Genomic DNA, 1,136,215 nt, shown 5'->3' with positions numbered 1-1,136,215 from the left:
CCGCCGTTCCCAGCTCTCGGTGTACCTGCAATTTGCAACAATGTTTCATTATGGGTACGTGCAGACAATGTGAGGATTTATTCATAGCTGGAAGGCTGACCGCTCCCACTGTCGCAGATGTCCATTGAGCCTTTCAAGTGTATCTGCCTGTGTCTCGTAGCGAGGAATCCAGACGCCTCTTCTCTCCTGGGTTTGGCATCTCGTCAGGTTCGGCTTGGTCACGTGGGGAGGGACCGTGTTTGAGGCAGAATTCTGCACAATTAATATTGCTTTTCCACTGTGTGTCTGGTTTAATTTGCAGGTGTGACTTTAACGTTGGTGCGCGGAGTGCGAGGTTGCAACATCGTGCCTTTGATGCTTTGTTCTTGGAATGTGGGTTTGCAACATTGCGACCTTGGCTGGTTGCTTCACCGGGCTCATTCTGCAGGATCAGCAACCTGACTCTTGCTTTGTTAATGTCCACGGGAGCTCTTGTTTGAGGCCTACTTGGGCCTGGTGCATAAGTGGTCCGTTTGGTGCATAGGTGCTTTAGGTTATAGTAGCATATAGTTCCATGACCAGTATCGTGTCTTCATTATACCTCTCATGGTGGTAACTGGTTTCAAGAGAAGCGTGAGCAAGCTTTGTAGATGAGTTCATGACGCGTCTTGCGTTTCTGCATTCTGAAAGCCTATGTAAAAATAATAAAGATGCACGTCCGTGAATATGCCTGTCGCCTACGTCATAGCACTGAGTATATTCTTCGTGTAGATCGGTGTGGGAATGTCCAGTGTGTATATTTGTACAGATGTGCTTCCCGTTGTCTAGGTCGTCATGGCATCTCTAACGACGTGTAGATTTTAGTCTAGCTGGTCCGTGCCGCAGGTGTCGGCATGGCCAGTGCGGGCTACTGGACAGGCAGATGGACACATCCGTATGTTCCTGTACCAGGGTATCTGGTCGTCTGGTAAATGGACAAACTCTTCTCGTGGCGGGTGTCTGGGTCGTGACCCTTTAGGCCAAGCGCGAGAGGTGAAGGACGGGAGCCTGGTCTTCCATTCTCCCACTTCAGAAGGTAGCAGTTTCCAGGTCAAGGCAGCCCAATTGTGTTACTCGCTACCCTGCCCACTAAGAGTAGATCATTCATACCAAAACATCCGTCGGAACATATTAATTTGGCTTAAAGACGCTGACCTCTCGGTCGGCCTATGACACCCCAGACTAAATAGCCTACCATCCTGTGAATATTCTAGTTACTAGTCTTATTACTGACTGTCTCCCATAACCTCCTGTACCTGCTCTCTGCTCTTAGTCTTCAAATGTATGTATATATCCTGTATGTATATAATGTGCCGGTGTGTATATATCCTGTATGTTTATAATGTGCCTGTGTGTATCTAAATTGCATTATGTAAGTGTAAATTTTTCTGTGCAACTAAGCTGTGAGTAATCTTATGCAATGCGCCCTGATACCTACGGGTCTGGTGCGCAATACAAGTAATAAAACAAACATATATTTTTCAAAGCTTTGTATTAGATATGTTATGACTTAATGAATTGAGAATAAAGGGGTTTATATGTATTGCAACTTATATAGCGTTGTTCATTACTCAGTGGAAGCTATGGTAATGCCTTTATCAAAAAATTGTTCTTAATTGGGTCCTATTATTATGTATCCCATACTACACAATTTGAGTTCACAATGTTTTTAAATAGTCAAACAGCTTGCTTAGTTAGATGCTGGGACAGAAGAATTGTGGCTGCAGAAAAAACAGGAGAAGGGGTTTCGGACACATATGCATTTCAAGAGTGTTTTTTATTTTTCTTATATATTTTACATGTTGTGGAAATCTGTGTTGTAATTCTCGTAAATCTCTGTGTTGAAGTTCCAGTCACGATTTTATTGCATCAATTAAGTTGTCATTGTCTGGGCTGGCTAAATGTGTGATGTAAAGTGGTCTTGTTTAGTGCACTTTTTGTGACCTTGCTGCCTGTGGCCCTGCGAGAAAAGAGTGGGTTTAGCGATAGTGAGGCAGATGTGAAACCTGAGGTATTGATGAAAGCATGCTGCAATCACACTGGTTCTGAGTTTTGGTGATGTTTTTTTATGGTTTGGCCGTGACACTGGTTGTGTTTCTCCCAGAGGGGGAGAACCAAAATCTGATTAATCACAGCACTGTGATTCCTGGTTAGCCGCTGGCTTCGGATGTGGGGGAGGACGGGACACGAGTGGTGATGGAGCTAAAGAAGTGTGCTTTGGCGTAGCTGTGTCCGGTTAATATATGTTTACATGTGGGCACTTTGTGTAGAAGGTGGTCTGCATGTATTGTAATATGACGGGAAATGTATACACACAAAACCACTTTAGTCCAAGATGCTCAATGCCACAAAACCTTTCAAATTCAGTGCTAGGGATGTTAAGGTTCTGGTTTAATGCAAGGAAACCGCAGAAATTAGGCAGTCATTGCGGGCTATGCCACTTAACGCCCAGGGCCCCATTACAGACAATATCACCAATGACCTCAAATATGACATCGTAGATCACATCAGTGGATGCTTAGAACACACTGATGACAACAAGGAGGACTTCAATTATGGCATAGGTGGCATCAATAGTATAGCAGATCACAACTGAAAGAGATGCAATGCCTTTTAAACTCACTATTACATGCCAAGGAGTAACATTTGGAGTCAAGAGCATTGCTAGTCTTACCTTCAACTAATACGTTCAAACTGTCTTGAGTTGTAGAGTAATGGATGAGTATTAACAAATAAGTTAATCTAGTCCTTGTATATGATTTGAACCTTGGCCCTTAAATTGGTACCGTTTGCATGAAAGCCTGAATCCATGATGTTATGGACTCAAAGAAGTTACTTCGGCCTTCAGGATCTGTCTGGATGCAGTGACATTTTAAAAAGTTCACAATACAGTTGTTCAACGCATGGTTATTACCTAATTTAGAGTCCTATAACTGTGACTCTACAACAGTCCAACGAAGGATAGCAACATAAATGAGACATTACTTTTTTCTGAATCCATTGTTTCATTGAACAAACTTAGTTCAAGTAAGGAGACGGCAGCCCCCAACCATGTGAAAAGGTAAAATATGATTATCTAAATGACCTGTAAAGCTCAATCTGGAGGAAATATGGTTGTACGTTTGGAGGACAAAATGTTACTAGCATAAGCGAAGGCTGGGTACTCTGCTTAAAATTGCAAGCATCCTAGTGAACATGACGTAGATTTTCTAGAGCTTGAACTATGTTTCAAAAGGTATGCTTCCATTTTGTTTTTGCTGCTGAAAATAATTTTTGCATTATTCAACTAAGTGTGAATGGCATACTGACAAGAGTATGTTACACCTCTGTTAGAATAGACTGGGTAATGGTATGTTTCTTGTATGACTTGAAATGTAGCAAACGAGTTTTCCACTGACTGCTTATTCTCAGAGATGTTGTTGGTTTAAAAAAAAAGTTTTTATTGGAGTGTCACAGGTGCAATTTTTAACATTTTGATCAATGTTCCAAATTTCGATGACTGGCATATGCTTTCCCCTTCCCTCATTACCCTCCCTCCCCCCAAAACAGACAGTAGCTGTGTCCACGATCTATATCTCTGTAGGGTACAAGTTCCTTGGGTAAGCCTGTCTATTGGGTAAACGTGGGTTGGTGGATGGTTATCTTGCTGGTTTTTCTTTTTATCTCTTACTAATTTCTATTCTCAGGTTGCCATATTCAGGGGCGGGGAGGGAGGGGTTGTCGTCAGGTGAACCGTTCTTGCACGAGCATGTTCCATGTCATGATGTCTACAGAGCTTTCCCTTCCCATTTCTAATGCTTCATACCATAATGCCGTCTCCACCATCTTTTCAAATCTTCCACCATGCCTCTGTTGGGTCCCTCTTTGGCTGTTCACATCATTGCCATTCGCCTTTTGGCTAGCGCCCATGCCAGATCTATCATTCTTTTCATTGCCGTATCTTTTCCTGGATATTTATATAGCCATAGGAGGCAGGCCTCAGCTGACCATTCTTGGCCCTTTATTCTGTTTTTCCGTAGGCGCTGTTCAATGTCTCGCCAGTATGTTTGGATCGTTGGGTAGGTCCGAAACGGATGTCCCTTGCTTGCTTCATCCTCTCTGCATCTTGGGCAACTCTGTACTTTTGCTCCTGTAAACTGTGATATCTTCTTGGGTGTCGGGTATGCTCTATGTAGTATGTAGAATTGTAGTTGTTTCAACCTGGCGTTTCTGGAGACCTTTTGGGTATAGCATTGCTTTGAACCATTCTTGTTCTATAATTTCTCTTCCTATTTACGCTTCCCTTTCTGTATTTCTTGTAAATGTGCCCGTTATATTCTGGAGACCATGTGTCCGCCACCTTCGGTCACATCATACAACAACCCAAATACAGGGTTTTTGGTTTCTAGAGCTGCAGGGGATGGCCACCGGCGTCTTAGCTGTCCTAGGAGTCTTGCATAAGTTATGTATTGGCCTTGATATATCTCATATGTAGTTTCCCCATGGGGGCTAGATCTCCTATTGTGATCCCTCCTTTGTCTTCCCAGTATGTTCTGCTTTGTTTGAGGAGCTCTTCGTTGGTTCCATGCAGTGCCGCCAATGGAATCTGCGGGAATATGGTTCTTTTACTTTAATATCCTCTTTGTTCTATTCCATATTTTTTTTTGCTTAGTTGTAGGAGCGATGGAGGGTATTCTATTCCAGTTTTCTTAAGGAGGTAGGGGGGGGGGCTATGCTAGCACTCATCAGGGCATGTTCTATTATTTCTGTGTCTGCTAACCAACCTGCTATGTGTTGGAGTTGTCCTGCTAGGTAATATAGTTCGAAGTTCGGGAGGCGCACGCCACCTTCCAAGAGGAGTCTCTGATCAGTACCTCCATGGCGACTCTCTTCCGACCTTTCCCTCATATAAAGCAGCTTAATACTGAGTTTAATTCCCTGAAGAAAGTTCTTGGGATGACATATGGAACATTAATGAAGTGGTATAATAGCCGGGGGAAAGCTATCATTTCCACCAGTGAGTTTCTCCCAATCACTGACGGGGGTAGTTTTTCCCAGAATTTAATGGATGCTTTTTTTTTTTTGCTCTCAGCGCGTTTCTGCTGTGGGTGTCTTTTGTCATGACATGTGTTTATGCCCAGGTAGCGAAATGTGTGTGTGTTCCATTGGAGGCCGAGGTGGGGGAGTTGGTCTTTCGCTATGCCCGCCCAGCCCGCTAGGGGGAACATGCAGGATTTCTTCCTGCTGATTGTTATCCCCGATAACTTTACAAAGTTTTCTAGTACTTCCAAGTACGTCGCTAGATTGTCCTCCAGTTGTTTAATATACAGCAGCATATCGTCTGCGTAGAGGGATATTATATGCAGGGTTCCATCTACCTGTAGTGCCAATATGTATAGTAGGGGTGACAGGGGGGCAGTCCTGCTTAGTTACTCTGCGGATCTGGAATGAATCAGATGTGTTTTCCTGTGCGGACCCTTGCCGATGGCGTTGCGTAAAGCATACTTCGAAGGGATTGTGTCCTCCGACGTATTCCTTATCTTTGATAATACATTTCCAGCTTGCTGGCCTCAGAAATGTTTTCTGTAGAGGGCGCTGCGCGTCGACGTCCGCCCAGTCCATGTCCCTCGACGGCCACCGTATCAGCGCCAACGTCGTCATGCCCATAAATAGCCACGCGCTGCGTCCGTTGCTCAGTTCCGTTTTTCCGCGCTTCGTGGGGCCTCGGAACGTCGTTGCTCAGTTCAGTCAGGATAACTACTATATCTACTCGAATAATACCTTCTCGTTCTTGATGGCTTCTTCATCGGAACCGACGACGCCGCGATCCGGCTTCAAGAAATGTCGAGACTGCGGTAAATAAATGTTAACGGATCTGCACAGGATCTGTTTGTGGTGCTTGGGATCCGAGCACCATTGTTCGGAGTGTGAGGACTGCATGTCCATGACGGCGAAAGCCTTGAAGGAGCGCAAGTTGAAGCTCGAGAGAGGTAAATCAGTCAAAACCGCCTCAAAGGTTTCTTTGGCTGAGTCGAGGCATTCGTCTCCTCGCCGTCGAAAACATTCCCATTCTAGATCTCAAAGTAGCTCCCACCATTCGTCGAGATCAAGACACTCAAAAAAGAGATGTCGAAGATCCCCTTCCTCGTCTTCTGTGTCCCCAGAAAGGGTCTCCTGTCCCACTAAACACAGCTCTCAAGCTGAGTGGGAGGAATTCAGAAAGAAAATGTTAAGCGTCTTCGAGAACGCGGCCTCGACCCCCCTCGAAGACAGCTGAGGGTGATACCCCAGGTGAAAAACCCAAAAAATTAAAAACGCTGCGAGTCGCAGCACCCGGCGAAACATTCCACCCGAGAGCGCCACGAGCCATCGGGTAAGAAGGCACCGTCTTCGACGCCATCGTCGAAGATTCCTTCGACGCATGGATCGGCACCATCAACGCCGTTGTCGAAGGGTTCCTCGACGCATCGGTCGATCGACTCGATGCCGATGAAAGAGAAAACCAAGGCCACTCCACAGCCAACGGTGATTCCAAGGGCCTCCGGCACGACGCTGAGACCGTCGTCGATGTCCTCGAGTAGGATCCCGATCCTCTCGAGTTCTTTGAGACCCCTTCCAGTTTTTTCGACGTCGTTCTCGGCGCCTTCGTAGCCTGTCACAAAGGCGTCGACGACATCGACGTTTTCTCGCCCAATAATGCCTTAGAGATGGGTTTTACACCATTTCAGAGGTCAGAGTACCCTGGACTATCTTCAATTTATGAAGAGGGGGAAGATTCTGACCAGGAAACATTCGGGTTACAGAGGACCACACTGCCTATTTCAGAGGATTTCACCTCTGAGGAAAGAAGGCTGAAGGACCTACAGGAGTCACTACATGAGGCAAGTGGGCTGGACACTTCCCCAGAAGTGGAATTTGTTAAACCAGACCCAGGGGAACATGCCACCCTATAGAACCCTTATGGCAAGAATTATTGAATTGATGGGTTGGTCTGTGCCTTCACCTGTTTTTCAACAGGATGACCTAACAGACATATTAGACAAAGGCCCACAGGAGGACCCTGTGGTCCCCTTCCATGCAGCCTTACAAAATCTAATTCGGAAACTCCTGAAGTTATCCCTGCGGTCAATAAAAGATTGTCAGCCAAGTATAGGGTAGCGGCTGCTGACCCTGAATACTTATCGAAACACCCGACTCCAGAGAGCCTGGTGGTTCAAGCGGCAACTTCATCTAGCAGTAGGACCGCTTACCCTACTGTCCCACAGGATAGAGATGACAAGAGGTACGATTCTATGACGAAGAAAGTCTTCTGTGCTTGTAGTATGGCGTTGAAGTCCATCAATGCCACCTGTACGCTCGCCAGGTTCAGTCACACACTATGGGAGTGTGCTTCATCAGCGGCTGACTGCATACCCGAAGGAGAGGAAAAGGCAGCCTTTCTTAACATTATTAAAGATGGCAAAGATGCCATGTGCGAATCACTTCAAACTGGCATCGATTCCGCTCGACAGTATCAGCAGAGCCATGGCGGCAAGTACAACAATCCGCAGGCATGCGTGGTTGCGAAAGTCTGGCTTTGCTCCAGATGTACAGGCCAGACTTTTGAATATGCCCTTTGACGGCTCTTCACTATTCGGGGAAAAAGGCTGATGACAGTCTGGAAAAATTGCAGACTTCTAAAGCAGCAGCAAAATCTTTAGGAGCTGCTATCCGCCAAACTCCTTTTCGCCCCTCAGGAACCTCTGGGAGAGGAAAGTCCTTTCACTATTATTACGCATTCGGGAAAGGCAGAGGACAGGCGGCTCAAAGAGGCCAAAGGAGATCCACCCGAGGTGGACGGGTCAAAAGTACTAAGGCCGCAGCAGGTGCCTCTTTACCCTCGGCATCTGCATCAGCCACCCCCAAACCACTCTGAGGCCTTCCCACACAATACACCTGTATGGGGCAGCTTAACTCACCATCTGACGGAATGGCAGGCTATAACGTCAGATGCTTGGGCATTGGAGACAGTTGCCCAGGGTTACTGCCTACCCTTTCTACACATTCCTCAGTTATCCACCGGGGAACAGCTCTCTAAAAGTTCCAGATCCGCTCCTCTTGCAGGAAACTATAGACCTGCTAGAGAAAGGTGCCATAGAACCGGTACCTGTAGCAGACAGGAGCAAGGGCTGGTACTCACCCCCCCCCCCCTACTTTCTCATACCAAAGAAGGACGGAGGACTGAGACCCATCCTGAACTTACGAGAATTGAACAAGTTCCTCAGGAAAGACAAGTTCAAGATGGTAACTCTCTCTCAGATCCTTCAGGCCCTCCAGCTCCAGGACTGGCTGGTATCTCTGGACCTTCAGGATGCTTATTTCCATGTGTCAATCCATCTCAAACACAGGAAATACCTGAGGTTCGCAATTGGCGACTCTCTATCAATTTCGAGTTCTGCCATTTGGGCTGACCTCCGCCCGAGGGTCTTCACCAAGCTGATGTCGGTAGTGGCGGCGAGTCTGAGGGAAGGGATCCACGTCTACCCCTACCTGGACGATTGGCTGATCAGAGCTGTATCTTCGGAGCAAGCTCAGATCCAGCTAGATTATGTCTGCCACTTCCTTCACAAACTGGGCTTCTCCCTCAATTTAAAGAAGTCACAGATTATACCATCACAGAGAATCCAGTTCATTGGAGCGGTCCTGGACACTTCCCTGGGAAAAGCCTCGCCACCAGAGGTGAGGGCTCAAGATATTCTACAGATGGTCACCAAGTTTCAAAATGCCCAACGTCTCCCAGCCTTCAACTTTTTGAGGTTGCTAGGCCTCATTGCATCCTGCACCTTCCTTGTGCCAGAGGCTCGCCTGAGAATGAGATCTCTTCAGTGGGCACGGAGAAGTCAGTGGTCGCAATTCTCAGGGAGAATGACAGATCTTCTCCGGATTCCAGACAAGGCAGCCTGCGACCTTCAATGGTGGGCCTATCCAGAGAACATCTTGAAAGGAGAACTGTTTTGGCAACCATAGCCGGAGATAACAGTAGTCGCAGACGCCTCACTCACGGGGTGGGGAGCCCATGCCAACGATTTGACCATCAGCGGTCGTTGGTCTCCATCGGAGTCCAGACTACGCATCAAACTATTGGAGCTGAGAGCGATCAGACTAGCGCTGAAAGCTTTCCTGCCATCAGTACAGGGGAGAAATGTCCTGATAATGACGGACAACACGGTGGCCATGCACTACCTCAACAAAAGAGGAGGCGTAGGATCACTGCCACTGTGCAGAGAGGCGATGCAGCTCTGGTTTTGGGCACTCCAAGAAGGAATCTCTCTATCGGCAGTCCACCTAGCCGGAGAGAAGAACTTGACAGCGGACGCTCTGAGCAGGCAGAGCACAGTCTCCCACGAGTGGGAGCTAGCTCAGGAAGTCCTTCAAGAGATCTTCGCCCTTTGGGGAACCCCTCAGGTGGATCTGTTCACCACAAGCACCACCAGGAAGTGCGATCTGTTCTGTTCAAGGGAATTTCCCCCGAGAGGAGCTCTAGGAGACACGTTCGTAGTGGACTGGGAGTTTCCACTCCTTTACGCGTTCCCACCAGTCCCTGTTATTCCTCAAATGATCAGGAGGTTGAGAAGATTCCGGAAAACCATGATCCTAATTGCCCCGGATTGGGCCAGGAGAGCGTGGTACCTGGACCTTCTAGATATGTCCACCTGTCCTCCAATCCGTCTTCCACTCAAAGAGAATCTTCTCTCGCAGAAGGGAGGTCAGGTTCTCCATCCAGACACCAGAACCCTCAACCTTCACGCTTGGCTTCTGAAAGGGTGAGGTACAAGGATTGGGATCTCCCTGATGATGTCATGGAGATGTTGCTTTCGGCCAGAAGGCCAGCAACAAAGTCTTTATACTGCTGCCGTTGGAACAAATTTTGCAGCTGGTGTAGAGAAGAGAATATCGACCCTTTTTCATGTGGTACACCAACGGTGTTATCGTTTCTACTCTACTTGGCAAACTAAGGTCTTCAAGTTGGCACTGTAAAAGGCTATCTCGCAGCGCTTTCTATCTTCAAGCGCACTGCGGAGGAACCATCATATTTCAAACTTCCTCTAGTGGTACAATTTCTCAAGGGATTAACTAATGTTTATCCTCCAAAACCATTCCAGGTTCCCTTATGGGACTTAAATTTAGTCTTAAACTTCCTAATGGGCACTCCATTTGAACCACTTCACTCTTGTGCGCTGAGATTTCTCACGCTTAAAACTGTCCTATTGGTGGCACTAACATCTGCTAGGAGGGTGAGCGAGCTACAAGCTCTCTCCTGTAAACCCCCACATTCAATCTTCCACAAGGAGAAAGTTGTCCTACAGGTGAAGCCTAATTTCCTCCCAAAGGTGGTTTCTGAATTTCATATTACTCAGAAAATTACCTTACCTTCATTCTACCCTCCTCCCCATCCGGGGAAAGAGGAGGAAAGGCTACATAGGCTGGACCCAAGGCGAGCTCTCATCTTTTACATAAGCAGAATGGCTAGGATCAGGCAAGCAGACCAACTGTTTGTAGGATACTCGGGACACAAGTTGGGACTGCCCATAACAAAACAAACCATCTCCAGGTGGATTATTTTGGCCATTCTGGAATGTTACAAACTGGCAGGGAAAGAGCCACCCCAAAATCTCAGGGCTCATTCAACCAGGGGTATCGCAGCCTCTTTGGCTCTCCAAAGAGGGGTACCGGTCTGAGACATATGTGCGGCTGCCACATGGTCGTCCGCACATACATTCACAAAATTTTACAATCTGGATTCCTCCACTACTCAAGAGACCAGATTTGGCAAGGCCGTATTACATTCGGTCCATCCCTAAAGGGATACATAACATTCTCACTCCCACCTCCAATTACATGCCACTGCTATGGGAGTCTATCAAAGATAAGGAATACATCGGAGGACACAATCCCTTCGATGAACAAGTTACTTCTTACCTGGTAACGTTCTTTCGACGGGATGTTCCTCTGACGTATTCCTTATCGCCCCTCCCAGCTATCCCCGCAGTGATACTTCCCTTGTGGTTGCAGCTTACGCTCCTTCAAGGTCAATAACAAATTCAGGCATGACTTTTCTTATGCTACAAAACGTAACTGAGCAACGGACGCAGCGCGTGGCTATTTATGGGCATGATGACGTCGGCGCCGATACGGTGGCCGTCGAGGGACATCGACTCGGCAGACGTCGACGCGCAGCGCCCTCTACAGAAAAAATTTCCGAGGCCAGCAAGCTGGAAACGTATTATCAAAGATAAGGAATATGTCGGAGGAACATCCCGTCGAAAGAACGTTACCAGGTAAGAAGTAACTTGTTCTTCTCCAGCATGGGGTCTGGCATGGATTCACATGCTCATGAATATTCCCTGTCGTCAGGCTGGGAATCCTCGGTAAAGAAAAAATCAGTTTGTTTCCTTTCGGAACTGTCTTTCTCCTAATAACCAATCACTGATCTCTGGGTCATACTGCCCCCAGCCAGTGACTGACCTCTACCCAAGCCCCTGCTCTGGCAGCCATCTTCAGATTTTTACCGCATGTTCAAGTGTTGGAGGTCCTCGAGCTATAGCTCTCGAGCTTTTACTGCGTTTTGAGATTTTGAAAAAAAAAAGTTTCATCATTTTTTCGGTCAATCAAGCCTCAAGCTCCACCGTTTCTACTTCCGATCAACGGGGACCCGTTTCGGCATTTTCTACGCCACTCAAGGGTGAAGTTTTTGTCGAGTTCCGCTTCTTGGAGGATTCCAGAAGATCTTTGAGGCCTACCCCGTGTGGTCATGGCCCAGGACAAAGGGAGCATGACGCCCGGATCCAAGCTGTTCAAGAGCTGCCCTGGATGCGGATTGCAGAATGTCTTCAAGGAGGACGAGCATTCTAGATTCCTCTACTGCCTTCACAAAGACAAGACGCACGTGGAGAAGGACTGTGCGTTTTGCCAGCACATGTCAGCGGACCATGAAGGATCGGTGTATCCGCCTCACCGACTGGCTGGAGGGGAAGAGCCCAGCAGCAGGTGAGAAGAAGAGGTCCGAGCAGTCTTCTAAGACCTTTAAGGGCGCTCCGGCGACGGGGGCCCAACAAAAGGCAAAGCACCGTGAGTCTGCGGGAACCGGGAGTGCCGAACGGTCGGGCTCCTCGGCTGCCAGGCAGGGCGCACTTTCACTGATGCCATCAACCACGAGCCAACGCTCTGGCTCGGGGGGGAAAAGGAAGTCGGAGAATCTGGGTAAGCTTCGGCATAAGCCCCGGTCGATCCCGACTGAGACAGCCGAGTCGGAGCGAGGCGACGACCCTCCCCCCAAGGTGAAGGCCCCAAGCACGTCCAAAGTCGTGAAGGCCTTGATTCACCCGGCTAAGACCTCTATCAAGGGAGTCATGGTGGCCCTGGCGAAGCCTGTGGAGGCTACCCCAGTGGAGGCGACCTCGGGGCCCAGAGTTTCCCTGCCACCGCGGAGGGAATCCTCTTTTCAACCCATTGACAAGACCCCCGTGAGAACCCCAGTGTAAATAGAGGGGGTTGGGGCGGTGGCCATCACGGACACGGATACTCTGAAGAGGAGCTGGCTGAAGTTGTGAAGATCCTGGACAAGAGGTCCGAGGAAGTCCGGTCCAAAGGGAGGGATCCCAACGAGGCGGACGAAAAAAGTGACGGTGGTGCCAACGAGGATCCCGTGGCGGCGGAGGATTCCACTCCCCGACTGTCGCAGGCCGGTACCTGGGCCACCAGACAACTCAGAAGCAATCTTGATGGCGATCCAGGCCTTGTGTACAGAGATAAGGACAAGGTTGCCCTTACCCCCAACGGATGACCCAGCAGAGCCTAGACCGTCAGGAAGCCCTCCTAGTAAGCGGAGGAGAACTCATCCCCCAACGCCCTTCCAGTCTGCGCAGCCCTCATGGCCTTCATCTCCTTCCCCGGATCCGAGGGATGACACGGGAACAGAGACGGCCACGACGGGGACGGACGACGACGACGATGGTGGTGACGACGGGATGGGCCTTCCATCACCACCTCCTTGAGCTTCCCCGCCTGACGAAATTGGCTCCTTCCACGCCATGATCACCAGGGCATCCAAGCTCTTCCAGCTCTGCCCCGTAGAACAGAAGAAGGAAGGCTTCCTCTATCAACGGCGCAAGGCCAAGAAGAAGACGGTCCTCTCGGTCCCGTTACTTGACGACATCTGGGACGAGGGACTGGAGCTCCTGAAGAACCCATCCACGACCCCTGCCTAGAGAGACCGGTACAAGAAGTACCGAGTCCCGGATTCCGCCCCCATGTGCCTTAGGGTGCAGCCGACCCCCGGGTTTGGTCGTCTCAGCGGCGGCTAAGAAGAAAGCGGCGGGGGCGATGGTTTCAACTTCGACCTCCCCGCCAGACGGCAAAGGGAAGAAATTGGACGCTATGGGACGACGGGTCATCTCGGCGGCGACGATTAAAGCAGCCAAAGCCCTTGCGATTGTGGCCCGCTACGACAGGGAGCTGTGGTTTAAGATCGCTCCTCTGCTGGACTTCCTCCGGACGACAAGAGGGCTGAAGCCCTAGAGATCCTGCAGGAAGGTGAGGTGACGTCGGACCACGCCATAACGGTGGCCACGGACATTGCCGACACCGGCTTCCGCCAGATGGGCAACGGTGTTTGCCTTCGCCGGTGTGGTTGGCTCAAGGCAACCGATTTCTGCCAGGACGTGCAAACCAGAGTTTTGGACATGCCTTTTGACGGAAACAACCTGTTTGGCAAGACAGTGGACGAGTCACTGCAGGCCATCAAGGCCGACACGGAAACGGCGCAGGCCTTGGAAGTTTTGCAGCAAAGACGGCCGCCCTTTCGGAACTCCGGAGGCAAGCAAGGTGCCTCCAAGGGATTTGGCGGCAGCTCCTCCACGTACCACCAAGCGGCCCGCTCCTCGTCGCAGGAGGCCAACAGAGGACGCAGCAAGTCAGGAGGATCTCGTCAAGGAGGCCAAGGCGACAAGGCCACTACCAAGCAGAACTGAACCAGGCGTAGCGGCGGGCCCCCACCTGAGCACCCCGGTGGGAGGCCTGCTGGCAAAGTTCGTCAGCATGTGGGAGTCCATCTCCACCGACCAATGGGTTATGGATGCCCTGGCCCACAGGCACACTCTAAAGTTTCTAAAGAAGTTCAACGAGACCTTCCTCCAAGCGATCCGGCGGTGGGGCTCCCGTGCGCATCTTGCAGCGGGTATGGGCTTCCTGACCCCGGCACATCAGGAGACGGTGATGACGGATGCCTCCCTGGAGGATTGGGGAGCACACACCAGAGATCTCCAAGCAAGAGGCCTTTGGCTCCCAGAGGCGAGGTCACTACACATCAATGTCCTGGAGCTCTGAGCCATGTTCTGGGCACTGAGGTCGTTCCTCCCGTCCCTCAACGGCAAGGTGGTGAGGATCTTCACCGACAACACCACCACAATGTTCTACATCCGAAGCAGGGAGGCACCAGATCCCCAGCCCTATCCAAGGAGGCCCAGGATCTGTGGCACTGGGCCGTCGCCCAAGGGATGTTTCTGGTACCCTTCCACCTGGCAGGAATAAAGAACACCATCGCCGACTCACTCAGCAGGGAGCTTCGCTCGTGCCACGAGTGGGAACTGCGACAGGATCAAGTGGATCTGCTATTCCAACGATGGGGCAATCCCCAGATCGACTTATTCGCGACGGTGATGAACACCAAGTGCCGAAGGTTCGCCAGCAGGTTTCCCCAGCCGGGGAGCATGGGCGATGCCTTCTCATTCCCCTGGGACGGCCTGTTCCTCTATGCATTCCCGCCGTTGCCGCTGAGACTCATCAACCAACTCAAGACGGTCCTGGTGTAGAATGATCCTCGTCGCACCAGCGTGGCCGAGACAGATCTGGTTCCCGGACCTTCTGGACAGGTCAGCGTCCCCCCCCACCCCAGTTAAACTGCCGACGGACGCGGATCTCCTCTCCAGAGAAAGAGGCGCCATCCTCCACCACGACCCCGGGTCGCTGAACTTGTAGGCCTGGCTCCTGTAGAACTAGAAGGAGGTGCTTGCAAAGGCCAGTGCGTCCTCAACTCTCAAGTGCTATGGGCACAAATGGAAGAGGTTTTCTGTCTGGTGCCGGGCACAAAAGATTAACCCTCTGAGGATTACGACCCCTCAGGTGCTGCCGTACTTGCTATCGCTGGCCAAGGCGGGGCTGGCCCATGCCTCCATCAAGAGCCAGCTGGCGGCTATCTCCCGCTACACCAGAACTCTGGGGCGCTAGTCCCTGTGGTCCCATCGCCTGGTGAAGGAGTTCATGAAGGGACTGCTCGAATCGTTCCCGCCGGTGAAGGCTCCGGCCCCGGCGTGGGAGCTCAACGTCGTGCTGACCAGGCCTATGGAGCCGCCATTCGAGCCTCTGCATTCGGCAAAGTTGAAGTTCCTGTCGTGGAAAAAAGCGTTTCTTGTGGCCATCACCTCCGCGCGACGCGTGGGAGAGATCCAGGCCCTCTCCTGCAAGCCCCAATACCTGACTTTCCACGAGACAAGGGTGGTGCTGAGGATGCACCCCTCCTTCATGCCCAAGGTGCCGTCGGACTTCCATCTCAATGAGCCCTTGGTGTTGCCTGTTTTCTTCCCGTCGCCTTCGTCACCAGCCGAGAGGACTTTGCACTCGCTGGATGTAGCTAGAGTGCTTAAGTTCTACGTGTACCGCATGAAGTTTTCGGAAGACATCACAGCTGTTTGTGAACTTTGGACCTGTGAACCAAGGGAAGGCCCTCTCGAAGACTTCCATTTCCAGATGGCTCTCCGGCTGCATCATGCACTGTCACCGGTTGGCAAACCGTCCGTTGCCCGGCCGTCCGAGAGCCCGTTCGACCAGAGCGATCGCTACTACCACGCCGTTCTTGTCTGATGTGCCCCTGCTGGACATCTGCAAGGCGGCTACGTGGAGGTCGACGCACACCTTCACGAGATTCTACTGCGTCGACCGGGACTCCAGGGAGGAGTCCAGAGTCAGCCATACAGTGCTGCGCAACCTGTTCGCCTGAAGGTGGGCCTGGTGAGGAGGTAAGAGATGCTTAATGTTGAATTGATGAAATGCTTAATGTTGAGCCTTGCCACCTCCCGTGGTTGTGCATGTGTGTACTGCTATGTATTTGTGTATTCATGAGCATGTGAATCCATGCCAGACCCCATGCTGGAGAAGGAACAAGTTACTTACCTCTAACTGTTGTTCTCCAGCATGGGTCTGGCATGGATTCACATGCGAACCCTCCCTCCTACCCCTCTGCGGCTCGTCTCTTGGTTCTACTGCCACTTTACGTGCTACCAAATCTGAAGATGGCTGCCAGAGGAGGGGTTTGGGTAGAGGGCAGTCATTGGCTAGGGGCAGTACAACCCAGAGACCAGTGATTGGTTATTAGGAGAAAGACAGTTCAGAAACGAAACTGATTTTTTCTTTACCGAGGATTCTCAGCCTGACGACGGGGAATATTCATGAGCATGTGAATCAATGCCAGACCCATGCTGGAGAACAACAGTTACAGGTAAGTAACTTGTTCCGTATCCATCTCATAAATCCATGCCCTTTCCCGTACTGTTCTAGCGAGGCGAATAGCCACTCCCATCTCGGTCGAATGTCTTGATGGCATCTAATGCCACTAACGCATAGCTCTGTTTTATCATTCGTCCTGCCTATTACTGCCTAGAACCGCCTTAGGTTTTTCTGTTGTGGGTCTGCCTGGAACATAACCCGTCTGGTTGGGGTGGACTAGTGTGGTGATTACTTTTGTAAGCCTCGCCGCAAGTACTGCTGGATGGATTTTGGTGTCTTGATTCATCAGCGCTATTGGTCGATAGGATAGGATTTGCATAGTGTCTTGCCTTTTCTGGATTTTAGGCGGAGGGCGTATTACTGCCTGTTCCATCGTATCAGGTATTGCTCCTGTTTCGTATGCCTCTTCGACAATTGCGTGGCTACTAGATCAGTGTACTCTTTATAAAATTCTGCCGTGAGTCCATCTCCCCCCTGGGGTTTTTCCTCATGGGCAATGCAGTAATGACCCCCAGTATTTCTTCTATTGTAAGAGGTGCATCTAGCATCTCTCTGTTCTGCCGTCCGTACTGGCAGTCCTATGTCTTCTAGGGTTTCTCTTATTTGGACTTCTCTAGGATGCGTATTAACTTCGTATAATCTACTGTAGTCATCTCAAAAGGTGTTATTGATCTCTGTCTGTGATCTCCATATATTTCCGCACTCACCTGCTATTTCAACTGCCTCTTCCCTGGTGTTCAGGGCTTGGACCAGCCAGGCCAGAAGTCTGCCTGGTTCATCCCCCTGTCCGTGTCTTTTTTTTTTTTTATGTATTTTGCATAGTTGAAATTGCCCAGCTTTTCCGATTGTTCCATGCACTTTTCTCAACTCTACCAGGGTGCTTTCTTTCCCATTTCCTGTTGATTCCCCTCCCTCCAGTTTAATTTCCGCCTCTACTGCTGTTATTTGATTCATCAGGTCATTTTGGACTCCACCCGCTTTAGCTATGGCGACCCCTCTTATTACTACTTTAAAGGCCTCTCATACTATTTGTGTATCCTGAACACTTCCCATGTTATGTTCAAAGTATTGTTCCGTTTGGAGTCTTAGTTCCTCTCTAAAACTGCCGTCCCGTAGTGACACTGCTCTCAATTTCCATGTGGGTATAGGTGCTGGGTGGTCCGTGATTGTCCATTCCACTATCATGGGTGAGTGGTCAGATAGTGTTCTACCTTCATAGGTAGCTACCACTATGCTCTTGATGTTCTTTTCCCGTAAAGACATAGTCAACCCTCATGTATATCCCATGTACACACGAGTAGAACGAGAATTCTCGTCTGTCTCGGTGTATCCCCCTCCATATTTCCTGGTGCTCCAGGTCTCGTATCAGTATTTTCAGTGCCTTGGACGGGGAGAGGGGTGGAGTGTCGGGATGAGGTCCCCGATCTATCTAGGGTTGAATCTAGAATGCAGTTAGTTTCCTCCCCAGATCCATTGCATGCCTTTTATAGGGGGTTGGGATGGCGTATAGTGAGCGGTAGAATGCTGCAGCATTCTGATTGGGTGCATAAGTGTTGATTATACAGACTTTTTTCTTATCTAGAAATCCATGTATTAATGTTATTATTCTCCCTTCTTGGTCTGAGTGTGTGTTTATAATCTGGAGCGATACCCGTGAGGCAATCCATATGAGTGTCCCTCTAGCGTAGAGTATGTTGAGCCAACTCGCCACTTGCTAAGTATACTTGTCTGATGTGTTTCTTGGAGCAGGGCAATGTGTATGGCCTTTTTCGATGCAAGTATGTCCTCACTCTCATTTATTTGACATAATTGTTGAGGCCTCGTATGTTCCACGTAGCGATTTTCAGGGTTTCCGGCATCTGGGGTGTACTATTGGTACTATGACCTCGTTCCTAGGCGGTGGGTTTTTCGCTCTGTGTCCTTGCGCTGGTTTGGGATGTATGTGCTCTCTCCAATGCATGCTCTCGGTCTCTCGATAATTCCCAACTTTTACTCTGTTCACCTCTTTTAGCATTTGTCTAATCCATTCTGTGGTCCTCCCCATTGTTCTCAATTGTATCTTTGGCCCTTGGACTTTTTGCGAGTTGTGTCTTCTATGATCACTGAGATCGTGGTGCGTCCTTAACTGTGACATCAACAACTGAACTCTAACATAACATTCGGTTTGGTGATTGCCAGTGTTTTTCCGTGAATGCGCCTCTACAATTGGTCCTTTGTATCCATAGGATCTCTTGTCGGATCCGGCTTCATGGCTTGGTTGGTCGTGGTGTAGAGTTAACCGTGTGTCTAACAATTGAACATTAACAGAACTTGTAACTTGGTGCCCACCGGTGTGGTCCCGTAGAGGCATAACCACCAGTGGTCCCTGGAAAGGTCAGGAGGTCGGTGGTGGAGTACTGAGACGTACTCCTAGTTCATCTGGGTGTAATTGTGGTTGGGGGCGTGAGTACCCAGGCGCTTGCCCTATAGAACTAGGGTCAAGGTCGGTGGTTCAGAGTTGCCTTGCCTGGTCTTGTTCTGTGAGCTGGGCTTGTGCCATGTGTGTATCTAGTGATCGATCGTGGAGTCCCCGCCTTCCATGTCTCCTCCTTTATAGTGGTGTCAACAGTTCTTGTTAATTTCTGCATGTCGTTGTTGCTTTAATCTTTGTCTCTATTTGGTCCTTCCTGTCTTTCCGGGATATGTCCCAGATTGTGCCCATCCATCCACTCATTGACTGCTTCCAGCGTGTCGAAGAAGAGAGATTTTACTTGGTAAAGAATTTTAAATGTTGCGGGGTAGAGGAGCATATATATTTGATGCCCTGCCTTCTGAGTCTGTCCTTGGTTGGTATGTACTGGGCTCTCCTCCTTTGTACTTGAATTGTATAATTCGGGTATATTGCCAGGGTTGCTGAGTCTCTTCGGATCGTTCCACCCGATATCGAGTGGGCCAGGATCGTTTCTTTGTCCCAATAATTGAGGATTTTTCCTAAAATTGCTTTCGGGGGTGGGGGAGTTTCTTGTCTAGGGTTCAACAGGCTGTGCTGAGCTCTCGTTAGACGGTTCCCTTCTTTGTGATGGGGAGTTCAAGGGGTGAAGGACAGCCCTCTAGGAGTTGCTAGGACAGCTCCTGTTGGAGGTTTTCTCCTTTTTGCAATCACGCTCCCTCTCGCTGCAACGGCTGTGGTTTCACTTGTCTTTTCTTATTTTGTTGTCAAGAGTGGCTCTTGGGTCATTTCCGTTTGGCTGTTCTGTTTTATCCCAGAGGTGAGCTCTATTTTCTGTCCAACCAGAGTGGTTGGATGCTTGTTGAGGGGTTTGGCATGTAGCCAGGACTTATTTAGCTGATTGCTCCTTTGTGGGGTAGGTCTTGTGTGTGTTGGATGGCTCTTTACTGGCATGTGTTGTGTACTTGGGTTGAGCCCCTACCCTCCCCCATGCCTGTCGGTTCAGTATCAGCGTCTCTGTGGTTCTTGTCGGTGGAAATGGCCCCAAGGCTGTCTTTGTGTTTGTACTCCGCCTTGTCTCAGGGGTAAGCTTTCTCTCCAGTGCCACCAGTATGGCCGGGTGACTTGTGGTTCCCTACTGCTGTTGTTGGGAAGGAACTCCCTTCTATCTCCTGTTGCAGCCTGAGGGGGGGGGGGTCCAGAGGACGTACTCTACTTATCATGTCTATACGTGGCTATAAGGTGGCTTATAGGCTGGTGAACTAGACGGTAGGTCTTTAGAGCGGTTTGACAGTGTCTTTGATCTGCATTGTGCAAGTCTCTCTCTTTTTACTTAATAGGTGTTTTCTTGCACGCCTTCAGCGCTGTCCTGCTGTTTTGCGTTATTTTCGTTGCAGGCGTTTCTATTTAAGGTCCTTTGCTCTCATGTGGATTCTGGTGTCCCTGTGGGGGGAGGGGGAGTTCCTTGTTTGTTTTTGTTGCTCCGGTATTCGGCTTGTGCCACCCGGCAGACTTATGATGGAAATGCTTGCCGCTTCCTCCCGGCTTGTAAATCTCTGCTATCTTCGTCTCCTGCAACACTTATGATCGTGAGGGGTGGAAGGAGCCCTCTTTGGTCGGGTCCCATTCGTTAGATTGTGATGGGGCGGACTTCCGTGCGAGCGGTGTGCGCCAGTGAGCTTGCCTCGCTGGAGGATTGTGTGCCCCCCCACCGCCCTCCACTTTCCGGATCGCATTCTGTTGGTCAGAGGATCGCACTTTACAGGATCAGGGCATGGAGCTCACAGAAGTCAAGTCTCCCTCACATTGCGGTTGCCCACGCCCCCGGGATGTCATTGGTGATGTCAACCAAGGCCGGAGATAGGATTTAGGAAGGTGTATTCTACACAAACTGCTCAATTTCTGGGATTGTGTTGCATTAATCCGGAACCTTAATGTCACTTTAACATTTGCTTGACTGAATTTATTATGTTGCATCTCCCACAACTAGTAGTACTACAGTTGTCTTATTTGTTGTTCAGTTGGTATCGCACACAATATTAACAGTGTGTTCAAAAGCTATGCAATTGGGAGTGGGGTGGGGGGGTATTCAAGAACAAACATGCAAACTGATACAATGCAGTGCCTGATCATTATTCAGTGAAAATTCCCACCACATTCAATTCCACCCCCATCCCCCATTTTACCTGAAATAAACACTGCAATGTTTTTCTCAAATTTCTGAGGTCGTTTGGACATGGGAGTAGGGGCGACAAAACATAACTTATAACTTTTTGGGGAAGAGAGAGATCTGTGTACGGTTCAACTTGACAAAATAATGAAATAAAATCATCCCCACAACGAATTACAAGCCAACTGTTATACCATATCATTAAACAAGTATTTTTAAACCTCACGTTTCTTTCTGCACATGCACACTTGAGAGATGCAGTAGGAAGAGACAGACCAGTACTGGCACAGGCAAAGTTGCAATCTACTTAGAAACCATGTAGTCCAGCGATGAATCAAGCACACTTCATTGAAGGCCACCTGAATGAGTTAATAAATCTCTCGTAGGTTCCTCCTAAAGAAGTTTTTAAATCCTGTGCCCAGTTCACAGCATTCGATGTAGAGCTGTCTCTGCATACATTCAATATTTGTGTTTTGGCCACTTGCAGAGCTCTGTGGTTCCACATTTTGAATAGGATAAGGGGTCGAACCATGGTGGCAAATGACTGAAAATAAAACCTTTAAATTGTCTTCCCCATCACAACTTGCATTCTTCGCATCAATTTGTTCCCCTTGCCTACTTAAATGTCATCTGTGATCATCCTTTAGTAGCTTATTCTGCCACATCCTGTAGGTTGACTAGTAGCGATCAGGTATTGTACGCTGCTGTATAAATCACAACTTATGAGCCAATTATATCCTGAATGAGTTGGTGCAAATCTGGGTTTATTGTTGCTCAGTTAGTGTGGTCTCCAAAAGGGCTTCTCAATAAGCATTTTACTGAGGGCATACCAGCAATCTATACATGGTTAATGCTGAGAGGAGAGGTCATTTGAAGCGATGGAGGTAAGGTGGCAGTTGTGTGCAGCTAATTGGTAAGTTTCCCAAACATCTTGCAAGATCTTCAACATTAACAATTACATCTCTAAGAAAAACAAATCTAAAGCCCTCAGATTTCCATTCAAGCTTTTTCTTATTGATCTTTAGAGATGGATTACTCCACAAAGTCTCTTTTGATAGTAAGTACTTTAGCAGCAAAGTTTAATTGTTCATCAACATTTTGGGGTTGTGCACTGATACAAAGCAAACCAGTGGGGTTGGTTTAATTGTGCTATGTTGCGCGAGTGCTCAGGTCCTGAGTCACTAATCCAGTAATGAAGAATCCTCCGCACAAGTGCACAGTGACATCAGCTCAATTGTGGGAAACTGAAACCCCCGCTCTGGCATTAGAATTGCATTCCTTTTTCCGTTTCCATCCACTACTGAATGCATTAATTGAATATATTGTTTGAATGGATTGTGTCCTCCCACATATTCCTCATCTTAGATATATCCTTACCTTTAGGTTTCGCCTTGGAAAATGTTTCCTCTCTCCAGCAGAGGGCGCTCCACTCGAGGTGGTGATGTCTATTTCCCTCTGCGGCCTCCGTCGAGCACCAACGTCATCCGTTGTATAAAGGCCTCGAGCGCGCCCGTTGGCTTCAGTTACGTTTTTCCGTTAGCTTCGCTTCGAGATAAAACTGCGCTTCAGTCACAGTGAATTATGTCGTTTTCTTCAAACCCGTCTACTCCGAAAACGGGTTTTAAGAAATGCCTAAGGTGTGGAAGAAAAATGTCGCTGACTGACACTCATCGTAACTGCCTCGGGTCCGAACATCGGATCGACGACTGTGGTTCTTGTCAATCTATGACCCATAAGGCCTTGAAAGAAAGACGAGGTAAACTGGCGGTGGGGGAGGAATCCTCAAAGTTTTCTTCGAGAGGGAAGAAAGACTCGGCTAAAAAAATCCAGATCGAGGAGTAGATCAAGGAAGTCCTCTTCTTCTTCGTCCAAAAAAGCGAAGAAAAGACGACACCGATCTCCCTCTTCTTCTTCCTCGACTACATCGGAGGAAGTTATTACTTGTCCAACAAAACATGACTCCCCTAAAAAGTGGGAAGCATTTAGAGCATCAATGATGAACATTTTTGAGAATGCGGCCCAGACCCCCTCAAAAATGTCTGAAGATAATGCCTCTATGCACAAAAAAAGTGACAGGGGAAGGTCTGAAACTAGGAAATCTGACAAGAAATTGTCGAGGGTGTCTTCTAGGGACTCTTCCCAAACACCTAAAAAGAAAAGCCTTCCAGTGCATAAACAGGAGGCAGACCTTAAGAAAAAGACTTTAGACGTTGATACGTCATTGAGAACCTCAACGAAAACATCTTCGAAGGCTGTCGAGTATAAGGGTTCGACGACCCTGCTGAAAAAAGTTACGTCAAGTACTTGTAACGCTCACCTGGTATTGTCATGATCTCTGCTTCCAAAAGATCAGGACTTGCCCGACTCCCTTGGAAGCAGACCCATAACCCCGGTTCCGAGTGCCAGCCAGTCCCAATTGGGACCTTTTGGACCCTGTCCTGGCGCCAGTGGCACCAGGCTCATAAAGATGCCCAGTCCCAGCGCTGGAAGCGCCGGGCTCATAATGCTTGGGTGGACTTACCTGCAGCAGACCATGCTGCTTACTTACCTGCCAGTTGAACCCCTGATCCTCTTCTGTTTGGGACTACTTTTCCTGTTGGATGGAGCAGGAGCCACTCCCTAGGTTCAGAATACTGGAACTCTTCTGGAAAGCAGGAACTCTTTTCTTACCTAGGCGTGGCTGTGGAAGGAGACACCTAAGCACTACAGGAGGCTATTTAAACCACACCCGATGGATGAATCTTGCTTTGTGTTATTCTGCATTCTCTGCAGCAGAACGCTCATCGTATCTTCTGCTTCTGATCCTGGGCCTAAGGGAACAAAGGCTTACCATCCTGGAATCCAGTCTTCAGCAGCACCTGTAAAGACAAAGAAAGAACAGGTTAGCACTACGGTCTTCAGTGGCAGCGCATCTCTTACCTGGTCCATCGGCTGTCACCAACGCCTCGCGCTGCATTCCGGCATCTGAAAGACAAAGGCTTACCTACTCTTCGCATGCTCCGGAGGTCTTCGCACTGCATTCCGGCATCTGAAAGACAAAAGCTTACCAGCTCTTCGCACGCTCCAGAGGCCTTCGGCGCTGCATCCCGCATCTGAAAGACAAAAGAAGGTGCGTTTAAAGACATTGGGCAACTTTATTACTCACGTGCCATTACTCCTTCCCACGCCGAATCCAGTGGGTATTCCAGCACCCTTCAGCTTCTCTAAAGCTCCGAACTTGTACCTGCAAGATAAAAGGGACAGTTAGTGCGCATCGTGAAGCAGGCTACAAGCGCTTACTTACGTGCTTCCAGGCGCTTCTATTCCTCACGCGGGTTCGATCCTATACTCTCATCAGCCCGCCATCCGCCATCGCCGGAACCCTGCAAAACAAGAGATATCATTACAAAAGACTTTTAAGACATTTGAAGTGCCCAGAACTTACCGTTCGTGCAGTTAACGACGGACAGCAGTCCTCTGAGGTCAAGAGGCCTGCACCCTTATCCAGTGAAGAAACTGGTTACGGCACCCTGCCCCGAGGCAGATGGAGAGCTCGGCGTTCACTTACCTAAGGTGAGGGCGTTAACCTTTGGGGTTCTACAGGAGAAGAGAAAGGGAAGAGGAGAGAGGCACCCAATAACCCCAGTTCATTAATCCCATATTTTCTATCTGCAGACATCTTACTCTTCGAGTCAGACATACAGTGCACAGAGGTCCAGCCCAAAGAGCCAACCGTGTGTTACACATCACCTTTGAAGATACGGCATTCACCCAGTCAAGACCGGCGCCTCTGCGGGAATCAGGTGAGCGTTACAGGTATCCACGGGGATGTCACTCAGCCTGTTCTGACCTCTTACGACCTTGAACCCTTCCCTGGAGTCTACTCCACTGGAGACTGGGCCTGAAACACAGGATTGGTAGAGTTTAACTCCCTGTTGTCTGTGTGCTTGAACGCCTTCTTCCCCGGGGTCCAACCCTTCCATTTGATCCACAGCTCGCCTTGTTTTCTTGTAAAGTGGGCTCTCCATCCTGCTTTCAGCGCAAGGGCGCGTTGATTGTTGCGGGCTCGTTGCTGCCTAGTTACTTCACTGGCAAGAGTCCGACAGGTAAGTATGAGTCTTTTGAATAGTTCACTAACATCGTTCCTTTCCTTCCTCAGATGAGGGCCGGCATACAGGAATGGCGACGTGCTGCTGAGAGGAGTAGCGCTGAAGGTGAGTGAGGGCGCGATGCGACCCTTTCGTATTTGTATTGAACTGAGTTCTTTTTCTGTGTCTTTTAGGTGCCGCGACGTTTTCAGCTCTGATGCCGGTTATGAAGAAGAAATGCGGTGAGTAAGTGCGGTATGCAGTGCCTCTAGATGTTTCCACGCTAACCTGGAGTGTCTTTTTCCCCTCTTGCAGATGGATGAGACGTTCCGGAGACAGAGTTCCCCCAGAGCGGCTGGGATTCAGGTAAGTTGAAGCTCGTACAGTCTTTAAAAATAAGCGAAGATTTGCTGAATGCTTACTCATGCCTTTTTTCTGTTCTTTTCCCTTTTCCTTAGGAAGCGGCGTGCCGGGATGGAATGACACCGCCGAAGATGCCCGAAGAACAGAAGGAGCGATGAATGATGGGCTGGAGCGCCGCAAGGTAAGGCTGTTCCTAACAGTGTTCGTGTTATTGCAGGAGCTGAGCGCAGAAGTAAGATGCAGGCCTACTGGAGACCGATTCGAACACGGTGTCACGCTGCAGGTGCAGAAAACACAAAGCATGTTTCTCAGCCTGGGCGTGGCTTAAATGGTCTCTGGGTATCCCAGGTGTCTCTGGACTGAACCACACCCAAAAGACTAGACTGCACATGCAGTTCTGGGAACCGAAATATGTGGGGGCATCCATCTTGTCCCCATCAATGCACTACAAGTCCAATCCCCAATGTTATCCTATGGGAGTAAGTGAGTCTGGTGCCACAAGCGCCAAGTCTGACTCCAAGTGGGTCTTTGGAGGGATGGAGAGGCCCTTGAGGGCCATGTAGGTGACCGTGGCCTGGCTCCAGCCTGACATCTTGGAGGGCTGGGGACATGAGGGGCAGGAATCATGACGGTACTTTATCGACGACCTCGAAGGCTCCTTCGACGATGTTGATTGCCTCGAAGATTCCTTCGACAGCATTAGTAGTCCCTTTGAAAACATCGAAGAATGCCTTGATAACATCGAAAGTAACAGCCACGACTTCGACGCCATCGATGCTTCTGTCGACATCGATACCAATTACAGGGGTGAAACCTATTCCTGACAAAGTATTTCACCCAGAAAGCAGACATGATTTTTTTCCAAACTGTCATCTATATATGTAGAAATGTCTTCAGGAAATGAGGAGGGTGAAGATGAACCTGAAGTTTCATCAGCAGGGGTAAAATATGGTGTAAGGGAGGTCCCTGAGGAATTAATTGATCCTCAATCAAAGATCCAAGACCTGTATGAATGTTTACAGTCCGCAAGTGGACTAGATACGTCCCCTGAATACAAATTTAAAAAACCAGATCCAGCAGAACATGCTGATTTGGGCTATAGAAAACATATGAACAAAGTAACAGAGTTTATGGGATGGGGTAGGAACTCGCCTGTATACCAGGATGATGATATGACAGATATTTTGTCAGGCGGTCCTCAACCAGATCCCATATTTCCCTTTCATATTGCCCTGCAAAGGAGAGTAAATATTGCTTGGGAAAAACCTGAATCCATTCCAGCAGTGAATAAAAAATATGTGGCAAAATACAGACCTTGTAACTCTGATCCAGAGTATTTGAGTAAGCATCCATCTCCTGAGAGTCTGGTAGTTCAGGCAGCCACATCAACAAAAAATGCTACATACCCTACAATTCCCCCTGATAGGGATGACAAAAAGATCGATGCATGGTCGAAAAAGGTTTTTTACATCCGGGAGCATGGCTCTAAAATCCACAAATGTATCTTGCACTCTGGCTCGATTCACTTATACTCTGTGGGACTGCATGTCAGCGGCAGCTCAACACATCCCGGAAGGAGAGGAACGTGATGGTTTCCTGTCCATAATTAAGGATGGCAAGGAGGCTTTGGGAGAATGTCTTCAAGCAGGTTTGGACACTGCTGACAGTATCAGCAGGTCCATGGCGTCTAGCGCAGTGCTACGCAGATTTGCGTGGCTAAGGAAGTCAGATTTCGCACCAGATATTCAATCTAGACTTCTTAATATGCCATTTGATGGCTCGAGGTTGTTTGGAGAACCTGCAGACCTCCAAGGCAGCAACAAAGTCACTCAGTGCCGCTATAAAACCACCTCAGCAACACCCCTACACAGCCTCATCTTCCTGGAGGGGTTGTCCCTTTCGTTTTTACTCCTCATTTGGGAGAGGAAGGGGACAGGCCAGTCAAAGAGGGCAAAGGAAATTTCCTTGGTGCGAGGAAGAGGTGCTAGATCTGCCCCAGCAGCGGTATCTGTCCCTTCAGCCGCTGCTGGAGCTGCTGCAAAACCGCTCTGAGGTTTTGACTCACAAGACCCCAGTGGGATGCAGGATCTCACAGCATCCGAAGGAATGGCGGGGCATTACTTCAGATGCTTGGGCGCTGGAAACAGTATCCCAAGGTTACTGCCTTCCCTTTCTAAAGAAACCTCAGAATCACCCACCGGAATACAACTCTACCAAAGATCCAGACCTGCTCCTGTTGCAGGAAGTTTTTACCCTGCTACAGAAAGGTGCTGTTACGCTCACCTGGCTCCCACAGAGGCGTCGATCTGAACTGGACAGCTGCGCTCTCCACCAATGTGACGTGTAGGGCCTAGATGACAGACTGGACTGGCCCACCTAACTTCGTTTGCTTGGCCCGTAGGAATATTATTCTGCAAATGGAGAAAGGGAATTAACCACCCGTGGAGTTGAGCGTAAACCCCCCACCCCCGCTGTTCTCCCCACTAATCACCTTTGATGTCCCCTCTTATAGTCTCACCTGATGGTTTGAAAAGATGAGCTCTCCATCCTGCATTGAGCGCAGGGGCGCGTAGATAACCAGTTGCTTCACTGGCTCGAAGGAATTGGTGAGTTCCAGAACAATATTGACTCCGAGATTCCCGGCAAGATGCTGTAAGTAGGTAGTTCGTGAGAGTTCAAATGCCTGACTTTCACTCTTGTCCGATTCCTTGCAGGTTGCAGCTTGACCCTAGTGAAGAGTTCCTCGTGGCAACCGGTAATATTCTGGTAAGGATCTCTTATCCAACACAGTTCGTTAAAATAATGTCAATATGTAACCTGTTGCCTTCTCTCTTATTCAGGTGCTGAGAGAAAGTATGAAGTCTCGGGGAATAATAGCTCCGGCGGTAAAATGAGAAGTCTATTGTGGTGAGGAGGGTTCCCCTTGTTAGTCCCTTTGTTTCACCTTGCTGTCCTTTTGTTTCCCCTTAGGGGCCGGGGTTCGGCGAAGATGCAGTGGAAGCTGCGCCGACCCGTGAAGAGGAATAGTACCCCCGGTGGTAAAATCAGGTAAGTCTATGGGGGGTAACTAATATTCCTCTGTGTATTCCCTTGGCTCACCTTGCTGTTCTTGTCTTCTCCTTAGGTGCCGGAGTGCGGCGGGAACATGCAGGAGGATGCGGTGGAATGTGAAGATGCTGCGAAGGCTGGTGAGTTCAGCGCGGCGCTGCAGCAGGCGAGGCGACGCGCATAAAATAACTTCTTTCTTCCAGCTCGAAGGCGCGATGGATCGGGAATTCAGGTAAGGATCAAAGGTATTGCTCTTGTCCTAACCTTTTCTCCTTCTTTCTCCCTTTTTCTAGGAGCTCCAAACTCGAGGCGGGCGTGGCAGAAGGCTGGATGCAGACTTGCAGCCACGGTGAGCGTTACGCTGCTGGATGCAGAATAATGTGAAGCTTGTGCTGCTCTTCGGCGTGGTTTAAATAGCCTCCAAAGTAGTCCCAGTTGAGTATTCCTCCCCAGCCCCACCTGAGTAAAAAAATAGTCCCTAGGTAAAGTAGTCCCTTCCAAGCCTCTTTTGGCTTGGAACTCTTACAGCATGGTCTGCATCAGGTAAGTTTTAATCTATGAGCCTGGTGCCTATGGCGCCAGGACTGACTCGCCATATGAGCCTGGTGCCATAGGCACCAGGACTGCACCCAAATAGCCCCTAGCAGGGGTTGTTGGGCTTGCTTGGGATAACTTGATGCCTGCTTCCGGGGTTGCTGGACTTGGTCTGGGTCCCTGGGAGTAGGCATCATGACAGGTGCAATAGAACATGTACCTGTAGCGGAAAGGAACAAGGGTTGGTATTCCCCATATTTCCTCATTCCAAAGAAGGACGGAGGACTGAGACCCATCTTGGACTTGAGAAACTTGAACAAGTTCCTCAGGAAGGACAAGTTCAAGATGGTCACTCTTTCTCAGATCCTTCAGGCTCTCCAAATTCAAGACTGGTTGGTATCATTGGACCTTCAGGATGCTTACTTTCATGTGCCAATCCATCTCAAGCACAGAAAGTACCTGAGATTCGCGATTGGCATTTCTCACTATCAGTTTCGAGTTCTGCCATTCGGGTTGACCTCCGTCCCAAGAGTTTTCACAAAGTTGATGGCGGTAGTGGCAGTGAGTTTCAGAAGAGGGGGGATTCATGTCTACCCCTATTTGGACGACTGGATGATCAGGGCACGTTCCCCAGAACAAGCCCGGGACCATCTATCCAAGACTTGCCACTTCCTTCACAAACTAGGGTTTTCTCTGAATTTAAAAAAGTCAAACATGATACCATCATAGAAACTCCAGTTCCTAGGAGCAGTCTTGGATACTTGTTCGGGCAAAGCCTCGCCTCCCGAAGAGAGAGCTCACCATATTCTGCAGATGGTAACAAAATTCTAGAATGCCCAGTATCTACCGGCCTTCGACTTTCTCAGGTTGCTCGGTCTCATGGCATCCTGCATTTTTCTGGTGCCAGAGGCCAGATTGAGAATGAGGTCTCTTCAATGGGCTCTCAGGACTCAATGGTCCCAGTTCTCGGGGGAAATGTCAGATCTTTTACAAGTTCCAACCAGGGTGGCACAGGATCTACAATGGTGGACTTGCAGACAGCACATCCTCAGAGGGGAATCTTTTTGGCAACCATGGAGATAACAGTAGTGACGGACGCCTCCCTTACGGGATGGGGAGCTCACACCGAGTTGACGATCAGCGGTCGTTGGTCTCCATCGGAGTCCAAACTACATATCAACCTATTGGAGCTGAGGGCAATCAGACTAGTACTGATGGCCTTCCTGCCAGCTGTATGGGTTAAGAATGTCCTGATAATGACGGACAACACAGTGGCCATGTACTACCTCAACAAGAGAGGTGGTGTAGGGTCACTACCACTGTGCAGAGAGGCATTGCAGCTCTGGTTCTGGGCAATACAAGAAGGGATCTCTCTATCTGCCATTCACCTAGCAGGAGAGCAAAACATAGCGGCAGACGCTCTGAGCAGGCAGAGCACAGTCTCCCACGAGTGGGAGTTAGCTCAGGAAGTCCTTCTGGAGATCTTCACCCTTTGGGGAACCCCTCAAGTGGATCTGTTCACGACCAGTGTCAACAGGAAATGCAAACTGTTTTGCTCAAGGGAATTTCCCCCAAGAGGAGCTCTAGGAGACACATTCATAGTGGACTGGGAGTTTCCACTGCTATACGCGTTTCCTCCAGTCCCTGTGATCCCTCAAGTAATCAGGAGGTTGAGGAAGTTCGGGAAAACCATGATCCTAATTGCCCCGGATTGGGCCAGGAGAACATGGTACCCGGACCTTTTGGACATGTCCATCTTCCAAAAAGAGAGTATCTTCTCTCGCAAGTGGAAGGTCATGTTCCCCATCCAGAGGTCAACACACTCAACATTCACGCATGGCTTCTGAGAGGTTGAGATACAAGGATTGGGACCTTCCGGATGATGTTATGGAGATCTTGCTTTCGGCCAGAAGGCCAGCAACAAAATCTTTGTACCGGTGTCGTTGGAACAAGTTCAGTAACTGGTGCAGGGATAAGAATGTGGATCCCTTTGAATGTGATATTCCAATGGTATTATCTTTTCTGTTACATTTAGCTAATCTGGGGCTCCAGGTTAGGACGATAAAAGGATACGTAGCAGCGCTATCTTCAAGCGCTCGTCAGAAGAAAAATCTTATTTTAAGATACCTTTTAATAATACAATTTCTAAAAGGTTTAAACGATGTTTTTCCACCAATACCTTTTCGAGTTCCTGTGTGGGATTTAAATTTGGTACTGAAATTTCTGACATGTGCACCCTTTGAGCCTTTACATTCTTGCCCGTTAAGTCTTCTTACTCTAAAAACTATACTTCTAATTGCATTGACATCAGCCCGCAGAGGGAGCGAGTTGCAGGCACTTTCGAGTGGTCCTCCTCACACCATCTTTCATAAAGATCAAGTTGTCCTTCGAGTCAAGCCCTCTTTTCTGCCAAAAATAGTTTCAGACTTTCATCTGTCACAGAAAATAATTCTACCTACATTCTACCCTCCTCCTCACACAAGTAAGGAAGAGGAAAGAATACATAGGCTAGATCCTAGAAGGGCTCTTAGCTTTTATATCTCAAGATTGTCAAAAATACGTCAGTGTGACCAACTGTTTGTGGGATACACTGGTCGTAAGTTAGGACTACCTGTAACTAAACAAACATCAAGATGGATAATACTAGCCATAACAGATTACTATAGGCTAGCTGGAAAAGATCCCCCTGAGGGTTAAAGAGCTCATTCAACTAGGGGCATGGCAACTTCAACAGCACTTAAAAGGGGTGTCCCTGTACAAGATATTTGCATACTTTCATAAAACATTATGCTTTGGACTCAACTACCTCTCAAGGAGGTCTATTTGCCAAATCTGTGCTACATTCAGTACATGACTAAAAAGATATCTGTACTCCCGCCTCCAATAGAAAACTGCTTTGGGAGTCTATCTAAGATGAGTAATACGTGGGAGGACACAATCCATTTGAAGAAAAAGTTACTTACCAACTGTAACGTTCTTTCGATTGGATGTTCCTCCCACGTATTCCTCATCGACCCTCCCAACCTACCCCCCCAGTACAGTTTACGTGGTTTACACTCTGATTTTTTTTGAGGCTGGGGTCAAAAGAGGAACGCTTTAACAATGGTCATGGACTCTCATATACGGAAAAAACAGAACTGAAGCCAACGGGCGCGCTCGAGGCCTTTATACAAAGGATGATGTCTGTGCTCGACGGAGGCCGCCGAGGGACATTGACGTCGCCGCCTTGAGTGGAGCGCCCTCTGCTTGAGAGAGGAAACATTTTCCGAGGTGAAACCTAAAGGTAAGGATATATCTAAAATGAGGAATACGTGGGAGGAACATCCAATCGAAAGAACGTTACAGTTGGTAAGTAACTTGTTCTTCCGTAGTGGCAAGCTTGCGTGGAAGCATTGTCCACAAATGCAACAACTTCTTTCTTTGTAGTCCCCTTAACAGCTCCATTCTCATCCCGTGAGAGTGAGCTTATTTTCCCCACCTAGCAGTCTCAGGGTATCTCAATCAGCTTGTTGACATTTATTAAGGATAAGCTTTAGTGTCCTGGAGATGTTGACACCCAAATATTTCAATTCGGGACTGGCACAGAAAAATTGATGTACCTTGAATAGGCTTCTCGTGCAAGTCTGCAATATAGGGGCTATAGTTGGAAACCTTACCAAGTCGTCTAAAATCAGGCCTGAGATGTGGATTCAAAGATTGCCTCTTTATAAAATGGCCTTGTGACCAAGCTCAAAGGCATTACTGGCTAACATGCCTGGTGCCACACTGTATGTTGAAAGGGTCCCAGTATCCTATTGACCATAGTATGAGTCCTGAATAAATTCATAAAAACAGGTCAATAATGCTTTCATTACAGCCTACAAGTACTTGCAACAGACCTGATCAAATAAGCTCTCTGTAGCGTGGTGATCAAATTATTTTTTGGTGTTGGTGAATCCATCTGGAGCGCTCAGCACATTATGGCAATTATTCCCTCCAGCAATAAAGCCTCGATAGTTGCGGATTCACCCCTGACAGCTGTCTTGCGAAGATATTGGCCAGAATCATCATGTTCACTGGTGGCATTGGGCAGAGTTTCTCAGACCTGCAATGACCCCTACCTAATGCACATTTCGAGATCAGGCTAATTATCACAACCCCCATGGAGGCTTGGCTTTCGATACTTTCCCAAAAGAGCTTCTGCAACAACAAATTGGCTAAGGTTCGATAGAATTCAAAATTGTAGCCGTCCTGTCCACAACACATCTTTTAACCCTCATTTCATACACTGAGTCCCTAATCTCATTAGACACTAAATTATCTCTCTGCTCCACATCACCATCTGGCAAACCGGGCAAGAGCCATCTCGAAATCTCGCACAGGTATCCTGTCCATACAGTGCACTGAGAGTCAGACTAGGCTGTGCATATCACCTTCTGCGACAATAGAAATCAAGTTGAACCCTAGTGCTCTCCTCCTGACCCTTTGAACTCTCTCAGCCAATAGTTTTCCATCCTGCTCCCCTGACCCCCAAAATGCCTACCTCACGATAAACACTTATCTCTCTGCCCATTGGGTCAGTAGAATGTATGGTTTTTCGTTAACCCTAGCTAACACAATTTTGCTTGCATCTGATGGGCAAGCTATAATTCTCCCTCCAATTTGACCAGTTTCCCTCCCTTTGCTCAAATGAGGCGAATATCTTATTAGGTTGCCCTTTAATGCAACCTTAGTCATGCAGAAACGTAGTCCTGAACCAAACCCTTATTTTCAGAAATGAACAATTCAATAACCCTTAAACGAAATCCAGAAAAGGGGATATGACAAAGGACAGTTGTCAAACCTCCACTGTCCAGCTCTATGTTTAGCTTTTACTGAGTTGTATATCACCATGGAAGCATCTGCCTTGTCGGATACCACAGCTTTGCCAATGATGAGGTAGGTAGTAGCAGGCAAGATGGACAGCCAACCCCCCCCCCACCCCCTACACGAGTTTAAACTTCTCCACAGGTCATGGGTTCACCAAATCCCACAGGTTTTTCAATTTCTTCACAGATCTTCATTTTCCTGCCAGTATGAAATGTTCCTAAGGTCCATTTTGCACTAAGTCTCCTCTCGCCACATTGAAATCACCACCCAAAAAGCCTAGTAATCCTGCACCACATTTGGAGCATAGATGTTTGCCAGCACAAATGATTTCCCTTTCACCACTATCTCAGCAAGAAAGTGCCTGCCCTCCAGATTTGACCTGCCTCCCAATTTGGAATGTGAATTTTCCTATAGGGACTACTAAAAGGAGCATTATTTTTACTAGGTTTATTCTGAAAAGAACTGTTGGGATGGGGAATAGGTTGACTTGGTATGCAAAAAAAGAAAGGCGTGGAAAAACATTTTTAGTTATGTGGGTTTTATGTTTTTCGTGGGAATAGTAGATGGTTTCTGAAAGGGCACCTTCCTTCTAATACCAATATGATCATAGAAAATTGGCACAGGCTCCTCCCGCAACACCCCCCCAGACCTGAGGGACGTCTTGGCATGTATCTCCTAAAGACGTATAACACTTCCACTAATCCAATTAACCCACTATACGCTCACTTTCCTCTGTGCGGTTGACGCACCTGTGCCACAGGTGGGCTACAGCCCTCCCATCCGGTCCCCCGTGCAGGGACGTCATTTGGGGGTCGCCAGGGGTCGCAACTGCGACCTCTGTGGTGTCCCTTGCGACCTCTGTGGTGTCCCTTGCGACCTCTACTAAAAAAAAAAAATACATTTTTTTTTTTTTTTTTTTTTTTTTTTTTAAGTTATGCAAGCTCCTGGGCTGTGGCTCTTTACTTCTGGGGTGGCTGGCTTTCTTGTTCAGGCCCCTTAAAAAAAAAGACTTGAGGCACTCCTGTTCTTATTTTTCTTCTAACACTTTCAGCACTGACCCTAAATAAGAAAGAATAGGAATACCAAATAATGGGCCTCATTACGACCCAGGCGGTAAGTTACCGCCTGGGCCGTGACTTTACCACCATGGCGTAAACTACGTTTACGCCATGGTGGTTGGCGGACTTACCGCCCCATTCCGACCTAGGCGGGGAGGTAAGTCCCCAATCCCCATTTACCCTTCCCCATTCCCATTTTTGCCCCATAGGGCATAATGGGAGTGGGGAAGGCGTTAATTACGCCACCGTAAATTACGGTGGCGTAATTAACTCCATGGTCCCTTAGCGCCATGGATTTTAACACCTGCTAAAAGCAGGTGTTAAAAGCACCATGGCGCTAGGGGACCTCGTAATTGGCGGTAAGGGCTCGGCGCAGCTAACGCTGGCGTTAACCCCTTACCGCCAGGGTCGTAATGAGGCCCAATGTGTCTTTCTGGAATTCTATACAGTAATTGCTGGCCTCATTAAATGTTTATTTCAGGCACACTTCAGGGGGTGAGTCACTGATTTAGTCTGTTCTTAAACGCCTCACTAAGCCTAAGCCGTTCATCCTTCTGAGGTCGATAAATGAGTACCAACACAGGTTGGGTGATATTGGGTGTATACTTTTTCTATATAAAGCGCTTAATGATGTGTTATTATATAGCACTTACGCTTATCATTTGGTCATGGACGTCTGCTTGCATACACAGTCATTTGGTAATACGGGCCAATAAACACTGAACTTAATGATGCATATGGCGATCCATTTTTGTATGAATGTACATCATATAGTGATATCATAACTATATTTTTCATAGTGTACAATGCTATGTGATGCCACTTCCTGTTTTGTGAACGGGTGAAATGTCGTGTTCCATCGCTACTCGCTATATCACTTTGGGGCGGGGTCTAATGATATCACTTCCTGTGATGTCATCAGGGGGTCAAGGGTCGGGTGATGTCACTTCCGCTACCCCTGGCATTTTGGTGAAATGACGTCCCTGCCCCCGTGCCGCCGCCTTGTGGCACCGACCCAACTACGAGGCAGTTCATTACTCCCTCGACTTCTCCATGCCTGGCGTTATTCATTAACATACAAGCCACTATCGCATCTGACCAAGCCTGCTGAACTGCACAGGCAGTGACCAGCCCTGCAGCAACTAGAAGGGCACTATACACACCAGTCGCATATTATGTATCGTATTTGTCCAAGATTGATCTTTCACAGGCTCAAGTACGTATACAAACCGATGCATCCCTGATTCCCTATTGCGATAAACAATCAGCATGGTTCACAAGCATTTATACGCTCAAATACATATATATTATCTCTTAGCTGAGCTCGCCACCTAATTCGTGAGCTACACGGCTGGCATAGTCAACAAACGTCTGTATCTCGCAACTCAGATATGCCAAATGTATTGACGCCACAAGAGCCAATGAACATGACATTAGCCAATAACAGAAGGTTTGCTACACACACCATGACTCGATACGCCCTCCAATCAGTATGCGTCTCACCTCGCACTAAGTGGCCAATTGGGGCTTAGATAACATATCAATCTTAGACAGAAGGTGGCAAGGTGGCGGCCGGGATCAAAAGATCACTGTGACCGCAGACATCAGACATCCAGAGGCCTCGCTCGCCTACAAGATAAGCTGAAAAATCATGCCCTAGTCACGCCACTACTGGTGTCCTACCATGAATTCCCTCACACTCTGAGAATAGGAGCTAATAACTACGCACTGCCCTAGCCCCTTTAGTCAGCGAGTGTCTAACAACAACAATAACGTTTCTCCATACTTATGTCAATTATTTCAGGCACTACTACCCTAGACTTATTTCCCAGTCGCTAACGCAGGTGAACCACGCTTGTACTTGTGCACAACCCCCGCTGAGCTTTCCTCCAACCGTGTTGGTCTTCACATATCAGACCCAAGACACAGGTTGCGCCCCCGTCAGCTTGTGGCCCGCTGACCACAAATCGCGTCCAACAGGGGCCTGGAGTGCGTCATCAGTTTTGCTAATGTTGCCATTAATCAATGCAGATATATGCGCTTGGCACGGTTGAGCGAACTTTGTCCCAGCAATCCTCCACCATGCCTGTAATGAGCGTACTTATTTATTATTTCTTGGGTCTCACAGCTGCGGGCAGCCCAAGAATGTATGCAGCACGCACCATTAAGATAGTACTGCCAAACCCTCAGGCACACATGTGGGCCTTCCTTAAATCAAGACTGCCGCTTCAGCCCTCCCACAGTTTTGGCACAGTAAGACTGATTGACACGCTGGATGCCACAGACAACCGGCCCAGTCCCTGCACTTTTGGTGACACTACACTGGGGCAGGGATAGAATTGCCCACCATTGCCCAATTCATTCTCTCTAAATTTCAGCTGCCCTACATGCTCCCTTACACAGGATCCCCTACCCACATACCGACCACTGTAAGGACTTGTTACTATTCAGTATAAATCTCTATCATGTAAGACTTACACACATCTAACCTCTCGACCTTTCTTGCTCCTTGGTGCTTCTACATCGTCCTTCTTCAACGGGGCCCTCAATCTGTTGACATTTTATATGGAGTTCATATGTACTTTTGCCGTCCTTCAAACTCGAAATGTATACAATGTCAACAATGTTACATATGGTCACTATATAATTGTGTACAAATGCATTGTTAATAAAATCAAGCCAATTAATACATGAAGTACTTTGTCGCGATTACCACCACAAAAATCACTTGGAACCATGAGGTAAGGCACCCGTTCCGAGCCTGGAAGGCTGCCACAACACCGCCCCCCGCTCCAGGTGCGAATTAAGAATAGAGTTTTGAGACCGAAAAATCTGAGATGGGATTTTCCCACTAAATAGTAATGCCAAGGACCCATTCTATTCATTAAACGGTGTGCAGAACAGCATGGCAATGCACACAGATGCATTCGCATCTTGCCCAAGTACAAAGGCTTCAGAAGAGTATTTTTCGACGGGATGCTCATTTTAATTACTATTGACCCTAACCAGGTCTAACATCAGAGTGCCTAAAACAGTACAGTTCTTCAAATGTATTCATTGAAGTCCACGTAAGATAAGTATCTGTACTTAACAGCAATATTTGAGGATAGAAAACTGTCAGAGGTGTTGTTCTCATTAACCAGCATTTGCAAGAGCCCATTCTTGAAATCCGAAAGTGCACGGAGCAGCCCAGGATGGCGTGGTGTGTCCAATGTAAGCATTCATATCTGTGATCCAGTTATCTGCACTTTAGAATATTATTATATTTTGGACTAGAAAAACACCAGACCATGTGACATTATTAATAAGTAATGGCCAGCAACCAATTCAGCCATCAAAAAGTTCCCTGAACACGTTGCTTATCCAAACTGATCAATTGAACTCTAGCTGGCGTAAATAAAAATACTTCCGAAGAACATTTTGTGATCTTACAATGTGAGAATAAATGCACTCCTTAACCATTATTGGCACAACCCCATTCTAGTGATGGCATGGTTCTTTGAATTTACACACTGACCTCTATATTGGAACAAATGTGTACTTAAGAATAACATTTTGACATAAAACAATGTGAGATGCTCTCACTAACCAGTGCTAGTGAGCGCCCACTCTAGTCATCAATCGGTGCCTGGAACAGGCCTGGAACAGTCCTGAAACTGCATGGTAATGCTAGCTGAGGTATGTTCCAACACTTGAGAAGAATATTTTGTAGGTCAAAATGCAACATGAGATAGGCTCCTTAAACAGTATCATGTTTTAGACATCCAACTTTACTAGCAACTGCAGGGTAATACCATATGATGCATTACACACTAGGTGAGGTAAATACAAATACTTCAGAAGAATATTTTGCGATTGAACCTTGTAAAATGGGATACTCACTTTTAATCAGTAGTAGCCAGGAACCAATCTAGATATATAAAATTGCCAGAACGGCTGTAGCTGCATGGTATTTCCAATTGCACTGACATCTAAATTGATAAGTATGTGTAGTTAACTATAACATTTTGGTGTAGAAAATTGTAGTTCCCTCATTAACCAGGATTGACAAGAACAGTTTCTAGACATCTACAAGTAGACGGAACAGTGCAGAATTTCATGGTAACACCTGCTGATGAATTCAAATCTAGATAGGATCAATACAAGTAAGTCAAAATAATATTTTGAGATAAAAAAAATGGGGATAGGGTGTTCTTATTAATGTGTTGAGACACGGAATGTCTTCTAAAGTGTAGAACGTTCTCAAAATGGCACAGTATTTCGAATTTAAGCATTGACATCTAGGTTAACTCGGTATCTGTAACTGAGGATAACCTTTTGGGGTCTAGAAATACGTGCTCGGATGCTCCTATTAATCAGTACAGGGAAGAGCCCATTTTATTTATTTAGGTTGTTTGTAGCGCATTCATACAATAAGCTTATTGCTTTAGGGGGCGAATTTAGACATCAACAAGTGCCCAGAACAGACAGGAACTGGATCATAACTCCATTGTATGAATTTACATCTAGATGAGGAATGCATTTAGACTTTGAAAGACCCATTTGGCTGAGATAATTATGAGCTTGTGCCCCCATGACATGAAATGGAAAGGTTGGCTGCTAAAATAAGGTAGCAGCAGGGGGTGGGTGGAGCCCCTGCCCCCTAAACCAGCCTGGTCAAGGGAGTAAATAACCGGAACACTTCAATGCATTAAATAAATACAAGTATAATCAAAAGAGAAACTCGCAGCTGATGGGTGAAAGGCTCCTCTGGAGGAAGGAGAACATAATGAGCAGAGGAAGAAGGGAGTACCAGGAGGGAAACATTGAGAAGAAGATGGATGTTGTTTCAGGAGGCAGGAAAGAGAGAGGAGAGTAAAGAGGACCCATGGCAAGACAAAAGTGGTCATCTGGAGGATATATGGAGGAAAGGAGAAGTCAGGAGTACCAGGAGAGAAAGATCAGGAGGAAAAAGGAAGTGATTATCAAGTGGTGATTATCAAGTGAAAGGAAGGAGGGAAATCGCTTAAAGAGAAGTTGGGAAGCGCCGTCAAATGCACAAATAGATTGAAGCAGACTGCAAACAGGGAGTTTCAACGTAAAGTTTTTTTTTGGGATGTAATGATTACGGTAATTTCAAACATTTTACTCCAAACCAGTACCTACGTGGTAAAAATGAAGAGGGCAAAATCAAACACAAATTTATGGATATCCGCGATTTGTTTGATTACGAAATTTTCGACAACCCGCTCCCTCCGACCCCCTTACTTACCTTGGACAGCACACCTTTCTGTGTGCCGCCACCTCTGCCATCCCTCTCCACCGGTGGTTCCCTTCACTTCTGTGCAAGGGAACTCAAAGGGGTCCATAGGGGTCCCTCGCGTTATGAAAACAAGGCAAGTCACCACACATGATAGATACGCCAGACACAAGGTTGTATTCCCAAAGCTAGGGTTTATTGCAAAGCAAATAGTCTCAGTTGGCCAACTCGGTCTCACACCCCTCGATGTGTATCTCTAGACCTGGAGGGACGCAAGAGAGCGAATTACGTACAACAGTTACACATATACAAAATGCATATCATACAATCAGCTGTGACATGTTTAACACCCCCCCTTTATTGGGTTTCTTTGAACTCGATTTGATGATGGACACTTTCGACGAATATGACACCTTCAAATATCTATTCTAGTAACAATATGCAACCTTGCAAGTGTGGAGACATCTTTTCTTTGTTGAACAGAACACAGTGCTTCTGTTCTTGTAAGCAGGCTACATACGGGGGAAGAGTCACATTCCAGACCTTGCTATCTATGAGGTGCTATTCGTGTCCTGGGAGCTGACACGCTCTACAGGGCTCGGAAAAGGGGGGCCGTAAGAAGAGCATAATTCAAGCCTTTAGCTGCTTTATTCTAACATATTCTACCATATAACGAGACTGGCTGGCAGCTGTGAAATTATTAAATGCCCTGCGGCTCTGCTTCAAGGCTACATTCGGGAGGGAGCCGGGCATTCCTCCCCAGAGCTGCCTACGTTGTGTTTCAACAAACTCTTATTAGCCTCGCGGCCCTGCGGCCTTGTCCTTTCACGTTCAGACAACAATGTTAACAGTCGAGCAGTGTAAGCAGAAAATGTGCTGCGAAGTAATGTGAACAGAAAGCAATGAGCAATTGTTAGAAAACAAAATGGTGATTCTTGTTACATCGAAATGGCCGTTCATTGGTAAAACTCGGAAACCTGTATTTCTATTGTTTCGTACATGAGACGGTTGGCCTTCGGCCACCAAAATACGTTTGCCGTCAATCATGAGAGGTATCCATTTTTCTAGACTGACAAACCCTCCTTTGGCCGTATGCCAAACGTCTCATTCATTTATTGTATCCTCCTCTGATGACGATAAGTCTGAAGCACTTATGTCTGAGTTTTGCATGCTACTATAAGCATCTTCATTAATATCTATAGCCATTAATTCTTTCACTGTTTTCATTTCATTTGTCTCTCTGTCATCTCAGTCATAAGTTTGTTTTCTTTTTGTCATCATATGCATGCATACATCCCTTAGTACATCCCTCAGTTACCTCAGTGCAAACTAACGGTAGGCAGTGTATGCAACAAAAGCATGTTATGAATATTCCAAACACCACTACTAATATCGCAATTAACTTCCATCCCCAAGAACGCAGTATCCCCCAAAACCAGGACTCTATCCCCCAACCCCCTTCTCTAGTAGGGAGTTCGGAGATTAGGACATGCATTTTCTTTATTGCTTCAAAAATCATAGGGGAATAGTCATCTACGAATACGCAGCACGCTGATCCTACAATCTTGCAAATTCCCCCACGATCAACCAGGATTACATCGAGAGCCATTCTATTTTGCAGCGTCATTAACCTAATTCCTTTTTCTTCCAATGTCCTGTTAAATAGTATATCTGTGGTTGTGTTTATGGTATCTTAGTATTCTGGACAGCTGCCTTATGTTGTAGGAGTTCACTATCTGGCACAAGAATGGAATGAATGATTTTGCTACGTCCGTTGCTATCAAAACACCTTCGCTACTCCTTTTGGTTCTAGATCTGGATAACCTGGCCATGTCTGCTGTTTCTAAGAGGAACACTCCCAGGAACAGAGACCTAGGTAACATGTACCTCCCTAGTTTCTGGGCACCCAAGGATATGCTTTCTCTCCACATGTAAAATAGACTGGATCTCCCACATATACTGGTTCTATTTCCCATTTTAGTACCGCTGTATTCATGCATCCTGTAAATGTTCCTACTAACTAGGAGCCTTTCTTTCTTAGACAAAAAGGGACAGTTCTTGGGTTATAATTCACTGCGTAAGAAGGGGGAATTGCATCTTTATTCCCGTCGGTTCTTACACGAAATGTCATCACAGATGTTTTAACTGGTGGGGACAATCTATCTTGTCTATTTTGTCGTGTTATTTTTCGTGTACTTTTTGGCGTAGGTTCTGGGATCATCACTTGTGCTTTGTGGAATATGGAACAACCCACAGGCCTCATAATTATTTCCTCAAACTCATTCATGTTTGTTCTGTCTAATTGACCCGTAATACTCTTGTTCCACTTCCCATAAAACATTGCACTTAAAGATGCACTGCATGCTGAACTCAATGATAATGGTTGTACATACCAACCTATTCCTTTCCCCGCATGCTGCGGTAAATGGGCGCATACCCAACAATTATTTCTCTTTAGAATTGCATGCGTCATATTCATGATGAGTAATAGCGTATTGTTCCCATTCCCTTCTCTGTGTGTCTCTGCCATTGGGGAAAAGGTATAAGTAATCACCTGAATCAGGCTTTTAGTAGTGGATATATTAACTATTGGTAAAAACATTCCCAATGGGTGTATAGACTCCACATACCATAACACCAAGGTTGTCGTTATTGGTGCTACCACACTCATGAAGCACATGATTATTGTCAAAGCCAGCATACCATTTTTTTACCATGCGTTTTCCCTAAGTTTACAGTCTTTATAACTAACTCATTCTCAGCAGTGGTGCAGGAGGAGGCTGAAACCGGTCCCGACATTTTTATCACCGTCCTTCTTCTTCCTGACAAAGTTCGTCGTGGATATCTCTCTTCGTCGCACTTGTCTGGATGTCAATAAGTTCAAAGGAATTGTCAACAGTTTAGTCTGCCAGCCCTTTGCAGCCTAGTTTGCTTATTCGTTCTAGGCAAGATCACTTATACTCTCTCATACTGCTCAGAGGACTTCTGAACAGTTCTCTATTGCCTTTGTACCATGTGCTCCCAGCTTGTCCGCTCTGGTTCAGGACACATGTACTTTTTATGATCGCAGCGAGTCTTGAATAGTACGATTTGCACAATTCTCACGCTTCTCTCCTCTACACCTCTAGTTCCTTCTCCGTCCATTAGCGGAACCAGAGGTTAGCATAAACACCAAAGAGCTGTGGATCACTTTGTCTTTCGAGGCCGCAAATCATATTGCCTCACTCCTGGTATTGTGTGATCCGTGAACAGTGCCGGTGTACTTCCAGATCCAGGCTTAGTCAGCCTGCGGCGCAATGGCAGATGCTGATGTGCGCCGCGACAGTGATGCGGATTCGGTCTTTGGCTCTGGCGCAATGGCAAGTGCTGGTGGGCGCCAAAGGGGTACATGTTTAGTATCTGACGTTATTTGCAATGCAGATTTCGTGTCGGCCAACAGTGATGTAGATTCTGCTGGGCAGCGTTGGGGCACTCTTTGCCTTTCCCCCTTTTTGGCAATCTTTTCAGGCTTAGTTTAGAGTTTCACTTCCCGCTCGGACAGATTTAGCGGCAGTGGACTGGCAGCAGTTTCTTTAGTTTCTGGGGCCGCTGTCTCTTTCTGGTCGTCCGGATTGGGCAAGTCTTTCAGTGAAGATGGGATCTTTTTGGCATGGGTGGCATGGATCCACAACTTCCTCCCATCCACCCGTATTGCCGTCTGTGTTGCCAGAAGCACTTGATCGGGGCCACGCCACCTGGGTGCTAACGACGATTTTCTCTCAAAGTTCTTTAGCAGCACCCAGTCGCCTGGCTCCAGCGCGTGCCCCGGACCAGTATATCTTACGGGTAGAGCCTCCTGCACCTGCTGATGAATCACGCGCAATTACTGCATTAAAAGGCCACATTAAGTGCTAAATACAGGATGTTACACTTCACTCAGTCGCTTTGGCTGAGGTGCGCACCAAACATTCGCCGGCCTCCCCATCACAATCTAATACGGGGAGAGCCAAGTTCTAGCCTGAACAGATGTACGCATGCACAATAGCGCTATCGGTAATGCATCCACCCAACTCAACTTGCTCCCTGCACATATCTTGCTAATCTTTGACTTGAGGATTCCGTTGTGTCTCTCAACAAGACCGGCTGAACTCGGATGCCTCGAACTATGAATTCTCTTATCAATCTGAAGACCTGCACATATCTGTAACACCACTGCGCCCACAAAATGTGGACCATTATCTGACCATATGACACGGGGCAAGCCAAAACGGGAAAAGTATTCTTTAAGCATTACTTTTGCCGTACTCATTTCTGTGCAGTCTTTTAAAGAATATGCCTCCACCCACTTGCTGAATGCACAGATCACCACTAAGACATACTTCAAGTTTTGGCACCTTTCCATCTCTATGAAATCAAAATGGATTACCTCAAAAGGCATAGAGGGTGGGCCAAAACTGCCTATCGGAGTCACTGTTCCCTCTCCTACATTGTGTTGTAAACACGTGATACAGTTCTGCACCAACCTCTCTGCATTCTTCTTTATGTTTACATTCTGCCATACCGTAGATAGGTGCTGTATTATCTTTTTCGCACAGATGTGAGTAGGGCTGTGAGCCATTGTGACCATTGCAGTCACATAAGAATTTGGCAACATCCAGTTTATAGTTCTCTTGTCCACCCAACAACCCTCTAAATCTAACTCAGCAGAGCCCTCTGCCCACCCTTGTATCTCATCGGCCGTGGCTTCGGCCTGCATCTCTTTCAGTGTGGCAATTCCATCTTCTATCATACAGGGTACTTCCTCAGTCTGGACTGTCATCATTTTATTATTCAAATCAGTGGCAGTTTGTTTTGCAATTCTGTCTGCAAATGCGTTTCCCTGTCCCACTTTACATGTTACCTTTTTATGTGCCTCGCATTTCACTATTGCTAGGCGCTTTGGAAACGTGAGTGCAGACAGCAATCGTACAATCAAAGGGCCATATTGAATTCTGGCCCCATGTGATGTCAAGAAACCCCTCTCAGCTCGGAGTCGACCAAAGTTATGAACCACCCCAAAAGCATACTGACTATCAGGATAGATATTCACGTTCAAATTTTCAGAAATCTCACAGGCTCTGGTTAATGCTATTATTTCTGCGACTTGTGCCGAGTTGTAGGGAATTCTTTTGCTTTCTACAACGCTCTCTAGGGTAGTGATAGCCTAAGCGGCAGTTGTCGTGCCATCAGGTAGTTTAAAACAAGACCCGTCACAAAATAACTCCATCTGTCTCCTTTTGTGGGATGTCACTTAAATCAACTCTCCCCTTCGTTTCTTCCTCAGTGACCATTAAGCAATCATGGGGTGGTGATTCGTTGTCACCAATTTCTTTTATGGGCAGTGGCATTAATTCTGCAAGATTCAAAGCGCTACACCTCATAATTTGGATAGGGGCGCGAACAAGATAATCTCATATCTTGTCAGTCTTGCGGAGGTGAGGTGTTGCGTCTGTGTCCTATTTAATAGGACATCTATGGCATGTGGCACCACCAGAATTAAAGTATGCCCCAATACCTTCCGTTTGTTTCACCGATGCAGCAGCCGCCATGACAGATCTCAAACATCGTGGTAGTGCGCGCGCTACAGGGTCCAGCGCAGAAGAAAAATAGCCGCACGGCCTATTTCTTCCACCTTGTTCCTGTGTCAAAACAGCGAATGCACTTCCTTCATTCTCGCATACAAATAATCTAAAAACTTTTTCATAATTCGGCGTGCCCAAAACTGGAGCAGAACATAATGCAGTTTTCAATTGATCAAACGCTCTGACATTCTTCATTCCACTGCAAAGGCATCATCGCATCCTTCTTAGTTAATAGCACCATTGGCTTCACAATTAACGCAAAATTACTGATCCACTGCCAGCAATAAGAAGCCATGCCTATTATGGCTCTGACTCCTTTCTGCGTCTTTGGAATAGGCATAAAAGAAATACTTTCTATGCGTTCTGGCGTTAGCCTTCTCCCTTCTTTCGAAAGTATGTAGCCCAAATAAGCTACCTCCATTCGATTATATTGAAACTGCTTCAAACTAGCTTTATGGCCATGTGCCGCTAGGTGTGTCAGTAGTAATACGGTGCTCTTTTTACAAATCTCTTCTGTATCAGCAGCGATCAACAGATCATATATATATTGCAATAGTGCACACCCCACTGGTAATTCTAGCATGTCTAGCTGCTCTTTTAACAATCTTCTGTAAATACTCGGACTTTCGTATAATCTTGCGGAATGCGCGTGAATGTAAATGATCGTCCCCCTAATGTGAACGCGAACAAATATCTACTGTCCTTGTCCACCGGAATGCTAAAGAAAGCGGTTTTTAGATCAATTACGCTAAAGTATTCTGCTGAGGCAGGTATCATTGTCAATATTGTAGTGACGTCTGGGACCAAAGGAAATTGTGGATCTACTACTTTGTTTAGCGCACGCAAATCAATTATGAAACTATATGGTACTTCATTGCCTCCTTTCTTAAGCACTGGAAGAATCAGGCTGTTACATGTACTGCCTGTAATTTCTTCAATTACCCCTAATTTCACCAAATCTGAAACAATCCTTTTCAATCCTTTCTCTCCGTTAGCCGAAATTTCATACTAGGGAATTCTTGGCAGTGTAACTCCTTCTTTCAAAATGATCCTTACTGGCTCTATCTTCAAGCATCCTACATCGTTGTCATGCATCGCCCATATACAGGTTGGCACTTCTCTTAACTCTCCTGGCAAGGTTTCTGACATGAATTCTGACACAGGGGCATCTTGTGGCCAAATCGTTAGAAACACCCCGTCTGACGTACAATGTATAGTCGCACCTAGTTTTTTCAACAAGTTCAATCCCAACAAGATCTCCCCACAATTTTCTGTTAGGAGAAAGGGACAATGTTCAGTGAATGGTCCTATAGTAACTGGGACTGGTTGGGATACTGGGTTTATGACTGGTGTACCTGCGAACCCTATGGAAACATTCTTTTGCCCTGACAGTGCTACATCCGGAACCAGGTGATGGTCTATTGAACACTTTTGCGCTCCTGTATCTACAAGGAAGTGGTGCTCCTTATTCCCGACTCCCATTTCTACGTAGGGTCCTCCCTGATTCACGGGAATAGACACTGGTTACGACCCCTGCCCTGGGCTGTCTTATTGGGGAAATAACACATCATCCGATGTGTAGTCACTACTATTACTGTAATAAGTATTTGGCTGCGTATTGAAAATGTTCCCATTCTTTCCTCTATTTCCCCCACTCTGATTCCCATACTGTTGGTTTTGCTGACCCTGACCCTGGTTAGGAGCACTTTGGTTTTGGGCTTGGTTTTGATTACCTTCATTATTGTGGTGCTTCTGCATACTATTCATATTTGGTCCAATCGCTCCTTGGTGCCCTCTGTTCTGTCTTCTCTGACCGGGTCCATTTCTATTCTGTAAATGTGGACATTGCGCTCGCCAGTGTCCTTCCTCCTTACAGTATGCACACTGATTTGGTCCCAATGGCCCCCCATGCATATTCAAATTACTCCTCCCTTGTGCGTTCCCTCTTCCTCTATTATGTCCTGTTACTTGCTGCAATAACACGCTTGTTTTCAGATATACTCTTTCTCTCTCCTCCTGGTCCTTTCCCGCATTCACTCTCGTCTCATAATATTGGGCCATGTGCAATACTTCACCCAGCGTTTTTGCTTGCCATGCACTTTCTGATGTCATTATTAGGTTTGGAATTGGAAGTCTCAACCCCCTCACATATTTATCAACAAATAGCCTCTTCCCCGGTTCCGAGCTTACATCCTGCCCACTGAAGTCTGCGAATGCTTCTTCGAATCTATTAAAATAATCTGTTGCTAACTCATCCTTGCCTTGCACACATGCAGTCAACTTGTCCCATTCAATTCCTTTCTCTGGGACAATTTCTTTTAATTTCTGTATTATGCGTGCTGGTAATGCTACCATGTTCGCTCCTGGTGTCCCTCCAACTGCTTTATTCCTGTCTTCTATTACCAGGTCCGCCCACGTGGCGCCATAGGCTGTTACGTCATCCACCTTTCTTATTTGCTTCCATATGTCTGTTGGTAGGATCACTGGGAATATTAGGTCTATGTCACCCATGGTAAGCACGGATGATTGCAGGCAGGACTCTATTTCCTTGTAAAATCCTGCAGGATTCTTTCTTATATCAGGAATCGTCTGCTTTATGGTGTTCACCTCCTGTCTGGAAAAGGGGACATGCACGTACTGGGCAGTATAATGGGCTGGCGTTACCTGCGCCGCTACGGTGCCCGTTGCGGGAACCTCTGTTTTTGGCACAAAGGTAGGTGGGACCTCCCTCATAGGGAATGCCCCACTTACTGTCCCTCCCCCTTCTCTCATGTGTAATAATATTCCCAGATCAAGCAATAGGGCTGTCTCTCCTGTCCCTCGCTCTAGTGCTCTTATATACTGCCATTATTTCGGGTGGGCTGGCCTTGTCGTTTTTTATATTTTTGTCTAGTAAATGTTCAGCCATCAACTGCAGTGCTTTTCTTTTCATGGGCATGGAATATTCATCAAATATCTCATGTAGCTCCATTGTGGGAATACTGGGATCCGACATCCATCTGAACGCTTCTCGTATACATACTTTCAATTTGTCGCCCCTCTGTACTGACGACATCGAATGTCGTCGCTGTATATATGGCTCTACCGCTTCCTTTCTATTTTTCCCGATATCCTTACCAACATTTCAGCATATTCATTATCCAATTCATTTTTAAGCTCAAAAAGTCCATACACATGTTCCCTCACTTCTTCATCTCTTTGTCTACAGCGTGCTAATGCATTTAAGTCTAACAATCGCTGCGGTGGTAATTTCCCAATTAACTGTTTCCATCTCCCCACCAAATATTCACCCATGCATTCCAACACTACCTGTCTTTCGTTGCTTCTTCGGAAGTCATACATCGAAGCCAATGCTGCCGTCCCATCATTCCCGTCTATATACATTTCTGCCTGTTGCTGCAATTCCACCTTCCTTTCTTTGCTGATCGCACTGCGAGTTACCCTCGTGCATCCACTTTGTTCAGTCCCGCCTCTCGCCCCGTGGTTTCAACTTTAACCCTGGAGGAACGGACGGTACCGAGTCTGTATCTAAGGCGGGAGGTGCGGATGGGACAATGGGAACGGGGAGTGTCTGCTGTGGGCCTGGTTGGCTAATAGGAATTGTTACGTGCGCGGTCTGTGGCTGTGGGAGGGCTTGAGCTGCGGGAGGTAGAGTTTGAGCTACAGGAGGGGCTTGAGCAATAGTTACTGACGTGCTTGGCCTCGCTTCTGATCTTGGGCCTTGTTTTGTATGGATCAATATGTTTTCCATCACTTCATCTGCCATGTTCAATTCTCGTTGTGGGTATATTTTTTCTATATTTAACTGGTCACGTCTACCTGAACTTCTTAGACTCTCAGTGCACTCCTCCTCCTCCTTTTCTTCCGCTACTTCACCTTTTGATTTATGCCTGCGCGCATGCTTCGCTCTACTTCTAAATCGGAGCATTGCTTCCCTTCTCCAGTCCTTAACAATATCAAATGCTGCGGGACACGCTTTCTTTCTTATCAACACTCTTTCCAAATTATCTATTCTTACTATCTCAAAACTACCATTTATCGGCCACTGATGGTCTTATTGCTTTCTGGTTTACCTATGCCAAGTCTCACAGAATATTATCACTCCCACACCATACTTCACATACATCTCATACGGCGGCGTTCCCCCAGGTGGTGCAATTTGGCCATCTTCCAAAGATTGTCTACCACAGCGGAAAAACCCAGCTAGAGTGGACAATACCCCAGGCATGTTTCAACCTTGCCCCTGGTTAATCAACCTTACCTAGGGCGTTTGATTTTGCAAAGTCAACTCTCAACCAATATCAGGATTACTTTGAATCGGGGTATGACTCACATGATAAATCAATTTGTCCTCAGGACACAATTCGTCTGTATACTGACGCAACCAATGATGTCGTGTCTGCGTTTCTTGGCTTTTGCCTCGTTTCGGGACCCTCGCCTCCTTGTTCTCTAGCCAGATATGTCGATCAGGGATCAGATGTGTGCAGATCTGCAAAGGAATCTCTCATCACTTCTACAGGGTGCCCTGTTAGGCAGAAACCTGTGCAGTTCCCTCTGGGACCACTGCAAACGATTTAGGACTACAGGTGTTTGGCAGTAAACCCACTTGGTAGCAGTCTGTACCACACAGATTCCCTTGGTAGCTGTGGCTGAGCAGTCCGACTTCCCTCAAGAAGAGTTAGGCAGTATACAGAGTATTCACAATAGGTCAAGAGGACACAATAGAACAAGTAAACACTGACCAGGGCTTGGTGTAAAAGAGATATAATTATTTATTTAAAACCACATCTAGAAAAACACACAGGGACTATAATAGTAAGCAATTCAAAAACACGGTCACTAAAAGATATACACTCACTTAAAAGAATATTAGACAACTCTTAAGTAAAGCCCCACTTATTTTCAGACAGCGTTGAGTGCTTAACGTAGATGGCACTCTAATAATTCGTTTTTAAAAAAGGGAGAGAAAAGCAGAGAATAAATTGAAACAGATCCCAACACTTTTTCATGAATACAACAAGAATTCAGAGTCAGTAGGCCAGATCAAAACGAAATGTGTCCAAGGTCACACGGTTGCAGTGCACAAAAGTCTTGTAACGGTTCAAAAAGGAGTTGGACCAAAGAAAGGGACCAGTTAGAGGGTCAAGGCAGCCAGCCCAGTCCAGAGGGTTAAGGGGTTAATACCTTGTAGCAATCTTTAGAAAGGGAGGCCTGGCGGACACGGTACCTCAAAGTGGTGAGAACACTCCAGCGGGGGCAGCGGGGGCAGTTGTTCCTGGCAGCGGATGCAAGTCGGTGCTTCGTCCGGGGGAAGAGAGGATCTCGTCGGGGAGGAAGACAGGAGTCCGTTGCACTGCCAGGGAAGAAACCAGCCGCAGAGTTTCTCAGGTACAAGGAGCGGTCCGTTGATTCGCGGTCCGGTGGTAAGTGGCTATCCGGCTGCCGGGGTGCTTGGCACGGGCAGTTCAACCACAAACCGGTCTGGGGTGCGAAGAAGAGAAGGTAAACTGGTTGTGCCCACCAGTCAGGGGAAGAAGCCTCTCCAGTCGGGAGATCTTCTCTGTCGTCGGCAAGTGGTGAGTCGGTTCCGCAGGGCTCCACCGGTGGTGTCGTCGTGGTAGGTCGGCTCAGCTTCTCCCTCGTTGGATTCTCAGGTCCTGTGGCGACTTCTGAAGTACCAGTCCCCAAAGCCCTGCCTTTATGCAGCATACCCCCATTCACTCAGCCTAGCTGTCAATCAAACATGCTAAGTGGTGAGCCGAGAGGCTCACCACTTGGGCCAATCACACAAGAGTGCGACTTGAGTTACCAAGGTAACTCAGTCCAGGGTGCCTAAACACCCTCCCACACCCCCTGTGGTACCCAGACAGAGTGGCACCACTTTTGGAGGCTTCTGTGGAGAAGCCCGCCAGAAAGTGGAACAAAGGGCTCGACTTGGGTTGGAGTCACAGAAGAGAACACAAACGCCATTTTAGAATGAGTCCTGGCAAAAAATACCAACTGGCAAATTAATATTAATTAAATAAACCGGCGGTGTGTTCGAGGCTATGAGAATTAAATAATTAAAGTTGGTAGCCTCGAACAATGGGAAAATCCCATAGGGATATATTCGCGGTCGAATTAAAAAAGTAGTTTCCCCTGCCACCAGCCAAAACTCGATCAGGGGGGATGGAGACGTGCCCCCTCGACTAACAGACCCCGGGGCAATCGAATTGCCCCGACCAGTACGTCCACAATATGATGGTTTGTACTGGTTTCTGTTAATAATTTGGGACTAGTAAAGCCAATGGTGACTTTACATGCCCTGGGAGACAGTAGTCAGTCCCAGGGTATGGAGTCTATGGTGGGGTGTCACTATGACACCCCTGTGTTACTGCACAGAGGGTGCTGTGTAACACACATAGTAAAAACACATGAGACCCTATGGGGTAAAGGACCCCAATAGCCCATAAAAAACATTAACAGTCAAAGGAACACCATAAATCATGTCCAAGAGTGGGAGGAAAAGAGTCTCACTCTTGGCAGGAGAAAAAAAACAAACTCCAGAAATCCAGCAAAGCTGCTGGGGGACTCACTAGGTTAGGAAATTCAGCCTAAAGAGAGAATTCCCCCTAACACTTGCCCCTCCCCAGACTAAGGGACAGGAGGATTTAATCCACTCCTGGAAGAATCTCATACCTCTAGTCGATGACATACATCCTAGAGAGACCATAAGCATTTTGGTTGCGACACCCTGACCTGTGCTCAATGGTGAAATCAAACCCTTGCAGGCAGATTGACCATCTCAATAGTTTTGGGTTTTCCCCTTTCATTTGCATTAACCATCTCAAGGGTTGGTGGTCAGTCTGAATGACAAAAGTAGAACCATACAAGTATGGCCTAAACTTCTTCAGAGCCCACACAATAGCAAAACACTCTCGTTCAATGGTTGCCCACCTTGTTGCAGGATCCTTCAGTTTTCTACTGATGAAGCAAATGGGGAGCTCCCTACCTTTCCCATCCAGTTGACTGAGGACTACACCTATTCCTACATTTGAAGCATCTGTTTGCACAATGAAAGTTTGGTGGTAGTCAGGAGCTCTGAGTACTGGGGCTTGGCAAAGAGCCCTTTTCAGGGTTTCAAAGGCCTGATTGCATTCCTCATTCCACCTAACCTTTTTAGGGAATTTAGGAGAGGAGATGACATTCAGTGGAAAAGCTATGGACCCATAGTTCTCAATGAAATTCCTGTAATACCTAGTGAGACCTAGGAAGGCTCTCACCTGGGTCTCAGTAGTAGGTGTTGTCCAATTTTGCACAGCTTCAATCTTACTGGGCAAAGGCCTTATTTCTCCACCTCCTACCTCATGTCCAAGGTAGACCACTTTACTCTGTCCAATCTGGCATTTACTTGCCTTTATGGTCAGATTGGCATTTCCAAGAGCCTGCAAAACATATCTAAGGTGGTCCACATGTTCTTCCCAGGAATTGCTGAACACTGCTATGTCATCCAAGTATGCCATGCAGAAGTCCTCCATCCCATTCAGAACCTGGTTTACCATCCTTTGAAATGTAGCAGGTGCATTTTTCAATCCAAAAGGCATAACCTTAAACTGGTATAAGCCAACTGGGGTAGAAAATGCAGTTTTCTCCTTGGCATGGTCTGTCAGGGCTATTTGCCAATAGCCTGACGTCAAGTCAAATGTGCTGAGGAACTTGGCTGCACCAAGTCTATCCACCAACTCATCTGTCCTTGGCAAAGGGTGGGCATCAGTCCTAGTGACTGCATTAAGAGCTCTGTAATCCACACAGAATCTAAGTTCTTTAGATCCTGCCTTTGGTACTACCAGAACTGGGCTAGACCATGGACTAGTAGAGGGCTCTATTACCCCGAGATCAAGCATCTTGTTGACCTCACCTTTGATGTGGGTTCTTACATTTTCTGACATTCGATATCCTCTGCTTTTGACTGGCAGACAGTCACCAGTGAGTATGTCATGCTGTCCCCAAGGGGTCAAGCATGGTGAAAGTGAGAACAGAGAGGCAAACTGATTTAACACAGACTTGCACTCTTTCTGTTGCTCAGGTGTCAGATTTGAAGAGAGACTTACTCCTTCAATCTTTTCGTCTAAAGGTAAGCCTCTGAGGAGATCAGGAAGAGCTTCACTCTCTTCTTCTTCCTCTGATGATGCTAGAAGCAAAGCTCCTACATCAGGTCGGGAGACATACGCTTTTAGTCTGTTGGTGTGGAAGACTGTGGGAGCCTCCTTGGGGTTGCCCAAGTCCACCAGATAGTTGACCTCTCCAAGTTTACCCACAACCTTGAAGGGTCCCATCCATTTGTCTTGCAAGGCCCTCTGACTTGTTGGAATCATAACGAGAACTAGCTGGTCCTGCGTAAACTCAACCATGTTAGCCTTTTGGTCATGCCAGTGCTTGACCAATGCTTGTCCAGCTTTCAAGTTATCACTTGCTTCTGCCATCATTTGTGACATTCTCCTTCGGAGACCTATCACGTAGCCAGTCACTCTGACTGGCTTGGGGGAAGGAGCACTCTCCAACCCCTCCTTGATCAGGGCCACTGGACCTGTGACCGGATGACCATAAAGAAGTTCAAAGGGAGAATAACCTACTCCCTCCTGAGGGACTTCTCTATAAGCAAAGAGAAGGCATGGCAGTAGAAGGTCCCACTTCCTTTTAAGGGGGTCCTCTAAAGCACCTATCATGCTCTTCATGGTTCTGTTGAACCTTTCAACCAGCCAATTTGTCTGAGGGTGGTATGCGGTTGAGAACTTGTAAGTAACTCCGCAGGTTTTCCACGTGGCTTTCATGTAGTGGGACATAAAATTTGACCCCCTGTCAGAGATTACTTCCTTAGGAAACCCAACCCTGGTAAAAAATACCAAGGAGTGCCTTAGCCAAAGCCGGAGCTGTAACAGTCCTCATAGGAATTGCCTCAGGGGACCTAGTAGCATGGTCTACTACAACAAGTATAAACCTGTTGCCTGAGGAGGTTGGAGGATCAAGGGGACCAACAATGTCAATCCCTACCCTCTCAAATGGGACTCCCACAACTGGGAGAGGCACTAGAGGTGCCACATTCTTGGAGCCAACCCTACCAGAAGTCTGGCAGGTGTGGCAGCTGCTGCAGTATTTATCTACTTCAGCCCCCATCTTTGGCCAATAAAAGTAGAGTGAGAGCCTTTCCTTAGTCTTCTTGAAGCTCAAGTGACCAGCCAAAGGAATCTCATGGGCTAACTGCAAGAACTGTGGTCTGTTTTCTTGGGGTACTACAAGTCGTTTGTTGTCCCCAGGGGCAGACTCGGTTGGTTCACTGTAGAAGAGGCCATCTTCCCAGTGTAACCTATATTTTCCAGGCTCTTGCCCTTCAGCCTGAGCATCTGCCTGGTGGCGAAGACCTTCCAGAGTTGGACATTCTCTCTGTACCTGACTGAAGTCTGCCCTGTTGGGTCCACCTTCTGCCAGTAAAGACTGCAGCTCAGGATGGTCAACCGGATCCAGATCTCCAATGAGTTCCTGGCCTTCCACTAGCTCTTATTCAGAGTCTAGTTCAACCACACAGGGTTGTACCTCCCTCTCAGCCTCAGCTGGAGGGGGAGTTACTGGTGTAACTTTGGACAACCTAGGGGAAGTCCTTGTTGGCTGCACTGGAGTGCTGACTGCTGGTTTCTTGTTAGAAGTCTTAGGTTTCTCCTTTGCTTCTGGTTGCTTAGAGACAGCATCTGACATCTTCAATGGAGCAGGAGTGATCTCTTTCTTCATCATCTCCTTGGGAGTACCTCTCATGGTTCTCTCCCTTGCAGGTCTGGTGAGCTCCTGTAACCTTTTACTAGGCGGTCTGGGGGTATGTGACACTACTCCAAGAGTTTTCAAGTCATTACCCAGCAGAACCCTTCCTGGCACCTCACTTTGTATGCTGACAGGTATCTTCACAGTCATGTCATTACACTGGATGAGAACTGGTAATTGGGGAAGCATCTGAACAGGCCCTCCAGCTAACTTAGTGAGGCGTTTGGGTGCCTTAGCAACATCCTCAGCCTGAAAAAACGATTTATCCACCACAGTTATGCTGGCCCCAGTGTCCCTAATGGCAGGAGTCTCCTGACCATTCACCTGGACACTGTCCTTATAAAACTCTTTAGTATTATCTGAGATAGAATTATAGACATCTAAGTTCTGTTCCCACAAACCCAGAGACACTAAAGAAACACTGGCTGAGACTCCAATGGGTTCATCAGCCAGTAAAAGAAAGTTTCCACTTGCCATTTGTACTTCCTCCTTTGGAGCGAAGGCTAAGGAGACAAGCTGGACCCCTGAAGGTTGACCCTTACATCTGGGATCTCCTTTCACATGGTCAGTAGAGCCACAAACAAAGCATTTACCAAATGCTTTCTGAAATGATGGCTTTTTCTCCCCTCCTTCTGGTTTGGCACCAGGAGGTACACTAGCCTGATTTGGTTTCCCTGGTGGCTTACCCTTTTGGTTCTGTTTGGGACCCTCTTTGGAATTGGAATTATTAGAATTCTCTTTGGAGTCCTTCTTTGGCTGTTTTCCCTCATCCTTTTTCTGAGTAGCCCAGAATCCTTGTGAGTGGCCATGTTGGCAACCCACAAGTCAGCAGCCTTAGCTAACTTCCTGGAATCTAATTCCTTTGAATCAGCCAAGTGCTGTCTGAGCTCAGGAGAGCAGGCATCATAAATTGACTCCAACATTACAAGATTCTTCATTCCTTCATAAGTGTTAACTCTGTAACCCTTAATCCATCCCTCTAAGGTTTTCAAACTTTCACTCACCCAGGTAGCCCAAGGGGTACCATCATGCTTTTTGAGGGTCCTAAACCTCTTAAGGTACTGGGAAGGGGTCTTCCCAAATCTAGCTATCAAAGCTAGTTTCACACATTCATAATCCTTCTTATCCACCTCCCCAACTCCATTACCACATCAGTTGCAACAGGGGGAAGCCTAGAGAACAACCAGGGAAGTAACTCATTCCCTGTGATGTCCTGGAGCCCATGATTATCCTCAAACATTTTTAACCAATCCAACACATCCAACTTAGGTTCATACATACCCACTAATTCCTTAGGCATCCAGGGTCTTTTGGGACTGGAACTCCTAGAAGAACCAGAGGAGAGAGAAGCATTTTCCACAGACAACTTTTTCATTTCTAGTTCATGATTAAGCTCTATTTCTCTGAGTCGTAACTCAGCTTGCTTCTGCTCAGCCTGGGCATTCATTCTTCTGAACTCTAGCTCTTGGTTTCTTTCAGATTGAGCAATAAAACGTTTGTACTCCAATTCAAGCTTCATTTTTTCAAGTTCAAAATAAGCATGGTTACATGTGAGACTTGGTATAGGCCCAGTAGGTACAGTAGGTAAGGCAGACAGAGGCTCCGAGTGGCTAACTTCATTAGGTTCACTTTCCTCTTCTGACTCATTATCAAGACTTTGATTCAGATCAATACCATCACTGTTTTCTACATTTGCTGGGGGGGGAAGGTAGATTCCTCTGTACCACCCAGACTTTGGTTTTCTAACAATCTTTCTATAAGTTCCATTTTCTTGCCCTTCTCAGAGAGATTCTTATGTCTACACAATACTTTTAAGCAATCAGCAGTTTTGGTAGACAATGATTCTAGGGCATAACTCTCCATAGCAGACATAGTTAGAAAATCAGCTTCTTAGTGCTAAACTCTGTGGTTAGTTGTCCTAAAGTGTTCAACAAGCACTCTAAAGTGTATACTCAATACAAATCCTGCCGCTGTACACCAGTGTTAGGCAGAAACCTGTGCAGTTCCCTCTGGGACCACTGCAAAAGATTTAGGACTACAGGTGTTTGGCAGTAAACCCACTTGGTAGCAGTCTGTACCACACAGATTCACTTGGTAGCTGTGGCTGAGCAGTCAGACTTCCGTCAAGAAGAGTTAGGCAGTATACAGAGTATTCACAATAGGTCAAGAGGACACAATAGAACAAGTAAACACTGACCAGGGCTTGGTGTAAAAGAGATATAATTATTTATTCAAAACCACATCTAGAAAAACACACTGGCACTAATAGTAAGCAATTCAAAAACACGGTCACTAAAAGATATACACTCCCTTAAAGAATATTAGACAAGTCTTAAGTAAAGCCCCACTTATTTTCAGACAGCGGTGAGCGCTTAACGTAGATGGCACTCTAATAATTCGTTTTTAAAAAAGGGAGAGAAAAGCAGAGAATAAATTGAAACAGATCCCAACACATTTTCACGAACACAACAAGAGAGAAAGGCAAAGTAACACCGTGAATTCAGAGTCAGTAGGCCGGATCCGCTTTAAGAGTATCAAAACGAAATGTGTCCAAGGTCACATTGTTGCAGTGCACAAAAGTCTTGTAACGGTTCAAATAGGAGTTGGACCAAAGAAAGGGACCAGTTAGAGGGTCAAGGCGGCCAGCACAGTCCAGAAGGTTAAGGGGTTATTATTACCTTGTAGCAATCTTTAGAAAGGGAGGCCTGGCAGACACGGTACCTCAAAGCGGTGAGAACACTCCAGCGGGGGCAGTTGTTCCTGGCAGCGGATGAAAGTCGGTGCTTCATCCGGGGGAAGAGAGGATCTCGGCGGGGAGGAAGACAGGAGTCCGTTGCACTGCCAGGGAAGAAACCAGCCGCAGAGTTTCTCAGGTAAAAGGAGTGGTCTGTTGATTTGCGGTCCAGTGGTAAGTGGCTATCCGGCTGCCGGGGTGCTTTGCACGGGCAGTTCGACCACAAACCGGTCTGGGGTGCGAATAGAAGAAGGTAAACTGGTTGTGCCCACCAGTCGGTGGAAGAAGCCTCTCCAGTCGGGAGCTCTTCTCTGTCGTTGGGAAGTGGTGAGTCGGTTCCGCAGGGCCCCACCGGTGGTGGTGTCGTGGTAGGTCGGCTCAGCTTCTCCCTCGCCAGATTCTCAGGTCCTGTGGCGACTTCTGAAGTTCCAGTCCCCAAAGCCCTGCTTTTATGCAGCATACCCCATTCACTCAGCCTAGCTGTCAATCAAACATGCTAAGTGGTCAGCCGGCCGGCTCACCACATGGGCCAATCACACAAGAGTGCGACTTGAGTTACCAAGGTAACTCAGTCCAGGGTGCCTAAATCCCCTCTCACACCCCCTGTGGTACCCAGACAGAGTGGCACCACATTTGGAGGCTTCTGTGGAGAAGCCCGCCAGAAAGTGGAACAAAGGGCTCGACTTGGGTTGGAGTCACAGAAGAGAACACAAACGCCATTTTAGAATGAGTCCTGGCAAAAAATACCAAGTGGCAAATTAATATTAATTAAATAAACCGGCGGTGTGTTCGAGGCTATGAGAATTAAATAATTAAAGTTGGTATCCTCGAACAATGGGAAAATCCCATAGGGATATATTCGCGGTCGAATATAAAAAGTAGTTTCCACTGCCACCAGCCAAAACTCGATCAGGGGGAACGGAGACGTGCCCCCTCAACTAACAGACCCCGGGGCAATCTAATTGCCCCGACCGGTACGTCCACAATATGATGGTTTGTACTGATTTCTGTTAATAATTTGGGACTAGTAAAGCCAATGGTAACTTTACATGCCCTGGGAGACAGTAGTCAGTCCCAGGGTATGGAGTCTATGGTGGGGTGTCACTATGACACCCCTGTGTTACTGCACGGAGGGTGCTGTGTAACACACATAGTAAAAACACATGAGACCCTATCGAGTAAAGGACCCCATAGCCCATAAAACACATTAACAGTCAAAGGAACACCATAAATCATGTCGAAGAGTGGGAGAAAAAGAGTCTCACTCTTGGCAGGAGAAAAAAACAAACTCCAGAAATCCAGCAAAGCTGCTGGGGGACTCACTAGGTTAGGAAATTCAGCCTAAAGAGAGAATTCTCCCTAACATGCCCCGAACACCTCTTGATCCCGGCTCGATCGTCCCGTCCTCGTCGTTCCCCGCCATTACTCAATTACAACGTACATGATGGAAGAAGTGGGGGAGGGTCCCTTTTCAGGTGCCATCTTGAAAGGGGCCCCTAGGGATCCCTCGCGTTATGGAAACAAGGCAAGTCACCACACACGATAGATACGCCAGACACGAGGTTGTATTCCCAAAGCTAGGGTGTATTGCAAAGCAAATGGTCTCAGTTGGCCAACTCGGTCTCATGCCCCGCGACGTGTATCTCTAGACCTCGAGGGACGCAAGAGAGCGAATTACGTACAACAGTTATATATATATAAAAAATGCATATCATACAATCAGCTGTGACATGTTTAACACCCCCCTTTATTGGGTTTCTTTGAACTCGGTTTGATGATGGACACTTTCGACGAATATGACACCTTCAAATATCTATTCTAGTAACAATATGCAACCTTGCAAGTGCAGAGACATATTTTCTTTGTTGAACAGAACACAGTGCTTCTGTTCTTGTAAGCAGGCTACATACAGGGGAAGAGTCACATTCCAGACCTTGCTATCTATGAGGTGCTATTCGTGTCCTGGGAGACGATACGCTCTACATGGCTCGGGAAAGGGGGACCGTAAGAAGAGCATAATTCAAGCCTTCAGCTGCTTTATTCTAACATATTCTACCATATAACGAGATTGGCTGGCAGCTGTGAAATGATTAAATGCCCTGCGGCTCTGCTTCAAGGCTACATTCGGGAGGAGCCGGGCATTCCTCCCCAGAGCTGCCTACGTTGTGTTTCAACAAACTCTTATTAGCATCGCGGCCCTGCGGCCTTGTCCTTTCACGTTCAGACAACAATGTTAACAGTCGAGCAGAGTAAGCAGAAAATGTGCTGCGAAGCAATGTGAACAGAAAGCAATGAGCAATTGTTAGAAAACAAAATGGCGATCCTTTTTACATCAAAATGGCCATTCATTGGTAAAACTCGGAAACCTATATTTCTATTGTTTCGTACATGAAATGGTTGGCCTTCGGCCACCAAAATACGTTTGCCATCAATCATGAGAGGTATCCATTTTTCTAGACTGACAGGAACCGGTGCCGCAGGGTCCTCTATTTTATTTTTTACTTTGTTGTAGTTCACGGGGGAAAACCCCACAACCCCTGATGTGAAAACAGTGAGCAAGGGTGCAGGGGACACCCCTTCAAACCACGCTCCCCTTGTTCACTGTAATGAAAACGACTGGTAGATTTATTTGAAATGTTCGTCTGTACGTATTTTTTTACAGCCAAAATTCGAACACATCTACCAATTGGATCTATTTCATTTTTTTTCTTCTTTTTTTTTTTTACAAATTCCCAAATTTATCGGGGCTCATGCATTGATCTCTCCGATGTCAAAAGCTCCCTAGATAATTGGGAGAAGTGGTGATCTGTAGGCATCAATCTCAAGAACCTGATGGTGGTCTCATGGTATTCTTGGTAGGAAGTGTACCAGAGAAAAACATTCCCCTTGATACTCATTAGGTTTTGCAGAATGTTGTTAGGGACTTTTTGGTCTACTGCATAGAAGGCTGCATGGAATTTGAGGAGCATTATGATGCAGGCGTGTTCGGCATTGCAATGTTGAGTTACCATCTACTGCTTGGATGGTTGCATTTGAAATTGGGTGATAAAGGCTCTTTTATGTAACTTTAGTATACATTAAAGGTATTGTGGTAGGTCAGAAGGAGGACACAAACTCTGATTTAGACATTTCACTGGTAGGTTTATTAAAGAAAGGAATAACGCCAAGTGATTACTTTTAACACTTCATATTAGTGTTTTGGATTCTTGAGTCTTCTCTTGTTTTCTTCTATAATGGATGACCCTTTTCTCTTCCCCTGGTAAACTTATCATTAAACTATAATTTCCTTCTGGGCTATTTCCTATTTTCCTGAATAGTTAATATTCTTTGATTTCCTTTTGCCCTTTTTCTGGATATGGTTTTCCCAATTGCACCTTTCCTGCTTATCACCAGTTATTTTACTTCACTTAGGATTCCTGGTATGAATTATTCTGAACTTGGTCATTCCTAGAACATTTCTCTTTCACTTCTTTTTGTAATGGCTGTACAATATTTGTGTCTAGACTAAGACGGGTATAAGCAGTCCAACAATTATTTTCATTCACACTTGTTACATTTTCTCTCTTGACTGTGACGAGTATGAGCATTCCAATATTTATTCTAATGATTCTCCTTCACTCTTGTTATATTTTCTGTCACTTGACTCGGACCATTCCAATAATCATTCTCAATCACTCATTGTTTTTTCTCTCTTGACTGTGACAAGTATGAGCATTCCAATACTACTGATTTCACAACCACACCCCTAGGTCTCCCGTTATCGCTATTACCTTCCATTCTTAGGGCTAACGTCACCAGGGTTTTCCTTCATTGAGGATTGGCTTCTTCTCCCATTAATCTGGTGTCTCGTGCCCTTTCACCACTCTCTTCCCTCCGTTCGTCTGGGATGGCGGTTCAGTATCTCAGGTGTCAGCTTCTCTCGAATGGTCGTATTGGCATGGTTGCTTGGACATCTGGTCCACCAGTCTTCCCGTGGTCACGCCACCGGTCTCTGCTTCTCTCTCTCTGCTTTGGGACACCAAGCATCCACCTTCCTGATTACCGTTGGCAACACATGTCTCTTCTTGGTCTCTCACGTCTGCAGGAACCTGTGCATCTTGCCTCTGCTTTGTTCTGAAGTCAGTCTTCTTCCCTTTTTGAAATTCATGGGTTACTCCCATTTTCAGATTGATGTAGCTATGGGGCGTCCCCTGCGTAAAGCGTTGTCCCCTTTTCTCCTTCTCTGGTCGATTCCCCTTTTCTGCATACATCCTTTTCTTTGTCCCAGTGGAATAGGAGTTTAAAAAAAGGTTTTCCATTTTGTGATGGCAACAACGCATATTGACCTTTACTTTGCAGTCCTTGTCCCCCAAGTGGGAGTCTCTCCTGGTGAAGTGTCACCTGCCGCTACCCCAGAGAGGATATTGCGTAACAGGCTCTCCTCCCTAACCTAACAGGGGTGAGGGCTCCCTTTTGGGGAGAAGGGACACATTGTTGTGGCTCTTCACAGTATGTGCTGGGGGTAGTTGCTGTGGTGATCTGCATCCAGCATTTTTATTTTTACCAGGTATAGGATTTTCTAGCTTTGAGGGTAGTGAGGAAGGTTCCCAGAGTGAGGCATATTTTGGTGAATTGTAGGTGGTGGGGAGTGTCTTGAAGATTGATGCCTGCAAACTGTAGTCTTTGTAGTATCTTGCTTTGAGGAATTTTAGGAACTTTGGCAGTGCTTCAACAGATTATTTCAAGTCCATGCCATTGTTTTGTGTGGTGAGATGACTGTTGTCTGCTTTGGTGTTGGCATTTCTTTTCGTGGATCTAACTGATCTTGTCACTGAAGAAGTTGCTGATAGTGGATTTCTCAATGGATTGTGCTATGGTGTGTAGATGAGGGGGATGATGCAATATGTATCTGCCTTGAAGAGACGTGTTATCTTGGCTTTTGGGTTATGTTCATAGACAGTATTTGCTGTTGTGGTCATTGGTCTGAGGGGAGTCTGCAGTTTAATTATAGGTAGGGTAGATAAGCTTTACACTTGCGCCAGGTTTTCTCTTGCTGCCAAATTGTTCTTTTGCTGATGTGGAGGTATTGTGCAGAGCAACAGATAGTGTTGGTATTATAGTTTGTTGCTTTTCTGAGTTATTTATGCTGATATGTGACTTCAGTATGATGTTGGCTTCTAGCACTGTGTTGCAGTCCTTCTTGAGGGCTCCTGAAAGTGAGGTGGGGCAGAAGATCAGATCTTCTGCTGATTGTTCTGAAGATAAGTGTTTGAAGGATTAGGATGTCTGCTTGGTAGACTTGTGTCGTTGTGATTTTTCCAGGTGACCAGATGGATTCTGTATGGAATGTAGAAGTCTTCTGATCACTTGAAGTGTATGGGTGTGTTATGTATCTGGGTCAGTAAGGCTGTGATGGTGATGCTTAGGATGAGTTCATTTGGTTGTGTGCTGATAAAGCCTCAGTGTAGCCAATAGGTTTGTATTGCCTCCTTCATGGTCTTGATGGTCTTGGTGGCCGGGTGGCCTTTGTGGAAGATCAATTCGAACAATGCGACTCAAGATGTAACATTGACCTCTTTTATTTCTCCTATTCAAGAAAGGGTTGGGCTAAATGCAAACAGGTTTATCTATTACAGAATAATCATCATATTCTGGGGTTTGTTGCCAGGATGGGATAAACAATAAATGGTAGCGGTTTCATTATTTTGCGGATACTGGTTACCCCCAAGTTATTTAAAGCACTACACACTCACAGATGTTGTCTAGCCCTTGTTTAGTTCTATCTCAGAGCTATGGCATTCAGCTGCTTCCGGGCTCAATTTCACAGCTGGGATGTGGATGGGGTGTACCCTTTTAAATCTAGGGTTTTATATATAATAAACCAGGTATTCTAACTTATCTGCAGACACCTTTGGACTTACTCTGAAGTTTCTGCACAATTCCTTCATGTTCTAGGTTTTTTTAGATCATCATGGACCAAACTTTCACAAACATTGCCCCTCCGTTTTACCTACTAGTTTTTCTTCCATGTTCACCTTTTATTTGTTAACTCCCTCTTTATCTATCGCCACTTCCTCGCCTTTTCTGGGGAGCCAACCTTTGAATTTCCCAGGTGGATGCTGGTGGCCAGACTTTAGGGAAGTTTCATGGAAAATAGAACGACATTTAGTGTAGATTGCTTTTCTCCTGTACCTTTTCCGTTTCCTCACAGAATACTGTCTGGAAACCCCGATCGGGGGCACAATACAACACTTTTAGGACAAGACTAGCTGTCTGAGACTCCTATTGCAGTGGTCTGGCACAGTATAAAAACTTTGTAACATAACTCATCAGTGAGTGAACTTGTGAGTGGTAGCAACTCACCTCACTCACTAGTGAATTAATTGAATGAGTGGTGGCAATCGTGGAAGAGACCCCCGGGTGCCTGCAGTTGGAACTTGCACAGCAGTCCGGAGTGACATGGGCTTCCCACAGCCCCTCTGTAGCTCCAAGGCAACTGTGTGTCACAGGTGGGTCCCTCTCAGCACGGTGTCACTGTGTTTTGGGGCTTGGCTTGTGCTGCGGCGAGTGGTGGCTTGTGCCTGCACAACGGTAATGGACACTAGAGGAGAGGACCCTCTAACGTACCATGTGTGTGGCCATATTGACGCTGGCTGTCCATGCTGCCATTTTGGTGGTGGAAGAAGGTGTCCTGCATCAAGCACCATCCTCCTTGTCCCAGTACTTTTGAGGAACAAGTGCTGCAAGGAGGTTGGACATTCATCTTCCTTGACCCACTTATTACATTTTACTTGGCAAAGGTCGAACCAATTTATCTTTATGGCCTGTATTTATTATTACTGGGCCTGGGAGTTCTCCTTGATTCAATCCAAGGGGTGGTGTGGAAAGACACTGAGCTTGCCGCTGGGGCTTCCAAATGCAATAATCCACCACGAGTTATGTCTGGTCTCTTTGACCTCAAGGTACTCATGGAGACAGTTGGGTTGTTACTCAGAGATTATATGAGGTTTTGGGGTAATTTGCCAGCATGAGACTGTTTCTTCGTTGGCTATCTTCAAAAACGCCATGCACACTCTCCTGGGTGAAATTAATTAATCAGAAGACGAGTTGGTGAATAGGCCAGAACCGACTAACAGTGGTGGACTGGCCTATAGGAAACTCTGGAGATTTCCCGGTGGGCCTCTGCACCCTGGGCCTCTTTTGTGTGATATTTCCAAATTTTCTCATAGGAAAAGCATTGGGCTTGCTGAAAATGTGTAAAATGGGGCCACTTTAAACCTTATTTCCAGGGCCTCTTTTGGTCCCCAGTAATTAATTCCAGGGCCTCTTTTAGTTCCCAGGCCACCCCTGCCGACTAAACGTAAATTGTTCATGCTCGACTGTGGCAGAACAATTAAATTGGGTTCCTGCTCGTCTGACGGGGAGTATGCAAAATTTCACAGGAAAATATCTAATTTGCATAGATATATTTTTCTGTTTCCATCACCAAATGTGCGTAGCTTATACCTGCGATTTTAAATTAACTTCATCTTGCTGACTCTGTATAGAAACAACATGTTCAGAGACCTTGAAATATCTTATGACCTTTTGTTCTAGCTTGACTGAACGCAGAACTTTTTTTTTGTGGGTCTTCTTGGGATTGGAGGGTGAGCCTTCGGGGTAACTTTTTTTGGGCCCGATTAATGTGGGGGGATAACACCTCACTTATTTTACCACTACATAACTTCTTACATGAAATAATGGGAAAACGTAAGAATGCTGAGAATGTATGATGTTTTTACATTTCTAAGATGTGGTTTTTTATGATGTATTGTGTAATAATGTGTCAAATTTTCTTTTCTTTTTGTGAAAGGCCTGCTTTGTACTTCTGAACTTGTGTTACGACTTGACGATGAACAAAATAGAAAAATGTTTTAAAAAGATGTGCGTTTCGTGAAATTCCTTCAATTTCTTTCTAACTGGTGGTACAGGACGTTCTTCAACGTGTATGTTTGCATGTGTGCTGAACCTGGAATGTTTGCATCGATTGATATTTTAGTGTTAGTGTCCTGGGCCCACTTCATAGTTAATGCCCAGTTTAAGTTGGATATTTTTGTGTGTGTGTTTATCTTGGTGTTGACGTTTGTGCATCAGCAGCCGCAATGCTATTGGTACCTGCTGAGTAGCACTCATGCACATTGTCACCCTGGCACGCATTTAGTTGTGTGCTTTAATGCCTCACCACTTCTGTGTCTTTACATTGATTAAAGGCTTTGTTGGCTTAAATGCACTTAATGAGAGCCATTTCAGGCAATGCTTGTTTTGCATTAGATGCGTATATGCAGTATTTTTTCTGTACTATGTAATACGTCTTTTGGTGGTTCTTGTGTTTGATACTGATACTTTAATAACAATCCTAGCTTTAACAATTTAGGATTTTCAGCTGTACGTCTTTGAAGATGGCAAGGACTTTTAGCAATACTGCTATCCATTGCTATGGTGAAACTGTAAGAACGTTACATGCATTATAATTTCATGACATTCATTTCTGGTCTGCTAAGGAGATCACCCAGTTTTTTTTGCACTTGTGATCATTTAACAGAGTTTATTTCTACATGATTTATAATTTCATTGATGGGTGTATCGTACAATTGCAGCAATTTCCTTCTAATTGCTGTTACATGATGTTCTTCAACGTGTATGTTTGCATGTGTGCTGAACCTGACTGATGTGGCGTAGGACGCCTTCTGCATCACAGTTTAAAAATTCAAGTGTAGTTTGGGATGCCTCCTTCACCTCTGATTGTCTTCATAATGCTACAATTTTAAAAGAAAATGTGCCTTTTATTAATCTTATTTTTATTGATATTGTCAAAACAAAAATAAAAAAAGAAACCAAGTACAAAAAAAATCAACAAAATCACCCCATTTCCCCCAAAACTAAATAGTCAGCTGCTTGCAGTATAAACATTGTATTTACCAGAATCCGTATTCTTTGTGGGCACCAATTTTCATGCTAGTCTTTGTGCAAAAGGTCCAATACAAGTTCCCAATCATTTTTGAATTCTTAAGTTCCCCATTCCAAAGTAACATAGGGCCAGATTTTCACTAGCCACTCGTCTTCTGTGGGAGGGAGGATGGGAAGGGATAGGTTTTTTCCATTTTTGGGTTATCGGGGAGACTGCCGCCAACGACGGTATCATCTATGCTTTCTTTTGTTTCTTTTTGATTAACACCTTCAGAACATCGTCCAAACCAAACATTGCTTCCCCTATACCCCTAGATATTTGAGAAACAAAAATCTTGCTCATTGCTTCGTTGACCTTTCCCCAGAACTCCTTGATTTTCGGACATTGCCACCAAATATGAACTCATGTTCCATTTGCTGTACAACCCCGCCAACATTTATCGGACACATATTTATAGTACTTATGGAGTTTCTCTGGTGTTAGATGCCATTGTACTAGTATCCTTTATCCACATTTACCGTATTTGAATTGCCTGCATCAGTTTAGGGATTCTCTCCCACACCATCAACCACTGGGTCTTATTCATAGAGGCACCCATATCATTTCCCCAGAATTTCATCTAGTTCCATTCCATCTGGGTCGTTCTCTTGTTAATTTTCTTATATAGAGCCCCTACGATATGGTTGTCTCCCGAATTTGATGAAATATATTTCTCAAAAGTGGTTAGGTCTCTCAAAATATGGTGCTTGTTTATCATTAACCAGTGACGTAATTGTGCATATCTTAATCTTTCCTTTTCGTTCAGCTTAAATATCTGTTTGCATTGCTGGAATGATCTGATCTCCTGACCTTCAAACATATCACCCATCTTCAAACATCCCGCTTCTTCCCAGTTCTTGAATGCTTTTGGTTCTAATCCCGGGGTAAATTGGGGATTACCAAATAGGGTGGTGAAAGGAGAAGGAAACGTAGTAATCTCTGAGCGCTTCACCACAGTATTCCATACCTGCTCTACTGGAGCCATTATCTTACTTTTGTAGATATTGATGGGTCGATCCTGTTTCAGACACCATAAAACTTCCTGTAATGGTTGCCCAGCTATTGCTCTATCCGTTCATATCCAAATCCTTTCTAGGCCACCTATAAACCATTCCTTAATGATCCTCAATTGGGCAGCCTGATAATATAATTGTAGGTTGGGTGTCCTCATGCCTCCCTTGTTTACAGATGTCATCATGAGTTTCCATGCTACCCTAGATTTTTTGCCCTGCCAAATATAGTTTTTCAGGATCTTATTTGGTGTCTTGAAGAATTGCGGGGGGACTTTTATTGATAGTGCCTGAAAGATATATATATATGATGGTTCATCCTATGGTTTTGTATAACATTTATTCTCCCCATCCACGATGTCAAGGAATTATGTACTTTAAGCCACTGTTTGACTCTAGAATAGGAAGATAATGTATTCAATACATTGATTCCAAGGAGATAGTTGTACCCCTAAGTATCGTGTGCCCCCTGTCATAGATTTAAATTGGTTCTCAAGACCTGCCCTTTCTCCTGTTGCATGCCCATCTTGAATTTTCATCAGAAATGGTTTTTGCATGTTAATTTATATGCCTGCCACTTCCCCAAATTGCTTCAATTCTAATGTTAAAGCCTCTCAGGAGGCTGGGGTATCCATCAATGATAAGTCGTCTGCAAAAGCAATTACTTTGTGGTCTTGTCCCCCAAAATGGACGCCCTTAATATCCTTGTCTTCTCTGATTCTGGCCATTAGAGGATCAACATGCAATGCGGAAAGTAGTGGAGATAAAGGGCACCCTTGTTTAGTTCCCCTACTTACAAGAATCTTGTTGGAAATATTCCCATTGATAGCTAGACGTAAAATCAGAGATTTATAATTTGCTCTTACGATTTGCATAAACCCGGGTCCAAATCCCATATTTTCCATTGTTAAGAATTAGAAAGTCCATTCTACACGAACAAATGCTTTCTCGGCATTGAGTGTTAATACATTGGCTGATGCAGCTTATGCAATTGTTCTCAGCTTATGCCATTTTTCTATCAAGTGGCTTACACATCTAGTATTATCAAGTTTATCTACCCATCACAAAACCGGATTGATAAGGGTGTATCAAATCGGGCAACAACCTCCCCATGCGTGTTGATAAAATGTTTGTATAAAGCTTGGCATCGATGTTAATAAGGGGTATAGGATGGTAGGTGCTGCATTGGGTCAAATCTTTACCTGGCTTGGGGAAGAGCACCACCTTTGCCTCTTCCATTAAGGGTGTTACATTACCCTCCACCTGAAAGAGTTAAAGTTGTTAATGTGGGAATCAATTGTTCCATAAAGGTTTCATAAAGAAATTGCTGGAAAGCCATCTGGACCCGGAGCTCTATGCAGCTGCAATGATTTAATCACTCTCTGTACTTCCCCTGCTGTTAGCCCGCCCTCCAACTCTTCTGTCTGCTTGTTCCAATTTATTTAACTGGCATTGTTGTAGGTAAGACAATTGAGTTTTATAGTCTGGATTATCTGAAGTATATACATTTGAATAATATTCTGTGAATGCCCCTATTATATTCTGAAAGAGGAACCGATTTGCCCTTCAGCAGATTTTAAGGTGTGGATGGTCCTGGTACCTTCTTTCATTTTAATCTGACGTGCCAACAAGGAGTCAAGCTTTTTAGCTTTTGCATAATATTGTTGTCTTAAGTATAGCAGGGCGCTTTCTGCATGGTGTGTTTGTAGGAGATCCAACTTTCCCCTTAATTACCTATATTTTTTTCAGAATGCAAGAGTTTTGATTAGATTTCCTTCATTTCTGCCTTTATTCTAGTCTCCAGGGCCAATTGGGTTGCTATTAACACTTTCTCCCTTTGGGCTTTTCTTTTAATTAGTTCTCCCCTTATGGTTGCTTTAAACGCATCCCACACCCATCTTTCAGAAGTATCCTGAGCGCCATTGAATTCAAAATATACTATAAATTTATCACACCTGTCTTTAGCCATCACCTGGTCCTTTATAATCTGATCAGGAAATTTCCATCGCTATATCCCTGATCCTTCCCTGTATACAAATATTGCAAATTTTGTATATTGGCCTATATTAATCTGATGTATAGTCCCCAGTAACGATACCGAGACCCACATGTAATCCTTGAATGTGTGAAGAACTGACAAATAAAATGTGTACCTCTCCTCCCCCTGTTGAATTTCTCTCCAGGCATCTATTAATGAGAGATCAGACATAATCTCTTTCAATGTATTCGTTGGGAGTCGTTGGTATGCCTGACCCACCCTACTCCTATCAATCTGGGGGTCCCAGGCCATATTAAAATCCCCCGTCAGAATAATTTGTCCTTCTGCAAACCTCTCTAATTTATCTAATGTTTGTTGTAAAAATACATCTTGTCCTCAGTTTGGAAAGTAGAGTGTGGCTATGGTATATCTCTTTCTTACAAGTTGTATTTTGATAAATGCATATCTACTTTCTTTGTCAAATTCGTGATCAAGGATGGTCTGACTCAACCATCCTTTTTAGGGTATGAGCACCCCTCCCTTATTTCCTTTGTCATTGGATTGTATGATGTGGATATCCATGTATTTTTAACTGATTCGCATCTTTTATTGATACATGTCTCTTTTAGCGTTACTACATCTATGTTTTCCCGTCTCAAGTATGCCTCCACTTTCCGTCTTTTGACTGGGGAATTTAGCCTCCTAACGTTCAAGGATAGGACTAGTATTGTTTGTGCTCCTTGCATCTGCATATGTTTACTTCATATATATTATTGGCAGCTGACCATCCCACTACCCCAACATGAAACGTCCCCCACCCCAAAGTTAACCCCACATCCTTTCCCTCACGTCTCCCTGGTTGAGCCCAACTTAGTCCCCTTCCTTCCATGCATTACTCCATGAAGGTCAAGCCCTACTACACACCCATAGATTTTAACTGTGTGGGTCAACTTGTACCCAACACCCCCTCATTTCAAGTGCTGAGACTACTGCTCCCCTCTCAATTACTTAAGCATCCACTTTGGGCCACCCCCTAACCCCAAAAATTCTCTTCTGGACCGACCACCATTAACTCCCATTCAAAGTTAGTTACACATCATACCGTAATTTACACAAATGTCCTCTTGGCAACAACACATGTCTTCCCCAACAGCCTTCAGCATCAAACTTAATCGACCGATCTTTCTGCAGGATCTTGCCTCGATTTGTCGTGACAAGTCTCGTCCATTCCCATCTTCTGAATGTCCCTTTGTCTTGAATTTTTTGCATTTCCTTTTGATAATTCCCTTCATCATCTTCTGTTATCTTCAGTCATTTCAAACCCTCTTCCCACTAGGTAACGTAATGTTGTTGACCTTCCCATGTGAAGAGGAGTCCAAAGGGAAATGTCCATCTATAACGCACTTGCTTTTTGATTAGAAATTGTACTACTGGGCCCATGAGTCTTTGTTTCAGCAAAGTTGCTTAGTCTAAATCCTGATACCATTGGATTTCGGATCCATTCACCTTGATGGGGGGGTTGCTTTCCTTGTTGCTTGTAAAATTGCCTCTTTCAGACCATAGTCCTGTATGGCAGCGACAACATCGCAGGGCCCAGCTCCTGGATCTTTACGTTTCAGGCCCACTCGATTTATTCGATCAATGGGAACTTCCTCGCCCTTTTCCAAGTCTCGTAACAGTCAGCCTTTCTTCTCCCTCTTTACGCCACAATTTGGAGACCGCACCCTCTTGTTGCTTTTTCTTCTGAGGCTTAGGGGTGGGATCCCCCTCCACGGGATCTTTAGGTTTGGGCCGGGACATTATGATAGTAATCTGTGATCCCTGGGTTTCTGGCTCACCCCTCTCTCGTTTTATATTGATGATAGAGTCAAAACACAGAAGCAGCTCAACCTTGCAGGATAGCTGATCTGTTCCTCTCGCTGCCACCACACTGTCTACATGGTGCTGAACTTCTACATTCTACACGAAACATTTGTGTATAGGTGTGTTATGAATGCCATATCATATCATAAATGCTCCTCTAACACACCTTATCAAATATTGATATATTCACTTATCACGACCAGTTCACTAGGATGGCTGGGCTATTTGCAGTGCCTATCCAAGTATTGTGTCTGTATATTCCGCCTAGTAATAGGGAGACAGCACCTTCCCCTGACTGCTGCTGCAATCTCGACCCTACCCCCACCACCTCATTGGGTATCCCTCACACTTCCCGTGATCTGTCGAAGGTTAGCAGTGATTCACCTCCATCCTTAATCTGCACTATTTCTTGGATATTGCTTACCAAGCGTGTAAACTTCCAGTCAAAGCAAATTCTGGGGTCACCTATTCCTTTAACTTCCCTGCCAATCCTAAATGCCCATGCACAGTCTCTTGACAGATTCTTCCTCCTTTGACACTGCAACAGTATAAATTCCCAGTCACATGAGGCTTAGAATATGGGCTTTAGCTTGCACCAATCCTGAACTGTAACTCTTTCTAGCCTCTTTGTGAGCCCCACTCCTCTGGACGATCACTTCCTCCTTGTTAGGAAGTGTATGTTCCAACTTCTAATGTGAGATTTTTTCCCCGCAAGTGTCTTTGGGCATACATGAATGAAAATGGAGCTCTGGCTCGCAGAATATGCTGGCGTACCTGCCCACGTTTACTGTCAATTTCGTTCATTTACCTTCATTGCCGGCACAATTCCGTACCAGCCATCTATGTGGCCGCTTGTGCTCTGGATGTGTATATGTTCCCCTGCTCACTGCGCTGTCATGATGCCTACCCCCAGGCATCCGGACCCAGCCCAGTAGCCTCAGGAGCAGGCATCCAGACATTTATTGAGACCCCAGCAGCCCCGGCTGGGGGCTATCTGGGTTCAGTCCTGGCGCCTTAGGCACCAGGCTCATAATAGACTCAGTCCTGGTGCCATAGGCGCCAGGGTCATAGACATTACTTACCTCCTGCAGACCATGCTGCAAATGAATCAAAGCCCACGTGAGGCCTGGATGGGACTATTTTATTACAGGGACTATTTTTTGCTCGGGTGTGGTTCTGGGGAACTTCTTACCTGGGACTACTTTGCAGGCTATTTAAACCACGCCTGAACAGCAGCCCATGCTTCGCGTTATTCTGCACTTCAGCAGCGTGACGCTCACGTGCCTGCAGCATCCAGTCCTCTGCCACGCCCGCCTCGAACCTGGACACCATCCTAGAAGAAAGAGAAATAAGAACAAGAACTTACCTTTTAATTTTCATCTGTTCCTGAATTCGCTGCACTTCAGAATTGGAAAAGACACATCAGAAATAAAAGCATCGCATCGCTAGCAGGCGCGCCGCGCCATACTTACCAGTCTGCATCTCCATGGTTCAGCGCTGCAGCCATCATTTCATCACTGCGTCCGTGGAACCTGGAAGGGACAAAAAGAACAAGGTGAGCCGGGTGCTAACAAAGACAATCAAAGCAACCATATTATACTCACCAGAGTTACCGCTCCCCTAGGCATCTTTCATCGGCGTTCCACCTCTTTAACACCACACCTGTGGGAGGAAAGAACACTTGTTAAAGACATTTATTTCGCTTTTACCGGACAACGCTGGGTAATACAGACTCTTACCCACGCGCAACCTGCAGCACTTCAGGTGAACTCTTCTCGGATTAAGCTGCAATACAAAAGGGATAAACACGAGTGAATAACAGACAATTGAACTCTATAGACATTATACTTACGGCTCCTTGCCATTTACCACAGAGTCCAACACGTCTGGAACTCGCCCAAAATCTTCAACCCAGTGAAGCAACTGGGATTCTACGCACCCCTGCGCTCGGTGCAGGATGGAGAGTTCATCATAACAAACAATAAGGTGAACCAAAAAAAAGGGGAATATCGGGGTGCTTAGAGGGAATGAATTAAACAAGTGTTTCCTTGCATCCACTGGGTGGCTAATTCCCCTCCTCCTGCTTTTAGGAAACTACTTTTACGAATCAAGCAGACGAAGCAAGGAAGGCCGGTCCAGTCAGCCGTCTCTGCACTACAAATAATGCTGGTGGAGACCTTAGCAGTCCAGTTCCGATCGACGCCCCCGTGGGAATCAGGTGAGCATCACAGAACGCGAAGACTATCTACAAATCCCCACCCAGGCGTTATGGAGACCTCAGAAACTGACCAACTGGCCCAATTATTAAGGGAACTTAGAGCGAAAGTGCACTCCGTCGGTCAAGAGACTAATGCCCTCAGGAGAGAACTGATTGTGTCAAAGGAGCGCACTGATGATCTTGCTAGGCAATTGCTGCAAAACCAAGCTGGGCAAACACCCCGACCTGGACTGGGGGGGAATCCAACCCCTGTTTCATTGAGCAATCCTGTGCAAGTGATTTTACCAGGAACTATCCCTTTAGACCAGTTAGACCATCGACTCCAGAATAGAAAGGCTGACCGAGCCAAGTTCGAGAATAGGGTATTAAACCCACCGTTGTCTCCAAAGCGACTGACGCATCTGAACCTATGCAGATCGGGGGGGGTTAGAGGACCCTTAACGCAAAAGGAAAGAGAAAGGAGACGCCAGATGCAATTGTGTCTGTACTGCGGAACCTCAGGACATTTTCTACGCGATTGCCCTGCAAAACCACCCAAGAAGGTGGTAGGAGTTTATGATAAAGGCCAAAGAGAACCCGATTCGGGAAACAACCACGCCCGACAAGCGTAGAGGTCCGCTTGCCGAGCTTGAAGAAGGACACTCAGACCTCGCACCTCATCATACCAATGGTCCTTGTTGATCCAAAGCAGCCATCACGTATGCACGCAGTAAGGGCATATATTGACAGTGGGGCCGTAGGAAATTACATGGACCACGATTTGGCTTCAAGGATGAATCTACCTCTTTGCAAGAAGACCACTTCGGATGTCATCACCACAGTCGATGGAACTGAAATAGCCTCAGGGCCCGTAACTCATTCCACTACAGAGATGACACTGTTGGGTCAAGACGGGCATCGAGAAGTTATTGTGTTTGACTTAATCAAGGCCCCGCATTTCCAAATCATTCTGGAATGCCATGGTTAGAAACACATAACCCTTGTATTGATTGGCGAGAGAAGAAAGTGACCTTCCTGGATTGTGCACGTACCTGTTACCCGAAAGAACCTTTGAACAAAGGCCTGGCCACAGTTACTACCCCAGTCGCGCAGTTACCTCAGGAATATCAAGACTTTCAAGATGTTTTTCAAAAAGAACAGGCAAACACATTACCGCCTCACAGACCATACGATTGTCAAATCGACCAGGTGCACAGACTCCTTGCAGTAGGATCTACGCCCTTACTGAGCCCAAAAATCTTCACCTACGACAATACTTGGATCAATACCTTGCTAATGGCTTCAATCGGCCATCCAAGTCTTCAGCATCCTCAGTTTTATTCTTCGTGCCTAAAAAGGAAGGTGACCTTAGAACGTGTATAGACTACCGCGCGTTAAATCCGATTACGGTAAAAAAACGATACCCCTTGCCTCTGATCCCCGAGTTACTAGACCAAGTAAAGGACGCTTGCATCTATATCAACTTAGATCTCCGAGGGGCATATCATCTGGTACGTGTAAAGAAGGGCAATGAATGGAAGACTGCCTTTCGCACCAAGTACGGATTATTCAAATATCAGGTGATGCCCTTCAGGCTGTGCAATGCACCAGCAGCCTTCCAGTATTTTATGAATGATGTCCTTCGTGAACTCATTGACGTCTGTATTGTTGTATACATAGACGATATTCTAGTGTACTCCTCCTCAGAATCAGCCCATGTTAAGCACGTTTGTGCAGTCCTTGAGAAACTACGCCAGCATAAGTTATATGCAAAATTGGAAAAATGTGTTTTTCATACTACAGAAGTCGAATTCCTTGGATTCATCCTGACTCCGAAAGGGGTCCGAATGGACTCTCGAAAGGTGGACGCAATTCTCAAGTGGCCATCACCCAATTCAGTTAAAAGGGTACAAAGCATGCTCGGATTTGCTCATTTCTACCGCAGATTCATTCCGGACTTCTCACATGTGGTACACCCCATGACAGCACTTTTGCGAAAGAACAAACGCTTCTTGTGGACTGAAGAGGCTGAAAGAGCCTTCCAAGAATTGAAATTGAAATTCACGTCTGCGCCTGTCTTAAAGCATCCATGAAGTTTAGCCATGGGAGCTGTCCTATCCCAGAAGGATCCAGAAACCGGTCAACTTCATCCAGTAGCATTTTGATATAGAAAGTTCACGGCACCCGAGTTGAACTACGCGATCACAGATAAAGAATTGTTAGCCATCAAATCAGCCTTTAAGGTTTGGTGACATTATCTTCTCGGTGCCAGGCATACCATTACTGTAATCACAGATCACCGGAATCTGCAGTATTTAAAAACAGCCAAGGCCCAATCGTCGTGTCAACTTCGATGGGCATTATTCTTTGCCGAATTCGATTTCGTGATCACCTATCGACTAGGTTGTAAAAACAGCAATGCAGATACATTATCCCGAATAGGAATGGGAGAAACATATTCCAACCCGGAACCGGTGCCTATAATTTCAGAACAAAGAATCCTCGGCATAACTACGCTACAGACTTTAGAAGACATTCATTTAAAAATCCAACAACTTTTCGATCCAGCAGCCCTTAAGGACTGGGTAAAGAAAGGCCAAGACTATTCTGTCATCAATGATCTACCTTACCAGCAAGGGCGTTTATATTTTACCTCACAAGGAACCACAAGAACTAGTCTTCTCCAATTATCATGATGCTGTGATGGAAGGACACCCTGGTATCGCAAAAACCGAGGCTAAAATTAAAAGACAATTCTGGTGGCCCACCTGGCGAAAAGACGTAAAGTCGTTCGTGCTGTCTTGTGGTATCTGTAACGCTCACCTGATTCCCGTAGAGGCGCCGGTCTTGACTGGGCGTATACCGTATCTTCAAAGGTGATGTGTAACACACGGCTGGCTCTTTGGGCTGGACCTCTGTGCACTGTATGTCTGACTTGAAGGGTAAAATGTCTGCAGATAGAAAATATGGGATTAAGGAACGGGGTTATTGAATGTCTCTCTCTTCTTCCCTTTCTCTTCTCCTGTAGAACCCCAAAGGTTAACGCTCTCACCTTAGGTAAGTGAACGCTGTGCTCTCCATCTGCCTCGGGGCAGGGTGCTGTAACCAGTTTCTTCACTGGATAAGGGGAGCAGGCCTCTTGACTTCAGAGGACTGCTGTCCGTCGTTTACTGCACGAATGGTAAGTTTCGAGTAATTCTAATGTCTTTAAAGTCTTTAGTAATGATGTCTCTTGTTTTGCAGGGTTCCGGCGATGGCGGATGACGGGCTGAAGTGAGTTGAAGATGGAGCCCGTGTGATGAATAGAAGCGCCTAGAAGCACGTAAGTAAGCGGTTGTTGCCTGCTTCACGATGCGCTCTAACTGTCTTTTTATTTTGCAGGTACAGGTTCGGAGCGGCTGCAGGGTGCCGGAATACCCACTGGGTTAGATGTGGAAAGGAGTAATGGCACGTGATTATTAAAGTTCCCCAATGTCTTTAAACGCACCTTGTTTTGTCTTTCAGATGCGGGATGCAGCGCCGAAGGCCTCCGGAGCGTGCGAAGAGTTGGTAAGCTTTTGTCTTTCAGATGCCGGAATGCAGTGTGAAGACCTCCGGAGCGCACAAAGAGTAGGTAAGCCTTTGTCTTTCAGATGCCGGAATGCAGCGCGAGGCGTTGGTGACAGCCGATGGACCAGGTAAGTGAAGAGCTGTCACTGAAGACCGTAATGCTAACCTGTTCTTTCTTGTCTTTATAGGTGTTGCTGAAGACTGGATTCAGGATGGTAAGCCTTTTTCCTTAGGCCCAGGATCAGATGCAGAAGAGACGATGAGCGTTCTGCTGCAGAGGATGCAGAATAACGCAAAGCAAGATTCATCCATCGGGTGTGGTTTAAATAGCCTCCTGTAGTGCTTAGGTGTCTCCTTCCACAGCCACGCCTAGGTAAGAAAAGAGTTCCTGCTTTCCAGAAGAGTTCCAGTGTTCTGAATCTAGGGAGTGGCTCCTGCCCCACCCAACAGGAAAAGTAGTTCCAAACAGAAGAGGATCAGAGGCTCAACTGGCAGGCAAGTAAGCAGCATGGTCTGCTGCAGGTAAGTCCACCCAAGCATTATGAGCCCGGCGCTTCCAGCGCTGGGACTGGGCATATTTATGAGCCTGGTGCCACTGGCGCCAGGACTGGGTCCAAAAGGTCCCAATTGGGACTGGTTGGCACTCGGAACCTGGGTTATGGATCTGCTTCCAAGGGAGCTGGGAAAACCCTGACCTTTTGGAAGCAGAGATCATGACAGTACCCCCCCTCAAGGCCGGGCTTCTCCGGGGGTTTTGGCTTGTCAGGAAATGTTCGGTGAAATCTTTTGATTAGGCGAGGAGCGTGGACATATTCAGCAGGTTCCCAGGATCTCTCTTGTGGGCCGTAGCCTTTCCAGTCAATTAGGTAAAATAGTTTAGATTTGGAGATCTTGGAGTCCAGAATGCCTTTGACTTCAAACTCGAGTTCTCCATCAACTAGGATAGGTTTTGGAGATTTAGTTAGTCGGGTTTGAGGTTGCACGGGTTTTAATAGAGAGACGTGGAAGACCGGATGTATCTTCATGTGCGGGGGCAAGTCCAACTTGACCGCTACTGGGTTTACTATGGTAGTGATGGAATAGGGACCAAGGTATCTTGGGTTGAATGTGCGTGGCCCTTTTAGAGGTAGATATTTGGTGGATAACCAGACTTGATCTCCTACTTGATATTGAGGGGCTTCCTTCCGATGTTGATCTGCTCCTTTCTTGTATTGTTCTTTAGCCCTTTGAAGGTGAGAAACAGCTTCCTTAAAGGCTGGGGTGATTGTAGAATGCAGGTAGTCTACTGCTGGTGTTTCAAGATCTTGGAGGGGATCCAACTCCGAGGTTCGAGGGTGACTGCCGTACAAAAGAAAAAACGGGGTTTTCCCAGTTCCCGAATGGACAGAGTTATTGTAGGCATATTCGGCTATCCAAAGGATGTCTTTCCAAGTTTTTTCAGTTTGTTGCAGCATGCAGCGTAAATACTGTTCCAGAGTTTGATTGGTCCTCTCGGTTTGTCCGTCGGTCTGAGGGTGGTGACTGGTCGATAGTCTCACATCAATTTGAGCCAACCGACAGCAACTTCGCCAAAAATGAGAAATAAATCGACTACCTCGATCCGAAATTAGAACCGAAGGAAAACCGTGCAGTCGGATGATGTTTTCGAGAAATTCTCGGGCCAGAGTTGCTGCTGTTGGCAAGCCTTTGAGCGGAATGAAATGCGCCATCTTGGAGAATAAGTCCACGATTACTAGAATCGTATTGTATCCGGAGCATGGAGGTAGATCGGTGATGAAGTCCATAGAAAGCGTATGCCAAGGGCGAGGTGGGATGTCAATAGGGCGTAAGAGGCCTGCTGGTCTTTCCTTTTGACTCTTGTTTTGGGTGCATACTCCACAGGACATTATAAAGTCTCTGATATCTTTTTTCCAAGACGGCCACCAGAAGTAGCGCTTGATCTTTTCTGAGGTCTTGGCCATACCGGGATGTCCTTCCATTAAAGAATCGTGATAACAAGAGATTACTTTTTTCTGTAAATCTGTGCTGGGTAGGTATAATCGTTCTTGGAAATACAATAAGTTGCCCTTTACTGCAAAGTCCTTTCCCTGCAGATGCCAATTTTGTATGTCTGCTGGAGTTACAAGTTGCCTGGCTTTATCCTTAACTTCCTCTATGGATTCTGTGGCGATTACACCCAGAATTCTTTGTTCGGGAATGATTGGTACAGGTTTAGGGTTGATCAAGTGTTCTTCCACTCCGATCCGAGAAAGGGCATCAGCTTTACCGTTCTTTGTACCAGGTCGATAGGTAATTATGAAGTCAAACTCGGCAAAGAATAATGCCCAACGGAGTTGTCTAGAGGATTGGGCTTTTGCGGTTTTCAAATATTGCAGGTTTCGGTGATCCATAATCACAGTAACGGTGTGTCGGGCCCCCAGCAGATAATGCCGCCAAGCCTTAAAGGCAGACTTGATAGCCAGAAGTTCCTTGTCAGTAATCGTGTAATTGATTTCAGGAGGCGAGAATTTGCGGGACCAAAATGCCACGGGATGCAACTGATTGGTTAGCGGGTCCTTTTGTGATAGAACTGCCCCCATGGCAAGGCTTGAAGCATCAGTTTCCACGATGTAGGGGAGTTCGGGGCTAGGGTGTTTTAAGATTGGTGCAGAGATAAATTTAGTCTTCAAATCCTGGAAAGCTTGTTCCGCCTCGGTAGACCATTCAAAACGTTTGTTTTTCTTTAACAAGGCAGTGATGGGCTGGACTATTCGAGAGAATTCGGGGATAAACCTGCGGTAAAAGTTAGCGAAGCCTAACATGCTTTGCACACCTTTTACGGAGGATGGTGATGGCCATTTGAGAACTGCATCGACCTTCTTTGAATCCATACGCACTCCGCCAGGTGATAATATGAATCCCAAGAATTCAACTTCAGTCACGTTGAAAACACATTTTTCCAACTTAGCGAAAAGTTTGTGCTGACGCAATCTTTCGAGGACCATTTTCACGTGTTTCCGATGTTCAGATTCCGATGAAGAATAAACGAGGATGTCGTCAATGTAAACAACAACACACACATCTATGAGCTCTCTGAGGACATCGTTCATAAAATATTGAAAGGCGGCCGGGGCATTGCAAAGTCCGAAGGGCATGACCTGATATTCAAATAGCCCATACTTGGTGCGGAAGGCCGTCTTCCATTCATCGCCCTCTTTCACTCGTACCAAGTGGTAAGCTCCTCTAAAATCCAGCTTTGTATATATGCATGCTTTTCTGACTTGGTCCAGGAGTTCAGGGATCAAAGGTAACGGATATCTATTCTTAACGGTGATCTGGTTCAGGGAGCGATAATCTATACAAGTTCTAAGGTCTCCTTCCTTTTTTGGAACGAAGAACAAAGCTGAAGAAGCAGGGGACTTGGAAGGACGAATAAACCCATTTGCCAGGTATTGATCCAGGTATTGTCGAAGGTGAAGGTTCTCAGGCTCGGTGAGGGCATAAATTCTACTACAAGGAGGAGTAGATCCAGGTATCAGGTCTATCTGGCAGTCATAAGACCTATGAGGAGGTAGAGAGTCAGCCTGATCCTTCCGGAAAACATCTTGGTATTCTAGGTATTCGGGAGGTAACTGGGGAGTCTCTGAAGAAATTGCTGCCAGTGCAACACCAGGTGGAGGGTGACAAGTAGAGACACATTCTGGAAACTGGACCGTTCTTGCTCGCCAATCGATCAGAGGATTGTGTTTCTCTAACCAAGGTATTCCTAGAATAATCTGAAACTGAGGGGCCTTGATCACATCGAACACGATCTTCTCATGGTGTCCATCTTGACTTACTAGCGTCACCTCTTGAGTGGTATGCGTTACTGGCCCGGAGGCTATCTCCGTACCATCCACCGTAGTAATGACGTCCTTTACAGCCTTGGGACAAAGAGTTAGATTCATCCTCAAAACCATTTCATGATCCACATAATTGCCGATGGCACCGCTGTCCACGTAAGCTTCAATTGCATGTAATCGATCCGGATTATCAGGGCTAATGAGGATCATAGGTATCACGAAATGCGAGGTCACGGAACTGGTTTTCACGCTCGGCAAGAGGACCTCTATTCTTGTCGGGCGAGGTCGTTTCCCTGCTCAGAGTTTGTAACCTTGGTAACTGCAGCTCCTACTGCCTTCTTGGCAGGTTTCACCGGACAGTCTCGAAGAAAGTGCCCTGAGTTTCCGCAATAGAGGCATAATTGCAACTGTTTTCTCCTTTCCCGCTCCTTTTGTGTTAGAGGACCTTTCAGACCCCCTATTTGCATGGGTTCCCCGGAGTCTACTCCTTTGGAAGGAGTTGGCGGTTTGGAAAATACTCGAGCATCAAACTTGGAACGATCGGCCTTCCTGTTCTGCAGTCTGTGATCTATTTGAACGACTAAGTCTATATAGTCCGAACAATCTTGTGGGGGATTCACTACTTGGGCTAACACATCCTTGAGCTCTCCACGTAGACCTCTATAAAACAGCGTAATCCTTTTGTCCTCAGGCCATTGAGTTTCCACTATCAGTCTGTTGAAAGACGCAATATAAGCCAAAAGGTCTTGATTACCTTGTCGCAACGAAAGAAGCTCATTGTCCAAGGCCTGCCCCTGTGAATGTCTTGCGAACAGTTTTTCCATACTGAGCTGAAAAGCTTGAAAGTCATGGAGGACCGGATCATCTTGATTTACTAGAGGGATCGACCAGTCTGCCGCATTGCCACTAAGGTACGAAAGCACGAAAGCTACTTTAGCTTGATCAGTTGGAAAGGCTGCTGGCCGGCATAAGAAATGCAACCGGCACTGATTGATAAATAAAGCAAACCTCTTTGGGTCACCAGAAAATCGTTCGGGCGGAGCCAGAGGTACATTCCCAGGTAGGTTGATCTGCACTGGATTCATAGAGGATGTAGAAGGAAGATTTCCCCCAGATGCGGGTAACGGGGTCTGTCCGGCTTGTGACTGTAGCAATTGTCTAGCGAGATCATCTGTTCGCTCCTTGGAAATAATCAGTTCCCTTCTTAGAGCGTTCGTTTCCTGACGGGCTGCATGCACTTCTGCCCTTAGTTCCCCAAGTAACTGGGCTAGCTGGTCGGTATCCGAGGTTTCCATAGCGCCTGGACGGGAGTTTTGTGGTAGGCTTTGCGTTCTGTAACGCTCACCTGATTCCCGTAGAGGCGCCGGTCTTGACTGGGCGTATACCGTATCTTCAAAGGTGATGTGTAACACACGGCTGGCTCTTTGGGCTGGACCTCTGTGCACTGTATGTCTGACTTGAAGGGTAAGATGTCTGCAGATAGAAAATATGGGATTAAGGAACTGGGTTATTGAATGTCTCTCTCTTCTTCCCTTTCTCTTCTCCTGTAGAACCCCAAAGGTTAACGCTCTCACCTTAGGTAAGTGAACGCTGTGCTCTCCATCTGCCTCGGGGCAGGGTGCTGTAACCAGTTTCTTCACTGGATAAGGGGAGCAGGCCTCTTGACTTCAGAGGACTGCTGTCCGTCGTTTACTGCACGAACGGTAAGTTTCGAGTAATTCTAATGTCTTTAAAGTCTTTAGTAATGATGTCTCTTGTTTTGCAGGGTTCCGGCGATGGCGGATGACGGGCTGAAGTGAGTTGAAGATGGAGCCCGTGTGATGAATAGAAGCGCCTGGAAGCACGTAAGTAAGCGCTTGTTGCCTGCTTCACGATGCGCTCTAACTGTCTTTTTATTTTGCAGGTACAGGTTCGGAGCGGCTGCAGGGTGCCGGAATACCCACTGGGTTAGATGTGGAAAGGAGTAATGGCACGTGATTATTAAAGTTCCCCAATGTCTTTAAACGCACCTTGTTTTGTCTTTCAGATGCGGGATGCAGCGCCGAAGGCCTCCGGAGCGTGCGAAGAGTTGGTAAGCTTTTGTCTTTCAGATGCCGGAATGCAGTGTGAAGACCTCCGGAGCGCACAAAGAGTAGGTAAGCCTTTGTCTTTCAGATGCCGGAATGCAGCGCGAGGCGTTGGTGACAGCCGATGGACCAGGTAAGTGAAGAGCTGTCACTGAAGACCGTAAGGCTAACCTGTTCTTTCTTGTCTTTATAGGTGTTGCTGACGACTGGATTCAGGATGGTAAGCCTTTTTCCTTAGGCCCAGGATCAGATGCAGAAGACACGATGAGCGTTCTGCTGCAGAGGATGCAGAATAACGCAAAGCAAGATTCATCCATCGGGTGTGGTTTAAATAGCCTCCTGTAGTGCTTAGGTGTCTCCTTCCACAGCCACGCCTAGGTAAGAAAAGAGTTCCTGCTTTCCAGAAGAGTTCCAGTGTTCTGAATCTAGGGAGTGGCTCCTGCCCCACCCAACAGGAAAAGTAGTTCCAAACAGAAGAGGATCAGAGGCTCAACTGGCAGGCAAGTAAGCAGCATGGTCTGCTGCAGGTAAGTCCACCCAAGCATTATGAGCCCGGCGCTTCCAGCGCTGGGACTGGGCATATTTATGAGCCTGGTGCCACTGGCGCCAGGACTGGGTCCAAAAGGTCCCAATTGGGACTGGTTGGCACTCGGAACCTGGGTTATGGATCTGCTTCCAAGGGAGCTGGGAAAACCCTGACCTTTTGGAAGCAGAGATCATGACAGTATCTGCACCCAAAACAAAAGTCAGAAGAAAAAACCAGCTGGCCTTTAACAACCGTTGGATATTCCGCCTACACCATGGCACACTTTGTCTTTAGACTTTATTACCGATTTGCCTCCATGCAATGGATTCAACACCATTCTAGTTATCGTGGATCTTTTTTCCAAGATGGCCCACTTTATTCCTTTAAAAGAATTACCTTCCGCTTCAGTTTTGGCCAAGGAATTTCTCAAAAACATTGTGCGAATCCATGGATTTCCTTCCATATTGGTCTCTGACCGAGGTAGTCAATTCATTTCGCAATTTTGGAAGTAATGTTGTCAATTGGTGCAAATCGACGTAAGGTTATCAACCAGTCACCATCCCCAGACCAATGGTCAAACAGAGAGGACCAACAAGACTCTCGAACAATACCTACGTTGCATGCTACACCAAACCGAAAGCAACTGGAAGGATATTTTATGGATTGCTGAATACGCATACAATAACTCAGTACATTCAGGAACCGGACAGAGCCCCTTTTATACTATCTTTGGGCATCATCCTCGAACCTCAGAACTCGACTCGCCTCAACACCTAGAAATGCCTGCAGTAACACTCTACTATTACACAAGCCTTTAAAAGGCATCAAAACATTTGAAACAAGCAAAAGAAAAATACAAGAAAAATGCCGATCAATATAGAAGTGACACTCTACCATACCAGATTGGGGATCAAGTTTGGCTGGCTACAAAACACATACCTCTGAAAGGAACTCAAACTTTTAATCCTCGATATTTGGGACCTTACACTATCAAGGCCATTATCAACCCAGTGGCCGCCAAATTGGAATTACCCTCTAACATGCGGATTCACCCTGTCCTTCATGTCTCACTTCTAAAACCAGTTCAAGCTGGGACTAGATTAGTCAAACCACCCAACCCCGTCCTCATAGATGGGGAACCTGAATTTGAAGTTAAAAACATCCTGGACTCTCAGATATTTAAATCACAGCTTTTTTATTTAATCGACTGGAAGGGCTACGGACCACAAGAAAGGTCATGGGAGCCTAGTGACCACGTTCATGCGCCTCGATTGGTGAAGAAATTCCATCAGAACTCCCCAGAGAAACCAGGGCCAGGGGGAAGAACAACTTTAGGAGGGGCCGTGGTGGGGAGTGCTGTCATGAAGCCTACCCCCGGGCATCCGGACACAGCCCAGCAGCCTCGGGAGCAGGCATCCAGACATTTATTGAGACCCCAGCAGCCCCGGCTGGGGGTTATCTGGGTTCAACCCTGGCGCCTTAGGCACCAGGCTCATAATAGACATCAGTCCTGGCCCCATAGGCGCCAGGCTCATAGACATTACTTACCTCCTGCAGACCAAGCTGCAAATGAATCAAAGCCCACGTGAGGCCTGGGTGGGACTATTTTATTACAGGGACTATTTTTTACTCGGGTGTGGTTCTGGGGAACTTCTTACCTGGGACTACTTTGCAGGCTATTTAAACCACGCCCGAACAGCAGCCCATGCTTCGCATTATTCTGCACTTCAGCAGCATGACGCTCACCGTGCCTGCAGCATCCAGTCCCTCTGCCACGCCCGCCTCGAACCTGGACACCATCCTAGAAGAAAGGGAAATAAGAACAAGAACGTACCTTTTAATTTTCATCTGTTCCCGAATTCGCCGCACTTCAGAATTGGAAAAGACATGTCGGAAATAAAAGCATCGCATCGCTAGCGGGTGCGCCGTGTCATACTTACCAGTCTGCATCTCCACGGTTCAGCGCTGCAGCCATCATTTCATCACTGCGTCCGTGGAACCTGGAAGGGACAAAAAGAACAAGGTGAGCTGGGTGCTAACAAAGACAATCAAAGCAACCATATTATACTCACCAGAGTTACTGCTTCCCTAGGCATCTTTCATCGGCGTTCCACCTCTTTAACACCACACCTGTGGGAGGAAAGAACACTTGTTAAAGACATTTATTTCTATTTACCGGACAGCTGTGGGTAATACAGACTCTTACCCACGCGCAACCTGCAGCACTTCAGGTGAACTCTTCTCGGATTAAGCTGCAATACAAAAGGGATAAAAACGAGTGAATAACAGACAATTGAACTCTATAGACATTATACTTACGGCTCCTTGCCATTTACCACAGAGTCCAACACGTCTGGAACTCTCCCAAAATCTTCAACCCAGTGAAGCAACTGGGATTCTACGCGCCCCTGTGCTCGGTGCAGGATGGAGAGCTCATCATTACAAACAATAAGGTGAGACAACAAAAGGGGAATATCGGGGTGCTTTCAGGGAGCGAATTAAACAAGTGTTTCCTTGCATCCACTGGGTGGCTAATTCCCCTCCTCCTGCTTTTAGGAAACTACTTTTACGAATCAAGCAGACGAAGCTAGGAAGGCTGGTCCAGTCAGCCGTCTCTGCACTACGAATAACGCTGGTGGAGACCTTAGCAGTCCAGTTCCGATCAACACCCCGTGGGAATCAGGTGAGCGTTACACTACTCCCGCACCCCTTTTGAGTCAGTGACTCATTGCCTCCGCTGACAGGGAGGCTGGTTCCTCAATCGCCATGCTCTGATCTTGCATTACAAGAATCACCCGACCAAGAAAGCCGACACTCCCATATCCTGTGTCAGCGGCGAGGCAATTCACGCAGGTTGAGTCTTCCCGGCCCATCGGCCCATCAGCCCTTCACACGGCGTCTGGGATTCGATGATCGTTGCAAGCCACTCAGCTGCCTATCACGCCCTAGATGCTCCACGATCCTGCCACAGACTATTTGTAACGCAGAATTCATAAGCAGTAAGCACTGTTTCTTGGTGCGACACCACAATGGAAGATGTAATGGTCACCACCAGGTGGAGGGGGTGGTTGGGGGGAGGGTCATCCTTTTATACAATGCGACCAGGAGGAGCCCTCTTTTCACACTACCTCGATTTCAGTGACCATCTTGGAACCGAGAATTTGCCTTTTAAGTGGCTTACTTGCATAAATGAAAACGCTGATGTTCACATTTATCTATGCTTTACTTTAAGCTTTTGTCAACCATGTGACATCAATGTTTGCTTCCACTCATTCTTCTTTCTTGCATTTTGTTATTTTCTTATCTTGTGGTAGTTCTATGCCTTCAGGTTAGAACTCCACTGTTTTCACACTGGGCTCACGCCCACCTCAACCTCTGTTTCTGGTGGTGTTTTTTGATGATGATTTTGAGATGCGTGATGTTAATGGAAATTGGCAGTTTTTACTTTGAGAACATTTTCCTTGATATATACTTTAATGTTAGTGTAGGCTGGGCCCACTACATAATTAATGGCCAGTTTAAGATGGATTTATTTTGTGTTTTTATTTTGGTGTTGACATTTGCGCATCAACAACCACAATAATATTGGTAACTGTTAAGCATCACACCTGCACATTGTCACCCTGACAACCTCTTGTCACCTTTTTGCTGCATTCATTTTTCGTTAGTGGTTTGGTATCTGAGTTGTTTGGCTAAGTTCAGCTTAACTGTACTTGGCCTAGTCTGGCTGACCAGCAGACCAGGACTTCCTGGTACTATATAAGAGTGTCTTGCTTTCGGAGCAGCATAGTGTGGCCACTATCTTTTGATGTGACTGTCAGTATGCCTGTTTTTAATTTTCTCTTACTGTGAAGATCCCTTGTATTTTGTGTTTATCTCCAGGGCATGCACCCTCGTATCTTTTATAAGAGAGGGAGGTGTATTAAGTTATTCCTTCTTTGCGCTTGCTTTTCTAGGTGCAAGAAGGGCAGATGTTGTTTATATCCTTTAGCTGTGTCTGATGACTTCAGGCTCTAATGTCACTGGGAGAATGTTCCCTGAATGCTTGGAATGTTTACCAGTGTTCATTTGAAGGTGTGTTCAAACCTAGGCTGTTGGAATGATTTAGCCTGGTTCATGGGAGTCAGTGGGCTCAGTAACTCCTGCTTAACTTTATAATCTAAGCTCCCGTCCTTCACTGGTTCTTAAACTGTTATACCTGAAGGCCTGAATAAAGGCACTTACAACCTCACCTGCTTCTTCAACAAGTGTACTTTTTAACAGACGCCCTTCTGGGAGCGTTGATGATGCCTGGCCCCAAGAGACGTGGAGGATCAGAGCCACCACCTAGATAATCTTCTGCTGGCAGGGTTTACCCAGATGTCAAGGGGCCGTTTTGAAAGACCAAAATGAGGCTTACTACAAAGAAATGGAAATACACCAGTCACGAGGTCAAAGAACAACATTTATTACAGTCCGGTGAAAGGGGTCTCAGCACCCCACGATGCATGCGCACAGACACCGTGGAGGGAGAGAGCCCTGAGTTCCAGAAAACAGCAGCCTATATACACTTAGGAATAACATATGATGCGCTTGTCCTGCCCCTTCATGTGATAGGGACCATGGGGTTCGTGACTTTTCCACATAGATGGTATTACCATGACAACATACTTGCATATTTCCCTGTCTTCCCGCAGACAATTTACTGTTTGGGAGCAGGGCAAAGCGGTGCGTGGGGGCATATAGTGTTCTCTAGTACAAGGCAGAATTCTCTTATGCAGCTTATCTATGTTGCTCCTAGAGCCTAAGGTCTGCCTGCTCCAAATCCTGAAAATACGGTTTCTCTTGAAGGAGCATGTTTCAGATGCACATTATTATAAGTAACAGTTCAGAGGGAAAAACATGGCTGAGACAGGAGGGCACCCAACTTGCAGATTAGCTATGCTTCTGCGAGGATTCAAGGTTCTTCAGTGTAAGACAAACAACGCGCTCAGCAGAATGTGCATTCCTGTCTGTGTCAAAGTTCATGCAGCGGTCTCCTACTGCGTTCAGAGTGAAAATGCAGAATGAGCAAGGAGCTGAATAATGCAGCCAAGATGGCGGATAAAACAAAATGGCAATATAGCCATTTATTGCGGTAGTTGCGATGTGATGTGAATGTGCTTAGGCCAACATACAATATGAGTCACCAAACTGAATATTTTTTCACAAACCCTCCTTTTGGCCTAAGCCAAGAGCATCAGACGACCAGGAAGCAGTAAAATCGCGAGGGAGGAGTCGGGTACATAAACGCAACACGCGGACCAGACCGTTTTGCATTCACCACCACGCTCAGCCAGGATGACATCTAAGACCATCCTGTTCTGAAGGGCCACTAATCTAATTGCCTTTTGTTCCAATGTCATGTTGAACAAAATATCAGTAGTCTCATTGATAGTCTTCTCAAGAATTCTAGCCAGTTTCCTAATGTCTTGAGAGTTGATTATCTGTCCCTAGAATGGAACCATGGACTTAGCAATATACCCCAATACCTGCAGAAGAGTGTCACCACCTTTATCCCTCTTAGGACGAGTTTTCAGTATATCAGCTATAGAGGTTATATATACCCCATGCAAATGTATTCCCAAATAGCATGTACCCTTCAGGTCTTTAGGTAACCAAGGATAAGCTTCACTCCCACAAACGAAATAGATACAACCCCCTATATACAGAGGCCTTTCCTCCTTCACCAGAACAGCTGTGTTCATGGATTTATCATACGAGCCCATAGGTCGGGAACCTTCCTTTCGTAAACAAAATGGGACAGAATCGGGATTATGATTAATGGTGTACGATGGAGGAGCAACCTCCTTATTTCCCACTGGAGTCATTTTGATAGAGATCATTGACTGGTATGGTCTGGAATATTTATCAGAATGCTTAGCAGAGGCAGTATTGAGCATGCTTTTGTTTGCAAACACAGAACATCCTAGTGGCAATAAAACCAATTGATTGAATTCATTGATGTTTGTACCATCGAAGTGACCTGTAGCACTGTCGTTCCATCATCCAAAAAACAATGCCCTGAATGAGGCATAACACGCTGTTGACAGAGGGAGAGGATGGATATACCAGCCTATCCCCTTCTAACCATGCTGTCGTAGATGCGAAGAAACCCAACAATTTGTTTTATTCAGAATGGCATGTGTGGCATTCATTATCATCATGAGGGTGGTATGATAACCCCCTCTATGGCTGAGGTCACGTGGACAAAGTGTGTGTGTGTACACGTGTAGTGGAGACATAGTGGATGCACTACTAGTTGGCAATAGAGTATCGAGCGGATGTATAATTTCCAGATACCATAGCACAGGTATCAATGTTATCATAATGCAAGTTTTCACTAGAATTATTATCCATTTGGCCTTCGGGGACCATTGCCCTCGATATACAGGCCCATCACTCTGGAAATGTGCCCTTTTCTCATTTGTACGAGCAGCCCCAAACGTGGGCATAGTCCTTCACTGTCTGTTACAAAGCCTCACTGATAGGCTCTATAACTTCATCTGTAGGTGGCACCTGACCACTTGGGCAATCTTGCTTGAAGTTTTCTTTGCCGCTCCCTGACCCTTATTTTGTCTGAAGGGGAATGACGAGGGAATGGCACAGTGTTGGTTTATTTTGGGTTGCAGTATTCCTACTACACTTTGCTATTCTATTACAAAATGTAATGTTAATCCCTAAACTAAATCCGGTTTTGTGGACGAAGATTTTATCTCAAAGCTCCAGGGACAGATAAACAAAGGATTTGTCAATCTCCGAAGAAACAATGCCAGTCGATGCAGAGGAAGAAGAAATGGCTCGTCAATCAAGGTGGGATGTACAGTGCTAGTCACTGCAGGGGTTAAAACTTCTCTTGTTATTAGATTAACTAACTTGCTGTTTGCCCGCCTGATACCTTTTTGAAATTTGTATGAATGAAGCAACGAATGCCTGCGTAGTAACAATTACTTACTTGTAGCCATAGATTCCGTAGCACTAACAGGGACTGCTGTGCCTAGCTGATAGCTCTGCTGACACTTTGACCTGTTTGAAAAACCTTCCCGTGCAAGGCTCTAAGTGCGAAAACAGTCGAAGAACTGTTAACTAATAGACGCTCCCATACAACTCACCTGTGAGTCCCTGCAAGCGCGAGTCCTTCGAGAGCTTCTGGTACTCGGGCCGAACTCCCTGGTAACTTTGGGGCTCCGAGTTGCACAGACACTAAAGTAAATGCCAGTCGCTCTGCAGCACGTGTTAACCTGCTCTTTTATAGAGTACACGTGAATAGAGGGCCGCTCCAGCCACTGCCATTGGCTGAGAGACCTATTGGGACTTCAACTCCCAGAAGCACCAACATCCCTCTTTAAGGAATGTCAGGCGCTTCAGCGCCGGAGCTTCTGGGCCAAGCCGGTCTTGCGCCGGTCCTCGCCGTCCAAGGCACGCCACGCTGCCCCAGGGACCCCAGCTAAGCAAAAGCAACCATGGGACGACTATCCTTTGACATAACAGCCACCATCCTGCGTAATTATCAAAATACAAAACTCGCCAAAGCAGCTTGTGACTCAATTCTTCAAAGAATTAGTCTTGACACAAAAATCATCACCACAGAAACACTTGCAACCAAAAGACGAGAAAAAAATGCATTACAGACCACTAACAATAGGAAAGCGCCCTTACAACCACCTCCAGATCTTAAGATCTGCCTTCTAAACACCCGATCCCTCAATAAACACGCCATCAGTGTACATGATATGATAACTGCAGAAAATATCGATATCATGTGTGTCACTGAAACCTGGCTAAAAGAGCCTGTCGGCCCCACTTGCAACCTGGTGGTCACCGAGGGCTACACTATATACTATACCAACAGAGAATCTGGACAAGGGGGTGGCGTGGCTGTAATCGCCAAGGATACCATCCAATTGTTCCCCACTAAAATACAATGCAATGGTACAGAAATCTTTCACCTTAAACAGCTCCAAATCAATAATAGTAGTCTCAACATAATCGTTGGTTACAGACTACCATCCACCATGCCTGACTTTAATGAAGAAATAACCCACCAGCTCAATATGATCAAAGGACACAACACTGCCACTCTATTCCTAGGGGATCTCAACCGGTGGCGGGGTGACCCCAAAGACAGAGAGGCCATTAAATTGGAGAAACTCCTGAATATCATTGACTACCAAGTAATGAACACAGACCCCACCATGGACAATGGTCACTTAATAGATTGGGTTGTTACCAACAACCTTATATCCCGAGACTACAAAACCGACCCATGCATATGGTCGGACCACTACAGTGTCCTTCCATATCTCTCCTCCCACTCAAAAACCCAAACCTCCCAACCTCCCCATTAAAAAATCACAGCGGAATTTTAAAAACATCAGCAAAGAACATCTGATAAATACCTAGATAAGTTTGAATCAGAGGGAAACAACGAAGACACATGTGAGGCTACCCTATCCAACCGACTTAGCCACCTACAGGCCCTACTGGACCTAGAAGCCCCCCTCCTAACCAAAACCATTAGACCAAAAGAAAAAAAACAAGAGTGGTTCACAGAGGAACTCCTTGAACAGAAAAAACATAAAAGAAAAAGGGAAAATGAGTGGAGAAAAAAGCCCACGCAGGATAATAAAACACTCTGGAAAACCAGTGAGAAAACCTATAAAGATATGATAATTGAGGCAAAAAAGATCTACTATGATAAACTCTTCAATATATTGAAATCAGTCGATAAACCTAAAGGCATCACCCCTATCTTCTCTCCCACCCAAGAAGAATGTGACGCAACCCAGATAGCGTTTTTCAACAAAATTAATAAAGCCAGGGACTCTATAGCCAAATCCCAAGCGGCCACCAAGTCACCTACCCAAGATTTAGTTGAGGAACTCACCCTCCAGACGGCCCAATTTAGGTTCAAGCCCATCACTACAAATGACATGATAAAAGCCCTGGCATTCATGAAACCCACCACCTGCACTGAAAACATACTCCCGGTTACCATCATTCTAGACCACCCTGATATCTTCGCACCAGCTTTAACTAAAGTGATTAACAAATCTTTCCGCAATCAAATCGTGCCTAAAAGTATAAAAAGGGTAACAGTCACGTCTCTTGTAAAAAAAAAAAAAAAAACTAATCTTGACCAGAGGGACCCAAACAATCTAAGACCCATAACCAACTGCAACTTTATACTTAAAATCATGGACAAGATTGCCACTAAGCAGCTGCAAGACAATGTAGAAAGTTCAGAACTCCTCCACCACCAACAGTCTGGTTTCCGACCAGCGCATAGCACAGAAACAGCTATGCTGGATCTACAGACTAAGATGCTCAACATCATTGATCAGGGGAAAGCAGGCCTGCTCGTTCTCTTGGACCTAAGTGCCGCCTTCGACCTATTAGATCATTACTTACTCAAGACAGCCTTAAAAAAAACAGCAAACTGCTCAGATGAAGCAATGAGCTGGATCATGTCTTTTCTCCAAAACAGAAGTGCTAGAGTACATTGGGGAAACCTATTTTCATTAGAAAAAGAAATCAACTGCAGAGTCCCACAGGGTGCTAGCATGTCCCCACTCCTCTTTAACCTATACCTCTGGTTTCTCTGTATAGTCCTCGATAACATCAATACGTTATTCACCAATTACGCCGACGACACTCAGCTGGTAATTGAACTAAGTGGAGACCATCAAAAAGACAACGAAAAACTAAGCCTGGTGTATAACGCCGTAGAGCAATGGATAGACCAAAACTGGATGTGCCTAAACGGCAACAAAACAGAGCTTATGTTATTCGGTTCCAGTCTAGTCAGATCCAGGCTCCATCCCGCATACAACACCTTCACCATAAAAGACACCCAAATTCAGCTCCTAAACAAGGTTAAGACCCTGGGAATGATGTTAGAAGCATCCCTTGGATCAGATGCCCAAACCCTCTATGTTAAAAAAAACGTGCTCATACCATCTCCGCTCACTAAAAGCTATAAGACCATACTTATCCGAAGAAAATAGCGCCACAGTCACAAGAGCTACCATCTTATCTCGCCTTGACTACGGCAATGCGCTAATTCTAGGATCTTACAAAAACAACTACCACAGCTATCAAGTTCTACAAGACAACGCAGTGAGAATCATTAAGCAAAAAACCAGGAACCAGCACATCAGCGAAGCCAGGAAGGAACTACACTGGCTACAATTTGAAGAGCAAGTCCAATTCAAGTCCCTCACTCTCACACATAGATGTATTTTTGGTAAAGCCCCCGCATACCTTAAAACCAAAATCATTCCATATAAGCCCGCCAGAAAGCTAAGATCAGCCGAACACGGATTGATTGTGGTGGCTCCATTCAGACGTAAAAATGGGGCAGGCAAATCCTTCCCCATATCTGCAGCAAGCTTATGGAACAATCTCCCAGGCCAGCTAAGGTTAGAAGCTAACTATCAATGCTTCCGTAAACTACTAAAAACTCACATCTTTAAGTAAATACACATAATAAAACCCGCCCACCAATCTATATAGTCCTATTGTCTCGTGCTACTTTGTTCGTCATTTGTCCTCCGTGTTCTTATCTCTGCGCCCCGAAGTTTTAGAGCTACCGGCGCAATACAAATAAATAAATAAATAAACAAATAAATAAATAAATAGCTGTCTCCCCAAGCCCATTGGACTCATGAAGTGGTTTTGTATCACTCTTATTGTCGATCAGGACAGGTACACGATGATCGAATTACTTTTCGTCTTGCTTGTTTAAAGGCAAAGGCAGTGGCACTCGTTTCACATGCATTGCGTGGATCCAATGGTGTTTACCAGCCACACGTATTGCTGTCTGCGTGACCAATAACACTTGGTAAAGCTCCTTCCAACGAGGTGCAAGGCATGTCTTCCTCTCAAAGTTTTTCAATAGGACGAAGTCTCCAGGCCGAATTAGATGGCCTGCACCCTTGTATTTTACTGGCAAAGCCACTCGAACCTGTTGGTGAATCAAACGAAAGTTTTGAATCAACTGGTCACAATAGTCTGACAATAATGGATACTCAGTTTCGGCCAACTTTTAAAGTCATGGTGCACTCCATACATTCGCAGGCCTTCCCGTTACAATTTCATATGGGTAAAGTCCTGTCTTTGACTGTGAGGATGTCCGCATTGAAAGTAAGGCTACAGGTAAAGCGTCAGGCCATTTCAAGTTACTGTGAGCACACACCTTTGCTAACTTATTCTTCAAAATACTGTTGTGGCATTCCACCAAACCGGCACTCTGAGGATGTCTCGCTGAGTGAAAACATTATCAATCTGTAATCCTGCACATATTTGCAGAATGACATCAGCGATAAAATGTGGTTTGTTGTCCGACCAAATGACTCGACAGGCCAAACCTAGGAAAATATTCCTTTAACATGGCTTTAGCCGTAGACATAGCAGTGTTATCTTTCAGTGGGAAAGCCTCAACCCATTTACTAACCCATTTGCTAAATTCACAGATCACAACTAACACTTACTTATAGTTCTGGCGACGCTCCATCTCAATGAAATCAAAATGGATCACTTCAAATGGCATGGAGGGGAGGTTCAAAACTACCCTTTGGCGTTCCCTTCCCAATGTTGTGTTATAAACATCAGAATACCATGTTGAATTTTAGTGCTGTGTGATGTTAAAAATCTCCTCTCAGACCATAATGGGCCAAAATTGTGAACCACACCAAACGCGTACTGACTGTCAGTATAAATGTTTATGCTAAGCCCTTCAGAAATCTCGCAGGCTCTGGTCAATGCAACAATTTCCACAGCCTGAGCTGAGTAATGCAGTATCTTTCTGCTCTCAATAATAGTGTCTATTGTGGTAATTGCATAGGCAGCAGTGGAAGTACCATCAGGTAATTTGAAACAGGAACCATCACAAAATAGTTCCTCATCTGGAGACTTTAAAGGTGTATCACTCAGATCAAATCTACTTTTTGTCTCTTGTTCTGTAACATATAGGCAATCATGAGACATTGTATTATTGCGGTCTACCTCTTGTGGTGACGTCAAAAGTTCAGCCAGATCCAAATTACAGCATCTCTTAATTTGGATGTGCGGTGCAAATAGAATCAACTCGTATCTCGTTAGGTGAGCAGAAGTGAGGAGCTGTGTCTGTGTTCTGTTTCGTAGAACATCAACAGAGTGAGGTACCATCACGGTTAAAGAGTGGCCTAAAACCATTCCCTTACTTTGTTTCACCGATGCGGCAGCCGCAGCCCTCAAACATTTCGGCAAAGCGCATCCAACGGCGTCTAACGTGGAGGAAAAATAACTGCACGGTCTGCCTTTTCCTCCATGTTCCTGTGTCAATAAGGCCAACCTTCTTTCTCATGTACATAAAAAACAAAATTATTTTCATAATTTGGTGTGCCCAATACTTGCGCTGAGCACAATGCAGCTTTGAGTAGATCAAAAGCGTTCTGGCAATCTATGTCCCATGGCAAAAGCAAAGGAACATCCTTCTTTGTCAATGCCAACATAGGTTTAATCAGGAGCAGAAAATTCAGGATCCACTGTCTACAATAAGAAGCCATGCCAATCAAATCTCGGACTTCCTTCACCGTATTTGGAACAAACATGTCAGAGATGCTTTGTATACGTTCAGGTGTCAGACGTCTACCTTCCTTCGATGGGAGATGGCCTAAATAGGTGACCTCCTGTCGACAATACTGAAACTTCTTTAACAACGCTTTGTGTTCATGCATAGCCAAATTAATAAGCAGAAGTATAGTACCCTCCTTGCAAGTGTCCTCAGAGTCTTCGGCAATAAGCAGATAATCAATGTATTGCAGCAACGTGCAAGTGGATGGTAATTCTAGCATATCAAGCTGTTCCTTCAATGCCCTACTGTATATGCTTGGACTCTCTGTGCAACCCTCAGAGACACGTGTAAATGTGAAAGAGCGTCCTCCCAAAGAAAATGTGAATATATCCCTACTTTCAGGATGTACAGGAATGCTAAGGAAGGTGTTTTTCAAATTGACTACACACGCGAATCGATCACAAAAGGTATGGTAGAGCATTGTACCCTTTCTTATATACAGACAAAATATGGCTATAACACACACTCCCAGGAATATTTTCAATCGCACCTCAGTGTATAAAGTCCAAAACAATACTCTTCAAAGCACGTTCTCCCTCTACTGAGATCTTGTACCGTGGAATACGTGGCAGTGTAATACCTGACTTCAGGATTATCCAAACTGGTTCAACATTAAGAATCTCAACACCATTATCGTTTACCGCCCATAAGTGTGTGGGCACCCTACTGAACTCACTCAGCAAAGGCATAGACAAAAATTGTGAAGCAAAATTTTGTTGGGGAGAGATCATCAAAATATACTCCATCCGGAGAACAATAAATCAAAGCATTCAGTTTCTTCAACAAATTAAAACCCAACAAGTTTTTGCCACAATTCATCGTTAACAGAAACAGACATGAATCCGTAAACAGCCCCAGACTAACCACTGGCATACCGGAAAACCCTAAGGAAACTCTTCCCTGACAGTGGAATATATGGAACCCGCAGATGGTCAATGGAACATTTATGTGTTCCAGTATCTACTAGAAAGATATATTCCCTATTCCCCACCTTCATCTCGATTTAGGGCCCTTTTTGATCAACGAGAATAGGTATTGGTTCCAGAACCTGCTTTGGGCTGTCCTAACTAAACAATACATTGTCAGATGTAAAGTCTTCAGTAAAGTAAGCATGAGTAGGATTATCAAAAATATTCCCACTTCTCGCATTCTGTTGCTGTCCTCCCTGGCTATTTACATTTGTATCCTGCGGTTGAATTTGCTGATTTTGCGCAAACTGTTTTGTACTAGGACATGCTATACCAGGGCGACCCTTTGATCGCCTCCCTAGCGTACCATATGTACCATTCGTTCCCTGGTAGAGAGATGGACACTGTGCCCTCCAATTACCCTTCTGTCTACAATATGCACACTGGTTCATGTGTACAGGACCCATTTGTGCGCCGATTTACGGCACAAATTGACCCCTTGATTGCATATTCCCACCCCTCGATCCTCTTGCTATCTGCTGCAAAAGTACTCTAGTCTTCAAATCACCTTTCTTCTTTTCCACCTTCTCTTTCTCAGTATTTACCCTATTTTCATAATACTGGGCCATATGTAGTACTTTGGATTGAGATTTTGCTCACCATGCACTCTCAGATGTCATGATCTGAGTCTGAATGTCAGGCAACAATCCCCGTACAAATTTGTCAACAAATAATCTTTTCCCTGGCTCTGTACTCAAATCTTGCCCACTAAAGTCCGAAAATACTTGTTCAAATATGTTGAAAAACTCGGTTGCACCCTCGGTCTTCCCTTGCATGTATGCTGTCACTTTGTCCCACAGCCTTTTCTCAGGCACCAAAGTCTTTAGTTTGGTCACAATGTGATTCGATAGCATCAATATACCGGAGGTTTTTTTCGCCTGCTTTCCTTGCCCCATCAGCTTGTGCTAAGGCATCCCAAGTATCCCCCATCCATCCCTGCTTGGTCGTCCACGGTCCTAATATGCTTCCATACATCTGCAGGTAGGATCACAGGGAATAAAAGGTCCATATCACCTAAGGTGAAAACCGACAAATTCAAAACTGATTCTATCTCCTTGTAGAACCCTGTAGGATTCTTTCTAATGTCAGGAATAGATTGCTTAAGAGTATTTACTCCCTGCCTCAAATGGAACGTGAACGAATTGTGAAATGTAGTGCGCTGGAACAGTGGAGGCAGGTGTCTGGCCCACAGCTGGAATCTCTACTTTTGGGACTAGTGTCACTTGTAACACCTTCCGCTGCATAGCCGGTGTATACTGACTAAATGTATCATGCACTTCAATAGGAGAGATGGAAACATCTGAAATCCATTTAAGCATGTCTCTCGTGCAAATACGCATTTCTTCACTAATGGTTTTCAATGGAGGCAAAAATTGCTTCTGCACATACGATGGTGACTGCTTATGCCTATCCAATTCGTCTTTATGTAAATGATCAAGTTCTCTCTTGTATATGAACAATTTTGCAACATGCTTGCGTACTTTTGTCACGGTGTACCTCGAACGAGACAAGAAATTCAGACCCTGCAATCCTTGAGGAATTGCTGAACCCGTCAAATCAATCCATACTTCAGCAAGATATACCCCCATTTGTTCTAGCAATATCTTCTGCTCTGGAATACCCCCATGGTCTAACATTGCACTTACAGCAGCCATTTCATCACCCCCTTCCATAGGTCTCAGCCCACTCACGCAATTCCCTTTTTCTCCCCGCAGTTATCATACTACGTGTCACTATTCTTGAATCCGTGTCAATCCCATCGTACACTAGAGGTGGAGTGGAAGGAGCCGGCAATGAAAGCAAAAACAAATCATGCGTGCTACGCATTGGAGGAAATACCACTGTCGGCGCAGTTGGTACAACTGACATAGCAGCCGCTACAATGGGAATGGGTGCAGGTGCAGATTGAGCTATGGGAGGTACAGAAGGAAGTGGTGCAGTTGGGTCAGTTCCTGAATCAGACCTTCTCTCGTTCAATAGCTTATTCAGCAATTTGTCTGATACATGCAAATCTTGCGATGGGTATATTTTTTGCACAGCTAATCGAAAGGCCCTATCCATGTTTTTAATGGCCTCTACTTGTTTCTGCTGGCCATGTACTAAGGCTTTCTCAGCATTCGTCATAAGTCTGCGTGCGTGCTTCTCTCTACTTTTAAGCTGCTTAAATGCTTCCTTCTTCCAATCTCTGACAGCGTCAAATGCAGCTGGTCTAGCTTTATTTTGTATTAATACAGGTTCCAAATATTCTATTCTGGCCACCTCAAAACTTCCCAACTCTGGCCACAGAAGGTCTGAAGCATGTATGGTTTGTCAATGCCAAATATCATTAAATACAATAGCGCCAAGGCTGTATCCTACATATGCTGGCAACACCTTAGGTGGCACGGGTTGGCCATGTTCCAAGTTACTAGATTGTCTTCCCCGGCAACAAAACATTGCTCGACAGGATAACAACTTACCAGGCATACTAAATCACAGTCTTACCTGGCCAATATATTTACGTCTAAATACTATTTCAAATCAAATCATCAGGACATTTCCAGTCTGAAATCAACTCACCTGATTTCAAATGAAGTCCAACGGACAATCGTTGTGGCTGGCAATTTCTCCAAAACAAGCCTCGATTCTGGAGCCCTCACCGTGATTGCCTCTAGGCGCTGCAATCGGCCGGAGATCAGGCGTAGCAGTCTGTGAGGAAACATCACTTTTGCAGGGGCCCCCTGTACTCACTGATCTCGATCCGACACCCTTGTCTTCGCCAAACAACGAATGGACATCATCGTAAGGGTCCCTATTCGGGTGCCATCTGAAAGACCACAATGAGGTGTACTACAAAGAAATGAAAATATACCAGTCATGAGGTGAAAGAACGTTTATTACAGTCACGTGAAGGGGCTCTCAGCACCACACAGTGCATGTGCAAAGACACCGTGGAGGGAGAGAGCCCAGAGTTCCAGAAAACAGCAGCATATATACATTTACGAATAACATATGATGCGCTTGTCCTGCCCCTTCATGTGATGGGGGCCATAGGGTTCATGACCTTTCCACATAGATGGTATTACCATGACAACATACTTGAATATTTCCCCGTCATCCCACAGACAGTTTACTGTCTGGAAGCAGGGAAAAGCGGTGCATGGGGGCATATCGTGTTCTCTAGTACAAGGTAGCATTCTCTGTGCAGCTTACCTATGTTGCTCCTAGAGCCTAAGGTCAGTCTGCTCCAAAGCCTGAAAATATGGTTTCTCTTGAAGGAGCACGTTTCAGATGCACATTATAATAATTAACAGTTCAGAGGGAAAAACATGGCCGAGACAGGAGGGCATCCAACTTGCACATTAGCTATGCTTCTGCAAGGACTTCAAGGTTCTTCAGTGTAAGACAAACAACATGCTCAGCAGAATGTGCATTCTTGTCTGTAAGTGTCAGAAAGTTTGTGCAGCGGTGGTCTACCGCGTTCAGAGTGAAAAATGCAGAATGAGCAAGGAACTGAATAATGCAGTCAAGATGGCGGATAAAATAAAATGTCAATATAGCCATTTATTGTGGTAGTTGTGATGTGAATGTGCTTAGGCCAACATACATTGCATACATTATGAGGCACCAAACTGAATATATTTTCACACCTTTGCCTTGCCCCATTGTCATCGCCCTGGGAAAAGAACTGAGGTCTCCATTGCCTATCACTGGCTGAAACCCCACATTATTCTGGACTAGTAAAACATGCTTGGATACATGAGGCATTGGATTGCCGGACCGGGAGTATGTTTTTTTCGGTCCTGGATCCTAGAAGCAGCTAGTATCAAATCCCAATGCATCCGGCAGACTGTGCGTAGATTACTTTTGTCTGCCCATTGCTGTCCTACTAGTTTCACAAGATGCCCGCCACAAGGAATTTCTGGGACATTATTGACATTTCAGTTCCTCATAGAAAATACAGTGGGTAACATGAACCTCCTGAAGGTGCCCGGCCTTAGAAGAACAGAACTGGAGGCTCATGAAGGTGCTGGATTGGCTAGAGGAGCAAGGGCTACAGGTCAGTGTGGAAAGGTGCCTGTTTTGCCAGACAAGTGTCAAAAACATCAGACACATTGTCTCAGTGGATGAAACTGCTGTGGCCCCGGCAAAGATGAAGCCTTCCTCACTTGGCCATTATCTGAGACCCTGAAAGAGTAGCAGAGTTTTCTGTAATCCTGCAACTACCAGAATTGCAAAAGGAACACCACCAGTCCCATGGAAAAGCTACAACATCCCGACAAATCCTTTGGTGAGATATGGAGTGACCAATGACGGGAGGCTTTCGAATAGCGCAGGTGGACCCTCAACACAGCACCAGTCCAGGTCTATGAGAATCCCAACTTGCATGTGGACTCATGCCTGGAAAGATTTAGAGATTTCCTGTATCAGTGGACCAATAGTGAAATATTTACAGTTATCGCTTTTGCCAGCCACGGCCTACATGCTGAGGAAGATAATTATTAATCACCAAGTTGGATTTTTATGGCATTGAAGTGAGTCACTGCAGAGATGTTCCAGTATTCCCATTGCAGCACCACTTTCCCAGTGAGGACAGATAACAGCCCCCTGATGTATGTGTTGAAGTCAGCAAAGTTGTATGCTACGAGGCGCAGATGCCTCACTGCATTGTTCACATCAAATTTTAATTTACAGTACCGACTAGGGAGTCATGAACTACAGTGAGAGCGCAGGTGCTAGAGACAGGTAAAAGGCAGGGCAGGGGTGTGCTGAATCAAAAAGTAATATATAAATATATATCATAGTTTACTGCCTTGCTTGCCTAGGTCTGCCTCCCTGCCCACACACCATAGCCTGTTACATGATTGTTTGATGTCACAATCTATGTTCTGTAATTTATCCACTCGCAACTCAGGAGTACAATGGTCTTTCCCCGTTCAGGCTCGGTAAGCAAACTCCACTCTCTTAAGAGAGCTGCACAACATAAGCATTTCAGTCAACATGCCAAACACGTGTTTTCTTTGAATATTTTTTGCATCTGGTAGCCATCAGTAAGGTTTGGTTCTTCAACTTTCTGACAGAAAACAATATAGTAAGCAAGAAAAGAAGTTCAGGTAGAAGTGGAGGAGTGCAACTGATTGTCATTAATTCCATCACCTAGAAATTGATAAAAGGACATACTTATATTTCTTTGAAAACCTCCTTCTGAAGTACTTCAGCAAACTTTCCTTTCTCTGGTGTTTGCAGGCATCTACTACCCACCCACGTTGCAGTCAACATTCTTTCATCTGTATTGGCCTGGCATAGCATTTGCTCTAACTTTGCAATTGCTCACGCATCCTTGGTGAGTAATTCAACTAACAAGTGAGTACATGGGGAGATTGTGGATGCATTCTTGTTTAGTTCCTCTCAAATTATTCTCTTGATTGATGCAAGCCACATCCTAGATCTGCTTTTTGCACAGATAATCCTTATTAACATCTGCGACTGCATGCTCCCATGGTCAGTGAATGTTTGATTGGCAATTCTGAAGACCATGAACTCAATCAAAGGCCTACACCTAAAATGTAAGTGTACCCACATGCCACCCATCAGGGATCTCTCTCTCTCTCTCTCTCTCTCTCTCTCTCTCTCTCTCTCTCCTCCCTCCCCCTAACCCCCTCTTGGAAGCTCACAGATATCCTGCATACACACATCTTCTGGAAGATTACAGAATTCTGGATGTGCTTCAGATAGTTGTCAGGCTCTGAAAGCTGTGGCATCCCTCAAGGTCCAACAAAAAAAAAGCATAGTGATTCTATAAAAATTGGAGATAACAAAAGCGATGGAACTAGGCCTTGGAATGGCACTGGAGGAAATCCAATTTCTCTGATTTTATTTTTTTAATGAATGATTAACACTTATCTCACCTAGATTAGAATGAATCATGTGACGTTATCAAGCAGTTCCTGTTGATCCCATTTATTTCTTTAGGTCTAGAATGGCTTCTTGTCAATACTGGCTAAGGAGTGCATCTCTTCTCACATTTTCCTATCTCAGAAAATGTCTCTGAAGTGTTTTTACTCAGCACAGCTAGATTTGACTCCAACAACTGGAATTAAATGCCGTGCTGGTCGGTTTCTGACAAGTCTAATGTCCAGAATGCGTTCTGGGCAACACTAATGAAAGGAGAGCATCACATTTTGCATTTTTCAATGTCAAAATATTTGATGGCAGTATTTGTGGTGACCTCCCCTACATTTGAATGCATCACTTGGTATTATCACACCGTTCCAGGAACTTTCTGATGGAAAGAATGGGTTCTGGTCAATTCTGATTTTTATCCCAAAATATGAATCTAAAGTACACATCTTGGATCATGTCGATGTGAATGTTTAAATTGTATTTACCATGCCACTTTGCTCTATTGCAGGTACTTTTGATGCCCAGAATTGGTTCTTGCCATTACTTAGAAGGACTGCGAAGATGGACTGCGATGAAAAACAAGTAATGTGAAAAGTGCTGCGACCAAGTAGACAGAGCATGTCATCTCGCATTCTTCTAACTGAAATTGTTCTTCTGAATTCTTGTACCTACCTCCGCTAGATGTCAGCGAGTCCATTGGAATTACCAAGAGGTTCCAGGCTGCTCCATGCACTTTTGGATGTCTAAAGTGGGTGTTTGTCAAAACTGTTAAAGAAGCATCTCTCATCTCAAATTTTTATACGCCAAATATTCTTCTGAAGTATTTACACTTACCTCTCCTATAATGTAATGCATAAATTCATATGGCCATGCATGCCAGACTGATCTGGGCACATTTGATGTCTGGATGGCTTCTTGCCAAAACTGATTAAGGAGCGCATCTCAGCTCGCATTGTTTCATGTCAAAAAAGTGTTTTTCTGTAGGATGTATACTGACTTTACCTAGATTTTAAAGCATTGGTTGGTATTGACATACCGTACCGGGCTATTTTTGCCACTTCTTGATGTCTCGAATGGGTTTTTCCCATTACTGGTTAACACCTTCCTTAGCTAGGTTTTAATGCATCAGTTGGTATTACTTCAGATCGAATTGAATGAATGCATCAGTTTGTTTTATTTTGCCACTCCACGCATAATTTGATGTTTTTAGTGATCTTAGCCCATTAATGCTAATTTCCTTTCTCATTTTACTTTCCCAAAGTATTATTTTAAAGTACAGATATTTAGATCATCTAGATTTGAATGCTTACATGTTGTCTACCATGCCTCTCGACTGTTCTGGGAACTCTTTGATGCTTAGAGTATGTCCTTACCAAAACTGGTTAATAGGAGCCTAGGCGCTCACATTTGTCTATCCCAAAATGTTACTCTTAAGTACAGATACTTCTCTCACCTGCATATGAAGACCTAGATTTGAAGTGCAAAACTGTTCCAGTCCCATTTTGATGTCATGAACAGGCTCTTGCAAATTAAGGTGAGCATCCCATCTCACATTTTTGCATCACAAAATATTCTTTCTTCTGAAGTTTTTAATTTACTTTGGAAGGATTTGCTGCTTTCATTCAGTTCTTGGCACAATTTAATGTCTGGAATGGATTATGGCCAATATTGGATAATGAGAGCATTTTCTATGATACGATATTAGTCATTTATAACATGCCTGTACACAAGTGTTTCTAGGTGCAACAAGACAAGGAAGGGAAGATAGGAGGGAGATGGGGAGGAGAGGGTGAAAAGGAACTACTAAGTGCAGCCAGGGAGGTGGCTCAGAGTCATAGGTACAGAGAGTCGGGGGACTGTAGGGTTGCAGATACAATCCCTAAGTGGTTGGGAGGCCTGGAGGCAGTGCAAGGGCAACTGGTTGTGTAGGAGCCTGGTCCCGTAGGTTCAATGGGTGGCCAGGTAACCAGTATGCGCAGCAGACAGGGACATCAGCAAGGGTCAGGGAGAGAAAAAGCAGAAGCGAAAAGGAAAGTCTTGAGTTGCTTCTGGAACCTTAGGTGGTCCTGCTCAAGTTTGCGCGAGGCAGGGAGTCTGTTCCAGAGGGAGGCCCCAGCTGAGGACAGAGATCTACCTCCACACTCTGCATGGCAAAGCATCTGACTCTGAGAGTTTGAGGTGGATGAGTGGAGGACTCGAGAAGGAAGATGCTTAGGAAGAGAAAGTTGGATGTAGCGTCGTCCCCGCCCCAGAAAGCCTTGTGGACGATGCAGAGGTTCTTGAACTTGATCCTTGCAGCCAAAGGGAGGAGGAGGAGGAGGGTGGGAGGAGGACAGGGGAGGAGCAGGTGGGGGAAGGAGGAGGAGGAGGAGGAGGAGGAAGAAGAGCTGGGTGTCATCTGCACAACACTTAAAGTTAGAACAGAAGGTGGAGATGTGGTGGGCCAGAGGTGCCAGGGAGAGAGGTTAGACCCCTGGGGAACACCACATATAGCGAGAGAGATAGAAGAGAGGAAAGACTTAAGTTGTACCTGGGAGAGTCGGTCTGATAGAAAGTAGGTCAACCAGGCTAGGGCCTGAACAGATATACACAGGTTGTCATGGAGACGATTGAGCAGGATGGCGTGGAACCTTGACAGAGGCCATAGACATGCTGATGTAGCTCCATGTGTCGAAAGCAGATAGATCAATGAAAATGAGGACCGAAGGAAGAAGGATCAGAAGTGTCCAGTGGCAAAAGAGTGATTGCAGAAATCCGCCAAGGCTGGAGCAAGGGTGTCGGTGTGGTCCTTCATGGTTCTGGAGGAGCAGGGGAGCACCTGCTTTGACAAGACTTTCATGGTGCCTTCCTTGCTGCCGCTCTTTTTCCTTACTTAAGGAGCCCTCCAGCCTCTTTTCCTTTGCAGATGGGGATCAGGTGCATGTGGATCTAGGTCACCTAGCCTAAGCACCACCCACCTTCTTAGCCCTGCCTCTTCCTTCCTGCTCTTAACTCTTAGACCAAGGGCTTCTCTTGCCCGGGCGTCCGAAGCAAAGTACAGACAAAGAAAAGAGCAATTCCTGTTTGGACCCGGAGGATCCAGGACCCAAACCCCTGCTCAGACAGCAGGTAAGCATGCACCAACATGTGTTTACTCCCTCGTCCCCACAGGCCATCCCCACCCCTCTGGTTCCTCCTGTGATGTTCTCTTGTGCCCCCCTTCCCGCACACAGGAGTTGCCCGTTTTGCTCGATTCTTCTACCGTGCTCTCCCTCCCCCATGGCCCTCTTCGCTCCTCCAGCCTACTTCTGCTGGATTCTGTCCTGCTACATTTTGGTTTCACCATCACCGTCTTGTGGCCGATGCTGAATTTGACTTTTATGGACCTCATTAATTCACGGTGCATCACTCTTTCTCATGGTGGCCCTGAATCATGCTGTTACAATCTTCATCTTGTATCCAAGCTTGAAACATTATGTGTTACTACTGACTTCTGCAATTGTATTTGCTCTCCTCTCTTGCTTCTCCACTCTTTTCCACAGCTTACCATCTGTTCTCTCCTCTCCGTTTACTCCCTTTTCCTACCTCCTCACCTCCTCCCCTTACTTTCTTCTATGCACTTACTCTATCAGAATTGTCCCTGGGCCTAGTATGATGGCAACCTCGTCTGTCTCCCCCCTCTCCCCTTACTTGTTTTGTCTCCCTCCCCCCATCCCCTCTAGCACTATCTGAAATGTCAGGCCGAATACGATAGTTAATTTCACATCCTTACTGTTCATGGCCTGTAAGAATGTCATTGTATTTTCCCTTGTTCCCACCCTTGTCTTGAAGTGCTCTGAGACACATTGGCTACAGGCGCTATATAAATAAACTATCATATCATGGATTGGACTTGTCTAGAAACATTGTCAGGGTGAACTGGGAGAATGCTTTTCTGATGTACAGATAAACTACCCTACCACGACCTCAATGGCTGAATTGCTATTATTGTGTTCTCTGGGCTGTTCCAAGCACAGCATCTCACCAAACGTAAATGTGTGAATTGCGATAATTATGCTATTTTGGACTGTACCATTAACCTTTAATTATTTACTATGTTTTTTTGGGTAGGAAGCTGTTAAAAAAAAGAATATTTCACTTTTCTTTGCCTTAAAATATTATTTGAAAATATAGCTACCTAGCTCACCTAGACATGACTCTTGAATTGGGATTGCCATGCGGTCCTGTACTGTTCCATGCATTCTTTTCTGTTTCCAATGGGTCTTGGGCAGCACACGGTCAGGAAAGGAATATTGTTCCAGATTTCCCAGTTTGAAAGTATTCTTCCATACTATAGGTAGCAATATTAGCTAGATTTGAATGCCTATAAAGGATTTGCTATGCAGTTCTGTGCTTTTCTGGGCAGCTGTTTAGAATGCTATTTGGCCAAGGAAAGGTTAGGAAGCGCATATTAGTTCACATTGCTTTGGTCAACAATATTTTGTCGGAAGTATAAATGCCATTCTCACATAGATTTCAATGCCTTACTTGGAATTACATACCGTTGCTCGGTTCCTGGAAGTGGCGTGTCCAGAATTTTAAAAAGGTTCTTTTGACAATTGAAGATTGGACAGAGGTGGCTGGTAATTTTGTTCCAATGAGGGTCCCATATATATTTCACATTAATGATTCTGAGTGATATGTAAAATTGGGTTAAAGACATACAGTTTACAATTGGCTCTGTAAGGTAGCATATGAACAAATCCAATAGATACCAGGTTATCAACAGAATGCACAAAATTTTTCCGACACATTTTCATGATGTTGGTGCCCACACTATATGCCATCATTTTCCCTGCAATGCCAGTACTGCCATTGTAAGAACATGGGCTAAACCTTTAGGCATTTTAATCAAAAACATTTACTTACAGGACCTATTGAGCATATTTTTTATTTTGTTGGTACTAGCAGTTTGATGAGAAACTGGGAACTCTGTGGGATTTTGGTATCCCACTGCCCCTCTCACCTCTGATTACGAAAACATTCCACAGTCACCCTGCCTGTCCTTAGCTAATTGCTGAGTGCTGAAAACAAAAATACAGTAAGGCTGCCAGCCCAACCCCTACTATATATGTAGCACCTGCCCCCTTTTTTTTTAAACTTTTTATTTTAAAATTTTATATACAAAACCATAAAATCACATACAACAGGATACTCCAGAAGACAATTATTCCAAATTCATGAAAACAGTATACGAAACAACTATATACATTACAAGATAAACCCCTAATCAAATTCCAACAACTCATATTCACCCCCTTTACACCCCTATATACACAAGTACAACACCAAGTCTAACATAGCTGAAGAAATCTACCCCAGATCCTCTCAAATAAACTCATTTTCCCTTCTCTTCTGTAAAGTGACTTTTCCATAGCTGCCATATCTTCCATCTCAATCATCCACGTCTCAACATTAAGAGTCAAAACAGTCTTCCAGTTTCGTAAAACAATCTTCATACCAATCATCGCCCCACGGAACAACCACTTCTTCTGACTCAAAGTAAGTTCCTCCAGAGACTCATCATCCCCCAAAATCATCATTTTGAAGTCCAAGGCAGGTACATTCTCAATCACCTCACCACATACTCGACCAACCTCATTCCAGAACAACCTTACCAACCTACAGTCCCACAACATATGCTCCAACGTACCTTCCAAATGAATACACCTCCAACAATCCGAACTCTCTGAAATCCCCCTACCCACCATTCTCTCCGGAGTCCAAAAAACCCGATTAAGTATCTTTATCTGTCTCGACCTCTCCGTAAGCCCCAAAGAACACAACTTAACATTTTCACACATCCGGCGCCACAAATCCTCAGATATACCCGAGCCTATCCTCCTACCCCACTCCTCCCTTAACAAGTCATTACCACTGTAATGTGACACAATCTCCTTATACACTCGACTTGCCAGTCCACCTTCCTTCCCAATTGGCTTCCTAGTAAACAAACTCAGATCAATTCTCCTTTCAAAATCCACAACCCCAATCGCCTTTTTTAGCTTCACATAATCAGAGATCCTAAAATTATCAATGTCAAAGCGCCGTTGCAATTCCCTTGCCGTCATTCAAACACCGTCTTTAAACAAATCAGCCACCCACCGCACTCCACCCAAAAACCAATCCACCCAAAAAACCACATTACCATTAAACTTAATAGCAGGATTAAGCCACAACGATGCACCAGGGTCTCTAAATGCGTCCACCCTCAAGCATTCGCAAATACTTTTCCATGAACATCTCAAATTCTCAACCAGCAGATCTTTTCCACAATTCTTTCTTGAAACCGAAGTCAAGACCGCACGTGGAGTCAGAGGTCCAACAAAACTAGTCTCAGCTTCGACCCACACATCTCGTTGCTCATCCACAAAAGGTACCCAAAAATCCGACATGAAGGCCAAGTGGTATGCCCTGAAATTAGGAATCCCTAAACCACCCTCATTCAAAGGCAGTTGCAATTTCCACAACTTTAATTTTGGTGGCTTCTTATCCCACAAAAATTCTTGAAGCATCCTGTCCAAATCCTTCCAAAACGAAGATGGTAACACCAAAGGAAGCATACTCATAACATAATTAATTTTTGGGGCCGAGACCATCTTTAGGGCATTCACCTTGCCCCAAAGCGAGAGATTCAACAAACTCCATCTATCCAGCTCAACCCTCAACCCACTACACACAGATTTAGTATTTTCCGAGATCAAATCTCTAATCACAGGACACAACCACACCCCCAAGTACAGCATCCTATCAGGACACCACCGAAATCCCAGGTCCACCATAAATCTCCTGTCCACAAGATGCGTCAACGGCATAACCTCCGATTTGGTCCAGTTAATCTTAAATCCTGAGCATAGCTGAAAATTAGCCATCAACCTCATAAGCGCCGGAACAGACCTCTCCTGATCAACCAGAGCCAACAACATATCATCTGCAAACATCCAAATCTTTTGTTTCAATCCCCAACTCGTAAGCCCCACCACTTCGTCCACCTCCCTAATATCCTCCGCCAATGGTTCCATGGCAATCACAAATAATAGCGGCGACAAAGGACACCCTTGTCTAGTCCCCCTCTCCAGCATGAACTTCCCACATCGCAAACCATTAGTGATAACCTCAGCAGTCGGTGCAGCATATAGCAGCCTAATCCAAGAAACAAATTTCTCACCAAAGCCCATTCTGGACAAAATAGAAAAAGAGAAAATCCCAATTTATTCTGTCGAAGGCTTTCTCAGCATCCAGCGACAACATAGCACAATCTCCCTGATATCCCTCCGACTTTGAAATAGTATTCAATATCTTCCTAATGTTACTAGATCTCTTCCTGCCTTTTACAAATCCTGACTGGTCAACATGTATCAGTTTCGGGAGCAAATTTTCAATCCGAATCGCCAGCAATTTCGCCAGAATTTTGTTATCAACATTCAAAAGACTAATAGGTCTATAACTTGCAGGCTGAGTTACATCCTTCCCCTTCTGTAGAAAGACCGAAATCATGGCATGTCTAGTAGAATTAGGAAGGATACCAACATTAAACGATTCCAAATACATGTCCCCCAAGTGCCGATATGCGGCAATAAAACGATAAAATTCAACTGGAAACCCATCAGGACCAGGGGATTTCCCCACATTTCATTTACCAATGGCTGTTTCAATCTCCTCAACCATAACATTCGCCTCTAGTGACTCTGAATCACGTACTCCGATCCTCGAGAGATCCAAACCATCCATCAAAGCCTCACGCCTCCTGGTCACCTCTGGCTCATTTTTGTACAGATTCACATAAAAGTCCTGAAAAACCTTATTTATTTCACCAGGATGATATGTAACTCTGCCAACCCGATCACAAATCACCAGAATGGCCCTTTCAGACTCCCTCTTCCTCAGCCTATAAGCCAACCACCTATCACATTTAACGCCCTTCTCGTAGTAAGCAAATTTAAGAAAAAAGTTATTTCGTTCCGCACGTTCATCAATCAACGACTTCAACTCCCTCTTCACTCTTTTAATTCTGCCAGCACTTCAGCTCCAACCGGGCCTGCCATAACTCTCTTAGACAGGTCCTTCAACTTTCCTGCCAACAATGCCTCCCTGTCATCAGCCTGCCTTTTTAGTCCACTAGAAACAGCGATCAAGTGCCCTCTCATTGTGCACTTCAGAGCCTCCCAAACCATACCAGGACAAACTTTCCCCGTATGATTAACCTCCACAAAACAATCAATCTCCTTCCGCAACGAATCCACCACATCATCACTGCGCAACAAGCCAACATTCATCCTCCAGGAATTACGCCCCTTCAAGGCATACCTCAACTGCATAATCACATGTGCATAGTCAGATAGCAATATACTGCCTATTTCGCTAGTCTTATAGGATTCTGTCATCTTTCCGGCCGTTAAAAACATGTCCAGCCTGGAATATACTGAATGCGCACCCGAAAAAAAACTATATTCTCGAGAGGTCGGATGCTCCATCCGCCAACCATCCTTTAGATCATGTTCCAAAAGTAAATCCTCCAATGCCAAGTGTTGCCTGTCAACTCCCCCCTTAGCTGAATTGCCACTCCTGTCCATACCGGAATCTAATACAATATTAAAGTCACCACCCAAGACAATGTTCCGTGACCCCATGTCTTGTAAGGCCTGCGCCACTTTTCTAAAGAAAGTCCCGTCATCCACCGACGGCGCATATATATTACAGATCGTCACTAATCGACCCTGTACATCCAATAACAGAGCCACCATCCGCCCCTCTCTATCCGTCATCTCTTTCAAAACATTAATAGGTGTGTTCCTTCTAATCAATACTGCAAGCCCCCTAGATCTTGAATTAAAAGAGGCACCATAAACTTTCCCAACCCAGCCCTTCCGCAGTCTTTCAACCTCCTCTTTCATCAAATGAGTCTCCTGTAGGAAACATACATCCGCCTTCATTTCATCCAAATAATGCAACACTTTCATCCTCTTTTTAACATTATTCAAACCATTTACATTCCATGTCACCAGTCTCAAATCATCACCCATCTTCAGCACACCAATCCAATCCCAACACAAATCCAAAGACCCTATTAACAACTCAAAGTGTCCTGGAAAACTATGTACACCCACACCCCATACACCCAACCCACCCCTTCTGAAACCGATGCAGAGAGCAAACCACAACGCAACAAAACAAGTCAAAAAATACATTCCAGTCCCGGCCCACCCCCCAATCAAATTGAACCCTAATACCAAATCAGTAAAATCAAGCCAAATATGCTAAAAAATCCTCCGTCCCCCACCACTGATGCACACCCCCCTATTATTCCCAATACCTCATAATAGACTATCGCAGCTGACCCCACACAAAGTACAAACATATATGTATACACAATCCTCAACCGAACACCAAAATGCCCCACCACATCCCACCTTCTGCACATCCCATGTGCACAAAATACCTGATAAAGCAAGGCTGCAAGAACAGCCGCACCAAGCAAGCCATCTCCCATAGCCATAATCCATCACACCCCCCCCCCCGGAGATGAAACACATCATAAACCCCACAGCCCCACCACACCCCCATCCCCGATAACACACTACTTAGACTCTGACAAACCAGAAACAATGAAGCAAAACCAGACCTTCCCTATATCTCAATGTCTTGACACAATTAAACACCAAGGTATATCAGCTACAAAAATACATTGCCAAGACATATTCAAAGCCAAGTAAGAAAGACACGATAGAGCCCACGCCATGGGGACCATGATATATCATTCCCACCCCTGGCAGATCCTCCACAGATGATTTACAATGAGACGCAAATACCATAGAAATGAAAATAAAAAACATAGAAAGAATACAGTCTCAAAATTACCCAGGGCAAAACACCCACACCATGATCGGTAAACATAGTAATCTTAGAAATGCATCCAACATATACCTTGACATATCCCACCTGCCCCCTTTTTGGAGCTCTGAAGCTTCCCAAGGGACGGGACACCGCCACCCTCTCCCCTGCTTTGCGGCACCACTCGCCAGGCAAATTACAATGTAGGATACAAAAGACTTCTACTTTGCCGTCATGGCCTCAGGGATTGATGTTGTTAGCTGAGAGGAGACCTGGCCACAGGTCTTGCATGATCACTGATCCACTGTTGGTTCCAGGCTATTCTGGACACATTTCTTTCTGATGAGTTTGAAGGCAAGGTGAGACAACTCGTCTTGTAGTGCGCCTTTCTGCCAATAAAGTTGGCCTCGCTGTGCATGACTCTGCAAAAAAAAAGAAAAAAGACTGGGGTTACGTGGGAACAGGTTAATGACAGCATATTATTCAATGTTTTACTTTTCCCTATTACTGTTCTGAAGTGTAAATACGTTTTTGTAGCCTGACAGGAATGCCTAAATATTTAGACCGCTGCGAGGGGAGATGGTTGAGGTACCATCACCCACACGGAGTAGGATGGGAGCTATCTTGGGCAACTACCACCAGCGGAGAGTTCAGGCGCTTTGAGGTGGATACCCCACGCTGGCACGAAATGGTGCAGCCAAGCATGTGTACTTTTCATTCCGTAGTAGCAATACTCTGCCAGTAAGAGACGGGAGGAGAGATGATTGGGCGGTCTGGATGGAGCAGACGAAAGGGGAGTCCGGTTGACAAAGCGGAGAAGTACTTTGGCAGTAGGTGAGAGGTGGAGGGATGATAGGTGGAACAGACATGAAGGGCGTCCCACGGTGCGAAGTTGTGAGCGCTCTGTAGTAACAGATGATGAGGAGAACACGGGCACAGTGTTAAATTAAAGGTGAGGGTGTGGGAGAACTCTGGTTGACTAATCCGTCCACAATTTTTTAAGGAGAAACAGTAAAAGGGGGGATCCCTAGTATAAGGACATAAATACATTGGGGGTCATAATTAAGGCTGGTAACAGAGGAGGAAAGAAGGAAAGGGAAGTTGATGTGGCTCCCCACACCTCCTGACTCGCTAGATATGATATGGCATTTATAACGCGCCCATACACAAGTGTTTCAAGGCGCAATGAGGCAAGGGAGGGGGAACAAAGGGAAGACAGACAGCAATCCTACTAGGCCAGGTGTCTTTCAGATCGCGCAAGTGCGTGGGAAGGGGGCAGGGACAGTGATGTACATGGGAATAGATAAAACAATTAAGAATAGATAAAACAAGTAACGGCCAACAAGTGGCAAGTGCATGGGTAAGTGCATACAAGGGCTAGTAGGGGGACTGTAGGGATACAGAAACAGTCCCCAAGTGCGGGGGTTGCCAGGTGGGCAGTGCAGTTGTGTGACGCTGGCGGGGGAGGGACCTGTGCCCGAAATCAGAGGGTGTCCAGGTAGCCAGTGCAGTTCCGGTTAAAGCCAGGAGGTCAGCAGAGGAAGAGAAAAAGCAGAAGCAAAGGGAAAGGTTTTGAGTTGCTTCCGGAACCGGAGATGGCTCTCCTCAAGTTTATGGGAGGCAGGGAGGCTGTTCCAGAGGGAGGCACCAGCCGAAGAAAGAGATCTACCAGCAACTCGTTGCATGGAGAAGCAACTGATACTGAGGGAGTTGGAGGCGGATAAGCGGAGAGCTTGAGAAAGAAGATATTTATGAAGAGAGAGTTGAAGGTATTGCGGCCCCAGGTGGCCTTGTGGACGATGCAGAGGGTTTTGAACTTAATCCTCGCAGCCATTGGAAGCCAGTGCAGAGATTTCAGTCCTGGAGAGATACGATCCCTGGGCTTGAGGCCAAGGACAAGTCTTGCAGTCCTGTTCTGGATAAGTTGCAGAGGGCGGAGAGTAGAAGCAGGCAGATTTAGAGGCTGTTGCAATAGTCCAGCCTAGAGAGAACCAGAGCTCTGGAGACGGTGAGTTTCTGGGGGAAGGAGAGGAAAGGAAGAATACCTCTGAGGAGGTGCAGCTGGTAGTGTGACTTCTTGGAGACATCAGAGATATGAGGGGAGAAGGAGAGTGTGGAGTCGAAAATTACCCCAAGGTTTTAGTCTTGCAGGTGGGAGCAGGAAGAAGGCCAAGAGAGGCCGGCCAGAGAGCTACAGGAAAGGAGGGAGCGGGTGTGCCGATGAGGAGAATCTCAGTCTTACTGGCATTAAGGCAGAGGTCAATGGTGGCACACCACTCCTGGATAGCGGACAGTCAGAGATGAGGAAAGGAGAGGAGGAGGCCGAGGGTAGCCTGAAAATGAGCTGGGTGTCATCCACATATCACTGAAAGTTGGGGCAGAGAGCGGCGATGCAGTGGGCAAGGAGTGCAAGGTATTGATTGAACAGCCAGGGACAGAGGTTAGACCACTGGGGGACACCACAGGTAGAGAAAAAGATGGCGGAGAGGAAGGACCCAAGTTGGACCTGGGAGGGTTGGTCAGAGAGGAAAGAAGTCAGCCATGCCAGAGCCTGACCAGTGATACCCAAGTTATCACAGAGACGGTTGAGCAGGATGGCATGGTTAACAGTGTCAAAGGCAGAAGAGAGATCAAGCAGGATGAGGACGCAAGGGGTGTTAGCGTCAAAGATGGCGAGTAGGTCTTCACGGATGTTCAGAAGAGCAGTTCCATGCTTCTGGCAGCTCTGAAGCCAGACTGATGGTCATGAAGACAACCAACATATTCAGTGTGGAGATTAAGCTGGGAGATGGCCAGTTTCTCATGAAGCTTGTCCAGGAAGGGAGTGATGGAGATTGGCAGGAGGGGTCGACAGAGGGTTTCTTAAGAAGAGGGTGCACAAGGGAGTGCTTCAGGGGGATGGGAAGGCCCCAGTGGTGAAGGAGTGATTGCAGAAGTCGGCCAGGGCAGGAGCCAGGGAGTCGATGTGGTCCTTGATAGTTTTGGAGGAACAGGGGTGAATGTGTTTCGACAGGACTTTCATAGATCGGACTTGTCTAGAAACCTCATCTGTGGAGAACTGGGGAAAGACAGAGAAGGAGGGAGGAGAGGTGGCTGCAGGAGGGCCAGAGGAAGAGCAGGGAGTAGGGGGTGTTAGAGGATAGGAGGAGAGTGAGGACAGGATGTCCTGAGTTTTAGAGATGAAGTGAGAAGCCATGCAGAGGGCCTGGGAAGGGTCAGGAGAGGTAGAGACTGCAGCAGGATTGTCCAGTTCCTTGCAGATTTTAAAGATTTCAGCCGAGTTGTTAGATGCCGCAGAGACGCGGGCTTGGGTAGGAGCTCTCCTCTTGGTTAGGACAGAGAGCCGGTATTGCCTTTGGAGCAGGCGGCAGGCCAGTTTGTCAGAGGATGTACATGAAGCACGCCATTTCCTCTCGGCCACCCTGCACTTGGTTTTAGGGTGACGAGGTCAGAGTCGTACCAGGAGTTGCACTTGGCCTTGGCCTTCAGGCGGATTCTCATGACAGGGGCAAGGATATCAAGAGTATCCGATATAGCAGAGTGTCGAGCGTGGATAGGGCTGTGTCAGGCTGAGAGTCAGCCAAAGGAGGAGAGAGGTGAGAAGGAGGCGGCAAAAGCCTCAACTGACACGTGCTTCATGAGTCGGATGACAGAGAAGGTGGGTGGGAGTGATGGAAGTGGCTTGGTCTGAGGGATAGGGAGGGTGAGGTGGGAGGAGAGGAGAAAGTGATCACTCCAGGAGAGGGGAGTGGAGAGAGGGACAGAGAGGGGAAGGTCTGAGGAGATCAGAACATCCAGCGTGTGCCCTGCAGAGTGAGGTGGGCCAGAGGGGAGAATAGTGAGTGAAAGAGTCGCAGAGGTCGCGAAAGAGTCGAGAGGGAGGACAGGCGGCATCCAGGTGGATGTTAGTTTCCAAGAAGGAGGAGTTGAGAGGTCCGCCCACTCAGAGGAAGGAGGAGATCTGACCAGGTGGCCGATAGATAGTAGCCACAGTAAGGGAATGGCTAGGGGAGAAAGAGAGAGCTTGCAGACAAGGCATTCAAAAGAGGAGTAGGCCTGCGTAGGAGTGACAGAGGCAGGAATCCACTCGGGGAAGATCAGGGCTACACCCCCTCCAGAGCGATTGGACCTGGGTGCGGAGAGGATCTTGTAGCCGTCAGGTAGGAGCGTGTCAAAGCTAGTGACAGAGCTGGCCGTGAACCATGTCTCGGTGAGACCGAGGACATCCAGGTCAAGTTCTTCCAGAAGGCGGCCGATATCAGAGGAGTTTTTGACAGCAGCGCAAGAGTTTGGAGTGGCAATATGGAGAAGGGTGCCATCCTTGAAGGACTTCCGGGGAGGGGTACAGATCAGAGGTAGGCCCTTCGAAGGTGTAGAAGGAGCCCGAGAGGGGGCAGAGAGGGAAGGAGAAGGCAAGGTAGCCAAGGAGTAGGCAGAGGGGGGAGGCAAGGTAGCCACGGAAAGGGCAGAGTGGACAGCAGGAGAAGAAAGGAAATCGAGGAGGCACGGGAAGCGTCTATCAAAGAGGTGAAGGTTGGCCTGAGGGTCTTGGACCAAGACGGACCCAATGGAGTAAACATTAATGATGACCTTGGAGGAATGGAAGGGGGCCTGGAGGGCGTCCCAATGGGTGCCACCATTAATGTGAGAAGAGGCGAAAGGAGAGAGCACAGAGACCATATGAAGGGTCCATAGGTTTGGCGAAGGAACGACAAAGAGGATGTCGGTGAGAGTTTCCTTGGAGGAGGCAATGGTGTAGGTGTCAGCGATAGGGAGGCCTGGGTTGGAGGCCCACCCCTCTCGTCCCCGCCACACTGTACAGCTGTACCACTCTTCTGTGCCCCTCCGTATGCTACACCCGCTGTATATCTGTTCTATTGTTACCTCTGAAAAGCGCTTTGTTATGCATCTGTTCTGTTGCATATCTCTGTAAAGCACTCTGTTGTGTATCTGCATCGTTGTATACCTCAGTAAAGCCTTTTGTTGCTTCTCAAAGCTAGGTCCGCACTCAGTAAATACCATAACACAATAACAATGAGGCCAAAAAAAGGAAATAAAAAATAATAATCATGTTTTAAATAGATAAAAAGGTTGACAGGGAGTGAGCATAGAGAACTGGACCTCATTTATGACATGCGCAAGTGTTTACGGTGGGAAATACCCTGAAAGAAGAGGGTGGCGGTGGTTGTTGTCAAGAAGGCATTTGGGAACGCCAGGGAATGGACAGTGGCAGGTACAGTGGAGGGATTAGAGCATGGATAGGAGCGGACTATGGCAGTATATGGGGGGAGATGGATGTAGATATATGGTTACAGAGTACAGTAGGTGCGTGGGACGGCAACCTCTTGTGCAAGGAGGGGTTTACGAGTAAGGGCCCATACACCATTTCAGGGGGTGTCACTGCTTGAATGGTTGCAGTTACCCAATTTGGTACGGGGCACAGGTTTTGGGGGACGAGTTTGGGGAGATTTCTGTTGGGTAGGCCTAGCAGGGTCACAGGGTGAAATGGTGGGCTGTGGTGTTATGTCAGCTAAGGTGTGGCCAGAGATAGTGAGAAGAGGTCGAAGGGGTCACGGGAGAGAGGGAGGTTAAAGACGCAAGCACACAGAAGTGGTACTTTGTGGGGAGGGGATGAGAGTATGAACGCAGTGTCTGCACCTATGCAGCTGGTAAATAGTAGCAGGGATTAGCATTGGAGGGGCAGGGTGGACTAATGGGGCATATAGGTGAAACACGGTAGGTGGAGAGCTGGTCAGATGGCTTGCCAACTTAGGGAATCTTCATCCAAAATGTTTTGAAGCCGAGAACATTACCATAAAAGGAAGTTAACATTGGAAGAGTGACATCGGGAGGATGAAGAGAATGGGGGCATGCATTGATGAATGGAAGGACATGTGAAGGAGGAGAGCGTTAGCACAGGTAAAATTGGAGAGGACAAGCAATTTAGAATACCCAATGGATGGTAAATATTTGGACAGTGGAGCGGGCTGGCAAAGGGGCAATAAGCTTTGGCATGAGGGGAAAGTAGGGAGACGCAGCAAAGGGTGTGTTGAGTAATGAAGCTCCAGCACTGGTAATAACTGGATTGGACAATAATTTAGGGGGCCATGGAGGGTAGGGATTGATAATGGAACAGGCTGGTATAGGGACAATAAGACACGCCACAAGGAGTGTGATGAAGGGTAACAAGTTGTGGTGGGTCCGCGGGACGGCTCCCAGAAATTGGCAGAAAAGTTTGGAGGCTCAGTGATCTTTAATGTGGAGAAGTGTGGCTTGTGTATGGAGGGGCACGGATGCAGATGGTGCACAGAATGGCACTTAGGGAATGGAACAATCAAGAGCAGTGGCATCCTGGTTAGGTAACAAGAGGGGCATTGGAGGGGCGTGGAAAGTTGGGGACCAGTGCAGATGGTGCATAGGGCAGCAGCCTGTAAGGAATAGGGATGCACAGGTAGCATGTGAGGTCACTGGGAGTGCAAACGAAAGAAATGGACCGAGGGGTATTGGGATGGCACCTGGGGTGGGGTGCAGTGGGCAGTTGGGGCATTCGCAAGTGAGAGCACAGTGTGCCAATGGCATATTTGCATTTGAGGGTGGCCAAGGGAGCATGAGGGCAGGCTTATGGTTATGGTGAAGTTTCAGTAGCTGTTCTGCAGCGGATGGTATCATTGGTGGTGTGGGGAGGGCATTTTGTATAAGGAACAAGAGCGGTGGTCTCCTAGGGTGCTCGTGTGATGGGTTTATTTAGTTCAAGGTTGTACAAGGCTCCGATTTAACCAGGGGAAAAAGGAGTAGACAGGTCATGGGAGGATCAGGTGGTGGAATGGTGGGCTTTAAGTGGCACTTGGAGGCCTCCGGGTAAGCTTGAGGTACTATATGAGGAATGACTGGGTTGTAGGGCAGACAACCCCTTTCACAAGAAGGGCATGCCATGCAAATGGAGAATGTCTAGGGAGAGCACTGATCCGGAGCGGCCGCAGGACACGTACGGTTGAGTGCTAGTGGCTATGTTAACATCGGGTGAAAGAGAGCAAAGAGACTGTTAGAAATAAGAGGGTGTCAGCAGATTGATGCAGGAAGTTGAAGGGGGGGATGAGCCTATTGCTTACATGCTCAGGTTCATGTAGCAAGTATGTGTAGGGTTACGAAAAGGGTACAATTGTTGGAATCTACTGCTTGGATGATTGGTTCATTTTTTTTTTTGGCCCATTCGGAAAAGATGGGGAGAAGGATGCTGTAAGGCTGGGGGCTGGGACAGGGGTCAGTGAGTGGGGGGTCAAGATGTAGGTGGTAACAGGAGGGTATGGGCTAAATTGTGCGGGAATTTGGAAGTTGGGGGTTTTGGCATCGTAGGGGGAAAGGTTCAATGGTATGTCTAACAGGGTACCTGGGTTTGTTCTGGATATTTGAATGTTGCAGGAATTTTGCATCCATTTGCCAGGTATTATTTCAGGTGGGTGTTGGGGGATAAGTTGACAGCAGGACATGTTTGGGGGTGTTACTGAAAGGGTTGACTGCATTGAGGGAGGACGGGGCAGCTTTTGGGTCACACTCCTTTTGGAGGGGAGCTTTAGCTTTGGGGGAAGAGGAGAAGGGATGAGGGGGCTGGAGATTTAAGTGAAGGGTGTGTAACTAGGGGATGTACAATGGTTTTATATTAAGGAACGTTGGGGGCATTGAATGTAGGAGGAACTGAGTGCTGCAAAAGGGGGAGTTTTATGTTTCTCACTATGTTGTTTCTTTTCACAGATGCAGTGCCGGGAAGGGCAGAGTTCCTGGCAGGAGACTAGGTGAACATTTGCTAGTGAAGGGTGGCATAGAAACAATAGGGAATGGTGGCTTCACTACACACAGGGATGCAACTATGAGGATGCATGTTGAGATGCTTGAATGGGTGGGATGAAGGGGATCAACTGCTGTTCTGTTGTTGGGAAGAGTGGAGGGTCAGGGCATGCAGGGGGGCATATCAATTTATGCATGGAGAAGGCCTTAGTTAAGTAATTGGAGGTGGCCCTCAGTAAGAATACTAAGAAGGACTTTATGTATTTGAAGGAGGGACGGGGTTGTTTTATTTGACCGAGTGCTACCACCAGGGGTGTGGAGGTGTACTGGAAAGGGGTGGTGCTATGCAAAACGGCTAGTAAAGGAAATAAGGTAATGGATTTGCTCTGTGAGTTTGGGGGATCTGGGGGTTTGGATGCACGTGATACAGGAATTAAATGTGTTTTAGTTTAAAAGGGAAGAGAACTGTGTGATTTGGTGTCAGGATGTTGGGAGTCTGGGGTACATTTACCAGCCCGAGCAGAAATCCCCTTCATCACAAAACTGCTTTTCAGCATTCACCCAAAAACGGCTGTGCTTTTGTCTGCTTAGCACATGTGTCGTCGGATTTGAACACAGCCACCCCAAGAATGGCTGCATTTTTTCTCCTTCATGTGAATCCAGAGAAAATAACTTACATTCAGAATGGCTCTACATTGCAGTTCTATCATTTAAAGACCCAAGGCTGAACAAGAAAATGAACTGTTGTGCCCCCTTTCATTTTAAACATCAAACAGTTTTGCTCCATTAAAACATAGCCCTGCATGTGTATTTCATTTAAATGCCATAAAATAAGGCAATGCCTCCCAGAACGGCATTGTTTTCATTAATAAAGTCCATGAAGAGCAAAGAATTCTGTTTCAGTCCGCACGGCTAGGATTTACTTTTGAAATGAACCAGCACACGCAAATTACTGCAAAAGAAAGCTATAGCGTGGCTCTCTCTTGCCTTGTGTCAATTACCAAGAAACTATTTGCAGCATATCTCTGTGTCCAGAAACTGACCATATCTTTAAAAGCCTTTCAGAAAGTTAATGCAAAGGAAACTGTGTGCGGCAGAAACTGCATTTTGTGAAATTAACATGAGCGAAAAAGAACACGTGTAAATCTGCCTTTGGAAAGCAGGAAAATTACTTTTTGAAAACTAAATGTGAAATAATACTGTGGCTTGCACAGAAACACAATTTTATATGTGGGTAGTGGGCTTGCAAATCTATGTATATTATGCTATTTTGCCCGCAAAAAGACCAATCAGCCTAGCTGAGGCCCAGGAATACCTGTCAAACCAGTTTGGTATAAAGGCTAATTTCACACCTACCAGTGAACTGATGCTGCAAGGGCATGTGCTCTGTTCCTATGGGACCTGACAATGTGATAATTACAGGTTGTACCAGATGGCCAGGCAGAACTGCTCCCAAGGACAAAGGAAGGGGGGGCTGTGTTTTGCATCAGAGGTGTAATTGCCTCTACATTCATTCCCAGCACCCACTGGATGGCTTCAAAGGGGAGTCATGGAAACCCTTTGTTCAGGATGACATAGGAGGAAGACAGTTTGGCTGGGGAAGTGGAAGGACCGCCCACACAAGGAACTAATCTGGACCATTGATTTTAAAAACTGTTGTACATTAAGACATTTTGCCCAAACCCTAAATAAGCAAGAATTCAATATTATGCTAGTATTTTATGTGACTTTTTTTTTTTTGGACAAGCACAATGAGACCATGTGCATCTTTCTGACGTGGCGAACTGGAATGGCAGGAAAAATGCATTTCTAGGCTGAAGTATAAATGGCACAGACATTAAACTTAGGGAAAATATGCCAAATACTAGTTTGCATGTGTAGCCATTTGCAGAATTTTAGATGTTATGTTTCTCCTGAAAACGGTGAAATTGTGCCAAAGGGCAATGCAACATCACACTGAATTGGCGTTCAGACTGGCCAATTCCTTGTGAAATATGGGATCTGCATATCTGCTTTTTATGATGGTGACTAGTGTAAATATGAAGTTTTGTTCCATAACTCATTTTTGTAAAAATGTAGACTTGTGAGACAAAGGAAGTCATAAAATGCACACACATAAGGTGATGTCACTTCCCTTGAACCAATCAGACCAGAGGGAGGTGGGAGGACCGATAGGCTGGCCTATCCTAGGATAGGCCTAATTCCTGTCTACTCCCCCCCCCCAGATTGTAAAATTCTATGATGTCACTCTGGCTATTTAAGGGGGAGACAGGGAGACGCAAGGGACATTCAATATTCAACATTCAAGATTCCAAGACTCCAAAACCAGATCCAGGCAGGGGTGTCCCATCCAGGCAGGACCATCCAGATCCAGGCAGAACCATCCAGATCCAGGCAGAACCACCCATCTAGATCCCGGGATACCCAATAATCCAGGGAGAAAATAGAAGAGCCTGCTGATCCCCTTAGCAGAATCCAGTGACCAGACCCTTTGCCCAGCTGACCCATCCCACTGTCCACCGTGACCAGACCTTGCCCAGCTGTTCCCATTCAGGAGAGCCCAGCTGTCCCAGTGACCAGATCTCTTGACCCTGCTGTCCAGAGACCTTGCTGGCTGTCCCAATTACCAAACTCAAGTGTACCTTGTAAGTATCACATCACCCAGTACCCAAAAACTGCATATCCTACTCTTTTACCTTGCATCCTGTTCAAATCCCATAACAATCCCATTAAAATCCTACTCCTATCCCAAATTGCCAGCTGCCTCCGTTTCCCCTTTCCTTAGGAGAATCTGTGTTAGTCTATAATCTGCTAGCATATTTCTTTTCTATAATTATTTAAGTTATCTGTGTAAGTCCTTAGTACCATTTTGAGATAAATTTATTAATTCTCCTAAAAGGAGGTACATAGTGCAAGCTGGTTAAAATTCAAAATTAACCCCCTTGCATGCAGTGTCTTTCCTTAAGAATATAGTCATTAAGATATTGCATCAGTAGAACCTGTCATTGTGCAACCAAAAACGAATTTGCCCGTGTATTTTGCTTTTCTTTAAAATCCGAATTGCAATTCCCATAGAAAACCCATACTACCATCCTATGAAGAGTCATCCCTCCCCCCCAGTATCCTATCTGTTCTGTGTCTTTGTTCCTCATCCCAAAAAACGATTTCCACTTTTGACTGCTAAACCCATTTTCTTAGCTGTTTACTGGTTTAAAGCCTGTGTGAAATAAGAAATTGCAACCCTGCCGTGTGTTTTCCTGTGCACTGTTTTCCTCCCAAAATCAATTTTCTCACCTGTGTTCACGTTGCTTTTGTGCCCTGCTCAGTAGCCCGTAAGCTTCCTTGTCTCTTAAGTGCAGCCTAGCTATCCTACCGCAAGTGTAAACTGTTCTATAAGTAACCAGTAAAATCCAAGTATGTCATTTTGCTCATTTTGAGCGTTTTCCTTTTTTGTTTTTGGCCTCCCATTCTGGGGTGGTGGGTTGAATTTAAAAATTGATTGTTCCCGCTTCTTTCTGTCTCCTTGCCACTGCTTTCCATCCACACAGAATTTAGTCAGCAGGTGCTTGGGGAAGTGGTGCAGGGGGAGTGCATAACCTATGTGCCATCTGTGATTGTGAAGAAAAGTGATTTTGTTTCCATTTCTCTTAAAGGTGTATGTATCTTATGTTAAATGTTGAATTAACTGCATTATAAGGTTTTGCATTTGTAATGCCACATCGTGGTGGCTGCAGCCCTAAATTTTGTTTTGCTCTGATTTTTCATTTGAATTCTAAAAATAAATATTTCATTGTTACACACTGTTCTGGTTCATGGTCCATTGCGACACAGGGTATTTGTTAAGGTGGGTGTGAGACTGGTTGGGTGCCTTGTCAAGAAAGAACCCAGGATTCAAATAAAAATAATAAGGTGTTTTTTATTGTGTGCAACCTTCAGTGTCAGTGGAAGAAGTCCCTGGCTGGAGTGTGCCGTGTAATGAAATCTGTTACACGTGCCGTAATTGAAGTAAGTGTTTCCACCCGTGACAGCTTAAAACAGCAGGCTAACTCAGCGAAGGTAGTGATACTTTTACTGGTTAGAAAACTGTGTTATACTGTAAAAGCGCCATCCCAAAACGTCTACCCTAGGTATCAGGCATGTGTAAAAATAAAGTAAAGTTAACCTTAAACTAGGCAAATGCAGAGTACAGATTTGTCCTTGCATAAATAATTAAATAAAGGAAGAACACTTTTCATAATGAGCATCGTTGAGATTAATAGGCAGCACCTTCTGTCCAAACTATTTATTAGAGGGGAATGGCCAGAACAGGAGCAGGGAGCCTGGCTATCCAACATGGTGCAACAGGTCACCTCCACAAACATGGATGTGTGGCAGGACAGTGGCCTGTTACATCAGACATTGACTGAGTTTTACATGACTCAGAATATTCAAGAGGAGCAGCTTAAAATGGTCCGACTCACTGCCTACATATGGTGGTTATGGAGGAAAAACACCAAGAAAGTATAACCCTTGTGCAAAACCAGTGTGAGCTTTTAAACGAAACCCAGAGTGAATTAAAACAATGAGAAGAAAAATTGCAAAAGAGCCAAAATTCTGAGATAGAATTTGAAAACCACCTCAAGCAGCTCAAAGAAGAGTTGGCTGTACAACGACAAAATAATGTAGAGCATGAGGCCCAATTAGCTACATTAAAAGAGGTGTGTCAGGAAAAGGTTGATTCCCTAAAAGAGAGTCAACTAAAATTAAACTAACAGGTGGTATACAATACCCCCCCTGATCAATGTGATGCACTCTGTACCTAGCGCCTCAAACCTATTTACCACCTCGTATGCACAAGGCACTGCTGAATTCATGTCTACCGGTTCACATGAACTGGAAACCATGAGGCAGCTAGATCCAAATAGGCCTAGCATGATTGAGCTGGTAGGTCAGCGTCCATGAGAGAATGATGGGCGGGAGTCCCTGTTCAGATTAAATGTCATGGCTGATGGATCTGACCAGGAAAGCTCATATGAGGAGAAAATCAGGGAGCTAGACCTGCAGAAACATCACCTACAAAAGAACCACTTCATTCGCTTTGCAGAGAAAAAGGAGTCTGAATTGAAGCCTAAAAAAATAGTATTCTGAAAACCTCCACCCAATCAAGGAAGTGGGGGGTTCTCCACCTACCCTGGAAGCAGGGAGGAGCCATAAATCGACTCTTCTTTGCGAACGAGAGTGTCCAATGGGAGTGACCCGGAGAGCCAAGGCACAACAGGGGAGATGAGACTAGGCCCCATCATTCTGGGAGACACTCACAAGCTCAAAGAATTAGGGAGCACCTGAAGGAAAACGAGGGGACCTCAAATAGCAGCAGCACTGAGTCTGAGGGCGAATGGGTCGGGTGCAGCGGCAAAAGAAGGCTAATAAACAAAAGAGGACTCTGGTGAAAGACCCCATTAAACAAATTAAAGCCATTAGGAGTTTCATGACCTTGTACCATAAAAATGCCAAATATTCTGTCTAGGAGCATCTGGAGCTATATGAAGAGATGACCTCTTTTGACATTAAAAAGAAACAGAATTCCATAGAATTTGCAAAACGGACATTCTCTCCAGAGTACTCGAGCTTCTTTGCTGGGCTGGAAGACCAGAACCATTCAAAGGGGTCCACCGACAAGGCAGCCATCTTGAAGCACTTCTCCACACACAGAAACCCCCAAGAGGCCAACAAGGTGGCCTACAATCTGCATGTGGAGAGGATCAGGCCCCAAGAGAATTTGTTCAGGAGCTAAAGCGGGCATTTGCGCGCAAACTCTGAGGTGGGTGCGTATGTACGAATAGTAGAGACTTTATAAATACCTTTTTTCATGCACTCCCAAAAAATATTATGACACAGCTGGTAAGAGATTTTCATTCTGACAGGGCCCCTAGACTGGGTGATGGAGCAAGCTACCCGGATCTACGAGGTACAAAAGACTGTAGAAAACAAAAATCCAACCAAAAACCCCAAACCAACCAACACCCCGACTGCTGCCAAGGTGGAGCAGTTGAAGGTTGCCCCCATTTTGGACCTAGAAATGGGGGTGGGGGTCTTTAAAATATACCTTCCCAAAACCTACCAAATCAGAGGCAAAGAAGACCCTCTGATCAATCACAAGCGGGTGGTAGCCAGGTAGGGCATATTATGGTACCCCACAAATATGCCCCCTAACTCTGCTAATTACATCAGCCCTAGGTACAAGGGCAACAGACCCATCTTGGGGTACGTGTGGACTCCCCCAGCCCAGGGTGGGGGGGAACCCAATTGGGTGGGTACGGCCCCAGGAAACTTCCCTCCAAACTTCCCTCAGGAGAGCAGTAATCTCCCAAATTCTGGTTTGTTTTTTCCCTCAAAACCCCAACATCCAGGACAACCCTCCTTACTCTTCCCCGCTTTCAGGAGTCCAGACCACCAAATCTGGGAGAGGGGAGGCCAAGGGTGGAGGGGTACCAGGGAAAACCCCCAGTACCAAGGTTACTCCGGGAGAAGGGATAGTTACCTTGCCCGAGAGCCACCCAGAGTTGGTTCAAGACCCCCCCATACCAGCCAGAGCAGGTGTCCCAACTGAGCGCCAGGTCCAGAACCTAACTCAAGATCTGAGTTAGATCCGCAGAGCCCTTAGATGAACATGGCGTCTCAGAATCACTCAAACCAAGGATCTGGCAACCCGGAACAATGACGGGGAGAGAACCCTGACAACCAGCCGGTTCCAGAGGAGGAGGCACGGGAGGAAGGGGTATGCGAAGCCCTAGAGGAAGCTTCCTTCCTCACCCATGAAAAACCCCTAGACACCCCAGAACCGGAATTAAAATCTCCTGCTCCTGAAAATCTGCAACCCAGGGAACAGAGGGTGGGAAGGAGAACCAAAGAGACCAAAAACGCCCATTTTGTGGAGGAAGTCAGTGTCCTCCAGTTTGAAGGGGAAGAATCCTTGGAGGATTCTGGGAAGCAAATCTTCTCCTTCAGGGATGGATGGGGGAATTCCTTCCAAAGAAAAATGGGTCCCAAAGGACCACATCCCAGACTGGGTAGATGTAGGGACTGATTCAGAATCGCCCCTCCCTGAACCCCAGGAATGTTGTCCGGAGAACATAATGATAAATGAGGGATCCTCCCCACAAACCAGTTCTAGTGACTGTCTCCAGGGAAAGGGGACAGCACAGAGATAAGGGGAAAAGGGGATTCCAAAATCCCATCTATTTCTGGATGCCAAATTTTCTTTACAGATTCCCAAACTCCGACACAGAATACTGTCCAAAACCCCAAAGTGTCAGAGTCCAAAATAAAGAAACTAACCGCCCAGCTTGCCCAAAATGCCCATTGCCTTTGCCCCTTGGAGATGAAAGAAGGTAGGTTCTATGCCCCTGTCTGAGTGCAAGGGCAATGTGCATTTTTTGCACTAGTGGACACTGGATCCCAAGCCACTCTTCTGTCCAAAAGGGCCTTTGAGCAGCTAAATTCAGGAAGTGGGGAGAGACACTAGATCCCTCTCACCCCTCTTCCTGGACAACTCCAGAACTGCGAATCTGGAAATTAAAATTGGGCGACACAAGGTGAAGCACCCGGTAATAGTCGACATGACCTCCTTTGGAGGCTGTCTCCCCTGATAGACTGTGTGAACAAGGTCCTCTGGACTCATACTAACCGGCCAATAAAATTAAAACAAAGCATCAACTATGTCAGTTTAAATGTCACATGCCACATGTGATAGAGCTCCATTTTCAAAACTATGAAATACCTGACATTACTGTAATTGCTGCAGGACAACAAACTGGTGATGGGAACTCCTCTCCATCCCTGAAAATCAACCTTCATCACAGTGTCAAGTGGCATTCCACACGGGAAGGAAATACCTTGACATTTTATACCAATTCCCAATCTGAAAATCCAAGTGCTGTAGTTAAATGTGATGAAAAACCAGCTCAAAACCTGGCTGATATTCAGAAAATGGGTGAACAGCTGTTCCTCCCTATTCAGTTAAATGAGGGGAGGGCGTCTGTTCTCACCAGTGTGTGCCTGAATAATGGAAAAAACCTCATCAGCAAAGCGTTGTTCAGGAAACTCCCAAAAGATCCAACCATTCCCAGATTTAAATTAGTTGATAAATGGAAATGGGCCTGGAAACTCCAAAGTCCAAACATCTTCTGACTAGCAGGTGTATGCTAAAAATGTCCATAGGAGATAAAAGCATAGAGCATAATTGTTGGGTCATGCGAGATGTCCCTTCTGCATTCTATTTAGGCAGAGACATTCTCAATCAGTTCGCAATTCATTTGCTCCTCATAAATTACAAGACCTGGTCCCAACTGGGGGGCAATCCTATGGGCTTTGATGATTCTGAAAAGGCATTTCGGTCAGCTCAATTGCTGCCGTATTCAGTATAAATTCAAATTGGAGAGGAGGTCACCATCCCAGGACGGACCCGACAATTCCCACTTTCCCTAAAACTGAAAAGAGGACAGAAACTCCAAAACCCAGACACTTAGGTACACCTGAATCGCCATCTCCAAAAGCAGGGGTTAGGGTTAAACCCAACAACATTAGTTAACTTGGAACACAACACCATTCCAAGATTGGTGGATAACAGCGACTCTAGGAGTATCACTCTGGGTGCAGGCACCATTATTGGAATGGCGGTTGATGACCAGCATTTTACCATGGACTTAGCAAATGAAATCATAGGACCAATCCCCAATGACTGCTATGACTGTGACAATGACATAGCGTCAGAAAGGATCTTCACCCGGCAAGGGGGGCATTTCCTGGTGTACTCTTCCTGGCCTTATGGTGGGGAGGGGAGGTGACCTGTGACATCAGGAAGGATGAGGTGATATTCCAGGTCCACAATGACTGCCTCTCCTACCTGTAACACTCTGTCCAGGTCAACACCCTCAGCATATATCTCTTCACACAGCTGGAGAAGGCTGCTCAGAATGCACAGCCCAAGGTCTTCCCAGGCTTCAGACAGATTGTTGAAGAATGGTCAACCTCGCTGATGACTGTGAGATTGAGGAGCAAAAATTGAACCAGGTGTTTAGATTTTCAATATCTCTTTGCTGTGGACTCGTATGACTGCGGTCGCACCGAGATACATTCTACCTCAGTTCCCACGGACCCTGGAATGACTCCTGTATTCGTGAGGCAATATCACTTGCCCCTCGCTTCTATGGAGTCCCTTAGAGAAATGAAAGAAAACCTAGAGTCCCGTGGGATAATTCGTCCAGTCCACAGTACCTGTAATAATTCGGTACTGGGGATTTTAAAACCAAATGACCAATGGAGAGTTTACGCAGACCTTAGGGAGCTGAACAAATGGGTCCACATGCCCCGATGGCCTCTTCCCTACATTGACCAGGGACTGGCCCAGATCCAGTGGTCAAAGGTGTACACCTTTACTGCAAAAAAAGGTAGGGGTAGAACTATTATACTGCTACACCAGCAGCGACACCCCGCAATAGGTGGAAGCCTATAAAGCAATACGAGTGCTGGTGAGCAGTACTCAAATTCAGGAATAAAAGAGCACACAGCAAAATGTTGTGTCTGCAGCAACTAGCTAACATGGGAAAATTCCACCCACTGTTAGAGGACAAAATTAGTAAACAGATATACCATTTTATTCAAAAACATCAATTAAAAGTAAGACATTAACCAATTAATGGCTCGGTGTACATTGCATAGTCTGTAGAATTAACAGAAGATACCAGACAAAAAAGAATACACAGGGAAAAGAACCCAGTTCAAATCAAGTTTCTTCAACTGTGTGGTCAGGCTAGACAGTACAATGAGTCAAGCCCTGAGGTTAGCCAGAATTTTCAATTGCTAACCACAAATGTGCTAAAAAAACAAATATTCCATTCACTAACACTCTGATACATTCCCATTTGACCCGACATGTTTCATTCCTCACGCTCTTCTCATATAATAACAAGGGAAATTCTTCAGGGGCACTAATTTGCCTGTGAACAATTTGAAATGTATCATCTACAAAAAAAGACCACAATGATCTATGTTTCAGACCCCAAAGAAAGTGTGGGTCAATGATTCGGTCATCCAATGTCTATTCAACTTGTTCCTACTGCGTCGACCCTCCTCACTCAATTGACTAGAAAGATGAAGTGGGCCCACCTGAAAAAGAGACAGGACAAGGGTAAGTATAGCGCCTCTTGTCCCAGGGGGCCAAATTAGTATGCCATAATTAGGGAGAGCAAAAAATGTCAACCTGAAAAGAGTCTTAAATACTCTATGAGCACGAAAAATAAAACAGTGCTTCTTTTGAACCCAAACAGGGGATCTGTTTGGCATCTTGTCGCAACCCGTTGTAACTCAACCTTGGAAAGCCCCTCTGTCTAGCCACCCACAATGTGGAGGATCTGGCCAGGTTCAAGCCCAACAACATGGATTGCTATTAGTTTGTGTGAAGAGAATTCTCCTTGCCTCGTTTGCCCGACTAGTCTTATGTAAAAGTGCTGAGAGTGAGCGCTCACCGGCACCAGCTCTTCACAAGACAAATTCAAAAATGGGGGTTGAGAAAAGTTTTGACCTCGTCATTGCTCAAATCTGGATGATGACTCTTATGCATGTATTGCCGAAGCATAATTTCTACGTGTGCCCCTAATTAGAAAAAGAAGGAAGAGACACAAAGCATCGCACATTAGTAGGGTGGTCCAGAATTATGGCGTTGTTGTGTGTGGAAAAAGATCATAAGCAGTCCATATTTACCTAGAGACGGACTGACGATCTCTGATTGTCTAAACGGCAAGCTGGCAATTCCAACACTATCCTCATAGGTCAATTCGGCCTGTGCCAAACAGACAGTGTCTTGTGATCAAGGCTGTAGAGGGACAAGTCGAAAAAGCACACCAAGACATGTTTAGCTGCATTGGGAGCATGGACCTAAACCTAATCGCTTGTATCTTAGTAACCTCGCAATCACCTGCAAGTGCCTTCGTGTTGAAATTGGCATCTGAAAGGCTTGAGTCGGCATTAGTGGTGCACCGTTTGTAGGCTGTATTCTAGCAGGTGGTGAATAATTAAATGCCGCTAAAGTTAAACACCATCCTGTATGTCGTCAATTCTGGGAAACCCTGCGGGGGAAATAAAAACCGTGTTGTTCTCAAAAATAGGAGGGGTAGAAAGGAGGACAAACTCCTCGTACGCTCTGTATGCTGCGTTAAGATTACTGAGTAGCTTCAAATTAGGATTTGTTTAAAAATAACGGCGACCACGCAGTGCTTACCGTAGCTATCTGTTGGCGGATGTCGGGTCCAGTACCGTCTGCAAGTCACGGTTCTCTGCCAATCTCCACTGCAAAGTGTTCTCAATCTTGCTTCTTCGTCTCTAGCGCCGGTCAGCACTGCGGTTGGAAAGGTCAGAGAGCTTAAAGTCCAGCCTCTCTACATGGGACACGTGTTGCTAGGCAACCTCTGTCTTTGAACAAAAAAACCCACACATAGGGCCTGATTTATGGAAGTGTTTTATAATGGCGCAATCCCATAGGAAAATGTTGCGCAATCCCATAGGAAAGTGTTCCATGAATCAGGCCCAAAATCTGTTGTTCCAGTAGTGTGGACTCGCAAAGCTCTCTGGTAGTTGTAGTAAAAATAGATTGCCACTGAATGGCTCTAATATTACATACATTGTTGCCAATCCTAAATTACACTATCGTCAGTGATTCTAGTTGCCTGAACTAGTGACGCTTGTTGGTGTAATGGAAATGGGTATTGGCACTGAAAGATTCTGATGTGTACACCGCCATTGACCTGACCAATCGATACTGGACAGTACCTGTCCGTAGGGAGGATCAGTACAAGCTGGCCATGCCCGAATTGGGTGAAAGGGGTAACCTGGCCTATGTGGATGATGTTCTGATTAAAAGCTCAACTGTGGAGGAACACATTGTGATGCTGGAAATGCATCGGAGGGACAGGGCCTCCGTATCCTTGTCCTTTACTGCTTTTTATCATGTGTTCTGTTGTGTTTTCCACGCAGGAGTTCATGTGGGACTCCTGGCGGTGCAGCTCTCTTTTGGTTTGGTGTACAGACCCATGGGATACCCTTATGGCACCCATGGGTAGGGGTACAACCCTGTACCTCCTAGTGTATGTTTTTGGGCACCTGTGGGTAACCCACAGAGCAGGGTACGGGCTGGTGGCAGCTCTGTGCTGAATTGACTTGTGCCCTGAGCGTCCTCCATTTTGGGGTGCCCAGGCCCTGTCATCGGAATTGGTAGATTCCTGATGGAGACATGGCCTCTTGCCTTCCATCGCCTGTTACCTTGATCTTCCCAAAGTCCCGGGAGGCCCTGACTCTGTCCCTTCCCACTGACTGGCTGTTGGGTGGAAGTTCCACATATGTGGGTGTGGGTGGGACCTGGGTGAATGGAGTGTGTGACGAATATGCACTTCTTGTTGTGGATGTCTGGTTTCTGGTGTTTAACACGATGACTGAGACAGCCCTGCCCGAAACTGGTATGAATGCAGTGAGTAGTGTTGAAAGGCGTGGTACTTGTCCGAATCCACATCCTGTGTTGTGAGTGTCTGGATGGAGAAGAATGGCCTGAATGCACCGTGCACCTGATTGGCTGACAGACTGCTGAATGCCCTTCGTAGTGATTGGATGCTCGAGTGTGACCCAGCGGAATGAATGGGAGATCAACAGTATATCTGGGGACCTCTCACTGCTAGGAATCGTTTCGAAGTGTTCAGAGCTGAAGTCTAAACTACGAAGAGTAACTGGAGTGAAAGTGACGCTTGACCTTGACCTTCTCTGCTGGAAGAGAAGAAATGCTGTTGCTCTCCTTCATCAATCTGAAAGCTGCTGTGTCTCCAAGGACTGACCCAGAGATGACCTGGTAAAGCGCCCTCTTCCCGAGCTCCGAGGGACTATTGTGCACCAGCTGATCTTTGCCAAAGCTCCCTGGTAGACAGACCTACGACAGGCTGCCGACCAGAGATGGGGACTGCCGCAGAATCCCAAAGAGAAGCGCCCAGACTGTTGTCCGTCACTGTCGACGACCGTCGTAACCGACCGGTGCCACAGTGCTCCCGTTGCCTAAGAACTTTCTATTCACGGACGCGCTCGTCCACACCGCCGCCCGCCTTATCCTGCCGGATGAAAACCAGGCTGTCGACGTGGTGAGGAGCATCCGCCGGTGGGTTTCCCGCAACCCAAAGACCACATGGATGCCAACGACTTGACGCACTTGCTGGGCAACAGTTTTTCAAACTCTTTGCGGTCCAGAACTATCGACATTGAGGTGCCCCACACGCCTCTTCCTCGCAGGACATTTACGCTTCCCCGTCGACTAGCACCGCTAAGAAAGAAGCTGCAACTTCACCATCATAGTTCACCCTGTTCTCCGTCGGACGTTCGACGACCCGTGACTCCTGCGTTAAAGGCACGGCACTCAAGAATGGCCGTCAATTCCCTGACACGGAACGCTACAATGCCAGGTACTTTGGGGTTGCAGAACTATTGGAAAGTCTCTTGTGAACAATATATGGACTGGGCTTGTGATATATCTTTATTCTACAGGTTGCCCAGGTGGGGGGATCTCCACACAGAACTGTGTCTAACGATAGGGGCCAGTATTCTGCCAATTGTTCTAACCAACTGCTTTCCTCATATATCTATTGTTGGTTTCCCTTACAAACTGATTTGTGTGCCATTTAACTATACAGTTGATGCCCTTTAAAGAGATCTAATAGTAATTGTGGTACCACGTAGAAATTTATTTTTGCCATTATAGATAACCGAGTACAAAGTGAGTTATCGTGATATTGTACATAACCTTGAATATTAATTTTATAAAGACTGTGTTTTAACCGATACAGTGTGCAGACATTCCTTTGTGGGTGCTTGGGGACTACACTGTACTTAAGAACCAGCCTGCATCACCTCCTGAGAAGCTAGGCCTTGATTGCTCGACCAAGTACCAATAATAGAGAATCTTGGCTGGGGTCCTCTGTGCCTCTCCTCTAACATATAGAGAGCAGAAGTACAGACACCCCCTCTGGTCCTTTACACACACAGCGGAAATCTGCTATGTTCTGACCCAGTTGAAGGGTTTTGCATTAATAAAATTGTGGCAAAAAAGTCGCCTGTACAAAGAATCGTGGAAAAAATGCTGTGGTTTGACCCGGTAAAGGTGTACCCCATTATACCATTTAAGGGGTTCAGGGGTGTCCCCTGCTCCCATTACATGGTATAATGGGTCCGGGGGATGCAAGGGTGTCTCCTGCATCATTACATGGATTGCAGCAGAAAAACCACAGCCTTTTTGCCACTGTTTTTTGTGTAAACAGCAACCTTTTGCCACAATGTTAACACATGGAACCGTTGAAGGTTACCGGAGCAAAACTGTCCTTCCAGAAGGCACAGTGGTGTAGGACCTGTGTAAACTTCTTGGGACATGAAATCACCCCTGAGGGTCTCTGTCCCCAGGCAAAGAAAGTGGAAGCACTACTAAAACTGAAAGACCGCACAACTCTGCGTGAACTAAGGAGCCTTCTTTGACTGACTAATTAAAGTAGGAAGTTCATTGAGGATTATACAGAGGTCACAAGACCCCTGGTTCATCTATTAAAGGGGGGGTCAAGTTGGAGTGGGGTCCAGAATAAGCTGAGGCAGTGAAACAACTCAAAAGAAGCCTCTCACAAGTGCCTTCTTTAGCTTATCCCGTCAAAAAAAAGGAGTTCTTCTTGGAGACGGGGTTCTCGAATACATGCTTAACAGTATTATATCAAAAGCATGACAAGGTCAATAAACTCATCTCCTATGCAAGTAAGACTTTATCCTTTGTGGAGGAAAAATTCAAAGATTGTGAGAAGGCACTCCTGTAAACGGTGTGGGCATTGAAAAATTACCGCCCGTTCATCCAGGGGGAGCACATCATTGTGGAGACTCCACACCAGCCTTTGCAATACTTCCAAAGTGACAGAATCCAGCAGGAAATGTAAATAATTCTAGAATTACTTCCTGGATTCTGTCCATGCAAGGCTTTCCTGTGGAGGTCGGATATGGTCAAAACAAGAAGAGTCCCCTCGCGCAAGGTTTGGCTGATTTGCATGATTGTGCCTGAGAAAACTGTCTCGAGGGCGAAAGTCTCAAAAGCCAAGACAACATTGACACGTACCTGAATTCCCTGCACAAGATCTACGAAGAAGACAAGATCTGTGCAAGGGGATGCCCATAGTTTATGTGGACGGGTGCTCCTACCATGTTGACAACAACGGGGAAAAGGAACTGGTGGCAGGCTTTGGGGATGCCTGGGTGGAGGATGCCCCGAAACCCCTCCGCTGGATACAAGATCGGTCCCCACAGTATTTGGGTGGCAGAGTTGATGGTAGCTCACCAGGCCATCCTCACTGCCGTGCAACACCGACTCCACAAACTGGTTATTATCACTGATTCAGATTATGTCTGGAACGGAGCACCTGATCAATTGGAAAACCAGAGGCATGCTGTGTGCAAATAAACCACTCAAGCATGGCAAGTTAATACAAAATATTGTTGGCCAAAACCTGAGCCATCCAGGGGGATCTCCTTGAGATCAATTCCCTGTTGGGGGAAATCCAGGTCACTGCTGTCACCAGGTCCCAGACACTTGCTCACAATGAACTCTCAACTACCCAGTTGAACAAGGAGACCCCAGAAGCTGATTTAATTAAAGTACAAAAAGGGGATACGATTATTGGAAAATTTTACCAACACATTGAGGACCCCGTGAACTTTCCTCTGACTGAAACTGATTACATTGGAGGATCTCAGGGTGTGGAGGAAGTTTCCCAAAATGTTCTGAATCCAAGGAGATCCATCTCTGGATGTGACCAGTGGGTGGTACCTACCTCATTCTGAAGCCTGATATGTCACGCCCATGACGCAGCCACAGCTGGTCATCGGGGGTTTTACACTACTTTAGAAATCTTGCGGGAGGTTGCATACTGGTCACACATGGGGCAGGACCTCAACCAATATTTGAAGGGGTGTCTTGTGTGTGCACAATTTCAGCCAAGTTCACTCACACTGAGCTCCCCTCCAGAAGAGGTGGATGACACTGCCCTGGTCAGATTTACAAGTAGAGCCTGTGATTCACTCCTCTAGGGGGAACAAGTACATGTTAACAGTAACATGCTTGTTTACCAAATGGGTGGAATGTCTCCCGGCACCAAATTGCAAGGCAGAAACAGCAGCTGCCCTGATGATCAACCACATCGTCTCGCGTTTCGCCCTTCCCCAAAGGATTGAATCAGACCGAGGAAGGCACTTCACCAGCGAAGGGATGACGAAGATGTGGGAGATATTTGGGGTGAAGAGAAAACTTCATATTGCATACTGCTGTCCTCTAGTGGGGGTGTTGAGAGGTAAAATAAAACCATTGTGAGCATTCTTAAGAAGTTTGTGGCAGACTCTGGGCCAAGTTGGGACATCCGATTACCGCTTGTCCTGTTGGCCATCTGTGACAAAAATTTCTCCATTTGAGCTAATGACTGGATGAAAAATGGTGCTACCGCAGCATCTGCATTATAGAACACAAGAACAGACACTGATAAACACCTCCACAACACATGAATATGTTGAGAATCTAAGAAAATACCTTCAGCATGCTTTTTCATACACTCAGCGGAATCTGGAGAAGTCGGCAAAGGGGGTGAAAACCCACTACGACTTAAAAACAACTAAAAAAGAATACCAAGTACTAGAGAGGGTCGACTTGTACAATTTTCAGAGGAACCAGACTAAGGAGCGGAAGGTCCTCCCCTCCTGGCACGGTCCCTTTGAAATTATAGAAAAAATGTCACCTGTAGCTTACAGGATCTGCATCCCCAAAGGAGAGCTGTCAGAAGCGAAATCGGTCCAGAGAAATCGGTCCACAGCAATCGGTTAAAAAGTTGTCACCCCAGACACACTTTGCAGCTGATTTATGAGCCAAATGAAAATCAAACAGAGGAACCATCGGAAGAATGAGAAGAAAGGAAAAGAAAAAGGGCACAGTGTGTTTGGCTGTGTTGGAGGAAGGATTAACAGTGTTTTTCTCTGTGCTTTTGGAACTTTACAAGTCTTTCTACAGTGTATGCCACTGACCGCTCTAGCCTGGACGCTATCACTCTTAAAACCCACAGCTGCACATGTGGAGCGTGAGTGGAGTGTGGGCAGAGTGTGTTTGGCTGTGTTCGGCTTATGGAGGTGGGGAATGGAGTCTGGCCCTCTTACTCTATAGAGGAGGAGGAGTAACAAACTTAAGGAGTCCTTGGGAGCCTACAGGGAACAAGATATATATATTGGCTAATTTGGGTAAGTTCAAGGAAACAAATACATTATAAACACCAAGTTCTTATATTTCCTAACTTACTCTGCATATGTGCTTGCTTGACTCGCTTTGACATCATGGTTGTCTCTACTGGTCCTCAAACCAGACATCGAACAAATCTATGCTCGCTGTTAGAAATTGGTAAACATGCCACTGCTTCTACCGCCAAGCCAAACCTCTCACCGTGTCAAATGACGCCTCCAACTCCCAAATGTTTAAAAAACACATGCAAAACTGACCTTGTACGCGAAATAGGGGCCTCGGAAACAAATTCATACAAACTTCAGGAAGATATGCATACCGCAGGATTGAAGGAAAACATTTGCCTTTCAATAAGTGCCAAACCGGCTTTCTCACACCATGAAGGCGGACGGCAGAACAAAAGAAACTCTCAGAAATTAGTCACAAATTACAAACAAAAAGGAAAAAATGCCAAAAGACGTCTACCAGCAAACTCTTGATGACGAAACCTTGCAACAAACTAACTTTGGTGAATGGGATGCCACATTAGTAAAAAGACCAACAAAGAAAAGAACAAAAGAGACACATTCTCTGACAAGATCCTTAGTAAAGAAAGCCAAAAAGATGCAACACAACATATAAACGATAAACTCTCAACGTCTTTTACATGCAAAAAAAAAAGCATTAAAAGCGAAAAAACGTTGGCAACTAAATTATGACAAAATGCAGTCGAGACTCACAGATTTCGACTCACAGATTTCAAACCCATCACAATAAAACCAGAAAAGCGATGCCTGGCAAAGCTTTCTTTGAACATCACTGAAATAGAATGCCTAATGAACGATCACGAGAAAAAACATGCCGTTTTTGGAAATCTAACTTCTGCTAAATTCGATCTGAGAGAAACAGACAGGACATCAACTCTTAAACATGACAAAATTGCTTGTAACACAACTCCATCTGATGAGAAGTTACTGAAAACAAAATGAAGAGATCTCCAAATAGGACAAACATTACCAACTACCTCAGAACTTACCAACAAAGAGGGAAAACAATAACCAAATGAAGGAGAATACAAGATGCCAATTTGAAACACACCCTATTCCGACAACAATGGCAGAACTACAAAGTACACTGATAGATGACTCTAGCCATGCACTAATTCCCTTCATAAACTTAAACGAAACGATCAGTGATACTATGCGTGACCAGCTACACTGATCGCCATGATACACACAAAGCAAATATACATGGAAACCCTAGCCAATAAAATACAAAATCTACTGAATGCAGAAGCTGAAGCCACAGAACAGTGGCAGAATCACCTCTTTGACATCGCGAGACATGACCGTGCAGAGAAAGAACAATTAGTAATTAAAATACTTGCTGCAAAACAACAAGAGAAAACAAACAAACCAGAGAATATCACCAAAACGACAACTGAAGGAGAACACAAAATAATAAGAGTGGTTGCGAACAACACAATGAATACCAATGGAATGAACAACTCAAGAGAAAAAAGATCTGAGCCACAAAACAAACCAACTGATCGAGTTTAAAAAACGTACCATGCACAACCCATCACTTGCGAAAAAATTTAGGACAGAGACGCGGAAAGGAACAGGGACTCAACCAACTATGCTGAAAGCTTTCCTGGCATCGGCTGAAAATTGCAATGAAAAACAGCACTCAACAAGAAAAAACGGACTCGGAAAAACCCCAAAATCTGAGAAAATAGCAGACACATTTCCCATATTTGACAATATAAAGAAAACTGTAAACATCACTAAAACGAGAGGGGGTGCATGGCCCGGAGCTCATGGTGGAGAGAGGCTGAGGCGCCGAGCTCCGGCCGAGACACCGCATCTTGATCCTTTTTTCTTGGATGCTGACACTCTGTAACGCTCACCTGATTCCCGCAGAGGCGCCGGTCTTGACTGGGTGAATGCCGTATCTTCAAAGGCGATGCGTAACACACGGTTGGCTCTTTGGGCTGGACCTCTGTGCACTGTATGTCTGACTCGAAGAGTAAGATGTCTTAGGTAAGTGAACGCCGAGCTCTCCATCTGCCTCGGGGCAGGGTGCCGTAACCAGTTTCTTCACTGGATAAGGGTGCAGGCCTCTTGACCTCAGAGGACTGCTGTCCATCGTTAACTGCACGAACGGTAAGTTCTGGGCACTTCAAATGTCTTAAAAGTCTTTTGTAATGATATCTCTTGTTTTGCAGGGTTCCGGCGATGGCGGATGGCGGGCTGATGAGAGTTGAGGATCGAACCCGGGTGAGGAATAGAAGCGCCTGGAAGCACGTAAGTAAGCGCTTGTAGCCTGCTTCACGATGTGCACTAACTGTCCCTTTTATCTTGCAGGTACAAGTTCGGAGCTTTAGAGAAGCTGAAGGGTGCTGGAATACCCACTGGATTCGGCGTGGGAAGGAGTAATGGCACGTGAGTAATAAAGTTGCCCAATGTCTTTAAACGCACCTTCTTTTGTCTTTCAGATGCGGGCTGCAGCGCCGAAGGCCTCCGGAGCGTGCGAAGAGCTGGTAAGCTTTTGTCTTTCAGATGCCGGAATGCAGTGCGAAGACCTCCGGAGCATGCGAAGAGTAGGTAAGCCTTTGTCTTTCAGATGCCGGAATGCAGCGCGAGGCGTTGGTGACAGCCGATGGACCAAGTAAGAGATGCGCTGCCACTGAAGACCGTAGTGCTAACCTGTTCTTTCTTTGTCTTTACAGGTGCTGCTGAAGACTGGATCCCAGGATGGTAAGCCTTTGTTCCCTTAGGCCCAGGATCAGAAGCAGAAGACACGATGAGCGTTCTGCTGCAGAGAAAGCAGAATACCACAAAGCAAGATTCATCCATCGGGTGTGGTTTAAATAGCCTCCTGTAGTGCTTAGGTGTCTCCTTCCACAGCCACGCCTAGGTAAGAAAATAGTTCCTGCTTTCCAGAAGAGTTCCAGTGTTCTGAACCTAGGGAGTGGCTCCTGCCCCACCCAACAGGAAAAGTAGTCCCAAACAGAAGAGGATCAGGGGTTCAACTGGCAGGTAAGTAAGCAGCATGGTCTGCTGCAGGTAAGTCCACCCAAGCATTATGAGCCCGGCGCTTCCAGCGCTGGGACTGGGCATCTTTATGAGCCTGGTGCCACTGGCGCCAGGACAGGGTCCAAAAGGTCCCAATTGGGACTGGCTGGCACTCGGAACCGGGGTTATGGGTCTGCTTCCAAGGGAGTCGGGCAAGTCCTGATCTTTTGGAAGCAGAGATCATGACAGCACCCCCCCTCAAGGCCCCTCCCAAACCGGGCTTCTCCGGGGGTTTGGGCTTGTTAGGAAATGTTCGATGAAATCTTTTGATTAGACGAGGCGCGTGGACATATTCTGCAGGTTCCCAGGATCTTTCTTGGGGACCGTAGCCTTTCCAGTCAATCAGGTAAAATAGTTTAGATTTGGAGATCTTGGAATCCAGGATGCTTTTGACTTCAAACTCGAGTTCTCCATCAACTAGAATAGGTTTTGGAGATGTAGTTAGTCGGGTTTGAGGTTGCACGGGTTTTAATAGAGAGACGTGGAAGACCGGATGTATCTTCATGTGAGGGGGCAAGTCCAACTTGACCGCTACTGGATTTACTATGGTAGTGATGGAATAGGGACCAAGGTATCTTGGGTTCAATGTGCGTGGTCCTTTTAGAGGTAGATATTTGGTGGATAACCAGACTTGATCTCCTACTTGATATTGGGGGGCTTCCTTCCGATGTTGGTCTGCTCCTTTCTTGTATTGTTCTTTAGCCCTTTGAAGGTGAGAAACGGCTTCCTTAAAGGCTTGGGTGATTGTAGAATGCAGGTGGTCTACTGCTGGTGTTCCAAGATCTTGGAGTGGATCCAACTCCGAGGTTCCAGGGTGACTACCGTATAAAAGAAAAAACGGGGTCTTCCCAGTTCCCGAGTGGACAGAGTTATTGTAGGCATATTCGGCTATCCAAAGGATATCTTTCCAAGTTTTTTCAGTTTGTTGTAGCATGCAGCGCAAATACTGTTCCAGAGTTTGATTGGTCCTCTCGGTTTGTCCGTCGGTTTGAGGGTGGTGGCTGGTCGAAAGTCTAACATCAATTTGAGCCGACGGACAGCAACTTCGCCAAAAATGAGAAATAAATTGACTACCTCGATCCGAAATTAGAACTGAAGGAAAACCGTGCAGTCGGACAATGTTTTCGAGAAATTCTCGGGCCAGAGTTGCTGCTGTTGGTAAGCCTTTGAGTGGAATGAAATGCGCCATCTTGGAGAATAGGTCCACGATTACTAGGATCGTATTGTATCCGGAGCATGGAGGTAGATCGGTGATGAAGTCCATAGAAAGCGTATGCCAAGGGCGAGGCGGGATGTCAATAGGGCGTAAGAGGCCGGCTGGTTTTTCCTTTTGACTCTTGTTTTGGGCGCATACTCCACAGGACATTATAAAGTCTCTGATATCTTTTTTCCAAGACGGCCACCAGAAGTAGCGCTTGATCTTTTCCGAGGTCTTGGTCATGCCAGGATGTCCTTCCATTAAAGAATCGTGATAACAAGAGATTACCTTTTTCTGTAAATCTGTGCTGGGCAGGTATAACCGTTCTTGGAAATATAATAGGTTGTCCTTCACCGTAAAGTCCTTTCCCTGCAGATGCCAATTCTGTATGTCTGCTGGAGTTACCAGTAGCCTGGCTTTATCCTTAACTTCCTCTATGGATTGTGTGGCGATTACACCTAGAATTCTTTGTTCGGGAATGATAGGTACAGGTTTAGGATTGATCAAATGTTCTTCCACTCCCATCCGAGAAAGGGCATCAGCTTTACCATTTTTTGTACCAGGTCGATAGGTAATTATGAAGTCAAACTCGGCAAAGAATAGTGCCCAACGGAGTTGCCTAGAGGATTGAGCTTTTGCGGTTTTCAAATATTGCAGGTTTCGGTGATCTGTAATCACAGTAACGGTGTGTCGGGCCCCCAGAAGATAATGCCGCCAAGCCTTAAAGGCGGACTTGATAGCTAGAAGTTCCTTATCAGTAATAGTGTAATTGATTTCAGGAGGCGAGAATTTGCGGGACCAAAATGCCACGGGATGCAACTGATTGGTTACTGGGTCCTTTTGTGATAGAACTGCCCCCATGGCAAGGCTCGAAGCATCAGTTTCCACGATGTAGGGGAGTTCTGGGCAAGGATGTTTTAAGATCGGTGCAGAGATAAATCTAGTCTTCAAATTCTGGAAAGCTTGTTCCGCCTCGGTAGACCATTCAAAACGTTTGTTTTTCTTTAACAAGGCGGTGATGGGCTGGACTATTCGAGAGAATTCGGGGATAAACCTGCGGTAAAAGTTAGCGAAGCCTAACATGCTTTGAACACCTTTTACGGAGGATGGCGATGGCCATTTGAGAATTGCATCGACCTTCTTTGAATCCATACGCACTCCGCTAGGTGATAATATGAATCCCAAGAATTCAACTTCAGTCACGTTGAAAACACATTTTTCCAACTTAGCGAAAAGTTTGTGTTGCCGCAATCTCTCGAGGACCATTTTCACGTGTTTCCGATGTTCAGTTTCCGATGAAGAATAAACGAGGATGTCGTCAATGTAAACAACAACACACACATCTATGAGCTCTCTGAGGACATCGTTCATAAAATATTGAAAGGCGGCCGGGGCATTGCAAAGTCCGAAGGGCATGACCTGATATTCAAATAGCCCATACTTGGTGCGGAAGGCCGTCTTCCATTCATCGCCCTCTTTTACTCGTACCAAGTGGTAGGCTCCTCTAAGATCCAGCTTTGTATATATGCATGCTTTTCTGACTTGGTCCAGGAGTTCAGGGATCAAAGGTAACGGATATCTATTCTTAACGGTGATCTGGTTCAGGGCGCGATAATCTATACAAGTTCTAAGGTCCCCTTCTTTTTTTGGAACGAAGAACAAAGCTGAGGAAGCAGGGGACTTGGAAGGACGAATAAACCCATTCGCTAGGTATTGATCCAGGTATTGTCGGAGGTGAAGATTCTCAGGCTCGGTGAGGGCATAAATTCTACTACAAGGAGGAGTAGATCCAGGTATCAGGTCTATCTGGCAGTCATAAGACCTATGAGGAGGTAGAGAGTTTGCCTGATCCTTCCGGAAAACATCTTGGAATTCTAGGTATTCAGGAGGTAACTGGGGAGCCTCCGAGGAAATTGCTGCCAGTGCAACACCAGGTCGAGGGTGACAAGTAGAGACACATTCTGGAAACTGAACCGTTCTTGCTCGCCAATCGATCTGAGGATTGTGCTTCTCTAACCAAGGAATTCCTAGAATAATCTGGAACTGAGGGGCCTTGATCACATCGAACACGATCTTCTCATGGTGTCCATCTTGACTTACTAGCGTCACTTCTTGGGTGGTATGCGTTACTGGTCCGGAGGCTATCTCCGTACCATCCACCGTAGTAATGACGTCCTTTACAGCCTTTGGACAAAGAGTCAGATTCATCCTCAAAACCCTTTCATGATCCACATAATTGCCGATGGCACCGCTGTCGACGTAAGCTTCAATCGCATGTAATCGATCCGGATGTTCAGGGCTAATGAGGACCATAGGTATCACGAAATGCGAGGTCACTGAACTGGTTTTAACGCTCGGCAAAAGGGACCTCTATTCTTGTCGGGCGAGGTCGTTTCCCTGCTCAGAGTTTGTGACCCTGGTAACTGCAGCTCCTACTGCCTTCTTGGCTGGTTTCACCGGACAGTCTCGAAGAAAGTGCCCCGAGTTTCCGCAATAGAGGCATAATTGCAGCTGTTTTCTCCTTTCCCGCTCCTTTTGTGTTAGTGTTCCTTTCAGGCCCCCTATTTGCATGGGTTCCCCGGAGTCTACTCCTTTGGTAGGAGTTGGTGGTTTGGAAAATACTCGAGCATCAAACTTGGAACGATCGGCCTTCCTGGTCTGCAGTCTGTGGTCAATTTGAACGACTAAGTCAATATAGTCCGAACAGTCTTGCGGGGGATTCACTACTTGGGCTAACACATCTTTGAGCTCTCCACGTAGACCTCTATAAAACAGCGTAATCCTTTTGTCCTCAGGCCATCGAGTTTCCACTATCAGTCTGTTGAAAGACGCAATATAAGCCAAAAGGTCTTGATTACCCTGTCGCAATGAAAGGAGCTCATTGTCCAAGGCCTGCCCCTGTGAATGTCTTGCAAACAGTTTTTCCATACTGAGCTGAAAAGCTTGAAAATCATGGAGAACCGGATCATCTTGATTAACTAGAGGGATCGACCAGTCTGCCGCATTGCCACTAAGGTACGAAAGCACGAAAGCTACCTTAGCTTGATCAGTTGGAAAGGCTGCTGGCCGGCATAAGAAGTGCAACCGGCACTGATTAATAAATACTGCAAACCTCTTTGGGTCACCAGAAAATCGTTCGGGCGGAGCCAGAGGTACATTCCCAGGTAGGTTGATCTGCACTGGGTTCGTAGAGGATGTTGAAGGAAGATTTGCCCCTGATGCGGGTAACGGAGTTTGTCCGGCTTGTGACTGTAGCAATTGTCTAGCGAGATCGCCTGTTCGCTCCTTGGAAATAATCAGTTCCCTTCTTAGAGCATTTGTTTCCTGACGGGCTGCATGCACTTCTGCTCTTAGTTCCCCAAGTAACTGGGCTAGCTGGTCGGTATCCGAGGTTTCCATAGCGCCTGGGTGGGAGTTTTGCGGTAGGCTTTGTGTTCTGTAACGCTCACCTGATTCCCGCAGAGGCGCCGGTCTTGACTGGGTGAATGCCGTATCTTCAAAGGCGATGCGTAACACACGGTTGACTCTTTGGGCTGGACCTCTGTGCACTGTATGTCTGACTCGAAGAGTAAGATGTCTTAGGTAAGTGAACGCCGAGCTCTCCATCTGCCTCGGGGCAGGGTGCCGTAACCAGTTTCTTCACTGGATAAGGGTGCAGGCCTCTTGACCTCAGAGGACTGCTGTCCGTCGTTAACTGCACGAACGGTAAGTTCTGGGCACTTCAAATGTCTTAAAAGTCTTTTGTAATGATATCTCTTGTTTTGCAGGGTTCCGGCGATGGCGGATGGCGGGCTGATGAGAGTTGAGGATCGAACCCGCGTGAGGAATAGAAGCGCCTGGAAGCACGTAAGTAAGCGCTTGTAGCCTGCTTCACGATGTGCACTAACTGTCCCTTTTATCTTGCAGGTACAAGTTCGGAGCTTTAGAGAAGCTGAAGGGTGCTGGAATACCCACTGGATTCGGCGTGGGAAGGAGTAATGCCACGTGAGTAATAAAGTTGCCCAATGTCTTTAAACGCACCTTCTTTTGTCTTTCAGATGCGGGCTGCAGCGCCGAAGGCCTCCGGAGCGTGCGAAGAGCTGGTAGGCTTTTGTCTTTCAGATGCCGGAATGCAGTGCGAAGACCTCCGGAGCATGCGAAGAGTAGGTAAGCCTTTGTCTTTCAGATGCTGGAATGCAGCGCGAGGCGTTGGTGACAGCCGATGGACCAGGTAAGAGATGCGCTGCCACTGAAGACCGTAGTGCTAACCTGTTCTTTCTTTGTCTTTACAGGTGCTGCTGAAGACTGGATTCCAGGATGGTAAGCCTTTGTTCCCTTAGGCCCAGGATCAGAAGCAGAAGACACGATGAGCGTTCTGCTGCAGAGAATGCAGAATAACACAAAGCAAGATTCATCCATCGGGTGTGGTTTAAATAGCCTCCTGTAGTGCTTAGGTGCCTCCTTCCACAGCCACGCCTAGGTAAGAAAATAGTTCCTGCTTTCCAGAAGAGTTCCAGTGTTCTGAACCTAGGGAGTGGCTCCTGCCCCACCCAACAGGAAAAGTAGTCCCAAACAGAAGAGGATCAGGGGTTCAACTGGCAGGTAAGTAAGCAGCATGGTCTGCTGCAGGTAAGTCCACCCAAGCATTATGAGCCCGGCGCTTCCAGCGCTGGGACTGGGCATCTTTATGAGCCTGGTGCCACTGGTGCCAGGACAGGGTCCAAAAGGTCCCAATTGGGACTGGCTGGCACTCGGAACCGGGGTTATGGGTCTGCTTCCAAGGGAGTCGGACAAGTCCTGATCTTTTGGAAGCAGAGATCATGACACACTCCTCTGACGTGGCAATCAACCACAACGGTGTAGGAACCGAATCCCAGCACGGCACAGTGATTCGGCAGAAGAATCGGAGTTGCGGAACGCTCGAAAAACCGTCCGCACTCCCTTACCCCCGTCTCCGCCTGCACCTCAGATGGCGGCCATCGCATGACACCACAGCAAGCCGAGAAGTAGCAGTTGGCTCCCCCCACTGCAGCGCCCATACAGGGAGAGACGGGCTGGGACCGGGACCGCGGAGAGCGGGAACCACTGCGGTGACACCGACAAACGCTGGGCTCCCTTAATCCCAGCAGCTTAGACCGCTCAGCGGACTGCCGTCAGCGCCCGCCCCCGTGAGAAGTGGGAGCTCCGCCCGCAACCCACCGGGCACCAATAAAGGACACAGCCGGGGAAGCCGGGCACGACAGCCCCTACGACTGCCTAAGCCTTGACGGATGTGTGCCAGAGAGCACATCGTACTGAAGAAAAGCCTGCAGCTGCGAGTGGCATCAGGAAACTGGGAAGAGATGCTGCATCAGGAGAACGTGGACTCCCTGCCTCCCGTCTAACTGCTGCATCGATGAGCCCCGGAGTGAGAAAAGCCGATGACCCTGAGGTGAGGAGGCCTGGGGGGTGCGTATTCTAAAAGAGGGGCCTCAGAAGCCATCACCCTGCTCTGTGCCTCAAAGCACTTCAACTATAAGCCCAGCGTGCTCCCCCCCAGAACCCATTAGGAGAAGGAAGACATTGATCCCCCGCGGTTGCGGGAAACATCAGCCCCCATGGCGCGGGCATTCTCCAAGCCACGCTGCGGCACCAAAGGGACTTCTGAACCATTTGGCACGTTCACACTGCAGCGCTGCAGGTGCTGCAAGCCACGTGTGGCTCACACTCCACCTAGAAACCGCAACAGATTAAGCCTAACACATTCACCAGACCCCAAGACCCTCCAACTAGACTAACAGCAGGAGCTGAAGCACAATTCTTCAACACAAGCTGAGCGCCACAGCATTAAGTCTTTAACATGGCCACCAGAAGCAAAACGAAACCTGCTACAATGTCTGCCAAAATGAAGAACTCAACCAACTCGCACCCTTCCACTCCGAACCTGCACAAACAAAGGGAGCTGACTCTACTGAGAGCCAATCCCAAGTGCTAGAAGCCATTGCATCGCTGCACACATTCATAGACTCAAAGATAGATGCATTCAGATCTGATATCCAGCTGGTGCGCCAGGATGCCAGGAACTTAACAGAAAGAGTGACAAACTCTGAAGCAACCATAAGGGAGACGACGGAAGACACTATTGAATTGAAGGCCAAGGTTGTGGACCTCGAGAGGAAAGTTGCCATACTCGAAGCGAGGGCCGAGGAGGCTGAGGGAAGGGCCAGACGGGGCAACATCAGAATATTTGGAGTATCAGAAGGTGACGAGGGCCCGAACCCAACAGCATACATAGAGTCCCTACTACAACAGGAAATAGGTGCAGAAAAACTCGCACAAGGATTGGCAGTTGAAAGGGCACACAGGTCCCTCCAAAAGAAACCCCCCCTGGCTCACATCCTCGCCCCATAATCGCCAAAATACTTAATTTTCAGGACCGAGAAACCCTCCAGAGGTACTCCAGTGAGGGGGGCCCCATAGAACATAGTAAAGCCAAAATAACTATTTATCTGGACTACACCCCAAAGGTGCAAAGGGAGAGAAACTAATTTGTGCCGATTAAGGCCAGGCTCCGGCAACTAAATCTAAAATACATGCTGCTTTATCCATCAAGTCTGAAGGTCATCTTTAAGGGTCGTGCGATCTTCCTAGAGTCCCCAGCAGCTGCCAATATGTAGATAGAAGACAACAACCTTGCAGAAGACGGAGACACCCAACCCAGGGACAAATGAGGAAAACCATTTAACAGCACGCATGAAACACGAGTATCTGCTGCATCGCAACTCCAATGCAAACACGGGCAATTTGCCACCAAGGAAGTAACCTACACTATAGTTAGTTAAACAGATGTGGCCCTCGCTTGGCCTCGCACCAGGCACAGGACTTAACCCCCCACAAACAGACCAGGACAGGCCAGTTCCCTGACCGATCCCGCTCGAGCCCGATACCCGGATTGGTCCTGACGGCGCGAGAGCGCCTTAGCACCGCAAGAAAAATGCAGTCGCTGGGCGCACCAGTTCCAGTTTTGTTAATTGTTCCACTGGTTACACAGTCTTCACACCACCACAATCAAAAAGGCAGAGGGTAGGGTTACCACAGACCCTGAACAAGATCAGAACTGAGAGCCGAGAACGGAGAAGCACTGATGGGAATCAATGACCGCTGAACAATATCAGAATGGGTAGACACAAAGGGCACACCACTCCATCCCAATGGCAACACAACTAAAAGTGATGACGTGGAATGTATGGGGGATGGGCTCATACTTAAGAAGGAATCGGATTCAATCCTATCTCCGCAGAAAGAAGATCTCGATTGCAATGCTTCAAGAGACCCATCTGTCAGAGGAGTCCTCATCCAAGCTGGCAGAACGATGGAGAGGCACCGGGAAAAGAGCACCTTACTCTAGCTATGCTCGAGGGGTTTTCACGTGGGTGAATCCGAACGTACCATTCCAACTACTAGGCACGGAGGCCAACAGAGAAGGCAGGTACCTAATAATGTGGGGAACCATCGAGCACACAGCGGTCTGCCTAGTGAACTCCTACTTTCCGCATCATGGAATACCCTCATACCTCAAAACACTATGCGCCAAAATGGCACACCACAGGGAAGGAACCTTTATATGTGGAGGCGACTTCAATTGCGTCAGAAACGGAACCATGGACAGATCTGTACCCCCTCAACAACAACACAACGCTGCCACCCAAGCCTCAACGACATGCTGGAACACCTCAACTTGGTGGACATTTGGAGAGAACAACACCCTACCGAGAGAAGTTATTCATTGTACTCGGCCCCACACAAGGTCCACACAAGGATCGACTATTTGTTCATTGACAGAGAACAAATCTCGTTGGCAGACACTACAGCATACCTAGGTAGATCGATCTCTGATCACTCACCGTTAATCATGCAATGGAAATTAAGGGGACCCAGACCACCGATTCCGACATGGAGAATGCCCACCGCAGCTCTCACTGATCATGAATTCAGAGAAGACCTTGGTACCAAACTAGAGGACTACATAGATAACAACAAAGGATCTGTATCAAGCTGGAGCATGCTGTGGGAGGCTATGAAGGTAGTGACACGTGGAGAAGCGATATCAGGTGCGGGAGGCATCTGGAAGCACTTGATGGCGGCGCTAGAGGAACGAGAAGCCAAAATAACGCGCCTTGAAACCTGCTCTGACGCCACCCCGGAGGTAGAAGCGACTCTGCAAGAAATTTGCGATGAATTCCCCACAGCCTGGGACAGGTTAGCCAAATTTGATTTCATAACGAACACCGCCAGGGCCCGCAAGGAAGCCGATAAACTAGGCAGATTACTAGCCTGGTTGTGCAAACGCGAACAACCACAACACCTCCCAACAGAGATCACAGACGAAAATGGGACAACACATAAGTCACAACTAGATATCAACAACGCCTTCGCAGAGTTTTACTCAAGACTATACTCCCATGACAAGCAAATACCCATAGACGAAATTAAGGCAACCCTGGAAGAGATCGGGCTCCTGAAACTATCTGAGGAACAAAGAGAGGCATTAGAAATGGAGATCACCACAGAAGATGTTACGGAAGCAATCAGGTCTCTGGCTACTTGCAAGACTCCCGGTGCAACGGCCTTCCACCTGAATTCTACAAAGCTTACGAAGCAACCATCACCCCAATACAGCACAAGGTTTTCATGGAGGCATACGAAAATGGAATTCTCCCCAACACCATGAAGGAGACAATCATAGTCCCCATGCTCAAGCCAAACAAACCACCCACGGACTGCGACTCGTATCGCCCACTAGCGATGCTAAATTACGATAGTAAGATCCTGACCACTATTCTAGCCAAGAGACTCGCGAGGGTGGTGGGAACCTTAATTCACAACGACCAGAACGGCTTTGTCCTGGGACGCAATACCACGGCTAACCTGAGATGACTTCAGCGCATCATGGCGGAAACCCTCACAAGAAACGAAGATCTTGCTGTGTTTTCACTCGACGCCATCAAGGCCTTCGATTCCATATTCTGGGAATGGCCGGTTGAGGTCCTGAGAGAGTTTGGATTTGGAGAAGGCTTTGTGAGATGGATCAAAGTACTCTACAACTCGCCCATGGCTAGAGTGAAAACTGGAGGAATGATTTCAAAACCCTGGGCGATACAGCGAGGCACCAGGCAGGGATGCCCTTTGTCACTGATGTTATACATTTTAGGCTTGGAACCGATCGCTATCTATTTTAGAAAGCAGTTCTTTGACGCGGGCAACCAACAATCCATAATATCCCTATACGCGGACGACGTGCTCTTATATCTGAAAGGCCCACATGTAAATGCACAAGTCATACTGGGCGTCCTCAACACCTACGCACTTTACTCAGGGATCAAGTTCAGCAGATCGAAATCCTGTGCATTCCCACTGGGCCGACTCAGAGACCTGGCAGAAACCGACTTACCGGGTGTGGGGATAAAATGGCAGCCTGAGGCATTCTGATACCTAGGAATCAACATACATCACACTCCGGAACTCACACACGACCACAACACCGAAATAACAATGAAAGGACTTCGTAAATCCATGAAATTCTGGTCGAAATTACCACTTGCAATGATGGGCAGAGCAGCTATTGCAAAAATGATAATCCTCCCTCGTTTCTTATACTTCTTCACAAACATCTGCTACTACATCCCCCCACCCTTCTTCAAGAAGCTGGAAACATTAATCAGAGACTTCCTATGGGGCCCATCCAGACACAAACTACCCTTATCAATTCTCACGTTGCATCACAAAGAAGGTGGAGTACAACTTCCGACTTTCAAATGAATTATTTAGCTGCACAGCTTAGCCACGTGACGAGGTGGCTTCAGGACGAGTCGAACACTGAGTCGGAACTACTAAGAAAGATACCCTCCAATCTGTTCCCCAAAGAGACACTCTGGAACCCACTGAAACAGACACAGGACGTCCCCATGATTGCAAAGTTGGGCAGACAGATCTGGACCAGAACCTGCTCCACCCTGCAATCGAGTCATCCATATTCACCCAATACCCCTATCCTAGTGGACGCATGTAAAACTGCAACAGACCTCACGGTGGCGAGAAGCTGGGAGAGAGCTGGAATCTACGTATGGGGGGACATGTTTGAAGATGGCAAATTCAGAGACTTCGAATCAATGCAGACGGTAGAGGGATTCGCCAGTGGCCAATTCCTGTGGTATCATCGACTCAAACAGATTGCCAGAAAAAAATGGGGCAACTGGCCTGAGGAACCCATCCCAGATCCTTTACTACAAGAAATGCACGAACTAGCTGATGGCTGGAAACCGGTGACCCGGCTCTACAGCCGATTGATGGACAAACCCAACCCGCAAAGTGCAGCACTAAAGGAAAGGTGGGAAACCGACCTGGGTATCACACTGATGGACAAAGAATGGGAAAGAATACTACTCTACTCCAAGGAGGTGTCTAGAAACGCCAGGTTCAGGCAGATACAAATGAATGTCCTTTACAGGACGTATATGACCCCACAGCGGGTGGCCAGCTTCAAAAAGAAGGCATCACCGAATTGCCCCTGGTGTGGCAATGACGCAGCTGACCTGCTCCACATGTTCTGGACTTGTACTAAGACGATGCAACTCTGGTCCAAAGTCAAGCAGACCTGCACAGTCGCAGGCATTACCAGATACAAATGGGATCCGAAAGATTGCTTACTAGGAGCCCACCCCAGAATGAGTAAATACAAGCATGTAGTCAAGATGATGGACTTATCCTGCATCCTTGCGAAAAGAACCACTGCAATGGCTTGGAAGTCACCTGGGGGTCCGAGATATGAACGCTGGATCAAGGAGTTGGAAAGGTGGACCGAAGCAGAGACTAGAGCATGGCAAGAAGGGGCCAACCCCGGAGTGGACGAAGCAAACAACACCCTTGAATCGTGGAAAGTCCTTCTGAGCGACATACCCTTCACCATGGACCACAAACCCCCCTGAAGAGAACGCCCAGACCAGCACAACGTCTGAAAGAGACTTACCCTAACTCCTGAAGATGCCCGACTTGGACCATTCTCGGTATCTCAACCCTTGCTCCCCTCCACCTCTGCCCCTAAACGGACACTGAAGACACCATAGCACCAAATGAAGACTGTTTGGTTTATTTGTTCATTATGTTGTTTTTTTGTTAAATGTTATCACACATAATAACAAGATGAATTGTTAATTCCTGTTTTGCCACATGCCAATCAAAGTTTACATGTCTAAATGCCAATAAAATACGTTTAAAAAAAATCACTAAAACAAGAGCAGCTAACTCGCATGAAAAAGCAAAAAAAAGAACTCCAAAAGCTACCAAGAGAGGATTGCGAGCTTTCTTAAGATATTTGATAATGCCATCAATCACGCCTAAGCCGCCAACATCAAAAGTAAAAAAACAGGACATAAACAAAAATGCATCTACTTTGATTTATTCCAAAACTACCCACCGATCACATCGAACAATAGATCAGGAAAGAGAGGATGAAAGACAATTGGAACCACTGATGAATCTTTCAACATATGAAGAAAAAGTCTCTGAAAATAACATTGATGATAGCAAGACCAATACTGAAGAAATGCCATCTGTGTTCATCGTAGAGGAGTACTGTGATACTTCATCACTGTACATCATAGATGAATATAATGGAGGGCATACAAGATCAAGCGAAAACAATATATTATCATGTGAAGATATATCAGAAACCGAAGGAGAATGGTCCGCACGATTCTCTACTTATTCTAGCGACAGAACTAACACCTACAATGAATCTATGCGAACGGAGAAAAGGCAATCACATTATACCACTAACTATCGAGACGTGCGGCCAAAAGGAAACAAATCCACCGCTCCTTTCCCTAAATTAGAAAAGACAAATGATCTGCTTGTACTGCCTACCTTCATTGACCCACGCACATATCTTATTCGATCAAGATACAAAGAATAAAGAACCAGCAAGATGGCTTAACACTGAACAGAACAAATCTCCTGAGACTGCTGCATGCAGTGCCATCCCTACAAAAAATTGGAACCACAGATATTAAGGTTGTAGAATGTATACGAGATGACAGAACAGACGCTGTAGAAATTCAACTAAATTCAAGTCATGCTGCAGATAAAATCATGGAATAAGCGAAGCACCTGAAACAAGGCTTTTTATGCTGTGCTAATCACGACCGGATAAGATACTTCCATCTGCAACTAAAAAGATATATGAAGAGACCAGACATAAACAAGATAAACGATACACAAGCGAACAATGCTCTCTTGCAATAGAAACCTATGAAACCCTACATAATAACACACAGGCCCAAAGAAGTACATGGAACCCAAATAATAACAGAAACACAACTTATGGAGACCACACACAAATAACAAAAGAAAAAAAAACATGTAAAGAATATGGAAGCACACAAATGAAAACTCACCTATAACTTCCGTTGAATGAGAATGAACAAACACTCCATCTTTGTTCATGGAACAACAGAGGCTCCTCGCACCTATTCAAAGAAAATCTTGAACTACCGAAACATGAAATAATATGCTTTCAGGAAACATGGCTAACCGAACAACCAATATGCAATGCATTAATAGTAACAAAGGGTTGCCCCTATACAGGCCTCTTGACACTCTGGAAGACAGAAGCTAATCTCCAATTGATTGAAGCTTTGTCTCCTAATCACTGGATCCAAATCACTGTATTCAAATACAAACAAACATCTGATATAGAGACTTCCAAATTGCTGGGAACAAAGATGCTAGTTATTATAAATATATACTGGAACTCTGCATCAATGCCTGACGATAGGTTCCTTAACGAGAGGCTAACCTATATAGACAACCTATATTTGAAATACAATCAAATGGACATGATTATGTGCGGAGACATGGACATTTACCTGTTCCATGAAAATGGAGATGAAATACCAGAGGACAAGTTCACTTTTAAAGCAAGGACATGGACACTAGAGACACGTAGAAGAAATCTAATAATGACAAATAGAAAGATCAAGGGAGACAAACCAGCCAAACTTATCTGGGTAAGAGGTGATCACAAAGGATAACTTTATTCCATATACGTCTCAACAACTTTGATGAACAAAATTGAGGAACTAATAGTCACTCCCGCGACACAAAGCGATCACCTCATTCTCTCAATGACCTGGTTTGCCCCACATCTGTGTCTACACAAAACAAAAATACACAATGTAGAAATCAATCCTGGCAAAAACAGGCTGCATACCTCGGAGCTTTTTTAACAAGGGGGGTCCTGGGAGTCTCTCTGCCAGACATTAGTCCTGGTTACGAGAGACTTACCCAGAGTCTTTAGCTCACTATCTTTTCACAGAGAAGAAATATCCCAAACATATCAGTCTTTGTCCTGCCCTGGGGCAGTCCAGCACCGAAATGCGAGGCAATTCTCCTCTGAACAAGAGTACCAACAGAAACCCCAGACACGTGTTTCGGTCTGGTTGGACCTCATCAGTAGGGTGGATCTGTGCCTCTCTAAGAATAGTGAGCAAGGGGTCCACGTCTGGATTCCCCTAGTAACTTAGGGTGAGACCCAAAGTTACTTAAATATGCAGATTTAACAAGGGGGGTCCTGGGAGTCTCTCTGCCAGACATTAGTCCTGGTTACGAGAGACTTACCCAGAGTCTTTAGCTCACTATCTTTTCACAGAGAAGAAATATCCCAAACATATCAGTCTTTGTCCTGCCCTGGGGCAGTCCAGCACCGAAATGCGAGGCAATTCTCCTCTGAACAAGAGTACCAACAGAAACCCCAGACACGTGTTTCGGTCTGGTTGGACCTCATCAGTAGGGTGGATCTGTGCCTCTCTAAGAATAGTGAGCAAGGGGTCCACGTCTGGATTCCCCTAGTAACTTAGGGTGAGACCCAAAGTTACTTAAATATGCAGATTTAACAAGGGGGGTCCTGGGAGTCTCTCTGCCAGACATTAGTCCAGACGTGGACCCCTTGCTCACTATTCTTAGAGAGGCACAGCTCCTCCCTACTGATGAGGTCCAACCAGACTGAAACACGTGTCTGGGGATGCTGTTGGTACTCTTGTTCAGAGGAGAATTGCCTAGCATTTCGGTGCTGGACTGCCCCAGGGCAGGACAAAGACTGATATGTTTGGGATATTTCTTCTCTGTGAAAGATAGTGAGCTAAAGACTCTGGGTAAGTCTCTCGTAACCAGGACTAATGTCTGGCAGAGAGACTCCCAGGACCCCCCTTGTCAATTTGCATATTCAAGTAACTTTGGGTCTCACCCTAAGTTACTAGGGGAATCCAGACGTGGACCCCTTGCTCACTATTCTTAGAGAGGCACAGCTCCTCCCTACTGATGAGGTCCAACCAGACTGAAACACGTGTCTGGGGATGCTGTTGGTACTCTTGTTCAGAGGAGAATTGCCTAGCATTTCGGTGCTGGACTGCCCCAGGGCAGGACAAAGACTGATATGTTTGGGATATTTCTTCTCTGTGAAAGATAGTGAGCTAAAGACTCTGGGTAAGTCTCTCGTAACCAGGACTAATGTCTGGCAGAGAGACTCCCAGGACCCCCCTTGTCAATTTGCATATTCAAGTAACTTTGGGTCTCACCCTAAGTTACTAGGGGAATCCAGACGTGGACCCCTTGCTCACTATTCTTAGAGAGGCACAGCTCCTCCCTACTGATGAGGTCCAACCAGACTGAAACACGTGTCTGGGGATGCTGTTGGTACTCTTGTTCAGAGGAGAATTGCCTAGCATTTCGGTGCTGGACTGCCCCAGGGCAGGACAAAGACTGATATGTTTGGGATATTTCTTCTCTGTGAAAGATAGTGAGCTAAAGACTCTGGGTAAGTCTCTCATAACCAGGACTAATGTCTGGCAGAGAGACTCCCAGGACCCCCCTTGTCAATTTGCATATTCAAGTAACTTTGGGTCTCACCCTAAGTTACTAGGGGAATCCAGACGTGGACCCCTTGCTCACTATTCTTAGAGAGGCACAGCTCCTCCCTACTGATGAGGTCCAACCAGACTGAAACACGTGTCTGGGGATGCTGTTGGTACTCTTGTTCAGAGGAGAATTGCCTAGCATTTCGGTGCTGGACTGCCCCAGGGCAGGACAAAGACTGATATGTTTGGGATATTTCTTCTCTGTGAAAGATAGTGAGCTAAAGACTCTGGGTAAGTCTCTCGTAACCAGGACTAATGTCTGGCAGAGAGACTCCCAGGACCCCCCTTGTCAATTTGCATATTCAAGTAACTTTGGGTCTCACCCTAAGTTACTAGGGGAATCCAGACGTGGACCCCTTGCTCACTATTCTTAGAGAGGCACAGCTCCTCCCTACTGATGAGGTCCAACCAGACTGAAACACGTGTCTGGGGATGCTGTTGGTACTCTTGTTCAGAGGAGAATTGCCTAGCATTTCGGTGCTGGACTGCCCCAGGGCAGGACAAAGACTGATATGTTTGGGATATTTCTTCTCTGTGAAAGATAGTGAGCTAAAGACTCTGGGTAAGTCTCTCGTAACCAGGACTAATGTCTGGCAGAGAGACTCCCAGGACCCCCCTTGTCAATTTGCATATTCAAGTAACTTTGGGTCTCACCCTAAGTTACTAGGGGAATCCAGACGTGGACCCCTTGCTCACTATTCTTAGAGAGGCACAGCTCCTCCCTACTGATGAGGTCCAACCAGACTGAAACACGTGTCTGGGGATGCTGTTGGTACTCTTGTTCAGAGGAGAATTGCCTAGCATTTCGGTGCTGGACTGCCCCAGGGCAGGACAAAGACTGATATGTTTGGGATATTTCTTCTCTGTGAAAGATAGTGAGCTAAAGACTCTGGGTAAGTCTCTCGTAACCAGGACTAATGTCTGGCAGAGAGACTCCCAGGACCCCCCTTGTCAATTTGCATATTCAAGTAACTTTGGGTCTCACCCTAAGTTACTAGGGGAATCCAGACGTGGACCCCTTGCTCACTATTCTTAGAGAGGCACAGCTCCTCCCTACTGATGAGGTCCAACCAGACTGAAACACGTGTCTGGGGATGCTGTTGGTACTCTTGTTCAGAGGAGAATTGCCTAGCATTTCGGTGCTGGACTGCCCCAGGGCAGGACAAAGACTGATATGTTTGGGATATTTCTTCTCTGTGAAAGATAGTGAGCTAAAGACTCTGGGTAAGTCTCTCGTAACCAGGACTAATGTCTGGCAGAGAGACTCCCAGGACCCCCCTTGTCAATTTGCATATTCAAGTAACTTTGGGTCTCACCCTAAGTTACTAGGGGAATCCAGACGTGGACCCCTTGCTCACTATTCTTAGAGAGGCACAGCTCCTCCCTACTGATGAGGTCCAACCAGACTGAAACACGTGTCTGGGGATGCTGTTGGTACTCTTGTTCAGAGGAGAATTGCCTAGCATTTCGGTGCTGGACTGCCCCAGGGCAGGACAAAGACTGATATGTTTGGGATATTTCTTCTCTGTGAAAGATAGTGAGCTAAAGACTCTGGGTAAGTCTCTCGTAACCAGGACTAATGTCTGGCAGAGAGACTCCCAGGACCCCCCTTGTCAATTTGCATATTCAAGTAACTTTGGGTCTCACCCTAAGTTACTAGGGGAATCCAGACGTGGACCCCTTGCTCACTATTCTTAGAGAGGCACAGCTCCTCCCTACTGATGAGGTCCAACCAGACTGAAACACGTGTCTGGGGATGCTGTTGGTACTCTTGTTCAGAGGAGAATTGCCTAGCATTTCGGTGCTGGACTGCCCCAGGGCAGGACAAAGACTGATATGTTTGGGATATTTCTTCTCTGTGAAAGATAGTGAGCTAAAGACTCTGGGTAAGTCTCTCGTAACCAGGACTAATGTCTGGCAGAGAGACTCCCAGGACCCCCCTTGTCAATTTGCATATTCAAGTAACTTTGGGTCTCACCCTAAGTTACTAGGGGAATCCAGACGTGGACCCCTTGCTCACTATTCTTAGAGAGGCACAGCTCCTCCCTACTGATGAGGTCCAACCAGACTGAAACACGTGTCTGGGGATGCTGTTGGTACTCTTGTTCAGAGGAGAATTGCCTAGCATTTCGGTGCTGGACTGCCCCAGGGCAGGACAAAGACTGATATGTTTGGGATATTTCTTCTCTGTGAAAGATAGTGAGCTAAAGACTCTGGGTAAGTCTCTCGTAACCAGGACTAATGTCTGGCAGAGAGACTCCCAGGACCCCCCTTGTCAATTTGCATACCTCGGAGCAACAGACAGAAGAGCTGAGAAAAGCTTTCCACGCAACCACTAAAGCCGACAAAGAGAAAATGGACTGAGTGGCTACTTATTCCATACAAAACTCATACGGACCATAGACCTCATCAAAAAACAGAACACACACATTTCTATTATGAAGTTATTGCACTAAAGAAGAAACAACTAAGAAAGAGCTTAAGGGCTGTGCAGAAAATGGAATTTGAGGATAGAACAAAAGCGACTAAAAGCTTAAAACAAAAATATAGAAATTGACTGAAAAACATCAGAGCCATGCTCGCCCATAATGATGCAGAACTAATGCTTAGAGCTCTCAGTAAACAACACACAAGAGACTTAATGAACCTTCTTAACCTCTCAAACCAACGTTGGATGATTATATACATCCCTGGAAGAGAGTGGGTCAACTATTTGTTGAAGCTATATACAGCCCAAATAGACACAGAAGTATAGGCAAGCAACACAACAGACGATAATCAAAATTGGTACAAAAATTGGGACTATGAGGAAATTCTTCTCCGCATCAGGAAACTAATCGCCTCCAGAGCCCCTGGACCCGATGGTCTAAGCACAACCATACCATAAAGAAATAAATACCCAGAAACATGGGCTAAAATATGTATGGACACTTTTAATCTCGGAAAATAAATACATCCCTATAACCTGGAAAACGGCCATTCTAATCCCCATTATTAAAAAGGAAGAGAGGAATAGACCACAAAATTATAGACCACTAGCTATGCTGGACCCGTTAGGAAAGATATTTGCCTCCATCCTCGTAAAGAAGCAAGATCCACACCACACTGGCTTTGTGAGAAAAATAGGGACTAATGCAAACTTACTGATACGCAACCTACTAAAGCAAGAATCAATAAGATCTCAAATACATACGCATGCCATTTTTGTGGACTTGCAAATGGCCTTTCACAGCGTTAACAGAATTAAACTATGGAACAAACTAAAACAACAGAACTTCCCAATAGAAATCTTGGAACCTATCAAAGCACTCTACACGAATACCTCAAATAGATTGCACCTGCCACAAGGAGGAGTACTATCGTCTGTCATACAAACCGCAAACGGCTTATAACAAGGATGTCTGCTAGCCGTGACACTTTTTAACTTCTATCTCTTCGACTTGACAGAAAACCAAAGTAGCATCATAGCCAACCCACCACAACTAAATGATACACCTATACCTTATATACTATACGCAGATTACATTGTCATCCTGGACAAGACTCAAGTCGGTTTACAGAAAAGATTAAGGTCTCTTGAAAAATACATTGATGCAAATGATCTGAAAATCAATACCAACAAACCCCAAGTGATGACTTTGGGACATCACCAGAGAACAAAGAAAAAACCCCTATCAATCCATCTGAATGGGAAAAAATTAGAGGTAGTAAAAGAAATCAAATACCTCGGAATTTGGCTTAACCAATCTGCCATTGAATCCAACTGGTCTGTCCATCTGGAAAACAAACCTACCACATTAGCTAGACATGGTCTTATCATACGCAAGAAATACAGACAATATTCAATGAAACCTATAATTACATTCTACATTCAGAAAGTGACTGCAATCCTCATATACGGAAGCAACGCTCTACTCAACATCTCCCGCCACACATGGAACTTGATCAAGGGCATTTTCTGGCGGAACATACTGTCACTGCCTCCACCATACCCCAAGCCCAGAATACGATACGAACTAGCTAGTCAATCCCTCGAATCAATCACCAACTGGAAGTATTTATATCTGTACAGAGAGCTAAATAATAATGATGACATTGCATCACTTAATATAATGAAAACTACAAACAAAGCCTCCAATGATAATACTTTAAACAAATGGAAAGAAGTATGTCTACAACTGCTAAAAAAAAGAAATGTTAATTGAGACCCTGATAAACAGGCGTTTATAGGTCAAAAAAAGAATTAACATAAACGACTGGATAAAAACTATAAATGAGAAGGCTCAATATCAAATGAAAATACACTTGGAGTGGGAAATGAGAGCGATTAACAAACTTCCATTATATCCGACAAGATTTCCCTGCAGGAAAACTTGAGACACGTATTTAAGAATTTGACTCAATATTCTGCCAACCCGAGAATATCTTCCAACAACCAAACAGATACCGGATGAAGACAGATTCTGCAAAATAACCAGCCAAACCGAAACAATATATCACATCATAATGGAATGTTCTGCTCTCTCTGATCAGAGAAATTTATTTGGAGGAATGCTGCCCACAGAAACAATACAATGCGGTGAAGAAGAAAAGTGGGTACAGATAATAACAGACAAAAACAAAAGACTGATAATCAGAATTATACAGTTTTTGACAAATCTGAAAGCTTCTTAAAACTGCCAATAAGGAAAGGACACTATGAAGAAAAACCGATTATATATGAATGCACCATTTTATAAAAATATGCAATGTAAAAAGTTTGTCATCACACTATAACATTAAAAAAAGCAGAAGGAAGTATTTAGGTGCATAGGTATATCTCTATAACAGGGAGTATTTATTTTGTTATTGTAAAAATTGAAAAAAAAGGTGTTTTAAAAGTCAAGTTGCTATCCTGATCCTGTTGAGTAAGTCGCTTGATGTTATTGTAAAAATGAAACCAAGGTGTAATAGTCAAATTGTGTTCTTGTTCTGTGGTGTAATTTGCTTGATGTTATTGGCCAAATGTAAGGAAAAGACCACAGGAAACTGTAACTGTAGCATTGTTCCTCTGTTGTAAATCTACAGGGAATGCTGTCATTTACATAACCTAAAACCTGTTTTTATCTATCTCCTATTAGATAATTAACTCCATTACCTCCTAGCCTGGTGAGGACCTACCCGGGGACCTGGAAGGGAAGGAAGGAAAGAGGTTGCCGCTCTATACCCTCCAACCCGAAAGACGGAAGGAAATCCTGGTGTGCCGCTCCCTGATGAAAGATAACTCTGTTAAATGAACCCCACTCTGCCGTACTCTCCACAGCAGAGCAGGGGGTCGGGTGGATATGTGGGGTACATTTACCTGGCCCAGCAGAAATTCTCTTCATCACAAAACTGCATTTCAGCATTCACCCAAAAACAGCTGTGCCTTCATCTGCTTAGCACATGTGGGGCGAGATTTGAACAACGTCACCCCAATAATGGCTGCATTTTGTTCTCCTTCAGGTGAATCAAGAGAAAATAACTTAAATTCAGAATCGCTCTGCATTGCTGTTCTATCATTTAAAGACCAAAGGCTGCACAAGAATATGACCTGCATTCAAGACGGCATCACACTTCTGCCTCCTTTCATTTTAAACATCACATAGTTTTGCTCCATTAAAACATAGCCCTGCATGTGTATTTCGTTTAATTTGCATAAAATAAGGCAATCCCTCCCAGAACAGCATTGTTTTCATTAATAAAGTCCATGAAGAGCAAATAATTCTGTTTCAGTATGCACGGCTAGGTTTTACGTGGCTCTCTCTCTTGCCTTGTGTCAGTTACCAAGAAACTATTTGCAGCATATCTCTGTGTCCAGAAACTGACCATATCTTTAAAAGCCTTTCAGAAAGTTAATGCAAAGGAAACTGTGTGCGGCAGAAACCGCATTTTGTGAAATTAACATGAGAGAAAAAGAACACATGTAAATCTGCTTTTGCAAAGCAGGAAAATGACATTTTGAAAACTAAATGTGAAATAATACCGTGGCTCACACAGAAACACAATATATGTGGGTAGAGGGGCTGCAGAGCGATGTATATTATGCTCTTTTCTCCCCAAAAGACCAATCAGCCTGGCTGAGGCCAAGGAATTCCTGTCAAACCAGTTTGTTTTAAAGGCTAATTTTGTACCTACCAGTGAAGTGATGCTGCAAGGGCATGTGCTCTGTTCTTATGGGACCTGCTAGTGTGATAATTACAGTTTCTACCAGCCTGCCAGGCAGAACTCCTCCCCAGGACAAAGGAAGGGGGAAGCCCTGTGTTTTGCATCAGTGGTGTGATTTCGTCTACATTCATTCCCAGCACCCAATGGATGTCTTCAAAGGGGAGTCATGGAAACACTTTGTTCAGGCTGACATAGGAGGAAGACAGTTTGGCTGGGGGATTGGAACGACCGCCCACACAAGGGACTAATCTGGCCCATTGATTTTAAAGACTGTTGTACATTAAGACATTTTCCCCAGCACCCTAAATAAGCAAGAATTCAATATTATGCTAGTATTTTATGTGATTTTGGGACAAGCACAATGAGACAATGTGCATCTTTCTGACATGTGGTGAACTGGAATGACAGGAAAAATGCATTTCTGGGTGAAGCATAAATGGCACAGACATTAAATTTGGGGAAAATATGCCAAATGCGAGTATGTATGTGTGCAGCCATTTGCAGAATTTTAGATGTTATGTTTCTCCTGAAAACAGTGAAATTGTGCCAAAGGGCGATACAACATCACACTGAATTGGCATTCAGACTGGCCAATTCCTTGTGAAATATGGGATCTGCATATCTGCTTTTTATGATGGTGACTAGTGTAAATATGAAGTTTTGTTCCATAAATCATTTTTGTAAAAATGTAGGCTTGTGAGACAAAGGAAGTGATAAAATGCAGACACTTAAGGTGATGCCACTTCCCTTGAACCAATCAGCCCAGAGGGAGGTGGGAGGACCGATAGGCTGGCCTATCCTAGGATAGGAAAAATTCCTGGGTACTCTCCCCCTCCCCCTAGATTGTAAAATTCTAAAATGTCATTCTGGATATTTAAGGGAGAGATGGGGAGACATAAGGGACATTAAATATTCAACATTTAAGATTCCAGGACTCCAAAACCAGATCCAGGCAGGACCATCCAGATCCAGGCAGAACCACCCATCTAGATCCAGGCATACCCAATAATCCAGGGAGAAAAGAGGAGAGGCTGCTGATCCCCTTTAGGAGAATCCAGTGACCAGACCCTTTGTCCAACTGACCCATCCCACTGGCCACCGTGACCAGACATTGCCTAGCTGTTCCCATCGAGGAGAGCCCAGCTGTCCCAGTGACCAGATCTCCTGGCCTGCTGCCCAGTGACCAGATCCTTGGCCCCGCTGTCCAGAGACTTTGCTGGCTGTCCAAATTACCAACCTCAAATGTACCTTGTAAGTATCACATCACCCAGTATGCATAAACAGCATATCCCACTCTTTTACCTTGCATCCGGTTCAAATCCTATAAAATTCCCACTCATATCCGAAATTGCCAGTATCCTCTGTTTACCCTTTCCTTAGGAGAATCTCTGTTAGTCTATGGGCCTCATTACACGTAGTGCCGTAAACCATGGTGCTATAAGCACCATGGTTCATTCCGGTAATTTACTGGTACCACCTTGGAGGAAAGGGGAATTACCGCCCTATTCCAAGGTTGGGAAGGCGGTAATTCTGCCTTCCTCCATTGCCCTTCCCAATTTTGCTGCATAGGGCTCTATGGGAATGGGGAAGGCGCTAATTACGGTGCCGCAAATTGCAGTACCATAATTAGCACCCTGGTCCCTTTGCGGGTTGGTTTTTAACGCCTGCTAAAAAGCAGGCGTTAAAGTACCAACCCGCAAAGGGACCTCGTAGTAAGGCGGTAAGGGTTTACCGGTACCAGTGCCCTTACCGGTACCGGTAAACCCTTACCGCACTATGTGTAATGAGGCCCTATATCTGTTAGCATATTTCTTTTCTATAATTATTTCAGTTATCTGTGTAAGTCCTTAGTACCATTTTGAGATCAATTAATTAATGCCCCTGTAAGGAGTTACGTAGTACAAACTCGTTGAAATTCGAAATTAAACCCTTGCGCGCGGCGTCTTTCCTTAAGAATATAGTCAATAAAATATAGCTTCAGTAGAAACTGTCATTGTGCAATCAAAACCAAATTTGCCTGTGTATTTTGCTTTTCTTTAAAATCCGATTTGCATTTCCCATAGATAAACCCATACTATAATCCTATAAAGAGTCATCCCTTCCCCCCAGTATCCTATCTGTTCTGTGGCTTTGTTCCTCATCCCAAAAAAACGATTTCTGATTTTGACTGCTAAGCCTATTTTCTTAGCTGTCTCCTAGTTTAAAGCCTGTGTGAAATAAGAAATTGCAATCCTGCCGTGTGTTTTCCTGTGCATTGTTTTCCTCCCAAAATCGATTTGCTCACCTGTGTTCACGTTGCTTTAGTGCCCTGCTCAGTAGCCTGTAAGCTTCCTTGTCTCTTTAGTGCAGCCACACACATTTCTGTCCTAGCTATCCTACTGCATGTGTAAACTGATCTATAAGTAACCAGTAACATCCAAGTATGCCATTTTGCTCATTTTGAGGGTTTTCATTTTTTGTTTTTGGCTTCCCAATCTTGGGTGGTGGGTTGAATTTAAAAATTGATTTTTCCCTCTTCTTTCTGTCTCCTTGCCACTGCTTTCCATCCACACACAATTTAGTCAGCAGGTGTTTGGAGGAAGTGGTGCAGGGGGAGTGCATAACCAATGTGCAATCTGTGATTGTGAAGTGATTGTGAAGAAAAGTGATTTTGTTTCCATTTCTCTTAAAGGTGTATGTATCATATGTTAAAAGTTGAATTAACTGTATTATAAGGTTTTGCATTTGTATTGCCACACCGTGGTGGCTGCTGCCCTAAATTGTGTTTTGCTCTGATTTTTCATTTGAATTCTAAAAATGTATATTTCCTTGTTGCACAGCGGTCTGGTTCATGGTCCATTGCAACATGGGGTACTTGTTAAGGTGGGTGTGAGACGGGTTGGGTGCCTTCTCAAGAAAGAACCCAGGGTTCAAATACAAATAAAATGGTGTTTTTTATTGTGCGCCTCCTTCATTGTCAGTGGAAGAAGTCCCTGGCTGGAGTGTGCCATGTCATAAAATCAGTTACAGGAGGAGGAAAAGTGTAAACAATGTAGGGGGGGTAGGTTGGGCAGAAAGAACACCTGTGGGGAGGGTTTTCTGTGTGCAGGGACACAGTCGGTTAAATGATGGTTGGTTGAAGCCAAAGGTTTATTATTTATGTATTTTTTGTATGTAACAGTTCAAAAGAAAAAACATTTCTATGTACATACTTAACACCATATATATTACTCACTTTAAAATCAATAAAGAAATGTTAAAGTAGCAATATAAAGAGAAATTTCGTGAGCACCCAAAATTTGATACCAGAAAGAAGTAGAAGATGTTTATTCACAATGCACAACTCGTCTCAGCTGTTGGGCGTGCAATCCACGTAATACAATATACTCTATAAAAAAGATACCGTAAGGTCGCCACCTCAGAAAAACAGTACTGACAAAGACTCCCATTTCGTGGAATGTTGTTTCTAGAGCGTAAAACCTCTTTAGTTAAAAATATATTAAGTTTCATTCTGAAAACATAATTCCTAATATACTGCAAAGTGTGTTTCAACAGGTGCAAAGGGATAATTTCAAAAGGTATAATTTCCATTCTGCCGTGATAAAATAAATGATAATTCATTAATGATTTTCACAGTCCTATCATGCTCAAATGTATTTGATAATTTATTTAATTATTTGTTTGGTTGTACCGCGCCGGAGCCCGCAGACATCGGGGCGCAAACATAGAGACATAAACATGGGACTAACCTTAGACGAGACAGTAACAGGACATACAGTGGAGCTGCCTAATAAATCATATCCTGTCTCAGCTGTTGCTCTACTTGAAAAGGTGTGTTTTTTCGGAAGACTGTGTTTAGACTCAAGTCTTAATTGCACTGGTAGACTGTTCCATTTGCTTGCTGCCATCATGGAAAGGCATTACCCATGCTGTTGGATCGCTTGTGAGCACTGACCGTGATCTGACCCAAAGCTTCAGATCTTGAAGCTCACCCAGGAATGTATTGTGCAATTTCTTTTCCTTAAGATATGCTGGGACTTTCCCACATAAGCACTTGTGGGCTAGGGTCATAGTTTTGAACAAAATCCTATCTTCCACGGATAGCCAGTGCAGAGCTACTCTGTCGTTTCTTTTTTACTTTCATAGGCTGGATCCTCAACTCCTCACTCGATGAATCAATGGACAGTAATTTGGCATGGCACTTAGCCCTCCAGACCTCTAACACTTTGCAAGAGTTGTAAACCAACTTTTCCTATAACTTTAAAAACAAACTAGGTGGTGGGGGACAGCACTTTACTTTAAAGCCATTGGAGTTTCCACTTGTTATGCGCTTGCATTGATATTAAGTTCATGCCTGATCGCCCCCATCGGAACACCCCGAGGAAGAGATAATGTGCTTCAGCCTTACCTTAAATCCAGTGCAGAGCCCATGGTTTCAGCTCCATAAATAAATTTTAGTACAATATTCTAGTGATAAAAACGTAATAAAGGGGAGCTCAAAAAGCAACCGTACCGGTTGTCAAGTAACAGCAGTTGAGCAGCTGCCATAATAGCAGCTGCACGAAATGTCTCACGCGACAACTGTTGCATCCTTTTTATCATAGATCACCCCCAAATATTTTAAATGATTTACCACCTCCACTTTGGTGTCATTAAGGGAGCACTTGTACGTTTCATAAACAATATTTTAGTTTTCCTGACATTCACCTTAAGCTCCAATACAACTAGATAATTGTTTAATGCGTCCATTGATATTTGAAGCCCAATGGGGGTAAGATCACACAAAATAATGTCATCGACATAGGCTAAACGCTGAAGCCGCGAACCCCCGAAACTGGGGGGATGCGCCTGAACTTGCTGCAAGTTGTTACCTAAGTCACCAGAGGCGTAGCCAGTATTGTCTGACAAGTGGGGCCTGAAGCTAATGTAGTGGGCCCAACGCAGTGACATTAACATCTGTAAAGGCCCTCACAGCGCTGCTGAGTGTGAATTTACAGATTTTGGGTGGGCCATCCCCACGCAGGCCCTACGCTGTCTACGCCTCTGCAAGTCACTTAGATATACATTAAGTCAGAACCGAGACAGAACACATCCCTGGCCCAAACCCCAGAACTATCTTATCCATTTTGAATATGTACCTTGTTGGTGCAATCTAACCCATATTTTAGTTTCAGCATACGGGGGTATCATGATATTTGGCATAACAGGAGGACAGCCTAACAATTGTAATGTGCACCATAATTTTGCCCTGTTGACTCAATTGAAAGCTTGCGATATGTCTAGAAAAGCCACACATATCGATCCTTTCTTAGATATAGCTTGATCTGCCAACAGTTGGAGCAACAGACAGTTCAGGGTGGTACCAACTCCTTTCTTGAATCCTGATTGATATTGATCCAAGTAACATACAGAAAGGGCCCAACCTTGTTTTTCTTTAAGGAGTAAGCCGAACAAATCTTGCTTGAACCATCTAGTAAGGAGATTGGGTGATAATTGTAGGCTCCAATATATTTCCATGTTTGCACACCAGAATTATGAAAGCTCATTTTCACGAAGGGGGTTATGTGCCATTTATGATGATATTATTAAATAAATCCAGCAACACTTGCGCCCAGAAGTGTTTTTGATTTAAAGGCGGCATTAGAAAGCCCATCAGTGCCCTTGATGGTTTACTTTTCTGGAACAATCTTGCATCCTTCTGAATTACATTACGGAGCATAGGTTCCGAGTTCCTATGGGCCATCATAGTCTTTTGGTATTTCAACAAATTCTTATATGACAATTTTAATCACCTGATTTGTAAATTAGTAGAAAAACCATTTATTTTAAATCTAATATTTCTTCACAATGCCTTCTTTTTAAACTGGATCGTAACATCAAAAGCGTTACTATGCACATTACAATTGACCCTTTTAGTAACATTCTTGCCAATTTTAAGGCCTCGAAGTAGATCCTGGATTGTATCCGCATACTCTCATTTTTATTATAACGAAGCAAATCATCGATAGAATAATTAAAACGTGTGGCGACAGCAGGCCCTCTGAATATTGATCAATCTGGGTCTTATCTCAAGATTTTATTTTGCTAAATCATCTAGAGAATGCTGATCACTCTGCTAATTCATAAAAGTTCTATTTCAGACAGTATTCATTCAGAGCCCTAGAGACAAAAATATAATCTAAGGTAGATGCCAAAAGTGCATTGTGCCAAGCATGGTGAGTTGGACGATCCCCACAACTATTGCCATTCAAAAGGAGCCAATCCCACGACTCCATTTTATTATAAATTCTAAGGCCTCAATTACGAGAACAGGAAGCAACCTTGTTACAGTCCATACACGCATAGTACATAGAGTCCAAGCATTTACGGGTAAAATCCCCCAACACTAATATATATAATGACCCTCACCTGAGATCCCTTAAATTAAAAGATCTGAAATGCTTGCTAAAAAGGAATATGGATGAACATTCCCAGGGTTAAAAAATAAATTCATCAGTAAACAAGATTGAGGCTTCATTAATACAGCATCCCACCATTGCAATTTCACCAGCAGTATGTCCTGCCTATTGGTCAATAGCTGTACCGTCGATATGTCCAAATCACTTTTGACCACACATAATAAGCCATAGTAGGGTCTACCCCAGCTGCCATGCCTAGCTTTTTCATAGCAAATGACAAACCCATCAATAATGGGCAGATCCTCTATATACGTGAGGACGGAGATTAGATTGCAAACCCAGTCACACAGCCGCTCTCCATTGTACCCAAACTGGGTTGTGAAATAATTATGGAAATGTTCTAAATTATTAGAACCTAATATATAAATGGAACATGGCAAAGTTCAAAAATTGTCAGAGTCCTTATTGTGTTTCAAAGGATAATATTTTATCAAGAACATTTCTTTCAGGCAAAGTCACTAATCGATTCTTAGTGAAGAAGCAGCTAGCACATCTCTTTTTTAAACAGACTTATCGCGCCAATGCATTTCGGAGAATGTTCTCCTTCGTCAGGGCAAGTCTATGTTATTGCAAACATATAAAGTGTACATCAGTGAAAACAATCAATGTAATAAAATAAAAATAAACATGGTAACATACCAAACGTAGGTAGATTCAGGTGAGGTTTGGAATACCGTAGGACAAGAAAACAGAAAAGAAATACACACAAATGAAAATCAAGGACAGTATGCCTGTTGGTCAATGTCAAATCAAATAAGAATGCCGTTTACCTGAAGAGTGTCAAGCCCATAGGTAAAGAATCAGTGCTAATGCTGTACGTGTAGTCACGAAGTGCGTTCTGGAGAACGCCAGATCAACACTGGGCAGGAACGCGTGTAACGTTCTGTGGGTAGATATGGAGTCTGAATCAATAAAAACGTACCAGCGCTGGGTGCTGGATTCTCAAAAGTGAAAAAGAGCTGCGTAATGCATACCTGTCATGTCTGTGCTACTTGCAGAGCTGCGTCCGACGCTGAGGCGGTCACTCGCAACGCTGTGTAAAGCCGTTGCCATGGTAGCAGGGCTGTTAAATCCTCATACTCGCATCGCATCAACATTTGGCGCATTACGGTGCAACGGGGACTGATCACTGCTAGTACAGTAATTCAGAATCAAATTGCAAAAGAAATTAATTACCAAGTACTATAGACGGGTCATAAAAATAAAATGAGTGTAATCCAGAAACTGGGAAAAAACATGAACATAAAAGAAATACTCAAGTGGCATGTGCAAGCCGGTCGGAGTCAATCACAAAAGAAATGGATATATAATGTAAAGGTAGGTTCATCAGTAATCAAGAGGTATCCGAGTCACGGGAGGTGACATCACATGGTGTCACCTCGGGTCCCAGACAGAATGTCCGGGATCTGCCACCTAGGTACCTTTTCTTAACTCATATGGCAACAATACTTGTATACAAAAGAAACCTTCATAGTAATGTAACGAAAAGTGAAAGAGGCAGCATAAAGACATACAAGAGGGTAGGTATATAGGTTAATGAGAAAAAACCAAAGCACATCAAAAGATAAATGTACATTCAAATATAACAGTGATAATTAATCTCCTCATTAAGACCGTTTGGGACCAAACTCCCAAGCCTGTCGATCCAAAATGTTTCTCTCCTGTTGAGCCGCAAGCCCAGATCTTCATGTGGGTTGACTTTGGTCAGTACTTCAAGGATCAAAAACTTGATTTGTGTCAAGTTATGCTGTTTTTCAATCCAGTGATGAGACACTGCTGAATTGGGATTTGCATTCCGGATGCAGGAACGGTGCTCATTCCAGCAATTCTTGCTGCTCTAGTGGACTGGCCAACATAATATTTTCCACATGGACACTTTATGCCATAGATAATGTTTATGCTATCGCAAGTACCAAAGGTTCGGAGGAAGATCTTTTGGCCTGTACATGGAAGGTATACAGTGTTCCCCTTGATTACCATGTTACAATTAGTACAATGAAGGCAAGGGAATGTTCCAGTTTGTTGTGTAATAGGCTCTTTCAAAGGGGGTCTTGTGCACACCAATTCGTCTTGCAGATTCCTGCTGCGCTGCATGGCAAACACTGGAGGTTGATCAAATAAGTTCTGTACCTTATGTCATTTCTAAAGATATTCCAATGTTTCTTGATGGTGTTTTTAATCTTGTTACTCTGTACAGAAAATTTAGAAACATACACTGGCGTTTTCAATTCACTCTTGGTTTTAGTGGCGCCTGATAATAGGGTGTCACGATCTAGCAAATTCACCCTCTGGGATGCTGAGTCGAGTTCTCCTTTCTTATAGCCACGTGCCAAAAATTTCTCTTTCATCTTTGATTGTTGCGCTAAGCAGACTTCAGGGTCACTGACAATATTTTTAACCCGCAGCAACTGGCTATAGGGTAGATTCTGAAGTAGGCTGGGTTGATGAAAACTCATCCTGTGTAGCAGAGTATTGCGATCAGTCGTTTTACGGAACAGGGTGGTGTTGTAGCCACCCCCCTTTTTCTCTATTTTGACATCCAAGAAAGTGATTGTATCACTGGATATTTCGCTGGTGAATTGAATTTGTTTTTCAATTTTGTTGTGGTATTTAAACAAAAGTATTGAAAGTTGTTTCTGTACCTATCCAAATTCCAAAAATATCATCGATGTAGCGTGTCCATAAGTGAATGTTTTGGCTCCATTCTTGTTTGTTCAATACATAATCTAGTTCGAATTTGTGCATAAAGCAGTTTGCATATGTGGGTGCCATGGTGGCACCCATCAATGTCCCGGAGATCTGAAGAAAGAACTGATTGCAGTATTGGAAATATGAATTCTCGGCAATAAATTGGAGAAGAGTCAATATAAATTCCTTTTGTGCTCGTACCACGGGTGTTTGTAGCAGTAGCCATTCAACGGCTTCTGTGCCAAGATCGTGGGGTATGGATGTGTATAGGCTCTTGACGTCGATGGTAACCATGAGATGGTCTTGTTGAGGAACTATGGATTAGAGTTTCTGTAGGAAATGTGTGGTGTCCCTGGTGTAGGTGTAGGTGCTCTGTATTAACGGTTGCAGGAAGAAGTCGATATAGATGCCCAGAGGTTGATTGATACTGTCCATTCCTGCCACTATTGGTCTTCCAGGGGGTTTGGTTAAATCCTTGTGAATTTTAGGCAGTGTATAGAAATTAGGAACTCTAGAGTGATTGTTATTCAAGAATTTGAGAGTGTGTTCATTGATCCAATTCAGGTCCTCAGCTTTCTCCAATAGTGTTTCCAAATTTGTTTGATAGCCATGGTGGGGTCATGGTCCAAAGGCGCATAGATGGTTTGATCTTGTAGTTGCCTGATACATTCTGCATCATAGTCGGCCGTATCCATGATGATGGACAAGGCCGTATCCATGATGATGGACAAGGAAGTGCCACAAGGCACCTCCCTTGTCAGCCGGGCGTATCGTTATCTTATTGTCACTATAGAGATCCCTGATGATTTTCAGCTCATGGGGTTTGAGGTTCTTATAAGGGGGAGTTTTGTAGCTAATCCGTTCAAGATCTCTGGTTACAAGTTTTTGGAAGATATCGATAGAAGGGATTGTGATTGGTGGTATGAATCTGCTCTTAGCTCTGAATTCTTGGAAATCAGGAGCGTCTGTCACGCTCTCTTGAGTTTCTAGTTCTTCAAAAAAGACTTTAAGTTTGAACTTTCTTACAAATTGATATAGTTCCATCTTAGTGTCAAATAATGTCGTGCTGTATCTAGGCACAAAACTCAAACCCTTTTGGAGGGTATCTTCTTCAGCTTTATTCAATGGGATATATTGATGACTAAATTTTCCTGAGTTGTAGTCTCGTTTGAGGTTTGTTCCTTGGATTTTCTCCTCCCCCTGCGGGTTCTTTTGGGCGGGTGCCTAAAAAAGCCGAAGTTGAAGGAGTTTGAGTAGATGGACTGGTCGTGCGGTTTGATCCATCAGTTGTCTGTTCCGAGTCTGAGCTGGATGTATTGTCCGATGGATATTTGAACAGTTTTTTAGGAGCTACTGGACATATTTGTCCATCCACGTATAGACTTCTTCATTAATGTAGTCATAGGTATCTCGTTTGAATTTTTTGACTTTCTTTTGTTCTAGCTCAGTCTTATAATCTTCGAGTTTAGTGTTGCTATCTGCCAGAATAGTGTCATACTCTTCCTTACCTAGCAAACCAACTAGTTCTTTCTCAATTTCTTGGATTTCGCTGTTCAAGGTAATCAGATTTTTAGATAGCTCTTGGATGGTTAAAAGGATCAGCTCCAGGGAACATTTGTTGAGAATCGCCTCCCACTTGCGAACAAACTCCCTACTTTCCTTGCATAAAGTGGGACGGAGTTGAATGTGAAGACCTCTTGGAACACGTTTGTTTTTGAAGTAACGGCCTAATGTGATTGCATGTAATTTCCTGTTAATTTCTTTGCGCATCAGATATTCTAATTGTTTAATGCGTTTGGTTGGGTCTTTGGTTGCGGTTGCATGTGAGCCAATAGATGTTTCACTGATTGATTCGAGAATTGCCGTCGCCTCCTCTGTTGAGATCCCTAGGGTTTCTGCACATTTAGATGAAAGACCTTCAATGTCTTCAAAGGACATGTTGATATAGTAAAAAAACCTCTATATATGTCTCTTGAAGACAAATGTTGTTGTATTAATTAAACCGTTTTCTTTGTTGGAATAAATGATAGTAGCCCCTGATGTTCCATGAGGCACGGGATTTAGTTGTATCTCAATTCCATCATTGTGGTAAGATCCCCCTCCATGTAAAGTGCTAACAATAGGCATCCAGTCATAATTAGGATTTAAATTATAAATAGTAGCCAGTACATTACTCACCGTACGAGTGTCACCCTCGACTACGTTTGCATTAATTCTCAGGGGTTCAATAGATTTTAACGCATTCGCCCCTTGTCAAACCCTTGACTGGGCCCCTTGCATAACAAAACTGTCTGGCCTCAATGATTCAAACACATCATAGCCTAATGACAGCATGGGTGGGGCTTCCGACCACAGTGCATTTCTAATCATTTTTTAATGAAAGTACAATCGCACTAAATCAACTTGATCATCAACCACACATTCAACCTGAGCTAAATCACTTGTGCTAATCAATCTTAGATTCGGGATTTCAAACAGTAAAGTTAATACATGCTGTTGATTAAGTGGAATACATCCTTGATCATGAAACAAACATTCCATGGATAGCGTATACGTGCCCACCACAGCAGGTGGCTGGTGCCCTTTAGAATCAGAATGTGGCAACGTTTTAGAGACCCTGTTTTGAATACGACCCCTGTTGTCCAAACTATCGTTATTGTCCTTCAAATGTGGTTGAACCACTTGCTTACTGTTACAGAGTTTGACCATCAGTTTTGTCTTTTCTCCTCCAATATCAAAAATAACAGGAAAACTTGCAATGGTGGACTCGGTTCCAACTTATCCACACGGACACCAGTATGAAGCGATAAAGAATGGTCTAAAGCAACATTAGACACTGAGGGATTAACATGTTCTATATCATTATCGACCCTATCAAGGTCTAACTCATGTTGTGATAAACCCATAGCTCTTCACCTTTTTTGCTCTACCGCATAAAAGATAGGGGCAGTTGGTAATAGGGCTCCTACACTCTCATTTTGGAGCCCCTTCCCCATATCAGAGGATGCTGTAACTACATTTCTCGCAGAGTGTAAATGTGAGTTAACATTACCACCTGTATTGTAAGCAACATGAGCACATTCGGTGTCGGAATAAATTGGCAAATGCTTTGGTAAGTCCTTTTCTTCTTGAATTGGTTTTAAAAATGGAGTGATTGTGTTTCTACCAAGTGCTGGACTTTTTTTTATTTTTATTTGATTTTGATCTCCCCTTTGCCTCTGACCTCTTAGGCATTGGATCAGCCATCACAGGAATTAACTCCCCAGGCTCTACAGGCATTATGGCCTCCTGCCTTAAACATGGTTGAGGAACCTCACATACTTGTTCACCATTGCAAAAGAGGGATGTATACTAATTGACCTTCTGAACAATTGATCGCAGGAGAATTGACCTTCTGCACAATTGATCGTGAAATGAAGATCAATTAGGACATATATGCAGGGGGAACTCCATGCAACCCCCACTCAATCCAAAAACCCCTGCAACCTCCTACCCAATCCCATTATATTATTTACTACCCCAAACCCACCCCACACATATGTAAAAAGTAAAATATAGATAAAGGTCAATTGTGCAGAAGGTCAATTAGGACAAAGGGTCAATTATAAAAGGTCAATTTGGGAAATAACCAAAAGAGAAGACAAGACTTTCATTTTTTTGGCTGTTTCGGTCGTTTTTTAATATTCATGTTTTTTTGCCTTTATCATATGAGGATCCTTTGTTACTTTTTGAGAAGAGATCCCAGAACTCTTAGCAGAAATGATTGGAACTGAGGCCTCAATAATGCTCACATCCCCTGCAATGTCATCAGGATGTTTAGGCAAAGTAGCCTCCATCACCTCTTTTGAATTTAACTTGGGGTTATTAGCAGCAACCATACCTATAATTGGCACCACCTCATTTGTGTTGATAGATCATTTGACGATATCGACTCCGAAGTGCTTGGAGCATTGTTTCCGTCGGCCAACAATATTTCTTCTCTACACAAAGAGCCATCTACATGGCCCACGTGGCAAGAATCCAGCACATTCGGTTTAATGGTCATAACACAAAATATGTATTGTGAGGCAGGCATGGTATCAAGGGAGACACAGGCTCGAAATATGTTTTCAAAACCTTTTATTTCTTAAGGTTTCGCGGTTGGTTTTATACCTAACTGGCACTAACTCTAAAGGGATGGTTCCCTCAAATGATGTTTCTAAGGGTCGTCGATGTCTGAAAGTCCAAAATAATAGTCTGTCTATGTCTAAACATATGCTTTCCCTAACGCAAAAAAAAATGCGTTAGGGGGTCTTTTGTCAAAAATTAAAAGTAGTGGTACAACAGAAAAATAGGAAAACCAGGGTTGGTTTCCGGTGGCCTTCTTGTCAGGTGTGGTTTTAAGCTCACAAGAATGAGTCCAATCAAACAGGGTTGCTTGCAAAACCTTCGCCACAGAGTTCTTATAACAGTCTCTCTTGCTTTCACTGTTTTAGGTTCTTGAGGTTCCTTTCCCAAAGTTTTAACTCTTCAAATGCAACAAAAGAAATATAATGCTTCACTTTAGTAGCTTCACTTTAGTAGCCCTCTCAGAATTCCCTTCCTCAAGCTCGGGCCCCTTCTTAGCTCTTCATTAAGGTTCAGTTTGTCAGAATGAACCCTTCTGTGGGATGTTTTAACCCACTTCTGCTCTGCTATGCTGCAGCACTGTGTTATGATGGGGCCAGAAACATCAAAATGGCTGCAAAAGCCTTGTGCGTGCCAAAACCTCTGAAAATGATGCTTTGCAAAGCACCAAAAGATGGCTGCCCAATCTACTACGCAGGTTGACAGTGGTGGAACAGAGATCTCACTCCTAGAATATGTCACTGGGATCCACAACCAGTGAACATGGAGTACAGAAGGAAAAAGCTGTGCTTTGATAAATGAAACCCAAAATCTTGCTTCAAATCCCTTTTGTCTTTGTTGCTGAAACTGCACAATGCCGGTACAAAACACCCTCAAACATCCATAATTCTTGATGGGTGCTACAATTCACTTAGTCTAAGAAATCATTGTGAACTTGCAAGGTCCTGAAATGCTGAAAGCATAAAGGGATTTCCACAGCAAAAGTGGCCTGAATGTGGATGCCAAAATCTCTGTGCAGCAGAGGACTGCAGAGATGACAGCTGTCAGGAAGACTGCCTGATTAAACTTTAAACATGTATAAACTTAAATCAAATGTTTGCCATCTAAGAGGCCTGTTGCTTATAGTCACCTATGTTGTAACTGTTTGATCCCATGGTTTAAATTCGCGAATTCTAGCTGCTATTTTGAAATCACAAGTTTGTTTTAAGCTAAGGAAAAATGCAACAGAATTAACAATTAAATCAAGCCTGGCTAAAGCTAACCAAACTGGAATAACAGGTTTCCTCACAGAGGCCTTTTTCCTCCAACAGGAAATCACGCCAAAGCGATAATTATAGGGTTTGCAAAGAACCTGGTCTACAGAGGCAAAAGGGAACAATGTACAACTACTGCTCAGGAAATGCAAGGTGTGAGGACAATCGTAAATGGCCTCTGCCAAGAGCAAACAGGGAGGAGACTGCTCCTGAACTGCAGGGAGACAGAGAGAGGCGGACCCAAACAACCATATGTCGCTGAACCTTCACAAAGAACACTTTTTTTAAAAAGACTTATAATTTGCCAGTTAAAATTGTGAAAAATTTAAAAGTAACAGATTTGTAAATCTAAATTTTGGCTGCACGTTTCAAGAGGCGGAAAAATCGTGTGACATGTTATGGAAAGAAGCGGCAGAAAATGTGTGATTTTACACCAAATGTATTTCTGCTAGAAGTATCAAACTTTATACACTTATGCACATGTTAAACGCACACACTTGTAGAAATTTGTTTATGAATTGAACATTGTGTTCCTGATGAAAAGGGCAAAATTCTGTAAAAAGCAGAGCCAAGATCCCACGGCTACGGGGTTTATAGGGATAGCTGCTATATAAAATATGTAATCTGTATGTGTGATTCTTATAGAGGTTGCACATGTGTAAATATGTATGGTGCCAAAAGTAGATTTTGTGTTCAAGGGGCTAGGGGTGGACTCTCAGCCTCATAAAATCACACCATAAAGGGGACACCCTGTTTCTCTCCTATCAAGGCAGTGAGGAGACTCTGACCCCATCACCTGTCAAAGGGGCAAATTTGGGCTAACCCAGCACACACACCCCTTTATCATAGCATAAATAGAGACATCTCACCACTCAAAAACACAGACAGATTCACCCACTATCCTGATACTGGCGGAGCACCCTGCTGCAGAATTCTCCATCTTCCTTGCTCCAGACTCCATAAACTTGGCAACGCAGAAACCCATTGCAAAGCTGAACCATTTTCAGCTAGGCCATAAATTCCAGAACCCCACAAGCATCAAAATACAGCCGGGCTGCGCTGTACTGCCTGCCTGCTGAAATAATTATCATCGGAACCAAGAAGAGCAGATCCAATGCAGTCATGTGTCATGCTGTGCCAGAGTGCATTGCAGATCAAGTCCAGTCCTGTGCCGTGCCGTGCCCAGAGCACCTTGCTGATTGCAGATCCAATCTGATGTGCCCAGCCGTCTGTCTTAGAACCAGATCCAATTCCCTGACCAGAATATTGATGGACCAGAATCCTGACGTTTCCGTTCAAAAACATATCTAGTGAGTATCCATAGAAAGAACTGTGTCACCAGCATATGTACCTTGCTTAGCCCAATGCCTACCTTAAAACCCATCCTATCTTGTATTCAGAACCTGTATTGTTAGGAGTACTTTTGAATTGTCTGAAACTTTCTATCCAACCCATCCTATCTTTCCTCCTGTACTAGTATTGTTAAACTATCTCTGCGCTGATCTTTTCTCATCTGAAGAAGGCGAATTCCTCTGCAGGCAGTCATTCTGATCAAGTGGCTGTGTTCCTGTGTGGTATTCGTTTGTTCATAGTCATCCTCTAGTGTAAGAAATCCTTTTTGTCATTTTAAAAGTGCATTCCTGTTTTCCATTCTTGCGCCTATGTCGAAAAAAAGACCTCCACTAAAACATCCATAAGTTCCTCCGTTTTTGAAACAAAATTCCAACTTCTGCTTGTAGCTAACATCCACAGCTCTAAATCGCATCTAAAACCGCATCCCAAATCCATACGGTTCTCCCGTTATCGCAATTATCGCGCAGTGAAAAGTTTGCTGCAAATTTAGTTTTTGGGAAATTCTGACACGTGTAGAACAGCTTTTGATTGCTTCCGACTTGAATTTTAAGATTTCAAATTGTTTCTTGGTATTAAATCATTGTTTGTGTTTGTGTGCAACTATCCAAAGCGGCTCCCATAAGAATTGATAGCAATTTCAGCAATTTTGCCCAATCCATTCTCAAGATAACTTTAAAAGCCATTTAGACAGCTTGTTTTCTCTTATGTTTGCTGGGGGAAAGTGGGATTGTTATTTTGTTTGAATTCTGCCATTCCTGAATACCTGCTCTCTCCTCCTATCTCTTTACATTGCCTATTGGGGGGGCTGAGGGGTGGGCAGGGGGAACCTTTAACCACAGTGCTATCTGATCTGAACACACACACAAAAGTATTATTTCGGTGCTGAATTGTTTTGCTAACTATTACTCCTTGTATTCAGTGTTACATAACCCCATTGGTGATTATTGTGTACCCATTAAAACATAGTGTGATTAAATTGTAAATACATAAATAAATATTTTAACTTTGCAAACCAGCCTGATTCCTGGTTCAGTGTGACCGGGGAGGTTCCAGGAGAGGGGCGAGATATGAGTGGTATATCGTTCAGAATAAAGAACTTTTAGACAAAAATAAATAAGGATTTCAGTTGTGCATTACACGCTAGGCATTGACTTGGGTGTGTGCCGGATTGAAATCACTTACAGCTTGGGGGCTCATCACGAGATCCTGCATTAGACATACCACTTGTGACAGTCTAACACAGCGTGCTGACGGGGTACATACACCTTGCTAGGCTACCACACTGTGCTACACTGCAAAAACACCCTTCAATAGAAATACTCAAAGGAGTTAGGCCTGTTTTGCAAAAGTAAAAGTAACCCTGAGATAAGTCCGAAGGAAATTGATATTTCCGGAATGGTGACCCTAGTGGAAATCAATATGGCAAAAGAACACCACTACACAAATTGTTTGTCAGGGGTGAATGGTTAGAGCAGGATGAGAATGTCTGGCTGCAGGAAATCAAACAACAAATCACTGCCGTAGAATTAGATACATGGCAGGACCAGGGTCCATTACACCAGGCGCTTGGTGAATTGTATATGGCCGCAAAAGTAAAAGAAGAGCAATGTAAAATTGCCAAAATAGCGGCTTACCTATACCTCCACATTGGAGTAATACAGGGAAAATATGCCGAAAACCTAGATCTGGCAAAGAGGCAAGAACAATCCCTAGAGAAAACACAAACTGATTTGGCCTCTGCAGAGCAAAGGCTACAAAAGAGCCAAGATTCAGAGAGAGAAACCAGACAGTACCTGACAAAAATTATGGAAGATCTGGAGCTACTGCAGCAAGAGAAGGTACAGCAAGATACCAAATTACTGACACTGCAAAAAGTGTGTCAGGAAAGATTGGACTCTCTACAACAGAGCCACAAAAGCTGGAACAGCAATTAACCTTTAACAGAGCATGCGCAGAACAGATGGTCACTTTAGAGAACCGCATAGACAAATTAAAAGTAGAAAATAATTAAATAATTATCAAAGACCTTGAATCCCAAACAGATTTTGATGAAGAGCGCCAGAAAGCTGGGGCATTCAAAAAACAAAGGGACGACCTGGCTGCACAGAGGGGTACTCTAATTCAGGAAAGGGACGCCTTAGGCCAGGAAGTCAGCCATATAAAAACCAAGGTGGAAGAAAATCACCTGGCCCTTTAGGGACTAGGTGAACTCAAAATGGACTATGAAAAGCTGTTAGAGCACACCAGGCGGGTGGAAGATGCTCTGGCAAAGAATAATCAGGCTAGTAAGGATCAGACTCAGGAGGTGAGCCTCCTGCAGCAAATATTGGCCAAATACTCCCAAATCAGACAGGAAGCACAGAGAGACAATGAGGCTCTCTGTGAAAAAAATGACAGGCTCCATGGACAGATAGCCATGCAGGAACAACTAATAGAGACCAGTAAGGCCTTAATAGAAGAACAAAAGGGTCAGATTCTTGCATGCCATCAGGGAGTAGGGGCGGAGAGAGATGAGGTCAGATGGGAGAGAGAAACCCCTGAGCATAACCTCAGGAACCCTGTTCTCGCTAGAGACTTTAATCCCTTCAACTCCATGGACTCTGCCACCCCCATGTCCACTGGCTCACAAGGGCCACGGGGATGGTAGACTTCAACCCAATAGGAAATATGTGGCTAATAGGTCCGTGCCTCCCAGAAATAGATGGGCGGGCGTCTATGTACAGGTTCCCAAGTGCTAGGGCCATCTTCTCTGATCAGGGAGACTCCAGTGAGGGGAGGATCAGAGACATGGATCCTCAGAAATATAACTTACCAAGAAATCAGGCAGTAACATTTGGTGGGGAATTCCATGAGACTAGGCCCACCAAGAGCATACTAAAAACCTCTTCCCAGCTAGGACAGTGGGGGGGGGGGTACTCAGCCAATCCTGGGAGCAAGGAAGAGTCAGGAGACTCTTCTGAGCGCCACAGGTCTAAAGAGATTAGGCCCCCACATTCTGCCAGCCATTCTCAAACTCTCAGAATCCGGGAGTGTCTAGAAGACCAGACAGCCACCTCTGGTAGCAGTGCCTTTGAGTCAGAGGATGAGTGGACCAGGGTGACCAGAACTAAAAAGGCCAATAAAGTTAAGAGGGCTTTACTCAAGGATCCCCTGAAGCAAATAAAAGCTATTAGGAGCGTCATCACGCCCTACCACAAAAATGCCAAATATTCAGTTTGGGAGCACCTTGAATTATTTGAGCAGATGATGGAGACTTTTCATCTGAAGATGCTGTATTCGGTATGCGAATTGGATGTTTTCTCCTGAGTACTCCAGCTTTTTTGCGGGGCTGGAGGATCAGAATCATTCCAGATGGTCCAACTATAGGGCGGCCATCCTGAAACATTTTTCCATTCATAGGAACCCTCAAGAGGCTCGCAAGGCAGCCTACAACTTACAATGTGGGGAAGACCAGGCCCCACAAGAATTTGTTCAGGAATTGAAATGCGCCTTTGTTCAGACCACTAGAAGGGAGCGCACTGACAGTAAGGAATTTGTGAACACCTTCTTTCATGCTCTACCTAAGTACATTATGACCCAGCTAGTGAGGGACTTTCATGAGAAAAGATCACTAGACTGGGTCATTGAACAAGCCACGCGCATCTATGAAGTCCAGCAGCTGCTGGAAAATAAAAATATGAGCAAGAGCCCCAAACCAACCAACACCCCTGCTGCTGCTAAGGTGGCGGAGGGGAATGTTGCCCCCATTTTAGATCTGGAGATGGGGGAGCCTAAAAACCTTCCAGCGCAGAATCCGACCAACCCCAGACCCAGAAGGCCTTCGGGCCAATCCCAAACAGGGAGCCAGGGAGGCAACCCCACAAATGGGAGCCCTAACTCCCCTGACTACATCAGCCCACGCTACAAGGGAAATAGACCCATCCTGCGCAATGTGTGGACTCCTCTAGCCCAAGGAGGGGGTCCAACCAGACCGCAGGAAACCCAGGAAACTTCCCTCCTCATTTTTCCCAGGAGGGCAGTAATGCCCCAAATGCCGGACCAAATTTCTTTCCCCGATACCTGCCAGACTTCAACCCCCAAAACAACCCTTCCTTCTTTCCCCACTTTCCTGAGCCCAGACAGCCCCGATCCGGGAGAGGGGAGGCCAAGGGTGGAGGGGTACCCAAACTATCCTAACCAGGGGTATTATGCAAGAAAGGATAGTTACCCTTCCAAGGATCAACCCAGGGTAGACCTGAGGACCCCGTACTAGCCAGAGCGGGTGTCCAAACTAGAGCACCAGGTCCAGAACATGGCACAGGATCTGGGTCACATGCTGAGGGCTCAACAGAACCCTCAGATGAACATGGCCCAGAATTCCTCAAATCCAGGGTCTGGTGCTCCAGAGCAATGACGGGGGAAGAACCCTGACAACCCACCAGTTCCCAGGCAGGAGGCACAAGGGGAAGGGGAGTGTAAAGGCTTAGAGGATGCTTCCTTCCCCACTTGTGAAAAGCCCCAGGAAACCCAGACCCCAGAACCAAAATCTCCTGCCCCCGAAAGTCTGCAACCCAAGGAGCAGAGGGTGGGGAGGAGAAATAAAGAGCCTAAAAAGGCCCATTTTGTGGAGGAGGTACAAATCTTCCAGTTTGAAGGAGAGGGGTCCTCAGAGGATTCTAGGAAAAGGATATCCTCCTTCAGGGATGGGAGAACTCCTCCCAAAGAAAAATGGGTCACAAAGGATCCAAATCCAGACTGAGTCGATGTGGGGACCAATTTAAAACCACCCATCATCAGTACCCAGAATGACCAGCATGAAAATCCCCTTGTTCAAACCCATTCTGGTTACTGCCTCCAAAAAGGGGGGGGGGGCGGCCCAGAATCAGAACCAGGGGAACCAAAAACTTCCCCCATATCTAGCTGTCGCCTTTTTCTTACAGGTTCCCAAAATTCCAAACAAAATCCTGCCCAAATTACCTCTCTGTCAGTATCCAAAGCAAGGAAATTAACCCACCAGTTGGCCAAAAATGTGCATTATCTTTGCCACCTTGAGGAAAAGGAGGGAAGATTTTATGCCCCAGTCCGAATACAGGGGCAATATACAATTTTGGCACTGGTGGACACTGGATCCCAAGCCACCCTTCTGTCAAAAAGGGCCTTTGATCAGCTGAATTCGGGAAGGGGGAGAAATACCAAATTCCTCTCACCCCTCTTCCTGGACAACTTCAGAACTTCAACGGGAAGGAAATTCCTGTTAAGGGGACTGCGGATTTAGACATTAAAATTGGGTGACACAAGGTGAAGCACCCGGTCATAGTTGTGACTCCAGAGGGCACACCTTGTTTACTAGGGAATGACATACTGCGTAGATTGTCCCCCTCATAGATTGTGTAAACAAGGTCCTCTGGACCCAGAGTAACCGACCAATAAAATTAAAACAGAGTGTCAACCATGTTAGTTTAAATGGCACATGCCACTTGGTTGAACAAAAACCTGACCAAATTGAATTTCACTTCCAGAATAATCAAATTCCAGACGTGACAGTAATTGCAGTATGACAACAAACTGGTGATGGGGAGTCCTCCCTATTTCTGAAAATCAACCTTCCTTCCAGTTCAAGGTGGCATTCCACACTGGAAGGAAACACTCTGAAATTCTATACAAATTCACAATCAGAAAATCCCATTCCTATGGTCCAAAAAGATGAGAAATCAGCTCAGAGCTTGGCTGATCTTCAGAAAATTGGAGAGCAGTTGTGCATTCCTATTCAGTTAAATGAGGGGAAGGACTCTATTCTCACCCGAGTATGTGTGAACAACGGTAAGAGCTTCATCAGCGAGGCCATGTTCCGCAAACTCCCAAAAGATCCAGCCATTCCCACATTTAAACTGTTAGACAAATGGGAAATGGACCTGGAAACACCCCATTCCAAACATCTCCTGCCTAGCAGGTGTATGCTCATCATTTCCATAGGCAACAAGAGCATAGTCCATAATTGTTGGGTTGTGCGAGATGTCCTTGCTGCATTCTATTTAGGCAGTGACATTCTCCATCGCTTTGCCATTAGTTTGGACCTAATAAACTTCAAAGCTTGGTCCCGATTAGCGGGTAATCCCATGGACTTTGATGACCAAGAGAAAGCATTTCGGTCAGCTCAACTGCTGCCATATGCAGTTGAAATTCAGATTGGAGAGGAAGTCACCATCCCAGAACGGACCCGACAATTCTCACTGGAAGTAAAAATCAAAAGAGGACAGAAACTGAAAAATCCGGACACCTATGTCCATCTTAATGCTCATTTCCAACAGCAAGGGCTGGGGGTAAACCCAACACCACTAGTCAACATAGAACACAACACCATTCCAATAGAGGTGGATAACATCGACCTAAAGAGTATTACTCTGGGCGCAGGCACTATTATTGGAATGTCGGTTGATGACCGACATTTTTCCATAGATTTAGGTAACGAACTGTTAGGACCAATCCCCAAGGACTGTTTGGACAGTGATAGCGACGATGACACAACACCCAACAGGATCTTCACCCGGCATGGGGGGATTTCCTGGTGTACTCTTCCTGCCCTTATGGTAAGGAAGATGTGACCTGTGACTTCAGGAGGGATGAGGTGATCTTTCAAGTCCACAAGGACTGCCTCCCCCACATGAAGCCATTAGTCCAAGTCAATACCTTGACCAGGGACTTCTCCACCCAGCTGGAGGAGGCCGCTCGGATAGCCAAACCGGAGGTCTTTCCAGGCTTCAGGCAGATGGTTGAAGAGAGAGTCAAACTAACTGATGCCTGTGAGACTCTGGAGCAGAAGCAAAAATTGAAACAAGTTTTCTTAGATTTTCAAGATCTCTTTGTGGTGGACTCATATGACTGTGGTCGCACCGACATCCACACAACAACAATTCCCATGGACCCTGGCATGACTCCAGTGTTTGTGAAGCAATATCGCTTGCCTCTCGCATCAATGGAGTCCCTTACTGAAATAATTAAGAACCTTGAGTCCCGTGGGATAATTCGTCCAGTTCACAGCACCTTCAATATTCTGGTGCTGGGGATGTTGAAACCAAACAGCCAGTGGAGACTCTGTGCTGACCTAAGGGAGCTCAACAAACGGGTCCATACTTCCCGATGGCCTCTTCCTTACATAGACCAAGGGCTGGCCCAGATCCAGGGGTCAAAGGTATTCTTTGCCATTGACCTGACCAATGGGTACTGGACTGTACCTGTCAGTAGGGAGGAACAATACAAGCTGGCCTTTACCTTCAGGGGGCAGCAGTACACTTCGACCCAGACTCCCTTCGGATACCTCAACTCCGGCAATGAATTTAACATCTTTCTACATAAGGCCATGCCTGACTTGGGTGAAAGGGGTAACCTGGCATATGTAGATGATGTTCTAGTCAAAAGCTCAACTGTGGAGGACCACATAGCGGAGATCTGTTATGTTCTGACGCAGTTGAAGGCTGTAGGAGCAAAACACTCCTTTCAAAAGGCACAGTGGTGCAGGACCCGTATCAATTTCTTGGGGCATGAGATAACTCCTCAGGGTCTCTGTCCCCAGGAAAAGAAAGTAGAAACCCTCCAGAAAATAAAAGACCCCACAACTCTGCGGGAAGTAAGGCGCCTCCTTGGACTAATTACAGCAGAAGGTTCATTGAGGATTACGCAGAGATCACCAGACCCCTGATCCATCTTGACTGCAGTATCATATCAAAAGCATGACAAGGTCAATAAAGTAATCTCCTATGCGAGTAAGACTTTATCCTCTGTGGAGGAAAAATTCAACGATTGTAAGAAGGCACTCCTGGCAACGGTGTGGGCATTGAAGAATTACTGTCCGTTTATCCAGGGGGAACACATCATAGTGGAGACTCCACACCAACCTTTGCAATATCTTCAAAGTGACAGAATCCGGGCCGGAAATGTGAGTAATTCCCAAATTTCTTCCTAGATTCTGTCAATGCAAGGCTTTCCCGTGGAGGTCAGATATGGCCAAAACAAGAAGAGTCCCCTCGCGCAAGTTCTGGCTGACTTGCACGATTGTGCCAGAGAAAACAGTTTCGAGGACGAAAGTCTTAAAATCAAGGACAACATGGAGGCATACCTTAATTCCCCACACAAGGTCTATGAAGAAGACCAGTGTGAGGGAATGCCCACTGTCTATGTAGATGGATGCTCCTAACATGTTGACAACAATGGGGTAAAAGAACTTGTGGCCGGCGTAGGGAATGCATGGGTGAATGATGCCCCAGAACCCTCCGCTGGGTACAAAATCGGTCCCCGAAGTAGTCAAGTGGCAGAGCTGATGGCTGTACATCAAGTCATCCTCACTGCTGTCCATCATCAACTCCACAAACTGGTCAGAATCACTGATTCAGATTATGTACGGAACGGGTTCATGGAGCACCTGGTAAACTGGAAAAACAGAGGCATTCTATGTGCTAATAACAAACCATTAAAACATGGAAAAATAATACAAACTATTGATGATCTGGTCACCTTGAATGGGATGACCATCTACTGAAAAAAGATCAAGGATCATTTTAAAGTAGAGGGACCAGACAAAACTGGAAATGACCTAGCTGATCAGCTGGCCAAAACCAGAGCCATCCAAGGGTATCTACTGGAGATCGAGTCCCTGTTGGGGGAAATCCAGGTCACTGCTATCACTAGGTCCCTGAGAAATGCTCACAATGAACTCTCAACTGCACAATGGAGTAAGGAGACCCCAGATGCTGATTTGATCACAGCTCAAAAAGGGGATCCAATAATTGGTAAGTTTTATCAACACATTGAGGACCCTCAGAACTTTCCCCTGACGGATACCGATTATATTGGGAAAGAAGACCTCAGAGTGTTGATGGAAATGTCCAAAAAATGTTGCGAATCCAAGACGGTTTGCTGGTAAGAAGATCCATAGCTGGCCATGACCAGTGGGTGGTCCCTACCTCATTCCGAAGCCTGCTGCTAAGTCACGCCCATGATGCGGCCACAGACGGTCATTGGGGGTTTCATACGACACTAGAAATCTTGCGAGAGGTTGCATACTGGCCACAAATGGGGCAGGACCGAGAACCAATACTTGAAGTGGTGTCTTGTGTGTGCACAATTTCAGCCAACATCACTCACACACTGTGCTCCCCTCCAAAAGAGGGGTATGACACTGCCTTGGTCAGATTTACAAGTCGAATTTATTGGGGCCGTGATTCGCTCCTCTAGGGGGAACAAGTACATGTTGACCGTGACATGCTTGTTCACTAAACGGGTGGAATGTCTCCCGGCCCCAAATTGCAAGGCAGAAACAGCAGCTGCCCTGATGATCAATCACATCTTCTCGCGTTTTGGACTACCCGAAAGGATTGAGTCAGACCGAGGCAGCCACTTCACTAGTGAAGTGATGACAAAGATGTGGGAGATACTTGGGGTCAAAAGGAAACTACACAAATTGTCTACTGGCAAGGCTCTAGTGGTGGAGTTGAGAGATACAACAAAACTATTGTGAGCATATTAAAAAAGTTTGCGGCAGATTCTGGGCCAAGTTGGGACATCCGATTACTTCTTGTCCTGATGGCCATCAGATCTACCCCTTCTTCTGCAACAAAAATGTCTCAGTTTGAGCTGATGGCTGGACGAAGGATGGTGCTACCCCAGCACCTGCTCTACAGAACCCAAGAGAAGACCTTGATAAATGCCTCCACAACTCATGAATATGTTGAGAATCTGAGAAAACGCCTTCAACATGCTTTTGCCTATGCTCAGCGGAATCTAGAAAGATCTGCAGACAGTATGAAGACCCACTATGACCTTAAGACAACTAAAAAAGAATACCAAGTAGGAGACCGGGTCTACTTGTACAATTTCCAACGGAACCAAGCCAAACAGCACAAATTCCTCCCAACTTGGCGGGGTCCTTTTGAAATTGTAGACAGAATCTCACCAGTCGCCTACAAAATCCGCATCCCCAAGGGCAGTTTGGCAGAAGGGGAAGACAAGTGGGTCCACATCAACCAGCTGAAGAGTTGCCATCCCAGGCATACTATGCAGCAAATAGAGGAACCAACCGGAAACCCAGAAGGGGACATTTCGGATACCTAGAAGAATCCAACTGTTAAAACCATTGGTAAATGCAGGCAGAAATAATGTAAATTGTATTTAATGTATGCATCTGCCCCACTACATGAGTAGTAGTGGGGACATTTCCATAACCCTACTCTGTTCTGTCTCATAGCATTGGAACCAAGAATTTATAATTACAAGGAGGACCGGGAAGAAAGACCCAAGGAGCCTGGAGTATCGCTCCATACTCCCATCTAGAACCAGCGAAGAAAGCATGTCGACTCAACACTGATGGGAGAAGCAGACGACTTCCCCCACCTGGACCAAAGAAAGAAAGAACATCCAAATCTCCCGACTTCCGCTTGACGGGCGGTCAACCTCAAGTCATGAGGGGGGGCTCTGTGGGATGTTTTAACCCACTTCTGCTCTGCTATGCTGCAGTACTGTGTTATGATGGTGCCAGAAACATCAAAATGGCTGCAAAACGTTGTGCGTGCCAAAACCTCTGAAAATCGCGCTTTGCAAAGCACAAAAAGATGGCTGCCCAATCTATCACACAGATTGACAGTGGTGGAACAGAGATCTCACTCCTGGAATATGTCACTGAGATCCTCAACCAGTGAAAATGGAGTACAGAAGAAAAAATCAGTGCTTTGATAAATGAAACCCAAAATCTTGCTTCAAATCCCTTTTTCTTTGTTGCTGAAACTGCAGAATACCAGTTCAAAACACCCTCAAACATCCAAAATTCGTGCTGGGGGCTACAATTCACTAAGTCTAAGAAATCATTGTGAACTTGCAAGGTCCTGAAAAGCTGAAAGCATAAAGGGATTTACACAGCAAAAGTGGCCTGACTGTGGATGCCAAAATCTCTGTGCAGCCGAGGACTGCAGAGATGACAGCTGTCAGGAAGCCTGCCTGATTAAACTTTAAACATGTATAAACTGAAATCAAATGTTTGCCATCTAAGAGGCCTGTTGCTGATAGTCACCTATGTTGTAATTGTTTGATCCCATGGTTTAAAATCGTGAATGAGAATTCTAGCTGCTATGTTGAAATCACAAGTTTGTTTTAAGCTGAGGAAAAATGCAACAGAATTAACAATTAAATCAAGCCTGGCTAAAGCTAACCAAACTGGAATAACAGGTTTCCTCACAGAGGCCTTTTTCCTCCAGCAGGAAATCACACCAAAGCAATAATTATAGGGTTTGGAAAGAACCTGGTCTGCAGAGGCAAAAGGGAACAATGAACAACTGCTTATCAGGAAATGCGAGGTGTGAGGACAGTCATACATGGCCTCTGCCAAGAGCAAACAAGGAGGACACTGCTGTCATGATGCCTACCCCCGGGGACCCAGACCAGGTCCAGCAACCCCGGAAGCAGGCATCAAGTTATTTTGAGCAAGCCCAAAAACCCCTGCTAGGGGCTGTTTGGGTGCGGTCCTGGCACCTATGGCGCCAGGCTCATATGGAGAGTCAGTCCTGGCACCATAGGCGCCAGGCTCATAGAGTAGAACCTACCTGATGCAGACCATGCTGCAAGCTTATCTGATGCAGACCATGCTGCAAGAGCTCCAAGCCAAATGAGGCTTGGAAGGGACTATTTTACCTAGGGACTAGTTTTTACTTGGGCGGGGCTGGGGAGGAATACTTACCTGGGACTACTTTGGAGGCTATTTAAACCACGCCCGAAGAGCAGCAGTTATTCTGCATCCAGCAGCGTAACGCTCACCGTGCCTTCAAGTCTGCATCCAGTCTTCTGCCACGCCCGCCTCGAGTTTGGAGCTCCTAGAAAAAGGGAGAAAGAAGGAGAAAAGGTTAGAACAAGAGCAATACCTTTTGATCCTTACCTGAATTCCCGTTCCATCGTGCCTTCCAGTTGGAAGAAAGAAGTTATTTTAGGCGCGTCGTCTCGCCTGCTGCAGCACCGCGCTGAACTCACCGGCCTTTGCAGCATCTTCACATTCCACCGCATCCTCCTGCATGTTCCCGCCGCATTCCGGCACCTAAGGAGTAGACAAGAACAGCAAGGTGAGCCAAGGGAATACACAGAGGAATATTAGTTACCCCCCCATAGACTTACCGGATTTTACCACCGGGGGTACTGTTCCTCTTCACGTGTCGGCGCAGTTTCCACTGCATCTTCGCCGAACCCCGGCCCCTAAGGGGAAACAAAAGGCAGCAAGGTGAAACAAAGGGACTATCAAGGGGAACCCTCCTCACCACAATAGACTTACCTGATTTTACCGCCGGAGGTATTATTCCCCGAGACTTCATACTTTCTCTCAGCGCCTGAATAAGGGAGAAAGCAACAGGTTACATATGTACATTATTTATCGAACTTTGTTGGAAATACAAATCCTCACCAGAATATTACCGGTTGCCACGAGGAACTCTTCACTAGGGTCAAGCTGCAATCTGCAAGGAATCGGACAAGAGTGAAAGTCAGGCATTTGAACTCTTACGAACTACATACTTTTCGGAGTCAATATTGTTCTGGAACTCACCAATTCCTTCGAGCCAGTGAAGCAACTGGTTATCAACGCGCCCCTGCGCTCAATGCAGGATGGAGAGCTCACCTTTTCAAACCATCAGGTGAGACTATAAGAGGTGACATCAAAGGTGATCCGTGGGGAGAACAGCGAGGGTGGGGGGATTTACACTCAACTCCACGGGTGGTAATTCCCTTTCTCCATTTGCAGAAGAATATTCCTACGGGCCAAGCAAACGAAGCTAGGTGGGCCAGTCCAGTCCGTCATCTCGGCCCTATGCGTCACATTGGTGGAGACCGCAGCTGTCCAGTTCAGATCGACGCCTCTGTGGGAGCCAGGTGAGCGTAACAACTGCTCCTGAACTGCAGGGAGACAGAGAGAGGCAGACCCAAACAACCATCTGTGGCTGAACCTTCACAAAGAACACTTTTTTAAAGAAAACATGTGTGACACCCTGAGAATAACGACTGAAGAGAATGCATGGATCTTACAGAAACTGGTGATGAAGTTAAGATTTGAGTAAACTTTCATATGCGAGAAGATTGCATGTGTGCAAAGTGCTGTAGAAAATCAACTGTTCAATAATTGTACAGATGCTGAAACGCAAGTAGACTAAGTCATCATAGAAGCTGGATATATTTTGTGAATAGACTGCAGGCGAAGCCGCCATTGTATAGGAGCTGGACATCGGTGTCATGATTTTAGTAAGCCAGGACCCATGGAGAGAAAAGGCGAGAATTGTGTTGCAGTAAGGATAAGCTGAGATCGTGGAGGCGCATGGTGAGGCTGTCTGGACTGGTATCAAAACTTAAGCAGCCAAGTTTGGTTATCTATTCTTGAAAGCAGTAAACGTGCAAAGGATGAATCCTCCCTTGTCAACGTGCAAAGAAGGAACACCAAGGGTGCCAAGTTTTATTCATTTAAGACATTTAAATGGTGCAAAATGGACCCAATCGTGGTCTGCTGTCACATGAGCAAAGGATAAAAATAGAGTTGAACTTGGAGTCCTAGTACAATGATAGTGAGTGCCCGCACTCACATATATTCCCAGAGACGACGATACTTTGCAAGGCCAAGTTCAAAGACAATCTTCATTGCAGAAGACATGGGTGATGAGAGATGTTTGGATAATTGTGTGGGGAGGTAAAATCAAGTCCACTTCCTGGCACCTGGGTCTGAGCTTACGTGCTGCTAAGTGAACCAAATGTTCCAGACATGGCACGAGTGTGCCAAACAATTGTAGAGGGGCGTATAACGAAGGGCCTTATAGATTGAAGACCAATTATAAACTGTGTACTTAATAGTGTTGAAGATTACATGTTTTAGAGGTAGGCATAGGTTGTCCACCTGACAGTCGGCAGCCAATCACAATCGTAGTCCCTATAGAAAGTATATTTAGATGTCTCCCTTAAACAATCTCAACCCTTGATAGGTTTTCTATTATTTGCCACGTAGTATCACGTCACCTCTGACATCTTTTTTGCATATGAGGATGTTTTTATGAGAATATCATTGAGAGGCTGAGCGAACGCCCGTTGATGTCCGTTGTAACTCCGTGTTTTCGATAATTGTTAATAAAACTGTATATTTGCCATCTTCCCGAGTTGGTTTGATTATTTGGACTGTTATTCTGCAACCACATCCATTGCATGCACGTTGCTTAAGGGCCATAAGCTCACGTGGTAGCGGTGCGGATGGTTGAAAAAGATTCAAACTAGTTCTGCTCCAGTATTTTGTACGATCGGCCATCCTCCGACGTTAGCTGGAAGATTGCAGGGTTTCCTGTGGAGAACGGCCAATAGAAATAAACTTGCAAGAAGAACCGAGATGATGGGCAGGTCCCCCTTTGACGAAATCCCTGCCCAATTTCCACAGTCACTCTGCGGACAGAACGCAAAGTGGCCAGATTGAAGGAGGAGTCTATCCCAAAGGCCTTGAGTCGATTAACAAATGGTGACTAGACTAAGGGGAATGTCAAATAAAGGGGATGGGATTGTGATACTTTTTTGAGTAACGGGAAATATTGTGAAGAGAAAAGGTAGCGCCTAGGAGTCCTGACTCAAGGGAGTTTAGAAGGAGACGTCTCAAATCCCAGCAGGAGTAGAGCAGAAATATATATCCCGTAATCAGGATTACATAAATGACATCTCAAACCCTTTATAGGGTACAGAATGAAGGTAAGAGAAAGGTGATCATAGTGTTTATAAATGTGTAATGTCGAGTAGTCCGAATGTTGTTCGTTGAGTCAAAATATTGAAGAGCGACAGAGATTAGGAAGAATTGAAAAAGTAACAGTGCAGTAAAACGATTGGCACCAATCAAGAGAATTAGAGGCTTGAGCAGCGATTGATGGTGCATGCTCATTTTTATTGTTTTAAAACACTGAAAAGTGGTGATTTAAGCAAAGGTATAACGTTTATTTAATAGTCAAGTATTGACAGTCAATTAAGACTTGTTATTATGAGGGATACTCCTCTCATGCACCTATGCAAAACACTGCCAAAGTATATGCCCAAGCTCAAACAGTATAGTGAGGAAAGGGTAAAAGGCACGGCAGATAAAATGTTTATGCCTTGGCCAGAAGAGGATCATTGTCAAAGGTGGTATTGCAACACATGACCACATACTTGCACGATGCATACACAGGGAAGAAATTAGAAAAAAGATTAGCGATTCTAGAGCTCTGGAAATGGACCAAGAAGAAAGAGAAGACCCACCACCTGGGGAGTGGATGCTTAGTCAGCATAAGGAAGAAGGTGTTGAGCCCTCAGCTCCCCTTATCTCACCCGAAGCAAAAGATGCAAGTACGGAAGAAATAGGGTTATATCCTTTAAAGGAGTTGGAAGCGGCAACAGAGTATACTAATCCGATATATGAACCCCCCCGCTTACAGTAGTGACGATAGTCCCGAGGAGAATACGAGAAAAGACGAGATCTAAAAGATCATACAAGACAAAGAAAAAAGGAGCGAGGAGTCGAATTTGTTGACAGAAATAGACAGGGTGTTACGCTCACCTGGTCTCTGCGGGGGTGTTGGGGCACGGTTGGAGCCCTCCCTGGACTGGACTCCTCTGGTTCGGGCTCTTCCCTCGACTGCGGTAGTGTAGACTGCTCGGGTTGAGGTTATACCCCGGGGAGAAGGGAAGAGGCAATGAGAATGCTTTGGTGGTATAGCGATCCCCCTCGAACCCCTCGTGCCAGAATGGGGTGAGCATGCGTTTTCCCATACGCCCTCACCTGTTGTATTATAAGGATGAGCTCTCCATCCTGCTTTCTCTCAGCAGGGGCACCGTTGATAGACCAAGTTGCGTCACTGGTCCTTATGCATGGTGGCCCAGATCGGCTGTGAACAATTCCGCCTTGAAGGTATATGTTTTATAACAATGATTATTGTCTGTATCCTTTGTGGTGATTTTCCCCAATGATTATTGTCCGTAACTTATAATGTCCTTTCCTTCCCCTTTTGGTATGAAGAAGGCCCGCGTGTATGCGGTGATGGAAATGAGTCCAAAGCGCTGCCAATCCGGACAACCTACAAGAGGTAAGTTGGGTTCGGAATGATGCGCTAAGTTTGTGAATTGCGCGGCCTAGCGTTAAAATTTTATGCAATTGCTAACCTTGTGCTTTCTGTCTGCTTTGCAGGTTCAGCTATTCGGCGCTCGATGGCGAGCAGTGTTCTGAGCTCCTGTCGGCTGCCAGATGGAAGGATCCGCAAGGATGCTGAGCCAGAAGATGACTCCGTGCTGATGGGCGTTTGGGACAGGTAAGTGTGCTCGATGCTGCAAGAGCTGGATTCGCTGAGGTAGGTAAGATGCACGCAGTGGCTGCAGGGTTGGAAGAGGGTAGCAGTGCTTCGAGTGATGGCGTGACTGGTCTCAGGTAAGATGCACACAATAGCTGCAGAGTTGGAGTCGGGTAGCAGAGCTTCGCGCGATGGCGTGGCTGGTCTCAGGGATGGGTTCCGGAGACAAAAGATGCTCGTGCTGAACTGGAAACAGGTAAGGATCTGTAGGCGGCGGTAAGCTTTATGCTGCTCCAGCAGACTAACGCTAAGTGCCAACATGCGGGTGGGGCTCGCTTATATAGCCTGGCCCTGGCCACTCCCTTTAGGCACCACCTTGCCACTCCTCCTGTCTTCTGCACGTGCTTCCAGTGCTTCTGTCTGGGCACGCCCGGCCTGCGTGCACGTGGTTTAAGCATACTGTGTGCAGAGCACACTTTTAAATGAACTACCGCGTGCATTTTACCAGGACTAGGTCCATTGAGACCCTGCAGGGCATACAGTTAATGGCCCTTGACCAGTGGCCATGACACAGGGAGATTAAGAGATGGAAAGGAGAGAAGGGTAAAGCTGACGAGATAGCGCTCATGCAAAACGAATGGATGGGAGCACAGATATTACTTGAAATAGATTGGAAAAGTATAGAGGAAGTTAGGCAAAGAGAAGCTTTGCCTAACGAACAAGAAAGAAAAGACAAGGAACAAGAGAAGAGATTGAAAGAATAGACAAGCAGAAAAGGGAGAGCAACGAGCGACGAGAGCAGATATATCGGGAGGAGCGAGAGAAAAAAGAACAGGCAGAAGAACAAAGAAAGTATGACAATAGACAGAGAGCGATAGAAGACAGATAGAAGGTAAAGGGAGAAGAGGAGGAAGCGCAAAGACTGAGGGACAAAAGATTACAGAGATGAAGGGAAGGAATAAGGAGAGGAGAAGAACGAAGGCAAGAGGAAGAAGGAATTAGAAGGGATGCGAGAAAGCAAAGAGAACTAGACAGAGAAATAGAACAGAAAAGACAGCGAGGTCTTGATGCCTGTCTCAGTCGTAAGGAACAAGTAGGGCCAAGCCCAGAAATACAATAGGACAGAATAGAAGAGATTCTTCTGATAAAGGAAGAAATGCCAGCGGCATCTAGAGTAGTATTGGAAGAAGACCGTTTTGATGCAGCAAGGAGAAAGGATCAACAAGGTCTATCAACAGTTAAAGGAAGGTAGCAAGTATGGAATTTGAGGGCAGAGTGATCAATCCCTAGTATTTCAATTATGAAGCGAAGAAGAAAATCTGTTCAGTCACGGACGTAGAGCATTGCCTTTAAGTAGACTGAATCTGGATAAGGCTGGATAAGGGTGAAGGGGATGATAGTCACACTAGCTGGGGAATTTACATATCGGACGAGGAAAGAGAGTCCAGTCTTGGGGTAGAAGGAGGGAGCGAGTGCGCCCCTGAAGGAAGTCTGCAAATGGATAAAGAACTGAGATGGTCGGATATGGAACAGCCTAAAGATCGGAGGCCAGATCCCATAGAATATCCCGAGCGTCCCCGAGGATGATCACGCAGTGAGAAGGGAGAGTTGCCACCATATGTGAGCAGGTTAAGGTCGTTACCCACAAGGAGACAGACAGGGCCGTTTGTCCCTGCCATGGATCATGGATAGACTAATGATAGGATCCGACTCTGGGATGGGGTTTACTCAGTTTCCCTTATTGGAAAAAGCGGGAGCAAGACCACAGTATATCTCATGGCTGCAGCTGCACAAGGATAATTTATGGTGTAAGCTCCCGAATTTGACTTTGGGCGCTGGAAAATGGATATATGAGTTAGAAGAAATGACAGGAGGAAATTCGCTGGCCATAGGGGACATAAAAGGTCTCCTGGCAGCTATTCTTGGGGAGAGGGCTGATGAAATATGGAGAAGAGCGGGATATTCAAGTGTGACAGCACAGAATACAGCACATGATGGAGCGCCATTTAGTAATTGTAGAGCAGACGTTTGAAGGGCTCTCAGGGTACAGTACCCCGATACATCAGATATGCGTGCAATTAATATACGAAAGATGAAGGACGTTGAAGACCCTATTGCTTACATTCAGGATATTCAGGAGAAATGGCAACTTGAAACTTGCGAGCCGTGGGAAAAGACAGTGGCATTATTTTACCACATGTTATGCCGAAGGTTGTCTGAGCAAGTACAGAGGCAGATGAAAAAACAAGTGGAAGAATAGAAGAAAAGCCATGGGCCGAGATACAGCTGACGATAGTACACCATTGTCAGTTATTACAAGAGAAAAATAAGAAGAAAGATGAGAATAGGAAAATTGAGGATGCCAGGTTAGTTCTGAAAAAATTGACAAAATGTGCCTTAGAATGGACGGTGTTGACAAGCGGAGAAAGACTGGTAATGCAGGAAGCAATCGGTGCATCACAGGCAAGCAATCTGCGCCCGATGAATCAAGGTGGATATGGGTTGACACCACGAGGCAGAGGTATAGGTTACATCGGAAGAGGAGGCGGATTTCAAAATAATCAAGGTGGGTTTCAAGGTACACAGAATGAGAATCAGAGTACCCAGGGGGATATAACCAAGGAGGGCTTGTCAGAAGGGCACCCACAGTATGTTGGACTGGTGGGATGACAGGGCATATTGCGTGCATATGTGGGAGTCAAGGGAATGTACAGAATGGCCAATTTGCAAGAGGGGGGGACAGATTATCCTCCACCATATAGCACACAGACTAGAGAAGGGTTCGCCCAAGATCACACATTTTATCAGACACAAGCGCTGCAAGTACAGCAGGTACAACAATAACAACTGCAAATGAATCCACCACAAGGGCTGTTGCAACAAGCCCCTATGCAGACACAGCAGTATGCAAGCACAGGATAAGTACTGACACCCAGAATAGGAGGTGTCACTGTGGTAGGAGAAAATCCTTTCACAGGGACGGGGATGAGCCTGTACCCACAATAGGACTGCTCATAGGGTGACTTGATGTGTTCAGTACTATCTGTGAAACCGACCCCCAAGAGGAACCAAGGATCGATGTGACAATAGGAGGCAAATCCTTTTCTTATCTTGTAGAAACTGGAGCTCCTCGATTGTGTATACGAGAGGGAAAATATCCAATGTCAGGAATTGCCATGAATGCTCAAGGTTTCTCTGGAGTTACAAGTCGAGTTCCTTTTACTAATGAATTACCAGTCTCTATAGGAGAATGTGACATGTCTGTTCCATTGTTATATTCACGACAGACACCGGTTAACATTTTGGGAAGAGATTTCATGGCGAAACATAACATGACAATTTCATTTACTGACCAAAGAATAGTGTGCTCCACTCCACGAATACATTATTTAAATGTGGGAGAGTTTATACTGGCATTCACAGGGAAAATGGCTCTGCGAGGCGTCCAGTAGATCCAGAGATTTTTCTATATGGAGTGAGCATTTTACTGACGTGGCTACCTGGCTTAGTGGGAAACATTGTGAGGATACCTGATGAGTTTCTGTTTAAACCACAAATATCAATGGATGAAGAGTGGGGACAGACTATTCCTATAGAATTGGAAGCAGCCATAGTCTGAAGGTAAATGGCAATGCTCGAAGGTGTAGATGATGAGGGTAGACCATGGAGAAACAGTATTAGCTTTCGAGGAAGGGTGTAGATTGACTGAAATAACTGATAATGACATGTTTGGAGAAGACCGAACAGATGATGAAGTGGTGTTCTTCATGAGCATTACATACTGAATAAGGATAGAAAAGAGGGAAGTCCCACAGCAAATGGCGATTATGCGGCAACGTCCAGTATTTTTTCAGGAAGACTTGGAGAAGGTGCCAAGCGTCCTTTGCACCACAGGCCCTTATGACATAGGTTTATTGAAGGGAATAGGGGAGGTTAAAATAAAACTTAAGCCAGGAGAAATGTTACCTCAAACGTAACGGTACCCTATGTTTGGAGAAGCTGATGAAGGCATATTTCAGACTATTTCAGCACTGATGAAACAAGGGATTCGGGTGCCATCAGAATCATTGTGCAATACTGCAGTGTATCCTATCAAAAAATCTAAAGGAGGGTCGTGGAGATTTATACAAGATATAAGACCGATTAATCAGATTGTAGACACAGAGTTTCCTTTAGTTCATAACTCGGCAACGATACTGTGCAGAATCCCGGTGGAAGCTCGATATTTCACAGTGATCGATTTGAAGAATGTATTTTTCTCGACCCCGTTGCACAAGGGCTCACAAGATTTGACTTCCTTTATGTTCCGCCAAACTCGACTGAAACATACTAGACTGCCCCAAGGGTACTCTGAGTCCCCCTCAGTCTTTAATAGAGTCCTACAGATGTATTTAGGCAATATTGATCTTAAGATTGCAGTGATACACTACGTAGATGACATTTTAATTTGCAGTACTACAGAAGATGACTGTAGACAAGATTCTGTGCAGTTGATGACTATTTTAGAGGAGCAGCTGAATGCCCCTACAGGATGTCCCGCCCCAATTCTTCCTATATGTTGGAAGCCGGATATTGCGACATGCATGGTGTCTATTCCACGAAGAGCCTTTGAGAAAAGGTATCCATTGAGAAGACCCTATATGATGTATCCCCGTAGAGATGACGATCTCCTAGAGGAGATCCCCAAAAGGAATATGAGGATGAGAGAAAGGGAAGTGGTGACGCCTCAAGAAGCGTGCGTTACGCACTGAGAAGGGTGGCTGAAGAAAAGGATGTATAAACCTTATAGAATCTGATGAGGAAATAAGGAATTGAGTGAACTTTCATATGCGGAATAAAGAGTGCATGTTTGAAGAGCACTGCAGAACATGCAAGCCATTTTATAACTGTACAGATGCAGCAACGCAAGTAGACTAAGTAATCTTAATGGATAGCTATATGACAGTGCTTTGACTGAGAAGCCAGGAGAGCCTAAAGGTTAAATATAGAATTTGAAGTTGTAGCAAGTGCAAGGCTACCGTCTCCCTTTTCAGAGCAAGCAGCACAATTAGTGGCGCTTATTGTTGTGCTCGAGAAACATGAAGGGCAGGAAGTAACGGTATACAGTGACTCAACTATACACGCAGGGTTAGCACATCAGTAAAGGAGGGGCTACCTCCACACAGACGGAACTCTAGTGCTGCATGCATCCTTATTGGATAGGCTTATTAAGGCACTACAACTCCCAGTGGCCATAGCGGTCGTTAAATGCACATGGCATACTAAGAAACAGATTTTATTTCTTGCAGGAACAAAGCCGCAGACGAAGAAGCCAAAAGGGTTGCATATTCCCCAGACATTTTGAGTTTTGATACTGAGAGTATTAAAGAAAAAGTAGTTACAACCATGTTGATGCAAGAAGGGTTTAATAAATTGTCGATAACCCAACTAATGGAGATTCAAGGGAGTGCACCACAGGAAGAGCAGGAATTGTGGAAACGAAGGGGGTGTTCTTTATCCACCACAGAAGCATTATGGCAACAAGACAGCACTGGAAAGCCTGGGATGCCAGTAACATTATTAAAGGTTGTGCTTGAACAGCTGCATTACCCCACGCATTTAACTAGGGAGAGTCTTTTTGCTACGATTGCAGAAGACTGGTTCATTCCTAATTTGTTGTAGCACATTGCACGTTTATGATAAACTGCATTGTACGTCAAATGTTTACTGCTCGGCATACACTGAGAACAATCAGGGGGTTAATACCTGGACCGAATGGTCTGTTTCAGCATTTACATATCGACTATGTCGATATGCTGCAGGTCTGTAATGAATATAGATATCTATTAGATCTATTAGTGGTGGTGTGTCCCTTCTCTAGGTGTATCGTGGCAGGTCTGTGTACACACACTAATGCCACTTGTGCAGGGAAGTTTTTAGTGCACAATATTTTCCCGAGGTGGAGTGTGTGTGAAGTGCTGAGATCCAACAATGGGCCCCATTTTGTTAATGAATTATTCGAACAGATAAGGCTTCTAGTTAGCACAAGTTTTATTCTGCTTATCATCCGCAAGTGAACGGAATATGCGAGAGACTCAACGGCCTCCTGAAAGAAAGGATTGCCAAGATTAAATTGACTTTGAAGAAGGGATGGCTGTACTGAATATCCCTAGCTTTATATGCCCTTCGGAATCAGCCAGGATCAGACCACCACCTCACCCCGCATGAGCTATTGACAGGGGGTCAAATGAGAATGCCCCATAGTGCTCCATCTAAAAGTAAGAGTGATGCCCAAAGTGTAGCAAAAACATTGGGTGGTGAGATGCATGACTATTTGACATGTATGACCACTAGTATTTCTTTCATTTCAGATCACATCAAGTTCAAAGGGGGGTTGGTCTCAGAACACGGAAGAAGACAATTCAACAACCAACCCAATTGAATTATTATCGGCACCTACGTTATATGTTGGAGACCTAGTTCTCATTGCGAATTTTACTAGAATGTGGCATGAGTCACGTTTCAATGGTCCTTTTTGCATTGAGAATATAACCCCTTCATCTGTGAAAGTTCAGGGAAGACGAGCTTAGCGTCACCAGAATGATGTGAAGGCATATAAAAGTGAGACGCGCCCTCCCACCGTTGCTGATCCAGCAGCAAAACAAGAAGAAGAATGTCAGCGTGTGCAGACTTGATCGATGACAAAGAAGAAGGACGACAAAGCAACCAGTGGTTAATACAGATTTTGTATTGGACTGGAATTCAGTGGACACTCCTTATATATATTGTAGAAGAGAGTGCAAAGACTTGCAGAGATTTCTAGGAATTTTGAAATTAACTTTTAGAAATACATTGAAGCATCAGAGTTATGCCTAAACGTCAGTTCCTGATTAGAAATTGGAAAACAAGATCAGTATCCAGATTCATTTTGTGGAGAGTACCTGTTCTAAGCAGTTAAACCTATGGTACTTAATGATAGTGACATTCATCGGCTTGTGCTTGCTGTCTTTGTGTTTATACTTCAATATTATCCTGCTCTTGTGAGAAGAGACGTTCATATTTGCACTTTCTTGCAGGATCCTAAAAATGGCCCAGTGATAAGAAGGCTTCTTATTGCTATAATCGAACAGATTTTATAGTTGCAAGTATAAAGAAATGCAGCTCATCTACTGAAACCAGAATATGTGCAAGAAGTACAAAGAGTGAACGATGGATGTTTGAAGTCTAAACACGCCAAACTACTGACATGGGTAGAAGATGAATCAGGTCCAGTAGTTGTAATACCATTGGCTAATGCGACATTGTGCTTCCGAAGACACAGACAAATTAATGTGGAAGATAATAAGGAATGCAGAACTACAGTTGATGTTCCAAAGATGGGAGGAGGGACAGCCATCCTAATTGATTGATATTGGGCTTGTGGATCAAGGGCCTACATGAAGTTGCCAAAAGATTGGGGCTGAGTATGCTCCTTGGTGCTCATCCATGTTCTAGCATTAGTGATTCCTCAAAGTGACCTGGAAATTGGTGAATATGCAAAAGTAGATGCCCATTTGAGAAAATGATCGCTTGAACTTCTTCAAAGGACAAGAAGAGAGAATTACTTCTCAGCCAAATCAATAACAGCATATGACTCCATTGCTGCGGAGCACAGGTTGCTCAGCTTTGATATTTATGACCATATTCATGCCTGGGATCCAAATGATGGCCAACGCCAAGTGGCTGCAGATTACGAGATGGGAGCTTCTGCAGACAATCAATACTACCCAAAAGGGATTGAACGCTAGTAAGGAAGAGTTGAGGGCCATAAGACTAATAACTCTACAGAACAGATATGTCCTTGATATGATCACAGTGATGGAAGGAGGAGTTTGTGCCAAAATCGGGCCATCATGTTGCACATTCACACCTTCTCATGATGACGAGAATGGGACCTTCACAGAGGCCATAACGTTGTTAACAAACCTGCAAAACACAAAATGGAAATCGAAACAGAGGACATTGAGGATGACAGTTGGTTTGCTTCCATATTTACATGGATTCCACAGTGGTTGGCAAACATATTCAAGATTCTTGGAGCAATATTGGTGATGGTGATGTATGGATTCTGTGTAATCAGGATATTGATCGCCCAATGCAAAAAGACAGCGAATAAAGCGGTATGAATGCAGATCATGATCGATGTTGAGGTTTGGATCCAATGAATTGACTGATGAAGCTGTCTGAAAATATATGGATGCCAGCAGCGTAGCACCAGAAAGAACAAAGTTTCTGTATTCAAAGAATCATAAGAAGTATGTGGGACGATGGGTCTATTGTAATCCGAATGGACAATGCAACTACATGACCTGGAGTGTAGATGTCAAATCAGCCAGCACCCTGGGGGGAGGAGGGTGATGAAGATATGGATTCCAAAGTAGCACTTTTTCAAAAGAAAATATCAAGATGTGGAGAAAATTGAGGAGGTGGACGAGGACTCGACCAGAGGGAGGAATGTAGAGGAGCAGTTACATGCCTCTGCAGGAAACCCTGCCAGTCTACCTCTTATATGTTGGAAGCCTGAGATCGTGCCATGGAAGACACCAGCAGTTGTACCAATACCGCTGCAAAATTGACCAAATCGTGGTCTCCTGTCACATGAGCCAAAGATGGAAATAGAATTGAGCTTGGAGTTCTAGAACAATGATAGTGAGTGCCCACACTCCCATATACTCCCAGGGACAAGGATACTTTGCAAGACCAAGTTCAAAGACAATCTTCATGGCAGAAGGCATGGGTGATGAGAGATGTTGAGCTCATTGGGTGGGGAGGTAAAGTCAAGTCCACCTCCTGGCACCTGGTCTGAGTTTACGTGCTGCTAAGTGAACAGAATGTCCAAGACATGGCACGAGCGTGCCAACCAATTGTAGAGGGCATATAATGAAGGGACTTGTAGTTTGAAGACCAATGATAAACGGTGTACTTAATAGTGTTGAAAATGACATGTTTTAGAGGTAGGCATAAATTGTCCACCTGACAGTGGGCAGCCAATCATAATCTGTTACGCTCACCTGGTCTCTGCGGGGGCGTTGGGGCACAGTTGCAGCCCTCCCAGGGATAAATCCGCCCTCATCTAGCTTCTCCCTCTGCGCTTGTACAGTTACTGCGGTAGTGCTGCTCAAGACTGCTCCTATGTAAATGTAAAGGAGGCGTAAGTATGCCAGTCTGTGACCCGAGTTCCCTTCCAGACCCCTTCCACCCAGGGTGTTGTTCCCGTAGGTTGCGCTGCCCATAGAAGGCTCACCTGCTTATCTTGGATGATGAGCTCTCCGTCCTGCTACTTCCAGCAGGGGCGCTTGCTTAACTAGGACCGAGTTCCTTCACTGGTCCCTCTGTGTGGCTGTCCAGTCCAGCTGCGACTAATCCACTTCTCTCCATGTGAGTGTTTTTGTTTGTATAGTCCGTTTTGCTTTCAACCTGCTTAACGGTGTTTGTTTCGTCTGTTCCGGCAATGTTGTTCGTTTTTTCCTTAATGTCTCTCTTTTGCTCTTTCCCTGTGTAGGTGATGTCGCGACCCAGCGGCTACGAAGATGAAGATGGCAGCCGGAGGGAACAGGGAACAAGTTCACGATGGCCCGTCAACAGGTGAGTGACTTCTGAGGATGCGCGCGTGGTCCCAATGCGGCGCGACCCCCAACTGCTGAGTTTCAAATGTCTAACCTTGTCTTTCTGCTTCTTTCAGGGCCCAACTCCGTGGACGATGGGTGCGGCGTTGAATGATGAGCACGGCGCCGGAATCAGGGTCGCTGCTTTTCTTTTTTTTTTTAAATCTCTTTATTAGTATGTCATTAAATTAAAACACAGAAGAATCAAATACAGAAAGGAATAGTGAACCAGAGAACACAAATCAAAATTATTCAATTAATGATCCCTCCGATATACTAAGAAAATAATTTTTTAAACAATTAAAGAGCAAAATACAACAGTCAATGAAAACATTTAACATAGAACATACACGCTGGTTTTCTGAAGGTGAGTATGCTTATGCGATGAGATGGTGAATGCTGGCTTCCAGATGGTGAGTATGCAGATGCAATGAGATGGTGATCGCTGTCTTCCAGAAGGTGAGTATGCAGATGCGATGAGATGGTGATCAATGGTTTCCAGAAGGTGAGTATGCAGATGTTGTGAGATGGTAATCGCTGGCTTCCAGAAGGTAAGTAAGCTGGCCCAAGCAGCGGTGTGCGTCACGTTGCATGAAGATGCAAAGTAACGTGAAGCATGGATCAGTGTGAGGGCGGGTCTTGTATAGCCCTGTGCTGTTTAGCCACGCCCTTGAGCAGCCTGGCTGGGCACACCCTGCCACACCTAATGCTAGATGCACGTGCGGAGTGGGCCTGGAACATTCCCAATGATCTGGTCTTCTTCATGAGCCTGGCGCCACAGAGGTACCAGGACAAAACCCACTTGGCTCCATGCTGTGCCCCATAAGGGGCTCTGGAGTGCCCCATAAGAGGGCGGATGGGCAACAAACTGTGTCCCTGCCTGAGTGGCCATGACATAATCCTAGTCCCTATAGAAAGTATATTTAGATGTCTCCCGATGTTTAACGGATCCCAACGTTTGATAGGTTTTCTATTATTTGCCACATAGTATGACATCATATCCGACATATTTTTAACAAATAAGGATGTTTTTATGAGAAAATCATTAAGAGGCTGAGCGAACATACGCTGATGTCCGTTGTAACTCCCTGTTTTAGATAATTGTTAATAAAACAATATCTTTGACATCTTCCTGAGTTGGTTTGATTATTTGGACTCAGAGTTATTCTGCAACCCCAACCATTGACCTGGGATGTGTTTTTTCGGTCATGAATAATTAATTTTGTCATGTATAATCAATTTTAGAATATGAAATAGGTGACACCGATTCATTGAGGATAACTGTGACTTATTAGCCAGATAGGGCCAGGAAGATAGTGGTTGTGCCCGCCTTTCTCCTCATAATAGATTTTTTTCCGTGTCACCTTAGGTTTTATGATTCACTCATAAAATGATATTGGATGTATGCATACATTTCCCATATTGACAAATGCATTTATGTGGTTTGTTTTACTCTGTAAACATAGGACCAATGGCCTATGTAATAAATTATAACTATTTTAATATAAAATGACAAATACTTTTTACTGTGTGTAACATTCTGTGTGGTGATTTAAATAGCCTATAGAATGGGACCCAGTATGAATTAAGACTGGGCCAGTAAATTAGTCGCAGAATGGTTCATTTGGGGGACCCCCCTATGTGTGTTCACCCCAACCATTGCATGCATGTTATTTGTGGGCCATGAGCTCATACATCAGTGGGGCGGAATCAGAGATTTTCGAGAATGCTGGTTTCTTTACTTTTCCCAAATTGCGACCACTCTGACTTCTGACCCCTCTACTTTCTCTATTTCTCCTTGGCACGTTTTTGCTTGTGCCTTTTTAATGGTCCCTCTTCCCTCCTGTGCCCTTGGCACACTCTTTGCACCTTCCCAGTGCGCGCTTGCACCCTCTTTCCTATTTCTTTCTTTATCTGACTTTGTTAGGGGTTTTGCACCCACTTCGATTTCTACGTGTAGCTCCCCTTCTGCTGCTCACATTCAACAACTTGCTCTCTTTAAATAGCTTCCTTTTTTTGCTTCCGTGCCTCTAGCACGCTAAACTTTGCTTTCAGCTTTTCACACTGTCTTTTTCTTTCCAATTTCTCTTCTGTCTCTTTACTTTTGTGCCACTTGCAACAATGCTTTCTTTCCCTCGCTCCAGCCACCCTCACACTACCGAGTTTCTCTCTCTAGTCTTCACGAAACTCACAGGTAAGCGCAGCACTGGCGAGTGGTCTTCTGGATGCTTGGGTAGGGGTCAAGGTCTCACCACCTTCCCCTCTGACACCCTTGGGACAGACACACATCCCAAGGGAATGAGCATTTCTCTGGACACAGCCAGCAGACTGCAGTCTACCTTTCTCCGGCTCTCTGGAGACACTGCTCCCTAGCCACGCTACAGCCCCTCACAAACACTGGGCCAGCGTCTCGGCATTCCACTCTCCTCCGCACTCTCTGGGTTTCTTCTGCTGCTTTTCCTGCTTCCTGGCTCTAGTGGTCCACTCTGCATCCCAAGCTTGCTTGGCTTTACCTTTAAAATCTGTCTTGGGACTGAGAAGGGGTCTCCTGCTGGACTCAGCTGTGCAGCCTCCCTCCTGCTCTCCCAACTGCTTCTGCTCTCTCAGCAGCCTCCTTTTATACACCTGGGTTGTATCAATGGGCTGCAGGTGTGTGGTCAGGGTTGGGCTTGCCTGACCTTCAATATTCCAATTAAAAGGACATGCCTGTTCTTTAGTCCTGAAAAGAGTCGGCTGTTAGTTGTCAGTGTTAAATGCCTGATCCTGCATGACTCTATTTATGGGGCAACCTAATGGTAGTTGGTGGCAGTCTTTCCTCTGTTTCTCAAGATGTTTCTAATAGGTGGTTCCCACTACTCTCGGATTGAATGGGTTTGCAAATATCCCATGAAAGCTGAGGAAGGGGTTTCAGAGGGAAAATGAGGAGAGGGGTCTATGGGATGAGCTTGGAAATACTCCATTAGGGGTGAGGGAGAGTGGGTTGGTATACAATTGGAAAAGGGGGAATACCATGTCTCGCCCTTGGATATTCTCCTCTCAATCCCATGTGGCCCTCCACTCAGGTGATCCTCCCTCGCTTGTCCAACTCCAGGGTTGGGATCCAAAAGCGATGGCCCTTACCTGGTCACCTGAATAGAGTATCCCGGGGGAATAGGTGGGAGAATACTGTCAGGTTTCTCACAGTATCCTTCCAAAAATGTTAGCTAAGAGGCCATAGTAGCATGAAGATATGTTTGCTCCTTAAACTCTTCATGAATATTTTCTCAAACCTTCACCAATGAAGTCAGGGTGAAGTTCAAGGCATGAAAAGTCAAGTCCGGCACATTAACGGAATCCTGCAGCGTTGAACGATGAATATCATCATCATCATAAAAGATTATTCGGAAACAAATTATCCATAAACCATTAACAGAATAAAAATGTATACATTACAAAAGTCAATTCAACGTATTAAAAAAATATCTAGAGTATAAATTTACAAACAATACATACAGATTTAAAATGTGCATGTGTGTAAGTCAGGTAATATCCACAATGAGCAGCCAAACAATTCATACGATAAAAATTTCAGAGCTCAATCAAATTCTGTGCCACGGTTTTGGATCTCCGATACCAGGCCCGTCTCAAATAATCCACCATACCCCAGGCCACTGGAATCGTAGCTGCCGACAGCAAATAACATAAGGCAGGCTTAGCCTGAAACATGCCGGCCGATCTGAGTAGTGGCAAAAGTGTTCTCCGTTTTAAGTCTATATAATGTGGGCAGAACAATACAAAGTGTAGGAGATCCTCCGCCGGCCACGGACAAAAGGGGCAGCTGTACGTTGCACACTATCTGTCCAGCTTTTAGTTTGTGCCCCTAACTATAAGCAATCAAACCGTGCTCGAGTCAAAGCCCAGCGGTCTACAGGATTATCACTATGGAGTAGATATGGCTGAATAGCATCTGTTGTTGCATACACAATATGCCTTCTGTTTGCACCAATGCTTAAGGCAGCAGCCTCCCTATTTGCCACCAAGATGGTTTTGAACAGTTGCTTTTGTGCCCTGACCATGCATGGGGTCAAAATATTTGGTGGGCAAACTAGATTGGCGCCGTTTAACTGTCAGATGCATTTCTGAATATACCTGAGCCATGGGATTTTCTTTACTGCTGAGCTGCTTAGGAGGGCTCTTAAAATCTTATGTGAGAGAATTGCTTTCTGATTTGCCCATAATGCCAACCAATGCGAGACCGGAGCCAATAACCACTCATCAGCAATATGGGGGCATCCTAGTTCCAAATGTGTCCCATAGTTTGAGGCAGACTGCGGCAATCCAAGAAGTTTTTTAAGGAAGGCATTCTCCACATTTTCAATTTTTTGGATCCTTTCCATGCCCCACAGTGCAGCCCCGTAGTTAGTAGCAGTTTTTGTTTGAGCCCTGTATACTTCTAAGATAAATTTAATTGGGCGCCCCACACAGTTATGTTGAAAGCGTGACAGACCCCCAAGCGCCTGCCTCATCCTCAGACACTGCTTATCAACATGGCCCAACCCTCGCCAATTCTCTGTAAAGCAAATTCCCAGGTAGTGAAAACTAGTGACCCTCGGAATGGGTTTACCTCCACTCCATATCTTGCACATTTTAAGGTGTCTAAGTCCCGAGCTCTAACATGCCATGACTGCAGATTTTTTTGAATTAACAGAAAGCCCATGTGAAACCATAAAGTGGGTGTAAACATCCACCAGACTTTGTAGGGCTCTAGGGGTGCGAGCGATTAGAACCATGTCATCGGCAAAGCCTAGGACTGGGAGGGGGACACCACCCACCGTGATATAGTCAGTGTAGGATTTGACCAAGGCTTGGTAGACACCATTTACATAGATAGCAAACATTACCGGGGCCACAACACAGCCCTGACGAACACCCAAAACTGTTTCAAAGAAAGCTGTGCACTGTCCCTGTTCCCCAAATCTGACACAGGCTGATGTCTGTTCGTGAATTAGCTGGAGGACCTTGACCAGATCCTCCAGGCATCCCATGTCCCTGAGCACCGCCCAGAGCATAGCCCTATCTACTTTATCAAATGCAGTGCTCAGGTCCATAAATGCTAAATACAGGGGCTCACCCCTCACATATATAGAGGTAGCTCCCACCAAATACAAATTCAAAGCCTGGTCCCTAGTTCCCAGCCCCGGGCGAAAACCATATTGGGTCTCTGTAAGGACCCCAGAGTCAGAGATTCATTGTTCCAACCTTGCCAAGACCGCCCGACCAAAGATTTTAAAAGAAGTATCAAAGGAAATGGGTCTATAAGAAAGAGGACTACCGGGATCACCCTTCTTAAAAATAGGGAAAATGATTGCCTGCCTCCATGTTGACGGGTAAAGACCAAGCTCCAGAAATGCATTGAAGCACTTAGTCAAGATTGGAGCCCACAGGGCCACCTCATTGCAGAAAATGTCTGCTGGGATAGCATCAGGTCCAGGGGCACGATTAGGAAGTTGCTTATTAATAGCCACCTCTCCCTCTTCTCTAGTTAATCGGAGTTGACATCCTCTAGGCCCACTATAAGGAGTTAGAGGGTTTGCTCTATATAGAGAGGTAAAATGATTCGACCAAGCCACTTCACTAACATTATTTTCTTTATAAGTTTTTACTCTTTTATGGGCGGGCCCATTGGCCACGTATTCCCAAAAGGTCTTAGAGTCCCTTGACTGCACAGCCTGAATAAGATCTCCCCAGGCTTGTGCTTCTAACTGGGTCTTCCTTTTTGCCAGGACAGATTTATAATGCGCCCGAGCAGTGACTATCTCACGACGGGTGCTATCTTTTGCCTCCAAAATGTCCTTAAGATCCTTCTGTGCTACTCGGCAAGATTCATCAAACCAGGTTTCCAGATTCTTCTTCCCTTTTTTAAATTCCCTTTGGAAAATTGCAGACATAGAGTTCCAAATCTTTTGAAATGGCAGAGTTATGGAGCCCGGAGAAGATCCAGTGGACAGAATAGTGGAGAGTTCCTCGATGAATATCAGAAGCAGGATGTGGAGAGGGGAAGTAAGAAAGTGCTGAGAGATCACATATTTTTGAAGAATACGAGGCAAATAACGAAGGAGAGCAGGAAAGGCTCATAGCTGAAATTACCTGTTCAACATTGGACGACTGCTGTCCCCGCTCCTGTTGTTCCTTTAGTTCATCCCCCTGGAAGGCCGGACCATCAGACAAATTGTCTGCAACCCAGTGGTAATATCTCAAGCAGCGATTTATTGCTAACTTCTTGCATATGCACCTCTAGCAATTCAGAAGCAAGATTTACAGGCGTCGCCACATGAACTTGAGCGTAGGTGGTTGACAACAAACCCACCCCTGAAAACTCGTGGGGGAGGAGGGGTACTGCCATCAACTTTTGGATCTTTTTAGAAGCCAAATATGGATCCGGGCAGTTATTCAGCATTGCCATCGCTTTACTCTTCAGGGCATATGAATACATAAGTGGCAGATTAAATGTAATGACAGCACTCACAATTTGCAGTGCATCGGATACAGGGAGGCCCTGTAAAACATGACTGCCTGCCACCACTCTGTTATTATTGCGGTAAAGACGGTGGTTAGTGCTGTTGGGATGGACAGGCTAGCCCTGGGTTACAAGAAAGGGGAAGAGGTAGGGTCAAGTTGGGAAAGATGTTGGGGAGTTGAAGGGGTAAACAATATTTGATGGGAGAGAATGGGGGAGGGTGAGGAAGGGTGTTAACCAAGATGTGTTAACAGTTTGGTTACTCTGTAAGGCGGAGGAGCCAGGTTAGCAATGTTTGTAAGCTCTGACCTGTCGCATAAAAGCAAACCTTTTCACTTATGGCAAGTCTAGGTGTTTTTGTGCAGTTTAGCCCAAGATGGTTCCATAGGGGCACGCAGTAAAGAATTTTGGCACAGCACAGGCAGCCAGTGAGCCATGCTGGGGACAGTCGTCCGTTATGCTGAACGTGTTGCCCACTCACCGTCCCTTGTAATTTTGGCTATGGGATCTTTTCTGGGGTTTGCAAATTGTCCTTGGGAGGAGAGTTAAAGGGGGAGGTGGCTTTTTTGTGACAGGCTAGGGCAGCAAGGGGTTGGGCAGGATTGTACTTTGATGTTCTATTGTTGCTGATGTGGCAGGTTGGCCTGGTCTTCAGGTTGAGGAGGTGAGAGGTAATGGTAATGGGGGAGCAAGGATATCAGTGAGTTAGGGATATTGGTGCAGTAAAGCCAGCGACACGGTCGGTAAAAATGCTGGTTGGTTGAAGCCGAAGAGTTATCACGGTAAAGAGGGTGGTTAGTGCTGCTCAGATGGAAAGGCTAGCCTGGGGTTACAAGAAAGGGCAAGAGGTATGGAAGAAGGATGGGCGTTTGCTCCGGGAGAGGACATGGATAAAGTTGGGAAAGATGTTGGGGAGTTGAAGGGGGGAAGGAATATTTGAAGGGAGGGTAATGGAGGAGGGGGAGGAAGGGTGTTTACCTGGATTTGTCAATGGTTTTGTTAGTCTCTAAGCCAGAGGTGCCAGGTCTGCAATGTTTGTAAGCTGTGGCCTGTCAAATTAAAGCAACCTTTTCTACTTATGGTGAGTCTGGGTGTTTTTGTGCAGTCTGGCCCAAAGGGATTGTTTGCTGCATGACAGATCACGGGGGTCTCTCTTTTGACTGCCCGAACAGCACCTCTCTTGGGCAGGTAGCCTTACTGACAGTACCCGACAGGGGGAGCTTCTCTTCTGTGCTGTGTTCCACTGCAGACTGAATTTATTTGTGTCATGTGACTTTCGGTAAGTTGCCCAGACTTTTACAAGCACGTTACACTTCTCATCAATGTGCAAAAAGGTAGGGCATCCAAGAGTCTAATATTGTGGAGTGTACTAGAGCCAGGATGAAAGCCTGTCTGGAAGGGACCCAAGATACCATCCCTCTCAACCCAAGATTGTAATTGGGACGGCAAACAGTTTTCTGGTCACATTTAACATAGACAATAATCTATAATTCTCTGGTCTCTGTCTATCACCTGATTTATATACTGGCAATAAAGTGGCCTTAGTCCACAACCGTGGGATAGCTTTTTCACTGCAGACCTTCTCAAATAACTGCAGTAACAGTCTTGCCCATCATCTGGGATCTTTCCTCAGTACTGTGGCCGCCATGCCATTTGGGCCAGGGGCTCTCGAGTTTTTCAACTTTTGTATCCGTTCTTGCAGATCTACAATACTAAGGGCCTGATTCATGGAAGTGTTTTATAATGGCGCAATCCCATAGGAAAACGTTCTGTTTTATAATGGCGCAATCCCAAATCCCATAGGAAAACGTTCCATGAATCAGGCCCTATGAGTCAAATGCCACTTACTGTCTGCCTCTTCATAGATTATATTATCTCTATACTGTGCCTCCCGGGAAAACATATTGCCCTGTATGAACCACCTCCAGTCTTGTTCAGCTATTGTATTTATCCTGGGCTGCTCTTTGCCGCTTCTCGCCAGCGTCAGTACTTGTCACATTGTTTGCATGTTTTTACTGCAGATGGCTACCATCATATTTTGACAGTCCCTATTTAACCCTTTGTATTGATGGTGCTTGAGCCAATTCCTATAGTGATTTTTAGCCTTTTTTATATCTTTCAAGGTTACCACTATTGGAGCACCTATAGTTTTGATTTGACACAGTTGTTTTCTTAAATTGGCTTTAGCTTCGGGGTCAAATCTAGGAGATTTCAAATTATTAGTACAGCCCTTCAGTTGTCCCTTAACCACTCCCCCTGCACACGTCATCCTGTATATCCATTCTTCTATATCATTGGCCTATGCCCTGTAGAATGTACACAGGACCACACTTACTTCCCCTCTCAGGGCAGAACAGACCTTTTGGATGTTTAAATGGGACCAGCTGATACAGTTGCCACCAGAGTTCACTTCCACCTCCTCCACACTCTGTGTGTCTCTGGTGTCCTGAGTTCCCCCCAGCTCCAGACACAGCAGGGAATGGTCACTTACATATGTAAAGTCAACTGTGGCCTCCAACAAAGCATTATTAGCCACCAGATAATCAAGGGTGGCAGATTGAGTGCCCATTTGCCAGGCCAAGTTCCCTGGGGAATCACCGGATGCTCTTCCGTTCAGGAATATTAAGTCCCACTCTGCAATAAATACAAGCCACTGATGTTCCTTCAGGTTGTTCCTTTTGTCCTGCATGACCGTATTTGAGGACACACACTGGTGGGCAGGAGCTGGAGGGGACTCCCCGCACAGGCATTAAGATCTCCTCCAAGCAGGATGATCTCACTCATAGATGAGCCCCCCCAAATGTCAATGATTTAATCAATAAACTCAAAGATTTGATCTGGTGTACTACTACCTGGAGGTTCATATATGTTCAGCACTAACATTTACTTTGCTGCTACTGCCAACACATTGCCTTTCTCATCATGCGGGACAACCTAACTTGCCTGCTATTCAACTCCGACCCCAGTCATCAGGCCACTCCTAGGGCGCCCCCCTAGGGCCCTTAGATGCTATAGTTAGAAACATTTTGTAACCACCTAAATGAAATGGGGCACATAACCAGGTTTCCTGCAATATAAACACTTAGAAGCTTGTTAACAGTTTAGTAGTTGGCCCATTTGGACAAAAATGTGAGTACCCCCTAGTATTCCAACAGCCCAATTTCCAGCTACATACTGGTGCTGGGCCCATACTTTGAAAGACACTTCTCAACCATCCAAGACCGGCCTCGTTGTTAAACTCCTCGGGTTTGCTGTGCCGCGGGGGGCGAATCTGCTCCGCCACCAAGGTTGCAGTTTGGCCCCTACAGGTACACATCTCTCCCGGTGATTTTTCTATCAAGTTCGAAGCCCAGGTAGGTTAAGGATTCCTTCTGGGCTCTTATCATTGTAGCACTTTCTGGGATCATGCAGTATAGGCGAGTCGGAAGGCATTTTTTGGTCCTAGAGTCAAAATCAGAAAAATGTAAAATTTGTAACAATGGTATCTTCGTGAACAGTTTCATGAGGGCAGAACGATTCAAGTAGGAGTGTGGTTCTAGGGGAGCAGTAGCTGTATCTGCTTGCTTAATGGGCACTTCTCTTCTTGTGCCTCTGCCTCCCTCATAATGTCTGCCACTTTCAATAAGTCTGATGCTGAATTTTCTGACCCGTTCATATTTAGATCGTGGAAACCCACCCTGGATCCTTCTTCAAGAATGTCCCCCACCTTGGATCCTTCTACAGAAATGTCACCAACTGTCGGAATCCTGGTGCTTTCATCTTTGAGAAGACAGCTAGTAAGTATGCCCACCGACTGCTGATGGCATTTTTTCCTCCTTGTAATTTTCTTCCTTACACACCACAGCTGAGTCATAGAGACTATAGTTGAACTCAGCAGAGGACTAGGTTGGTCCTGGGGAACCGGAGGAGGATTAGCAGAGGGGGTTGCTTGTATACGTTGCAAACCTTTCCTACTGCGCCTTTCCTTTCTAGTTGGGTAGGACAGTGGGGACAATGGCTGCAGATCTATGATTTCCAGATCAGCTAGAGAAGCAATCTCATTAGGTGGTGATTTCTGTGTGTCACTCTCATTTTCATTTGGTTGCACTTGGTCGGCCAGTTCCTGATCCATGTTGTTTGGCAGTTGTGTAGTGCTTAGTGTCTCTATTTTCTTTTTTTTGTAACTGTTTTTATTGTCATTTGTAAATTGTACAGTGCTGTTCGCTTCTCAATTATAGACATTGTTACAGTACTGCTGTGTGATAAAGTTTCAACAAAAAACCAAACAATAAACAATAACTGTCTTCTTCTATCAAGCAGATCTATTTATCTGCCTTGTGGTTGGGGAGGGGTGTAGCTCCTGTCCGACTCTATTAGGCGCAAGGGTGACAGCATCTCCAGGTTAGCACCCTATTCATGCCTTCTCATTGGCAAATGTACATCAATTCGTGTCCATGTCTTCAGGGGGGCATATCATCAGACGGGAGGAACATGTCTCTTATTAAGGCTTTCCATGCTTCAAATGTGACTAATTTCGTCAACATTTCCAATAATCCCCGCACCCCAAGCCTCTGTTTCAGCTGCAGCTCATCTTTCCATTTCCGACTTCCACCTGATATATTGTGGGCCCGCCTTCGCTTTCCATGCCATTGCTATTGACCTCTTTGCTAGTGTACTACGTGCTTTATTTTTCTCAGCTTGGGGTAAGTGCCCAATAGGCATTCCTTCAGTGACCATTCATACCTGGTGACTCCAGCATTTGTACATACCTGTTTAATTTTTGCCTAAAAAATCGTAACCTTCACGCATCTCCAAAACATGTGCACTAGATCTGCTTCTTCACTTCTACACCACGGGCAGGCCGATTTGGTGTGTTTGTTGAAGCTCGCCACCCTCATAGGGGTCGTGTACGTTCTAAACAAGACATTCATCTGTATCAATCTAAATCTAGCGTTTCTAGACACGTCTTTGGGGTGCATAAGTGCCCTTCCCCATTCTTTCTCTGTGATATCTACCCCCAGGTCCTTTTCCGATTTAGCCTTCAGTGTGGCTGTGCGAGGATTGGGCCTGTTGTTTAGTTGGGCATATAATCTCGACACTGGTCACCATCCATCGCTCAAATTATATATTTCTGTCATCAAGGGGCTCGCCTCTGGTTCTGCCGGGCATTCACCCCAATTATTTCTAGCCGCCTGTTTTAGCCACAGGTACCACAAGAATTGCCCCCTGGGTAGCCCTTCCTTCTCATGTAGCGATTCAAGCTCCTTAAACGACCCCTCCTCAAACATATCACCCCAGGTATACAAGCCCAGCCTCTCCCAGCTTCCTATGGTGTGGGTGTCGGTATGTGCTACTCCTAACTCCGCCAGTAGTGGCATTTCGGGGAAGTAAAGGTGCACCATGTGTAGGACTGCTTTGGCCCTGTTCCATATTAGTCTGCTGAGCATCACCAGCATGAGGTCTGGGCCCATGGGGTTTTGCAGGGACCATAGTATTTCTTGCAAGTACATTGGAGCACTCAAATCTTGCAGAAGCCTTGTTTCTGCATTGATGTCATCCGACAGCCATTGTGCTTAGTGTCTCTATAAGTGTACCTTGTTTAAGCAAGTCTTCATGTATGCGACCACACAACTTCAGTAAGATCTTTATTGCAAAATTCAGGACATCGTTGTTATCAGGGATAGTAGATTTCGCTGTACGCTCAGATAGATTCAGATTCCTATTTACCCCACTAATAGGCACTGAGTCTTCTATGGGCTGAGGCGTAGGCTCAAAACCCAAGTTAGGAGAGGCTGAGAGGCGGGGTTGGGGATGGGTTAAGAGGTTGGAAGTGGGGGGCACGTTCACAACTTCGACCAAAGTCCTCTCCGACATCACAACTCCGGCCTTCTCCCGTGAGCTTTCTTGTGGGCATGAGGTGTCACGAATAGAGTAGCACAATTCTAGAAGCAATTTGTCATTATCGCCAAAGGAAATACTATTATTGTCCTGCCTCACTGCCAGAGAGGTGTCCAGTGCCTTTGTCTGTGTCATGGCCACCACACTTCTTGCACATGACTTCCCTCTTTGGCCCTCTGGTGGAAAGTAAGAAGTAATTCTCTGGCTTCTGCCTATGGCCACCGCAGCATTGGCTCTTCCATCACACTCACCGTCTTGCAACTTCCCGGTCTCCTCCGCCACTCTCACTGATACTCTTTTATAGCTATTGCTTTTGCCATACGGCTTTGCTTAACGCAGATTGTATGTTCTTGTTTTTGCTGGTGCTTTTCCAGGCATATTTACTCCCAACCCTGCTTTTCCACTCAAATGGGGAGCATGTTGACTTACCACCAGTTTTGACGGCTTTCAGCCCACGGTCTCACCGGACACTCGCCGGACCACCCCAGACCACTTTGCATCCTCTTGTCACCCACGCGGCCTGATGGTTTTTATCTGCTTCTGTGAAGCACTGCTTGTAAGCACCTCCTCCACAAATAGGTACTGAAGAAATACTGTTTTCACGGTCCACACCACGGCAGACCACTTTGCCTCCACATGTCACCCACGCAATGGTAGTTTTTGCAATTTGTTTTGTAAGGTAACTCATGAAATAATGCAATGGATGGAAGTCACCAACAGTGCAGAGGAGCATGTTTCCAGCACATTTTCATATGCCTTTTCCCACAATATATGCCATTAAAACAACATTTTCATGATGGCTGTACACATCCAATTCCATGCTGGCTGCACCAATATATTCAAGTATTCCAATGTAAGCACATATTCATGTTTGCTTTGTGCAAAATGCCAGTAATGATGATACTTTAAGAAAAGATGTCCATGCTTGTTCTGCCAAAATATGACATGTATGTATCCCCATGTAAGAACATACTCTAGTTGGCTTTACCATTAAAAATACCATGCCACAGTATGAAAACATGACATGTCCAAACTGGCTGCATCAAAATACCAAAAGGGAAGGATTTCCTAATTAGGAAACCTGCGCCCCCTGCACACTTACTATAAGGCCTAGGCCTAAATATGTATTTGTATGGGTTGGTCTGATGGTATAGTTTCAAGTATGGAGGCCACTACCCAGACCATCCTATTTTTCTAAACAATGTTTATGTTAGAATTTTACCATTTGTGACCTCATGCAACCAAGGTAATTTATAAAATAGCACATATATCATTTGAAAACTTCTGAATTATGTTAAGAAACAAGTATTTTTTATTTTGTATTTGATGCAACTGGCCCAACCCATTTCGAGTTTGTCTCACTCTTCATCTGGGGCATAAATTAATTTTCATACACATTCTATAAGGAAAGAAAACATTTAAATATACATTAGGTGTCTCAACTTGTATCTCTTCAACTCACAAGTAGACATATTAAAAAAAATGAAGAACTACATCACATTAAAACTTAACAAATTACATAAAGGTGGCTCATAGCCGTTCTGTTTATGGCAACTCTTTAACTCATAAGGCCAACTAAATGCACTCAAATGTTGGACCTACTTCTGCTGGTATTAAACAATGGGGGAAATGTGACAAATTTATGATGAAGTCTGAGCTTTCTCATTATTGTTGATAGTGTAAATCGGCTGGTCTAATGCATTTAAATGGGATTAATGGGAGACATAGAATATGCTGTTCCTGTTATTGGTAATGGATATTTAGTGCTTACCTAGTTTGTACTGGTCATATTCTTATACTATGAGCCTGCTGATGTACAAAGCCCTGTATCGTGCAACGAATCGGTTACAGGCATCTGTGGAACCTATAGAGGTAAGTCCTATATTAATATACTAATATTAATATATCTCTGCTGGCAAGTCAACATTGGATGAAGGGTGTAGTGGTAGACTTACCAAACGGAAGGGGACACAAGGTAGCCAATCTCTAGAATACAGGGAAAGGTTGATAAGTAATTTCTTAATTGCCCGAACCATCAACTGGAGAGCTGTCAATTTCTGTGGAGGGCATTAAGGAATTTTAATTTTTATTCTTTCTACTCTTAACTTTAGGAGTGGAACACTGTTCTGGCAGTGAACGAACAATAACCTCACATTGTTGGAATGTATGCTACATGTGCTCGTGCTATCCCCCTGTTGCTCTCCTCTACGCTTGCCCCTTCAAGGCTCCTGCAATCCCCCTGTTGCTCTCCTCTACGCTTGTTCCTTCAAGGCCCCCCTGCTATCCCTCTGTAGCTATGCCTGCTCAGAGCATCCACCAAACTGTTCTCTGTCCCAGCCAGATGGACTGCTGAGACCGAGATCCTGTTCTCCGATAGCCTGAACCACAGCTGCATCGTCTCTCTGCACAGGGGGAGGGAGTGCACACCACCTTGCTTGTTCAGGTAGTACATGGTAACTGTATTGTCAGTCAGAATCAGGACATGCTCTCCTCCATGGATGGAGTGCACGCCCTCAGGGCTGATCTGATGGCTGGCAACTCCAGCCTGCTGATATGCCAACTGCCTTCCATCACTGACCAGAAGCCGCACATCTGCAAGTCCTTGCAGTGAGCGCCCCAACCCTTCAGAGATGCATCCGTGACCATGCGGGCCTGTGGCCACGGAAGCCAGGAGAGCTCCCCCGCCATGAGGTTGCTGCTGTTGGCCCACCAACCAAGGTCGTCGGCCACTGCCCTGTATACCTTGAAGGAGTCTGAGACAGCTCTGAGGTACTGGCACCACTTGCCCCGTAGGAGCCATTGAAGAAACTGTTAGGCAGAATTATCTTTGGGAACACCACACGCAATTAAGACTACAAGTGACAGTACAAATTCACCGTTGGTATAAGCCTGTACTACACAGTAAAGTGGTAGCGATGGCTGAGCAGCCAGACCTATCTCAAGAGCAAGTGAGTAGTATCAATAGTTATACAAAGGACAGCAACTACTATGATTCAAACAAACACTGACTCAAAGTTTCTGAGTAAAAGAATATACATTTATTTACACATCAGTTGTATAACATTTCACTAAAGTAAAGCAGTTTAAAAATCACACTCTTAATACACCACACCACTCCCAATAGGTTCCAGACAAGTTAAGTTCACAAATGAAGTGGGAGAAAAATGGTACTCCAGAAATTTTAAAAGGGCGGGAAAGACAACATTAGGCAGAAATTGAACAGCCCAACAGGTAAGTAAGCAGGGCAATCTAGAAAGAGGAACTACAGTGATGGAATCAAATCAAAAAGGCTTAGGGCCAAACTCAATAGGACAAAAGTCTTTTGCTCAAGATCACACAGCTCAGGGTAGTTCACGGTTACGTCTTTGCCAAGAGTTCCGGACGAAGTTGGTCGGCAGAAAAGTTAGTTTAAAGAGTAGAGAAGGACAAGCCTTCGGATTGGAGAAAGATTTCACACACTTTCACCACGGATGAACGTAATGAACAACCGGATTTGTACAGTACCCTTAAACGGAGAAGAAGCTTTACTTGAGGCGGACGTTCCTGGCAGCTCCTGCAGGCTCACGTTCCCGAAGCGACTGTCAGACTGACATGAAGTAGGAAGACTGGAGGGTCCTGCACTGCCTAGGGAAGAAACCAGCAGCAGAGCAAAGCAGCAAATAAAAGGTGTGCTCCTTAAAACCCAAGCAGGGTTCCACCTTCCTGGCTATCCAGCCCACTGTAGCTCTGTACAGCGAATTCAACCAGAGGAGGGAGTCCTGGCTTGCAGTTTGGGCAAACTGGTTGGTCCCACCAGCTCAGAGGAAGAAGATTCCTGGAGGATCTTCTCTGTCGTTGGAGTTCGAGGATTCGGAACTGCAGCAGGGCTTCACCGGGCAGTTCAGTCGTGGTAGGGGTCCTCTTCCGTCAGCTCCTTGTCGGTTCTTTCGTTCCAGTGGCAACTCTGCCTTTCCAGATCCAGAGACCTGCTTTTTATGCAGATTTCCCCCATTCACACAGCCTGGCTGTCAATCACACAGCAGGGTGGCCGACCCGCCGGGAGAAGGTGCTGTGTAACACACAGTAGAAAGATGATGCCTGTAGAGTAGGTGAGGCTCCACAGTCTATGAACACAAAAATGTTAAACACACACAGCAAAACACATTTAAGAGTGGGAAAAAAAGGCTCCCACTCTTACCAGATGAAAAAAAGAAATCCCAGAAATCCAGCAAAGCTGCTGAGGGACTCAGTAGGTAAGGGAAATGAGCCATTCTGGAGAATTCACCCGAACAGAGACCTCATAAGCAGCCTTGCCTCTGGCACTAGAAAGATACAGGAGGCCATGAGGCCTAAGAGGCGGAGGAAGGACGCTGCTGGTAAGGCGACGTGGTTCCGGAAGTGGTCTACCATCTGCACAATGCGATTGACTATCTCCTGGGGGGAATGGCCTTCCCCACCTGTGTGCCTAGGACTGCCCCGATGAACTAGAACCTCTGGACTGATGTCATATGGGACTTCTTCAAATCCAGGGAGTAGCCCAGCCTGTTCAGTAGTAAGCAGGTGTCCTCTAGGTGAGACAGACTTCCCCCGGTTCAGGCAGTCGTCCAGGTACGGGAATAAGTGGACTCCAGATCTCCTGAGGTGAGCCGCGACTACCGTCAGGAGCTTGGTGAAGACCCTTAGAGCAGAGGTCAACCTAAAGGGAAGCACCTTGAACTGATGGTGCTTGTCCCCTACGAGGAACCTCAGGAACTTCCTGTGCTTTCGATGTATTGGCACGTGGAAATAAGTGTCTTGTAGCTCTATGGACACAAGCCAATCCTGCAATTCGAGAGCATGGAGAATTTCTTTCAACGTCACCATCTTGAACTTGTCTTTTCTTTGGAACTTGTTCAAGGCCCTGATGTCCAAATTGGGACATTGATCTCCTCCCTTCTTGGACACTAGGAAATACCGGGAATACCAACCCAATCCTCTCTGCTCGGGCAGCAAATCTTCCACAGCACCATTCAACAACAGGGCTCTGTTCTTCCAGGGCCCAGGTGCCAGGGTAATCTCCTGCCATTGGGACCATGCTCTGCCAGTCATCCTCCAACTGGTAAGTTGTGGGAGGGGAAAATCAAAGTGGCTTAGAGGGCAGAGTCTCCCCAGCCACTGCTTGATGGCCTCTGGAAGCCCACTTGCCCCTTCTGAGCCATGAGAAATGCTTCTGCCCTTGCCTGGCCTACGGGAGCTGCACCTTCCTGCCGTAACGGACATAGCGCCTTTAGCCCCTGCCACTAGAGGCGAAGCTGAATGCAGGTTTGGCCGGCTGCGGAGCTGGGCACAGTGACTTTGCAGCAATCTTTGACTCCTTACATTTTTCTAGGGAGTCCATGGTCTTCTGAGCAGTCATAGTGGAGCTGACTGGGGGAGCCGTAGCAGGGATGCTGCCACAGGGAGGCTATTGGGTCAGCAATCGCCGGATTCAGAGGCATATCCCTTTCGGTAACTGGACCCTCATCCAGTATATCAGTCAGCTCCTAACCCTGGACTGCCGCAGCATACAGCCCTAAGGTATCAACCACCCTATCTACTAGTGTCCGAAACTTGGCACGAGTGTGAGTATATGGTTGGCCTTGCTGAAACACTAAGCCAGGTGATGTGTACAGCCCGCTGGCATCGTGAAGCACATGTGCCAACTCTAAAGGTTTGGCTTGGTCATCGAAATATTCGACGCCCCCTGTTTCCATGTACGTGGTATCGGTTCCCCCTTGATCATCCGCGTCATCTACGCTGAAAATAGACAATATGGTACAGAAACATGTGGTCCGGAAGAGCAGGCTAAATGATTTTTCGCTGAGCGTTGGCACTGAGTGCTTGTCCTTAGGTGCAGACAAATTGACTGTCAGCATCGGCCTGGGCTGTGACAGTGAGATGGCGTCATGGACGTTCAAGTCCTGAGGAAAGCAGGAAGGCCCCGGCATTGAAGTCTTCAGCGACTTCTTCAGCATCAAGCCCGAAGGCTTCCCTGGCGCCGATGGTGTCAGCGCTGGGGCTTGTGTGGGGTCGGCTGTACCGAGCGCTACTGCTGCCTCCTGGCCTGCTGCTTGAGGGTGAGGGGGTAATACCCAGTGCATGTTTTTGAAACATTTAGAGCATTTGGACCTTAAAATCTTCACACTCCTGTCATGTGGTCAACCCAGGCAATGGCTTTCCTTGTTCCGCAGAAGATTCGGAATCCCGACGGTGGCAGTGGCGCCTCTTGGTCTTGTGGCTTGACGACAAGAAAGAGTGACTCCTAGAATGCGACCTCTTCTTCGTCTTATGTCGACGCTACTCACTCTCATTTTCAGGGGTAGGCCACTCTGTCTGGGCCCCAGAGGACCGGATTGTCGACCGTGGCAGAGATTTTAAAGGCAGTCGGCCCAATGCGAGTTTAGCAGCCCGCTCATGGACCAATTTTGGGTGCATCTTGGTGCACGACTCACACTCCTCGGTGTCATGACCTGTGACGAGGCACCAGAGGCATAACTCATGCAGGTCAGTAACTGACATTTTGGAGTGGCAGTCGGAACACTGTTTGAAACCCGAAACCAGAGGCACGGACATCTTGCAGTCGAATGAAGAAAAATTGTTAGGGCGAAAATGCGTCAAAGAGTCGAAGACTTGATAACCGTGTTACTAAAGCAGCATGTCAAGCGTGTGGAAAAAAGGAACTGGGGTATGGGGCGTAGTGATATAGTAAATATACGACGCCCAACGTCACGTCTGCAGCTGGCGATCAAGCACCAAAGCTAGGCGGATCGACAGGTGAGTCAAGGTCCACTACACCCCCTGTTGAAGACTTAGTTCAGGAGAGCTGGAGAGGATATCTATCAGATGAGGAATCTGCGGGAGAAAGGCAATCCATTGAAAAAGCAAACCAACAAGGGGGAGCACTAGCCCTATGAGTGCGGCTGGTAGTCTACTTGGACGATATCTGCATGATGGCACAGGACGCCGAGCTGCTGCGCGAACAGGTGGAAGAGGCACTACAATTGCTGGAGTTGCTGGGGTTTGTGGTGAACTGGGAGAATTCCCAAGTGACCACCATCCAAAGCATATAGTTCCAGGGGTTTGTTGTATGCTCAGTGCAGGCGTTGTTGAGTCTACCCTTGCAGAAAGTCAAGGACTTCAGAAAGGAAATCAAGGGGCTTCTCTCCAAAGGATAAGTGTCGTTGAGGGAGTTGGGCAGGGTAGTTGGGAGGCTCACGTCCTCCATCCAGGCAATCTTCCCCAGCACTCTGCATTACCGAGCACTGCAGCGGTTGAAGATCCAGCATCTGCGTCAGGGCCGCTAGTACAAGCACAAGGTCCCGCTGAGCCAGGAGACAAGGACAGAGCTGTATTGGTGGATTCAGCACATAGAGGCCTGAAATGGGAAGGCCATTTTTGGTTCTCGTTGTGACCTAGTGATAGAATCGAACACCAGCCGTAAGGGCTGGGGAGCCCACTGCGGGGCAATGTCAGCGGGGGCCGCTGGTCTCCCTCATAAAACAGGCTGCACATCAATTGCCTGGGACTGCAAAATGGCTCTTTTGCAATTTGGAGCCTGACGCAGGACAGAGTACACTGCTACATCTTGCTGAAGATGGACAGAGTCTCAGCAGTAAGGTACAATAATCGGCTGGGCGGAACAAAGTCCATGATGTTGGCAGAGATAGTCAAAGAATTCTGGTTCCTCTGTCTAGCCAGGAAGATCAGTACTTGCCCGGGCTGGCGAACCAGGTAGCGGATTGGAATTCCGGGGACCTGAGGGATTCCAGTGACTGCCAGCTAGACAAGGAAGTCTTTCGCAGCCTGATGTTATGTTATGTTATAAAAATGTTTAAAGCGCACTACCGCTAAGCACACTACCGCCACAAGGCAGCTTGGCACTAGAACAGCGGCAATATGGACCCCAACTCTAACCTCAAACAGGAACGTTTTCAGGGACCGTCTAAATGCAAGATGACCCGAAACCTGTTTCAATACAAGCAGCAGGGAATTCCATAGCCGAACCTCTGCTACCGAGAAAGCTCGACCCTCACCCTGCATCGTCTATAAGTAGGGACCACCAAAAGGCCTGCTCTCTGTGAGCATAAATCGCGACCCGGAAAATAGCGAATTCATTGTTCCTGCAGGTATCCGTCCCCGAGACGCGCGGTGAACCAGACACAATGATTTGAAATCAATACGCCTGGACACTGGAAACCAATGCAGGCGACATAGGATGGGGGTAATATGAGCTCCATATAGTGAGCCTGTCACCACCTGAGCTGCTAGATTTTGGAGAAGCTGCAAACGCTGGATCAAGTCCCTCGGCTAGACCAGATACAGTGAATTGCAGTAGTCGATTCGACTGAGTATAAGGGCAGCTACCACTGGTGGAGGAGAGACAGAATCAATGGAAGCACCTTCCGTAGAATCCTAAACTGGAAATGACAAGCTTTACAAACTGTTGCCACTTGCTTAGTCATAGACAGGGTAGCTGAGAACATCACCCCCAGATTGATCTTTTACTACCGGGACTGGAATTGGAAGACTCCACAAAGAGGAAGGCCAAAAGGCAGACACCCAAAGTGACAGATTAGCAGAAGCACCCACCACCAACACTTCCGTCTGATGAGCTGGACAGACCCCTGCAGGATGGACCTGTTCGCATCCAGGGTCAACCGACAACTGGTGCGCTTTTTCAGTTGGAGGCCAGACTCGGAGGCAGCCACCACGGACGCATTCCTGCAGAAAGGGGGCTCAAAGCCAGTTTCGGCTTTCCCGCCATTCCCAATGATAGCAAGAACCCTAGTGCAAGCGAGGAGGTACACATGAGGCTGGTGCTCATCACGGCAGCTTGGAGGAGTCAAGCCTTGTTCCCCGATCTGCTGAATATGTCATGCGATGATCTGTTGTTGTTTCCCAGTTGGCTGGGGATTCTTCGGGATCCGGAGGAGCTTCCCCACTCATTGATGCTCCTGGAGATGCTTCAATTGGTAGCCTGGGTGATTTCAGGGGTGCCTGGAACGACCAAGTGTTATAGAGCAGCCTTGGCGCGATGGCGCAATTGGTGTCCGGCTAGGGACGTCCATCCGGCTTCGGCAGATGTGATTGATGTGGTTAATTGCTTGGCAGCCCTAGCGCGCAAGCGAAGGCATTCAGGACGTTAATACATTCCGGTCCGCCATCTCAGTGGGGCACGTGCATGTAGCAGGCGCCCCTATAGGTGAGCACGCCCTGGAAATGAAGCTGCTCAAGGGAGTACAGGCCATTTGACCTCCCAGGCCGAACAATACACATGTGTGGGACAGGGTTATCGTATTGAAATTCTTGCTGAGATGGCCAGACAACCACGAGCTGACCAGGAATGAGCTCTCTGTCAAGTTAGCAATGCTTCTGTGTTTAGTTGCATGCAGGAGAGTGTCAGACATAGAGGCGCTAGAACTGGACAGCAAGCCCTTCACCCTGGAGGGGGTAATGTTTCATGTGAGGAAGAAGACTAAGATGGCTATCACTTCATTGGCATTCCCAAGTTTCATGGGGCAGCCCAAGTTGTGCTGCGTTAGAAGTCTCACAGATGATACGAGCACTGGACTAATCCGCCCAAGTCGTGATGAGGCCCATATTCTTAAATTTCACAATTTGCATCACATTGTATCAAACAACTCCCCCTTGTTTACAATTCAACCAATCTGTTACAAAAGGAATGAATTGCCATTTGCAACTGTGGGTCACTTTTTTATTGGTGCCTGAGACACTTTTATGCCCCAGTCCAACCCTGGTGGCCAACCATACTTGGATAGTGTCATACATTCTGTTGATGTAGCTGGAGTCTTGGTCATAAATCCCTGAAAGGGGAGTGAGGATTTGGGTATCATCGGCATAGCTGGTATATGATATGTCCAGAGTGTCTAGATGGTCGCAGAGTGGTTTTGTATAAATGTTGTATAATGTTGGGGAGACCAATGAGCCTTGAGGGATCCCGCAGGGAACTTGAGTTGGATGGGCAGCAGTGCTTCAAGCATAGACACTGTCTGCTTGCAAGAAATTAGGAACTCCATTTGGTGGACTTGGGTGAAATATTGGCAGATAAAGTGAGGTGGTGGCAGAGTGTTTGGTGGCTAACCAGGTCAAATGCTGCTGAAAGGTCGAGAAGAAGGGGGAGGGCTAGGATGCCAGTGTTGAGTTGGTTTTTCAGGTGAAGGAGGGCGGGTCCTGTGCCATGGACAGGTCTGACGTCTGACTGGTGAGGGCTGAGGATGTTGTGTTGTTTCAGGTAGGCTTGTATTTTAATGTCTGATATGATATGGCATTTATAACGCGTTTATTCACAAGTGTTTCGAGGCCGACAAGACAAGGAGGGGGAAACAGAGGGAGGACGAAACAACCATCTTACTAGGCCTTGTGTCATTTAGATCGCGCAAGTGCAGGGAAGGGGATGAGGAGAAGTGAAAGGGGGGGATGGAGAAGTGCATGTAATCAAAATTGCAGCCAGCGGGTGGCTCAGTGCAGGTAATCAAAAGTGAAGCCAAGGGGGGCGCTGTTGCGCACGATGAAGATGGCCGCCTGAATCCTGTGCTCCTGCTCCAGTACAAGATCCGTCCAGAAAACATCCGTTTTGGAGCCACCTAAGCACCCACAAATGGCTGTGTAGACGAGCGGAGGTCTGGTCCCCAACGTCTCCAAATCCTGGTGGAAATCGGTCTCTGGCGCCAAAGTTACGCCGCTCTGAATTTGGCCCGACTGGTGTTGGGACCGCGATCCGGCTCGGAGTTCCAGGCAGAGGCAATGCAGAGCCGTGGACTCTGGCGAGGAGGAGGCAGAGTGGGAGCGGGGCCATTGTCAGCGGCCCGCGCCTGACTCGCGCCCACGCTGAGCAGCTGCGGACTGAGAGCTGTTCGGCCGTGAAGACGAGGAGACATTGTGCCCCCCTCAGGTAAGATACCCGCTATTCTTCTGTGGCCCCACACCCTGGAATTTGTGGCGGAGACGCCACTAGACACGGCGGTGACATCCTGTTACGCGGCTGCCCGTGGCAGGGAGCCGGCACGTGGGGTGCGGAGGAATTGGTCCCGAGTGATCCGACACTCCCGGTGGACGGGAAGCCGGTCTCTGTGTTACGTGCGGGCCCACGCCCGCTAAGACATTTCATAAATTTACGGAGGCCAAAGCCCACGGCTTTGTGAAGCAGCGGGAGGTGAGGGGCGCCTGTGCCAGTGAGGGGGGACTGACGGAAACGCCCTACTAGCGGGCAACATTGCTCCTGATATTACATTGCACGCCCTACATCCGTGTAGTCTGCTGCGGAGTCCTTGCCTCCCGGTCCCCATCCAGAACTATCTGTTTGTTGTGGGTGCACATACGCAGGAGATTACACTACCTTTGGCGACTTCAGGCACGGTCGCCCTAGCACATGAAGCCCTGTGCTGGTGTCCTGGCCGACCCCACGCGCTCATCTATATAGGCCCTCTTTGGCGTAAACTGTGGCGCGCCCTGAGTTTTGACACCTAACTACGTGGGAGAAAATATCCATCGCTGGTGCCTAACATTGGGCCTTGGTGCCCTGGTGCTGGGGTCCCTGCCGGAAAATCTACAGATGTCTTGGGAGCAAGGGGGGTGAGGCGGAGGACCCATGTTGCCCCAGCGGCAAACTCTGTCGTCCTGATCCAGGTGGCTTCGCTGAATATCCATAAACAACGGGCCGGGGCTGGCACCATGGGCGAGCCGCACAGGGCTGGGAAGGGAGGCAAGACGCCCAGTAACAAGAGGAAGGGTCCTTTGGATGCATTTACCTGCAGCCAGGCGCTGGACGCCATAACTGAGGTGCACGCTGACGCTAATGAAACCCCACCTGCAGACATTGAAGGACGGGAGGACAAGCTGACCATGCTTGTGGAAAATGGATTCCGAGCAGTGAACATGAAACTGGACGATATAGTGTCTACCATTGGCTCCCTGAAGGCAAGTGTTGAAAAAGAGAGCATACGTGTCACTGATGCAGAAAATAGAATAAGTAGTAACGAAGACGCTATCTCACAACATGGTCGTGACATCACTCAGCTTAAGGAAGCCATGACTAAAATGCAACATAAATGCGAGGATCTTGAATCTAGATCAAGACGTAATAACATCTGTGTGGTCGGCGTGGCAGAGTCATTTGGGAAAGGCCAAATGGAGAAACAACTTGAACAACTGCTTAAAACACTATTCGGTCCTGAGTCATTCTCCGAACATTTCTTGGTGGAGAGAGCCCACCGTACTCTTGCCCCGGGCCCCAAACCAGGTGCTCCCCCTCGCACAATAATTGCACGGCTGCTTAACTATAGAGATAGGGACACAATCCTGCGGCTGGCCAGGGAGGCTGGTACGCTTCAACACGAGGAATGCCGAATACATATATATCCAGACTTTTCTGCCGGGGTCCAGGCGAGCAGGCGATCATATGAACCAGTCAAGAGACTCCTTAGAGATCGCCAGATTCCATATGCTCTGATGTTCCCGGCAAAGATGAGGATCCAACATGCGGGTAGGGCGCATTTTTTCGAATCCCCGACTGAGGCCACACAGTATATAGAGACTTCCATACCTCTCCCCCCGAGGGGGGGCAGGCCGGCACAGAACAATAGACCAAGACCCGAGGACTAGGGATCTCCGGCGACCGGATTGGTCTGTATCCTTATGTAGTTTCCACTGCAGCCTTATGGGTCCTACAAGCAGGGCTGCTCCATTCCATGTGACTATTGGAGATTGGAGCCAATCAGGCGGCCATGTGAGGCAACATGGCTACCCCGGGAATGTTCCACGATTGTTTTTGGGTACATCGTCAAGTTGGGGGTTTTGATGAGGGTGGGGGGAGGTAAGAGGGGTTGGAAATGGGTGTTCTTGGTGTGGAAATTTGGACCACCTGAAGGGGTTTCATTCGAATACAAGGTTGGCTTCGGCCGGAAGTTTGGTCAATGCCAAAACAAGCTCGACCAAGGTTATTGAGTGGGTCAATATTCCGCAGTTGATGTGGGCGGTGGGTGGGACAAAGTTGGGGCAGATGTTGTGGGTTCCTGGTGTCAGATCGGGATGGTTTGGGGAGTTTCTGTTTAAAGGAGTTCGATTGTTAAAATCAGAGAGCGGTTTCATGGCAGAATGGCCGCATCACTTGCGACAGGGGCGAGGCTACGGACAGATGATTTTTACAACATGCGGGTATGGCACAGGCTGATAGGGGCTTAGAAGTCAAGCTACTCTCCTGGAATATTCGCGGGCTAACAACCCGGTGAAGGCGAGGAAGGTGGCAGCATATGTTACACGCCACGATCCTCATATTCTTTTCATTCAAGAGACGCACGCACTGGGTAATGTCAATTCTGCATTCCTGCCAAGATGGGGCTCCCAGAGATACTACACGGAATACTCAACACAGTCTAGGGGAGTGTTAACCCTCATACACCCCAAGCTGTGCTTTAAATACCACTCCAGTAGAATGCCCCCCGCCATACTCAGGGACACTAATATTTGCGAAGCCCTCCATACTGAGATCACGGAATTTATTGAAATAAATGAGGGATCGGTAACCACTTATGCTACTCTCTGGGATGCATTCAAGGTCTGGATCCGGGGTACTATCCTGGGCAAGTTCACGGGTATGCTTAAAGCTGTAAGACGGGAGCTGGGCGCAGTCGAAACTAAAATAGGCCTGTTACAAACTGAATATAGCGCCACACAGGACAAGGCAACACTATCGCAAATGCATGTCGCGTTGAAGGAATTCAACGCGTTAGCCAGCAGGGAAGTCTTATACATGGCTGCGCCTGCCAAGGCCCGTAGATATGGGGAGAGTAATAAGGCCGGGAAATTCTTAGCCACCATGCTTAAAACAGATAGACATCGGAGCCCAATCCCTGGTATTTTGACACCCACTGGGGCTTTGGTTAATAAGGAGCAAGACATTAATTCCACCTTCGCTGAGTTTTATTCCTCCCTTTATTCCAATCATGACATCAAAAGTAAAGAAGACACGTTCCGGTATTTGGATAGCCTAGACCTCCCTACACTGACCACTGAGACCCGTAACATACTGGATCAACTCATCACTATTGAAGAAATCGTAGAGGCCATTAAATCTCTGTCAGGGAGCCGCGCCCCCGGCTCAGATGGACTTAGCGCAGAACTATATAAGGAATTTAGGACTGAACTAGCCCCCCTACTGTTAAAGGTGTGGGAGGAGGCGATGGATCAAGGGAACCTTCCAGAATCGATGCGCGAAGCTATTATTACTGTCCTCCTGAAACCCCGTAGACCTGCACATGACATGGGTTTGTGTAGACCGCTCTCCTTGATTAATACCGATGCGAAAATTTTCGCCAAGGTGTTAGCCATCAGGCTCCTGCCGTACATGTCGATCCTTATTCACCCAGACCAGGCGGGCTTTATACCAACTAGATCTACAGCTCTCAACCTGAGGCGCTTGTATAATGTTATGGCACACATTGATCCCACAACAAAGGCTGCCGTGGTGGCCCTTGATGCCGAGAAGGCCTTCGATTCCGTGTCCTGGTATTATCTCTTCCCGGTGCTTGAACGATTTGGCTTTGGCCGATACTTCATCAAATGCGTACAGCTACTATATACTCACCCGACTGCTAAGGTTCTGACCAACGCCACTTTGTCCCCCTCGTTTAGGCTCTACAGAGGTACCAGGCAGGGCTGTCCCTTTTCACCTATACTTTTTGCACTTACTATCGAGCCGATGGCGGAACATATACGCCAGAACCACTCACATAGAGGGTTTAGGATGACCAGCCCCACCAGATCATTTCACTATATGCTGACGATACCCTGCTATATGTCCGTGACCCAGTAGAGAACGTACAGCACATAATGTCGGACATACATGAGTTCTCAGAATATTCAGGGTACAGAATCAATGTTCCCAAGTCCGAAATATTTCCCCTTACGGATTGTACGGGTAACATCGCTGCAATTGCTGGGCTTGGGCCCACCCCGACTCAAGTACGTTACTTGGGTATTATGGTGGCCAGGGACAAACAATTGTCATATACACAGAACCATGGTGAACTGTTACTGAGTTTGACGACCAAGTTCCAAACGTGGGCTAGCCTTCCTTTGTCCTTGTATGGTAGAGTGGCTATTCTCAAAATGGTAGTCTTACCCAAACTCTTATATTATTTTAACAACATTCCGATACGGCACGGCAAGTCCTTTTTCATGAAACTCAAGTCGCTCGCCTCTAATTTCGTTTGGAATGGGAAGACGGCCAGATTGGGGTGGGATAAGATGGTGGAACCATTCTCACGGGGTGGCATTGCTGCGCCAGATTTTGAACTATAATATCTGGCTGCACAGGCTCAATTTGTTAAACACTGGTTTGACACTGATGACACATCTCCCCACATCCCCATGGAGAAACATGCTGATCGCCCCAATGACATCAGATCACTTCTTCTTAACCCTGTCTATGGAGACACATGCCCGTTTGACCCGGTATATACAACCATACGCACCTGGGCCAAGATATATAACAGATTAGGCATTGAGACCCCCTATGACCCGGAGGTCCCCCTGTGGAACTTCTCGAGTATATCCCCAACATTTGATAAAGCCATTCAACAATCCTGGGATCCTAATAAGTTATTCACACTAAGGGACATGTTCCCAAATGGCACATTCTGTGAACTCACTGACTTCATCGGGATGGTGGGAGGAGGCCCACTTAAACGCTTTCAATATCATCGTATGAAAACTGCTTTTGCGGCTAGATGGCCATCTTTCCCGTTGGAACCCCAGGTACATGAATGTATTAGGGCAATAGTATCCCCTAATAGTCACAATAAAGGGGTCTTGTTGGTATACTCACTAGTACAAACCCACTCCCCGTCACATAATACGATAAGAGAGACCTGGGAGCAGGATACGGGCACTCAGATTGATGAAATACGGTGGTCACGCTTCTGTCAACTCACCAGATCCATCTCTATGAACGCGGGGCTACGGCTGATCCAGTTTAAAGTTCTGAATCAGCTCCACTATGCCCCCGCCAGACTGGCCAAATTTGTTGAGAGTTGCACGGGAGCCTGCCCCAAGTGCAATGCACCAAACGCTAGCCCCTACCACATGTACTGGTCATGCCCTTTGATTATGGAATTCTGGCGGGAGGTGGCAGAACTCCTCGAAGACATAATGTCGATTCCGGCGACCCTGTCCCCCTTAAAGTACTTGCTTGGTGACATTGGTAAGGTGAAAGAAACTACGAGCCGTTTATTTAATATTTCATGTGTTGTCACCAAGCGCTGTATCCTTAAATCATGGAAGTCTACAACTGCACCATCCAGAGCCAATTTCTTAAAAGACTTATGTTTGCTAAACGACGAAGAACTTTTTGTTTTATCGGTCCCAACACAGTGTCGGCCCAAAGACATTTGGTCGCTGTTGCGTATTTATTTGTGTTCCCAGATACCGGACGAGGATGCTACGCCTCTCCCTTCGCCATGATGTGGGATGTTTGATGTATTTTTCTTGCTACTCTGTATATATGTGCCAATACTGTACATGCCTCAATACCTTGTCAAATTCTTTCTTTTGTGGACGGTCTGAATGCTAACCTGCTCTCTTAATAAAATAAATGTTTAAAAAAAAAAAAAAGTGCAGCCAACGGGTGGCTCATAAGGGCAGAGCGAAGGGGCTGTAGGGTCACAGATACAGACCCCAAGTGCTGGGGCAGCCAAAAGGCAGTGCAAGGTGCAACTGGACAGGCAGAGACCTGGGGCCAAGTTCAGAGGGTGGCCAGGTGACCAGTGCGTGGACCAGACGGGTCATCAGCAGGGGAGAGGAAGAGAGAAAACAGAAGCAAAAATGACAGTCTTGAGTTGCTTCTGGGACTGGAGGTGGTTCTGATCAAGTTTGAGAGAGGCACGGAGGCTGTTCCAGAGGGAGGCCCCAGCCGAAGAAAGAGATCTGCCCCCAACTTTCTGCTTTGAAAAGCGACTGACCCTCAGAGAGTTGGAGGTGGATGAGCAGAGAACTCAAGAAGGGACATGTTTAGGAAGAGACAGTTGGAGGTAGTGCGGTTTCAGGCCCCGGAAAGCCTTGCGGACAATGCAGAGGGTCTTGAACTTGATCCTTGCCGCCACTGTGGGCAATGTAGGCAGCACAGTCAAGAATGTTTAGAAGGAAAGGGACAGCGGTAATGGGCCGGTAGTTGATGGGAATAGTAGGATCAAGGGAGGCTTTCTTGATAAGGGCGGGGAGATCCATGCTTCCTTAAGGTTTGGTGGGATGGAACCGTTCGAGAAGGAGGAGTTGACAAATGCAGTGATGATAGGAATGAGGGTTTCTGTGCAATCTTTGATGAGAGGTGCTGGACAGGCATCACTTTGGCAGCATGTGGATTTCAGCCCAGCAATAACATTTGCGATTTCGGGTCAGTGACAGCCTGGAAGCTGAAGGCAGTGTGAGTGGAGGGGTGTTGGGGACGCCGCAGGGGGATGTTAGGTTCAGATGTCTTTGTCTTGGAGGGGATAGTGGCTCATTTCTTTTCAAATTTCACTTGGTGGGTGTCAATCTTGTGGGTGAGATAATCTTGGATATTTTGGCACCAGGTGTTCTCTTTAGTGATGTTGGCAATATGTGTGATAGGGGTTTCTCTGTCTTCGGCTGGGGCCTCCCTCTGAAACAGCCTCCGTGCCACTCTAAAACTTGAGGAGAACCATGTCTGGTTCCGGAAGCACCTGAAGACCCTCCTCTTTGCTTCTGCCTTCGCTCCCCCTGCCGCCTGCTGATCTGTTCTCTCTTGGTACCCTGCACCTGGCCACCCTCTGTCCTCCGGGTCCAGTTACCGGCTCACCCTGCCACATACAACGAACCATCCGCCTGAAATACGCCAGACTCCTTCGCCATGAAGACTGTCCCTCCACGATCACGCAGGGATGCCTGGAGCCCCCCACTAGGAACTCCAACACAGACTGTGTTCCCGGTCGTCCTGGACACTCTACTACTTCACTTCCGCTGCACACCAATGGAAAACTTTGTCACAGGTGCACGCTGCAGCGCCTCCCCCTGACTATTACACCACAACTCTTGCCATAAACTCAAAATACACCACCTCCGGCGGACCCCGGCTGCAGCTGAACTGCTGGACCCCGGCTTCACCGCAGTTCGTTGTATGTTGAGCACGAGGAGGACAGTGCTCCAACTCCCCGGGAGACATCTGTTCCGGGTGTCTGTGAGTCCGGGAAGGATTTCTTGGTGGCAGCATTCTCATAGGAAGTGGCGACAGCTGGGCGGCGTCTGGAGTGCATTATGGATCAACCTGTTCCCCAGAGTCGGCTTTGCCCCAGACAGCTTGAAGAGACAGCTAAGTTGCCAGTGCGAGATGGTGGTGCTTCAAGGAAGCGGCCTTCTGTAACGGACAGCAGCAAGTACTGTGAGCATGTAAAGAAGAAGTGTGTTCATCGGTGTCCTGTGTGTGGAGCGGAGGAGTGTCACGATGATCGATATTGTGATAGATGTGTTTCCTTGCTCTGTACTTTGAAGGAGTATAATCCGTATTTATATGACTTTTATGTAAGAATTATTGATCTCACATTAGTAGAAGATTAATGGACTGTGTTGTGTGTCATGAGAGGCCAGTATGAGTGCATTCATAGGGGTGTTAGTGGCCTCTGTGTACCTATTTCTGTATGGGCCAGTACGGGGTGTGAGTGAGTAGTATGACCTATTTTTGGCAGACAAGGATTGTCATGAGAAAAGGCGCCCTGACAGTATATTTGTGTGCTGGGGCAGCAGATTGGGGTAAGAGTGTGGGCAACCTGCCAAAGTTGCCAACGGTACATAAAGTGGAGCAAGGGGTGGTTTGCCCGATATCCACGCACAAAACACAATTAGAACTGCAGTTAGCGTAAGTTTTAATTGAAGAAGTCTTGGACAGCCTGACTGTCACGATGCCTGCCCCCGGGAAACCAGGTTTGGCCCAGCTACCCCGGAAGCAGGCATCATGCCATTTAATGCAAGCCCATGAACCCCAATTAGGGGCTATTTGGGTGCAGTCCTGGCGCCTATGGCGCCAGGCTCATAAGTTCAGAATCAGTCCTGGCGCCATGGGCGCCAGGCTCATGGTCAAGGACTTACCTGAAGCAGACCATACTGCTAACTTACCTGAGGCAGACCATGCTGCCAGTGACCAGAAGTCAAATGAGGCCTAGGAGGGACTATTTTCCCCTAGGAACTATTTTTTACTCGGGTGGGATTCTGCACCTGCAGCGTAACGCTCACCGTGCCTGCAGCAGCTTCCAGTCTTCAGCCACGCCCGCCTGGATGCCGGAGCTCCTGAAAACCTGAAAGAAAGCAGAGGGAAGGTTAGAACCGGAGTTTTACCTGCAATCCTTACCTGAATCCTGAATCTTCTTGGCTCTGACCTAGAAGGAAGAAATCATCAGATGCGCGCCGCTTTGCATCCTGCAGCGCCGCGCGGGAACTCACCTGAAGCAATCCTCCGCATTCCATCGCGCTTTTCAGCATCCAGCGGCCGCTCTCCAACACCTGTGGAAATAAAGACAATAAGGTGAGCAAGGAAGCATTCCCAGACAATAATGGCAATCCCCAGGACGTACCTGATACCACAGGGAGTACTTACCTCATCTCGGGTCGGCGCAGCCTCCACAGCTTCTCCGCCGTACCCCGGCCCCAAAGGGGAAACTAAAGCAACACAAAAGCGCAAGTAGGGGAAAACGAATTCCGCTACAGACTTACCTGGTTACTGCCTGAGGCCGCAATCACCATAACTGTCAGGGTTGCACACCGGTACCCGGCGCAGGAGTGAATGTACCAACTACCCCCACACTGGTCTTGATACCTGCAAGACGAAGCTTACGCAGGCCTTCGCGACCAGGGCAGGGAAAGAGGGTTAGGGTCTCGTTGATTGGATAGGTTGGGGGGTTGTGGGAAAACCGGGAAAAGGAGTAGGGCGAGGTAATGGGTAGGTAGAGGGAAATTGGGTGAGGCTCAACTGCTGCACACCTTCATCGTCATCTTCATAACATACCACATGGTAATTCCTGCAGTGCCTACAGGCTGGGCCAAACAGTACACTTTCTGAAGTATAAATCACATAAACAACATTTGACCCCTTTGAGCAGCTCAATTGGCAGTGGGCAAACACTGTCACAGTTGACTAGCATGCAACACTTAGCTTGGGTTCATTGTCCGGTCCAAGTGCTCGGTCCTTGGAAAGCTGTCAGTCTGTGCTGCGTCTCTGAAAACGGTGTAGACTGGTCACGTCTTCCGCTACAAAGAAAGAATATGTGTTACTCTTGGTCACACATACACACGGTCATTCACTCCATGCCGCATTCATACTTTCTTCCCAGGCTTAACGATACGGCTCCCCACGGACTATGCCGCTCGCCGTGCTTGTCTTTTTGGCAAACAAGTCGTTAGTGAAAATGGCTGCGCGAGCTTCGCCGCGCGTGGCTTGGGGCGCGGGTATTCTCCGTTTTATAATGCCGATGTTGCGTTCCTCATATCTGCATGACTCGCGCTGCTAAACACTTTTTATCCCAGGACTTGTACTTATCTTGTATGCAGGGGCGGGCAATATGGACTGGGAGACTGTGCCCCCTGCGCTTCCCAAAACTCTCTCTACAGGCTTTCTCAGGACTGAGTATTGCGCGGCTTCGATTCCCTGGTTATGCGTCCCCAACTTATCTGAGTATAGGTGAGGGGCCGGATTCTCAATCAGGCAGGGCGGGGCCCCTCGCACGAGTTTTCCTGCGGAGCTCGGTGTCTCACGTCCTTCTCCCCAGCGATCTCGAGCACAAGCCCCGTGCCGGTGTTTTCGCGCATGCGCGTTGGGGCGTACCACACCCGATCCGATCCCTGATTGGCTGTCTGCGCACGAGGCATGCTGTGAAGTGTAGTCTCGATGCACTTGCAGTGCCTGCAGCCTACAGGGAGGACAAAGCAGTCTCCTGTATGGCAGCACTCTTCCCCATCCTATCTGAACACTACACACATCCACAACACGTGGCCCATAGTGCAGGGCACCCACCAGTTTCTTCACTGTAGGTTTCACTGCATGCTTCGCTGCATGCTTTTTGCGTGCCCCCCCAGGTCTGCCCCTGACATCACTCCCCCCCCACAGAAGGCCGGTGGAGGCCGGGGTTTATCTGGGAAGTTGCGATGGAAGGTGCGCAGCAGTCTTGGGGCATGTATATGAGCGGATGGCTCCCAAGAACGGTCTTCAGGCCCATACCCGACCCAATCTACCAGATACAAAACCCGTCCTGCTCTATCTCGTTTAGAATTTAGGATTGCTTGGACCTCATATTCAGGTTCTCCTTGTACTTGGACGGGTGGTGGTTTTTGGGTCTTGGTGGTCTTGGGGGCTGGCTTCAATAATGAGGTATGGAACGTTGGATGTATTCTCATTTGAGGGGGCAATTTCAAACGCACGGCTACTGGATTGATGATTCGTTCTAAGGGGAATGGGCCCAGATATCGTGGTTGTAATTTACGTGGTCCATGTAAAGTTATATTTCGAGTGGAGAGCCAAACCATGTCTCCCACTTGATATTGAGGGCAGGCTCGACGATGTTTGTCAGCATACTTTTTGTAGATGGTCTTGGATTGTACAAGATTATCCTGCGCCTCTTTCCACACTTGTTCCATGCACTTCCTCCGTCCTATTATGGTTGGAAGGGTCGGCTTGGATTCTGCCAATGCAACAGGGAGTACCATGGGATGGTAGCCATAAAGGCAATAAAAGGGTGATTGCTTTGTGGAAGTATGGTTTGCGTTGTTATACGCTAGCTCCGCCAACCACACATGTTGCAACCAAGTTGCTTCCCGACTGGCAATAAAACAGCGTAGGTACTGTTCTAGCCCCTGATTGACTCTCTCGGTTTGGCCGTCTGTTTCCGGATGATAGCCCGATGTCAGGCCCACATCCATTCCTATGATTTTGCAGAATTCACGCCAGAAGCGAGAGGTGAATTGTGGTCCCCTATCAGTTATTATGTGGGAGGGCAGTCCATGGAGGCGTACTATATGCTGAAGAAATAGCTCTGCGACTTGACCTGCGGTTGGTACTCCCATACAAGGGATAAAGTGTGCCATTTTAGAAAACTTATCAACCACCACCATGATGGAGGTAAACCCCTGGACTGCAGGTAGGTCTACTATGAGATCCATAGTGATGGAGCGCCAGGGTGCAGAAGGTGTTGGTAATGGGTACAACAACCCTGCTGGTTTACCGTGGTCGGATTTATTACGTGCACACGTATCGCAGTCACTCACATACTGTTGTACGTCTCGCCGCCAATTAGGCCACCAGAAATACCGTGATACCAGTTCTTGGGTCTTTGTCCTACCTGGATGGCCCGCTAGAGGGGAATCGTGGCACCAAGACATGGCTTTTTTCCGGAGTTTGGTAGCGGGTAAGAAGAGTTGCTGGCCGTAATACGGGAGTCCAGCAACTACCTGACGTTGCGGGTCTTCTGCACACCACTTGTGCAAATCCTGCATGGATAGTTCTTGCTGAATCATCTCAAATAGTCCAGTCATAGCACCAACTATGCGTGCCAGTGGAACTATGGTCTGTGGAACACTTTCTGTCTTATTGACAGGATCAGGATACCGTGACAGAATGTCGGCCTTTCGGTTATTAGTGCCCGGCCTATATGTAATTATAAAATCAAATTCCGCGAAGAACAGGGCCCAACGCAATTGCCGGGGGCTCAAGTTTTTAGCAGTCTGGATAAATTGCAAGTTCCGGTGATCGGTTATTACAGTCACTGTGTGCCGAGCCCCCATCAGATAATGTCGCCACTCATCAAAGGCGGCTTTGATGGCAAGTAATTCACGGTCCGCAATGGTGTAATTTGCCTCAGCTGGTAACAGTCTTCGCGAATAGTAGGCCACTGGATGGAGTAAGCCTGATTCTGGATTCCTTTGAGACAATATGGTCCCTAGTGCATAGCTGGAGGCATCGGTCTCCACTATAAATGGTTGAGCTAGGTCAGGGTGCCTCAGGACAGGTGCGTTAGTAAAAGCGCTCTTAAGTAGTCGAAAACCTTGTTCAGCGGTTTGATCCCACACAAAGGTACATACTTTACGTAGTAATTTGGTGATTGGTGTTACCAATTCCGAAAAATTCTTTACGAAGCGCCGATAGAAGTTGGCAAATCCCAGGAAGGATTGTACCTCTTTCACGTTGGTAGGGGATGGCCAACTTAGTATCGCTTGCACCTTTTTCTGGTCCATTTGTACCCCGGCGGGTGTCAGGAAATACCCCAAAAATTCAACGGTGGTACGATGAAACTCGCACTTCTCTAACTTAGCGTAGATTTGATGTTCCCGCAATTTAGATAATACAGCGCGAACGTGCTGGACGTGTTCCTGAGGACTACGAGAGTAAATTAAAATGTCATCTATATAGACAACTGCACAGATGTCTAGAAACTCTCGGAGGACTTCGTCCAAGAAGTGTTGGAAGGCTGCGGGTGCATTACAGAGGCCGAATGGCATAACCTGGTATTCATACAATCCGAATTTTGTACGGAAGGCGGTTTTCCATTCGTCCCCCTCACGCACCCGCACTAGATGGTAAGCGCCTCTAAGGTCCAACTTAGTATAGATGACCGCATCTCGTACCTGGTCTAACAGAACTGGTATGAGAGGAAGGGGGTAACGGTTTTTGATGGTAATCCGGTTTACCCCGCGGTAATCGATACAAGTCCGGAGCTCCCCGGACTTCTTAGGAACGAAGAATAAGGGGGAAGAGACTGGCGAGTTGGAATGGCGAATAAAACCGCTCTGCAAGTTTGTAGCAATATACTCGCGAAGATGCTCATTTTCTGCCTCTGTCAGTGCATAGATACGACTGCACGGGAGAACAGCTCCCAGTTCAAGATCTATTCTGCAGTCGAACGGTCTGTGCGGAGGCAGAGTCTCTGCAGCCTTTTTATTGAACACATCCGCAAAGTCGGAGTATTCTTTGGGTAGATCTGTGAAACATGTCTTGGCCGGCTGGTCCTCTACAGTACCAATGGTGCACGAAGCTATGAGGGGTTTTGGTCTACAATGTGTTTGGCAATAAGTGGAGTTCAATGCGACCCGACCGGTAAGCCACCGAATATCTGGATCATGTTTACGTAACCAAGGTAGTCCAAGAATAATCCCGAACTGTGGGGCGGCAATCACGTCAAAGATGATCTCTTCCCAATGTGATTCCCCACATTGTAGGGTCAATGTTTGGGTACAATGAGTAATAGGACCTGAACTGAGAGGGGAGCCATCAACCGCCTGAACTGGCTCTGGTGTTTCTTTCGGGTAAACGGAGATCCCTAATGCTACAACACACTTGGTATCAATAAAATTTCCCGTTGCTCCCGAGTCCACCAGCATGGATACCATCCTCTGGTGCCCTGAATAGCTCAATTGACCCGATATTTTAATATGGGGAGCATAATTGGGATTGTCCGTGACTGGGGCCCTAATCTCCGGAAAGCTCGGTCGGGTGACCCCCACTACCACCGAGCGGATACGTTTCCCTGACTCTTAGGCTTTGTGGGGCACTCTCGCACGAAATGCCCGGCTAAACCACAATAAAGGCAAACACCTTCTTTCCTCCGTCGCTCCTTCTCTTCCTTAGATAAGGTCCCTCGGACAGAACCTATTTGCATGGGTTCATCCCCACCAGACCTTTCTACCGGCCCACGAGGTCCACGAGACTGGTCTAACCGGACCATTAGGCGAGGTTCACCTTTTCTTTTATCGCCCCGTCTTTCAGCCTGGCGATGATCCAACCGTAAGGCAAGATCGATCATATCGGAGCATTCCACCGGCTGTGGATCAACCTGGGCAATTAGATCTTTCAGATCTTCCCGCAGGCCTTGATAGAATAGAGATATTCGCTTGTCGGCAGGCCACTCAGCTTCCGCTACTAAGCGGTTGAAGTGTGTAACGTAAGTTACCAGTTCCTTGTTGCCCTGCCTGAGCGTCAAAAGCTCTCTATCCTTATACAGGGTGGCTGCCCGTCGATTGAATACCTTCTCAAACTCACCCAGAAACCTATCCCAGTCATAGAGTAGTGGGTCATCCTTATGCACCAAAGGATTGGCCCATGCAGCAGCATCCCCCGTGAGATACGAAATGATGAAGGCCGTCCTAGACTGGGTGGACCGGAAGGCCGTGGGTTTAGTAAGAAACTGGAGGCGGCACTGAGTGATGAAGGTAGTAAACTTCTGAGGGTCCCCAGCATAACGCTCTGGGGGTGCAAGAGGAACCGTGGGTTCTGGTGACACTTGCACTTGGACGGGGACCGGGGCTGAACCAGGTAAGGGCGAGGTCTGTGCTGCCAGACTTCGGACTTGAACAGATAAGGCAGCATATTCCTGTCGAGATGCTGCCAATTCGTTCTGCAGATCCTGCAGGACTTTAGCAATCTCCTCCATGTTGCGAGAAACGGGGGAGGGTATCAAACCCACTCAGGCGCCGTAATTATTCGTGGGCTTGTGCTTCTGTCAGGGTTGCACACCGGTACCCGGCGCAGGAGTGGATGTACCAACTACCCCCACACTGGTCTTGATACCTGCAAGACGAAGCTTACGCAGGCCTTCGCGACCAGGGCAGGGAAAGAGGGCTAGGGTCTCGTTGATTGGATAGGTTGGGGGGTTGTGGGAAAACCGGGAAAAGGAGTAGGGCGAGGTAATGGGTAGGTAGAGGGAAATTGGGTGAGGCTCAACTGCTGCACACCTTCATCGTCATCTTCATAACATACCACATGGTAATTCCTGCAGTGCCTACAGGCTGGGCCAAACAGTACACTTTCTGAAGTATAAATCACATAAACAACATTTGACCCCTTTGAGCAGTTCAATTGGCAGTGGGCAACCACTGTCACAGTTGACTAGCATGCAACACTTAGCTTGGGTTCATTGTCCGGTCCAAGTGCTCGGTCCTTGGAAAGCTGTCAGTCTGTGCTGCGTCTCTGAAAACGGTGTAGACTGGTCACGTCTTCCGCTACAAAGAAAGAATATGTGTTATTCTTGGTCACACATACACACGGTCATTCACTCCATGCCGCATTCATACTTTCTTCCCAGGCTTAACGATACGGCTCCCCACGGACTATGCCGCTCGCCGTGCTTATCTTTTTGGCAAACAAGTCGTTAGTGAAAATGCCTGCGCGAGCTTTGCCGCGCGTGGCTTGGGGCGCGGGTATTCTCCGTTTTATAATGCCGATGTTGCGTTCCTCATATCTGCATGACTCGCGCTGCTAAACACTTTTTATCCCAGGACTTGTACTTATCTCGTATGCCGGCGCAGGGGCGGGCGATATGGACTGGGAGACTGTGCCCCCTGTGCTTCCCAAAACTCTCTCTACAGGCTTTCTCAGGACTGAGTATTGCGCGGCTTCGATTCCCTGGGTATGCGTCCCCAACTTATCTGAGTATAGGCGAGGGGCCGGATTCTCAATCAGGCAGGGCGGGGCCCCTCGCACGAGTTTTCCTGCGGAGCTCGGTGTCTCACGTCCTTCTCCCCAGCGATCTCGAGCACAAGCCCCGTGCCGGTGTTTTCGCGCATGCGCGTTGGGGCGTACCACACCCGATCCGATCCCTGATTGGCTGTCTGTGCGCGAGGCATGCTGGGAAGTGTAGTCTCGATGCACTTGCAGTGCCTGCAGCCTACAGGGAGGACAAAGCAGTCTCCTGTATGGCAGCACCCTTCCCCATCCTACCTGAACACTACACACATCCACAACACGTGGCCCATAGTGCAGGGCACCCACCAGTTTCTTCACTGTAGGTTTCACTGCATGCTTTTTGCGTGCCCCCCAGGTCTGCCCCTGACAGGAACCTCCACCGATTCAGCGCCTGCAAAAGGAAAGGGTCACAGGTTAGACCAGGTCCTCTTTATCGAACTGAACAGAATCCATAAACACTTACCTGCATCTTACTGGTTGCCACTTGGAACTCTTCTCAAGAACTATTAAGGCAACCTAGGGAATTTGGACAGAGTGAAGGCCAGACGTTTTTGAACTCTTTTTCAAACTATTTCCTTACGGAGTCAATACCGTTCTGCAACTCTCCAAGATCCCACACCAGTGAAGTAACTGGTCATCTACGCGCCCCTGCGCTCGAGGCAGGATGGAGAGCTCATCTTTCCAAACTATCAGGTGAGAACATAGCAAGAGTTCGGAAGTAATTGGTGGGAAGAGATCGCAGGAGTGGGGGAAGGTGGGGTTGGCGCCCAGTCCCCGCAGGTGGCTAATTCCCTTTTCTCCATTACAGAAGAATATTCATGCGGGCAAAACAAGCTAAGCTGGGTGGTCCGGTCCAGACCAGACCATCATTTCGGCGCCCCGTGTGTCGCTGGAAGAGGTAACAACAGCCCAGTTCAGATCGACGCCCCCGTGGACACCAGGTGAGCGTAACACTGACACGTGTTTCGAGCTAAGACGCTCATCATCAGAGGCTTGTATTCCTTGTAGGGTAGGTCAACCTGACAATATATTAATTCAAATACAGAAGCAATAATTGTTGTGAGCTCCACTATATATATAGCGCTTTCATTGCGTTGAGATGCCGGCGTCTCTGCCTGTGTGAACTGGAGTGAGTAGAATGTTAGTGCTGTGGCCCTGTTTTTATTGTCTATATGTGCTCATTTTTATGACATTGCTTTTTATATTTTGTGTTTTCCCTTGCAGGTGGGGGAGGGGCTGATGTGCTTCAATATAACATTTCCATTTCTGTTGTGGTTTATGTTGCTTACCTATTAGTTTCCTAATTGGAGCTGCACTAGGGGCAGTTTATGGTATTTGGGTTTTCTTGGCGGGGTGAGAGTGGGGTGCTGCAACGTTGTATATGCATCCTATTGTCCATAATTCTGTTTATCGATTTTGCATTATCGATTTCTGTGCATTTGGGTTTTCTGTGAACCTGTGTATGTGCGATCTGGGTGAGCGTACCTGAATACTCAGTGTGCCTTGTGTGTTAGGTGGTGCATATGTATTTGCGTACAGGTGTTAATTTAGGTACCTAGTTTGTTGGGGTCTGTTTAACATTCATTGTTAACCAGTTGGGTGTAGTGACCGGGTGGTGCTACATTGCGCTATTGGTTTGGGGTCGTGGGGTAGAATTTGCCCACGTTTATGGGTAGTTTTGTTTGTGGATAGCCGGGTGGGCTCATTGTGGTTTGCAACAGTATTTTCCTAGATGTTAGGTTAAAGTTGCAGTTTGGGTTCAGAGGTGGCAATCCGTTTTTGTTGCAAGAAGTTTGTGGGTAGCCGGGTGGGCCCACAAGGGTGTCTTACTTGCGCTACTGTTGGTGTGATTGTGGGTTGGCTAACCGGTTTCTAGGTTTCGCCAGTGGTAGTGGCCTGGGGCCACACTGTGTGTGGAGTAGGAGGTGTGTGTGGGACTGGTGATCCCGTCAGTTGTGTGTGGGACTGGTGGTCCCGTCGGTTGGCAGTGGCCTGGGGCCACACTGGGAGTGGTGTTAGAGGTGTGTAGGGACTGGAGGTCCCGGGAGTGGTGTTAGAGGTGTGAAGGTACTGGAGGTCCCGTCAGTTGGCAGTGGCCTGGGGCCACACTGGGAGTGGTGTTAAAGGTGTGTAGGGACTGGTGGTCATGTCAGTTGGCAGGGGCCTGGGGCCACACTGGGAGTGGAGTTTGAGGTGTGTGTAGGGACTATTGGTTTCGTGAGGTGTACTCCCGTGGCGTCGTGTGGGTGGGGGGGCTGGTGGGTTGGCATGCAGGGCCTATGTCAGTTGCGGGTTGGTCTGCTCTAGCAGCTCGGGCGGATGGGGGTTGTGCTTGTTGCCGGTCATATGTGAGGTTTTTAGCTGTGTGGATTGTTTGGGTGTGGCAGGCCCAGGTTCTGAGGGGCAGCTCAGAACTGGTGGTTGTTCTAGTTTGTTGTTTTTAGTTCTCGTGGGTCGGGTCCTGTAGGCTTGTTCTGATTTTGGTTGTAGGTCGGACTTTGTTGGCTATTTTTGTTGTTGTCAAAAGATCGGGTTGCCTGTTTTAGCGGGGTATTTGGTTATCCTGGGCGGCTGCGGGGCATCAATTGGGTGTTTCCTTTTATTTTGTTTGCATTGTGTTCTATTCATGAATAGGTTTATTACTGTGTTAAGGACTGCAGTCTCGTGGTCTCTTATTCATGTTTCATTAGGTAGCGTGCATCCGCGTGTGGTTGAATGTTTGTGTTTTTATGTGAGAATGCTCGAGCAAGTGGGGAGCATTGAGAGAAGGGAGTTGGAGATGAGAGGGAGGCGGATGCAGACAGGGCCCTAGCTAATTACATAAATAAACTTACCTGTGCCTCTTAAGAAGTATCTTGTCCTGATTACCACAACTGGTGATGAGACCCAGAGCCGATAGGATCCATGCAGGAGGTGCGAGAGCGGGAGCTCCAGAGGGACATTGTTACTGTTCGTCTGTGTGGATTTTGTTGTGGAGTCAGACTGGAGCAGTTCAGAGACGTGCAACAGACATAGTGGGACCATACGGAGACTTTGGGCAAAGGAAAACATTTGTAATAGTGTTAGTAGATTACTATTCCAAATGGATGGAAGTAAAACTCGTAGACAAGATTGACGCAGCTGAAGTAATTACATTTCTGCTACAGACTTTCAGAAGGGAAGGTTGTCCAAATGGTGAGTGACAATGGGTTACAGTTTAAAAGCAAAGAAATGAAGGATTTTGCTAGACATTTAGGAATTGAATGGAGATTTTCGTTGTTGTACCGCCCTCAAACCAATGGGTTAGTAGAGAGATGCAATAGAATTATAGTGGAAACTATAGAACTAGCCATGAGAAACAACATGTCAGTTGAAGAACTCTTAGAGATAGAGTTTGGAGTAGCAGGACCTCGATCAGAAGGGAATCAGGCAAATCTACTTTTGAGTTAATGAGGGGTAGAGTTCCGAATACTTTGCTAAACCCTGGTTGGGTTAATTACAGAGGGTCTAGAGGAGTTGATAAGAAGGATACTGAGTGGTTTCAAGGAAACAGGTTGAAAATTGTTCCAGGTGATCTTTTAAGAATAAAGAAAGGGCGTGTGGCTAGAAAAGGGGAATCTAAATATCCTGACCCGGTGAGAGTCACAGAGGTATTTGTGCAAGCGGTCAGGATTCAAGATGGTACTGTTTGGAACATGGACCGAGTCAGTATGTGGAGATGGACAGGTGATGACATTAAAGGCAGAGGGACAAGCAAAGAGAGAATGGCGGTTGACTTATATGATGATGTTCGGTTTGACGTAAATTATGAAGGGACATCAAGGGAAAGGAATGTGAGTGATATAGTGGAAAATGGAGGCGATGTTTTTGACAGAGAAGGGGAAGCACAAAATGTTACAAGATGTGATGGGAGTGCACATGTGTTCCATAATGATTCTTTTCTGCAAAGGGGAAGAGCCAAGAAACCTCCAGTATGGTCAAATAATGAATTAACTTTATTTTCTGCTGTATATATGTTGAACTCCAATTTAGTTCCATTATTTTGATTTCTATTGTATTAATATTCTTGTGTTATTTTAAGGGGGGTGGTGTTGTATTCATGAGTAGGTTTATTATTGTGTCAAGGACTGCAGTCTCGTGGTCTCTTATTCATGCTTTATTAGGTTGCGTGCATCGGCGTGTGGGTGTATGTTTGTGTTTGTATGTGAGAATGCTCAAGCTAGTGGGGATCGTTGAGAGAAGGGAGTTGGAGATGAGAGGGGGCGGATGCAAGCAGGGCGCTAGGTAATTACATAAACTTATCTGTGCCTCTTAAGAAGTATCTTGTCCTGATTACCACACATTGTGTGTTGTGGCACTGTAGTGTAGGGCATGCAACCCTCTTCTCTTTTCATTGGTTGTGGGTATTGGTTGGGGGTATATGTTGGCTGTAGGCTGTGGGTTTACTGCGTGCTGGCCACACGTAGTGCCGGTTTGGTGTTTGGTCATATCTGACGATTGGGGGAAGTAGTGTAGCGTAGTGATGTAGTATCTTTTCTTGGAAGTGTACGGGAGGAGAAGTGTAGTGATGTAGCATCATTTCTTGTAAGTGTACGGGAGAAGAAGTGTAGTGAAGCATCATTTCTTGTAAGTGTACGGGGGAAGAAGTGTAGTGAAGCATCATTTCTTGTAAGTGTACGGGAGGAGAAGTGTAGTGATGTAGCATCATTTCTTGTAAGTGTACGGGAGAAGAAGTGTAGTGAAGCATCATTTCTTGTAAGTGTACGGGAGAAGAAGTGTAGTGAAGCATCATTTCTTGTAAGTGCACGGGAGGAGAAGTGTAGTGATGTAGCATCATTTCTTGTGAGTGTACGGGAGGAGAAGTGTAGGGATGTAGCATCATTTCTTGTAAGTGTACGGGAGAAGAAGTGTAGTGAAGCATCATTTCTTGTAAGTGCACGGGAATAGAAGTGTAGTGATGTAGCATCATTTCTGTAAGTGTACGGGAGAAGAAGTGTAGTGAAGCATCATTTCTTGTAAGTGTACGGGAGGAGAAGTGTAGTGATGTAGCATAATTTCTTGTAAGTGCACAGGAGGAGAAGTGTAGTGAAGCATCATTTCTTGTAAGTGTACGGGAGGAGAAGTGTAGTGATGTAGCATAATTTCTTGTAAGTGTACGGGAGGAGAAGTGTAGTGAAGCATCATGTCTTGTAAGTATACGGGAGGAGAAGTGTAGTAATGTAGCATAATTTCTTGTAAGTGTATGGGAGAAGTGTAGTGATGTAGCATCATTTCTTGTAAGTTTATGGGAGGAGAAGTGTAGTGTTGTAGCATTATTTCTTGTAAGTGTACGGGAGGAGAAGTGTAGTGATGTAGCATCATTTCTTGTAAGTGTACGGGAGGAGAAGTGTAGTGATGTAGCATCATTTCTTGTAAGTGTACAGGAGGAGAAGTGTAGTGATGTAGCATAATTACGTGTAAGTGTACGGGAGGAGAAGTGTAGTGATGTAGCATCCTTTCTTGTAAGTGTACAGGAGGAGAAGTGTAGTGAAGCATCATTTCTTGTAAGTGTACGGGAGGGGAAGTGTAGTGATGTAGCATCATTTCTTGTAAGTGTACGGGAGGAGAAGTGTAGTGAAGCAATATTTCTTGTAAGTGTACGGGAGGAGAAGTGTAGTAATGTAGCATAATTTCTTGTAAGTGTATGGGAGGAGAAGTGTAGTGATGTAGCATCATTTCTTGTAAGTGTACGGGAGGAGACATGTAGTGAAGCATAATTTCTTGTAAGTGTACGGGAGGAGAAGTGTAGTGATGTAGCATCATTTCTTGTAAGTGTACGGGAGGAGACATGTAGTGAAGCATCATTTCTTGTAAGTCTGCGGAGGGGAGAAGTGTACTGATGTAGCATCATTTCTTGTAAGTGTATGGGAGGAGAAGTGTAGTGTTGTAGCATTATTTCTTGTAAGTGTACGGGAGAAGTGTAGTGATGTAGCATCATTTCTTGTAAGTGTACGGGAGGGGAAGTGTAGTGATGTAGCATCATTTCTTGTAAGTGTACAGGAGGAGAAGTGTAGTGATGTAGCATAATTTCGTGTAAGTGTACGGGAGGAGAAGTGTAGTGATGTAGCATCCTTTCTTGTAAGTGTACAGGAGGAGAAGTGTAGTGAAGCATCATTTCTTGTAAGTGTACGGGAGGAGAAGTGTAGTGATGTAGCATCATTTCTTGTAAGTGTACGGGAGGAGAAGTGTAGTGAAGCATCATTTCTTGTAAGTGTACGGGAGGAGAAGTGTAGTAATGTAGCATAATTTCTTGTAAGTGTATGGGAGGAGAAGTGTAGTGATGTAGCATCATTTCTTGTAAGTGTACGGGAGGAGACATGTAGTGAAGCATAATTTCTTGTAAGTGTACGGGAGGAGAAGTGTAGTGATGTAGCATCATTTCTTGTAAGTGTACGGGAGGAGACATGTAGTGAAGCATAATTTCTTGTAAGTGTACGGGAGGAGAAGTGTAGTGATGTAGCATCATTTCTTGTAAGTGTACGGGAGGAGAAGTGTAGTGATGTAGCATTATTTCTTGTAAGTGTACGGGAGAAGTGTAGTGATGTAGCATTATTTCTTGTAAGTGTACGGGAGGAGAAGTGTAGTGATGTAGCATCATTTCTTGTAAGTGTATGGGAGGAGAAGTGTAGTGATGTAGCATCATTTCTTGTAAGTGTACAGGAGGAGAAGTGTAGTGATGTAGCATCATTTCTTGTAAGTGTACAGGAGCAGAAGTGTAGTGAAGCATCATTTCTTGTAAGTGTACAGGAGGAGAAGTGTAGTGATGTAGCAGCATTTCTTGTAAGTGTACTGGAGGAGAAGTGTAGTGAAGTATCATTTCTTGTAAGTGTACGGGAGGAGAAGTGTAGTAATGTAGCATAATTTCTTGTAAGTGTACGGGAGGAGAAGTGTAGTAATGTAGCATCATTTCTTGTAAGTGTACGGGAGGAGACATGTAGTGAAGCATAATTTCTTGTAAGTGTACGGGAGGAGAAGTGTAGTGATGTAGCATCATTTCTTGTAAGTGTACGGGAGGAGAAGTGTAGTGATGTAGCATTATTTCTTGTAAGTGTACGGGAGAAGTGTAGTGATGTAGCATTATTTCTTGTAAGTGTACGGGAGGAGAAGTGTAGTAATGTAGCATAATTTCTTTTAAGTGTACGGGAGGAGAAGTGTAGTGATGTAGCATCATTTCTTGTAAGTGTACGGGAGGAGACATGTAGTGAAGCATAATTTCTTGTAAGTGTACGGGAGGAGAAGTGTAGTGATGTAGCATCATTTCTTGTCAGTGTACGGGAGGAGAAGTGTAGTGATGAGGCATTATTTCTTGTAAGTGTACGGGAGAAGTGTAGTGATGTAGCATTATTTCTTGTAAGTGTACGGGAGGAGAAGTGTAGTGATGTAGCATCATTTCTTGTAAGTGTACGGGAGGAGAAGTGTAGTAATGTAGCATAATTTCTTGTAAGTGTACGGGAGGAGAAGTGTAGTGATGTAGCATCATTTATTGTAATTGTACGGGAGGAGACATGTAGGGAAGCATAATTTCTTGTAAGTGTACGGGAGGAGAAGTGTAGTGATGTAGCATCATTTCTTGTAAGTGTACGGGAGGAGATGTGTAGTGATGTAGCATTATTTCTTGTAAGTGTACGGGAGAAGTGTAGTGATGTAGCATTATTTCTTGTAAGTGTGCGGGAGGAGAAGTGTAGTAATGTAGCATAATTTCTTTTAAGTGTACGGGAGGAGAAGTGTAGTGATGTAGCATCATTTCTTGTAAGTGTACGGGAGGAGACATGTAGTGAAGCATAATTTCTTGTAAGTGTACGGGAGGAGAAGTGTAGTGATGTAGCATCATTTCTTGTCAGTGTACGGGAGGAGAAGTGTAGTGATGAGGCATTATTTCTTGTAAGTGTACGGGAGAAGTGTAGTGATGTAGCATTATTTCTTGTAAGTGTACGGGAGGAGAAGTGTAGTGATGTAGCATCATTTCTTGTAAGTGTACGGGAGGAGAAGTGTAGTAATGTAGCATAATTTCTTGTAAGTGTACGGGAGGAGAAGTGTAGTGATGTAGCATGATTTATTGTAATTGTACGGGAGGAGACATGTAGGGAAGCATAATTTCTTGTAAGTGTACGGGAGGAGAAGTGTAGTGATGTAGCATCATTTCTTGTAAGTGTACGGGAGGAGATGTGTAGTGATGTAGCATTATTTCTTGTAAGTGTACGGGAGAAGTGTAGTGATGTAGCATTATTTCTTGTAAGTGTGCGGGAGGAGAAGTGTAGTAATGTAGCATAATTTCTTTTAAGTGTACGGGAGGAGAAGTGTAGTGATGTAGCATCATTTCTTGTAAGTGTACGGGAGGAGACATGTAGTGAAGCATAATTTCTTGTAAGTGTACGGGAGGAGAAGTGTAGTGATGTAGCATCATTTCTTGTAAGTGTGCGGGAGGAGAAGTGTAGTGATGTAGCATCATTTCTTGTAAGTATACGGAAGGAGAAGTGTAGTGATGTAGCATTATTTCTTGTAAGTGTGCGGGAGGAGAAGTGTAGTGATGTAGCATCATTTCTTGTAAGTCTGCGGGAGGAGAAGTGTAGTGATGTAGCATCATTTCTTGTAAGTCTGCGGGAGGAGAAGTGTAGTGATGTAGCATTATTTCTTGTAAGTGTACGGGAGGAGAAGTGTAGTGATGTAGCATTATTTCTTGTAAGTGTACGGGAGAAGTGTAGTGATGTAGCATCATTTCTTGTAAGTGTACGGGAGGAGAAGTGTAGTGATGTAGCATCATTTCTTGTAAGTCTGCGGGAGGAGAAGTGTAGTGATGTAGCATTATTTCTTGTAAGTGTATGGGAGGAGAAGTGTAGTGATGTAGCATTATTTCTTGTAAGTGTACGGGAGGAGAAGTGCAGTGATGTAGCATTATTTCTTGTAAGTGTATGGGAGGAGAAGTGCAGTGATGTAGCATTATTTCTTGTAAGTGTACGGGAGGAGAAGTGTAGTGATGTAGCATCATTTCTTGTAAGTGTACGGAGGAGAAGCGTAGTGATGTAGCAACATTTCTTGTAAGTATGCGGGAGGAGAAGTGTAGTGATGTAGCAACATTTCTTGTAAGTGTACGGGAGGAGACATGTAGTGAAGCATAATTTCTTGTAAGTGTACGGGAGGAGAAGTGTAGTGATATAGCATCATTTCTTGTAAGTGTACGGGAGGAGAAGTGTAGTGATGTAGCATTATTTCTTGTAAGTGTACGGGAGGAGAAGTGTAGTGATGTAGCATAATTTCTTGTAAGTGTACTGGAGGAGAAGCGTAGTGATATAGCATCATTTCTTGTAAGTATGCGGGAGGAGAAGTGTAGTGATGTAGCATTATTTCTTGTAAGTGTACGGGAGGAGAAGTGTAGTGATGTAGCATAATTTCTTGTAAGCTTACGGGAGGAGAAGTGTAGTGATATAGCATCATTTCTTGTAAGTATGCGGGAGGAGAAGTGTAGTGATGTAGCATAATTTCTTGGAAGTGTACGGGAGGAGAAGTGTAGTGATGTAGCAACATTTCTTGTAAGTGTACGGGAGGAGAAGTGCAGTGATGTAGCATAATTTCTTGTAAGTGTACGGGAGGAGAAGTGTAGTGATGTAGCATTATTTCTTGTAAGTGTACGGGAGGAGAAGTGCAGTGATGTAGCATTATTTCTTGTAAGTGTACGGGAGGAGAAGTGTAGTGATGTAGCAACATTTCTTGTAAGTGTACGGGAGGAGACATGTAGTGAAGCATAATTTCTTGTAAGTGTACGGGAGGAGAAGTGTAGTGATATAGCATCATTTCTTGTAAGTATGCGGGAGGAGAAGTGTAGTGATGTAGCATCATTTCTTGTAAGTATGCGGGAGGAGAAGTGTAGTGATGTAGCAACATTTCTTGTAAGTGTACGGGAGGAGACATGTAGTGAAGCATAATTTCTTGTAAGTGTACGGGAGGAGAAGTGTAGTGATATAGCATCATTTCTTGTAAGTATGCGGGAGGAGAAGTGTAGTGATGTAGCATTATTTCTTGTAAGTGTACGGGAGGAGAAGTGTAGTGATGTAGCATAATTTCTTGTAAGTGTACGGGAGGAGAAGTGTAGTGATGTAGCATCATTTCTTGTAAGTCTGCGGGAGGAGAAGTGTAGTGATGTAGCATTATTTCTTGTAAGTGTATGGGAGGAGAAGTGTAGTGTATTTGTATTTGTATTTGTTTTATTTATAAAGCGCAGCCAGGCCCGGGGGCATAAGGGCGCATAAGGTAGAGCTGGTTACAGGGGAGCAGTTAATCAGAGTTACGTTACAGTTACAGGAAGGTTACAGTTACATAAATGTGCGATCAAAACAATACAGTCAGCCAAGTTCCATAATAGTTACAGGTAGGAACTGGCATCATAAACAAGTGCATACGCAGAGATATTAATTCCAATTGAAAGGCCAATGTCCGTTAGGTTAAGGTTAGGCTGTCAGGAGTCAGTGTTATGGAGCCAACACTTCGTGCTATGTTTGAACCGGTTGAATGAAGGTTCTGCACGTAGGTGTGGGGGGATGGTGTTCCATAGTTTGGATGCTTGTACTGGGAAGCTAGCTCCGCCAGAGTTGTAGAGTTTAAATCTCGGTATGGTCAAGGTGTTAGTTTGGGCTACTCTAAGAGGTCTCAAGGCGGAGTGTGGTGTGAAATGGTTAGTGAGGTATGCTGGAGCAAGGTTAGCCCTAACTTTGTGTGTGAGGGCAAGCGTTTTCAGGGATATTCTATGCTTGACAGGGAGCCAGCGTAGGTTACGTCTGGTCTCAGATATGTGTGCTTTTTTGGGGATGTTAAGGGCAGCTCTGATTGCATTGTTTTGGACTACTTGTAATTTATTAATATTTTTGTGGCTAGTGCCCAAGTAAAGGGCGTTGCAGTAGTCTATTTTGGAGAGGACTAGTGCTCTCGCGAGAGTGATACAGTTGGGTGCGGAGATGAATGGTCTGCATGCAGTGATAAGCTTGCAAGTGTAAGCAGCTGATGATGCTACTGCGTTAGTTTGTTTAGAGAGGGATAAGGTAGCATCGATGTAGATACCAAGAGTTTTAGTGTTATTAGAGACTGAGATGAGATTGCCATCTATGGTAAAGGCTTTGAATGACGGATTGAGATTTTTAAGTTTGGCATGAGTGCCCAAGATGATCAGCTCGGTTTTATCGTCATTGAGACACAAGCCATGGTGTGCCATCCATGCTTGAATAACGGAGTAGATTTCATTGAGGGTCATGCTGTCTATTTCGTAGTCACCCGTGATAGGAAAGAGTATCTGGGTGTCGTCCGCATAGTTGGTATACGTAACACCCAGATAGTCTAATATATCGAATAGGGGTTTCGTGAATATATTATAAAGTGTCGGGGACACGCATGAGCCTTGCGGGACACCACAAGGTACTGGGGCCGGCTCGGCGGAATCTGTGGGAGAGAAGACCCTCATAGTTCTGTTCACCAGGAAGGAGCTGATCCAAGCCGTGGCTGCATCTGAAAAGTGGGCTGCAGATTTCAAGTGTTGACAGAGTGTTTGATGGTTAACCAAATCAAACGCTGCTGACAAGTCAAGCAGCAAAAGGAGTGCAAGTTTGCCATGGTCTTTCAAGGTTTGGATCTGAGTGGTAAGGTCAATTAGTGCAGTTTCCGTACCGTGTCTCGGTCGGAAGCCTGATTGCCTGAGCCCTAGGAGATTATTAGCTTCTAGATGATGTAGCATTATTTCTTGTAAGTGTACGGGAGGAGAAGTGTAGTGATGTAGCATTATTTCTTGTAAGTGTACGGGAGGAGAAGTGCAGTGATGTAGCATAATTTCTTGTAAGTGTACGGGAGGAGAAGTGTAGTGATGTAGCATTATTTCTTGTAAGTGTACGGGAGGAGAAGTGCAGTGATGTAGCATTATTTCTTGTAAGTGTACGGGAGGAGAAGTGTAGTGATGTAGCATTATTTCTTGTAAGTGTACGGGAGGAGAAGTGTAGTGATGTAGCATTATTTCTTGTAAGTGTACGGGAGAAGAAGTGTAGTGAAGCATCATTTCTTGTAAGTGTACGGGGGAAGAAGTGTAGTGAAGCATCATTTCTTGTAAGTGTACGGGAGGAGAAGTGTAGTGATGTAGCATCATTTCTTGTAAGTGTACGGGAGAAGAAGTGTAGTGAAGCATCATTTCTTTTAAGTGTACGGGGGAAGAAGTGTAGTGAAGCATCATTTCTTGTAAGTGTACGGGAGGAGAAGTGTAGTGATGTAGCATCATTTCTTGTAAGTGTACGGGAGAAGAAGTGTAGTGAAGCATCATTTCTTGTAAGTGTACGGGAGAAGAAGTGTAGTGAAGCATCATTTCTTGTAAGTGCACGGGAGGAGAAGTGTAGTGATGTAGCATCATTTCTTGTGAGTGTACGGGAGGAGAAGTGTAGGGATGTAGCATCATTTCTTGTAAGTGTACGGGAGAAGAAGTGTAGTGAAGCATCATTTCTTGTAAGTGCACGGGAATAGAAGTGTAGTGATGTAGCATCATTTCTGTAAGTGTACGGGAGAAGAAGTGTAGTGAAGCATCATTTCTTGTAAGTGTACGGGAGGAGAAGTGTAGTGATGTAGCATAATTTCTTGTAAGTGCACAGGAGGAGAAGTGTAGTGAAGCATCATTTCTTGTAAGTGTACGGGAGGAGAAGTGTAGTGATGTAGCATTATTTCTTGTAAGTGTACGGGAGGAGAAGTGCAGTGATGTAGCATTATTTCTTGTAAGTGTACGGGAGGAGAAGTGTAGTGATGTAGCATTATTTCTTGTAAGTGTACGGGAGGAGAAGTGTAGTGATGTAGCATTATTTCTTGTAAGTGTACGGGAGAAGAAGTGTAGTGAAGCATCATTTCTTGTAAGTGTACGGGGGAAGAAGTGTAGTGAAGCATCATTTCTTGTAAGTGTACGGGAGGAGAAGTGTAGTGATGTAGCATCATTTCTTGTAAGTGTACGGGAGAAGAAGTGTAGTGAAGCATCATTTCTTTTAAGTGTACGGGGGAAGAAGTGTAGTGAAGCATCATTTCTTGTAAGTGTACGGGAGGAGAAGTGTAGTGATGTAGCATCATTTCTTGTAAGTGTACGGGAGAAGAAGTGTAGTGAAGCATCATTTCTTGTAAGTGTACGGGAGAAGAAGTGTAGTGAAGCATCATTTCTTGTAAGTGCACGGGAGGAGAAGTGTAGTGATGTAGCATCATTTCTTGTGAGTGTACGGGAGGAGAAGTGTAGGGATGTAGCATCATTTCTTGTAAGTGTACGGGAGAAGAAGTGTAGTGAAGCATCATTTCTTGTAAGTGCACGGGAATAGAAGTGTAGTGATGTAGCATCATTTCTGTAAGTGTACGGGAGAAGAAGTGTAGTGAAGCATCATTTCTTGTAAGTGTACGGGAGGAGAAGTGTAGTGATGTAGCATAATTTCTTGTAAGTGCACAGGAGGAGAAGTGTAGTGAAGCATCATTTCTTGTAAGTGTACGGGAGGAGAAGTGTAGTGATGTAGCATAATTTCTTGTAAGTGTACGGGAGGAGAAGTGTAGTGAAGCATCATGTCTTGTAAGTATACGGGAGGAGAAGTGTAGTAATGTAGCATAATTTCTTGTAAGTGTATGGGAGAAGTGTAGTGATGTAGCATCATTTCTTGTAAGTTTATGGGAGGAGAAGTGTAGTGTTGTAGCATTATTTCTTGTAAGTGTACGGGAGGAGAAGTGTAGTGATGTAGCATCATTTCTTGTAAGTGTACGGGAGGAGAAGTGTAGTGATGTAGCATCATTTCTTGTAAGTGTACAGGAGGAGAAGTGTAGTGATGTAGCATAATTTCGTGTAAGTGTACGGGAGGAGAAGTGTAGTGATGTAGCATCCTTTCTTGTAAGTGTACAGGAGGAGAAGTGTAGTGAAGCATCATTTCTTGTAAGTGTACGGGAGGGGAAGTGTAGTGATGTAGCATCATTTCTTGTAAGTGTACGGGAGGAGAAGTGTAGTGAAGCATCATTTCTTGTAAGTGTACGGGAGGAGAAGTGTAGTAATGTAGCATAATTTCTTGTAAGTGTATGGGAGGAGAAGTGTAGTGATGTAGCATCATTTCTTGTAAGTGTACGGGAGGAGACATGTAGTGAAGCATAATTTCTTGTAAGTGTACGGGAGGAGAAGTGTAGTGATGTAGCATCATTTCTTGTAAGTGTACGGGAGGAGACATGTAGTGAAGCATCATTTCTTGTAAGTCTGCGGAGGGGAGAAGTGTACTGATGTAGCATCATTTCTTGTAAGTGTATGGGAGGAGAAGTGTAGTGTTGTAGCATTATTTCTTGTAAGTGTACGGGAGAAGTGTAGTGATGTAGCATCATTTCTTGTAAGTGTACGGGAGGGGAAGTGTAGTGATGTAGCATCATTTCTTGTAAGTGTACAGGAGGAGAAGTGTAGTGATGTAGCATAATTTCGTGTAAGTGTACGGGAGGAGAAGTGTAGTGATGTAGCATCCTTTCTTGTAAGTGTACAGGAGGAGAAGTGTAGTGAAGCATCATTTCTTGTAAGTGTACGGGAGGAGAAGTGTAGTGATGTAGCATCATTTCTTGTAAGTGTACGGGAGGAGAAGTGTAGTGAAGCATCATTTCTTGTAAGTGTACGGGAGGAGAAGTGTAGTAATGTAGCATAATTTCTTGTAAGTGTATGGGAGGAGAAGTGTAGTGATGTAGCATCATTTCTTGTAAGTGTACGGGAGGAGACATGTAGTGAAGCATAATTTCTTGTAAGTGTACGGGAGGAGAAGTGTAGTGATGTAGCATCATTTCTTGTAAGTGTACGGGAGGAGACATGTAGTGAAGCATAATTTCTTGTAAGTGTACGGGAGGAGAAGTGTAGTGATGTAGCATCATTTCTTGTAAGTGTACGGGAGGAGAAGTGTAGTGATGTAGCATTATTTCTTGTAAGTGTACGGGAGAAGTGTAGTGATGTAGCATTATTTCTTGTAAGTGTACGGGAGGAGAAGTGTAGTGATGTAGCATCTTTTCTTGTAAGTGTATGGGAGGAGAAGTGTAGTGATGTAGCATCATTTCTTGTAAGTGTACAGGAGGAGAAGTGTAGTGATGTAGCATCATTTCTTGTAAGTGTACAGGAGCAGAAGTGTAGTGAAGCATCATTTCTTGTAAGTGTACGGGAGGAGAAGTGTAGTGATGTAGCAGCATTTCTTGTAAGTGTACTGGAGGAGAAGTGTAGTGAAGTATCATTTCTTGTAAGTGTACGGGAGGAGAAGTGTAGTAATGTAGCATAATTTCTTGTAAGTGTACGGGAGGAGAAGTGTAGTAATGTAGCATCATTTCTTGTAAGTGTACGGGAGGAGACATGTAGTGAAGCATAATTTCTTGTAAGTGTACGGGAGGAGAAGTGTAGTGATGTAGCATCATTTCTTGTAAGTGTACGGGAGGAGAAGTGTAGTGATGTAGCATTATTTCTTGTAAGTGTACGGGAGAAGTGTAGTGATGTAGCATTATTTCTTGTAAGTGTACGGGAGGAGAAGTGTAGTAATGTAGCATAATTTCTTTTAAGTGTACGGGAGGAGAAGTGTAGTGATGTAGCATCATTTCTTGTAAGTGTACGGGAGGAGACATGTAGTGAAGCATAATTTCTTGTAAGTGTACGGGAGGAGACATGTAGTGAAGCATAATTTCTTGTAAGTGTACGGGAGGAGAAGTGTAGTGATGAGGCATTATTTCTTGTAAGTGTACGGGAGAAGTGTAGTGATGTAGCATTATTTCTTGTAAGTGTACGGGAGGAGAAGTGTAGTGATGTAGCATCATTTCTTGTAAGTGTACGGGAGGAGAAGTGTAGTAATGTAGCATAATTTCTTGTAAGTGTACGGGAGGAGAAGTGTAGTGATGTAGCATCATTTATTGTAATTGTACGGGAGGAGACATGTAGTGAAGCATAATTTCTTGTAAGTGTACGGGAGGAGAAGTGTAGTGATGTAGCATCATTTCTTGTAAGTGTACGGGAGGAGATGTGTAGTGATGTAGCATTATTTCTTGTAAGTGTACGGGAGAAGTGTAGTGATGTAGCATTATTTCTTGTAAGTGTGCGGGAGGAGAAGTGTAGTAATGTAGCATAATTTCTTTTAAGTGTACGGGAGGAGAAGTGTAGTGATGTAGCATCATTTCTTGTAAGTGTACGGGAGGAGACATGTAGTGAAGCATAATTTCTTGTAAGTGTACGGGAGGAGAAGTGTAGTGATGTAGCATCATTTCTTGTAAGTGTGCGGGAGGAGAAGTGTAGTGATGTAGCATCATTTCTTGTAAGTATACGGAAGGAGAAGTGTAGTGATGTAGCATTATTTCTTGTAAGTGTGCGGGAGGAGAAGTGTAGTGATGTAGCATCATTTCTTGTAAGTCTGCGGGAGGAGAAGTGTAGTGATGTAGCATCATTTCTTGTAAGTCTGCGGGAGGAGAAGTGTAGTGATGTAGCATTATTTCTTGTAAGTGTACGGGAGGAGAAGTGTAGTGATGTAGCATTATTTCTTGTAAGTGTACGGGAGAAGTGTAGTGATGTAGCATCATTTCTTGTAAGTGTACGGGAGGAGAAGTGTAGTGATGTAGCATCATTTCTTGTAAGTCTGCGGGAGGAGAAGTGTAGTGATGTAGCATTATTTCTTGTAAGTGTATGGGAGGAGAAGTGTAGTGATGTAGCATTATTTCTTGTAAGTGTACGGGAGGAGAAGTGCAGTGATGTAGCATTATTTCTTGTAAGTGTATGGGAGGAGAAGTGCAGTGATGTAGCATTATTTCTTGTAAGTGTACGGGAGGAGAAGTGTAGTGATGTAGCATCATTTCTTGTAAGTGTACGGAGGAGAAGCGTAGTGATGTAGCAACATTTCTTGTAAGTATGCGGGAGGAGAAGTGTAGTGATGTAGCAACATTTCTTGTAAGTGTACGGGAGGAGACATGTAGTGAAGCATAATTTCTTGTAAGTGTACGGGAGGAGAAGTGTAGTGATATAGCATCATTTCTTGTAAGTATGCGGGAGGAGAAGTGTAGTGATGTAGCATTATTTCTTGTAAGTGTACGGGAGGAGAAGTGTAGTGATGTAGCATAATTTCTTGTAAGTGTACGGGAGGAGAAGCGTAGTGATATAGCATCATTTCTTGTAAGTATGCGGGAGGAGAAGTGTAGTGATGTAGCATTATTTCTTGTAAGTGTACGGGAGGAGAAGTGTAGTGATGTAGCATAATTTCTTGTAAGCTTACGGGAGGAGAAGTGTAGTGATATAGCATCATTTCTTGTAAGTATGCAGGAGGAGAAGTGTAGTGATGTAGCATAATTTCTTGGAAGTGTACGGGAGGAGAAGTGTAGTGATGTAGCAACATTTCTTGTAAGTGTACGGGAGGAGAAGTGCAGTGATGTAGCATAATTTCTTGTAAGTGTACGGGAGGAGAAGTGTAGTGATGTAGCATTATTTCTTGTAAGTGTACGGGAGGAGAAGTGCAGTGATGTAGCATTATTTCTTGTAAGTGTACGGGAGGAGAAGTGTAGTGATGTAGCAACATTTCTTGTAAGTGTACGGGAGGAGACATGTAGTGAAGCATAATTTCTTGTAAGTGTACGGGAGGAGAAGTGTAGTGATATAGCATCATTTCTTGTAAGTATGCGGGAGGAGAAGTGTAGTGATGTAGCATCATTTCTTGTAAGTATGCAGGAGGAGAAGTGTAGTGATGTAGCAACATTTCTTGTAAGTGTACGGGAGGAGACATGTAGTGAAGCATAATTTCTTGTAAGTGTACGGGAGGAGAAGTGTAGTGATATAGCATCATTTCTTGTAAGTATGCGGGAGGAGAAGTGTAGTGATGTAGCATTATTTCTTGTAAGTGTACGGGAGGAGAAGTGTAGTGATGTAGCATAATTTCTTGTAAGTGTACGGGAGGAGAAGTGTAGTGATGTAGCATCATTTCTTGTAAGTCTGCGGGAGGAGAAGTGTAGTGATGTAGCATTATTTCTTGTAAGTGTATGGGAGGAGAAGTGTAGTGTATTTGTATTTGTATTTGTTTTATTTATAAAGCGCAGCCAGGCCCGGGGGCATAAGGGCGCATAAGGTAGAGCTGGTTACAGGGGAGCAGTTAATCAGAGTTACGTTACAGTTACAGGAAGGTTACAGTTACATAAATGTGCGATCAAAACAATACAGTCAGCCAAGTTCCATAATAGTTACAGGTAGGAACTGGCATCATAAACAAGTGCATACGCAGAGATATTAATTCCAATTGAAAGGCCAATGTCCGTTAGGTTAAGGTTAGGCTGTCAGGAGTCAGTGTTATGGAGCCAACACTTCGTGCTATGTTTGAACCGGTTGAATGAAGGTTCTGCACGTAGGTGTGGGGGGATGGTGTTCCATAGTTTGGATGCTTGTACTGGGAAGCTAGCTCCGCCCGAGTTGTAGAGTTTAAATCTCGGTATGGTCAAGGTGTTAGTTTGGGCTACTCTAAGAGGTCTCAAGGCGGAGTGTGGTGTGAAATGGTTAGTGAGGTATGCTGGAGCAAGGTTAGCCCTAACTTTGTGTGTGAGGGCAAGCGTTTTCAGGGATATTCTATGCTTGACAGGGAGCCAGCGTAGGTTACGTCTGGTCTCAGATATGTGTGCTTTTTTGGGGATGTTAAGGGCAGCTCTGATTGCATTGTTTTGGACTACTTGTAATTTATTAATATTTTTGTGGCTAGTGCCCAAGTAAAGGGCGTTGCAGTAGTCTATTTTGGAGAGGACTAGTGCTCTCGCGAGAGTGATACAGTTGGGTGCGGAGATGAATGGTCTGCATGCAGTGATAAGCTTGCAAGTGTAAGCAGCTGATGATGCTACTGCGTTAGTTTGTTTAGAGAGGGATAAGGTAGCATCGATGTAGATACCAAGAGTTTTAGTGTTATTAGAGACTGAGATGAGATTGCCATCTATGGTAAAGGCTTTGAATGACGGATTGAGATTTTTAAGTTTGGCATGAGTGCCCAAGATGATCAGCTCGGTTTTATCGTCATTGAGACACAAGCCATGGTGTGCCATCCATGCTTGAATAACGGAGTAGATTTCATTGAGGGTCATGCTGTCTATTTCGTAGTCACCCGTGATAGGAAAGAGTATCTGGGTGTCGTCCGCATAGTTGGTATACGTAACACCCAGATAGTCTAATATATCGAATAGGGGTTTCGTGAATATATTATAAAGTGTCGGGGACACGCATGAGCCTTGCGGGACACCACAAGGTACTGGGGCCGGCTCGGCGGAATCTGTGGGAGAGAAGACCCTCATAGTTCTGTTCACCAGGAAGGAGCTGATCCAAGCCGTGGCTGCATCTGAAAAGTGGGCTGCAGATTTCAAGTGTTGACAGAGTGTTTGATGGTTAACCAAATCAAACGCTGCTGACAAGTCAAGCAGCAAAAGGAGTGCAAGTTTGCCATGGTCTTTCAAGGTTTGGATCTGAGTGGTAAGGTCAATTAGTGCAGTTTCCGTACCGTGTCTCGGTCGGAAGCCTGATTGCCTGAGCCCTAGGAGATTATTAGCTTCTAGATGATGTAGCATTATTTCTTGTAAGTGTACGGGAGGAGAAGTGTAGTGATGTAGCATTATTTCTTGTAAGTGTACGGGAGGAGAAGTGCAGTGATGTAGCATAATTTCTTGTAAGTGTACGGGAGGAGAAGTGTAGTGATGTAGCATTATTTCTTGTAAGTGTACGGGAGGAGAAGTGCAGTGATGTAGCATTATTTCTTGTAAGTGTACGGGAGGAGAAGTGTAGTGATGTAGCATTATTTCTTGTAAGTGTACGGGAGGAGAAGTGTAGTGATGTAGCATTATTTCTTGTAAGTGTACGGGAGGAGAAGTGCAGTGATGTAGCATTATTTCTTGTAAGTGTACGGGAGGAGAAGTGTAGTGATGTAGCATAATTTCTTGTAAGTGTACGGGAGGAGAAGTGTAGTGATGTAGCAACATTTCTTGTAAGTGTACGGGAGGAGACATGTAGTGAAGCATAATTTCTTGTAAGTGTACGGGAGGAGAAGTGTAGTGATATAGCATCATTTCTTGTAAGTATGCGGGAGGAGAAGTGTAGTGATGTAGCATCATTTCTTGTAAGTATGCGGGAGGAGAAGTGTAGTGATGTAGCAACATTTCTTGTAAGTGTACGGGAGGAGACATGTAGTGAAGCATAATTTCTTGTAAGTGTACGGGAGGAGAAGTGTAGTGATATAGCATCATTTCTTGTAAGTATGCGGGAGGAGAAGTGTAGTGATGTAGCATTATTTCTTGTAAGTGTGCGGGAGGAGAAGTGTAGTGATGTAGCATCATTTCTTGTAAGTCTGCGGGAGGAGAAGTGTAGTGATGTAGCATAATTTCTTGTAAGTGTACGGGAGGAGAAGTGTAGTGATGTAGCATCATTTCTTGTAAGTCTGCGGGAGGAGAAGTGTAGTGATATAGCATTATTTCTTGTAAGTGTACGGGAGGAGAAGTGTAGTGATGTAGCATCATTTCTTGTAAGTATGCGGGAGGAGAAGTGTTGTGATGTAGCATTATTTCTTGTAAGTGTATGGGAGGAGAAGTGTAGTGATGTAGCATTATTTCTTGTAAGTGTATGGGAGGAGAAGTGTAGTGATGTAGCATTATTTCTTGTAAGTGTACGGGAGGAGAAGCGTAGTGATGTAGCTTCAGCGCGCGGGTAGCTTCAGCGCGCGTGCTGGTGTGCGTGTGTGGACTGCGTGACGTGGTGGGCGCGTGTGAGGATTCTAAGAGAGACGATTGGGAGCTGAGGACTGCCGGGTGGGATGCCAGTGTTCCTCACATGATACCTATCTATGCTTACTATGTGACCCGCGAACCTGAAGGAATAAACACACTTGAATAACTAACATGACGGGAGGCATACACTTACCCGGCTAGGCTGTTACACTACGGCTTAGCTGTCAACACACAGTCAGGGCACACAGAGAGCCCCGCCCGCTCTCCTCCTCTTCTAAGTTTCGGTTTCCATTCTCCCCCGTGCCCCTGGCTCGTCATTCTCTGCGAACATGGCCGAGATGTCGGGCTCGCTCTTGGACCTGTCCGAGGAACTCACATGTCCCATCTGCCTGTGCACCTTCGAGAGCCCCGTGACCACCCCCTGCGGGCACAACTTCTGCCGCTTCTGCCTGGAGTTGACCTGGGACCGGGCAGACGGCAGCTGGCCCTGCCCGCAGTGCCGCACTGAATTCTCCTGCAAGCCCGAGCTCCGCAAGAACACTGTGCTGAACACCGTGGTGCTGCAGTACCTGCTGAACAAGAACCGGGCCGAGGAGGCGGCGGGGGCGGCAGAAGAGCCGGCGGAGCCCGAGGTGGAGGAAGAGGAAGAGGATGACTGCCCGCCGGGCTCCGTGCGCTGCGACTCCTGCCAGAAGGTGGCGGCCGTCAAGACGTGCCTGACCTGCATCGCCTCCTTCTGCCAGGAGCACCTGCGGCCGCACCAGGAGAGCAAGGCCTTCGCACACCACCGGCTGCACGACCCGCTTGGGGGCTCGGAGTTGGGCCTGCGAACCTGCACCAAGCACAACAAACTGCTCGAGTACTACTGTGTGGAGCACGGCCAATGCCTCTGCTGCAACTGCCTGACCGACCACAAAGCCTGCAAGACCGACACGGTGCCCGAGGCCAAGCGGAAGAGAGAGGTGAGAGTCCTGCTGCCACCACACCACACCCCTGATGTTGCTGCTGGATAGATTGCCCGTCCATACCTCTAGAAGCATAACTTTCAGCCATTCCCATGTGTAGCGAGAAATGCTGGTCAAACTTGACTATTCAACTTGAAGGCATTAGATTGGAGGACTCTTTTCAAGGTTAAGAACATAGTCATTATTTCCCCTAAAACGAGTGCACAGGTTTGGGGTAATCCTAACACCCCTCTATGCGAGCACCCCATGTGCGTTATGCAAAAGTGCCCGAGCACCCACCTCCCACGAACCTATTTCCCTGAAATTTAGAAAGCGACAAACCCCAGAGCACAGTCTAGGGCAGTGCCCCTAAACGCACCCACCAGCATTGCTTCTGTGCCATTATAGTTACTAGTGCCCCCTGGCCCCCCCAGCCCCTTCTAGTAGAATGCTGGAAGCTAAGATGTGAGTGGCACAACAACACAACAAGGGAGTTTATACAGAACCTGTGGCGGGGGCATTCATGTGTCTACCACTCTTGCCTTCGCCTTGTGTAAATAAGGGAAGTCTGTAAAGGGTGGGGTGGAGCTTTAACTCTCGGCCTGCTGTCCTGGGAGCGTTAGTGTAGTATGCAGATATTAGCCTGCCTCCAGTATTCCCAAGGGGGGCGGGGGTGCACTTGTCTTTGCTCGTCTCTGTACTGGGATGGGTACAATAGATGATTTCATGAAGAACCCTACCACCAGCATTGCCCCTTCCATTACAGAGACCGGGTCCCTCAGTTGTGGTCTCAGCTCAGATAGTACAGTGATCAGCCCCACCAGTTCCACACGCCTGTTCTCCACTGTCATCGCTGGCGTCCAGCCAGTCCTCTGCAATCCGCTTCTGCACCTTTAACCTCCTTTGACGTGCCACTGTGTGGCGACTGCCTACCCTGCCAAGCCCAGACCTTAACTGACCGGCCCTGCCCACTTGCGTGAATTTACCACCAGCCACACAGATCTAGCTTAATCCTGGCAACCACACTCTTCCTTCAGTATCCAGTGACGTTATAGCCTGGAAGATATTTATTTCCACTCTGTTGAATGACTTCCTCATTTGTTCCAATTTTGTACATAGTCCAGAACTTGCACTGCAATATCTGATTGGGCGCAAGTGCCATGCCATATGGAGAGTTGCCTCTCCCTGTAGTTAAATGTTTCTGTCAAAACGACTCTAAGGGGAGCACGAGAACGGGCTGGTGTGTCTGACCCGATGTGCCTTCTCCTCAGAGAAAAGGTTAAAACCCCACTTTGGTAGAACAACATCTAAAAAGAACATTCTCCCGAAATAGGTCAATGCTTTGTCTCTACTCTTTTTTTGGTAAGCCCACTATCTGAATATTACAGCGCCTTGTTTTTCCCTCTGCATCTTTTGGTCGATTTTCTAGAGCGTGTCATTTTCAGGAGTTTAATTACAAGTGTCTTGAGAGATGTCAGTGATTATTCAAACTCCAGTATCTTTTCTTCTGTGTCTGTGATCCTTGTGGACCTCTTTACATCTATTCACGCAATTCCGATTATAATTTCTCACTTTGTTCTGGATTCATAAACTCCCTTGAGGAAATTGAATATGGATGCTTCCCTTCCGTTTCCCCTGCCTCCCTATAAATTGTTGCTCAAGGAAACGCTCAGTCATCAATTTTACTTTGCCAGCTTCTGGAGGATTTGTTGTTATTCAGGTTGCTCTGAAGTGCACTATATGTTTTGTTGGCACACGCTCTAGTCGACACCACTTTGGATGCATCTAGTGTTGCTATGAGTACTTCCATCCGCTGATGACTCCCTGCCAGCAGACGACTAAAAACCAGGTATATGTCTCCCTTGCTTTCCTCTCCGGACAGATACTACACTCTGCCAGACTTGGTCAGCTTCCTACTAGCAGTTATGTCTTTCAAACAAGAGGTATTTAATAACCATCCAGGCTTGGGTTTTCCTCTGCACCCCGTCACAAGTGTCCTCACATTTCATAGCTGGCCACTTTGCCTCAGTGTTCCCTGTGCTGCTCCTTCACTTTGCCAGCCTTCTCCAAGTCTGTGTGGCACTGTCACCACCCTTCCACCATTATACTGTAAATTTCCTAGGCCTGGACCTGCGGCTGCGCTTCCATTCATGCTCTGTTCTTCCCTCCACAGGTGCTCTTCAGCCCCTCAGATCGTCAACCTGTGTTCCTGTTGAGTTTTCATTAAGGTTCTATCTCCCTTTCTCCCCTAATTTTCGTTGAGGGACTCACGAATAACAGATTTGTGTTGTATTGCCGAAGTAGAAAGATTCACGGCAGAATTGACCGTAGTTGATTTTGTCGCTAATCGATTCATACTTAGGCAAAACAACCCAAATTTGGCAGTAGACCAAACCCCTCTTACTTAACTTTTAGCTGGCACCCACTTCTCTTGTACCCCAGTAGCGCCAGTTCTGTCCCTCTAACGCAGATCGGATCTGACACAGCAGGGTTCCTTTTTTTATTCCTTTTCTTTTTTTTGGGGTCCCCGGCTTCCATTGTCAAGGAAGTGGTGGGCACCTCTGCAACCCCAAAGCCCAAAAATACCGAACATGGTGAGTGTGGGACACCCCCGCAACCCCTGCTCCTCATCTTCAGTTTTTTTTGGCATACAGGCCGAATTCGGCCAAATGGCCCTTCCAACCATTTTATTTCAGTCAACTTGGGTGTTTTCCCAAATAACAGCAGTAGGGAAATTATCCATTAGGCATTTTTCTCTCTCAGGATGCCAGCACCTCCCCCTCACCAGCCTTCCCCACTTCTGCCTTGGCTCTGACGCCACCACAGCCTTGCACGTTACCACGTATGCAGTGGGACCACCCCTAGCCTCCATCTCTAGTCAAGATGTACCTCTCTGCTGCATCACCTCAACCAGCCTTTTTCCATAAACTCACCCTCTTCTGCTGGCTCCATTACTTCAGGGCTGCCATCTTGGGTTGAGGGTGTCCTCTGGCACAGGGTCTCTCCGTGCATCACTTCTCCCCTGTTCTCCCAGGACAACATTCTCTGCATCATTAGGATCTGTCCTAATGCACAGGGGCAGGAGAGATCAGCACAGGTCCAAGCCAGGAGTCCTCCAGCCTACCAATACTCCAGGCGCTTAGAGCACATTAGCCATCTTGTCTCCATCTCCCACCCTGGGATGAGCTGTGGGGGTGGCTCAACTGAAACCCCTCAGTTCTCTGAAGTGCTGCAACACTTAGTCATTCACACCACACAAACCACAGTGTTTCCCACTCTCTCAATCAGCTTTTCTTATGGTGAGTAACTGTTCACATAGATTTTAGTAGCCTTCTTGGCTCAAAACTGGACTGTTCATGTGCTGGCCATGCCACGCAAAACCCATTCTTGATCGCTTTCTGTAGGCCAAGAGTGGCGGCGAGACCACCATACCAAACTTCCCTAAGAAGGTCTGAGATCAGGTGGAAGAGGGACGTGAGGACTAGCACAAACTACTGCAACAAGGTACTAAGATCAAGACCAAGAGAGGCGAGGACTCCCAACACCTCATCACTTCATTTTGGCGAAGAGAAGCCAGGCAGTAGAAAGAGACTAGTGCCCCATCTCCAAATATTCTTCCCACAACGGGGGACATTGACCCAAGAGAAGTAATCCCACCACCACTTCATCAAAGACAATTTTGATAAAACAGTCTAAGACCCAGAAAAGAGTGGGGGAGTGCCACCCATCACTCGCCATTCCTTCCTGACACAAGGCAGGAGACTAAGGGAGAGGCATCTGTCCCTGCTTAAGTACACAGCATCACTTCCTGGCACAGTGCAAGGGGGCCAAAACAAATGTAACATAGTCAAGAGGATTAGAATCAAGAGAAAGCAGAATGTCCCCCCCCATCAACAGCGTGCCCTAGCCTGTCAAAGCACTTAATGTAAGGCTGGGAGGTGGGTGATTGCCTTATCACTAGAAACTGCCTAACTTGACAATTCAGGGGGCAGAGAGGTTAGTGTCTCATACCAACACCGTACATTATAGTAGCACAGTGGGTAAATACAGTTGATGTTGCACTACACCGTAGCAGTGCAGAAGGATAAGTGTAAGGGAAGTGTAGGCCTGCGACAGAGAGATCAACAGAACACTCAAGACAATTGGGTGTAGGAAAACGCCTACGATTCTGAGCGGACCTCTCCAATAGAAAGGGATGGCTGGAATAAACAACCTCGACTACCGGCAAACATCGGCCGCTCCTCGTATTCACTTGACACACTGAGCCGAACTGACGGGTGCGGTAGACGTGTTCGCCGCTTCGCTCCTCACACGGTAAGCAACATTGTGTAATACCGTCTTGTGAGACGTAGTACTCTTGTTACAGTATTGCTACATCATGTGGCTCGTGATCGTTTGATTGTGTGGCTGATCGATCCATTTTTTACATTTTTTACACTTTATTCTTTAGTGCGGAACAAAGGGATTTTTTCCCGAATTAACCATGATGAGCTCTCCTTAAGGTACACTTCCTCCTTGATTTACGATTATCCTTCACGTTTTACACCATGGGGCTACCTACTTCGAGGGCTTCTCACTGTGGCGGTCCATTCTCCCCACCCGATCCGTCTTCTCCTCTGTACCGCCACTCGACTCCGCATTACACCGGCTCGGGTAGGATTGACACTGTCTTTTAGTCCGACTTTGACGGATGTGCATGAACACGGCATGCTTTAAACCTATGGGTTTGGTACTTCCCCTACTCTTACTGTTGGACTCTGATGATAGATGGGTCCCACTATGAACCCTTCTCCCTTTTTCTTTACCTTTGGACTTATGCACTGATTTGGATGGGCTGTCTCATTCTTTTCACTCTGCTGTTTAGTTGTGAGTACTGTTAGGCTTTTCTCCGAGCATTACTGCTCTAAGATATTTCTCTATCTCTTGTAGGGCCGATTGGGCCGTTGACCTACACCTACTATTTACAGTTGAGAGTCCCCACTGGCACCATGTTAGGTAATTATTTCCCTTGATATGGAGCCTACCTTCATTCATTGAATCTGCCTAAGCAATTAGCTATTTATGAACTGACCCTTGCTGTTTGTTGTTTTTATCTTGCAGGTGCTATGAGACTGTTGTTGTTATGATTACCACTCCAATTGTTAAATAGGCTACGTTGTTAAAAGTTTTTACCTCCTGATGAATGTTCCATATCTTTGCCTTGAGGAACAGAAACATGTCGAGACAAATCTCTGGACTTTAAACAGAGATCAAAATCTATGACACATTTATCCAAACTTGGTTGGGCACTATACTATTTGCTTTACAAGTACCCGATGTGTCTGCTTTTCCTGTAACACCGTTTTAAACTGGCCATCCAAGCCTGCTACGTATTCCTTTTTGTTGTTTCAAACATTGGATGTGATAATTTTGTATCGTGGACCAATTTATTTAATAAGATGTTTTAAATTTTACGATTCTTCGTTATTAAAATGTGATATTTACCTTTTTAACCTTGACTGGTCCCTACCTTTCGATATACTTCGAGTATCAATGTTCGATACCTATGGTACCTGCCATTTAGCTTTGTCTCCCTGTATATTGAGGATGGAATAAACAACCCTCACACAGTTCGGTGTATTCCTACCATGTGTGAGCAGGGCGGTTTCTAGCAACTTGGTTCCCAGTGCGAAACACTAGACTGTGTCCTCCCGACTAGAACATGCCACTTTCAAACTACACCTCTGTGTCGTGTGACAAAACCCCTCCTCAATATCAATAAATCATTGCTTTACAAATGAAGCTGGCTTCATTAATTTGTAATTCAAGTACTTTACAGAAGAAATCTAATGTGAAAACACAACTGTTGCTGTCCAAGTAAATAGTTCTTTTCTCACCTGCTCTTAGGGAAGGCCTTGCCTGAATGCAGTTTCAAACTGTCCATGCTGGGCCACTGCGGTGTAACCAGTTTACCGGGGCCTGAGGGCCCACTATCCCTGTGTTGCAGGCATTCTGTTCGTACCACTTCGCTTGTATTTCACAAGGGGCAATACTAGACTAACAATATGAATTATTTTCTTATGAAGGTTATCATTCCAAGATGAACAGTCTGGTACACTCCTTTTGTACTCTATCAGAATACCTCTATGAGAGTGGGAAAGTAGACAAATAGCACTAATGAGTGTTCCTGTCTGCTTTGTATTAAATCACAAGAGCACTTCAGGAATATAACAGTGATCAGAGATCTTTATTTGATAAAAAGCCTGCAATAAAAGGGTTGTTTGTGTGCATCTCTAAATACATAACAGACACATTGCTTGGTGCTCACATCACTGTTTACAACACACACCCTAACATTACAATGTTTGTAACCATGAACCATACAACTCATTCGGACAGCTTATGTTTTTGGACGTGAGTATAAAATGGCTGCAACATACCTCACTCAAATGGGGTACAAGTATTCTTTTGCTTCTTGTTTCTCTAGAATTGTAGATAAGGAGGTGCTGGGTCTCAGTGGAAGCATGCCCAGCCCCCAGTACAGAATTATCTTTAGGGAATTATATCTGTGGACAGGAAAGGATACCCTACAAGAGACACCCACTAAACAATGCACAGAAAGGATACACAGAAAGGATTGTACCTCTTACAAAATGTAGCCTGACCAATAATAAGCTGATTAAGCGTTTTAAACAAAACCGGCTTTTAATGCATGGTAATGGGACCACAGTTCCTCAGCCACTACCTCCTCACCATTACGCAGACCTCATGTGTTATATCTGCAAAAAGTGTAGGCCCATGCATTATCTAATAGAATTGGCATTAGCATCTCTTATTAGTTTTAGCATGGGTGGAGTTTTTGAAAGACGGGACTCCCTCACTCCGGCGCACCTCTTATTCGATGGTTGATTGTGTTAGACCTGCAGCCTGAGTCCTAGTTTGTCAAGGGACCAACTATGGGGTTCCTGATTTTTTAGAAGATTTGTGGGGTTTGACAAACTCTGGTCCTGTGAGGCGCTGGTAGGATTAGCTAGTCCGGTGATGGTGACAAAGTATAGTTAATTTGGACACAACGAATAACAGTGAAAAAATAGAAATGCCAGTTTGCAGTACAATTAATAGCAGGAGAAGAAGCAATGTACCAAGGGAGAAGAACAGAAAGACAGAGGTTATGTTTGGTTAGAAGTAGGGCTAGAGAGAATTCCAAATTAGCCTGGTAGAGGAAAACGTTTCTGAAGTCTTACCCAATTGAGTTATGGGGTGAGCTTCAAGGTGCAGTGAGCTGGTCCTCCCATGTGTGGTTGCCAGTGGGCTGGGTAGCCGTTCTGAAAGGAAATGGACAGAAAAAGAAATAAAGGGGGGGATGGGACCCTTGGAAAGTTGGACGATGGGCATCGTTGTAGTGTCTCGCGTTTGCGCGCCGTGGTCATGTCTTGTGACTATACATGTTAACTGCCGTGGATTGGAAGGTGCAGCTACTTATTATGGACAGTGCCCGAGTCAGGAATGGTTTGGAACAAGGTCGGTGGACTGAAACATTCGTTTAGTGCCTCTGCGGGTGCAGAGTCAATGATTTAAAAGTGAGGACGTTACAGCCGGTCAGCCGGAGGGGCGTACTTATGGTCTGTTAGCCGTGCGTAGAAGCCTGGTGGTTGTAGGTCCACGCTTGATATGTGTGTTATAGTTTGCCGGTGCCTAGTTTGGGAAAGGGAGGCTGGGGTTTGTGCGAGGCGACGTCCAGGTTGAGGTGCCTGTTTAATATTATCAAAGGTGTGGGTACTGCTATGAAATTCGTGTATTTAGTTGGTAGCAGTAGACGAGGCGCTGCGAATTTAAGCAGGGCAAAGTGCCGTCGTGAGGAAAAGATTAATAAATGGAAAGTTGCGTCTGCGGTGACGCGGTGAGTGTCATGCGGAACGCTTACCTGTGGCCGGGTACGGCAGTGATGGTGCTCAGAGTCGTGTAGTCGAGGATCGTATGCCGGGGTAGCGCACAACTTCCTGAATATAAGGAAGGAGCGCTGCGGTTGGTTCCGTCAACGAGCGATGTGATTCGTTCGTTGAGAACGGCCCGCGGATTGGCTGCTGGGCCGGAACGTGTCATAGTGCTGGGTTGAGCACGGGTAGTGTTGTTGTTATTGGTGCTGGCATGAATCCATTCCACCATAGTGACCACGAGAGTGGTAGAGGCGCAAATAGTGCTAATTTGAAGGTCATATTTGTTGGAGCGTAATGGGGAGTGATTTATCCTTGAGAACAGAGTTGGGGTTAACCCTGGGCGGGATGATGAAGGTATGTGTGGAATCGGATTGATAATGGGCATGTTGTTGGTGGTAAGGAGGGCAAAAAATTGGCCCATTACTAAGGGGGAGGGAAGGACAGTAGGGTGAATAGGCAATTAAAAGAATTGGAGGGGGCGAACTGCCCACCACTACGGTGATGGAGTACAAGGTGTGGTGGCATAATTGAAAGATCCGACATGATGTCACTGTGAAGTGTTTTGAATTGTAAAACATGCAGATTTCCTACGTTTGTATACACTTTTATAAGAAAACATGGAAATCATGATCACTGTTCAATCCAAAGGTAACAGCTCGATATTTGCATATCAGCTTCGCTTCTCTTTGACGTAGTTGGAGTTCTCTGTCTCCACCTCTTGTATTGATTGGTATTTTTTCCAGACCCATGAAGGTGATATCTTCCTTGTTGTCCCACTGGTGTTTTTCCTGCCAGTGTAGCGCCAGTGGGTATCTGGTGTCCTGAGAGTGAAGGGAGTTCAGATGTTCCCGGATCCTTGTTCTGAGCTCTCTCTTAGTGCTTCCAATATATTTGCGATTACAAACACAGTTGATGGCATAAACCACAAATTTGGATTCACAGTTAATATATTGCCCAATTATATGCGTATCAGTGGTGCTGAAAATCACCGTCTTAGTTGTGGTGGGGAATTTGCACATAGAGCAGGTTCCACATTTGTAGAAGCCTACTGGTTTGTTGCTGGTGAGCCAGTTGGTGTCAGTTTTAGGGATTGGTGCCATGAAAGACAGACTGAGGATGTTTTTGAGTGTTCTGCTTTAGTATAGGTTAGGGTAGGTTTGTCTGGGATCCATGCCTTAATGTCTTCATCAATTGCTAAGATGTGCCAATGTCTTTTGAGGATTTTCTGTACTCGATGACTGTCGCTACAAAATTGAGTGATGTATCGTATTTGGCTGTCTTCCGTTGCCTCTTTGTTAGTGTGTACTTTGGGGGCCAGGAGCGTGCTACGTTCTCTGTTATTAGCCATGGTTACAGCTGCTAGAATCGATTGCTCCGGATATCCTCTCTCATGGAAACGTTTGCTGAGTGTTGTACATTCCTTTCCAAATGCTGGCTGGTCACTACAGTTTCTTTTGGCTCGGAGAAATTCCCCCTTGGGGATGTTGTTGATTACAGATTTTTTGTGGCAGCTTGAAGCATGCAGGACTGAGTTGACTTCCGTTGGTTTTCTGTAGGTCGAGGTAGTGAGCCTTGTACCTGCTGGTGTAATGGTAATGTCGAGAAAATCAATGTTTTCCTTGCTTGAAGAGCCTGTTAGTTCAATGCCAAACTTATTTTGGTTCAGGAAGAGTTTGAATGCGTCAATTTCTTCTTTTGTTCCTTGCCAAATCATCAGGATATCATCAATATATCTTATCCAAGTGTGGATCAGTTTGTTAAAGTCCTGGTTCGTAAAGGCATGTACTTGCTCGTAGTGGTGCATGAAAAGGTTAGCCATGGAGGGTGCATATGTGGCCCCCATGGCTATGCCTTTTGTTTGCCTGTAGTACTGTTGGTCAAATAAAAAGATGGTATTAGTTAGTGAAAATTCCAAAAGTTCTTTCGTGAGTTCCAGGTGCGACCAGAACGAAGCTGATGCTTTTGTAAAGGCAAAGTCAATGGCCTTGAGGGCTAGTCCGCGGTCTATGGACGTGTATAGGGCTTTAACGTCGAGAGTAACCAGAGTGTAGTCATTGTTCCAAACAATTTCTCGTAGAATCAGCAGGGTGTGCATGGTGTCACGTAAGAAAGTAGGTATCTTTGGTACCTCGGGCGCCAAGACATTGTTGATGACATTGTTGATGTGTTTATTTAGAGGTTCAGTTATCCATCATATCCCGATCAATATAGGTCGTCCTTCCGGTATGGGGTCAAACTTCTTGTGGATCTTGGGCAAGAAGTATATTGTTGGCATTCTGGGGTGTGAAGGTTGCAGATACTTCATTTCATCGTCTGACAGGAGTCCACGTTTATGCCATTTTGCCAGCATGTTGTTTGCTTCCGTTATGATTTCATTAGTTGGGTTTTTATTGATGGTGTCATAGCAACCTGGGGTGGTTAGGTGGGTGATGGCCATTCTGACGTAGTCAGCTCTGTCCATTATGACCACGTTGCCACCCTTATCTGCTTCCTTGATTACGATTTGATGGTTATCCTGTAATCTTTTGAGTGCAAGTCGTTCCTTACTAGTAATGTTATCTGCTCTCCTCGAGGGATTTGATCTCAGGTGGTCCTCTAATGCTTGGAGGTCTCTTGTAACTGCCTGACTGAAGATGTCTATTGCATTGTCCCCTTGTAAGTTGGGGGTGAACTTGGATTTCTGCTTCATTTCTGGTATTTTTAGGTTGCTTTCCTCAATGTTCAAATCTTGCATAGTCTGTGACATGGTCTGCTTTTCTCTGTCTGGTGATTGATCCAAATTTGTCAAGAGGTGGGTGCATTCCAAGTGTTCCATGTCTAGAGTGCTCAGGGGCACTGTTACAGATTTAGGTTGTTTCCACTTGACTTGCTTAGAGAAAAATTTCTTGAGCTTGAGTTTCCTGATGTACTTGAATAGATCAATTTGAGCATTCACAAAGTTGGTATGTTTGGCCGGTGCAAAGGAAAGTCCTTTGTTCAGAATTTCTGAATCATGTTCAGAAAGGATCTACTTGGAGAGGTTCAACACTAGATGTGTTACCTTGGAGCTTGTTGTTGCTGCTGTGTTTTGGATCTTGTTAGTCTGATAGCGCTTTCTTGTTCTTCTTGGGTGTTTCTTGGTCCCCGCTCTCTTGCCTCTCTTGGTTCTAATCTTGTTGGTTTGTTTCTGCGGGTGGGGCCTAAAAAATGAACTTGTTTGTTGTTTTGTTGTTGTTGTTGCTGTTTTGGCTGTGGTGCTCTGGTTCCTTTCCTGTACCGCTGGATCTCGTCAAGAAAGTTGTAGCCTATGCTTCTGCTTTGATCATGTTGTCTGGACAATCTTGGTGTAGCTCTATCTTTTTCTTTTTCAATCGGGGTTACTGCTCCCTCGGTTTCTCCTTGTGCTGTATCTAGTGCCTGGTCACAATCGTCGTTCTCTTCTGTTTCTTGTTCTGGTTCAGGTTCACTGTCAGCGTCAGATGTTGCTGGAGAGCTAGATGCAGAACTGTCTTTTGAATTGTTTCCCTGTATGTTGTCAAATTTTGGTTGGAAGGTGAAAACTCTGTTATCTTGATAATCTCTTTCATCCGTTGCGAATTTCCTGCATTTTCTGATTTTAACTTCATCCTGGTGGATTCGCAAGATTTCGTACATGGTTTTGTAATTTTTATCTTTGGTTGCCGCAGGAGCGTTGTTGGTTTCAATGTCATCGTTGAGTTGGTCTTCTGTATGACCAGTCTCCCATGTGCTCTATCCGCATGTTCTAGGAGTAATTCCATCATTATTTTAGAGCCCATAATGAGGTTTTCTTCCCATTTGGCGGCCAGATCAGCGTCTTCTGGGTCGGTGAAGTCCGGAAAAATAATAATTCTTAGACCCCTTGGGATTTTCTCTTGTTCCAGGTAAGTTTGGAGGGTGAATCTCTCCCAAAATGTATTTATTTCCTTGGTACAGAGTCTTTCTAGTTTTATGAAATGTTACCTTAGGTTATCCGGCGCCCTTGGGGTGGGTGGGAATGCATGCACCGTATCCTTTTGATGCGAAGAGATTCTTAGTGTCAGTTTTCCTTGATTCCAAATAGTCAGCCATATTGGCTCAGGTGCTGCGGGGGATCTGGTCCCTGAATTGTAGTTTTAGCATGGGTGGATTTTTTGAAAGACGGGACTCCCTTACTCCTGCGCACCTCTTATTCGATGGTTGATTGTGTTAGACCTGCAGCCTGAGTCCTAGTTTGTCAAGGGACCAACTCCGGGGTTCCTGATTTTTTAGAAGATTTGTGGGGTTTGACAAACTCTGGTCCTGTGAGGCGCTGGTAGGATTAGCTAGTCCGGTGATTGCTGGTAGGCAGCTTTCTCTGATAATGAATGAGTCAAGTTTTGTTGTCAAACATGAGGTTGTTTTATTCCTTAGTTAGTCAGCACCAATGAAAGACATCATTGGATAAAAGGTGATATTTATAACATGATGATGTGTTACACTGCCGACGCGCGTTTCAACCTAAGTCTTTTTCAAGGCTGTGATTTATTGTGAGTTGGTGTGGTAGTGATTTGGTATACCCAGTGAGGTGACATTCAAGGCCAATTTGTATTGAGGATATTCAATTTACATCCATTATGCATACATTAATAGGCAGTTACAAAGAATAAAACCCATTGCGATTTAAGGAAAAACACATTGTGACACCCAGGAGAGGTGATTTACCATGTTGGGTGATGGCAAGTGATGGTGACAAAGTATAGTTAATTTGGACACAACGAATAACAGTTGGTAAAAATAGAAATGCCAGTTTGCAGTACAATTAATAGCAGGAGAAGAAGCAATGTACCAAGGGAGAAGAACAGAAAGACAGAGGTTATGTTTGGTTAGAAGTAGGGTTGGAGAGAATTCCAAATTAGCCTGGTAGAGGAAAAAGTTTCTGAAGTCTTGCCCAATTGAGTTATGGGGTGAGCTTCAAGGTGCAGTGAGCTGGTCCTCCCATGTGTGGGTGCCAGTGGGCTGGGTAGCCGTTCTGAAAGGAAATGGACAGAAAAAGAAATAAAGGGGGGGATGGGACCCTTGGAAAGTTGGACGGTGGGCATCGTTGTAGTGTCTCGCGTTTGCGCGCCGTGGTCATGTCTTGTGACTATACATGTTAACTGCCGTGGATTGGAAGGTGCAGCTACTTATTATGGACACTGCCCGAGTCAGGAATGGTTTGGAACAAGGTCGGTGGACTGAAACATTCGTTTAGTGCCTCTGCGGGTGCTGAGTCAATGATTTAAAAGTGAGGACGTTACAGCCGGTCAGCCGGAGGTGCGTACTTATGGCCTGTTAGCCATGCGTAGAAGCCTGGTGGTTGTAGGGCCACGCTTGATACGTGTGTTATAGTTTGCCGGTGCCTAGTTTGGGAAAGGGAGGCTGGGGTTTGTGCGAGGCAACGTCCAGGTTGAGGTGCCTGTTTAATATTATCAAAGGTGTGGGTACTGCTATGAAATTTGTGTATTTAGTTGGTAGCAGTAGACGAGGCGCTGCGAATTTAAGCAGGGCAAAGTGCTGTTGTGAGGAAAAGATTAATAAATGGAAAGTTGCGTCTGCGGTGACGCGGTGAGTGTCAAGCGGAATGCTTCCCTGTGGCCGGGTTCGGCAGTGATGGTGCTCAGAGTCGTGTAGTCGAGGATCATATTCCGGAGTAGCGCACAACTTCCTGAATATAATGAAGGAGCGCTGCGGTTGGTTCCGTCAACAAGCGATGTCAATTGGGTAAGACTTCAGAAACTTTTTCCTCTACCAGGCTAATTTGGAATTCTCTCTAGCCCTACTTCTAACCAAACATAACCTCTGTCTTTCTGTTCTTCTCCCTTGGTACAGTGCTTCTTCTCCTGCTATTAATTGTACTGCAAACTGGCATTTCTATTTTTACCAACTGTTATTCGTTGTGTCCAAATTAACTATACTTTGTCAACATCACTTGCCATCACCCAACATGGTAAATCACCTCTCCTGGGTGTCACAATGTGTTTTTCCTTAAATCGCAATGGGTTTTATTATTTGTAACTGCCTATTAATGTATGCATAATGGATGTAAATTGAATATCCTCAATACAAATTGGCCTTGAATGTCACCTCACTGGGTATACCAAAATCACTACCACACCAACTCACAAAAAATCACAGCCTTGAAAAAGACTTAGGTTGAAACGCGCGTCGGCTGTGTTACACATCATCATGTTATAAATGTCACCTTTTATCCAATGATGTCTTTCATTGGTGCTGACTAACTAAGGAATAAAACAACCTCATGTTTGACAACAAAACTTGAATCATCCATTATCTGAGAAAGCTGCCTACCAGCAATCACTGGACTAGCGCCTCACAGGACCAGAGTTTGTCAAACCCCACAAAGCATCTCTTATTAGTGATGGCCTGCCGTTAGTGAAAATCATGGTGTAGCAGTGTAGAAAGGGCGTTTGGCTTAGTGTATGTACAACATTAGGCAACTTTTTTGATTGCTTTATGTGTTTAAGTGTAGGCACAGTATGGCATAATCGTCAGAGCCACATACACAACATTTTCCAGTGTGCTATTGTATGGATATTGGACACATCATACAAAAACAGACGTAAGTGCTGTTACCTAGAGGAGCACCACATAGACACCATTAACCAACAGGGTGGTGACTTGTTCAGCGCACAAATAATTGCTGCATACATATCACTGCATTGATTTGCCATGGACTACTGTCTTAATGGGGATACACAATGAACCCTGCTTTCCTAACCAAGGTGTCAAGTCACATTGAGGTGCCACCTGGTGTGTGCTAGCCAGTGGTTGGCTTGTTAAGAAAATGAAAAGAGCTTTGATGCTGAGCAGATGCATTTAGTCCTTGCCCCAAAGCAGCCACTAGAACAATATACAAAAAATAATATATTTGTAATATACAAAAAATGCTTTAGTGTATGAAATAAAAAGACATGAAAATAAAGAACATAGTTTAAAACCTTTTCTGTGTGGCATGTTCAGTCTCTAGGAAGAATGCGTAGGTTTGTCAGCTAACTGATGCTTTGTGCTTGCCTTCAGAATAAAAATGCCCCATGTTCAGTTCTTAACACTGAAATGTTAAGCACATACTGGGCCTCATAACGAGGTAGGCGGTAGCCATGGTGCTATTAGCACTATGGCTACCCCCTTACTGCATTCCGGGTCCGGGTTGTCGAAATAGGGATTTACCGGGTCATTCCGACCTTGGAGGACCCGGTAAGTCCCCATTCAGAGAACCATTCCCATTCGAGCCCCCAAAGGGATCAATGGGAATGGGGGTGGAGCTAATAACGGGCATGCTAATAGCGGGCCTGTTATTAGCTCCCTGGTCCCTTAGCGGCTCCCGCTAAGGACGCCTTCTAAAACCAGGCACCCATAGCTGGACCCGCTAAGGGACCTCGGAATAGGGCGGTAAGGGTTTACCGGCACCGTCTCCTTACCGGTGCCCGTTAACCCTTACCGCCCACCTCGTAATGAGGCCCACTGTGTAAAAACAATGGCTCGTTAAATGAGCCATCACTTATAAATTACCCCCACTTTTAAAGGCGCTGTCAACAAAAAGGGCAAGCGACAATAGTTGTGTGTCTCCAGGGCATCTCAGAGGCTGCGTTTGCAAGCAATATGCATTCCTTTGTTTGTAACAAAGGAATGCTTAACTTATTTTCCAGTGGCTCAGAGGTAGCAGTCTGGGTGGGCCCCTTCCTGCTTACCCCTGCCCCCCATGAGCTATTCATGTGCGCTGCCCGGGCAGTCACCCATTTCACCCACCCCTGAAACTGGTCTGTATGTGAGGGTTGGAATAAACAACCCACACATAGTTCAAGTTAAAGAGAGAGTTTGTTAGTGGACTCCCCAATGAACATCACAGACACCCAACATCTAGCAGACATCTCTCTCAGATGACTTGCTTCAAAGATGTACACTCTGTTACAGAACAGCGTACACCGAAAAGTTCTAGATATTCCCAGAGTTGGCACTTGTTCATTTCACATCTTCCACCACAGAGGCATTTCTAGAGGGTAACTGGGGGGACTATAGCCCTGGGTCTTTTGGTTGTAGCCCTTGCTAGAAGCTCAGGGGCTACAACATCTTTTCCAGTCCTAGCAACACCCCTGTTCCCACATTGCACAGCTTGACAGAAAAGAAAAGGGGCATAAGAGAAAAAGCATGAGGAAGGAAGAAGAAAAAGTACAAAAGTAGCATTTATTATACTTAAGTCAGGCCTCTTTAGGTCAGGCTCCTGTGTATCTCTCCTCCTTAAAATGCTGACATCACAAAGGCAAGCGCGGTGCTGGCTCACATTTCTCTCCCTCGGGTTATGCACTACGCCAGCTTTGTCGCATCATTGCGAGACTCTATCACCCCATTTTCAAGCGTGACAGTGTTCCTGTCTTTGCTTGTGACCAATTGAGGTGGGAGGAAATTTGACAATGCCTTGGTTCTATTGTTATCTAATCTCCTGGTTTAACTTGGAGCTCTTTAATACACCTGCGTGTGTCATGGTATCGTTTGTACATGTCCTGTTTCTTTCTTACTCTTTTTAAGATTGTTTCCACATTTACCTCTTCACCTCTCGATAACCACTGTTGGTTGATTCTAATGCACAACAACCTCACATTATCACAAATGGCTAGTTGTCATCACATTCGGCCCAACCCCTGGGTAGATTGTGGTGTGAAACTATAGGCACGCAGTGTCACATGGAATACTTATTTTTAGCCCAAAATGCTCGCCAAGACTAATTGTATGCTGTTTTTTTTAGGAATCTATTCATTAGTTCTTCAAGGCATTTGGCTGTTCAGTGGTATGAAAAGGCTCAGTGGTAAGTTATATTACAAAACCTCAAGAACATCTGCATCCCAATGGAAGCAAACCGACATCATTGTTTATTACTATCACTTGACTGTTGTTAGGCTGTTGCCTGTGTGCTGCGCACTCCGTAATGATGAACGCAGTGAGCAGCACACAGGCAACAGCCTAACAACAGTTAATACCAATTGACCTTCTACCAGCCAATGGCTTTATGAACCACAGGGAATTTGCACTCAAGAACCTTACCTAACTTGCCTTGAGAAAGACCCTCAGGGGTTGAAACATGTGTCGGCTGACAATCACTTAACAGACAAATTGTTACGCTCACCTGGTATCCATGGGGATGCCACTCAGCCCTGGTTGGATGATACTGGAACCCTCTCCCCGATCCCGGATGGTGTCTTCTATGGAAGTCAAGCCTGAAATTACAGAAGGGCTGGGTTCAAGACTGGCCGTCTCAGGTAAGGTCTCTTCCCACTTCCCTTGGATTTGACCCTCAGGCCCCTCCTCACCTTGTTTCGATATAAGGCATGCTCTGCGTCCTGCTCTCTTTGGCAGGGGCACGTAGTCTCCAGTGGGCACGGGCGACCGAGTTACTTCACTGGTGCGAGCCTGTTCAAGTGTCTTTAAGGTAGGTCGTTAAGGTGGGTCTTACTGCCTAGCAGTCTTTGTATACAATACAGTTCTTGCCTTCCTTTCCTTTTGTGGTTAATGTATTTTTCTTTCTCCCTAGGTGTGCAGGAGTTTCAGTGTTTTGTGCTGTTTGGATTGAGCACCTGCCGGTAATGGATGGCGTCAGATGCGCAATGCAATCCGGTAAGTAATGCGCTATGCGCGGCGCTGATTGCCTTGTATAATCTAACCTGTGTTTTTCTCTTCCTTTGCAGGTCGCGATGTTCTTCTCCAGCGGGTGTGATGTTCCGGAACGATGCCGGCCAAGATGCAACTAGCCAGGTGAGGTTCTTGTGATGTCTGTTGCTTATGGAAAGCCGTGGGTATGCGTTCACTAACGTTGTCTCTCTCTCCTTTTCTGGTTGCATCGTTCCGGTAAGCATGCAGTGCCTTGAAGATGTAGTTTGCTGGATAAGCGCCCGCAAATAAGGCGAATCAGGAATGAACGTCGGGCGGATGACAGGATGGAGTTCGCAGGTAAGATTCTATTAATGATGTTCTTTTTCGCCCTCTGTAGGCTCGTTGCTCCAAGGATTGCTGGTATCATGGACACTGGACACTCTCCCAGTAAAGTAGTCCAGGTAAAGTAGTCCCAGGCCACCACATCCAAAACACTATACCGCATAGCTCAGTTCTTGGAACTGGGCTGTGTGAGTGCCTCCATGTTGACTGCAGGCCCGAAGAAAAGTAGTCCCCATTCAAAGATGTTCTTCATACTGAATATGAGCCTGGCGCTAAAGACACCAGGACTTACTCCAAGAGAGTCTGGGAAGAGGGTGTAAGGCCTCTGAGGCCCTAATGGAACCCCGGACCATAGCCTTACCTTGCAGGTTGACTTGCCAGTGGGGGTCTAGGATAAGAGTTGTGACACAAATATGTCTAAGCTTTATTTTCAATGTAAATAAAGAACTCTCATGTTTAAAAAAAAACACAGCAAAAACGTGTGAGATCATTCTATAAACAAGGGTCCAAATACCTACCTTGCAAGGTAACCAGGACATTCTATTTCAAATTTCCCCTCCAAGAGGCATTGGCTTTGCCTCTTCGAACCTGTGACCTCGCAGAAACTAACATTCAAAGAGACTTACACAAGGAGCTTAGCACAGGAGTGTTCAATATCTAGAACCTAGTTTTCTCACCTTATACCTTAAGTCTTAGGAGGGGTCAGAGTGATCGGAAGCCCACAATGAGCACACACAGTAAAACTGCACAGATTACCCTTAGACAGATGTATATCAAAAGTACATTTATTATAGGCCTTTATAACAAAACACGATTAAAACACAGTTATCAAGAAAACAATTACCACACACGCTTATTCACTATCTAACGTATATACAATAATGCACTTAGCGTAAGGCTGATGATGGGGGAGAAAATGACCACAACCTGCAACAGAAAGGGGTTAAATCAACACATATATCAGAATAGGCAGTCCTTCATCAACAATCTCTAACTTATGTAGTCCAGCCCTACGAAGTGAGGAGCCTAGCACTCAAAGTACAGTTGTGTGTTAGCAACACGCGGTCGCGTTGAAACAAAAAGCGTGTTCTCTTCAGGGGGCTGTAGCTGCTCACGAAGGGGCTTGAGGCGATGAAGAATAAGTTCCTATTCCTAGAGGAGGGTCTAGACTTGCGGATAGAGCGACTTTCAGAGTTCGGGAATAGATGGGGAGCGCAGGCTATCCCAGCCAAGGTGAGTATCATTTGAGGGATTCTCGTGCATAAAAAGGTATGGATGTGCTGACCTGGAATAGATGCAGATCCCCTTCTCTAATCCAAAATTCGGTTCGTGCTCAAATCTCAGGTAGCCAATGGAAGATCTCTCTTGCTTGCACGCCAGGCGTAGGCCAATCGTAGCCCATGGTGGTTCCAGTCCTTTATGACTACCAGACATAATGGAACCAGGAGTGTGGCTTGGGACCAAACAGTCCCAACCCTCTTCCTGGGCACTAGCACACGTGTCATGCAGGAGCCCGCAAAAGATGTGGTTTTTGCGGGAGGCTGCATGCTCATATAAGGAATACCCGGGTCTCTCGACCTGGGGGAAGGCAAAGGGACAAAGTGGCCAAAGGACAGAACAAAAGACTCTGCGGCACGGCCATTTTCCAGCACTGGCCACAGTCTTGGGCCAACGGTAAACGTGGTATGGTCCTTAAAAAATGAAGTAAATATACTTTAAAAGTAAACTGCTGCAACCCTTTATCCTAGACATACTTGTACAAACACCAAGAAATCCTTAGAGGGTGGCTAGGGCCATAAAACAAAAGGACCCCTATGCACGGTACTGTAAGGTAGTTGGCACATAGATCAAAAGTTACCAAGAAAAGATTATACCATAAAGCATGTGCCTCTACATACTATGTAGACATTTTAGAAGCAAAAAAATGCTTTCTTCACTCAGAAAATAGAATCTGTCACCTGTCAACCCAAATCACTTTTCACACTGGTGAGATCCCTGTCGTCCAGATTGACTCCTCTAGCTGCACCCACTCAAAATGTCTCTGACCTTCTTGCTCAATCTTTTATCATTAAGATCGAAACAATACATTCTAATATAGCGAAGGCCATGACGCCAGCCACTACTGACCGGTATACTGTGCCTGTAACACACACTCCTATAAACCAGACAATACTTGAGGGTTTGTCTTCTTTTTCATTCTTTACAGAGTCAGATGTTCTCTCTGCTATCCATCGCATTAAGTCTGGCTCTCCTTCTGACCCTATTCCTCTGGTCATCATGAAAGATATCTCTTCTGATTTACTCGCTGAGAATACCGGCGTAGTTTATAATTCTTGTCAAACTGGCACTATTCCAGCTGAATTTAAGGCTGCCACAGTGATCCCCTCTGCTTAAGAAACCCTTGCTTGATCCTTTGGTGCTCTCTGAGGTGTTGGTGGTGGGTTCTCCCCCGATCCTTTACTATGGGTGTCTTTTTTCTGGCCTTCCTCTCTGGGTCCCCTTCCTGTGCCGGCTGACAAGATGAGGAATTTAGGGGTTATAATTCCGGCCTCACTTTCTATGGAATCCCAAGTTGCCGCTGTTTGCAAAGCAGGGCATTTTCATCTTAGAATCTTGAGGAAGGTTCTTCCTTTGTTACCTCCTCATCTTCATTCTCCAGTAGTGGCTTCCCTTGTGCTTAGTCGAATCGACTACTGTAACTCCTTGTATATATGTCAACCTAAGGTTCTTATTCAGCAGCTTCAACAACTACAAAATATGGCTGCTAGGGTCGCCACTGGCTCCCTCTATGGTGCCCATATATCCCTGTGCTGCGTTCGCTACACTGGCTGCCGGTTGCCCAGCGCATTATTTTTGAAGATCTGTCCCTGGTCCACCATGCCTTGCATGCTCAAGATGCTGAATATCTTTGTGACAAGTTCTCCCACTATTTTCCCACACGGTCCTTGCGTTCGGCCACAGCTGGCCTTCTTGTTGTTCCTTTGTTTTGACGCTGCTGCATTGGTGGTTGTGTGTAATAAAGATGTATGGTAATCAGGTAAGTTCGTAAGGTGTGTCTTTATTGTCTCTTAGGTAACATCTTAGGTAACATGGAAGAGACACTGGCAGTCCCACCCGGCAGGCAAACTTCCAATCGTCAACTCTCGAGCCCACACACGTCATCCCCCACACCAATATTCCGACTGTAGGAAACGCGCGTGTACTCCCACCAGATAAACAACACTTATTACTACATTGTGCTTTTTCTGTTGTCGCAGCTTGGCTCTGGAATTGCATTCCCCTGTTTATGAAATATCTGCTAAATTATTTTAGCTTCAGAAAGGCCTTGAAAACCTTCCTATTCTAGTAGTTGACTGTAGGCTAGGCTGTTCTCTCTCCTTTCACTAGCATGCTGCCCTTGGGTGAACGAGCGTTTAATAAGTCTCCATAACATAACAAATACTCCCTACAGAAAAACAGGAAAGAAGTACTTATAGGAACCTTCTCCCTGCTTCCACCCACACAACTCCATGGATATGTTCGTATCAGTGGTATCAGGAGGGCAGTGCCACAGAAAGAGTTCTGCTCTTACTTGCTGCTTATTGTATCACCACCCTTCTCCCGTCACATATCACTCACTGCTTATAATACAGTAGGAAAAGTGAGAGAAAAGAGGTCTCCATTTTATTAGTAAAATATTTTAATTTGCATAAATTACTTTGTACAAAGAAGTATAGAATACTAAATAACAATTTTACAGTTAAAATATATTTGTACTCATCTAAATAATACACACACAGAGATTGGGAATTTCTTTTTCACACCCTTAAAAATGATTTTTCTCTAAACTTCAAAAAGAGGTTATAAAATATTCAAAATTCTAAATCTTAGTACATTTCTACCAAATTGATATCTTATTTGATCAACAAGCTGTTATGCAGATGAAAACGCAAAAATATAAATACACGTATTGAAAGAAAAATGTAAATTCATCATAAAGAGGTAATAGCTTGATACAGCAGGGTACATCTGAGTTGGCAGTCGTAGTGTTTGTTTTTGTTGTTTTACTGTTTCAAAGTCCAGCTGTGGGAGTGGCTGTCTGGCTCTATATACAGTTTCGTTTGTTTCTTTTGCCAAAAGAAGAAACGGAGAAACGAAACTCGTGTTGAAAGCCAACTGACCTCCACCCATTCACTCGTATACAGTCACTCAGAAGAATGTATAGATGGTGGGGAGACGCCCGCTAAGATAGAGCTAGAAACAGCCAGCAAGGGACTGGCACAAGATGCGTCTGTTTTACATGAGGTGCAGGGAGGGCATAACATAGATGTCAAAGAGAGGGGGTTGGGAGACATCCGGGGAAATACACCTGAAATTGGATTGACAAAAAAACAATCCATCGCACATTCTGTGTTCTGCTGGCCAAAAAAGACAATCACCCTTATGCTGTGCGGAATGTTAATTTCATGCATGGGACCACCAGCGTTAGAACTCACACGAAGGAGGGGGTCCCCATCATGCAGTTTGAAAGATTCACAGGAGATAAACTCTCTTTTAGGCTTTCATATATGAAAAAGTAAACGCCGTCTGCGAACTGCACTGTGTTCATTAATGGATTCCTCAGGAATCCGCTAGGTTTTGAGTGTAGGAATCCTTCCGTTTTCCGCCTGCATGAAAATGTCATGCAGGCCTCTGACAAGACAGAGGAGCTTTCTATGTACTTTGCAGATCTTATGTTCACTCCATGTGCGTCTTTTCGTCTCGGAATGGCGTAAAATGGGGAAGAGCGTAAAATGGGGGCTTAAAATAATGTTGCCTTGCCTTTATGCTTCTATTTAATGCACCACTGCATTTAACGTGAGGCTGTCGTCTATTTTTCTCAGTCACTCAGCAAAATGAGCAAGTATGCACATATTAAGATGAGAAAAGATGACATCAGATTAAATATGTATGCATTGAGAAATAACTGCTCGCTAATCTGTTGTTGATCGACTATGTCCTGCTTTACATTCCATCCAGTAGTGTAACCCATTCGAGCTGGCTGTGGTCTATAATATGCTGAACCTAAATCTTGTTTTTATATATTTATATAGCGCACAAAACCCAGAGGTATCTATGAGCTTAATCTTATAGTCTTGTTGTATGGTGCATTTGTTTGCAGGTAGCACTGTGACTGTAATGCTCATTAATGCTTATGCTGCAAAACTACTTACCCTACATGGTTTTCTACCAGTGTAGGGTAAGGTTTTTAACAGTTCTGGGTCTATTGCTCTACCCTTACAGCTTGTTTCTACAACTGCTCATCAGTGAAGTGGTCGCCAATTTGGACTGGCAGACCCTTTAAACAGGTCGACCTGCCCAACTGATAGACCACTTATTGAGGAGCAGGGACCCCCACCTACAATGTGAGGAGGAAGCTGCGGTGGGAGGGTGTGAAAGAATGCATGGTGGCGATAGGATTGTACGAGGGGGAGCGGTTCGGGCGGAGGTATGCATGGCACGGGTATCATTGTCTGCTGGGAGGGTCTGGGGTGGGAGGGGTGGAACAATGTATGGCAGGGGGAATGCTGGTAATGTGGGAAGGGGCAGGAGTAGTAGGGCTGGCAGGATAGTGGGGTACAGGGATGAGTAATACAAGGGTGAAACAGGGCAGGCGTGGTAGGCGGTTGTCTACCATAGGGGTAGTGGGCGATGGAGTTCGGGTGGAGCGAGGGGGACCAACCTGAAAGGAAGAGCACAGAAAAGGTAGTGGGGAGAGGGAAAAGTGATTAAGGGGAGGTCTTGGGATTGCCTTAGGTAAAGAGAGCTGAGCAGTTGCATGCGTCGACCATCGTGGTCGACCAATATGCAACTGTTCATAGGCAGTAATAGGGGGTGAGCGGTTGGGAAGGCTGATCAGTTGTGTTCGACCTCTAGCAAGGTTGACCACTTGGGTGTCTAAAAATAGACACCCATCCTTTTTAACTTGAGGAATCACCTACAAATAAGACATCATAGGGTCTAACCTTAACTTGGATCTGCTCTAGCCCTCAGGACAAGTAGCATGAGGCTTACACAAGTCCATCTCCGATTGCACTAACCAGTGACATACGTGGTTAACATTACCTCAGTCTCATAAATTAAACTCTGAGTAATAGTATAGTTTATTAATAATTATTATGGCCATTAATTACAAGTGACCGCTCTTACTTGGACTATTTCAACCAGCACATCACCACTGCTGTTAACCAGCCCATCCCCATTCTGTGTTATATCTGTGCAGTTTAAAACCATCTTCAATTGCCTCTTTCCTGATCAGCCCTTCGCCTGATCCTCTTACAGGACTACCCAGGCATTCCTAGTTTCTCCACTATGTCCCCCTTTCCCTGATTCCCATTGCCTCCTTCGCATCTATACGTCTGTTTTCTCTTGTTTTACTGAGGCCACCTCTCCTTCTCGCTATTCCCTTCCTTCACAGACCATGGTATGGGGGACCCCTTGTGGAGACACAAAATGCCACCTCTATGGACACGCTTTGGCACTATAATACCATTCTGGTGGTGACGGGCACATTATAAATGTTCAGTAATGCGACAGTGTTGCAACACGTTATTGTTATTCAAAGACATGCAGTGAACAACCTGGAGCATGCTTATGTTGTGTTAACTGGAAGGGTCATAGGTCAACTGAAATGAAAGCTATTTGAATGAAAGAGCACAATTTAGGAAACCTGCCCCAAAAAATAAAAAATGCTTTAGAACAGTTTCCGGCATGGTTAATGCCTGTTTGCCAAAGTTAATGACTTTAGTGTAAAATAAGAGCTGGCAATGAGAGTCAATTTGAGGGATTTGGGGTCTGGCACACAGCCACATTTGAGTCCCCTCCATACCAAAAAAAGCATGGGCGCTTCCTTCTAGTGTACATGCCCTCATTTTTTAAAATGTATTTTTAATTTCTTTATTTCCTTTTATACAACAGCATACAGGTGAATACTTGCAAGCATATAATAATCAGTATTTCTTGTCTGTAAATTATCTGCATTCCCATCCAAACATCCTGCCTACCCCCTTCCCTACCCCTTGAATAGCCATAATATAGTCTCTTTTCTCTTTTATCCACTGGTCCTGTGCACTTGCTTCCTTTTCTTCCTGCGCATTTAGTTCTCGACTTCTCTCGCACTTGGGTTGAATAAGGTTAGTGTGAGGGCAGTCCATTGTAACATGTGTTCTCGTGGGTCTTGTCTTCGCTCTTAATCGCCTGTTTCCATACTCCCGTTTCTGCTATTGTCCATTTTTACAAATCCCTCCACCATTTCTCCACACTCTGCCCCCTCTCTGATTTCCAGTTCATGGCTATACTGTGTTTGGCCAAAACATATATTAGGTATTTGAGCTTCCCAAGTGCTTTCTTCTTTTTACCCCTCCGGAAGAGACCCAGCATGCATGCCTCCTTGGATTGAGCGACTTTCGGAGTTCTGGAATAGCTGGGGAGCACAGGCTATCCCAGCCAAGGTGAGTCTCTTTTGAGGGATTTTCGTGCGTAAAAAGGTAAGAATGTACTGACCTGTAATGGATGCAGAGCCCCTTCTCTAATCCAAGATTTGTTTTGCGCTCAAATCTCAGATAGCCAATGGGAGATCTGCTCTCTTGCATGCACGCCAGAGGTGGGCCAGTCGTGGCCCACGGTGGTTCCAGTCCTTCATGACTACCAGACATAATGGCACCAGTAGTGTGGATTGGGACCAGACAGACCCAACCCTCTTCCTGGGCACTAGCACACGTGACATGCAGGAGCCTGTAAAAGATACAGTTTTCGTGGAGGCTGCATGCCCAAATAAGGAATACTCGGGTCTCTCGACCTGGGGGAAGGCAAAGAAACAAAATGGCCAAAGGACAGAACAAAAGACTTTGTGGCATGGGCATTTTCGGCACTGGCCACAGTCTTGGACCAAACGCGGTGAACGCGGTATAGTCCTTAAAAACAAAGTAAAAATACTTTAAAAGTAAAATGCTGCCACCTGTTCATCCTAGACAAACTTGTACAAACACCAAAAAATCCTTATAGGGTGGCTAGGGCCAGAAAACAAAAGGACCCCTATGCGTGGTACTGTAATGTACTTGGCACATAGATAAAAAGTTGCCAAGAAATGGCAACATAGTCGAAGACTAAAGGAAACATGGTTTCCCAGTACTGACAGCCTGAAGGACGTGTCAGTTTCCCCATAACAAATGAGCGAAGGCCCAGAGGAGTGTGCTCCACTGGGAAAAACCAGGTTAGTTTAGCCAAACAAAAGTAAAAAGTTTGCAGGGTTCACAAATGGAGGGAAAATTGCACCTAAGGGAAATCTTTCTTAACATTATGTGCTCTATGTTTTCTTTCTGTGGATTAGTTTCACAAATCCACTCTACAAGATCATTCCAACCGTACCCAGCGCAACTTAGTCATAAACCAATTTGGAGAGCCCACATTTCTGATCATGCATCTAACCTCTGAGTGTCTCCTATACCAATATTCCTTGGTTCATCTCATTGTAGCAAGAATATTGGTAGGTTTACCCTCTAAAACTTGCTGCATCTCACATGCAGAAAGATTTTGTAATCTAGTTCTGGTCTGATGTGTCTGAGCAACAGCATAACATAATGTTGAAAATTCACTTTCATACAATAAGTGAAAAATATATTCAACATTTGTGTGGAATCAGGAATCTTCAGAATACATTCTTGTAGAACGATATTCTGAAGAAGAGATTGGAACCTTGCGATCATCCAATCTGCATTCTGTACCAGTAGGAAAAAGCATAGGGAAACAATGAGCTTCTAACGTCTTTTCCCAGACACTGATTGGTGCAACCTTCATTGCTTTCATTTGATACAATTCTAAACAGTCGCCTGTGACTTCACATGAGTATAGAGGATGTATAGTGCAATGTTCATACACTCTATTCCCTTCTGCAACAGTTAGAAGTTGGAATTTACTTTCACTACTTTTGTTTGTTGACTCAACATCAGGCATAGATAAGTCTGGTACAGTCACACTGCCTTTGTATAAATCATTGTGGTCCAATGGAAACGCCAATGCTTTTTTCACCTTCCAATATCTATAAGCTGTTGCCAAATGTTCTTATCTTTAGTGGCAACACCATTTACCAAAACAAAGAATCTGCGATTTCACCCTTCACTCCTAGAGTGTTCACATTTTCTTCCAAATTGAGAGGTAAATATACAACCTTGCATTTCACAGCTTGCACTAATGATTTATCAGGCAAGTTTGACATCTTTGTTTGCAATCTAACAATAACTTGAAAAGGATTAACAGTTTTCAATTCAATCATTTTTGTAGCACAACAGGGATATCAGGTGTTACCATGTCATTGAAGACACTTCTTGCAGGAATACTTGTTTGATTCTAAAACCCAACACAGTGTCTACAAACATAAAGTGCCTCACTTCTGTCAAATAATTCTTCTACAAATACAAAGAAAGATTTTTCCAAACATCTTCTACACTCGGTTTAATTGCACTTGAGACTTATACAAAGTGCATCGACAAGATACACAAACAATGTCAGGCCTTTCCGTAAAAGATAACTCAAACATTGCAATACTTTTTTTATACTGTTGAAAAATCAGATCTTTTGAAAGCATAGGATCATCATTTCCACTTCCTGTTTCATCTACCAACACATAATCTTTTAAATGCATTATAATTAATATTGGCAATGTACAAACACCATTTTCTAAAGTTCCACTCAAAAGTGTTTGACTTAAAAGTGCAAGAGACATACTTTGTGTTTTGCACTCATATAGTTTAACTACAAGGTATCTGATTTTAGTATGATGTGCAGCCAGCATCCGTATATGATGAAACTGACTCTTATATCTACTTTTATCAAACCAAATTACAGAATCACCCAGAAATCCTCTTTTTTCAGAAACTTCAGTCATCTGTTCTCTGTAGCATCTTGATCTGTCTTTGAACATTATTATTTTTGTGCAAAACTTGCAAAAATCTCTTTGAAGACTTTACAAGAAAACATATCAATATTCCACAAAAAACTGCACGTCCATACATCACATTGCTTTTTATGTTTTATTCTATACTGACCCAAACTTTCAATTTCTGTATTATCAGATCTTAGCATTCCTTCTTTTTTAGAAATCACACCGCTTTGGATTTCATAGCTACGTCCACTCTTATCAATAGCAAGAGGCACATTCTTTCCTTGACTGTAACACTCATTCAAAAATCGTTCTGTATGAGAAGTATGTTTCCACTCTCCACCAACACGTCACAAAAGTTGTCACCTGTAAGTACATGAACTGGTTCTGTATTTCTATGGAAAGGTGTAGTCAACTTAGGTAATTTGTTAAGTTTATTCAATATAAAAATGAACTATTTTCTTTTCATATGAAAAGCTTTTTTAATTATTAATTCTACTTTTTTCTTTTGCAAAAAATGCTTTACAACATATCTAGATTTTGGTTTCACACTTCTCCAAAGATTTGTAAAAACTCGAGAGTGGTACATTTTCCTACATATATCTTTATTCCTCTGTTTCAAATTGATGGCACATTTGCTATCTTTTCTTCTAAACATCTTTGTCTTTTACCTACTATTAACAGATTTGATAAATGTTTTCTTTTATTACTTTCACTAAAAACATTCCGAGTTCGATTAAGTTGTTCAGGTGGCACTTGTCCTATTTCAAATTGCAGTTTTTCAAAAGTATTATCGATAACAGGTATTGTTGTATTATCTACAGTATTTGTATCTACAGATTTGAGAACACTACTTTTAAAAATATTATATTCTAAAACTTTACTTCATTGCACACAATTCCTCTTTCTGGCATGTTGTTGTTGCTTGCTTGATGGCATCTTAGAAAAAGCTGTAAAGAAATGATTTGGGGTGGTAAAGGTTGGTGATTGTGTTTTTTTATATTTTCAATAGATAATATGAATTGTTTACATTAAATGTATTCATTATATGTAGGTTTGTAATTTAGTACAGTTTAAAGGTCTTAGAAAGTAGGGTTTTCTATATTTTATTTCAGTGTTTTCTGAAGAGTGTTCAAGCAGTAGTACATGTTATGCCATGGTTGTAAAGACTGGTAGGGGGTGTCTGTACTTCTGCTCTCTATATGGTAGAGGAGAGGCACAGAGGACCCCAGCCAAGATTCTCTATAAGGTAGCAATGGATGAGCAATCAAGGCCTAGCTTCTCAGGAGGTGATGCGGGCTGGTTCTTAAGTGCAGTGTAGTCCCCAAATCCCCACAAAGGAATGTCCACACACTGTATTACTGAAAACACATTCTTCATATAATTAATATTCAAAGGTATGTACACGATCACAATAACGCACTTTGTACTCGGAAGTCAACAACGATAAATATATACAATTCTAAAGTGGTACCACCAATGTTATCGAATCTCATTAAAGTGCATCAACTGTACGGTTAAAATGTCACACAGATCAATAACAAGGAAACCAGCAATAGAGATAGGAAGGAACGCAAGATGGTTGAAACAATAGGCAGAATGCTGACCCCTACCGCTACGCACAGTTCTGTGTGGAGATCCCCCCCACCTGGGCAACGTGTAAATAAAGATATATAGCACAAGCCCAATCCATATATTGTTCAATAGTCTTATTTCCTCCTATTAAGGTTTTACCCCCCCAATGTACCTGGTGGAGTAGAGTTCTCCGAAGATGTGTCGACCGATCCTTCTTGAGTGACTCCCTTTAAAGCAGGAGCCACAGATCGTCGAGAGGCGTCGAGGAACTCAGCGTTCAGTGTCGGGGAACCGGTCCTTCTTGAGTGCCCTCCCTTTAAGGCAGGAGTCACGGGTCGTCGAACGTCCGACGGAGAACAGGTGGAACTACGGCGGTGAAGTGGCAGCTTCGTTCCTAGCGGTGCTCATCGACGACAGAGTGTTGGCGTCCTGCAAGGAAGAGGCATGCGGGGCACCTCAGTGACGATAGTTCTGGACCGCAAAGAGATGATGAAGAACTGTGGCCCGGCAAGGGTGTCGAGTCGTCACCGTCTCTGTGGTCTTTAGGTGGCGGGAAACCCACCGGCGGATGCTCCTCGGCGCGTCGACGATCGGGCCTTCTCCAGCGGGATAAAGCGGGTGACGATGCAGATGAGATGAGAGCGTCCGATGATCAATTGAAGTTCTTAGGCAAACGGGAGCACGGCGGCTCCGGTCGGGTGACGGCAGTCGGCGACAGTGGCGGACAACAGTCCGGGTGCTTCTCTTTGGGATTTCGCGCCAGTCCCCGTCTCGGGTCGGCAGCCTGTCGTAGGTCTGTCTACCAGGGAGCTTTGGCAAAGATCAGCTGTGCACGATGGTCCCTCGAAGCTCGGGAAGAGGGCGCCCTACCAGGTCCTCTCTGGGTCAGTCCTTGGAGACACAGCAGCTTTCAGATTGTGAAGGAGAGCAACAGCACTTCTTCTCGTCCAGTGGGGCTTCAAGGTCAAGCTTCAGTTACTCCAGTTACTCGTTGTAGTGGACTTCAGCTTCCGAACACGATTCCTAGCAGTGAGAGGTCCCCAGATATACTGTTGATCTCCCATTCATTCCGCTGGGTCACACTCAAGCATCCAATCACGACTAAGGGCATTCATGCAGGCAGGCATCCAATCAGGCAAACGAGGTATTCAGGCCATTCACTTCTCTACAGACACTCACAACAAGTTATGTGTATTGGGACAAGTACCGAGCCAACACTCCAAACTGCATTCACACCGGTTTCGGGCAGGGCTGTCTCAGTCATTGTGTCAACCACCAGATACTAGACATCCACAACACAGAATGCATATTTGTCACACACTCTATTCACCTGGGTCCCACCCACAGGAGGTACCCACAACATACATCACTGGGAAAGCTCCAGCTAGTCTGGCCGGGCCTTCACAACAACACCATATATGGCTCTTCCATCCAACAGCCAGTCAGGGGGAAGGGACAGAGTCAGGCTTCCCAGGACTTTGGGAAAACAAAGTAATGGGTAATAGAAAGCAAGAGGCCGCATGGGCCATTTTGTTTTCCATCAGGAATCAACTGATTCCAATGGCAAGGCCGGGGTATCCCAAAATGGAGGATACTCCGCGCACCTGTCAAATTCAGCATGGAGCTGCCACCAGCCCATACCCTGCTCTGCGGGCCACCTCAGGTGCCCAAAAACATACACTAGGGGCACAGGGTTGTACCCCCACCCATGGGTGCCATAAGGGTATTCCATGGGTCCGTTCACCAAACCAAAAGAGAGAGAGCTGCACCGCCAGGAGTCTCACATGGACTCCTGCGCGGAAAACACGACAGAACACACGATAAAAAGCAGTAAAGGACAAGGATACGGAGGCCCTGTCCCTCCGATGCATTTCCAGCATCACAATCGCCCCCCCCCCCCAGACTGAGGTGGAGGGTGCCTAATCTCCCACGGGATAGACACCCTCATCTAGACGGTCAACATACCTTCTGGAAAGGCCATCTGCATTATCGTGACTCTTCCCTGGTCTGTGCTCTATGGTGAAGTCTAGCCCTTGCAGGCTAATGGACCACCTGAGCAGTTTCGGGTTCTCACCCTTCATCTGCATAAACCACTTCAGGGGCTTATGATCTGTTTGGACCTTGAAGGTAGACCCCGTAAGGTAGGGCCTAAAACGCCTAAGGCTCCAGACTATACTAAAACATTCCTTTTCAACAGTAGCCCACCTAAGTTCTCTACCCTTGAGTTGTCTACTGATGAATATGATAGGAAGTTCTCTCCCTTTGTCATCTAACTGGGACAAGACAGCTCCAATTCCGGTGTCGCAGGCATCTGTCTGGACGATAAAGGGACGGCTGTAGTCAGACGCACACAACACAGGTGCCCTACACAGAATTTCTTTCAAGCCATAGAAGGCCCTCTGACAGTCTTCAGTCCAATTAACCTTCCTAGGTTGTTTGGGTGAAGTTAGAGCTGTCAGAGGTGCAGCTATGGTTCCATAGTCCGCCATGAAATTGCGATAATACCCAGTGAGGCCCAAAAAGGCTCTCACCTGGGTTTGAGTAGTGGGAGTCTCCCAGTCCTGTACATCCTGTACCTTACTGGGGAGAGGTTGGGTTTGACCCCCTCCTACCTCATGACCAAGATACGTGACTTTCCCCTGAGCTATCTGGCACTTGGTGGCCTTGATAGTGAGGTTAGCCCTTTTCAAGGCATGGCAACACCCTACCCAGATGTGTCAAGTGCTCTTCCCAAGTGGAACTTTAGATGGCAATGTCGTCTAAATAAGCCACACAAAAGGCTTCCAGCCCACTGAGAGCATGATTGACCAATCTCTGGAAGGTGGGAGGGGCATTCTTCAACCCAAAAGGCATGACTCTAAACTGGTAGAGTCCCTCTGGTGTTGAGAACGCTGTCTTTTCCTTGGCATGGTCCGTCAGAGCTATTTGCCAATAGCCTGAGGTGAGGTCAAAGGTGCTCACAAATTTGGCAGCACCTATGGTGTCCACGAGCTCATCAGCCCTGGGCAATGGGTGCGCGTCAGTTTTGGTGACAGCATTGACTCCTCGGTAGTCCACACAGAACCTCCAATCCTTGGTACCTGCCTGGGAACTTGCCTTGGGGACAAGGACCATGGGACTGGACCAGGGACTGGTTGAGGGTTCAATAACACCCAGATCCAACATCTTGGCGACCTCAGCCTGGATGTGGTTCTTAACCGTATCTGACATTCGGTAGCTCCTGCTCTTGACAGGTACGCTGTCACCAGGGCCAATTTCGTGCTTACACCACGGTGTAAGGCCTGGCGTCAGCGAAAACAGAGAGGCATACTGCTGGAGCAAAGTCCTGCAGGCCCTCTGCTGCTCGGTTGTCAAATCTGGAGAGAGCTGCACTCACTCCACTGAGCCATCCTGAGGATTGCTATGCAGCAAATCAGGAAGGGGCTCACTCTCATCCTCTTCTTGCTCTGAAGCCAGCAAGAGACATGAGACTTCGGCTCGCCTGTGGAAAGGCTTGAGCCTATTAACATAATACCTGAGGGGCTACCCCGGGGATTCCCATGTCAACCAGATAATTGACCTCGCCCATCTTGGAGATTATCCTGAAGGGTCCAGTCCATTTATCTGCCAATGCTCGAGGCTTGGTAGGCTCCATCACGAGGACCTCCTGTCCCGGAGTCCAATCCACTTGCGACGCTTTAAGGTCATTCCAGTATTTGTTCAATTCCTGGCTGGCCATGAGATTCACTGTTGCTTGACCCATCATCTGTGTCATCCTCTGTCTGAGACCTAACGCGTAGTCCCCCACTTGCTTGGCGGGACCAGGAGGGGGGGGCTTCCAAACCTTCTCTGATCAAGGTAAGGGGGCCCCTCACGGGATGTCCAAAGAGTAACTCAAAGGGGCTGAAACCAACACCCTCTTGAGGTACCTCTCTGTAAGCAAACAGCAGGCATGGCAGGAGGAGATCCCATTTCCTCCGTAGGGGCTCTTCCAAAGCACCTATCATGCCCTTGAAAGTTTTATTAAATCTCTCAACCAGACCATTGGTCTGGGGGTGGTAAGAGGTGGAGAACGTATAGGTTACTCCGCACTCTTTCCACATGGTCTTCATGTAACTAGACATGAAGTTGGATCCTCTGTCAGAGACGACCTCCTTGGGGAATCCAACACGGGTGAAAATGCCCAGGAGAGCCCTGGCAACCACCTTGGCAGTTACAGTCCGGAGGGTTATAGCCTCAGTGTACCTGGTGGCATGATCTACCAAAACCAGGATGAACCGATGTCCGCCTGACGTGGGAGGGTCAAGGGGACCGACAATGTCGATGCCAACCCTCTCAAATGGTGTGCCAACCGCTGGCAATGGCTGCAGTGGGGCAATGACACTGCCTCCAGTCTTGCCAGACAACTGACAAGTTGGGCAGGTCCTGCAGTGGGACTCCACTTCTACTCCCATCCGAGGCCAGTAGAAATGGTCAGAGAGCCTCTGCTTAGTCTTCTTGGTACCAAGATGACCAGCCAAGGGCACCTCATGTGCCAACTGCAGTAGGAAGGGCCTGAAAACCTTGGGTACCACCAACCTCTTGAGGGCACCAGGTTCAGGCTTAGCAGGCTCACTAACAAGGAGCTAACCCTCCCAATAAATCCGGAATGACACTCTCTCTGTCCTTTACAGAAGTCTGCCCGGGAGGGTCCCCCTTCAGCTAACAAGCATTGAAGGTCGGGATGATCCTCCGGGTTGAGAACCTCTCCCACAGGAGAGTCTTCTGGCTCTTCTCCCACAGGAGTTGAGACAGGGTTTACCACTGGACCCAGCCCGTCCGGAGCATGGATCTCAATGGCTGCTGTAGGAACAGCTGGAAGAGAAGGAGCTCCCTCCACAGAGGTGGCCTTCTGGCTCTTCCTTCGTCTTGCCTTAGGCCGCGCCTTTGGCTCGGGTATCTGACAGCCAGACCCGGTGTCACCTGTGACCTAGTGACTGCAGCAGCAGTCATGGGAAGACCATCCGCGATCAATCCCAACTCCACTAGATCATTACCTAACAGAAGGTTAGCAGGGACATTGTCCTGAACCAGGACAGGAAACTTTGCTGTCTTGTCTCCAATTACGAGTGTGTCTCGGGCTACAGGCGATAATTTGGGAGGCCCACCAGCTAACCTGGTGGTTCTCAGAGGAGCACCTACGTAGTCCTCTGGCTTGAGCAGGGTCCTGTCCACCACTGTCATGCTGGCCCCAGTGTCTCTCAAACCAGTAGAAGGCTGGCCATTCAGGAGGACACTTCTCAAAAATCTACGGGTGTTCTGTGGGATAGTCGCCAATACTTCTGCGTATTGGTCCCAGGCCCCAAGGGACACTAAGGAAATCTCTACAGGAGCACCAAATGTGATTCCGGTAGAGGAGGGGAGGACAGTGGCCTCCACCTCAGAGATGGGGTAAGGGTAGGTCAGGCTGACAGCCTGTACTCCAAGTGCCTTACCTTTACACTTGGAGTCACCCCTCTTGTGATCCAGCGCCCCACAGTCCCAACAAGTGCCGAAGGGCGGGGTACGGTACTGGAACCACCGGGAGCCTGCTTTGCAGCAGGTGGACCACTACTCTTATTCCCACCCACAGATGACTTAGCCCCACTAGAATTTTGGCTCTTCGGAGAGGAGGGTTTAGGTTTACCCGACTGTGACTGCTTTTGGGACTCCTCAGCTTTCTGAGAGGCCCCCTTTTCTTTGTCCTTGTCCTTCCCACTGGAGTCCTTAGGGGACACCCGGTGGGAGACCCACTTGTCAGCCAGTAGCCAGCTTAAAGGGGTCCAAAATGTTCTGGTCAGCAACATACTGATGCAGCTCAGGTGAACAGGCTTCAGAAAAATGCTCAAAAAACAACAGGTGGGACAATTCAACAAAAGTTTTCACCTTGTAACCATCAATCCACCCCATCATATTCATGTGCGCAGCACTCACCCAGTCAACCCAAGACACATTCTCTCTTTTCTTAAAATCCCTGAAACTTTTAAGGTATTGGGTAGGTGTCTTGCCAAACTTGGCAATCAAAGCAGATTTCATACACTCATACTGGCCCCTTTCTTCCACACTCAGCTTCAGAATACAGTCATACCCAGTCTGAGGCACTCGGCTTAACAAACACTTAGCCCAATCTCTTTTGTCAACATCATGAATTGCACAAGCCATTTCAAACGCTTCAATCCATTGGAGGATATCAGAACCCTCCACAAACACACCAACCAAATCTTTCATAAATTTAATTGCTGGGGACCTGACACTCTCGCTGGGTTTCGCTGAAGTCTCCACTCTAGCTTTCTCTAGCTGGATTCTCTGACATTCAGTGTCCTTGTCTTTGAGTTCAAGATCCCTATTCTTGAGTTCAACTTGTTGAGCCAACTCCTCCTTCTTAAGCTCAGCATCTATTTCCAACTTGCGATATTCAAAGGCCAATTGCATCCTTAATAACTCAAGCTCCAAGGAATTGCTGGGGTTCAGAACAGAGGCAGCAGGAATGGCGGCATTCCCAGAAACAGATTCAGTAGAAACCCCAGGGGCAGAGTCCTCATTGGTTGCATTCCCCCCCTCATCAAGAGTTTCACCATCGGTCTGGTAGTCCACTGGGGCAGCTATCAGCTCAGCCCTAGACTTATCCTCAAAGTCTAACTCCCTGGCTCCACAAGCACTCTGGAGAGCCTCTAAGCTCATCCGAGTCAATTTACCATTTGCAATAGACTCCATTGCTTGTAATGCAGTTATTTTGTACACAACCAAACCTTAATTTAATAAAGTGCAGATATTTTGTAAGTGGCACGGTTATACACTGATTCTTAAAACCATAAGCATCCCATCGCTGCCACCAGTGTAAAGACTGGTAGAGGGTGTCTGTACTTCTGCTCTCTATATGGTAGAGGAGAGGCACAGAGGACCCCAGCCAAGATTCTCTATAAGGTAGCAATGGACGAGCAATCAAGGCCTAGCTTCTCAGGAGGTGATGCTGGCTGGTTCTTAAGTACAGTGTAGTCCCCGAACCCCCACAAAGGAATGTCCACACACTGTATTACTGAAAACACAGTCTTTATATAATTAATATTCAAAGGTATGTACACGATCACAATAACCCACTTTGTACTCAGAAGTCAACAATGATAAATATATACAATTCTAAAGTGGTACCACCAATGTTATCGAATCTCATTAAAGTGCATCAACTGTACGGTTAAAATGTCACACAGATCAATAACGAGGAAACCAGCAATAGAGATAGAAAGGAACGCAAGATGGTTGAAACAATAGGCAGAATGCTGACCCCTACCGCTAGGCACAGTTCTGTGTGGACATCCCCCCACCTGGGCAACCTGTAAATAAAGATATATAGCACAAGCCCAGTCCATATATTGTTCAATAGTCTTATTTCCTCCTATTAAGGTTTTACCCCCCCCCCAATGTACCTGGTGGAGTAGAGTTCTCCGAAGATGCGTCGACTGATCCTTCTTGAGTGACTCCCTTTAAAGCAGGAGCCACGGATCGTCGAGAGGCATCGAGGAGCTCGGCGTTCGGTGTCGGGGAATCGACATCCCTTCTTGAGTGCCCTCCCTTTAAGGCAGGAGTCACGGGTCGTCGAACGTCCGACGGAGAACAGGTGGAACTACGGTGGTGAAGTGGCAACTTCATTCCTCGCAGTGCTCGTCGACGACAGAGCGTTGGCGTCCTGCAAGGAAGAGGCGTGCGGGGCACCTCGGTGACGATAGTTCTGGACCGCAAAGAGATGATGAAGAACTGTGGCCCGGCAAAGGGCGTCGTGTCATCGGCGTCTCTGTGGTCTTTAGGTGGCGGGAAAACCACCGGCGGATGCTCCTCGGCGCGTCGACGGTCAGGCCTTCTCCAGCGGGATAAAGCGGGCGACGATGCAGACGAGAGCGTCTGATGATCAATTGAAGTTCTTAGGCAAACGGGAGCACGGCGGCTCCGGTTGGCGACGGCGGTCGGCGACAGTGGCGGACAACAGTCCGGGTGCTTCTCTTTGGGATTCCGCGGCAGTCCCCGTCTCGGGTCGGCAGCCTGTCGTAGGTCTGTCTACCAGGGAGCTTTGGCAAAGATCAGCTGTGCACGATGGTCCCTCGTAGCTCGGGAAGAGGGCACCTTACCAGGTCCTCTCTGGGTCAGTCCTTGGAGACACAGCAGCTTTCAGATTGTGAAGGAGAGCAACAGCACTTCTTCTCGTCCAGTGGGGCTTCAAGGTCAAGCTTCAGTTACTCCAGTTACTCGTCGTAGTGGACTTCAGCTTCTGAACACGATTCCTAGCAGTGAGAGGTCCCCAGATATACTGTTGATCTCCCATTCATTCCGCTGGGTCACACTCAAGCATCCAATCACGACTAAGGGCATTCATGCAGGCAGGCATCCAATCAGGCAAACGAGGTATTCAGGCCATTCACTTCTCTACAGACACTCCCAACAAGTTATGTGTGTTGGGTCAAGTACCGAGCCATTCAACACTCCAAACGGCATTCATACCAGTTTCGGGCAGGGCTGTTTCAGTCATTGTGTCAACCACCAGATACTAGACATCCACAACACAGAATGCATATTCGTCACACACTCTATTCACCCGGGTCCCACCCGCAGGAGGTACCCACAACATACATCACTGGGAAGGCTCTAGCTAGTCTGGCTGGGCCTTCACAACAACACCATATATGGCACTTCCATCCAACAGCCAGTCAGGGGGAAGGGACGAAGTCAGGGCTTCCCAGGACTTTGGGAAAACAAGGTAATGGGTAATAGAAAGCAAGAGGCCGCAGGGGCCATTTTGTTTTCCATCAGGAATCAACTGATTCCAATGGCAGGGCCGGGGTATCCCAAAATGGAGGATACTCCGCGCACCTGTCAAATTCAGCATGGAGCTGCCACCAGCCCACACCCTTCTCTGCGGGCCACCCACTGGTGCCCAAAAACATACACTAGGGGCACAGGGTTGTACCCCCACCCATGGGTGCCATAAGGGTATCCCACGGGTCCGTTCACCAAACCAAAAGAGAGAGAGCTGCACCGTCAGGAGTCTCACATGGACTCCTGCGCGGAAAACACGACAGAACACATGATAAAAAGCAGTAAAGGACAAGGATACAGAGGCCCTGTCCCTCCGATGCATTTCCAGCATCACAATGGTTATGTGTGAGAAAAATATATTTCCCTTATCAAATGTCCTTGCTTCTTTTTCTATAGGTACGACCTGGCAAATGCCATAGTTGGTGCATATCTTTCCCTTCATATGTGCATCCCTTATCATGAATTCTAAGCCTATAAAGCAAATGGTCACTATGATATATACAATCGGCTCAAGTTTCGTTCATGGTTAGCATCTTGAAAATGAACAGTGCCAACCACAAATGCATCACAAACTGAGAAACTCAGTTACCATCCATTCAAACTGTACTTTGCTCATTTTATTTACGCTACATGCAATCCTTCACACACTTTCTCCAATCATATACGGCTAATCTATAAGAGGTATGTTGGTTTGATGTAGCAAACTACCATTCATTATTCTCAATTCATGGACATGATGAGGGGGAGTGCTGGAAAGTAATGCACTGTCACTCAGTTTCAGTTTTCACACCTTACAAGCCTTTACTTAAGTACTGTAAGCCAGCACCAGGCAGACAGCATTCAGTAGGCGGCTGGTCACATGACCGGGCCCTTCCACTCACATGCTCCTCCTACCACCTATTTAATCAATCCTCCTTCGGCGTCCTCATCAAAGGACGTGCAAAGACAAGGACCTCACCTGTTTGTGCCTGTTCTGGCTTGATAGGGCTAATGGTCTGACCCACTATCCTGCTTTTCACCTACAAACTAATTGCTACTACTCACCAAAAGACATCACCATGTGTATCCTCCCTCCACTGCCCATCCCCACTCTCACTAGGGTTTGAATGGCCAAGTGGCCTGGGTAGCCCCAGAAAGCTACCCTAGCGAACCTCATCAATATTGACTTTGCCTCCATCCCAATGAACATTTATTTAGTAATACCTGGCATACTGTAGCCATACGCTTAGAGCACAATTCCCAAACCCCTTCTCAAGAGAAGAAATGTTCACTGGAAACCTATCAGTTCAAATTAACTTTCCCTATAGGATGGCAGAATCCACTAAATGAAAACACAGTGAAAAGCTACTACAATGAGCAAATTACCGGCACATCTAATTCCACCGGAAAACTGTTCCAAATTTTAAAAACCTTTGAGAAGCCACCCACTCTCACCCCACCCTTCCAGCCAACCATGACGGATTGTGAAAAAGTTCAAACTGCCTTTTCACAAAAGATTCTGAAAGCTAGAGATACCATCCTAAACTGCAAAGTCATAGATATTCCACCTACCCACAATAAGGCTGACCCTGAAATCAAAGTACCCAAATTTCATTTTACACCAATTTCACCAGAAACTATGCTAAATACCCTTTCTAATATGAACTGCACCTCATGCCCCGAAAACATAATACCCCCCAAATTCATATTAGATAACGCAGGAATCTTCTCACCCTTTCTATGTCGCATGGCAAACTTGTCATTTAGAGACCGGAATGTTGCCACCGGCATAAAAACAGTCACAGTCACACCATTGGTGAAAAAGCCTGGTCTGGACCAGCAAAATCTGGCAAATCTCCGACCTATCACAAATTGCAATTTTTTGTTGAATATCCTCGACAAAATAGCTACGCACCAACTTCAAGAGTACGTGGACAAGTACTACTAATTACACTCCCAGCAATCAGGATTTAGAAGTGCACATAGCATCGAATCTGCACTACTCGACCTCCAATCCGAAATGCTGAGTATCCTTGACAAAGGAAAGACCGGCCTGCTTATCCTCTTGGACCTCTCGGCAGCATTCGTTTTATTAGATCATGGGAAGCTCCGAGAGGCTCTAGGAAAAGCAGGAAACTGCTATGATGAAGCCATTGAATGGATATCTTCCTTTTTGGAGGACAGAAATTCCAAAATCACTTGGGGCGGACATTCCACTAGTTCCAACCCCGTGGATTGTGGCGTCCCACAGGGAGCCAGCTTCTCCCCTCTCCTTTTTAATGTATACATTTTCTGTCTCTGCGCCCTTCTCTCTCAGTTGGGGATTTATTTCACCAACTTTGCAGACGACACACAATTGATCATAGAACTTTGTGGAGACCATGCTACAGACAATAACAGACTGGCAGCCATCTATAACACCATAGAGAGTTGGATGAAGGCTCACTGGATGTGCTCGAATGGTTCGAAAACAGAATTTATGACATTTGGATCCACAAAAGCCCTATCTAATCTAGGCCCAGCCTATTCTACATTTAACATCAAAGACTCCAAAATCACAGTCACAAACAAAGTTAAAACACTCGGCATATACCTGCAATCCTCATTAGGAGCAGAGGCACAGGTCTCATAACTAAAAAGAAACTGCCAGTACTATCAGAGATTACTTCGTCGCATTAGGCCATATCTTAACGCCAAAAATAGCGCCACCATCACTAGAGCCACTATCCTGTCTCGACTCGATTATGGTAATGCATTAATGCTTGGGTCTAGCAACAACTGCATTAAACAATGCCAAATAATCCAAAACAACGCTGTCAGATCCATCACCGGGAAACCCAAGCGTGACCATATTACCCAAGACAGAATTGGCCTTCATTGGCTCGCCATAGAGGAGCGCATTAAATTCAAATCCTTGACATTGGTCCACCGCTGCCTATACGGCACAGCTCCATCATACCTCAAAAAGGAATTCAACTGGTACGAGCCAAGCCAATGTTTAAGGTCAGCTAAACAAGGGCTACTCAACTCCGGCCATACCAGAGTTAAAGCCACAGGACTTGGGAGAGCCTTTCCCACCAAGGCAATTGCTCTCTGGAATGAGCTTCCGGGCAATCCTAGGCTGGAAAGTAACTACCTCTCCTTTAGAAAGCAGCTGAAAACATTACTCTTTCGGTAATCTGGTACATATTCAGCTTCAGACTCATATTGAGTCCATCTCTCCTCTGTTTTATGTAGTCACGTGATCTCTGCACCCTTCATGTTTTTGTGGCGCCCTGATGCTTGCGAGCTGCGGCACGTTATAAATATATAAATACACAAATAAGGAAAAGAACATTTGCCAACATCATATGCAAGTTAATATTTATCAGCTGCATTCCATCATAAGACTTGTCATATTTAAGGCCACATTCAAACACTTCCACAAATCTGACACAAAGGGAGTTACTAATATGGAGTCCTAGGGAAGAGCTTGATATTCAACTTTAAACCACAAACACTGCTGCAATGGTTTTCAGGGGTAGGGTTTCTTATACATCCTCCATTCGTTTCACATCTTCCAATGTCGGTGAGAAACCAGCTTTAATTGGAAATGTATTTTTTCTCACACATAACTATACCATGACGTGCTACCGCTTGATCACTCTCCTGAAAACACCGAAGAAAACCCTACTTTCCAAATAATACTTATAAACAATTCATATTATACATGAACTATAGAAAAATACACAATCATTGACCTTCAGCTGCGCCAAATAATGAATAGATCTTCACAATAGCGATACACAGAACATGTGCACACTCTGAGTGCTGGATTTAGAATGCCAAAAGTTCACAAAAAGGTCACTTTCATTGCTTTCAGAAATCAATCGCACAAAAAGAGGACTGTACAAAGCAAACAAGTATAACCTATAACAGTCAATAAACTGCAAGTTAATCCTTCTAAAGAATACTTTGTAGAACATGTAGAAACACAATTAAAACATTTTTTTTACAAAATTTGACAAATTACATAACCGCGACTATAACCCTGGTTACACTGAGAGGACCATTGCATAGCCGCGGGTACATGTACATTTTTTAAATGCTCTGAAAAACACATAATGTAAATGTTTCTAATTTAAATCACACATGCCTTGAGGTGAGAACATCCAAACAGAAAAACATGTAAAAAAATCTGTGCTAAAACATCCATAAAATAATATGATCACTGCACCAAATTACAGACCGCTATAACCGCGGGTACAATTAGCGGGTTCATACCCACAGCTACCAAAGCCCGCTGTAAAGTACAACGTCCAATTGGAGCATAGGTAGGTCTGGTGAACCGCCAGTAGCCGACGTAAAAGGAGACTAACAATTAACTATTAAATGTCTTTACAACCAACATAAATATTTTTTAAGTGTATTATATCTTCAATAGTTTAAAAATATTTCAAATATTTTCAAATAGATGAAAAAGTCATTCAAGTATCAAGAGGAATTAAGCAAGAAGCACTACAACAACTACCCACGAAACTAATCATGGATACATTAAAAGAAATAAAACAACTATTAATTAATGTTCGAAAAGAAGTACAATTTAAGACAAATCATGGACAGTAATAATCCAGATAATAAGGTTCAAAAACAGGTAAAGGATGGGTTGGACACAACCAATGAGTGTATAGTGCATAGAGAGTTCAACAATCAGAAGGACAAAACTACATATAATGATAGCTTTTAAACTTTTCAAAATCACAAAAACAGAACTATATTACTAACCAAATACAAAAATGAAAGACACATTTTGAGTGTACCCTATCAAGAAAACAGAATTACAACAGTGACATCAACGAATTACAAAAACCAAAACACACATCATACATAACCAATTCATAGAAATTCAAACTAGGAATCATTTTCCTGGAAACCGCGAAAGACTGCAGATATCATGGCTGGTTTTCAAACTGTTTGGCTGATCGCAGACAGTTGGCTGTTTTCGTTACTGGCTTTTTTCAAGAGACTTAATATTAACATGGGCCTTAGTTTGATAGATTTTACAATGAAATGGTTTGGATTGCAGAGAATGCATTGGTTCCAAATGTTTCCAGAACAGTTCAGTCTAAAAAGTACATGGCACCCAGACGTCATACTAATTCATTGTGGAGACAGTGATTTGGGGAATGCACGAGGTGTGCCCCTTACTTTAATGATGAACCAAGGCTTGGAAAAATTAATGGACATTTTTCCTCACACAGTCTTTATCTTTTCCAATCTGACTCGGAGGCAAAAATGGAGATGGGTGACCAGATTTAATAGGAAAATTGAAAAATCACGGAGAAATGTTAATAAAGTAGTTTCAGTATTCATGAGAGACCACAGCCGATTATGGATTTCAAACAACATAATACAGTTCTACATGATCAATTTCTATAGACATGATGGAGTACACCTAATCGATGAAGGAACTATGGTGTCCTTCATAACATCAAAACAGTACTCCAAATGTGCTAAACTACTACACTCCATTTACCCCAAAACAGTCCTTTACTACTATCACATATAAATAAAATAATACCACAATTTTTTAACATAACCGTGGTTAGAGTTCATTGACTTTTTCTATAGTCATGGTTACAAATTGTTAGTTAAAGGAGGATGGGGGGCTCACATCGGGTTTTATAATACAATAAAAGTTAAAAGATCAATACAGTAAAAGACTGCTCAAGTAGTTATGTAAGGTAGATGAAGATAAAGAAAGCAGAGTATAATGATGACAGTAAACTAGGTGGGGATACATTTAATAGGTACAATTACACAAGATATAATACGATGGGTGACGAAACACAGGCTAAAATACGGTGCATGGGGCATCTAAAACAAGAATAGGGTGGCTTCTTTTTGTATATATCTTTTTAAAAAATGTTCTTTTTTTTTCTCCACAGTCTCACATGTAAGAAAGTCTAAAAACACACAGCCAAAATAAATAAAACTCCCAAATTCCTACTGTGTCACTGACCATGGCCTTTGTCCACTCTACATGTTCCCCCAATATGTTTCTTTTGGAGCCACTAGGTTGGCCACGCGTCCATGGCCACTGTGCATGTCTTTTAGGCCTACTAGTCAGGGCTATAGGCCATTCCGCCGTACCCACTGTTAATTTTAAAACACTACCGGGAAACTAACCATGGCCCTTTACACTGTACATGTTCCCCCAATATGTTTCTTTTAGACCCACAAGGTGGCCACAGCCTTTGGCCGTGGCCACTTAACATATCTTTCGGGCCAACTAGCCAGGGCCTTTGGCCCTGCCCATGGTATATTTTAAAACACTACCGATCCACTAGCCAGGGCCATTGAGCATGGGCTTTGTGTATCTTGTATTTTACTATAAATGCCTGTGACAGCTGTTAGTTAATAGAGCATTTTGAATTATAAGACAACAGATAATAAATAAAGCATATAGTTTGTTAACATTGAAAGAGCTCCCGTTTGCTCGTAAGTACTTTTGAGGTTTTAACCTAAATTGCCAGACTCCTCATTGGTCACCCTGCTTCAAGGGTGCTTGAAACACATTTAAGTATAAAGTTTCTAGCTACCCATGTGCCATGCAGATATAATAGTTGTCTTTCCTGAGGCATCCGAAGTCTTTTGTGTATTCTATTAGGCCGCCCACTTTCTCAGTGCTGCGATTTGACATTTACCTCCCCGGCTTTTAGGGCTCCTACCTAGGTTCCTGGGTCTGCCACCTACACTCCTTGGTTTACTCTCAGTCCCTTAGTAATTAACACGAGAATGCCATATGAGCATTATCATTACATAGAATCCCTCCTAGTGGGCCTCGGACTCCATATCGTGAGGCAAAAACCGAGTACTTCCTAGCCACCTACCTTGTGTCATTCCCCATGCCTCGAAACAGTCAATGCTTCTAATACACTAGGAAAGACATAAGAATCAACTCCGGAAGAGAATGAGTCGTGTTTACTTATTCGTAAACTCCCAGATCCCATGGATGTTTATGCTGTAATAATTTAAGTCAAAGAATTAAGCATGTAACGCTACAATTATTTTAAACCCCAACTCTGCCAGAGCACCAATATAGATATCAGTGCTCAGAAACCCATGGCCTTTCTTCTTCAGGCATCACATTTGGCTAGTGCAGGCTAAGGTTTCACCACCATGATTCCCTTACGCTACTATTGATCTCACTTTTGCTAAATACACAGAGCAAATTGCAGGCATTGGAAAACACCAAATCTGCTATTAAATGGCTTACATGACCTGCCACCCTACAGATAAGCAGAACACCAGACACTTTTTCAATATGATGAACCAGATGCATCCGAGAATCCAATTTACAACCCTTACGAGTAAGCCTAGCATTCACTTCTTGGACATTGAGATCTATGTGCAAGCACAGAAATTGGAGACCCGGATCTTTAGGAAAGCGACTGACAGGAATAGTCTGCTTCTTGCGACTAGCTTTCACCCACAGAGAACATTGGACAGCATCCCCCTGAGCCAATTTCTAAGGTACAGGCGAAATATTTCAGAGCCATCAGAATATACACATCAATCTGCAATGTTGGAGAAGAAATTCCAGGAAAGGAGCTATGAGCATAGACTCATAGACAGTGAGCAAAATTCAGAGAGAGACGTTGCTTACACCGAAAGCTCAGAAGACCGGCGAAACACTTGTATATGTCACAACACACTCTACGCAAAGTAAAAGAATTAAGAGAATAATACAGAAACATTGGGCAATGGTACAAATGGACCCAAAGCTACAACAACTTTTCCCACAAACACCCACATTTACTTATAAGAACAATAAGGCACTACGTAGTAACCTCATTAAGGCAGAACTACAAACCCTGAGACATGGAATGGGTACATTCAGGGGTATGACCCCCTGTTTGAATTGCCAACATTGTGCTAATGTGATTAAGGGCAACAGCATCAGACATCCACACTCAGGGAAACCAATTTGGCTTAAACACTCATGCACATGTGATGCAGTGAACGTTATTTATGGCCTGAAATGCCCTTGTGGCTACTACTATGTAGGGATGACCACTAGGAAGGCCAAGATACGCTGGACGGAGCATAAATCTAACATCCGTACCAAGAGCCAGAAATCACCAGTAGCGGTACATTTTGCAGAAGCCAGGCACACAGTGGTGCAATTAAAATGTGTCATACTCGAACAGGTTAAACTGGGGTCGAGGGGTGGTGACATTTCAAGGAAGCTCCAACAGAGAGAAATTCTATGGATAGAACTACTGGAATGTCTCAGACCAAGGGGTATGAACCTTGAATTTGATTTGATGTGCTTTGTCTAACACAAGTAACATGTCCAGCTAAGTAACACACTGGCAGATGTCAATAAGATTGTGAACGGCTTGGGTGCTCGCCTTGGGGGTTCCAAGTACGGCAGATTGTTGTGATAGGCTTCTGAAATTACCTTAATCATATGCTGCACCTTGGTTGTCTGTTCATGAAAGTGAGAAATTATGGACAAATTTGGGAAATGTTATCTATCCTGCGAAAGATTGGGCTGCTAAATGATTTTTAGAATGTGAACGGCTAGGACGCCGTGCTTGGGTGTTCCTAGCACGGCAGAATGGAGAGATAGAGGCTTGTCCTCTGAGGTTCATCATTTATACTGGAATTGACTGAAAATGCAGCTGCTATGGAGCAGGCTACGGCTAGTTTCATGGCTGTTGGAATAGAACACACAACGTATGCTGTGATTCTGATATACATTAGTAGAAATGAACCTGGTGGCCATGGGGGCCCCAGCAGACCGTGATCTGCATTTCCCCTGTGTCCACCTCCAAGCAATTGTGAGATTCTAGTACTATTGAAATGGGTGGCTAAGGGAGCCCCAGCAGACCTGGATCTGCATTACCCCTATGCCCCCTCCAAGTAGCCCAATTAATGTACTGCTGTTACAACCCGTATATCCATCATAAGTGCTTTTTACCCCTTACACATTCTACACGTGATTGCCAACCCGGCATGCACGTGTTACTAAGGACCCACCATTAGTTAGTTAGAAATGCAGTTCTTTGATGCTTCGGCGATCAAGGGATCCCTCCACGTCAGTATATTCACTGTACTATGCATTGCTTGTAAGTAGGCTCACGATTGCCCACTTCAAGATGGAGGCCGGGGGCACATGCGCGCATGCGCAAAGTCACCGCGGCAACTGATAAACACAAGACACTTACAGCCCCGCCCTTCTGAGTCGGACGGCTGACTGTCTCCAGACACAGCGAGGTGAGCACTCGCTAGAGGAGTTTCCTCGAATCGAACTGTCATTGTATAGGTGTCCAACATGTTTTGTATTGAAACACATGTACGTAGATTAGAATACGTACGCTCCGCTTAAAAGCGTTGATGGTTAGTGCTGCAATGGGGAACCGTGTTACTGCACGCTAGTACCAATAGAATGTTACAACGTGCTTGTAGTTAATCCGGCTGTGACCGCATGTTTGGGGTGCTTGCCGTTTTTGGTTTGAAGCACTGTGATTTTCAAATCGGCTAAGTGACACTTTATGCCCCTTTACTTCCCTCACGCGTCAGTATGTCGGGAACTGCTCACTGCGCGGAGCCGAGTAAGGTGTGCCACTTGTACATGAGATTATTCGAGACTCGCTGAGAGGCCTTAGGGGCCTGATGTTATTTGACAATGAAGTTTCCCTGTTTTTAATTCACATCCCCCATCCTTCCATTCGCATAGGGTACCGGGTATCCTCACGTCCGACACCCTTTACGGCTGGACCCAGTAGTGCACTGAGGCCCTGAGAGTTTGACTCGATTACCTGACATCTACTATTGATGGACTACGAGGTTTGTGATCCCCTTAATACTATTAGTGATCTCTTGTGGTAGTAAAATGGTAAACATTTAGTGATTATGTTCTCTGTTATTTTTATAGACCTGAATTGTGATATATTTGGAAGAACTGGAACAAATAGCAACTATAGCCCTGAAGATGGATTCTGTAGTAATCCAAAACGCGTTGGCAACTGTTTGAATTCAAGTGTGCTATTTGGAATAGTCCTAATGGACTTTGAGGTTTACCTAAAAACAGTCCTAGTGTGAATGTTGTAAACACTAGCCACTGTGAATTTCTTTGAGAAGCCCTCTTATCCTTTTTTGAAAACTCGCAAGAAGCGATCGTCTTTGTTATTGTTTGAAGAAAAATTTGAAATTGTGTTATACAGATGTTGTTGATTAGTGCTGAGTAGCACTTGGACTCTTTATTGTACTCCACTTGTTATACTCTTCTGCATCATTAAAAAATCTATCTGATGCATACGCATACCCTCATTTGAATTTGTATGTACGTTTGAGCATTGGCTCTCTTACCACTTTTCTTTAAATTTGAAAATTTACCATTTAAACACGCCTGCTCTCCTCTCGAGAGCTATACAGATTAAGTGCTGGTACAAAACATTGGTTTCTTATAACAGTTTTATAAAGTTTAAGGCTATACTCCCGTCTGCATTCCTGCCTAGGGACTGCAGGGTAGATAGACCTGTGAGTGTTACCAGGGAGATTTTCCCATAGGAGTGCATATGGGGAAACTGTGTGGTAACACACGATTTCGTTTCTTTAGTCTCTATTCAGCCCTGAGTGGCCTCATGGCATTTGCCCCTTTGCACCTGAAGTGTATGTAAATTGAGTACCTATGTCGACATTTAATTAGTTATTGTTTATTTAATTATTGATGTGTTAGTGCCTCCCGCGCCCCTTCTTTTGTTCACTTTTACAACTTAAAACAGAGCAAATACTCCCTACAGAAAAACAGGAAAGAAGTACTTATAGGAACCTTCCCCCTGCTTCTACCCACACAACTCCATGGATATGTTCGTATCAGTGGTATCAGGAGGGCAGTGCCACAGAAAGAGTTCTGCTATTACTTGCTGTTTATTGTGTCACCACTCTTCTGCTGTCCCATATCACTCACTGCTTATAATACACTAGAAAAGTGAGAGAAACGAGGACGTTGAATTAGTAAAATATTTTAATTTGCATACATTACTATTTACAAAGAAGTATAGAATACAAAATAACAATTTTACAGTTAAAATATATTTGTACTCATCTAAATAATATACACACAGAGATCGGAAATTTCTTTTTCACACCCTTAAAAATAATTGTACTCCAAACTTCAAAAAGTAGGCTATAAAATATTCCAAATTCGAAATCTTTGTATATTTCTAACATATTGATATCTTATTTGATCAACAAGCTGATATGCAGATGAAAATGCAAAAATAGACATAGATACAATTATTTATAATTAATTGATTGACTTCAGCATGTTCTCCCATCTTTTTTTTCCAATGTAACATTTTATTGGCATTTATAAACAACAGAGGCTTCATTATTCTTTGTGACATGCTTTTGAGTGAAACATCCCATCTTTTTAACGTGGCAATGAAGAATACAGCAACAGAGAAAGAAACATGTTAATTCATCATAAAGAGGTAATAGCTTGATACAGCAGGGTACATCTGAGTTGGCAGTCGTAGTGTTTGTTTTTGTTGTTTTACTGTTTCAAAGTCCAGCTGTGGGAGTGGCTGTCTGGCTCTATATACAGTTTTGTTTGTTTCTTTTGCCCAAAGAAGAAACGAAGAAACGAAACTCGTGTTGAAAGCCAAATGACCTCCACCCATTCACTCGTTTACAGTCACTCAGAAGAATGTATAGATGGCGGGGAGACGCCCACTAGGATAGAGCTAGAAACAGCCAGCAAGGGACTGGCACAAGATGCGTCTGTTTTACATGAGGTGCAGGAAGGGCATAACATAGATGTCAAAGAAAGGGCGTTGGGAGACATCTGGGGAAATACACCTGAAATTGGATTGAGAAAAAAACAATCCATCTCACGTTCTGTGTTCTGCTGGCCAAAAAAGACAATCACCCTTATGCTGTGCGGAATGTTAATTTCATGCATGGGACCACCAGCATTAGAACTCACACGAAGGAGGGTCCCCATCATGCAGTTTGAAAGATTCACAGGAGATAAACTCTCTTTTAGGCTTTCATATATGAAAAAGTAAACGCCGTCTGCGAACTGCACTGTGTTCATTAATGGATTCCTCAGGAATCCGCTAGGTTTTGAGTGTAGGAATCCTTCCGTTTTGGGCAATGCTGCATGGGCATCCCACAAGCGAGGCAGGGTAACTGCTGTTACCATCGGCAGCTGGGAGAGGGGCAGCCCCAACCCCCCGCGCCTGCTGCTCTCCTTCCCCCCAGCTACGGAGACACGCAGTCTCGGCAGCACAAAAGCCACGTAAGGGTAAGGTGCGAACAGTCATCGCACCCTTCCTCCAAACAGTAAGGTGCTAAAGCGCCACAAGGAAACAACCATCAGGCAGGGCCCAGGTTCAAAGATCTTCCCCCTCCAGGGGGTCAGACAGTCGGCTATCCGGCCGGGGGCTGCGACTACAGCGGCCCCCATCACATACACAACAAAGACCCAGGGCCTCCCTGGGTCCTATAAATGAGAGCAGCATGCTCAGAGTAAACACAATCTGTTTGTGGACCCTGAACGAGGACCCAAGCAAACAGGAGGTTCACTGTTTACTCAGTGTCTTCCAAATCTTTTTGCTTCTTTAGCAATTCTTGAAGTTCACTGTACATCGCAGTGTCTTTTTCCTTCCCGAACATTGTACTGTTCAAAGCACTAGCAATACAGCTTTAACGAAGGAAGAAGCGGAACTGAACGGCCAGCGCGGACGCTGTCAATTTCAACAATTTCGGCGTAGAACGAAAAGCGAGCGGCGAGCGTGTTCAAAACAAACAAAAACGCATGCCGCTGAATCCTCCCCAAAAACCAGTGCGAATGAGGGAGAAGCTGCACACCAACAAGCACGGCGCGGACGGCTTCCGATTCAACACTTTTAAGGTGAGCCACCGCGCTGGGGCTACGAGGGAGGATAAATAGACATTTTAGGTCCTGAAGTTTGATTACAGTGGACCGGAACCCCCGCGTTATAAGGCAGACAGGGCAAGATAACACAAGGCAGTTTTAAACTCGGGCAGAGTCACAACCCAGCTTGGGAGCTCATCTTTGCTTTTACAACCACGTAGAGCTAGCGAACACAGTTCCAAGCACGGCGGGCCCAAAGACTGCAGATTTAAAATAACTTCTGTAATATTGCAGGGCGACCACAACAGCAAAACCGAATTAAATCCTGTAAATCAAGCCTGGGGGCTGCCCAATTTTCTGAACCCGGGCAAGAAGGCACCAGTCAACAGTTACCCAGCACGGGCAACAAATAGGACAGGCGCAAAGAACTCGCTGATAACAACGGTTTAACTCCTTGATAAAACCCCCTTTTCTTTTTCCTATAACAGGCATAGAAAAACATGGGGCCCAAACGGAAAACATGGGCACCCCCAAAACCGGCGCAGAAGCCCAAATCTCCACAACTGCTAGCAGCCATTGAAGCGGCAGAGCACTACGGATGGGCATGGGTTAGAGAAAACATGTACGGCCTACCCAGGGAAGAAATTACCAGCCCACCCAGCGAGGAGGAGGTTTCTTCACCATTAAAAAGGAGAAAAATATCCGAAGGCGCCAGTAAAGGTACCAAATAATTGTCAGAACTATGCGAGAATGTAGCTGAATTGCAGCATCTAATGGTAGAAATAAGGGGGAAACAGACACCACCCACAAGGGAACCTGGGGCCTCAAACGCCACCATCGCAATAGAACCTACAATAACGGTTGTTTACCCACCTGTAACACCACCTATAGCAATCCCGCCACAACAAGCACAGCAGTTGCCAATAGCCCCACAGCTATAAATACAACAGCCTCCACAACTCCAGCAACTGATCCGGCAGGTGCCCTAAAAGCATGGACAACCCCAGGCACAGACAACACGGGCGCGACAGGGACACCCGGCAGCAATACAACTGACATTGTAACAATTTGTAATGCACAATTAGACCAGAAAATGAAATCCTTCCAAACAGAGATATTAAATAGATACAAAAGATGCCTGACATGGAACATTGATACCACAATCAAAGAAGCCAAATGGGCCAAAGAATTTATAGAAATCTTTTCCCTAATAGAAGCCCAGTGCAAAGGGAAAGACGCTTTCAGAGACCCCAAAAAAAGAGAGGAAAAAGCTATTGCCAGAAACGCCCAGGTCGAACAAAACTGGGACAACTGGTTACAGGCTTTTGCCATCCTAGCAACAATATATGAAGAAAAATTCCCTTTGGACGGCAGGAAGATCTGGGCATACGTTGATAAAATAAGGGAAGTAAAAGTAACACAGAGGGGGAAGACATGGCTTGCATGCGACATTAGATTTAGGAGGAGCATGTCAGAAAGGCCGCCCATTGAGTGGGATGAAGTCCAGAAAGATTTATACACCCTAAACGCCGAACCTCCCCAGGAAGAAGATAACCATGCATTCTTCTTTCAAAAATAGCAAAAATTCCCAAGTAAGCAAATCACAGGACAATGATAAATCCAAAAAAGGGGAGCAGCCCTTTCGGAGGAACCAGCCTTGCACGGCTAAAAATAATGCCCACAGACAGAACAAACATCAGGCTGTCAAATACAAAATCCCACGCAGACATTTTGTGAAAAACCAGTGTACATGGGGCAAAGAATGCTGGTACAAACACGCCTGCACAAACTGCAACGGCGACCATGCAAAAAGCAAGTGCACCAGACTACCAGCCAAGAAAGAATGATATCCACGTTTTAGAACCAGGACTAACGCCCATCAACCCGGGCAATTTTAGGGACGCCCTAAACAGCTACCCTGATAAGGAAACCAGCAGGATAATATCGCAAGGTTTCACCAAAGGGTTTTTCATCCCATTTAAGGGCACTGGGTCACAACACATCCCGATGAACCTAAAGTCAGCCAGGGACAACCCACAGATAGTAGAAACCAAAATCAAGAAAGAACTGCAACTGGGAAGGGTAGCAGGTCCCTGGGATTTCATGCCTTTAAAAGACTATTTAATATCTCCACTAGGCCTGGTCCCCAAAAAAGAACCCGGAAAAATGAGACTAATTCATCACCTCTCCTACCCTAAAGGCCAGTCTTTAAACAACGGCATCCACACACAGAATCCGCGGTATGTTACACGCATTTTCAAGAGGCGGTAAGGCTCGTACAGGAGTGCAGCAGAAACGCTTTGATGGCCAAACTGGACATCGAATCTGCCTTCAGACTCTTGCCAGTCCACCCAGAGTCACAGCAGTGGCTAGGTTTCACCTTTAACAACAAATTCTACGTAGATAGAATATGTATATACATGATAACCACGGCTATAATAAAATACATAACAATATGTAGGTTTTTGTTGACACACACTGTATTGAAAGGATCAATAAAAGGTTTTTGATCCACATTTAGAGTATGTGATTGTTATTGTCTATTTCAATAACTGAAAAGTTGGCACTGAAATGGACCGTTTTGGGGGATAATGAAAAAAGAGGTTGGAAATGGGAAGGGAAAAACACTAGGATTCATACATGACAAAAGGTTAAAAAAAGAAGAATGGGGTAAAACAAAAACGACACTTCAAAATATACCTAGCGTTGGCAATTGGCCGTATGTTCCAAAAGAGCCTTGGCCAAAGCGTCAAGGGTGCCACCTCCAACCTCAATTGTACTGTAAAAGGTTTTGCACATCACGTTAAAATTAGAAAGATCCGGTGCAGGCAGGATGGACTGAGGTTGGGTGTTACCTGGTGGAAAATAGTGGGTAATTGAAAGTCAGTGGCACAGATGACAAATACACTTGTGTCCTATTCTTGCTCCATGTGCTTTGACCTTAGGTTTCACGTGAGCCTTCCTATAGGATTAATCCACTTCATCTCAGTGAACACGGACATGTCCCCAAGCTTTGCAACTACTTGTGTGATGGTCCCCTGCGCAAATCCTTACAGCAGAAATTACACATGAGTGTCACACCTAGGGGATACCTCCCAAACCTCCCAAAACTCCTCCTCACCTGTATCCTCTGAGGAGCAAGCCCCCAAATCAGGGAAAAAGCCAGCAGGCGTAAAGAAAACCCTGGATGGTATTGAAGCAAAAGTCTTCCTTGTGCAGTAAGCAATCAGTCTTGATGGAGAATGACAATATGTTCCTGCAAGCAAAGGTCCTATAGCTTGAGAGTCTATGATGGGCTGGAAGCCAGGAGGAATCTCTGCAGAAAGTGGGAACTCTCTTCCTATGCCACGAGAAAGCTGGTAGGCAGTATAGCTCCTGGGGGTTTCAGATCCCAAAGTAGTGGTACGTGGAAATTCAGCAAGAGGAAGACAAGATCTCGAGAAACACCATGTGGGCATTATGGCAGGAGACTACTTGGGCAATGAGTGCGATCGGGAGGAGAGAACCCTTGAGGTACAGACTGATCGAATACAGAGTAGAGGTAGAGGGAGAGAGTATAAAGATGTCGATAGGCAGGGAGTGCAACCAGACGCTAAGTGGTGCGTAAGGAATGGAATGGCGGCTACGGGTAAAAAAGGTAAACAGCAGCGGAAAGGAAAACAGCCAGATAGCTGGAGAGATTAGAAAAAGGCAATAAGGATAGAGTCTGCCCGAGAAGGAATAACGAAGGACAGGAAACTAAAGAAAAGGTAGGCAGAACACAATAAGGCAGAGCGAACGAAAAATGGTGTCTAAGAAGGAAAACAAACAGCGAACGATAACTGAGGAATAGATGAGTTCCCCGAATGTGCTGGAGTACAGTAGAATACACAAAGGGGAAAAAGCAGAAAGAGCGGAGGGAAGATCACAAGAATCGCAAGCCACTGTAGAAACAGGAACTGATAGCGTCCGAACCAAAAGACGGATACAACGCAGAGGGGCAGCGTTTGGATCACAGTAAGAACATTTTGGTGGCCATCTTGGAAAAAGACTAGACCGTCAAGACAGATCCAGGGGAATTCATCTTAGGTGTATCTCCACCTCTGCCAGCATTTCCAAGGACGGTGCATGACAGTATGCCCCCTTCTATACATACTTCCCCCGGGTTTCCCCGGATGCAGCCTGTGAAAACGCTGTACCAACTTAGGGGCATGTACAGGTGATTTGGGTTCCCAGGTCCTTTCTGCTTTGGGGTACCCCTTCCAGTGTATCAAGTACTGTAAGCCCCCCTGTTTGTACCTAGAGTCCACCAACCTGGCGACCTCATATTCCTCCGGAGGCACAGAGACAGAGGTTTTCTGGATGGTCCTTCCAAAGGGATCGTCCTCATGTCCCTTGAGTAGGAAGGAATGGAACACAGGATGAATCCGTCTTAGACTGCGAGGTAGCTGAAGTTTAAAGGCCACAGGATTGATCTTGGATAGAATATGATAAGGACCAATGTACCTGGGGGAGAAACTTGCCCAAATGAGTCCAATGAGGCAGGTATCTGGTAGACAACCAGACATGCATACCAGGCTTCCACTGCGAGTTGGCCCTTCATTTGACATCAGCATACCTCTTGTAAACCTTACGGCTTTGTTCCAGATATTGTAAAGCATTCTTGTGGACCTTGCTGAGATCCGACAACAAGCCGTCTACTGCAGGTGTTTTGGAAGTGGTGGGGCATATGCCGTAAGTTCACTTGAAGGCACTCATGTTTATGGCTGTGTGATGTGTGTTATTGTATGCAAATTCTGCCATTGGTATTAGACTTGACCAGTCATCCTGTTCTCTGTTGCAGAAACAGCTGAGTTATTGCTCCAGATTTGCATTCAGTCCCTCAGTCTGGCCATTCGTTTGCGGGTGGTAACCTGAAAAGAGCGCCCTCTGAATGCCCAGTTTATCACAGAGGGAAGACCAGAACATGGACGTAAACTGCGTACCACGGTCTGACACAATAGTACAAGGAATACCATGTAGCCGTACGACATCCCTGAGAAAAGTGCCTGCAGTCTCAGAAGGTACTCCTAGTAAGGTGGAAAAGTGAGCTAGCTTCGAATAGGAGTCAACTGTCACCAGTATGGCTGTCTTCTTGTGGGAAGGAGATAAGTCCACCACTAAAACCATGGACACATGCTCCCAGGGACGGGAAGGCAACACGCCTTGTTGCAGTAGCCTTAAAGATTTCTGCCTAGACACCTTACTGGTGGCGCATACCGGGCAGGAAGATACATAGGACAAAACATCTTGTCGTACAGTGGGCCACCAAAAACCTCTGGAAAACATCAGCCATCAACGCTGGAACTACACAATATCACAGTTTCAAATTACTAGCACCAATTGACTGACTTATATTTCTAATAGACTTACAGATACTAAGACACACACGTTGAATTTAAAGACTTTACATCAAAACGCACAGAGGATTTTTGCACATTAACAATTAGGAAATTGGATTATCAAAATGCTCTTCTCTCCCAGCAACCCCCACCCCCAGGCAACAGTTATATATGAGCCCTTAATTTGAAGGCAAGGCACAGGGAGTGGGAATACAGTTGCAAAATCGTTTTGGATTTTTATTAAAAGGGGAGGGTTTGGGAAATACACACACTGAAAAAAAATTGTGTTGGGCTTTTTATTTGAAAGGCAAAGTTTAGGAAAGGAACTCAATGGGAAAATCGTTTTTGGGATTTTTATTTGAAAGGCAAAGTTTAGGAAAGGAACTCAGTGGCAAAATAGTTTTGGGCTTTTTAGTAGCATACAATGCAGGGCTTTGGGATTCTGATTTTTCATTCAAGTAAATAAATTGGAAATTTCGTTTTGCACACTTTCCAGTCACTTGAATGGCAGAGTTTTAGGGTTACTTATTTTGGGATTATGGACACCCCCCTTCTGTACAGAAGGCAGGGGTTTCAGAAAAAAAGTCACCCAAGTCCTTATTGTCTATACCGGTCCTAACACACTGCGGATGAACTTTGTTAGTTTCGAACTCTAACAACACTCATCCTGTGATTTTCTATATGGGAATTAATTTGGATTAATTTTGATTCAATGCATTAACATTGCCCCTTGAGTAGGGTGTGCTGGCAAAAAGCATCAGTATTCAACTTTTTTCTCCCCTCCCTCTGCTTCCTAAATTATTTTTGTAAAGTGGGAAACTGAGGTGCTGGAGAGTGTTTGTTTATGGTAATGGTGTTATTTCCCAGTGTAGGGCTGAACAGGAAGAAGGTGGTGTGTTGAGAAGTAATTCAGGACTTGCAAAATCTACTAGCCCACTCTCATTGCCTAGAAGATTTAATGAAGTGAGAGTAAGCTTTGTATGGTAATCACCCTTGCTTGCCAGTATGGGTATGATTGAAACTTATTTCACATTTACTGCAAACAAACTTTGCACTAAATGGCAAATGCAAATTTCACTGTGCATGACTGGCCTTTGGCTGGCAGTATTGCACCAAATATGAAGTGTGATTATGGTATAATGCTCCATTTTACATCACGTACTGGTAAATATTTTGTCATCCGTCAACATGGGGCAAGCGCATTTCTCTTAGGTCAAGTATGTAAACTAAGGAACTCACCTAGCAGGTGTAGTGGGATTTCTAAGAATTTGAGAGGCTTTACATTTGAAGAACACTGGAGACAGAGATTATAGCTCAACACATTTATTTGCAACAAAACAAAACAAAACAGGTTGTTGTTGCATACTCGGTAGGCAAATATTCCAGAACACAAAACAGAATGGCTGATCTGCCTTGTTAAGAACTGGGTAGGATTTAGTTGAACTAAAATGAAGTAAAATGCTCTTAATCTGTTGGGCTTCTGGAGCCCTCTTTGGCTTCTTGTGTTCAGTAGTTACTGTCTTGGTCAGAACCAGTCCGTATCCTGGGATCCTTACTCTCGCATGGTATGAGAGGGGATGTATGCATACAGGCTCTGAAAGGTTTCCTCTATAGGGCAAAACACAGGGTCAGCTATGCTCATCTTGTTAGGATGGAGAGCTTATTAAGTGAAATGGCCAGTCTGCAGGTCTCCTAGTCTGAGTTCAGGTTTCCCTAATGTAATGTACAAAATCCCAGGCATATAGCGCCCAGCATGCTTCTTGACCTCTCATTTCCACAAATTAAAGCCCCCAGCACACTTCATGACCTTTTTATGGTGTATGGATGCCTTGAGTTGTGGGTCACTTTCCCCGGCACCTTGGTGTGTTTTCAGCACATGCCTGCCAGCAAGCACTTCCTACTCCCCTTGACCTTTGGCATTCATTACAGCAGGAATTTCACTGCCCGTCTCCCAAACTGCAAGAGAATTTCTGTTTTTTTCCTGAAAGTATTTCTATTGACTTTCCAGGGTTATTGTAGGTCAGACGTTATTATCACCCACAAGCTAGAGGTCTTCCTCCTGGACTTGAGCCTGCCACAGGCAGGGCTTTCTCCTTCTGGTCTCAGTTAAAGCCTTCAGCAGGCTTGTGCAATCTGTTCTCTTTTTTTTTTTTTTTCTGTGCATCTTTCAGGGCCTGATATATTGCCATCAGCAGCCTGCTGATTTCCTTACTTATTATAGCTTTAAGGCTCTGCAACAGGTGCAGCCTTTAGTTGGCTCAGGCTTCTCTCCTTCTGTGGCTCTCTGGCTTCTTCTTTATCCTCCTGGAGGTCCATCCTAACTGTGCCATTCTGTAATTCCCCCTGCGTGATAGGGCTCTGAATTGGGTTGATTAATCAGTAGGTTTGCGTTTCCTCTGCCTCATATTCTTCATTGTTTTGGGATGGGCCTGTGTTGTAGCTTGGGTTGAGGGTGCACTCTATGTACATAGCAAAGTGAGTGGAATGCTGGGATTTCACCTTGGAGTGTTGGAATGAGTGACTATGTAGCGTGTTCCAAAACTGTCAGTTGGAACTAAAGGTTGGCTGGAGTGGATGTGCCAGTGTCCTGTACTTTTGTAACTTCCATCTTACTTATCTTGCATTTACCTTCTGGGGAACATGGACAATAAACCTACAAAAAGAGTGAGTCCAGGCTTCTTCTTAGCCCGCAGGGACGTTTCAGCCTGATCTCAATAGTCCCATCTGCTGGTGTCTCCTGCCTCCTAATTACATTTCCTTGTCTTGTTGTCTGCCCTCTTCCCTTTTATAATTGGTCCTCAGAAATCCACTTCTGGTGTTGGTGTAGGGTTTAAAGCCCAGCCCATTATTTTGAAATCCAGGGAATGTTTTGCCTGGTTGCTCCCCGGCCGGTGAACATGCAAGTAAGTGTATAAATGTCTGGTTTTTGGGGGGAAAAGATGTTTGCAGGATTCAGGAGCACTGAGGTATGGGAGCTTTCTATCAATCATTCCTCTGCTGAATGAACAGTGCTCCTCTTCTGGTTTTTCCATCCTACCTTTACTCATACTCTGCTGTTAGTGGAGGGGGAGGAAAGCATGGTTTCTCTCTAGCCAGATAGGGTGAGGTGGTGGCTACTGTTGCAGGGCTTTCTGTGCTGATAATTGAAACGGAATGGCCTTCTCTCAGGTGGGAGTGTTAAACCCGCGGGACACTTAGGTTACTGCGCTTTACTGAACATAGCAGGCCCCCCGATATCCCCCATATGCCTCCTCCAGGTAGCTGTCCCGCTTACCTTTGGAGATGGATCCTCTACAGTGACTCTCACATGATTTATAGTTGCTGAGGGAGTGCATTAGTGTAGCAACATTCCCTTCTGGAGTTCTCTCTGGTGAATGGACTGTTTTTGCAACATATGGTGATCTGAAGCGTCACAATGCATTAATAGTGTTATGCACATGGACTTTTGGGAAAAGGTAACTTTCAAAGTGGAATCTGGGTGATATAAAGTGGGGTCCTCTTCAGCATTGGTACATATGAGACACAACAGCAGCCTACTGCCAACACCAAAAACATTGTTTTACAATAAGGAGTATAACTGCGTAAATGCCTTGCCTCTCTCCAAGAGTAAAAAACAAGGGGGGTCCTGGGAGCCCCTCTGCCGGACATTAGTCCCGGTTACGAGAGACTTACCCAGATTCTTTAGTTCACTATCTTTCACAGAGGAGAGCTATCTAAAACATACCAGTCTTTGTCCTGCCCTATGGCAGTCCAGCACCAAAATGCTAGGTAATTCTCCTCTGAACAAGATTACCAACAGCAACCCCAGACACGTTATTCGGTCTGGTTGGACCTCCTCAGTAGGGTGGAGCTGTGCCTCTCTAAGAATAGTGAGCAAGCAGTCCACGTCTGGATTCCCCTAGTAATTTAGGGTGAGACCCAACGTTACTTAAATATGCAAAAAACAAGGGGGGTTCTGGGAGCCCCTCTGCCAGACATTAGTCCCAGTTAGGAGAGACTTACCAAGAGTCTTTAGTTCACTATCTTTCACAGAGGAGAACTATCTAAAACATATCAGTCTTTGTCCTGCCCTAGGGCAGTCCAGCACCGAAATGCTAAGCAATTCTCCTCTGAACAAGAGTACCAACAGCAACCCCAGACACGTGTTTTGGTCTGGTTGGACCTCATCAGTGGGGTGGAGCTGTGCCTCTCTAAGAATAGTGAGCAAGGGGTCCACATCTGGATTGCCCAAGTAACTTAGGGTGAGACCCAAAGTTACTTAAATATGCAAAAAACAAGGGGGGGTGGGTCCTAGGAGTCCCTCTGCCGGACATTAGTCCCGGTTACGAGAGACTTACCCAGAGTCTTTAGCTCACTATCTTTCACAGAGGACAAATACTGATATGTTTTGGATATTTCTCCTCTGTGAAAGATAGTGAGCTAAAGACTCTGGGTAAGGCTTCGTAACTGGGACTAATGTCTGGCAGAGGGACTCCCAGGACCCCTTTTCTTATTTGCATCTCTCCCAAGAGTAGCCTGGACCAGGTGGCATGTGGGAGGCAAATACAGGACCACAAGGGCGGGAGAACGTTTATTTAATTTGCTGCTGTTGCATGATGTAGAGTTTAATGGGAAAAATAATTTAGACACGTGATTTGACTGTCATGATGCCTACCCCCGGGCATCCGGATCAAGCCCATCAGCCCCGGGAGCAGGCATCCAGATATTCAGTAAAACCCCAGCAGCCCCGGCTGGGGACTGTCTCGGTTCACTACTGGCGCCTTAGGCGCCAGGCTCATAATAGAAATCAGTACTGGCGCCATAGGCGCCAGGCTCATAGTCTTTACTTACCTCATGCAGACCATGCTGCAACGTGAGGCCTGGATGGGACTATTTTACTACAGGGACTATTTTTTACTTGGGTGTGGTTCTAGGGACTTCTTACCTGGAACTACTTTGGAGGCTATTTAAACCACGCCCGAACAGCAGCACATGCTTCGCGTTATTCTGCATCCAGCAGCGTAACGCTCACCGTGCCTGCAGTCAGCATCCAGTCTTCAGCCACGCCCGTCTCGAATCCAGAGCTCCTAGCAATAGAAGAAAGAAGAAGGAAAGGTTAGAAAACAGATTATTTCAATCCTTACCTGAATTCCGGATCCATCACGTCTTCGAACTTGAAAAGGACATTATGTTACACGCGTCGCGTCGCCAGCTGCAGCGCCGCGCCATACTCACCAGTCCTCACAGCATTTTTCGATCCGGCACAGCCTCCATCATTTTCTCCGCCGAATTCAACCATCTAGGGGACAAAAGAAACATAAGGTGAGCCGAGAGAGCCAACAAATACAACCTCTCCACCATAGACTTACCTGATCAACAACCAGAGGCATTATTCTGTAACAGACCTCAACTTCTTACACCGCACGTGTAAGGAGAAAGAAACCAGCAATTTAAACACAAGCATTTTTTGCCAGTGTTGGGTAATACAGACTGTTACCTGAACACCATCAGCTGCCACAAGACAATCTTCCCTTGGACCCAGCTGCAACACAAGAAAGGAATGTACAAGAGTGATCATCGGACATATTGAACTCTTGGAACTTTATACTTTACTTACGGGTTCTCGCCTGGAACCTCGGAGTCAATATTCATCCGGAACTCTTCCAACGCCTTCAAACCAGTGAAGTAACTGGTATCTACGCGCCCCTGCATTCCACGCAGGATGGAGAGCTCATCATTTACAAACATAAGGAGAATACTTCTACCGGTCAAGCAGACGAGGTTAGGCGGGTCAGTCCAGTCTGCCATCTCTGCACTACGCTTCACGTTGGAGGAGGTCGCAGCTGTCCGGGTCCGATCGACGCCCCTGTGGGAGCCAGGTGAGCGTAACAGAACGCAAAGCCTATCTACAAATCCCCACCCGGGCGTTATGGAAACCTCTGAAAAAGACCAACTAGCCCAATTATTAGGGGAACTTAGGGCAGAAGTGCACTCTGCGCGCCAAGAGACTAATGCCCTTAGGAGAGAACTGATTGTGTCAAAGGAACGCACAGATGATCTTGCTAGACAACTGCTGCAAAATCAAGCTCGGCAAACACCCCTACCTGGACTCGGGGGAAACCCAGCTCCTGTTTCATCGAGCAATCCTGTGCAAGTAATCCTACCAGGCGCTATTCCTTTAGCTCCACCTGAACGCTTTGCTGGGGACCCAAAAAGGTTTGCAGTGTTTATGAATCAATGCCGCTTGCACTTTTTATGCAGACCTGGAGCTTTTCCAAATGACCAAGCCAAAGTAGCCTTTATACTATCATATCTTAGTGGCAGCGCAGCTGACTGGTCAATTCCACTAGTCAACCAGGATGACCCTCTTCTTCGGGATTTTCAGGGTTTTCAAAGAAGCATGGAAAGACTGTTCGCCAGACATTCACAGGGACAGGCCCTGGATAACAAACTTTTGTCCCTACGACAGGGTAATTATGGTCTGCTAACCTACATCGCAACCTTTAATAGGTTGGTGGTGGAAACTGGATGGCGTGAGGGGAAACAAATTACATTATTTCACCGTGGGCTTCGGGGAGAACTCAAAGATGTTTTGGCTCAAGTTGTGAACCCACCTCAGGATTGCGCAGAATATATAGACTTAGTGGTCCAGTTAGACCACCAACTTCAGAATAGAAAGGCTGATCGAGCTAAGTTCGAGAGTCGGGTATGGGTTAAACCCAATGTTACCCCCAAAGGAACAGATGCATCAGAACCTATGCAGATCGGGGGGGTTAAAGCACCCTTAACTCAAAAGAGAAAAGAGACGGTAGATACAATTGTGTCTGTACTGTGGAACCGCAGGACATTTTCTACGGGATTGCCCTATAAAACCACCCAAGAAAGTAGTAGGAGTTGCTGACAAAAGTCAAATAGAGCCTGATTCGGGAAACGACCACGCCCGACAAGCGTAGAGGTCTGCTTGCCGAGCTTAAAGAAGGACACTCAGACCTCCCATCTAATTATTCCAATGGTCCTAATTGATCCAAGGCAGCCATCACGTATGCACGAAGTAAGGGCATATATTGATAGCAGGGCCGTAGGAAACTACAAGGACCACGAATTGGCCTCAAGAATGAATCTACCCCTTTGCAAAAAGACCGCTTTGGATGTCATCACCACAGTCGATGGAACTGAAATTGCCTCTGGGCCTGTAACTCATTCCACTACTGAGCTGACACTGTTGGGTCAAGATGGACATCGAGAAACTATTGTGTTTGATTTAATCAAGGCCCCGCAATTCCAAATAATTCTGGGAATGCCATGGTTGGAAACACATAATCCTTGTATTGATTGGCCAGAGAAGAGAGTGACCTTCCCAGATTGTGCACGCACCTGTTACCCGGAAAAAACCTTGAACAAAAGCCTGGCCACCGTTACTAATCCAGTTGTGCAGTTACCTCAGGAATATCAAGAATTTCAGGATGTTTTTCAAAAAGAACAGGCAAATACCTTACCACCTCACAGATCATACGATTGTCAAATCGACCTAGTACCTGGTGCACAACCTCCATGCAGTAGAATCTACGCCCTTACGGAACCTGAAAATCTTCACTTACGACAATATCTGGACCAATACCTTGCTAATGGCTTCATTCGTCCATCCAAATCTCCTGTATCCTCAGCTCTATTCTTCGTGCCTAAAAAGGAAGGTGACCTTAGAACGTGCATAGACTACCGCGCATTAAATCAGATCACGGTAAAAAACAAATACCCATTATCTCTGATCCCCGAATTACTAGACCAAGTAAAGGATGCTTGTATCTACACTACGTTAGACCTCCGAGGGGCATATCATCTGGTACGTGTAAAGAAAGGCGATGAATGGAAGACTGCCTTTCGCACCAAGTACGGGTTAGTCGAATACCAGGTGATGCCCATACCAGCGGCCTTCCAGTATTTTATGAACGATGTCCTTCGTGAACTCATTGATGTCTGTGTTGTCGTATACATAGATGATATTCTAGTGTACTCCTCCTCAGAATCAGACCATGTGAAGCACGTTCGTGCAGTCCTTGAGAAACTACGCCAGCACAAGTTATACGCAAAATTGGAGAAATGTGTTTTTCATTCTACAGAAGTTGAATTCCTGGGATTTATCCTGACTCCAAAAGTAGTTCGAATGGACTCTCGAAAGGTGGACACAATCCTCAAGTGGCCATCACCCAGTTAAGTTAAAGGGGTACAAAGCATGCTTGGATTTGCTAATTTCTATCGCAGATTTATTCCTGAATTCTCACATATTGTACACCCCATTACAGCACTTTTGCGAAAAAACAAACGTTTTTTGTAGACTGAAGAGGCTGAAAGAGCCTTCCAAGAGCTAAAATCGAAATTCACGTCTGCACCTGTCTTAAAGCATCCACGCCCTGAGCTTCCATACATAGTTGAAACCGATGCATCCAGTTTAGTCATGGGAGCTGTCCTGTCCCAGAAGGATCCCAAAACCGGTCAACTTCATCCAGTAGCATTCTGGTCAAGAAAGTTCTCAGCACCCAAATTAAACTATGCGGTTACTGATAAGGAGTTATTAGCCATCAAGTCCGCCTTCAAAGCTTGGCGGCATTATCTTCTCGGTGCCAGGCATACCATCACTGTAATCACCGATCACAGGAATCTGCAGTATTTGAAAACAGCCAAGCCCCAATCATCGCGTCAACTTCGGTGGGCATTATTCTTTGCCGAATTCGATTTCGTGATCACTTATCGACCAGGTTGTAAAAACGGCAAGGCAGATGCTCTATCACGAATAGGGATGGGAGAAGTATATTCAAACCTGTAACCGGTGCCTATAATTTCAGAACAAAACAATCTTGGCATAACTACTCTGCAGACTCTAGAAGACATCCATTTAAAAATCCAACAACTTTTCGATCCAGCAGCCCCGCAGGACTGGGTAAAGAAAGGCCAAGATTATTCAGTCATCAATGACCTGCCTTAATATCAAGGACGTCTATTTCTACCACACAAGGAACTACAAGAACTAGTCATCTCCAATTATCATGACGCCCTTATGGAAGGACACCCAGGTATCGCAAAAACTGAAGCTAAAATGAAAAGACAATTCTGGTGGCCCACCTGGCGAAAGGACGTAAAGTAATTTCTGATGTCTTGTGGTATCTGCGCCCAAAACAAAAGTCAGAAGAAAAAACCAGCTGGCCTTTTACAACCTTTGGATATTCCACCTACACCATGCCACACCTTGTCTTTAGACTTCATTACAGCTATACCTCCGTGTAATGGATTTAACACCATTCTAGTTATTGTGAATCTTTTTTCCAAAATGGCCCACTTTATTCCTTTAAAAGGATTACCTTCCGCTTTGATTTTGGCCAAGGAATTTCTCGAAAACATTGTTCGAATCCATGGATTTCCTTCCGTATTGGTCTCTGACCGAGGTAGTCAATTCATTTCGCAATTTTGGAAGAAATGCTGTCAATTGGCGCAAATCGACGTAAGGCTATCAACCAGTCACCACCCTGGTAAGACGGAGAGGACCAACCAGACTCTTGAACAATACCTACGTTGTATGCTACACCAAACCGAAAGCAATTGGAAAGATATTTTATGGATTTCCGAATACGCATACAATAACTCCGTACATTCAGGAACCGGACATAGCCCCTTTTATACTATATATGGACATCATGCTCGAACCTCAGAACTCGATTCACCTCAACACTTAGAAATGCCTGCAGTGACTCATCTGCACTCTACTATTACACAAGCCTATAAGGAATCAATAGAACACTTCAAACAAGCAAAGGAGAAATACAAGAAAAATTCTGATCGACATAGAAGTGAAACTCCACAATACCAGATTGGAGATCAAGTTTGGCTGGCTACAAAAACACATACTTCTAAATGGAACTCAAACTTTCAATCCTAGATATTTGGGACCCTACACCATTAAGGCCATTATCAACCCGGTGGCCGTCAAATTGGAATTACCCTCTAATATGCGGATTCATCCTGTCTTTCATGTTTCACTTCTAAAAACAGTTCAACCTGGGACAAGATTAACCAAACCACCTGACCCCATCCTAATAGATGGAGAACCTCAATTCGAGGTAAAGAATATCCTGGACTCTAAGATGGTTAAATCAAGACTTTTTTATTTAATCGACTGGAAGGGTTACGGACCACAAGAAAGGTCATGGGAGCCTAGTGACCACGTTCATGCACCTCGGTTGGTGAAGAAATACCATGGGAACTTCACAGACAAACCAGGACCAAGGGGAAGAGCAACTTTAGGAGGGGCCTTGGGGGGGGGAGTGCTGTCATGATGCCTACCATCCGGATCAAGCCCATCAGCCCCGGGAGCAGGCATCCAGATATTCAGTAAAACCCCAGCAGCCCCGGCTGGGGGCTGTCTGGGTTCAGTCCTGGCGCCTTAGGTCCTCTTCAGCATTGTTACATATGAGACACAACAGCAGCCTACTGCCAACACCAAAAACATTGTTTTACAATAAGGAGTATAACTGCGTAAATGCCTTGCCTCTCTCCAAGAGTGAAAAACAAGGGGGGTCCTGGGAGCCCCTCTGCCGGACATTAGTCCCGGTTACGGAGACTTACCCAGATTCTTTAGCTCACTATCTTTCACAGAGGAGAACTATCTAAAACATACCAGTCTTTGTCCTGCCCTATGGCAGTCCAGCACCAAAATGCTAGGTAATTCTCCTCTGAACAAGATTACCAACAGCAACCCCAGACACGTTATTCGGTCTGGTTGGACCTCATCAGTAGGGTGGAGCTGTGCCTCTCTAAGAATAGTGAGCAAGCAGTCCACGTCTGGATTCCCCTAGTAATTTAGGGTGAGACCCAACGTTACTTAAATATGCAAAAAACAAGGGGGGTCCTGGGAGCCCCTCTGCCAGACATTAGTCCCAGTTAGGAGAGACTTACCAAGAGTCTTTAGTTCACTATCTTTCACAGAGGAGAACTATCTAAAACATATCAGTCTTTGTCCTGCCCTAGGGCAGTCCAGCACCGAAATGCTAAGCAATTCTCCTCTGAACAAGAGTACCAACAGCAACCCCAGACACGTGTTTTGGTCTGGTTGGACCTCATCAGTAGGGTGGAGCTGTGCCTCTCTAAGAATAGTGAGCAAGGTGTCCACGTCTCGATTGCCCAAGTAACTTAGGGTGAGACCCAAAGTTACTTAAATATGCAAAAAACAAGGGGGCGGGGGTCCTAGGAGTCCCTCTGCCGGACATTAGTCCCGGTTACGAGAGACTTACCCAGAGTCTTTAGCTCACTATCTTTCACAGAGGACAAATACTGATATGTTTTGGATATTTCTCCTCTGTGAAAGATAGTGAGCTAAAGACTCTGGGTAAGGCTTTGTAACTGGGACTAATGTCTGGCAGAGGGACTCCCAGGACCCCTTTTGTTATTTGCATCTCTCCAAGAGTAGCCTGGACCAGGTGGCATGTGGGAGGCAAATACAGGACCACAAGGGCGGGAGAACGTTTATTTAATTTGCTGCTGTTGCATGATCTAGAGTTTAATGGGAAAAATAATTTAGACACGTGATTTGACTGTCATGATGCCTACCCCCGGGCATCCGGATCAAGCCCATCAGCCCTGGGAGCAGGCATCCAGATATTCAGTAAAACCCCAGCAGCCCCGGCTGGGGGCTGTCTCGGTTCAGTCCTGGCGCCTTAGGCGCCAGGCTCATAATAGAAATCAGTCCTGGCGCCATAGGCGCCAGGCTCATAGTCTTTACTTACCTCATGCAGACCATGCTGCAAATGAATCCAAGCTAACGTGAGGCCTGGATGGGACTATTTTACTACAGGGACTATTTTTTACTCAGGTGTGGTTCTAGGGACTTCTTACCTGGAACTACTTTGGAGGCTATCTAAACCACGCCCGAACAGCAGCACATGCTTCGCGTTATTCTGCATCCAGCAGCGTAACGCTCACCGTGCCTGCAGTCAGCATCCAGTCTTCAGCCACGCCCGTCTCGAATCCAGAGCTCCTAGCAATAGAAGAAAGAAGAAGGAAAGGTTAGAAAACAGATTATTTCAATCCTTACCTGAATTCCGGATCCATCACGTCTTCGAACTTGAAAAGGACATTATTCTACACGCGTCGCGTCGCCCGCTGCAGCGCCGCGCCATACTCACCAGTCCTCACAGCATTTTTCGATACGGTGCAGCCTCCATCATTTTCTCCGCCGAATTCCACCATCTAGGGGACAAAAGAAACATAAGTTGAGCCGAGAGAGCCAACAAATACAACCTCTCCACCATAGACTTACCTGATTAACAACCAGAGGCATTATTCTGTAACAGACAGCACCTTCTTACGCCGCACCTGTAAGGAGAGAGAAACCAGCAATTTAAACACAAGCATCTTTTGCCGTACAGTGTTGGGTAATACAGACTCTTACCTGAATACCATCAGCTGCCACAAGACAATCTTCCCTTGGACCCAGCTGCAACACAAGAAAGGAATGTACAAGAGTGAACATCGGAAATATTGAACTCTTTGAACTTTATACTTACGGGTTCTCGCCTGGAACCTCGGAGTCAATATTCATCCGGAACTCTTCCAACGCCTTCAAACCAGTGAAGTAACTGGTATCTACGCGCCCCTGCATTCCACGCAGGATGGAGAGCTCATCATTTACAAATATAAGGAGAATACTTCTACGGGTCAAGCAGACGAGGTTAGGTGGTCCAGTCCAGTCTGTCATCTCTGCACTACGCTTCACGTTGGAGGAGTTCGCAGCTGTCCGGGTCCGATCGATGCCCCTGTTGGAGCCAGGTGAGCGTAACATTGACCTAAATGTTCTTAATGCTCGAACTGAAACATGCTAATTTAATTAAAAGTTTATATTTCAATGTGCTGGCTGTTCCACAAACTGCAGTTTGATTTATGCAAGACTGGTGTGATCAAACTACATGGGACCTACACATTGAGGGGAGGGGAGAATCCCCTCCCCTCAATGCCTGGACTACAAATTGACCAGGACATTCACCAACCCATGCAAAACCTCATCAACATCCATCCCATTGTTTTTAAGAAGCCCCTATTTCACGTTTTAGAATGCAGAGGGCCAGTGCCACACTCAGCATTAGGTTGGGTTGGCAACCCTTCTCTGATAACAGTAATAAGACCGTCAACATAGAAGGGAGGAAGTTCGGACTACATCTCCCATAGTATCCTTTTTACAAAATCTGAAAACTTTAAATGGTGCCAGGATTTTCCAAGTCATAGCAAAAGAACCAAAAAAGGGTCAAAGGGAACCAAAAATACCAACAGAAACCTAGTTCCTAAGGCGGCTGGTCTGTAAAGTGGCCACAAATAACTTTCCATTATATCACATTACCCTCTGCAGTAAAATAGTCTTCCTGCTTAAACACTCCCAAAAAAAGAGAGTAGATCTCAGAGATACTCACAAGCAGGTCAGGAAACAGCTATACGATTCTTTCCTAATAGAAAAATAACCAGCATCTCCAGAAAATCTCCCTTACTGGGAGTTAAGGAGTGAGAGGGTCTGTTCACAAGGAAAGGAGTTGAACAGCGTGGCTAATTACCAAGCAGTGGGAGGGTGGTGGGGGGGGGATTTTTGTATTGCTTATATCACAAACCTAGCTTAAGAGCAGCAGCGCGCTTTACAATAGGAGGCTTGGCATTTTACAGAGTAGGGCTATGCAGTTGGTGTAGGGAGTATGGGATTTTTCTTTGTCCTTCAGGTATTGGTGAAAGAGCCACATTCTTAGTGTTTTGCAGCACTGGAGGTAGGTGGGGCATTTTGAGCGTGTGCCAGGATTTAGTTTCAGATGGTCTTGTCCATCTTGGCCTCCTTCAACTCCTCTAAGGCCATCATTAATGTCTACGCTAATGGGACCGTCTTGGTCCAAGGCCCTCAGGCCAACCTTCACCTCTTTGATAGACGCTTCCCGTGTCTCATCAACTTCCTTTCCTCTCCTGCTGTCCCCCCTCCTCTGTCCTCGACTACCTTGCCTCTACCCTCGCTCCCTGCCCCCTCTCTTGCTCCTTCTTCACCTCCGCATGGCGTACCTCTGATCTGTACCCCTCCCCGGAAGTCCTTCAAAGATGGCAACCTTCTCCACATTGCCACTCTTAACTCTCGCTCTGCTGTCAAACACTCCTCTGATATCTGCCGCCTTCTTGAGGAACTGGACCTTGACGTATTCGGTCTCACTGAGACATGGTTCACGGCCAGCTCTGTCACCAGCTTTGACACACTCCTACCTGACGGTTACAAGATCCTCTCCGTGCCCAGGCCCAACCGTGCTGGGGGGGTGTGGCCCTCATCTTCCCTGAGTGGATTCCTGCCACGGTTACTCCCACGCAGACCTACTCCTCCTTTGAATGTCTTGTCTGCTTACTCTCTCTCTCTCTCCTAGCCATTCCCTTACCGTGGCTACTATCTATCGGCCACCTGGTCAAATTTCCTCCTTCCTCCTTCCTCTCCGAGTGGGCGGACCTCTCTTCCTCACTCCTGTCCTCAACCACTCAACTCCTCTTTCTTGGAGACTTCAACATCCACCTGGATGCCTCCTGTCCCCCCTCTGGACTCTTTCGCGACCTCTGCGACTCTCTCTCACTCTCTATTCTCCCGTCTGGGCCGACTCATTCTGCAGGGCACACTCTTGATGCCCTGATCTCTTCTGACCTTCCCCTCTCTGTCCCTCTCTCCATTCCTCTCTCCTGGAGTGATCACTTTCTCCTCTCCTCCCACCTCACCCTCCGTACCCCTCAGGCAAAGCCACCCTCATCACTGCCACCTTCCTTGGCTGTCATCCGACCCATGAAGCGCGTGTCAGTCGAGGCTTTTGCTGCCACCTTCTCGCCCCCTCCTCCCCCTTCAGCTGACTCCCACCCTGATACAGCCCTCTCCACTCTGCTATATCTGATACTCTTGATATCCTTGCCCCTGTCATGAGAATCCGCCTGAAGCCCAAAGCCAAATGTAACTCCTGGTATGACTCGGATCTCGTCACCCTTAAACGCAATTGCAGGGTGGCAGAGAGGAAATGGCGTGCTTCATGTTCATTCCCTGACAAACTGGCCTGCGGCCTGCTCCAAAGGCAATACCGGCTCTCCGTTCTCACCAAAAAGAGAGCCCTTATCCAAGCCCGCATCTCTGCGGCATCTAACAATTTGGCCGAACTCTTTAAAATCTGCAAGGAGCTGGCCAACCCTGCTGCAGTCTCTACCTCTCCTGTCCCCTCCCAGGCCCTCTGCACGGCACTGGCCTCTCACTTCATTTCTAAACCTCAGGACATCCTGTCCTCACTCTCCTCCTATCACCTCCCCTCCTCTATTTCCTGCCCCTCCTCTGGCCCTTATGCAGCCACCCCTCCTCTCTCCTTCTCTGCCTTTCCCCTTTTCTCTGCTGACAAGGTTTCGAGACAAGTCCGATCTATGAAAGTCTCGTCAAAACAGGTCCACCCCTGTTCCTCCAAAACTATCAAGGACCACATCGACTCCTTGGCTCCTGCCCTTGCTGACTTCTGCAATCACTCCTTCGCCTCCGGAGTTTTCCCATCCCCTCTCAAGCACTCCCTTGTGCACCCCCTTCTTAAGAAACCCTCTTCCGACCCTTCCTGCCCAGCTAACTATTGCCCAATCTCTATCACTCCCTTCCTGGGCAAGCTCCTGGAGAAACTGGCCATCTCCCAGCTTAATCGCCATGCTGAATCTGTTGGTAGTCTCCATGACCATCAGTCTGGCTTCAGAGCTGCCAGAAGCACGGAAACTGCCCTCCTGAACAACTGTGAGGACCTGCTCTTGAACCTTGACTCGAACATTCCATGTGTTCTTATTTTGCTTGATCTCTCTTCTGCCTTTGATACTGTCAACCATAGCATCCTGCTCAACCGTCTCCGTGATAACCTGGGTATCACTGGTCAGGCTCTGGCGTGGTTGACCCCTTTCCTCTCCAATCGACCCTCCCAGGTCCAACTGGGGTCTTTCCTCTCTGACATCTTTTTTTCTACCTGTGGTGTCCCCCAGGGATCTAACCTCTCTCCCTGGCTTTCCAACCAGTATCTGGCACTTCTCGCCCACCGCATCGCCGCTCTCTGCCCCAACTTTCAGTGCTATGCGGATGATACCCAGCTCATCTTCAGGCTACCCTCGGCCTCCTCCTCTCCTTCCCTCATCTCTAACTGTCTTTCTGCTATCCAGGAATGGTGTGCCGCCGAAGACCTCTGCCTTAATGCCAGTAAGACTGAGATTCTACTCATTGGCACACCCACTCCCTCCTTCCCTGCAGCTCTCTGGCCGGCCTTTCTTGGCCCTCTTCCCGCTCCTACCTGCAAGGCAAAAAACCTTGGGGGCATCTTCGACTCTACACTCTCCTTCTCTCCTCACATATCCGACGTCTCTAAGAAGTCCCACTACCAGCTACACCTCCTCAGAGGTATCCTTCCTTTCCTCTCCTTCCCCCAGAAGCTCACTGTCTCTAGAGCCCTGGTTCTCTCGAAGCTGGACTACTGTAACAGCCTCTATCTAAATCTGCCCGCCTCTACTCTCCGCCCTTTGCAACTCATGCAGAACAGGACTGCAAGACTTGTCCTTGGCCTCAAGCCCAGGGACCGTATCTCTCCAGGACTGAAATCACTACACTGGCTCCCAGTGACTGCGAGGATCAAGTTCAAAACCCTCTGCCTTGTCCACAAGGCCGTCTGGGGCCTTGGGCCAAAATACCTTCAACTCTCTCTTCCTAAATATCTTCCTTCTCGAGCTCTTCGCACATCCGCCTCCAACTCCCTCAGGGTTAGCCGCTTCTCCAAACAACGAGTTGGGGGCAGATCTCTCTCCTCTGCAGGGGCCTCCCTCTGGAACAGCCTTCCTGCCTCCTTGAAACTTGAGGAGAACTATCTCCGGTTCCGGAAGCACCTACCTCAAAACCTTCCTCTTTGCCTCCGCTTTCTCTCCCCCTGTCCCCTGCTAAAATTACTGAAACTGCACTGAATCTGCAACTGGCGACTCACCGTTCTCGGTCCCTGCCCAGCCACTCTCCCCTGCACTGCCTCCTGGGCAACCCCTGCACTGCGGGACTGTATCTGTATCCCTACAGCCCCCCTTCCCTAGCACTTGTCTGCACTTACCTCGCACTTGCCACCAGCTGGCCCTTGTTATTTATAATGTTTTTTGCTTATAACCCTGTACTGCACTTTCCCCTCTCCCTTTCCCCTTGCACTTTTCCCTTCCCCTCTACCCTTGCACTTGCGCGATCTGAATGACACCTGGTCTAGTAGGATCGTTGTCTGTCTCCCCCCTGCTCTCCCCCCCTGCCTCGTCGCGCCTTGAAACGCTTGTGTATAGGCGCGTTACAAATGCCACATCATATCATATCATGGCAGGGGAAGTACTGCTTGTGATTCTTGTCTTTATGGACAAGCTTACATTTCAATCTTTTGATGCTTTTTGCTACATGAGCAGCGTGAGCATCCAGAGATGTGGAGTTTAGCCTCCAAGTAGGATGTTGTTCATTTCAGGATTGCTTTGTAGATGATACATGGAGTTTTGAAAATGATCCTGGCGAGAAAGGATTGTCAGTGCAGCTCACACAGTGTAGGAGAGATACAGCTGCATTTTAAATGGGCCAGCCGACTAGAGAGTTTATGACCTCATTCACCCTATTACTCAAAATAGTAATAGAGGCAGTCTCTTGAGTCAGTTCAGGATGATGGGACCCTGGAGTTCAGTCATGTTAGAAAGACCTGTGTTGGAGGAAGTAGGAGAGCAAAGGAAAGTTGCTGATGGAGAGTTTATTGCTGTATAAGGAAAAGAGCTACAGAGGGCAGGGAGGTGGAAGGGTTGCTATTGGAGGAAGGAGAGAGACAAGAGAGCATGAGAGAGCAAGATCAAGGAGTAGGAGTTGAGCAGAATTGTGAAGGAGAGGTTAGATTGTCAGAAGAGACAGAGGAGCAGGAATTAGAGTTCACATCACAGGATGTTAGACGACGAGAGATTCAGCAAGAATAGTGAGGAGAACACGGGAGGCCGATGGGAATGGAGGACCTAGAAGGGTTAAAGAGGAGCAATAGAGGGAATGGGGCAGAGAGGTCCTCAGCAGAAAACACACATTGGCCAAGTCGGAAGGGATTAAGATTACAGTATTTGTGTAAAAAGGGGTGTGGGAAGTTGGGAAAAATAGGATGCGGTAGATGAACAAAAGAGGGGGAATACCGCGTCTCCCATCAGCTATCTCACCCACACTCCCCGAAGATCCCTCACCCAGGTGATCCCCCCATACTGGTCGACCGCCATGGTCTGGATCCAAAGGCGATGGTCGTGCCCTGGTGTTAGGTAAGAATTGATGTAGTAACACTGTGTGAGACTACTCAACACTTATCTGCATGGTATTAGGTAAACCACCTTTTGGTATAGGTCTGTACTACATAGGTTGGAAGTGTCACTGAGCAGCCAGGCCTATCTCAAGATGGGTAAATGTGAGCTGTAGAGCTGTAGCAATGAAATTCGCAAATCCAAGTGACACTTACACTCAAGGTTTCAGTTTTAAATAGTTATTTATTTAACATCAATTTTTAAATAAGCGTTCTTTAAAAAGGGCAAGATATGTAAGGCCATCCTGGCCTGTGTTTGTGTACATTTATGTGTATTGCTATAAAACCAATAAAAATGTGAATATAAAAAACAAAAAAACGTCTGTTCTTCACACGAGTCACTAGTCGGCAAAAATGTATGTGCATATAAGGTTATAGGAGCAGGTTGGACATCACAGATATTTGTGCACCCACTTAATGCATCCATTATCCTGGACCCATCACATGCCTCAAACATTAGGTATAGAACGAGCAACAATAATGGGGCTTATGAGGTTTAATATATTAAATGGGAGCTTAATGATTACACTGACGTTAGAAGCCTGTCAAAACATTTTTATTGGAAAGGTACCCAGAGAACATTTGAATCTTTATTGCTGGGGTACCCAGAGAACTTTTGAAACTTTGGCAACAGCATTTTGGAAATAAAATGATTTGGTCTTCCCAGGGCGAAACTAATTCTGGCATCTAAATTTGAAACCTACGGCTCTCAAGATGTTTTGGGCTACAACCATCATCCCTCACCATTAACCATTGGACGGAAACTGTATTCAAAAACATCAGGAGAGCCTAGGGCTGCTGAACCCTTGGTTTAGAATGATATCTTAAAGGTCCTGCGACTAGAATGAAGGGAGGAAGGATCTGGTTAATAACTGGAATCGCAGGCCTCTTAATTATGCAATGATTGGATAAACGCTCTCTGAGTCTTAATGAAGTGCTCCGGGACCAATCTTGATGTCTTGTTTCAACAAGTTTAATTGGAAAGAAATAAGTGGTTGCTTGTGTCACAGCTGAGGTGAATTATCTAAAGACAGGGTAAAAGTTATGTTTTGAAAATGGTCAACTGTGATGGCTTACAATAGTCTTGAAGATAATATTTACATAATTTAACGGGTGCCAACTTTATTTACATTTCTTCACAACGCACAACCAGAGGGAAATGTTTTTGAAAGTGCACCCAGTTTAAGCAGTAATATGTTTGGGTGTGGGGATGCTCTGTGAAGAATGGACATGCATTTGTGATGCTCACTCCATTATTAGATAACTTTAGATAATATGTTATGTATTTTCCCAAAAGGTATGGAAATACAGAAAATATATCTGAAATCTATATGTAACTTTGGGGGTATAAGTACAAGGACTACTGAAGCGGAAATAATTAGGAAATTGGAGGAAGCATAGTTAGGTTTGTCTTTTTCACTTACACCTGGTGGTCATGCTTTTAAATTTGAGCAAGTATCTATTTGACAGTATTGAATAGCATAGTCATTATTTTATGTGTTAAACGTTTGGATAGTGTGCCATGACCAGTTAGTAAAAAAAAATGCTAACAGCAGTGAAAACATTTTTTGACTATGTTTTTAGCGTTTCTATTGACACACTGTCAATTGATTTGAACTTGTTTTTATTTTATTGTAAGAGTTAAAGAACAACGTGCAATACATCAAACTTAGAACAAACTATATGTTCAGTAAGAAACTATTCATGATTACTGCATTCATGCCTAAAAATGCACAAATAAATAAACAGCAAACACCAAAATGATTGGCTTTGCCAATAGTTGTTTTGATATCCTGTGGTGATATTTGAAAACTATATATTTCAATTATTTTCATATTCTCATGGAATTATATGTTATTGGTTGCAGGAAAATATGAGGAGCCGCCGCGCAACACTACATGATAAAATTGAAAATGTTTCTAGTGCTTTCGATAAGTTGTCATCTCAGGAACTGAAAGTGCTGGTAAGTTCATTGTACTTTATTATTATTATTATTATTATTATTATTATTATTATTATTATTGTATTTATTGAGTGTATACCTAGCTACGAGAAACAATGGAGTGCATTACAGAGGTATACAACAATACAGATACACAACAGTGCGCTTTACAGAGGTATACAACAGTACAGATACGGAGCAAGGGGTAGGATATAGAGGGACACAGAGTAGGGGTCGGGTAACATGAGGCGGCAACGTGATTGCCTAGGTGTTAAGGAGGAGAGACTCCTTGATGAGGTGGGTTTTGAGTTATTTTCCGAATTTCAGTAGCATGGGGCGATTCTGATCCTGACAGGGAGGAGGTTCTATAGTCTTGGGGCATAGGCAGAGACGGCTTGTTTTCTGGTCCTTTCTTTTTTCCAGAAGCAGATTTCAAGTGTTTATGTGTCCTGGCTTCTAGTGGGGCGCTGTCCGCCAGGGATGCTGAGTTTCTCTGTGAGGTAGCTGATTGACATGAGGATGACTACCCCCATCCAGGTGGGATAGGACCAGTGCATCTAAAGGTGTCCGGAGGGAGGAAGAGCTTGACTTTCCGCAGGAGGGAGATCTAATACCAAGCTGTTGTGCGTTTTCTTAGCTATGTGTGTCTAGAAGGAGAAGTGTTTGTTAATGTGGAACCCAAGACTATCTGAGAAAAACCTTTATACTTTGTCTTCTCTAAGGAGAAGTTTACTCTTGAGGATGAGACTGATCTTCCTCCCCAAGGTAATGCCAAAATTCCACCTCTCACTGGGAGACGAGGCTGGGAGGATAGCTCAGAGGTAGCGAGCTTGCCTTGCAAGCAAGACGACGTGGGCAACAGAGGTTCGATCCACAGGTCCACGCTTAGAAACCTCTGGGTATTAAGCGCGTTATAAATAACCAATTACAATTACAATATTCATCTTCCTCTTTTCTACCTGCCACCTCATCTATCTAAGTTGAAGAGGAGTTTTCACCGTCTTGTCCCGAAAAGGTCTCTCAGCTGATATATATCTCTTGTACGAGGGACATCAGGAAGGGTGACTATTTCTTTATTGGTTACGTTTGATCCCATGCAGGCAGGGCATGCAGCCAAGCAGACGCAGTCCAGGTGGATCGTTCTCTGCATTTCAGCATGCTATGATCTGACTAGCAAGAAGTACCTGATGATGAGAGCTCATAACACCAGTGACTTGGAGGCAACTTTTGCCTTGCAGAGGGGGACCCGATCAGTGCACACATTCGCCAAGCACTACTGCCTGGATTCTTCACTGGGTCAGGACGAGCTTTGATCGCAGGATGGTCCAAGGCCTCTTACTGTAGGTGGTGGTTTCTCGCTCCTACCTCCAACAGGTTCTGTACTGCTTTGGGAGTTTATGAAAGATGAGGAATTTGTCGGAGGTGGACATGTGTTAGAAGAACAAATTACTTACCTCTTGGTGATGTTCCTTCCTCCCAAAGATTCATCATCGCCCTCCCAGATGTCCCCCCATGATGGATATCTTGTAACCTGGATGTTGTTCTGCAGTCAATAAGCTGCTGAGCGCCACAGAAAATGCAGAACTGAGGTCAAGGGTTTCTGATGGCACCATAAGTACTGACACTGTTGTCACTTCTGGTGCCATTGGTGGCCTTTGAACAGATTGGAGCTTATATAAAGCCGCGCTACAACCCCGGTGGCTGAAAACGTTTCTAAAGACAGCTGGCACTGGAGGAGATAGATCCAAGTTGAGCAATATGTTCAAGGAAAGACTCATCCATCAAAAAGAACTTTACATAGAGGTAGGTAATTGTTCTTTTTGTAAACTTAATAGGCTCCTGATTTAGGTGATGCTGATCCCGCTAATAAACATAATACGTCATATTGTTTTATGAAAGAGTGATAGGCAGGGGTATCAATCAAACAATGGATTGTTCTGAATGATTTCCCACTTTGTGATAAAGTATGTGATCATAGTGCTTTTCTCCAGCAAACACTCTTTGAAAATAGGACCCATTCTTGCAATTTTAAAAAATGTTCTCAACTGCATTGGCCAATAAGGCCATATCAATTTTCCTCACAGAAGAAGAAAGACGGCAAATGGGATTAGCAAGAAAGGCCGTTAGACAGGATTAGAAATAGGGGCAATTAAGCACATGCTCAATGTGGACCCGCAGGCAAGAGATAATCAATAATAACAGTTAGATATGATATGATAAGTAATTTAGAATGCGCCTGTACACAAGTGTTTCTAGGCGCAACAAGACAAAGAAGGGAAGACAGAAGGAGGACGAAACACAATTTTACTAGGCCTTGTGTCAATCAGATTGCGCAAGTGCAGGGGGGAGTGTGAGAAACCAAAGGGTGTCTCACCCACTAGTCCTCACAGACTTGTCATTCAGGTGGCCAGGACACGGCCATCGCTTTTGGATCCAGTTCCTCAGGATGGACCAGTGCAATAGGATCACCTGGGTGAGGCGTCTTCCTGGGGGGGGCGGTGAGGCAGCCGATGGTGAGATGGGGTATTCCCCCCTTTTTTGTTCATCTACCCCATCCTATTTTATAGGATTTTCCGAAGTCCCAACTCCCCCGCCCCCTTTTTTACAAACACTGGCCCGAGGAAGAGGAACCAGACTAACTCAATCACATCATACTGGCAAAGTCAGGCCATTTACACTAAGTGCGTGCACCTGATAACAGTTTGTTCTCCTCACACGAATAAAAGGCAACACCTAAAAACAAACTCTGAGCAAGACGGAACATGAGCACGAGCAGAACTTCCGGGATGAGGGGACACCTACTGGAGCAGAGTAACAGACCAAGGGACAAGAGCAGCGGGCCGAAAACCCTAAGGGTGCCCCACTGGAGGTCGTTGCCTCCACCAGACCACGAATAACATGTGGAGAAGGCCAGATCCCATAAGTGACGGCACAGATTGGGGAGGCGAGGCCAAGCCTGTGATAGTAACCCTGGGCCTCATTACGACCGAGGAGGTAACCATGCCGCTTTTTGCGGCATGGGTAACCCCATTCCGGGTACCGGGCCCGGGTTCCCTGAATGGGGAAATACCGGGCCATTCCGACCTTGGAGGGACCAGTATTTCCCCATTCAAGGAACCCAGACCCGGTATATCCCCATTCCCATTTCAGCCTACATAGGGCTCAATGGGGATGATGCTAACAACGGGCCCGTTAATGACGGGCCCGTTGTTACCATCCTGGTCTGCTCGCGGGACCCGCTAAGGACGCCTGGTTTACCAGGCGTCCTTAGCGGGTCCCGCGAGCAGACCTCGTAATGAGGTGGCCTTGTTAACCCCCTACCGCCAGGGTCGTAATGAGGCCCTTTGACTTGTGAATTGGAAATAGCAAAACAAGAAAGATGCGTATCTGAGAGACCAGTGTGTGTTAAAGCGAATGAAGTAGCAATATTATCTCACAAGTGAAGGTTGCACAAGTGTGGATGAGACGTGAAGAAAGATAGACCTGTGAATGAACTTTGAAGTAAAAAGCAGCTGTGAGGTCAGCGATACTAAGTAACAGAGTGGTACAGCGAAAGGAAGTAGCCCATTCGAAAGTCTCTGTGAAAGTTACATTGCTTTGAAGTTATAAAACAGACAGACAGTGAAATCAAATGAAGTGAAAGTAACAGTGAACAAACTTTGTGTCAATGTGGTCCTGTGGTAGTCTGGTAAAAGCGCCACTGCACATTTGAAAGTCTTCGAAAGGGGTTTGGGCCCGATTGAGGGAGACCCGAAGTATAGTAAGCCTGGGGAAGGTAGCCCCCCTTGCAAGTTTGTGTTGAACTGTGCCATGAGAGGTCTGAGCCCGACAGAGGGGGACCTTCGTGAACTGTGTGCTATAAGGTCTGAGCCCGGCAGAAGGGGACCTTTGTGAACTGTGTGCTGTAAGGTCTGAGCCCAGCAGAGGGGGACATTTGGGGACTTTACGTTGGAAATACAATTTTGAAAAGTCAAGAAAAAGACTTTAATGTGGAAGGCCAGGTGGGCCTCAATCCACGGTTTGGAACTGCTTAGAGTGTTGGGAACCGAGCCAGAGTGTGTCATCCTGCCTACAGGGACAGTCTTACTCCCTGAGGTGTAACGTGAGGAGTAGAGCTGGTTCAACTACCTTCATTCACTGATTTTTTTTTCTTTTGCATACAATCTCCTTTTACACTTTTTGTATAAGAGATAAAACAGGCATTAGGTTTTAGCATAGGCCTGGGGGAGTGGCTAGTAGCCATGTGAGGTGTACGTTACAACTTGGGGCTCCTGTGGATCCAACAGAGAGAAGCTCTGTTTACCATCTCCAGCATGCCTGAAACAGCCGAAAATACAGGCAGAATAGCAGGAAGCATGTAGGAAGCGGTTTACCTAGCGAGAAGCCTGTAAACATCACCCGCAGTGAGTTCCACTGTGTAGTAGGAGTGCAGCAGGGAATGAAAACGCAAAGAAGATGGTGGCGGATGACTAAGGAGCATGGAGAGAGAAGAGGACTGAAGACCGCTGCTGTGAGCGAGAAGCTTGGCCACAGGCTAAGGCAGAGATGCGACTGATCGTCAAACCTGACTAGGTCGAGTAACGGGCTGCAACATATGGGGCCTCAGAGTGCAGCTAAAGTGTGAAGAGAGGCGGATGGCGGTACGCCACACAGTGCTGCGAACAAAGGAGCCTGCAGCCCTAAGTACAACGTAGCCAGACCGCGGCAGCAACATCGCGGGGTGCAGGGAGAAGAGGTGGAATTGAAGCACGCCCGAAGCAGTCTGACTGACGGGACCGGGCGGTCTGGCCAGTCGGGCGGGGACAAGAAACGTGACGCTGCCAGAGGACGTGGGGAGCCTGGCTGTGCAGTGAGGGAGAAGGTGAAAATTCCCCCGGATATCGCTTGGGACAACGGCAGAGATGGAGAGGTCTGTGTGGAATCAGGAAGGAGGCCAGGATGCACAAGAGCAGGCAGTAAGGAGTGGGGGAAGGGATGGCCAGCACAAGTGTTAAACAACTATATTGAAACATGGCACCCTTCCCCACCCTTAAAACATTAACGGGCGACTGCGTCTGAGACGGCAGATCTCAATCTTGTTGATGCCGTGGATGGCGTGGGAGGAATAGCACCCCCCCTCCTCCAGGAGACATTGAGACGTGAAGGCACATTTGCAGTCTCCGGGCAGGGGGCGAGGAAAATAATGAATCTTGTGGGCAGGCCGGAGGCCATGATAGACTGGGAGCAAGGTCATACAATGGCCCCCAAGCATACACCTTGCTTAGCAATCACGTGTAACACCTCAGTGGGGTGTGCACAATGAAACAGGTCCAGGAAGGGACAACACCTTCTGGAGTAGGGGCTTACCCAATCAATCTGAAGTTTCAGGCTGAGAACAATGAATGGATCAGAGGCCAGGGAAAGCTGCAGATAGAATGATCTGAATAGGGGTGCCGCACAGCAACCCTTAGGCTTGTGTGCTGTAAAGACAGTTCTAAACAACAGTGTGGTAAGGCAAATGCACCGATACTGAGTTCCAGAGGGGACAACACCCGCCAGAGGGGTGGACTTCTCACACCAGAATGCATCTTTGGGGTAAGAGGGAGAAAGGACAAGTCCATAACCACAGGACCAGACCCCTTGGCTCAGGACCACCGCAAGAGAAGAGAGGAAAGGAAGTAAACGTTACACCGCCCTCAGTTAACCGACTCCCGCACTACGTCATAATGAAAGATGTCCTGGGTGGGAGACTGCACCAGGAACAACAAGTTTCACAAGGAAAACAGCTAACACACCCGCACTAAGAATAGGTAACAAGAATCCCTGCAAGGATCTGTGCTGAGATCAATCTATAAGTAACGGAGAAAGCTTAAGGGCAGAACGAACTGACCAAGCAAGCCCTGGTCCTGGCATACGACAACTGCAAGGAAATGCAGAAAGTCTAGTCACTAAAAGCCGCCAACAGTGGTGCATAACAAGACTGCGCCGGATAGCAAGGAGATCCGATGACTCACATGATACGGGGCCGGGGGGCAAGCAAGAGGGCCAAGAGTAGGGCGAGACTCAGTAGCCTCAACTTTTACGGGATCAAAGCACGTGGTGAGGAGAACCTGTGGGAAAGAAGGACACAGAAGCGGCCTAAATCAACAGGACGTAGCACGCTTGGTGATGGCAAATGGTTGGGACCGCTCAGAAATGCGAGTATTCAGACCCTGAATAACAATAATAGGCAGACCACCGGTGCCTGTAGGAAGAGGGCAGCCTCCAATGAACAAGAGCACGCAGAGAACGCAGCGAGGCCTGCGGAGCACAATGTCGATCAACACCAATAAGGCCAAGCAAAAGCAGACCACGTTAGAAACATTTACGTAAGGGCAAACCAATCACCAAGAAGAGGACATTGCTGACAAAGGGAAGGAACAGGCGATGCCCCCAGCAGATATGGTGGATAAGGGGAACAACCAGATCCTGGAGACAATCGCAGCACTCCAAGCAACGCATGTGCTCAAGATCAAAGCAGTGGGCATCGAAGTGGGACTGTTACAACAAGTCGTCCTGGCCATAGCGGAACGCACAGGGAAACTGGAGGAGCAGATCAAAGAAAATGTCGGAGTAAGAGTGCAAATGACGAAAGACATTGGGCCTCATTACACGGATGGCGGTAAGGATTTACCGGTACCGGTAAAATACCGGTACCGGTAAATCCTTACCGCCTTACTACGAGGTCCCTTTGCGGGTTGGGGGATTTAACGCCTGCTTTTTGCAGGTGTTAGAATCCAACCCGCAAAGGGACCTCGGAGCTAATTACGGCACCGCAAAATTGCGGTGCCGTAATTAGCGCCTTCCCCATTCCCATAGAGCCCTATGGGGCAGAAATGGGAATGAGGAAGGGCAATGGTGGAAGGGGGATTTACCGCCCCTCCAATCTTGGAATGGGGCGGTAAATCCCCTTTCCACCAAGGCGGTGCCGGTATTTTACCGGCATGAGCCATGGCGCTAATAGCGCCATGGCTCACTGCCTACCGTGTAATGAGGCCCATTGACATCCTCTTGCAGAAGGTTAAATTATTGGAAGATAGAGCAGAAGATGCAGAAGGCCAAGCACAAAGAAATAATATTAGAACTGTGGGACTGCCTGAAGGAGCGGAAGGGTCTGATCCCACTACTTATATTGAAAACATGTTAGTCCAAAAAATAAGAGCGGGAGAACTCACCCAGGGATTTACGATAGAAAGAGCACATTGTGCCCTCGTCAGACGGCCCCCGCCAGGTGCTCCACCAAGATCCGTGATTGCCAAGGTGCTAAACTACAAGGATCGAGAGAAGATCCTAGCCTTTTTCAAGTCAGGTGGGACGATACAAAGGGCATCAACAAAGATCTCAGTGTACCTAGACTATGCTTTTCAAGATCAGAAGAGGAGAGTCCAATATATTAATACAAAGGCCAGACTCCGGAAGAAGTGCCTAAGACACATGTTAATATATCCAGCGAAATGTAAGGTGATATACAAAGGCAAATTCCTCTTCTTTGAGACGCCGATGGAAGCACAGGAGTGGATGGACTGTTCCCAGATACTGGAAACAGCAGAACAGAGCCAACGTACCTAAGCCAAAGGGGGAGGAGCCACAGTAAACTGCTACAACAGAACTGGCAATGCATTGAAGAGAAGCACACAACAAGTTCTAGATGAGATCAGGCGACAGGCAATACGAATTACTAGTAATTCGGAAGCGGTAAGATATGATACAGAGATAACAGGAGCAATATGGAGATTTACATAAACCCGGTAGACGGAACGCTGTGTGTGGACCCACTACCCCCAGTAGAAGTAGTTTAAGGGCTACTGTACAGGGCCCGCCCGTAGGGCACCAGGAGACTAGTCTAGTGACCAGGTTGAATGGAGCGGAAACAGGAAAGTCCTACAATGCCTAGCATAGCTGAACAAGTTATGTTTGAGTTTTGTTTGGAGTGGGGTTGGGGGACAGAGGGTGGGATGGTAGGGGAAAGCCTGGCCCACATTATCAAGCCCTGCATCATACTCTTGTTGAGGCTGCCAATAGGACGGAGGCCTCCCTAATACCCTAGACATGGTAGCACAATGGCTGACACCGTCAAAATCATGACATGGAATGTCAGGGGGCTTAATAACTACGCAAAGCACAAAAGGGTGAGCATGTACATCAAGAGGAATACATTTGCTGCTACAGCACTTCCAACTGTGTGATCTATGGAGGGCAAACCACGGTGTAGGCAGGGAATACTCCCACTATTCGGCTCCACATAAAGTATACACAAGAATAGATTATGTGTTTTTTGGGGAGGAACATGTCACTGAATTCTCGGAAGTGGAATATTTGTCCAGAGTCCTATCGGACCACTCCCCACTTGTAGCAAGATGGCAGATGTCTGCTCTGAGACCACCAATAGCCACATGGAAGTTGAGGAGCGAGTCACTGTTAGGCAAAGCATTCGCTGAGCATATTCGGAAGAGATTAATGAGGGGAGTGTGCAAAAGGCAAGCACAGTCTGGGAGGCGTACAAAGTGGTCATCAGAGGGGAAATGATAGCGGAATCGGGAGGCGTACAAAAAGTTATAGTCAATGAGCTTAAGAATATGGAAGATAAATTGAGGATACTAAAGAGGGAGGCTAAAGTAACCAAAGAACACGTAGATGAAGTAATAGAACTGAAACAGGCATGTTTAGCACAGTGGGACAGATTGGGGAAGTTTAATCATGGGAAATATTTGGAAAGGAGTCATGCACAAGGGGATAAGCCTGGGAGACTGGTAGCCTGGATGTATAGACAGAATATTGCCAGATCCCCTATATGCTCTTTTGAAAATAAGGACCAAGAAGAAGTAAACACGCAAGTAGCTATAAACAAGGTTTTCCATGAGTATTATGAAGCACTTTATGCGAAACCCCCAGGTGGTGAGGAGAGAGAATTGCATGAAGTACTCGATCTTATTAACCTGCCCCGATTAGATGCTCTCCAGGCAGAGCTGTTAGAAGCACCCATAACTCTGGAGGAGTTTGTAGCTACCATTAGAACGCTGCCCATGGGGAGGGCACCAGGCACGGATGGGCTCCCTAGCTAATTCTATAAAACCTATGTTGAAGCGCTGGCGCCGCTGATGGCCAAGGTGTACAGTGAGGCGTATGCAGATAACATACTAAGGACCAAAAATGGGTTGGTAAAATCTATGGAGTTCTGGAGTAAGTTGCCCCTTTCTGATGGGCAGAGCTGCAATGCTAAAAATGGTGGCACTGCCGAGACTCATGCATTGCTTTGGGAACGTCCCATATAATATTCCAAGGCAGTTCTTTAGGGACTTGGGGAAAATATGTAGGGGGTTCCTGTGGCAAGAGGGGAGGAATAGGGTTGCTCTCAGCACACTACAACAACCATACGAACAGTGGGGTGGGGGGGTTGAAGATACCAGACTTTGAGTTGTGCTTCCTTTCATGCCAGCTGCAATATGTTGTGCAATGGATGGCCGATGACCCCACGGCAGAAACGATGTTGCTGCAGCCGGTTATAAAAGGAAGGTACCTTAGGGACTTACTCTGGATTCCCACCAGAGAACAAAGAGGTCATCCTTCCCTAGTAGAATTGGGCATCCGCGTTTGGAAGAGGACATGTGGAGCTATGGGACTAATAGACCCGCTCTCGCCACAGACCCTGATAACAGCGATTCTATAAGGCAAGCCAGTTAGTAGGTCAATGGTGCGATCTTTTTTTTTTTTTTTTTTTTATTTTTATTGGTTTAAATCAAACCTTTAAAATATTACACAGACGAACAAAACAAAACAAAAAGACGACCAACTACGGTGTCCTTATCATTGCCCCCAACTAGGCCGCCACCCTTCTCCCCACACAATCAGACAGAACTCATCGCCCGAATTCCCTCTTAACGAACGTCCTTGAGAGTTCTCAACTCCTTTTAGCAGACTCATAGTTGTCCTGGATTCTGTTTCAATTTATCATCTATGACGGCCAAAAAGGAGGTCAGGGGCAAGATTAATTTCATATCCAGTCCATTCCACATTCTCCGCCACCACTCCTCTGCACCCGCAGACTGATTATCATTGTACCATCGACCCAGATGAATTGATCTAACATCCTTCAACGCTGAACAGAAAAGGACTAGATGTCTGAGGGACTCTAGCTCCTTGTTACAAAAGCGACAGGTAGAGTTTAGTCCTGCATTACACGCCCAATGACTGGTTCGCTCTTTAGTTCTCAATGCATTCAGCCTGAACAGCATAAATAGTCTTCTAGCATTCGAATTTGGAAAGCGAGTCAGATATTTTTGAAGGATGTTATACCCTCTTGCTTCAGCAGGAGAATCTGTCATCGCATTGGCCGCCAAACGCTCTCGACATGTATTTATCCAGTCAGCACGCCATAATAACACTTTGGCAGCCGTTGGATTAGTGTGGAGAGTTTTTAAGCTGATGTTATTTATTGCCAAAAGGTCTTCACAATGTTTTATCTATTGGGAGAGAATATCTGGGCCTCCTGATGCAGCGTTGTGAAGTATCTGGAATTGAAATATTCCTTCTTCTGCTCTCGTTTTTCGAAACAATGCTAGTTGATTCCAGCATATCCTTGCATGTAATGAAATTAAGGCTAATTCATACCGAATGCAAGCAGTTGCGATTCCAGGTGGTAAGTTTAGGGTCTTAGACCAGAACATATGTTCTAGTGAGCTCCAGTGTGTAGACGGGCAACCAAAAGCATTTTCCGCGCCGTAAGCCAGAATCGGCACGACTTTTTGTTCGTAAAAATTGCGTAGTGGTTGCACTGAAAATTGCCCATATTTTTTATGTATCACTAGGCCCTGGCAGGCCAACTGGCCACATTTTCTTTTTGAGTCGGCCACCCAAGGCTCATCGCAGATACTAGAATTTAGTGTCATGCCAAGGTATTTTACACTTTTTGATATCTGCAGTTTCTCTTGATTTAGAGACCACACATACTTTGAGTCCCTTGATTTATGACTTATTTTCAAGTTCTCGAACACCAGTATTTCTGTCTTAGATGTATTGATCTTCAAATTATTCTGGCAGACGTATTTCTGTACAGCTTCAAGTTTCCGTTGGAGACCAATCAGTGTTAAATCTAGGATTACTAAGTCATCTGCGTACAACAGCCAGCTTACCTTCGATGCATTGAGTTTAGGTGGAAAGGATCTCACTGATTGAATCGCGGCACCGATATCAGAGATAAATAGGCTGAAAATCGCAGCTGCTAGCGGGCAACCCTGCTTAACTCCTTTCGACGTCTTAATTTGAGTTGATAACGTCCCTGATGGATCCAACCGAATGGCAATTGAAGTATTTGTGTGGAGTTCTTTGATTGCCGCAAGTAAGTCAACCGGGCAACCCCACAATTCCAATTTTTGCCACAACAGTTCACGGTCAATCATATCAAAAGCCATCGAAAAGTCCACAAAAGCAAGATACACTCTTGTGTTTGTTCTCAGGGCTTCCATTTTCAGCAGATTTAAAACCAGCAGGTTCAGAGAGCACCCGACAAATTTCACAAAACCTGCTTGTCGTTCATCCACTCTTTTCGCTGTTTTAGCCCAATTGGTCAGTTTTACTTGCAGGAGAGATGCAAAAATCTTGCCCAGAACATCAAGCAAGGCCACCGGGCGATAGTTTTTTGGTGATGCTCTGTTACCCTTCTTAAAAATTGGCACTATTATACCAGTCTTCCATGAGGCTGGCACTTGCTTTTGCAAATTGATTCTCACAAATAAATCAAAGCACATATCAGCCCATAGATCAGGAAACTGTTTGATCATACAGTTGGACAACCCATCGGGGCCGGGTGCCCGAGAGTTTTTTGCTCTCACAATTACCTCTCGGATATCATCCTTAAGGAAATGTAAATTCCATGATGTTATATTAGTAGTTGACACGATTGGAGCAAAGTCTTTAAAGCAGGGGTCTCCAACCTTTGTGTTGGCGTGAGCTACTTTCAGTTGGGGGCCAACAGCGAGAGCTACTTGCGGGCGATATCGGCGGTCAGGGTTGTTCATAAACATTGGAACTTTTTTTTTTTAGCTGAAATTTTCCCTTCATAAATATAGGGAATAACATATCCCTTCATGTTTATGTTAAGTTCAAAAATCTCTTTATTGCATTCTTTTTTATTAGAAGTTCTCATAAAAAGACTTTCACAATGTAGGAAAATGAGACATTCATTGTGAAGGTTGACACTGCATGCCATCCACCAGTGCTCTATAGTCGGGGGTATAACTTGATACAGCAACTCGGATGGAGTCACTAAGATGCTCATCCGTCAGGCGGGTTCGAAATTTCGATTTGATGAAGTTCATATATGAAAATGCAGATTCACAGAGATAGGTGGAACCAAACAGAGAAGTCACTTTAATGCTGCTGTGCAAATGTTACTGTACTCCTTGTGATCAACAAGGCTCCAGAAATTGGTGTGAGATTGTCTGCTTTTCAACAGAATGTCCCCTTGCAGGCTGACAATCTCCATTTCCATAGCACAACTGTTCAGGTTAAACAGCTCACCCATTTGTTCTGTAAGTTCACAAACATTGACTTCTATGAAGGGGTTTGCGATGAACATCACACACGGTTCAATCCTTTCGAAATCCCTGAACCGGTCACTGAACTCTTTCTTAAGCCTGCTCAGGAGACTGCTGTATTTGTCTATGTTCAGGAGTTCAGGACTAGCTGTATGCTCTGTCAGCATTTGCATTACAGAAGGGAAATGATGCATTTTCCTTTTCACCACTTGTTCAGTGAAAAGGTTAAGTTTTGACGTAAATGTCTTTACTGCGCTTATCATGTCAGCAATGGTTTTACCCTTTCCTTGTAGTTCACAGTTCAGAGTATTTAATCTCTCAGTAACATCTGCCAGAAATGCCAAATCAAGTAGCCAAGAAATGCTGCATAATTAGCTGATGTCTTCATTTATTGACCTCATGAAATCTTTGATTTCTGGCAAAAGTGAAAGAAAGCGACGTAGTATTTTCCCCCTGCTAAGCCATCAGATTTCCGTGTGTAGCAACAGATTACTATGTGCGGCAGATAGTTCTTCCAGGAATATTTTGAACATTCTGTGCTGTTTGGCCTTTGCACAAATTGAATTAATAATTCGCACAACAGGTGCCATTACGTGATCAAACCCCATCACTTTGGCACAAATTGCCTGCTGGTGGATGATGCAGTGGTAGTGCAGTAATGGAGGAAAATCAGGGTCTGCTTTACAGCACGCAACAAAGCCAGAATGACGCCCGGTCATTGCTGGTGCACCATCGGTTGTTATTGCCACCAACTTGTTCAATGGAATTTTTGTTTTCACAAAATAATTCTTCACCTCATTGTAGATATCAACACCTCTGGTTGTGGATTTCAGAGGCAACAAGGTCAAGAATTCCTCTTTGTTGGTGAAGTCTTCAAACACCATTCGAGCAAACAGTGCTAGCTGGGCAGTATCACTTGCATCAACCGATTCATCACACTGAATGGAGAAAAAACTGCATATGCTCAAATCTTTTTCTAATTGCCCCATCACATTGGCAGATAGTGCAGATACCCTCCTTGCCATTGTGTTTGCACCTAACTGCACATCTGAACTGGCAGACATAATGTCAGGGCATGTTTTTAAAATCTTTTAAAACTGACTCAGCCACGAGAGCCATCGCACCTTTCACAACTGCACCATCTGTAAAAGTGCATTTGTGTTTTGCCAAATAATGTGCAACTTTGAAGGATGCCTATGTTGCAGCATTTGCTTTCTTTGCAGGTTGGGTGAAAAATGCTTGTTGCCACACTATTGTTTTCCAAATCTGCATCTAACACTTTCATAGGAAAAAAAATAATTTCTAAACTCAAAAATGCTGCTTAAACTTGCATTCACGGTTTCTTTTTTTGTCAGACTACCACACAAATACCACGTCATTTTTGTGCCCCTTCCTTGGGGTTTTATCACAGGTTACATTTATAAAGATGGTATACGCGTGACAAACTGCTTAATCACATAAATGCTTCTGTTGCGCTGACAGCAGTTATTAGGAAATTAAACTGTGGGTTCATGGTGCCAACTTTTGATTTTCACTACAGGGGCAGAATACCCTACCCTCCCTCTCCCCTGAATATAAGCAAGCGACCAGCCCAACCCATGCCTTGGCCAAACATTTTATAGGAATTGCAAAAGTCATACGATAACAAGCAGTTTTTTTGTTATATTTAACATCTCGGCAACAGTCTCTCAACCTGCTGAGCTACCCTGGTAACCTTCTACTGTAGAGTGTGTCTATTGATCCCTTAATCTCCAGAGTTCCCTATAGGCCAGTCCACCCATGGCCCTGCCTTCGAAAAATAGCTGAAAAGAGTGCCAGGGGTGGACTGGGAACTAATAGAGGCCCTGGAAATACTTACTTGGGACCAAAAGAGGCCCTGGGAATTATTTTCAAAGTGGCGCCACATGACACATTTTCAGCAAGCACAATGCTTTTCCTATGCGAAAATTAGGAAATGCCACACAAAAGAGGCCCAGGGTGCAGAGGCCCACCGGTAAATCTCCAGAGTTCCCTATAGGCCAGTCCACTCATGGCCCTGCCTTCGAAAAATAGCTGAAAAGAGTGCCATGGGTGGACTGGGAACTAAAAGAGGCCCTGGAAATACTTACTTGGGACCAAAAGAGGCCCTGGAAATTATTTTCAAAGTGGCGCCACATGACACATTTTCAGCAAGCCCAATGCTTTTCCTATACGAAAATTAGGAAATGCCACACAAAAGAGGCCCAGGGTGCAGAGGCCCACCGGGAAATCTCCAGACTTCCCTATAGGCCAGTCCACCCATGGACTCAAAATGAGCCCAGGGTCGAAACGGAGGCATGCAGCTATCATGCTGCATGTCCCCGCTCGCCCTGGTCTGACTGCCAGTTATGCGAGGTACTATTAGAAACGGCAGGGCTCTGGTGAGGAAATCCCGAGGGGGCTTGCTCGCCAGAGCCCTGCCATCTAAAAATAACTTACATGACTAGAAAGGAGCACAGGGCGAGCGGAGACATGCAGCTAGCATGCTGAAAGTCTCCATTTCGCCCTGGGCTCTGTGTCAGTCATATGAGTTGCGTTTAGAAACGCAGGGTTCTGGTGAGTTAGTCCCGAGGGGGGCTTGCTCGCCAGAGCCCTGCCTTCTAAAAATAACTTACATGACTGGAAAGGAGCCCAGGGCGAGCGGAGACAGTAATCAAAATAGCTGAATACTCTGTTTTGCCCGGGGCTCCTTTCTGCCAAGCTGCCCACCCCTCCTCCGACAGCACAAACATGTGCACACATGAGAGGGGGGGCCGCAGTTCGGCGTGCACAGACACAAAGTAAATAAAATAAAAACATCTCAATTCACCTCCCCCGACCCAACCAACCTCACCTCACCTCAAAATCCACTTCAGGCAGCCTTGTTACCTCAGTCCACACTTCAAAACGCCAGGAGAGCTCCAAAATAGAAAAAAAAAAATACCTGCGCCACGGTGCTTTTAAAAGAGAAAGTCCGGGCTTTCTCACACAGCACAAAGGAACTTGCTCTGGCCAATCACAGGACGCATTGCATATGCTTTACAGATTTGCCTGTGATTGGTCAGAGCACTTCCTTCAATCTTTTTTTTTTCTTTCTGAAAGTCGAACGCGAGCTACTTCAGAGGCTCTGGCGAGCTACTGGTAGCTCGCGATCGACTGTTTGGAGACCCCTGCTTTAAAGTATAGGGCTGTAAAATGGTTAACCCACTCTATTTCTAGAACTGGGCACGCTTGCAAGGCCACTTGCGAGGTTTCCATGCAGTTGATAGTTCGCCAAAACTCGCCACTGTTCTTATTCCTGAGGATCTTCATCATTGCTTCAGCATCGTTTTGATGTAATACGACTCAATGACTTTTAATCCAGTTTTTTTAGGCTTGTTTGACTACTTTGTTTTTTGCTGCTATTTCATTCTTTGGGCCCTGATTATTTTTTCGAATCTCAGCTCTCATCGATTTTTTCCGTTGTTTTATCATAAGATCAAAGCTATGTTTTTTCACAAATGACTGATTTTTGAGACCAAGACTTTTACTTTTGTACTGTGACAAAATTGGCATGTATTCAATCTCTTCCGTCGTTGACTTGAACTGATTACATATCTTAACCACATCTTGTTCTTCCAGCTTTAAGCGAAGACGATTTGTTTCCACTAAAACTTTGGTGTTCCACTTTTTGCATTGCAGACCTCGAGTGTCATGGAATCTGAGTTCCAACATTTCGTGGTCACTATTGATCATAGAGCAAATTTTCATGGTCTTTATTTTTCCATGCAGCATATCGGAAACAAAAATGTAATCAATGGTGGAGCTTTGACCTTCTCGCTGCCATGTGGGTTTAGCCGGTATATCACCTTGCGTGCGGCCGTTTAGCATAGCGAGCCCTCTCACTTCCATCTCTTCTAACCATAATTTTGATAACCGACCTTTGATGGAATTCTGAGGATTGAAAAAATCGATGTTTAGGTCGCCGCAAACTATCACCGCACTTCCACTACTTGATTCTAACAAGTTATCAAGGATTGCGGTGATCTGGTCGATAAACGGAAGTGAACCAGTCCGTTGGTGATTCCAATATAAATTAATAATATGGATCACATCACAAGGGTTAGAAGCGGCAGCAATTTTACGTATCTCACAAACTTGAATGAAGGCAGTGTAGTTCACTGAGTCATGCAGCCGGTAACCCGACGATCTTTTAATCATTGTCAAGAGACCTGCTACTGGACGGCCCAATGCACACTCATAGTCTGTGATTGTTGGTAGTTCACACATCCAGGTTTCCTGTAAACAGATCAGTTGTAAATCCTGTGCCCAGTTGTTGTTTAAAAGATGTAAATAACCACGTGTGTTCCATGAGGCAAAGGAACATTCCTGCTCTGCTGTGGGTTTCGGGTATTAGCTGTTCATTTTTACAATCAGTGCCGCGTCCATCCAATTCCAGTCTTCCACCAGAGCTGGTTCCCTTTGGTTATTTGTTTTTGACGAAAAGGACTTTCCAAGTTGTATCCCATTTTCTATGGTAATTTTGATTTTCTCCATTGGATCTGTTCTGATCCGCGTCTCCTTATCAACTGCCACAAAGCCTTGGGGCGGGAGAGGGAATAATTGGGCATTGCAAGGGAGACCGTTCTGGTCAGACTGGAGTTGCCAGTTTTGCTCTCTTTGATCCACTTTTCTCACTTCCTCAGGTAATTTAGAAGTGCACTTTCTAGGGAACCAAGTGTCACCTAGATGATTTGCCATCTCTTCTTTTTCATGTTGTTCCGGGTCTCTCACTTTATACGTATCAAAGCCCATTGACAGCAGCTCTTCATTCGCATCCAAAATTACGTTTGCGATTAAATTTGGAATTTAAATGTAAAATCACCTTATCGGTGCACAATTCCTCTGGAAATTCAATTATCATATCTTTTCGACTCCAGAGAGCGAAGACGGGGTACATGGTGAAGTAATTTTTGCACATTTGATCTGTTCAAAATGAGTTTGTCCGTGCCCTCCAATCGCTCAAGTATTAATTTGATTAGCAATGACGGCTCTAATTTTCTTGCAGCAGGCAGCCTTGTCTTATTTTCCAAATTTTGCACTGACAATGCGGCCTTATAAAAGACCGATTTCTGAAACTTAACTGCTTTAGCATCAAGAATTGCAGTTGTCTCCGGACTTATTTCTTTTTCGACATACGCCCCATTTAAATCACCCTGGCAGAGATTTTCAGATTTTTGAGACTTCTGTTGGCCTTGTAACCTTTGTCTTTCTCTTTTCTCTTGAAGTGAAACAAATACCGGACTCCTCTGCCCTCTGCTCACATCGTAATCCTCAGCAGCCTGTGGAATAATCTCGCACACTCTGTCTTTGGCTACTCGGGAAGGGCAAGTTGGTGGAATTTCACGCTTCTGTGGCTCCATCGGAGTACACCTTTGTTTCTCCGATGAAGTGATTTTAGGGACACTGTTCGGATTTGTGTCTAATGAGGATGCAGCAGCGTCTTGAGAGACACATATTTCAGCAACGGTTTTATTCACTTCTTCATCAGGATCAATCTTGTCTTCATAAACTGACAAGTCCATTAGTTCTGCTTGTATAGCTAAGTCCTCAACATTTGGCGGACTCTCCGTCGCCTTAGACATTGGCTCTTCAGGTTCATGATGAACAGTTTGAGTCTCCTTAATTGTGTCCGCTAATTTCAAGCTAGTAGAAATAGCCTTGTCAACTAATTGGAACAAATTTAAATTCCGCAAAAATTTTCGTGCTCCTTTTTGTTGCGATTTTTTCCTGGCTGGCATGTTCTTTTGCTTTTTCATTTGCGGATGACATAACTTTCTGCCAGCGGATAAAGACGGTTGCACTTCAGTGTCCGAGCTTCCAAAGATGGGAAACATGCCTGCGGGCTTTAGAGGCGCCACTGCCCCAAGTTGCGGCTCAGGAGCCAAGTCTGTAATTTTCTGAAGTGGAGATGAGCCGGAGGCCATTTGAGAGTCCACTAAGGCTGGATTAGATGCATTTTTTGCTTGCAAAAAAGCTGTATTGAACGAAATGTCAAGGGAAGTTATTTGACAAACGTTTTTAGAACAAGTTTCAATAACAGTTGCTTTTGCACCTCGATTTGCGACAGAATCGAACTGTCCCTAGGCGCTTCATGTGAGATGTCAATCACTTCCTTTATTAAGCCTCCAGATAACTTACTATCTTGGAGGACTTGCTTCTGTGGTTGTGCGGAGTGTAGATGACGAGTCGGCATCTTGGCCAACGGTGAAGAACTCACAAGGGCGTTTGCATTGGAGGCTAAAGCTTCACTTCCCGAAACTTTTAAGTTATCGTCACTCAACAGATCTTCTCTTTTTTTAGTTGTATGTGATTTATGAAATAAAGACAAGGCTTCCTTTGCAACCTCTGCAAATAATTTTTTGTCAATCATGTCGTTCTTTTTAGTCTCCTTAACTGCTAAGATGCCACCCAGAACTTGATGAGACACTTCTTCTTGTTTGTGTCTATCCATCTCCTGCATTGTTTCTCGATGCATCAATTTTGAATTCATCATGGCTAGTGACGTAGTGACATCCTTTACGTTGTCGCTCAGAGTTTCATATAACTTGGTGAAGGGTGTCATAGAGATTGCCATTGCGGATGTAAGCGCCATCAAAAGTTCGTTTGAAGGCACATGAACACATGGAGCGGACCGCTCCTCTAATACTCTCCTCTGGGACTCAAATGCCGATCGCCTACCACAAGCCCCTTTCCTCATTATCTTTGGAAAGGGACGTTCACCCATCGAGGAGTCTGTCATTTCAGAGTCATCAGACGTCACTACACAAGCTGAGCTTTCACTTGTGCGGAGATGGCACCTCTTATTATTGGGCTGACTGGTCTGATGTGGAATCAGCGCTCTTTTCTGAGAGTCTGCCACGTTTCCCTCTTGAGATTGATCGAACCTATCAGGAGATTCATCAGCGCGTGTTTTGCTTCTTTTGTAATTACTAGATCCCCATATATCATGATTTAAATCAGTGACACTCGTACAGGTTGTTTTCTGAGGGGCCTTCGAAGGTAACTCATCAGTAAGGGTAGATACAGATAACCGATTACAAGATCTAGATTTGTTTAAACTGATCAAATTTTGTAAAACGGCAGAAACTACCTCTAGCGAATTTCTTTTATCATTATCCACAGAAGCAGTTTCTTTTACATTTTGAGAGTTCTGAATCGATTCCTTATGCCAGTCTGTGATCACACTAGAATCCTTAAGGGGGGTCACAATAAGCTGTGGGACGTGGTTAGGAGTCGTAGCGTTCTGAGAGGCAGCAAGAGATTCACACATAGTGACATTTGACAAACAAATCGGCGAAATAAGAGGCACAGAGGTTGAACTCACGGCATTGGTAACGACCAACCCAGGGCCGTCTATCCCACTGGGCATCCCCGTGGTGCACTCAGGGCGAGCAAACGCGACTGCGCTCACCGCTACGTTCGCCAGGACCCCCAGCCGCTGCACTAGCCCTGCAGCTCCAGTGTTCCCCACACTGCGAGGTGCTTCAGCCGCGGCTGATGGCCACGCCCCCCGGGCCGGCCATCCAACATCATCGGCGTGCGCCGCGGCAGGGGAGCCTGAAGCAGCCTCGGGCCGCCGGGCCACTGCAGTTTCCTCGAACGCCGGCACGACACCCACCGAGCCGGCGTCCCTCGCCGCACACAACGACGGCGGCAAGGCAGCCCCATCAATCAGCACATCTTGGTTAGTCTTACTAGTCTCACAAGTCGTTTCGATATTGATGTTGGCCATCTTCACTTCATTTAATATCGTTGTAATCATACACCCCCCTCCCTCCACCTGTTGCACTCGGAGAAGAGGAGTGGATGGTGGGGGGGCTGGGGTGGATAGATTGAATTCTATCAGCGCAGGAGGTGCAGGAGACGATACAGAGATCCGCTTAACGGACAAACCATCCTCCACAGATTGCAAGGGTTCGAACACCTCTTCCGGCGGCATAACCGCGGAATCCTCAGATAAGTCAATATTATCAGTTAACGACCCACATGAAAAGTATTGACTCACTTTTCTGTTTCTCAAATTGTTTGTCTGTATCGTGTCAGTATTGGCTATTTGTCTTACTTGGGCTCTAGTCCTTCGTATCACCTTAGAAGTACATAGAATAGCTGGATCCATCTCTCTCGAAGAGTTATCCTGGACGACTTCGCCTTGCGCCGCTCGCCAAACAGCAAACAGCAGAATCGTCAGCCCTTCGGTCCTCAGGGCTTAGCGCCACAAGGGCGAAAGAGGCGGCCTTAAGTACCTGTGTGACCAGAGTCAGGTGACTAGGTCAGTTTGCAGTTAAAGGTACAGGCACACGCACCTCTAATCCTCCTTCCTCCTCCTGTTTGAAAGAAAGAGAGAACCACTCGCCACAGCAAACAGCAGAATCGTCAGCCCTTCGGTCCTCAGGGCTTAGCGCCACAAGGGCGAAAGAGGCGGCCTTAAGTACCTGTGTGACCAGAGTCAGGTGACTAGGTCAGTTTGCAGTTAAAGGTACAGGCACACGCACCTCTAATCCTCCTTCCTCCTCCTGTTTGAAAGAAAGAGAGAACCACTCGCCACAGCAAACAGCAGAATCCTCAGCCCTTCAGTCCTCAGGGCTTAGCGCCACAAGGGCGAAAGAGGCGGCCTTAAGTACCTGTGTGACCAGAGTCAGGTGACTAGGTTAGTTTGCAGTTAAAGGTACAGGCACACAAACCTCTAATCTTCCTTCCCCCTCCTGCTTGAAAGAAAGAGAGAACCACTCGCCACAGCAAACAGCAGAATCCTCAGGTCCTCAGGGCTCATGGTGCGATCTAGATGGGAAGCACACGGTATAGCTACGGTGGGAGACCTGAGGAATGAGAAGGGGCTGATGACATTTGATGACATTTCAGGAGTTGCAAGAGACCACTGGCATACATGGAGGACAGTTTCTATTGCATAACACAGTAATGGGGGTACTAAGAGATAGATGGCCGAATAGTGGTGATGAGACACTAGGGAGTGAGCACATTGAGACACTGCTTACTAGAGCAGAGTGTGGACATGCCATTTCTAAGATCTACGAGGTGTTGATAGACCGGACCTCGCAAACAGCATTGCAGTGCGGGGAGAAATGGGGAGAGGTTTTGGGGAAGATGTTCGAAGATAAAGAATGAGACGAGATGACAAGGTACCATAAGAGGGTCTCTAGGAATGCTAGACTACAGCTAATACAACTGTACATCACACAAAGAGCGTACCTCACACCTGCCGTCATCGCGACATTCAAAGACAAGAATGTCCCCGGTGTAAAGTGACGAATGCAGGACTCATACACATGTTTTGGGGATGCCCGATGGTACAGGGTTCTGGAGAGGGGTAGCACACAAGGCAGTCCAAGGTAGCATAGACCTAGATATCCAGACACCGGAGGCTTGCCTGCTGGGCCGTTTCAAGAGAAATGCAAAAGACAAACCGCTAAATAAAATCAAGGACTTGATGTACATAATGGATAAACGCAGTATATCTACAAGGTGGAAAGATGCTAAGGAGCCAAGGGTTATGGGATGGTGGAGGGAGCTGGAAAAGTGGGACAAAGCAGAAACTGGAATATGGGAAAAGGCACTATGTGAACAAAAAAATGATCTGGGAACAGACATCCAGCGGTGGATAGCTTTAACTGTGACCCTGTTCATAATCAACATCGAAGAGGAGGCTGTACAGAGCAGAGTAGTAGAGGCAGATGCAGTATGATTGAGAAGGGACAACTAGGTAATTGGAGCAGGCTGACGTAAGGGTAGTTAAAATAGTGTTAGATGGAGTTGAGGAACAGATTTGAAAGAAAATGTTGTATAATAAAATGTGATTGTTGTTGTTGTTGTTTGAAAATACAATAAAACATTTTTGTTTAAATAATAGGTTTTAACATAGGCCATTTTGATTTGACTGATGCCACCAGGACTATTTTGTTTATCGTTTGATGGTCGAGACTTTTCACATCTTAGTTAGTTAGTTTCTCCAGCCCCAACATTTTCAATAAAGGTTTTATAAATTGTATCCATTGTGTCAGTATCATAATTGTGATACCATGCCTTCTCTACAGGAGGGAGTGGGAGAAGTGCCAGGAGGGGAAGAGTGGAGGGGAGAGTGCAAAGGAACTTGTAAGGGTTTGCCAGGGAGGTGGCTCATAAGCGCAGAGAATCAGGGGACTGTAGGGTTGCAGATACAGTCCTTAAGTGGAAATGGGTGGGGTTGACAAAACCTAGTTGGTTGGTGGCGCTGGCAGGAGGGTTGGTACCCCTGTGTTCTTACTAGGTATTACAAAATTCAGTCCAGAGTTTTTGTATGTGCATGAATATTTATTGTTTCAAGTGCAGCATGACACCTGGGGTACAATGTACCAGGTTGGTGAACCGTAACAGTAGGAAAAAACAGCCGACGCTGGGAACTACCCGGTGTAACGCTCACCTGATTCCCACAGAGGCGCCGGTCTTGACTGGGTGAATGCCGTGTCTTCAAGGGTGATGTGTAACACACGGTTGATTCCTCGGGCTGGACCTCTGTGCACTGTGTGTCTGACGCAGAGAGTAAGATGTCTGCAGATAGAAAATATGGGATTAATGAACTGGGGTTATTGGGTGCCTCTCTCCTCTTCCCTTTCTCTTCTCTTGTAGGACCCCAAAGGTTAACGAGCTCACCTTAGGTAGGTGAACGCCGAGCTCTCCATCTGCCTCGGGGGCAGGGTGCCGTAACCAGTTTCTTCACTGGATAAGGGTGCAGGCCTCTTGACCTCAGAGGACTGCTGTCCGTCGTTTACTGCACGAACGGTAAGTTCTGGGCACTTCAAATGTCTTTAAAGTCTTTAAGTGCGTAAGACGTGGCTGCTGTGGAGCGGTGCCGAGGAGCTCGTGAGTATGGCTTTTGACTTATGTAAAGTTCTTTTGTAATGATACCTCTTGTTTTGCAGGATTCCGGCGATGGCGGATGGCGGGCTGAAGAGAGTTGAGGATCGAGCCCTCGTGAGGAATAGAAGCGCTTGGAAGCACGTAAGTGAGCGCTTGTTGCCTGCTTCACGATGCGCACTAACTGTCTCTTTTACCTTGCAGGTACAAGTTCGGAGCTTTCGAGAAGCTGAAGGGTGCTGGGATACCCGCTGATTTCGGCGTGGGAAGGAGTGATGGCACGTGAGTAGTAAAGTTGCCCAATGTCTCTAAACACACCTTCTTTTGTCTTTCAGATGCGGGATGCAGCGTTGAAGGCCTCCGGAGCGTGCGAAGAGCCGGTGAGCTTTTGTCTTTCAGATGCCGGAATGCAGCGCGAAGACCTCCGGAGCGTGCGAAGAGTCGGTAAGCTTTTGTCTTTCAGATGCCGGAATGCAGCGCGAGGCGTTGGTGACAGCCGCTGGACCAGGTAAGAGATGCGCTGCCACTGAAGACCGTAGTGCTAACCTGTTCTTTCTTTGTCTTTATAGGTGCTGCTGAAGACTGGATTCCAGGAAGGTAAGCCTTTGTTCCCTTAGGCACAGGATCAGAAGACACAGTGAGCGTTCTGCTGCTGAGAATGCAGAATAACGCAAAGCAAGATTCATCCATCGGGTGTGGTTTAAATAGCCTCCTGTAGTGCTTAGGTCTCTCCTTCCACGGCCTCGCCTAGGTAAAAAAGAGTTCCTGCTTTCCAGAAGAGTTCCAGTGTTCTGAACCTAGGGAGTGGCTCCTGCCCCACCCAACAGGAAAAGTAGTCCCAAACAGAAGAGGGTCAGGGGCTCAACTGGCAGGTAAGTAAGCAGCATGGTCTGCTGCAGGTAAGTCCACCCAAGCATTATGAGCCCGGCGCTTCCAGCGCTGGGACTGGGCACATTTATGAGCCTGGTGCCATTGGCGCCAAGACAGGGTCCAAAAGGTCCCAATTGGGACTGGCCGGCACCCGGAACCGGGGTTATGGGTCTGCTTCCAAGGGAGTTGGGTAAGTCCTGACCCTTTTGGAAGCAGAGATCATGACAGCACCCCCCCCTCAAGGCCCCTCCCAAGCCGGGCTTCTCCGGGGGTTTGGGCTTGTTAGGAAATGTTCGATGAAATCTTTTGATCAGACGAGGCGCGTGGACATATTCTGCAGGTTCCCAGGACCTTTCTTGGGGGCCGTAACCTTTCCAGTCAATCAGGTAAAATAGTTTAGATTTGGAGATCTTAGCATCCAGGATACTTTTGACTTCAAACTCGAGTTCTCCATCTACTAGGATAGGTTTTGGAGATTTAGTTAGTCGGGTTTTAGGTTGCACGGGTTTTAGTAGAGAGACGTGGAAGACCGGGTGTATCTTCATGTGAGGGGGCAAGTCCAACTTGACCGCTACTGGATTTACTATGGTAGTGATTGAATAGGGACCAAGGTATCTTGGGTTGAATGTGCGTGGTCCTTTTAGAGGTAGATATTTGGTGGATAACCAGACTTGATCTCCCACTTGATATTGGGGGGCTTCCTTCCGATGTTGGTCCGCTCCCCTCTTGTATTGTTCTTTAGCCCTTTGAAGGTGAGAAACGGCTTCCTTAAAGGCTTGGGTGATTGTAGAATGCAGGTGGTCTACTGCTGGTGTTCCAAGATCTTGGAGTGGCTCCAAATCCGAGGTTCGAGGGTGACTACCGTATAAAAGAAAGAACGGGGTCTTCCCAGTTCCCGAGTGGACAGAGTTATTGTAGGCATATTCTGCTATCCAAAGGATATCTTTCCAAGTTTTTTCAGTTTGTTGCAGCATGCAGCGTAAATACTGTTCCAGAGTTTGATTGGTTCTCTCGGTTTTTCCGTCGGTTTGGGGGTGGTGGCTGGTCGAAAGTCTCACATCAATTTGAGCCGACCGACAGCAACTTCGCCAAAAATGAGAAATAAATTGACTACCTCGATCCGAAATTAGAACCGAAGGAAAACCGTGCAGTCGGACGATGTTTTCGAGAAATTCTCGGGCCAGAGTTGCTGCTGATGGTAAGCCTTTGAGTGGAATGAAGTGCACCATCTTGGAGAATAGGTCCACGATTACTAAGATCGTATTGTATCCGGAGCATGGAGGTAGATCGGTGATGAAGTCCATAGAAAGCGTATGCCAAGGGCGAGGTGGGATGGCAATAGGGCGTAAGAGACCGGCTGGTTTTTCCTTTTGACTCTTGTTTTGGGCGCATATTCCACAGGACATTATAAAGTCTCTGATATCTTTTTTCCAAGACGGCCACCAGAAGTAGCGCTTGATCTTTTCCGAGGTTTTGGCCATACCGGGATGTCCTTCCATTAAAGAATCGTGATAACAGGAGATTACCTTTTTCTGTAAATCTGTGCTGGGCAGGTATAACCGTTCTTGGAAATACAAAAGGTTGTCCTTCACCGTAAAGTCCTTTCCCTGCAGATGCCAATTCTGTATGTCTGCTGGAGTAACCAGTTGCCTGGCTTTTTCCTTAACTTCTTCAATGGAATGTGTGGCGATTACCCCCAGAAGATAATGCTGCCAAGCCTTAAAGGCGGACTTGATAGCCAGAAGTTCCTTATCAGTAATAGTATAATTGATTTCAGGAGGCGAGAATTTGCGGGACCAAAATGCCACGGGATGCAACTGATTGGTTACTGGATCCTTTTGTGATAAAACTGCTCCCATGGCAAGATTCGAAGCATCAGTTTCCACAATGTAGGGGAGTTCTGGGCGAGGATGTTTTAAGATCGGTGCAGAGATAAATTTAGTCTTCAAATTCTGGAAAGCTTGTTCCGCCTCGGTAGACCATTCAAAAAGTTCGTTTTTCTTTAACAGGGCGGTGATGGGCTGGACTATTCGAGAGAATTCGGGGATAAACCTACGGTAAAAGTTAGCGAAGCCTAACATGCTTTGAACACCTTTTACGGAGGATGGCGAAGGCCACTTGAGAATTGCATCGACCTTCTTTGAATCCATACGCACTCCGCTAGGTGATAATATGAATCCCAAGAATTCAACTTCAGTCACGTTGAAAACACATTTTTCCAACTTAGCGAAAAGTTTGTGTTGACGCAACCTCTCGAGGACCATTTTCACGTGTTTCCGATGTTCAGTTTCCGATGAAGAATAAACGAGGATGTCGTCAATATAGACAACGACACACACATCTATGAGCTCTCTGAGGACGTCGTTCATAAAATATTGAAAGGCGGCCGGGGCATTGCAAAGTCCGAAGGGCATGACCTGATATTCAAATAGCCCATACTTGGTGCGGAAGGCCGTCTTCCATTCATCGCCCTCTTTTACTCGTACCAAGTGGTAGGCTCCTCTAAGATCCAGCTTTGTATATATGCATGCTTTTCTGACTTGGTCCAGGAGTTCAGGGATCAAAGGTAACGGATATCTATTCTTAACGGTGATCTGGTTCAGGGCGTGATAATCTATACAAGTTCTAAGGTCCCCTTCTTTTTTTGGAACGAAGAACAAAGCTGAGGAAGCAGGGGACTTGGAAGGACGGATAAACCCATTCGCTAGGTATTGATCCAGGTATTGTCGGAGGTGAAGATTTTCAGGCTCGGTGAGGGCATAAATTCTACTACAAGGAGGGGTAGATCCAGGTATCAGGTCTATCTGACAGTCATAATACCTATGAGGAGGTAGAGAGTTAGCTTGATCCTTCCGGAAGACATCTTGGAATCCTAGGTATTCGGGGGGTAACTGGGGAGCCTCCGAAGAAATTGCTGCTAGTGCAACATCAGGTCGAGGGTAACAAGTGGAGACACATTCAGGAAACTGAACCGTTCTTGCTCGCCAATCGATCTGAGGATTGTGCTTCTCTAACCAAGGAATTCCTAGAATAATTTGGAACTGAGGGGCCTTGATCACATCGAACACGATCTTCTCATAGTGTCCATCTTGACTTACTAACGTCACTTCTTGGGTGGTATGCGTTACTGGTCCGGAAGCTATCTCCGTGCCATCCACCGTAGTAATGACGTCCTTTACAGCCTTTGGACAAAGAGTCAGATTCATCCTCAATACCATTTCATGGTCCACATAATTGCCGATGGCACCGCTGTCGACGTAAGCTTCAATCGCATGTAATCGATCCGGACATTCAGGGCTAATGAGGACCATAGGTATCACGAAATGCGAGGTCACGGAACTGGTTTTAACGCTCGGCAAGAGGACCTCTATTCTTGTCGGGCGAGGTCGTTTCCCTGCTCAGAGTTTGTGACCCTGGTAACTGCAGCCCCTACTGCCTTCTTGGCTGGTTTCACCGGACAGTCTCGAAGAAAGTGCCCCGAGTTTCCGCAATAGAGGCATAATTGCAGCTGTTTTCTCCTTTCCCGCTCTTTTTGGGTTAGTGGTCCTTTCAGGCCCCCTATTTGCATGGGTTCCCCGGAGTCTGCTCCTTTGGTAGGAGTTGGTGGTTTGGAAAACACTCGAGCATCAAACTTGGAACGATCGGCCTTCCTGTTCTGTAGTCTGTGGTCTATTTGAACGACTAAGTCAATATAGTCCGAGCAGTCTTGCGGGGGATTCACTACTTGGGCTAACACATCTTTGAGTTCTCCACGTAGACCTCTATAAAACAGCGTAATCCTTTTGTCCTCAGGCCATTGAGTTTCCACTATTAGTCTGTTGAAAGACGCAATATAAGCCAAAAGGTCTTGATTACCCTGTCGTAATGAAAGGAGCTCATTGTCCAAGGCCTGCCCCTGTGAATGTCTTGCGAACAGTTTTTCCATGCTGAGCTGAAAAGCTTGAAAATCATGGAGAACCGGATCATCCTGATTGACTAGAGGGATCGACCAATCTGCCGCACTGCCACTGAGGTACGAAAGTACGAAAGCTACCTTAGCTTGATCTGTTGGGAAGGCTGCTGGCCGGCATAAGAAGTGCAAGCGGCACTGATTAATGAATACTGCAAACCTCTTTGGGTCACCAGAAAATCGTTCGGGCGGAGCCAGAGGCACATTCCCGGGTAGGTTGATCTGCACTGGGTTCGTAGAGGATGTTGAAGGATGATTTGCCCCTGATGCGGGCAACTGAGTTTGTCCGGCTTGTGACTGTAGCAATTGTCTAGCGAGATCATCTGTTCGCTCCTTGGAAATAATCAGTTCCCTTCTTAGAGCATTCGTTTCCTGGCGGGCTGCATGCACTTCTGCTCTTAGTTCCCCAAGTAACTGGGCTAGCTGGTCGGTATCCGAGGTTTCCATAGCGCCTGGGTGGGAGTTTAGCGGTGGGCTTTGAGTTCTGTAACGCTCACCTGATTCCCGCAGAGGCACCGGTCTTGACTGGGTGAATGCCGTGTCTTCAAGGGTGATGTGTAACACACGGTTGATTCCTCGGGCTGGACCTCTGTGCACTGTGTGTCTGACGCAGAGAGTAAGATGTCTGCAGATAGAAAATATGGGATTAATGAACTGGGGTTATTGGGTGCCTCTCTCCTCTTCCCTTTCTCTTCTCTTGTAGGACCCCAAAGGTTAACGAGCTCACCTTAGGTAGGTGAACGCCGAGCTCTCCATCTGCCTCGGGGGCAGGGTGCCGTAACCAGTTTCTTCACTGGATAAGGGTGCAGGCCTCTTGACCTCAGAGGACTGCTGTCCGTCGTTTACTGCACGAACGGTAAGTTCTCGACACTTCAAATGTCTTTAAAGTCTTTAAGTGCGTAAGACGTGGCTGCTGTGGAGCGGTGCCGAGGAGCTCGTGAGTATGGCTTTTGACTTATGTAAAGTTCTTTTGTAATGATACCTCTTGTTTTGCAGGATTCCGGCGATGGCGGATGGCGGGCTGAAGAGAGTTGAGGATCGAGCCCTCGTGAGGAATAGAAGCGCTTGGAAGCACGTAAGTGAGCGCTTGTTGCCTGCTTCACGATGCGCACTAACTGTCTCTTTTACCTTGCAGGTACAAGTTCGGAGCTTTCGAGAAGCTGAAGGGTGCTGGGATACCCGCTGATTTCGGCGTGGGAAGGAGTGATGGCACGTGAGTAGTAAAGTTGCCCAATGTCTCTAAACACACCTTCTTTTGTCTTTCAGATGCCGGAATGCAGCGCGAAGACCTCCGGAGCGTGCGAAGAGTCGGTAAGCTTTTGTCTTTCAGATGCCGGAATGCAGCGCGAGGCGTTGGTGACAGCCGCTGGACCAGGTAAGAGATGCGCTGCCACTGAAGACCGTAGTGCTAACCTGTTCTTTCTTTGTCTTTATAGGTGCTGCTGAAGACTGGATTCCAGGAAGGTAAGCCTTTGTTCCCTTAGGCACAGGATCAGAAGACACGGTGAGTGTTCTGCTGCAGAGAATGCAGAATAACGCAAAGCAAGATTCATCCATCGGGTGTGGTTTAAATAGCCTCCTGTAGTGCTTAGGTGTCTCCTTCCACGGCCTCGCCTAGGTAAAAAAGAGTTCCTGCTTTCCAGAAGAGTTCCAGTGTTCTGAACCTAGGGAGTGGCTCCTGCCCCACCCAACAGGAAAAGTAGTCCCAAACAGAAGAGGATCAGGGGCTCAACTGGCAGGTAAGTAAGCAGCATGGTCTGCTGCAGGTAAGTCCACCCAAGCATTATGAGCCCGGCGCTTCCAGCGCTGGGACTGGGCACATTTATGAGCCTGGTGCCATTGGCGCCAGGACAGGGTCCAAAAGGTCCCAATTGGGACTGGCCGGAACTGGGGTTATGGGTCTGCTTCCAAGGGAGTTGGGTAAGTCCTGACCCTTTGGAAGCAGAGATCATGACACCCGGACGCCTATGGACCACCGGCGCAGAATCTGCTAGCCAGCATCGAACCAGCACCCTACTCAGGGTCCTTCAATCCTTGTTCCAATGGGAGCCCCCACCCCTTGAGAAAGACTTTGGTTGAAACACGCGTCAGCTGTTTTTTCCTACTGTTACGGTTCACCAACCTGGTACATTGTACCCCAGGTGTCATGCTGCACTTGAAACAATAAATATTCATGCACATACAAAAACTCTGGACTCAATTGTGTAATACCAAGTAACAACACAGGGGTACCAACCCTCCTGCCAGTGCCACCAACCAACTAGGTTTTGTCAACCCACCCATTTCTCCTCAATTCCTGGGAACCATGGAGTCTGGTTCCCTGACAAAACCATGTGCCAGGCTGCAGGCTTAACCTTGAACATAGATGACGTGTTGCGCAGGGGACCTGGCTGTTCCGACACCGAGCTCCTCACCCCTTGTAAACAGTCCTTAAGTGGTTTGGAGGCCCGGAGACAGTGCAAGGGCAACTGTTCGTGCAGGAGCCTGGTGCCGTAAGATAAGTGGGTGGCCAGGTAACCAGTATGCCCAGCAGACAAGGACATTAGCAATGGAGCAGAGAGAGAAAGCGGAAGCGAAAAGAAAGGTCTTGCGTTGCTTCCTGAATGTTAGGTTGTCCTGCTCAAGCTTGATAGAGGCAGGGAAGCTGTTCCAGAGGGACGCCCCAGCTGAGGACAGAGATCTACTCCCCACTCTCTCCCCCACTCTCTGCCTGGAGAAGCGTCTGACCCTCAGAGTTGGAGGTGGATGAGCGGAGGGCTTGAGAAGGCAGATGCTTAGGAAGAGAAAGTTGGATGTAGTGTGCTCCCCTGCCCGGGACTGCCTTGTGGACGATGCAGAGAGTCTTGAACTTGATCCTTGCTGCCGCGGGGAGCCAGTCGAGAGATTTCAGGGATAGAGAGATACGATCCTGGGCTTGAGGCTAAGGACAAGTCTTGCAGTCCTGTTCTGGATTAGTTGTAAAGGGCGAAGAGTAGAGGCAGGCTACTTTAGAAAGAGGCTGCAGCAGTAGACCAGCCTAGAGAGGACCAGGGCTCTGAAGACAGTGAGCTTCTGGGGAAAGTGAGAAACGGAAGAATACCTCTGAGGAGGTGCAGCTGGTAGTGTGACTTCTTAGAGACATCAGAGATGTGAGGAGAGAAGGAAAGGGTGGAGTCGAAGATGACACCAAGGTTCTTAGCCTCACTGGAAGGTGCAGGTAGAGGGCATTAGGTGGGCGGCCAGAGGGAGAGAGGGAAGGCGGGAGCAGGTGTCCCAATGAGGAGCATCTCATTCTAACTAGCATTAAGGCAGAGATCGTTAGAGGCACACCATTCCTGAATTGCGGACAGACAGTCGGGTATGAGAGAAGGAGCAGAAGAGGCTGAGGGAGGCCTGAAGGAGAGCTGGATGTCATCCGCATAACACTGAAAGTTAGAACAAAAGGTAGAGATGCAGTGGACCAGAGGTGCCAGGTAGTGGTTAAAGAGTCAGGAAGAGAGGTTAGAATACCACATGTAGAGAAGGAAATAGAAGAGAGGAAAGAGATCAAAGAGAATGAGTACTGAAGGAAGGGTTAGAGTCTAGAGAGCAAGTCTTCACAGGTGTACAGGAGAGCAGTTTCCGTGCTTCTGGCTGCTCTGAAGCCAGACTGGTGATCATGGAGACAACCACAACAGATTCAGTATGTAGATTGAGCTGGGAGATGGCCAGCCTTTCCAGGTGTTTGCCAGGGAAAAGAGTGATGGAGATGAGGCGGTAGTTTGCTGGAGAGGAAGGATCAGCAGAGGGCTTCTTAAGGCGGGGGTGGTGCACAACTGAGTGCTTAATGGGGGAGGGGAAGGTTCCAATGGCAAAAATCTGCCAAGGCTGGAGCAAGGGTATCGATGTCGTCCTTAATGGTTCTGGAGGAGCAGGGGATCACCTGCTTTGACAAGACTTTCATAGATCGGACTTGTATAGAAGCAACGTCAGGAGTGAATAGTGAGAGGAGGAGAAAGGCAGAGGAGATACGGCTGGAGAGGGTCCTGGAATGGCAGAGGGAGAGGAAGAGGAGGTAGAGGAAGAGGAGAGAGTGTACAGGATGTTCTGGTTTTAGCAGTGAAATGAGATACCAAAGCCATGCAAAGGGCCTGGGGGGGAACGGGAGAGATGTGGAGACTGCAGCAGGATTGGCCATCTCCTTGCAGATTTTGAAAAGGTTGGCTGAGTTGTTAGAGGCCGCCGAGACACAGGCTTGGATGTAGGCTCTCTTCTTAGAAGGGACAGAGAGTCTGTATTGCCTTTGGAGCAGGCGGCAGGCTAGTTTGTCAGAGGATGAGCCTGATGCCCTCCACTTCCTCTCAGCCACCCTACACTTGTGCTTAAAGGTGGCAAGGTTGGAATCGTACCTAGAGCTTTAATTGGATGAAGGTTGGAAAGGTATGTGTCAGAGTTTGAGTCAGCCAAAGGTGTAGGACAAGGAGAGAACGTAGCAGCGAAAGCCTCCACTGACCCAAGCTTCCTGGGCCGGAATGACTGAGAAGGTGGGTGGCAGTGCTGGGGTCGGCTTAGCCTGAGGGGCAGAAAGCAACAGGTGAGTGGAGAGAAGAAAGTGTTCAGTACAAGAGAGAGGAGTGGTGAGAGGGTTGGAGAGGGGGAGGTCTGACGAGATCAGGACATTCAGGGTGTGCCCTGAAGAGTGAGTCGGGACAGAGGGAAGAATAAAGAGAGAGAGAGAGAGAGTGTGTCACAGAGGTTGTAAAAGAGCCCAGAGGAGGGGCTAGAAGCATCCAAGTGGATATTGAGGTTCCACAGGATGGAGAAGTTGAGAGGTAGAGGCAAGGAGGGAGGACGAGAGGTCTGCCCACTCTACGAGGAAGAGAGCGACCTGTTAAGGCGGCTTGTAGATGGTGCCCACAATGAGAGAGAGGCCAGGAGAGATAGAGAGCCTGCAGACCAGGCATTCAAATGAAGAGTAGGCCTGCGTAGGAATGACAGAAGCAGGGATCCACTCTGGGAACATCAGGACTACTCCTCCTCCAGGACGGTTGGTACTGGGTTCGGAGAGGATCTTGTAGCCATCATGGAGGAGAGTATCAAAACCTGTGACAGAGCTGGGCGTGAAGCAATTCTTGCTCAGACCGAGTACATCCAAATCAAGTATTCGAGGAGACGGTCGATGTTTGAGAAGTGTTTGACAGCAAAGCAAGAGTTAAGCATAGTGACATGGAGCAGACTGCCTCCTTTGAAAGACTTCCGTGGAGGAGTACAGACATGAGGTACGCCCTGTGGAGGTTTTAGAGGTGCCTGAAAATGGGCAGAGGAGAAAGGAGGAAATGGCAGGGTAGTCAGAGAGGTGGCGGAGGAAGGTGAAGGCAGAGCGGCCAGAGAAGCAGCGGAGGCTGCCACTGAGGTGGCAGAGAAGGAGGCAGCAGAGTGGCCAGAGACACAGCAGAGGGTGCCAGAGAGGACACGGAGGAAGGAGGCGGCAGAGGAGTCAGAGAGAGGGTAGGTAGGAGTAGCAGGAGAAGGAAGGAAGTTGATAAGATGCAGAAAGTGTCTATCGAAAAGGAGGAGATTGGCCTGAGGGCCCTGGACAAAGACAGTGCCATTTAAGTAGACATTAATGATGGTCTTGGAGGAGTGGAAGCGGACCAGGAGGGCCTCCGAGGTGGAGAGGAGGAAAAAGGAGAGAGAACAGAGACCATATGGAGGTCCATTGGCCTGGAGAGGGAACGACAAAGAGGATGTTGGTGAGGGTCTTTCTGGAGGAAGCACATGTGTAGTAATCAGCGATAGGGAGGCCTGGGTTGAGCTTCTTCCTACCATATTTAGTGAGAGGGATAGGATAGTCGAAAGAATAGCAGTTAGAGAAGATAGGGGGGACAGAGAGCACCATAGAGGGTGCAGGCGGAGAGTAAAAGGAAAGGGGAAGCAGCCCAAGTAGGACTGGTGGGGTGTCGCACTCTAGGGGGAAGCAGGAGGGAGGCACACAAGAGCTCAAACACAATAGAGGGGGCAACAAGTAAGTACACCACAGAACAAGAACACTGGAACCTTGCTGGGCCCTAGCGTGCCGGAGAAAAGTGCAACCAACAGATGTACACTACAGTGGTACTGTGTAGGGTGTGAGAATGCAAGCACAATACACAATACATATGTGGTAGTCCTATGGAACCTAGAGGGGAAGAAGAGAAATGGTAAGCCATGGCAATCTGAAGGAATATTAGCAACAATGACCACATGGGAAGTTTACAAATGCAGATGATTGGTCGAGGATTTGCTATAGTGAAGAAATGGCAGGAGATTAGCAATTTTGACCTTATGCTTGATTAGCAATAATTATGTAATTCATGTGGTCTTGTATAGGGTCTGTCTGCCACTACTGGTGGCCTTGTTGTGCTTGGCTCTGTACATAAAAAGAGCGACGTGGTTTCATTAGTGAGATGGTGGGAAGGCAGGTGCAAAACCTGTGGTTTTGATGGGTGCAGGTCAGAAGTACCCGGTTCCTGCGTGCCAATCGCTTTTCTATGGGTTTGGCTGAGAAACTTGGCCGTATGTTATCCATAGTGAAGAGCCCAAGATCCGATAGTGTACAGTGCTTTGGGTCTGGTTATCCGCTGATGTGGGAGAGCGCAAAAGGGCTAAAGAGGAGTTGATGTTCTCATGGCTATGCCTTTGGTGGCCGTCCGTGGAGGGTCTGTATGGGTAGTGTAAGGTGGTATGAGATCTTAGAGAGGAGAGTTAGTTGGAATGGGGGAGTAGGCCCTACAAGGCAAAACAACCTGAAAACCTTCACGCCCACCAATGGCCTCTTGCATGCAGGTCCCATTTCACTAGCTCACACTGCGCCTGTAAATCCCTTGCTCTCTCACACATCGATACATTGTATCGCATGTGCAACACAGCAAGCATCTGCAAGTTGTCAGATGAGGGGGAAGGGCCAGTCTGTAAACTCCAGTTTATTACCAGAACTTGCAGCTAAGACTTATGAGAGACAAGAACCTTTGGTTTAGAGAAAGAGCTACTTGAAATTTGGGACCCCTGTCACCCATTTTGTCTTGCTTAGCTTGCTAGTTGGCAGTCTGAGAGGAGCTGCAAAGCTCACTCTTTCATGTTCAGGTGCTGTGCATAGTGGCCTGCTGGGAATTCTGCCTGTCTTGGGCAGGGCAAAGGAGGCATTGGTCGGGGCAGGGGTAGAATCCCTACTTATTTCGCCCAGACATCTACTTTGCTGTTTCCCTCATACCCCAAACTTTTCTCACACAGTCCAAAATGAAAATCCCCCTTCCACTGCCACCAACAGACACAAACTCACCAGGTTTTGACGAGGCACCAGGCCTTCGGTATCAGCTGGCTGCTGCATCTCTGCAGGGGATTCTTCATGATGAAATGTGGAGCAGAAAATAGGGAAAGTGGGCTGTGGGTTCCTCAAAGATATGTAGCATCTTAGCATAAAAAAGAGGGTAGGAGGTGCTACAGCAGCAGGATGGTGGATAGCAGTGTGTTGGCAGTGATGGACAGCGGTATGGGGGATATGATGGACTTTCCAATACGTCTGAAAACTCGAGTTAGCCCAGACAGACACATTTCCACACTCCACCAACATCCAGTGCCTTAATCTCCATTCACCCCAATCAGGCATTTTTTCCAGCCTCATACCCACCAGCACATCCCCACCCAACCAAACACAGACAACTCCTTCTAACCCTCCGCGAGCACCATTCAAAGCTGCACAGATAGTGTCACCTTCGATACATTCAAAGGCAGGTGTGCTCCTTAGCTCTACCCCACCAACCACAGGCATAAGAGGAAATAGAGGGTAGCAGAGAGCTAGGGATAGAGTAAGTAAAAAAGAGGAAAGGATGGGAAAAGGAAGAGAGGAAACAAAGAGCTCTAGCGATGTATTGCCAACCTTAGAATCAGATCTATGTTGTAGTCTGGCCCTCCTTTCTTGATCAATTATGTGATGTCTTGGGAAAAAGACTTTATCTCCCTGTTTTTCTGTTTGCCTATCTTCCACGTGTAGGAGTGCTTTGAATTAGAGTGAACATCAGTACAAAGATGTTTACGGAACCAAAATTGTTGCCCAAGAGAAGTGTTTTAGTGACAAAGAAGGCATATGTATTATAGTCACAGCTTTCCAATCTGACCAAACGCTGTGATCTTTTGCACATAATTTCTTTTACTCCTGTTTTACTCCTTTTTCCTAATCTGCACAACATGGAAGTGCTTAGAAACAAACTTAACACATTTGAAGTGAGCTATCTTCAATCGAAATGTTTAAAGTGGAGAGGAAAAGGCAGCCTATCTGCAAACTTGTGGAAATACCCAGCAGATCAAGTTTCCAATTCAGGCACATTACCTTACTGTGTGTTCTCTTATCTACCACATTTTGAAGGGTTTCCTCCTCACTGGTGCAATATTACATTACAAAGACTGGCATGGAGAAGTGTGGTTTAGCTGCTTAATACCAGGCTTGGGAAGCAGAGGTGTGAGTTGCAATCCTGGCCTTCAAATTATTGTAGGAACTTGTATCCCTATGTTGCTTCTTCAAGGTTCAAAATTGAGGGGAGCTGGAAGCTATTGAGCTCCTGCTTGTAGCCTAGAAGAGCCTGGTTAGCTTGACACCAAATGCTACCAGGAGCTACTTTTGGCTCCCCAGACAAACTGATGCCAGACAAACACTATGGGAAATGAACTCTCTGCATTTAGGCCAATCTATAAATAAACTTTAGGACACATCTATACAACACTTAAAGCATAAGGGGTTCTAAATAATGGACACAATTATATAGTTCCGTTTTATGTGGAAATTAGATTTGCGGAACTTTATCTACTAGCTCCTTGTTCCCCAGAGGTAGCTCCTGGCCACTGGTTAATGCTAGTTGTCAAGGAGCTGCTTTTAGCTCTTGCTTATCCAATCTTAATTTCGAGCCCTGCTTTTTATAGTAACTGCGGATTGCTTTGCAGCCCTTGTAATTTACCAATCTGGCTACTAATCCTCTAAGAAGCCACTATGCTTTTACCTCTTCGTATGTTTAGTAGCTGGGCAGTTGTGGCGTTTATCAAACTAGGTTTATTAACATGATTCTGCCTCAGGTCTCCATTGAGGATAATTCAAAAAGTTTAAATTGGCCCATCATCAGGGTTGGGGATTATTACATGTCGTTAAAAGAGACCAGGGTTGAATGATATCACATCTGTAGATGCTTTGATTCTGGTGAACGTGCTATTCATTGCAATCCCAGTTCTTTCATTTGTCTAAAATGGTGTGATCACTAGCAAATATCCTTCCCCTTGGAAAACGTGTTTTTATCTGCTAAATATAGGCAATGTGGGATTGCTTAGGAATTAACGGAACACCTGTATGGATATTAAATGCAAGAGATTGTCAAAGAGAGGAAACAGATGTGCTAAATTGCTCACTTTGGAACCAGAAAATCCGGATCTTAATATAGGATTGTTGATCTTCAAGATCAGAGGATGCCGTTGAAACTTTTGGCGGTCCTGCTGGTGGTTTCACCCATTTCGACGAACCCGTCCAAACCGGGGAAGTGGTTGTGTGTTTAGTGTGTGTTTTTTGTACGCCCCTGTCGCCAAGTGTTGTCACTGTAGCGTGACTTCCGTCAGGCCTGGATGCGTCAGGGACGGGCGTGGCGGACCTAGAAGTGTACGTCGTAAGGTCGATGGCATCCGATACGGATGCTTGGTCATCACTAGTGCCCCCATCACTTTCGCCGGGTGCGGCGGTGGGGGAAAAAGATCCAGCCTGCGACATGCCGTAGGCGGCCCACTGCTGAACGCGGCGCTCCTTAAGTGTTTTAGGTCAAAAGAGTCTACAAGCCGCGTACTGTGCTTTGTCGTGGTCAAGGGGCAGACAATTATTGCACCTATCGTGCTCGTCCTTCCACGGGTATCTGACCCTGCAAGAGGGGCAAAACCTAAATGGTGTCCTTTCCATAACAAAAGGTAATAAAAATGATGACCAGACCTAGAGGGTAACGAGGGGGAAAGAGGAGAGACATAGCGAATGATATGACCACCCCAACCCCACTCTCCCTACTGTGTAGGCCGGCCAGAGGGCCCAGCCACATGGATGACTCTGCCTCCGGAACTTAGGTGTCGAGGTCCACCGACGTCGTCGAAAGTTCCCGCAATCTTCGTCGTATTATTTGAAGCACCGTCAAAGTGACTTTAGGGGAAATAACCGACAAAGTCAGCAAACAAGAATAATCAATGTCTCGTATGAAGAGCTCCGCAATGGGGCAACCAGTTATCTGGGGAGAAAAAACAATCGGAGAGACCTCAGCATGTGAGGGATTTTGAGTACACTACACTTCACGATAGGGATATTGTTACAGATATGCCTGTGCCGACGTCCCCTTTCGGTCCCCGAAAGACAAGATGCAATACTCTGCGGTTACCACTGGATGTCGGATCATATGCACAGCATGTGAATCTGAGCAGATTAACAATCATCAGAAATGCTATTACAGTGACTAATGCATGTCATCTTGTGCAAATCACTTTTATCACCTGGTGCTTCAGTATCTTAAATGCCATTGTTTTATTTTCCCCCACAGAAAATCAAATGCCCTCAGTGCTCACTGATTAGCAACTGGGAAACGTTCCTGTCGTGGCCTGTCTTTCTCCTCTGTCTAGGATAGGGGAGTCAAACATAAATCCTGGAGGCCGGAACAGGTCCTTAAAATACCCTTCATTATGCTTTCACATGGACAGTACACATTGCTCTCTCCTATCAGAAAATGCTCCTCTGTTGCATGACTTTAGTTTCTACACAGTGAGATAGTGAGAGAATCTCACTATCTGTAGCTGATTCTCTGGAGATGGTCAGGGAGCACCATCAGACTAAAAGAAAAACGGCCTAAAAGGATGGGATTATAAAGCCATATAGACCATGCAGTGGCAAGTGAAAACAATAAATATATCTAGAGAAATTGGTATCTCAATGTTAAACAGCTACTTCCATTTAAACAACAGCCGTTTGATAATAGGTTTTTTTCGGCTACACTTTAAGAATGCAGCACCATTTAAAAAAAGAAAACGTTTATTCTGAGCCCAATAAAATGTACAACGAGCATTGACAAAGGCAATAGTTTTGATTTTTGTGTAGGCATGGGATCTGCATTTTCCTGGCACTGCCATATTGGTGCTACCTGTCCATAAGATAGCAACAGCTGTTACCTGGGCATATTATGTCAGTGTCTGGCAAATGCCTAGCCAATGCCTATACAAGAGCAAACATTGTTGGCTTTGCTGATGCTTGTTTATAACAGAAGGAACACTTTGATAGGACAGTTTGATTACAAAAGTGAGTGCTGGTTTATAGCTGCAGTTAATATGCTGTTGACTGGTTAATTATCACCAGTCTGCTGGAAGGACTTGTGTGGGTATCCCACTAAATTTCTTAAAAAAATATTTAGTTTCTTCAATAATTCTTGAAAAAATACTGATAATTCCGATGAATTCATAGTAAAAGTATTTTTATTCAACCATTTACATCTTTCTGAGGCCTTTGGCAAACGTTATATTGTTCAATGCATTTCGGTCAATGATAGACCTTCATCAGGAACTGTTGATAATAAAGAAAAAAGAAAAAATGAAAATTAACTAAGGTATTTGTATAATCTTACATTAACAAATGAACTAATCATATATTTTGAATTATGCTTTAAGTCAGCTCTACTATACATATTACAGAAAGGGTACCTGTGTAAAACGTTGCTTTAAATCTTTGGCCTGATTTACTGTACTTCCTTATTGGTAATTTATCCAATTTCTCTTCACTCAAGCGTGCTTGTTTGTGTTAGGTGTTGCATGTCCTTAATATGACTTCTTTAACTTCCTGGTGATATAAACAATAACCAATGTCCGTTCAAATTCTAACAAATATTATGTGCAAATTGCTCTATCAGCTAGAGTTCAACCTCCCCACAGGGGGAGTCTTACCTGTTATGTAAGCCAGTGTAGTAGCAGCAGGGCACCTTGCTCGTGTGAAAACGCATTGCTGGTTGCCCCGCTTGCTTTTATATTGAAAAAAATAGCGCCGGCACGCAACGCGGCGATGGCATCAACGTGATGACATCATCGCGCGCCGGCGGCCATTTTGGATTGGTCAAAAAACGTCGTTTGATCGTTATAAGTACTTATGCTCATGCATTGTCTACACATGTGTTAAACTCCTTAAATAAAAACTTCTCATTACTAAACTTAAAGAAACCACCTAAAAATTAACATGTTTGACAATTCAATATGGAAATAAACACAAATTAAAAATATGGTCTAGTGATTATGTAGACTGTTGTAACTCCACTTAAAGTGATACATGTGTTTTCTAAGTCATTAAAGCACAACAATGTACATTTGACGTTCTTCAATATAAACTCCTAGTGATACAAACAAATTACATACTTGTTCAGACTCTATTACCGTATGATACAGCCTTCTACACATATTCTTGGACATTCAATAGTTAACAGCATACTCACGTTCTAGAATGCAAGGTATAATTTCAACTTAATCATTTTGAATTTACTTTAGAGAAAACATGCAAAATTGCATTCCTCATTAAGACCATCCGGCTGCATAGAGTTAAGTTTTTCAATCCAGAAAGTTTCTTTCTGGTTTAAGAGTCTGTTAATGTCCACTCTCTGTCCTTGGGGAACTTCACGTACATCCAAAATTTGGAATTTTAATTGCGCTATCTGGTGCTGGGCTTCTTTGAAATGTCTCGCTCCCTTTTTTTTGGACAATTATAGCTGCAGTTAAACCATTACCTTTCAGAATGCGTCTCAAAAAGCACAGAGCTAGCTCAAAGAGATCTCGGGGGCATGTGTTTTGGCCAGAGATGGGCAGTCAGCGGTTGGGAAGGCCGGAAGGCCATAGGGATTAGCATGGTCATGGGCAATCAATATGTGGTTAAATAACCAAACACCACTGTTATATCCTGTCTCCCTTCCTGCATGTATGGTGTAAGGTCATGAGAGAATGTTCTGTGAGTGAATGGAATGTTCGTGCTTGAGTGAGTGTTCCACTCCAAGCAGTTGGGGTTATGTAGCCTGGGTGGTGGGAGCCAGTGGGCTTCCCTGAATATCTGTTCTCCTCCTAATGACCTAATGTCCCGATGATACCTTACTGCCCTTAACTTAATAAAGACGTTTATAAACCTACCTGCTGCCTCCAGGAACCTGCTTTTTTTCACTTGATGACGGATTGGTCTTTCATCTGAACCCAAGAGGAGGAGGAAGCTGCCAGGTACCTGGAGAAAGAGAGGACAAATCAACTGCTGAGGGGGGATGCAGTACGAAGGAGCAAAGGAAAGGAGCCAAGTAGGAGAGGTCTCACTGCCCCCCATGAAGTTATCCCACCATCCAGGGCAAGGAAAGTGGTGTAGAGGTGAGCTCTACTGCACCCTGGGCAGAAGTATAGACTGGATGTGTGACTTATTGTCACACTCACTTGTGTCTCTGCTGGAGCGATGGACGAGCCTCCCTTGACCCTGAGTCTTCACTTCCCCTGTTTCACCCGGAGGAATACCTTGATCTTTAGTAGGGTTTGCACTCCATCCTGCATTTGCAGGGGCACGATTCACTCATGCGATTGGTGCCAATGTCTGTAGGCTGAGTTCAGAGGCCAAACGCTGTTTAAGCCTTCACAGCAAGGCCGAGAGTTCAAAGTGCCAGTTTCTTCACTGGCTAGAAAGTCCTTCCCACAAGTGAACGTTGCGCGGAGAATGTTGAGTGTCCAAAATTGTCCATATTGTCTTTGTTTGCCAGTATTTTTGTGGGTGAGTAGCGCTGCGTGTAGAAGCTAGCTGCTGGTAGGTTTGCGCAGCGCCTTCAATTCGATCGCGCCTGGTAATGTCTCCCCCTTTCTCTTGCAGGAGAAATTGTGTGGTATAAGTGCCTCGAGTCTGGGTTCAGCACTACTGGAGACTTGGTGGTTAAGTAAGTTTTCACTGAGGCTTTTGGTAAGTATGCACCGTGTAGAGAGAGAGAGCGCAGTGAAATAAGTGTCCGCGTTATAGGAGCGAGGGCAATGATTAATGTCTCTTCTTTCTTACAACCTGGATTCCAGCGTTGCGGGAAGATTCGGTGAGTATGCGCAGCATTACTGATGTGCGCGTGTTAATGCTGTTCTTCTTTATTCTTATATGTGCCGGTGTAGAAGTCCCCTCTTGACTGGAGATAGCTGCGGCGTGGAGTAAGAACCAGGTAAGCTGAAGCTGAATGATCCGGAGCAGGTAAGCAGAAGTAGGATGATCCGGACCAGGTAAGCAGAAGCAGGATGATCCGGAGCAGGTAAGCAGAAACAGGATGATCCGGAGCAGGTAAACAGAAGCAGGATGATCCGGAGCAGGTAAGCAGAAACAGGATGATCCGGAGCAGGTAAGCAGATGCTGGCTGATCCAGAGCACGGCAAGTGTGTTGCTGATACAGCTCACAGTAAGCAACACGAAGCACTGGAAGAATATTGGGTGTGGCTTATATAGCCAGCCACACCCAAACACTAGAGAGCTCATGAGTTATCATGCACTTCCTTTTTGGCAACAGGAAGTGGTAACCAGGAAGTTACTACAAACACTAGGAAGGAATGAAAGGAGGGATTTGTTATGGGCTCTTTGTGTGCCTATGCCAGGCCTGCCAAGCCTCCACCCAGCTTGCCCCAACTACCCAGGACGCAGGCATGGCTTTTGGATACAGTTCCTGGGTGTTGACCAGTGAGGGAGGATCACCTGGGTGATATAATATGATATGATAGGTTATTTATAACACGCTTAATACCCAGAGCTTTCTAAGCACGGACCCGAGGATCGAACCTGTGTTGCTCCGTGTAGTATTGCTTCCAAGCTGAGCACGTTGCCCCTAAGCTACCCCTCCCGGGTCAGGTTTCTTCGGGGAGTGGGAGGCCGAATGGCAAAACCCGGTATCCCCTTCCCTGTAACACCTTTACCCCATCCTACCAGGTAGGATACGTAGGAACTCTACCACCCACCCCTTTTCCTACACAAACACTTACACATGGACAGCCGGCTCTGGGAGAAAACAGACTAACACCCGAGCAGTATACCTGATGTGTCCCAATACAATGGTCAGGCAAGGTCAGGCAATTACTGACCATCACTCACACCTGAATTCCATTAAACATTCCCACACAGATAAAATGTGGAACATGAGCGCACACTCTTAACGAGACAAAGCACACGAGGAAACAGCAGTTTTGAAATGGCGGCTGAACGAGAGCAGAAAGACAGCAAAACAGATGGGGATCGCAAGAAGGGAAATTCCCTTGGCCTTTCTGACAATTAACCGTTACTTTCAATAGCACTTGAGATTGGAAAGCGTAAAACCAGGAAACCAGGCTGGAAAATCCTGTATTGTGTGTCGGAGATACCCAGGGCCCTACTGCTTCACTAATCAAGGCAGGGAGAAGCAGCAGCCGCCGTGGTACCGTCCTTGGCTACAAGAACAAAGCAGCATCAGTGAAATCAACACAGCTGGTGAGTTGGGGAGACCAATACAAGACCGGTCTGTGTTCAAGCCAAGGTTGCAAGCAGCAACATTGCATGGCGAGCACATGAACGAACATTGTTAAAACGCTTGTGGTAAAAGACGCAAGTAAAGTTTAACTGCTGATGAGTCTTAGAACTTTGAAAAGCAAAATATGATACCTTTGACAGAGTGGGCCGACACCACGTGGGTGCTCAATCATAGGTCTCTGTAAGGTATCCAGCTGAAAAGTGTCAGAAGTGAAAGTTAATGGGTTATTTTGAGAAGAGAACAAAGAATTGTGAATCGAAGTGGTCCTGCGATGGATCAAACAAAATCCTGGGCACACTCGAAAGTCTTCAATTTTGATATAGTAAAGAAAGTTTGGAAAATTAGATAGATTTGGTCTGAACCCGGTGGAGGGAGGCAAATTGAAGGTTTTGTGTTAAAGTGGGTCTGAGCTCGGCGGAGGGGAACCCGGGTTGAACAGTGAATCACCAGAGAAGTAGTGCATATGAGCATCCTGAGGAGAAAGGAACTTTGAGTTTGTCTCATTAGGCCCATCTGAAAGAAGAGACTTTGAATGGCAAAGAAACTTTGGCACAGAAGGTGTTAATACTGAGATTTTGAACTGCATCCTCGTGCTAGAAAAGCCAGAGTATGTGCTAAGCTCGAGTGTGCCGCCTTGCCCTGTGCTGAAAAAGTGGGGAAGGGAAGCTAATGGCTCAACTATCCTGACATCATTTCTTGAACACTTGTCTTTTGTTTAACATTGTTTCCCACAACTTTTGTATTTAGAAGTAAGGATTGGCAAAGGTTTATTAGCATAGGCCCTTTTGATGGTAGTAGTTGCTCCCATCTCTTCACTGTTTGATACCATGCCTTCCTTACACTGGGGAGAAGCAGTTAGGATACACCCAGGCCTAATCACTATCGTGAAGCCCTGCTGGAGATGAGAGTGCAATGGGCAGATTTGCTATTTCGCAGTTGTAGGACGTGTCTGTGTGCAGTGCAGTTGTTGGACCTGTCCTGTGCACCGAGGACTGCTGCACAAGAGGAGGTGCTACATACTGGCTTGCTCTCCATTGGTGATCTGCTGGATGCAGGGAATGATGTCCATGCAAGCTGTCCCCAACCCTCCGAAGGATCTGACTTTTTCCAGTTTTCCAGTGCCCTGTCTCCTTGTCGTATGGCGAGTGATGACGTCACAACGAGAGCAGGGACGTATGGTGTCTAGTTGGAATGCCGGTGCTGTGGCATTCTGGCTTCTTCAGTGACGCATCCTGGTACTGGATACTACGTCAACATGGATCACTGCAGAAGGAGTCTGGAAACCTTTGAGCAAAGGACACTACAAACAATGTGACGTCCGTACATTCGCCCCAGGGCGTACTGTGCTCTGTTGGAGGAACATTGTTGTTGGCTGCTGGCAATATTTTCAGCGTGCCTCGCTGCTGCTATGGTGCGGTCTCCATAGCTCTCAACTCACACGCTTTTGGCGGGTGTCACCCGCCTTGCAAAGGGCTGACTCACCCGCCAAGCCTCCTGCACGCCCATTCATTCCAATGGGCGTCTCACCCGCCAAAAACAAAATCGGGTGATTTCACCCGCCTTTGCGAGGCAAATGGTTGAGAGCTATGGGTCTCTATGGAGCCGTGCTGCATTGCTTTGATGGTGCAGTGATGATGGAGTCTGAAGAGTATTTGGTACTGTTCCTTGGGATTCAGTGCCATTGCAGGTTGCTCCCCTCCAGGCGGCAGGCTGGCTGTCGGTCTCTCAGAGGACAAAGATCTATTGGAAATGTTGATGTGGTTGTGTAATTATAATTGTTTTAGTGCTGTGTGCGTAACAATATTAATAATTCGGTACAGCTGCAACGCGGCATACTCTGTTAGCTTCAAGTGTATTTTAACAGGAATGGATGTATTTTGAGCATTGAGCTTATGCCTGGTTGATTAGATTTTGATGTGTATAGAATCTAACAATTTTGAGGACTTTAAGTCTTTAATGTCGTGAAGAAGTGATAACGACAATTACTTTTAGCTCAGTTTTAGATTCATAATCATCCCTTTCTGCATGGATAGTGTGAGCTCATGAGAGAATGTTCAATGAGTGCATGGAATGTTTGTACTTGAGTGAGTGTTCTGCTCCAGGCAGTTGGAGTTATGTAGCTTAATAAAGATGGACAATGTACAGGAAGGGAAATCTATGGGACTGGTACAATAGCCAACAACATTTATCCAAGCTACATAACTACAATGCAGTGGAGATGGTATCCCATCTGTATTAAAAACAGAGTGGTATTTGCTGCAGAGCCCAAGCCCAGCGGTGACAAACTTTATATTGAGATTGCGAACAAACCAACTACCTCTGCTCACACTTCAAGGGTCAAGATTGGGTAGTTCTGTGGAAGAGATCCTGCTGATTGTGCCTACTACCCAACCATCCTGATTCAGCGAAACATGTGTTGACCGAGTGTATATCGCTGAGTTCTCTATATATCAATATGCTGGGCAAATTTGTTCATAATTATGATACCATCAAGACAGATGCGTTTTGGATTTATTGTTTAAACCGTGAACTGGCGTCATTGCATATTGCACTATATTGGGTATTGCATCGAGTGGAACAAAGTCTAAAATAGACATTGGCCCTCATTACGACCCTTGCGGAAATCAACCGACCGGACCACCATAGCGTAAATAGCGTTTCCGCCATTGCACGATGGAGCAAAGTGCGGCTCATTCCGACCCATCGGGCACGAGCACCACGCCATGGCGGAAGTGCAAAGTCCGCGATGGCGGAAATGACCCCAAAACGGCCCACACCGCCGCCGTACGGCGCCCTAGGTGCAATACCGCCACCCATCACAGCGGACACCGCAGTGAGCGCCAACCGGAAAGTACGGTGACCGTAAATATACGGAAACGGAAGTAAAAGCATGGTCCCGGAACGGGAAACATCACGCCGTACACCTATAAAACCACAAAATCCACACAACCATAAAAAATACTACCCTGAGACACATCCCAACCCGTCATCCACCCTAGTGAAACCAAGAAAAATGGGAAAAGTAGTGAAGAAAGCGTGCGACCGCAAGCGGCAGGTCCACTTCTCCCGTGAGGAACTCACGGTGCTCACGGAGACCCTCCAGGAGAATGCTGCCGTCGTCTTCTCCACGCAAATGACCAGGACGGCACTTGCGAACAAGAAGGCCATATGGGCCCTGGTGGCACAGCGTGTAAGTGCGGTGGGGACCGCACCCCGCAACCCACAGCAATGCAGAAAGCGATGGGACGACCTGCGGATACGCGTCCGTAGCATACTTTCTGCCAACCGCAACATTGCCACAGCTACCGGGGGAGGATCGGAATCACCCATCAAGTTGACCCCCTGGGAAGAAATCTGTGCCTCCACCATTGGAATGGAGAGCATAGAGGGAGTCGGAGGGATGGAGAAAGGAGTGCAGACATCCGAAGATTCAGGTAGGTGTCCCAAATAAAACAATGCCAAAACCACAATGTCCAATCATGTGAAGTACCACGTGCCCACATAGTGCAACAGGAACACATGTCCAGGAGAACGTCCACATACATAGGCCTGATAGCACACTTTAAAACTCACATCAAATACATAAATAATTAAAAATCCTAAAAACACCCTCTACACGTGCAGCAGGCACACCCTAACTGCAGGCTGCCAAACAACTGCACCCTCACTCCACACACAAATGAAACCACCTCCAAGGCCCAGACCCAAATCACCCTCAGGTACCACCCCAATGCATGTGATACATTGCCATTCCAATTCCCACAGACCCATTAATAACGCTCGCCCTCCTTTACTCCACCACAGGGTCCGATCCAAACGACGAGCTCCAGGACACCCCTACCAGCACACCTGCAAAGAGGGCCAAGACCAACGGCCAAAGACCCTCCACCTCAGCTGCACGGATCAAGACACGGCAGCAGCACAAATCAAGTGACAGCACACAGGAGGGAACTCCAACAGGCACCCCAGCAGCCAGCATGCCCACAACACCACCACCACAGGTCCCCCCAATGGATGCCACAGTAGGCACTGCTTCTGGTGGCAGCAGCACCATAGGTGATACTGCATTAATGGCAGCATGCTCCGACACAGAAAACGGGGATGTCGAAGTTAGATCCATCCATGACCTGTCTCAATCCCCCTGTCTGTTCCATCCCGTACACCATGAGGATACCACGCAGGGGCACCCACAAGACGACGACTGGCCATCCCCCACAAGCCCTGTGGCAAGGCAACATGAGGTGATCAGCCCCTCTGTGACACCACCGCAAATGGCCATGGCCCAGCAGAGGCAACAGTCCCTCGACCAGTTAATCGTGCAACAGCAGCAACTGGCCACGCTCCTCAAGGACCATGCCGATGAATGTGGGGGCACTAAGGCAGACATAGAAACATCAACTGAGACACTGAGGGCAGAAATGGAGAGAAGTACAGAGACACTAAGGGCACAAATGGAGAGTAGCACCGAGAGCCTGAGAGTACAAATGGAGAGTAGCACCGAGAGCCTGAGAGTACAAATGGAGAGAAGCACCGAGAGCCTGAGGGGGGAACTGCATGCGACGTCCAAAGACGTATGTGCCGAACTTGCCGCAGTGCGCCGTGTGCTCACTGAGCTCTCACAAACCCTTAGGGACATGCATGGACGTGAGCAGGCAGAGACATCATCCGTTGCAAGTTCCGTCCAGGGCAGCCCCCAACGTAGATCTGGGAGGAACCTGCGCTCCACAGGCAGGGGTGCCCCTGATACCCGCAGAGGGGGCTTGCAATAGCGACAGCCCACTGACAATGAGCATCTTTGGACACTGGTGTTCGGGGGGGAGGTAGGAGGGTGGAGGGGGTGTGTTGGGCTCACTTGGGTGGCGGGTCGATAGGGTGTTTAACATGATATCACATATGCCATAAACAATGCACGATCATGCAATGAGATGTGTGGACATTGATCTTTGTGTACGAGGCCATTATAGGCGTACAGTCCATATTGTGCATGTCCCAGACACACACAGTGCCACGAGTCCCGTGTCCATGTATCAGCCACCAGGCGTGAGTGCTAGAAGCATGCATCTATGAGATGCTGACGAATGTCACGGCCCTCCTGTGCCTCGCAGACTCCTTGAGGTGCTGCCACATCCCCACCCTCATCATGACCATCATCAGGTGCTTGCAGTTCTGCGTCAGGGGGCATGGGCACATTTCTACGTACGCACATGTTGTGGAGCATGACACATGCCATGACCATCTTTGCAACCTTCACATGGCGGTACAGGAGTGCCCCGCCAGACCTGCTGAGGCAGCGGAAACGAGTCTTCAGTAGGCCGAATGCCTGTTCTATGACTACACGGGTACGTGAGTGGGCATGGTTGTAGTCCTCCTCATGCTGGTCCCGTGGGTTCCGGACTGGTGTGAGGAGCCATCTCTTCAGTGGATACCCGGCATCACCTGTATGTGGACAAGAAAGGAATATTGAGGAATGCCATTGCTACGTACGCACCCCCCCCTTCCTGCCAGGTCATTGCCGCATCACATACCCCACATCATCATGCATGAAATGAGACTCACCGAGTAGCCAGGATCTGTTCCCTGCGTGTCGCTCCATGTAGCGTGGTATAGTAGAGTTCCTCAAGACCATAGAATCATGGGTTGATCCAGGGAATCTGGCACAACAATGTGTAATGATCCTGTTGGAGTCACACACCATTTGTACATTCAGGGAATGAAATTGTTTTCGGTTGCGGTACTGGGCCTCCATGGCATGTGGGACGACCAATTCCACATGGGTGCAGTCGATGGCACCAATGCAACCCGGTATGCCGGCAAGTGCATGGAATCCCACTTTTGTGTTCGTAATTTCCTGCTCCGAGCGTGGTAGAGAGATGTAGTCGTCTGCGTGCTTCAGGAGGGCATTGAGCACTTGCAATAGTGTCCGTGAGAACAGTGGCTGTGATATGCCATGCAACTGTCCGACTGTGTGCTGGTAGGTGCCTGTGGCCAGGAAGTGTAGTACAGACACCACCTTCAGTAGGGGTGGGATGGCGGTTGGGCTATCTATCATGCTGACAAGGTCAGCCTGTGTCATGTCCACAATGGCGGTTATGGTGTCCCGGTCCAAACGGTAGAGGGTGTGGATCTGCTCATTAGTGAGGTTGAACGGATGTGCTCGGAGGCGTGGGATTGCGGGCTGCCTGCGTGGTGGTAGTGGCTGTGCTGGCGGCCCTTGCTGGCCCTGCCTTGCCCTCCTCCTCCTCCTGCGTCTCCGCCGTGCGGCCGGTAGTAGTTGGTGTTCGTCTTCTTCTTGAAGTTGGAGTACTTGCAGTGCTATCAGGTCCCCCAGGGCCAACATGGCTAGTCCTGCCGGTAGCATTTCGGAGTGGGTGTGGTTGTGGGAGGAGACTGGGTGTGCAGTTTATGTGTTTTTAGGCTGTATGGCCTCCACCTGTGGTGATTCATTCCACCTGTGCAAGCTGCACTCCCCTTTGGGCGAGCACGTCCCGCACACAACGCTGCAATTCGACGAATGGCATCTTGCTATTGCAATCATGTATTTGTACCCGATGGCAGTGTAACATTGGTTGATATGTTCATTCGGCTATGGTCCCATTGTTTCACATACAATCTTTGCAGTCGCGAACAGACTTGTGAAGGGTCAGTGGAACGTAGTACTCGAGTAACGGTGGACCCTCATGCAACACTGTACCGAGCTTCACCGACGGGCGGGGCGTTCCATTTGTGAGTGAAGGCAGTTGCCATTTTCACACACAGCCGCACTAGATGGATTAATTTGTGGTTTCAAGCGGCCACAGATGCCTTTTCGACGTGATGTTGCAAATGAGGAATTCGAAGGGCGGCGCTTTCGGTTTTCAGCTAGCGGCGAGGAGATGCCCACAGGTCTGACTGCAAATATAACGTTCTATTGTTCAATGTCCTTGGGACAGGGGCCATGGCGAGGATGCAATGATTGATATGAATAGTATGGGATGCGCAATAGCGACGTGGGCGATGAGGCCGGACGTTCCCAAATACATGTTACTTCACAACACTGGAATAACGGGCTGGGGCACGGTGGATTTTGCAGGCTGCATAACGCACAGACTCAATGGAAATTTCACATGTTATGTGAGTATGGAAACAGGCGTTTTCATTACGGGATGAGGGAATGATGTATGGATGCATGGACAGATGATTTGATACAGAGTTTGCCATGTACAGGGCTTCTTGGAATCTATCCGCCTCCCCTGCGCTATGTGATGCAGGGCTGCCATAGTGGGGCCATCGTCTATCTGGCCTTGTTGAGCCCTCCCTGTCTCGACGCGCCTTCAGACACTTGTCTATTCACGTTACCAATCCCATCAGATGGATTCTGTTTTAACAGATGCATGCACAGGTACACTCGTTTGTGATCGTGTTTTCACCTCGATATAGATAGTTATGATTCGCAAGTGGTTTTTGGGTGGTGATGATCCTTTGGAGTGGGCTAGCATGCATATGGCTGTGGATTTGGTGTGATCATTGAAGTGAGTAATTCAAATGTAGTTCTGATGGCCATACTATTCTTTTTCATTTCATTTGGTTGACAGGTATCTCCTCCCCTTTTGCCACTGCCATCTGTATGCCACTCCTGCAGATGGATTTTACTCCCGACACCTGCTGCTTCGTGTTAATCAGTGGAGCAGCATTACGATCTTATGGGACGATCGCCAATGGGCCACATGCCCTTACGCAGTACTAGTGGCTAGGAGCAACATTTCGGCCTTTCAGCTGGACTAGTGCCTCCCTATTGGGACGGCCCTGCGGTTCTAGGCGCTTCCATGTTGCCTTTTCGTACGGGAATGTAGCCCCTGTGTACCATGAAGGAACAGGGCGTCACACAAGAAGTAGCTGGTCATTTATTGCGGATGCAGCCCACGATAATGAAATATATTTTGGAGTTCATGGCCTAATGGCTGTATGGGCTTGGTGAATTTGTTGTGCATTAAATTTCTATTCTGATATGAACCGTGTAGCGTTCTTCTTTGCGAGTGATGTGGCATATTCCTATTTGGGGAGCGATGTATTGTGAGGAGATCTGCATTGGGTTCCAGCTTCGGAGTATAGTTGCGTGGTACTGTGCTGGGCGCGTTTGCCTACGGAGCCCAGTGAGGTCAGGGATAAGGGCTGCCATTATGACTGTTTTGATGATGTCATGCTCAGGGGCGGGGGATTAGCTTTTGTGTAACAGATGCCGGTCAGCCAGTTGGATTGGTGGAATGATGTGATTATCGGAATATTGCTGGTCACAGGTGCCTGTGTTTGCGTGCGTTTCTTGGTGGGAGACTGAGGTCATGTCCATTTGTATAGCTTCTGTATTCGTGCCATCTGTGCCCTGCAGCTCCCATTGGGCACTCTTGAGATTCATTTGTTCGTTGGCAGGCATGGATGACTAGTACATTTCACTGGTTGCATTGTGTGACTTCATTGCACCTACGGGGGGTTGTACAATGTGGCCAGGGAGCGGTGTACAAGCACTCAGTAGGGCCGTTTACGGTTGGTTCGCGATGCCGTACTTCTCACCATGGCGGAATGGTACTTTCCGCCGTGCTTGATGGCGTTAGGTGCATGTCCGCTAGGGTCGGAATTCGCGTACCGTTGCGCCATGGTGGTAATTACGGTTTGGCATGGCGCGCGCGCGCGTGCTTGGTGCAGTTAGCGTTGGCGTTCACTACGGTGTCGCTAATGGCATCGTACTTTGCGGTGACGGGTCATGATCGCACCGAGCGCTATTCGATGGCGGTATTGCATTTCCGCCATCGTTTTTCGATTTCCGCCAGGGTCGTAATGAGGCCCATAGTGATAACGAGTGTGAGAGTTTAAATACGAGATAACTAAAGATAATTATTGAATGAAACAGGAAGACTATTGGTTACTTAAATATGATTTTGCTGTGGTTTCTAGTGAGATAGATTTACTGAATTTTAAGTGATGAAAAGGGACACATTTTAGCGCTGTGTATTTTATAAATGGGTGGAAAATAATGTTATTCAATTGACGAATGATATTAGAGTTTTTATAGAGTGTTTATATATTTATAGCTTTTTGTTTTTTAGGAAGTCCTTTAGATGCTTCTCGCTATGTTAATTGTTAATAGAAGACATTTTTGTTTGAGATTCTTGAAAAAAAATATTTGCGTTGAAGTTCTATTAGAGCTGAAAATAAATAATAATAATTAAGAAGCTTATGAACCTACCTGCTTCCTCCAAGAACGTGCTTTATTTCAACCACCTACAGGTTATGTGTCCCACTTCAAATCTCATCTCTTTTCTACCTTCACTTCTCATGAGAATAACTCCGGCAAATAGGCAGCGCTATCAGTATCATACATCATACTGGCACTTACAAATAAAAGGATGACAAGCCTGGCATATGCTCTGTATTTAAATCAAATATGAATCAAAAAGCATACTAAAGTACTGGGTCATGCTCTTTCAGACATCTGGTGCAGAATTCCTAGTGCAGTGTCATTTGCACCCTTACTTCAAAAGAAGTGCTCTACTAGGTTACTCCATATTTGCCTCATAATAATTGTTTGGCAACTTGTGAAGATAGTAGATTGGGCACACTATGATCAGTTATTGACACTGGATTTGGGGGAGCCAGCCAATTGGCTCCCTTCAATTCCTGACCTAATTCTGCGATTAATGCCTCTGTTTGGAGGGAATTGTACGATGTTCCCTTGTTCAATGGTCTATGCAGTCTTTGGCCTTTGCTGCCTGCCCATCACCCACCCCATTTGGCACCCTCAGCTTCTTCTCTCTCTCTGACTTCATCATACCACCATGGACAGCGATCAGAGACTCTCTTCTGCACTCGTGTGTTTCCATGGCGGGCATCGGACCTCTTCGTTTGGGCCCAGCCTCGCTTTGATCAACATGACTATGATCTTGTGCACCCGGTGATCAAACCAGACACAATTTTCTGGCTATTAATACTATTAATTCTGAGCACATTGAGTTTGCTGTCGGGATGCTAATAGCGTAAGTGGCGACATCTGGGGTGAGAGACTTAAATGGGCAATAACAGCCCTAACCCCTCATGAAGGGTTAGCACAGGGTAGTGGGCCGTTAGCAGCTATGTAAGTGCCACACCATGGCCTTTAGTACTATATTTGATGGCATGAATTTCGCCAACCTGGAATTGTGCTTAAGGAAGAGGACACCATGAACGTTGTCTAGTTACAGATGTTTTATCTGTTTTAATGGGTCTCGCCAGTATAATTCGCTATTGGGGAAGTGAGAGAGGGGTCATGGCCAAATTGGAAACCAATGGGTACACGAAATCCAGAAACTAGAAACCTGTCATTAACACAAGGGGAGTGCCTACAAGTGCCATGGGTAGGGATGGCATGGAAACCTAGTGATCATGTGGCCTGATGGAGGAAAAAAAGAGTTCCAAGCACTGGAGGACCTGAGATATTCAAAGTGACAAAACACCAGAAGTACACAATACCCCCACCTCTGCAAAATAAGGTTATATGGCATTGTCCTGCCACACAATATCATATTAAATTGCATTTTAGTTATGTTATTATATTTCATTTGTCAGGGAAGTACTGGAAATTGGTTGTACTGTGTATCTGAACAAAGCATGGAAGTGGTGCACAATGTCTCAGTCTCTCTCTGAGGCTGATCAAAAGGGATCGGACTGTAACAATGGTACCATGCACCCTATATACACTGTATCTATTTTCTTTGCCTGGTGTGTCCAGGGATTGGCAAGTAGAAAAAAAAGAAAGGTACACCTAGTGCTAGAATGTGATAATGATCTGACCTCATGCTATTTGGCAAATGGTACAGACCCATGCAAAGGGCATTCACCTACATGAGGAATTGACAACTGTTGAAATAAGGAGAGACTGATAAGCCCAAGCCATGCGCAGCTATATAACCAATCGCACGGGAGTACAAAAGGGCAAAGAGCAGATGTGTAGCTCCTATTATTTTATTTTAGGCTACTATAAGGGGTAACAGGAGATTGCATACCATTCTCATCTTAGCGTCTGCTGTACATTAAGCACGTGTTTACTCTGCAAGTGGTGCCTTGAATGGGTTGAGTGGGTAATAATGATGCAGAAAGGATCCATGGCTATTCCAATGCCAGTGAGGGAAGGGATAGTGCAGTGATCTGTAAACAACATCACAGGGTTGAATGGAGCTGTGACTTCATAGATCTCGTTTTAAATAAGTGACTGTCAGAGAGAGAGTGGACAGAAGATCAATGCAGTTGACTCCAGGCAGCTGAAGAGAACACATGGCAGGTAGCAATGAGGAATAGGCAAAACTCTGACTGAAAGCGCTGATTTTGGAGAGGCCTCTCAGGGGCTCGGTCACTTCACTGTAGGTAAAAGGGCCCTCTTCTTTCAGATGCTGATTGAACAAGTTTCTTGGATTCTCGCTGTGCAATGGAGGTCCCGGGGCACACGAAGTCGCTGCAAATCAGTAGACAGGTGCTGCTGAGCTCCTGGTAGTGTAAATGTCTCTTAACCAGCCACCAGAACTTGAATGTTCAGTTCTGTTGACATGACCATAACTATGCAGGGTTAACAAGGGTTTCCCAATAAAGATCTCAAAGTGCCTGGTGAGCGATTGCACACCTGTGTGTCCATGTCCTCAACACTGGCAAAATGAATGAAATAGAAGAGCCCCAAACTTCAACATGTACTGTAGTTACATGTGAAATTAATTAAATTAATCAAGGCAGACTATTCCTTTATGTGAATACAGGTAAATGCGAAGGCCTCAAGGAGTGAGACGGATGAAAGGCCCAACAGTGAAGTGTGAGTGTCTCTCAGTATTGGAACTAAAGCTGTGCTGACTCTGGAATCCTGAGCCAGATCCTTGTTGTCAGCCAACTGTTGGGTTGCCTTAGTGATATTACCCATCCACAAACCAAACTCAACCGACTGTCGTGCTCAGACAGCTTAATGCCTGAGGGAAGTCTGTAAATAAATGTCACAGCTTTACATGTTAGTGGTATCAATAACTTCAACCCATGAACATTCCTACGGAAGGCAGTGCAGGTGGGAGTCCATCTCATGCCCCCAAACAAAACGAGGAGTTGCTGAAAGCAATTCAATGAATTGAATTGTTACGTTGTGTGGCTCTTAAAACAACTCACATCCCATCTGCAAGAAACTATCATGTTGCTATGTAGGAAGAAAGCAACTGGAGAGAACAAGTGTTAACAAAGCCAATCGTTTTGGAGTTCATGCACATAGACAATTATACAGATGCAGGGTATGTCTAGTGAAACGCCGACAGTGTTTAGAGAAGGTGCAAGAGGGGTGGATGAATAAATATGAATGCAAGGACCAATGAATGAATGGGAGTGAGGCATGCTTTGTACATGATTAGGATGGATTAATGAGTTAAGCTGTTAACTGGGTATAATTCCGCTGAAACTGATGAAACACTTGAAGATGGATGAATGGATGGATGAATGAAAGTGTGAGGCGTCACTATAGTGATGGGGATATAGGATTAGACGGACTCAGGAACTGAAGTTGAAAGGGGTTTATTAGGGAATGTTTACAGTGAGTGGGCAGAATAACAGGGTAGGCATGAAGTGCAATGGAAATGCCAATGCTAGTCCTGTGACTTTGAACTTTAAGTTACCCCCGTGAACATGCAATTAGTCAAAGTGGCTTCTCCCCAGCCTCGGGACAACCCAAAGTTCCTTGCACAGAAGATATTGCATGCAACAAAGGAAAGTCCTTTAACAAAGCCTCTGGTTTTCCTAGTACGTGCGATTGGCCTTTTTCTGTGGCCCTTTGACAATGCTCACCCAGCACTAGCTTCATAGAGTCATCGCCCCTTTTCTCCTGCTTCTCCAGCATGGGCCCTGGCATGGATTCACATGCTCATGAATATTCCCCGTCGTCAGGCTGGGAATCGTCTGTAAAAGAAAAAACAGTTTCACTTTTGCTCTAAAACTGTATTTCTCCTCTAACCCAATCACTATCCCTGGGTCATACTGCCCCATTCAATGACAGTCCTCTCTCTAAGCTCCACCCATGGTGCCCATTTTCGGATTTGTACAGCATGCTGCAGTGTTGGTAGTCCTCTTAGTGCTCTCCAAGCTTTTTTTCTAATATTTTTAGGTTTTGATAAAATTTTAAAGTTTTGGATTTATCGTTTGACTGGAGGTCGACTACCGGCAGCGGGGATCCGCTGTCAGTGAAGATCAAACTTCAAGGATCTTTCATCGTAATGCCCAGGTTTGGGCCTACTTCGTGCCTTTTCACCATGACTGAGTAGAAGAGATGCCTCTTCAAACTGTGCGAAATGTGGACTAAGGAACGTTTTCTTGGAGGATTGACACCACAAATGTCTTTACTGCTGCATCCGGACCATGATGAGTAGGGATGCAAGGTCTGCTGTGGTTTTTCGAGGAAGCCCTAGAAGAATCGCTACTGCAGGCTGGCGGCGTGGCTAAAATCAGGTAAGGCCTCTGAATCGGCCTGTGGGCATGATCATGCTTCCCCAGGACCAGCCGGTCCCACGATCGAACTCCCTCAGATAAGTGGTTGAGGGCCTTTGAGCATTCTTCACCCGCGGGGTTCCAGAAGAAGGCAACGCGGCTCGGATCGTGGCTCGGGAAGGACAAGGTCGCCATCACCGGCCACATCCAGGGTGAGCCTGCCGGCGAGGGTTGCATACTCACTGAGAAAGTAATTGAGACCTTCGAAACTCTGCTTGCCATCGGCGGACAAGGCGATAAAGGAGAATCCAGGGTGGGCCCTTTTCTGCCTCCATCGACGTGTCAACCAGCCAAGACAAGACCATCATCAACTGCGTCATCAACAGCCAAATCGACGACGACTGTTGTTGCCACCCATCGACGACCCCGTCGACGACCACTACTTCTTCAAAAGGAGGGCAGACCACAAAGGTGGTGCCCACGTCACAGCAACACCTACTCTGTGGGAATCCTGACTGGCACGGCGTGAGGTAACTGCCACGGCTTCGGCGAAGAACCCCAGAAAAGGGATGGCACCCTCTTCCTCCCAGAAGTCTCCGGAAAGGGGAGAGAGTAGGTCTCCGACGACCCCTAAGAAGGGTACAGTACAAGGAGCTGAATCAAGTGTCCCGGGGCACGTTAATTGTAGCTCTGATGAGGATGACGACCGACCCGAGGGCTACTATTCAGACCACGAAGGGGGCCACGTGCCCTTGTTGGAAGATGGGTCGCTGTGGGGTGAACCCTATCACCTACCTCTCCAAAAGATACGTACCAGCCCGGAGCCTCCCCCTCTCATTCCTTCTACACCTCAACACAGGGACGTTTTGTTGGACATTCTGGCCACGCTGGTATCAGAAATTCATCAAAGATTGCCGCCCACACCGGGCCCATCTCCATCTAGAAGTCCACCAAGACCGCTCTCCGGAAGTCCTTCTAGGCGCAAGCACAAGTCAAAGCACCCTGCTGGTCCAAGGTGCTAACCGCCGCCACGGCATCCTTGACCTCGGGATTTGACCCCAACAGGGGAGCCTGCCATGCACACAGGCACGGATATGTCGGCTACAGCGACGGACACAGACGAAGGTGATGACTTTGAGACAGCAGACGAAGAGTCAGCAGTTGTGCATGACCCTCGTAGGGCTTCTCCACTGGATGAGATCGGCTCCTTCCATTCAATAATGTCCAGGGCCTCTGAACTTTTTCAACTTGCTGCCTGAGGAGACGAAAAAGCAAAGGTTGCTTTATCAACATTGCAAGTCCAGGTAGGACCTTCATGTCTGTTCCTTTGTTGGACGATATCTGGGATGAGAGCACTGTTGAAGAATCCAAGCACTGACCCACCAAAGCAGAACAGGCTGAAGAAGAAATACAGAGTCCCGGACTCGGCCCCCAAGTGCCTGAGGTCCCAGCCTTCACCTGACTCTGTGGTCTCAGTCGCGGCCAGGAAATGCTCTGTGAATCTGTGTCCTCATCCATGGTACTCCCAGACCAGGAGGGGAAGACGCTGGATGCTATGGGTAAGAGGATTATCTATACGGCTGCCAGCACCATTAAGGCCGCCAATGCACTGGCCATTTTGTCGCGCTATGACCGGGAGCTCTGGTATAAGCTGGGCCCTATTCGACTTTCTACCCAATGACAAGAAGGCAGAAGCTCTTAAACTGTTCCAGGAGGGGGAGGTGGCCTCAGACCACACCATCACAGTGGCGGTGGACATTGCGGACACTGGATTCCATCAGATGGGAACCAGAGTGTCTTTTCGTCAGCAGGGATGGTTGAAAGCAACCAATTCCAGGCCGGACGTTCAGTCTTAGGTGTTGGACATGCCATTCGATGGAGAAAACCTGTTCTGCAAGGCAGTCAGCGAGTCTCTTCAAATCTTTAAGACTGACACAGAGATGGCACCTTTGCTAGGCAACCTGGAGCAACATTGGTCGTCGTCCTTTTGTTCCTCAAGGGGAAAACCTGGCATGTCCTCCAAGGGCTACACCACCCCTTATCGGGAGCCTTCCTGCTCCACGATGCAGGTGGCATACAGATGCCGTTTGCAAGCATACGGCAGCGGAGGACAGCGCCGGCGCTGCCCACAGGGCAGGGGCCCAGCACCTAAACAGGCCTGAACTGGCCCTGGTCTCTGGGACCCCCACTCGTGCACCCCGGTGGGAGGCCGGCTGCGAGGTTCATCAGCACGTGGAAGACCATCACCACCGAAAGATGGGTGCTGAACGCTCTCGGACAGGGGCACACCTTGGAGTTCCAACACAGGTGTCCTTTTATTCCCCCTGTAGCTCAACAAGAACAAAACGTGGTGTAGCTGCTGTAGGAGCTCCATCCATGTTGAAAAAGGGCTGATAGAACCAGTTCCCCAGCACCTGTGGGGCTCCGGGGTCTACTCCAGATACGTTTTGGTCTGAAAGAAGACAGGAGGGTGGAAGCCCATCCTGGACCTGCCATGCCGCAATAAGTACCTGAAGTCCCAGAAGTTCAGGATGGTCACTTGCAGCACATGCTCGGCCAACTGGAGGAAGGTGACTTCCTGGCATCTATGGACCTGGAAGATGCCTACTTCCACATCCCTATCCATCCGAAGCACCGCAAGATCATGTTGTTCCTGATTCAGGGGTGCCACTATCAGTTCAAGGCACTTCCCCTCAGCATGAAAACGGCCCAGAAGGTCTTCACAAAATGCTTGGCTCCGGTTGGCTAATAAGGGTACAGAACAAGGAGCTGAATCAAGTGTCCCGGGGCACGTTAATAGAAGCTCTGATAAGGATGACGACTGACCCGAGGGCTACTATTCAGGCCACGAAGGGGGCCATGTGCCCTTGTTGGAAGATGTGTCGCTGTGGGGTGAACCCTATCACCTACCTCTCCAGAAGAGACGTACCAGCCCAGAGCCTCCCCCTCTCATTCCTTCTACACCTCAACCTAGGGACGTTTTGTTAGACATTCTGGCCACGCTGGTATCAGAAATTCATCAAAGATTGCCGCCCACACCGGGCCCATCTCCATCTAGAAGTCCTCCAAGACTGCTCTCCGGAAGTCCTTCTACGCGCAAGCACAAGTCAAAGGACCCTGCTGGTTCAAGGTGCTAACTGCCACCACCGCATCCTCGACCTCGGGATTTGACCCCAAAAGGGGAGCCTGCCATGCACACGGGCACGGATATGTTGGCTACAGCGACGGACACAGACGAAGCCGATGACTTCGAGACAGAAGACGTAGAGTCAGCAGTTGTGGATGACCCTCGTAGGGCCTCTCCACTGGATGAGATCGGCTCCTTCTATTCAATAATGTCCAGGACCTCTCAACTTTTTCAACTTGCTGCCTGAGGAGACGAAAAAGGAAAGGTTGCTTTATCAAAGACAAAAGTCCAGGTAGGACCTTCATGTCTGTTCCTTTGTTGGACGATATCTGGGATGAGAGCACTGTCGAAGAATCCAAGCACTGACCCGCCCAAGCAGAACAGGCTGAAGAAGAAATACAGAGTCCCGGACTCGGCCCCCAAGTGCCTGAGGTCCCAGACTTCACCTGACTCTGTGGTCTCAGTTGCAGCCAGGAAATGCTCTGTGTCATGATCACTGCTTCCAAGGAGCTAGGACCAGCCCAACGTCCTTGGAAGCAGGCCCCTAACCTTCATCCTAGGCACCAGCCGGTCCCCACTGGGACCTTTTGGACCTTGTCCTGGCGCCGGTGGCACCAGGCTCATCAAAGTCACTGGTCCCGGCACTGGAAGCGCCGGGCTCATAATTTGTATGAAGATGCTTGGGTGGACTTACCTGCAGCAGACCATGCTGCTTACTTACCAGCCACATAGGAATCCTCTGTGAGCCGGGACTACTTTCTTACCTGGGTGGGGCAAGCTCCACTCCCTGGATACAACACTGGAACTCTTCTGGAACAGGAACTCTTTTCTTACCTAGGCGAGGCCGTGGAGGAAGACGCCTCATCACTCCAAGGCTATTTAAACCACACCCGATTGATGAAACGTGCTTCGCGTTATTCTGCATCTGCAGCAGAACGCTCACCGTGTCTGTTCCAGTTTTCTTCTTTCCGATCCTGAACCTGCAAGAACAAACGCTTACCATTCCTGTGTCCAGCCTTCAGTAGCACCTGCAAAGACAAGAAACAACAGGTTAGCACGGCAACCTTCACGCGCGGCGCTTTCCTCACCTGATCCATCGGCAGCTACCATCTCTTCACGCTGCTCCTCCGCCTGTGAAGACAAAAGCATAGTTATTCCTGTGTGGAATTACTTACCGGCACTCCGCGAATTCCGGTTTTCTTCAACGCTGCAATCCTGCACCTGAAAGACAAAAGAAGAGACATTAGACAGGTATTTTACTTACGCGCCATTGCGTCCGCCACAATAGGGTGCCTGCAAATACTCCGGCGTTTCCAGCGTCTCTTCAACACCCGAGCTCACAACTGCAAGGGAAAAGAGACAGTTAGAGAGCTTTTGAAAAGCAGGCAACCGGCATTTACTTACACATTTCCAAGCGCGTCATTCCAAGACTCTGGCTCGAACTTCGGCTTTCTTCACACCATCTTCTACCTCAAGAGCCCTGCAAGACAAATAGAAAAAGCATTATACAGAGCCCTGTTCCACATTAACGTGCCCACGCACCTAAAGACTGTAAGGACTTAAAAGGTGTCCGGAAACTCACAGTTTGTGCAGTTAACGACGGTAGCAATCCTCTGATGTCAAGAGGCCTACGTTTCACCCAGTGAAGGAACTGGCAACGGCACCCTGCACCAGACGCAGATGGAGAGTCCAGCATTCACCTATCTAAGGTGAGCACGTTGACCTTGGGGCTCCACGGAAAAGCGAGGAAGGGAAAGAGAGAGAGATACCCGACAACCCCAGATCATTAACCCCATATTCTTTCACCTGCAGATATCTCACTCTTCGAGTTAGACACACAGTGCGAAGAGGCTCAGCCCCGGAAGCCAATCGAGTCCTGCACTTCACTTTTCGAGTCACAGACACCATCCTGCCAAGACCGGCGCCTCCGTGGGAATCAGGTGAGCGTTACACTCTGTGAATCTGTGTCCTCATCCATGGTACTCCCGGACCAGGACGGTAAGAAGCTGGATGCTATGGGTAAGAGGATTAGCTATACGGCTGACAGCACCATTAAGGCCGCTAATGACTGGCCATTTTGTCGCGCTATGACCGGGAGCTCTGGTATAAGCTGTGCCCTATTTGACTTCCTACCCGACGACAAGAAGGCAGAAGCTCTTGAACTGTTCCAGGAGAGGGAGGTGGCCTCAGACCACACCATCACAGTGGCGTGGACATTGCAGATACTGGATTCCATCAGATGGGAACCAGAGTGTCTCTTCGTCAGCAGGGATGGTTGAAAGCAACCAATTCCAGGCCAGACATTCAGTCTAAGGTGTTGGACATGCCATTCGATGGAGAAAACATGTTCTGCAAGGCAGTCAGCGAGTCTCTTCAAATCATCAAGACTGACACAGAGATGGCACGTTTGCTAGGCACCCTGGAGAAACGTTGGTCGTCGTCCTTTTGTTCCTCAAGGGGAAAACCTGGCATGTCCTCCAAGGGCTACACCACCCCTTATTGGCAGCCTTCCTGCTCCACGGTGCAGGTGGCATACAGAGGCTGTTTGCAAGCATACGGCAGCGGAGGACAGCGCCGGCGCTGCCTGCAGGGCAGGACCTCAGCACCTAAACAGTCCTGAACTGGCCCTGGTCTCTGGGACCCCCACTCGTGCACCCGGTGGGAGGCCGACTGCGAGGTTCATCAGCACGTGGAAGACCATCACCACCGACAGATGGGTGCTGGATGCTCTCGGACAGGGGCTCACCTTGGAGTTGCACCGCAGGTGTCCTTGTATTCCCCCTATAGCTCGACAAGAACAAAACGTGGTGCAGCTGCTGTAGGAGCTCCATCCATGTTGAAAAAAGGCTGATAGAACCAGTTCCCCAGCACCTGTGGGGCTCTAGGGTCTACTCCAGATACGTTATGGTCTGAAAGAAGACAGGAGGGTGGAAGCCGATCCTGGACCTGCAATGCCGCAACAAGTACCTGAAGTCACAGAAGTTCAGGATGGTCACGTTGCAGCACGTGCTCGGCCAACTGGAGGAAGGTGACTTCCTGACATCTATGGACCTGGAAGATGCCTACTTCCACATCCCTATCCATTCGAAGCACCGCAAGATCCTGTGGTTCGTGATTCAGGGGTGGCACTATCAGTTCAAGGCACTTCCCCTCAGCCTGAAAACGGCCCAGAAGGTCTTCACAAAGTGCTTGGCTCCGGTTGCGGCGCATCATCGTCTTGAGGGCATCCACGTCTTCCCTTACCTGGATGATTGGCTAGTTTGATCCCGCTCCCATGCTCTGGCGAGCCAGCACAATGCAAGGACTGTGCGTCTGCTGACGGATCTGGGATTCTCCATAACTATCCAAATTCTGCTTGGAGCCAGCGCAGAATGCTCTGTTTCTGGGGGCACGACTCTGATGGCTCGCTTGGAAGAGCGGGTGGTAGCCATCCTAGGGAAGGTGCAGAACCTGTCTTTGGTGCGGTCGGCTATGGTGCGAGCTGTCAAGTCACTGTTGGGCATGATGTCCTCCTGCATCAACCTTGTCCTCCTTTGTTTCTGGATGCAAGATGGCTACAAGTCTCTGGATCCTGGACGGACAAAATCTCTCAATGAGGGGTTCCGACAAGCAATACAGTGGTAGGGCTTGCGCTCTCATCTCACGCAAGGGGCCCCATTCCAAGTCCCTCCTTACCAGGAGACAGTCACCACGGATGCTTCTCTTGAAGGTTGGGGAGCTCATACTGGACAGTTGCACGCCAGAGCCCTCTGGCTGCCAGAAGAAAAGACCCTTCACATCAACATCCTGGAACTTTGGGCCGTCTTCTGGGCCCTCAAGTCTTTCCTGTTGTTGTTGAGGGGCATGGTGGTGAAGATCTTCACGGACAACACCACCACAGTGTTCTACCGCAGAAAGTAGGGTGGGCCGCACTCTCTGGCTCTCTCCAGGGAGGCTGAGGAACTGTGGCACTGTGCCATACATCAGGACATTTTTCCCGTCCCCTTTCACCTGGCGGGCACCAAGAACACCATTGCAGACTCGCTCAGCAGGGAACTACATTCTTGCTATGAGTTGAAGCTTCGCCAGGAAACGGGGGAATATTCTATTCTACAAATGGGGTCTTCTCCAGATCGACTTTTTTGCGACGGCAATGAATTCCAAGTGTCAGAAGTTTGCTAGCAGGTTCCCACAGACAAGGAGCATGGGGGATGCATTCTTGTTCCCGTGGGAGGTACTTTTCCTATACGCTTTTACTCCGTTCCCACTCCTGCTACGAGTGATCAACACACTCAAGACTGTGTTACTGCAGGATCATACTCGTCGCTTGGGCGTGGCCGCGACAAATCTGTTATTCAGACCTGCTATGTCTGTCGGCGGTTCTGTCCATCCAGCTGCCACTACTTCCAGACCTTCTTTCCAGAGAAGGAGGAGCGATTCTACACCACGACCCAGTGTCGCTGAACCTCAGCGCCGGGCTCTTGCAGCCCGAGTGTTTGGACATTATGCTTGATATGGTATGATATGATATGATATGGCATTTATAACGCGCCTATATACAAGTATTTCAAGGCGTGACGAGGCAAGGGAGGGTGGACAATGATCCTAATAGGCCAGGTGTCATTCAGATCGCGAAAGTGCGTGGGAAGGGGGCTGGGACAGTGCAGTACATGGGATAGATGATAACAATAAGTAAGTAAATGGCCAGCATGTGGCAAGTGCAGTACATGGAAAGATGATAACAATAAGTAAGTAAACGGCCGGCAACTGGCAAGTGCATGGGTAAGTGTAGGCATCAGGTGTCAAAGGCTGGTAGGGGGACTGTAGGGATACAGAACAGTCTCCAAGTGCGGGGGTTGCCAGGTGGGCAGTGCAGTTCCGGTTACAGCCAGGAGGTAGCCAGTTCAGTTCCAGCCATGAGGTCAGCAGAGGAGGAACGAGCAGAAGCAAAGAGAAAGGTTTTTAGGTGCTTTCCGGAACCGGAGATGGTTCTCCTCAAGTTTAAGGGAGGCTGTTCCAGAGGTAGACCCCAGCCGAAGAAAGGGATCCACCACCAACTCGTTGCTTGGAGAAGCGATTAACCCTGAGGGAGTTGGAGGCGGATGGGCGAAGAGCTCGAGAAGGAAGATGTTTAGGAAGAGAGAGTTGAAGGTATTGAGGCCCCAGGCCCCAGAAGGCCTTGTGAACAATGCAGAGGGTTTTGAACTTTATCCTCGCAGCCACTGGGAGCCAGTGCAGAGATTTCAGTGCTGGATAGATACGATCCCTGGGCTTGAGGCCAAGGACAAGTCTTGCAGTCCTGTTCTGGATAAGTTGCAGAGGGCAGAGAGTAGAAGCAGGCAGATTTAGAAAGAGGCTGTTACAATAGTCCAGCCCAAAGAGAACCTGAGCTGTAGAGACAGTGAGCTTCTGGGGGAAGGAGAGGATAGGAAGAATACCTCTGAGGAGGTGCAGCTGGTAGTGTGACTTCTTAGAGACGTCAGAGATGTGAGGAGAGGAGAGTGTGGAGTCGAAGATGATCCTGAGGTTTTTAGCCTCAAAGGTGGGAGCAGGAAGAGGGCCAAGAGAGGCCGGCCAGAGAGCTACAGGGAAGGAGGAAGCGGGTGTTCCGATGCGGAGAATCTCAGTCTTACTGGCATTAAGGCAGAGGTCATTGGCAGCACACCACTCCTGGATAGCAGACAGACAGTCAGAGATGAGGGAAGGAGAGGAGGAGGCCGAGGGTAGCCTGAAAATGAGCTGGTTGTCATCCGTATAGCACTGAAAGTTGGGGCAGAGAGCGGGTATGTGGTGGGCAAGGAATGCCAGGTTTTGGTTGAACAGCTAGGGAGGGAGGTTAGACCCCTGGGGGACACCACAGGTAGAGAAAAAGATAGCGGAGAGGAAGGACCCAAATTGGACCTGGCAGGGTCGGTCGGAGAGGAAAGAAGTCAGCCACGCCAGAGCCTGACCAGTTATACCCAGGTTATGACGGAGACGGTTGAGCAGGATGGCATGGTTGACAGTGTCAAAGGCGGAAGAGAGATCAAGCAAGATAAGGACGCAAGGGGTGTTAGAGTCAAGGTTGGAGGGCAGATCTTCACATATGTTCTGGAGAGCAGTTTCCATGCTTCTGGCACTCTGAAGCCAGACTGAGGGTCATGCAGACAACCAATAGATTCAGTGTGGAGATTAAGCTGGGAGATGGCCAGTTTCTCCAGGAGCTTGCCCAGGAAGGGAGTGGTGGAGATTGGGCGATAGTTAACCAGGCAGGAGGGGCCGGCAGAGGGTTTCTTAAGAAGAGGGTACACAAGTGAGTGCTTCAGGGGGGATGGGAAGACTCCAGTGGTGAAGGAGTGATTGCAGAAATCAGCCAGGGCAGGAGCCAGGGAGTCGATGTGGTCCTTGATAGTTTTTGAGGAACAGGGGTGAACCTTTTCGACAAGACTTTCATAGATCGGACTTGTCTAGAAACCCTGTCAGTGGAGAACGGGGGAAAGGCAGAGAAGGAGGGAGGAGAGGTGGCTGCAGAAGGGCCAGAGGAAGAGCAGGGAGTAGTTGGAGGGAGGGGATAGGAGTAGAGTAAGGACAGGATGTCCTGGGTTTTAGAGATGAAGTGAGAAGCCAGTGCCGTGCATTGGGCCTGGAAAGGGACAGGAGGGGTAGAGACTGCGGCAGGATTGTCCTTCCTTGCAGATTTTAAAGAGTTCAGCCGAGTTGTTAGATGCCGCAGAGATGCAGGCTTGGATGTGAGCTCCCTTCTTGGTTAGGACAGAGAGCCGGTATTGCCTTTGGCGCAGGCGACAGGCCGATTTGTCAGAGGATTTACATGAAGCACACCATTTCCTCTCGGCCACCCTGCACTTGCGTTTTAGGGTGACGAGGTCTGAGTCGTACCAGGAGTTGCACTTGGTTTTGGGCTTCAGGCGGATTTTCATGACGGGGGCAAGGATATCAAGAGTATCAGATATAGCAGAGTGAAGCGTGGAGAGGGCTGTGTCAGGGTGAGAGTCTGCCAAAGGGGTATGGGGGGTGAGAAGGTGGCGGCGAAAGCCTCAGCTGACACGCGCTTCATGGGTTGGATGACCGAGAAGGTGGGTGGCAGTGATGGAAGTGGCTTGGCCTGAGGGGTATGGAGGGTAAGGTGAGAGGAGAGGAGACAGTGATCAATCCAGGAGAGAGGAGTGGAGAGAGGAACAGAGAGGGGAAGGTCTGAGGAGATCAGAACTGCAGAGTGTAAGGACATCCTGGCCAAGGCCACGGCCTCTTTAACATTGACGTGCTACGGCCATAAGTGGAAGCGTTTCTTCGTGTGGTGCCGGACTCAGAAGATTACCCCTCTACGTGTCACAGCCACGCATCTCTTGCCATACTTGCCTTCCTTCGCCAAGGCTGGACTGACTCAGGCCTCTATCAAGGTATACCTAGCCACCATATCCCATTACACCAGGGCACCGGGTAGGCCTTGTCAGTGGCCGCACAGGCTTGTCAAGGAGTTCCTCAAAGGACTTTTCAAGACTTTTCCGCTGGTGAAGGCTCCTGTCCCGGCTTGGGAGCTCAATATGGTTTTGACTAAGCTCATGGGGGCTCCTTTTGAGCCAATGCATCAGGCCCCGCTCAGGTTTTCCTCATGGCGAACACCTCGACCAGGCGGGTCGGGGAGATCCAGGCCCTGTCATGCAAGCAGCCATACTTGTCATTCCACGCTTCAAATCTGGTACTGCGTACACACCCCACCTGTCTGCCGAAGGTGCTGTCGGAGTTCCACCTCAACCAGCCTTTGGTGTTGCCTGTTTTCTTCCCAAATCCATCGTCGTCAGCCGAGAGGGCCTTGCATTTGCTGGATGTTACATGTGCATTGGAGTTTTACGTGGCATGCTCAAAGAGCATTTGTAAGACTTCTCAGCTGTTTGTCAATTTTGGACCTGTGAATCACAGCAAGGCCTTGTCGAAAGCTTCTCTCTCCAGGCGGCTCTCCGGCTGCATCATGCACTGTCATCGACTGGCTAGCAGGCCACTGCCAGGCCGGCCGGGAGCCCACTCCACCAGAGCCATCGCAGCAACAACAGCGTTTCTCTCTGGTGTGCCCATGCTCGACATCTGCAGGGCTGCTACGTGGAGTTCTACACACATCTTCATGAGGTTCTACTGCATTGACAAGGATTCCAGGGAGGAGTCCCAAGTCAGCCAAGTGGTGCTATGCAACCTGTTAATTTGAGGTGAGTCTTTTCCGGAGGTGAGTGTTTATTGCTTCTGTTGAGCCTTGCCACCTCTTGTGGTTGTGTATATGTACTACTGTGTAATCGTTATTCATGAGCATGTGTATCCATGCCAGACCCCATGCTGGAAAAGGTTTAAGTTACTTACCTGTAACTATTGTTATCCCATGCAAACCCTCTCTCCCTCCCCACTGTGGCTCTTCTTGTTTCATACTGCCACTTTACATGCTTACCAAATCGGAAGATGTCCACCATGGGTGGAGCTTAGGGAGAGGACATTCATTGGAAAGGGCAGTATGACCCAGAGGTTAGTGATTGGTTTAGGAGAGAAATACAGTTTTAAATTGAAAGTGAAACTTTTTTCAGTTACCGAGGATTCCTAGCCTGACGACAGGGAATATTCATGAGCATATGAATGCATGCCAGGCCCATGCTGGAGAACAATAGTTACAGGTAAGTAACTTAAACCTTCTCCTCTGTGACCTGGTGTTGTTGGTCTGTCGTCTGTTGTCCTTCCCCAGGATCTCTACCGTCTGTACCTCAAGATGGTGTGTTAAAGGTGCTAATTTAGCACCAGACAGCGGGACACACCTATCAACGAGAATAAAGAAGATGGATGGTGGGGGCCGCCACACAGGGAATGACACAGGTACTTTAAGCCACAGACGTACTGTATATAGGTCTTCACCAGGAACGGTAGGGGATAAAGATACATTGGTCCAAAACTCTGTCCTATGATTAGTTAAAGAAGGAGAATGACAAAAATAGCACAATCATAAACACACATAGTTGGAAATCCCTCAGGCGGGCTGGTCCTGGCAACCCACAATTTGAAACACGTGACCACTACGACAGGGATCTGAAAAGGGGGGAGGAGGCTCAGGCTGCACATCTCAAGAAAGTCAACACAACCAGAACTGGGTGATGTAATTACAGGGCGGTTAGCCACAATAGCCACCCTACATGGCATCAGGGAGGGAGGCTCTGTACCAGTGTGCTGGTCTCATGACCGCTTATGTCCATCGGCTGGCGGCTGTGGGAAGGGAACATTGGACGGAGTGGCATTCATGGGAGAACCAATCAGACGGTAAGTTCCTGAGCTCTGACGAGGTGGCCAGCCCTCAAAGTATCTACTACAGAATTGGCAAAGGTCATCATTCAACAGGTATTGTGTGAATGTCCCCTTTCCCACCAGCTGCAGGGTGTCTCGGGTTCCATTCTCAATGGTGCTGACCAATGGCAGTGAATTAAAGTTCAGGCGGTCAGCACAAATGTTGCTTCATTAATAAAAAGATATCCCCGGGGTGGTTGTGAATAAGTGTGGTATCACATGGGGAGGTGAGGCGATGGGAAACTGTTTGCTTTAATGACGCTTCACTAATTAAACTTCGAAGAGGTGATGACTATGAACCAATCAAATCCCTGGGACACACAGAAAAAGCAAATTCTCCAACTTGCAAGTGTTTCTTCAGACTTCCGACCATTGTATTTCTTACTTTACTTAAAGCCTTTGCTAGAAGGAGTTTCAAGACTGTTAGGCTATGGAAGTTTCATTTTTTATAGTTGCTTTCCTACCCTCTCAAGGCAGTGATATGGGAATCAGAAAACCTTTCACCATAATACATTTCATTTGGTTAAATCCCCTCATTTGCTTGTAGTGTTGTCTGAAATATTGCTTGAAACCCATGGAATGTGCAAGCAGTTTGTTGAAGGCCCAAGTGGATTGAGAGACACATTGTTTCCCGACTGGGCTTTCTCCCCTCTTGAATCCAGGAGAAGGCAGCGTAGAGTGCCGGAAAGGACTCAAGATCCTCTAGACCCGATGGGTACATCTGAATGATTTTGAAGTTTTACAGAAAAGTTACAGAGATAAATCAACTACAAGTAACGTTTCTTTGCTCCCAGCGTTTTACAGCCCTTGCTGTGCTGCTGTTACAGGACGGAATGGGTCAGACGAACTGGACAGATCAGCAGCGGGTTCCGTTTTCTGATGGCTGGTGGCTGTTTGGCTGTTGGTTGGTCCCTGCTAGCTGGTATTTTTGGTCCGCACTGTTTGAATTTGCATTGTTTTGGGCTCTGCCCCTGCCACTTCTGCTGTCCTGCCAGCCCCTGTTTCGGTGCCAGGCTGGAGGCTCTGGGGAGAGGGCTCTGAGTAGCTGGTGTGGCTGCTGAGGCCAGTTTTATAATCTACGGAGTAGAAACACTAAAAGGCCAATTCCAACCCATAAATTCCCACTATGTGCATAGATGCACCCTGCAGCTGAAATCCGGGTTCTGGTGCTAACCCTGGCTGCACGGCATTGTTAGGGTTGGCTGGGGAACTTCATCTGTGTGTGTAGGGGAGCTGGTGCAGGGTGTTTTGGATAGTCTTAGAGTGTGCCCCCCGCTACACACCTTTTTTAAGTTTTAACCTGCAAACTTGCAAACTATAACTGTCTGTCGACAGTGTGTGGATACCGAGCAACTGCTGAGTGAGCAATTCTGCTGAAGAATTTCTGCTGAGTAAGTCTCTCTCACTTTTTTGGTAAATGGCCTCTAAAATCAGCCTTTCTCAGCACACCACACGTTGTAGGTTGAGAAAGGTGAGTGGGGGAGAAATGCACAAACCCGCTTCAGCACCCTCCACAACTAAGGGATGCACTCCATCCATATTACCCAATCCACCATCAGATGGGCCCTTAGAAGCCAACAAGGCCTAAATCCACATGCAAAGCTGCCTCTTAACCGCCTAGGGTTGAGCAATCGCAGCATTGATGCTGAGCCCACCACCCCTTGTGGTGTCATCCCTCCTGTCCTTGATGTTGCATCTCAGTCCTCTCTGCGAGGGCTAGTGACAAGCCCTTTAGGTGTTTTGGGAGTTCCTCTGTCGACAGGCCATAGTGGTGCCTCAGTCAACCCTGCTGTATCCTTTATTAATGTTGTTACAGCTCCCATATCTCCTATGCAACCCTTCCACCTCAGACAAAACCATAATCAAGGCCCTGGAACGTTCCATTGATCACCTCTACAAGGAGAACTGCCTACCATCTATGGAAGCTCGGTGGGTCTGTGGCTCTGGCAATGGTTTTAGTAAGGATTTGGAAGCAGTTATCGAGGTAAGTTTAATAAACATGGACAGTGATCCTGAAATTCAGGGGAGTGCGATGGGTGCCCTCCCTCATTAGAACTGCTTTACAGAAGGCATCTGCATCTACCATCTATTTTAAAGCTATAGCGGAAATAAGTATGATTATTATGCACCTGCTAGGTGCCTTACCACCAATCTCCATCTACTTACTGTCGGGGTCTACACCATCCTCTGACCCCCAGCTCCGTAATGCCTTGGCAACTTCAGGCGGCTGCAATGAGGCCTCCCTCTTTGACTCCAAAGGATCTTCAGAGTGCTTTCAGGGGCATGTGTCTGCCTCACAAGGAGTTGGCGACTCTTTGGGCTCTCGACAGGCCGTTCAAGCTCAAGAAGGGATAAGCCAAGAAGGGTTAAGACAAGATGGCGAGGAGTCCGCATATTCTAACCAGAATACCGTGCAAACCCAGCAGCTTCATTTTTCCTTACTTTCACACTCAGCTGAGGGCTCTGTCGATCGCATATCAACTAGAACCCCAAACATCGCTAACCGAGAAGAAATGCAGCAAGTGGAAGTTTGATTCAGACATGTGATGTCCACTCTGTCATCCATTAAAGATGAAATATCTAACATATGTACCTCCTATGCTCGAAATGAGCTATGTCTTCATAAATGTCTGAATGCTATTACCCATATGGCTGAAGGCCGATGCAGCCGACTGCCAAACGGAGAGAAGCAAGCACTCTATTTACTGCGATAAGCCACAAACGTCCAAGGATGAGTGTATTTCCCATGGAGGGGGCGATATTCAAGTACTCTCAGATAAAACTATTGGAGTGACAGTCCCTATCCGATTATCTGTGTAGTCTGCAAAGCCCATAGTAAGTGACTCTCTAGACAGGGGGGTGTTGGCTACAAGTAAATTCAACCTGTAATCTGACAGCCTCCCTGCCAATGACAGGTTGGTCAACGCACACCTACCTTATATGTCGCCTGAGGCTCAAAAACATCTTGCACAGTTAACCCCTGTTGTTCCATCATAAATGAGGAACAAGGAGGAGACAGCTGAAATCGAACCTGATCGGCCAGAAATTTTAGCCCCCTGGAGAAAACATAACATTATCTGTTGTTTTAAAGGTCTCTTCCATGAGAATAAGAACATGTATGAAAGAATCCTTATCATGGCTTTGAATGATATATTGGCTCTGTGTGATATGTATTTTAAGGTTTTTACAGTGACAAGCATTTTATCAGACTGTATGTTTATTGGTGGGTGCAAAGTGCATTTTAATCTTTCTTACTTATACTTGTGTACCTTTGTGTTAATCTGTAAACCTGCCCTTTCAAACAGAGGATTCAAAGTGTATCAAGATTCCAAACACTCTGTCATCTACATGATACCTGGCACTCACCCCTTTTAACACTTGCGGAAGCGGCTCCAAATGAGAGTGAGGCGAGGCAAAGTAACTATGCTCTTCAGCCCCCCCTGATTATCGATCTTACAAAGACTGAACTAGAGAGCAAGCTCAACCAAGTGTCAGCCTTGAGTGAAGTGGTTTAAAGCTGCATGTCACATGTCTCCCCGTGGGTCACTGAGTGGCCTGGATATCCTTGCTCCTCAACGGGTAGGGATACCCTGGGGGTGGCTTCCTGCGAGCCAGTACAGGTGGACTCCTGGCAAAACAAGTTGGCCCGTTTGTCAAGTCCTCCCCCCAGCTACTTCTATCTGATGCCCCCAGACCCTATACAACTTTTATCCTGGAATATTGCTAACTTTAAGAGTAAGAGAGATCATCTGGATTGGCAGCAATTTCTGAAAAATTCAGAGATCATCTGTCTCCAAGAGACATGGCTTCTGCAACCGGAGTTGATAAGCGGCTTTAAAGTGTTTAGCTATCCAGTAAGAATGTCGATAAGGGGCAGGCCAAGTGCGGGTATTTTGTCATGTTTTTAAAACTCACTTACAGGATCCAAAACTCTAGTCCAATCTGTATCACCTGAAATTCTTACTGTAAAATGGGAGGTTGATTCCCCAAGTATTCTCGTCATTATTAACATTATTTGAAGCCCACAGAGGAAGCTATAGGTGCCCTGCTAACACATCTTGAAGAACTAGAAAAGATGATGTTGCTCTATACTGCAAATCAAGTACATATAGTGCTAGTAGGTGATATTAATACACAACTTGAAATTGTCAAAGAATATAAATTCTTGTACAGGGACTACGATGAGTTAGGGGGAATTCCCCACTTTCATAGCCACCTGTATACCTAGGATGGCTTTCTTCGACAAATTAATTTCAGCTATTATTACAAGGGGGTATAGGGTCTGCAATGGTAGGCTCTTGCGTGATATCCCCCCCAAGGCCCACTTATATCTCAGGGAACTGCCAGACCCATATTGGCTATATTTGACTACATGTAGAAGGTTGGAGATTAGTGGTTGACTTTCAAATTATCCAGCGAATTGAGAGCAACCACAACCCCCTCCTGATATCTAATGCCGTCACTCCGATTCCTGCATACACTTTGAAGGATGGGCCTGGAGATATGCCTTTCAATGTCCAATGTCAATGCAGGTAGGAGGCGAATCCCCTGGAGGTTGTTGGTAGAAAACCCTCATATCAGTAGCGTCCACACCCTATTGGGGCCGCTCCTTGAATGTTTTGCTGAAGGGGATGGTTTACTGCCTAGTGTTTTCTGGCAGGAGTTGGCCTGCTTGCTGAATCCCATTTTAACTAAGCCAGGTAAAAAGAGGTCTGGGAATATGTCCTCTCAAGCAGACGGTTTTACCATGAGTGTCGCCAAAAGAAGTCAGAACTATTGTCTGCTGTGAAATCGATGAATCATAGGAGTGCTGAGGATCAAAGATCTGTTAGATGTGAATATAAAATTATACTGGGTGAAAACAGGGATATGTTTCATAAAAAGAAATGGGAGGAGCTCCAATTAGCAGTCAGAAGGAAAATTTCTTTGGATTTTTGGAAGCTGGTCTCTGCGCATAATAAGCGGTCATCCAAATTGGTTATACCAAATCTCTTAGAGGGCATTTGTTACTCACATTTAAGCAAACTGAGGATTCCGGTGCCCAGCCATTGATTTTCACAATTTTCCCTGGAATGGGAGGCTGTGATGTCACATTATGCTTTGGACATCTCCTTAGAGGAGGCAAAGGAAGTAATTCTTTTACTCAAAAGGGGCAAAGCGCTGGGGCCAGATTCAATACCAGGAGAGCTGTTTAGCATGGAAGTAGAAGTATGGGGCCCTGTTTTACTGCATGTATTTTTAAATATCACAGGCTCCAACTTAGTGCCTGTGTCATGGCGTGAGGCTATTGTAATCTCCAGATTCAAAACAGGGAGTAAAGACGATCCTCAAAATTAGAGACTTATTACCCTAATCGATTGTGGCCTCAAAGATCTATGGTAACATTCCTTTAAATAGGTTGAAGAATCTGATGTCATCAAACAAGGTACTCTCAGATCTGCAGGCAGGTTTCCGTCCAGGTATTGATCCAGTGGATCAAATCTTTAGGCTGTCCCTAATCTGTGACAAATATATGAGACACAGAAACCAAAGCTTTTTTTTGTTTTTTATTAATCTGTGAGCAGCCTTTGATTCAATCCCTAGATCAAGACTATGGGAGTTTTTATTTCATTTGGCGGTCCCTGTTAATCTCTTAGTGGCCACCTGTGGTCTGCACCGTAGGTGAAGTATTGACCAATTCTTTCCCTGTATCTTTGGGTGTTAAGCAGGGTTGTGTTATCGCTCCTACCCTCTTCAGTTTATATATAAACCAGATGATAGAGGTGATTGAATGCTGTGACATGGATGCCCCTATGCTAGGAGGGAGGAACATGGCCATTCTTCTATATGCTGATGATACGGTTCTAATCAGCAAAACAAGAACTGGTATTCAGAAATCTGTTACTCTGTTTGATTCAATATCATTCAGGTTGGAGCTCGGAATTAACCTATCAAAAACTAAGGTTATGCTCTGGTCCAAGAGGGGTGGTCGTTCCTTTGCTTCAATCCGTTTGGGGAGTAACATATTAGATAGGGTAGAATTTTATGACTATGTGAGCGTTCGCCTAGCTGTAAGAGGTCACTGCGGGGGGAAACATGTTGAAAAATTCACACTTAACTATACAAGGCAAGGTCCGGCTATGCACTATTATGATGGAAATACAGTGCTTTCTGCACTGGAGGTCTTGATGGCTTGTGCCAGTTTGTCTGCCCTACATGATGCAGAGATTTGGGGTCACGCTGATCTTGGGAGATTGGAGCAAAAGGAAACTATTATGCTAAAAGAGCTCCTTTATCTACCAAAATGTGTCCTGTCTCTCCCTTTAAAATTAGAGCTTGGCGTGGATGGAGTGGCTTTTGACGCCAGATTGCGCCCCCTCCTGTATTACCATAAATTGTGTACTTAACCTGCCCTTGGCACTTATAGAGTATCGTTTCTGGATGTCCTTGCACAAGACAGGACGAGAACATTACCATGGGTTAAATATGCCTCTGGAGTGTACACCAGTGTTTGCTGTGTTCAGATGCTGCAGGATCCGTTCAGTCTTTCTTTGATTCCTGCGGCTTAGAGGCAGTGGCAGAACAAGCAAGAAACCTTTATGATCCCTCCCTCTGCACAGAGCATAGCGAAGTGTATGGGAGTGTTTGCCATGTTCAGATGCTGCAGGATCAGCACAGTGTTTCTTTGGTTGCTGCAGTTTGGAGTCAGTGGCAGAACAAGCAAGAAACCTTTATAATCCCACCTGAGCATAGCGGAACGTACAGAAGTGTTTGCCATGTATCCTGTGACGTCCGTGGTGTCTTGCTTTCCTCCAACTGACGGAGCAGTGGCTGCAGAGTGTTTCCTGTGTCCCCTAAGTCTCTGGCTCTCTCGGCTCTCTGGGCTTCCTGGGCAGCCCTGGGCCTTGGTAATGATGGCAACTAATAACTGAAGACTGCGGCCTCGGATACATAATACAAGGTGAGGTGTGTTAAAACCCTTGTTTATCTTGGGCCATTGAATTTACATTTCAGCTTGGAAGGAAACAATAGTCCCATGTGACTCCTAATTGCTGAACATTAAAGAGTAAATAGGATTGGGCAGTGGGGGCAGGAACTGAGTACTAAGCATTGGACACCAAGCATAATACAATAAATACTTGGCTACAGAAAAGGGGCGGGCCAAGAGAAGGGGAAATAATGAAAAGCGAAAGGAAAGTTGTGTGCCCAAGAACTAGGCAGCAAACTCGCTCAATGGAAAAAGGGACCTATCCCTCCATTGAAAATTCCATAATACTTCCCAAAAGAAAATCGGCCAAAATTGGCAAATGCATCTACTCGGCCCCTCCCTTGAGGAGCAGCCCAGGGTTAATCTTGGTATGAGAGATGCTGATATATGGGTAGATGATTCAACGGGTCCCATGGAGTGTGGAGGATTAATAAAAGCAATGAAGGCAAAAGCAGCACTGTCAGCAATGATGGAACCCTTGATGCCCACACCAACAAGCAACTCGACACCTGCACTACAAAGATATTTTCTCTCCCTCAGCTTTGGATGTTTCAAACTCGAGGTTAAATGCAAATGAGCTGATAGGATGCACAAATATTAGAAGAAACAGTAGAGACTAATCTCTAACCAATTCACGCATGCACTACCTCAAACCTAGCTAAAGTGGAGATAATTGACAATATAGTGTCTGCTGCGAATAAATCAACTACACCAAAGGAGCCACTAGAACATGATCAACAATTGGTGGATGTGACGCCAGACTGTACAGTAAATAAAATGGGCCAAACAGATCAATCAATGCCCCAAAGGACTAACACAAATGATGAGCAGTGGAAAAACGTGACACAGTTTGGCTGCCCGATTAGCAAAGGATATCGCTCCGAATAAAAAGGAGCCAGACAATAAGGCAAGAGAACCTAATGCTGACTTCATTATATTAGTGAGTTTTCAAAAAAGCTCAACTCCCAAATTAAGGCAGTCCTTACAAATTGGGCACATGCTAATGCACTCAAAGGAGAACAAAGTCTGAATTCGGACAAATTAAGTGAAAATATAGGCAAGTGGAAGAATCCACTGACCTGCTTCCACCTCTGCTGGGAAATCACTTGTTGACTTCAGAGGCAACGTGTACATCAGAGGGAGATCTGTTCTCACCACGAACACTTCAAGGCCCGAATCATCTTTCATGTTCAATAACCTACAATACTCAACCAACAGTTATGACAGCAGTAACCATGGCCCTTAACCCTTTCATGACCCCGCAGGGGAGAGTAGGAGCAGGGGCTCCTCTCACCCTACGCTGCGCTGCATTGGAGCAGCACCCACTTCTCACAGACCACCTAGTTGCAGGTAAGCATGTGGGCTTATTTCACCGACTTCTACTTTGCCCAGCTCAGGAGGAAACAACATCATGGTAATTAAGTGTAAGGCTTAATTCTGAAATGTGCATTAAAATTGAGTGACGTCAGGAATAAGCAGTTTAACACATTTAATCTGATCCGCTGCATGATGCTCAGAATCGAGTTGACCCGCCTAAGATGGCCGACTTCATCTGTTTCGTACCTTCTGCCTTTGTGATCACTGCCTAATAGTTCATTGGCTACTTCCCCATTCTTCTGGCCTATCGGAGAGCGCTGACAGGCGAAGCCGGCACACCTCCAAGGCACACTGTAAGGCTCCTGACTGAGCTGAGCGTGCCGAGCTCAGAGCTTCCCACCCACTGTGAACCCTCGCCCTCTATCCCTTCAGCACTTCACGGTTATTGGCACCAGGCACTTCAGCTCACGTGCATCAAACAGTGTAGGCTGCTGAGGATCATCTACACCACCATACTTGCCAATATCACAAACTAAGCCTCGGCTGCTCGAGTAAACCTCTGGTGAGACATTTATATACGCATTGTCATAGATCGTGTTACTTATTTGTTCTCATATCATACTTGTTCCCGCTATCAATAGGAGTCCCAAATGCCGAAACACATTGCGGTTCACCTGTGCACACCAAGTGCCTAATCTGCCTTCTATAGCTCACCCCCAAACATTCACAACTTATTTGCTTCAGCTATCGCTCCCTGCTGGAGATATAATGTCTACTTTACAGTAGGTCGCACTTCACTAGCCACGTATTAGCTCTCTAATAGCGATCGAAGTGTAGCTTAGCTTCTACTGCCCACTCGATACTACTGAATGCGCACTGTACTCCGTTCGTGCTCCATTGCCTGTCCAGCTGACAACATAACATACTGCACCAATCCAGACAGATTAGCCTTGTTAAAATCTAACTTCCGGGTCCTGTACTCTAACTCAGACTTAGATCGTAGGAGCAATTTCTACGCATTTATCTTCTATTTGATCTGCTTGATTTACGGGAGCCTAATCAGCCTGATAACGTAGTATGTTATTTAAACTATTGTACTGCTGGGAACCGCTGCGACATTGCAGCTGTGCATGACTACCGGCAAGCTGACCATATGATTCGTCTAGCAAGCCACGACCAACCACTCACTTGAGCTTGTATCCTCATGCTTTTTACCTGTCCTATGCAATTACTGAGCCTGTCATGCATGTGATTACGGCACCTGTTTTATATTAGGACTTTGTACCTGCAATTTTGGCACATGCCATGTATTAGGATTTTGCATAACCTATCTTCCCACATTTGAAACTATAAGTCACCCTCTGATTGTTTAGACCAATACGATACTGTTGTTACACACCTAGGTAGCGCCGCTATCAGTTAGAATTAGCCAGCCATGCTGCTATTTTACCAAGTGCTAGTCCACATCTTAAACTGTCTCACATATTGTGAGCTGTCCTTTTTAGGAAAAACCTCTACCTCTACCCATCCTCTTCTGACACCCACGGACACCCCAAAGAACCTCAGGGCCCCCGTCAATCATCTAACTATGGCATCTAGACTCCCACCTTCAGCACTCATACCCCCATCAACTTTTCTACAACCTGGCCTTTACTCTGAACCTCACTACCCACAGAGTTTACTACCGCTAAGCTTACTCACTGAACACATGGCCCAGGCTCAAACCATGACGCCTTCCCCTGCTGCTCTATCACCTGCAATCTTGCCCCCAGGCATTAACGTGCAACAACCACTCCAACTATTGACATCCACCCCTTTTTTTTTTTTTTATCAAACACTTTTATTGATTTTATTACATAATACACAAAAGGAACAGTGACCCTGAAGGGGTCCAACCACCAATAACATCACAAAAGAAAATAAGGTCCGTCTTTCAACAACTTAAGGATATGCTAACAATTACTTGTACACTCTTGCATTGCAATTACATTCTGGCCACCGGCCTGTGTCATACAATAGTCTTATTGTGCGTTCTCCCACTTTTCCCATATTTTCCCCGCTTTCCCAGGGCATCCTCTGGCCGCATATACTCTTCGCTCCATCGCAATGCATGCACCTATATTATCTATCCATTGTGCATGCTCAGGGGTTACATCCGAACCCCATAGCTTGGCAATGTTGCGCTTGATCAGTGCTGTGGTGGTTGCAAACAGTAGCTTGTCAGTGCGAGACATCTCACCCTCGTCCTCGACACCCAGCAACATCAATTTCGGATCTCTGGGCACAGTCCGACCCAGTACCTTACTAAGTGTGTCGCAGCAGCGTTGCCAGTATAGCGTGATGGGTGGACAGCCCCATATAATGTGGAAAAAGGTGCCCTCTTCCTGGTGGCAGCACAGGCAATTCGGGTCTGTGGTTTTACCCCACCTGTACAATACAACCCTTGGATAGTAGACTCTATGCAGTATTTTGAGCTGGACAAGGCGTAATCTGGCCGAAATGGCAGTTTCCCTCGGGTACATTAGGATTATTATCCAGTCTTCAGGCAGTATTTCTCCCACATCCCTTTCCCATTTAGATTTTAGACTCGATAGCTCCGGTGTGGCAAACGAGGTGAGAACATTATACATCACTGAGGTGATTTTGGCGTCTATGCTATCTAGTACCAGGTTCCTCTCTATGGGGGTGCAGTCTGCCATGTCCCGCAGGTCAGGCAAGTACCGCTGTATGGCATGACTTAATTGCATATGCCGGTATCGGTCAGTGACAGGGAGGTCGAATTCCTCCACCGATCTCTCAAATGTCACAATTCCCCCGTCCCGATTCACATCTCCCACTTTTGTTATTCCCGCAGTTATCCAGTTCCGCCATTTTGGGAGCCTGTCCAGCTCAGGGATGTGTTTATTTACCCACAGTGGCTGTACCGGTGTGGTTTTCTCTTCCCAGTTTATGTGTTTATGCGCCTCTGCCCAGATTAATGCCCGGTGAGCAGCCATTGTTTTGGTAGTGTTGCTATTAGTTTTCTGGTATAGGGACTCTAGTGGGGTTATGCTCGCTCCATCCAGGGTATCAGATTTAATGTGAGGTAGCGAGGGGTTGCCGTGTAATAGGTCGCTTATTACTGCCATCTGACTCGCCCAATAGTACGTCTGTATACGCGGCAATCCTATGCCTCCCTCCCAAATGGAGCGCTGCAGGATGTGGAGCGCTATTCTCGGGTGTCCATTGTTCCACAGGAGTTTCCGGAGGATTCTGTCGATTCTGTGAAACTCCCGTCTGGGGATGTGTAACGGGGCGTTTTGGAGTATGTACAGGAATCTAGGTAGTGCCATCATCTTAAATAGTGCTGCTCTCCCCAGTAGGGTCAGTGGCAGGGCGTTCCAGTGTTTGACGTCCTCTGCAAAGCGGTTTATGATTGGGTGGAGGTTTTTTTCTACATAATCGTTTAAGTTCGTCGTTATCTGAACCCCCAGGTAGCGAAACTGGTCAACTTCTATACGAAAGGGGCAATTCTGTATCCCTATGCTACCCATCTCTCTCAGTGGAAACAGTGTGGATTTCGACCAGTTTACCTTCAAACCACTAAAGGATTAATATTCCTTCAGTAAGCGTATCACTGCAGTGCAAGAGGTTATGGGGTCTGATAGATACAGGAGCAGGTCGTCCGCATACAGTGAGACCTTATCCTCCCAATCTTCTGTCCACCGGAAGCCCTTCCACATTTGTGATTCTCTTAGCAGAATCGCCAACGGCACTATGGCAAGCGCAAAAAGCATTGCAGACAAGGGGCATCCCTCTCGTGTCCCCTTGCCTAGTTTAAATGGCTGAGAGAGCCACCCATTTACTCTGGTCATGGCCTCTGGGGACTTGTATAGCAACTGCACCCATCCCAGGAATTGGTCACCGAAACCCATTCGACGCATTATTTCCCACAGTGCTGGCCAGTGCACCGAGTCGAAGGCTTTCTCAAAGTCTATTGCTAAAAGCGCGAAGGGACCCGCAGGAGGGAGGATTTTTCGAGTGCAGCGTGCAGTCTGTGTATCTTCATACGCGTAGACCTCTGGGGCATAAAGCCACACTGGTCTGGGTGTATAAGTGACAGGATAACTTTCTGCAGTCGATTTGCTAATGCTTTCGCCAGGATTTTGGTCTCAGTGTTGATTAGCGAAATCGGCCTGTACGAACTACATTTCTCTGGAGGCCTATCTGGTTTGGGGATTACTATTATAGTTGCCCTCCTTAGGTCTGGGGGAAGCTGTCCTTGCTCCCTCGAGTGTGTGTACATCTGCAGGAGATATGGGAATATCGCACTTGGTTCTATCCTTTTCCATGTCTCCACCGGGAAGCCGTTCAGCCCTGGTGTTTTCCCGGGATGTAGTTGTAACATGGCCAACCCTAGTTCCTCTTCAGTAATGGTTGCCTCCAGTAGATCTCTCTGTGTGCCCGTTTGGCTAGGAAGGGTGATCCCGTTCAACACAGAGAGGTTAGTGGGGGCTTCCGGTGACCCATAGAGCGTTGCATAGTAAGCTGCAAAGCCTTCTGCAATAGCCTGATCTGTTCACAGCGGTTCCGAATTGTCGGGTTTGATCATCCTGACCTGTTTGTGCCCTTCATCCCTGCGCCTGTTTAGCGTTGTCTAGGGCTACATTGTGCATTTATTTTTGGGCAAGGACCGGTGCTCGGTTCGTTTCAGGCAGGTCTCGCACCAGATGTGCGCGCTCTGCACGTTCCACCTGTTCTTCAGCCTCTTTTACTTTTTGCATTTGAGCCTTTTTGTGCACCGTTGTCCAGGAGATAATCTCTTCCCGCAATACCGGCTTAAACGCTTCCCACAACAGTCCTGGGTCATCAATTGACCCTGCGTTTAGTTCAAAGTAATTGGTTGTGGTTTCTTGAATACGCTCTACGACTTCCGGGAAGCCTAAGTAATAGTTGTTAAGGCGCCATGAAGGTGGAGGGATTGGCCTTGACGTTGATAGTTCTATTAGTAGGGGCGAGTGGTCAGAGATGCCGCGTGGAAGTAGGGTGGCGCTAAGTACTCTATGCACCTCTGTGGTTGGAACGAAAAAATAGTCCAGTCTAGAGAGGGAAGCATGGGCGCCCGAGTGGAAAGAGTATTCTCGCCCCTCGGGATGAAGGTCACGTCATACATCCCTCAGTCCCAATGCTGATGTGAAGGTGGCTAGCCTTGTGTGCGTGTCTGGATTCCTGCCCCTTAGGTGTGTACGGTCCATACCCAGGTTCATAACATCATTAAAATCGCCACCAAGGATTAGTGTGTCTGAGGAGTCCTGTACTATCAGGGGAGTTATCTCTTCTATGAGATTTGGCAACAGCGCGGGTGGTGCATAAACAGCTAGTATTGTTATGGTTTGATTCCATAGGGTTCCTGTCATATGCACGAATCTGCCTCCTGTGTCCTGTGACACACTGGAAAGTGTAAGCAGCAGCTTCTTATGGATCAGTATGAGGACCCCTCTGGAGCCTGAAGTAAAACCCGAATGCAGTGCTGTGCGATAGTTACCACGTTTAAATAGGTTGCATGTGGTGCCCGCCAGGTGTGTTTCTGTGAGCAACGCCACATCCGGCGCTTGCCTGTTTAACGCTTGGGTGACCAGTCTGCGTTTTATCCCACTACCCAGCCCATTGACATTCCATGTCAGGAGACGTAATGATTTTGTATCAGATCTAGCATTCGTCATCTGGCTGGGGGGCGGGTTACTGTTGGGCAGTATATGTAGGATTCCGGGAAGATGCACGGTCTGTTGTTTCGCCGTGTGATGCGGGTTCGTAGGAGTGAATATTTAGTGTTGTCGGACGATACATGAACAAAAATAAAGACAAAACCCAGAACAAGGGTAAGAACTCCCCCTCCCCCCAACTCCATCCCTCGTTCCCCTAGAGGCATCTACTGCCCCGGTTGTGTTACCTAACCCCCCCTCCCTATACTCCCACCCAACCTGGAGTATCTGTCACCCGAAATTTGAACAGAACAAGTAAACCTTAACTAAGCCACTCTTAGTGGCACATGAACTTCTTAGATTTCACAGCACCTGTCCGTGGTGCTGTCGCAGACTTCTTTGGTTTTAGTCTTAGCTCGTGGGGCGGGTGGCTGTTCGGCCACTGGCCTGGTTGTATTCCGTGCGTAGATCGGCGTGGGGGGTGAGAGATTTTGTGGTGCTCCTAGGCTCAGTAGCTTTGGCTTTCTGCCCAAAACTGCTCCCAGTTCATATTTCTTCCTGCAGCGGATTTCCTGGTTGTGGACGCTGCTGTTGGCCCTGCTCTGGCGGACGTTCTGGGCGAGGACTATTGCGTCTATCTCTCCTTCTTCCCTCCATGTTCCAGTCCCCTTCTATGTGCTGTTCGGCCCAGTTCCACGCCTCTCTGGGGTCGGTGAAGTGCACGGTCGTGCCCCCATGGAATATCTTGAGTTGGGCAGGGAAGAGCAGTCCATATTTCACACCCACTGATTGTAGACGTTTCTTGAGCGCGTCAAATGACTGTCGTGCTTTCTGTACCTCCCTGGTGAAATCGGAGAAGAAGGCTATTTTGGATCCGTTGAATGTGACCGTGCCCTTCGATCTTGCCAGTTGGAGTACCGTGTCTCTGTCTCTGTAGTTCAGAAATCTGGCAATTGCTGTGCGTGGTGGAGCTCCTGGTGTCACTTTGCCAGCTGGGATGCGGTGGGCCCGCTCGATAGAGAAGAATTTAGAGAATGCCTCTCCGTCATAGATATTCGTCAACCAGTCCTCAAGGAAGAGTTCCATGCATTCCCCTTCGGCTTTTTCCGGCAGGCCGATTATGCAGATATTATTGCGCCGGGATCTACCCTCGCTATCGTCCACTCTTGCTTCCAGGGTCTTTATCCGTGCTAGCATACATGCCACTTGCCGATTTACGCCTCGCAGGCCGTCCTCGGTTTCAGAGATTCGTGCCTCTGCCTCTCCCGTACGGGAGGTCAGCTTTTGCAGATCATGGCGTAGCAGGGACACGTCTGTCCATCTTTTTTTCCATCGAGGTCCTGGAGTTGGTGATGGCGCTCATGATATCTCTTAGAGAAATATTGTCCACATGGTCCGGGTCGACCGGCGGGGGCCTCTCTGGTGAGCGGGGTGCTGGCATTGCTGCATACTGCTCGATCCTGCTCTGTGTGGATGTTTTCCTGGGCTTCTCCTTACCCATTCTCTGCTTGTTGTGGTACTGTTGCAGTGTGCTGGTGTCTGGTCCTGGGGGTGGGGGGTCCGGCAGGTGCTGGAGGTAGGCATTATTGGTGGTGCTGGGCCCGTTGCGACCGGCGGGTATTTATGCTTGTGCTAGCTTAACAGTTCCCTTGTCCAAACAATGTCTATTAGCCACACTTACAGCAGTTCTGTGGGCCAAGACGGTGTGGTGCGTGATATGCGTGTCGGTCAACGCTTTATAGCACCCACCGGGGCCCTGTGGTTCTATCCCCTGGTAGCGGCCACAGCAGGCGCCGGTAGGGATCGCGGCTCCGTCTGGAGGTCCTTTGCCCGTGGGGGGAGGGAAGGCGGTTCGCTAGCACTCTCTATCCCACCTTCCCCACTCCTTACCACATCGCCGGATGTTCCAGGCCTCGAGTAGCGGGTCCACGTCTCCGGTTGTAGGGGGTGCGCTAGTCGGATCACCAGCCGGTGCGCCGTGCGTCTTCTTCCGCGCCAACACTGACGCGCCAAGCTTCCCGCTCCGGGCCCTCTTCAGGCCCCCGGTTCGAAGGGGTTCTCGCCAGGTGGGCTGGACCTGCGACCACTGCACCACCCCGCCACCGCGGTCAGGATGTTCGACATCCACCCCTTTGCCTACCACTTTGCCTACCACCCCTTGCCCACTAGCACTCAGAAATCATAGACTTAGTTTTAGAATCACACAACATCACCACACCCCGATCAGTAAAAACAGTATTGTAGTACCCACCACTACAGCCAACCTACCCACTTTCCCCTTTACACCCAAAAATAGGCTTCCCACTGTTAAACAAAATGATCCCATACCCATTATCAAAGCTGTTGTTTCCGGACCAGCAAACTATGAGTTCTGCGAGCGGGTGCCTTTCAGCCCACCAGGTCGCAGACCTTGACGGATGCACCGGCCCTGTTGCACACAGTGCCGGTGCATCCGTCCTCCACATTCCCATTGAGTCCAATGGGACTCGATGGGAATGGGGGGTTTCTTTTTTCAGAAAGAAATTACTCCGGCGGCAATTGTGCCGTTTTTACCGGTGCAGCTACCACCAGGCTCATAATGAGGCCCAATGAGTCCTTTAAAGATTAAGCAACACTCTTAGCGATGATTCATACTAAAATGATCTATCTGGAATCCTTTATAACATCTTTCCAATCCAGGGTAGAAAATGAGGCAGTAACCTCGTCTTCTGTAGAGAGGAAACACCAATAGATGCTCAGCTGTGTAAACGAGCGGATAAAAGAGAGACTTTAAAGGTGATATATGATATGATACGATATGGCATTTATAATGTGCCTATACACAAGTGTCTCAAAGTGAGAAAACCTGCTTTTGGAACTCACTTAGGAGAACAGGGAGCAAAGTGACAAAAGCACCAAGAATGAGCAGACCAGTCTGCAATGAGAACAGTGTCAAACAGAAAGCCTTAGACAAGCTGGGTGTCAAGCAGGGAGGAGCCGAGGAAGAGAAGTTGACTCATGTAACTGAACCGAAGATCAATGTGGGGCAACTTCAGCCCAATTCCGAGAACTCAAAAGTGCGACAGATAATTCCAAACAGTAATAACCTTAATTTGGATAAGCTCCAACTTAACTCGGGTTTAAAGAGAAGGGAGAACATTGAAGTTCGGTTACCACCGGAAAGTGGCTTAAACAGAAAAATTGGAAAGACGGATAAAGATCAAGAGACATCATTCCCAATATTTCAAAGAGGGAAAAAAAGGAAACTTGAGAAAACGGAGCGGAAAGAGATGCCACAACAAGAAAAAAATCAAAGAATTTTGCATGTCGGAGATATAGAAAATCAAATGAGGCAAAAAAAGTATTTCGTAAATTGTCGTCTCCATCAACTAACCATAAAATTAATTTAGAGGAAAGAGATAATATTTGGAAACAACCTACTTTGTCAAGGGAGCAAATACCGACTGAAGTAATTACGGTAATCGATAAAACGCAGCGTCACTACCATATAAGCATTGACTGCTTGGATTCATCATCCTACTCCTTGGAATAAGAGGAATATGGGTACAGTACGAATAATAGTGCCTGTATAACTCAATCCCGATAGAAAACATCCAAGGAGGTAGGCGTTGACAACCATGTGAGGGAAAATACTAAAACGAACCTTGAAAACCCCCAGGAGGATAGTACATTGGCTGAATTAAAATACGTTCTGAATACAGAGAAGGGTAAAAAGGTAATTTTCACTGAGAACAATGCAAAAATGGAAGGAAACAAAAATGACACTATGGAAACACAAAAAACTGATTTTTGAACCTTGGCAGAAAAACGCCTGTTGGCAGATTTGAAATTCCATTCAGCAAATCGAAATGAGGATATGGGAACTCTGAAGCCACCCATCCAAACACTGGGGATAACCTCAACACAAGAGGGCAACTGTTGAAAGGAATTGGAAAGGCAACAGCAAAGTTGAGCCGTGGACATTGTCTTCAATTAGTGCAAATTCTACAACCTAAATATGGTCTGTTATTAAATGGGTCAAATGAGACTCCATCATGTACCACTTCTGAGATCTGTCACCTCAGAGTATATAAAGATCATTTAATTCACTAGAGAAAGTATACTGGAAACGTTTTTTTACACCTGACCTCAATGACGATCAAAATCTTCCTATTAGAGGCAGCCCATCCGTTGCTTCCCTTAGGTTTTGAACTAACAGATTCTTGGGCTGAGACTAACATGGAGGTTACCTCTTGCATGAGGACGAACAACCTTGAGAATGAAAAAGATTCTGCTAAACCAGTCCATAAGGTACTGTTAAGAGGAGTTCAGAGTAAGAGGTTTGGGAGTGAATACACAGCAAAAAATAATGCTGATACGACTGACAAAATGAAGACCAGAATAAAAGTGACATTTGACTGACAACAGGATTCATTGCAAAGAAGCATAGTAGACCTGAACAATCGGACCACAGATTGGGAACATTATCAGAAACAAGAACAACCCTTGACAAATTCCATTAAAATTAAGAACAAGTAACAACGAACAGGACAGAAAAGAGAGGATTGGACTATTGGCTCATGGAAGACCTGAGGTTTTAAAACTAGTTTGGGAATGGTTGGCTGCGGAAAGAAGAGTTTGTTATATGTCTTTAGGAAACTTGTCTGAGTGCCACTCCTTTTGGTGGAGGTATATACCAGTTTTTTAAACCCGACATACATGGGTCGTAGAGGTAGGCTTGCCGCGTGCCTTTTGACATCAGTAAAGTTGGGGGAGAGCTCGATAGTGTTGGAGAAAGGAAACCCAAACCCGTTTGTGCAATTCCTGAAGTTACAAAGGAATACACTGAAATCTAAACATAATTCTCTAATACTGATTATAAATGTCTATTGGAAACCATTGGCTATCGCTGCAGCTAGCTTAATTGGCTCAATTACAGATACCATGGACCGGGCCCTGACCGGTATGATGGTATCGTAATTATGCTATGTGGGGATTTGAACAACTCATATGATGCAGTGATGATGGTGAGTAAGGGCATTCGGAAGAGATCTTTACCCAAAGAATGTGAAAAAATAGAAAGTGGGTAACTCCTGTGCATGTTAGAGATCTTCATATGCTCAATGGACAAACAGTGGGCGATACACCAAAAGCCTCAACCTGGACGAAGGGTACACACTCATGAGCTCATTCACAGTAACATCAGACCTAAAACATGGGGGAAATTCAAACATTTTTCCCATCATGTTTTGGAAGTGATCAGCGGATACATATATAAAAGAGCGATTAAACACAATGAAAATACAGGGACGAGCAAATGATAAAGCGATTACAAGCTAAAAAAAATACATATTACCTCTGTGAGAGTACCTCGGCTACTCATGCATGCAATGAGCGAGCCACCCTAAGGGTATACAGGGCTAGTGAACAGTGCCTGTACCCTGCATGATTTCAGGTGTTTGGATGTCCACTGAGTTCACTCACATTTCCCAATGTGGGATTGATCGTGCTCGCTTTGCCCAATAAGGCCATTAAAGCCACTGAATGACACCCATGTTTAAGGACACTACATCCAACCTTTCCCCTCCCACTGTAGGCCAGACTGTGCTACTGTAGGGGCACTTGTGCTGTCTGGGTACCGTAAGGCCAATATGTGCCTCTACAAGTATAGAGCCCTTATCCTTACCCTTGTGTCCCAGTCACAGTAAGAACATTTGTGCAGTGTGCCCAGCAATGCCTTCATTTGCCACAGTAAAAAGACTCATGCTGCCGCACTGCCCTCAGGTCTCTTTTGAGGCTCAGGGCAGACCTTTGCTGTCATGGCAGTGTCTTCGGTTCCATGTGATAATGTCCCCACAAAAATGTCGCCATGCAAGTATGGTGCCGTGTTTTTGCTGCAACATTGTAATATGGAGAATGATATCAAACAAATACAAAAATTAAAAAATAACCCATTAGAACCTGCGGGGGACACCCCTGAAAACCCCACATTTTTTTAATGGAGCAGGGGACACCCCTGCAATCCCTGCTCCCATGTACCACATATATTGTCCCCTCAAATAATGTCACCTATGCCGTTTCCCAGCTACTCTATCTATGGCAACATTATTTATGGGGACACTATTACCTGATACAGTGTTTTCTCCCATAATCTGGTTTCCCAGGTTCAGGACACTATCTTCATCCTGCAAATCAATTTGATTCACTCTTCCTTCTTCGCAGCTCCTCGCCCTCTTTCACGTCCCTCTCTTGTACACCATCTCTCCCTCCGTCACCTTCTCTCTCTTGCACCTTCAATTGCTTGGGTATACCCTCCTCAAACCTACAACCGTGGCATGCTCACACCCTTGCTTATTATCTCACCCATGCAGGTTCTCACACAGCCTGACATCTGAACACCCTTGCACTCTCTCACACACTTGCTTTTTATCAAAACGTTGCTTTTCTTTCACACTGTTGCACCCACACACCTGCTGTCAGATCCTTGCCCACTCTGACAGACATTGAGGTTTGAAAATATAAATATACTGCTGGGATCGGTGCTCACATGACCGCTATTTGGCCATCACAGTGTCACATACAGGAGGAGGGCCACACATCTCTGCACTGTAGCTATGATATAATTTTGTCTTCTGAAAGTCCCCAATGCTGGAATCCAAAAAAAGTCATGTGCTGGCTAGATAGGGAGAGGCAGGGCCAGGGTCCAAACAGATTATTTGCAGCACTCAGCGCTTAAAGTTGCAGGTTAATGGAAAGAAAGGCTCCAGCAAGCTGATAAGACAATTATTAATATTTATTTGTTGATGATTACAAAGAATCTTTACAAAGTAAAGTATTAAACAGTTTCAATTTCAATTTGCATGACATACAGTTCAACTCAATTTGCTGCTTAAATCTAAAATTCAAAATTTAAAATCACATATTCATTCATTATTCATTATTCAGACAGATCTTAAAATTCCTAGAATAAGATTCATTAAATAAAATTATATTCACAGTATTCATAGTACTTGTGATCTTGTGAAATGGGTTTCACAAGATCACAAGTGTCTATGGTTACATAACATTTCCTAACAATTTAAATTGTTTAAATAAAATTCTATAGTTTTATAATTTCATATTTTACATGATTTACATCGACTTACACAACAAATCACATGTAGTTTCCATTCTTTATAGGGCATCAGCACACAACCTAGCTACTAATCGCAGATAATAGCCCTATTTTAATGAGGAGAGTTTTAGCGACATGGGGCAACAAAATCAGTCATGGAGGCTTAATCAATTAGAGTGGTTTAATTCGGGGCTTTGTTACTTGGAGTTGTTTTTCAATGCTACGCCAAAGCCAATATAATGAGTTATGGAGGGCTTCCAATTCCTAGTTCAGGCAATAGGTCCAAAATGCCTCACTTTTTATTGAATCATAGTTGTATACATAGCCCCCAAGAATAGTCAATAGGTAGTTCCCAGGAGGCTGCATTCTGTAAACACATGTTTGTGTGTCTCGATACAGCCTGTCAATTTACATATATGGCAAATTCGTTGATCCAATGCTATTTTTTCACCTAGCACCCTGGAAGACCATTAGAGGAAGTTGGTTGGTACGCAGTCTAAGCATCGTTGTGCGGACCGCCGGCCTGGGACATTTCCAGAGGTAGGGTTGCAGGTATAAGTAGCTATGGGACACGTTCGTCACATGTTGATATGATCTCGGTGTTTATAATCGAGTATAATTGTTACACCAGTCCCAACGTAACAGCTTTCTTTTAAATAATGTTTTTAGAATGACATAATCAGTACACTGCTTAAAGTCGGGGGTCCAATCGAGGCTCTTATACAGCGTGGAAATCAGACAGGCATATTCCCCTCCTCCACATTTCCTTTCACACCCCTTGTCTGATCCCACAAGTGCCAGTAATTTACATTTAGAATGTGAATTAGCCTTCAATTGGAACCCTCCTTATCTAAGTAATAGTTGCCCCTCAAGGAGACCAACACCAGTTCCTGACGCAGCCATTCTAGTGGTACTGTGTTTGTGAGGTTTAGGACCCGCCTCCAAAAGTAACCCTCAACTCTGTCTAACCAGCTCAGGTTGGTCATTTGGAGGGCCTCAAGCCATATAATATAATTAGGCAAAAACATTGGCGATATAGTGTCATTATGCCCTTCAATGAGTAGCCTGCCGTTTTCCTGGTGAACTTGTCTATCAGACTAGTCAGCCCTCAGCCTTTTGCTGTCTTACACTCTATAATATGTATATAAGACCGACTCAGGCTCATGTCTAGGCCCAAATATGGGTACTTGTTAACGTATGGCAAGATGCCCAAGCTGGTATCTAGTACAGGGTGGTTTACCTTGGAGGCCGAGACCAGCATAATCTTCCTCTTGGTCATATTAACCACCAATTCGTTTTCTGCAGCATTCACAGCCAGATTTTTAAACATGTCTTTTATGCCGCTGAAGGTATGGTCATAAATGGCCAAGTCGTCAGCATACAGAAGGCCAGGAATTGGGACCCCTCCAATTCTTGGCCAGCAGCCCACCACATTGTTAAAACATGTGGGTAGGTCTGCCAAGTATAGATTATACAGCAGCGGGGCCAGAGTAGACCCCTGCTTAACACCCTTGGCCTGTCGTGTTTGTGTGCAGATTTATCAAAATATGAAGTAATCAGTGCGGGCAGCCCCACCGTTCCAGTATAGCCCACAGTTTAGGCCGACTAACACCATCAAAGTCTGCGCGGAGATCAACAATGATAACCTACAGAGGAGAGCTGCCTTTAGTTGCAGCGTCTTGGGCTAGTATATCCGAGGTTCGCAAATTGTGGGTAGTAGAACTACCTGGCCGAAAACCAGTTTGTGTAAAATGAAGGAGGTCATTTTCATCTGCCCAGGACTGTAGTTCCCTTAAAACCAATGTAGAAAAAATCTTACTGGTAGCATCCAAAAGGGACAATAATCTATAATTACATGCCGATAGTCTGTCTCCTACCTTATAGATTGGCAAGAGTATAGATTGGCGCCATGAGTCAATGCATACCCTGGTAAATAGAATTTTTAGGAATCTAGCCCAACCCACCGGGTCTTGCTTCAAGACAATATTAGCCGGCCCATTAGGGACCGAGGCCCTAGAGCTCTTTAAGCTCGTTATAATCCCCCAATAGTCTTGGTAGTTATTATCAGAGGCCACCCGACTGGCCGAGATTCCAGACACTCAATTTTTGGGCTACCCCCTGCTCTGTGTTTAATGTGCTACAACCGCTCTTTTTCTTGTATAGGGTTCAGGATCATCTTCATTCTTTCACCCTTGGCAGAAGAATCTGCCATATTGTAGCGGTATTTCCAGTTCGCAGGGCCCCAATCATATGCTGTTAGTGGGTATTTGTATTAGAAAATCGCCATTGCTTATACTCTAACTTTAATGTTCTAATCAGCCTACTCTTAAAAAGAGAGCAACCATCTGACCCCCTAATTTTCCTTAACTTACTCCTCATAGTTCTTTTTGCGTTGTGAATCGCTAAGTCGAATGTGTGTGTGAGTGTGTATATCCACCTTGTACCATCCCAGTTGTTAGTGTTAGTGATCTTAGCCAGTCTTCTAGTTCGGTTCCTTTCCACTGAACGAGATCACCGTAGTCTCTGCAAAGGATACGTGTAAATAGTTGGTTGGCATTGTGAAAATTCCTTGTCAACCAAAAAATACGATTTCCCGCATTGTTTGGGATAGCCCCCCTAAGGACTTTGGCAGGGGCATCAAGCTTATGACATTCCAAGCTTAGGGCCAGTATAACTTGGTCATTAAAACTATTCGGTATAGTTTTTAGTTCTTTTGTTGTTAGCAGAGTAGCATTATTTCCAAAGAAATAGTCTAGTATTGCTCTGCTCTTATCCGTGCCCCAGCTGTATTGGCCTGGTACATCACTCCTTGCTCTACTATTCAACAGAGTTAACTCCCAGTTACCCAAAATCTGCACCCATTGGTCTCCTTTGTTGTTACCCTCACTTTGCATCATTAAGCTTTCTTTGGCACCATTAGTATGGGGGGGCACTCATGCGCATCTATACAACGGGTATTGAGATCCCCTCCTATTTAAATCAACTCATTATCACTAGTTCCAGCCCAATCAGCCAGAATCTCACACAGTAGGTCAAAGGTTTCGTTCAGGCTGGCAGTATTAGGGGGGATGTACACATGAACTATTTGCATTTCTACTCGCAGACCTCCACTCACCCAGCTTACCTCTACCGCCATTAATGCATTACTAACAGGTGTAAGGACTATTTGTTGCGATTTAAGGGCTTGGGTAACACCTATTACCAATTCCCCAAATGGTCTCCCCTTCGAGACCCGATTGGCCTTAGTTTGATAGACACAGAACCCCTCAAAGTACATAGAAGCCTCTAACCAAGTTTCCTGTAATAGGAAGATATCATATTCTCCAACTATGGGGGCAGTCCGGTCATTACCCATTTGGTGACTGTGCCCCCTGCTATTCCAAATTGCCACAGCGCACCTTCAGGGGTCAAGTGACCAGTAGGTCCTTGGGGAGGCCGGGTCATCGTACGATAACAGCCTGCCCACCCCTCTCCCTTGTGATCCTCTGTTCCACCTTGTCTACTTGGTGGGGGTGCTAGCCAGGCTGCTTGTTTCCCAATCGTTGGTTATCGGGTGGTGGACCACCCACTAAGGACCCCCTAGCCTTGGGCCCCGGGGAGCCCTATAGTGCCTAGCCAAACCCTCCTCTCTCCTTGGCAGTAATACCCAAGGGTTCTTAATCATATGTGGATGCCAACTATAATATACTGTCAACTTGTATCCCATACCTCGAAGGGAATCAGAGCCCATACATAATAAAGAGACCATCACAGGGGATACAAAGTTGATCAAGCCCAATTTGTCTGACTGTCCCATGTCAGGAGTACGATTTGGGACATGTTTCTGCTGGTAACCATTGAAAGGCAGGGGACACTCCTCCAGATATGCAACAAGGTGTATCGATTAAAAAATGGGCTGACGTCAGTTGGGTACAGTTCCTCCAGTTTACCATAGTTCTCAGTACAGATCTCTCAGCTTGGGGGGTAGTCCACACAATGGGAGTCTGGAAGCACATATGTATCCGGGGAATTGTAGGGCCCCTCCTTGATACGTTCAGGGGCCTCTTTTTCCAACTGTCTGTACCCTTTGCTTACTGTTTGCTGATGGAGGTAGACATGGTTTAGGTCAACTTTTCTGCATCATAATTAGTCCTCTGCGGCAGATGATTTAAAGTCATACGATAGTCTACCGCCCTTCTCCTTTGGTCGGCTAAGCCATCATTTGGAAAAAGGGTTATTTTGCTCACTTCCAAGGGCTGGGGATACTGGAGGATAGGTTTTGGGTAGGCCCATTTGTCCATTGGCCATGTAGTATAAGAAAATGGTGGTTACACTTCAAGCACGGCCCCCATGATTGGTGTTAAGATGGATTTCTAAACTCTGGCCTAGTGGACAGAGTTTAGGAGGCCACCCTAGTTATAGTGAACAGTGGAAACTCTGGGAGCTCAGCCTAACCAATCTAGGTAGTATGGCGAGTGGTCAAGGCTTAGTCTCAGGAGAGGTGAGTGGTGTCAGGCGTAGAGGAGCAGGTAGACATGTCATCCCTGGCTCCTGCACCCTCACCTCTGTCATATTGGAATAGCACAAGAAGAGCCCTGTGTGTTACACCAGGTACTATCCCAATACTGCATCGAGTGTGTGAAAGACGATATGCACTCAGACAACCGTACTGAATGTACCCTTCCACCAAAAGGGTAGAAGGATGTCTGCACGCGCCATTAAATATCATGGAGCGATAAGTGAAATCTGACATGCATAGAGTGACGTCATGAAGGAGACAGACGAAGACATATGGAAACGATAAAGAATACTCAAGAATAAAGATATAACCGAAGAAACAAGAGAAACATGTACTTAAGGATGAAGAAATCATATATACAACGAAGATAAAGTAAACTGCTGGTTTATAAGTGTATATATGCAGAAACGCAAGGTAGATGAGACATCTAGCTTGCTGCAGAGGAAAACATAACGTGGCTAGGACAGCCATGATAAAAAGATGGATGTCGGTCTTGTATCAAGCTACCTCAAAAACAGACCATGGCTGCAGAGACGGGAGACACTGGAAAAACAGCTTTGTGTGAAGAAATAAAGAGGAGTCTATTGGCCTGGGATCAAGGATGCAGTTTTAAGGAATAATTACAAGGCACAAGGGGAGTCAAACGAATGAGCCATGTACAGAAGACATATTTCTCATAGATTAAGGAAAGAAGAAAACATCTGCAAGAGCCAAGTACTGGACAATTAAAAGTGTGCAAAGTCTATACAAGGTGGAGTGATCAAGTCTTCCGAGGCCAAGAGGAGTAATGACACCCAGTATAATTGAATTAAATAGCAGTAAATAAAAGATCGAAATGAACAAATTTGCGGTCTCCTCACATGTGATTCAGAAGTCGAAAAAAAGGGCTATTCATTAATCTTTGGATGAAGATAGTGGTGCGCCTACACTCCCTTAAATGTCCCAGAACAGAGAACAGGCTGCAAGGTCAACTATAAATGAAAATCCTTGGCTTGAGGCCGGACCGATGAGAGATGATGGACTAATTGGGAAAGCAGGGGGTAGTCTGATGTTGCTCACTGCACTTGAGTTTCGTTTCGCATACGCGTTGCTAACGAGCCGAAATTCCAAGGTTGGGATAGTTTTCCAACCAATCATAGGGTCTATGAAGCAACATGCTATACAATGTTGCTTAGGCCAACCCGGTGCCATTTTTCTACTATAATCAGTATTATACATATTTAGAAGTGGTTCGAGGCGTGCCTAGCTGATAAGGGGCAGCCAATGGTGTTACTAACTCCTATGTATACTGTAGATACATATGTTCCCCTAACCCCAGTCCCTCGCTTCACTAGGCTTTACAATTTTCCATGTAGGATGACATCATAGATGACATACATTGAGGTATAAAACTTCTGAATAAACAAGTTTGTGTGTGAGTGCGACTACAGCCCGTTGTTTGCCAGATTGCCCTACTTTATTCGATGTTAATAATTAAGTAGTACTTTACCTCATTCTTTGAGTCTCTCTGGTTATTTGGGTCTGAGATCTTTATTGGTAATTCCATCTAGCACAAGAGACGCTTGAAGGTGCTAAAGTACATTTTGATAGCAGTGCAGAAGGTTCAGGTCTAATCGATTTAGGCCCAGATCCAGACCTTCAGACATTTAACTGCTTCCACCATTAGCTGGTAGACTGTGGAGCTTCATGCAGAGAGTGGTGCGCAAAAAATACTTGTAAGACGATTCGGTTGACAGGCCCCCCTTTGATGAAATTCCTGTCTGGTCTCCGCAGGCTGAATGCAAATTGGTCTATTGGGGGAAGAGCCGATGCCGAGGGACTCTAGCTGAGCCACAGATGTAGAACATCGAAGGTGGCAAAAATAGGGTAGGGACTGTGTTGTAAATATATGCATAGAAGTAACAGGATTTTGGGAGATTAGAAAGAAGAGAAATAGATACCTCGATTCCTGGTTCCAAGAGTGGCGAAAGGGAACGCACTACAAACTACAAGTAGGGGTATTCCTGAGGCAAGGCCAAAGAAGACTGCGTATCAAGCTCTAAAATGGGGTAAAAAAATGAGATGACATACATTTAGTAAGGATAGTAAAGGAAGGCGTACGTAGACAAATTAAAAAAGTGTGCATGTGTTTGGGGTTAAAAATATGTCAGTATAAAACGCTTATTGTGTTTAGATTAAGAGACAAAAAACAATAGTAAATGATTCAAGTGATTGATGTCAACCAGGAGGAAAAAAATAGAAAGAGACTAATAAATGAATAGAGATTCTTAAAATATCAATAATAAAACAACGGGATAGCAAAAATGTATAGAAAGTGTAAACAAAGAAACAAAAATATATTGTTGCATAGATTTTTTAAAGTGGTTAAAAACTTAGATTTTTGGAAAATAGGCAGCGATTGATGTTGCCTGTTCACATTGATCAGTGTGGTTAATTTGATAAAATAAAGAGAAATGAAAAGACGGGCAAGTATTGACATTCAAGATTGCCATCATGGGGACACTCCTATTCTACACTTATGCATGACATTGCCAAGATATACAGGTAAGATAAGGAAGTATCATTCGGAGTGGGTTTGAGGCACAACCAACAAAACACTCATGCCGTGGCCTCAAGAAGGTTACTTGTCACAAACAGTATTGCGGCACATGATAACATATTTGCATGCCACATAAAAGGGAAAGAAGTTACAGAAAAGGTTGGCCGTTTTAGAATTATGAAAGATGTATCAGATTGAGGAAGAAGATCCAACTGAAAAGGGGTGGTTCTGAGTCAGCATAAAGGTGAGGATAAAATGCCTCCGGCCCCCCTTTTGCCCTCCTGAAAACAAGAGCAACGATACTGAGGAGCAGGGATAATCCCCTTGCTTATAACAGTGAGGACAATGTGGAAGAAAGCAAAGATAGAGAACGCAAATATATGTCGATATGCAATGTAATAAACAGCGTGATGAGAGAAAGGACAGGCAGGTTAGACAGATGAAGATAGAGGAAGAGGGAAGAAGACAAAGAAATAAAGGACAAGGCTAACGAAATAACAATAGTACAGAATGAGTGGATGTGAGGAAAGATTACTTAAGCTGGACAATAAGGGCATTGATGGGGTTCGAGAAAGAAGAGCGGGAAATGAAAGAAAGAGAACACGAGAGAACATATAAAGTGGAGAAGGAAAAAGAGGAAACTAAAGGAAGAACAGAGAAGGTAGGAGGCAAGGAAAGAAAAGGAGAGACTAGAAGAGAAGAAACGAGAGGAGATAGAAGCACATAGAATGAAAGTACATATTTTTTTTTCTTTTATTTATTTATATAGCGCCAGTCGCTCACAAGCATCAGGGCGCTAACATATAGACAGTTGGTACAAAACACGTAATCATGGGACAATTTACTCAAGTTTATGGGTGGGGTTATTGTCTGGTAAGTAGTGGTTTATTTGAAGAGGTGGGTTTTGAGTTTTTTCCAAAAGCTTGTGTAAATCTTTTCTAACCTGATAGGGAGGGGAAGATTGTTCCACATCATGGCGGCCTTAGTGTGGAATGCTTTGCTCAAACCATTTGCTTTCTTAATCCTGGTTATCTTAATTAGGCCGTTGGGCCCCGACCTGAGTGCACGTCTTGGCACATACATAACCAATTTACTTTTAAGGTAGGATGGAGCCTTCCCATAAATGCACCTTTGTGTTAGTGTCAAGGATTTGAATAGTATTCTGTCCTCCACAGCTAGCCAATGAAGGTTCGTTCTGTCCTCCTTGATGTATTCCTTTCTTGTTTTATTCTTGATGATCCTGACTGCGCTGTTTTGGATTACTTGGCACTTGGCAATGAGTCCTTTGTTTGCTCCTAGCATAAGGGCATTATCATAATCCAACATTGATAGAATAGTTGCTCTTTCTATTGTGGAGCAATTGGCTTCGCTCAGGTAAGGGCGAATTATACTGAGGAGCCGTAGGTGATAGGAACAGTTCTTGTTTAGTTGAAGGACTTGGGCTTCTGCGCTCAGCGACGTATCCATGTACATTCCTTGCGTTTTTACTTTGTTGATCACCTTTATTTGAAGGCCATTTATGAGAAAGGATTGGTACTGGCTGTCAAGTTTGGCTCTGGCTTGATTTGATCCAAAGACCATCAGTTCTGTCTTTTTTGCGTTTAAACACAGCCGATTGTTGTTCATCCAATTCTCGATGGATTCGTACAGTCCCTTCACCCGTTCGCTATCCTGTGCATAGTCCCGGCTCAATTCCACCACAAGCTGTGTGTTATCGGGGTAATTAGTGAAAAAGGCTCCCAATTTGTCAAGGACTAAGCACAGGAATCTGATGTACAGGTTAAAGAGCAACGGGGACAGGTTTGGCCCTTATGGTACTCTGATCTGATGATCTCTTCGAAAGAGAAGTTGTTACCCCAATGTATCCTGGATTTTCTGTCCAATAGAAAGGATGTGAGCCAGCTAATTGCTTCTGTCTAGCAGTTGGCTGCCTTTGCCAGTGCAAGCTTGAGTTGATTGTAGTCTAATAGATTGAACGCTGCACTAAGGTCTAACAATATAAGGAGTCCCGAATTCCCCTTTTCCACCACACTTAGCATGTCAGCCTGAAGGTCTAACATGGCTGTTTTGGTACTATGGGCTGTGCGACATCTAGATTGCTGACCATGTAATGCATTGTTGGCTTTCACATACGTTTGAAGTTGGGAGGTGGCAATTCTATTGTGTACCTTAAGTAAGAAATTTCAACTTGTTATTGGTCTTAGGTTGCTTGGGTCTCTTTGATCTAGCTCCGTTTTTTTTGCTAGTGGTGTGACAGTAGCTGATTTAATGTTTTCTGGAATGTGACCAACCCGGAATAATGCATTCACCATTTTGGTAAGGAGAGGGGCAAAGATGTTTGCATGTTCCAGGATGAGTTTGGGTGGGATGACATTTACGGCACATGTGGTTGGTTTCATTAGGCTCAAAGTTTTGAATACTTACGCTGTGGTGACTTTTTTTTAAAGTAGAAAGGCTCCTGTAGGCATGGGATAGGAGCTTCTAAAGAGGGATCGTTTTGAGCCGGTGACACATTTTGGGCCTTCAATAGCACGTCCCTACCTTTAACGGCTTTTGCTGTAAAGGCTAATTGGACTTTGCTGCAGTCTTCTTTGGATGGTGAGAAAGATGGAGTTAGTGCTTTGGGCTTTTCGATAGATTTTAAGATTTCGAACAACTTGTTAGTGGAATTTCCAGCTGAAATTATTTGTTCGTTAAAAAGTTTTTTGTGGGTCACATATGCCTTTTTTTCTCACTTTCTTTCCACCTGTCCTTGTTTTCTTGGGACAGGTTTTTTCTCCATCTGTCCTCCCTTCTCCTCTTTTCTTTCTTTAATATGTTTAAGGCATTGTTGAACCATTTCTGGTGATTGCCATGTGGTCTTACTAACTTGTTTTTAGTGGGGCTTTTTGTTCTACCATTAGAGTGGTGTGGTGTAGGAAGTTGGCGATCAATTTATCACAAGTGTCTTCCTCTTTGGAACCCTCCAATGTTTTAGAGATGCATTGCTCCAGATGTAGTGGACTGATATTTTTGTAGTTTCTGTTCTTAATTATTGTTGGATCATTCTCTTTGTTGTTCGTTGCAGTTTTTAAGGTTAGCAGGAATGAAACCATGTAGTGGTCTGACCAGATGCTTGGTTTAGTTTGGTAACCACTTGTCTCCAGATTATGGGTAATTACCCAATCAAGTTGATTGCCATTTTTCATGGTGGGATCAGAATTCATGACTTTGAAGTCAATGTTTTTGAGGATATTTTCTAGGTAGGTTGCTTCCTTATCCTTAGGGTTCCCGTACCATCTATTGAAGTCTCCCAAAACCAGTGTTGCAGTATTTGGGCCATTTAGGGAGTTAAGTTGCTGTGTTAAGTCATCATTAAACTCAAGAGATGAGGGATGGGGTTCTGTCATGATCCCTGCCCCTAGCCCTCTGGGACACCATGCTGGAGCCAGGCCACGATCCCCCACATGGACTTTAAGGACCTCGCCATCTTACCAGAGACCCACTTGGAGTCAGACCTGGCGCCTTTGGCGCCAGGCTCATACATAACTTTGAGGGCAACTTGCCATTGGACTTGTAATGCATTGTGGGCAAGATGGATGCCCCCACATAACCCAGTTCCATAGGTTGAGTATGCGGTCTAGCCTTTTGGGTGTGGTTCGACCCAGGGATACCTGGGATACTTGGAAGCTATTTAAACCACGCCCGGGCAGAGAAACACGCTTTGTGTTTTTCTGCAGCGGGACACCCACCATGGTCGAATCGGTCTCCTGAAGGCCTTTGCCTTTCCTCCCCATCCCGCGCACCTGCAAGAACAAGAACAGCATTAATATTCTTACTTACCTTGAGGAGTATCCTGGCTTCCATCCATCGCTCCTCCAGTCCAGTGGGCAGCTTTACGGCGGTGTCACCTTCATTTCTACACGCTGCATCCTGGGAAAAGATAACGAACAAAAGGAAAAACATTAGTAAGCATTCTTCATATCCCAGCTCACCCGAAAACTGCAAGAAGAGTCAAACGCTTACCTGAACTCGAACCGCCCAGGGCAACTTCAGTTCCGGAGCATCCCGTCGACCTGCAAAGGGAAAAGACAGTACAGGTTAGCACGGAAACCATAAGAAGGCGCCGCACATCGCGCTTACTCACTGCACCTTATTCTCTCAGCCAGCAGCCATGCTGGGACATTGCAGCGCCTGTAAGGAACACAGAGAGAGACATTGGTCAATACAAGAAAGAGTGAACAGCGCCGCGCATAGCGCTTTCACTCACTGCTTAGTGCTCGGCTTCCATAAGCAGCACGATGCCATCTCCGACCCCTTCAATACCTAAGGGGAAGAGGCAAGTTATAAAGGGTACAATAGACAAGGAATGGAAAAGTTCATTAAGAATCATCCAACCTACCGGTCGGACTGGAGTTACAACGGTCCAGTCCGTTGGGCCCGCGCCAGTGAAGCAACTAGGCTGCACAGAGCCCACATCAATCGACGTGGCCTTGCACCGAAGGGCAGGACGGAGAGAACACCACACAAGAAAACAAGGTGAGGAGGAGAGGACATCGGGGAAGGTTAGGTCCCCAAGGGAAGAGGGGGTCAAGCAACCAGAGGCAATAGAGTTAAACTCCGGAATCCTGTGTTTCAGGTCCAGTCTCCAGTCGAACAGATTCCAGGGAAGGGTTCGAGGTCATGGGAGGTCCAAGCAGGCTGAGTGGCGTCTCCGTGGATACCAGGTGAGCGTTACAGTTCTTTATAATAGTATGATGTTAATACAATGGTTTTCTGATGGAGTGTGTTTCAGATGGAGTATTTCACAACCTGCGCTTGAGGTAGTGGAAGGGAACATCTGAATGGAATCTCTGATAATCATGGCAACTCCGCCCCAAGTGCCATTTTCCCTGTCTTTGTGGTGCATTACGTAGCCTTCATGCATGGCAATGGCACATGTGGGCCCTAAAGGGTCTTGCAACCATGTTTCCATGATGCAAGCTATGTCGATAGCTTCATCGGATATTAAATCATGCACATCTTGTGCGTGTTTATTGAGAGATTGTGTGTTTAAAATGCAGACTTTCAGTTGTCTTGGCTTGGCCTCGTCTGATTAGTCTTTCTGTCTTCGCCTTTTGGTTATTCACCTGGTGCTCTTGCGTTGTTAATTGGTCGGTTTGTGAAAGGGGTTAGCTCTTTCAAGAACTTGGTGTGCTACATTGCGTGCCATTTGTAACCGGGCGTATTGGACTAAGTCCTAGAAGGCAAGAGGAAGAAGAGTTGAGAGAGATGGGGTAAAGGGAAGAAGAAATTAATCAAAGTAGGTGATTGAAGGACGACGAGATCACTATCTATTTCATAGGAGTATAGTGCCAATCGAAGCACAAGAAATGTATGAGGATGAGAGAGGGTCCCTACAGCCATGCAGGGAGCTGCAAAGAATACCAAGAATACAAATATCGCCTGACGAGCATGAGGCAGGAGATATAGGGAAAAGGATTGGGGATGCATATAGGCAAATGAGGGATAAAGATGGGTGTAAAACCCAAGAGAACGTAGAAGGATGTTTATCGAGGGAAGCGGGAGGTAGGTCAGATGACATCATAACAGACAAGCACAGAAAGCTGTCTTTAAGTAGATTAGATATCGATGATGTGGAAAAGGACAATATTCATACAAGCTGGGGCGTAATGATGTCAGGCGAGGAAAGGGAAGACAATGAGAGAGTGCATGCAGGTTTTCAAAAGAGCCCAGTGTAGAGAAGGGTAAAATGGCCAGAGCTAGAGTACCCTAAAGAAAAAATACAAGAATTGACACCATACACTGAGCGATCGCGGGATGTATCCCTGCCTTATGTAAGCAGATTAAGGGCACTACCAGGACGGTGACAAACGAGCGAGACTAGACCCACCAGGAAAATGAGAAGTGTAAGTGGGTATGGTTATAAATCAGGGTTTTCACAATTCCCATTATTAGAGAAATGGGGAGGACGACCACAATATATGTTGTAACCACAAATGGATAAATACAATTTAAAATGTAAATTACTGAGTTTAACTTCCAGTGCGGGAACATTGATTCATGAGTTGGAGAGCTAGCCATAGGGGACATAAAAGGCCTGCTAGCAGCCATTCTAGGAAGTGAGCAGGATATGCAGGTGTCACTGCACAAAACATAACACATGATGGAGCACCATTTAAAATTGCAGAGCAGATGTATGGCGGGCGCTCACAGTACAATATCCCAATGAATCAGATATGGGTGTGATTATGACTAGGAAAATGCAGAGGATGAAGACCCTGGCGCTTTTATTCAAGATATTCAAGAGAGATGGTGTCTCAAGATGAGAGAACCATGAGAAGAAACAGTGGCATTATTTTACCACATTTTGTGTCAAGTACTGCCTGAGCCAGTTCAACGGCAAATGAAGAAACAAGTATGGATGGAGGTGAAGCCATGGGCAGAAATACAATTAACGATGATGCACCACGGTGGGCAAAGATATTGTATAGCGAACCACTGGCTAGGGTTAAGACAGGATCTGTGATATCGGGAAGATGGCAGCTCAGCAGGGGCACCAGGCAGGGATGTCCGTGGTCCCCAATGCTCTACATATTGGCCCTGGAACCTCTTGCAATATACTTGAGACAGCAATATGACATCATAGGCATTGAGTTAAGGGGGAGAGACATCTGATTTCCCTGTACGCTGATGACATGTTGCTGTACTTGCGATACCCAGAAGAAAATCTCCAGTACATTTTGGAAGTGATGGAGAGATTCGCAGGGTTGTCCGGTATAGCGGTAAACCCCCAGAAGTCCAGCACGTTCCCATTGGGGAGGTATATAGGGATCCCAGCGGAGCGATTGCCTGTATTGCAGGTACCATGGCCGGTCAGTACATTTCGGCATCTGGGGATCAACATATACCATAATGTGGAAGAGGAGCATAGGTGCAACACTGAAGTAGGTATTACAAAAATTGAGAAGTGCATGCAATTATGGGCCCGGTTACCCTTAGCAATGATGGGCCGGGGAGCAATGCTAAAGATGGTGGTTCTGCCAAGGCTTTTGCACTATTTTGGGAATATACCGTACCTGATCCCTAAGAAGTTCTTCACCAAACTGAATAGCATGTGTAGGGATTTTTTGTGCCATGGCACGCGAAATAGAGTGGCGTTATGGAAGCTACAGAATTTCCATGACAAAGGTGGGATAAAACTGACCAATTATGAGGTGTATTATGTGGCAAGCCAATTGCAATACGTCGCCAAAAGGCTTTCTGACGAGGAAACCTCGGAATCTAGGCTGTTTGGGCGAGATTGTGCACCATTTTACTTGAAAGAAATGATGTGGGCACCCAGGGCGGAAATGATGGGGCGCCCTAAAATGCTGCTATTAGGGTGGAGGATATGGCGCAGGGCATGCCAGATGATGGAGAACCCGTCCCCATGCTCTCCACAGGTGCCACCGGTTGTATTAACGGCGGCAGATGTGCAGCTAAGAATGACAATCAGGAGCCACTGGGAACCGGTTGGGGTAGCAACAATGTGAGACATCTGGCGGGAGGGCTCTAGTATTACTTTCAAGGAGCTGCAAGAACAAACTGGGTTGCATGAGGGCCAGTACATTACATATTACAGAATGGTGCAGCGAATTAAGAGATTATGGCCTGAAACAGTGCTGGAGGAGGAACCAGATACCACCATAGATACGATATATGACATAGCAGAAGGGGGTCATGAGATTTCCAGAATATATGAAATGTTGATGTCTAAAGTGGGGAAGGAAGTCACGCAGTTGAGGATGGACTGGGAAATAGAAGTTGGTGCCCCGATGGAGGATGGGATGTGGGAACGGGTGCAGGGGTATCATAAGAAGGTGTCTAGGAATGCGATACTGAAACACTTACAACTATATGTTACGCATAGGGCATACATGACACCTTGGAGGATATCGAGGTTTGAGAATGCAGGACGGCAAGCATGCCCCAAATGTGATGAGGAGAATGCGGGCATGGTTCATATATTTTGGTCATGCCCGGTCATTGAACGTTTTTGGAGAGCAGTAAAAGAGAAACTGGAGAAAAAAGGGGTTAAGATCGTAGTGGACACAGTGTGTACCTGTTTGTTGGGGGGTTCCCAAGATTGGAAGATCAAGCATGTGAGTAAATTGAAGGACCTGGCTTATGTGCTTGCACAAAGGAGAATTGCCATGGGTTGGAAGACTTGCCATATGCCAAATGTGGAGGTATGGTGGAGAGATTTACAAAAATGGGCCGAGGCAGAAACCATGGTGTGGCAAGTGGCTAGTAACGCTGGGGGGGAGGAGGAGACTGAGTCCCTGATGGCCTGGAAACTTTTGATAGCCGAGCTGTTTGGGTCAATTGAAGATCAGGCAGACGGTATAGAAGGGGAGACCGTACCACAGGATGCAGAAACGGAAGGTTAAAAGAAATAGACTCGTAAAGGGGGGAGGGAAAGGGAAGCAGCGACTAGAAATTATGGATGTATAATGAAGCGGTTGAAGGTTGCACTGCTTGTTTGGTTTGTATTGTTTTGTTGTGTGATAAATGAATACAAAATACATTTAAAAAAAAAAAAAAAAGATGATGCACCACTGCTAATTGTTACAGGAGAACAATAAGAAGAAAGCTGAGAGTAGGAAGCAGGAGGAGGCTAAGCTAGTTCAGATTTTTTTTTCATAACTAGCTATAGAGGTAGCGGTATTGACGAGTAATGAAGGTGTGATAACACAAGAGATGCGACAACCGCAGCAAAACAATGTAGTGTATCTTATGGATCAGAGTGGGTACAATGTTTGGCGAAAGAGGGAGAGGGAATGTGCCTAGAGGAGGAGGACAAGGTGGATTTTCGAACCCTCAGGAAGGAGGGGGATTTAATGGCGGACAACTGCAACAATGTTGGAATTGCAGAACAATAGGACACATAGCCAGAACATGTAGAAGTAGAGGGAACATGCAGCCCAATTGGCAAACTCCAAGAGGCGGGAAGGGCTATGTTCCACGGTATAGCACACAACCACAGGAGTATTATGCCCAAGATCACACACAGACTCAGAGACGTGAACCGCAATCGCAGCAAATACAGCAAGCCCCATTGCAATGCAATTGCCACCAGGGCAACCCCAGCTAGTGCCCATGTAAACACAACAGATACAAACTCATCCACTGCAGACACCACCGGCCATGGTACCACAATGGAATACGAATATAGGAGCCCCGCAAGCACCTGCACCTATACTAGGGAGTGTGACCGTGGTAGGAGGAAATCCTTTCACAGATACAGGGAGGAATGTTTATCCACAATAGGACATCCCACACAGTGACCTGATGTGTTCAGTACTATCAGTGACCGGACCCACAAGAGGAGCCAACAGTCAAGGTGATGATAGGGGGCAAAACGTTTTCATTCCTTGTAGACACTGGAGTAACTTGTTCCTGTGTCCATAAGGGAAAATATCCAATGCCAGTACTATCAGTGACACCGGACCCCCAAGATGAACCAAGGGTCAAGGTGACGATAGGGGGGCAAGACATTTTCATTCGTTGTAGACAGTGGAGTGACTTGTTCCTGTGTCCGTAAGGGAAAATATCCAATGCCAGGCATACCATGGATGCTCAGGGATTCTCTGGGGTGATGATCTTAGTTCCTTTTACAGACAAATTGCCAATGTCTATAGGAGAGCATGATATGTCAATGCCATTATTATACTCTTGACAGACACCAGGTAACATATTAGGGTGTGACTTGATGACAAAACTTAATATGATATCTTGTACTGACTTGGGAATAGTGTGCTCTACTCTGAGGATACATTATATGAATGTAGAAAGAGTTTATATTAGCCTTCACAGGCCAGAAGGCACTATGAGGAGTCCCCTTAGTTCCAGAAGTATGTTTGTATGCAGTGACTGTTCTATTATCGTGGTTGCCAAGTTGGTAGGTAGACTATTGGGAATGCCTGATGATTTTTCGTTTAGACCAGAAATACTTAGTTCTCTTCCCTTGAAATACTAGATTGGCATGCATTTGACCTATTATTTCAATTGGCCCTAAGCGTTGGCCTTCACATGAACTATTTTTAGCACTCAGCACCCTAACTTGGACTCCCATGTGTCTCTCGCAATAAGCGTGTAGGGCGCACCGCTGTCGATCAGCATGAGAATTATGGCTCCATTCACCTCAATTATTGATCTGGGTATCTTAATTCTGAGACAGCAGAATTAACCACCTGTATAAGTTTTCAACCCCTCTTGCATCTCAAACTCCACATCTTCTTCACCATAATAATTTTCATTTACAGTCCCACCTCTACTTGAGGCTAATCTGCAACACTTGGCCAAATAGCCTCTCCTATCACACAATCTGCACTCCACATACACTGCAGTGCATTCTCTGTCCATAGCTAGATGTTGTAATCTCCCACACCTAAAACATTTTCTGGGATGACGTTTGAACTGTTTCTGCCTAGTTTGATCACAACCCACTCCTTCCTCACACCTGCACCTCTCCCTTTCACCTTATCGTTTAATCTCCAATCAATATCCTTCTTCAACACTTAGCCTTGATTCCATACATTCCTCCACTTATGCACTGCATTATGTTCTCCTGAAGTCTTATCATCTTCTTTGTTGAGTTCCCTAATGTGTAATGCTTTGTGTTCAACTTGTTTGGCAATCTCTATAGCCCAAACCAATCTGTATAGCCCAAACCAAGCTCTGGTGTTTTTCTTTCCACAATTCCTTCCACACTCTATCATTGCCACAGTTAAGTTGATTCTAACGATGCTCTTTATTGACACTTAATTGCAAGCCCTATTACACAGTGGCACACTCTTCAGTGGATTTCCCCTTTCTTTTTTAAACATGTCTTCATTAACCGGTTCACACCATCAAGTTATCTGATCACCATGGTACAAGCAGGAAATTATACATTCGTCCAGTCAACACTCATTGTATATACAACACATGAGCATTAGGGGTGCGATTGTTAGCCCACTTTGGTTAACGTATGTCCACACCAATATTCCCCGAGGAGCAGACAGTATTGTATACCCTCCCCTGTGCAGCCCCCTTCAGGTTTGAACCGTATCCCGTGTCGACAGATAGGCCACAAGGGGGCCCCATATATGCTTGGGTTTATTCTCAGTCCCACAGAGGGCTGCATAGTCCCTGTCCATATTGCTCATCCAGATTAAGTCCACCAGCCATCTGGACGTCCCTGGCGGATTTGCATTAGTCCACTTCGTTAAAATACACCGCCTGGCCACTATCATACATGTCTCCAGCAGTTTACGATTAGGCTTCGGCACCCCCGGTGACCATCCGAACATACCACACATTTGTGTACACGAAATTGTGAGCCCTAGCATATCTGACATTATCTTCATTACGTTTTCCCAGAAGGGTCTTAACTGTACACATTCCCACAACATGTGCGTGATGTCAGCAGGCTCTGTGGAACATCTCGGGCACCTGGCCGATCTGGACTTGTCATATTTGTGGGCCCGTGCTGGGGTGATGTATGCCCTGTGGAGTGTTTTGAGTTGTATTAATTGTAACCTGGAGCTGAGGGCTCCCATGTGGGTGACCCCGCATGACACCCTCCATTGTTTGGTGCTAAAGGACTCCCCGGCGTCCTCCTCCCACTGACTTTTGTATTTGGGGGGTTTGCGATGTGTATCTGCCTGGATGAGTTTATCTATAGAGGATAGTACCCCTCGACAGCCGGGGGAATTCTTAATATAGTGTAAGAGTGGAGTGGTTTCTGGCATGGTGGGGAAATCTGGTACCATTTCTTAATTGCCGCTTTCATTCTATGATACTGGAGTCTACGCTGGAGCCCACTCCCAATCCTATCGATAAATGTCTCTTGTGCCACAAACACCCCGTCCGGATACAGATGCTCCATCCGCTCGATCCCCGCGCCTCCCCAGTCACGGGCCAGGGCCACGTTGCACGTTGGCCGTAGGACTTCTATGTGCCATAGTGAAATGCTGAGGTCGAAGGGATGTCCCATCCCAAGACTGTTCAGGGCCGTCCTCCATGCATGCACTGTGCATGCCACTGGGTCGATCCCACACCTGTCCGCTACCTTGCCCGAGATCAATACCCCCGGTAGGAAATATGGTTTCACCGATCTCCGCTCTATGCGTACATGGGGTACACCCGGGGTACCCGGCATCCAGTATTGAGTAAATGATAATTGAGCCACCAGGAAGTATGCTTCAATATCCGGTGCACAGATCCCTCCTTCCTCCCATGGTTGTGTTAACCCATCCCATCCTATGCGCAGAGCTTTTGGGTGCCAGGCCAACTTGATCAGCTGGGTATGCACCTGGTGGAAGAAGTCTACCCCTAGCAATACCAGGATGTTTTGGAATATGTAGAGGAGCTTAGGTACTACCATCATTTTGGTCAAGGCTACCCTACACAAGTGTGAGCGGGAGCCTGCACCACTTGTCTACGTTCTTCGTCACGGTCTGCAAATAATCCATATGATTGTCTCTGAGCAATGATTGGGCCCCTCTACTTACCTTAATTCCCTAGTACGTTATGACCGACTGTTCCCACCCGAACCCTTCGGTGTTAAGCAGGCGTGTGTTAGCCGGAATTGAGGGGGAACAGTATGGACTTGGAACAGTTCAATATGAGTCTGGAGGCCACTCCGAAATCCGTAATTTCTTGTGTCAGGGGGCCCAGGTTGATCTCTGGGTTTCTGAGAAACATAATGTCATCGTCGGCGTACAACGATATGAGTTCTTTCGCCCCTCCCATGGGAAGGCCCCTGTGTTCGTGGTACATCTGCAGGCTGCATGCTAGGACTTCGATTGCTATAGCAAATATTAGAGGGGAAAGGGGATACCCCTGCCTGGTACCCCTTCCCAGTCTAAACAAGTCTGAGTGTGTGCTCCAGATGCTGATCTGGGCTCCCGAGCCTTCACAGAGTAGTCCTACATCCCTTAGAAAATACGCTGGGATCCCCACCTACGACAAGACCTCAAACAGATAATCCCATTCGATCGAATCAAATGCCTTTTCCATGTCCAGCAACGCCGCGATTGCCTGCCTGGATGGATCTATTTGGGCTAGAATCGCAAAGAGCCTCCTGAGGTTCAGCGAGGTCGACCTCCGTGGGATAAATCCTGATTGGTCTCTGTGGACTATCTGCGTTATGTACGGGAGTAGGTGGTTTTTTGTATCTAGGTTAAGCAGTGATATCGGACGATAAGATGAACAATCCAGCGGGTCCTTGCCCGGCTTGAGTATTAAAGTTACTACTGCTTCCCTCATAGTGGATGGGAGTTGTCCTGATGCCATACCCTCGTCCCAGACTCCCAGCATGTGACGTGCCACTTCCGGTCCCCATTCTTTATAAAACTCTGCCGTTATGCCGTCTGTTCTGGGTGCTTTGGATGATGGAAGATTCCGCACTGCCCTCGGAATATTCTCTACCGTAAGGGGGAGAGCCGCCGCTCTAATATACTCTGAGAGAGTCTCTCCTGGGAGAGTGCCCCTCGCTGAATAAAGGGATTCATAGTAACCACAGAAGGTCTCTGCGATCTAGCTGGGTTTCACAACAACTCCCTAGCCCACCATCCCCGGGCGACCTCACAGCAGTGATTTCCCTGTGTCCCTGCTCAAGCCTCAGCAGTGTCGCTATGTGTCTACCGGGCCTTACCTCCTCCCCGTACCTACGCACCATAGCTGGTCTCGCAAAGTACTTCACCTCCTGTTCCGCTAATTCATGGAACCGATGTGAACCTCCTTTAGTTTAGCAAGCGTGCTCGGGTTGCTCAATCTCCCCACCTCCTCCTCCCAGTGTTTAATCTGGAGCTCTGTTTCGGTTAGCTTCCTACGAATCAGCTTCAATACCCCCAACTCTGTTGACATGCATCCTCACCTTAGCACCACTTTGAAGGCCTCCCACAGTGTTCCTCTCCCATCCACTGTGCCCAGTATCTCCTCGAAGAAATGTTTTATTAAGCTATATATGTCACTTTTGAAGGCAATGTCGAGCAGCGCTGCAGGTTTACTCCTCCAGCAGGGGCGAGGAGATGTTTCCCCCAGACGCAGGGACCATAAAATGGGTGATTGATCCGAGAGCGTCCTTGGGAGTAGTGTGCAATCCTTGGTGCAGTGCACCAGGTGCTGACATGACAAGATGCAATCCAATATGGACAAAGTATTGTAGGCTGTAGCAATAATACAAAAGAGCATCTTTCTCCAGCATGGGGTCTGGCATGGATTCACCTGCTCATGAATATTCCCCGCCGTCGGGCTGGGAATCCTAGGTAAAAGAAAAAACACTTTCACTTTCATTTATAAACTGTCTTTCTCCTATAAACCAATCACTGAGCTCTGGGTCATACTGCCCCAGCCAATGATTGCCCTCTCCCTATGCCCCTCCTCTGACAGCCATCTTCAGTTTTTTACTGTACGTCCAAGTGTTGGGAGTCCTATTTTTGTTCGATCGACCCTGTGTGCTTTATCGTTTCGTCATCCGATCAATGGGGATCCGTTTTTCGGCATCTTTCAATGCCCCTCAAGGGTGAAATCGTTGAGTGTTTCTTCTTCGAAGTTTCCGGAAGCCCATCAGGCCTACACCGCACGCCGGATCATGTCGGAGAAGAAGGGCGGGGGTTCCCTCCTCAAGCTCTGCAACAGCTGTGGTTTGCAGAATATTTACGTGGAGGACAAGCATTCCCAGTGCCTTTATTGTCTTCACCCGACACACAAGGAGGAAGATTGGTGTGGCTTACAGGGGCATGCCTCTTCTGGATCCAGCTAGCAAGAGCAGGCTTTTAAGTCCTTTGCGGACGCTCCATCCATGGGGTTCCAAGATAAAGCCAAGCACAGCGAGTCCGGTTCTGCCGGGGACGCCGCGCAAGTGCGTCCTGTGATGGCCAGGGCGCATTCATCATCTCCAGCAGTCTCAATCTGCAGCCATCGCTTCAGCTCTTCATTGAAGAGAAATTCAGCTGCCGCCGGGGAAGCTACAGGAGAAAAAAGAGAAGGCCAAGCTACAGGAAAAGGTGGCCGACCTGCCCGTGAAGGCCCAGGTGATACAGACTAAATCCTCCACATCTATCAAGCTGGTGGCAGCTGCCCTTTTGAAGGCGAAAGGGGCTGACCTGGTTCAGGGTACCACTCTGCGGTGGCCAGGGTGGGTCTTTCTTCCCACGCGGGAGGCTTCTGCCAAGCCAGTGGAAAAGACTCCGGAAAAGAGGATGCCATCCCTTAACCCGAAGCCGACCTCTCAGAACCCAAGGAGGGAGGTGAGGGGAGTGGATGAACTCCAAGGCTCGATCATCGCCCGCGCTTCGGAGCTCTTGCAGCTCCCTCCAGAGGAGACGAAGAAGGAGGGCTTCCAGTATCAACGCCAGGAGGCGAAAAGGAAGACCATTTTGGCAGTGCCCCTCCTGGATGACGTCTGGGACCAGGGGCTGGCGCTGCTGAAGAAACCCACCTCAGCTCCGGCGAAAAGGGACCGGCTTGAAAAGAAGTACTGTGTCCCGGAGTCTGCACCCAAGTGTTTGCGGTTACAGCCATCACCAGACTCAGTGGTCTCAGCTGCTGCGAGGAAGAAGTCGTCCATCCCGTCATCTTCAGCCTCCGTTCCCCCGGACAAAGACGGGAAGATGTTGGACACTGTGGGTAGAAAGGTCATCTACTTGGTGGGAACGACGGTCAAGGTGGCCAAAGCTTTGGCTATCCTGGCCAGTCACGACCAGGCGCTTTGGTACAAGATGGCTCTGACCCTGGATTTCCTCCCTGTGGACAAGCAGGTCAAGGTGATGGAGATCCTTCAGGAAGGCGAGGTGGCGTCGGACCACACCATTACCGTGGCCCTGGACATTGCGGACACGGGATTCCGAACAGGGTTTGCCTTCATCGTCGTGGCTGGCCACCAAATTTAGGCAGGAGATCCAGACGAGGGTCCTGGACATGCCGTTCGACAGAGACAATCTCGTTGTAAAGGCTGTTCATGAATCTCTTAAGGCCATCAAGACCGACACAGAGACGGCCCGTGCCCTGCAACAGCACTGTCTGTCCTTTCGTTCCTCAGGAGTGAAGTCGGGCAGGTCTTCGAAGGGTTGCAGTGGACGAACAATACCACCACAATGTTTTACATCAGGAAGCAGGGAGGCACCAGGTCACCAGCGCTCTCCAGAGAGGCGCAGGAGCTGCGGCACTGGGCCGTCGCCCATGGACGTTTCTCGTTACTTTTTACCTTGCCGGAGTAAAGAACACTGTCACTGACTCTCTCAGCAGGGAACTGCGCTCTTGCTACGAGAGGGAGCTTCGACAGGATCAAGTGGACAGCCTCTTCCTCAGGTGGGGCAGACCCCAGATTGATCTATTTGTGATGGCAGCGATGAACACCAAGTGCCAGAGGATCGCCAGCAGGTTCCCTAAGCCTCTACTACTGCGAGTCATCGGGCACGGTGTCGGTGCAGGATGATCCTTGTCGCACCAGCGTGGCCGAGGCAGATCTGGTACCCGGACCTTATCAGCATGTCAGCGGCACCTCCATTTAAGCTACAAGTGGTCGTGGATCTGCTCGCCAGAGAAGTAGGAGCAATCCTGCACCACGAACCAGGATCGCTGAACCTGAAGGCCTGGCTCCTGGAGCATTAGAGTTTGGTTGTTATGAGCTGCCGGCGGACTGCATGGAGGTACTTGAAAGGGCCAGGGCCTCGTCAACTCTTAACTTCTACGGGCACAAATGGAAGCATTTGGCGACTAGGTGTCGGTCGCAGAAGATTAACTGTCTGAGGGCGACGGCCCCCCAAGTCCTTCCGTACTTGTTGTCGTTGGCTAAGTCGGGGCTGGCTCACGCCTCCATCAAAGTGCATCTGGCGGCTATCCCCTGCTACACCAGATCTCTGGGACGGTTTTCTCTTTGGTCACAATGTCTAGTGAAGGAGTTCATTAAAGGGCTGTTCCTGCCAGTGAAGGCGCCTGCCCCGGCATGGGAATTCAACGTGGTGCTGCTGACTAGGCTCATGGGGGCTCCCTTTGAGCCTATGCATCAAGCTCCTCTCAAGTTCCTTTCTTGAGGACAGCTTTCCTCTTGGCCATCACCTCTGCCAGGAGAGTGTGTGAGATCCAGGCCCTGTCCTGTAAGCGGCCATACTTGACTTTCCACAAGACGAGGGTGGTGCTGAGGACGCACCCCTCCTTCATGCCCAAGGTTCCGTCAGAATTTAATCTCAATGAACCCTTAGTGTTGCCTGTGTTTTTTCCGACACCCTCGTCGCCAGCTGAAAGGACTTTGCACTCGCTGGATGTGGCTTGAGCGCCGAAGTTTTATGTGGCCCGCACAAAGAGTTTTCGGAAGACTTCTCAGCTTTTTGTGAACTTTGGTCCTGTGAACCATGGGAAGGCCTTGTCCAAGGCTTCCATCTCCAGGTGGCTCTCCGGCTTCATCACTCATTGGGCCTCATTACGACCCTGGCGGAAATCAACAGACCGGACCGCCATAGCGTAAATAGCGTTTCCGCCATTGCACGAAGGAGCAAAGTGCGGCCCATTCCGACCCATCGGGCACGAGCATTACGCCATGGCGGAATCCGAAAGGCTGCGATGGCGGAAATGACCCCAAAACGGCCCTTACCGCCGCCGTACGCTGCACCAGGTGCAATACCGCCACCCATCTTAGCGGTCACCGTAATGAGCGGTCACCGTAATGAGCGGGCACCGCAAATTACGGGCACCGTAAATATACGGAAACGGAAGTAAAAGCATGTGGCCGGAACGGGAAACAGCACGCCGCACAACTATAAAATCCGATTCCCAACACAACCATTAAAAATCCGACCCTGACACACATCCCAACCCGTTAGCAACCCCAGTTAAAAAAATAAATATGGGAAAGGTAGCCAAGAAAGCGTGTGATCGCAAGCGGCAGGTCCACTTCTCCCGAGAGGAACTGACCGTGCTCACCGAGACCCTCCAGGAGAATGCCGCCGTCGTCTTCTCCAGTCAAATGACCAGGACGGCCCTTGCCAACAAGAAGGCCATATGGGCCCTGGTGGCACAGCGCGTAAGTGCGGTGGGGACAACACCCCGCACGCCACAGCAATGTCGCAAGCGGTGGGACGACCTGCGGATCCGCGTACGCAGCATACTTTCTGCGAACAGGAACATCACCACAGCTACCGGGGGGGGATCAGAGTCGCCCATCAAGTTGACCCCCTGGGAGGATATCTGCGCCTCCACCATAGGAATGGAGAGCATAGAGGGAGTCGGAGGGATGGAGAAAGGAGTGCCGACATCCGGAGAATCAGGTAGGTTGGCCAAGAGAAACAATGCGAAATCCACAAAGCACGAACATGTGCAGTACCATGTGACCCCATAGTGCAATACATACTTTGCCCTGACAGCGCCCTCAAAAAGTCAGAATGAATAAACAAATTAATCAAGATGCCATAAACAACCCCTACATGTGCAGCATGCACCCCCTAACTGCAGGCAGCCAAATGAATGCATCCTCAATCCACACGAAAATGAGACCACCTCCAAGGCCCAGTCCCAAATCACCCTCATGTACCACCCCAATGCATTTGATACGTTGCCATTCCAAATCCCACAGACCCATAACTAACGCTCGGCCCTCTTTACTCCACCACAGGGTCCGATACCAACGACGAGCTGCAGGACACCCCTACCAGCACGCCTGCAAAGCGGGCCAGGACCAACGTCCCAAGAGCCTCCACCTCAGGTGCAAGGATCAAGACACGGCAGCAGCAGGAATCAAGTGGCAGCACACTGGAGGGGACTGCAACAGGCACCCCAGCAGCCAGCAAGTCCACAACCCCAGCACCACAGGTCCCCCCAAAGAACGTATCTGATGGCACTGCCTCTGGTGGTAGCAGCACCATAGGTGACACAGCTGTCATGCCAGCATGCTCCGACACGGAAAACAGTGCTGGCGACGTAGGTACCATCCATGACCTTTCCCAATCCCCCTGCATGTTCCATCCCCTACACCATGACGAAACCACGCAGGGGCACCCTGAAGACGACGACTGGCCAACCCCCACAAGTCCTGTGCCAAGGCAACATGTGTTGAGCAGCCCCCCTGTCACACCACCGCAAATGTCCATGGCCCAGCAGAGGCAACAGTCCCTCGACCTGCTGATCGAGCAACAGCAGGAAGTGTCCACGCTACTCAAGGACCATGCAAATGAATGCGGGGGTTCCAGGGCAGCCATGGAAACATCCACCGAGACACTCAGGGCACAAATAGAGAAAAGTAGTGAGAGCCTCAGGGGAGAAATGGAGAGAAGCACCGAGAGCCTGAGAGCACAAATGGAGAAAAGCACCGAGAGCCTGAGAGCACAAATGGAGAAAAGCACCGAGAGCCTGAGAGCACAAATGGAGAAAAGCACCGAGAGCCTGAGGGGCGAACTGCATGCGACGTCCAAAGACGTTTGTGCTGAACTTGCTGCTGTGCGCCGTGTGCTCTCGGAGCTCTCACAAACCCTCAGAGACATGCATGGACGCGAGCAGGCAGAGACATCATCCGTGGCAAGTTCCGTCCAGGGCAGCCCCCAACGCAGATCTGGCAGGAACCTGCGCTCCACGGGCAGGGGTGCCCCTGATACCCGTAGAGGGGGCTTGCAATAGCGTCTACCCACGGACAGCATGCATATTTGGACACTGGTGTTGGGGGGGGAGGTAGTAGGGTGGAGGGGGTGTGTTGTGCTTCACTGGGTGGCGGGTCCATAGGGTGTATAAATCAAATCACATTCACAATACAGTACTTCATTATCATCCAATGACATGTGTGGACATTGATATTTGCGTACGAGGCCTTCATAGGCGTACAGTCCACAATGTGCCTGTACTACACACACACAGTGCCACAGGTCCCCTTTCCATGTAATAGGCACCATGCGTGGTTGCTAGAAGCATGCATCTATGATGCTCTGTCGGATTGCACGTGCATCCTGTGCCTCATGGACTCCTTGAGGTGCCTCCACATCCCCACCCTCATCATCATCATCTTCAGGTGCATGCAGTACAGCGTCAGGGGGCATGGGCACATTCCTACGTATGCACATGTTGTGCAGCATGACACATGCCATGACCATCTTAGAAACCTTCTCATGGCTGTACATGAGTGCCCCGCCAGACCTGCTGAGGCTGCGGAAACGAGCCTTCAGTAGGCCGAATGCCTGTTCAATGACCACACGGGTACGTGAGTGGGCATGGTTGTAGTCCTCCTCATGCTGGTTCTGTGGGTTCCGGATTGGTGTAAGGAGCCATCTCTTCAGTGGATACCCGGCATTACCTGTATGAGACGAATAAAGGGTGTCAGTGGAATGATAGTGCTAAGTAGCCCCCCCCCCTTCCTGCAAGGTCATTGACGCATCAAATGGGCCACGATGTCATGCATGGAATGAGACTCACCGAGTAGCCAGGATCTGTGCCCTGCGTGTCGCTCCATGTAGCGTGGTATTCTTGTGTTCCTCAGGACCATAGAATCATGGGTAGATCCTGGAAATCTGGCACAACAATGCGTAAAGATCTTGTTGGAGTCACACACCATTTGCACATTGATTGAATGATATTGTTTCCGGTTGCGGTACTGGACCTCCATGGCATGTGGGACAACCAATTCAACATGGGTGCAGTCGATGGCACCAATGCAACCCGGGATGCCGCCAAGTGCATGGAATCCCACTTTTGCGTTGGTAATCTCCTGGTACGTGCGTGGTAGTGTGATGTGGTCGTCGGCGTGCTTCAGGAGGGCATCGTGCACTTGGAAGAGTGTCCGTGAGAACAGTGGCTGTGAAATGCCATGCAACTGTCCGACTGTGTGCTGGTAGGTGCCTGTGGCCAGGAAGTGGAGTACAGACACCACCTTCAGTAGGGGTGGGATGGCGGTTGGGCTATCTATCATGCTCACGAGGTCAGCATGTGTCATGTCCACAATGGCGATTATGGTGTCCCGGTCCAAACGGTAGAGGGTGTGGATCTGCTCAGCAGTGAGGTTGAACGGATCAGCTCGGAGGCGTGGGATTGCGGGCCGCCTGCGTGGTGGTAGTGGCAGTGCTTGTGGGCCTTGCTGACCCTGCCTTGCCCTCCTCCTCCTCCTTCTCCTCCGTCTCCCCTGTGCGCCCGGTTGTTGTACCTGTTGTTGTTCGTCGTCTTCTTGTAGTTGTAGTACTTGCAGTGCTATCTGGTCCCCCAGGCCCAACATCGCTAGTCCTGCCGGTAGCATTTTGGAGTGGGAGTGGTTGTGGGAGGGGTTTGGGTCTGCTATATATGTGCTGTCGGCCTGTATGGCCTCCACCTGTGCTGATTGAATGAATCTGTGGCAGATGCAATCCCTTCTGGCCGAGCACGTCCCGCACGTAAGGCTGCATTTGGCCGCATGGCATCTTGGGATTGGAATCATGTATCAAATCCCGATGGCAGTGTGATGTACTTTGACTGATTTTCATGCTATGCTCCCATTGTTACACATGCTATAATTGCAGCCGCTTACATACCTGTGAAGAGTCAGTGGTATGTAGGGCTCGATCGATGGCCGACCCTCATGCAGCACAGTAACGTACTTCACCGACGGGCGTGGCGTCCCATTTGTGATTGTAGCCAGTTAGCATTATGACACACAGCCGCACTACATTGATGTAATTGTGAATGCAAGCGTTCACAGAGGCCTTTTCGACGTAATGTTGCAAGTGAGGAATTCGAAGGCCAGCATTTTTGGTATCGAAGTAGCGGTGAGGAGACGCCCACAGGTCTGCCTGGAAATGTAACGTTCTATTGTTGAATGTCCTTGGGACAGGGCCCATAACGAGCAGGCAATGAATGTCATGAATTGAATGGGATGCGCAATAGCGTAGTGGACGATAAGGCAGGACGTTCCCAAATCCATCTTGCTTCACAACACTACAGATCCGGCCAGGAGCACAGTGGGTTTTTGCAGACTGCATTACGCACAGACGCGATGGAAGTTTCAAATATTATGTGAGTGAATATTCATGCGTTTTCATTGCGGGATGAGGGAATGATGAATGGATGCATGGACAGATGATTCCATTTAGGGTCTGCCATGTACATGGGTTTTTTGAATCAATCCCCTTCCCCTGCGCTATGTGATGCAAGGCTGCCATAGTGGGACTTACGTCTATCTGCCCTTGTCGGATCCTCCCTGTCTCGACGCGCCTTCATACACTTGTGTCTAGGCACGTTACTAATCCCATGTCATGGGTTCTGTCTTGACGGACGCATGCACAGTAACCGACGTTGCCAATGGTGTATTTACCTCGATTGATTTCGTTATGATTCGATACTGATTTAGGGGTGTGTATATTCCTTTGGAGTGGGCTAGCATGCATATGGGTGTGGATTTGGTGTGTTGAATGAAGATTGTAATGCATCATGAGTCCCGTAATGCAATCGGTTAATTTGTGTTTCATTTGGGTGACAGGTATCTCCTGCCCTATTGCAGATGCCATCTGTACGCCACTCCTCCAGATGGGTTTTACTCTCGACACCTGCAGCTTCGGGTGAATCAGTGGAGCACCATTACGATCTTATGGGACGATCGCCAATGGGCCACATGCCCTTACGCTGTACTGGTGGCTAGGTGCAACATTTCGGCCTTTCAGCTGGACTAGTGCCTGCTTCATGGGACGGACCTGCGGTTCTTGCCGCTTCCATGTTGCCTTTTGGAACGTTGATGTAGGCCCTGTGTGCCATGATGGTACAGGGCGTCACACAAGTGGAAGCTGGTCAATTATTGCAGATGCAGCCCTCGGTGATGATGGATGTTTTGGTGTTATTTAGCAAATTGCTGTGAGGCCTTTGTCATTTGGATGTGCATTTAAATTGTATTCCGATATTTGGCGTGTTGCGTTATTCTTTGCAGGTGATGTAGCGATTTTCGATTTGTGGCGGTATGTATTGCGAGATGATCTGCATTGTGTTCCGCCTTCTGAGTTGAGTTGTGTGGTACTGTACTGGCCGCGTTTGCCTACGTAGCACAGTATGGTCACGGATGGGGGCTGCCATTGTGACTGTTTACATGATGTGCTGTTCAGGGGCGGGGGATTGGCTTTTGGCCGACTGGTGCCTGTCAGCCAGGTCGATTGGTGGAATGATGGGATGTTCAGAATGTGGCTGGTCACAGGTGCCTGTGTTTGCGTGCGTTTGTTGGAGGGGGACTGGGGTCATGTCCATTGGAATAGCTTCTGTATTCATGCCATCTGTGCCCTGCAGCTCCCATCGGCCCCTCTTGGGATGAGCCTGGCTGCTCAGTCACTCTGCCAACTTGTGTGGTACATGCTTCTGCTGATGGTTGGTTTGTTTACTGGCAAGAGTACAGGGCTGGTGCAATCCCCCTCAGGATGCTGTTTTGGATGTTGCCTTGCGCTGGTGGCAAGCGATGGGGGACTACTGTTGTTTTGTGTCATGTGTTCTTGATTTTCATTTTGATGTATTGTACCTTCACATGCCTGTGCTGCATCAGTACGGCTATGGTGACATGCCGTACATGGATGCCCACTCACGGGGCGCTTTGAGCCCCTGCATGCATTTCTACGTTGGCATGCATGGGTGAATTGTAGATTTCACTGGTTGCATAGTGTGAGTACATTGCGCCTGCCAGGAGTTGTGCAATGTGGCCAGGGAGTGGAGTACAGGCACTCAGTGGGCCATTTACGGTTGGTTCACGATGCCGTATTTCTCGCCATGGCGGAATGGTACTTTCCGACGTGCTTGATGGCGTTCAGTACATGTCCGCTAGGGTCAGAATTCGCGTACCGTTGCGCCATGGCAGTGTTTCCGGTTTTGCAAGGCGCGCGTGCGCGTACTTGGTGCAGTTAGCGTTGCCGTTCACTGCGGTGTCGCTAATGGCATCGTACTTTACGGTGACGGGTCATGATCGCAACGAGCGGTGTTCGATGGCGGTATTGCATTTCCGCCATCATTTTTCCATTTCCGCCAGGGTCGTAATGAGGCCCATTGTCACTGGTTGGCAAACCAATCGCTGCCTTGCCGTCCAAGAGCCCAATCTAGCAGAGTGATCGCTGCTACGACGGTGTTCCTGTCTGGTGTGCCCCTGCTGGACATCTGCAGGGCTGCTACGTGGAGGTCTACGCACGCCATCACGAAATTCTACTACGTCGACAGGGATTCCAGGGAGGAGTCCAGAGTCGGCTAAGCAGTGCTATGCAACTTGTTCGCTTGAAGGTGAGCCTAGTGAGGAGGTAAGAGTAACTGCTTCTGTGAAGCCTTGCCACCTCCTGTGCTTGTGTATGTATGTACTGCTATGTATTCTTTATTCATGATCACATGAATCCATGCCAGACCCCATGCTGGAGAAGGAACAAGTTACTTACCTGTAACTGCTTTTCTCCAGCATGGGTCTGGCATGGATTCACATGCAAACCCTCCCTCCTGCCCCTCGGCGGCTCTTCTTGGTCATACTGCCACTTTAGATGCTACCAAATCTGAAGATGGCTGTCAGAGGAGGGGCTTAGGGAGAGGGCAATCATTGCTTGGGTGCAGTATGAACCAGAGCTAGTGATTGGTTTATAGGCTTAAGACTGTTTATAAACGAAAGTGAAACTGTTTTTTCTTTTACTGAGGATCCCCGGCCTGACGATGGGGAATATTCGTGAGCATGTGAATCCATGCCAGACCCATGCTGGAGAACAACAGTTACAGGTAAGTAATGTGTTCTTTCCTTTCTGTGGCATAATTGGAACCATATACAGCAAGGACTGGAAAGTCCTCTTTACAGTCCTTCTACCTCACATTTGGTCATCTGCCTGACCCAAAACCAGCGCTGGACCTGGAATGTTCACTACTGTCACAGCCAAAATCAGCTAAATGCATGGGAATCACCAACAAGAACCAGGTCAAATAGATACAATTTGTAACGGCTTCAAACTGTTTAATTAAACACTAACTCAAGACAATGTGCCTCATTATGAGTGTGCCGGCCCGGCACACTCCGAGGTTTGTGAGCGGGTGCTTTACTGCCCGCCAGGTCTGACCTGGCGGACGAAACGGCACCCGCTCGCAGACCTTGCCGGATGCACCAGCACCATTCATGAATGATGCATCTGTCCTCCCCATTCCATTGAGTGCAATGGGACTCGAATGGGAATGGGGAGTCATTTTTTCTGGCGCCTGGCATTACCGGGTCCGCCAGGGCTTTAATGCCCCAGTAGGTCCCCAGTGCCGGGCGCCGGAAAAAAATGACTCCAGCAGCAGCTATGCCGGACTCATAATGAGGCCCACGGTCCGTAGTCGCCAGACATATTAACCATTGCATGTTCCAAAGCACACATGCTCGCTTGTGAAGAATCTCCTCTCTGTCCTTGGCTCCACAGGTTATATCAGCCCGTCAAGTTGCTGGATCGCGTTCCTCACTTCATTCTTTAACCTTTTCGGTTCCGGCAATAGTATGAGAGCCGCGACCTGTCGAGGAGCCGAGCAGCGTCCTCGTTGCTAGGCGATCAAAACCTGGTTGCTCATGTTGCAATATCGTCCTGTGTCTCTGTTGCTATGTGACTGAATGCTCAATGCACAATCCAATGTCGCCGCATCACCTCCCAGATTACCCGACGACATATGGACTCTTTTTGACCACACTGAGCACCATTCCGATCCACCCCGCTGCAGTGTCTCCTGCTCGCCAATCTCCGACCGTCACTGGCCCTTCTCGCTGTCGAACAACTCTGTGAGCTGACCCTCGCACCCCCGCAGTCTGTACTGCACGGGCTATAGCCAATTTGGTGCCAATTCAACCTTGAAGCACAAATGTTCCTCTTAAGGCGGTGGCACAAAAGAATGCCCGCCAAATTCAAACACAGCTCTCAGGGACATCAATCACTCATCACCAGTATAATAAAGGAATATGAAAACATCTTTCTAATGTGCCTTTTTTTATTAGGCGATCATCTGTAACAGCTGCAGCACATCCACCTTCAACAGCCTCCAATCTACAACTGGCCTCCCTCTCCTCATTCCATTCCCACTTTACCTTGTACAGCTTGAGTATACACAATTCTATTATAGAACACAACATGCAACATTCTGCTAAAGAATATAAATGCACGTTCGAAACTATACAACAACTGGCAGATCTGCGCAATGTAGTTGGTCTTGCGGCCTGCAACTAGTTGCAATGTACAAGTGCTGCCTCACAGGCTGCACATGTGCAATGTGGACCCTGGCAAGAGCACCAGCGAGCAACCTAAAAGGGGTGGCAAGCAACATGTTGATTATGAGTTACAGGTTAGGGATTGTTGGTATATGCCAATTTTCACACAGTAAACCCTTTCATGATGTTGCACTCATATCCGCCATTTCCACTGTAAATCGCTTTCATGATGAAGTGCAGTTCCGCTCCCATGCCAAACAAACATATGTGCGCATGCTCTTGCACATATGGTCACACTCAAAGGTATCACTAGGGTGGTGGGGAAGGTGCGGAACGCACGCGGCGACACCCCTCACAGGTGGTTACACCAGGGGAGCCGGGTACGCCTCCCCAGCCCAATTGAAGCCACAAATTCAATTTGCTCAAAGGTGCAGCCTGTTATCGATTCTTACAGAGGCCGCATGAGTTACCGCACCGGGTATCACCAACTCTAGTGACTCCACTAGTCACACTCTATTACCCTCACACACACTTGCACACATATGCAAACTCTTGCACACACACCATGCATGCATGCATAGTAAAATATTTTTTTTAATTTAGCGTAGGTCCGGGGGAATAGCTCAGGGGCAATGTGTTTGCCTTGCAGGCAAGACAGCGCATAGCAACACAGGAGAGTCTCCTGTACTAGGCGCGTTAGAACAGATTAATGTATTAATTAATTACTTTACTTCTCCCTTCTGGAGTTCTGGCTTCCTCTGATGCCCATACCAATCCCAGCTCATTTGCTAGCCCTGCACTTTACTTGTAATTCCTTGTGTGTGTCGCCTATGTACAGCACTCCATTGCTTCCCAGCTAGATTTGCATCGTATATGATATATGATATGATATGGCCTTTGTAACGCGCCTATACACAAGTGTTTCAAGGCGCGACGAGGCAAGAAAGGAGGAACAGAGGGAGGACAGAGACAACGATCTTACTAGGCCAAGTGACATTGGCCTACATACATTTCCATGTGGTGATCGGTCTTCTCTCCTGTCTGGGGTAACCGGATTCAGGAAGACTGGCACATGTGTCCTGGCTGTAAAGTAGTAACACACATGCAGGTCTGGCCAGGATCTGAACTTGGTTTCCAAGCAACCAGTGAACTGCAGCCTGTAGAGCCTGCATGATGCTGCTCAGCTCACACCCGGGACAATTTAAGTGTATTGTTACAATTTTCAAACCAGGCTCAAAAGTGAGGGATAAGATGGAGGTGTCCAAGGGAGACGATTATCCACTCTACCCCCTGGCACCACCACCCTACCCTCATCAATATATATGGGTAAGGACAGAGTAAGGGAAGAGGAGAGGGGAAAACAGGAACTGCGGGTTTGGGCCAGGAAAACGCTGGCTGTGGGACATTTTGCATTCAGTGAAATAAAGAGATGTGTTGCTGTACAACACCTCCATGCCTGTGAATTTATTGGGCGCAAATATTACGGGCACTGATCTTCAAATGGACTTTTTTTTTACCTACTGTTATTGCTACCTCAATTATACTGTGATATTACTTATATGGTTGACAGACCTGGAAACCCTTTTATAACTCAAGTGGGAACAAAAACCAGCCCCACTGCATACCTATCCGTTCGCAGCAGTGTATCTGGTATGATATATTTTCCCTTAGATAGGACACAGACAGCTAGCATGATATTCTTTTCTTTTAAATCAGACACAAATAGTACAACTGTAAACATTTGAGCATGACATTCAGTGTATTAAACTTGTAAGTATTTTCTCTGAAGCCAAAGTGAATATGCATCATATTTTTACATAAAATGTAGCTCTGTTTTATTCCTAAAGTAATCAAACAGGAATTAATTTTGTTCTAGTAAGGATTTTGTCTTTGATTGTTTCATGTGGTTTTCTGCTTGACCTTTAACTCAAACTGTGTAGATCCACTGAGCAAACCCATACAAAAAAAGAGATACTTTTTTGTCCAGTAACTTGACGTTGTCCATGGTGGATAAATACATTCCAGTATTAGTCACAGATCTCTGTTTTAGTGGTCATGATCTTTGGGCAGAAAAGCCAAAAACGGATTTTGTAGGACCACCTATTCTGTGAGATTGCTGGTGTCGAGGATATGTCCTTTTGATTTCTGTCTGTGAATACTCCACGACAAAACATACTATGATGAAAATAACATTTCCAGTTTAGGGCCAACTTATATCACTTTATGCTGTTTATTTGACGTTTAACAGTCTTTCTTGGAAATGTATGTAAGGTGTGCCAGAAAATCATTGTTTCTTTGTGTAATTGTGTCATGTACTTGTTTTGCTTTAGGATGCAGTCAACAGGCGAAAGACAGTGCTGAAAGAGGAATTCTCAGAGATCAGCACAATAATTCAACGAGAGGAGCAAAATGCTATGAGGGCTATTGAAGAAGAGGAAAAACGAGTCAAAAACAAATTTGCCTATACCCAAGATGTCTTGCATAAAAAAAAGACGGAATTTGAAAATTATAAAGATAAAGTGGATATGTTACTAAGTGAAGAGGATGATATCATATTTTTAATGGTAAGATGTTACAATTTTAGCTCCTTGTGATATCCCCTCATATGTGATATCTTTTATAGGCCATCCAACAAAGTTACTTTTTACCCACGACTAACAGGGGCCACATTTGCTTTTATTTTAGCAGGTCTCTTTTAACTATCAACCTCTTTCCTGTCTTATCAATTATTGGGCTCGTTCTAATGAGATCACAAAGTGTGGGGTTTAAGAGTTTTACCACTACTGCCTCTCTGGGGCTCGACTGTGCAAACAGAATTTGCTGATTCAGCACATGCCTTTTGATAAACCAAGTTTCTGATGCTTGTTAATCTGCTTAGAATCACCTGCTGTGCATATAGTCCGATATCTAGTGGTAATCGCGGAGTATTGCATCTTTCTTTCGAGGATTGAAAGGGGACGTCGACATGGGCGTGCCTGTAACACTATCCCTAACGTGTAGTGTACCCTAAATTCCTCACGCGTCGATGTCCCTCAGATTGTTTTTTTCCACCCAACTAGTTGATCGCTTTATGTGGAACTCGAAAGAGGTATATTTCTATTTCATAATTCCTTTGTCCCACGACCGGCAGTCGTCTAATTTTCCATTTACCATCTCGACGGCTGCTTTGTGGATCACTTTACTGAAGATGTATATGGCTTTCGGCGACTGGTGCATTGCTCCACGCTGTCGACCGCGTGGCCTCGGCCCTCTGGCCAGGCCTATACAGTAGGGAGAGTGGGGCCCCGGGGTTTGATTCTCTGAGAATGCATTTCCTTTTCCCTTCTGTTTCCCTTTCTGGTCTGGCTACCTCCCTTTACCTCTACTATAAGAGGACTCCATTTAAATGTTGCCTGTCCTGTAACAGCAAATATCCGTGGAAAGACACACATCGCAAGTGCAACAAGTGTCTCCCTCGTGATCGCAACAAGCAATCCTGCAAGTCTTGCGAACTTTTCCATCCTGAGACGCTAAAGGATAGGCGGACGAAACGGTGGGCGGCCTACGCGATGCAGGCCGAGTCTTGTTCCCCCGTAGGGGCCGTCGCTGACAGTGAGAATTCTAGAGACAGCCGTGGCTCTTATGTGGAGGCATAGACCTTTCTGTGGAACCGTCCGGTTCTCTGTTGCCCGTCCCGACAGTCATGCCACTGGCACTGCTATGGGGAGAGCACACCCCTGCCACATGGGCACACTTGCACCATCGAAGGCTATGCATTCAACCCCACAGACTACCTCGACGGATGTGTCGAGGAAGCAGCAGAAGCCAACAGGCCCGTTGAAAGTTTTGACGGCGCCTACCGATTCTCACGATCGGCTGCCCAATCCAGAACCGCAGTCGTGGCATACGTCCGGGCATTCCAGCCATAAGGGCGTCTCTTCAAAAAGGCACTCGGGCGCCAATGCGCCATCAAAGAGTGTATCAGCCTGAACGGTTTCGGCCGTGCTGAAAAAAACTTGACGTTTGTAGGTGCGTCGAAATCTCCCTCTCACCCACCAGAGCTATGCGAGAGTCTCGCAAGTATTGTTTCAGCATCAAATAAACCAAGGAGTACATCCTATCAGCGAGAGGAGTATTCAGATGGGTCCCAGCACCTCTCTAAGACTCTGTCTGACAAATCCCTTCCTTCTAAGGACTCATGTCATTCTGAAAAGCCCCCGCCCCTCGTGACCCCTCTGGTTCATCTCTGTGGACCAGATTGAGGTTTGAGAGCTATATGGATAAACATTCACAGTTTCTGGACTTCTCAGAAAGGTTTACAACCCCTAAGGGATCTAGGGAGGAGGATACCTGCCCTGCCTTACCAAAAGTGCAGAAGCTGTCAAGTCTTACCCCACAGGAAGAGGTTTTTGAACTCTCAGAACCTGAAGAGGCCTATGAGGATCCCTATGGCCAGGATGACAATCCCTTTGGCCAGGAGGTACCTGATCCGTGCCCAGATTGGGGTAGAGATCAGCCTGTAGAGAAAGCACCTTGGCTTTCTCCTACTCATACTCGGGAGCCAGATGCCCTTTGTCTGGACCCTCCTTCCTCACCACCACAGAGGCAGGCATCACCTATTGATGATCAGATGGATTTTAATGCAATCCTGAAAAGGGCTGTGTAATATCGCGGAAGTGGACTGGTTTCGCCTCTGATTTTTTTTATAGTGTGGAAAATGTGTCTTTCTTAGTCCACATTTGTGTGGGGGGTGAAATAATCAGTGAGGACTGACTTCAGGTTGGTATAGGTGTCTATGGTGCTTTCTGGTATTTCATCTAGAATGTCCTGCACGTTTGACCCCACTGCGTGGTGCAACAGGCTATGTTTCGAATGGATTGTGTCCTCCCACGTATTCCTCATTTTATGATAACTCGTTGTCTCCAGCTTCGCTGCTTCGGAAAAACAATTCTCTCGGCAGAGGGCGCTGTGCTCGAGGTTGTGGCCTCGATTGTCCCTCAACGCACTCCGTACTCTTTCGACGTCACCGATGGTATAAATAGCTCGAGTCACACCCGTTGCTTCAGTTCCGTTTTTCCGATCGCTTCGCTATCGAGAACGGCGCGCTTCAGATTTTCTGTGAAGAAAATGTCGTCATCTTCGACTCCTTCGACACCCAAGACTGGGTTCAAGAAGTGTGTAGATTGTGGATCAAAAATATCGATCACGGATCCCCACCGGGTTTGTCTCTGGTGTCTCGGTTCCAGTCACCGAACCAACAACTGCGGTTCCTGCCAATCCATGACCGAGAAAGCTCTTCGTGAGAGGAGAGGTAAACTGTTGGTGGGGAGGGAAGCCTCTAAGAAGGTTATGTCTATAAAACATAAGAAAGCGACTGATTCGAAGGAATCGGATCGCCATAGGCACTCCAAGAGATCTCGATCTAGGAGTGGATCGAGACACTCTTCGTCATTGTCTAAAAAAATTAAGAGGAGACATAGATCTCCCTCATCATCTTCTTCTTCAGTGTCGACCGAAGAAATTCAATGTCCGACAAAATCGGATTCTCCCAGTAAATGGGAAGAATTCTGTAAAAAGATGATGGAGGTTTTCGAGAACGCGGCCCGACCGCCTCGAAAGAACCTCGAAAAAGCCATACCTCTAAGGTCTCTCCATTGGATGACAAAGGGAATTCCAAGACTACAATGGTAAAAACCAGTAGTGTCGAGGATACTAAAAAAATTTGAGTCAACGCCAAGCCGTCGAAGACTCTTCAAGAGTCAAGCACTTCTCCGGTGCCACACAAAAAACACAAGTCGTCAAAGGCTTCGACGACTTCATCGACGCCGTTGGCGTCAACCGTTTCGGCACCAAAACCAAAAACATCCTCGACGCCCGTGTCGAAGTCATCCTCGAAGTCATCGAAGACTCCTTCGACAACTTCGAAGGATTTATCAATCCCTTCGACGTGTATGGTAGAAGAAGAAAGGAGATTCACTCCTTTGCCCAGGTCAGACTTTTTAAAGTCCATGTCCTCAATTTATGAGGAATCTGGCTCAGAAGAAGACGAAGTTACTCCTTTTGGAGTTTCTTATGGCACAAAGCAAGTTCCTGAGGAACTTATTGACCAGGAATCTAGAATGAGAGACCTGAGTGATACTCTACATTCTGCCAGTGGAATTGACACCTCCCCAGAATTAGAGTTTGCCAGACCTGATTCTGCAGAGCATGCAGATGCTGGGTACAGGGGTCTTATGACCAGAGTGATAGAATATATGGGTTGGGGTAACACTTCACCCGTTTTTGAACAGGATGACATTACGGATATAATTGTCAGAGGGCCGCTAAAAGATCCAGTTCTCCCCTTTCACAGGGCTCTTCAGAGGACGGTGGAGAAAAACTGGGATAGACCTGAGAGTATTGCTGCTGCAGATTGCACTTTTCCAAAAAAATATAGACCAGCTGGTACAGATCCTGAAAACTTAAATATGCATCCGACTCCAGAAAGTCTAGTCATTCAGGCAGCATCTACATCAAAACAGACTGCATATCCCACTATTCCTCCAGATAGAGAGGATAAAAAAGTTGAGGCATGGGCACGTAAAGTTTTCACTTCAGCAGTCTGGCCCTTAAATCGACACATGTCACCTGTACCCTGGCCAGGTTTACCCATACCCTGTGGGACTGTAATTCGGCGGCGGCTGATCATATTCCGGAAGGCGAGGAAAGGGAAGGCTTCCTGAATATAGTCAAAGACGGGAAGGAGGCAATGGGGGAATGTCTCCAGTCTGGACTGGATACTGCTGATAGTATCAGCAGGTCCATGGCTGCAAGCGTTGTGCTACGCAGATTTGCGTGGTTGAGGAAGTCGGGGTTTGCACCGGATGTGCAAGCCAGACTCCTTAACATGCCCTTTGATGGCTTGAGGCTGTTTGGCAGCAAGGCTGATGAAAGCCTAGAAAAACTTCAGACCACGAAAGCGGCAGCTAAATCGCTTAGCACCTCTATACGCCAGCCTCTAAAACCCTATTCCGGCTTATCTTCCTGGAGGGGTCGTTCTTTTCGATACTACTCCTCTTTTGGTAGCGGAATAGACAGGCTTCTCAAAGGGGCAAAAGAAACTTCCCTCGTGGAGCACGAGGAAGAGGTGCATCTGTACCCTCAGCCACTCCTGCAGCCGCCTCCAAATCCCTCTGAGACCTTGTTACACAAAACACAAGTGGGTGGCAGGATCTCTCAGCATCTGAAGGAATGGCGGGGCATTACCTCAGATGCTTGGGCACTGGAAACAGTAGCCCAAGGTTACTGTCTCCCCTTCCTAAAAAGGCTTATGAATCATCCTCCGGGAGCCAACTCCCTCAAAACTCCAGATTCGCTCCTGTTGCAGGAAATTTTAACCCTGTTAGAGAAAGGTGACATAGAACTGGTACCTGTAGCGGAGAGGAACAGGGGTTGGTACTCCCCATATTTTCTCATTCCAAAAAAGGACGGAGGACTGAGACCCATCTTGGACTTGAGAAACTTGAACAAGTTCCTCAGGAAGGACAAGTTCAAAATGGTGACTCTTTCTCAGATCCTTCAGGCTCTCCAACTCCAAGATTGGTTGGTATCATTGGACCTTCAGGATGCTTACTTTCATGTGCCAATCCATCCAAAGCACAGAAAGTACCTGAGATTCGCGATTGGCAATTCTCATTATCAGTTTCGAGTTCTGCCATTCGGGTTGACCTCCGCCCCGAGGGTTTTCACCAAACTGTTGGCGGTTGTGGCAGCGAGTCTCAGGAGAGGAGGTATTCACATATATCCCTACCTGGACGACTGGTTGATCAGAGCAAGTTCTCCAGAACAAGCTCAGGAACATCTTTCGATCACCTGCCACTTCCTCCATGATTGGGCTTCTCCCTCAATTTCAAGAAGTCCCACATGATACCATCCCAGAAGCTCCAGTTTATCGGAGCAGTCTTTGACACTTTGTCGGGACAAGCCTCGCCTCCCGAAGTGGGAGCTCTCCACATCCAGCAGATGGTAACAAAATTCCAGAATGCCCAACGTCTACCGGCCTTCGATTTTCTCAGGTTTCTCGGCCTCATGGCATCCTGCATTTTCCTAGTACCAGAGGCCAGATTGAGAATGAGATCCCTTCAATGGGCACTCAGAATTCAGTGGTCCCAGTTCTCAGGGAATATGTCGGATCTTCTGCAAGTCCCAAGCGCAGTTGCTCAGGATCTTCTATTGTGGGCTTGCAACGACAACATTCTCAAGGGAGAGTCTTTTTGGCAACCATGGCCGGAGATAACAGTAGTGACGGACGCCTCACTCACAGGGTGGGGAGGACACACCAACGATCTGACAATCAGCAGTCGTTGGTCTCCATCGGAGTCCAAACTACACATCAACCTTTTGGAGCTGAGGGCAATCAGACTCGCGCTGAAGGCTTTTCTGCTCTCTGTACAGGGAAAGAATGTCCTGAAAATGACAGACAACACAGTGGCAATGTACTACCTCAACAAGAGAGGAGGTGTAGGGTCACTACCACTGTGCATAGAGGCAATGCAGCTCTGGTTCTGGGCAATGAAAGAAGGAATCTCTCTATCAGCAATTCACCTAGACGGAGAGAAGAACACGACGAAATACGCTCTGAGCAGGCAGAGTTCAGTCTCCCACAAGTGGGAGTTGGCTCAGGAAGTCCTTCTGGAGATCTTCGACCTTTGGGGAACCCCTCAAGTGGATCTGTTCGCCACCGCGATCAACCGGAAGTGTGATCAGTACTGCTCAAGAGAATTTCCTCAAAGAGGAGCTCTGGCAGACGCATTCGTAGTGGAGTGGAAGTTTCCTCTGCTGTATGCGTTTCCCCCAGTCCCCGTGATTCCTCAAGTAATCAGGAGGTTGAGAAAGTTTAGGAAAACCATGATCCTAATTGCCCCGGATTGGGCCAGGAGGACGTGGTACTCGGACCTTCTAGACACGTCCATCTGCCCTCCAATACGTCTTGCGCAAAGAGAGGATCTTCTCTCGCAAGAGGAAGGTCGGGTTCTCCATCCAGAGGTCAAGACACTCAACCTTCATGCATGGTTTCTGAGAGGTTGAGATACAAGGATTGGGATCTTCCGGATGACATAATGGAAGTCTTGCTTTCGCCAGAAGGCCAGCAACAAAATCTTTGTATCGATGTCGCTGGAACAGGTTTAGTAACTGGTGCAAAGATAAGGATGTGGACCCTTTTCAATGTGGCACTCCAGTAGTGCTCTCTTTTCTATTACATCTAGCCAATCTGGGTTAGTGAACGTCAGGCTCTCTCATGCAGACCACCATATACTATTTTTTATAATCGTAAGGTAGTCCTTAAAGTTAAACCTTCATTCTTACCAAAGGTAGTTTCGGACTTCCATTTGTCACAAAAAATAGTATTACCAACTTTTTATCCTCCTCCTCATTTGGGCAAGGAAGAGGAGAGACTGCACAGACTAGATCCCAAGAGGGCTCTTAGTTTTTACATCTCAAGGTTGTCTAAATTGGGACAAAATGATCAACTATTTGTGGGTAATAATGGTCATAAACTAGGCTTATCTGTAAGAAAACAGACCATATCCCGCTGGATCATCTTAGCCATAATTGAATGCTACAGATTAGCGGGAAAAGACCCACCAGATGGGCTTCATGCCCATTCTACAAGGCGAATGGCTACTTCTAGGGTCTAAAGAGGGGAGTCCCGGCAACAGATATTTGTGCAGCTGCAACTTGGAAAACAATGCATACTTTTGTCAAGCATTACTGCTTGGATACTGCCTCCTCCAATGAGGGATTATTTGCCAAGGCAGTTCTGCATTCTGTTCACGAAAACTAAAGCTAGTACTCCCACCTCCAAAATTGTCACTGCTATGGGAGTCTATCATAAGTTGAGGAATACGTGGGAGGACACAATCCATTCGAAGAACAAGTTACTTACCAACTGTAACGTTCTTTCGACTGGATGTTCCTCCCACGTATTCCTCATCGACCCTCCCATCCTACCCCACAGTACAGTTTACGTTTTCTTCCACTTTCCTCTTACGATGAGTGCATCAGTTATGGGCACGCCTGGGTGTTCCTCCTGTATGTTTCATCGAAAAAACAGAACTGAAGCAACGGGCGCAGCTCGAGTTATTTATACCATCGGTGACGTCGACAGAGTACGGAGTCCGTCGAGGGACAATCGACTCCACGACCTCGAGCACAGCGCCCTCTGCCGAGAGAAATTTTTTTCAGAAGCAGTGAAGCTGAAGAGAACCAGTTATCATAAGATGAGGAATACATGAGAGGAACATCCAGTCGAAAGAACGTTACAGTTGGTAAGTAACTTTTTCGTCTGTTCATCTTCCAATGGCCCTGCCGCTTTTAGACACACTTCAAAGTCCCTTAGCCACCTTTTCCATCTTGACCCAAGGGTGCTAGTGTAAGTGAGGTTGAAGCTGGATGGCAGCTGTGATAGTAGGCTATCATTTTTCTTTGTGTTGGTCTGTTGGGTGTCACTGGGACTGTCAGTGACTCCTCTTCAGATATGCTCATGAAGCGTTATTTCAATTTCCTTTGAGTAGTTTTATTGCTGTTCACAGTCTGCCAGATGAGGCCTTGCTATGAGTGTGGTGTGGCCCAGGCGCCTGGAGGGGGCGCTGTGCTGAATGTTGGGGCTTTCCACGGCCTTCACCCTGCGGCGCTGTTTGGTCTGAGCATGTGTGCTGCTGTGGATAGTGGCCCACGCGGGGCGCTGCAGGGGGTTATGGTGGGCCTGTGTTCTGGACTAATGGCGGTTGACAGATTGATGCGGGCGAGTATCAGGCGCGCTGCACTCTTACCCGTGGGTTGCGTTCGGAGAGGGAGGGCCACGCCTCCCCCGCTCACAGAGATTTCCCTGCTCTCGCACGAAGCTGGAGTTCCTCAACCGCCCGGAGAGTTGTGGGCGGGGAGTCATTGCTCTACCCGCTGATGTTCGTGTGCCCGAGGTCCTGCCTGGACCCGGGCCGTTGCCATCGGCGGGAGACTCTTCCCTCTCTACCGCCCGTAGTTGAGTGTGTGGGGAGCAGCAGCTCCACCTGCAGATGCTGGAGTGGACGAGGTCCTTTCAGGACCTTCCTGGGTGCCGTTGGCGGGAGACTGCTTGTCTCCACCGCCCGGAATTGCTCAAGCAGAGAGTCATGGCTCCACCCGCGGATGGCCGTGAGTGCGCAGACAGTCAGGGACACGCGTGGTGCCGGCAGGGAGCCTTTACGCTCGCATCCGCTGCTGTGCTTGTCCTGCGCACGGCGTCAGCTCAGCCTCTCCAGAGGTGTGGATCGAGATGGTGAGCTAGATGGGGCTCGAAAATCGGCCTTGTCGCCAATGTGATATCGCGGAAGTTGACCGCCTCACACTGCATGCATACCCGGCCTGCTCACTCACACAAGGAGGAGGCCGACACGGAGCTGGGGTGCAAAACTTCTTTATTCTTACAGTACCCGCCAGGAACTGGCGCCTCCCGCTTCCCTGCCTCCTCCCCTTCCCTCTGTCCCCTGGTACTCCTCACGTGATGTGAGTGTAGTGACAAAACCACAGGCTGCAGAACATTTCCAAATTGCCACACAGGAGGCTGTTCAAGATACTGACTTTGTGGAGGACATCCTGAAGGAGAAACTTCCCACAAGCCAGGCTATCCCCTTGTTAAATTCTGTCAAAAAACGCCTTGCACCATCCTTGATGTCCCCTTCCCTTACAAGGGCTGTGAACCCTCAAGTCGAAAAATGGTTTCGCCCCACTCCTTCGGACCCGTTATACATCCAAGGGCATGCCACTCCAGACTCCCTGGTTGTCGCTACCACCAGGGAGAGGACTGGGGTACCACTATCTACCTCTGAGTCACCCCCCCAATAAAGACTGCAAGAAGTTGTAATCCCTTGGCAAACGCATCACCCATTCGGCAGCATATTCGACAAGAATTGCTAATAATTCAACACTTCTTGCCAGTTATTCTGATGTACAGTGGAACCTGTTTGAGGAAGAGGTCCCTGAACCGGTACAATGATGCCTGCTGACGATTGTCTCGGAAGGGAAGCAGGTAACCCACAACATTCTGAAAAATACATTGGATGCAGCAGAGACCTGCACCTTCTGAAAAGGCATGCCTGGCTTAAGAACTCAGGGTATAGGCCAGAGACACAGGCCTCCTTAATAAACAAACCAGTGGAGGACACACATTTGTTTGGCAAGGCTGTGGATGATGCCTTGGAGACTGTGAAGAAAGAAAACGAGACTCTTAATTCTAAATCAGATCACTGATAGGCCTTACTAGCAACGGGGAGGAAGCTCTCGCCGTTCCTTTCGGGGCCAGTCTTTTTCCAGGTCTCCACACAACCAGTATGGCACAGGAGGAACATCATGGTCCTCCACACAAGGCGCAGCTGGCAAAAACCAATACCAGCAGAGGTGACAACGAAGAGGCAAAAGCAGGGGCAGAAATTCCACCCTAAGAGGCTCCCAGTCTCTGCTCCCTAGTGACTTGCCAGTCTGGGTCCCCTTCTTCATGCATGGGAGGGGGTCACCTGAGACCAGTGGGTGCTCAAGACCGTCGCCCACAGTTATTATATCGAGTTCCACTGGCCACCTCGATACCATCCACAAAGACACAGACGCCTATCGCCAGTACACCTGCATATTCTGCTGGAAGAGGTGCATATCTTTCAAGAAAAGGGCACCATGGAAGTCGTTCCCATTCATCAGGTAAAACAAAGTACTTGCTTGTACCCAAAAAGGATCTCACCATGCGCCCTGTGTTAGACTTGCGTCCAGCGAACAAATTTGTCAAGCCACAGAAGTTCAGAATGACAACATTGCAGGAAGTAATCCCCCTCTTAACTCAGGGGATTACATGGCAACGCGGGATATGAAGATGCATACTTTCGTATTTCAATGTTGCCAGCGCACAGAGCAAGCACTATCAGTTCAAGTCTTTCCCCTTTGGCATTGCCTCAGCCCCAAGGGTGTTTACGAAGCTATTGGCGGTAGAAGAGGCTCACCTGCGCAGGCAGTCCATCCAAGTCTATCCTTACCTCGACGACTGGCTAATAACGGGGGATTCGTACGGAACATGCCTATCAAATACCCGGAACACGGTAGATCTCCTTTTCAGTTTGGGATCTCGATCAATGAGAAAAAGTCGAGCTTCAACCCTGGCCAAGTCAAGCAATTTCTGGGGGCTCTAATTCGGACGAAAGACAGGGTTGTCTTCCCCTCCAACGAGAGGGTTCAAAACATGCTGTTCCAGATCCCTCACTATGTAGTCAATTGTGAGGTGACCGTACGCAAGGCCATGTGACTGTTAGGGAAGATGGCATCCTGCATTTATCTAGTCCCACACACGCGTCTGCGCCCCATGCAAGAGTGTCTCTCGAGCCAGTGGTGTCAAACCAGCGGACAATGGGACGATCTAGTGGTTGTCTCGGCAGCCCTCGTTTAGTCTCTGCAGTGGTGGGCAAGGGAAAACCTCTTGCAGTGGAAGACCTTCACCACCCCTGCAGTAGAAGCCATTCTCACCACGGACGCATCTCTGACAGGGTGGGTATCACCTACTTCACCAGACAGTGCACAGCACGTGGTCCCCAGTGGTAGAAAGCAACCACATAAACCTGTTGAAACTGCTAGCTGTATTGAAGACCCTGAAGGCATCCCAAACAGACCTCCAGGGGAAAACCGTCCTAGTCCTCACGGAGAGTACCACAGCCATGTATTACCTGAACAAGCAAAGGGGCATGCACTCTCCAGGGCTATCCAAACTGTCTCAGAACATATGCAAGTGGGCTCTCAAACACAAGATGTTCCTCCTGTCACAACACGTTCCAGGGGAACTCACTCTTATTGCAGACGTGCTTAGCAGAGACTTCCCACTACCTGTAGAGTACGAATGGCAGTTAGACAAAGACATTGGGCCTTATTACAAGTATGGAGGTAGCCATGCCGCTTAGCCCCATACCGGTACCGGGTCCGGTTTCCTTGAATGCGGAAATACCAGGCCATTCCGACCTTGGAGGGCCCGGTATTTCCCCATTCAAGGAACCCGAACCTGGTACATCCCCATTCCCATTTGAGCCCCCATAGGGGCCTCGTAATGAGGCGGTAGGGGGTTAACGGCGCCGGCAGCTCTACTGGCTCCGTTAACCCACTACCGCCTTCCTCGTAATGAGGTCCATTGTTTCTAATGTCTTTGCAGACTGGGGCTTCCTAGAGATCGACTTGTTCGCAACTCTGGAGAACGCGCAATGCCCATATTACACTTCCAGGTATCTGCAGAACCGATCCAAGTGAAACGGTCTCTGGATAACATGGTCAGGGAAATTTGTCTATGCTTTTCCCCTGATTCCACGACTCAACAAGATAGTGCACAAGATGCACCAGGAACCAGTCACAATGATTCTGGTGGCCCTGATAATGCTGGTTCTCTCACCTAATGGCAATGTCAGTCGCACCTGTGTAGAATCTGCCATGCCCGTACAACGTGCTGTCGGAAGGCAGGGGAGACACACTTCATCCATGCCCGCAAACTCTCAACTTGATAGCCTGGCTCCTGAGGTCATAGAGTTCGGACACCTCCAACTTCCTCAAAGATGCATGGACATACTTTGAGAAGCACAAAAACCTAACACAAGACATTGGTACTCCAACAAATGGACACACTTCGTCATCTCATGCAATACCAAGAGCATCAATCCTATTGACTGCACCCCTACAGATATTATCCTGTACCTGACTCACCTACTGGCCTCAGGCCTGGTTTTCATTTCCTTAAAGGTCAATTTAGCTGCACTTTCAGCTTACACCACATCCCAAAAGAAGGTTTCATGGTGGAAAATTCCAGTGATCAAGGCTTTTATGGAGGAGATTAAAAGACTTCATCCCCCTATCTCCAACCCAGCACCCGGATGGGACCTGAATGTTGTACTTACTAGACTAATGGGACCTCCCTTTGAACCTATGCATAAGGCCAGCCTTAAATCACTCACTTACAAGAACGCCTTCCTGGTGGCAGTTACATCAATAAGGAAAGTTAGTGAACTGCAGGCCCTTTCAGTTCAAGACACATTTGTCACGATCCACAAAGATAAGGTGGTCCTGTGCACTCACCCATGGTTTGCAACTAAATGTATTTCAAAGTTCCATGTGAACCAATCAATAGAACTACCAACCTTTTTCCAGAACCCCACTAACGTGGCAGAAAGAAGCCTCCACACACTTGATGTGAGGAGAGCGATGATATATTATCTGGAGAAAACAAAACCACTAAGAAAAACAAACCAGTTTTCGTCTCAGTGGCAGCTGGTAGAGAAGGGGACCTTGTCTCTAAATCAACCATATTTAAGTGGATCATAAACTGCATCACACTGTGCTACACTCTTGCCAAGAGAGATCTGCCCTTCAAGCCTAGTGCACACTCTACTCGGGGCACTGGGACTTCCATAGCATTCATTGCAAATGTTCCTCTTGAGTCCATTTGTAAAGCAGCAACCTGGAGTTCTGTACACACCTTTACACAACACTACTGCCTAGATACACACTCTAGGTCTGACTCTCAGATTGGACAAGCGGTGCTAAGGCATCTCTTTGCTGCTGTTCTTTCACACATCCCACCACCATCTCTGGGTACTGCTTGCTAGTATATGCACAGCATGTGATTCTAAGCAGATTAATAAGCATCAGAAGACCTGCATTACTTATTGTAATAGCATTTCTGATAATTGCATCTGCTTAGATTCACATGCGCCCACCTTCCTCCCCTCTTGCAGTAGATTGAACATAGATATCTTGCACCTCTCTCTCTCTTTCTGTACTCACGTTAATCATAAGGCTCCCTCACAGCAGACAAAATACAATCAGAGGGACCTTTCGAAAGAAAGATGCAGTACTCCGCTGTTACCACTAGATGTCGGACTATATGCACAGCATGTGAATCTAAGCAGATACAATCATCAGAAATGCTATTATGGTAAGTAATGCATGTCATTCTTCCAGTTTGACAAACCCAGCATATAGTCAGTTTGCACAGTCCCATTATATTCCCAGTTTTACAGTTCTACTCTAGAGCTCCTTTGCAAAAATCCCATTTTGATAACCCCAGAATGCTGTGATATGACAATCCCAGGATACTCCCATATATTTCCCTTTTCTAGTCCAGTAGATTCCAAACATGCACTTCCAGTTAGAGAAACCAGGTATATACACCTACTTTGACAACCCAACATTTCATAGGTTCCACAGTTGCTGGCAACTTCCAGTTTGGCAATCAAACTATATTTTAAATGTTCATAATCTCAGTTTGACAATACCATAACACCCTAATGTGACACTGCCCCAGTTTAATTGGAGTTTGCCAATTCTACTGTTTTCTCAGTGGACAACTGTAGTATTAGCCACTTTGCCCTATGCCAGTATGTTCCTATTTTTACAAACCGGGCATGTTACCAGTTTACCAGAACTCAGTATTACCATTTGACAACCACAGAGAACTCTCATTTTCCACAGTATTCCAGTGATAGTAAATCAATTACAGCATGCACACTGTACTAACAATACCAATACATTCCCATATGCACAATCCCAGAACATTCACAGTTTGGCCAAACACCATTTGTTCCATTTAACAATCCCAGTAATTTCACTGACATTTACGTGGACATTGAATTGCTTGGATACACATCTATCATATTATTTATTGACAAATCTGCCACCTTGTCCCCCGATCTCAATGTTGACTTAGCCCCACTATATCTTTGGCGGAGTGGACGGAGAGTGGCAGTCCTGCAGGAGAGTCTGTTGCCCGTTTCTACTGTTTTCAGCGTGGGGGAGGACCCTTATATAAACCCCTTCTATCCGCGGAGCAGACGCGGAGTGGACGGAGAGTGGCAGTCCTGCAGTCATGACTGCCAGGGCTGCAAGGGTAAACAGAGAAATGCGGGAAATTGTCATGAACCCAGAGCAGAATGACCCTCCGAGAGAGGAAGAAATGGAAGAAGAGGGCAGACGCCTGAGGAGCGCCAAACTATGCCAGAAACAGCTGAGTCAAAAACAACAACAAACACCAATATCCAAGGATTACCTAGCGACATTGCCTCAAATGGGCTCCCCAAAACCGATGTTCCAGCAAGAGCCAGCGAACACCACAAAGGTACAACCAACCAAAAGCAAAGTCTTCCGGCCTCCAGTCTTAGAAGACCCCAAATCAGACCAACACGACCCCCAGGAACGACCATCCTTAACTGGAGGAGCAACTGATGATATATGGGCAAAGAGCCTGGAAATCAAGACAGTCGAGGCCTCGGCTGGCCAGAAAGACACCCGGCCGCCACTCCGAGCCGCCGCGGTTGAGCGGGACCCCACGGAGGCGGCCCTCGAAGGGGGACCGCGGTCCGCGTGGGACGGCGAGGAGGGGTGGACGGAGAGGGAAGACACGGCTAAGGAGGTCGGAGCCGCTGGGAGAGCGAGCCTCGGAGTGGGAGCTAGGCTCGCCGGACCGGCGCAGCACCCAATACCTCCCTCCCCCGGAGCCCCGCAGGGCGCTCCCCGCCCCACGGCGGGAGCTCTCGGAGGAGGGCTGCCGGGCGTGGAAGTTGCTGAGGGAGGGAGGGGAAAAGAGATGGATGGTACGACTGCCTCAGGAGAGGCAGAACCGGAGGAGGTGGCGGGCACCCTACCTGAGGAGAACGGGCAGGGGGAGCCCGATAGAGAGCTGCACACCACAGGAGTATCTCTGACGTGTTCACTAGCGGAAAGGAAAGTGAAAGTGGTGGCTCTCATTCACAAAGAGGCGGAGGAAAGTGCAGAGACCAGTTGGGTCTCAGAAAAAATCAATGTACAAGGGCCATCAAACCCCAACAAAAAGAAAAGACAGAGAACAAGTTCCTTGCCTCTCAAGAAACTCAAGAACCGTATAACAACGAAAAACAAGATCAGCAGCAGAACGAAAAAAAGGCCCCAGAAGCTCGAACAGCAACAAAAAACACCTGACCAATTGATGGTCAAAACAAATGAAAACGACCCACAGAGAGGAGAAGGAGGGGCACTTAAAAACTCAATAAAGGATTACTTTTACGCAAACATTAGACAAAAAGCAACAAAAGAGTACCCGCAGAGGGAACTTACAGATCTCGAAATACTGGAAGCTTTAAACGACTGCCTGCCGGTAGCAAAACTACGCAGAGTTGAGTACTATGTCAGTGATAACCGGCCACATAGTAAAAGACGGTCCTCAGGAGAAAGTAATAAGGCAAAAGGACAGTTGAGTGACAAAGTGGGGCCTGAGGGGGAACCACCGTGCCCTATATTACCCCAAAAGATTCCCACGAACTCACCAAGAGGCCAGCAAAATCTGAAGCCGACAAAAGTCATAGAGAAGGGGGAATTGAAGAGAAACCCGGGCAAAGAGTCAGAAATGGGGACTGTCATGTCCGAGCACAAAGAAAACCCCCACACCATCCAAGAGGAGAGCCTCATTATAGTTGATCCGAAAGGCCCAATGGATTTAACAACAGAAATAAAGGAAGGCTCCTGCAAGCTAAATCCGGCAACACCCTCACTCCCAGAGGGTACAGCCTTGAATGTTGACAACTTCACAGGAACAGCCAGAGACAAAGTTCATAAAACCCCTAACAAAACGCTGGTGCCAGAAAAACTCAACCAAGCGGGGCTCTCCAAAGCCCAAAATGAAAACATGACAATAGGAAGGCCATCCACAGCAGACTTAGACGAACTAAACCAAGAAAACCTTACGAGACCCCTAATCAACCAAAACTTGAACATGGGGGGAAATGACAATCGAAGTTACCACACCGACAAAAATCGAAAAGGAAGAGCCTCATTAGAAACAACAAGGCCAATTCGAGGCAGCTGGACAAATCAGACAACAATGTTAACTGAATCCCCCTTAAGAAGAACCTCGCCACATCATTCGACCAGCCCGACGGATTCCTCAAATAAAAAAAAAATGGACTTACTGTCAATTATGTCATCAGTGAACATTGCATTGGCACCATTCATGAAACTTTACAAAACTATCGCTGACTCCTTGAAAGACCACACAAGCATCCAAGCGATGATCCACAGCAAAGTTATCTTCTTAGAAGCATATGTCATGGCTTTGGAAGCCAGAAAATCAAGCACAGTTATAATAAATGATGAGGGTTCGTCTTCACGACAAAAAGAGCAGTATGAAGACAAAGAACAAAGACCGGTGAATAAAACCAGGGGGACTCAAACCATAGCTATTACAGGCTATACAACAAATAATCCACCAACAGAGGGTGCAAATAAAGAGGCGAATTTAAAACAAACTGAGATCCAATCAACAAAGAGACCACCATCTAGACAACCCTCAACTGGAAACCAAACTGCAGAAGGTATTTTTCAACTTTTCACACGACCAGTAAAACACAAGGAAAAACCACAAATGAAAGGCAAAGAAATAGAGTCGAGGCAAACAAAAAACCCTGAAACTTCAGAAAAAAGAACCATCAGCCTATCGCCGTCAACAATTGAAACGCCAGAAAAAAGAACCTTTACCCTATCCCCATCAACAATTGAACGCATCGAAGGCGAAGAATTGATGAATCTGAGCCAACACCTGGCAGAAAACTCGCCTACGAGTCTAGCTGCACATTGCTCCAGTGAAGCATCAACTTCACAATCACACAAAGAAAAGGAAAATACAGAATTCATAAGAAGAAATGAAGAAGTGATTGGAGAAAAAGCAGCAAAAAATTCTAGGGAAAACAGGAAGAATACAAAGAACAAGGGCGCCAGTCCAATTGATACAGATAGACAGACAAAGCCAAAAAGGATGCAGAAGGAAACAAAAAAAGAAAACGAAAGGTCGAAATCGAGACCCAGAGACAATCAGACCTCAGGAAACTGGAAAAAAGAACAAAGATACAACTCCTCCAGACAGAAAGAGGGTGAACGCGGTAAATCAAGAAGGAGATCGGCAGGTAGACGGAACGATCAAAAACACAAAAGAAAGCCGTCTAGAAACATAACACCTGGCAGACCGCGTTCTCAATCCACAAATGCACATAACAAAACCAATACTGAAAAACGACTCAGCCCGCCACGAGACAAAGGAGAAATGATCTTTCGGTACAGATCCAGAACACAGAAATATAACCTAAAACCTAAAACCGAAAAAAGTGGACAAAGCTAAATGGCGTATAAAGCTGACACAAGTGAAAGAAAACAGAGACGAAATAATCTTGAACCGAAACTCAGTGCTAACACTGTTTAAATACATTCGAAAGCTGAATCAAATAAAATCAGAAGATCTGCTTGTAGTAGAGCCAAGCCACGTAAATGCAAAAGCAAAAACGGTACTCTACGTAACATCAACAACGTTGAAAAACCTGATCCTCGACTGTAGTGAAGAGCTGGACGAAATGGGCTACGAAGTCAAAGTGCAATCAAACAAAAGCGAAGAAGACAATAAAAGGGAGGCTGAAAACATAAGGCGTATTACGCCCAGCAGAAAGCAAGTAGACAGACACCCAAAAAGTGCCTTAGGAAGAACCGGGCGCAATAAATCGCCTGAAAAAAACAAGGACAGAGCAAGAGCCCGGGAAGTTGAAGAGAAACTGAGGGAAAATCGACAAGCCTCGAAAGAAAAATAAAATTACGAAAGTTTCACAAAAACCAAAGATACAAAAAAACTTAATAAAGCCAAGGCAATTCCAGAAATAACAGCCAAACTTTCAACAAAAAAATTTCCCCAAAAAAGATGTGAACCCACGAAAGACATATGGTCCTGGCTGCCCAAAATTCTGAGGGAAAAAAAGCAAACATAGCAACTCGCGAGAGACGAGCACATTCTACATGACAGACATCGCGCGACCCCCTTAAAGGGAGAACTAAAAATGTGCTCATGGAACACGAGAGGACACATCCATCTACTGTCTCCAAAAGACATGGACCTGGGGTCATACGACCTTCTATGCCTCCAAGAGACCTGGCTGACTGAACCCCCTGCAATAGGGGGGTTCGAAGTCATCCTTGCACCAGCCAAACAAGGATGTCGAGGAAGACCTTCGTCGGGCTTATTGATTGCATCTAAAAAAGACTCAGGGATCAAACTAGAAGAAACATTGATCAGCAACCAAATGATTCTGATGGTTAAGGCGGCATGGAGCCATTGGAGTACTGTTAAAAACGCCTACGAGAAAGTCACCTTAATCGTAGCAAACACCTACTGGAACCCCGCAAGCATAGAGCCTACATAGAAAAAATGGAGGACGCGATAGATGAGGCACTATCGGAACACCTGGTAAAATACTTCCTCATTTGCGGAGACCTGAACGCTACGTGTATGAGCTCGGAAGAAAGAGTGGCGGACCTAGGCCACAACTCAACAGGCAAACAACGCGGCAATCTATGGGTCAAATTGATGAATTCAAGAAACCTTCACAATTTGCACGAAGCATTCCCAGACCCAAATCGCCCGCCATCATGGGAAAGGAATGAATTGACAGGTACCATAGACTACATCTACGTCACTGAACCATTACTGGTAATAACGAAAGATTTTGTAATTACAAGAGTTACAGCCAGTGACCACAACCCCCTGTCAACAACCTGGATGTCAATAAGGCCCCAGAACGAGTACGCTGAGCACCAAGTCATAGCCAACACGAAGGGAAACCGTCTACACCTTACAACTGAGGCCATTAAGGAAATAGAAAAAGGATTCATCTCAATGCCAAATCACTTGGGCAAAAATAATACAGACTATACGCCATTCCTGACGAAGTTTAAGAAGACTCGTAAAATAAAAACAAACAGTGGAAATCCCCCAAGACACGTGTATGACCTAACACTGGTGAAGAAACGTCGGGCACTGCGGAAAATACAACGCAAAGCAAAATCTTCAGGATCTCCAGGGGCTGTGAGAGCGGCAGAAGCGGAAACCAAACTCTACAAAGCATGGGTAAAAGGCCACAGACTGTCTCTCTATCAACAAGATGCTGAAAACATTCTAAAAGCGATAAGTGGCAAAAACATAAAAGAATTTTGGAAAATTTTGAGAGCGGTTAACGAAACCCAAGAAAACACAATCATAACCGAGATCAGGGAAACTACTTGGACAAAACATTACACTACTATGTACCAGGCACCAAGTACCAACTTAAAACTACAGGGCGGAATGTCTCCTGAGCCATGGATAATCATAGATGATCCACAGGAAATCCGAATGAAAATCAGAGGCTTAAAAAACTCCCACGCCCCAGGACCCGATGGGATCACGAACTCCGATCTAAAAACACTTGAAAATGAGTGGGCAAGTCTGCTAAGTAAAATCTTTGGCAGATGCTGCAACTTAAAAACGATACCACCCTCATGGAAACAAGCAACAATCGTTCCAATATTCAAGAAAGGAGACAAAAAGGACCCGATAAATTACAGACCAATTGCGCTCCTGGATGTCATAGGTAAAGTGTTTGGCTCAATGCTTCTCGATCGCTTCAAGATCTGGATGGAGGAATCACCCTGTAACGACCCACTCCAAACGGGATTCAAAAGAAATCTGGGCACGACAGCCAACATTCTAATGCTAAACGTGCTGAAAAACAGAGTACTGGAAGGAGGAACGAGAATCTTTGTGGCGTTCATCGATCTGACACAAGCATTCGACCGGATAGACAGGGCCCGCCTATGGTCCAAACTTGAAACCTGGGCCTGTCCACCGTCTATATTAAACCCGGTTAAGGCACTATACACCGATACTTCAATACGCATCCGACTTGATCAAAACGGCCTTTTATCATCACCCATCCCAACAGCGAGAGGAGTGAAGCAGGGGTGCCCGTTGGCCCCGGCCCTGTTTCTGGCATTCATTGGTGACATCCAAAACGAGGATCCAAAAATTCGAGCATTTACCCCAAAAATCTGCAAAATCCCGATAACACGATTGCTTTATGCAGACGACTTGGTCCTAATGGATCACACACCAATTGGTCTGCAGCGCCAACTGACAAAGCTTCAAGGGTATATGCAAGAAAACAAACTGGAAGTAAACGCAAAGAAAACAAAATTCTTAGTACTGGAAAAAGCGACCAGGAAAACAGAAAAACTGAAACTAACTTTGGAAGGATCACTGATCGAGCGAGTGTTCGACTTCAAATACTTAGGAGTAACCCTAGACTCCTCTTCGCAAGACAAAGCCATGCAATCGGTCCTGATGTCCAAAGCCAACAAATTGGCAGCCCAAGCTAGGGCCATAGATAAAAAGTTTGGAAGATTCTCACTGATCCCTGTGCTAGAACACTATAAGAAAAAGGTGATGCCGACATTAACATATGGGGGAGATGCTATGATGAACTTACCACGATCCATTTGGACAAAAATTGAGGCAAAGTTTTGGCGAAAAGTCCTCAGACTCCCAAACTCGACCCCAATAGCCTCAATCCGACGAGAGCTTAGCTTACCCTCTCTCAGAAGTTCAGTCTCACAATCGTCTCTAAGACTGTTCAGGAAATGCCGGATGGCTGAGCCACCATCAATATACTTTCTCATCAATCTCGAAATAGAAAGGAATACAAGCAAATCCCTTAAAAAATGGAAAGAAGAAAACATCAGCTTGCTAGAACAGGTCAATGCAGACGAAGAACAACTAATAAAGTACCCAAAGAGAACCTTCACCAAAATCAAAGAACTCGACTGGATAAACACCCTGGAGACAGCAGGAAAAAATAAATTAACCTTACACCTGCCTCCAAACACGAAAAAACTCAATGAACTCCAGGAATATATAAAGAAGTTTCCATCCAGGAAAGGGAGAGACATGCTGATGAGAGCCCGTTTAAATGTCTTGCAGACAAATGAGATCTTGTCAATTAGAGGCCAGTCGGGAAACAACAGTTGTCGATTTTGTGAGATACAAGAAAAGGAAACAATCCGCCACTTGCTCCTAAAATGTGCCTCAAACCAACATATAAGAAGTCGATACTTAAAATCAACCTTCACAGATTTCATCATAGAGGACGAAGAAATATGTTGGTCTCGTTTGATTGGAGGCGACAAAACATCATGGCAAATAGCTTCCTATAAAATCTTGGAAGCCATAAACTGGCCGACAAAGGCACATTTTTAGAGAGCTGTTCTCATTTTCTTTCTTTTTTCTTCTTTCCGTCACGATCACAGACAAAAGACAGAAACCTCAAATTTTGTAAAAATCTTTTGATTAAATACAAATAAAATAAAATAAAAAAAAATATATATATATCTTTGAAATGCTGTTTATTATTTAATCAGTAGGTTGCTCCTTGCCATCCAACAGGGGTGGAAGCACCCACATATTAATGATCTGGCCTAACGAGGCACGCTGCGAGTGGGAGGAGAGCGTGACGTAAGCGTCTTTTCAAGCACATAGGCATTCAGACACCCATTGCACCCTGTAGCAACAGTGGCTGGGGGAGGGAGTGTGTTTGAGAGGGTGAATGCCTGCCTGATGCTCCCAGACTGGAGACCAAGGTTTGAACCTTGTATGAACATCATCAACTGGGCCTCCTGAGCTGAATGAACCCTAAATAAACTGGGTTCCCAGGATTCGTACTGCCCGAATGTTGTTACTTTAATGTGATAAGTAAAGCGTACGTTTGACACCTGCGGTATTTATTTATTATTTTGGTTTTGGTGTATCGCTTACTTTTCTGCATGTATTTATATACTCTTAATTTTTTGAGTGTTGGAAATAAGCACCGGCCATTAATGCTGGTGAATGTGTTCTATTTTGCTTGTTTATTATTGTATTACAAGTCTCTCCTACTGTTTTTACATATTTGATAAATGGGGGATACTGTATTTATATGGATTACATACAACGAAAACAGAACGAAAATCTATTGTACACTTTTAGATGAACCCCCAATCCACCACCTTATTCAAAAGCATTTTTCAGCCCATGCTCAACCTGTCTTCCCATTGCTCACCTCGATTGTCCCAGCAGTTGACAGCCGAGAGCAACAGGATCCCATTTGAAAAGGTGTCCAGACGCGGTATTAAGCACCCTGTAAGCGGTTAACCTCCCGATATGAGTGTGGCACTCTCACCCTGTAGCCACTAAAAGCCAAAATCCCAAGATACTGTGAAGAAATTTTACAAATGAAAAAAAACATTTATTTTAATTGATTTCGTAATTTTGTTTGCGAAAGTCAAAAGCACAAAAAGAAATTAAAAGTGAGCAGGGCATATTGTAAAAGCAACAAAACAAACTCCGCTCTGGCAAAACCTTATCAGTTCGCTATGTGGTTTCCACCTGCATGAATTGGCCCAGACCACAAACCAGAAGTCAGTCGGTGAGACAAAGGGCCTAATTTCAAGCACGGCTGTGCAGTAAAAAAAATAGCTGTAACACTGCAGTCATTCCTTTACGGCTGAATTACTGCACCGCCGTACTACAATTTTGGCGGTGAAGTGGAGGATTTACCTCCACTAAAACGATGGAGGTAAATATTCTGCTTTACTGCTGAAAATCGTTGAAATTACCACCGGCGGAAATTACCTCCGGCAGTAATTCTGCCGAAATCCCCATGGAGCCCTATGGACTACAATAAATGGGGACTAACACCGCCTACCACCACTTGTAATCTTGCAGTAAAACTACCGGACCAAGTGGCGGTAACAGTAAATCTTCTGAAATACCACCACATTTGTAATGAGGAGCACAATGGGCCTCATTACAAATCGCCCGGTATGGAAACAACGGTGGCGGTAAACCCGCCGCCACCGTTGTTTCCATGCCGGGCGATCACAACTCCTGCAGGCGGGAGGTGATGTTCCCGCCAGGTCTGACCTGGCGGGTTTAACACCGCCCGCCTGCAGGCGGACGAGGAAACACGGGCAGCATTACGAGATGCTGCCAGTGTTTCCATGATCCCCATTCCCATCGAGTCCAATAGGACTCGATGGGAATAGGGATTAACACCATTCCGCCTCCGTGATTCCCGGAAAACCGGGGTTGTAATGCCCCGGTAATTCCGGGAATCACGGAGGCGGAATGGTAATACGAGTCCGGCGGTAACCAGGTGGTTTTACCGCCGCGGTTACCGCCGGACTCGTAATGAGGCCCAATGTCTTATATAGTGAAAGCAGGTGCATCACCTACACAGAATAGTTTTTTTTTTTTAATTCAAAGGTACTGTGAGAAAAATTAGAAATGAAAAAGGGCATCCCAAAATGGGCTGCCTCTAGTGCTATCATTTCTAGACACCAAAAGCACCAAACTGAATAACAAATTAGCAATTTTACAAAGGCATTGGTTGAGGTGAGAGTTGATCCCAGCTTCTTGCCACCAAGTTGAACTCTGTTGCCACTTGACAACCATCATTGTGAAGATGAAACAAGTAGATTAGCATCAGCCCATCCCCATGTATGAAGATGCCACAGTGCGCATGCTCATTCCCACTCCAAGCATGTCTGAGCAAGTCCTCCTACCTGGCAAATCCTTTCGCATTGGCAGTGGTTTTTCTACTAGAATGTGCATGCCCTGACTACAAACCAGAAATCAGTCTCAGAGACAAAGGGTTTTGTACTGTGGCAAAGCATGCATTGTGTGTCTGTATTATGAGGTAAGATGCATCAACGACTTCCAGAGGACAAACTTGAATTAAAGGTTGTTTATTAGCAGTGACTTTCAACGAAAGTCAGGTGTGTACAGTGAACCCCCCTATGCCCCCGAGCCTCCACCACAGATCTTCTTCCTCACCATCTCCAAACGTCTGTTCTGGAATCACTTCTAGAAATAAACACTGTCATTTTAAGTCCTAGATTCCATCATGGTGTTTGCATTATGTTGCAACCACATGCTCACAACTTATAAGAAAACATAACAGTCGGCTTCAAATAAGGATGAAATAACCTATAACCTCTAATCTAGGCAATACTGTACAGAAACAATAGTTTTTTAATTGCTCAAGGTTACAGTACAGTGTACACTGCCAATGTCCCACCTGCCATCAGTATTATCAGCACTGTTCTTATGTGTTATTACTTAATTAGAGAATGTCTTAGCAAGCAGCACACACCTTTGTCTCTGTCTGCTGACACCCATGCACCCTTGTCTCTGACTGCTCTTATGACAAAGTGATCATTCACACCTAACTTTAAGCCGGTCCTCTGGCATCAACTTTAGAAGTAGCCTTCTTAAAGAAGCCTGTTCAGTGCACTGTTGTGGACCAAGCACCATAAGCTTTGCCCCTTCACACTGGCCACAGCTGCTATCAGACCAGAACTTCCACTACTCTACAGCAGAACATTGCTACCATTGGTTCGTCCCTACCCCATAGTTATTGAAGATTCAGCGATTGCCAATTAAAAGGCTAATATGCCTTTGGCAGTTGCTCTCAGACAGCGTTTGCGGGCAAGAATAGAGTTGGGTTTATGGGACAGCCAAGAGATTTCCATATGTGTACAATACAACATTAAAAATGGATCAAAAGGAGGCCACCAGGGGGAGCGCAGATGCATGCTGCCTCTGTGTAACCCTCTATCCCCACGGTCCCAAAAATGTGGCTTGAGCCCCCACTTTTAGCTCCCGCCACCCCCAGATGGAGTGAAGATCGAGGAGTGGGAATGTGGTCTGCACTAGCCGTCCAAAACGTGGCAGAAACTGGTCCCGAAATCATGTTGGAACATTGTGTTGGAACAGCGGCTGTTGAGAACGGCGAAAACAAAACTAAATATATCGAAAGACAGAGGCACTGCGTGGAGATGGCTGGGCCACTGAGAATGCCAAGGGCCCCAGAGGCTGACTCCTGAGGCCTGTGCAGAGAGTCTTGGAGGAGCCTTGGCGACCCCATGCCCCCACTGTGACGAGGGCGCTTCGGGGACCAAGATCGTGCACCCAGATTGGCGGTGCCTGCTGCGCACTACGCGGCGAGGGAGAACCCAACGGGCCCAAACAGCAGAGATGAGGAGAAGACTCGCCTAACTGGAGACTCCGGCGTGGAAAGGACACGTGGCCCTCGTCCCACCCCCCCTTTCGGTGCCACCCGAGGTGGGGAGTACTGGGTGGTCGGTGACACAGGTAGGAGGCTGTAGACCTCCTTGCCCCGCCCCCCTAAGGAGCACGATAGCGGGAGAAGGCTATAAGGGGAATCCCACATGAGGGACCATGATGGGGGCCAAGACCCAGGGGAAGCACTAGTGTGAGGACGGGCGCAAATTGATCTGCGCGCCCGCTGCCCACAGTACACTAATTTGGACTATTGAACCCCCCCCCACACGTGGAGCGGAATAGAGGCATGCAGAGGCACCGGAGGAGACCCACACGGGTATATAGTGAGATGACAGAAGGTGGAGGTGTTGCTTGATCGACCATGCTGGTACCCCGGACTGGAGGCCCAGGTGAGAGGCAGCACACTGCCCACGACAGAAGCAACGGCGCAGAGGAACGGGGCTCCTGAGGTGGGGGGAACAGCATGGAGGGAATACCAACAGACCGCCGGCGAGGTGCGTCTTAAACTGGGAGGATGCGGATCCGACTGCATTGGACGGAGGGGGGCTGCGGTGAGCGTGACCCATCCTCGGAATTTGTGGAGGAACTTTGGGGACTATGGAGGCAACAAGGCTCTTTAGCGTGCCCCACCACTGCTAGCCCTTCCCTGGTCGAAGGTGAAAGGAGCGACCAGAGGGAGGCGAGCCCACACGCCATCAATGAACAGTGTATAATGCACTTGGACCTGTGACGCAGGGACCCATAGCGCAGAGACAGAGTGCGGTTTGGTATGGAGCACACACCTTCCCCCCAGGGAGAAGCCCCCTGAAAAGGCCCACACAGCACAGAGGCCCCCACCTGACTCACCATCTGAGGGGAACCTCTCTGGGAGAGCGTCACTCACGGGGGTCCCAGAGGCCCTGAGCCTTGCGGGACGGACCAGCTGGCCCATTGATTATCTCACATCTGGAAGACTGTTGATGCTTGGAAGTGTAAAACCAGCAAGTCCGGGGGACCAGCGCAGGTGGTTGAGCCGGTCACAGACACAAAACAAGTGGCGCAGAGATGACCCATATACCCTGGGAGGGGTGGGCCCCCAATCTTGGGGCGTGTGCCCTCCTCCTGGGTCCTGGACAGGGGTGCGCCCACTCTACTGGTCCTGCTGCCCAGAGATGGTTGGTGAAGCGCAATGACCGGGGCAGGGCGTTTCGACTCAAAAGGCTCCCCAAAGAAGAAAGCATACGATACCGACAAGAGATCACAGTGATAAACGCTGCTTTGCTGAGGAGTACCCTGGCCGCCCTCCTGCCCAGTTCCGGGGTGGTGTGGGCCCCCGATTTAGGGGCGTGTGCCTGCCACCGGGGTAGGGGCACAGGACACAAGACCAGGGATAACAACGGGCCCCGGGAGGAAAGACTGAGCTGGAGGTCTCACTGCCTTCGTTGAGGGGAGCTGTAGTCAATGAGACGAGCTGAGGTCCACGTAGAGCTTACTGGCAGGGTGTTTATGGAAGTGAGGCAGAGACTTGGCCACCTACAAATTCATGCCTCAACGTCCCAGGACCCAGTTCCACCCCGAAATGGCTGCGTTGGCGCAGAAATCCGCCGCAACCAAAGGGGATGTAGCAGCCCTGATGGGCAGATAAGGAGCATGAGGGCAGATATCGGAGGAAGCGTCGATAAGATTACGAACGGAATTGATAAGATGGAGGAGAGGCTAGAGGAAGTTGAAGGCAATTAGACCTCTTTGAACACTTTAGAAACACAAATGGACCTAAGAATGACGGAAATGGAACGTCAGGAAGAGGAATTCCTTCTAAAGATGGACAATTTGGAAAACCGTGAAAGAAGGAACAACTTGAGGTTTTTTGGCATTCCGGACAAGGAATAAGAGACAGACCAGGACCTGAAAAGAACGCTCAATGAAGTTATGAAATTGGTCTTTGAAGGTTGGCGTTATAATGGGGCGACAGGGAGCCGATACAATGCGGAAAATTCTGCACTGAATCTATGAGTCTATGAGTCTCAGAAAAAGGGGTGAGACCCGGCCCTTCTCTCAGTGGATGCCGAGAAGGCGTTTGACGGGGTGGAATGGGGCTTCCTGGGAAAGGTATTGGGGTCTAAGTTTAAGCAGGGGATGATCGCATTGTACACCTCACCCAGGGCGTCAGTGGCCGTCAGTGGAGTCTACTCAAGGTGGTTCATTTTAAGCTGGGGGATGAGACAGGTTTCTCCCCTTTCGCCGATTTTATTTGCCCTCTCCCTAGAGCCGCTGGCGCAGAGGCTCAGGGGGGACCCACAAGTGGAAGGTCTTGTGGTTGGCAGGGTAGAGTATAAGGTGGGCCTTTATGCGGATGACTTACTGCTGCACACAAGAGAACCCCCTGACCGCCATACTTAGGGCGATACATTTGATCGAACAGTATGGTGAATTATCCAGCGTTAAGATCAACAGGGCCAAGTCGGTCCTGTTTCCATTGAAAGGACCCGTGGAGGGTGATGACAGATTCGCCCCATTGGGAGTAACGGTTACGGAGGACATGATAAGATATCTGGGGATCAATCACACCAGGGAATTCGGGGACCTATTTGTTGTTAATTTCCCTCCTCTGGTAGCCGGTTTGAGGACCGACCTTGAAAAGTGGGGGAAGTTGACCATTTCTTGGCTGGGACGACTAAACGCTCCAAAGATGGTTAGCCTACCTAGATTTTTATATGCGTTCCAGCAGCTCCCGATCCACCTCCCCGAGTCCTTTTTTTGGGAGGTAAAGGGGTTAATGCTGAAGTTCTTATGGGATGGCAAGAAAACCAGAGTAGCATACAATGTCCTCACACTGCCCGGGGGAGGAGGGGTCTTTGTAACCTGAAGAAGTACTATGAATCGTCACAGCTCAGGGTCCTTATACCTCACTTGCAAGGGCAGATGGGGGTTCCGGGGGTGGAACTGGACAACAATAATTTAGCCCCGCCACAGTAGCGGAATTGCTGTGGGTACAGAGAAGGAAGCTCCTCCGTAGGGTCAGGGTCCACCCGATATTGGGCACCATATGGGAGGTGTGGTGGGAGCAGGTTGACATGCCAGGAGTGACCACATGGCCATCCCTGCTGAGTCATATATGGGCACCCGGGGTCCGGGAGTTTATTCCGAACCCAGACAGGTTCCAAGCGTGGTTCGAGGCAGGGTTGGAGCGGACACTTTTATTTCAATCACCGACCTGGAGGAAATAATGGGTATAGGGCCCCTTTTGGTTTTCCACTACCTTCAGCTGAAGGGGGTCCTGACGGACGAGAAGTGCAGGGAGAAGATTCAGAGAGACCTCACCCCGTTTGAAGAGCTCCTAGACAAATGGAGGGGAACAAAAGGCCTGATCTTGGCTGTGTACGTATGGTGCATTGGTGGATGCGGGGAAGGGGTTAAACTGAAAGCTTCAGGCAAAGGTGGGAAAGAGATGCGGGGTGGATATAGACCCAGAACTTTGGGGGAGAATATGTAAAGGGGCCTCACCGATCTCCATAGCCAGTCAGTACAAACTACATGCCATTAAGCTGCTTCATAGATGGCAATATGACCCAGTCAGGCTTTCAAAGTTGTCTCAATCGGCCAGCCGGGGTGTTGGCGCCTGTGTGGGGAGCAAGGCCGATTATTGGCACATGTGTTGGGGCTGTCCCCGCATTAAAGTGTTCTGGGATGAAGTCTTGGGCTAGATAAGGGATCTCGATGGGATCCAATGCATTAATACGCCTCTGTTGATTCTTTTTGGGATGGAGGAAATAGAGGGTGAATTTATTAGGTTGACGGGGCTCGCTGATCCCTTATTGCTGGCAGCAAGGGCCTGTCTAGTTATGCATTGGAAGGGCTCCAAAGTACCGGGTAGGAAGGAGTGGATTAATGTTGCTATGAACATATGTACAATGGAGAGGATAACTTTTTCAATGCATGGCAAAGCAGTACCGCATGAAATAATGTGGGGCAAATTCATGGCAAAATATGCAAATAAGGATTAAAAGAGCACGATGTATGAATGGCCAATGGGAACCTTCGATTAATGTTATCCCACGTCTGGAGAGGGTTTTAATACATTTAGGTTGGATTCACTTATACTGGATGCTACCGCAAATTGGCAGCAACCCCCCGAGAAGTCATAGGTTGAGTATCAAACAACGGAAAGACTCTTTACACGCCACTACAGAACTCTATGCAGATTGTTTATTATGCAGAAGAAGACCCTGTTCGAGGGGGGGAGAGGGAGAGGGTGAAAAGCAGTAAAAGAATGGGATGTGTTTATGTGGATGGGGGGAATAGGATGGGAAGGTTTGTACACCAGAGATGTTTTTGCCCAGTTATTGATGTTTCTGATTTCTTAAAAACTGCAATAAAACAAAGTAAAAAAATAAAAAAAGATCAAAAATACACTAAAGCTTTTTTTCTGAATGGGTCTTTATTTGCCATGAAGTGTACATACAGTTCAATATTAAACATGGAGAACCACTGAGTCAGTGATTATATTGTGCTGTGCTGGAGGGCGTATGGCTGTTGCGTTGAAAGACATGATGATCGATCATGGGTGCTCCCATTGGCCGATTTATGGATGCAACATAATGAAGTATGCCCATGCTTGATGTTGTCAAGACAGTGATACTCCATGCCTGAAATCATCAAACACATACTTTAGCTTTCGGGAGGGGCTTTCTTGCCACTACACCAATGGGGTATCTCCAACTTTGGCTCTTCCGATGTTTTGGATTAAAGCTCTCATCAACCCTAGCCAGCATTGTTAATGGTAATCGATCATAGGAGTTGTGGTCTAAAATGTCCGGAGGGGCGCACTTTGCACAGACAAAATTGTAAGACTACTGTACAGTCACTGCATCAGGTACAGAGCTTGCATGCCAAGTCTTAGTCCGGGATCCATTTTTGAGATGGGGATTTGAAAAGTACTAAGTAATTTTGTAGACTGTAGACTCATTTGTATGCTAATTGTGGCATTCCCCACAGGTGGGCCAAGCCAAAAATAATGTGTAGGTTGATGGGATCGAATGTGGTTGAACCGAAGCAAGGAATTCCTGTGCAGTAATTTAATTCTGATCTGTGATCTGAATCGACTGGTCGTTAGGAAGTCTGGGATGAGGCGAGGATGCAGATCCATTACCATTACTGGATGTTGATCACTTGAAGTAGGAGCTCTAGCTATTTCTTCAAGTTCAGGATCCCTCTCTTTTATATTTTCTTACTTTACAGCAACAAGCACATTTTCTCTAAGAATATAAAGGGGAAACAATGTTTTCCTGAAGAACTCCCCATAATGAAGGCTTTAGTGAAAAAGGGAAAGTAGATAGGGGCTACCTCTACTAACAGCGGTGGCAGGTGTAATCTAGGACTATACAACTGCAAAAAGATCCCCACTGTTTTTAATTCATCGTGATTGGTTAAGGAAAGAGAAATTGTTTGAAGTGGCTTCGTGTATCAGCACGGATATCACGCTGGTTAGGATCAAGACAGGAAAGCCCTCAACATTTATTTGAAAGTGAGCAAGGTATGTTTTAAAGGCATTCAATGTTAAGAGATGACAGAAAATGTTCGAAAAAGAAAAGGAAAAGCCATGAGCAAAGAAACTATATTAGCAAGTGGTTTATTCAGGTTAAGACAAAAACAGTGCTAAGATATAATTGTTATGTTATTCATGAAGAAAATGTTCAGAAATGTTCTGCAACAAAAGTCAAGGTGGTCATATTTAACAACATAGGTAAACATACTGTTAGGGAGAATTCTCAGAAATGTGCTAATTCCCCTCTACCTTAGAGACCCACCAGCTCGTTTTGCTGGACTTAATGACTTTTAACCTGGAGAGAGTGAGACCTTTTTCCTACTCTATGTATTTTCTGTGATTTGGACTCTGTGTTTCTTTTGACTTTAGAGTCTGACAAACTCCATAGGCATCATCTTTGCTTTGTGTCACACAGTACCTTCAGTGCAGTGACACAGGATAGTCTCTCAGATTTCCCAAGGTTTAAATACCTTCTCTTGGATAAACTACTTTTTCCAAGAGCAGTGAAGTGAAATTGACTTTACTTACATTTGTAACTTTCTAAACCCAGCACACACTATATTACAATTGGGTGCTGGAGGGGTTACTTAGAATCCCCTTTTTGACTAGTTTCTCATGTAACATTTTTAGGTTACCCTTTCTACAATTATTGGCTGGTGGCAGTGGTTTACTTTTTCCTACCATTGTGTGTTTTTACCGCGGGCTGCAATTGCAGCTGCAGTAAGACACCTATGGGTGCCCATTTTGTCAAAATCGCCCTGGTCTTCTTTTTTCTCCATTTCTTGTTGGAGAGGTCCTTCTCGAGATTTACTCTGCGCGCCAAACCAGGTTTGGTCCCTTTGTTCATTTTGTCTTTGGTTGGACTCACTGGTGAAGCCCGCCTCTGGCTCCAGCGTGTCTAGCAGGGCATGAAGCGAGGGAGGTGCCCGAAACTCCCTGTGCTTAGTCTCTTAGGTTACAGGAATGCGCCCAAGGGTGATTGGCTGGAGGCCTGTCCTCGGAGGACAGCCACTTTGCTGTGTGATTGACAGCTAGGCTGCGAATGAATGGTAGAAACCTGCATAAAAGGCAAGGCTTTTTTCTTGGAAGGCAGAGTCGACCCCTGGACGAAGGAATCCGAAGAAGAACTTGGGAAGACGCCTGCTGCAACTCCTGGACTGTTGGTTTGCCCGGTGAAGCCCTGCTGTAGTGCTGAAGCTCCGAATTCGCCTCAACTAGAGAAGACATGCAAAAGATGACTTCTCACCTTGGGTTGGTGGGACCAATCGACCCCAAGACAGCTGATCTGGAAATCCTCTCAGAGCTGGCTGTACTTCCATTGCTGCTGCAGGAACCGAAGTGCCAGGGAGAGGAACACCAGAATCAAGTGAGCGTCTTTAAGTCGGACCCGAGCTCCAGGATGATCCCCCGGACTCACTTGAAGCTGGACTGGCCAAGCCTGAGCCACCTCAACAGAGTGCTGGATCCCAGATGCAATGAAGTCCAGAGTGGTATCTGAGAGACCACAGTGGTGCTATTTGTTATAGACGCGAGGAGCTGAAACCGCAAAGTGCTGCTGAATTGAAGTTTGCCCGTTGCTGCCGCCGACCTGCAAATTGTAGTGCAGGAGTCCCCAGATGTTCTCCCTCTTGTCCTCACAACTGAGGCCCAGGAACAATAGGATCTGTAGAGCTACACAGGAACAGAAGCCAGCTGGAACCATTTCTTCTAACCAAAGGTACTGTAAAGTTAAGAGGACTTACTTCTTATTGTGTAGCCTTACTTCTCCAGCATGGGGTCTGGCATGGATTCACATGTTCATGAATATTCCCCATCATCAGGCTGGGAATCCTCGGTAAAGAAAAAATCATTTTCAGTTTTGTTTCTGAACTGTCTTTCTACTAGTAACCAATCACTGGTCTCTTGGTCATACTGCGCCCAGCCAATACTGCACTCTACCTAAGCCCCTCCTCTGGCAGCCATCTTCAGATTTTTACCGCACGTTCAAGTGTTGGGAGTCTTCGTGCTGTAGCTCTCGAGCTTATACTGCGTTTTGCGTTTTTTCAGTCAATCAAGCCTCGAGCTCCACCGACTTCGCTTCCGATTAACGGGGACCCGTTTTCGGAAATTTCTACGCCCCTCAAGGGCATTTTTTCATTGTGTTTTCTACTTCTCGGAGGATTCCAGAAGATCTTTGAGGCCTACCCTGCGTGGACATGGCCCAGGGCAAGGGAAGCATGACTCCTGTTGGATCCAAGCTGTTCAGGAGCTGCCCTGGTTGCGGGCTTCAGAACGTCTTTAAGGAGGATGAGCATTCTCTGTGCCTCTACTGCCTTCACAATGACAAATGACACGTGGAGAAAGACTGTGTGTTTTGTAAGAACATGTCCAAACGGACATTGAAGGATCGTCGTATTCGACTCACCAACTGGCTGGAGGGGAAGAGCCCAGCAGCAGATGAGAAGAAGAAGAAATCCGAGTGATCTTCTAAGACCTTTGAGGGTGCTCCGGCGACGGGGGCCCAACAAAAGGCAAAGCACTGCAAGTCCGCGGGTACCGAGAGCGCAGGCTGGTCGGGCTGCTCGGCTGCCAGGCAGGGCGCACTATCACTGACGCCATCAACCACGAGCCAACGCTCTGGCTCGGTGAAGAGGAAGTCGGAGAACCCGGGTAAGCTTCGGGAGAAGCCCCGGTCGATATCGACGGAGACAGCCGAGGGGGAGCGAGGTGGTGACCCTCCACTCAAGGTGAAGGCCTCAGGCACGGCCAAGGTCGTGAAGGCCCTGATTCACCCGGCTAAGGCCTCTATTGAGGGAGTCGTGGCGGCCCTGGCGAAACCTATGGAGGCTTCCCCAGTGGAGGCGACTTCAGGGGCTAGAGTTTCCCTGCCACCCAGGAGGGAATCGTCTTTTCCTCCTATCGAGAAGACCCCTGTGAAATCCCAGCAGGGAAAAGAGGGGGGAGGGCATGGTAGCCATAACGGACACGGATACTACCTCTGAGGATGAGTTGGCGAGTGTCCAAAGGATCCAGGACAAGAATTCGAGGAATCCAGGGCCCATGGGAAGGATCCCAAGGAGTCCGACGAGGAGAGCGACGGGGGGGCCGACGAGGAAGATAGGGCCGCGGAGGACCCCGCGCCCCAACCGTCGGTCCCGTTGCAGCCGGTACCCGTACCACAGGACAATTCAGAAGCTATCTTGATGGCTATACAGACCCTGTGCACGGAGATAAGGACGAGGATGCCCTTACCCCCCGCTGATGTCCCAGCGGAGCCTGGCCCGTCGGGGAGCCTGCCTAGCAAGCGGAGGCAAGTCCATCCTCCTCCCCCCTTTCAGCCTTCACCCCCATCCCCTCCTCCGAGGGATGAGACAGGTACAGAGACGGCAACGCCGGGGACGGACGACGACAGTGGTGACGACGGAATGGACCTCCCCTCACCACCTCCTCGGGCCTCCCCACCCGATGAAATCGGCTCCTTCCATGCCATGATCGCCAGGGCATCTGAGCTCTGCCAGCTCTGCCCCGAAGAACAGAAGAAGGAAGGTTTCCTCTACCAAAGGCGCGAGCCAAGAGGAAGACTGTCCTCTCAATCCAGTTACTGGCCGAAAATCTGGGACGAGGGGCTGGCGCTCCTGAAGAACCCTTCCAAGGCTCCTGCCAGGAGAGACCGGTACGAGAAGAAATACCTGGTCCTGGACTCTGCCCCTATGTGTCTCAGGGCACTGCCGTCCCCGGATTCGGTGGTCTCCGCGATGGCCATGAAGAAAGTGGAGGGGGCGATGGCGTCAACCTCAACATCCCCACCGGACGGCGAGGGGAAGAAGCTGGAGGCCATGGGACAATGGGTCATCTCGTCAGCGGTGACGACAATTAAAGTGGCCAACGCCCTCGCGATTGTGGCACGCTACGTCGGGGAGCTTTGGTTCAAGATTGCTCCCTTACTGGACTTCCTCCCAGACGACAAGAGGGCTGAGGCCTTGTAGATCCTACAGGAAGGCGAAGTGGCATCGAACTATGCCATTACGGTGGCCACGGACATCGCCAACACTGGCTTTCGTCAGATGGGCAACAGCATTTGCCTTCGCCGGCGCGGTTGGCTCAAGGCCACCGACTTCCGCCAGGACGTGCAGACCAGGGTTCTGGACATGCCCTTTGACGGGAACAACCTGTTCGGCAAGACTGTGGACGAGTCACTACAGGCCATCAAGGCGGACATCAAGGTGGCTCGGGCCTTGGGTGTTCTTTAACAACGACAACCGTCCTTTTGGAACTCCGGAGGCAAGCAAGGTGCCTCCAAAGGATTCGGCGGCGGTTCCTCATAGTACCGCCAGGCGGCCCACTCCACATCGCAGGAGGCCTACTGAGGACGCGGCAAGACAGGAGGATCCCATCGTCGTCGCCAAGGAAGCCAAGGCGGCAAGGCCGGAACAAAACAGGATTGAACCGGCCGTGGCGTCGGGCCCCCACCTGAGCACCCCGGTGGGAGGCCAGCTGGTGAAATTCATCAGCGTGTGGGAGTCCATCTCCACCGACCGTTGGGTGCTGGATGCCATGGCCCGCGGGCACACCCTGGAATTTCTAAAGAGGTATCTCCGTATTCCACCCGTGGCCAGGAAGGAAAACCACATCCCGCAACTGCTGCTGGAGGTACAGTCGATGCTAAGAAAGGGAGCTATCGAACTTGTCCCAAAGAGGCTCCGGGGCTCCGGAGTGTACTCGTGATACTTTCTCGTCCGAAAGAAGACTGGCGTTTGGCGACCCATCCTGGACCTTCGTCGTCTAAACAAGTACATCAAGTCCCAGATATTCCGGATGGTCACCCTACAGCACGTGCTGGGACAGCTGGAGGAAGGCGACTTCCTATCGTTGCTGGACTTGGAAGCTGCCTACTTCCACATCCCCATTCTAAAAGGACATCGAAAATTCCTGCCATTTGTGGTCCAAGGGCGACACTATCAGTTCAAGGCCCTTACTTTCGGATTGAAGTCAGCGTCCAGAGTGTTCACCAAGTGCCTAGCACCAGTGGCGGCGCAGCTGCGCCTGCAGGGGATCCACGTCTACCCCTACCTGGATGATTGGCTCATCTGAGCAAAGTCAAGAGAACTCGCCGTCGATCACACAGCGAAGACCGTCCAACTGCTCACGGATCTGGGATTCTCGATCAACTTCGCGAACTCCCACTTTGTACCGTCGCAAGTCACCCTGTTCCTGGGAGTCAGGCTCGACACAGTGGCGCCATTGGCTTCGCCGTCGGAGGAAAGGACAATGGCCATCCTGGGCAAGGTACAATGGCTGTTGACCATGGACGTGGCCAGTGTGAAGTCCATAAAGTCCCTACTCGGCATGATGCCCTCGTGCATCTACCTTATGCGCCTATGCAGGCTGCGGATGCGACCTCTGCAGGAGTTCCTTGACGCTCATTGGATGCAAGCGGGGGGCAGCTTCGAAGACAGCATCTCACTCAACGAGACTTTCCGCCAAGCGATGTGGTGGTGGGGCACCCGCACGCATGTGGCGGCGGGCATGGACTTCCAGACCCCGGCACATCAGGAAACGGTGACGACGGACGCCTCCCTGGAGGGATGGGGAGCGCACACCGGAGATCTCCATGCAAGAGGCCTTTGGCACCCGCAGGAGAGGTGACTACACATCAATGTCCTGGAGCTCCGAGCCGTGTTCTGGGCCCTCAGGTCGTTCCTTCCGTCCCTCAAGGGCAAGGTGGTAAGGGTCTTCACCACAAAACCACCACGATGTTCTACATCCGGAAGCAGGGGGGCACCAGATCCCCAGCCCTATCCAAGGCAATGGGCCGTCGCCCAAGGGATGTTTCTGGTACCCTTCCATCTGGCAGGAATAAAGAATACCATCGCCGACTCACTCAGCAGGTAGCTGCGCTCGTGCCATGAGTGGGAGCTGCGGCAGGATCAAGTGGATTTCCTATTCCGACGATGGGGCAATCCCCAGATCGACCTATTTGCGACGGCGATGAACACCAAGTGCCTGAGGTTCGCCAGTAGGTTTCCCCAGCCGGGGAGCATGGGCGATACCTTCTCATTCCCCTAGGATGGCCTGTTCCTGTATGCGTTCCCGCCGTTGCCGTTGCTGCTGAGACTCATCAGTCAACTCAGACGGTCCCGGTTCAGGATGATCCTCGTCGCACCGGTGTGGCCGAGGCAGATTTGGTGCCCGGACCCTCTGGATATGTCAGCGCCCCCCCCCCAGTCAAACTGCCGACGGATGTGGATCTTCTCGCCAGAGAAGGAGGTGCCATCCTCCACCACGACCCGGGGTCGCTGAACCTGCAGGCCTGGCTCCTGCGGCACTAGAGTTCGGAGGATACGATATCCCGACGGACTGCAAGGAGGTGCTTGCAAAGGCCAGGGCGTCCTCGACTCTGAAGTGCTATGGACACAAATGGAAGAGGTTCTCTGTCTGGTGCCGTGCACAGAAGATTAACCCTCTACGGATTACGGCCGCTCAGGTGCTGCCGTACTTGCTATCGCTGGCCAAGGCGTGGCTGGCACATGCCTCCATCAAGATCCATCTGGCGGCTATCTCCCGCTACACCAGAACCCCGGGGTGGTCATCCCTATTTTCTCATCGCCTGGTGAAGAAGTTCATGAATGGACTGTTCCGATCGTTCCTGCCGGTGAAGGCTCCGGCACCGGCGTGGGAGCGCAACGTGGTGCTTACCAGGCTCATGGGGCCGCCATTCCAGCCTCTGCATTCGGCACCATTGAAGTTCCTGTCATGGAAGACAGCGTTTCTTGTGGCCACCACCTCCGCGCGACAAGTGGGAGAGATCCAGGCCCTCTCCTGTAAACCTCCATACCTGACATTCCACAAGACGAGGGTGGTGCTGAGGACGCACCCCTCTTTCATGCCCAAGGTGCCGTCGGACTTCCACCTCAACGAGCCCTTGGTGTTACCTGTTTCCTTCCCGTCGCCTTCGTCGCCGGCTGAGAGGACTTTGCACTCGCTGGATGTGGCTAGAGTGCTGAAGTTCTAAGTGGACCGCACAAAGAGTTTTCAGAAGACATCACAGCTGTTTGTGAACTTCGGACCTGTGACCCAAGGGAAGGCCCTCTCGAAGGCTTCCATTTCCAGATGGCTCTCCGGCTGCATCATGCACTGTCACCGGTTGGCAAACCGACCGTTGTCCGGCCATCTGGGAGCCCATTCAACCAGAGCGATCGCTGCACTACAGCGTTCCTGTCTGGTGTGCCCCTGCTGGACATCTGCAGGGCTGCTACGTGGAGGTCGACGCACACCTTCACGAGATTTTACTGCGTCGACTGGGATTCCAGGGAGGAGTCCAGAGTCAGCCAGGCAGTGCTGCGCAACCTGTTCGCTTGAAAGTGAGCCTGGTGAGGAGGTAAGAGATGCTTAATGTTGAGTTGTTGTAATGCTTAAGGTTGAGCCTTGCCACCTCCCGTGGTTGTGCATGTGTGTACTGCTATGTATTCTTATTTCTGATTGTTAATCTGCTTAGAATCACATGCTGTGCATAGTCCGACATCCAGTGGTCACTGCAGAGTATTGCATTTTGTTTTTCGTAGTCGAAAAGGGGACGTCGACAAGGCGTGTCTGTAACACTATCCCTATAGTGACGTGCGTTGTACCCACAATCCCTCACGCGTCGAGGTCCCTCAGATTGTTTTTTTCCACCCAGTTATTGGTCACCTCTATGCGGAGCTCCTAGAGAGACATTGTAAAATCATTTCTTCGACCCTTGGTCGTTTATTATTATTAATATCTAACATATAGATCCCTCCCTCGACGAAGCTGCAAGCTGTTTCTCCGCCGAGCAAGATCTTCGACGGAAGGACGAGCGGAGGAGATCCTTCGGCGTCGCCGAACACGTGGCCTGGCCTCGCCGGCCTTACACAGTAGGGAGAGCGGGGTTGTGTGGTCTTTTCTTTTCTCTCCGAGAATGCCTTTCTCTTTCCCCTCCCTCTCTTTCGAGGTCGTAATCACACTTCTTGCCCTCAGCTATGGAGAGGACGCCCTTTAGGTTTTGCCCACTTTGCAAAGGCAAATATACCTGGAAGGACAAGCACAAACGGTGCAACCGTTGCTTGCCCCTCGATCACAAGGAGGACGGCTGTGCGGCCTGTAAGTTACTTTAGCCCAAAATGATAAAGGACCGTAGGGTTAAAAGGTGGGCGGACTACGCCATGTCCAGGTCAGATTCCTCGCCCGCTGCCGCTGCCGTCGAATGTGACGAGGACAGTGATTACACGGCCTCCGTAACGGAGGTTGTAGACCTCTCGAGGGAGCGTTTGCGCTCCTCTTCGTCAGTCCCCGGCGGAAAGTAGGCTGGGACAGCTCCCGCCGTCGATGGAAAGCCCTAGCCTGCCAGAACACTTCTCAGAAGGCGAAGGCACCTTATCTTCGACGCTATGGGACAGATCTAGACGAATACAAGGAGAAGAGACTCCTTTTTCACTCCCAGACCGCTCTGGCCTACCTCAGTGGACCTTAGAGAAGTTCCAGTCCTGTATGGACAAGTTAGACAGATTCATGGCCATTCCAGAAAATAGGACACCTAAAAGACCTAGGGAGGTACTCCTAGAAAGTCCAAGGGCTAAATACCCGAAGTTGTTCTATAACCCCTTTCAGGAGGATATGAACTCTTACGACCTCACCGAAGAGGACACTCACTTCCAGGAGGAGTTCATTAATGATGAAAACCAGCAAGAGGGAGAAGGCTTCCATGAGGACTCTAACATAAGTGAGGAAGGGTACAAAGAAAACCCGGGTGAGGGTGACCCAAATCCCTGGCAGTCACCATCAGGGTCCACAAAGCCAGATATTATAGTACTTCAGGTCTCCTCAAACCACACCAGTCAGGAACCCTTCGCCTGTTGACGACCAGCCCACCTTTAATGCGCTGCTGAGGAAAGCAGCAGCACATTTTGAGGTCGAAACTGGGGAGGTCACCCCAGACACTGACTTCGTGGAGAGGATTATCAAAGAAAACCCCCCCACCAGCCAAACAATTCCAATACTCGCCTCTGTTAAGAGACAAATCAACCCTTCACTGGCCACCCCTGCACTAGTAAGAGGGGTTAATCCAAGAATCGAAAAATTGTTCTCACCCTCTCAATCAGACCCACTATATATTAAGGCTCACTCAATCCCGGACTCCTTAGTGGTGACTAACACTAGGAAAAGGGCTGGGGTTCCACTGTCTACTAGCGAGGCACCCCCGGATAAAGAGGGGAAAAAGCTTTATGCCCTAGCCAAAAGAATTACCACCTCGGCAGCGTTCTCAACTGGAATTGCCAATAATAACACATTGCTGGCAAGCTATGCTGATGCGCAATGGGGAAAGCTTAAGCAAGACATCGAGGAAGTTCCTGAACCCCTAAAAACTAGATTGCTGGCTACAGTTAATGAAGGGTCTCTGGTCAACCAATGCATCGTTAAGAATACCCTCGATGCAGTGGAAACAGCTTGCCGCTCTTTGGTACAGGGAATTCTGCTGAAGCGCCATGTCTGGCTTCGCAATTCCGGGTTTAAGGCAAGCAGCGCTCATTAACAAGCCTATTGAAGAGTCTAACCTCTTTGGAAAGGCAGTGGACGACGCACTGGAAAATGCGAAAAAAGAATTTGATACCATAAAGACCTTGGACCAAATCTCAAAGCCCCCTAACAGGTGGGGATTTGGCAACAAGCGTTCTTTTCATGGCCAACGCCAGCAACAGAATCAACAACTTCAATATTCTGCCAACAACTACCAAAGTAATAGTGGCCAGTAGAATCAGAGAGGTCAACGCCGTGGCAAGGGGAGAGGCCGGGGTTCCACTCCTAGAGGCTCCCAAGCCACCAACAACACCAAGTGACGCGAAGATTCGGGTTCCCTCCCATGCATCGCCGGTCGGCGGCCAGTTAACATCCTTTCTTCCAGCATGGGAGGGAATAACATCAGACCGCTGGGTACTATCCACCGTAGCCCGCAGCTACTGTATAGAGTTCAACAGTTCCCCAACATACAGACCCCCGAGGGGACGACGCATGACACCAGAACACCTCGCCATCCTTCTCCAAGAAGTGGGCCAGCTACTGGAAAAAGGAGCTATAGAGGTCGTGCCTCTATCTCAGGTAACGGAAGGTATTTATTCAGTGTACTTCCTTGTACCCAAAAAGGATCTAACCATGTGCCCTGTATTAGATCTGCACGCAGCAAGCAAGTTTTTCAAACCCCAAAAGTTTCGTATAGTGACCTTACAGGAAGTAATCCCACTGCTATCACAGGGAGATTACATGACAACACTGGACATGAAAGATGCATACTTTCATATTTTAATGTTGCCAGCGCACACAAAAAATACCTCAGGTTCATGATAGAGGGCAAACACTACCAGTTCAGAGTGCTACCCTTCGGCATAGCATCTGCACCAAGGGTATTCACGAACGTACTGGCAGTGTCAGCGGCCCACCTGCGCAGGTTATCCATCCCAGTATACCCTTACCTCGACGACTGGCTCATAACAGAGGATTCTTACGAGACATGCTTCTCAAACACCCAAAAGACTGTAGACCTTTTGTTCCAACTGGGCTTCTCCATCAACGAGAGGAAGTCCAGCTTAGACCCCAGCCAAGTCAAACAATTCCTAGGGGCTCTAATTCGAACAAAGGACAGCCTCGTCTTCCCCTCCAACGAGAGGGTCCAAAACATGCTGTTTCAGATCCCCCAATATGTGGCAGGTCGATGCGCTTGCTAGGAATGATGGCGTCATGTATTTATTTGGTACCTCAGGCGCGCCTGTGCATGCGCCCAATGCAAGAGTGGCTCAACAGCCAGTGGTGTCAGGCCAGCGGACAATGGGACGATCTAGTGGTGGTCTCGCAGGCCTTGGTTCCCTCGCTACGGTGGTGGACAAAGGAAAACCTGGTAATAGGGAAACCCTTTGCCACACCCGCAGTGGAAGCCACTCTAACCACAGACACATCCCTCACAGGATGGGGGGCTCACCTATCCCATCAGACTGCTCACGGAGTGTGGACTCCGAGCGTAGCATCCAAGCACATAAACCTACTGGAGCTACTGGCCGTGTTCAAGGCACTAAAAGCCTTCCAGGAACACCTACAAGGGAAGACAGTGATGGTCCTTACGGACAGCACCACAGCCATGTACTACCTCAACAAGCAAGTCGGCACCCACTCTCCAGGACTGTCCAAGCTGGCCCAGAATGTCTGGAAGTGGGCTCTCAAACACAACAGGTTCCTACTGTTGCAACATGTACCAGGGGAACTCAATCTGCTAGCAGATGAACTCAGCAGAGACTTCCCTCTGCCCTCAGAGTACGAATGGCAGTTGCACGAAGACATCGTCTTCGACATCTTCACACAATGGGGATTCCCAGAAATAGACCTGTTCGCAACTCTGTAGAACTCACAATGCCAAGATTACGCCTCCAGGTACCCTCAGAATCAATCCAAGGGGAACGGTCTATCGATTCCATGATCAGGGAAATTTGCTTACGCCTTTCCCCCGACTCCCCTTCTCAACAAGATTGTGCACAAGATGCACCAGGAACAAGTTACCATGATACTAGTGGCCCCTATGTGGGCCCGGCAGCCATGGTTCGCTCACCTGATGGAGATGTCCCTATCTCCCCCAGTGAAACTTCCTTGCCCACACAACATGCTGTCACAGGACAAGGGCAGGACACTGCATCCATGCCCTCAGACCATGAACTTAGCAGCCTGGCTCCTGAGATCATAGAATTTGGACACTTACAACTCCCGCAGAGATGCATGGACATCCTCAGGGAGGCTAGAAAGCCTAACACTTGTCACTGTTATTCTAGCAAATGGAATAGGTTTGTCATCTGGTGTAGAGGAAGAAGCATCGACCCAGTTGACTGCTCCCCCACGCACATTGTCCTGTACCTGACCCATTTACTGGACTCAGGTCTAGTGTTCAATTCCATTAAAGTCCACCTAGCGGCACTTTCTGCATACACCACTTCCCAGCTTAAAGTGTCGTGGTGGAAAGTCCCAGTTATCAAAGCCTTCATGGAGGGAGTAAAGAGAATACACCCTCCGATAGCAAACCCAGCTCCCGGCTGGGACCTGAATGTGGTACTTACCAGACTCATGGGCTCACCCTTTGAACCCATGCACAAAGCAACTCTTAAAGACCTCACTCTTAAGACCGCTTTCCTAATAGCTATCACCTCCATTAGGAGAGTAAGTGAACTACAGGCTCTTTCTGTTTTAGACCCCTTTGTAGCAGTTCATAAAGATAAAGTGGTTCTACGCACGCACCCAAGGTTTGCACCGAAATTCATCTCAAAATTCCATGTAAACCAGTCAATAGAACTACCAACGTTCTTTCAAAACCCTTCCAATTCGGGAGAAAAAAGTCTGCATACACTTGATGTGCGCAGAGCTGTCTTTCTTAGTGGTTTGGAAATACCCAGATCACTGAGAAAGACTAATCAGTTCTTTGTCTCGGTGGCACCCGGAAGAGAAGGAGATGCAGTATCAAAGTCCACTATATCTAGATGGATTGTTCAATGCATCACTCTCTGTTACACTCTTGCTAAGAGAGAACTACCCTTCAAGCCAAGAGCACATTCTACTCGAGGCACTGGGGCATTCATAGCATTCATTGCAAATGTTCCCCTTGAGTCCATCTGCAAAGCGGCAACCTGGAGTTCTGTGCACACCTTTACAAAACACTACTGTCTAGATGCACACTCTAGATCTGACTCCCAGGTGGGACAGGCAGTATTAAGACATCTTTTCTCTACTGTTCCTTCTCATAACCCACCGCCAACTCCGGGTACTGCTCGCTAGTCTATGCACAGCATGTGATTCTAAGCAGATTAACAAACATCAGAAGACAATGCATTACTTACCGTAAAAGCATTTCTGATGGTTGTATCTGCTTAGATTCACATGCGCCCACCCTTCCTCCCCGCTCGGATGGAAGGAACATAGACACCTTTCTACATCTCTCTCTCTTTTCTGTACTCACTCACGTATAGAAGGCTCCCTCAGGGCAGAAATACAAACAGAGGGACCTCGACGCGTGAGGGATTGTGGGTACAACGCACGTCACTATAGGGATAGAGTTACAGACACGCCTTGTCGACGTCTCCTTTTCGACTACGAAAAACAAAATGCAATACTGTGCAGTGACCACTGGATGTCGGACTATGCACAGCATGTGAATCTAAGCAGATACAACCATCAGAAATGCTTTTACGGTAAGTAATGCATTGTCATTCATGAGCATGTGAATCCATGCCAGACCCCATGCTGGAGAAGGAACAAGTTACTTACCTGTAACTGTTGTTCTCCAGCAGGGGTCTGGCATGGATTTACATGCGAACCCTCCCGCCTACCCCTCTGCGGCTCTTCTCTTGGTCCTACTGCCACTTTTCATGCTACCAAATCTGAAGATGGCTGCCAGAGGAGGGGCTTAGGTAGAGGCCAGTCATTGGCTGGGGGCAGTATGACCCAGAGACCAGTGATTGGTTACTAGTAATAAGACAGTTCAGAAACGAAACTGAAACAGATTTTTTCTTTACCGAGGATTCCCAGGCTGACGATGGGGAATATTCATGAGCATGTGAATCCATGCCAGACCCATGCTGGAGAACAACAGTTACAGGTAAGTAACTTGTTCCTTGTTCTCAGTTGAGACTTGTCTTGGCTACCCTTGCTTGCAGCTTTGCCCCTCACAAGCCTCCCAGCTTGTGGCCCTTCAGTGATTTCATTTCAACAAACATTTCTAAAAACATTGTGCTAGACTTTTACTTACCTGCAAGAAGATCTCCAGCTCCCATAGACTTTGCTCAACTAACATTGGCAGTCCTGGCTCCCTGAGAGACTCTTCTTACCTCTGACTTTGTGCTTTTACTTTTCCCCCAGGAAAGGGTTAATTTACTTTGTATTGGAAGGTTCAAAGAGTTCTTACCAGTTTATGAATTATTTGTTAACCTTTGTTTTATTCCCCTATCTAACCTTTGCACCAAATTCAGTATTGCTCTAAATGTAACTGTGATAAATCAATGTCCACAATGTCCTAGCTATTTAAGTCACCTGAGGGTGTAGGAAGTCTCTGTGTGCCATGCCCAATGGGTATCATCTGACTTTGAGAAACAGAGTGTGTTTGAAGTATATTTTAAGCGTTACATGCTTTGCTCCCTTCTGAAGAAGGCTTATATAACTGACGGTTAAATAACTTAATAATTGTTTAAGCAAGAAACCTTGAGTGCAAGAGTTTATTTGAATACTTGTCACTGTGAATCTCTGTGTAAAAACCCTACTGCACACTTTGACCCCTCTTGAGATAAGCCTGGCTGCTCAGCCACACTACTAACCTGTGTGGTACAGACTTATACCAAAGGTTGGGTTACCTATTTCCAGGAGGACAACATTGGTGTAGTCTCCCAAAGGGTACTGCCCACAATCTTGCCTAACACATACAAACAGTACAAAATTAAATATTCATTATTGAAAACAACATTCAATGAACCAACTCTGAATTATTGACAGCAAAATTGGTAAAACAATATTCAATTAACTGAATCTGAGTTATTGAGAACAAAATTGATGTTCTAATTCATAAAGCAAGATTGATTGATATAGTAAGGTCCTCCGAAGATATGTGTAGTAGTTTAGAGGACTAATATCTGTTTATTCATTATTAAATTCAGCTCACAGAGATTATGCATCATTCCTGTGTGAGTGTACACTCTTAGCTCTGGGTATCCACTCTTAGGTCTGCCTATGTGGGAGAATTTATCATGACTTGGTTTTGTGACCCTGATGATGTTGATTGGGTCCTGTCTCACGTTTCGGCAGGTAACAACAAATTGACAGTGAAAACCCCTTCCTCAAGGCAAATGGAGACACCCTAGGGGGAAGCAAACAACGGAAGAAAATTACCTAGTGTGATTGGCGACTTGAGCGGTGCACCCTGATGAGTTACTTCTGCCTATTATTCAAAGGTTCCTGGGGCATACTCACCCTATTTGTGGGTGTATGGAGGTATTCCATATGTCACATCTCCAATGGATGAGGACGGCACACTCTGAGTCTCACCTTCCACTTTTGTTGTGAATTCTAAAAGAGAGGGTGATAAATTCTAGGAGGAGGTCCGTTAGGACTTTCCTCCTGAGAGTTGGAATGGAGTATGTGTGTAGTAGTAGACCAAACTGTCTTGCTGCCCTACATCTAAGTTAAAACTGCAAGCAAAATAGGTGCTTCTTGTTTGATGAAAGCCAAAGTACCTCTGCTTGTTATTGATCCGTTGCTGGGTCGTTGAGAACTTTGCTGCAGCACAGTGAATGGTGCGTGACCTTGTTGACTAATGCAGAGATAAGTCCCACTCAGTATAGCTGGAGATGGAGAATAATGGTGGTAGGGGACAAAGAGGAATTGTCTTAGAATGTAGTTCGCAAAGCTATCTTTTGCATGTAAGTGGCCGGCCGCCAGTAGGCGTACCTTCATTTTGGAGTCAGAGCACCGTCTAATTACATTTGTTTCTCGTGTGGAATGAACACGATTGTTGCCACGGCCGTCATTATGAAATTGCCATTCTGAGCAATCAAATTGCTACTTCCAATGCAATCATAACAGTGTTGAGAGCGCAAACTCCAATAACTAAGCCTAACTGGACCACTGTATATAGTCATTTGCATGCAACAAATGGAGGGATGGAATCATGGCAGTGGATGAAATTCTTCATTGAGGCTGTGTTGGTGAGTATCTAGTTGATGGACCCAAAGGGCTTCTTTGACCAAGAGGCTCCTCGTAACGTTGGATGTTTCTCTGACTGTGCATAGTATATCGTTAGGTGAGTGTTGATATTCAATAAAGTGGTAGCGAGATATTTCTGCACCACATCTTTGACCTATGTTCTAAAATCCTTATGTGGGTGGTCCTTGTAGTTTGTCCCACGTATCTAAGGCCACACGGGCACTCAATGCAATAGACAACTTGTTTTGTCTTGCAGTTGGTAAGATTGAACAATGTCCATACGCGTTCTCCTATGTTAAAGAACTGCATCTTTTTTGTGAATTTGCATGCGACACAGTTCCCACATGGGAGGTGCCCGGTAATTGTTTGTAAGTTCCAGAGGCCGGTCCGTGGTGTGTGTTTCATGAATTGGGAGTGCACCAGTTTATCTCGCAGATTCTTTGCCTGTCTGTCATGGCCACTGGGCAAGGACCACTAGTTCCATCATATAAAGGGTCCAGGTGGACCCAGTCCTGGCGCCTTTGGCACCAGGCTCATGAGAAAGTGTGCTATGCACACTTTATTTCTAGTGCACGTATTATTTCCTTTCCTACAGGGTCCCCACGTTCTTCCAGGTCGGGCGTGGCCGTAGAAAAGCATTGGGCTGCACATGCAGCATCCTTTGGGAGTGGCAAGGTGGGGCCACAAGGCGGAGCCAAGGGGGCGTGGCTGGATCAGGCTATTGAAGCCTGCCCCGCCGCATGCAAGCGCTTCGCGTTAGTCTGCTTACAGGCTTATCTCAAGAGTGAATCTGAGCAGTACAAGTAGTTACACAGAGGACTTTCAATCACAGTGGTTCAAGTAGACACTTATACTCAAGGTTTCTTGGTAAAACACTTATTAATTTATTACACAATCATTTATAAAACATTTCACTAGAAGGAGGCAACTTAATATTATATACCAGTACACTACAAATGGCAGTTTAGTTACTTGGCAGTGAGCAAAAAGGACAAAAGTAAGTATAATAGATAACATATACTTTCTAGGCAGTGCAAATAGTTTCAGTTCACCGGAAGAGTTCAATTCAAGTCAATAGGCCAGGCAAAAGTCAATGGGCTAGTGTTCTGGATTGGAAACAGCAGTTCTGGTATCAAACGGTTAAGTCTTTGTAAAAGTTCTCAGAAGTAGTTTAGATGAAAAAGAATCACTTGTGTGGACACAAGCTGATTAGGCCTGCGAGTTGGGGAAGTTTCACAAACTTTCACTGCAAGAGTGGCGTTCTCTCAATCGGGTTGGCACAGTACCTTTGTATGAAGAAAGAAATGTTGCTGAAGTCGTGGTTTCTGGCAGTTCCTGCAGATCTCGCTGTTCCTAAGCCTCAGTCGTGGGGACAAGAGGGCAGACGTCGGGGGACTCCTGCACTGCACGGGATCGTTGAAGAAACAAACAAAATGGAGTTGTTTCAGTTCCAGTAGCTGTAGATGCAAGAACACAACTGGTGTCCCTCTCCCTGGTTAATCCTAACCAGCCTTGAGAATGGTATGCAGGTGTCTTATGAGTTGATTGGTGCCACCAACTCAAAGGAAGAAGCCGTCCTTGAAGGATCTTCTCTGTCGAATGGAGTTTGGCAATTCCGACCTGCAGCAGAGCTTCACCAGGCAAACCAACGGTCCAGGAGTTGCAGCAGCCGTCCTCTTCCAGATTGTCTTCGGTTCTTTAATTCCAGTGGTCGACTCTGCCTTCCAGTCCACGAGACTCGCCTTTTAAACAGTTCTCTCCCTTTCATTCCAGCCTAGCTGTCACTCACCCAGCAGGGTGGCTGTCCTTGCCGGACAGTCAGTCAGTCAATCACGCCACAGTGCATTTGGGTCTCCTAGGAGACTAAGCACAGGGAGTTTCGGGCACCTCCCTCCCTGCCTGCCCACCCCAGACACTCAGACGACAAGGGCGGACTTCAGTCTTGTAGCCCGCCAAAGGCACACGAACAAAGGGACCAAACCGGGTTTGGCGCACACAGACAAACACCAGAAGGACCTTTCCAAAAAGAAATGGTGAAAAAGAAGACCGGGACCTTAAAATCATGGTAGTTCGTTGTAAAACCACTGCCACCCGCCTTTTCAATAGGAAAGGGTAGCATTTGACTGCTAAATGAGTTTTTAGACACTGGGGATACTATGTAACCCCTCCAGCACTCCATTGTAAGATGGTGTGTGCTGGGTCTTGGAATTTGGAAAGACTAGTAAAGTCAATTTCACTTTACATTTTCTGGGAAACAGTAGTTGATCCCGGAGAAGGTATTTAAACCTTTGTGAAGTCTAAAAGACATCCCTGTGTCACTGCACTGAGGGTGCTGTGTAACACACATGAAAAGATGATGACTATGAAGTTATCTTAAACTCCATAATCAAAGAACACAAATGTAAAACACACATCAAAATACATGAAAGAGTGGGAAAAAAAAGGCTCACACCCTTTCCAGGAAAATAAATCAAGTCCTCAAAATCCAGCAACGTTGCTGGGGGTCTCTAAGGTGAAAGGAATTAACACATTTATGAGAATTCTCCCTTACACTTGTCCCCCTAAGACTAAGGGAAAGGAGGATTTAATCCACCCCTGGATGAATCTCCTTACTCCAGTCGGTCAAACATTCTGGAGAGACCATAAGCATTTTGGTGATTACACCCTGACCTGTTTTAAATGGTACAATCAAACCCCTGTAGGCCGATTGACCATCTTAACAATTTAGGATTCTCCCCCTTCATCTGCATTAATCATCTCAAGGGTTGATGGTCAGTCTGACTCACAAAAGTAGATCCATACAAGGATGATTGATTGATTGATTGATTGATATTTTATTTCTATCGCGCTCGTACACAAGTGTTTTAGAGCGCGACAAGGCAAGGGAGGGGAACAGGGGAGAACAAAACAGCGATCTTACTTGGCCTAGTGACATTGAGAACGCGCAAGTGCATGGGAGAGGGGGAGGGGAAAAGTGCATGTAACCGGGGAGAGGTGGAAAGTGCGAAGCAGAGGAGAAACAGATAAATAACAATAAATAAATAATAAAGGCAACAAACAGTGGTAATGCAGCCAGCAATTTGCAAGTGCTAGGTCTAAGGCAGCAGACAGGGTAGGTCTGATAAGTTCAGGAAGAAAAAGAGGGGGCTGTATGGGTGCAGATACAGACCCCAGTGAAAGTGGGTCTGCTCAAGAGCCTGCAAAACATATCCTAAGTGGTCATCATGTTCTTTCCAAGTAGGGCTGAACACTGCTATGTCATCCAAGTATGCCATGCAGAAGTCCTCCATCCCATTCAGAACTTGATTAACCATCCCTTGGAATGTTGCAGGTGCATTCTTTAGTCCAAAAGGCATTACCTTAAACTGTTAGAGGCATGCTGGGGTAGAAAATGTAGTTTTCTCCTTGGCATGGTCTGTCAGGGCTATTTGCCAATAGCCTGACATTAGGTCAAATGTACTGAGGTACTTGGCTGAACCAAGTTTGTCCACCAGATCATCTGTCCTAGCTAAAGGATGGGCATCCGTCTTTGTGACTGCATTTAGAGCTCTATAGTCCACACAGAATCTCAACTCCTTGGATCCTGCCTTTGGTACTAGTACAACTGGACTAGACCATGGACTGGTAGAGGGTTATATTACCCAGTGATCAAGCATCTTGTTGACCTCTTCCTTTATATGGGTTCTGACATTATCTGACCACCTGCAACCTCTGCTTTTAACAGGTAAACAGTCACCAGTGAGAATATCATGCTGGCCCCAAGGGGTCAAGCCTGGTGATAGTGAAAACAGGGAGGCAAACTGATTTTACAGAAACTTGCACTCCTCCTGTTGTTCGTGTCACGCTCACCTGATTCCCACAGAAGCGCTGGCCTGGTTTCGAGTGCTGATGCCTCTTCAATGGTGAAGCGCAGGGCTCTGAAGATGGATAGGCAGGGCCCCTCAACTCTGGCTAATCTGGCTCGCAGGAATATCCTCCTGTACGTGAAAAGGGAGTATTACAATCTGGCGGAATAATGCTCGAGCCTCCCACTTCCTTCCAACCCTCCTCGATACCCTTCCACGATTCCCCGTGAAGTCTCACCTTAGGGTCTGAAAGGACGAGCTCTCCATCCTGCTTCTGACGCAGGGGCGCGTTGAACCAGTTACTTCACTGGATTGAGGTTGGATGGGAGTTCAGGTAAGCTTGATTATACTGGTAAGGCGCTGTAAAAGTTCTGTTGCAAGTTCAAAAGTTCAAGCTTTAAATAATAATGTTCATTGTCTTTTTCAGGTGATGAATGAAGATCCATTTGGAGACTTCTTGCAACAAAGCGCTAATATTGATGTCTTTTGCCCATAGGGGCCGGGGTTCGGAATGCCGGAGATATGGCGCCGACCCGAAGTGAAACGTGCAGTTCCAGTAAAGATCAGGTAAGTCCTAGATGAGCGCTCAGGTAATGTTTTTGCATTCGCTCATTTAATGTCTTTGTATTTTTTCCCCATAGGGGCCGGGGTCCGGAAAATGCCTGGAAACAGCAAGACCCGAAATGAAATGGGAATGACCCAACAGGTAAGTCTTAGAAGGAAACTGAGCTTTTCCTATTCCCTTCTTTCTCTCACCTTGTGTTCTTGTCTTTTTCTCTCTAGGCTCTGGGAAGTGGCTGCGGATCCGGATGATCGCTGCTGAAGATGGAGGCGCCCAAGAAAGGAGAGTGAAATGCAGCGCTGCAGCGATCGGAGCGAAATGCTTTTAAAAATGATGTCTTCCTTTTCAGGATCGTTGGTGAGATGTCTCTGTGATGCAGGTTTAGCAGGTAAGGCCTTCTTCCTCCCCAATTCTCTTCTTATCACCCTTTGCAGGTGTCCCAGGATGCTGACAGGCGCGGCTGAAGTCCAGAAGCAGGAGCAGACACGGTGAGCGTCCAGCTGCTAGGTGCAGAACAACGCGAAGCACATATGGCTGTTCGGGTGGGGTTTAAATAGCTTTGGAAGAAGTTCCAGGTATGTATCCTTCCACCGATCAGGTATGTATCCTTCCCTGACCACACCCGGGTGGAAAGTAGTCCCCACAGGAAAAGTAGTCCCATTCAGGCCTCAAGAGGGTCTGGATGTAGCAGCATGGTCTGCATCAGGTAAGTGCACACTAAAACACTTGAACACATGTCCAGCTTTATGAGCCTGGCGCCTGAGGCGCCAGGACTGGGGTCCAACATGAGCCTGGCGCCTAAGGTGCCAGGACTTTGTCCAAAGGGCCCCAGCTTGGGCCCGCTGGAACTTCCCTGGGGGGAATGATGCCTGCCTCTGGGGTTGCTGGGTCGGACCTGGCTCCTTGGAGGTAGGCATCATGACAGTTCCAGTGTCAGATTAGAAGAGAGAATAACTCGTTCTATTTTCTCATCTAAAGGTTGTCCCCTGAGGAGATCAGGTAGAGGTTCACTCTCTTCCTCCTCTTGAGCTGAAGCTAGAAGCAAAGCTCGCACTTCTGGTCTGGTGACATAAGGTTTTAGACGGTTGGTGTGAAAGACCCTGGTGGCCTCCTTAGGATTGCCTAAGTCCTAAAATAGTTGACCTCTCCAAGTTTTCCCACTACCTTGAAGGGTCCTATGCATTTGTCCTGTAAGGCCCTCTGCCTTGTAGGTAATATAACTAAAACTTGCTGGTCTTGAGTAGACTCAACCATTCTTGGCCTTCTGGTCATGCCAATTCTTTACCAGAGCCTGTCCTGCTTTTAAGTTATCAGATGCTTCTGTCATCATGTGTGTCATTCAGGTTGGAGGGTCTAAGGGACCAACAATGTTGATTCCTACCCTCTCAAAAGGGACTCCCACCACTGGGAGAGGCACCAAAGGTGCCACATTCTTGGCTCCACTCTTGCCAGATGCCTGACAAGTGTGGCAGCTCCTACAGAATTTATCTACATCAGACCCCAATTTAGGCCAGTAGATATATAGAGAAAGCCTTTCCTTGGTCTTCTTGTAGCTCAAGTGACCAGTCAAAGGGATCTTGTTTGCTAACTGTAGGAACTGTTGTCTGATTTCCAGAGGCACTACAAGTCTCCTGTAGTCCCCTGCAATAGACTCAGTTGGTTCACTGTAAAAGAGGCCATCTTCCTAGTACAACCTGTGCTTCCCTGGCTCTTTCCCGTCCAGCTGGGAAGCTGCCTGTTGGCGAAGACCCTAAAGAGTAGGACACTCTCTGGCCTCGGCTGAAGTCTGCCCTACAGGGGCCACCTTCTGCCAGTAAAGACTGCAGTTTAGGATGGTCTTTAGGATCCAGATCTCCAACAGGGGTCAGGTCTTCTTCCAGCTCTGAATCCTCAGCAGCTGATTCAACCTTTTCTGGTTGTTCCTCATACTCAGCCTCAGCTGGTGGAGTAGTCACAGGTGTGACTTTGGACAGTCCTCTCGGGGATGTCCTTCTTGGTAGCCCAGGAGTGCTTTCTGGCTTTTTCCTCGAGACCTTGGGTTTCCCCTTTGTCTCATTCTTCTTTGAAATAGCAGTCAGTAGCTCCTGTGGGCTAGGTGTTATAGATTCTTCTGTGACATCCTCTGGAGAGCCATCTAAGGTACTCTCCCTGGCCCTCCTTGTTTGCTCCTGTTTCCTTTTGCTGTGAGGCCTAGGGGTGCTTGATTCAACTCCAAGAGTTTTTAAGTCATTCCCCAACAGGACTCTCCCAGGCACCTCACTTTACACACTAACAGGTATCTTGACAGTCATTCTGTTGCACTGGATGAGAGCTGGTAGTCTAGGAAGCATTTGGACAGTGCCTCCTGCAAGCTTAGTGAGGCTTTTGGGTGCCTTGGCAACATCCTCAGCCTTGAAAAAAGATTCATCCACTGCAGTAATGCTGGTCCCAGTGTCTCTAATGGCAAGGGTCTCCTGACCATTCACAAGTACACTGTCCTTGTAATATTCTTTTGTGTTATCTGGAATCGAATTATAGACATCTAAATTCTGCTGTTCCCACAGACCCAGGGACACTAAATAAACACGGGCAGAGACTCCAATGGGGCCTTCAGCCAGTACTTGAAAGTTACTACCCGTCACATGTACTTCTTCCTCTGGGGAGAAAGCTAAGGAGACAGTGTGGATCCCTGAAGGTTTACCCTTGCATCTGGGATCCTCTTTCACCTGGTCAGTAGACCCACAAGCATAACATTTTCCAAATGTTTTGACAAATGAGGGTTTCTGCTGACCTCCCTCTGGTTTGGCACCAGATGTTTCACTAGCCTGATTCGGTTCCCCATGTGGCTTACCCTTTTTCTGTTTGGGGCCCTTTTTGAATTGGAGGTATTAGAATTCTCTTTGCCATCTTTCTTTTGCTGCTTCCCATCATCCTTCTTCTAAGTTGTCCCAGAATCCTTGTGAGTTGCCCTGTTGGCAACCCACAAGTCAGCAGCCTTTGCTAACTTCTTTGGATCAATGTCCTTAGAGTCAGCCAAGTGCTGTCTCAGCTCAAGAGAGCAGGCATCAAAAATAGATTCCAACAAAAATAGATTTCTCATTCCTTCAAAAGTGTTCACTCTGTAACCCTTTACCCAACCATCTAAGTTTTTCAAACATTCACACACCCAGGTAGTCCAAGAGGTACCATCATGCTTATTGAGGGTCCTAAACCTCTTAAGGTACTGGGAAGGAGTTTTCCTAAATCTAGCTATCAAAGCTAGTTTCACATTTTCATACTACAATCGTTCAAGTTCCCCCACCGCCATAACATCATCAGTTGCAACCTGGGTGAGCTTAGACAAAAGCCAAGGAATCAACTGATTCTCTGTGAAACCCTGAATCCCATAGTTATATTCAAAAGCAGCCAACCAATCTAAAATATCAAGTCTCATCTCATAAATACTCACAGCTTCTTTAGGCATGCAAGGCCTCTCAAGACTGGAAGACCTAGAAGACTCTGGGAGAGAACCATTTTCAAGAGACAATTTCTTTATTTCAAGTTCATGATTCAATTCCATTTCTCTGAGCCTTAGTTCTTGATGTTTGCTTTCAGTTTGCATTTGGCGCCTTTTAAATTCTAACTCAAGTCTCAACTTTTCAAGAGAGACACATTCTGGACTCAGTAGTGGACCTGGTAGGGTCTCTGTGGCTTTAGGATGAGGGCCTAGAGCTGAATGAGGTATAGAGGGCCTCTCTTCCTGAGACTCCTCTCACTCTTCTAACTCATTAATATCATTAGAGTTGGACTCTACATCATCATCATCCTCATCAACACTTACCACATTCGCTGGAAGGGTAGGGGTTATAGCTCTACCTCCCAGTCTTTGATGATTCAACAATTTCTCAATCAATTCATTTTGCTTGCCTTTAACAGGGAGAGACCTGACTTTACACATATCTTTCACTTGATCTACTTTTAGAATGATCAGGGCTTCCTGTTTGTAGTTATCCATGTTTGGCATTATAAGACAATTGCTTTTCGAGTGGTGTTTGTCCTTGTGAAGGTTAATTGAACAAAAGTAAGAGCAGCACTCTCAATGTAATAACTATACTTTATCCTCACCGCTGCACACCAGTGTTAGGCAGAATTGCATGCAGTACCCTCTGGGACCACCACACACAATTAGGACTACAGGTGTAAGCAAGACCAACCTTTGGTATAAGTCTGTACCACACAGTTTGTTGGTAGCGAGCTCAGCATCCTGGCTTATCTCAAGAGTGAATGTGAGCAGTACAAGTAGTTACACAGAGGACTTTCAATCACAGTGGTTCAAGTAGACACTTATACTCAAGGTTTCTTGGTAAAACACTTATTAATTTATTATACAATCATTTATAAAACATTTCACTAGAAGGAGGCAACTTAATATTATATACCAATACACTACAACACAAAACTCTAAGCTTTTGAGACAGTTTGAGCTCCCCTGAAATAGGAGCCAAATGGCAGTTTAGTTACTTAGCAGTGAGCAAAAAGGACAAAAGTAAGTAGAATAGATAACATATACTTTCTAGGCAGTGAAAATAGTTTCACTTCACCAGAAGAGTTCAATTCAAGTCAATAGGCCATGCAAAAGTCAATGGGCTAGTGTTCTGGATTGGAAAGAGCAGTTCTGGTATCAAACGGTTAAGTCTTTGCAAAAGTTCTCAGAAGTAGTTTAGATGAAAAAGAATCACTTGTGGCGTCACAAGCTGATTAGGACTGCGAGTTGGGGAAGTTTCACAAACTTTCACTGCAAGAGTGGCGTTCTCTCAATTGGGTTGGCACAGTACCTTTGTATGAAGAAACAAATGTTGCTGAAGTCGTGGTTCCTGGCAGCTCCTGCAGATCTCGCTGTTCCTGATCCTCAGTCATGGGGACAAGAGGAAGGACATCGGGGGACTCCTGCACTGTACAGGATTGTTGAAGAAAGCAAACAAAATTGAGTCACTTCAGTTCCAGTAGCTGTAAATGCAAGAACACAAACTGGTGTCCCTCTCCGTGGTTGATCCTAACCAGCCTTGAGAATGGTATCCAGGTGTCTTATGAGTTGATTGGTCCCACCAACTCAAAGGAAGAAGCCGTTTTTGAAGGAGGAGTTTGCCAATTCGGACCTGCAGCAAGGCTTCACCGGGCAGACCGACGGTCCAGGAGTTGCAGCAGCCGTCCTCTTCCAGCTCGTCTTCGGTTCTTTCGTTCCAGTGGTCGACTCTGCCTTCCGGTCCACAAGACTCTCCTTTTAAACAGTTTTCTCCCTTTCATTCCAGCCCAGCTATCACTCACCCAGCAGGGTGGCTGTCTTTGCCGGACAGTCAGCCAGCCAATCACGCCAGAGTGCATTTGGGTCTCCTAGGAGACTTAGCACAGGGAGTTTCGGCCACCTCCCTCACTTCCAGCCCATCCCAGATACTCAGGTGCCAAGGGCAGACTTCAAAGGGACAAAACCTGGTTTGGCACGCAGAGACAAACACTAGAAGGACGTTTCCAAAAAGAAATGGCGAAAAAGAAGACCGGGACCTGTTTAAACAAAGGGGTTTAAGGCACCATCTTGAAAAACATGGCTCCCATGATTTTTAGCTACCGGTGTTCGCCGTCGGGAAAAAAAATGGTAGTTCGTTGTAAAACCACTGTCACCAGCCTTTTCCATAGGAAAGGGTAGCATTTGACTGCTACATGAGTGTTTAGACACAGGGGATACTATGTAACCCCTCCAACACTCCATTGTAAGATGGTGTGTGCTGGGTCTAGGAATTTGGAAAGACTAATAAAGTCAATTTCACTTTACATTCTTTGGGAAACAGTAGTTGATCCCAGAGAAGGTATTTAAACCTTTGGGAAGTCTAAAAGACATCCCTGTGTACTGAGGGTGCTGTGTAATACACATGACAATTTGATGCCTATGGAGTTATCTAAAACTCCATAATCAAACAACACAAATGTAAAACACACATCAAAATACATGAAAGAGTGGGAAAAAAAGGCTCACACTCTTTCCAGGAAAAATAAGTCAAGTCCTCAAAATCCAGCAAAAATGCTGGGGGTCTCTAAGGTGAAGGGAATTAGCACTTTAATGAGAATTCTCCCTAACAGGGCCAAATTCATTTACTCAATTAGGAAGTTGGGAGGGATTCGGTTTTGTAAGTTATAGCTCGTCAGGTGTTACCTCATACATTCAATAGCTAAGTTTTGAGGTATGCTGTTGAATAATGGTTTGATGTCCATTGTAACGGGCCATTGTCTGGATTGTTCAAAGTCTTCGTTTTCAAAGGTTTTAATGGTATGGGTGGTGTCTCTCAAGTAAGCAGCTGTCATCATGCTCATCAGTTTTAAAAAGGTGTCAACAAATTTACACAGTGGTTCAAGAATTGAACCACAACCTGAGACTATTGGTCTGCCAGGTGGGTTTGAAGGGATCTTTATGGATTTTAGGTAGGGCATAAAAGGTGGGGATCCGCCCTTGACTGGTTGTGAAAAACTCAGATTCTCTATCGTTCAAATCTGTAATTAACTGCAAATTCACAAAAAAGACGCTGTCCTTTAACATAGGAGAACACGTATCGACATTATCCAATCTTACCAACTGCAAGACAAAACAAGTTGTCTATTGCATCGTGTGCCCTGTGCCCTTAGATACGTGGGACAACCCACAGGGCCCATCCAAATCAGGATTTCAGAACATAGGTCTAAAATTCGGGGCAGAAATATCTCGGCACCCCTTGTGTACCACTTTATTGAATATCAACACTCACCTAATGATATACTATGGTGGGTGTTAGACACCGTCAGAGAAACATCCAACGTTACGAGGAGCCTCTTGGTTAAAGAAGCCCGTTGGATCCATCGACTAGATACTCACCAACTCAACCTCAATGAAGAATTTCTTCCACTGCCATGATTCCATCCCTTCATTTGTTGTATGCAAATGACTATATACAGTGGTCCGGTGAGGCTTAGTTATTGGAGTTCACGCTCTTAACACTGTTATGATCGTGTTTGATCACTCAGGATGGCAATTGCACAATTGCATCATTGCAATTCGTGATTGAGGTTCTTGGACTCCGTCGAGATCGGGTGAGCAAAAGTAATCCGAGTGCTCACAATGCCAATTGCACAGCTGCACGGGACCTCGACGCGTGAGGGATTGTGGGTACACCGCACGTCACTATAGGGATAGTGTTACAGACACGCCTTGTTGACGTCCCCTTTTTCGACTAGGAAAAACAAAATGAAATACTCCGCAGTGACCACTGGATGTCGGACTATGCACAGCATGTGAATCTAAGCAGATACAACCATCAGAAATGCTTTTACAGTAAGTAATGCATTGTCATCCCTCAGACTTATTCACACACGCGAGGGAGCGATTAACACAAGGCATAATTCCCAGATCATATGACCTCATGATTGACTAGGTTCCCATTACACCATGCATGCACACATCGGGACGCCTCTCCACGTAATTACGTTAGCTTTAGATACGTGCCCAATCCGCATGCCCAGTAGGTTGTCATAACGACAGCCGTGGCAACAACCGTGTTCATTCCGCAGAGACCCAGCAAGAAACTAACGTTATTAGACAGTGCTCCGACTTCAAAATGAAGGTAAGCCTACTGGCGTCCGGCCACTTAAACGTAAAAGACTGGTTTCCGAACTACATTCTCAGACAATCCATCTTTGTCCCCTCCAATCCTTATTCTCCATCTCAAGCTATACTTGACGGGACTCTCCTCCGCATTAGCCGATAAGGTCATGAACCATTCACTGTGCTGCAGCCACAATCGCAATGACCATGCGATGGACCAAAAAACAAGCAAAGGTACTTGCCTTTTCATCAGACAAGAAGCACCTCTTTTGCTTGCAGTTTTAAATTAGATGTAGGGCAGCAAGACAGTTCACTACACACATACTCCATTTGGGGTCTCAGGAGGAAAGTCCTAACAGACCTCCTCTCGGATTTTATCTCCCTCTCTTTTAGAATTCACAACAAAAGGGTGAGGTGAGACTTGAAGTGTGCCATCCTCATCCATTGGCGATGTGATGTATGGAATTCCCCCGTATAGCCACAAATAGGGTGAGTATGCCCCAGGAACCTTTGAATAATAGGCAGAAGTAACTCATCAGGGTGCACTGCTCAGATCACCACTCACACTAGATAACTTTCGCACGTTGTGTGCTTCCCCTTAGGGTGTCCCCATTTGCCCTGAGGAAGGCGTTTTCACTCTCAATTTGTGTTACTTGCCGAAACGTGAGACAGGACCCAATCAGCATCACCGGGGTCCCAAAACCAAGTTCTGATAAGTTCTCCCACATAGGCAGATCTAAGAGTGGATACTCAGACCTAAGAGTGTACACTCACACAGGGTTGATGCATAATCTCTGTGAGCTGGATTTAATAATGAATAACCAGATATTAGTCCTCTAAACTATTACACATATCTTGGGAGGACCTTACTATATCAATCAATTTTGCTTGATGAATTAGACCATCAATTTTGTTGTCAATAACTCAGATTCAGTTCATTGAATGCCGTTTTACCAATTTTGCTGTCAATAATTCAGTTAGTTTATTGAATGTTGTTTTCATTAATGAATTACTAGTTAATTTTGTACTGTTTGTATGTTTACCTGTGTTGTTAAATATGACCTCCTTTACTTTTGTTGCACAACTTTTCCGAACATTTTCTTCATGAATTGCCTAACTTTTATATCTAAGCACTTTTTTTTGGCTTAACCTGAATAAACCACTTGCTAATATAGTTACTTTGCTCAAGCGCTTTCCTTTTCCTTTTATTTTTCAAGCATTTTTTGTCATCTCTACACATTGAATGCCTTTAAAACATACCTTGCTCACTTTCAAATACATGTTGAGGGCTTTCCTGTCTTGGTGCTACCCAGCGAGATATCCGTGCTGATACACGTGACCACTACAAACAATTTCCCTCTCCTTAACCAATAATGAATAATTAAATAAAGTGGGGATCATTTTGTAGTTGGCTTTAGTGAAAAGGACTTAAATGGGTCACAGAAGTCCCCTTGCACTGGTGGCCATAAGGACTGTCTGGTGGTTATGGCCATCTCCGATCCAAGGAGCAGAACTCTGTAACCGCATCATTATACCACAATGCTGGTGAGTGTTCACTGAAGCAGCAGCACAGAACAGGTAATTAGGCTTTCATTTTTGATTAGAGCTGTAATTGAAAGTAATTTACTGATTGGGGCACAGTTCCCACACTGAGGAAAAGGTGATAAAGTCAATTAATCATTACAACAAGTTCCCATCATTATTGCATACCTGACTGAGGATTGTAATTGCTGTTCCTGTCTGAGATAGGTATTTCTAACCCTGACTGAGAATAATTGCTAATACTAGTTGGATTATGTCAATATTACTAGTCTCTCCTCTACTGGCATTGTTACCGATCTCTTGCCTGTTGGTCAGTGTATCCACTCTTGATTGATTATAATTTCTCCTTGTTTAGCCTGAAGACCATCCATCCTTCATAATTCAGCCTGATATTATTATTGCTCTGTGAGGGGCAGCAATCTTGGTCTTACTCCCCAATGAGCTTGAGAAAATGTGTTTAAAATGCCTTCTTTGGGTTCCACTTCAAATATGGGAGTCCCCCTTCATTCCGATGGAAATAGCTATGCTTGTTTTCTCAATGATTAATGTAGTAAATATCTGATGGCAATCTGTGGATTTGGGTGACATTATTTGGTTGGAAGAATATTTTGTAGGGGTTGATGATATTATAATTAGTTATCATTAAGAAGTGAAACAAGAGGTTACATTTTAGGACATCTAAAAATGGAAATAGTGGAGGAATACAGACATTAAAGGTTATTTTGGACTTTGATATTAGTTTTGTTACGCTATTGAATACATTCTGCTCTTATGAGGGCAAAGGTTATTGCAATGCTCACACATGGGTCTGAGGTTTTTACTGCTGAGCTTAGCACAATGTTGGATATGATCAAGAGTTTGAGGTTGAAGTGCATTTTGGAGGGTAGCCAATTTCAGTGCATATGACTTGACATGGATATGTCCATAACATCCTTGCGAAACCTGTTGCTTTGTTCTCTGAAGAAACATCAACAAGATATTACTTCTGCTGTGGTACATAAATGCATAATGCAGTCGAATTAGCCTGAAGTTGGGATAAGTACATGTTCTTTAACTATGGTGAAGAATAGATTTGAAAAGGAAATTACAGCTATTGATTTTAGATAGGATGATGAATTTTCTTTCTGATCGACCCTCTCAGGTTCAACTTGGGTCCTTCCTCTCCTCTATCTCCCTCTCTACCTGTGGTGTTCCCCATGGGTCTAACCTATCGCCCTGGCTTTTCAACCAATACCTGGCTACTCTTGCCTACTGCATCTCCATTTTCTGCTCAAACTTCCAGTGCTATGCTGATGACACCCAACTCATTTTCAGGGTCCCTCTGATACCTCCTCTCCCTCCCTCATCTTCGATTGCCTTATCGCCATTCAAAATTGTTGTGCCGCCAATGATCTTTGTCTAAATGCCAACAAGACTGAGATCCTCCTCATCTCTACACCCTCCCCATCCTTTCGCCTCACTCTCTGGCCTGCATCCCTTGACCCTCCTACCTCTGCCTGCGAGGCTAAGAATCTTGGGGTCATCTTTGACTCCACAATTTCCTTCTCCGCACACATCGCTGACGTCTCTAAAAGGTCAACTTCCTACTGCACCTCCTTAGAGGTAATCTCTCTTTCCTCTCCTTCCCCCAGAAACTCACTGTTTCCCAAGCTCTGGTTCTCTCTAGGCTGGACTATTGTAACAGCCTCTTCCTAAATGTTCTTGCCTCCACTCTCTGCCCTTTACAACTAATCCAGAACAGGACTGCGAGACTTGTCCTTGGCCTCAAGCCCTGGGATTGTATCTCTCCAGCACTGAAATCCATTAATTGTCTCCCAGTGGACACAAGGATTCAATTTAAAACCCTCTGTATTGTCCACAGGGATTTCTGGGGCTTGGGTCCAAAATACCTTGAACTATCCCTCTGTAAATACCTCCCCTCTCGAGCCCTTTGCTCCTCTACTTCTAACTCCCTCAGGGTCAGTCGTTTTTCAAAGAAACAAGCCGCGGGTAGATCTCTGTCCTCAGTGTGGGTCTCCCTTTGGAACAGCACCCCGGCCACCTTGAAACTTGAGGAGAACCAACTCCGGTTCTGGAGCACCTCAAGACCTTCCTCTTCACTTCTGCCTTTGCCCCTCCCCTTCCCTGCTGATCTGTTTCTTTTTCTCTCTCGTCACCTTGCTCCTCGCCACCCTTTGTCCTTAGGGCCCAGGTACCTGCTTACCCTCCTGCACTGCCTCCTGGGCCACCCCTTGCATTGGGAACCGCATCTGTACCCATGCAGTCCCCCATTTTTATTCTGCACTTAGCAGATTTACCATATCTGACAAATTACGCACTTGCCAATGCCTGTATTTATTTTATTTATTTTTGCCTTTGTTTATTGCACTTATTATTCATATTGTTCTCTCCTTGTACCACACTCTCCACTCCTCTCCTTCCCCGCACTTTCCCCCTTTATCCCTTTTCCCTGCACTTGCACGTTCTTAATGTCACTGAGCCTAGTAAGATCGTTGTTTTTATTCTTCCTTGTTCCCCTCCCTTGCTTTGTTGCGCTCTGAACTTAGTACTGCATGCAGGTATATTTGAATCGATGTGATCACTGCACAGCCCGTAACTGCGCCGACGAAAATGCTGACGCCAATTACGGTGCGGTGCAGTGATCAGATAGATCACTTTTGCCCACATGCCACGCAATACTCCAACCCCCACCCCACTTACCTGTACTGCAGCACACTTCTGTGTATGCCACCGACAGTCCTATACACCTGCGGCATCAGTTCCTCCCACTTACGTGGGGCGGTTCTGATGCTGCTGGGTCCTTTTTAAAAAAAATAAAATGTCCTATCCCCTGCTTCCCCTTACTCCCGTTACTACAACCAAGGAGAGCAGGGGACACCCCCGCAAGCCCCTTCCACTTGGGTGCAGTAATTGGAGTCAGCATTTCCTAAAATCTTGACAGTTAAATAAAAGCGGAGTCAGCATTTTAGAGTCGCAATGATGGGCTGGTTCTGTATATTTATGAGCCCCATAAGTGTATGTATTTATGTTTATGGGGCCGTTTATTTTAAATTGGAGACTAGGAGCTTTGCTCATTTGGGCAGTAGTGGGAGCATGGTACATTGTTTGTGAAAGAGCCCAGGCTACACTTTGGACAAAAAGAAGTGGAAACAACATTCATGTATTTATGAGCTGTGTCCCTATGCAAGTTAGACCATTATGGTTGATATTAGTTGACATTTATGGAAAAAATAAAAGATAAGCTCCTGTATGATATTGTGCGCAATGCTCTAAACAGTAATATATATGTCTTAGAATCATTCTTTAGAAAGTAGAAAAGTGGATATTAGAATATATAATTCAGTGACTAATGGAAAAAAGTGTATGAATTTTGTCTTTATAAAACGAGTAACTACTAAAGATTAGTAGAATTTATTTTTAATGCATATTAAGCTAGTTCATAGACATTTAACCGTAGAAATCTTCCCATTTTCCGAGGAGCATTTTTTCAGCACCATGCATTTTGTACAAAATCATTTACATTTGAGCCACAAAAGACATTTGATCAATCCAGCTTTCTGTACCTAAAATACAGGTTTTCCTGTAGACGCTGCCATCGTGCCTTTTATCACTACTGTTTATGCAATCATCTTGCATATTGCAGTTTTCTAAGATCTTTGAAAATAATTGTCAAATATACAAATATGACAAAGTATTGTCCCATGGTCTAGTTTTTATCTCCTCTTTAGTCCCTAGTTTTTCCATTTTTATAATCAACAAACATATGGGTTACATAAGCATTTTGACATCTTTCAGCATTTATTGCTGTCTTATTAAATTTATTTTACTGGATTGTCAAACTGGGAATGTACATGGATTTTAAACTGAGAATATATTGCTTTGTCAAAGTATGAGTGTATCCGGACAGCTAAACTATATAGAATACTGGGACGGGCAAACATAAATATAATTAGGTGTCACAAACTGGAAATATAAAAAGGTTTCTATGAACTAGGAATATACTAGGGTAGATTGGGACCACAGTTGCAGGTGTGTTCATTACCAATGTCAGTCTGGCAGCATGTTATGATTATACAAACTGAAAGTGTACCGAGGTTGTCAAAGTGACGATTTACAGCAATTGTCAAATGGAGAGCTTATGGTCAAACTGACAATATACATGAGCTGTGCAATCTGTGAATATACTGTGGTTGTCATACAGGAGTATAACGTGGTTGTCAGACTAGAAGCTTGCTAGATTTGTTACACAGCGAATAAACTCTGATTGCCCAACTTGGACTATTCTGTGTTTGTGCAAACTGCAAATACTGCTCCCGTCAAACTGGCCTGTATGACATTCAGTGACATGGTCATGAAGCTCACCCTGTAATGAGAGGATAGGGACCCCTCTCAATCTGCAGTAGCAGACCTACCTGATTGTTTGCCTGGCATTGTACTCCCCCAGAGGTGGGGGGAGGAAGTTTGATGGGTCCAGTCTCTGTCCCTTCTACCTGTGCCTGGCTGCAAATGCCAAGGACCACTTGTTGTCACCACATACCTGTTGTGCGCTGTTATAGCCAGTGTTCTTTTTCCTTTCTTCCAAGACTACAGAGCCTAGAAGTCCGGAGGCAGAGAAAGGAATAAGCAGCCCAACAGCAAGAGAACAAGCACTGAACAGCAGGGCCCCAGAACGGTACATGCTCCAGCACATGCACATTAGCACTTTCAGAGTTGCTGTATATCTCGTGGGCCGCTATAGCAAACCTCTGGCAGACCCATATGGAAGACCATGCAAATACAAACACTAAAATTCAATATGTTTGTGGTGGACTCCCATGGCAGAGCTCCTGCACACCCACGTTTAAGGAGGGCGCATGTCTTCAGAGCCCCTTTTATAGCCTTACACCTGTACAAAATGACCCAGGGAAAGAACACGTTATTGATTGGCCTGGGCATCAGATGAGAGCCAGGACAACTGGTCAGGTGAGGAGGCGCATAAAAGTGGACCTAGGAAGAAGAGTATTGTTGGTTGTTCAGGTGAGGTCAAGGGAGGAGACGGCAGACCGAAAGAACAAGTACTGTAAGGATGGTGCAGCATAGCTTGTAGGCATATTTGTGATCGCTTGTGGAAGATGAGGTACTGGTTGGCGAGAGAAAGTGGTACCTGTGTGTGAGAGTTGTAAGGAACTCATGGTGGCAACAGTAAAGACAGACACAAGTGATCACAGTTCAAGGGTGTTTATTAAACTGCTTAGGCAGGTTGGAAAAACACATAATCTAAACCTAAATCTTAGATGGGAGCAAGCTACAACCATCAAATAATAATAAGGCAGTCCTAGTGACGTCTTGTCAAATAAAAGGGCCTATACTAAAAACCCTATTGCCAATCCTTACAACTAAATACAAAAACAATGTGGTTTAAGCTTCATAAGAAAGGAAGAAGTGTTCACAAAATCATAAGACAGGATGTGGTAGCCGGGGTCTCCCTTCCCCATGTTTTGAACATGGGACAAGGCGTGAATCCTGAGCACAGCACACTCTCGAGCTTTCCCAGCACAAGACTACAGTTCTGTTCTCAGGTATCAGGATCTTCGGTGGTAAAGTCTCTTTTATACAAAATAAAAATCTCTTGCCTTCGAGGACCTGATGTGTTCAAAACAACCAAACAAAAAGTTCCTTTCCGCATGTACGTTGGGTGATGCCTTTTCACCCCTGGATTCCCCTCTTCTGGTACAGACCCTTCTCGAATGTTAGCCTCTTGCTGTCGGGTTCACTATGCCTTTTTCCTAAACAATTTCACCTGTTAAATTCACAAGTCTTAATGTCCTTTTACACAATTCACTTTGGGCATCCCTCTGTCGGGTTCACTCTTGTCAACACAATGTTCAGGGCATCATATTTCACCCCTGTTCTGCTGGCATCCCTCCATCAAGTTCACGTTTGCTAGCCTCACAGTTCCTTCTACTTTCGCACTATGTGGGATTCACTTCCATTTGCTTTCCAATTACTTGTCGGTCAGAGACTTTCAACTGTACAGGGGGTTTTGGTATGTTATGTTATATTAAAAACATTTATGTAAGCGCACTTCTCCAGCATGGGGTCTGGCATGGATTCACATGCTCATGAATATTCCCCGTCGTCAGGCTGGGAATCCTCGGTAAAGAAAAAAAAACAGTATCAGTTTCGTTTCTGATCTGTCTTTCGTAGTAATAACCAATCACTGGTCTCTGCGTCATACTGACCACAGCCAATGACTGCCCTCTACCTAAGCACCGCCTCTGGCAGCCATCTTCAGATTTTTACCGCACGTTCATGTGTTGGGATCCTCGTGCTATTGCTCTCGATCGTTAGTGCTAATTTTTCACGTTTCTTTTGCTCAAAAACTTCGTTTTTTCGGTCAAAAGAGCCTCAAGCTCCACCGACTCTCCATCCGATCAACGGGGATCCGTGTCGGATTCGTCTGCACCCCTCAAGGGTGAAGATCTCGTCGAGCTACGCTTTTGGAGGACTCCAGAAGTTTCTCAGGCCCGGACATGGCCCAGGAGAAGGGAAGCTTGACGCCCGGAAAGCTGTTCAGGATCTGCCCTGGATGCCAGCTGCAGAACGTCTTTAAGGAGGACGAACACTCCTTTTGTCTCTACTGCTTACATGAGGACAAGACGCACGTGGAGAAGGACTGTGCGTTTTGCTGCAATATGTCGGAGCGGACCATGAAGGACCGCCATCAACGTCTCGCCAACTGGCTGGAAGGGAAGAGCCCGTCAGGCGAGAAGAAGAGGAAGAAATCCGAGCGGTCTTCTAAGACCTTTGAGGACGCACCGGCGACGGGGGTCCAACATGAGGCCAAGCACCGCGAGTCCGCTGGCACCGGGAGCGCCGAACGGTCGGGCTCTACGGGTGCCGGGGAGGGTGCGCCCTGCCTGGCGCCCGTAGAGCCCGACCGTTCGGCGCTCCCGGTGCCAGCCACGAGCCAACGCTCTGGGTCGGGTAAGAGGAAGGGCGAGCACCCGGCGAAGCTCCTGGAGAGGCCCCGGTCGAGCTCGAAGGCCCCATCGGAGGGGGAGCGAGGCAGTGTCCCCCCCATTAAGGATAAGGCGGTGAGCGCACCTAAGGTGGTGAAGGCCTTAATCCATCCGGCCAAGCCCTCTATCGATACTGTCGCGGCGGCCCTGGCTCAGCCTGTGGAGGCGACCTCGGGGCTCAGAGTCTCCCTGCCACCTCGGAGGGAGTCCTCTTTTGTGCCCATCGATAGGACCCCCGTGAAACCCCCGGCGGGGAAGAAAAACGGGGGGCAGGGCGTCGTCGAAGATTCGGCCTCAGCTTCAGAGGAAGAGCTGATTGAGGTCTTAAGCCACGGCCTTGGCGTGGAAGAAGACCGGCCCGTCGGGATGGATCCCGACACAAGGTGCCGACGGGGCTCCTGATCGCCCGTCTGATTCCCCTCTGCCAGTGCCGCAAGACAACTCGGCGGCCATTTTGTTGGCTATACAGTCCTTATGTTGAGAGATAAGGACGAGACTACCGTTGCCGACGGAGGAACCTCTCCCGTCGGGGGATCCTGAACCGGGACCTTCTGGTGCTCCCCCGCCCAAGAAAAGAAGGATTCACCCTCCACCTCCTTTTCAGCCGTCGCGCCCCGTCCAGCCCTCCTCCCCGTCCTCCCGAGGGGATGATACAGGGACTGACACGGCAGCGACGGGTACGGACGACGAGGTATACAACGAGGATCTACCGTCGTCGCCTCCCACCAGGGTTTCTCCGCCCGATGAGATTGGATCGTTCCACTCCATGATCGCCAGGGCATCCGAGCTTTTCCAACTCTGCCCTGAGGAGAAGAAAAAGGAAGGATTCCTTTATCAACGGCGCGAGGCCAAGAGGAAGACGATCCTTGCGGTGCCTCTACTGGACGACATTTGGGATGAGGGCCTCGCCCTCCTCAAGAACCCTTCCACGACGCCGGCTAGAAGAGACCGGTACGAGAAGAAGTACCGGGTCCCGGACGCGGCCCTCCTGTGCTTCCGGGCGCAGTCTACCCCGGACTCCGTCGTCTCCGCGGCGGCCAGGAAGAAAGCGGGGGGGGGGTGCGGCCTCCACATCGACTTCCCCACCGGACGGCGAGGGAAAGAAATTGGACGCTATGGGACTCAGGGTCATTTCGTCTTCAGCGACGACGATTAAAGCGGCCAACGCCTTGGCTATCGTGGCCCGCTACGACAGGGAGCTATGGTACAAACTAGCTCCCCTGCTGGACTTCCTACCGGACGACAAGAGGGCGGATGCCCTGGAGATCCTACAGGAAGGCGAGGTGGCGTCGGACCACGCCATCACTATTGCGACGGACATCGCCGACACTGGGTTTCGCCAGTTGGGCAACGGCGTGTGCCTTAGGCGGCGTTGATGGCTCAAGGCTACGGACCTCCGTCAAGACGTACAGACCAGAGTCCTGGACATGCCGTTCGATGGGAACAACCTGTTTGGGAAACAGTGGACGATTCCCTTCAGGCCATTAAAACGGACACTGAGACGGCCCGGGCCCTTGGGGTTCTGCAGCAACGACGGACGCCCTTTCGGAGCAGCGGAGGCAAGGGCGCCTCCAAAGGTTCCGGCGGCGGTTTCTCCACCTACCGTCAAGCGGCCCGCTCGTCGTCTCAGGAGGCCTACAGAGGACGAGGCAAGTCTGGCGGACCCCGCCGTCATCGCCAAGCAGGTCAAGGCGGCAAAGCCTCATCGAAACAGGATTGAACCGACCGTGGGGTCGGGCCCCCACCGATGCACCCCGGTGGGAGGCCGGGTGGCGAGCTTCGTCAGCGTGTGGGAGTCCATCTCCACCGACCGTTGGGTGCTGGACGCCTTAGCCCGGGGCCACGCGCTCGAGTTTCAAAGGAGGTGCCCGCGCGTCCCCCCCGTGGCCAGGAAAGAGCTTCACGTCCCTCAGCTTCTCCTGGGGGTAAAGGCGATGCTCAGGAAGGGCGTCATCAAACTCGTCCCAAAGAGGCTTCGGGGCTCCGGAGTTTACTCGAGATACTTCCTCGTGAAGAAGAAGACGGGAGGATGGCGCCCCATCCTAGACCTGCGACGTCTGAACAAGTTCATCAAGGCGCAGAAGTTTCGGATGGTCACCCTCCAGCACGTCTGGGGGCAGCTGGAGGAAGGAGACTTCCTGTCGTCGTTGGATTTGGAGGATGCCTACTTCCACATTCCCATCCTAAAGGGGCACCGAAAATTCCTCAGGTTTGTGGTCCAAGGGCGTCACTACCAGTTCAAAGCCCTCCCCTTCGGACTACGGTCGGCACCCAGGGTATTCACCAAGTGCCTTGCACCGGTGGCGGCGCAGCTGCGCCGCGAGGGGATCCACGTCTACCCCTACCTGGACGACTGGCTCATCCGAGCCAAGACGAGGGAGCTCGCCGTGGAGCACACGGCAAGGACCGTCCAACTTCTCACGGACCTGGGATTCTTCGTGAACTACGCCAAGTCCCACTTGGTACCCGCGCAAAACGCACTGTTTCTGGGAGCGAAGCTCGACACAGTGTCCCTTCTGGCCTCCCCGCCGGAGGAAAGGACCAGGTCCATCATGGGCAAGGTACAGCGGATGTTGGTTTCCGACGCGGCCAAGGTGAGGTCCATCAAGTCCCTCCTCGGAATGATGTCTTCTTGCATCTACCTCATTCCCATGTGCAGGCTCCGGATGCGCCCGTTGCAGGAGTTCCTGGACGCGCGCTGGATCCAAACGACGGGCGGCTTCGTGGAGAGGATCACACTCGACGAGAGTTTCCGCCGAGCGGTCCGGTGGTGGGGCACCCGCGCGCATCTGACGGCGGGCATGGACTTCCAGACCCCAGACCACCAGGAGACAGTGACCGCGGATGCCTCCCTGGAAGGGTGGGGAGCGCACACCGAAAATCTGCACGCGAGAGGCCTCTGGCTCCCGACGGAGAAGTCCCTCCATATCAACGTACTGGAGCTCCGTGCAGTGTTCTGGGCCCTCAGGTCCTTCCTTCCGTCCCTCAAGGGCAAGGTGGTGAGGATCTTCACCGACAACACCACCACCATGTTTTACATCAGGAAACAGGGCGGAACCAGGTCCCCAGCACTGTCCAAGGAGGCGCAGGACCTGTGGCATTGGGCAGTCGCCCAAAGGATGTATCTGGTGCCGTTTCATCTGGCAGGGATAAAAAACACCATCGCCGACTCACTCAGCAGGGAGCTGCGCTCGTGCCACGAGTGGGAACTACGGCAGGATCTAGTGGATCGCCTCTTCCGACGGTGGGGCACACCCCAGATCGACCTGTTCGCGACGGCGACGAACTCCAAGTGCCGGAGGTTCGCCAGCAGGTTTCCCCAGGCGAGGAGCATGGGCGACGCTTTCTCGTTCCCCTGGGAGGGCCTGTTCCTCTACGCGTTCCCTCCTTTGCCACTGCTAATCCGGCTCGTCAACCAGCTCAAGAGGTCACGGTGCAGGATGATCCTCGTCGCACCTGCGTGGCCGAGGCAGATATGGTTCCCGGACCTTCTGGACTTGTCAGCGTCCCCGCCAATCAAGCTGCCGGTGGACGCGGATCTACTCTCCAGGGAAGGAGGCGCCATCCTCCACCACGACCCGAAATCGCTGAACTTGCAGGCCTGGCTCCTGCAGCGCTAGAGTTTGGAGGATACGACTTACCGGCCGACTGCAGAGAGGTTCTTGCAAAGGCCAGGGCGTCCTAGACTCTTAAATGCTACGGACACAAATGGAAGAGGTTCTCTGTCTGGTGCCACGCACAGAAGATTAACCCTCTACGGATTACGGCTCCCCAGGTACTGCCGTACCTGCTGACGCTGGCCAAAGCTGGACTGGCACATGCGTCCATCAAGATTCATCTTGCTGCGATCTCCCGATACACCAGAACCACGGGCCGGACGTCCCTGTGGTCTCATCGTCTGGTGAAAGAGTTCATGAAGGGACTGTACAGATCGTTCCCGCCGGTGAAGGCGCCGGCCCCGGCGTGGGAGCTCAACGTGGTGCTGACCAAGCTCATGGGACCTCCGTTCGAGCCTCTGCACTCGGCCCCGTTGAAATTTCTGTCGTGGAAAACAGCGTTTCTTGTGGCCATCACCTCCGCACGACGGGTGGGAGAGATCCAGGCCCTTTCCTGCAAGGACCCGTACTTGACTTTTCACGACAGGAGGGTAGTGCTCAGGACCCACCCCTCCTTCATGCCCAAGGTACCGTCGGACTTTCATCTCAACGAACCCTTGGTGTTGCCTGTGTTCTTCCCGTCGCCTTCATCGCCGGCTGAGAGGACTTTGCACTCGCTGGATGTGGCTAGAGCGCTGAAGTTCTACGTGGACCGCACGAAGTGTTTTCGGAAGACGTCACAACTCTTTGTGAACTTTGGACCTGTCAATCAGGGGAAGGCTCTCTCGAAGGCTTCCATTTCCAGATGGCTCTCCGGCTGTATCATGTACTGTCATCGGTTGGCAAACCGACCGCTGCCTGGCCGTCCGAGAGCCCATTCCACCAGAGCGATCGCAGCTACCACGGCGTTCCTTTCTGGTGTGCCCCTGCTGGACATATGCAGGGCTGCTACGTGGAGGTCGACGCACACCTTCACGAAATTCTACTGCGTCGATCGGGATTCCAGGGAGGAGTCCAGGGTCGGCCAAGCAGTGCTGCGCAACCTGTTCGCCTGAGGTGAGCCTGGTGAGGAGGTAAGATGCTTAATGTTGAGTTTGATGTAATGCTTAATGTTGAGCCTTTGCCACCTCCCGTGGTTCTGCATGTGTGTACTGCTATGTATTCTTTATTCATGAGCATGTGAATCCATGCCAGACCCCATGCTGGAGAAGGAACAAGTTACTTACCTGTAACTGTTGTTCTCCAGCATGGGTCTGGCATGGATTCACATGCGAACCCTCCCGCCTACCCCTCTGCGGCTCTTCACTTGGTCATACTGCCACTTCACGTGCTTCCAAATCTGAAGATGGCTGCCAGAGGCGGTGCTTAGGTAGAGGGCAGTCATTGGCTGTGGTCAGTATGACGCAGAGACCAGTGATTGGTTATTACTACGAAAGACAGATCAGAAACGAAACTGATACTGTTTTTTTTTCTTTACCGAGGATTCCCAGCCTGACGACGGGGAATATTCATGAGCATGTGAATCCATGCCAGACCCATGCTGGAGAACAACAGTTACAGGAAGTAACTTGTTCCGTACACCCAAAGGCATCTTGGTTCTGAGGAAAGAAGGTGATTGTAGGGCTACTAAAAAAGCAGAGTTTTCAATCTAGGCCGAAAGGCCAGATGATCAGAGATATCTCGCAAGGAGATAGGAAGGCGATTCCATGCTTCAGCAGCGGCAACAGAGAAGGCACGGCCACCCCTACGGGCTAACCTGAACCGAGGAACAGTCCCCCGACGGGCGGTGAGAGAACGGAGGGTGCGAGTGGGTTGATAGGGAATGAATTTGCTTTGCTAATATTCTGCCCCTTTCCATAAAAGGCTCGGTGGACCATGCACATAGACTTTAACAGGATCCGTTGGGCAACAGGAAGCCAATGAAGTTGTCTCAATATAGGTGTCAAATGAGCTCCAAAAGGAGGACGGATAATGGAGCGAGCAGCGGCATTCTGGAGTAGCTGAAAGCGTCCGATGAGATAACTGGGTTGGGCCAGATGTAATGAGTTGCAGTAGTCCAGAATGCTAAGGACCAAAGCTCCAACTACAGGTGCCTGACTGGCCATAGGAATAAAGGGGAGGACTTTCTGAAGGACCCTAAGTTAAAAGTGGTCCGATTTACAAACTGCTTCCACCTGTTCATCCATAGTAAGGGTAGCTGAGAAACGTACTCCCAGATTCCTGACGGATAGAACTGGTATCGGGAGGGGACCTAATGAGGAGGGCCAAAAGTCGGCCATCCAAAACAATTGAGGGGTAGCTGTACCCACAACCAGAACTTCGGTTTTGGAACCATTTAATTTAAGCCAGTTCGTCATCATCCAGATACCCAGCTCTTCCAGGCACATTTTTAGCCTCTTTGCTGTTTCTGGTTTTGTAAGGTCCAAACGGACCAATATCTGGGTGTCATCCGCGTAAGAGTAAAAGCGAAACCCATGAGATTCAATCAGAAACAATAAGTATCTTATGTAGATATTGAACAAGATGGGGGGAAAGTGTCGATCCCTGAGGAACACCACAGGATAGAGAGACCGGGGTAGAGCACAATGGAGGAAGCGACACTGATTGAGGGCGACCGGTCAGGAAAGTTGTGAACCATTCCAAAACCTGGCCAGAAATACCGGCTTCAAAGAGGCGGGAGATCAAAAGTGCATGATCGACGGTGTCGAAAGCAGCTGACAGATCTAAAAGCAGGACTGCTCCGACACCGCCCTGGTCAACAAGACACATAAGGTCATCTATCACCGAGTTAAGAAGAGATTCAGTACCTCTGCCCGGCGAAAGCCTGATTGGAATACATCAAGGAACTGAGTGGATTGCAAGAAACTCGAAAGCAGAGGGGATACCAACGCCTCCAAAACCTTCATCAGAAAAGGCAGGAGGGAAATCGGGCGATAGTTAGCCAGCACTTCAGGATCCAAAGAAGGCTTCTTGAGCAAGGGAATTACCAATGCATGTTTAAGGGAATCCGGAATGGTTCCTGTAGTAAATGAATCATTGACTGCTGACGTAATATGATCAGTCAGTGGATGTTTCTTGTAAGAGAACCAGTGGTATAGCATCTGTACGAGATGCAGATTTAGGTTTATGGTTCGCAGATAAAACTTCAGTATTGGAAAAAAGGGGGAAGGACAACCAAGGGCCCTTAGTAGGAGGAGGCTTCACCAAAGCTGGGGCAGCCATAATGGCCGCAGCCTCAGTCTTAATATTGTCTCGGCAGTAGGAGAGGCTGATAGAAGAATGGAAAAAGGCACCAGAAAATGGTCCGACCAAATAAGCGGTATAGGACTAGCCATATCAGCATAGGAGGAGGGAGCAAAGATTAAATCTAAAGTATTACCACTCCTGTGGGTGGGAGCGAGGACCCCTTGAAGGAGGCCCAGGTCAGACATCAGTAGGGTGAACTTAGCGACCAATTTGGCCGTACTGGGATTAATGGGCAGATTAAAGTCTCCCATGATGATTAAATCAGGATATTTGGTTTGAAGTTCCATCACAAGTGTCAGGAATTCAGTTTAGAATAGACTATCGGCTCCAGGGGGTCGATAGACCAGCAAAACTGTAAAAGTGCAAGTAGGCGAGATAAAAATGCGGACCGGGATGCATTCCATTTTTAAGGAGTGCTTAGGAATCATACTAGTGACCTTATATTGGATCTTATAGATTAAAGCAACTCCACCACCAAGGTGGAGAGAGGCATGATCCTCATGAACTAGAGAGTAGTTTTCAGGCAGGGACTGAACAATCACTGGTCCAGAGGTCTCTCTGAGCCAGGTTTCAGTAAGGAAAAGGAGATCAAGGTCCTAACTGGAAAGAAGCTCATAGCAGTGCAAATGATGAGCAACCAAGGAACGTGTATTAAGTAGAATATATTGCAGTGTGGCTGATGGTGCTACCTTCCTAATAGTGGAAGCATTCACAAAACCTATAGGCCATTTAGTGTTAGCTGGGGCATAGGATAACAAAGTGTTACGTCGGGTCCAGCCCGCTTTATCGCGTGCTCCAATTAGCTGCGGTACCTCCTGCTTCCTCCGCGCACGGATGAGCACAGACAGGCTTGCCTTAAGCACGCCTTTGGTGCGCTGACGGCGTGCCCGCTGCGCCCGTCTGCTGCGCTGACAGCAGGACTGACACATAAGTGCCGGAGCGTCGAGGGAAGGGAGGCTAAACCCACCCCCTCAGAGAAGACAGATAGAGGACTGCGCAAGGAGCCGCGTCCTGAACAAACAACTCCAAATGGAGTAAATAACAATGCACACGGCGTGGCCGAGGTGCCTAACAGCTGGTGGCTGAGTAATGTTGTAGAATTAGCAACAGTAAATACAGTTAAAAATTAAACAATTTAGCAGCAATAAAATTCGTTTTTTTTTAAATGGCATGCTCTACAGAGCAGCCTCACCACTCTTGAGGACAGCAACCAGCCCGGTACTAATGCCGGAGCGTGGAGGGAAGGGAGGCTAAGCCCACCCCCTCAGAGAAGACATAAAGAGGACTGCGCAAGGAGCCACGTCCTGAACAAACAACTCCAAATGGAGTAAATAACAATGCACACGGCGTGGCCGAGGTGCCTAACAGCTGGTGGCTGAGTAATGTTGTAGAATTAACAACAGTAAATACAGTTAAAAATTAAACAATTTAGCAGCAATACATCCGGTTTTTGAAAAATGGCATGCTCTACAGAGCCGCCTCACCTCTCTTGATGACAGCAACCAGCCCGGTACTAATGCCGGAGCGTGGAGGGGAGGGAGGCTAAGCCCACCCCCTCAGAAAAGACAGAAAGAGGACTGCGCAAGGAGCCGTGTCCTGAACAAACAACTCCAAATGGAGTAAATAACAATGCACACGGCATGGCCGAGGTGCCTAACAGCTGGTGGCTGAGTAATGTTGTAGAATTAGCAACAGTAAATACAGTTAAACATTAAACAATTTAGCAGCAATAAATTCGGGTTTTTTTAAAATGGCATGCTCTACAGAGCCTTTTGCAATTTTGCTCACCTCTTGCTAGACCCCTGTATTACCACTTCGAACATTTCCTTGTGGCTTTCATAAGACCTTCTGGTATCAGTAGTTTCAACAATAGGGGAATCAACCAGAGTCTATCGAGTGAGCACCCACGTGGTGCCGGACCCTTCTGCAGCTGGCTTTCCCCTGAGGTGTTAACAGTTCTTTGTCTTTTCCCTTAATTTTCCATTCAAAACTTTCGTTCAACAGAGTTCGGTTTCTTATCGGTTTTCCTTTCGTCTCACCGGCTGTGATGAATGGCTTAGCTTTTCTTGTCTTTGAAGTCAAGGACGGTACCACTGTATCTAGCGTCTCTCCCTGTCCTGGTTATCAGTGTAGGAGGGCTCTGTGTACCGTTGACATCTACTGCCTCATTCGCTGGCTATTTTACGCGGTCTTATGCTTCCTTTCACTGGAGCATCGTGGGATGGCTCGAAAAGGGCAGGATTGCTTCTCTCCTTGTCAACCCTTTGGTTCTCGTCACCTTTCTCATCCTCTTCAACTGCCAGCCTGGAATAGCTGCCTCATTGTGCGGTTTGCCTTGCTCGTAGTGTGCTCTCGTGTTCCACCTTTTATCCCTGTGGTGAAGGGAAAGGGCTGTTAGGTGTGTGTGATTCTGGTCAATTGCCTGACTTTGCCTGACCATTGTGCTGGGACATGTCAGGTAAACGGCTCTGGTGTTAGTCTGTTGTCTTTCGTGTCGTGAGAAATTGTTTGTGTCAGGAAAAGGGGGGGGTATATTGAGTTATTTTGAAAATGGAAATGAACTGGGTATTGACAAGCATGGACAATATACCAACATATTCCAACTATTATTATACTGTGATTTCTTTTATTAGGTGTATTTTGCTTAAAATTAAACCTTGCACACTACATGCTATCAAATTAAAGAAATACAAAATTAATTATTCAAACAATATTCAAATGAATAAAATAATTACAATACTATCAGTTCATAAAGCACAACATACCAAATAAAGTGCAATATAAGGAGTAACATTTACAAATCGCATTTTATCATTCTTGTGGCTTCAACCTTGCTTGTATGTGTAGACAAAATCGGGCTAACATCAAACTTATTTGTTGGTCATCCACACACTGTGCGCCAAAATAACGCAGAGCACAGGGCATTAACATTGTGTTTGAGTCTATACATTTTTTTTACAAGGCATTAACATTGTGTTTGAATTCATGAAAAAACAATACAGTAACAGGTGCTTCTCCAGCATGGGGTCTGGCATGGATTCACATGCTCATGAATATTCCCCGTCGTCAGGCTGGGAATCCTCGGTAAAGAAAAAACCAGTATCAGTTTCGTTTCTGATCTGTCTTTCGTAGTAATAACCAATCACTGGTCTCTGCGTCATACTGACCACAGCCAATGACTGCCCTCTACCTAAGCACCGCCTCTGGCAACCATCTTCAGATTTTTACCGCACGTTCATGTGTTGGGATCCTCGTGCTATTGCTCTCGAGCGTTAGTGCTTTTTTTCGCGCTTTTTCACAAAAAAACTTCGATTCTTTCGGTCAAAAGAGCCTCAAGCTCCACCGATCCTACATCCGATCAACGGGGACCCGTGTCGGATTCATCTGTGCCCCTCAAGGGTGATGATTTCGTCGAGCTACGCTTCGGAGGACTCCAGAAGCTTCTCAGGCCCGGTCTCGGAGATGGCCCAGGAGAAGGGAAGCTCGACGCCCGGAAAGCTGTTCAGGGTCTGCCCTGGATGCCAGCTGCAGAACGTCTTCAAGGAGGACGAACACTCTTTCTGCCTTTACTGCCTTCATGAGGACAAGACGCACGTGGAGAAGGACTGTGCGTTTTGCGGCAACATGTCGGAACGGACCATGAAGGACCGCCATCAACGTCTCGCCAACTGGCTGGAGGGTAAGAGCCCGTCTGGCGAAAAGAAGAAGAAATCCGAGCGGTCTTCTAAGACCTTTGAGGGCGCCCCGGCGACGGGGGCCCAACATAAGGCCAAGCACCGCGAGTCCGCTGGCACCGGGAGCGCCGAACGGTCGGGCTCTACGGGCGCCAGGCAGGGCGCACCCTCCCCGGCACCATCAACCACGAGCCAACGCTCTGGGTCGGGTAAGAGGAAGGCCGAGCACCCGGCGAAGCTCCTGGAGAGGCCCCGGTCGAGCTCTAAGGCAGAGGAGGAGCGTGGCAGTGCCCCCTCCCTCAAGGATAAGGCGGTGAGCGCACCTAAGGTGGTGAAGGCCTTGATCCATCCGACCAAGCCCTCTATCGAAACGGTCGCGGCGGCCCTGGCTCAGCCTGTGGTGGCTACACCAGTGGTGGCGACCTCAGGGCCCAGAATCTCCCTGCCTCCGCGGAGGGAGTCTTCCTTTGTGCCCATCGATAGGACCCCCGTGAAACCCTCCGTGGGGAAGAAGAAGGGGGGGCAGGGCGTCGTCGTAGATTCGGCCTCAACCTCAGAAGAGGAGCTGATCGAGGTCTTAAGCCACGGCCTAGGCGTGGAAGAAGGCCAGCCCGCCGGAATGGACCCCGACGCAGGTGACGACGACGACATCGTCGAGGATACCGACGGGGCCCCTGCTCGCCCGTCGGATTCCCCTCTGCCAGCGCCGCAAGACAACTCGGCAGCCATTTTGTTGGCCATACAGTCCTTATGCTCCGAGATAAGGACGAGGCTACCGTTACCGACGGAGGAACCTCTCCCGTCGGGGGATCCAGAACCGGGACCTTCTGGTGTTCCCCCTACCAAGAAAAGAAGGATCCATCCACCACCTCCTTTTCAACCGTCGCGCCCCGTCCAGCCCTCCTCCCCGTCCACCCGAGGGGATGATACGGGGACTGACACGGCAGCGACGGGTACGGACGACGAGGCATACGACGAGGATTTTCCGTCGTCGCCTCCCACCAGGGCTTCTCCGCCCGACGAGATCGGATCTTTCCACTCCATGATCTCCAGGGCTTCCGAGCTTTTCCAACTCTGCCCTGAGGAGAAGAAAAAGGAAGGCTTCCTTTATCAGCGGCGCGAGGCCAAGAGGAAGACGGTCCTCGCAGTGCCTCTGTTGGACGACATTTGGGATGAGGGCCTTTCCCTCCTCAAGAACCCTTCCACGACGCCAGCTAGAAGAGACCGGTACGAGAAAAAGTACCGGGTCCCGGACACGGCCCCCCTATGCCTCCGGGCGCAGCCTACCCCGGACTCCGTCGTCTCCGCGGCAGCCAGGAAGAAAGCGGGGGGGGGTGCGGCCTCCACATCGACTTCCCCGCCGGACGGCGAGGGAAAGAAACTGGATGCTATGGGACGTAGAGTCATCTCGTCGGCAGCGACGACGATTAAAGCGGCCAACGCCTTGGCTATCGTGGCCCGCTACGACAGGGAGCTCTGGTACAAGATAGCTCCCCTGCTGGATTTTCTGCCGGACGACAAGAGGGCTGAAGCCCTTGAGATCCTGCAGGAAGGTGAGGTGGCGTCGGACCACGCCATCACCGTGGCGACGGACATCGCCGACACTGGGTTCCGCCAGCTGGGCAACGGCGTTTGCCTTCGACGTCGTGGATGGCTCAAAGCTACAGACTTTCGGCAGGACGTCCAGACCAGAGTCCTGGACATGCCCTTCGACGGGAACAACCTGTTTGGGAAGACAGTGGACGATTCCCTTCAGGCCATCAAGGCGGATACTGAGACGGCCAGGGCCCTTGGAGTCCTGCAGCAACGACGTACGCCCTTTCGGAGCGGCGGAGGCAAGGGCGCCTCCAAAGGTTCCGGCGGCGGTTTCGCTTCCTACCGTCAAGCGGCCCGCTCGTCGTCGCAAGAGGCCTACAGAGGACGAGGCAAGTCTAGCGGACCCAGCCGTCGTCGCCAAGGAGGTCAAGGCGGCAAGGCCGCGTCCAAGCAGGATTGAACCGGCCGTGGGGTCGGGCCCCCACCGAAGCACCCCGGTGGGAGGCCGGCTGGCGGGCTTCGTCAGCGTGTGGGAGTCCATCTCCACCGACCGTTGGGTGCTGGACGCCCTGGCCCGGGGCCACGCGCTCGAGTTTCAAAGAAGGTGCCCGCGCGTCCCCCCCGTGGCCAGGAAAGAACTTCACGTCCCTCAACTTCTCCTGGAGGTAAAGGCGATGCTCAGAAAGGGCGCCATCGAACTCGTCCCAAAGAGGCTTCGGGGCTCCGGAGTCTACTCGCGATACTTCCTCGTGAAGAAGAAGACGGGAGGATGGCGCCCCATCCTAGACCTGCGACGTCTGAACAAGTTCATCAAGGCGCAGAAGTACCGGATGGTCACCCTCCAGCACGTCCTGGGTCAGCTGGAGGAAGGAGACTTCCTATCGTCGTTGGATTTGGAGGATGCCTACTTCCACATTCCCATCCTAAAGGGGCACCGAAAATTCCTCAGATTGGTGGTCCAAGGGCGTCATTACCAGTTCAAAGCCCTTCCCTTCGGACTACGGTCGGCACCCAGGGTATTCACCAAGTGCCTCGCACCGGTGGCGGCGCAGCTGCGCCGCGAGGGGATTCACGTCTACCCCTACCTGGACAACTGGCTCATCCGCGCCAAGACGAGGGAGCTCGCTGTGGTCCACACGGCAAGGACCGTCCAACTCCTCACAGACCTGGGATTCTCCGTGAACTACGCCAAATCCCACCTGGTGCCCGCGCAAGTCGCACTGTTTCTGGGAGCGAGGCTCGACACAGTGTCCCTTCTGGCCTCCCCGTCGGAGGAGAGGACCAGGACCATCTTGGGCAAGGTGCAACGGATGTTGGTGGCCGACGCGGCCAAGGTGAGGTCCATCAAGTCCCTCCTCGGGATGATGTCTTCCTGCATCTACCTCATTCCCATGTGCAGGCTCCGGATGCGCCCGTTGCAAGAATTCCTGGATGCGCGCTGGATCCAGACGACGGGCAGCTTCGAGGAAAGGATCAAGCTCGACGAGAGTTTCCGACGAGCGATACGGTGGTGGGGCACCCGCGCGCATCTGACGGCGGGCATGGACTTCCAGACCCCAGCCCACCAGGAGACTGTGACCACGGATGCCTCCCTGGAAGGGTGGGGAGCGCACACCGAAAATCTGCACGCAAGGGGACTCTGGCTCCCGACGGAGAAGTCCCTGCATATCAACGTCCTGGAGCTCCGTGCAGTGTTTTGGGCCCTCAGGTCCTTCCTTCCGTCCCTCAAGGGCAAGGTGGTGAGGATCTTCACCGACAACACCACCACCATGTTTTACATCAGGAAACAGGGCGGAACCAGGTCCCCAGCGCTGTCCAAGGAGGCGCAGGACCTGTGGCATTGGGCCGTCGCCCAAGGGATTTTTCTGGTGCCGTTTCATCTGGCAGGGATAAAAAACACCATCGCCGACTCACTCAGCAGGGAGCTGCGCTCGTGCCACGAGTGGGAACTACGGCAGGATCTGGTGGATCGCCTCTTCCGACGGTGGGGCACACCCCAGATCGACCTGTTCGCGACGGCAACGAACACCAAGTGCCGGAGGTTCGCCAGCAGGTTTCCCCAGACGAGGAGCATGGGCGATGCTTTCTCGTTCCCCTGGGAGGGCCTGTTCCTCTACGCGTTCCCTCCCTTGCCTCTGCTAATCCGGCTCGTCAACCAGCTCAAGAGGTCACGGTGCAGGATGATCCTCGTCGCACCTGCGTGGCCGAGGCAGATATGGTTCCCGGACCTTCTGGACTTGTCAGCGTCCCCGCCGATCAAGCTGCCGGCGGACGCGGATCTACTCTCCAGGGAAGGAGGCGCCATCCTCCACCACGACCCGAAGTCGCTGAACTTGCAGGCCTGGCTCCTGCAGCGCTAGAGTTTGGAGGATACGACATACCGGCCGATTGCAGAGAGGTTCTTGCAAAGGCCAGGGCGTCCTCGACTCTTAAATGCTACGGACACAAATGGAAGAGGTTCTCTGTCTGGTGCCACGCACAGAAGATTAACCCTCTACGGATTACGGCTCCCCAAGTACTGCCGTACCTGCTGACGCTGGCCAAAGCTGGTCTGGCACACGCGTCCATCAAGATTCATCTTGCTGCGATCTCCCGATACACCAGAACCACGGGGCGGACGTCCTTGTGGTCTCATCGTCTGGTGAAAGAGTTCATGAAGGGACTGTTCAGATCGTTCCCGCCGGTGAAGGCCCCGGCCCCGGCGTGGGAGCTCAACGTGGTGCTGACCAAGCTCATGGGACCTCCGTTCGAGCCTCTGCACTCGGCCCCGTTGAAGTTTCTATCGTGGAAAACATCTTTTCTTGTGGCCATCACCTCCGCACGACGAGTGGGAGAGATCCAGGCCCTTTCCTGCAAGGCCCCGTACTTGACTTTCCACGACACGAGGGTAGTGCTCAGGACGCACCCCTCCTTCATGCCCAAGGTGCCGTCGGACTTCCATCTCAACGAACCCTTGGTGTTGCCTGTGTTCTTCCCGTCGCCTTCCTCGCCGGCTGAGAGGACTTTGCACTCGCTGGATGTGGCTAGAGCGCTGAAGTTCTACGTAGACCGCACGAAGTGTTTTCGGAAGACGTCACAACTCTTTGTGAACTTTGGACCTGTCAATCAGGGGAAGGCTCTCTCGAAGGCTTCCATTTCCAGATGGCTCTCCGGCTGTATCATGTACTGTCATCGGTTGGCAAACCGACCGCTGCCTGGCCGTCCGAGAGCCCATTCCACCAGAGCGATCGCAGCTACCACGGCGTTCCTATCTGGTGTGCCCCTGCTGGACATATGCAGGGCTGCTACGTGGAGGTCGACGCACACCTTCACGAAATTCTACTGCGTCGACCGGGATTCCAGGGAGGAGTCCAGGGTCGGCCAAGCAGTGCTGCGCAACCTGTTCGCCTGAGGTGAGCCTGGTGAGGAGGTAAGATGCTTAATGTTGAGTTTATGTGATGCTTAATGTTGAGCCTTTGCCACCTCCCGTGGTTGTGCATGTGTGTACTGCTATGTATTCTTTATTCATGAGCATGTGAATCCATGCCAGACCCCATGCTGGAGAAGGAACAAGTTACTTACCTGTAACTGTTGTTCTCCAGCATGGGTCTGGCATGGATTCACATGCGAACCCTCCTGCCTACCCCTCTGCGGCTCTTCACTTGGTCATACTGCCACTTCACGTGCTTCCAAATCTGAAGATGGCTGCCAGAGGCGGTGCTTAGGTAGAGGGCAGTCATTGGCTATGGTCAGTATGACGCAGAGACCAGTGATTGGTTATTACTACGAAAGACAGATCAGAAACGAAACTGATACTGGTTTTTTCTTTACCGAGGATTCCCAGCCTGACGACGGGGAATATTCATGAGCATGTGAATCCATGCCAGACCCATGCTGGAGAACAACAGTTACAGGTAAGTAACTTGTTCCTTAATTTTTTCTAGCTCATATTTGTTACTGCATAATTGACAGGTCCACTTCGATCTTATCATGCCCATTCTAGGACCCATAACCTCTATGGTTTCCAGTAGATTTAGGCTGAATTTTTAAAATATTAGTCCTGAAAATGTATGTGGAAAATGCAGAATATATTTTTGTTTAGTGCCATAATGCATTGGATGGTTCCTGTATTGCCGAATGGTGGATCTGTTTTCAATCAAAAGCCACTTGTTTATCCAGTTCCACCTTTTCGCTCTAATGTTTAGACTGCTTATGTTACTCTGGAAGGTAGACAAAATCAATGGTCTTAAATTGATTTCTCTAAAAGTACCAAAATGTTTAGGTCTATTTTGTAACATGGCCATTTTAAGGAGATATTTGCAGGCTTGCATGAATTTTATAAAGCATATCCCCTCCCGATTTTAATTATTGTACTCCGCTATACCAAACCCATTTCTAATCAAATTGAAGGCAAGGAGGTGTCGCTGGGCAGTCCTAAGCCCGCACACCAGAAATCTCCTATTTTCTTCAATGGCTCAACAAAGTTAGAGGGCAAAGCCTCAGTGGCACTGCTTGTTAAATCCATTTCAGCTTCATTGTTCTGTGTATTTTGCCCATGAATAGCCCAATGCTTTAAACTGTCTCTGTTTCCAGTTGCTGTTTCAGTGGGCACCAAGGGGAGTGAGTTCAGCTCTTCAGAGATATTTTTGGAGTATATCCAATTGCTTTGTTTTATTGGTGTTTATTGTTAAATGATTCTCCTTGGCATATAGACCAAGTACATTTAGTGCCTGTTGAAGATCAATTGGAGTCCGGTTGTATATGGCAATGTTATCAGCGCCTAAACTAGGCGGAAAAGTAGAAAGCCACTGCAAAAATATTAAAAGGTCTGTCAAATAGATTTTGCAAAGGAAGGGGGGAACATGCAACCTTGCTTTATGCCTACATTTGTATCTATTGTATTGGTAAGACTACCTTTTGTGTCCAACCTAATTGTTATAGTCTGGTGTGTATGTATACCTTTACACTTTAAAAGAGGTGTCTGCAAACCACTTTCCCTTAACTTTTTTAACATGCAACTACTCACGCTGTATTAAAGACTCTAGAAAAACCTAAAAAGGCCAATTAGGGGTTCATTTTTCATACATGTATCTTGACGAATGCATCTAGTGTCATAAGAATTGTAGAACATTATTCTCAAAAACCTATTTGTACCTCTTTTAAAACATGATGAACTGTAGCCTAGTTTCTAACCTGTCGCAAGATCAGACTTGCATATACTTAGCCTACAGATTCAAGCCTCGTTATTAGGCGATAGGCTGAGGTGTCAGATCTACTGCCTTTCTTGAAGATGGACAAGCAAAGAGCTTCTTTCCATGAAGGGAGTATAATGCCAATCTCCATTATTTCATTAAAAACCGGCCACGCAAAGTTGACCTACTCTTACAGCCGGTTAATAAGAGCTATATTAGCCAGGGCCATCAAACGTGAGGTTTACTAGAAATGATTCTCAGTAAACAGAGTATAGACTGGGCTTTTAACCTTTCAATCTACTTGGATTATGAAACTGGGAGTTCAATGGGATTGTCAAATTAGCAACTTTTGGGATTGTGCAATCTGTGAATTATTAAATTGCAAAAAGGTTGTTTAGTTGAATTATCTGGGTTGGCTAAACTGGGAATATAGTGGCATGGTTAAATTGGGAATATGGTGGGATTGTGTCAACTGTGAATATCAAATGAAGAATATACTGGGATTTTGCAAACTGGGATTATACTAGTTTTGGACAAAGTCTCTCTAGCGACAGTCTTTGGTGCTCTAGAAGGTCATTCATTGCCAATCTAAGCAGGCTTGGGTCTCACTAACTGTCCTATGATCACCTAGGATGCCTGTATTCTTCCAGCCCAGGAAAAACCTTAGGTGAGTATGTGCGGCCTCAGAAAATAATATCACATTTTAAGATAAGTAAATGGACTTCCCATATTGTATTGATCAAAAATGTGTTATCTGTGTATCAGGTAAAGGTATTTACAGAAGCAGGTAAGTAGACTCACTGTAGAACATAAATAGATATGCAGGAGCAGTCTAATTCAGTCTAGGTCAGTGCGGGTTAAACATGGTTTTACACAAATAAAATGTGCAATGTTGTCTATTCAAAACAGTCCTCTTATTCAGACATGAAATCAAAAGTAAGCATTTGCAGTTCCCCCAAAGTTATTTTCTTTGTCAGTGTTAAACTTTTTGCACCAAGTGCTTATTAAAACTGCCCATTGGCTGGCATTCGGTATGTTGTGGAGAGGTTTCCTTTGTTTTTGTACCATGTTTACATCAAAATGTTTAAGTCCTATGTCATGTTTTCTCTGCAGTTTTAAACCACGCCTTTGTTGAAAGTACAATTATAGCAATGGTGGTGTTCCAATGAAAGTCAGCTGCCCTAATCTGCATTTTGGAACTTTTTATTCTGGGTTTCTTCTTATGTTCCCATCAAGTAAAGGCATCTAGACAGCTCATCTCAAATTGGTCACAAAGAGTTACCGGCAAAGAATATTAAGTATTTCTTGTCATCTCACTGGTTGAGGCAGTGGTTGGTGGCTTCTCTGGTTGCAGGACAGGCAATGAAGTGGGCCCCATGGCTATAGCAGAAGCCGAAAGATGTTCTCTGCAGGGAATTGATGATCTGGACTGCTTCTTAGAAGGTTCTTTTTAGATTGTCTGGTGTCCTTGCCTTCTTGGTTCAGGATTCTTATTTTCCAAGGGCATTGAGGTGGCAACCTCCTAGTAACCCGGCTTCCTGACAATAACACATTTCACAAGAGTCAGGTTAACCAGTCTTTATCAGAGTAAATACCGAGGTAGACTGCCTGTTGCAATGGCTCGAGCAAAAGTCTGCCTCTTCATAAAATACATAGGCTTTTATGGGAATATGTGTTATTGTAAACTGCACACTCATGCTGTTTTGGCCTTGTTCCAGGGGTAGAACATAGCAATATGTTCTGTCATCTCTTTGTATGTGTACAAGAAGAAACTGCTGACCTAGTGCAGCCTTATCTTTTCCTTCTGCACAGAGGCAGCTTTCCCGTTGCCCTTAAAACTGCTAATTCTGTGCTTCACACGCAAAAACACAAATGTATTTTCTTCCACATATGCTATAGTCTCAATTTTCAGCATCAGGCTGCATGAGCAAGCCTGAGTGTTAGCTTTTAGGCAGCCACAACACAGCACATAACCTTTCATTGAGCCAATCTGGGTGTGTATCCAATGGTTCACCTATTCAACCCTCACATAGAAAACACAAATACATATTCAGCATAGAAGTACATTTGAACTTTTTTAATCGTGGTCAAGGATTGCAACCAGGCTTATATGGGAATAGATTCTCAGGAACATATGACTCTGCTGGTGCCGCTGGGCAAAAGGAAATGGTTACCAGCTGGTCCTCTGCTGGTTGCTGAAGAAGGCCGATGTTTGCAAAAACTGGCATAGCTTTGTGATCCAAGAAAAGATTATTGGATTAATGGTAGGTCTAAAAGAACTTTCGGCAAAGCTGCCTTGTGCTACATTTTGTGATTTTGGGTTGGCTCCTTCATTCCTTGGGACTAACAACCAGGTTCATAAAGGTGTGTGTACTGACTCTCCAGTTATATAGGAATCCTGAGGCTGAGTTCAGACTCAAATCTCCATCCCACGGTTGCATCAATTCAAACATTCGGCTGCTATCGGATAACTGGGTGTCGCCAAATTCACATTTTCCCAGACACATTTCAGGGCATTCCATCCAGGGTTGGATTCCCGGATGAATCCATACACCGTTCAAGCATCTTGACAAATCCACTTCTGGAAACAATAATCCATGCACTAAGGAGCAGGCAGATGCAACATCTATAACCTACTCAGTATAATACAACACAGTGCTGTACTTTTGGACTGTAAGGACACTCCTGGGTTACAGCAGACTGTACCATACTATGATCAGAGAAAAAAGGCTGCCACCAGCCAGTGGAGCTCGCACAGACCACTGTGTAGGGAAACAAACATGGAGAACAGGATACCTTTAGATCACCCATACTGTGAGAGGCTTACGGGTTTCTCAGGGTCACATTCACGAAATGTGATCCTAATAATGACTTGGATGAGGATTCATCATGGAAAATTTTGGGCTAACTGGCTTCTTATCAAAGCAGTGATTTAGGACTTTCCACCTTGCAACAAGGATTGGCAAAGTGGAAATATAATGTGACTATGGTAGAGTCATGTTGAAGTTACAAAACTGGGAACAAAGTAGGTTGGCCATACTGGGAGTTTACTTGTACTCTCAAGATGATATATACTGGGGTTGTGCAAATGGTGGATATATTGGCGTTGCCGTACATTTGCATCTCTGACTACTTTTATAGCAGCCATGCATGGCTGGGTGTACCGCCAGTGCAGTTTACAGGAGTGCACTGATCTTAGCTTGTGCATTGACTGACCATGTACAGCTGGTAGTTCTGTTGCTAACACTAAACAAGGCATACATTAGTTTTCAAAAAATGATTAGCAGAGTTTGCTAATTTAACTATCTATGATTAGCAAACAGGCTCATTTGATTAGCAGTTTTGTACTCATATTTTTAATGTCACCAGAAGTTATTTGTACCCAAGACATGAAATGAACAACAATACAGCAGTTTTGCGTAACGCTGAAATAAGAAATTAGTGAGAGGAGTCAGGCGTACAAATTCTTTAAACTTTAACTAGAGAAATGCACTCGACCCATAGCAACGGAGAACAACAAATTTAAAATATGATTTCTTTAAAAATGTGCATGACCCTACAAACCCACTGTATGTTCGGCACACTGCTGCCACCCAGAGTCCAACCATGCATAGTGAAACTTTTCTTTGACATTTTTCTGCAAAGTAAATGTTAAATTAAAGTTTCAAACATCTCTTGCAAATGCTACTCACCCTTTATAAAATCTACTTGACTATGCGAGTGGGCGAAAAGACTTTGCAAGCCATAGATGAGTGTCTGTAAAATGTAAAAGGTTAGCTGCTTGAATGGAAACAAATAAAAACCTATGATAAAAAGGGCTCTGAAAACAGTTTGGCCAGCTGTCTGATGCAGGTGGTAATTTATAATACAATCATAAAGCAAAGCGTACTCTGGAGGTCATCTACAGTGTTTGGTATTGCAGTAGATCTGTAGATTCACAGACTGGATGGAACTATTGATCACTACTTTGTGTAAGAATCTGGTACGCTTTGTGTATTCATTATATAAATGTTAAGAAGATACTAAGCAGAGTGGTTTGCGTAGCAGGCAGAGAACCGGGCAAACTAGGTGGAATATTGTACTTTGTGGTCATCTCACTTGCAGGGTACCTCGTATAAAGCAACAGAGTGATAATACAGAATTTCACGGAATATGGGTTTGCTCATGGGTTGAGCCCCAGTTGCAAGCTGTATGCAACCTGCAGGTTACAGAACTAGGTTTGCCTACAAAAGCATTTGATCATGTACATTTTCAAAAGTGTTCACTTGTCAATAAGATGCATCTTTCCCAACAAAATGAAATACAGTGGACACTATGAAACTTAGATACACTAACATAAACTTTACTGTAACGCATGGAGATGATGCAGTGTTTTACAGTATCAATACAGTAATTATGCATTATGTAACAACTTACATTTTAGGAATGGAATTTCATGATTTTTTTTTTTTTTGTTTAAATATTTTTTATTAGTTTTCAGTGTAAAAAAAAAAAAACGATCCAACCATTAACAATCCAAAAATTCATTTTGTACAACTTAGTTAAACTTTCACCTCTCAACAATTCTTCGACATTCCATGTATACAACATAAATCATTGCGCTACATAATACGGTGTACAATTCATAGTTTCTCGGTCATTCACTTAGTGTGTAATAAAAAGAAAGTGAGAAAAAAAAGGCATTATTCACGAAGTTGAGTTAATTGGGTCAATCATCTCCTTGTAAACCAGATTAATCCATAAATTCATTTGGGGGGCAGGAGATATCAGATTACATAATCACAGTTACTGCTTCTGCATCTCCACCACTTCAAGCGTGCAAATATATAGGTAATTTGGGCATGGGTTACCGCTGCCGCGTTTCTTCAACCAATACATGCAATTGCAAATTTAATGTAATCATCAGCAATTCAAGAATTCATAAAGTGCTTTAAGAGTTGCGGTTGAAAATACATGTGTTCCTTATCCGATACAAAGTTTAGTAAGAGGCGCCATATTTTCCGGAATCTCAAGAGTTTCCCCTCCGCCACTGCCCTAAGCCTAGCAATTCCCATAACTTTAACCACCAGTACGCTAGGTGTGGGCCTTCTATTGTCTTCCAAAATCTAGCTCTCGTGATACGGGCAGCCACCAATAAATGGGAGATTAGGCGTGCTTTGTGTCCTGACATTGGAAAGGACCCGTCTTCCGGGGCGTCCCCTAGTAAGAACACTCTAGGGTCCATAGGGAGTAAAGAACCCATGATGTCTTTGATTTTAGATCTCACTTCCAGCCAATATGATTGAATAACCCCACAATGCCACCACATGTGCGCCATGTCCCCTCGTTCACCACACCCATGCCAACCCATGCCAACATGTATCTGGATATTCTGGGTTAATAGAGTGAAGCCTATTGGGGGGGAAATACCACCTAAAACAAATTTTAATTTTAATAGCATTTTCTTTTATTTGGGTGCAGCGGGAACTAGTCTGGGGACGATACCAGATTCGCTGCCAAGACTCGTCTGAAATCTCCAGGCCCAGCTCTCTCTCCCAAGCTCTCATATATGGGAGCTTCTCCTCTGTGGTGGCTCTCTCCAGGAGTTTATAACATAGCAATATTTTATGGGATTGGTGTCCTTCAAAAATGTTCAACTCTATGCCGAGAGGGGTTCTTTGGGCTGCTCGGCGGATGTCCCTATTAGTGAGCCAGTGGCGCAGTTGTATATATCGAAAGCGTTCCGTCTCTGGGAGATCAAACTTCTCTTTGCATGCCTGGAAAGTCAGTGGTTCCTGGTCTACATATAGATCTCTCAGGCACAGTGGTTTTTCTCGAGTCCAGGTTCGGTACGCTGTTGGCGCTAGTGCTGGAGTGAAGGCAGGGTTTTGGGTTATAGGGGACAATGGGCCTAGCCCTAGTGGGATACCCCTCCGGGATCGTTCTTTTTTCCCAACACTTCAGGGTGGACAAGGTGGTTGGCAAGAGACCAGTTTTAAAATTACGTGCTTCTTTTTGTAGAAACGGGAGGTGAGTCAAAGGGAGTGCGGAAGCGGTCTGCTCTATCTCCAGCCATTTGGGTGGGTCCGGAGCGCCCTTCCAAGAAAGCATTATCGCCGTCTGCGCCGCTTTGTAATAACGTGGTATCGAGGGAAGGCCCAGGCCCCCCAACATTCTTCCCCTTGTCAAGAGTTTCCCAGGGCTACGCGGCCTCTTCCTCTTCCAGATAAACCGATATATCTCCTTTTGGAGGTTTATAAGCTTGAATTCTGGGATGGCTATTGGCAAAGAATGAAAGGCATATAATAGTTTCGGGAGAAGTGTCATTTTACCCGCATTAATACGGCCGAGACATGAGATTTCCTGAGAATCCCATCGCTGTAGCCATTGCTTCAATTCTGTAAGTAGCGGGGGAATGTTCGCTCTGTAGAGGCCTGCATATGTTGGGGTCAGTTTTACCCCCAAATATGAAATCTCCGTTGGAGACCAGGGGAAGTTCGTCAGTGTTCGCAGCTCCTCTAGTCTATCTAAGTCTTCAGTCAGGGGCATTCCTATTGATTTAGCGGGATTTGTCCTGAAGCCCGATATCTCGGCGAATTGATTTAGGAGACCTAAGAGGGGCGGGAGTGTGTGAGGGGCATCCCGCAAAAAGCAAAGTAAATCATCTGCATAAAGCGCAATCTTATGGGACTGCCCCCCTACCTCAAAACCTTGGATACCTGGATGCGATCTTATATGTTGAGCAAGAGGCTCCATAGCCAAGGCGAATATCAATGGAGATAAAGGACAGCCCTGTCTCGTACCCTTGGCTGATTGAATAAGGGGAGTCCAATTCTTATTAACTTTAGTTTTAGTCGAAGGAATTCGAAAATTTGAGAGTATTAATCTGGAGAACTCTGGTCCAAAACCAAACCCCGCTAGCACCAATTCCAGATATCCCCACGACATACTATCAAAAGCTCTGTGAGCATCTAGGGATAGGACAGATAAGTCCCCGGGGATCTTTTGGGCGAGGGCAATTAGGTTGATGACTCGGCATATGTTGTCATAGGTGGAACGGTTATATATAAAGCCTGTCTGATCATTATTTATCAATGATGGGAGGATTGGGCTTAGGCGGTTCGCTATTATTTTCCCTACTAATTTAGAATCTGTGTTTAAAAGGGCAATAGGCCTATATGAGGAGCAATCAGTAGGATCCTTCCCAGGTTTCAATACCAGCGTTGTAGCTGATTCCGCCATAGATGCTGCAACCACTCCCGCCCCCATACTGAATTAAACAATTTTGTTAAGTGCGGGGCCAGCTCCGCCCGAAAGGTCCTATAGAATTTGTTGGTGAAGCCATCCGGCCCTGGAGCCTTCCCTGATGGGAGGGAGCGGATTTTTCTCTCTGTTTCCTCTCGGGTTATTGGGGATTCCAGGGACTCGCGAAATTCCCAGGGTAACTGTGGGAGATCAGCTTTCCGAATAAATTCTCTGGCTAATTGCGGGTCAGTGACGTGGGCAACTGAGTGGTTTCTGAAGAATTCCTCCGCAATCCGAAGCTTCCCTGATTCAGTGAAAACCCGTCTCCCTTCTGTATCTTTAAGGGAATCTATACGATTACGCTTTGTCTGCTGTCTGAGTTTAGCTGCCAGCAAACGATTCGCTTTATTCCCCTTGGAATAGTAATACTGTTTTGTGCGCATTATACCTAAAGCTGCTCGACTCATATGGTGGGCCTCCAGGGCTTTCTGTGCTGTGCGAACCTCCCTAAATGCCCGTCTAGAGGGTTTCCTTTTGTGTGCCTCTACCGCTTCATGGAGTTATACCTCTAACTGGGTTTGGGTCTGTCTATGGACTCTATTCCATTCAATTGTTTGGGTTATGACCTGACCTCTAATGACCGCCTTCGCAGCATCCCACACTATCGCATATTCTAGGTCTCCGGTGTCATTTTCTGCAAAATATTGTTCTATACAATCAGCAATGCAGGAGCGGGCCCGAGGCTCTAGTAACACAAATTCATTCAATCGCCAGGTTCGAGGAGGCGTTGGAAGCATATCAGGCGTAAACATGGAAAACAATACTGGGGCGTGATCAGATAAAGCTTTGGGGAGGATCTCCACTTCCGTGACGTGGGGGATGAGGGCGTCAGAAAGGAGAAACATGTTCAGCCTAGAAAATCTTCTGTGTACGGGAGAAAAGAAAGTATAATCCCGTTCCCCCTGGTGAAAAAATCTACATCCCTCAATCAGTGAATGTTCCCTGAGAAGGGAGGTCAGGGCCAGGAAGTTCTTTTTATCTGTCAGGGTTGGGGGGAGAGACTTATCCTCTATCGGGTTGATAACGGCGTTAAAGTCACCCCCGATTATGAGGTCTCCCTCAGCGAGTTCATTCAACATTCTCGATACCTTGGCAAAGAATTGGTGTTGATTAACATTTGGCGCATACAATGATAAAAGGGTCACCCGCTTACCATGTAATGTGGCTATCGCTAGAACATACCTTCCTCCCCGGTCTGACCAGGTTCTATGTATTGTTACTGGGGTCCCCTTCCGGAAACGTATAGCTACCCCACATTTCTTTGTCCCAGAAGAGGCGCAGAGTCTGGTTGGGTAGAGTTTGTCACTCAGGCGAAATTCATCCGCTGGCAACAGATGTGTTTCCTGTAGAAACATTATTGTAGGATTGTACGTAGCCAGCCGATGAAACAGTGCTCGTCTCTTAATTGGGGAATTGAGTCCCTGAACATTGAGAGTCAGACAGATTATATTCGGGGACAATGCCTCAGTGTTCACCCCTGCAGAAGGCATTTTAACATAAGTATTTGTCTTGCACTATTCCCTCCCCAACGACCCCACATTCCAGTTCTGAAAGACCCAAAATGTCACCACCAAGACATTATAAAGTTCACCCCCGTTGAACTCTCCAGCAAAGCACTCTGTCAATATTGTAGATTTGAAGCCAATGTTATAAGGGTTGACCCGTTGTTGATTATCTCTCTCCAAAACCAACTCAACCTTAGCATTCCAAAACAGTGAGATAGTATACAAAGAAATTTGAAAAGTAATCAAATCAAAAGAAAAACAAATAATCACAAAAGCACGAGTTGTACCATCGGACAACATACTGTAATGTCGCAAACTGTGATGAAATAAAAGCTGTAAGTAATTTCCACTAACCTCAACTACCATTGAAACCATGGTCAACGTCCAATAATACGGGCGCTTTCCGGCCTAGGGCCCCCCATTTTGAGAGCCATGTGAAGACCTGTGCATTGCATAAGACTCTCGCAGAACTGAAGTCCCTAACAATTACCCAACGACTCCAGTCTAATCAGGAGACCCAGACAAGGCCGCATGGCCCCTAATACTGTCCCACAGAAACAGGCTCTTTAATATTTCTCAGACCCATCAAAATTCCAACTGTTCTAAATTGTGTCAAGTGTTCGAGATGTAGTTCCACCTTCCTATTTCCTCGTAGAGCGGGAGCCTTGTCCCTGTTCCAGGTTTGTGTCATTTGCCTTCAAGCAGGGGTTTCATCCAACCGCAGTAGCTTAGGCGAATTAGAGCGGCCGCTTAAACTGTTTGGGGATAGACAGGCCTGACCCTCAGTTGTAGCTCGACCATTGCGGGCGGCTAGACCCCCCACTCGCTTCCATCCTCTAGGCTTCCTTCTTCTGTCCGGTGAAGCATTCTGAAGAGCTTCCAAGTCCAATGTAGATGCCAAAGCAAACTCCGATATTAGTTCTCTCGCCTCCATCTCTGTGGTGATCGCATAATGTTGATTGCGGAAATCAAAGAGTAGTTTGCAAGGGAACCCCCAACGGTAGCGGACCTTCTGGGCCTGCAGCCATGAGGTGACTTTTTGTAGGCGGCGTCGGCAGGCTAAAGTATATGGGGCAAGATCCTGGAACAGGTGAACCGTCGCACCTCAAAACTGGACAGACTCTGCCTTCCTGGCCATCATCATAATCTCTTCTTTTTGGCGGAAGTAATGGACTCTGGTGAGGACATCTGGGAGAAGATTCCTCCTCTGCTGTATTGAAGAATATACTCGGTGGGTTCTGTCGAGAATCAGATCGCCAGACGAGGCCAGCCCCAGGAGGCCGCGGAACAGACCTCTAACATATTCCGGCAGTTCTTGGTCTGTGATATGACGAGGAATACCTCAAATGCGCATATTATTGCGTCTACATCTATTTTCAAGGTCCGCCTGCTTAGCCCAGATTTCCTCAAGGTGGTCCTCAATCACCCTAACCCGTTCCGAGAGCACCTCCGTCTCATGTGTTAATTCGCAGGTGGTGTCTTCTAGGTCATTCACTCTGGTCTCGACGCCACTCAGGTGGGAGGTAAGTTCACCCAGCGACTTAGTTAGAGTGTCTCTAGAGGCATTTATTTCAGCCTTAATGTCCTGCCATGTCTACTGTAGAGGCTGCAGCAGGGGCAGGGTGTACATCCACAGATATTGTATGCCTCTGGGGTTTTGTGGCTGCTTGGGATGTCAGGAGAGCTTTTATATCCTGTATTTGTTCCCTCTTCTTAGAACTCGCTCTGGGCATAGCTGCGCGATGAAGAGTGGGAATCCCGTTATAATCACCAGTAGTTATCATAGACAAAAGACAGCAGTCTCATGAGCGTTCCCTCTCCGCTCCCCACACTGCGTAGGAGCTCAATATCAGTCTCCCAAGTCCACTTCTCCGGCCCTGGGGGCCATCCCAAGTCTTTTAACAGTCCACACCTCCCCAGGGGTCCGAGCACCTCACCTCCAATCCTTTCTTCGGAACGGCCGGAGCCGGACCAGGCCAGGCATGGCGCTCCGCTCCGGCAACCAGCACGCTCTAAGCCTCCGGACTCCCCTTCAAGATCGTGACCGATCGCTGCCTCCACCTCCCGCGCCGGCACAGGGCCCGGAACGCTCTCCTCCCGGAGCCTTTAAAGCGCTGCCGGGAACACACACGGGCAGTCAGAGGGAGCCTCCAATGGGAGGAGGCTCCCCCACTCCAGCAGCAACTCGGGTCCGGTCTGTGCCACAAGCGCCTTCCTTATGATGAGGCGGGGAGGGCTCCCAGGGTCTCCTCATTCACGGCGGCGGGTCTCCCCAGCGATCGTAATGGATCGCCGCCTCCGCCTCCCGCTCCGGCGCAGGCCCAAACTCCTCCTCCTCCCCGGGGCCTCGGATGCGCCGATCAGGGGACAGGGGGGCCACCCCCTCGCCGGGAACACACGCAACCAGCCGGCAAAAAGTCTCCAGTGGGATGGGTCTCCCCCACCCCAGCAGAGGGGGACCACCAGGGTCTCTTCGTCTTCAGTGGCGGGCCGCAGCTTCCGACATCAGGATCCCCACCGGGATAGCGAAGTGGCGCGCACCGCCATCTTAGATACAGCCATCATCGCCAAGGGACTCCAACTCGCTTCGGGAATTTCATCCGCTTTATGGTTTATTTCTGCTCCAGGACGCGATCCGCGGGGTCTCGCCGCATTAATCTTCAGTTTCGCGTGCGCTGGGATGAAACGCACGCACAGGGCTGCATAATGAACGCCAATTAGGGGGCCCGTCGGCGGAGCTCATAGCAGACACATCTTCCTCGTGTGCTGCCTAGCCACTCCCCCGTGCCCATTAATCTTTTTTTATATAAATATAAAGTTGACACATACTGGTTTTTGCCAGACAGGATATAGAAAGCTTAATAAAAGTATCATCGCGATTACTTCTGGTTTGCAATTATTTGAAAAAGAAAAAGAAATTCTTGCCTAGCACTCCCACACATGTCTTTGGCACTTAAGAGTGGAGGAGATGATTACTGCTGCACTTTCTCTTCATTAGCACTTGAAGTGAACAGAGAAAAGAGAGGGGAGAGAGCACCATGGGCAAGAGAGGAATGTGCATCCATTGAAGAGGGCAACTTAAATAGCTAACTTTGCTACACTTTGCTACACTTTGCTACACTTTGCTACACTAGTCTCCATTTGATTAGCAAACCTACAGAACTGCGTAGAAAATTGCTATGCGACACTGCTTATTTTATGTCTTGCTAATGAATATATTGTCATGGAACAGTGGTTCAAACGAGCCATATTGGATAATTGTGCTGGGGCCTCCCTTAGCAAGACAGCCACAATGGCACAAAGAAAGGAAGTGTGTGCTGTTAGTGGAATGTGCTACTCATAGTGACGGTGCTAACAACAATTCATATGCTGCACATGTGCCTGCAATGTTTCCTGTGCAAAACCTTACATTGTGTATTGTATGTCTGGCAAAAGGAGAGGCAACTGTTCAGTGGCCAGACACAGGTCTGCCTTTCCACTGACTTTCAGAATAGCTCTCGAGAGTGGGCCTTGCAGCTCAGATTCTGCAGGCCACTCGGCAGGCTAGAAGCAGACTGTTAAGGGAGTTTTCCTAAAGTCCCACTTGGAGGTAAGACTTTAGTAAGCTATCCCAGTGGTTTGTAGATCCCCAACTCTTAGTATCAGTATGTACTACTCAAGGACCCTGATAGAGTGGCAGAACAGACAGGCTTATCTTAAGAGGATGATGTGAGCTGTAGGTAAGTACACTGAACCCAGTTAGTAAAGCACCTTCAAAGAAACATTTACACATACATTCATATTAAAATATAGATTTATTATATTTACAGAAGAGTCGCTGTTAAATACTCAGCAGAATAAAGCAACACATATAGGTATACTTTTCAATACTTTCAAAGAGTCACTTCTTAGTTGGTAGTTGCTGAATGTGTACAATTGTTACAGGAGTTTGATTGACAGTTCTATCAGTAATAATGCACACCCACAACGTAATACAGTAATTGTATTTAGTCTGCATACACTTATTTATTTATTGTTAGGCGCTTATACAGCAAGTACATCAGGGCAACAGGGAGGGGACATGGGAATGAGACACATTAAAATACATAAAATATTAAATACAGTGGAGGGGAAAAAAGGACAAACCTACTATGCCTTGTGAGTATTCAGAACGTGCAAGTGCAGAAGGGAAGAGGCAGTGGGAGTAGGTGCTGGGATGCCCGTGGTCATGGGTGAGCAACAGATGAAATGCATAGTAAGCTAAGTGCGAGTCTCCAGGATGGACGTTGTGCCGAGGCAAGTGCTGAGGATAGACAGAAGCCGGGGGTGATTCAGTGTAGGGAAGTCAGGGCCCTGAGGATACATAAGGGGCTGTTGCCCAGTCAAAGCAACTGTGAAATTAGCAGAGGAGAGAAGTGGGGAAGGAGGAGGTAATGAGGAAAGTATTAAGGAGCTTACAGAATTTAAGAAAGTCCTGCTCAAGACGCAGAGGAAGGGGGAGCCTGTTCCATAGAAGGGAGCCAGCTGAGGAAAGTGATCAACCTCCTGCCTTCTGTTTAGCAAAATGCTTTACACACAAAGAGTTGGTGCCAGAGGTATGCAGAGGTCTAGAGGGAGAATATTTAATAAGACAGTTGCAGATAGTGTGGTCGCCGGCCCCAGAAAGCCTTTTTAAAATGTAATCCGTTAAGCAACCGTGAGCCAGTGAAGACTTTTTTAGGGAATGAGAGATGTGGTCCGTGGGCTTGAGGCCAAGGATAGGTCTTGCTTCCCTATGCTGGATTATCTGGAGTTGTCGCAAAGTGGAAGAAGGTAGATTCAGGAGGAGGCTATTGGGTAACATTGAGCTTCTGGGGGAAAGTGAGAAAACATAGAATTCATTTGAGAAGGAAGAGCTGAAAGTGGGAGTTCTTGCCAATGTTCTGAGTGCGAGGGAGGAAGAAGAGAGAGGAGTCGAAGATGACTCCAAGGTTTCTGGCTTCAGAAGAAGGAGCAGGGGGAGAGGCCATGGAGGAAGGCCACAGTGACGGGAAGAAGGCGGGAGAACGGGTCCCAATGCGAAGGATCTCAGTTTTGCTTGCATTGAGGGAGAGATCATTGGAAGTGCACCAGGCCTGGATGGCAGATAGGCAGTCAGGGATGATGAAAGGTGAACTTAGCTCAGCAGGAAGTTTGAAAAAGAGTTTTGTGTCATCTACCTAACACTGGAAGTTGGGGGAGAAGGAGGAGATGAGGAGTGCCAGCTGAGTAAGGTAGATGTGAAAGAGCCAAAGGGAGAGTATAGAACCCTGGGGGACACCACAGGTGGAGAAGGAAGTAGGAAAGGAGAAGGTGCCCAGGATGACTTGGGAATAGCGGTCAGCTATGAAAGAGGTCATCCAGTCCAGTGCCTGTTCCAAGACACCAAGGGTGTCATGGAGCCTTTGTAAGTGGATGGAGTGGTTGACCGTGTCAAAGGCAGAGGAGAGATCAAGTTGGATGAGAATAACTGGGGAGTCGGAATCCAGGGATGCAAGCAGTTCTTCACGGTTGTTCAGGAGAGCAGTTTCTGTGCTTCGGGATGCTCGGAATCCAGAATGATGGTCGTGGAGACCACCACCAAGTTCAGTGTGAGAGTTGCGTGGGGACAAAGTCACCTTCTCCAGAAGTTTCTCCATGAAGGGGGTGATGGAAATAGGGTGGTAGTTGGCTGGGCAGGTACGGTCTACTGACGTATTTTTTTAAGGAGGGTCGCACAAGGGAATTCTTGAGGGGGGAGGGGAAAGATACAGTGGCAAAGGAGTGGTTGCAGAGATCAGTGAGTGTGGGGGCAAGAGAGCCAATGTTGTCCTTGATGGTTCTGGATGAGCCAGGGAAAACTTGTTTGGACGAAACTTTCATGGAGCAGACAACTCTGGTGACTTCTTCAGGTGGGACAAGGGCGAAGGAGGAGAAAGGGAAAGATGGGGGTGAGGGGCAAAAGGGAGGCAGGGGGGTGTGGGATGGGTTGGGAGGGTGAGTAACAAGGCTGTTCAGGATGTCCTGAGTTTTGGTGGCTAAGTGAGTGGCCAGTGTGTTGCAGAGGGCCTGGGAAGGAAGAGCGGAGGAGGAAAGTGTGGAAGGGTTGGCTAGTTCCCTGCAGATTTTGAAAAGTTCAGCTGTTTTGTTGGGTGCCTGAAAGTGGGCCCTTTTCTTGGCAAGGATGAAGAGTCTGTATTGCCTTTGGAGCAGGCGGCAGACCAATTTGTCAGAGGATGAGCCTGAAATTTGCCACTTCAAGTTCCACCGCCCTGCACTTTAGTTTCAGGGATGCAAGTTCGGAGTCATACCAGGTGTTACGCTTAGAGGTGGGTTTCAGGCAGATCCTCACGACTGGAGCAAGAATGTCAAGAGTGTTGGTGATGGACAGGTGGAAGTTGCCGAGAGCAGTGTCAGTGGTAGAGTCTTAGTCAAGGTGGGATAAATGTGGAAGGGAAGGCAGCAGCTGACACTCGTTTCATCGGGCGGATGTTTGTGAATGAGGTTGGCAGGGCTTTTGGTGGTGTGGTAAGAGGGCCAAAAGGACCCAGCTGGGGGGAAAGAAGAGAGTGATGTGACCAAGAGAGAGACATGGCCAGAGTGGATGAGGGTGTCCATAATGTGTCCAGCAGAGAGGGTTGGTCCAGAAGGGAGAATGTAGGGAGATAGAGAGGTGCAATGGCCCATGAAAAGAGTGGATGCTGTGCCAGGGGAGGTCAATTGGATGTTGAAGTTACCCACGAGGAGGTTGAAAGTAAGGAGGAACAGAAATCAGCCCATTCAGAGAGAAAGAGGGAGGTAGCGCCTGCGGGCCGGTATATGGTAGCAATAGTCAGGGTGGAGGAGGGAGAGATGACCAACTTGCATACCAGGCTCTCAAAGGAAGAGTAGAGCTGGGTGGGTAAGATGGAGGAAGGAACCCACAGAGGGAAGATGAAGGCAACCCCACCGCCAGCATGGTGAGGTTGGGGCTTGTTAATTATCTTGAAGCTGTCAGGTAGGAGGGAGTCAAAAGCAGTGACTGACATGGCATTGAACCATGTCTTGGTAAGAACGAGACTGTCGAGGTCAGTGTCTTCAAGAAGGTGGCAGATGTCAGCAGAGTGTTTGTTAGCTGAGCGGGTGTTAAGAGTCGCCAGGTGGAGACACTCTCTGCCTTTGATGGTTTTATGAGGTGGAGTACAGGAGTGTGGTACTCCAGTCGGGGGCGCAGAGAGTGGTAGGGGGAGAGGAAGGAGAAGGAAGAAAGTTAATGAGGGATGGCAGGATCTGGTCAAAGAGAAGGAGGTTGGCTTGAGGACCCTGAATCAGGATAGTACCATTAATGATGCAGCGTGATGAGAAGAAGTCCGCCAAAAGGACTTCCCACTTGGTGCCACCATTAATGGGAAAGGATGTGAAAGGGGAGAGAGTAGAGTTGAGATAAGAAGTCCATAGGTCTGGAGAAGGGACAGAGAAAAGGATATCGGTGAAGATCTCTGTGGAAGATGCGCTGACATAAGTGTCTGTGATGGGAAGGGCAGAATTTGCACCCAGAATGTCTTTTTTGTGTTTTTTACATGCAGACTTTGTGAAAGAGGGAGGATAGCTGATAGTGTAGCAGTTAGAGAAGATAGGAGAGATGGTGAGTGCCATCTCAGTGTCAGGGAATAGATGAGAGAAGGAAAGACAGGTGGGGCTGCACTGCACAGTCCTGACCCTTACTTCAGAGGTGGCCTAGTAGTTAAAGAGGGCATAAATACAAATGCAGAGCAATAGGTGCGATGCAGGATTCAATTATAAAAGGACCACAATGCAGTGCACAAAGTTGATGCAAGAAGAAAAGCACACCCACCTAAATACGATTTTATAAAGGATCAAAATGCAGTGCACAAAATGGATGCAAGATGTAAAGCACACTCACCTAGATATGATTTTAAAAAGGATCACAATGCAGTGCACAAAATGGATGCAAGATGTAAAGCACACCCACCTAGATACGATTTTAAAAAGGATCACAATTCAATACATGGATGCAAGATGAAAAGCACACCCACCTAGATACGATTTTAAAAAGGATCACAATGCAGTGCACACAATGGATACAAGATGTAAAGCACACCCACATAGATACGATTTTAAAAAGGATCAAAATTCAATACATGGATGCAAGATGAAAAGCACACCCACCTAGATATGATTTAAAAAGGATTGCAATGAAGTGCACAAAAAGGATGCAAGATGTAAAGCACTCCCACCTAGATACGATTTAAAAAAAGGATTGCAATGCAGTGCACAAAATGGATGCAAGATGAAAAGCACACCCACCTTTGTAGTACATGGAGTGAAGTGAAAGAAAATAGTTGCTCGAGGGAGAAAGGCACAATATGATTGGCACAGTTAAGGTTCAAGGAGATAGGTGGAGGAGGCAATAGGACAGTTAAGCCATCACTCATATTTAAGCAGAAGGGAGCCTGGAGGTGCTGGGGCCCAGGTTCATGCAACAACAGGACGTGCACAGGAGGCTGCAGCATTGTTTGTAGAGAGGCACGGAGGTGGGGGCCCTCCCGAGCCCTTCCAGGCCCGAACAGGCACAAACAGGAACCTTGGAATCGGGGCCTTGGAGAGCACAGGCCAGCTTCCACCTGCTGGCGAACGCTATTGGGTCTTAGATGCAATGGGGATCCAATGACAGAGGGGCAGCATCAAGGTGGTGAGCAGCTCTCCGAGGCACAAAGGCATCACATATAAGATAGTGATTTTTAGAAAGGAAAACAGTTGGTTAGTGTTATCCTAGTAGGGATTCAGGTTCTAGTGGCAGTTTTGCGGCACAGCAAGTATTCAAAGTAAAAAACCCAACCTTAGTGAAAAGGCTGTTCGTAGCGGCTTAAAGTCGTGCAAAGCAGTAGAAATCAAAAGTTCCTGTGGATACTTTCTAGTCTCTAGGCAGGAAGATCCGAGGAGGCTTGTCTCTGTGTGAAAGTGTGAACACACAATGTTCGTACATTTCCCATGTTGTTCTGACTTGAGTGTCGTGTGGACCGATGAGACCTCCGTCCCCAAGTGACGCACAGGGGAACTAAAAAGAAACCCGCTGTGCGACCTTTGAGGCCACAGGTGGGAGATGACTTCCCAGATCCACGGAACCTCTGGAACACCGATGCTGCTGTCAAAAAGGAACGAGGTTAAGTACCAGGCAATCACAATACATATCAAGTAAACCAAAGGATCTAAAAGGCCTTACCTATCTGGTGTTAGGAAAACCCAGGAAACCTAGTAGAGAGGTTCGAGACTCAGATGATGCGGCGGTCCCTGGAATAGTAGAACCGTAGGTTAGCGTGGAAGTAGGATCAGCCACCTGTAGGAGTGAAGGCGTGACTTGAATCCCAAGAAGGGAAATGGCGTAGGAGTTCAGCGAGGTACCAAGGGATGATCCAAAGGAGTCAGAGTAAAGTCCAAAATCCGGCAACAGGTAAACAGTTCCAAGCAAAGGTACAAAGGGGTATCCGAAGGAGTCCAAGGTAGAGTTCCGTGATCAAAAGCAACAGAGGAGCAAGACGTAACGCCAAACAGGGTCTGAAGACAGCTGAGAAGCAATGAGTGTTCTGTCTCTCAGACCTTTATACTGTGCGTCTCTGGGTCATGTGACGTCCACCAAGGTCACGTGAGGAACGCCACTCTGGATCACGTGGTCGACGTGGAGACGTAACACCGCCCCTTCTGCTATATGTTCTCCAAGGCAATTGCCAATGCAGAAAGGGTTGCAATCGAGCCCGTACACCATAGCTGGTACGGAGTTTTCGGTCCTTTGGGTTCACCGCATCACGTGAGCCTCGAACCGTGGAAGGAGATGTTGGGGAAATGTGAGCAGTGTTCTGGTGTGTAGTGGACTGGTGTGCAGAGGATCGCCTAACACATGTAAACATATTATTAAAAAACACTACAAAACCCACACCCACACCCACAACACACCCACACCCCCAACACACCCCCACCTACACCCCCACGCACACCCTACTTACCTTGCGCCAGTTCCCTTTCACTTTTGTGAATGGGAGCCAGCGCCGAAGGGTCCTTTTCTTTTCTTTTTTTTGCGGGCAGCTGCAGGGGTTTCCCCCTTCGACCCCCGCTCAATATACTGTCTAGACACAGTTCCTTCCTTCTGGAGTCTAGTATAGTGAGCGGGGTGTTACAGGGGACACCCCCGCAGCCCCCCTTTTTTGTTGTTGATTTCTTTTCGGGTGTGTTGCGGGGGTGTCCCCCGCAACACCCACTCACCATACTAAATAGTATGATGAGTGGGTGATGCAGGGGACACCCCCGCAGCCCCCAGTGTTTTTTTTTTAAAAATGCAAGCCACCAAAGGTTCGAACTTTTGGTGTTCGAACCTTTGGTGTCATGCATTTACAACCTTTTTGTATAGGTCAAACTTTTTTTCAGTAATTTTTACCAATACCAGGAGGCTTAACCAACATTGGAGACCCTGTTAAAGGACTCTAAGGGGACATAAGCAGCAGATTCAGTCAGAGGTAGGAGAGGGTGGATGCTCCATGATGTTGCACCTCTGGACCCGACCTCTGGATTCCTTGGACTTATGTCTGAAGGCAGGACAATGGGCCGGATCTCTCAGCAGTAGTCTCGAGGGAGGATTTCTGGTACGGTTTTCAGCAACATCTCTGCTCACTCTGCGGTTTTGGTGCCTTTTCTGCAGCACCAACAAAGGATGCGATTTGCCTAGTCAATCTTCTTCGCTTCCTGGAGTCCCGCACTCTGATGAGGGTGTCTGGGTGAGTTGGATGGATCTCTGGAGTGACCTTGAGGGCTCAGCTTGGACGGATTCTGTCTTTCCACGACGATGCACTGGAAATGGGCAGTAGGTCTCCTGGTATTGGGGTTACGCAGCTCTGGAAACACACATGACCTCGGGTGATGGCTCAAATCAAAGTTAGTCTTGCAATGGTTGTTCCCACCAGTCAAAGGGAAGGAGTCGTCCCCTTTGGAGCTCCTCTGTCGCACAGAAAACAGGGTAAGGGCAGCAGTGGTCGCTTCATGGTGTTGCAAGGTCTGCAGGCGTCTCTGGTTGTCTTCTTCTTCAGTTGCTTCAGTTTCCAGTGGTTGAATTGCTTTTCACTTGAGGAGCCTCAACTTTTATACAGTTCCAGCACCCACTCCTCTGCAATTTCTCTCAACAATTTACAGAAAGGGTTGTGTGGCTGTCTAATCAGGACAGCCAGGTCCCCCGTGGGATTTGGTTCTATTCAGGCACTCTGGCAGACAAAGGAGGGGGGGGTGGAAAACACCACCCCCACTTCCTGTTTCCCCAGACACTTTGGAGCCTAGGCAGGGCCACCCAAGGGTTCCTGCCAAAGGCAAAACACACACACAGGCCTCCCCCTTCCAGAATGGTACAAAAGGTTCTAACAAAGAATAACCACGCTAGTATGGTGAAAAGAGAAGGGATGCCCCAGGTTGGTACTTGGGTGCCCCTATTGTACACCACGATGCTATGGACATAGTTTGCAGTATAAACATTACACAGTAGTTGGTAGAACACGTTTACTGCCACCAGCCATAACTAGGAGATGTCTATGTGACTAAAAAGTCACAGTAGCAGAGAGAAGATGGGTACTAGTTATCCCTTTGGCACTTCACCTAAGGTGGCGTGTGCCAATCTCTCGGACTATAACATTTTCGGAGAGATACTAAGTATCTCTCTATCCTTAATAACTGTAGTTACTCCAGGATAAAGAAAGGCATTGCAAAGGAGTACCCTAAGGGGCCCCAGCAACACTGCCTATAAGGAGCTGTATGCTGCAACAGTACAATAGAGATAGATTTATGGAGAAAAATAGACTCCATAGTACAGGTATAATACAAAGAATAGGGTTCCAAAAGAAAGAGCCCATGAGAATGAATGAGTAGGGAAAGGCCCCACTCATTCAGGATTAAAGCAAAAGGTCTAGAAGTCCTGCAAAAAGCCTTGGCAACAGGGAATGAAGCTTACAAATGATAAATCTCCCTACCACAGACCATTCCTGGAGTGCAGAGATGTTACTGCAATGTCCACCACAGGCTGTATGTATGCTGCCCAATCAAGCCTTAGACTACCATAGGGTGCATTGGTTGCATTTTTTTGTGGACCAGCCTCAAGTTGGCATAATGGAACCTGACAATTATTTTCAATGCTGGGATGATATAAATTTGTAGTGATGGGTTAAGTGTGTATACTGATACTGGAAATCCCCTTTAATATGCAAAATGGACATCATGAAAACTAGGAATGATTTGCGAAGTGGTCATATGTCATTTGATTTCTCAGCATTATATATATTTTTAGAGATGTGGTAAATATGTTTATTTTACACATATGAGCAAAAACTGAGAGGATAATATTTTTCCATCAAAATATTTGGCACCTTTTAGTGGCATTGCCACTTTGATCAATCAATAGTATGAAATGTAATTAATCGTTGATTTGTCTTTCAGAAAGCAAGAAAGCTGAATGACAGTACAACTAAAGATGCTTATGTACCAAAAATCGACTGTGATGAAACATTGTTGCACAATATCTCTAGAAGTGTTTACTGTCTGAAAGAAATGTTAAGAAATCAGACAAGCAGAAGGGACAGGACCACACCAGGTAAGACTTCTTATTATTATTCAAGAAATGCATATGATTTCATTAGTATATTTCTTTTATTTGTCTTGTTTATTTGACAGGAACTTTCAGTTTGTATAATGTTTTGCTCTGTGCAAAAAGGAGGCAGTCTGATTTTGTGCCTATGTGCGTATTGGTTTAAATATTAATTTGCATACACATTTCATTGGTTGGAGGGTTGAGTCCTTAGACTCAGGAGAGAGGAAGGAGCAAGCCCGGGTTCAGGAAAGGAGCAGCACAGAGATTTGTAAATATGCAGCAGTACACGCAGGCCCAACTCAGTGAAATGTTTGCAGCCTTAGGATGGAGAGTGAAGGGCAGCACACCAAGATAGAGCGTGGGGATGGCCCAGAAGTTCTGGGAAAGGAACAGTGGATGATCATCCCACTGCAAACTACCTTTCAGTGTATACTAGAAGACTAATTAGACAGGATGGGTAACAATCATAGAAGGGTGCAGATACAAAATCATGGAGGAGACCAGGACAGTTCCAGTGGGTGACCAAATAAAGTAACTTTTCTAAATGCAAATGTCAGTGCCCTTGTTAAAACACCTACTCCACTGCAGGCAGAGCTGAAGGGACATCCCATTTTGAAAGGTCTTCGAAGGGAACTGATATGATTGCAGGGGAACAAAATTGGAATGGTGGTCCACAGAAAAGGGTAATTAGCAATATCTATGCATTATACTTTGTGCCAATGTGGGGTGAACCAATCAGATGATGCCAGGTCCAGGGCAGTGACTGCTCATGGATGGGAGAGGCCCCAGACTGTGGAGCTGATCCTCTTACATTATGGATCTACTGACCAGACGAGCGGGCACCAACCTTTATTGCATTAAGTAATACTATACAATTTCAAGCAAATTCATGAATACATATTTAGCTAGCAATGCCTTACCGCTTCTTCAGATGAGTGGTAAAACTATGTTTTCTAGCTGGAGACAAAGGAAACCATCTCTTGTGATGTGTGAGCCCAGGCCAAAAGCATTGCTGTAAGTTAGTGTTGTTACACATAGTCCAAACTCTTATCTTTCAGACTGTACAGTGAATTTAATAACATGTTATTTTCCAAACACAAATTCCATTAAACACAGAAGAGACATTGCAGTGTATTTCAGACATTGTATGTCCTTCTTCAGGGTACCAATCTGAGAAATACTTATGAAAGAAAGCAAACGTTTTCGATCCCACAAATACAAACATTTGTATAGAGTGTCTAAAAATGTGTTACAAACAAAGCCCGCTGCTATTTTACCCGTCTCTTCTTTCATCAGGAATTAGTCATCTAAAGTGTCTAAATAAATACAGGCTATTATAAATTTAAATTAAACAAATAGATAATATTCTAAAATAGTGATCAGATAAGAATACGTAAAAAAAGAAAAATTCTATCCAAATAATTTGTAGTGTTCTAAACGAATCAGGAAATAACATCACATGAAAAAAGAAAAAGGAAAATACCTGTATTTCTTATATCTCCAGAGTAAATCTAGATGAATAAAACAGAGCTATAACACATAAAATATAGAGGAAATATAAATCATTGAATAGAAAATGTGATTTAAATTTAGGAAAAGATTAAATATTTAAAAAGGTAACCTACAGAATGGTTATTTTGTGCTTCCACATAGAAAGAGGTAGTCGCCCAATTTAGCATTTCAAACGCAGCAGATATTTTATAAATCCCCATATAATATATAATTAATCTCATTGCATAATTACTTACAAAATCATACAGGAATAGATGTATTTGATGATAATGAAGTTTGGCAATTTATTAAGACAGATATATCTCATCGGATTCTTCGCTTAGAATAGAGTCACAATTCTTATTTACAATAAAACATCCTATATATGTATACAGCAGTCACACCTGAGGGTGTATTTGATAAATATATAGTTTGCTTCCTGGTTTTAACATCTCTGTAAATTACAAAAAGCATGTAAAATCTTTCTTCTCATTCATTCCTCCCCCCGACTTCCCCTGGAAATAATGACTAACAACTCTATGTAGAGCAATTATTTCTGTTTTAAAGCATGGTTAGCACCAGTTTCAGCAACATTGAGAATTTGGAACTTCATTTGTGTCTCATCTTGAGGTAATGACTGGCAACAGGTGAATACATTGTTACCTGTCCTCACATCCGAGTGATGTTCATTCCATCATGTTTTTGCCTTTCTGCTAGTTTGACAAATGTTGTAACTTTCACACGGGCATCTGATGGAATAGACACCATTTTTAGAATCACAGGTAGCATAATGCCTCAAGAGAGGTTTTTGGCCAGTTTTAGGGAGTAACACCATATTGCTTTTTGTGACATAGTTACCGTTAATACAACTAGGACAGGGAAAAGTTCCAGTTTGTATAATTCCTCTCTGTGTTGTGTTCTTTGATAAATCTGTTCTTACTAAAAGATCCCACAAGTTGCTACTCCTTTGTTATGCAAATACTGGGTATTCTATAAAAAGATGCTTTATTTTACTATCCTTTCTCAAAATATCCCAATGTTTCATTACAGATTTCTTAATCTTACTACTTTTAGTTGAATATTTTGATTCAAATACTGTAGATGGTGTCTCTCAGGTCTTTGTGTCATCTAATAATGTAGATATATAGGGCCTCAACCCGTTGTTACCTCTCCACCACACTACGGGATCTGCTCACCGGTGCCGGACTGCACACCTGGTCTGACCAGGCGTTCATACCGGCACCCGCGAGCAGAACTCATGATTGCACCAGCACCGTTATAAACGGTGCTGGTGCAACCATGATCCCGACCCCCATTCTGCCCTATGGGGCAGAATGGAAATCGGGAGGCCGGCCATAACGGCACCCGCAAATGGGCAATTACCGGGTCCGCCAAACTCGCCATGACCCGGTTACTGCCCATTCGCGGGTGCCGGAAAAAAACAACTCCGGGGGCACCCGTGCCCTTAATAAGGGCCCGGCTACCACCAGAGTTATAGTGAGGGCCATAGAGTTTGTAGTAGCTCCACTCATTGCTATTTCTAGCTCTTCTGTTTTATATCCTATGGTTCTAAATTTATTTTAGATTTTCACGAGTTGTTTCTGACTTTCTTGTTCATCACTCACAATTTCTTCACTCTTAATAAGTGGCTATGAAGTAAACATTTTAATGTGGCGGGATGAAAGCTTAGCCTATGCAGTATATTAAGGGTTTCCGATAAATGTTATTGACAAGTTCCTTCCTTCTGGAGTAATCTAATGTTCACATCCAAGAACTGTACATAAGGGGTACCAGTTGACATAGTAAACTGTATACAGTCATCCATTTTATTGAGATACTCAATACAATTCTGTAATGTTTCATAGGACCCTTGTCATACACCAAAGACAATGCCAGTGTATCTGCCCCAGTGGATTGTATATTTATGCCAAACAGGATGTGCAATGAACTGTGAACTGATCTGTTTAAAATGTAAAAATAAAACAATTCATATGATGGGGGCATAGTTGTCCCATTAAAGTACCTGGAATTTGTGGAAAGAATTGTTGTTGGTAACTGAAATATGAGGTATATGAGATAAATGTCAATAATAACATTATAAGCTCCTTTGAGGTTCCATTTCATCTTGTTGTAAAAGCAACCATTCAACTGATTTTAATCTTAAACCAAGAAGAATTGATTCATACAAGTTGTTTACGTTGAATGTGAATTAGATGCCCTCACCCGTTTCTATGTTAGGAAGACAGAGGGTTGTGTAATCCTTTAACTACAATAGTGTTAAATAAATATCTGGGAGTCATATTGTGGACACCATTTCACTCTGGTGCCAAACTCCATCCCCTCCCCACTGAGCCATTGAATAACCCAGTTTCTTTCCCCAAGGCAGAGTGCAAGAGTACAGGGCTTCTGGGGATAGAAATCATAAAGATAGGGTGGGAGGACAAGCAACTGCCTCTGCCTGTTTCTGTTTTTGTCAAGGACAGAGCAGAGACACTTCCGTGACCACTGAAGGATGTTTGGCGTGGGGTGCTAAAACCCTCACCAGGCTACATCAGGATGGCAGTGTAAACCTTCTTCCAGGTACCTCTTGTGTGCACCTGGCTCACCTACCTTCTCAAAGAATGGACTATTTCTAGTGCCAGGACACGTCCAAGCATTTAGCACACACATGCAGAAAAAAGTTTGCAAAATCTCAAGCATGGGGTAGTTTCCTTTCAGATCGCACAAACGCACATTTTTAGAAGGATACATTTTTCAAACAGGAGCCAAGTTTTTGCTCCATTTTACCATGAAGCCAAGAAAAAGCATTTTTCATTTGACAAGCAATGTTAACCAAGTACGAAGCAGCCAACATGTTTTCACTGAGATGTGTTTTGTTGTTTGCTGCCAAGAAAATATAAAATCCTTTCTGATAAAGATTGCAGAAGCCTGGAAACAGGTTATCTCTGATCGGTACCTACATTACGGTGTTGTGTCAGTTTAATAACTGGAAAAACAACATTTGTAGCAAGTTCAAGCTATATATCTACTAATTGGAGTTCATTGGCAACACACCCAAGGAAAACGAGTGAAAAGTACTGCGCTGTGTCCTGCCAGAAGCCGAACAGTGACCAAGGGGGTGGAACGGGAAATGATTTGGGTGGTAAACCAGTGAATTTACCGCCAAATTCGTAATGATGCCCACTACATTTTATTTCAGTGAATCCTGAAAATAGAGATGCATAAAAAAAACGGAATTCATGCAAAGGTGGACCGTTATGATGGCACATACTTATGCAAGAATATAGTTTATATTTTTTTTGGCTACACAGTAACCTTTACAAAATATAGAAATCCAATGAAAGCAGATCATAAAATTACGTTACATAAAAATTTGTTACATACAATCCAGCACATACAGTCTAACAATTCAAAATGACAACAAACAAAAAAATTCCAAACATATCTTATACACAAACTAAAAACACAAGCAACAAAGCAATACAAAATAAAATTAAAATTTAGGAACCATCATTACTAACCGGGCTACATCCCTATAGTTCGCATTTGACTTTTAGAAAGCGAAGTATTGCTAATTGTAATTTAATCCTTGAACCATGCAACATATCTTTCCAGAGAACTTCCAGGTCCACCTCCTCTGGGTTGGGCTCATAATTAATAAAATATTCAATTCGTGCAGATCTTAATCCTGGACATTGTGTCAGTAAATGTTGGAGAGTTACTTGTCTAGTTTGTCTAGTTCACAAAATAAACATTTCACAGTAGAAGTGGCCAAACATTGCCTTAGGCTCATAATTTGGCCCGATGCAAGAACATTAAAACGAAAACGCATAAACTCCTGTCTGAGCCCTTTGCTGAGGAATTTTCTATGGTAGGGTTCTATTGTGGCAATTTTTTTGTAGTTACCAACCAGATGTTCCCATAGTTTTTTACTTAGTATTAAATTAACAGTCAGATTCCAATCTGCATGTTGCAGAAGTATCTTCACCTTGGTTGGATTGCCAATGAGCAGGTCTTTAGAGACCCCTACTGATGCCAAAACTTCGAGAACCTCCTTTTCCAGATCCCACAATACCTCAGAAGACTCCTTACCAGCGACCAGGCGTTGTCCTAAAATTCCATACAAGGTGGCTTCCTTACCTACAAGCAGTTTCCTAAACAGAGAGACTCTACGCCATGGGATTACACTGGAAAGGGAGTATAGCTCCAATTCAAAATGTATCGCCGCAAGTGGAACACACTTCGGGAGATACCAGGTCAGAGACCTTAAAAAACGTGCCTCGTATTTCTGAAATTCACTCTTAAACCAAGACGGGACTAATTCCATCCCGTAACAATACTGGGCAATGGTTTTGCTATGGTACATTTTTAAGCATGGTAACATAGAACATTTCCCGTATTTGTTATCAATTTTCAATAATTGTGAAATCAGTGGGGTTATTTTTTTATCTAGATAGTTGCGTAAATTAACCCTAGTTACGGTCTCAAAAATGGGGTAGCCCAAGTACCTGAAAGCATGACATATATTAAGTTTCATTTGATCCAGGAACCATGCGAATTTGGGTAGCCGCTTCCTATAACTCAGTTGCATAATAAAAGTTTTTGTTTGATTTATTACCAATCCATTATCCACCGTGTATTTCTTAAAGGCGGACAAAATTTGTTGCAGGCCCAGGGGTGTTAAATCAAATAGTAGGACGTCATCTGCATATGCAGTCCACACATTCCTTGTGCCTTCCACCTTTGGAGCAGCAAAGGACGCCTCTTCCAGGTAAGGACCAACATCTGCCAGGTACAGATTAAAGACAGTGGGCGCGTATATGCACCCCTGTCTGAGTCCATTTCCTGTGGCAATTTCCTCTGAAAGAGTTCCTTCAGTGTCAAGACGTACCTTAATCTTGGATTCTGCGTGGAGATAATATAGGATAGCAAGAAGCTAAGAAGGCATGTCCAAGGCAAACATTTTACTCCATAGCGTGGATCGATCAACTAAATCAAAGGCTGAGCAGAGGTCAATTGACGCTAAGTATATAGGATGGCTACCTCTTTGTCTAGTCTGTTGCTGCATAATAGTTAATAAAATAACCTCTGCATCAGTTCCCACTGCTTTTTGGAAGCCGAATTGCTGGGGAGACAATACAGCCTCCTTCTCCATCCACAGGTGAATTTGTTCAAGGACCAAAGATGCAAAGATCTTAGAATCAGCATCAAGAAGGGCAATCGGTCTATAGCTAATAGGTGAGGATCTTTTGCCTTTTTTATAAATTGGAACAACATAAGACATGTGCCACCTAGTTGGGAAAACCCTAGTTAGAACAATGTTGTTAAACAGTAAAAACAAACTTTTGGCCCACAAATTCACATTACCTTTAAAAACCACATTGGCCAGCATGTTGGGACCGGGTGCACGTGAAGACGAGCATCTGGATATCAGTCTTTGGACATCCTGCAAGGAGAAGGGGAAATTCCACTGACATGATGAAATCTCATCGGGAACCACCCAATTGGAAACCGGAGGTTTGTATAAAGTACCAAAATGCCCCTCCCAGACAGCCGAGGATATGCATACACCTTGTTCTCTTAGATGCACATCACCCCGCCTGTTTACGAGGGACCAAAAATGTCTCGTATTGGATTTTGACAATGCCTCCAGTATGTTTTCTGCATCCCTTTGGACCATATTTGCTTTCAATGCGCGTACCCTGTATCTCCATTTATTTTTTGCTTTTCTGAGCATTAGACTCAAAAGCGGGGTATGCTGGAGTTTCATTCATCTCCGAATCTCCCGGTTTCTCTCCCTTTTGAGTTGATGCAAAACTGGATCGAAAACATGAGTATGAATAGTTCCCTTTTTTTTTGGTCTCCCAATCCCTTTTGGGCCAAGGAGAACATCCTTGATGTAGTGGTTAAATTCCCCATGTGCATACATCAAGATCTTTTTATCACAGCCATATTTGTTATAATCCTCAAGAAAGACCTTGTTCACTTTTACAACATTGTCCCCGTGCCAATTAATTCTATTCCCCGCACAATTGGACTCAATCATCAGGGGGACTACATCATTAGACACAAGGGTAGTCTGAACCTGTATGGTCAATTTTAGGATACTGTGGTCGCTGACCAAAGATGGGATTGCTCTAAAATAAAGTAAAATTTGCTTAAAGACGTACTAACAAACATAAAATCTATGGTTGAAAATTCAATTCCTTTAGTCCATGTGTAATTGGTCATATCTTTACTCAGAAAGTCATTCACGCTGATTAAGCCTCAAATTCCTAAAAAAGGCATTCCACTATTGGCCCTGTACTTGTTTCCTTGTCGAGCAAGTGTGGATAAAGCATGAGCCCGCATCTGCATTAAAATCGCCCATGACCATGACATTCAGAGTTTGGGGGCGTGGCCAGCACGCATGCTGTAAGGACAGGCTCCCGCGGAGCTCCGTTCCGAGATCCTTGCAAATCGATCTAATATCGCTATAACTGGTCTGCAAACTTAGAAAACCAAACAACATCGAAGGGGAACCGATTACCGACACTCGACCCTGTTCCTGGGGCGAACCGGTGCAGGGAAGGCTGAAAACACGAAGCTGGAGGCTGAGCCCCTGAGACACACAAGATGGCGGCGCCCACCGCAGAACAAGAACGAAGCTACGGAGGCCTAAATTACCTTGCGGAGCGCGCCAACAAAGGACTCTCTCCCACACCGAAGCCGACGGGGCGGGCCACTCATTCCCCAGCTGCGGAGAAACCACAGGGACTGAAATTCGAGCCCATCGATACCGGCGCCAAAGGCACTCCGGGGAGCAGTCGCCGCGGGAGGAACGAGGGCCGGAGAGACGCACTCGTGGTGCAGTCGAGTGGAGCTGATGGGAAGATCGTAGAAACAGCGGGCGCAGTGAGCCAGCATATAACACAGTAAGTGAGGTGGAAAAGAACCGGGGACCCCCCCACCACCCAGATTTGGGGCACGGGTGCGGGTGCGCGACGGACCCCACCCCACAAGGCCAACCAATAAGCGGGGGCGGCCAACTCAACCCACGGACCCGCCAAAGACACGAAAACCATAACGCAAACCAGGAGCCGCAGGGAAGGCCTGCATAGCTTGCAGAACCAGACTTGGCATAAGAGACTGTGTGACCGGACACCGGGGATGTCTCCCCCCAAATATAAACCAAAATTGGTTACGATGGAGTCCTTCATGACAGTCAGACCCCAAAGACAATCACAACAAGACCGGGAGACCTCGGAACAGCCGCCTCAACAAGAAGAGGACCTCAAACACACGCAAGTCCTGCAGGCAATAGCGGCCCTCCGCACATCAGTTGAAGGGAAGATAGAGGAGGTGAAATCGCACATACAGCTCATGCGCCAGGACGCCCGAAACCTAACTGAAAGGGTCACGGCGATAGAAACTACCCTGCAAGACGACGTGGAGAGTACCCAAGATCTAAAGATAAAATTCCAAGACCTGGAACAAAAAGTGGCAAGGCTGGAGGCGCGCTCCGAGGATGCCGAGGGTCCAGCCCGCCGAAATAACATTCGTATACTGGGGGTTCCAGAGGACTTGGAAGGCCCAGACCCGACAGAATTTATCAAAACATTGCTACAACAGGAAATTGGTCCAGGAAACCTCACCCAGGGGTTCTCCGTTGAATGAGCCCACAGATCTCTCCAGAAACGCCCCCACCCGGCTCACACCCGCGCCCATTCATTGCCAAAATTCTAAATGTTCGTGACCGGGAAACTATACTGCGGTACTCCAGAGAAGGTGGAGAGATCAAGAGGAAAGACTCGACAATAGTCATGTACCCAGATTATACCCCCACAGTGCAACGAGCAAGGAACTCCTTCATCCTAATAAAAGCACAATTACGAAAGCTCAACCTAAAATACATGTTGCTCTACCTGTCGCGCCTCAAAATTCTGTACAAAGGAAGAGCGATATTTCTGGACACCCCAGCCGCAGCAAACATGTGGCTCGAACATAATAACCTGGCTGATGGCAAGGAGGAACCACCACGGTCAGACTTGGGCTGACTACCCACCCGCCATGGCAAGAAGAGCAAAGCGATTCCCCCACACCAATACAGACAGCAGACGATTATACTACAATTGAGTCCTACTGTGATGTAAGCCAGATCAGACAGGAGCTCGGAGGACTACGCGAAATAAAAGAAAGGCGACCCACCCTACCGGAATCTGTGCAGGCACTCCGCCTACACACTACCTGATCCGGAAGGCCAGGAGTGGCCTGGAAGGCTCGAGACCCCCTGAGCGCTGCAAGTTGAAAGCAAATGCTAGAGGCAGTTTGAGTTGTTTTTTGTTTGTTTTCCCCATTCACACAATGGGAGTTACTCAAGTTAAAAAGTCTCCAACAGGTGTAACAGGTGGTGCCGGGGAGGACGGCCACGAAGGGAAGAAGCCAAAAAGGGGTGAGCGAACGGAAGAGGTTGACGGTTGCCGGACTGAAGCAGCGGAAATCCTATTAACCCACCATGGCAACTAGAATGGTGGGTTAATAGGTGGGTTGTTTTCCTCGCGCTCCTAGCGCGGTGTTTGGCCTGCTCCTGCTCCCCCCTCCCACTTCCTGGTCTTCCCCTCCCTCCCCGCCTCCCTGCCCGCCCACCCCCCCCTCTGATTGGCTGTTTTCCTGCCTCCCCTCTGGCCTACTCGACGGCCGTTCCCCACGCTCGCTTCTTTTCTCCAGCTGAGCGTGGAGAGCGGTCGCCAGTGGCCTGAGGGGATCAGCAGGCCTGGAAAGCCCTGCCTGGGCCTCCGTGAGTGTTGTGTTTTCTGTGCCTTAAAAACAAAGAAAAAAGAAAGTTGAATTGAATTGTTTTCCTCGCGCTCCTAGCGCGGTGTTTGGCCTGCTCCTGCTCCCCCCTCCCACTTCCTGGTCTTCCCCTCCCTCCCCGCCTCCCTGCCCGCCCACCCCCCCTCTGATTGGCTGTTTTCCTGCCTCCCCTCTGGCCTACTCGACGGCCGTTCCCCACGCTCGCTTCTTTTCTCCAGCTGAGCGTGGAGAGCGGTCGCCGGTGGCCTGAGGGGATCAGCAGGCCTGGAAAGCCCTGCCTGGGCCTCCGTGAGTGTTGTGTTTTCTGTGCCTTAAAAACAAAGAAAAAAGAAAGTTGAATTGAATTGTTTTCCTCGCGCTCCTAGCGCGGTGTTTGGCCTGCTCCTGCTCCCCCCTCCCACTTCCTGGTCTTCCCCTCCCTCCCCGCCTCCCTGCCCGCCCACACCCCCCCCCTTCCTCTCCCTCTGCCTATAACCTCCCCCTCCTGGGCAGCCCTCTGCCCGGCAGCCCCCGCGGCTAAGGGCCCCAGGCCAAGGGCGACTCCTACAGTGCGGCTCCCTGTGTGTCTGCAGGTGTCCGCAGGGGACGCCAGGCGCCAGCTCCTCCGCTCTCCGGCCCACCCCTCCTCACCTTTGCTCACCTCATCCGCATGATGCCTCGCCCCCTATCCCAATTTTTTGGTAAACTAGGGTGTTTTTTTCTCCCCTCGCCGGATTCTCAAACTTAGGTGGCCCTGACCTACGCATTACTGTTTGCTCTGCACTGTGTTAAACTAGGGTGCTTTTCTCCCCTTGCAGGATTCTCAAACTTAGGTGGCCCTGACCTACGCATTACTGTTTGCTCTGCACTGTGTTAAACTAGGGTGCTTTTCTCCCCTCGCAGGATTCTCAAACTTAGGTGGCCCTGACCTACGCATTACTGTTTGCTCTGCACTGTGTTAAACTAGGGTGCTTTTCTCCCCTCGCAGGATTCTCAAACTTAGGTGGCCCTGACCTACGCATTACTGTTTGCTCTGCACTGTGTTAAACTAGGGTGCTTTTCTCCCCTCGCAGGATTCTCAAACTTAGGTGGCCCTGACCTACGCATTACTGTTTGCTCTGCACTGTGTTAAACTAGGGTGCTTTTTCTCCCCTCGCAGGATTCTCAAACTTAGGTGGCCCTGACCTACGCATTACTGTTTGCTCTGCATTGTGTTAAACTAGTGCCCTCCACTCACTTCCTGTCTGCATACTCGTGTCGTCCGCCTCCCCTCCTACTCCATGGTGCTCTCTATCTCACCTATCTACTCTAACTGCTTCTCTATTGACTATCCTGCTCTCCTCACTAAATCCGGTAGGAAAAAGTTTAAAAAGGACATCCTGGTCTCCAACCCAGGCCTCCCTATCGCTGACACCTACACGAGCGCCTGCTCCAAGGAAACTCTCACTGACATTCTCTTTTTCGTGCCTTCACCTGACCTATGGACCCTTCACATGGTCGCTGTGCTCTCTCCTTTCTCCACCTCTCCCATTAATGGTGGCACCCGTTGGGATGTCCTCTTGGCCCCTTTCCACTCCTCTAAGGCCATCATTAATGTCTATGCTAACGGGACCGTCTTGGTCCAAGGCCCTCAGGCCAACCTTCTCCTCTTTGATAGACGCTTCCCATGCCTCATCAACTTCCTCTCCGCTCCCGCTGTCCCCCCTCCTCTGTCCTCGGCTACCTTGCCTCTCCCCTCCCTCCCTGCCCCTTCTCTTGCTCCCTCTTCAACTCCTTCTCTAACACCTCCGCAGGGCGTACCTCTGATCTGTACCCCTCCCCGGAAGTTTTTCAAGGGTGGCAACCTTCTCCACATTGCCACTCTAAATTCTCGCTCTGCCATCAAGCACTCCTCTGATATCTGTCGCCTTCTTGAGGAACTGGACCTCGACGTCCTCGGTCTCACTGAGACTTGGTTCACTGCCAGCTCTGCCACCAGCTTCGACATACTCCTACCTGACGGCTACAAGATCCTCTCCGTGCCCAGGCCCAACCGTTCAGGGGGTGGTGTTGCCCTTATCTTCCCTGAGTGGATTCCTGCCACTGTCCCTCCTACGCAGACCTACTCCTCTTTTGAATGTCTTGTCTGCCGACTCTCTCTCTCTCCTAGCCATTCCCTTACCGTGGCTACTATCTATCGGCCACCTGGTCAAATTTCCTCCTTCCTCTCTGAGTGGGCTGACCTCTCCTCCTCACTCCTGTCCTCAACCACCCAACTCCTCTTTCTCGGTGACTTCAACATCCACCTCGATGCCTCCTGTCCCCTCACTGGTCTCTTTCGCGAACTCTGCAACTCTCTCTCACTCTCTATTCTCCCGTCTGGGCCTACTCACTCTGCAGGGCACACTCTTGATGCTCTGATCTCTTCTGACCTTCCCCTCTCCCTCCCTCTCTCCACTCCTCTCTCCTGGAGCGATCAATTTCTCCTATCCTCCCACCTCTCCCTCCCTACCCCACAGGCAAAGCCACCCTCTTCACTGCCACCCACCTTCTCGGTCATCCGACCCATGAAGCGCGTGTCAGTTGAGGCTTTCGCTGCTACCTTCTTGCCCCCTCCTCCCCCCTCGGCTGACTCCCACCCTGACACAGCCCTCTCCATGCTCTATTCCTCTATATCTGATACTCTCGATATCCTTGCCCCCGTCATGAGAATCCGCCTGAAGCCCAAAGCCAAATGTAACTCCTGGTATGACTCGGATCTCGTCACCCTAAAACGCAAGTGCAGGGTGGCAGAGAGGAAATGGCGTGCTTCATGTTCATCCTCTGACAAACTGGCCTGCCGCCTGCTCCAAAGACAATACCGGCTCTCCGTTCTCACCAAGAAGAGAGCCCTTATCCAAGCCCGCATCTCTGAGACATCTAACAACTCGGCCGAACTCTTTAAAATCTGCAAGGAGCTGGCCAACCCTGCTGCAGTCTCTACCTCTCCTGTCCCCTCCCAGGCCCTCTGCACTGCACTGGCCTCGCACTTCATCTCAAAAACTCAGGACATCCTGTCCTCGCTCTCCTCCTCTCTCCTCCCTCCCTCTCTTCCCGGCTCTTCCTCTTGCTCTCTTGCAGCCGCCCCTCCGCCCTCCTTCTCTGCTTTTCCACCTTTTTCTGCTGATGAGGTTTCCAGACAAGTCCGATCTATGAAAGCCTCGTCTAAACAGGCTCACCCCTGTTCCTCCAAAACCATCAAGGACCACATCGACTCCCTGGCTCCTGCCCTGGCTGACTTTTGCAACCACTCATTCGCCTCTGGAGTCTTCCCATCCCCCCTCAAGCACTCCCTTGTGCACCCCCTCCTCAAGAAACCCTCTTCCGACCCCTCCTGCCCGGCCAACTATCGCCCAATCTCCATTACTCCCTTCCTGGGCAAGCTCCTGGAGAAACTGGCCATCTCCCAGCTTAACCTCCATGCTGAATCTGTTGGTAATCTTCATGACCATCAATCCGGCTTCAGAGCGGCCAGAAGCACGGAAACTGCTCTCCTGAACATCCGTGAGGACCTGCTCCTGAACCTCGATTCCAACACTCCCTGTGTTCTCATTCTGCTCGATCTCTCCTCTGCCTTTGACACTGTCAACCATGCCATCCTTCTCAACCGTCTCCGTGATAACCTGGGTATCACTGGTCAGGCTCTGGCATGGCTGACCTCTTTCCTTTCCGGTCGACCCTCCCAGGTCCAAATGGGCTCCTTCCTCTCTGACATCTTTTTCTCCACCTGTGGTGTCCCCCAGGGATCCAACCTCTCTCCCTGGCTTTTCAACCAGTATCTGGCACTCCTTGCCCACCGCATCGCCGCTCTCTGCCCTGCCCCCACTTCCAGTGCTATGCGGACGATACCCAGCTCATTTTCAGGCTACCCTCGGCCTCCTCCTCTCCTTCCCTCATCTCTGACTGTCTGTATGCTATCCAGGAATGGTGTGCCGCCAATGACCTCTGCCTTAACGCCAGTAAGACTGAGATTCTACTCATCGGCGCACCCACTCCCTCCTTCCCTGCAGCTCTCTGGCCGGCCTCCCTTGGCCCCCTTCCGGCCCCTACCTGCAAGGCTAAAAACCTCGGGGTCATCTTCGACTCCACACTCTCCTTCTCTCCTCATATATCTGACGTCTCTAAGAAGTCACACTACCAGCTGCACCTCCTCAGAGGTATTCTTCCCTTCCTCTCCTTCCCCCAGAAGCTCACTGTCTCCCGAGCCCTGGTTCTCTCAAGGCTGGACTACTGCAACAGCCTCTATCTTAATCTGCCTGCCTCCACTCTCCGCCCTCTGCAACTTATCCAGAACAGAACTGCGAGACTTGTCCTTGGCCTCAAGCCCAGGGACCGTATCTCTCCAGGACTGAAATCTCTTCACTGGCTCCCAGTGGCTGCGAGGATTAAGTTCAAAACCCTCTGCATTGTCCACAAGGCCTTCTGGGGCCTGGGGCCTAAATACCTTCAACTCTCTCTTCCTAAATATCTTCCTTCACGAGCCCTTCGCTCATCCGTCTCCAACTCCCTCATGGTCAGCCGCTTCTCTAAGCAACGAGCTGGGGGTAGATCTCTCTCCGCAGCAGGGGCCTCCCTCTGGAACAGCCTTCCTGCCTCCCTGAAACTTGAGGAGAACCATCTCCGGTTCCGGAAGCACCTCAAAACCTTCCTCTTCGCTTCTGCCTTCTCTCTCCCTCTCCCCTGCTAAACCTTCTCAACTCCCCACTGAATTCTGCACTAAACCTGCATCTGGGCCACTCTCAGCGACCTCGGTCCAGGGCCCAGCCACTCTCCACTTGCACTGCCTCCCTGGCTCCCCCTGCACTGTGGGACTGTCACTGTATCCCTACAGCCCCCTTCCCAGCACTTCCCAGCACTTGCTCTGCACTTACCTCGCACTTGCCACCAGCTGGCCCTTTTTATTTATCATTTATTATTTATTTTTTATTACGCTACTTACCTTGTACTGCACTTTCCCCCCACCTCCTCCCCCTGCACTTTCTCCTTTTCCCCTTACCTCTGCACTTGCGCGATCTGAATGACACCTGGCCTAGTAGGATCGTTTGTCTGTCTTCCCCTTGTTTCCCTCCCTCCCTGCCTCGTCGCGCCTTGAAACACTTGTGTATAGGCGCGTTACAAATACCATATCATATCATATCATATCAGAATAAAAATAATGACTTGGAACGTGAGGGGATTGAGAACTTACCTGTGCCGGAACAGAATCAAGTCCTACTTGAACAGAAAGGGAGTGCAAATAGCACTGTTGCAGGAGACACATTGCACGGCGGACTCTTTGGCCAAATTAGGCGAGCATTGGGGAGGACAAGGAATTGGAACCACCTACTCCAAATATGCCAGAGGAGTATACACATGGATTCACCCCCAACTCCCATTCCATTTTATTAAGTCCGAGATAGATCCGGAAGGCAGGTTTGCGATACTGTAGGGCCGACTAGAACCGGAAGAGGTATGTATAGTGAACTCCTATCTTCCCAACACTAATTTTCCGGCACATCTGAACTCAATGTATCCCAAAATCGCCCCATGCAGGCACTGCATCTTTTTTTGGGCAGGGGACTTCAACTGTGTACGAGATCCCAACCTTGATAGGTCCCAGCCCCACCCGAAAGGTCACTCAGCAGCCACGGTAGCGCTATCCCTATTAATAGACGGACTAGATCTTGCTGACACATGGAGGGAGCAGCACCCCAACGCCTGGGGATACTCGTACTTCTCCTCCCCACATGACCTTCATACGAGGTTAGATTACGTTTTCATTAGCTAAGAACACCTGTCACAAATAGACAGTGCACAGCACCTAGGGAGAACCATCTCAGACCACTCGCCACTTCTAGTACAATGGAACCACGCTGGCCCTAGACACCCTATCCCTAGGTGGAGAATGCCGATTGACCCCCTGGGTGACCTGGCATTTAGGGAGGAGCTGCACGACTTTATAGATAACTTTATAGAGGTAAATACCGGAAGTGTCGACCACCTGAGCACGATGTGGAACGCCCTAAAAGTAGTAATAAGGGGGGAAACTATAACAAAAGCAGGAGGTATTAGAAAACAGCTGCGTGGCGAACTAGACCAGTGGGAGCAAGAGATTGAGCAATTTGAGGCCACCCCGGTGAACACTCGCCAGAGAGAGGACACCCTCAAAGCACTTAGAGTTAAATGCACATCAGCATGGGATAGACCAGCTAAATTTGACTACACCACCAAGACTAACAGAGCACACACAGAAGCCGACAGGCCGAGTAGAATACTGGCCTGGCTGTGCAAGAAAGAACACCCCAGGCACACAATCACAAAGATACAGGATGCAGAGGGCAATGAATTCCAAACACAACAAGGCATAAACAACGCCTTCAAGCGCTTTTATGAACACCCATACTCCCACAAGGACCAAGTTCCCCGAGACCAAATCACAGATACTTTGGAGGAAATAGGACTCCCCAGACTAACCCCTGAACAGACTGAGGCCCTAGATGCAGACATCACGACCGAAGATATATCAGAGGCGATTAAATCGCTGGCCAACTGCAAGACCCAGCATACGAGACCTCCCTAACAACTTTATTACAAGAGGTTTTTCAAGAAGCAAATGAGAGAAGGATATTGCCCGACAGCATGAGAGAGACCCTTTTGATCCCGATCATTAAACCTAACAAACCTGTCGACAAGTGCGGCTCTTACCGCCCAATAGCCATGCTCAATTATGATGTGAAAATACTGACAATGATATTAGCAAAGAGGCTGGCTAGAATCATAGGGGAGATCGTGCACATGGATCAGTGCGGCTTCATACCGAGCCGGAACACGACCATGAACTTACGCAGATTACAACAGGTTATAAACCAAACTGAGGCTTGCACGGAGGCATGTGCACTGCTATCCCTTGATGCCATTAAGGCGTTCGATTCTATATATTGGGAATGGCTCTAGAAGGTTTCGGCTTTGGCCTAGGGTTCATTAGGTGGATCAAGATACTTTATACAAAACCCAGGGCTAGGGTAAAAACCGGAAAGTATGTATCTGAGGTCTGGGACATATGCAGGGGCACTAGGCAGGGATGTCCACCATCCCCCATGCTTTATGTACTAGGACTGGAACCTATTGCCATCTATTTTCGGAAACAATTCTTCGATGCTGGGATACGCCTGGGGGAGTGGACCACTTCATCTCACTTTATGCAGACGATGTGCTGCTATAGGTTACGGACCCACACAATAACGTGCCCACAATGCTAGACGTCTTAGACAACTTTGCGAAGGTCTCAGGCATACAATTTAGCAGGGCAAAGTCCTGCCTCTTCCCTCTAGCTGGCCTCAAGAGCAAGAATATTATAGAACTTCGTTCTATGGGGATACAGTGGGAGGTCACCTCTTTCAAATACATGGGAATACACATAATGCACACCCCTGCACTGATGCACGGACACAACACGAAATTAGCAATCCCCGTCTTAAGAAAATCCATGAACCTCTGGGCAAAACTTCCCCTGTCTATGATGGGCAGAGCCTCAATAATTAAAATGATTGTCCTCCCTAGATTCCTGTACAGGTTCCAAAATGTACATTACTACATCAATGCTTCCTTTTTTCGCCTGCTAGAAGTTATACTCCGTGATTTCCTATGGGGGAAAGGAAGACGCAAGATAGCACTCACCACCTTGGTCCTACCGCATAGCCAGGGGGGAATTCAACTTCCAAACTTCGAGAAATATTATTTGGCAGCGCAACTCAGTTTTGTGACCAAGTGGCTAGCAGACGACACCACATCTGAGACGCCCATGCTACAACCCTTGGTCTCCCCGATCCATCTGAAGGAACTTATTTGGGCCCGCAGCCACCTGATGCGAAATGCCCCCTTCTTGGCTGCCCTAGGGCAAAAAGTATGGCACAGAGCAGAGGCACTCGCCCACGCAAAGCATCATTACTCCCCAGACATACCAATGATCTCGGACCTATGCAGATCCGACATGGACCTGCAACACCTCAGACGCTGGGAAGAAAAAGGGATATATACGTGGGGAGACCTATACGACGATGGCACCTTTAAGGAATTTGAAACACAACAGGAGGAAGCTGGAATCCATGCGGGCCAGTTTCTGTGGTATCAAAGGATACGGACTACAGCATGTAACAAGTGGACAGCATGGCCGGACGAACCGGAATCAAACCCCCTGATCACACTATTGTACAGCTTGGGAGAGGGATGGAGACCAGTGTCCCAGATCTATGGCCACTTGAGTGACACCCCCAACACACGAAGTGCCGATCTGAAAAGAAGATGGGGAAACGGACATGGGCCGGGAAATGGCTGATGGAGAATGGGAGAGGGCTCTAGCATACCCTAAAGCAGTCTCCAGAAACCACAGATTTAGACAAATACAACTGAACCTGTTATACCGAACATATTTAACCCCATCCAGGCTGGCAAAAATCAATAAATCACCACACTCTGTCTTACCTGGTGCGGAGAGAATAATGCTGACCTGATTCACATGTTCTGGTCGTGCACCAAAACACAGTCCCTGTGGACCACCGTACAGTTGACAAAAGCGAAAAAGCAGGGTTGACTAGGTAGAAGTGGACCCCGGACGAATGCCTTCTGGGAACGTACCCCAGGCCGGCCAAACTTAAACACCTGGCCAAATTAATGGACATCATGTGCATACTGGCAAAAAGGACAATTGCAATGTCCTGGAAAAAACCTGCAGGACCCCAACAAAAGGTATGGCACAGAGAACTGGAACGTTGGGTACAAGCTGAAACAAAGGCATGGGAAGACAGTGTTTCCAGGTCCACGGACGCCTCGAGCATGCCCCCATGAACAAGAACAAACCTGTGGAAAACAGATTCACAACCAACATCACAGAACCCCGAGAGCAACTAGCCACAACTTCACTGGGTCCTTACAAGCTCAAGTCCCCTCTCCCCCCTCCTCCCGGCTTGCCTAACCCCCTCTGAACTGACAGACTGCCCTGCCATGATGGAAGGAGCACTTGGAGACAGTTAAAGTTGAATTGTTAAATGTTAATGTCTTATTACGAAATGCTTATTATCCTCTAACTATGGACATATTTTATGTCATGCAAATGTAAAAATGATAAATGCCAATAAATAAATTTAAAAATAAAATGACATTCAGAGTTTGACATGCTAATTGGCATTCCTGTATAATTTCATCCACCATACTAATAAATTCATTCAAGTCCAGCTCAGGACTCCAATAAACATTCACAATCAACAAATATCTGAAAATAACATACGAAGTAAAGTGTAGTAGCATGGCAATGCAGCCTTCCCCTTGACTTTTTTTCTGCTGCAATTTGGTGCAGACTGTACCCATCTAACACCAACGAAGAGAGTGCCCAAGTTTCCTGGACACAGATACTAGCCTCCAAAAGGAGGCGTAGGCAATCAGACTCCGTCCTCAGAGTTTTGTTACCTCGAGAATTCAAAGAGATCACCGAAATTGATGGTGCAGACTATGATTTCACATTCAGCGCATTAATTTTTGCCAATGAATCGGTCAATGTCTGAGCAAGCCATTTTAGGTTGCACTCCGAGGTTTGTTTCTGTCTTATTACACTCTCCTCCCTCTTGAAAAGTTCGGGTTTGGATCGGGTTAGCATCCAACTGGTGTATTACCTCTACCTCAACCCCTCGGCTAATAAGCTGATTATTAAATGGTTCAAGATCAAAGCCGAATGGGTGGATAGAATCTATTTCAGAGGCGACTAGATCCATGATAGCCTGGGAATAAAACACCAATCTTACACAGTCTAGTCTCAGAGGATGGATAAAATCAACCAATTTAATATCACCAGAAGAGATCATGGAGAGTCTTGGAATTTCACTGAATAGTGTAACAATTCTGTGGTGATTTAATGAAGTGGGACCCCCTTTCGGGAAACATAGAGTAGAGCATAATGCTAGGGCAATCAGTAAAGGCAGGAGATCTCCAATCCATTCTATTCGGCCACCAGTGGTTTGCACCTTGATTACTGAATTTGTTCAGCACATCATTACCGGATGTCCGCACTTCTGACCACTGCATCTGACTGTTTCCCCCTCATACTAATATCCATCTTGAACCAGATTCGTCCAAGCTTTAGGTGCCTGATCATGCATATTTCTTTCAGAGCTATGTCTCAATTCTGACTGTTCACACCACTCTCTTTGCTGCGATTTGGCGAATTCTTGTTCTGGTTGGCCTAAAAAAGCATGACGAGAGGGTGAGAACTTCCCCTCCCCGCCTTGTCCCCTGAGGCCTCCCGGGTTCTGAATCGTGACGTTTTTGTCATGACTCAGCCCTGTATCAGATGGTGAATTGGATGTGTGTATTTTTTTAGAATCACTAACATTCGTAGGTCCATCCACCATCGTGTCCTCCATCGTTCCTTCTGAATAATCCTTTTTTTCACTATTTTGGAACCCTGCTTCCATCCAGTTATGGGTGTAGAACCTGCCCTCCTAGAGTCTTCCAGCAAGTTCTGTAAGGCCTGTTCAACCAAAATTTTAATATCCTCACTTGGAACCAGGCTGGGTTTCAAAGACTGTGATGATTCCCCCACAGCAGTCCCTCCCATCGTGTTTTCAGATGTATGTATTCCCCCTTCCAGTATTTTCTCCCCAGTGATAATGGAGGGCCCCGCTCCCCCAAGCACTTCCCTAGTGGCATTCTCAGTATTCATCTTCTCTTGCACTACAGGTGGAGCATTTGTTTGTTTTGAAGCATTGGTTTTGGAGGTTGGAGAAGAGCTCTTAGTCTCCTCACAGCTGAGGGAGCCACTTTTGCTTTTGGGGTTGAAGAATAGCTCAATGTTCATCTTATCGTTTGTAACCATTACTTTTTTATTACAATTTATTTTCTTTGTGACATTTTTTGTGGCGGACATCACATTACAGCCATTTGTAATGCCTTGGGTAAGTTTCCCCCATTAATTTTCTTATCCGCAGCTTGTTCCTTTTTTTTACTTCTTCTTTTTTTTTTTTTTAGTGTGGGTTGTTTACGAGCCTGAGCCTTTCCCTTGTGGGACATGGCATCGTTCAAAGTATCAGATGCTTCCCCATAATCACATTCAAGAGTTTCTGATGACCTCGGAAGACTCTGAGTTTGAGGGATGGGGTCTCCCTTTTTAGCTTTTTTTGGAGTCCCCAATTCTTTTAATTCTAGGGCTTTTTTGCTTTCATCGTCAGGTTGGGACAGATCAAAACCACCTTCCAGAGCCAAACCACATATGTCTTTCAAGTTGGCATTAGTGTTGTGTATTTTAAGTGCCGGTAGATTCTTACTTTTTTTTTCACCGTTTTTTGTACCGCAATTTGCCCTACCCGCCCGACGCCAAATTCGTAATGATGCACACTACATTTTATTTCAGTGAATCCTGAAAATAGAGATGCATTAAAAAAACGGAATTCATGCAAAGGTGGTCTGTTATGATGGCACATACCTATGCATAAATATGGGCAAAACCCTATGAAAAAACCTATGCAAAATGCCTATGCAATTACCAATGTTTTTTTGGGAAAATAGAAGGTAACAATGCAATGCACAAAGGCACAAAAGCTTTAACTAGTTTCCACGTCCGCTAGACATACAACTTTACATCTTAGATGAGTGTTCATATGATTACACATGATTACAATTGTAATTAATAATACAAAGAGGGATAATACACCAGACTAAAAGTTTTTTTTTTTTTTTACATTTTATTAGTTTCATATCAAACAAACAGTGCACCCTAACATGGTGCTTAAACTTCTCAAACCCCAACATCCCGCCCTTTCCTCCCTCCCCCCCCATTAAGTCTCTACATGGAGGCAACACGGTCCACTAGTCCGCAGCTGTCTCTTCTTCTCCATAGTCCAGGCAGCTATCCGCATCCAATTCGTCGGGTCCCAAGCCCATCAACGATGCAATCAAGTACTGCCATGCCATCAGTGTTTCTGCTGTTTCTCGTCCCCTCTACATGCTGCCTCCCTCCAGACCACTGTTTCAGCCTCGGCCCACGGCAGGAGGTCCCTCCACCAGGTGTCTACATTGGGTCTCACTTGGGCTTTCCATCCCATGGCTATCCTACGTTTCGCTAAAATATAGGCCAGATATTTAAGCTTACATACATGCTTGAGTTTTCGTGGTCTAGGGAAGCCCCCCACCATACATGCCCACAAAGAGTCTACCATCAATTCAATCCCTTTAGTAGCCAGTCGGTCTGCTGTTTCCTTCCAATACCTCGCTATCTCGGGACAAGCCCAAAACATGTGTACCATCCCGACATTCTCCTCCCCACTTTTCGGGCATCACTGTATAGCCGTATTTACAAACTTGACAATCCTCTTCGGGGTCATGTCTGCTCTATGGGTAATATACAGTTGGATTTGTTGTAATCGGGCATTCCTTGACACTTTTTTATGGTACCCTTGCATCTTTTCCCATAGGCCATCACTTTTTGTCTCCCCACTTTCTTCTTCCCAGTCTCTCCTCGTTCGAACCACCTCCTTGCCCACTTTAGACATCAATAATTCGTAAATTCTGGAGACCTCGTGTCCCCCGTCTGACACTGCTTGGAACATTTCTATGGCCTCGTCCAGCTGCTGGGCCAGTTCTGCTTCTGACCAAGTCTTTTTTAGCATTGCCATCAGCCTCGCGTACGTGATATACTGCCCGCTGTGTAGACCTGTGTCCTCTCTTAGGCTATCAAACTCTATTCTGCCTCCTTCTTGTCACACATCCCCAATTGTTGTCACCCCTACCGGTTCCCAGTGTTCCCTTATGGCGCGTCTCAGTTGATCGTCTATCCCTTGCAGTGTCACCAGAGGGACCTGCAGGGAGCATGGTATCTGGTTTCCCAACATTACACAGGTCCTATGCCAGATCCTCTTCCCCAGGGTCAGCAATGCAGCTCTCCCGCTATTTGGTGGCTCTGTTACCCACATCCATTCATTCAGGAAATATGACGTACAATCCGCCCTCAATAGTCTGGACTCTGATGTGGTGTCATCAGAAAGCTATCTAGCTACATATTGCAATTGGCCTGCTAGGTAGTACACATCAAATTGGGTAGTTAAATCCCTGCCCGGTCGTGTGGGTTTTGTAATTTCCATAGGGCTACCCGATTCCTAGTGTTATGCCAGATAAACCCTAAACACATATTATGGAGCTTATTGAAAAAGCGTTTAGGTATTGAGTACGGGACATTTGCGAAATTGTGTATCAGCCTAGACAGTACTATCATTTTAAGCAATGCCGTTCTACCCATCATAGATAGGGGCAACCTTGTCCAGAATGTCATACTACGTTGGATCCCCTCTATTACTTCTGTGCATTATTCTTGTGTTCATCTTCAACCCTGTGGTATACATTTATTCCCAGGTATCTAAAAGTGTGTACCGCCCATTCAATCTGTAACACTGGCAGCCTGTCTTGGGGCATTCCCTTATATCTCCCCAGCGGGAATATCTTGGACTTCCGTGGGTTTACCGTTATCCCCGATACCAGTGCATATCGATCAAATACCTCTAGTATATATTGCAACTTTTCCTCATAGTATCTCAGATACAATAGCATATCGTCCGCATATAATGATATCAGGTGTTGTCCACCTTTCGTTGCGATGCCCACCTCCCCATATTGGTATCTGAGGTACGCTGCCAGTGGTTCCAGCGCCAGAATAAACAGCATCGGGGACCAAGGGCAGCCCTGTCTAGTTCCTCTGCCTAGCGTCAACCTTTCCGAGACCACCGACCCTGTCCGAACTCTAGTAATCGGTTGCGCCATACAGTGCTTTCACCCACTGCAAGTACACTGGTCCCATCCCAAACCTCTCAAGAACAGCTAGCAGCCAGGACCATGTAACTGAGTCAAACGCCTTGACTGCGTCCAGTGAGATTATCGCCAGTTCCTGAGTGCTTCCAGCGGTCTGGTCTATTACATGGTGCAATCTTCTAAAGTTATCGGAAATACTCCGCTGGGGGACATATCCCGTTTGGTCATGGTGTATCAAGATGCTGATCACTGGTTTCAATCTATTTGCCTTCACCGCCGTAAGGATCTTACTGTCTTGGTTTAACATCAACAGCAGTCTGTAAGATCTGCAGTCAGTGTCTATTTTGCCCGGCTTGAGAAGCGGGATGATGATCACTTCCCTCAGAGTCTCCGGCTGCCTGCCCGTTCAAACGCCTCGTTTAACATTGCCAACAGTGGTGGAAGTAGGTCTGCCATAAATATCTTATAGAATTCACTTGGGAGGCCATCGGCCCCTGGCGCCTTATTGTTGGGTAGGTTACGGATTACATATTCCAATTCCCCCAATTCCAGTGGTGCCTCAAGCCTTTCCCTGTCAGCTGCCTCGAGCCTGGGCAGGATGATATCTTCCAGCACTTCATTTATATCTATTTCCTGTGCCTCTATTTTGTCAGTATATAATTTACAACAGTATCTCTGGAAGCACTCATTTACACCTACTTGTGTGTCCTCGAGTATGCCATCCTCACGGCGCATCTCTCGGATCACTCGGGTCACTTGTCTTGGGGTCTCACTTTTACACAACCAGGCTAATAATCTGCCTGGTTTATCCCTTCCGCATGTTGTCTCTCTATATATTTCCTGTAGTTGAGGCTACATAATCTCTCCCAGTGGGATTTACATTTTTCAGTAAGGTGTCTTATCGCCTCTGTCTTTTCCGGGGAGTCCGGTCTCTCTCACATTTTATCTCCCTCTCTGTGATTTGTAGGTCTGCCATTATACCACCCAGTAACCCAGTTGCCCCCCTTATCACCACCTTAAAAGCTTCCCAGAGTGTACCAGCTGACTCAACACTTCCATCGTTTAGTTCAAAGTACACCTGTACCGCTTTTCTTAGATCTTCCCTGAACATGGTATCTTTGAGAGCTTCCTCTCGAAGTTTTCATGTCGGTATCCTGGGCCTAGGCGGCGAGATCTGCCTTGTCACCGTCAGTGTTGTGTGGTCCGACAAGACTGCCGTTTTGTATTCTGCATGTTTAATCTGCTCCACCACAGGGCTAGACACCAATATGTAGTCTAGCCTGGTGTATAAATCATGTGGGGCTGCATAATGGGAGTATCCTCTGCAAGCGGGGTACAACTTCCTCCATATCTTGGTAAGGTGGAAATCACGCATAAGTGTGAGCAGGGTCTTTGCTGCCGGGCTGGGCTTGGTTCTTTTATTATCTGATCTATCCATCTTGGGATCTATTGTGCAGTTAAGGTCCCCCCCGATTATTACGGCTCCCTCCATATAAGGGCTGACAATAGCATACAGATTCCTGAAATACGGTGCGGTATCATTGTTTGGGGCATAGACGTTAATCAGGTTGACCATTTTATTACCCACCATCCCTTTCACCAGCACCATTCTCCCGTCTTCTCTCGCTTCCTGCTGCAGCAATTTGAATGGGACGTGGGGTGCAATCCATATAATGACCCCCCTGGCATATACCGAATATGTGGCTCCCATTGTGGTCCCTTTCCATTTCCTCTTCAACAGCTCCAATCTCTCTTCAGTTAAGTGGGTTTCCTGTAGCATTGCTATATCTATCTTCTGCCTGTGTAGATACAACATAACTTTGTTGCGCTTAACATAAGCGTTTAACCCGCGTACGTTCCAGGTCACAATTCTAAGGTCTCCCATATCAGCTATATCCTACTCCGCACGCCCTTCTCCCCATCTTCTTTCTGTACAGAGTCGGCTGTGTTTGTAAGCATTCCGTGCTGTGCTCTTGTGTCATCTTCGTTATTCCCTTCCCCCCTAACCCCCTTCACTCCCCCAAACCAAACTCCCCCCACAACACCCCGTCCCACCCTCTTCCCTCTCAACAAAAACGCTCCCGTCCCGCCCTCCCTCAACTCCCCAAACAAATGCCTAGCTCCATCCCTGGATCTCATGCTCCCCCACATCTAGCCCTTTTCTACGGTTCACATCGATACTCGGAACTCAGCAGGTTGATATTATCCTACTAATATCCTAACTACTAGCCTAAGCTACTGAGGGTAACGACAAGCTTCTACCAGTGTTCCTGCATATGGTCTATACACCTCTATCCTCCTGCTATGGAGCCTCATGTTACGCTCACCTGGACCCCACAGGGGTGTCGATCGGATCCGGACAGCTACGGTCTCCTTCAACGTGATGCGTAGTGCAGTGATGAGTGTCTGGACTGGCCCGCCTCGTCTTGTCTGCTGGACCCGAAGAAGTATTTTCCTGCAAGTGGAGACAGGGATTAACCACCTGTGGGTTTTAGTGATGGCCTCCCAACTGTTCTCGCTCTCCCCCACTAATCACCTCCGTTATCCCCTTAGTAACCTCACCTTATGTTCGTAAAAGATGAGCTCTCCATCCTGCGTTTCTTGCAGGGGCGCGTAGATACCAGTTACTTCACTGGTTTGAAGGCGTTGGGAGAGTTCCGGTAAGTATTGACTCTGAAGTCCCTGGCGGGATTGGTAAGTATCTAGTTCAAAGAGTTCAATGTGCCCGATGTTCACTCTTGTCCCCTTTCTTCCTTAAGTTGCAACTGAGTTTGTGAGAAGAAGGTCTCGTAGCTGCTGCTGGCGTTCAGGTTAGAGTCTGTGTTACCCAACGCTGTCCGGTAACTATTGCATGCGTTAACGTGTTGTTTTTCTCCCTCTTTACAGATGCGGCATATGAAAATGTGGAGAGTTATGGAATAATACCGCCGGTGGTAAATCAGGTAAGTCTATGGTGGTAAGAGGTTGTATTTGTTTGGCTCACCTTGTTTTTTCTTGTGTCCCCTAGGTGCCAGATTACAGCGAAGAAATGATGGAGACAGTGCCGGATCGAAAGATGCTGTGAGAACAGGTGAGTATGACTCTGTGCTGGAGCTGGCGAAGCGACGCGTGCAGGACTGATGTACTTTTCAGGTCCGGAGATGAAAGGGTTCTGGAATTAGGTGAGGAATTTGAAATAAGTTTGTTTTCTAACCTTGTCCTTTTCTTCTTCTTTATTCTAGGAGCTCCGGATTCGAGGCAGGCGTGGCAGAAGACTGGATGCTGGCTGCAGGCACGCGGGCGTGGCAGAAGACTGGATGCTGGCTGCAGGCACGGTGAGTGTCACGCTGCTGGATGCAGAATAACGCGAAGCATGTGCTGCTGTTTGGGTGTGGTTTAAATAGCCTCCGAAGTAGTTCCAGGTAAGAAGTTCTCTAGAGCCACGCCCGAGTAAAAAATAGTCCCTGTAACAAAATAGTCCCATCCAGGCCTCATGTAGGATTGGACTCTTTTGCAGCATGGTCTGCATCAGCTAAGTAAAGTCTATGAGCCTGGCGCCTATGGCGCCAGGACTGATTTCTATGATGAGCCTGGCTCCTAAGGCGCCAGGACTGAACCCAGACAGCCCCTAGCCGGGGCTGCTGAGGTTTAAACAAATGTCTGGATGCCTGCTCCCGGAGCTGAGGGCCTTGGTCCTGCTGCCCGGGGGTAGGCATCATGACAGCACTCCCCCCCAAGGCCCCTCCTAAAGTTGTTCTTCCCCCTGGCCCCGGTTTGTCTGGGAAGTTCCGATGGAATCTTTTCACCAACCGAGTTGGATGAACATGGTCGCTAGGCTCCCATGATCTTTCTTGTGGTCCGTAGCCCTTCCAATCGATCAAATAAAAAAGTTTTGATTTAATCATCTTGGAGTCCAGGATATTTTTTACCTGAAATTCAGGTTCTCCATCTATTAAGATGGGGTCAGGTGGTTTGGTTAATCTTGTTCCTGGTTGAACTGGTTTTAGAAGTGAAACATGAAAGACAGGATGAATTCGCATATTAGAGGGTAATTCCAATTTGACGGCCACCGGGTTGATAATGGCCTTAATGGTGTATGGTCCCAAATATCTAGGATTAAAAGTCTGAGTTCCCTTCAGAGGTATATGTTTTGTAGCCAGCCAAACTTGATCCCCAATCTGGTATTGTGGAGTTTCACTTCTATGTTGATCAGCATTTTTCTTGTATTTCTCTTTTGCTTCTTTCAAATGTTCTGTGGCTTCCTCAAAGGCTTGTGTAATAGTAGAGTGCAAATGACTAACTGCGGGCATTTCTAAGTGCTGAGGCGAATCGAGTTCTGAGGTTCGAGGGTGATATCCATATATGGTATAAAAAGGGCTTTGTCCGGTTCCTGAATGTACAGAGTTATTGTATGCCTACTCGGAAATCCATAAAATATCTTTCCAATTGCTTTCGGTCTGGTATAGCATGCAGCGTAGGTACTGTTCAAGGGTCTGGTTGGTCCTTTCCGTCTGACCATCGGTCTGGGGATAGTGACTTGTTGATAGCCTCACGTCGATCGGTGCCAGTTGACAACATTTCTTCCAAAAATGCGAGATAAATTGACTACCTCGGTCAGAAACCAATACGGAAGGGAATCTGTGTAATCAAACAATGTTTTCGAGGAACTCCTTGGCCAGAATCGAAGCAGAAGGTAACCCCTTTAAAGGAATAAAGTGGGCCATCTTGGAAAAAAGATCCACAATAACTAGGATGGTGTTAAATCCATTACATGGAGGTAGATCTGTAATAAAGTCTAAAGACAAGGTGTGCCATGGTGTAGGTGGAATATCCAAAGGTTGTAAAAGGCCAGCAGGTTTTTTCTTCTGGCTTTTGTTTTGGGCGTAAATGCCACGAGACATCACAAATGACTTTACATCTTTTCGCCAAGTGGGCCACCAGAACTGTCTCTTAATTTTCGCTTCAGTTTTTGTGATACCTGGGTGCCCTTCCATCAGGGTGTCATGGTAATTGGAGATGACTAGTTCTTGTATTTCCTTGTGTGGTAGAAATAGTCGTCCTTGATAGTAAGGTAGGTCATTGACAACTGAGTAGTCCGGCCCTTTCTTTACCCAGTCCTGCAGGGTTGCTGGATCGAAGAATTATTGGATTTTTGAATGAATATCTTCTAGTGTCTGTAGAGTAGTTATGCCAAGAATTCTTTGCTCGGGAATTATTGGCACCGGTTCCGGGTTTGCATATGCTTCTCCCATCCCTATTCGGGATAAGGCATCTGCTTTGCCATTTTTGCAGCCTGGTCGAGAAGTGATCACGAAATCGAATTCGGCAAAGAACAATGCCCATCGAAGTTGTTGCGATGATTGGGATTTGGCTGTTTTTAAATACTGCAGGTTCCGGTGATCAGTGATTACTGTAATAGTAGGCCTGGCACCAAGAAGATAGTGCCGCCAAGCCTTAAAGGCGGATTTGATGGCTAATAGCTCTTTATCAGTAACCGCATAGTTTAACTCAGGTGCTGAGAACTTTCTGGACCAAAACGCTACTGGGTGAAGTTGACCGGTTTTAGGATCCTTCTGGGGCAGGACAGCTCCCATGGCTAAACTGGATGCATCAGTTTCTACTATGTATGGAAGCTCAGGGCGTGGATGCTTTAAGACAGGTGCTGATGTGAATTCCACTTTCAGCTCTTGGAAGGCCTTTTCAGCCTCTTCGGTCAACAAGAAGCGTTTGTTTTTTTGCAAAAGTGCTGTGATGGGGTGTACAACATGGGAGAAGTCCGGAATGAATCTGCGGTAGAAATGAGCAAATCCGAGCATGCTTTGTACCCCTTTGACTGAACTGGGTGATGGCCACTTGAGAATTGTGTCCACCCTTCGAGAGTCCATTCGGACTCCTTTTGGAGTCAGGATAAATCCAAGAAATTCAACTTCCGTAGCATGAAAAACACATTTTTCCAATTTTGCATATAACTTGTGCTGGCGTAGTTTCTCAAGGACTGCACGCACGTGCTTAACATGGTCTGATTCTGAGGAGGAGTACACTAGAATATCATCTATGTATACGACGACACAGACGTCAATGAGTTCACGAAGGACATAGTTCATAAAATACTGGAAGGCTGCTGGTGCATTGCACAACCCGAAGGGCATCACCTGATATTCGAATAATCCGTACTTGGTGCGAAAGGCAGTCTTCCATTCGTCGCCTTTCTTGACACGTACCAGATGATATGCCCCTCGGAGATCTAACTTAGTGTAGATACAAGCATCCTTTACTTGGTCTAGTAATTCGGGAATCAGAGGCAATGGGTATCGGTTTTTTACCGTAATCTGATTTAATGCGCGGTAATCTATGCACGTTCTAAGGTCACCTTCCTTTTTTGGCACGAAGAATAAAGCTGAGGATGCAGGAGACTTGGAAGGACGAATAAAGCCATTAGCAAGGTATTGGTCCAAGTACTGCCGTAGGTGACGATTTTCAGGTTCCGTGAGGGCGTAGATTCTACTGCATGGGGGTTGTGCACCGGGTAGGAGGTCGATTTGACAATCGTATGATCTATGAGGAGGTAATGTATTGGCCTGTTCTTTTTGAAAAACATCCTGAAATTCTTGGTATTCCTGAGGTAACTGCACGATTGGGTTAACGACTGTAGCCAGGCCTTTGTTCAACGTTTTCTCCGGGTAACAGGTGTGTGCACAATCTGGGAAGGTTATTCTCTTCTCTCGCCAATCTATACAAGGGTTATGTGTTTCCAACCAAGGCATCCGCAGTATTATCTGGAACTGTGGGGCTTTGATTAGATCAAACACAATAGTCTCTCGATGCCCATCTTGACTCAACAGTGTCATCTCTGTAGTGGAATGAGTTACAGGCCCGAGGCAATCTCAGTTCCATCAACTGTGGTGATGACATCCGAAGTGGTCTTTTTGCAAAGAGGTAGATTTATCCTTGACACCAATTCGTGGTCCATATAGTTTCCTACGGCCCCGCTATCTATGTATGCCCTTACTGCGTGCACAGGCCGATTCATGGAATTAATGTGCGCCGAAAATTCCGGCGCAGAGGTGCCAAAACGTGTGATTCGCAGTAAAAGTGCGAAAATCGCAGTGCAACTGCGAAAATCGCAGGGAAACTAGCGCACGAGTCATGGAAGTCCATGCGAGAGAAAAATATTGGATGTGCGCTGAAAAAGTGCGCGGCGCACGCCGGCGCACAGGTCATCCAACGGCGTGCGCCACGGCCGCTGCGAAATCGCACATAGCGCGGCGCACATTACAAAAGTAGGGGGAACACGGGGCGTGACACTCGGAATGGGGAACAACGCGTGAAAATATGGGCGTCACGGGGGAAGTACAGGAGGCAAGTGCGCGGAACGCCCACATGCTCGCCTACAACTCGTATTCATGGAATCGAATAGGGCAAACCAGCGCACGGTCAAAGACGCACACAGGGCCAAACAAGTACGCCACAAGAAAGCAGGCGGTAGGGTCCCAGCGCCTAAAATAAATGTGCGCCAAAATGTGCGCTAACAAAAAGCACCCATATGCAGCTATGATGAATGGTCCATACAGTGGCCCTCTAGGACAAATGAGGTGCAAAGGGGTACCGACAAACACGGACACCCGCTGTGCGAAAAATAGCGTGTGCGTGTATTATGGGGTTCGCGGGAAGTTCCACACGCGATTGGCCTGGGCACGTGTATTCCGGGGTGCGCAGGAAGTTTCCCACGCGAATTAGCAGGCTACGTGTATTATGATGTGCGCGTGAAGTTCCACACGCAATTTCAGCAGGGTACGTGTACTCCGGGTGCGCGGCAAATTCCACACGCGAATCCAGCAGCCTACGCGTATTTCGGGGGTGCCGGGGAGTCCCACACGTGAATTGGCCTTGTGGGTCCTCCCATCTGTTCCCTCTACACCCTCCACGGCCCCTGCAGGCGGCCCACACCACAGGGGACTACCCTGCACCCCTGCACATGTCCCGCAGGCAGCCCATCCACCATGGCCATGCCCCCCAGCCAACCCACACTACTGCCCACCAACGCATGTCTCCCAGCACCCCCACCCCCAGCATCCAGGGGCACCCTCCACCAGGCCCCCACTCATGTCTCCCTGCACACCCACCCCCCAGCAGTCAGGGGCACCCTCCACCAGGCCCCACTCCTGTCTCCCAGCACCCCCACCCCCCAGCACTGTAGGGCACCCTCCACCAGGCCCCCACTCCTGTCTCCCAGCACCCCCACCCCCAGCACTGTAGGGCACCCTCCACCAGGCCCCCACTCCTGTCCCCCTGCACCCCCACCCCCTTCATCCAGGGGCACCCTCCACCAGGCCCCCACTCATGTCCCCCTGCACCCCCACCCCCCTGCATCCAAGGGCACCCTCCACCAGGCCCCCACTCCTGTCTCCCTGCACCCCCACCCCCCAGCACTGTAGGGAACCCTCCACCAGGCCCCCACTCCTGTCTCCCTGCACCCCCAGCCCCCAGCACTGTAGGGCACCCTCCACCAGGCCCCACTCCTGTCTCCCTGCGCCCCCACCCCCTGCATCCAGGGGCACCCTCCACCAGGCCCCCACTCATGTCCCCCTGCACCCCCACCCCCCTGCATCCAGGGGCACCCTCCACCAGGCCCATATTCATGTCCCCCTGCACCCCCACCCCCCTGCATCCAGGGGCACCCTCCACCAGGCCCCACTCCTGTCTCCCAGCACCCCCACCCCCCAGCACTGTAGGGCACCCTCCACCAGGCCCCACACTCCTGTCTCCCTGCAACCCCACGCCCCAGCATTGTAGGGCACCCTCCACCAGGCCCCCACTCCTGTCTCCCTGCACCCCACCCCCCAGCACTGTAGGGCACCCTCCACCAGGCCCCCACTCCTGTCCCCCTGCACCTCCACCCCCCTGCATCCAGGGGCACCCTCCACCAGGCCCCCACTCATGTCCCCCTGCACCCCCACCTCCCTGCATCCAGGGGTACCCTCCACCAGGCCCCCCCTCCTGTCTCCCAGCACCCCCACCCCCCAGCCGTGCGATTTGCCTGGGTACGTGTATTCCAGGGGTGCGCGGGTAGTCTCACACGCGATACCATCAGGGTACATGTATTATAGGTCCGCATGAACTTCTACACGCGAAACCAGCAGGGTACGTGTATTACGGGGTTCGCGGAAGTTCCACACGCGATTGGCCTGGGCACGTGTATTACGGGGTGTGCGGGAAGTTTCCCACGCGAATTAGCAGGGTACGTGTATTTCAGTGTGCGCGTGAAGTTCCAAATGCAATTTCAGCAGGGTACGTGTACTCCGGATGCGCGGCAAATTCCACACGCAAATCCAGCAGCCTACGTGTATCTCGGGGGTGCCGGGGAGTCCCACACATGAATTGGCCGTGTGGGTCCTCCCAGCTGTTCCCTCTACACCCTCCACGGCCCCTGCAGGCAGCCCACACCACAGGGGACTACCCTGCACCCCTGCACATGTCCCGCAGGCAGCCCATCCACCATGGCCATGCCCCCCAGCCAACCCACATGTCACCTTGCACTACTGTCCACCAACGCATGTCTCCCAGCACCCCCACCCCCCAGCATCCAGGGGCACCCTCCACCAGGCCCCCACTCATGTCTCCCTGCACCCCCACCCCCTAGCACTGTAGGGCACCCTCCACCAGGCCCCCACTCCTGTCTCCCAGCACCCCCACCCCCCAGCACTGTAGGGCACCCTCCACCAGGCCCCCACTCCTGTCTCCAGCACCCCCACCCCCCAGCACTGTAGGGCACCCTCCACCAGGCCCCCACTCCTGTCCCCCTGCACCCCCACCCCCCTGCATCCAGGGGCACCCTCCACCAGGCCCCCACTCATGTCCCCCTACACCCCCACCCCCCTGCATCCAGGGGCACCCTCCACCAGGCCCCCACTCCTGTCTCCCTGCACCCCCACCCCTCAGCACTGTAGGGCACCCTCCATCAGGCCCCCACTCCTGTCTGCCTGCACCCCCACCCCCTGCATCCAGGGGCACCCTCCACCAGGCCCCCACTCATGTCCCCCTGCACCCCCACCCCCCTGCATCCAGGGGCATCCTCCACCAGGCCCCCACTCATGTCCCCCTGCACCCCCACCCCCTGCATCCAGGGGCACCCTCCACCAGGCCCCCACTCCTGTCTCCCAGCACCCCCACCCCCCAGCACTGTAGGGCACCCTCCACCAGGCCCCCACTCCTGTCTCCCTGCACCCCCACCCCCCAGCACTGTAGGGCACCCTCCACCAGGCCCCCACTCCGGTCTCCCTGCACCCCCACCCCCCTGCATCCAAGGGCACCCTCCACCAGGCCCCCACTCATGTCCCCCTGCACCCCCACCCCCTGCATCCAGGGGCACCCTCCACCAGGCCCCCACTCCTGTCTCCCAGCACCCCCACCCCCCAGCACTGTAGGGCACCCTCCACCAGGCCCCCACTCCTGTCTCCCTGCACCCCCACCTCCCAGCACTGTAGGGCACCCTCCACCAGGCCCCCACTCCGGTCTCCCTGCACCCCCACCCCCTGCATCCAAGGGCACCCTCCACCAGGCCCCCACTCCTGTCTCCCTGCACCCCCACCCCCAGCACTGTAGGGCACCCTCCACCAGGCCCCCACTCATGTCCCCCTGCACCCCCACCCCCTGCATCCAGGGGCACCCTCCACCAGGCCCCCACTCCTGTCTCCCAGCACCCCCACCCCCCAACACTGTAGGGCACCCTCCACCAGGCCCCCACTCCTGTCTCCCTGCACCCCCACCCCCCAGCACTGTAGGGCACCCTCCACCAAGCCCCCACTCCTGTCTCCCTGCACCCCCACCCCCCAGCCGTGCGATTTGCCTGGGTACGTGTATTCCAGGGGTGCGCGGGTAGTCTCACACGCGATACCATCAGGGTACGTGTATTATGGGTCCGCGTGAACTTCCACACGCGATACCAGCAGGGTACGTGTATTACGGGGTTCGCGGGAAGTTCCACACGCGATTGCCCTGGGTACGTGTATTTCGGGTTGCGCAGGAATTTTCACACGCAAATTTGCAGGGTACGTGTATTTCGGTGTGCGCGTGAAGTTCCACATGCGAATGGGCCTGTGAGAGTGGGGTACGTGTATTCCAGGGGTGTGCGGGAATATTTACTCACGACTGGGCCTGGGAGAGCGTGTTACGTGTATTCCTGGGGTGCGTGGGAAGATTTACATGGTCGCCTACAACGCGCCAAAAAATAAAAGGTCCAATCCTGAAACACGTACGGCAGCATGAAGCAGGCGCACGTCCCGCGCAGCATAAAAGAGTGCCCAAACAACAAACAAGCTCAGACGCCAGGATGAATATATCGTTCCTAGCAGCAGTGGCCGTGGGATACCGCAGGAGGAGGAGAAGGATAGTCAGGGCCAGAATCTTCACACCCAGAACCAGCCTATTTGGTATGCCTGATGACCAGGTGGATGGGAGGTACAGGTTTCCACCACACATAATACTCGACCTGGTCAGTGAGTGGGAGGATGACCTCACATCACCCACCATGTGCTCCCAAGCACTCAGCCCCCTGGAGAAGGTCCTCAATGTACTGCACTTCTTGGCTACCGGATCATTTCAGCGGACAAGTGCCATAGTGGGGGGGGGGGGTATGTCACAGGCCACGCAGTCACAGTGCCTACACCAGGTGTTGGCCATCATCACTGCACGCCCATCAGTCCGCAGGCACATATACCTGCCCAGAACACCTGCAGAAAGGCAGGTTGTCAGCCAGGATTTCTACAGGGTGGCACAATTCCCCAAAGTGCTAGGTGCCATTGATTGCACCCATGTGGCTCTATGTCTCCCCAGGGCATCTGAGCGCATCTATAGAAACCGCAAGCACTGGCATTCCATCAACGTCCAGGTGGCAGTATGTGATGCCAAGGAAATCATCACCTCAGTATATGGCAACAATCTAGGGTCCACCCACGACAGCTTCATTTACAGGATGTCAACCCTAAACCGGGACATGGAAGCTGGGCGGCATGGCGATGCATGGCTGCTTGGTGAGTCGAAATGCCACAGCACACGCATGCATGAAAGATACAGAGTAATGCCAATACCCCACTAATGATCCCCATCACCACCTCCCCAGGGGACAATGCCTACCCTCTGAGCACACACGCCAATTCGGAACCCCATCACGTCTCCCATGGTAAGATACAACACAGCCCATATTGCAACACGGGACATAGTGGAGCGCACATTTGGAGTGCTCAAGTCACGCTTTCGCTCCCTTGACCGTTCTGGTGGGAAGCTGTTATACACTCCCCCAGTAGTGTGCAGGATCATAGTGGCAGCATGTGTCCTGCACAATGTTGCAGCACGCCGGGGCCTGGCTGTGGACATGGTGGTGCCCCCACATCCCCAACCACATGCATGCCCGCTGCGCATGGGAGGGGAAAGGGCACGGGGTGAGGCAGCCCGTACGCAGCTGGTGGCTAATTAGTTCACATAGAAAGCACACCCCTGTGGAGTGCACACAGCCCTGGCACATACCATCTGACAATCAATGATGACTCAATCTGACAATTCTGATGAATTAAGGGACAGTCAACTGTCAGAACCATAGCAGCCTGAGATTGTTCATCTGGAAGTGTCACAATGTGTGCATCCATACCTACACAAACACCACCAATGCAGTGTCATCAAAAGACACACTTCCATGCAGCAAAAATGAATACCCACTTGCAAAATACAACATGAGAACAGTGCCATGTCACCCAACCCCTCCCCGGCACGGCCACACAACACACCATGGCATGTCATGCAATGTGAGAGCAAACAAATTAATCCCCACAACATAGCCCAAGTGTCACCAACTACAGTGTCCCTAATGGAAACTGGCCACACATGAAATGCTCACAGTAATGCAGGACCAACAACACACATTACCAAATACTTACCAAGAATACCAACCACCTACACAACCTCCAACCTACCATAAACATGACAGTACGGACTTAAAAAATTGGTAGCCTCACTACCTGATAATGCCAGCACTTCGAACACTTCCAACTATACAGTGTTAGCGCCACTCAAAGGTGTAGGTGCACTGCTTACAACATGGACTCCAGTTCCAAAGTAGACCGCCTTGTGAAGATGAGAAATGGACCTGCAAATACAATCGACATAGCATAAACATGACAGTACTAAGGTAAAGGATACGTAGTCTTACAACATGAGAATGCCAGCACATCCACCACCTCCAACTGTACAGTGTTGTTGCCACGCACATCTGGAAGTCCACTGCTCACAACATGAACTCCATCTCCAAAGTGGACGGCCTTGTGAAGACATGAGGAATGAACCTGCAAATTAGGAGGGAGACATGGATGCACAAGCACACATCAATACACCATGCAGTGTACAATACAACAACAATATGCACTAGGAATGTATACACAGTATTGACTACAGACTGCCCACACATCAAATGGGAGTCCAACGTCACTGTGTAAGTCAATGTCACTTGGGCACACCCTTTGCAAGCCCATGGAAACGGGAAGCAGGAGGGGTGTGTGTCACACAAACCCAAGCATCTGACCCAAATTCAGGACAAGCCTGCATGTGCCCAGCCACAATACAGCGTATGCCCCACGGGAGCCACACAAGGCAACACACTGTCCTTAAAATCAAGAATAAAAAAAAAATGGCCATTAATGGGCCCGGGGGGGGGGGGGGGGCGGGGGCTGGCCACCCAGGAGGTCTGAGGACAGGGTGCACACCAAAACCCACCTGTGGGGATCTTGCGGAAAAAAAAATACCTCCATGGGCTCATGGCCTGCACGGCTACCCTATTGTGGGAGAATCGCTGCTGTCGCTCGCCTCACCCTCTGCAGCTGCATCAGGAGGTGGTGGCACTATGGGAGGCAGCCCACGCAAAGCCCTAGTCTGGTCCTCCATGGCAGCAAGCATGCGGGTGTGGAAGGTCTGGCTCTGGAGGATAATTGTGCGGAGGTCCCCATGCAACAACTCACGGGATGCCCGGACCTCCTCCCTAGTTGCCTGCATCTCAGCTGAGAGCGTAAGTGTGAGCCGCTCCAGCTGCTGTTATGTCCTCGTGTTAGCTGAAGCCTCAAGCTGAACCAGAGTTGCCCTGAGCTGACGGAGTTCCACCCTCAGGGCTTCCCTGTGGCCCTGGGACTCAATAGAAATGGCTTCCCGCAGAGTCTCCAGTGCCGCCCACCTGTCCCTGTTGGATGCCAACATGTCCTCCCTGTGTGACTGGCTAATGGAGTCTGTTGCCTGCTGTAGTTGTTCAATTAGCCTTTCTTGGGGGACAATGGAAGTGGCCACCCTATGCATGGCCTGAGCCATCATCTCAGTTGATGCTGCCTGTTGGTTTGCCATACAGTATATGGATTGCTCCCATGTGGTATTGCCAGGTGGCGTACAGCCACCGCGCCGGCAGGCACCACACCTGTCTGGGGCCAGGCGAACTGCGCCTTGCTGTGCCGGCACTGCCTGAGGCTGCAGGACTGCATTCCCCCTCTGATCTGCTGGCCCAGGAACAGGATCAGATGTAGACCCTGCATCCGTAACCACCAAAGGCGGACCTACCAACACTGACATCCCCATTGAGGGTTCTACCCCTGGTGCAGGTGGGTTGGACAGTACAGAATCCCTCCCAGAAACACTCACCTGCGACGGAACATAGGTCTCATCATTCGAATCGACACCTGAATAGAGCTCGGGGGAGGTGCACCCAGAGACACCCCTTGAGATGACGGTCTGCAGCAAGTGTGGGTTCTCACCCACCACCACATCACGTCCCTCACTGGTCCCCGGTCGGGCCTGAGACCCCCTCCTGGGTATGCACCATCTCCACAACCCCAGCAGTATCAAGTGCGTCATCCCCTGCAAAGGCATGAAAGAAAAGAAATGGGAACAGGCATTAGCACCATGGAACACAATTAGGGCTGAGAAGCAACAGAAACAGTACTTAACTGACACATGTCCCACATGACTCTAACCCTCCCATGCATGCACTGTCACTGCGTATAAAGGGGAGGCAAATGGCACACATTGATGACACCAAGATGGAAGACCAACAAATTTGCAGCATGCTGCCTAGCAGTGCCATCACACATTGGCCTGTGATTGGCATGTCCAATACACATACATGACACATGCCATCACACAGATGGCATGTACCCTAGCCATGTCACACATGTGACAATAGGACTGAGAAATGCCTAGTGAAAGTGGTGGAATGCAGACAATCAGCCTGAATGAACACAGAATAACATGCAACTATGTTGTGGCAAGATGACACTTCAAGGGCAACTGGCGTGAGGTTGGGCTGAATGTCTACTGTTGCCAGAAGGGATACTGCAACACCCAAATCCTGGTGCGCAGAATGTATTGGATGAAGCACATGGGTGACCCAAACCACTCAGGCACACACCCCCTCACCTGGCACTCAATCAGAAGCACTCACACACACACCATGCACATGGATGACACACACATGCATGTGCACTCACCGGACAATGCCTCGTAATCTGGCAGGTCTCCCACGCCTTGGATCTGTTCCTCCGTGACGTAGGTCCCAGCAACATACTCATGTGGAGTGAGTTCTATCTCCTCTGCCGGAGACCCACCTCCAGTCACTAGAGTTGCGGCATGACTTGAGGCCAGCTTTTTCTTTGCCCTGCGCTTAAGGTCATTCCAGCACTTGTAGCAATCATTAGCTGCGCGCCTCACAAATCCAAGGGCACTTATGAGTTCCGCAATGGTCTGCTAGTGTGCCTGACGTTGTGCAGGTGTGGTCATGCTGTCATGAGCGCTACTCCCGAGGAGCCAAGACTGGCCCAGCGTCCCCGGAAGCAGGCTCATCATCCACACCCCCGGTTCCAGCAGACCCCTACAGGGGCCCTTTGGACCATGTCCTGGCGCCTCTGGCGCCAGGCTCATAAGGAACCACAGTCCCGGCGCCATGGGCGCCGGGCTCATATTCTTAAAGTGTGCAGTAGTGATTGGGTGGACTTACCTGTGGCAGACCATGCTGCATACTCACCTAGAACAATCCAAGCTGGGTGAAGTCCCATCCACTGGCTGGGAGGGACCAATCCTCTGTTACAGGAACTCTTTCTTACCTGGGTGAGGCTGGAGGAAGAATACGCACCAAAGCACTTCTCCACTATTTAAACCACGCCCGATAGGATTCACGTGCTTCGCGTTATTCTGCAACAGCAGCAGGACGCTCACCGAGTCGACTCCTGCATTCCAGGTCCAGACACACCCACAGCTTCCCGAGCAGCAACCTGTGGATGAAGAAAAGGCACAGGAACATCTACTCACCAGAATTCAGCCACAAGAGTCCAGTCTCCGACAACCTGCAAATAAAGACATAAGGTTAGAAAACGGGCAACACGCTCGCAGCTGCGCTCGCTTACCTTATCCATCCGTGATCACACCGGAGTTCACCGCGGCCTTCGCTTCGGCAGCATCCCAGCACCTGGAAGACAAAAGACATTATTAGAGGTGCCCATTTTGAAGTGGCCACAATTCAGTAATACTTACGCGCTTCTTCACGCGCAGCGGAGGCAGCATCGCCCTCAGCATTTCGGCACCTGAAAGGAAGGAAAAGACATTATCAGAGGCGCCCATTTGGAAACGGCCACAATTCAGTTATACTTACGTGCCACCGCACGTGCAACAGCGGCGGCATCGCCCACAGCATCTCGGCACCTGAAAGACAGAAAAGGACATTATAAAAGGGTGCTCCTTCAGAAGCGGCCTCAGATCTTCTATACTCACGAGCCTCTTCTTGCACAGCAGTGGTGGTGTCGCCAACAGCTCCTCCGCACCTGAAGGACTATTACAAGCCACAAAAGGACACTGAGCCTAAACACTGAAATCATCCAGTGACGTAACTGGATTCCACGCGCCCCTGCACCAGAAGCAGGATGGAGAGCTCGGCTTTACTAAACCAAAGGTGAGAGTTCGTGGAGACCAGTCGAGAACCAAGAAGTAGGAAAAGCAGAAGATTGGTGGGAGAACTTGTCCAACCAGCTTGTAATTACCCCTTTTTCTTCCACCTGCAGAAAACTCACCTTACAAGCCAGACAGTCAATATTCGGAGGTCCTGCCCAGAGTGTCTTCCGAGTTCTACGCCTCATCATAGTCATAGAAGCAACTGTAGCAGTCCAGTTTGGGTCAGCGCCTCCGTGGGAATCAGGTGAGCGTTACACATACTCCACAAGTGCATCAAGTTCGGCCTGATTGAAGCTGGGCTTCCTTGGTGGGCCGGACTGTGTAGCCGTGTCTGGGGCATCAGCCTGTACTGGACGAGCACTCTTCCTCTTCCGCTTGGAAGGTGGTGGTGATACTGAGTGTCCTATGCCGCTCTGCACACTAGGGGCAGGAGCCCCGGTGGACTGTGGACTAAGAGTGTGGGAATGAACACTCACCATGGGACTTGGTGCAGGCATTAGCTGAAGTGTGATGTAGTCAGTGGGAACGTCAGCAGGATGGACTAGGACCGACACTGTCCTGGCTGGGAGACTCCGAGCTGGGGTGGATGGAGCCGCAGCTGACCCTGCAGCCTCCCCACCCTGCCTACTCAGGCCAGCAGATGACATAGCTGCCCCTGATCCACGTGGGCTGGTGACACCAATGTGCACCGCCACACATGGCCTAGACCTGCTGTCCTGGAAGTCATCCATGGAGTCACCCTGTGCCAGGTCTGGTGCCACAATGGGCTGGTCCAACAAGGGCTGAGCAGGGATGGTGTCAGCCACGTTACCCTCAACCAGGGGGGGGGGCATGGGTGTCCCTGACTGGTCACCCACACATGGGGGGATAGGGGCACCCTGCAAGTCCTGGCCACGTCCCCTACCATATCCACCACGGCCACCGCTTGTGGCTCGCCCACCTTTGCCACCCTTACGGCGTGCTCGCCTCCCAACCATGGCACTGATGTTGTTGTGCGTATGGGAGTTGCAGTAAACTATTGTCCTGGGCAATTGGGGGTGAAAGGGGTAGGGTACTAGATGGAATTCATACCCTAGTGCTCTAGCAAGGCTGTATGTGACCCCTGGGGGAAGATGACGGGTCACGCAACGCACAAGCACCCCGAAAAAGGGAGATAATGTGCATGCAACCCCTCCTAGACCACGTGCGTGGGAAAAAAAACCTGCACTACCCTTTGGCACCCAGAAACACAAAAATGAACGTATGCGTGTCACACGCAGCCTAGACTGACCTCTGAAGGTGTAGGCAACACACGGAGCAAGCACAGATGTCAAATACGTGCGCGACTCACTGTCTGCCAGGAAATATCGCGTGAAAAATATGCACGTATGCGCGTTGGCAACACCCCCGCCAAAAGAAGAATTGTACGCTCACTGAGGAGACAGGACAACAGGAGAAGTGAACGCTGTTTGAGGAAACGGGCACAGGAAAAAGACAAGAAGAGAAAAAGCTGTCAGAGGTAACAGGGAGTACGAACTTGGAACGCCGTGAAGTAAATCACGTGTGAACCGACAAGAAGTACAGATTTCACCCACTCTCTCTCCACGAAAAGCACGTACAAGGAAATGGCGTTCTACACGTACCTTTTAAAGATACCCACACGTCCCGCGTCACTTCCGCGTGTACGCGCTAAGGCCCCATCCTCCAATTACACGAGCTGACACTCTGACGTGCAGTCATTGGACGTGTAACATGCACCCGTGTACAGGGAAACGCCTGCGCACGCACGTCACAGACGCGCATACGCGCTGGTGGCCTTTGGGCCAATGAATTCGCCTACGTGTGCTGACGCGCTTATGCGCTAAGGCCCTTTCCTCGAATTACACGCAGACGTGCCTGATTTTCACGTGCCAAATCACTCCGTATCAAGTTGGCCACGTGTAAGCACACGGAAGACCACGCTCCTGCCCAGAAGGCCGAATTACTGCCCCCCAGTGCCCTGAGCACGCTCCCACCTGCCATCTGCTGCTGCCTGATGGCCTGCTGCCCACGTGCCCTGCCATTTGCTGCCTGCACATCAGCCAGGGGTGCTGTTGCTGTGACCACCCCTGCTGGAACCGAAGACTCCCGACTGGGATTCCATCGCTCCACAGATCAGCCCCAGGACCCAGTTGCCCACCCACTCCTGCCTCTGGGGTTGTCATGGCGTGCACGGCAACATCTGGCACCACTGACAACCCACGGCCAGAGAGGCAAAGGGGCACCAGCTTCACTGCCACCGAAGTTGGTGTCCTGGTGGAGCAAGTCCTGGGGCAGTATGATGCCCTCTTCGGAAGTTTGCGCGCCGACAAGGAGGGACGGACTCGGATCTGGACAGACATCGTGACTGCCATCAACGCGGAGGGGGTGGCAGTCCGACTATTCCATCATGTCAAGAAGCGCTGGGAGGACTTCAGGTCCAGGACCCTCAACAAGGCCCGGCGCCTCTTGAAGGCAGCGGATGCTAAGGGGCGCCGGGGCCACTTGTGGGACGATCAGATGAGGGTCCTGGAACGCATATCCCCAGCGCTCCACATCCAGGTCCTTGAGAGGCAGACCCGTCTGGAGTCGAGCGGTAAGTGTACATGCATCATGATTGTGTGCTGTGCGTGTGGTGATGTGCCAGTAGTGTGCAGGTTGCACATGTGTTTTTATGGGGCCAAGTATGGGGGCGGGTGTACAGGGCCGTGAGGCTAACACATGCGAGGGCAGTCATGTGTGAGACATGGATGGTGCTTGTGTGTGTAGGCTTGCATGCCAAATGCAGTTGTGTGGGCACACATGTTTGGATGAATGTGTATGTAAGTAGGCATGTTCGTGATGTCACACATGGATGTTGTTTTCAGCTGCATGTATCAGCACTGTGTAAATGTGCATGTGTGTGTATTTGACAAGGGTGCAACAGTGATGCAACATGGATGCATGTGACAGCGGGATGTGGAAGCCTGATTGGCAGATGTGGCATGGATGCCAATCTGAACACTGCAACAGTTGGCAGAGGTGTACACATGCATGCAAGTGTGGTGGTGTGTGTGCATGTGTAGTGCACTCCCTGTGTTGCATGTGATGTCTGGCTCACCTTTGCCTGCTCATGCTGTTGTATGTGTATGGATGGTGCTGGCTGTTGCGATATGGCTGTGGTATGGCTCATGTGTGCGAGTTGAAATTACATGTGTGTTGGCGATTGTGATGCCATGTCTGAGGTTTGCCAATGCCACTCATGTACAACTGTCATGTGTGTATGTGTCCATTGTACAGTGCCCTGATGCCTGTGTTTTATTTCTCCCTGTCTGCAGCGTTAACTGATGAAGAGGGCGGAGAAGGTGCTGTGGAGCACAGCGGCGGGGATTGCACCGCCAGCCGGACACGCAAGGCCCGGCTCCCCTCCCAGGTTGTGATCTCGTCGCGGAGTAAGGAGTCCGGTGCCGCGTCCCAGGCCGCAGCTGCCGGGGGGAGGTCCAAGAGGCGGAGGTCGGAGTTGGACTCCTCGTCAGCAGAAGGGGCAGCTGGGACCCCACAGGGCCCAACGGGGGAAGATGGCATGGAGTCATCCAGGTTGGTGGGGGGTTTGGTGGAGGAGGAGGCCATGCAAGCGACAGAGACGGGGTCTGGAGGTGGGGATTCCACTGGTGCTAGTGGTGCAGTGCAGGACCAGGGACAGGAGGCAGCACAGGCCGCCGCAGAGGTGCCTGTGTGCAATCCTGTCCCTGATCCTGTCACTGCATCATCTTGCACCAGCAGGGATGCCTACGTCCAGACCCGTTTTCAGGCAGGGGATGAGCTCACAACAACTGGCCTTCCTCTGCCTGCGGAAGTGGCTATCCAGGTACGGGTTGAGCCTGTCCTGACTGGTGTGGCGTTGCGTCAACGGGCCATGCGAGGTGACCTGCAGTCTTTTCATGAGGAGACTGCACGTCATCTCGAATGGCTCGTTGACCGCGTCGGCCTACTGGGACAGGTCGCCCATCCCGGATTCCTCCGTTTGCTGCAGCTTGATCCGACCCCCTCCTCAACTGAACACCCTATGCGCCAGTCGTCCTCCGTGCCATCTTCCCACCCATTTGTCACCTGGGTGCCCTGTGGAGCTGCCTCTGATGGTGCGGCCAGGCTGGTGGAGGAGGCATCCCTGCCGCAGTCGGGAGTCGGACGTCCAGCAGGGGTGGCCACATCAACGACTGCACCCCAGCCGGTGGAGGATGTGCAGGCAGCAGGAGCCAGGGCACGGGCAGAGGCACAGCAGCAGCAGCAACGAGGTGGGAGCCATGATGGTTCGGGGCCTTCGACATCGGAGGGGCAGGCATCGGCCAGAGGGCAGGAGGACCCAGGACGGGAAGTGTCTTCCGCGTGGCAGCGGTTGGGCCACGCCATAGATGCGAAGCGGCAGCGGGCGGAAGAGGCACGGCTCACGATGGTCAGGGCGGAGAACTCCATGCGGAGGGCCCTGAGGCGGGCCGAGTGCCTCGAGGCAATCCGCAGGGAGTTGGAGGTGAACATGTCGTCGGCCCTGCGGACCCTTGGGGCCATGGAGGAGGACCGCCTCTGGGACATTGAGCAGGAGTTTGATGATGCCCTGGCCCGGAACATCCCGAAGTGAGCCGTCGGACTAGCCCTCTGCCCTTGTAAATAGTTCTGTAGTTAGTGTTAGGTTTCCTTTGCTTTTTTATTTATTTTTGGACCTTTTGGACAATGGGCTACATTTTTGTATATAGTTATTTTTTATTAGGTAGTCTTATTAGATAGGTTTCATTTCTTCTGTTGGGATCACGGACCCTGGATTGTTTATCTGTATATAGTTGACTGTTGGGATTTTTTTTTTTTCATTTTGATTTTACCCATGGAGCAATGGTTTTTGGTTTTAATTTTACATTGGATTTACTTTTGTGAACTGTGACTTTGGACACCTTTCCTTTGGATTATGATTTGTGGTTTTAGATTATTTTACGGACATGCTGCTTTTTGTTTTTAATTCACATTTTCGTTTGTTTCTTTTTGATTCCATTTATGTTGCTTTTAATACATAATTGTTCATCATACTTCAATGTGTAGTATCGTCTCATTGGTTTCATGCATGTCATGATATGGGTTTTGACATTCCCTGACACCCATTGTGTGTATGTGAGGGAGATGTGTTCATTTACATACTTGCCATTGGGGTTGTATCATGTAATTGGCATTTCTAAGTGGGTGGATGCAATACTTGGGTGGGTGTTTGGCATGTGGAGGCTGCCCATAAGGGCCAGGGATCTAGATTGTGATGACGTGTTGCCTGGGGGACATGTGTGGGGGCCTGGTGGAGGGTGCCCCTGGATGCAGGGGGGTGGGGGTGCAGGGAGACAGGAGTGGGGGCCTGGTGGAGGGTGCCCCACAGTGCAGGGGGTTGGGGGTGCAGGGAGACAGGAGTGGGGGCCTGGTGGAGGGTGCCCTACAGTGCTGGGGGGTGGGGGTGCTGGGAGACAGGAGTGGGGGCCTGGTTGAGGGTGCCCCTGGATGCAGGCGGGTGGGGGTGCAGGGGGACATGAGTGGGGGCCTGGTTGAGGGTGCCCTGTACTGCTGGGGGGTTGGGGTGCAGGGAGACAGGAGTTGGACCTGAGTGGGGTCCTGCTGGCAGGTGCCCCTGACTGGTGGGGGGTGGGGGTGCTGGGAGACAGGAGTTGGACATGAGTGGGGGCCTGGTGGAGGGTGCCCCACAGTGCTGGGGGTGGGGGTGCAGGGGGACATGAGTTGGACATGAGTGGGGCCTGGTGGAGGGTGCCCTGCACTGCTGGGGGGTGGGGGTGCTGGGAGACAGGAGTGGGGGCCTGGTAGAGGGTGCCCCTGGATGCAGGGGGTGGGGGTGCAGGGGGACAGGAGTGGGGGCCTGGTGGAGGGTACCCTGCACTGCTGGGGGGTGGGGGTGCAGGGAGACAGGAGTGGGGGCCTGGTGGAGGGTGCCCCTGGATGCAGGGGGGTGGGGGTTCAGGGGGACATGAGTGGGGGCCTGGTGGAGGGTGCCCTGCACTGCTGGGGGGTGGGGTGCAGGGAGACAGGAGTGGGGGCCTTGTGGAGGGTGCCCTGCACGTCTGGCGGGTGGGGGTGCAGGGAGACAGGAGTGGGGGCCTGGTGGAGGGTGCCCCACAGTGCTGGGGGGTGGGGGTGCAGGGGGACATGAGTTGGACATGAGTGGGGGCCTGGTGGAGGGTGCCCCACAGTGCTGGTGGGTGGGGGTGCAGGGGGACATGAGTTGGACCTGAGTGTGGGCCTGCTGGCAGGTGCCCCTGACTGGTGGGGGGTGGGGGTGCAGGGAGACAGGAGTGGGGGCCTGGTGGAGGGTGCCCCACAGTGCTGGGGGGTGGGGGTGCTGGGAGACTTGCGTTAGTGGGCAGTGGTGCAAGGTGACATGTGGGTTGGCTGGGGGCATGGCCATGGTGGATGGGCTGCCTGCGGGACATGTGCAGGGTTGTCCCCTGTGGTGTGGGTCGCCTGCAGGGGCCGTGGAGGGTGTAGAGTGAACAGCTGGGAGGACCCACACGGCCGATTCACGTGTAGGACTCCACGGCACCCCCGGAATACACGTAGGCTGCTGGATTCGTGTGTGGAATTTCCCGCGCACCTTGAAATACACGTACCCTGCTGAAATCGCGTGTGAAACTTCACGCGCAACCAGAAATACACGCACCACGGACAATCGCGTGTGGAATTTCCTGCGCACCTTGGAATACACGTACCCTGCTGAAATCGCGTGTGGAACTTCCCGCGCACCCCGAAATACACGTATACAGGGCAATCGCGTGTGGAACTTCCTGTGCACCCCGAAATACACATACACAGGGCAATCGCGTGTGGAACTTCCCGCGCACCCCGAAATACACGTAACCAGCGCAATCACGTGTGGAACTTCCCGTGCACCCCGAAATACACGTAACGAGGGAAATCGCGTGTGGAACTTCCCGCGCACCCCGGAATACATGTACCCAGGGCAATCGCGTGTGGAACTTCACGCGAACCCCGTAATACACGTACCCTGCTGATATCGCGTGTGGAAGTTCACGCGGAACCATAATACACGTACCCTGATGAATTTGCGTGTCAGACTACACGCGCACCCCTGAAATACACGTACCCAGGCGGATCGCCCTGGGGGGTTGGGGGGTGGTAGACAGGAGTGGGGGCCTGGTGGAGGGTGCCCCTGGATGCTGGGGGTGGGGTTGCAGGGAGACAGGAGTGGGGGCCTGGTGGAGGTTGCCCCTGGATGCTGGGGGGGGGTGGGGGTGCACGGGGACATGAGTTGGACATGAGTGGGGCCTGATGGAGGGTGCCCTGCACTGCGGGGGGTGGGGGTGCTGGAAGACATGAGTGGGGGCCTGGTGGAGGGTGCCCCTGGATGCAGGGGGGTGGGGGTGCAGGGAGACAGGAGTGGGGGCCTGGTGGAGGGTGCCCCACAGTGCTGGGGGGTGAGGGTGCTGGGAGACATGCCATGTTGATCAGTGATGCAAGGTGACTTGTGGGTTGGCTGGGGGGCATGCCCATGGTGGATGGGCTGCCTGCGGGACATGAGCAGGGGTGCAGGGTAGTCCCCTGTGGTGTGGGCTGCCTGCAAGGGCCGTGGAGGGTGTAGAATTCACGTGTAGTACTCCGTGCGCACCCCTGAAATACACGTGCCCTGATGGATTCGCGTGTATTACTTCACGCGCACCCCTGATGTACACGTACCCAGGACATTCGCGTGTGAAAATTCCTGCAAACCACTGAAATACACGTTCCCCGCTTGGCCTTTGCTGTTTGGCAGCCCTGTGGACTGGTCCAGGGTTAGCGCAGACATTTGCGATGAATTGGGAATTTTGATGGCTTTTCCTTGAGCGAGGGCGTTCTTGGGGGCGTAACTGGTGCTGCTGCAGGGTCGCTGCGCCACGGCTGGTTTTGGAGGCTAAAATCCATGCATACGCTGTGCGATGAAATTGATTTTTTCGTACGCGGCTTGGGCAGTGTATCGCACGGGGACACTGTGCGCCAGCTGCGTGCGCCACTTTTGTGCGAAATTCTATTAATTACCCTGGTGATGGCTGCCTGGGATCAAGTAGGACCATTGGGATGATCCGATGCAAGGTCTGAGTGTCCGTCTTTAAGCTCGGCAAGCGGATCTCTACACTTGTCGGGCGTGGTCGTTTCCCGAATAAGGGTCTATGTGGCTTTTATCAGCAACTCCTACCACCTTCTTGGGTGGTTGTGTAGGGCAATCCCGTAGAAAATGTCCTGAGGTTCCACAGTACAGACACAACTGCATCTGTCGTCTTCTTTCTCTTTCCTTTTGAGTTAAGGGTCCTTTAACCCCCCCGATCTGCATAGGTTCAGATGCATCTGTTCCTTTGGGGGCAACGTTGGGTTTAACCAATACCCGGTTCTCGAACTTAGCTCGATCAGTCTTTCGGTTATGAAGTCGGTGGTCTAGCTGGACCACTAAGTCTATAAATTCTGTGCAATCCTGAGGTGGGTTCACAACTTGAGCCAAGACATCTTTGAGTTCTCCCTGAAGTCCACAATGAAACAAAGTAATTCATTTGTCCTCCGGCCACCCGGTTTCCACCACCAACCTATTGAAGGTTGCAATATAGGTTAGCAGATCCTGGTTACCTTGTCGTAAGGATAAAAGTTTGTTGTCCATGGCTTGACCCTGTCAGTATCTGGCGAATACTTTTTCCATGCTCCTTGGAAAACCCTGAAAATCCCGGAGAAGAGGATCATCCTGGTTGACTAATGGAATGGACCAATCCGCTGCGCTGCCTCTAAGATATGACGATACAAAGGCTACTTTGGCTTGGTCAATTGGAAAGGCTCCCGGTCTGTATAAAAAGTGCAAGCGGCATTGGTTCATAAACACGGCGAACCTTTTGGGGTCCCCAGCAAAGCGTTCGGGTGGAGCTAACGGAATATTTCCTGGTAAAACCACTTGCACAGGATTGCTTGATGAAACGGGGGTTGGGTTTCCCCCATATCCAGGTAGGGGCGTTTGCCCAGCTTGGTTTTGCAGTAGTTGCCTAGCCAGATCATCCGTGCGCTCCTTTGAGACAATTAGTTCTCTCCTGAGGGCATTAGTCTCTTGGCGATAGCATGTACTTCCGCCCTAAATTCCCCCAATAATTGGGCCAGTTGGTCGGTTTCCGAAGTTTCCATAACACCCGGGTGGGTATTTGTAGAGAGGCTTTGCGTTCTGGTACGCTCACCTGGACTCCACAGGGGTGTCGATCGGACCCGGACAGCTACGGTCTCCTTCAATGTGATGCGTAGTGCAGAGATGACTGTCTGGACTGGCCCGCCTAGTCTTGTCTGCTGGACCCGAAGAAGTATTTTCCTGCAAGTGGAGACAGGGATTAACCACCTGTGGGTTTTAGTGATGGCCTCCCAACTGTTCTCGCTCTCCCCCACTAATCACCTCCGATATCCCCTTAGTAACCTCACCTTATGTTCGCAAAAGATGAGCTCTCCATCCTGCGTGTCTTGCAGGGGCGCGTAGATACCAGTTACTTCACTGGTTTGAAGGCGTTGGGAGAGTTCCGGTAAGTATTGACTCTGAAGTCCCTGGCGGGATTGGTAAGTATCAAGTTCAAAGAGTTCAATGTGCCCGATGTTCACTCTTGTCCCCAGTTGTAACTGAGTTCGTGAGAAGAAGGTCTTGTAGCTGCTGCTGGCGTTCAGGTTAGAGTCTGTGTTACCCAACGCTGTCCGGTAACTATAGCATGCGTTAATGTGTTGTTTTTCTCCCTCTTTACAGATGCGGCATATGAAAATGTGGAGAGTTATGGAATAATACCGCCGGTGGTAAATCAGGTAAGTCTATGTTGGTAAGAGGTTGTATTTGTTGATTCCCTTGGCTCACCTTGTTTTTTCTTGTGTCCCCTAGGTGCCGGATTACAGCGAAGAAATGATGGAGACAGTGCCGGATCGAAAGATGCTGTGAGAACAGGTGAGTATGGCGCCGTGCTGGAGCTGGCGAAGCGACGCGTTCAGGACTGATGTACTTTTCAGGTCCAGAGATGAAATGGTTCCGGAATTAGGTGAGGAATTTGAGATAAGTTCGTTTTCTAACCTTGTCCTTTTCTTCTTCTTTATTCTAGGAGCTCCGGTTTTGAGGCGGGCGTGGCAGAAGACTGGATGCTGGCTGCAGGCACGTGGGCGTGGCAGAAGACTGGATGCTGGCTGCAGGCATGGTGAGCGTCACGCTACTGGATGCAGAATAACGCGAAGCATGTGCTGCTGTTCGGGTGTGGTTTAAAAAGCCTCCAAAGTAGTTCCAGGTAAGAAGTTCCCTAGAGCCACGCCCGAGTAAAAAATAGTCTCTGTAACAAAATAGTCCCATCCAGCCCTCATGTAGGCTTGGACTCTTTTGCAGCATGGTCTGCATCAGGTAAGTAAAGTATATGAGCCTGGCACCTATGGCGCCAGGACTGATTTCTATGATGAGCCTGGCACCTAAGGCGCCAGGACTGAACCCAGACAGCCCCTACCCGGGGCTGCTGAGGTTTAAACAAATGTCTGGATGCCTGCTCCCGGAGCTGAGGGCCTTGGTCCTGATGCCCGGGGGTAGGCATCATCACACCTCAGTCTATTGCAATCCCCTTGTCATCTCTCAGGTGGCCCTGTGATGTGGGCCCTCAACTATCAACCATGTCTCGTATAGCATGCCTATCCATGTCCACAGTGCAATACACAACCCCACTGTCTATAGTGTTCACTCATCTGTTTTACTCTGTGTCTGGTCATCCGCATCCGCCGGGCAGTTCTGTGCATCCATCCACGCTGTCGCTTCCTCCGGGGTGTCGAAGAAATGCGCTCTGCTTTTATGGATTACTTTCAGTTTTGCTGGGTATAGTAACATGTATTTGTACCCTGCATCGCGCAGCCTTGTTTTCACTGACACATACTCCAGCCGTTGTTTCTGTACCAGAAAGGTGTAGTCCGGGTAAGCCGTGATGGTCGCGGAACCCCTGTTGATTGTTCTCCCTTTCGAAAGTGTTCCAAAATCTTCTCACGATCTTTATAGTTCAGGATCTTGGCAATCAGCGGTCTGGGGGGTACCCCTGGTCTTGGGCATCTGGTCAGGGCCCTGTGCGCTCTTTCCACCGTGAATCCCTGAAAGAGCTCGCCACCATCGATGTCCTGCAGCAGCATAGTCTCCACATAGTTCGTTGGGTCCGAGCCCTCCATGGCTTCCGGCAGGTCTATAATGCGGATATTGTTCCTGAGTGTGCGTCCTTCTGCCTCCTCTGCCCTGTTTTCCAGGTTGCACACTTGCTGTTGGAGTACCACAGCTTCCCTAGCGTTGTCTGAACTGGTATGCGTGTTGGCCTCCACCTCCTTTTCCAGTATCCCGGTGTGTTCCACCAGTTTCCTGACATCCTGCCGTAGGAGATACACGTCCACACAGACCGCATCTATTTTGTGCTCCAGGGATGTTTTCAATTCCGTGATGGATGCGTCCATCCTGTTCGCCCATGATATCTTTAGCTCAGCAATAGCCTCCAGGACACAGTGATTGTCCCGCGCCGAGGCCCCCTCCCCCCTTGCGTGTCTTGTTTTTTTGGTTTCGCTACTTCCGGTGTGGAGGAGCCCTTGGTGAATTCCTCTAGTGTTGGCCTTTGGCTTTGCTCACCTTGGACGTCATGTTTGCTTTTGGCCCACCCCGACCTTGCTGATAGGGGCCTACTCTGCATGTGTCGGATATTGTAATCAGCTCATGGGTATGCTTTCTTCCCATATGGCGAATGTGGCTCTGCTCCAGCTTGGTTTTATAATCGGACCTCCTGCCCCCAGCTCCTTAGCTGTGTTTCTGGTGGCCGTTAATCAGGCCTTGTGTGGTGACCCCTCTTGTGGTCTTGTGGTCCGGGGTCACTGCTTTGCACAGTGTGGTTTTGCTTCCAAGTGCTTCCTCACCCTGGTGCCCTCACGTCTGTTACTGTTCTCTTCTAATGGTGGGGTGGTAGGTTGTGTGAAGGAGTGCCAGTTAGTTATTGGTCTTGTCTGCCATGTGAGATTAGTGCCTCCTGTGCCCTGTCACACTTCCCACCATCATGCAGCAATTGTTGTGCACTATATACTGTTGGAGGCTTCACACTGCCCCATCAGCAATTCTTGTTTGCATAGTGGCAGCCACCTTCACTGCCTCTGATTGCCGTGGCCACTCTCTATTGATTGGGCTGCAGTGTGCCCCTACTTAGCAAGTTGTTTGGTCACTTTGATCCTTGTTTTTGTGGTGGGCAGGCAGTTCATCCAAGCTGGGTGGTGTCCCCAATGTGGCATGTGCATCTAGCCATGGTGCATCCGTCATCGTAACCTGCCGGCCACTATGTGCTGCGCCATGTTTCAGTGCCTCATTTCTCTGCTGGCCAGCTCCCCCAGCCGCATGTCTGTCCTCCCGCTGTGTCTCTACTCCGCCTAAGCCAGCTGGTCCACAATACAATGTACCCCTTAGCTTATTTCTTTTGTTTGTTTCTTCGAGTGGGGGCACCGCACATTAGGCTCTTCCGCCTATTCCTTTGCTACATATGTTGCAGTGACGCAGTGCCGGGCTCAGCTTCGCTTATGAGTCAGCTGTGTTCTCGATTAAAACACGACAGGACTCAGCTGGCGCACTCCCTGCAGGACACGCAGGCAGTACTTCCTATCGGCTGGAGGCTTTCTGTGCCCCCCCGTCGGGCGTACCGCGCCAGTCCCTGCCGGTCGAACACATAGGTAAAATCGCACCTTCACCGCAGCCCAGCCCCCGACAAGGGTGCCCCCGTTCATGAAACCTGCTGCGGCGCTGGTGCAACAGGGCACGCAATCCTCGGAGTTGGATTCAAGTATTGCAAATCCGATCCCTTTGTCTGCAGATGGCCGCCATTTTCTCCTTGCCCCTTTCGTTCCGCCGCTATCGATATTTCCAGCAGTGTCAACACAGGCCACCCCATGTCACGATGTTTCTGCATATGCTCTGGGGCTTCACACACAGGCTTTGTCGCCGGTGGCTGTAGGGTCCATAATCATGCAGTTTTTCCCCAAATCACAGTCGGATCAGCAGGAGCAATAGCGAGATCGCGCCCTTCTACGTAGCTTCCAAGCTACGCCGCACCAGACTAGAAGTTATCGACTGAAATAATGTTGGTAGCCAGCCTAACCATGGAGGGGGTGGGTGCCATGAATCTTATAGCACCAAACAAGGAGTAGGCATCTAACACCTATAAAAACTCATGTGAAAAGTGAAGTGTTGAAATCAGACAGCAGTAATGTGCTTAGAAGCAGTTTTGACTGCAAATCAAAGAGGTGTACTTGAACAGTAAAGAAATAGCAACCAAAAAAGCAAGCAATAAAAATAATTCAAAAGGCCAAATAATCACTGCACCTTTTTGCAAGGGAAAACAAGGGTTATTACATGCAAAAGGTCTCAGACGGTCCCATGGAACCAAACTGACACGTAACTCATCACACCACACAAGATCATATCTTCTAAAGTTGGACGTAGAGTTTGGTTATATAGGTTACAATTGAATCCCCCCACTTATTAGCTACCACCTATAGAACATGCTAATGCCCCCTTATAGTCCCTAGACCAATTGGCCACACACTAAACACATTCCCCTAACACGTGGTCACCTGCATCGTCACTGTCGATCCAGGTACGGGTTTGTTTGTTCAAACGTATTGCAACATACATAAATCAAGACTGCCACGTGATGTGCACCCCTCCATTCCAGAAGCGACCGGAGTAAACTAGCAAGGCCAACACTGCTTTGATAAGACAATAGGACTTCTGATTATACAGATGCCACTGCACACTCAAGCTGCCTACCCAATCTTGTACTTAATTTACTGGCATCACCTCTGCTCCTCCTATCCCAAATCACAGGACGTTCTACACACGGCTCCCCACTTATCTCCTTCAAACGACAGGTGGCCAGTAATGACGTGACTGGGGCACTGCTCTTGAGTCTGAATTTCAGGGATTTATTTGTTCTAGTTGTGTGCCTACTTCAAATGGGATGACAGCTCATTGGGGAGGGCAGTAGTGCTCTAAATCTTTGCTTGGCCTTTTGGCCTCACAAAACCTTATGCCCTGTTCTCATGAATTAGGCCTTCAAAGGGTGCATCCCTACCAACTTACATTCCGTTCCCATCATTTTCAGGCCCTGCAGCTGGATACAATAAGCATGTATCTGTACACGTCGGGTGCCTCTGACCTCTGCTTCTCTTTTAGGGAACGGGACAGGGGAGTTGTTTTTAGAGCTAAGCTACACACAGTCGCAGCTCCACATCAGGGCCTCTGTTTTATTTTGTTCATAATGTACTAGGCCCCAACTTCCAATATTGCAACACATCTGCCATGTTAACACACTGCCCTCATTTCTACCACAGCACCTTTCGGACTCCATCTTCCACCTGTCTCAGCTCTTCCTGCACACCTTACCTAAGACCATACCTTTGGATACAAACACTAAACACATGGCTTATAATATTACCCTATCTATAACCTCTGTAAACGCAACAGCAATGCATCGGTTGCTCTTTCGGTGTTGCTAAATGTGAGTATCTGATATGTCTCAAACCTAACTAAAAACAATACATCCTCCTTCAACTGTTCAAACCTCAGTCTGCTCACATGATAGTTTGTGCTAATAGGTTTGTAGAGGAGGAGCCAAGTACCCCTATCTCAACCATCCCTCCCCCTCTACCTGTATGCTGGAAACCAGAGTATGTGACATATACAGAACAGTTGAACCGACAAAGAGCAGAGAATGGACTCTATGACGTACCAATGAAAGTACCATTACCTAAGAGAATCTGGGAGGTAAGGTACCCATTGAGAAAACCATACCAAGATACAAGAAAATATGATGACCATTTGAATGAAATCCCTGAAGAAGCAGAGCCAATAAACAGCAAGGACGAATGGTAAAGACGCCAACCATCGCCAGTACATGTCATGCAGATGACGCACCTAGAAGAGATGCAAAGACCAGAGAATGCAGATATTCTATAAGGCATCAAGAAAGTATCAAGGATAAGTGACATCTTGGGATCAAGGTGAAGAAACGTATGCCACAGAATCAGATGAAGACATTAAGTCATTTTAATCGTGTACAGATGCAAAAGAAATGCAAGTAGACAAAGTAATCTTGAGGCTAGCTTTGTAGTTTAGTATAGTTTCTTTATTTGTACCGCGCACCGAACCCTCGGGTAACTGGGCGCTTCAAACTTGTACAGAGGTTACAATAGATAGTAACCTAGTGAATAGATTGTGGCAAGCGCCTATATATATATATATATATATATATATATATATATATATATATATATATATATATATATATATATATATATTTCTGAGGCTTGTGGAATCTGCTTAGATCACATGCTGTGCATAGGCCGACATCTAGTGGAAGCTGCAGAGTATTACAGTTTGTTTTTCGAAACTCAAAAATGGGCGTCGACACAGGGCGTGCCAGTAATACTATCCCTAGTGTGACGTCCACTGTACCCAAGATCCCTCACGCGTCAAGGATCCTCAGATTGTTTTTTTCCGCCATACTGGTCGGAAGCATCTTGCGGAGTCCCCTGGCCTTAGCCATACTTTTGCTAAAATTTTAAAATATTAATCTATTGACATCCTTCCCCACCCCAACGTCGAACTTCGACACTCGACGCCAGCTGGAGAAGAAATCGACCGACGGCTGCTGCACAACGGATTTGGGACTCGGAAGGCCGCTGGCCTCGGCCCGGGCCTGGTAGGCCGCTGGCCTCGGCCCTGCAAGTAGGGAGAGTGGGGGGTGGTACATACTCTACACTCTTGGTATATAGGTACACCTTATACATTTCCTACACTTAACAGCCCGCTACCTCAAGGTGCGTATGGAGGGTACCCCTTTTCAATTCTGCCCCAAGTGCAACCGCAAATACCCTTGGGTCGACAGGCACGCGACGTGCAATCTCTGCTTGCCGAGGGACCACCCCGAAGTGAACTGCAGAGCGTGTAGTAGGTTTAAACCTAAGACACTTAAGGACCGTTCGACGAAGCGTTGGGCCCACCACGCCAGGCAGGCGGCCATGGCAGCAGAGGGAGCCTTCAGCGATGGCAGCGACGCCGTACTTTCGGACGGCGAGGGCATTACGGCGTCGAAAGACAGCCGAGCGCAGGTCCCCGACCTCGGAAGGTCGTCCGGCAGGGCGGCTATGGGGAAGACCCCCGGCGACGCAAGCGCTTCACATACTACACACACTAAACACACTAAGTCCAACCGAAACTCGACAACGTCGAGTTCTCGGAAAGAGGCACAGACAGAACGGTCCGATTCGGTGTCCTCTGGGGGCTCTCGATCAAGATCGCCGCATGACTCCAGGCAATCATCCACTCTTGCCAAGAGTGCCTCGCTCCCTAGGCTAACAGAAGTTCGATCGTCGGAAGACGAAGACGACTTCCACCCCCAGGCCGCGCTCCAGGAGGCGGAGCCCGCAATTAAAGCCAGCGAGGCCCCACGCTCGAAGGACAGTGACACCTCTCCCGATCCTCAACGCCAGGCGTCGAAAAACTCCGGAGCCACTAAGGGACAGGGAAAACATTTTTCTACGCACGGGGAGGGGGGAAAACAGCAGAAGAAACTACCTGTACATTCTTCCACACCTGTGAAACACTCCACCCCCCCTAAACAGACAGACAAGCCCAGGTCTGCTGATAGGTCCACAACCAGCAAAGCTACTGAAGATAAATCCCATAGACTTGCTGAGAGAGTCATTCCCAGTTCCAAAAAATGGTCCAGTGAAGACATAGTGAAGGTCATGTCAAGAATGTCTTCTTTGGCTGATTTTTATGATAAAAATCCAGAACATTTCCTCTCGTATGATCCACAAGGGGCCACACCCTCAGGCTCTACTGATCCTATCCCCCCGAGTAAGAAGGCCCGGTTTGAAACCCCAATGATGTCTGAACCCTTCGAGGTACAACCTTACGCAACACCATACTCACGGTATCAAGGAGAGGCTTCCTTTTGTGGGGACCAAGAATTTGGTATGATAGAAGAGCAAACCGGGACGGGCTACTATGGGGATGATGAGGAACAGGAAGAAGAAGAGGATGACCCAGAAACATACAGAGTAGATTCCCCGGTAGAGAACAAAGCCCCGGTTACCGACTCCCCGGTCGATAACCAGCCCCTCCTAAATGAGGTTCTCGCTCGCGCAGCAGAACATTTCCACATTGACACCCACGGTGTACAGGAGGAAAGGGACTTCACAGAAGAGTTAGTGGGAGAAAGGAGGCCGGTTGCCCAGACCATCCCTATCCTTAAATCCATTCAGCGGAGAATAGATCCGTCCCTGGTGAACCCAAACCTCACCAGAGCAGTCAATCCCAGGGTTGAAAAACTTTTCAGGGCAGCTCAGTCTGACCCTCTCTAGATAAGAGGACATCTGAAGCCAGACTCCCTAGTTGTTACCAACACTCGTAAGAGGGCTGGAACACCCTTGTCTTCGTCAGAAGCGCCTCCTGACAAGGAGAGCAAAAAACTATACGGTTTCGGCAGGAAGGTAGCCTCAACGTCCGCCTATCAGGCAAGGATTGCTAACTCCACCACCCTGTTGGCCAGCTACAACTGCCATCAGTGGGAAGAAGTCGCGGCTCTCATAGCCTCTGCTCCCGAACCGTTAAAGGGCCAATTAGCTCGGATTTCCGCAGAGGGTAGAGCCGTGTCTGGTTGCATTTTGAAAGCAACCTTCGACGCCGCGGATAACGCAGGCTGATTGATAGCAGAAGGTACTGTTATCAAGAGACATACGTGGTTACCGCAGTCTGGTTTTAAGGCAGAAACTCAGGCATCACTGTTAGACAAACTGGTGGAAGCCGATCTGTTGTTTGGTAAGGCGGTCGAAGACGCACTGAAAAATGCCAAGGACGAATACGAGACACTCAAATCCCTTGGCCAGTTAACCAATAAACCCCCTAACCAGAGAGGGAATAGTAATTTTCGTCGCCCACGCGGCCAAAATTCCCAGAGAGGATCTAACTATTCCCAGGGGCAGGGTACACAGTGGAACAACAACCAACAGTCTATCCAGGGTTACGGCAGAGGTAATAGGAGAGGTCGTGGTAAAGGCAGAGGCAGCCCCAGCAAGGGAGGCGGCACGCCTCCACCAAAGCAGTGACGCTCAGTTCAGGGTCCCTTCTCATGCAACCCCAGTAGGGGGACGCATTTCAAACTTCACCCAGGCTTGGGAAGGGATCACATCAGACAGATGGGTGCTGTCAACAGTATCCACGGGGTATTGTATAGAGCTACTGCAGCGTCCCTGGAACCATCCTCCACGACAAAGAGTACACTCCTTAGAACATCAGAAGATTCTCCTCGAGGAGATCGCCATTCTTCTATAAAAGGACGCGATAGAACTCGTCCCGGGACACCAGGTAAACAAGGGTATTTATTCAACTTACTTCCTTGTGCCAAAGAAACACTTGACAATGCGCCCAGTATTGGACTTGCGGCCTGCCAACAAGTATGTCAACCCCCAAAAATTTCGTATGACCACGCTACAAAAAAGGGGGATTTCATGGCAACCTTGGATATGAAAGATGCTTATTTTCATATTTCCATGTTCCCAGCGCACAGAAAGTACTTGCGCTTCAAGGTGGACAGTCGCCACTACCAATTCAAGTTACTGCCCTTCGGGATAGCTTCAGCACCAAGGGTATTCACCAAGGTACTGGCGGTGGCGGCTGCACACCTACGCAGGGAGGCAATCCCAGTGTACCCTTATCTGGACGACTGGCTCATAACGGGGGAAACCCCAGGAATTTGCAGGACAAACATTCAAAGGACTATCGACCTCCTCCACGAATTAGGCTTCTCAATCAACGAGAAGAAGTCAAGCCTGGTGCCAAGCACCTCAAAACAATTCCTAGGAGCAATCCTGGATACCCAGGAGGGGTTGACCTTTCCTTCAGAAGAAAGAATTCGGAATATACTACTGCAAATTCCGCATTATCAGTCCGGTCAACAAATAACGGTATGCAAAGCAATGCGTTTACTGGGCATGATGGCGTCATGCATTTACCTGGTCCCCCACGATGGCTGCGCATGCGTCTCATGCAGGAATGGTTGGCGAAACAGTGGTCTCAGGCAAGTGGTCAGTGGGACGATCTAGTGGTCGTTTCGCCAACACTGGTACAAAGCCTTCACTGGTGGACAAGAGAGAATCTTGCAAAGGAGAAACCTTTTTACGATCCCGAAGTACAGGCAGTAGTCACTACAGATGCATAACGGGGTGGGGAGCTCACCATCTCCACCACACAGCTCAGGGTCTCTGGTCTCACTCAGTGGCCAAGAACCACATCAACCTGCTAGAGCTTCTGGCAGTATTCAGAGCGCTTCAGGCGTTCGAGCCCCATCTACTAAACCTGTCAGTGCAAATCTGGACGGACAGCACTACAGCCATGTTCTACCTGAACAAGCAAGGAGGGACTCGCTCGCCAAATCTGTCCAAGCTTGCCCAGAAAATCTGGATATGGGCACTCAGACGGAACATCTTCCTGTCATCACAACATGTTCCGGGGGAGCTCAATTCCCTAGCGGATGCTCTGAGCAGAGACTCCCTCCCAGAGGAACACGAATGGGTTCTTCACAGAGAGGTCGTAGAAGATCTCTTCTCTTAGTGGGGTTTCCCCACTATAGACTTATTCGCCACAAGCGAAAACAAACAATGCCCAGGATTTGCATCCAGGTTCCCCCAACCAGACTCCCAGGGGAACGCCCTGTGGATGAACTGGTCAGGGATGTTTGCGTACGCTTTTCCACCAACTCCTCTCATCAGGAAAGTGGTGAACAAGATGAACAGGGAATCGATGACGCTCGTCCTAGTTGCTCCCATGTGGGCAAGACAACCATGGTTCCCACACCTACGCAGGATGGCGGTGTGCGAGCCCATCAAACTTCCAGCCTGGTACAACCTACTGTCCCAGCACCAAGGTCAAACAGTGCACCAGCAACCCAACTCAATGAACCTGGCAGCATGGCTCCTGAGGTCATAGAGTTTGGACACCTCAATTTGCCACAGAGGTGTATGGACATCCTAAAGGAATCTAGGAAGCCAAACACAAGGCACTGTTACTTTGACAAGTGGAAGAGGTTTGTTATCTGGTGCCAGAGTAGACAAATCAACCCAGTTGATTGCACTCCTTCCACTATTGTTACATACATGCTCCACCTGCTAGATGCAGGATTGGTTTTTAACTCACTGAAAGTACACCTGGCAGCCCTCTCGGCTTATACCACTTCCCATAGCAAGGTGGCGTGGTGGAAAGTACCAGTAGTTAAAGCCTTCATGGAAGGAGTAAAGAGACTTCACCCTCCTATTTCAAACCCACCGCCAGGGTGGGATCTTAATGTGGCGCTAGCCAAGCTCATGGGCCCCCCTTTCAAACCCATGCATAAAAGCAGTCTCAAACACCTGACTTATAAAACGGCCTTCTTAGTAGCTATTACTTCTATAAGAAGGGTCAGTGAAATTCAGGCTCTGTCAGTGCAGGATCCCTTCTTTACTATCCATAAAGACAAACTGGTTTTACGCACACACCCTAGGTTCTCACCTAAATTTATATCAAAATTCCATGTAAACCAGTCCATCGAGCTTCCGGCTTTCTTCCAGAACCCGCAAAGCTCGGCTGAGGTGAAACTACACACCCTAGATGTGCGTAGGGCGGTCCTCTACTATGTAAATAAAACAAGACCGCTAAGGAAAACAGATCAACTGTTTGTCTCCGTAGCTACAGGCAGAGAGGGGGATCGCGTCTCTAAAGGTGCCATCTCGAAGTGGATTATTAACTGTATCCAGCTGTGTTACTCACTCTCTGAAAAGACTCTGCCTTTTACGCAAGGGCCCACTCTACTAGAGGCATTGGGGCCACTCTGGCTTTCATTGCAAATGTTCCCCTTGACACCATTTGCAAAGCAGCTACTTGGAGCTCTATTCACACTTTTACTCAGTATTACTGCATTGACACCCATTCCAAGACAGATACACAAGTGGGACAAGCGGTTCTAAGACACTTATTTGCTCATGACCCTTCTCACATCCCACCTCCTTCTTCTGATACTGCTCGCTAATCTATGCACAGCATGTGATCTAAGCAGATTCCGCAAGCCTCAGAAGGGATACATTACTCACCGTAATCGTATTTCTGACGCTTGTATCTGCTTGGATTCACATGCGACCCACCCTTCCTCCCCTCCGAGAGAAGGCGCATGATTGCTTGTAGTCTTACCTTTCTGTCTATCTGCTTGGATTATCTGTACTCACGCTACTCCTCATGCTACCTCATGTCAGAAAAAATACAATCTGAGGATCCTAGACGCGTGAGGGATCTTGGGTACAGTGGACGTCACACTAGGGATAGTATTACTGGCACGCCCTGTGTCGACGTCCATTTTCGAGTTTCGAAAAACAAACTGTAATACTCCACTAGATGTCGGCCTATGCACAGCATGTGAATCTAAGCAGATACAAGCGTCAGAAATACGATTACGGTGAGTAATGTATCCCATATAAATATATAAGCCTGTCCGATAGCACAGTGAGTAGAGTAGGGCTCTAGCTTTGACATCTGTGCAGAGCCTGCTGACGCAGGTTCGAATCCCGGCAGGGCCAATCTCAGCCTTTCATCCTTCCAAGGTCGATAAATGAGCACCACACACCGTGGGTAATAATAAGCAGCGCTCAGATACCTGAGGGTTCGTAGCGCTATATAAATGATAAATTATTAAATTATTATTATATGGACAAGTGAAGGATGGATGTTTCCACTGCGTATTGTAGCAGTGCTGAACAGCAGACGAGGCTGGATGAGCCAAGAAGCCAAGGTCTTATCAAACTGGAGTGAACTGCCATTGGATACAAAATCATGTGAAAGAACAAAACTCCTGTTCAGAAGGCATGAACATAACAAGGAAGACGTCAGAGGTTAATTAAAAAATAGTATTAAATGCACAAAAAGGCTCAATCCCATGGTCTCCAGTCGCATGGAAGCATGAAGTTGGACAAAAGAAATGATCACACTTACGCACGAAGGCAGACCGTGCTTCTCACTCCCTAAATTTCTCAGAGCTAAGAACACTCCCAAGGCCGAGCTTCAAAGGCTTAATTGACAGTAGACCACTGAGGTGATGATAGATTGATATGCTAATTGGTGGGAAGCTAATGTTAAAGCGACCTTACCAGCACCTGGATGACCAGCCTGCATGCTGCTAGACGTAGGTGGAAAAGTACTGATGGAGGTTAGAGTGCCAACCAATTCTAGAAGACCGTGTAATTAGGGGTCCTATAGTTGTGTAAACCAATGGGACGTTGTGTATTTAGTGACGTTCATAGTGGTCATTTTTAGGGGAGGGCTTAGTTGCCCCACCTGATGTTGAGTAACCAATCACATTGTCACACTTTTTTAGACTAGTATTGATCGTATACTTAGATGTTCACTCAGAACCACAATCAGCCATGAACGTAGGTTTTTGTAGTTTGCCACGTAGGATGACGTTAGTACGCACGTAGGTCAACGTCATTGAGGACAAGTATTGCTTGTAAGATCTCCGTTTTTACTAAGAATGTTTGAGTAAGAGGATCGAGCGAGTTCGTTGATGTTCGTTATGCTCCCTGTTTTAGATACTTGATATTAAAACAGTCTTCCTTTTGCCAACTTCCTGAGTCGTCTGCATTATTGATGTATGAGTAAAGCCTGCATCCCCATCCATCTCCAGGGTAATTGCTACTCATCAAAGGGGCTGGGGTATCCAGTTCACTTGGTAGCTGAGAGGATGGTTCAGAACCATTAGCATCTGTAAACTTTAGAGTCCAAGCAATATCGGACGACCTTTGCCATTCGGCTGAAAGGACGTGAAGCTCCCCGTAGATAGTGGTTAGTGTAATTTGAAAAACCTTACAAGTTGGGTGTGACGGGTCCCCTATTTTCCATAGAATCCCGTCCCACGTCTACGAGAAGTGGATAGATCGGAAGGTTGAAGAGGCGGTAAAAAAGGCGGACGATCTCTAGAGTCGGAACATGAAAATGATAGCGGTGAGTAAAAAACTGAGTGAGTTGGCAAAAACATGGTTGATGAGTAAAGAAACAAAGTGAGTAACGGAGGGTGGCAGGATAAAACAAAACGTGAGAGTAAGAGTGTAATATATATGTGGGGAATGAGACATTGGGCCTCATTACGACCCAGGCGGTCTGGAAATAACGGTGGCGGTAAACCCGCCGCCACCGTTGTTTCCGGACCGCCTGAGTCCGACCCCTGCAGGTGGGAGGTGATGTTCCCGCCAGGTCTGACCTGGCGGGTTTAACACCGCCCGCCTGCAGGCGGACGAGGAAACACCGGCAGCATTATGAGATGCTGCCGGTGTTTCCATGATCCCCATTCCCATCGAGTCCCATAGGACTCGATGGGAATGGGGATTAACACCATTCCGCCTCCGTGATTCCCGGAAAACCGGGGTTGTAATGCCCCGGTAATTCCAGGAATCACGGAGGCGGAATGGTAATACGAGTCCGGCGGTAACCAGGCGGTTTTACCGCCGTGGTTACCGCCGGACTCGTAATGAGGCCCATTGACTTGAGTGTGACCAAGCAATATGAAATCGTGAGAGAGGCCACGATATGAGAATACGCCCTGGCCTCCGTTTTTTACACACGTAAAAGAAGAAAGTTGAACGCAGAGTCCCGTAGCGGAAGATGTAGAAAACAGATTTGATTAAAGGCGAATCTACACTTCGTATTAAGTATTTTAGAGGGCGAGACGAGTCTTAAGAGAAGATCATAGGAGATTCATGTGACCGGTCGAGTTTGTCTGTTTGTTTTATGTGTTTTTGAAGAATGATGACGTTATAAACGGAAAAAATTGATCATTTTAAAAAATTCTGTTTGATGGTTGTTTTTTAGCAAGCTTCAAGTAAAAATTGCGGGATTGGAGCTTGCAACGATTGGTGCTCGCTCATATTTTATTATTTTTCTGAAACGTACTCTTTAAATCTGTAATTAAAAATAAGCGAGTGTCAAACAGGTTAAGAGTAGATGAGTTGAGAATGAAGGATATTACTCCACTTGTGCATCTCTGCAAGCAGTTGCAGAAACATGCACCAAAGCTTAGACAGTACAGTGCAGAATGGGTTAAAGGAATCGCAGATAAAATGTTTATGCCGTGGCCGCAAGGAGGGTCACTATCAAAGGCAGTCCTGCAGCATATGACAACATATTTGCATGCAGCATACACAGAGATAAAGGTAGACAAGCGCCTAATGAGCTTAGAGCTCTGGAAAATGTACCAGGAGGAGCGAGATGAACCGCCTCCTGTAGATTGAATACTTAATGTATGCAAAGAGGGGGGTGAGGAGCCCTCTGCTCCCCCCGCCCTAGTTGAAATAGAAGACGAGAGCAAGAAAGACGATGGGTTATACCCATTGAGGGAGCTTAAGGCAGCGACAGCATATAGCAACCTACGCAAAGTAGTGACGAGGGTCCAGACAAAGATACTGAGAAAGATGCAATCTCTAAAGTCCCAAGAGGCAAGGAGAGACGCGATAAAGAAAGAAGTGATCGAGCAAGCACACCTCTAGATATAGGAAGAGAAATAAAGAGATGGAAGGGAGGAAGAGATAAAGCTGATGAGATAGCGCTCTTACAGGACAAATGGATGGGTGGCCAGATTTGCTCAAACTCAATGGTAAAGGCATTGAGGATGTAAGACAAAGGGAGGATCAAGACAAGCAAGATAAAAGAGATAAAGAAAGTGAGGAACAATTGAAAGATGAAGGAATGAAAAGGAAGTATAGGCAAATAAGAGCGCAATTATATCAAGAGGAGCAGTCAAGAAAAGAGAGAGCAGAAGAGCAAAGAAAATGAGATAACAGACAGAGAGCAATCGATGAGCAGGCAAGGCTAGGACGAAAAAGAATAGAAGAGGAGGAACAGAAGTTAAGGGATAAGATAATACAGAGACAAAAGGATGAGGAGATACGCAGAGCAAACGAGAGAAGGCATATGAAGAAAAAAGAGGACGACAGAGTCAGAGCGGAAGCAAGGAAACAAAGAGAATTTGACGATGATATGGAACGTAAAAGAAGGCAGAGAGCATGCGATCTTGATCGCCTGGAAAAGGAGATAAGGGATCCTGAACCACAAATAGCATGGGAGGACATAGAGGAATTCTTCCCAGAATACGAGTCATTACCAGGCCCTTCAAGAGTAAATCTAGAAGACGAGTTTGACTCTAGGAGCATTGGGGAAGCGATCAATAAAGTATATCATGATATGAAAGCTCAGAAAGAGTCAAAAGAGCAGGGAAAAAATGATCGACTTGAGAGCACTCGGCTGTATGACACAGAGGAAGCCTCATGTAGTACGAGGCAAAAGGAGCTGTCTCTAGATAGACTGACTCTAAAAAGAGATGATGAGGAGAGAAATTGTACTAGTTGGGCACAAGAAATGTCAGACAAAGACAGAAATTACCTTTCATAGGGAAGAGAGAGGGAATGTATGTGGTCCTGTAGGATGTTTTTCAATGGAGAAAGAAGTCAGATGGTCAGATTTAAACACACCTGTAACTAGGGTGTCAGAACCATTGACACAGTCAGACCGACCTAAAGGGCAACTCCATGGTGAGAGGGGGGAGTCCCTGCCTTATGTGAGCAGATTAAGATCGCTACCAGGAAGAAGGCGCTGTGGGAATATTGTCCCTGCAGTGGACAGACAAATGATGAGTGATGAGAATGAGTTTGGGGCGTCACAGTTTCCCTTGTTGGAAAAGGGAGGGGCCAGACCACAGTATATAACTTGGGCCCAGATGGATAAGGGTAATTTAAGGTGTAAACTCCTGAGTTTAACTTCTGGTGCTGGGAAGTGGATACATGAGTTAGAAAAAATGACAGGAGGAAACACGTTAGCTATAGGGGACATTAAGGGTCTCCTGATCGCCATACTTGGTGAGAGAGCTGATGACGTGTGGATGAGGGCAGAATATGCTGGAGTTACTACAGTTAACACAGCTTATGATGGAGCACTGTTCAATAACTAGAGCGGCAGTCTGGAAAGCGCTTAGAGTACTGTATCCAGACATATCCGATATGGGAGCTATAATGACAAAAAAGATGCAGGACGGAGATGATCCGCTTGTTTACATTCTGAATTTTCAAGAACAGTGCTCCTCAGAGACGCGAGAATCTTGGGGAAAATCTATACCTGTGTTCTATCATATATTGTGCCAAGGGCTGTCAGACCCTGTACAAAAGCAGCTCAAAAAGTTAGTGGGTATAGAAGCCAAACCATGGTCAGAGATTCAGCTGACCATTGCGCATTATTGCAGACTCTTGCAGGAAAAGAATTACAAAAAAGACGATGCTTGGAAAAGCGAAGAGGCGAAGTTAGTGCAGAAGAAATTTTCTAAATATGCCCTTGCACAATTGTTGTTGGACAAGAAAAACATTAAAAAACATATAAGTTAGACAAAGGCTTCCTCTATTTCAACAGCTGGATGAAACCTGTATTATGTATGCCAACTACGCAGACGACACACAATGCCTTCTGCCTCTCACAGGAAACTATGTCAAGGATGCCATCAATTTGAATTACAACTATGATTTGTGTCAACAGTGGATGCAAAATAATAAGCTTGCACTCAATGATACAAAAATGGAACTGATGGTGATGGGTACCTACGCACAACTGCCAAAACCTAGCCCTGAAAATAGCTCCTTTGAGGTGGCGGGTTGTTCTATTGTCGCCCAGTCTAAGGTTAAGACTATGGGGGTCTATTTTGATAAAGAGCTCACTATTAAGGCCCAAGTAAACAGTCTGGTCTCAGGCACAGCCTACCATCTTAAATTACTGACCCAGCACCGCCCTTCCTTGAATGTTACTAGCCGTGCAACTATCGCACGTGCAATTGTAGGGGCCAAATTTGATTATTGTTGAAGTCTCCTTCTAGGTATTGAGAAAGGAGACATCACCCGACTCCAGGTGATACAAAACAATGCAGTCCGTGCAGTGGAGGGGTTACGCAGTTTCCATCATGTGACTGTTGCGAGGAAAGCCTTACATTGGCTTCCTGTTGCTAGCAGGATTATCTTTTGAGTGCAATGTATTACACACAGGTGTCTTTATGGCCTGGGCCCAAGATACCTTTCTAACTGCGTTTCTTGGTTACCTCTTTGTAGAACCCTGATGTCTAATAATACCTGCCTATTGCAAACTCCATGGACTGGACTTGTGAGCGTTGCCCGCAGCTCTTTCCTGCATGCCGCCCCCAAAATCTGGAATGCACTGCCTCCGGACCTGAGAGCTTGTTTGGCTCTCCCCACTTTTAAAAGAGGACTGAAAACAGTTCTGTTCTATTAAAGTTTGTGGGTCCCCGTTCTGGTACTTTCTCTTCTGATGTACTTTATGCGTTGTTGTTAGTCTTGTTGTAAGCACTATTATGCCTGAGGGCTTAGTTATGCGCTCTATAAATTAAAATAAATACATGAATAGACATAAATAAATGAATAAACAGATGCCTTTAAAGAGCTATGGAGGAATGTAGACTACACAGTAAAGATAAACCACAGATAACAGAGTTCTAAAGGTCAGAGCAAATAAAAATGAATGAGGAGAAAAAGGCTCACCTCATTCTGGATAGAAAGAAACAAACCCAGAAGTCCAGCAACACGTCCTAGGAGTCTCACTAGGAGAGTTAATCAAGCCTAAAAATTATAAATCTCCCTAAAACCAAGGTTTACCCCATCCACCAAATACCTTGGGTTGATCGTGAACAGCAACATCTCCTTTCAGAAGCACTTCAACTAGAGAGCCCAGATCTCATGCTACCAGATCACAATGCTACACAAGTTTAAGCCCTTCGTCCGTCGTCAGGTCTTCCGAACCGTGGTACATGCTCTCGTGATTGAACACATTCAATGGGGGTAATGCTCTCCTCTCCGGGCCCCTCTTGCTAAACCTTGCTTTCCTGAAAGCACTCCCATCATGCTGCATCAGGGTTTAGTGCTGGTTCTAAACAATCTGATCACCTCCACCCCATGACTGTCTTCCAAACCCTGCATAATCATTTTCAAAATGTCTTTATCACCTTCAAGGCAATCACCAGACAGACTCCGCGACCTGGCAGACAATTTGAACATCTGTAAGATTCAGACAAATGCTAGTCTGAAAGCTAAACTAGCCCACAAGGAAAAGACCAGAACACTGTGCTTCTCCTGCTATGCCCCGGCATACTGGAACACCATCCCAGAGGTCATCTGGGCTGTCCAATGCTCCTGCAGTTCAGGAAAGAACTGAACACCCTTTTCTCCAAGGAATTCCTAGGCGTGACTTATGTAACTCTGTCCCTGGTTCTATGACAGCTTCTGACCCACTGTAAACTCCTCTCCTGTTCCCTGAACTCTTGTACAGTGCCTTGTTGCTCTCTAGCTAGATATGCTTTATATAAAACACAAATACAAATATGTCAAACACAATATCAAAAGAACTTCCCACGAGACTCTTCCAGTCCACCACCACGTGTCTCACTCTAGCAACTGTAGGGGAGGATTGGTCCAAAAGACCCCCCTTGCCTACATCCCTTCCCCAGGTGAGGGCCATGGTTCATCGGGTGTCCCCTCATTACCACCAGGGCCCAGGTGGTGGAGGGCTCACCTGCTGAAGACATTGTCCAAACGTATTGAATTTAGCTAGGCCTCAGAAACCATTTTGTCTAATAAAGATGGTGCGAGCTCGACGCACTGTAGCGCGGCCCCCACCTTCGAAGAGTTTCAATTATCCCTGTGGCCGCAGTTCCCTGGCAGATCCGCTGTGAGCCCGTTCCCACGAACAAGACGGACGACATGAGCTAGTGTAAGATACCAACACTGTAACATTTCACCTTCCGCAGTGTATCACTGCTCCCAGCATGACCCAGCCAGCGAAGCCTGGGTGAAAAAGAGAACTGTAAAATGCTCCTCAGATAAAAGCAAAAGTTCCCAAATATTAATGTCAAAACTACTTGCAATGCGTGCATTTTCTCCACAAAACTTCTTCTATTAAGGAAACCTGTAAAATGTATAAACATGGTAGAATGCATGTTTACATGACATTTGCAATGAAGAACCCACGCCACTGCAGTTGTGTGCAAATAGTAAAAAGCGTTCCGGGGGACTATTCATTATGTGTATCATTGAAAGCTTACACCCCACGGTCCCGCGCCATAACCGAACTAATGCTGCTAGATTGCAAGGAAAGACGAATGTAACCATACAGAGGGCTCATGTGAAGGACTCGCGAGAATGCACCTGTCATGTGTGTATGTCTAAGCCCCTCATGTGCCACTACCGTCACGTACGGTGGCGAGTCATTTTCTATGTGCTCCACCAACCTCACTACTACCTCATTTACTGCAAATGTATATGCATATAACTAAATGTTGTAGTTGTTAAAACATAGTGTACAAATAATGTGCTCAGACTAGCTATATTTGAGAGACATTTAGCAAAGTTAAAATGTAGGTTTTCGAATGATCCAAATGAGTATTGTACAGTGTTCGAATGTTTATGATGCTTTCACCTAAAATCGGCAACACACGAGGAAGATACCTTTGTGAATATGTGCAAGGCCATTCCCCCTCCCACCCTGCGAAGACTGCCAAACAAGAGAGCAGAGGCCCGCGCCGCGCTGCTCCACCTCCCCCAACTAGGCATGAGCCGCTTCAAAGATTTGTAGTCCCCTCTGCAGCACCCAAGGCCATGGCCCGCCACCTGCATTATTTACAGCCCAGCAGTAAACCTCCGCCTGAATACACAGATCCAAAGGCGCCCCCTCTTAAACCCCACAACCCACCGGATCACCTTAGACTTATGGCACCTGTACAATTAGGACACCCAATACTATGGCAACATACAGCAGCACATTCATAACCACTTCTAACAAGACAGAAAAACATGTACCGCCTGTCCATGCCCATGCCTCGACCTATGGTACAGGACACTGGTAACCATGCACTGATGAATCACCATCAATCCCCTCTCAAGGTGCATTCCTCCTGTGTTGCATTAACCTGTAGAATAACCTATTGAAGATTTACGAAAGAAGATAATATTGCAATAGCTGAATGACTGCGGTGTGCATGGCCTAGGGCAAATAAGTCAGGAAAAGACATTCATCTCTGACACTGGCCACCATGGCACAACAACACCGCCCGGATGAACTCAGCTGACCTGCCAGGCCCAGCCCAACCCACGAGGCTGACCAGTGACGTCCTCCAGCCAAGGCCAACCACATCGCAGCAGCGCCTATAGCTAGTCATCGCCACCCAATCCCATTGAACTTGTGCCCCCTATAGTATGTAGGTTCTGATGACGTGTTTTGTAAATATATACGCCTGTCTTTTCTATTGTCAGACAGAGCGCTCTCGGAGGTTGCAGAGTTCTTTGCATGCCCTATTCTGATTGATAAACTCCCATTTACGCTCACCCGCACTCTGTCTTGGCCTTATTCCCATTCTGGGAGAGTCCTTCATTGTCTCTCATTGCGGGGAGGATCGTGCTGGTTGGGGACGCTTGCCTTCACAACTGTGCCAGAAAGATGATTGATGGCAAAACAGTGTAAGAGCCACTGTGTGGCACATACCTCCTACCACTCTCCTAGAGGGGAATGCGGTGTAGATTGTATGAGGAAAAGCGCATGGTGCCTTTGCTTCCTCTACAGTCCCAGCCATCAAGGCCATCCAGAATGCCACTTGCACTCTTTTTGCAACTAACTCTGACACAAAAAAGCCAAATATTGACAGTCTGGAAAGGAATGCAGCCTCAGAACCCTACCTGCAAGATATCAGCAGTTCGAACCCTTCAACATCCAAAACGTCTGAGGTGCAGTGAACAACCCTCATTGTTGTGATTAGTTTGGCCCAACTTTATTTTTCTTAACCTGGTTTTGACATTGGAACAGTTTCATGAAAGGGAACTGTAAAAAAAATGGACCACTAGACACCAGACACCCAAAAACTATGCTACACATTGGATCACAATTGCATACCCCGCAATTATTTGCTACTTTTAAGTTAGCTTAGTATCATGTCTACCTGCCAGTCAGCCCATGGCTAGCCTAGGCCCTGGTTCCTGAGCCTGCCTAATATTGTGGTTGGAATCAGAATAATTCACCTGGCACATGGGACACCCTATGAATTCATGCTGGCACCTTAGTGTCCTAGTAAACCCTCACACCCAGTAGACCCCACAGTTGACCCTAACTGCAATGTTTAAAACGTTTAAAACGTGCACGCTTCCAACCTAAGGCTTGTGTTTTCTCTACCTTGCAATTACCTGTACATAAAGAACACATTTGAAAAATACAACGATCAAAGGCCTGATTACAAGTGAAGTTGTATTTCCTCTGGTAATACTGTTACCACAGTTGGTAATCATGTAATAACCTTAATGGACCGCTTGATTCCGAGTTATGAGGACCGTTCAGTTATTCCCCATTTTGAAGTCAAAGGACTCCGTGGGCAATTCATGTTATACTGAATGTGGCAATGCATTGGTGGGGCAGCCATTGCAATACACTGAAACAGGCATAGACAGTGCATTTCTAGATGTTTTACCACCTCTGCGAATCGTGCAATCCGTCCCCATGCATTTAAACTGTACCACTGTTTACTCAGTTTTTTAAGTGTTCTGGTGAATCTCGTCTACCCCACTCCACTCCTGAGAGCTTGACCTAGATTGCTGAACTACATCTAACATTAACTTAGCCAAGTACATCCTACGGAGCACTGTTTGTTTATTTTGCAAACAATACCTAGCTTCTACTATTGGGGCTGCATACAAATACTGCCAGTCGTGGAACAGACATTTTACCGTGATCACTTCTCCAGATTATAATATGTACATTTTTGTCTTTTCAGATCTCTCAATTTGTTAGCGTGCTAAACAGTGTAAATATGGTTCTGGTGCTTAATATGTGTGGCTCAGAGCTGGGTCAGACTTAAGAAAAATGTAAAAGCAAAGTAAAAACAAAAAATTAATGTATACCCCAGTATGACATATTTATACATTGCTGCAATAGATAGTTATTATCAGCATGAAATATATGTCAGAGCATTTAGACACGTGATGCGCAGTTCTGTTTTGAACCCTTCATATGTATATTCCTGAGTTCATGCAGCTTTCACAACTTCATGTTTCATCTATTTCTCACACCATGCTAATTTTACATTATGTATCTGTGCACGAAATGTAGTTATATTTTAGGCCATGATAATTTCCTTTGTGATGTTTGCAAAACCAGCCTACACCAACCAAATCAGATCCTAGGTTCCTCATTGTTGTGCAAAGTTTCAAGGTTTGAGTCAAGAAATATCCTCTGGATGTTTTTATTTTTGTTCAACCATATTAGTTATTGGGCCTCATTCCGAGTACGGCGCTAACCAATGGCGCTATTAACGCCTTGGTTGACGCCGTACCCGGACCGGCAGCGCCTTGGTGGATGGCGGAATTACCGCCCCATTCCAAGGTTGGCGGGGCGGTAATTCCCCAATCCCCATTTACCCTTCCCCATTCCCATTCTTGCCCCATAGGGCATAATGGGAGTGGGGAAGGCGTCAATTACGCCACCGTAAATTACGGTGGCGTAATTTACATCAAGGTCCCTTAGCGCCATGGTTTTTAACACCTGCTAAAAGCAGGTGTTAAAACCACCATGGCGCAAAGGGAACTCGGAGTATGGCGGTAAGGGATTACCGCCACCGCTCTCGTTAGCGGTGGCCGCTATCCCTTACCGCCATGCTCGGAATGAGGCCCATTGACCTTACGTGTGAACACTGTGAAACACCTTAGCATTTATTGATCAGTAGGACTCTAGAAAGCTTTATAAAAAATACCATGGTGCATGTTATGTTTTGATTGTTCCAACACAGTACCCCTGTGTCTCAGTGCTGTATTTCTGCTTTCCTTTGTTGAATGGGAGCAGATAAAGGATTTGTGCTGTTGTAACAGTATAGAAGAATCTTGTTCTCTGAAATTACATATGCAAACCTTTGCTGTCTTATTTTTGAACACAGATGGGTGCAAAGAATCCCCTGTGCCACCATCCGAGCCGTCATTCAAGAAGATCCAACGGCCGAACTGCCCACCAGCAGCGAGAGGACCAAGTGCAACAAGTACATTGTTTTTTTAAATGATTCTTATTTATTCAGTATTCACCAGCCAACAAGGCTTTCGATACAAACGATATAGCACAAGATAAAATTGATAAAGAGATGCACGATATGATAACAACATTAAAGGGGTAGTTTGGTCAGAAATTGTATTGACCCCAAAAAATGGCCAGTGCAACTTACCTGAGTTTTTCTCACTTTAACACATGCAAAAACGATGGGTTGGTACTGCCATCTTGTGTTAATCTTATCCAGTTATCCATCGCCCTAAGTTCAAGTGCCCTTGCAGCACTAATTCAGATCACCTGCCCTTAACGGTGACATCACTAGACTCTCACAATGAGCTCCACCTATTTTAATGATGTTAGTGGAAAGCGTAGCCAAACGTACCCTGTCATCACCAATGTGATAACGTTATCTAATGCAGAACCAGGAACATAAACACACACATCTGCAACAGATGCAACACTTTTGTTTCTTTTTACAAAAATGATAAAAACGGTTTATTTTGAAGAAAACACCAATAGCCGGTAGCGTAACAAGTACTTTTAATTTTGGCATAATGCTGAAAAAAGGTAATTAAGTCCACAAAAACAGGGCTAACTTTTTCCAATCGAGGTTATGGCTAGCAAACATTGCATGGTTCTCATTTTTTGTTTAACTGTGCACGCTTATCTTATAATGCTGATTCCGTTCATCCGTCGATTAAGTCTTTGCATTCTTCACAGAAAGGTATTATCTTCCTACACCAATTTCTGATCGATATGCATTGCGTTCCATTGCAGAAAAGAAATTAGTGGTTTAAATTTGAAAAAGCAACACTTTCACATCCGCATGTTTTCAGAACCTATAGGCTGCCATGTTGCTCCTTATTACTGCAACAGCAAAAAGACAGATTGGTGTCTGGCGATCATCCCAGATAATGGTTATCACAGATTTGTTGTTGATGATTATTGTCCAATTACGTTTTAAGAAGGTGTCGACAGGTAAACTGTACCCATGACAGGCACACATCGACATAAAATCGAGAATGCAAAAATATATTTCAGTACCTAATTTATAATTGTATACAAACAGTACATATTTATGTTGACTCGCAATTTAACTTACAATTAACATGTACGATGTCTATTATTTGCGTCAAATTGAACATTCATCCATCACAACGTTAATCATGTAGCATACAGCGCACTTGACATCCTCCCTTGCATAAATATAATTTACAACGTTGCTTACATTAGGCCTCATTATAAGGGTGGCGGTAGCCGTGCCGGGAAATACCGGCATGGTTGCCGCCCGAGTCAGTTTTTTACCGGCACCCGGCAATGGGGATGTACTGGGGCATTCTGGCCCGCCGGACCCGGTTATTCCCCTTTGCCGGGTGCCAGTAAAAATGACTCCCCATTCGCATTGAGTCCCATGGGACTTGATGGAATGGGGAGGCCGGTAGCGCAGGCACCGTTAATACCATTAATAACGGTGCCAGCGCTAGCGTGTAAGTCTGCTCGCGGGTGCCGTTCTGCCCGGCAAGTCAGACCTGCCGGGCTGACCTGGACCCGCAAGGAGACCTCGTAGTTTGCTGGTCTGGTAACAACGGTACCGGCAAACTTACCGGTACCATTGTTACCTGACCGGCAACATTGTAATGAGGCCCATTGTGTCTTGTGTTTTCATTCTCCCAATGTGACGGATGACCAACCGCTTTGAAAGACAGATCTCAGTAATAGAAACTTAACTTTCCTACGTAAGCTTTCAATATAGTGAATCTTATCACTTCTTTGTGGATATTCGACACATTTTGTCGTTCAAATTGTTAGTGCGGTGGATCCAAGGACAAATAACAATGCAATCCTACATCCAGCGTTCACAGCTGTCAGGGGGAGTTTCATTTTGGGAACACATGCCACAAAAATGATTGGCAAGCTCTGCAGTGAAAAATAACGAAATATTTCAAGTATCCCACATATAAAAATATTTACTTCCATTTAAACGGTATCAATGCGCCTGGTCCCACAACATTTACGTATTCTTTGAAAGATGAAAATCGGTTAAATAATTTCACTGTTGGGACTATGCAACCTATTTCAACAGTACTCTATGCACCTGCTTTTAACTGACTTGAAAAACGATACTTACTGTACTCCGGTGTACCCGAGTCCACACAAGCATACCCCTCTATACCCACTACCAATGTAAGTTAATCTTGATTGATTCACATTGCTAATGAGTTGCTGGCTCAAGATGTAACTGGCTTATGCTCTGCAAACACGTTGTGATACACGCGTGTAACCAACCCTTCATTGTGCTACCATCTATTGGGGTCCCGCGCCCTAGTATGTATTCCTTTGCACCCACCCTCGTGACAATTTCTGTAACTAGCCCATTGTTTACATGTCTACCATCACTGCATTTATCCTCTAGCCATTTCACAATTTGAATGCTGTATTACTTCTCATCCGTCCTTATCAGTGGATTGCTGTACTCAGCTTATATCCTTCTTGTTATTTGAATATTGTACTGAGTCCTTGCTTGACCTGCTAGCCAGCATTGCATCAGCTTTTATCTGCCTTGCTATTCACATATGGCATTAGAATATACTGGCCCCTCTATTTGATAGTCACATCTAATATATACTTGCCTTTCCACTCGAACGTTGCATCAGCCATTTCCTCCTATATTGAATACTGTATTTAGCCTGTACCTGCCTGACATCTGAGTGTTGCACTTAGCTTATGCCTATCTATGCTTTAGTGTAAGCTCTATCTAGCATACTCTCGTCCTGCCACTTGAATGTTGCAGTAGCCTATTTTTGCCTATTACATGAATACTGTATTTAGACTACACCTGCATGACTATTGAGTGTGGTACTAAGATTATGCCTATAGCCTAAACTTGCATGTATTAATAACCTGCTCTTCCTTGCCTATGATCATGAGGAAAACCACACAAATTCAAACATTACACCTTTTACTAGTCCTTCTTGCTATAATGGCCTCTACATCCCTTGCCTCATGCCCACCTCAGGATAGAAACATGAGGCTGAGAGCAAGACTGTCCCGCCTCCATGAACCTTCATCAAACCATACCATTAGAGGCTTCTCTCGTAAGACTGCCCAACCTACTGGATTAGCCAATAAACGGACACAACACCTGGACCATAATCATTTGTCTACCGTCCGCCGGCTACTGCGCAGACAAATTCCCAAAAAGCTACCCTAACTAAAACGAAACAATTTCCTGCTGCTAAAATAACTAGCACCCAATCATTATCTGGGTCACTCATTAATGTTAGATCTATGGTGTCTCATGCCATTGATATCTCGGACACCCTAACTAATGAGAATTTAGACCTGCTGGTCATAACTGAGACTTGGCTCCACGAGGCCGATGGCCCCGCCATCATGCTAGCTGTACCAGATGGTTACCAACTACTAAGAGCTGACAGACCAAACACCAGAGGTGGTGGTCTAGCTATTATCTATAAATCCAACCTACCTATCAGACTGACTACCGCCCCTTTGCTCCAGTCTTGTGAAACTCTTACAGCGAAACTTCACCTCTCGTAACCGTACCCTCACCATCTATGTGATCTTTAGACCACCTGGACCGCTAGGTTCCTTTGAGGATGATTTAATTAGCATCCTAAATAATAATACTAAGGACCATGCGCAAATTCTGCTGTTGGGAGATTTTAATCTCGGCTTCACCGATAGCAATGATAAACATGCCCTATCTATCCGTAGCCTCACTACTGAACGATTATGGGCTGACACAAAAAGTCTCCACCTCTACACATGCCAAAGGAAGGACCCTAGATTGGGTTGCTGACTTGAACTGCAACATTAGTATTATTAATATAATACCTCAATCATGGACCGACCACTACTTAATTTCTTTCTCTGCCTCACTTGACCTTATCCGCCCCAAACCGATACTTATGGCACCGCCACTTTCTAGTAGGAGTAAAAAAGACATTATTGCAGAAATTCTCCTACCGCACCTTCTACCTACTCTTGACAACCTAGTTAACAACACAGACCCCACCATACTCGTGGAAGTCTTCAATAGCGCCATGACAAAGGCCCTTGACACCATCGCCCCGATTAAAACCCGTAAAGGTAGACAGATATGTCATCTGAATAATTGGTTCACTCCACAATTGAAAGAAATAAGGACTCAAAAAAGAAAGTTGCAATCTATTTGGCACCATTCGCCTACCGAGGAGAACAAAATTAAGTTAACCAATCACTCTAAACTGTACAAAAAGGAATACTCCTACGTTCCGTCCCCTTTCCTCCATACTTGTGGGACATCTCTCCGTCCTGTGGTACGTGACCGGAGCACTTTGTAAAAAGCATCCAAACAATTTTTTTTCAAAAATGTGACCTTCCTCTCTTTCTGCGCGTGGCCCGGCTCGCGGCCGTAACCCCGCCCACCTTGGCTCCGCCCCGCGCATCGCCCATCAGTCCTTTTCTCCGCTCGATCGGGGCTGGACGCACTTGCATCCTCGGAAGGTTTCCTTCCCTTTTTTCCTCTCTGGCTCTCGCTGGCGTTCGTTTACTAGTCTGTCTATGTCTTTCAGATTAGACTTTCCAGATTGTTCATCGTGTCACCTTCGCTTCGCGAGGGCGGATCCCCATCCTCTTTGTTTAGTGTGTTTGGGTCCGGAACACCGTTGGGACTACTGTTTTTACTGTGACTCCCTTTCGGTCCAGGCACTTCAATGTCGGTTGGAGCGGTGGGAGGAGGTGTTCCGACGAACTCCTCCTTCGCATTTTCAGGCGTTCATCGATGAGAAGAAAAAATGCCCGGTAAGTTCTTTACTTTTTAGAGCACCCCGGCCGGGGGATACCTTTCCGGGTTCCTCTCGGTCCGGGAGGGGCGTTGATCGCTCTGTCACCGGGGTTCGCCCTGAGGTGCCCGTTGGGCCTAATAATTCTACCAGAGTTTTCTCCGAGGGTCTCCGTAAGGGGCCTGTGAACACCGGAGTATGCTCCGAGGCACCTCCCGTGGGGGCTGTTTGTAGACCCAGTTCTACTGAGTCGTGGGGTACCGGAGCTTGCTCTGAGGCCTCTCTGTCGGCTTCCCTTAAAAACAAAACCGGGGTGCGCCCGGAGGCCTTGGCTGGGCTTGCAGTTACCGAGCCAGTCAAGGCTTTGTCGGTGAAAGCGCTCCGTTCCCGCTCTTGTGGTGACACCAGATCTGTTGAGGGGGCAAAGAAGCAAAGTTATTCTTTTACCGGCAGTGCCGAGATCCTTCCTTCGAAGGCTCAGTTGGCGGTTGGTATGTCACAAAAACATTCCAGGCCTCATAGTGCCGGCTCGGCCGAGGTTCCTTATGTTAAGGCTAAGATTAAGACCCCTGATCCATCGACGGGGACCCCTGCCTCACTTCCTCACGTGCCGCAGTTCCCCTCAGATGATGACAAAATGGCGCCTGTTCCCGCCATGACCCCGGTGGCCATTTTGGGTGCTACCCCTACAACTACGCCATCGTCCTCAGGGATAGGGCTTGGCCCCTTGGGTGAACATAGAGTCCCTTGTGCGCATCCTTATCGGGCAGTTTATGACTGGAACGCTCAGATGCCTCTTCCGCACAATGTTTCGTTGCCCGCGGGGGCTGCTCCTTTGATTTATGTGGATACGTCGGCGGAGGGGCCGGTGTGGCACCCTTCCCCGTTATGTCCCTGGATTTGTCCCCCTCATGAGAGGCCTCCTCACGTCCCGAAACAATCTCCTGAGGAGGCTTTTGTCGGTAAATTTCAAGCGCTTATGCGCACCGACCCCATGAGGGAATATTTAAAAGGGCTTTTCAAGGAGTTATGTCCACCGGCGCCGCCGGCTCCACCAGTTCCTCCGGTGGTTCCGCCGGCGCCTCCCTTGCCCGTGGTGCCCCCCTGCTCTCCCGCCTTTGCCTCTATTGTCCCCAGTGGACAAGGCAGTGCCTGACACGGCTCAGCAGGATCCTGACCTGTCAGATGACCCTCAAGGTGATCATGACAACGAGGACCTTCCCCGCTCTATCAGAGCCTTTCATGACCGGGTACTAGACATGATGAGTTTCTTAGATGTTCCGGTGCCCGAGGCACCCGCTCCGCAGGAGGGCGTGCTTTCTGAGGCGTTCACCCTGTCTCCCTTGGTGCGTACCGGCCTGTTCCTGCAGAAGGACGTTCTGGCTGAGGTCCGAAGAGTCTGGGAAAAGCCACACTCGGGACTTTTCGTCAATAAAAAGATTGACGCGAGGTACAGGCTGCATTCTTTGGAAGAGGTGCCCCTGTCGTCTTGTCCGCCTTCCTCCTCCACAGTGGTGGCTGCGGCCACTTTGCAGTCCAGGCCTGCAGCATCCTCTTCCACTATGGCTATTCAGGTTCTGGGAAAGGAGGACAAGCTCCTCAACTCCCTCGGGAGGAAAATCTTCGCCAAATCGGCCTTGCAGCTCAGGCAGGCCAACGCCGAATTGATATTGGCGGAAGCTAACATGCGGATGTGGAAAGGTCTGTCAGAGTTTGAGGAGCACATCCCGGTCGAGAAGTTGGAAGACTTCAAAGGAGGCCTTTCCGATGCCGGGGTCTTGGCCCAGGATCTCCTGGAGGCTGCGGCTCACCACGTAGACACCTCGGCTCGGGGCCTGATGCTTGGGGTTGACACCTCACGGCAGGCGTGGCTGCACGCTCCTAAGTTTTCAAAGGAAGTGCAAGACAAGGTGTTGGACCTTCCATTCGATGGTAAGGAGCTTTTTCATTCTACTACTGATGTAGAGCTCACCAAGACCAAGGATAGCACTCAGATGGCTAGATCATCGTCTGTTCTGGTCAAGCCTCCTTTCAAATCCCAGAGACCGTTGTCGCAAAGTCGACCCTCCTCTGGTTTTAGGGGCTTCCTCGACCGCAAATCCAAGTCTGCCAAATGAGGGTTTTCCGCGTTCACACGAGACTCCGGTGGGAGGACGCATTGCGTCTCATTGGGAGGCGTGGCAGACCATCACAGAGGACAGATGTGTCTTGTCAGTCCCTCGAGCGGGCTTCCACGTGCCTTTACCCCCTACCCAACCCCTCAACCCTCCGTTTCAGCTGTCGGGCTCACCCTCCCTCAAGGCCGAAGTTCAGAAACTTCTGGACCTCAGAGCTGTGGAATCCGTTCCCCTGGGGGAGCGAGGGGAGGGCTTCTACTCCCGGCTGTTTACGGTGCCCAAACCCAACCAGGCTGGCCTGCGTACCATCCTAGACCTTTCCCAGTTCAATCTTTTCCTACCCCAAGAGAAATTCAAGATGATCACGCCCAGCCAGATACGCTCCTCTTTGCAGATGGGCGATTGGCTCAGCGTGGTGGATCTTCAGGATGCGTACATGCATATCCTGATTTGGAATCCACACAGGAGATACCTTCGCTTCTCTTTGGGAGAGGAGCACTTCCAGTTTCGGGTGCTTCCTTTTGGCCTCAGCTTGGCGCTGCGTGTCTTCACGAAGATGATGTTGGTGATTGCGGCCTATTTTTGTCTTCAGGGTATCCATGTCTATCCTTATTTGGACGACTGGCTCTTGCGCAGCCCTTGTCCGTTGGCAGCAGCGGGCAACCTCCAGTCTCTCCTTCAGCTCCTGTTCCATCTTGGGCTGTCGGTGAACTGGCGGAAATCCTCCATGACGGTCTCACAGGACCTGATCTTCCTGGGTTTTTGTTGGAACACGATCGACTGCAGAGTGTATCTGACCGGGGACAGAATGGCGGATCTGTTAGCCACGTGTCAGATGTTTGCGCAGTCGTAGAGCATGTCGGCCTGGTGGTTCCAGAAGCTTCTGGGCCTCATGGCCTCGTGTGTACTGGCTCTTCCTCTTGCTTGTCTCAAGATGAGACGGACCCAGGCAGCTCTTCGGAGTTCCTGGCGTCAGGCTGTGGACTCGGATTCTAAGCGGATAATGATTCCGGATTCCATGAGAGTGGACCTGGACTGGTGGTCATCTCTCAGCAACCTGTCGGTGGGCGCGGGGTTTCAGGACCCGGCTCCCATGGTGACGATCACGACGGACTCCTCCCTTTTGGGGTGGGGTGCGACGTTAGATCTTCTTCAGGTCTCGGACCTCTGGTCGCCTCAGGACAAGCTCCTGCACATAAATCATTTAGAGCTTCTGGCGATCTTTCTGGCGCTCAAGGCGTTCAGACCGCTCATTGTCAACAAGGTGGTCCGCATAGGAACGGAAAAATGTGGTATCAATGTATTACATAAACAAGCAAGGGGGAACCTGTCCATCCAGATTTGGGAGTGGGCCGTGCTTCATGGTGTCTGGCTGATTGCAGTGCACATCCGGGCCAGCTGAATGTCACAGTGGATGCCCTCAGCCGGCGCACAGTGGTCAGCTACGAGTGGGAGTTGAAGGCGGAGGTCCTATCATGGATTTTCTCGCTTTGGGGCACACCGGAGGTGGACCTCTTCGCCATGGCGGTGAACAAGAAACTTCCTCAGTACACCTCCAGAGGGGGGCTGGGAGCCTTCTCTCTGGGGGATGCTCTCGGGATTCCATGGCACAACATGAGAGCTTACGCCTTCCCGCCGCTGCCTCTAGTTCACCGTGCAATTTGGAAGTTGAAGAACTCTGTGAACTGCTCCTGTGGTGGCCAGCCAGGTTTTGGTTCTCAGAACTTCAACACCTGTCGGTGTATCCGCCGATCAGGTTACCAGTAACTCCCAATCTTCTTCACCAGGGGGAACAACAGATGTGGCACCCCTCCCCACAATCGCTCAGTTTGGTGGCATGGTGCCTGAGTTCAAGTCTTTCCAGCATCTGAGGTTGTCAGCTGATAACATGCGCATTATCCAGGCAGCCAGGAAACCCTCGACCAGATCCCAATACAGGAGTAAATGGCTCAGGTTCTGTCATTGGTGTTTGGAGAAGAAGTTGGATCCCAGGGTGGCCACGATTGACACGGTACTGTACTTCGTGTCCTCCCTAGCAGAGTCAGGGGTTCATGTTCTGTCATGCAGGACTTATCTCTCAGCGGTTTTTGCTTTCCTTTTTACGTACCTTTGTTCTTATTCTCTAACTAACCCAGTGGTGAAGAGGCATTTTGCTGGCCTGACACACCTCTACCCTCCGGTTCGTAATCCGCACCCGCCAGGGGACCTAAATGTGGTCCTGACGGCGCTGTGCCATAAACCCTTTGAATCAATGGCTACGGTAGACCTCAAGTACTTGTCTTGGAAAGTGGCCTTTCTGGTCGCCGTTACGTCAGCAAGGAGAGTGGGCTCCAGGCATTGTCGGTGGAGCATCCTTTCTTGGTCTTTCACAAGGACAAGGTAGTCCTTCGGACAAATCCGGCTTTTCTACCGAAAGTGGTGACCGAATTCCATCTGAATCAGTCGATCTCCCTTCCGGTCTTTTTTCCGAACCCTGCCTCAGAGGCTGAATGGGTTCTACACTGTCTTCATGTCCGAAGAGCTCTTAAGTTCTACCTGGACAGGACTTCCGAGTTTAGGAGTTCTTCTCAACTTTTTGTGACCTTCGGTAACCCCCAGGGCAAGCCGGCGTCTAAGGCAACTATTTCTAGGTGGATTGCCGCCTGCATCACAGTCTTTCACCGTCCAAGGGCCGAAACCTCCTAAGGGTATCCATGCACACCTGGTGCAGGGCAAAGTAGCCGCGGTTGCTTTTCAGAAATATGTCCCCTGGGAGTCCATCGCTAGGGCAGCTACTTGGGCCTCCCCATCTGTTTTTTGTAAGCATTACTGTCTCAACATGAGCTCAAGAGCTGACGCTCAGTTTGGTCAGGCTGTGCTGAAGAACCTGTTTCAGTAAGGGGTATTTCCATCCACCCGTAGTTCCTGTAAGGAGTGCTTGGAATCTCCCACAAGTATGGAGGAAAGGGGACGGGACGTAGGAGTATTACCAGGTTACTCACCGTAGTGACCACCTTACTCCTAGTCCATAGTCCCCTTTCCTCCATACGCCCGCCCGCCGTCCCCTCTAATAAGGTTCCTCTGTTATTGCAAATAGGTCTTTGACCTGGCGATAGAAAAGGAATGATGGGCGATGCGCGGAGCCAAGGTGGGCGGGGTTACGGCCGCGTGCCGGGCCCCGCGCAGAAAGAGAGGAAGGACACATTTTTTTAAAAAAAATGTATTTGGATGCTTTTTACAAAGTGCTCCGGTCCCGTCCCACAGGACGGAGAGATGTCCCACAAGTATGGAGGAAAGGGGATTATGGACTAGGAGTAAGGTGGTCACTACGGTGAGTAACCTGGTAAATCATTAGCACTAATAAGAACACCTTCAATGATAGAATATCCAAGGCTAAATCAGACAATGAGGAATTACTCTCCATCCTTCGCGAAATGGAATCACCTATACCTCAGGCTGACAATACTCATAAAGATAAGCCTTGGTGCACTAATATACAAAATGCCCTTTTGGGTAAAATTAGCTCCCACCAAATCAAAATTGCCAATAAGAAAGCTTCCCTGCTCCCACCGGCTGAGCCTTCACCTCAGCGGCAGCCACCTCTAAACCCAAATAACAACACCCCCCATCCATTCAGCTTTAAAAAAATATCTATAGTCGAGACAGAAAAGATTATACTTTCACTGAAACCCTCTAATTGCAAAGGAGACAACTGTCCAGCTCAAATTATAAAGGATGCAGCCAGAGATCTAGCACCCTTTATCTCGAAGTTTATCAACGCATCCTTTAAGTCGAACCTTGTGCCCAACAATCTTAAACAATCTTGGGTGCTTCCTTTGCTCAAAAAACAAACCTTAGACCCCTCCATACCAACCAACTGTATACCCATCACCACAGTCCCATTCTTACTTAAAATTATCGACAGAGTAGCCTATCTACAAATTCAGGACTACCTAGAAACTAATAACCTCCTGGGCTCACGTCAATCCAGCTTCCGCCTCCTTCATGGTACTGAAACAGCCTTGATTGACTTCAAGACCCAAATTGACGAGTTGAAGGACAATGGTAAATCAGCTATGCTACTCTTCCTTGACCTATCGCGGCTTTCGACTTGGTAGATCATGCAGTCTTATGTAACCATCTTAGTTCAGCTGCCCATTTTTCAAGTGATGCCATAACTTGGGTGCAATCCTTCCTTGCGAACCGTACAATGAGAGTCTTCTCCCCTCTAGCAGCCGCTGACCCTATACAAGTCTCCTTTGGCGTTCCCCAAGGATCATGCGTATCTCCCACCATGTACAACATATTTACTAAGCCCTTGTTTGACAAGTTGGATAGATTGGGTGTCACCTACACTAACTACGCAGATGACACTCAGATCCTCATCCCCTTTTGGGCAACTTCTTGGAAGACTCGGCCTTAGTAAACAGAATATATCTCCTCATTCAGGCATGGATGGCATCCCAAGGCCTCTGCCTGAATGATGACAAAACGGAGCTATTGATCCTAGGCTCAGAGACGGCCATTAAAAAACTCGTCCTTAGCTATGCCTCATTCAACATTGATAACAATGTCATCAAAGTGATGCCTGCAGCCCTTCCTCATCAATCCCCCCCTGTCTCCTTCCCTACTGCTCCCCACCTATCCTCTACCCTTCCCTTCCCTTCCCACCTTCCTCCTCATCCCGATGACCTCATACAGGAAGCTGTAATCACCTAAGGGTGTTATACTCTCCCGTGAACTCCCCTCCCCCCCCTTACCCTCCTTTTCCCCGCCTCCTACTGAGTTAATTGTTCCATATACTGTACCACTGGTTTGTTTCAATTTTGTAAATTTGCTTCTTCTCATGTACTGTTGTTATTCTGTAAAGTGCTTTGGTGTAAAGCGCTATATAAACTCAATAAACATAAACATAAAACCCTTGTTGTCTATCTTGACTCGGCACTCACCTTTAAGAAGCAAATTAACGTTCTATCATCCTCTACAGCATATACGTGCAAATTGATCTGAGCTTTCAGACCATTCCTGTCTGAGACTGGCTGCATCAAACTAGCCAACACACTTATTCTATCCAGACTGGATGGTTTCAATGCTTTATATGCGCCATCCAACAAGTACATTCTCGATACATTGCAAAGGCTCCAAAATAATGCCATCAGAGCAGCTTTAAATATCCCGAACAGAGATCACATCTCTGCATTCAGAAGAAATGTCCATTGGCTTAAAATTAAAGACAGGATTGACCTTAAAACCCTCTCTCTTACTTCCAAATGTCTTAATAACATAGCGCCTCCCTACCTGGTAGAAAGAGTTAACAAAAGAACCTCTGACCGACCTACGAGAATGGCCAATGCCTACACTCTAGTGGTTTCCAGATATAATAGGATCACAGCCGGTGGCTCTAGCTTTCGCTCATAGCTGCCCAATCTTGGAATGGACTCCCCCTAGATCTCAGAACTGACCAACCCTATTCCAGATTCAGACGGAAAGTCCTCACCTGGCTACAAACTAATGACACTTAATCTGACTGCTTCTCTTCCCCTATGATCCATTGCATTTGCCCACTCCTAATGCCCTTTTATGATTACTATGTCTTGCCACCGTCAAATGTATATTCTGGTATCCTTTGCTTGTATTTTCGAATTTCATTTGGTATCATATGGTCACTGCCAATTTATGGTCGCATTTATGTTACCTCTGTTTCAACTGTTTATTAACCTTTGTATGTAACCACCTACTTCTGTAACCAAGCCTCATTAGTATCCTTACAATGCTCTGTAACTTCTGTAACTAAGTTTCTTAAGTTTCTTGTAATGTTCGCGCCCAGCTACCTGTGGGTTTTGGTCTTGCGCTATATTAAATAAACAAACAAACGAACAAACTAGCACCCACCACCTGATAATTATGTATTGCTGTTAGCTAAGTAGCTATTCGCTACCCACCATCAGTACAGATTAAAACAAGGGCATGGCTGCCTCCAAATTCGGGTCCGGGTTCCCTGAATGGGGAAATAACTGGCCATTCCGACCTAGGAGGGCTCGGTATTTTCCCATTCAGGGAATCCAGACCCAGACAGTCCCCATTCCCATTTGAGCCCCCATAGGGCTCAATGGGAATGGGGAGGGAGCTAACAACGGGCCTGTTAATAACGGGCCCGTTGTTAGCTCCCTGGTCCCCTCGTGGGACCTGCATAGGACGTCTGGTCTGACCAGACGTCCAGAGCGGGTCCCGCAAGGGAACCTCGCAATAGGGCGGAATGGGTTTAACGGCGCCGGCACCTTTACCAGCGCAGTTAAACCCATTCCGCCTGGGTCATAATGAGGCCCATAGAGATGGTTACAGCATGAAATACAGATTCATGGATATAGATTAATAAAAAGCAGTAGGTTAATATATAGAGACGCATTGATGGACCGAGAACAGAGGGGGGCGAAAGGGGCAATTTTGCACCAGGCTGGGTGGACTGTTACACCCATGACAAAAAGTGCAATGAGCAACAATAAAAAGGAAACAAGTTTACATCACAAAAATTCTAGCATACCTCGAATGAGTGCAGTTTTGAAAGACTTACTGGCTTCTGTGTATATCATCTTTTCCAGCAATCATATTGATTTCTGCATTGATGCAGGCACTCCTGGTTGTCCTCAATGTGGACTTCCACAGTAAGATGTAAATGTGCAAAGGCCACAGGGGCATGTTCATAGTGCACATTGGCAAGACATAGGGCCTCATTGTAATTTTGCCAGTCCAGGAACAACGGTGCCGGTAAGCTTACCGGCACTGTTTCCGGACCAGCAAAGTACAAATCTGCCTGCGGAGCCACTGTGCCCGACAGGTCTGACCCTGCTGGGCACAGCGGCCATGGTAGACAGACTGTCACGGAAGCTTCAGTGGTCCCAATTTCCGTAGAGTCCCATAGGACTCTATGGGAATGGGGTCTTACAATTTGCCAGCGCCTGACTTCCCGGGCCACCGGGGTTGTAATGCCCAGGTATTACCGGGAAGTCAGGCGCCGGTACATTTTTCCGATTAGACGTTAACCCTGCCGGTAGCACCAGCAGGGTTACTGCCGGACTCGGAATGAGGCCCATATTCCTTTGCTTCTTATTTCAATGTTTTCTAACACTGTGGCACATAAACCTTTGGTCTATTGCAATCTGCAGCCACTTATCATGATTCGTACTTTCCAGCGAGGTTAGACTTCATTTATTTTATTTTATTTATTTATTCGTTATTTGTAAAGCATCTATACAAGAAATTGTGTTTCAAGCCGCCATAAGACAAAAAAGGGGGGGTTAGGGAAGACATAAACAATAACGCTCCTACTAGGCCTTGTGTCATTTGGATTGTGCAAGAGCAGTAACAAGAAGTGCAGGTGGAGGCACTGGGGGGGAGGTGAAGGTTGGGGTAGAAGGGAAAAGGCTAGGGCGGGAGGAGGGTGGTGTGGGACAAGAGGAGGTATACAAGTGCAGTGGGAAGCAGGAGGATGAGGGGAAGAAGAGGGCCAATGCAAGTGCTAAGGGGAGGCCAGGTGGGCAAGTGCTAGGTGAAGCAGGGAGTAATGACCACATGCAAAGCGCGAGGATGGAGGTGGACCAGGCATGGTAGGGATGCACACCCCACCAGGCTTTTCCCTAGAAAGTGGCCCAGAATGGCAAGTGCAGGTTGTTGGGGGGGGCAGGAAGACAGGGTGCTGAGGTATACTGGTCGAGCAGGACCTGGTGCCCTGTAGAACTCAGATGGGACCAACCAGCTAGTCAATGCAACAGAGGGGTATTAGCAGGGGGGTAATTAAGAAGAGAAAGTTTGGGTCTTGAGAATCTTTCGGAACTGAAGGCGATCAGGCAGAAGCATGAGAGGGGGAGGGAGGCCATTACAGAGGGATGCTCCTGTCGAGGAAATATATCTACCCCACACTCTCTTCTTGGAATAGCGTCTGATCTGCAGAGAATTGCAGCTAGATAACTGAAGGTCTCTAAGAGGGAGGTATTTAGGGAAATAGTCGGATTTAGTGGGGTCCCTGGTCCCATAAAGCCTTGTGGATAATGCAGATAGTCTTGAACTTGATCCTCACAGCCACGGGAGCCAGTGGAGAAATTTATGGGCTTGAGAGATGTGGTCCCTGGACTTGAGGCCAAGGATAAGTGTCACAGTCCTATTCTGGATAAGTTGAAGGGGACGAAGGGAGGATTTAGGCAGATTGAGAAAGAGGCTGTTGCAGTAGTCCATCCTGGAGAGGGCCATAGCTCTGGACATATTGTGCTTCATTACAAGTTTGTCGATCTGGAAATAGGGGTGCCGGTAAGCTCTCCTAGCTCAAAGTTCATGTTCACATTCATGGAAATGTTTGTTTTCTTTCAAATAGTATATGTTAGAACAATGGTGATTCAATGAACGCCATTTTTCTAGAAGAATATCTACAAATCCATCACAGGTTTTTGAGCTCCACTAAACATGGTTGCTGATAGACTGTGACCAATTTAAAATGTTTTGTGTCGTCTTTTTTGTTCCAGCAGTTGTAATTATTTTCGAAATTGATTTTGTGACATGCTATATGTTATATTGATGCTTTATATCTGTTCTTGCATGATCTTGGCTGTTGAAGCATGTCTGTCAGTGGCTATCAGGTGTATTTGCATTCCCCTGGATTACAGGAGTTGAATGGATTTAATGAAACCATGTTTTTTTCATGGTAGCAGAAGATTTTTTTGGTTTCCAAGTGGTAATTGCAGTATTTAGCAAAAAAACCTGAACTATCACACTGTCCATCAGTGCAAATCAGAGCCTGCTAGAGCTTTGCCCATTCAAATCTGTTTGAGTGTCCATGCCTGGCTAAACAAGAAAGCCTTCTGATATTTGTAGTACTGGGTTTATGAAAGGAACTTGAGTCCCACAAAGTTAGAAAAACATGAAATTGTACTGCACGTTGATCCGCTAAACAACAAAGCAGATGAACAAAGTACATTTCCAACAGGCACTTTTCCAAGTATAGGTTGAGCATACTGTGAAAATGAGTTATGGTGGTGTACACAGCTACCCTTGATCTTCAGGTTGGTGCCTTTGACTACACGAGTAAGCTTCACGAATGGCTCCCCACAAATCCTCTTTTGCAATTTATTATCACATTTAATCATTTTCATAATCTCAATCAGGCAGCAGTCGAATACAATGTATTTTGGTTCCTTAATAGTCAATCGCCCAGAAGTATAGTGGTTTGCGATTTCATGGTGGTGGATAAGTCCTGAACACTAGGAAGAGTGAAGTCCACATCACAAGCACAATCGCCAATCAGTAGCGAAGATGCTTTGGTTATTTCTGTGTGTGATATTTCCAATTTGTCCACATGTATTGGGGAAACAGGAAACATAGTCTGTTTCTTAGATAGCATTGTTTTAGAGGGTGTGGATTGTGTGAGCATTTCTACAAGCAATTCTGAAACATCTTCTCTGTTGTCTATTTCTTCTGGGTGACATTGTGTGCTGTAACAATTATCCATGGTTACTTTCCATGGGTAACTGCTGACATTCAATTCAAATTCCGGCCAATCGACATCTGCATCACACACTGAATCTTGCAAGGACCATACTGAGCTTCAAAATGTAGCTGCACCCAAGTGACAACGGTTTGGCAAGTGACATCATTAGTTTGTGTAGTTGTCTGAGTCGTTGTGCTCCTTTTCTTCCTGGGCCTCTAATACAAGAGAAAAAAACATGCTTAATTCATACCACACATACAGAATATATGTATTACAACATGAAAATGTAACATCAATGAAATAACTGGGGGCGTGGCCTGGGCTCATTGCGTGAAGCCACGTTTGAGGGGAGCTCCTGCCGAAATCCTCAATGATCCTTGCATAGACAGATAATATTGCAATCCTGACGCCCGCGAATATACCGATAGAAACTGCAACTGCTTCCCGACCTCCGACTGCAATCTGACCGAAAAACAGAAGAGGGATTGTGGCGAAACACGTCAAAATAGTGAGCCCCCTGGGACCACAAGATGGCGGGCGCGGCATGCCGAGACCATCGGCTACCAGCGTGAGGCGAGAGAGGTGCCCAGACTCCATCGCCCGCCTGAGACAACAAGCGTTCCCCGGCACACCGAATGGCACAGGGCGACTAAGACACAGCAGTCTGTGGAACGCAGCCGGAACGAGCTGCATACGCCGGAGCTGGGGAACGGCCAGCATGGCGCGCGAATCCGGAAAGTAAGCACTCACCGAACTGGCCCGGCGACGCACCAGCCCAGAACGCAGGCCGCTGGACTGAGCAAGAAGGGCTCCGTACCACCGCACTGGGGACGTGCGGGCAGCGTAGCCTCACAGCCCCGGGTCAACCCGGACTGAAGCTTGCCTGCAATGAGACAAATCTAAAGCGAGCACAAGCACGGAACAGTTACCTATCATTGCGCGGGTGACATATTGCCTGCGGGGCATGGGAGGAATGAGTGCAAGGTCCTGAAATCATCCCATGGGGACCGCGTGAAGAAAAAGGTGAGAAAAAAGAAAAAGGATCAGACACCAGGCCCATAACACTTGAGCACATCAAAAAAGGATTGGACACCAGGCCCATAACGCTTGAGCACGTCAAAGCCCGCACCACACCCTGAACCCACTGGGTCTTGAAACGTCAGGGCTAGCTTGGGCACAGAGGCATCAACAGTTAGACCACCGCATCATTGAAGCACTGAAAAGGGACTGGAACTTTAACCTGACCCTAGGAACTGTGAGTAGGAAAGAAGTGGGGTTCGCACACAATTGTGAGATTACCCCCTACTGGCTTGCACACGAGAAAAGGCAGGCCAGCCACGGCAGAAGACACCCCGGTATCTCCAATCCGGGACACATCCAATGTGAGGCAGTCCCATGCAGGATCCAACGCAATACACCAGAGCTGCACCCCCACAGACTGAGGCCTGAATCACTAGAGAGCTATGGCAACCCAGCACTTGAACATAAACAACTCTGAGGGACCCCCACACAAGAAGGGAGAGGCACACCACATGGACAGCGCCCACAGAAACGCTGCCAATATAACAGTGCTGCACCACTACAACTCGCGGCTACCCAACAAATCACCCAGACCCGAAGGCACCCCAAGTGTACAGCTAGGCGCCGGGGGCCCCCACCACCAAGACGTCTGAGATGCAGTGACGACCAAGAATGACAGGGGGCACACGAATAAAACAGAGGGGGCGAACAGGGGCACTGTGACACGAGTTGGAGGACATAAGGCCTATGCATACCTATCAATGCACCTAATGAATGAGTGGCACGCACGCCTGAAAGAACCCGCACCAGAAGGTGAGCAGCACAGATTGGGATCGAGCGTAACACTAAGGCCATAATCCTAACGCAGCCAGTCGACAACGAAATCATGCCCACAACTAAGAACAAGAAGGAGGCCACGATCATGGAATCCTTCCACACCTTCAAACAGATAGGCCAACCGAACAGCACCCAAGAAGCGCCACCAACGCAGCCAAACAATGAAGCCACCAAGGGCGACGGACAGGTGCTGGAGGCAATTGCGGTGCTAAGAGTTTTTATAGACACCAAGATTGAAGAGGTTAAAGTTGATGTCCAACTGATGCGACAGGATTTCTGCAACCTTACGGAAAGGGTCACTAATGCTGAAACGGTGTTGAAGGAAACAACAGACATCACCAAAGACATAGAAACACGGATGCTAGAGTTAGATAGAAAGAACGTGGCACTGGAGGCACGGGCGGAAGATGCAGAAGGGCGCGCCTGGCACAACAACATACGCCTACTAGGGATCCCGGAAGGAATGAAGGGGTCCAAACCGACGGACTTCGTCCTACAGGAAGTTGGGGGAGGGTCACTGTCACAAGGGTTCGTGGTTGAGAGGGCGCACAGATCATTGCAGAAGAGACCACCACCGGGATCACATCCACGCCCCATGATAGCAAAGATACTAAACTTCAGCGACAGAGAAACTATATTGAAATTCTCCAGAGAAGGCGGGGAGATATGTCGAGACAATGCGAATGTCGCTATATATCCGGACTACACACCGGCGGTACAAAGGGCAAGGAACTAATTTGTCCCTATCAAGTCTAAACTCAGGAAACTGAACCTCAAATACATGTTAATGTACCCAACTATGCTCAAAGTGCTCCACCAAGGGCGTGCCATTTTTCTGGAAACAGCGGAGGCAGCCACAATGTGGCCAGAACACAATTATCTAGACGCCGGTCAAGAGACAAACACTTGAACAACAGTGGGCCTACGAGAAGAACGGGAGCAGGTCAGTCTTGCCAAAAGCAACTCCGTGGGTGTGCAACATGAAGCAACGAGTCATCTTTGTAGCATCAAACGGCGGGAGCAAGACCAGACTCCCGAATGAAGCGAACAGTCACACCCCACAAATTGGTAGGTGTCAGCCAGTAGCTGATACACCACAGCCCACACGCCGAACCCCGGATGGGACGAGCAGTTGCAGGGGTGCTTGAGCGACACGGTTGGAAAGTGGCAGCTGAGCGCAGTTTGTTAATTAAAGTTTGGTTCAGAAGTTATGACGGTTGGAATCCTACACAGGGCGAGGTATGTGTCCGATATTGCGTGAATGTGGCTACACACTACGGGGCATGGGCGGGGACTACCCCGGGAAGAAAAGCAGTCAGAGGCCAGGAGGGCGGGAGGGTGGAGGGAGGGACCCACACACCACAATGGCCAACGAACTCAGAGTGATAACATGGAACGTCCGAGGCTTGGGTACATACATGCACAGAAATAGGGTGAAATCCTTCCTCAACAGAAAGAGGTTGGCCATCGCGCTGCTACAAGAAACCCACCTGACCAAGACAACCATGTCCACACTAGCTGATCACTGGGACGGGCAGTAATGGTGCCCATTACCCTGAATACGCCAGAGGGGTGCTCGTATGGATAAACCCGGTGACTCCGTTTGAGCTGCTGGACTGGGAGGCAGACCTGCAAGGCAGGTTCATAATATTGAGAGGATGCATTGAGCAGGTGGAGGTCTGCATAATAAACTCATATTTCCCCAACCACGGGATCCCTAAACACCTAGACAAGCTGGGGCCCAAACTAGCCCAATGCCGCGAGAGCTTCTTTATATGGGGAGGGGACCTCAACTGCATTAGGGACTGGGAACTAGACAGGTCAAGACCAGCGGCGGTCAAGAGTGACGCTGCAACTGGAGCATTGAACACACTAATAGAGGCCCTAGATCTAGCAGATGTGTGGAGGGAGCTGCACCCCACAGACAGAGGTTATTCTTATTACTCACCACCACACTCACTGCACACAAGATTGGACTACATATGTGTGGCCAAAGGGCACCAAACGCAAATTGACTCAGCACAATACTTAGGCAGGTCCATATCAGACCACTCACCGCTGCTGATCAACTGGAGAACGCGGGGTCCTAGGCCACCCATACCACTGTGGCGCATGGCACCAGACGCCCTAACAGACCCAGCCTTCACGGAAGGGTTGCGGGAAAAAATGGAAGAATATGTGGAAAAGAACGTAGGTAGTGTTCAAAGATGGGGCACGGTCTGGGAAGCTATGAAGGTTGTGGTGAGGGGCGAAGCAATCGCAGGAGGGGGGTATACGGAGGACACTGAGAACCAAACTAGAGAAATTGGAAGAGGAGATAAAACACAGGGGGCCTCATTACGACCCTGGTGGAGTGGGTTTACGCCAGCGTTATTCGCGGCGGACCCGTCCGCCCTACTACGAGTTTCCGTAGCGCCATGGAACGTTTTCCGCCTGATTTTTCCGGGCGGAGAAATCCATGGCGCTACGGGACCTTGTTGTTAATTACGCCACCGTATTTTACGGTGGCGCAATTAACGCCTTCCCCACTCCCATTATACCCTATGGGGCAAAAATGGGAATGGGGAAGGGTAAAATGGGGAATGGGGATTTACCGCCCCGCCAAGGTCGGCATGGGGCGGAAAATCCGCCAACCTCCATGGCGCTATCGGCAGCTTTCCTCCGTGCTCCGCGGTGCATTTAGCACCGCGATTTCCGCCAGGGTCGTAATGAGGCCCAGGGAGTCAAACGCAAAGGGAACGAGGGCAGAGGAGGGGGACCTAGCCAAACTGAGAGGGGATTGCCAAGATGCATGGGGAGGCTGGGCAAATTTGACTTTGCTGTGAAAACTGAGAAGTCACACGCTGAGGGAGACAAACCTGGCAGGTTGCTGGCGTGGCTGTGCAGGAGAGAGCACCCGCGATCCCAACCACAGAGATCAAGGCTGCCACGGGCATAACATGCAAAATGCAGCAGGAAATTAATTACACATTCCGAGAATTCTATTCCTGCTTGTACAGTCATGACCACCAGGTGCCACAAGAAGATATATTAGATACATTGGATGAGATCGGCCTCCCAAAAATAGACCTGACACAGAAAGAGTCCCTAGAAGCAGAAATAACAGGGGAAGATATCACTGAAGCAATACGATCACTTGTCTCCAGTAAAACACTGGGAAGCGATGGGCTCCCCCCAGAATCCTACAAAACATATGAGACAACTCTCACACCTGTTTTGCTAGAGGTTCTCCGGGAAGCATACACCTGCGGAGAACTGCCAACATCTATGAGGGAGACCCTAATCATACCAATACCCAAACCTGGGAAACCAATGAACTAATGCGATTCATACCGCCCCTAGCAATGCTAAACTATGATGTAAAAATCCTAACCACCATATTGGGCAAGCGCCTGAGTAAAATAATGGGGAGCTTAATACACAGCGACCAGTACGGTTTCATACCAGGGCGTAGCACTGCGCTGAACTTGCGCCGACTACAACATATACTTTTGCAAACACTAACATCCCAAGAACAGTACGCTATGCTCTCCTTGGATGCCACAAAGGCGTTCGACTCGATATTCTGGGAATGGCTGGTGGCGACGCTGAGGGAATTTGGTTTCGGAGAGGGATTCATCCGATGGGTGCAAATACTATACACAAACCCCAAGGCCAGGGTTAAAACCGGGAGACTGGTGTCAGCCATCTGGGACATTAGAAGAGGGACAAGACAGGGATGCCCATTATCTCTGATGCTATATGTACTGGGTCTAGAGCCCATAGCAGTGTACCTTCGGAAGCAGCACTTGAACGCTGGTATCTGGGTAGGGGGGAAGGACGACGTGCTGCTATACGTGAGGGATCCGCACCTTAACGTACCGGTGATCCTCGATATACTCGACAACAATGCAAAAGTATCTGGGATCCACTTCAGCAGGACCAAATCCTGCATGTTTCCGCTGGCGGACTGAAGGGGTAGGCAGTGGAAGAACTAACAACGGTGGGAATCAACTGGGAAGTGGACACGTTCAAATACCTGGGGGTGAACATTAGACACTCATTCAGCCAAGGTGGTGCCAGGCTTGAAGAGGTCCATGAAGTTCTGGTCGAAACTGCCACTGTCACTATTAGGCAGGGTAGCCATCACCAAAATGATTATTCTGCCGAGGTTCCTGTACTTCTTCAACCATGTGCACTACTATATACAAGCATCCTTCTCCAGCATGGGGTCTGGCATGGATTGACATGCTCATGAATATTCCCTGTCGTCAGGCTGGGAATCCTCAGTAAAGAAAAATCAGTATCAGTTTCGTTTCTGATCTGTCTTTCGTAGTAGTAACCAATCACTGATCTCTGCGTCATACTGACCACAGCCAATGACTGCCATCTCCCTAAGCCCCACCTCTGGCAGCCATCTTCAGATTTTTACCGCACGTTCAAGTGTTGGGATCCTCGTGCTATTGCTCTCGAGCTTTAGTGTGTTTTTGCGCTTTTTCATAGGAAAATTCTCTCTTTTTTCGGTCAAAAGAGCCTCAAGCTCCACCGTTTCTTTATCCGATCAACGGGGACCCGTGTCGGATTCTTCTACGCCCCTCAAGGGTGAAGATTTCGTCAAGCCATGCTTTTGGAGGACTCCAGAAGTTTCTCAGGCCCATCTCGGACATGGCCCAGGAGAAGGGAAGCTCGACGCCCGGAAAGCTGTTCAGGGTCTGCCCTGGATGCCAGCTTCAGAATGTCTTCAAGGAGGACGAACACTCCCTTTGCCTCTACTGCCTGCATGAGGACAAGACGCACGTGGAGAAGGACTGTGCGTTTTGCGGGAACATGTCGGAGCGGACCATGAAGGACCGCCATCTGCGTCTCGCCAACTGGCTGGAAGGGAAGAGCCCATCAGGCGAGAAAAAGAAGAAGTCCGAGCGGTCTTCTAAGACATTTGAGGACAGAAGGCCAAACACTGCGAGTCCGCTGGCACCGGGAGCGCCGAACGGTCGGGCTCTTCGGTTGCCAGGCAGGGCGCAACTTCCCGGCGCCATCAACCACAAGCCAACGCTCTGGCTCGGGTAAGAGGAAGTCCGAGCACCAGGCGAAGCTTTTGGAGAGGCCCCGGTCGAGCTCGAAGGCCCCATCGGAGGGGGAGCGAGGCGGTGACCCTCCCCCCAAGGAGAAGGCGGTGAGCGCACCTAAGGTGGTGAAAGCCTTGATCCACCCTGCCAAGGCCTCTATCGAGATAGTCGTGGCGGCCCTGGCTCAGCCTGTGGAGGCTACACCAGTGGAGGCGATCTCGGGGACCCAGAGTCTCCCTGCCACCGCGGAGGGAGTCCTCTTTCAAACCCATCGACAGGACCCCCGTGAAACCTCCGACAGAGAAGAAAAAGGGGGGGCAGGAGGCCATCGTGGATTCGGCCTCAACCTCTGAGGAGGAGCTGTTCGAAGTCTTAAGCCACGGCATTGGTGTGGAAGAAGACCAGCCCGTCGGGAGGGACCCCGACAAAGGAGACGACGAGAACGTCGAGGGTGCCGACGAGGTTCCTGACCGCCCGTCGGAACCCCCTCAACCAGTGCCGCAAGACAACTCGGCGGCCATTTTGTTGGCTATACAGTCCTTATGCCCAGAGATAAGGACGAGATTGCCGTTACCACCAACGGAGGGGCCGCTCCCGACGGGGGACCCGGAGCAAGGCCCTTCTGGGAGCCCTCCTCCTAAGAAAAGAAGGATTCATCCTCCACCTCCTTTTCAACCATCGCGCCCTGCTCAGCCCTCCTCCCCGTCCACGACCCGTGGGGATGATACGGGGACGGACACGGCCACGATGGGTACAGACGACGAAGTTTACGACAAGGATCTTCCGTCGTCACCTCCTCCCCGGGCTTCCCCGCCCGACGAGATTGGATCGTCTCATGCCATGATCGCCAGGGCATCCAAGCTTTTCCAGCTCTGCCCGGAAGAGAAGAAGAAGGAAGGTTTCCTTTATCAACGGCACGAGACCAAGAGGAAGACGGTCCTCGCTGTACCTCTACTGGACGATATCTGGGATGAGGGTCTCGCCCTCCTCAAGAACCCATCCACAACGCCTGCGAGAAGGGATCGGTACGAGAAGAAGTACCGGGTCCCGGACGCGGCCCCCTTGTGCCTTCGGGCACAGCCGACCCTGGACTCGGTCGTTTCTGCGGTGGCCAGGAAGAAAGCGGGGGGGGGGGCATCGGCCTCTACGTCAACCTCCCCCCCGGACGGTGAGGGAAAGAGATTGGACACGATGGGACGCAGAGTCATCTCATCGGCAGCGACGACGATTAAGGCTGCCAACGCCTTGGCTATCGTAGCCCGCTACGACAGGGAGTTGTGGTACAAGATCGCCCTCCTGCTGGACTTCCTACCGGATGACAAGAGGGCAGAGGCCCTAGAGATCTTGCAGGAAGGAGAAGTGGCTTCGGACCACGCAATTACGATAGCGACGGACATCGCTGACACTGGGTTTCGCCAGTTGGGCAACGGCGTGTGCCTTAGACGGCGTGGGTGGCTCAAGGCAACGGACTTCCGGCAGGACGTGCAGACCAGAGTTTTGTACATGCCGTTCGACGGGAGCAACCTGTTTGGGAAAACAGTGGACGATTCCCTACAAGCCATCAAGACGGACACGGAGACGGCCCGGGCTCTTGGTGTTCTCCAGCAACTTTCGGAGCACCGGACACAAGCAGGGTGCCTCCAAAGGTTCCATCGGCGGATATTCCACCTACCGTCAAGCGGCCCGTTCGTCGTCACAGGAAGCCTACAGGGGACGAGGCAAGTCGGGCGGACCCCGCCGTCGTCGCCAGGGAGGACAAGGCGGCAAAGCCTCGTCGAAGCAGGACTGAACCGGCCGTGGGGTCGGGCCCCCACCGAAGCATCCTGGTGGGAGGCCGGCTGGCGAACTGTGTCAGCGTGTGGGAGTCCATCTCCACCGACCATTGGGTGCTGGACGCCCTGGCCCAGGGTCACGCGCTCGAGTTTCTAAAGAAGTGCCTGCGCGTCCGCCCGTGGCCAGGAAGGAACATCATGTCCCTCAACTTCTCTTGGAGGTAAAGGCGATGCTCAAGAAAGGCGCCATCGAGCAGGTCCCAAAGAGGCTTCGGGGCTCCGGAGTTTACTCAAGATACTTCCTCGTGAAGAAGAAGACAGGAGGATAGCGTCCCATCCTGGACCTACGACGATTGAACAAATTCATCAAGGCACAGAAGTTTCGGATGGTCACCCTCCAGCACGTCCTGGGTCAGCTGGAGGAGGGCGATTTCCTGTCATCGTTGGATTTGGAGGATGCTTACTTCCATATCCCCATCCTAAAGGGACACCGAATGTTTCTCAGATTCGTGGTACAAGGGCGTCACTACCAGTTCAGAGCCCTTCCCTTCGGATTGAGGTCGGCACCCAGGGTGTTCACCAAGTGCCTCGCACCGGTGGCGGCGCGGCTGCGCCTGGAGGGGATCCACGTCTACCCCTACCTGGACGACTGGCTCATCCGAGCAAAGACAAGGGAGCTCGCCGCGGAGCACACACCGAGGACCGTCCAACTACTCACGGACCTGGGATTCTCCATAAACTACGTCAAGTCCCACCTGGTGCCCGCGCAAGACGCACTGTTTCTGGGAGCGAAACTCGACACAGTGGCGCTTCTGGCCTCTTCATCGGAGGAAAGGACGAGGGCCATCTTGGGCAAGGTGCAGCGGATGCTGGTTGCGGACGCGGCCAGGGTGAGGTCCATCAAATCCCTCCTCGGAATGATGTCTTCTTGCATTTATCTCATCCGCCTGTGCAGGCTTCGGATGCGCCTGTTACAGGAGTTCCTGGACGCTCGCTGGATCCAGACGACGGGCAGCTTCGAGGACAGGATCACACTCGACGAGAGTTTCCGACGAGCAATCCGGTGGTGGGGCACCCGCGCGCATCTGACGGCAGGCATGGACTTCCAGACCCCGGGCCACCAGAAGACGGTGACCACGGATGCCTCCCTGGAAGGGTGGGGAGTGCACACCGAAAATCTGCACGCGAGAGGCCTTTGGCTTCCGACGGAGAAGTCCCTCCATATCAATGTCCTGGAGCTCCGTGCAGTGTTTTGGGCCCTCAGGTCCTTTCTTCCGTCCCTCAAGGGCAAGGTGGTGAGGATCTTCACCGACAACACCACCACCATGTTCTACATCAGGAAGCAGGGCGGTACCAGATCCCCAGCCCTGTCCAAGGAGGCGCAGGATATGTGGCATTGGGCCGTCACCCAAGGGATGTTTCTAGTGCCGTTTCATCTGGCAGGAATAAAAAACACCATCGCCGACTCGCTCAGCAGAGAGCTGCGCTCGTGCCACGAGTGGGAACTACGACAGGATCTAGTGGACCGTCTCTTCCGACGGTGGGGCACACCCCAGATCGATCTGTTCACGACGGCGACGAACTCCAAGTGCCGGAGGTTCCCCAGCAGGTTTCCCCAGCCGAGGAGCATGGGCGATGCTTTCTCTTTCCCCTGGGAGGGCCTGTTTCTATACGCGTTCCCTCCACTGCCGTTGCTGATCCGGCTCATCAACCAGCTCAAGAGGTCACGGTGCAGGATGATCCTCGTCGCACCTGCGCGGCCGAGGCAGATATGGTTCCCGGACCTTCTGGACTTGTCAGCGTCCCCGTCAATCAAGCTGCCAGTGGACGCGGATCTTCTCTCCAGGGAAGGAGGAGCCATCTTCCATCACGACCCGAAGTCGCTGAACTTACAGGCCTGCTCCTGCAGCGTTAGAGTTTGGAGGTTACGACATACCGTCCGACTGCAGAGAGGTTCTTGCAAAGGCCAGGGCGTCCTCAACTCTTAAATGCTACGGACACAAATGGAAGAGGTTCTCTGTCTGGTGCCACGCACAGAAGATTAACCCTCTACGGATTACGGCTCCTCAACTACTGCCATACCTACTGACCCTGGCCAAGGCTGGACTGGCGCACGCTTCCATCAAGATTCATCTTGCTGCGATCTCCCGATACACCAGAACCACGGGACGGACGTCTTTGTGGTCTCATCGTCTGGTGAAAGAATTCATGAAGGGACTGTTCAGATCGTTCCCGCCGGTGAAGACTCCGGCCCCGGCGTGGGAGCTCAACGTGGTGTTGACCAAGCTCATGGGACCTCCGTTCGAGCCGCTGCACTCAGCTCCGTTGAAGTTCTTGTCGTGGAAAACAGTGTTTCTTGTGGCCATCACCTCCGCACAACGGGTGGGAGAGATCCAGGCCCTTTCCTGCAAGACCCCGTACTTGCCTTTTCACGACATGAGGGTAGTGCACAGGACGCACCCCTCCTTCATGCCCAAGGTGCCGTCGGACTTCCACCTCAACGAACCCTTGGTGTTGCCTGTTTTCTTCCTGTCGCCTTCGTCGCCGGCTGAAAGGACTTTGTACTTGCTGGATGTGGCTAGAGCGCTGAAGTTCTACGTGGACCGCACAAAGAGTTTTCGGAAGACGTCACAACTTTTTGTGAACTTTGGACCTGTCAATCAGGGGAAGGCTCTCTCAAAGGCTTCCATTTCCAGATGGCTCTCCGGCTGTATCATGTACTGTCATCGGTTGGTAAACCGACCGCTGCCCGGCCGTCCGAGAGCCCATTCCACCAGAGCGATCGCAGCTACCACGGCGTTCCTATCTGGTGTGCCCCTGCTGGACATCTGCAGGGCTGCTACGTGGAGGTCGACGCACACCTTCACGAAATTCTACTGCGTCGACCGGGATTCCAGGGAGGAGTCCAGGGTCGGCCAAGCAGTGCTGCGCAACCTGTTCGCCTAAGGTGAGCCTGCTGAGAAGGTAAGAGATGCTTAATGTTGAGTTGTTGTATTGCTTAATGTTGAGCCTGTTGCCACCTCCCGTGGTTGTGCATGTGTGTACTGCTATGTATTCTTTTATTCATGAGCATGTGAATCCATGCCAGACCCCATGCTGGAGAAGGAACACGTTACTTACCTGTAACTGTTGTTCTCCAGCATGGGTCTGGCATGGATTCACATGCGAACCCTCCCGCCTACCCCTCTGCGGCTCTTCACTGGGTCATACTGCCACTTCACGTGCTACCAAATCTGAAGATGGCTGCCAGAGGCAGGGCTTAGGGAGATGGCAGTCATTGGCTGTGGTCAGTATGACGCAGAGATCAGTGATTGGTTAGTACTACGAAAGACAGATCAGAAACGAAACTGATACTGATTTTTCTTTACCGAGGATTCCCAGCCTGACGACGGGGAATATTCATGAGCATGTGAATCCATGCCAGACCCATGCTGGAGAACAACAGTTACAGGTAAGTAACTTGTTCCTTCTTTCGCTCCCTAGAAAAAATGCTCAGGGACTTCTTGTGGGGCACTGCGCGCCACAGGTTCTCATTGGCAATACTGTACTTGCTGTTCGACAAGGGCGGGCTGAAACTCCCCAATCTAGAAAAGTATTACCGGGCGGCCCAACTTAGCCATGTAGTCAAATGGCTAGCAGACGAATCCACCCTAGAGACAGACTTGCTACAACACCTAGTGGCCCCCATCCAACTGATAGAAATACTATTGGTCAAATTTGAGGGCCCACAACATACACCACTGTTGATAACACTTGGCAGGAGGGTCTGGAAGAGAGCATGCGACCTACTAAAACTAGCAAACCCCTATTCACCAGAAGTGCCGATAGCGGCTGACACATGCAGGGAGGGCTCAGACATGGCAATACTGAGAAAATGGGAAGAGATGGGGATATACACATGGGGCGATGTATATGAAGACGGGACCTTCCGGGAATTTGCTTCACTGCAAGATAAAGAGGGGCTACCGACTGGGCAATTCCTCTGGTACCACAGAGTCCGGGAAACTGCCAGAGAAAAATGGGAGGGCTGTCCGGAGGAACCACAAGAGAGCCTATTACTGACCCTGATGTACAACCTGAATGATGGCTGGAGACCGACATCCAGGCTGTATTGCATCCTGATAGATACACCCAACCCCAAAAGTACATCGCTGAACGAGCAATGGGAAAAAGACTTAGGCACAACCATAACAGAGAAGGAATGGGAGAGAATATTGGGCTTTCCCAAAGCCATATCCAGGAACCAACGCTTCAAACTGATACAATTGAATGTGCTGTACCGCACATACATGACACCAGACAGAATAGCCATGTTCAAAAAGGAAGCGAGTTCCCAGTGCACGAGGTGTAAGGGCGAGAGTGCCGATATGCTACATATGTTCTGGGAGTGTGTACGAGTGCGCATTTTTGGGTATGAATAAAGCAAGCATGTAGTGAAGCGGGAATAAAGAGATATGAGTGGTCGCTGAAGGAATGCCTGCCCCCGGATTAGCAAGCACAAACACGTAACCAGGTTCATGGACCTGGCCTGCATTCTGGCCAAAAGAACCATCGCCATGGCCTGGAAAACACCTATCGGACCGCAATATGGAAAGTGGCGCAAAGAATTTGAAAGGTGGGCAGAGGCGGAGACTAAGGTGTGGGTGGAGGGAGCGACCAGATCAGAACCGGATGGCATTGACAAATGTGTGGCATGGAAAGCGCTGCTATGGGACATGTTCCACCCATGAACTCTCCCACTGAAGTAAATTACACTTGAAGAGTGCCTAGACAATCAAACCCCTGTGATCCGCAAACACCCCCCAACCGAGATAGGTGGACGGTAACCGCCTCCCCGAAAACTGAATCGCTTGCCCCAAGAACAATACGCAGAACAGAAGCACATGTAGGAAGTTGTTGTTAAAGGTTATTTGTTGTTGTAGAAATGTTTGGATAATGGGACCGTTTAACAGTTGTAATTAACAAACACAGGCATGCGATGAGAGAATTGAAATGCACAACTGTAACTAAGCAAATGGCAATAAAAACATTCAAAATAAATCAATGAAATAACTGATAAACAACTTTTTTTTAAACGTTCTGTTATGTGCCCTTGTTTTCCGAATTTTCCTTGAGACAGTCAAATTGGATTTGCTGACTAAGCTGAAAAACAGAATTTTGAAATTGTATAAACCTTAAAATGTGCTCTTCCACTTAAAGAATCATATATACATATATACCAAAATGTCACTATGGAAACCATTAAAACATTAAATATTACATCACAGTTAAAATGGATAACTGATATTTTACAATATCTTATGTATACCTCTTGTCCATGTGCCGCTTCAATTTCAACCGCTTCAGCAGTACATTCCTTGTACATAACAAATTCAAAGAACATTGATTAAATTGTTAATTTAATGTTAAAATCTTTGATCTCACAAAGTACATCTAGAGAAAATTGATTTAATGATGTGAACCTTACAATATCAGTTAAACTATGTAAAAAGATATAGTAATCATTTTCATTAAAATGTTTAATTTAGTATTCACATAAAGTTGAACACTGTGTACATGTAACATTTTAAAAAGACATATTTGAAAACTGTACCTGATAACCTTCAGAAATGTCGCAGGGAGTTGGTGCAAAACCATCCTGCAAAACATATTGATTAAATTGTGCCCCTTTTATGCGTTCTAATGTTATTTTGTTTCACTGATTCAATTTTTCGCTAAGCAGCTAAAGATTATGAACAAAAACATACACCATTCAGGTAGTGAAAGGGCCTATGTTATTTAGTGACAAAGTAAACTTTTCTGAAAGTTTACTTTATTTGTTGCATGTGTTTCTGCGATAAATACATCAAGGTTGTTGATCTAATGCTTTGCAATTTAGTGGGAATATTGCAAATTATCAAAAAAATAAGTTATCTTAAATGTAGAAAAGATATTGTTAATCAATAACTATTAGTATAAATCAATGAATTATCCCTCCTCATACCTCATCCTCCAGACCGGTTGCATTTGAAGAATAGTACGTTGTTGAAGTTCCAGGTTCTGCCTTTATAACAGTAATTGTAACAATAAAGATCTAACATCAACAAAAAATAAAGTACATGTAAAGGCTGCCCGTTATTGACAAAGAAGCCTACAAGCCAGTTTGTATCAAAGGCTAATATTATACATAACAATAATCAATATATGATTTAAGTTGAATTTGAACAAATACTTATTTTGTATAGTCGTATCTGAAGGAATATTCTAAAATAATGACTTAAAAGGTGAGTGAGGTTGCTGCAGAGTCCGGAATAGAGGTCGATGAAGCATTACGGTCCTTTAATCAATGTATATATTCACGCCATAGACCACATCAAAAACAATTAAAAAATAGTTTGTGTGTCAGTTGCTTGGCTCACCATTCGGATGTTGGATGTGTCTGTGGTTTCCTCCATGGTAGCGGTCTGTAATTCCATCAGTGTGGTCTACGTAAAGCCATACATGGTAATTTACAAATAAAAGATGTATTTTTAAAGCATGCGATGTGAGTGTGTGTTTGGAACGGCTCGCATTGCCCTGAACTATTCGAGTATCTCTAAAGTAGGGATAAACAAAGTAATCTAAATGTCACAATGTACAAACCACAGTACACTCTGTCACCATGGAAACTTGTGTAATAAAAGATCAATGGAAATATTCCCCAAAAACTGAAAACCGTTCATTATGTCACCTGTTCACAGACAATTTCAATATATTGAGCGGTCATTTATAAGACATATTCTACAGGCAAATTAAAAAAATTGTAAAATACATTTAAAAATTCAGTGTCCACTACTCACCTGGGTCAGCATCTGCTGAAATTCAGTGGGACTGCATTGGGAAGTAATTTGCAAAGGAGTCTGGGGCAATGCTTTTTAGTGTACTGTGATTGTTTGTACATATTTCTGAGAAGTGCATGTTGCAGACGTGGAACCGTTTTCCCCTCACGTAATCCAAGACATCCTTGGCTCTGCTTTCATTTTCGGAAACTTGAAATCCGCAGCTCAAGAGTTATTTTCTTATTATATTTAAATCCTTTGGAAAAGCATGCAGGACTGTACTCTGACATTTAGCATGGCTGTCATTCGTTCAACCCAAACCGATACAAGAAGGTATTGTTGGATTGTCCTTAAGATCTGTTAAAGAAATATAAATAATTATTACCATTAAAAAAGTATCACAATGAGTAAACCAAACATCACATACCTTTAATAATAATACAAAAAAAGTACTTTATAAAAATTACACCTAAAGCAAACATGCATTGAAATTCATGCACTACGAAACATTACATTTAGAAACAATACTCTGTAATGTTATGTGCCAATTACAGAGATAAAAATGCATATGACTGTTGATAATGTTGTAGACTTTTTAGAATAAATAATAAAATGAGAATAGGGTGTACATTGAGTACAAAGCAATAGAAAGTGGCCTAGCGGAGAACGTTGACACTACAGAAAACAATAGTAAAAGTTGACTAACTGTTCATTAGAAGAACAAATGAGCGAGCAAGGTAAAAAGTGGAGAGTTGGTGATATCCTTTGTCGATTTCACAGATGTTTTCTTGGTAACTTCTAAAGTGTGCATAAAAGCTTACAGAAGTGGGTGTATATGTGAATGTGTGACGTGTTCGTTCACATCCATCAGGCCTCTATGACAATAGGCCTGGAACACTGTCAATGACAAATACATATGTTGATTGCAGGGATGGGGTCTTCAAAGGGGAGACTGGAGACAGCGGGTATGGGGTGGCCATGTGGGTAAGGGTGCCCATGCGAAAGAACCCTTTGAGGTGTACATGGTATTCGGCACCTTGAGCGTTCCCACTCCCTCATCCCACTTGTGAGTGCACGCCCACAGTTGCGAACTGTCATTGATAGCGGAAGGGGATGGATGGCGATGAGGGGAGTGCAATAGGCCCAGAACACAGTCAATGGACACAGACATATGTTGATTGCAGGGACTGGGTCTTCAAAGGGGAGACTGGAGACACTGGGTATAGGTTTGGCCATGTCGATAAGGGTGCCCATGCGAAAGAACCCTTTGAGGTACACATTGTATTCGGCCGCTTGAGCGTTCCCATCATTCGATTCCCCTTGCGAGCGCCCACACGTGCAAACTTGTTAAAGCACACCGATCTTTTACGATAATCTTAGATGTTTGGATTGTTGTCGACTTATAAAAAATGTCTAACACCTTGTTCAGATTAACTATTTTTTATTTTTTTTATTTAGTTTGGTAAAGTAGATGGATTGGGGTTGTTTGTTTGTGTGAGATTTGATTGCGGAGCACTGTCCGTAATAAATATACTCAAAGTAGCGGATTGTACGTACATTGAAGTAAACAATTGAAAAGGCTTAATACAATTAGAAATAGCTGTTGTGCAGTGAAAGACATTAAATAATAAGTTTAAAACCCTCCACAACTCCTCTCCCCTACTTATCTGCTTGCTCGCTGCCGCTTCCCCTGAACCCCTGCGGCATCAGATCCGTCCCTCTAACGCGGGTCGGATCTGCCTCTGCATGGTCCCTTTTACTTTTTTCTTTTTTTTTCAGTCTCGTACCTCCAATGTTGAGGAAGTGGGGGACACCCCCAAAACCCACAAAGCCCAAAAATACCGAACATGGGGAGCGGCAGACACCCGGGCTACCAACCCTGCACATGTTCACTAGTTTTAAAAATCGATCGAACCGAATTCGGTCAAATGTACCATTCGATCGATTTTTAACTATCAAATTGGGAAATTCCAAGTGGATGGCAATAACACTACAAATTATACTGCTGCGGTTGAGGTTCTATCTTTAAAAATCCATGGTATTGTCCCTAGTCACTGGGGAATTCATCACGAATGGCCCTAACCACACAGGCAGGTATTACTCATCGAAATCCCAGTCTTCCATGAATCCACCATGGACACGCACTGTTAGGGTAGTTTTCCTAAATATCTACTTGGAGGTAAGACTTTAGTAAGCTATCCCTGTGGTTTGTAGATCCCCAACTCTTAGTATCAGTCTATACTAACTCAGGACTTTGGTAGAGTGGCAGAGCAGTCAGGCTTATCTTAAGAGGAAGATGTGAGTTGTACGTAAGTACACTGAACCCAGTAAATAAAGGACATCAAAGAAACACTTACACATAAATGTATATTAAAATATATATTTATTATATTTACACAAGACTTATGGTTAAATACTTCGCACGATAAACCATCACACATAGATATACTATTCAATACTTTTAAAGGTTCACTTCTTAGTTGGTAGTTTCTGAACGCATATAATTGTTACAGGAGTTTGACACTTATATCGGTAATGCCGCGCACCCACAAAGTAATACGGTAATTGTATTTAGTCTGCATTCACATATAAGATAGTGATTTTAGGGGAGGAAAACTGTTGGTTAGTGTTATCCTAGCAGAGCTTCAGGTTCTAGCGGCAGTTTTGCAGCACAACAAGTCTTTTAAAGTCCAAAACGTAAGCCTAGCTAAAAGGCAGTTCGTAGCAGCTTAAAGTCTTGCAAAGCCGTAGAAATCAAAGGTTCTTGTGGATACTTTCTAGTCTCTAGGAAGGAAGATAGAAGAAGGCGTAACTAATGTTGGAGACCCTGTTAAAGGACTTGCTAAACGGGCACAAGCAGCGGCTTGAGTCTGATGTAACGGGGTTGCCCTGAACACCTCTATGTGCACCCCAATGCTCTGTAGTAACTTTCTGGAATCAGGTGAGCAATACCGTTTTCCCCACAGTACCTTTGATTACAAGAAAATGCTCATGCTGGATGCTCCGTGATGTTGCAGCTCCGGACGCGACCTCCGGGTACCTTGGTCTGATGACTGAAGGCAGGACAATGGACGGGTCTCTCCGCAGCAGTCCTGAGGGAGGACCTGGGGCGTGACTTTCAGCAACTTCTGTGTTGAGTCTGCGGTTATGGCGCCCTTTCTGCAGCACCAACAAAGGATGCGATTCGCCCGGTCAATCTTCTTCTCTTCCTGCAGTCGCACACTCTGATGAGGGGGTCTGGGCGAGTTGGATCGGATCCCTTCATTTTTTTTTTGCAGTACCTTGTAAAATGTAAGGCATTGTTATGCTTTAAAATTTACATTTTCGTGCAAAGTACTGACAGTACTTGTGATTTCAAGTAGGGATCAATTAGAAATGTGAATGCACATTCCAGCAAACACAATTTGGGAGATACATCCAAGTGTAAGAAACATAATTGTTTGAATGATAAATCTAAAGATGAACACTTTGGTTTTAGATTAGAATGAGTCATGTATTCAATTTACAGAAAAATTCTTTCATCAGTGATCCACCGAAGTTGTATTAATTTATGGGAACAACATATTATGTTAGTTATCTCGGTTGTCAAACACACAACATGTATCGAAAGTGAACTTACATGTTACAAGGATTACGATGCAAACTGTAGCTCGAAGTTCATGAATAAGGACCATCATCCTTCGCAGCACGGATCTTGTAAGGCAGGCGGCCCTGAAGTCATGCAGCTCAGTAATGCATAGAGGTGGTGTGTCTTCTTCGTCAGTGTAGGCCAAGCAGCCAGTGTTTTTTCTGCAACAGCAATTCTCCACAAAAGTAGGCATAAACTCACAACAATGGCAGGTACACCAGGTGGAAACGTGTTCCATGTGACTGGGTTGCGGCTCCGGCGATTGATCCTCATGACATTAATCTGATTCCACATCGTCTCGACTTTTTTCTCTTTCAAGGATTTCCTCTTCTGAATATTCGGGCTCGTACAAGTATGACTGAATTGTTGCCATAGTTCCTGAATAGTGAAGAAGCACAAAATCAACAGTGAGGTAAATAAAAACGTTTTTGTTTGCATAAAGAGGTTTCTCATTAACATTGAATGTTAAAGAAAGACAAGTGCAGAAACAGCCATGTTACAAAAACACATTGTGAAAAGACAAGATTACTAGGCTCAAACTTCAAAAGTTTGCAAGGACACACGTTTAAATATGGTTTGGTAAAGACATTTGTCCATAATAAAAGAAATGAAAAGCGACTACCGAGTTCATTCATTTTAGGCAGTTTAAGTACCGGTTCTCAGTGTGTGGTACTTGGCAGATAGCTAAACAGAGCCGAAACAAGTCAGGGAAGTTCGAAATGAAATTTACTGACACAAAGGAAAATGAAACTCCAATGTTGTGTGATCAGAAAGGGTTTGATTACACTTGTCGAGGAACGAGGCGTCTTGGCATTTCCATGGACACACGCCAATATATTGTGCAGAGAGGACGTTGACATGGGACACGCATTGTCATTGTGAAATGGGTCATGAGCGTCTAGTGTTGTCAGCGTTAGGGGCAGGTGATCTGAATTAGTGCCTCAAGGGCACTTGAACTTAGGGCGATGGATCAACAGATTTGCATGTGTTCAAGTGAGAAAAACCTGGGTAAGTTGCATTGGAAATTGTTTCAAGAACGATCAGTGTATGCTCTAAAATACATGCCTGATCGATTGGGCCATTAACATTTCTGACCGAACTAATCATGTAACTAATCACAAGAAAAATCACTGTAAAATTATAAAAATACGTTAAAATGTTACTATTTCTAAAACCTCTTTTATGGTAATCCACATCTTAACCAATTGACAATTTATAGGTACGTCATTACCCACAAAAAATGATTACCAAATACTTTCAATATTTTTATCATTTGGATCCAGTATTCCTAGAGGCCTGAAAGCCTTCAGTCGTATATTGTTTACGCTTTCACAATAGAGCATCAAGTATTAGGCGGTTTCTAGTGACCTGGACCCACCAAGCCAAAACTGTCTATGTTGTTTGTCCAGACCCATCCGAGTGCCAAAGGACTTCAAGAGTATTGACCTGGTTAAACCTCAACCGCAGATGCTCAATATTAATCCAATTATGTGCCCAGTCCATTAAATAGCGAGGAATGACTCTGCATTTAAAAAGCTGCAATACATTTTTTCCACTAAATGATTTGGAGGCCAAGTTAACTCTGGACTGCTCCAAATCAATAGCATAACAGGCTTGTTTAATATCCTGCTTAGAATGGAGATAGGGGCAAGCAAGAGGCTCAACGGGTAAGTACTCCACTTGTAACCTTCATGCATTATTAGCTTAAGGCAAGATCTTTCAAAGCCAATGACAGGACTTAAGCCAGCTGACTGTATAAAGTGGAAAAGAGTGTTTTCAGGGCTGTTTATCAGCTTCCAATAAAGCAGATTAATCCTTTACAAAGAGGGCACCAACAATGCTAGGGTGCCCACATCTGGCAAGTAAATATTCTATCAGGTTGGATATAGTACTTTTGTTTTTTTGTTGGTTTGAAGGTTTTGTTGTTTCCATAAAAGCATGCAGGTACCGCAGATGTCTGTCCCTCTTTGCTTATGTCGCTGGGATCAAGGTAAGTTGAGGTTAAAAAGTAATTTTAAGAGAAACCAAATTCTTTTTTTAACAATTTTCTTTTATTGATGATTTATCAATTACAACCAACAGAGTAATGTCATACATTACAAATAATGTCTACAACTATGGCAGAAACCACATTCTCTAAATTACTAAAGTGTCAAGATTAAAAGGTCTAATTTTACAATGTTGTACACCCAAGAGTACAGTACATACTGTGGTGGATGGATTCAATCATCACTCCCCTGCAAGTATTACTTGCTGCCACAGAGGTTGTGCCTGATTCATTTGGGGCTCAGGAGTATTTCTATTTTGATGATCGCAACATGATACAGCCCACCAATATACAGGCCAATATGTAGGCCTGTGAAATAGGTTATGAAAGGTGAAACAAGGAAGCATGTCTACATGTGTGCCTGTGAAATAGGTCTAAAAAATTGGTTCAAGGAAACGTGCATGGAGGTCAGGGCAGATGGTTGTTTGCAGATAGGAGGAGGAGGGACACAGCAGAAACAGTAGGTGCCAAGACAAGTTGGTCCTAACAAGCAGCTGACAGAGCTTCGCCCAGGGACTCAGCAGAAATCGCAAAGCAGAAGGAAAGTTCAGTGGGGGATGGCACATGCATTCCAGACAAGTGTAGGTATGCAAGGCAACAATAAATGAGCTTCTCCTTATTTACACATATGTGTTATCACACACATACACTGGAAGAAAATGATAGACATGGTGACTGCACAAATTCACAACAAGAAATGCTGGAATTGCGTCTTGCTATTTCACATGTGTTGTTTTCTTTTCTTTTACCATGAATGGTGCAGATGGTGCAGATGGTTACCTGCTCACCTGAGGGACAGTATTCTGAATATGATGCATATTTTACCACATACCAGGAACATTCCTGAATTGTAGGAGAAAATGGAAGAAATCCCCTTTCCAAATAAAAACTTTCCACTTCTGCTACACATGAAGAAAAGGATGTGCCTATTCATAATAACACTCTCAATGACAACAAAAACATTCTCAACACAGAAGAAAACGTAGTTTGCATTATTGAAAGATACTGCAAATGTAACTGAAATAGTAAAGCAAATCCTGTCATTTTGTAAGCTCAAATATGATGTGTTTCAAATAAAGCACCTTTATGTCTTAAGCAAGACGAAATGGAAAAATTACATTGTGTACATTTCAACAGATGGTTTCTGATGTGGCTTTGGCAAAGTCATGCTGATACTTCCTGGGAACCTTATAATATGCTTATTTCTGTTTAGCCCTGAACACATTGTTGCACAGGGTGGGTTTGATATCCCAGGAGATTAGTTTTGCCATCTGGAGGGGAATACACTCCTTTATCTTTCATCAAACAAACACATTAAAGTTACTGTATGTTTGGCAAAGTTTGTATGCAGTACCCTCTGGGAACACTACAAACAACTCTGACTACAGGTATAGGAAACACAACCTTTGGTATAATCATGTACTACACAGTTTTGGTAGCGTGTTGAGCAGCCAGGCTTATCTCAAGAGGGGTCAATGTGAGCTCTAGGGGAGTTACACAGAGATTCACAGTGACAAGTATTCAAATAAACACTTACACTCAAGGTTTCTTGAATAAAAATTATTAATTTATTTATCAGTCAGTTAGAATAATCCTTCTTCAGAAGGGAGCAATATAATAGCAACACACAAATACACTCCAATACTGTACACTCTTACAGGCCGATTCAGGGAATGAATGTGCGCTGAAAAAACGGCGCACACGTGCGAAAACGTGCGATTCGCAGTGAAATAGCGAAAATCGCATAGAAAACAGCGCACATCTATTCATGGAAGTCCGTGCACGCGCAAAATGTGGGATGTGCGCTGAAAAAGTGCGCGGCGCACGCTGGCGCACAGGTCATCGAACGCTGTCCGATAAGGCCACAGCGAATTCGCACATAGCGCGGCGCACATAACAAAGGTAGGCCTAACACGGGGCGTTACACGCAGAATGGGGAACAACTCGTGAAAATGTGGGCGTCACGGGGGAAGTACAGGAGGCAAGTGCACGGAACGCCCACACGCTCGCCTACAACACGTATTCGTGGAATCGAATAGGGAAAAACAGCGCACGGCCAAAGACGCGCACAGGCCCATACATGTCCGCCACACGAAAGCAGGCGGTAGCGTCCCTGCGCATGAAAAAAATGTGCACCAAATTGTGCGCTAACATAAAGCACATATATACAGCTCTGATGAATGTCTCATACTGGACCCTCTTGGACAAATGACGTGCAAAGGGGTACGCGACAAACACGACACCCGCTGTGTGAATAATAGCGTGTGCGTGTATTTCGGGGGTGCGCGAGAAGTTCTACACGCGATTGTGCTGGGTGCGTGGATTTCAGAGGTGCGCGAGAAGTTTCACATGCGATTGGGCCTGGGGGAGCATGTGCGTGTATTTCAGGGGTGCGCGAGAAGTTTTACACGCGAATGGCCTGGGTGCGTGTATTTCAGGGGTGCGCGAGAAGTTCCACACGCGATCGGGCCTGGGGGAGCGTGAGCGTGTATTTCAGAGGTGCGCGAGAAGTTCCACATGCGATCGGGCCTGGGGGAGCGTGTGCGTGTATTTCAGGGGTGCGTGCAAAGTTTTACACGCGAATGGCCTGGGTGCGTGTATTTCAGGGGTGCGTGAGAAGTTCCACACGCGATTGGCCTGTGCGCGTGTATTTCAGGGGTGCGCGAGAAGTTCCACACGCGATTGGCCTAGGGGAGCGTGTGCGTGTATTTCAGAGGTGCGCGAGAAGTTCCACACTCGATCGGGCCTGGGGGAGCGTGTGCGTGTATTTCAGGGGTGCGCAAGAAGTTTTACACGCGAATGGCCTGGGTGTGTGTATTTCGGGGGTGCGCGAGAAGTTCCAAACGCGATTGGCCTGGGCGCGTGTATTTCAGAGGTGCGCGAGAAGTTTCACACGCGATTGGCCTGTGCGCGTGTATTTCAGGGGTGCACGAGAAGTTCCAGACGCTATCGGGCCTGGGGGAGCGTGTGCGTGTATTTCAGGGGTGCGCGAGAAGTTTTACACGCGAATGGCCTGGGTGCGTGTATTTCAGGGGTGCGCAAGAAGTTCCACACGCGATTGGCCTGGGCGCGTGTATTTCAGAGGTGCGCGAGAAGTTCCACACGCGATTGGCCTGGGCGCGTGTATTTCATAGGTGCGGGAGAAGTTCCACATGCGATTGGCCTGGGCGCGTGTATTTCAGAGGTGCGCGAGAATTTCCACATGCGATTGTCCTGGGCGCGTGTATTTCAGAGGTGCGCGAGAAGTTCCACACGCGATTGCCCTGGGCGCGTGTATTTCAGAGGTGCGCGAGAAGTTTCACACGCGATCGGGCCTGGGGGAGCGTGTGCGTGTATTTCAGGGGTGCGCGAGAAGTTCCACACGCGATTGGCCTGTGTACGCGATTCCATTGGACCAAAGGCCCTGACAGCGCAGGCGTGTCTGTGTCGTGACACGCGCGGGCGTTTCCCTGTACCCGGGGGAATGTTACAAGACCAAAAACTGCACGTCCGAGTGTCAGCTCGCGTAATTGGAGGATAGGGCCTCAGTACGTATACGCGGAAGTGACGTTGGACGTGTGGTGCGGTTTAAAAGGTACGTGTAGGACGTCATTTCCTTGTACGTGCTTCTCGTGGAGAGCGAGTGGGTGAAATCTGTACTTCTTGTCGGTTCACACGCGATTTACTTCACAGTGTTTCTAGTTCGTACTCCCTGTTACCTCTGTCAGTATTTTTCTGATTTTCTCTTCGACCTGTTTCCTCAAACAGCGTTGACTTCTCCTTTTGTCCTGTCTCCTCAGACAGTGTACAAATCTTCTTTTGGCGGGGGTGTTGCCAAGGCGCACACGCGCGTATTTTTCACGCTCTTTTCCCAGGCAGACGGTGAGTCGTGCACGTATTTACCAACTGTGCTAGCCCCGTGTGTCATTGTAGGCTGCGTGTGACACGCATACGTTCATTTTTGTGTTTCTGTGTGCCACAGCATAGTGCGGGTTCCTTTTCCCACACACTTGGTCTACGAGGGGTCGCGTGCACGTCATTTTCTGTTTTAGGGGTGCCTGTGCGTTGCGTGACCCGTCATCTTTCCCCAGGGTTTCCATACAGCCTTGGTAGAGCACCTGGGTACGAATTCCATCTAGTACCCTACCCCTTTGACCCCCAATTGCCCAGGACAGTTGTCTACTGCTACTCCCATACGCACAACTCCATCAGGGCCATGGCTGGGAGGCGAGCAAGCGGTAAGGGTGGCAAAGGTGGCCGAGGCTCAAGAGGTGGGCGTGGTGGGCGCGGTAGGGGACGTGGCCAGGATTTGCAGACTACCCCTAGGCCCCCACGTGTGGAGGACCAGTCAGGGACACACATCCCCCCCCCATGGTTGAGGGAAACGTGGCTGACACCATCCCTGCTCAGCCCTTGTTGGACCGGCCCGTTGTGGCACCTGACCTAGCACAGGGTGACTCCCAGGCTGACTTCCAGGTTGCCAAGTCTAGGCCACGGGTGGCGGCGCAAGCCAGTGTGACCAGGCCACGTGGTAAAGGGGCAGCCATGTCATCTGCTGCCCCGAGTAGGCAAGGAGGCTGCAGGGGCAGCTGCAGCTCCGTCCACCCCAGCTCTGACTCTCCCAGCCAGGACAGTGTTGGTCCCGGTACATCAGACTGAGGTTCCCCCTGCCATCATCACACTTGAGCTAATGCCTGCAGAAAGACATGTGGTCAGTGTGCCATTGCACACTACTACTACACAGTCCACCGGTGCTCCTGCCTCTAGTGTCCAGAGCGGCGTAGGGCACTCCTGATCCCCACTACCCACAAAAATAAAGAGGAAGAGTGCTCGTCTAGTACAGGCTGATGACCCCGACACGGCTACACGGTCCGGCACGCCAAGGAAGCCTAGCTTCAATGATGCCGAACTGGATGCACTTGTGCAGTATGTGTCCGAACATGACGCCGTAATGTTGGTCACTTCAGGGTGTAGGATCACACCTGCTCGAAGTCAGGCACACTGGCAGTCCATCGCGGACGGCATAAGTTCCCTTGGGTTTGTGAGGCGCACAGCTGTTGAGTGCTACAAGCGCTGGAACGACCTTAAGCGCAGGGCAAAGAAAAAGCTGGCCTCAAGTCATGCCGCAACTCTGGTGACTGGAGGCGGGTCTCCACAAGAGGACATTGAACTCACTCCACATGAGCATGTTGCTGGGACCTACGTCACAGAGGAGCAGATCCAAGATGTGGGAGAACTGCCAGATTACGAGGCAATGTCCGGTGAGTGCATATGCATGTGTGTGTGATCCATGTGTATGTTGTTTGTGGGAGGGGTTCTGGTTGAGTGCCAGGTCAGGGTGTGTGTGCCTGAGTGTTTTGGGCCACCCATGTGCTTCATCCAATGCATTCGGCGCACCAGGATTTGGGTATTACAGTATCCCTTCTGCCCACAGTAGGCATTTTGCACTACATCGCGCCAGTTGCCCTTGAAGTGGCATCTTGCAACAACAATGTTCCGTATTTAGCTGTGTTCATTCAGGCTGATTGTTGAAATTCACCCGGTTCTACTGCGCATCACTCGGCCGTATTGTCACATATATGACATGCATATGGTACATGCCATCTGTGTGATGGCATGTGTCATGTATGTGTATTGGACATGCCACTCCCAGGCCAATGTGTGATGGCACTGCTAGCCAGCATGCAGCTAATGTGTTGCTCTTCCATCTTGGTGTCCTCAGTGTCTGATATTTTCCTCCCCTTCCAACTCATGGACAGTGCGTGCATGGGAGGGTTATAGTCATGTGGGACATGTATAAATCAAGTACTGGTACTGTAGCTTGTCTGGCCTAATTGCGTGCCATGGTGCTAATGCCTGTTTCCATTTTTTGTCTTTCATGTTTTTGCAGAGGATGACGCACTTGATGCTGTTTTTTTTTTTTTTTTTTTTTTTTTTAAACTTTATTTTTGGGTTTTGATATACACATACAACAACGACCTTTGGTGATAGGTCAAAACAACATAACAACATACAACGATATTGCGTTCATTACACTTACAATGCATTTTCACAAGTTCTGAGGACACCTTGCAATGGTTCAGAGGGTCTCTAAGACAAAGTGCTCTGCTGAGGGTCATGAAGATTGATCGGGGTCGGGCTCATAGCTGTGTCTTGGATTGCGGGTGGAGATTTAGAGGTGGGGGCATCAGGTGTAGAGAGTAAATATTCAATGTAGGGAGCCCATATATCCGGGGGGCGTGCGTGTAGAGGGAGAGTCCGTAGAAACTCGGCATCCATGTCTTGGCAGTACAGGATGTCGTTCTTCCACGCTGCCAGTGAGGGAAGGGGGCCGCGACCCCAGGTCAAGGCAATTCTCCTGCGGGCGAGCACCAGGAACAGAGAGGCGAGCCTTCTCCCGGGAGCCTGCAGGTGTTTGGTCATGCTCAGGAGGGCTATGGTCGGTTGCGGGGCAATCGTTTCACCGATCACATCACTCGTGTGCTGTAGGACCGCAGACCAAAAGCGGGCCACGCCCGGGCACTGCCATGCGAGGTGAACAAAGTCAGCGTCTGGAAAAGCGCATCTCTCACAGTGATCGGAGGCGTCAGGGTGATGACGTCGCCTCTTTTGGGGAGTGTAATATGTTTGATGGATGAAGTTGAAGTGTATCTGCTTATATCGAGTGTTTAAAGCTACTTTTTGAGTTTGTTGGAGAATGTAGGACCATTCCACATCGGGTATCGTGACATGGAGTGCTCTTTCCCAGCGCTGTTTGGCATTGACAGCGGGTGTCGTAGTGTCAGCCAGCAGTAATCGATATATCGTGGAAACCAGCCGCCCCTCTCCCCTTGCTTGTATCACCCTGTGCAGGAGGGTCCACGTTGGGGGTTGCTTAGGGAATGATGGGAGGATGGCCTGCAGGGTGTGCCGTAGCCTGAAATAGAGAAAAATGTCGAGCGAAGTGTTGCCCCCTCTCTCCCTGATCGCCTGCGGCGTTATGAACATGCCCTCTGGGAAGAGGTCTCCCAGAGTTTGGATATTGGTTTTGTCCAGCCAGATCAGGAAGACTTTTTCGTTAGTCAGAGGTATGCCGGGGATAAACCTGATGGGTAATAGCGGGGAGTATCTTGTCTGTATTTCGTATTTGCGGGCTATTTTCTTCCAGATGGCGTATGTGGATTGGACTGTGTTTAGTGTGCTGTACGGAACCGATTGCTCGCTGAAAATGACAGCTGTCAAGAAGTTGGGCGATGCTAGGGCGCGCTCGACCTGAACGTGTGGTCGGATATATTCAGACGCATACCAGTGGCCAAGGAATTGGGCCTGGGCCGCCCAGTAGTATTTTTCTACATCTGGAAGCGCAAGGCCGCCCCGAGTCACCGGCAGCGTCAGCGTCGCATATGCGACTCGTGCCGGCCTGCCCGCCCATATTAATTCTAGGATGAGGGACTTGATTTTCTGAATAAAGGCGCGCGAGAGTATTAGGGGTATGTTTGTGAATAGATAGAGAAGCTTGGGGAGAATCACCATTTTGGTGAGTGAGACCCTCCCCCAGAGTGTTAACGGGAGGGACTTCCACCTTTGGACCCGCTCTTGAAGGGAGTGGAGCACCCGGCCGTAGTTGTCCTTAAAGATGTCATCATGATTAAGTGACATTAGGATCCCTAGATACCGCACCTTGGAACTTTCCCACTTAAAGCCGTGGTCATCTCGAAACATAGGAGTGGTTTTCGTGAGTGGAAATTTTACCGATTTCGAGTGATTTATTTTGAGGCCAGATATGCCGCTAAATCGGATTACCTCACGCATAACTGGATTGAGGTTTGTCTGTGGATCTTTAATGAAAAGCAGCACGTCGTCCGCATAAAGGGAGACGATCAGCTTGTGAGGGCCCAGGGTGATGCCCCTATCCGTTCGGCGCTCTCTCAGTCTTGACGCAAGTGGTTCCATGACTAGCGCGAAGATGAGGGCGGACAGGGGGCATCCCTGCCTAGTGCCACGCTCCAGTCTGATTCCGGGAGATCTAGTGCTACCGAGGGTGATATAGGAGCAGGGGTCGTTGTAGAGAAGAGAGACCAATTTGACAAAGGTTTTACCCAAGCCCATTTGTGTGAGAGTTGCAAAGAGGTAAGGCCACTCGACGGAGTCGAACGCTTTCTCGGCGTCTAACAGTACCGCTATGGCTTGCTGTGAGGGGTCCAAAGCGGCGATGACGCCGAAGAGTCGTCTAATGCCATATGTCGTGCTGCGGCCTGGGATAAATCCGGCTTGGTCTCCTAGGACCAGTGCGGGCATGAGGGGAAGGAGGCGGTTAGCGAGGATCTTGGCGAGGATCTTGTTATCTAAATTGATTAGTGAGATTGGCCTATAGGAAGCGCAATCGTCCTGTGGTTTGCCTACTTTATGCAGGAGAGTCACGTTGGCTTCACGGAGGGTGGGAGGGAGTATTCCGCGCTCCAGGGCTTCTTCGTATACTTGTAAGAGTATCGGGGCAATCACGGCAGCATGACTTTTATAGAATTCGCCTGTCAAGCCGTCGGGACCAGGCGCCTTGGTGCTTGGGAGAGATTTTATTGTGTCTGTAATTTCTACTAAGGAGATGGGAGCATTTAGGGGTTCGCGTAATTCCTGGGTCACCCAGTACAGTTCTGTGTCGTTTAGGTAGTTCTGAACCTCTTCAGGGTTGCTAGCGGTGTGAGAACTATACAGGTTTTGGTAGAATTTATGAAATGTGTTGGTGATTCCCTCTTCAGTGTAGGAGAGGGTTCCCTGCGCGTCTCGGATATATTCTACTCGGGGGGGTGTTTGATCCAGTCTCAGAAGGCGGGCTAGAAGCGCCCCGGGTTTCTGCCCCTCACCATACTGTCTGATCTTGTGTCTCCGGCTCAAAAATTTCAGTTCACGTTCTGCTGTCACCTGAAATTTATCTAGTTCAATCTTTAGTTCGGCCTGGGTCTGCCTGTCAGGGGATGTTGCCTGAACCTTTTCAAGGGCCTTCAACCGTCGTTCGCATTCCGCCAACTCACGCCTGACTAGCTTCAGGATACCGTTTTCTTTGGCCAAGCAGACACCCCTCACATAGCATTTAAATGACTCCCATAGAGTGCCGGCTGAGTCGACTGAACCCTGGTTTGTTGCAAAAAAGGAGGCGATGTCCTGACGAAGCTCATCAGCGAAGATGGGATCTGAGAGTGAGCCGGGTTTAAACCTCCAGTTCACGGGAGGTCTTGGAGACTTAGACATTGTAAAGTCAAGTGTGACCATGGAGTGGTCGGAGAGGGATCGTGGTAAGATGTGGCATGGGCCCCACTCGAAAGGGCTGAGTGTTGATACCAAGAGATAGTCGATGCGGGAGCTGGTGTTATGGGCCGCTGAGTGAAAAGTATAATCTTGAGACTCCGGATGAGTGCGTCTCCAGATATCAGACAGGTCGAAGGCTTGACCGATCTCCGTGACTTGGCGGCTGGCTTTGGAAGCTCTGCTGTTGCAGCCGTGTGATTTATCAATGCGCGGGTCAAGCGGGGTGTTGAGATCAGCTCCCCACATCACTGTCGCCGAGGCGTATGTGCCCAGGTTGGGCATAATCCAGTTGAAGTTGCTCGGTCCGTCGACATTGGGCGCGTAGGTGTTTACCAGGACTACCTCTCTCCCAGCAAGCAGGCCCCTCACCAGCAGGAACCTGCCCTCCCCGTCCCTCTTAGAGCCGATCAGGCTGAAGCCGGCTTTTTTGTCAATTAGTATTGCCACCCCTCTCGCGTAGGAGGAATATGAGGAGAAGTATCTGTGGCAGCCCCATGACCGGGCCCAGGACTGTTCCGCCGTTGGAGTCAAGTGGGTCTCTTGTAGCATAGCAATGTTGACTTTGTGCCGCCGTAGATATTGTAGAACTTTCCTGAGTTTAGAAGGCTGGTTCCCACCGCGGATGTTCCATGTAGCAATTTTAAGCGACCCCATATCGTAGCAGTCTGAAAGAGCGGGCTGGTGACACCACGACCCTGTGGCACATATTAGGTATGCGGTTATCGCAAGGTGTGATGCCTATTGCAGGTCTTGGCATAGGACTTCGAGATTGTAGAGTGCTAGAACGCAATTGCTGAAACAATAACATTTTGGAATTCTCGGGATCTCTCCCGTGTGCAGGCAACCCCCAACAGGCCTGCAGATTACCCACCCCGTTTCCTCCGGGATGAGTAACTTTTGTAACCCCTCCCTGCGTGGGCAACCCCCAACTCGCCCATGGTATGCCCACCCTTATCAGTTGAGCCACCGACAGTGCCGTGCTTGGGGCGCTAGACGCCTCGCAAGAGGCTGTGTGGCCCAGAGACAGTTAATCATATGATTCTGTGGGAACTGGTAGATGTCACTGACATCGGAAGGATCTGTGTCGCCTCATTTTGCCGCGTTTGGGAGCATTTATGGTGGGTTCCTGCGTATGCGTTCGCCCCTGCGCGGGCTCTGGTTGTTGGGAGCCTGCCCACAGTTCTTCCGATCCAGGTACTCAGTGGCCTCCTCAGGCGAAGCGAAGAAGTGGGCTCTTCCCTCATGCTGGATGCGGAGTTTGGCGGGGAACAGCATCGAGTAGAGAATCTGGTTGGCTTGCAGCCGCTGTTTGATTGCTGTGAAAGAGCGCCTCTGAGCTTGAACCGCGGGTGTGAAATCGGGAAAGAACTGAATCGAGTCGCCATCAAATTGGAGATTCCCTTTCTCTCTGGCTGCTCTGAGTATGGCATCGCGGTCCTTGTAATTAAGTAATCTGGCTATGATTGGGCGTGGGTTTGCCCCCGGGACCGGTCTGACCGTAGGGATTCTGTGCGCTCTTTCCACTATGAATAAATGTGAGAGAACCTCCGGGCCGAGCAGTTCGGAGCAAATACGTTCGACATGGTCCTCCATTTTGATTTGAAGTTGTTGCTCTCTTACTCCAATAATTCTGATGTTGTTCCTACGGGAACGGCCTTCTAGGTCTTCGTTCTTAGCAGCGATAGCTTTTATCTGGGATTCCAATGCCGAGACTCTAGTGGTCAAGGATGCTGTGCCATCGTCCAGATTGGACACACGCTGTTCGACAGTGTCCAGTCTCTCGGCGTGTTGATCGAGGCGATGTTGGATACGATCTACTTTGGACGACAAATTGTCAAGTTTGCTTCCCAGGCCACCTATACCGGCTTTTAAGTCCAATAGGATTTCCTTGATGCCGGGCTCAGGGATCTGGACTTCTATGGAGCCTCCTTCCGCCGCTGGGGACGCTGGTCTGCTCGCGGTATTCGATGGCCTGGTGGCTGAGCTGGCCTCAAAATTGAGTTTTTTTTGGGACTTATCGTATTTCCCCATGCTGTGTGTTCCTCCAGGGCACTTTCACTGACAGGCTGAAGCGAGAGTAGTATGGCCGTGGCAGTGTTTGGGGCTAGATGCTGAGCTCCCTATCGCGGCCAGGGGTGATCGGGCCGGATGGCTCGTGCAGCGCTTCAACAGCCCAGCGGTCCTCGCTCCGCTCCGGGAGACCTCCGCCCTCGATGCCGCCAACGCGGTCCACCACGCTCGGCGGTGTGCGTATGATCGTGTGTTATTCGGCGTTGGGTCCCGTGGGCCAAGCGTCGGAGTACAGGCAGCAGAGGTGCCCGGCAGGGCTCTTACCTTCGTGTGGGTGTCCCCGGCCACGGCCCGGTGATCCTACCACCCAGGGATTGCTGTACAGTGGGGCACAGCCGCGTCCCACATCCGCGGCGCCGTCTAGGCCCCGCACACTCGTGGGGACCGCCCCTCTCGATCCTCGCCGGGCGCCGATTCCCACGGCTCTGAGGGGTCACCTCTCGCCTGCTGTGTCGTTTCACAGGTCCCGTGTTATGAGCTCCAGCTTCCCGCTCTCTCCTGGGTAGGGGGGTAGATGGAATTTCCTCGGGTTGTTGTCAGGATTCACGATGAGCGACTCTCTTGCCTCGGCCGAGCCCGTCACGAGGGCGCCGATGTCCGGCGAGTCGCGGCCTACAACCAGACGCTCGTATCTCAGGCCGTGGATGGAGGATCGAGTCCAGGAAAGCTTCGGGGTGCACCGCTCGACTTCGGAAGTCGGCTTCTGGCGATCAGCGGCTGGAACGGTCCCACAGAAAGGATGGATTAGACAGGATTAATTCTGGGCCTCACGGAGCTCCCTAGGAAGCCGCCATCTTGTTCGGCTCACTAGCGCCCTCCCACTTGATGCTGTTGAGGGTGAGGAGATGGTGCAGACCCAGGAGGGATCTGAAGCACGACCAGGCACCAGTGGAGGACGTGGTTTGGTGGTGGGGGAGAACCCTCTCTTGCTGCAGGCCATACTGTCCAGGGGTGTCCCTGGCTGCACCTCCCCAGAACTCTTTTCAGGTGTTGATTCGGATGAGACCTATGTGGATTCGCAGGTATGTGTTCATGGAAGGGATACTGTTCTGTCCAACCCACCTGCACCAGGGGTAGAGCCCACTATGGGGATGTCAGTGATGGTAGGTGCGCCTGTGGTGGTTACGGATGCAGGGCCACACTCCGCAACATCTGATCCTGTTCCTGGGCCAGCAGATCAGAGGGGAAATGCAGTCTTGCAGCCTCAGGCAATGCCGACACAGCAAGGCGCAGTTCGCCTTGCCCCAGACAGGTGTGGTGCCCGCCAACGCGGTGGCCGTCCGCCACCGGGCAATACCGCATGGGAGCAATCCATATACGGTATGGCCAACCAACAGGCAGCATCATCAGAAATGATTGCTCAAGCCATGGAGAGGGTGGCCACTTCCATTGTCCCCCCAGAAAGGCAGATGGAGCTACTACAGCAGGCAACAGACTCCATTTGCCAATCAGTCAGGGAGGACATGTTGGCGTCCAACAGGGACAGACAGGCGGCCCTGGACAATCTGAGGGAATCAATTTCTCTAGATGCCCAGGGACAGAGGGAAGCCTTGAGGGGAGAGGTCCGGCACCTCAGGCAGACTCTTGTGGACCTTGAGGCTTCCACTGTTACCAGGACGGAACAGCTGCTGGAGCGCGTCACCCGTACGCTCTCAGCAGAGATGCAGGCAACTCGGGCGGAGGCCCGGGCAACTCGGGCGGAGGTCTGGGCAACACGTCGGGTGTTGCATGGGGATCTCAGCACCATACCCCTCCAGAACGAGGCCTTCCACACCCGCATGCTTGCTGCCATGGAGGACCAAACTAGGGCTTTGCGTGGGCTGCCTCCCATAGCACCACCACCTCCTGTGGCAGCAGCAGCAGAGGTTGAGGAGAGCAAATTCAGCAGTGAATCTCCCACGATTTAGTAGCCGTGCAGGCCACGAGCCCATGGAGGCGTTTTTTTTCCCAACATTCACAAAGGTGGCTGTTGGTGGACACCCTGTCCTCGGACCTCCTGGGTGGCCTCCTCCACCCCCCCTGGCCCACACATGGCCATTTTCGATTTTTGATTTTTTGTTGCAGTGTGTTGCCTTGTGTGGCTCCCGTGGGCATCCACTGTATTCTGACTGGGCACATGCAGGCTTGTCCTGAGTTTGGGTTAGATGCTTGGGTTTGTGAGACACACACCCCTCCTGCTTCCTGTTTCCATGGGCTTGCAAAGGGTGTGCCCAAGTGACAGTGACTTACACAGTGACGTTGGACTCCCACGACATGTGTGGGCAGTCTGTAGTCAATGCTGTGTATACATTCCTAGTGCATATTGTTGTTGTATTGTGCACTGCATGGTGCATTGATGTGTGCTTGTGCATCCATGTCTCCCTCCTAATTTGCAGGTTCATTCCTCATGTCTTCACAAGGCCGTCCACTTTGGAGATGGAGTTCATGTTGTGAGCAGTGGACTTCCAGATGTGCGTGGCAACAACACTGTACAGTTGTAGGTGGTGGATGTGCTGGCATTCTCATGTTGTAAGACTACGTATCCTTTACCTTAGTACTGTCATGTTTATGCTATGTCGATTGTATTGTGGTATTTGGTCATGTGTGTTGTTATTTCTACATTTATGTGGGCATATTGTGTGTGGCCAGTTTCCATTAGGGACACTGTACTTTGTGACACGTGTCATGTTTGGGGGATGACTTTGTTTGCTCTCACATGGCATGTCATGCCATGGTGTGTTGGGTGGGGATGCTGGGGAGGGGTTGGGTGACATGGCACTGTTGTCATGTTGTATCTTGCAAGGGGGTAATGATTCTAGCAGCATAGAAGTGTGTCTTTTGAACACAGCATTGGTGGTGTTTGTGTAGGTAGGGAAGCACACAATGGAACACTTCCAGATGTACAATCTCAGGCTGGTATGGTTGTGACAGTTGACTGTCCATTGACACATCATAATTGTCAGTTACAATCATCATTGATTGTCAGCTGGTATGTGCCAGGGCTGTGTGCACTCCACAGGGGTGTGATTTTATGTGAAGTAATTAGCCACGAGCTGCGTACGGGCTGCCTCACCCCATGCCCTTTCCCTCCCATGCGCAGCGGGCATGCATGTGGTTGGGGATGTGTGGGCACCACCATGTCCACGGCCAGGCCCCGGCGTGTTGCAACGTTGTGCAGGACACATGCTGCCACTATGATGCTGCACACTACTGGGTGAGCGTATAACAGCTGCCCACCAGAACGGTCAAGGGAGCGGAAGCGTGACTTGAGCACTCCGAATGTGCGCTCCACGATGCCCCGGGTTGAAATGTGGGCTGTGTTGTATCTTACCTGGGGTGGCGTGGTGGGGTTCCGAATTGGCGTCATCATGTGGGTGCTGAGAGGGTAGGCACTGTCCCCTGGGGAGGTGGTGATGGGTATCATTAGTGGGGTTGTGACATTACTCAGTATCTGACATGCATGCATGCGCAGTGGCATTTATACTCACTGAGCAGCCATGTATCGCCATGCCGCCCAGCTTCCATGTCCCGGTTTAGGGTAGACATTCTGTAGATGAAACTGTCGTGGGTGGAGCCTGGATAGTTGGTGTATACTGAGGTGATGATTCCCTTGGCATCACATACTACCTGGACGTTGATGGAATGCCAGTGCTTGCGGTTTCGATAGATGTGCTCAGTTGCCCTAGGGGGACGTAGAGCCACATGGGTGCAATCAGTGGCACCTAGCACTTTGGGGAATTGTGCCACCCTGTAGAAATCCTGGGCGACAGCCTGCCTTTCTGCAGGTGTTCTGGGCAGGTATATGTGCCTGCGGACTGATGGGCGTGCAGTGATGATGGCCAAGACCTGGTGTAGGCAGCGTGAATGCGTGGCCTGTGACACCCCCCCCACTATGGCACTTGTCCGCTGAAATGATCCTGTGGTCAAGAAGTGTAGTACATTGTGGACCTTCTCCAGGGGGCTGAGTGCTTGGGAGCACAGGGTGGTTGATGTGAGGTCATCCTCCCACTCACTGACCAGGTCGAGTATTATGTGAGGTGGAAACCTGTACCTCCCATACACATGGTCATCAGGCATCCCAAAAAGGCTGGTTCTGGGTGTAAAAATTCTGGCCCTGACTATCCTCCTCCTGCGGTATCCCACGGCCACTGCTGCTAGGAACGGTATGTTCATCCTGGTGTCTGAGCTTGTTTGTTGTTTGCGTGCACTTTTATGCTGTGCGGGTCGACGTACGCCTACTTCCTGCTGGCGTACGTGTTTCCGGATTGGCCACGTTCGATTCCATGAATACGTGTTGTAGGCGAGCGTGTAAAACTTCCCGCGCACCCCTGGAATACACGTACCCAGCCCAATCGCGTGTAAAACTTCTCGTGCACCCCTGAAATACCCGCACCCAGCCCAATCGCGTGTGAAACTTCCCGCGCACCCCTGAAATACACGTACCCAGCCCAATTGCATGTTAAACTTCTCGCGCACCCCTGAAATACCCGCACCCAGCCCAATCGCGTGTAAAACTTCCTGCACACCCCTGAAATACACGTACCCAGCCGAATCGCGTGTGAAACTTCTCGCGCACCCCTGAAATACACGTACCCAGCCCAATCGCGTGTAAAACTTCTCGCGCACCCCTGAAATACACGCACACGCTCCCCCAGGCCCGATCGCGTGTGGAATTTCTCGCGCACCCCTGAAATACACGTACCCAGCCCAATTGCGTGTGAAACTTCTCGCGCACCCCTGAAATACCCGCACCCAGCCCAATCGCGTGTAAAACTTCTCGCGCACCCCTGAAATACCCGCACCCAGCCCAATCGCGTGTAAAACTTCCTGCGCACCCCTGAAATACACGTACCCAGCCCAATTGCGTGTGAAACTTCTCGCGCACCCCTGAAATACCCGCACCCAGCCCAATCGCGTGTAAAACTTCCCGCGCACCCCTGAAATACACGTACCCAGCCCAATCGCGTGTGAAACTTCTCGCGCACCCCTGAAATACACGTACCCAGCCCAATCGCGTGTGAAACTTCTCGCGCACCCCTGAAATACACGTACCCAGCCCAATCGCGTGTGAAACTTCTCACGCACCCCTGGAATACATGCACACGCTACCCCAGGCCCGATCGCGTGTGTGACTTCTCGCGCACCCCTGAAATACACGTACCCAGCCCAATCGCGTGTGGAACTTCTCACGCACCCCTGAAATACACGCACACGCTCCCCCAGGCTCGATCGCGTGTGAAACTTCTCGCGCAAGCGTGTTCCCGAAACCCGTAATACACGTTCCCCGCTTTGCGCTTGCTGTTTGCCAGTCCGGTGAACTGGTCCAGGGTTGGCGCAGCCCTTGGCGATGGTTTTGTGATCTTGATGGCTTTTCCTTGCGCGAAGGCGTTCTTGGGGGCGTAACTGGTGCTGCTGCAGGCTCGCTGCGCCACTCTGCGCCACGTCTGCTTTTGGAGGCGAGAATCCATGACTACGCTGTGCGCGGAAATTGATTTTATCGCACGCGGCTGGCGCAGACATTCGCACGGGCACGCTGTGCGCCAGCCGCGTGCGACACTTTTGTGAGGATTTACATGAATCGGCCTGTAAATTTCTAAATCAGTAAAGACCCTTATGGGATGGCCAACAGACACAACCTACACCCTCAGGTGACTTCAATAGCTAGAGTGCTGGGGACATTAATATCTTACTGTTGGCATTTAGAATACTGTTATAAGTTGGTAAAAGGAAAAGGTTATTAGAACAACAAGAGACCACAAATATTCTTAAGCAGGCAAATACTTTTGGATCCCCACAGCAGAGACATTCAGTATAACAGGCTAGGCCAAAGTCAATGGACAAAAGTCTTATATAGGATGAAGCACTTCTGGGTGATAAGTAGAAAAGTTTTTGCACAATGTTTTAGAAGTCTTTGAAGAAAAGAAGAATCAAATGTAGGGCCACAAGCCATTAGACTTGTGAGGGATAGAAGATGCAAGCAACTCTACAGCAAGAGGTAAGTTCTCTTAGCTTTGAACAGTACGTTTGAATTGAATTGACTTCTGTTCCTGTGCAGCTCAGCAGATCTCACTGTTCCTGGGCCTCAGTCATGAGGACAAGAGGGAAGTCTTCTGAGGACTCCTGCACTGCAATGGGATGGTCACCGCTTGCAGCCGGCAATCTTCAAATCAGTTGCTGTTCGGTGTTTCAGCTCCCCGCGTCTACCGCAAATAGCAACACTGCGGTTCCTGGATGTCGAGATGGACTTTCCTTGCTTCTGTGGTCCCACACTCTGTTGAGGGGGCTCAGGCTCGGTCAGTCCTGCTTCCTGTGAGTCCGGAGGATCTTCCTGAAGCTCTAGGCCAGCTTAAAAGCAACACACACAATCTGGTGTTCCTCTCCCTGGCTATACGGTTTCCAGCAGCAACTTTGTGGAAATTCAACCAGCTCCAAGAAGGATGTCCAGGTGGCTTACTTTGGAGTTGATTGGTCCCACCAAATCAAGGGGGGAAGTCGTCCTTGCAGGGGCTTCTCTGTCGATATGAATTTGGAGTTTCAGCACAGCAGCAGGGCTTCACTGGGCAAATCAACGGTCCAGGAGTTGCAGCAGGTGTCCTCTTCAAGTTCTTCTTCAGTTCCTTCGTCCAGTGGTCGACTCTGCCTTACAAGCCAAAAGCCTTGCCTTTTATTCAGTTCTCTCCCATTCATTCCAGACTAACTGTCAATTATCCAGCAGGGTGGCTGTCCTTGCCGGACAGTCAGCCGGCCAATCACTACAGAGTGCATTTGGGTCTCCTAGGAGACAAAGCACAGGGAGTTTCGGGCACCTCCCTCACTTCCTGCCTACGCCAGACACCCTGGAGTCAGAGGCGGGCTTCACTCGTGAATCCCGCCAAAGGCAAAGCGAACAATCGGACCAAACCTGGTTTGGTGCGCAGAGTACATCTCAAGAAAGACCTTTCCACAAAGAAATGGTGAAAAAAGTAGACCCGGACCATTTTGACAAAAATGGCACCGTTGGGTGCTTTACTGCAGCTGCGAGTGCAATCCGCGGTAAATGCACACCATGGTAGTTCAAACGAAACCACTGCCACCAGCCATTCTGTGAGGAAAGGGTAACATAAAATTGTTACATGAGAAGTTAGATTAAGGGGATTCTAGGTAGCCCGTTCAGCACCCTATTGTAAGATAGTGTGTGCTGGGTCTAGAAAGTTACAAAGGTAAGTAAAGTAAATTTCACTTTACTGTTCTGGGAAACAGTAGTTTATCCCAGAGAAGGTATTTAAACCTTGGGGAAATCTACCAGACTTCCCTGTGCCACTGCACTGAAGGAGCTGTGTGACACAATGTATAAGATGATGCCTATGGAGTTTGTCAGACTCCACAACCAAAAGAAACACAAAGCTCAGAAATCACATTAAAATATATGAGAGAGTGGGAAAAAAGGGTCTCACTCTCTGCAGGTTAAAAAAAATCAAGTCCTCAAAATCCAGCAAAGTTGCCGTGGGTCAGGGAATTAGCACATTTTTGAGAATTCTCCCTAACACTGTAACAAAGGGCCATCTGTGTAAGGGCTTTGCGTAATGAGATGCTTCCAACGACATGGGCCCATCTCAACAGATATATTCTGAGAAAAATACATTTAAATACATTCTATTTAGGTCTCAAATACGGGCCTTAAACTGAGCACATGAGCAACTGTTTTGCAGGCCCAGTACCTCAATGGCCAAAATGCACTTAAAGATTTCACCTCTTGAACTAGGCCTTCAATAAACCTACAATCAGCCAAGACATAAAGGCTTTTCAAACAAAAGATGCCTGTCAGCCAACCCAATTAATCATTGACCTGCTCACATGGTTTATTGTACTGACAACCAGAAATCTAATGGGTCATTTAAATTAGCATGATCCTGGTATAAAAAAAACAATTTCAGATTTATCGCCACAACTTGGAACTAAAAGCAAAGTTATTTTGACACTATCCGATTCTCCTTTATAAAATGAGTATGTGCAAAATATTCACAGAGTTATTAATAACTGATACAATTATAGATATTTATACCTAAGTCATATTTCATCTTACATACTTATGTCAGGTGCCCCTGAGCTCATGAGGGCCATTCCAACTGTAGCAGGTCGAAAGAAGGAGGCGGACACACTCTGGACGTGTTGACTTTCTTTTAATGAAATTATAAAGAAAAGGCCTCTCTCTGTTACGCTCACCTGGTATCCACGGGAACGCCACTCAGCCCTGGTTGGTTACCGGAACCTTCTCCCCAATTTCTGTTTGGTGTCTTCGGAGGAAGTCTAACCTGAAAACACAGGAGCGCTGGGTTCAAGACTGGCCGTCTGAGGTAAGTATCCTGCCACCACCCTTTTGGCTACAGCCCTCAGGCCCTCTCATCACCTTGCTGTGGTATTAGGCGTGCTCTCCGTCCTGCCTTCTTAGCAGGGGTGCGTTGTCTTCAGTGGGCGTGGGCGACCGAGTTACTTCAATGGCGCGTGCCCGTTCAAGTGTCTTTAAGGTAGGTCTTATTGAAACAGTTTTGTATAGGGCTGTTTGTTCTTGCCTGCTCTTCTTTTATTTAATAATGTCCTTTCTTTTTCCCTAGACGTGTGGAGCTTCGGTGTGGTGACCTGGTTAGTTTGAGCCCCGCTGGTAAATGATGGTGCATGATGTGCGCTGTAATGCGGGAAGTAAAGCGATATGCGCTGCACTGCTTTGTCTTGCCTTAGCTAACCTGTGTCTCCTCTCTTCCTTACAGGTCGCGGTCCTTCTCCAGTGGGTGTCGAACTCCGGAGCGATGCCGGCCGGGAGGTGACAAACCAGGTAAGCGTCTTGTGCTGTTCGTAGCTTAGGAATGCCAGAGTATGCCTTTTCTAATGTTTTCTTTTTTCCTTTTCCTTTACAGGTCGCTTCGTACCGGTAGGAATGCGGTGTCCAGAAGAAGCTGTTCACTGGAGCTGGAGAGCGGATGACAGGATGGAGATTGCAGGTAAGAACCTGCTAACAATGTTCCTTTTGTCTCCTCTGCAGGTTCATTGCTCTGAGGTTCGCGGGTATCACAGGACACGGTGAGCATCACGTTGCAGTCTGCAAAGTAACGCGAATTGTGCTCTGTTGCTTGGGTGTGGTTTAAATAGCCTCCCAGCAAAGTAGTCCAGGTAAAGTAGTCCCAGGCCACCACACCCAAAACACTATACCGCATAGCCTAGTTCTTAGGAACCAAGCTATGCGAATGCCTCCATGATAACTGCAGGCCTAATGAAAAAGTAGTCCCCCTTCAAACATGTTCTCCACAATGAATATGAGCCTGGCACCAGAGGCGCCAGGACTGACTCCAAGAGAGTCTTGGGAGTGGATGCAAGGCCTCCAAGGCCTTAATGGGCCCCCTTAATGGGCGCCTGACCTTACCTGGCAAGTGGACATGCCGGTGGGGGTCAGGGGTAAGGGTCGTGACAATTTCTCCCTATTGCGAAAGGTCCTGTGGTTGTTACCCCTCTTGCTAGGGTATTTGCTTCCACCTTTCCTCTATGTTCCACTTAGCCTTGTTTGTCAAGCTATTTATTTAATCCTCACATATTGATTTATTCAGGTTTACGCTTCAAATCTAGGCCTTTCACGCATTCCTCTCTTTACAATAGTTTTCCTCAGTGGCCTCCCGCCTCTCCCGTTCACCCCGGTACCTTTGTTTGTCCATGCTGACATTGCAGGTCTCTGCACTCGCTTAGGTAATCTGCTTCGTGCTATCGCTTCTCGGTTTCTGGTTTCTCTAACTTTCCATTCCTTGAGTCTCTGGCGGCTGCTGTGGTTGAAGGACGCTGGCGAGGGGGAGTTGTCAGCGCTCCCTGCTGCAATGGTCTCAGTGTTGTTAGATGGTCGTCTGGCCCAACATTGGATGGTCATGGTCAAGTCACCACGTCAGACAGCTTTGCTCTCCCTGTCCTCACAATGGCTTCCACGCTGTCTGCTTTGCCGCGCCTGCAGCGTCTTGAGTTGATGCTCTTTGCTTTTCAAACTGTTGTGGGTTCCACAGCTTCCTCCTAGTCCGTCTCTAAAAGGCATGAGTACATCAGGGGGCTTTCCCTGAGCACTTCACTCTCTCTCTTCTTGTTATCTACTCATCCTAGTAATATACAGATCTTCTCTTCTTAAAGAGATAATCTTTATGGAAGGCAGTCCCATATATACCGATACATTGGGTGGTCTAGAGAGTTCTTCATGGAAATGAGAGTCCTTGTCCCCTAATGGTTAATCACTCCCAGTGAGGTCCCACTTGTCCAGACCCCTGGGTGGGGTCTTGTGGTGCAGACTCACCTACCTAGCCACAAATGGGGTGGCTCCACTCTGGGGAGAAGAGACAAATACCTCTGATTCGTCACACAACCCAGTCCATATTTCATCAATGTTGTCCCCTTGCTAAGATGAGTTATGATTTTGAGCTCAAAAGGGTTCAAGTGCTGAGATTGGATATTATCTGCAGGGGATTGGGCCTTACCCATGTGGAAGCATGAAGCAGACTTTACCTTAGGCAGACATGCTTTCCTAGAGGAGTCAGGAAAAGACCTTAATGGGCCCAGCTGGCTTGAAATTGCCTTGAAACTCTTGAGGGTTTTTGCCAGATCTGTGCCTTAAAGAATTATTAAAACGGGAGTATGAAAATTCACAAAGGTAATAAGATAAAGGCACTCTAGAACCATATATCTTTAAAGCCCCAGGAGTGGGTGGACTGGGAAAGTAATGCCACTAGTGAGGGCTCATTCCAAATAGAATGCTTTAACATAAGCACAAATGTCAAGTGCAATTTGACTTATTGTAGAGCACCTAGCATTTTCTTGCGCATAGTGCACAGTGGCTGATAACTTATCACCAACAGAATGTAAATAGGATGTTGTAGCTTGTTATTGTAAAATATTTCCTGCTTTCACTGTATTGAAAGTGGAGGGAGATAACGTTTGAAAAAGAATAGCTTTTTCTTTCCTTTCTCTGTGCTGGGTGTGTGATGTGAAAAAGAAGGCATAGCCCAGCACCGAAAGTGCAGTATTTATAAATGATAGCTAAATAAACCAAATCATGTGGTTTTTCACAGGTATAGCCAACAACTGTGGCTGTGACCTGATGCGCACACTTTATAGCCTGACAGAGAAGAGGTAATTCCCGCAGCATTTACTCACTTATTTACACTCACCCAACCACCCATACACCAAATACTTGCATACTTATATAAATATATTCATACAATACAACATTTTCCACTTATTTCAGCCCTGCTCCTCTCAGGCTCCCTCACACAAGAACACAAGAACAGAAAACAAGAATCACAAGGAGCTTCCTTTACTTGTACATAGTAGCCGGACCACTGATGACACGGTGCCTCTGGCACCCTGTTCCATTTGTATGTGCGGGGAGGCTCAGGAGCGCTACCTTGCACATGCAATCGTGCAGTTCCCCAGCCTGTATCGCCAATGGGCTATGTAAGTCTTGGGAAGCAAAATGTCCCCACTCTTCGGTGGCTCATTGAGCAGGTGTGCTGGAGAACTAAACTGTCAAAGGGAACCCCCGTTTCCCTTTTACAGTTTAAGCCAGTCCGTACACCTGCAGCAAGCAGCTGTGGGAGCGCTCAGTGATTACACTGGGCTGGTGCCAATTGTCCATAATGGGTGATGGTTCAGGTGGGTCGATGCCCCCTTGCCCATTATGGACAAGCCACCCGATTTGAATAATGTATCAATTCTATTTTACAGTACTTTTTAATGTATCACCTTAATTGTTTTGTATTGATTTTTTATTGGGTCTATGATTTATGAATATGTGTTGCTGTTAATGGAGAAATCCAATACATTTATAAATCAACACCTGTGAAAGCCATAGATATTTAAAATGTCAGATTGTGATGAAAGGGAGTTTAGCATTTCCATTTCCATAAACAAAGATGCACTTCTAAATGAACAGTAACCTTGTGACCTTGTGTTGAAAAGAGAGGGTCCCAGATTATCCAGGGGGCTTGAGGGGTATAGTTGTGCTATCCGAAAGTCAGAATATTGGGTGGATACACAGAGCAGATAAATACATTTTCTGTGAGTTCTACCTTGTTAACATATCTCACTAGATCTAGTATTTCATATAAAAGCATCAGCTAGAAACACACCATATTGGGCATGGCAACACAGTGTTGGGTGGATATGTATATAGCCATTGCATTTTTCTGTGTCACGTTTCTCCAATCCCAACACTTGCTATTGGTAGTGGAGAAAATAAAATCATGTTTAAAATGTGTCAATCTTAAAAGAAATTCAGCTTTGACAATGTTAGTTATTTATGTGATGGCATCTTGTCCCTCATGTTTTTCAACATACTGCTTACCTTCTCTCCCTTCTTTGCATTTTCATTTAGTGCAAGGTTACAGAAAAACACAATTTCTAAAGAATGCTATTAAAATTGCTATTTGTATCAATGCATACATTTCACATTCACCCTTATTTTTCCAGAGGGTGCAAAAGTTGAAACCATTTTTCTGCAGGTGTTTCCATGCCTCGCCATTTTGGTTTAGATTGTATGCATGGCAGAAGACCCACTGTGGGAAATCTGCTTTGTGCGTTTTCCCACTGCTTTCAGGGAATCTTATTCAGTATCACACCATATTGGGATTCTCCTGCAGATGGAGAGGCAGGTATTCCTACATGCTGTGTCTGGTTTTTATCATGTCTTAAGAGCTGGAGGTGTGCTGCACATGCTATTTCCATGTTCTTTTATTCCAGCCGCCATAGCTGATCTCTGTCATTTGTGTATGTGTACACCATGGGTGTCATAAAAAATTATTCACTGTGTGATGTAGTGTTGGACACGGGAACCAGCAATATGCCAACATTTCCTTACAAAGCATCAGGAGAATCATTAGACTCCCTAAGAAGCAGTTCAGCGGATGGCCTTTTTCCTGATTTTGTTTTACTCATGTTTTATCTTCTGTTATGTAGTGCCTATTGGTTTGCAATTATACATTTAAACTAAATAATGTTAGGTTCAACCTTTTGCCTTGTGCATTCACTAGTACATTTTCATGGTTATCTTGCTTTTTTATTTTTCAGGAGGAGAGGTGCCAAAAAATGAACCAAAAAATGATTCTGATCAAAGCGACAAACCAGTGGAAGGTGAGTGCAAACATAATTTATTCTGGAATGTAATCAATATTGGTTTCATTGCTGGATATGCAAAAAAGAACTGACCCAAGTACCTTCTGCAGACAAGACTATTATTTGATTACCTTTTTGACATAATATGCGTCTATGTAGACTTGATTGTTGATGTTGACGCCTCAAAGTTGCACTACAACTAACCATTGCATTAAGCTGAAAGCAACATTTTGGAATTTAATCTTTTCCATGAATACAATTTGAATGCTTATGAGATACGTATTTTAAATCTCATACATTAAATATTCAAGCTGTACGTATGACTGATAACAAAATTACCTCTTTGTATGCAGGAACTGATAGATGTCATATGCTCTACCATGTTCAAATTGATTCCTTTTGTCATCATTAATGCAGTTATCTACTGAATGATGTATTAGAAAAAATGAAAGCTCAAACAACATTTTTGCAAATTTTGTTTTAAAAAAGAAAGACAAACCTTACTTCCAATCTATAAAATTCATCATCAGAGGAATCCCATATCAGTCCTTCCTATATCTCAAGTATTTTATTTAAAGGAAGCCTAATAGATAATGCCAGTTGTAGGTCAATTAGTAGGGTCTTAAAATCAATTTTGTATGATTTTATTTTGTTATGGTTTTAAAATGTAAACCGTCACAATCAAAATCAACAATACAACTTTAAAAATATGTTAAAACATTAATTCTTACAAAGCAACTGTCTTTAATCCTCCAAAGTGTTTCTACCTTATAACTTAACAGGTCATACTTCTCATACTCTTCAGCCTGATAAAGAGTCGAGTGCATCAATAGAACTTTTTTAAATGACTGCCAAGCTGGAAATTCAATTCACCTATTTACATATCATAAATCCAATATTAATACTATCCGCATATTAATACTATACGCCTTCCTTAGACGTCATATGACATGACTAATTCCCTTTTCTATACCTCCAAGCCCATCTCCACACTCAGGGACTCATTCCAAGTATGGCGGGGAAGAAATTGTCAGTAACGGAATTGCCGCCACTTTTCCCGCAACGCCATACTACGAGTAATTCTACTGGAGGTATTTCTGCCAAAAATGCCACATAGAGTCCAATAGACTAAAAAAAATAGGGATTAACTCTGTCACCACCACTTGTCACCTGGTGGTAATTCCTCTATACCAAGTGGCAGTAACAGTAATTCTACTGGGCAGTATCCTGGCGATTTTAACACCAAAATTTGCCCAACTCGTAATGAGGCTGTTAGAGATTTAAAAGTTTCTTTCAAAAAGGATACCAGTGTGAAAGTCATGGACTGTTGCCTCCTGCTCATCAATTTCATCCACAGTGCTTCTGATAATACACTAGAGCTTGAATTAATACATTTCCCAAGATGTTTCAGTCTATTTTCATTTAATACTGTACAGTATAGGATCAAATGCCACAAAGGCTCTTCTTGTGGTTTTGTGCATAGTCTACAAGTGTGAAGATCCAGAGGAATATTTTTGCGAGGGCCTAGCATTTGTGGCGAGGGCCACAAAGGTTCTTCTTGTGGTTTTGTGCATAGCCTACAAGTGTGAAGATCCAGAGGAATATTTTTGCGAGAGTGTGGGAGCACATTTACCATAATATTTATCGATGCTGTGCTAATATTTCCCAGTTTTCTATAATGTCTAACTCTTTTATCTTCTTTTTAACTAAATAAATATTTTTTTGTGCTATCCCTGATTCTGTATTATTTTGATTAAGGTACCCATCTGTTGGGAAGAGGGTGAACTCATCCCACCACCATAGGCAATTTAGGGTGAGGCGAGCCCCATTGGAAGAACTATAATAGACCAGGGGGAGGGGGCGTTCAGAAGGTCCCTACACAATTATAATATTGTACGCAATTTAGAAGTTTAGACACAGTGCGCATATATAAGCATATGCCATTTTTGCAGATATTAAAGTACATATAATTGAAGCCTAGTTTTTTGTGTTAGACACAGGCCGCAAGCCTGAAGGGGAAATCTGAATAGGCCCAAGCGCTGGCGAGAGAGGTCCACCCTGCTAACTTTCACAGAAACTCTACTTTGTTCTAAAATTGTTGCCAATATGTTTGTTCTAAGGAAGAATGTGCCCTGCAAGGCCACAAGACAGCATTGGGCGCCTCGATATACGGGTTATCACACACAAGCCACAAGCCATAGCAGGCCTTTGACCCCCACCCAGCCAGCAATGGGTTATAGCTCCTACAACTGCCTTAGTCCCAAGAGTCCTGAATTCCGAGACACCAGTTGACCCCAGACCACCGACCATAAACCAATCGACTGTAAAAGATCTAAGAGCATGGTCATCCCAGCATTATTTCATAATGACAAGATTTGTAATGCAAGGGGTAAATTATAGTTCAAAAGCGATGGTGGACCCCTTCAAAGCTGAGAGATGTTACTGGATGAGTGAAGGATGAGTGGTGTAGTGTGACCTTGAGGCTCCCCCTGTACCAGCCTTTGAGCATGCCAGGTGCACTGTATAATGATATAGTAGCACTGTTCATAAATGTAGCTAATTGCTTCTTTGGCCTTGGTTCCCTGGAGACGAAGAGCCCAGCAGACCCCACGTGATGGAAGACGGACGGACTGGGCTGGGACCAATCAAATGGCATCCCCTATGGAGTAGGCCGACCATGTATAGGGTCGTACCAACAAGCCATGTGGGTTTTCACTGTATACAAATGACGCTGTGTTCCCTTTTTGCTCAGAACGTTCTATGGCAGCAGAATTCTTTGCTGACACACATGAATGTAGAAATATAAACTTGTTATCCTTGCAAGAGTTTCTTGGGCCTTTTACCCTAGCAGGTTGTATTTTTCTGGTGTTTAGGGGCATGCCTTCAATTCACAAATATTGATCCCCCTAACAAGCAAACAATAAATGAATAAACTCCTGCAGAGGTGAGTCCCTTTCAAATAGGGCAGTCTTCCGCAATTCTCTCAAAAGATTATATCCCTTTAGTCTCTGGTAACTTGGAATACAAATTCAATGTGTTCCATTTTATCATAGAGGTCCAAGAAAGCAGACCCTGCTCAAATCTTACCACCGCTATTGGTAATGATGATGGAAGACCCAGTACAGATTGCCATATCTTGCCCTCTAAAATTGTTAACCATTTCCAGTAACTAATTTATATTCATTCTAAGCTATATGCTTGGGATTAGCTTTGTTTTTTAGAACTCTAATAGTGGAAGAAAAGAGTAACAACAGTATTTACCCTTTGCAATGTTAGTTTAACTTTAACCAAAGTAATACGTTTCCTGTTTGCAATTAGGTATCTTAGGTATGTGAGAAAATTCATTAGCTCAATTTTTGTGTCATTAATAAACCATTTAAAATGTGTGTACTTTTTCATTGTCTTAAACTTAATGAGCTTAGATTTTGTGGGCTTTACCTCCAGATTACATTCTTTAGCACATTTTGCAAAGTAGTCCAGACTTTGTGGTAATCCTATTGGTGTAGTATCCAAAAGGATTACATCGTCCACATAGGCTAGCCAGCCTATTAGCAGGGGCCCTATTTTCGCATGGAGTGGGTGAGTTTATTGCGTTTCCGCTGATTGGGCCTTCTTGATTGTAATTGTAATTGTTTATTTGTAGAGCGATTATACACAAGTCAAGTGCTTCACAGTGCTTCAAGGCGGGAAGGGAACAGGGAAATACAGTCATCATTCTTAGGCATTGAAGATTCCGAATGATCACACAATAACAATAAAAGGCATTTCTACTAGTGTAAGTGTGTGACAGAGAGTGCTGAGAGAAAGGGGGTGGAAGGGAGAGGGAAAAGGACATACAGAAAAATAAACTACCGTACTAGGCCTGGCGACATTTCAGATTGATTGGTGGTTGGTCATCTAATGTGCCTATGCATGAGTATTTCAGGCACAACCAAGCTGGGGAGGGCAGACAGAGGGCGGACAGGACAGAAAAACATGCTCGGCCTAGTACATTAAAGGTTGTGCAAGTGCGCAGACAGGAAGTGCGAGGGCGGGAGGGGGGACAAGTACGCCCAGTCCAGCAGTGACCTGGGTTAAGTTCAGAGTGGTTGCCCCTCTCCTTGAAGATATTCCGAGTGCAGTAGTGCGAAGCAGAGACCTGTAGGCAAGTGCAGGACTGGTGGGGGGAGCCTGGGACCTGTGAGGCTCTGGATGTGAACCAGGCAACCAGTCAGCGAACTGAGGAAGTTGGAGAGAGAGAAAGAAGGAGGGAAGCAGGAGAGAAGAGAAAGGAGGTTAGCAGGGGAGCGGGAGAGTGAAAGAGGAAGAGAAGTGGAAGGTCTTGAGGAGTTTTCAGGACTTAAGGAGGTCCGGCTCAAGACAAAGAGAGGCAGGGAGGCTGTTCCAGAGGGAGGCACCTGCAGAGGATAAGGATCTACCCCCAAATCTCTGTTTGGGAAAACAGCTCACCCGCAGAGAGTTTGAGGAGGCCGGCGGAGGGCTCTAGCAGGAGAGTATTTAAACACACATCATTGTAGGTAGTAAGGGCCCCAGCCCCAGGAAGCCTTGTGGACTATGCAGAGGGACTTGAGCTTGATCCTTGCAGCCACAGGGAGCCAGTGGAGGGATTTGAGCACCAGAGAGCTGCGGCCCCTGGGCTTGAGGCCAAGGATAAGTCTCGCTGTTCTGTTCTGGCTAAGTTGAAGAGGTCGGAGAGTAGAAGGAGGAAGATTGAGAAAGAGACTGTTGCAGTAGTCCAATCTGGAGAGAACCAGGGCTCTGGAGACAGTGACCCTCTGGGGGAAGGTGAGAAAGGGTGAATACCTCTGAGGAGGTGCAGCTGGTAGTGGGACTTTTTGGACATGTCCGAGATGTGAGAAGAGAAGGATAGAGTAGAGTCGAGGATGACCCCCAGATTTTTTGCCTCACTGATGGGTGAGGGCGCAGCACCAAGAGAGGCTGGCCAGAATGAAAGTAGGAAAGTGGGAGTAGGGGTTCCAATGAGGATGATCTCTGTCTTACTGGCATTAAGACAGAGATCATTAGCAGCACACCAGGACTGAATTGCGGACAGTCAGGAATGAGCGAGGAGAAGGAAGAGGCCAAGGATAGCCTGAAAGAGAACTGTGTGTCATCTGCATAACACTGAAAAGTGGAGGTGAAGACAGAGATCTTGTGGGCCAAAGGGGCCATGTAGACATTAAAAAAAAAACCAGGGGGAAAGATTAGACCCCTGGGGGACACCACAAGTAGAGAGAGTGATAGCAGAGAGAAAGGACCCAGGTTCCATCTGGAAAGGACGATCAGAGAGAAAGGACGCTAGCCACGCCAGGGCCTGATCTGTGATGTCCAGGGTATCACGGAGACAGGAGTTCAGGATGTTGTGGATTACTGTATCGAAAGCAGAGGAGACGTCAAGAATGAGGACAGAGGGAGAGTTACAGTCAAGGTTTAAGAGCAGTTGTTAGGGCACATTTTTATTTTAGTGCTTAATTCTTCCCTCCTTAGAGACTCCAAGCTCTTTTGCTGGACTTTGGGAGTTTTTACATTTAACCTTGGAAGGAGTGAGCCCTTTTTCTCCCTCACCCAGGTGTTTTGATCTGATTTGGATTCTGTATTCTCTTTGTTTTTGGAGTCTGACAAACTCCTTAGGCAGCACTTTTTGTATTGTGACACACAGGACCTTCAGTGCAGTCGCACAGAGAAGTCATTTGGATTTCTTAAAGGTTTAAATGCCTTCTCTTGGATAAACTACTGTTTCCCAGAGCAGTAAAGTTAAATTGACTTTACTTACATTTTGTAACTTTGTAGACCCAGCACACACTATATTACATAGAGAGAGTGCTGGAGGGGTTACTTAGTATCCCCTTTCTCTACTTTCTCATGTAACATTTTTATGTTACCCTTTCTACAATTAATGGCTGATGGCAGTGGTTTACTTTTTCCCCCATTGTGTGCTTTTAACGCAGACCGAATCCTCAGCTCCAGTAGTGCACCCATGGGTGCCCTTTTTGTCAAAATGGCCCAGTCTTTTTTTTCGCCATTTCTTGTTGTAAAGGCCATTCTTGAGATTTAATCTGCGTGCCAAACCATGTTTAGCCCCTTTGTTCATTTTGTCTTTGGCAGGGTTCACTGGTGAAGCCCACCTCTGGGTCCAGCATGTCTGGCAGGGCAGGAAGCGAGGGAGGTTCCCGAAACTCCCTGTGCTTAGTCTCCTTGGTTACAGGAATGCACCCAAAGGTGATTGGCCGGCTGGCTGACCTTGGAGGACAGCCAAACTGCTGTGTGAGTGACAGCTAGGCTGCGATGAATGGGAGAGACCTGCATGAAAGGCGAGGTCTTTTGCAAGGAAGGCAGAGTCGACCACTGCACGAAGGAATCCGAAGAAGAACTTGGAAGAGAAGCTTGCTGCAACTCCTGGACCGTTGGTTTGTCCGGTGAAGCCCTGCTAATGTGCTGAATCTCGGAATTTGCCTCTACTAGAGAAGCCCTGCAAAGGATGACTTCTGCCCTTGGGTTGGTGGGACCAATCGACCCCAAGACGAACTCAACTGGAAACCCTCTCTCTGCTGGCTGTACTTCCATTGCTGCTGCAGGAGCTGAGTTCCAGGGGACAGGAACACCAGAATTGAGTGCATCGTTTTTAAAATGGACCCGAGCTCCAGGAAGATCCTCTGGACTTCCTTCGAAGCAGGACTGACCAAGCCTGAGCCACCTCAAGAGAGTTCTGGAACCCAGAGTCAAGGAAAGGTGTGCAAGAATTGCAGTGATGCTATTTGCGAGTAGCTGCAACCGCAAAGTGCTGCTGATCTGAACTTTGCCCATTGCTGCTGCCGACCTTCGAATCGTAGTGCAGGAGTCCCCAGATGTCCTCCCTCTTGTCACCACGACTGAGGCCCAGGAACAACAGGGTCTGCAAACCTACACAGGAACAGAAACCAGCTGGAACCAATTTCTTCAAACCAAAGGTACTGATAACTAAGGGTTGCTTACCTCTTGTTGTGTAGCCTTGCTATCTCTCAGTTGAGACTTGTCTTGGTTGCTTTGCCCCTCACAAGCCTCCCAGCTTGTGGCCCTACATTGATTTCATTTTCTACAAAGACTTCTAACACATTGTGCAAGAGTTTTTAGTTACCTTCAAGAAATGCTTCAGCTCCCCTAGACTTTGCTCAATTGTCATTGGCAGTCCTAGCTCCCTGAAAGACCCTTCTATCCACTGTGCTTTAACTATCCCTCGCAAAAGTCACACATTCTTTACTAGTGTAGCTGGAAAATGGTTAATTTCTGATGTTTGTTAATCTGCTCAGAATCACATGCTGTGCATATAGTCCGACATCTAGTGGTTACCGCATAGTATTGCATTTTGTCTTTCGAGAATCGAAAGAGGACGTCGACATGGGCATGCCTGTAACACTATCCCTAAAGTGACGTGTAGTGTACCCAAAATCACTCACGCTTCGAGGTCCACCAGATATTTTTTTCCGCCCAGCTAGCTGGGTGCTTTATGCTGAGCTCTTACCTATTGCTTATTTATATTTATAAACAGTCATATTTATATTATCGTACCCTCTTCGATGATTGCTTCCTAACCACCGCCGAAAACGAAAGAACAGACTTTGACGGCTGGTGATCCAGTCGGCGCTGCTGACCGCGTGGTCGGGCCTTCTGGCTGGCCTATATAGTAGGGGAGTGGGGTCTGGCAGCTTTCTATTCTTTTCAAGAATGTCTTTCCTTCTCCCCTCTCTTTGTGCCTATGGTTTTATCATCGCTTTAATATCTTGAGCTATGGACAAGACACCATTTAAATTTTGGCCTTCCTGTAAGGCCTTCCTGTAAGGGAAAATTCCCATGGAAAGACAAGCACAGGCGGTGCAATAAGTGTCTTCCCCTCAATCACGATGAGGCGTCCTGTAAATACTGTAAGCTCCTGCGTCCTAAGACTATGAAGGAGCGTCGAATCAAACGGTGGGCAGCCTACGCTAAGTCACAGGCCAAGGGTAGCTCCACCGCCGCTGCAACCGCCAAGTGTGACGAGGATTTAAGCGATGACCAAGGCTCCAGTTCGGCATCATTGACCTTAAATTGGAGTGCTCACACTCTACGAAGTACGCTCCCGGCCCCGCTAGGCACGACGTAGGTCCTGCTATGGGGAATGTACATCCCGGTGACAGGGACACACCCACTACTCAGAGCACTGAGCACACAACCCCTGGTACCGCCTCGACAGTTCAGTCGAAGTCGACCAACGGGTACATCGGATTCCTCGACGGCACCCGCCGATTCGTGTGATCGCCAGCCCTCCCTGCAACCGCGGCAGCGGCATGCGTCCGGGCATTCTACAATTACAGGCGCCAGCACCAAAAGTTACAAGGCCATCGAGACGCCTCAGAAGAGCGTGCTGATGCCGCATAAAGCCCCGGTTGCGTCAAAATCCAAGGCACAACCGCATACACAGTCCAAACACCTCCCAGTAATGCCGGACATCAGCAAGAGTATCGCAAAGATTGTTTCGGTGGCTAAACAAAAAGCCAGGTCTAGAGACACGTCGAAAGACATGTCGAAATGCCCAGAAGGACGGAAAGATTACTCTGAGAGTCCCCAGTCTTTATCTAAGAATCTTACTGATAAATCACAATGCTCTAGGAAGAAGGATCCCCAGGAGGAGCCCTTTCCTCCTCTAGACCCCTCTGGTGCCTCATCATGGAGCAAGGAGAAGTGTGAGGGTTGCATGAATAGGCTGGAAAAGTTTGTGGACTTTTCTGAGAGGTTCACTCCTAAGAGGCGTCATGAGGAGGACCCTTATACCCCCATGGCAAAATTTCAAAGGACCTCTGAACCACTTCATGAAGATGTCTTTGACCTTACAGATCCAGAAGTAGTGCCTATTGATCCATATTTACAGGATGATGATCCCTCTGATCAGCCCCAGGAATGGGATGACAACCAGCTGGTAGATAACCCACCTTGGCTGTCCCCTACCCATACACCGGACCCTGACACCATATGTATGGATGCCTCCTCCTCCCCAACTTTGCGTCAGGCATCACCTGTTGATGACCAGATGGAACACTTTCAAATTGCCATGCAAGAGGCAATGCCAGATTCAGATTTTGTGCAGGACATGTTAAGGCTATTCCCTTACTTAATTCCATTAAGAGGCGAAATGCCCCTTCATTATTAACGCCTTCACAAACCAGGGCTGTTAACCCAAGGGTGGAAAACTTTTTCGCCCCTCCCCTACCGACCCCTTTTATATCATGGGGCATGTCATCCCGGATTCTCTGGTGGTCATGACAACAAGGAAGAGGGCAGGCGTCCCCTTGTCTACAGGCGAGGCACCGCCAGACAAAGAATGTAAAAAATGGTATGCTCTGGGAAAGAGAATCACTACTACGGCAGAAAATTCCACCCGCATAGCCAACAACACCACGCTGTTGGCCAGCTGTTCGGATGTCCAATGGAGCCTGCTGCAGGGGCGCCTACAGGAAGTCCCCAAACCGGTGCGTAATCCCCTGCTTACAATTATATCTGAGGGTAAGCAGGTGAACCATAACATTCTCAAGAATACTTTGGACTCTGCAGAACAGCGGGAAAATCTTTAGCGCAGGGTACCCGGTTAAAACATCATGCCTGGTTGAAAAACTCTGGGTTCAAACCAGAGACTCGGGCGTCATTAATCAACAAGCCGGTGGAAGACTACAAACTGTTCAGCAAGGCTGTTGATGAGGTGCTGGAAATGGCAAAGAAGGAACACAAGACTTTAAAGACTTTGAATCAAATCACTCAAAGACCCTTTCAACAGAGAAGTGGAAGTTCTCGCCGCTCCCTTTGTGGGCAGTCCTATTCTCACTCCCCTGACAAACAATATGGTTCTGAAACAATTGGTCCTCCGGAGAGGGGTCTGCCTCCTCTTACCTGTATCCGCCCAGAGGACAACGCCGTGGGAAAAGAAGGGTGAATTCCACCCCCAGATGCTCCCCAGTCTCCAGACAGAAATGACTCTCAGATCCGGGTCCCCTCCCATACCACCCCGGTCGGCGGATGTATAACATTCCTGCACGCATGGGAGGGGATCACAACAAACCAGTGGGTGCTCAAGACCGTCGCCCATGGTTACTGCATCAAGATCACCCGACCATCTCGATTCAGACCTCAGAGATCAAGATGCCTAACACCGGAACACCCGAGGATCCTGCTGCAAGAGGTTGAGATACTGCAGGAAAAGGGTGCTATCGAAGTTGTGCCTCTTCTACAGGTAAACAAGGGTATTTATTCAGTGTACTTCTTTCTACCCAAAAAGGGATCTCACCATGCACCCTGTGCTAGACTTGCGCCCACCGAACAAATTTGTCAAACCTCAAAAGGTTTGTATGGTAACGCTGCAAGAGGTAATTCCTCTACTGACGCAGGGGGATTACATGGCAACATTGGACATGAAAGATGCATAATTTCATATTTCTATGTTGCCAGCACACAGGAAATATCTAAGGTTCATGGTAGAGGACAAACATAACCAATTCAAGGTCCTTCCCTTCGAGCAGCACACCTGCGCAGGCAATCCATCCCAGTTTATCCTTACCTTGACGACTGGCTCATAACAGGGTATTCCTACGGAACATTCTTGTCGAACACTCAAAAGACGATAGACCTCTTATTCAGTCTAGGATTCTCCATAAACGAGAAGAAATCCAGCCTAGACAGTTTCTGGGGGCCCTAATTCGAACAAAAGACTGCCTTGTCTTTCCCTCCAACGAGAGGGTCCAAAACATGCTGTTTCAGATCCCTCAATATGTAGCCATTCCAGGGGTGACGGTACGCAAGCCCATGCGACTGTTAGGAATCATGGCATCCTGCATTTATTTTGTTTCTCACATATGTTTGCGCATGCGCCCCATGCAAGAGTGGCTCAACAGCAGTTGTGTCATGCCAGCGGACAATGGGATGATCTAGTGGTTGTCTCGGCAGCCCTCATTCTCTCTCTGCAGTAGTGGTTGAGGGAAAACCTCTTGAAGGGGAAAACCTTCACCACCCCTGCAGTAGAAGCCACTCACATGACGGACGCGTCTCTCTCACCTTCTTCAACAGACGGCGCACAGTGTTTGGTCCCCAACAGTAGCATCCAACCACATAAACCTGTTGGAGCGCTTAACGGTGTTCAAAGCAATGTAGGCCTGTCATACACAGTTGCAGGGAAAGACGGTGCTGATCCTCACGGACAGAACCGCAGCCATGTACTACCTGAACAAGCAAGGAGGCACGTACTCTCCAGGGCTATCCAAACTGTCAAAGAACATATGGAAACAGGGTCTCAAACACAAGATGTTCCTCCTGTCACAACACGTTCCTGGGGAACTCAATCTTCTGGCGGACATGCTGAGCAGAGACTTCCCTCTACTCGTAGAGTACGAGTGGCGATTGCACGAAGACATTGGGCCTCATTATGAGGCTGGCGCTCCGTAATGAAGGGTGCCGGTACGGGACTGGCACCCTTCATTACGGGAGCGTCTATTGGTCCGCTATTTGCGGGCCCGTTATTAGCTCCATCCCCATTCCCATTGAGCCCTATAGGGACTCAATGGGAATGGGGAAGGGTTTTTCCAATGAGGATTTACCGGGTCCTCCATGGTTGGAATAGCCCTGTAAATCCTCATTGGAGGAACCCGGTAATGGAGGCTGGTATGGAGACAGCCATGCCCTACCTTCATACTCGTAATGAGGCCCATTGTTCTCACCGTCTTCTCAGACCGGGGCTTCCCAGAGATTGGCTTGTTCGCAACACTGGAGAACGCACAATGTCCAGATTACGCCCCCAGGTACTGCATAACCGCTTCAAGGGGAACGGTCTCTGGATAACATGGTCAGGGACATTTGTTTACGCTTTTCCCCCCGACTCCCCTACTCAACAGGATAGTGCACAAAATGTGCCAGGAACCAGTCACGATGATTCTGGTGGCCCCGATGTGGGCCCGTCAACCCTGGTTCTCTCATCTGATGCCAATGTCAGTCGCACCTGCGACAAGGGGAAAACACTCCATCCAGGCCCGCAAACTCTCAATTTAGCAGCCTGGCTCCTGAGGTCATAGAGTTCGGACACCTCCAACTTCCTCAAAGATGCATGGATATACTTAGAGAAGCACTAAAGCCTAACACCAGACATTGCTACTCCAACAGACGAAAACGCTTCATCATCTGGTGTAATTTCAAGAGCATTAATCCCATTGACTGCTCACCAACACATATTGTCCTGTACCTGACTCACCTACTAGATTCAGGTCTGATTTTCATTTCCCTAAAGGTCCATTTAGCTGCACTTTCAGCTTACACCAGGTCCCAGAAAAAGCTTTTTTTGGTGGAAAATTCCAGTAATCAAGGCTTTTATGGAAGGGGTGAAAATACTTCATCCCCCTATTTCCAACCCAGTTCCCGGATGGGACCTGAATGTTGTACTGACTAGAAAAAATGGGTCCTCCCTATGAACCTATGCATAAGGCTAGCCTTAAAGCACTCACTTACAAGACGCCTTCCTGGTGGCAGTCACCTCAATAAGAAGAGAAAGTGAACTGCAGACCCTTTCAGTTCTAGACCCATTTGTCACGATTCACAGGATAAGGTGGTTCTTAGCATTCACCCACGTTTTTGCGCCTACATTTATTTCAAAGTTCCATGTGAACCAATCAATAGAACTACCCGCCTTTTTCCAGAATCCCACTAACGTGGCAGTAAGAAGCCTCCACACGCTTTATGTGAGGAGAGCGGTGATATATTATCTGGAAACGACCAAACCACTAAAAAAGACAAACCAGTTTTTTATTTCTGTGGCGGCCGGTAGAGAAGGGGACCCTGTCTCTAAATCAGCCATCTCAAAGTGGATCGTAAACTGCATCACACTGTGCTACACTCTTGCCAAGAGAGATCTGCCCTTCAAGTCTAGAGCACCATCTACTAGGGGCACTGAGGCCTCCATAGCATTCATTGCAAATGTTCCTCTTGAGTCCATTTGTAAAGCAGCAATCTGGAGTTCTGTACACACTTTTACACAACATTACGGCCTAGATACTCACTCTAGGTCTGACTCTCAGGTGGGACAGGCGGTGCTAAAACATCTCTTTTCTATTGTTCCTTCACACACCCCACGGCCATCTCTGGGTACTGCTCTCTAGTCTATGCACAACATGTGATTCTAAGCAGATTAACAAATATCAGAAGACATGCATTGCTTACCGTAGTAGCATTTCTGATGATTGTATGCATCCACTCTTCCTCCCCTCTTGGAGTAGAAGGAACCAAACACATGTTACACCTTTCTCTCTCTGTACTCACTCACTATAGTGACAAGGCTCCTTCACGGCAGAAAAACCACAATCAGAGAGATCTCAACGCGTGAGGGATTTTGGGTACACTACACTTCACGTTTGGGATAATGTTACAAGCACGCCCATGTCGACGTCCCCTTTCAATCCTCGAAAAAAAGATGCAATACTCTGCGATTACCACTAGATGTCAGACTATAAGCACAGCATGCAAATCTAAGCAGATACAATCATCAGAAATGCTATTACGGTAAGTAATGCATGTCATATAAATGCATTACTGTCCTTGTGAATGAAGTCGCCTCCAGGTGTACGAAGTGTGTAAAAAGCATATCTGAAGAGTATCCACTAAACTTGTGCTTATTTAAAAATTGATGTTAAATAAATAAATAACTATTTATATTAGAAATCTTGAGTATAAGTGTTACTTGGTTACTTGTAAATACCAATTTCATTGCTACAGCTCTACAGCTCACATTTACCCCCCTTGAGATAGGTCTGGCTACTCAGTCACACTACCAACATGTGTAGTACAGACCTATACCAAAAGGTGGGTTACCTAATACCAAGCAGATAGGGTTGTGTAGTGTGACTACTCCAATTCTTACCTAACAGTAAGTAGCAATCTTTATTGGAAAAAGGGTCAATCACGCGTTCGGCCTGGACAAACGTGTACGGGCAAACTCCCATACACATGAATCAGCACTCCAGCAACACAGGAGCAGCAATACAGCTCTATGTAAGTTCTACCAAGAGTCACACAGTACCTTAGCAGTGAAAAAGAGGTTGCAGCACGATGCCCCTACAATGCAGCAGCAGCAGACCCAGTCAGTGGATTCTTGATCAAGCAGACTAAAGAAGGGACACTAGAGTGGATCTCACAGCAGCGGTCAAGTGAAGAGGCTTCCAGCAAAGGATTCCTCAGGGTTCTGTAATTTTGGCATCTTTTGGGAAGCACCAGTGAAGAACGATTACCGCCCGGTGTATTTGTTTGCTTAATCGGTCCTGCACTGTGGTGAGGGGACTTCAAGGAGAGCAATTCTGCCTCTGGACGTCCGGAAGGAGTCCACCAACATTTTGGGAGTATTCAACCTTCAGAAGATGATGCACTGCACAGTGGTCCCCGGTCCCATGTATTGGTGGTTTGCAGCTCGTGAAGATCACAGCTTGTCAGCAGATGGCTCGAAATGCAGGTCGTCTAAAGACTGATTGGTCCCACCAGTCTAAACGGGAATGTCATCCTCTTTGGAGTTCTCCTGACGCTTGAAAGAAGGGCTCGAGCAGCTGCGATTACACAGACGGCATCTCTGGCCTTCCGGAAGTGGCTGCGGACATCTCTCCTCTACTTCCTCATCGATTCTTCAGTTCAAGGGGTCAGCTTTCCCCCCCAGTTGGAACTGGTTCCAGGCAGGCACACCAGAAGACAAAGAACAGCGCAGTTTTGAGTCCTCCCCTGTTTCCTGTCCTCACAGTCACACTGGAGCCTTGGCAGGCTTCACAAAGGATTCCCGCTGAATACAAAAGTCAAAGGTGGACCTCCTGCACCCAGCATGGCAGAAGAAGGACCAAGAAGGGACAAGCAAACAGGAACTGGCGAAAAAGGATACAGTCACAAGTTTGGTTCAATGGTGTGACCCTTCTATGCACTACTGTGGCTGTGTGGGGTGTGCTGATCTAACAATATACAAGTTAGGAAGGATACTAAATATCACCCTGCCCATGTGAACATTAGTTCTCACAAGGAAAAACAGAAAATTAAAAGGGAAGCCCATGGGACTCCCAGCCACATTGCACATAGAGTGCAGTATGAAGCAAAGGTCAATGACAGATAAAACCTGTAGAAAAGCATTTCTCCAAGAAGGAGGTATGAAAAGAAATACAAAGTATCCCAAAATAAAGGGTAAAAGAATGAGTGAGGGTCGAAAATGATTTCCCACTTGCTCAGGGAACAAACAAAAAATCCATAAGACCAGCAAAAAGTGCTGGGGGACTCACATGTAGAGGAGATTGTGCATAGAAATGAAAATCTTCCCTAACAGGACGGAGGAACACACCACTCATACACAAATGGATGAAGCTTAGCCAGTTTTATCCAGTTTTATGGATAGTAACACACAAATCAACCAAAACATCACATGCCTACTTAACACTGCTGTAGCAACAAAAGAATCCCAACCACAAGATATTATAGGCTGCAGAAAATGGTGGCTGAGAATTCTTTTTTTATTGTGATACAGCTTACAATAAACCTTACACAAATAATAAAAGGATCACTACAAAATACAACGACAAAAACTGAATCTAAGTAGGTAGAAATCAAATAGGAAAACATCACAATTAAAATACATAGAGAATTATTGTCCAGTAACAGTATCAATAAAATCTTGGCTTGTCAAAAACACCTAAATAAATATGACGGTAGCCAACACTAAAGAGACCTGCTCCCCTGATGCCAAACAATTCCAAAATCAATAGTGAACAAAGCAGCCTGGATAAAAGCAAACCTAACAAAAGGATTTCATCTTAAATCACGTAGGCTATTGAAATTTAATAATAGACGATCCAAAGTCTCAGGTACATCAAGTAGGAAACAAATTCAATTAAAATCTCATGAATTAAGTTCTCAATTGTGCGCACAAAACTTAATGAAGAAAGCTGGGACCAGACTTAACCTTTTTCACAATTGGCCAGTTCTTGATATATCCTTTATTCTGCAATTTGGTCTCCAGTGAGAAACAGTCATAATTACACTGAATGCTTTTATCCATGAATGGATGGTTACCCTAACAATCCCAGCATATTCTCACATTCACAAGTGAAGTCGGTAATCCTTCTTGCAGCATCTTTTCCGTGACATCCTGGAGACGGATGTAAAGTGAATTTCAAGACATATCCAGGAACGTATGATACATTTAAAAAAAAAATACCATTTTATAGAGGCTTGCAGTGAGAGGAGCCCTAATCTATTTTTGTGTTGAATGACTGCCGTATCCAAAGCTAGACTTTTTTTTTTTTTTACTTTTATTTTTGGTTTGCATATCACATCACAGCTGTTTCATACTTCAATTGGTTACAAGGCATACATTGTTTGAATGCACTACAGTCATACGTCCCATGTCTAAACATTGATCTGGTATAATTACACATTATCAGAGTTCTCTGCATCAGATAAAGATCCACGCAGGTATATTCTAAACCGAGACCAAATGTCCTTAGGCCTGCTTGTAGTAGGTGTCATCCCTACATAGTTTTCTTCACATTCACTAACGTATGTTAATTCTTTGAGGAAATGCTCTGTGCGTGGAGCATGAACACTTTTCCATGATTGAAGGATACATTTCTTTGCTACCATACATGCAACATTGAACAAGCTTCCACTCTTCCAGCTCCTTTTCATGTCGAGCATCTGTACATCTACTGCTGAATTGCTTAAATATTAGGCAAGGGCTGCCCTTAGAGCCTCTGCACCCAATATGCTGGCACAATCAGCGCCCAGTATAGCAGCAGGGCGGTCTCTATGTTCAAGGTGCTAATGATCCCTGCTAAATTCACGATACGGATGTGTTACATAGCGGGTCTGCACTGCGCAGCCGGATTGGGCGCTGACTAATATTTAAGCAATCCAGCAGTAGATGCACTGATGCTCAAAATGAAAAGTAGCATTTGCGGTCCTGAAGAAAGTGGCCACACTAACATTAGCCACTGAAACCGGTCGGCAAACACCATTGAGGGATTTCTCAGCAATAATGGGATACCCCATGTTAAAAAATATGTGTACTATTTTGGTCCACATTTTTATAAACAATTTGTGTTTTTAAACAGTTGTAGTTCAACAAAGCAGGAAAATTAAAGTAATTGAGGTTCCAGCTAGAACTTGGTACATGGACATATCGCAAAGTGTCTCATTGTTCCTTTTAAACATAGTTGAGAAATAGGGTCAGCCTCTTTCTGTCCCCTCACCCTAGATAGGTGGCACACCACTGGCACGTTGGGGCAGCAACCATCTTGAGGGATCAGGTAGTATGGTTGGAGGGCCATTTAGATTTTGTAAAAAAAAGATGATGAAAAACAATCCGAGCTGAAAGAAAAACATTTTAGACCTTAAATTAAAAAATACGGCATGGTTTTTCAATTTCTTGAGAAAAGGAAATCGCAAGTGCTTCGGGCGCTGAACTACCTCTAATGAGGAGCTGTCAGGAACAGCTCTTCCTTCTTTAAGAAGTTAAAACGTATTATTTTGAACTGTGTAGTGTTGATGACCAAATAATGCTCACTTATAAAGGACTGGAACTTGGGCCTCATTACGACTTGGGTGGTAAGGGATTACTGGTACCGGTAAGGGCACCGGTGCCAGTAATCCCTTACCACACTATTTCAAGGTCCCTTTGTGGGTCCACCCTTAACGGCTGGTAAAACCAGCAGTTAAGGATGGGACCCGCAAAGGGACTTTAGAGATAATAACGGTACCACAATTTGCGGTACCTTTATTACCGCCTTCCCCATTCCCATTGAGCCCATGGCAAAATCGGTAAGGTTTTGGAGGCAACCATGGCGCTAATAGCGCCATGGTTACCTCCAGGGTCGTAATGAGGCCGCTTCTCTCTAAATTGCTTCAGGCCAATCGGTGTAGGTTTGAAAAGTATTATATCGGGCCTCATTACGACCCAGGCGGTAAGTAATGGACATTACCGTCATGGCGCAACTAACTTGTCAGTGCTGGCCAGAAACCGTTAAAAGCGGTACATTACAACCTCTCGGGCACGAGAATTGCACCATGCCGGTAATGTAATCTGCGCCATGCCGGTAACGTCCCAAATACGGCACCTACCGGCATCGTATGCCGTGCAAGGTGCTCTACTGCCACCCTACCCACCGATATTAGCGATCACCGCAAATAGCGGTGACCGCTATTAGCGGTGACCGTAAAGAAGCGGATCCGGAAGTTGCGCCATCGCACCGGAACGGGAAAGAGCATGGCAGCCATCTTTAAAAACACAATCCGTTGCCATCCTCCACAACCAGTGCACATCTGACCCTGAGACCGGCCACAAACCTTCACCCACATCCACCCACCGTCAGAATGCCGAAAGTTACTAAAAAAAGTTGCGATCGGCTGCGGCAGGAGCGCTTCACTAGGGAAGAGCTCACCATGTTGGCGGAAACCATACAGGAAAACGCGGACGTTGTATTATCAACAGAAATGACCAGACCGGCAATAGCACGAAAGAAGGCCATATGGGACCTAGTCGCACAACGGGTCAGTGCAGTTGGAACAACACCCCGCACCACAAGACAGTGCCGGAAAAGGTGGGACGACCTCCGGCTCTGCATAAGGAGTATACTGTCTGCCAACAGAAACCTAGGCATGGCAACTGGTGGAGGAGCAGACTCACCGATAAAATTGCAACCGTGCGAGGAGATATGTGCCACAACCATTGGCATCGAGAGCGTCGAGGGGGTCGGAGAAATGGATAGAGGAGCCCCGACATCAGGTAGGTGCCTAAATCAAGCCATGCAAAACTCTCTGAAGTCCAGTTTCATGGGAAGCACAATGTTGCCTAATAGGGTTAACGCGACACATCAGCAGAAGACTGCCTACAGGCATTATTGACCTACACCCTGTACACATGCAGTATGCACACTCTCACTGTAGGCACCCACATTCCTGCATGCTTCGCCCACCCAAAAGGGAGACAACCTTTATGTCACTGCCTCCAATGTGCACCATCTAGTTATCAAAATGATAGCAGTCATCACAATGCCTGCTCAATGTCCGCAGACCCATCAATAACACTTTGCCTCCTTTGCTCCACCACAGGCTCCCATTCGGACCTTGGCGAGGAAGACACTGGCACCACACCTGCCAAGAAGGCCAGGCCCGAAGTGACACCACACCAACCCTCCACCTCTGCTGGACAAAACAAACCCCCACAGCAGCCAAAATCGACGGCCACAACACAGGCCAGGGCACCGATAAGCACCAAGGCAAGCAGCACGGTACCACCAGCAACAGACATCCAACAACTGGTGGCCACTGAAGGGACTGTGTCTGCAGGAAGCAGCACGATTGGGGAGACTGCTGCCATTGCAGCTTGCTCGGATAGTGATGTGGGGAATGATGATGATGTCGTAGAATGTCCCCCCACTGCCCACCCTCATTCCCCCTACCTGTCCCCATGTAGCCTGCATGATGATGGCACACAGGGGCAATCCCCTGATGACTCCTGGCCAGCCTCTCCATGCCCAGTGGAAGGTGTGGAGGAGGGGAGCAGCCCAATGACCACGCCACTGGCATTATCCAATGCCCAAAAAAACCAAGAGTCGCTGGACCAAATCTTAACACGCCAACACCAACTGTCCTCACGCCTGACTCAGCATGTGGCCGAATGTGGAGGTGCAAGTGCGGAAATGCTAAAATGTGCCAAGACTGTGAAGACAGCCATACAATCCTCCACCAAGGATATCTGTGCCGAACTTGTCGCGGTGCGGCATGTGCTCTCGGAGCTTGTACAGACAATGAGGGACATGCGTCCTAGTGAGCAGCCGAGTACCTCCTCCGCTGCCAGTTCTACCCCAAGCAGCCCCGTCCGCAGGTCGGCCAGGATACTTCGGAGTACAGGCAGGGGTGCCACTCGGGGGCCAGCAGAGGGGGCTGCCAATAGAGGCCACCCAGTGGAACAATCCCGCATTAGGCACTTCACCACAGGCATCCACGCACTTTTGCAGGGAGTTGAGGGGGGAGGGAGGAGTGGGTGTGTTGGGGAGTTGAGGGGGGAGGGGGGAGTGAGTGTGTTGGGGAGTTGAGGGGGGAGGGGGAGTGGGTGTGTTGGGGAGTTGAGGGAGAGGAGGGAGTGGGTGTGTTGGGGAGTTGAGGGGGGAGGGGGGAGTGGGTGTGTTAATTGAATTCACATTTACAATACAATTTTTGCTTGAGCACAAATCACATGTGTGGACATTGCTCATTGCGTATGTGTGCTTTATTGGTGAACAGTCCACAGTGTGCATATCCCAGACACACACAGTGCCCCAATTGCCATCTCCATGTGACACACCCCATCCGTGTGTGCTAGAAACATTGGTTGATCAGAGTCCGACGCATGTCACGTCCCTCCTGTGCATCGCTGCCTCCCTGAGGTGCTGCCCCATCCCCACCCTCCTCATCCTCATCGTCAGGTGGTTGCAGTTCAGCGTCAGAGGGCAGGGGCACATTCCGTCTGATGCACATATTGTGATCTTTGCCACCTTCTCATGGCGGTACAGGAGTGTCCCACCAGACCTGCTGAGGCAGTGAAACTGTGCCTTCAATAGGCCAAATGTCTGCTCAATCACCACACGGGTTCGTGTATGTGCACGATTGAAGTCCTCCTCATGCTGGTTCTGTGGGTTCCGGACTGGGGTAAGGAGCCACCTCTTCAGGGTATAGCCTGCATCGCCTGTATGTGGGCAACAATGTATGTGTCAGTCATGACATCAAATCTCAAATCATGACTTGCCACCATGGCATGCATTCATCTCTTACTTTGTACCACATTTACATGCACAAATGGAGTCACACTATGTGACCGGTATATGTGTATTCCTCTCATGGACTGTTTTGCATGCCATCAACCAGTGTATGCAGGGGGGTCCAGTGCCTTGTGAGTGCCCATCCACTGTGTTAGTCCATGGCGTTTGTTTTGTTGGCCTGGCAGGTGTCCAGTGATATCAATGCTCTCATCATGGCAATATTGCTGTCAGCCTCATGATGACCCCACTGAGCACTACTAATGTTGCTAGGCAATTTTTTTGGGCCTCGGTGTCTGTGTAGTGGTGTATTGATGTTTTTGTCCGTCATGTGCCTCCTTTGTGCGCAGTTATGAGGGACTGGCCTTTCAGTTGATGGTGTTTGGTGCAGTGTATTGGCTGAAGTCATTGCATGTAGGTGCATTTCGTTGAGGTCGATGTGGTCCGATTCGGTACAGTGCACTTTCAGATGGTTGTGTCATGGTTGGGACACACCTTCATTCACATGGTAGGGCTGCTTACATCGGGCATTATGTGTTCAGGTGTCAGTTGACGTTTGAGCTGCTTTAGGGTATGAGCTGGCTCCATTGCCTCTGGTACTCGCAGCCAGGTAAGGTGTGCATCACTCCCCCCCCTTTCAGCCAGGTAAAGTATGCATCTCCCCCCCTTTCAGCCAGGTAAAGTATGCATCTCTCCCCCTCCCCCTTTCAGCCAGGTAAAATATGCATTGATACGTCAATCACCTACCCACTTCACATTTCCATGGCCATGACATGAGACTCACCGAGTAGCCAGGATCTTGGCCCTGCATGTCGCTCCATGTAGCGTGGTATTGTGGAGTTACGCAGGACCATTGAATCATGGGTTGATCTGGGGAATCGGGCACAACAATGTGTGATGATCCTGTTGGAGTCACATACCATTTGCACGTTGATTGAGTGGAATAGTTCACGGTTGCGGTACGCTACCTCAATGTCATGTGGGACCACCAATTCCACATGGGTGCAATCGATGGCACCAATGCAACCAGGTATGCCGGCTAGTGCATGGAAACCCACTTTGGTGTTAGCAATCTCCTGGGCAGACCGTGGTAAGGGAATGTGGCCGTCAGTGTGCTTGAGGAGGGCATCGAGCACTTGGATCAGCGTATGTGAAAATAATGCTTGTGAAATGCCATGCAAGTGCCCCACTGTGTGCTGGTAGGTGCCTGTGGGCAGGAAGTGGAGCACGGACACTGACTTCAGTAGGGGGGGGGGATGGCGGTGGGTGTTTCTATCATGCTGACGATGTCGTTGTGTATCATGTCCACGATGGTGGTGATGGTGTCCTGGTCCAAACGGTACAGGGTGTGGATCTACTCAGCGGTGCGGTTGAATGGACTGGCTCGGATGCGTGGGATTGGGGGCTGCCTGCGTGGTGGCACTGGCTGTGCTGGTGGGGCTTGCTGGCCCTGCCTTGCCCTCCTTCTCCTCCTGCGCCTCCTCTGTGCTGCCTGTTGTTGTTGTTGTAGTTGTAGCACTTTCATTGCAATCAGGTCCTCCAGCCCCAACATTGCTAGTCGTATTGGAATCATTGTGGAGTGTGACTGGGTGTGGGAAGGGGTGGGGTGTGCTCTTTGTGTACTTGGTGAGTCTGTATTGCCTCCACCTGTGCTGATTGTGTGCACCTGTGGCAGCTGGGAACACTGCACATGGCCATTTACGGTTGGTTCGCGATGGCGGACATAGCACCATGGCGGTAAGGTACTTTCTCCAGCATGGGGTCTGGCATGGATTCACATGCTCATGAATATTCCCCGTCGTCAGGCTGGGAATCCTCGGTAAAGAAAAAACCAGTATCAGTTTCGTTTCTGATCTGTCTTTCGTAGTAATAACCAATCACTGGTCTCTGCGTCATACTGACCACAGCCAATGACTGCCCTCTACCTAAGCACCGCCTCTGGCAGCCATCTTCAGATTTTTACCGCACGTTCATGTGTTGGGATCCTCGTGCTATTGCTCTCAAGCGTTAGTGCTATTTTTCGCGCTTTTTCACAAAAAACTTCGATTCTTTCGGTCAAAAGAGCCTCAGGCTCCACCGATCCTACATCCGATCAACGGGGACCCGTGTCGGATTCATCTGTGCCCCTCAAGGGTGAAGATTTCGTCGAGCTACACTTCGGAGGACTCCAGAAGCTTCTCAGGCCCGGTCTCGGAGATGGCCCAGGAGAAGGGAAGCTCGACGCCCGGAAAGCTGTTCAGGGTCTGCCCTGGATGCCGGCTGCAGAACGTCTTCAAGGAGGACGAACACTCTTTCTGCCTTTACTGCCTTCATGAGGACAAGACGCACGTGGAGAAGGACTGTGCGTTTTGCGGCAACATGTCGGAACGGACCATGAAGGACCGCCATCAACGTCTCGCCAACTGGCTGGAGGGTAAGAGCCCGTCTGGCGAGAAGAAGAAGAAATCCGAGCGGTCTTCTAAGACCTTTGAGGGCGCCCCGGCGACGGGGGCCCAACATAAGGCCAAGCACAGCGAGTCCGCTGGCACCGGGAGCGCCGAACGGTCGGGCTCTACGGGCGCCAGGCAGGGCGCACCCTCCCCGGCACCATCAACCACGAGCCAACGCTCTGGGTCGGGTAAGAGGAAGGCCGAGCACCCGGCGAAGCTCCTGGAGAGGCCCCGGTCGAGCTCTAAGGCAGAGGAGGAGCGTGGCAGTGCCCCCTCCCTCAAGGATAAGGCGGTGAGCGCACCTAAGGTGGTGAAGGCCTTGATCCATCCGACCAAGCCCTCTATCGAAATGGTCGCGGCGGCCCTGGCTCAGCCTGTGGTGGCTGCACCAGTGGTGGCGACCTCAGGGCCCAGAATCTCCCTGCCTCCTCGGAGGGAGTCTTCCTTTGTGCCCATCGATAGGACCCCCGTGAAACCCTCCGTGGGGAAGAAGAAGGGGGGGCAGGGCGTCGTCGTAGATTCGGCCTCAACCTCAGAAGAGGAGCTGATCGAGGTCTTAAGCCACGGCCTAGGCGTGGAAGAAGGCCAGCCCGTCGGAATGGACCCCGACGCAGGTGACGACGACGACATCGTCGAGGATACCGACGGGGCCCCTGCTCGCCCGTCGGATTCCCCTCTGCCAGCGCCGCAAGACAACTCGGCGGCCATTTTGTTGGCCATACAGTCCTTATGCTCCGAGATAAGGACGAGGCTACCGTTACCGACGGAGGAACCTCTCCCGTCGGGGGATCCAGAACCGGGACCTTCTGGTGTTCCCCCTACCAAGAAAAGAAGGATCCATCCACCACCTCCTTTTCAACCGTCGCGCCCCGTCCAGCCCTCCTCCCCGTCCACCCGAGGGGATGATACGGGGACTGACACGGCAGCGACGGGTACGGACGACGAGGCATACGACGAGGATTTTCCGTCGTCGCCTCCCACCAGGGCTTCTCCGCCCGACGAGATCGGATCTTTCCACTCCATGATCTCCAGGGCTTCCGAGCTTTTCCAACTCTGCCCTGAGGAGAAGAAAAAGGAAGGCTTCCTTTATCAGCGGCGCGAGGCCAAGAGGAAGACGGTCCTCGCAGTGCCTCTGTTGGACGACATTTGGGATGAGGGCCTTTCCCTCCTCAAGAACCCTTCCACGACGCCAGCTAGAAGAGACCGGTACGAGAAAAAGTACCGGGTCCCGGACACGGCCCCCCTATCCCTCCGGGCGCAGCCTACCCCGGACTCCGTCGTCTCCGCGGCAGCCAGGAAGAAAGCGGGGGGGGGTGCGGCCTCCACATCGACTTCCCCGCCGGACGGCGAGGGAAAGAAATTGGATGCTATGGGACGTAGAGTCATCTCGTCGGCAGCAACGACGATTAAAGCGGCCAACGCCTTGGCTATCGTGGCCCGCTACGACAGGGAGCTCTGGTACAAGATAGCTCCCCTGCTGGATTTTCTGCCGGACGACAAGAGGGCGGAGGCCCTTGAGATCCTGCAGGAAGGTGAGGTGGCCTCGGACCACGCCATCACCGTGGCGACGGACATCGCCGACACTGGGTTCCGCCAGCTGGGCAACGGCGTTTGCCTTCGACGTCGTGGATGGCTCAAAGCTACGGACTTCCGGCAGGACGTCCAGACCAGAGTCCTGGACATGCCCTTCGACGGGAACAACCTGTTTGGGAAGACAGTGGACGATTCCCTTCAGGCCATCAAGGCGGATACTGAGACGGCCCGGGCCCTTGGAGTCCTGCATCAACGACGGACGCCCTTTCGGAGCGGCGGAGGCAAGGGCGCCTCCAAAGGTTCCGGCGGCGGTTTCGCTTCCTACCGTCAAGCGGCCCGCTCGTCGTCGCAAGAGGCCTACAGAGGACGAGGCAAGTCTAGCGGACCCCGCCGTCGTCGCCAAGGAGGTCAAGGCGGCAAGGCCGCGTCCAAGCAGGATTGAACCGGCCGTGGGGTCGGGCCCCCACCGGAGCACCCCGGTGGGAGGCCGGCTGGCGGGCTTCGTCAGCGTGTGGGAGTCCATCTCCACCGACCGTTGGGTGCTGGACGCCCTGGCCCGGGGCCACGCGCTCGAGTTTCAAAGAAGGTGCCCGCGCGTCCCCCCCGTGGCCAGGAAAGAACTTCACGTCCCTCAACTTCTCCTGGAGGTAAAGGCGATGCTCAAAAAGGGCGCCATCGAACTCGTCCCAAAGAGGCTTCGGGGCTCCGGAGTCTACTCGAGATACTTCCTCGTGAAGAAGAAGACGGGAGGATGGCGCCCCATCCTAGACCTGCGACGTCTGAACAAGTTCATCAAGGCGCAGAAGTTCCGGATGGTCACCCTCCAGCACGTCCTGGGTCAGCTGGAGGAAGGAGACTTCCTATCGTCGTTGGATTTGGAGGATGCCTACTTCCACATTCCCATCCTAAAGGGGCACCGAAAATTCCTCAGATTCGTGGTCCAAGGGCGTCATTACCAGTTCAAAGCCCTTCCCTTCGGACTACGGTCGGCACCCAGGGTATTCACCAAGTGCCTCGCACCGGTGGCGGCGCAGCTGCGCCGCGAGGGGATTCACGTCTACCCCTACCTGGACGACTGGCTCATCCGCGCCAAGACGAGGGAGCTCGCCGTGGTCCACACGGCAAGGACCGTCCAACTCCTCACGGACCTGGGATTCTCCGTGAACTACGCCAAATCCCACCTGGTGCCCGCGCAAGTCGCACTGTTTCTGGGAGCGAGGCTCGACACAGTGTCCCTTCTGGCCTCCCCGTCGGAGGAGAGGACCAGGACCATCTTGGGCAAGGTGCAACGGATGTTGGTGGCCGACGCGGCCAAAGTGAGGTCCATCAAGTCCCTCCTCGGGATGATGTCTTCCTGCATCTACCTCATTCCCATGTGCAGGCTCCGGATGCGCCCGTTGCAAGAATTCCTGGATGCGCGCTGGATCCAGACGACGGGCAGCTTCGAGGAAAGGATCAAGCTCGACGAGAGTTTCCGACGAGCGATACGGTGGTGGGGCACCCGCGCGCATCTGACGGCGGGCATGGACTTCCAGACCCCAGCCCACCAGGAGACTGTGACCACGGATGCCTCCCTGGAAGGGTGGGGAGCGCACACCGAAAATCTGCACGCAAGGGGACTCTGGCTCCCGACGGAGAAGTCCCTGCATATCAACGTCCTGGAGCTCCGTGCAGTGTTTTGGGCCCTCAGGTCCTTCCTTCCGTCCCTCAAGGGCAAGGTGGTGAGGATCTTCACCGACAACACCACCACCATGTTTTACATCAGGAAACAGGGCGGAACCAGGTCCCCAGCGCTGTCCAAGGAGGCGCAGGACCTGTGGCATTGGGCCGTCGCCCAAGGGATTTTTCTGGTGCCGTTTCATCTGGCAGGGATAAAAAACACCATCGCCGACTCACTCAGCAGGGAGCTGCGCTCGTGCCACGAGTGGGAACTACGGCAGGATCTGGTGGATCGCCTCTTCCGACGGTGGGGCACACCCCAGATCGACCTGTTCGCGACGGCGACGAACACCAAGTGCCGGAGGTTCGCCAGCAGGTTTCCCCAGACGAGGAGCATGGGCGATGCTTTCTCGTTCCCCTGGGAGGGCCTGTTCCTCTACGCGTTCCCTCCCTTGCCTCTGCTAATCCGGCTCGTCAACCAGCTCAAGAGGTCACGGTGCAGGATGATCCTCGTCGCACCTGCGTGGCCGAGGCAGATATGGTTCCCGGACCTTCTGGACTTGTCAGCGTCCCCGCCGATCAAGCTGCCGGCAGACGCGGATCTACTCTCCAGGGAAGGAGGCGCCATCCTCCACCACGACCCGAAGTCGCTGAACTTGCAGGCCTGGCTCCTGCAGCGCTAGAGTTTGGAGGATACGACATACCGGCCGATTGCAGAGAGGTTCTTGCAAAGGCCAGGGCGTCCTCGACTCTTAAATGCTACGGACACAAATGGAAGAGGTTCTCTGTCTGGTGCCACGCACAGAAGATTAACCCTCTACGGATTACGGCTCCCCAAGTACTGCCGTACCTGCTGACGCTGGCCAAAGCTGGTCTGGCACACGCGTCCATCAAGATTCATCTTGCTGCGATCTCCCGATACACCAGAACCACGGGGCGGACGTCCTTGTGGTCTCATCGTCTGGTGAAAGAGTTCATGAAGGGACTGTTCAGATCGTTCCCGCCGGTGAAGGCTCCGGCCCCGGCGTGGGAGCTCAACGTGGTGCTGACCAAGCTCATGGGACCTCCGTTCGAGCCTCTGCACTCGGCCCCGTTGAAGTTTCTATCGTGGAAAACAGCTTTTCTTGTGGCCATCACCTCCGCACGACGAGTGGGAGAGATCCAGGCCCTTTCCTGCAAGGCCCCGTACTTGACTTTCCACGACACGAGGGTAGTGCTCAGGACGCACCCCTCCTTCATGCCCAAGGTACCGTCGGACTTCCATCTCAACGAACCCTTGGTGTTACCTGTGTTCTTCCCGTCGCCTTCGTCGCCGGCTGAGAGGACTTTGCACTCGCTGGATGTAGCTAGAGCGCTGAAGTTCTACGTGGACCGCACGAAGGGTTTTCGGAAGACGTCACAACTCTTTGTGAACTTTGGACCTGTCAATCAGGGGAAGGCTCTCTCGAAGGCTTCCATCTCCAGATGGCTCTCCGGCTGTATCATGTGCTGTCACCGGTTGGCAAACCGACCGCTGCCTGGCCGTCCGAGAGCCCATTCCACCAGAGCGATCGCAGCTACCACGGCGTTCCTATCTGGTGTGCCCCTGCTGGACATATGCAGGGCTGCTACGTGGAGGTCGACGCACACCTTCACGAAATTCTACTGCGTCGACCGGGATTCCAGGGAGGAGTCCAGGGTCGGCCAAGCAGTGCTGCGCAACCTGTTCGCCTGAGGTGAGCCTGGTGAGGAGGTAAGATGCTTAATGTTGAGTTGATGTGATGCTTAATGTTGAGCCTTTGCCACCTCCCGTGGTTGTGCATGTGTGTACTGCTATGTATTCTTTATTCATGAGCATGTGAATCCATGCCAGACCCCATGCTGGAGAAGGAACAAGTTACTTACCTGTAACTGTTGTTCTCCAGCATGGGTCTGGCATGGATTCACATGCGAACCCTCCCGCCTACCCCTCTGTGGCTCTTCACTTGGTCATACTGCCACTTCACGTGCTTCCAAATCTGAAGATGGCTGCCAGAGGCGGTGCTTAGGTAGAGGGCAGTCATTGGCTGTGGTCAGTATGACGCAGAGACCAGTGATTGGTTATTACTACGAAAGACAGATCAGAAACGAAACTGATACTGGTTTTTTCTTTACTGAGGATTCCCAGCCTGACGACGGGGAATATTCATGAGCATGTGAATCCATGCCAGACCCATGCTGGAGAACAACAGTTACAGGTAAGTAACTTGTTCCTTACGGCCTTCGCGATGGCGTTGACAGCATGTCTGCTTGATTCATGATTTCAGCACCTTTGCGTGATGCCGGTACTTACGGCATGGGAGGTTGCGTGCGCGCGAGCTTGGTGATGTTAGCGGCACTGTTAACTACGATGCCGCTAATTGCACTTTCTCGGGTCATGATCGGACCTAGCGGCAAGTGATGCCGGTAATCATTTACCGGCATAGTTTTTCACTTACCGCCAGGGTCGTAATAAGGCCCATCGTCTTTATATGCAAGCCATTTTAACTTCAAATGGCCCACGCGGCGGGGGAGGGGGGGATGGCAGGGAAGATCTACCTTATACAGAGCATCTCCCAGGTCCAAGACATTGGGCCTCATTACGACCCAGGCGCTAATGGGTTAACGGCGCCGTAAAAGGCTGCGGCGCCGTTAACCTATTAGCGCCTAATTACGAGGTCCCTTTGCGGGACCCGACCTTAACGGCTGGTGTAGACCAGCCGTTAAAGTAGGGACCCCCAAAGGGACATTGGTGCTAATTACAGTGCCGCAATTTGCGGCACCGTACTTAGCGCCTTCCCCATTGAGCCCTATGGGGCAAAAATGGGAATGGGGAAGGGCCATGGAGGAATGGGGAATTACCGCCCCACCAACCTTGTAATGGGGTGGTAATTTCCCCTTTCTCCATGGCAGAGTCGGTAACTTACCAGCATGGACCATGGTGCTAATAGCACCATGGTCCTCCGCCAGGGTCGTAATGAGGCCCATTGATGGTAAATAGATTGGGATTAAAAACACCACTGTCTAAGCACTCGAAGTGTCTCGATCCTGAGAGACAAGCTGCTTCAACTGTCAGGTCCGTTTTGAGTCATAGGGGGTAATTACGAGGTAGGAGGTAACCATGCCGCTATTAGCGGCATGGCTACCCCCTTACCGGGTACCGGGTCCGGGTTCCTTGAATGAGGAATTACCGGGCCATTCCAACCTTGGAGTACCCGGTTATTCCTCATTCAAGGAACTCATCCCCATTCCCATTCGAGCCCCCATAGGGCTCAGTGGGAATGGGGAGGGTGCTAACAACGGGCCTGTTGTTAGCACCCTTATCTGCTCGCGGGACCCGCTAAGGGAGCCTGGTAAAACCAGGGGCCTCATTCCGGGTTTGGAGCTAACCATGGAGTAATTAGCTCCATGGTTGCCTCCGAAACCGTCCCAAATCCGGCATGGTGAATGGAGTAATTACCGGTCCATTCCAGGGTTGGAGGGACCGGTAATTCCCCATTCACCTTTTGCCCTTCCCCATTCCCATTTCTGCCCCATAGGGCTCAATGGGAATGGGGAAGGAGGTAATTATGGCACCGTAAATTACGGTACCGTAATTACCTCCGAAGTACCTTTGCGGGTCCCGTACTTAACTCCTGCTAAAAGCAGGAGGTAAGGAAGGACCCGCAAAGGGACCTCAGAATATGGAGGTAAGGGATTACCGGCATCGGCACCCTTACCGGTGCCGGTAATTCCTTACCTCCAACCTCGGAATGTCCCCCCAGGCGTCCTTAGCGGGTCCCTGCGAGCAGACTCGTAATGGGGCGGTAAGGGGTTGATGGCTCCGGCACCTTTACCGGCGCCGTTAATCCCTTACCGCCTAGGTCGTAATGACCTCCAGGGGGTCATTACGAGGTTGAAGGTAATGGAAAACAATGCCAGTAAAGGGTTACCGGCATTGCATACCGCTCCAGGCTATTCCAACCTAAGAACCCGGTATTAGAGGCACCGCTAATAACGGTGCCGCTAATAGCGGCAAGGGCGGGGGCATGCGGGCCTTCATGCCGGCAATGCCGGGATGCCGCTAACAGGAGGACATCACAAGTCAGGCGGACATGCTAATATTGGCATCATGAAGGCGCTAATAGGGGATACCGGCATGGCGGCAATATCGGCATTGCGAAGTACCCGTAAACTGCTATGTGCAGTGTTCCCAACTGCCACAGGTGCACACAATCCGCACAGGTGGAGGCAATGGAGTCTGGCTAGCACAAAAGGAGCAAACCCACACACCACACCCCTTCCCACACCAAAATTATTCCACTAGTAGTAGCAATACTGGGGCTGGAGGACATGCTTGCATTGCCACACCAGCAACAACAACAACAGCAGGCACCACAGAGGAGACACAGGAGGAGAAGGAGGGTGAGACAGGCCCAACATGCCCCACCAGTGCAGCCAGTGGTACCACGCAGACAGCCCCCAATCCCTCGCATCAGAGCCAGTCCATTCAACCTAACCCCTGAGCAGATCCACACCCTGTACCATCTGGACCGGGACACCATCACCAGCATCGTGGACATTATACACATTGTCAGCCTCATTTAAATACGCACCACCATCCCCCCTATATTGAAGGTAGTGTTGGTGCTCCACTTCCTTGCCACAGGCACCTACCAGCATACAGTGGGGCACATGCATGGCATATCACAACCCTTTTTTTCTCGCATTCTGAACCAAGTGCTGGATGCCCTCCTGAAGCACACAAGGGACTACATATCCCTACCACGGACTCCCCAGGAGATTTTTGATACAAAAGTTGGCTTCCATGCACTGGCAGGCATGTCAAATTGTATAGGTGCCCTTGACTGCACCCACCTGGAGTTGGTGGTCCCGCATGCCATGGAGGTGGTGTACCGCAAGCGCAAGCAATACCACTGCATCAATGTGCAGATGGTATGTGATGCCAGCAAGATCATCACACATTGTTGTGCCCGATATCCCGGATCAAGTCATGACTCAATGGTCCTGCGGAACTCCACGCTACATGGAGCGACATGCAGGACGACGTGCCTGGCTGCTTGGTAAGTTACATGACAGACACATGGCAGTGAAAAGAGAGTAAAGATGAACACACCACCACGGTGTCATTGTTGATGTGACAGCACGATGTGCACATCACAAAACACTGTGCCCCAAAGTATCCCAAACTGAACATGACAACCAAATCCCACAGGAATGAACTAAAGTGGACACCCGTCACAACATGCCAAACTGAAAACCACCCCACATCCCAAAACACGTGCACCACCCATCCTCGTACCTCACCCTCCGTAACACCATCCAGCAACGTGCTGTGAATATTCACTATGTAGCTGTCATCAGAAAATCACCACACAGGACAAGCATCCATGGGAGTGCACTGAACAAAACCACCAAGGCAATCCACCGCCTGTCACAGGGCCGCCACTACCACAGGAGTGCAGCATGTCACCATGGGAATAATCAGCATTGAACGGCAATTAATGCAGAGTTTTTCCAACGCTGCCAGTTGTTAAATCATACAGAACACTACACATCACATATTCGACACAAACACAGCGGTATGCGTCCACAATGCACATAGGCACATAACACATTGAGGGCATGAGAAATGTGTGCATACAACCAGGGACATGTGCATGTGACCATCATTTCTCAATAAGCATGTGTGGCAAGTACAGCTGTCCATCATGAATCGACTAACATATACCTTTAATTTCCACTCATGCAGGTGATAGTGGCTATCCCTCGAAGCCGTGGCTCCTCACCCCTGTCCGAAATCCGCAGAACAGGCACGAGGAGGACTACAATCATTCACATACCCGTACCTGTGTGGTCATCAAACAGACCTTTGGCCTGTTGAAGGCACGGTTTCGCTGCCTTAGCCGGTCGGGTGGGGCACTCCTCTACTGGCATGAGAAGGTGGCCAAGATCATCATGGCATGTGTCATGCTGCACAGCATGTGTCCGACGGAACGTGCCCCTGCCCCCTGACACTGAACTGCAACCACTTGGTGATGATGAAGGGAATGAAGAAGATGTGGGCACACATCATCGCAGTGCCGATGCACAGGAGGGATGTGCTGTGCGTCAGTCAGTGATTGCACAATATTTCTAACACACATGGGTGCAATGGGTGACATGGAAGTGGGACAGAGGGCACTGGGTGTGGGAGTACATGTACACTATGCAGTGTATATCAATAAATGACACATATGCAATAAGGAATGTCCACACAAGATTTTTTGTTTCACACAACGGGTGTATTAAGCTGTCCAGAAAAATGTAAGTGCTCTAACCCTCCACCCCACACACCCTCTCCCCCGCCCCTCCCCCCACAACTCCCCCACACACCCTCTCCCCCTACCACTCCCCCCACAACTCCCCCACACACCATCTCTCCCCTCCACCTCCCCTCACAACTCCCCCACACATGGTGCCAAGCAAATGCTTCATGTGTCTGTGTCTATTGCCTTAATCAGGCTGCCCCGTCTACATCCTTTCACTTACTGCACCTGGTGGCGGCATGTCTGAGCGGCGCAAGGTGCGCGCTGACCTGCGTAGGGGGCTGGTTTAGGTGGAGCTTGAAGAAGAACGGGTGGCCGCTTGCTCCAGTCAGGGGGCCGGACGCTCAGCCTCCATGCAATCGGCAATGCGTGAGAGGACCTGCCTCAGTGCAGACACCTCCTTGCACAGTCTTGTGGTGCTTGCCTCTATGGCCTGCCTCAGGGAAGCAGTGTTGTCGCGCCCCTCCTGCCTTGCCTGGGCATTGTCTGTGACAAACTGTCTCACTAGGGCTGTGAGCTCCTCCTGGCGCTGTGCTGCGTGTCCTGTTCGCTGCACCCCCGCCTGTGCACCAGTGGAGGTGGAGGGTGCTTATGTGACGTCAACAAATACTTGTGGGTCCACTGTGGGACTCATGCTCACTTGTACGGCTTCCCCTCCAGACTGCTCCGGCGTGGTGTCGTGATAGGAGTAGCCAGGTGTGACCTGGGGGGATGGGGCAGGACTGTGTGTTGCCTGAAGGTCTGAGGATTTGTCCACGACAGGTACACACACCTGGTCCTGCACATCATCACCTGTCTGGGGTGCCGTAACTGCTGCCTCCCCAACAGAGCTGCTCTCTGCTGATTGTGCCCCATCGCCCACTGTCTCCTGTGCAGATGACACAGGTGTTGTACGGACTGCAGCAATGGGCCTTGGTGGCACCAGGGCCGTGGCGTCCTGTACTGTTTGCCCCTTAGGTGGCTGTCGTGGCTTGGCTGGGCCTTTCGAAGTGGAAGGCCTGTTGCCTTCTTCCCTGGCCCTCTTCCAGGGTGTGGTTGCCTGTAGGGGTGAGTCCCGGGCCTCACTGTCAGGATCTGAGCCTGTGGGGGACCAAGAAAGGGACGGCATAAGGGATGGTTTGACAAGCTTCATGCACACATTGGTATTGTTGCTCTTCTACACATTAGAGGGGATTAGGCAGTGGAGTTTTGATGATCACGTTGCTTGCTATATGGGTGGAGCATGCAGACATCCTTCAGGGTCACTCATGTTGGAGCTAGCGTATGCTATGTGACATGCATTTCTGTTGTGGACTGCGTGCAGTGTGAGTTAAGCCATTTTCTTATTTGTGTGGTGTGTGTCAGGTATGGCATTGCCATGCTGCTTGCATGGGCATGTGTCTGTGCTGCAGACGGCATCTAGGCAGGGATGTGTCAAATGTATGTGTATTGGGCCATGCATTGCCTCTTTGGACGGACTAATTGGTGGACTATCATCATACTTAGCATTACTGTGTTTTCTTAGGACACTCACCTCCATCCGCCGATGACGTGACACCACGTTCCATGTCGCCCACACCTTCGATGGCCTCAATGCCAATCATTTCGGTGCAGATCTCCTCCCACCGGCTAAGCTTGATTGGTGAGCTGGGTCCACCTCCAGTAGCCATGGCCTGGCTCCGGTTTGCGGCCAGGATGTTCCTGACTCGCAGGCGCAGGTCATCCCATCTCTTCCGAACATCCTTTATTGTGCGGAGGTGTTGCCTACCGCGCTGACTCTTTGGTCAACAAGTTGCCAGATTTCTTTTTTCTTTATCACTGCCTTTCTCTTTAGGCTGTTTGTGAAAACAACCTCGGCATTGTCAGCCAGGTTCTCAGCCAGCATTGTTAGTTCATCCTCATTAAAGCGCTCTTTGTGCTGGCGGGAGGCGCCTTTTGTTACTGCCTTGGGCATGATTTTGTTGTGAAAGGTTGATGTCTATGGTTAGCAATATGCTCCAGGTCATGTGTGCTGAGGATAACAATGGATTGTGTTTTTCAAGATGGCCTCCGTGCTCTTTCCCGTTCCTGTGTGATGACGCTACTTCCGGTTCCGCTTATTTACGGGCACCGCTAATAACAGTCACCGCTGATAGCGGTGCCCGCTAATGCCGTTTCCATTGATGCCGGTAGTGCTGTCTGCGCTTTCCATGATGCCGCTAAGGGCCATTTTTTGGACTTTAGGGGCATGCCGGTAATGTCGTTCCATGACAGCAAAGCTCGTGCACGTGAACTCGTAATAGCACTCTATTTGCGGGCTCTTTACTACACGGACACGGTATTTGGTCCATGCCGGTAAGGACTGATACTTACCTCCAACCTCGTAATGACCCCCATAGTTTCCTATAACTTTTGGCTGTAGGCTGGGTTGCCCCTTTGGGCTTCACTGGTAATTTCTCTTTAATGCACTTGGGTGAACTACTGTTCCCAAGCGGTAAAGAGGGATTTTCATCCCCTTTACATTTTATATAGTGAGCCAGCACACCCCACCTTATGTGGAGTGCTGGGGGAATACAGTGTATCCCCTTTCTTACTTAGCTGGTACAATTTTTGTTACAATTGCAGATTTACTTGAATGGCTGGTGGCAGTGGTTTTACCTTAGTGACTTTTTAGTCTTATTACTCGCAGGCTGTTAAATCAGCCTCAGTAATGCACAGAAGGGCCACCATTCTCCTTTTTCGCCATTTCTCATTTGCTTGTTGTTTCTGAGGTCTTCCCCTGCTATTCTATGTGGGAACGACATCAGTGGAAGTTTTGACTTTGGCGGGAATCTTGTGTATTCCCAGCCTTGGCTCTACAGTGTCTGATAAGGCAGGAAGCAAGGGAGGGGTCCAAACCTCTGCAGCCCTTTGTCTTTCACCTTGCCTGAAAGGAACAAAGTCACAATTGGGGGCTAGCTGCCCTGATTGGACAGCCAGACTGCATCTTTCTGTAAACTGCAGGGAGAGATTGCAGAAGTTGTGCTGTATTTCCTGATAAATACTCCAATCCTGGACGTTGCAGACAAGTCGACCATTGAAGCTGAACCCAAAGAGGAAGATGAAAAAAAGACGCCTTTAGTATTTCCAGTGACCGGAGAGCCTGCTGTGTAACCAGAGCCTGATGCAACCCTTCCTTTCAAACGGCCTGAGGTCCAGAATGCAACGACTCCTACCCAGAGGCTGGTGAGGCCCACTAGTCTCAAGAAGACCTGCATTTTGAGCCATCCCACAACGTGCTGCAACCTCGCTGTGCTGCATACCGCCAATACTCTGGGACTCTAGCCTGAGTGCAGTGCATTGTCTTCCGGAGTCAAAATCTGTCTGAAACTTGGTGGACTCATGCAGGATCTCCAAAGACACAATTCTAATCCCTGAAGTTCCCTCAACAGAGTGAAGGACCGAGAGAGTGAAGAGAATCTGACCAGTGATATTCGTTCTTCATCTGGCTGCTGTAAAAAGGCGCCAAATCCACAGAGCAGTGAGAAAGCACAAAGAAACCTTTGCTGTAAGCCTCCTCTGATGACTGCTGCTGCAAGTTCCCATCCAATGTCCAGTTCTTTCGTCTCCAGACCAAGAATCCAATGTCCCGGTCCTGTGTTGCTGCATCCTGAAGGCATCTACTCCAAAGCTCTTTATTTCTCCTAAGGACTGTGTGGGCTTGGGTAATGCTTACCTTAAATCTGGTGTGCATCCTGTGAGGCTGAGTGGGGGATTTGTGTGGTTGGGAATTTGCCCATACCACTTGCCCAGGCCTAATGCTGGAACACATATAGGGAGCCTTCTCAGAAGTCTCTGAACACTTTAATGAGGATGGGTTTTTTGAATAAGGAATTACCGGGTCCTCCAAGGTTGGAATGACCCGGTAATTCCTCATTCAAGGAACCCGGACCCAGACACGGGGGTTCATTCCGAGTTTGGAAGTAACTGTCCCTAGCAGCATGGAGCAAATACCGGGTCCGTGTAGGTCAGAGCCCGCTAATAGAGGGCTATTACGACCTTGCGGGCACAAGCTTTGCACCATGCCGGTAACGACATCAAGTACAGCGCAGATTGCACTACCGGCATGAAGCAAGACGGCATTAGCGTTCACCGCTAATAACGGTCACCGTAAATAAGCGGAACCGGAAGTAGCGTCATCGCACAGGAACGGGAAAGGCTGTGAAAAAGGGCGCCTCCAGCCAGCGCAAGGAGTGCTTTAATGAAGATGAGTTAACCATGCTTGCAGAGACCCTGGCAGAAAATGCTGAGTGTTGTGTTTGCGCAGAGCCTAAAGAGGGAGGCCATGATCAGAAAGAAGGAGATCTGGGCACTAGTGGCGCAAAAAGTAAGCGCGGTTGGCAACACCACCGGCACAACCAAGGACTGCAGGAAGAGGTGGGATGACGTGGGATGACTTGCACCTGCGAGTCCGCAACATCCTCTCGGCAAACAGGAGCTAGGCCATGGCAACTGGCGGAGGAGTAAGCTCTCCCAAAAAGCTGTCCGGTGGGAGGAAATATGTGCAAGCCTGATCGGCATGGAGGCCATTGAAGGCGTGGGATACATGGAGTGTGGCGCCACGTCATTGCCGGACGGAGGTGAGTGTCCTAAGAAAACACTGTAATGCAGAGTCTGATGATAGTCCACCAATAAGTCAGTCTAAAGAGACAAGACATGGCCCAATACACACACATTCCCAGCATAGATGTGCTACTCAGCACAGAAGCATGGAGATGCCTGCAGCAAGGCAATGCCATACCTTACACAGACCACACTAAGATGTCAATGGCAGAAGTCACACTGCATGCAGGCCACAATGCATGTCACATAGCGTACGTCTGCCCCAACATGAGTGACCCCGACGTACGCCTGCATCACCCACCCATATAGCAAGCAACGTGATCATCCAAACTCAACTGCCTATTACCCTCTATTGTGTAGATGAGCAAAAATACAAATGTATGCATGATGCTTCTCAAACCATCACTCATGCCGTCCCTCACTTCGACCCCCACAGGCTCAGACCATGACAGCAAGGTCCGGGACTCACCTCCACAGCCAACTACACCCTGGAAGAGGGCCGGCATGAGGGCAACAAGTCTTCGACCTCAAAAGCCCAACACAAGCCTCGCCATGCACCACAGAGGAAACCACCTCCGGATGCCACGGCACTGGTGCCGCCAAGGGCCGTCGACCCAGAACACGCAACTCCAGTCACACTGGCACAGGACACAGCTGAAGCTGCACTCTCAGCAGAGTCCAGTTCAGTCGGGGAGGCAGCAGCTACAGCAGCCCTGGCTGAGGAGGAGGCGCAGGAAGAAGTGTGGGTGCCCGTGGAGGACGACTCCTCCGAACTGCCTCGCACACCAAGTCCAGCACCATCCCCCAGCTCACATCAGTAGTCTCCGACCACGCTACCAACCCGGAGCAGTCTGGGGGGGAGTTCAACCAAGGGGCCATGAGTCCCATAGGGGATCCAATAGAAATCGTGCATGACACCCAAGCACCCTCCACCTCCACATGTGTACCGGCTGGGTGCAGCGGCAGGAGGAGCTAACTGCCCTTGTGTGACAATTTGTAAATGACAATGCCCAAGCAAGGCAGGAGTGGCGTGAAAACACTGCCTCTCTCGGCAAGATCATTGTCAGTAACGCCGCCTCCCTGGGCAAGATCTTTGCCGTATCCACAAGTAGACTGTGCAAGGAGGTATCAGCCCTGCGGCAGGTCCTCGGCCGCATTGCTGATGCATTGGAGGCTGAGCGTCCAGCCCCCCAAATGGAGCAGGCGGCACCCCATCGTCCTCGAGCTCCACACAGACTAGCCCACTAAGCAGGTCGTCGCGCACCCTGCGCCGCCCGGACATGCCGCCACCAGGTGCAGGGAGTGGCAGGAAGTAGACTGGCCAGCCTGATGAAGGTATTAGACACTTGTTGGGACATGTGTGGGGGATTTGTGGGGGGAGGGGGAGGGAGGTGAGGGTGTGTGGGGGAGTTGTGGGAGGGGGAGGGGAGTGAGGGTGTGTGGGGGAGTTGTGGGGGAGGGGAGTGAGGGTGGTGTAGGGTGAGTGCACTTTCATCTTCATTGGACATTTCAATACACCCGTTGTGTAAATAAATGACTTGAGTGGACATTCATCATTGGGCATGTGTCATTTATTCATATACAGTGCATAGTGTACATGTACCCCCACACCCAGTGCCCTCTATCCAACTATCATGTCACCCTCTGCAGCCATGTGTTTCAGAAATATTGTGCAATCACTGAATGGCGCACAGCACGTCCCTCCTGTGCATCGGCACCGCAATGATGTGCAGCCACATCTTCATCCCCTTCATCATCACCAGGTGGTAGCAGTTCAATGTCAGGGGGCAGGGGCACATTCGTCAGATACACATGTTGTGCAGCATGACACATGCCATGATGATCTTGGCCACCTTCTCATGCCTATAGAGGAGTGCCTCACCCGATCAACTAAGGCAGCGAAACCGTGCCTTCAACAGGCCAAAGGTCTAATCAATGACTTCATGGGTACGGGTATGGGATCGATTGTAGTCCTTGTGCCTGTTCTGTGGGTTTCAGACAGCGGTGAGGAGCCACGGCTTCAAGGGACAGCCACTGTCACCTGCATGGGAGGCAAGAAAAGGTATATGTCAGTCGATTCATGATGGACAGCTGTACTAGTCACACATGCCTGCAAATTATCGTTGGTCACATGCACATGTCCCTGGTTGTATGCATGCCATTTTTAGGTCCTCAATGTGTCCTGTGCCATGGAATAATGGTGTGGGTTGCTTCTTCAAGATGATACACGGTGTGCACTGCCGTCTTGTTGCTCATGCATTGTGTACACATACAGCTGTGTTTGTGTCAAATTTGTGATGTGTTGTGTTCTGTATGATTTTCTGACTGTGAGTGTTGGCAGTAGGCTCTGCAATATTAGGCATTCAGCACTGATTTTTCCCATGGTGGCATGCATCATTCCTGTGGTTGTGGCGGCACTGTGACAGACAGTGGATTCCCTTGGTGGTTCTGTTCAATGCACTCCCATGGGTGCTTGTCCTGTGTGGTGATTTGCTGGAGACAGCAACACAGTGCATATACACTGCATGTTGCTGGATGGTGTTTCGGAGGGTGAGGTCCGCTGATGAGTTGTGCACGTGTTGTGGGATGTGGGGTGGTTTACTGTTTGTCATGTTGTGATAGGTGTCAACCTTACTTCATTCCTATGGGATTTGGGTGTCAATTTCTGTTTGGGATTCTTTGTGGCACAGTGTTTAGTGATGTGCACATCGTGCTGTCACATGAACATTGACACCATGGTGGCGTGTGCATCTCTCCACCCATTTCAGTGCCATATGCCTGTCATGCAACATACCAAGCAGCCAGGCACGTCGTCCAGCATGTTGCTCCATGAAGCGTGGTAGCGTGGAGTTCCATGGGACCATGGAGTCATGAGTTGACCCGGGATATTGGGCACAACAATGTGTGATGATCTTGCTGGTGTCGCATACCATCTGCACATTGAGGGAGTGGTATTGCTTGCGGTTGCGGTACACCACCTCCATGGCATGCGGGACCACCAACTCCACGTGGGGGCAGTCGAGGGCACCTATACAATTTGGCATGCCTGCCAGTGCATGGAAGCCAACTTTTGTATCAAAAATCTCCTGGGGAGTCTGTGGTAGGGATATGTAGTCCCTTGTGTGCTTGAGGAGGGCATCCAGCACTTGCTTCAGAATGCGAGAAAATAAGGGTTGTGATATGCCATGCATGTGTCCCACTGTGTGCTGGTAGGTGCCTGTGGCAAGGAAGTGGAACATCGACACTACCTTCCGTAGAGGGGGGGGTGGCAGTGCGTATTTCAATGAGGCTGACAATGTCGTTGTGTATCATGTCCACGATGGTGGTGATGGTGTCCCGGTCCAGACGGTAGAGGGTGTGGATCTGCTCAGGGGTTAGGTTGAAAGGACTGGCTCTGATGCGAGGGATTGGGGGCTGCCTGCGTGGTACCGCTGACTGCACTGGTTGGGCATGCTGGGCCTGTCTCACCCTCCTTCTCCTCCTGTGTCTCGTCTGTGGTGCCTGCTGTTGCTGTTGTTGTTGTTGTTGCTGGTGTAGCAATGCAAGCATGTCCTCCAGCTCCAGTATTGCTAATACTAGTGGAATCATCTTGGTTTGGGAAGGGGTGTGGTGTGTGGGTGTGCTCCTTTTGTACTGCCCCAGACTCCATTGCCTCCACCTGTGCTGATTATGTGCACCTGTGGCAGTTGGGAACACTGCACATAGCATTTTACAGTTGGTTCCCGATGCCGGTATCCCCTATTAGCGCCTTCATGATGCCGGTATTTGCTTGTCCGCCTAACTTTTGATTTCCTCCCATTAGCGACATGCCGGTATTGCCGGTAGGATGGGCCGTGTGCCCGCGCCCATGCCGCTATTAGAGGCATCGATATTAACGGTGCCTCTAATAGCGGGGTCTTAGGTCGAAATAGCCCGGAGCAATATGCGATGTCGGTAATCCTTTACCGGCATCGTTTTTCCATTACCTCCAACCTCGGAATGACTCCCACGATTTTGGAGGCAGCCATGGCGCTAGTAGCCAAACTCGTAATGAGACCCATAGACTGGTAATCCACCCTTCTGTTTAGTGCATAGCGGTCTATGCAGTCCTGTTTGAATTGTATGCAGTCTTTCTTTATTAAGGGCCCAAGATCTTTTAAGACAAAGGGCCTCATTACGACCCAGGCGGTAAGGGGTTTACGGCGGCGTAAACAGCGCCGACCCTTACCGCCTGATTCCGAGGTCCCTTAGCGCCATGGAGGATTTAACACCTGCTTTTAGCAGGTGTTAAAATCCATGGCGCTAAGGGACCTTGTTGTTAATTACGCCACCGTAATTTACGGTGGCGTAATTAACGCCTTCCCCACTCCCATTATGCCCTATGGGGCAAAAATGGGAATGGGGAAGGGTAAATGGGTTAATGGGGACTTACCGCCCGCCAACCTCGGAATGGGGTGGTAAGTCCGCCAACCACCATGGCGTAAACGTAGTTTACGCCATGGTGGTAAAGGTACGACTCAGGCGGTAACTTACCGCCTGGGTCGTAATGAGGCCCATAATATGGTAATAGCTTGCTACTTACATCTAGTAAAACAATTGAGCCGTAATGTCAGGGATGTAACCTATCTCCTCTTTTGTACTCACATCTAGTAAGACAATTGAGTGGGAATCTCAGGGATGTAACCTATCTCCTCTTTTGTAAATGAGCACGATATATGAAGTGTGCCATGAAGGTGGCATTACACCAGATGCCATCATTTTCCTGAATATGACGGTTAGTTTATCTGACTAAAATGCAAGCAATAGTAAAGGTTTTAGAAAGATGTTCAATACTGTGGAATGGTAACTAAATGATACATCTTGGTTTGATCTATGTAGGCCATTCTGTTTTAGTCTCCCTGGGTGGTAAGGATCGCTGAGTAACTCTTATTCCTTTCTGGCAGATTTTGTTCTCATATACTGTTTATATCTTTTTTTTAACTTTTTGTAAAGGTTTTCTTTGTATAAACCATAAACAAATAAACAAAAAAAATAAAATAAATAAATAAATAAAATGCAAGCACCCTTTCAAGCTGGACCCGCTGTTCGGTCGAATTTCCTTTTCGGGTGCATTTCTCCCCTCTTGTGAATCCCCCGGCACATTTTGCTCGACTCTTTTTACCATTTCTCCTGAAGGAGTGGGAACGTTTTTCCACACTCACTCAGTCTTTTACTCTACTTCTGGGAACCACTTTCAACCCTTTTGGTTGCATCATTTTGGAGTCATGCTTTCCTCCAACATTTAGTGCATCTGCACTGTATTATTGAAGTACACAGCACGTTCTGTGCAGTGTTGCTGGGGATCTCCCTGAGCTGCCCTCTTTATCTTCCTTGTGATAACTGTTAGGGAGGTTTATTAAAGTCCTCCTATGGTAGGACTAGAGAAGACTCACTCTCAGATGTATAGGGATCCAATTCTTAGATTTGGCCTGAATTACCCAAAAGGTTTGGTAGCAATGGCTGAGCAGCTAGGCTTAGTCTATGAGGGACAAGGGCTGTAGGTAAGTGCAAAGATCTCAGGGCACACCTATAGCCAAGAAGAGCCTTGCCCACTGTAGTATCATCAAAATGTTATGTATTATAAATACTTAGGCAACTAAGACAATATAATAATTGGAAGTAAGTAAACACATTGATCCAGTAAGACTTTTAAACATTACTCAATGCAATGGTAACTTTAGATGAATACAGGTAGGTAGTCAGAATAGCATTCTCTTGTGCACCCTCTGCTCAAAAAACCCTCTGCCAACCCTATTATTCTGGCTAACTATCGCCCTAGCTCCATCACAAGTTTCCTGGGCAAACTCCTGGAGAAGTTGGCTATCTCTCAGCTTACCCTCCACACTGAATCTGTTGGTTGTCTCCATGACCATCAGTCTGGCGTTAGAGCATCCAGGGGCACGGAAACTGCTCTTCTGAACACCCATGAAGACTTGCTCTCAAAGCTTGACTACTCTCCTTCTGTCCTCATTCTTCTTGACCTCTCCTCTGCTTTTGATATGGTAAACCACAACATCCTGATCTCCCGTCTCTGTGAGACCCTGGGCATCACTGATCTGGCCCTGGCGTGGCTAGCATCCTTTCTCTCTGAACGTCCTTCACAGGTAGAACTCGGTAACTTTTCTCTCTGATATCACTCTCTCTACGTGTGGTGTCCCCCAGCGATCTAATCTATTCCCCTGGTTCTTCAATGTCTACATGGCCCCTTTGGCCCATATAGGCTCTAACTTCACATCCAACTTTTAGTGTTATGCAGATGACACACAGCTCTCTTTCAGGCTAACCTTGGCCTCCTCCTCCTCGCTTATCACAGAATGTCTGTCCGCAATTCCGTCCTGGTGTGCTGGTAATGATCTCTGTATTAATGCGAGTAAGACAGATATCGTCCCCATTGGGACCCCTGCTCCTGTTTTCCCATTTTCGCTCTGGCTGACCACTATTGGTCTTGCACCCTCACCCACTAGTGAGGCAAAAAATATGGGCGTCATCTTTGACTCTACTCTCTCCTTCTGTTTCACATCTTGGACATGTCCAAAATGTCCCACTACCAGGTGCACCTCCTGAGAGGTATTCTACCTTTACTCACCTTCCCCCAGGGGCTCACTGTCTCCAGATCCCTGGTTCTCTCCAGATTGGACTACTGCAACAGTCTCTTTCTCAATCTTCCTACCCCTACTCTCCAACCTCTTCAACATATCCATAACAGAACCGCAAGACTTATCCTTGGCCTCAAGCCCAGGGACCACATCTCTCCAGCGCTGAAATCCCCCTATTGGCTCTCTGTGGCTGCAGGGATCAAGTTCAAGTCCCTCTGCATAGTCCACAAGGCTTTCTGGGGCTGGGGCCCTTACTATCTACAAAGCTCTCCTCCTAAATAGTCTCCTTCTAGAGCCCTCCGCTCGGCCTCCTCCAACTCTCTGCGGGTGAGCCGTTTTTCCAAACAGAGATTTGGGGGTAGATCCTTATCCTCTGCAGGTACCTCCCTCTGGAACAGCCGACCTGCCTCTCTCTGTCTTGAGTCGGACCACCTTAAGTTCCGGAAACTCCTCAAGACATTAGTCTTCTCTTCCTCTTCCTCTCTTCTTCTACCTTGCTAACCTCCTTTCTCTTCTCTCCTGCTTCCCTCCTTCGTTCTCTTCCCTAACCTGTTCAGTCAGCTGACTGGTCGCCTGGTGCGCCTCCAGAGGCTCACAGGTCCCAGTCTCCCCTGCCAGTCCTGCACTGCCTCCGGGCTTCCGCACTCTGTCTTGCATAACAGCACTCGGTATGCGTTCCATGAGATTGACTCCCACTCTGCACTTAACTCTGGCCCCTGCTGGACTGGGCACACTTGTCCCCCTCCCTCGCACTTCTGGATGCACACTTGCACGACCTTGAATGTACTTGGTTTAGCATGTTTGTCTGTCCTGTCCTCCTCTATCTCCCCTCTCTAGCTGGTTGTGCCTGCATGCATAGGCGCATGGATGACCAACCTCTTTGTCTTGTATGTTACTCTACCTCTCCACCCCCTTGCCCCCCCACTCTTTGTCACGCACTTATACTAGTAGAAATAGCCTGGCCTAATATGCTAGTTATTGCTGTTAGATCATTTGGAATCTTCAAGGCCTAAGAATGATGACGATATCCCCTTGTTCCCTTCCCGCCTTGAAGCACTTCACTTGTGTATAAGCGCTTTATAAATAAACAATTACAATTGCAATAAGCAATCATTTCTTCTAACTAACATTTAGTATCCCAACACAGAGACTGGTAAGTACTTTTAAGCAGCCTACACTCTAAGAAGTCCAACCCTATCTTGGGATAAGAGTCTCAGAGTCGGAGCAGGCACTAGGGAACCAGGGCTTCTGGAAAGCAAATTAAATGAAGGCAGATGCTGTCAAGTTGTTAAAAATAGCAGGTTTCTTTTGTGTTGCAGGTAAGAAAAAATATTTAGTAAAAAGGTGGTTCAGGGAGGTCAGGTAGACCCTCTGAAGGATTGTAGATGATGGACCAATGTTCTTAGGCCTGGGAGAACACAGTTGGGTTGCCCACTCCAGTGTGTCTCAGAAAGCTCAGGATGAGTCTGATTCATCTGAGCAAGCACCCAGGTTAATACCGAGGTGTAGGACAGTACCTTTTCTTGAAGAAAGAAGTCAATGCCATCAGCAGGTCCCCAGATGAGGTGACAGCAACTCCTGTTCAGATTCTTGGCCTGGAGGCTGAAGACCAAACTTTTGGCGGGAGCAGATGGTCAGCTTCTTTGATTGGGACGTCCAGCAGATGTTCTTCATCATACTGGGCCTCATTACACAGAAGGCGGTAACCATGGCGCTATTAGCACCATGGTTGCTGCCGGTATTTTACCGAGTCCGCCATGGTGAATGGTGGAATTACCGCCCCATTCCAAGGTGTGCGGGGGCGGTAATTCCCCATTCACCATGGCACTTCCCCATTCCCATTTTTTCCCCATAGGGCTCAATGGGAATGGGGAGGCGGTATTTACGCTACCGCAAATTGCGGTACCGTAATTACCTTCAGACTCCCTTTGTGGGTCCCATACTTAACGGCTGGTAAAACCAGCCGTTAAGTTAGGGACCCACAAAGGGACCTCGTAGTAAGGCGGTAAGGGATTACCGGTACCGGTACCCTTACCGGTACCGGTAATCCCTTACCGCCATCCGTGTAATGAGGCCCACTGGCTTGTTGGGACTAGCCACAGGCAGCGGTTGTTACATGGCAGACTTCTCTCCGTTTCACGGCCCTCGACTTGGAAGGGGAGACTTCTTCGAGCTGAAAAGAGCCACTGGAGGTCCAGCAGGATGCCCATGACGTTCCAGCTGAAACAGTGATTCATGAAATGATGCACAGCAGGTTGGTCCAGGTCCAAGGGTATTGGGGAGTTGCAGCCCAGGACTGTTGCAGCTCTTCAAGGGACAGCTCAAAAAGCAACTTGTCTCCATACTGTTTTGGTCCACCAGTCCACGGGAGGGGGTTATCTGGTCTGGATCTTCCCTGTCAATTAGAAGAGGAGGTTGGAGCAGCAGTGGTTACTCAGCTGCCACTGGCAGTCACTGGAGGTGGCTGCAGACATCCTTTTCCTTCTTCCTGGCATTCTTTGTTCCATGGATTGACTCTCCCTTGCTGCTCCAGGACCCTCGCCTTTATGCAGTTAAAACGGCTGGAACATCAAATCAACATTCAAGCCGTAAATGCATATTGGGTGGCTGGCTTGTCCAAAATGACAGCCAGCCACCCCGTTTGAACTGGATCCAGGCAGCCACACTTCAGGACAAAGACCAGGGGAGTTTCAGTCTCCTCCCCACTTCCTGCCCTTTCAGGCACTCAGACAGCCTTGGCAGGCTTTCGCAAAGGAAGCCTGCCAAAGACAAAAGAACTATCAAGACCTCCCCCACCTAACTAGGTAAAAGAAGGCTCAAGAAAGGACAAGTCATCAAGAGTTGGCGAAATAGGAAGACAGGGACCATTTTAGTACAATGTTGGCCCATGTGTCCCTTACCGCAGCTGCGACAGCAGCCTGCATGTAAGTTTCACTAAAAATAGGTAGACAATATCCACTGACACCAGCCACTCAGATGAGCTAGAAAGTTACAGGAAAAGTGGAATAATGGATACATTGTGTCCCCTCAGCACTCCACATAAGCTGGAGTGTGCTGATTCCACAAAATAAAGGTTAGGTGGTATAGACTGTATCCCCTATCCCTGGAAACAGTAGTTCTCACAAGGAAAATAGAAAGAGGAGCTCAAAGAGCTCCCAGCAATACTGCACAGAATGTGCTGTGTGCTGCAAAGATAAATTGCAGATGCCTTAACAGGTGGAGGAAAGCATTACTCCAAAAAGGTACAACCAAAAGGGTTAAAAATGGTTCTTAGAGATAAAGTAAAAGACTGAGTGAGTGTGGAAAAAGTGTCCCACTAACTCAGGATAAGTGGTAAAGAATCCAAGAATCCAGCAAAAAGTGCTGGGGGCCTCACAAGTGTGGAGAATATTGCTCAAAAATGAAATTCTACCTAACAATAACAAACTATACCAAGGATAGGGGGGTACTTTTTATCCTACCTATGATTTCCTTTTGTGAGATCAGCACACACTACCTTGTGTGGAGTGCTTAGGGGTTACACTCTATCCCCTTTCTCACTGCTCGTGGAACTGTTTGACAAGCTAACCTCAGTGGCTGGTGGCAGTGGTTTCATCCTACCTACTTTTGAGCAATGTCTACTTCCAGGCTGTATTCATAGCCACTGCAGAGCACAGATGGGTCACCATAGGCCCAAAAGGCTAACAGTGTTCTTTTTTTGCCATTTAAAGATGGCTTGTCCCTTCTTGGTCCTTCTTCTGCCGTGCAATGGGGGGAGGTCATGGTTTGACATTTGTCTTCAGTGGGGTCCCTTTGTGAAGCCTTCCAAGGCATCACAAAGGGAAGCCTTGGTCAAGGGAAAGGTGTGTCTGTGTGGACAGAACATGGGGGAGTACTCTGAAACACTGCTGTTCCTTGTCTTCTGCTGTTCCTGAAAGGGCAGCCACCAACAACAGTTTGAATGGTGCCTGGGTATTTACTTACCGTCTGTTAGCTTTGTTTCATTCACTTTGACCTGATACAGATATTCTGACACATAATTGCAAACGTTTTACTTACCTTTGAATTGTATACCGCCATTCTAAAAGTATTACCAAAGTTATTTACTTACTGTGAATAATGCATTCGTTTTTCTAAAGTTTTATAGTACTTCCCTTTTAAAAAACATTATTTTTAAATATAACTCTTAGTGTGTCCGTGTTTCTTTGGCCTATGTGTATACAGTTCTTTGTATCACCTACAGCCCTTTCTCCCTCCTAAGATAAGTCTGGCTGCTCAGCCATTGCTACCAACATATGTGTGTGGTTCAGGCCTATACTAAGAGTTTGAGCCCTGTCTCCAAAGTGTGAGTCTTCTAAAGTCTTACCTCTTGGTGGACTTTTGCAAAACTCCCTAACATACACAGAGTGGCCAAAACAGTATTCTTACGTCCTACTTCCCTTCCCCCAGAGTCATGGGATGTCCATACTGGTGAGAGATGACTTCAGCACTTTATTTGACAGTAAACAGACAATGGGCAAGTCTGGGTGCATTCCCAACCTGCCCCATGAAAAGGCCTACCCCCAATAACTCAAAAGCTCTCATTCCACATTTTGGGCCTCATCACGAGTTGGGCGGTATCCCGGCTTATTTTCCGTCGAGCGCTATTTGCACTAACGTCACGTTGTCTTGTGGATACAACGCCAGATCATGAGTCGGAGGGCATGCGCACACGCCCATGGCGTTAACGCAAATAGTGCCCGGTCGAAAAAGTGGCGATGAACCCGTAAATCCAGCGCACATTGCGCTACTGCCGAGCCGCGGCGCTAGTAGCGCTGCGGGAAAAGCGTCACCGCCGAAAAGGGGACATAAAGCCACCTGGGGAGGAGCAGATGACCACCCTGATAGACGTGGGCACAATCAAGGGAGTCGGTGGAGCGGAGGCAGGCACCGGTACCCAGGAAGCTGCAGGTGAGTACACCCCCCCTGAAAACTGCATAATCATGTTAGGCCCATCCCTCCAATCCCAGTAGGTGTTTGCAATGTGTGTGACGCACCGCAGCCAACCATTAGATCCCCCTCGTACCACTGTACCCTTGCGTGCCCTGGTACCATAAGTGCCTTAAATGTATCAACCAAAGCCCCATGGGAAAGGCATCCATGGGCATGGCACAGCAATGTGATGTGTGGGTGTGTATCAAAGCCCCCCCACGCACAGCAACATGGGAGCTGTGCATTCACAACAGACATCTGAAGATGTCACACCAACTTGTCCAAGCAGTATCCCTCCCATGTAGCATGTTCCAGCAACGACAACATGGGGACTGACTAATACGCAATGGCAAAGCATGATAGAAACTGTGCCCCAACCCAATGTAAGGCATGAAATGCATTATACAAATGTAAGCTGCCCTCAACTCATACAACACCCAATGTACCCCACAGGCACGCAGCGATCATCGCAGGGCAATGATGATGGGGAAGCAGCATCCACAACCAGCCGCATGTCCCGATGCGCATCAACCAGCACCACCACCCCGCAAAGGGACCTGCATGAGAAGGCAAGATGCGGGACAGATCTAACATCGCCCCACCAGAGCCCACTCAGGCCGACGCAACGTCCACAAGGCCGCAGGGCTTCAGCGCCTCGAACGCTGGGAGCCACCACGGGCATTCAGAATGTGGAGGGTGCCACCAGTGGGTCTAACTCGGATGAGGGCCACACATCCCCTGCGGTACAACACACTGCACTGGTATCCTCACCCAGCCACAGTGCCACTCATGTGATGGGCACAACCCAAGGGAGCCCGGAGCACGTGCTAGTGGAAGTACACACTCCTCATGTTCCTGTGCATATACGCTGTGCCCGCACACCCGTGCCTGATGTGGACACACTGTCTTATGGTTCCGCTGAAGGCAACCCCTCCAACCGCAGCAGCCCCATCATAGATGCCGCCATGTCAACCAACAGCTCCCCTGCCACATTGTGCAGACCTGTCAGTCCAATCAACAGCACACCTGACAGACCCATCGCCACAATACCTGCTGTAAGGGGCGGCTGGATGTGATGGAGGCCCGACAGCTGAGAATTGGGGCCATGTCTTTTGAGCACAACCGCAACATCAAGGCAATAAGCCATGCCATATGCAATGTTGCCAAGACCATGGCAGGTGATAATGCACGCACCCGTAGAGTGGTGGACCACGCTGCTCACCAGATGGACCCGGACGTGGGAAACACCCACGACCATCCTAGATGGCCATAGCACAGTTGTGTGATCAGCCCTGGGCACATGGACCCACTTGCACTGTTTTTTGGGGAGTTCAAAGGGGGAGAGGGGATTGTGTGCTGGGGAGTTCACAGGGGGGAGTGGGGATTGTGTGCTGGGGAGTTCACAGGGGGGAGGGGGAATAGTTCAACTATTAAAACATCCAGTTCATTATGCATACAAAGCATGGACATTCATGATTGTGTAAAAGTGCTCTTTATTTTACAAGTTATGTTATCACTACTTATATAGTGCACGGTCACCCAAAGGCATCATGGCATTTAAGGAGAGAGAGAGCAGGCAGCTAAAAGAGTTAGAAAAAGTGGGTTTTTATCCTCTTTCTGAATTGAAGGTAGTTAGAGATTTGTTTGATGGCCAGTGGAAGTTTATTCCACAGGGATGCTGCAGCAATCAAGAAGGCTTGCCCGCCTACACGTTCACGTTTGTATCTAGGTACAAGAAGCATTTTGGCAGCAGAACGAAGATTGCGAATAGGATAACAGTGAGAAGATTTTGCTTGGAGATACTGCGCTCCCTGATTGTGAAGAGCACAATGAACAATACATAGGGCCTTAAACTGCACCAGTTGGGTCACCGGGAGCCAGTGCAGAGTCCAGAGCACCGACGAGATGTGAACTCTGTAAGGGGTATCAGTGGCCACCCGAGCGGCCAGGTTCTGTAAGCGCTGCAGTCGTTTTATCAGCTTCTTAGGTTGGGCCAGATATAAAGAATTACAATAGTCTATCCGCGATAGTACCAAGGCGGCGACTACCGGGGGACTAAGAGGGGCCAGGATCAGGGGCAAAACCTTCCTAAGGGTTTTTAATTGGAGGTGGCCGGCCTGACATACCACCGTAACCTGTTGGTCCATAGACAGAGAGGCTGATAGCATGACACTCAGGTTTTTTACTTTCTTAACCGGGGTAGGTAAAGAACCCAAAGAGGAGGGCCAGAAAGAGGACACCCAGAGTTTAGGATTAGGAGGGTAGCCCACCACCATCACCTCAGTCTTGTCAACGTTCAACTTGAGCCAGTTGTGGCCCATCCAGTCCCCCACCGCCTCCAGACACCCCCGCAGGCACGACGACACCTCAGATTGATCAAGATCTAATCTAATCAATATCTGGGTGTCGTCTGCGTATGAGTAGCATCTGACGCCGAAGGAGCGGATGAGACACACCAGGGCCCATATATAAATGTTGAACAGAATAGGTGACGGGGAGGAGCCCTGTGGAACCCCACAGCTCGGGTGACAAGGAGAGGAAAGGAAGGGTGGCATTGCTAGGGTCTGAGAACGATCTGCAAGGAACAACCTGAACCAGGCTAGTACCTGCCCTGAGATACCAAACTGGGCATGGCGGGACAACAAGATGGAGTGGTCGACCGTGTCGAAGGCCGCTGATAAGTCCAATAAGATCAGGGCCCCCACACTACCAGTGTCCACCAGCCTGGTCATTTAGTTCAGAACGACTACCAGAACACTCTCCGTGCCTCAGCCATGGCAAAAGCCGGATTGAACTGTGTCCAAAAGCTTGTTGGATTCGAGATGGAAAGAGAGCAGAGGGGACACCAGTGACTCCAGGAGTTTAGCCAGGAGAGGGAGTAGAGAGATAGGGCGAAAATTAGATGGGATAGCGGGGTCCAGAGTCGGTTTCTTCAGCAGAGGGACCACTCTTGCTGATTTCAATTCCCGTGGGATGAGCCCTGTCAGAAGTGAGTTTTTAACAGCAAGAGTGATCTCCGATAGTAAGTAAGGAGCTATCTTTTTCATGACCCTCAAAGGGATGGCATCAGAGGAGGAACAAGATTTGATCTTCTTAATAGCCGTCAAGACTGCTTCCTCCGAGAAAACTGGGAACATGGACCAGGTATTAGTTGTGTTAGGAGCTGTGGTGACGGGAGAGGAAATAAAAGATGTCGGCCCGGCCCGATTGTAGTAGAAGAAATATTTTGCCTAATAGTCTCGATTTTCATAATAAAGAAGCGAGACAATGCATCATATAGTTCTTGAGATGGCATAACTATAGGGGTAAGTCTCTCAGTTGAGGCAAGAGCCTTGACCGCAGAGAACAGAGCCCTCGGCTGAGATAGGGACAATTCGATGTTAGTGGTAAATTATTGCCACTTGGCAGCTTTCATTTTAACTGCATAGGCAATAGAGCATGTTTTATATTGTACTTTAAGAATGGGATCATAGGTCCTACGCCATTTCCGTTCTGCTTGACGCAGTTTAAGGCACTCCTCCTTCAGAAGGTCAGTGAATCAACCGGAGCAGGGCCACTTCATTAGCAGCCTCAGTGATTGCCTCAGATAGTAAAGATAGAGACACTGTACATTTCTTACAGCATTTCTATTGAATTATATTAACCAGATTAAGGGTATTCACTGCACACCAGGAGCGCTGCCAGATTTTTCCAACTGGGATGTTAGTGGGCTTACCTATATTTTCAAGTCTGCATGAATCAGACAGTGGTCGGACCATAAAACGGGTTCGACTGACTGAAGTGTCAGGAGAGTTGTTTTTAGAGAAGATCAGATCTAACATATTGCCCAATTTATGAGTAGAGCTATCGATGTGTTGATGAAGATGGAGGTCCATTAGACTCTCAGTAAACTGATCCAGGACAGGGGGCCTGGGAAGATTATATTTTACATTAAAATCTCCATGAACTTTGATTATATTGGACCTGAAGATTAGCCACAAGATCAGGAAATGTTTCAAGAAAGCTACTTTGGGAAGTACTCGGGGTCGATATATAAGCAGAAAATGACAGGTAATAGTGGATTTACTCACACACCTAAATAGCAGGGATTCCATGGGTATATTGTGAGGGCATTCAAGTTGGGTTATCATAATCTCAGACCTGAAAATTACTGCAATACCTCCACCATGATGTGGTGACTCACGGTCGACATGAAGTACACAGTAGCTGGGAGGTATAGCTTGGAGGAGGTGAGGGCTGGAGCTGGCCTGAAGCCACGTCTCCTTAAGGCATAATAGAGTAGGGCGACGTTCTTCTAACAAGGTGCAAAGCTCATCAGCATGCACAGGGAGCGAGTGAGTGTTAAGCAGTAATACCGTAAAATCACTCGGAACGCTGCGGGCTGAGAGTGTAAGCTCAGCAGTGTCTGGTTTCTTACAGATACTTTTCCATCCAGGAGGAAATATCGTACCCTTTGGTGCACAGTTAAGCAGGAAAACTCTAGATAATATAATGTGAGGCCGGCCTTCCACGGCCGTGACACGGGCGGGCACAGACGGGCTCGCCTTCGGCGCACTGTAGGTGTGCCCGCTGCACCCGTCCGCTGCTTCTCCGGTGAATGAGGCACATAAATGCTTGCGGCGAGGGGTGGAGAAGGCCAAGCCCGCCCCCTGAACAAGTAGAAAGGGGACTGCCGAGGCAGTGTCCCAAAGAGCAAATAATTGTCAATCAGGGCCTCTCTGGTCAACCTCCCCTCCCTCACCCCATCCCAGTGTGCATGTGCCCCTGCTTCAGGCACATTTTCATCATTATTCCCATCCCCAGGTGGCTGGCCATCAGCATCAGGGGGCAGTGGCACATGCCTGCGACAGCAAATGTTGTGAAACATGGCACAGGTAAGTACGATTTTGCCAACTTTCTCAGGTGCATACATCAATGCCCCTCCCGTATGGTCTAGGCACCGGAAGCGTGCCTTCAGCAATCCAAATGCCATTTCCACACAGATGAGTGTGCGCCCATGGGCAATGTTGTATGCCAGCTCAGCTGGAGTGTGTGGATTACGCACAGGGGTCATGAGCCATGTGTACCTCGAGTATCCTGAATCACCTGCAGGGGAGAGAATGCAGACATTAGGCCAAGGTACGTCCAGTGGGTGTACAAGGCGCAGACATCGTGAGCAGAATCAAATATGTGTTGAAAAGGTCCATGCTATCTCAGTGCAACGTTGTCATACATCCTTCGCCATCCAGGACATTCATTGGCTGAGGTTTACATGCAGCAGTGTATCAATTATCATGTTAATGCTTATGTGTGTCACACTCATGTAGTACACGTATGCTACTTTTCATATACCTACTTTCATTGTGGTATGTGCTGTGCAAGGTGCAGTATTCAATCAATGGAGTACTTACTGCATGCACCACCCCTGTGTCTAAATGCCACAGTACTGTGTCCCTTATTTCTGGATGAGGGTACCCGTATATCTGCATGTTCAAGCGACATGTTGTTAGGCCATGTGTTGTGGCATTCGCTATGGCTGGTGTTCTTCTTACTACTTGGCACAATCATGTACATTTGGCCAGGCATGTCATAGGCTAATCAGGAGTCACTGTCTTGGGGATGGCCATTGTCGTGACATGGTATTTTTGTGGCTGTGCCTACATTAGTACTCTATTGGCATGACTGTCTGGTGGCCAGGGTGGGATATCTCTTCCGTGTCATGATGAGGAGCCACACTGCGACACACACAAGATGCTTTGTGATAGTTGGGCTTCCATATGTGACTGTGCTTTCAAAAGTGTGTGCCATTCAGACTGGGTGTGTTCTGCTGTGTGGAATGTGTGCAAGGATTCCTGTGCGAGGCACATGCATGGAAATGGTGCTGTGCTAGTGCTGTCTTTGTCTCCTGCTGGCTTGCAAGGATTCCTGTGTGTATGCCCCCCCCCCCAACAGGTGTAATTTGGCATGCATTTCCGACTAGATTTGTACTCACCCAACATCCATGTATTTTGGCCTCGGCGCCTCTCTTGTAGGCTGGCAGGGTACTGTTGTGCAGGACCATGGAGTCGTGGGTGGATCCTGGGTAGCGGGCGCAGCAGTGGGTGAAGGTTAGGTCCGGGTTACACATCATCTGCACGTTCATGGAATGGTAACTCTTACGGTTCCTGTAGGTTGCCTCATGTTCCCGGGGTGCTACTAATGCTACATGTGTGCAGTCTAGGACTGCTATGACGTTCGGGACTTGGGCAATGGCATGGGCTGTGCCTTGTGCTGGTTGACCTGTGTCTGTGTAGCTGGCAATGCAATGTGCTCATTGACATGGTGCAGCAGTGCATCCAACACCTGTCCCAGCACGTCACGGAAGGTGGGCTGGGCCATACCATGCATCATGGCAACGGTGTGTTGGAAGCTGCCAGTCCTGAGGTATTGTAGAACGGACACAAGTTTCACAAGTGGAAGCACAGCAGTGCTGATGGCTATATGGCTGCCTATGTCAGTCTGGATTGTGTCCAACAACTGGGGGATGGTTGCCCTGTCTAGCCTGTACTCACTCACCAGCTGCCCATCAGTCAGGGCCCAGGGTGTTGGCCTGACACTGGGGATGGCTGGCAGCCTTGCTGGTGCTGGTCTCTTCCTCCTCATCCTCCTTCTCCTCATCCCCACCACCCCCTGTGTTCCCAGGGCTCTGGGCTGGTTGGCAGGTCTCTGAAGCTCCAGGCGCAGCGAATACATGTCCACATCAAAGTTCCCGGCTTCCTGTTGGGAAGGGTGTGTTGTGCATGGGTGGGTCTTTTGTATGCCTCTGGTGTGCATTGTTTTCACCTGGACCCTTATTGCTGTCTCCTCCCTGCTCCCGATGGTGAAATTATGTTGGGAAGAGTGTGTTGTGCATGGGTGAGTATTCTGTAGTCATCTGGTGTGCATTGTTTTCACCTGGGCCCTTATTGCTGTCTCATGTGTTCTTTTACCTTCAGCATTTGACCAGGGGTATTTTTGGCGGTTTTACCGCTGGTTTTCTGGTGCTAAGAGTGCCAACGCCGGACTTGTGGTGGCTCTGTAATAGCGTGTTTGGGTGCCGGCGCTATTACAGCCGGCGCTATTATATCAGGCTGTACTACCGCTGGCTGAAATAGCGCCGGCGGGATTTACAGTTGTGATCCGGCAGAGCGGTATTGCCGGCACTAATACCGTTTAGGGTTACCGCTCAGCTCGTGAGGAGGCCCTTGAGAGGAAATAGGACTCCTTTTGCCCACCACATATGGGAAATGCACATGCAAACTATTATTTTAGCATATGTTTAATTTGGTTGATTGGCGTCAGAACTGCCAATTCACCAATTGTTGTCATTTAGAGCAGGCTAAGACAATCAACTGCGCTCCAAACATTTCATGCCGTGTGTATTTCTGCATGCAAAGTAGTCTTCTGCACACTGAGATATGAACACAGCATTGCTATCGGTACATTAGAAATGGCTATTTTCAAAAGCAAAATCTATTGTAGTCTGAAGGAAGGGGGTGGTACATTCTATTAAGTGTAACATTTTCTGTATGCAGAGTATATTATCCTAATTAACAAAACTGATAGTCAATGCAAACTTAGTATGACCTAGTCAAATAGAGAAGTTGTGCAATAATACTGAACTGTTGGTATATGAGCTTCTTACAAACTAATCTGCTCTCTGTACCATTTATGTGTCAAAGTAGTTGTTATTTCAACAGATTTTTAACCCTTAGAGTGTACTCATCCCTGGATTGCGAATGCAGAGACAAAAAGAAAAACGTTTTGCATTCGGGTGCAACCACTCGTTCATTGTATATATTCAATGTATTGCCATAGATAAACTTCAAAGTGTTGACTATATTGCCCTATTTCTAGTTCAAATCAATGGCCAATAGGGATTTGAAAATAACCCCCTAACTGTCCACTAAATGATTAAAAAATCTATCCTGCTTACTCACAGTTCTTTAATTACTTGATTTGTTTTGATATTTTCATAATACATGTTTTCAAATTTCAACTAGATTTATATAATAACTATTGCTCCTAACTTTTCCAGGGCTAGATAAAAGAAGACCAAGAAAGAAAGGTAAGAATTGCAATCAATACCTTATTGTTGTAGTGTACATAATATAAACTGCTATTTCTATTAAGGATACAGAGGCAAATAATTTGCTTCTAGAAACTTTACTGAAACTTTCAGCAGCAACGACAAATTTGCAGGAAATCTAGATTTAGGTAGTTTAATTTTTTCATTGACATATCAACTCTAAGTCATATGATCTGCATGTCCAATGGAATTCTTTAAGCATAGACGGCCATCTTACACATCAGTGAGGGTCTGTGGCATTCGGATTTCATGTTTTGCTCTGACTTCTTTATCTGAGACTAACAGGCTTAGTAAATTCCTTACCTTCTAATGGTTGTATAGTACTTTAAAGGCATCACGTGCACAGTCGAGTTCAACAGCATCAGGGACTTAACTGGCAGCAACGGATATAGCCATTTCTGCCTGCAGGTTCCACATTGTTAATAACCTCCATCTTTGAGGTAAGGAGGCTGGGCACTGTATTCTGACCTATAAAGCCAGACTTTAAGTGTTCAAAGGCAGATTGATCCTCTGGGAGGAAAGCCTTCTGCAAATGACAGGGGTACAGGGGGGAGAGGGAAGAATATGTCTGCTACTTCTGGGCTGAAATACTGCCTCCATGTGGCCTGTGTTAGCTTGTTGTTGAGGGCTGAGGTGGAGGGTTTAGCAGGGGCCAGGCCTCACACCACAGCTGCCTGGTGCTAATGATTTTGGATGGTGTTCAGTCCCAAGTTCACTGGGGCAAGACTCTACTGGACTGCAATACGCACAGTGTTATACCCAGGGTTTCCCAAGATCCTCTTAAAACTCAAAGCTAGCCAATTATTTTTGATGCATTGGTCATCGGGGGGTATGCACTCTTTTAACAGATGACCAAGTACATCATGGTAGCCTGGTTGATCGCCCGGTTTGTCCTCTTAGTAATCTGCATAATCAAAGTCCTCCTCCTCCTCTTCTTGTGCTGTCAGCTCAGATAAGAACATTTGCAAGATCATGCCCACTAGTGCCTGGAACAGCAGGCTGAATTGGCCCTGAGCAGAGGAAAGTATCAATTGCTGAATAGTTCACTCTTATATGGATAAAAAAAGATCTTCTGAATAAAAGATTGTTGTAGCAATCTCCTATCCAGTTCTGCTGTGCTGTTCAGTGGTTTTTGAGGTGCGGATGCTCATGCTGAAGGCTCTGCAGTATTCTTGAGTGATACAGGCATTTGCACATGCTCTGTACTTGCGAGGAGGTCATCTCACTCCAAGTGTGAGGGGTGGGGAAAACATAGGGTTCAGTGTCAGTCAGGTTGCTAGCAAGCTTACCGCACCTGGGACGTGGTAGCAGAGGAGTTAACAAGCGACATCTGCACATTGAACTCTCTGCGCTGTTTACGTGAGGTGTCAGTGTTTGTGCATAGTCCATTCTTGGAAGTCGCCCCCAATGTTCATTGTGCTCACAGTGGTGTGAATGTAATGATTGGTGCAGACTGGGACGCGAGTGTGCATCACATTCCCGTGATACGAGAACAGGAGAGTCACTGAGAGCTTGTCACAAATGAGAGAGTTGGTGGCGCTGGAGAAGAAGCGGGTTGGGGTGTTGCTATCATTACACACACGGGTTTCAGGGGTCGGGAAGGCACGTCCTTTGAAGTATGAACACCCTTCTTTGGGGAGCGAAGTGGCAAATCAAGCCTCCCCAAACTTTAGCTGGAGGGTGTAAATGCATTTGTCTTATAGGCGGTAGCTTCCGAGTGCAGCGACTGAGCCTGATCCAAACAACGAGTTTTGGAGGTATGGTAGCATATGAAACAATCCAAGTCTCCCAACGGTGCACAGGACTAGTTTACATTGAATGTAGGCCAATTGTCGTGTTTGCTTTATCCTTCATGCACAGTAACTGTGGATCAAGGGTAAAGCAAACATAAGTGTTATTATGTGGCTAGGCTGGGCTATATTCAGTGCAGGACAGTCTAGCCACATAATAACACTTATCTTGTTTCATTTACCCTTGATGCACACCAACTGTGCATCAAGGGTAAAGGAAACAAAATAAGTGTTTCCTTTGATGTATGAGGTACTTCTCCTCTCATGGAATATAGCAGGCCTGGCAAAAAAAATGTATGGACCACGATTGGAGCCAGTTTATTAGATTACACCAAATGATGTGCCTCCTGGGGACATGGGCAACTACAAACTGTACAATACATGGCTACTCTTGTTTTAATACCCTAGCCAGTAAAGGGAAAGAAGGAAGACCAAGCGGAGGCCTGGTAACCTGGGTAGATCCGGCAATATTTCTAAATATTATAATTGTTGATTGTGGTAGCAGAGATCTTCCGGAAGTACACATTACACTTCCAGATTGTTCCATGCTGTTACTATTTAATGTGTACAATAGGCAAACTAAACAAGGTGGGATCTCGATTATCCTTCTAATCAAAAAACAAGTCAAATTATGGATTTGCGACATGGGGAAGCCTCCTATTGTAATTGCTGCTGGCATTTTGAATTTACTGTTCAAACCCCTCCATATCCTGACTGGCTTGGCAGAGGGGGAAATGAAGCCTGGATTATCCCTGATCTATCAACCAAAAATCCTAAAAGGCAACATAGACATTCTTTAGAGGTTGCTTGTCTATGACTGAAATGGAGTCTCAGGGCTTATAATGGTAGAACTAAGTCAGACACACCCGCCAGGCTGACTTTTGGGGCAGGTAATCGCTCTAGCCACATCGATTATATTATGATCAATTGTCGTTTCTGGTCGTTGTTAAAAGATTTCGAGGTAATACGTAGGTGTGAAAGCTATCTTTATCCATTGGTAGCGATATTGAAAGTTGTGCCACTGGTAAATCCATGAAACCGACAATCCGACTAGTAACAAAAGTACTGCCTAGGAAATGCTTGATCCCCTCGAGTTATTTAGCCTCCTGGATTCCAATATCCTGGAATCGTACCACATCATAGGTTATAAAATCAAAGCAATGCTCTCTAAACCTGCTAACGCCATAAGGGAGCTTAGCATAATGAAAAATCCTTGGTACGATGATGAGTGCATGGTAGCTAAAAAACAACTCCTAAACTGTGTCAAAAATAGGGATATCAAAACAAGAGATCAGACAAGGAAGACTTGTATACAAGAACAAATTCTCAGAGAAAAAAAGGCTTACACTAGATGCATCTGGGAATACTTTATTGAAGCCATACATTTTCAATGATACTTCAGTACCCAATTACTTGGTTGTTACATTGAAAGAGATATTGGAGGCCATTATAATGCAGAAACCCAAAAGGCTCCCTGCCCAGATTGGATTCCAGGTGACCTATTTAGGACCGAGCCACTTATATGGTCCCCATACATTCATCATCTGTTTACTGCAATATTATGATCCAATCAGGCACCAAAGTCATGGTCATCCGCGAAGATGTTACCTCTGTAAAAAAAAAAAAGGGCAACCGTGAGCTTCCTAGTAATTACCATGCAATTTCACTCCTTCACTCTACTGGAAATATCTTCACGAGTGGTTTGGGGACACTTAAAGACATGGGTAAATAACCAGGACCTGATTAACCATTGGCAGGCATAATTTAGAGAGGGGGTCAGTGAATCGATCAGTGCTTCAGTTTAGTTTTTTGTAATCATTCTTAAGTATGGTACACTAAGGAAAGTTAACACGTGTGTGTTATTTGTCGTTCTGTGCACAGCTTTCGATGTAGTTCCACAGATAAAACTGTAGGAAGTTTTAAATGGCCTTGGGATTCCATATTCTCTCTTATCAGCAATATTCCTATTAAACAATGACAATGAGGCAGTTGTGAGGTGGGGCCTGGAAGGAGAAACTACTGCACCCTTTAAGGTGCAAAACGGTGTGCAACAGGGTTCTGTGCTTGCCCCAACACCGTACCTACTATACATCAACGGTTTAATTGACAAAATCCTTGCATTCCCACAGACTCCCCCTTACTTGCAAGGGAATGTATCCCGGCCCTTTTATTCGCTGATGACGAAATCCATATTTCCCTGACGCTGGTTTGGGTTAAAAAAAACAGTGCAGCCTCTTTCAAGAATTTTGCTGGATGGGGGCCTTGAGATCAATGAAGAGAAAACAGAATCCAAGGTCATTTCTAAGAAGAGGAAATACATATCCCGTGGGCTTGTTGTTGTGAACGCCCCCATAGAGTAACCTCATATGACTACCTTGGCATTAAATGGTTGCGCTCTTGCAAATGGGACCAACAATTAACAAGGACAAGAGCATCTCTCACCAGGTATTGCGGTGCGATTACATAGTTTGCCTACAAATATGGGGACGGTGCTATGGAACCGACTCTAGAAGCATACAAACTCCAAGACAGACAGGCAGCCCTTTACAGGGCCGAGATCCGGGGCTGTTCAAAGTGTGGGAACCTTAGTGTGATTGAAAACGGGTTACTCAACAAAAAAAAACGAGGTCTCCAAAATAGCAAATCCACAGTGATGATTGTTAGGGGAGTTTTCCTAAAGTCCCACTTGGAGGTAAGACTTTAGTAAGCTATCCCGCTGGTTTGTAGTTCCCCAACTGTTAGTCTGTACTACCCAAGTACATTGGTATAGTGGCAGAGCAGTCAGGCTTATCTTAACAGGAAGATGTGAGCTGTAGCTAAGTACACTGAACCCGGTTAGTAAAGTACACTCAAAGAAACACTTACACATACATTTATATTAAAACATATATTTATTATATTTACACAAGAGTCATTGTTGAATACTTAGCACAATAAACCAAGACACATAGGTATACCTTTCAATACTTTCAAATGGTCACTTCTTAGTTGGCAGTTGCTGAACGTGTACAATTGTTACAAGAGTTTGACAGTTCTATCGGTAATAATGCACACCCACAAAGTAATACTGTCATTTTATTTAGTCTGCATACACATTTAAGATAGTTATTTTTGGGAAGGAAAACAGTTATTCTAGCAGAGCTTTAGGGTCAAGATGCAGTTTGGCGGCACAGCAAGTCATTTAAAGTCCAAAACGCAACCCTAGATAAAAGGCAGTTCATAGTGGCTTAAAGTCTTGCAAAGCAGTAGAAATCAAAAGTTCCTGTGGAGACTTTCTAGCCTCTAATAAGGAAGATGCAAGAAGGCTTATCCGACGTTGGAGACCCTGTTAAAGGACTCTAAACGGACGCAAGCAGCGGCTTGAGTCCGAGGTAAAACAGGGTTGCCCTGGACACCTCTAGGTGCGCTCCGATGCTCTGGAGCGACTTTCTGGAATCCGTTAAGTAATACCTTTCCCCCCCACAGCACCTTAGGTTAGAAGAAAATGTTTGTGGTAGATGCTCCGTGATGTTGCAGCTCTGGACAAGACCTCCGGATTCCTTGGTCTGATGACTAAAGGCAGGACAATGGACGGGATCTCTCAGCAGTAGTCTCGATGGAGGATTCAACAACCTCTATGGTCACTGCGGTTTTGGCGCCTTTTCCGCAGCAGCAACAAATGACGCGATTCACCTAGTCAATCTACTTCCCTTCCTGCAGTCTTGCACTCTGATGAGGGGGTCTGGGTTAGTTGGGATGGATTTGGCTTTTCTACGGTGATGCACTTTAAATGGGCAGCAGGTCTCCTGGTATTGGGGTTCCACAGCTCTGGTACACTCAAAGGACCTTGGGAGATGGCTCAAATCAAAGTTTGTCTTGGGATTGGTTGTTCTCACATGCCAAAGGGAATGAGTCGTCCTGTTCGGAGCTCCTCTGTCACACAGAAAACGGGATCAGGGCAACAGTGGTGCTTCACGGTATGGCAAGGGGTCTGTAGGCATCTGTGGTTGTTTTCTTCTTCGGTTACTTCAGCTTCCAGTGGTCGTCTTGCTTTTCATTCCAGGAGCATCACCTTTTCTACAGTTCCAGCACACACTTCTCTGCAGTCTCGCTCAGCAATTTACAGAAAGGGGCATTAGGCTGCCCAATCAGGACCGCTAGACCCCCAGTGGGAGCTGGTTCTATTCAACCACTCTGGCAGACAAAGGACAGGCGTGGTGGGAAACTCACCCCCGCCCCTTCTGCATGCCCAGACACAATGGAGACTAGGCGGGGACACCCAAGAGTTCTCGCCAAAGGCAAAACACGCAGGTCTCCCCTCCCAGAATGGTAGAAGAAGGGCTAATAAAGAACAAACATGCTAGAAATGCGAAAAAAAGAAGGGAGGCAGCAAGTTGGTACTTAGGTGCCCCTATTGTGCACTACCGAGGCTATGGACCTAGCGTGTGGTATAGAAATTAACCAAACAGTTATAATTAGGAGTTGTCTATGTGACTAAAAAGTCACAGGAACAGGAACAGAGAGAAGGGGGATACTAGGTATCCCTTTGGCACTCCACCTAAGGTGGTATGTGCCATTCTCTCAGACTATAAAGTTTAAGGAGATATACTGAGTATTGCTCTATCCTTAAGAACCGTAGTTACTCTAGGATAAAGAAAATAATCTCGAAGGAAGACGCTAAGGGTCCCCATCAACACTGCCCATAAGGAGCTGTTTGCTGCAAAATTAAAATACAGATGCCTTTAAGAGTTATAGAGAAAATAGACTTCATAGTACAGGTAGAATACAAAGAATTGAGTTCCAAAAGACAGAGCCCATAAGAGTGAATGAGTGGAAAAAGGCCCCACTCAGTCAGGTTTAAAGAAGAAAGTCCATAAATCCAGCAAGAAGTTCTCGAGGTCTCACTAGAAATGATAAATCTCCCTAACACTCATCCTCCCACCCTACAGACTAGGCAAAGGAGGATCTAATTCACTCCTGGATTGCTCTCTTGATCCAGCTGGTCATACTTTCTGGAGAGACCATCAGCATTCTTATGTTGGGTACCTGACCCATGCTCAATAGTGAACTCAAACCTTTGTAGGCATATGGACCACCTGACCAATTGTGTGGTTTCTCCTTTCGTCTGCATCAGCCACCTTAAGGGTTGGTGGTCAGTTTAAATCTTGAAAGTAGTTCCATATAGGGTACAAAGTGTTTGTGCTGGTGACTTGCGCTTCACCACTCTGAAATAAATGCACTTGTGTGCCAACTGAAGATTCGCATAAAGTCTATTATTCTGGAACCATTTATTGGTATTCTTGATCACAGCTTACATGTGTTTCGACCCTACGTTGTCCTCAAGGCTGTTTGTTTGAGTTCCAGCATCAGAAAATTATTCATACTGCATAAACAATGTTAACAGAGTTGCATTATAGATTGTATCAAATGTTGTATTCAAAGAAATAATTATTACATACCCAAAATATGCAGGTGGATGGAGCAAAGAGGCAACAGACAAGGTAAGTTTCATTAGATTATTCACACAATATTACATGTACATTATAACATTGCAGTATTAGAAACGGGGTGCTCCTTAGCCTCTCTTTGTGAACCATCAGTGACTTAAAATGAAGATGAGTGTTAATCATATCATTGGAGTAATTACATTGCACCTCATGTAGAAAAAGCCTGTTCATATTAGAGTGTGTTTCAAACATTTTTTGGCATTAGTGCACATAGATCAACAAGTGTGTTATGTGATTACATGCCTGAAGTGGAGTTGAAGTTATCTATAGTGATGTCATATAATTATGGTTGCACCCATTCCTATGGTGCACTGGGAATATATGCCCAAAATAAGAGGACGATATACCAACTGATTTTTGGTATTGGTATCTAATGGCATAATAAAGTAACAATTATGAGATCCCAATTAAGATCTGTATTATATTCCTGTCTGATACCTCAGTGGGGTTACGTACCCCTAAATGTTGGTGCTTCAGTGTTCAAATGTGCCACTGCATTCATTTGTGTGTTCACTTGGATTCTCACGTCAAATGTCCCTCTAAATGATGTAAAGTGTGCAAGTTTTACTATAGATGCTAAACAGAATAGTCACTGTCATATTGAATCTGTCTTACTGATCCATGCTGTAATAATAGGGTCTTCCCTTTTGATGTTTTGTTCTGTGCATCGCGGGCCGAAGATCTATATCCAAAAACTTGCACTGTCAAGTCTCAAAACCTGTAAGAGTTGAGGACTAGTAGGTAAGGTGCCCTAATCTGCCACCATGCAAGGGTCTGACATACTAATGTCAAATTATCTAGAGTTGAGTAACCTGGCAATTGATAGTGCCCCGGACCTTAATAGTATTGGTTGCATATTCCCCCTAAACTGTTCCTTACCTTAATAGGTTAGTGAATCAAAGGGATGATCCCAGACACTGCGTCTGGTTCTGGCACTCCGGTGCCATACTGGAATCTTGTTTCTGATGCTTGTTAATCTGCTTAGAATCACATGCTGTGCATATGGTCCGACATCCAGTGGTAATCGCAGAGTATTGCATCTTGTCTTTCGGGGACCAAAAGGGGACGTCAGCATAGGCGTGTCCGTAACACTATCCCTATCGTGACGTGTAGTGTACCCAAAATCCCTCACGCCCCGAGGCTCCTCAGATTGTTTTTTTCTGCCCAAATAACTGGTCGCTCTAAAGCGGAGCTCTTACTGGAGACATTGTTTATCTCCCCGAATTGCAGGCTATTCCCTGTTAAGTCACTTCAACTTCAAGAACATCTTCGACGAAGTCTAAGGGGGATTCGTCTACGGTTGTGGATTTCGGCGCCTAACATCCGGCGGCCAGATTTTCCACGTGGTCGGGCCTTCTTGCCGACCTATACAGTAGGGAGAGTGGGGTCAGGGTGGCCATATTGTCGGTATGTCTTTCCTCCTTTCCCCTCTTTTCCCTTTTGGTCTGGTCATCCTTCCCTTTAGCTATGGAAAGGACTCCTTTTAGATTCTGTCCTAAGTGTAGGGTGAGATATCCTTGGAAGGCCGAGCACAGGACGTGTAACGCCTGTCTCCCCCTAGAGCATGACGAGAAGCGGTGTGCGGCCTGCAAACTCCTTCGGCCTAAGACCCTTAAGGAGCGCTGTGTAAATCGGTGGGCCGCGTACGATGTGTTGTGGGTGGAACCCCCTTCCCCCACCGCCACACCCGCTGAGAGTGACGGGGGTACTTCGGATTACCAAACATCCGTTGCGGATGTTATAGACCTTGAGGCGGACGCTTCTAGGTCCGCCATGCCCGTCCCCGACCCTTTAAGGCCTGACTCTGGTCTTGCTACAGGGACAAGGGCATACAAGCGCATCGCACTAAGCACACAACCCCTATACCGGTTTTGACATCTTCGTCGAAAAGGGTGAAGGCGCCAACAGGGCCGCCGAAAACTTTGCCGGTTTCCTCGGATCGTTCTGATCCAAAGCCTTCCCCGCATCCGCAGCAGTGTCTTGCGACTGGGCAGTCCAAATCAAACAAGGGTGCTACTCCAAAATCTGCACATGTTGAAGCGTGGAAATCCGACGCTTCGACGGTCACAAAGGCCGCGGTAGGCCTGAAACCTACGGCTAGGCCTTCACCCGAAAAACTGACCGCTAGGCCCTCCAGCACCGCGGAAGGTAGTTTACCTGCCGGTAAACCATCAGAGCCTTTGTCTCACGCCGATTCGGTGACTATCGAAAGTAGCATTGAAAGAATTACAGTGGCGGTGGGTCTTACCCCGGTTCCGCCCAAAGTTATGTGACAAGCAGGGAAAAAGTTTCAGATGCGGATTGGGATCCCGATTCCTATAACGATTACGAAGATAGCCAGGAGCCTCTCTCTGACACCCTAAAGGACTCTTTTCGATACCGTAGGGCGGAAAACGTTTCCCCACCAGCAGGCCCGTTTGGGACCTCTAAATGGACTACAGAGAAGTTCGAAGGGTTAATGGAATGGCTGGGGAGGATTATCGGGTTTTCTGACCATCCTCTGCCGAAAAAGGGCTCGAATGGACCCTAATCTCATGCTCATGCCTTCAAGCAGGAAGACGTTGTCCACATGGACACATATAGGGACATTTATAATGAAGAAGAGGAAGCTTCATTTCTTCAAAGTTATGAGGAAGAACAACAGGATACTACGGACAACTGGGAGGAAACCCAGCAAGAAGGTCAGGACCCATGGACACAGCAAGATCAGGACTCTGATGTTTTGTGCCTGGATTCTCCTCATTCCACCCCGGTTCGCCAGGCCTCTTCTGTGGATGGCAAAAAAGCAGCTGAATACTTCAAAATTTCCACTCAAGAGGCGGTGCCTGAGCAGGATTTTGTGGAGGATATCCTTAAGGAGAAACCTCCATCTAGCCAGGCTATACCCCCCTCAACTCTGTAAAGAGAAGGGTGGCTCCCTCATTGGTATCACCAGATCAAACCCGGGCAGTGAACCCAAGAGTAAAAAAATTATTTAGGCCTTCCCCTTCTGATCCTCTATACATCAGAGGGCTTGGCTGCGTACGTCTGGTTTTAAACCGGAAACTCAAGCCTCCCTCATCAACAAGCCCATTGAGGACTCTAACCTCTTCGGGAAGGTGGTGGATGAGGCTTTGGAAACAGCCAAGAAGGAGCATGAGACTCTGAAGTCTCTGCAACAGATCACACAGAAGCCTTCCAACCAGAGGGGTAATAACTCTCGGCGGTCCTTTCGAGGGAAAGCCTGTGCTGGTCAAAACAACTACGGCACGGGAAACTTCAACTCAGGACAGACTTCTGGAAACACTGCATACTACTACTACTAGCAAGGGATCAGAAACGCAGCAGAGGAAGAGACCCCAATCCCAGAGGAGCCACATCCTCTGGTCAGAAATGACCAGCAAATCCAGGTCCCCTCCCATGTCACCCCGGTCGGGGGGCGATTAACATCTTTCCTCATGGGACGGGATAACTTCAGACCAGTAGGTCATAAAGACGGTCGCCCACGGTTACTGTGTGGAATTCGCCCGACCTCCACAATTCAGACCGCCGCACTCACAGTACCTTTCACCGGACCATCTGGAGATCCTGAACCAAGAGGTGGAAGCGCTGCTGGGAAAGGACGCCATAGAAGCCGTCCCTATTCTTCAGGTAAACAAGGGTATTTATTCAGTGTACTTCCTTGTACCGAAAAAGGATCTCACCATGCGCCCTGTTCTAGATCTGCACCCCGCGAACAAGTTTATAAAAACCCAGAGGTTTCGCATGGCAACACTGCAAGAGGTGATTCCATTGCTGAAACAAGGGGACTACATGGCAACATTGGACATGAAAGATGCATACTTTCATATTTCGATGTTGCCAGCGCACAGAAAATACCTGAGGTTCATGATCCAGGACAGGCATTACCAGTTCAAGGTACTCCCCTTCGGCATCGCTTGGGCGCCGAAGGGTGTTTACCAAAGTCCTGGCAGTGGCGGCAGCACACCTGCGCAGACTATCAGTCCCAGTTTACCCTTACCTCGACGACTGGCTCATTACGGGGGACTCGTTCAACGTTTGTTTTTCGAACACCCAAGAAACAGTAGATCTCCTGTTCAGCCTGGGTTTCTCAATCAACGAAAAGAAATCCAGTCTAGTCCCCAGTCAAATAAAACAATTTATGGGAGCTCTAATTCGGACGAAGGACGGTCTCGTCTTCCCCTCCAACGAGAGGGTTCAGAACATGCTTTTTCAGATCCCTCAATATGTAAACGGTCGGGAGGTGACGGTGCGCAAAGCCATGCGCTTGCTTGGAATGATGCCGTCATGCATATACTTGGTTTCCCACGCACGTCTGCGCATGCGTCCCTTGCAAGAGTGGCTCAACAGCCAGTGGTGTCAGGCCAGCGGACAATGGGAAGATCTGGTAGTTGTCTTGCCAGCCCTCGTTCTCTCTCTGCAGTGGTGGTCAGGAGAAAACCTCTTGAAGGGGAAGACCTTCACCACCCCTGCAGTGGAAGCCACTCTCACGACAGACTCATCTCTCACGGGTTGAGGGGCTCACCTGCTTCAGCAGACAGCGCACGGAGTGTGGTCCCCTCAGGTAGCGTCCAACCATTTAAACTTACTGGAGCTATTAGCGGTGTTCAAAGCATTGAAAGCCTTTCAGATGCAACTGCAAGAGAAGACAGTGCTGATCCTAAAGGACAGCACAACAGCAATGTATTACCTGAACAAAATGTGGGGCACTCACTCTCCAGGGCTATCCAAGCTGTCCCAAAACATTTGGATATGGGCTCTCAAACACAAGATGTGTTTGTTGTCCCAACATGTTCCAGGGGAACTCAATCTTCTGGTGAGATGTACTCAGCAGAGATTTTCCTCTGCCAGAAGAATACGAATGGCGGCTACATGAAGACATTGTATCCAACGTATTCGCAGAATGGGGCTTCCCAGAGATCGACTTATTCGCAACTCAGGAGAACGCCCAATGCCAAGACTACACCTCCAGGTACCCCCAGAACCGATCCAAGGGGAGCGGTCTCTGGATAATATGGTGGGGGAAATTTGTCTACGCTTTTCCCCCGACTCCCCTTCTCAACATGAACCAGTTACCATGATACTGGTGGCCCCCATGTGGGCCTGCCAACCCTGCTTCGCTCACCTGATGGAAATGTCCCTCTCCCCACCAGTAAAATGACCGTGCCCGTACAACATGTTGTCTCAGGACAGGGGGGAGACCCTGCAGACATGCCCACAAACCCTGAAGTTAGCAGCTTGGCTCCTGAGACGATAGAGTTTGGGCACCTGCAATTCCCTCAGTGGTGCATGGACATACACAGGGAAGCGGGAAAATTGAATACACGTTATTGCTATACCAGCAAATGGAAACGTTTTGTCATCTGGTGCAATTCCAAGGGCGTCAATCCTATCGATTGCTCGCCCACTCACATTGTGCTGTACCTAACTCATCTGTTGTGCTGTACCTAACTCATCTGTTGGCCACTGGGTTAGTCTTCAATTCCCTAAAGGTTCATCTAGCTGCTCTGTCAGCCTACACCACTTCACAACAAAAAAATACCGGTGATTAAAGCCTTTATGGAAGGGGTTCACAGGATTTATCCTCCCATTTCTCACCGAACACCTGGATGGGATCTGAATGTGGTTTTGACCAAGCTCATGGGAGCTCATTTTGAGACTATGCATAAAGCAAGTCTGAAAGACCTGACTTTTAAAACTGCCTTCCTAGTGGCTATCACTTCTATCAGAAGGGTTAGCAAACTACAGGCTCTTTCGGTTTTAGACCCCTTTGTTACAGTCCACAAAGATAAGGTATTTCTGCGCACACATCCCAGATTTGCGCCTAAATTCATCTCAAAGTTCCATGTGAACCAATCAATTGAACTGCCCACTTTCTTCCAGAACCCTACTAACATGGCCGAAAGAAGCCTACACACACTGGATGTGCGCAGGGCAGTCATGTTCTACCTGGAAAGAACTAAACCACTGAGGAAAACTAAACAGTTCTTCGTTTCAGTGGCAGCTGGTAGAGAAGGATATCCTGTCTCTAAATCAGCTATCTCAAGGTGGATTGTCAAATGCATTACACTATGTTACACTCTTGCTAAGAGAGAACTGCCCTTCAAGCCTAGAGCACATTCTACTTGAGGCACTGGGGCATCCATAGCATTCATTGCAAATGTTCCCCTCGAGTCAATTTGCAAAGCGGCAACCTGGAGTTCTGTACACACCTTTACAAAACATTATTGCCTAGACGCACATTCTAGGTCTGATTCTCAGGTGGGACAAGCAGTACTAAGACATCTTTTCTCTACTGTTCCTTCTCACAACCCGTGTCCAACTCTGGGTACTGCTCGCTAGTCTATGCACAGCCTGTGATTCTAAGCAGATTAACAAGCATCAGAAGACATGCATTACTCACCGTAATAGCATTTCTGATGATTGTATCTGCTTAGATTCACATGCACCCTCCCTACTTCCCCGCTCGGGGTGGAAGGAACATAGACATCTTACTACTTTCTCTCTTTATTCACTCACTCACTATAGCCTTGGGCTCCCTCATGGCAGATAAAATACAATCGGAGGGACCTTGGCGTGTGAGGGTTTTTGGGTACACTACACATCACGATAGGGATAGTGTTACGGACACGCCTATGCCGACGTCCCCTTTCGGTCCCCGAAAGACAAGCTGCAATAAACCGCGGTTACCACTGGATGCCGGACCATATGCACAGCATGTGAATCTAAGCAGATACAATCATCAGAAATGCTATTACGGTGAGTAATGCATGTCTTATATGTGATTGTCATGCGTGTGAAGTCACACACAGTAGCGTGTGACGTCATCCCGATACGCCACCTATTGTTTACATTGTAAGCAGCATTGTGGTTCTATTGTGATTTAGGTCAGCAATCGCGATATGTCTAACCATAAAGTACCCTATTGATGGGGCTGAATGTTTGCGCAAGGCTGTTCATAATTCATGCCGGATTATATATACCTGCATGTTGCACGTGTGTCAACATCCCCTGCTGTGGTCCTAGCATTGATTTTAGGTAGAAAAATGCTATAGGGAAGTAATTGAAGTCATTTCCTCAGATGCTTAATTCTGTTAGTTTAGGACTAGAAGGCTGATATACAGCTTCAGAAGGTCAATTAGTGCCTATGAGTTCATGCCCCTGTCCTATAACAAATGTATTCACTTTAGCATAGAAAATAAGAATCTGGCAAATGTAGTGGGGTGCCCAAGCGCAAGTCCACAAATGGTATGCTATGTATCAATGATATGTGTTTACACAGATTCACGTCCCTTTTCTTACAAAAATACATTCATTTCATGCTCAGAGTTGAGCCCACATTTTACACACTGTAGGTAACATAAACATCTTGATTCCATCTGTTGTAGTTTGAGTTTTAAATCTCCACCTCTTTTGTCTGGTTGTGGCCTTATGAGGCCTATAAATCTTGAATCTTTCTTATCAGCCATTTGGTGACATTCCTGTCAAATGGTTGCTAATTGGGGTTGGTGATTCTGTTTGTTCAAGCTTGCCGTGTGTTCCCTGATCCTCATTCTTAGCTGTCTGATAGTGCTGCCTACATATAGCTTCTGGCAAACGCAGATAATAGCATACACTATGAAATTTGTTGTGCAATTGATACATTCCTTGATCTTAATTGTTATCCCCCCTGCGTTAGTGTGCTCTCAGCAGTCTGGGTGTGCGTGCCTGCACATACTGCATTTGCCGCATTTATAAAACCCTGCCATGGGCCTAGACCTAGAAATGATGAGCAAAGCTTGTTCATAAGGGTGGGTGCCCTGGTGTACACAAATTTGGGTTTTTTATCCAGAAAGGGGCATAGGTCTGTGTCCATGAGTAAAATATTCCAATGCCTTTGCACTATTTTGTATAAAGTTTGTGCGTCTTTAGAATATCTCAGGATAATGTCAATGTTGCTGCATTCCCTCACAACTTTAGGAGTGGTTTTGAGCATGTTGGACCTTTCTTGATGTCCAACTTTGTTTTGTGCCTTGTTAATGATATCATTCAGGTAACCCCTTTCATGAAATCTGTCAGTCAGTAGATCGCATTCCTTAGCAAAGGTGTGTTTCTTCATACAAAATCGCATACATCTTGGCGTCGACAGACTACTAAAGACCAGAACTACGCCAAGAAGTATGAGATTTTGGGCATTTATCCGGATGAAGTCAAATTTTGTAAATTCAGAAAGTACTTTAGGGATGAAAAGGACTACCGAGAAGATGGAGTATATACCTTTCAGACTAAGTTTGATGATATTTCGAGAACTCACGAGAGAGCCCACCTAATACGTCAACGGGCATCTCAGATGTAGATTAAGATGGGGACGCAAACACCAGTACGGGAACACCAATATCAGATGGTGGGTCCGACAAAACTCAAGGGAGTTTTTTTTTAGAGCAAATAAGAACCAACTCCACTTCAGGCATGTAATCACATAACACACTTATTGGTCTATGGGCACCAATGTCAATAAATGTTTGAAACACACTCTAATAAGAACTGGCTAATTCTACATGAGGTGCCATGCAATTACTCCAATGGTATGATTTACACACATATTCATTTTAAGTCACTGATGGTTCACAGAGAGGGGCTAACGAGCACCCTGTTTTTAATACTGACAATGTTATAATGTACATGTAATATTGTGTGAATAATCTAATGAAACATACCTTGTCTGTTGCCTCTTTGCTCCATCCACCTGCATATTTTAGGTATGTAATAATTATTTCTTTGTATACAACATTTCTGTTGCTGGAACACAAACAAACATCCTTGAGGACGACATAGTGTCGAAACACGTGTCGGCTGTGATCAAGAATACCAATAAATGGTTCCAGGCAAGTGCATTTATTTCAGAGTGGTTAAGCACAAGTCGCCAGCACAAACACTTTGTCTGTACACTTTTGGAAAGAGAGGTTACGGGGAATACCTCCTAGTGCTGACGCTGCAGCATTCCACAGAACAAGAGGTTAAAGGTTATAGCGCACCCAGTTACGGTTTTACCCACATACATCCTAGTTCCATAGAGGTATGCTCTGACTTTTTTCAGGGCCCTCACAATAGAAAAACATTCACGTTCCATTGTGGCCCACCTGGTTTACCAATCTTATAACTTTCTACTAATAATTCAAAGGATTATTCAAGAGTAATTGGAGACGGATTGTGTGCTGAGAATACGCTAACAAATGGGCACGCTGAGCAGGTAGGTGAAGCAAGATGGGTTAAGCATTTTTCGGTACTATACAGAGGCTGTGACCTTGAGGAGGTGGACGATATAAGAGGTATAGTTATCCCTTAAGATATTAATTGTGTGGGTCCGGGTCTGGTTGCGTCAATGGACAAGGTAACAATGGCTCTTGGAGGATTTGCTCATTACAGGTCGGCAGGTCCGGATTCCATTCCAATAGAGTTTTTTTATTTTATTTTTATAATTTTCTAAACACGACAAGGCAATCTGGATGCCAGTTATCACCTCAATATTTAATATAATACTGCATTCGAAGATCTTCCCAAACTGATAGAAGGAGGCAGTCATTGTTCCAATTTTTTAAAAGTGAGATTTAAACAACCCAGCTTGTTACCACTCAATTTCACTTATTGATACGTCAGCAAAGTTGCTTGGACAGTTCTTGTATCAAAAGATTATGGTCTGGATCACCGAGGACCAGATCCTCTCTGAGTTTTCAAGAGGGTATTGGAACAGTCGATCAGATAATCAATTTAGGTTTGGTTCTGGATAAGTACGTTCGTGCCAATAAGTGCATGATCTACTTATCCTTTATGGACCTCCCGTCTGCTTCAATTGTGTTGATCATGGCAAGCTCTGGGGCATATAACACACTATGGGAATGCCACATAAGCTGTTACAGACTTTGGTTCATATGCACACTAACCTGACGGCAAAAGTAAGGTTGGGAAACCAAGGCCAAGTAACACAGGCGTTTAAGATCACCCGTGGAGTGCGGCAGGGATGTGGTTTGGCTCCACTGCTTTTTAAACGCTATATAAATTAATTCCTGAAGGTTCTAGCTGACTTAGTGAGTGATGTATCGGGGATAGCAAACCAAAAGGCAGGTGCATTTTTGTATGTGGGTGATGCCATCCTGATGGCTCGGACAAAATATGCTCTCCAAAAATTGGTAAAGGGATTTGATGTTTATATGAAAGAGAAAGGCCTGGCAATGAATGCAGGAAAATCATTGGTCATGTGTGTCGGTAGTAGTAAACCGAGAGGAAATGCTATATCGGTAGCAGAGAAAAATATTGAATGGGTTAAATTGTTTTGTTACCTTGCGGTGACACTTTCTAGTGATCTGGGCTGGTCTTCACATGTAAAGCAGCAAGTTGTAAAGGTATCTCACACTAATGGCTCATTCCTGAGATTCAGGGTAAAATTGTGTTGTTCACCCATAGATCATACCCTTCAAATGTATGCAGCAAAGTCAGTGGCCCTCATTACAACACCGGCGGTAACCAATGGCGCTATTAGCACCATGGTTGCTGCCGGTATTGTAACGAGTCTGCCAATGGTAAATGGGGAAATACCGCCCGATTTCAAGGTTGGCGGGGCGGTAATTCCCTATTTACCATCGGCCCTTCCCCATTCCCATTTTTGGCCCATAGGGCTCAATGGGCCTGTGGAAGGCGGTAATTACGGTACCGCAAGTTGCGGTACCATAATTACCTCAGAAGTCCCTTTGTGGGTCCCTACTTTAACAGCTGGTCCAGACCAGCCGTTAAGGTCGGGAGCCGCAAAGGGACCTCGTAATCAGGCGTTAAGGGTTTAACGGCACTGACAGCTTTTACGGCGCCGTTAAACCCTTAACGCCAGGGTCGTAATGACCCCCAGTACCTTTGTTGACTTATGGCATGGCTGCATGGGGACATTATCAAACAAAACAAAACAAAAAATAGCCGAAAATGAGTTTCTCAGGAATATTATGGGTTTGCCGCAGGCATTCCCAGTTTTGTTACATAAAGAACTCAAACTGACTTATGTGGAGGATCTCATAGCAATCTTGTGCTGCTTCCCCTTGGTTAAAATACATAAAACTATATTTTTAAGAGCTTGGCCTCTGGCATTTGTTTGGTGGTGAGCTATTGGCAGGTAACGCTTCCAGGAGGGAGTTAATAGACGTTTTTCTTCCCATAGAGCAAAACTGAGGAGTGAGAGTGAATTGCGGAAAGATCGCAGAACCAAGTGGTGGGCATATTACGCAATGCAGGCCGAGGCTGCCATTGAACTGGAGGGATCTTCCAGTGACGCCAGCGTCACCATCTTTTCGGACGGCGAGGGCGACGGCGAACAGCCAAGTTCCCGAGTGCAGGCCCCCAACCCTAAGAGACAGACCGGCGGTCATGTTATGTGGACGGCATCCGACGGCAAAAGCACTACCATTTCACACGCCACTAAAAACACATCCCGGAGTGATGAGTTGGCGTTGTTGACCAAATGCCCAGCTAAGGCATCTAGGGGGAGATCTGTAGATTCCCTGTCCTTTGGGCATTCATGATCCCGATCATCCCATGAAAGGGCCGGAAACCCAAAGACGCCACCTGTAAAATGACATCGACCCAACGCCGATCGTCGGCATACGAGGCGGAGGTCCTTCCCACTACCGAGAGTCGACATCCTTCGTCGAAATCAGTAAAAAACACAGGGTTGTCACACATGGTTAAAAACATGTCTCTGAGAGTCTGTTAAAGGCTACTCATACCAAAAAGGCTTCCTCTAAAAGTTCTAACCACAAAGACAAGTCTCAGAAAGACAAGTCCACTCCTTCTAAGGAAGCTTTACCTGTCCCTCAAGAAGAGGGTTCTTTGGCTGAGGCCTTACAGAGTAAAGGCCTATCCACACCTGCACCCTTAGTACAAGTCCCTACCCCACCTTACCCTTACGCCCAATGGACTGCAGAGGACATAGATGGGATGATGTCACGAATTACCTTTTTTTGCAAATTTCTTCGAAAAAAAACTTCAGGATGTTGATAATTTTCAAATTACACCTCCTACTACTCATGCTTCCAGCTCTCAGACCCAGGCTCCATCCCAGCCTCCAGCAAAAAGGTCTCGTACAACAGCTGACCTTTATGACATTAATACTGACACTGAAGGGGATAATGAGGACTACCAGCACTCAGATCATTACTATGATGGTGATGATGATGCAGAGGCAGAGGCAGAAGTATATACCATGGCCTCGCCAATTCAACAAGATTCCCCAATGCCTGATTCTCCGCTAGATAATCAGCCCCTTTTCAATGACATATTAATCAAGGCATCTGAGCACTTTGGTATTCAAACACAGGAGACTCAGCAAGACAAAGACTTTGTCGAAGATATCTTGGAAGACAAGAAGGTTGCCACCCAAATCATCCCAATCTTAAAATCTGTCCAGAGAAGAATCCAACCTTCACTGGAGACACCCAATCAAACAGGGGCAGTAAACCTGCGGGTAGAATAACTTTTCCGCCCACCGCCATCTGACTTTCTATATATCAGACAACAGCTTAAGCCGGATTCGCTCATTGTCACAACTACCTGGAAGAGGCTCCCCCAGACAAGGGAAGCAAGAAGCTCTATACCATGGGAAGGAAAGTAGCGACTAGAATCACCAACAATTCCACACTGTTGGCGAGCTATGACTGCCATAAATGGGATGACATGTCTACCCTCATTGACTCTGCTCCAGAGCCTTCAAAGTCTAAACTTACCCTAGTAGCAGCGGAAGGCAAAGCTACTGCCAGCTGTATTCTCAAGAATAACCTCGACACTGCATATAATGTGGGCCGTATTATCGCCGAAGGAACCATTATCAAGCACCATTCTTGGTTACCCTAGTCTGGCTTTAAGCCTGAGACCCAGGCATCATTACTGAACATGCCAGTGGAACCAACCATGCTATTCAGCAAACCGGCAGAGGACGCCCTGAAATCAGCCACGGAGGAATATGATACCCTCAAATCCCTCGGGCAACTAACTAATAAACAACCTGGCCAGAGGGGCCAGAAAAATTTTCCCCATTTTTGCGGCCAAAATTCCCAAAGAGGCTCCGGATACGGCCAAGGTCAAAATTCATCATGGAATAACAACCAGAGTCAAGCATCACAGGGTTACCAGAGAGGCCAGCGCAGATCCCACATCCAGAGGTGGAGGAACACCTCCCAAACAATGACAGCCCACTACAGGTCCCCTCCCATGCGTCCCCAGTAGGGGGATGGATTTCACACTTCCACGCACGCATGGGAGGAAATAACCACAGACAAGTGGGTGTTATCGACAGTAGCGGGAGGTTATTGTGTGTATCTCCTCCAAAAACCATTGAACCATACCACGTGCCAAAGGAAGACAACAAAGGAAGAACAGCTCATCCTTCTGGAAGAAGTCAACGCATTGCTTCTTAAGGACGCCATATAGATCGTGCCATCCAACGAAATAAACAAGGGTATTTATTCATCCTACTTCCTTATGCCAAAAAAAGATCTAACTATGCGCACAGTGTTAGACTTACGCCCTGCAAGCACTTATATAAAACCACAAAAATTCTGCATGACAACGCTACAAGAGGTAATCCCCCTGCTAAAGCAGGGGGATTACATGGGCAACACTGGATATGAAAGATGCCTATTATCATATTTCTGTGTTCCCAGCGCATAGAAAACTCTTGCGTTTCAAAATAGCAACCCAGCACTACCAATTCAAGGTGCTATTCTTCGGAATAGTTTCGGCACCAAGGGTATTCACCAAGGCACAGGCAGTCGTGGCAGCACACCTGCACAGGGAGGCAATCCCAGTGTACCCCTACCTGGGCGACAGGCCGGTCACAGGAGAATCACCCCATCTTTGCAAACAAAACATGCAAAGAACCATAAACCTTCTCTTCCAGTTGGGTTTCTCAATAAACGAGAAAAAGTCAAGTCTTGTACCATACACAACAAAACAGTTCCTAAGAGCTGTATTAGACACAAAAGCAGGCTTGGCCTTTCCGTCCATAGAAAGAGCGCAAAACATGCTTCGGCAAATATCCCAGTATCAAGCCGGTCTCCACATAAGCGTACGCAAAGCAATTTGTTTACTAGGCATGATGGCATTGTGCATATATTTAATTCCACACGCACGTCTGCGCATGCGACCAATGAAGGAGTGGTTGGCGAAACAGTGGTCTCAGGCAAGTGGTCAGTAGGACGATCTAGTGGTCGTTTTGCCAACACTAGTTCAGAGCCTGCGCTGGTGCGTGATGCTGGAAATGCATTGGAGGGGCAGGGCCTCTGTATCCTTGTCCTTTACTGGTTTTTATCGTGTGTTCTGTCATGTTTTCCACGCAGGAGTTCATGTGGGACTCCTGGCGGTGCAGCTCTCTTTTGGTTTGGTGTGCAGACCCATGGGAAACCCTTATGGCACACAAGGTTGGCGGTACAACCCTGTGCCCCTAGTGTATGTTTTTGGACACCTGTGTGTGTCCCACAGAGCAGGGTATGGGCTGGTGGCAGCTCCATGCTGATTTTGACATGTGCTCTGAGTATCCTCCATTTTGGTAAACCCAGGCCCTGCCATTGGAATCAGTTGATTCCTGATAGGAAACAAGATGGCCCGTGTGGCCTCTTGCTTTCTATCACTTGTTGCCTTGTTTTCCCAAAGTCCTGGGACGCCCTGACTCTGTCCCTTCCCCCTGACTGGCTGTTGGGTGGAAGTTCCATATATGGTGTTGTTGTGAAGTACAGACCAGACTGGCTGGAGCCTTTCCAGTGACTGTATGTTGTGGGTACACCCTGTGGGTGGGACCTGGGTGAATGGAGTGTGTGACCAATATGCACTTCTTCTTGTGGGTGTCTGGTTTCTGGTGTTTGACACAATGACTGAGACAGCCCTGCCCGAAACTGGCATGAATGCAGTGTGGAGTGTCGAATGGCTGGGTACTTGTCCCAATACACATAACTTGTTGTGAGCGTATGGAGAGAAGTGAATGGCCTGAATGCACTATGCACCTGATTGGCTGCCTGCCTGCATGAATGCCCTTCTGACCGATTGGTTGCTTGAGTGTGACCCAGCAGAATGAATGAGAGGTCAACTAGTATATCTGGGGGCCTCTCACTGCTAGAATTCGTGTTCAAGAGCTGAAGAGAAACTGGAGTTGAAACTGAAGCTTAACCTTGAAGCCCTGATGGAAGAGAAGTCTTGCTGCTGCTCTATTTTGTCGATCTGAAATCTGCTATGTCTCCAAGGACTGACCCAGAGAGGAGCTAGTTAGACGCCCTCTTCCTGAGCTAGGAGGGACCATTGTGCACTGCTAATCTTTGCCAGCGCTCCCTGGTAGACAGACCTACGACCGGAGACGGGGACCACCGCAGAATCACAGAGAAGCGCCCAGACACTGTTATCCATCACCGTCGCCGACCGCCGTAGCTGACCGGAGCCGTCGTGCTCCCTTTGCCTAAGTAACATTTGATTCAAGGATGCTCTCGCCTGCACCAACGACCGATTTGTCCCGCCGGAGAAAGTCGAGGCCGCCGACGCGCCGAGGAGCATCTGCCGGTGGGTTTCCCACCACCTAAAAACCACAGAGAGGCTGACGACTCGACGCCCTTGCTGGCCCTAGTTCTTCAAACTCTTTGCGGTCCTGAACTATCGTCTCTGGGGTGCCCCACACGCCTCTTCCTTGCAGGACGTCAACGCTCTGTCGTCGCTGAGCAACGCTAGGAACGAAGCTGCCACCTCCCCGTCGTCGTTCAACCCTTTTCCTCATGGGATATCAACGATCCGTGGCTCCTGCTTTAAAGGGAGCCGCTCAAGAAGGATCCGTCGACGACCCGACATCAAACTCTGCTATTCCAGGTAGATTGGGGTTGTAGAACTATTTTAGAAGGAAATCAGACTCTTGTGAACAATATATGGACTGGGCTTCTGATATATCTTTACTTACAGTTTGCCCAGGTGGGGGGATCTCCACACAGAACTGTGTCTAGGTAACGGGGCCAGTATTCTGGCAATTGTTCCAACCAACTGCTTTCCTCCTATTTCTATTGTTGGTTTCCTTTATTGAATGATCTGTGTGACATTTAACCAGAGTACCGTTGATGCACTATAATGAGATCTAATAGTAATTGTGGTACCACGTAGAACTGTGTATATTTGCCTTTATAGATTAACTAAGCACAATGTGAGTTATTGTGATTGTATATAACCTTGAACTTAATTATATAAAGACTATGTTTTAACTAATACAGTGTGTGGACATTCTTTTGTGGGGGTTTGGGGACTACACTGTACTTAAGAACCAGCCTGCATCACCTCCTGAGAAGCTAGGCCTTGATTGCTCGACCAGCGCTACCCTATAGAGAATCTTGGCTGGGGTCCTCTGTGCCTCCCCTCTGCCATATAGAGAGCAGGAGTACAGACACCCCCCTCCAGTCTTTACACTGCTGGCAGCGGTGGGATTCTTATGGTTTTAAGAATCAGTGTATAACCGTGCCACTTACAAAATATCTGCACTTTGTTAAATTGAGGTTTAGTTGTGTACAAGATAACTGCATTACAAGAAATGGAATCTATTGCAAATGGTAAATTGACTAGGATGATCTTAAAGGTTCTCCAGAGTGCTTGTGAAGCCAAGGAGTTAGACTTTGTGGATAAGTCTAGGGCTGAGCTGATAGCTGCCCTGGTGGACTACCAGACTGATGGTGAAACTCTTGAAGGGGGGATGCAACCAATGAGGACTCTGCCCCTGGCATTTTTTGCTGAATCTGATTCTGGAAATGCCACCATTCCTGCTGCCTCTGTTCCAAACCCCAGCACTGCTCTGCAGGGGGAAGCCCTGAAGATTGAACTTTTAAAATTTGGGCTACAACGGGAACAGATAGCCTTTCAATACAAAAAGTTGGCAACAGAAGCTGAGTTGAAGAAAGAGTAGTTGGCACAGCAAGCGATACCCATTGATAGGGACACTGAGCACCAAAGAATCCAGCTAGAGAAAGCTAGAGTGGAGACTTCAGCTAAACCAGTTGAGAGTGGCAGGTCCCAAGCCACGAAGTTTATGAAAGATTTGGTTGGTGTGTTTGTGGAGGGTTCAGATATCGTCCAATGGATTGAAGCGTTTAAAATGGCTTGTGCAATTCATGATGTTGGTAAAAGAGATTGGGCTAAGTGTTTGTTAAGCAGAGTGCCTCAGACTGGATATGACTATATTCTGAAACTGAGTGTGGAAGAAAGGGGTCAGTATGAGGGCATGAAGTCTGCTTGGATTGCCAAGTTTGGCAAGACACCTACCCAGTACCTTAAAAGGTTCAGGGATTTTAAGAAGAGCGAGAATGTGTCTTGGTTTGACTGGGTGAGTGCTGCGCACATGAACATGATGGGGTGGATTGATGGTTACAAAGTGAAAACGTTTGTCGAATTTTCCCACCTGTTGTTTTTTTAGCATTTTTCCAAAGCCTGTTCACCAGAGCTGCGTCAGTATGTTGCTGACCAGAACATTTTGGATCCCTTTAAACTGGCCAGGTTAGCTTACAAGTGGGTCTCCCACCGGGTGTCCCCTAAGGACTCCAGTGGGAAGGACAAGGACAAAGAAAAGGGGACCTTTCAGAAAGCTGAGGAGGCCCAGAAGCAATTACAGTCGGGTAAACCAAAACCTTCCTCTTCTAGGACCCAAAAATATAGTGGGGATAAGTCATCTGTGGGTGGGAATAAGAGTAGTGGTCCACCTGCTGCAAAGCAGGCTCCCAGTGGTTCCAGTACCGTACCCCGCATTCCTGGCACTTGTTGGGAATGTGGGGCTCTGGATCACAAGAAGGGTGACTCCAAGTGTAAAGGTAAGGCACTTGGAGTACAGGCTGTCAGCCTGAGCTTCCCTTCCCCCATGTCTGAGGTGGAGGCCACAGTCCTCCCCTCCTCTACGGGAATCACATTTGGTGCTCCTGTAGCGATCTCCTTAGTGTCCCCTGGGGCCTGGGACCAGTACTCAGAAGTACTGATGACTGTCCCACAGAACACCCGTAGGTTTTTGAAAAGTGTCCTCTTGAATGGCCAGCCTTCTACTGGCTTAAGAGACAGTGGGGCAAGCATGACAGTGGTGGACAGGACCCTGCTCAAGCCAGAGGACTATGCAGGTGCTCCTCTGATAACCACCAGGTTAGCTGGTGGGCCTCCCAAATTATCACCTGCAGCCTTAGTCACACTCATGATTGGAGACAAGACAGCAAAGCTTCCTGTCCTGGTTCAGGACAATGTCCCTGCTAATATTCTGTTAGGAAATTATCTAGTGGAGTTGGGGTTGATCTTGGATGGTCTCCCCATGGCTGCTGCTGCAGTCACTAGGTCACAGGTGACACAGGGTCTGGCTGTGAGTCAGTTACCCGAGCCAAAGGTGAGGCCTAAGGCAAGAAGACTGAAGAAGAAGAAGGCCACCTCTGCGAAGGGGGCTCATTCTTTTCCTGCTGTTCCTACAGCACCCATTGGGATCCATGCTCTGGACAGGCTGGGTCCAGTGGAAAACTCAAACTCAACTCCTGAGGGAGAAGAGGCAGAAGGCTCTCCTGTGGGAGATGTTATCAACCTGGAGGACCACCCCGACCTTCAATGCCTGTTGGCTGAAGGGGGACCCCCCCACGGGCGGACTTCTGTAAGGGACAGAGAGAGTGTCACTCTCTCGAGGGTCTGAGGAAACAGGCCCTGTCCCAGGCACAAGGAGAAGTGCCTAGGACATTCTGAATCTATTGGGAGGGTGAGCTGCTTGTTAGTGAGCCCACTAAGCCTGAACCTGGTGCCCTCAAGAGGTTGGTGGTAGCCCAGGTTTACAGGCCCTTCCTGCAGCAGGTGCCCTTAGCTGGTCATCTTGGTACCAAGAAGACTAAGCAGAGGCTCTCTGCCCATTTCTACTGGCCTCGGATGGGAGTAGAAGTGGAGTCCCACTGCAGGACCTGCCCAACTTGTCAGTTGTCTGGAAAGACTGTGTCATTGCCCCACTGCAGCCATTGCCAGTGGTTGGCACACCGTTTGAGAGGGTGGGCATTGACATTGTCGGTCCCATTGACCCTCCCACTTTAGGTGGATATCGGTTCATCCTGGTCTTGGTTGATCATGCCACCAGGTGCCCTGAGGCTATACCCCTTCGGACTGTTACAACCAAGGTGGTTGCCAGGGCTCTCCTGGGCATTTGTACCTGTTTTGGATTCCCTAAGGAGGTTGTCTCTGACAGAGGATCCAACTTCATGCCTAGTTACATGAAAACCATGTGGAAAGAGTGCGGGGTAACCTACAAGTTCTCCACCTCTTACCATCCCCAGACCAATGGATTGGTTGAGAGGTTTAATAAAACTCTCAAGGCATGCTAGGCACTTTGGAAGAGCCACTAAGGAGGAAATGGGATCTCCTCCTGCCATGCCTGCTGTTCGCTTACAGAGAGGTACCTCAAGAGGGTGTTGGTTTCAGCCCCTTTGAGTTACTCTTTGGACATCCCGTGAGGGGCATCTTGCCTTGATCAGAGAAGGTTTGGAGACGACCCCTCCAGGTCCCCCTAAGCAAGTGGGGGACTATGTGTTAGGCCTCAGATGGAGGATGACACAGATGATGGGTCAGGCAACAGCAAATCTGAAGGCCAGCCAGGAACTGAATAAATAGTGGCATGACCTTAAAGCCTTGCAAGTGAATTGGACTCCGGGACAGGAAATCCTTGTGATGGAGCCTACCAAGCCTAGAGCTTTGGCAGACAAGTGGACTGGACCTTTCAGGATCATCTCCAAGATGGGCAAAGTCAATTATCTGGTTGACCTGGGAGTCCCTGGGGTAGCCCCTCAGGTATTCCATGTTAACAGGCTCATGCCTTTCCGCACGTGAGCAGAAGTCTCATGTCTCTTGCTAGCTTCAGAGCAAGAAGAAGATGAGAGTGAGCCCCTTCCTGATTTGCTGCATAGCAACCCTCAGGATGGCTCAGTGGAGGGAGTGCATCTCTCTCCAGATCTGACGACAGAGCAGCAGAGGGCCTGCAGGGCTTTGCTCCAGCAGTATGCCTCTCTGTTTTCACTGACACCAGGCCTTACACCGTGGTGTAGGCACAACATTGACACTGGTGACAGTGTGCCTGTCAAAAGCAGGTGCTACCGTATGTTGGATACATTTAAGAACCACATCCAGGCTGAGGTCGCCAAAATGTTGGATCTGGGTGTTATTGAACCCTCAACCAGTCCCTGGTCCAATCCAGTGGTCCTTGTCCCCAAGGCAAGTTCTCAGGCCAGTACCAAGGATTGGAGGTTCTGTGTGGACTACCGAGGAGTCAATGTCGTCACCAAAACTGACACGCACCCATTGCCCAGGGCTGATGAGCTTGTGGACACCATAGGTGCTGCCAAATTTGTAAGCACCTTTGACCTTACCTCAGGCTATTGGCAAATAGCTCTGACGGACCATGCCAAGGAAAATATGGCATTCTGAACACCTGAGGGACTCTACCAGTTTAGGGTCATGCCTTTTGGGTTGAAGAATGCCCCTGCCACCTTCCAGAGATTGGTCAATCATGCGCTCAGTGGGCTGGAGGCCTTTTGTGTGGCCTACTTCGACGACATTGCCGTCTACAGTTCCATCTGGGAAGAGCATTTGACACATCTGGATAAGGTGGTGCAGGACTTGAAAAGGGCTAACCTCACTATCAAGGCCACCAAGTGCCAAATAGCTCAGGGGAAAGTCACATATCTTGGTCATGTGGTAGGAAGGGGTCTAATCCAACCTCTCCCCAGTAAAGTACAGGATGTACATGACTGATAGACTCCCACTACTCAAACCCAGGTGAGAGCCTTTTTGGGCCTCACTGGGTATTATCGCAATTTTATGGCAGAGTATGGAACCATAGCTGTCCCTCTGACAGCTCTAGGAAGGTTAGGAAGGTTAATTGGACTGAAGACTGTCAGAGGACTCTTGATGGCTTGAAAGAAAGTCTGTGTAGGGCACCAGTGTTGTGTGCGCCTGACTACAGCCGACCCTTTATCGTCCAGATGGATGCCTGCAACACCGGAATTGGAGCTGTCTTGTCCCAGTTAGATGACAAAGGGAGGGAACATCCTATCATATTCATCAGTAGATAACTCAAGGGTAGAGAATGTAGGTGTGCTACTGCTGAAAAGGAATCTTTTAGCATAGTGTTATGATTAGTGCTTGGTTCCAATGCATATACAGTACATGTTTCAATAGGTTCACACTTTGGCTACATCAACAATTTATATATGTTTGGCAGACATTTAGGAGTTAAGTAAGTGTGTCCAATAATATATAGAGGTTAAGCAGGCATTAAGCATTCATATAGTTCTAATATGGAATGTATTCATATGTTTCAATGTTCTGGAATTGTGATTGAATCAGTTGGAGTCTGTTGTTAGACAGTGCCTGCTGTTGCGTACGTTTACTCCAATAAATTCTGTGAAACTACTTTATGGTATGGAAATTCACTTAACATTGGCGACGAGGATATTTTGGACGTTCTCCCCCTACCTCGGACTGCGGCCGGCGTATTCCTGCAGCGGATGCCTTACCGGTGAACCTCCCAGACCCATCGCGACAGCAGGCGGAAAAGTGAAGGTCAGGAGGTGTATGTCGGGGGTTAGAGGGCCATTGACATCGACGTGTCTTTTGCGTAGTGGACCCAGCATGCTCCATAGCGGGCCGACCACCGTCTACAGTCCAGCGGCCCCTGCCTGCAATGCGCCGTGCCAGCCGTGAGCCAATGCTTCTGTTAGTTTTGATTGAGGGCCACTGACACTAATGTGTCATTTACACAAGGGACCCAGAGGGCCTCATACCAGGCCGAGCACCATTCAAGCTCGAGTGGCCCCTGCCTGCGCCACACCGCCCTCAAGCTGCAGCTGCTGCTCCTGTTTATGTTTGTGCAGTCCTTCCATTCTTGAACGCGCACAAAGGGGGCATGGTTATCACACGCAGCGCAGTGAGCGCCGCCGGATCTCCGGTTGATGAAATGGTCTTTGACGCCAGTTGCCTAGCAACAACCTAACAAAAAGGACTAATCCACATCTTGCCAGTCGGGCATTGTGACGACAGACAATTGCTGCAGCAGACGCTTAAGGAAGGATTTAGCAAGCATTATTTTACTCTTTAAGACTAATCAGCAAATCAAGTTAAAATTTGGACAAGAGAGGGGTGGCCTAAGAAAAATGAAATCGACAGAGGTTATGAAAGACATTTTGAAGTGAGAGAGGAACTGAGCTTGTCGGAAGATGGGTGCAAACTCAAGAGAGGGAGCAAATTAGTACCTGCATGTGGAGTCAGATCCCAATCAGTCAAGGTGGCTCACCAGGGGCATTTGGGAATGAGAGGTACTAAGAGGTATCTGGGGCAATCATTTTGGTGGCTGGGGATAGACAGTGATGTTGAGAAAAGTGTTAGAAATTGTAGGGAATGTGGGAAGAGTGACAAAGGCAAGATGGTCAGGGAGGTTCCACTGGTTCCAGTGAGTGTGCCCATTGAACCATGCCAGAAAGTGGCAATTGATCTGGTAGGACCCATACAGGAACTTGGTGAAGGGTATAAGTACTTAGTGGTATTGTTAGACTGCCATACCAAATGGATAGAATGGAAAGCACTTTGTGAGGCCACCACTGCAGAGATGATATCTTTCCTGGAGGAAGTGTTTTACAGAGAGGGTTTTGCATCTGTGCTAGTTACCGACGATGGTATACTGTTTTGCTCGGATAGAATGCTAACATTCCTGAGGAAATTCGGTATCAAACATGTGCGAACAGCACTATATCACCCCAGGGCCAATGGCCTAGTAGAAAGGGCTAACAGGTTTGTGAAGAGTTGGATACAATTGGCATTGGCTTCTGGGTTAGGATGGTCGAGAGTACTATAAGAGATGGTCTGGAACTATTACAAAACACCACATTTGATCACGAAAATATCCCAATTTATGTCATTGAAGGGCAGACAACCTGGAACCAAACTTTGTCCAGATTGGCTGGAAATGGCAAAGAGTGTTGATATAGATTGTGATAAAATCATGGTACTCATTAGAGAGGCACAGAACATGTATAAACAGAAGTTCGATGAGGTAAAAAAAAACTAAGTAAATAAGGTGGGAGAAAGGAGACATGGTTCTAATCAAGAATCCCAGGTTAAGTTCAAAATGTGTAGAGAGTACATTTTTGGGACCAAAGAAGATTGCATCGGTTAGAGGGAATGTTGTGATTGTAGAAGGAGGAGAATGTTGGTCAATGTCAAAATTGGTCAAGTGTTCAGCCAGTTAGTGTGAGGAAAGCAGTGTGGATAAAAATTATGAGGTTGCTGATAAGTTGACAAATGGCAGAGATTGGAAAGAAGAACTCTGTCAGAAGAAAGAATCTGGAGGAGATTCTGATGCAAATATAAACACAGGTCTGAGCCTAGATAGAGTAAGAAATAGACCAAGATGGCTCAAAGATTTTTATGTAGAAGGAGAATCAATCAGTAGATGCCAAAGGAGGAGATGTGTTATGATTAGTGCTTGGTTCCAATGCATATAAAGCAAATGTTTCAATAGGTTCACACTTTGGCTACATTAACAGTTTATATATGTTTGACAGACATTTAGGAGTTAAGTAAGTGTGTCCAATAATTCATAGAGGTTAAGCAGGCATTGAGCATTCATATAGTTCTAATATGTAATGTATTCATACGTTTCAATGTTCTGGAATTGTGATTCAATCCGTTGGAGTCTGTTGTTAGACGGTGCCTGTTGTCATGTACGTTTACCCCAATAAATTCTGTGAAACTACTTTATGGTGTGGAAATTCACTTAACACATAGTTTGGAGCCTTGGGCGTTTTAGGCCCTACCTTACAGGGTCCACCTTCAAGGTCCAAACAGATCATAAGCCCCTGAAGTGGCTTATGCAGATGAAGGGTGAAAACCCGAAACTGCTCAGGTTGTCCATTAGCCTGCAAGGGCTAGACTTCACCATAGAGCATAGACCAGGGAAGAGTCACGATAATGCAGATGGCCTTTCCAGAAGGTATGTTGACCGTCTGGATGAGGGTGTCTGTCTCGTGGGAGATTAGGCACCCTAACCTCAGTCTGGGTGGGGGTGACTGTGATGCTGGAAATGCATCGGAGGGACAGGGCCTCCGTATCCTTGTCCTTTACTGGTTTGTATCGTGTGTCCTGTTGTGTTTTCCTCTCAGGAGTTCATGTGGGACTCCTGGCTGTGCAGCTCTCTTTTGGTTTGGTGTACAGACCCATAGGATACCCTTTTGGCACCCATGGGTGGGGGTACAACCCTGTGCCCCTAGTTTATGTTTGTGGGCACCTGTGTGTGGCCCACAGAGCAGCCTATGGTCTGGTGGCAACTCCATGCTGAATTTGACAGGTGCTCTGTGTATCCTCCATTTTGGGAGACCTAGGCCCTGCCATTGGAATCAGTTGATTCCTGATAGGAAACAAGATGGCTCGTGTGGCCTCTTGCTTTCTATCGTGTGTTGCCTTGTTTTCTCAAAGTCCTGGGAAGCTCTGACTCTGTCCCTTCCCCTGACTGGGCTGTTGAGTGGAAGTTCATATATGGCGCTGTTGTGAAGTCCAGGCCAGACTGGCTGTAGCCTTCCCAGTGACTGTATGTTTTGGGTACACCCTGTGGGTGGGACCTGGGTGAATGGAGTGTGTGACCAATATGGACTTCTTGTTGTGGATGTCTGGTTTGTGGTGTTTGACACAATGACTGAGACAGCCCTGCTCGAAACTGGTATGAATGCAGTGTGGAGTGTTGAATGGCTGGGTACTTGTCCCAATACACATAACTTGTTGTGAGTATCTGGAGAGAAGTGAATGGCCTGAATGCACTATGCACCTTATTGGCTGCCTGCCTGCATGAATGCCCTTCTGACCGATTGGTTGTCTGAGTGTGACCCGGCAGAATGAATGAGCGATCAACTAGTATATCTGGGGGCCTCGCACTGCTAGAATTCGTGTTCAGAAGGTGAAGAGAAACTGGAGTTGAAACTGAAGCTTAACCTTGAAGCCCTGCTGGAAGAGATGTGTTGCTGCTCTTCTTCGTCAATCTGAAAGCTGCTGTGTCTCCAAGGACTGACCCAGAGAGGACCTGGTTAGGCACCCTCTTCCCGAGCTACGATGGACCATCGTGCACTGCTAAAATTTGCCAGCGCTCCCTGGTAGACCGACCTACGACAGGCTGCCGACCGTAGATGGGGACACCCGCAGAATCACAAATAGAAGCGCCCCGACACTGTTGTCGATCACCGTCCACGACCGCCGTTGCCGACCGGAGCTGCTGTGCTCCCTTTGCCTAAGTAACATTTGATCCAAGGACGCTCTCATCTGCACCGTCGATCACTTTGTCCTGCCGGAGAATGTCGAGACCGCCGACACGCCTAGAAGTATCCGTCAGTGGGTTTCCCGCCACCTAAAGACCACAGAGACGCCGACGACTCGATGCCCTTGCTGGGCCACAGTTCTTCAAACTCTTTGCGGTCCTGAACTATCGTCACTGAGGTGCCCCGCACACCTTTTCCTTGCAGGACGTCAACGCTCCGTCATCGCCGAGCACCACTAGGAACGAAGCTGCCACCTCCCCGTCGTCGTTCAACCCTTTCCTCGTGGGATCTCAATGATCCGTGGCTCCTGCTTTAAAGGGAGCCGCTCAAGAAGGATCCGTCGACGACCGGACGTCGAACTCTACTATTCCAAGTACATTGGGGTTGTAGAACTATTTTAGAAGGAAATAAGACTCTTGTGAATAATATATGGACTGGGCTTGTGATATATCTTTACTTACAGGTTGCCCAGGTGGTGGGATCGCCACACAGAACTGTGTCTAGGTAACGGATCCAGTATTCTGCCAATTGTTCCAACCAACTGCTTTCCTCCCATTTCTATTGTTGGTTTCCTTTATTGAATGATCTTTAACCAGAGTACAGTTGATGCACTTTAATGAGATCTAATAGTAATTGTGGTACAATGTAGAACTGTGTATATTTGCCATTAGAGATTAACTAAGCACAAAGTGAGTTATTGTGATAGTATATAACCTTGAATTTAATTATGTAAAGACTGTGTTTTAACTAATACAGTGTGTGGACATTCCTTTGTGGGGGTTTGGGGACTACACTGTACTTAAGAACCAGCCCGGATCACCTCCTGAGAAGCTAGGCCTTGATTGCTCGACCAGCACTACCCTATAGAGAATCTTGGCTGGGGTCCTCTGTGCATCTCCTCTGCCATATAGAGAGCAGGAGTACAGACACCCCCCTCCAGTCTTTACATGGTGGACAAAAGAAAACCTGTTAAAGGGAAAACACTTCCATGATCCGGAAGCGCAAGTGATCGTTACAACAGATGCATCACTCTCCGGGTGGGGGGCTCATTACCTTCACCACACAGCTCATGGTTTGTAGATTCACATCACGACACAGAACCACATCAACCTGCTGGAACAACTAGCAGTATTCAAAGCACTTCAAGCATTCGAAGCACAACTAACAAACCAGTCAGTTCAAATTCTAACGGACAACGCCACCGCAATGTTCTATGTGAACAAACAGTGGGGCACACACTATCCAAGTCTGTCCAAGTTGGCGCAGAAAATATGGAAATGGGAACTCATAAGGGGATGTCCCTATCCTCCCAACACGTTCCAGGGGTACTCAACACTCCAGCAGACTCTCTGAGCAGAGATCCCCTTCCAGAGGAACACGAGTGGCAACTAGACTCAAGTGTCGTAGACCACATCTTCTCTCAGTGGGGTTACCCCACACTAGACTTGTTCGCTACAGGAGAAAACAAGCAATGCCCAGACTTCGCGTCCCGGTTCCCCCAACCAGACTCCAAGGGGAACACCCTATGGATGAACTGGTCAGGGAAATGTGCTTACGCTTTTCCCCCAACTCCTTTAATGAGCAGGATAGTGAACAAAATGCACAGAGAACAGCTAACGCTCATCCTAGTTGATCCCATGTGGGTGAGACAGCCGTGGTATCCACATCTGCGCAAGCTGGCGATGTGCAGTCCCATCAAACTCTTGTGTCAGGCCAACCTTTTAACCCAACACTGGGGAATAACAGTACACCCTTAACTACACTCAATTAACTTGGCAGCATGGCTCCTGAAGTCATAGAGTTCGGACACCTTAATCTACCACAGCGGTGTATGGATATCCTCAAAGGGGTACGAAAACCAAACACTAGGCACTGTTATTTTGACAAGTGGAGGAAATGTGTAATTTGGTGCCAGTCTAAACAAATAAATCCCATAGAATGTACTCCTTCACACATTCTAAATGATATGCTCCACTTGTTAGACTCAGGGTTAGTATTCAACTCCATAAAGGTCCACCTGGCGGCTTCATCAGCAGATACCACTTCTCAAAGTAAAGTATTGTGGTGGAAAATTCCAGTCGTTATGGCATTCATGGAGGGAGTAAAGAGACTCCACCCTCCAATTTCTAACCCACCACCATGATTGGATCTCAAAGTAGTACTCGCAAAGCTCATGGGGCCCCTATTCGAGACTGTGCATAAGTCAAGTCTTAAACAGCTGACAAACAAGACTGCCTTCTTAGTGGCTATTACTTCCATAAGAAGAGTTAACGAATTGCAAGCATTGTCAGTGCAGGACCCTTTCTTTATCATCCATAAATATAAATTGGTTTTACGTACTCTTCCTAGGTTCTCACCTAAATTAATTTCCAAATTCCACGTGAACCAATCCATTGAGCTTCCGGCTTGCTTTCAGAATCCAACTAGCTTGGCTGAGGTAAAACTCCACACACTGGATATGAGGAGTGCAGTCCTTTACTACGTAAACAAGACCAGGCCGCTTAGGAAAACAGACCAACTGTTTGTTTCCGTAGCACTAGGCAGAGAGGGAGACCACATTTCCAAGAATGCCATCTCCAGATGAATAGTCAGATGTATACAACTATGCTATTCATTATCAAACAAGACACTGCCTTTTACACCAAGCGCTCACTCCACACAGAGCACAGGAGCTACTCCGGTTTTTATCGCAAATGTCCCCTTAGACAGCATTTGCAAAGAAGCTACACGGAGCTCAGTACACGCTTTCACTCAGCACTACTGCATTGACACCCATTCCAAAGCAGATACACATTCCTCTGCTCCTTCTCAGGGCCCACCACCTTCTCCTAACACTGCTCGCTAATATATGCATGGCATGTGACCTAAGCAGATTCCACAAGCCTCAGAAGGGATACATTAATCACTGTAATCGTATTTCTGATGCTTGTATCTGCTTAGATTCGCATGCGCCAGCCTTCCTCCCCTGAGAGAAGGTGCATAGATGTTATACGTTTTTCCGTTATCTATCTGCTTGGATACACCTGTGCTCACGCTACACTTCATGTAACCTCATGTCAGAACAAAACAATCTGAGGGACCTCGACGCGTGAAGGACCATGGGTACAGTGTACGTAACACTAGGTATAGTATGACTGCCTCGCCCTGTCGACGTCCCTTTTCGAGTTTCAAAAACAACAACTGTAATACTCTGCAGCTTCCATTAGATGTTGGCCTATGCATAGCATTTGAATCTAAGCAGATACAAGCATCAGAAATACGATTATGGTGAGTAATGTATCCCATATTGAACAGGCTCTTATCTTGCATACACTGTTTTTATGCTCTAATAAATGTCTCAATTTCACATTTGGCTTTTGTGGATTGCAGGATTTATACTGTATTTTAATGTTTTGTAATTATTGTACTGTATTGTCAAGTGTGCTTTTTGATGGGAATGTATATTTCCAAATAAATATGTTATCTCTCTCTGCCTCTACTAATAAAGCAGATGCTTTGCTCCCTGCCTTTGCTATCAAATTGACCAAAGACTGCTCCTATGCCTGTGTTGGAAGCATCAGTCTGGACTAGGAAGCCCTGAGTAAAATCTCGAGCCCTCAGCAGTGGAGCTTTACAGAGGGCCTCTGGAAGACTTTTTCACAGTCCTCATTTTGTGTAAAGCGCCCTGATGCCCTTGGGCTACCGGCGATACAGAAGCAAACACATAACATAACATAACATTCCACTTGAACTTTTTAGGGTACTTGGGAGAGGATATTGTATTCAGAGAAGCTATGGTCCCATAATTCTCAATGAAGACTAGTAAATCCTAAGAAGGCTCTTACTTGAGTTGTTGCAGTTGGAGTTGTCCAGTCTTGTACAGCCTGTACTTTGCTGGGTAAGGGCTTGATCTCCCCTCCTCCTACCCCATGACCAAGGTAGACCACTTTACTCTGACCAACTTGGCATTTACTTGATTTGATGGTCAGATTGGCCTGTTGAAGGGCCTGCAACACATGTCCCAGGTGGTCAAGATGTTCAAGATGTTCTTCCCAGGTAGGGTTGAGCACTGCAATGCCATCCAAGTATGCCATGCAGATGTCCTCTAACCCATTCAGAACATTGTTAACCATTCTTTGGAATGTGGTAGGTGCATACTTTAAGGCAAAGGGCATGACCTTAAACTGGTGCAAGCCTTCTGAAGCTGAGAATTATGTCTTCTCCTTGGACTGGTCAATCATGGCAATCTGCCAATAACCACTTGTTAGGTCAAAGGTACTGAGAAATTTGGCTGAGCCCAGCTTAACCACCAGTTCAACTGTCCTTGGCAAGGGATGGGCATCGGTCTTGCTAAATGCATTTAATGCCCTATAGTCCACACAGAATCAAAGTTCTTTAGTACCCTTACATCTTGGATCTCTTTCACATGGTCCCCAGACCCACAAACCACACATTTTCCAAATGTCTTTTGGAATGGCGGTTTTTGATAACCTCCCTCTGGTTTGGGCCCAGAGGTTTCATTAGCCCTATACGGTTGTTTAGGAGGATATTTATCATTGTTATGTATATGGACCTCGTTTGGTGGGGGAGGTTTGGAATGATCCTTCTCATCCTTCTTATGCTTTTTCCCATCCTCTTTCTTGTGAGGATCCCCTGAATCCTTATGAGTAGTCCTGTTGGCCACCCACAAGTCGGCAGCTACTGCTAGCTTCTTGGAGTCCAGTTCCTTAGAGTCAGCAAGGTGCTGTCTCAGCTCTGGGGAACAGACATCAAAAATACTCTCTAGCATGAAGGGGCACATCATGCCTTCACAAGAGCTAACCTTATCGCGCTTAACCCACCCATCTATGTTTTTCAGACTTTCACAGACCCAAGTGGCCCACACATTACCATCTCTCTTCTTGTGGTCCCTAAACGTTTTTAGGTATTGGCAAGGGGTATTCTCAAACCTGGGTATGAGAGGAGTTTTTACCAACTTGTAATCTTGTCTATCAACATCCTTCAACTCCATCACAGCATCACAGCCATTCTGGGGGTGCCTAGAGATTACCCATGGAACTAACTCATTTTCACACATGCCTTGCACTTTACATGTAAATTCAAATGTATTCAGCCAATCAAGAATATCAGTTTTTGCATCATACAACCTCACCAAATCTTGGGCGAGACGAGGCTTCCTGCTCCTGGAGTGGTCTGGCAAAGAGGATTCTGAAGCAGAAGTGGAATCAAGAGACAACGTTTTCATTTCTAGCTAATGTTGCATCTCATTTTCCCTGAGTTGCAGGTCCTTCATCATTTCTTTGTCTCTCATTTCAGACTGAATCCCCAGTTTCCTAAATTCAAACTGCATTTTCATTTTTTCTATCACTAGAACCAGCTCAGCTGATATTTTAGATATGGGTAGAGGTGAGGTCAGAGGATTGGGAGGTGAATTAACAATAACATTTTCTTCCGTATCATCATCTGCCTCACTTTCTGGAAGTTCAGGGCCAAGGGTTAAACTTTGACCATCATCATTTTCCAGATTAGTTCTGGGAGTAGGGCTTACAGGCCTACTCACAGTTTGGTAATCCAATAAGATTTGGATGAACTCATCTTTCTTTCCTTTAGTACTAAGCCATTCATCCTTACACATCACATTTCTTTCAGTGTTTCAACAGTAAGAGTTATACGAGCTTCTGCCTTATAGTGTTCCATAGTGGACATGGTTTAGTACTTCTCTCAAACTTTTGGTACCTTGGATAACCAAACTTATTAATATCTTTTTTAGTGAAGGTGTGGTTCCATCATCCCTTAAGGAGGCCTGGATCACACCTTTTTAAGAAAAGCAACTATGATTCATTAGTGGCCAAAAACTACCAGCCTATCACAAACATTCCTTTCATCCTTAAGATCATGGATAAGGTAGCCTATATACAGCTACAGGGCCATATTGAAGAACAGAACATCTTGGGGGCATGCCAGTCATGTTTCAGAGCTCAGCACAGACAAAGACCGCTATGCTGGACCTCAAATCCACCTTGGCCAGTATAGTGGATCAGGCTCATCCTACCCTGCTGATGCTTCTGGACCTTTCTGTGGCCTTTGACCTGGTGGACCATTCCCATTTAGTCTCAAGGCTTAGGGACCTGGCACATTGTTCCCACCTGGCGGTGCAATGGATTACCTAATTTCTTGGGCCACGGACAGCTAGAATGGCAGTTGGTGAGGCTAGCTCCTCCCCTGTCATATTAACATGGGGTGTCCCTCAGGGATCATGTATCTCTCCGACACTGTTTAACATTTATATCAGGCCCTTGATTCGTTTACTGGAGGACCTGAGTGTACAGTATACTAATTACGTTGATGACACCCAGGTCGTCCTTGAGCTTAGTGGTGACTGCATACAGGACTCATCTGCCATAAACAGAATCTATGATGAAGTTCAGACCTGGATGGCTGATAACTCACTGGCTCTAAATAGCAATAAGAATGAGCTCCTGATTGTAACATCTGTCCCACATCTGAAGAAACTAGATCCAGCCTTTGGCAGCTTCTGCATTGCTGGCAATAACATCAATGTCTCTAAGAATGTGAAGACGCTAGGCAAATTTCTCCATACAGAACTTACTATGAAGGCTCATGTTTCTCACATTTGATCTTCTTGTGGCTATACCACCAAACTACTGAATCATATTCACCCTTTTATTTCAGTCAGCAACGGGTCTCTGCTAGCCACAGCGCTAGTTAATTCCATATTGGACTATTGCAACAGCGTGCTGGCTGGTATGACGCTTGCCAACCTGCGCTCATTACAAGTTGCACAAAATGACGCTGTTCGTGCTATTCATGGTCTGTCAAGACGGACTCACGTCTCAGATGTTAGAAGGAAACTTCATTGGCTCCCTATTAAACATCAGATCACTCATACGATCCTAACTTTGTAATATCAAGATATGGTAATAGTCATAAAGTCACGTTGCCAAGTTTTTGGTTTTAACAGATTTGATTAACGGGCCAAATTAGATCACAAAGCGATGGCATACCCAATTATCCTCATTTTGTGTACTCAATTTGCAATTAAATATTACTCAATTCTTTCTCGTATGTGATCTAGGTACTTATGATAAAACCTTGGATGAAGAAGAAATGGCTTTATTCTTGTATACTATTATTGCAAATTCGCCCGAGATAAAATAAGAAATAAAAAAATGGTGGGCATCACGTGGTGATATCACCGGGACAGTGATGTCATCACGCACATGTTTTGCTGGTGCAATTTGAATATAAAAACACTGCCCTGGGTGCAGAGATCTGCTTTCACAGCTTCCTCGTGTCCCGGCAAGCGTGTCAGAGAAATACTAAGGTAAGAATACTGTCCCAAGCAATATTCCTATCAGGACATTTATTTATCTATTTTCCACAATGTTTCTCTATAGGACACAATGAAAGGATACAACGCTGTATCAGAACACCTTGAACCAACAAGGTATGTTTTTTAATCACCATAAATTAGCTCCACTTGACAAAACAAACAAATAGGGAAATGTAGTCAAACAATATCTTGTACCGTAGGTTTTATAGGAGAAACATAGGTCTATAAAGTAGACCATAGGAAAGCAAGCCACCTTATGGCTTGATTGAAGATAAAAGATGAACAAGCACGGATAAGAACAAAGACACCACAGGCAGGTAAATGAAATATATGAAATGAGTGCACAGAATGATATGAAACAAATATCCTGAACTACATTTTATTAAAAGTTTTATTTGGTTATTCTTTGTAGAAATTGGTCCCTGAAGATGGTTCCTAGGACCAAAATGCATTGGACATCCTAAGAGAGCCTATGTCTTTGGAATAAAAATGTCTTTTAATGGAAAGCTTTTTTGATGATTCTGAGAGGTTATGTATAAGGAAATTCAGAACTGAATACGAAATTAAGTGTATATTATTTATTAAATGAAACTGTCTAACATATATTTAAAGTATATGTGATGTATTCACGCTAGGTCCTTCCAAGACGGCTGAGTCATCCCAACTCAGACACTATCCATAGATACTTTCCATACCTCACAGTACAAGTGGGGATATTCTGGCAATAGGACCAAATAACTTTTTTCGAAATGTAGGCCAACAGAGTTTAAATTAAATACTTCAAACAAGCGGTGCCCACCCGTTCAGGTTTCCTCACTTAGCCTGTGACAAAAGTCCACAAAAAGTCATGCAAAAAAGGAACACTGCTGTTAGGCAAAGTTTGTATGCACTACCCTCTGGGACCACTACACACAACTCTGACTACATGTATAGGCAACCCAACCTTTGGTATGAGCTTGTACTACACAATTTTGGTAGTGTGTTGAGCAACCAGGCTTATCTCAAGAGGGGTAAATGTGAGCTGTAGTGGAAACAAAGATTCACAGTTACAGGTATTCAATAAACTCTTACACTCAAGGTTTCTTGCATAAACAATTATTAATTTACTTATCAGTCAGTTATAAAGCCTTCTTCAGAAGGGAGCAATAGAATAGTAACACACAAATATACTTCAATACTGTAGACTCTGAGTTTCTAAATCAGTAAAGACCCTTTTGGGATGACCCACAGACACAACCTACACCAACAGGTGACTTCAATAAATAGGGTGCTGGGGACATTAATATCTTACTGTTGACATTTAGAATACTCTTAAAAGTTGTTAAAAGGCTATTAGAACAAGAGACCACAAATATTCTTAGGCAGGCACGTACTTTTAGATTTTCCTAGAAGAGTCATTCAGTTCAATAGGCTAAGCCAAAGTCAATGGGCATAAGTCTTGTATAGGATGAATTACTTCTGGTAAGCAAATGAAAACGTCTTTGCACAAGTTCTTAGGAGTCTTTGATGAAAAGAAGAATGAAATGTAGGGCCACAAGCAGATTAGACTTGTGAGCTACAGAAGTGGCAAGCACTTTACAGTAAGATGTAAGTTCTCTCAGAATTTTTACAGTACCTTTAAAGATGAAGAAAAGGTGCAGCAGATGACTTCTGTTCCTGTGCAGCTCTGCAGGTCTCAATGTTCCTGGGCCTCAGTTGTGGGGACAAGAGGGAGGACGTCGGGGGACTCAAGAAACGCACTCGGACGGTCAAAACGTGCAACCGGCAAACTTCACTTTCAGTGGCTGTTCAGTGTTCCAGCTCCTCACGTCTACCGCAAATAGCAGCACCGCGGTTCCTGGCTATCGAGATGGACTTTCCTTGCTTCTGGGGTCCCGCACTCTGATGATGGGGCTCAGGCTTGGTCAGTCCTGCTTCTTGGGAGTCCGGAGGATCTTCCAAAAGCTCTAGACCAGCTTAAAAGCAACGCACACAATCTGGTGTTCCTCTCCCTGGTTATACAGTTTGCAGCAGCAACTCTGTGGAAATTCAACCAGCTCCGAGATGGATGTCCAGGTGGCTTAATTTGGAGTTGATTGGTCCCACCAACTCAAGGGGAGAAGTCGTCCGTGCCAGGGCTTCTCCATCGATGTGAACTTGCTATTTCGGCACTGCAGCAGTGCTTCACCCGGCAAACCAACGGTCCAGGAGTTGCAGCAGGCGTCCTCTTCAAGCTCTTCTTCAGTTCCTTCGTCCAGTGGTCCACTCTGCCTTCCAAGCCAAATTCAGAGGTCTGCCATTCATTCGAGCCTAGCTGTCAATCACCCAGAAGGGTGGCTGTCTTTGCTGGACAGTCAGCTGGCCAATCACCACAGAGTGCATTTGGGTCTCCTAGGAGACTATGCAGAGGGAGTTTCGGGCACCTCCCTCAGTTCCTGCCTACCCCAGACACTCTGGAGCCAGAGGGGGGTTTCACTTGTGAATCCCGCCAAAGGCAAAATGAACAAAGAGACCAAACCTGGTTTGGCGCACAGAGTAAATCTCAAGAAGGACCTTTCCACAAACAAATGGCAAAAAAAGAAGACCTGGCGCCATTTTGACAAAGATGGCTCCAATGGGTGCTTTACTGTAGCTGTCAACGCAGCCCGCGGTAAATGCACACCTTGGTAGTCCAAACGAAACCACTGCCACCAGCCATTCAATGAGAAAAGGGTAACATATAAAATGTTACATGAGAAACTAGACAAAGGGGATACTAGGTAACCCCTCCAGCACTCTATTGTAAGATAGTGTGCGGTGGGTGTAGAGAGTTACAGTGGTAAGTAAAGTCAATTTCATTTTACTGCTCTTGGAAATAGTAGTTTATCCAAGAGAACTCTTTGGGAAATCTGAAAGACTTCCCTGTGCCTCTGCACTGAAGGTCCTGTGTGACACAATGTAAAGATGATGCCTACGGAGTTTGTCAGACTCCACAACCAAAAAGAAACACAGAGGTAACATTCACATTAAAATACACCCTCTCCAGGTTAAAAAAATCAAGTCCTCAAAATCCAGCAAAGTTGCTGGGGGTCTCTAGGGTGGAGGGAATTAGCACATTTCTTAGAATTCTCCCTAACAACTGCCACCAGCCTGTTAGATGAACTTGTAACAGTGACTAAAAGTTACTGGAAAAGCGAGAAAGAGGTGACATTCGGCCTTATTCCCAGTGTTGTTGTCTGGAAACAAGGGTGCCGGTAAGCTTACCTGCAGTCTTGTTTCTGGACTGCCAAACTACGAGTCTGCCTGCAGGGGCCGTTGTGCCCGGCAGGGTCAAACCTGCCAGGCTCAATGGCCCCTGCAGGCAGAATTTTCATGGAAGTACCGGCATCATTAGCAACGGTACCAGTGCTTCCATCTCCCCGCTCCCATGGAGTCCTATGGGACTTCACAGGAATGGGGAGTTACCAAACCCGCCGCCTGACTTCCTGCGCTGCTGTGACGTATAATGTCCCAGTGGCACCGGGAAGTCAGGCGGCGGTATCAGTGTTTGCAGATTGGCGGCACCCGCCAGTGGCACGGGCAGGTTACCGCCGACCTCGCAATGGGGGCCATTGTTTTCCCTCACCACTCCACTTAAGGACTTAAGGTGGGTTGTGCTGATCTCGCAAATAGAACCCAGGCGGAACCAAAGTGTCCCCTACCCTGCAGGTAAAATAAAAAGGGAAGCTCAAAAAGTGCTGTTTGCTGTAATAATAAAAATGAGATGCAAGAAAAGATGGAGGAAAGCATAAGTCCATTAAAAAGTACCAACAATAGGTAAAAAGGGTTCCCATGTTCAGAGTAAAAGAATGAGTGAGTATGGGAAAAAAGGCTCCCCCTCACTCAGGAGAATCAGTCCAAACATCCAATAGTGCAAAAAAATGAGGATGAAAATCTACCTAACAGATCTAGAATTTGGATCCTAGATCGAGAATTTGGATCCTAGAACAGAACATTATAAATACCCCCATTTTATGATTGCAATTAATAACAAGTGGTATAATTGTTTCTACACCCCTCATTATTTAAGTAAATACCTTCTTTACACGCTAGGTGCCGTTCCCCCAAGGTAATAAAGTTCAATTTTGCGGAATTAAACAATATGCCTGTAGCAGCCATGCAATGTGTGTATGGCGTGCCAAAAGAACTACTGTGGTGCGTACCATTAAGTCTGCATCATCAACGTATAAAGCTATTGGTATCCTGCGTTCCTACAGTTGCCGGCCTAGCCGTCGATTTGTTATAGATGAATGTACCATTTCCCAGTAGAATAATGACAACCGTTATATCATTTCTATCTGGGCCGTAAATTGTTTTAGTTGTGATCTCGATATGGGGTCTACCAATAATGGTGCATTTTGTATTTAAAGGGGGCAAGTTTGCCTGTCTGTTTCCTCATTGTTCAATAATTCTGGGCGTGTTTTCCCTTAACGTCTTATGTACAGAATATAAAATTATTTTAGCAGGAATTTCATCAAAGCTGTAATTTAAACATTATTTTAAATAGCACATCCAGATCTGAGAGTCTATACAATGTAAAAAAAATGTTTTACTTTACTACAGTTTAAATCTGTCTTAAATAATAATTTTATATTTGGACATTATTACCAACATCGTTTTTGTTGAATTCAAATTGAGGATTTCTAGATCCTGATGTTAATGCAGCTGCATGACTTTTATATGCTGTACATTTTAAGTAGCATGGAAATTGTATAGATGCTTCAGAATAATCTTCAGCTCATGCCTCTAAAGCTGAAATTTTATTTGAAGTCCCTGTCACCTACTTGGTGGGGTGTATATATGGCCACCTATACCTATTTGGTTTGGGCTTCAATCCTCTTTTGTCAACAAGGTGAAAACAAGGGTTTGCAGGCAGGCTACACTCTTCCTTTTATCCTAGGGAAGCACATGGAGTAGTGGTGGAATTGTGTATAACTCAAAATTGTATTATGCTAATATTATGTGGGCATACCTCTTCGCCAACCAACTGCAGCAGCCACAGCTGGTTAAGCTCTTAATACTGGGCTTATATTTGGCACTGCCAAAAGAGAACTGGATGGTGTTTCCAGAAAATCACTGCTCTTGTTACTATTGCAGTGGAGAGTGTCCTTTAACATGCTTTATTGGGTCTTCAAATGTCTAAACAAAATTTTATCTCCATATTTGGAGAATAGACTGCCTCCGTATCCACTGACTTGTTGATTGCATTCTCAGAATCAATCGTTCAGATCTATAGCTGCATACCCATTCCTATGATCCACATCTATACTGTTCTATTTATTAATTGTTAAAGAAAAGGAAGAGATTTTACACTTTAAGATGCAAAACAGTTTTCAAGCCAAATCTATGTGTATTCCCACATCCTATAAAAGATATGACATGTTTCAGTGTCTCTTATTGCCTCTCAATTGCTCATATATTTTGATTGTAGATTCCAGTATCAATCCTAATATCATCACATCTTAGTATCAACAATAGTACATCTTCATATCTTAGTATCATCAAGTTGTATGACTTTTCAAAGTGTCTGTTCCTTGTGCTGATGTCCTAATCACTTGTTGTCAGCACAATTTATCCCAATATTCATGTTCTTATATATTCACTGATGATTATATTCTTTTATCCTCTACACGTGTCTCGCCATAATTGCTCATCCGGATGGTTAAGCTTAATATCATATTGTAGCACAGCATGTCACAAACCATTAGTTTTTTTTTCAATTTACAAATTATTCAATGTTTTGTCATCACTCTTCTGTCTTCACGTTTGTGGTTATTAATAATTATCGACTATTGACCTATTTTTTTAATTGAGTGTCTCACATAGGTTTCTAGCATGTACAGTTGCACGCCACTATTGCAAGTGGTCGAAGTGAGAACGGTCGGGGGCGGCGTTCCACTACTTTTATTTTTTACTGTTAACAGTTACACTACTTTTTGCAACCATTTTCTCACTTGTGGATACTGTTCTTTGTGAAGTTAAAGCACGCTTCTCCACTTTACCATCAGATAGTAGTTACTGCTAAACTGAAATATGTTTCAAGTTAATTGGCAGTCAACCAGCATGGCTGCAACCCTTGATAAATGTAGTGCCCATTGCTCCCTTCCTGTCTACTCTGTCCCCTGCCGGGGCATAGTTCCACTGCTTTTTTTGGTTCACTTCTACCACTGACTATGGCTGAGTGGTGGTCATAGATTTTCAGTTATTGCACCACAGCTGTGGAATGCTGTATCCATTGGGATTCGAGAAATAAATAATTTAGCCTTTATCCGTGAGGCACTGAAGACCTCCTTATTATGTTAAAGCTGTTTTTGCCCCTGTGGTGCAGATCTCCTGTTTCTTCATGTCCTCTCATGCCTAGATGATGTTTAGTCCGCTCTGCTTTATGTTCTAGATAAATGATAATCATTATTGCCTTTCTGCTCGGTCTCGGACATCGGTTGTATCACTTTGTGGTAGCACTCCTACTTCAAGGGGCTCTCCACCTCCAGACTTGCAGACTGTTGCAGCACTTTTAGGATAGTTACTTCTCGCACCCCAACCCTGATGAGATTTGTCTATGCTTCGCAGAGATGTAGTTCCATTCCCTTCATCTTCAGCGTAGAGGAAAGATTGGGTAAAGGCTTGAATCCAGTTGTTACTTTCCTGGATCACTTCACCACAATATCAATAATGTATGACATGTATCATCAAAGATCTAGCTTAATTAATCCTATTTGCAAATATGTTCTCAAAGTCACGTTATCTTTAATTGTCACTTCAAAGATTGTTTTTGAAGAAATACAATGTTGCAGCTAGAAAGCATGTGTTTTTGGTACTTTGTGTATCAGTTTCATAAGAACAGAAAACGAATTGCACCTTCTGGAGGTTACACATCAATGTTATTGGCTCCCTTAGAATTTCTTGACATTCACTGCTTTCCAGTCTGTGAGGAAATATGATTCAAGGGGAATTATTCTGCATGATAATCCTTTTGATGATAGTCTTTCAGCATATTTGACATCATGTCTAACTATTCCAGAAGCAAAAATCAAAGGCACTTAATGGCCTTCCTGGGCTTTAAATCTGCCCTCACCAAAGCTAATCATGCTAGGCGTAGACCTCTCTGTTGTCAGGCCCGTGTATGTTTTGTATTCAATCAATCAATCAATCAATCAATCAATATAACCTTTAGTCGGCTCAGAGCCATAAAAGGATAACATCAAAAAACATTATCACATTAAAAGAAATACAAAAGCAGAATTAGGAAAACATAAAAACAAGATGTATATCAAAATACAGTTCATCAGGTAATTTTTTTTCGGGATACAGGTTTCCCATAATAATTAGTGGGGGAGAGAAATAATACTTCCAGCCCTCACTTTTAAGGTTAGACTAGTAAAATGTCAGAGCGAAAACAACTAGTAGAAAACAAGATTTACATCAAAATACTGTTCATCAGGTTATGTATTTTATTTTTTATTTTCCCAGATGCGAGTTACCCATGATAATTATTGGGGGAGAGAAAAATACTTGCAGCCTCCAGTTTTAAAGTTAGATTGATGTAGTATCAGATTTGTATTCAGAAAACAGAGTGGTTTATGTCTTCTGACTTTCTTACTTGGTCCTTCACAGTTGCTAAAAGGCTGCATCTGGTCTGTGTCTTGGCCTGTAATTTGTATTTTAATGGGATTATGGTGGCTCTAAAGAGCACCAATGCAGATGTTTCGAGGGTGTCTGCCAATACAATACTAATCTTGTTCTTTGCAGATTAATTTGTTCTCTTGGTGACCACAGAAAATTGTTGCACATTTTCCGAGCAATTTCACTGATATTTGTAGAGAACACGGCTGGATAGTGAATATGACAAAGTATCTAAAGTTATGGCCACAGGTCCTTTTCCCAGAGTTGGACAAGATATACTGGAGATTGTTAACGCCTTTGACTAGCTTGAGCCAAAGAGCTTGAGCTTGCCATTTTAGCAGCTACTGCTCACTAAGGCCTTCTGTGCTTGTCCTAGGCTGACTGAGGTGTTGCCCACTTTATCATGCATTATGGGGTAAGTTCGTTTACATCCGTCATATGTCACCATCACAATGGGTGAGCCATCTGTAGAGTTAAGGAAGACAGTGGGCTGGGGATGCCCACAATTTGTGTGATGTGTTACCCGGAGCAGGTACATCTGGGATCTAGCAGAGTCTGTCCTCACAGTTCAACCGCTCATGCCTCTTAAAATCCTGTATTGTTTCCTTTCAATGGGTATTCAAACCTCAGTGACAAGGAGGTGGGGTTGAGACTAATTTCTGCCACAGACCCTCCAACCCTATTTAAGGCAGACTACCTCACCCGAGTTACAACTAGAAAATGTTCACCATCATAGAACCAATTCCATTTGCCATCTGCCAACTGAACCACACTTAGGGAGTCCACTGCCAGAGAGAGGGAGACACCCACATTCACATGTGTCCCAGGGCCTTCTTGACACATTTCCACCCACAGATAACCTGTCAGAAAAAAAGAGTTTAGAGGGACATAAAATACCAGGCATTCTTCGCTTTGCAGAGCTGTGCAGTGCTCACAACACTTCTTCTGCTCGACTTAAAAATGACATATCGGGTCCTTTAATCCCACGCTTACTGCTAGAAGTGAAACCTGTCATGGGAAAGGGGGAAGATGAGGCCCAAAACCCAGAGAATCCAAGAATGGAGGAAGGAAACACCTAACTCAAGGAAGGGTAACCAAGAACGAAAAAAAGGGAACAAGACCAGTGAAGGATAAAATCATGGAGTTATTGACTAATAATGGTAGTTACAAGACCTATCTGAGAACACATTGTGAGGCAGCGAATGGTACAGTTTGGAAGGCATCCACGGAGAGTGAAGGAGCACCACAGAGCAGGAGAATGTGTGCGCCACAAGCCTGCTGAGGGCCCTTATCACAGACATTGACAGAGACAAGAAACAAAAGAATTCATTGATGCATCCCTGCTGAGAGCTATTTCTCAGACACTGGTTGAGACGAGAAGCAAAGGAGAAGAATATGCCATCTCTCAGAAACTTACAGGACCCAGATGCCAGAGTGTTGGCCTAGAAAGGTGACCCCAGGCTGGTGGGTTCAAATAATACAGCCTGACAACAGCCAGGTGGGGGAATAAACAGTACTTTCAGGCTCAAGCCCTTTCTCAAGAAGCACAGTGTTGTCGATAAACATTCTTTAAGTTGACTTTAATTTGCACCTGTAATCTAAAGATACTAAATACATGTTAAACAATTTCAACAATCTTAATATCACCAAATCTAATAGGTCTGTGCATGTTCACCATCCTGCACCAATGTTGTTGCTGCAGCAGCCTGGAAATGCTCTCTTGGCTTCTGCTCTGATGCAGATTAGTCGTCTTTCTATGCCATGTACACTGCACGTAAAAAAAGTCTATCTTCTAATGAGTGGACAGATGATGAAATTCATAAGACGTGGGTGGTAAGAACACAGATACACATAAACGAGGGCTGATTTTAAAACCAGTTGTTCTCTTACAAGATTTTCACTGCAATTGGACCGAGGCATTGATAGAACACAAATACGGAACTAAACGAGTTTAAATGAGTGCGTGTGATGTCACTTTTGCTTGCCAAGGAGGTAGTATCCAGCAAGTATCGATGCAAAGAAGCATACTGGGCAGCTACGCTACTGCCATAGCCCTCAGACTGTGCGTTTGGGAAAGTCATTTAGTTGGGCCCCAAAGCCTGTTCAGTTAGCCTTACCAACACTTTGCAAATGGTTAACCTTTTAGGTTATAGTTGGGATTCTTTAGGCTTCCTGTAACCGAATTCCTAAAATCAGAATGGGGAGCAAAAGGACAAGCTCTGAACCCGAAACTAGAGACTGACAAATAGTCCTGAGAAGACTCCGAACACTCGGGAAACCAGTCAGACTAAAGAACCCCTACACCTTTTCATGTATTTCTATCCTACATAATTTTACTACACTTGTACCTTTTTGGCTACTAACAAATCCCTCATCCTAAAAGGCGTCCATCCCACCCAATCTTTTGTGTTTGGGTAATAAAGATTGGCTTGTGTGTTCTTTTGGTCATCCCCTTGTCACACATAGCTGTCTATAATAAGGCCACTTTAAGGTGCTGAGCTGCTGAGATTTGGCAACTGCTCCTTCATCCAAAATGGGGAAAATCTATTCCCAGATCAGCTGCTAAACATACATATTTCCACATGCCCTCTTCCTAGAAATGAACATAATTCCAACAATGGCTGCACCTCCACCAGCATCAGATATGGTTCCTGTACCGAAGCTGGAGTCGAAGGTAAGCACCCTGACCATATGCAGCCTGATGCCCTGTGGCCGACAAAATACTAGCATTCCAGGGCCCAATATTATGCATGCCATGCCGTAAGCACTCCCTCTCAGCACCATACAAGCCTTTACCACTGCAACGACACTGCAACACGCTGCTGATAACCCCAATGTACTACCTACGCATAAGACATATCATGTCAGGCTCCCTACCGGAATCTGCCGACATCCGGCCGTCCTACTTCCTTACTCGTGCGTACCCAAAGCGATACTACATCCCTGCAGCATTTCTGCACGAAGACCGCCACCTCAGCACGACAGTCCCACAATCACCAGAAACCTGCGCTTGCGTGCACACTTCCAGAATCACCACTTTGCACATGCGCTACCCATGCCTTTGCTCAGTAGAAAGGTTTGTCTAGGCTCCCGGTCTGCCGCTGGGTATACTAAGCGCTCAAGCCTCTCCAGTCCACCACCATTGACCACTTTTTATCCTTTTGAGCTGGAAAGCAACGTGATCCACCATGCCAACCCTGTCGATGCCGCGCAATCTAGCACACATGTGCCCAGTGCCGCAGGACCTCAGGCAAACCTAGTCACAACTCATGCCTATCGCGCAAGTGTAAGACCTCCTGTGGTCACGAATATCTCCGGAGCCACCTCTGCCAAACCGATCAATGTTACCCAAGTCTGGTCCCATACCAATATGCTAGGAGCCAATGAATTACCTCATGCTGCTATTTCTGCCAACATTACTAATGTATTGTCCCATATCAATGTGTTAGGAGCCATTGTATTACCTCCTGCTGCCTTTTCTGCCAACGTTACTAATCTATTGACCAATACCAATGTGTTAGGAGCCAACACATAACCACCTGCGACCATCAACATATTTGGGGCTACCCCCCGTTTTGCCCCCTGTTCTGCAAAGCTGCGCTCATACTGCCTAACCTCCCTCATGCCTCTACATTACCTTCTACTGCCACCAAGGTCTTAGGAGCCACCCTAACATGTGCTAGCACAAATAAAGTAGCCCAAACCAGTGCACAGCTATCAGGAATGGTCTTGAAAAACCCAGGGGCATGCCTGAGACCTACAACCCCAATATCATCGTCCCCCAAACTGGCAAACATCTGCCAGCACTACCCCATACCCTTAGTCACCAAGGGCTCGGCGGACATATCTCCACCCCTTGCAGAGCTTAAAGGAGCATTAATTAATGCCAGGTTATTACCTGCTCACACACTCGATATCCATGACCTCATAGAAACTAACAACCTGGATATTTCGGCCATCATAGAAACATGGCTTCACCTGGCCTTGGGACCCGCATTATCTCTGGAAATCCCTGAAAATTACACTAGCTTTTCGAAAGACAGACTTACCTCCAAAGGGGGCGGATTAGCGTTCATTGCAAAGGAAACACTAGCCATTAATGAAATAAACAACCTTGCCATCCAATACATGCTGCCAGGACCTGCTCTCTCTTTCAAGGATGACATAGTTTCTCTACAATCAGCAGAAACCAAACATCTATCCAGAACTACTATCCTTGGTGATTTCAACCTCAGCCTTAACAACCCAGTGGACTTTTATGCTCTGTCTCTGGCAAAGTCTTTAAGTGCCATGGGCTTTAATCACTGCATCTGCAAACCCACACACATTAAAGGTCAGATACTTGACTGGCTGGCTGAATGTAACAGCAATATCAAAATACTAACTTACCTACCATGCCCTTGGTCAGATCACAATGTTATCTCATTTGCCATACCAGTGCATAATCCTCTGACACAAGCGCCTCCTGTCCACCCAGCCACTCGAACTAGGAAAATGTGTAACATTACCTATGCCACTATCCTCCCTCTATTGGAGCCTCTCACCTCTCCCGATCTACTTCCTCAAGACCCTAACAACCTGGTCAACCTCTATAATCACACCCTGCTTCAAGCCATCGACAAACTTGCTCCACTATCTGAGCACAAGCCTAAACCTCTAGCTCACCTAAACACATGGTTCATGGCTAAACTAAAACCCCTACGTTCTACAAAGCGAGCAGCAGAAATGTCCTGGAGAAAGGACCCATCAGACTCTAATAAAGTCTTATTCACTTCCGTCCACAAATCATATGAACTAGCCATTGGGAAGCAAAAAAAGAATGCTACGACGACAGAATTGATAATGCCAAATCAAGTTCGAGAGAGCTCTTTGCCATACTGCGCAAACTGGAGACCCCCAACTGCCGCACTAACCATCTGTCACAAGTACTATACCTGCTGCACTAACATCCAAAATGCACTCTTGGATAAATTAGCGACACTCCAAATCAAAATCCAATCAAAAAAAGACAAACTCATGCTCTCAGGTAGGCCTGATAGGCAAGACTCGACTATTTTATTGCCCTCTTTGCTGGATCCTCCGCTGGGAATCTAAAGATACGTCAAGCTATCCAAAATAACGCTCTTAGAGCAGCACTAAATATCCAGAAAAATTATCACATATCTAGTGCTAGAAGGAACGCACACCGGCTTCCTATTATACTTTATAATATATTATAAATATATATTTTTTTAAATTATATTATAGAGAGAATTTCAGTCCAAATGTCTTACCATTACACACAAATGCTTAGCCAATTATGGCCCGAAATACCTCACAAAGAAATTTAAGAAAACACAAGCGAATAGACCAACTAGAGCATCCCTCCCTAACATGCTTCTAACTCCCAAATACAAACTTACTTCAAAAATTGGGACGACACAGCATTCCGTTAGTAGCAGCCAAACACTGGAATTACCTACTTGCTTAACTTAGAACTAAGACCTCCTACTGGTTCTTCAGTAAAACGGAAAACCTGGCTGTTCACTCTAGACAACTAAACATTAACATATCCCCACCAGAAGATGGCACCATCTTACAGTAAACCTGTTTTACCCCGTCCCCAGCAACATTGTGTGACTCCCCCCACTGTATCCAAACTCTGTACTTTGCCTTGTCCCTGTGTTTACATTGTTCCTACTGTAACTTATGTTCCTACTGTAACTTATGTCTGTCTGCAACAGCACCTTGATGCCTATGGGCTTGGTGTGCTATACAAATAAATAAATAAATTCCATCTAGTACAGGCTTAGCACTGCTGCCTTTGCGCTTCTGGCTCCCAATATGGTTAAATTATTGGGCGCCCCCGTCTAGAGATGTTGGGGAGAACAGCCTGTCCTCTGATGGGGCCTGCAGGAACCCTTTTTTAATATATGTCAAAACATGCCTGTATAGGACTGACTTTGGAAGTCCTTGGGTTAAATCCTTGGTGATTTCAACCTCAGCCTTAACAACCCAGTGGACTCTCATGCTCTGTCTCTAGCAAAGTCTTTAAGTGCCATGGGCTTTAATCACTGCATCTGCAAACCCACACACATTAAAGGTCAGATACTTGACTGGCTGGCTGAATGTAACAGCAATATCAAAATACTAACTTACCTACCATGCCCTTGGTCAGATCACAATGTTATCTCATTTGCCATACCAGTGCATAATCCTCTGACACAAGCGCCTCCTGTCCACCCAGCCACTCGAACTAGGAAAATGTGTAACATTACCTATGCCACTATCCTCCCTCTATTGGAGCCTCTCACCTCTCCCGATCTACTTCCTCAAGACCCTAACAACCTGGTCAACCTCTATAATCACACCCTGCTTCAAGCCATCGACAAACTTGCTCCACTATCTGAGCACAAGCCTAAACCTCTAGCTCACCTAAACACATGGTTCATGGCTAAACTAAAACCCCTACGTTCTACAAAGCGAGCAGCAGAAACGTCCTGGAGAAAGGATCCATCAGACTCTAATAAAGTCTTATTCACTTCCGTCCACAAATATATGAACTAGCCATTGGGAAGCAAAAAAAGAATGCTACAACAACAGAATTGATAATGCCAAATCAAGTTCGAGAGATCTCTTCGCCATACTGCGCAAAGCGGAGACCCCCAACTGCCGCACCAACCATCTGTCACAAGTACTATTACTGGTGCACTAACATCCAAAATGCACTCTTGGATAAATTAGCGACACTCCAAATCAAAATCCAATCAAAAAAAGACAAACTCATGCTCTCAGATAGGCCACCTCCATTCACACAAGCGCGTCAATATTGCACCACCAAACCGTATGATTTTGCTCGGGTCCCCGACCTGGAAGTGAAGAAAATCATTAGGTGTCTCAAACCTTCCAGATGCCAAGGCGACATATTCCCGGCATCGGTCATTAAAGACTGCAGTGCCAAACTAGCCCCATGTATTACGGCCATTGTCAATCCCTCCTTCACCACTAATATGGTCCCCACTAATCTCAACGAGCCCTGGGTCCTTCCGCTTCTAAAAAAGAAAACTCTCGACCCTAGCATACCAACTGACTATCGTCCCATCACAACTGTCCCATTCATATTGAAAATCTTGAACAGAGTAGCCTATGTGCTGATTCAAAAACACCTAGAATACAACAGTCTCCTTGGCCTACGTCAATCTGGTTTCCGACCCGGCCATGGAACTAATCAGCCCTCCTTGATCTAAAGATTCAGATAGATGAATGCATCGACAACTGCAAATTTGCCCGCCACCTCCTTCTTGACCTCTCGGCCGCCTTCTACTTGGTGGACCACGAAACATCATGCCTTCATCTGACATTAGCAGCTCACTTCTCACCTAAGGCAATAACCTGGATCAAATAATTTTTGTCCAACAGAGCTATGAGAGTTTTCTCTTACGCAGCCTCAGCAGACCCAGCCCCAGTCACCTGTGGTGTACCCAGGGATCTTGTGTCTCGCCTACGTGCTGCAACATTTTTACAAAGCCCCTTTTCGACAGCCTTAACTCCATGGGTATCTTCTACACCAACTATGCAGATGATACTCACATCCTTATTCCCATCACTGGCAACTATGACACCGACTCTAGTGCTCTTAACTCTGTCTATCTAAGCATCCAGGCCTGGATGGCCACGCATGCCCTCTGCCTTAACAATGACAAGACGTAGCTCCTACACATGGGCTCCCACAACTGCCTAAACAAACTAAACAAAGCCTACACTGCCTTCACGAAAGACGGAAACTCCAACCCTATCTCCAAAGCTGTAAAAACCTTGGGTGTATACCTAGATGCTTCCCTAACCCTAACTACGCAGGTCAACACAATATCCTTCTCCTCAGCCTACACCACTAAATTAATCAATGCCAGTAGATTCTTTCTCTCCACAGACAGCTGCCTGACCTTAGCCAGAGCCCTCATCCTATCAAGACTCGACTATTGTAATGCCCTCTTTGATGGATCCTCCGCTAGGAATCTAAAGAAACTTCAAGCTATCCAAAATAACGCTCTTAGAGCAGCACTAAATATCCAGAAAAATGATCACATATCTAGTGCTAGAAGGAACGCACACCGGCTTCCTATTATACTTTGTAATATATTATAAATATATTTTAAAAATATTTATATTATAGAGAGAATCCAGTTCAAACGAAGAAATTTAAGAAAATACAAGCGAATAGACCAACTAGAACATCCCTCGCTAACATGCTTCTAACACCCAAATACAAACTTACTTCAGAAATTGGGACGACACAGCATTCCGCTAGTAGCAGCCAAACACTGGAATTACCTACTTGCTCAACTTAGAACTGATACCTCCTACTGGTTCTTCAGAAAAAAAGGAAAACCTGGTTGTTCACTCTAGACAACTAAACATTAACATATCCCCTCCAGAAGATGGCACCATCTTACAGTAAACCTGTTTTACCCCGTCCCCAGCAACATTGTGTGACTCCCCCCACTGTATCCAAACTCTGTACTTCGCCTTGTCCCTGTGTTTACATTGTTCCTACTGTAACTCATGTTCCTACTGTAACTTATGTCTGTCTGCAACAGCACCTTGATGCCTACGGGCTTGGTGTGCTATACAAATAAATAAATAAATTCCATCTAGTACAGGCTTAGCACTGCTGCCTTCGCGCTTCTGGCTCCCAATATGGTCAAATTATTAGGCGCCCCCGTCTAGAGATGTTGGGGAGAACAGCCTGTCCTCTGATGGGGCCTGCAGGAACCCTTTTTTAATATATGTCAAAACATGCTTGTATACGACTGGCTTTGGAAGTCCTTGTGAAAATCCATCCCTGTTAAATCCGGCAGATCTTGTAGTAATTACTGGCACTTTTCTGTTCGATAAAGTCTCAGCCTGCGTGGCTCCTCCCACCAAAGCTTCTCTTTGGCTGAGAAAGTATGAAAGGAGCAGGAATACTACTCAGCCAGTGCTGTGCTGTGCTGTGTGTTTTGGCGGATCCAGTCAAAACGGAGGCTAAATGTGGTCCTCAGGATGGATCGGAGGTTCCAGAGTTTGCTGTTGTGAAGAGACTTCCCTGGAAAAAGCAGAGCACTTTTTGTTAATGGGTCCTTGGTACGGTGCGGCGAGGAGTGAGCAGAGTCAGACTATGGCCCTCATTACAACACCGGCGCTAAACCATGGCGCTCTTAGCACCATGGTTGGTGCCGGTGTTGTAACGGGTCCACCATGGTTCAATGGGGAATTACCACCCCATTCCAAGGTTGGCGGGGCGGTAATTCCCCATTGAGCCATGGCCCTTCCCCAGTCCCATTTTCGCCCCATAAGGCTCAATGGGAATGGGGAAGGCGCTAAGTACGGTACCGCAAATTGCGGTACCGTACTTAGCACCAAGGTCCCTTTATGGGTCTAAGGTCGGGTCCCGCAAAGGGACCTCGTAGTAAGGCGCTAAGTGTTTAACGGCGCTGAAGCCTTTTACGGCGCCGTTAAACACTTAGGGCCAGGGTCCTAATGAAGCCCCAAGTGTTGTGTTCTTATATTATACTTTTCTATTTCATTTCCTGTATACATTTTGTATTGCATGGTATTTTCATATGCTTTTCTTTGAATTTTATATGTATTTAGAGACTTTGGCCAGGTGAACTTGGTGACTTATTGCCTATGGGACTTAATCGAGAGGTTTTGCGGATGCAGAATATAAACATGTTATCAACTCTTTTGTTTTGCTATTGTCACCCCGAGTGGGAAGGGTATGCCCAGACGTGGGTCCCTTGCCTGCTGGGCCTAGAGACCCAAGCTACTCCTCACTGATGACGCCCAACAAGGCTGAAACATGTCTGGGGATGCTTGTGGTCTCGTGCAAAAGGGATGTGACCTAGCAGTTCGGGCTGGACTACCCCTTTGGGGGTGGGACCAAGCCTGATTTGCATATGGTTTTTCCCCTTTTGTAATGGCTTGGCAGGCGAAGAACGATGGTCTGGAGGGTTGCCCAGAGCAATGCCAGAGGTCAAGATTTATTCTAAACCTTCCAGCCATCAACTCTTTTGTTTTGCTATTGTCACCCCGAGTGGGAAGGGTATGCCCAGACGTGGGTCCCTTGCCTGCTGGGCCTAGAGACCCAAGCTACTCCTCACTGATAACGCCCAACAAGGCTGAAACATGTCTGGGGATGCTTGTGGTCTCGTGCAAAAGGGATGTGACCTAGCAGTTCGGGCTGGACTACCCCTTTGGGGGTGGGACCAAGCCTGATTTGCATATGGTTTTTCCCCTTTTGTAATGGCTTGGCAGGCGAAGAACGATGGTCTGGAGGGTTGCCCAGAGCAATGCCAGAGGTCAAGATTTATTCTAAACCTTCCAGCCATCAACTCTTTTGTTTTGCTATAAACATGTTATCTACTTAACCAAAACTCATTTTCTGCCTTTCAAAAAATTGCTCATCTGGAAAAATGTAATTGTAAGGGAAGTATTGTTATGTTATGTTGTGTTACTGGGTTTTAGAAAGCTCTTGTTCGCAAGAGCATCATGGCGCTGAGGGACATCAGGATGAAAGGATATTTAAACCAGAAAAGTTTTTAACATGCGGCAGAAGCTGAAGCGGTCCGGGGTAGCCCGAATCGGGAACGGTAGAACATTCCATAGTTTGGCCACAGCAACTGAGAGGGACCGGCCACCCATTCGGGCGTGCTCAAACCGAGGGATGATCAGCAGTCGAGCTCTCTCAGATCTTAGTGAGCATCTGGGTACATTGAAATTTCTCCTGCAGGAATTCCGGTCACACGCCATAAAAGGCACGTTGGACAATACAGAGGGACTTAAAAATAATGTGCTTCTGTACTGGCAACCAGTGTAGTGACCGCAATATGTGTCCCATGAACAGCGTTGGTGGCAACGCGTGCCACTGAGCCGGTGGATGACAGGAGCAGAGAGTTACGGTAGTCGAGCCAGCTCTGTACCAACGACGACACTATCAGAGGGCGAAGGTTCTCCAGGAGAAAAGGCCTACCTTTTTTTTCTACTTTCACTTGGAAATAGCCACATTTACATACTGAGTTTACTTGGGCTGTGGCCAAAAGGGATTCTGAAAACAGAAATCCCAAGTTCCAAACTACCGTGACAAGTACAGGAGAGGGGCCTATCTCTGAGGACCAGAAGACCAGAGCAATGAAGGAGGAGGAGAACCAAGAAAGCCACTAGAGGAGGCCGAAGGACCCAACACCAAGATCTCTGTTTTGTCCCCATTGAGTTTCAGCCAGTTTCTCCCCATCCAGTCACCCACTGCCATCAGACATCCCTGCAGCTGAGCCGCGGTGTCCGGCTTGGCAAGGTCCAGCCGGACAATGATTTGGGTGTCATCAGCATAGGAGTATGATCGAAAACCATGGGACCGGATGAGGAGCAAAAGAGACCTAATGTAGATATGAAAAAGTGCAGGGGACAGTGCAGAGACCTTTAGGACACCACAGAAAAGTCCAAAAGAACCCGAGAGAAAAGGCCCCAAAGAAAGGACTTGTGACCTGTCGGACAGGAATGAAAAAAAACAGGCAAGCACCAGATCCGAGAGGCCAGCCTGAGAGAGACGGAGCAGCAAGGTTGGATGGTCCACTGTGTCAAAAGCGCTGAGAGATCAAATACGATCAAGGCCCCCGTTCCCCTCTGATCTACTAATGTGGTCAGGTCGTCCATGACCGAAACCAAGACACTTTCCGTGCCCCGGCCTGGGGGGGAGCCAGATTGAAACATGTCCAAAAAGTGTGATTTTTCTGAGAAGTCTATGAGGAGAGGGGATATTAGAGGGTCAAGCAGCTTCATCAAGAACGGGAACAGTGAGATTGGATGAAAATTATCTGAAATTGCAGGCAGGGCTGTCACAAGGTGTGGTGAGGCCCAGGGCAAAAGATTTGGTGATGCCCCTTACATTTTTTGCACTGGGCCAGCAGCGGCACCGCTGCAAACAGGAGACGCGAGAAATCTACACTTCAGTTTGTTTGTGTGGAGGAACCCAAATATGGTTTAATACTACAAGTGCAAATCAACTACAGCATAGTTAGATCTCTCTGATGACGAAAGGTTATGCCAGACTAACTTTTGTATCATATACCTAAAGATGTATAGGATGGCATGACTGTGTATGGTACTTGATGCCAGCATTAAGGAGTGCCCTGCCCCCGTGTGCACAATAAAACACACATCATACACAGTGACAGAAATGATGTACAGTGGAGGCTGGGGAATTTTTTAACTGAAGAGGTTTAAATGTTGGCGCCAATAATGCAGGATCGACAGAGAACCATGAGGGAGCACAAATCAAACAAGGGGCGATTGAGGGGGTTTCTCAAGAAATATTTGAAACATTTGATTAAAATTATGTATTTTACAGCACTTTCAAAATTGGGTAGAAAGCCATATAATAATAATGATTTTATTGTGATATAGTCCAAAATCTGAACTTTACACAAATAATATAAGTACATCCATTAACTTAATACATACAAATCACAACTTCATAAAGAATAGAATCATATGTATATGGTGAGGTTTAGAAAAAGATCACAAAACATAAGCTTAAAAACGTAGAGACATAAGAGTCATAAAAATGTGGCACAAATGATAATAATACAATCAGAGAGTGATACCAATTCCAGGAGGTATTAAGACAAGTGCTCCTCCAGCCTTCACAATAGCGTCAATTAATGGGGATAGTATTCCTAATCTTGTTCCTCGCCTGACACAGTGGGATATAGCTGCTTCAATAGCAAACTTTTAACATTAGTCCACACCCTATATAGTGCCAGCTGCGTCCCAATAGAGTCTGAATTTAAGCAGTAATCCCAGTAGGGCTCCCCATGATAGAGTCATACTTATTTACCAGACTACCCAACAGACACATTTAGAGTGGACCCAATCAAGGGCACTGTGTTAGCACATACCTGGTTGTCTCCAAATTGTCCCCTGTCCCACAAATGCGGCAGCACCTATCTTTGGGCAAAATGCCCAGCCGCGGGCCAACAACAGTTAGTACCTGTAGTTGATTAGTATGCTGCGTAAGCATAAATTATCGTACCTCTGGGTCCGGACAGATCATCAGTTAGTGTTGGGTCTTCCTATATCTATGGATGACGTGTGCGACAGCCTCATACCCCTTCAGGGTAGACAGATGAGTGTAATTCTGGTTCCAGGCCCATCTATTCATTTTGTGCATAAAAGATTTTTTCAAATGCCCAAATGGCATCGTTCTCTTCTTGTCGTGGGACCAGTCTATTTCAGTGAATAAGGACTCATTTAGTTGTTTATAGCTAAATCCATGGGGGGGCCTTTTCAGCTTCAAAATGATTGCCTGCCAAGCCGAGTAATTTACAAGTTGGTGTAGTGAGCGCCTTCAAATAGAACACACCTCGTGCTCGCAGAGCCATGCCCTTAAGTGAAATTAAACCCAGCTCCAATCTTAGAAATTGAATGGGGCAGGCAGGTCCCATACTCAGTACGGCCCGCCAATACTGGCCCTCCAGAATATTCAGTCAATTTAGTTCCTGCATTGCTAATGCCTCTAAGTCATACAGGATGGCCGGTGCAAAACACTGCTGGTAGAGTTTTATAATCCCAGGAATGCTATACCCCGCCGTCCCCTTGGCAAATTTACAGGCCTGGAGTGTAAGAAGTTTGGCTCGCCTCTTTTTTTGGGTGATGATCAGACTATAATTAGGGAGAGCGTCGAATTCCAAACCCAAGTATGGATAGGATTGATCAATACTAATCCTACCTAACTTGTCTCAACCCGGCTAGGTCCATTTCTAGTAATCGCCACTATCTTTGTTTTTCCCAAATTGATAGTTAGGCCCAGTTGGGCCGAGTAATGGCCCAACTCCTCTAGCATGCTCTTAACACCCGATAAGGTTTGATCAAATAATATAAGATTGTCAGTGTAGAGCATACCTACTATAGGTGTATCACCTAGTTTAGGAGGGCAGTTTGCTTTAGAGGACATCCTTGGAAGTAAGTCTGCTACATACAGATTGTATAGCATGGGTGCCCCCACACATTCCTGTTTAACTCCAATGTTAATACAAATGGGATCTGTAGCCTCTCCCTCATTATCAAGTCTAACTCTAGCACTGTTGTCACTGTGTAAGGTCAGTAGTACATGTAGTATCCAGCTGGGGCAATGTAGTGCACTTAGCTTGGCCCACAGTGTCTCCCATTTGACTTGGTCAAAGGCACTACAAAAATCAACAAATACTATATACAGGGTAGCATCTCTATTACTCAGTGTGGTGTTAATTAGTTGGTCCAGGACCCGAATGTTATGTGTTGTCCCGGAACCAGGTCTGAGCAAAACTCAAGATTTTATTGGCTACCACCCTTGTCTCTAACTCTCTTAGGACAAGTGTCATAAATATCTTACTAGTTACATCAAGCATGGAGAGAAAGTCGGTAGTTACCAGCATTACACCGATCTCCCTTCTTATACACCGGTATAAGTACCGATCTTCTCCATGTCGACGGGATCAAGGCAGATCTACAGACACGTGAAAAGAGAGTCAGAAGCACCTGCGCCCAATTATCCAGGTCTTTTTTTATAACACTGAGTTTGCTAGCCCATTTGGACCCGGCGCATTAGAGGGCTTAAGGTATAAGATGGCCTGCTATACCATTTTTTTTTTTTTTAAACTTTGGTTTTATTGGTAATTTTTCAGAAAAAGAAACAATGACAATGCCGGGAGCAGTATGAATATCACATTAACATCATCATCGAACCCCCGTAGTCTCCTTCCCTCCCCCCTCACCCCCCTCCCCAACTCCACCCCTCTCCCCAGATCAGAGTTCCATCGTAAAACCAATCGCAGGAGTCGTCATCCATACTCGGAAGTTCAGTGCTTTGGAGCCATGTTGTGCGTTCCCTTAAATGCTGGCTTAGACGGATCCGCTGTCTCCCGGGCCGTGGGCTTCCCCATTGTTATTGAGTGGTTCTCTCCGGGCTCCATAGCCCCCCCACCCCGTGTTGTCCACGTAGTGTCAATGAGCCTCCCAACCCCATGCCTGGTAAACCCCATACCAATTTGCCTGGAAGGTGCTCGATTCGTTGTTTACCATGGCTGTCAGTTTGTCCATGAGGAACATGTTCTTCAGTTTTTTAGGCAGTCTTCCTTAGAGGGGGTCTCAGGACTTTTCCACCTTTGCGCTAGGGCCACCCTTCCTGCTCGCAACATGGTCTCCCACATTCTTGGGTACCTATGTATTTCGGCCTCCTCCGGTGGGAGGCCCAACAACATCGTCAGTGGATTTAGTGGGAGAAGTGCTTCGGTGACCTCCGCCATCCATCCCCGTACCTTCTCCCAGAACCCCTGTACCTTAGGGCAGGACCACCTCATGTGACCCCTCGTCCCCACTTGGCCACATCCTCTTGGGCAACTGGGGGACACCCCCGGGAACATCCTGGATAACTTAGATGGGTCCCTATGCCATCCCTGTAAAATCTTAAAGTTATGCTCCATGTCCGACGTGAACAGGTTCCCATGGAAAGCTATTTTAAACACACTGGACCATGCGTCTTCCGAGAGAGCCTCTCCTGCCAGTTCATTCCAGAACCCACGAAACCCTCTCCTCCCTTCCAAGTTGACGGTGTTCAATATTTGGTACATTTTGGATACTACCCCCTTCCTCGTTGTGGCCGTGTCTAATAACTTTTCAAAGGGGGTCAGCTGTCTCTGCAGATTCAGGCCCCAAGTCTGGTCACAGAGGATGCCCTTCAGGCGCAAATATTCAAAGACTGAAAGAGACCCCCGCCCAAGTGCTTCTCGCAGCTCCTCGAATTCAAGGAACTCGCCCTCCTTGAACAGCTGCCCCGCCCATTCCAGCCCCCCATCCGACAAGGACTGGGCATTCCTGAATCCCCTGCTACCTAGTTTGAGCGGGTGGCCCCAGAGCGAAGACATCGGGGAGGGCCAGGACGTGAGGTGCGCAGTTGTGGGTCCCTCCTTCCATTTCGACCAGAGTATTCCCAGGGTTGGGTGGGTCTGCAATTTATTTGGGATGTGTTTACGCGGCAGCCACAAAAGGTTGCATACTTTCAGAGGGTGGGCGTCCATGTCCTCCAGGTAAGACCAATAGGTGCCCATCCCCTCCCTCATGTGTTCTAACAAGACCCTCAGCTGGGCGGCCCGGTGGTAGAGAAGAAAGTCCGGCAGCCCGAAACCACCCTCCTCCCTAGGTAATGTTAGAATGGCCTTCCCTATCCTCGGGTTCCTCCCTTGCCAAACAAACTCTCGGACTGCCCTCTGTAGGTCTCGAAACATCTGGTCGGGGAATCCTGTTGGGAGTGCCGTGAAAAGATACAGCAGTCTTGGGAGGATGTTCATTTTCACTGCTGTCATGCGCCCGTACCAAGACAGGATCATACCTCCCCACCTCCTCAGGTCTGACTTTATCTCTGCCATAATGGGCCCATAATTCGCCGAAGCCAGTTTAGAAAGATCCCTTGTGAGGAGCATACCCAAGTACCTAATGGCGTCCTTCCCAACCACAATCCCCGCACACCCATCCCGGTGGTCTAGCCCCAGGTCCCGAGACCTCATAGGGAGTAACACTGATTTTGATGTGTTTATTTTTAGCCCCGAGAATTGCCCAAAGGTCGTCATCAGGGCCAGGAGGGGGGGAGCGAGGTGACGGACTCCACCAGATATGCAAGAATATCGTCAGCAAACAGGGAGAGCTTGAACTCCACCTCTCCTCTTTTAATCCCTTTGATGTTGGGGTGAGCTCGGACCGCTATGGCCAGGGGCTCCATCGTCAGGACATATATTAAAGGGGAGAGTGGGCATCCCTGTCGTGTCCCCCGTGTGAGGGAGAATGAGTCGGAAAGTTCTCCATTCACCTGCACTCTCGCCGTTGGGGCCCCGTATAGGGCGGAAACCCAGTTCCTGATGTGAGCCCCGAAGCCCATTCGACGGAGGAGGAGTTGCATGTACCTCCACTCCACCCTGTCAAAAGCTTTCTCAGAGTCCAGGGAAAGCAGACTTGCATCTAGATCTGATTCTTGGACATGGTGGATTAGGTCTATCGTCTTCCTGATGTTATCAGAGCCTTGCCTGCCCCCTATGAATCCCACTTGATACCTGTGAACCAGCTTGGGCATTATCCCCTCCATCCGTTTGCCTATCACCTTGGCCAGGATCTTTACATCTATATTGAGGAGGGAGATTGGGTGATATGAGGAGCATTCACTGGGGTCTCTGCCCTCTTTGGGCAGGACCACAATTATGGCCCTCATCATGGTCTCTGGCAGAGAGCCCCCCTCTAACACCCTGTTAAACACCCTCACCAGGTGAGGGGCTAGGATAGCCTGAAACCTCTTATAGAAGTATACGGAGAAGCCGTCTTCCCCCGGGGACGTTCCCACCTTCAGCCCACTGATCGCATGCTCCACCTCCTCTTCCGTCACCCGGCCCTCTAGCCCCTCCGCCATTTCACCTGTCAGGGACGGGATCTGGATGGAGTCCAGGAAACCTTCTATCTGAATGTTATCCCAATCATATTCTGACGAGTATAACTTTTCGTAGTAACGGCGAAAGGCTGCTCCAATGTTAGGGGTGTCGAGATCTAATGATCTCCGATCATTCTTCACTGCCTTCACCGTTCTGTTCCTTTGAATCTCTCTGAGTTTCCAGGCCAGGATTTTGTCAGCTCTGTCCCCCTTCTCATAATATTTCTGTTTCACTAGCTGGAGGCTCCGTTCGGTCTTATGTAACAGGAGGTCTTTCAACTGGAGTTTATAGTTTTCCAGGTAGCAATCTCCCTCTTTTTCTGGGCTCCCATTCTAATGAGGACGCCGCGTAAGGTAAAGGCATCCCACAGCACGTGTGTGCCCACCTCGCTGTTGTCGTTTAACTCGAAATACTCCGAGATGGTGTCCTGCACCTCCTGTACTAGAACTTGGTCCTTCAGCAGGGAGTCATTACACTTCCATCGCCCTCTGCTGCCACTCCGCCATCCCCCTGCTATTGTGGTACGGACCAAGTCGTGATTGGACCAAGGAACCGGGTCAACCCTGTGGCCAGAGACATGGGGGAGAAGGGGCTCATCTACCAGTATATAATCTATACGGGAGTATGATGTGTGAATTGCTGAGTAGTAGGTGAAGTAGGGGAGGCCTGTCCTGGGAGTCGGGATGGTGTCCACCAGGCCTTGCTCCGCGTTGACCCTCTGGAATGTATGGGCCATGGTTTCATCTGCGGCCCTAGTGAGCTGCGGTCCCAAGCGTTTCCTATCCGCAGTTGGGTCTAGGACCATATTGAAATCCCCCCCCCCCCCACCACCAACATCCCGTGAACAAACAATTTCAATTTGTCCTTCACTCCCTCCCAGAATTGCACCTGGCCCTCATTAGGGCCGTACACAACTGCCAGAGTCAGGGGGGAACCCCGCAAAGAGCCCTTTGCCAGCAGATATCGGCCCTCTGGGTCCTTCACTGTGGTTTCTACTTCAAAGCCAACGTCCCTTGCTAGTAGTATGGCTACCCCCCTTTTCTTGATTCTGTGGGATGCACTGAGGACCTCGCCGATCCCGCCCCCTCGCATTTTCGGTTCCTTCCCCCGGGCCCAGTGTGTTTCCTGAAGAAAGAGTAGGTCAAGCTTTGCCCTCCTAAATTCCCTGCAGACCAAGGATCTCTTGGTTGGGGTGTTCAACTCCTGCACATTAAGGAAACCCATGCCCAGGGCGGGCAGATCCTCAACCATTGTCAATGATCAACATCTTACTGGGTAGCTGGCTCGTGGCACTTTTCCTTTCCTGCTCCTTTTGTGTTACAACCTGATCTCCCTTACCCCCTGCCCCTGCCCCCCAGGTGGGCCTTAAACCTGTCCCCAACTGCCCCCTGGTCGCCCCCCTGAACTGAACAACCCCAACTGTTCCTTCACCCCCCACCTCCCACCCCGGCGTCCAGCCAAATAGTTCCACCATTGCTGGTAATTGGCCGGACCACCAGCCGACCGCCTCCGGCTGGGCTAATGTCGGAAAATACTCCTCCTTGAGCCCCCCCTTTTTTTGTTCCCCCAGCCCCCCACCGAGCCCCCTCCTCTAGGTAACCGACATACTTGCTGTTCTGGGAGGCCCCTTCCGTCCTTAGGCCCCGTAGTCCTGGAAGTCTACTCGTCCTTGTGCCAGGCCGGACGTTTGTGATCGTGAGTTGAGTTCTTTGCCCGGTTTCCCCGTACCCTTTTGTACTTCCAGGCTACCTCGGGCTCGACCGGCCCGCTCCTCCCTGGCCGGGGTCAGCGTCTTCCCTGTCCGTCGCCGGGGATGGCGGGTTCAGTTTCTTAAATTTCCGTGGACCCGTCTTCTTTCTCCTCTCTCCTTGAGACCTGCGTTCCCTGGCTCCTTCCGCTGCGAATCCCGTAGGTTCTCTCCGAGGGGCCGGGTCCGACACACACCCTTGAATGGCTTTCCTTATGTCCTCCTCTGTAATCAGGGTTGACCGTTGGCCCCCGTACTCGAACGAGAGGGAGAAGGGATACCCCTATCTATAGCGCACCCCCTTCTCTTTTAGCATTTGTGTCAGGGGGCGGCACTTCCTGCGTTTGGCCAGCGTGTATGAAGAGAGGTCCTGGAAAATGGACACTTGTGCGTTATTGTAGGTTATTTCTCGTGCCTTTCTGGCCTCCTCCAGAACCTTTGCTTTCTCTGTGTAGTAATGAAAGCGGACCAGGATTGACCGGGGGTCCCCAGCTCTGCCCCCCGCTCTGTGGACCCGGTCGAACGTTGGTTCAGTCGTCATCTCGTCCGAGAAAAGAAGGGTGATAATGTCCCTTACCGTCCAGTTCAGTTCTCTTTCCGTTTCTCCCTCCGACTCCGGGACCCCAAAAATTCTGAGGTTGTTCCTCCGTTCCCTATTTTCGAAGTCGTCCATTTGCCTGGCCCTCTCCTCGTCTCTTTTTTCTAGCGCAGCTATTCTCATGGACATGTCCGTCTCTTGTTGAGGACTAGTTGGTCTCCAGCTGCAACAGTCTGTCCTCGACCTTGTCCACCCTGCGTCCATGTTCTCCATTTTCTGGGCAATGTCCGCCCGCATATCTCTGATCTCCTGCAGGACCGAGGCAAAGCCCTTTTCCATTGTAAGGATGGGCGGGGGCGAGGTCTCGGGCTGGGACATTCTAGTCGTCTGATCCAGGCCGCTAATCTCCCTTCTGGCGTCCTGGTAGCGATACTCCTGGAGGGTTTGGCGCCAGCTCATCCGATCTCCCTATCTCTCCCTCTGGTCGGTGGTCTTTGGGGGCCGAGAGCGATGATCCTGCTGGGAGACCGCCCTTCGGGCAAAAAACCACTCCGTGTGGGGCTATCTTTGAGCGGGCACACGCCCCACCAGTCCCCGGCGGGGGCCTCGCATTCTCTACACGCCCCTTTTCCCGCTGCTTGTGGGCGTCTGTCCCTGTGACGGCGGTGGGTATCGAATTTGTGATCGGGTGAGGGTCCAGGACGGGCCCCCGGGGACGGGGGCGCAGCGCCCACAGCGTGCTGGTCAGGCCGTGTTCTCTTCTGAGTTCGTCTCCAGGCGGGCACTCGCCCTGGGACGGGGCCCAGGGGCCACCACCTGTATAAGTCTCACACCTTCTTCAGCGGCCTTGCCCCGCTGTTGTCTGCAGTACACCGCTCCGGTGGCTCTTACCAGGGTCCGCTGGTCGGGGTCCAGGCGCCCCTGTTTTTTCGACTCTGTGATCTGGCACTTGGGTCAAGCGGGCTGTCTCACCTCTGGCTGGATTGGTTGGTACCCTCCCCCCATGCCGCGAGGCCCCAACGGTGGAGTCCCCGCCGAAGCGCTGGCGTGCTCTATGACCGGGGTAGGGTGGCAGGGCCTCCCGCGGATTCTCTCTTTAGGCCGCGGGGCCTCGTTCTTAGGCGTCCGAGGGTCTTTCGGCGTCGCTCTTTCGCCCGGGGGGGTCTCCCGGGATTCACCGCCACTGAGAACTGCAGCTGTTTCGTGGCGGGTCTGCGGGGGGGGGGCTCAATCCCTCAATATGGCCCAGTTTCGGCGGGAGCGGCGTCTTCAGGCAGCCATCGCCTGTGCGCCCCCTGGTGGCCTCTTGCTTTACCATTTTATGGCTTAATGGGAGGGGCCAAGAATCAATTTGCATCATAGTAGAGGGGGCGGGCACGTTCACATTAAAGAACTTGTTCTTAACCCTTTAAGTGCCACGGGTATTTCTCCCCAGTGCCAGGGCCTTTTTTGGTGATTTTGGTATGTGGCCATTCAATGGCTTGTAACTTTTTTGTTACATGAGATATCTCAGCCAAATTTGGCTCCTTTTTTTCCCACATGTAGGCGGTTGTAATGCCACCCAAGAATCCCAGGTTGCTGTAGGGGGGTGAGAGAAAATAAGCAAAGAGGGCGAAAAATGTGGGTTTTTTCAAAAAATGCCAATAAAATGATGTACAAAGAAGCCTGTGGTTTTTTCCTTGTAAGAGCTAGGAACAAATGGTTTGCTGTGCTGAGTCCCCCAATTTCCTGGCTTTCAGGAATAGGTTGAGTGAAAATGGAAAAAAATTATTTTGATGTGGTTATCAACCGTTTTGTGAGAGGTAGGCGATTTTGACCATTTTTGCCAATTGGACATGCATGGACGGAATGGAAGAAAAGGGAAGGAAAGCCAAATTGGAGGACAGAAAGGCATATATTTCTGAAAAGTAGACGAAATTCCAAGTTTAGGAAGGGGTGATTTGCATAGGTCAGGCAACAACTAGGAAGGGGAAACTGCCATCGAAAGGGGGAAAAGCGGGAAAATGACTGAAAAAAAAGGTATGTGTTGGACATGGTTGGCTTGGTACGGCAATGGCTTCTATGAATTTTGAGAAAAGCAATGCTCCGCTACATTCCCCCGACTCTTGCAGTTAGGAGAGCATACATTGTTTGTAGTGTTTTACAAAACAAGCAATACCACAAGCCAAACACTGAGCCATGGTACACAGGAGTTTTACGCTCACGGCCTGACCAGACGCACTTAGCATGTGTAAATCGCGAAAACCAATGTGGTGAGGAACGGCATGCATACATTTTTTGAAAGAGCACAGGCAGACCTTTTCAAGGGTAGGTGACTTGTGCAGGTTACAAAAGTGTATGGTGGCTAAAGCAGCGACTAAATGTAGGTCACATATGGGAAATGAAAGGGTTGTGAGACAAAGGGCACCAGCAAATGGGTCAAAACGTTATGAAAACCGCACAAACACAACACATGGCCTACCGTCCTGCGTTCCCACAGGTGTTCCGATGAAAACGGTACCTCACATGTGTGGGTGCACCTACCTGGCCGCCAAGGGGGAAGCCTAAAACACGAGTAACCCCAAGTCTGTTTTCAGAGCGAAATCTCAGACATTCTGCCGACCGGCACAACATACGGATATGGGCCTCGGGTGTCCAAGCCACCGAGGAAAACAGGGAACCCAATGCATTTCCGAAAAGAGGACACCCGTGGGAATCCGCAGAGGTATGATTTGCACACATCGGCCCAGAATTTATTACCCAGACAGCCCCGCAAAATCCGAAATGTGGGGGGAAAAAACGATTTTTCCGCACATTTCGCTCGGCGCACCCATCGAAACATGCCCCCAACAACACATGGCCTACCGTCCCGCATTCCCACAGGTGTCCCAATGAAAACGGTACCTCACATGTGTGGGTGCACCTACCTGGGCGCCAAGGGGAAAGCCTAAAACACAAGTAACCCCAAGTCTGTTTTCAGAGCGAAATCTCAGACATTCTGCCGACCGGCACAACATACAGATATGGGCCTCGGGTGTCCAAGCCACCGAGGAAAACAGGGAACCCCATGCATTTCCGAAAAGAGGACACCCGTGGGAATCCGCAGAGGTATGATTTGCGCACATCGCCCCAGAATTTATTACCCAGACAGCCCCGCAAAGTCCGAAATGTGGGGAAAAAAACGCTTTTTCTGCACATTTTGCTCGGTGCACCCATCGAAACACGCCCCAACAACACATGGCCTACCGTCCCGCGTTCCCACAGGTGTCCCGATGAAAATGGTACCTCACATGTGTGGGTGCACCCACCTGGCCGCCAAGGAGAAAGCCTAAAACACAAGTAACCCCAAGTCTGTTTTCAGAGCGGAATCTCAGACATTCTGCCGACCGGCACAACATACAGATATGGACCTCGGGTGTCCAAGCCATCGAGGAAAACAGGGAACCCCATGCATTTCCGAAAAGAGGACACCCGTGTGAATCCGCAGAGGTATGATTTGCACACATCGCCCCAGAATTTATTACCCAGACAGCCCCGCAAAGTCCGAAATGTGGGGGGGAAACGCTTTTTCCGCACATTTCGCTCGGCGCACCCATCAAAACACGCCCCCAACAACACCTGGCCTACAGTCCCGCGTTCCCACAGGTGTCCCGATGAAAACGGTACCTCACATGTGTGGGTGCACCTAGCTGGCCGCCAAGGGGAAAGCCTAAAACACAAGTAACCCCAAGTCTGTTTTCAGAGCGAAATCTCAGACATTCTGCCGACCGGCACAAATCATACAGATATGGGCCTCGGGTGCCCAAGCCACCGAGGAAAACAGGGAACCCCATGCATTTCCGAAAAGAGGACACCCGTGGGAATCCGCAGAGGTATGATTTGCGCACATCGCCCTAGAATTTATTACCCAGACAGCCCCGCAAAGTCCGAAATGTGGGGAATAAAACGCTTTTTCCGCACATTTTGCTCGGCGCACCCATCGAAACACGCCCCCAACAACACATGGCCTACCGTCCCGCATTCCCACAGGTGTCCCGATGAAAATGGTACCTCACATGTGTGGGTGCACCTACCTGGGCGCGAAGGAATAAGGCTAAACCACTGCTATCCCCCTCCAAATGGTTTGGGTAGGCAACCTACAGATTTAGGCCTGGGGTGTTTCAGCCACCAAGAAAACCAGGGACCCCCATGCATTTCCGAAAAGAAGACACCCGTGGGAATCCACAGAGGTATGATTTGCGCACATCGCCCCAAAATGTATTACCCAGACAGGCCCGCAAAGTCCGAAATGTGGGGAAAATGAACGCTTTTTCAGCACATTTCGCTCGGCGCACCCAGCGAAACACGCCCCCAACAACACATGGCCTACCGTCCCGCGTTCCCACAGGTGTCCCGATGAAAACGGTACCTCACATGTGTAGGTGCACCTACCGGGGGCGCAAAAGGAAAAGGGTAACCCACTGGTCACCCCAAGCCTTTCGCCGTTGCGCATTGTGTTCATGTGGGCAACCTACGGATTTGGGCCTAGGGCGTCAAAGCCAGCAGGGAAAACAGGGAACCCCATGCATTTTCCAAAAGAGGACACCCCTGGGAATGCACAGAGGTCTGCCTTGAGCAAATTTCCCCAGTTTTTATTAGCCACAATCCCCGACAAAGTGTGATATTTGGTGGGGAAAAAACACAATGTTCACTTTGTCTGGGGTTCTGGGTAATCAATTCTGGGCCGCTTCGCGCAAGTCAGACCTCTGCACATTCCCACGGGTGTCCTCTTTTGGGAAATGCATGGGGTTCCCCGTTTTCCATGCTGGCTTCGACACCCTAGGCCCAAATCTGTAGGTTGCCCACATGAACAAATTGTGCTCTGGCGAAAGGCTTGGGGTTACCAGCGGGTTACCCTTTTCCATTTGCGCCCCCGGTAGGTGCACTCACACATGTGAGGTACCTTTTTCGTCGGGACACCTGTGGGAATGCGAGAAGGTATGACATCTGTTGGTGGCGACGTGTTTCGGTGAGTGGACACAGGGAAATGTCTCTGAAATTGGCTGGAAATGCAGACAATTCTCAGACATTTCCCTCTGGCCACTCACCGAAACACACCGCCAATAGCACATGGCCTACCGTCCCGCCTTCCCACAGGTGTGCCGATGAAAACGGTACCTCACATTGTTGGGTGCACCTACCGGGGGCGCAAAAGGAAAAGGGTAACCCACTGGTCACCCCAAGCCTTTCCCACTGCCCATTGTGTTCATGTGGGTAACCTACAGATTTGGGCCTAGGGTGTCGAAGCCAGCAAGGAAAACAGGGAACCCCATGCATTTTCCAAAAGAGGACACCCGTGGGAACCCACACATGGCCAAATCGGAGGGGCGGCCCATCTCATGTAGCCCTCCCCAGGGGCAGATAATGGGCGGGGCTGTCCTGCACTCCTCCCTGGGCTCAGGCGTCCGTTCCTAGGAGCAGATATCTGGTCCCAGGGAGGGCTGCATGACATGGCACCCACTCCACTCCATTGCCGTTGGTGGGGGGGGTCAATGCCCCATCCCATTAGAAACTTCCCAGACCCTTTGGGGTGCCCCACAGCCCCCCCCTAAAAAGCGTTCCACCATTTTCCATTTTTTCTTTGTTTACGAAACTTGCCCTGGTGCAGAGGGGCACATTGGTGCGCCAATCTGGCCCCAGGGTGCCCAAACCTTACTGCCCCACCCACTGGGGGGCCTGTCCCACCATTTGCGGCGGCCCTCTCCTCACCCACACCAAACGGAGGGGGGGCACATCATGCAGCCCTTCCTAGGAGGCTTAGGGAGGGCAGCATGAGGTGTCTCCCCCAGCCATTTGTGGTGAGGGTGACAGGGCCACCACAAAAGGTGGGGCAGGACCCCCAATAGATGGGGCAGTAGGGTTTGGGCACCCTGGGGGCAGATTGCCACACTAATGTGGCCATCTGCACCAAGCGAAGTTGGGTAAACAAAAGAAAAAATACAAATTCACAGGCTGCTTTTTAGGGGGGGCTGAGGGCCACCCTAAATTGGCAGCGAATGATGTACTGCAACGGGGGGTGTATTTTGACCCCAGGGAGGGATGCATGAGGTGGGGCCCTCCCTATCTGCCCCCAGGGAGGGTTGCATGAGGTGGGACCCTCCATTTGGGGTGGGGGGGGGGTTGAGGGCCACCCCCCGTTGCGGTACATCATTCGCTGCCAATTTCGGGTGCCCCTCCGCCCCCCCTAAAAAGCAGCCTGTGAATTTGTATTTTTTTTTTTGTTTACCCAACTTCGCTTGGTGCAGATGGCCACATTAGTGTGGCAATCTGCCTCCAGGGTGCCCAAACCTTACTGCCCCATCTATTGGGGGTCCTGCCCCACCTTTTGTGGTGGCCCTCTCCCCCCTCACCCCAAATGGAGGTGGGGTGTACCTCAAGCAGCCGTTTGTAGGAGGCCCAGGGAGGCCTGCATGAGGTGTGTCCCCCAGCCATTGGAGGTGGGGGGGGAGGGCCACCACAAAAGGTGGGGCAGGACCCCCAATAGATGGGGCAGTAAGGTTTGGGCACCCTGGAGGCAGATTGCCACACTAATGTGGCCATTTGCACCAAGCGAAGTTGGGTAAACAAAAAAAAAAATACAAATTCACAGGCTGCTTTTTAGGGGGGGCTGAGGGCCATCCTAAATTGGCAGAGAATGATGTACTGCAACGGGGGGTGGCCCTCAACCCCCCCACCCCAAATGGAGGGTCCCACCTCATGCAACCCTCCCTGGGGGCAGATAGGGGGGGCCCACCTCATGCATCCCTCCCTGGGGTCAGATGCCCCTTCCTAGGAGCAGATATCTGCCCCCAGGGAGGGTTACAAGGGGTGCCCCCTTTCTACTTCGTTTGGGGGGGCATCCCTCCCCCCCTTTTATTCAGTAAAAAATCCATGGTGGCTAGTGGCCCCCCAACCCCACCCTTTCCCCAGCCCCTTTCCCCATCATTTCAATTTTTTGTTTACATTCCCTTGGGGCAGATGGTCAGCCATATTCCCCAGGGTTCACATGCATGTGCCCCCATGCTTTGGGGGCCGGGAGGGGGGAGAGGGCTGCTTACTTGAAGCAGCCCCCTCCCATCCCCCTCAAAAACGGATCCATGGTGGTCTAGTGGGTTGCTGGTCACAGATCAAGCGCTCTGCGCCGATCCGTGACCAGCAATGCCTCATATGTGGTGTCCTTGGAAAGGGGGGAAAGTCCCCTTTCCAGGGACACCACTTTTTGCTCTATCCCTGGTGGCCTAGTGCGCCCCAGAACCCCAATCCCCCTCCCACCGCCACTCAAATTGTTTTTATTTTTTATTTTATTTTCACCCCTGGGGGCAGTGATTATCTGCCCCCAGGGGTCTCTGGCGCTGTGGCCCCATGCTTTGGGGCCACAGGGGGAAGGGGGCCGCTTACCTAGTAAGCAGCACCCCCTCCCCCTGCGTCACAAACGGATTTGCATTGATCCGGTGACATTACTGCCCACAGATCGCGCGCCCTGCGCCCGATCCGTGGGCAGCAATGCCACACAATGGGTATCGCTGGAAAGGGGACAATCTCCCCTTTCCAGCGATACCCGCCTAGATCTCCAGCTTGAAATGCAGCCGGAGATCGAGGCTGACAAAGAAGGGCTCTTACCTTCTCTCTCCACCGCAGCAGCCGAAAATGGCTGCTGCAGTGGATTTCCTTTCAGTTTCACGCCGACGTGCATTACGCACGCCGACGTGAAACTGAAGGTAATCCAGCCCCCTGGCAGTGAGGGGGGACCACCCCTCACATAGCCCGGGGGTTGGATTACTGTTTTGAGCGATCCCTGCTTCGCAAGGATCGTTCAAAACAACGTGTCGTAAAGGATGAGCTATCTCGTCCTTGGCACTGCACATGCACTTAAGATACTTCGTCCTTGGCACTAAAGAGGTTAATATATTCTGCGCACTGCTCCCCACCAATGGGATTCAATATTCTTAGCCTCTGCTTTCCTCCTGCCTCACCTAGAGTTTGCCAGATCTTTCGTGCATTTCTACTACAGGTGGTCTGTATGAAATTTTCCCATTTCACTTTTTGTTGAGACTTACGATAATGGCGAAGCCAAGTATGATACTGGCGCTTTATATACTTGATCCGAATCACCCTCCCATAATGGCTTAGTATAATAGGGTCAATCGCTCTAAAAGCTCTAATTTCTCGCTGCATTAATCGTTTGCGGTCCCGGATCTTAATATCAAACTGGCTTCTATCTACTGCTTTCCATCTGATCTGAGCAACCTGCAGTCCTTTGAACAGGGTTTGTGTAAGGGATTGAATCCACACCTCAATCTCCTCTGGGTTTTTCCCCCGAAGTACACTATTCATCCTCCAACCCACAGGGAAGATCAGCAAATTAATTCTGTCAATATTGGTCTGGGTCCATTGGATCTGGTTGCCAGCGTGGTTCGGTATCACATCACTACAAACATTCCCAGGTCCCCTCAGGGTCAGGGTAACTGGGGCATGGTCACTAAAAGAGTTGAAAGCAACATGTAATTCAATAACTTTGCCCAATAGGAAATGCGACACCACCACATAAACTAGGACCGCCCTCTTAGATCCCAGTGTCCATGTCATTTGACCAGGACTATCCCCAGTAGTACGACCGTTCAGAAATGTGCATTACCACTCCTTTAGGAAGTTCATCCAGAGTTTACCCTTGGGGTTGGAAGTGCCTTGTGGCATACTGCAATAGTCGACTACATTGGGATAGTTTCCACAACCCCCTAGGTTCACACAACTCGCATTCAGATCTCCACATAGAATGACCGGATTACTTTCCTTGTATGTATTCCATTTCTTTAATATAATGTCTAATTGATCACATATTGGTTCAGTGAGTTGAGAGCCCGGAGGATCATATGCACCAATGATTAGCATCTCCTGTTGATTTCCCCCTCTCTTTGGCGGTGTCACTGCCACTGCCAATACATTACCACCAGGTGTGGGCTTGTTAACCAATCTTGGGTTATAGGTAGACTTTACTGCCATCAGTAGACCACCCTTAGGGTGGCCAAGCTCCCCCTTGGTGGCCAATGCCTGGAAAGTTACATTGCCATCGAATGTTACCTCAAAGGTAATCCAAGTTTCTTGTAAAATGAAGATCTCATGTGAGAACAGAATATCCTGGGCACCACCTCACTTAACCAATGGCTGAAACCCCTAGTGTTCCAGCCTACCACTGTCCAATTTCAATCCAGCAATGTTTTGTAGCAATCATATTCTTTAACCATTCCCAGCCTTGGTTATCACTATATTTAGATATAGTCTTAGGATCACTTTTCAGGGCGACCGGTTTAGGTCCAGCACATTTGCATTTAGAGCAGCCTTCCGATGTGCTCTCCCTGGTTACCGGTACATCCAGGACGTAACCTAAATAGCCAGAAACGCAGCTTGCATCCTAATAAGTGCAATAGTCTCGGGCAGCTGCAATGGACTGGTAGTCTTGGTGCTCAATGTGCGTAGTGGTTCCACAAAATCAAACTCGCCCGTATTAAGTATCCTCAAAGAGGGCACCTTGTTAAACAAGGAAAAGAGCGCGGCGCGATTTAACTGCCGCCCATTTGCAACTACCTTTGGTGCAAAAGTCAAGGTTTTCGGAGGCAATAGGGGCAAAAGGGGAGGGACGGGAAGGGAAGTAGATAATGGAACTATCGCCTCAGTTTCAATATTGCATGGATCAGAAGTGGCAGCTGTCGATGGTTGAAGTTGCCCCTGAGGAGAGATACTAAGTCCTGCTACATGATTACAGGCTGCAGGTGCTCGGTTTACAACTTTATCTTCCTCCAGAGGGAATGCTGGGTCAATAGAGACCTCCTCTTTGAACCAGCTTGTAAGAGTACTGACAGTCTGTGCCGACCGCCTTTTGCGCCTCGCAGTTCATTTCCGTTGTTTTTTTGACATATTAGAGCTGCTTGGGCGCAACGTTGAGTTCAATGGGCGGCGATTCACATCCTGCTTGCCACTAAAGGAGGAAGGGATGAGGCGGCTTGAAATTGTCTCTTTGATGATTTCTGCTTTACAAGCCTCACCTGTCGTTTAGATAAACATGGATCGACAGGCACTGGATCAGACAAACCATTAATCAAGGCAGCAAGCGAAGGTGGCGGTGGCAATACATCGTTCACCCTCTGTGGTTCCACAATCGCACAGTCAGGGGTTTCCTCTGTCACTGGAGGAGGTATTTGAGTAGCTTCCCCCCGCAGATCAATAACTGTTTTTTCAAAGGGATTGTGTCCTCTGACGTATTCCTTATCTTAGATAATTCGTCTCCAGCTTGCTGGCCTCGGAAATTTTTTCACTGTAAAGGGTGCTGCGCGACGATGTCCGCCGAGTTGGTGTCCCTCGTATTGGCGCCGACGTCACCATGCCCATAAATAGCCACGCGCGGCATCCGTTGCTCAGTTCCGTTTTTCCGCGCTTCGTGGTGCCTCGGAATATCGATGCTCAGTTCAGTCAGATAAGCACCACTCGTCGAGATCTAGACACTCAAAAAAGAGACGTCGAAGATCCCCTTACTCGTCATCTTCTGTTTCCCCAGAAAGGGTCTCCTGTCCCACAAAACACAGCTCTCAGGCTGAGTGGGAGGAATTCAGGAAAAAGATGCTAAGCGTCTTCGAGAAAGCGGCCTCGACTCCCTCGAAGACAGCTGAGGGTGATACCCTGGGTGAAAAACCCCAAAAATTGAAATGCCGCGAGTCGTTGCACCCGGCGAAAGAGTCTACCCGAGAGCACCACGGCCCATCGGGTAAGAAGGCATCATCTTTGAAGCCGTCGTCGAAAGTCCCTGCGACTCATGGATCGGCGCCATCGACGCCGTTATCGAAGGGTTCTTCGAAGCATCGGTCGATCGAATCGACGCCATCGTCGACGCCGACATTGACGCTGATAAAAGAGAAAACCACGGCTAGTTCACAGCCAACGGTTATACCCAGAGGCTCCAGCATGACGCTGAGAACGTCGTCGACGTCCTCGAGCAGGATCCCGATCCTCTCCAGTTCCTCGAGGCCTCTTCCAGTTTTCTCGACACCTTTCTCGACGCCTTCGAAGCCTTTCACATCGGCGTCCACGACATCGACTTTTTCTCAGCCAATAATGACAAGTTTGGCTCCTTCTGCTTTAGAAATGGGTTTTACCCCATTTCCGAGGTCAGAGTACCCCAGATTATCTTCAATCTATGAAGAAGGGGAGGATTCTGATCAAGAAAGACCCTTCGCGCTGCAGAGGACCACACCACCTGTTTCAGAGGATTTTACCTCTGAGGAAAGAAGGTTGAAAGACCTACAGGAATCCTTACATGAGGCAAGTGGGTTGGACACTTCACCAGAAGTGGAATTTGTCAAACCAGACCCAGGGTAACATGCCGAAACCCCCTATAGAACCCTGATGTCAAGAATTATTGAATTCATGGGTTGGTCTGCGCCTTCACCTGTTTTTCAACAGGATGACCTTACAGACATACTAGATAAAGGTCCGCAGGAGGATCCTGTGGTCCCTTTCCATACAGCCTTACAAAGGAAAATGTCATCCAATTGGGAAACTCCTGAGGTTATCCCTGCAGTCATTAAAAAATTGTCAGCCAAGTATAGGGTAGCTGCGGCTGACCGTGAATATTTATCAAAACACCAGACTCCAGAGAGCCTGGTGGTTCAAACAGCAACTTCATCAAGCAGCAGATCCGCTTATCCTACTGTCCCACAGGACAGAGATGACAAAAGGTATGATGCTATAGCAAAAAAAGTCTTTTCTGCTTATAGTATGGCGTTGAAGTCCATCAACGCCACTTGTACGCTCGCCAGGTTCAGTCACACACTGTGGGAGTGTGCTTCATCAGCGGCTGACTGCATACCGGAAGGAGATGAAAGGGAAGCCTTCCTTAACATCATTAAAGATGGCAAAGATGCCATGTGCGAACTTCTTCAAACTGACATCGATTCCGCTGACAGTATCAGCAGGGCCATGGCGGCAAGTACTACAATCCGCAGGCATGCGTGGTTGCGAATGTCTGGCTTTGCTCCAGATGTACAGGCCAGCCTTTTGAATATGCCCTTTGACGGCTCTTCTTTATTCGGTAAAAAGGATGACAGTCTGGAAAAGTTGCAAACATCTAAAGCAGCAGCAAAATCTTTAGGAGCTGCAATCCGCCAAACTCCTTTTCGCCCCTCAGGAACCTCTGGGAGAGGAAAGTCCTTTCGCTATTATTCCGCATTCGGGAAAGGCAGAGGATAGCCGGCTCAAAGAGGCCAAAGGAGATCCACCCGAGGTGGACGGGTCAAAAGTACTAAGGCCGCAGCAGCAGCAGGTGCCTCTTTACCCTCGGCATCTGCATCAGCCGCCCTAAACCACTTTGAGGTATTTCCACACATAACACCGGTAGAGGGCAGGTTAACTCACCATCTGACGGAATGGCAGGTTATTACGTCAGATGCTTGGGCATTGGAGACAGTTGCCCAAGATACTGCCTACCCTTTCTGCGCATCCCTCAGAGTCATCCACCGGGGCACAGCTCTGTAAAAGTTCCAGATCCGCTCCTCTCGCAGGAAATTGTAGACCTGCTAGAGAAAAGTGCCATAGAACCGGTACCTGTAGCGAAGAGGAACAAGGGCTGGTATTCCCCCTATTTTCATATACCGAAGAAGGACTGAGGACTGAGACCCATCTTGGACTTACGAGAATTAAACAAGTTCCTCAGTAAGGACATGTTCAAGATGGTAACTCTCTCAGATCCTTCAGGCCCTCCAGATCCAGGACTGGCTGGTATCTCTGGACCTCTAGGATGCTTATTTCCATGTGCCAATCCATGTCAAACACAGGAAATACCTGAGGTTCGCAATTGGCGGCTCTCATTATCAATTTCGAGTTATGCCATTTGGGCTGACCTCCGCCCCGAGGGTCTTCACCAAGCTAATGTGGGTAGTGGCTGCAAGTCTTAAGGAGGGAAGGGATCCACGTCTACCCCTACCTTGACGATTGGCTGATCAGAGCTGTATCTTCGGAACAAGCTCAGATCCAGCTCGATTATGTCTGCCACTTCCTTCACAAACTGGGCTTCTCCCTCAATTTAAAGAAGTCACAGATTATACCATCACAGAGACTCCAGTTCATCGGAGCGGTCCTGGACACTTCCCTGGGAAAAGCCTCGCCACCAGAGGTGAGGGCTCAAGATATTCTGCAGATTGTCAACAAGTTTCAAAATGCCCAACATCTCCCAGCCTTCAACTTTTTGAGATTGCTAGGCCTCATGGCATCCTGCATCTTCCTTGTGCCAGAGGCTCTCCTGAGAATGAGATCTCTCCAGTGGGCACTAAGAACCCAGTGGTCGCAATACTCAGGAAGAATGACAGATCTCCTCCGGATTCCGGACAAGGTAGCCCACGACCTTCAATGGTGGGCCTATCCAGAGAACATCTTGAAAGGAGAACTGTTTTGGCAACCATGGCCGGATATAACAGTAGTCACAGACGCCTCACTCACGGGGTGGGGAGCCAATGCCAACGACTTGACCATCAGCGGTCGTTGGTCTCCATCGGAGTCCAGACTACACATCAACCTATTAGAGCTGAGAGCGATCAGACTAGCGCTGAAAGCTTTCCTGCCATCAGTACAGGGGAGAAATGTCCTGATAATGACGGACAACATGGTGGCCATGCACTAGCTCAACAAAAGAGGAGGCGTAGGGTCACTGCCACTGTGCAGAGAGCCAATGCAGCTCTGGTTTTGGGCAATTCAGGAAGGAATCTCTCTATCGGCAGTCCACCTAGCCGGAGAGAAGAACTTGACAGCGGACTCTCTGAGGAGGCAGAGCACAGTCTCCCACGAGTGGGAGCTAGCTCAGGAAGTCCTTCAAGAGATCTTCGCCCTTTGGGGAACCCCTCAGGTGGATCTGCTCGCCACCAGTACCAACAGGAAGTGCGATCTGTTCTGATCAAGGGAATTTCCCCCGAGAGGAGCTCTAGGGGACACGTTCGTAGTGGACTGGGAGTTTCCACTCCTCTACGCGTTTCCACCAGTCCCTGTTATTCCTCAAATGATCAGGAGGTTGAGAAGATTCCGGAAAGCCATGATCCTAATTGCCCCGGACTGGGCCAGGAGAACGTGGTACCCAGACCTTCTGGATATGTCCATCTGCCCTCCAATCCGTCTTCCACTCAAAGAGAATATTCTCTCGCAGAAGGGAGGTCAGGTTCTCCATCCAGACATAAGAACCCTCAAACTTCACGCTTGGCTTTTGAAAGGTTGAGGTACAAGGATTGGGACCTTCCTGATGACGACATGGAGGTGTTGCTTTCTGCCAGAAGGCCAGCAACAAAGTCTTTATACCGCTGCCGTTGGAACAAATTTTGCAGCTGGTGTAGAGAGGACAATATCGACCCTTTTTCATGCAGTACACCAACGGTGTTATCGTTTCTACTCTACTTGGCAAACTCAGGCCTTCAAGTTGGCACTGTAAAAGGCTATCTCGCTGCACTATCAATCTTCAAGCGCACTGCGGAGGAACCATTGTATTTCAAACTACCCTTAGTAATACAATTTCTCAAGGGATTAACTAATGTTTATCCTCCAAGACCATTCCAAATTTCCTAATGGGTACTCCCTTCGAACCACTCCACTCTTGTTCGCTGAGATTTCTCACTCTTAAAACTGTCCTATTAGTAGCACTAACATCTTCTAGGAGGGTGAGCGAATTACAGGCTTTATCTTGTAAACCCCCCCCATACAATTTTCCATAAGGACAAAGTTGTCCTACAGGTGAAGCCTAATTTCCTCCCAAAGGTGGTTTCTGAATTTCACATCAGTCAGCAAATTACCTTACCTTCGTTCTACCCTCCTCCCCATCCGGGGAAAGAGGAAGAAAGGCTACATAGGCTGGACCCAAGGCGAGCTTTAAGCTTTTACATCAGCAGACTTGCCCAGGATTAGGCAAGCAGACCAACTGTTTGTAGGCTACTCAGGTCACAAGTTGGGACTACCCAAAACAGACCATTTCCAGGTGGATTCTACTTGAACCACTGTGATTGAAAGACCTCTGTGTACTCTGTGTAACTTCTTGTACTGTTGACATTCACTCTTGAGATAAACCTGGCTTCTCAGCTCGCTACCAAAAACTGTGTGGTACAGACTTATACCAAGGGTTGGTTTGACTTGCACTTGTAGTCCAAATTGTATGTGGTGGTCCCAGAGGATACTGCATGCAATTTTGCCTAACACTGGTGTACAGCGGTGAGGATCAAGTATAGTTCTTACATTGAGAGTGCTGCTCTTACTTTTTGTGAATAACCTTCACAAGGATAAGCACCACTAGAAAAGCAATTGTTTTATAATGCCAGATATGGATAACTTCAAACAGGAAGCCCTTATCATTTTAACAGTAGATCAACTGAAAGATATGTGTAAAGTCATGTCCCTCTCTGTTAAAGGCAAGAAAAGTGAATTGATTGAGAAATTGTTGAATCATCAAAGACTGGGAGGTAGAGCTATAACTCCTACTCCCCACTGCGTCTATACTTGCTTTAGGTCCTCAAGCTATATCCACAGGGACCCTACCAGGTCCAGTACTGAATCGAGAATTTGTCTCTCTTGAAAAGATGAGACTTGAGTTAGAATTTAAAAGGCTCCAAATGCAATCTGAAAGCAAACATCAAGAACTCAGGCTCAGAGAAATGGAATTGAATCATGAACTTGAAATGAAGAAATTGTCTCTTGAAAATGGTTCTCTCCCACAGTCTTCTATGTCTTCCAGTCCTAAGAGGCCTTGCATGCCTATAGAAGATGTGAGTATGTATGAGGTGAGACTTGATATTTTAGATTGGTTGGCTGCTTTTAAATATAACTATGGGATTCAGGGTTTCACAGGGAATCAGTTGATTCCTTGGCATTTGTCTAGGCTCCCCCAGGTTGCAACTGATGCTGTAATGGAGGTGGGGGAACTTGAAAGATTGTAGTATGAAAATGTGAAGCTAGCTTTGACAGCTAGATTTGGGAAAACTCCTTCCCAGTACCTTAAGAGGTTTAGGATCCTCAAAAAGCGTGATGGTACCCCTTTGGCTACCTGGGTATGTGAAAGTTTGAAAAACTTAGATGGTTGGGTAAAAGGTTACAAGGTTAACACTTTAGAAGGAATGAGAAATCTATTTTTGTTAGAATCTATTTTTGATGCCTGCTCTTCCGAGCTGAGACAGCACTTGGCTGACTCTAAGGAAATTGATCCAAAGAAGTTAGCAAAGGCTGCTGACTTATGGCTTGCCAACAGGGCTACTCACAAGGATTCTGGGGCAACTCAGAAGAAGGATGAGGGGAAACCGCACAAGAAAGATGGCAAAGAGAATTCTAATACCCCCAATCCAAAAGAGGGCCCCAAACATAAGAAGGGTAAGCCACAAGAGAAACTGAATCAGGCTAGTGAAACCTCTGGTGCCAAACCAGAGGGAGGTCAGAAGAAACCCTCATTTGTCAAAAAATTTGGAAAATGTTATGCTTGTGGGTCTACTGACCATGTGAAAGGGGATCCCAGATGTAAGGGTAAACCTTCAGGGATCCACACTGTCTCCTTAGCCTTCTCCCCAGAGGAAGAAGTACATGTGACAAGTGGTAACTTTCAAGAACTGGCTGAAGACCCCATTGGAGTCTCTGCCAGTGTTTCATTAGTGTTCCTGGGTCTGTGGGAATAGCAGAATTTAGATGTCTATAATTCAATACCAGATAACACAAAAGAATATTACAAGGACAGTGTACTTGTAAATGGCCAGGAAACCCCTGCCATTAGAGACACTGGGGCCAGCATTACAGTAGTGGAATCTTTTTTCAAGGCTGAGGAGGTTATTAAGGCACCCAAAAACCTCACTAAACTTGCAGGAGGCCCTGGGCAAATGCTTCCTAGACTACCAGCTCTCATCCAGTGCTACAACATGACTGTCAAGATATCTGTTAGTGCACAGACTGAGGTGCCTGGGAGAGTCATGTTGGGGAATGACTTAAAAACTCTTGGAGTTGTATCAAGCACCCCCAGGCCTCCCAGCAAATTGAAACAGGAGCAAACAAGGAGGGCCAGTGAGAGTACCTTAGATGGCTCTCCAGAGGATGTTACAGAGGAATCTATAACACCTAACCCACAGGAGCTACTGACTGCTATTACAAGGAAGAATGAGACAAAGGAGAAAGCCAAGATCTCAAGGAAAAGGTCAGAAAGCACTCCTGTGCTACCAACAAGGACATCCCGGAGAGGACTTTCCAAGGTCACACCTGTGACTGCTCCAGTGTAAGGAACAACCAGGAAAGTTTGAATCTGCTGCTGAAGATTCAGAGCTGGAAGAAGACCTGACCCCTGTTAGAGATCTGGATCCTAAAGACCATCCTGAGTTGCAGTCTTTACTAGCAGAAGGTGGCCCCTGTAGGACAGACTTCAGCAGAGGCCAGAGAGCGTGTCCTACCTTTGACGGTCTTCGCAAACAGGCAGCTTCCCAGCTGGACTGGCAAGAGCCAGGGAAGCATAGGTCATACTGGGAAGATGGCCTCTTCGACAGTGAACCAACTGGGTCTATCCCAGGGGACTACAGAAGACTTGTAGTGCCTCTAGAGACAAGACACCAGTCCCTACAGTTAGCCCATGAGATTCCTTTGGCTGGTCACTTGAGCTTCAAGAAGACCAAGGAAAGAGCTTCAAGAAGACCAAGGAAAGGCTTTATCTATATTTCTACTGGCCTAAGTTGGGGTCTGATGTAGATACATTCTGTAGGAGCTGTCACACTTGACAGACATCTGGCAAGAGTGGAGCCAAGAATGTGGCATCTTTGGTGCCCCTCCCAGTGTTGGGAGTCCCTTTTGAGAGGGTAGGAATCAACATTGTTGGTCCCTTAGACCCTCCAACCTCTTCAGGCAATTGATTTTTATTGGTTGTAGTTGACCATGCTATCTAGGTATCCTGAAGCCATACCTATGAGGACTGTTACAGCTCAGGCTGTTGCTAAGGCCCTGCTTGGTATTTTTACCAGAGTAGGTTTTTCCTAAGGAAGTCATCTCTGACAGGGGATCCAATTTTATGTCCCACTACATGCAGGCCATGTGGAAAAACTGTGGAGTGACTTACAAGTTCTCAACTGCCTACCATCCCCAGACAAATGGATTGGTAGAGAGGTTTAACCATACTATGAAGAGCATGATATGTGCCTTAGAAGAACCCCTTAGAAGAAAGTGGGATCTTCTACTGCCATGCCTTCTCTTTGCTTATAGAGAAGTCCCCCAGGAGGGAGTTGGATTTAGTCCCTTTGAGCTTCTCTATGGCCATCCAGTTATAGGTCTATTGGCCCTAATTAAGGAGGGGTTGGAAAGTGTGCCTTCTCCCAAGCCAGTGAGTGTCACTGACTATGTGTTCTCCAGAAGAGAATGACACACATGATGACAGATGCATCTGACACGTAAAAGCAGGTCAGGCTCTGGTGAAGCATTGGCATGACCAGAAGGCCAACATGGTTGAGTTTTCTCACAACCAGCAAATTTTAGTTATGGTTCCTACAAGCCAGAGAACCTTACAGGACACATGGATAGGACCCTTCAAGGTTGTGGGAAAACTTGGAGAGGTCAACTATCTGGGGAGGCCCATAGGGTCTTTCACACCAACCGTCTAAAAGCTTATGTCACCGGACCAGAAGTGGGAGCTTTGCTTCTAGCTTCAACTCAAGAGGAGGAAGAGAGTGAACCTCTGCCTGATCTCCTCAGGGGACAACCTTTAGATGAGAAAATAGAAGGAAAATAGAAGGAGTTAATCTCTCTTCTAATCTGACACTGGAACAACAGGAGGAGTGCAAGTTTCTGTTAAATCAGTTTGCCTCCCTGTTTTCACTATCACCAGGCTTGGCCCCTTGGGGACAGCATGATATTTTCACTGCTCACTGTTTACCTGTTAAAAGCAGAGGTTTCTGGATGTCAGATAATGTCAGAACCCACATAAAGGAGGAGGTCAACAAGATGCTTGATTTCGGGGTAATAGAACCCTCTACCAGTCCATGGTCAAATCCGGTTGTGCTAGTACCAAAGGCAGGATCCAAGGAGTTGAGATACTGTGTGGACTATAGAGCTCTAAATGCAGTCACTAAGACTGATGCTCATCCTTAGCTAGGACAGATGATCTGGTGGACAAACTTGGTTTAGCCAAGTACCTCAGTACACTTGACCTAACGTCAGGCTATTGGCAAATAGCCCTGACAGACCATGCCAAGGAGGAAATTGCATTTTCAACCCCAGCAGGCCTCTACTAATTTAAGGTAATACCTTTTGGACTAAAGAATGCACCTGCAACGTTCCAAAGGATGGTTAATCAAGTTCTGAATGGGACGGAGGACTTCTGCATGGCATACTTGGATGACATTGCAGTGTTCAGCCCTACTTGGAAAGAACATGTTGACCACTTAGGATATGTTTTGCCGGCTCTTGAGCAGGCCCATCTGACCATAAAGGCAAGTAAATGTCAAATTGGTCAGAGAAAAGTGGTCTACCTTGGACATGAGGTAGGAGGAGGTGAAATAAAGCCATTGCCTAGCAAAGTACAAGCTGTACACTAATGGGCCACCCCTACTGCTCAAACCCAAGTGAGAGCCTTCCTAGGTCTCACTGGTTATTATAGGAACTTCATTGAGAACTATGGGTCCATAGCTTCTCCCTTGAATGTGGTCTCCTCTCCTAAATTTCCTAAAAAGGTCAGATGAAATGAGGAGTGCAACAAGGCATTTGGAGGACTTAAAGGATAGTTCCGGGACTTTTTTTTTATTGTCCCTACGGTTCGGCCATGTGTTTTTAAGCATAAACGGTAGATCGTAGAAAACTTTCCTATGGACCTTACCCGACTTTTCGTCCATTAACGCAGTCGAAATCAGCCGCCATTTTCTGATAATCCTATCATTTCGCCCCATCGACCTGGCTCACCTGCTTTTGCGGCACTAAATCAAATCCCCCGCCCCTGAAACAGACTTTATCAAAACATTCATATTCCCCGCCTCTATCCGTGACGTGACTGTGCTGCGTAGGCAAACGCGCCCAGGCGTCTTCTACGCGACTCCACACAGAACCCGGAAACCAACACAGATTAGCTCGCAACACAGCGCGCCACAATTCGGAATATGAAACTGTACTTTTAAATCAAACCGCAAGATTGTAAATTTGGTAAAGTAAGTTTATTTGACATCAAATGTTTAGAGAATATTCAGCGATTTGCATTTTTATTTGCTCACGTTCCAAAAAGTTCGTTTTGAGGCACGCGATGTTCCTTTGCTGTACACAGGGTCTTAGATCATCTCACAATACAGCGCCACAATTCGGAATATGAAACTGTGGTTTAAAAGCAAACGGCAAGATTGTACATTTGGCAAAGTACATTTATTGGACATCAAATGTTTAGAGAATATTCAGCGATTTGCATTTTTCTTTGCTCTCGATCCAAAATAGTTCGTTTTGAGGCAAGCGATGTTCGTGTGCAGTACACAGGGTGTTGGTTTACGATAAAATAAGCTCTTCGGTTGCACTGATAATCGCATGGCTGTTCCAACAACGAGGCACTAGGCCACCACAACGGTCTGTATGTTGCATCTAGCCGTTAGTACCGCGTAAGGGCATACTTGTACTTGGCGATCGTCCCATAAAATGGTCAGGGTGGTAACGTTGTTCACGCGGAGAACCAACTGGCGGTTGTAAAAGCCATCCACCGGTGTCTGGTACTCGTGACACATACAATAATGAAGGATGTACCTGTTTTAAAAACATAAAAAATGAAATTAGTCTCACCATCAGATCTTTATTAAAATTATTCATTTTATATATTAGTTCGGGAAATTATTTCATAGCTAGGACAGTGCAACTGGGTATTATACGTCAAGGGGGGGCTGTAGGATACTGAGACAGTCCCCCAGTGCAGGGGTTGACAGGGAGGCAGTGCAGGTGGAGAGTGGAAGGGCCCAGGACCGAGGTCGCAGACAGTGGACCAGTTGTAGCAGGGGAGAGGGAGAGAGAAAGCAGAAGCAAAGAGGAAGGTTTTGAGGTGCTTCCGTAAAAGGAGATGGTTCTCCTCAAGATAGTGCGCGGTACAAAACAATATGCCACATAGAACGAACAAGTACAACTTAACCCGTCTTTAAAGCTACTGTATAGTAATTAAATTGCGGTATAAACTCATCTAAAGAGTTACTTACATTATATTTGCATTTTCCATTGTGTCTGTGCGTAGGGCAGCCCCGAAATACCACTCCTTCTATGCCGACGTTATTTCTTCTAATGAACGAACATTAAATGGCTTTAGTTTCTGAAATTATATTCATTATCGTTTCTTACGTTATTGCCCCACACCCCCAAAAAGAAGTCTTTCGGGATGGTCCCGGCCTGTCAAGGTCAAATGACAATAGAACCTTATACTGAGTCGTGGGCCATTCCGGCACCCGAGCAAAAAATCAAAGCAGCTGACCTTCACTTTGAACGAGCACACATTCCTAGTTAGCTACATTCAGTGTAAGGCCATCTCACAGGACTCACAGAGCAATCACTTTTATTTACACAATACATAGCTACACATATTCAATGGGCCTGCGACATGAGGAGACTCGAGAGAACAGACAATCAAATTACAATCATTTAAACCGTGATGTGTATTTCTCAATGAGCTCTTCTTTAGGTGGACATGGAACAGAGGCAATGTTGGGTGGCAATGCAGTTGTCCCCTGCACAGGTTCGTTCACAACTCCATGTATGTGCCTATCTAGGACATCAACAATAAGTCTCTCAATAAACTCATATTGCATATCCTCAAACACTGGTTTGATAACCCATTGTTTACTTCTTTTAGTGAAGGCCTTATTGTAGCGAAGCGTCCCTAAAGTTCCGGTCATCCTACTTTGTTGACGACCAACATTATGGTTATGTGCCAAGACCGCTAGAAGAGTCCGATTTATCATGCCCTCCATGCCAAAATGCAATCGTTTTGGCCTGTACTTTAGGCACATATTGTGGAACACCTCCAAATCTCCTGTGTGGCAGAATTCCGTGAGTCCCCTCAAATCTCTTGTTATAGTTTTATCAAATACAATATTTTCAATGGCTTTGTGAGTGGGTGATGAAGGAATCAACCACTTCTTCTTCCGTGCTTCCTCTGTGGACAAATGGCCATGTTCACAATTGTGGAAATGTTGGTTTGTGGTCCAGCGGTGAACGTTGCTACAGTGTAGCATTACTGACCGCCATTTTTCCAGTAGAATTTCCAACGACCCTCCACATGTTTTTGAGCTCCACCAAAGATGGTTGCTGATTGACTTGGACCACTGTGAAATACCTTGCATATCTTTTTTTTTACCTGCAGCCGACATTTTTTTATTGATTGTTTTTGCAAGATGCCAAACGTCAAATTGGTGATTTATATTTTTGTACTCTTCTCTCATTGTCTTGGCAATTGAAACGTGTCTGTCCGTGGCTATCAGGTCGATCACCATTCCCCGCGATTGTAGTTCTTGCAATGATGCTACAAAGCCAACTTTCTCCATGGCCACTGAGGATGTACTTTGTGACACCTGCACGACCACCGAACTCACAATTTTCTTACTTTCCATGTCCTGAAAGTGGTAGGTGCAGTACTTGGCTGAAAATCCTGGGCTGTCGCACTGTCCATCACCGGCTAGCCTGAACCGTTTGCCCGCGAATGTACTATCAATAGACATTTTTTCCATTCTCCAAGCTTCGCTAATGGCTGGAAATAGATAATCGGTTTGGTATTTGTAGAACTGAGTTTTCGCAATGAAATGGATTCCCACAAACTGAAAGAAAGACTCTAACTTTTTAAAACTTGAACCACTAAAAAGTGCAGCCGCTGCACAAAGTAGATTGCCTGCTGGCAGTTGCCCCAGCATGGGTTGTGCAGACCATGAGAAAGGATGATATTTTGTACAGGTGGCATGTATTTTAAGGTTAGTGCCTCGAATTGCACGAGTCACATTAATCAATGGCTCCCCACATACTTCCCCACCAACCGAATGCCCACATTTCATCCGAATAATAATATCAATCAAACAACTATCGAATACAATGAATTTGGCCTCTTTCCTTATACTGTCACTCTGCATCCCAGCTGGTTCGGCCTGTAACGTTGAGGACATGTAACTCACATGAAAGGTAGAATCTCTGATATCGTCTTCCGCTTTGTTCAGTGATATTGATGGTGTTTCATTGTCGTCCACTTCATTCTCTTCCATTGCAACATCTGTTCCTTCTCCGACGATGGGTGAATAAAACAATTTCTTCAACTTTCTCGCGGTCTTAGTTTTTGCGGGTGTGGATTCTGTGAATTGATCTCCGACTGCATCCGAACTACCAGGAGGACATTCACTATCAATGGCTGGTGGTGGTATAGCTCCGTTGTCAATCACTTCATATTCTTCCCATTGGCACGATGCATCTCCAGTCTCAAGTCCCTGCCAAAAGGTTTGACAAGCAACATCTCTCGTTCGCTTCACTGTCTGTGTAGATCTAGTTCGTACACCCACTCGCAACTAGAGGACAGATTGGAAAAGGGATGTTCAGTTTAAACACAATTTACAGTATTGAACTATTAACAGTGAAAAACAACATAATATAGTGACCAGGACACTAACCTTCTTTTGCTTTCTTTTCTTTGAAACTTTCTTGCCTCGAACTTCAACATCAGGACGCTGTTGCTCCGACTCGTGTGTGCATGTCTCCACTTCCTCTTGTGCTGCAACGACTATATTTTCATGATAAGCACATCCATCACGCACTGACGCTCCATCGACTCCCTGAAACATAGAACTTTCATTAGTATGTATAATAATATTGAAAACACAAAATGTACTTGGGGACCAATACCCACGTACATCTCAATAGCAAAACACGAATGAACGCTTTGTGTAGAACATTCAAACGACAATTATTCACGCATTGTTGATCTAGTTAGATGGAACTGTCAAGATCCATACCTCGGGCTCCTCATAGACTTCCATTGATGATATTATTGAAGATGATGCTTCAGTGACTCCCTGAAACACAGTAATTGCATTAGTATGGTTTTCTATTTTGTTAAAAAGAACATAAACTTTGTGCAGGCGTCAACGGCTCATCTAAATAGACCTGCACAAATGATCAGTTGTCTAAAATAAATAATGGATATCTAAATATGATTCAATTTGCTCGATCGTTGGAAGTGTCACCACCCAGAGATCTGCATCAACTACTAGGGGTGATGTTCTTGTAGAAGAAGCTCCGTCATCTCCCTGAAACATAGTACTTGCGTTAATAAAGAAGGAAGTATAGTGGATGTAATCACGTCATATGATTTCGCTTGATCGAACTGTCAGTATCCATACCTCGAAATGCATAAGAACATCAAGGGACGATGTAACTGCGGTGCACACTTCTGCAAGCTGTTGCGCTGACCCGTAACTGCATGCTCCCCCTTCTTCTTGGACTAATGCTCCATCGACTCCCTGAAACATAGGACTTTCATTAGTAATGAACACAATATTGAAAAAAGAAGACACATAGGAGGGCGACGACAGAATGACATATCAATGGCTAAAAACGAAAGAAACATTGTGTGTAACAATCACGCTACAAGAATGCAAGATCTGATGATCTCCATCGATGGAACTGTCCGGAAACGTACCTCGAGCATCTGAGTGACATCAACGGTTGTCGTCAATGCGTTGGACTCCTCAGCATCTCCCTGAAAGACAGTACTTGCATTATTTTGGATAACAATAATTATAACTGAAAACAAAGACTAGAGGACGAGTACAAGGGTGTACCATTAGGTAAAATAATCACACGATAAATTAAAACTATTGATTTACATGCCTAAAACAAGTCAGTGGCAGAATAGCTAAGTAAGATTACCCGATAGGCGCTTGAAGTGGCTGATGACTGCAATAACGACACGGATGGAGAATCTTCCGCCTTCATATTGAGTGGATACATAAATGGGGAAATTATTGTTAGCTAATGCTACACACTACCGCAAGGCCGAGAGATAAATACGTAAACTTGACTCACCAGTGGAGGGATGTGGACGAATAGAGTGGGAATAGCGGTTGAGAGCAATTTTCGCTTTGCTCACGGTGTGTTCTTCTTTATTAGCAATGATGTGGAGTACATGTCTGAGCTAAAGTGCCTGCTGCAGATGCGGTATCGATCACCCCTCTTGTCCGCAAAGACTTCTAGGACTCTACTTTCAAGCTCAGACGGTGGATATCCGCAATATCGGACCCATTCTCTTATCTGATCTATTGTCTTAGGGAAAACATGCATTATAGTACCTTCAGATTTATTATGGGTCTTCGAAGGGCAACCGCCAATGGAACAGGCAGGCATTGTGGAAAGTTCTGAAAAGTAAAGATCAACAATTCTCTATAAATACCAATGTGTTAAAAAATTAAATGACACATAAAAGGTTCAATGCAAGGTTCGTTTTGGTTCTTGGAACTATACACGTTATTCACATGCGGATAAGTATTTGAATAACTTTAAAAAAATAGAAAAATAATTTGACTAAACTCAGAACATGTGACTAGTTCCTTGCATGTACTGTCTTGAACGAAAAGAAATTGGACGCAAAATGATTATGGTACATGGCCTTACCTTGACGAACAAACAGTTAGATGCAGGGATCAGAGTAGTTTCTTGTCGTAAAACAGGGAGCAGTTCACAGGTTGCAAACTGACAAGTTTCCTCGAAGTGGTCACGGAAGTTCACAGAGACGAAGAGCAGATAACCAGCACCTTCACGGGTTGACTAGCAAAGCGCAAAGAAGCTCTCTTTAGAAATATGAAGTGGGTTATAAAGAATTCGAAACAGGGGTGTGTTTGTGAATGAATGACGTGTATATGTCGTGGCATTATGCGGTTTGCAGGGGGGCGTCCAGCGTGAGGGGGGATGCTTGGCAGGAGACACGGGGTCTGGAGGTAGACATGGGAACAACAACCCATGCTCTATAGACCACTTTGAAGTGTACATGGTCTTTGGCACCTCTTGGCCTTTATCGCTCCCTGACAGCTCCACTTGCCAGCACAAGTACCCCGGTGCGAACTGCCTTTGATAGGGCGGGGGGTGGATTGGGGCGGTGGTCGTGCAGACAAGACACAGGAAGACTCGTGAATGGAGACACACTTATGTGGATTGCAGGGGGGCGTCCAGCGAGAGGGGGGATGCTTGGCAGGAGACGCGGGGTCTGGAGGTAGACATGGGAACAACAACCCATGCTCTATAGACCACTTTGAAGTGTACATGGTCTTTGGCACCTCTTGGCCTTTATCGCTCCCTGACAGCTCCACTTGCCAGCGCAAGTACCCCGGTGCGAACTGCCTTTGATAGGGCGGGGGGTGGGTGGATTGGGGCGGTGGTCGTGCAGACAAGACTCGTTTGCCGCAGGGCCTCACCAAGGAGAGGCCATCTAACTGCATGTAAGAGGCAGGCTGCAGGATCTAGTACATGGAAGGCAGGGGGGTGAGTTTATAAATACCTCACCCTCCCAGGAGAATATATGGGTGCAGTTCACCCTGGAGACCCTGGATGCCTAGGCAGTTAGTCAGCAGCAGGCTGGCCTGTGGTGGCAAGGCGGCACGGGCCAGAGGGGGTCATCTCTGTACCCGGTGCCCAAAAGGATGATTTATTATGATCAACCATATTGATTATTTACCTATAACCATGTTTTGTATCAATAAAATCCAACGGCCTTTTATTGCCTTCGCTTGAACAAAGTGGTGTGGTAAGTATTTTTGGGGGAGGAGGCAAGGCCGGGAGGCTTGATGCCAACCCACAAAATAACATATGTATGTCTGCTGCATATGGGTTCAGCGGTTATGTGGATTGAAGGTGGGCGGCCAGCTTGAGGGAGGATGCTGGCCGGAGACATGTGGTGTGACAAGGCACAGGAAGACTATTCAATGGAGACACACTAGATTCATTTAAAAAATCAAAACAACCATTGTTAAAATATATGTTGGGTTTTATTTTAGATCTTAATTTCAATTGAACATAAATAATAAACATTACACATTGTAAAGTTCCGGTTGCAGCACATCCAGGGAAAATCCGCGGTATTGTCCACTGTCGCTGGGGAAATGTTGTCTAATGGCAATTACCGCACAGGCAGGTATTACTCTCCGAACGCGGTGTCCGAGCCTCCCGTGAAGCCACCAAGTGAAGCAACGATAGGCCACCAGCCTGTACCACCTGTGAAAATGAAAGATGCAAACTGTATTAAAATGACAAAACTTTCTTATCACTGTCGATTCAGGTAAAAAATGTCATTCGAAGGGATTGTGTCCTCTGACGTATTCCTCATCTTAGATATATCCTTCCAGCTTGAGGGCGCTGCGCGTCGATGTCCCTCGACAGCCGCCGTATCGACGCTCGACCTCATCCTGCCTATAAAGGCTGCGCGCAGCGTCCGTTGCTCAGTTCCGTTTTTCCGCGCTTACTCTGTGCCTCGGAATACCGTTGCTCAGTTCTTAGTCAGATTAATCCTATTTACCTCGAGTTATTCGATCCATACTCGATGGCTTCCTCGTCGGAACCGACAACTCCTCGATCCGGCTTCAAAAAATGTCGAGATTGTGGGAAAAAGATGTCGTTGACCGATCCTCACAGAAATTGTCTGTGGTGCTTGGGAGCTGAACACCATTGTTCGGAATGCGAGGACTGTATGTCCATGACAGCTAAGGCCCTGAAGGAGCGTAGGGGGAAGCTGGAGAAAGGTAAGACTTTTAAAGCTTCTTCTTCGTCGACGAAGTAGAGACATTCGTCTCCTCGTCACCATTCGCGCTCCAGGTCTCGGAGTGGGTCTCATCACTCCTCGAGATCGAAGCACTCGAAGAGGAGGCGTCGAAGATCCCCTTCCCCGTCTTCCTCTTCCTCTGTTTCGCCAAAAAGAATCCCTTGCCCCACGAAACATAGTTCCCGGGCTGAATGGGAGGAATTCCGAAAGAATATGATGAGCGTCTTCGAGAAAGCGGCCTCGACCCCCTCAAAGACTGCCGAGAGCGATGCTCTGGTCGAAAGACCCGAAGGTCAAAAACGCCGCGAGTCGCAGTACCCGGCGAAAGAAACCTCTCGAGCGCGTTTCGAACCCTCGAGCAGGACTATGACCTCCAAACCTTTCTCGAAGGTTCCGTCGACGCCGTCGACGAAGGTCCCGTCGAGGTCGATGTCTTCAGCGCCGTTGTCGAGGGGACCTTCGACACACGGGTCTGTCGACTCGACGCCGGCCTCGACACCGGCGTCGACGCCAAGAAAAGTCACGGTGACCACACATCCAGTGACTATCCCCAGGCCCTCGACGTCGATGGCGTCGATATTGTCGAGTAGAATTCCAATTCTGTCGAGGTCCTCGAGGCCTCCACCTCTGTTTTCGACGCCACGCTCGAAGCCTTCGACGTCGGCGTCGACGACATCGACGTTTTCGAGGCCAATAATGACAAGTTCGGCACCCTCTGCCTTGGAAATGGGATTTACTCCCTTTATGAGTTCAGAACAATTAAGAACTATATCCTCAATTTTAGAAGAGGGTGATTTGTCTGAACAAAACACATTTGAGTTACAGGGACCTGTAACCCCAGTAAGAGAGGAATTTTCCTCTGAAGAGCGCAGATTAAAGGATCTTCATGATTCTTTACATGAGGCAAGTGGGTTAGACACTTCCCCTGAGGTGGATTTTGCTAAGCCAGACCCGGGGGAGCATGCTGAAACCCCCTACAGAGCCTTAATGGCCAGGAATACAGAGTTCATGGGGTGGTCTGCACCTTCACAATCTTTCCAGCAAGATGACCTCACGGATATTCTTGACAAAGGCCCACAAGAGGATCCTGTGGTGCCCTTTCATAAAGCTCTTCAGAGAAAGATCATGACAAACTGGGAAACCCCAGATGTAATACCAGCAGTAAATAAAAAACTGTCTGCAAAGTACAGGGTATCTTCCACAGACCCAGAGTTTTTGTCTAAACATCCATCCCCAGAAAGTCTGGTGGTACAGGCAGCATCTTCTACCGATGTCAAGACGGCTTATCCTACAGTCCCACAGGACAGGGACGATAAAAAATATGATGCTATGGCAAGGAAAGTCTTTTCAGCATGTAGCATGGCGTTAAAGTCTGTTAATGCTACTTGCACCCTTGCTAGGTACAGCCATACACTTTGGGAGTGTGCTTCTACAGCGGCTGACTGCATCCCGGAGGGAGAAGAAAGGGATGCGTTCCTGAATATTATACAGGACGGTAAAGACGCTATGTGCGAATCCCTCCAGACGGGCATTGATTCGGCTGACAGTATCAGCAGAGCAATGGCGGCAAGTACATCAACCAGGAGATTCGCTTGGTTGAGAAAGTCGGGTTTTGCCCCAGATGTGCAAGCCAGGCTCTTGAACATGCCATTCGATGGCTCTTCTTTGTTCGGGAAAAAGGCGGATGACAGTTTAGAGAAACTGCAAACTTCAAAAGCTGCAGCAAAATCCCTAGGAGCTGCAATCCGTCAGACTCCTTTTCGTCCCACAGGAACCTCTGCGAGGGGCAAGTCCTTTCGCTTCTACTCCGCATTCGGAAGAGGTAGAGGCGACCGGCTCAAAGGGGTCAAAGAAGAACTACCCGAGGTGGACGGGGTAGATATTCTAAAGCCGCAGCAACAGCAGGTGCCTCTTTACCATCGGCATCTGCATCAGCCGCCCCAAAACCACTCTGAGGACTCCCCTCACAGGACACCTGTAGGAGGCAGGTTGACTCAACATCTGACGGTATGGCAGGCTATCACGTCAGATGCTTGGGTATTGGAAACAGTCACCCAAGGTTACTGCCTGCCTTTCCTACGTATACCTCAGAGTCATCCACCGGGGATCAGCTCTCAGAAAGCTCCAGATCCGCTCCTCTTGCAGGAAATTTTGGACCTGCTAGAGAAAGGTGCCATAGAACCGGTACCTGTAGCGGAGAGGGACAAGGGCTGGTACTCCCCTTACTTTCTCATTCCGAAGAAAGACGGAGGACTGAGACCCATCTTGGACTTGCGAGAATTGAACAAATTCCTCAGAAAAGACAAATTCAAGATGGTCACTCTTTCTCAGATCCTCCAGGCCCTTCAGTTTCAGGACTGGTTGGTATCTCTGGACCTTCAGGACGCTTATTTCCATGTGCCTATCCATCTCAAACACAGGAAATATCTGAGGTTCGCAATTGGCAACTCTCACTATCAATTTCGAGTACTGCCATTTGGGCTGACCTCCGCCCCGAGGGTCTTCACCAAGTTAATGTCGGTAGTGGCTGCAAGTCTAAGGAGGGAAGGGATTCACGTCTACCCCTACCTGGACGATTGGCTGATCAGGGCTGTTTCTCCGGAGCAAGCTCAGATCCAGCTAAATCACGTGTGCCATTTCCTTCACAGACTGGGCTTCTCCCTCAATTTAAAGAAGTCACAAATGATACCATCGCAGAGACTCCAGTTCATAGGAGCGATCCTGGATACTTCCCTGGGAAAAGCCTCGCCACCAGAGGTGAGGGCTCAAGATATTCTACAGATGGTTACCAAGTTCCAGCATGCCCAACGTCTCCCAGCTTTCGACTTTTTGAGGTTGCTAGGCCTCATGGCATCCTGCATTTTCCTTGTGCCAGAGGCTCGCCTGAGAATGAGATCCCTCCAGTGGGCACTGAGGACTCAGTGGTCACAATTCTCAGGGAGAATGACAGATCTTCTTCAGGTTCCCGGCAGGGTGGCTCGAGACCTTCAGTGGTGGGCCTGTCAGGAGAACATTCTGAAAGGAGAACAGTTTTGGCAACCCTGGCCGGAGATAACAGTAGTCACGGATGCCTCACTCACGGGGTGGGGAGCCCACGCCAACGACTTGACCATCAGCGGTCGTTGGTCTCCATCGGAGTCCAGACTACACATCAACCTGTTAGAGCTGAGAGCCATCAGACTTGCGTTGAAGGCTTTCCTGCCAGCTGTACAAGGGAAGAACGTCCTGATAATGACGGACAACACGGTGGCCATGCATTACCTCAACAAAAGAGGAGGCGTAGGATCACTACCCCTGTGCAGAGAGGCGATGCAGCTCTGGTTTTGGGCAATCCAAGAAGGAATCTCTCTATCGGCATTTCACCTAGCCGGAGAGAAGAACTTGACAGCGGACGCTCTGAGCAGGCAGAACACAGTCTCCCACGAGTGGGAGCTAGCTCAGGAAGTCCTTCAAGAGATCTTCGCCCTTTGGGGAGCCCCTCAGGTAGATCTGTTCGCCACCAGCCTAAACAGGAAATGCGACCTGTTCTGCTCAAGGGAATTTCCTCCGAGAGGAGCTCTGGGAGACGCGTTCATAGTGGACTGGGAGTTTCCGCTTCTGTACGCGTTCCCACCGGTCCCTGTCATTCCTCAAATGATCAGGAGGTTGAGAAGATTCCGGCGAACCATGATCCTAATTGCCCCGGATTGGGCCAGGAGAACGTGGTACCCGGACCTTCTAGACTTGTCCATCTGCCCTCCAATTCGACTTCCTCTCAGAGAGAACCTACTCTCACAGAAGGGAGGTCAGGTTCTCCATCCAGACATCAAAACCCTCAACCTTCACGCTTGGCTTCTGAACGGCTGAGGTACAAGGATTGGGACCTCCCTGATGATGTTATGGAGGTGTTGCTTTCGGCAAGGAGGCCAGCAACAAAGTCTTTATACCGCTGCCGTTGGAACAGATTTTGCAGCTGGTGTAGAGAACAGAATATCAACCCATTTTCATGTGGTACATCAATGGTTTTGTCCTTCCTACTATATTTGGCAAATTCAGGCCTTCAAGTTGGCACCATTAAGGGCTATCTCGCAGCGCTATCCATCTTTAAGCGTACTGCGGAAGAACCATCCTATTTCAAATTACCCTTGGTAATACAGTTTCTAAAGGGGTTAACCAATGTTTATCCCCCAAGACCATTCCAAGTTCCCCTATGGGATTTAAACTTAGTACTAACTTTCCTAATGGGTACACCTTTCGAACCTCTCCATTCTTGTTCGTTAAGATTCCTTACCCTTAAAACTGTTTTATTAATAGCACTTACATCGGCTAGAAGGGTGAGCGAATTACAAGCTCTTTCTTGTAAACCCCCTCATACAATCTTTCACAAAGACAAAGTTGTCCTGCAAGTGAAGCCTAATTTCCTCCCAAAGGTGGTTTCTGAATTCCATATCACTCAGAAGATTACCCTACCATCTTTCTATCCTCCTCCTCACCCGGGGAAAGAGGAAGAGAGGTTACACAGACTAGACCCTAGGAGGGCTTTAAGTTTTTACATTAGTAGACTAGCCAGGATAAAACAGGCAGACCAGCTGTTTGTAGGTTACGCAGGTCACAAGCTGGGGTTACCAATAACTAAGCAGACCATTTCCAGATGGATCATTCTAGCCATTCTGGAATGTTATAAACTGGCAGGGAAAGAGCCCCCTCAAAACCTTAGGGCTCATTCGACCAGAGGTATTGCAGCTTCATCGGCCCTCAAAAGAGGCGTGCCGGTTAAAGACATATGTGCGGCCGCTACATGGTCGTCTGTCCATACCTTTACACATTTTTACAATCTGGATTCCTCCTCCAGTCAAGAGACTAGGTTTGGAAGGGCTGTACTGCATTCTATTCATCAATAGAAGACAGCGTGAAGTCAGTACTCCCTCCTCCGAATATAGAATACTGCTATGGGAGCCTATCTAAGATGAGGAATACGTCGGAGGACACAATCCCTTCGAAGAACAAGTTACTTCTTACCTTGTAACGTTCTTTCGACGGGATGTTCCTCCGACGTATTCCTCATCGACCCTCCCATCCATCCCCGCAGTTCTACTTCCCTTGTTGTTGCAGCTTATGCTCCTTCAGGGTGATTAGTCTAGTCCAGACAGTAATACTGTGGGCTACAAAATGGAACTGAGCAACGGACGCTGCGCGCAGCCTTTATAGGCAGGATGACGTCGAGCGTCGATACGGCGGCTGTCGAGGGACATCGACTCGAGGGACGTCGACGCGCAGCGCCCTCAAGAAAAAAAATTTCCGAGGCCAGCAGAAGTGGAAGGATATATCTAAGATGAGGAATACGTCGGAGGAACATCCCGTTGAAAGAACGTTACAAGGTAAGAAGTAACTTGTTCTTCTGCTTTGAAAAAAATTCTATCTAGAAAATGCACAATATGGAACCAATTTACATGCATTCGAATGATATGTAGATGTAATTTTATATGCGGGAGACGACCATGAAATAGTAGTGGCATCACTGACATCACAACCAGAGTATACTTACTCGTTACTCGGATTACGCGGACGAACAGTGCCGCGAAGTTCGTGCATAAGCACCATCATCATCCTCAACACGGTCCGTGAGAGGCAGGCTTCCCTGAACTCTGGCAGCTCGGTGATGCATTGCAGACTTGGCTCGCCTTCCGAAATGTAGGCCAAGCACCCGGAATTTTCACGGCAGCAGCAGTTCTCCTCCTCAGTTGGCATTAGCTCGCACCGATTGCACGTGCACCAGGTGGAGACGCCGTCCATGCGACATGGTCCAGGCTCTTCATCCGTTGACTGGTCCTCCCAACTTCCGTCCGAATCCCCATCGCTTTCGCGTGCTTGCCTTTCCAGTAGTTCTTCCTCGGTGTACTCGGGCTCGTACATATACGGCATTATTGTAGCCATTGTGTGGTAAAGAAAGTAAAATAATTTACAGAGATGGTACAGGTGTTCACAAGGCCTAGAAGCGGCGAAGGTAACTGACCAGAGCACAGAAACGAGTCACAGAATACTCAAAGTAACACAGAGAGAGTAATGGAATCGAAAATCTGCTGCTGTGTGTTGTGAAACGGTGTGTTTATACTTATTGAGGAAAGAGGCGTCCTGCCATTTCCATGGCGACACTTCATTAGCTGAGGCGCAGCGATTGTTGACACGAAACGTGCTTTGGCGTTGGGAAATGGGCGGTACGCGTCTGCTGATGTCAGGCTCAGGGGCGGGGGATTAGATTTAGTGCCGCAAAAGCAGGTGAGCCAGGTCGATGCGGGGAAATGATAGGATTATCAGAAAATGGCGGCTGATTTCGAGTGCGTTAATGGACGAAAAGTCGGGTAAGGTCCATAGGAAAGTTTTCTACGATCTACCGATTTATGCTTTAAAACACATGGCCGAACCGTAGGGACAATAAAAAAAAAGTCCCGGAACTATCCTTTAAGAAAGCCTTTTGTCAAGCTACAGTCTTAATAGCTCCTGACTACAGCCAAATCTTCATTGTGCAAACTGATGCTTCCAATACAGGGATATGTGCAGTTCTGAGTCAGCTGGATGAGAAAGGTAGGGAGAACCCCATCTGCTTCATCAGCAGAAAGCTGAAGAAACCAGAAACAAGGTGGGCAACCATTGAAAGAGGATGTTTTGCTATTGTGTGGTCACTGAAGAAGTTTAGACCATACTTGTATGGATCTACTTTTGTGATTCAGACTGACCACCGACCCTTGCGATGGTTAATGCAGATGCAGGCGGAAAATCCCAAATTGTTAAGATGGTCAATCAGCCTACAGGGGTTTAGTTGTACCATTGAGCACAGATCAGGGTGTAATCACCAAAATGCTGATGGTCTCTCCATAATGTTTTACCGACTTGAGTAAGGAGATTCATATAGGGGTGGATTACATCCTCCTGTCCATTAGTCTGGGGGGGACGAGTGTTAGGGAGAATTCTCATAAATGTTCTTATTCCCTTCACCTTAGAGACCCCCAGCAACTTTGCTGGATTTTGAGGACTTGATTTTCTTACCTCGAAAGAGTGTGAAACTTTTTTTTCAACTCTTTCATATGTTTTGATGTGTGTTTTACACTTGTGTTCTTTGATTATGGAGTTTTAGATAACTCCATGGGCATCATCTTTTCATGTGTGTTACACAGCACCCTCAGTGCAGTGACACAGGGATGTCTTTTTAGACTTCCCAAAGGTTTAAATACATTCTCTGGGATAAACTACTGTTGCCCAGAGAATGTAAAGTGAAATTGACTTTACTAGTCTTTCCAAATTCCTAGACTCAGCACACACCATCTTACAATGTAGTGCTGGAGGGGTTACATAGTATCCCCTGTGTCTAAATACTCATGTAGCAGTCAAATGCTACCCTTTCCTATTGAAAAGGTTGGTGGCAGTGGTTTTACAATGAACTACCACGATATTTCCCGACCGCGAACGCTGGTAGCTAAAAATCACGGGAGCCATGTTTTTCAAGATGGCGCCTTAAGCCACTTTGTTTAAACGGGTCCCGGTCTTCTTTTTTCACCATTTCTTTTTGGAAAGGTCTTTCTAGTGTTTGTGTCTGTGTGCCAAACCAGGTTTGGTCCCTTTGTTCATATGCCTTTGGCGGGCTTCAGGACTGAAGACCGCTTCTGGCATCTGAGTGTCTGGGGTGGGCAGGAAGTGAGGGAGGTGCCCGAAATTCCCTGTGCTTAGTCTCCTATGAGACCCAAATGCACTCTGGCGTGATTGGCTGGCTGACTGTCCAGCAAGGCATTTTTGCTGTTTTACATAAACAAGCTGTCCCAGCCCAGGGAGCAACAGTCCTGCCGGCCTGGGGGGTAAAAGCACCTTTGTCCCCCAGGCCAGTCCGCCCCTGGCAGTCTCCCATTATTTTGCGGTTTGTTGTGGAGCCAAACAGCAAAATCATTGCAGGGTCAGAGAGCAGACAGCACTGCCCCCTGTGTGAATAAAGGACACAGGTGGATTGTGCTGCCTTCTACTAAGGGGGGTGGGCTGCGCAAGCCCCCCCCAAGCGCGAGGTCCCGGGCAGTTTGCCCCCCTAACCTCCTTGTGACGGCCCTGATCGCAGGGTCAAGAGAGGGCTTTTTAAGTAGGGGAATATTCTGTGAGTGTTTCAGGTCTGCTGGTATCAAGCTAGTTGAACAGGAGTGGTTGACCGCTATACATAGCCACGGGGCAATGTGATCTATAATCTCCTGCAGGGTAGCAAGAGGTATCGCATCTGCTGGAGAAGTCGATTTGAGGCCCTTCATAGCCTTAATTATCTTAGTAGGTGTAAATACTGGAAAGATAGACCAGTTATCTATGTTGTTTGTAACTGGGCACTGTGGATCCGTCTCGGTCCGTGGCAACACAGTGGGGACAATAGTTGCTCGCATATTACTGACTTTGCTAACAAAAATGTCAGCCAACGTGTTGCATGAAGCTTGTGATGGGATGATGTTGTCCTTTAAGTCACTATTAGTTGAAAGGGAACGCACCAGTGAAAAATGTTGTTTAGGTTTGTTAAGTGCCTCTTCCACTTGAATGGTGTAGTATTTAGTTTTGGCCACGTGAATTGCTTGGTAGGCCTTGGAGCAAAGATGGGTGCTTCGGTACACTTGAGGCAAGACTTTCATTTTTATAGTTCTGGTGAAAGCGATGATCAGCTGTCCATTATTGAAAAGAATGAAACTGTGGGCCTCAATACACGGAAGGCGGTAACCATGGCGCGATTAGCGCCATGGTTGCCGCCGGTATTTTACAGAGTCCGCCATGGTGAATGTTAGAATTACCGCCCCATTCCAAGGTGTGCGGGGGCGGTAATTCCTCATTCACCATGGCACTTCCCCATTCCCATTTTTGCCCTCATAGGGCTCAATGGAAATGGGGAAGGCAGTAATTACGGTACTGCAAATTGCGGTACTGTAATTACCTTCAGAGTCCCTTTGCGGGTCCCGTACTTAACGGCTGGTAAAACCAGCCGTTAAGTTAGGGACCCACAAAGGGACCTCGTAGTAAGGCGGTAAGGGATTACCGCTACCGGTAATCCCTTACCGCCATCCGTGCAATGAGGCCCTGTGTGTTTATATCAAGGAGAACATAATTTGTTGACCGGTATAGCAGTTCAGTGGGTTGGGCATTTACTGCAGTCTTTCATCCTTCCCATGTCAATAAAGGATTACTTTGTTAGGTAGTAATGATACCTATATGTTAAGCAGAGAAAATCCTTTCAAATTGCAGTGTGTATCATTCAAACTGGCAATATTAAACAGAATGGCGAGTCCCTCTTAATAAAACTATCCTAGAAAAGTCAAAGATAGACTCTTCCCAGAAGAGCCTGTGTTCTCATTGAGCTGCAAGTCTTTGATGATAATACATTTTTGACAATTCTGGTCATTTATACATGACAGATTATCTCTTGACCTTATCCTTTTCGTTTGTAGAGACTTCAGAAGAACTCTTAAAGACGGTTGAAGATTTTGAACTTGCTATATCGTCACTCAATGAAGACAAACTAGACAAACGGCTCTGGTGTTCAAAGCAAAGATTACAGCAACTAAGACTAACATCGGAACAAAATGAATTGGACGATTTAATCAAAGATTACCAAAAGGATGTGAACGCCTCTTCTTGCACTACTCCCAATAGAGAGTCGAATGGTGCAAAACCTTTGAGTGGCTTCAGGGCTTATGAACGTCCTTTCAGAGAAAATGTTTTTATTTCATTCCCAGACCGTGGACAAAGCCATTGGGGAAGATCAATGTCAAGGGGGCCACGAGGCGTCATGCGCTCGCGTGGACGAGGCCACTATGGTAGGGGATATAGCCACAGTCCGCACCGTCAACCCAACTGATACAGAGATCCCTTACGAGACGTCCTAGGGCCTACTGTCCCCCAAGCGCCAATCCTCTAACACACATACATGTATGCAAATATCTAATATTCTGTTGTTTCAGTTGTTTTCAATGAACCAGGGAATGACCTGGGCACACAAACAACCAATCATTCCTAATAGAGGCAACGCAACTGAGATGTGTGTGTGTGTGTGCTGTGTGCGCACGCACATTTTATTGAAAATTATACAGTGCATTATTCAAAACAAAAAAGAAATCATCCCAACAATATGAATGATGTGGACTGGTGGGTAAAGAAATGATAAGCATGAAACCAGCATGTTTGGGTTTGTGTGTATCACAAATTATAAGTATGAATCTTAAAAAAGAAAATAACCATTCATTAATGGTGAAAGACGTTTAAAATTACTTCTGATTCCCATTAAATACAGTGTAAATTTGCATATATAATTATGAATTCTTATTTACTGCCCTAAAAATCAAAACATTTGTTTAACATCCTATATCGTCATTTGCTAGCAGGCTTTTAATCTGCCTAATGCGATTTGCATACTGATGGTTTTAATCACACAGAAAACCTAATTTGAAGCATGCCTCCTGAATCGAACACTTATATTCCTTGTTTAAGCTTTCACCATATGATAAGAGGGTTCTCTGAAACCACTATGGTGGTGATTTGGCACAGTATAATGCCTATTAACATGGCATGATTTATACATCAGGGACACACGTGGAAACCTTGTATAATAGCATTTTACACAGGTTGTTTTATAATGGACTCAAAAATGGTGTTTCATTACCTTCTTATAACGCCCATGCATTTTTGCTATACCTTGAACCATTTACCTATTCACCGTTTCGCCACTGTCTGTAAACCAAACATCTGCCTTAAAGTGAATGTTAACCACCTACTAATATTTACTTGGACTGCCTTTACCTGCTAAAAGACACATTTCTGGTTCTGAACCATGCTTCATAGAGCATGTGTTCAGTCACTTGTGACATTTGAATTGACCTTGTAGCAATGAAAGCCTACCAAAATGTGCCGAAAATATGCAAGAGCTGGGCGGAACCAGTGCAAATATGGCTCTTTCTTTCATATTAATGCCATTTATTTCTGGATGCTAAACCAATTTAACACAATCTTGTTAAAGGGTGTTGTTTTTACTTCCAGTGAATATCGTACAGTTATAATGCTTTTTTGGGGCTTTAATGCCATGCTGCACATTCCCTTGTGTAGAGAAGGTTAACATACCCAGTTTTTATATCTATCTTCTGTAATTTTGCTAGCATCACATTTTTCTAACTATAGAAAAGTATTGTTTTTAAAAATAATCTTCATTCCCTTCAGAAACCATCATGCAGGGTAAGAGTATTAGTATTTGGTTATTATTTTTCAGAATAGAAGCCAAGGGTGGAATTGCTCTTCTACATTCATTTGTGATTCTCCAGTTTTGTAATGGTAGACCTATAACTTGAACCAATGAGGCACAACCTAATGATTCCCTGATAGTATTGGATCATACATTTCTTAGTTTTGCTGGACTTATTTGCCTTTTATGTTTCATTAGATAATAGAAGTATGTTAATTTCCATGCTAGCCCTTTAGCTCCTATGTGATTATCTGGACTGTGTTGAAATCGTCCGATATATGTACAACCCTTGTTTGATTGTCATTTTAGGTTAGCGCTAAGTTCTGTTTCTAGGTAATAGAATGCCTGTACTCAATTGAGATTTTCAGCATTCCAACATAAGTTATATTCTTTCCACTAAAATTAATATTTTCATTTTAGCAGAGTGAAGATTTAAGTTATTGGTTTTAGTGGGCACCTCCACAACCAAGAGTAGTGTAGTAGTACTGACTTCAGTGTAGTAAGTAACAAGGTACATACTACATACTATACCCATGTGAGGGGAAAACATTATTTATAGAGTAGACCCACCTTTGCACATATCTTATCGTATCAAGATTGAATAAAATAGGAATACAATTAATGTCAGTGGAATAGATTAGCATATGTTTTGATAGTTGTAAACAAAAACCTTATTGGATTAGTATTTTGTGTCTCGACAAAGCAAACCTAGCCCTAGTTTACCAAGTGATCAGAAACGTCTCAAAGGCAGCATTGAGGTACTCTGAAACCACCTTACTTGAATATATGAACATGGCAGGGCAGCTCAAAGTAAAATGTAACCAGGTGAAAACCGACCATACGAAAGAGGAGTAGACGAGGCATTCTTCCATACCCCTCCCTCCAGCAATGAGGCTGCTAAACTGAAACGTGCAGAGGACATACACGATAGATACTAGAAACAAAAGAGGACAGGAGAACATGAAAAGTGGAGGAGCAGGTAAAACAGGCTGACATACCCTCCATCCCACTGCTTTTAAATGGGGAAAGACCTGAAAGGAGCTGTCCTAGAGGTTAAGGAAGAGGTTTTAGGAACCTCTGCTTGGCGGCAATACTTTTCTTGATTCATGTAAAAAGAATGTTGATAAGAGACCTAGATCTCCTGGGTTGTGGTCTGTTTTCTAGAGTGAGGAAGTGGACCAAGCAGGAATAGGGAAGACATAAAGGCAGCAGGGCTCTTGGTAAAACTAGAACTGCCGGGCCTCTGCTAGCTGCATGCTACATTCACTACTGTGGGCTAAAAAGGGATACAGAGAGCGGAAAATAAATTCACTATTAAGAAATGTAATAAATGCAGTATTGGACAGCACACGGATCAGCTGTACATGCAGCTATAAGGAACAAATGACCAATTGATTCATTACCTTTTTGGATGGAAGTCAAGCTAGCACTTACGGTACTTCATTCTCACACATTACCATTGTGGTGTTAGTTTTCAGCCCTATATAGAAGAACTACAAAAGCGATACCATAATTAAACTATTAGAGCCAATCACAGTACCCATGACCATTGTGTACCTGTCGCTTTGCTGAGGCCCATTTTGGTTTCCCTTCCATATCTGCCTTGTTAACTATTGGACCTTTCCTGTCAATTACTCCCAGGCTACCTGATCATTTAATTGTCTGATTATTGGGTTCATCTTTTCCTGGATTGTCGAGACTGGAGGCAACCATTATGCTTCAACTTCTTTACTTCTACTCTTCAGCAGTTTCAACAAAATAACAGAAAATGACTTCAACCACTAATTTTTTCTTTTTTTTTTATAACTACATTTACTACTGAAAAGTCTCTTTCTGTAGTCCAAGACACCTCCAGTGCCTGTCTATCTGTCACTTCCTGCCCTTTGTCCTCCTCTTCTTTTCCTGCTCTTCAGCAAGTTAAGTACCCTTTGTTACTGCTGAGCATGTATGTCATCAAGAAACATGTGTAAAGTTGCATTTCGCGTAATATTAGGCAATTGAACAGTAAGCAATTGTTAGTATACAAGTATTACTGACTGCAGAGCATTTCCCTTTGTGTGGACTTAAAACTACGACTTTACCATGAAGGCGCTATGTTTGGTTAGAGCAGCGCGCACCTTCATTTATTCAGTGCGTCTTTGGAAGATTACGAGCAAGCCTCGGTCGAGCTGTTACATTCCTACCCCGCTCGGACCGGACAGAGCTCGTACATCATCTCAAGCACGCCCGGGGCTGCGTTCGTTTCTGCGGAGCATCATCGAAGAAGAGTGCGTCCGTCCCCACCCTTGGAGGGGCGGAGCAGGGCAGCATAAATTCTGACTTCCCCTGCATTAGTTGGCCTCAGGAAGCCGAACGAACCGCACAACCCAGTAGAACAGGGGCATCGCTTGCTCTGCGCGGGTAGTAAAACACTGAGCGGACTAGCCCCAGGGCACGCTCGAGCCGAGATGAGTGAATAAATAAACAAACAAAATAAGTTGGGTTTCTTCTCAGCAATAACTATACACGCTCCATTGGCATAGGGTGGTGCACACAACCAGCTCCCACGGCAGCCCAGTCGGAAGGGCTACAGCACAGTAAGAGCCCAAGTCACAATAAGTGCTCACCAGCAGAGCCTTGGATGTTCACCTAAGCCTGCCCATCAGGTATTCTAGCACACAGCACGCTGAACCTTGAACTGTCAGAATATGAATTGAATGAGGAGGAACAAGCGCCGGATCTAGCTCTTAGTTTTAAGGAGGTGCTAGGAAGCTCCCTCGTGGATGCTGTGGCAGAAGGGATTAAGCCCATTCAAGGTTAGCTACTCTTGAATGCATCCTGGGGCAGAAACAGTGGACAAGTGTTTGCAACCAAGACAGTACATCCAAAACAGACAGGGCTAAAAGCCCTCAGGGGAGTAATAAGACCCGGAAGAGAAAGCACTCTTCGACTCCCCCAGGTCAGCAATACGGGGCAGAAAAGAAGGCCCCAGAGGCAGCTCATGCATTTAGTAAATTAAGAAACGTGTTTATCCAGAAATGAGCAGTGCCATGCCCCACACCCCCTTCCCAGGGGAAGACCATATGGGCAATACTGAGGCGGACTCACCAGAGGAGTCGCCGGAGGATACAGCCTTATACCAGGGCAAGGATAGTAAGCCAGAAAAAGAGCGGGCAAGTCCTGCAGAGGGTAAGAAACTCTGGAAGGAGAAACACCTCCAAGTAGAAGAGGTGGAGATGTTGGATATGTTTAACCCGAACGACATCCAGAACCCCATATCCTCGGACTGGCAGCCTTAGCCTAGGGTAGCAAAGTACATGTCGCAAAGAATTTGCAAAGCGCTAGATAAGGGCACTAGACTACGCATGAAAGCTGAATGTCCTCAGCCCGATCAATCTGGGAAAGTGGCAGAAGCCTCACAGCTAGACCCAAAAATGCTAGCATTCGTCAGGAAAGCTTCCAAGGACCTGAGGAGATGTATGGACAGGTCTTGGAAGAGTTGTCAAGAAATATTTCTGGACCTGATGGGTCCACTAGCTAAGATTATGGACCTAGTGGAAAGAGCTAGGGATATGGGCGAAGAGAATGATCCGGACACCCTAGCAAGTTGGGCCCAGAGACCAGTCTGCCTACTAGGAAATGCTAACTGCGCCATCTCCTCAGAAAGGAGGAAAGGCTCCTGTTAAAAATAGACACTAGATTGATCGACCTCACCAACTACGAGGCAGGCGAAGCAGCGCAGGGCTTGTTGTTTGGTGAGGCGCTTGGCAAGGAGATGGGGAGGTTCGTAGGAACTTATACCTCCCTGGAGAAGGCTCAAGCATCAATTATGAAAATATTTCCCAGTAGAGTTTTTGCCGGGACCGGCCGCTATAGAGGTCGAATGGCCGGTCGCTTCCAATCTACACAAAGACATCAAGGAAATAGAGCACACTACTGGGAAAGTAGGCAGCAAGTGTCTGTCTTCCCGTCCAGAGGGAGATTCCCCAGAGGACGCAGGAGCAGTGGAGCTGGAAGAGCGCAGAGTTCTACCACAGGTGAGACCCAGTATTTACCCGCCGTTTGGGTGGAGGACAAGACGTTTCTGGCAAAACTGATGCGTGCTTTCCAGCAATGGTTGGGTGCTACAGACTATTCAGGGGCTGCGGATAGAATTCATGTAGGAACCCTGCCAAGAGGTACTCCCTTGTCCCTTAGAATTGTCTAAGGCAGAGCGCAGTCTCCTCTACGACAAGCTCACACAGCTCGAAATGAAAGGAGCCATTGAGTGGTGCAAACAAGGTCTGAGACTCGTGAACAATATGTTCCTGGTGCACAGGAAAGAGAAGGTGAGACCAGTTATAAATTTGAAAGACCTCAACCGTTGGGTGACATACAGACACTTCAAGACGGAAGGTATCTATCAACTGAGGGACCCATGAGAGAAGGGCACAGGCTAGCAAGGATACACCTAAAGGACGCAGACCTCACAGTACCAGTAGAGAAAACATATCGCTCCTGTCTCGTATTCAACTTGGAAGGGCGATTATGGCAATTCAAGACGATGCCCTTAGGTCTCGCATCAGCACCATGAGCTTTCACCAAACTGATGAAGCCAGTGGCAGCAGCCATCAGGGAGAAAGGAATTTGCATTATTATTTACTTAGAAAATATCCTGCTGTTAGCAGACGACAGAGAGACCCTAGCATACCATACAACATGTGTAAGCAACTTGTTGACATCTTTAGGCTTCTTGATGAATAAAGTTATGTCAGACATGACACTGATGAAACGTCTCAATTTCTTGGGGTTCATGGTAGACCCGAACAAAGCTACGCTCGAGCTACCAGCGAGAAAGATCTGGGATATCAAGAGAGAGATCAGTGTCTCACCAAGCAGACAGTCTCTCTCTGAGTACTAACGAGGATAGTTGGACTGTTAGTGTCCTCTATTCAAGCCATATTCCAAGGACCTCTGCATTACAGAGTGTTGCAGAGTTTGAAGATCAGACATCTTTAACAAGGTCTGTAGTATCATCAGACAATACCTCTGGATCGATAAGCGATCACAGAACTAGAGTGGTGGCTGCACAATATGGAAACTTGGAACGGGTGTGCCATTGTTGAAGACTGCCCAGACCTAGTGGTGGAATCAGACGCCAGCAGAGAAGGCTGGGGAGTGCAGTGCAGCCCTTTAGAGACAGGAGGGAAATGGAGCTCAGAAGAGTTATAACTTCATATAAACTGTCTAGAACTGTTAGCTGAGTCTTTCACGATAAAAGCTTTCACAAAGGGAAAAGTGAACTGCTGAAGATGGACAACATCTAAGCGGTCAGATATATAAATCAAATGGGAGGGACAAAGTCCAGACTCCTGGCAGAATTAGCAAAAGATTTTTGGCACTATTGCCTACAGGAGGGAATCTCCGTGACAGCCGAGTACCTTCCAGGAGCGCTCAATACAGTTGCAGACTGGAACTCACAGCATATGACAGACTCCAGCGACTGGAAGCTCGACAACAAAGTGTTCAGTCGATTACAACAGATCTGGGGTCCTTTTCACACAGGGCTTTTCGCCTCCAGACTGAACGCTCAGAAAAGCCAGTATTTCAGCTGGAAGCTGGATCCAGCAGCGAGAGGGACAGATGCGTTTCTGCAAGATTGGAGTGGGAAATGCACTACGCATTTCCCCCCTTCATAATGATGAGCAGAGTGCTAGCGAAAGTGTGCAGAGAAGAGGCGATTGTGATTGTAGTGGCGCCCATGTGGAAGTGGCAAGTGTAGTTTTCCAGCTCTGATGGAACTTTCCTCGGATTTCCCACGGATTCTCATGTCCGACCAACACCTGATCACAGACCCAACTGGGTCATTTCATCCTGTGAGGGTGAAGGGAACACTCCCCCAGGTGGCATGCAAGGTATCAGGCAAAGATGGTCTATGCTGTGAGTTTCAGAACAAGCTGCAGGGCTCATTGCGGACTTGTGGGCACCATCGACTCGGAGGAGCTACGACATGGCTTGGGGCAGGTGGTCGGCATTGTGGAAAGGTAGCGGTTTTCCTCCCGTTTCTGCCCCTGTAGTAGCAATCCTTAACTTCCTAGATACCCTCTTTGAAGAAGGGAAAGCTTTCAGGACCATGGTGGTATATCAGTCGGCAATATCTGCAGGACATTAGCAAGTGAACGGTGTGCCGGTAAGGGATCACCCAGCTCATGAGAGGGGCTCAGTTTAGAGTTCGTCCTAGCCCGAAATACAATCAGACGTAGGACATGAGCATAGTACAATGAGTCCTAATGGACTGGCCGCCCAACAAGTATCTATCCTTGACCCAACTCTAAAGGGAAACTGGCCATGCAGCTGTGTTTGGTGTCGTGTAGGAGAGTATCAGATATCAGGGTGCTAGGCATAACTAGGAAGGTGTATGGACCAGATGGGATTACCTTCACTCACACTAGGAGAACAAAAACTAACACCTCGTCAATCTCTTAACCATATCTGGCGGTCAAACCGTAGCTCTGCGTGGCAGAGTGTATTCGAGAGTATGAGGGTAAGACCACAGAACTGCGACCGGCGGCGTGTCGCAACTGCTAATAGCGTGCAAGGTGCCTTACAAGCCGGTAGCTACAGCCACCATCGCGAGATTGGTACGCGAGCTCATGCAGCATGCAGGGTTCGATCTGACTCAGTTTGGGGGCGCATTTGGTGAGAGGAGCTATGGCGTCCAAAGCGTTCTCGACTGGGGTGGCATGTATAACCACCTTTTGCCCGCATTGTTTCTGTTTGATAGGAGACGACCAGAAGAATGGCTGACTGCAAAATGCAGTAGTAATTATGTCAAAATGCAGTAATAATGGCCGGCGAAGGAGTCGGATCCGTGCCCAGGAGCAAGTTGGAAGCATCTAGGGAATGTCCAAGGAGGACGTGATTTTTTGGGCAATTGTGTGCCAGTTTCGAGATTAGGTGCAGTTCAGAGCATCCAAAGAAGAGGAGGAACAAAGGGCAGGAAGTGACGGATAGACAGGCTCAGGAAGTGTCTTGGACTACAAAAGAGCCTTTTCAGAGAGAAATGTAGTTTTGAAAAAGAAAGAAAGAAGTGTTGTTTGGAGTAATTTTCTGTTATTTTGTTGAAAGTGCTGAAGAGTAGAATTAAAGAAGTTGAAACATAATGCTCGCCTGTGTGTCTTTAATAGAATCAAGACTCCCTGTGTAGTATGCAGAGGTAATCTTCATTATTGTTGAGTAGCTTTGTTCCAAAGTTCATGTGCCTGCCTCTTGGTTGTTACTGCCCTACAGAATCCACCATCCCTGATATTCTTTACTTTACCCTGACTTAGTATGCTGTAAAGCTCCCACACATCTCGTTGTTATAATAAAATGAACACATCTTTTATAATGCGCTGAACACAGGTAACCAGTCTCTAAGCACAGGATTGGGATTCGAACATGTATTGCTCCGCATGGTCTTGCTTCCAAGACAAATGCGTTGCCCTTGCGCTATCCTCCAATCCCAGTGATAGGTGAGACTTTCTCTTTCAGTGGTCAAACATTTGTTTTGCCATCTGTTCTTCATAAATGATGCCTGACTGAGAAAATATTAGGTTGTAAACCTTGTGCATAAAACTAAAAAAAGTGTTCTTTATTAAAATAATATCTTGAAGATTATCTAACACTTAAAACAAAAACACTCCAACATTATCTATGCCCATCTGTGAACTTTTATAATAGAGACAAATCCGCTTGTGGAGGTCAGACATGCAGTGTAACAGCCCACTAACCCAAGCCTATGCTCGGGTCTTGGTGAAGACTCTGGGACGTTACTCCCTCATCCGCCCCCCAACCTGGGGATGATTGCTATTAACACCCTGGTGCTATCATCCAGGGTAAAATAGTGAAGGTAGCTAGTACTTTTACTATTTCCATTCCCGGCAGAAGAGCTGCTGTGTGACAGAGCAGGGAGGCAGCGCTAAGGTAAATGTTGGTCAATGGGGCAGATGCAGGGCACTCGGGTGGGTGGCACCAGGTTAGAGGTCAGCCCCGGGCATTGGTAGACGAAGGAATGTGAGACTTCACGGGGAAAGCGGCAAGCATCCAGGAGAGAGCATGGGCAATTACTCATGGATTCTGCCCACGTTCCTTGCAATCTGATTGATCACGGACTTTCTGCGGGTCATTATTAAGTTTCAAATGTATATTGAGGAACATGCTTAATGCTAAATATTAATTTAATCACAATCTCAATGCAGCCATTTTCATTGCACAGACACAGTGCATGCATAGAGCCTAATGCCTTTCTTCTGCTGTCAGGGGTTTCTAGGTGTGTGCATGGCAGGGGATGTGTTACTTCCAAACCTGACAGCCCCTAGGATGTTTATTCTAACACATGACTCTTGGGCCTGCCAGAGCTATCTGGTATTTCTGCTGTGCCTGTGTATCAGCTTTGCCCATCCATTACAGCTGATCATTTTCCATGTTGTCCACTGAAAACATAGCCCAAGATCCAGAGGTGATTCTCCCAGTGACAGGATCCCAACATGTGTACAGCTTGGATCGTTTTACTTTTCTGGTAGAAGAGGGAAATGTTAGCCAGCACAAAAGCCTCTAGACCAATACAAGCCCTAGAAATTTTAAATCAACAGCTATAGCTTTTTCCTGTGTTGTGCTTTTTTAATCATTAAAGGGGATTGATCATGCTCTGGATAGGACCACAGAGTAAAAGTTGGATTACTAGCCATTCACTTAGTTGATCCATCAGGTTTGTCTGCTTGGACCATCCCTAAATCCCTTCATAGACTTTTTCCATTCTTGATCCCGAGGAGCATTCTTAGTTGTTTCATTACCTGCAGAATCTTGAGCCATTTAAGCCTCCAAGGGTATGTCATATGTTTACCTTGTCTTGAATTATATCTTTAAAGAGCTTTTGGCAATACATCTTGATTCAGGAGTAACCAATGAGCGTTAGGAAATTCTTGAATGTGCTCTGTTGGTTCAGGGTGAGATGGCAACATTTTGCTTGCTTTTATATTGAAGAGTTTTAGTTTTCATGTAGACCTATAACAAACATACTTCCTCAAGTGCCTGGATTCCCTTATTATGCTTGTATTAGCATAAACCAGGGTTATATATAATTATAATATGGCTTCTTATTAATGGACTGTTTTTATTTCAATGTACCCTTTAGAAGAAGAAAAGGGAAGTATGGTAAGTAGTGAACAGGGTAGTCCTCTTTATTGTATGTACATTCTAACATAGGCCATGTCCACTCTTCTTTTGGTCCTATCTCTAATGTCATAGGCAGGTATAGGATAGGCTTTCCAGTGAGTTTGAGTTGGCCTTGATAACCCCTTTTATGAAAACTTTGAAGATTGCCTCACATCTTTATCATATGCTCTGTCAATTCTTCATTTACGGCCTGCAAGAATCATCCCTAAGAAAGTTTATTAATGTTTTGTTCAGATTGATAGTCCCTTGAATGCAGATATATACATAGAAACACAATAAATATATAATATGAAACAATGAGACAAATAGAGAACCCCTAACACCCTCACCTTGATTGACCGCTTATGGCTGTGATACATAGTACATGAAGATAAACCTAGAAAAGTATTGTGGAAGGTGTAGGGGCTTAAGGGAATCACACAGTAGCATAGGCCCTCACACCGTAGTTATGGCAAAATTATGAACTTAAAGGGATGGTCTAGTAAAAATTTTTGTTTACTACACCTGGCTGGCTTTTCCTTCATTAGTGCCGCAAAAGCCAGCACAGGAGGGCCTCCATTTCACAAAATGGCTGCGCCCCTGTGCTTGCTTTTTCGAATTTTGAGCTTGAATAGCTCAAAATTTTACATAGGAAGTTTTAAAACGGAGAATGCTAGTATTTATTTTTTATGTGGCCTATCTATTTTTTAAATAACATTTTTTACTAGACCATCCCTTTAAGCCCATAAGATGGAGACATGGATTGAGTTTGAGAGGCTTAGGAGCTACCACATATGGATGACTGATGCTTCCCTTTCTTGCCACTTCCATAACAACCCTTACAAAGAGGCAAATCCCACCCACACTATTAGATCATTTGAGCTCATTGCATGTTTTGTACCAGCTATCGCTATTAATGTTAAATATTATTGTAGGTAAAGTCATTGGAAGTGGTATCCGCTCTGTTTTCCTTAGTGATGTAGAGTGGTGGCATTGTTCGTCCGACTCATGATAACGTTTGACTGAACCCTTAATCGGAAGGCATTAAAGACCCAAAAGATTGTTCTGAGCATTTCAACATCCATAGAGATGCAGCACCAGTGTGCCCCCTCTGCAGAACTCAGAAGACTGTGATACCATGGAGGACAAAAGGGACAGTCTTGCATGAGGTTGCGTCTCTGAACCCACCTATGAGGGGGTTGTAAAGATTACGATGGACTTCAATGGAGTTGGGATGGTCGCCCGAGATAGAGCCCCATGCTCTGTAAGATGTCATTGAAGCTGGCACATCTGCAGCCTGGCAAGGGGAACCTGCCTGTAGGTCAAGAACCTTCCGTAACCCAGAGTCTGGCATCTGTGAGTGGGGCAAGACCATTTTCACTGTCTCCTGGGTCTCAACAACTCTTGCCAGTGGGAGAGGATGGAGCCTACATTTTGTAACATGGACGAAGAAGCTCAAGTTCAAAAGCTACTTGGGACCAGAAGGAGGCGGAATAGTGCTAGCTTTAAAACTGGAGCTCTTAGGAAGTAGTCTTCCAAGGAAGGATAACAATTAACCTTTTGGAGCCTATATTAGTGAGATGTGTGGCACTGTATTCCGACCAAAAGGGAACATTTTTATTAACAGTGCTTGCAGTTGATGGTTTACCAGGAATATTGTATACCAGCTTGCTTCACTGAGCCATGAAAGTATGTGTGCTGTAAATACACTGATCACAGCCAGTCACTCTTCAAAACAGCTACCAACACTCGAGCCAGAGTTAAGAAATGACTCTAGGTTGTACAAGCCCAGAATAGGGTAAACGCCTACTCGTTTCCTGTTCATAAGGAAGCGGTAGGCATAGAAGCCCTTGCCTACTTCTAGAATCTGGTGATCTGTCATATGTAGGGTGGTCGTCAGATAATCGTGTGGATTCATGTGTGCTTTAAGGCTGGAAAATCGGGAAGCACCCACCCACCAAGGAATCATTGCAGCCTCTTTCCCTGTGGATGAAAGTGGAGGCTGGAGGCACCCCTCTTCATCAGAGATACTTCAGCTTGTGCAGGAACGTTGGATGATGAAGCAGCGGCATATGCTTTCACCTGAAAACGCCTCTGTGCATTGAATGACCGAAATACTGCGGCTTTGTCAGAAGGAGGTTTGGGTACTTGGATGGCGCTGAGAGGCTCTGCTGTCATCCCATCAGATTTGTATGATTGAAGCACTTAATTGATTGTGGTATCAAATAGGTTCTCCCAATGAAACGTGACATCCAAACTTTGCTGTGTGCTTCTTGCTTTAGATCCGAAGTTTTAAGACAAACCTGTTGTCTCTTGCTGGAAAGCGGCCCTTTGTGTAGCGCATAAGCTCTGTAAATGAATGTATCTGACTTTTTGCTTTGTTGCACTATTATCCCAGATTATCATGCGTTTACCCTCCTGTTGGTGCTGTTGATAGAGACGAGAAGCGTAGAGGTCAACCTATGCTGCAAGCTGGTGATGCTTTTATTGGCTTATCTTAAGGAGAGCACGCTAGACTGGTATATTGTTTCCCCTTGGATTTTTATTGTATCTCCTTGTTCGAAAGAATTGTTATGGTCGGAAACTGACATAACTGACTCAAACTTAACAGGAAGGTTTCCGATCTGGGAGATGGGGTTGCTTTTGGAGCTGCATGCTTGTTGGCAACGGCACTGAGAGGGTTATTACCAGATAGATTTGTCTTGTTTGAACACTCATTGTGCCAGGTACATGGGAAGGTTTTCAAATGAAAATCTAGAAAGAACTGACATTTGAATTTAAAAAAGCAGAATCAATGAAGAAGTTGAATTTTAATGCAAACAGCCAGAGGTTGCCGGAGGTTGCACAAAGGTGGTACAATGTTGAGGCATCCAGTGACCAGAATTAAGATGGGGTTAGACATTGGTAAGCGGTTTATAGGGTGTTACACACGTTTAAGAAACTATTGGTTAAAATAAGTTCATAAAAATTTGAGTTCTGCAGGGCAGGTTAGATGAACCATTGTGTATAAAAATAAGTTATGTGTCATGTCTTTATTTTCAAGATGTGTACCTTGTTCTGTGTAGTAGAAGTGTTTGTTTTGAAAGCGCTTATTGCAGTGTAAGGAAGGCATGGTATCAAGTAAGACAGACACAAGTGGTCACAGTTCAAGGATGTTTATTGAACTTTATCAGGGGTCTGAAAAACGCATATCTAAACCTAAATCTAAGATGGGAGCAAGCTACGACCATCAAATAATAATAATACAGTCCTAGTGGAGTCTAATCAATTTAAAAAAAAAGGCCTATCTTAAAAAAAAAAAATCCATCCAATCCTTAAAGCTAGCTATGCTACAAATAGTGTGGGATAATGTTCACAAAAAGAAAGAAGTATTCACAAAATGATAAGTCAGGATGTTTAGGCTGTTGACCTCTCTTCCCTATGTTTTTAGCACGGGTCAAGGCGGGTCATTCGAGCACAGCACACTCTTGAGCTTCTTCGGCACGAGGTCACAGTTCCTTTACCAACATCAGGGCTTTCTATGTTCAAGTCTCTTTCGTTCCAAGTCTCAGCCTTCAGAGGGCCTGATGTACCAGAAACAACGAAAAAAAGTTATTTTCCAAATATTTAAGTCGGGAGATCCACTCTTCACCCTGGATCACCCTCAGCTGGGCTCAGATCCTATTTTCACAATTAGCTTCCCTCAGTTGGATTCAGACTAACGTTAATTTGCAGGCATCCTCAGTCGGATTCACATTTTCCACAGCAATATCTTCTCGGGTGAGTTACTGTTCACCCAGGACCCCCCTCCTCTGGGCTCTGATCCCTATTATACCATTAGTCCCCCTCAGCCAGGCTGAGACCAATTTTAGTTCGTAGGCATCCCTCAGTCGGGTTCACACTTGCCACAACAATATCTTCTCGGGTGAGTTACTGTTCACCCAGTACCCACCTCTTCTGGGCTCAGACCCCTATTTCTACAATTAGTCCCACTCAGCTGGCCTCAGACCACTTCGATTTCACAGTTCAATCATTCTTACACGCTCAGGGGGGTACCAGACACCTTCGAGTGAGCACCAACGTGGCGCCGGACCACTCTGTATCTGGTACCTATTTCGGTTTCATAAAGTTCAATTGTATACAAGTTCTCTATCTTCATACCATGTTGTTGCTTGCAATCTTGAGCGTAACACAGTCCGGTCTGCTATCAGTTTCTCCAACTCACTGGCTGTGCTGAACTTGCTGGTGTTGCTTTGCTGTCGGAGTCAAGGACAGTACCATGGTGGCAATCGCTTCTCCCTGCCTTGGCTATCAATGCGGGAGGGCCTGTGTACCTTTGACACACGCTACACTGTTCGTCAGCTGAAATTCCGGGTCTTATGTTTCTTTTCCTTCAGGCTACTTGAAAGTCACAGTCCTTTCTTGAAAAGGGCAAGGGTAATTCCCTCCTTGTCGTCCTCTCTGGTCTTGCCGCCTTTCTCCTCGGTTTAAACTGCCATTTCGGAATTGCTGCTTCCTCGTGCGTTTTGCCTTGCTCAGAGTGTGCTTTCGTGCCCCACCTTTTATCTGTGTGGGGAAGTGTGATGGAAGTCAGGTGTGTGTAATTATCAGTAATTGCCTGACTCTACCTGACCCTTGCGTTGGGACATGTCAGGTATATAGCTCTGATGTTAGTACGTTGTCGCTCACTATGAATTGTCCATGAGAAAGTGTTTGTGTCGGGAAAGGGGGCCGGGGTGTGTTGAGTTTCTAGGTATCCTACCTGGTAGGATTGGGAAAAGGTATTATAAGAAAGGGGATACCGCGTCTCACCCTTCGGTGTCCCACTTCCACTCCCTGAAGAGCTCCCCATGCAGGTGATCCTCCCGCACTGGTCCACCCCCAGGAACTGGATCCAATAGCAATGGCTGTGTCCTGGCCACATGGATGACAGATACCCGGGACTAGCGGGTGAGACACCTTCAGGTTTCTCATATCAGTTGACTAGGACTGTGATGATGTGTATTGGAAAGCACTTCAGGTTGTCTCTCCTCATCATTAGTAGATATGTTTGTATTACGCTCCGACTCACCCAGCTTCTTTTTCTTCATAATAAAGATGTTTGGGTTCTGATCCAACTACACAAGCTACTTTCTCTTTCTTAGTAGGGTCAACCAGACTGGTATCAGCGATGATGCTTTGATCAGGAGACAGGGAGCTCATGTTGCAATGCACCGGAACGTCAATGTAAGTTGTAAAATCTTAAACGCCTTCCATTCACGCCACGGCCCATTTTCATTTGTAAGGCAGAAAGGAGGGGTGGAACGCAACTTGTGTTTCCTCCGACTCCCTTCCTCCCCGCCTTACAAATGCACTACCTGCATGGATTTTCGTGCCAGCGCAATTGATGGAACTCCTTATGGAGTCCGCCTGCTTTGTGCAACAGAATACGTCTTGGCATAAGGCGCTATATAAATATGAAATAAAATACAAAATAAAGCAGGCAGAACTGATGGGGATCCATTGTGCACACACGGTAAACCATGTTCAAGCTTGCGAACATGTTGGTCAGGGTTTCATTGTAATTGTGAGCGCTGATTGGCAATGCAAGCATGTCCATAGGCGCTCACAATGAAAAGTAAACGCTGCCTGGCATGCGAGTGCCAGGCAGAGTTTACTCACTTTGCATAGCGGTGTGCAAAAGTGCAGGGCAAATGGTAGCATACACACGTGTACATGCGCTGACCTTTGAATTCAGCTGTGCAAATGACAAAAATGTGGTGGCGGGGAGCCGCCTATGTATATGTTAACACGTAATGGCTCCCTTTGGCAAAATGCCCATTTGGAGAACATGAGCTCCCAGGTAGTGTAATGGATATCCCATTTTTCTTTTTTCTGTAGCTCCAAAATAGTAACATCTAAGGCCAGTCTCCAGACATGAGTATACAGAGAGGTGTAGTTGTAGAATACATCTGCACCAATTAGTCCTGTGGATGTTTTATTGGCCAGATCTTCTCCAAGAGCAAATAGTCTGGATCCTGATTTAGAGCCCTTGGATCTATATAAGCTACAAACCCTAGCCCCAAAAAGTAACCCCCCTCTCTGTTAATGCTTTTAATACTATGAAAAAGAGTATATAATATGCAAAATCTTGGAGTAAGGCTCTTATCTGCCTAATATTTAAAAGTGTGACAGATCAGTCCCAATTAGATGCGAGCCAATGTCACTTTTAGATCATTCATTTTAAATATTTGGAAAAAAGATGTTCGGTAGATTGACAGCTTGGGTGAATGGAAGAAACATTTTAGCCCCCATACACTTGGGTTTCGGGAAGAGGTGGGAACTATGTACGAAGGTTTGTGAATTTATATTTAGTCGCAGTTAAATTGTTTAGAAAGGACAAACACTTAGCTTTCATGGATTTAGCGATCACTTTTGAGCTTTTCAAGCCTTGGAAGACATTGCAGGAAATTGGGATCCTGAAAGACATGCTGCTGGCATTAGTAGCAGTTCATAATAGCACTGCTGAAGATGTGAGATGTAGGAGGGTAGGGGCAGTTACACTTCCTGTTCTCGTTCAGCCTGCAGATAGACACGGTTGTATGCCAGTCCCTCTTTTGTTTCACTTCTTTACACATTCCTCATATCAGCATGCTCTGTGAACTGCAAGCAGATGTACCGCAGTGTGGTTTTGGCGGTGGGTGGGAGTTAAAGATATCTGTATTGGCCTTGGTGAACAATCATGTCCTGCTGGCCTGAACCCTAAATCGTTCCAGGAATTAATTGATAACTACAGTAATTATATGGCGAACAAGCGGCTGACGGCCAGTGCTCAGAATCGCCATTACCAATTTTTCAAAGTCACAGATCATATCCTCCCAGGAATTTTATTCAGAAGGGGTGAAATCTGAAGACCATTGCTTTTGACTGTCCGAGCCAGGGGTGGACTGGCCTATAGGCAACTCTGGAGATTTCCCGGTATGCCTCTGCAGCCTGGGCCTCTTATGTGTGGTAACTTATTTTATTTCCAAATGTTCTCATAAGAAAAAAGGTTGGTTTTCTGTAAATCTGTAACTTGGGGCCACTTTGAATATGATATACAGGGCCTCTTTTGGCCCCCAGTCCACCCCCGGCCCAAGCATGAGCTTTGACCAGTCCCTTATGGGTACGCAGCATATGGGCAGGCAAGCTGGAAAGATAAGCCAGGCTACCAGTGGTATTTGTAGCTTTGTACAAACATTTAAGGTACATGTAGTGGATGTTAGTCTCTGTGTTTATACAGCAAAGTCTGTTCCAATAGCAAGATACCGACTGACTTTGTGGGGTGGTAGGGAAGGGGCAGTCCTCCAGCAGGTAGACAGTACATTTTTTACGCCTACCTCTTTCAGAGCCGAATTGCCCAGGACACAACCAGGTGGGGATTACATGCTTAGATTATCAGGTAAAAGGTGATCCACCAAGTTCTTTGTGAAATGTACTCACAAACCTTAAAGCCACTTTGACTGATGTTATGCTAAGAGCTGTGTGGAAAAGTGAAAAGGCATCAATGATACAATGAACACAATATGTGCAGAATTAATTCTATGGCAAGACTGGAGGCGAGCATTATGCTTCAACTTCTTTTATTACTACTCCTCAGCAGTTTCAACAAACCAATAACAAAATACTGTAAAACGTCCCAAAGTGACTTTTCCTTTTCTCTGGACTACAATCCCCATAGTCTCTGTAGTCCATCTCCATCCTTGCTCAGCTACGACCACATCCTGTCCCTGAGCTTCTCCTCTTCTTTTACTGCTCTTCAAGCAGATCAGTACCAAATTATACCACCTCCTATGTTGACAAGTTATATGTCTAAAGTCTTGGTGTTTAAGGACAAATGTATGAGTGTAATAGCACAGGAAAGGATTGCGAGTGCATGAGGAGTAAGATTAGCACCCAGCAGCTGCATTATAAGCCGTTTTTAACTATGCGTGTGGTACGGTGTTTAATGTAAACATATGTACTTTGCGGCTGATACAGAGTCGCACGTTCAGGCAAGAGAGCCTGCCGGATAGCAGCCGCGTCTGAGGTCTGAAGCGCGCGGCCCGTGCCGTATTCCCGGCACATTAGGGGTTCAGCAGAGCGGCGGACCTCTGCGAAAGCCATTTTGACTCAGCTCTCCGCAGCTACGAGGGCCCGGAAACAACAGGAAAGTGCTCGCCGGCCCCCTCCATTTGAGAGGCGGAGACGGAGATCTTCCTAAAACTACAGTGCTCATTACGCGACGGAACAAGACAACAGCAATCCTTACAGCACACACCTCAGCGGCAAGCATACGCTCGAAGCTCCTGTGAGACGGAGCGTGTCAGGAGAAGGAGTTCCTCTTTCTTTCCTCTCACCATTGAAGTGGATTTAGCCTGTTAAGGCTCACAAAGCCTCATATAAGAGGCATATCAACGACATACAGCCTTTTAAGGCAGTGAAGAGACAATAGTCCGGTGCAGCCACAAAAAAAATAATTAAAAAAAACATATACAAGCATCAGACCAGTGACGTGGGCGTGCACAGACACCTTCATTGGTACTCAGGCACACATCACACTCCCAAGCATGTTAGAATTCGAATGGAGCGAGGAGGAGCAATCCCTGGACCTCGCAGCCAGCTTTAAGGAGGTGCTAGGCAGTTCACTGGTCGATGCAGTGGCTCAAGAGGTGACACCCCTGCAAGAAAGACTGGAGATGCTGGAGGCAATGCTGAGCCAGCCCACAGATAGCACCGCAAGGACAGGACGCACGCCCACCGAACCCTCGGAAACAGGGTCTAAGGGGAGTACTAAGGCCCAGAAGAGGAAATCCTCTAACAACCCCCAGGGCCCATCGGATGTGGCGGAAGAGAAAGCCCCAGAGGTTTCCGACACCTTTGCCAAGCTTAGGGAAGCCTACTTGCAGCGCCAGGCAGTGCCAGACCTCACGACCCCCACTCCCGGGGAAGACAATGGCCGAGGAGATGACCCAGGCTCGGAAGAAGGACCAGTGGAAGGGAACCTATCTTCTCTTGATGAGGAGGAGACAGTGGAAGAAGATTGGGCTAAGCCCAGCGGGGAAAGAAAGCCCGCAAGGAAAAGCACCTTGAGTAGGTACAAGAAGACATGTTCGATCTGGATAGCATCCGGAACCCGAGGTATTCATACTGGCAACCATCACCCAGAGTGGCACAATACATGACCATACAATTTAGAAAAGCTCTTGACAAGGAGGTTAGACAACGGCTGCGTGCAGAGTGTCCAAGGCCAGACCTCCCGGGTAAAGTAGCAGAGACCCCCAAGCTCGACCCCAAAATGTTGATCTTTGTATCCAAGACCAGTAAGGCCCCCGAAAGGGAATAGACAGGTCATGGAAGAGCTGTCAAGAGAAAGTACTGGACTTAGCCGGGCCACTGGCTAAGATCATGGATCTTGCAGAAAGAGCTAAGGATACGGGAGAAGAAGTAGACCCCGACGCCGTAGCAGGATAGGCTCAAAGAGCAGTCTGTTTATTAGGAAACACCAACTGCGCAATTACCTCGGAAAGGAGGAGAGGTTTATTGCTGAAAATAGACCCCAAACTTAGTGACCTGGCCTCATACGAAGCAGGGGAAGCAGCTCAAGGCTTTCTGTTCGGCGAAACCTTTGGGAAAGAAAATGGCCCGTTTCGTCGGTACCTATACCTCATTAGAGAAAGCACAAGCTTCGATCCGGAAGATCTTCCCTAATAGAGTTTTTGCCGGGACCACTCGCCACAGGGGCCGCATGGCTGGTCGAGGTCAATGAGGGAGAAGGCCCCAGAATCCCAGAGCTCAATACTGGGAGAACAGGCAGCAGGATTCCTTCTTCCTGGCCAGGGGACGTTTCCCCAGAGGACGCAGAGGGAGAGGATCCGGCAGAGGTCAAGGATTTACACAAGGTGAGAATGATTCAGTACCCTCCAGTGGGGGGTGGAAGGACTGGTATGTTTTGGCAAAACTGATGCGTGCTTTCCAACGATGCATGGATATTGCAGACCATGCAGGGTCTGCATCTAGAGTTTATAGAGCTACCCGTACAAGCGCGCAGGCCATTTCAACAGCATCTAGCAGGCGCAGAGCTGTTTAGACCACGAACTGGCGCAGCTCGCCTTGAAAGACGCTATAGAGAGATGCCCGGGGACACCCAGTTTTGTGAGCAATATGTTCCTAGTGCACAAGAAAGAGAAGGTCCGACCAGTAATAAACCTGAAGGAACTAAACGGCTGGGTAGTCTACCACCATTTTAAGATGGAGGGCATTCACCAGCTCCGAAACTCCCTCAGAGAAGGAGACTGGCTGACGAGACTAGACGTGAAAGACGCCAACCTGAAAGTCCCAGTTCTAGAAGAGTACAGGACATTCCTGGCTTTTCATTGGAAAGGGCAGTATTAGCAATTCAAGACGATGCCCTTAGGTCTTGCATCAGCTCCCTGGACATTTACCAAGCTGATGAAGCCAGTAGCAGCGGCAATCCACGAGAAAGGCATAAGGCTGATCATATACCTAGACGACCTGCTATTGTTAGCTGAATACCGGGAGACGCTGGTATAGCAGACAGAGTGGGTACAGAACTTGCTCTTGTCGCTGGGATTTCTAGTGAATGTGGAGAAGTCAGTCCAGCACAGAAAATGCGAGACATCAAGAGAAAAATCCGAGGATGTCTGCAGAGTAGTGTCTCTCAGAGGATCATAGGGCTGCTAGCGGCCTCTATTCAAGCCATATTCCCAGGGCCTTTACATTATCGCGCACTGCAGAGGCTGAAGATCAGACATCTGCAGCAGGGATTGAGATATAATGTGTACCTTTGGATCAAGGATTCGTGACAGAACTGGAATGGTGGTTGAAGAATATGGACGCCTGGAATGGGCGAGCCATTTTCGGAGATCGTCCAGACCTAATCATAGAGTCAGACGCCAGTCGCCTAGGCTGGGGAGCCCGATGCGGGGATCTGCAGACAAGAGGGAAATGGAGTGGAGAGGAGCTTCGCCTTCACATAAACTGTCTAGAGCTGTTAGCAGGGTGCTTCGCTATCAAAGCCTTCACGAAGGGCAGATTGAAATCATGCGTGTTGCTGAAGATGGACAACATTCAGCGGTCCGCTACATAAATCACCTAGGCGGCACGAAATCCAAGATGCTAGCCGAGCTGGCTAAGGATTTCAGGCATTTTTGCCTCCAGTCAGAGACGTCAGTGATGGTAGAGTACCTGCCCGGAGAACTGAACGTAGTAGCGGACTGGAACTCACGCTACCTCACAGACTCCAGCGATTGGAAGCTGGATCCGACAGTGTTTCGGACGCTGAATCAGAAGGGGACTATTGCACTTGCACATAGATCTCTTTGCCTCTCGCCTCAACACACAAACAGTAGATTATTTCAGCTGGATACTGGATCCAGAGGCATGAGGAATGGACGCCCTCCTACAGGAATGGACAGGCGGACCACACTATGCGTTTCCCCCTTTCATGATGCTGAACAGAGTTCTAGCGAAGTGTTGGAGGGAGAGAGCAGACCTACTGCTAATCGCACCACTGTGGAAGTCACAAGTATGGTTCCCGACTCTGATGGAACTAGCGTTGATCCTGCCGAGAGTTCTACCAGAAGGAGAGCGTCTGCTCACTGACCCAGTTGGGTCGTGTCATCCTCTGAGAGTGAGAGGGATACTCCTGCTCATCGCGTGCAGGATATCAGGAGACGCTGGGCGGTGCCAGGCATTACAATGCAGGCTGCAGAGCTTTTCGCGGAATCCTGAGCCCCCTCCACTAGGAGGAGCTACGATGCGGCTTTGGCCAAGTGGAGTGGCTGGTGCAAAGGGAGAGGTGTTCATCCCACTTCAGCCCCTTTAGTAGTGATCCTGAACTTCCTAGCGCAATTATTGCAAGACAGGAGAGCGTTCCGCACAATAGGTGTGTACAGATCAGCGATCTTAGCAAGACATTTGCTGATCGAAGGCTTACCAGTGGGCGAACACCCAGCAGTGGTGAGGTTTATTCGGGGGCCAGATTTAAGGTTCCCCCGGAACCTCGTTATAATACAGTTTGGGACGTGACTTCGACTTTTAGAAGACTGGCCTTCGAACACATATCTATCCCTTAAGCAGCTGTCGGGTGAAATAGTAATGCTACTATGCCTTGTGTCTTGTAAGCACATATCAGACGTCAAAGCGCTAGAGATAAATAGGACCTCTTTTGGCCCAGAAGAAGTTACTTTTTCAATAGTCAGATGGACTAAGACAGGAACCTCTTCAGTATACTATCTATATTTCCCGAGCAAGAACAAGTGGTGTGTTGCGAACTGAATCAAAGATTACGAGCTCAGGACAGGTGAGCATAGAGCAGCCGGTACCACGCAATTGCTCATAGCTCGTAGGAAGCCTTTTCAGGCCGTAACCACTGCCACCATTGCTAGATGGGTTAAAGAAATTATGCAAGCAGCGAATACTGACTTGGGGAAGTACGGAGCACACTCAGTGCGGGGAGCAATGGCATCCAAAGCCTTTACATCTGGGGTATCATTGAGAGAAATTATGTTAGCAGCAGATTGGGCTGGTGATCGTACCTTTAAGGAGTTTTACTTTAAGTCAACCGAAAATATAGCAACTACTGTATTGGGAAGCTTTGAACAAGCCTAATGCTCGCCTCAAGTCTTGCCATAGAATGAAGATTACCCCTGCTAACTGTGCAGGGAGTATTTATTCTATTAAAGACTAGGAGGCGAGCATTAAATTCCCACCCATTCATGTACTGATTTATGATGATGTTGTAATAGACTGGTTGCATTGAGTAATGATAATATTTTCACAGGTTGGTTGCAATACATGGACGCCACCCTGATTATTTTGCTTTGTATTATCCCTAGGGGAAGAGCAGAAGAACAATTGAGAGAATAGATGAGCAACGGTAGTCAGTTGAAGTCGAGGAGGATTGACGCTCCAGTTTGAAGTGGTTTAAGATTTCGCTCTGTTGGCAGGACATAGTGTGGAATTTTTCAAGTGACAGTTCAGAGCATGTAAAAGAGAGGAGGAGCTCAGGGACATGATGTGGTGATAGATGAGCAAGGATGGAGATGGACTACAGAGACTATGGGGATTGTAGTTCAGAGAAAAAAAAAAGTAACTTTGGGACGTTTTACAGTATTTTGTTATTGTTTTTTTGAAACTGCTGAGGAGTAGTAATAAAAGAAGTTGCAGCAGGAAGCATTATGGGAGAAGGATATGATGCAGGGCAGTTGGAACTCTGGGCCTACTGGTAGATTTTGGTCCTAAAATAAATGGAGATGCAATTGTACTTTGCCCTCTTCTTTTGGAATTTCTGGATGTGGGTAGACCAAAAGTCTTTCATAGTCCAGTGTCAGACACCAGTAAGGCTTCCCTGTACCATGGAGCGACGGGGAAGGTTGGGGCAGGGGGCGTTCCTTGGTCACACAATGTATTATTGTGTAGAAGGTTTGACACCAGAGGGATAGTGCCTCTTTCAACAGCCACCTCACAAGTTACCCCAAGAGAAATAAAATGGCGTACAGAAGTAGGGTCTACTGAAGTGTGGGTAGCCTCACAGAAGTGGCATCTGCATGAGGAAGCCTGCATTGCTGCACCATAAAACCTGCTTAAGTCAGTACTGTCTTGTGGTATGCGCACCTAAAGGGAGTTGAACTTTAACCCATGGTGCAACGTTCATATTATTTGCTGGCACAATAGACAGTGCTATACCTCACTGGACAGTACATTTCATTCTCTGCATGGCCTTCCTGTTGTGGTTACTGACCACCCTTACACTAGAAGGGACAGACCACATCAGGCACAAACATGTCATCTGGCTCAGGAGGAAAATGGTTTGCCACCATTACTTGCCTGGTTTGCATATTTTTGAAACAAGAGATCTTTGCACTGTCGGTAAAGGCCTCCATGAAGAAGGGTATCTCTTGCTCATGTTTGGGGTACTTCATGCTGCTCCGGTAGTCCATCCTCATCTACAATTCTAGAGAACCCCAGGACTGCATAAGTGAAAGACTCCTTTATTCATTAGGGAATTCTGCCCTACATATCATTTTGTGGTCACTATAGAGCACTGGGTTTTATATATTTATGTACCCATCCTATCTCACAAGGATCGGCACTGTGAGACCAATACGGTGCTGATTGCCACTGTATAGATTTGGTTATTTGTAAGTGCTCACATCCTCGAAGGAACCAGGTAGAAACTGCATCTAGGTGCACATGTCAAACAATATGACGTACAAGAAGGAACTATCGACGGTAGGGAACATATTATTGAAGAATATAGGTTTTTAGCTTCTTCTTAAATAGTGGCAATGTCTTGATGTTCCAAAAGTCGAAAGGCAGTGGGTTCCAGGCGCGAGAGCCGCAAATAGAGAAACATTTATCTTCGCTGTGGAGAAAGAGATTACAAGAAGGTGTTGATCGCCAGAATCGAAGGTGGCAGGTTGGGCGATGGTCGTAGATCTTAGAGACAAGGTTGCTGGGGGCCAAGCCGTGAAGGCACTTGAAGATATGACACAGGGTCTTGAAAAGGATCCTCCTTTGTACTCGGAGCCAATGAAGACTTCTGCAAAAAGGAGATATTGAAATAGTTCTTGGAAGATTGAAAAGAAGTCTGATAGCTGCAATTTGTGTGGCTTGGAGATGATGCCTCTGGCGGGCCAGGATACCTGTAAAGAGGGCATTACAGTAGTCCAGTTTGAATTCACCATTGTCTCAATGACAGCTGGGTGCTCTTTTTCTGCTATGAGAGGAAGAATGGGCTGCATTAATTTAAGTCGATAATAGATTGATTTCACACTTTCACTAACATGCAGATTAGATTCGACTGCCAAATGCAGCCAAGGTTTTTTACTTTAGAGGAAACGATGGTAGGTACTTTGAATAGAGCAGGACAGGCGATGCTAGCCTGTGAGTCGGCCAAACAGTATCATCTCCGTCTTGTTGGGGTTTAGTTGCAACCTGTTATCCAGCATCCAGCTTTTCATTTTTTTAACACAATCTAAAGAAGTGTAAATAAACGTTGCTTAACATAATTATTAGTTTGGGTTTAAGTTGGATGTTTACATGCAGATGAACTGAACAACCCTGGAAGGGGAGGGTCACCCACAGAACTTATGTCCTAAGACTTAACATGGCCAAATCTTGTCTCTTTTTCTAAACAGGTCACTTCTGTTGAATTGCCATAGCTACAGCTCTTTCTACTCCGCTGAGACGAATGTCGATTTGATGTTTTTACACATGTGTGTTAATGTCCTTTTGCGATTTCAAGACTTCAGCTGTGTAGTGACTACGCAGTAAAACATTATTCCTTTTCTTTACTTGGTTATTTTCTATTATTTTGTGTATTTTGATGTATCTATTCTTTAATTTTTCTTGCAGCTTTTATTGTAAAATCGTAATGCTTTCCAGTCTGTCTGTAAAGTTCCCTGCCGACCTTTTGAACTATGGTGCTCTATTTAAAATGTTAAAATAAAAGAAAATACAATGTGAAAATCTAATTAAAATAAATTATTTCCATACATAGCAAAAAATCATTGGCTTCAGTTTTGTGACTGCAAAAATGAAGTCAAGGCTGTGTCCTACACCCTCGCTTGTATCTTTTGGAATTACAGTTGCATCCTCTACAGCCTATATATAAGAAATTGGAACCTTAAAGAATTTGGCAACCCAAACCGTTTTCTTTCCGTAATGAGGTTAAGTGGCATTTTCTGTGGCTCACCTGTGGAGTATTTTAAGGCCTAAGGCAGACCCCCTACAATGAAACTGCATTTAGCAGTTACCAAGACACCATGGCAGAGCTGTGTTTACTGAGCACATATTCCCTGGCATTACAAAACTGCATTTAGCAGCTACCGAAATAATGGCTGCACTTTGTTTCTTCAGTCAAAGAACAGAAAGTAAATGAAGAATGGCTCTGCACTGCAATTGTCCTCCTTTCATTTTAATACATCCCAAAGCTGTGCCCTTCATGGAAACCTACCCTAGCACTTGTGGGGAAGGCAATGTCAACACTGCAAACAAAAACGGACCTGCATGGCCTCAGTCCCCTGAATGACAATAAGTTATGGGCTTCTTTGAAAAATGACATGCATTCCGGATAACTTTGCCCTGGTGACATTTTCATTTTAAAAACAGCACAAAATTTGTGTTATGCAACCTAGCCTTGTCTTTGTCTTGCATCTGAATGCCATGAAATCAGATAAACCCTGTAGAACAGCATTGTTTTCATTTGATTAAGTCTGGGAAAACATTTTACTTTTGCAACAATCTAATGCAGTCCAAACCCTTCAAGAAAATCTCTCTCCCTCCTTGTGCTTGATGTCATTTTCAGAGAACCCTTGTGTTGGACAGATTTCTGTGTATTAGAAATTGACTAGGGCTATAAATAATGTGCATACAAGTGGCTTCTGCAGAGAGGACCTCGGAAAAAAGACTGGAGCTATAACTCCAGCGGATCCTTGAAGTGGGTGAGAGGCACACTTTACTTGGCTGTTGACCTTTGTGATCAGGAGACTGTCGGGGTTTTCCCCTTTGATCCTTAACCACCAATAGAGGCAATACTGCCTCATGGCCCCGTGGCACTACGTTCCCTGCCGACCTTTTGAATTATGGTGCTCTATTTAAAATGTTAAAATAAAAGAAAATACAATGTGAAAATCTAAATAAAATAAATTATTTCCATACATAGCAAAAAATCATTGGCTTCAGTTTTGTGACTGCAAAAATGAAGTCAAGGCTGTGTCCTACACCCTCGCTTGTATCTTTTGGAATTACAGTTGCATCCTCTACAGCCTATATATAAGAAATTGGAACCTTAAAGAATTTGGCAACCCAAACCGTTTTCTTTCCGTAATGAGGTTAAGTGGCATTTTCTGTGGCTCACCTGTGGAGTATTTTAAGGCCTAAGGCAGACCCCCTACAATGAAACTGCATTTAGCAGTTACCAAGACACCATGGCAGATCTGTGTTTACTGACCACATATTCCCTGGCATTACAAAACTGCATTTAGCAGCTACCGAAATAATGGCTGCACTTTGTTTCTTCATTCAAAGAACAGAAAGTATTATTAAACTTTTATTTTTATTGGCAGAGGTTCACAAGGTACAAACATCGAGGCTACAAGCATATTAATCATGTAGAGCGTGGAGCTGCTTACAGGACACTTTATCATCATTACAACAGTGATTGCAATTTTTTACAAATAAAGGAGGAAACCAAAGGAGATCATGGTGCATGAGTTGAGGCCGGGGACAGACAGGACCCCGACGCGGCTCCGGACTGATTGTTGAGATATGTGGTAAATTCACTCCAAAAGTTCTTGGGGCGGGATTGGGCCGGCAGCATAGCCAAGTAGTCCTCCTCGCAGTTCCGTGACCATGTGAGCAGGCACAACCATCTCTGAGGGGTCGGGGGAGAGGAACACCTCCAATTCTGGAGTATACACTTCTTGGCAATCATGCAACTTATATTTAAAAACTTTTTCAGGCGCTTAGTTTCCTCAGTGCTCCAAACCCCAAACAAAACTGCCAGAGGATCGGGATCAATAGTGGTTTCAGTTACTGCATTAAGTGTTTTTATGACCCCGTCCCAAAAATCGGACAGCTTATGACAGGACCAGAACATATGTAGGTGATCAGCATCTGCGGCCTTGCAGCGCGGGCAGAGGTGCATCCCAGAACGAGCAAACCCTGAAGTCCTGTGCGGTGTATAATATAGCCTATTAAGGAGTTTATAATGCATGGCCCGAAAGTGGAAGTTGAGGGAGACTTTTTGGGTGTGGAGACACATGCTCTCCCACAACCCATCAGGCATCTCTAGGCCCAGCTCGTCTGCCCATTTGTTGCGCGCTCCGAGAACCGGAGCAGAGGAGGCATCCTGCAGGATATGATACAATGATGAGACAACGCCCCGTGCACCGCCCGAGTTAGCGATGTACGCTATTGCCGGGTCATCCGGAGGTTCATCTGGGAAGGAGGGCCACATAGTGCGGAATGCAGCGCAAAGCCTATAGTACTGAAGAGTCTCTAAGGGAGATTTAGTGTGACCCAGCCTCCAAGTCTGGGGGTCTATAAATTTGCCCTCTGGATAGAAGTCAGACAATGCCCTGTACCCCAGAGCCTCCCAGCGGCGGGTCAAGGCAGCGTCCAGCGTGGGCTCCAACCCCGGAAAGGCCCACACGGGCAGCCACCTGTAATACGGGGAGGTCCCAGCTGATGGGCTTAGTATGTGTGACCAGGCGAACAAGGTCGCAGCGATGGGATCAACGGGGGAGTCCGGAGCATAATGTCGATGCAGCACTAGGGTCATTAGATTAATACCCGCGGATGCCAACCGTTTCAGCTTGACATGAGGGCGCACTGGGGCGCCAGGGTACCAGTGAGTGGCGTGCTGGGCTTGGGCCGCAATCCAATATATAGCAAAGTCAGGAGCAGCAATACCCCCACGTCTGTATGAGAGTGCCATGTCAGTCCACTTCTTGCGTACCGCACCAGAGTGCCAGAGGAATTGTGCGCAGAGCATGTGAAGCTTAGTGAAGTATGACCTCCCAGGCCATAAGGGTATGTTACTAAAGGTGTACAGGAGCTTGGGGAGCAGAATCATTTTAATCAGGGACAGTCGTCCCGCAACGGACAACGGAAGAGTGCGCCATCGTGAGATTTTAGCCTCAACTGTCTGCGCTACCGCAGAGTAATTATCGGTAAGTAGGGTGGGTTTAGTAAGGGATACATGTACTTCCAGGTATTTAATGCCATTAGGGGCCCAGCGCAGGGGATATTCAGAGATGGGCTGTGTGGTAGATTTAGTGAGCGGGAAGATCTCTGACTTGGAGCAGTTGATCGTAAAGCCGGAATGGGTGCCAATGCGAGTGATGTCTCTCAATATGGGATTGAGGTGAGTTGTGGGATCTCTGATGTAAAGTAGGACGTCGTCTGCATATAGGGATATAATTTCAGGCTCCTCTATCAATCTTATTCCCTTACGAGAGTGTCTTGAACGTACATAGTCCGCCATTGGTTCTATCACCAATGCGAAGAGAATTGGAGAGAAGGGACAACCCTGACGGGTGCCTCTAAATAACGTGAAAATCTCAGATGTTAGTGAGTTAACTCGAACACGCGCAACAGGGGACGTGTACAATAGTCTAATAAACCCTATCATGTTTGGGCCAATACCCATTGTCTCGAGGTCTCGCCACATGTATTTCCAAGAAACCATGTCGAAGGCTTTCTGGGCGTCCAGCGTAACCGCTACCGCCTGGGCGTCCTGATCTATGCGGGACATGACATTAAACAATCTCCTGATATTATGGGAGGTGGACCTGCCCGGAACGAAGCCCGCTTGGTCCTCATGCACAAGGTGCGTCATGATTGGCAAAAAGCGGTTAGCAATGGTCTTAGCAAAGATCTTTGTGTCAAGATTCATGAGGGAAAGAGGTCTGTATGACCCGCACTCATCTTCAGGCTTACCCGGTTTGAGCAACACCGTGATTACCGCTTCACGCATGGAGGGGGGAAGATGGAGGCCTGGAGTGCCTCGTTCCATACCTCAAGCAGCCGAGGGGCCAGAACAGCTATGTGCTCCTGGTAAAAGTCGGCGGTGAGCCCGTCAGGGCCAGGCGCCTTGCCTTTGGGCAAGTCAGAGATGGACGACACTATCTCGTCTAGCGTGATCGGGGAGTCTAACTGGTCCCTAGTCTGTTGGGAAATTTCTGTAGTGGGGATCTGCCCGAGGAGCTCGCGCATATGTTGCTTAGTGTGTTCTGCGGGCTGGGAATAAAGGGAGCTATAAAACTCAGTGAATGTCTCTAGTATTTTCGGGTCCGCCCACTGAACGTCGCCATTTCGATCTTTGATAGAAGAGATCTGTGTACGGCCCATCTCCCCCCTCACGAGAGTCGCAAGCATTTTCCCAGGCCTGTCGCCTTCCCCATACCTCCTGGTGGCCTGAGGGCGGCTGAAATAACGGACTTCGGTGGTGGCCAGTGTGTTATATACTTGGAGTTCGTCCGAGATCTGGGCAAGAATGGAGGGGTCAGAGCTGGTAGTGTTACGTTGCTCAAGTTGTTTCAATTTGATCTCAGATTGCCCCAGGGCAGCCCTAATGGCCTTCAGCACCCCGGCCTCCCGGGAGATGGACATGCCCCTTATATATACCTTGAATGCCTCCCACCTAACCGCGGCGGTCGTGTTTCGAAGTGAGTTAAGTTCAAAGAACGACCCGATATCAGCTAGTATTTCGGCCTTAAACACAATGTCTTTTAGGGCTTCGGACTTAAAGCGCCAAGTGCTGACTGTTGGAACAGGAGTGCCCAGTCTTAGGGACAATGTGATTGGAGCGTGGTCCGAAAGCGTGCGGGCCAGAATGCCCGCGCCCTCCACCCCGCCCACTACCTCGCCGGAGACCAAGAATAGATCTATCCTGGACAAGCTATCATGCACAGATGAATAGTAGGTGTATTCCCGTTTCAGGGGATGGAGAGTTCTCCAGGCGTCACAAATGTTGAGAGACTGCATATGGCCCCGTAGCCTGCGCGCCGCGCGAGACAGTGCCCTGGGACCCGTGGCAGTTCTGTCTAGGACAGTGTCCAATATAAGGTTTAGATCTCCTCCCCATATAATATGCACCCCCACGAAACCCGGAAGTATGGTGGCTATTGTGTCAAAGAATTCCGGAGAGTCCACGTTGGGACAGTAGGTGTTGACAAGCAAATATTCCTTATTGACTAGTGTGCAGTGTAGTATAACGTAGCGACCCTCAGGGTCGATGTAGCTTTTATGCAGCCCAAACTTAATCGATTTGTGGATAATCGTGAGAACACCCCTAGATTGCGTGGAATAGGAAGTGAAAAATCTGGCGGGACCCCATGACGGGGCAAGTGCCCTTGGTATCAGTCCATTGGAGTGTGTCTCCTGCAGGAGCAGGATCCTACAGTTATGCCTGTTGGCATACGCCATGATCTTGCGGGCTTTGGTGTGGTTGCTCAACCCCCGAACATTCCAGGACATTAAGACAGTAGACATTTCAGTTGTAGCCATCTTCAGCCGCGATATCCATCTTCAATGAACATCCCAACCCAAATGACCGTGTGAGCTCCCAGAGTAAAGACAGCATGCGCGCTTGTGCCACCTCAGGATGCGCCTCGCGATACCTCGTGTGCCTTTTTGAGAAACAGCCCCCTTCCCACCCCCCACCCGCACCACTAACCGTGAATCAGCAGTGTAAACATCACCCTCCCTTAGCAACACACAGATAGGCCAACCCCAACCTGGCCAACACTTCCCCAAGGCCCAACGGGGGCCAAGCCATTCCAGCAAAACAGAAAAGAACAGTGCAATCGCAATGGGGTGCGCCGTTGCCACGCACTAGCACGCTTAGAGCCAAACGGCTCTGTTGCCAAACGAACAGTAGCGGTGGACTTCTAACGCAAGCCCCCGCCCGCAGAGCGGGAACTCAGGGACCGCGCACGAGCCCCTGCGGCTCCGCAACTACCAGAACAGTGTCGACAGTCATATAGCATCCACTCCATGTGTCCCCAGAGTGGGGAACTGGGCCGGTCTCAAAGAGGTGGAAGTCTCGTAGTTGTGCAATTGAAAGAGGAGAACATAACAGTAGGGCAGCAAAATATTACAACATTGGCCTCATGTAGAGCATCATCTAAGCCCCAAGGAGGATGGAAGCCTGAACCTTGCGGCCCAGGCAGTCAGCGGATACGTAGACCATCCCAGGTGGAGCAGGCCCCAGAGTAGATACCCGGCTCCCAAGCAGGCGCTACACCAACGGCAGGAGGCCGGGAAGAGGGTCACAGCGTGACCAGCCTTACGGACATACTACAAACCAGCATGTACTGAGCGAGGCCCAGCACTATGGCATGCAACATATTCAGGAGATATCGGGGCCAGTCACCGCCCCGCAGGCCTTCCAAACACCAAGGGGGACTGGAGTACACGACAGTTCCCAGCAACGTGAGAGGTAAGTGGCCAGTGCCAACAGTTTGTGGCCAACAATAACAATAACCCACGCCACAGGCGAGCGCCGCCGGGAGCCAGAACAGTGTTAACAGTGAGAAATTGTAATTACAGAGTCAACAAATGCAGCCAATAACCCCACTCCACAACACCCAGTCAATTTTCATCAGCAATCGCATCACCAGGGCCCTGAAGCGGTATCTGCATCTCGATAAATTTTGCTGCCTCTTCAGGGATAGTAAAGAAATAGAGTTTGCCCCTGTGGGTGATTTTGAGTCTGGCAGGAAATAAAATGGCATATGGGACTTTGCGCTCCCTGAGCATCTTCTTGACCCCAAGGAACTGACGCCTCTCCTGCTGCACAGCCATTGAAAAATCCGGGAAGTTTTGGATAGTGTTAGCCTCCAACCGCAACTCCCCCTTCTCCCGTGCCAGGCGGAGGATGAGGTCCCTGTCCCGGTAATTGAGAATCTTGGCTATAATGGGCCTGGGGCTATCGCCAGGCCTGGGACGCGGGGACAGGGCCCGGTGAGCTCGCTCCACAGTGAAGTAAGGAGAAAGATCCGGGTCACCGAGCAAGTTCTTGAGTAGACGTTTGACCGCCCCCTCCATTCGGCCCTTCAGGGCAGTTTCAGGGACCCCAATAATGCGCAGGTTGTTTCTGCGGGAGCGGGATTCCAAGTCGTCGCATTTGGCCTTTACATTCTTCATATCGCGCGATAAGGCAGCCACAGTGTCCTGTAGTGTGTGTATCACATCTTCATTGGTTGATATCCGGTTTTCGGCCTCCGTAATTCTGGAGCCAGCCTGATCAACGCGTGTTTTGAGTGAGGCCACGTTAGCATTGATGTCGTCAAGCTTTTCATGAAAGGAGGCAAAGTTTTTGGCCATCGATTCCATCATGGCAGTAAGATCAGGAGCCGCAGCCCCGGGACTCAGCTCGGTATCAGGTTCCTCCGGCGTAGTTGACGCGTGGCCCACTTCGGATCGAGGGACCGCCTTTGTAAATTTGTCCATGGCCCCCCCCCTGGCGCCACTCTTGGAGCGATTCGACATGATCGGTAGCAGAGAATCAGAGGGGTCTAGGTCGATGCAGCCCCCGAGCCAGGAAGTGAGGAGACCACTTGTGTGGAAGGGCCAACTGTTTACGAAGTGTAGGGCTTACCAGAGGGACCAACAGCCTCCCCAGTGCAGTCCCCGCGGTGGTCCCCAAACGAGGGAGCAGCTTGCAGTCCAGAAGAGATTGGGGAGTTGAGGGGGCGGGGTATGGAAGACGGGGTAACCCGTCTGCGCAGATGGGGTGTTGCGGAGCTGGAGAGAACGACCCGGTACGATGAAGTTTGCAGCTTGTGGTGAGACTGCCCAGAATGATGAGGAGTGAGTGGGGCCAAACATAGGGGGTCCGCAAACGTGGGTCAGCTGGGTGTGGTGAGGGACACCCACCCGACAGGATGAGGTACAGTGTTCCGTCAGGGCGACTCAACCTCGGGAGGGGGGTGAGGCCACCATGCGGCGGAGCGGTGGAGGGAGACCCCCGCAGGTAGGGCCACGCACCACGAGGCAGGAGGGGCCCACCAGCAGAATGGGCAGTGGCAGGGGCGTCCAGGCCTCAGCAGGCCATCTCCCATGAGGTGAGAAGCGACGAGAGCGCGGGAGACGCAGATGGCGGCCGCCCCCGATCCTCACCTCAAGACCGCCGCGTCCTCCACTCAGGCGCCGCGAGTCCGACCCAGGCAGGGCCATCACACCAAAAATGCCCGCCAGCAGCTCCTCGGTCCCAGAGGGAGGGGCCGCAGATCCGTAGGCCGCCTCAAGGAGCCGCACCGGCGGCGGGCGACGGGCTCTGCCGCGGCAACACTCCCCGCGGGCCCGCACCCCGCCCAGCCCCCACTCCCGGCTGCAGCCAAGCAGCCGGCGCGATACCGATCTCCAGCGGGAAGGGCGGGCAGGCGGAGATGAAAGGGGCACCAGTCCAGCGGCGAGGAGGAGCCGCGCCCGAGGCACAAGCACGAGCCAGCAGCGATGGGGACGGCGGCGGGCACCCGCTCGAGCCGCGGGGCACAAGGGAGACGTCAAATGACCCAGGGCCGCGCCGCCGCCCACGTAGCACGAAGGCAGATTAAGGGCACCCGATGTCCGATTTCCTCCGGGATTCAGCGTGTGGGAAGTTCACAGCAGCAGCTATATTTAATCCGAAGCAGGATTACAGGATCAGGCACAGAACCGCAGATGTAGCCGGATAGAAGGCGGCTAGGCGCGGAGCTCAAACACTAGGCAGCCATCTTGCAGGCTGCTCAACAGCGCCCCCCCGAAAGAACAGAAAGTAAATGAAGAATGGCTCTGCACTGCAGTTGTCCTCCTTTCATTTTAATACATCCCAAAGCTGTGCCCTTCATGGAAACCTACCCTAGCACTTGTGGGGAAGGCAATGTCAACACTGCAAACAAAAACGGACCTGCATGGCCTCAGTCCCCTGAATGACAATAAGTTATGGGCTGCTTTGAAAAATGACATGCATTCCGGATAACTTTGCCCTGGTGACATTTTCATTTTAAAAACAGCACAAAATTTGTGTTATCCAACCTAGCCTTGTCTTTGTCTTGCATCTGAATGCCATGAAATCAGATAAACCCTGTAGAACAGCATTGTTTTCATTTGATTAAGTCTGGGAAAACATTTTACTTTTGCAACAATCTAATGCAGTCCAAACCCTTCAAGAAAATCTCTCTCCCTCCTTGTGCTTGATGTCATTTTCAGAGAACCCTTGTGTTGGACAGATTTCTGTGTATTAGAAATTGACTAGGGCTATAAATAATGTGCATACAAGTGGCTTCTGCAGAGAGGACCTCGGAAAAAAGACTGGAGCTATAACTCCAGCGGATCCTTGAAGCGGGTGAGAGGCACACTTTACTTGGCTGTTGACCTTTGTGATCAGGAGACTGTCGGGGTTTTCCCCTTTGATCCTTAACCACCAATAGAGGCAATACTGCCTCATGGCCCCGTGGCACTACGTTCCCTGCCGACCTTTTGAATTATGGTGCTCTATTTAAAATGTTAAAATAAAAGAAAATACAATGTGAAAATCTAAATAAAATAAATTATTTCCATACATAGCAAAAAATCATTGGCTTCAGTTTTGTGACTGCAAAAATGAAGTCAAGGCTGTGTCCTACACCCTCGCTTGTATCTTTTGGAATTACAGTTGCATCCTCTACAGCCTATATATAAGAAATTGGAACCTTAAAGAATTTGGCAACCCAAACCGTTTTCTTTCCGTAATGAGGTTAAGTGGCATTTTCTGTGGCTCACCTGTGGAGTATTTTAAGGCCTAAGGCAGACCCCCTACAATGAAACTGCATTTAGCAGTTACCAAGACACCATGGCAGAGCTGTGTTTACTGACCACATATTCCCTGGCATTACAAAACTGCATTTAGCAGCTACCGAAATAATGGCTGCACTTTGTTTCTTCATTCAAAGAACAGAAAGTATTATTAAACTTTTATTTTTATTGGCAGAGGTTCACAAGGTACAAACATCGAGGCTACAAGCATATTAATCATGTAGAGTGTGGAGCTGCTTACAGGACACTTTATCATCATTACAACAGTGATTGCAATTTTTTACAAATAAAGGAGGAAACCAAAGGAGATCACGGTGCATGAGTTGAGGCCGGGGACAGAGGACCCCGACGCGGCTCCGGACTGATTGTTGAGATATGTGGTAAATTCACTCCAAAAGTTCTTGGGGCGGGATTGGGCCGGCAGCATAGCCAAGTAGTCCTCCTCGCAGTTCCGTGACCATGTGAGCAGGCACAACCATCTCTGAGGGGTCGGGGGAGAGGAACACCTCCAATTCTGGAGTATACACTTCTTGGCAATCATGCAACTTATATTTAAAAACTTTTTCAGGCGCTTAGTTTCCTCAGTGCTCCAAACCCCAAACAAAACTGCCAGAGGATCGGGATCAATAGTGGTTTCAGTTACTGCATTAAGTGTTTTTATGACCCCGTCCCAAAAATCGGACAGCTTATGACAGGACCAGAACATATGTAGGTGATCAGCATCTGCGGCCTTGCAGCGCGGGCAGAGGCGCATCCCAGAACGAGCAAACCCTGAAGTCCTGTGCGGTGTATAATATAGCCTATTAAGGAGTTTATATTGCATGGCCCGAAAGTGGAAGTTGAGGGAGACTTTTTGGGTGTGGAGACACATGCTCTCCCACAACCCATCAGGCATCTCTAGGCCCAGCTCGTCTACCCATTTGTTGCGCGCTCCGAGAACCGGAGCAGAGGAGGCATCCTGCAGGATATGATACAATGATGAGACAACGCCCCGTGCACCGCCCGAGTTAGCGATGTACGCTATTGCCGGGTCATCCGGAGGTTCATCTGGGAAGGAGGGCCACATAGTGCGGAATGCAGCGCGAAACCTATAGTACTGAAGAGTCTCTAAGGGAGATTTAGTGTGACCCAGCCTCCAAGTCTGGGGGTCTATAAATTTGCCCTCTGGATAGAAGTCAGACAATGCCCTGTACCCCAGAGCCTCCCAGCGGCGGGTCAAGGCAGCGTCCAGCGTGGGCTCCAACCCCGGAAAGGCCCACACGGGCAGCCACCTGTAATACGGGGAGGTCCCAGCTGATGGGCTTAGTATGTGTGACTAGGCGAACAAGGTCGCAGCGATGGGATCAACGGGGGAGTCCGGAGCATAATGTCGATGCAGCACTAGGGTCATTAGATTAATACCCGCGGATGCCAACCGTTCCAGCTTGACATGAGGGCGCACTGGGGCGCCAGGGTACCAGTGAGTGGCGTGCTGGGCTTGGGCCGCAATCCAATATATAGCAAAGTCAGGAGCAGCAATACCCCCACGTCTGTATGAGAGTGCCATGTCAGTCCACTTCTTGCGTACCGCACCAGAGTGCCAGAGGAATTGTGCGCAGAGCATGTGAAGCTTAGTGAAGTATGACCTCCCAGGCCATAAGGGTATGTTACTAAAGGTGTACAGGAGCTTGGGGAGTAGAATCATTTTAATCAGGGACAGTCGTCCCGCAACGGACAACGGAAGAGTGCGCCATCGTGAGATTTTAGCCTCAACTGTCTGCGCTACCGCAGAGTAATTATCGGTAAGTAGGGTGGGTTTAGTAAGGGATACATGTACTTCCAGGTATTTAATGCCGTTAGGGGCCCAGCGCAGGGGATATTCGGAGATGGGCTGTGTGGTAGATTTAGTGAGCGGGAAGATCTCCGACTTGGAGCAGTTGATCGTAAAGCCGGAATGGGTGCCAATGCGAGTGATGTCTCTCAATATGGGATTGAGGTGAGTTGTGGGATCTCTGATGTAAAGTAGGACGTCGTCTGCATATAGGGATATAATTTCAGGCTCCTCTATCAATCTTATTCCCTTACGAGAGTGTCTTGAACGTACGTAGTCCGCCATTGGTTCTATCACCAATGCGAAGAGAATTGGAGAGAAGGGACAACCCTGACGGGTGCCTCTAAATAACGTGAAAATCTCAAATGTTAGTGAGTTAACTCGAACACGCGCAACAGGGGACGTGTACAATAGTCTAATAAACCCTATCATGTTTGGGCCAATACCCATTGTCTCGAGGTCCAGCCACATGTATTTCCAAGAAACCATGTCGAAGGCTTTCTGGGCGTCCAGCGTAACCGCTACCGCCTGGGCGTCCTGATCTATGCGGGACATGACATTAAACAATCTCCTGATATTATGGGAGGTGGACCTGCCCAGAACGAAGCCCGCTTGGTCCTCATGCACAAGGTGCGTCATGATTGGCAAAAAGCGGTTAGCAATGGTCTTAGCAAAGATCTTTGTGTCAAGATTCATGAGGGAAAGAGGTCTGTATGACCCGCACTCATCTTCAGGCTTACCCGGTTTGAGCAACACCGTGATTACCGCTTCACGCATGGAGGGGGGAAGATGGAGGCCTGGAGTGCCTCGTTCCATACCTCAAGCAGCCGAGGGGCCAGAACAGCTATGTGCTCCTGGTAAAAGTCGGCGGTGAGCCCGTCAGGGCCAGGCGCCTTGCCTTTGGGCAAGTCAGAGATGGACGACACTATCTCGTCTAGCGTGATCGGGGAGTCTAACTGGTCCCTAGTCTGTTGGGAAATTTCTGTAGTGGGGATCTGCCCGAGGAGCTCGCGCATATGTTGCTTAGTGTGTTCTGCGGGCTGGGAATAAAGGGAGCTATAAAACTCAGTGAATGTCTCTAGTATTTTCGGGTCCGCCCACTGAACGTCGCCATTTCGATCTTTGATAGAAGAGATCTGTGTACGGCCCATCTCCCCCCTCACGAGAGTCGCAAGCATTTTCCCAGGCCTGTCGCCCTCCCCATACCTCCTGGTGGCCTGAGGGCGGCTGAAATAACGGACTTCGGTGGTGGCCAGTGTGTTATATACTTGGAGTTCGTCCGAGATCTGGGCAAGAATGGAGGGGTCAGAGCTGGTAGTGTTACGTTGCTCAAGTTGTTTCAATTTGATCTCAGATTGCCCCAGGGCAGCCCTAATGGCCTTCAGCACCCCGGCCTCCCGGGAGATGGACATGCCCCTTATATATACCTTGAAGGCCTCCCACCTAACCGCGGCGGTCGTGTCTCGAAGTGAGTTAAGTTCAAAGAACGACCCGATATCAGCTAGTATTTCGGCCTTAAACACAATGGGCCTCATTCCGAGTATGGCGTTAAGGGATAGCGGCCACCGCTAACGAGAGCGGTGGCGGTAATCCCTTACCGCCATACTCCGAGTTCCCTTAGCGCCATGGTGCTTTTAACACCTGCTTTTAGCAGGCGTTAAATACCATGGCGCTAAGGGACCTTGATGTTAATTACGCCACCGTAATTTACGGTGGCGTAATTGACGCCTTCCCCACTCCCATTATGCCCTATGGGGCAAGAATGGGAATGGGGAAGGGTAAATGGGGATTGGGGAATTACCGCCCCGCCAACCTTGGAATGGGGCGGTAATTCCGCCAACCACCAAGGCGCTGCCGGTCCGGGTACGGCGTCAACCAAGGCGTTAATAGCGCCATTGGTTAGCGCCGTACTCGGAATGAGGCCCAATGTCTTTTAGGGCTTCGGACTTAAAGCGCCAAGTGCTGACTGTTGGAACAGGAGTGCCCAGTCTTAGGGACAATGTGATTGGAGCGTGGTCCGAAAGCGTGCGGGCCAGAATGCCCGCGCCCTCCACCCCGCCCACTACCTCGCCGGAGACCAAGAATAGATCTATCCTGGACAAGCTATCATGCACAGATGAATAGTAGGTGTATTCCCGTTTCAGGGGATGGAGAGTTCTCCAGGCGTCACAAATGTTGAGAGACTGCATATGGCCCCGTAGCCTGCGCGCCGCGCGAGACAGTGCCCTGGGACCCGTGGCAGTTCTGTCTAGGACAGTGTCCAATATAAGGTTTAGATCTCCTCCCCATATAATATGCACCCCCACGAAACCCGGAAGTATGGTGGCTATTGTGTCAAAGAATTCCGGAGAGTCCACGTTGGGACAGTAGGTGTTGACAAGCAAATATTCCTTATTGACTAGTGTGCAGTGTAGTATAACGTAGCGACCCTCAGGGTCGATGTAGCTTTTATGCAGCCCAAACTTAATCGATTTGTGGATAATCGTGAGAACACCCCTAGATTGCGTGGAATAGGAAGTGAAAAATCTGGCGGGACCCCATGACGGGGCAAGTGCCCTTGGTATCAGTCCATTGGAGTGTGTCTCCTGCAGGAGCAGGATCCTACAGTTATGCCTGTTGGCATACGCCATGATCTTGCGGGCTTTGGTGTGGTTGCTCAACCCCCGAACATTCCAGGACATTAAGACAGTAGACATTTCAGTTGTAGCCATCTTCAGCCGCGATATCCATCTTCAATGAACATCCCAACCCAAATGACCGTGTGAGCTCCCAGAGTAAAGACAGCATGCGCGCTTGTGCCACCTCAGGATGCGCCTCGCGAAACCTCGTGTGCCTTTTTGAGAAACAGCCCCCTTCCCACCCCCCAACCGCACCACTAACCGTGAATCAGCAGTGTAAACATCACCCTCCCTTAGCAACACACAGATAGCCAACCCCAACCTGGCCAACACTTCCCCAAGGCCCAACGGGGGCCAAGCCATTCCAGCAAAACAGAAAAGAACAGTGCAATCGCAATGGGGTGCGCCGTTGCCACGCACTAGCACGCTTAGAGCCAAACGGCTCTGTTGCCAAACGAACAGTAGCGGTGGACTTCTAACGCAAGCCCCCGCCCGCAGAGCGGGAACTCAGGGACCGCGCACGAGCCCCTGCGGCTCCGCAACTACCAGAACAGTGTCGACAGTCATATAGCATCCACTCCATGTGTCCCCAGAGTGGGGAACTGGGCCGGTCTCAAAGAGGTGGAAGTCTCGTAGTTGTGCAATTGAAAGAGGAGAACATAACAGTAGGGCAGCAAAATATTACAACATTGGCCTCATGTAGAGCATCATCTTAGCCCCAAGGAGGATGGAAGCCTGAACCTTGCGGCCCAGGCAGTCAGCGGATACGTAGACCATCCCAGGTGGAGCAGGCCCCAGAGTAGATACTCGGCTCCCAAGCAGGCGCTACACCAACGGCAGGAGGCCGGGAAGAGGGTCACAGCGTGACCAGCCTTACGGACATACTACAAACCAGCATGTACTGAGCGAGGCCCAGCACTATGGCATGCAACATATTCAGGAGATATCGGGGCCAGTCACCGCCCCGCAGGCCTTCCAAACACCAAGGGGGACTGGAGTACACGACAGTTCCCAGCAACGTGAGAGGTAAGTGGCCAGTGCCAACAGTTTGTGGCCAACAATAACAATAACCCACGCCACAGGCGAGCGCCGCCGGGAGCCAGAACAGTGTTAACAGTGAGAAATTGTAATTACAGAGTCAACAAATGCAGCCAATAACCCCACTCCACAACACCCAGTCAATTTTCATCAGCAATCGCATCACCAGGGCCCTGAAGCGGTATCTGCATCTCGATAAATTTTGCTGCCTCTTCAGGGATAGTAAAGAAATAGAGTTTGCCCCTGTGGGTGATTTTGAGTCTGGCAGGAAATAAAATGGCATATGGGACTTTGCGCTCCCTGAGCATCTTCTTGACCCCAAGGAACTGACGCCTCTCCTGCTGCACAGCCATTGAAAAATCCGGGAAGTTTCGGATAGTGTTAGCCTCCAACCGCAACTCCCCCTTCTCCCGTGCCAGGCGGAGGATGAGGTCCCTGTCCCGGTAATTGAGAATCTTGGCTATAATGGGCCTGGGGCTATCGCCAGGCCTGGGACGCGGGGACAGGGCCCGGTGAGCTCGCTCCACAGTGAAGTAAGGAGAAAGATCCGGGTCACCGAGCAAGTCCTTGAGTAGACGTTCGACCGCCCCCTCCTTTCGGCCCTTCAGGGCAGTTTCAGGGACCCCAATAATGCGCAGGTTGTTTCTGCGGGAGCCGGATTCCAAGTCGTCGCATTTGGCCTTTACATTCTTCATATCGCGCGATAAGGCAGCCACAGTGTCCTGTAGTGTGTGTATCACATCTTCATTGGTTGATATCCGGTTTTCGGCCTCCGTAATTCTGGAGCCAGCCTGATCAACGCGTGTTTTGAGTGAGGCCACGTTAGCATTGATGTCGTCAAGCTTTTCATGAAAGGAGGCAAAGTTTTTGGCCATCGATTCCATCATGGCAGTAAGATCAGGAGCCGCAGCCCCGGGACTCAGCTCGGTATCAGGTTCCTCCGGCGTAGTTGACGCGTGGCCCACTTCGGATCGAGGGACCGCCTTTGTAAATTTGTCCATGGCCCCCCCCCCTGGCGCCACTCTTGGAGCGATTCGACATGATCGGTAGCAGAGAATCAGAGGGGTCTAGGTCGATGCAGCACCCGAGCCAGGAAGTGAGGAGACCACTTGTGTGGAAGGGCCAACTGTTTACGAAGTGTAGGGCTTACCAGAGGGACCAACAGCCTCCCCAGTGCAGTCCCCGCGGTGGTCCCCAAACGAGGGAGCAGCTTGCAGTCCAGAAGAGATTGGGGAGTTGAGGGGGCGGGGTATGGAAGACGGGGTAACCCGTCTGCGCAGATGGGGTGTTGCGGAGCCGGAGAGAACGACCCGGTACGATGAAGTTTGCAGCTTGTGGTGAGACTGCCCAGAATGATGAGGAGTGAGTGGGGCCAAACATAGGGGTTCCGCAAACGTGGGTCAGCTGGGTGTGGTGAGGGACACCCACCCGACAGGATGAGGTACAGTGTTCCGTCAGGGCGACTCAACCTCGGGAGCGGGGTGAGGCCCCATGCGGCGGAGCGGTGGAGGGAGACCCCCGCAGGGAGGGCCACGCACCACGAAGCAGGAGGGGCCCACCAGCAGAATGGGCAGTGGCAGGGGCGTCCAGGCCTCAGCAGGCCATCTCCCATGAGGTGAGAAGCGACGAGAGCGCGGGAGACGCAGATGGCGGCCGCCCCCGATCCTCACCTCAAGACCGCCGCGTCCTCCACTCAGGCGCCGCGAGTCCGACCCAGGCAGGGCCATCACACCAAAAATGCCCGCCAGCAGCTCCTCGGTCCCAGAGGGAGGGGCCGCAGATCCGTAGGCCGCCTCAAGGAGCCGCACCGGCGGCGGGCGACGGGCTCTGCCGCGGCAACACTCCCCGCGGGCCCGCACCCTGCCCAGCCCCCACTCCCGGCTGCAGCCAAGCAGCCGGCGCGGTACCGATCTCCAGCGGGAAGGGCGGGCAGGCGGAGATGAAAGGGGCACCAGTCCAGCGGCGAGGAGGAGCCGCGCCCGAGGCACAAGCACGAGCCAGCAGCGATGGGGACGGCGGCGGGCACCCGCTCGAGCCGCGGGGCACAAGGGAGACGTCAAATGGCCCAGGGCCGCGCCGCCGCCCACGTAGCACGAAGGCAGATTAAGGGCACCCGATGTCCGATTTCCTCCGGGATTCAGCGTGTGGGAAGTTCACAGCAGCAGCTATATTTAATCCGAAGCAGGATTACAGGATCAGGCACAGAACCGCAGATGTAGCCGGATAGAAGGCGGCTAGGCGCGGAGCTCAAACACTAGGCAGCCATCTTGCAGGCTGCTCAACAGCGCCCCCCCGAAAGAACAGAAAGTAAATGAAGAATGGCTCTGCACTGCAGTTGTCCTCCTTTCATTTTAATACATCCCAAAGCTGTGCCCTTCATGGAAACCTACCCTAGCACTTGTGGGGAAGGCAATGTCAACACTGCAAACAAAAACGGACCTGCATGGCCTCAGTCCCCTGAATGACAATAAGTTATGGGCTGCTTTGAAAAATGACATGCATTCCGGATAACTTTGCCCTGGTGACATTTTCATTTTAAAAACAGCACAAAATTTGTGTTATGCAACCTAGCCTTGTCTTTGTCTTGCATCTGAATGCCATGAAATCAGATAAACCCTGTAGAACAGCATTGTTTTCATTTGATTAAGTCTGGGAAAACATTTTACTTTTGCAACAATCTAATGCAGTCCAAACCCTTCAAGAAAATCTCTCTCCCTCCTTGTGCTTGATGTCATTTTCAGAGAACCCTTGTGTTGGACAGATTTCTGTGTATTAGAAATTGACTAGGGCTATAAATAATGTGCATACAAGTGGCTTCTGCAGAGAGGACCTCGGAAAAAAGACTGGAGCTATAACTCCAGCGGATCCTTGAAGCGGGTGAGAGGCACACTTTACTTGGCTGTTGACCTTTGTGATCAGGAGACTGTCGGGGTTTGCCCCTTTGATCCTTAACCACCAATAGAGGCAATACTGCCTCATGGCCCCGTGGCACTACGCCTCTATAACTTTTACCTTGTTACAAAACTGTACTTGCCCCATCTGTTTACCAGAGTCCCGCTGAGCTCTTGTTTAGGAGTTTAATAACCCTGAGCTACACTAGGCCCCACAAGGAGGCCCTACAGGGAGGCCCCACAGGAATATATTCTAGTCTTCAAAACCCCTGGTTAGGGGGTGGGTACCACACACCTCCAATCAGCGAGGTAAGTGCTCCCAGCCTGACATTGCCTACAGTATATCCGAAACCTATTTTCTCAGATTGTGAGGCAGTAGGTGATGAGGCAGAGGGTGTCGAGGTGGTGGGTATCATCATGCCTGCCAGCCCTCCTCCTCGGGATGCACCCCCACCCAGGATCACATTACCTTCATGGCCCCATGAGAAGACGCACGCACCACGAAAAAAGTCAGTCCCAGACAGGGGACCCTTGCCGGCACCACCCACGCCTGCTCCTAGAGATTGATCGCTCTTTAGACATTCTAAATATGCTAACCACTTTTGTGTGCGCTCTACAACAAAGGTTGCCGGTGCCATTGCTGCCCCTGCAGTCAAGGCACTCACTTGCCAGGTCCAGTGGTATCCCTGCCCCCCTCGAGCCTACTAGGGAAGAACGGCACCTGCTAAGGGCCTATAAAACAAACTGACAAAGACACTAATCAAGTTACGCAAGAGGATGTGGCTTCAGTTCACACGATTGATACAGAAGTCGAACTAGAAGAGATATCCCCACCAGGGATTCCCCCCCGGTGAAATAGGGTCTTTCCACGCTCTGATGGGCAGAGCTGCTAAAATGTTTGGCCTTGCGCCGGAGGAACAGAGGAAAGACAGACTTCTGAACCAGGGAAGGAAACTGCAAAGAAAATCCATTATGTCGCTACCACTCCTGGATGACATTTGTGAGGATGGTGTTATCACCATGGCCAATCTCTCCACTGCGCTGGCAAAGAAAGACAGATTTGACAAGAAGTACAGACTCAAGGAACATGGCAAAGTACTACTTTATTCTAATTTAATAAATGCAGGGAGAACTGACGGGTATGCATGCACACGCAATGCGTCATCTATGATGTCCTCCTACATCGCAAATCATAAAACTTATTGAAGGAAGGGATTGTTTAAGGGACCATATATTTATATAGACTTTATATAGACTAAATAAGAATTCATCCTTAACTGCAGTACTCAGGCCCCCCCCCCGGCACTCCTCACCTCTCCTTGGTGTCTCCTCTCGTTGGTCATTGGGAGCCTTCCCTGCTCCTTCCTGTGTTCCTCGCTGTTTTCCTTTAGCACAATTAGCCAGCCAAATTGACTAAGTGTCTGAAATGTAATTTATATTGCATGTTCCATTCCGGATATCAAACATACCGAACGTGATTGGGGACGTGATTTTCAGCTTGCAGGTTTATTCCAGTTAGCCTTCACCGGTTGGGATGCAGAAGTTGGGAAGGCCACTATTGCGGCGGGGGAGCCGCCTCCTCTCCTCAGTCACTGCTGTGCTTCTTTGTGCCCTTCTGGGCCTGCCGCCACAATGCCCTGTCCCACCATTCACCCCTCCGCCCCGGAAGGCATTCCTGACTGTTGAGCTGCAACACAGCCCTCCACAAGCCCCTTCTGCGGTCGCTCTTGCTCACAGCTCCTCCCGGTGTCCGACGGTCGGGTTTGCTTTCCTCCAGCGCTCTCCCGGGTCTTCGCCTGGTCCCCAACCTGCTCCTTTGGCACCTACACCGCTCTCTGTAGCCCTCTCCAGCGGAGCCCGGCTAGTGTGTTCCCTGGAGCTGGACCCTGCATCCTCTTTGCTGCACTTCACTTCTCGCCTGGTGTGTCGCTGCACTGTGGCTTCTCCTGGAGCTACAGAAGATTTCTGCAGATGTAGCAACCGCAGGGGGTTCCCGTGCTCCCTGTGCGCCAGTTTGCGGGGGGATCATACACTGCTTACTATCACCTTAGGTGACAGGACGAGGACAAGCTGTATCTAGCATGTCCTGCCCACATGACGGCCATCTTGGAATCAATATTACATTTCTTACGTGTTTATGTGCCAAAAATGCATTGCTTTCTTGTGATTTCTTTAAATAATTAAACCTTTCTCCAGCATGGGGTCTGGCATGGATTCACATGCTCATGAATATTCCCCGTCGTCAGGCTGGGAATCCTCGGTAAAGAAAAAATCAGTATCAGTTTCGTTTCTGATCTGTCTTTCTTAGTAGTAACCAATCACTGATCTCTGGGTCATACTGCCCCCAGCCAATGACTGCCCTCTCCCTAAGTCCCTCCCCTGGCAGCCATCCTCAGATTTTTACCGCACGTTCAAGTGTTGGGAGTCCTCGTGTTTTAGCTCTCGAGCTTTTACTGCGTTTTCGCGTTTTTTCAGGAGAGTTTTCTCCTTTTTTTCAGTTAATCGAGCCTCAAGCTCCACCGTTTCTACTTCCGATAACGGGGACCCGTTTCGGAATTCTTCTACGCCCCTCAAGGGTGAAGTTTTCATCGAGTTACGCTTCTTGGAAGATTCCGGAAGATCTGTGGCCTACCTCAACGGACATGGCCAAGGACAAGGGTAGCTCGACACCCGGATCCAAGCTGTTCAGGAGCTGCCCAGGATGCGGACTGCAAAATGTTTTCAAGGAGGACGAGCATTCGAGATGTCTCTACTGCCTTCATGAGGAAAAGACGCACGTGGAGAAGGACTGTGCGTTCTGCAAGAACCTGTCGGAACGGACCAAGCAAGATCGTCGTTCCCGCCTCACCGCCTGGCTGGAGAAGGGCACAGCAGGTGAGAAGGCGAAGAAAAAGTCTGAGCGGTCTTCTAAGTCCTGTGAGGGTGCCCCGACGACGGGGGCCCAACAGAAGGCCAAGCACCACGAGTCTGCGGGCACCGGGAGCGCCGAAAGGTCGGGCTCCTCGGCTGCCAGGCAGGGCTGCGACTTCCCTGGCACGATCAACCACGAGCCAGCGCTCTGGTTCGGGGAAGAGGAAGTCCGAGAACCTGGGTAAGCTTCTGGAGAGGCCCCGGTCGATCTCGAAGGGAGCCGAGGGGGAGCGAGGTGATGACCCTCCCGCCAAAGCGAAGGCCCAGGACGCACCTAAGGTGGTGAGGGCCTTGATCCACTCGGCAAAGGCCTCTATTGAGGTTGTCGCAGCAGCCCTGGCAAAGCCGGCAGAGGCTACGCCAGTGGATGCGGCCTCGGGGCCCAGAGTTTCCCTGCAGCCAAGGAGGGAATCCTCTTTCCAGACCATCGTTAAGACCCCCGTGAAGACCCCGGCAGAAAAAGAGGGGAGGGGCCAGTGGCCATTACGGACTTGGATTCAGCCTCTGAGGAGGATCCGGTGGAGACCGTGAAAGGCCTCAACGAGAGGTTCATAGGCCTCAACAAGAGGTTCGAGAAGGTTTGATCCCGGGGGAGGTTCCCGCTGATGTGATCGAAGATAGCGACTATGGCGACGACGAGGGCCCAGTGGAGCAGCCATCCCGTCCGTCGCAGCCCTTACCCGAGCCCCAGGATAGCTCGGCGGCCATTTTGTTGGCGATCCAATCCTTATGTACTGAGATAAGGACAAGGTTACCACGGTTACCGACGGAAGATCCAGAACCAGGCCCGTCAGGAAGCCCTCCGAACAAGCGGAGGAGAGTCCACCCCGCTCCGCCCTTCATGCCCGCGAGGCCTGTGGACCCCTCATCCCCCTCGCCGGACCCCCGGGAGGATACGGGGACGGACGACGACGGCGGCGATGACACAACGGACATCACGTCATCACCCCCCCCCCTCGGGCCTCTCCATCTGACGAAATTGGCTCTTTTCAAGCCATGATAGCCAGGGCATCGGAGCTCTTCCAGCTCTGTCCTGAGGAACAGAAAAAGGAAAGTTTTCTTTACCAACGTCGAGAGGCCAAGAGAAAGACGGTCCTCGCTGTGCCGTTGCTCGAGGACATCTGGGACGAAGGGCTGGCTGTCCTCAAGAACTCTTCCACGACACCCGCCAAGTGGGACAGGTACGAGAAGAAGTACCGGGTCCCTGATACCGCCCCCTTGTGCCTCAGGGCCCAGCCCACGCCGGACTCTGTCGTCTCGGCAGCAGCCAAGAAGAAAGCAGCGGGTACGGTGGCTTCAACTTCCACTTCCCCGACGGACAGCGAGGGCAAGAAGCTGGACTCCATGGGACGACGTGTCATCTCGTCGGCGGCGACGACGATTAAGTCGGCCAATGCCTTAGCGATTGTGGCCCGTTACGACAGGGAGCTTTGGTTCAAGATAGCTCCTCTGCTAGACTTCCTGCCGGGCGACAAGAGGACGGAGGCCCTACAGATTCTGCAGGAAGGAGAGGTGGCATCGGATCACGCCATAACGTGGCAACGGACATTGCCTATACCGGATTTCGCCAATTGGGCAACAGGGTTTGCCTCCGACGACGAGGATGGCTCACGGCAACAGACTTTCGCCAGGACGTCCAGACCAGAGTGTTGGACATGCCGTTCGATGGCAACAACCTGTTTGGAAAGACGGTGGATGAGTCCCTCCAAGCCATCAAGACAGACACGGAAACTGCCCGAGCCCTAGGAGCCCTTCAGCAACAGCGGCCCTTTCGGAGCTCTGGAGGCAGACAAGGAGCCTCCAAGGGATCCAGCGGCGGCTCCTCTACTTACTGCCAGGTGGCCCGCTCCTCGTCCCAGGAGGCCTACAGAGGCCGCGGCAAGCAAGGAGCGTCTCGCCGCCGTCGACAAGGAGGCCAAGGCGGCAAGGCCTCTTCCAAACAGGACTGAACTGGCCGTAGCGTCGGGCCCCCCCCAAAGCACCCCGGTGGGAGGCCGGCTGACGAGAAGGGTGCCATCGAGCTCGTCCCCAAGAGGCTCCGGAGTATACTCAAGATACTTCCTCGTCAGAAAGAAGACAGGCGTTTGGCGCCCCACCCTGGACCTGCATCGGTTGAACAAGTACATCTAGGCACAGAAATTCAGGATGGTCACCCTCCAGCACGTGCTGGGACATCTGGAGGAGGGCGACTTCCTATCGTCACTGGACCTGGAGGATGCTTACTTCTCCAGCATTTCCACATCCCCATTCTAAAAGGACACAACAAGTTCCTCAGATTCGTAGTCCAGGGGCATCACTACCAATTCAGAGCCCTGCCGTTCGGATTAAAGTCGGCACCCAAGGTGTTCACCAAGTGCCTCGCACCTGTGGCGGCGCGGCTGCGCCTGCAAGGGATCCAAGTCTACCCCTACCTGGACGACTGGCTAATCCGTGCAAGGTCAAGAGAACTCGCGGTCGAACACACAGCGAGGACCGTCCACCTGCTCACGGAGCTAGGATTCGCCATCAACTACCCCGAATCCCATCTGGTTCCGTCGCAGGTGGCACTGTTTCTGGGAGCGAAGCTTGATACAGTGAAGCGATTGGCATCTCCGTCGGAAGAAAGGACGAAGGCCATTTTGGGCAAGGTGCAGCGCCTGTTGGCCACGGATGTGGCCAGAGTGAGGTCCATCAAGTCCCTCCTTGGGATGATGTCCTCATGCATCTACCTTGTGCCCCTTTGCAGACTTCGGATGCGTCCGCTACAAGAGTTCCTCGACACCCGTTGGATTCAAGCGGCGGGCAGCTTCGAAGACAGGATCCCGCTCGACGAGGAGTTCCGTCGGGCGATTCTATGGTGGGGTACCGGTGCACACCTCGCGGCAGGCATGGACTTTCAGGCCTGGCGTGTCAGGAGACGGTAACGACGGACGCCTCCCTGGAGGGATGGGGGGCCCACACCGGAGATCTCCACGCAAGATGCCTTTGGCTCCCGGAGGTGAGGTCTCTTCACATCAACATCCTGGAGCTACGAGCCGTGTTCTGGGCGCTCAATTCGTTCCTTCTGTACCTCAAGGACAAGGTGGTGAGGATCTTCACCGACAACACCACCACGATGTTCTACATCCAGAAGCAGGGAGGCACCAGATCCCCAGCCCTCTCCAACAAGGCCCAGGATCTGTGACACTGGGCCGTCGCCCAGGGGATGTTTCTGGTTCCCTTCCACCTGGCAGGAATAAAAAACACCATTGCCGACTCACTCAGCAGGGAGCTGCGCTCGTTGCACGAGTGGGAACTATGCCTGGACCAGGTGGATCGGCTCTTTCAACGGTGGGGCAAACCCCAGATCGACCTGTTTGCGACGGCGACGAACTCCAAGTGCCAGAGGTTCGCCAGCAGGTTCACACAACCGAGGAGCATGGGTGATGCTTTCTCGTTCCCTTGGGACGGCCTGTTCCTGTACGTGTTCGCTCCGTTGCCGTTGCTGCTCCATCTCATCAACCAGCTCAAGAGGTCCAGGTGCAGGATGATCCTCGTTGACACCGGCGTGGCCGAGACAAATCTGGTTCCCGGACCTTCTGGACTTGTCAGCGTCCCCACCTATCAAGCTGGCGACGGACGCGGATCTTCTCTCCAGAGAAGGAGGCGCCATTCTTCATCACGACCCGGAGTCGCTGAACTTGCAGGCTTGGCTCCTGCAGCACTAGAGTTTGGAGGGTACGATATCCCGGCTGACTACAGAGAGGTTCTTGCAAAAGCCAGGGCGCCCTCAACTCTCAAATCCTATGGACATAAGTGGAAGAGGTTCTCTGTCTGGTGCCGTGCACAGAAGATTAACCCTCTGCGGATTACGGCCCCTCAAGTATTGCCATACCTACTGTCGCTGGCCAAAGCTGGACTGGCTCACGCCTCCATCAAGATACATCTGGCTGCCATTTCCCGATACACCAGAACTACAGGACGGGCATCCGTGTGGTCTCATCGTCTGGTGAAGGAATTCATGAAGGGACTATTCCGATCGTTCCCGCCGGTGAGGGCCCCTGCCCCGGCGTGGGAGCTCAACATGGTGCTGACCAGGCTCATGGGTGCCCCATTCGAGCCTATGCATTCGGCACCGTTGAAGTTCCTGTCTTGGAAGACAGCATTTCTTGTGGCCATCACCTCCGCACAACGAGTGGGAGAGATCCAGGCCCTATCTTGCAAGCCTCCATACTTGACTTTTCACGACACGAGGGTGGTGCTGAGGACGCACCCCTCCTTTATTCCAAAGGTGCCGTCGGACTTCCACCTCAACGAGCCCTTGGTGTTGCCAGTTTTCTTCCCGTCGCCTTCGTCGCCGGCCGAGAGGGCTTTGCACTCGCTGGATGTGGCTAGAGCGCTGAAGTTCTACGTGGACCGCACAGAGTTTTCGGAAGATATCACAGCTGTTTGTGAACTTTGGACCTGTGAATCAGTGGAAGGCTCTCTCGAAGGCTTCCATTTCCAGATGGCTCTCCGGCTGCATCATGCACTGTCACCAGTTGGCAAACCTACCGCTGCCCGGCCGTCCGAGAGCCCATTCGACCAGAGCGATCGCTGCTACCACGGCGTTCCTGTCTGGTGTGCCCCTGCTGGACATCTGCAGGGCTGCTATGTGGAGGTCTACGCACACCTTCACAAGATTCTACTGCATCAATTGGGACTCGAGGGAGGAGTCCAGGGTCGGCCAAGCAGTGCTGCGCAACCTGTTCGCTTAAGGTGAGCCTGGTGAGGAGGTAAGAGATGCTTAATGTTGAGTTGTTCTATTGCTTAATGTTGAGCCTGTTGCCACCTCCTTTGGTTGTGCATGTGTATACTGCTATGTATTCTTATATTCATGAGTATGTGAATCCATGCCAGACCCCATGCTGGAGAAGGAACAAGTTACTTACCTCTAACTGTTGTTCTCCAGCATGGCTCTGGCATGGATTCACAAGCGAACCCTCCCCCCTTCCCCTCTGCGGCTCTTCACTTGGTCATACTGCCACTTCACGTGCTACCAAATCTGAGGATGGCTGCCAGGGGAGGGGCTTAGGGAGAGGGCAGTCATTGGCTGGGGGCAGTATGACCCAGAGATCAGTGATTGGTTACTACTAAGAAAGACAGATCAGAAACGAAACTGATACTGATTTTTTCTTTACCGAGGATTCCCAGCCTGACGACGGGGAATATTCATGAGCGTGTGAATCCATGCCAGACCCATGCTGGAGAACAACAGTTACAGGTAAGTAACTTGTTCCTTGTGTAGCCTTGCTTGCTCTCAGTTCAGTAGTGAGGCTACGGATAGATAGGGCATGTTTATCATTGCTATCGGTGAAGCCGAGATTAAAATCTACCAACAGCAGAATTTGCGCATGGTCCTTAGTATTATTATTTAGGATGCTAATTAAATCATCCTCAAAGGAACCTAGCGGTCCAGGTGGTCTAAAGATCACATAGATGGTGAGGGTACGGTTACGAGAGGTGAAGTTTCGCTGTAAGAGTTTCACAAGACTGGAGCAAAGGGGCGGTAGTCAGTCTGATAGGTAGGTTGGATTTATAGATAATAGCTAGACCACCACCTCTGGTGTTTGGTCTGTCAGCTCTTAGTAGTTGGTAACCATCTGGTACAGCTAGCATGATGGCGGGGCCATCGGCCTCGTGGAGCCAAGTCTCAGTTATTACCAGCAGGTCTAAATTCTCATTAGTTAGGTTGTCCGAGATATCAATGGCATGAGACACCATAGATCTAAAATTAATGAGTGACCCAGATAATGATAGGGTGCTAGTTATTTTAGTAGCAGGAAATTGTTTCGTTTTAGTTAGGGTAGCTTTTTGGGAATTTGTCTGCGCAGTAGCCGGCGGACGGTAGACAAATGATTATGGTCCAGGTGTTGTGTCCGTTTATTGGCTAATCCAGTAGGTTGGGCAGTCATACGAGAGAAGCCTCTAATGGTATGGTTTGATGAAGGTTCATGGAGGCGGGACAGTCTTGCTCTCAGCCTCATGTTTCTATCCTGAGGTGGGCATGAGGCAAGGGATGTAGAGGCCATTATAGCAAGAAGGACTAGTAAAAGGTGTAATGTTTGAATTTGTTTGGTTTTCCTCATGATCATAGGCATGGAAGAGCAGGTTATTAATACATGCAAGTTTAGGCTATAGGCATAATCTTAGTACCACACTCAATAGTCATGCAGGTGTAGTCTAAATACAGTATTCATGTAATAGGCAAAAATAGGCTACTGCAACATTCAAGTGGCAGGACGAGAGTATGCTAGATAGAGCTTACACTAAAGCATAGATAGGCATAAGCTAAGTGCAACACTCAGATGTCAGGCAGGTACAGGCTAAATACAGTATTCAATATAGGAGGAAATGGCTGATGCAACGTTCGAGTGGAAAGGCAAGTATATATTAGATGTGACTATCAAATAGAGGGGCCAGTATATTCTAATGCCATATGTGAATAGCAAGGCAGATAAAGGCTGATGCAATGCTGGCTAGCAGGTCAAGCAAGGACTCAGTACAATATTCAAATAACAAGAAGGATATAAGCTGAGTACAGCAATCCACTGATAAGGACGGATGAGAAGTAATACAGCATTCAAATTGTGAAATGGCTAGAGGATAAATGCAGTGATGGTAGACATGTAAACAATGGGCTAGTTACAGAAATTGTCACGAGGGTGGGTGCAAAGGAATACATACTAGGGCGCGGGACCCCAATAGATGGTAGCACAATGAAGGGTTGGTTACACGCGTGTATCACAACGTGTTTGCAGAGCATAAGCCAGTTACATCTTGAGCCAGCAACTCATTAGCAATGTGAATCAATCAAGATTAACTTACATTGGTAGTGGGTATAGAGGGGTATGCTTGCGTGGACTCGGGTACACCGGAGTACAGTAAGTATCGTTTTTCAAGTCAGTTAAAAGCAGGTGCATAGAGTACTATTGAAATAGGTTGCATAGTCCCAACAGTGAAATTATTTAACCGATTTTCATCTTTCAAAGAATACGTAAATGTTGTGGGACCAGGCGCATTGATACCGTTTAAATGGAAGTAAATATTTTTATATGTGGGATACTTGAAATATTTCGTTATTTTTCACTGCAGAGCTTGCCATTCATTTTTGTGGCATGTGTTCCCAAAATGAAACTCCCCCTGACAGCTGTGAACGCTGGATGTAGGGTTGCATTGTTATTTGTCCTTGGATCCACCGCACTAACAATTTGAACGACAAAATGTGTCGAATATCCACAAAGAAGTGATAAGATTCACTATATTGAAAGCTTACGTAGGAAAGTTAAGTTTCTATTACTGAGATCTGTCTTTCAAAGCGGTTGGTCATCCGTCACATTGGGAGAATGAAAACACAAGACACAATGGGCCTCATTACAATGTTGCCGGTCAGGTAAGGAACAAGTTACTTACCTGTAACTGTTGTTCTCCAGCATGGGTCTGGCATGGATTCACATGCTCATGAATATTCCCCGTCGTCAGGCTGGGAATCCTCGGTAAAGAAAAAACCAGTATCAGTTTCGTTTCTGATCTGTCTTTCGTAGTAATAACCAATCACTGGTCTCTGCGTCATACTGACCACAGCCAATGACTGCCCTCTACCTAAGCACCGCCTCTGGCAGCCATCTTCAGATTTGGAAGCACGTGAAGTGGCAGTATGACCAAGTGAAGAGCCGCAGAGGGGTAGGCGGGAGGGTTCGCATGTAAATACATGCCAGACCCATGCTGGAGAACAACAGTTACAGGTAAGTAACTTGTTCCTTGTTCCTCTTCTCAACTTTTTCTTACTTCTCCTCATCCCCCCTGTGCACCTTTCTCGCTTTACATTTTTTCAATTTCTGCCCTATGAAACCCTCTTCCTACGGATAGTTAGCTATGTCCTACACTGAGTGTGTTTAAGAAGAGTTTATCTGCAGGATACTTTCTTTCCTTGACACTGCACCACGCATTATTGTTAATTGCTTGTTTTGGTGTTTCAGATTGATCCTGTCGGCATGCTGTTGTACTGCTTTGGTAATGATTATTCAGTATTTTGGATTAAGCCAAAATATAAATAAATCTAAATTAATGTAAACAAAATGTAAATACATCTAATGAAATTATCTTAACAGTGAGGTCTTCATTTTGTATTTTCTGTCCACTGTTTCTGCTTAGATTATTTATTTTATCGTAATCTACGGTTTAATGTCCCCAATCGGACACCATGTAGATAGTAAAAAAAAAAAGATAGTTTTATATTGATGTTCTGTTAACATAAAACTCAATGGTTATAAATGGCAAGACCCAATTTGAAGATAATGATCTTTATGTATCTGAAAGCAGTTTTTGATTTCGCATACCCGAACTTATTGTGGCCAAAGTTGGGCAAAGAACTGGTGCATTACACTGGCTCACAGTGCAACAGTGCATAGCTTTCAAATCTCTGGGCCTCATTACGAGGCTGGCGTTCTGGGAAGTACGGTACAGGTAAGCATGACGGTAGCATACTTCCCAGACCGCCATACTACAGGCTCTGCTCGCAGGAACCATTTCACCCGCCAGGTTTTTCCTGGTGGGTGTAACGGCACCCACAAGCAGAGCACGTTGGATGCACCGGCACATGCAGAGTTCTACCAGTGCATCCAACATCCCCATCCCCATTCAGCCCTATGGGGCAGAATGTGGATGAGGAGGCCCTTGATTCCGGCACCCGAAAAGGGGCAAGTACCGGATCCGCCTAACTCGGCATGACCCGGTTTTTGCCAATTCACGGGTGCTGGAAGAAATGCAACTCCGGCGGCAGCCGTGCCGTTTTTAACAGCACGGCTACGGCCAGAGTTGTAATGAGGGCCTCTGTCTTGTTCACCGAGCCTACTATCAGGTTGGCCCTGAATTCCTTCGGGATAAGTTCCAGCCTTATATTCCCCACCGGACTCTCTGCTCTGGTGGTGACCGCTTGGTTGTAGTCCCTAGGTACAGCCTTCAGGTAGTTGGTGGCCGGGTCTTCTCTGTAGCGGCCGGTAAGCTGTGGAACAGTCTTCTGCATGAACTTAAATTGACTGAAAACCATCTGGATTTCCGTCGTCTACTTAAAACTACTCTCTTTTGCTAAACTGTCTATTGGCTACAGTCCTGTTGTGTTCCTCCTCGCGCCAAGATGCCCTTTGGGTGAACGTGCACGTAACAAATTCACCTAACATAACATAACACAACATTATGCACTAATGGCTTGTATTAGTCACTTTACCAGGCAAATACAGTCGCTTTGTACCATGAGATAAATGCTCAAGTAACAAAACCATTCTGTCTCTGTTTGGGAGTGTGTCACGAGGGCGTCTTGGCCCGCACACTTTTCAACCTTATAATTAATGACTGAAGCATATACTTGTTATTCTTGGAGTAGGAAGTGGGTATGGTAGGTGTCCCTATGACCCCTGTTTTACTCTTCATGGAGGATTCAATATTAACAGAACGTACCGAGATTGCCCTAAAAGGCCTCTTTGAAGGTTTTGTGGAGCATTGTATAAATAAGTCTCTCGTCAGCAATGTCGGGGAAAACAAAGATCATGGCTGTAGGTGAGACAAAAAAGGCAAGATCAGTAGCCTCCAATTTATGGTTGAAGGGAAGGCACTTGAACAGATCTGTACTTTGGACTATTTGGGCATCAGTATTAAAAATGAGGACACCCTACTAGGATTCAAAAAAGCGCTGAAAACCTGGTTATTCAACAAATATTAACCTCAGCTAGTCCCATTCCACTCCAGCACCAAGATGTCCTGACTCTCCGCTTTTTAGTTGAACCGAAATACCAATGTACCTCCTATGGCCCACATGTTTGTCTAGCGGTCTCTTTTAGACTTTCATCTAGTGTCTTAAAACGAATTGTGACTCACTACTTTGACCAACTGGAAGAAAATACAAGAAAGTTGACTATACTGTAACTGTAACATAGCATAAAATGTGTTTATATGACTGTAACTGTAACAATGTATAATATTGTGATATCTCGCCTGTACTTTTCGCCGTGATACCTTTGGGTCTGGGCGAGTAACAAATGTAATGTAATAATAATAATAATATGGCAACAAAAATGTATCCTGGTCAGCCTAGCTGGCCGAATGTCTGAAAACTCCAGGGCAATACAGACGTTCTATAACACACTTGGAGGAATGACAATTACCTTTGGGGTTAAGATATAGAACCTAAAGGCACAGGTGACTTCTGCCTATGGGTCAGAAATTAGGCCAATATCTGCATTCAAGACTCTGAAGTGCCCTGTTTCATACCCTTTATAGGCATAGAAAAGATCGTATAGGGGAGGCCGAGTAAAGAGCTGACTGCTTCCCACATGCTGGATATGACAGAAATAACACTTTATGAAGTCTTTCATTTATATGCTGCAACCCAGGTATAGATGTGTTCGCAACAAGAATACGCAATGTCCCCAATTTGCAAGCCAGTTTGAGGGAAATGACTCACTGGGGGATGCCTTCTCATTCTCTTCACCAAGGGACGGGAACTTTCTGTACACATTTGCTTGGATTCTTGACCTACTAACCGTGTGTACCATTTAACCCATCATTTCTAGGGTTCCTTCGAGATTGCTCCCTCGTATGTGCAATGTGGTTCTTGCAGCTGCAAGAGAATCTTCAGAACACCTTTCCACTGACTATTGCCTTTCAAACATCATTAAGTTCTCACAAAGCAAAGGATCTTAAGTCGCGTTATTTACTGCAATAGAATGACAAATGGCCCTTTGAAAGATCAGTAGAGGCACACTCTAGGTGAACCAATACAAACAAAACAGTGCTCTATGCAGGTGTTACACTACAGAACATCTGAAAGATGACATGGAGAACACTTCTCATGTTCTTCAAGCTCAACTGCATTGGCATAGATGCCACAGCAAAGTCCTTTGCCGAACAGATGGTCCTTCAACAGGGTTTTGATTGAGGTTACACCAGCCTCTTAGTAATATGCTTCTTGGTATTTTCTTTAAGCATGAAAGATACAATTCTGAAGGTAACTTTACGTGTAACTGTATTTCCCCAGTTTTGGTATGATTCATAGATTCGCATATTATCCGCTCACACCCCTTTTGTATTATACCACACTACATCATTTCTCTATTGGTCTAGATGCAATAGGACGAGCATGATGTGACTTTGCTATTGCTTAGAGATTGTATGTTCATAAAACCTAATTATTGCACTGAGGATCCCAAGCCTGATGACAGGCAATATTCAAGTAGGTGAATTCATGAAAGATACCAATACTGGAGAACTTCAGTTCCAGGTAATAACCAAATTCTTCTTGCAAGTATGCTAGAGCATCCCTCTTAATCCAAATCATTACCCTTCATCCACTTTCTGAATTCATTGAGGCATTCTGTTCTTGGAGACTGTTGAAGGGGGTGATGGGCAGAAAAGGAAGATGACATTTACTGAGCAGGGTCTTAGTGTACCCCATGAAGGACGCTGTCTCTTTGGTCACCTCATGGCCATAAATGCACACCAAATAATGTGAAAACTCTGGCACAGAATTTGTAGGAGGGACATGGCTGTGTCAGTATGCCTGCTGGTGCTACGTTCCTGGAAGAGTAAGGCAACTTCGTTTCTAGACCTTACTGAGCTTACTGACTCTGGGGCGCAAGGTCACCCTAAGTTACTGGATGTTGAGCCTGAGAAGGTTTGGGCAGGATCCCTGGGTCACTTTGCTCTGGTCCCTGACACAAGGCAAGGGGCTGTCACATTGCCTCACCTCTGGCCGGTTCCAGGGGTCCATTTCCTCCACACCACACTGGCCTATCAGGGCACATTAGCCATAGGCACCTGTGTCTGGTTAGAACCTAATAACAATCTGCATGCTAGTGGGAATGGTCCACCTCCCTAAGAGGTAGTTTAAACCTCACCCTAGCCAGACCCAAATCTGTAATGGTTGAAAGAAAGGCTTCTCTTTAATGGGAAAGCGCTTCTTTTAGACTGGCAAAGATAACTCATACAAAACTAATGTTCCTAGTTTGTCCAACAATTCGAAGGACTTATAGTTGGAAGCCAACGGAACCAGCAATGAACACTGTGGTTATGTGGATACAATATTTCAAGGCAATTTTCCCCTAAATGCTGGGGATATGACTTGGGGAAACAACGTTTCAACTACAATAGTCCCAGCAACCAATTCGTATTCCAGGGAAACAAGGTATCACACACAGATTTAAAGTGATTAACCAACATGTTACAAGTCCATAATGTGATTACTACAGCCCACACTGCAGGCAACCGCTGGGAGGGTCAGGCGGGGTACATCTTGAATCCAAAATGACACAAGGTCAGTTGTAACCTTTACCCACATTTCTGATCCCACGTCAGCCTCTGGTGCACTTAAGTAGGCGAGTGCCAGGTGGTACTACATGATATTAATTGGACTAGTTAATTAATCTTTTGTAACAGGACCAGGATTCGAACCAGTGTTGCTGTGCATTGTCTTGCCCTCATGACAAACCAGTGCCCCTGAGAACATTGTATTTAGATTGCCAGTCTTTCAAATTAACGCAGCAACATGACCTCATTCAACTCCATATACAAAGGAAAAAGCAATTGTATAGCTATGTTAATACCTAGATGATTTACATATATAATCCAGCAAAAGAGATGGTGGGCACACTGAATATCGTGCAGTGTCAATTCTGGATGTAAAGAAATCGCTTCCAATTGGGTTTATAACTGGACTATGTTGTAGCTCGTTAGCACAAACCGGTTGATTGGAATATTGGCAGTAACCGTGGATAATGTTCTGCGGTTCTGGGCATCCTCAGAGGTCTGGAAGAGGGCCTGAATGTAACCCTCCCCTGGTCCTCTGACACTTAACTGTATCAGCAGGGCGCTGCTGCCCCTCTACTCCTCTCAGTGCCTCTCTTTTGCATCTGTTCGTCAGCATGTCTCTGTTGCCCATCCCCCACTGTAGCAGGTTTTACAGCTTGTCGCCAAAATAGGACAAGAAACTTGCTGCTGAATCATTTAATGAAATCCTGTCTACAAGCTTGATGTCAGGAGGGATTTGAATGTTTATTTGTGATGGACAGAGATTAGGTACTGGTACATCAGTTGCTTGCGCTTTATGGTGTTTTAAAGACCATCAGCAGCCTTATTTATTTGTAAGGTGAAGAACAATAACACGTAAGAAGTGACTTCCACAGTGCCAAAGATGATAGAGTTAAGAATGTACTCCCACCCAGGTTTGGATTTTAAACCCCAGATTTAATTGGGCAAATTCCCTCTGAGAAATCTGGGTTATTGCTAATGTCCCTCTGGTACACTAGCAGACTCTGCAGCAAGAGTCGCGGGGCCCAGTATGTTGCAAAACCTCATCAACATTTAGAAACCAGGGCAGGCACCTTGAGCCAATCAGGTTGCTCTAAACCCAGTTTCAGAGCAAGGTGCCTTCTGTCCGTATTCTCCCAGGCCTCTACATTGTGCCAGCCCTTGCTTGCGCTGTCCCCTAAATACTTTTATCTCCCCTGGCCCTCCATCCCACCTTACCTTCTTTTGGCCGGCACTCCCATCCTCTTTGCCACCTCCTTGGGCCCCCCATGCACGTCTATGTTGATATGGAAATGGTCGCCATCTTAAATACAGTCTTTTTGAATGAAAACTGGGCTTGTAAACTTAAAGCGGGCACTAATTGCACATACCAAAATGGCTCTTAGGAACACAGGCCTTTCCCTGGGGTGCTATGATTCTATTGACTTTGACTGTCTGCCGTCACCATCAAATATGGCCCCAGAACAGGGTGTCATTGCTAAATTTGACTTTGAAAACCAGGTCTAATGCATAGTTCTGCTGTGCTCGCGAGGCGGATTGCTTTCATTATTAATCAAAGTTTCACCCATCAATGTTTTAAGGCTTGTTTTGTCTTCGCCAGCAACAGTATTTTGGCATTTTCCAGAGACTGGGCTTTCTCAAAAAACCATTGTCTTGTTGCTGATTTCAGGGCTTCTGACAAGTTTGGTAGATTATTTTACAGAACCTTTCTAGTGAGTATTTTGATCTAGATTGTCTTCATACCATGGGTTGCATTTTACACTTTTTTTAAAGTAATGTGCATCATAATAATGATTGATAAAATAACAAGAAAAATGTAGTTCCTGAAACAGTGCGGATCATTGGATCAGATATCATGGCATAGAAGAGAAGACATCATTACTGACAATGTTCTGGTTACAATGACCTTGACTAGAGAACCCCCTGGCCCGCCACCATCTTCTTCCTCTTGGTAGAACATTTTGAAAGTGAGATGCAGTGTGTGGCATGACATGGTACTTGGCAAGAACAGTACAGCATGCATGTTATGATCATGTTAGGACCGTTTTTCTGAAGTCCAACTACTTAGTAAAACCATTCAACTGAGACAGTACAAGACTGCACTATTAGTATCAGGATGTACCACCTGCATATATGCTAGCATAGACAGAGCAGGCAGGCTTACCCTAGGAGGGAGAGAGGGCTGTAAAAAAGTACACAGAACCTGTAGTATACCCAGGATGCAATAGAAACAGACGTATTATACAAAATAAAGTAGGCCAAGTTAAGTCTTGAGGTAGGTACTGATCATAGAGTCATAAACACATTATAAAAACACAACACAATGCTTGAAGGTACACAAACCCAAGCATAAACCTTCTTCAGAATAACTAACTGTAATTCTAGGGAAGTCCCACCTTGTCATCACATTTAGTATAGGCCAAACCTATTCATGGGGAGTAAAAAAACACGAGATACTTTTAGATTACTTTACAGTAAAACAAGGGTAGTAGACTCTGACAGTTATGCAGTGACGCTCAGTAAAGAAATCACATAGTAAACCAACTTGCAGATATACTTTTATGAATAGTGGAACACTCATTCAAGGAACAGTAGATACCTATGAATACCTTGAGGATAACACAGTTATTCTTGGTGAGTAAGACCTTACAGTTGCTTTTCAGCTCATTGGAACACAGTCTAAGATAAGCAAGAACTCTTTACATTAATTTAGGATGCACCAGCCAGACCAGGGTCCGCTACACCTAAAAAACACTTTTCAAGAATGGCACACAGCTATCCTAGGCAGGTAAATCCTAATGTTGTAATATACAGTTACAGTTGCTTTTCAGATCGGTGGAACACAGATTGAGGTAATCAATAACTCTTTAACTTATTGTAGCATGGCACACAGCGACCTCAAGGTAAGTAAAACCTATATACTTTTTTAAAGGGGCTATCAGCAACTTAAAGATAAGTATAACCTAAGGCAGATTTATTCTAGATAGGCTAACAGCAATTCAGGGGAAGCAAGACCCATTTGGTAAACCTATACAACTATTCTCTGAAAGAAAGGGTTAGTGAAGCCAACAGCATTACTTTTGGGAAAGAGGCATATCCAATTCACATGTGAGTAAAATAACCTTATATATACTTTTCAGAATGGCACAGCACACATTCAAGGTAAGAACGTTTGTAACTCAGAGTTACAGTTACCAACTAACTCTATCACAAGTAATTACTTTTAAACTCTTGTTATACTTTTCCAGACAGAATCCTATACTTATCCAGTCCTTCCCTATTCTATTGCATGAGTTCTCTGAGGCAGAAGAGGGACCCTAGTGGTCTAGGAGCCAGTTGTAGGCAGGGAGAGATAGGGTTCAGTGGCAGAAAAAGTCAGAGTTGCTGGGGAAGACTGTTCAAACAAGTAAGTAGTTCACTTTTGAACATTGTTCTGAACATTTGAACTAAGATTCTTAATTCCTATATGTTTGGATTTTGTCACGAGCTACGCACTCATAAGTAATTGTTTGTGAATTTACTTCTCGGAGCCGCATGCTCACAAGCATTTATTGTATCTTTCATTTTTGAGCCTCACGCTCTTAAGCAGCGAGAAAAAGCACTCGCAGCAGGTTTTTCTAAACCTGCGTGTCATCAGCACGGTGCGCAGTGCCTTGGGAAACTACATTTCCTAGTCACCCTGCACCGCTTATCGGGAAACGTCAGGCGCTTCAGCGCCGGATCTTCAGAGGCAAGCCGGTCTTCAACGGTCCTCGCTTTCATCAGCGTTAGAGGCCCGGAAGCTGGAATATTGTACATACCACGTCATTTGTACCCACCTAAAGTAAGTTATGGGGTATATGAAACATTTGAAACTATTGCTTGACCTGTAACAGGCGCAGTGCATGACGACCGTTGAACAATATGTAAACACGGTCTTGGAGGAAGGGAGACAGGGTGTAGCCTCCACCGATTTACTTGTTATACTGCCCTACATATTAGAACAAACTACCACCACCTTTGAATTAGGCGAGATAGACCCGGAAGAGGAAAAGGCTTGTGAAAACCTGCACACACTCAAGCATGGTATGCCCAAGCTGGATACCCATGACGGAGCTTAAGTACCCAAACAACCGGAATTAACAAGTACCTCTCACGTACAGTCAAGCTCAATGGTTCCCCAGGAGTTGGGTACTCTTAAAGAAATAGAGATGTGTTTGCTTAACACTAGATCGCTGAACAATAATGCCCAACATATAAACAACCTTATCACTGAAAACAACATTGATAGTCTCTGTCTTATGGAAACGTGGATACGTGACTCGAGCGGGCCTAAGATTGAGATGGCAGTTCCAGATGGTTACTCAATCTTCTGTAAGAACAGTGAATAGGGACAGGGAGGTGGATTGGCGATCATAGTAAGACATTATCTTCACATGTTTGCAACTCCATGCTGTTGTCAGGCATGTAAAATTCTTCATCTGAAATAGACACCCACGAATAACAGCTGTATAAATATCATAGTGATATATAGATCACCGTCGCCTATGGCAGATTTTAATGAGGAAATAATCCAACAGTCTCGAGGGACCCAACACAGCTACCTTATTTATGGGAGACTTAAACCATTGGAGGGGAGATCTGCAATAGTGAACCAACTACACCTAATAACAACCTGCTTGACTGGGTGGTTACTTGCAATCTTGATGTCAACATTGAAGGGACTACACCACGTATATGGTCCGACCATTAGAAGGTGAACTTCTCAATAATACCACAGGAACCAGGGCCCAAAATTAATCCTGAACAGAATTCTAATAAAATCACCTTGGTTCAGCTAGTGCAGTGTATACAGGATGTTATGGCATGAGCAACAGATGCAGACTCATGAGAAAACATAGTCCGGACACACAACACATTAGTGGAAGAACTTGTCGATCAGGTGGCCCTAGCCAGGTGGAAATCATTAAGGGCAAATACAAATTATCAAAAATGGTTTAATACCCAACTAGCCAGTTTAAAAAGAGAGAATCAGAGATTGGAATCAAGATGGGTAAAAGAGCCAACTACTGATAATAAGAATAAATGGAAGGAAGCAGAGTTACACTACAAACAAAATATCACTGAGTCAAAGAAAAACTTTTACAATGAGCAAATAACCACAGTATCAAACTCCACGAGTAAACTCTTCGATATCCTGAGATCTCTAGAAAAACCCATGGCCTTGTCCTCCCAGGTCCAACCCTCACAGGACGAGTGGGTAAAAGTACAGTAGGCTTTCAATGCTAAAATCTCGAGGGCGCTATAAGCAATTAGGACCATTCAGGCCACGGCCCTTATTCGTCAAAACCTGCCAGCAGATCCACAGTTGCATAGAATGGCAGAGATATTTGACTTCCTACCCATTACAATAGAGGACATGAGGTCTCTTTTGACATCTATGAGACCCAAGTCATGTGCGGAGAATATATTACCCCCGAGGATTGTCTTAGAACACAGAGACATTTTTATACCTTTTCTCACGCGACTGGTAAATGCATCATTGCGAGACATTCACATACCAGATGCCATCAAAACTGTTACAGTTACTTCGCTAGTTAGAAAACCAGGCTTGGACCAGAGGGACCCGAGTAATCTACGTCCAATTACCAATTGTAACTTCCTACTGAAGATCCTTGATAAAGCAGTTGCACTGCAGCTGCAAGCGCTTGTGGAATCCAACAACATCCTACAAAAACAACAGTCTGGTTTTAGAATGACTCATAGCACAGAGACAGCTATGACAGATGTCCAGACACATATGCTTAGCATTATGGACAAAGGCAGGCTGGGCATAATGGTGCTGCTCAACCGGTCTTCAGCCTTTGATTTACTAGATCATGATCAACGCCAGTGGTCGCTGCAACATATATGTTGTTGTTCAGCAAAAACAACTAGATGGGTACTCTCCTTCCTTGCCAATCTAAGATCATAAATACATTGGGAGGAAAACCTCTCTCCTTTGACACCTATAAACAGCAGAGTCCCGCAGGGGGCTAGTCTGTCCCCTCTGCTTTTCAATTTATATCTAAGATGTCTGTACAGTGCTTGATAACACAGCAGCATTTTTTACGAACTATGCTGATGACCCTCAGCTGGTGATGGAGCTGAGTGGTAACTACGACACAGATGCCCGTAAACTCGAGACAGTTTACAACATCATAGAGACCTGAATGAAAGCCAATTGGATGTGTCTAAATGGGAGTAAGACAGAGTTGATGATCTTTGGATCAATACACGCACATGCCAAATTAGGCAAGGAATATGAGATCTTTCAGATCAGAAACTCTCCCATACGGGTACTTGAAATAGACCCAGGGAATTGTTCTAGAAGCGTCATTAAGCAGCGAATCCCATGTTAGTAACTTGAACAAAAACTGCCAATACTATCTACGACTACTAAATCATATCACACCCTACTTGAATGAAAAAGACAGTGCCACTATAGCAAGGGCTACAATTCGTTATAGGCTGGATTATGGAAATGCTCTGATGATAGGAGCAAACAAAGGGTGCATTGCTCGATGTCAGATTATTCAGAATAGCGCTGTAAGAATTATCAAGAAGAAAACCAGAAGGGACCATATCATCTCAGATAGAAAAGCCCTGCACCGGCTGACACTCAAGGAACGGATCACTTTCAAGGCCATGACCATAGTTCATTGTTGCCTCTATGGACAGTCCCCTGCTTACCCGAGGAAACAGATATCCCGTTATACCCCTGGCTGTTCGCTGAGATCGGAATCTTGGGGGCAGATTGTCTGCCCATCTTTCAAGCGATCAATTGGGCTCGGTAGATCATTTCCAGTAAAAGCTGCCCAAACATGGAACGGACTGCCAAATCAGTTAGGCTAGAGAGCAGCTATCTAGTCTTTACGAAAGTGCTGAAGACAGCCATTGTTAAATAGTTACAGTAGACCCTTAGGATAATTAAATAGTACCCAATTGTCTCGTCTAACAGTATGTTGTCTTTGTCTAAATGTATGCGCCCTAGTGCCCGTGGGCTTTGACGCAATATAAGTAAATAACACATAAATAATTAAATAAATAACGTTAGTTAGGGTCCGGGGACTTCAGAGAAGACACCCTAGGATTCCAGCAGTGGGCCTGGGTGAACTGATGAGAGGACTCCCAGAGTCTCTTCCTGGCTGCATGTGGCTCTGTGGATTTTGGCGCCCTTTTCAGGAGCCAGAAGAAGATTGAATATCACTGATTGGCTTCTCATCGATTGTAAGGTACAGAACTCTGGTGAGGGAACTTTTCAGACTCGATTCACGCCTCTGGATATCCAGCAGGATGCCACCAAAGTTTCAGCAAGATTTGGAATTCGGAAGACCATGCACCGCACAATGGCTCGATGTCCCAGGCTATTGGGGTATTGCAGCTCCACAAGGTCGCAGGACGATGTGGGATGGCTCAAAATACAGGTCTCCTTGAGTCTAGTGGCTCCACCAGGCTCTGGGACCTGGTCGTCCTTTTCGGGATCCCCAGGTCGACTGGTTACATCAGACTCTGGTTATGATGTGATATGGTATTTATAACGTGCCTATACACAAGTGTTTCAAGGCGTGGCGAGGAAAGGGAGGGGGAACAGAGAGAAGACAGACAGCGATCCTACTAGGCCAGGTGTCATTCAGATCGCGCAAGTGCATGGGAAGGGGGAAGGGGGAAAGTGCGGGGAGGAAAGGGGAGGGGACAGTGCAGTACACGGGATAATAGGAATACATCATTTGGAGTGTGCTGGCTCACGATATAAAATGTAAAGGGGGATGAAAATCCTCTTTGCACTGTTCTTTGGGTAAAACGAATCTGAAGATGGCCTTGAGCGGTAGTACTAAGAGGGCCTATTGGATAAAGGGTAAACGATCCAAACTGAGTCTAATAAAACACCAAAGTGAGTGCACTTCTTGCATTTTCATTGAACCTGCTTTATTATTTATGAGGATTTTCACCATGACACGGGGAATAGTCAACCGCATGTGAATCTATGAATCTGTGAATCTATGAAGGATACCAATGCTGGAGAACAGTAGTTATAGGTTAGTAACTTTATCCTTCTGTTTTTTACTGAGTTGTGGTTAAGTGGTTACTATTGGACTGTTTTTAAAATATTAGCCCTTAACCTGATGACATACATGAAAACTTGTCATTTTAAACAAAAGCTTACAGGCCACTGAAAACAAGTAGGCCATACTTTATTAACAGCCTGCGAGTTATGAAGACTAAAAAGTCATGAGTAGGTACACTGCCACCAGCCATTCAAGGAAACATGCAATTGTAACGACATGTTACCGGGTAAGTAAAAAAGGGGATATGTTGTATCCCCCAGCACTCCACATAAGGTGGGGTGTGCTGGCTCACTATATAAAATGTAAAGGGGGATGAAAATCCCTCTTTACTACTTGGGAACTGTAGTTCACCCAAGTGCATGAAAGAGAAATTAACAGGGGAGCCCATAGGGGCAACCCAGCCTAAGCCCAAAAGTTGTAGGAAACTAAGGGCCTCATTACACGGTAGGCGGTAACCATGGCGCTATTAGCGCCATGATTGCCGCCGGTATTTTACCGTGTCCGCCTTGGTGGATGGCGGAATTACCGCCCTACTCCAAGGTGAGCGGGGGCGGTAATTCCCCATTCACCAAGGCACTTCCCCATTCTCAATTTTGCCCCCATAGGGAATAATGGGAATGGGGAAGGCGCTAATTACGGTACCGCAAATTGCGCTACGGTAATTAGCACCAAGGTCCCTTTGCGGCACCCTACTTTAACGGCTGGTAAAACCAGCCGTTAAGGTTGGGTCCCGCAAAGGGAACTCGTAGTAAGGCGGTAAGGGTTTACCGGTACCGGTGCCCTTACCGGTACCGGTAAACCCTTACCGCCTACCGTGTAATGAGGCCCTATAACTTCAAGCATACACTATGGAGAGACATAAAACAGTCACCCTTCAAAAGAGTAAAAGACTAGGTGAGAGGGGAAAAAGAGCCCCCTTCACTTAGGGACAAGGTAAAATAGTTACAGTCAAAGCAAAAGGTTCTGGTGTTGACACAGGTCAGGAAGATTTATCATAGATATGAAAATCTTACCTAACAGTTCATAACATGTTACATCTACATTTCCATGGTATGCACTTTCTTGACCTCAGAAAGGTGAAGGACAAAGTCACTGTCATAGAAAATAAACCACCAACCTGAAATTACCAAACTTATATGTGCAGCAAATTCTTCATAGCACTGGTCTATCTTGCCTACAAAATGTACCACAAAATGTAAATATTGTTATTAATGTGATACAAAAATGTATTTCCCTTTCTTTGAAGATAAAACCAAGAAAAGCAACCCAACTGACACGCCATCTTCATCTGATACCAATTTGAGATCTAGATCTAGAGATGACTTCCTGAAGTGTAAGTACATTACTGTACTCTCTTTTTAGATAACTTTCACATTTGTGTAGTTAGGAATAGTTTAGAATGTGCCTACTTTGTGTTGTGTGTGGTGCTAACTGTGCCTGTATTTTTCCTGCATTTCGATCAGAAGGAATGTATGTATTGCGCACAAAAACTGATTTATTACATTAAAAAATAGTCTTAACTGGGAGATGCTGCTTAAAGGTTCCACAGTGCTGGCTTCCAAATTGTTACACACTTTAGGATTGTTTTCTTTTGGGACTTAAATTTCATTCTCTAACATCAACTATTATTAAGAAAACAGATCCAAGCTGGAAAGGGAGTTGTGATCTTAACATGAGTGGAGGTGGAATCCTGAGCACACCAATAAGAAGCTAAATCAACCTGAGCGACAAGATAGTAGAGTATGTCAGTGATGGAAAGGCTGCACTGGACATGTGTTCGAACTAGGGGACAAACGCGTTTCAGAGCGGTAACAGGATTGTGCAAGTTACTGCTTCTTTCTTGTTTAAATTATTTTTCATGTGTTCATATTTTAGGAATGTTCAGACATTATGCACTTTAAAACACGGATATGGACTTTTGAACAGTTTACTACAAAACCAGCTTTTGTTAGCATTGGAGCTTGTTCGAAGTGAAAGGCTGCTCACTTTAGGCACACTCTCACGTGAGTCTTTCTTCACCTGTTGCTGATTGTTGCTACAGGGCCTGATTCACAGAGCGTTTTCCAATGGGGTTGTGCCATTATAAAGCATTTCTGTGAATCAGGCCCATAATGTTTAACTAGATGCAGTAAACACGCAGGCTGCGACTCCTGAGTGATAATAAAGCAGTTTCAATGAAATTATCAGACTCATTTTGGATCATTTACCCTTTAGCCGATGGGCAGTGTCCCCCTTAGCTCCACCCTTAGAGGCCATCATCAGATTCTTTACCACACGCTCACAGGTGGGAGTCCTCTCCAGAATTCCCCCTTTACTCAACAGTTTCTTACTCAAATCATTGATCTACAGCTACACATTTTATATCATTCTTCAGCAACGATAAGTTGATAAAGTCTGTTCCCATCTTAGATGAGTATAAAATGGGAACAGACATTATCATCTTCCGTGACCTCTCTCGCCGTTACTCAGTAGGCAACAGATCAAACATTTACGCCATGGTGGCATGAAAAGAACTGATTTCGTCTGGTGGTGAATCCTGTGGAGGAAGTTCCTCAGGTTCCCCGTCAGCCGGTACCAGGTCATCAAATTCATCGAGATTTGGGAGGATGACATAGTGGCCATGAAGAATCCTCTCACAGCTCCAACAAAAAAGGATACATTCGACAATAAATACAGGCCACCTGACAATGCAGCAAAATGCTTACAGGCATATCTGAACTCCATGGTCTCATCAGCAACTCAAAAAATATATCGGCCAATCCTTTTTCGCCCTGTGCCGTTCCCCTGGACAAGGAAGGCAGACATCATGTCGCTTTCAGCAAGCGGATCATCACCAATGCTGCCACCACCATTAAAGCAGCTAACTCATTCGCCAAACTCGCTACATATGATAGGGCATTTTAGTTCAAAATCGGCCCTATCTCAGAATTCCTTCCTGATAAGAAAAAACAGGAAGCCTTAGACCTATTCAGGGAATGACAATCTGCTTCTGACCACACTATCTGTGTAGCTGTTGACCTTGCTGATTAATGTTTTCGTCATATGGACAACGGTGCAATTCTCTGCCCCCAGTGATGGTTAAAAGTGACTAACCTTAGGCCAAATGTGCAAGTCAAAGTTGTCAACAGTGAGAACCTTTTCAATCCTTTCATTCCAAACAATGCTTCTCACAGCCTGGCAGGGGCTACAGCTCTGTATACTGCTCCCAGTCATATAAAGGAGTTGCATATACCTCTGGCGATAAATGCAAGGTCACAGATGATGGGGAACGTTGATACCCAAGAGTCAATCCAATAAACGGGCTTGACTCATGCCCTCCCATTTCCTCAACCCTGTAGCAAGGTGCCTGTCTCTTTCTCCAGCATGGGGTCTGGCATGGATTCACATGCTCATGAATATTCCCCGTCGTCAGGCTGGGAATCCTCGGTAAAGAAAAAACCAGTATCAGTTTCGTTTCTGATCTGTCTTTCGTAGTAATAACCAATCACTGGTCTCTGCGTCATACTGACCACAGCCAATGACTGCCCTCTACCTAAGCACCGCCTCTGGCAGCCATCTTCAGATTTTTACCGCACGTTCATGTGTTGGGATCCTCGTGCTATTGCTCTCGAGCGTTAGTGCTATTTTTTCACGTTTTTTTCTCAAAAACTTCGTTTTTTCGGTCAAAAGAGCCTCAAGCTCCACCGACTCTCCATCCGATCAACGGGGACCCGTGTCGGATTCGTCTGCGCCCCTCAAGGGTGAAGATTTCGTCGAGCTACGCTTTTGGAGGACTCCAGAAGTTTCTCAGGCCCGCCCGTACATGGCCCAGGAGAAGGGAAGCTCGACGCCCGGAAAGCTGTTCAGGGTCTGCCCTGGATGCCAGCTGCAGAACGTCTTTAAGGAGGACGAACACTCCTTTTGTCTCTACTGCTTACATGAGGACAAGACGCACGTGGAGAAGGACTGTGCGTTTTGCGGCAACATGTCGGAGCGGACCATGAAGGACCGCCATCAACGTCTCGCCAACTGGCTGGAAGGGAAGAGCCCGTCAGGAGAGAAGAAGAGGAAGAAATCCGAGCGGTCTTCTAAGACCTTTGAGGACGCCCCGGCGACGGGGGTCCAACACAAGGCAAAGCACCGCGAGTCCGCTGGCACCGGGAGCGCCGAACGGTCGGGCTCTACGGGCGCCAGGCAGGGCGCACCCTCCCCGGCACCATCAACCACGAGCCAACGCTCTGGGTCGGGTAAGAGGAAGGCCGAGCACCCGGCGAAGCTCCTGGAGAGGCCCCGGTCGAGCTCGAAGGCCCCATCGAAGGGGGAGCGAGGCAGTGTCCCCCCCCTCAAGGATAAGGCAGTGAGCGCACCTAAGGTGGTGAAGGCCTTAATCCATCCGGCCAAGCCCTCTATCGAAACTGTCGCGGCGGCCCTGGCTCAGCCTGTGGGGGCTACACCAGTGGTGGCGACCTCGGGGCTCAGAGTCTCCCTGCCACCTCGGAGGGAGTCCTCTTTTGTGCCCATCGATAGGACCCCCGTGAAATCCCCCGTGGGGAAGAAAAAGGGGGGTCAGGGCATCGTCGTAGATTCGGCCTCAACCTCGGAGGAGGAGCTGGTCGAAGTCTTAAGCCACGGCCTTGGCGTGGAAGAAGACCGGCCCGTCGGGATGGATCCCGACGCAGGTGACGACGACATCGTCGAGGGTACCGACGGGGCCCCTGATCGCCCGTCGGATTCCCCTCTGCCAGCGCCGCGAGACAACTCGGCGGCCATTTTGTTGGCTATACAGTCCTTATGCTCAGAGATAAGGACGAGACTACCGTTGCCGACGGAACCTCTCCCGTCGGGGGACCCAGAACCGGGACCTTCTGGTGTTCCCCCTACCAAGAAAAGAAGGATCCACCCTCCGCCTCCTTTTCAGCCGTCGCGCCCCTTCCAGCCCTCCTCCCCGTCCACCCGAGGGGATGATACGGGGACTGACACGGCAGCGACGGGTACGGACGACGAGGTATACGACGAGGATGTACCGTCGTCGCCTCCCACCAGGGCTTCTCCGCCCGACGAGATTGGATCGTTCCACTCCATGATCACCAGGGCATCCGAGCTTTTCCAACTCTGCCCTGAGGAGAAGAAGAAGGAAGGTTTCCTTTATCAGCGGCGCGAGGCCAAGAGGAAGACGGTCTTCTCAGTGCCTCTATTGGACGACATTTGGGATGAGGGCCTCACCCTCCTCAAGAACCCTTCCACGACGCCAGCTAGAAGAGACCGGTACGAGTAGAAGTACCGGGTCCCGGACACGGCCCCCCTGTGCCTCCGGGCGCAGCCTACACCGGACTCCGTCGTCTCCGCGGCGGCCAGGAAAAAAGCGGGGGGGGGTGCGGCCTCCACATCGACTTCCCCACCGGACGGCGAGGGAAAGAAATTGGACGCTATGGGACGCAGAGTCATCTCGTCTGCGGCGACGACGATTAAAGCGGCCAACGCCTTGGCTATCGTGGCCCGCTACGACAGGGAGCTCTGGTACAAACTGGCTCCCCTACTGGACTTCTTGCCGGACGACAAGAGGGCAGAGGCCCTGGAGATCCTGCAGGAAGGTGAGGTGGCTTCGGACCACGCCATTACCGTTGCGACGGACATCGCCGACACTGGGTTCCGCCAGTTGGGCAACGGCGTTTGCCTTAGGCGGCGTGGATGGCTCAAGGCTACGGACTTCCGTCAAGACGTTCAGACCAGAGTCCTGGACATGCCCTTCGATGGGAACAACCTGTTTGGGAAAACAGTGGACGATTCCCTTCAGGCCATTAAAGCGGACACCGAGACGGCCCGGGCCCTTGGAGTTCTGCAACAACGACGGACGCCCTTTCGGAGCAGCGGAGGCAAGGGCGCCTCCAAAAGTTCCGGCGGCGGTTTCTCCACCTACCGTCAAGCGGCCCGCTCGTCGGCTCAGGAGGCCTACAGAGGACGAGGCAAGTCTGGCGGACCCCGCCGTCGTCGCCAAGGAGGTCAAGGCGGCAAAGCCTCGTCGAAGCAGGATTGAACCGACCGTGGGGTCGGGCCCCCACCGAAGCACCCCGGTGGGAGGCCGGCTGGCGAGCTTCGTCAGCGTGTGGGAGTCCATCTCCACCGACCGTTGGGTGCTGGACGCCTTGGCCCGGGGCCACGCGCTCGAGTTTCAAAGAAGGTGTCCGCGCGTCCCCCCCGTGGCCAGGAAAGAACTTCACGTCCCTCAACTTCTCCTGGAGGTAAAGGCGATGCTCAGGTAGGGCGCCATCGAACTCGTCCCAAAGAGACTTCGGGGCTCCGGAGTTTACTCGAGATACTTCCTCGTGAAGAAGAAGACGGGGGGATGGCGCCCCATCCTGGACCTGCGACGTCTGAACAAGTTCATCAAGGCGCAAAAGTTCCGGATGGTCACCCTCCAGCACGTCCTGGGTCAGCTGGAGGAAGGAGACTTCCTGTCGTCGTTGGATTTGGAGGATGCCTACTTCCATATTCCCATCCTAAAGGGGCACCGAAAATTCCTCAGGTTTGTGGTCCAAGGGCGTCACTACCAGTTCAAAGCCCTCCCCTTCGGACTACGGTCGGCACCCAGGGTATTCACCAAGTGCCTTGCACCGGTGGCGGCGCAGCTGCGCCGCGAGGGGATCCACGTCTACCCCTACCTGGACGACTGGCTCATCTGAGCCAAGACGAGGGAGCTCGCCCTGGATCACACGGCAAGGACCGTCCGACTTCTCACGGACCTGGGATTCTCCGTGAACTACGCCAAGTCTCACCTGGTACCCGCGCAAAACGCACTGTTTCTGGGAGCGAAGCTCGACACAGTGTCTCTTCTGGCCTCCCCGTCGGAGGAAAGGACCAGGTCCATCCTGGGCAAGGTACAGCGGATGTTGGTTTCCGACGCGGCCAAGGTGAGGTCCATCAAGTCCCTCCTCGGAATGATGTCTTCCTGCATCTACCTCATTCCCATGTGCAGGCTCCGGATGCGCCCGTTGCAGGAGTTCCTGGACGCGCGCTGGATCCAAACGACGGGCAGCTTCGAGGAGAGGATCACACTCGACGAGAGTTTCCGCCGAGCGGTCCGGTGGTGGGGCAACCGCACGCATCTGACGGCGGGCATGGACTTCCAGACCCCAGACCACCCGGAGACAGTGACCACCGATGCCTCCCTGGAAGGGTGGGGAGCGCACACCGAAAATCTGCACGCGAGAGGCCTTTGGCTCCCGACGGAGAAGTCCCTCCATATCAACGTCTTGGAGCTCCGTGCAGTGTTCTGGGCCCTCAGGTCCTTCCTTCCGTCCCTCAAGGGCAAGGTGGTGAGGATCTTCACCGACAACGCCACCACCATGTTTTACATCAGGAAACAGGGCGGAACCAGGTCCCCAGCGCTGTCCAAGGAGGCGCAGGACCTGTGGCATTGGGCCGTCGCCCAAAGGATGTTTCTGGTGCCGTTTCATCTGGCAGGGATAAAAAACACCATCGCCGACTCACTCAGCAGGGAGCTGCGCTCGTGCCACGAGTGGGAACTACGGCAGGATCTAGTGGATCGCCTCTTCCGACGGTGGGGCACACCCCAGATCGACCTGTTCGCGACGGCGACGAACTCCAAGTGCCGGAGGTTCGCCAGCAGGTTTCCCCAGGCGAGGAGCATGGGCGATGCCTTCTCGTTCCCCTGGGAGGGCCTGTTCCTCTACGCGTTCCCTCCTTTGCCACTGCTAATCCGGCTCGTCAACCAGCTCAAGAGATCACGGTGCAGGATGATCCTCGTCGCACCTGCGTGGCCGAGGCAGATATGGTTCCCGGACCTTCTGGACTTGTCAGCGTCCCCGCCAATCAAGCTGCCGGTGGACGCGGATCTTCTCTCCAGGGAAGGAGGCGCCATCCTCCACCACGACCCGAAATCCCTGAACTTGCAGGCCTGGCTCCTGCAGCGCTAGAGTTTGGAGGATACGACATACCGGCCGACTGCAGAGAGGTTCTTGCAAAGGCCAGGGCGTCCTCGACTCTTAAATGCTACGGACACAAATGGAAGAGGTTCTCTGTCTGGTGCCACGCACAGAAGATTAACCCTCTACGGATTACGGCTCCCCAGGTACTGCCGTACCTGCTGACGCTGGCCAAAGCTGGACTGGCACACGCGTCCATCAAGATTCATCTTGCTGCGATCTCCCGATACACCAGAACCACGGGCCGGACGTCCTTGTGGTCTCATCGTCTGGTGAAAGAGTTCATGAAGGGACTGTTCAGATCGTTCCCGCCGGTGAAGGCTCCGGCCCCGGCGTGGGAGCTCAACGTGGTGCTGACCAAGCTCATGGGACCTCCGTTCGAGCCTCTGCACTCGGCCCCGTTGAAGTTTCTGTCGTGGAAAACAGCGTTTCTTGTGGCCATCACCTCCGCACGACGAGTGGGAGAGATCCAGGCCCTTTCATGCAAGGCCCCGTACTTGACTTTTCACGACACGAGGGTAGTGCTCAGGACGCACCCCACCTTCATGCCCAAGGTACCGTCGGACTTCCATCTCAACGAACCCTTGGTGTTGCCTGTGTTCTTCCCGTCGCCTTCGTCGCCGGCTGAGAGGACTTTGCACTCGCTGGATGTGGCTAGAGCGCTGAAGTTCTACGTGGACCGCACTAAGTGTTTTCGGAAGACGTCACAACTCTTTGTGAACTTTGGACCTGTCAATCAGGGGAAGGCTCTCTCGAAGGATTCCATTTCCAGAGGGCTCTCCGGCTGTATCATGTACTGTCATCGGTTGGCAAACCGACCGCTGCCTGGCCGTCCGAGAGCCCATTCCACCAGAGCGATCGCAGCTACCACGGCGTTCCTTTCTGGTGTGCCCCTGCTGGAAATATGCAGGACTGCTACGTGGAGGTCGACGCACACCTTCACGAAATTCTACTGCGTCGATCGGGATTCCAGGGAGGAGTCCAGGGTCGGCCAAGCAGTGCTGCGCAACCTGTTCGCCTGAGGTGAGCCTGGTGAGGAGGTAAGATGCTTAATGTTGAGTTTGATGTACTGCTTAATGTTGAGCCGTTGCCACCTCCCGTGGTTGTGCATGTGTGTACTGCTATGTATTCTTTATTCATGAGCATGTGAATCCATGCCAGACCCCATGCTGGAGAAGGAACAAGTTACTTACCTGTAACTGTTGTTCTCCAGCATGGGTCTGGCATGGATTCACATGCGAACCCTCCCGCCTACCCCTCTGCGGCTCTTCACTTGGTCATACTGCCACTTGACGTGCTTCCAAATCTGAAGATGGCTGCCAGAGGCGGTGCTTAGGTAGAGGGCAGTCATTGGCTGTGGTCAGTATGACGCAGAGACCAGTGATTGGTTATTACTACGAAAGACAGATCAGAAACGAAACTGATACTGGTTTTTTCTTTACCGAGGATTCCCAGCCTGACGACGGGGAATATTCATGAGCATGTGAATCCATGCCAGACCCATGCTGGAGAACAACAGTTACAGGTAAGTAACTTGTTCCTTATCAACAGTGGTGGCAGAAAATCATATCAGACTAATGGTTGCTTTCCATGCAACTACTCCTCTTTCCGGCAGGTCAGAGAAACACCTGCCTGTGCTTCAAAAAGAGGTATAAACACTACTGTCAAGAATGCCAAAGAAGTAGTCCCTCATTCCCAAAATCTTGCTACTTTCTCATCCGACAAAAGACATGAGGTGGTGACCTATCTTTGACGCGAGATACCTCAACAGGTTAATATGCTCTCAAGCTTTCCAAATGGGGACCCCTCAAAATATCAAGTCAACTTTGCAGCAGGGCCTTTCTGTTATCCCTAGATATGGAGGGTGTCTATTTATATGCCCCCATCCACCGCGGGCACAGCAAATTCTTGCATTTCTTGGTGGCATGCCCATGGTTCCAATTCAAAGTTCTCCCATTCTGTCTGAAGTCGGCCCCAAGAATTTTTACTAAATGCCTCGCTCCAACCACAGCATACCTCAAGATAGTGGGAATCCACATCTACCCATATATTGACGACTGGTTAGTCATTTTAGTATGGGCTTCCACTCTTGACCAAGGCCTCAGGCACACTGCAAACACAGAGAACTTATTGCCATCATTGGGCTTTTCGAAGAATTATAAGAAGTCATCCACAACTCCATCTCAGCATATGTTGTTCCTTTGAGGGCCCCAAATACACCGGCCTTTACAGCAAACCTGTTGGAAAATACGATGAGAACTACCCCCTGCCCTCCTTCAGATTCTGCTTTGCAAACCTATTGCCTCAGTGCAAGCAATCAAGTCTTGGGCATGCTTTCATCCTGCATAAAATGTATCCAAAACGGCTGACTGTATGCATCCGCTGAATGAGTTTTTGCACGCTTGTGGATATTGGGACGACGAGATCCGGTGCACCAATGCTTTCAGTGGTGCACCTTTCACCAGGTTACAGTGACAACAGACGCATCCATGGACGGTTGTAGAGCCCACATGGACGTCCTTATGCCAGAGGACTCTGGTCAGCGCAGGAGAAGACAGAATATAGTAATCTTCTCAAACTCAGGGCAGTGCTTGGACACTCATGCCCTTCCTGTCCAAGTTGCAGGGAAAGACAATGCCAATATTCACGGACAACACAACTGTGATATTCTATATCAGGAAAGAAGGTGGTACCAGATCACAGATCCTATCCAGTGAAGCACAAACACTGTGAAAATGAATAAACAGAATATTCCTGTCTTCTTTCCACCGGCCCGGTGTCAACAACTCAGTAACCGGCTCCCTCCGTAGGGACTGCCACTCCTGCCATGAGCAGGAGCTTCTACAGAGCCAGGGGTGTTCATCGTCCAAACGTGGGGGAAAACCAGACATAGACCTGTTCGCCACAAAAGCCAACGCCAAGTGTGAGTTGTTCACAAACAGGTTGCCTCAGTCAGCCAACCTGGGAAACACTTTCACATTCCCCTGGCATGACAGGTTCCTTTACACCTTCCTTCCGATAACTCCCATCCGTTTCTTCAATGAGTCAAACAACAGCCATGCAGCCTGATCCTTATAGCCTCAGGATGGACGAGACAATAACTGTTCTTGGCGCTTCTGACACTCACTATGACCATTCGCACTTCTACCTGTCCACAACCTGCTCTCCCGAGAAGGGGCAAGGTTCTTCACCACAATCCAGTCTTATTCATCCTCAAGGCCTGGCTCCTACATGCCGAGAGTTTGTTCATATCTGCATTCCTCTGTATTTCAGAGATGTTTTATTGAGGACTCGAGCAAACTCCAACTTCTCCTGCTATACTAAAAAGTGAAAGAGGGTCACCGTCTGGTGTGCTATCAACAGAGTTGATCCCCCACAATTTCCAGTCTCAACAGGTCCTACCGTTATCCATAGCCAAAAGTGTTTTTTTCTTTTTCATCCATCAAGGTGCACTTGCCTGCAATCTCTTGCTACACACATATGTGTTTGGTACTGTCATGATGCCCGCTCCCGGGGAGCCGGTTCAAGCCCTGCGTACCCGAAAGCGGACATCCAGTCCCCAAGGAAGGACCCAGCAACCCCATAAAGGGGCCCTTTGGACAGTGTCCTGGCGCCTATGGCGCCAGGCTCATAAAAGACATCAGTCCTGGCGCCATAGGCGCCAGGCTCATTATGGGAGTGCTTGGGTGCACTTACTTGATGCAGACCATGCTGCAGGATCCCGGCCTCCTTGAGGCCTGAAAGGAACTACTTTACCTGTGGGACTAATTTACCATCCGGGCATGGTCGGGGAAGGATACATACCTGGAACTGATTGGAGGAAGGATACATACCTGGAACTTCTTCCAAGGCTATTTAAACCCCACCCGAACAGCCACACGTGCTTCGCGTTGTTCTCCATCTAGCAGCTGGACGCTCACCGTGTCTGCTCCTGCATCCTGACTTCTGCCACGCCTGCCAGCATCCTGGATCACCTGCAAAGGAAGAGAAGAAGAGAACAGAAGAAGGAAAAGTCCTTACCTGCTAAATCCGCATCCCGGAGACATCTCGCCGACAATCCTGAAAAGGAAGACTTTTAAAAGCTCATCGCGTCGATCGCTGCAGCGCCGCATTCCACTCACCTTTACAGGGTGCCTCCATGTTCAGCAGCGATCATCCGGATTCGCAGTCACGCCCCAGCGCCTAGGGCGAAAAAGACCAGAACAAAAGGTGAGAGAGAGAAGGGAATAAGGAAAGCTAAATCTCCATGTTAAGACTTACCTGTTGATTCATTCCCTCTTCATTTCGGGTCCGCGCCGCATCCTGGCATTTCCGGACCCCGGTCCCTAAGGGGAAAAAGAGACATCAGCGTTAATGAGCGAATGAAAAGACATTACCAAAAAACGCTCATTAAAGACTTACCTGATTTCTACAAGGATTTCACCTCTCATCTCGGGTCGGTGCCTGTTCCCCGGCATTCCGTACCCCGGCCCCTATGGGGAAAAAGACACTAGCATTAGTACATTAATGCATGGACACAAGGGGAACCTCTTATCAAAAAACTTACCTGGAAGCCAAGCAAGTTTGGTTCTCACCAATCCGAAAATCCAGTGAAGTAACTGGATACCAACGCGCCCCTGCATCAGAAGCAGGATGGAGAGCTCGTCCTTCCAGACCCTAAGGTGAGACGCTACGAGAAATCACAGAAGGGTTTCCAGGAGGGTGAGAGGGGAAAGTGGGAGGCCGATTGCATTACCCCGCAGACAGTTAATCCCCTATTTTCGCCTACAGAAGGATACTTCTGCGAGCCAGGCAAGCCAGATTTGGGGGCCCGGTCCAGTCCGTCTTCCGAACCCTGCGCATCACCTTAGAAGAGGTCACAGCAGCGCGAACCAGGCCAGCGCCTCCGTGGGAGTCAGGTGAGTGTAACAGAATGCGAAGCCTTCCTACAAATTCCCACCCAGGCGCTATGGAAAGTTCTGAGACTGATCAGTTGGCCCAATTACTGGGGGAATTACGGGCCGAAGTACATGCCGCTCGTCAAGAGACTAATGCCCTCAGGAGGGAATTAATAATATCAAAGGAAAGAACTGATGACCTGGCCAGACAGCTTTTGCAAGGTCAAGCTGGGCAAACTCCTCTACCCGGTTCCGGAGGGAACCCCGCTCCTGTGGGTTCCAGTAACCCTGTGCAGATGAATCTACCTGGAAACATGCCGCTGGCCCCACCCGAACGCTTTGCTGGGGACCCCAAACGATTCGCCGTATTCATGAATCAGTGTCGTTTGCACTTCCTATGCAGACCTGGGGCCTTCCCTAATGATCAGACCAAGGTAGCCTTTGTATTGTCATATCTCAGCGGCTGCGCTGCCGATTGGTCAGTTCCACTGATTACTCAAGTTGACCCGATTCTCTGTGATTTTCAAAGGTTTCAAGCAAGCATGGAAAGGTTATTTGCTCGACACTCTCAGGGGCAGGCTCTGGATGACGAACTTCTATCCCTGCGACAGGGCAATCAGGACCTCCTATCGTATATTGCAACCTTTAATAGACTAATTGTGGAAACGGGATGGCCAGAGGATAAAAGAGTCACGTTGTTTTATCGAGGCCTTCGCGGAGAACTTAAAGATGTCTTGGCCCAAGTTGTAAATCTGCCCCAAGAATGCACAGAGTATATAGACTTAGTGGTCCAATTGGATCACAGACTTCAAAACAGAAAAGCAGATCGGTCCAGGTTTGAGACCCGGGTGTTGGTCAAGACCCATGCTAATCCCAAGGGAGTTGATGTCTCTGAGCCTATGCAAATTGGAGGGGTTAAAGGACCCTTAACTCGAAAGGAACGTGAAAGGAGGCGGCAGTTAAAATTATGTCTTTATTGTGGGAATTGTGGACACTTTCTACGAGATTGCCCGGCAAAACCGCCCCGAAAGGCGGTAGGAGCCGCTGATAAAAACCATGAAGACTCTGTTTCGGGAAACGACTCCGCCCGACAAGTGTAGGGGTCCGCTTGCCGAGCTTGAAAACTAACTCTCAGACCTCGCATTTCATTGTGCCAATGGTTCTCGTAGATCCAGAACAGCCTAAGCGGTTGCATGCAATAAAGGCATACATCGATAGTGGGGCTATTGGAAACTATGTGGATCGTGAATTGGTCTCTAGGATTAACCTCCCTCTCCGTCCTAAAACCAGCAAAGATGTCATCACCACAGTCGATGGAACTGAAATTGCCTCTGGACCGGTAACACATTCCACTACTGAGGTGACTCTTATTGGTCCCGACGGCCATCGGGAGGGTGTTGTGTTTGATGTAATCAAGGCTCCACAGTTTCAGGTTATTCTTGTAATCCCTTGGTTAGAGACACATAATCCTCGAATTGATTGGCGAGCTAAGAGAATAGCCTTCCCGGATTGTACACAAACCTGCTACCCAGAAAACCTGAAGATTAATCTAGCATCTGTAACCTCTGCCTCCATGCAACTACCTCCGGAATACCAAGACGTTCAGGACGTCTTCCAAAAGGAACAGGCCAACACGTTACCTCCTCACAGATCGTACGATTGCCAAATCGATCTGGTGCCCGGTGCACAACCCCCTTGTAGCAGGATTTATGCCTTTACCGAACCTGAGAATCTGCATTTGAGACAATATTTGGATCAATACCTAGCTAATGGTTTTATTCGCCCGTCAAAGTCCCCGGCATCCTCGGCTTTGTTCTTCGTGCCCGAAAAAGAAGGCGACCTTAGAACTTGTATCGATTACCGCGCATTGAACCAGATAACGGTTAAAAACTGTTATCCTCTGCCTCTGATCCCTGAACTCCTTGACCAGGTGAAGGACGCTTGCATATACACCAAGTTAGATCTCCGGGGGGCTTATCATCTGGTACGAGTTAAAGAAGGCGACAAATGGAAAACTGCCTTCCGTACTAAATACGGATTATTCGAGTACCAGGTGATGCCGTTCGGATTGTGTAACGCGCCGGCTGCCTTCCAATACTTCATGAATGATGTCCTTCGGGAACTCATCGATGTTTGTGTTGTCGTATGTATATATCGATGACATTCTGGTGTACTCCTCTTCGGAATCTGATCACAGAAAACATGTCAGGGCAGTACTTGAAAAACTGCGCCAACACAAACTATTTGCTAAATTGGAGAAATGTGTTTTCCATACCACAGAAGTCGAGTTTCTAGGTTTCATCCTGACACCCAAAGGAGTCCGAATGGACTCAAGAAAAGTGGATGCCATCCTCAAATGGCCATCACCTAGCTCTGTAAAAGGGGTTCAAAGCATGCTCGGCTTTGCCAATTTCTATCGCAGGTTTATCCCGGAATTTTCACGCGTGGTACAACCCATTACTGCACTCTTGAGGAAAAATAAACGTTTTGAATGGCCTGAAGAAGCCGAGCAGGCCTTTCAGGATTTAAAAGCTAAGTTTACCTCCGCACATATATTGAAACACCCGCGTCCAGATCTCCCTTATGTCGTCGAGACTGACGTATCCAGCCTAGCCATGGGAGCTGTCCTGTCCCAAAGAGATCCCGAAACCAACCAACTACATCCCGTAGCATTTTGGTCCAGAAAATTCTCGGCACCCGAGGTTAATTATGCAATCACGGACAAAGAACTGTTAGCCATTAAGTCCGCTTTTAAAGCCTGGCAGCATTATCTACTTGGCGCTCGACATACCATCACAGTGATCACTGATCACCGGAATTTACAGTATTTGAAAACCGCCAAGGCTCAGTCATCACGGCAGCTCCGATGGGCTTTGTTTTTCGTTGAATTTGATTTCGTGATTACCTTTCGACCTGGCCCGAATTGGAATGGGAGAATCTGATACAAACTCAGAACCAGTACCAATAATTCCCGAATAGAGGATTCTAGGCATGACTTCGTTACAGACGCTTGAAGACATTCAAGCCAGAGTGAAACAACTCCTGGACCCTACAACCTTACAGGAATGGATACAAAAGGGATCAGACTTTACCATAGATAATGGTTTACCTTATTTCCAAGGAAGCTTATTCCTGCCACATAAGGAATTACACGAACTAGTTATTTCCGGTTATAATGATACATTAATAGAGGGACACCCCGGTATTGCCAAGACAGAGGAAAAGGTGAAACGACAATTTTGGTGGCCCTCTTGGCGAAAAGATGTTAAATCTTTTGTGATGTCCTGTGGTGTTTGCGCCCAAAATAAAAGTCAAAAGAAAAGACCAGCCGGTCTCCTTCAACCTCTAGACATACCACCAGCACCCTGGCACACCCTATCAATGGATTTTATTACGGACCTGCCTCCTTGTTCGGGGTACAATACTATTCTGGTAATTGTGGATTTGTTTTCCAAAATGGCCCACTTTATTCCTTTGAAAGGTTTACCTTCAGCTTCTGTCCTAGCCAAAGAATTCCTTGAAAATATTGTTCGGCTACATGGATTCCCATCTATACTAATCTCTGACCGGGGAAGCCAATTCATTTCCCACTTCTGGCGCAAATGTTGTCAAATGGTGCAGATCGACGTAAGATTATCGACCAGTCACCACCCCCAGACCGATGGTGTCATGCCTGCGCCATGGGCGCATCCATTTGCGCTCAATATGGACTATTTGTTTATCATTTATTTACAACAGACTCTTGGATCCATCTATATTTACTTTGGGGACTTTATTTCCCATTTGCGAGACTTTGGTGCTTTATTATTTTTTCCAACAAACTACGCATACCACAATGCACTTGGCTACAAGCATCGATTCCTGGCTGTTCCTATTGGTCATCAAAGGAACTACACCCCCCAGAAGCCCTAGGGATTTGCTCTGCTTCCACCAGCCCAGGAACAGAAAGGGAGGTGGCCGATTGCCTGCAGGTGTGCTTTGCCAGGTGCAACCAATTAGCCTGCCTCTGTGCTGGGCTAGGCAGTATATAAGGCTGCTGCCTGCAGTGGCTCAGCCTCTTGCATTGAGAGTCCTTCCTCCACCTTTCGCGTCTTTCTACGGATCTTTGTATGCTGTTTACCATCACTCCTGCTTGGATCCTGCCTTGCAGCTTGCTACACCCTGCTGCCTACAGCCCTAGCCTTCTGGGCTCCCTACCTCAGTCCAGCTCCTCTGGGCTTCCTGCCTTGCAGCCTGTTACACTTCGCTGCCTCCTGCCATTGCCTTCCAGACTCCCTGCCTCACAGCCCTGCTCCTCTGGGCTCTCCACATTGCAGCTGATCACGCTCTGCTGCCTTCCAGCTTCCGCCCTTGCCCTGCTGGGCTCTCCACATTGTAGCCGATCACGCTCTGCTGCCTTCCAGCCTCCGCCTTCGCCCTGCCGGGCTCTCCACATTGCAGCTGATCACACTCTGCTGCTTTCCAGCCTCAGCCCTTGTCCTCTGGGCTCCCTGCTCTGCAGCCTGCCTCACTCCGGTTGCCTACAGCCCTTGTCCTCTGGGCTTCCTACTTTGCAGCTTATCACGCTCCGCTGCCTTCTACCTACCTTTTTCTGTTGGGTTCTCGGCCTAGCAGCGCTCTACAGTCCTCTGCAGCCTTCTACGTTCAGCGGCCCTGCCCTTCAGGGTCTACTCATTGCTGCCCGGCCCTTCTGGGTTCCTTGCCGTGCAGCCTGCTTTACTCTGCTGCCCTAAGCCCTTTTCCTCTGGGCTCTCTACCTTACAGCCCTGTTCCTGTGGGCTTACTTATTGCTTTCCTGCTCCTCTGAGCTCTCCACCTTGTACCTTACTGTCCTCTGCTATCCTATCCTGTTACACGACTTTCCCTTCATTTCCTTCTGCTAGTTTGCTATCACCTCCTTTCCTGGATTTGTCTGTAGTATCTTCTCTTGTACTGTTTGTAGACCCTTTTGTACAGAGCTTGTCTGTTGGTTCCCATCAGTCAACCTCTGCCCCTTCCCTTGTTTCGTTTCTACATTACAGACACCCATAGCTGCTGTTCCAAGCCATGAGCAAACAGCGTGGGCCTCTGTTATAGCAAACTGTGTAGAAGGCTAGAGTATTTCCTAAGGTTCGTGGAATACTCTTTTCCTAGATCTGCATACACCCCAAGAGGGAATTAATTCTGTACCTTTTTCCCTTGCTACTCTGGCCTACTCTTTGTTCTCTTTCCTCTCTGCTGTGTGTGTACTTATCTGTCCACTTTATATTGGCACAACCGCCCAAACCCTTTCTGGGTGTCTTGTGCTACTCTTAATAGAGTGCCATCCCTGACAGAATGCAAGAGCCAAAAATTTCTTGTTCCATAGGCCGGAAAGGCACACTCAGACCAAAGATGCTTTCCTTTCGAGTTAAGAAACCTTTGCATAAACCTATGGTTTCCCTAAAGACAGCAAACAAGAACCTTAGTCTAAAGGACAGTCTCGCCTTATTAAACAAAGATTTACAAGCACGGTACTATACTCACTGGCTAGCTGACCCTTCTTCCATTTACAATTATTATGACATTTGCGACTATGATCCGCAGTCCTTATCTGTTGCAGAGCTACAGCAAGATAATGAATTCTTACAGATCTTGTTAGACCAAACAGTGAAAAACTCTCCTGCGTCTTCTGACAAGCCTTCGAATACCGCAACAGCTAAGGATATATCACTCATTGTGGGAGACTCTAAACCAGAATACGCTGTTGCCAGAGTGATATGCGCAAGATCAGCTTGGCAAGCACCCCAGAATGCTGGAAAACCTTATTTGACAGGACAAGGCAGTCATTATCCTGAGGTTTGTGCATCTGGTCCTGGGTACAAAAGACCTATACTAACCATCGGTTGTCTAAATGCTTCCACAGTATCTACTAACCACAATAACCCTAAGGTCAGTCTTCCCATTGCTGCAACCGAATTTTCTACCACACCAGCTTCTGAAGCTTTAGATCAAACAAATGATACTTACCTGCTACAAGAACAACTCCTACGCCTTAAAAGAAAGACCGAAGACCTCTATGATGACTTTGTTTATTTGCATTATCAGAATCTTATGAAGGGACACAAGTTACCAGACCATCTGACACTATGTCCAACACCTGACATCTTATCTTTAGAGATCGACATGATAAGGCCTGGAATTGCCACGCAGAAAAGGATACAGACTTATACCAAGCAGATGGAAGACCTAAATGTAGCATATTTATCCCTTCTAAAGACTGACACAGCTCTTTCACCTTCCAGCCACAGTAACTCAGGTTGTTGTCCTGACAGAAAAGAATTAACTCTTCCGGTGGTTCAAATCACTCACACAGCCATAACACCACAAAACAAGGGTGGTCTTCTAATTGGAGATCCCTCTGAGTCAAAGGATGGTTCCGCCCTCACCCTTGCCTATTGTCCAGTACTCACACTTACAACCTCTTCTGAAATGACAACGGCAGCTGAAGAGACTGGCGCAGTTCACACCGAGCATGCTGAGTTGGCAAGCGGGGCTTGCCAAATTGTGGCTGTGCTATCAGACAACACTCTTGAGCAATCAACATCTTCAGTTTCTGCGATACCCCCTGAGTCGCCAGTGGTTGTGGTACCCGATCTACCAGTAGTTGCAACACCTGAACTGTCTGTAGCTGCTACAGCACCCAAACTTCCAACTGCAATTCATGATCTTCCTGCTGCTGTGGCTCCTAAACTCCCTGCCACATTTGAGACTCCTGAAGTCCCTGCTGCAAATCTTGAGGTTGCTATAGCTACTGTGATTCCTGAAGCTACCGCTATTTCTGATGCTCCCGATGCCCAGATTTCTACTTCCTTCGCAGCTGTGCTCGCTGCAGCAGAATCCTCTGCTACACAACCTGATCCCGCAGCACCTTCTCTTCCTGATCCCACATCCGCCATGCTAACTGTTGCAAAGTCAGCGAAGAGTTTCCCTGTTAAGACTACTGCTCCAGTGGTTCCTGCTGGTGTATCTATAGCACTAAGACTGCCAGACTCTACTCTACCAGTCTCAGGTGCGTTCCAGCCCGCTGGTTCTCTCATGGCACCCACACACCCAGTTGCTACAGCCTTGATACTCTCTACAGCCATTCAAGATCTCACTGCTGCTGTAACCTCTGAACTGTCTACTAATCATGGGAAAACCGCCGCTGTGACTCCTGAACTCTCTGCGGCTAACCCTAACGTTGTCATTGCTGCTCCGGATGTCTTGGAAAACCTTCCTAAAGCTACCAACTCTGCTGTACCTATGGCTCCACTTTCCAGCATCATACTGTTGCCCGTCAAAGCAAAATCTATCATGGAGCCTGCAGCAGTTTTTCGCAGTTCCTCTCTTCATGCACACACAGTTGGGGTCTGTGTTCCAAAGACTTCGTCTTTTCTTATTTCTACATCAAAAGTTCAGAACATTGGTACTGTCTCCGTCATTCAAGACTTTCACCTTGCAACCCGTTTCTAGTGCTTCATGATGTGCCTTTTTGGATTAAGACTCTTGTACGGTGTGACAGACATTTTTCTTGTAGGTCGGTCTTCAGGGAGCCTGGAGAGGGGCATACTGTCATGCCTGCGCCATGGGCGCATCCATTTGCGCTCAATATGGACTATTTGTTTATCATTTATTTACAACAGACTCTTGGATCCATCTATATTTACTTTGGGGACTTTATTTCCCATTTGCGAGACTTTGGTGCTTTATTATTTTTTCCAACAAACTACGCATACCACAATGCACTTGGCTACAAGCATCGATTCCTGGCTGTTCCTATTGGTCATCAAAGGAACTACACCCCCCAGAAGCCCTAGGGATTTGCTCTGCTTCCACCAGCCCAGGAACAGAAAGGGAGGTGGCCGATTGCCTGCAGGTGTGCTTTGCCAGGTGCAACCAATTAGCCTGCCTCTGTGCTGGGCTAGGCAGTATATAAGGCTGCTGCCTGCAGTGGCTCAGCCTCTTGCATTGAGAGTCCTTCCTCCACCTTTCGCGTCTTTCTACGGATCTTTGTATGCTGTTTACCATCACTCCTGCTTGGATCCTGCCTTGCAGCTTGCTACACCCTGCTGCCTACAGCCCTAGCCTTCTGGGCTCCCTACCTCAGTCCAGCTCCTCTGGGCTTGCTGCCTTGCAGCCTGTTACACTTCGCTGCCTCCTGCCATTGCCTTCCAGACTCCCTGCCTCACAGCCCTGCTCCTCTGGGCTCTCCACATTGCAGCTGATCACGCTCTGCTGCCTTCCAGCTTCCGCCCTTGCACTGCTGGGCTCTCCACATTGTAGCCGATTACGCTCTGCTGCCTTCCAGACTCCGCCTTCGCCCTGCCGGGCTCTCCACATTGCAGCTGATCACACTCTGCTGCTTTCCAGCCTCAGCCCTTGTCCTCTGGGCTCCCTGCTCTGCAGCCTACCTCACTCCGGTTGCCTACAGCCCTTGTCCTCTGGGCTTCCTACTTTGCAGCTTATCACGCTCCGCTGCCTTCTACCTACCTTTTTCTGTTGGGTTCTCGGCCTAGCAGCCCTCTACAGTCCTCTGCAACCTTCTACGTTCAGCGGCCCTGCCCTTCAGGGTCCACTCATTGCTGCCCGGCCCTTCTGGGTTCCTTGCCGTGCAGCCTGCTTTACTCTGCTGCCCTAAGCCCTTTTCCTCTGGGCGCTCTACCTTACAGCCCTGTTCCTGTGGGCTTACTCATTGCTTTCCTGCTCCTCTGAGCTCTCCACCTTGTACCTTACTATCCTCTGCTATCCTATCCTGTTACACGACTTTCCCTTCATTTCCTTCTGCTAGTTTGCTATCACCTCCTTTCCTGGATTTGTCTGTAGTATCTTCTCTTGTACTGTTTGTAGACCCTTTTGTACAGAGCTTGTCTGTTGGTTCCCATCAGTCAACCTCTGCCCCTTCCCTTGTTTCGTTTCTACATTAGACACCCATAGCTGCTGTTCCAAGCTATGAGCAAACAGCCTGGGCCTCTGTTATAGCAAACTGTGTAGAAGGCTAGAGTATTTCCTAAGGTTCGTGGAATACTCTTTTCCTAGATCTGCATACACCCCAAGAGGGAATTCATTCTGTACCTTTTTCCCTTGCTACTCTGGCCTACTCTTTGTTCTCTTTCCTCTCTGCTGTGTGTGTACTTATCTGTCCACTTTATATTGGCACAACCGCCCAAACCCTTTCTGGGTGTCTTGTGCTACTCTTAATAGAGTGCCATCCCTGACAGATGGTCAGACCGAGAGGACAAATCAGACCCTTGAATAGTAGTTTGGGTGTATGTTACAGCAATCTGAAAGCAACTGGAAAGACATTCTTTGGATAGCCGAATACGCATATAATAATTCGGTACACTCTGGAACTGGCCACAGTCCTTTTTATACTTTGTTTGGGCATCACCCTCGAACCTCAAACCTTGACTCACCTCAGAACCTCGGAATGCCTGCAGTAGAACATCTGCATTCTACAATTACCCAAGCCTTCAAAGAGGCAACTACGCATTTACAACAAGCCAAGAGAAAATACAAGGAGAATGCTGATCTACATCGGAGTAAAGCACCTCCGTATCAGACTGGGGATCAAGTGTGGTTAGCTACCAGACATTTACCACTCAAAGGGCCTCGAACTTTTAACCCAAAATATCTGGGACCTTATTCTATTACGGCAATAATTAACCCAGTGCTGTTAAACTTGATTTACCAGCTAGTATGCGAATTCACCCTGTTTTTCATGTGTCACTTCTGAAACCAGTGGTATCCGGAACCCGACTACTCAAACCTCCAGAACCTATTCTAATAGATGGGGAGCCCGAATTCGAAGTGAAGAACATTTTAGACTCAAAAATGTTTAAGTCAAAACTGTTCTACCTAATTGATTGGAAGGGGTACGGACCTCAGGAGAGGTCGTGGGAACCCAGCGACCATGTGCATGCACCTCGATTAGTCAGGAAATTCCACCGACTCTTCCCAGACAAACCAAAACCCCCGGAGGGAACAACCTTGGGAGGGGCCTTGGCGGGGAGTGCTGTCATGATGCCCGCTCCCGGGGAGCCGGTTCAAGCCCTGCGTCCCCGAAAGCGGACATCCAGTCCCCAAGGAAGGACCCAGCAACCCCATATAGGGGCCCTTTGGACAGTGTCCTGGCGCCTATGGCGCCAGGCTCATAAAAGACATCAGTCCTGGCACCATAGGCACCAGGCTCATTATGGGAGTGCTTGGGTGCACTTACCTGATGCAGACCATGCTGCAGGATCCTGGCCTCCTTGAGGCCTGAAAGAACTACTTTACCTGTGGGACTAATTTACCATCCGGGCGTGGTCGGGGAAGGATACATACCTGATTGGAGGAAGGATACATACCTGGAACTTCTTCCAAGGCTATTTAAACCCCACCGAACAGCCACACGTGCTTCGCGTTGTTCTGCATCTAGCAGCTGGACGCTCACCGTGTCTGCTCCTGCATCCTGACTTCTGCCACGCCTGCCAGCATCCTGGATCACCTGCAAATGAAGAGAAGAAGAGAACAGAAGAAGGAAAAGTCCTTACCTGCTAAATCCGCATCCCGGAGACATCTCGCCGACAATCCTGAAAAGGAAGACTTTAATTTAAAAGCTCATCGCGTCGATCGCTGCAGCGCCGCATTCCACTCACCTTTACAGGGCGCCTCCATGTTCAGCAGCGATCATCCGGATTCGCAGTCACGCCCCAGCGCCTAGGGAGAAAAAGACCAGAACAAAAGGTGAGAGAGAGAAGGGAATAAGGAAAGCTAAATCTCCATGTTAAGACTTACCTGTTGATTCATTCCCTCTTCATTTCGGGTCCGCGCCGCATCCTGGCATTTCCGGACCCCGGCCACTAAGGGGAAAAAGAGACATCAGCGTTAATGAGCGAATGAAAAGACATTACCAAAAAACACTCATTAAAGACTTACCTGATTTCTACAAGGATTTCACCTCTCATCTCGGGTCGGTGACTGTTCCCCGGCATTCCGTACCCCGGCCCCTATGGGGAAAAAGACACTAGCATTAGTACATTAATGCATGGACACAAGGGGAACCTCTTATCAAAAAACTTACCTGGAAGCCAAGCAAGTTTAGTTCTCACCAATCCGAAAATCCAGTGAAGTAACTGGATACCAACGTGCCCCTGCATCAGAAGCAGGATGGAGAGCTCGTCCTTCCAGACCCAGGTGAGACGCTACGAGAAATCACAGAAGGGTTTCGAGGAGGGTGAGAGGGGTGAGAGGGGAAAGTGGGAGGCCGATTGCATTACCCCGCAGACAGATAATCCCCTATTTTCACCTACAGAAGGATACTTCTGCGAGCCAGGTAAGCCAGATTTGGGGGCCCGGTCCAGTCCGTCTTCCGAACCCTGCGCATCACCTTAGAAGAGGTCACAGCAGCGCGAACCAGGCCAGCGCCTCTGTGGGAGTCAGGTGAGCGTAACAGGTACACACACTGTGGCCGCATGGACTTAGCAAAGAATTAATGAAAGGGCTCTTCAGAACTGTTGCCCAGTGTGCAAGGCTGCCCCTTCTTTGGAACTCACCACTGTTCTTACCAGGTAAATGCAAGCCCTGTTTGAGCCTATGCATAAGACTCACATGAAGTTAGTCTCCTGGTAAATGGTGTTCCTGGTGGCCATCAACACTGTGAGGAGAGTGATTTCCAAGCGTTGTCCATGCAGGCTCTTTACCTAACTACACCAACCCGACGTTTTTCAGCCTCCATACGGCACCCGCTGAAAATTCCCTCCATTCTTTAGATGTGATGAAGGCACTTAAATATTACATAGACCACGCAAGATATTTTTGAAAATCTTAACAGCTGTTCATTGCCTATAGACCCAATGGTGCTGGCAAGAGCCTCTCTAGTCTCCATTTCCAGATGGCTGTCGGCGTGTATTGCCTTTTGTCATAACCAAGTCAAAAGACCACTGGGTGGGCAGCTAGAAGCACACAATGGGCCTCATTACGAGTCATGCCGGTAAGGGAAAAATGATGCCGGTATGTAAATACCAGCATCATTTAACGTTCCGTAGCATTTTGACCCGCAAACCCGGTATGAACGGCACCGTTATTTACGGTGCCGCTAATAGCGGCATAGGCGTGTACACGCGCCTCTTCAGGTAGTAAATACCGGCATGCCGGTAATAGGGGGTAATCACAACCCATGCAAACATGCAAATACCGGCATCGCGAACACGGTAACAACGGGGCTGCATGATGCCGGAAAAACAGGCATTGCGGACCACCCGCAAACAGCAACCAAGATACAAGGCAGCTGCCACAGGTGCACACAATCCCCACGGTGGAGTCAAAGGAGGCTGCGCCAGTATGAACTGAGCACACCCACACACCACAACCCCCCCCAGGTGTAGGAAATGCAGAGTGGGCCAGTACAAAAGGAGCACACCCACACACCACAATCCCCCCCTCCCAGGTGTAGGCAATGCAGAGTGGGCCAGTACAAAAGGAGCACACCCACACACCACACCCCTTCCTACACCAAAATGCTACCACTAGCATTTGCAATCCTGGCGCAGGAGGACATGCCTATACTGCTACAACTACAGCAACAACAACAACAACAGCAGCAAGAACAGCAGCAAGAACAGGCAGCACAGAGGAGACGCAGGAGGAGAAGGAGGGTGAGACAGGCCCAGCAATTACCACCAGCGCAGCCACCAGCGCCTCGTAGGCAGCCACCAATCCCTCGCACCAGACCCAGCCCATTCAACCTAACCCCTGAGCAGATCCACACCCTGTACCGGTTGGACCGTGACACTATCACCACCATAGTGGACATGATACAGAACGACATTGCCAGCCACATACAAATACGCACTGCCATCCCCCCACTACTGAAGGTGGTGTCTGTGCTACACTTCCTGGCCACAGGCACCTACCAACACACAGTGGGCCAGCTGCATGGCATTTCACAACCACTATTCTCACGCATGCTGAACCAAGTGCTGGATGCCCTCCTGAAGCACGCAAGCACCCACATATCCCTACCACGGACTGCCCAGGAGATAGCCGAAACCAAAGTAGGCTTCCATGCACTGGCAGGCATGCCCAATTGTGTCGGTGCCATCGACTGCACCCATGTGGAATTGGTAGTCCCCCATGCCACAGAGGCGGTGTACCGCAATCGCAAGCAATACCACTCCATCAATGTGCAAATGGTATGTGACTCCAGCAAGATCATCACTCATTGCTGCGCCCGATTTCCTGGATCCACACATGATGCCATGGTACTGCGCAACTCCACGCTACCCCGTCACATGGAGTGACATGCTGGACCACATGCCTGGCTGCTCGGTGAGTTGCACAACAGGCCCATGGCCATGCTGTGGGATACTCATGTGTGTGGATGCAGAAGAGGGGGATAGTACACCTGGGTGGGAAAGGGGGGGGATGATAGTACACCTGGGTGGGAAAGGGGGGGATAGTACACCTGGGTGGGAAAGGGGGGTGGGGAATAGTACACCTGGGTGGCAATAGCCAGTGAGTGTAGAATGAATGCAGAGCTAAACACTCCTCACCTGACACAGCCAAACTGAAAATGACACATCACTGGGCCACATATCACAAATGATGCAAATGGATGACAACAAGTAAGAGGCATAACCAGGCCACCATGGTGATGGCAAGCAATGCATGACTGAATAGGATGGCAACTGTGCCAATGCGGCCAGTGTGACCATGCATAGCAAACAGTATACTGCATGATTTGGAGGCTAAACATTGTCGCACTGCCACGGCACATCTGCCTCAGCATGCATGCTTACACCCTGCATCATCTATTCAACCCCATCCAGTGTTCCACACCTCTTTACAGTATACATTCCATATAGGTGACTATTTGGTACACGTACAGGGACATGTGCATGCTCACACCTAATAACTGCTGCCATGACCGTGCTCCCTGAAGGTGTCAGTTCAGAGTGACACACACCTATTTGTATCTGCTTGCAGGTGATGGAGGATATCCCTTGAGGCCGTGGCTACTTACCCCTGTGAGGAACCCGCAGAACAGCCATGAAGAGGAGTACAATCGTGTGCACACTCGAACCCTGTTGTGATTGAGCAGACCTTTGGCCTGTTGAAGGCAAGGTTCCGCTGCCTAAGCAGGTCTGGTGGGGCACTCCTGTATAGGCCTGAGAAGGTGGCAAAGATCACCATGGCCTGTGTCATGCTGCACAACATGTGCGTCCGAAGGAATGTACCACTGCCACCTGACATTGACATGCATGGCCCGGGTGAGGATGAAGGGGATGGAGATGGAGGCGAAGGAGCCCCCCTGCCAGTACGTGATGCACGGGACGGCCATGCTGTACGCCAAGCACTGATTGACGAATACTTTTAAGACACAGGGACCATGAATGACTTTTGTCAGTCAGACACTGGGCCAATGTGAACATGCACAAAGGGAATGTTGTAGTTTGGACACTGAACACCGTAACACATTAAATGGATGCACACCAAAAATTACAATGTCCAGCCAGGGATTGTTCTCCAGAAAACTTGTGTATTATATGAAAGTGCAAAACTGTGCCCACTCCCCCCTCCCACAATCCCAAAACAAACTCCCTCACCCACCCCACAGATCCCAAATGTCCCCATGTGCGCAACAAACAGTGTTGCCTTCACCACTGTTACTCCTCACATTTTTTCCAATTTTCAGAAAGTCACTTTTTGGCGACTTTAGGGTCTGGGGGTTCCATGGCCATGCGCTCCTGCGCGTTAAGCGCACAGGTCTAGATTGAACAGAGGTGGAAGGTGTTGACGTGGTGGATGTGTCAATTGTCAATCCCCTTGCAGACCCATAGTGTGGCTGCTGCACTTGCCTGATGTTGGCTAGTAGAGCCTCGGTCAGTGACCCCATGCACTGCCTGAATGCAGACGTGGACGCCTCCACGGCAGCTGTATTTGCAGCAATGGCCGTGGCTATGGCCTTCATGGCCTCATTACCGGCAACGACCTGTTGCCGCATAATCTGCAGCATCTCGTCTTGGCGGGCCTCCACCCTTGCAAGACGTACCTCAAAGGTGGTTTCTGTCGCAGGTGTACCGGTGGCTGGTGGGGTGGTGGAAGGCAGGGTGGTGGAAGGCAGGGTGGTGGAAGGCTGGGTGGTGGCAGGCACCTGCGTGGGGCCCTCGTCCTGGGCACTGTCGTCTGCGAAAATGCCGATGTCCGAACCTCCTAGGTCAGAGTCATGGAGCCATGGGTCATCCAAGCTCTCTGTCTCCACAGGGTGATCTTTGCAAGACGTACCTCAAAGGTGGTTTCTGTCGCAGGTGTACCGGTGGCTGGTGGGGTGGTGGAAGGCAGGGTGGTGGAAGGCAGGGTGGTGGAAGGCTGGGTGGTGGCAGGCACCTGCGTGGGGCCCTCGTCCTGGGCACTGTCGTCCGCGAAAATGCCGATGTCCGAATCTCCTAGGTCAGAGTCATGGATACATGGGTCATCCAGGCTCTCTGTCTCCACAGGAGGCAGGGGGTGCCAATGGGTGTTGGGCTGGGCAATCCCAAAGATTCTTCGGCCTCTTCGACCACCTCTGTGGACACGACATCCGTGGTGGCCGGTGGTACAGCTGGCACTATCGCAGCAGGTGCACCCTGCAGAGATGATGCCTTGTGTGGCACACTGGGAGTGGTCGCAGGCAAATTTTCAGAGGAGGGGGTTGCGGTGGCCCTGGTCCCCTTGCGTGCACTGGATGTGCTTGACTCCCTGTCCTGGGTTCCACCTTCCTCATCGGTGCCTGGGGGATAGAAGAGATGCAGGTCATCAGTGAGATTGCCAAATGGCAGCTGTGATTTGTTGCAGTGTAATATCTTGATACATTCAGGCATGATTTCATTTCTGTTGTGTGGCATTTGGTGTACTGAGGGGACATGTTGGCAATGATTGCATGGCTGGTGGCACTGGATTGTCTAAGTGGGGGGGGGGACATGGGCCTGGATGGGTCATGTTGCACCTCTGTTGGGTTTACATATTTCACGCAGCATGCATGTGGTGCAGGGGGTGGCAATCAGTATTCTGTTGGTGAGTTGATGTTGCCTTGGGTAAAGGAATTGCCTTGCCTAATCGGACTCCCACCTCACTTGTGTCACATCATGTTTTGTTATTGGTGGATGTGATGGTTCACTCACCTTCCTCTGTTGTGGTAGCTGCCCCGAACTCCTGCTCTCCGATCCCCTCTATGGATTCTGGATCGATGAATCCACTTGCAATCTCCTCCCATGTGGTGAGCTTAACAGGGGAGTGTGGGCCACCGCCTGTCGCCATTGCGGCCCTCCGGTTCTCCGCAAGGATCTTCCGGACACGGAGTCGGAGGTCGTCCCAGCGCTTTCTGCAATCCCGGACACTCCTTGGGGTGCACCCCACTGCTGTTACCCTCTGCGCAACCTCCTGCCACACCTGTTTTTTACGCGTTTGGGCCGCATGCTTCAGGTCCGTGCTTCGGATTATGTCAGCATGCTGTTGTACTGTGTCCGCTAGTATTGTCAATTCTGCATCTGAAAAGCGCTGCTTCCTCTTCCTTTGTGAGCTTTTTCCAGTGGCCTTTGACATCCTGGTTGTGTTTTGGCACTCAACAACACGGGTGTAGTGGTAGTAATGGAGGATGGCAATGGATTGTGTTTTTAAAGATGGCCGCTGGCCCATTTCCCGTTCCTGCGCAATGACGTAATTTCCGGGTCTGTTTTTTGCGAACACGGTAATAACATGACGGTATTACCGTGCCGGTATTTACGGGTTAGTGTGAGGCAGTAGCGCAATGGGCGGGCCCCGCGATGCCGGTATAGGGGGCTTGGAGGCCCTTTACCGGCATGCCGGTATTGCCACTACCGACATGGGGGAACGCGCGTGCTCGCGCACTCGTGATGACCCGCAATTAGCGGGTTCATACGTGCACGGACACGCTCATTCCGGCATGCCGGTAATGAACCCGGTTTTACCGGGCAACTCGTAATGAGGCCCAATATTAGAGCTATGTCCTCTACTATAAATGTCTTGTCCGGAGTGCCATTGCTGGACATTTGTAGGGTTGTAACTTGGCAGTCTCAGCATTTCTTTATTAAATTCTACTGTATCAACAAGAGCTCAGCGAAGAGTCCATGGTGAGACTGGCAGCCATTCAAAGCTTGTTCTCCTAAGGTGAGCTACAATTCCTCCTCCCATTCTGCTCAACAGCTTGCAATTCTATGAAAGATACAGTGCTAGAGAAGGATTAAGGTACTTACCTGTAATGCCTGTTCTCCATAATTCATATCTTTCATAGATTCACATACGACCCTGCCACCTACCCCGCAGGAGAATCCTCTTTGCAGTGTTCTTTGGGTAAAACTAATCTGAAGATGGCCTTGAGTGGTAGTACTAAGAGGGCCTATTGGATAAAGGGTAAACGATCCAAACTGAGTCTAATAAAACACCAAAGTGACTGCACTTCTTGCATTTTCATTGAACCTGCTTTATTATTTCTGAGGATTTTCAGCCTGACACAGGGAATAGTCAACCACATGTGAATCTATGAAGGATACCAATGCTGGAGAACAGTAGTTATAGGTTAGTAACTTTATCCTTCTGTTTTTCCCTGAGTTGTGGTTAAGTGGTTACTATTGGACTGTTTTTAAAATATTAGCCCTTAACCTGATGACATGCATGACAAATTGTCATTTTAAACAAAAGCTTACAGGCCACTGAAAACAAGTAGGCCATACTTTATTAACAGCCTGCGAGTAATGAAGACTAAAAAGTCCTAAAAGTAGGTACACTGCCACCAGCCATTCAAGGAAACATGCAATTGTAACAACATGTTACCAGGTAAGTAAAAAGGGGGATATGTTGTATCCCCGAGCACTCCACATAAGGTGGGGTGTGCTGGCTCACTATATAAAATGTAAAGGGGGATGAAAATCCCTCTTTACTGCTTGGGAACTGTAAGTCACCCAAGTACATGAAAGATAAATTAACAGGGAAGCCCATAGGGGCAACCCAGCCTAAGCCCAAAAGTTGTAGGAAACTATAACTTCAAGCATACACTATGGAGAGACATAAACCAGTCACCCTTCAAAAGAGTAAAAGACTAGGTGAGAGGGGAAAAAGAGTCCCCTTCACTTAAGGACAAGGTAAAATAGTTACAGTCAAAGTAAAAGGTTCTGGGGTTGACACAGGTTGGGACAATTTATCGTAGATATGAAAATCTTACCTAACAGTTAATAACATGTTACATCTACGTTTTCATTTTATGCACTTTCTTGACCTCAGAAAGGTGAAGGGCAAAGTCACTGTCATAGAAAATAAACCACCAACCTGAAATTACCAAACTTATAGGTGCAGCAAATTCTTCATAGCACTGGCCTATCTTGCCTACAAAATGTACCACAAAATGTAAATATTGTTATTAATGTGATGCAAAAATGTATTTCCCTTTCTTTGTAGATAAATCCCAGAAAAGCAACCCAGCTGACACGCCATCTTCACCCGATACCAATTTGAGATCTAGAGATGACTTCCTGAAGTGTAAGTACATTACTGTACTCTCTTTTTAGATAACTTTAACATTTGTGTAGTTAGGAACAGTTTAGAATGTGCCTACTTTGTGTTGTGTGTGGTGCTAACTGTGTCTGTATTTCTCCTGCATTTCCATCAGAAGGACTGTATGTATTGCGCACAAAAACTGATTTATAACATTAAAAAATAGTCTTAGCTGGGAGATGCTGTTTAAAGGTTCCACAGTGCTGGCTTCCAATTTTGTGCACACTTTAGGATTGTTTTATGTTGGGACTTACATTTCATTATTTACCATCAACTATCATTATAAAAACAGATCCAAGGTGGAAAGGGAGTCGTGATCTTAACATGAGTGGAGGTAGAATCCTGAGCACACCAATAAGAAGCAAATTCAACCTGAGGCACAAGATAGTAGAGTATGTCAGTGATGGAAAGGCTGCCCTGGACATGTGTTCGTACTAGGGGACAAATGCGTTTCAGAGCGATAACAGGATTGTGAAAGTTACTGCTTCTTTCTGGTTTAAATTATTTTTCATGTGTTCATATTTTAGGAATGTTCAGACGTTATGCACTTGAAAACACGGACATGGACTTTTGAACAGTTTACTTCAAAAGCTTGTTTAAAGTGAAAGGCTGCTCACTTTAGGCACACTCTCACGTGATTCTTTCTTTACCTGTTGCTGATTGTTGCTATAGGGCCTGATTCACAGAGCGTTTTCCAATGGGGTTGTGCCATTATAAAGCGCTTCTGTGAATCAGGCCCATAATGTTTAACTAGATGCAGTAAACACGAAGGCTGCGACTCCTGAGTGATAATAAAGCAGTTTCAATGAAAATATCAGACTCATTTTGGATCATTTACCCTTCAGCCGATGGGCAGTGTCCCCCTTAGCTCCACCCTTAGAGGCCATCATCAGATTCTTTACCACACGCTCACAGGTGGGAGTCCTCTCCAGAATTCCCCCTTTACTCAACAGTTTCTTACTCAATTCACTGATCTACAGCTACACATTTTATATCATTCTTCAGCAACAGATAAGTTGATAAAGTCTATTCCCATCTTACATGAGTATTAGATGGGAACAGACACTATCATCTTCCGTGACCTCTCTCGCCGTTACTCAGTAGGCAAGAGATCAAACATTTACGCCAGGGTGGTTTGAAAAGAACCGATTTCGTCTGGGGGTGAATCCTGTGGAGGAAGTTAGAAATGAACACGATACCAAAGTAAGTGTTCTTTTAAGTTCTTTATTGGCGGGCCCGTGTGGAGCAACCAGCAAACATAGCTGCCGTACAAAGCCTCTTCAACCGTCGACCGCTGTCTCACGAGCCAACTCAGAATGCAGAGAGAAAGCTCGTGAGACAGCGGTCGATAGACCCTTACAAATCATTACATATCTTCCCCCCTAAAAACTTTTTGAAACCAACAGACCGTAAAACCAAATCAAACATAACAAGCAAGCAAACAGGAACAATATGAACTAAGCTTCCCAAAAGTTCAGCAGAACAACCAAGAGAAAAACAACCAAAAACAAGTTATAAAAAATGCAATAATCCATTTAACGCACATAATCTTGCAACCACCCCGGTTCGCGCGTCACTATCTTTTGAGAACCCACTCCACTCCCCAAGACAACTCCTTGCCTAACACCTGGACACACAACACCATTAACATCTGTCCCACTGAGCACAGGCCCAGCCTCAACCGCTCTACCACCAAGCTGCTCTCCATCCTCACCCATAACACCATCACCTGCCACACCATCCGTGCTCACCGTCCTTGCCAACCTGCCCTTAGACCAAACCTCACCACCTTCCAGAATGACAACTCCCTCCCTCACGGCAGATATCCTTTTGGGACCAATAAACTTGCTCTCGACACACTTGTGCGTAAACCTGGGATTCTTTATGAGCACCCACTCTCCTACTCTCCAATCACGAACCTTGACACGCTCCCTCCCGTCAAACTGCTCTTTGTTGGTCCTTTGGCTTTCCATGATCAGCCTCATAATGGCATCTCTGTCCACTACAATCGACCCTGCCAACCCCAACCATCCTGGACAGAGTCAGGTTCCTGGTTCTCTGCCCTTGAGTGATGCAAACGGGGAAACCCCTGTGACAGAATGTGGAGTGGTCAAGTAACCCCATATCATGTGGTCCAGAACCTCCCTCCATGGCTGTCCCGTGCGCATAGCCAATTGAATCCTTCCCTTTATGTACCTTTTAGCCCTCTCCACAAGGCCATTGGCCCTGGGATGATACAAGGCCATCCTAGTATGTTCAATACCATAACTCTCCAGGAATTTCCTCATAAACACAGAGACAAACTGAATCCCATTGTCAGATACAATTTCTGAAGGACATCCTTCCCTCAGAAAAACTTTTTCCAAAAACAAAACAAATTCTTCAGCTGTTACCTCCCTGGCAGCCTCCCACTCTACACACTTGGAGTAGAAATGCACTAAAACAAAAATGTACCTGAAACCATCACCTAAACCTGCGACTGGTCCCAACATGTCTACTGCCAACTTTTGCCACGGTTGACCGGGGACAGTATTGGGAATTAGTGGAGTCTCCTGCACCACTTTGTTCTTATCGTTCATCTGGCAAGATACACAATCCTTAACAAACCTCTCCACCATCCTATCCATCCACAGCCACCAATAGCTGTTCCTCAGCCTTCTCTTTGTGGCTCCTTCACCAGGATGTCCCTGATGTGCTTATTCCAGCAAAGCAACTCTAACACCCTCTGAAGGTACAATACATATGCCCCTTCTCGACCTTCCCCCAATGATACTCAATTGCTCCTTGACCTCCTACCAAACCTCACATTTCTTTTCCAGTGCTTCCTTGCTGGGCCAACCTTCCACAGTCCACTCCTTTATACTCGGTAAATCCTTGTCCATGAGTTCTCCCTGTTCCCATTCCTCATGCCCAACACAAACCACATCCAGCTCAGCCACTACACACTCCTCGCTCTCTTCCACATTCACTCCTTCACCTTCCCCCACACCCCAGTGGGCATCCTAGAGAGACAATCCGCCACTATATTTTTCTTTCCTGGCAGATAACTCACATCAAAATCATAGGCATGTAATCCCAGACCCCATCTGCTTATCCTACGAGAACCTAAGGCCCATCTTCCACTGTCAAATAGTTGCACTAACGGCTTGTGATCGGTTCTCACAATGAATCTCCTGCCCCATAAGAAAAACCTGAAGTGATTGATGGCCCAATACATTGCTAGAGCCTCCCGCTCAATAACAGAATAATTTTCTTCAGCCCCTTTTAAAGTTCTAGATGCAAATGCTATCACCTTTTCTTTGTTATTATTCTCATACTGCATAAGGGTTGCACCTAAGCTCAATATGCTTGCATCCACTGACAAAATACTCCTGTCTCTCGGATCAAATTTTCCAATTGAGGGCGCCTCAGTTATCCCCTTCTTGATCTTGCAAAATGCCTCCTCACACCCAGCTGACCACTCAAATTTCACACCCTTCTTTAACAACACTCTTAAAGGAGTGGATATCACAGCAAAGTATTTTACAAATTTATGATAACACTCCGCTAAGTCCAGAAAAGACCTCAGTTGGTCCTTATCCAATGGACACAGTGCCGCCTTAACCGCATCCACCAACCTCAGTTTCGGTCTAATTCCATCACTCAACACTACATGACCCAAATATTCTACACTCTCCACAGCCAACTTACATTTCCTCCTCTATACAGACAAACCTGTATCTCCCAATATACTCAATACAACTCATCATGCCTCTCATTTGACTCAGCAAAGATTAATGTATCATCCTGAAAAATGATAACATTAGGCATGCCATCCATTACTATCTGCATGACCCTCTGGAAAACCGCTGCCGTCGATGCTAGTCCAAACGGCATGCAACAGTACTTGAAGGTCCCTTCAGTCGTCACAAACGCAGTTAAATGTTGGCAGTCTTCCGAAAGTGGCACCTGATGATAAACCTGAGATAAGTCCATCACAGAAAAACACTTTAGCATTGTTCAGCATTGACAGCTTTTCTGAAATTATTGGAAGAGAGTGACGATCCACCAATATGCTTCTATTTAGGTCCCTCAAATCCACACAAAGCCTGATTTCTCCATTGGCTTTCATCGCAATCACCACAGGAGACAGCCACTCTGACCCTTCGATTCTCTCAATGATCCCCTTCTGTAGGAAAGACTCTATTTCTACCTTCAACTTGTCTCTGAGGTGTTGAGGTACTGGCCTCACCTTATGCACCCTAGGAATCGCTTCCTTTTTAAGTTTGATTTTATGTTCAAACCCATTCAACCTTCCCAGATCCTCCGAAAACACATCAGGAAATTCCTTATCCCACTTGTCCCCAACCTCCGCAATGGTGATGGGAAACTTGGCGCTGGCTTGGATGCGGATGCCCAGCTTGCGTTGTTCGCTCCAGCCTAGGAGCAACGACCCTTCTTTGGTCACATATATGTTTGCATCACAGCTCCTTCCTTTGTACTTAATAGTTGCGGTGTACTTTCCCAAAACATCAATCTTGACATTTCCATATGTATATGGCTCAATCCTGTGCTCCTTTAACTGTTTAACATTCCCATTCATACACTTTTCAATGGTCTGTTTTGACATAATTGTCCAAGACGAACAACTATCCACCTTAATTGTCACAACTCTTCCATTCACAAGAAATATATCAATGGGTCCATTGCCACTGTTGAACGTGACCCCCACCTCTAAGACATGTTTCGCTTGGATATGGTTTGACCCCATGGAACTTTCTTCTTGCTCTGGACACTTTCCGCTAGCTTCAATATTTTCAACAGTGGAAGACTCTCGGCAAACCCTAGCAAAATGTCCCTTCTTTTTGCACTTCAAACAGTTCACATTCCTGGCTGGGCAGAACATGTTAGTGGAAATGTGACGATTGCTTCTGCACTTGTAACACTTTACTTCTCTTCCAGCGGTAAACTTCCTGTTACTCTTAATTGTAGCTACTTCGTTAACTTGCTTGTCGGGTTTCATGCTCAGCATATATTTGGAAGTTTGTTCCATGCCTCTGGCTATCTCCACTGCTTGTTCCAGAGGCAGGTCTTTGGATAACAATTTTTCTTGAACACGACTACTATTCGTACAGTGCACAATCTGGTCACGAATGAGCGAGTTGGTTAGTTATCCAAAATCACACGTGTGACTTAATGTCCTCAATGCTGCAATGAAGCTCTGAACCGGTTCGTGCAGTTCCTGGGCTCTTTCAAAAAACTTGTGCCTCTCAAAAGTAATGTTCTTTCTTGGTTCAAAATGACTCTGTAACTTCCTTTCTCCAGCATGGGGTCTGGCATGGATTCACATGCTCATGAATATTCCCCGTCGTCAGGCTGGGAATCCTCGGTAAAGAAAAAATCAGTATCAGTTTCGTTTCTGATCTGTCTTTCGTAGTAGTAACCAATCACTGATCTCTGCGTCATACTGACCACAGCCAATGACTGCCCTCTACCTAAGCCCCGCCTCTGGCAGCCATCTTCAGATTTTTACCGCACGTTCAAGTGTTGGGATACTCGTGTTATTGATCTCGAGCGTTAGTGCTATTTTTTCACGTTTTTTCTCAAAAAAACTTCTATTTTTCGGTCAAAAGAGCCTCAAGCTCCACCGTTTCTTCATCCGATCAACGGGGACCCGTGTCGGATTCGTCTACGCCCCTCAAGGGTGAAGATTTCGTCGAGCCACGCTTTTGGAGGACTCCAGAAGTTTCTCAGGCCCATCTCGGACATGGCCCAGGAGAAGGGAAGCTCGACGCCGGGAAAGCTGTTCAGGGTCTGCCCTGGATGCCAGCTTCAGAATGTCTTTAAGGAGGACGAACACTCCCTTTGTCTTTACTGCCTACATGAGGACAAGACGCACGTGGAGAAGGACTGGGCGTTTTGCGGCAATATGTCAGAGCGGACCATGAAGGACCGCCATCAACGTCTCGCCAACTGGCTGGAAGGGAAGAGCCCGTCAGGCGAGAAGAAGAAGAAGAAGTCCGAGCGGTCTTCTAAGACCTTTGAGGACGCCCCGGCGACGGGGGTCCAACACAAGGCCAAGCACCGCGAGTCCGCTGGCACCGGGAGCGCAGAACGGTCGGACTCTACGGGCGCCAGGCAGGGCGCATCCTCCCCGGCGCCATCAACCACGAGCCAACGCTCTGGTTCGGGTAAGAGGAAGGCTGAGCACCCGGCGAAGCTCCTGGAGAGACCCCGGTCGAGCTCGAAGGCCCCATCCGAGGGGGAGCGAGGCAGTGACCCTCCCCCCAAGGAGAAGGCGGTGAGCGCACCTAAGGTGGTGAAAGCCTTAATCCATCCGGCTAAGGCCTCTATCGAGACAGTCGCGGCGGCCCTGGCTCAGCCTGTGGAGGCTACACCAGTGGTGGCGACCTAGGGGCTCAGAGTCTCCCTGATACCGAGGAGGGAGTCCTCTTTTATGCCCATCGACATGACCCCCGTGAAACCTCCGACGGAGAAGAAAAAGGGGGGGCAGGAGGTCGTCGTGGATTCGGCCTCAACCTCTGAGGAAGAGCTGATCGAAGTCTTAAGCCACGGCGTTGGCGTGGAAGAAGACCAGCCCGTCGGGAGGGACCCCGACGTAGGAGACGACGATAACGTCGAGAGTGCCGACGGGGCCCGTCGGACTCCCCTCAACCAGTGCCGCAAGACAACTCGGCGGCCATTTTGTTGGCTATACAGTCCTTATGCTCGGAGATAAGGAGGAGACTGCCGTTACCACCAGCGGAGGAACCGCTCCTGACGGGGGACCCGGAGCCAGGCCCTTCTGGGAGCCCTCCCCCTAAGAGAAGAAGGATTCATCCTCCACCTCCTTTTCAGACATCGCGCCCTGTTCAGCCCTCCTCCCCGTCCATGACTCGTGGGGATGATACGGGGACTGACACGGACGCGACGGGTACGGACGACGAGGTTTACGACGAGGATCTGCCGTCGTCACCTCCCACCCGGGCTTCCCCGCCCGACGAGATTGGATCGTTTCACTCCATGATCGCCAGGGCATCCGAGCTTTTCCAGCTCTGCCCGGAAGAGAAGAAGAAGGAAGGTTTCCTTTATCAACGGCGTGAGGCCAAGAGGAAGACGGTCCTCTCTGTACCTCTACTGGACGATATTTGGGATGAGGGCCTCGCCCTCCTCAAGAACCCATCCACGACGCCGGCTAGAAGGGATCGGTACGAGAAGAAGTACCGGATCCCGGACGCGGCCCCCTTGTGCCTTCGGGCACAGCCGACCCCGGACTCGGTCGTCTCCGCGGCGGCCAGGAAGAAAGCGGGGGGGAGGGGGCAAGGCCTCTACGTCGACCTCCCCGCCGGACGGCGAGGGAAAGAAATTAGATACGATGGGACGCAGAGTCATCTCGTCTGCAGCGACGACGATTAAGGCGGCCAACGCCTTGGCTATCGTAGCCCGCTACGACAGGGAGTTGTGGTACAAACTGGCCCCCCTGCTGGACTTCCTATCGGATGACAAGAGGGCGGAAGCCCTAGAGATCTTGCAGGAAGGAGAGGTGGCGTCGGACCACGCCATTACGATTGCGACGGACATGGCTGACGCTGGATTTCGCCAGTTGGGCAACGGCGTGTGCCTTAGGCGGCGTGGATGGCTCAATGCTGCTGACTTCCGTCAGGACGTGCAGACCAGAGTCTTGGACATGCCGTTCGACGGAAACAACCTGTTTGGGAAAACAGTGGACGATTCCCTTCAAGCCATCAAGGCAGACACGGAGACGGCCCGGGCTCTTGGGGTTCTCCAGCAACGGCGACCGCCCTTTTGGAGCGGCGGAGGCAAACAGGGTGCCTCCAAAGGTTCCGGTGGCGGATTTTCCACCTACTGTCAAGCGGCCCGTTCGTCGTCGCAGGAAGCTTACAGGGGACGAGGCAAGTCAGGCGGACCCCGCCGTCGTCGCCAAGGAGGACAAGGCGGCAAAGCCTTGTCGAACCAGGACTGAACCGGCCTTGGGTCGGGCCCCCACCGAAGCACCCCGGTGGGAGGCCGGCTGGCAAGCTTCGTCAGCGTGTGGGAGTCCATCTCCACCGACCGTTGGGTGCTGGACGCCCTAGCTCAGGGTCACGCGCTCGAGTTTCTAAAGAGGTGCCCGCGCATCCCCCCTGTGGCCAGGAAAGAACATCACATCCCTCAACTTCTCTTGGAGGTAAAGGCGATGCTCAAGAAGGGCGCCATCGAGCTCGTCCCAAAGAGGCTTCGGGGCTCCGGAGTTTACTCAAGATACTTCCTCGTGAAGAAGAAGACAGGAGGATGGCGTCCCATCTTAGACCTACGACGACTGAACAAATTCATCAAGGCACAGAAGTTCCGGATGGTCACCCTCCAACACGTCCTGGGTCAGCCTGTGGAGGCTACACCAGTGGTGGCGACCTCGGGGCTCAGAGTCTCCCTGCCACCGCGGAGGGAGTCCTCTTTTATGCCCATCGACAGGACCCCCGTGAAACCTCCGACAGAGAAGAAAAAGGGGGAGCAGGAGGTCGTCGTGGATTCGGCCTCAACCTCTGAGGAAGAGCTGATCGAAGTCTTAAGCCACGGCGTTGGCGTGGAAGAAGACCAGCCCGTCGGGAGGGACCCCGACGTAGGAGACGACGATAACGTCGAGAGTGCCGACGGGGCCCCTGACCGCCCGTCGGACTCCCCTCAACCAGTGCCGCAAGACAACTCGGCGGCCATTTTGTTGGCTATACAGTCCTTATGCTCGGAGATAAGGACGAGACTGCCGTTACCACCAGCGGAGGAACCGCTCCCGACGGGGGACCCGGAGCCAGGCCCTTCTGGGAGCCCTCCCCCTAAGAGAAGAAGGATTCATCCTCCACCTCCTTTTCAGACATCGCGCCCTGTTCAGCCCTCCTCCCCGTCCATGACTCGTGGGGATGATACGGGGACTGACACGGACGCGACGGGTACGGACGACGAGGTTTACGACGAGGATCTGCCGTCGTCACCTCCCACCCGGGCTTCCCCGCCCGACGAGATTGGATCGTTTCACTCCATGATCGCCAGGGCATCCGAGCTTTTCCAGCTCTGCCCGGAAGAGAAGAAGAAGGAAGGTTTCCTTTATCAACGGCGTGAGGCCAAGAGGAAGACGGTCCTCTCTGTACCTCTACTGGACGATATTTGGGATGAGGGCCTCGCCCTCCTCAAGAACCCATCCACGACGCCGGCTAGAAGGGATCGGTACGAGAAGAAGTACCGGATCCCGGACGCGGCCCCCTTGTGCCTTCGGGCACAGCCGACCCCGGACTCGGTCGTCTCCGCGGCGGCCAGGAAGAAAGCGGGGGGGAGGGGGCAAGGCCTCTACGTCGACCTCCCCGCCGGACGGCGAGGGAAAGAAATTAGATACGATGGGACGCAGAGTCATCTCGTCTGCAGCGACGACGATTAAGGCGGCCAACGCCTTGGCTATCGTAGCCCGCTACGACAGGGAGTTGTGGTACAAACTGGCCCCCCTGCTGGACTTCCTACCGGATGACAAGAGGGCGGAAGCCCTAGAGATCTTGCAGGAAGGAGAGGTGGCGTCGGACCACGCCATTACGATTGCGACGGACATGGCTGACGCTGGATTTCGCCAGTTGGGCAACGGCGTGTGCCTTAGGCGGCGTGGATGGCTCAATGCTGCTGACTTCCGTCAGGACGTGCAGACCAGAGTCTTGGACATGCCGTTCGACGGAAACAACCTGTTTGGGAAAACAGTGGACGATTCCCTTCAAGCCATCAAGGCAGACACGGAGACGGCCCGGGCTCTTGGGGTTCTCCAGCAACGGCGACCGCCCTTTTGGAGCGGCGGAGGCAAACAGGGTGCCTCCAAAGGTTCCGGTGGCGGATTTTCCACCTACTGTCAAGCGGCCCGTTCGTCGTCGCAGGAAGCTTACAGGGGACGAGGCAAGTCAGGCGGACCCCGCCGTCGTCGCCAAGGAGGACAAGGCGGCAAAGCCTTGTCGAACCAGGACTGAACCGGCCTTGGGTCGGGCCCCCACCGAAGCACCCCGGTGGGAGGCCGGCTGGCAAGCTTCGTCAGCGTGTGGGAGTCCATCTCCACCGACCGTTGGGTGCTGGACGCCCTAGCTCAGGGTCACGCGCTCGAGTTTCTAAAGAGGTGCCCGCGCATCCCCCCTGTGGCCAGGAAAGAACATCACATCCCTCAACTTCTCTTGGAGGTAAAGGCGATGCTCAAGAAGGGCGCCATCGAGCTCGTCCCAAAGAGGCTTCGGGGCTCCGGAGTTTACTCAAGATACTTCCTCGTGAAGAAGAAGACGGGAGGATGGCGTCCCATCTTAGACCTACGACGACTGAACAAATTCATCAAGGCACAGAAGTTCCGGATGGTCACCCTCCAACACGTCCTGGGTCAGCCTGTGGAGGCTACACCAGTGGTGGCGACCTCGGGGCTCAGAGTCTCCCTGCCACCGCGGAGGGAGTCCTCTTTTATGCCCATCGACAGGACCCCCGTGAAACCTCCGACAGAGAAGAAAAAGGGGGAGCAGGAGGTCGTCGTGGATTCGGCCTCAACCTCTGAGGAAGAGCTGATCGAAGTCTTAAGCCACGGCGTTGGCGTGGAAGAAGACCAGCCCGTCGGGAGGGACCCCGACGTAGGAGACGACGATAACGTCGAGGGTGCCGACGGGGCCCCTGACCGCCCGTCGGACTCCCCTCAACCAGTGCCGCAAGACAACTCGGCGGCCATTTTGTTGGCTACACAGTCCTTATGCTCGGAGATAAGGACGAGACTGCCGTTACCACCAGCGGAGGAACCGCTCCCGATGGGGTCCCGGAGCCAGGCCCTTCTGGGAGCCCTCCCCCTAAGAGAAGAAGGATTCATCCTCCACCTCCTTTTCAGCCATCGCGCCCTGTTCAGCCCTCCTCCCCGTCCACGACTCGTGGGGATGATACGGGGACTGACACGGACGCGACGGGTACGGACGACGAGGTTTACGACGAGGATCTGCCGTCGTCACCTCCCACCCGGGCTTCCCCGCCCGACGAGATTGGTTCGTTTCACTCCATGATCCCCAGGGCATCCGAGCTTTTCCAGCTCTGCCCGGAAGAGAAGAAGAAGGAAGGTTTCCTTTATCAACGGCGCGAGGCCAAGAGGAAGACGGTCCTCTCTGTACCTCTACTGGATGATATTTGGGATGAGGGCCTCGCCCTCCTCAAGAACCCATCCACGACGCCGGCTAGAAGGGATCGGTACGAGAAGAAGTACCGGGTCCCGGACGCGGCCCCCTTGTGCCTTCGGGCACAGCCGACCCCGGACTCGGTCGTCTCCGCGGCGGCCAGGAAGAAAGCGGGGGGGGGGGCGCGGCCTCTATGTCGACCTCCCCGCCGGACGGCGAGGGAAAGAAATTAGATACGATGGGACGCAGAGTCATCTCGTCTGCAGCGACGACGATTAAGGCGGCCAACGCCTTGGCTATCGTAGCCCGCTACGACAGGGAGTTGTGGTACAAACTGGCCCCCCTGCTGGACTTCCTACCGGACGACAAGAGGGCGGAAGCCCTAGAGATCTTGCAGGAAGGAGAGGTGGCATCGGACCACGCCATTACGATTGCGACGGACATGGCTGACACTGGATTTCGCCAGTTGGGCAACGGCGTGTGCCTTAGGCGGCGTGGATGGCTTAAGGCTACTGACTTCCGTCAGGACGTGCAGACCAGAGTCTTGGACATGCCGTTCGACGGAAACAACCTGTTTGGGAAAACAGTGGACGATTCCCTTCAAGCCATCAAGGCAGACATGGAGACGGCCCGGGCTCTTGGGGTTCTCCAGCAACGGCGACCGCCCTTTTGGAGCGGCGGAGGCAAACAGGGTGCCTCCAAAGGTTCCGGTGGCGGATTTTCCACCTACTGTCAGGCGGACCCCGCCGTCGTCGCCAAGGAGGACAAGGCGGCAAAGCCTTGTCGAACCAGGACTGAACCGGCCTTGGGTCGGGCCCCCACCGAAGCACCCCGGTGGGAGGCCGGCTGGCAAGCTTCGTCAGCGTGTGGGAGTCCATCTCCACCGACCGTTGGGTGCTGGACGCCCTAGCTCAGGGTCACGCGCTCGAGTTTCTAAAGAGGTGCCCGCGCATCCCCCCTGTGGCCAGGAAAGAACATCACATCCCTCAACTTCTCTTGGAGGTAAAGGCGATGCTCAAGAAGGGCGCCATCGAGCTCGTCCCAAAGAGGCTTCGGGGCTCCGGAGTTTACTCAAGATACTTCCTCGTGAAGAAGAAGACAGGAGGATGGCGTCCCATCTTAGACCTACGACGACTGAACAAATTCATCAAGGCACAGAAGTTCCGGATGGTCACCCTCCAACACGTCCTGGGTCAGCCTGTGGAGGCTACACCAGTGGTGGCGACCTCGGGGCTCAGAGTCTCCCTGCCACCGCGGAGGGAGTCCTCTTTTATGCCCATCGACAGGACCCCCGTGAAACCTCCGACAGAGAAGAAAAAGGGGGAGCAGGAGGTCGTCGTGGATTCGGCCTCAACCTCTGAGGAAGAGCTGATCGAAGTCTTAAGCCACGGCGTTGGCGTGGAAGAAGACCAGCCCGTCGGGAGGGACCCCGACGTAGGAGACGACGATAACGTCGAGAGTGCCGACGGGGCCCCTGACCGCCCGTCGGACTCCCCTCAACCAGTGCCGCAAGACAACTCGGCGGCCATTTTGTTGGCTACACAGTCCTTATGCTCGGAGATAAGGACGAGACTGCCGTTACCACCAGCGGAGGAACCGCTCCCGATGGGGTCCCGGAGCCAGGCCCTTCTGGGAGCCCTCCCCCTAAGAGAAGAAGGATTCATCCTCCACCTCCTTTTCAGCCATCGCGCCCTGTTCAGCCCTCCTCCCCGTCCACGACTCGTGGGGATGATACGGGGACTGACACGGACGCGACGGATACGGACGACGAGGTTTACGACGAGGATCTGCCGTCGTCACCTCCCACCCGGGCTTCCCCGCCCGACGAGATTGGTTCGTTTCACTCCATGATCCCCAGGGCATCCGAGCTTTTCCAGCTCTGCCCGGAAGAGAAGAAGAAGGAAGGTTTCCTTTATCAACGGCGCGAGGCCAAGAGGAAGACGGTCCTCTCTGTACCTCTACTGGATGATATTTGGGATGAGGGCCTCGCCCTCCTCAAGAACCCATCCACGACGCCGGCTAGAAGGGATCGGTACGAGAAGAAGTACCGGGTCCCGGACGCGGCCCCCTTGTGCCTTCGGGCACAGCCGACCCCGGACTCGGTCGTCTCCGCGGCGGCCAGGAAGAAAGCGGGGGGGGGGCGCGGCCTCTATGTCGACCTCCCCGCCGGACGGCGAGGGAAAGAAATTAGATACGATGGGACGCAGAGTCATCTCGTCTGCAGCGACGACGATTAAGGCGGCCAACGCCTTGGCTATCGTAGCCCGCTACGACAGGGAGTTGTGGTACAAACTGGCCCCCCTGCTGGACTTCCTACCGGACGACAAGAGGGCGGAAGCCCTAGAGATCTTGCAGGAAGGAGAGGTGGCATCGGACCACGCCATTACGATTGCGACGGACATGGCTGACACTGGATTTCGCCAGTTGGGCAACGGCGTGTGCCTTAGGCGGCGTGGATGGCTTAAGGCTACTGACTTCCGTCAGGACGTGCAGACCAGAGTCTTGGACATGCCGTTCGACGGAAACAACCTGTTTGGGAAAACAGTGGACGATTCCCTTCAAGCCATCAAGGCAGACATGGAGACGGCCCGGGCTCTTGGGGTTCTCCAGCAACGGCGGCCGCCCTTTCGGAGCGGCGGAGGCAAACAGGGTGCCTCCAAAGGTTCCGGTGGCGGATTTTCCACCTACCGTCAAGCGGCCCGTTCGTCGTCGCAGGAAGCTTACAGGGGACGAGGCAAGTCAGGCGGACCCTGCCGTCGTCGCCAAGGAGGACAAGGCGGCAAAGCCTCGTCGAACCAGGACTGAACCGGCCGTGGGGTCGGGCCCCCACCGAAGCACCCCGGTGGGAGGCCGGCTGGCAAGCTTCGTCAGCGTGTGGGAGTCCATCTCCACCGACCGTTGGGTGCTGGACGCCCTAGCTCAGGGTCACGCGCTCGAGTTTCTAAAGAGGTGCCCGCGCATCCCCCCTGTGGCCAGGAAAGAACATCACATCCCTCAACTTCTCTTGGAGGTAAAGGCGATGCTCAAGAAGGGCGCCATCGAGCTCGTCCCAAAGAGGCTTCGGGGCTCCGGAGTTTACTCAAGATACTTCCTCGTGAAGAAGAAGACGGGAGGATGGCGTCCCATCTTGGACCTACGACGACTGAACAAATTCATCAAGGCACAGAAGTTCCACATGGTCACCCTCCAACACGTCCTGGGTCAACTGGAGGAGGGCGATTTCCTGTCGTCGTTGGATTTGGAGGATGCCTACTTCCACATTCCCATCCTAAAGGGACACCGAAAGTTTCTCAGGTTCGTGGTCCAAGGGCGTCACTACCAGTTCAGAGCCCTTCCCTTCGGACTGAGGTCGGCACCCAGGGTGTTCACCAAGTGCCTCGCACCGGTGGCGGCGCAGCTGCGCCGAGAGGGGATCCACGTCTACCCCTACCTGGACGACTGGCTCATCCGAGCGAAGACGAAGGAGCTCGCCGTGGAGCACACGGCAAGGACCGTCCAACTTCTCACGGACCTGGGATTCTCCATAAACTACGCCAAGTCCCACCTGGTGCCCGCGCAAGACGCACTGTTTCTGGAAGCGAAGCTCGACACAGTGTCGCTTCTGGCCTCTTCGTCGGAGGAAAGGACGAGGGCCATCTTGGGCAAGGTGCAGCGGATGCTGGTTGCGGACGCGGCCAGAGTGAGGTCCATCAAGTCCCTCCTCGGAATGATGTCTTCTTGCATTTACCTCATTCGCCTGTGCAGGCTCCGGATGCGCCCGTTGCAGGAGTTCCTGGAGGCGCGCTGCATCCAGACGACGGGCAGCTTCGAGGAGAGGATCACACTCGACGAGAGTTTCCGACGAGCGATCCGGTGGTGGGGCACCCGCGCGCATCTGACGGCAGGCATGGACTTCCAGACCCCCGGCCAGCAGGAGACAGTGACCACGGATGCCTCCCTGGAAGGGTGTGGAGCGCACACCGAAAATCTGCACACGAGAGGCCTTTGGCTCCCGACAGAGAAGTCCCTCCATATCAACGTCCTGGAGCTCCGTGCAGTGTTTTGGGCCCTCAGGTCCTTTCTTCCGTCCCTCAAGGGCAAGGTGGTGAGGATCTTCACCGACAACACCACCACCATGTTCTACATCAGGAAACAGGGCGGAACCAGGTCCCCAGCCCTGTCCATGGAGGCGCAGGATCTGTGGCATTGGGCCGTCGCCCAAGGGATGTTTCTGGTGCCGTTTCATCTGGCAGGGATAAAAAACACCATCGCCGACTCACTCAGGGAGCTGCGCTCGTGCCACGAGTGGGAACTACGACAGGATCTAGTGGACCGCCTCTTCCGACGGTGGGGCACACCCCAGATCGATCTGTTCGCAACGGTGGCGAACTCCAAGTGCCGGAGGTTCGCCAGCAGGTTTCCCCAGCCGAGGAGCATGGGCGATGCTTTCTCGTTCCCCTGGGAGGGCCTGTTTCTATACGCGTTCCCTCCATTGCCATTGCTGATCCGGCTCATCAACCAGCTCAAGAGGTCACATTGCAGGATGATCCTCGTCGCACCTGCGTGGCCGAGGCAGATATGGTTCCCGGACCTTCTGGACTTGTCAGCGTCCCCGTCAATCAAGCTGCCAGTGGACGCGGATCTTCTCTTCAGGGAAGGAGGCGCCATCCTCCATCACTACCCGAAGTCGCTGAGCTTGCAGGCCTGGCTCCTGCAGCGTTAGAGTTTGGAGGATACGACATACCGGCCGACTGCAGAGAGGTTCTTGCAAAGGCCAGGGCGTCCTCAACTCTTAAATGCTACGGACACAAATGGAAGAGGTTCTCTGTCTGGTGCCACGCACAGAAGATTAACCCTCTACGGATTACGGCTCCCCAAGTACTGCCGTACCTACTGACTCTGGCCAAAGCTGGACTGGTGCATGCGTCCATCAAGATTCATCTTGCTGCGATCTCCCGATACATCAGAACCACGGGGCGGACGTCTTTGTGGTCTCATCGTCTGGTGAAAGAGTTCATGAAGGGACTGTTCAGATCGTTCCCGCCGGTGAAGGCTCCGGCCCCGGCGTGGGAGCTCAACGTGGTGCTGACCAAGCTCATGGGACCTCCGTTCGAGCCTCTGCACTCGGCTCCGTTGAAGTTCTTGTCGTGGAAAACAGCGTTTCTTGTGGCCATCACCTCCGCACGACGGATGGGAGAGATCCAGGCCCTTTCCTGCAAGGCCCCATACTTGACTTTTCACGACACAAGGGTAGTGCTCAGGACGCACCCCTCCTTCATGCCCAAGGTGCCGTCGGACTTCCACCTCAACGAACCCTTGGTGTTGCCTGTTTTCTTCCCGTCGCCTTTGTCGCCGGCTGAAAGGACTTTGCACTCGCTGGATGTGGCTAGAGCGCTGAAGTTCTACGTGGACCGCACAAAGTGTTTTCGGAAGACGTCACAACTCTTTGTGAACTTTGGACCTGTCAATCAGGGGAAGGCTCTCTCGAAGGCTTCCATTTCCAGATGGCTCTCCGGCTGTATCATGTACTGTCATCGGTTGGCAAACCGACCGCTGCCTGGCCGTCCGAGAGCCCATTCCACCAGAGCTATCGCAGCTACCACGGCGTTCCTATCTGGTGTGCCCTTGCTGGACATCTGCAGGGCTGCTACGTGGAGGTCGACGCACACCTTCACGAAATTCTACTGCGTCGATCGGGATTTCAGGGATGAGTCCAGGGTTGGCCAAGCAGTGCTGCGCAACCTGTTCGCCTAAGGTGAGCCTGGTGAGGAGGTAAGAATTGCTTAATGTTGAGTTTGATGTAATGCTTAATGTTGAGCCTTTGCCACCTCCCGTGGTTGTGCATGTGTGTACTGCTATGTATTCTTTATTCATGAGCTTGTGAATCCATGCCAGACCCCATGCTGGAGAAGGAACAAGTTACTTACCTGTAACTGTTGTTCTCCAGCATGGGTCTGGCATGGATTCACATGCGAACCCTCCCGCCTACCCCTCTGCGGCTCTTCACTTGGTCATACTGCCACTTCACATGCTACCAAATCTGAAGATGGCTGCCAGAGGCGGGGCTTAGGTAGAGGGCAGTCATTGGCTGTGGTCAGTATGACGCAGAGATCAGTGATTGGTTACTACTACGAAAGACAGATCAGAAACGAAACTGATACTGATTTTTTCTTTATCGAGGATTCCCAGCCTGACGACGGGGAATATTCATGAGCATGTGAATCCATGCCAGACCCATGCTGGAGAACAACAGTTACAGGTAAGTAACTTGTTCCTTCTGCAATGCTGTACTGGTCCGCATCTCCCTGGCCCTCTTCTCCTGGCTCTGGAAACCCATCATAAACACTCCTGCCATCTGAGCCTATAATGTGCAGAAGAACAGCCTCTATTCTGCTTGGCGTGAACTTATTACCTCCTATGGCAATCAGGTATGTATCAAAAAGCTTCTTCCATCTATCCCACCTGATGCTCGGCATACCTGGCTCTGGTAAGAAGGGCGGAGGTGGAGACATGCTGGCAGCTGCCATCGTTGTATCACCACAACTGGGGCTAGAGAACCCCTTTTGCTGAAACAATGTGAATGCACTATAGGCCCTTCTGTGGACAGCTTGTTTCTCCAAGGATGGTGTTCAGTCTCCCTTGTTTGTTTTATTAATTTTCCTTTTGATTTCACAGGCCTTTTCCTCGCTGTCTGCTTTCTAGCAATCTCTTACAGGCCCCTTCCTTCCATCCTGTTCCTTTTAATGCCTCTATTGTAGGCTCCTTCTGTTAAACTTGTTTGGCGTTTGCAGGCTCCTTTTACAAAGCCAATTGCTCTATGCAGCACTTTACAGTTTCCCTTTGTAGTTCCTGTTGAACCTTGCAACCCTGACGTTAATGCACACTCGCGGGTGCTTTCTCCAAACTCACAAGGGTGATCGCGAGGCTGTGAGTCTGTCTCCCCAAACTTCAACAGGTCTGTCCTCCTCTGCCCTTATGCTGCCCTCCTCACCTACGGAATTAGTGGAGGGGCGTCTGGGCGTGTCTGGGGCTGCTGGCTTAGCCGCCTGATGCGGTCTCCTCATTCTCCTCACCCGGATCAGCTGATGCACAACCCCAATGGTGGCCGCAACGCCCGCTGCAGGCCCGCTGATCCTCGTCACCAAATGAAATTAACACAATACCAAAGTAAGTGTTCTTTTAAGTTCTTTATTGGCAGGCCTGCGCGGAGCAACCAGCAAACACAGCTGCTGTACAAAGCCTCTTCAACCGTCGACCTCTGTCTCACGAGCCAACTCTCGGTTAGCGGTCGATAGACCCTTACAAATAATTACAAAGTTCCTCAGGTTCCCCGTCAGCCGGTACCAGCTTATCAAATTCATCGAGATTTGGGAGGATGGCCTAGTGGCCATGAAGAATCCTCTCACAGCTCCAACAAAAAATGATACATTCGACAAAAAATACAGGCCACCTGACAATGCAGCAAAATGCTTACAGGCATATCTGAACGCTGACTCCGTGGTCTCATCAGCAACATAAAAGATATCGGCCGATCCTTTTTTGCCCTGTGCCGTTCCCCTGAACAAGGAAGGCAGACATCTTGTTGCTTTCAGCAAGCGGATCGTCACCAATGCTGCCACCACCATTAAAGCAGCTAACTCATTTGCCATCCTCGCTAGATATGATAGGGCATTTTAGTTCAAAATCGGCCCTATCTCAGAATTCCTTCCTGATAAGAAAAAACAGGAAGCCTTAGACCTATTCAGGGAATGACAATCTGCTTCTGACCACACTATCTCTGTAGCTGTTGACCTTGCTGATTCATGTTTTCGTCAGATGGGCAACGGTGCAATTCTCCACCCCCAGTGGTGGTTAAAAGTGACAAACCTTGTGCCAAATGTGCTAGTCAAAGTTGTCAACAGTGAGAACCTTTTCAATCCTTTCATTGCAAAAATTGCTTCTCACAGCCTGGCAGGGGCAACAGCTCTGTATACTGCTCCCAGTCATATAAAGGCGTTGCATATACCTCTGGCGATAAATGCAAGGTCACAGATGACAGGGAACGTTGATACCCAAGAGTCAATCCAATAAACAGACTTGACTCATGCCCTCCCATTTCCTCAACCCTGTAGCAAGGTGCCTGTCTCTTTATTAACATTGGTGGCAGAAAATCATATCAGACCAATGGGTGGTTTCCATCCTACTACTACTCTTTCCGGCAGGTCAGAGAAACACCTGCCTGTGCTTCAAAATGAGGTAAAAGCACTACTGTCAAGAATGCCAAAGAGGTAGTCCCTCATTCCCAAAATCTTGCTACTTTCTCATCCGACAAAAGACATGGGGTGATGACCCATCTTTGACCCAAGATACCTCAACAGGTTAATTTGCTCTCAAGCTTTCCAAATGGGGACCCTTCAAAATATCAAGTCAACTTTGCAGCAGGGACTTCCTGTTATCCCTAGATATGGAGGATGTCTATTTATATGCTCCCATCCACCTCTGGCACAGCAAATTCTTGCATTTCTTGGTGGCATGCCTCTGGTTCCAATTCAAAGTTCTCCCATTCTGTCTGAAGTCGGCCCCAAGAATTTTTACTAAATGCCTCGCTCCAGCCACAGCATACCTCAAGATAGCGGGAATCCACATCTACCCATATATTGACGACTGGTTAGTCAATTTAGTATGGGCTTCCACTCTTGACCAAGGCCTCTGGCACACTGCAAACACAGAGAACTTCTTGCCATCATTGGGCTTTTCGAAGAATTATAAGAAGTCATCTACAACTCCATCGCAGCATGTGTTGTTCCTGTGAGGGCCCCAGATACACTGGCCTTAACAGCAAACCTGTTGGACAATAGGGTGAGAACTACCCCGCCCCCTTCAGATTCTGCTTTGGAAACCTGTTGCATCAGTGCAAGCAATCAAGTCTTGGGCATGCTCTCATCCTGCATAAAATTGATCCAAAACTGCTGACTGTATGCATCAGCTGAATGAGTTTTTGAAATCTTGTGGCTATTGGGACGACAAGATCCAGTGCACCAATGCTTTCGGCGGTGCACCTTTCACCAGGTGACAGTGACAACAGAAGCATCCATGGATGGTTGTAGAGACCACGTGGGAGTCTTTATGGCAGAGGACTCTGGTCAGCGCAGGAGAAGACAGAATATAGTAATCTTCTCAAACTCGGGGCAGTGCTTGGACACTCATGCCGTTTCTGTCCAAGTTGCGGGCACAGACAGTGCCAATATTCACGTACAAAACTACTGTGATGTTCTATATCAGGAAATAAGGTGGTACCAGATCACCGATCCTATCCAGTGAAGCACAAACTCAGTAGCTGGCTCCCTCAGCAGGGACTGCCACTCCTGCCATGAGCGAGGGGTGTTCATCGTCCAAACATTGGGGAAACCAGATATAGACCTGTTTGCCACAAAAGCCCAAGTCAAGTGTGAGTTGTTTGCAAACAGGTTGCCTCAGTCAGCCAACCTGGGAGACACTTTCACATTCCCCTGGCATGACGGGTTCCTTTACACCTTCCATCCATTCCTTCAATGAGTCAAACAACAACCATGCAGCCTGATCCTTATAACCTTAGCATGGACGAGACAATACCTGTTCTTGGAGCTTCTGACACTCACTATGACCTTTCGCACTTCTGCCTGTCCACAACCTGCTCTCCCGAGAAGGGGCAAGGTTCTTCACCACAATCCAGTCTCATTCAACCTCAAAGCCTGGCTCCTAAATGCAGAGAGTTTGGTCATGTCTGCATTCCTCCGTATTGCAGAGATGTTTTATTGAGGACTCGAGCACACTCCAACTTCTCCTGCTATACTAAAAAGTGGAAGAGGCTCACCGTCTGGTGTGCTATCAACAGAGTTGATCCCCCACAATTTCCAGTCTCAACAGGTCCTACCATTATCCATAGCCAAAAGTGCTTTGTTTTTTTCAACCATCAAGTTTCACTTGGCTGCAATCTCCTGGTACACACATATGTATTTGGCACACTTACTGTGGCCGCAGAGACTTAGCAAAGAATTCATGAAAGGGCTCTTCAGAACTGTTGCCCAGTGTGCAAGCCAGCCCCTTCTTTGGAACTCACCACTGTTCTTACCAGGTAAATGCAAGCCCTGTTTGAGCCTTTGCATAAGACTCAGATGAAGTTTGTCTCCTGGTAAATGGTGTTCCTGGTGGCCATCAACACTGTGCGGAGAGTGAGTGATTTCCAAGCGTTGTCCATGCAGGCTCCTTAACTAACTTTCTAGAAGGATAAATTCCTACCTTGCGCCAACCGACGTTTGTCAGCCTCCATACGGCACCCGCTGAAAGGTCCCTTCATTCTTTAGACATGATGAAGGCACTTAAATATTAAATAGACCACGCAAGATGTTTTTGAAAACCTTCACAGCTGTTCATTGCCTATAGACCCAATGGTGCCGGCAAGAGTCTCTCTAAAGTCTCAATTTCCAGATGGCTGTCCGCGTGTATTGCCTTTTGTCAAAACCAAGTCAAAAGACCCCTGGGTGGGCAGCCAAAAGCCCACACTATTAGAGCTATGTCCTCTACTATAGATCTCTTGTCCTGAGTGCCATTGCTGGACATTTGTAGGGTTGTAACTTGGCAGTCTCAGCATTTCTTTATTAAATTCTACTGTATCAACAAGAGCTCAGCAAAGAGTCCATGGTGAGACTGGCAGCCATTCAAAGCTTGTTCTCCTAAGGTGAGCTCCAATTCCTCCTCCCATTCTGCTCAACAGCATGCAAATCTATGAAAGATACAGTGCTAGAGAAGGATTAAGGTACTTACCTGTAATGCCTGTTCTCCATAATTCATATCTTTCATAGATTCACATACGACCCTGCCATCTACCCCGCAGGAGAATCCTCTTTGCAGTGTTCTTTGGGTAAAACTAATCTGAAGATGGCCTTGAGCGGTAGTACTAAGAGGGCCTATTGGATAAAGGGTAAACGATCCAAACTGAGTCTAATAAAACACCAAAGTGACTGCACTTCTTGCATTTTCATTGAACCTGCTTTATTATTTCTGAGGATTTTCAGCCTGACACAGGGAATAGTCAACCACATGTGAATCTATGAAGGATACCAATGCTGGAGAACAGTAGTTATAGGTTAGTAACTTTATCCTTCTGTTTTTCCCTGAGTTGTGGTTAAGTGGTTACTATTGGACTGTTTTCAAAATATTAGCCCTTAACCTGATGACATGCATGAAAATTTGTCATTTTAAACAAAAGCTTATAGGCCACTGAAATTAAGTAGGCGATACGTTAGATCTTGTCTTCTGCTTAGAAGACAATACTTGAATCTCCTATCTTTTAGCACGACCTGATCATAATGCCATGCAATTTAAAGACGAAAAGAATGATTGTTGACTGCAGACCGCAAGACTGAAGACGCCCCAAAGAGATGCACAGTGTGTTACACAGCAGCCCCGTGGACTGTAGTCCATACGGAGCAATATAGCATGTTGCAGGAAGATAGATGGGGAGTGGGACAACACAAGCGCAAAGTGGCGGAAGGAAGAGGTGTTGCGGCCACGCAGCTTACAGCGTGTTTTGGGGGAGGTTTGGGGGAGTGCCTGACCCACTGAAATTGAGTAGGGTGAGGGGGAAAAACAAAGCGCAACCTAGTGGGGGGCCAGTGGTTGGCCTTCAATGTTCTGCTTTCTGCAAAGTCGCTGTTATGTGCACAGTCCTGAGAGCAAAAAAAAACTAAGTTTTGGTGGCACAAAAATATGTACGTTCGCACAGTGTTGATTGGCGCTGAAGCAAACTGCAAATAAATTCCCTCCTCTCTCCGGAAAATAATTTGCTATCCAACAACACTCAAGTTAATCACGTCAAAGTTTTTGGATGATTTTCTGATCGGTTTATGCTAGGTTTAGAAACCATTCTGTCCAGAACGTCTTGCAAAAATGGAGGGAAATACTGCGACAAGCCATGGTCCTTCCTTGAGCCTAAATTAACCAAGCATATCAAAACAATGTTGGGTGGCAAATGGCATTGCTACTATCTAAAACCGAATATTACTGCAAACCTTCCATATCCCTGGGACCCAAAGAGAGTGCCTCCCTCTTCCACAACTTAGCAGACTTTTTATAGGTTTCTGCTTACATCGTGTTCACTACAAGAATGCACTGGACATTTCTAAGACCTCATAAAAGTGGTAATAGGTGAAAATATTATACTGAAACCAATATGTTGTGCTTTATCCTAACCTAGGCATTCAAGGTCTTGAGCTTCATTCATTAGTAGGTACACTTGTTGCTGGGGTGTGGTGTATAGCAATTCCTGGACTTTGAAGCTGTCCTGGGAAGTTGGCAGAGGTCGGGTGGTATATTAATAGGTGCCCACCCTGAAGTTTCACAGTGGAAATAATCTACATTCTTTTTTTCCATAATAGTATTTATTGTTTTAATTATAACACAAAGAAGCAATAAAAGAACATTTGCATCTTAATATGTAAGTGTAAAACATACATTAATTCATCTCAGCGATCATGTTTATGACAGGAAAGAAGAGGGGAAAGAGAAAATAGAAAGGAAAAAGAAAGGAAGAAAAAAAAAGAAAAACACACGGTTGGGGTCTAATAAACCACGGGGGGGTGCGTAGAAACAGCTAAGCATAGAGATTGTTAAACACACCCTAGATGGCCTCATACTTATGATGCTGATCCTTAGCGGCATGGAAAGACACTCCCTCCTAGATAGAAAAGGAAAACTCAGCAGCTACTCATCTACACAGGGGCAGTATTGCTCTTCCAGAATTTCAGATTATGCCTCTTAGGAGCCAAGAAAGCCCTATAAGTCCAAAGGTGTTTATCACTAGTCAATACAATAACAGAGGGAAATAAGCCTAGCACACCAATAAATGGGTCTCGATGTAGAGATAGACCCAAGACCAAATCCACTCTTTGGAAAACACCATCCTAAAACAATTGAATCTTCCTGCATGACCACAACATATGGAGGGTGGTACCTACATCACTCCTACAATTCCAGCAAACATCCTCACAACACAACTTGCACAACCACATCCTCCAAGGAGACCAATACAAATAGTGATTAATCCGCTGTTGTATATATCGCAGCTCCAAATCAACCTTGTACCTAACCGGACCTGCACATATGCGGTTCCATTCAGTGTCTGACAACAAACGGTTAAGTCCAAATCCCAATTGCCTCTACCACATTGCGATGCCAGAGCAAACTCAGAAGGAGTAATACATTTGTATAAGGCGGATGCAGAGAGAGGCATTTTCTTACATGGGAGCACGACCGTGGGTGGGGCAGGCATGGCAGCGTTCAGTGGAGAGAAATGTCAGCAAAAAGGTCCCTCAATATGCAATAACAACAAACTTCTCCTGCCCTCAGCTTGTACTTGAAACACAAAAATTCAAAGTCAAGCATGTTCTGACCATCATGGACCTGTCCAATTCTCCAAATGCAAGCCTTCGCCATGAAATCCACAATAAAGCGCAGTTATGCTGGTTCACAGCTGGGTTCCTCCACAAACTAGAGTCCGCACTGAGCAAGTATTTCGAGGGGATTGGGTCCTCCGACGTATTCCATGTCTATGACAGGTAATGTCCACAGCTGTGCTGCTTCTGAAAATCTTCGGCGTCCTGCGTCGATGACGTTGATGCGCCGTCCCCGCTGACCTCCTCCGACGCCTGACGTCACCCGATGTGATAAGTAGGACGCACGACGCCCATAGCCTCAGTTCTGTTTTTTCCACAAACGTGTTCGCTTCGTGAATCTCGGTACGCCTCGACTCTTTGGAGTTTGCTGTTTTCTTCTCGGTTCGTTGAGCCTGTTCCGTTTTTTTGTGAAGACCTGTTCGTGGCGATGTCTACTTCGTCTTCAACCCTGCGTCCGGGCTTCAAGAAATGCGGGGACTGTGGGTCCAAGATGTCGGTCACGGACTCGCACGACGCCTGCCTCTGGTGCCTCGGGGAGGCCCACGATACGGACGACTGTGTCGACTGCCAGTCGCTCACAGCAAAGGCCTTGCGGGAACGCAAGAAGAAGCTGTCGGTAGGTCGGGTGTCTAAGCCTCAGAAGTCGAGGTCTGCGGGGCTTTCGACGGATGACTCGAGAGGCGACTCTCCGCGTCATCGTCGGAAGTCCTGTGGGTCTCCTTCCAGGAGTCGGTCTTGCCACTCCTCTGCCTCTTCGAGGCATTCCCGTAAGCGCCGGCATCGGTCGCCTTCCCCGTCCTCTTCCGAGGACTCCGCCCATCGGCGGGTCGCTTATCCCTCCATGCAAGCGACACCGGAGAAATGGGCTTCCTTCGGGAAGCAGATGCTAGCGATTCTTGAATCGCAGGGCACAGGTCGAGAGACACCGCTCGTACGTCTTTGGGCTCGGGTGGTCGGCACGGCTCGCGGGAGAGGTCCCGCTCGGACAAGGGTAGCCGTTCTCACCATGCCCGTTCCAGGTCCCGGTCCTCGATGCGCTCGAGACCGCGTGATCCTGTGCCGTCTTCGAAGAAGACGTCGACGCCAGTGGCGCCAAGGTCGCCGACGATTTCTCTCGAGGCTCTGCCTCCGAGGCGGTCGTCGACGCTGTCGGCGCCTAGGTCGTCGAGAGACACGGTCGGAGCTCCGGCTTCGAGGCCTGTGTCGACGCCGTCGATGCTGGCGGCGCTGCAGCTGATGTCGACGCCGTTTCTGTCGGCGGTGGTGTCGGAGGGGCCCCGTGGCACGGGGTTAGCCCCTAGAAAGGCTCTGGCTAAGGTCAGGCACAGCTTTGGTCCCCAGATGTCTTCCTCTCACCGCCTGGAGTACATTTCAGAGGGTGTTGAAGGCTCTGATGACGACGTGGTTCCGGTTATGGTACCAGATGAGCTTATCTCGGGCCATAGCCAGTTTGATGACCTGAGGCAGTCACTGCATGATGCCAGTGGACTGGACACCTCTCCGGAGGTGGAGTTTTGTAGGCCGGAGCCTGGCACTCATGCCGATTCTTCATATTGGCGCCTTATGTCTCGGGTCACCGAGTACTTGGGTTGTTCGGCTCCCCCAGGGGAGTTCGTTCAGGATGATCTCACGGACATTCTTGATCTTGGTCCCCCCACTTACCCGGTATTGCCGTTTCATATGGCTCTGCAGAGAAGGGTGGCGGCGGCTTGGACTGCTCCAGAGAGTCTCCCGGCAGTGGGCAAGTCTTTGTCGTGAAAATACCGTCCAGCCAGTAGCGACCCCTGCTACTGGTCCAGGCACCCCACTCCGGAGAGTTTGGTGGTGCAGGCGGCTACGGCCCCGGCAAAGCAGGCGTCGTATCCTACCATCCCTCCGGATTGGGACGACAAACGTTTTGATGGCAGGGCGAAGAAAGTGTTTTCTTCAGGGGGTATGGCGCTTCAGGCGGCCAACTCCATATGTGCCTTGTCTCGTTTCACACACACTCTGTGGAACTGTGTTGCATTAGCGGCTGAACATATTCCCAAAGGGGACGAACAGGATGGTTTCCTTGCTATGCTTCAGGATGGCAAGGATGTCATGTGTGACGCCGTTTAGTCGGGTTTGGACATGGCAGATTGTGTCAGCCGGTCCATGGCAGCGAGCACCGTAATACGCAGGTTTGCGTGGTTGCGGAAGTCTGGGTTCGCTCCTGATGTGCAGTCCCGGCTCCTCAACATGCCCTTTGACGGTGAACATCTTTTTGGCAGCAAGGCTGACGAGAGCCTTGAGAGGTTGCAGACCTCCAAAGCTGCAGCAAAGTCGTTGGGTGCTGCAGTTCGACAACCTCTGCCTTTTTGTCCTAGGGGACAGCAATAGAGGGGAGGTTCCTTTCGCTATTACTCGTCCTTCAGTAAAGCGAGAGGAGCTAGCAGTCAAAGAGGCCACCGTAAGAGTGCCATAGGTGGAAACAAGGGTACTCGAGGTGCCAAGGCCGCTCGGGCAGTTGCCTCTTTGCCCTCAGGCAACACCGCAGCCGCTACCACTCAGTCATGAGGCCAGGTCCCATGGTTCGCCGGTTGGGGGAAGGCTGGCGCAGCATCTTGTAGAGTGGCGAGCCATTACTTCAGATGTGTGGGTTCTGGAGATCATAACCCACGGCTACTGTCTTCCCTTTCGGCAGAGGCCTCACAACAATCCACCTGGGAACCTCTCTTTGAAGAGTCCGGATCCGCTCCTTGCGCAGGAAATTCAAGCCCTGCTGGAGAAAGGCGCCATAGAAATGGTGCCTGTAGCAGAGAGGAACAAGGGATGGTATTCCCCTTATTTTTTTATTTCGAAGAAAGACGGAGGATTGAGACCCATCATGGACTTGCGCGGTTTGAACAAACTCCTCAGGAAGGACAAGTTCAAGATGGTTACTCTCTCTCAAGTCCTCCAGGCCCTTCAACTTCAGGACTGGTTGGTGTCTCTCGACCTCAAGGACTACTTCCATGTGCCAATCCATCCCAAGCACAAGAAGTACCTGAGATTCGCGGTTGGCGACTCGCCCTTTCAGCTCCAGTGATCTCAGTCCTCCGGCAGGCTGTCGTACCCTGTTCAGGTGCCGCTCTCGGTCGCCCAGGTCCTTCTGTGGTGGGCCGTCGAAGGCAATCTGATGAAGGGGGCCCCATTTTGGCTGCCCTGGCCAGAGGTGACGATTGTGACGGACGCATCCCTCAAGGGATGGGGAGCTCATGCCAACGAGTTGACAGTCAGCGGTCGTTGGTCTCCGTCGGAGTCCAGACTCCATATGAATCTGTTGGAGCTGAGGGCCGTCAGGCTTGCCCTGAAGGCTTTTCTGCCGACTGTGCGAGAAAAGAGTGTCCTGATTCTAACGGACAACACGGTGGCCATGCACTACGTCAACAAAAAGGGGGAGGGGCAGGGTCACTTCCTCTGTGCAGGGAGGTGATGCAGCTCGAGTTCTGGGCCATCCAGCAGGAAGTTTCGATCTCGGCTGTTCATCTGGCCGGAGACGACAACGAGACGGCGGATGCTCTGAGCAGACAGAGCACGATCTCTCACGAGTGGGAGCTGGCTCAGGAGATTCTCCTGGAGATCTTCGCCCTTTGGGGGACCCCTCAAGTAGATCTCTTTGCCTCCAGTGTCAACCGGAAGTGCGAAAGGTTCTGCTCGCGGGAATTTCCTCCGAAAGGAGCCTTAGGAGACGCGTTCGTGGTGGAGTGGTCATTCCCACTGCTGTACGCGTTTCCTCCAGTCCCCGTCATCCCGCAAGTACTGCGGAGGTTACGGAGGTTCGGTTCCCGGATGATCCTCAGTGCTCCGGCGTGTGCCCGGAGGACGAGGTACCCGGACCTTCTCGACTTGTCCATCTGCCCTCCACGTCGTCTTCCCTACCAAGACGATCTGCTCTCACGGGAGGGGGGTCAGGTTCTCTATCCAGAGGTCAGATCCCTCAACCTTCACGCTTGGCTTCTGAAAGGTTGAGGTATAAGGATTGGGACCTCCCTGAAGACGTGATGGAGGTGTTGCTCTCGGCAAGGCGGCCGGCAACAAAGTCTCTGTACCGTTGCCGTTGGAGAAAGTTCTGCGACTGGCGCAGAGTTAAAAATGTGGATCCTTTGGAATGTGACATTCCCATGGTTCTGGCTTTTTTGCTTTCCTTGGCCCACAGGGGCTTGCAAGTGGGGACCATTAAAGGTTACCTGGCGGCACTGTCCATATTTAAGCGCTCGTCTGAAGAATGTTCCTATTTTAAGATTCCTTTAATTTCTCCGTTTTTGAAAGGGCTTACTAATGTGTTCCCTCCGTCACCTTTTCTGGTGCCCGGTTGGGATTTGAACCTTGTTCTTAAGTTTCTTATGGGTGCTCCGTTTGAGCCTTTACATTCTTGCCCTTTGAGACTGTTAACTCTGAAAACTGTGCTTTTGGTTGCGGTTACTTCCGCTCTGAGTGAGTGAGTTACAGGCACTTTCAGTTAAGCCATCCTTCACTGTGTTTCATAAAGACAGGGTTGTCCTTAGAGTTCATCCTTCTTTTCTTCTGAAGGTGGTTTCGGAATTTCATTTGAGCCAGAAGGTTGTTCTTCCGGCGTTCTATCCTCCTCCACATCCTGGTAAGGAAGAGGAGAGGCTCCATAGGCTTGATCCTAGGAGAGCGTTGAGCTTTTATATTTCCCGCATGTCCCGGGTCAGAGTGGACGATCAACTTTTCATTGGTTACGCTGGAAAGCGTTTGGGAAAAGCTGTGACGAAACAGACTTTGTCTCGTTGGATTATTTTAGCTATCTCCGAGTGTTACCGCTTGGCGGGTAAGGACCCTCCGGCTGACTTGCGGGCCCATTCTACCAGGGGAGTGGCTGCGTCTACTGCCCTCCAGAGGGGTGTTCCTATTCATCACATCTGTGATGCAGCCACCTGGGCTTCAGTACATACTTTTGTCGTCGGACCATCCCATCGAAAGAACGTTACCAGGTAAGAAAGTAACTTGTTCTTCTCACCATGAATCTCATTGCACCTCTTGCATTCTTTCTCAACATGTTTTATAAATAGTGGAGTCGAGCTGACCGGTAACATTTTAACCGCAAATAAAATAATATCAAGAGGCGTTGGCGAAACAGCCTCTCTCTCAATGCAAATTCAGCCTGCATAGTCAACTTGGTCAAGCATAAGCCAGTGATGCAAAGTACGTATCGCAAATGCAGTATGATAGCGTCTCATATCGGGATAACCAAAACCACCTAGATGCACAGGTCTCTCAAGAACATCTTTTGGGATTCGAGAACGGCGTCCCTCCCCCCACAGGAACTTATTCAAGGATTTATTAATACTCAAGAGCAGTTTATTTGAGAGTGGTAGAGAAAGCATACTGAAAACATATAATAACTTGGGAAGCAGAATAATTTTTACCATGCTAACCTTGTCCCAAAGAGTACGTTTCAGTATCTCCCACCTGCAACAAAGCCCATCTATCTCCTCAAGCTTCAGTCGAATGTTATCCACAAGGAGCAATTTAACATCCCTGTTAATATGAATAACTAAATACTTAAAACCTGAGTCAATCCCTACCCCACATTTCACATTAAATAACCCCCTATGACACGAAAGGGAGATCAGAAAAACTAAGGTCTTGGAGACATTCACCTTATAGCTAGTGACATTTCCAAACCTCTGCAATGACAGTAAATGCTCCCAAAACGAGCACTCAAGATCAGTACCAAAAGGTCATCTGAGTACAAAAGGACCTTTGAAGTGCATTTCCCAAATGGAATACCCTTTATGTCAAGATGATTCCTGAGCACAACTGCAAGTGGCTCTATGAACAAGTCGAATACCAAAGGAGACAAGGGACAGCTTTGATGAGTCCCTTATTGGATTTGAAAATAGCCTGAGATCCAGCCGTTAACAGCCACAGCCACCCTTGCCACCACTATACAGAGCTTTAAAAGGTTGCACCAAACGTGGTCAACAATTCACTTTGAGCAAGACTTGACAAAGGAAAGCCCAACTTACGCTGTCAAACGCTTTTTCTGCATCGATACTGATAGCTGCATATGCGTCAGTAGAATCCCTCTTGAGGTAAAGGACATTAAGTAATTCGTGGAAATTGTCATAACTATTTCTGCCGAATACGAACCCTGTCTGGTTTTTATGAATCAATCTATGAAGTAAGCCATTCAGTCTTCTAGCAAAGACTTTGGCTATCAGCTTAACATCAATATTCAGAAGTGAGATAGACCAATAATTCCCACAAACAGAGTGATCCTTACTTGGCTTGGGGATAACCGTGATTAATGCTGTCCGCATCGACTCAGCAACCGTCTCAGTATGCACGATCTCCATATGCAGCTGGAAAGGGGCCAGGGCCCGACAAAAAGTCTTGTAGAACTCTATGGGAAATCCATCCAGCCCAGGACATCTACCACTCACCAATGCCTTTATCGAATCTTCAATTTCCTGGACTGTAATCACTGCATCAAGTTCTAATTTGTCCTGCTCACCTAAACTCGGCATATCTATCGAACTCTGATAATCACTGACCTCTAATTCAGATATGAGTCCATCATCACTGTATAAAGAAGCATACTACTGTCTGAACTCCCCACAAATATCCTCATTTTTTCTCAAAATTGAGCCCCCACCATCCACAATAAAGAGCACCTGTCTACCTCTTTCTTTCTGCTTTAATTGGCTCACCAGCAAGCACCCGACCTCTCACCCTGCTCCCAGAAAGCTTGCCTGGAATAAAAAAAAACATGTCTCTGCTTTCTGGTGAATTTCACATTCTACAAAACTCTTACCGTGGGACACGGGTGACATATTTTCTGCAATTGGACAGTCAGAATAACGTTCCGTAGCTACCTTATACTCATTCTCCAGACTAACCATAACTTTCTCCCTCTGTCGCTTATAGTATGAAGTAAAAATTATAATTATACCCCGGATCGCTGCCTTCAAACCGTCCCAGATCACAGATAGAGCATCCACCAATTCCAGATTGTCTTTCAAGAACAAAGAGATTCACTTTCAATATGGCTAACTAAGTCTGGATCAGAGAGCAACTGTGTATTCAACCACCATTGTTTCCTAGCCTTCAGACCACCTATAGAACCATCCGAAGCCAATCCAACAGGGGCGTTATCCAAAATCAGGACATCACCAAAAGTGTCTCTGCAAACATCCCCACAGAGACCCCTACTAACCAGAAAAAAGTCAATGCGCAAAGACGTCCCAAGAGGGGCAGAGTGAAAAGTGTAACATCTGTTTTCACCATTAAATTCAAGCCATATGTCATGTAAGTCCCACTTGTCTACTAGCTTCAGAAGTCCTTTCCTGGCCTTAGCCTCAGCGTATGAACCAGTCTGGTTAGATTTATCTACTTTCACCCCCTGAATCACAACCTCCACTTTACCAAACGTATCCAGCACTTCATTCAACCTTTCAAAAAAGGCAGCCTGATCTACATTCGGCGCATTTATGTTCCAGAGCGTCAGATATATATTTTCGATATGCAATTTAAGTGCAACATTCTCCCATCTGAATCAACGCACACACAATCAATCTTATATCTTAGGTCTTTCCTAAACAGAATAGAGACTCCCTGGGAATTACTTGTAAAATAGCTTGAGAACACTGATACACATCTTTGAAGATATAATCTACTTGTTTCCCCCTTAAATGGGTCTCCTGCAAGAATATAATGCTAGGTTTCCTCTTACTCAAAAACGTGAGTATTTCCCTCCTCTTAACTGGGTTATTTACACCCTTAACATTCTAACTCAAGAAACTCAAGCATGCGGCCATTGCATTAAACACAACAAAGTATTTGAGGACTGCACATGCGCGCACGACGCATGCGGCCCTAATCATCTCGGCTCCCAGCGGCCGCTACAATTATCCTGCAATAACTTCCCTCATTGTGTAATAATCCCACCCCAACTGCACTCCGGGGGCGGCGGATGTAGCGGAGAAGCAGTGCCTACAACCCCGAGGAAAAACAGAGCAGGAGACGCGAGATTCTGCCCAAATCCTGCAGACGGACGAGCCGCGGCCGTTGAGGCACAGGCGTAGCGTTCGCCCCCTCCACGACACGTGGGGAATCCTCTTCGAGAAGGCGCGCCGGCATACAGGGCCAACTTGTCTCCAAGAACCACTGCGGTCTCCATCGTCCCGGTGCTGGAAAGCCTACGGTGGGCTCGACGCAAAGCAGCCGCAATTGGAGCCATTCCTTACGGCACCTCTCCTGGCCTCGTCGGCGCTGCGGACGGGCAGAGTTCTGTGACTCGGAGGCCCCCCTGCACTGTCTGCCCTCCCCCCCATCACCATGACGGCAGCGCCCTGGGTCGAGCTGCAGCAGGACAAGGGGAACCGTGTGCTGCGTTCCCCCCCGGATTGAAGATACGCCGCCGACAGAATCATTTATAATAAGGTAAGCGTGCGGGCAGCATGGGGGTTTAACCCTGTCTCCCCATCAGGGCCCCCCCATACAGCTTGAACCTGCTGCGTAGACCACGGAAACAACGGGGCGACCATACGGGACAGAGAAAGGCACTGGCCAGCAGCATACCAGTACATGAAACACCAGCACGGCCCCCCCCATGAGGCCTAGGCGCAGTGGCCTTGAACTGCGAGTGAGGGGGTGAGAGACACTCCTCTGTGCATCTGTTTGGACCATCCCTCGTGCACGGGGGACCCTCGCACCTTCTCCCCCCCTCAGTCCCCGCTGAGTAGCGACCGCAATCCAGAACGACCTTCGCGGGGCCCTGCTACGAACTTGCCCCCGCGCTGGATTTGGCTTCCACTCAGGTCCAGCGGCCCAGGAAAAGAGACCAATACCCACAGAGGCCTTGCTCTTCTGTTCTTGGCGCAGCCCTCGCACAGACACACGACGGGCCCCTGCGTTGCTTCTACACGCCCGCCTTGCTCACGCTAGCCCTTTCCCAAACCCTGCATTCACCCCTTGGGTGACAATGTGAAGCACCCGGACCCCCATCATACGGGGCTGATCAACCACGACATGGGAAAAGAAAGTCTAAGCGGCAAACTCTACAAAGCAAAATGGACCTCTACACTGTGGGGGCTAATCCCCGCCGCGAAAATCAGCCCCCAGAAGAAGAAGGGGCCAGCGACGAGCCCCATGACCCCCCAGTCTCCTTGACGGACCTCGTGAGAGCTATTGGGGACTCGAGGACATCGTTGGAACTCAAAATAGGTGGCCTATCCACTGAGCTGTCCCTTATACGCCAGGACCTCCGCAACCTGTCGGCCAGGGTTGGTGAGGCGGAACAGAGAGTGTTGGACACAGAAGACGCTGTGCACCGACTGGAGCAACAACTCACCGTGATTACCCAAAAAATTGCTCAACAGGAATACCGTGCTGAGGACAGTGAGGGGAGAGCGCGGCGCAATAACCTCAGGATCCTCGGGATACCGGAGAAGGAGGAAGGCCCCAGCGCTGAACTTTTCCTTGAAGATTGGCTCGCTCATGTCTTTGCCCCCAAAAAATTGTCCAAATTCTTCTCCATAGAAAGAGCACACAGAGTCCCCACTGGCCAACCTACCCCGGGCGCCCCGCCTAGAACGATATCACATGCCTGCTGAACTACTGCGACCGAGATGCGATCCTATAAATGGCAAGGGCCTCTGGCCCGATCACATACGACGGCTACAGGGTCGGGTTCTACCCCGATTACACCAAGGAAGTCCAAAAGGCCCGCCAATCATTTGACTCGGTCAAGAGGAAACTCCATTCGCTCTCTATCAAATATGCCTTATTCTTCCCGGCATCGCTCAAAGTCCATTATGAGGGCACCACTCATCTATTCTACAATCCCAGAGATGCATGGAACTGGCTTGAAACCCAAGTTCTCACGGATTCCAGAGTGAGGCACACACCACCGGGCCCGCCCACACATAGGCCCTGGTCCGGGCGGCCCTCGCCCCCTCGATCTCCGACCAATGCAGACGACGACAAGACGGGGACCCCTACGGAAAAGGGGTAAGGCCCATGCACTATGGGGACTAATCTGCAACATAATAACATGGGAGCGCTCACCTAGCGGCCGCCGCACCTAATGCGGCGCGGGCACTATCACAGTCTGGGTTATCCCGAGGAAGTTTACCAAGTTTAAGTTTAATGTTTGGGCGACAGGTGCTCCCAGTTGGTGGGGAAGTACAGGGTGGGGGGAGTTATGGGAATCTAAGGAAACAGAATCATGGGACACGAAGGCTCGAAGCTGACAAACACTGGCAAGGAAGTCAAGCACTGTCTATGGCCAGGACTGTTGACGCAATTATCATCCAGTCAGCAGGCACACAACTACGAGGCGACCCCCGGACACCTCCCCTGAAGGAAATCGCTACACGCCTCTGGAAAACGCGCAACTGCCACTGATCCTTCCAGATGCCCCAACAAGAGACTCACACAGATAGAATGAACTCCAATAAGGTAACCATACTGTCCTGGAACGTTAACGGCCTCGGCTCCAGCATAAAGCGAAGATTGGTGCTCCAGTATCTTAACCGGCACTCGCCAGACATTGCCCTCCTAAATGAAACACACTTGATAGGCACAAGCACCAGCTTTTTCAAAAGATCCAACTACTCGCATACCCACCATGCCGGATTCACGAAAGGTGCCAGGGGCACGATGATACTCTTCCACAAGCGAGTGCCCCTGCAGGTTAGGAAGGTCAAAACTGCCCCCCGGGGCCGCTACTTACTGATACTTGCTGGCATCTGGGGCGAGAAATGGGGCCTGGCAGCAATCTATGCCCCCCCACGCTTACAAAAGAACTGCTCTCCGAACTACGGAGTTTGCTCCTGGAAGAAGAGGCCGATATATGGGTGATTGGTGGGGACTTCAACGAAGTGATGGACACTGCAGTCGATAGATCTCATAGGAGATCTGGAAGCTGCCCCGCCTCCACACCACTCTCTGTGTTCGCCGAAGCCCTGGGACTGACGCACACATGGCGCTATCTTCATAACGACGAGGCTGGTTTTTCCTTTTTTTTGGGCGTCCACAAATCGCTCTCCAGGGTTGATTATGCCTTCATCCCTCGCAGCATAAATCACAGACTTCTTGATGCTGAATTCCTCGCAAGGGGAATCTCGGACCACTCTCCGCTCCTTCTAACTATGAAGAATTCCTGCCGACGTCCGTATCGTAACTGGCGCCTGAACACATACCATCTACGTCTCCCTGAAATTGCGGAGGAGCTGGAAAAAAAGACAAGGGAATATTTCGAACTCAACGAAGGCTCAGTGGACTGCCCAATCTCGATCTGGGAGGCGTTCAAGACTGTCCTCCGGGGGGAAGCTATCTCGATGGTTTCCGCCCACCAACAACGACAAGTCCAAAAGATCAGAGAAGTAGAAGCACGAGTCTTGGAGTGTGAACGGCAAATCCAAGAACACAGCAACCAAGAGGCAAAAGAGGCGCTGTTCACGGCACAAGACGCCCTAAGCAACCTGTCTCTAGATAATGCACGAACAGCCCATCAACTAGTCCGAAGCCAAATTTATGAACGGGCGACAAAGCGAATAAGACCCTGGCCTGGTTAGAGAGATGCGAACAAACAGGGGACATGTATGGGCCATTAAATCTCCGGATGGAACACTTCTGACAGATGACTCTGACATTGTTGAAGCATTCGCCGCCTATTACAAAAATCTCTATACCCCACCCACCGGGAGCTTGCCAGTTGAATCCTCACACTACCTTGACCGGATTGAGATCCCAAAACTCTCACAGCACCAATCGGATCTCCTGAATGCTGAGATCACTGACACTGAGGTGCAAGAGGTGCTTGCACAGCTCCAACCCAGGAAAACTCTAGGCCCCAATGGATTCCCAACAGAAACATGGAAATACCTCGGTGGCACACTATCTACCCACATGCACCGCATGTTCCTATGCAGCAAAGAACTGGGAGCACTCCCCCCAGACCTCAGGAAGGCATGCATAGTAGTCATACACAAGCCTGGGAAACCCCCGGACGAATGTGCCTCCTATCGTCCCATATCCCTGATCAACGGCGAAGCCAAGGTCCTCACCAGAACACTTGCCAACAGACTACTGCAGGTGATAGAGACCCTCATCCACCCAGACCAATGTGGGTTCATGCCCAATAAATCCACTTGCATGAACTTACGCAGAGTCCAATTGGCGCTGAGTAGAGCCAAAGAAATACCAGCCCCACTTGCCCTCCTGGCGGTGGACTTTGAAAAGGCATTTGACTCTGTGGGGTGGGATACTCTGTGGGCGATCATGGCATTTGACTCTGTGCGCGCCCCCCCAACCATTCCAAGGTTGGGGGGGCGGTAATTCCCCGTTCACCAAGGCCCTTCCCCATTCCCATTTGAGCCCCCATAGGGCTCAATGGGAATGGGGAAGGAGCCAATAACGGTACCGCTGCTAGCGGTACCGTTATTTGCCCTGAGGTCCCTCAGCGGGTCCCGTTCTTAAAGTGTGGTCTAACCACACGTTAAGGACGGGACCCGCTGAGGGACCTCTTAGTATGGCGCTAAGGGATTACCGGCACTGGTGCCCTTACCGGTGCCGGTAATACCTTAGTGCCATCTGTGTAATGAGGCCCTTAGTCTTATTGGATCGCCTAAAAGCTACAGGAGTCCGGAATAGTGTCCCAAACGGTAGTCAGTCTCTTCTCTTTGACTGTTCGCAATTTGTTTGTCTGGCTCCTTTCAAGCCATTTGCTTGGAAGTTGGATTATGGTGTTCCACAGGGCCCAACTCTGTCGCCCGTCAAATCTAATATTTGAATCCTTTGATCAGACTTATTAAATCACTCAATGTTGACATCTACAACTATACTAAAGACACACCGTTCATTTTAAAAACTTAACTGCCAGAAAGCATGCCGGTCGAATACACTGATTATAGAGACCTACACAAGATCTGACCAGTCAAACTGGGAGTCTACTCATTCCCATCGACTTCAGTAAAAAATCTAGGAGTAATTACGGATGATGATTTGTCTGTTCTCTGGAATTGCGGTGGTTAAGAAGTGATATTTTGATCTCAGACTATTAAATAGTACTTTCCCATTCAGCACTTTTCCTGCCAGGGTCCAAGGTGTGAGCAGTATAGCTCAACCACACCTGTACTATGGCAATAGTATTTACTTAAGGTTGCCTAAATGTCTCATGCACAGAATTTGCCTGCTCGTCTTCTGATCTCTAACATAAAATTTGATCACATATCGTCTGACCTCCGAACCTTACACTGCCTCCCAGTCAAGGCTCCCACTGACTTTAGGGCTGCAGTTCCATCCTATAGAAGAGAGAGGACCAGTGATCGAGCTTTTTGATGATGCAGAACAAGTTGCCACAAGGTCAGTGCCATAAACATTTTGCGATTGGACAGGGTGGATCAAAAATATCAAAGATATCAGTCTAGTAACAAGCAGTCTGGAAATTATAATACTGTGATGATAGAATTGAACAGACATTGCAGAGTACTGCAATTCTTCAGAGTTTCAACCTTTAAAGAAACCAAATGAGGTACCAACTGTACTTGGAATTCCAAAAACCCATCAGGGTTTAGCAGTAGGTAGATCATTGGCAACTGAGAGTTCCTCCACAATGTGTGGTGCTTCCCAAGCAAACAAGGAATCGAGGGACAAAGTAGACAAGGGACATCAGCAAGGTAGGACATTTGCTCCCCCAATGATATGTATGTAAGTTCTGACAAATTCTCTTTGTACTATTCTAGCAAGGGTACACTCTGGCCTAGCCTCCTTAACGTACTGTCAAACCAAAACCAGCATCACAAGTAACTGACTCTTTCCAGTTTGCCGAAGGCTTTTATTTCCTTGCTATTAGCCCTTAGGTTAGGAGCTGATAGGGAGACTGAATAATGTTGCTTCAGCGCTCGGAGAAAAACTTTGGATGAGTCAATTGAAGAGCCTTAAGATCTCTGCGAGCTGTGGCCTCAATAATACTACAGATTGTACACCTGGAACGCCTCCCGAAGTGTAACCTGAAAAGAGACTGACCCCCTTATTGTTCTCAAAATAGGAAATAATATTCTCAGAAATAGCGGCATTGTAAATAGGTAAGCTGCAACATAGTGCCACGATTGAACAGCGATGGGCTCACTGCCAGCTTCAATATCCATGAGTAATGTAGAAGGGTCAGAGAATGTACAAGGAATGATGGTACAGTATTCAACAGCAACCAGAAAAGAAGTTGACATCAGCCATAAATTAATATGTGAAGACATGTCATGCACTGTAGAGTAAAAAGTAAATTCAGTGTATTTGAATGGCCATTTTTCCATGCGTCTACCAGGTCACATTCATCCATCATCCACCCTTGGATGTGTTGCGATCCACATATGCAAGCTCCCTGAATTTCATTGGGTTTGTTTTATTTATTTATACTATTTTTATAGAGTGCAGACGTATGCCGTGTAGCCTGGAGATCAAAGTGATCATGAGGTAAACAACAAAGTTTTTGCTGGTCTCTGAAAGCTTAGAAGGTCAGTGTGATAGAATGCCATATGGTAAAGGTGGGATAGGCTGAGCTTTTTTGATTTTTATTAATAAAATGACATGGGTCATTCTGTTTCTGAAAGCGAGGTCTGCTAATCAGAACTCCCTTGCATAATGTGCCCTGCCGCAATTATAGTTCACCAATGTGCCTTTGCTAAGACAGTCTGCTGACATAATCAGTGCTAACTCTGCAGTGTCAATAGGGCAGGTTATAAAGTCACATGTTCATTCCTGACAGCTACTGGAGTAATCAGCTCCAAAAGCCAGAGATGGCTTTTTAATTATCTGCACCTCTAATTCAAAACATAATAATGAGAGAGGTAAGCTAAGAGAGGGGTTCAACCATCTCGGTTTCTGGTAGGTTTCTCTGCAAACTCCTGCCACCCCACTTCCTGCAGACAAACCACTGTGGGTATGATGTCAGAAGGCAAAGGACACTTGTTATAGCAGCCTGAATTGGACACCTGACAACAGGCTTGCGTTGCACCAATCCCCTGTATCACTTTCTTTCTTAGATGGGGAAACCCTCTCCTTAGTCCATCTTTGGTCTCTAAGAAGAGGAAGAAGGACTCACTGGAACTATGTTAGGAATACAGTCTTTTCAAAAGTCCTCTGCCAGAGAGGAGAAGACAGAGAGCTTCAAGGCAGAAGCAATCTCTGCTCCCTAACCATCCCCATTAAACAATGAAAGTGACACTGCAACAAACAAAGGCCTCCCTGCTGCCTCTGCGCTGGAACCAGGTTCCTGCTCACGGGAGATGAAGGACCCTGTAGGTGTCAGCCATCTTACTGGAGTGGAAGTGTGCAACTAAGGACTAATTTCATCCCTGGATACCTTGGAGTTGGCCTCCCAGCAAACCATCTTGGAACCCTGCTTACAACCTTTAGACATCTGTGAGCAGGCTCAGCAGCACTAGACTCACTTTAAGCTGCTACAGAACACACAATGCTGCTTTTGGCACTTTATGCTCTTCAAACTATTTACCTGCTATTCAAGCCATCCGGATGCAGGCTGGGCTCTATGAAGCAACTGATTTAAATGCCAACTGGACCTGCTGGAATCCATCAACTCGCTCGTCTTGAACGCCGACTTGACCCAACAGAAGAATGGTTTCGCTGCTGATTCGATCGCCGCCTCAAACCTTTGGAAGCTATTGCCTTCACTGACTCGAATGCAAACTCAATCCAATGGGACCCTGCACCATGAACCAACTCAATGCTGACTTGCCTTTGGGACCACATGACTCAACCGTCTCGACGCGAGCTCTATTTCAGCAAAGCACCTAGAAGCCTGGCTCAACACTGTTGAGTTACAAAGACAAGATGCAAAACATATTTGAAGGTTTATAACTGTGCATAGTACAAGGAAACAGACATGATCCTATTTGCAGTGGCTCCTCCATCTCTCCCTCTAAGCAACTCTGCTCCCATCCAAGGTTGAGTCCAGCAATCCACCCTCCAGTAACCCCCTGCTCCCTAGCACTCCCAGAGTCTCAAGCGCTAAGAAGTACAAAGGTACTGGCACGACTTTCCCACATATACATTTCATACCTTCTGGGAGGTCTCAGATCTGATGGCATTTGCAATAAGTCCCACACCCCATGCCAGACACTATAATTGCCAGTATCAACATCAGATCCTCAAGATATCCTCCATCGAAGACATCAACAGGCTCAAGGCCTACCTCACATTGATCCAGTCTCAGATGTCCAGTGCTTACCTGAAGCTCAATCCCTCCAAGGATGAATTCCTACTGCTCACCAACACCAACAAACACCCTGACATCCAGACCTGGCTCTTTGTTATGAACCTTGAGGGGTTCACACCCCAGCTGGCCACCTGCGCCAAGTCCCTATGGTTCGACATTGACAGCCACCTCACCTTCAAACAACACATAGCAAGAAAGTCGCAAACTGCTTGGTACCAACTTTCTCTCCTCTGAAACATCAAGCCCTTCATCCCAGAAAACAACTTCAGATCCGCCATGCAAGCCTTTGCCCCACACCCTTTCTGGATGGTGGCAGTGCCCTTTTGGAAGGCTTTTCTGGTGACGGCCCTGCACCCCCTAAGTTGTGTGCCCTGCATGCTGCACTGAAGAGGGATGGGCAAATTCACCCCCTCCTCCCTTTCCTATAAGGTAGATGACGCGGAAGAAGGCCAGGAGATATTGTGAGCGCCTATACTATTTCAGACCAATTCCTAGTGCTCCAATAATTGATAAATATGTCTAGAGGTACCCACTCAGCCAGCCCTACAGACCAGGTGTGGTACAGGTCTACCCCAGAGTGGATGAGGAACCTCAGACTGCAACCAAAGAGACCTCAATTGACAGTATTGATTAAAGCACCAAGAAGCGACGTTACTGACGTCGTTAGAGACACCACGACATAGCAGCGTTAGACAGGAAGCACCTGTGCCATCCGCACATCGGGACAGAAACACATACTCGAATACACGAAGAACACAAGCGTTTAGTTCTATAGTTAAAGTACAGATACATATATATATAGATACTTTCATTGCTTTATTATGTTGTCATTAGCTTAATGCAGCAACGTAGAAACCGCAAGAAGCAAGAGATCCTGAACAAAGCTTGCAGATGCGTATATGCCATTGACCTTATGGGACTGCACGAGCACCTATGAGACCTGACAGAGGTGTGCCTAACATATGGAGAATATAGAATAGCATGGACACTGTAGGAACCGCTTAACGGTTTAGGAAAAGTACAGCACGCCACAAGCCGCTCAGCAAGAGCTGAGCTGAGGCGAATTCAGACATGACGAGAGCAAATGTGTGAGACAGGACCCGCTACCAAGGCCACCAGATACAAATGACATTCCATTCCCTGAATGACAGTAACACCAGCTGCAATAAATGTGACTAATTCCTCATAATTGAGAACTGCAGAAGCTCCTAATGATGGTCTCCGAATATGTGACCCGGCCGACTCGGATGAGGAATAGAAACCAAAGCTGGGAAAGAGAGTCAATCTCATGCCGCTAGACAGCAGCTTGCAACAAAGATGTTACAATGTGGGACAAGTGTTGCACAAGATGAACGGGCACTCTCATAGTCTAAGGTGGTACACACAAGTTACAATACAGACACATAGTCGTTCTTATTACCTTGAGAATGTACACCAAGAGCTGAGAACCAATGCGGTACCCAGGCCTCGGGAGGTTAGCTCTAGCCAATCACAGTTCAGTCTCCTAGGGGTGGGTAGTGTAAGAGCACTCCCTGTCCTAGACGTGCAATTAAGAGTAAATGAGACACACCCGTGACGGGGAATGAGGCTAAGAGAACAGGTTGCGAGAGTTCAAGAAATCTTTTATATAATTGGCATCCAAAGAATTCTGCTGCCGAGAGTGCTCTGACAAATATCACAATTACATCACATTATAAAGGAAAATATCATAATAGGTGACGTAATTAACATAGGGTACTAAGTTAGCGCAGGATTGGTAAGTCATTATAGCACTATATAGTTGTGGCGTCACTGTTTCATCCGGATTGGTTCCTCCTTTGGCGGTAGGGCGAATATCACGTGGTCCGGCTGTCAGTGTCCAGGAGGGGTGAAGGTCAGGTTGCTGTGAAGCGGGGTGGCCACTAACTAAGATAACATAATACATCTTTGTGAAGCATGCACTAAATAATGATCATTGCAACTCTTTGAACCAATCATTGTAAACCTATAAACTACATACATATATTTACACCATTAATAACAGCAGCTTATATAGAGCATCAAGTTAAGAGTCTTGACCATCATGATAACATTTATTGGAGTGAGGGTCTGGACTCGTAAAGAATCTACGGCATGTTGGTATTTGTTAGTAGTGGGAGACAATATACTGCGACAGAGGTCTAATGTTAGATGGGTGCCCGCTAAGTGTGCACTGTGTCGAGGTCGCATATCTGGTACATAAAGAGAACACCTTGCAGGGACACAGGGTTATACTGGCAGTAATTTTCCAATGGCGAGGGTGAGGGGGCATGGACAGATTTGTGGAGATGGATGAGCCACAGCTCTTGGCTCAAGCTGGTTCACACGCGGGGCAGTGATCTCAGAGGAAGAGTGAGATGTTACATTTGTTCTTTGTTGCAATTATCTCCGGCTTGAGCGTGAGAATGGGGCTGCAGAGTTTTCCAGGCACAGTGAGAGAAAAGGTGGGGGCCATGTGTGCTGTGTGCGCGGCGCCGCATGAAAAGGAGAGAGAAGCCTCTACGTATTATCGCAGTGAGGCCTAGTTACCAAGATGGAGTCAAGGGGGCACAAAAATTGATGCTCTGTGTCCTACGCAACGGCCCCATCTACGCAAGTGCCACCCAATGCTGGCATCACATTGCAAGTGGCACCCCAATGCGAAGGGGCATTCCCCACCATCGGAGGCACATGGTCCAAGTTTGTACTTCGGAAAGGAGGGACGGGGGGGCCCACTGGCCCCCCACTCCCACACAGTAGCAATGGGCAAGAACCAATGGTGAGACCCTCACACTGCAACATTGTTTAGAGATAGTAATTTGGGGATGGACCAGGCCAGCCACCTGACATGCGTGGGCCAGTAGAGAAACTCATATAGGGGACTGTATAGGTTATTAGGCTCCTGACGACCAATCCAGTAGACCGATAAGTTTTCTGGAGAGGGGTCCAAGTTGTGACGTCACTATGACTCCGCTTCAGGACAAAGCTGGCCTGCGAGCCAGGAGACGTTTAGATGTCTGTGGATTTCTTCTATCCTTGTACTGATCCCTGTTTGTTTTGGCTGTAATAAACCGCCGTTTGAACTTGCTGTCTGGCTGGGTCTACGTTTCCTTTGGGGGAAGGTGTTGGGCCTTCCAAGAGTCTGGGAACTCCTAGTAGCCCTCAAACCTACCTGGGAGTTTGTCCCCAACAGCAGAATGACTCATCAAAGGATGCACAAATTCAACCACATCACCCCGACTCTCGCTAGCTGCACTACCTTCCATTGAAAGCCCGAATCATTTCAAATCCTGTTTCATCATCTATTAGGCTGTCATCCTGAAGTCCCGAAGTTATCTCACTTGAATTTCACTGGTGAAGGAAGGAAAGAACCAGAAAACAGCCCTTCTCTCTCTACGCCTCAAGACTCTGGAACCTCCTTCCCATAAACATCCGACTCACCCCCTCGCTTCTACAGTTCAGGAAAGAACTCAAGACCTTCCTCTTCAAGGAATGGCTCCTCATTAACAACTAGATTCACACACCGCCACATCCTACCCCACCTGAAAGTCAGCGATCTGCTCCCCACTATTTCTTCCCCTGGTTGTTTGTAGATCCCTTGCTGCCAATTGACCACCCTCCCCTGTTGTTGCTCCCTTTTTTTCTGCTTCCCTCACTGTGTTCTTCACCCGATGATTGTAAAGTGCTTCATTTCTTCCCGAAGCTAGGTCCGCGTTCAATAAATACCCTAATAATAATAATAATAATAATAATCATAATAACAAAAGAACCATCCAATCTGTTAGCAATATTCATCCTGGCTTTATTCCACTCCTTGATGTCCATAAACCAAATACCAAAGATGGGGCCCTCACTCTTCCACTTGCTTGCAATGTTTCATTTAGCAAAAATCAGCCGCACAGAGCGCACCTTATTAAAGGTTTCTTCTATCCTGCTTGTAGGGAAGAAAGCCCAAAACATATTGCTTCACTGTTGCCTAAATCCGTATCCCAGTGAGCTCAAACAATTTACCTATTATTTGGTCCCAGAATGTTGTAACCATGTTGCAGACCCACCACATGTGTAAATATGTTCCAGTTTCTTTCTTGCATCGCCCGCAGCTTGATTCGTACCTTGCATGATTGTTGCTCTCTTAACTGTGGTAATATATGGTCCCATAACACATTTGTATTGTATCTACTAGAAATGTGTGTTCCTGAACACCTGTTTTGCATGCAATAAAACATTGGCCCACTCACCACTAGCGAACCGTTCCCCTAAATCATCAGGCTATTTATTCCTCAACTTTACTCCACCTTAATTCTTGATTATTACATTTGCTGCATTTATCTCAGTAATGTATTTGCCCCCCTCTCGATTCAGCAGACATTGATCTAATGCATCTTAGGCGGCAACGGAAACCTATCCCACAAATATGTAACATCAGCCATTAATTTAGCAAACCTTAAAAATGTAAGCCGAATACGGGGGTGTGTTACTTAGAAGTAGCGGTATGTAATAGCCCTATCACCCACATACAGATATTCCACCGTCCCCCACTCCCTATCTGGGCCACTTTGGTGTCACTCTTCCCTCCCAAAGCATAGCCCAATCTGCTTCTGGACAGACTTATGTCTGGTAGAAAGGGTAGTCTCTGATACGAAAAGTCTTGGTGCCTGCCACCATATATGTATCAGTGTGGCTACCAGAGAAGGAAATGATATGGGCCTCCTCCCTTTGGCACCTATTATGTCAAACAGATGGAGTAGCTTACATGCCGCTGCAATCATGTTGGCGACAGCATCTGCCTGCGGATGCAGGAACCAATCCACCATGTGCTGTTGCAAAGCTGCCCAGGAATATGATAAAAAATGTGGGGCTCCTATACTCCCTTTCCCTGCAGGTAGCTGCAATGTTGCTAAGGCGATTCTTGGACTCCCACCCTTCCATAACAACTTCCCCACTATCATGTGAAGCTTATGAAGGTATTCATTACATATAGGCATTGGCATTACTTGAAAGAGATACAGTAATCATGGTGACAGTGTAGAGGAGGTCCCAAATAAAGCCTACACTCTGATCACCCATTTTGAAGAACCAGGAACATTCACACCGAGATATGTGATGTATGACGAGCAAATAAACCAGCAGAGAGCCTCAGTAGGGCTCTGCCCAGTACCCATCAGAAGAACAACACCTATTGAAGTACCGATAACCAGACAACCATGGACAGTAAAGTATCCATTGAGAAAACCCTAACAGAAAATGAGACGAAATGAAGATTGCCTCAGTACTGTCCCGGAAGAGAACAAAAAAGCCTTAATGGAAGACGAATGGTGACGTTACGAGGGCCCGGACTGACACACAGATAGAAGAAATGACGACCCAAGGATGACACAATGATACAAAATGCTATGAATAAGGATATCGTGGACTTAGAAGATGAGAATGATATTGAAATACAAAGAAGATTAAATTGTAAGCAGGATGACAATACTCAACCAGCTAACGCCTGTACATATGCTTGAAACCGCAAGAAAGCTAAGAAAACAGCACAGCTTGCTATGCTGAGTAGAAGAATAGAGCGGCAAGCGCCATTATACATAATCTACCTCGAAACGAAGCACAGTATTATAAGTTCATGTCCACTTTGCACAAAAAGCAGAATCAACTCAGGTTATTAGAGGCCAAACAAGACAAGATTCATATTCTCGCAAAACAAGAAGAGACGGCTGAATCGAAACTCAGCAGATGTAACTGGTGCCAGTAGAGCAAAGGTAAGACCAATAAAAGGAACGAACAGTAGCCTCACATAATTGAAACTTAAGAGCAGGGTATCCTGTCTTTGAAAGGTCGAGATAAGAAGGCGGAGGCAGATGGCAAGCTGAATAAGAATCAAATACAGAAATTGAGAGAAATCTAGAGAAATTCACGGTGCGGCCAGCACGAGACCAGCCGAGCGAGAAGAGGCACGGTTTGACACATAGCCACTAAAGTAATGATTGATTGAAGGAAGGCCGGGTGAAATGGGGGGCACCCTGCACCTGGCTGACCGTCCTGCATGCTGCTAAGCAAAGTGTAAATTTATGCATGGGGTTGATGCTAACCCAATCACAATGGACCAAATAATCTAGGGTCCTATAGTTAGTAAACCAATGGGACGTCGTACTTTTAGTGACGTCTACAGTAGTCATGTATGAACGCAGGGTTTAGACGCCCACCTGACAGTGTGTACCCAATCCCCTCACCCCGTTACCATATACAGATATAGCACCTATATTAAAGTTACCTTTTCCTAACCAATAGAAGTGCATGTTAACCTTTGAGTGTTACACCTCGATTATGACTAGTTTTGAGTATAAATGTTACAACTTGTATGAAGATCATTGGAGTTGAAGCGAGATGGACGATCGCACCACTGCTGATTTCCATGACTCCCTGTTTTTTGTACTTGTCATTAAATGGACTCCCTTTACCAAACCATTGAGTTGTCCTTATTGATTGGTGTTGGAGGAATACATCTGCACCCCCATCCATTCAAGGTGCAGCTATCTTGTCTTAAAGTACTCTGGAGCAAACCCGACTCTATGGGCCAGCTGGGAATCTCCTCAGTACAACGCTATCATTTTAGTAAGTGCTACACGCCCCAATATTGATACTGGGTATTTCAGCCGGAATTCAGTCGATTTACCAAGCGTAATCATACTTTACTCTACATTCTGTTGATAATCCCACCCCAGTCCGCCCCATTGTAATTACCAGGTAATTAATACCGGTAGCCGAGCCCTCAGTTCCCAGAATCTCCAGTCTACTACCACTGCCTCAGGTATAGACAGCATCTACTCGTCCAGAATTTAAAAAAAGGTTTCCTCGGCTTATGCACAGTGCGCCGATCTGGGATAAATCCAGTTTGATCCAGGTGTACAATCTCATGTATCACTGCTGTCAGATGGCCAGCCAATATTTTACATATGATTTTAACATTAACATTATTCATTGACCACAGCATATAAGAGCTACACTTGCTGCCGTCTTTGCCCCCATTTAGGAAGTACAACCACCAACGCCTCCAGCATGGAGCCCAGAATCCTGTCTAGGTTCAATGCCTCCCAAAAAACCTCCAAGAGCTTGGGGGCAAAGAATGTCTTGTAGGCCCTAGACACCTCTACTTTTGAGTTTTGCCTAGGCTGAGACTCTCAATCGCCCACTTATCATCTTGCAGTACATTTGATGCACCAAGGGTCTCCCTCTGTCCATCAGTCAGCCTATCCAAAAATCTGCCTCGGCTTACCACACGGTGCCATGCTCCCTATCCCATTCCTCCCGACTATCGTACAATTTTGTATAGAAATTCTAAAACACTTCACAAATCCCATTCTGATCCGTTAGCAGAGTGCTGTTTGTGTCCCAACACCATCACTTGATTGCACCCCCTTCCTTGATTAGTAGCTGTGTGGGAGAAAGACTGGAATTTAAAATTGTATGTACTCCCCTAGCACACTGCTACATTATACTATTGAGTAGGTACTGAAGAATGCCATGTTTAAACAACTCTCTCTTGCCCGTGCGAGGTGAGGCTTTAGGCTTTATTGTGTATGTCTCTGCGGTGAAGGCTCTTCGCCTCGTGTGTAGCTATGCTCACCTCCACACCTCCTGCGTTTGATGTGTTTCCCTTTTGGCATATATAAGCATCTTTAGGCCCTCCCTTTATTAGGAAAAGCGGCTTTAGAAGTCATATTGTAAGCGGTCTTGTCTGCCTCAGAGCATGTGTGAATCTTTAAGGAGTGTATCCAATTTCACTAAATGTCCTCCCTGGTAACACTCTCTAACATGTAAGAACGCAGCTGGTATCAGTGACTTGTATAGTGGGGCTATGTTCCCTGTTTGCAGAATTGTTTGAATAGAATTCTTTGCCCTGTCTGGACCTCCCCGTCCATTGAAATGATATGATATGATATGGTATTTGTAACGCGCCTATACACAAGTGTTTCAAGGCGCGACGAGGCAGGGAGGGGGGGAAACAAGGGAAGACAGAAAAACGATCCTACTAGGCCAGGTGTCATTCAGATCGCGCAAGTGCAGAGGTAAGGGGAAAAGGAGAAAGTGCAGGGGGAGGAGGTGGGGGGGAAAGTGCAGTACAAGGTAAGTAGCGTAATAAAATAATAAATAATAATAAAAGGGCCAGCTGGTGGCAAGTGCGAGGTAAGTGCAGAGCAAGTGCTGGGAAGGGGGCTGTAGGGATGCAGTGACAGTCCCACAGTGCAGGGGGAGCCAGGGAGGCAGTGCAAGTGGAGAGTGGCTGGGCCCTGGACCGAGGTCACAGAGTGGCCCAGATGCAGGTTTAGTGCAAACTTCAGTGGGGAGTTTAGCAGGTTTAGCAGGGGAGAGGGAGAGAGAAGGCAGAAGCGAAGAGGAAGGTTTTGAGGTGCTTCCGGAACCGGAGATGGTTCTCCTCAAGTTTCAGGGAGGCAGGAAGGCTGTTCCAGAGGGAGGCCCCTGCTGCGGAGAGAGATCTACCCCCAGCTCGTTGCTTCGAGAAGCGGCTGACCATGAGGGAGTTGGAGACGGATGAGCGAAGGGCTCGTGAAGGCAGATATTTAGGAAGAGAGAGTTGAAGGTATTGTGGCCCCAGGCCCCAGAAGGCCTTGTGGACAATGCAGAGGGTTTTGAACTTAATCCTCGCAGCCACTGGGAGCCAGTGAAGAGATTTCAGTCCTGGAGAGATACGGTCCCTGGGCTTGAGGCCAAGGACAAGTCTCGCAGTTCTGTTCTGGATAAGTTGCAGAGGGCGGAGAGTGGAGGCAGGCAGATTAAGATAGAGGCTGTTACAGTAGTCCAGCCTTGAGAGAACCAGGGCTCGGGAGACAGTGAGCTTCTGGGGGAAGGAGAGGAAGGGAAGAATACCTCTGAGGAGGTGCAGCTGGTAGTGTGACTTCTTAGAGACGTCAGAAATATGAGGAGAGAAGGAGAGTGTGGAGTCGAAGATGACCCCGAGGTTTTTAGCTTTGCAGGTAGGGGCAGGAAGAGGGCCAAGGGAGGCCGGCCAGAGAGCTGCAGGAAAGGAGGGAGTGGGTGTGCCGATGAGTAGAATCTCAGTCTTACTGGCGTTAAGGCAGAGGTCATTGGCGGCACACCATTCCTGGATAGCAGACAGACAGTCGGAGATGAGGGAAGGAGAGGAGGAGGCCGAGGGTAGCCTGAAAATGAGCTGGGTATCGTCCGCATAGCACTGAAAGTGGGGGCAGAGAGCGGCGATGCGGTGGGCAAGGAGTGCCAGATACTGATTGAAAAGCCAGGGAGAGAGGTTGGATCCCTGGGGGACACCACAGGTGGAGAAAAAGATGTCAGAGAGGAAGGAGCCCATTTGGACCTGGGAGGGTCGACCGGAAAGGAAAGAGGTCAGCCATGCCAGAGCCTGACCAGTGATACCCAGGTTATCACGGAGACGGTTGAGCAGGATGGCATGGTTGACAGTGTCAAAGGCAGAGGAGAGATCGAGCAGAATGAGAACACAGGGAGTGTTGGAATCGAGGTTCAGGAGCAGGTCCTCACGGATGTTCAGGAGAGCAGTTTCCGTGCTTCTGGCCGCTCTGCATGTGTTCCTTTGGGTATAATAGAACGGTACTTGGAAGGAAGGAGTTTTGTCTTTTCCGCCGTAGTTTTTTTCTTGCTTTTTGCTTTTACTAATAAATTGTTCACCAATCCACCAGACACCTTTGTAAGGTTTTTACAACATACTGCCATATTTTCTGCGTTACGTTCTGTATATAGGCGCCCCTATACATGTTTTATGCAATGTTCTATAACAAATTGCCATTATTTGAGTGATATGCTGAACTACTGTGAGAGTTAAAGTTCTCATTACTGACATATGCACTGGCATTACAGTCACTTAATAATCACATAGAATATCGAATATTCCCCTTCACACAAATTCCAAGTTTTGAATTCCTTTTATGGGACTAACTGAAAATATAATGCTGAGATGGTAAAATGCGTAATATTTCAAAGTCCTATACACTTCTTCATAACATGGTGGTGACACGATAAAATGAGAAACAAATAAAACACTGTGATGGAAATGCCTTTAATATGGTTCACCAACTGTCTGACCCCAGCACAGCATGGAGGCTGCAAAAGCATGTTCTTACCTCTAGCAATGTTTTAGCTTTGAAACATTGGTGCAGTGTGCCATTCTTGGATCGCTTTGGCATTGCAATCACTGCAATCACTGCAGGGAATTGTATTGCTGTGGATGCCTCAAACATTGCATTTGGAAAAACTGGAGGCTAGTTGAAGCAATATACATTTTAAGCCTACTGTACCTGTGAACAGCGTTAGACTGACCTTTTGATGCTCTTTTATTCTCAATGCTAGGATATGATTTTGATGTTTTCAACTCTTCATTCTCGATCAAATTGATATGCCGTATGACATGTTTGATTCATTCTTTCTTTTTGTTCTGTTAGTGCTTATGCCACTATCTCCTTACCACAATATTAATACAAGTGATTACATGATAAAAGTGATTAAACTCCACACAATAAATGAACTAACCTACATTCCTGAGAATGCGGAGATGGGAATTAATGAGCTACATGCATCTGGCAAGGAACAACTCGACACTTCTGTACTAGGAGTCTCCAAACTAAGGTTGATCCTGGCTTTTTTCATTCCTAGGCACCGTCCTACAGATAGTAAAGTACATTTACATCAGCAAGCTTTTTGCATTATCGACGTTAAAGCCTGTTACTCTGAGCCCAGATGGTTCCATTTATTGTAGTTATCCACCTGCATAAGAGCCAAACTGTTCAGCCAGCATTTATTTTCCCAGCCACACTTGCGCTAGAGGACAGGAGCCAGCTGAACAGGCACTTGCCCTGAGGCTTGGCTTGTGTCTTGTGCACTGCAATGCAGACCAGTGTTAGGTAAGAATTAGTTAAGAATTTGTAGAGTCCAACTGGTGTGGGACTTTACAAGACTTATCTCTTGGTATTAGGTAACCCACTTTTTAATATAGGCCTGTCTACACAAGTTGGTAGTGTGACTGAGCAGCCAGGCTTATCTTAAGAGGGGTAATGTGAGCTGTAGAGATGTACAATGACATTAGTAAAAACAGGTATCTAAGTAAACACTTACACACTTAGAGTTATAGTATAAATATGTATTTATATACACACAAGGATAATTAGACAATCTTTAAAAAGCAGCAACTAATAGTAACATTAATCCCAAAGTTAGGATTCAGTTCAACAAGAGCAATAAAGTAGGTGAGTAAACTTTTCTTCTGCTATACATATTCAGGCACACAGTGATGTCATTTGAGGTCACTAATAAAACTTATTTGTGATCACCATTACAATGTTGTGTTTCAAGGGGGGAAAGGTCGGATCAGAACATACTTTGTAAGTATAAAAACTGTTAGATTCTCCCAGAGGGATGTAGGCAGTCTTTTATCCCAGCAATAACAGTGTTCAGCAACTAAAACCTGCAAAGGAACAAGCACTGCCCGAGCCTGTAGGTTCAGAAGGGGGCCTTTAGACAGCCACGGTCAATGGGCTAGTTCACAGTTCTGATGCTTTCTTCTTAGAAAATGTTTAAACATAGTAGTTCAGTAGAAAATCACAGAAGCTCAAGAGGAGCCACCTTGAAGAAGCTTAGGCTGGGAGGCCAGTGCAGGTGAGTTGTGGTCAACTCAAAAGGTTTTTTTTGTTGTTTTTTTTAAATTTTATTTCACACAGTTTATACAAACTTTTGAAATATAAAACTCTTACACAATTAATCACAATTTAAACTAGTTCTAAAACTACATTTACAAACAATCTTAAAAAAAATAAAGTGAGGAAGAAGAGAATGGCACAAGGAACAACACTCTTGCCATCAATTTTCATCTGCTACAAGGCAAGTTCTCTTTAATTTCTGGTCAGCTGACACCGACTCCAGCATCTTTTGCAGCTGTTCTAGGAACCTCATTAGTGCTAGCGACAGTGATTTACACTCGCTGTTATGCATTTGCCTCCACCAATCCTCTATGTTATAAGTCAAACATTTTTCCAGCTCTTTCCTTAGGAATTTACCACGTTGGTCCCTTAGATTGTGGCAAGAAAGGACTAAATGTTTTAGGTTTTCCTCCTCGATTGAGCAGAATCTCCAGTTTGTATTTCCCACCTGAATCATTCCTCAATGCCTTAACATTTCTTTGGTTTCGAAAAGATTTAGACGAAATTTCAGGTAGAGTCTTCTTAGACGCTTACATGGTGCAATGATCATATATTTAGGGAGAGTGTTGAATCTTTTGGCTTTGATTGTTGAATTTTTCATACATTGGTGATTTGATCTTTTCTCCCCAGTTTTAATCCAATCAAGTTCCAACAACTTTTTCTTTACTGCGTTTGGGTTATTCCATAATGTTTTTTCATCTGTGTCCAACTGAATCAGGATGTCTTTGAATTGTTGCCTCCATTCTGTCAATCAGTTTTCCTTTGGGCTTTCCGCTCAATTAGCATTTCAAAGGGTGGTAGATCTGCTTCTTCGTTGGTCTTTCAGAATAATGTTAACTCGTTCCAGATTAATCTAGCATTTAGAGTAGAGACCCCCACTCCATGCAATATGCATGCAGTTGGACAGCTTTGAGGGATCTGGGGGATTCGCTTCCAAAAGGAGCCCTCACATCTTGCCCAGAGCTTTGAGTCACACCCAAACATATTTTCAGCTCCGTATGTTAATATAGGAGTAACCTTACTTTGGTAAAATGTTCTTATTGGAACGAAAGAATATCTTCCGTATTTTTTTTGCAGTATTATTCCCTGCGATGTTAGTTGTTTACAGTTGCTTAAAAGTTTTTTCTTCATTGGTTCATCGTTTATGCTGGAATTTACTATCGTTCCTAGGTATCGCGTATAAGGAACTTTATTCAGGTGCTTGGATCCTAGGGCCCAACTTGACCTATTTTTACCTGATGACCTACCTTGTTTGTTTTCAAGCACTAGAATTTCTGATTTTGCTACGTTAATGTCCAACCCTAGTTCTTCTGTGAAGGTTTTTAGTGCAGTCAGTTTTCTTTGTAGGCCAATAGGTGTGAGGTCTAAGATGACCATGTCATCAGCATAAAGGATGTGATTTATATGAGTTCCATTCACCATTGAAGAAAATGACACAACACTCTCTAAAGCTAAGCCAACTTCTGATATATAAAAATTAAAGAGAGTGGCTCCAAGGGGGCATCCTTGCTTCACCCCCCTTTCTGTTGGTATGGGGTTTGTTAAATTTCCCAAACTGTCCAGACAAACTTTTATACGTGTGTCTGAATACAACAGCACACCCTCTTTCCTTAAGTTCTATCCATAGCGTTTCTCAAAAGGGTTTAAAATAGTACTACTGAAAGGAAGCGCCCCCAATTTCAGCACGATCCTCCCCGCAATGAGAGACAATAAGGGACTCTCCCGTAGTGGGAATAAGACCAAGACAGAGTGCGGGTGAGCGTAAGTGGGAGTTTATCCAAAGAATAGGGCATGCAAAGAACTCTGCAACCTCCGAGAGCGCTCTGTCTGACAATAGCAAAGACAGGCGTATTTCTAATACAAAAAATGTCATCAGAACCTACACACTATAGGGGGCACAAGTTAATTGGGATTGGGTGGCGTCGACTAACTATAGGTGTTGCTGCAGCGTGGTTGGTCTTGGCGTGAGGACGTCACTGGTCAGCCTCGTGGGTTGGGTTGGGCCTGGCAGGCCAGCTTGAGGTCATCCGAGCGGTGTTGGTATGCTGGGGCAGCCTGTGACAAAGATGAATACCTTTCCTGACTCGTTTGCCCTAGGCCATGCACACTGCAGTTATTCAAGAAACGACATCTAAGTTCATCAATAAATCGCTCGGCAGTTTGTCTTATACAATAAACGCAACACATGAGGAATGCACCTCTTGAGAGGTCCGGTGATTGTCGGTTAGGGTGAGATTTACCTGTGTCCTATTGACCGGTATTTTAGGTCGAGGGGCTGAGTTCTGGGGCCTGAGCCGACTGGTACATGCCTGTCTGCCGCGTTAGAAGTTATTATATAAATGGGTCTCTGTGTCTTGTCCCAGTGATGGGGGTCGTTCTTGGGGTGGTCTAGGGGGAGGGTTGTGGACTTTACGAGAGGGTGCTGGTAGATTCAAAACGTGGGTTTATTACCGTGCTGTAAATAACACAGGTGGTGGGCTGTGGCCTTGGGTGCGGTACCGGGGCCTCTGACTCTCTGAAGCGGCTCCAGCTTGGTTGGGGGAGGTGAGGGAGCGCGGCACAGGCCTTAGCTTCCTTATCTGGCGGGCTTGGCATGGTGGGAGGGAGAATGGCCTTGCATATACTCACAAAGGTTTTTTCCTCGTGCGTTGCTAACTTTTGAATGCAGAACTTTTATAACGTTCCGCCTTATTTTGATGTTATTTAAACACACATATATATTTTCATTTCGTTACACATTTCTTTAATACAGTCGGTCCGAGTACCTTTTCGTTACCTAACATTATATTTACTACATGATGTGATTATTTTATGTACATTAACCGTTACACGAGGTCGTTCTAGGTTATGGCCTACAGAAATTGATGCTCGCTGCTTTAGGTGATTAAGAAAACATATATGAGTAAATAAAGGCTATACATTTGGTCGACATCTTTCTCTGTGGTTGTAGCAGCACTAGTCCAGACCTGGGGTGGTATCATGTAACGTTACATCTTTATGGTTTATTCACAGTTTACAGGATCTGTTTAAACCGAGGTAGTTCGTTAATACCAATACTTGAATTATTTTCTACTTTCTTCAGATAGTGATGCTTCAGCTTTTTTCCCGTCACCCCGGCCTCGCGGACCAGGTCATGCAGGGTGCAATATTACATTGTGGACGAGAATAATGTTACAGTGTTAGCATCTCGGGTTAGCTCATATCCGACTTTCTCATGGGAACGCGCTCGCAGCGGATCTACCAGGGCTACTGCGGCGGCAGAGATGCATGAAAGGTCCTCCAAAGGTGGGGGCCTCGTTACAGTGTGCTGAACTCACGCCATGTTTGCTAAACAAGATGGCTTCTAGGCCTAACTGAATTTAGGTATATGCAGGGAACGGATATGTGTGGGCAATGTCGTCGGCGGGTGACCCCTCCTCCACCTGGGCCCGGGTGGCATGAGGGGACGGCCACCGAGTCATGGTCCTCACCTGGGGAGAAGGCTGCAGGTGAGGAGGGCCTCGCGGCCAGTCCTCCCCTACATTTCCCCCCTTTCGTTACTAAAGTAACGAATTCTTTAGCTCTTCTAATCTTCTACATTCTTGCTCCTCTATCACTGCGTCATCCCATGCAGGTGTTCCTTTTCTAGGCATCCAGGCTCTGCATACCCCCCTCAAGTTCTCACCTCTTCTAGCATACTCATCTGGGGTACATGTTAAATATATACAGTCACCCGTCCCGTCCAAGTCTACCCAGACCTCCTCATACCATTCCAGTTCCACATCTCGGGGTTCCTTGATAGTGGTGTGCCATAGTTTATCTACTATGTACTTATCACGGCACATAGGCACTAACTGGTATCTGGGAGTGTTATCTGGTCCTGTCTGTACATGTACTTCTTGTGTCGCCTTAATTGTACCACCAGAGTTGCCCATTGTCACCATCATCATCGCACCGTTAGGGACTGCGTTAGCACAACATCGAAGGCCCACCTGGCACAGGCAGAACACCACAAGGAGGACCACCGCAACTGGTATCAATAATTTCATCGTCATTCCAAGCCAGGAGGGAACCCAGGAGAAGATATTGTCAAACCATGAGCTGTCTTGAGCCCCACCTTCCAGCTTCATTTTCTCTCCCAGGTTATGGACTGCTTCAATGACGTGGGACAGGGACCCATTTTCTGCGTCTTCAGAAGGTACGAACGTGCAGCACGCACTTCCTATTTTTCGGCAAACACCTCCATCGATTGCTGTTAGCAGGTCCAGAACATACCTGTTCTGCATGGTCATTAGTCGCAGAGCTCGTAGTTCCACCTTTATTATGTTGAACCCTTCTTCAGTGTCATTGGCCAGCTGAATCAGTTCCCACCGTGTGATCTGAAGCCATTTTGCATTTGCTCTTGCTTGTACACTTGAAACCAGTGAGGCAAAAAATGTTTCCACGGAGCTGAACAGGCGATACTTGTCTGGGATCTGTGCCAATAAATCGGATGACGCTTGTGATATGTAGTTTGATGCTCGCTTGTTCCGTGATAGCTCCTCTTCTTTCCCTCCGGAGGACAGGACATAGAGGTGTGCTTCTGCAGTGGGAGACGTCTCGTCCTTGTTCATGTTTCCTTGCGTCCTTTTATTTTCGTCGACGTGGCTTTCTGGAATCACCATTAGGGCCGAATGCAAAGTGGCCATTGAGCAGCTGCCACTCCATGCCTGGGGAAGGTGCAAGTAGGCCTGATTCCCGCATACCCAGTATGTGTCCATTAGTGCTGCTGTTCCTTTTTTCATGTCTGGGATGGTGAGAGTTTTGTTACAGTTTTTGTTCGTTCCCATTGCCACTTTTCCTTCTCCCTTGAAACATAGTTCGTTTTGTATTTCACTTTGTAGCTTGAAGGGTTTCTCCATCGCTGTTACCCATGTTAGTTTAGAGATGTGTTCTTTCCATATTGGTAAGCACGTTTTTTCCATCCATCGCAGCTTGTCTGGTTGGACACCTCTCAGTGCTTCCGCTTTGCACAGTACTTCTTCATCTCTCCATTTGTTTTCTGAAAACAGCGTCCCTTGTATTGCAAAGAAAGGTTCTTTAGGACAGACCACTCCAGACGCTTTTGAATAGCACGTTTTGTTGTCCTGTATTATTTTGAAAGAGACATCGTGTGCTTGAAAGGTGTTCTTTATTCTACACAGTGTGAGATGAAGGAGGCATTGGGCATCCACAATGGGCAATTCTCTTGGCAACAACACTTTGGGTGTACCTGATGCATGGGGGATGAGCGAACAGACATAGCAGCTTTCATTAGTTGTCTGTTTAGCTGTTGTACTCATATCTGCATACCATTTATTTGCTTGGTGGGGGTGTCGTGGGTCTTCCATCTTGTCTAATCCTAACCCATAATACTCATCATACCCCCTCCTGCTTGTCTCTCTTCTTCGCCTACTTCTCTCCCCCCTCCTATACCTTATAGTTTCGATAGGTGAAAGAATAGGCCCCCCTTTCTCATTCCCTCCCCCCTTTTCCAATTCTTCATATAGGGACTTGTGTTCTATCATTGTAATTACTTTTCCATTTTCCTCAATAAACAACAAATCGCTGTTTTGTATCGGGGCGGGAAGGGTAGTGGGGCTGTTATATATTTCAGGTAGGGACATTGTGTCATTTTCCATATCTTTATCTTTTGATCGTGACAGGGCAGCAGTGGGTGGTGCAGTGTAGTAGCCCCATACAAGGCGGGATCCATCCCAGATCAAAAAATCACCTTCTTTAATATTCATATTTGTAATTGAATTCGTGCCAGGGGCAAGGGTGGTGTTACTCCCCCCTCCCCCCTCGTTCATCTCAGTAGAGATGAACGCTATGACCCAATGTGTCATTAGGCAAAATATTGAGATGAAGAACACAATAACACACATTGATAACCCGCATTCATATGAATATGTCAATCTATCTACTAACATTTCTCTAAATCTAACAAATCTATTAGTTGCAGGCTGCCCATTCGATGCCATAGTAAATCCTGTTTGAGACATAAAAGTGCATTAAGTACAAGCATGTAAACATTTAGAACGTTGTGAAATTTTTTCGGCAAGGTATGGGAGTGGGTGAGGGAGGGGGTATGTCCACAGACAAGGTAACTTTACAAATATTACTATCAGTACATTATTTCATACATAAAGAGATAAGTCGAGAGAGAGAGAGAGAGAGAGAGAGAGAGAGAGAGAGAGAGAGAGAGAGGAAAAAGAAAACTTCTCCAAAACCCAAAAAGGACCATAAAAACCTTTAAAAGTTGTAAAAAATTATATATATATATATGTATATACACAGGTTTATTTCAGTACACATGTCGTGCGCCATTCGCGTTCAGTGTTCATCACTTAATGCACACAAAAATTCCCATCATCCATTCTGCACAACTTCATTGTCCGCAGTTGTCTGTGCCTCGTCCTGTACCTCTCCTTCCACGGCGCTATAAGCTCTGCGTACGTCTGTCAAATGCACCCAGTATCGTAGGCCCTTTACCTTTACTGCTGTAGGTGTGCAAAACACTACCTCATAAGGGCCATGGAAACGTGGTGCATTCCACCTTCGCACAAAACTTCGGACATATATAAGGTCACCAGGCATTAGTTGTAATGGTTTTTCAGGCATTGTCTCTGTTTCTGTTGTGTTCCCCTCCTCCCTTGTAGAGGGGGGGGCTAGTTGCTTTGCAATTACGCGCGCTGCCCGTGTCAGTTTTCTCAAGTACTCTGTGAACTCCTCTCCTAATATCGCTGCACTTCTGTGTGCATCAGAACGTTCACGGAGAGGTGAATGCGCTGTGTGCATTCTCCTTCCCGTGACGATCTCATGCGGGGACAAGTGGTGGTCTTTACTTGGCTGATTTCGTAACTCGAACAAGGCCAAAGGCAGGCAGTACATCCAGGTCTTTTTAAGGGAAAAACACAGTTTTGACAATCTACTTTTTAACAGACCGTTCATCTTTTCCACTACGCCATTACTTTGAGGATGATAAATCGAACATAATTTGTGCTTTATTCCCAATAGGGTAGTCACTTCCTTGAATAGTTCATTAACAAAATGCGTGCCGTTATCTGAGCGAATAACTTCGCAAATCCCCCAGCGCGGGAACACTTCCCGCACTAGGAACTTCGCGGCGCCCTTCGCATCAGGGCGCGCACAGGGGCCTGCCTCCACCCATCTCGAAAATGGACATACAACCACAATCATGTAGCGAGCCCCGTTACATCTTTCTCCCATGTCTACATAATCAATGTGGAGCTCTCTGAATGGGCCATTTGGTTTGGGTATCGTTCCTCTCAGTGTGCGCAATGTCATACCTGAGTTGTAAATCTGACATGTCGTGCATTCTAAAGCCAGTCTTGTGACGTGTTCATGGAGGCAAGGTGCAAACCAATCTTCTTGTATCTCTGCCATTATGTGTTGCTTTGCGTTATGTGCGGGAAAGTGTAGTTGTTGAAATGCTATTTCTAACAATGTGACTGGCATTACCGCTTTTCCTGAACTTTTTTGTCGCCACAACAAATCAGTCGGCGATTTGCTGCATCCCCTTTTAGTCCACAGCAATTTTTCTTCTGCACTAGCTCCCTCTTGCAGCTCTATTATTTCTTGTGTGGGCATCATGTTGTATCCTGTGGGGACCTCTTGGCTTGCTGTGTGGTGCAACATGTACTCTCCTACTACACCTTTCTGTAAATACGACGCTTCTTTGGCAGCGGCGTCTGCTGCCGCGTTCCCCAAAGATATAAAATCTGTATTTGTGGTGTGGGCTTGGCATTTTACAATGGCCACTGCCGTGGGGTCTTGCAGAGCCTCAATCAGTTCTTTCAATAGCTCTGCATGCTGAACTGGTGTTCCATCTGCTCGTCGGAACCCTCTCCGCCCCCACCGTGCCAACCCGCCGTGTACTGTCGTTGTCATATATGCTGAGTCGGTATATATTGTCACTGCGCACCCCTTGGCGGCATGCAATGCTTCTATTAGCGCAATTAGCTCTGCTGCTTGGGCTGAATAGTGGGATGGGAGGCGGTGTTGCACTAGTGTCTCGTATTCATCTTCCTCTAATCGTACAACTGCCATACCCACGTGTTTCTCTCCTGTCTCCATATCTATTGATGCTGACCCGTCCACGAAATACACCTCTCCCTCGTTCAGGGCATTCTCAAAAATCACTTGATCCTGACCTTCGTCACCTGTGAAAGTAGCGCAGTTGTGGTTTTGCATGTCCTCTACGGTGCACGCCTCTGTGATGAATGTGGCTGGGTTCACTGTTTTACATCTTACTATGTGGATGTTTGCGCTGGACAGTATTATTTCATATGCTGTGGCGCGTTGTGTTGTCAATGTGCTCTTTGATCGCTCTAATATTGCAAAGAGTGAGTGTTCCACAAACAGTGTCACAGAACAGCCCATCACTATCGTGGCACTTTTCTCAATCGCGAACGCGGCTGCAGCTAGAGATTGCTCGCACGCGAAATGACCTTGCATTACTGCGTCTAGGGTGCCACTATAGTAAGCCAGTGGTTTGTGCCCTAACGATGTCTTTTGTGTCAATACTGCTGTCATCAGTGTTCCTTTGCAGTGTGAAAATAAGAAGAATTCGCGCCCATAATCTGGATTTGCCAGTACTGGAGCGCTTGATATCAGCTCTTTTAGTGAGTCAAATGCTGTGTTCATCTCTTCTGTCCATTCTATGTGTTTGTTTTCCTGCTGTGCCTCTTTTAGTGCCTGTAACAAGGGCCTCGTGTATGCTGCATAATCCAATATCCATGCTCGGCAATAGTTGCACATACCCAGAAATTTCTGCATCTCTTTTACTGTTTTGGGCTCCCCAACTGCTCTAATCGCCTGTGCCCTGTCTGGTATGATCCGCTTGCCATCCTTTGATATCAGCTGTCCCAAGTATAGGACCTCTGTCAGACAGTATTGTAACTTCCCCTTGTCCACCTTGTACCCTTTATTGGCCAATAATGTCAGGAGTGTTACTGAGTCCTTTCTACACTCTTCCTCCGTTTGTGAACAGATCAATAAATCATCAACGTACTGAATCACTGTGCTTTCTACAGACAAATTCCCCAGATCTTCATGTAGTACCCTGTTGAATATGCTTGGGCTCTCGCAATATCCTTGTGGTAGTCTGCAGTGTTCGAACCTCCTCCCCCCTAGTGTAAACGCAGTTAAGTACCTGCTCTCCTCTGCTAAGGGAATCGAGAAAAATGCATTTTTTAAGTCAATAACTGTGAAGTGGGATGCCGTTTTCGGAATGTTGCACAGTATTGTTGATGGGTTCGGCACTAAAGGGAACTCCTTCTGAATCACATCATTGAGTGGGCGTAAATCCTGTATCATCCTCCATGAACCTCCCTTTGCCTTTTTAATCGGGTAAATGCATGTGTTGCATGGGGAGTTTGAGGGCACTATTATTCCTTGTGCTAGCAGTGCATCTAGTGTCTCTCGGATCCCTTCTTCTGCTTCGCGTGACAACGGATATTGTTTTACCCGGGGTATAATTGCTCCCGGTTTCAGTTTTATTACCACAGGCTGAACCCCATGTAATAACCCCACGTCATGGGGGCCATTTGTCCATATGTTAGTGGGTACTAACCTCATGTCGTCATCAAAAAATGCATGTGGTGCTCCTACTACTGCCATTAATTCAACTTGAGTTTTTCTGGCTGTAATTACAATGTCACACGGCATTGCTAGTTCCATCACTATTTCGCCATCTGTCTCAGTGTCTGAAAATAGCTCCTCGTCCGAGAGCTCCCTCAGTGGGATATTTGCATTTGTACACAGTACTGTCCGCCACTCACATCCTTCCATGTCAACGCCAATCACACATATTCTGTTTGCTGACACGTGTACTGCGTGTAAATCCAACGATATCACTGACCCGAGAGCAGTGTCGGGGCTTGCTATGGGGCGGAAGAGGAATTCGGCTGGAATCCTCCAATCCATCCTTTTTAGTTCTGGTACTATGAGAGCCAATGTTCTCATGCCCTCAACAAACATCTCCTCGTTTCTTGGTAACCCTCTGATCTCTTGCATGATTGTGTGGCCGTGTATTACTGCTAATATGCGGAGGGGGCATATGCCTGGCGTCGAACATACGATACCGCTCCCTGTGAATGATATTGTCATATTTAGTTTGCTTAAGAGATCTCTCCCCAGCAAATTAATGGGAGAGTGTTCATAGTACAGTAAGGGTGCTTTCACTGTTTTACCCCCCACTGTCACATCCAATGCTTCTGTGTAAGGAACTTCAATTACAGCCCCAGAGAACCCCTGCGTCTCTAACGTTCTATTAGATAACGGGAATCGGCCCTCTCTAATGCATGATTTCTCCGCTCCCGAATCCACCATGAATATGAACTGCTTGTCTCCTATCTGCGCTCCTATCAATGGTTCCTCTGATGCATTGTGGGTCGTAGATAGTACTGGACACGCAAGTGCTCTCTGTGGGCTGTCCTATGCGGGGTGTCTCATTGCCCCCCCCTGATCAAAAATGTTCCCCGAAACTACTGACACCCCGCTGTAAGGTGCGGGAGCAGGTGCTCCGTTAGCTACTGTGGCGAAAGTGTTACCTGGCGTGTATTGCATATTGTCATTATTCTGTGGGTGGTTTTGTGTCCTGTACTGATGTCCGTGTAGTTGTGCGTTACTTCTTTGTCCTACATTTTCTGGTTGTTGGTATTGTCCCATGGGGAGGCCGTAGGGACTTCCTGGGTGGGGGTGACCGTACTGTTCTGTCTCCTGGAACCCGTTGTTTTGTCTGCTCCTGCACTCTCTTGAGTAGTGCCCCCATCTCCCACAGTTCCAGCAGCTCCCCTGTGGACCTCTGGGACCCTGCCACCCATTACCTCCCATTCCTCCATACCCTTGTCCTCCTCTTCGGCCCCGGTACCCACCTCTTCCCCCTCTTGGGGCCCACTCTTGCCACGTTGGACCTCCGTTCTGCTCCTGCTCAGTCCACTGTCGTTGTCCTTGTCCTGCCCAATTTGCTGCTATTCTTCCTTGTATTGCTATTTGCCCCTCCTCTCCTTCGTCTCCCTCCCTCATGAGTGGGAGTCCTGCTACCGCTGCTGCAACCTTCACTAGTTTTGATTGTACCAACTTTGCCTCGTCTGCCAACCTTTTCTGTGCTACTTCCCTCTCTCTCTCTTTGATCCTTTTGCAATGGTGCACTATTATACTTTGGATCTCTGGCCACCCCTTCGCCTCAATGCCCGCTATCTTATCGAGTGCCTTCTGCACCTCTTTTGGGAGCCCTCTCTTAATGATAAAATAAAATAGAGATGTGGATTGGTGCCAGGGCGTGCCCGTTTCCGCTCTCCACATCTCCTGCACCCGGAGAATGTAATCCATAGCATCCTCCCCGTCATTCATTGTACATTGCATTACTGACTGTAAATCAGGGGTATCTGGGAATGTCTCCCGCAGCGCGTCCCACACCCTTGCTCGTACTGTATTAAAGGAAGCCCCATCATGACGATCACAATCTAACGTCACGGCCGGGAAACCAGCCTTAGCCCATACTCTGTCCGCTTGATCTCCTACTGCGGTTACTAGTAGGCTTTTCACATCGCCTACTGCCAACGGTATGCCGGCGGTATGTTTCTCAAATGCATATATCCACTTGCTCGCCCCTCCTGACAGCTGGGGCAATAATTTCATTAAATTAGCCTTATCCATCTGAGCCCATGGTATATAGTTTGGTCTCCCCCCCCCTCTGTGTATCAATGGAAGTTGTAACTTCCCTTTTGCAGTTGCACCCTCCCTTTCCTTAGTCGCTGCTGACTCCAATGACGCCATCTTCCCCACCCTATTTCTTAGTCGTCCCATCCATTCGTCGTCTATAGTCCCTAGTGAACATGCACCGTCCACTTCCTCGCTTTCCCCTCCCACTGCCATACTCAACCTATCGCTGTCATCTAACCCTCCTCTGACATCACATAACAAGTCCTCTCTGATCCCTCTCTCTCGTGATACATCACCAATGCTCCCTTCTACTGCTCCTACCTCTATTATTCGTGTCGGCTCTTCCTCAATCCTGAACAGTATTTCCCCCTTTTTCCATCCTTCCTCAATCTGTCTACCTTCGCTCGACGCTCTAGACGTGCGTCCTGATTGTGTGGGGGCACACGCTGTGCGCTCACATATGTCTTTTATTCTTGAGAGTTCATCCCTTGCCACAGTAAGCCTCGACTCTAAGTCACTCGTTAGCTTCTCTATATCCACCCTCTGTGTGCTTCCCTGGGCGCGCTCTCTGGTGCTTTCGTATGGCGGGGGGGCTGTTGGTCTTTGTGGTGTACCAGTTGTGGGGGGAGGCACATACGTAGGGTCGCTGTATCCTGCTGCGGGGGCTGGTTTAGGTAATATCGGGTACAAACTAATCACCTCCGCAGGTTGTGCTGTACTTAGCTGTTCCTTTTCCTCTCTTGGAATCATCAATGGATTATCTGTGGTGGAAGGTAGATCAATATTTGGTGCCGGAGCTTTGGGTGGGGGTACCTCCTCAAACAATCTCCAGAGGTCTAATATCTCCTTCCTGTTTTGCCATTGTTTCCCCTTATACTTGAGGCTAATGCATGTTCGCACCATATCAAGAACGCTTTTGTCAAAAGACCCTCCCTCGGGCCAAATCTGGGGCAGACCCTCCCCCTTCAATTCTGTTACCCATTGATCGTGATATTTATTTATTCGTTCAGCGTATCCCGGTAAGCTCTTACAAATATGTGACAAGGGAGTTTCGGCCCCCATCCTCTAAATCACTCACACAGCCGTGTCCACTTTCTTTACTTTTAGTTAGGTGTAGATATGTGTATGTATACCTTTATGGCACAGACAAGAGCGGACGTCTCAAATATTATCACCCAAGTTTATTCACTGCGCAAATCCTTTCGCACTCACCATAGCTCATCTCCTTCCCATTCCCATACACTCTCATGTGATTCCGCTTGCAACTGATCAAGTACTAGTTATGGTCAACACTCTCTGGCGCCACCTCGCGGTCAACCGATCGTCTCCAACACTCACACGGTGCGCGCACCCATCACAATGCCTTTCCACTCACACCTCGTCTTACTTCCTCCCTTTCCTCCCTGGCCAGCTGTCCCTGTTTTTCTGCTAAGGTTGCTATGTTCACGTCTGTACGTGCCACTACTTAGTCCCCACTCCTCAAAATGTGCTCCCTATTTTATAGTTCTTCTACAAGTATATTTATCTTATACCCTTTTCGCTTTCTTCCCCTGCCCCGTGGAATGGAAAAAAGAAATAGAGAGAGTAGCAATCACTAAAAAATATTCCCGGTGTCTCCTTTTGCCAGACACCAATAACTTATTTCTTACTTCTTCATATATTCCCAGTACTAGTTTAGATAGCACTATGCGGCGCCGCCTTCCACCCCCTTTCGGAGCTAGGTTTCCGTCACTTCTACCACTTCACTTATTTCTTACTCCTAATGGCCATATGCAAAGAAAAGATAAAGAAAGTTTCAAGACCCGTCCTTAGTAGACCCCCATTATTCTTCTCCTCTACCTGTCCCCGTTCTCCTGTTCACAGTTTCCCCTCCCTTCCCCTTTACGATCGCTCGCACTCAGTACTCACGTGCCCGTCTTGAACCGATAGTCTCCGAAACTGGGTCCGTCCAGGCGGTGTCACCGGTAACTCAACGGTCAGCCCCTGGCTCCGGCGAGCGGCACTCAAAGGGGATTTTTTTCCAATCGGGATCCCGTACCCTTTCTCATTGAGTGCGCACTTCTTATTGTGCCGGTCGCCGTTGGCGGGCAGCCTCCCGGAGCCGGCTCACCGTGCGTATCCCTTCTCGACCGGAGATTCTCGTGCCACAAGGGGGTCGTTAGAAAGGAGTTAGGAAAAATAATTTGGAGATATCACGCTATCGGGGTCACCACTGAAAGGAAGCGCCCCCAATTTCAGCACGATCCTCCCCGCAATGAGAGACAATAAGGGACTCTCCCGTAGTGGGAATAAGACCAAGACAGAGTGCGGGTGAGCGTAAGTGGGAGTTTATCCAAAGAATAGGGCATGCAAAGAACTCTGCAACCTCCGAGAGCGCTCTGTCTGACAATAGCAAAGACAGGCGTATTTCTAATACAAAAAACGTCATCAGAACCTACACACTATAGGGGGCACAAGTTAATTGGGATTGGGTGGCGTCGACTAACTATAGGTGTTGCTGCAGCGTGGTTGGTCTTGGCGTGAGGACGTCACTGGTCAGCCTCGTGGGTTGGGTTGGGCCTGGCAGGCCAGCTTGAGGTCATCCGAGCGGTGTTGGTATGCTGGGGCAGCCTGTGACAAAGATGAATACCTTTCCTGACTCGTTTGCCCTAGGCCATGCACACTGCAGTTATTCAAGAAACGACATCTAAGTTCATCAATAAATCGCTCGGCAGTTTGTCTTATACAATAAACGCAACACATGAGGAATGCACCTCTTGAGAGGTCCGGTGATTGTCGGTTAGGGTGAGATTTACCTGTGTCCTATTGACCGGTATTTTAGGTCGAGGGGCTGAGTTCTGGGGCCTGAGCCGACTGGTACATGCCTGTCTGCCGCGTTAGAAGTTATTATATAAATGGGTCTCTGTGTCTTGTCCCAGTGATGGGGGTCGTTCTTGGGGTGGTCTAGGGGGAGGGTTGTGGACTTTACGAGAGGGTGCTGGTAGATTCAAAACGTGGGTTTATTACCGTGCTGTAAATAACACAGGTGGTGGGCTGTGGCCTTGGGTGCGGTACCGGGGCCTCTGACTCTCTGAAGCGGCTCCAGCTTGGTTGGGGGAGGTGAGGGAGCGCGGCACAGGCCTTAGCTTCCTTATCTGGCGGGCTTGGCATGGTGGGAGGGAGAATGGCCTTGCATATACTCACAAAGGTTTTTTCCTCGTGCGTTGCTAACTTTTGAATGCAGAACTTTTATAACGTTCCGCCTTATTTTGATGTTATTTAAACACACATATATATTTTCATTTCGTTACACATTTCTTTAATACAGTCGGTCCGAGTACCTTTTCGTTACCTAACATTATATTTACTACATGATGTGATTATTTTATGTACATTAACCGTTACACGAGGTCGTTCTAGGTTATGGCCTACAGAAATTGATGCTCGCTGCTTTAGGTGATTAAGAAAACATATATGAGTAAATAAAGGCTATACATTTGGTCGACATCTTTCTCTGTGGTTGTAGCAGCACTAGTCCAGACCTGGGGTGGTATCATGTAACGTTACATCTTTATGGTTTATTCACAGTTTACAGGATCTGTTTAAACCGAGGTAGTTCGTTAATACCAATACTTGAATTATTTTCTACTTTCTTCAGATAGTGATGCTTCAGCTTTTTTCCCGTCACCCCGGCCTCGCGGACCAGGTCATGCAGGGTGCAATATTACATTGTGGACGAGAATAATGTTACAGTGTTAGCATCTCGGGTTAGCTCATATCCGACTTTCTCATGGGAACGCGCTCGCAGCGGATCTACCAGGGCTACTGCGGCGGCAGAGATGCATGAAAGGTCCTCCAAAGGTGGGGGCCTCGTTACAGTGTGCTGAACTCACGCCATGTTTGCTAAACAAGATGGCTTCTAGGCCTAACTGAATTTAGGTATATGCAGGGAACGGATATGTGTGGGCAATGTCGTCGGCGGGTGACCCCTCCTCCACCTGGGCCCGGGTGGCATGAGGGGACGGCCACCGAGTCATGGTCCTCACCTGGGGAGAAGGCTGCAGGTGAGGAGGGCCTCGCGGCCAGTCCTCCCCTACACTACCCAAGCTAGGAAGCACCACAATTGGCAAAAGGTAGATGTACCCCATGCTCCACAGTACCTGTGAATTGAGGAATTGGTTCCAGCTGGATGCCTTCCTGTTGCAGTGTAGCAGATCCTGGTCCTTGGTCGTGGTGCCGAAAGGGAGGAAGTCTGGCGGGCTTCTGCGGCAGCACTCGAGAGAGGGACTCTGCAACAATGGATTCTCTGTGATTCAGCAGCCTTTTGTGGTTTTGTCGCCTTTTTATAAGCGCCAAAAAAGAACTAACAGCTCTGGTTGGAAGTTACCTGATCCCTCGGTCCGGGACTCTGGTGAGGGGACTCTGGAGGAAGATTTCTTGCTTCTGTTGGGTCCTCTGGATGCCCACAGGGTTTTGGCCAGATTTGCACTTCCGAAGACAATGCACTTGATTATGGTCAGGGGTCCCCGGGTTTTGGGATTCTGCAGCCTTCACCCTGCACTTCGCGGTCCAGGAGGGTGCTGCTGCCATATCTGGTTGTCTTCTTCGTCGGATGTTGTCCTCTGTTGTGATCCTGATTTCATGCATATCTTCCATAACATTAATGATGACGCTGAGACATGGATTAGGTCTTACTTCTTTTAATGTCTCATATTAACTGCCTTACAGCTGTCCCTAGCCCTACCTTCCACATTCCATTCTCCAGGCTCCCTTGCCTACATTCCACATTCCATTCAGCTACAACATCCCCCCCTTACTTATCATCTGAGTTCATCATACACATCTGTTCAAGGTGTCCACAATTCACAGTCTACTTCTGTTCACTAATAGACCGTTCAATCACAATTTGTGCTCTGCAAATAAAATACTCCATCAGATCCAGGCCTCTCACATTCCTGTGTCCTTGAATCTCCTCTGTTATTCTCTTATGAAGGTTCCTTCCTCACCATGCACATTGCGATGTAAAGTTAATGCTGTGACAGTCGAGCAGCGTGCTTCCACTGACAATATACCCACCCTGTACACTTTTACCTTGGCATCCCTTTTTACTTGGTATCATTTTATGGTACAGCATAACCAAGGTGTTTCTCCTTATTTCCAGTTCTGTTTGCATTTTTTTTGTATGCAGTCTGTATGCAGTCTGTGCCTGAATTTCTCCTTTTCAGTTATTCCTTAATCTGCCTCCATGCTCTCCACTCGGCTGAGTTATTGTACCTGGAATGGGGTTGTGTTGTCATCGTTATTCAGTCACAGTTTATCACATCCTGCTCTCCATACAGTACTGTGAGAGCTACTGTCAATGTAAACTAATTATTGCTGACTTCAGGAGCCTCCCTGTTGCACCCATCACGCTTTCCACTGCATCACGCTTTCCACTGCATCCTTCACTTCATCATATCTCCCCTTTCCTTCTCTTTTTACTTTTTTTGTGTCTTTTTTCATTGAGCTCTTGCAGGCTGTCATTAATGCTTCGCTTTATTTTGTAATGTATTCCACGACTTTCAAATTACTCTGTCATTGCGGTAACTTCGAAGCAATCTCCAAAAATCTGAACATCCATCTTGTATCACAAACCAACATGCATATAGACAGCTGTCGCCCATTTAAGAAGCACATTGCCACTAACACACAAGTTCATCTTCCAGAGATGAGAAAATTGAGTCATTTGGCTTTCCATCCACCAACATTTGACATTTCGGAAACTTATCATAGAAGTTCGAGAAAGAAGTTTACACAGAGAAGGGAATGCAGCATTCAAACTTGTCTCCTCTCCCCTAAGTGGATGTTTTTTTGTGAACTGCTGGTTGTCTTTGAGTAGGGATGGGACACACGTGAGGAACTCCAGTGTCTGTGCAGTATTTTAGCAGAGGAGTTCTTTGGCATGAAAGGGCTCAACTTCTCAGTGCTGGCACTTCTCATATTGCAGTCCTTGCACAGCCTGTGTCAATTAAAGTATTGTTTGAGATTATTAAAGTGACCTAGACTGTGGCATGCCATCTGTTATATTTCATCACTGTTTCTTCCTTCTTTTGATAATTCTCCTTCCAACTCATCCTGGAACATTGCATGGAAGAGCGAAGCATCCCCTGTTGCTACGCCAACACCTTTCACATTGACCTGCAGCCCTCTTCTTTCCATGTCCCCCCCTATTTTTTTTTAAATTCTTTGTGTTAGACCTTCTTCCATTCGGCTTTACTGCCTTGACAGACTCTCTTTGATATAATTATCTTCTCTTTGCCCAACGGCATTTACATTTGCACCCTTTGTATTCCTTTAATTTCCCATTATTGCTTATTTTAAATTGGCAGTTTTGCCCTGCATTGAAACTGTGCTGCTATATTGACTTCTTTATTGTTCAGGAGCAAGTGCCACTCTTTTATCCTCTTTCGCACCTCGTTCCTCCCTCTTTCCTGCTCCGATGTGGTGTGCATTATTACATCCTCTATCTCACTGCATTGCTACGCCAACCTTTCATTTCCCTTGTCATTTATTTCCTCTAATTTCATTCTCCACTATTGTCTTTATTTTGTATTATTTCCATTGAATTCGCTTTCATTTCGTTTTCATTTGTATTTTGAATCAGGTGACCCTTTGCCTTTAATTATTTTGCTATGTTTTCTCTTCAGATTACTGCATTAATAGATTGAACACGCTAACACCAAGCACGCACAACCTTTACAGTACAGGGTCAATAACAGTTCACCAGCTGTGCCGCATCTTCACATTGCAGTAATCTTATGTTTTCAATTTGTACCCTCTCTTTATTTAGCAGATAGTCCCGATGCCGATTACACACAATGGCAGGGTTTGAGTCAAAGTTGTAATTTTTAGTTAGGCAACACATAACTCAAAATGGTGTATTGGCATTAATGTAAACGAAAAAAGAACATGTTACTGTTCAAAACACGGTGGCAAGTTTTCAACATTTTGTTTATTTGCCAGATGATCGAGTGCAGTGGACTCTCATGTATGCCAACATTATTTCCCTTTCTTCATGTTAACCTGTTCAAGTCGGCAGGAACACTGTGTAAATGCAACATTACAGTTTCCTTTAATCTTGTAATGTTATCATGAAATGTTATCTTTCGTCACAATATTGTAATATTTGACTGTTTGGGCCGTTTACTCCAGATTACAATAGCATTTTGTTTATAACTTCATTCACCTCATTTCATAATATGGTTAGGAAATTGCTTGTATTTGCACTTGCTGGGTTGCCATGGTAACTTTTATGACTTCACTCAATGTGACCATGCTTCCTTACGACCATTATCTTTTCAAGCAAAACAAATGCAAAACAAAACACTAGTCCTACACTCTTGCCTCTCGCGCTCAGTGAGGTTTGTTTACATTCAATTTTCATTTAAACAAAAATGCTTTCCTGATGGAGCGGCTCTTTCCATTAATGAATATACAGCACCATACACTGTGTTACTTAATAAATGGCAGGTTTCAATGGCCACACAGCTGCTTACTATTAATCATAACCATACATGCGGTGCATCGGCATAAAGTCATAAAAGCCAGCTTAATACATTTCAGCATAACGTTCATTTCTCCTTTGGGTTTGTTTACTCTATGGGCTTAAAAGCGCAGCGCATCTTACCTTCTCCATGACTGCTGCAGTTTTCTTTTCCCAACTGAAGTCACTTCCAACTTTGGCACATTACCTTTATTTTGCTTGTTCCTTGTTGTTTTTCTTTATTTATTTATTTTGTTTGCTTGTGTATATATATTGTTTTTGTGAAACCTCCTCCTCGGGTCACTTTGGCCCCTACCTTGGGCAATGTTTCTTTTGGGCCCCCTACTTGGGCAATCTTTCTTTTCATTTGGCCCTCTCCTTGGGCAACATTTTTTCCTTTGGCCCTCTCCTTGGGCAACCTTTTTTCCTTTGGCCCTTCCTTGGGCAGCCTTTTCCCTGGCCCTTCCTTGGGCAACCTTTTTTTCTTTGGCCCTTCCTTGGGCAACCTTTTTTCCTTTGGCCCTTCCTTGGGCAACCTTTTTTTTTCTTTGGTCCTTCCTTGGGCAACCTTTTTTTCTTTGACCCTTCCTTGGGCAACCTTTTTTCCTTTGGCCCTTCCTTGGGCAACCTTTTATCCTTTGGCCCTTCCTTGGGCAACCTTTTTTTCCTTTTTTTTCCAGCCATCTCCATGGGCTCATCAGTGTCCTTTCAGCCACCTCCATAGGCTGATCATTAGGTCCTTATTGTCCAGCTCTTTGTGCCATATTTTCTTTTTTTTTCTTTCAGATGCGTGGGTCGGTCATCTCCTCGTCGCCAATTGTTGTGATCCTGATTTCATGCATATCTTCCATAACATTAATAATGATGCTGAGACATGGATTAACTCTTACTTCTTTTAACGTCTCATATTAATTGCCTTACAGCTGTCCCCAGCCCTACCTTCCACATTCAATTCTCCAGGCTCCCTTGCCTACATTCCACATTCCATTCAGCTACAACATCCTCCAGTGGTCGATTTTGTCTGCAGTTCCAAAAACCACACCTTTTAAGCAAGTCCCCATTCATTCACAGCTCTAGGGTGTCAATCACCCAACAGGATGACTGTCCTCCCGGACAGCCAGCCAGCCAATCAGAACTGGTTTCAGTCAGGCACACCTAGAGACAAAGGACAGGGAAGTTTTGAGAGCCTCCCTCACTTCCTGCCTTTCCAGACACACTGGAGCCTGGGCGGGCTTCACTGCTGAAGCCCGCAAAAGGTACAAAGGACTCAAACTCGATTCAAACAACAGAGTAAAAGTCCAGAAGGAACTAACTTAACAAGAAATGGCGAAAAAAGAAGACAAGGTCATTTTGGGAAAATGGTCACCCTTGGGTGCTGTACTGCAGCTGAGAAATCAGCCAGCAGATACCTGGCACAAGGCAGTAAAAGAAGAAACCACTGCCACCAGCCATTTAAGTTAGAAAGTGTAACTGAATGTTACATGAGAAGTTGGATAAGGAGTTACTATGTAACCACCCAGCACTCCACATAGGGTGGTGAGTGCTGGGCCCACAAAAGAAAAGGTAAGTAAGACAGGAGTAATTTAACTATGCTTGGGAACAGTAGTTCACCCAAGAAAATGTAGTTAAACATTAAGAGAAGTCCAAGGCACTTCCCAGTGGCACTGCACAAAAGGTGCTCTGTGTCAGAATGCAGAAAGCAGATGTTTATGGAGTTTACCAGACTACATTAGACAGTAAGAGACACAAACATCCTAGTCAGAAAAACCACACGAGAGAATGAGGAAAAAGTCCTACTCATTCAGAGGTCAAAATTAAAAAGCTCTGAGTCCAGCAAAAGAGCTGGTGGTCTCTAAGGTTAAAGGGAATTGGCACAAAAATGTTCCCCCTTCATTTGCATTAACCATTTCAAGGGTTGGTGGTCAGTTTGAATAAGGAAAGTAGAACCTTACAATTATGGCCTAAACTTCTTCAATGACCACACAATGGCAAAACACTCACGTTCTATGGTTGCCCACCTTGTTTCACGGTCCTTCCATTTTCTTACAGTGATCCCTGCCTTGCTCATCCAGTTGGCTTAAGACTGCACCTATCCCTGTATTTGTAGCATCTGTCTGTACAATAAATGATTGGGTATAATCAGGAGCTCTTAAGACTGGAGCTTTGCAGAGGGCCTTTTTCAGACCTTCATATGCCTTGGCACACTCCTCATTCCATCTGGTCTTCTTAAGGAAATTTGGGGGAATAATGACATTTAGGGTAGAAGCTATGCTCCCATAATTTTAAATGAAATTCCGGTAGTACCCAATGCGACCTAGAAAGGCTCTCACTTGAGTTTGAGCAGTGGGGGTTGTCCACTCCAGTACAGCTTGTACTTTACTTAGGCAAGGACCTCATCTCACCTCCTCCTACCTCATGCCCAAGGTAGACAACTTTCCTCTGACCAATTTGACATTTACTTGCCGTTATGGTCAGATGGGCCTGTTCAAGAGCCTGCAATACATATCCTAGGTGTCACAACCATAACCCCTGGCCTGGGAACTCGGGTTCTCTGGCCTTCACCACAGTATTCCTGCAAGGACCCTAGGGCCCATTCATGCCCCTCTCGGCTGTCCTGGAGCCAGTCCTGGTGCCTTTGGCACCAGGCTCATATGGCAGGTGGAGTTTCCATTGGGGAATGGACTAACATGGCTGCCCCCACAAGGATCGACGTGGAACTGCATCATGCAGTCTAGCATCCAGTACTTGGTCCGCCCTGGAGGCACCTGGGATACCTGCTGGGTATTTAAGCCACGCCCGAGCTGAGGCACCAGCTTCGCATTGTTCTGCACTTGCAGCGTGACGTTCACCGAGACCTGCTCACAGCATCCTTGGCCTGCATCTTCAGGGAGAAGAAGAACACCATTACGCCTCCTTATCTGTTCCGCATCCAGCTCCTCGTTCGCTCCGGAATCTTCCCTGGAGTTCGTCTTCTTCCGCAAGCAACATCCTAGAGAAGAGACAAGAAGAGGACAATTAGTAAGCGTTCGTCTTTCGATTCCATCGCCTCCAGACTCTGCTTACTTACCGAAGCTCTCCTGGAAATTTCAACCGCCGTCCAGTCATCTTCCATCCTACGCTCCGCTTCCAGCTGGCCGCATCTCTTCCAGGAACTTCTCGGCGACCTGTAAGGAAGAATAGTACAGGTTAGCCTTATTCTAAAAGACGCTCATAGCACCGCGGTTTGCGCATTCTCTTATCTTCTCGAACACTGCCCTCTCCTTCAGCTCGATGTCTTCATCACCCCTTCTGCATCTATGAGAGAAGGAGAAGGTCAACAGGGCAACAACAATTGCGGACACACATTCCTCTAAAAAACTAAAGACTTACCTCAAGAGTGGAGTCGCAGCTGGCCTGGATTCCAGGGCCCACGCCAGTGAAGTAACTCGGCAGAAAGGTACCCAGCCACGACACGCCCCTGCACAGAACGGCAGGACGGAGAGCGCACCTTATCGAAATACAAGGTGAGGGAGGCTCTAAGGGGGTCGCAAGGGGAACACTTGGGAGGCGGGTCCCGAGTGGAGGTGACTGTAGCTAAGACTGAACTCCTGTCTTCCAGAATAGACCCACAGCAGTGCGAGTCCCCGGAGGAGGTGAATCCATCCCAGAAGCGCTCCAGACCAGTCAGGACACGTCCCTGCGGACACAAGGTGAGCGGTACACTAGGTGGTGAAGATGATCTTCCCAAGTGGGGCTAGACACTGCAATGTCATCCAAGGATGCCATGCAGAACTCCTCTAACCCATTCAGAACCTGGTTCACCATCTTTGGGATACAGCAGGTGCATTCTTTAGTCCAGAAGGCATAACCCTAAACTGGTATAAGCCTCCAGGGGTGGAAAATGCAGTGTACGGAGGAACTTGCCAGCTCCAAGTTTATCCACCAGCTCGTCTGTCCTTGGTAAAGGATGGGCATCAGTCTTTGTGACTGCATTTAGAGTCCTATAGTCCACACAGAATCTCAACTCTTTGGTTCATGCTTTTGTTACTAGTACAACTGGACTAGCCCTTGGACTGGTAGATGGCTCTACAACCCCAAGGTCAAGCATCTCGTTGACCTCTTCCTTTATGTGAGTTCTGACATGATCAGACATTCTGTAGCCCCTGCTTTTGACAGGTAGACTGTCACCAGTGAGTATATCATGTTGGCCCCAATGGGTCAAGTCTGGTGTCAGTGAAAACAGGGAGGCAAACTGAGTCAACTGAGCTTTGCACTCCTCCTGTTGCAACTGAGTCAGATCTGAAGAGAGTTTAACTCCTTCAATTGTCTCATCTGAAACGTGTCCCCTGAGGAGATCAGGGAGATGTTCACTCTCCTCCTCCTCTTGATCAGAGGCTAGAAGCAAAGCTCCCAGTTCTGGTCTAGAGACATAGGCTTTCAGGTGGTTAGTGTGAAAGACCCTACGGGCCTCCTTGGGGTTGCCCAAGTCCACTAAATAATTAACCTCTCCATGCTTGTCTAAAACTTTGAAGGGTCCAATCCATCTGTCCCGCCAATGCTTGACCAGAGCCTGACCAGCTTTCAACCTTTCAGTTGCTACAGTCATCAAGAGTACCATCCTCCTCCTGAGGCCTAGTACATAGTGACACAGTCTGGCTTTAGGGATAGAGCACTCTTCAAACCTTCTTTGATCAGGGTCAAAAGGCCTCTGACAGGATGACCATAGAGGAGCTCAAAGGGGCTGAAACCCACTCCAGTTTGAAGAACCTCTCTATAAGCAAATAGAAGGCATAGCAGTAGAAGGTCCCACTTTCTTCTCAGGGGTCCCTCTAAAGCACCTATCAGCTCTTCATCGTCTGGTTAAACCACTCTACCGGCCCATTTGTTTGTGGGTGGTAGGCAGTTGAGAACTTGTAAATCACTCCATAGTGTTTCCACATGGTCTGCATGTGGTGGGACATTAAATGTGACCCCCTGTCAGAGATAACTTCCTTACGAAACTCAACCCTGGTAAAAATACCAACGGAGGGCCTTAGCCACTGCTTGGGCAGTAACAGTTCTTATAGGTATTGCCTCATATCTGGTAGCATGGTCTACCACAACCAATATACATCGGTTGCCTGAGGAAGTTGGAGGGTTTAGGGAACCAACAATGTCATACCCACCCTCTCAAAAGGAACCCTCACCACTGGGAGGGGCACTAAAGTTGCCACATTCTTGGAGCCACATTTGCCAGAGGCCTGGCATGTGGGGCAGCTCCTACAATGTTATCAACATTTGCAGACATCTTTGGCCAGTAAAAGTACAGAGAAAGCCTCTCTTTGGTCTTCTTGGAACTCAAGTGACCAGCCAGAGGGATCTCATGTGCTAGTTGTAGGAGCTTGGATATCACCTCCTGGGGTATTACCAGTCGCTTGAAGTCCCCTGGGGTAGATTCTGTAGGCTCATTGTAGAGGAGACCATCCTCCCAGTAGAATCTATGCTTCCCTGGTTTTGCCCTTCCAGCTGGGAAGCTGTCTGTTGTCTCAGACCTTATAGAGAGGGGACACTCTCTTTGTCCTTTGCTGCAATCTGTACTAGAGGGTCCACCTTCTGCAAGCAAAGTCTGCAGCTCGGGATGGTCTCTACGATCCAGATCTTCTAAGCAGCGAAGGACCTCCTCCAGCTGTGTATCACCCGTAGCTGGCTCTTCAGGAGTTGGTTCGTCCACCCACTCAGCCTCACCTGCGGATGGGGTCACTGGGGTGACCTGGGACTGTCCTCTGGGGGAAGTCCTTGTTTTCAGAGCAGGTTTTGGGTTTGAGACCCTTTTTCTTTCCAAGACTCCGGATTTCTACTTAGTCTCTTTCTTCTTTCTTGAAGTGGAAGGCTGGCCTGCCTGCAAGTTTGAGGTTCTGGATTTCTCCTTGATCTCAAACTGAGAGTCTGTCAAGGTTGCTTCTCTGGCCAATATTGTCAGCTCGTATTTCTTTTTGCTGGGAGGCATGAAGGTACTAGAGACTACTCCGAGAGTTTGTAAGTCATTATCCAACTCTCACAGTCATGTTCTTGCACTGGATAAGGGCTGGCAAAAAGGGAACCATTTGTATATGGCCTCCAGCATGTTTAGTGGGAACTTTGAGTGCCTTAGCTACATCCTATGGTTTGAAGAAACTTGAATCAACCACTGTAATGCTGGCCCCATTGTCTCTGATGGCAGGTGTCTTCTGGCCATCTACAAGTACACTGTCCTTGTAATATTCTTTTGTATTGTCAGGTATGGTATTATACACATCTATATTGTGTTGTTCACACAGACCCAAGGTCACTAAAGAAACACTAACTTGAACTCCAATGGGTTCTTCAGCTGGTAGGTGAAAGTGAGCACTTGCCATTGGTGCTTCATCCTCTGGAATGAAGGCTAAGGAGCCAGTGTGGACTCCTGAAGGTGTACCCTTGCATCTGGGATCCCCTTTCACATGGTCACCAGACCCACAAACCACACATTTACCAACGCTTTTCTGGATGGGGGTTTCTGGTAACCTACCTCTGGTCTGGCCCCAGAGGTTTCACTAGATCTGTATGGATTCCCCTGGTATTTACCCTTATGGTTTTTGTGTCCCTCTTTAGGTGGTGGAGGATTAGAATTGTCTTTACTATATTTCTTGTGCTTTTCCCCTCATCCTTTTTCTGAATTGCCCCAGAATTCTTATGGGTGGCACTGTTGGCTACCCATAATTCGGCAGCTTGAGCTCTTAGGATCTAGTAAAAAATACATTTCTTATTCCTTCAAAGGAGTTCACTTTGTAACCCTTAACCCAACCATCTAAGTGTTTCAGGCATTCACAAACCCAGGGGGTACCATCCTTATTTGTATGGTCTCTGACTCTGTTAAGGTATTGACAAGGAGTCTTCCCAAACCTGGCTATAAGACCCTATTTTACTACTGCCCATGGGCATTTTACTTCCCACTGCCAGCGTTAGGAGCAGGAGCTTCCAGGACCAGCCCGCGCCTCTGCAGGAGCAAGGGGTACATCGTGGGCACCCTGCACCATGGACTCATCATTACTGGCAGCATTAAGGTAAGCACTAAGTTCGTAGCGCCTGTCCCTGAAAATCAACCTTAATGCATGAATCTGCATTTTCGACCGATCCGCGCCTCCTCTGAATGAAGCTTTGGCCCCTGCACAGCCTAATTCTGCTGATACTAAAATCCGACTTTGCTGTAGCACAGCAAACGCCATTAAAGTACACGAGGTACTTTCCTTTTTAAAATGGCCGCCCGCTTTCCTACTGCATAACTACAGTGCCTATTGAGGCTTGAACATCCATCCTGATAGGCTGAAGTGCCTCCTTAAGCCACCATTGGCCCCCGGCAGGCGAAGCCGGCCCACATTTCCCAAGGCCCACTGCAACAAGGCCAGCACATGTTAGATGCCTGTTTGTGCCTGTGTCTGCCGTCTGCCAGACCCCCTGTCTGACACACGCCAGGTAACCTCTAACCATTCGCAACATCACCATTGCGGCGCAACGCTGAAGAGCATGTCTTTCCAACTAATGATAACATTAGTAAACTCTATCCTGAACAAACATGACTCTGCCTAGCATCAATACAACTGCATTCAAAGTGCTGCCATAATTGGCTCTTGCCCACACCAACCACTGCTTTAACACACTGCACCCAGAGTATCTTAGTCTCTGCTTAACCATATTCACTGTCTCTAGACTGCCTCTTAGCAACGGTATGCATACTACTGCAACCTGCACGACCCGCCTCTCTGCTGCATATCTATCATGTGGACCTCTGGTTGCTGAAATCGAATTCAGTTGCCCATAGCCATATGTTGTCTACTTGCACATGCCATTTTTAGCCTAAGTGTGACTTCTGAATTTAGGTGAACCCCTCTGTCTATTTGCACATGCCATATTTAGCCTAAGTGTGACTTCTGAATTTAGGTGAACCCCCTTGTCTATTTGCACATGCCATTTTTAGCCTAAGTGTGATTTCTGAATTTAGGTGAACCCCTTTGTCTATTTGCACATGCCATTTTTAGCCTACGTGTGGCTTCTGAATATAGGTGAACCCCTCTGTCTATTTGCACATGCCATATTTAGCCTAAGCGTGACTCCTGAATTTAGGTGAACCCCTTTGTCCACTTGCACATGCCACTTTCAGCCTAAGTGTGAATTCTGAACTCAGGTGAACCCCTTTGTCCACTTGCACATGCCATTTTTAGCCTAAGTGTGATCTCTGAATTTATGTGAACCCCTTTGTCTATTTGCACATGCCAAACCGTACAGTGCACCTTAGTAAGAGCCAAACAGCCACCGTACCGTACCTCCTGATACCTCTATTACACCTTACCATCTTTATTGCTGCCATAACCATGCACCCTGTAGAAAATGTACCCTGTCCAACCCCAGAAAGAAACACCAGACTACGAGCCAGACTACCACGCCTCTACGAGCCCATCTACCACAACAAGAGACCCACCTTGCAACACACTAAAATCCGGCCGAACCACACCACACCCTGCTACAACTCCACCCAACCCAAACTCATCCCTATAACTATCCAGGACACTCCCAATACTGCCACTATATCTGGAGCTCTGATCAGCGCTAGATCGCTAGTGGCCCACGCCACAGAAATAGCAGACACCTTATCCTCAAACAACCTCGACCTCCTAGCTATCACTGAATCATGGCTGCACGAAGCAGCAGGCCCAGCACTTTCAATAGCCATTCCAGAAAATTACCAAATAATCAGAATGGACAGGCCCAACAACAGAGGAGGTGGCCTAGCCATTATAGCTAAAACAAACCTCGAGCTAAAACCACTGCCCCAATCACCTCTCAAATCCTGCGAACTCCTAGTAGCCAAACTACCCATCTCCAACTGTTGCACCTTAACCATTTATCTAATATACAGGCCACCTGGCCCCATTGGCTCATTCGAAGCAGACCTATCCAGCCTCCTAGCCAACAACATTAAAGACACCACCCAAATATTATTGCTAGGCGACTTGAATCTAGGATTAAACGACCCTGACGACAAACCAGCACACGCCATAGCTAACATGCTAGATGAACACAGCCTAATCCAAAGAGTGCTCACCCCCACTCATAATAAAGGTAGGACTTTGGACTGGATAGCCACTCTGAACTGCAACACCGTCATCACCAAAACCACCCCCCAACACTGGACAGACCATCACCTCATTGACTTCACCTTATTTCTCAATAAAGAAGTCAACAAAGAAAAAATCATGGCACCACCACTACCTACTAGAGCAAAAAAAAACATAACCCCTGACAATCTCCTACCACTAATACTGCCAACCCTCAATGCTCTCTCCGATAACCTAAATCCAGAGTGTCTAGTAGAAAACTATAATGATGCCATAAAGAAAGGACTAGACATCATTGCCCCTCTTAAACTGCAAAAGAGCAGACAGCAAGCCCACCTAAACACCTGGTTCACCCCACATCTGAAAGAACTTAGATTGCACAAAAGAAAACTCGAAAGCCTATGGCGCAATTCCCCTACAGAAGGGAACAAATTACAACTTAAACTCTGTGCAAACAACTATAAAAAAGAAATTCTTCTCACTAAAAGAAACTATTCAATGAAAGAATCAAAAAATCTAGTTCCAACACTAGAGAACTATTTGCCATACTAAGGGAACTAGAATCCCCGATACCCCCACCAGACAATATAACTAAGGACAAAGTATGGTGCACCAGCATCCAAAACGCCCTAATTAACAAAATCAAAACTCTGCAAACTAAAATCGCACTGAAAAAAGACTCCCTCACCACCAATGAAGCATCTCCCAGCAACCACCCCAAAATAACCAACCCTCCAGGCCAGAATCTCTTCAGATTCACCAAAATATCTATCCCAGAAACAGAAAAAGTTATAGCCTCACTTAAACCATCTAACTGCAAAGGCGACAACTGCCCTCCCCAGATAATCAAGGATGCTGCTAGGGACCTAGCCCCCTTTATAACCAAGCTGATCAACACATCCTTCTCCTCCAACACCATACCAAGTAACCTCAAAGAATCTTGGGTCCTGCCTCTCCTCAAGAAGCAAACCCTAGACCCTGCTATTCCCACCAACTACAGGCTCATCACCACAGTGCCATTCCTGTTAAAGATAATAGACAGAGTAGCATACATGCAAATTCAGCAATATCTTGAAACTCACAAACTATTAGGCACCCGCCAATCGGGCTTCAGACCACAGCACGGTACTGAGACAGCCTTAATCGATCTCAAAACCCAGATCGATGAGATTAACGACAAAGGGAACACCGCCATGTTACTCCTCCTCGACATGTTGGCAGCATTCGACCTAGTGGATCACACAGTCCTGTGCGAACACCTGGCCTCAGCTGCCCACTTCCCGAAAGAGACCATAGCCTGGATCCAATCATTCTTGGACAACCGAACAATGAGGGTCTTCTCTACACTAGCCTCAGCAGACCCCATTAAAATAACTTGTGGCGTACCCCAGGGCTCCTGCCTCTCTCCCACCCTCTACAACATCTTTACCAAGCCCCTATTTGACAAGTTGGACAGACTGGGTGTCTCATATACTGTAACGCTCATCTGATTCCCACGGAGGCGCTGATCTTGGCAGGAAGGTGTCTGTGACTCGAAAGGTGATGTGCAGAACCCGATGGGCTTCTGGGGTCGAACCTCTTCGCACTGTGTGTCGAACTCGTAGGGTGAGGTTTCTGCAGGTGAAAGAATATGGGGGTTAATGGTCTGGGTTGTTCAATGTCCCTCTTCCTCTCTCTCCCTCTCCGTAGAGCCCCCAGGTCAACGTGCTCACCTTAGATAGGTGAATGCTGGGCTCTCCATCTGCGTCTGGTGCAGGGCGCTGTTGCCAGTTCCTTCACTGGTGAAACATAGGCCTCTTGGACTCAGAAGACCGTTACCGTCGTTAACTGCACGAGCGGTGAGTTTCCAGACACCTTTTTAGTCTTTATAGTCTTTAGGTGCAAGGCACGTTAACATTGAACAGGACTTCGTATAATGCTTTTCTCCCTTTTGTCTTGCAGGTCTCTTGAGGAAGATGGAGTGAAGCGCCTTGAAATGCGTGAGTAAATGCAAGCGCTCTAACTGTCTTTTCCTTGCAGCGTAGTTCGTGCTGAAGAGCAGGCGTTCTATTGCGAAGAGCGCGATGGGCGTAAGTAAATACCTGTCTAATGTCTCTTCTTTTGTCTTTCAGAAGTTGGTTTGCAGCGCCGGAGTCCGCGGAATGTCCGTAAGTAGATACAATGCTTTTATCTCCGCAGGCGGCGATGCAGTGTGAAGAAATCCAGAATTCACGGAGTGCCGGTAAGTAGTGACAATGCTTTTGTCTTCGCAGGCGGAGGTGCAGCGTGCCGAAAATGACCGCAGCCGGTGGATCAGGTGAGTAGCACTGCGAGTTAAGGCTGCCTTGCTAACCTGCTGTTTCTTGTCTCTGCAGGTGCTGCTGTCGACTGGATGCAGGAATGGTGAGTATGCTTCTTGCAGATTCAGGATGCAGGAATGGTGAGTATGATTCTTGCAGATTCGGGATCGTAAGAAGAAAGGCTGGAACAGACTCAGTGAGCGTTCTGCTGCAGATGCAGAATAACGCGAAGCACGTTTCGTCTATCGGGTGTGGTTTAAATAGCCTTGGAGTGATGAGGCGTCTTCCTCCACGGCCCCGCCTAGGTAAGAAAAGAGTTCCAGTTCCAGAAGCTTTCCAGTGCTGAATCCAGGGAGTGGAGCTTGCCCCACCCAGGTAAGAAAGTAGTTCCTGTTCTCAGAGGACTTCTAAGAGGCTGGTAAGTAAGCAGCATGGTCTGCTGCAGGTAAGTCCACCCAAGCATCTGCACACATATTATGAGCCCGGCGCTTCCAGTGCCGGGACCGATGATTCTGATGAGCATGGTGCCACCGGCGCCAGGACAAGGTCCAAAAGGTCCCCGTGGGGACCGGCTGGTGCCTAGGATTAGGGTTAGGGGCCTGCTTCCAAGGACGTTGGGCTGGTCCTGGCTCCTTGGAAGCAGTGATCATGACATATACCAATTATGTAGATGACACCCAGATCCTCATACCCCTTTCGGGCAACTTCGTTGCAGATACGGCCTTGGTGAACAAAATATATCTCATTCAGGCATGGATGGCCACACACGGCCTATGCCTGAATGATGAGAAAACCGAAATCCTGCTCCTCGGATCCAATACCAATCTTAAAAAAACTCAATTCCAACTATAAGGCTTTCAACATTGATGGCAACACCATCACAGTGGCCAAAACAGTGAAAACGCTAGGCTTTCACCTTGATGCATCCATGTCCTAAAAAAACAAGTCAACTCACTAGCATCCTCCACCGCCTACACATGCAAGCTAATCAGGGCAAGTAGAGCCTTCCTCACCCAAGCTAGCTGCATCATCATAGCCAACGCCCTAATATTATCCAGACTGGACTATTGCAATGCCATGTACCTAGGAGACAACAAATACATAACCAACAAACTACAGACACTACAAAACAACGCTCTCAGAACAGCCCTCAACCTACCCTCTAAGGAACACATATCCAACAAAAGGAGAGAACACAAATGGCTCAAAATCTCCGACCGCATCTCTCTCAAAACGGCATCACTCACTTACAAATGCTTAAACAACGCAGCCCCCCCTATCTAGCATCCAGAATAAAGAAAAAAAACTCCACCCACCCCACCAGATCGATCAACTCCTACTGCCTACAGCTACCCAATTTCAGACTAAAGAAAACCGGCGGCAGTACCTTCCCTGTCTTGGCAGCCCAATACTGGAACGTCCTCCCACTCAACATTAGGACAGACCAATCCTACTATAGCTTCAGGCGAAACACCCTCACCTGGTTGCGGCCCAATGATCACGACTAACCCTGCCATCTCATCTGCCCATGCCGCTGTTCTAACCTGACTGCCATGCACAGCTTTAAATATGTAAATATGTAAGTGCAATATGTAAGTGCAATCCCCTATGTACAGCATTAAATATGCAAATATGTAAGCATCCGTTCAACTATATGTATATATGTACACACCACGCAATGTAATGCTATGCCTCGTTTTTCTTTTCTATTCTTCGCATGCGTGCCTTATCATGTAACTAAGTTTTTAAGTAATCCTATCTTCCTGCCCTCTGGTGCGCCCTGTTACCTCTGGGTTTTGTGCGCCATACTAAATAAATAAACAAACAAACAAACACACTTTATAATCTTTCCTGTCATTAGCATTTAACTCCATAATAGCATCACAACCATTCTGGGTCAGCCTAGACATGATCCATGCAACTAAATAATTCCCACAAATATTCTGCAAACCATAGGTGAATTCAAAACTACTCAACCAATCCAACACATCAAGTTTAGGATCATACATACTTACAGCCTCTTTTAGTAGGCGAGGTCTCTTGGGACTAGTAGACCGAGAAGACCCTGTGAAGGAAGCAGAATCGAGGGACATCTTTTTCATATCATACTCATGCTGGATTTCCGGTTTAGGTCGAAATGACCGAAAAAAAAGGTTGAAACGACCAAAAGTTCTAAAAATGCTACCACCAAAGGATCGAACACCAAAAGTTCGATCCTCTGGTGGTAGCATTAAAAAAAACAGGGGATGCGGGGGTGTCCCCCGCATTGCCCTGCTCACTATACTTTATGGTATAGTGAGCGGGGGACAGCCCTGCGGCCGTCCGTGGGGAAAAAAAAAAAAAGGGCTGCGGGGGTGTCCCCCGCATTGCCCCGCTCACTATACTTTATGGTATAGTGAGCGGGGGCTGCGGGGGACACCCCTGCAGCCGTCCGTGGAAAAAAAAAAAGCAGGGGCTGCGGGGGTGTCTCCCGCATTGCCCCGCTCACTATACTTTATGGTATAGTGAGCGGGGGCTGCGGGGGACACCCCTGCAGCCGCCCGTTTAAAAAAAAAAAAAAGAAAAGAAAAGGACCCTGCAGCGCCAGTTCCCAATCACAGAAGTGAAAGGGAACTGGCGCTGCAAGAACCAGCATGAAGGTGAAGGTAAGTGGGGGGAGGGGGGGTGTGTGTGTGTGTGTGTGTGTTGGTGTGTGTGTGTGTGAGAGAATGTGTGTGTGTGTGTGTGTGTGAGAGAATGTGTGTGTGTGTATGTGTGTGAGAGAATGTGTGTTTTGGCAAATTATCGGGGCTGAAATGTCCAAAAACAAAGGGTTCGAACATTTCGTTTTCGGATATCTCAACCTCGATAATTTCCCCTTCGGTCAAATCACTGGGATTCCTTTCCCTCTCTCTAAGCCTTCTCTAGTTGTTTTTGTCCTCAGACTATACTGCAAATTTATTCAAGTGAGAGATATTCTGGGAATATATTGTGACCCACAAGGGCCGTGATAGGAGGTTGTTGAGTTACAGGAGAAGGTTGTGGAGGGGAGTTGCTCACTCCTTGAGGATCCTCCTCACCTTTTGACCCATTTTGCAGATTGGAGATAAGCTCTGAAATATCATTCTCATCAATTCCCTCCATATCAATGTTGTTAGTATGGGTTATGAGCCTACTTTCAGGATACTTTGTCTCGTACTTGAAATACTAAGGATTGATCCCCCTTCCCTCGCCTTCCCGATTTGCTACTTTCCTTTCATTCTTGATAGGCCTTATCGATTCTGTCTCCGATATTTCCTATATCAAAGTTCTCTTCATCTAGTGCTTCTCTAGATGCCCCCGACGTTGCTCGCTTTAACGGAAGGAACTCTTCCATTCTGTCCCATTGTATTACTGGGCTTGGCCCCATTAGCTCCTTTTGAATGCAGTTAATATCAAACTCCCGCTGTCTCCTCTTACGTTCTAATTCTTCATCTAGTTCTCTTTGTTTTCTCCCCTCCCTTCTAATTCTCTCCTCTTGCCTTTGTTCTTATCTGCTGTACCTTTCACCCATTCCGCACTATGCTGTTTGAGCTTGGGCATGTGTTTTGGCAATGTTTTACATAAATGCATCAGAGTAGTACCTCCCATTGTGAGTAGTCTCAATTGACTGTCAATACTTACCAGACTTTATCAAAATACCTGCACCAAAAACAACAAATATTAGTGTGCGCCAAACCTCACCTCTCAAAAAATCTATTTTTCCATAACCTCTGTCTACCTCTGGATTGGTACCAACCACTTCCCTAGATAGATAGTATAACTTCTCAACCTTATCTCGATTCTTTTACACTGTTCATATCGCTCTTTGATACCTTAATCCAATACAAATATACAAACAGACTATTGTTAAGGATTGAGCTTCGGGGGAGTGTCTTGCGCTCAAGGTCAGTTCTTTCAATATGAAGAATATTTCCAACCGACGTAGCACTAAGACCTTGAGCGCAAGACACTCCCCCGAAGCTCAATCCTTAACTTATGTTACACACAAACTTTGTGGGAAGTTTGAGGGAGTAGTATTTGTTTTGCTGCCAGGATATCAGAACTAATTCTATAGGCTGGTTTTGGAATCAATCAAGAGTGGTCATGAGCGCACCAACAGGGACTGATCCCACACTTACAATTACTTTTTTATACAAACAGACTAGTCGACTTTGCACATAAAAACCTTGGTGGTCACCCTTGTTTTTTCTCTCTACCCCTAATGAAATACTCTGATCACAGAGTTTAGCCTGTCTCCTTATATGGACCTGTCCATACTTAGCCTAATGACTGCGACTGGGATGTGAGACAACCTCTCCTAGACCCCTTGGGTCAGGTTTCTAGGAGTTATCTCTCATCTTTACACAATGTTTCCCGTTACTCCTGTTACTTTCGTTACTTTCGTTACTTTTTCAATTACCACAATCCTATTCCCTTAGCTTGCCATTCCCCCAGTCTACTCACCATTCACTTGGTTGGCACGATGCCTTCGGTATCCTCTCCTCCTCTTAACCAACCACTTTCGCCTTCCATCCGCAAGGTGCCCGTGGAAACCAGGTAGGGATTTCATCAGAGGTACCCTGCCCACCATATTGATTTGTCTTGCAAGATTTCTATTTGGCCGCTCTCCACAGGAAACCCTGCGATCTTCCGGCTCAATGGCGGAGGATGTCCGATCGTCCGAAATACTGGAGTTACTTAGTCGATGGGTCTAACCATCCTACCACTGCTACCAAGTGTTGGCTTATGGCCTTTAAAGACGTAGCATATCGTGCAGTAGATGGGATGCAGAGTAACTCTTACATCAAATAAACCAACTCAGGAAAAAGGCAAAATGGTTTAACTGTTTTAATATCAATTATCTAAAATAGGGAGTTACAACGGACATCAACGCACGCCGCACAGCATATTCGCACTCGATCTTGCTTATTCACTCTGCATAACTCGAAGCATTTCATAAAAAACACCATTTGTACAGTAAAATCTCATCATACGTGATGTCATACTATGTGACAAACAAGAAAAATCTACGAGGGGTTGTGGTTGGCTTACGGGGAACATCTAAGTATACTTTCTATACGGGAACGGGCTGTGATTGGGTCTCTAGAGTCAGCTGTACAAACTATGCCTACCCCTAGTGCAAGTCATCTTCAACATTTATTAAGTACACAGTATGTCATTGGCTATCAAACTATAAGGCTCTTTGTTATATGGCCTTCTACAATTGGTCAGCACGTTCGTGCCCTTCTGAAACATTCGGCTCACAAGCAGCACGTAGGCTAGCACCCCAGGTGTCAGTAGGTGGACTTGACCATGTCTCCCCACCCAATTAGCCCAACATCCATCATCACCCATGCCTTCTGCCATGCAGACTGTCTTTGAACTTGGCCTTGCAAAGTATCCTTTCCTCTGAGAATATAAGGGAGTGTGAGCATGCTTCTGGAAATCCTATTTCCATCCTTAGCCCACGTGACAGGAGACCGCAAATCGGCCCATTTTCTAGTATTTAATTGTATTAAATGAATAAACTTGGCAGGAATGGTGTTCTTTCGTTGCAACTTGACAAGATACGATTCGGCTTCTCACGTTCACTGTTCTTCAAAGATAGATAACCAGTTCTTGGCTGCTCCAGCCTTTGACACCAGGCCAGACAGCCTCTCTCGGTCTTTCCACGATTTCCAGCTGCTTTCTTGCTGCGACACAGTTTTCCATCTTCTCCCTGGTGTTTTGAGCTTACTAAAATTGTGACGCAGATGTCCAGATTCTATACAATGGCAGCTTCGCCTGCAGTCTACTTGCATTGCTGCATCTGTACAGTTATTTTTTTTTAAACAATTTTTATTATCTTAACAAACAACAAACCAAACATTACAACCCTTTAGGACATTCATAAACAGTTCCAGGCATAACTTTATTCAGTGCTATCCTCCGTCCTCCCCCCTCAATCCCCACAAACACGAGCCGTCTTATCTGTGCCATCTGCATGATCAATTCCAGGTATTTCGATGTTTGTCAACTCATCCGCGTCTTCCGTTTCGTGATTGACCTGGTTGCCTCCAGGCTATCAAGGGGCCCACTTCCTCCTCTCCCCCCTAGTGACTGCTTCATACCATATCGCAGTTTCTGCTTCTGCCCATTTCAAGAGGTCTGCCCACCAACTCTCCACCCTAGGCCTATGGGCCGCTATCCAGCACATTGCTATTCTGAGTTTGGCCAGGATATAGGCCAGGTTTTTCATCTTGCTGATATGTTTTGAATTACGTGGCCTGGGAAAACTCCCAAGCATGCATGCCCAGGCAGACCTCACGTCAAGCACCACTCCCCCATTGGCCATTCTCATCTTTATTTCTTCCCAAAATCTCTGCACCTCTGGGCAAGCCAAGAACATGTGCAACAGCCCCGCCTCCACCTCCCCGCACCTGGGGCATTTCTGTACAGCCGAGCCTCCAAACCTGCTATTCTGCCGGAGGTTAGATAAGCTCTGTGGGTGACATACAGCTGGATCTGCTGGAGTCTCGCGTTACGGGACACCTTCTTATGGTACCGTTGGACTCTATCCCACTGTCCCTCTGTCATGGGTTCACCCACCTCCTCCTCTCAGTCAAGCCTCAGTTGGAGCAGCTCCTTCCCAGCCTTCACCCTCAGGAGCTCCTATATCCGAGATATTTCATGCCCACCCTCCGAGACATCATACATCATTACCAGGGTGGCATCAGGTTCTTCCGCTAGTACCATCTCAGACCACCTCTCCTTCACCCGTTTCATGAGCCTGGTATAAGTAATGTATTGGCCCCTATGCACCTCTGTCTCCTCCTGCAGCCTCTTGAATTCCAGTGCCTACCCCTCCTGCCATATGTCTCCTAGTGTGGCTAGGCCCACCGGTTCCCAGTATCTGCGGACCCCTTTGAACAGTTGAGGGTCTTCCCCGCACAACACCACCAGCGGGATCTGCTGAGAGAGCGGGTCTGGGTCGCCCACAGTTCTCCATGCTCTGCGCCAGACTTCCCAGCCAAGCACCAATAGTCTCCCCATCCCCGCCATTTTAGTTTTTTGCAGCCACACCATCTCTCTAAGGAAATATGGGGCTGAATCACCCTGCAGGAGCCTAGCTTCTGCCGAGTCCTCTGCAGACAACCACCTAGCCACATAAAACAACTGTCGAGCCAAGTAATACAACTCAAAATTCGGCATGTTTATGCCCCCCTTATCACACATATTCTGTAGTTTCCACAGGGCCACCCTATTCCTGGAGTTGTGCCACAGGAAGCCCCTACACAGGCCATGAAGTCTCACAAAAAAGCGTCTGGGGATCAGATACGGAACATTCACAAAAAAATGCAAAAGTCTGGGCAAAACCACCATTTTGAGCAGCGCTGCTCTTCCCATCATAGCAAGGGGTAATCTAGACCAGAACACCATGCTATTTTTAATTCCTTCAATTGCTTTCTCTGTGTTATGTTTGTGCTCAGTCTCTATCTTATGGTAAATATGTATGCCCAGATATCTGAACGTCTCAGTCTGCCAGGGTATCTGCAGGGTGGCCAGCTCTTCCAGTGGGACACTTTTATTCCTCCCCAGGGCAAACACACTTCACTTCCCTGGGTTCACCGATATGCCCGAGAGGGTGGCGTAGCGATCCATCACCTCCAGCACATATTGCAAATTCTCTTCCTGGAAACGCAAGTAGAGGAGCATATCATCTGCATACAGTGATATCAGGTGTGAGCCTCCCGTTGTACGAATCCCCACCTCCCCGTATTGTTGCATCAGGCAAATTGCCAACGGCTCTAATGCAAGGATATACAACATGGGTGACCAGGGGCAACCCTGTCTGGTCCCCCAGCTGAGTTGCCATTTATCTGAGATTATAGTTCCTGTTTTGACTCTCGCAATTGGGGAGCTATACAGCATTTGGGCCCATCTAATGTATCCCAGTCCCATCCCGTATCCTTTCAGGATCACCATCAACCATGGCCACCTGACAGAATCAAAGGCTTTACCGCATCCAGCGACACAATGGCCAACTCGCCCGGGTCTTCCCCGGCTTGATCAATGATGTGATGCAGCCTCCTATGGTTGTCTGTGATATTTCTACCGGGGACATAGTCTGTTTGATCCGGGTGTATCAGCTTGCCTATTACTCTCCTAAATCTGTTGGCCAGCACTGCTGTGAGTATTTTACTATCCTGATTAAGCATAGACAAGGGCCTATAAGACCCACACTCCACTTCCGGCTTGCCCGGTTTCAGCAGCGGGATGATCACTGCCTCACGAAGGGACTCCGGCAGTTCCCCTCGCTCATAGGCTTCATTGAACATGGCCAGCAGCGGCTGGAGCAGCTCCTGCTTATATGTTTTATAAAACTCACTAGGTCTGCACGTTCTAAGTCATCCAAGGTGGGCAACCCTATGTCCTCTATTGTTTCCAGTATCTCTTGACCCATGTCCTCTCCTGCGTCCTCATATAGTTGTTTATAATACTTGAGGAACTCCTCGTTTACTCCCTTCTGGGTATTACAAATTCGGCCTTCCGCATCCCTGACTTTTCTGATCACCGGGCGGGGGGTCTCATTTTTGTATAACCAGGCCAATAGTCTGCCCGGCTTATCCCCCCCGCATGTTGCCTCTCTGTATATTTATTATAATTTAGCTTGCATAATCTGTCCCAGAGTTCACTACAAGTCATCTGTAAATTGGTGCTGTCCTCTCGGGTGGTCCCCCCACTCTGTATTAGGCTTTCCATCTCTCTTTCTGCTTCCTGCAGTTCCTGTTCTATACCCCCTTATAGCCCTTTTGATTTTGATATGGCTACCCCACGCACCACCACCTTAAATGCCTCCCATACTTTTCCCGTGGATCGTACACTGCCCGTGTTGATATCAAAATATTCTTCGATGGCCTCCCTCAGGTCCTCTCGAAATCCCGCATCCTGTAGGGCCTCAGCTCTAAGCCTCCATGTCGGGATTCGCGCTCTGGGGGGTTGATGTTGCCACTCTACGACCAAAGGCGAGTGGTCGAAAAAAAAGTACCCTGGCCTTATATTCTGCGCCCACCATCTCCCCCACTATCTCGGCGGCAGCAAACACATAGTCCAGCCTCGTGTGCAGGTCATGTGGCGCTGTGTAATGCGAGTACTGCCTGTCCGTTGGGTGCAGTCATCTCCACACGTCCTCTAGTCTGAGGTCTGTCAACAGTTTCCTCAGTGCTTTAGCTGCCGGCTTATTTGACTTGGCATCGGAGCTGTCCATCACGGGGTTCAGGGTGCAATTAAAGTCCCCTCCCCACACTATTGCGCCACCTAACAGGGGGCTCTGTTACGCTCACCTGGTTCCCACGGGGGCGTCGACCGGAACTGGGCCGCTGTTGTTTACACCAGCGTGACGTGTAGCGCCGAGATGACTGACTGGACTGGCCCGCTCAGCCTAGTTTGTCGGGCTCGCAAGAATATGTCTGGCTCGCAAGAATATTCTTCTGCAAAGGAGAAGAGGAATTAACCACCCGTGGAATTGAGTGTCAACCCACCTTCCCCACTCCCGTTGTCTTCCCACAGATCACTCTTGATGTCCCCTCCTTAGTCTCACCTGATGGTTTGGAAGGATGAGCTCTCCATCCTGCATCACCGCAGGGGCGCGTTGATGACCAGTTACTTCACTGGCGTAGAGGAATTGGTGAGTTCCAGTATTGACTCTAAAGTCCAATTGTTCATTAGAGTTCAAATGTCTGATCTTCACTCTGTCCGATTCCTTGCAGGTTGCCGATTAATCCACTCGAAGATTTCCAAATGGCACTTGGTAAGATTCAGGTAAGTCTATTGTGGTTTTCCCCTTAGGGGACGGGGTACGGCGATGAAGCAGAGTTGACTGTGCCGACCCGAGATGAGGTGAGACCCCCGTGGTAAATCAGGTAAGTCCTTGGGGGTAGCTTGTATAGCCTTAGAGAGTCCCCTTGCTCACCTTCCTGTCTTTGTCTCCTTAGGTGTCGGAGGTGGGCCGCGAGATGGAGAGAGCGTGATGGAATGCTGAAGTACCGCCAAGCAGGTGAGTTCAGCGCGGCGCTGTAGGAATGCGAAGCAATGCTTCAAAGACTTCTGTCTTTCAGTTCCGTGGCGAAATGGATCAGGATTCAGGTAAGGATTAAAGTTAAAACTCCTGTTCTAACCTTTATCCTTCTTATCTTCTTGTTTCAGGAGTCCCAGGACTGAAGCGGGCGTGGCTGAAGACTGGAGCTGCTGAAAACACGGTGAGCGTTACGCTGCAGCAAGCAGAATAACGCGAAGCACGTGTGGCTGTCTGGGCGTGGTTTAAATAGCCTTGGAAGAAGATCCAGGTAAGTATTCTTCCACAGCCCCACCCAAGTAACAAAATAGTCCCTTCAGTAAAATAGTCCCTCCTAAGCCTCATTTGGCTTGAGTCTTCATGCAGCATGGTCTGCCTCAGGTGAGTATGCAGCGGGGTCTGCTTTTAGGTAAGTTATCAATAATGAGCCTGGCACCCATGGCGCCAGGACTGACTTTATCTTTATGAGCCTGGCGCCATAGGCGCCAGGACTGCACCCAAACAGCCCCTAACTGGGGCTTTTGGGCATGCTCCAAGTGGCATGATGCCTGCTTCCGGGGCTGCTGGGCCTGGACTGGTCTTCCGGGGGCAGGCATCATGACAGGCACATTTTGCTATATAGGGACCTATAATATGCCCCTGTGTCATTGTTAGGGGCGAAAAAAAATTATAATGTTCACTTCTCTGTTCTCCAGGAGTCCCACCACCACCATTCTACCTTCCGGATCTATCGTTGATCTGAGCAGCTGAAACGGCACATGCAGTGCCACCCATGTGATCACCCCTCTTGCATATGCCGAGTATGTAGCTCCTATCACGTTACCCTTCAATTTTCTCCTGACCACCTCCAACTTCTCCTTGGTGAGGTGGGTCTCCTGTAGCAAAGCTATGTCAATTTGCATCCTCTTTGGGTACATCATCACTTAGCTATTGAGGCTCCGCACATTCCAGGTCGCCACTCTGAGATTATCCGATGCCATCTACTCGATGTTCTCCCCATCCACCCTCCCCTCTGATGTCTTCCCTGATGGCCCGTTTTCGACTCTTATCCCTCACAACCACAACAACTCCCCCCCTTCCCCCAAATCTGCCCCACTGCACACAACCCTTCACCTCCCCCCACCCTACCCAACCCCAACAAATGCCCAGCTCCATCCCTGGATCTCAGGCCCACCCGCGTCTGGTCCTATCTCATGAACCAAGGACTAGGACCCCGCGGGGCATCACCGATCTAACAGTGACCTAACTAAGTGTAATACTAAGGGGTTCAAGGATTGTCTCCCAGGAGCTCCCACTCATCTGATCAGGATTGTTGCATCTAACGGATCCTGCCAGCATGTATTTGCTACAACGCATTCCCCACAAGCTTTATTTAATACTATATTCAAGTCCCAATGTCTTAGCTATGTCACCAGAGATGACCCAGCTTCGTGCTACTTATCTTCTGCGACTCCCGTCTGGATATCCGGTTCTTGAGGGCAACCCTGCATGTCCAACCATTCCATAGCATCCTCTGGCGTCTCGAAAAACAGAGTTTTGTTCTTGTAGAACAGTTTCAATTTGGCCGGGTAGAGCAACATATAACGGTGGCCGGCCTCTCTTAACCTCCTTTTCACCGTCCCGAAGTTCATCTTGATACACTGTACGTGCAAAGTATAGTCCGGGTACGCTGTGATTTTCGCCGGCCCCCTTTCGATCGTTCCTCCCTTCCGGAAGAATTTGAGTATCTTCTCCCGATCCCAGTAGTTCAGAATCGTTGCGATCAGCGGCCGCGGGCGGGTTCCTGGGGGCGGTCTCCTTGTCAAGGTCCTGTGCGCCCTCTCAACTGCAAACCCCTGGGTCAGTGCTCTGCCAGTTTTCTCCTGCAGGAGCATGGTTTCAACAAATTCTGTTGGGTTAGGCCTCTCCATTCCTTCTGGCAGACCAACAATACGAATGTTATTGCGTCTGGCGCGCCCTTCTGCCTCCTATGCCCTGTTCTCTAGGTTGTCCACACGCTGCACAAGGGCATGGAGCTCCGATCCGTGGACGGCGCATGCCGCCGTGTTCGGGGCCATCTCCTTTTTTAAGTTTCCAGTGCGCTCTGCAAGCGTCCGCACATCCTGTCTCAACAAATTAACTTCCTCCTGGACCGCTCCGATCTTAAGGTCCAGACCCACTTTCAGATCGTTCATTGCCAGGCCCAGTTTGGTCTCCCAGGCAACTTTCAAGTCTGCAATTGCTGCCAGCATTTCCTGGATCGTGCCCGGTGTCTCCGCTACTGCCGTAGTAGTTTCCTTGCTTTTGCCCCCTTCTGCACCTGGGGGCGTCTTGGCATAGGCCTCCAGCGTGGGCTGTTTGTTCCTGGGTTTGACAATTTTAGAAGACATCCTGCTATATTGTCCGGGCGTAAGCCAGCAGCGCCAACCTACGTGCGAGAGTCAGGCCACTCTTGGCGTTCCAGGGGCCGTTTCAGCTGTGTTCAGGTGTGTCCTTATTGCTCGCCCCACACCTAGAATGGGCTGTGTCCTCCCACGTACCTGCGCTTGCGCAGTGTCGTACCACTGGTCCCCGCTGTATTTCCTTCAGTAGCCAGTGGTCATGTGCACCCACTGACCCAGTGCTCTCCTGCTTCGACACTCTGTTGGCCACAAGGTCATTCAGCCCACAGTCCAGCCCTAGGTGCTTTCCTCACGCTCCTTGGCTAAGGAGGCTGCCTTTTATTGTATCTGGGGACCAGCAAGTGCCCCGGAGTCAGCCTCCTTTACTGTCTTACTCCTGCGGCCCGTAGTGAGGACCCACCAGACTCGGACCTTGTTCGCACAGCTCGGTGCGTTCTGGCACTTGGTTTGGGCTGCTTTGTACCCCAACTTGGCAGCCCCACTCCATCCGCGGGCCAGGGTGCGTTCTCTGAGCCCCTTCCCGTCTCCACCGTTCACAGCCATCAGCACATGTGCAGCGGGCGTCCTCCCGCACTTCTTTGCCTCTCCCAGGGCCTAATAAGGGTGTCCCTTTTAGGCCCCCAGGTATTGTGGTCTCTTCAGCCTCCAATGTTCCTTGGAGGCGGCCTCCTGGAGCGTGCCTGGTCTCCTGTATTCCGTCACACCTCACAGCACTGGCTGCTGCACTTTCCACAAGCAGCTTAGCTTGCAGTATTATGGGTCGTGTGGGGCATCTGTCTTGAACTGTTGACAGCCTCTTTAAATTCTCTTATTCACTCCTCGTGCCCAAAGTCTGATTCCCAGTGTTCACGTATACAGCCACTGCCGCTCTTTCCCTCTCACCAGCCCCAGGGTCCACTGCTACAATATTGCATGCCCGTTCACTAGCACCATAAGCCGAGCGCAGCGCTCGCTCATTTCTTCTCTAGGTGCACTGACACAAAGTGTCTCATGTAGCTTCCGCCAACATTCGGTCACACTTCTCGCAGGCCCAGCACCCGCCGCCAGTTCCCTTGTGCTCGGCAGGTCTCGTTAACTTCAAAATATGTATGCACTAGCCCTGGGTGTGCGCGTCTTCGGATGCTGTGTTATGACAGCTGTTTTCCCCAGCCCGCAAGACTTGTGCGCGGCCCGTTAAGCCCACCACTTTCTCTCCGCTCCCCAGCAGCCCGGCTCATCGGAGTCCGTGTCTTAAGGCAGGGTACATCCATCCATTGAAGGTTCTGGCTGGGCTCTCATTTGGTTATCGCTGCGACACCCTCATGTATCCTGATGATTCCTTTGTTCTAGTCACCATTTTGTATCCTACTTCCCCTGCGGCGCTCGCAGTTTCCAAGCAAACATAACTTTGTATCTGTGCATCTCGCGTGCACCAAAAGTTCAGCGAGTGCGTTCTCTGCCTTCAGAATCAAGCATGTTGATTTTCAGTGCTAACAGGCATTCGTGTATGCACTTTTTCAGGATCATCACAGGATCGCAGGAGCTCCTCCGGAACACGTCCTCTTACATGGCCGTCCTATCAACGCCCCACCTGCATCTGTACAGTTATCAAAAGACTTGCATTTTCTGCAGTGCTTTTCACACATGCAATCTTCATTTCGCATATAAAAGGTTACTCAATTCTTTACTTCGTCATCAGATTCTACAAGGTTCATACATCCATCCTCTTCTTCAGCCAGTCTTCTTAGTGCGTCACGCTCATCTCTTGTGTGACGTCACCAACTTCTCTTTCTTTCATCTTCATATTCCTTCAGGGATCTCTTCCAAGAGATTGTCATCTTTATGGGGATACATCAGATAAGGTTTTCTCAAAGGGTACCTCTTCTCAAAGACTCTCCTCGGAATGGTCACAGTTACTGGTGTCAAACATGGCATGACTTCTGCATTCCAGCATATAGGCGGAAGGGGGCGGGACTTCCTGCAGAGGCATTTGACTGCTCCTCTACAACAGGTATCCAAGTAAACACACACCTAGAGTTATAGTATAAATATGTATTTATATTTCTGAGGCTTGTGGAATCTGCTTAGATCACATGCTGTGCATAGGCCGACATCTAGTGGAAGCTGCGGAGTATTACAGTTTGTTTTTCGAAACTCGAAAATGGGCGTCGACACAGGGCGTGCCAGTAATACTATCCCTAGTGTGACGTCCACTGTACCCAAGATCCTTCACGCATCTAGGATCCTCAGATTGTTTTTTTCCGCCATACTGGTCGGAAGCATTTTGCGGAGTCCCCTGGCCTTAGCCATACTTTTGCTAAAAATTTAAATTAATAATCTATTGACATCCTTCCCCACCCCAACGTCGAACTTCGACACTCGACGCCGGCTGAAGAAGAAATCGACCGTCGGCTGCTGCACGACGGATTTGGACCTTGGAAGGCCTCTGGCCTCGGCCCTGCAAGTAGGGAGAGTGGGGGGTGGTACATACTCTACACTCTTGGTATATAGGTACACCTTATACATTTCCTACACTTAACAGCCCGCTGCCTCAAGGTGCGTATGGAGGGTGCCCCTTTTCAATTCTGCCCCAAGTTCAATCGCAAATACCCTTGGGTCGACAGGCACGCCACGTGCAATCTCTGCTTGCCGAGGGACCACCCCGAAGCGAACTGCAGAGCGTGTAGTAGGTTTAAACCTAAGACACTTAAGGACCGTTCGACGAAGCGTTGGGCCCACCACGCCAGGCAGGCGGCCATGGCAGCGGAGGGCGCCTTCAGCGACGGCAGCGACGCCGTACTTTCGGACGGCGAGGGCATTACGGCGTCGAAAGACAGCCGAGCGCAGGTCCCCGACCTCGGAAGGTCGTCCGGCAGGGCGGCTATGGGGAAGACCCCCGGCGACACAAGCGCTTCACATACTACACACACTAAACACACTAAGTCCAACCGAGACTCGACGAGGTCGAGTTCTCGGAAAGAGGCACAAACAGAACGGTCCGATTCGGTGTCCTCTGGGCGCTCTCGATCAAGATCGCCGCATGACTCCAGACAATCATCCACTCTTGCCAAGAGTGCCTCGCTCCCTAGGCTAACAGAAGTTCGATCGTCGGGAGACGAAGACGACTTCCACCCCCAGGCCGCGCTCCAGGAGTTGGAGCCCGCAGTTAAAACCAGCGAGGCCCCACGCTCGAAGGACAGGGACACCACCCCCGATCCTCGACGCCAGGCGTCGAAAACCTCCGGAGCCACTAAAGGACAGGGAAAACATTTTTCCACTCACGGGGAGAGGGGAAAACAGCAGAAGAAACAACCTTTGCACTCTTCCACACCTGTGAAACACACCACTCCCCCTAAACAGACAGACAAAACCAGGTCTGCTGATATGTCTAAAACCAGCAAAGCTACTCAAGATAAATCCCATAGACTTGCTGAGAGGGTCATCCCCAGTTCCAAAAAATGGTCCAGGGAAGACATAGATAGGGTCATGTCAAGAATGTCTTCTTTGGCAGATTTTTATGATAAAGATCCAGAACATTTCCTCTCGTATGATCCACAGGGGGCGACACCCTCAGGCTCTACTGATCCTATCCCCCTGAGTAAGAAGCCCCGGTTTGAAACTCCGATGAGGTCAGAACCCTTCGAGGTACAACCTTATGCAAGACCATACTCACTGTATCAAGGAGAGGCTTCCTTTTGTGAGGACCAAGAATTTGGTATGATAGAAGAGCAAACCGGGACGGGCTACTATGGGGATGATGAGGAAGAGGAAGAGGAGGACCCGGAAACATACAGAGTAGATTCCCCGGTAGAGAATGAAGCCCCGGATACCGACTCCCCGGTCGATAACCAACCCCTCCTAAACGAGGTTCTTGCACGCGCAGAAGAACATTTCCACATTGACACCCACGGTGTCCAGGAGGAAAGGGACTTCGCAGAAGAGTTAGTGGGAGAAAGGAGGCCTGTTGCCCAGACCATCCCTATCCTTAAGTCCATTCAGCGGAGAATAGATCCGTCCCTGGTGAACCCGAACCTCACCAGAGCAGTCAATCCCAGGGTTAAAAAACTTTTCAGGGCGGCCCAGTCTGACCCTGTCTATATAAGAGGACATCTGAAGCCAGACTCCCTAGTTGTCACCAACACTCGTAAGAGGGCTGGAACACCCTTGTCATCGTCCGAAGCTCCTCCCGACAAGGAGAGCAAAAAACTATACGGTTTCGGCAGGAAAGTAGCCTCAACGTCCGCCTATCAAGCAAGGATTGCAAACTCCACCACCCTGTTGGCCAGCTACAACTGCCATCAGTGGGAAGAAGTCGCAGCACTCATAGCCTCTGCTCCTGAACCTTTAAAGGGCCAGTTAGCTCGGATTTCCGCAGAGGGTAGAGCCGTGTCTGGTTGCATTTTGAAAGCAACCTTCGACGCCGCGGACAACGCAGGCAGATTGATAGCGGAAGGCACTGTTATCAAAAGACATGCGTGGTTACGGCAGTCTGGTTTTAAGGCAGAAACCCAGGCATCATTGTTGGACAAACCGGTGGAAACCGATCTGTTGTTTGGTAAGGCGGTCGAAGACGCACTGAAGAATGCCAAGGACGAATACGAAACACTCAAGTCCCTTGGCCAGTTAACCAATAAACCCCCTAACCAGAGAGGGAATAGTAATTTTCGTCGCCCACGCGGCCAAAATTCCCAGAGAGGATCTACCTATTCCCAGGGGCAGGGTACACAGTGGAACAACAACCAACAGTCTACCCAGGGTTACGGCAGGGGTAATAGGAGGGGTCGTGGTAAAGGCAGAGGCAGCCCCAACAAGGGAGGCGGCACGCCTCCACCAAAGCAGTGACGCTCAGTTCAGGGTCCCTTCTCACGCAACCCCAGTAGGGGGACGCATTTCCAACTTCACCCAGGCTTGGGAAGGGATCACATCAGACAGATGGGTGCTGTCAACAGTATCCACAGGATATTGTATAGAACTACTGCAGTGTCCCCGGAACCATCCTCCACGACAAAGAGTACACTCTTTAGAACATCAGAAGATTCTCCTCGAGGAGATCGCCATTCTGCTAGAAAAGGACGCGATAGAACTCGTCCCGGGACACCAGGTAAACAAGGGTATTTATTCAACTTACTTCCTTGTGCCAAAGAAAGATTTGACAATACGCCCAGTATTGGATTTACGGCCTGCCAACAAGTATGTCAAGCCCCAAAAATTTCGTATGACCACGCTACAAGAGGTAATCCCCCTCCTAAAAAAGGGGGATTACATGGCAACCTTGGATATGAAAGATGCTTATTTTCATATTTCCATGTTCCCACCGCACAGAAAGTATTTGCGCTTCAAGGTGGACAGTCGACACTACCAATTCAAGGTACTGCCCTTCGGGATAGCTTCAGCACCAAGGGTATTCACCAAGGTACTGGCGGTGGCGGCTGCACACCTACGCAGGGAGGCAATCCCAGTGTACCCTTATCTGGACGACTGGCTCATAACGGGGGAAACCCCAGGAATTTGCAGGACAAACATTCAAAGGACTATCGACCTCCTTCACGAGTTAGGCTTCTCAATCAACGAGAAAAAGTCAAGCCTAGTGCCAAGCACCTCAAAACAATTCTTAGGAGCAATCCTAGATACCCAAGAGGGGATGACCTTTCCTTCAGAAGAAAGAATTCGGAATATACTACTGCAAATTCCGTATTATCAGTCCGGTCAACAAATAACGGTACGCAAAGCAATGCGTTTACTGGGCATGATGGCGTCATGTATTTACCTGGTCCCCCACGCGCGCCTGCGCATGCGTCCCATGCAGGAATGGTTGGCGAAACAGTGGTCTCAGGCAAGTGGTCAGTGGGACGATCTAGTGGTTGTTTCACCAACACTGGTACAAAGCCTTCACTGGTTGACACGAGAGAATCTCGCACAGGGGAAACCCTTTTACGATCCCGAGGTACAGGCAATAGTCACAATAGTCACTTTCGGGGTGGGGAGCTCACCATCTCCACCACACAGCTCAGGGTCTCTGGTCTCACTCAGTGGCCAAGAACCACATCAACCTGCTAGAGCTTCTGGCAGTATTCAGAGCGCTTCAGGCGTTCGAGCCCCACCTACTAAACCTGTCAGTGCAAATTCGGACGGACAGCACAACAGCCATGTTCTACCTGAACAAGCAAGGAGGGACTCGCTCGCCAAATCTGTCCAAGCTTGCCCAGAAAATCATCTGGATATGGGCACTCAGACGGAACATCTTGCTGTCATCACAACATGTTCCAGGGGAGCTCAATTCCCTAGCGGATGCTCTGAGCAGAGACTCCCTCGCAGAGGAACACGAATGGGTTCTACACAGAGAGGTCGTATAAGATATCTTCTCTCAGTGGGGTTTCCCCACTATAGACCTATTCGCCACAAGCGAAAACAGACAATGCCCAGGATTTGCATCCAGGTTCCCCCAACCAGACTCCCAGGGGAACGCCCTGTGGATGAACTGGTCAGGGATGTTTGCGTACGCTTTTCCACCAACTCCTCTCATCAGGAAAGTGGTGAACAAGATGAACAGAGAGTCGATGACGCTCGTCCTAGTTGCTCCCATGTGGGCAAGACAACCGTGGTTCCCACACCTACGCAGGATGGCGGTGTGCGAGCCCATCAAACTTCCAGCCTGGTACAACCTATTGTCCCAGCACCAAGGTCAAACAGTGCACCAGCAACCCAACTCAATGAACCTGGCAGCATGGCTCCTGAGGTCATAGAGTTTGGACATCTCAATTTGCCACAGAGGTGTATGGACATCCTAAAAGAATCTAGGAAACCAAACACAAGGCACTGTTACTTTGACAAGTGGAAGAGGTTCGTTATCTGGTGCCAGAGTAGATCAATCAACCCCGTTGATTGCACTCCTTCCACTATTGTTACATACATGCTCCACCTGCTGGATGCAGGATTGGTTTTTAACTCACTGAAAGTACACCTGGCAGCCCTGTCGGCTTACACCACTTCCCATAGCAAGGTTTCGTGGTGGAAAGTACCAGTAGTTAAAGCCTTCATGGAAGGAGTAAAGAGACTTCACCCTCCTATTCCAAACCCACCACCAGGGTGGGACCTTAATGTGGTGCTAGCCAAGCTCATGGGCCCCCCTTTCGAGCCCATGCATAAAAGCAGTCTCAAACACCTGACTTATAAAACGGCCGTCTTAGTAGCTATTACTTCTATAAGAAGGGTTAGTGAAATTCAGGCTCTGTCAGTGCAGGATCCCTTCTTTACTGTCCATAAAGACAAACTGGTTTTACGCACACACCCTAGGTTCTCACCTAAATTTATATCTAAATTCCATGTAAACCAGTCCATCGAGCTCCGGCTTTCTTCCAGGACCCGCAAAGCTCGGCTGAGGTGAAACTACATACCCTAGATGTGCGTAGGGCGGTCCTCTACTATGTAAATAAGACCAGACCGCTAAGAAAAACAGATCAACTGTTTGTCTCCGTAGCTACAGGCAGAGAGGGGGATCGCGTCTCTAAAGGTGCCATCTCGAAGTGGATTATTAACTGTATCCAGCTGTGTTACTCACTTTCTGAAAGAACTCTGCCTTTCACGCCAAGAGCCCACTCTACTAGAGGCATTGGGGCCACTCTGGCTTTCATTGCAAATGTACCCCTTGACACCATTTGCAAAGCAGCTACTTGGAGCTCTATTCACACTTTTACTCAGCATTACTGCATTGACACCCATTCCAAGGCAGATACATAAGTGGGACAAGCGGTTCTAAGACACTTATTTGCTCATGACCCTTCTCACATCCCACCTCCTTCTTTAGGTACTGCTCACTAATCTATGCACAGCATGTGATCTAAGCAGATTCCACAAGCCTCAGAAGGGATACATTACTCACCGTAATCGTATTTCTGATGCTTGTATCTGCTTAGATTCACATGCGACCCACCCTTCCTCCCCTCTGAGAGAAGGCGCATGATGGCTTGTAGTCTTACCTTTCTGTCTATCTGCTTGGATTATCTGTACTCGCGCTACTCCTCATGCTACCTCATGTCAGAAAAAATACAATCTGAGGATCCTAGATGTGTGAGGGATCTTGGGTACAGTGGACGTCACACTAGGGATAGTATTACTGGCACGCCCTGTGTCGACGCCCATTTTCGAGTTTCGAAATACAAACTGTAATACTCCGCAGCTTCCACTAGATGTCGGCCTATGCACAGCATGTGAATCTAAGCAGATACAAGCATCAGAAATACGATTACGGTGAGTAATGTATCCCATACGCAAGGATAATTAGACAATCTTTAAAAAGCAGCAACTAATAGTACCATTAATGCCAAAGTTAGGATTCAGTCCAACAAAAGCAATAAAGTAGGTGAGTAGATTTTTCTTATGTAATACATATTCCAGCACACTGAGTGACGTAATTTGAGGTCACTAATTAAGCAATATGACCCTCGCGGCGGGGGCATTACCGACTCAGGTAATGCCTCGGTGCCCATAGTTAACGAAGGCCCCGGGGCATTCCCTGAGTTGGTAATTCCCCCTGCCGCAAGGGTCATATTGCTATTAGTACCACGGCCCGCATTATATGCGTGACCGGGGCACTAAAAGCATCTTTTTCTGTCCCGAAACGCTGCTGCGTTTCGGGACAGAAAAAAAAAAAAAAAACAACCAAGAAAATGGCCGCCGGGAAAGGGAAAATGTCCGCTCCCGAAAAAAAAGAAGCAGAAGGTAAGCGGGGTTTAGGGGAAGGTGCGAGAAAAAAAAAAGGAGGCTCAAAGCAGGGCCATCCCTGCCCCGAGCCTCCCCACGGCTAAGAGGCTGCCATCGTCCCCCACCAGGGACGCAGGAGCAAGAAGGTAAGTGGGGTGGGGTAGGGAGGAGGGAGGGAAGGAAAAAGGAAAAAAAAAAGCTTACCCGAGTCCCCAGCGAGGGGCGGAGGCAGCCTCTCAGCCGTGGGGAGGCTCGGGGCGGGGATGGCCCCGCTTCGAGCCTCCTCATTGGCTGAGGGGCTGCCACGCCCCCCGCCGAGGACAAAGCATCTGGAGACCCGGCCGAGAATCAAAGGATTCTCGGCCGGGTAAGGACCCGGCGAGAGCCAATTAGAATGCGTGTTGCATTCTGCTTGACTCTCGCCGGGTACTAATAACACTTATTTATGTTCACCATTACAATATTGTGTTTCAAAGAGGGAAAAGTTAAAGTCAGATCAGAACATACTTTATAAGGAGGAAAACAGTTAGAATCTCCCAGAGGGATGTAGGCATTCTTTTATCCCAGCAATAATAGTGTTCAAACAAATATAACCTGTAAGGGAACAAGCACTGCCCAAGCCAATAGGTTCAGAAGGGGGCCTTTAGGGAGTCAGGACAGCCAAAGTCAATGGGCAAGTTCAAGGTTCTGATGCTCTCCTCTTAGAATTTTTTTTTAAATAGTCAGTTCAGTAGAAAATCACAGAAGCTCAAGAGGAGCCACCTTGAAGAAGCACAAGCTGGGGGCGAGTGCAGGTGAGTTGAGGTCAATTCAAAAGGGTTTAAAATAGTACTCCCAAAGCTAAGAAGCGCCACAATTGGCAAAAGGTAGTTGTACCCCAAGCCCCACAGTATCTGTGAATTGAAGAATTGGTTCGAGCTGGATGCCTTCCTGTTGCAGTCTAGCAGACCCTTGTTCTTGATCCCTGCTCGTGATGACAAAAGGGAGGACTTCTGATGGGCTTCTGCAGCAGCACTCGAGAGAGAGACTCTGCAGCAATGGATTCTCCATGATTCAGCAGCCTTTTGTGGTTTTGGCACCTTTTATGTATCAGCGCCAAAGAAGAGCGAACAGCTCCGGTTGGAAGTTATTTGATCCCTTGGTCCTGGGCTATGTTGAGGGGACTCTGGATGAAGATGTCCTGCTTCTGTAGGGTCCTCTGGATGCCCACAAAGTTTTGGCCAGATTCGCACTTCCAAAGACCATGCACTCGATGATGGTCAGGGGTCCCTGGGCATTGGGATTCTGCAGCCTTGGAAAGTCACAGCAAGTCGGGGGTTATGCCAAAATGCAGCTTGTCTCAAAGCTAGTTGGTCCCACTAGCCCAAGGGAGGAAGTTTTCCCTTGCAGGTCTTCCCAGTCGAAACGTAAATGGGGTCAGCACAGCTGCAGGGCTTCACAAGCTCTTCACAGTCCAGGATGGTGCTGCTGGCGTCTCTTCATGCCTTCTTCGTCTGATGTTGTCCTCCAGTGGTCGACTCTGCCTCTAGTCCCAGAAACCTTGCCTTTTATACAAGTTCCCATTCATTTACAGCATTAGGCTGCCAATCACCCAGCAGGGTGGCTGTCCTGCCGGACAGCCAGTCGGCCAATCAGAACTGGTTTCACTCAGGCACACCTAGAGACAAAGGACAGGGACGTTTCGGGACCGTCTCTCACTTCCTGCCTTTCCAGACACACTGAAGCCTGGGCGGGCTTCAGACACTCTGGAGCCAAGGGACTTCCCGGGCCACTGCACAAAAGGTGCTGTGTGCCACAATGCAAAAATCTGATACCTATGGAGTTTACCAGACTCCATTAGACAGTGAGAAACAGAAAAATCCTAGTCAGAAGAATCACATGAGAGAGTGAGGAAAAAGTCTCACTCACTCAGGAGTAAATTTTTAAAATCCCTGTGTACAGCAAACGAGCTGGGGGTCTCTAAGGTTAAAGGGAATTGGCACAACAATGAAAATTCTCCCTAACAAGGAGGTGGAATGAAGAGTGTGGAGGAGCGAGGTGAAAGGGATGAATGAGGAGTGAGGAGATATACTGATGACTGAGGATGAGGTGGGAGAGAGATGGCTGATATTGGAGGAAAGAATGAGATGTAGGAATTATGTCCTGAGGAGGAATGATGAGGCATGTGGAATGAGCAGGGTGGCTGAAGAGGAAGAATGAGGAGTAAATAGGAGAATTGCGGATGGGTGCGATATGCAAGGTGATGAGGAATGATGAGAAGTGATGAACTGGTGACTGAGGAAGTAGAATAAGGAAATAGGAGGATTAGTGCTGAGGACATGTGACGAGTGATGACCGAGGGATAAGGAATGTAGATGAATGAGAAAGACGTCTGAAGACTGTTAGCAGTTTGGATTGGAAATAAAATCACGCAACGCCGGCTGGAGCGGGAACCTTCTTTATTCCATCTCGCCTACGAAAATACAATATAGGAACTGACGTTCCTTCTCCAAACCCCTAACTCCTCCCTTTCCGCCCACTTCCTGCCTGGTGATCCCCTTGGGTCTTAAATGGACAGGGTTGCATAACAAAGACTGAGAAAGGCTAACCAGCAACAAGAAAGAGGTTTAAGAATTGTTTGACAAATGAAGAGGACAACTTATAAGCAAAGAGAACTCATGAGACATGAGAAAGAGGGATAAGGAAGGTGTGTGAGGAGGATAAATCATATTGTCCAGCAATGTGTGCTGCAATTGATGTGAGGAAGATGATTTACAAGTAAGTACTAATGGGTGAGGATCATTTATGTGTAAAAAGAGGAATACGCAGCCAAACTGAAGATGACCTCCAATGGAATCTGAAGTACAGAGCCCACATAAGTGAATTTCTTTGTACTCTCCTTTTTGGTTATCTCTAGAGTTGAGTAATGAACCTTCTACTGGTAGCATATTGATACTTTCTAAACGCCTTTCAATAGGTAAATCTAGACAAATACATAGATATTCTAAGTACAAAGGTTTCGGTAAAGATGGATAGTTAGGAAAGGTGATTTTTGAATATTAGAACCCAGCGAGAGTCAACCAGAATGTAAAACACATTCTGATTGGCGCTCGCTGGGTTGTTACCCAGCCGGCAATCCCTCAGCCGGGATTCCACGGCCATTGTTCCCGGTGGGGGGCGTGGCAGCCCCTCAGCCAATGAGGAGTCTCGAAGCGGGGCTATCCCCGCTCTCAGCCTCCACACGGCAGAGAAGCGGTTATCGCCCCCCGGCGGGGACTCAGGTATGTTTTTATTTTCCCTTTCCTCCCCCTTCCCCACCCTCCCAACCCCACTTACCTTCTGATTTCTCCTTTTTCAGGAGCGAACGCGCTGGGAACACTTCTGTTCCCAGCGCGTCCGCTACCTAAGGCCACCATAGAAAGGGAAAACGGACTCAGTTTTCCCTTTCCTGGCGGCCATTTTCTGTATCATTTTTTTTTCTGTCCCGAAACGCTGCAGCTGCGGGGCGAGGCTACAAATAGCAATATGCCCCTCGCGGTGGAGGCATATTACTTAAATATTAGCTGATGTATTGTTTATGTTGTCCTTGCTGTCTCTGTCACCATTTTAATTAAATAATATTATTTCATAAATAAATGCAATCCTACATGTGTATAATAAAATGGCTGTGCGCTCTTGTAAAGAGTGTACACGTTCGTATTTTGAAACATGTAGAGTGTAACATGTATATCGTTTATGTCTCCCTAGATGCAGAGAATCTTTCGCTGGATTTTAACACGGCACACAAAAGGGTAGTTCTTACAGAAGGAAATACCAAAATTGCTGTTACGGACACTCCTCGGAATTACAATGAACACCCTCAAAGGTTTACCCATTGCTCCCAAGTACTGGGCTACCAGGGTTTTGCAAGAGGCATCCACTACTGGGAAGTTGAAATAAGGAGCAGTAACTTCTGCGGGATCGGTGTCTCCTACAAAAGCATCGACCGCAGAGGTACTGAAAGCCGACTGGGGAGAAATAAGGTGTCTTGGTGCATTGAGTGGTTCAATGCCAAACTCTCTGCATGGCATAATGATGTTGAAGAAATCCTTCACATTCCCAGCCCAGATAAAGTTGGCGTGTTGCTTAACTGCGACGAAGGGCACGTCAATTTTTTCGCTCTTGCTAACAAAACAACCTTGCTGTATAAGTTCAAGGCCCGCTTCACTGAAGCAGTCTATCCTGGTTTCTGGGTGTTTTCCAGCAACACCACTCTGGCACTGTGCCCTCTGAGAAAATAACCAGCTGGGCCAAGACAATTAAGAAGTAATAGGGGTTTTGCCTAATTAACTACGAACCCCTATAATACTTAGTTTAATTTGACCTTTTTACGACATCTTGGGTTTATGCATCTCAGTCATAACTTACATTTATATCCAAAAAGACAGGCACATCTAGAATAGTTTATTAAATAATTGTCACAACCTCCAAAATACTGAATATGATATGACTAATGGAAAAAGGCACGTTGACTATTTATCATTTGTTCTTCAATGTGGCACTATTTTTTACAAGTATTTCTTGGTACCTGATAGATAGTACGTTGAAGTGGCAATGGTGAAGTTGTAGGGTTCATGTACTGTTTGCCAGATTGTTAATACTACGGGTGGGTAGAAAGTGAAGAGATTACTTTTTGTTCCTCTGGCTTACAAGTGAGGATAAACAGCCCATGCAAAGGTTTTGCATACAGTACAATATTGCTACTAATTTATGCTGAAAGATACTAAAACACAGAATATTGAGCAGTTTTATAAGTAGTTCTTGAAACCTCTTTTGTTTCAGTTTTCAGATGTTTTTATTGCACTTCACACAATTGCTCGAAAGAGGTTTCAGTGTGCTCAAAATATCAAAGTAATCACTAAAGTGGAATTATATTAGACATAAATGAAAAGGTCTTGTATATTTTTTTCTTTCAAAATTTCTTTTTCTTACAATCACAGGGTTTGCAAATATAGACAAAAATAAAAATAGCCTTTGCCTACTTATGCATCCAGCTAAATGGAATCTAGAAATGTACTACACTTTAGCCACCGCAGAGTGAAAACAAAATGCTGAAAGAAGTGCTTATTATTAATGACAGATTATTAAATCTCAGACGAGTCAGACGCTTTCAGGATTTAAAAACGGGTTACATTACCTCTAAAATACCCTTCAAATGAAGGGTATTTTAGAGGTAAGGTAATGTAGAGTAAATACTCTATCATAACTATTCACATAACTTATAACATAGGTCACAGAGGGTTCATAATATACCAGTTCAAATCTGGGACAAGACCACAGCCAAAGCATGATGAATTGGCTTGTTAAAGAAAGCTCTAAGAAACATTTCCTTCTAACAACCCATAGTCCTGAGGATAACCTCCAGGCATTCCTATATCCTGCAGACATGCCTCCAATCAGTAGGCCGTGGCGGTTTATAGTGATAATTTCGAAAACAATAATGTCAAAAGTCATTATTTCGAGAAACAAAATGTCGAATTCTTTTTTTTCAATACGTTATTTTTTCGAAATGGGGGGGTTCCCCCCCCTAACCCCCCTTTGTTTTTGATTTTTTTTTGTTTTACCGCTTTTTTTTACTCCCAGACCCCAAAATAAATATATAATTTAAAAAAACGGAATTCAACATTTTTTTTTCAACATTTTTTTTTCAACATTTTTGTCATTCGACATTATTTTTTCGAAATTATGACTGACCACCGGCCGTGGGAGACATAGCCAGCCGAGCGTCATAAGCCCCATACCAAAGACTGCTGTACATAACCCAGCCCATACCATAACCGAGCAAACCTATCTATCTAGAGTAGGAGAACATAAATGATGAAACAGGATGCCCATAAAAATAAATATATGGGTTTCTTCGGCACATAAAACATATACCCCCGCAACAAATGCAGGAGCAGTGGATGCTCTCCAAAGGCCTCACCATCTACCAGGAAGTGGTGAGCCAATGTGACTTATCTATAAACATTAACAGATTGGCAGGCTTAAATGTTTGGCCCTGTCACCGCTGATTGATCTTTAGGCACTACAGTGCTCTGGACTAAAGGGAACCATGAACAATGTCTTGGGTGGATGTGGACAGACTAGTACCAACCCCCTCATCCCTTTTTTTGGAACAGGTTTTCCTTTTGGCATCTATAATAAGGACTGAGATACATAGACCCCCTAGAATTCCATGGTCTGCAAGAGGCACGTTTCTGATTTGTCTTGATTGATGACAAACATTTGTGTCTGAAGGGGATGTAATGTCATCTGGAGGTGAACTCCAAATGTTATCTACATATAGTAACAAGCAAATTCCCTGACTCTTTATCATAGCCACCACCAGACAACAGAAGTCTTTTCGAGCACCGTGGATCAGAGGACAGACTGCATAGAAGGCATGTAAATGTAAATCTAAACAAAAAACACAGGCATCTCCATTTTGATTTGAAAATGAACTGAAGACTGATTGAGTTGTCTTAGATTTAGAACAGACTGAATGTCTTTGTCTTTTTTCTTCACCAGAATTACATTGATCCAAACCCCTTGTGGATAGGAAAGGTACTTTTCAATTCCTCCTTTCTTTAATACAGTTGTCTACCTCCTGGGAAATAAATGTGGCTCCCTGCCGGAAAGTCCACTGCATTTGTTTAATGAGTGTATTTTTGGTTAACACACATTCTAATGGAAGCACTTGACAACCCAACCCATGGGTCATTATGGAGTCTGTCCCAGTTAATGTATGCATATTTAAGCCATCTGCAAAAAGGGTAGCAACACTTAACACCGAAATGCCCACTTTGTCATTTCCTTGGGTAAGAACTGTCTTCTGTGGAGGAGGAAAATGGGTGGCTGAACCATGGGCTGGGAAGTCCGGACCTGCCATGCTCCAAACCATCAGTGCTTCTGTGACAAACTAGAGAATACAAAATAATTTTCATAGTGGATCTGCCTTGACAAGGTAGGAAAAGGTGGCAACAAATCTGCCAAACAGAAGAACTTGCATTTTGACAGATTGGGTATCCCCTAAACTTCCAACTTGGGTTGATGTTTAATATAATTCCGCTTTGGCTTTCAACACTAAACAAGGCTGTGGCATTTCAAAGAAAGCAAATGGTCTTTTGAGCGAACCCAACCAGGATGATAGTACCCTCTGATTTATCTGATTCAGTGAGGTGCAAGACATTAAACAAGACACCCACTGTCTCCAGGAGTTCACCCTAGCCCCCAAACCACACTTTATCCATCCCTTTGCTAGGATCATTCCCATAATTTGAAAGTAACAGACACATTTATCTTTGCATTACCTTTAACAGATGGCCTGGGTGATTCTGACAGAATGCAGCTGCTAGATGTAACATCCCGTCTAGAGCAATGATGACAAAAGGTGTGACATGCGGCAAAGGGTGCCATTCCATGGAATAAGGATGTATTGAGCCATGGGGTTAAATAGAAACTCACCAATCAGGTTTCTAAGCCCACTGGGACCAGCATCTGTAGTGGCGTGATCAGGAACTATTACAACCTTCTCTTTGTGTGGATCATAATACACTGGGGAAGACTCATCCCCTCGGTTGGTAGGGGATTTTACTGCTTCAGGGGGAATAGTCAGTTCTCTCTTAGCCTACATATGTACCTAGTAGCCAGAGGGTAAAGGAGGGATATTTTCCGCAGCAGAAGGAACAATCACCATCTGCACCCCAGATGAACAAGCACAAAGACAAATACAGCACATTCATCCTCTGTGTGAATACACCATTCCCTCTTCTGAATATCTTCACTGGACCTTGATGAGGGATGACTCTTACCCAAAATTCTTGTTCCATGGCTGACTAGGCTGAGGTAAATTGAAACCAAATATGCATCTCCCCTGACATGTGCATAGATCCACCCAGAGCCGGGATTGCTGACCTCTGTCCGCCAAGCCCATGTGTAGCGGGCATTTTCACATTAAGTTCTGCAGGTGTGTATGTGTGGCAACACAAAACCAAATCTGCAGCTTCCCTAACATGCACCTAGGTCCAACCAGAACTGAACAGTTGCTGAAGGTGGGATTCAAGACGTCAGTCCTCTAAGCCCAGTTATATGGGGACGTATATCAGTTTAGGTAGGATTGTACTTTAATTATTTGCTTGGCAAGACAGCAGCAGGAAAACAGGAGTTGTGTACTGCATGCAGATGGCATGCAGTGCTAAATAGGAAATGGAGGCATTGACCCTTAATAGTTCAATGGACTGAAAGATAGAGAATTATCAGACATCTAGTGCCAACAAACTGGTATACTGGCTTCAGATGGTGGAAACAAAGAAAAAAGAAGGGCACAATACAAAACCTCTGTGTCTGACTTGAAGTCTGAAGGTAGCACAGGTAGCACATTTAGTACTAATATAAGTCCTGCTGTCAAAATGGGTTCACACCAGAATGTCTGTTTAGTGAAACACTTTTTTAATTTTTCTTTACTCGGGTACCGTTCACTTATGCTGCTGTAATCTTTAGGTCCGGTAACAGTTTTTTTACTTACAGTTTGACAAATAAGATATTTTCATTTGGGCCAGGCTCTAAATAATCCAATACAAGTTAGTACATAATTGAAAACCTTTCAGTTAACATGTTTCTATTTATAAAGAATGATTAGTAAAACTGCAAATATGCATACACACCAGTTTTAAGACAGACAATACATCAGTGGTTAATTTCCTTTTGTCTAAGTAAACATGTTCTGTCACCTATTCATGAGCTCATGAGCTATCACTTTAAAGGGCAAATAAGCCAATAAGCTAGACAATATTTTGATGAAGGAAGCTCAAAAAAAACAAAGATGTACAACTCATCACACCTCTGTAATGACTTACACTTTGGGTTCAAAGTGTGAGTCAATAGGGAAATTGGCATGATGAGCAAGTACAAGCATGCTATTCCTCCTTCCTTCCTACAGCAAGTGATCATAGGAAGAGCCCTGTGTTTTACAGATGACTATCAAAGTGGTTACGCAAACCAGGCCTTCCCTCCAGTATCACAGCTTATCATCCATCAATTTAGCAGAAGTTGGCTCGGGAACATCTTTCCCTCGCGGTCATCAGAATGATGATTTTGCTATTGAATGTGAGGGTAGTGAATTTTGTCATCTGTCCACAGGTTTTCTATCTACATCTCTTATCTACTGTACTGGACAGATTAATTTGAGAGTGTTTAGTGGTAGTGCACCGGATATAGGCAGGAGACATTTTTTGTCCGCTTCAGAAATGCACTGACGGTGATTCATAGCATTTTGTGACCATTTTACAACTACACCTGCATATAATTCATTGAATGTATGGCCTGTTTCAAAATGTGATACAAGCACAGCTAAAGGCATCTCACGTTCATTTTAGAGTACTGCTTTGTGTAGTTGTAGAATTATTCATGAGTTGAACTTTTCCTTGCCCTTTGGAATATTCTTTCGGAAGGTAGGAAATAGTATTCTCCAGCATGGGGTCTGGCATGGATTCACATGCTCATGAATATTCCCCGTCGTCAGGCTGGGAATCCTCGGTAAAGAAAAAACCAGTATCAGTTTCGTTTCTGATCTGTCTTTCGTAGTAATATCCAATCACTGGTCTCTGCGTCATACTGACCACAGCCAATGACTGCCCTCTACCTAAGCACCGCCTCTGGCAGCCATCTTCAGATTTTTACCGCACGTTCATGTGTTGGGATCCTCGTGCTATTGCTCTCGAGCGTTAGTGCTATTTTTTCACGTTTTTTCTCAAAAACTTCATTTTTTCGGTCAAAAGAGCCTCAAGCTCCACCGACTCTCCATCCGATCAACGGGGACCCGTGTCGGATTAGTCTGCGCCCCTCAAGGGTGAAGATTTCGTCGAGCTACGCTTTTGGAGGACTCCAGAAGTTTCTCAGGCCCGGACATGGCCCAGGAGAAGGGATGCTCGACGCCCGGAAAGCTGTTCAGGGTCTGCCCTGGATGCCAGCTGCAGAACGTCTTTAAGGAGGACGAACACTCCTTTTGACTCGACTGCTTACATGAGGACAAGACGCACGTGGAGAAGGACTGTGCGTTTTGCGGCAACATGTCGGAGCGGACCATGAAGGACCGCCATCAACGTCTCGCCAACTGGCTGGAAGGGAAGAGCCCGTCAGGCGAGAAGAAGAAGAAGAAATCCGAGCGGTCTTCTAAGACCTTTGAGGACGCCCCGGCGACGGGGGTCCAACACAAGGCAAAGCACCGCGAGTCCGCTGGCACCGGGAGCGCCGAACGGTCGGGCTCTACGGGCGCCAGGCAGGGCGCACCCTCCCCGGCACCATCAACCACGAGCCAACGCTCTGGGTCGGGTAAGAGGAAGGCCGAGCACCCGGCGAAGCTCCTGGAGAGGCCCCGGTCGAGCTCGAAGGCCCCATCGGAGGGGGAGCGAGGCAGTGTCCCCCCCCTCAAGGATAAGGCGGTGAGCGCACCTAAGGTGGTGAAGGCCTTAATCCATCCGGCCAAGCCCTCTATCGAAACTGTCGCGGCGGCCCTGGCTCAGCCTGTGGGGGCTACACCAGTGATGGCGACCTCGGGGCTCAGAGTCTCCCTGCCACCTCGGAGGGAGTCCTCTTTTGTGCCCATCGATAGGGCCCCCGTGAAATCCCCCGTGGGGAAGAAAAAGGGGGGGCAGGGCGTCGTCGTAGATTCGACCTCAACCTCGGAGGAGGAGCTGGTCGAAGTCTTAAGCCACGGCCTCGGCGTGGAAGAAGACCGGCCCGTCGGGATGGATCCCGACGCAGGCGACGACGACATCATCGAGGGTACCGACGGGGCCCCTGATCGCCCGTCGGATTCCCCTCTGCCAGCGCCGCGAGACAGCTCGGCGGCCATTTTGTTGGCTATACAGTCCTTATGCTCAGAGATAAGGACGAGACTACCGTTGCCGACGGAACCTCTCCCGTCGGGGGACCCAGAACCGGGACCTTCTGGTGTTCCCCCTACCAAGAAAAGAAGGATCCACCCTCCGCCTCCTTTTCAGCCGTCGCGCCCCTTCCAGCCCTCCTCCCCGTCCACCCGAGGGGATGATACGGGGACTGACACGGCAGCGACGGGTACGGACGACGAGGTATACGACGAGGATGTACCGTCGTCGCCTCCCTCCAGGGCTTCTCCGCCCGACGAGATTGGATCGTTCCACTCCATGATCACCAGGGCATCCGAGCTTTTCCAACTCTGCCCTGAGGAGAAGAAGAAGGAAGGTTTCCTTTATCAGCGGCGCGAAGCCAAGAGGAAGACGGTCCTCTCAGTGCCTCTATTGGACGACATTTGGGATGAGGGCCTCACCCTCCTCAAGAACCCTTCCACGACGCCAGCTAGAAGGGACCGGTACGAGAAGAAGTACCGGGTCCCGGACACGGCCCCCCTGTGCCTACGGGCGCAGCCTACCCCGGACTCCGTCGTCTCCGCGGCGGCCAGGAAAAAAGCGGGGGGGGGGGTGCGGCCTCCACATCGACTTCCCCACCGGACGGCGTGGGAAAGAAATTGGACGCTATGGGACGCAGAGTCATCTCGTCTGCGGCGACCACGATTAAAGCGACCAACGCCTTGGCTATCGTGGCCCGCTACGACAGGGAGCTCTGGTACAAACTGGCTCCCCTACTGGACTTCTTGCCGGACGACAAGAGGGCAGAGGCCCTGGAGATCCTGCAGGAAGGTGAGGTGGCTTCGGACCACGCCATTACCGTTGCGACGGACATCGCCGACACCGGGTTCCGCCAGTTGGGCAACGGCGTTTGCCTTAGGCGGCGTGGATGGCTCAAGGCTACGGACTTCCGTCAAAACGTTCAGACCAGAGTCCTGGACATGCCCTTCGATGGGAACAACCTGTTTGGGAAAACAGTGGACGATTCCCTTCAGGCCATTAAAGCGGACACCGAGACGGCCCGGGCCCTTGGAGTTCTGCAACAACGACGGACGCCCTTTCGGAGCAGCGGAGGCAAGGGCGCCTCCAAAAGTTCAGGCGGCGGTTTCTCCACCTACCGTCAAGCGGCCCGCTCGTCGGCTCAGGAGGCCAACAGAGGACGAGGCAAGTCTGGCGGACCCCGCCGTCGTCGCCAAGGAGGTCAAGGCGGCAAAGCCTCGTCGAAGCAGGATTGAACCGACCGTGGGGTCGGGCCCCCACCGAAGCACCCCGGTGGGAGGCCGGCTGGCGAGATTCGTCAGCGTGTGGGAGTCCATCTCCACCGACCGTTGGGTGCTGGACGCCTTGGCCCGGGGCCACGCGCTCGAATTTCAAAGAAGGTGTCCGCGCGTCCCCCCCGTGGCCAGGAAAGAACTTCACGTCCCTCAACTTCTCCTGGAGGTAAAGGCGATGCTGAGGAAGGGCGCCATCGAACTCGTCCCAAAGAGACTTCGGGGCTCCGGAGTTTACTCGAGATACTTCCTCGTGAAGAAGAAGACGGGGGGATGGCGCCCCATCCTGGACCTGCGACGTCTGAACAAGTTCATCAAGGCGCAAAAGTTCCGGATGGTCACCCTCCAGCACGTCCTGGGTCAGCTGGAGGAAGGAGACTTCCTGTCGTCGTTGGATTTGGAGGATGCCTACTTCCATATTCCCATCCTAAAGGGGCACCGAAAATTCCTCAGGTTTGTGGTCCAAGGGCGTCACTACCAGTTCAAAGCCCTCCCCTTCGGACTACGGTCGGCCCCCAGGGTATTCACCAAGTGCCTTGCACCGGTGGCGGCGCAGCTGCGCCGCGAGGGGATCCACGTCTACCCCTACCTGGACGACTGGCTCATCCGAGCCAAGTCGAGGGAGCTCGCCCTGGATCACACGGCAAGGACCGTCCGACTTCTCACGGACCTGGGATTCTCTGTGAACTACGCCAAGTCTCACCTGGTACCCGCGCAAAACGCACTGTTTCTGGGAGCGAAGCTCGACACAGTGTCTCTTCTGGCCTCCCCGTCGGAGGAAAGGACCAGGTCCATCCTGGGCAAGGTACAGCGGATGTTGGTTTCCGACGCGGCCAAGGTGAGGTCCATCAAGTCCCTCCTCGGAATGATGTCTTCCTGCATCTACCTCATTCCCATGTGCAGGCTCCGGATGCGCCCGTTGCAGGAGTTCCTGGACGGGCAGCTTCGAGGAGAGGATCACACTCGACGAGAGTTTCCGCCGAGCGGTCCGGTGGTGGGGCAACCGCACGCATCTGACGGCGGGCATGGACTTCCAGACCCCAGATCACCAGGAGACAGTGACCACCGATGCCTCCCTGGAAGGGTGGGGAGCGCACACCGAAAATCTGCACGCGAGAGGCCTTTGGCTCCCGACGGAGAAGTCCCTCCATATCAACGTCCTGGAGCTCCGTGCAGTGTTCTGGGCCCTCAGGTCCTTCCTTCCGTCCCTCAAGGGCAAGGTGGTGAGGATCTTCACCGACAACACCACCACCATGTTTTACATCAGGAAACAGGGCGGAACCAGGTCCCCAGCGCTGTCCAAGGAGGCGCAGGACCTGTGGCATTGGGCCGTCGCCCAAAGGATGTTTCTGGTGCCGTTTCATCTGGCAGGGATAAAAAACACCATCGCCGACTCACTCAGCAGGGAGCTGCGCTCGTGCCACGAGTGGGAACTACGGCAGGATCTAGTGGATCGCCTCTTCCGACGGTGGGGCACACCCCAGATCGACCTGTTCGCGACGGCGACGAACTCCAAGTGCCGAAGGTTCGCCAGCAGCTTTCCCCAGTCGAGGAGCATGGGCGATGCCTTCTCGTTCCCCTGGGAGGGCCTGTTCCTCTACGCGTTCCCTCCTTTGCCACTGCTAATCCGGCTCGTCAACCAGCTCAAGAGGTCACGGTGCAGGATGATCCTCGTCGCACCTGCGTGGCCGAGGCAGATATGGTTCCCGGACCTTCTGGACTTGTCAGCGTCCCTGCCAATCAAGCTGCCGGTGGACGCGGATCTTCTCTCCAGGGAAGGAGGCGCCATCCTCCACCACGACCCGAAATCGCTGAACTTGCAGGCCTGGCTCCTGCAGCGCTAGAGTTTGGAGGATACGACATACCGGCCGACTGCAGAGAGGTTCTTGCAAAGGCCAGGGCGTCCTCGACTCTTAAATGCTACGGACACAAATGGAAGAGGTTCTCTGTCTGGTGCCACGCAGAGAAGATTAACCCTCTACGGATTACGGCTCCCCAGGTACTGCCGTACCTGCTGACGCTGGCCAAAGCTGGACTGGCACACGCGTCCATCAAGATTCATCTTGCTGCGATCTCCCGATACACCAGAACCACGGGCCGGACGTCCTTGTGGTCTCATCGTCTGGTGAAAGAGTTCATGAAGGGACTGTTCAGATCGTTCCCGCCGGTGAAGGCTCCGGCCCCGGCGTGGGAGCTCAACGTGGTGCTGACCAAGCTCATGGGACCTCCGTTCGAGCCTCTGCACTCGGCCCCGTTGAAGTTTCTGTCGTGGAAAGCAGTGTTTCTTGTGGCCATCACCTCCGCACGACGGGTGGGAGAGATCCAGGCCCTTTCATGCAAGGCCCCGTACTTGACTTTTCACGACACGAGGGTAGTGCTCAGGACGCACCCTTCCTTCATGCCCAAGGTACCGTCGGACTTCCATCTCAACGAACCCTTGGTGTTGCCTGTGTTCTTCCCGTCGCCTTCGTCGCCGGCTGAGAGGACTTTGCACTCGCTGGATGTGGCTAGAGCGCTGAAGTTCTACGTGGACCGCACGAAGTGTTTTCGGAAGACGTCACAACTCTTTGTGAACTTTGGACCTGTCAATCAGGGGAAGGCTCTCTCGAAGGCTTCCATTTCCAGATGGCTCTCCGGCTGTATCATGTACTGTCATCGGTTGGCAAACCGACCGCTGCCTGGCCGTCCGAGAGCCCATTCCACCAGAGCGATCGCAGCTACCACGGCGTTCCTTTCTGGTGTGCCCCTGCTGGACATATGCAGGGCTGCTACGTGGAGGTCGACGCACACCTTCACGAAATTCTACTGCGTCGATCGGGATTCCAGGGAGGAGTCCAGGGTCGGCCAAGCAGTGCTGCGCAACCTGTTCGCCTGAGGTGAGCCTGGTGAGGAGGTAAGATGCTTAATGTTGAGTTGGATGTACTGCTTAATGTTGAGCCTTTGCCACCTCCCGTGGTTGTGCATGTGTGTACTGCTATGTATTCTTTATTCATGAGCATGTGAATCCATGCCAGACCCCATGCTGGAGAAGGAACAAGTTACTTACCTGTAACTGTTGTTCTCCAGCATGGGTCTGGCATGGATTCACATGCGAACCCTCCCGCCTACCCCTCTGCGGCTCTTCACTTGGTCATACTGCCACTTCACGTGCTTCCAAATCTGAAGATGGCTGCCAGAGGCGGTGCTTGGGTAGAGGGCAGTCATTGGCTGTGGTCAGTATGACGCAGAGACCAGTGATTGGATATTACTACGAAAGACAGATCAGAAACGAAACTGATACTGGTTTTTTCTTTACCGAGGATTCCCAGCCTGACGACGGGGAATATTCATGAGCATGTGAATCCATGCCAGACCCATGCTGGAGAACAACAGTTACAGGTAAGTAACTTGTTCCTTCTTGGCTCATTGCAGCGAACTGCCCAATGTTAATATTGGATATTTGTGTCCATTGCCGAATTCTTCATCAGGGATGATATAGATGTGCATTGTACAATGAAGATGATGAGAATCGTTTTGAAGGTGTGTAATTACATGCACTTTCAGAGCAGTGATGGATATTTGGTTGCCTATTGCAGAGTTATACCCAAGAGTGATTCAGAGTATTGCTCCCCCATTGCAGAATCATACCTATGGGTTAATCAGATCTCTCTTTGGACCAGTGAAGAATTCGACCTCTGAGTGGCTAATGAGAGTCTTCTTTATTGCAGAATAATGTGTCAGGATGGTTGGAGCCATCTTTGCCCACAGCATAATTGTACTCTTATTATACTTCAGGGTAGATGTGCGCATCTTTACCTGTTCTGAGCTTCATATATGGGGAGTGGTTAGCTGCACTATTTTCTCATTAATGAATTATAGCTGGTGTTGGTGATTTGGGTTCTTTAGCCATTGCTGAATTGGATATGATGGCTGCTAAACTTTACCCAATTGCTTATCGGTGCCCAGCGGTTATTTTCTTACTGTAGGGTGTTCATTGGGGAAAATTGAAGGGATTGTTTGTTCATTAGCAAACTATTTGTGAGGGTAATTAACGGTATCAGTTTCCAGTTGCATAATTCTACCTGAGGATGTTTCTGCATTGACTGTTTAAGAACTCTAGTTAAGGTTGGTGAAAATGAGATTTCTGTGTTCACTGGGGAATACTACCTCATTGTGGTAAGAAACAGAACATTATTTTCTCATTATTGAAGGTGATTCCGAGCAATATTTACCCTTTCTACAGTCATTTCTATGGGTGATTCAGAGCTTTCTTTGCTTTTTTCAAATTGTTCTCCAGGTTGATTAATTGCTTTCTATGCCCAATTATTTACATGGGTGATTCAGAGCAATGGCCGCCATTTGGAGAATTATTCCTGAGTTTGATTCGGAGCACTGTTTGCAATTTTCAGAATTACTCATGATGTTGATATAATAATAATATGGAGCATGTTTTGCCATTTTCAGAATTACTCATGATGTTGATATAATAATAATATGGAGCATGTTTTGCCATTTGCAGAATTGCTCCTGAGGGTGATTCAGAGCACTGTTTGCTATTTGCAGAATTATTATTGAGGATGATTCAGAACAGTTTTTGCCATTTGCAGAATTATTCCTGCGTGTGATTTAGAGCATTCTTTGCCATTTGTAGAATTAATGCAGATTGTGATTCGGAGCATTCTTTGGCATTTGGTGAATTATTCCTGAGGTTGATTCAGTGCTTTCTTTGCCTAAATATTTGTGATGGTGATTCAGAGTACTGTTTGGCATTTTCAGAATTACTCATGAGGCTGATTTGGAGCATTTTTTGTCATTTGCAGAATTGCTCCTGAGGGTGATTCAGAGCACTGTTCGCTATTTGCAGAATTATTATTGTGGATGATTCAGAACAGTTTTTGCCATGAGAGTGATTCAGAGCATTCTTTGCCGTTTGTAGAATTATTGCAGATCGTGTTTCAGAGCATTCGTTGGCATTTGCTGAATTATTACCCAGGTTGATTCAGTGATTTCTATGCCCAATTATTTGTGATGGTGATTCAGAGCATTGTTTGCCATTTGCAGAATTATTGCCTTGGGTGAATCAGAGCACTGTTGGCCATTTAAAGAATTACTCATGAGGGTGATTTGGAGCATTTTTTGTCATATGCAGAATTGCTCCTGTGGGTGATTCAGAGCACTGTTTGCTATTTGCAGAATTATTATTGGGGATGATTCAGAACAGTTTTTGGCATTTGCAGAATTATTCCTGAGGGTGATTCAGAGCATTCTTTGACATTTGTAGACGTATTGCAGATCATAATTCGGAGCATTCTTTGGCATTTGCTGAATTATTCCCGAGGTTGATTCTGTGATTTCTTTGCCCAATTATTTGTGATGGTGATTGAGAGCATTGTTTGCCATTTGCAGAATAATTCCTGAGGGTGATTCAGAGCACTGTTTGCCATTTGCAGAATAGTTACTGAGGGTGAGTCAGAGCACTGTCTGCCATTTTCAGAATTATTCCTGAGGGTGATTCAGAGCACTTTTGCCATTTTCCAGAATTATTGCTAAGGGTGATACAGAGCATTCATTGTCATTTGCAGAATACTTCATGAGAGTGATTAGGAGCAGTTCTTGACATTTGCAGAATTGTTCTTAAGAGTGATGCAGAGCATTTTTTGACATTTGCAGAATTTTTCCCGATAGTAATTTGGAGGATGTGTTGTCATTTTCAGAATTATTCCTAAGTTCGATTCAGAGCATTCTTTGCCATTTGCTGAGATACTGCAGAATACGACTTGGAATTCGCAGAATTGTTCCTGAATTGTTCCTGAGTTGTTCCTGAATTGTTTCCTGCAAAAGTGTACCTCAGGGTAATTCAAAGCATTTTCTGACATTTGCAGAATTGTTCCTGAGAGTCATTCAGAGAATAGCTTGCCATTGGTTTAATTGTTCATGCAGGTGAATCAGTTCATTAATTATACTTGAGAGTGATTCAGAGCATTCTTTGACATTCGCCGAATTATTGCAGAGTGTGATTCAGAGCATTCTTGGCAGATGGCAGAATTATTCCCAAGGTTGATTCAGGGCATTCTTTCCACAATTATTTTTTCAGTCATTCAGAGCATTGTTTGCCATTTGCAGAAGTATTCCTGAGGCTGATTTGGAGCACTGCTTGTCTTTCTCAAAATTATTCTTGACAATGATTCAGATAATTCTTTGCCACATGCAGAATTGTTACTGAGGGTAATTCAGAGCATTCTTTGCCATTGACAAAATTGTTCAATGCGTGATTTGGTTTGTTTTTTGCCTTTTACAGAATTATTCCTGAAGGTGATTTGGAGCCTTCTTTGCCATTTGCAGAACCGTTCCTGAGAGTGATTCAGAGCATTCTTTGACTTTTGCAGAATTATTCCAGAAGATGATTCACAGCATTCTTTGCAAATGGCAGAATGTTCCTTAGGGTGATTCAAAGCATTCTTTTGCATTTGCAGAACAATTCCTGAGATGGATTCGGAGCATTCTATGCCACTGGCAGAATTGTCCCTTAGGGTGATTCTGAGCATTCCTTGCCACAATTCTTCCTGAGGATTATTTGAAGCATGGTTTGCCATTTGCTGAATTATTATAGAGGGTGATTGCAAATATTCTTTGTTTATTGTTGAATTATTCCAGCGGTTTATTCAGGGCATTCTTCACCGATTTTCATACAGACAGGGGTAATTCAGAATATTCTTTGACTATTTCGGTATTATTCCTGGGGTGAGGTTGATTCAGAGCATTCTTTCCAGCGGTTGTTTCAGGTCTTTCTTCACCCATGTTAAAATTATTACAGGAGTAATTTAGAGTATTCTTTACCCATTGTGGAACGGTTTCGGGGTGGTTCAGAGCATTCTTTTTCCACTGTGGAATAATTCCTCAGAGTAATTTTGGGCATTTACTTCTGATTGTACAATTAATCCTGAGGATGAGGCGGAGAAATTGTGACCATTCTGGAATTATTCTGGAGGGTGATTCAGCACATTATTTGCCTATTGTGGAATTATTCCTGTGGATGAGTCAGAGAATTTATGACCAAGTGGGATTCTCAGAATTCAATATTTTGGTGATCAGCGAAACGATTGCCCATTATATGCAGGGGGTACGGGTTTTACTCTGCCTACTGAAGAATTCTACACCGGGTTGCTGCAAACCATTATGTACAGTAGACCTATCTGGATGTGGTTAGTAGTATCTGAAAATACTACCATAGGCTGCTAATGACATAGATGTTCATTGCATATGACTAGTAGAGAGTTGCTTGGTGGAGAATCCTACATGAAGGTGGTGAGAACCCTTCCCTAACCTATTGCGGAATTCTCTCTGGCGGTGGGTAATATTGCACTCTTTGCTCATTAAAGAATATTTAAGAGGGCGTTGAGGTGCATATGTTAACCTTCTGGATGTCATCCTCTGGGTGAGTTACATTGCCCTTTTCCCAAGAAAGAGCTCTGCCAAAGGCTGTTGCAAATCGTTCTGTGACCCTTTTGTTAGCATTGTGCCTAGAGATGGTTAATGGTGTGCCTGGCTCAGTAAAATGCGGCTGAAGAACGTATGTTCCCATAGTAGACTTCTACCTAAATGTGATTCAAAGAATGATTTGCCCATACAAGATGTTTACCTAGTGTCAGGGAATGCTACGTAAGTGTGCTTACTGGTCTTCATAGCACATAGAAGCAAAGTACCAACAACCAGTGACAAATATTCTTTTCCCATTGTACGATTATACAGGGAGAAATATACCCCGATTTATTTCATGGCACAATGATTAGGAAAACGTAAGCCCGATGCAGCCTTTAACTTGTGAGCATTAAAAAGTATCATTTGCCCATTAAAGTTGCCTCATTAGGCTTGTGAAAAGCATTTCTTACCAGTTACAAAATGTTATCGGATGGCAGCTAATGGCTTAATTTGCTCATTACAGGACAACAGGTGAAGTTAGTGGGAAAACAATCATCACCAATTTCTAGATTGTTGCCTAGGCCTACTCAAAGTATTCTGTTTGCATGTCGGAATCCTCAGCAGGGGTAGTGACATTGGCATTGATTTCATCCATTGCTGAACTGTACTCTGAAGTGTTTCGCAGAATTCTAATGACGCATGGTTCTGAACATGTTCAGGCAATTACACAGCAATGATTTGGAGCTTTATCTAGCAGTGGGTGTTGAAGACCAGTCTGTCTGTTGCAGTGCTGTGCCCCAGGGTGCTTAATCACATTTCTTGCCCGGTAGTATGGTTGGGCCATGCTGGTTTGGAGAAGTCCTGATCCTGCCCAAGCGGTATCATTTATTACTTTGCCAAATTTTACACCAGTTCATGTGACCACATATTTGTAGAATGCACATTCGAAGGGATTGTGTCCTCCGACGTATTCCTCATCTTAGATATATCCTTCCAGCTCTGCTGGCCTTGGAAAATTTTTTCAGTAGAGGGCGCTGCGCGTCGACGTCCCTCGAGTCGATGTCCCTCGACAGCCGCCGTATCGACGCTCGACGTCATCCTGCCCATAAAGGCCGCGCGCAGCGTCCGTTGCTCAGTTCCGTTTTTCCGCGCTACTCGGTGCCTCGGAATACCGTTGCTCAGTTATTAGTTTAATAAATACTATTTACCTCGAGTTATTCGATACCGTACTCGATGGCTTCCTCGTCGGAACCGACAACTCCTCGATCCGGCTTCAAAAAATGTCGAGATTGTGGAAAAAAGATGTCGTTGACCGATCCTCACAGAAATTGTCTGTGGTGCTTGGGAGTCGAACACCATTGTTCGGAGTGCGAGGACTGTATGTCCATGACAGCTAAGGCCCTGAAGGAGCGTAGGGGGAAGCTGGAGAAAGGTAAGACTTTTAAAGCTTCTTCTTCGTCGACGAAGTCGAGACATTCGTCTCCTCGTCACCATTCACGCTCCAGGTCTCGGAGTGGGTCTCTTCACTCCTCGAGATCGAAACACTCGAAGAGGAGACGTCGAAGATCTCCTTCTCCGTCTTCCTCTTCCTCTGTTTCGCCAAAAAGAATCCCTTGCCCCACGAAACATAGTTCCCGGGCTGAATGGGAGGAATTCAGAAAAAATATGATGAGCGTCTTCGAGAACGCGGCCTTGTCCCCCTCGAAGACTGCCGAGAGCGATGCTCTGGTCGAAAGACCCGAAGGTCAAAAACGCCGCGAGTCGCAGTACCCGGCGAAAGAAACCTCTCGAGTGCGTCTCGAACCCTCGAGTAGGACTATGACCTCCAAACCTTCCTCGAAGGTTCCGTCGACGCCGTCGACGACGGTTCCGTCGACGTCGATGTCTTCGACGCCGTTGTCGAGGAGACCTTCGACACACGGGTCTGTCGACTCGACGCCGGCCTCGACACCGGCGTCGACGCCGAGAAAAGTCACGATGTCCACACATCCAGTGACGATCCCCAGACCCTCGGCGTCGATGGCGTCGATGGCGTCGATGGCGTCGATAGTGTCGAGTAGAATACCAATTCTGTCGAGGTCCTCGAGGCCTCCACCTCTGTTCTCGACGCCACGCTCGAAGCCTTCGACGTCGGCGTCGACGACATCGACACTCTCGAGGCCAATTATGACAACGTCGGCACCCTCTGCCTTGGAAATGGGATTTACTCCCTTTATGAGTTCAGAACAATTGAGAACTATATCCTCAATTTTAGAAGAGGGTGATTTGTCTGAACAAGACACATTTGAGTTACAGGGACCTGTAACCCCGGTTAGAGAGGAATTTTCCTCTGAAGAGCGCAGATTAAAGGATCTTCATGATTCTTTAAATGAGGCAAGTGGGTTAGACACTTCCCCTGAGGTGGATTTTGCTAAACCAGACCCGGGGGAGCATGCTGAAACTCCCTACAGAGCCTTAATGGCCAGGATTACGGAGTTCATGGGGTGGTCTACACCTTCACAATCCTTTCAGCAAGATGACCTCACGGATATTCTTGATAAAGGCCCACAAGAAGATCCAGTGGTGCCCTTTCATAAAGCTCTTCAGAGAAAGATCATGACAAACTGGGAAACCCCAGATGTAATACCAGCAGTAAATAAAAAACTGTCTGCAAAATACAGGGTATCTTCCACAGACCCAGAGGTCTTGTCTAAACATCCATCCCCAGAAAGTCTGGTGGTACAAGCAGCATCCTCTACCGATGTCAAGACGGCTTATCCTACAGTCCCACAGGATAGGCACGATAAAAAGTATGATGCTATGGCAAAGAAAGTCTTTTCAGCATGTAGCATGGCGTTAAAGTCTGTTAATGCGACTTGCACCCTTGCTAGGTTCAGCCATACACTTTGGGAGTGTGCTTCTACAGCGGCTGACTGCATCCCGGAGGGAGAAGAAAGGGATGCGTTCCTGAATATTATACAGGACGGTAAAGACGCTATGTGCGAATCCCTCCAGACGGGCATTGATTCGGCTGACAGTATCAGCAGAGCAATGGCGGCAAGTACATCAACCAGGCGGTTCGCTTGGTTGAGAAAGTCGGGTTTTGCCCCAGATGTGCAAGCCAGGCTCTTGAACATGCCATTTGATGGCTCTTCTTTGTTCGGGAAAAAGGCGGATGACAGTTTAGAGAAACTGCAAACTTCAAAGGCAGCAGCAAAATCCCTAGGAGCTGCAATCCGTCAGACTCCTTTTCGTCCCACGGGAACCTCTGCGAGGGGCAAGTCCTTTCGCTTCTACTCCTCTTTCGGAAGAGGTAGAGGACGACCGACTCAAAGGGGTCAAAGAAGAACTACCCGAGGTGGACGGGGTAGATACTCTAAAGCCGCAGCAACAGCAGGTGCCTCTTTACCATCGGCATCTGCATCAGCCGCCCCAAAACCACTCTGAGGACTCCCCTCACAGGACTCCTGTAGGAGGCAGGTTGACTCAACATCTGACGGTATGGCAGGCTATCACGTCAGATGCTTGGGCATTGGAAACAGTCGGCCAAGGTTACTGCCTGCCTTTCCTACGTACACCTCAGAGTCATCCACCGGGGATCAGCTCTCAGAAAGTTCCAGATCCGCTCCTCTTGCAGGAAATTTCAGACCTGCTAGAGAAAGGTGCCATAGAACCGGTACCTGTAGCGGAGAGGAACAAGGGCTGGTATTCCCCTTACTTTCTCATTCCGAAGAAAGACGGAGGACTGAGACCCATCTTGGACTTGCGAGAATTGAACAAATTCCTCAGAAAAGACAAATTCAAGATGGTCACTCTTTCTCAGATCCTCCAGGCCCTTCAGTTCCAGGACTGGTTGGTATCTCTGGACCTTCAGGACGCTTATTTCCATGTGCCTATCCATCTCAAACACAGGAAATACCTGAGGTTCGCAATTGGCAACTCTCACTATCAATTTCGAGTACTGCCATTTGGGCTGACCTCCGCCCGAGGGTTTTCACCAAGTTAATGTCGGTAGTGGCTGCAAGTCTAAGGAGGGAAGGGATTCACGTCTACCCCTACCTGGACGATTGGCTGATCAGGGCTGTTTCTCCGGAGCAAGCTCAGATCCAGCTAAATCACGTGTGCTACTCCCTTCACAAACTGGGCTTCTCCCTCAATTTAAAGAAGTCTCAAATGATACCATCGCAGAGACTCCAGTTCATAGGAGCGATCCTGGACACTTCCCTGGGAAAAGCCTCGCCACCAGAGGTGAGGGCTCAAGATATTCTACAGATGGTTACCAAGTTCCAACATGCCCAACATCTCCCAGCCTTCGACTTTTTGAGGTTGCTGGGCCTCATGGCATCCTGCATTTTCCTTGTGCCAGAGGCTCGCCTGAGAATGAGATCCCTCCAGTGGGCACTGAGGACTCAGTGGTCACAATTCTCAGGGAGAATGACAGATCTTCTTCAGGTTCCCGGCAGGGTGGCTCGAGACCTTCAGTGGTGGGCCTGTCAGGAGAACATTCTGAAAGGAGAACAGTTTTGGCAACCCTGGCCGGAGATAACAGTAGTCACGGATGCCTCACTCACGGGGTGGGGAGCCCACGCCAACGACTTGACCATCAGCGGTCGTTGGTCTCCATCGGAGTCCAGACTACACATCAACCTGTTAGAGCTGAGAGCCATCAAACTTGCGTTGAAGGCTTTCCTGCCAGTTGTACAAGGGAAGAACGTCCTGATAATGACGGACAACACGGTGGCCATGCATTACCTCAACAAAAGAGGAGGCGTAGGATCACTACCCCTGTGCAGAGAGGCGATGCAGCTCTGGTTTTGGGCAATCCAAGAAGGAATCTCTCTATCGGCAGTTCACCTAGCCGGAGAGAAGAACTTGACAGCGGACGCTCTGAGCAGGCAGAACACAGTCTCCCACGAGTGGGAACTAGCTCAGGAAGTCCTTCAAGAGATCTTCGCCCTTTGGGGAACGCCTCAGGTAGACCTGTTCGCCACCAGCCTAAACAGGAAATGCGACCTGTTCTGCTCAAGGGAATTTCCTCCGAGAGGAGCTCTGGGAGACGCATTCATAGTGGACTGGGAGTTTCCGCTTCTGTACGCGTTCCCACTGGTCCCTGTCATTCCTCAAATGATCAGGAGGTTGAGAAGATTCCGGCGAACCATGATCCTAATTGCCCCGGATTGGGCCAGGAGAACGTGGTACCCGGACCTTCTAGACTTGTCCATCTGCCCTCCAATTCGACTTCCGCTCAGAGAGAATCTTCTCTCTCAGAAGGGAGGTCAGGTTCTCCATCCGGACATCAAAACCCTCAACCTACACACTTGGCTTCTGAACGGCTGAGGTACAAGGATTGGGACCCCCCTGATGATGTTATGGAGGTGTTGCTTTCGACAAGGAGGCCAGCAACTAAGTCTTTATACCGCTGCCGTTGGAACAGATTTTGCAGCTGGTGTAGAGAACAGAATATCGACCCATTTTCATGTGGTACTCCAATGGTTTTGTCCTTCTTACTATATTTGGCAAATTCAGGCCTTCAAGTTGGTACCATTAAGGGCTATCTCGCAGCGCTATCTATCTTTAAGCGGACTGCGGAGGAGCCATCCTATTTCAAATTACCCTTGGTAATACAGTTTCTAAAGGGGTTAACCAATGTTTATCCCCCAAGACCATTCCAAGTTCCCCTATGGGATTTAAACTTAGTACTAACTTTCCTGATGGGTACACCTTTCGAACCTTTCCATTCTTGTTCGTTAAGATTCCTTACCCTTAAGACTGTTTTATTAACAGCACTCACATCTGCTAGAAGGGTGAGCGAATTACAAGCTCTTTCTTGTAAACCCCCTCATACAATCTTTCACAAAGACAAGGTTGTCCTACAAGTGAAGCCTAATTTCCTCCCAAAGGTAGTTTCTGAGTTCCATATCTCTCAGAAGATTACCCTGCCATCTTTCTATCCTCCTCCTCACCCGGGGAAAGAGGAAGAGAGGTTACACAGACTAGACCCTAGGAGGGCTTTAAGTTTTTACATTAGTAGACTAACCAGGATAAGACAGGCAGACCAGCTATTTGTAGGTTACGCAGGTCACAAGCTGGGGTTACCTATAACTAAACAGACCATTTCCAGATGGATCATTCTAGCCATTCTGGAATGTTATAAACTGGCAGGGAAAGAGCCCCCTCAAAACCTTAGGGCTCATTCGACCAGAGGTATTGCAGCTTCATCGGCCCTCAAAAGAGGCGTGCCGGTTAAAGGCATCTGTGCGGCCGCCACATGGTCGTCTGTCCATACCTTTTCACGTTTTTACAATCTGGATTCCTCCTCTAGTCAAGAGACTAGGTTTGGAAGGGCTGTACTACATTCTATTCATCAATAGAAGACAGCGTGAAGTCAGTACTCCCTCCTCCGAATATAGAATACTGCTATGGGAGCCTATCTAAGATGAGGAATACGTCGGAGGACACAATCCCTTCGAAGAACAAGTTACTTCTTACCTTGTAACGTTCTTTCGACGGGATGTTCCTCCGACGTATTCCTCATCGACCCTCCCATCCATCCCCGCAGTTCTACTTCCCTTGTTGTTGCAGTTTACGCTCCTTCAGGGTGATTAGTCAAAAGTCCAAACAGTAATACTGTGGGCTTCAAAACGGAACTGAGCAACGGACGCTGCGCGCGGCCTTTATGGGCAGGATGACGTCGAGCGTCGATACGGCGGCTGTCGAGGGACATCGACTCGAGGGACGTCGACGCGCAGCGCCCTCTACTGAAAACATTTTCCGAGGCCAGCAGAGCTGGAAGGATATATCTAAGATGAGGAATACGTCGGAGGAACATCCCGTCGAAAGAACGTTACAAGGTAAGAAGTAACTTGTTCTTCTCTCACCCTTAAGCATCTTGGCACCGAGTAACAAACGTTTATTGTTACCCAACTTAGCGGTAGTCATTTTATGAAGCTTAGATGTATGAAGGGCTGACTAGATCTGCTGATCATAGAAACTGTGACCTTGAGGTCAAATAAAAATCCATGTAGCAGATGAGTTTGTCCACTGAGCCACCGTCCAGTCTACATGATAAACAGACTTTCTGTAACTCAATATACCCCTCCACATTTTGCACTAGGAGCACAAAGGCTTCTCTTGCCATAATGCCCACAGCGAGGTTAACATTTCATCAAAGGATGCTATTTCATTTACCTTGGTGTTTGTTAATTGCTGGCATTTATCCCATGACCTTGTCCTCTTATGGTAAAAAGAAGTGTATTGCAAGCTTGAGATGATGTCAGGTCAAGCTATTACAACAACAAACTCATTTTACGACCAAATGTATTTTGTTTCTTCAGGGTCCCCATATTTATTGTTTCTTTTGCTTGGCTTCCGCTGTGTGTGATAAAATATGCCCTCTTAAACTTGGCGATGAGGGGCTTTGCGTGGTAAAAGATGTTAAAAAACATTGTTTAGTGCTAGCTGTGCTCAATTTCTGCAGCTTTGTTGGATTGGATTTAGCTGAATTAAACCCAGTTGCAAAACGTGGTGCTAAATCTTCCTGTTGAGAAAACTGGGTGATCTTTGCTAAAATTGCTGATTGACTCTGTTTTGGGCACACACTTCAAAAGCCACATCTAAATGTATGAATAAAAGGATCCTACAACTCTGGACAACATAACTGATTGGGCTGTACACAACCAACGTCACTGCGGATACTAATTTGCTTTTACTTTCTCTTAAGTGGTCTATTCAGCCAGGGTGAAAAATGGAAGTGTAATTTCTTTGTCTCTGTGTAAATCTGCAAATGTTTGTTTTCAATAAAGCTTTGAATTTTTGAACAAGATGGTTTCACATGTTATTCACTTGCATAGATCGTATTGATATGAGGACCTGAGCTGGAGTTCTTTAAAGTGCCTTTAGTGTGTTTTGTAGTGGCCTGTGACAAAACTACTAATGTCCTCTTATCTTAACACTTTCTGGCAAGACATCCATTTTTTTGGTTGACAGAACACAATCACAAATGGTTTATGGACACAAAGTGATTAAATAAAAACGTGAAACTTAACAATCATGGTATGCATACCCTCCTTGCCATGGAGCCACCATTGTTCCTATTGTGTCTCTATTTAACATAATCTCCTGCTCTCTGGACCAGTTTGTGTCTGGCACAAATGAGCTCTGGTCCACTTTTTTATCTGAGCCTCTCTCCTGGTCCTCACTTGAGCAAAGCACTTCAGCTGCTTTCCGAGGGAAATATGTGGATGGTATCAGCAGCTGACCCTGGTTCACGAGGGCCTTCAATGAGGGCCAGGGGACATACCACTCGGTAATTCCAAGAGGGTCATAATTGTGGGTAGCACTGCAGGGCCAACCAACGTGCAGCCTGTAGATTCGAACTTTCAAAAAGAAAACAAATATGTCTGCAGTGGTGTGTGTCGTCAATGAGGCTCAGAGGGTAAGGAGATGTGCAGGGAAGTGGGAGGAAGCAGTGAAGATTTCCAGTGTCCCAGGGGCGAAGCAGACAAAGTGAAGCCAGAGCATGCACTGCTGGGTGGAAGGCAGGACTTTACCAGGATAACATGCCTGCACACCCTACACTCTGATTTCCCAGCCCACATTACCCAGGGCCTCATTTTTCCAAAGCCTTACTTTCCAGCACGGAAACCTAGAAAATTAGCCCCATTCAGTGATATTCTTTTCCTCTTCATTCGAGTAGATCTGCCCTGCATAAATCCACATTGGTCTGGGGGGACCAGAGATTCAATCACCCCGAGCAATCTATTAGTGAGGATTCGGGCCAGGATTTTTGCTTCCCTGTTTACACAGCAGTATTTCTGATCCTACCTATGAGTGCTCCACCCATGACGGTACACATCAGTATTTATGATTCTTCCTGCGAGTGTTCTGCCCATGATGGTACACAGCAGTATTTATGATTCTACCTGCGAGTGATCCACCCATGACGGTACACAGCAGTATTTATGATTCTTCCCGCAAGTGCTATGCCCATGATGGTACACAGCAGTATTTATGATTCTACCTGCAAGTGCTCCGCCCATGACGGGACACATCTCTATTTAGGATTCGTCCTGCTAGTGCTCCGCCCACGATGGTACACCGCAGTATTTCTTTTTTAATAACTCTGTTTATTAAATTTTATAACACAAACAACATGGATGTATACAAGCAGCAGGGTTACATGAAAACAATATCCAGAGTAGTATGTGTAAGCTGTATTCGAAGGGATTGTGTTCTCCGACTTCTTCCTTATCTTTGATAATACGTATCCAGCTTGCTGGCCTCGGAATTTTTTTCTGTAGAGGGCGCTGCGTGTCAACGTCCGCCGAGTCGATGTCCCTCGACGGCCACCGTATCAGCGCCAACGTCATCATGCCTATAAATAGCCAGGCTCTGCGTCCGTTGCTCAGTTCCGTTTTTCCGCGCTTCGTGGGGCCTCGGAACGTCGTTGCTCAGTTCAGTCAGGATAACTAACTATAGCTACTTGAATATACCTTACCGTTCTCGATGGCTTCTTCATCGGAACCGACGACGCTGCGATCCGGCTTCAAGAAACGTCGAGACTGCGGTAAAAAAATTTCGATAACGTATCCACACAGGATCTGCTTGTGGTGCTTGGGATCCGAGCACCATTGTTCGGAGTGTGAGGACTGCATGTCCATGACGGCGAAAGCCTTGAAGGAGCGCAAGAGAGGTAAATCAGTCAAAACCTCCTCGAAAGTTTCATCGGCTGAGTCGAGGCATTTGTCTCCTCGCCGTCGAAAACATTCCCATTCTAGATCTCGAAGTAGCTCCCACCATTCGTCGAGATCAAGACACTCAAAAAAGAGACATCGAAGGTCCTCCTCTTCGTCGTCTTCTGTGTCCCCAGAAAGGGTCTCCTGTCCCACTAAACACAGTTCTCAAGCTGAGTGGGAGGAATTCAGAAAGAAAATGTTAAGCGTCTTCGAGAACGGGGCCTCGTCCCCCTCCAAGACAGCTGAGGGTGCTACCCCGGGAGAAAAACCCAAAAAAACAAAACGCCGCGAGTCGCAGCACCCGGCGAAACATTCCACCCAAGAGCGCCATGAGCCATCGGGTAAGAAGCCACCATCTTCGGCGCCGTCGTCGAAGATTCCTTTAACGCACGGATCGGCACCATCGATGCCGTTGTCGAAGGGTTCCTCGACGCATCGGTCGATCGACTCGCCGCCATCGTCGACGTCGACGCCGATGAAAGAGAGGACCAATGCCACTCCACAGCCAACGGTGATTCCAGGGACCTCCGGCATGACGCCGAGACCGTTGTCGATGCCCTCGAGTAGGATCCCGATCCTCTCGAGTTCTTCGAGACCCCTTCCAATTTTTTCGACGCCGTTCTCAGCGCCTTCGAAGCCTGTTACATTGGCGTCGACGACATCGACGTTTTCTCGCCCAATAACGACGAGTTTGGCTCCTTCTGCCTTAGAGATGGGTTTTACACCATTTCAGAGGGCAGAGTACCCTGGACTATCTTCAATTTATGAAGAGGGGGAAGATTCTGACCAGGAAACATTCGGGTTACAGAGGACCACACTGCCTATTTCAGAGGATTTCACCTCTGAAGAAAGAAGGCTGAAGGACCTACAGGAGTCACTACATGAGGCAAGTGGGCTGGACACTTCCCCAGAAGTGGAATTTGTTAAACCAGACCCAGGGGAACATGCCGAAACACCCTATAGAACCCTGATGGCAAGAATTATTGAATTTATGGGTTGGCCTGCACCTTCACCTGTTTTTCAACAGGATGACCTAACAGATATATTAGACAAAGGCCCACAGGAGGACCCGGTGGTCCCCTTCCATGCAGCCTTACAAAGGAAAATTGCATCTTATTGGGAAACTCCTGAAGTTATCCCTGCGGTCAATAAAAGATTGTCAGCCAAGTATAGGGTAGCGGCTGCTGACCCTGAATACTTATCAAAACACCCGACCCCAGAGAGCCTGGTGGTTCAAGCGGCAACTTCATCTAGCAGTAGGACCGCTTACCCTACTGTCCCACAGGATAGAGATGACAAGAGGTACGACTCTATGGCGAAGAAAGTCTTCTCTGCCTGTAGTATGGCGTTGAAGTCCATCAACGCCACCTGTACGCTCGCCAGGTTCAGTCACACACTATGGGAGTGTGCTTCATCAGTGGCTGACTGCATACCCGAAGGAGAGGAAAAGGAAGACTTCCTTAACATTATTAAAGATGGCAAAGATGCCATGTGCGAATCACTTCAACCTGGCATCGATTCCACTGACAGTATCAGCAGGGCCATGGCGGCAAGTACAGCAATCCGCAGGCATGCATGGTTGCAAAAGTCGGGCTTTGCTCCAGATGTACAGGCCAGACTTTTGAATATGCCCTTTGACGGCTCTTCATTATTCGGGAAAAAGGCTGATGACAGTCTGGAAAAGTTGCAGACTTCTAAAGCAGCAGCAAAATCTTTAGGAGCTGCTATCTGCCAAACTCCTTTTCGCCCCTCAGGAACCTCTGGGAGAGGAAAGTCCTTTCGCTATTATTCCGCATTCGGGAAAGGCAGAGGACAGCCGGCTCAAAGAGGCCAAAGGAGATCCACCCGAGGTGGACGGGTCAAAAGTACTAAGACCGCAGCAGCAGCAGGTGCCTCTTTACCCTCGGCATCTGCATCAGCCGCCCCCAAACCACTCTGAGGCCTTCCCACACAATACACCTGTAGGGGGCAGGTTAACTCACCATCTGACGGAATGGCAGGCTATAACGTCAGATGCTTGGGCATTGGAGACAGTTGCCCAAGGTTACTGCCTACCCTTTCTACACATTCCTCAGAGTCATCCACCGGGGAACAGCTCTCTAAAAGTTCCAGATCCGCTCCTCTTGCAGGAAATTATAGATCTGCTAGAGAAAGGTGCCATAGAGCCGGTACCTGTAGCGGACAGGAACAAGGGCTGGTACTCCCCCTACTTTCTCATACCAAAGAAGGACGGAGGACTGAGACCCATCCTGGACTTACGAGAATTGAACAAGTCCCTCAGGAAGGTCAAGTTCAAGATGGTAACTCTTTCTCAGATCCTTCAGGCCCTCCAGCTCCAGGATTGGCTGGTATCTCTGGACCTTCAGGATGCTTATTTCCATGTGCCAATCCATCTCAAACACAGGAAATACCTGAGGTTCGCAATCGGCGACTCTCATCAATTTCGAGTTCTGCCATTTGGGCTGACCTCCGCCCCGAGGGTCTTCACCAAGCTGATGTCGGTAGTGGCGGCGAGTCTAAGGAGGGAAGGGATCCAAGTCTACCCCTACCTGGACGATTGGCTGATCAGGGCTGTATCTTCAGAACAGGCCCAGGCCCAGCTAGATTATGTCTGCCACTTCCTTCACAGACTGGGCTTCTCCCTCAATTTAAAGAAGTCACAGATGATACCATCACAGAGACTCCAGTTCATTGGAGCGGTCCTGGACACTTCCCTGGGAAAAGCCTCGCCACCAGAGGTGAGGGCTCAAGATATTCTACAGATGGTCACCAAGTTTCAAAATGCCCAACGTCTCCCAGCCTTCGACTTTTTGAGGTTGCTAGGCCTCATGGCATCCTGCATCTTCCTTGTGCTAGAGGCTCGCCTGAGAATGAGATCTCTTCAGTGGGCACTGAGAAGTCAGTGGTCGCTATTCTCAGGGAGAATGACAGATCTCCTCCGGATTCCGGACAAGGTAGCCCGCGACCTGCAATGGTGGGCCTATCCAGAGAACATATTGAAAGGAGAACTGTTTTGGCAACCATGGCCGGAGATAACAGTAGCCACAGACGCCGCACTCACGGGGTGGGGAGCCCATGCCAACGACTTGACCATCAGCGGTCGTTGGTCTCCATCGGAGTCCAGACTACACATCAACCTATTAGAGCTGAGAGCGATCAGAATAGCGCTGAAAGCTTTCCTGCCATCAGTACAGGGGAGAAATGTCCTGATAATGACGGACAACACAGTGGCCATGCACTACCTCAACAAAACACGAGGCATAGGATCACTGCCACTGTGCAGAGAGGCGATGCAGCTCTGGTTTTGGGCAATCCAAGAAGGAATCTCTCTATCGGCAGTCCACCTACCCGGAGAGAAGAACTTGACAGCGGACGCTCTGAGCAGGCAGAACACAGTCTCCCACTAGTGGGAGCTAGCTCAGGAAGTCCTTCAAGAGATCTTCGCCCTTTGGGGAACCCCTCAGGTGGATCTGTTCGCCACAAGCACCAACAGGAAGTGCGATCTGTTCTGTTCAAGGGAATTTCCCCCGAGAGCAGCTCTAGGAGATGCGTTCGTAGTGGACTGGGAGTTTGCACTACTTTACGCGTTTCCACCAGTCCCTGTTCTCCAGCATGGGGTCTGGCATGGATTCACATGCTCACATTCCCCGTCATCAGGCTGGGAATCCTCGGTAAAGAAAAATCAGTATCAGTTTCGTTTCTGATCTGTCTTTCGTAGTAGTAACCAATCACTGATCTCTGCGTCATACTGACCACAGCCAATGACTGCCATCTCCCTAAGCCCGGCCTCTGGCAGCCATCTTCAGATTTTTACCGCACGTTCAAGTGTTGGGATCCTAGTGCTACTGCTCTCGAGCGTTAGTGCTTTTTTCGCGCTTTTTCTTAGGAAAATGTTCTCTTTTTCGGTCAAAAGAGCCAAAAGCTCCACCGTTTCTTTATCCGATCAACGGGGACCCGTGTCGGATTCTTCTACGCCCCTCAAGGGTGAAGATTTCGTCGAGCCACGCTTTTGGAGGACTCCAGAAGTTTCTCAGGCCCTTCTCGAGCATGGCCCAGGATAAGGGAAGCTCAACGCCCGGAAAGCTGTTCAGGGTCTGCCCTGGATGCCAGATTCAGAATGTCTTTAAGGAGGACGAACACTCCCTTTGCCTTTACTGCCTGCATGAAGACAAGACGCACGTGGAGAAGGACTGTGCGTTTTGCGGCAATATGTCAGAGTGGACCATGAAGGACCGCCATCAGCGTCGCGCCAACTGGCTGGAAGGAAAGAGCCCGTCAGGCGAGAAGAAAAAGAAGAAGTCCGAGCAGTCTTCTAAGTCCTTTGAGAGCGCCCCGGCGACGGGGGTCCAACAGAAGGCCAAGCACCGCGAGTCCGCTGGCACCGGGAGCGCCGAACGGTCGGGCTCTACGGGCGCCAGGCAGGGCGCATCCTCCCCGGCACCATCAACCACGAGCCAACGCTCTGGCTCGGGTAAGAGGAAGGCCGAGCACCCGGCGAAGCTCCTGGAGAGACCCCGGTCGTGCTGGAAGGCTCCATCGGAGGGGGAGCGAGGTGGTGACCCTCCCCCCAAGGAGAAGGCGGTGAGCGCACCTAAGGTGGTGAAAGCCTTGATCCATCCGGCCAAGGCCTCTATCGAGACAGTCGCGGCGGCCCTGGCTCAGCCTTTGGAGGCTACACAAGTGGTGGCGACCTCGGGGCCCAGAATCTCCCTGCCACCGCGGAGGGAGTCCTCTTTCATGCCAATCGACAGGACCCCCGTTAAACCTCCGACGGAGAAGAAAAAGGGGGGACAGGAGGTCGTCGTGGATTCGGCCTCAACCTCTGAGGAGGAGCTGATCGAAGTCTTGGGCCACGGCGCTGGCGTGGAAGAAGACCATCCTGTCGGGAGGGACCCTGACGTGGGAGATGACGAGAACGTCGAGGGTGCCGACGGGGCTCCTGATCGCCCGTCGGAACCCCCTCAACCAGTGCCGCAAGACAACTCGGCGGCCATTTTGTTGGCTATACAGTCCTTATGCTCAGAGATAAGGACGAGACTGCCGTTACCACCAACGGAGGAACCGCTCCCGACGGGGGACCCGGAGCCAGGCCCTTCTGGGAGCCCTCCTCTTAAGAGAAGAAGGATTCATCCTCCACCTCCTTTTCAACCATCGCGCCCTGCTCAGCCCTCCTCCCCGTCCACGACACGTGGGGATGATACGGGGACTGACGCGGCCGCGACGGGTACAGACGACGAGGTTTACGACGAGGATCTCCCGTCGTCACCTCCCACCCGGGCTTCCCCGCCCGACGAGATTGGATCATTTCACGCCATGATCGCCAGGGCATCCGAGCTTTTCCAGCTCTCCCGGAAGAGAAGAAGAAGGAAGGTTTCCTTTATCAACGGCGCGAGACCAAGAGGAAGACGGTCCTCGCTGTACCTCTACTGGACGATATCTGGGATGAGGGTCTCTCCCTCCTCAAGAACCCATCCACAACGCCGGCTAGAAGGGATCGGTACGAGAAGAAGTACCAGGTCCCGGATGCGGCCCCCTTGTGCCTTCGGGCACAGCCGACCCCGGACTCGGTCGTCTCCGCGGCGGCCAGGAAGAAAGCGGGGGGCGGCGCGGCCTCTACGTCAACCTCCCCGCCGGACGGCGAGGGAAAGAAATTGGACACAATTGGACGCTGAGTCATTTCATCGGCAGCGACGACGATTAAGGCTGCCAACGCCTTGGCTATCGTAGCCCGCTACGACAGGGAGTTGTGGTACAAGCTCGCCCCCCTGCTGGACTGCCTACCAGACGACAAGAGGGCGGAGGCCCTAGAGATCTTGCAGGAAGGAGAAGTGGCGTCGGACCACGCCATTACGATAGCGACGGACATCGCTGACACTGGATTTCGCCAGTTGGGCAACAGCGTATGCCTTAGGCGGCGTGGATGGCTCAAGGCTACTGACTTCCATCAGGACGTGCAGACCAGAGTCTTGGACATGCCGTTCGACGGGAGCAACCTGTTTGGGAAAACAGTGGACGATTCCCTACAAGCCATCAAGGCGGACACGGAGACGGCCCGGGCTCTTGGTGTTCACCAGCAACGACGGCCGCCCTTTCGGAGCGGCGGAGGCAAACAGGGTGCCTCCAAAGGTTCCAGCGGCGGATTTTCCACCTATCGTCAAGCGGCCCGTTCGTCGTCACAGGAAGCCTACAGGGGACGAGGCAAGTCGGGCGGACCCCGCCGTCGTCGCCAAGGAGGACAAGGCGGCAAAGCCTCGTCGAAGCAGGACTGAACCGGCCGTGGGGTCGGGCCCCCACTGAAGCACCCCGGTGGGAGGCCGGCTGGCGAGCTTCGTCAGCGTGTGGAAGTCCATCTCCACCGACCGGTGGGTGCTGGACGCCCTGGCTCAGGGTCACGCGCTCGAGTTTCTAAAGAGGTGCCCGCGCGTCCCCCCTGTGGCCAGGAAGGAACATCACGTCCCTCAACTTCTCTTGGAGGTAAAGGCGATGCTCAGGAAGGGCGCCATCGAGCTCGTCCCAAAGAGGCTTCGGGGCTCCGGAGTTTACTCGAGATACTTCCTCGTGAAGAAGAAGACGGGAGGATGGCGTCCCATCCTGGACCTACGACGACTGAACAAATTCATCAAGGCACAGAAGTTCCGGATGGTCACCCTCCAACACGTCCTGGGTCAACTGGAGGAGGGCGATTTCCTGTCGTCGTTGGATTTGGAGGATGCCTACTTCCATATCCCCATCCTAAAGGGACACCGAAAATTTCTCAGATTCGTGGTCCAAGGGCGTCACTACCAGTTCAGAGCCCTTCCCTTCGGATTGAGGTCGGCACCCAGGGTGTTCACCAAGTGCCTCGCACCGGTGGCGGCGCGGCTGCGCCTATAGGGGATCCACGTCTACCCCTACCTGGACGACTGGCTCATCCGAGCAAAGCCGAAGGAGCTCGCCGTGGAGCACACGGCAAGGACCGTCCAACTACTCACGGACCTGGGATTCTCCATAAACTACGCCAAGTCCCACCTGGTGCCCGCGCAAGACGCACTGTTTCTGGGAGCGAAGCTCGACACAGTATCGCTTCTGGCCTCTCCGTCGGAGGAAAGGATGAGGGCCATCTTGGGCAAGGTGCAGCGGATGCTGGTTGCGGACGCGGCCAGGGTAAGGTCCATCAAGTCCCTCCTCGGAATGATGTCTTCTTGCATTTATCTCATCCGCCTGTGCAGGCTCCGGATGCGCCCGTTTCAGGAGTTCCTGGATGCGCGCTGGATCCAGACGACGGGCAGCTTCGAGGAGAGGATCACACTCGACGAAAGTTTCCGACGAGCGATCCGGTGGTGGGGCACCCACGCGCATCTGACGGCGGGCATGGACTTCCAGACCCCGGGCCACCAGAAGACAGTGACCACGGATGCCTCCCTGGAGGGGTGGGGAGCGCACACCGAAAACCTGCACGCGAGGGGTCTTTGGCTGCCGGCAAAGAGGTCCCTCCATATCAACGTCCTGGAACTCAGTGCAGTGTTTTGGGCCCTCAGGTCTTTTCTTCCATCCCTCAAGGGCAAGGTGGTGAGGATCTTCACCGACAACACCACCACCATGTTCTACATCAGGAAGCAGGGCGGTACCAGATTCCCAGCCCTGTCCAAGGAGGCACAGGATCTGTGGCATTGGGCCGTCGCCCAAGGGATGTTTCTGGTGCCGTTTCATCTGGCAGGAATAAAAAACACCATCGCCGACTCGCTCAGCAGAGAGCTGCGCTCGTGCCACGAGTGGGAACTACGACAGGATCTAGTGGACCGCCTCTTCCGACGGTGGGGCACACCCCAGATCGACCTGTTCGCGACGGCGACGAACTCCAAGTGCCGGAGGTTCGCCAGCAGGTTTCCCCAGCCGAGGAGCATGGGCGATGCTTTCTCGTTCCCCTGGGAGGGCCTGTTCCTATATGCGTTCCCTCCATTGCCGCTGCTGATCCGGCTCATCAACCAGCTCAAGAGGTCACGGTGCAGGATGATCCTCGTCGCACCTGCGTGGCCGAGGCAGATATGGTTCCCGGACCTTCTGAACTTGTCAGCGTCCCCGTCAATCAAACTGCCAGTGGACGCGGATCTTCTCTCCAGGGAAGGAGGCGCCATCCTCCATCACGACCCGAAGTCGCTGAACTTGCAGGCCTGGCTCCTGCAGCGTTAGAGTTTGGAGGCTACGACATACCAGCCGACTGCAGAGAGGTTCTTGCAAAGGCCAGGGAGTCCTCAACTCTTAAATGCTATGGACACAAATGGAAGAGGTTCTCTGTCTGGTGCCACGCACAGAAGATTAACCCTCTACGGATTACGGCTCCCCAAGTACTGCCGTACCTGCTGACGCTGGCCAAGGCTGGACTGGCGCACGCTTCCATCAAGATTCATCTTGCTGCGATCTCCCGATACACCAGAACCACGGGACGGTCGTCTTTGTGGTCTCATCGTCTGGTGAAAGAATTCATGAAAGGACTGTTCAGATCGTTCCCGCCGGTGAAGGCCCCGGCCCCGGCGTGGGAGCTCAACCTGGTGCTGACCAAGCTCATGGGACCTCCGTTCGAGCCTCTGCACTCGGCTCCGTTGAAGTTCTTGTCGTGGAAAACAGCGTTTCTTGTGGCCATCACCTCCGCACGACGGGTGGGAGAGATCCAGGCCCTTTCCTGCAAGCCCCCGTACTTGACTTTTCACGACACGAGGGTAGTGCTCAGGACGCACCCCTCCTTCATGCCCAAGGTGCCGTCGGACTTCCACCTCAACGAACCCTTGGTGTTGCCTGTTTTCTTCCCGTCGCCTTCGTCGCCGGCTGAGAGGACTTTGCACTCGCTGGATGTGGCTAGAGCGCTGAAGTTCTACGTGGACCGCACGAAGTGTTTTCGGAAGATGTCACAACTTTTTGTGAACTTTGGACCTGTCAATCAGGGGAAGGCTCTCTCGAAGTCTTCCATTTCCAGATGGCTCTCCGGCTGTATCATGTACTGCCATCGGTTGGCAAACCTGGCCGTCCGAGAGCCCATTCCACCAGAGCGATCGCAGCTACCACGGCGTTCCTATCTGGTGTGCCCTTGCTGGACATCTGCAGGGCTGCTACGTGGAGGTCGACGCACACCTTCACGAAATTCTACTGCGTCGATCGGGATTCCAGGGAGGAGTCCAGGGTCGGCCAAGCAGTGCTGCGCAACCTGTTCGCCTAAGGTGAGCCTGGTGAGGAGGTAAGAATTGCTTAATGTTGAGTTTTAATGTAATGCTTAATGTTGAGCCTTTGCCACCTCCCGTGGGTGTGCATGTGTGTACTGCTATGTATTCTTTCATTCATGAGCATGTGAAACCATGCCAGACCCCATGCTGGAGAAGGAACAAGTTACTTACCTGTAACTGTTGTTCTCCAGCATGGGTCTGGCATGGATTCACATGCGAACCCTCCCGCCTACCCCTCTGCGGCTCTTCACTTGGTCATACTGCCTCTTCACGTGCTACCAAATCTGAAGATGGCTGCCAGAGGCGGGGCTTAGGGAGATGGCAGTCATTGGCTGTGGTCAGTATTACGCAGAGATCAGTGATTGGTTACTACTACGAAAGACAGATCAGAAACAAAACTGATACTGATTTTTCTTTACCGAGGATTCCCAGCCTGATGACGGGGAATGTGAGCATGTGAATCCATGCCAGACCCATGCTGGAGAACAACAGTTACAGGTAAGTAACTTGTTCCTTATTCCTCAAATGATCAGGAGGTTGAGAAGATTCCGGAAAACCATGATCCTAATTGCCCCGGATTGGGCCAGGAGAACGTGGTACCCGGACCTTCTAGATATGTCCATCTGTCCTCCAATCCGTCTTCCACTCAAAGAGAATCTTCTCTCGCAGAAGGGAGGTCAGGTTCTCCATCCAGACACCAGAACCCTCAACCTTCACGCTTGGCTTCTGAAAGGGTGAGGTACAAGGATTGGGATCTCCCTGATGACGTCATGGAGGTGTTGCTTTCGGCCAGAAGACTGGCAACAAAGTCTTTATACCGCTGCCGTTGGAACACATTTTTCAGCTGGTGGAGGGAAGAGAATATCGACCCTTTTTCATGTGGTACACCAACGGTGTTATCGTTTCTACTCTACTTGGCAAACTCAGGCCTTCAAGTTGGCACTGTAAAAGGCTATCTCGCAGCGCTTTCTATCTTCAAGCGCACTGCGGAGGAACCATCGTATTTCAAACTTCCTCTAGTGGTACAATTTCTCAAGGGACTAACTAATGTTTACCCTCCAAAACCATTCCAGGTTCCCTTATGGGACTTAAATGTATTCTTAAACTTCTTAATGGGCACTCCATTCGAACCACTTCACTCTTGCGCGCTGAGATTTCTCACGCTTAAAGCTGTCCTATTGGTAGCATTAACATCTGCTAGGAGGGTGAGCGAGCTACAAGCTCTCTCCTGTAAACCCCCTCATACAATCTTCCACAAGGACAAAGTTGTCCTACAGGTGAAGCCTAATTTCCTCCCAAAGGTGGTTTCTGAATTTCATATTACTCAGAAAATTACCTTACCTTCATTCTACCCTCCTCCCCATCCGGGGAAAGAGGAGGAAAGGCTACATAGGCTGGACCCAAGGCGAGCTCTCAGCTTTTACATCAGCAGAATGGCTAGGATCAGGCAAGCAGACCAACTGTTTGTAGGATACTCAGGTCACAAGTTGGGACTACCCATAACAAAACAAACCATCTCCAGGTGGATTATTTTGGCCATCCTGGAATGTTACAGACTGGCAGGGAAAGAGCCACCCCAAAATCTCAGGGCTCATTCAACCAGAGGTATCGCAGCCTCTTCGGCTCTCCAAATAGGGGTACCGGTCCGGGACATATGTGCGGCTGCCACATGGTCGTCCGCACATACATTCACAAAATTTTACAATCTGGATTCCTCCACTGCTCAAGAGACCAGATTTGGCAAGGCCGTATTACATTCGGTCCATCCCTAAAGGGATACATAACATTCTCACTCTCACCTCCAATTACATGCCACTGCTATGGGAGTCTATCAAAGATAAGGAATACGTCGGAGGACACAATCCCTTCGAAGAACAAGTTACTTCTTACCTGGTAACGTTCTTTCGACGCAATGTTCCTCCGACGTATTCCTTATCGCCCCTCCCAACCATCCCCACAGTGATACTTCCCTTGTGGTTGCAGCTTACGCTCCTTCAAGGTCAATAACCAATTCAGGCATGACTTTTCTTATGCTACAAAACGAAACTGAGCAACGGACGCAGCGCATGGCTATTTATGGGCATGATGACGTCGGCGCTGATGCGGTGGCCGTCGAGGGACATCGACTCGGCAGATGTCGACGCGCAGCGCCCTCTACAGAAAAAATTTCTGAGGCCAGCAAGCTGGAAACGTATTATCAAAGATAAGGAATACGTCCGTGGAACATCCCGTCGAAAGAACGTTACCAGGTAAGAAGTAACTTGTTCTTCGATAGCACCTCAGTTCTCGAATTGCGGAGGGGGGCGGCCTATTGCAGAGGGTCGCCCTCTCCTCATGAGATGATTGACATTAGTCTGGGCTCAACCCTCGTCTTCCCACTTCCCCCATACCTTCTGATATTTTCGAGGGCATCCCCTCGCTGTGTAAATGCTTCATTTCAGGGAGGCACATCTGCTTATTTCGTTGGACCATCCGTCTGTACATATTGTGTGTGCAGAGCCCCAGGTAGCAGCGATCAGTCTCTTCCCCACCGCTAGTGCCACCCCCAGAAATGCTTTTTCATACCTTGTGAAGTCTGTTTCTCCCCAAATCCCCAATGGTATTAGTTTTGGGTCTCTCAGGACTGGGGACCCCAGTATTTCGAGCCTGGTGATGCGTTCTGCCCAGAACGCCTATAATACCCCACACTCCCAGACCATGTGAAAAAAGGTGCCTTCTGCCCTTTTACACCGGAGACATACCCCATCCTCTGCCCCCCCTTCCATTTGAACATCATTGTTCTAGAATAGTATGACCAGTGTAAATCCTGAGCTGTATCAGTCGTAGCGTGGCATCTATACCTATTTCTCTGGGGAACATCAACACCTCCACCCATTCTTCCGCCTCCAGTATGCCCAGGTCATTTTCCCACTTATCTTTCAGTTTTGTAAGTTCCTTGGCACCAAAGGAGTTAAGCGTCTGGTAGAGCGAGAAGGTAACCTTAGAAGGGATGCGATCCGGGAGAACATTAGTTTCTAGGGGGAAATAAAGGGGTATATCTGCTATGTTCGGTAATTGGGTGTTTATGATGTGAATGAGCTGTGAGTGTCTAAAGCAGTCCACAGGTTGTAAACCATATTTCCCCTTCAGAGTTTCAAAGTCTAAGAGTCGCCCCTCTGGTAAAATATCCACTAGTGTACATATGCCTCGCTTCTCCCATGTCCCAAAGTGTCCCATTTTCTGTATTTCGGGGAGGTATGTGTTGTGCCATAGGTGTTGAATCAGTGTCAGTGTCTAGCGTCCCATCCTATGTGTCGGTGTGCCTCTTCCCAGGCTCGGCGGATATGGAGTGACATCCTTGGTATCCCCTTCAGGCTCTTGTTGTCATTGTATAATATCTGGAGGGGGGAGAAAGAACCCCCTTGCCCACTTCTGCCCGAATATGCGGGAGCACCGGGTCGCTGTGTAGCCACTCATTTACCACCCCTGTTTGTGCGGCCCAATAGTAGGTTAGAATATTCGGCAGTCCTATACCACCCTCCCATACTGAGCACTGAAGGGTCTTAAGCGCAATTTGAGGTTGTTTCCCACCCCAGAGTAATGCACGCACGGTCCTATCTATGGTCACAAAGGTTTCGGGGGGATGGGCAGTGGGGCTTTATGTAGGACATACAGGAGTCTCGGAAGCGTCATCATTTTAAACAGCGCTGCCCTGCCCATCAGCGACAGTGGAAGGGATTGCCAATGAGCAACATCATCCATGAATCTGTCCACCACTGGTTTCAAATGTAACCTGAAGAAGTCATCTAGCGTTGGACTGACGGGTATTCCCAAATAGATAAACCCCAGGACCGAGACAGGGTATGGGCAAGGTTCGGGGATTGTGGCGTCGCCCCCCTAGATAGGGAAGTATATTGTCTTTTGGTTATTCACCCAGAGTCCCCCGAAGTTCTGGTATGCCACGAGGGTCTGGGACACAATCGGGCAGGAGACCACTGGGTTGCCCAGGTAGATAAGGAGGTCATCCACATAGAGCAAGACTCGGTCCTCCCTCCCCCCGGCCAGATGAACCTGGACCAGTTTACGTCCGTCCTTAGTCTGATAGCTAATGGTTCGATTGCAAGAAGAAACAGGAGAGGGGAGAAGGGACAGCCCTGTCTAGTTCCTCGGCCCAACAGGAACATCTTAGATGACCTCCTGTTCACCCTACCATATGCTTCAGGGAGAGTATAAAGAAGTTTAACCCATGTCAGAAAGCCTTGCCTGAATTCGATCCATCTCTTAATCTCCCGGAGCGCGTACCACCCCACTGAATCGAAGGCTTTTTCGAAATCGATCGTTAGGAGGACTAGCGGCCCCAGGATCTTGGAGGCTCGGTCTAGGGCTATCTGAACCCTGCACAGGTTCATTCGAGTAGATCTGCCCTGCATAAATCCACATTGGTCTGGGGGGACCAGAGATTCAATCACCCCGAGCAATCTATTAGTGAGGATTCGGGCCAGGATTTTTGCTTCCCTGTTTACACAGCAGTATTTCTGATCCTACCTATGAGTGCTCCACCCATGACGGTACACATCAGTATTTATGATTCTTCCTGCGAGTGTTCTGCCCATGATGGTACACAGCAGTATTTATGATTCTACCTGCGAGTGATCCACCCATGACGGTACACAGCAGTATTTATGATTCTTCCCGCAAGTGCTATGCCCATGATGGTACACAGCAGTATTTATGATTCTACCTGCAAGTGCTCCACCCATCACGGTACACATCTTTATTCATGAGTTGTCCTGCGAGTGCTCCGCCCAGGATGGTACACATCATTATTTATGATTCGTCCTGCGAGTGCTATGCCCATGATTGTACATATTAGTATTTATGATTCTTCCTGCGAGCACTCCGCCCATGATGCTACACATCTATATTCATGATTCGTCCTGCGAGTGCTCCGCCCAGGTTGGTACACATCTTTATTTATGATTTGTCCTGCGAGTGCTCCACCCATGACGGTACACAGCAGTATTTATGATTCTACATGCGAGTGCTCTGCCCATGACGGTACACAGCAGTATTTATGAATCTTCCTGCACTCTGCCAAAGATGGTACACAGCAGTATTTATGATTGTTCCTGCGAGTGCTCTGCCAATTACAGTACACAGCAGTATTAATGATTATTCCTGCGATTGCTCCGCCCATGACTGTACACAGCTGTATTTGATTCTTCCTTCGAGTGCACCGCCCATGACGTTACACAGCAGTATTTATGATTCTTCCTGCAAGTGCTCCGCCCATGACGGTACACAGCAGTATTTATTATTCTTTCTTTGAGTGCTCCAACGATAATAGTACACAGTAGTATTCATGATTTTTCCTGCAAGTGCTCCGCCCAGCATGGTACACAGCAGTATTTATTATTATTCCTGTGAGTGCTCTTCCCATGACGGCACACAGCAGTATTTATGATTCTTCCTACAAGTGCTCTGTCAAAGATGGTACACAGCAGTATTTATGATTCTTCCTGCGAGTGCTCCGCCAATGACAGAACACAGCAGTATTTATGATTCTTCCTGTGAGTGCTCTGCCCATGACGGTACACAGCAGTATTTGATTCTTACTTTGAGTGCGCCGCCCATGATGGTATACAGCAATATTTATTATTGTTTCTGTGAGTGCTCCACTGATGATAATACACAGCAGTATTTATGATTCTTCCTGCGAGTGCTCTGCCCATGACGGTACACAGCATATTTATGATTCTTCCTGCGAGTGCTCTGCCCAGGATGGTACACAGCAGTATTTATGATTCTTCCTGCAAATGCTCTTCCCTTGATGGTACACAGCAGTATTTAGGATTTTCCTGTGAGTGCTCTGACCAGGATTGTACACAGCAGTATTTATGATTCTACCTGCGAGTGCTCTGCCCATGATGGTACACAGCAGTATTTATGATTCTTCCTGTGAGTGCTCTGCCTATGACGGTACACAGCAGTATTTAGGATTTTCCTCTGAGTGCTCTGCCCAGGATGGTACACAGCAGAATTTATGATTCTTCCTGCGAGTGCTCTGCCCATGACGGTACACAGCAGTATTTAGGATTTTCCTGTGAGTGCGCTGCCCAGGATGGTACACAGCAGTATTTATGATTCTACCTGCGAGTGCTACGCTCATGATGGTACACAGCAGTATTTATGATTGTTCCTGCGATTTCTCCGCCCATGCCGGTACACAGCAGTATTTGATTCTTTCTTCGAGTGCACCGCCCATGACGTTACACAGCAGTATTTATGATTCTTCCTGCAAGTGCTCCGCCCATAACGGTACACAGCAGTATTTATTATTCTTTCTGTGAGTGCTCCAACGATGATAGTACACAGTAGTATTCATGATTTTTCGTGCGAGTGCTCTGCCCAGCATGGTACAGAGCAGTATTTATGAGTCTTCCTGTCCGTGCTCTTCCCATGACGGTAGACAGCAGTATTTATGATTCTTCCTGTGAGTGCTCTTCCCAGGATGGTAAACAGCAGTATTTATGATTTTCCTGTGAGTGCTCTGACCAGAATGGTACACAGCAGTATTTATGATTCTACCTGCGAGTGCTCCGCCCATGATGGTACACAGCAGTATTTATGATTCTTCCTGCAAGTGCTCCGCCCATGACGGCACACAGCAGTATTTATGATTCTTCCTGCAAGTGCTCTGTCAAAGATGGTACACAGCAGTATTTATGATTCTTCCTGCGAGTGCTCCGCCAATGACAGTACACAGCAGTATTTATGATTCTTCCTGTGAATGCTCTGCCCATGACGGTACACAGCAGTATTTGATTCTTACTTTGAGTGCGCCGCCCATGACAGTATACAGCAATATTTATTATTATTTCTGTGAGTGCTCCACTGATGATAGTACACAACAGTGTTTATTATTCTTCCTGTGAGTGCTCCGCCCAGCATGGTACACAGCAGTATTTATGATTCTTCCTGTGAGTGCTCTGCCCAGGATGGTACACAGCAGTATTTATCATTCTTCCTGCGAGTGCTCTTCCCTTGACGGTACACAGCAGTATTTAGGATTTTCCTGTGAGTGCTCTGCCCATGACGGTACACAGCATATTTATGATTCTTCCTGCGAGTGCTCGTCCCACACCGGTACACAGCAGTATTTATGATTTTCCTGTGAGTGCTCTGCCCAGGATGGTACACAGCAGTATTTATCATTCTTCCTGCGAGTGCTCTTCCCTTGACGGTACACAGCAGTATTTAGGATTTTCCTGTGAGTGCTCTGACCAGGATTGTACACAGCAGTATTTATGATTCTACCTGCAAGTGCTCTGCCCATGATGGTACACAGCAGTATTTAGGATTTTCCTCTGAGTGCTCTGCCCAGGATGGTACACAGCAGTATTTATGATTCTTCCTGCGAGTGCTCTGCCCATGACGGTACACAGCAGTATTTAGGATTTTCCTGTGAGTGCGCTGCCCAGGATGGTACACAGCAGTATTTATGATTCTACCTGCGAGTGCTACGCCCATGATGGTACACAGCAGTATTTATGATTGTTCCTGCGATTGCTCCGCCCATGCCGGTACACAGCAGTATTTGATTCTTCCTTCGAGTGCACCGCCCATGACGTTACACAGCAGTATTTATGATTCTTCCTGCAAGTGCACCGGCCATGACGGTACACAGCAGTATTTATTATTCTTTCTGTGAGTGCTCCAACGATGATAGTACACAGTAGTGTTCATGATTTTTCCTGCGAGTGCTCCGCCCAGCATGGTACACAGCAGTATTTATGATTCTTCCTGTCCGTGCTCTTCCCATGGCGGTAGAAAGCAGTATTTATGATTCTTCCTGTGAGTGCTCTTCCCAGGATGGTACACAGCAGTATTTATGATTTTCCTGTGAGTGCTCTGACCAGAATGGTACACAGCAGTATTTATGATTCTACCTGCGAGTGTTCCGCCCATGATGGTACAAAGCAGTATTTATGATTCTTCATGCAAGTGCTCTGTCAAAGATGGTACACAGCAGTATTTATGATTCTTCCTGCGAGTGCTCCGCCAATGACAGTACACAGCAGTATTTATGATTCTTCCTGTGAATGCTCTGCCCATGACGGTACACAGCAGTATTTGATTCTTACTTTGAGTGCGCCGCCCATGACAGTATACAGCAATATTTATTATTGTTTCTGTGAGTGCTCCACTGATGATAATACACAGCAGTATTTATGATTCTTCCTGCGAGTGCTCTGCCCATGACGGTACACAGCAGTATTTATGATTCTAACTGCAAGTGCTCCACCGATGATAGTACAAAGCAGTGTTTATTATTCTTCCTGTGAGTGCTCCGCCCAGAATGGTACACAGCAGTATTTTTGATTCTTCCTGCGAGTGCTCTGACCATGACGGTACACAGCAGTATTTATGATTCTACCTGCGAGTGCTCCGCCCATGATGGTACACGGCAGTATTCATGGTTCTACCTGTGAGTGCTCTGCCCATGATGGTACACAGCAGTATTTATGATTCTACCTGCGAGTGCTCCGCCCATGATGGTACACAGCAGTATTTATGATTCTTCCTGCGAGTGCTCTGCCCATGACGGTACACAGCAGTATTTCGGATTTTCCTGTGAGTGCTCTGCCCAGGATTGTACACAGCAGTATTTATGATTCTACCTGCGAGTGCTTCACCCATGATGGTGCACAGCAGTATTTATGATTCTACCTGCGAGTGCTCTGCCCATGATGGTACACAGCAGTATTATTGATTCTACCTGCGAGTGCTCTGCCCATGATGGTACACAGCAGTATTTATGATTCTACCTGCAAGTGCTCCGCCCATGAGTGCTCTGCTTATGACGGTACACAGCAGTATTTATGATTCTTCCTGCGAGTGCTCCACCCAGGATGGTACACAGCAGTATTTTAGTAAAGCGCATCTTTGTGGTTCTCTGGTAACACAAACATTGAGTTTGACTTTGAGGCAAACTAATGTTTGTTTTTTCTCCCAACACATCGACTCACAATGAAGTTGTGTTGGCTAAATAGGATGGCAGCGCAATTGTTTTTAAATGACAAACAAACGAGACATCTCTCTGTAACCCCTTCAGGCTTGCTATCTGTCTTGATAAATACGGATCAAGCTGTAACCTTTAGTTTTTATGATTATTTGGCGAATTCTTTTGCAGGCTGCTTTTCCGTGTACATATTCTGCCATAGTTCACAAATGTTTGGCTATTTTTTCCAACTAAATGCAAAGTCTGTGAAATGAAAAAGTATCCCTTTTTTTAGAAACGTGCCCTACCCCAATGTTCTTGTCCATGTGTGTCGGTTTCTATGCGCTTTCTTCTTCCTGTGAGTGCTCCGTCCATGACTTATGATTCTAACTGCGAGTGCTCCACCGATGATAGTACAAAGCAGTGTTTATTATTCTTCCTGTGAGTGCTCCGCCCAGCATGGTACACAGCAGTATTTATGATTCTTCCTGTGAGTGCTCTGACCATGATGGTACACAGCATATTTATGATTCTTCCTGCGAGTGCTCGCCCCACACCGGTACACAGCAGTATTTATGATTTTACTGTGAGTGCTCTGCCCAGGATTGTACACAGCAGTATTTATGATTCTTCCTGCGAGTGCTCTGCCCATAATGGTACACAGCAGTATTTAGGATTTACCTGTGAGTGCTCTGACCAGGATTGTACACAGCAGTATTTATGATTCTACCTGCGAGTGCTCTGCCCATGATGGTACACAGCAGTATTTATGATTCTTCCTGCGAGTGCTCTGCCCACGACGGTACACAGCAGTATTTAGGATTTTCCTGTGAGTGCCAGGATGGTACACAGCAGTATTTATGATTCTTCCTGCGAGTGCTCTGCCCATGACGGTACACAGCAGTATTTAGGATTTTCCTGTGAGTGCTCTGCCCAAGATGGTACACAGCAGTATTTATGATTCTACCTGCGAGTGCTCCGCCCATGATGGTACACAGCAGTATTTATGATTCTACCTGTGAGTGCTCTGCCCATGATGGTACACAGCAGTATTTATGATTCTACCTGCGAGTGCTCCGCCCATGATGGTACACAGCAGTATTTATGATTCTACCTGCGAGTGCTCCGCCCATGATGGTACACCGCAGTATTTATGATTCTACCTGCGAGTGCTCTGCCCATGATGGTACACAGCAGTATTTATGATTCAACCTGCGAGTGCTCCCCCCATGATGGTACACAGCAGTATTTATGATTCTACCTGCGAGTGCTCTGCCCATGATGGTACACAGCAGTATTTATGATTCTTCCTGCGAGTGCTCTGCCCATGATGGTACACAGCAGTATTTATGATTCTACCTGCGAGTACTCTGCCCATGACGGTACACAGCAGTATTTAGGATTTTCCTTTGAGTACTCTGCCCAGGATGGTACACAGCAGTATTTATGATTCTACCTGCGAGTGCTTCGCCCATGATAGTACACATCAGTATTTATGATTCTACCTGCGAGTGCTCTGCCCATGATGGTACAAAGCAGTATTATTGATTCTACCTGCGAGTGCTCTGCCCATGATGGTGCACAGTAGTATTTATGATTCTACCTGCAAGTGCTCCGCCCATGAGTGCTCTGCCCATGATGGTACAAAGCAGTATTTATGATTCTTCCTGTGAGTGCTCTGCCCATGATGCTACACAGCAGTATTTATGATTCTACCTGCGAGTACTCTGCCTATGACGGTACACAGCAGTATTTAGGATTTTCTTGTGAGTGTTCTGCCCAGGATGGTACACAGCAGTATTTATGATTCTACCTGCGAGAGCTTGGCCCATGATGGTACACAGCAGTATTTATGATTCTACCTGCGAGTGCTCTGCCCATGATGGTACACATCAGTATTATTGATTCTACCTGCGAGTGCTCTGCCCATGATGGTACACAGCAGTATTTATGATTCTACCTGCAAGTGCTCTGCCCATGATGGTACCCAGCAGTATTATTGATTCTACCTGCGAGTGCTCTGCCCATCATGGTACACAGCAGTATTTATGATTCTACCTGCAAGTGCTCCGCCCATGAGTGCTCTGCTTATGACGGTACACAGCAGTATTTATGATTCTTCCTGCGAGTGCTCCACCCAGGATGGTACATAGCAGTATTTGAGTAAAGCGCATCTTTGTGGGTTTCTGGTAACACAAACATTGAGTTTGACTTTGAGGCAAACTAATGTTTGTTTTTTCTCCCAACACATCGACTCACAATGAAGTTGTGTTGGCTAAATAGGATGGCAGCGCAATAGTTTTTAAATGACAAACAAATGAGAAATCTCAGTGTAACCCCTTCAGGCTTGCTATCTGCCTTGATAAATACGGAACAAGCTGTAACCTTTAGTTTTTATGATTATTTGGCGAATTCTTTTGCAGGCTGCTTTTCCGTGTACATATTCTGCCATAGTTCACCAATGTTTGGCGATTTTTTCCAACTAAGTGCAAAGTCTGTGAAATGGAAAAGTATCACTTTTTTTTAGAAACGTGTCCTCCCCCGATTTTCTCGTCCATATGTGTCGGTTTCTATGCGCTTTATTTAGCCATTTCTCCATTGTTGTGGGCTGCCCATTGACAATGTGGGGGCAACGCCAGCCTTTTGAACAATCAGCTATTTTTCTTCTCTCGGATTGAGTGGCTGCAACCGCTCAAATATTCCATATGTCACTTAAAAGCATGTCATGGCGTGGCCATTGTAGCACTCCCATTCATGGTTCGTGTCATTTAGACTTTCATTGGCAGCTATTTTGTCCCATTAAAAAGTTCAATACAGCAATTTGTGAATCCTGCTCGCTCATGTAGAACTGTGAAAAGGGCTTATGTGAAAAGTCAATTAATTGTGGTCTATTGGAGCGTTGCCCATTCACTCTGTGCGCGGCCAGTCTTGGACCCACATCTGTCAGCGCTGGGGTTCCCAGGCTGCTATAAGATGCTCTAACATTGCCAAGAATGGGTTTATTCAGGCCTTTGATTTGTCTTTGTGAGGTAGACACATTTGTATATCATTTTACGCTGTTACAATTCCATTTACATAAAATATAGGCAATTATGTGCCTGAGCCCTAAGCCCCAGCGATAAGAGGTGGAGCATTCATTAAAATAATAAAGGTTAGTATAAGGGAGTCACACACGAAAGGTTAAAATGGCTGACTTGGGAGTTCCTGATCCACGTTGTGCAATGATTAATTTGGCTTTCACAGACGGTTTAGTCCTTTTTCCTCACTGGGAGTTTGCGTTTTCTGTGTCACATACATTTTTTTTTTTTTTTTAGTTTGAACGTTTCAATTGATTTTTATTAAAATAGTTAGAAAAGTATCAGGAAAAGCGCACCTAACTTGGTCGCCTATCAACAATGGCCCTGATTTGCAAAACAGTTTAACAATGGCGCAATCCATTTAAAAAACGTTTCGTAAATCAGGCCCAGTGTGTTTTGAAGTCACATATATGCTACCTAGAAATGCACGTGATTCCTTTTCAAGCAGAACCCTTAAACCTGCAATTATTTAGGCATTGACATGTAATCGCCGAGTGCATGCTCGAGCGCATCTGCCAATGACTGAGTTAAATTGTCACAAAACACACCTGCTTTATAGTTAGAATGGCCAACCCCTTACCCATCTTTTTGAAAATTGTTAAAGATGTTAAAATGCTGGTTTGTTTAGACACCTATTCGATTTCACGATATTTATACCAATATTAAGATCCGTTATACGTTAACATGTGGATTCGGTTTACGTATGCAGAAGCTTCACGTATGCAGAAATCACATATGGCCCCTAATTGGTTAGTTGTATTGACGTACACCTGAAGGAAGGCTTTTGGTAAATGCGCCCATGCAATGTGCTTGATATAATGGAGCAGGCCAAAGACTGGTGGGATTCCTAATCCAGAAAGGAGAAACCATCTGGTCCTGAGAAGTTAAAAGACTGTGCACCTTTATTTAGCGTTCACCATGCCTATGTTCAAAATCACTACTGCACGGTATTTCCATTTGTGAATAATTAACAATGTCAAATTGAATCGATGTAACATACAATGGCACAGTGGATTTTGTTTTCTTTTGCTCTCAAATACCCTGCATATACTCCAAACAATGAAATCCCATGAAATGTTATGTTAAAGGTTCGTATGCCGCGCACTGTTGCCACCTGCGTGGTCGCTTGGTCATGAAGACACGTTTAGGGTGAGCAGAAGAGTGTCAGAGCATAGAATTGGGCGGCCCTACATCCCCTTTCTCCGCTTGGTAAATGCAGGGGCAATGCTTTCTGAGTTTTTTTCCTTGCATCTAGCAATTCCCCAGCGTGCGTGGGTGGGCAGTATTCCTTCAGCACCACAGTGCTGGCAGCACGCGGTCTGCTGGATATCTGTGGTACTGCATGACTTGGCATCCTGTGCTATAGGGCCCATCCCGGGGACTGCCACACGATATTATTAGTATCCCCTCAGCATGCAGTCGGTATTGCATGCTGATGCTTACACTTAACTGATGAAACAATATGCATGCTGATGCTTACACTTAACTGATGAAACAATATGCATGCATTAGTAATGGCCGAACCTCGAACCCTCACACGTAATGATAGGCTCACAACTTGTTTCAAGTGTTGGCAATAAAAAGGCCGTAGGATTTTATTGTACAGATATGGGTTATGACAATAACAATATCACATATCATGATGGTATCATACTTTTGGGCACCGGCTCCTGAGGTTACCCCCTCGGACCCGTGCCGCCTTCTTGTGTCCCACGACTTGTTGTGGGCACCGTACAGTGCCTTGTACTTCTTTTTGTTCTTCTCCCCTTTTTGTAGGGTGGGCGGGTTCTGTGGTAAAGAAGCAAGAAGATTTGGAAGACACTGAGTAAACAGTGAACCTCCTGTTTGCTTGGGTCCCCGTTCAAGGTCCACAAACAGATTGTGTTTACGCTGAGCATTCTGCTCTCATTTATAGGACCCAGGGAGGCCCTGGCTCTTTGTTGTGTATGTGGTGGGGGCCGCTGTTGTCGCAGCCCCCGGCCGGATAGCCGACTGTCTGACCCCCCGATGGGGGCAGATCTTTGAACCTGGGCCCTGCCTGATGGTTGTTTCCTCATGGCGCTTAGCACATTGCTGTTTGGAGGAAGGGTACGATGACTGTTCGCACCTTACCCTTCCGTGGCTTTTGTGCTGCCGAGACTGCGTGTCTCTGTAGCTGGGGGGAAGGAGAGGAGCAGGCGCGGGAGGTTGGGGCTGCCCCTCTCCCAGCTGCCGATGGTAACAGCAGTTCCCCTGCCTCGCTTGTGGGAGTACAAGTACAAGTACAAGTACCTGGTAACACAATGGACTAGGAACCAGGCTGCTGTGTATTCAAAATATATATATATTTATTGAATTTATTTCACCAAATATAACAAATATATTAACATCAGCCACATATATTAACCACAGTATTTGGCAACACAAGACCAAAATGACTTCCGTACAGCACCAACACAGAAATATGCAGTCACAATTATTACCTTTTAAATCAACCACTAATACAGAAAAAGAACAATTCAACACACACAGTGATTGCAGATTTAATTTCACTTTCTTCCAGCACCCCTCACCCTCCAAACATCAATTAAACTTGACTTCTCTGAATGGAAGGCCAGTGGCAGGGTGTGGGAACATAATGGGGAAATCGGTTTTGGGGGTATTTGATCACAGAAAGAATATGGGAGACAGAAAAGCAATGGGAAACATTCGTTTTGCCACACCTAACAATAACACACAAGGCTTTGCGGTTTTTAATCAGAGCACGGTGGGAAAATCGATGTTGGCATATTTAGCACAGCTGCAATGTGAAAGAATAGAAAGAAATGGGGAATTCGTTTTGCTACACCTAACTATAACACACAGCGCTTTTGGGTTTTAGTCAGCACACAATGGGAAAATCGTTTTTTAGATTATTAGCATAGATGCAATGTGATGGAACAAAATGCAAATGGAAAAAATTGTTTTGCTAGACCTACAAATAACAGGGGGGGTTTATGGGGTTTTGGTCACAGCACAATTGATACAAAGGGGCAATTTCATTTTCCACCTTGCATAGGCAAATGCATTACCAGGCTTCCCCTTCTGATTTAAAATGGAAGTGATCAATGTGGAATTTTGTGTTGCACCCTGCACACACACTTGGAAACAGGGTTTTGGGATTCATTCTTTTGGCAAATCTTTATGTCTATATGATATGAATGACACCTGGCCTAGTCGGATTGTTGTCTGTCTTCCTCCTGTTCCTCCTCCTCCCTTGCCTCATCGTGCCCTGAAGCACTTGTGTATGGGCGCGTTATAACTGCCATATCATATCATATTATATACCGGTTCAAAATACACTGGGAAAAGATTGTTGGTTTCGAATGCCAACAATACGGATCCAGTGAATTCAATAGGGGGATTCATTAAGAAGTATTACGTTTTTGTATTTTTAAGGAAGGGCAATAATGGATGATGACAAACCATGTCTGAATCTCAGGGCAACAGAGGGAAGACCTGCAGGTTAGTTTCAAGTTTGGAGTAATGACCGTCCATGAACGCTGCAGCAAACAATTGCAATTTTATAGGGCATCTTTGCAAGGCACACTGTTTCAACAGACATAAATGTCACTTCGAAATTCTCCATATGTATAAGGCTGTTGTATGCGGAACCCATGTTCACACTTTGAAAGTCTGAGCATTTTGCTGAGCATATTGTCAATCTGGATGAGGGAAAAATGAAAATGACATTCTTTTATTAATTACTCATGAAATGCTCTGTTTCACTTTAGCTGCTTCGAGCACAATTACGGTATCCCATTGAAGCTACTGTGCACTGCAGTTTCTTCATATGTCAGTGCAGCTCTCCATAGATTTGCCAGTCACATGTCTTTCTTTTCCTTCCTGAAATGCATTGCGCACATCCTAGCACTTTCGGATTTTATAGCACACTTTCTTTCCTTGGTGATTTAGGTTCATAGGCCTTGTGTCTGAAATTATTTATGCGCTGGCCTTATATTTTGGTGAACACTCACCAATGACTCTGGCATCTTTATTTCTGGCCTTCAGGGGCCAGATTTTACCCCACAACCCCCTGCCATGTGCTGGCCTCTCTTTAAGAGTCCACACACTGAGGGGTGTTATGGATAATAGTGAGCGTGGCACCACCCTGACCTCTGGGAGTGCGTGTGTGATACCACCTAATATGTACTGGCTTCACTCCAAGAGTGCACACACTGAGAGGTATTGATATTTTGTTTCTATCGCGCTCATTCACATGTGTTTCAGAGCGCGACAAGGCAAGGGAAGGGAACGAGGGAGAAAGAAAACAACAATCTTACTAGCCCCAGTGACATTGAGAACGTGCAAGTGCATGGGAGAGGGGGAGGGAAAAGTGCAAGGAAGGGGGAGAAGTGGAAAGTGCATAGCAAAAGGAGAACAGAAATATAATAATAATAAATAAATAATAAAAGCAAACAATAGTGGTAGTGCAGCCAGCAAGTGGCGAGTGCTGAGTTTAGGGAAGCAGAGCGGGTAGGTCAGATAAGTGCAAGGAAGGAAAGTGGGGACTGTATTGGTATGGTGTCCGGTCAAAGGATCGAATCAAAAGGATCGAATGCCCTTTTGTTCGAATCCAAAAGGACCGGAAAAAAGGGTCAAATGTTTTTTTTTAATTTAATTATATATATTTTTTTAACATTAGTGTGCTAAAAAGTTTTTATAAAAAGAAAATGGGGTTTGGGGGGAACCCCCCCCCTATAAAAAAAACAAAAAGAAAACCCTTTTTTTCCATCCTTTTGGTGTCGAAAAAAAGGCATTCAAGCCTTTTGTTTTTGATCCTTTGACCTACAACCTATGGGTACAGATACAGACCCCAGTGCAAGCGTGGCCCGGAGGCAGTGCACGAGGGTGACAAGGTAAGCAGGAGCCTGGGCCCGGGGGACAAAGGGTGGCCAGATGCACAGTGCCAAGAGAGACCAGATCAGCAGGGGAGAGGGGGGGCGAAGGCAGAACCAAAGATGATGGTCCTAAGGTGCTTCCGGAAATGGAGATGGTTCTCCTCAAGTTTTAGAGTGGTAGGGGGGCTGTTCCAAAGTGAGGCCCCAGCCAAAGACAGAGATCTACCCCCAGCGTATTTCTTTGAAAAACGACTGACCCTGAGGGAGTTAGAGGTAGAGGAGCGAAGTGCTCGAGAGGGGAGGTATTTGCGGAGGGATAGCTGAAGGTATTTTGGACCCAGGCCCTAGAAAGCCTTGTGGACAATGCAGAGGGTTTTGAATTTAATCCTTGCATCCACCGGGAGTAAATGGAGAGATTTCAGAGCTGGAGAGATACGATCCCAGGGCTTGAGGCCAAGGACAATTCTCGCAGTCCTGTTCTGGATGAGTTGCAGAGGGCGTAGAGTAGAGGCAGGTAGATTTAGAAAGAGGCTGTTACAATAGTCTAACCTAGAGAGAACCAGAACTTGGGAGGCCACGAGCCTCTGGGGGAAGGAGAGGAAAGGGAGTGTACCTCTGAGAAGGTGCAGTAGGAAGTTAGACTTTTTAGAGACATCAGAGATGTGGGCGGAGAAAGAAAGTGTGGAATGAAAGATGACCCCGAGATTCATAGCCGTGCAAGTGGGGGTAGGAGGAGGGCCAAGGGAGGCTGGCCCGAGAGTGAGGGGAAAGGATGGAGAAGGTGTGCCGATGAGGAGGATCTCAGTCTTGCTGGCATTTAGACAAAGATCATTGGTGGAACACCAATCTTGAATGGCAGTAAGGCAATCAGAGATGAGAGAGGGGAGAAGGTGGCCGAGGGCAGCCTGAAAATGAGTTGAGTGTCGTCAGCGTAGCACTGCAAATTTGAGCAGAAAATGGCAATGCAGTGGGTAAGAGTTGCCAGGTATTAAGCAGAATAGTGAGCTGGCACCACCCTGATCTCAGTGAGTGAGTGCGTGATACTGCCTGCCATGTGGTGGCCTCTCTCTAAGAGTGCACACACAGTGAGGCATTAAGCAGAATTATGAGCGTGGCACCACCCTGATCATAGGGAGTATGTGTGTGTGTGATTCCTCGTGCCATGTGCTAACCTCGCTGAACACTCTCAGGGGCAGAATAGTGAGTTTAGCACTACCCAGAGCTCAGGGGGCATGTGTGCGTGATACCACCTGCCATGTGATGGCTTTACTGTAAGAGTTCACAAACAGAGAGGAATTAAGCAGACTAGTGAGCGTGGCACCACCCTGATTATAGGGAGTGTCGGCGTGATACCTCCTGCCATGTGCTGGACTCTTCTTTTTTTTTTTTTTTTTTTTATTGTTTTATCAAAATATGATTTTACAATTTTACACTTTTTGTAGTTAACTACAAAGGATGATCAGAGAAGGACTTGTCTTTGTTTTCTGTTTTGCAGACTTCTGTTTTTCTATTCATTGTTCGCATTTAGTAACTTTCCGTCGATGTGTTCTAGCATTTTTGCAGTTGCTATTTGCCACGTTGTTTTGTCTCCCCCAATGAGTCTGCACCACCACAGTTGCTCTTCTGGCAGTGCGCTGAAACCTGATATCATTGGCAGATAGCACTGTCTGAGTGCCATGTGCTGGACTCTTCTCCAAGAGGCATTAAGCAGAAAAGTGAGGTTGGTACCACTCTGACCGCAAAGAGAGTGTGTGTGAGATACCTCCTGCCATGTGCTCTCTCACTCTAAGAGAGCACACACTGAGAGGCATTAAGCAGAATAGTGAGCTTGGCACCACCCTGATCACAGGGAGTGTGTGCATGAGACCACCTGTCATGGTCTGGCCTCTCTGTAAGAGTGCACACGCTGAAAGACATTAAGCAGAATAGTGAGTTTAGCACCACCCTGTTGTCAGGGAGTGTGTGTGTGATACCGTCTGCCATGTGCTGGCCTCTGTCTAAGAGTGCACAAACTGAGAGGCATTAAGCAGATTAATGAGCTTGGGCCACCTTGATCACAGGGAGTGTGTGCGTGATACCCTCTGCCATGTTCTGGACTCTTCTCTGAGAGGGCAAACACTGAGAGGCATTAGGCACACATGTGAGCTTGGCATCACCATGATCATAGGGAGTGCGTGCATGATTCCTCCTGCCATGTTCTGACATCTCTCTAAGAGTGTATACATTGTGGGGCATTAACCAGAATATTGAGTTTAGCACCACCCTGACCTTGGGGAGTGTGTGCATGATACGACCTGCTATGTGTTGGTCTCATTCTAAGAGTGCACATGAATCATTAAGGAGAAAAGTGAGCTTAGCACCACTCTGACCTCAGATAGTGGGTGTGCGTGATACCTCCTGCCATGTGCTGGCCTCTCTGTAATAGTGCCTCAATGGATTGATTTACTTTTGCAGCAGCTCCTTTGTGCTCCATGACCACCTAAGTCTCCTGAGTGTTCGCACCCTGTTCTCACTGAATATCTCTTCCTAGGAGAAACTAGTTGGACAACAACAAAACATGCAAAGCCTCAGACTAGATATATCATTGCGAACTGTGAGGAATTGGAGCATAGTGGATGGAACTTAACACTGACGATTGACTCCAAAGACAAATAGCAAGCATTGCTCACTATGCATTCTTGAAAATGGCACTAGCACAACTTTCAGATGTCTGTTTGAAGACAGAGCATAACTATAAGCGTCCCTCTAGTATTCTGTTATGGATCTCTACTCCATAACATTGTCAGCTGCTAGTATTGAAAGACCCTGGATTGACCCTAATTTTAAAAGTTACCTTTAGTGTCCAGTTAAATGGTTGCACGCTCCACCGCTTACTTGGTTGCAGACACTATCAAGCTCATCGAAGCTATATGAACATGCATGCATGTTTGGGATTTCTAAAGCACAAACCCAGCTGGGAAGGAATATAACACAAGGGACACACTGGTGGTTACAAGTAAAGGTGTGGTGTAGCAGAAGATCTGTGATGAATAAGGGGAGGGGAGAATTTCAAAGAATTAGGGTTGGGCAGAGTCATAGTTGATTGGTGAGGTGTTCTTTGAAGAATATGATCAGCAGGTCCTTCCTGCAGTGTAGCATTAATTAGGATAGTCCTTTGGTAACTTGTTCCCGGGACAGGGTTCACAGGAAAAGGCACAAAAATTGCATGCAGATGCAAAACCAAATGCTGAGCCAGAAGAGGAAAGCAAAGTGGAGATGCCAGCTCTTCGCTCTTATGTCTTGGAACTGCAGCAAAAAATGCTAAAGCATTACGCTTTAGGTTTACACTCTGGCACATTGTAAAACGACCCTACCAGAACTTCCGATCCAAGGTTGTCTCCTGGCTGAAACTAGGGTCCCACTAAGATAATGTAATGCCTAGCGCTACGCGCACACATTGTAACCACGTGTGCCTTCCTGCTCACTTGTATATTACAGTCCTATAATATGTCTGCTGATCTGTATATAACTTTATGTACCTATTTTTGTATCATGTATCTTCTCTGTGTATTGTAACCAAGCTTTGAAATTTCTTATATGCTGTGCCCTGATGCCCCCGGGTACAATCATGCATTATAAATAAATAAAACAAACAAACAAACAAACAAGACAAAAGAAAAACTATGAGAGAATCCCTAGTCCATGATACGCTCACTCTCTGCTCTATAGATAAGTTGCACCTGTTTGCTGATTGTTCACATTAGGTAAATAAAGTTTCAGAAATGATAGTTCATGACTCTTTAGTAAAACGTTTCCCAATGTCTTTAATTGTGTAATAGGCATTATGCATCCACAGGTGTGTCCCCCAACAGTATTTGCCAATGCATTTCAGAACTAGTCCGTCTTCAGGGATGGACACTATGTACATTGTAGTCCATCAGAATGTGAAACATGAAACAATAAATAGATCCAATCAAACCAAAATCAATACATACCCCAGACATGTTGTTCATACCATTAAGTTGATGTTAAAAAGAATAAAATTGAGAAAGCCAAAGTTAACACCTATGAACATATGTCATCACTCTGTGCTTCATATATTGAAGCTCTATAGTTTACTTTACGTGCAGTCAAGGAAATGAAATAATTTACCTGGCTGTGCAGAAAGCCTTTAAAAATCTACAATGAAACACAAGGATAACACACACATTGTATGAAACCTCTGTGTGGTTAAATGCGGGTGAGTATTCAAGAAGTAAAATAGATTGCTTACAGGTACCTGGGAATTTGTAGTCATATTGGTAACTATCTGGGTATATTCAACTGGACTTGTAATAAGAATGAGAATATGCTGAAGTGGGGGCTCCCCTTCTTAAGAAAACAAAGGTCTAGTATTCTATGGATTGTAATCCATATATGTTGAAAGTAGTCTTACCTTTCGCTAAGGGAGCTGCAGTAACGTAGCTCTAGGTATGGAGAAACTTGCGTATTGCATGAGGTCCGCATATTTGTTTATGCTAAAGCCGCAGTTGCTAGGCGACGTGACGTGCACCTCACGTCCCGCGTGTCCTGGGCCCTGGTTGGCTTCTAATCAAGCTGCCTCAATAGGAGAGGGTAGCCATGTTGAGGATGGCTGATGATCAAGCGTTCTCATATAGTAGAATAAGGTGCTTTCAAATGATTGTAATGGGGCCAGTATAGGTCAGACATTCGCACCTAAATACTATTACATACCCCTTATGTGGCGGGGCTTGGTATCAAGAACCGCAAGGATGGTTAATCAGGGATGTCATCTTACCAAAATGCCAGGGGTAGCAGAAGTGACATCACACGAT

The 1,136,215-nt window shown here is 47.6% G+C and overlaps 1 protein-coding gene across 3 annotated transcripts; it reads left to right on the top strand.

Moving 5' to 3' along the window:
* Window positions 1-265,678: 265,678 nt before the first annotated feature.
* TRIM25 (tripartite motif containing 25) lies at window positions 265,679-1,094,649 on the top strand. 3 transcript variants are annotated; one of them, XM_069654946.1, is made up of 12 exons: window positions 265,679-266,432; window positions 342,981-343,076; window positions 469,236-469,469; window positions 575,069-575,222; window positions 649,286-649,384; window positions 711,266-711,328; window positions 768,188-768,217; window positions 872,731-873,099; window positions 941,852-941,938; window positions 971,834-971,914; window positions 1,079,756-1,080,001; window positions 1,094,458-1,094,649. In XM_069654946.1, the coding sequence occupies exons 1-12, from the start codon at window positions 265,800-265,802 to the stop codon at window positions 1,094,511-1,094,513; spliced, it is 2,148 nt and encodes a 715-aa protein (XP_069511047.1). In that variant the 5' UTR covers window positions 265,679-265,799; the 3' UTR covers window positions 1,094,514-1,094,649. The 3 variants fall into 3 exon arrangements, with proteins under 3 accessions (XP_069511047.1, XP_069511046.1, XP_069511048.1); XM_069654945.1 differs by lacking the exon at window positions 1,094,458-1,094,649 and having other exon boundaries at window positions 265,680-266,432; window positions 1,079,756-1,080,480; XM_069654947.1 differs by lacking the exons at window positions 872,731-873,099; window positions 1,094,458-1,094,649 and having other exon boundaries at window positions 265,681-266,432; window positions 1,079,756-1,081,028.
* Window positions 1,094,650-1,136,215: the final 41,566 nt, after the last annotated feature.

Source organism: Ambystoma mexicanum, chromosome 3q (genome assembly GCF_040938575.1).
Source record: "Ambystoma mexicanum isolate Mex_15411 chromosome 3q, UKY_AmexF1_1, whole genome shotgun sequence".
Lineage (NCBI taxonomy): Eukaryota > Metazoa > Chordata > Amphibia > Caudata > Ambystomatidae > Ambystoma > Ambystoma mexicanum.
The sequence above is the reverse complement of the archived record's forward strand: the minus strand, read 5'-3'. Positions and strand labels throughout refer to the sequence as shown.

What these genes read in the sequence shown, in the direction of transcription:
- TRIM25 (XM_069654945.1), top strand. Translation starts at nt 265,800, where the DNA reads ATGGCCGAGATGTCGGGCTCGCTCTTGGACCTGTCCGAGGAACTCACA. An exon ending in GCGTGGACGAGGCCACTATG is followed by an intron (nt 873,100 to 941,851) that starts GTAGGGGATATA and finishes CTTTCTTTGAAG; the next exon opens with ATAAAACCAAGAAAAGCAAC. An exon ending in TAGAGATGACTTCCTGAAGT is followed by an intron (nt 971,915 to 1,079,755) that starts GTAAGTACATTA and finishes ATGTCTCCCTAG; the next exon opens with ATGCAGAGAATCTTTCGCTG.